Source organism: Plasmodium chabaudi (genome assembly GCF_900002335.3).
Source record: "Plasmodium chabaudi chabaudi strain AS genome assembly, chromosome: 10".
In the NCBI taxonomy this organism is placed as follows: domain Eukaryota; phylum Apicomplexa; class Aconoidasida; order Haemosporida; family Plasmodiidae; genus Plasmodium; species Plasmodium chabaudi.
The window spans coordinates 1-1116585 of record NC_030110.2 but is presented as its reverse complement, the minus strand read 5'-3'; the positions used below and the strand labels follow the sequence as shown (position 1 = coordinate 1116585).

At 23.9% G+C, this 1116585-nt stretch overlaps 289 protein-coding genes and 18 non-coding genes across 307 annotated transcripts; 161 read left to right on the top strand and 146 right to left on the bottom strand.

Moving 5' to 3' along the window:
* Positions 1-609: 609 nt before the first annotated feature.
* PCHAS_1028800 (ubiquitin carboxyl-terminal hydrolase, putative) lies at positions 610-4152 on the bottom strand (the record flags this gene model as incomplete). The annotated part of the gene is made up of 1 exon (XM_740178.2): positions 610-4152. The coding sequence occupies one exon, from the start codon at positions 4150-4152 to the stop codon at positions 610-612; it is 3543 nt and encodes a 1180-aa protein (XP_745271.2).
* Positions 4153-6171: 2019 nt separating this feature from the next.
* Positions 6172-6867, bottom strand: PCHAS_1028700 (small nuclear ribonucleoprotein-associated protein B, putative; the record flags this gene model as incomplete). The annotated part of the gene is made up of 2 exons (XM_734304.2): positions 6172-6579; positions 6697-6867. The coding sequence occupies 2 exons, from the start codon at positions 6865-6867 to the stop codon at positions 6172-6174; spliced, it is 579 nt and encodes a 192-aa protein (XP_739397.2).
* A 1008-nt stretch (positions 6868-7875) lies between these two features.
* PCHAS_1028600 (ATP-dependent protease, putative) lies at positions 7876-11073 on the bottom strand (the record flags this gene model as incomplete). The annotated part of the gene is made up of 1 exon (XM_726498.2): positions 7876-11073. One exon carries the CDS (start codon positions 11071-11073, stop codon positions 7876-7878), a length of 3198 nt encoding a protein of 1065 aa, XP_731591.2.
* A 1015-nt stretch (positions 11074-12088) lies between these two features.
* On the bottom strand, positions 12089-13063 carry PCHAS_1028500 (uracil-DNA glycosylase, putative; the record flags this gene model as incomplete). The annotated part of the gene is made up of 1 exon (XM_737536.1): positions 12089-13063. One exon carries the CDS (start codon positions 13061-13063, stop codon positions 12089-12091), a length of 975 nt encoding a protein of 324 aa, XP_742629.1.
* A 1871-nt stretch (positions 13064-14934) lies between these two features.
* On the top strand, positions 14935-16871 carry PCHAS_1028400 (conserved protein, unknown function; the record flags this gene model as incomplete). The annotated part of the gene is made up of 3 exons (XM_738905.2): positions 14935-16352; positions 16483-16588; positions 16731-16871. The coding sequence occupies 3 exons, from the start codon at positions 14935-14937 to the stop codon at positions 16869-16871; spliced, it is 1665 nt and encodes a 554-aa protein (XP_743998.2).
* Positions 16872-17385: 514 nt separating this feature from the next.
* On the top strand, positions 17386-17992 carry PCHAS_1028300 (DNA-directed RNA polymerases I and III subunit RPAC2, putative; the record flags this gene model as incomplete). The annotated part of the gene is made up of 3 exons (XM_738906.1): positions 17386-17467; positions 17696-17803; positions 17892-17992. The coding sequence occupies 3 exons, from the start codon at positions 17386-17388 to the stop codon at positions 17990-17992; spliced, it is 291 nt and encodes a 96-aa protein (XP_743999.1).
* Positions 17993-19351: 1359 nt separating this feature from the next.
* On the top strand, positions 19352-20377 carry PCHAS_1028200 (RNA-binding protein Nova-1, putative; the record flags this gene model as incomplete). Its single annotated transcript, XM_733144.2, has 1 exon — positions 19352-20377. The coding sequence occupies one exon, from the start codon at positions 19352-19354 to the stop codon at positions 20375-20377; it is 1026 nt and encodes a 341-aa protein (XP_738237.2).
* Positions 20378-22084: 1707 nt separating this feature from the next.
* Positions 22085-25588, top strand: PCHAS_1028100 (conserved Plasmodium protein, unknown function; the record flags this gene model as incomplete). The annotated part of the gene is made up of 1 exon (XM_731699.2): positions 22085-25588. The coding sequence occupies one exon, from the start codon at positions 22085-22087 to the stop codon at positions 25586-25588; it is 3504 nt and encodes a 1167-aa protein (XP_736792.2).
* Positions 25589-26275: 687 nt separating this feature from the next.
* PCHAS_1028000 (conserved Plasmodium protein, unknown function) lies at positions 26276-29881 on the bottom strand (the record flags this gene model as incomplete). The annotated part of the gene is made up of 3 exons (XM_016798409.1): positions 26276-26380; positions 26563-26646; positions 26750-29881. The coding sequence occupies 3 exons, from the start codon at positions 29879-29881 to the stop codon at positions 26276-26278; spliced, it is 3321 nt and encodes a 1106-aa protein (XP_016655620.1).
* A 962-nt stretch (positions 29882-30843) lies between these two features.
* On the bottom strand, positions 30844-33915 carry PCHAS_1027900 (conserved Plasmodium protein, unknown function; the record flags this gene model as incomplete). Its single annotated transcript, XM_736587.2, has 1 exon — positions 30844-33915. One exon carries the CDS (start codon positions 33913-33915, stop codon positions 30844-30846), a length of 3072 nt encoding a protein of 1023 aa, XP_741680.2.
* Positions 33916-35363: 1448 nt separating this feature from the next.
* Positions 35364-37073, bottom strand: PCHAS_1027800 (serine palmitoyltransferase, putative; the record flags this gene model as incomplete). The annotated part of the gene is made up of 1 exon (XM_740835.2): positions 35364-37073. One exon carries the CDS (start codon positions 37071-37073, stop codon positions 35364-35366), a length of 1710 nt encoding a protein of 569 aa, XP_745928.2.
* A 1476-nt stretch (positions 37074-38549) lies between these two features.
* On the top strand, positions 38550-39818 carry PCHAS_1027700 (ribosomal RNA small subunit methyltransferase A1, putative; the record flags this gene model as incomplete). The annotated part of the gene is made up of 1 exon (XM_740836.2): positions 38550-39818. The coding sequence occupies one exon, from the start codon at positions 38550-38552 to the stop codon at positions 39816-39818; it is 1269 nt and encodes a 422-aa protein (XP_745929.2).
* A 501-nt stretch (positions 39819-40319) lies between these two features.
* On the bottom strand, positions 40320-41016 carry PCHAS_1027600 (zinc finger protein, putative; the record flags this gene model as incomplete). The annotated part of the gene is made up of 2 exons (XM_740838.1): positions 40320-40536; positions 40811-41016. 2 exons carry the CDS (start codon positions 41014-41016, stop codon positions 40320-40322), a joined length of 423 nt encoding a protein of 140 aa, XP_745931.1.
* A 650-nt stretch (positions 41017-41666) lies between these two features.
* On the top strand, positions 41667-42678 carry PCHAS_1027500 (conserved Plasmodium protein, unknown function; the record flags this gene model as incomplete). The annotated part of the gene is made up of 4 exons (XM_016798408.1): positions 41667-41910; positions 42017-42170; positions 42311-42503; positions 42607-42678. The coding sequence occupies 4 exons, from the start codon at positions 41667-41669 to the stop codon at positions 42676-42678; spliced, it is 663 nt and encodes a 220-aa protein (XP_016655619.1).
* A 949-nt stretch (positions 42679-43627) lies between these two features.
* PCHAS_1027400 (protein SEY1, putative) lies at positions 43628-46369 on the bottom strand (the record flags this gene model as incomplete). Its single annotated transcript, XM_739365.1, has 1 exon — positions 43628-46369. One exon carries the CDS (start codon positions 46367-46369, stop codon positions 43628-43630), a length of 2742 nt encoding a protein of 913 aa, XP_744458.1.
* A 2191-nt stretch (positions 46370-48560) lies between these two features.
* PCHAS_1027300 (metacaspase-3, putative) lies at positions 48561-53636 on the bottom strand (the record flags this gene model as incomplete). The annotated part of the gene is made up of 1 exon (XM_732279.2): positions 48561-53636. The coding sequence occupies one exon, from the start codon at positions 53634-53636 to the stop codon at positions 48561-48563; it is 5076 nt and encodes a 1691-aa protein (XP_737372.2).
* Positions 53637-55574: 1938 nt separating this feature from the next.
* PCHAS_1027200 (N-acyl-phosphatidylethanolamine-hydrolyzing phospholipase D, putative) lies at positions 55575-56844 on the top strand (the record flags this gene model as incomplete). The annotated part of the gene is made up of 2 exons (XM_729966.2): positions 55575-56567; positions 56662-56844. The coding sequence occupies 2 exons, from the start codon at positions 55575-55577 to the stop codon at positions 56842-56844; spliced, it is 1176 nt and encodes a 391-aa protein (XP_735059.2).
* A 104-nt stretch (positions 56845-56948) lies between these two features.
* On the bottom strand, positions 56949-60523 carry PCHAS_1027100 (conserved protein, unknown function; the record flags this gene model as incomplete). Its single annotated transcript, XM_016798407.1, has 15 exons — positions 56949-57059; positions 57194-57316; positions 57437-57544; positions 57634-57804; positions 57889-58037; positions 58185-58249; positions 58368-58441; positions 58551-58662; positions 58749-58862; positions 58944-59080; positions 59222-59310; positions 59392-59645; positions 59810-60053; positions 60218-60331; positions 60433-60523. The coding sequence occupies 15 exons, from the start codon at positions 60521-60523 to the stop codon at positions 56949-56951; spliced, it is 1956 nt and encodes a 651-aa protein (XP_016655618.1).
* Positions 60524-62053: 1530 nt separating this feature from the next.
* On the top strand, positions 62054-63466 carry PCHAS_1027000 (NADP-specific glutamate dehydrogenase, putative; the record flags this gene model as incomplete). Its single annotated transcript, XM_016798405.1, has 1 exon — positions 62054-63466. One exon carries the CDS (start codon positions 62054-62056, stop codon positions 63464-63466), a length of 1413 nt encoding a protein of 470 aa, XP_016655617.1.
* Positions 63467-64041: 575 nt separating this feature from the next.
* PCHAS_1026900 (conserved Plasmodium protein, unknown function) lies at positions 64042-71955 on the bottom strand (the record flags this gene model as incomplete). The annotated part of the gene is made up of 1 exon (XM_730159.2): positions 64042-71955. One exon carries the CDS (start codon positions 71953-71955, stop codon positions 64042-64044), a length of 7914 nt encoding a protein of 2637 aa, XP_735252.2.
* Positions 71956-74191: 2236 nt separating this feature from the next.
* Positions 74192-75156, bottom strand: PCHAS_1026800 (conserved protein, unknown function; the record flags this gene model as incomplete). Its single annotated transcript, XM_016798404.1, has 5 exons — positions 74192-74240; positions 74356-74444; positions 74579-74651; positions 74756-74904; positions 75085-75156. The coding sequence occupies 5 exons, from the start codon at positions 75154-75156 to the stop codon at positions 74192-74194; spliced, it is 432 nt and encodes a 143-aa protein (XP_016655616.1).
* Positions 75157-75845: 689 nt separating this feature from the next.
* PCHAS_1026700 (lysine--tRNA ligase, putative) lies at positions 75846-77783 on the top strand (the record flags this gene model as incomplete). The annotated part of the gene is made up of 1 exon (XM_734849.2): positions 75846-77783. The coding sequence occupies one exon, from the start codon at positions 75846-75848 to the stop codon at positions 77781-77783; it is 1938 nt and encodes a 645-aa protein (XP_739942.2).
* A 714-nt stretch (positions 77784-78497) lies between these two features.
* Positions 78498-79354, bottom strand: PCHAS_1026600 (prefoldin subunit 2, putative; the record flags this gene model as incomplete). Its single annotated transcript, XM_016798403.1, has 4 exons — positions 78498-78546; positions 78697-78770; positions 78917-79040; positions 79215-79354. 4 exons carry the CDS (start codon positions 79352-79354, stop codon positions 78498-78500), a joined length of 387 nt encoding a protein of 128 aa, XP_016655615.1.
* Positions 79355-81613: 2259 nt separating this feature from the next.
* Positions 81614-82774, top strand: PCHAS_1026500 (inner membrane complex protein 1l, putative; the record flags this gene model as incomplete). The annotated part of the gene is made up of 1 exon (XM_727951.2): positions 81614-82774. The coding sequence occupies one exon, from the start codon at positions 81614-81616 to the stop codon at positions 82772-82774; it is 1161 nt and encodes a 386-aa protein (XP_733044.2).
* A 1183-nt stretch (positions 82775-83957) lies between these two features.
* Positions 83958-84803, top strand: PCHAS_1026400 (conserved Plasmodium protein, unknown function; the record flags this gene model as incomplete). The annotated part of the gene is made up of 1 exon (XM_016798402.1): positions 83958-84803. One exon carries the CDS (start codon positions 83958-83960, stop codon positions 84801-84803), a length of 846 nt encoding a protein of 281 aa, XP_016655614.1.
* A 2251-nt stretch (positions 84804-87054) lies between these two features.
* PCHAS_1026300 (NOT family protein, putative) lies at positions 87055-99509 on the top strand (the record flags this gene model as incomplete). Its single annotated transcript, XM_016798401.1, has 2 exons — positions 87055-99299; positions 99416-99509. 2 exons carry the CDS (start codon positions 87055-87057, stop codon positions 99507-99509), a joined length of 12339 nt encoding a protein of 4112 aa, XP_016655613.1.
* Positions 99510-100992: 1483 nt separating this feature from the next.
* Positions 100993-104163, top strand: PCHAS_1026200 (cysteine protease ATG4, putative; the record flags this gene model as incomplete). The annotated part of the gene is made up of 3 exons (XM_016798400.1): positions 100993-103752; positions 103904-104003; positions 104120-104163. 3 exons carry the CDS (start codon positions 100993-100995, stop codon positions 104161-104163), a joined length of 2904 nt encoding a protein of 967 aa, XP_016655612.1.
* Positions 104164-105563: 1400 nt separating this feature from the next.
* On the top strand, positions 105564-115472 carry PCHAS_1026100 (rap guanine nucleotide exchange factor, putative; the record flags this gene model as incomplete). The annotated part of the gene is made up of 2 exons (XM_016798399.1): positions 105564-106901; positions 107391-115472. 2 exons carry the CDS (start codon positions 105564-105566, stop codon positions 115470-115472), a joined length of 9420 nt encoding a protein of 3139 aa, XP_016655611.1.
* Positions 115473-116586: 1114 nt separating this feature from the next.
* Positions 116587-117918, bottom strand: PCHAS_1026000 (H/ACA ribonucleoprotein complex subunit 4, putative; the record flags this gene model as incomplete). The annotated part of the gene is made up of 1 exon (XM_733094.2): positions 116587-117918. One exon carries the CDS (start codon positions 117916-117918, stop codon positions 116587-116589), a length of 1332 nt encoding a protein of 443 aa, XP_738187.2.
* Positions 117919-119976: 2058 nt separating this feature from the next.
* PCHAS_1025900 (conserved Plasmodium protein, unknown function) lies at positions 119977-132372 on the bottom strand (the record flags this gene model as incomplete). The annotated part of the gene is made up of 1 exon (XM_736322.2): positions 119977-132372. One exon carries the CDS (start codon positions 132370-132372, stop codon positions 119977-119979), a length of 12396 nt encoding a protein of 4131 aa, XP_741415.2.
* Positions 132373-135180: 2808 nt separating this feature from the next.
* On the top strand, positions 135181-136559 carry PCHAS_1025800 (conserved protein, unknown function; the record flags this gene model as incomplete). The annotated part of the gene is made up of 6 exons (XM_016798397.1): positions 135181-135227; positions 135346-135619; positions 135785-135932; positions 136132-136249; positions 136332-136405; positions 136534-136559. The coding sequence occupies 6 exons, from the start codon at positions 135181-135183 to the stop codon at positions 136557-136559; spliced, it is 687 nt and encodes a 228-aa protein (XP_016655610.1).
* A 1468-nt stretch (positions 136560-138027) lies between these two features.
* Positions 138028-141126, top strand: PCHAS_1025700 (DNA replication licensing factor MCM2, putative; the record flags this gene model as incomplete). Its single annotated transcript, XM_016798396.1, has 2 exons — positions 138028-138033; positions 138217-141126. 2 exons carry the CDS (start codon positions 138028-138030, stop codon positions 141124-141126), a joined length of 2916 nt encoding a protein of 971 aa, XP_016655609.1.
* A 538-nt stretch (positions 141127-141664) lies between these two features.
* Positions 141665-142647, bottom strand: PCHAS_1025600 (ATP synthase-associated protein, putative; the record flags this gene model as incomplete). The annotated part of the gene is made up of 4 exons (XM_016798395.1): positions 141665-141844; positions 141944-142028; positions 142189-142242; positions 142532-142647. 4 exons carry the CDS (start codon positions 142645-142647, stop codon positions 141665-141667), a joined length of 435 nt encoding a protein of 144 aa, XP_016655608.1.
* A 692-nt stretch (positions 142648-143339) lies between these two features.
* On the bottom strand, positions 143340-145324 carry PCHAS_1025500 (ubiquitin fusion degradation protein 1, putative; the record flags this gene model as incomplete). Its single annotated transcript, XM_016798394.1, has 10 exons — positions 143340-143423; positions 143521-143646; positions 143820-143860; positions 143953-144025; positions 144145-144238; positions 144358-144488; positions 144596-144664; positions 144782-144867; positions 145090-145219; positions 145322-145324. 10 exons carry the CDS (start codon positions 145322-145324, stop codon positions 143340-143342), a joined length of 837 nt encoding a protein of 278 aa, XP_016655607.1.
* A 1200-nt stretch (positions 145325-146524) lies between these two features.
* PCHAS_1025400 (liver specific protein 1, putative) lies at positions 146525-156268 on the bottom strand (the record flags this gene model as incomplete). Its single annotated transcript, XM_740226.2, has 1 exon — positions 146525-156268. One exon carries the CDS (start codon positions 156266-156268, stop codon positions 146525-146527), a length of 9744 nt encoding a protein of 3247 aa, XP_745319.2.
* Positions 156269-158271: 2003 nt separating this feature from the next.
* PCHAS_1025300 (conserved Plasmodium protein, unknown function) lies at positions 158272-159218 on the top strand (the record flags this gene model as incomplete). Its single annotated transcript, XM_016798393.1, has 3 exons — positions 158272-158626; positions 158730-158824; positions 159174-159218. 3 exons carry the CDS (start codon positions 158272-158274, stop codon positions 159216-159218), a joined length of 495 nt encoding a protein of 164 aa, XP_016655606.1.
* A 393-nt stretch (positions 159219-159611) lies between these two features.
* Positions 159612-160022, top strand: PCHAS_1025200 (calmodulin, putative; the record flags this gene model as incomplete). The annotated part of the gene is made up of 1 exon (XM_728992.2): positions 159612-160022. The coding sequence occupies one exon, from the start codon at positions 159612-159614 to the stop codon at positions 160020-160022; it is 411 nt and encodes a 136-aa protein (XP_734085.2).
* A 1155-nt stretch (positions 160023-161177) lies between these two features.
* On the top strand, positions 161178-161249 carry PCHAS_1025120. Its single transcript has one exon. It is a non-coding gene; the product is annotated as a tRNA-Pro (tRNA).
* Positions 161250-162506: 1257 nt separating this feature from the next.
* PCHAS_1025116 lies at positions 162507-162625 on the top strand. Its single transcript, XR_007844668.1, has one exon. It is a non-coding gene; the product is annotated as a 5S ribosomal RNA (ribosomal RNA).
* A 308-nt stretch (positions 162626-162933) lies between these two features.
* PCHAS_1025114 lies at positions 162934-163052 on the top strand. Its single transcript, XR_007844667.1, has one exon. It is a non-coding gene; the product is annotated as a 5S ribosomal RNA (ribosomal RNA).
* A 371-nt stretch (positions 163053-163423) lies between these two features.
* On the top strand, positions 163424-163542 carry PCHAS_1025112. Its single transcript, XR_007844666.1, has one exon. It is a non-coding gene; the product is annotated as a 5S ribosomal RNA (ribosomal RNA).
* Positions 163543-164607: 1065 nt separating this feature from the next.
* On the bottom strand, positions 164608-164911 carry PCHAS_1025110. Its single transcript, XR_007844665.1, has one exon. It is a non-coding gene; the product is annotated as a signal recognition particle RNA (non-coding RNA).
* Positions 164912-165940: 1029 nt separating this feature from the next.
* On the bottom strand, positions 165941-168787 carry PCHAS_1025100 (ATP-dependent RNA helicase DBP4, putative; the record flags this gene model as incomplete). Its single annotated transcript, XM_016798392.1, has 2 exons — positions 165941-165984; positions 166237-168787. 2 exons carry the CDS (start codon positions 168785-168787, stop codon positions 165941-165943), a joined length of 2595 nt encoding a protein of 864 aa, XP_016655605.1.
* Positions 168788-169740: 953 nt separating this feature from the next.
* Positions 169741-173034, bottom strand: PCHAS_1025000 (conserved Plasmodium protein, unknown function; the record flags this gene model as incomplete). The annotated part of the gene is made up of 1 exon (XM_731235.2): positions 169741-173034. The coding sequence occupies one exon, from the start codon at positions 173032-173034 to the stop codon at positions 169741-169743; it is 3294 nt and encodes a 1097-aa protein (XP_736328.2).
* A 3074-nt stretch (positions 173035-176108) lies between these two features.
* PCHAS_1024900 (ATP-dependent rRNA helicase SPB4, putative) lies at positions 176109-179123 on the top strand (the record flags this gene model as incomplete). The annotated part of the gene is made up of 1 exon (XM_016798390.1): positions 176109-179123. The coding sequence occupies one exon, from the start codon at positions 176109-176111 to the stop codon at positions 179121-179123; it is 3015 nt and encodes a 1004-aa protein (XP_016655604.1).
* Positions 179124-179934: 811 nt separating this feature from the next.
* PCHAS_1024800 (thioredoxin-like protein, putative) lies at positions 179935-182078 on the bottom strand (the record flags this gene model as incomplete). Its single annotated transcript, XM_016798389.1, has 3 exons — positions 179935-181675; positions 181777-181850; positions 182013-182078. 3 exons carry the CDS (start codon positions 182076-182078, stop codon positions 179935-179937), a joined length of 1881 nt encoding a protein of 626 aa, XP_016655603.1.
* A 2105-nt stretch (positions 182079-184183) lies between these two features.
* On the top strand, positions 184184-184959 carry PCHAS_1024700 (glutathione S-transferase, putative; the record flags this gene model as incomplete). The annotated part of the gene is made up of 2 exons (XM_731362.2): positions 184184-184221; positions 184380-184959. 2 exons carry the CDS (start codon positions 184184-184186, stop codon positions 184957-184959), a joined length of 618 nt encoding a protein of 205 aa, XP_736455.2.
* Positions 184960-185674: 715 nt separating this feature from the next.
* Positions 185675-191524, bottom strand: PCHAS_1024600 (conserved Plasmodium protein, unknown function; the record flags this gene model as incomplete). The annotated part of the gene is made up of 4 exons (XM_016798388.1): positions 185675-185729; positions 185841-186083; positions 186229-186293; positions 186425-191524. The coding sequence occupies 4 exons, from the start codon at positions 191522-191524 to the stop codon at positions 185675-185677; spliced, it is 5463 nt and encodes a 1820-aa protein (XP_016655602.1).
* A 1635-nt stretch (positions 191525-193159) lies between these two features.
* On the bottom strand, positions 193160-193804 carry PCHAS_1024500 (conserved Plasmodium protein, unknown function; the record flags this gene model as incomplete). Its single annotated transcript, XM_728145.2, has 1 exon — positions 193160-193804. One exon carries the CDS (start codon positions 193802-193804, stop codon positions 193160-193162), a length of 645 nt encoding a protein of 214 aa, XP_733238.2.
* Positions 193805-194619: 815 nt separating this feature from the next.
* PCHAS_1024400 (conserved Plasmodium protein, unknown function) lies at positions 194620-197650 on the bottom strand (the record flags this gene model as incomplete). The annotated part of the gene is made up of 12 exons (XM_016798387.1): positions 194620-194959; positions 195065-195139; positions 195249-195304; positions 195425-195496; positions 195591-195653; positions 195733-195896; positions 196065-196095; positions 196228-196272; positions 196372-196768; positions 196986-197087; positions 197196-197250; positions 197635-197650. 12 exons carry the CDS (start codon positions 197648-197650, stop codon positions 194620-194622), a joined length of 1416 nt encoding a protein of 471 aa, XP_016655601.1.
* Positions 197651-198789: 1139 nt separating this feature from the next.
* Positions 198790-200202, top strand: PCHAS_1024300 (conserved Plasmodium protein, unknown function; the record flags this gene model as incomplete). Its single annotated transcript, XM_740573.1, has 1 exon — positions 198790-200202. The coding sequence occupies one exon, from the start codon at positions 198790-198792 to the stop codon at positions 200200-200202; it is 1413 nt and encodes a 470-aa protein (XP_745666.1).
* Positions 200203-200873: 671 nt separating this feature from the next.
* On the bottom strand, positions 200874-202670 carry PCHAS_1024200 (glutathione reductase, putative; the record flags this gene model as incomplete). Its single annotated transcript, XM_737135.2, has 3 exons — positions 200874-202220; positions 202408-202486; positions 202603-202670. 3 exons carry the CDS (start codon positions 202668-202670, stop codon positions 200874-200876), a joined length of 1494 nt encoding a protein of 497 aa, XP_742228.2.
* Positions 202671-203642: 972 nt separating this feature from the next.
* Positions 203643-205322, bottom strand: PCHAS_1024100 (cleavage and polyadenylation specificity factor subunit 4, putative; the record flags this gene model as incomplete). The annotated part of the gene is made up of 1 exon (XM_737134.2): positions 203643-205322. The coding sequence occupies one exon, from the start codon at positions 205320-205322 to the stop codon at positions 203643-203645; it is 1680 nt and encodes a 559-aa protein (XP_742227.2).
* A 1379-nt stretch (positions 205323-206701) lies between these two features.
* On the bottom strand, positions 206702-208178 carry PCHAS_1024000 (splicing factor 3B subunit 4, putative; the record flags this gene model as incomplete). The annotated part of the gene is made up of 3 exons (XM_738601.2): positions 206702-207702; positions 207850-207960; positions 208103-208178. The coding sequence occupies 3 exons, from the start codon at positions 208176-208178 to the stop codon at positions 206702-206704; spliced, it is 1188 nt and encodes a 395-aa protein (XP_743694.2).
* Positions 208179-209321: 1143 nt separating this feature from the next.
* On the bottom strand, positions 209322-213134 carry PCHAS_1023900 (conserved Plasmodium protein, unknown function; the record flags this gene model as incomplete). Its single annotated transcript, XM_016798385.1, has 1 exon — positions 209322-213134. One exon carries the CDS (start codon positions 213132-213134, stop codon positions 209322-209324), a length of 3813 nt encoding a protein of 1270 aa, XP_016655600.1.
* A 2589-nt stretch (positions 213135-215723) lies between these two features.
* Positions 215724-219155, bottom strand: PCHAS_1023800 (myosin-specific chaperone UNC, putative; the record flags this gene model as incomplete). Its single annotated transcript, XM_733500.2, has 1 exon — positions 215724-219155. One exon carries the CDS (start codon positions 219153-219155, stop codon positions 215724-215726), a length of 3432 nt encoding a protein of 1143 aa, XP_738593.2.
* A 544-nt stretch (positions 219156-219699) lies between these two features.
* Positions 219700-220419, top strand: PCHAS_1023700 (DNL-type zinc finger protein, putative; the record flags this gene model as incomplete). The annotated part of the gene is made up of 1 exon (XM_735853.2): positions 219700-220419. One exon carries the CDS (start codon positions 219700-219702, stop codon positions 220417-220419), a length of 720 nt encoding a protein of 239 aa, XP_740946.2.
* A 920-nt stretch (positions 220420-221339) lies between these two features.
* Positions 221340-223808, top strand: PCHAS_1023600 (glycine--tRNA ligase, putative; the record flags this gene model as incomplete). Its single annotated transcript, XM_737463.2, has 1 exon — positions 221340-223808. The coding sequence occupies one exon, from the start codon at positions 221340-221342 to the stop codon at positions 223806-223808; it is 2469 nt and encodes an 822-aa protein (XP_742556.2).
* A 340-nt stretch (positions 223809-224148) lies between these two features.
* On the bottom strand, positions 224149-226908 carry PCHAS_1023500 (protein GPR89, putative; the record flags this gene model as incomplete). The annotated part of the gene is made up of 1 exon (XM_729992.2): positions 224149-226908. One exon carries the CDS (start codon positions 226906-226908, stop codon positions 224149-224151), a length of 2760 nt encoding a protein of 919 aa, XP_735085.2.
* Positions 226909-227879: 971 nt separating this feature from the next.
* On the bottom strand, positions 227880-229914 carry PCHAS_1023400 (pantothenate kinase 1, putative; the record flags this gene model as incomplete). The annotated part of the gene is made up of 3 exons (XM_016798384.1): positions 227880-227972; positions 228254-228488; positions 228623-229914. The coding sequence occupies 3 exons, from the start codon at positions 229912-229914 to the stop codon at positions 227880-227882; spliced, it is 1620 nt and encodes a 539-aa protein (XP_016655599.1).
* Positions 229915-232375: 2461 nt separating this feature from the next.
* Positions 232376-234854, top strand: PCHAS_1023300 (surface protein P113, putative; the record flags this gene model as incomplete). The annotated part of the gene is made up of 2 exons (XM_016798383.1): positions 232376-232491; positions 232607-234854. The coding sequence occupies 2 exons, from the start codon at positions 232376-232378 to the stop codon at positions 234852-234854; spliced, it is 2364 nt and encodes a 787-aa protein (XP_016655598.1).
* Positions 234855-235054: 200 nt separating this feature from the next.
* Positions 235055-236218, bottom strand: PCHAS_1023200 (dynein light chain, putative; the record flags this gene model as incomplete). Its single annotated transcript, XM_016798382.1, has 4 exons — positions 235055-235144; positions 235275-235449; positions 235628-235719; positions 235811-236218. 4 exons carry the CDS (start codon positions 236216-236218, stop codon positions 235055-235057), a joined length of 765 nt encoding a protein of 254 aa, XP_016655597.1.
* Positions 236219-236624: 406 nt separating this feature from the next.
* On the bottom strand, positions 236625-238015 carry PCHAS_1023100 (mannose-1-phosphate guanyltransferase, putative; the record flags this gene model as incomplete). The annotated part of the gene is made up of 2 exons (XM_016798381.1): positions 236625-237503; positions 237617-238015. 2 exons carry the CDS (start codon positions 238013-238015, stop codon positions 236625-236627), a joined length of 1278 nt encoding a protein of 425 aa, XP_016655596.1.
* A 726-nt stretch (positions 238016-238741) lies between these two features.
* On the bottom strand, positions 238742-239737 carry PCHAS_1023000 (DIX domain-containing protein, putative; the record flags this gene model as incomplete). The annotated part of the gene is made up of 4 exons (XM_740426.1): positions 238742-238785; positions 238910-239144; positions 239340-239433; positions 239586-239737. The coding sequence occupies 4 exons, from the start codon at positions 239735-239737 to the stop codon at positions 238742-238744; spliced, it is 525 nt and encodes a 174-aa protein (XP_745519.1).
* Positions 239738-241248: 1511 nt separating this feature from the next.
* Positions 241249-243936, top strand: PCHAS_1022900 (conserved Plasmodium protein, unknown function; the record flags this gene model as incomplete). Its single annotated transcript, XM_740424.2, has 1 exon — positions 241249-243936. One exon carries the CDS (start codon positions 241249-241251, stop codon positions 243934-243936), a length of 2688 nt encoding a protein of 895 aa, XP_745517.2.
* An 813-nt stretch (positions 243937-244749) lies between these two features.
* PCHAS_1022800 (40S ribosomal protein S25, putative) lies at positions 244750-245330 on the bottom strand (the record flags this gene model as incomplete). The annotated part of the gene is made up of 3 exons (XM_016798378.1): positions 244750-244992; positions 245130-245203; position 245330. Coding segments are annotated over 3 exons (318 nt in total).
* A 1709-nt stretch (positions 245331-247039) lies between these two features.
* Positions 247040-248586, bottom strand: PCHAS_1022700 (DNA-directed RNA polymerase III subunit RPC6, putative; the record flags this gene model as incomplete). Its single annotated transcript, XM_016798377.1, has 6 exons — positions 247040-247045; positions 247206-247598; positions 247735-247800; positions 247897-247953; positions 248117-248412; positions 248541-248586. 6 exons carry the CDS (start codon positions 248584-248586, stop codon positions 247040-247042), a joined length of 864 nt encoding a protein of 287 aa, XP_016655594.1.
* Positions 248587-249237: 651 nt separating this feature from the next.
* On the top strand, positions 249238-249776 carry PCHAS_1022600 (mitochondrial import inner membrane translocase subunit TIM8, putative; the record flags this gene model as incomplete). Its single annotated transcript, XM_016798376.1, has 3 exons — positions 249238-249303; positions 249417-249486; positions 249610-249776. 3 exons carry the CDS (start codon positions 249238-249240, stop codon positions 249774-249776), a joined length of 303 nt encoding a protein of 100 aa, XP_016655593.1.
* A 121-nt stretch (positions 249777-249897) lies between these two features.
* Positions 249898-252307, top strand: PCHAS_1022500 (conserved Plasmodium protein, unknown function; the record flags this gene model as incomplete). The annotated part of the gene is made up of 4 exons (XM_016798375.1): positions 249898-250704; positions 250827-252003; positions 252112-252172; positions 252274-252307. The coding sequence occupies 4 exons, from the start codon at positions 249898-249900 to the stop codon at positions 252305-252307; spliced, it is 2079 nt and encodes a 692-aa protein (XP_016655592.1).
* A 630-nt stretch (positions 252308-252937) lies between these two features.
* PCHAS_1022400 (conserved Plasmodium protein, unknown function) lies at positions 252938-254161 on the bottom strand (the record flags this gene model as incomplete). Its single annotated transcript, XM_738566.2, has 1 exon — positions 252938-254161. One exon carries the CDS (start codon positions 254159-254161, stop codon positions 252938-252940), a length of 1224 nt encoding a protein of 407 aa, XP_743659.2.
* A 486-nt stretch (positions 254162-254647) lies between these two features.
* PCHAS_1022300 (copper transporter, putative) lies at positions 254648-255142 on the bottom strand (the record flags this gene model as incomplete). The annotated part of the gene is made up of 1 exon (XM_738565.2): positions 254648-255142. The coding sequence occupies one exon, from the start codon at positions 255140-255142 to the stop codon at positions 254648-254650; it is 495 nt and encodes a 164-aa protein (XP_743658.2).
* Positions 255143-255314: 172 nt separating this feature from the next.
* Positions 255315-255981, bottom strand: PCHAS_1022200 (cytochrome c oxidase assembly protein COX14, putative; the record flags this gene model as incomplete). The annotated part of the gene is made up of 3 exons (XM_016798374.1): positions 255315-255395; positions 255530-255597; positions 255849-255981. 3 exons carry the CDS (start codon positions 255979-255981, stop codon positions 255315-255317), a joined length of 282 nt encoding a protein of 93 aa, XP_016655591.1.
* A 596-nt stretch (positions 255982-256577) lies between these two features.
* PCHAS_1022100 (mitochondrial ribosomal protein L21 precursor, putative) lies at positions 256578-257633 on the bottom strand (the record flags this gene model as incomplete). The annotated part of the gene is made up of 1 exon (XM_016798373.1): positions 256578-257633. One exon carries the CDS (start codon positions 257631-257633, stop codon positions 256578-256580), a length of 1056 nt encoding a protein of 351 aa, XP_016655590.1.
* Positions 257634-258791: 1158 nt separating this feature from the next.
* On the bottom strand, positions 258792-259730 carry PCHAS_1022000 (conserved Plasmodium protein, unknown function; the record flags this gene model as incomplete). The annotated part of the gene is made up of 1 exon (XM_738968.2): positions 258792-259730. The coding sequence occupies one exon, from the start codon at positions 259728-259730 to the stop codon at positions 258792-258794; it is 939 nt and encodes a 312-aa protein (XP_744061.2).
* Positions 259731-261236: 1506 nt separating this feature from the next.
* On the bottom strand, positions 261237-262208 carry PCHAS_1021900 (DnaJ protein, putative; the record flags this gene model as incomplete). Its single annotated transcript, XM_737189.1, has 1 exon — positions 261237-262208. The coding sequence occupies one exon, from the start codon at positions 262206-262208 to the stop codon at positions 261237-261239; it is 972 nt and encodes a 323-aa protein (XP_742282.1).
* Positions 262209-263530: 1322 nt separating this feature from the next.
* On the top strand, positions 263531-267700 carry PCHAS_1021800 (conserved Plasmodium protein, unknown function; the record flags this gene model as incomplete). Its single annotated transcript, XM_735983.2, has 1 exon — positions 263531-267700. The coding sequence occupies one exon, from the start codon at positions 263531-263533 to the stop codon at positions 267698-267700; it is 4170 nt and encodes a 1389-aa protein (XP_741076.2).
* Positions 267701-268668: 968 nt separating this feature from the next.
* Positions 268669-270595, top strand: PCHAS_1021700 (ERAD-associated E3 ubiquitin-protein ligase HRD1, putative; the record flags this gene model as incomplete). Its single annotated transcript, XM_016798371.1, has 4 exons — positions 268669-268803; positions 268945-269208; positions 269347-270225; positions 270335-270595. The coding sequence occupies 4 exons, from the start codon at positions 268669-268671 to the stop codon at positions 270593-270595; spliced, it is 1539 nt and encodes a 512-aa protein (XP_016655589.1).
* Positions 270596-271729: 1134 nt separating this feature from the next.
* On the top strand, positions 271730-273145 carry PCHAS_1021600 (conserved Plasmodium protein, unknown function; the record flags this gene model as incomplete). The annotated part of the gene is made up of 1 exon (XM_728777.2): positions 271730-273145. The coding sequence occupies one exon, from the start codon at positions 271730-271732 to the stop codon at positions 273143-273145; it is 1416 nt and encodes a 471-aa protein (XP_733870.2).
* Positions 273146-274572: 1427 nt separating this feature from the next.
* PCHAS_1021500 (conserved Plasmodium protein, unknown function) lies at positions 274573-277494 on the top strand (the record flags this gene model as incomplete). The annotated part of the gene is made up of 1 exon (XM_727762.2): positions 274573-277494. One exon carries the CDS (start codon positions 274573-274575, stop codon positions 277492-277494), a length of 2922 nt encoding a protein of 973 aa, XP_732855.2.
* A 767-nt stretch (positions 277495-278261) lies between these two features.
* Positions 278262-279719, bottom strand: PCHAS_1021400 (actin-related protein, putative; the record flags this gene model as incomplete). Its single annotated transcript, XM_740140.1, has 1 exon — positions 278262-279719. One exon carries the CDS (start codon positions 279717-279719, stop codon positions 278262-278264), a length of 1458 nt encoding a protein of 485 aa, XP_745233.1.
* Positions 279720-281492: 1773 nt separating this feature from the next.
* On the top strand, positions 281493-283130 carry PCHAS_1021300 (14-3-3 protein, putative; the record flags this gene model as incomplete). Its single annotated transcript, XM_731892.2, has 1 exon — positions 281493-283130. One exon carries the CDS (start codon positions 281493-281495, stop codon positions 283128-283130), a length of 1638 nt encoding a protein of 545 aa, XP_736985.2.
* Positions 283131-283661: 531 nt separating this feature from the next.
* PCHAS_1021200 (nucleolar GTP-binding protein 2, putative) lies at positions 283662-285233 on the bottom strand (the record flags this gene model as incomplete). The annotated part of the gene is made up of 1 exon (XM_016798370.1): positions 283662-285233. One exon carries the CDS (start codon positions 285231-285233, stop codon positions 283662-283664), a length of 1572 nt encoding a protein of 523 aa, XP_016655588.1.
* Positions 285234-287841: 2608 nt separating this feature from the next.
* On the top strand, positions 287842-289530 carry PCHAS_1021100 (ankyrin-repeat protein, putative; the record flags this gene model as incomplete). Its single annotated transcript, XM_741187.2, has 1 exon — positions 287842-289530. The coding sequence occupies one exon, from the start codon at positions 287842-287844 to the stop codon at positions 289528-289530; it is 1689 nt and encodes a 562-aa protein (XP_746280.2).
* Positions 289531-290171: 641 nt separating this feature from the next.
* Positions 290172-292724, top strand: PCHAS_1021000 (peptidyl-prolyl cis-trans isomerase, putative; the record flags this gene model as incomplete). Its single annotated transcript, XM_016798368.1, has 8 exons — positions 290172-290391; positions 290572-291620; positions 291712-291777; positions 291880-291937; positions 292099-292172; positions 292292-292321; positions 292462-292521; positions 292698-292724. The coding sequence occupies 8 exons, from the start codon at positions 290172-290174 to the stop codon at positions 292722-292724; spliced, it is 1584 nt and encodes a 527-aa protein (XP_016655587.1).
* A 767-nt stretch (positions 292725-293491) lies between these two features.
* Positions 293492-297968, top strand: PCHAS_1020900 (serine/threonine protein phosphatase 7, putative; the record flags this gene model as incomplete). The annotated part of the gene is made up of 16 exons (XM_016798367.1): positions 293492-293726; positions 293909-294047; positions 294143-294269; positions 294358-294450; positions 294580-294705; positions 294804-294883; positions 295027-295187; positions 295279-295359; positions 295447-295964; positions 296055-296212; positions 296297-296601; positions 296693-297049; positions 297201-297304; positions 297410-297514; positions 297598-297758; positions 297854-297968. 16 exons carry the CDS (start codon positions 293492-293494, stop codon positions 297966-297968), a joined length of 2865 nt encoding a protein of 954 aa, XP_016655586.1.
* Positions 297969-298322: 354 nt separating this feature from the next.
* PCHAS_1020800 (conserved Plasmodium protein, unknown function) lies at positions 298323-302588 on the top strand (the record flags this gene model as incomplete). The annotated part of the gene is made up of 4 exons (XM_016798366.1): positions 298323-298370; positions 298519-298561; positions 298647-298726; positions 298842-302588. 4 exons carry the CDS (start codon positions 298323-298325, stop codon positions 302586-302588), a joined length of 3918 nt encoding a protein of 1305 aa, XP_016655585.1.
* A 149-nt stretch (positions 302589-302737) lies between these two features.
* PCHAS_1020700 (conserved Plasmodium protein, unknown function) lies at positions 302738-306502 on the bottom strand (the record flags this gene model as incomplete). Its single annotated transcript, XM_016798365.1, has 2 exons — positions 302738-302838; positions 302992-306502. 2 exons carry the CDS (start codon positions 306500-306502, stop codon positions 302738-302740), a joined length of 3612 nt encoding a protein of 1203 aa, XP_016655584.1.
* Positions 306503-309106: 2604 nt separating this feature from the next.
* Positions 309107-310994, top strand: PCHAS_1020600 (calcium-dependent protein kinase, putative; the record flags this gene model as incomplete). Its single annotated transcript, XM_016798364.1, has 9 exons — positions 309107-309207; positions 309438-309726; positions 309877-309933; positions 310030-310101; positions 310194-310258; positions 310362-310467; positions 310583-310645; positions 310774-310837; positions 310957-310994. 9 exons carry the CDS (start codon positions 309107-309109, stop codon positions 310992-310994), a joined length of 855 nt encoding a protein of 284 aa, XP_016655583.1.
* An 850-nt stretch (positions 310995-311844) lies between these two features.
* On the bottom strand, positions 311845-315291 carry PCHAS_1020500 (conserved Plasmodium protein, unknown function; the record flags this gene model as incomplete). The annotated part of the gene is made up of 1 exon (XM_735608.2): positions 311845-315291. One exon carries the CDS (start codon positions 315289-315291, stop codon positions 311845-311847), a length of 3447 nt encoding a protein of 1148 aa, XP_740701.2.
* Positions 315292-318181: 2890 nt separating this feature from the next.
* Positions 318182-322594, top strand: PCHAS_1020400 (vacuolar protein sorting-associated protein 3, putative; the record flags this gene model as incomplete). The annotated part of the gene is made up of 3 exons (XM_016798363.1): positions 318182-320910; positions 321090-322277; positions 322480-322594. The coding sequence occupies 3 exons, from the start codon at positions 318182-318184 to the stop codon at positions 322592-322594; spliced, it is 4032 nt and encodes a 1343-aa protein (XP_016655582.1).
* A 578-nt stretch (positions 322595-323172) lies between these two features.
* Positions 323173-323254, bottom strand: PCHAS_1020340. Its single transcript, XR_001678634.2, has one exon. It is a non-coding gene; the product is annotated as a small nucleolar RNA snoR23 (small nucleolar RNA).
* Positions 323255-323435: 181 nt separating this feature from the next.
* On the bottom strand, positions 323436-323512 carry PCHAS_1020330. The gene has a single exon (XR_007844664.1). It is a non-coding gene; the product is annotated as a small nucleolar RNA snoR24 (small nucleolar RNA).
* A 525-nt stretch (positions 323513-324037) lies between these two features.
* Positions 324038-325611, bottom strand: PCHAS_1020300 (60S ribosomal protein L5, putative; the record flags this gene model as incomplete). The annotated part of the gene is made up of 3 exons (XM_016798362.1): positions 324038-324067; positions 324369-325147; positions 325539-325611. 3 exons carry the CDS (start codon positions 325609-325611, stop codon positions 324038-324040), a joined length of 882 nt encoding a protein of 293 aa, XP_016655581.1.
* PCHAS_1020320 lies at positions 324207-324275 on the bottom strand. Its single transcript, XR_001678633.2, has one exon. It is a non-coding gene; the product is annotated as a small nucleolar RNA snoR25 (small nucleolar RNA).
* On the bottom strand, positions 325218-325378 carry PCHAS_1020310. The gene has a single exon (XR_007844663.1). It is a non-coding gene; the product is annotated as a small nucleolar RNA snoR26 (small nucleolar RNA).
* Positions 325612-327221: 1610 nt separating the features above from the next.
* Positions 327222-328479, top strand: PCHAS_1020200 (60S ribosomal protein L7-3, putative; the record flags this gene model as incomplete). The annotated part of the gene is made up of 3 exons (XM_016798361.1): positions 327222-327224; positions 327510-327824; positions 327943-328479. 3 exons carry the CDS (start codon positions 327222-327224, stop codon positions 328477-328479), a joined length of 855 nt encoding a protein of 284 aa, XP_016655580.1.
* Positions 328480-328595: 116 nt separating this feature from the next.
* On the top strand, positions 328596-328742 carry PCHAS_1020190. Its single transcript, XR_007844662.1, has one exon. It is a non-coding gene; the product is annotated as a small nucleolar RNA snoR27 (small nucleolar RNA).
* A 174-nt stretch (positions 328743-328916) lies between these two features.
* On the top strand, positions 328917-328994 carry PCHAS_1020180. Its single transcript, XR_007844661.1, has one exon. It is a non-coding gene; the product is annotated as a small nucleolar RNA snoR28 (small nucleolar RNA).
* A 1323-nt stretch (positions 328995-330317) lies between these two features.
* On the top strand, positions 330318-330400 carry PCHAS_1020140. Its single transcript, XR_007844660.1, has one exon. It is a non-coding gene; the product is annotated as a small nucleolar RNA snoR29 (small nucleolar RNA).
* A 535-nt stretch (positions 330401-330935) lies between these two features.
* On the top strand, positions 330936-331014 carry PCHAS_1020130. The gene has a single exon (XR_007844659.1). It is a non-coding gene; the product is annotated as a small nucleolar RNA snoR30 (small nucleolar RNA).
* Positions 331015-331193: 179 nt separating this feature from the next.
* On the top strand, positions 331194-331457 carry PCHAS_1020120. Its single transcript, XR_007844658.1, has one exon. It is a non-coding gene; the product is annotated as an uncharacterized ncRNA (non-coding RNA).
* A 153-nt stretch (positions 331458-331610) lies between these two features.
* Positions 331611-331756, top strand: PCHAS_1020110. The gene has a single exon (XR_007844657.1). It is a non-coding gene; the product is annotated as a small nucleolar RNA snoR31 (small nucleolar RNA).
* A 143-nt stretch (positions 331757-331899) lies between these two features.
* Positions 331900-333135, bottom strand: PCHAS_1020100 (enoyl-CoA hydratase, putative; the record flags this gene model as incomplete). Its single annotated transcript, XM_739370.2, has 1 exon — positions 331900-333135. The coding sequence occupies one exon, from the start codon at positions 333133-333135 to the stop codon at positions 331900-331902; it is 1236 nt and encodes a 411-aa protein (XP_744463.2).
* A 544-nt stretch (positions 333136-333679) lies between these two features.
* On the bottom strand, positions 333680-335697 carry PCHAS_1020000 (conserved Plasmodium protein, unknown function; the record flags this gene model as incomplete). The annotated part of the gene is made up of 7 exons (XM_016798359.1): positions 333680-333754; positions 333871-333956; positions 334051-334258; positions 334374-334448; positions 334573-334668; positions 334786-335123; positions 335661-335697. 7 exons carry the CDS (start codon positions 335695-335697, stop codon positions 333680-333682), a joined length of 915 nt encoding a protein of 304 aa, XP_016655579.1.
* An 874-nt stretch (positions 335698-336571) lies between these two features.
* On the top strand, positions 336572-339541 carry PCHAS_1019900 (DEAD/DEAH box helicase, putative; the record flags this gene model as incomplete). Its single annotated transcript, XM_016798358.1, has 1 exon — positions 336572-339541. The coding sequence occupies one exon, from the start codon at positions 336572-336574 to the stop codon at positions 339539-339541; it is 2970 nt and encodes a 989-aa protein (XP_016655578.1).
* A 745-nt stretch (positions 339542-340286) lies between these two features.
* PCHAS_1019800 (conserved Plasmodium protein, unknown function) lies at positions 340287-340945 on the top strand (the record flags this gene model as incomplete). The annotated part of the gene is made up of 2 exons (XM_016798357.1): positions 340287-340452; positions 340629-340945. The coding sequence occupies 2 exons, from the start codon at positions 340287-340289 to the stop codon at positions 340943-340945; spliced, it is 483 nt and encodes a 160-aa protein (XP_016655577.1).
* A 907-nt stretch (positions 340946-341852) lies between these two features.
* On the top strand, positions 341853-343121 carry PCHAS_1019700 (conserved Plasmodium protein, unknown function; the record flags this gene model as incomplete). Its single annotated transcript, XM_051320996.1, is given in 5 exon segments — positions 341853-341933; positions 341947-342337; positions 342469-342607; positions 342714-342804; positions 342888-343121. 5 exon segments carry the CDS (start codon positions 341853-341855, stop codon positions 343119-343121), a joined length of 936 nt encoding a protein of 311 aa, XP_051176919.1.
* Positions 343122-343862: 741 nt separating this feature from the next.
* Positions 343863-345851, top strand: PCHAS_1019600 (conserved Plasmodium protein, unknown function; the record flags this gene model as incomplete). Its single annotated transcript, XM_739403.2, has 1 exon — positions 343863-345851. One exon carries the CDS (start codon positions 343863-343865, stop codon positions 345849-345851), a length of 1989 nt encoding a protein of 662 aa, XP_744496.2.
* Positions 345852-346305: 454 nt separating this feature from the next.
* PCHAS_1019500 (conserved Plasmodium protein, unknown function) lies at positions 346306-347791 on the bottom strand (the record flags this gene model as incomplete). The annotated part of the gene is made up of 4 exons (XM_016798356.1): positions 346306-346372; positions 346495-346569; positions 346671-347334; positions 347506-347791. 4 exons carry the CDS (start codon positions 347789-347791, stop codon positions 346306-346308), a joined length of 1092 nt encoding a protein of 363 aa, XP_016655576.1.
* A 1276-nt stretch (positions 347792-349067) lies between these two features.
* On the bottom strand, positions 349068-349553 carry PCHAS_1019400 (60S ribosomal protein L21, putative; the record flags this gene model as incomplete). The annotated part of the gene is made up of 1 exon (XM_016798355.1): positions 349068-349553. The coding sequence occupies one exon, from the start codon at positions 349551-349553 to the stop codon at positions 349068-349070; it is 486 nt and encodes a 161-aa protein (XP_016655575.1).
* Positions 349554-351006: 1453 nt separating this feature from the next.
* Positions 351007-351534, bottom strand: PCHAS_1019300 (transcription factor BTF3, putative; the record flags this gene model as incomplete). The annotated part of the gene is made up of 1 exon (XM_739148.1): positions 351007-351534. One exon carries the CDS (start codon positions 351532-351534, stop codon positions 351007-351009), a length of 528 nt encoding a protein of 175 aa, XP_744241.1.
* A 1863-nt stretch (positions 351535-353397) lies between these two features.
* Positions 353398-354579, bottom strand: PCHAS_1019200 (protein arginine N-methyltransferase 1, putative; the record flags this gene model as incomplete). The annotated part of the gene is made up of 1 exon (XM_740843.2): positions 353398-354579. One exon carries the CDS (start codon positions 354577-354579, stop codon positions 353398-353400), a length of 1182 nt encoding a protein of 393 aa, XP_745936.2.
* Positions 354580-355921: 1342 nt separating this feature from the next.
* Positions 355922-357676, bottom strand: PCHAS_1019100 (dynein intermediate chain, putative; the record flags this gene model as incomplete). The annotated part of the gene is made up of 1 exon (XM_016798354.1): positions 355922-357676. One exon carries the CDS (start codon positions 357674-357676, stop codon positions 355922-355924), a length of 1755 nt encoding a protein of 584 aa, XP_016655574.1.
* A 339-nt stretch (positions 357677-358015) lies between these two features.
* PCHAS_1019000 (MORN repeat protein, putative) lies at positions 358016-358840 on the bottom strand (the record flags this gene model as incomplete). Its single annotated transcript, XM_016798352.1, has 3 exons — positions 358016-358134; positions 358390-358608; positions 358732-358840. 3 exons carry the CDS (start codon positions 358838-358840, stop codon positions 358016-358018), a joined length of 447 nt encoding a protein of 148 aa, XP_016655573.1.
* Positions 358841-359416: 576 nt separating this feature from the next.
* Positions 359417-361378, bottom strand: PCHAS_1018900 (ABC transporter G family member 2, putative; the record flags this gene model as incomplete). The annotated part of the gene is made up of 1 exon (XM_740842.2): positions 359417-361378. The coding sequence occupies one exon, from the start codon at positions 361376-361378 to the stop codon at positions 359417-359419; it is 1962 nt and encodes a 653-aa protein (XP_745935.2).
* An 835-nt stretch (positions 361379-362213) lies between these two features.
* PCHAS_1018800 (conserved Plasmodium protein, unknown function) lies at positions 362214-366350 on the bottom strand (the record flags this gene model as incomplete). Its single annotated transcript, XM_740844.2, has 1 exon — positions 362214-366350. The coding sequence occupies one exon, from the start codon at positions 366348-366350 to the stop codon at positions 362214-362216; it is 4137 nt and encodes a 1378-aa protein (XP_745937.2).
* A 641-nt stretch (positions 366351-366991) lies between these two features.
* Positions 366992-370342, bottom strand: PCHAS_1018700 (phosphoenolpyruvate carboxylase, putative; the record flags this gene model as incomplete). The annotated part of the gene is made up of 1 exon (XM_016798351.1): positions 366992-370342. The coding sequence occupies one exon, from the start codon at positions 370340-370342 to the stop codon at positions 366992-366994; it is 3351 nt and encodes a 1116-aa protein (XP_016655572.1).
* A 3147-nt stretch (positions 370343-373489) lies between these two features.
* PCHAS_1018600 (conserved Plasmodium protein, unknown function) lies at positions 373490-379179 on the top strand (the record flags this gene model as incomplete). Its single annotated transcript, XM_735959.2, has 2 exons — positions 373490-373949; positions 374114-379179. 2 exons carry the CDS (start codon positions 373490-373492, stop codon positions 379177-379179), a joined length of 5526 nt encoding a protein of 1841 aa, XP_741052.2.
* A 591-nt stretch (positions 379180-379770) lies between these two features.
* PCHAS_1018500 (cytochrome b-c1 complex subunit 6, putative) lies at positions 379771-380037 on the bottom strand (the record flags this gene model as incomplete). The annotated part of the gene is made up of 1 exon (XM_738180.1): positions 379771-380037. The coding sequence occupies one exon, from the start codon at positions 380035-380037 to the stop codon at positions 379771-379773; it is 267 nt and encodes an 88-aa protein (XP_743273.1).
* Positions 380038-381057: 1020 nt separating this feature from the next.
* Positions 381058-384357, top strand: PCHAS_1018400 (conserved Plasmodium protein, unknown function; the record flags this gene model as incomplete). Its single annotated transcript, XM_731871.2, has 1 exon — positions 381058-384357. One exon carries the CDS (start codon positions 381058-381060, stop codon positions 384355-384357), a length of 3300 nt encoding a protein of 1099 aa, XP_736964.2.
* Positions 384358-385232: 875 nt separating this feature from the next.
* On the top strand, positions 385233-388349 carry PCHAS_1018300 (lipase, putative; the record flags this gene model as incomplete). Its single annotated transcript, XM_731351.2, has 1 exon — positions 385233-388349. One exon carries the CDS (start codon positions 385233-385235, stop codon positions 388347-388349), a length of 3117 nt encoding a protein of 1038 aa, XP_736444.2.
* A 1057-nt stretch (positions 388350-389406) lies between these two features.
* PCHAS_1018200 (selenoprotein, putative) lies at positions 389407-389896 on the top strand (the record flags this gene model as incomplete). Its single annotated transcript, XM_016798350.1, has 2 exons — positions 389407-389786; positions 389869-389896. 2 exons carry the CDS (start codon positions 389407-389409, stop codon positions 389894-389896), a joined length of 408 nt encoding a protein of 135 aa, XP_016655571.1.
* A 1423-nt stretch (positions 389897-391319) lies between these two features.
* PCHAS_1018100 (conserved Plasmodium protein, unknown function) lies at positions 391320-396370 on the top strand (the record flags this gene model as incomplete). Its single annotated transcript, XM_016798349.1, has 7 exons — positions 391320-395005; positions 395089-395305; positions 395400-395464; positions 395548-395683; positions 395833-395948; positions 396071-396176; positions 396314-396370. 7 exons carry the CDS (start codon positions 391320-391322, stop codon positions 396368-396370), a joined length of 4383 nt encoding a protein of 1460 aa, XP_016655570.1.
* A 5706-nt stretch (positions 396371-402076) lies between these two features.
* PCHAS_1018000 (conserved Plasmodium protein, unknown function) lies at positions 402077-404357 on the bottom strand (the record flags this gene model as incomplete). Its single annotated transcript, XM_016798347.1, has 6 exons — positions 402077-402204; positions 402338-403271; positions 403448-403550; positions 403714-403852; positions 403969-404076; positions 404189-404357. 6 exons carry the CDS (start codon positions 404355-404357, stop codon positions 402077-402079), a joined length of 1581 nt encoding a protein of 526 aa, XP_016655569.1.
* Positions 404358-406186: 1829 nt separating this feature from the next.
* PCHAS_1017900 (DNA mismatch repair protein MSH2, putative) lies at positions 406187-408622 on the top strand (the record flags this gene model as incomplete). The annotated part of the gene is made up of 1 exon (XM_728869.2): positions 406187-408622. One exon carries the CDS (start codon positions 406187-406189, stop codon positions 408620-408622), a length of 2436 nt encoding a protein of 811 aa, XP_733962.2.
* Positions 408623-410023: 1401 nt separating this feature from the next.
* PCHAS_1017800 (CorA-like Mg2+ transporter protein, putative) lies at positions 410024-411463 on the top strand (the record flags this gene model as incomplete). Its single annotated transcript, XM_728178.2, has 1 exon — positions 410024-411463. One exon carries the CDS (start codon positions 410024-410026, stop codon positions 411461-411463), a length of 1440 nt encoding a protein of 479 aa, XP_733271.2.
* A 509-nt stretch (positions 411464-411972) lies between these two features.
* Positions 411973-412164, bottom strand: PCHAS_1017700 (conserved Plasmodium protein, unknown function; the record flags this gene model as incomplete). The annotated part of the gene is made up of 1 exon (XM_016798346.1): positions 411973-412164. One exon carries the CDS (start codon positions 412162-412164, stop codon positions 411973-411975), a length of 192 nt encoding a protein of 63 aa, XP_016655568.1.
* An 888-nt stretch (positions 412165-413052) lies between these two features.
* On the bottom strand, positions 413053-413793 carry PCHAS_1017600 (exosome complex component RRP41, putative; the record flags this gene model as incomplete). Its single annotated transcript, XM_732693.2, has 1 exon — positions 413053-413793. The coding sequence occupies one exon, from the start codon at positions 413791-413793 to the stop codon at positions 413053-413055; it is 741 nt and encodes a 246-aa protein (XP_737786.2).
* Positions 413794-416886: 3093 nt separating this feature from the next.
* On the top strand, positions 416887-417720 carry PCHAS_1017500 (leucine-rich repeat protein; the record flags this gene model as incomplete). The annotated part of the gene is made up of 1 exon (XM_016798345.1): positions 416887-417720. The coding sequence occupies one exon, from the start codon at positions 416887-416889 to the stop codon at positions 417718-417720; it is 834 nt and encodes a 277-aa protein (XP_016655567.1).
* Positions 417721-419120: 1400 nt separating this feature from the next.
* Positions 419121-421005, top strand: PCHAS_1017400 (conserved Plasmodium protein, unknown function; the record flags this gene model as incomplete). Its single annotated transcript, XM_016798344.1, has 7 exons — positions 419121-419630; positions 419794-420138; positions 420227-420354; positions 420458-420507; positions 420612-420686; positions 420782-420846; positions 420940-421005. 7 exons carry the CDS (start codon positions 419121-419123, stop codon positions 421003-421005), a joined length of 1239 nt encoding a protein of 412 aa, XP_016655566.1.
* A 271-nt stretch (positions 421006-421276) lies between these two features.
* PCHAS_1017300 (WW domain-binding protein 11, putative) lies at positions 421277-423022 on the bottom strand (the record flags this gene model as incomplete). Its single annotated transcript, XM_016798343.1, has 1 exon — positions 421277-423022. One exon carries the CDS (start codon positions 423020-423022, stop codon positions 421277-421279), a length of 1746 nt encoding a protein of 581 aa, XP_016655565.1.
* Positions 423023-424574: 1552 nt separating this feature from the next.
* Positions 424575-426545, top strand: PCHAS_1017200 (major facilitator superfamily domain-containing protein, putative; the record flags this gene model as incomplete). Its single annotated transcript, XM_016798342.1, has 1 exon — positions 424575-426545. One exon carries the CDS (start codon positions 424575-424577, stop codon positions 426543-426545), a length of 1971 nt encoding a protein of 656 aa, XP_016655564.1.
* A 310-nt stretch (positions 426546-426855) lies between these two features.
* Positions 426856-428195, bottom strand: PCHAS_1017100 (proliferation-associated protein 2g4, putative; the record flags this gene model as incomplete). Its single annotated transcript, XM_016798341.1, has 2 exons — positions 426856-427877; positions 428084-428195. 2 exons carry the CDS (start codon positions 428193-428195, stop codon positions 426856-426858), a joined length of 1134 nt encoding a protein of 377 aa, XP_016655563.1.
* A 2970-nt stretch (positions 428196-431165) lies between these two features.
* Positions 431166-437531, top strand: PCHAS_1017000 (protein kinase, putative; the record flags this gene model as incomplete). The annotated part of the gene is made up of 5 exons (XM_016798339.1): positions 431166-431247; positions 431379-431502; positions 431673-436926; positions 437011-437145; positions 437241-437531. 5 exons carry the CDS (start codon positions 431166-431168, stop codon positions 437529-437531), a joined length of 5886 nt encoding a protein of 1961 aa, XP_016655562.1.
* A 354-nt stretch (positions 437532-437885) lies between these two features.
* On the top strand, positions 437886-439625 carry PCHAS_1016900 (peptide chain release factor 1, putative; the record flags this gene model as incomplete). The annotated part of the gene is made up of 8 exons (XM_016798338.1): positions 437886-437963; positions 438190-438369; positions 438463-438513; positions 438621-438767; positions 438872-439006; positions 439116-439180; positions 439267-439375; positions 439488-439625. The coding sequence occupies 8 exons, from the start codon at positions 437886-437888 to the stop codon at positions 439623-439625; spliced, it is 903 nt and encodes a 300-aa protein (XP_016655561.1).
* Positions 439626-440057: 432 nt separating this feature from the next.
* Positions 440058-440966, bottom strand: PCHAS_1016800 (heme/steroid binding domain containing protein, putative; the record flags this gene model as incomplete). Its single annotated transcript, XM_728876.2, has 1 exon — positions 440058-440966. One exon carries the CDS (start codon positions 440964-440966, stop codon positions 440058-440060), a length of 909 nt encoding a protein of 302 aa, XP_733969.2.
* A 1058-nt stretch (positions 440967-442024) lies between these two features.
* On the top strand, positions 442025-443177 carry PCHAS_1016700 (transcription initiation TFIID-like, putative; the record flags this gene model as incomplete). Its single annotated transcript, XM_016798337.1, has 3 exons — positions 442025-442705; positions 442803-442892; positions 442983-443177. The coding sequence occupies 3 exons, from the start codon at positions 442025-442027 to the stop codon at positions 443175-443177; spliced, it is 966 nt and encodes a 321-aa protein (XP_016655560.1).
* Positions 443178-443312: 135 nt separating this feature from the next.
* On the bottom strand, positions 443313-446570 carry PCHAS_1016600 (conserved Plasmodium protein, unknown function; the record flags this gene model as incomplete). Its single annotated transcript, XM_734228.2, has 1 exon — positions 443313-446570. The coding sequence occupies one exon, from the start codon at positions 446568-446570 to the stop codon at positions 443313-443315; it is 3258 nt and encodes a 1085-aa protein (XP_739321.2).
* Positions 446571-448098: 1528 nt separating this feature from the next.
* PCHAS_1016500 (protein archease, putative) lies at positions 448099-448716 on the bottom strand (the record flags this gene model as incomplete). The annotated part of the gene is made up of 1 exon (XM_740712.1): positions 448099-448716. One exon carries the CDS (start codon positions 448714-448716, stop codon positions 448099-448101), a length of 618 nt encoding a protein of 205 aa, XP_745805.1.
* A 909-nt stretch (positions 448717-449625) lies between these two features.
* On the top strand, positions 449626-451269 carry PCHAS_1016400 (apicoplast ribosomal protein L15 precursor, putative; the record flags this gene model as incomplete). Its single annotated transcript, XM_740710.2, has 1 exon — positions 449626-451269. One exon carries the CDS (start codon positions 449626-449628, stop codon positions 451267-451269), a length of 1644 nt encoding a protein of 547 aa, XP_745803.2.
* Positions 451270-452057: 788 nt separating this feature from the next.
* PCHAS_1016300 (AP2 domain transcription factor AP2-O3, putative) lies at positions 452058-454238 on the bottom strand (the record flags this gene model as incomplete). The annotated part of the gene is made up of 1 exon (XM_740713.2): positions 452058-454238. One exon carries the CDS (start codon positions 454236-454238, stop codon positions 452058-452060), a length of 2181 nt encoding a protein of 726 aa, XP_745806.2.
* Positions 454239-455658: 1420 nt separating this feature from the next.
* Positions 455659-458404, bottom strand: PCHAS_1016200 (CPW-WPC family protein; the record flags this gene model as incomplete). The annotated part of the gene is made up of 16 exons (XM_016798336.1): positions 455659-455735; positions 455861-455914; positions 455998-456100; positions 456246-456307; positions 456456-456521; positions 456599-456707; positions 456804-456872; positions 457007-457092; positions 457177-457192; positions 457273-457311; positions 457410-457501; positions 457604-457704; positions 457785-457917; positions 458008-458024; positions 458189-458228; positions 458353-458404. 16 exons carry the CDS (start codon positions 458402-458404, stop codon positions 455659-455661), a joined length of 1116 nt encoding a protein of 371 aa, XP_016655559.1.
* A 1248-nt stretch (positions 458405-459652) lies between these two features.
* On the top strand, positions 459653-466543 carry PCHAS_1016100 (rRNA (adenosine-2'-O-)-methyltransferase, putative; the record flags this gene model as incomplete). The annotated part of the gene is made up of 1 exon (XM_741037.2): positions 459653-466543. The coding sequence occupies one exon, from the start codon at positions 459653-459655 to the stop codon at positions 466541-466543; it is 6891 nt and encodes a 2296-aa protein (XP_746130.2).
* Positions 466544-466978: 435 nt separating this feature from the next.
* PCHAS_1016000 (diphthamide biosynthesis protein 2, putative) lies at positions 466979-468976 on the top strand (the record flags this gene model as incomplete). The annotated part of the gene is made up of 1 exon (XM_735582.2): positions 466979-468976. The coding sequence occupies one exon, from the start codon at positions 466979-466981 to the stop codon at positions 468974-468976; it is 1998 nt and encodes a 665-aa protein (XP_740675.2).
* A 1263-nt stretch (positions 468977-470239) lies between these two features.
* On the top strand, positions 470240-470830 carry PCHAS_1015900 (conserved Plasmodium protein, unknown function; the record flags this gene model as incomplete). The annotated part of the gene is made up of 1 exon (XM_737857.2): positions 470240-470830. One exon carries the CDS (start codon positions 470240-470242, stop codon positions 470828-470830), a length of 591 nt encoding a protein of 196 aa, XP_742950.2.
* A 222-nt stretch (positions 470831-471052) lies between these two features.
* On the bottom strand, positions 471053-472108 carry PCHAS_1015800 (mitochondrial ribosomal protein L15 precursor, putative; the record flags this gene model as incomplete). Its single annotated transcript, XM_737856.2, has 1 exon — positions 471053-472108. One exon carries the CDS (start codon positions 472106-472108, stop codon positions 471053-471055), a length of 1056 nt encoding a protein of 351 aa, XP_742949.2.
* Positions 472109-473955: 1847 nt separating this feature from the next.
* On the top strand, positions 473956-477892 carry PCHAS_1015700 (coatomer subunit beta, putative; the record flags this gene model as incomplete). The annotated part of the gene is made up of 3 exons (XM_016798334.1): positions 473956-477260; positions 477390-477705; positions 477824-477892. 3 exons carry the CDS (start codon positions 473956-473958, stop codon positions 477890-477892), a joined length of 3690 nt encoding a protein of 1229 aa, XP_016655558.1.
* Positions 477893-479154: 1262 nt separating this feature from the next.
* On the top strand, positions 479155-482901 carry PCHAS_1015600 (ADP-dependent DNA helicase RecQ, putative; the record flags this gene model as incomplete). The annotated part of the gene is made up of 1 exon (XM_016798333.1): positions 479155-482901. One exon carries the CDS (start codon positions 479155-479157, stop codon positions 482899-482901), a length of 3747 nt encoding a protein of 1248 aa, XP_016655557.1.
* Positions 482902-483183: 282 nt separating this feature from the next.
* On the bottom strand, positions 483184-484385 carry PCHAS_1015500 (conserved protein, unknown function; the record flags this gene model as incomplete). The annotated part of the gene is made up of 3 exons (XM_016798332.1): positions 483184-483240; positions 483333-483563; positions 483762-484385. 3 exons carry the CDS (start codon positions 484383-484385, stop codon positions 483184-483186), a joined length of 912 nt encoding a protein of 303 aa, XP_016655556.1.
* Positions 484386-485840: 1455 nt separating this feature from the next.
* Positions 485841-487250, top strand: PCHAS_1015400 (serine/threonine protein phosphatase 2A activator, putative; the record flags this gene model as incomplete). Its single annotated transcript, XM_738877.1, has 5 exons — positions 485841-486409; positions 486500-486650; positions 486788-486862; positions 486967-487031; positions 487148-487250. 5 exons carry the CDS (start codon positions 485841-485843, stop codon positions 487248-487250), a joined length of 963 nt encoding a protein of 320 aa, XP_743970.1.
* Positions 487251-488360: 1110 nt separating this feature from the next.
* Positions 488361-491077, top strand: PCHAS_1015300 (plasmepsin IX, putative; the record flags this gene model as incomplete). Its single annotated transcript, XM_016798331.1, has 8 exons — positions 488361-488609; positions 488739-489122; positions 489270-489343; positions 489471-489591; positions 489686-490363; positions 490503-490565; positions 490678-490863; positions 490991-491077. 8 exons carry the CDS (start codon positions 488361-488363, stop codon positions 491075-491077), a joined length of 1842 nt encoding a protein of 613 aa, XP_016655555.1.
* A 507-nt stretch (positions 491078-491584) lies between these two features.
* PCHAS_1015200 (acid phosphatase, putative) lies at positions 491585-497791 on the bottom strand (the record flags this gene model as incomplete). Its single annotated transcript, XM_016798330.1, has 1 exon — positions 491585-497791. The coding sequence occupies one exon, from the start codon at positions 497789-497791 to the stop codon at positions 491585-491587; it is 6207 nt and encodes a 2068-aa protein (XP_016655554.1).
* A 1215-nt stretch (positions 497792-499006) lies between these two features.
* PCHAS_1015100 (autophagy protein 5, putative) lies at positions 499007-501079 on the top strand (the record flags this gene model as incomplete). Its single annotated transcript, XM_016798329.1, has 1 exon — positions 499007-501079. The coding sequence occupies one exon, from the start codon at positions 499007-499009 to the stop codon at positions 501077-501079; it is 2073 nt and encodes a 690-aa protein (XP_016655553.1).
* Positions 501080-501557: 478 nt separating this feature from the next.
* PCHAS_1015000 (conserved Plasmodium protein, unknown function) lies at positions 501558-502799 on the top strand (the record flags this gene model as incomplete). Its single annotated transcript, XM_738971.2, has 1 exon — positions 501558-502799. The coding sequence occupies one exon, from the start codon at positions 501558-501560 to the stop codon at positions 502797-502799; it is 1242 nt and encodes a 413-aa protein (XP_744064.2).
* Positions 502800-503307: 508 nt separating this feature from the next.
* PCHAS_1014900 (endonuclease/exonuclease/phosphatase family protein, putative) lies at positions 503308-505683 on the top strand (the record flags this gene model as incomplete). The annotated part of the gene is made up of 1 exon (XM_016798327.1): positions 503308-505683. The coding sequence occupies one exon, from the start codon at positions 503308-503310 to the stop codon at positions 505681-505683; it is 2376 nt and encodes a 791-aa protein (XP_016655552.1).
* A 696-nt stretch (positions 505684-506379) lies between these two features.
* Positions 506380-508377, top strand: PCHAS_1014800 (NADP-specific glutamate dehydrogenase, putative; the record flags this gene model as incomplete). The annotated part of the gene is made up of 3 exons (XM_016798326.1): positions 506380-506473; positions 506785-506832; positions 506987-508377. 3 exons carry the CDS (start codon positions 506380-506382, stop codon positions 508375-508377), a joined length of 1533 nt encoding a protein of 510 aa, XP_016655551.1.
* An 889-nt stretch (positions 508378-509266) lies between these two features.
* On the top strand, positions 509267-509986 carry PCHAS_1014700 (PhIL1 interacting protein PIP3, putative; the record flags this gene model as incomplete). The annotated part of the gene is made up of 1 exon (XM_738588.2): positions 509267-509986. The coding sequence occupies one exon, from the start codon at positions 509267-509269 to the stop codon at positions 509984-509986; it is 720 nt and encodes a 239-aa protein (XP_743681.2).
* A 289-nt stretch (positions 509987-510275) lies between these two features.
* On the bottom strand, positions 510276-510794 carry PCHAS_1014600 (cytochrome c oxidase subunit 2, putative; the record flags this gene model as incomplete). The annotated part of the gene is made up of 1 exon (XM_016798325.1): positions 510276-510794. One exon carries the CDS (start codon positions 510792-510794, stop codon positions 510276-510278), a length of 519 nt encoding a protein of 172 aa, XP_016655550.1.
* A 1229-nt stretch (positions 510795-512023) lies between these two features.
* On the bottom strand, positions 512024-512974 carry PCHAS_1014500 (mitochondrial ribosomal protein L17-2 precursor, putative; the record flags this gene model as incomplete). Its single annotated transcript, XM_740702.1, has 2 exons — positions 512024-512206; positions 512393-512974. The coding sequence occupies 2 exons, from the start codon at positions 512972-512974 to the stop codon at positions 512024-512026; spliced, it is 765 nt and encodes a 254-aa protein (XP_745795.1).
* A 1041-nt stretch (positions 512975-514015) lies between these two features.
* PCHAS_1014400 (PhIL1 interacting protein PIP2, putative) lies at positions 514016-514954 on the top strand (the record flags this gene model as incomplete). The annotated part of the gene is made up of 1 exon (XM_740704.2): positions 514016-514954. One exon carries the CDS (start codon positions 514016-514018, stop codon positions 514952-514954), a length of 939 nt encoding a protein of 312 aa, XP_745797.2.
* A 1051-nt stretch (positions 514955-516005) lies between these two features.
* PCHAS_1014300 (large subunit GTPase 1, putative) lies at positions 516006-518637 on the top strand (the record flags this gene model as incomplete). Its single annotated transcript, XM_016798324.1, has 2 exons — positions 516006-518438; positions 518542-518637. 2 exons carry the CDS (start codon positions 516006-516008, stop codon positions 518635-518637), a joined length of 2529 nt encoding a protein of 842 aa, XP_016655549.1.
* A 57-nt stretch (positions 518638-518694) lies between these two features.
* Positions 518695-521237, bottom strand: PCHAS_1014200 (surface-related antigen SRA, putative; the record flags this gene model as incomplete). The annotated part of the gene is made up of 2 exons (XM_016798323.1): positions 518695-518988; positions 519108-521237. The coding sequence occupies 2 exons, from the start codon at positions 521235-521237 to the stop codon at positions 518695-518697; spliced, it is 2424 nt and encodes an 807-aa protein (XP_016655548.1).
* Positions 521238-522982: 1745 nt separating this feature from the next.
* On the bottom strand, positions 522983-524782 carry PCHAS_1014100 (mitogen-activated protein kinase 1, putative; the record flags this gene model as incomplete). The annotated part of the gene is made up of 1 exon (XM_733806.2): positions 522983-524782. One exon carries the CDS (start codon positions 524780-524782, stop codon positions 522983-522985), a length of 1800 nt encoding a protein of 599 aa, XP_738899.2.
* Positions 524783-526681: 1899 nt separating this feature from the next.
* On the top strand, positions 526682-528058 carry PCHAS_1014000 (succinyl-CoA ligase [ADP-forming] subunit beta, putative; the record flags this gene model as incomplete). The annotated part of the gene is made up of 1 exon (XM_734860.2): positions 526682-528058. One exon carries the CDS (start codon positions 526682-526684, stop codon positions 528056-528058), a length of 1377 nt encoding a protein of 458 aa, XP_739953.2.
* Positions 528059-529388: 1330 nt separating this feature from the next.
* Positions 529389-530157, top strand: PCHAS_1013900 (60S ribosomal protein L14, putative; the record flags this gene model as incomplete). The annotated part of the gene is made up of 3 exons (XM_016798321.1): positions 529389-529511; positions 529658-529722; positions 529878-530157. The coding sequence occupies 3 exons, from the start codon at positions 529389-529391 to the stop codon at positions 530155-530157; spliced, it is 468 nt and encodes a 155-aa protein (XP_016655547.1).
* A 1082-nt stretch (positions 530158-531239) lies between these two features.
* PCHAS_1013800 (inner membrane complex suture component, putative) lies at positions 531240-534460 on the top strand (the record flags this gene model as incomplete). The annotated part of the gene is made up of 10 exons (XM_016798320.1): positions 531240-532559; positions 532671-532762; positions 532883-532956; positions 533036-533101; positions 533210-533365; positions 533454-533515; positions 533609-533701; positions 533851-533919; positions 534061-534135; positions 534257-534460. The coding sequence occupies 10 exons, from the start codon at positions 531240-531242 to the stop codon at positions 534458-534460; spliced, it is 2211 nt and encodes a 736-aa protein (XP_016655546.1).
* A 914-nt stretch (positions 534461-535374) lies between these two features.
* On the bottom strand, positions 535375-536559 carry PCHAS_1013700 (SNARE protein, putative; the record flags this gene model as incomplete). Its single annotated transcript, XM_737480.2, has 1 exon — positions 535375-536559. The coding sequence occupies one exon, from the start codon at positions 536557-536559 to the stop codon at positions 535375-535377; it is 1185 nt and encodes a 394-aa protein (XP_742573.2).
* A 1385-nt stretch (positions 536560-537944) lies between these two features.
* On the top strand, positions 537945-539714 carry PCHAS_1013600 (voltage-dependent anion-selective channel protein, putative; the record flags this gene model as incomplete). The annotated part of the gene is made up of 7 exons (XM_016798319.1): positions 537945-537981; positions 538196-538266; positions 538397-538531; positions 538675-538870; positions 538997-539099; positions 539201-539459; positions 539646-539714. The coding sequence occupies 7 exons, from the start codon at positions 537945-537947 to the stop codon at positions 539712-539714; spliced, it is 870 nt and encodes a 289-aa protein (XP_016655545.1).
* A 768-nt stretch (positions 539715-540482) lies between these two features.
* On the top strand, positions 540483-545025 carry PCHAS_1013500 (conserved Plasmodium protein, unknown function; the record flags this gene model as incomplete). The annotated part of the gene is made up of 2 exons (XM_016798318.1): positions 540483-542774; positions 542905-545025. 2 exons carry the CDS (start codon positions 540483-540485, stop codon positions 545023-545025), a joined length of 4413 nt encoding a protein of 1470 aa, XP_016655544.1.
* A 148-nt stretch (positions 545026-545173) lies between these two features.
* On the bottom strand, positions 545174-550022 carry PCHAS_1013400 (conserved Plasmodium protein, unknown function; the record flags this gene model as incomplete). Its single annotated transcript, XM_016798317.1, has 3 exons — positions 545174-545340; positions 545433-547428; positions 547527-550022. 3 exons carry the CDS (start codon positions 550020-550022, stop codon positions 545174-545176), a joined length of 4659 nt encoding a protein of 1552 aa, XP_016655543.1.
* A 1251-nt stretch (positions 550023-551273) lies between these two features.
* PCHAS_1013300 (leucine-rich repeat protein) lies at positions 551274-557839 on the bottom strand (the record flags this gene model as incomplete). Its single annotated transcript, XM_016798316.1, has 18 exons — positions 551274-551339; positions 551436-551480; positions 551587-551941; positions 552078-552313; positions 552420-552512; positions 552631-553523; positions 553673-555045; positions 555220-555354; positions 555449-555511; positions 555596-555730; positions 555837-555956; positions 556085-556155; positions 556267-556491; positions 556623-556690; positions 556791-556870; positions 556953-557202; positions 557414-557649; positions 557817-557839. 18 exons carry the CDS (start codon positions 557837-557839, stop codon positions 551274-551276), a joined length of 4467 nt encoding a protein of 1488 aa, XP_016655542.1.
* Positions 557840-558905: 1066 nt separating this feature from the next.
* On the top strand, positions 558906-560431 carry PCHAS_1013200 (RNA methyltransferase, putative; the record flags this gene model as incomplete). The annotated part of the gene is made up of 2 exons (XM_739353.2): positions 558906-560056; positions 560197-560431. 2 exons carry the CDS (start codon positions 558906-558908, stop codon positions 560429-560431), a joined length of 1386 nt encoding a protein of 461 aa, XP_744446.2.
* Positions 560432-560499: 68 nt separating this feature from the next.
* On the bottom strand, positions 560500-563868 carry PCHAS_1013100 (conserved Plasmodium protein, unknown function; the record flags this gene model as incomplete). Its single annotated transcript, XM_016798315.1, has 1 exon — positions 560500-563868. The coding sequence occupies one exon, from the start codon at positions 563866-563868 to the stop codon at positions 560500-560502; it is 3369 nt and encodes a 1122-aa protein (XP_016655541.1).
* A 1076-nt stretch (positions 563869-564944) lies between these two features.
* PCHAS_1013000 (protein-L-isoaspartate(D-aspartate) O-methyltransferase, putative) lies at positions 564945-566047 on the bottom strand (the record flags this gene model as incomplete). Its single annotated transcript, XM_739753.2, has 3 exons — positions 564945-565366; positions 565560-565713; positions 565949-566047. 3 exons carry the CDS (start codon positions 566045-566047, stop codon positions 564945-564947), a joined length of 675 nt encoding a protein of 224 aa, XP_744846.2.
* Positions 566048-567670: 1623 nt separating this feature from the next.
* Positions 567671-569578, bottom strand: PCHAS_1012900 (HP12 protein homolog, putative; the record flags this gene model as incomplete). Its single annotated transcript, XM_016798312.1, has 1 exon — positions 567671-569578. The coding sequence occupies one exon, from the start codon at positions 569576-569578 to the stop codon at positions 567671-567673; it is 1908 nt and encodes a 635-aa protein (XP_016655540.1).
* A 949-nt stretch (positions 569579-570527) lies between these two features.
* On the bottom strand, positions 570528-571587 carry PCHAS_1012800 (SF-assemblin, putative; the record flags this gene model as incomplete). Its single annotated transcript, XM_016798311.1, has 2 exons — positions 570528-570593; positions 570859-571587. 2 exons carry the CDS (start codon positions 571585-571587, stop codon positions 570528-570530), a joined length of 795 nt encoding a protein of 264 aa, XP_016655539.1.
* Positions 571588-572706: 1119 nt separating this feature from the next.
* Positions 572707-572972, bottom strand: PCHAS_1012700 (H/ACA ribonucleoprotein complex subunit 3, putative; the record flags this gene model as incomplete). The annotated part of the gene is made up of 2 exons (XM_016798310.1): positions 572707-572817; positions 572916-572972. 2 exons carry the CDS (start codon positions 572970-572972, stop codon positions 572707-572709), a joined length of 168 nt encoding a protein of 55 aa, XP_016655538.1.
* Positions 572973-573586: 614 nt separating this feature from the next.
* PCHAS_1012600 (HID1 domain-containing protein, putative) lies at positions 573587-576919 on the top strand (the record flags this gene model as incomplete). Its single annotated transcript, XM_016798309.1, has 4 exons — positions 573587-573800; positions 573974-576400; positions 576498-576592; positions 576689-576919. The coding sequence occupies 4 exons, from the start codon at positions 573587-573589 to the stop codon at positions 576917-576919; spliced, it is 2967 nt and encodes a 988-aa protein (XP_016655537.1).
* Positions 576920-577293: 374 nt separating this feature from the next.
* Positions 577294-580272, bottom strand: PCHAS_1012500 (conserved Plasmodium protein, unknown function; the record flags this gene model as incomplete). Its single annotated transcript, XM_740470.2, has 1 exon — positions 577294-580272. The coding sequence occupies one exon, from the start codon at positions 580270-580272 to the stop codon at positions 577294-577296; it is 2979 nt and encodes a 992-aa protein (XP_745563.2).
* Positions 580273-581978: 1706 nt separating this feature from the next.
* On the top strand, positions 581979-583696 carry PCHAS_1012400 (chromatin assembly factor 1 P55 subunit, putative; the record flags this gene model as incomplete). Its single annotated transcript, XM_016798308.1, has 4 exons — positions 581979-582178; positions 582306-582387; positions 582504-583481; positions 583592-583696. 4 exons carry the CDS (start codon positions 581979-581981, stop codon positions 583694-583696), a joined length of 1365 nt encoding a protein of 454 aa, XP_016655536.1.
* Positions 583697-584133: 437 nt separating this feature from the next.
* PCHAS_1012300 (zinc finger protein, putative) lies at positions 584134-598164 on the bottom strand (the record flags this gene model as incomplete). The annotated part of the gene is made up of 1 exon (XM_733494.2): positions 584134-598164. The coding sequence occupies one exon, from the start codon at positions 598162-598164 to the stop codon at positions 584134-584136; it is 14031 nt and encodes a 4676-aa protein (XP_738587.2).
* A 2955-nt stretch (positions 598165-601119) lies between these two features.
* PCHAS_1012200 (DNA topoisomerase 2, putative) lies at positions 601120-605868 on the bottom strand (the record flags this gene model as incomplete). Its single annotated transcript, XM_016798307.1, has 4 exons — positions 601120-601158; positions 601249-601317; positions 601413-601531; positions 601713-605868. The coding sequence occupies 4 exons, from the start codon at positions 605866-605868 to the stop codon at positions 601120-601122; spliced, it is 4383 nt and encodes a 1460-aa protein (XP_016655535.1).
* A 3337-nt stretch (positions 605869-609205) lies between these two features.
* Positions 609206-609804, top strand: PCHAS_1012100 (signal peptidase complex subunit SPC1, putative; the record flags this gene model as incomplete). The annotated part of the gene is made up of 3 exons (XM_737649.1): positions 609206-609262; positions 609459-609605; positions 609721-609804. 3 exons carry the CDS (start codon positions 609206-609208, stop codon positions 609802-609804), a joined length of 288 nt encoding a protein of 95 aa, XP_742742.1.
* A 71-nt stretch (positions 609805-609875) lies between these two features.
* On the bottom strand, positions 609876-615228 carry PCHAS_1012000 (conserved Plasmodium protein, unknown function; the record flags this gene model as incomplete). Its single annotated transcript, XM_016798305.1, has 2 exons — positions 609876-610116; positions 610220-615228. 2 exons carry the CDS (start codon positions 615226-615228, stop codon positions 609876-609878), a joined length of 5250 nt encoding a protein of 1749 aa, XP_016655534.1.
* A 1380-nt stretch (positions 615229-616608) lies between these two features.
* Positions 616609-623466, bottom strand: PCHAS_1011900 (conserved Plasmodium protein, unknown function; the record flags this gene model as incomplete). The annotated part of the gene is made up of 1 exon (XM_016798304.1): positions 616609-623466. The coding sequence occupies one exon, from the start codon at positions 623464-623466 to the stop codon at positions 616609-616611; it is 6858 nt and encodes a 2285-aa protein (XP_016655533.1).
* Positions 623467-624774: 1308 nt separating this feature from the next.
* On the top strand, positions 624775-630351 carry PCHAS_1011800 (protein kinase, putative; the record flags this gene model as incomplete). Its single annotated transcript, XM_731021.2, has 1 exon — positions 624775-630351. One exon carries the CDS (start codon positions 624775-624777, stop codon positions 630349-630351), a length of 5577 nt encoding a protein of 1858 aa, XP_736114.2.
* An 810-nt stretch (positions 630352-631161) lies between these two features.
* On the bottom strand, positions 631162-632603 carry PCHAS_1011700 (CCR4-associated factor 16, putative; the record flags this gene model as incomplete). Its single annotated transcript, XM_016798303.1, has 6 exons — positions 631162-631187; positions 631283-631371; positions 631489-631635; positions 631720-631954; positions 632128-632227; positions 632427-632603. The coding sequence occupies 6 exons, from the start codon at positions 632601-632603 to the stop codon at positions 631162-631164; spliced, it is 774 nt and encodes a 257-aa protein (XP_016655532.1).
* Positions 632604-633431: 828 nt separating this feature from the next.
* PCHAS_1011600 (queuine tRNA-ribosyltransferase, putative) lies at positions 633432-634673 on the top strand (the record flags this gene model as incomplete). The annotated part of the gene is made up of 1 exon (XM_016798302.1): positions 633432-634673. One exon carries the CDS (start codon positions 633432-633434, stop codon positions 634671-634673), a length of 1242 nt encoding a protein of 413 aa, XP_016655531.1.
* A 621-nt stretch (positions 634674-635294) lies between these two features.
* On the bottom strand, positions 635295-636048 carry PCHAS_1011500 (calmodulin, putative; the record flags this gene model as incomplete). The annotated part of the gene is made up of 2 exons (XM_732195.2): positions 635295-635665; positions 635970-636048. 2 exons carry the CDS (start codon positions 636046-636048, stop codon positions 635295-635297), a joined length of 450 nt encoding a protein of 149 aa, XP_737288.2.
* Positions 636049-638762: 2714 nt separating this feature from the next.
* Positions 638763-640442, top strand: PCHAS_1011400 (Hsp70/Hsp90 organizing protein, putative; the record flags this gene model as incomplete). The annotated part of the gene is made up of 1 exon (XM_740413.1): positions 638763-640442. One exon carries the CDS (start codon positions 638763-638765, stop codon positions 640440-640442), a length of 1680 nt encoding a protein of 559 aa, XP_745506.1.
* A 761-nt stretch (positions 640443-641203) lies between these two features.
* On the bottom strand, positions 641204-642402 carry PCHAS_1011300 (conserved protein, unknown function; the record flags this gene model as incomplete). The annotated part of the gene is made up of 4 exons (XM_016798301.1): positions 641204-641781; positions 641883-642053; positions 642162-642224; positions 642363-642402. The coding sequence occupies 4 exons, from the start codon at positions 642400-642402 to the stop codon at positions 641204-641206; spliced, it is 852 nt and encodes a 283-aa protein (XP_016655530.1).
* A 1476-nt stretch (positions 642403-643878) lies between these two features.
* Positions 643879-665580, bottom strand: PCHAS_1011200 (dynein-related AAA-type ATPase, putative; the record flags this gene model as incomplete). The annotated part of the gene is made up of 1 exon (XM_740414.2): positions 643879-665580. The coding sequence occupies one exon, from the start codon at positions 665578-665580 to the stop codon at positions 643879-643881; it is 21702 nt and encodes a 7233-aa protein (XP_745507.2).
* A 1515-nt stretch (positions 665581-667095) lies between these two features.
* PCHAS_1011100 (methionine aminopeptidase 2, putative) lies at positions 667096-668787 on the top strand (the record flags this gene model as incomplete). The annotated part of the gene is made up of 1 exon (XM_731366.2): positions 667096-668787. The coding sequence occupies one exon, from the start codon at positions 667096-667098 to the stop codon at positions 668785-668787; it is 1692 nt and encodes a 563-aa protein (XP_736459.2).
* Positions 668788-670081: 1294 nt separating this feature from the next.
* On the bottom strand, positions 670082-670570 carry PCHAS_1011000 (mitochondrial import inner membrane translocase subunit TIM17, putative; the record flags this gene model as incomplete). Its single annotated transcript, XM_736555.1, has 1 exon — positions 670082-670570. One exon carries the CDS (start codon positions 670568-670570, stop codon positions 670082-670084), a length of 489 nt encoding a protein of 162 aa, XP_741648.1.
* A 2105-nt stretch (positions 670571-672675) lies between these two features.
* Positions 672676-673434, top strand: PCHAS_1010900 (mitochondrial acidic protein MAM33, putative; the record flags this gene model as incomplete). The annotated part of the gene is made up of 1 exon (XM_737657.1): positions 672676-673434. The coding sequence occupies one exon, from the start codon at positions 672676-672678 to the stop codon at positions 673432-673434; it is 759 nt and encodes a 252-aa protein (XP_742750.1).
* A 705-nt stretch (positions 673435-674139) lies between these two features.
* On the top strand, positions 674140-675550 carry PCHAS_1010800 (conserved Plasmodium protein, unknown function; the record flags this gene model as incomplete). The annotated part of the gene is made up of 4 exons (XM_016798300.1): positions 674140-674673; positions 674845-674974; positions 675060-675292; positions 675431-675550. The coding sequence occupies 4 exons, from the start codon at positions 674140-674142 to the stop codon at positions 675548-675550; spliced, it is 1017 nt and encodes a 338-aa protein (XP_016655529.1).
* Positions 675551-676369: 819 nt separating this feature from the next.
* On the top strand, positions 676370-677671 carry PCHAS_1010700 (cytochrome c oxidase assembly protein COX15, putative; the record flags this gene model as incomplete). Its single annotated transcript, XM_735507.2, has 1 exon — positions 676370-677671. One exon carries the CDS (start codon positions 676370-676372, stop codon positions 677669-677671), a length of 1302 nt encoding a protein of 433 aa, XP_740600.2.
* Positions 677672-678427: 756 nt separating this feature from the next.
* PCHAS_1010600 (ribonuclease H2 subunit B, putative) lies at positions 678428-679474 on the bottom strand (the record flags this gene model as incomplete). The annotated part of the gene is made up of 1 exon (XM_016798299.1): positions 678428-679474. The coding sequence occupies one exon, from the start codon at positions 679472-679474 to the stop codon at positions 678428-678430; it is 1047 nt and encodes a 348-aa protein (XP_016655528.1).
* A 2606-nt stretch (positions 679475-682080) lies between these two features.
* PCHAS_1010500 (conserved protein, unknown function) lies at positions 682081-683616 on the top strand (the record flags this gene model as incomplete). The annotated part of the gene is made up of 4 exons (XM_016798298.1): positions 682081-682170; positions 682340-682415; positions 682523-682704; positions 682828-683616. The coding sequence occupies 4 exons, from the start codon at positions 682081-682083 to the stop codon at positions 683614-683616; spliced, it is 1137 nt and encodes a 378-aa protein (XP_016655527.1).
* Positions 683617-684564: 948 nt separating this feature from the next.
* PCHAS_1010400 (glutamate synthase [NADH], putative) lies at positions 684565-693375 on the bottom strand (the record flags this gene model as incomplete). Its single annotated transcript, XM_016798297.1, has 1 exon — positions 684565-693375. The coding sequence occupies one exon, from the start codon at positions 693373-693375 to the stop codon at positions 684565-684567; it is 8811 nt and encodes a 2936-aa protein (XP_016655526.1).
* Positions 693376-695608: 2233 nt separating this feature from the next.
* Positions 695609-696181, bottom strand: PCHAS_1010300 (ER membrane protein complex subunit 4, putative; the record flags this gene model as incomplete). Its single annotated transcript, XM_016798296.1, has 1 exon — positions 695609-696181. The coding sequence occupies one exon, from the start codon at positions 696179-696181 to the stop codon at positions 695609-695611; it is 573 nt and encodes a 190-aa protein (XP_016655525.1).
* Positions 696182-697897: 1716 nt separating this feature from the next.
* Positions 697898-698605, top strand: PCHAS_1010200 (clathrin light chain, putative; the record flags this gene model as incomplete). Its single annotated transcript, XM_016798295.1, has 1 exon — positions 697898-698605. The coding sequence occupies one exon, from the start codon at positions 697898-697900 to the stop codon at positions 698603-698605; it is 708 nt and encodes a 235-aa protein (XP_016655524.1).
* A 706-nt stretch (positions 698606-699311) lies between these two features.
* Positions 699312-704141, bottom strand: PCHAS_1010100 (conserved Plasmodium protein, unknown function; the record flags this gene model as incomplete). The annotated part of the gene is made up of 1 exon (XM_016798294.1): positions 699312-704141. One exon carries the CDS (start codon positions 704139-704141, stop codon positions 699312-699314), a length of 4830 nt encoding a protein of 1609 aa, XP_016655523.1.
* A 2766-nt stretch (positions 704142-706907) lies between these two features.
* On the bottom strand, positions 706908-710627 carry PCHAS_1010000 (ataxin-2 like protein, putative; the record flags this gene model as incomplete). Its single annotated transcript, XM_016798293.1, has 9 exons — positions 706908-707636; positions 707754-707867; positions 707962-708059; positions 708194-708355; positions 708482-708514; positions 708630-708739; positions 708874-709049; positions 709311-709429; positions 709724-710627. 9 exons carry the CDS (start codon positions 710625-710627, stop codon positions 706908-706910), a joined length of 2445 nt encoding a protein of 814 aa, XP_016655522.1.
* A 2996-nt stretch (positions 710628-713623) lies between these two features.
* PCHAS_1009900 (GTPase Era, putative) lies at positions 713624-715123 on the top strand (the record flags this gene model as incomplete). The annotated part of the gene is made up of 1 exon (XM_729378.2): positions 713624-715123. One exon carries the CDS (start codon positions 713624-713626, stop codon positions 715121-715123), a length of 1500 nt encoding a protein of 499 aa, XP_734471.2.
* A 281-nt stretch (positions 715124-715404) lies between these two features.
* PCHAS_1009800 (conserved Plasmodium protein, unknown function) lies at positions 715405-716349 on the bottom strand (the record flags this gene model as incomplete). The annotated part of the gene is made up of 1 exon (XM_016798292.1): positions 715405-716349. The coding sequence occupies one exon, from the start codon at positions 716347-716349 to the stop codon at positions 715405-715407; it is 945 nt and encodes a 314-aa protein (XP_016655521.1).
* Positions 716350-718620: 2271 nt separating this feature from the next.
* PCHAS_1009700 (glucose-6-phosphate isomerase, putative) lies at positions 718621-720357 on the top strand (the record flags this gene model as incomplete). The annotated part of the gene is made up of 1 exon (XM_734781.2): positions 718621-720357. The coding sequence occupies one exon, from the start codon at positions 718621-718623 to the stop codon at positions 720355-720357; it is 1737 nt and encodes a 578-aa protein (XP_739874.2).
* Positions 720358-721947: 1590 nt separating this feature from the next.
* On the top strand, positions 721948-727192 carry PCHAS_1009600 (conserved Plasmodium protein, unknown function; the record flags this gene model as incomplete). Its single annotated transcript, XM_016798291.1, has 3 exons — positions 721948-726774; positions 726881-726997; positions 727160-727192. 3 exons carry the CDS (start codon positions 721948-721950, stop codon positions 727190-727192), a joined length of 4977 nt encoding a protein of 1658 aa, XP_016655520.1.
* A 35-nt stretch (positions 727193-727227) lies between these two features.
* On the bottom strand, positions 727228-732303 carry PCHAS_1009500 (conserved Plasmodium protein, unknown function; the record flags this gene model as incomplete). The annotated part of the gene is made up of 1 exon (XM_729655.2): positions 727228-732303. One exon carries the CDS (start codon positions 732301-732303, stop codon positions 727228-727230), a length of 5076 nt encoding a protein of 1691 aa, XP_734748.2.
* A 3905-nt stretch (positions 732304-736208) lies between these two features.
* PCHAS_1009400 (translocon component PTEX150, putative) lies at positions 736209-738695 on the top strand (the record flags this gene model as incomplete). Its single annotated transcript, XM_727181.2, has 1 exon — positions 736209-738695. The coding sequence occupies one exon, from the start codon at positions 736209-736211 to the stop codon at positions 738693-738695; it is 2487 nt and encodes an 828-aa protein (XP_732274.2).
* A 1416-nt stretch (positions 738696-740111) lies between these two features.
* PCHAS_1009300 (conserved Plasmodium protein, unknown function) lies at positions 740112-743367 on the top strand (the record flags this gene model as incomplete). Its single annotated transcript, XM_016798290.1, has 2 exons — positions 740112-743056; positions 743307-743367. The coding sequence occupies 2 exons, from the start codon at positions 740112-740114 to the stop codon at positions 743365-743367; spliced, it is 3006 nt and encodes a 1001-aa protein (XP_016655519.1).
* A 670-nt stretch (positions 743368-744037) lies between these two features.
* On the top strand, positions 744038-745276 carry PCHAS_1009200 (GTP-binding protein, putative; the record flags this gene model as incomplete). The annotated part of the gene is made up of 1 exon (XM_016798289.1): positions 744038-745276. One exon carries the CDS (start codon positions 744038-744040, stop codon positions 745274-745276), a length of 1239 nt encoding a protein of 412 aa, XP_016655518.1.
* A 681-nt stretch (positions 745277-745957) lies between these two features.
* PCHAS_1009100 (cGMP-dependent protein kinase, putative) lies at positions 745958-749285 on the bottom strand (the record flags this gene model as incomplete). Its single annotated transcript, XM_016798288.1, has 5 exons — positions 745958-747811; positions 747910-748340; positions 748596-748770; positions 748889-748958; positions 749251-749285. The coding sequence occupies 5 exons, from the start codon at positions 749283-749285 to the stop codon at positions 745958-745960; spliced, it is 2565 nt and encodes an 854-aa protein (XP_016655517.1).
* Positions 749286-750482: 1197 nt separating this feature from the next.
* On the top strand, positions 750483-752846 carry PCHAS_1009000 (ribosome biogenesis GTPase A, putative; the record flags this gene model as incomplete). The annotated part of the gene is made up of 1 exon (XM_738291.2): positions 750483-752846. One exon carries the CDS (start codon positions 750483-750485, stop codon positions 752844-752846), a length of 2364 nt encoding a protein of 787 aa, XP_743384.2.
* Positions 752847-753259: 413 nt separating this feature from the next.
* PCHAS_1008900 (conserved protein, unknown function) lies at positions 753260-754597 on the bottom strand (the record flags this gene model as incomplete). Its single annotated transcript, XM_016798286.1, has 3 exons — positions 753260-753281; positions 753433-754297; positions 754546-754597. The coding sequence occupies 3 exons, from the start codon at positions 754595-754597 to the stop codon at positions 753260-753262; spliced, it is 939 nt and encodes a 312-aa protein (XP_016655516.1).
* A 2285-nt stretch (positions 754598-756882) lies between these two features.
* On the top strand, positions 756883-757518 carry PCHAS_1008800 (conserved Plasmodium protein, unknown function; the record flags this gene model as incomplete). Its single annotated transcript, XM_016798285.1, has 1 exon — positions 756883-757518. The coding sequence occupies one exon, from the start codon at positions 756883-756885 to the stop codon at positions 757516-757518; it is 636 nt and encodes a 211-aa protein (XP_016655515.1).
* A 759-nt stretch (positions 757519-758277) lies between these two features.
* Positions 758278-759258, bottom strand: PCHAS_1008700 (exosome complex component RRP4, putative; the record flags this gene model as incomplete). The annotated part of the gene is made up of 1 exon (XM_733215.1): positions 758278-759258. The coding sequence occupies one exon, from the start codon at positions 759256-759258 to the stop codon at positions 758278-758280; it is 981 nt and encodes a 326-aa protein (XP_738308.1).
* A 2429-nt stretch (positions 759259-761687) lies between these two features.
* On the top strand, positions 761688-764624 carry PCHAS_1008600 (protein phosphatase PPM1, putative; the record flags this gene model as incomplete). The annotated part of the gene is made up of 2 exons (XM_016798284.1): positions 761688-764458; positions 764585-764624. The coding sequence occupies 2 exons, from the start codon at positions 761688-761690 to the stop codon at positions 764622-764624; spliced, it is 2811 nt and encodes a 936-aa protein (XP_016655514.1).
* A 951-nt stretch (positions 764625-765575) lies between these two features.
* PCHAS_1008540 lies at positions 765576-765648 on the top strand. Its single transcript has one exon. It is a non-coding gene; the product is annotated as a tRNA-Ile (tRNA).
* Positions 765649-766270: 622 nt separating this feature from the next.
* On the bottom strand, positions 766271-766352 carry PCHAS_1008520. The gene has a single exon. It is a non-coding gene; the product is annotated as a tRNA-Ser (tRNA).
* Positions 766353-767622: 1270 nt separating this feature from the next.
* Positions 767623-769795, top strand: PCHAS_1008500 (erythrocyte vesicle protein 1, putative; the record flags this gene model as incomplete). The annotated part of the gene is made up of 2 exons (XM_738208.2): positions 767623-767726; positions 767884-769795. The coding sequence occupies 2 exons, from the start codon at positions 767623-767625 to the stop codon at positions 769793-769795; spliced, it is 2016 nt and encodes a 671-aa protein (XP_743301.2).
* Positions 769796-770685: 890 nt separating this feature from the next.
* PCHAS_1008400 (actin-like protein, putative) lies at positions 770686-772763 on the top strand (the record flags this gene model as incomplete). The annotated part of the gene is made up of 7 exons (XM_016798283.1): positions 770686-770744; positions 770962-771027; positions 771124-771154; positions 771292-771379; positions 771488-771591; positions 771754-771925; positions 772030-772763. The coding sequence occupies 7 exons, from the start codon at positions 770686-770688 to the stop codon at positions 772761-772763; spliced, it is 1254 nt and encodes a 417-aa protein (XP_016655513.1).
* Positions 772764-773028: 265 nt separating this feature from the next.
* PCHAS_1008300 (zinc finger protein, putative) lies at positions 773029-774600 on the bottom strand (the record flags this gene model as incomplete). Its single annotated transcript, XM_738142.2, has 1 exon — positions 773029-774600. One exon carries the CDS (start codon positions 774598-774600, stop codon positions 773029-773031), a length of 1572 nt encoding a protein of 523 aa, XP_743235.2.
* A 1510-nt stretch (positions 774601-776110) lies between these two features.
* PCHAS_1008200 (peptide chain release factor 2, putative) lies at positions 776111-777060 on the bottom strand (the record flags this gene model as incomplete). Its single annotated transcript, XM_016798282.1, has 4 exons — positions 776111-776236; positions 776325-776424; positions 776529-776797; positions 776974-777060. 4 exons carry the CDS (start codon positions 777058-777060, stop codon positions 776111-776113), a joined length of 582 nt encoding a protein of 193 aa, XP_016655512.1.
* Positions 777061-778196: 1136 nt separating this feature from the next.
* PCHAS_1008100 (replication protein A1, large subunit, putative) lies at positions 778197-781685 on the top strand (the record flags this gene model as incomplete). The annotated part of the gene is made up of 1 exon (XM_734232.2): positions 778197-781685. One exon carries the CDS (start codon positions 778197-778199, stop codon positions 781683-781685), a length of 3489 nt encoding a protein of 1162 aa, XP_739325.2.
* Positions 781686-783045: 1360 nt separating this feature from the next.
* On the top strand, positions 783046-784423 carry PCHAS_1008000 (NAD(P)-binding protein, putative; the record flags this gene model as incomplete). The annotated part of the gene is made up of 2 exons (XM_016798280.1): positions 783046-783262; positions 783390-784423. 2 exons carry the CDS (start codon positions 783046-783048, stop codon positions 784421-784423), a joined length of 1251 nt encoding a protein of 416 aa, XP_016655511.1.
* Positions 784424-785209: 786 nt separating this feature from the next.
* PCHAS_1007900 (chaperone protein DnaJ, putative) lies at positions 785210-787057 on the bottom strand (the record flags this gene model as incomplete). The annotated part of the gene is made up of 1 exon (XM_739024.2): positions 785210-787057. One exon carries the CDS (start codon positions 787055-787057, stop codon positions 785210-785212), a length of 1848 nt encoding a protein of 615 aa, XP_744117.2.
* Positions 787058-788455: 1398 nt separating this feature from the next.
* Positions 788456-791397, top strand: PCHAS_1007800 (methyltransferase, putative; the record flags this gene model as incomplete). The annotated part of the gene is made up of 3 exons (XM_016798279.1): positions 788456-790900; positions 791078-791161; positions 791323-791397. 3 exons carry the CDS (start codon positions 788456-788458, stop codon positions 791395-791397), a joined length of 2604 nt encoding a protein of 867 aa, XP_016655510.1.
* Positions 791398-791892: 495 nt separating this feature from the next.
* PCHAS_1007700 (protein SOF1, putative) lies at positions 791893-793308 on the bottom strand (the record flags this gene model as incomplete). Its single annotated transcript, XM_733456.2, has 1 exon — positions 791893-793308. The coding sequence occupies one exon, from the start codon at positions 793306-793308 to the stop codon at positions 791893-791895; it is 1416 nt and encodes a 471-aa protein (XP_738549.2).
* A 959-nt stretch (positions 793309-794267) lies between these two features.
* PCHAS_1007600 (U4/U6 small nuclear ribonucleoprotein PRP31, putative) lies at positions 794268-796026 on the top strand (the record flags this gene model as incomplete). Its single annotated transcript, XM_016798278.1, has 2 exons — positions 794268-794270; positions 794464-796026. The coding sequence occupies 2 exons, from the start codon at positions 794268-794270 to the stop codon at positions 796024-796026; spliced, it is 1566 nt and encodes a 521-aa protein (XP_016655509.1).
* An 827-nt stretch (positions 796027-796853) lies between these two features.
* PCHAS_1007500 (conserved Plasmodium protein, unknown function) lies at positions 796854-803357 on the top strand (the record flags this gene model as incomplete). The annotated part of the gene is made up of 1 exon (XM_016798277.1): positions 796854-803357. The coding sequence occupies one exon, from the start codon at positions 796854-796856 to the stop codon at positions 803355-803357; it is 6504 nt and encodes a 2167-aa protein (XP_016655508.1).
* A 555-nt stretch (positions 803358-803912) lies between these two features.
* Positions 803913-806438, bottom strand: PCHAS_1007400 (tRNA N6-adenosine threonylcarbamoyltransferase, putative; the record flags this gene model as incomplete). The annotated part of the gene is made up of 5 exons (XM_016798276.1): positions 803913-804048; positions 804146-804239; positions 804382-804935; positions 805077-805899; positions 805991-806438. 5 exons carry the CDS (start codon positions 806436-806438, stop codon positions 803913-803915), a joined length of 2055 nt encoding a protein of 684 aa, XP_016655507.1.
* A 1221-nt stretch (positions 806439-807659) lies between these two features.
* On the top strand, positions 807660-808619 carry PCHAS_1007300 (conserved Plasmodium protein, unknown function; the record flags this gene model as incomplete). The annotated part of the gene is made up of 1 exon (XM_740472.1): positions 807660-808619. One exon carries the CDS (start codon positions 807660-807662, stop codon positions 808617-808619), a length of 960 nt encoding a protein of 319 aa, XP_745565.1.
* A 1343-nt stretch (positions 808620-809962) lies between these two features.
* PCHAS_1007200 (perforin-like protein 1) lies at positions 809963-813451 on the top strand (the record flags this gene model as incomplete). Its single annotated transcript, XM_016798275.1, has 8 exons — positions 809963-810272; positions 810452-810556; positions 810714-811153; positions 811291-811499; positions 811605-811795; positions 811951-812378; positions 812567-812963; positions 813081-813451. 8 exons carry the CDS (start codon positions 809963-809965, stop codon positions 813449-813451), a joined length of 2451 nt encoding a protein of 816 aa, XP_016655506.1.
* A 1017-nt stretch (positions 813452-814468) lies between these two features.
* PCHAS_1007100 (sporozoite invasion-associated protein 1, putative) lies at positions 814469-817468 on the bottom strand (the record flags this gene model as incomplete). The annotated part of the gene is made up of 1 exon (XM_738728.2): positions 814469-817468. The coding sequence occupies one exon, from the start codon at positions 817466-817468 to the stop codon at positions 814469-814471; it is 3000 nt and encodes a 999-aa protein (XP_743821.2).
* Positions 817469-820529: 3061 nt separating this feature from the next.
* On the top strand, positions 820530-821969 carry PCHAS_1007000 (flap endonuclease 1, putative; the record flags this gene model as incomplete). The annotated part of the gene is made up of 1 exon (XM_736182.1): positions 820530-821969. The coding sequence occupies one exon, from the start codon at positions 820530-820532 to the stop codon at positions 821967-821969; it is 1440 nt and encodes a 479-aa protein (XP_741275.1).
* A 1255-nt stretch (positions 821970-823224) lies between these two features.
* PCHAS_1006900 (conserved protein, unknown function) lies at positions 823225-825046 on the top strand (the record flags this gene model as incomplete). The annotated part of the gene is made up of 3 exons (XM_016798273.1): positions 823225-824480; positions 824610-824832; positions 824969-825046. 3 exons carry the CDS (start codon positions 823225-823227, stop codon positions 825044-825046), a joined length of 1557 nt encoding a protein of 518 aa, XP_016655505.1.
* A 1016-nt stretch (positions 825047-826062) lies between these two features.
* On the top strand, positions 826063-827679 carry PCHAS_1006800 (zinc finger Ran-binding domain-containing protein 2, putative; the record flags this gene model as incomplete). The annotated part of the gene is made up of 5 exons (XM_016798272.1): positions 826063-826084; positions 826343-826382; positions 826754-826824; positions 826911-827183; positions 827288-827679. 5 exons carry the CDS (start codon positions 826063-826065, stop codon positions 827677-827679), a joined length of 798 nt encoding a protein of 265 aa, XP_016655504.1.
* A 726-nt stretch (positions 827680-828405) lies between these two features.
* Positions 828406-829824, bottom strand: PCHAS_1006700 (conserved Plasmodium protein, unknown function; the record flags this gene model as incomplete). The annotated part of the gene is made up of 1 exon (XM_733394.2): positions 828406-829824. The coding sequence occupies one exon, from the start codon at positions 829822-829824 to the stop codon at positions 828406-828408; it is 1419 nt and encodes a 472-aa protein (XP_738487.2).
* Positions 829825-830954: 1130 nt separating this feature from the next.
* On the bottom strand, positions 830955-834086 carry PCHAS_1006600 (conserved Plasmodium protein, unknown function; the record flags this gene model as incomplete). The annotated part of the gene is made up of 1 exon (XM_732557.2): positions 830955-834086. One exon carries the CDS (start codon positions 834084-834086, stop codon positions 830955-830957), a length of 3132 nt encoding a protein of 1043 aa, XP_737650.2.
* A 2544-nt stretch (positions 834087-836630) lies between these two features.
* Positions 836631-837149, top strand: PCHAS_1006500 (conserved Plasmodium protein, unknown function; the record flags this gene model as incomplete). Its single annotated transcript, XM_730950.2, has 1 exon — positions 836631-837149. One exon carries the CDS (start codon positions 836631-836633, stop codon positions 837147-837149), a length of 519 nt encoding a protein of 172 aa, XP_736043.2.
* A 979-nt stretch (positions 837150-838128) lies between these two features.
* Positions 838129-840006, top strand: PCHAS_1006400 (AAA family ATPase, putative; the record flags this gene model as incomplete). Its single annotated transcript, XM_727909.2, has 1 exon — positions 838129-840006. One exon carries the CDS (start codon positions 838129-838131, stop codon positions 840004-840006), a length of 1878 nt encoding a protein of 625 aa, XP_733002.2.
* A 660-nt stretch (positions 840007-840666) lies between these two features.
* Positions 840667-845118, bottom strand: PCHAS_1006300 (conserved Plasmodium protein, unknown function; the record flags this gene model as incomplete). Its single annotated transcript, XM_738058.2, has 1 exon — positions 840667-845118. One exon carries the CDS (start codon positions 845116-845118, stop codon positions 840667-840669), a length of 4452 nt encoding a protein of 1483 aa, XP_743151.2.
* Positions 845119-847183: 2065 nt separating this feature from the next.
* Positions 847184-852723, top strand: PCHAS_1006200 (conserved Plasmodium protein, unknown function; the record flags this gene model as incomplete). Its single annotated transcript, XM_016798271.1, has 6 exons — positions 847184-847244; positions 847437-851850; positions 851967-852108; positions 852233-852359; positions 852461-852561; positions 852664-852723. 6 exons carry the CDS (start codon positions 847184-847186, stop codon positions 852721-852723), a joined length of 4905 nt encoding a protein of 1634 aa, XP_016655503.1.
* Positions 852724-853584: 861 nt separating this feature from the next.
* On the bottom strand, positions 853585-856458 carry PCHAS_1006100 (conserved Plasmodium protein, unknown function; the record flags this gene model as incomplete). The annotated part of the gene is made up of 1 exon (XM_016798270.1): positions 853585-856458. The coding sequence occupies one exon, from the start codon at positions 856456-856458 to the stop codon at positions 853585-853587; it is 2874 nt and encodes a 957-aa protein (XP_016655502.1).
* A 1677-nt stretch (positions 856459-858135) lies between these two features.
* On the bottom strand, positions 858136-859662 carry PCHAS_1006000 (mitochondrial carrier protein, putative; the record flags this gene model as incomplete). Its single annotated transcript, XM_016798268.1, has 3 exons — positions 858136-859019; positions 859178-859381; positions 859608-859662. 3 exons carry the CDS (start codon positions 859660-859662, stop codon positions 858136-858138), a joined length of 1143 nt encoding a protein of 380 aa, XP_016655501.1.
* Positions 859663-861266: 1604 nt separating this feature from the next.
* Positions 861267-861593, top strand: PCHAS_1005900 (conserved Plasmodium protein, unknown function; the record flags this gene model as incomplete). The annotated part of the gene is made up of 1 exon (XM_016798267.1): positions 861267-861593. The coding sequence occupies one exon, from the start codon at positions 861267-861269 to the stop codon at positions 861591-861593; it is 327 nt and encodes a 108-aa protein (XP_016655500.1).
* Positions 861594-862311: 718 nt separating this feature from the next.
* PCHAS_1005800 (transcription factor, putative) lies at positions 862312-863328 on the bottom strand (the record flags this gene model as incomplete). Its single annotated transcript, XM_729180.2, has 1 exon — positions 862312-863328. The coding sequence occupies one exon, from the start codon at positions 863326-863328 to the stop codon at positions 862312-862314; it is 1017 nt and encodes a 338-aa protein (XP_734273.2).
* Positions 863329-864636: 1308 nt separating this feature from the next.
* On the top strand, positions 864637-865720 carry PCHAS_1005700 (peptidyl-tRNA hydrolase 2, putative; the record flags this gene model as incomplete). Its single annotated transcript, XM_016798266.1, has 5 exons — positions 864637-864850; positions 865059-865237; positions 865319-865393; positions 865531-865582; positions 865671-865720. 5 exons carry the CDS (start codon positions 864637-864639, stop codon positions 865718-865720), a joined length of 570 nt encoding a protein of 189 aa, XP_016655499.1.
* A 326-nt stretch (positions 865721-866046) lies between these two features.
* On the bottom strand, positions 866047-867177 carry PCHAS_1005600 (methyltransferase, putative; the record flags this gene model as incomplete). The annotated part of the gene is made up of 2 exons (XM_016798265.1): positions 866047-866943; positions 867151-867177. The coding sequence occupies 2 exons, from the start codon at positions 867175-867177 to the stop codon at positions 866047-866049; spliced, it is 924 nt and encodes a 307-aa protein (XP_016655498.1).
* Positions 867178-867862: 685 nt separating this feature from the next.
* Positions 867863-868486, top strand: PCHAS_1005500 (conserved Plasmodium protein, unknown function; the record flags this gene model as incomplete). The annotated part of the gene is made up of 1 exon (XM_016798264.1): positions 867863-868486. The coding sequence occupies one exon, from the start codon at positions 867863-867865 to the stop codon at positions 868484-868486; it is 624 nt and encodes a 207-aa protein (XP_016655497.1).
* A 746-nt stretch (positions 868487-869232) lies between these two features.
* Positions 869233-877323, top strand: PCHAS_1005400 (conserved Plasmodium protein, unknown function; the record flags this gene model as incomplete). Its single annotated transcript, XM_016798263.1, has 8 exons — positions 869233-869243; positions 869371-869405; positions 869483-869508; positions 869581-870039; positions 870293-876619; positions 876749-876862; positions 877027-877117; positions 877295-877323. 8 exons carry the CDS (start codon positions 869233-869235, stop codon positions 877321-877323), a joined length of 7092 nt encoding a protein of 2363 aa, XP_016655496.1.
* Positions 877324-878136: 813 nt separating this feature from the next.
* On the top strand, positions 878137-879510 carry PCHAS_1005300 (ribosomal protein L25, putative; the record flags this gene model as incomplete). The annotated part of the gene is made up of 5 exons (XM_016798262.1): positions 878137-878467; positions 878622-878702; positions 878830-879080; positions 879198-879287; positions 879406-879510. 5 exons carry the CDS (start codon positions 878137-878139, stop codon positions 879508-879510), a joined length of 858 nt encoding a protein of 285 aa, XP_016655495.1.
* A 35-nt stretch (positions 879511-879545) lies between these two features.
* Positions 879546-883555, bottom strand: PCHAS_1005200 (conserved Plasmodium protein, unknown function; the record flags this gene model as incomplete). Its single annotated transcript, XM_016798261.1, has 13 exons — positions 879546-879601; positions 879703-879823; positions 879947-879985; positions 880115-880195; positions 880272-880550; positions 880702-881649; positions 881770-881856; positions 882060-882284; positions 882391-882663; positions 882759-882856; positions 882973-883087; positions 883210-883385; positions 883492-883555. 13 exons carry the CDS (start codon positions 883553-883555, stop codon positions 879546-879548), a joined length of 2562 nt encoding a protein of 853 aa, XP_016655494.1.
* Positions 883556-884211: 656 nt separating this feature from the next.
* Positions 884212-884619, bottom strand: PCHAS_1005100 (conserved protein, unknown function; the record flags this gene model as incomplete). Its single annotated transcript, XM_016798260.1, has 1 exon — positions 884212-884619. The coding sequence occupies one exon, from the start codon at positions 884617-884619 to the stop codon at positions 884212-884214; it is 408 nt and encodes a 135-aa protein (XP_016655493.1).
* A 1952-nt stretch (positions 884620-886571) lies between these two features.
* PCHAS_1005000 (NYN domain-containing protein, putative) lies at positions 886572-889020 on the top strand (the record flags this gene model as incomplete). The annotated part of the gene is made up of 2 exons (XM_016798258.1): positions 886572-888642; positions 888830-889020. 2 exons carry the CDS (start codon positions 886572-886574, stop codon positions 889018-889020), a joined length of 2262 nt encoding a protein of 753 aa, XP_016655492.1.
* A 389-nt stretch (positions 889021-889409) lies between these two features.
* On the bottom strand, positions 889410-891152 carry PCHAS_1004900 (cytosolic glyoxalase II, putative; the record flags this gene model as incomplete). Its single annotated transcript, XM_016798257.1, has 7 exons — positions 889410-889629; positions 889758-890022; positions 890161-890274; positions 890391-890466; positions 890598-890643; positions 890743-890807; positions 891147-891152. The coding sequence occupies 7 exons, from the start codon at positions 891150-891152 to the stop codon at positions 889410-889412; spliced, it is 792 nt and encodes a 263-aa protein (XP_016655491.1).
* A 1316-nt stretch (positions 891153-892468) lies between these two features.
* On the bottom strand, positions 892469-893026 carry PCHAS_1004800 (gametocyte-specific protein, putative; the record flags this gene model as incomplete). The annotated part of the gene is made up of 1 exon (XM_738671.2): positions 892469-893026. The coding sequence occupies one exon, from the start codon at positions 893024-893026 to the stop codon at positions 892469-892471; it is 558 nt and encodes a 185-aa protein (XP_743764.2).
* A 2107-nt stretch (positions 893027-895133) lies between these two features.
* Positions 895134-896775, top strand: PCHAS_1004700 (V-type proton ATPase subunit B, putative; the record flags this gene model as incomplete). The annotated part of the gene is made up of 2 exons (XM_739227.1): positions 895134-895242; positions 895400-896775. 2 exons carry the CDS (start codon positions 895134-895136, stop codon positions 896773-896775), a joined length of 1485 nt encoding a protein of 494 aa, XP_744320.1.
* Positions 896776-897991: 1216 nt separating this feature from the next.
* Positions 897992-899485, bottom strand: PCHAS_1004600 (conserved protein, unknown function; the record flags this gene model as incomplete). Its single annotated transcript, XM_016798256.1, has 1 exon — positions 897992-899485. One exon carries the CDS (start codon positions 899483-899485, stop codon positions 897992-897994), a length of 1494 nt encoding a protein of 497 aa, XP_016655490.1.
* Positions 899486-901553: 2068 nt separating this feature from the next.
* On the top strand, positions 901554-904096 carry PCHAS_1004500 (apical sushi protein, putative; the record flags this gene model as incomplete). The annotated part of the gene is made up of 4 exons (XM_016798255.1): positions 901554-901706; positions 901873-901954; positions 902077-902505; positions 902583-904096. 4 exons carry the CDS (start codon positions 901554-901556, stop codon positions 904094-904096), a joined length of 2178 nt encoding a protein of 725 aa, XP_016655489.1.
* Positions 904097-904998: 902 nt separating this feature from the next.
* Positions 904999-905313, bottom strand: PCHAS_1004400 (conserved protein, unknown function; the record flags this gene model as incomplete). The annotated part of the gene is made up of 1 exon (XM_736502.2): positions 904999-905313. The coding sequence occupies one exon, from the start codon at positions 905311-905313 to the stop codon at positions 904999-905001; it is 315 nt and encodes a 104-aa protein (XP_741595.2).
* Positions 905314-908330: 3017 nt separating this feature from the next.
* Positions 908331-914891, top strand: PCHAS_1004300 (lysine decarboxylase, putative; the record flags this gene model as incomplete). The annotated part of the gene is made up of 1 exon (XM_735391.2): positions 908331-914891. One exon carries the CDS (start codon positions 908331-908333, stop codon positions 914889-914891), a length of 6561 nt encoding a protein of 2186 aa, XP_740484.2.
* A 721-nt stretch (positions 914892-915612) lies between these two features.
* On the bottom strand, positions 915613-917655 carry PCHAS_1004200 (TMEM33 domain-containing protein, putative; the record flags this gene model as incomplete). The annotated part of the gene is made up of 9 exons (XM_016798254.1): positions 915613-915657; positions 915797-915861; positions 915946-915995; positions 916102-916229; positions 916324-916366; positions 916464-916605; positions 916851-916968; positions 917166-917482; positions 917619-917655. The coding sequence occupies 9 exons, from the start codon at positions 917653-917655 to the stop codon at positions 915613-915615; spliced, it is 945 nt and encodes a 314-aa protein (XP_016655488.1).
* Positions 917656-918546: 891 nt separating this feature from the next.
* On the top strand, positions 918547-919438 carry PCHAS_1004100 (conserved Plasmodium protein, unknown function; the record flags this gene model as incomplete). Its single annotated transcript, XM_737483.1, has 3 exons — positions 918547-918831; positions 918982-919181; positions 919324-919438. The coding sequence occupies 3 exons, from the start codon at positions 918547-918549 to the stop codon at positions 919436-919438; spliced, it is 600 nt and encodes a 199-aa protein (XP_742576.1).
* Positions 919439-920164: 726 nt separating this feature from the next.
* Positions 920165-929273, bottom strand: PCHAS_1004000 (pre-mRNA-processing-splicing factor 8, putative; the record flags this gene model as incomplete). Its single annotated transcript, XM_016798252.1, has 3 exons — positions 920165-928872; positions 928995-929055; positions 929226-929273. The coding sequence occupies 3 exons, from the start codon at positions 929271-929273 to the stop codon at positions 920165-920167; spliced, it is 8817 nt and encodes a 2938-aa protein (XP_016655487.1).
* Positions 929274-932608: 3335 nt separating this feature from the next.
* PCHAS_1003900 (6-cysteine protein) lies at positions 932609-940387 on the top strand (the record flags this gene model as incomplete). Its single annotated transcript, XM_738651.2, has 1 exon — positions 932609-940387. The coding sequence occupies one exon, from the start codon at positions 932609-932611 to the stop codon at positions 940385-940387; it is 7779 nt and encodes a 2592-aa protein (XP_743744.2).
* A 1034-nt stretch (positions 940388-941421) lies between these two features.
* On the bottom strand, positions 941422-944161 carry PCHAS_1003800 (ag-1 blood stage membrane protein homologue; the record flags this gene model as incomplete). Its single annotated transcript, XM_016798251.1, has 9 exons — positions 941422-941738; positions 941848-941935; positions 942100-942359; positions 942515-942638; positions 942871-943034; positions 943209-943267; positions 943371-943557; positions 943694-943834; positions 944032-944161. The coding sequence occupies 9 exons, from the start codon at positions 944159-944161 to the stop codon at positions 941422-941424; spliced, it is 1470 nt and encodes a 489-aa protein (XP_016655486.1).
* Positions 944162-947513: 3352 nt separating this feature from the next.
* On the top strand, positions 947514-952177 carry PCHAS_1003700 (protein transport protein Sec24B, putative; the record flags this gene model as incomplete). The annotated part of the gene is made up of 5 exons (XM_016798250.1): positions 947514-951005; positions 951118-951498; positions 951634-951700; positions 951814-951895; positions 952054-952177. The coding sequence occupies 5 exons, from the start codon at positions 947514-947516 to the stop codon at positions 952175-952177; spliced, it is 4146 nt and encodes a 1381-aa protein (XP_016655485.1).
* Positions 952178-953367: 1190 nt separating this feature from the next.
* Positions 953368-955581, top strand: PCHAS_1003600 (ATP-dependent RNA helicase DDX51, putative; the record flags this gene model as incomplete). Its single annotated transcript, XM_016798249.1, has 3 exons — positions 953368-954475; positions 954708-955011; positions 955326-955581. The coding sequence occupies 3 exons, from the start codon at positions 953368-953370 to the stop codon at positions 955579-955581; spliced, it is 1668 nt and encodes a 555-aa protein (XP_016655484.1).
* Positions 955582-956827: 1246 nt separating this feature from the next.
* On the top strand, positions 956828-958081 carry PCHAS_1003500 (6-cysteine protein P41, putative; the record flags this gene model as incomplete). Its single annotated transcript, XM_729108.2, has 1 exon — positions 956828-958081. One exon carries the CDS (start codon positions 956828-956830, stop codon positions 958079-958081), a length of 1254 nt encoding a protein of 417 aa, XP_734201.2.
* Positions 958082-959382: 1301 nt separating this feature from the next.
* On the top strand, positions 959383-961371 carry PCHAS_1003400 (conserved Plasmodium protein, unknown function; the record flags this gene model as incomplete). The annotated part of the gene is made up of 2 exons (XM_737790.2): positions 959383-960980; positions 961263-961371. The coding sequence occupies 2 exons, from the start codon at positions 959383-959385 to the stop codon at positions 961369-961371; spliced, it is 1707 nt and encodes a 568-aa protein (XP_742883.2).
* Positions 961372-962224: 853 nt separating this feature from the next.
* Positions 962225-964868, top strand: PCHAS_1003300 (dipeptidyl aminopeptidase 3, putative; the record flags this gene model as incomplete). The annotated part of the gene is made up of 2 exons (XM_737789.2): positions 962225-962459; positions 962656-964868. The coding sequence occupies 2 exons, from the start codon at positions 962225-962227 to the stop codon at positions 964866-964868; spliced, it is 2448 nt and encodes an 815-aa protein (XP_742882.2).
* A 237-nt stretch (positions 964869-965105) lies between these two features.
* PCHAS_1003200 (conserved Plasmodium protein, unknown function) lies at positions 965106-977003 on the bottom strand (the record flags this gene model as incomplete). The annotated part of the gene is made up of 1 exon (XM_736305.2): positions 965106-977003. One exon carries the CDS (start codon positions 977001-977003, stop codon positions 965106-965108), a length of 11898 nt encoding a protein of 3965 aa, XP_741398.2.
* Positions 977004-981698: 4695 nt separating this feature from the next.
* On the top strand, positions 981699-983117 carry PCHAS_1003100 (6-cysteine protein P52, putative; the record flags this gene model as incomplete). The annotated part of the gene is made up of 1 exon (XM_016798248.1): positions 981699-983117. One exon carries the CDS (start codon positions 981699-981701, stop codon positions 983115-983117), a length of 1419 nt encoding a protein of 472 aa, XP_016655483.1.
* A 1665-nt stretch (positions 983118-984782) lies between these two features.
* On the top strand, positions 984783-985844 carry PCHAS_1003000 (6-cysteine protein P36, putative; the record flags this gene model as incomplete). The annotated part of the gene is made up of 1 exon (XM_728859.2): positions 984783-985844. One exon carries the CDS (start codon positions 984783-984785, stop codon positions 985842-985844), a length of 1062 nt encoding a protein of 353 aa, XP_733952.2.
* A 1655-nt stretch (positions 985845-987499) lies between these two features.
* PCHAS_1002900 (conserved Plasmodium protein, unknown function) lies at positions 987500-990427 on the top strand (the record flags this gene model as incomplete). Its single annotated transcript, XM_016798245.1, has 9 exons — positions 987500-987502; positions 987740-987795; positions 987953-987986; positions 988107-988158; positions 988274-989261; positions 989418-989481; positions 989661-989829; positions 989978-990229; positions 990321-990427. The coding sequence occupies 9 exons, from the start codon at positions 987500-987502 to the stop codon at positions 990425-990427; spliced, it is 1725 nt and encodes a 574-aa protein (XP_016655482.1).
* Positions 990428-991488: 1061 nt separating this feature from the next.
* PCHAS_1002800 (conserved Plasmodium protein, unknown function) lies at positions 991489-992048 on the top strand (the record flags this gene model as incomplete). The annotated part of the gene is made up of 2 exons (XM_736812.1): positions 991489-991863; positions 991968-992048. The coding sequence occupies 2 exons, from the start codon at positions 991489-991491 to the stop codon at positions 992046-992048; spliced, it is 456 nt and encodes a 151-aa protein (XP_741905.1).
* Positions 992049-993928: 1880 nt separating this feature from the next.
* On the top strand, positions 993929-1004163 carry PCHAS_1002700 (AP2 domain transcription factor AP2-SP2, putative; the record flags this gene model as incomplete). The annotated part of the gene is made up of 2 exons (XM_740784.2): positions 993929-1003531; positions 1003762-1004163. 2 exons carry the CDS (start codon positions 993929-993931, stop codon positions 1004161-1004163), a joined length of 10005 nt encoding a protein of 3334 aa, XP_745877.2.
* Positions 1004164-1005039: 876 nt separating this feature from the next.
* PCHAS_1002600 (conserved Plasmodium protein, unknown function) lies at positions 1005040-1005450 on the top strand (the record flags this gene model as incomplete). Its single annotated transcript, XM_740785.2, has 2 exons — positions 1005040-1005123; positions 1005256-1005450. The coding sequence occupies 2 exons, from the start codon at positions 1005040-1005042 to the stop codon at positions 1005448-1005450; spliced, it is 279 nt and encodes a 92-aa protein (XP_745878.2).
* Positions 1005451-1006027: 577 nt separating this feature from the next.
* On the bottom strand, positions 1006028-1009584 carry PCHAS_1002500 (SET domain protein, putative; the record flags this gene model as incomplete). The annotated part of the gene is made up of 2 exons (XM_016798244.1): positions 1006028-1009144; positions 1009303-1009584. The coding sequence occupies 2 exons, from the start codon at positions 1009582-1009584 to the stop codon at positions 1006028-1006030; spliced, it is 3399 nt and encodes a 1132-aa protein (XP_016655481.1).
* A 4604-nt stretch (positions 1009585-1014188) lies between these two features.
* PCHAS_1002400 (alpha/beta hydrolase, putative) lies at positions 1014189-1016357 on the top strand (the record flags this gene model as incomplete). The annotated part of the gene is made up of 1 exon (XM_733710.2): positions 1014189-1016357. One exon carries the CDS (start codon positions 1014189-1014191, stop codon positions 1016355-1016357), a length of 2169 nt encoding a protein of 722 aa, XP_738803.2.
* Positions 1016358-1019212: 2855 nt separating this feature from the next.
* PCHAS_1002300 (pre-mRNA-splicing factor CLF1, putative) lies at positions 1019213-1021991 on the top strand (the record flags this gene model as incomplete). Its single annotated transcript, XM_016798243.1, has 6 exons — positions 1019213-1019239; positions 1019457-1020860; positions 1020959-1021066; positions 1021184-1021282; positions 1021464-1021763; positions 1021893-1021991. The coding sequence occupies 6 exons, from the start codon at positions 1019213-1019215 to the stop codon at positions 1021989-1021991; spliced, it is 2037 nt and encodes a 678-aa protein (XP_016655480.1).
* Positions 1021992-1026726: 4735 nt separating this feature from the next.
* Positions 1026727-1029223, top strand: PCHAS_1002200 (conserved Plasmodium protein, unknown function; the record flags this gene model as incomplete). Its single annotated transcript, XM_016798242.1, has 2 exons — positions 1026727-1027174; positions 1027314-1029223. 2 exons carry the CDS (start codon positions 1026727-1026729, stop codon positions 1029221-1029223), a joined length of 2358 nt encoding a protein of 785 aa, XP_016655479.1.
* A 697-nt stretch (positions 1029224-1029920) lies between these two features.
* On the bottom strand, positions 1029921-1032833 carry PCHAS_1002100 (conserved Plasmodium protein, unknown function; the record flags this gene model as incomplete). Its single annotated transcript, XM_730289.2, has 1 exon — positions 1029921-1032833. One exon carries the CDS (start codon positions 1032831-1032833, stop codon positions 1029921-1029923), a length of 2913 nt encoding a protein of 970 aa, XP_735382.2.
* Positions 1032834-1034329: 1496 nt separating this feature from the next.
* On the bottom strand, positions 1034330-1035490 carry PCHAS_1002000 (ubiquitin specific protease, putative; the record flags this gene model as incomplete). Its single annotated transcript, XM_736655.1, has 1 exon — positions 1034330-1035490. The coding sequence occupies one exon, from the start codon at positions 1035488-1035490 to the stop codon at positions 1034330-1034332; it is 1161 nt and encodes a 386-aa protein (XP_741748.1).
* Positions 1035491-1036876: 1386 nt separating this feature from the next.
* PCHAS_1001900 (conserved Plasmodium protein, unknown function) lies at positions 1036877-1047366 on the bottom strand (the record flags this gene model as incomplete). Its single annotated transcript, XM_016798240.1, has 3 exons — positions 1036877-1037308; positions 1037447-1042480; positions 1042681-1047366. 3 exons carry the CDS (start codon positions 1047364-1047366, stop codon positions 1036877-1036879), a joined length of 10152 nt encoding a protein of 3383 aa, XP_016655478.1.
* A 1273-nt stretch (positions 1047367-1048639) lies between these two features.
* On the top strand, positions 1048640-1049654 carry PCHAS_1001800 (conserved Plasmodium protein, unknown function; the record flags this gene model as incomplete). Its single annotated transcript, XM_016798239.1, has 5 exons — positions 1048640-1048805; positions 1049011-1049081; positions 1049203-1049268; positions 1049404-1049478; positions 1049589-1049654. The coding sequence occupies 5 exons, from the start codon at positions 1048640-1048642 to the stop codon at positions 1049652-1049654; spliced, it is 444 nt and encodes a 147-aa protein (XP_016655477.1).
* Positions 1049655-1050104: 450 nt separating this feature from the next.
* On the bottom strand, positions 1050105-1051175 carry PCHAS_1001700 (pre-mRNA splicing factor, putative; the record flags this gene model as incomplete). The annotated part of the gene is made up of 1 exon (XM_732412.2): positions 1050105-1051175. One exon carries the CDS (start codon positions 1051173-1051175, stop codon positions 1050105-1050107), a length of 1071 nt encoding a protein of 356 aa, XP_737505.2.
* A 1033-nt stretch (positions 1051176-1052208) lies between these two features.
* PCHAS_1001600 (regulator of chromosome condensation, putative) lies at positions 1052209-1053900 on the top strand (the record flags this gene model as incomplete). The annotated part of the gene is made up of 1 exon (XM_736493.2): positions 1052209-1053900. One exon carries the CDS (start codon positions 1052209-1052211, stop codon positions 1053898-1053900), a length of 1692 nt encoding a protein of 563 aa, XP_741586.2.
* Positions 1053901-1054623: 723 nt separating this feature from the next.
* PCHAS_1001520 lies at positions 1054624-1054697 on the bottom strand. Its single transcript has one exon. It is a non-coding gene; the product is annotated as a tRNA-Asn (tRNA).
* A 1766-nt stretch (positions 1054698-1056463) lies between these two features.
* On the bottom strand, positions 1056464-1057904 carry PCHAS_1001500 (erythrocyte membrane antigen 1; the record flags this gene model as incomplete). The annotated part of the gene is made up of 2 exons (XM_737968.1): positions 1056464-1057672; positions 1057812-1057904. The coding sequence occupies 2 exons, from the start codon at positions 1057902-1057904 to the stop codon at positions 1056464-1056466; spliced, it is 1302 nt and encodes a 433-aa protein (XP_743061.1).
* Positions 1057905-1060243: 2339 nt separating this feature from the next.
* On the top strand, positions 1060244-1062289 carry PCHAS_1001400 (conserved Plasmodium protein, unknown function; the record flags this gene model as incomplete). The annotated part of the gene is made up of 2 exons (XM_016798238.1): positions 1060244-1062113; positions 1062207-1062289. 2 exons carry the CDS (start codon positions 1060244-1060246, stop codon positions 1062287-1062289), a joined length of 1953 nt encoding a protein of 650 aa, XP_016655476.1.
* Positions 1062290-1062814: 525 nt separating this feature from the next.
* PCHAS_1001351 (CIR protein, fragment) lies at positions 1062815-1063237 on the bottom strand (the record flags this gene model as incomplete). The annotated part of the gene is made up of 1 exon (XM_051320995.1): positions 1062815-1063237. One exon carries the CDS (start codon positions 1063235-1063237, stop codon positions 1062815-1062817), a length of 423 nt encoding a protein of 140 aa, XP_051176918.1.
* A 1515-nt stretch (positions 1063238-1064752) lies between these two features.
* On the top strand, positions 1064753-1066305 carry PCHAS_1001300 (fam-a protein; the record flags this gene model as incomplete). The annotated part of the gene is made up of 6 exons (XM_016798237.1): positions 1064753-1064853; positions 1065035-1065290; positions 1065375-1065444; positions 1065616-1065725; positions 1065828-1066061; positions 1066249-1066305. 6 exons carry the CDS (start codon positions 1064753-1064755, stop codon positions 1066303-1066305), a joined length of 828 nt encoding a protein of 275 aa, XP_016655475.1.
* Positions 1066306-1067968: 1663 nt separating this feature from the next.
* PCHAS_1001200 (lysophospholipase, putative) lies at positions 1067969-1069363 on the top strand (the record flags this gene model as incomplete). The annotated part of the gene is made up of 1 exon (XM_726944.2): positions 1067969-1069363. The coding sequence occupies one exon, from the start codon at positions 1067969-1067971 to the stop codon at positions 1069361-1069363; it is 1395 nt and encodes a 464-aa protein (XP_732037.2).
* Positions 1069364-1072551: 3188 nt separating this feature from the next.
* On the top strand, positions 1072552-1077266 carry PCHAS_1001100 (CIR protein; the record flags this gene model as incomplete). The annotated part of the gene is made up of 3 exons (XM_016798236.1): positions 1072552-1072566; positions 1072709-1076743; positions 1076847-1077266. 3 exons carry the CDS (start codon positions 1072552-1072554, stop codon positions 1077264-1077266), a joined length of 4470 nt encoding a protein of 1489 aa, XP_016655474.1.
* Positions 1077267-1078697: 1431 nt separating this feature from the next.
* Positions 1078698-1079631, top strand: PCHAS_1001000 (fam-b protein; the record flags this gene model as incomplete). Its single annotated transcript, XM_016798235.1, has 2 exons — positions 1078698-1078766; positions 1078921-1079631. The coding sequence occupies 2 exons, from the start codon at positions 1078698-1078700 to the stop codon at positions 1079629-1079631; spliced, it is 780 nt and encodes a 259-aa protein (XP_016655473.1).
* A 1480-nt stretch (positions 1079632-1081111) lies between these two features.
* Positions 1081112-1082566, bottom strand: PCHAS_1000900 (lysophospholipase, putative; the record flags this gene model as incomplete). Its single annotated transcript, XM_016798234.1, has 1 exon — positions 1081112-1082566. The coding sequence occupies one exon, from the start codon at positions 1082564-1082566 to the stop codon at positions 1081112-1081114; it is 1455 nt and encodes a 484-aa protein (XP_016655472.1).
* A 1717-nt stretch (positions 1082567-1084283) lies between these two features.
* Positions 1084284-1085736, bottom strand: PCHAS_1000800 (fam-a protein; the record flags this gene model as incomplete). The annotated part of the gene is made up of 6 exons (XM_016798233.1): positions 1084284-1084307; positions 1084461-1084691; positions 1084784-1084893; positions 1085063-1085132; positions 1085229-1085466; positions 1085606-1085736. 6 exons carry the CDS (start codon positions 1085734-1085736, stop codon positions 1084284-1084286), a joined length of 804 nt encoding a protein of 267 aa, XP_016655471.1.
* Positions 1085737-1090578: 4842 nt separating this feature from the next.
* On the top strand, positions 1090579-1092840 carry PCHAS_1000700 (acyl-CoA synthetase, putative; the record flags this gene model as incomplete). Its single annotated transcript, XM_016798232.1, has 1 exon — positions 1090579-1092840. One exon carries the CDS (start codon positions 1090579-1090581, stop codon positions 1092838-1092840), a length of 2262 nt encoding a protein of 753 aa, XP_016655470.1.
* Positions 1092841-1095441: 2601 nt separating this feature from the next.
* On the top strand, positions 1095442-1098906 carry PCHAS_1000600 (CIR protein; the record flags this gene model as incomplete). The annotated part of the gene is made up of 3 exons (XM_016798231.1): positions 1095442-1095456; positions 1095592-1098459; positions 1098562-1098906. The coding sequence occupies 3 exons, from the start codon at positions 1095442-1095444 to the stop codon at positions 1098904-1098906; spliced, it is 3228 nt and encodes a 1075-aa protein (XP_016655469.1).
* Positions 1098907-1099825: 919 nt separating this feature from the next.
* PCHAS_1000500 (fam-a protein) lies at positions 1099826-1101301 on the bottom strand (the record flags this gene model as incomplete). The annotated part of the gene is made up of 6 exons (XM_016798230.1): positions 1099826-1099852; positions 1100009-1100239; positions 1100334-1100443; positions 1100614-1100683; positions 1100773-1101010; positions 1101171-1101301. 6 exons carry the CDS (start codon positions 1101299-1101301, stop codon positions 1099826-1099828), a joined length of 807 nt encoding a protein of 268 aa, XP_016655468.1.
* Positions 1101302-1104832: 3531 nt separating this feature from the next.
* PCHAS_1000400 (CIR protein) lies at positions 1104833-1105979 on the top strand (the record flags this gene model as incomplete). Its single annotated transcript, XM_051320994.1, has 3 exons — positions 1104833-1104847; positions 1104967-1105743; positions 1105845-1105979. The coding sequence occupies 3 exons, from the start codon at positions 1104833-1104835 to the stop codon at positions 1105977-1105979; spliced, it is 927 nt and encodes a 308-aa protein (XP_051176917.1).
* Positions 1105980-1108499: 2520 nt separating this feature from the next.
* PCHAS_1000300 (CIR protein) lies at positions 1108500-1109623 on the top strand (the record flags this gene model as incomplete). Its single annotated transcript, XM_016798228.2, has 3 exons — positions 1108500-1108514; positions 1108611-1109384; positions 1109489-1109623. The coding sequence occupies 3 exons, from the start codon at positions 1108500-1108502 to the stop codon at positions 1109621-1109623; spliced, it is 924 nt and encodes a 307-aa protein (XP_016655466.2).
* Positions 1109624-1111806: 2183 nt separating this feature from the next.
* Positions 1111807-1112999, top strand: PCHAS_0938341 (CIR protein; the record flags this gene model as incomplete). Its single annotated transcript, XM_016798788.1, has 3 exons — positions 1111807-1111839; positions 1111977-1112801; positions 1112907-1112999. The coding sequence occupies 3 exons, from the start codon at positions 1111807-1111809 to the stop codon at positions 1112997-1112999; spliced, it is 951 nt and encodes a 316-aa protein (XP_016652887.1).
* An 895-nt stretch (positions 1113000-1113894) lies between these two features.
* PCHAS_0938321 (fam-a protein) lies at positions 1113895-1115417 on the bottom strand (the record flags this gene model as incomplete). The annotated part of the gene is made up of 6 exons (XM_016798844.1): positions 1113895-1114002; positions 1114150-1114368; positions 1114472-1114581; positions 1114729-1114798; positions 1114890-1115109; positions 1115281-1115417. 6 exons carry the CDS (start codon positions 1115415-1115417, stop codon positions 1113895-1113897), a joined length of 864 nt encoding a protein of 287 aa, XP_016652888.1.
* Positions 1115418-1116585: the final 1168 nt, after the last annotated feature.

Genomic DNA, 1116585 nt, shown 5'->3' with positions numbered 1-1116585 from the left:
AAAATAAAATGCCATTACACCAGCAATATTAAATGTCTTTTTCTTTTGTAATTCCAAAATTACAATGAAAAAAATTGTATTTTCTTATTTGAAATATAATAATCCAAATTGATAACAAATAAAAAAAAAGTTATTTAAATTGAAATTAAAAAAAATGCAAAATTTGCTTAAAAGAGATAAAGATTTCTATACACACATATGCGTAAAAAACGACTTATTTAGGGTGTGAAAAAAAGGAGCTTATATGCTCAATATAAAGCCTTTAAAATAGTATACAACTTATGTACATACATTATGTGCCCCCATTTAGTGGGCTTCTAATTTAATTATTATTATAAAGCAATAGCATATAACATCATTTGGGAGATTATATGATTATACATATTTATATCTTTGCTTCTACAATTTAATACGCTTCCAAAGTATATATGAATATAAAAATGCAAAATTATGCAATCAATTTGAAGCGTTTTTACCTGTCCTATCTAGCTATAATCAAATTCTGATATTTTTTTTTTTACAATTGCACACAAAAAATAGCTGTTTTGTTAATAAAAAAAAAATATTTTTCAAATGGCTAGTCATTTTATTTCAACTTTTTTTTTTTACTTAACCTCGTATAGCATAACAAAGGGATCTACTTATGAATTTTTTCTTTGGCATTGTTATTCTTTCTCTAAATTCAACCCTTTTTTCAAAAACTGGAAGATTTATATCAAACTTTTTTTTTTCAAGAACATCCACATATGCATTATAAAAATCGATAAACTGTGGATGGCTACATGTATAAACAAAAACATATGCATTTTTTGCACAATTTAAAATATCCTTTTTATTAACATAAGAAATATTATTATCATCACATTGTAAGTAAATATTATTATTCGATTTTGTAAGAGCAATATAATGACCATAATCTGTTCCTGATCCAATATGTTTAATAAGCCCAGTTAATTCATAATAAAAATGATTATTATTTTGATATAATTTATTATTATTTAAATTTGTTTCCCCTTTATTTTCATTTTTCGAATTTCTGTTATTTTCAAAAAAATTGTTTTTCTCATTATTATTTGTATTTGAAAAATCGTTAGAATTGCTGTTATTTTTTTTATTTAAAAAATTTATTTCCTCTTGATTGTTTTCTCTTTCTTTATGTTTACGCTCGTAATAATCCACCCTATATTTAAATACCAATGTTTTTAAGTTTATTTTTTTATTTTTTTCGGCACTATTTTTAATACAATAATATAATGTATTGATATCTTTAGAAATTTTTAATATAGCACCTTTATAAAATTTGAAATATTTTATTTTATTTAATTCCTTTTTAATTTCTTTTCTTTTTTCTATTACTAAATTTTTTAAGCTAGATATTGGTGGATGTCTATTTTGTAACTTGATGTATATTTCATTTTTTAATTGTATAAATATATTTTCTATTTCTCTTAAAACGTTTAAATCTTTATTATCGTATTTTTTATATTCCTGTGAAGTGTTGTCATTATTATTTTCGGTCTTCTCAAAATTTGAAAACTCATTTTTGCTAATCTCATTCTTCACACTGTTGTCGTTTTCTTGTTTTAATTTATCATGATTAATAGAAGGGTTTTGCCCAATGTTCGACTTGCCCTCATTATAAAATTGTTGATCTGTCTGGTGCTGACCACTATTTTTATTGTTTTTATTTCCCTGATTGTTAGACATCATTTTTTCATATAAATGTATAACATCATCATTGATACTATTTTTAAACAAGTAATAATTATTCACATAATATTTCATATCTAAACATAAAGGATATGATATATGTTTTCGATTTTTAACAATATTAAATTTTGAGTTCATAAAAAATCTTTTTATTTGTATAGTTAAGACTCTTGGTAATTTATTTATAACACATTGTTTTGTAGCTTTTTTTTTTTTTCGGCATTTTTCACAATAATAGCCATTATCACCTATTAGCATCTCATTGGATAGAAAATTTTTTAAAGCTTCTTCTAAATTATTAACTGAACTAATATCTAATGATAACTCATAATATTGTTCATATTTTAAAGATACATTATTACAATTCATACATATAGTAACATTTTTAGTTACTCCTGTAAACATCTTTTGTATATAGACTGATGAGAAAAATGATGATTTTTCTAGTGAACATAAAAAATATCTTAAATACTCATGAACATCTTCTTGATACCCTATATTATAACTATTACAAATATATTTTTTTATATAAGGTATTAGACTATTTTTGATTACATTTTTTTTAGATATAATATTATATCCAAAATGTTCAAATATACAATAAAAACAAAATTCTTTTTTTTTTTTTTTTTCACAATTTAAGGAATGTAATCTGTTTAATAAATCTTTACATATATATGGGATTCTTACAATTGTTTGAATTATACTATTAAAAAAACAAATATTTTGACCATAGTTATATAATCCTGCTCCTTTAGATGCAAAACATGAAGCATCTAAATTTAATCGAATTTTTTGACTATCTTGTTTCATTTTTATTTCTTTTAATATTAAATATTCTTTTGTATTTATATCATCACTTTCGTTTTGGCTGTTTATCGAGCTGTCTTCCTTTTCCCATTCTTCAGTTTCATTTTCTACTATATGTTTTTTTTTTTTCTTCTTCTTTTTTTTTTCTTTTTTGAGCATATATTCATCCCTATTCTTATGCGTTTTCTTACTTTTTTTACTTTCACTATCGGTATTATGATTATTTTTTTTTGTTTTAATACTTTTTTTATTTTTCGTATTCATTTGTTTTTCTTCCAATCTTGCAATATATTGGTCTCTAACATTGTCTTCATCATTTTCGTTATAATAATTTTCCTCTCTACTTTCAAAAGTTTTATAATTAAATATGCTATCTAAGGCATCATCTCTTTTTTCAATTCGACTATCATCATTTAATTTGTAGTTCCTTTCGCTATACATATAATTGTTACTATTACTATATCCATCTGTGCGAATGTGAAATGATTCTTTATTTTTTTTAATTACTTCATTACCATCTTCATCCATATGTTTGACATCCCTGCTTTGTGCCTCATCAATTTTACTGCACTTCACAGGGAGAATGGTTTCCCCATTCTTATTCCTCTTAATATTCATTATGTTTTTTTTTTCAACTTTTTTTATAGTTTTTTTTATTTTTTTTTGATCAGTTTTATATTTTCTAAGTTTATCTTCCATATATTCCTCTGAACTGCTGTCAGTTCTCATTTGTTTTTCATCCACATTAGAAATAAAATCATCATACATATTGTTATCTTTATCATTTTTTATGACATCATTTTTGAATTCTTTTTCTGCCCTTCTTTTCTTTATTTTTTGCTTACCCCTACTTGTACTAATAAGTTTATTTCGAGCAACTAGCTTGTCTAAAATTGTTTTTGTAGTGGGGTCTTCTGTTTCGTCAATGGGATGTTCCCTTTTTGTTGTCTTCATTAAATTTATTTTATATAATAAGTTTCGTAATTTTATTTTTTCATTTTTATATTTTTTTCTATCTAAAACCCGTTTGTTATATCTACTGACAAGCTTGTAATAATAAGATAAACTTCTTCGACTAAGTAAAATTTTTGGATATTTTTTAATTAAATATAGAAATAATTGTGTTCCATCTTTATATTTAGCTTTACAAACTTTTTTCCCCTTTCCTTTATCACTACATCCGATGTTGTCACTATTATTTAGTAAAAGCTGTTTAGTTTTTTTTAGTTTTTTTTTGTTTTTTTTTAATTTTATTGATGCCATTTTATTGTAATCACTTGTATTTAAATCCTCTTTGATAAGACAAGCACTATTGTTAGTACTCCAACTAGCACTACTATTTATATCATCATTATTTTCTTTCTCTTCTGAATTTATAATATCATTTTTTTTATAATCTTTTTTAATTTTTTTTTCGTTTAAAAAATGGCTTTTATTTAAGCTTTTATCTTTTTTTTTTTTTTTTTTTTTTTTCATATATTTATCAATTTTATTTTCATAAGTTTTACCATCACCATTTTTTTTTATATTTGATCCATTTCTTTCCATAGAATCTCCATTATTTTCTTCATAAAAATCAACATATTTATTAACAATAGATACATGTATTTGTCCCTTTCGAGCATTTATCATTTTTTCTATCTATCTATATATTTTTTTTTTTTTAATTTATCTCGTACACTATACCTTTCCCCTTGGGTCTTCGTCTTCTTCTTCTTCTATTTGGGATATACTACTTTTCCAACTATGTTTGTATCATTAGTAGTTTTAAAAAAATACTGAAAAATGGTTAAATAAATAATAAGCAAGCTTGCTAATATTTCGTATACGAATTCATTTATATATTGATATGGTCGATTAAAATGAATTGTAAATAATGATGTAGTGAGAAAAAGTAAATAACTGATATTTTATTTTTCCTCTACAGTGACAACAAAACAAAGACCATTTTGTTTCCACTTTTTTCCTTCCTCCTTTGCTTTTTTTGAAGCAAGTACAGGCAAAATGAATAACAAAATAGTAAAGATATTGAGCTTGTGATCTTTTCTTCCGATCTTATGCGACGTATTTATGTACAATTGATGGAAGTAAAACGATTCGCTTTTTAAGTTTCTTCCTTCAATTGGTTAATCTAAATATAGAAATATCAAACTATATACACATACTTGTGTAATAAATATTATAGAGTTTTGTATAAAGGTCATAAATCGATCGTACTTTTTGTGATTTATAATTTATTTGACAAATTAAACCACACTATTTTTTTTTTCTTCTTGTTATATACTAAAAAAAACAAAAATTAAATTAATAACAATAGAAAAAAATTATAAATATATTGAATTATTTGCTTTCTTTCGTTTTTCTTTTCCTTTTTTTTTATTTTTTTATTATTTTTTTTGCTATGGCTTTTGGAATTTTTTAAAAGCGCATGTGCGTTGTATTATAAATTTTTTTTTTTTTTTTCCTTATTTTATTTTTATTTATTTTTAAAACCTTTTAAATTGACATACATAATTTTTTCTCTTCTACATTTCTCTTTACTATTTATTATCATTATTATTGTAATATATAAATATGTTTTTTTGTTATATATTTACAAAAATATATTAATTCCCTTTTATTATTTGTCACCTATATGTGCCTATTTATTATTTATTTTTTCCGCTGTTTGATCATTTTTTATTATTATATGTAAATACATAAACAAATAATATATAACAACTGATCATAAGGCAGAAAATAAAACAACAACTGTCATTATTCTTTTTTTCTATACCCTTTTTAACAAAACATATTAGGTTTTTTTTTACCCTCTCTTGTATTAATTCAACCCCTTAAATGTTTTTTTTTCAAAATTTATATTTTCTTTAGCTATATAAATGGCTACCTGTATTTTTTTTTTTTTTTTTACATTCTTAACTGATTAAATTATAAAATGATGGTTAAAAATCGAAAAACAAATAAGAGAAATTATTATAACCTGGTAGAACGAAAAATAAATGTCTAAAACTTTTAATATAACAACAAAAATAGCAAATGCTATATTTTTTCATCGTTATTTTTTATCATTTTCTTTTTTGTATATTCTGACCCGTTCATAAAAAAGGCAAGTATGCATAATTATTTTTCAATGTTTTAAAGTTTAAAAATATGAAGGCTTATAACATATTTTTAATTATGGCATAAATTAAGATAAATGTATTAAGGAGATACAAAATTTATAAAAATAAAATATATTGTGTGTATGTCAAAAAAAAAAAAAAAATAGTAGTACAATAAAATAGAGGGCAAATTATATAATTCACCCGTTTATATATACATGGGTATGATTGCTTGTATATACTTTTTGAGAATGTCTTGTAGAAACTATTGAAGTAGTAAATAAAACATTTCTTAATTTTGAAAACATATAAACATATTAATAACTATTCTTCATTTTATTATCGTCTATTTTAAAAATTCAAACTTTTCTTTATATATTTATATTTCAAGCAAAAATACCCCAGCATTTAAAAAAAAATTATTACATGGTTACCATTCTCATTCCTTTTTTTCTTTACTTATTTTGCAAAGGTATACATATATATCCTATAGGAACGTTCTATATGTGATACACATTTAGTTATGTATAGCCATCGATTTCAGCATATCCTATTGCTCTGTTGGTGGTTTAGCATTAGGTGGGAATGGTAATTGGGTAGGGATTTGAGGTGGTAATCCTCGTGCACTATTTGGAGGTCCTAAGTTGGGATTCATTTGCATACCCATGGGCATAAGGGGTCTATTATTCATTGGAATATTTGGTGGTCTAAAACCAGGATTTACTGTTGGTGTTAAATTTTTTGATGTACCCATGTTTAGACCTACACCTGTTGGCATATTAGGAGCCATATTATTTTGCATAGGTACATAATTATTTAAGGATATACCTCGACCAGTAGCAATACCTTTATTTGTTATATTACTTGTCGTTTTTTTATTAACTGGTGCACGTTCTGCTGTGAATGAAACTATATTATCCCCTCTTATTAATATAAGACCAACCACTCTTTTTATTTCCTAAAATGTAAATAAAATAATAAAAAAAAATACACACAAATGAATAAGTTTGTCAATTAACTATTGTACAATAAAAATATATAAATACATATTGTGTTTAAATTTTTTTTTTTTTACCTTAGAGTTGTTTTCTTTACATTTTACTCTCCTAAACTCTTCTGCGTCAACTAAAACTATATTCATATGCCTATCATATGAAAGAAAAGTCCCAACATAATATCTTGTATCACTTATTGTTACTCTTACTCTATATTGTAGCCATGATTCTAATCGATAGTTTTTTCCCATTTTTTTTTCCTTGTATGTATATATTATATCTATTTTTGGCTAGCTATTTTTTTTTTATTTTTTTTTTTATTCTGACTTTTTCCTTTAAATTTCTGACCATACATATATTTCAAAGGTAATCTTAAAACAAGTAATGAAGAAAACGAACGGATTAATTTTTACTGTTTTTGTTTTCTCGCATTAATATTGTTTAATCTCTCTTAAATCTTTCTCCTTCATTTATTTTATATGTTTATAAATATATATATTATGTTATTTGTTTTTTTTTCCTTTTCTTATCACTTTTTTAAATTCATTCTACCAAAATTATAAGACTATATTTTATTTTATTTCACTATTTGGAGAATTCAATTACACTTCAAACTGATATATATACTATAAAAAAAATAATGAAAAAAAATTATAAAATATTTTTGATTAATTTTTTTTTTTTTTTTTATTATACAACTATGTTTTGTATGCTATTATATTAGTATGCATATGTAGAAATGAATTGTTAAGGAAATTAAAAAAAAAAAAAATGATTGTAAAGCGGGAAGTTAGGGACACAAATGTTAAATAAAATAGTAGTCGTTTATTTCATAATAAATCAATGCTAAAAATATGCAATTTATTCATTTTGTTATTATATATAATCTTATTTTAGCATATGCTATATTTTAATTACCCCAAAAAAATAGATTGAAAAAAATATGCACAAGCAAGCCATAAATTTTATATTGGCTAGCTTTTCAACAAAATATAGGAATTAATTACTCTCCTTATATATTAATAAAGAACAAAAACTAAATATTTACAAATATAATATTATTTAAAAGTTTTTTGACAAATAATTTTAAAAAATGTTGTATATATATCCCTCTCTAAAGAGGAAATTATATCACAATTTTCATGATTAGTAAAACATAAAAAGAATAAATCAATGAATGAATAAAGAAATTCGTACTACAAATTGGTATGAATATAAATAAGTGTGCATATTTATCATGCATGTTTTTTACATTTTCTTTATGTTGCTTTGTAGCATATCTTCGGTGCGAAAAGGTAATTAAAAATTTGAGAATAATGGTGGGCATATAAAATATGAAGACCGTCTTTTATTTCTTTAGGAATTAATAAATATTCATGATAATTGTCTTTGGGTATAATTAAAGTTTGTATTCCCGAATTTTTTGCTGTAATTATTTTTTCTACTAATCCTCCAATTCTTAATATATGCCCGTTTAATGTTAATTCCCCGGTCATACATAAATTATTATCAACAGGGATTTTTAAATAATAAGACAAAATTGATGTTACAAAATTAATACCAGCACTAGGTCCATCTTTTTTTAAATCACATTCACTTAAATTTATATGTAAATATTCACTTTGAAAATTTGGAAATATACGATTTAGTATATTAATCGAATAAGTATTCGCTATAATTATACTTTCTTGCATTATTTTCCCAACATTTCCAGTAATTACAATATTACAATTATAGCTATCTCTTGTTTGTCTATTCTCAACATTTCTTTTGCTATTATTACCATTATTATGTCGGGCATTATCTTCCGAATTCACCACATCACAATGTTCTACTTGTGGAGGGTGCAATGTATTTGAGAAGTCATTTTTATACTTGGTTTGTAATGTTGATTGACATGGATTCCTTGCTTGTTCATAAATAAAAGGGTCATGCTCATTTATGCTAATCAAATTATCTAAACATACACCATCTTTAGTGTCCCCAGCATGATCACTACTTGCATAATCACATTCGTTTTTTAACAAGGTGTTTAGCGAAACTAAATTATTTGCACTTCTTTGATAGGGCATTTCTTCTTGAGCGTTTAAATTTAGTGATGAATTTAAATTAGGGTCTGAATTTTTTAATGAGGTGCTAGATAAACTAGAAACTTCGATCGTTATGATATATCCACCATTGTTTGTAAAGGCAAGTGATTTTGTCATACCTGGTTTTGAAAAATAGGAGGCATTCCCTTGTTTTATATATCTACCATTATCGATATTTATAAAATCTGTTATTATATAATTTTTTATATTGTGCTTAGCGTGATTTGAAATAGAAAAAGAATCATCTATCATTTCGTTCCTTCTTTCAACCAAATTAACACAAGATGTTTCACCACGTAATAACATGTATGCTCTTCTTTTGTAAATTTCATATATTATCGAATAGAATTGTCTAATCCCATTTTCTTTCGTATAATTATGAATAATATATAATAACATTTGATCGGATATATGAATATAAAGATCTGAAATGTTAGTCTCTAATTGTAATTTTTTTTTTAAATAATTTTTATATATATATATTTTATCCATATTTGTATATGGATATACATTTATTATATTCATTCGATCTAAAAGCATATCAGGAATATTATCAATCGAGTTAGCTGTACATATAAAAAATACATTTGATATATCAATAGGAAAGTTAATATATTGATCTTTAAATATTTTATTTTGATTTTGATCAAATATATTTAGAAATGTATTATAAACATTATTATTATTATAAAATTTTTCAACTTTATCAAATTCGTCTAATATAATTAAGGGATTCATAACTTTTGTATTTATCAATGCATTTATTATTTTACCTTCATAACTATTTACATACGTTTTTCGATGTCCTATCAAATCGTTCATATTATTAATATTATTCATATTTATTATATAGTATGGTATATTTAAACATTTACTAATGGCTTTACATATAGACGTTTTGCCTGTCCCTGGATACCCAACAAGCAATAAAATTTTGGGCTTTATTTTTTTATTTTTATTTATTATATATATACTTAAATATTCATATATATATTTTTTAACACTCTCTAAACCATAATGAGAGTTTTTTAAAATCATTTCACATGTAGTTAAATCATTATTTAAGCTGGCATATTTATTATATGGGATGTCTAAAATTGTTGTTATATATTGATATGCCGATGAATAATCATTACTATTTTCATTATAAAATTTAAATTTTGTAATTTCATTTAAAATGTGTGTAGAAATATTTTGATCTAACTTGTTTTTTATCAAGTTATTATATTTATTAATAAATGTTTCATAATTTTTTTCATGTTCTGTTTTTTCATGTCCTATTTTTTTTTTTAACAAATTAATCTGTTCTGTAATTAGTAATTCTTTTTTTTCCTTTACAAATTTATTTTCTAAATTTATTTTTATTTCTTTTTTCATTTTAAACATATATATATCCTCATTTAATAAGTCTATACAATTTTTTAATCGTTCTTCTATATTATTTTCTTCAAGCATTTTTTGTATATTTCTATTTTTTCCTATTGTTATATTTCCTACAAAATTAATTAAATTATTTACATTCTTAGTATTATAATATTTTAATAATATATTATATTCATAACTATTATTTATTTTTATTATTTCTTTTATTTTTTCAACAATTTCAAGTTGATATGCTTTTATTTTTTTAAATAATTTTCCATTCTCGCCAATTCTCAAAGTATCTTCATCATATCTGTTTACTATGGCAACCTCTCCAACATCCTTTCCGACCCACTTGTTTATTTTTGCTCGTTCCAATACGTCAATAACTATTTGGCACACACGATGCTGTACCTGATCAGAGCGTGGGGAATGTGTGCCATTTTGCACTTCACTATTTTGATTGGACTGACTGAGTGAACTGTGGGAAGACGTACTATTGTCAACGTCAGTACCACCCTTGTCTACACTGTTTAAACTTTCATTGATCAATATTTTTTTAACTAACCCAATCGAGCCATACTCATAAATGTCGCTAAAACTTGTTATATAATCGATATCCTTTCTTATAATTTTATTTTTATCGTTCAAAATTGGCACATTCGCTTTTTCGTCGTTTTTTAAAAAAAAATTTGTGTTTAATTCTTGATCAGTTAGAAAGTCATATGCTATATCATTCTCTGATTTTTTGTTAAAAAAGAGACCTACATATATATTTTTTTTTTTATAATTTTCTAAAATTTGTATAAAACTTTTATCAGCATTAAGGACATATGAAAGACCAGGAAAAAGTGGTTTGTTTAAAAGTGAAAAACATAAAATGTTATCTACTGGTTTTATTTCATTTTTTTCATAAACTGTTTTTGAACTTCGATAAAATAGATGACTACATTTAATAAATAACCGTCGCTCCTTATATCTAATAATTTTCAAACAACCCACCATAGCGGCCAAATGCTAAGCGAAACTCTCAATAGCCATAGTTTGCTTTCTCAGTTCTTATAAGTATTCAAGCAAAGCGAGTACCATATATATATGTAGATATGTAGATATATGCAATGCTATGCCTCGTTCGATATGCTTTCCTTCCTCCTGGGAAGTGACTAAATTTTTAATACACTAATGGAGGGGAGAAATATACAAAAAAATTTATAATAAAATAATCAAACCCTATTTTAACAAACAAGCAAGCAAAACATACTCTGGGAATATTATGAAAAAGTAACATACTCTGGGAATATTATGTAAAAGTAACATACTCAGGGAATATTATGTAAAAGTAACATACTCTGGGAATATTATGAAAAAGTAACATACTCCTACATTTTTTGCCCATCAAAAATGTACATATGCATATTAAAATTTATTAAATATTTTTTTTGTTAATATTTTTTAAATTAATTAATAATTATTTATAGAATATTTTTCAAATTTTATTTATTTTCATACTTTTAAATTGGATTTAAAAATATAAATTATTTTGAGGGCACTAGGCACAATATAGGTGATAAGTACAGTCGTAATAGTAACAACAAAAATGGTGGAAAATTTGTTGCATCGTTTTTTCAATTATAAATTAATTATCAGGCGTGTGTTATGCTTACTAAATCGTGTATAACATTTCATTTTTTTCATATTTTTTCATATTTTTCGTTCGAAAATTGGAAAATGATGTCATTCCTGATAGTATGCGAAATAGGAAAATAATTAAAAAACAAATAAAATAAAGTTTTGTATTATACAAAAATTAAATACTATTTCAAAATTAATAAAATAAATTATATAATAAAAAATTAAAAAAAAAAAAAAAAAAAAAATATTAAATTGTGTGTGTTTTTTCGCTAGTTATAGACGGCAAGTATAACACACAAAATGGGAGGATAATTATTATGGTGTTTAAAAATATGTTATTCCAATTTTAGTATATTCTTGATTTTTTTTTTATTATTTTATTATGAAATTATTGTGGTAATTCCCATTTAATTGGAGACATATTATTTTTAATTAAAAAATTATTACATTTATTAAAATGATCACAATTAACAAAATGTTTTATACTTAATGGTGATGGATGTCCTGATTTTAAAATAAAATGTTTTTTTGTATCGATTTTTGCACATTTCTTTATAGCAAAATTACCCCATAACATAAAAACAATTTGTTTTTTTTTTTCATTAATTATATCAATAACTTTATCTGTAAATGTTTCCCAACCATAATTTTTATGGGAAGCTGGTTTATTTTCTTCAACAGTTAAAGACGTATTTAATAAGAATACTCCTTGTTCTGTCCAACTAGTTAAATCTCCATGATCACTTTTTTGTTTAATTTCTTTTAAAATATTTTTTAAGCTTGGTGGTATTTTAATACCAACAGGGACTGAAAAACATAATCCCATGGCTTGTCCTTTTTGATGATAAGGATCTTGTCCAACTATAACTACTTTTATTTTTGATAATGGGGTTTTCAAAAAAGCTGTAAATACTAAATTCTCAGGGGGGTATATCACTTTTTTTTTTCTTTCATCTTTTATTCTTAAATACATATTTTTAAAATAATTTTTTTTTAATTCACCTTCTAAATGTTCATACCATTCTGTATGCATTAAGCTTTTTATTTCTTCTATATAATTATAGTCAGCTAATTCTTTTTGCATTATTTTTTTGTTAATCATTCCTGGTTCGATTCCTACATTGCTTATATCTATGATTTCCTCATCTTTGCTTAAACGTAATTCTTTTTTTATTATATCATTATCATTGTTAATCTTTCTTTTTTTCAAATTATTTTGTGTTTTTTCGATTTCTTCAATACAACTACTAACCAATGAATCTGAGGATGCGCTTGTCATAACTTCGATATTTGCGCTTACACTTTTTTTAGGTTTGATAGCAAAAAACTGGTCAATCGTTTTTTGGACTTTTAGTTTGTTCATTTTGTGTGACCATATATCAAAGCATTTATAAGATATAAAACAAACAAATTATTTTTTTTATAATTTTTTATTTTGACAAAATAAAGAATTTAAACTTTTTTTAAAATAGTGAAGTAACCCATTAGACAGCATTATTCTTACAAAAAAATTGTCGAACTATTAAAATGGTGTGCAATATATGTATAACAAAAAAAGGGAATGAAAAGGCAAGTGAAAAGGCAAGTGAAATATATTGTATGTGTAACTAAAAAAATAAAGCCAAATTTTAAAATGAGAAAAAAGAATTATTTTATATGCCCATTATATTTTACCTTTACACATTATATTTTTTAATTCATATAATAAAAAAAATTAATAAAAAAATATTCCTTATCACAAATCTCTTATGTTTTAAGCATTCATATTTTGTGGCTTTTTATTTTAAATTATTTATACTTTATTTTGTTAAATTATTCTTTCTTTTTATTTTATTTTTTTATTTAAATGCCATTCTTAACTGTGTGTAAATTAAAAATATGCGAGAGTTACAAAATGTTTATATAAATCGCTTGCGACACAATTTATATATCATAACAAAATGTATTGCGATATGGAAAATGATAATGTATAAATAAGAATATAAACAAATTTTTAAAAATATAATAATTGTTTATTTAATTAAAAGAGAATTTTAAGAAATATATTCTTTTATTATTCAAGTTTTTTACATTTATCAGGAGAGATAAATAAAAAATAATTTTTCTTTTACCTATTGAAAACGAGGTCATATATTATATAATAATACAATACAAAGAAATTAAGATAACATGATAATCAACAAGACAAACATACAGGGATACATATATGATATGTATAAACAAAGTAATGGAAATATTTATATTATTATATTTTGTCTTTAATTTAGTTTCACTGGATTATTTTCTCATAATAAACTTCTTATATTCTTTAATACAAAATGGTTAGTACCAATTTAAAGATATGTACATGCTTTTAGATTATCTTTTCACAATATTTCAATGAAATACTAAAATGTTATATTTTCAAAGGTTAACATTGTTTAACTAAGCTTAATATTTTTAATTAGATATAATTTATGAACTTAAAATGTATGTTATCACATTTTGCCACCAAATGTTTGAATAGTATAGATAGCACCATATTTGAAAGAACTCACTTTCTAATCTTCCCATACTTTTATTAAATATTATTAAATTTGTAAGGAATTATTTTAAAATATATATATTAACATTGTTTTACAACTTTTGCAGTAAATGTAAATTTTGCACACAGTGACAATTTTCTACGATGCGAATATAACTCTTATAATTGAATATTTTTTTTACTCACTATTTTTAAGTACTTTAAAATGTTTAAAAATTGGAAATAATATTTTTAAATTTATAGTTTCCTAAATTATATTAACATATTGTCTTCTAAATTTAATTAACAATTTTTTTTTCTGAACAGTCATAAATAAAATGTAACAACTGTATTTATGGAGGCAAACAAAAACAACGTTCATATTTAATCGTGCACCCAATATATTTTATCAATTTTTCTTGCTATTTTTATTAAAATTATATTAAAAAAATTTAATTATATATGTCTTTTTGGTGGAACAAAATAATAATACGCAAAAAATTGTCTAAATACGTATATTAGCATAATTATTATGTGTGTACGCACGTTTATATGTACATGCATGTTTTGCATTAACTGGTCATAATTTTTGTATCAACTTTTGTTAAAATTTTTTTTAATAATTTATTTGGGTCACTCCAATTATTCCATTTTTTATAATGCGACAAAGCAATCTGGTATGTATGAACTAATAAAGATAGAGGTAAATATAGAACAAAAAAGACAACATAATGGGAAATTCGCCTTCCTCAGTTTACATATCTTCGATTTCGTCGGAGAGAAGCAGTAAAACAAATCAAACTAGCTATAATACAAAATTATCAAGCGATAAAAGTAGTATAGAAAAAAAAAAAAAACTAAAAAGTGAAATAAGTGGGAGTATGGTGTTAAAAAATTATATAAATAAAAGCAACATTGAATTATTAAAAACAAAAAATCGAGTGAAAAGATATATTCCAAGTAAATGTCTATTAAGAAATTGCATTTATTGGGTAAACCACAAAATAAATAACAAAATATATTCATTAATGCTGGAATTAAAAAATGAACCACAATGTAAAATTGTAGTTATTACTGAAAAAGGTAATATTATAAAAGACATACTAATCAAGGATATTGAAGTAATTGAAAGTTCGATTGATACAATAGATATATTTTTAAGAGTAAATGAAGAATATACAAATCAAAAAAAATTTTGTTTATGTAGTTTTACATTTAAAAATAATAATGATAAAGGATTGTTTATTCATAATATAAAAAACATGTACGGTTTAGACGTCTTAGAATATGGTACCATAAAATATAATAAAATAAATACTCAGGAAATAGAAGAAAAGTATATATATGAAAATAATGTTTTGGATATGGAAGATGATAATAATAATTCGCAGGTTATATTTGAAAACATGAATACTGAATTGTTTGAAAAAAATATAGACACAAATAAAGTAAATGAAATTATAAATACGGTATTAGAATTAGGAGAAGCACATAATCCGGTTATTATTTTGGGAGATATGCAAGATGGTGATATTATAAAAGTAAAGGAATTAAACTCTTTAGATATCGATGTTGGTAAAAAAAAAAAAAATTTACATTCAGATGGTTTTACACTTATCGAATGGTTTTTATCAAAACATATAGGATCGAATAATAAATTTAGAAAAGAATCTATTCATAATGGAAATAACTTATTATTAAAATCATATATGATAGGTTATTTTATAAAAGTAAAAGTTTCAAAAAATATTTATGTTAATAATAAAAAAACCTTTGTTACATCAATAAATGTAAAAGGTCCAGTAACAATTAATGATAATATAGCAAAACAAATTTTAAAACATTTAACAAACGTTAATGAATTTATTCAAATTTATTTATCTTCTTCTGATATATATAATATTTTTTTTTCATATATCGATCCTAAAACACACATTTTAGGGTTATTTATTTTTTACCCAGCATATTTATTTATTATGCGAACGGGATTAAGATTTGCAATTACGTTAAACAAAAAAAGTTATTCCGTAGATTTTTTATGGAACTCATTTTATTTGACAAAAAAGGACATACTATTTGACAAATCAGCAAATTTTGTCCCTACCTACATGGATATGTCAGACATCCATTTGTACTTCATAACGAAAAAGTAAAACACAAAAAAACGCATCCTTAATCAGGGAAACTCCTTTATGCATCATAAATAGGTTCCCATAGGTGGAAACCACAATGTACATAATATATATAACATTTTTGTTGTGATTATTTTCCTTTTTTAGGTCAACCGGGGAGCATATCAAATCCATAATAAGAACAAACTCACCAGACGAACGAGATATTATTTATGCAACTATTTTCTTTTGCAAATATCAAAAAGGATTTGTGGTTAGAAATTTTCGAAAAATATAACAACCAATTTTATACTAAAAATAAAAAAAGGTTTCACTACAATATTTTCCTTTTCATTTTTTAAGCTAGTACATTTTTTTTACATATTTTCCATTTTTTTTTTTTTACAATTTAACAGTCTATAGATCAATTAGTACGAGATTCTTTAGTTGGATCTTTTACTCATCTGAAAAAAAAGTTTCAAGACATATTTATAAGTTTAAAGGGAGTTGATATTAAAAAAATAGAGTTATACAATAAATACCGTGAAAAAAATTAAAAAAATTCAGATCTAAGAATATACTATTGAAATGTTATAAATTGTGCATTTTGTTTTAAATAAATAAATAAACATATTTAACGATATTAATTTTATTTTTTTTTAAACACATTTTATATCCATATAAATAAACAAATGAACGAACAAATAAAATAACAACATGGGCCATATATATAAATACTACATTGATCCATGAATTTAGTCTATATTATATATTTTTGCTACTGTTAATATTTATATATTTGATTTATTTATATTTCCTTTTTAATTTTGTTTTAATTTAATTCGAGTTTTATATATTCATGATGAAATATATAATAACAGTTTTTGTGTTTTATTCGTAAATTTATGTACCAAAAAAAGGGAGAGTCATTTTTTTTTTTTTTTTTTTTTAATTAATTCATAAAAATCGAAATACTGTTAAATTAAATTCTGTTAGCAAATTTCTTTATTTTGTAAAGGAATATTATATCACATTTTTATAAACTTTTAAAAAAAAAAAACGAAAAAAAAAATGGAAGATAAGGCATATTTTCAGAATTTGAAAACAATAACTCATGCTACATTTTGCTTTGAAAATGAAGATCATACATTAGGTATGTTGAAAATTAAAAAAATGTTGTAAATACAATAATAGAAATAGTATTGCATATCATGATTCATTATCCATGCGGCTTATTTATTTGTCAATCCCTTTTCTATCTATATCGATAACATATTCATCCTTAGCTGCGTTGCTCTTATGAGTATACAGCATGGTTATGTACCTATATAGAATATTTTGTTGATTAACATTTTTCATAATATTAATTTGTTTTATGTAGGAAATTGCTTACGTTGTATTTTACTTCAAAAGGAGGGCATAGAATTTGCTGGTTACACAGTACCGCATCCAACACAGGCAGAAATAAATCTAAGGATCCAGACAACAGGTTTGTAAATTGTATTTATATCGTAGTTATTTCCTAATACATACTGAATAGTTTTATATTCCAATAATACGCTTTTACAAAACTACAGGCGAGCCTGCTATAAACATTCTGAAAGATTCACTAGACGATTTATCAAACATATGTACCATCATGCTGGACAAGTTTAATGATGCCTTGGAAAATGCCTAGTTTTATTTTTACATAATTTATTTATTATTTTTTCGTTTAACATTTTACAAATATGCTTTAAAAATAATAAATTCAACACAAAATGTTTAAAATATTATAAATATTGTACTTAATACTTTTATTAAATTTATATATGTATAGTATATTTTTTTAAATAAAATAATTTTTTTTGTTTTTATAATTTAAAATTGTTTCCTTTAAACAGATAACTTTTATGATAACACCATTTTATTATAAATATGTATATATAATTACATATCCCCAATTTTAAACACATTAAAATAAATAGCCAAACGAATAGCTATCACTATGTAAACCTTTTCAATCACCAAGCTGTACTAGCAATAAACTATTTTTACATTCTTCTACACGCCTGCAACATGCAAACATAAGTATGGGAACATATTCATATCCTCATTCCGTGATTATATTTATAAAATGGAACTGCTATAATTACATGTTACACTTAAAGTGCCACCTTTTCTCCAACCTTTTAAAACCAAGACAATCCCATATTGAATCAGAGCTCTTAATTATTAAGTTTTAAATGTAAGACTTATTTAATCGACTTTTATTATTACACACGCTACTAAAAATTTCAATATGTTAATTATCATTTAAATTTAAAGTAATAAAAATAAAGCATATAGGTAGTATAATTATTACAATGGCTAGCTTGTTCTAATTTACAATTTTTTTATTTTTTTACAAAGCAATACTCTTTATTAAGTTGCAAAATTTGGTGAAAACTACCCGTTGATAAAAATATCAGGTTTTGTTTTACTTTCTTATTTTTTATTGCATACATTTGATCAATTTTTGAAACTGTAAAATTTTTTATGCAAGTTTACAAATACATAAGCGCATACATATGTGGGAGTTCCTTTTTGCAAGTCTCCCATTTTGTAGTCTCAAAATAAGCATCGTTATTTTGTCAATTATTTATGCTTCTTGCATTTTTTGCGCTTCTTGCATTTTCCATTTATTTATTTATTTATTTTAATTCAAACGCGAAAATAAAGCAACAAAATAGAGGATAAATAAAATCTGCCTTTTGTTCTTTTTCATAGCCCCAATTTATGTTTCCACTATATGTATAAGCATTATTACGCTCGTTTTGTGCATGCCGTTTTCATATTCCTTACATAAAACATCGCTATGACTATGCAAATTTTATATCGCTAAAAAAGTATATGCTTTCTTTATTGTTATGATTTATTTATTTTTGTCGGGCTATTAGCTGAAATGTAAATTATCAGAGGTTGTAGAGTAATAAAAAATAGGGTGACATAAAAAATTGATTCAATCTTATTTATTGCTATCATTTTTGGCATACACACATGCACTTAAAACAACAGAATGGGGGATGGTACAAAGGAAGAACAAACAATAAAATGTGGTACTAGCCAATTGTGTTTTGTAAAGATGTTAATAAATAATTTAGTAGCAGGATCAATTATAGGAAAAAACGGATCCATCATATCAGGTATTGAAAATAAAACTGGTTGTAGTTTAAAACTGTCACCAAATAATTCCTACTTCCCAAACACACAAAAAAGGGTTCTAGTAATATGTGGAAAACAAGAAGAAATAAATAATGTAATTATAATTATTTTAGATAAAATAAGACAAATATCAATACCAAATAATATGCATGTTAATAAAAATGAAAATAAAACACAAACATATACATGTCGAGTTGTAGTTCCTAAATCAGCAGTAAGTGCTATCATTGGAAAGGGAGGACATCAAATTAAACAATTACAAAATAATACAGGAACAAAAATACAAATATCAAATCGTGAAGATGGATTGAATGAAAGAATTATATCCATAGTTGGTTCGTTTGATTCGGTTCGCGATACAACAACAAAAGTTATTGCCTCAATTCAAACAGATCCAAATTTAAAAGATTTATTAAATGTTATTTATAATAAAGAATTAAACATTGAAAATGCTAATAGCAATAATCATGGAAGTGCAATTCGAAATATATCTCATAATTTTATCAATAATGTACCAATGAATAACTATGTAATGTCACAACAGTATGGACTATTTCAACATGAACAATATGTAGACATAAATACGATGAATTATTTAATCAGAAATAATCGTGATTTATTTAATTTGCCATGTGAAATATCTATACAAATTCCCGATGAATTTATCGGATCCGTTATCGGTAAAAATGGTGCTAGACTTACAAATATTATGAACAGTACAGGTGCCCAAATAAAAATAAGTAGAAAAGGAGAACTAATACCTGGAACTACTGATCGAAAAACAAGAATCATAGGAACTGTTGCAGCAGTACATGCTGCCCATGTTTTAGTCTTACAAAGATTGGAATCAGTTTATATGCAAATAAAATTTGATACATGAATTTTTTTTTTACACACAAGAGGTACAAACGTACAACACTACTTCCTTATGTTTTTAGTTTTATTTGACATAAAAATATGTAATGTTTTATATTTTTAAAGTAAAGCATTTATTTTTTTCCTATATAGTAACCCCCATGCTTATATTTCATTTGTTCATATATTTTTGCCACCATTATCTTTTATTTTATATTGCTATTACACTCGTTTTACATTGTTAAATGCTTTTCACATGTATTAAAAAGGTGGTTAACTGATAGGGACATTATTTAAGCTTGTTAAGGTTGCTAGCCTGTTATGGCTGCTTAGGTTGCTAGCTTGCTAAGCATGCTTGTTATTTTTGTTTTCTAATGGGCACACCATACAATTCCATGCCTACAAACATGTGTACACATAAATGCCATGCATAGTTAAACATACTTCAAAAAAATTAATTAAATTTTACAATAGTTGATAATTAAAGATAAAAAAAAATGAAATAACCTTTTCTTACATTTTACATACTGTCAAATAATTGTTCTTTTATGGCTATAATTTTTTATTTTATTTTTTAATAAATATATATCATATAGTATAATATGAAATGTATGCATATGTAATTTCTTTTTGATTGTTCTTATCAATTAAAAAATATAACCTACTTCCTTTTATTTAGTTTGTATTCTTATTGTATTAATATGTGTGAACGCACACTTAGCCATTCCCTATATAATTTTTTTCGCCTATTGCTAATCACCTTATTCACCACTTTTCTTGTAGTTTTTTTTTTTTTTAAATTAAAAAATTATAGGCTTGTAATATATATCATAAGTTTTTTTAATTTTTTTTATTGTATTCCCACATATTATTGTAATTTTAAGATATATATGAATACATTAGTATACTATTTATATATTTACATCCATATATATATTTTTTTTTTCTCTCTCATATTTTTTCTCATTATTTTTAACAGCCTTATTTCCCCTAATATATCGTCTTGTACAATAGAAAAATTAAACTTGAATAATTAACAAAATATTTTTTTTTTTTTTTTTTTTTAATTTGTGATTTTAATTCCCTAACATAGGTACACATATATATATTAGACCTCTTCAACACACTTACATAATAAGTACAGTTGATTATTTATGTAATTATAAATAAATAAGTATATATAATATATTATATACCTTTTTATTTCATATTATACATATGTGTATTTTATAAGTATGATGCTTAATTTTACAATTTACGGTTTTAAAAAAACAAATTAAATAATCGTTACTATCTTCATTAGTATAATATATAAAGGCAAAAAAAAAAAACTTTTTAAATAGTTAATAAAAATAAGCTATTTTGTATTCATAAGTTGGGATATAAAATTTGAAGTAGTTTATTCATAATTCAAATCGGATAAGGGGTAGCAAAAAAACGTAAAAAAACGAAGAAACGAACGAGGGAAAAGGCACACACAATTGTACCTACAATATAAACAAAAAGAATAAAATAAAGGGCATGAACCATTGTTAGTATTATATGAAAAGTTGCATATACTTTGTAATGTGTGTGCATTGAAAAGTGGTGAGTAGTATACATAAAAAATAAAATAATAATGCTGGTGTAAAAAATATATATAAGAATTTGAATATTTCATTCCTTTGAGTTTGAAATATATTTAGCTTATATATATTTTTGCACATACATAAAACTATCATTTGATACAACGATGAGAAAAATATTCTCTATTGCACGCTCTAATTTAAAAATAAAGAAAGGGGATATAAATAATATAAGAAAGGAAAATATTTTAGAAGAAGAACGAAATGTGTTTGATGATTATAAGACAGATATAAGTGATAGTGACATTAAAAATGAAAAAAATAAAATTAATCAATCAAAAAGTACAAATGAAACAGAGTCAGATAAATTTAGTAAAATAGACGACAATGATCATAATTCAATTGACATAAACAGTAACAATGATGCTATAAAAAAAGAATGTGATAACAAAAATGAAATAAATGAAAAATCAAGTAATGACAAAATTAGTAGCATTGATAATGTACAAGTCTCAAAAAATGTAGAAAATCAAAATGCTTCGATAAAAGAAAAAATGATTGAAGACCCATGTTATGTACCTAAAGAGTCACGATATTTTTTGCACGACAATAGATTTGAAATGAGTGATAAAAATATAAAAAACAAAAATATGAATGATAACAAAATTAAGCAAACAAATAATTCCTATTATATAGATGAAAAAAAATGGAAACATGATTTATTTTATGACTACAAATATAATGGTTATTATCTAAAGGATCGAAATAAATATTCAAATTATTATTCTCACACTAATCATTATTATCGCTCAAAATTTTCATACTATTCATCTTATAAAAATAATAAAATAAATAACACCAAAACGAAAGATAAAGAAAATGTTGATAAGCCAGTGGCTACTTCAAAAAGGGAAGATAAAACTAACGAAGATGTCACCTCAAATCATGTCATTGATGATAAAAAAAATGAAAAGGATAGTATCGAAGTGAGTAACAATAAGTCTAAAGAAAATGAAAATACAAAAATAAAAAATAATAAATATACTAGTAACTTAAAAAATGGAAAAGATATATACACTAAAAGTTATTCAAATATAGTATACCCATATAATAGGAAGAGAGACAACTATTATAAAACTAGCACCTATCACTACAAAAATAATAAGAAATATGTATCAAGCACTGATAAGAATAAAAACAGTAAAAGCTCAAAAGGTGTGGCAACCACAATTGAAGATAATAATAAACGAATTGTGAAAAATGACAACATTACAGATAAGTGTAAAGAAGTTGACAGCAATTGTAAAGAAAAGGATCAACAGGTTGAAAATAAAAACAGTTTAAAAAAAGTAGAGGAAAAACTTAAGAGTGTCGAAACGAGTGTGAACGATGTACAGAATAAAAAACATGATGTACAAACCCAAGAAAAAACAACCAAAACAAGCAAATATAGTGATAAAAAAAAAAATAAATTATCTTCATACGCAGACAAAAATACTTATAACAATAAATATACACCTATGAAATATAAAAAATCAATGCCATTTCATTACTCATATGAAGATCAATATTTAGATCGAAGAGCAAGAAGAAGTAGGTACAATAACAACAGCAATGTGAAATATTTGTATGGAAATAAATATTTAACTACTAAATCGGGGCGATCAAACAATTATTATAATCATTATGAATATGATAGGAAAATGTATATCGAAGAAAATAAAGATAATATATATAATACTCATGTAAATAATATAAATAAGAGAGACTCCAAAAAGGGGGGCAAAAACAGGGATACAGATGATAAGAGTGGGAATACTAAGAATGATTCAGACGAATTACGTAAATCATTAAACAATACACCATCTGAAGTAAAAAATAAGAATGCAGACAAATCTTTAAAAAAAAGTAATAACAATTTGAATACTCCTTATACTGATACTAGTCACAATGTAAACGATAAAAAAGAAATTGTAAAAAGTTCAGAAAAAATGGAAGAAAATAATGATCATAATAAGAGCCAAAATAGGGACATAAATAATAAGAATTACAAAAGTAAAGATTATAATAAGTCATTCACAGATTTTCATGATAAAAAATTTGATGATAATGTTAATAAAAAAAGTAGTATGAAGTATGACAAGTATGGTAAGGATAAATATTTTTCTAAATATGAAAATTATTATCCTACTAAAGAAAGTTATTCAAAAAATGGATATAAAAATGATCGTAATAAATATGGAATAAATAATAGGAATAAATATTATACCAAAGATAATAATAAAGATCGTTCCCAAAAATATTCAAATTGGAAAGACAAAGATATAAATGATGGAATTAAGACTGAGAAAAATTTAGAAAAAACGAACGAAAATGAAAAAGAAAAGGACAAGGAAAAAACATCCAACAAACATGATCCTATATATAGAAGAAAAGCAGAGAGTAATACTAATTTAGATATTTGTGAAAAAAAACAGGATAGTAAAACAAATGCAAATTATGACGAAAAAAATTATCGTGGCAAAAGTAACATTTATTCAAATAAAAAATATTCCAAATATGATGATGATAAATGGGGTAAAAATGGAGAGAAAAATGCAGAAAATAAAGATATATATCAAAATATAAATAACAATAATAAGACTATTGATTTTTCACTTATTAGAAAAAAGACACCAGAAAAAAAAAATAATGAAACAAACAATAAACACAATTTTGTAAAAAAAAATGAAAAAAGTGATGACTCACCAAAAAATAACAATTATAACAATAAAAAAAAAAAGTCTGTTAATAATGATATTTCAAATCCAAATGAATTTCAAGAAGATAAAAAAAATGAAGTTAATGATGTAGACAATAATAATAATGAAGAAAATAGTAAGAAATATTATCGTGATAATGTAAAAAATAAACAGTTACATCAAAAGAATATAAAAAATAATTATAATCAAAGTGGTAATACGCAAAATTATGATAACTATGTTAATAATGGAAATTATCAGATATATGGATATGATAATAATAATAATAATAATAATAATTATATAGAGAATAGTAATAGTACAAATTATTATTATAATGAAAATTTATATTCAGCAAATAATAATAGTAATGGAAGTAATAATGAAAATAACTCTAATTTTAATATTGGAAATAGTGATACAACAAATATAGGTAGTAATAATAATTACATAAATGATAATACAACATTTTATAATGATAATGGATATCATCAAACTCACCATATGAATAATCAATTTATGAATAATAATTATATGAACAATAATTATTTAGCTAGCTTAAATTATATGAATGAAGGGAATTATATAAATGATACTAATTATATGAATAATCCAAATTATCCTGAATGTAGATATATTCGAAATAATTATATAGCTGATAACTCTGGATATATTAATGATAATAATGCTTATATGAATAATGATGTACCTAATTATATTAACGATAATAATGCTTATATAAATAATAATCGAGGGTACATAAATGATACAGGATCTTATATTAATGATAATTATGTTCAGGATACCTATATAAATAATAATTATATTAATGGCAATAATAATTATTACTATGATTATATCCAACCAAATTATGTCAATTCAAATGATAAATATTATTATAATAATAGTAAATATATGAAACAAAATTAATTCAAATTTATTGTCTATACACATGCTTATGTTTATTCATGTGTATATACCTTACACAAAGTACAAGTTGGTGTGCAACATTATTCATTTATTTTTTTTTTTAAACATTTTTACATGACCAGTCATGTCATAAAATTACTAATATATATGAACATGGAATATAAAAAATTAATACAAAAAATAGTACACATAAATATGTGTGCGTTCATATTTTTGAATATGTATATGTGTGATATTTCACTGTCTCATCATCAGTATAAATTATACGTTGTGTTATGATCCATTTGGATGGATATATAAAAAGGCATACAAGTATTTATGAAACTGCATTTATTGAGTTTGCAAATTCATCATATTTGTATAACTATATTTTATTTATATCTTTTGTTCATACATAAAAAAAATAAATATGAAAACTTATTCATATATACTCATTTTTACCTGGCTGTTAATAATATTATCATATATTATTTTGATAAAATGTATGCATACAAAACATTTTGTATATTTTTATATGAACAAATTCTACATTTTTTACTAAAATATTTTTTAATTAAAAAAATAATAAAAAAAGCTAGCCAAATTATATTTCTACATTTTTGTGTGGCATAAATTTCGTATGACCATGTCATATTAAAAATGATTTCAATCACTCTTTCTAATACCAATAATTATTTCCTTTTTTTGTTACAACTTCTTTGATCTGCTCACTGGAAATGCTCTCTTATCAGGAGAATCAGGAATACTCAAAAAATCATATTTTTTTAATTCATCTCGTTTTTTGTAAAGCAGCTATATTAAAAAAAATGCATATACACATTTATTTTTATTATTTCATAAGGTACTATAACTTATTGTACATTTAGTATAGACTGAGCAGACATTGCAAAAGATAACATGCATGCAATTATGTATGTATATCGAAACATTCATGTGCACATTTTTAAACGGTGTTCTCTACTTTTCGGCATTACCATTAGTATTATCAACAAAGAAATGTGGGTACAAAGTTTGAGAACAAATTCTGCACTTTTTATGGAAATCCTTGGGTAGTATAACTGAAAAAAATAATAAAAATACAAGAGTGATTACGGGGCACATTGTATAAATGCACACATATTTCCAAAATAAATTTAGGCTTATTGTGGCCCTATTTACTACCTTTAACAATCCAATAAGGAAAAAAAGCAAAAAGAAAAAAAATGATAATGGAATAGATAAATAGTTCCAAGACAAATGAGAATATAAACATATAATAATTTTTTTTTGTATTTCCATTTTTTGATTTATATTGTTGGCATCTCTTTCAGTTTCTGGAGAAATAATTGAAGAGGATGCTCCAGGAATAAAAATAAAAAGGGATAGAAAAAAACGTTTTATACATGTTTGATAAAAATATATTAAATTAATTTGAATATAACTAAATGCTTGTTTGATTAGTTCTGCTCCTATTTTTGCTTGATAATATATATTTCGATTAAAATCATTTGATGGGCACATTAAATAGGTATGGAAAATAAAATATGTTATAGTTAATAAAAATATATAACCATCAATCTTTTCATTCGTCAATATAATATACGAAGTAAATAAAATGTTTAACAATATGCTCGAATTATTAAGTACATTTATATATAGTAATAATAATGTTATCACAAATTTTAGTAAATAATATTTATCTTCATAATTCATATCAATAAGGAATAATGTTATACAAGAAATAACCAGGGATACATAAAATTTTATTAATGTGCTTATAGCAAAAATATAATTAAAAAATAAATTTAATATTATTGGAACTGATTTCATGATATATATAAAATATTCATTCCAATTAATATCATAGTGTCTTGTATTATTTTTATATATTCTACTTTTTTTGTCAAATTCTGATGTTATAGACAATCCACTATATTCTGTTAAACTTATAAATACATTTTCAATTTGTTCAAAATATGTATTATTAAAATAGTGGAAGCATTTATTCAAATGTGTTAGTCCTCCAACTTTTTGCTCGGATAATAAATATAAAAAAAAATAAGTTAATAAAATAAATGAGCAAATATATATAATAGCATATTTCAAAGCTTTATATATATTTATTACTTGACTTTTTATTTGGCTACCCTTTTTAATTATATATCTACTATTTATATATACATATATAAACATAAAGGGAATAAAAAAAATTATGTTCTGAATATTAATATATATTGATATAAAATATATTAATATAGATAGAAATATTTTTTTTAAAATTATAAAATTTATAGCCCAAAATAGTAACCCAATTGATATACTATTTATATAATTTATGTTACTACATAATAAAACTGGATTATATAATATTAATACAGATGAACATACACTTGTCACAAAATTGTTATGCTCAAACTTTTTTCGAAGTAAGTGTAAATTATATATTACACCTAAGGAAAATATACAAAATTCTGAAATTATAATTAACATTAAAAATAGTGTATATTTAAAAGACATACTATTTATATCTATTTTTTCTTCCTTCCCACTATCATCATTTAATTTTTTTATTTTTATATCGTCATTGTCATTCTTTTCAGCTTTCTCCGTTTCAATGGTATCTCCTTGTAAATCATTTGTGACTTCAAATTTTTCGTCTTCGTTTATTTTCTGTCTATCTTGTATATCATAGTGGCTTATTCTTTTAAGAGCATTTATATATATGTAAAACAATGGATAATTATTAAAGTTGCCTTTTCCCCCTTGATCAAAATTTATATATCCAAACTTGGCATCATTCAAATAATTATCAATTTCACTTGTTTGAAATAATATATATATATTCTTAATAAATTGTGGAATTAAAAAAATAAAGAAAATAAAAAATAAATATATATAATATTTATATATTTTTTTTCGCTTTTTTCTTTCTACTTTTACACCACTCGTTTCATAACCTAATGAGTCTACGATGATGTTGTCTTTGTCCAATTTTAATTTTTTATAATTATAAAAAAATTTATAAAAAAAAACATTTTCATTTATACAATCACAATTATTAATTTTGTAAAGCATATTTGAATAATTTTTTTTAGGTTTTTTTTCATGTGTAATTAATTTTTTATTCACCTTTTTTACATAGGAATATACCAAATGTGATGTTTCAATATCAATTACATAATTATGATCAAAAAATCTGGAAAATATTTTATGCTTATTTAAATAGTAATAAAGTATAAATATTTTATATTGATAATAAAAAAATAGTCTATGAGTAAAATCTTGAGATTTTTCAAATAAGTTTAATATAGTTATTTTAGGTATCCAATCTTTTGAATTTATTAATGTACTAAGAATATTTCTTTTATTATATTTATCTCCTGTTAATTTTATTACATTTTTTTTTTTTAAAAAACAGAAAGGTATATTATTTAAATTTACATAGACTTCACTAAATGGGTAATCATTGAAAATGCAAAAATCATATACAATACTTTCTTTTATATTATAATATTTCATAAAAAAGTTATAGAAATTGTTATAAAAATTTTCCATTATATATTCCTCATTATCAAAGATTTTATTGATTAGTTCTTTTTGAATTTGTTGCAAATGTGTAGTTATATCTTTGTATATAATTTCAAAAAATATATTTGCATAAAAATTTAATTTCGCTTTTTCTTCCTGTCCAGCAATATTATATTTATCATAATTCTCTTTTCCATTTGAATCATTGAATCTATCATGTTCTTTTATGAATTCCGATTTAAAAATATCAAAGATTTTTAAAAAATAACAGATTTCATCTAAAAATAACGAATAGGAACTAAAAATATGTACCAAATTTAGGGTCTCATATAATCCATAAAATGGACAAATGCTATTTTTATAAGAATTAAATTTGTATACCTCTTCACCATTAAAATAGTTGTTACTATTTCTATTCAACTCTGTCTCTTTATTTTTATTACATAATTCAATGTTGCTCTTTTTTAATAGCTTTATGTTTTCTACAAAATTTGTTATAAAAAATGTTTTATCAATAAAATACTTTTCGTCAAAAGCTTCTACCAAATGTAAATATTTACTTTTTTGTGCATTTTCATCTTTTTCGTTCTCATCCTGTTCGTTCTCATCCTGTTCGTTTTCATCCTTTTCGGTGATTGTTATATATATGTTATCACTATTTGCGAACTTCGATTCTTTTAAATTTTTAATCTCTTTCTCTATTCTTTTGTTGGAAATATTATTTTTTTCCGTCCTACCATTTTCATCGGACACAAGCAAATTTGCCTTCGTCGTATTTCTCAGCATTGCCAATGAGCATATAATAACTTTTGTGTATTCTTTTTTTTTGAAAATTTTTATGCATATTATGTATATGTAAATATGGATGCGTGACTAAACATGGCATGCAATTTTTTCCTAAAATTTTCGCTAATTTAAGCTTGCTTTTCTTTTGTTCATCCTAATAACTTTCGCCATACAACTTGATGAATGCTACATTTATAAAGTAACTCACCAAATTGTTTTCTTTAATTGTTAAAAAAAAAAAAAATTAAAGTAAGTTTGTGAACTTACCAAAAATGTGCAATTATCTCATATTCCATTACATTGTTATGCTATTTCTATCTTAATTAAGTTTAAGGAGAAAAGCAAAAAAAATAATAAATATATATATTATGAAAAAATCATAAATATATATGCCATATTAGTGCGTGCAATATGCTAGCCTTTTGCTACATACCAACTAAATAGCTAATTTGAAAAAAAAAAAAAAAAAAAAAAAAAAAAATACCAAAGTAACAAGCTAAAAATATAGGGAGTTATAATTTTTTAAAAGTTTAAGTTACATTATTTAAACAAAATAAAAAATACACATATATATGTAAATTGTGTAGAATTACATAAATTAAAAAATGTAAAAAAACGATAAACATATTTTAACAAATATTTAAAATCATTTGTAAATAAATATTATAAAAAAATTAAGGACCTTATATATATATATATATATATGAGGCCTGTAAGTATAGCACACACATAAATATGTTATGTATGCATAGAGTGTATATAGCACATTTACGAAAATGTGAACATTACTAAATTTGAAAATTACGAAATTACGAAAAAATTGGCTACTATTTTTGCATTCAAAGGAATGACACAAATATTATAGAGGGGGTGTATAATTAAAAAATGTAATACAAAATGTGTAAATACAAATAGTGGGTAAAATTAGTTTGTCTTTATTTTATCTTCCTTATTTTGTTTGCTCAAATGTCCCGGTCATAATAATCGATGTTCAAACTTCTATAAGATAGTAATACTGAGGACAAGACAAACAATAAAAATGGCAACGAAACAATAACAGAAATGATTATATATTTTAGTGAAACTTTATTTATTTTATTAAATAAATAAATTGAAAATTGCTTAAAAAACTGAAACATATAATAAATAATATAATATATCATTTTAAAAATATAAATTAAAATTAAAACAAAAAATTCTTGAAAATATAATGAGCTTAATAAGGATTTTTTATTATTATCTTGATTATTTTGACCATAAAAATTTTCATTATAATTATTTATATTTTGACTATTATATCTTTGTGTATAGTCATAATAATAATTTGCTTCAAAGTTTGGATCACCATATTGTTCTCCATAATTTACATCATAATTTGCATCATAACTATCACCATTTAAATCATCAATATGCATAGGTCGTGTAAATAATCTATTTTTTAAATTGTTGAACATGCCATATTGATATGGATCTGGATCATTTATATGCTCTTCAAATATATCATCATTATATATATTTCTATCTTCTTCTATACTATGCCTTTTTTTCAATTTACCACTTCTTTGATTTATTTCTTTTTTATGTAATCCTTTTTCAGGATAAGGCATTTCTTCATGATGCTCATCATCATGATTTAAGAGACTGTCTAATAACATTTCTTTTTTTAACTTTGAAGGTAAATCACAATTTGCACTTTTTTTCATATTTTTTTTTTTTTTATCTTTTGAAAAAATGCTAACACCACAAAACATGTCATTATAATTTTCGGCATAATCTGGATGATAATTATAACCATTTCGAATATCATTTAAAGAATATTTACCTTGCCTGTTCAGTATTTCGTTATGTTTATTTGACAAACTAATATGATTTTCTTCATCTATGCCATTATAATGGTTATTGTTTTCCATTTCGTCATTTTGGGTAAGAATATATTTTCTCGAAATTCGTGAACGACTTCTGCTTTTGGATTTTCTCCTTGTTTTATTTTTTGCAGAAATATGGCTAGCTGACAACAAAGTATTACTTCCCCCCCAATTATTATAATAGTTCGAAGTAGTGCTAAGATTGTTATTGTTTTCATTTATATCATAGTTACCAAAGTTGGTATATTGAGAATTGTGAATCGATTTATGTGGGTCACTACAATTTGTTGTATGTAAATTAGTTGATGACATTTTATTATTTTCTAAAAATAAATTATTTATTTTATCACGATTTAAATATTGACTTCTTTTATGTGCTCCAATACTTTGATCACGATTGTTATTACTGTGTCTATATTTTGAACCATTACCATAATCATATAAAGTAGAAAAATCGTTAGATTCATGTGAAATACGACTAATATGTAACTGTGTACTTTTCATATTATTTGAATTTACACTTTCTGCATCTATATTATTTGAATGCCCTCTATCGATCATATTTTTTTTTCCACCATTTTTTCTTTCCTTAAATTTTCTTTCATCATTTTGATATATATTCTCAAATTTATTATCTATAAAATATGGATTACCAGAATAACTATTTATTAGCATCTTATTTCGATTTTCATCATAATTTTCTAATTGTGATATATTTAAAATTGTATTTTTGTCATTATATAGAGAAGATGTATTTGATTTATATTTTGTAATAGCATCAGAACAATTGAGATTCTTATATAGTTTGTCTTTACTTTGGTCATATCTTCTAATGTTATAACCATTTTCACCATCGTCATCACTGTACTGACTTGAATTTTCAAATCGATCACAATTGTTCATTGCATATGACCTATTAATGTGATCATATTTGTCGTTTATCAAACTTCTTTTGCTCATCGTACTTTTTAATTTATTTTTTATTTTTTTTTTTCTTTCCTTTTCTTTGTCAAAAAAATGTGAATATCCCATATCCTCTGTTTCTAATTCATCTGGAATATGGTTAGACAATCGATAAAATTGTTTTCCATATTTCATTTCTCTGTCCATATCTGATTGGTCTATTTCGCTACTTGAGTATATCTCATGACTTCTTTTTAATTTTGCATACTTCATGTTATTATTCGATTTTAGTAAGCTTCCCTTTTTTAACATCATTTTGTAATTATTCATACATAATGATTCACTAGGGCATTTTTGAAAAAAATCAGGATTATTTTTAAAATTATTTTCATCAAAGTTGCTATATAATGATAAATGGGAATAGGTGTCATGTCTACCGATTTCATCTTTATATTGACTTCTTCCATTTTGATAATATTTAAAATCATCGTTAATGCTTGTATCTCTTTTTGATAAACCATTAATTATATTATCACAATAACTTTTATTGCTACTATCGATTTTATTTTTTTTTTGTTTTAGACTAAAATTATCAGTAGGGTAATAATTTGGAGATGCTGTTCTTTCATTATAATTTTTAGACTCATAAGGCCATTGACTTGTTCTACTTCGATTTCGATAAGAGTGACGAGTATAATTATCTAAAGCTGATATATCCTTGTAAGGATTTATTTTTTTTTTATCATCATTTTGAATTATACTTTTATTTGGATGCTCTAAAAAATTATATCTTGAATTATTATTTGAAATTAGTAACGTATTTCGATCATTTGATATGGACATATTTCTTTCATCACAGTATGCATATCTAGAATTATTCATATTTTTTTTTTGTTTACTATGATTTCTGCTTGGTCCATTTCCTATACTATTCCTATACTTATTTATTACATCCGTAATATTTCTGTTAAATGTTTTTGTTTTCGAATTGTTAGACTCATCACGTGCATACACGAATCGATGATCCTCATCACTTTCATTATTCTCTATAATATTTTTTCTTCGTATTAATATTTCATTTATTTTATCATCATAATATGAATTCATTTTATTGTCTTTTACTTTAACTTTATTTTTATTTGCATAATATTTATTATATAATTCATCATATCTTGCATTACGGGATTTATAATTTTCGTCTACTTCAATTTGAGACTTACCATTTACAATACATTCATTTTTAGTATCATTATATATATCTCCCATTTAGCTTCGCAATTGTGTTACGTATTTTTATTGATATAATTTATATTCCTTCTTAATTATGAGCATATCTTATATCAATCATTATATCATGTTAACGATTTTTAAATAATTATATTAATACCCAAATCCCAAATATTTTTATTTTTTTTTTTTAAATTATTTCAATATTATTTTGATAAAAATGAAAAAATAAATACACACGTTTATCATTCTTTGAATAAAGTATGCTCACGAATTTGTGGATGATATTTCATATTTATCATGCATACACATTAATTTAAAAATTTTTTTTTATGTAAATAATTTATGCATATTGTATCATACACAAAAAATTCAAGCCGTCATATTATCGTATTTATTTTGTTATGTTTATTTATTTGCATTATTTTTTGGGTATATTTGCTGACATATAAATATGACCTTACGATAGCATATGCCGCAAAAAAATAAATCAAACAATGAATAATTAAATAAAAATATGAATATATTAATAGTATAAGTTACATATTCAAATTAATCATATAAATATTTATTTTTATCACACTATAATATTATTAATATATTCATGTATTTTTTTTGGACATACCTACACATTTATTAAACATTTGACACTTAACAATGCACGCATATAAATTTTTTTAAAAATATATAAACATCCCACTATGTCCTTGTCCCATTAAAAGGGGATGAGCAAAAAGGGGGGAAAACGCAAAATTTAGGAAAAATAAAATAAAATATATATATAAACATTATCGAACATAATTTAAACAGTTTTACACGCTTTATTTTTCAACTTTTTCAACTTTTTCAAGTTTTTCAACTTTTTTCCACCTTTTTCAACTTATGTATGCCCTTAAAATGTTATAGGAGCATTTAAAAAATGTCTTAAGCCGCTATTTATTATATCTTTATAAACTTAGAATATGTTTATAAATTATATTTTTCAGTTTAACGCGTTTTCGATTACACACCATTTAATGTGTGTTACCAAAAAATATCATATAAACAAAAAAAAAAAAAAAAAAAAAAAAAAAATATAGCATATTTAATATATGTGGCATACTTAACTACCTGTTACTGAAATGCCCATATGTGTGTGCATATATACTTGGCTCCTTTGAGCCATTGTATATATAAAATATTATCATATGAAAAAAGCAAACATGTTCGGAGAACAACGAAATCATTCAAATTTTTGCATGCACATGGTGTGTGTGTGTGCTTGATAAATAATAAAAAATAATAATAAATGAAAAAAAAGATCATAATAAATTTTAATCAACAAAAAAAATTAAGATTTCATAAAAATTAACAAATAAGATTCTGCTATATTATCATATATATGCTCATGCATTTTTTATAATATTACAAAATATACTCGGCGGTTATAATTTTGTATTATGCATATATTTATTTTCCTCTTCCTACTATGATCTTAAAAAACATCACTACGATTCAATGGGAGATGGTGGTACGCTAACTGTTATATTAACTAAGTCTGTTATAAATTCATTCATACATTCTACTGTGTAAGCACATGTAGCAGTGACTCTAAATCTGGGATATTTTAAAGGGCAAGCTGGATATATCACAGCAGAAACTAGCCATTTTTTAGTACGTAAAAGGGTGCATATTTTTAATAACCTATCAGCATCATTTGGATAGACAACAGGTATAACACTAGTATCATCATCACCTTCGATAATATATTTATTACATTCTGGGTAATTGGGGGGCCATAAATTTAAACCAGTCTTTAATCCGTTTCTTAAATATTTGGAATTAAATTTAAGTTTTTCTATTCTCCATGGTTGTGAATCCATCAGTTCAAGAGCTTTTAATGCAGCTCCAGCACAGTATGCTGGTAAAGGTGCAGAAAAAACATTACCTATACAATGTATATCTAAAAATTCAATTACTTCATCAGAAGCTACAATAAATCCACCTACGGAACTAATTGATTTACTAAATGTACCAACAATCATATCTACTGATCCAGGCATATTATAATATTCCTCTAATCCTCTTCCAGTTTTTCCTAACACTCCTAATCCATGAGCTTCATCAACAAATAATCTCGAATTATATTTAATACATAATTTTTTAAATGATGGTAGATGCGGTATATCACCATCCATTGAATAAACGGATTCTAAACAAACCCAACAGTTTCTATATTTACTTCTATGTTTTAATAATAATAATTCTAAATCATTATAATCATTATGCTTAAATGAAAATGCTTTTGCTCCAGATGTTTGAATACCTATTTTTACACATGTGTGTGTGCGATTGTCGTATAAAACAAGATCTGCTGGTGTAGATACAGCTAATATACCTGACATGCAAGCTAAAAAACCACACACAGATAATATCGAATCATTTCTTCCATAAAATTGACCAAGCTTTTTTTCTAAGTCTCTTAATATTTGACTATTCCCTCCTAACATTCGTGGCCCATGATTTCCAGTAGACCATTCAGAAGCAATTTTGATAGCATAATTTTGTACCTCTGGTTCCCTTACAAAATCAAGATAAGAATAGGAAGACATCGTTCGAACTTTTTTATTTTCACATAAAATATATTCATTTTTAACATCAGATACTCTTAACATATATGCCCATTTATCTCGTTTAATTAATTCTCTCTTTGCATCTATATAACTTTCATATTCCTTTTCATTTTTTTTAATAGGTAAATTATATTTTTGTTTTAACAATAAATAAAATATATGTTTTTTTGATTCCGCTTTATAATTTAGTATAGCATAATTTTTATATAAACTTAATTTTCCTATTGCATATGTTTTCCATTCCTTTAGTAAATCAATTAGTTTCCCTTCAGAAATCGATTTTTTTAATTTTATAATAAGTTGATATATTAAACTTATAAATGTACTTATTTTTCTATCCCTTTTCTTTTTAAATAGTTTATTTTCTATGTATGAATTACCGCCAAATAGTGAATGTGGCATTGGTAAAAATTCTCCCAAGATCCAGGATAATTTAGGTGAACCTGGTGCAGCATCTTCATTAAATATTGCTAGTATGATAGCAAATAATATAATTATTGCTATTAAGTAATTTACAACATTGGATTGATATATGGTGTCAAATTCTATTCCACAGTTAGCGTTCATAAGTTTATTTATTGACATGATTCCTAGTTCTTCTATTGCCTCCTAATATGCTTCAGCTGGTTTAAAAAAAAAATATATATGTATGCCCCTGTTTATGCAAACTTAAATTATGCTTGCCCTTTATAATCAAAATACGTATCAATATCGAGCCAATTTTAGCCGAGTAGTTCGATCTCCCTTAATGACCACCACCAAATTTGTAAAACAGCAGTAGGACAATTTTCAATTTTTACCTAACTATCTTATTTATTCACATATATAAATGTATGTATGCATATAATCAAATAAAAAATATATATATGATCACAGTATGAATTTTTGAAAAAAAAGTCAAATGTGCTACACACCCATTGATGTAATTGTGTTAAAATTGTATACAAAAAAAATAATAGTATTTATATATTTTCTCAATATTTAAGAAAATATTTGAATTCATATACATATTCTGCATATAAGAATTCTTTCATACATATTATAATATTTTTTTTAAATGCAAACAGAAATTATGAATTAGGGATGGTAATTATATTTAAAAAAATATTACATGGATACATATTACAAATATTTGTTGTATTATATTTTTTTTTTTTTTTTTTTTAATCTTTATATATAGTGTTCACACTATTTAATTTGTTTTAATTATGAATGTTATACATGCTTGCTTAATGCTTAAATACGAATTTTGTTGTATATTCAACATGAATGTATCTTAACAAAGCCATGAAAAAACGGAGGAACTTTATACTTATAACCTCTAAAATGTTTATAAACCTTAATAAATATGTGCAAACATAATAGTATACACACATAATACATAAATAAAATGAAAAACACAAAAAAAAAATTCATCAAAATTTATGTAAAATATATTATATAATTACACAGATTGAAAAAAGATATTACGCACATATTTTTTTATATAAATCCCAAACCCTTAAAATGTAAATAAACATCCTTATTTTTATAAACAAAAACATAACAAAAAAAAATTAAATATAAGCGTCATTTAAAATAAAAATAAACACGCTTTAAAAGAAAAACATTTTTAATTGAAAAAAAAAAAAAAAAAAAAAAAAAAAATATTTTCCTACAAAATTTTGTAGTTAATTTTGGTTTGATAGGCCCACCTCAATATACGCATTTTTTCATACATCCATAATTATGCAGTAAATAGGATATTAAAAAATAGGATAAAAAAATAGGTTAAAAAAATCGGTTAAAAAAATCGGTTAAAAACTGTAAATAAATATATATAAGTAAAAATACTCGCAACATTATAAAGTAGAAAAAAAAATATTTAATAATATAAAAAAATTAGATTAGCATACCAAAAAACAATCGAACAAAGCGATATTAAAAATTAAAAAATTCGAATAATAAATAAGTATTAAATATAATACAACAAAATTACGATTGGAAAAAATCGACATTCTTTTTTTCCCCTCTTTAATACAATTTAAAATTGACAGATATACTTTTATCAATTCAAATGATATGCTATATAAATATTCGTTATTCAACAATTTTTCCAAGTTTTTAACAAAAAATAATAAAATAATGGTAAATAAACAAAGTAAGGGATATCATAATAACGCTAATAAGAATGGTAGCTTTTTAAAAAATTTAGTTAACGATGGAATTAATAAAAAAGGGAAGCAAAGAAATATATCTACATCCAAAGTAAACAATGGGAATAGGATGAATATGGTATTATTTAAAAAACATGGACAGCATCTTTTAAAAAATCCAGGTATATTAGATAAAATAATAATAGCAGCAAAAATAAAAAGTTCGGATGTAGTATTAGAAATTGGATGTGGTACTGGTAATTTAACTATCAAATTATTACCACTAGCTAAAAAAGTTATAACAATAGATATCGATGCAAGAATGATTAGTGAAGTAAAAAAAAGATGTTTATATGAAGGATATAGTAATTTAGAAGTTTATGAAGGTGATGCTATTAAAACAATTTTTCCAAGATTTGATGTATGTACTGCTAATATACCATATAAAATATCAAGTCCTCTTATATTTAAATTAATAGCTCATCGACCTTTATTTAAATGTGCCGTTTTAATGTTTCAAAAAGAATTTGCTGAAAGAATGCTAGCAAATGTTGGTGATAGCAATTATAGCAGATTAACTGTTAATGTAAAACTCTTTTGTAGAGTTATAAAAGTTTGTAATGTCGATCGAAGTAGTTTTAATCCACCTCCAAAAGTTGATAGTATTGTTTTAAAACTTATACCAAAAGAAAATAATTCCATGATAAATTTTGATGAATGGGATAACCTACTTAGAATATGTTTCAGTAGGAAAAGAAAAACTCTTCATGCTATTTTTAAACGAAATGCAGTCTTAAATATGTTAGAACACAATTATAAAAATTATTGTACATTTAATAAAATCGTTCCAATAAATTATAGCTTTAAAACCTTTTGTCTCGACACATTAAAAGATTTAGAGATGGAAGAACAAAGAAGTATTAACTTAGATGAAAATGATTTTTTAAAACTGCTACTAGAGTTTAATAAAAAAGGTATTCGCTTTTTTAACATAGCAAATACTAAGGGAGTCGATTCGGCAAATGTATTTTTAGATGATGATGAAGATGAAACACAGGATAATCACCTGAATGGTCAGAAAAAAAAACAAAAAAAAAATAAAAATAAACAAATAAATGAAAATTATAGCGATGATGACCAAACAGATGATGATCAAACAGATGGTGAGGAAAGTGATTATTCCTCCTCTAATTAAAAACTCAAGCACTTTCGAGACTTAATATCACATTGGAAGTGCTATGCATGTGCATATTCATATAATTTTATAAAATTTTCATAAATAATTTGCACACTCTTTGAATTAAAAATATGCGCTTTTATTGCATACGTTAATTTTTTTTATATATATCCTAAAAATTTGTATAGAATTTATTTCTTTGATTTATTGTATTTGTATATTTTAATTTTTTTTTAAACTATTTTTTTGTCAATTCTTAAATAATAAAACAACAAAAATGTTTTTAAATATGATAAACATTTGTAAACATGAGCATATACAATTTAATTTGTAAAAAGTTACATAACTCGAACAAGTAGCATGTAATGAAACTATTATATACTACGTCAATATTCACAAAATTATTAGAAAAATATAAACAAAAAAAATTCGAAAAATTAATAAGAAATATAATAAAAAATGGAACAAATTTTTACAATCTTTTTTCTATGCTAATAAGTTTTTGTCTTTTCGCTAGTCTCACCATATGTCAAACATTTTCGATTTACAACAAGATGACTCGTCATGTATTTTTTTACAATTCAATGAGCAATAATACCGAATATATGAAACTGGTTTATGTTCATAACATTTTAAACATTTATATTTTCCTTCGAACCCACACACGACACAAAATTTTCTTTTTGTCAAGGAGCTCATTCCACCTCCAACTTTTGTCCAACAGTAACTTTTGACTCTTCAAAAAAGAAAAAGGAATAAATATAAAAAAGGGAAACATAAAAAGTAGGTAATAATTGCAAATATGGAATTATCAGCATGGACAATCATGCTAGTATTTCCTCAACAAACAAAAGCTCATGCATTTATATTACAGCTTTGTCATATAATAATTATGCACATTTGATAAGTCTCTATGAAATGGAAACATGCAATATACGCACAGAAAAAATAAACACAATTTATATGTCATACAAAACTAGGTATGTTTCGTTCCTTTTCTTTTATCTTACTTTGAAGCATCGGCTTCATCTTGTGCTAAAATTAGGTTTATATCAACTTTTTCTCTTTGCTTAAATTTATATGATACTGATAAGTTTTTATTTAAATGGACATTCGTGTTTGTTATTTCAATATCTTCATCTTCACTATCAGACCCCTTCTTTCTTTTCCGTTTTTTTATATTTTTTATATTTTTATCAAGGCGTTTTCTTCCCATTAAAAAAATTAAATAAGTTTTTATACGGCATTTAAAGAGTTAGATTGTTACAAAAAATTAAAATACACAAAAAATAAGTCAAGCAATGATATAATAAGAAGGTAAAAAAATTGAAAAAATAATTAAAGGTAATAAATAAATAACACTGGATACAAATTAAAAAAAGGAGGGCATAATAATATATATAAAAATATGCCCATAAATAAAATCCTTCAAAATTTTAACATTATTTTAATATATTTTTTTATAAAAATTTTTAATAAAATTAGAAAAAAATATATAATTATATATAATGGAATAATTATTAAAATTGATACTCTTATATTAATTTATTATATTATTTTTCTTTCGTTTTTTTTTGCCATTTTTTGAGGCAAATACTATTCTTGTGTCTTCTTTTTCATTCCAATATATTCGCCATTATGTATAGTTATATTTTTCACTATACGTCTTTCTTTGTTAATTTTTCATTTATATAATTTATATTGAGAATAACAAAAAATTTATATTTTTTTTCCCTTAATAATATGTAATAAAATATACTCTATATAATAAACTAAAATATGAAATAACGGGATGTATAAAGTTAAGGTGTAGGAAAAAATAAAAAAAAAATTAACAAAATTAAAAAGCTTTATTAAAAGTATAAAATGGATTTTCAGAGACTATCAATATTTTTTTTTATTCTTTCCTACGCAATTTTTTGTCACCTAGTTTGGAATGGGTGTTATAATGTTCATTCCTGTTCTGAAAGTGAAGTATATAATTCGATATACGATGCTAATAAAAAAAGCCAAGCTACAAAATTTGGAATACCAAATAATATTAAATTTGGACGAGGCAAATCAGGGGATTCAAAAGGTGCCCCTTGTCCTATCCTACCAAAACCTATAAGTATGTTTTAAAAATATTTATTATAATTCTACAAAATTATAAAATAATAAAAGGTATAGTAAAAAATTATTATTACTTTTTTTTTTCTTATATATTACAATTACAGAGTCGATATTTCACCTTAATTGGTTCAGAAAGTCCCCTGACTTATTCCCTATAAGTATACAATTATATTCCATGTTTAATGAGAAACCGAACACCTTAGGATTCCTTCTTTTATCTTCAGCCATTTTTACGATAATAGAATGGATATACATAATGTAAGTCAAACTAAACTTAAAACTGGAGCGTGCCAAAGTGTATGCCCCCAAAAGTGTGTACATGTAGCATACTCATATAATAGCCATGCATATAACCCTGCTAGCACACACATCGATGCTTATTTACTTGCTTTGTTTAGTTACCTACTAAGTATGCTGCTATGGGACGGATTCATAAAACCTGTATTTAAAATAATATACTTAATAATCTTTTTATGCGTATTGATGAAATGTTCGGTTATGTTTATGCCATATGCAAAATCTTATATGTCTCACGATAATTATAAATATGTGTCCTCTATGGTATTTAATTTTTATAACATAGCTAGTAAGGTAAGGAGAAAATAAAAGAAAAAATATACTACATCAATGCGCATATGCTTATCCATTCCTGATGTCCTACATTCTTGCATTCCTTATTTCTCATCATTTTTAGCTGTACAACGATGTAAGCATGTTGGTAAATAATGCCTTAAAAGATGACATCGGAAATTGCATATATAAATAGTGACAAAATTGAAAACGATCAAAATGTTACTAATAGCATATTTAAAAAATTAACAAAATTACAGAAATGTGTAATACTTAAATTTTCAACAGTTTTAACTAAACAAATTTGATTAATATTTTTTTAGTTTTTTTTCGTTTTTATTTTTTTGTAACTTTAAGATTTTGTTTGCACACAACAACTTTTTAAACTATAATTTTTAAGCAATTATTTCATTTGCCCTTTCTACAATTTTTTATTTTTTATTTGGTATATGAATATATTTCTTACATTAATAAAAATACATTTTTTCATAAAAAAAGCAAACATAACAACACTTTTGAAATTATAATAAATATTAATTCATAATATAAATCGAATTTCACAAAGGGTAGCCCTATACAATTGTATGGACAAGCTGGGAGGCATATTTTTCGCAAATAGAATAGGCAAAAAATGGCATTAAAAAATGGCATTAAAAAATGGTATTAAAAAATTGCTGCTTGCTTGAGTTACACTTTTAAACTTTTCTCACACATGCCAATGGCATTATTTTGAAAAAAAATCCATTTTTTATTACATAATTGTCTATCCTTCAAAATATATACACATAAAAGAGCTTAAGCAAAATAATATGGATAAGTACAAGTTTAATAAGTCCTTTATTTTTTTATCATTATATATATAACAAAAATTTTTAACAAAAAAAAAGCATAAAATATGTATAAAAAAAAACTATTAAAATTGAACATAGAGAGAAAAAGGGAAGCATAGTAAATTTGTAAAACGACGAACAAACGAAATATATATATACATATAAATTTTAAAAATAAAAAATAAAGGTTTTAAAATTACAAAGTAGGCAATTCATAATTGTATATATAAATATGCAAAATACTGCTGCAAATATACGGGATTATTAATAATAAAAAAAAAAAGGTATATATACTACAGTGTAGCATATTACAGCTTAATCCACTTTCTCTGGTTTGGTTGGTTGATTTCCAACTGTTTGTAGGTGCTTATAAAAATTATATGAATGTTTTATTACAATGAAGGCTATTTTATTTAAATAAGAAAGGACTTGGGCATTTCCAGTATAAAGACATGAACCAACAATAATTATAAAAGCCATAAACATTGGAAGAATAATATTTAATCTAAAAAATAGACGAGTAAACATTAATATTTCATTCCATCCTAAAATTAATAAAATAACCCAAAAAGCAAATGGAACATTTTTTAAACTCATTTGTCCTCCAGTTTCTTGTATATATTGAGCATCTCTACATATTTCTTGTATTCTTTTTTTAGCTTTACTTTTTCCTTTTTCAATTATATCAGTATTTATAAAATTATTTGGTAAATGCTTATCTAGTTTATCAATTTTTATATTTTTTTGAAGAATTTCAACTATTAAAAATGCATAATCTTTTGATACTCGGAAAATATTTTTTAATTCAACTACAGATACATTTCTCCATTGTCTTGGTTGTTCAATTTCATCATAATTAAAAACGGATTCAAATCTGTTAATAATTACATTAGCTATATCATTTGATATTTCATCTAATTTTATTTTTAATGCATCTATAATTATTTCAATATAAAAATTTTTCAATTCTAAAATAAGTTTTTTATTATTCATTTCTTTAGTTAAATCATTATTTATGCTACTAACATATTTTTCTTTTTTATTTTGTTTTGTTATTATTTCAAACTTTTTACTATTAAATAAACTTTCCATATCATTTTTACTTTGATCGATTTCGGTATCAATTTCATCAAAATTATTATTTTCATCATCTGAAAAATCATACATATGGTCATTATGAGAATATACAAACCCATAATCAGAATTTGTATTTAATCTTGCATATATATTATCTCCATTGTTTAAATGTGTTGTATTTATTCCGATTTTTAGATTTACAAAACATTTTGATAAATTTGTATAAATATAGTCCTCTAATTTATTTGTTACTTTTAATATATAATCCCAATAATCTTTTGAGCATTTAACAGTTACTAACATATTATCAACATTTTTTAATTCTTCTTTAATTGTGGCTCTAATTCTTTCAATTAAAATATTACATTGTACACTTCTAATTCTGTTTGTATCTTTATAAATAGATGTAGCTAATATTGTTAATGAATTTTTATAATTAAAGTCGTGATTCTTTTTTTCTTGACTATCTTTACTTTCATTACTAGCCATACTTCCTTCAACAATTTCTATAGTACATTTTTTGTATTGATCATAAAAATTACTTATTGTAGTATATTCTAACATATCTGCATTATATAAAAAGTTCGACCATAAATTGATGCACTTACTTTGGTTTCCCTTTTTAGCGCTTTCTCCTGACTTATCCATATTTGATAAATTATCATCTTGTTCTGTTGCATCTGCATTTTTATCACTACTAAGTAAGAAATAGCCTTTATCAGTTGTACATACACTATACATACTATTTAATTCTTTAGAAAATTTAGAAGATAAAATTCGTTGAGTATAATTTAAATTATTATCAACAATAGTTTGTAATTGTATAAATATAGCTTCTAATAATTCTTCTAACGTTTTTAAGCATATACTTCTTTGATATCTAGATGCATCTATTAAATATTCATTTACACTTTTTTCAATAATGTCTGTTTCTGCCCATGTTTTAAAATTTTCGATATATCTATTTTTAGAATCAATAATCTTTTCTTTAATCATACCACTTATACTATTTAATACATTGTTTTTTATTTCCTGGCATCTAAAAGTTGCAAGCATTTCTTGTTGTGATGGAATATCTAATTGTGATTGTTTTACTATTGTATTCCATATGTTATGACAATATTGAGCAAAACCATCAGCTGGTATGTTTCTCGAATAATTCACTGGTCTTAATTCATATACCCATCTATGCCTTAAACGTTTTATATCTTTTAAAAATTCATCTTTTTTAATAATACCATGAGATAATCCAACAACTTCAATAATAAAATAATCATCAACTTTTGCATTTTTTGAAGATTTAGGTTTTTTTAATTCTTGCCATATTTTATTTACATATTCTTCAATGATCTTTTCTCTAATGACATCTAAAGGAGCAAATTCTTCAAACCAATCTCTTACAGTAAACATTAAAATTGTTTTAGGGCAATTAACATTTTGATGAAATAATTCTAAATGTACTTCCATAACTGTTTTTAGTAATCCATAATTAGATGCAGTAAAATTACCTAAAGAATGATACCATAAATTAACAATCACACAATCTGCTAATGCAAGTGAAAACAAAGCAGATCTATGTTCAAAAGTTAATCTATTTTCTCCTCTTTCCTTAGAATCATTACCTTCTACATCTAAAATTAGGGTTGGATTTACAACAGGCTTATCACCACTTTTATTTTTGGATTCTGCATCTGTACCCTCACTTGATCCACCTGCTAACTCATCTTCAAACTTATCATAACTTAACCATAATCCTTGAGTAGTCTGACTATGTCCCAATTTTGTATTCATTACTTCAAATGATGTTTTAAATAAATTATTTAATAATGTACTTTTACCACTACTCTGACTTCCTAATATTGCTATTACATTATAATTAAACCCCAATTTTGACAACCCATTGTCGCTCATCCATTCTTTTAAATCATCTATGATATGCCCCTCATAGTCAATTATCTGGGTTTTGCTCGCATTCGCCATCTTAATAAAAATAATATAAATCTATCTATTTGTTTTGCTCTCTTTATATATACGAACAAGTATATTTACTTACTTTACTTTAGTTTTTTTTTTCTTAAAATTGCAATATAATAACTTATCAATAAGGTACAACACTACTTTTATGATCGTTCAAAAAAGTATATGTACATATAATGACTATAGATCTTTGAAAATGCGCATGTTAGTAATACTACTCTCTAAATTGCAATAATATAAATAGTGGTTAAATATTTATACTAAACAAAATTCGTATATATTATAAAAAAACAACGGAACATAAATTCTATAAACATGAATAAACGTTAATCCAAGAATTCTTTTACAAAAGATATTCCCAAAAAGTTGAATATATAACAATTAATAAGATATAAATTTAATTAATATAAATATGTATATATATTATAGGCATAGGATACCACATATCGATGTAACAAATACATGTACATATTTACAAACTATCTTACTATGTAAATATAATTTTTACATAATAAGCATATGAAAATTTATAATAATATAAGTTCCTAGATTAATCAATTCTATATGCACGGATAATTTTATATTAGTATTAATATAAATTGTTTTCCTAATTATAAATATTTCTTAAAATATTTCATATAATTTTTTTTCTCACGCCTTTTCTACAAAAAAAATAGAATTCTAACGTTAAATTAAATGAATAAATATGCACTGATATACATATAATAATATATTATTTATAGAATATTATTTTTTCAATTCTTATAATTTTTATTAACATAGTTTGCCTTTTATGCATATAGGATACGTGCATTGGTATATTGTTCGTGTACATATTTATGCATACTTAAAAATAATTAATTAATACAAAATTATATTATGTATGTATATATATATGACCATAGCATATTATATAGAGCATGCATTATGTATATCCTTTACAAACAACAAAAGATAGAGTACTTACTATACTCCGAATATATATGTCAAATAAAGAAATTTGGATTTATTCTATTTTTATATAAATAATGAAATGGTATTAAAATAATTGTTTATATTTTCTTTAATAGTTAATACATAATTAAACCAGGAGGGAAATTAACAATAATACTGCAACGTTAATAATATATTACAAAAAATACATTTTAAATAGCGGTAATTTCAAAATTAAATTAATTTGAAAGAATTGTTTATGTTCTATTTGTTCCTGTATCATGTATGTAATCGGAAAGGAAATATATAATTGTTAAAAAAATTAAAATATATAAAGTTATATTAATATTCGAATTTTTTTTTAATATTGGTACATGAACTTGAAAATGGAAAATTTTTCACAGTTAACAATTGCGCATATACATACATGAATATAGTATACTGGTTATTTAATATGCTAATATAAACATTAGTGGTGAAAAAAATATAATACAATTAAAAATCGAACAATAAAATATGTTTACTCGTGTAGTACTATTATTTTTTTTGATAATCATTTTCCTCATAACCCACATAAATATATCACTTATTCAATACCTTTTTAATAATACATTAAAAAAATTATAAAAAAAAGTCTAACCATATCCATGTAGGTTACACTATTCTCATTCGACAGTACATTGACTTTTGAATTTTAAAATATGTTTAGACAATTCATAAATATTAAATGATACTAAGTAAAAAATAGGTCTTGCTAAACTTTGTGTGCTACTCTCTTTTTATTTATACTATTATGCATTTTGTGCACACACTTATAATTACCTTAACAAATCAGGTATATTGTTGTTATTTTAGAAAAGCACAAAAAAAAAAAATAGCATATAGCTTTCATGATAAGCTTTTTGAATGTCTCACCAATTTTCTTTTATAAAATGTGAACTCAAATAAAATATTTATATCAAAAAGAATGAACAAATTAGTGCGGAAAGTTAATACTACATTAGTAGACCATGTAATAGTGTTGCAAAATTAAAAAAAAATCATATACATACACAAAAAAGGCATACTAAACAAAATAATCATGGATCAAAAATATTTTTCTTTTAATTTATATATTTAAAAACTGCAATATTATAAATGTACCCTATATATCCGTACATATATATTTTTCCCAAAGTTTTAGACGAGTAAGAGACCATAATAAAGGCTGAAAAGGCTAGCCATTTTATATACTGTATTTTGCTTGTCTTTTTTTGTTTGGTTAATATTTTAGAGAGCATGAATTTTTTATTTTATTAGTTTGAGAAAGATATTTTGATGATGTATTAACTAAAGTTGAAGTAGCATATAATAATTTTCTATTTCTTAATGTTCTTTTATTAATTTCTTCCCATGCTTTATTAACATTTAAAAATGGGGACATATCTTCGTTCAAATAAAAATATTTAAAATCTTGAAAATTTATATTTTTTGAATAATTGATAAAATAATTATTAATGCTTGCATTTGCACCTGGGTGTATAGTAAATTCAGGTTTTTGATTTAATCTTTTTAATTTGTTATTTTTTATAATTTGTATTTTTTTTTGAATCTGATTTATTAAATTTTTTAATGTCATTGGGATATATTGCTGTAATTCTTTTTCAAAAATATTATCATTCAATTCGTTTTTTTTAAATTCCATAATTGACTCAATTAAACAATAAGTAAAAACACCATGACAAACAAGCACATAATTATTATTATCATTAAACTTGTTACTGTTATATTCATTATTATCTTTTATTATAGAATTTTTTCCATTATAATTTATACTATCTTCTTCAAAATTGCCAGAGATTTTGTCTGCGAAACAATTTTCTGTTGTCTTTACAATTTCAGCGTCGTTATTTTCATCCTTTTTATTATTAACAGTAAAAAAATTTGTTAACGTATTTATGTTAAAACCTATATTTGATTCATGCATATTTTTCTTTACACTATTGTCTAACATTTGGTGTAGATTATTTTGGGCATCTTCTCTATTTCGATCTATGGTATTATTACCATTTTTATTCCCAGCCGGTTTTATGAGTGTGTTTTTTTTTTTTTTTTGAGCTACCCTTGCAAACTCAAAAATAGGAAATAAACCTTCGATGGAAATTTGTTCCCAAGTGGCTGCACATAAACAATATGCCTTTGTAGGAAGTGGGAAAGAAGAAATGGATTGTAACAAAGGATCTATCATCGCAGATGTAGAATCAACTTCTATTAATTTAGAATACCTAGGCTTACACATATATTTTTTCATAGAATTATTATCAAGTATTGTTATATCATATATAGCTTTGTGAACTTTATTAGTAGGATTAGTAATAGGCCATATGCCTTTTTGTTTACAACCTTTTATATATGATGAGTTTTCTGTTCCCGCTGGATCTAATATTGTTTGTCCACCTGATGTATCTAAAATTATAGTCATTTGAGCAGTTGAATTTATACTTAATAACAAATCTTTTAATTGAATAGCAGTTAATATATTATTTTCTTCATCTCTATTAAAAGGATCGGAACAAAGAAATGCTTCATCATATCCTTCCCCTTCCCATCCACTCATATTATCAACTTGTATGCTTTTCCCTGCATAGTAAAAAACGTAGGAACCATTTGGAACTGAATCTCTAACTAACCAATTTACTGCTTTCAAAATATTTATTCTTGTAGGCCATAAACTGAAATCAATATTTTTAGATGACAAATCCACATTTTTAATATCAACATCTACACATGAATTATTATTTTCAAAATCATTACTCACTTCTTTATTATCATTTATATTTTTTTTATTAAATAAATTAAATAAGTATTTATTTTCAGCTTTTTCCTCATTGCAATTGTAATCATTTTTTTCATTTATATAATTTTCTCGATTCATATCAAAATCATCATAAATATATGCATTAGATGGAAAACTATCAATAAGTAACAAAACATTTTCAGGTAAAAAATTAAAATATTTAACTAATGCTCTACTAAAAACATATGCATCATTTACTGATCCATGAAGTCGATCTTTTGAATCTTTTTCGCCCATATAATTACATCCAATAACTACAGCTTTTTTAACATTATTTGCAGATTCTATTTCACATCTAGAATAAAATGTATGTAAATCAATGGTATTATTCATCATCTTATTTTGTCTTTCATGATTTATGCTGATTATATCATTACCTTTGGGAACTAATTTTATATTTTTCGTAATTGACTTAGCATTTTTTAAACTTTGTTTTCTGTATGAAGTTGTGCGGTGATAATTTTTTAAACTGTTCGTATTTCTCAAATAGTTATATATATCACTATTATTAATTGATTTACAAACTGGTAATTTACTTTTTATTAAAATATTATCATCACATTTGGTTTTATTATATAATGTCTTATTAAATAGTATGTTCTTATTCATTTCATTGTCTTTTATTGTGTTTGCAACATTTTGAGATGGCTTATTGTAGAGCCCACTAAATTTGAATAATTTATTTTTACCATTTATATTGTCATATGATATAGAAGCCGTTTTAGGAATTATATTTTTTTGCATCATTTCATAATGTGTACCATTATTTAATGTTGTATTATTTCTTAATTTTGTAATTGATTGATGAGTATTTAAAATATTATTTTTGTGTAATAATAAATTTGGAAATGGTAAAGTAGTCTTACTTTTATTTGGCGGATTAGAAATACTTTCTTTATTTATTTGGGTCAACCCCGCAATAGTTTTGCTACTATAAAGCGGTTTCACAATTCCTCTGTTATTATTATTATAAGCAGAAGATGGTAGCATATACATATTCTCTTTTTCCGCCTTTTCTACTTTAACTATAGGAACAACATCTGTGTTTTTTTTTGAAGCCTGATTTTTTAGTACTGGAATATGTACTGAATTTAATTTTATTAAATTATTCATTTTATAAGTTTGAAATGTATTATTATTTATTTCGTTTTTTTTCATATAATTATGTTCGTTATTTTCATTGTTTATGTTCTGAAAATATGTATTACTAAAAACTAATTGGTCTTTATTTATATCATTTAAATTTATTTGATCATACAAATTTTGATATATATGATTATTGTCTTCATTACCAACTGTGTATTCTCCTAGCTCAATGTTATTATTATATTGTTTGTATGCATTAGTTCCTAAATATGCATTTTCATTACTTAAATAATTGTTTATATAATTTGTTGAACTATCATTGTTTGATATGCAACATTTTATATTATTACAATTGTTTTTTATTTTTTGATCTTTCATTTTATCCTTAATGTAATCACTAATATTTCCTTCAATATTTTCTTGTTCTTCATTTTGTAAGTTTAAATTATTATTTATTTCATCAATTTGAAAACGTGGATTTGGTGAAATGACATTCTGATTGTTCCCTCCTTCTTTAAATAAACAATTTGAAGACACATTCGAAATATTAAATGATTTTATTTTATTACAATTCTTATTTATATTACCATTTTGACGATAAATTTCGAGACTATCGTTACGTATCCTTTCTTTGTTCCCATCATTACAATTAGCATTAAATATGGAATAACCATTTTTACAATTCTCTTTATTTTTTGAAAATATATCAGTTTTAACATCAGAACTAAACTCTCCAAATTTAGACCCAACTTTATTTTCATTTTGATTAAATTTGCTAACTTTAGATAAAGCATATTCAAAAGGTTTATTTTTTTCACTTTCACATAAATTTCCATCGATTATTTTACTAAGTTCATTTTTTTTTACCACATATACATTATTATTATGACCATTTATATAGCACCTTAAATTTTTAAAACTGTGCTCATTATGTATTTCATTTGTTTTTTTCATAATATAATCATTATAAATTATATCATCTTCTTTCTTTTCGAAAATGTTGGCATTATTTTCTTCATCCCTAATATGATAATTAGTTTCTAATTTGTTTTTTATATTTCCTTCTTCCATTCTATGAAAATTGTTATTTTTTATATGGTCAGTAATATTTTTTTTTGGAAAAAAATACATTTTACTATCATATAAATTTTTATCTTCATATTTATTATTGTAATTGCTATAATTATGTTTATTAAGATTATTAATTTCTATGTCCATATTTTTTAATTTAACTTGTGGGATTATATCAGTGAAAACTCTATTGCCTCTATGTCTATTACTGTCCAAATAGGGACGATAACTATTTTCATTATTATTAATGGATCTATTTTTTTCTACATATATATCACTTTTATTTTTTAAATAAATCATTGGTGAGTTTGATAGATTATCACATGTTTTTACACTTCGCATTTCATAATCTTTTAGGTGATCGGGAAATATTTTTCTTTCATTCTGGAAGCTACAGTATCTATTTTTATTTATGTCACCTCTATTAAATAAATTATCATTATCATTTTTTTTTTCATCTAAATTATGTTTCCAAAAAGGGTTAGGAATATTTTCAGTTTTGTCAATTTGCTTTAAGACATCAAGGGAATTGTTTTTTAATTCATTTCGATTGGCATTACAGTTTTCGTATTTAATATGTTGATAAAATGGATTACTATTTATTTGATTTTTATCATATTCTGGTTTTTCATTTTGAAGAAATTTATTGTCATAAATATTTTTTTTTTTTGTATGTGTTTTACCTATTTCGCTAGCTGTGTTCATAATTTTTTTATACTTTATTTGTTCGGCTTTATTCTTGTTAATATCATATTTACAGTTATCCAAATATATGGATAATAAATTAGCATTTCTTTTACTATTTTCAAAATTTTTCATTAATTTTTCTATATGATTATTACCTTCATTTATTATATTATCATAATTAATTTCTTTTTTACTATCTTCAAGGTAAGACATATTTATTTCGTTTATTTCGTTATTGTATTTGTCTGATAGGTTACTAAACAAATAGATAGGGGTAGTCTTATTTTTATTCAAATTTTTTATACTCTTTGAAAAATTAAGTTTATTATCTTTACAATTTTTTTTCATATATTCATCATTATGATAATCAGTAGAATATCCTTTAGTAGGTGTCTTATAAATGTCATTATAAACTTTTATTTTTGGGCATGCTGATTTAGTAATATCAGGGCAATTCTCATTTTTTCGATTTTTTTTTGAATTGCTTATTACTTGATTATTTTCTTTCATTATATCAATACTACATGTACAATTTTCACTTGACTCATATTTGTCCAATTTTATGTTACTTTTTATTTCATATAAATCAACAAAATTTTTTAATGGATATAATTTTTTCTTTTTGTCTATGCTATTTTTATGATCATAGTAAGCCATTTTTGCCCATATTTTTTTATTCTTATATAATTTACCAATTACTTTTATGTGATTGAGGAATGTTGCTTTTAAACTTAACGATACTTATTTTTAATGCAACAGCAAAAATACACACACATATATGCTTATATATTCACCAACGTGAAAGTATAAAGCAAATATGAACAAGCCAAAAAGAAATATATTAAAAAGTCATAAAAAAAAAACATCAATGAATATATAAAACTATACAAATGGTAGGATACTAAAATGGCTATCCTTCTTTTTTGTACAAACATGTTAATTTAGGCAAACAAATAAGTAAGCGTTACACACATGTATACATAAGTACATTGTGTAATGTACATATATGTTATATGCTTAATAGGAAATATATTTTTCGAACTTTAATTAAAATTTATTATTATTGTTTTTTAAAAGGGATTATATTATGAGCATCCCCCATAAATATATATAACGAAGATGGAACTATAAATTAATAAAAAAACAAATATATAAAGACCTGGAAATTCATTATTGCGATTTTACATATATACACACATATCACAATCATATAATATTACATGTATATGTATAATATAAGAAATCCCATTGAATGATGATAAATACCAATTGTTATTATTTTTATTTTTTTTTCACATTTCCCTTACAATTAATAAACTTAAATGCATTCAAGTGCGCATATAAGAAATTAACAATTAGTATTCTTTCTCCTATTACTTTTTTTTACAATTTTTGAATTAATCTTTATATTTTTTTTCTTTCTTTTTTTGCTTATGCACAAAATGTATGCATTATGTATATATGCAATACGCATTATATATAATGTATAACATATAACAAAATTGTAAGAGGGAATAAAAAATAATAGGGCCTTGCAAGGCTTACTCACAAAAGAGGTATACTATAAGGATATGGAAAAATACAGAACAGTTCATACGAAAGGTCGCTAAGATCGTATATTTTTTTTAAGTTAGCATATATATACTTACATAAGCATGCATACAACTATACACCCATGTGTAAGTGATACATTTGAAGTGTAATTTTTTTGGGATTAACATTTTTATTTAACACCTGCTTATTATAAAGTTAGAACTGCCTCACAGTTTTAGCTATCTGTATAGGGGTACCCCCTTTTCCTATCATTTCTTTAATTCAGATATGGTTATAATAACTTAGCTTTATTCACACTATATATGATATAATAGAAACAATCAAACTAAAACGCCTTAAATCTTAGTATAGCAATAAACAATTCTCACATGCTTGCATCATTATATTTATGCATTATTTTTATCTATATATTTTACAAGAAAAAATGAAACAAACAGTTTGACATTCTTTATTAAATATACAAAAATTTATATTCTCATAATATCTTATTAACACTTTTGAAAGTAACATAAATCGGTAGCTTTTATATTTTGTACCATCATAATAAGCAGTGAAAAAAAAAAAAAAAAAAAAAAAAAAAATTATATACCACACAATGTTGTGAAATTTCAGGATAATTAAAAATAAAAAATAGTATATTCACCCATTTGAAAATATAACAAAAAAGTGAATAGGCATAAGATCATAATATACAAACAAAATAAAATTTTAAAAAATTGTGATAAAATACGTCGGAAATAATAATAGAAAATAGGTATAAAAACACGACTGAATTGTTTCAAATCTTAATACATCAAATGAATGACCAAATAAAGTAGTAGTAACATGGGGAATGGATAAAATAAAAATACACAGATCAAAAGTAGAATTAAAAATAGAATGATAATAAAAGTATCATGATTTATTATAGTTATATTTATTCTGGGAGAAAATAGTATAGAGATCCCTTCAATTCTTTGGAATATAAACTGGGAGACATATACATATAATAATATATAAATAAATATCTTATCGTATGCAAATTTGAACAGAAAGGTCCAAATGAAAAGGTTAATAAATACCTTATTGCCCTACTATGTCCATACAAATATATTAACACCAAATTTGAGTTTCAAAAAGAAAGCTGATTTTTTTTTTTTTTATTTAGATCGATATATTTATTCACCAATATTTCATAAGTTATGTGGAAATAAAACTGAAAATGAAAAAAATCAATTAAAAAAAGAATTTTCAAAAAAGTTGACACAAAAATTTGGTATAAATTTTGGTATATATTCAAAGGATAACTACAATGACAATACTAACAAATGTAATGAAAATAAAAATGAAGTAGAGGTCGCTGCTTTGTGGCCTAATCAAATATATCATGTTAATCCTCTAAATGTAAAAGATGAGATAAAAGACAAAAAATTTAATATTGTTTATATTGGACATATGAGTATATTAATACAAATGCAAAACTTCAACATATTAATAGATCCTGTTTTATCAAACAGAATAGGGTTATATAATATTTTAGGTGTAAAAAGAGTTATAAAACCAGGTTTACATTTAGAAAATATTCCAAGTATTGATTTTATATTATTAAGCAATAATAGATATGATACTATGGATTTAGAAACCTTAAGAAGAATTATATTAAGAGATAATAGTATAATTATTGGCGGTATGAATATAAGACGTTATATGTTAAAAAGTAAATATCCAGTTGTTTATCCATTAAATTGGTTTAATAAATTACAATTCGAAAATCTAGCTTTTTATTATTTGCCTACTATAACAAATAGCCATAGATATTTCTTTGATAAAAATGTATATCTTCCTGGCTCATTTTTTATACATGATAAATTACATAATACCGCCATTTTTTATAGTGGGCATTCTGCTTATTCAAATCATTTTAAACAAATCAAAAATTATATTAAAACTATTATAAAGAATGATAAGATAGATTTATCAATTTTACCAATTGGAATTTATAAGCCTCGTGAATTGTATGCCCACTTTCATATGTCCCCTTCAGAAGCCTTGCAAGTAAGTTATCAAACTATACAATAAATTATTATTGCGCCGGCTTATGCATTTATACACATACTTTTCTTTGCTTAATTTTTTTTACCCCTTGTAGAGCCACCTCGATTTAAACAGCAAAATGTCTTTATGTGTTGGGACGGATGTTTTTTGTTTAGGAGGTGAAAAATATAAAGAAGCAATAAATGAACTAAAAAATTCGGTAAGCTATTATGAAAAGAAGGAAAATAAAAAAGTTAATCTTATTACTTTGGAACCTGGCCAAAATATCATGTTATAATTATAACAAAATTAGATAGAAAAATAAACAAATATATATATCCACATTATGTATAGTTACTGTTTATAAATGTAAAAATATTTTTTAATTATTTTTTTTTGCGTCTATTCATAAGCAGTAGCCAAAGCTTTGAAACATAACTTTTTTCTTTTGCTATATTCTTTCTCTTTCTCAACTATATTTGTGTTCATTTTTTCTAATTTTTCATGGATCCTCTATAAAATGTGCATATATATGTACGTTTCCATGTGACAATTTATTTTGAAGCACATACAATGAATATACCCAATTTTGCATATCTACATATCAAATATATACACATAGCCATAGTGTGTATGCATGCTAATACCTGTATGAGTACTTGGCTTTTGTCCAATACTTCGTTAGGATAAAAAATTGACTTGCCTTCTTCATATAATTTTTTTACATCATTTTTATTTAAACTAATTTTTTTCATGTTTTCAATTAAAACCTGTATTTGTTGGAAATGTATATACATATATTTATTTAAATTATTTGCTACTTTTATATTAAAAATTAACTTAAAAAAGTCTAGACTTATGTACATAATTTTGCTTGTTTAAATCATTACGTTCATTTCTTTAGACAAAACTGATATTTCTTTTTCGGTGTTAAAAATTATATTTTTTTTTTTTTTTTCATATTTTTTTTGCAATTCATCTCGCCTGCACTTTTGTTTCTGTATTAAAAAGGGGGAAGGCAAAAAAATTGTCAAAACTTAAAAGTGTTAAAACGTAAAAATATTAAATCGTTCATTTATTTAACTACCTCTATTAATGACTTTATGTTTGTGTCAATGTCATTAAGGGCATCAGAAAATTTTTTTTTAACGTCCATTTTAAATTTTTCTCGTTTTTCTTTTTTACAAGAAATTATTTTTTCTATCATTATTTCTATGTCACTATCTTGATCTCCATCATTTTGATGTTTTTCATTAACCTGGAAAATATAGAAAAAAATATGAAGCCTATATATGCAAAACTAATACAGCTCTATACATTTTTTACTATCCTGTATTTTTACCTGAGGTGTGTTTAGATCGAATTTATAATCAGTTAACATTCTTTCACGGTCGTGATTTTTTTTTAAAATGTTCTTATTTTCATAGCCTTTAACATTTGATAGTTTTTCATGCTTTGATTTATAATGTCCTTCATTGTTTTTTCCTTTTCCTACTAGATAAAAATATATAAAAAATTCAAACCATTTTAAGCATTTGTAACACCGAAAGTTATATAATGTTGTGATTCTCATTTAAATTATAAGAATGTGCATATAATTAATATAACTAATTGATATAAGAAAAATAGATGGTATACTTTTTTTACAACCTTTATCCTCATAAGTTTCGATTTTTAAAAGGTTGGCATTTTTTAATACATCTCTAAAAAGTTTAGTAAAATAATATAAAATGCTCATAGTGATATAAATTATTAAGTATGACTCTTCATCTTTTTAGGCAATATAATAGTATGCATATTTTGTCTACATCTATTTTGAACCTTATATTATTGTCAGCAAATGATGAGCTGGATGAAACTTCTGATCTATCGAATCGCTTCTTTGCTTCTCTTTCCTTAATCAGAAAACAATTGGGTAAAAAAAATGTTGTATGTTATTACGTATTCTTTAACTTATTTTGGAAAAATCAACATTCAGTTTATGCATTTATTTGTTTGTATTACTTCTGATTCACTTTCATTTTTTTTATATTTTTTTTTATTGTTTTTATGTTTTTTCCATTCCGATGTTTCTTTTTCATTTTTGTTTTCTCCCATTTTTAGTTTTAAAATGATACTATAAAAAATGGAAAATTGTGCATACATATAAACAGATATGTATTTCTTTTATTTTCAACATTTTGATTATTCTATATTTCTTACTTATCTAAGACTGTGGATAATTCTTTTATTCCTTTTGATGTCTTTTTTATTTTCAAAGACAAAGTTAACTTATTAACAGTTTCGTGATCGATGGAATTTTTTGCGTCTTCCGACCTGTCCCATCATAAAAATAGCATTAATTAGTATGTATAATGTATATATGCTTACATTTTTTATAAGAAAATATAGCATTACCAAAGACAAAAAATATTTGTATGATCAGCGATCGCTTTGCAATCTAATGTAAATGACTTTTTGCTTTTTGAGTGTATTGATGTTATATGATAATATGGTATCTCTATTTTGCATTTTTCATTTTCTTCATTATTATCCTGGTTTTAACAAATATTATAAATCATATATAGAACCACATTATTCCATTTTCCAAATTTATAAATATATATTTTATATAAATTGTGTAGCAAAGTGTATTCATTGCATTATAGTTTTTTTTTTTTAATTTTTGATATTACATAGTATAAAAATATGGAACAGTCTCCCAGATAGCATAATAGGAAATCCTTGTTTACAACAGATTTGTTTGCATTTATAACAAATGATCCTTCATTTTGTAAAATTAAAAAAAAAAATAATTATAAATATGTTATATAATCTAAGTTTGTGAATAGTGAAATATACTAACCATTTTCTATGATGTTTTTTTTGTCTATATAATTTTTTTCCTTGAGCCAATTTATGCATTCTTCATCAAATTTTAAAATTTTAAAATTTTTTAGCCTTTCTAATGTTTCAATATTTATACCCAAACTTTTTATGTTGAATGTACTCAAGTCTATTCTTCGAAAAGATCGCCATAACAATTCTGTATATGAAACCTTAAGTTCTAAATCGCATTCACTTTTTATATTTTCAAATATTTTCTTCACTAAATTTGTTCTTTTCATTTGTTTCACAAATACAAATCAAAGGGTAAAGAAGTAAATAAAGTTTTGCCAACATGGATCGTAAAAAATAGCGAAGATGCATGTCGTCGATTTATTGCAGCAACATAAGCACACACATGTATGTAGAGAGAGATAGCAGAGCATATTTTGTCTTACAGCTGATTTGTAAAGGCAGTTTCTATTTTTCTTCGGGAAGCCGTGTTATTAAAATTTAAAAAGGAACTTATTACTGAGCATAAATGCCTCCTTAGGCAGTTGAAGCCAAATAGATAGGCCAGATTGTCATTTTCATAATTTGAAAAATATATTAATTTAGTAAAAACAAATTCACAAAATTTTATGGATGTATCTAATTCCACGTCTATGCTTTTCTTTTCTTCAATCGTATTTTCTAGCATAACTTTCGAAAATCGAAAAAAGGGAATTATGTATATTATTAGATGCACTATGCAGTTGTGTATGCACATAAAATACATGCACTAGTCATACAAATCAATGCCCTTTTATTTAATCATAATTGCAGAAGCAAAAACAATGTGCCATTATAAAACATATATACATTACTAATTTTGTCAACCACTTCCCACACTACCGATGATAAAAAACAGTCATTGTATTTTTCAAAAAAATGGTCTAATATTTCTATTAAGGTATTTAAATGTTGTTTATTTATGTTTCCTATAATATAAAAATATGCAACAAATGTGTATAGCATATGTATATTTGTACATGTGTTTATTCACCTTTTTAAAAATACAAAAACGTGTCATATGCTTTACCTTCATTCTCACATAATGTTTTTAATTTTTTTGTTTTTAACAAAATTGTATCCTTGTTTAATTCGTTTATATTATACAATTTGGAACCCATTATTTATAGGGATTAAAAAAGAACATATAAACTTATTATTTTTTATTTAAAAAAATAAATAATCTTTTTATATACATATTCTATGTATGTATTTCTAAGCATTTAATTGTAAATTTTACAACTGTATAATACTGTATTAATAGAATTGTTTAAGATCGTTTTTTTTTGAAAAAATTAATAACTATACCGAATAAAGATTGAAAGGGTAGAAAAAAAGAAAATTATTAATAAAGTTTAAATATTATAGGACAAAAAAAATTAATATATTACCGAAAGACAAGCGATAAAGCTTACTTTATTTTGTTGTAGTTACACTTATTTCATATTTTCGAGCAAAATAATTAACATTATGGTAAGACATAAAATATGAATGAACATACAACTATCCCTTTGTTGTATTCATATATGAAAAAGTCAACCATTAAATGATAATATGATAATCCTAAATAAATTTTTACACATTATATTTTTTTTGATTTATTTTATAAAAATTTTTTGAAAAAACACCAAAAAAATTTAAACATTATTATAAAAAAGATGGAACACACATATTTTAAATCCGTTTTTTTATTATTAAATGAAATATGTTTATAACTAAATCGATCCCTACAAATTGTAGATTTTGTCGAATTAAAAAAAATTATATAAATTTTGTTTGTCCCTCCCAGCTCGTTAAGAAAATAACAAAAAAAAAGCCATTGTGATTATGCATGTATTTCGATTAAATAATTGATCTTATAAAGATATCATTTAAAATTAGAAAAAATATTTGTTAAAAAATGAAAATAAACAACTTAAAATTATTAATTTGGAATCCTTTTGTCGATTTTAATGCTCTATAATATGGGACTGAAATATGTTATTACATCTTAATGCTAAAAAGCTCGAACATTCATTTTTTTGATAAAAAAAATATTCATAATTATTTTAAACGATTTTTTACGATATTGCATTTAAATAGAAAACAAAGCATGCAAAAAAATGTGTTTTTTATATTTTCCTATATATTATATGTGCTCTTTTCGTTTTCCAAATCTCGCAATTATAGGAAAATATTCTTTATATAATTTTATAAAAAAATTATAATAATTTAGCTTAGCATTCTTTTAATTTACAATATAATTTATACATTTTTAATTCAAACTTTCTGAGACGTAGAAATTATATGTATTTTTTTTTTCACATTTATATTTTATTTAATTTTTTCTCCTATACACAACATATTATGTTATATATAATTTTATTTAAGGAGTATGTATGAAAATATTAGCTCAAAATTTTATATAAGTAAATCCTCTAAAATTATAAATATTTTAAAAGAATAATTTTTCAAATTATTCAAAAAAATAAAATAATTTTTAGAAAATAACAACGAGCGTTTGTAGAATCGACATTTTTAATTTAATAATATTTATACAAACAAATAAATACTTATATAATTTGTTAAATTTATAACATTATCATTATTATAATCATTTTATAATACAATTTTTGATTATTTTGTTATTTTTTTTTTATTTTTCGAACAAAATGACACAATGCCGAGATAGCACTGGACGCTTTTTACTAGTTGATAAAAAGGCGCCAAACTATGCAGATTTGATTGATAAAGAAATGAATGCAATATATGAACGTGTAAAAAAAATAGATCCAAATCAAAATGAATTTTTACAAGCTTTCCATGAAATATTGTATTCTTTAAAACCATTATTTATGGAAGAGCCAAAATATTTACCAGTTATTGAAATGTTATCAGAACCTGAAAGGCTAGTACAATTTCGAGTTTGCTGGATAGATGATAATGGCGTACAAAGAAAAAATAGAGGGTTTAGAGTTCAATTTAATAGTGTTTTAGGAATATATAAAGGTGGGTTACGTTTTCATCCATCTGTTAATTTGTCTATAGTAAAATTTTTAGGGTTTGAGCAAATTTTTAAAAATTCATTAACTGGATTATCAATGGGTGGAGCAAAAGGTGGATCTGATTTTGATCCTAAAGGAAAATCAGATAACGAAATTATGAAATTTTGTCAAAGTTTTATGAATGAATTATACAGACATATAGGACCACGTACTGATGTACCTGCTGGAGATATTGGTGTTGGAGGTAGAGAAATAGGTTATTTGTTTGGACAATATAAAAAAATTGCAAATAGCTTTAATGGCACATTAACTGGTAAAAATGAAAAATGGGGAGGTTCAATTTTAAGAACTGAAGCAACTGGTTATGGCTTAGTATATTTTGTTTTAGAAGTATTAAATTCATTAAATATCCAAATAGATAAACAAACAGCTATTGTTAGTGGTAGTGGAAATGTAGCTTTATATTGTGTTCAGAAATTATTACAATTAAATGTAAAGGTTCTTACAATGAGTGATAGTAATGGTTATATATATGAACCTAATGGATTTACAAATGATGATTTAAATTTTATTATCGAATTAAAAGAAGTACGCAAAGGTAGAATTGAAGAATATTTAAAACATTCTTCTACAGCTAAATATTTCCCAAAAGAAAAACCATGGAGTGTTAAATGTACCTTAGCATTCCCTTGTGCTACTCAAAATGAAATCGATTTAGATGATGCCAAAATGTTACATAAAAATGGATGTATATTAGTTGGTGAAGGTGCTAATATGCCATCAACAATAGAAGCTATTAATTATTTAAAAGAAAATAAAGTTATTTTATGCCCTTCTAAAGCAGCTAATGCTGGTGGTGTTGCTATTAGTGGTCTTGAAATGAGTCAAAATTTTCAATTTGCAAAATGGACGAAACAAACAGTTGATGAAAAACTTAAAGAAATTATGAAAAACATATTTACATCATCCTCAGAATCTGCATTAAAATATACAAATAATAAATACGATTTACAAGCAGGTGCAAACATTTCTGGATTTTTAAAAGTTGCAGATTCATATATACAACAAGGATGCTATTAAGTAATATGAATTCATTATTCATTTTTTAGAAGCCATCGATATTTTCGAGGGTATTTCACAATGATATCTGGCGTATAAGGCACTGTATCATCATACTAGCCATGGTATTGACAAAACTAATCTTTGTGCATATAACAATATGTATATGAATTTTACCATGTTTTTTTATTTTCTTAAATTATCAAATAGCTGATTATATCTTGATATATTTATTATATATGTTTTAAAGAAATTATTGTCTTGATAAAATATGTTTAACTCCGTTTTATTTGATAAATATGAATCAACTTACTGTCATTAACAATTCAATCTGTCTAAATGGTTGTCTATATGGCAAGCATGGCAAGCAGCCGTCGATGTCGGCAAAGTTAGTAATGTTGCTAAAATTTATAAAACTTGAAAAGGTTGTAAAAGTTGATAAAAAATGTAAAAAATTGTAAAAAATGTAAAAAATGTAAAACTTGTAAAAAATGTAAAAAATGTAAAACTTGTAAAAAATGGTAAAAACTGTAAAAAATGTAAAAAATGTAAAAAATGTAAATATTGTGGTACTGAGGGGGCGCACACAGGATGCCCTACAACATCTTGGTAATGTTGGCGTTCATGTTGAGCAAATCCTTTTCCAACATATAGTTAATTTTTTCTCTTATTGGGTTTAAAAACAATTTTTTAAGTCCATAAAAAGTTATAAAATTGTTTATCTTGTCATCTATAATATCATCTCTTGTAAAGACAATATGTTTCCAAACATAATCGCCAAATTGTATACTTAGCTTAAATGGTCCATTGGAATTATTTTTTTTTTGAGAAAGTTCATCTTCATTTGAAAGATCAACACTATTTCGGCTCCCAAAAAATGGTGAAGTTTTTCGATCTTTGCTTAAATTGTTATCATTACTTAGATTGTCAGTAAGTACATCTTTGTTTAAACTTGTTTCTTTTTCACTGTCATTCATATTTATGCAATAATTTTTTATTATAGGTTTATACCCGTCTTGGGGTTCTATTTTTTGTAAGTCTTTAAAACATACTTTATTATTAATCAATTGGCATACCTTATCATCTTTATCATATTCTCTAAGTTCGCATACATCGTTAAATTTTACACAATGCTTTTTATTACCATCTTTTTTTTTGTCTTTATTATAATTTATGATACCTTTTAATATTTTAGGTGGTGATCCATCACCTTTCAATTTGTTTGTATCAAATTGGTCTTTGGTAGCATTATTATTTTCGTTTTTTCTGTTGTAATTAAAAAAGCTAAAACGAGTTGATGATGTATTTGTATTGCCTTCAACATTATTTACAAGACCTTCGCTTTCTTTTCTTTTTTTAAGTTGAAGTAATGAATTTCTTGCTGGAAAAACTTTACATTCATAGTTATCTGTGGTTTTATTCATAAATGAATAATTCTTTTCAGATTTTTCATCTACATTCTCGGAATGTATTTTGACAAAATTTTTATCTTCTGGTGTTTCATAATCGAATAAATTTGCATGGCGATAAATATTTTTCTTTTTATCACCAGTATCAATATTCTTATATGATATATTATTTGAATCTTCATTTTTATTAATATTTTTTCGATTATTTGTGTCAGTATTCATATTTGCTGAATTAGAGACAAATCTAAGAGCATTCTTTTTTAGTCCGTCAAAAATATTGCCATAGCCATATTTTTGTTGTAAATGTCCTGGACTTTTGTTAATTAAATCTCCATTCAATTGTAGATTAGGATAATTTAAAACATTTTTAATATCAGAGTTAAATTCTCTTAATTTATTCTGGTCTAATACAGGTACATTTTTAGTTATATTATTTTGATCATTCACAAAAATATTACCTTTTTTCAACTGTTCTTCAACATTAAAATTTTCATGTACTTGTCTTTTAATACCAGAATTAATTAACTCTTTATTAATTTTGAATGGTATATATGAATTTACCATAGGTCCTTTATCTTTTCTTTTTTCTTGTAATGGAAAATATCCATATTTATTCAAGTCGATTTTATTTTGATTATAGTTTTGCATATATTGTTTTTTATTATCAAACATTTCATTGCACATATTTGGTTTTAAGATTGTTTTTCCGATATAATTATTTTGAATATGTTGATTATTAACTGCTTGATTATATTTCATCAAATACTGATCCAAATATGCTTTTTTAATACTTTCTTCATCTGGTAAATTAGATGGAACTCTACATCGATTATTCGCATTGAGGTTCTGCATATGCATATTGTTATAATTTAAATTGTATGTATTTTCATAATTAGGAATATTTTGTTGATGAGGAAACATAGGTTGCTGCCCATTTTTGCTATAATAATAATTCATGTTGTGCATGTTATTAATGTTGGGCTTGCCAGTTGCATTCATATTGATCATACAATTTTGTGGCCTAGATGTAGTACTGCCGTTCCTCATATCTACATTGTTCCTATAAATACCATTTTGTCTATTTATTAAATTATTATGGTTCATAAATCTAGAATTATTATTTACCTCAGGATTTGTAATAATCTTTTTGTTTACATTAGTACATTTAAATGGTGCTTTATTATTAACCCAATATTTTGGCACAAATTTTGCTCCCATATTATTTTTAATTGGTCTGTTAGCTTGCATTTGTGGATTGATAAACATATTGGGATTCTTCATGTATTTTATTCCTTGTTCATAATTTTTATAGTTATTATTATATTCATTCATATTTAAGTTATTATTAGTTGTCTTCATTGCATTTTTGTCTGCATTTATATACATATATGGTAACCCCTTTTCGGTTTTCATTTGTTTTAAATTTATTAAATCGTTATGATTTACCATATTTTGTGGAATTTTCTCAGGTTGTATATTTATATTTGTTTTGTTATTATTAGACTCATATAATTTTTGAGCATTATTGTATTCAGAATTTTCATTAAGCGTAGATCGTATTTTATTATAATTATTTCTTTTATATAATAAATCATCTGAATTATATATTTTATCTCTTGCTTGTCCAGTTACTTGGCTAGTTTTATCTTTATCTGATTTTTCAGTTGGTGTACTTTGCTTGTTCATAAAAGTCTTGTTGAAAAAATTTATAGCTGAATTTGTTTTACTCAATATATCCATTTTGCCCGTTAAATTTAATCGATCACATACTTTTTTAAAATATGAAGTATATGTGTTATTGTTAGTATTGATATCATCATCTGATTTGCTTTCCTTTATTTCGCTTTTTGCATTATTTTCTGCAACATTTTCTTGATCTATGTTTTTATAATTTATTAAATTTTTATTTATTCTATTAATTGGTGGGGTCATCGTTCCACCATTTGCTCTCAAGTTTTGGATCTGACTTGAAATAAGAGGATTTGTTTGTGCATATTGGGCATATTTATTTAATGGTGTATCTAAAGTTGTTCTTAAATCTGCATTATCAATTTTTTTTATAACATTTTTGTTTTCATTTATAAGAGAATTGATATTATCTTCATACTTGTCTTGTTTTACTTGAGTATTTTTATTTTCAAATTGTTCTCTGTTAATTTGATATTTGGTTGCATCATTATTATACATATTATTATTTAAATAATTTGGGGTTCTATTATTTATTTCATTTTTAGATACAGAATTTACTTCAAAAAAGGGTTCATCAGCAGAAATATGTTCGTTGTTCTCGCTTATTTTATTTTCTTTTTCTCCATCTTCTTCATCATATTCTATATTTGTATTGTATTGGCTATCTCTTTCTTTTTTTTCATAATCCAATGAATTTAATGGTTCTATATTTTCATTTTTATTATCATTTGCGTTTTCGGAATTTTTTGCAACAACCTTATTAGATACAATAAGGCTATCATTAATTGATGGAAAAAATGATGCAATTTTTCTTTCTTGTAATCTATCTAAAAATAATTTATTTTTTATAGGCGAAATATTTATCCAATCTTGTTGTGGATGAGGTGTTTTAGTAAAATCATTTCCTAAAAAATAGTTATTGTTATATATGTTTGTTTTATCCATTTCGTTATCTTCATTTTTATGTGTGTTTTCATTGGTGTTCTTGTTATTTGCGTTTTCATATTGAGTCTTTACAATATCAGCTAATGTAGCGCCTTTGTTTTGTGGTATTATATTTTGTTCGCCCTCAATTCTTATTATTTTTAAAGTACATTCTTTATTGCCCACAATTCTGGTTGTTTCATTGATATAGCATTTATTATTATTAAATCCATTTCCTATACAATCTTCAAGTTTTCTGTAAACTAAATCCATATCGTTATCATCTATGCAGTTACTATCATCATCCTTTACAATTAAGTGTTCATAATTTTGGGGTTCTAGATTTTCTATGCAATTTTTATAAATATTATTTTCAGATATTATATCTTCATTGCTTGATTTTAAATCATTTTCGGTTTGGTTGTCTAATCTAGACATATCAATTCCTTTTTCTAACATATATTGTGATAAGCTATTATCTGCATAATAGTTATTTATATTATTATTTTTTATTTCCTCGGTTTGATTATTTTTTATGGAGGAATTATTAAAAAGCACTTTTTTTAAGACTTCGATTTTTTCTTTTGCATTTTCATTGATACAATTTGTATTTTTTTTTCCTTCTTCTGTTGTTTTGTTTACAACACTTTCTTCATTTCTTTTGTCTAATTTCTCTGCATTATATTCTTTATAAAGCATATCCTCCAAAATAGAAATATGTTTAATGTTTTCATTGCAAGAAGTTCTAGCTATTTTAGTTGGGCATAAATTGTTAGCGATGTCGTCTGTTTTAGCATTATCATTTGCATTATTTGCATAATTTGCATATTTAAAACTTTCTAAATTATTTTGGATTTGTCTTTTGCTAATATTTTTAAAATCAAATAAAAGCTTTTCATATGATGAATTATTTAAATACTCGTCATTATTCATTAGATTGCATTTTTCGCTTTGCATAAATGAACTATCGGTATTATTTTCTTTTTTGTTTTGCTCAATAGTTTCAGTCTGTTTTTCTGATATATTAGAAATATTTATATTTTCTAATTTAATATCATTTTCTTCAAATGTATCTGATTCAACAGAGCTATGAAAAATGTCGTTAGAAAGCATTTCCTTTTCATCATAATTATTTTCTAAAATATAATTTTTTTTTTCATCACAATTTGTTTCTTTCTTTTTGTTACATTTTAATCCGCTTTTTATACTACAATTTGTTCCGCTTTTTGAAAAGTATATTTCTTTTCCTTTTGGAACATATTTTATTTTTGTGGTATTCTTCAAAAGTGGGGTTATTGATTGATCATCTTTTGTAAAGGATAAAGAAGACGGTGTCTTTAATTTAAAATTTTCAATATTAAACTTATTTAGAAAAAAGGAAGCAGTTGCATATAAACTTATAGTAGGTGAGACTATAGAAAATGCATGTATAGTCATATTATAGTAAACATTAGTTTCTGCATTTAGTAAAATCATATTTGATGATTTATAAACTTTTTGCTCTGTTGATTTAATAATACCATCAACAATTTTAGTTGTTGTTAATTTATAATGTATATTTCTCTTCGATATTTTTTGGTATGAGCATTTTAACATTTCTTCGTTATTTGTATCTATATTAATTTTGATATAAATGTTTTTACATTTATATGATATAACAACATCTAAAGGATATATTTCTTTTTTTTTATTTTTAATTATATCGAATTTATTATTTATTATATTGTTATTTAAATATTTTTTTCTTTCAGTCTTATTAGTTCCATATTTACTTTCATTTAATTTTTCAGTGTATGGTATTCTTTTTAATTTAGTAGCAATTCGCTTTTTCATATTTTCATCCTCATTTTTGTTCTTCAATCCGTCTTCCATACTAATACACACATTTTTTTTCAAATGGGAAGTTACGCTATTTTTTATTTCAAGCCCCCCAGTATATAATTTTTTTTTATTTGATTCTACTTTTTGTATCTGTATTGGGTTGTCTCTTTTAATGCCATTATTATCTTTCTTTATGTTTGAAACGTTGGGATAATATGTTGGGCATTCATAAGAACTTGAACTATGACACATTGAATCATTCGATTTGTTAAGTTCTTTTTGGTTATTTAATTTTTCATTTTCTTTTATATCTTCGTTGTTAATATAATTAAATTTGTTTAATTCGTCTGCTATTTGATTAAGTTTATTTGTAACTAAAGTTCCCTTGTTAAATAATGTATTTTTTTTTTCTTCGTTTAGCAATTTTGAATATTGATTTGAATGATCTTGTTCCCTATCAATATAAGTTGGTGTAATATTATGTCTATTTATAGAAGGAAAATAATTAATTTTAACAACCTTATTATTTTGGTTATTAGTAATAGTACTATTTTTAATATTCTTTCGACAAATATTTATTCCATTTTTTGCATTTTTTTCACTACTTATTTTAGTGTTTTTAATAAATTGTCTTTCATTTTTTCCTCGTTTATCTTTTTCTTCTTTCTCTTTATTTTTCATATTATGCATATTACCCATATAGCTATCACTTTCTATAGTATTATTATCTATCATTTTTAGAGCATCTGAAATAATAGCAATATTTTTTTTTTCAGTATTTATATGTGCTCCTCTTAATTTTATATTAATATTTCCACTTTTGTAAAGTCCAAATTTGGGATTATCATTATTACGTACATATTTTCCCAACAATTTTTCTTGATTATTTTTTGTAGACAAAGGTATATTTTTTTTTTTTTCAAAACTTGGGGTAGCTGGAATAACCTTTTTAATTACTCTTAAATTTGTTTCTATCTTATTTGATTTTTCATTTAAACGATTAGCATTGTTCTTTAAATTAGCATAAATCGATTCAGGATTATATTTCGAATCGTTGTTCATATTTTTTTTTACTTCTTCGTCTTTTTCTTTTTCATAAATAATATCATCACAAGTAATACTCTCTTTTTTTATTTCAAAATATTTTATACTTTGAGATGAATATTCTCTTATTGGTTCTGATTTATTTTCAATAGGTTTTCCTTTTAATATATCAATATATCGATTTCTTTGATAATTTTTTTGTGCCATTAAAAAATTGGTAGCATCTTCATCTTTACTAATGCATCTAACCAATGGGATTTGTGTTTTATTTACTCTGTCTTTTAATTCATCTTTCTCATTATCTATATTTTTTCTTATAATGTATAAATCATTATCACATATTTTTAATTCGTCTTCGTTTCTTATTTCATTCAATCTATCATATTGTTCTATTATATTAATGTTGTTCATAATTTTTTTGTCTAACCTATTTATATCATTTTTTATAATAACATTATTATCATCTGAATCATTTTGAGAAGGACTACTTAATATAATTATTTCTTTCAACAAATTTGAGATATTAAAAGTGTTTCCATAAATTGCATTTTTTTTCTTTTTTTTCTTTTTCTTCATATTATTATTGTTATTGTTATTATTGTTATTTTTTTTTTTTTTTAGTTGTTTTGACTTGTTAATATTTATAATTTTTTTTAAAAATTTACCACGTTTAATACCCTTTAATTTGTTGAAACTTCGTCTATAATTTGATATACTAAATTTTGACCCTTTATATATATTTTTTAATTCATTTGAAAAAATTATATTATTTTTTTTGTCACATTTTTCATAAGAGTTTAAATCTGCCATAACTACAGCTTCTTTTAAATTTCTTGATTTTATTTCACACCTTTTGCTACTTATACTACTATATGAATTTAACGTATTATTTAAATGCTTTTGTACTTTTATTTCATTTTTTTTTATCTCTATAAACCTTTTATTGGTATAGCTTTTTTCTTCTTTTTCAGTTTTCCATTCAGTGCTTGGACTATCAGCTTCGTTAGATTTATCCTCATGAATAATCATATCATTTTGTTCAGCTTTATTTAATTGAATCGATTTATTTTTAATATTTAAAAATGTTTCATTCGTAGAATCACAACTATAATTATTTTCATCTATTTTGGAAGATTGATAATATTCTTCAGCAAATGGGATATTACTAAAATGCTTATTTACATTGATTTCTCTAGCATAATAGGAAATTGGTGTAGAACAATTCTTATCATTTTTTGAAACAATAAATTTTTCTTCTATATTTGTATGTCTATCTAGATCGTCGTTTCCTTCATTTGTTTTTAAAATATTGCAATTGTCTACTATATCACAATTTTTTGTCTTAAGTTCTGTTCTATTGATATTACAATTATTTTCTACTACATTTTTATTTACATTACTATATTTAATATTGTAATTATAACTTCCATTATGTGTTTTGTTAAAAAATTCTTTATTATCTATCAGCAAAAGGTTTTTTTCTTGTTTTATTTTTGTCATATCATTATTTATATCATTATATAACAATGTGCACTTTTTACCATTATAAATTGGATCACTGATATTATTAATTATATGTGGATCAGGGTTATCCACTTTTTTCTGATTAAAATCATATACCATGACGGAAATATGTTTTATTGTTATTCTAACTTGATATTTGAATTTATTTGAAAAGTGTAACGATTGACTTTTAGGTGTCTATCGTACATTTACAGTATGCCACTTTTCTTGAAATAAAAAGTTATAATACTATTATTTCGAGAAAATGTTTTTTATGATATGTTATTAAAAATTAATTAAAAAGAATATATGTTTAGAATGATGTATACACACATATACATAAGTATGCATGTACATTATTTATATACAAATTTGTATTCTATATTTTAACAAATGTTATTATATGCAATATTGTCACTTTAATTTATTTAAGAATTATTATAAAAGCCATTTTATAATTTTTTACATAAATAACAAAATGTATTTATGCAGTATTTATAATGTTTATATTTTTTTCACAAGTATTAATAATGTAATAAGTATAGTCAAGCAACATGTATATATTTTTATATTTATGTATAATAATGTTTTTCCACATAAAAATTATATTTTCTATGTGGTAGTTGTCTTTTTTTTGTTTTTAATTTGCATTATTCCAAAATTTTTTATGCATATAATTTATAGGTCATAAAAAATCGGTGTTGTTTTTTTCACTACAAAAATAAAATCGAATTTAACTCGTGTAAAAAATGTAATAAACATAAGGAAATGCGCGTAATTAATTTTATATATTAACACTATGAAATAAGTTTTTTATATATGTATTATTATATGAAAATTTTTCTAATTATGTAATTTTTACTATATACACTTTCCACTGAAAAGGTATAATACATAAGTATGTGAGATATGCTAATTGATTGTTCTACTTATACAAATAATATAGAAAAAAAAATTAGTATGCTACGAAAACTATTAATATAAAAATTTTACACAAGCAAATTATTTAAATCTCATGAATAGAATGAAATAAATGAAAGCAAATGTCTATATTTTCTATTTTTGCTTGTCTAAGCATTCTATTGTTTTGAATTATTACACAATGGTTAAATAGTCACATATATATGTGTGTCTATATGCAAGCTCTTGTATTGAATTATTTATATTGTATAAGGGCTTAATTTTTATTACAATACTAATAAAAAAATAAGCATAAAATCCAAAAATTTATATACTATATTATGAAAATAATAATGAATAGAAAAAAGTATAAGTACATAGTAAAAAAACTAAGGTACCTGTCTTATTGTGTAAACAATGTTGTAAGTATGTGTAACTGTATAAATACAATTTTTTTTAAGCTTAATTAAACATATAATATAAACTTTATTTTTTATTTATAAAGTAATAATATATTAACAGTTATATTAAGTTATACAAAAAATATTATAAATTGGTGTTTTATATAGATATTATATTTTTTTAATGTTGTATGTTTCAATAAATTTATATATTGGAATAAGATTTAATCTTATAATTATTTTGTTACAATAATTATTATATTTTTTTAAAATAAAATAAATATTAAATTAAATATCTTTTTGAATTCTTATTTATAAAAAAAGAAGTTATATAAAATATAGAATTTAAATGTATGGTAGTAGAAAAATATTATATATTGGGACTGATATAGGCTCATCATTTTTCTTTTGTTTTTCATTTAAGCCCGTGCATTTATGTGCATATAAGAAATGAAATCGAACACACACAAAATAATATATGAGCATAACCAAGCAAAAGAAAGTTAAATGAACAAAGCAGAGTACTTTTTATTTTTGTATTATTAACGTATTTTTAAATGCTTTCTAAAATTTAAGATAAATTCTAATCACCCGTGTTGCTTTGATCCGTCATAGAACTAATATAGGCTTCTTCAAAAATTTTAGATAAATAAAATGTTATGCATATATATGTAGAGGAGTGCATATACTTAATTTGGATATGAAACGAATTAGAAAGAAACAATTAAGACAACAAAATGGTTCGTCAAAAAAAATATCTCGAGTAAAATAAGGAAGTTAATACAACAAGCAAATATATAGAAGGTGTGAATTTATGAAGGATACAGTGGAATTTTTTATAGAAACAATACGTTGGCTTATTTTTCAAAATAAGGTACTCAAAAAAAAATTAAAATAAAATATTAATAACCTACAAAACAATAACAATATATAGAAATGCACATAATTTAATATACTTCTTTAAAAAGTAAATAAATAAACATGTTTATATAGGCCACTCAATGGGCTTTGAATGCGCTACGCATATATTCTTTTGTTATTAATAAAAAGACACATTATATTTTATCTTTGTATGTTCTTAAATGTTTTGATTGCTGGAACATTCTGAAAATGGGTAGGAAAACAAACGAACAAATGAATAGAAATTTATCATACGAATACTTAATATATATATGCATGTGTGCATTTTAAAATTGAAACTTTATTTTTAGTGTATTACTTATCTTTCATTTTAATTAGTTGAATTTTATTCCACAAAATATCTTCTAGCCTATTTTGTTCGTCTATTATCCTTCTCTTATTTTCTTCCTTTAAATAGAATAAAAATTGTATATATATTTTTTTCAAATAATAATTTTATATCTGAAATAATGAATAATACTTCCAAAAAAATAGAATAGTTAAATAAGTTTACACACATTTATATGCATATATTTTATTACACTTTCTTTTTGATAGTTTTCCAAATCGTTGTAACTTTCTAATGCCATGAGTAGGTCTTTATGCCCATATGATCTTGTTAAAAAAAATAATTCCATTTTTTATATTAATTTTAAAATGTATAAAAAGGGAATATAAATTAAAAATGGAATGATGCATATTATTTATATTATTATTACGGAACGTCATAATGAATAGTAACGGGAATTGGCTCTGATGCTTGCCAATTTTGTTGAAAATCTAAAGGGTACAATAAAGAATTGCTAGGCAAAAAATCCATAAAATTGGTTTCCTCCTTCTCCAGCCTATTACTTAAAACACCATATAGCTGGTATAATATTCAAAAAAATATATAAATAGGTGAATGTATATTGAATATATAAGGGGGCACATATTATGTAGACATAATAGAATGATTCAATTCTTTGTAAAATTCATGCTACTAAATTAAATTAAAAAGATATATGAACAGACATGGTCTTATGTATTTATGCATAAAATGAAACACCTTTTGCATCCCAACTAAGAGGAAAACTAAAAAACAGTTATATACGATTTTCATTATTTTAACAATGTGCATATATATAATATAGAAAATTTTTATGTATAATTGTAGCACTAAATATATGGAGAAAATTAGCAAAAATATATGATATATTTATGTACCTTTTTGGTCTATACAATAGATATATACCTGTTTTATGTCTGGCGTTACGTCAATGATTTAATATAAGATTCCTTATTTTCCTATTTCTACTATTTTAATGTATATACATTTAAATAAATTTATTTTTCTAATATAACTAGATATATAAATATGTTTAATTTGGCCATATCTATTTTTATATGCATGCAAATGTGTTTATACTATTATATGTATGCAATACTAAACGGATTACGAATGTAGGCGGTTCGATTATTTAAAAATGTAGCATACACTAAGTATGAAGGTAAATAAATTTAATTAAAATAAGCAAAAAAAACAATAAAATAAAACGAAAAAAAATATTACAAAATAAAGATAATTATAGCAAAAATAAGAATGATCAACAAATGAGAAACTGCAAATAACAAAATATGTAAGTTACTTAACCAAAGTAAAAAAATAATTTGTAGCAAAAAATGTTCAATGGAAATAACTTTGTACAGAAAATAATATATAGCTGTTAATCTAAGAAAAGATAAAAAGTTTATAAAATAAGCCAATAATAATAAAAATACAACAATGGCCATAAAAAGAGATAAACGAACATTTGAAAGAAAAAGAAAATGCAAAAAAGAAACAAGTTTCTAGAAATATTGTTACTATCACTCCTTTCAGGTCTGTGTAAATATGTAATATGCTTTAAATATAGAAGTAATGTATTATCGGGAAATCAATATTATACACCACAACGAAAAAATAATATTTGTAAAATCAACAAAAGGAAAAAACCTTTTATTTTATACAATTATGGAAAAGAATATTTTGAAAGAATAAAAAAGCTAAACTTTCTTTCTCAAAATTTGAATATTGATTCATACCCATCAACATTTATTAAAAGAAATATAAAAATTGATAAATTAAAAAAAAAGTATGAACATTTAAAAAATGGGGAGCATTATACTGATAAAGTCTATGTTGTTTATGGGCGAGTAATGGCCAAACGAAACAATGGAATGTTTTTAAATATACAAGATGATGTAGGAACGATACAAATATATTTAGATAATAATATTATGCTAAATCAAACAAATACATTAAGCCAAGATAAGGGCCTTTTAAATAACCGGAAACAGAAACATATTGAAAAATCTGATTGCAAAGAAAATTTACAAAATAATTTAGACCAACCTGACGCCAATAAAACTAATGAAAATGCACATAATGAAGAATTGGATGAATACAAAAATACCCACGAAATTTCTGCTAGAAAAATTATCGAAGTTGGAGATTTTGTAGCAGTAAAAGGATATATAAGAAAATCATTACGAGGTGAATTGACACTACATACAAAAAATATATATATACTAACAAAAGCTTTATTACCTTTACCTGATAAATATAAAGGAATGAAAGATATTGAATATAAGTATCGAAAAAGATATCTTGATTTTTTAACAAACAATGAACAAAAAGAAAAAATTATAACACGATTTAATATAACACAAGAAATAAGACGATTTTTATTAAAAAAAAAATACCTAGAAGTCGACACACCAATGTTGCAATTATTACCAGGTGGAGCATTAGCTAAACCATTTGAAACATATTTGAAATCTTTAGATTTGGTTTTATATTTGCGAATAGCTCCTGAATTATTTTTGAAAAAATTAATTATAAGTGGGATATCAGAAAAGATATTTGAATTAAGTAAATGTTTTCGTAATGAAGGTTTAAGTACTATACACAATCCTGAATTTACCATACTTGAAATTTATAAAGCTTATGCTAATTATAAATATATGATGAAATTTACAAAGACATTAATAAAAAATGTTACCAAAAAGTTTTCCATATCATCACCATATAGTTCTTATATTCTTCAAAATAAATGGGAGAAAAAATCATTTATTAAAATTATAAAGGAATATACTTCAATAAATTTTCTTAAACTCTCTTTTGATGAAGCTTATGAAAAAGCAAAAGAATTAAACATCACATTTGATCAAGAAAAAAGCGCTTTAAATTGGGGATTAGTAGTTGAAGAAGTTTTTAAAAAAAAAGTCGAACCATTTTTACCTAACCATCCTATACATATTTATCATTTACCTTCTGAAACATCACCTTTATCAAAAACCTTAAATAAAAATAAAAAATTATCAGAAAGATTTGAAACTTATATAGGGAAAATGGAAATAGCTAATGGATACTCAGAAGAAGCTAACACTTTAATTCAAGAAAAAAAATTTTTGTTACAATGTTATTTAAAAAATAAAAATTGCAATAAGCAAAACACTAGTTCCATTTCAAATAAGGATAATCATCAAAATGAAATAAATGATGAGCACACCCCTTCTAAAGATATTGATATTAAAAAAAAAAATACATTCAAACATACAAAAAATGAAAACCACGAAATTGATTATGATTACATAACAGCCTTAGCCCATGGTTTACCTCCAACTGGGGGGTTGGGTATAGGTATTGATCGGCTATGTATGTTGCTTACTGACTCTAGTTCCATAAAAAATATTTTGCCATTTCCTATAATAAAGCCGAATTGACAACAGCCAAAAAAATAAGCAAAATATATGTATAATTTTTTAGTATAACTATATCTATATATGCATGGCATGACCATCATGCCAAATCACACAAAACTGATGTGATAATTGCAAAAGTATGATTATCTTACTTTTTTTGTTGGCAAATATATATATTTATGTGTACCACCTTTATGTACAATACACATAAAGGAATAAAATAAAAATCCAAAATATGCTTGGTGATTTTTTTGAATACAATTAGTAGTACTTAATAATATTAATAATAAATAGAATAACCTGCTACATTATTATATATTATATTTTTTTCGTTATATCAATTATTACATTTTAAATGTGTAATATTTATTGTGTGTATAAGCTCATAAGAAACCTTGATGCTTACTCAACAAATTATTTGTTAATTATATATATGTTATTTTCTTTTAGTAACGAAACACTGTTTTTTTATTTTTGATATTTAACTTATGTTATTCTTATAAATATGTAAAATTGTGAAAAAAAATTAATTAAAAATGTAAATTAGTAGAAATTTAATTTATATATAAGACTCGCATTAATAAAAAAATAAACTCCACATTAATGGGGTAGCCAATAAAACAAATAAAAATAAAATTGGACAAAAATAAAACGAGTATAATATAGTAATGATTGCTTCCATCAAAATATCATATTGTCAGGCTCTTTTTTTATCAGTATATACTCCGCTATTATCTATGATTTATTTGTAATTAGACTATTTGAGGGATTAGCTGACTTCGCACTAAAAAATGAATTATATTTTTTTAAAGATATTATTACCATGCTTATATTGTTTTATCATCAAGTGAATATATATAACCATGAAAACAAAATATGTAATAAAATTTTTATCATAAGACTTATGCAAAAAATATATATATGCATAAATTACCTTTTCAAAAATTGTGAAACTTCGATATTTTTTTCGTCTAGTTTCTTTTGGCATTCTGCTATTATTTGTTCGACCTGTTAAGTTTGTTATAGAAAACGATATATATAACACATTCGTTGTATAGAAAATAAAACAATATATGTGCTTTATGTAAATACATTTTTAGCTAAAGATACTAAACACACATGATATTCTTTTATTCATATCAATATTGATGTACCTTATTTTTATGATCTATCAAAGCTGGTTTAATTTCACCAACAGTCCTTTCAACTAAGATATCTCCAACCATCCTATAACATCGCCTATCCGATGGAACATTTTCTAAAGCTTCCAATACTAACCTTTAATATTATTAAAAAAAGAAGATATTACAAATAAATATGGTAACAATGTCGATTGAATATAAAATTAATGATTAAAAGTAAATTGACATTCCATTTTAAATCAAGCTTAAATTTTTAAAATATAATAAAAAACGAAATAAGTATGTGTATCTATATATTTTTTTATCATACTTGTGTTCTACAACATCTTGATATAATTCCTCAATCTTGGAAACTAATTGTACTCTATCTTTTTCAATTTGCTCATATGTCAACTTAGATTCGGCTAGTTCATTTGGTTTGGGAATTGTAGTGCTACTCTTATTTTCCATTTTATTAAACTTTAGTAAAAAGAGTATACTATATATAATAGTATAACTCAATAAGCAATATTAACAAAGCTTCTATAAATATTTATTTATATTTGCATATAAATTTATATATAGAATTATGTAAGTTCAAGAAAAATTAAGTAATCAGGGATATACTATCACCATTACTACTTTTACTATTATTAATATTGTTATAGTAATTATATATAGTTCCTGATATACTACTTAATCAAAACACGAAAAAAAATTATAAATATGTATTCAATTGCTAATTTGGTTCGGAAAAAATAAAGAAATAAATAAACAATTAAATAAATGTAAATTTTAATGCAAACTTAAATGTATGTATACAAAAAAATAGGATCCTTGTGTACGCATTTCCTTGGCTCCCTTTATATCATTTTATAAAAATCTAAATAATTTGTGTTTAAAATTTTATTTTTATTTAAATATGTTTTTTATTTCAATCATTTACCCACAATTATAAAATATCAGCATTCTTAATGGTGTATACAATCATGAAAAATAATATATAAAAAATACATTTTATACACTTTTTTAAAATGCCAGGCTATTCAACTGAGGTATTATTAATGTTAATTTTTATATTTTAATTTATATTTGTATTGATTTTACACATTAGCCGATACGTAATGCTACGGAAAATAAACTTATATATCCTTACTGTTAATTTTATTTTTAAGATGATACTTTGATAAAACTTCATCAAATAATGCTATTATTGCTGGTAGTGAAAAACAACTATTTTTTTTATTACAATCCAACCTTTACTATTACATATAATGAATTTATTGGCCATGATATCGAGTGCTTGATATTGTTCATATTTTTAAACCGTATTTAAAAAAATATAAAAAACTATAAAATTAATTATCAAAACATTATTACGAAAACACCAAGATAATCATTTTAATAAATAGAATGAACCTATACTCATATTTCAAATCACACATAAGACTATAATAGTATGCTTACTATTTGTGCAAGACAGATATGTATTCTTTCATTACATGCATATGGCACATTACAATATGGCTTTTATTATGTATGAATTTCATTTGAGTGACCAATTAAATATGACCTTATATTAACAAAATTAAGACAAATAAAACAATATATATTTTTTATTGTATACATATAACGGAATTAAGCCGTTTTATAATTTTTTATTCTTATAATATTTATTTTAAATAAAAAAAGTATATGAATATTGTTTTTGGTTATATATTTTCCTTTTTTTGTAATAACCATCTGCAACATTCCCGAATAAACAAAACTCTCATTTAAAAATTATGCACAATTATAAAATTTTGATGAAAATATGAAGAGAGAGACATAAACAATTTTATCTTCTCCAAATGTATTTTTCTTTTATAATATAACCCTTATGATTAATACAATCATTAGCTAGCTATAATTTATAGTAGCTATAAAAAAAATGAAATATTATTTAAAAACATTATGTCTAATTAATATTTATAATTTTAAGAACATTTTTGTTCTGACTTGTTAATAATTTTTTTTTTTTCATCACATATTACATTTTATGTTCATAATTTTTACTAAAAAAAATAATATATTATGTTAATAAAATTGTATTTTATTTGGTATAATAGTTATAAAAAAAAAATCGAATATCTCAAAGCTTATATATATTCTATATATAAACGTTGTTAAAAAATATTATTTATAGTTTGTCTCTGCACACATAAAAAAAATATGGCAGCCATAAAATCTCTATATTTTACTGATATTTTAATACCTCCAAATCGTGTAAATTCTCGCTTTTATAAATAACTCAAACTTAAATAAAATTTTTTACATGCTTTCAACTATTTTTAGGATTATAAGGGTATAAATAAGGATATTTCTTATATATATCATATGTAACAGCCTATTTTATTTTTGACATATATACATCATTTTTTTTGTTATATAAAGTTGTAAGTTTTGTTTAAGTACGTTTTATTTCACAATTTTTTAATGCAATAGTTTTATACAAATAAAAATAGCGAGTTTATTAAAAAATTCATTTTAAAGACACCCCAAAGTTGTTAAAAAGATATATTGGAATCTCTATATGCATGCATATGGATTATTCCCCATTTCTTTAAATAAATATTCGTTCCACAAACAAAATTTATGACTTTTTTCCTTTTTATTTTTTAGTTCATGTTATTATATGCATTTTTTCATAAAAATTATTAATTGTCTAGAAATTTATTTTACAAAAAAGCAATGGGGCATATTTATGATAGCGATGGATTAAAACCATACCCGATAAATGATTATTCATTTAATGCATATGATAATCATTTTAAATATCCAATTTACAGAAGGAATGTAGGAGAAATTATTTATTCCAATTCTGCTCTTAGAAATAGGCAGACTAAATTTTCTCATTTTTGTAAAGCTCCAAGATATCAATTAAGAAGGATTGAAAGAAAAAATAAAATTCCCGTTTTTCATAAAGCTCCTAAGATTGTTGAAGTCCCAGAAGTCAGAGAAATAACAAAATTTGTAGACAATGTAAAAGTAGTGGATATTCCAATTGAACAAGTTAGATTTGTTCCTAAAATAAAAATAAGAGATGTTGAAAAAATTAGGCACGTACCAGGCCCAATAGAATATATTGATATTGAACAAGAGCACATTGTTCATAAACCATATATAAAAATAATAGAAAAGATTCGTGAAATTCCAGAAATTGAAGATGTTAATATAGAGGTACCAGTTTATGTGCCTACACCTGTAGGTCCTCCTGAGGATATCTATATTAATGTTCCTTTACCTTATAATGTTCCTCAATTTTGTTATAAGCCTGATCAAGATATTATTAACCCTATTTCCTACCCAGTTGTGCACAATATGAACCAATATCCTGATATATATAACAATGAAGGTGCCATAAATGCTGATTTTCAATACATCAGCCAGAAAAAAACATATTCCCCCTATCCACAAAAATATGATAGCCAAAATAACGAAGCATATGAATACGATAGAAATTATAAAAAAGAATATGATGCTCCTAATAATATATATGGCTTTGACACATATAAAAGCAATATTGATGATAATTGTAATATAAGCGAAGAAGTTCAAAATTATTGTAAATATAAAAATAAGGATTTACCCAAAGAAAAACAAAGTTATGATACATATCTTAGAAACGATGAATACCATAAAAATACACAAAATAATGAGTATAATGCAAATGCAGAAAATCCATTCGAGAAATATTATTATTCTTATTCAAAGCATAATGATCACAAAAACGGAAATTATAAAAACGATAAAAATTATGTATATGACTACGAACAATCATCCCCCAATTATAACTCCAATAATAATCGTGTAGCAGAACTTATTGTCAAAAAAAAGAAAAAATATACTTAATTCAATTTTAGTTCATATATGCATAGACACCCTTTATATTCATCTTTCCCTTTTTTTATTTGTCATATATTTAAATTTTCTGTTTTTTATCAATTCATATATATATTATTAATTTATTTTTATCTATTTGCTCACCTTTTCCATTTTTTTGTTTGTACTATAAACTTCATAAAGCATGCATTATTAATAAATTTATAGTTAAAAGACATCATAACAAACTATAGTCTTATAAATACATAATAACTTTAAAAAAACAAATAAATTTTCATAAAGCATTCCATACAATATCTATATACCTATTGTGGATTATATGTTGCAGACTCAATTTTTATAGATAAAAACATGTTAATGATACAACTTAAAAAGGAAAAATATCCTCTGTTCATAACAAAAGTATAATACCAGAAATCGAAGAAATTGTTATGTATTATATAACAGTTGCATTCTTCCATTATACGTACGTAAGGTCTTTAATTATAATATATATAATACTAGTTAAATCGCACATTATCTTACACATTTGTTATTTTTTTTGAAAAACAGGTAAGAAGGGGATGAGGATTATAAAAAATACCAATAATAATTTTATATATAGTACATATTAAAAATAAAAAAGTCTTTCGAATCATAATGCTTTATAAATGAAATTCATTAGGGGCTATTAATTGAATATATTTAAATGTAATTATTGCACCTAATATTTTTACTTTCGATGACTTATTTATTTATATTATCTATAGAATATTATAGTTTATAAAAAAAACAATTATTACAATTAAGTTATATTCGTTTATTTATTTTGTTGCCACTGTTATTTTATATTTTTTATATGAGGATTTAATATATTATGGATATGTTCTTATTTGATGATATATTGGAATGTTACTATGGTCAATAGTATGTTTTTGATTTTATTTTTTCAGATATTAAAATGGAAATTAATTGAGTTTGATGTTTTATTTGATTTTTTTGTAAGAAAACCCAAGATAGAAATTTGAAAGAAAATCCACATAGATTTATTAAAATATTTTTTCAGTAAATATACTATATTTTACGAATAATGTGTATGCATAATAGCAAGCTTATCGAATAGTGTTGTATCTGATTATATTATTTTATATTGCGGAAGTATCTTTATATTAGCATCATTTTTAATCCATTTATTGTTCGTAAAAGTATAAAAATGAAGAAGGTAAACATAATAAATAATCTTGATGAACAAATAAAATCATTAAATGACAATAACATACCACAAAAATATTGTACCCCATCAAATAATATAAATATTCAAAATTATTTAAAAGAAAATAATGTTAAATATAAACACTCATCTAATGCGTATCTAAGCCTTAATGATTTATTAAGATTTGTTGATAGTTTAAATCCTTCAGAAAATTATTCTTTTAACCACGGAAATGAAACAATTAGTAGCAGGTCCAATAAAAATGAGCATATATATAATGATCAAAACTTATTTCAAAATACCTCGAATAATAATTTTTTAAGAAATAATCCAAGTGAACAAACGTATTATACAAAAACCAATTATGATAGTAATTGTAATACCTACCAAGAATATAATAACCGTAATAATAACAGCAACTATAAAAATGATATCTTTTATGAGGAAAATAATAAATATAATAAACAACAAAACAATTCCTATATTTGTCTGGATAATGATAGGCCTCAAATATTGAATGAAACGCATGGTTCAAGAAACCCTTTATCACATCAAATGGATCAAGAATGTACACTAATTGACTATAAAAAACCTATAGTATATAATAAGAAGAAGAATAATGACAATATTGTATTGGAACGCTTATTTGAATGTAGAGATAAGATGGCTAAATTGGACAATATAGCCGATCCCGAAAAAATAATTACTACAAAAAATTTAAAATTATTATTGTTGTATTCTCCGAAAAGTATTGATGAAATGATAAAAATAAACTTAGTAGGTTTTGGAGAATATAAAATCAATAAATATGGACTTGAATTGCTAAAAATTTTATTATCCCGTTAATATTTGATATTTTTTTCATATTTATTCCTTTTTAATGATTATTTTGTGGGGGCACACAAAATCATTCAAAGAGGTTTTTATAAATTAAGTATATACTAAACAAATCCATATGCATATATATATTTGTCTATTCTTACTATTTCTTTCATTGTTTTTGTATACTTTTAAAATTTTATTTCTTATTTAATCAATTTTTTATACACACTTTAATATAACATTAAAACAAATAATCTATAAACCTTTTTAAAGCATGCTTTATAATTTACATATGAAAACAGTATTTTCCCTTTATTGTTTTCTATAATTTATTATTAATAACCAAACTTGTGATTTGTATGGAGTAGAATATTGCATAATGCTACACTTTCCGGAGTTGTCCTTTTACTCGTCCAAGTCTTAAGTAGCAAAATTCAATTGCGTTATACTTAAAAAATATATAATAGGATTAAACTTACGATTTTATGTACATTTTTTATAAGAAAAAGTTATGTATTAAGTGTTTATACTTCAAGAAAAGACCTTATATTATTTACTATTTTGTAGTTTGGTAAATGTATTTTATAGTTTTTTACGTAAATAATTTTTCTTATGTGAATTTTTTAAACAGGCTTTTTTGAAAACATTTGAAAGTAAGTAGTATAATAAGAAATCCAATTCGAAAAAATTAACTGCCACATTACGATCATATGCTTTATATATATACTTTTTATGTATGTACATTAATCCATACATAAATTTTCAAAAAGAAAAAGAAAAATATGGAAGGATTCAATACAAAATATTCATTTTTTTTTAATTTGTTAATCATGCCTTGAAAAAAATTTATTAGTTACCTTATGGTTTTTAATAATAACATAGACAGTATAACTTTAAAATATAAGCATATAAGAAATGTATTGATATTTTAATGTCAGAATACAACACTGTCCTTACATATTTTATTAAATATAATACTTTTAAAACATTATGTATAAATATGTCTACATAAATAGTATACATATGGTTTTACAATTTATATGCTCTTATTTTTTTTTAACTTAATACATAGGATATTCAAGAGAACGCCTTTTTTATCGTAATTTCCTATATTATATATACTTGTTTATAATATTTTTTTTCTTTTAATTTATATTTTATTCCTTTTTGATTATTTCCATTTTGTTATTTATTTGCTAATATACATATTTTATTTTTATTGCATATTCCCTTATATTTTTTTAAGTTTTGAGATCATACCTTTTTATATAGCAATTTTTTCCTATCTCCTATTTTTTTTATATGCATACATATTTTTTTTAAAAAGCAATTAAATTGAAAAAATTGTAAATTAAGTTTCCTTGTTAAAAGAAAAAAAAACATATGATCTTTTAAGCTTATTATTTTTTTTATTCCAACTTGCCCCCAAATATAGTTATATATATGTACCCAAAACAACCTAGAAAATTTACATAAATTTTCATACCAATTTGATATATTGTATATAAATGGATACAAGAAAAAATGGAAAAAAATATGACTTAAAAAATATAGAAACGCCGAATTCTCAAACTATATTATATGGATATTATGCACATACAATAATTATTATTGTACTATGAATCAATATATATATATAATGAGTGCATATGATAAATATACTTAAAAATAAACATAACCAGAAAACATATTCTCTTACCATTTTAAAGCAATTCACACATTAATTTTGTATATATATTTATATTATATATTATATAATATATTATATATTAATATTGTAAATATTTATTTTGCCATATATTATATTAGCCTTGTATGTAATTACGTACAGTATGCGCAACGAGTATTTGAATAAAATTTTTCTTTTAATCAACCTTATTATATTTTTTCATAGATAATTTTTTTATTATTTAATTCCTTTTCATTGATATATTTTATCATTTCATTTTTATGTATGTATATATATTTATATAATAAATAGTTTAAACAAAAATTGTATTCAATATATATACATACATAATTATTTATTATTTTTTTAACAAGTTTTTAAATAGTTAAATCCGTATTTAGTATATATGTTTTTTTAATATATGTAAGTATATGTATGTGCTATGTATATATATATTTTAAATATGTCACAATATTTTTAAAACACACAATTATAGGATTTATATTAAAATAAAATAGATAACAAACGAGAAGATTATAACTCATTTATGTACATAATATATTTATCGTTGTACAATCGTAAATATGAATTTTTATATATCAAAATATGAGAATGGATTACCATGAAAAAAGAAATTATTTTACGAGCATAAAGCAGCATTTTAATTTCATTAAAAAAAAAAATAATGCTAATGTAAATGCTAGTAGTGAAAACACAAACAAATCATCATTGAGTGATTGTGATAATTCAACAAGAACTGGAAATGAATATTATGAGGATGATATAAACAAAACAGAAAATAGTGATAATATAATAAATATAAATGACAAAACAACCACAGGAGACAACAAGCATTCTAGTGACGATTTAAGGGCATCAACTAATAGTAATAAAAGTGTCAACAGTAATACAGATGATTGGTTAGTTGATAATAACAGCGCATGTAGCCATAGTAATAACAATAACATCCATAATAATGATGATAATAATTCTGTAAATAAAATACATAAAAATGGTGGTGGCCATGTAAAAAATACTGATGATAAAAACCAATATTCTTCTGATAATAGTAATATATTAAATGCAAATACCCATGAAAACAATTATAACAGGAACAATGATGACCATTTAAATAAAAATGTAATGGGTAGCAGTGATTCAACAAATGTTAATAACGATATTAAAAATAATGGGTTAATAAATATGGAACAAAATGACAAAAATCATAATTATGATAATCAATATTTTATAAAAAATGAAGATACCGAATTTCGAAATACTGATAAATTACAAAAACAAAATATGGTTAAAACACATTCATATATAAAAAACAATCAAGGGAAACAACCACCCGCTGATTCAAATAATGAAGACCAAAGAGATAGTAAAAGCAATAGTAATAATAATTTTGATAATTTTTATGACAATAATATTATGGACAATTTTGATCACATAAATGATAATAATAATAATGGGAAAGGGTTGAAGAACCATTTAGAATCAACTAAATCTGATAATCATTCTTATAAAAACAATGCCAAGGTTGTAGATATACCTAACAATAAGCCCATTAGTACCAACAAAAATACCATTGATAATATAAATGATATAAATAATAACAGCAATGTAAAAAGTAATGGTGATGCAAATTTAAATAATGATATGAATGCAAAATCTAAGGCAAATAATTCTATTCATGAGAATAAAGACCCACTTTTTTGTGAAGGAGAAAAACAGCAACTTAATAATTCTAAAGAAGACATATCTCTTAAACAACATGATAATAATAATAAGTCAAATAATATTCCTAACAATTATAATAATAAAGGAAACAACAAAGGAGGAGGTAAACGCTCTAGCACTGGCGGGAACCCAGCTAATAACCAAAATGACAATAACAAAAGTAGCAATAATAATAGTGGAAGTAATGGAGGAGATGGCCACAATAACAATAACAATAATAACAATAATAATAATAAAGATGACAATAAGGACAATAATAATGATGATGATGAAAATAAAGGGGGTGGTAAAAATAATAAAGGAAATGAAAAAGGAAAAAATCGAAACAACAAAAATAATAAAAATAACAAAAATAACAATAAAAATAGTGGGAAGAATGGTCATAAAAATACCCATTTAGATAGAAATTCTGATGAAAAAGGAAAAGAAAATACTATGGTTCGAGGAGATAAAAAAAAGAAAAATACTAGCGGCAACAACAGTGGTAATAATAGTAATAATAATACCAAAGATTTGGTAAATTTGAAAATCGGATCGAATATGCGAAACAATACAAATAATTTAAGCCGAGAAAATATAAACAAAATTGCTAATAATAATAATGCGCTTTATAATAATAATAACAATATGCATATGGAAATGTATGAAAATAATAATGAAGCATGTATAAATAATGGTATTGGAAAAACAAATGTTGGAATGAATTTTAATGGCATGTCTATAAAAAAGATGAACGAATTATGTAATAATATGAATAATAAAATGATTATAAATCCCATGGAAACGTATGATAGCAATGATAATATAATTCATATGGATGAAGAAATGAATCATTTTAATGGAAATAATTTTGATGTAAAAGTTTTTAATAATATGAATGTAATGCATAATATAAATAATATAAATGGGTTAAAAGATTTAAATGATATGAATAATATGATAAACAATATGGATAGTGATATTCATAATAACTTTATGGCATATTATGGAATTTCGTCTGAAGAATTTCCAAATATCAATAATAAAAAACATGATACAGATATCATTATTGATAATAGTAATAAAAATAATAAAAATATGAATGCTAATATGAATTCACATGGTGCTAATACATATAACACTATATACAATGGAAACATTTACAATAATAATGATAATAATAATTTACATGAACCTATGATATACCCAATGAACAATATTAAAAATAATTCAGATATAAATAATATAAAGGAATATTATCAGTATTATAATAACAACAATAATCCTATACAAAATGCAAATGGTTCATACTATCCAGAACATGAAGAAAAAATGTACTTGAATAATAATGGAAATATAAATAAATTTATTGAATATAAGAAAAACAGTATCCCTTATATAAATAGAAATATTGATGATAAATATGAAGAAGAAAATCTATTTCAAAATGGTTATGCAAAAATGGATATGCACGAATTAAATAAGCCCGAAAATAATAACAATTTTAATAATACATTAAAAAATTATTGGCTCTATAATAAAGATAATATAATAAAAAATGATGTAATAAATAATAAAATTAATATGAGTATAATACAGGAAAAAAATGATAATAAAAATCAAATAAATCCAAATTTAGAAGATAGTTTAAATTATAATGAGGCTAATACATTAAATTTGTTAAACATCGCTTTTAATGAAATATTTGCTAATAAAAAACATCTAATAGAAAAAACAATTACTAAAAGGTTTATGAAAAAATTAGCTGCTGTTTTGAAAGATATCAATCCGGATAATATCAAAGGAAAAGGGAAGCAACTGAAAAAATTAATATTGAATAAAAAGAAGGCTAACAAACAGGAAAAAAATGAAAATGAAAAAAATAAAAAGGAAGCAAGCAAAACTTCTAACGCTAAAATAAGTAATGATACTAAAACTGAAGAAACAGTAAAAGAAATTGATGACAAGAATACCGAAGATACTATAGATGATAAGAAAGAAAAAACAGGTGCACCTAATAACTCAGATTCAAAAGAAAATAAAGGAGAAGGTAATAATAATGAAGTAAACAAAAGCAATGAAATTGAACAAAACGGAAAAAAATCAAAAAACAAAAAAAATCAAAAAAATAGCACAAACGCCAATGAATCACCAGCAATTAGTGAAGACAATTCTAAAGAAGCTAATGAAACGGAAAATAAAAATAGCACTGATAATGACCAATCAGTAATGAAAGATTTTGATTCGGAAAAGGATCCTAATTCATCATATACTAAGGATGATGGTGTAAGTGGAAATAATAAAAAGGGAAAAGAAGAAAATATAGAAAATAAGAAAAATGAAACAATTAGCAATAATAATAATGATGATGAAAAGGAAGAAACTCAAAACGGAAGTTCACTTGAAAATATTAAAAGAGAGGATGACTTATTTGAAGAAAATAAAATAGATGCTATATATAATAAGGAAATAGAAAATGGTCAAGAACAAAAAATAGTAGACAATAATATAAATGAAAATATAAATAAATTAAACAATAGTAGTGAACATGTGGAAAATGATAATATAGAAAATAATGAAAGACATGAAAATATTTCATGCCATAGTGGAAGCAGTACATATGAATATTTAAATGAAAATGGCGAAGATAGTGATGATGAAGGAAATGATGAAAATAATAATAGTAAATATATAACAGGAATTAATGATAGATATGAAGAAGTAAAAATTGAAGATGATGTAATGATAAGAAGAGATATATTTTTTTTTAATTTGTTAAAAATTGTTATAAAAAAAAAAACATCTGAAGATATGCTAATATATTTACATCTTTTAAATGCAATAAATATAGATAAAATATTTGATTATATTATACAATTATCTTGTGATATATTTAATACTTTATTAAATTTTATTGAAATAACAAAAGATTCATCAACATATAGATTATTATTAAAAAATTTGGGGGCATGGATAGGAATAATAACCATTGGCCGAAATAAACCATTAATATCAAAATATATGAATATTAAACAATTAATTTTATATTCATATGATAATGGATATTTAATAGTTACATTCCCAGCTGTTTGTAAAATTTTAGAAAGCATAAAAAACTCTAAAATATTTAAACCCCCCAATCCATGGACAGTAGGAATATTAAATTTGTTAGGAGAATTACATGAAGCTCAATCACTAAAAACAATTCTTATTTTTGAAATCGAAATTTTATTCAATTATTTAAAAATTAATGTATTTGATTATTATAACAAATGCAATATTATCAAATGTAGAAATATGCCAATCAATTCAAATGATTTATTTGTGAGAAATAGTTATAATGAAAATGCTGCTAATACTAATGGTAATATGGGATATGTAAATGATAATGGGGGTCGACATTTTGCCAATACTAGTGAAATTCGTCATATGTATAACAAAACCTACAGTGTCGGTACAAACTTTTATCCAAATGATAATTTTATAAATAACAATAATGATAATAGAGCAAATAGACCAATGGGATTAGGAGATGCAGCATCAGCTAACTATATGATTAACAAAGATTTAAGATATAATAATATGATGAACGCCCATAGTGGACCTATTATGGGATCAGAAGCAACATCTACAGCAGCCATTTCAGCAACTAGTAACAGTAATACTAACGATTTGTACAATAGGAAGCATCTTAGCGCGAATCTATTAAATAAAGGTAAAAAAAATGATAACATGAAAAAACAATTTTGTATAAATATTGAAAATAACATGCATATGGTGAATAATTTAGCTCAAACGAGCAACCTCAATCTTTTAAATAATAGTAATAATAATGCATATAATTTTGTTTTTAATTTATTAGGTGATTTTGTGATGATTAACGATGGAACGAATATTACTGATAGTGATGTTAGTGCTAATAATAAAAACACTTATGAGGATTCAAATTTGGTTCAATCATTATCGAAAAATTTCAAAAATATGGATAACAACCTTACTTATAATAAACAAATTTATAAAAGTAGCATGACTAGCGAAATAGTTTTAAAAAATAACACCTCACAAAGAAACTTAACCAGCACTAATATTGGTAAAGTCAATAATATTGGAAAAGATTCTCATGCAATGCCAATGTATAATTATATGAATAATGACCAACAAAACTATAACCCAATGTTTGGAAATAACATGGATATGTATACAAATGAAAATGAACTATATAATAATATGTATAATAAAAATATGGAATATATGCATTCAATGAATGGCGAACATATAGGAAACAAAAATATGAACAACATGAATAATAATGGAAATAATGATGATATTCTTATGAAAGATTTAAAATACAATGCTAAGAAAAAAGAGAAAATAGCTGAATTAGAATTTAAAGATAATTCCTCTCAAAATCCAAATTATGCTCTAAATAAAAATAAACTTATATTAAACAATAATAAACTTGAACATCAACGATTTAAAAGTTCCGATATAAAGGATGGAAATGTTGGAATGAAACCTGAAATATATGATAATAATAGTAAAAGAGATTCTTATTCTTCTCAATTGATAAATAATATGAAAATAAAAAACATGTTACCAAATAATGTAGATAAAATGAAAATGACTGATTATATGAACAATAACATTATGCATGGTTCTAATAGTACTAACAAAAATAATTTGAATGATGGGCTTATTACAGGAAACAATAATCATAACATGATGGATCCTGGATATTCTACTTATCCTGGAGTAGATATGAATATGGAAAGCCAAGCAAATATGTCCTATAAAGATAATACAACTAATAACAATATAAATAATAGCGGCAGTAATAACAATTCCAACAAAGTTAATGAAATGATATTTGAGGAAATATCGAATATTTTAAAAAAAAATATAGTTTTATCACCTTCCATTTCAATATTAAAATTAAATTTTAAATATAAGGCATTAATATATTTAGCATTTGATTCAGCTATTAAAGAAATTGTATCTTCAATTGTTGATAGATTTGTTTTAATAGGATGTATAACAACTAGAGAATTAGTAAAAAAAGATTTTTTAAATGAGCAAAAAGAAACAATTATACAAAAAGCATCACTATTAATGGCAACAAGTATAACTTCTTCTCTTGCTTTAGTTTCATGTAAAAAACCTTTGAAAAATGTATTAGTACAAAATTTGAGAAATGCTTTTGAACAGAATATTCCTGAAAGAAATAACTCACTGGCTGTTGATGATATGATAAAAATTCTGATTAACGATAATATAAATTTAATATATTTAATAATTGAACAAATAGCTATTGAAAAATCATCAATTGAAATAGAAGAAATTATGAAACCTATTTATGCATCTAGAAAATATGCACGTATACATAAATTAAATATAAAAGAGAATACAACAAATAAATATTACAACACTCTACCTGTTTTTTTAAAAGCCCATAATATAACTTTAAAGCATATACAAGTATATAAAAATTTTATGAATTTAAAAAATGTAAAAAGTTTGCAACAAAAATTATTTTCAGTGACTAATAATGCACATGAACAAGAAAGAATTCCAAATGAGGGTAACACAATTAACCGAAATGGAAAAACTACAAAAAATATGATCAATGATGATGCTAACGCAAATAATTTTTATAATAATAAAAAATTTGGAATTATGCAACATACATTAGATGGAAGGAATTCAAAACATGGAGATTACAAATTATCAGAAAATGAATATAATAAGGAAACCTTAAGCAATCACAGCAGACAAGAAGATTCTAAATGCGATAATGAAATGAAAAAAAACAGATACTCAGAGGAATCATATTATAACGAAAAAGGCATAATAGAAGAAGATATTAACAGTAATATTGCAGGAGCTAAGGATGTTGGAAATAATAATATGCATCAACAGAAAGGTGCATCAAATATCGGTTACAAAAACAACGAAGGAGTTAAGTTTATCCCTTGTAAGAATAATAACTCGAAAGAAAATGTAAATTTTCACTTAGGTAATTTGAATAGCAATATAAATAATTTAAATATTATGAATAGTAATACTATGAATAATGTAAATCTTAATAATCTTAACAGTAGCGCTGATGGCGACACTGCTAAAATTCCTACTAGCGACATTACAAACATCGCTATAAATAATAATGCTAATTATATGAACAATCTAAACTTATATTACTCTTCTAATTGTCATTATATATATAAAAATTCAACTAACAAATATAATTGTAATAATTCTGATAATAATTTTAATACGAATAATAGGTATGTGAACATGCAACTTATTAATAATGATGGCAATTCTGGCCTTTATACGTATGGCGACCAATGTCCACCAAACTACTCGGGGAATTACTCACGGAATTATATTGAAAACGGTGCAAATCATTTTTCAGAAAACCCTGAAAATTTATATTCTCAAAACTCCAACCAAAAATACGAAAATAGTTATGCCCATCACTTACCAAAAATGTCTACTAACACAATTTTCCAAACTGCTCAAAATATAGAAGACTTAAAAAATGGAAATATGCACCTGACTAATAATGATAGTGGAAATTCTTTTCCCCACATAGCCAACAGTGGAGTAAATCCTAACTTCGAAAGTAAGTTACCTATTAATATTAACACCAATATAAATAATCATAATAATATAAACTGTATGTTTATACATGAACAATTTAATGAGTATAATATAAATTACAATCATAATAATATTTCTATTAATAATAAAGAAAATAATTTCACAAATCGTATAAATAACAATTTTGTGGAATATATGAAAAATATTAATTATAAAAATAACTCTATTAATACTATATATTATAACCCCAATAATAATGGTAATAATTTTGCTTATTTTAATATAGGTACCTCATCTCCTATTCCTCCTTATATGAATAATATTAAAAGGGATTGGCCCTCACTAAATGGAAATATAAATAACGAGCATAATACTATACCAGTTAAAAGTGCCATTTTAAATAATTACGATGCCACTAGAAATGTAATCATGAATGTAAACAAAGATTTAGAAAAAAACAAAAAGGAAAATAATAACACCGACTTTAGTAACAATTATTATATTGATGGAGAACAAGTTAATAATTCCAAAGTGGTTACACCGATTTCCTCAGATTGTATAGACAAAATAAATATGGGTTTTAAAAAAATTAATAACATAGACTTATTGTGCAAAAAAAAATATTTATTTTTTATTTCAGAAATATTTTTAAAAGAAAATAAAGAAAAAATGAATACAAAAAATATTATATCTCTTTTCGAATTTTGTATTATTAATATTAAGGATTATATTAAATATTTAATTACCTTCCCTCCTATTATGCCTACACCCAATACAATTAGTGGCTATTGTAATATAAAAACACCATTTTTTAAATTTGAAAAAAATATTTACACAGATATAACAGCACTTTTATTTATTACCTCCTTATCAACTAATCACGAAATTTTTCAACTATGCAAAATTATTATTTATATATGTGAGAACTCGGAAAATCAAAGTGATGCATATAAAATTATAGGAACAAAATTGTATAAATACATACAAGAAATGCTAAAAAAGAAATATATAATAAACAATAATATTACAAATGTGAAGGAAGAAAAAAAAGTATTTCATGAACAAGGGCGCGATACATTTTCAAGTAATAATAGTGACACAAAAAACAATCAAAATAACACTAATCATATGAATACAACATATAATGAAACTGATATTCTTATAGAAATTCAATTATGTATACTCGAATTAATGTGCATAAAAAATCGAGAATTAAAACGATTAATTACTTCCTATATATTAAGTTCGCCTTACCAAAACATAAACAGTATTTCTTATTTTATTAGATATAATATTATTAATTTGAAACGTTTAGATAAAAATCTGAAAAATCATTTAAGCAATTTAAACAATACCAATGCTATTAAATTTTGTACTGAATTAATTTATTTTATGGTAATTGAAAAGAAGTATATAAATTATGATGATTTAAAAAAGACGATTAAACAGATTGCCAAAATTTATAATTTATTATCCAATGATAGTGAGAATATTAATAAGGATAAAAAAAATGTATTAATTACTATAAGGAAAAAGGTCAAGCAAATAATTAAAGAAATTAAAAAAATTAGAAAAAACAAAACACAAGAAACTATCAAAGTATTAAGGACTGTTACTGAATATTTGGGCGAATCGAAAGCAAAGGAATCAACTAAAATTAATAGTCAAAAAACAGAGAAAAATTGTATCAAAAAAGATGAAGATGGTGATAAAGAAATTAAAAAGAGAAATGATTTATGTGATGGACTACAAAACGATGTAAATACACAATGTGATCATACTAATATAGATGAATATGTTGTGTTTTTGTTAGAAAAGTTGAATTATGAAAATAATAATAATTTTAGTACTGAAGATATATTGGAAAAAGAAATTATAAAAATAAATGCAGATGAAGAAAAGGGAATAAAAAAACATACACCCAATACTTTCAGCAATGAACAATGTAATAATAATATCAATCATTCTGAATATTATGAAAACGCACAATCTAATATTTATAAAGAAAAAGAAGAAGGATATAATTCGTTGGAAACAGATTCAGATGTAACATATACTTCTCTATATTCAAATAAATCGGAAAAATCACAAAGTTCATCAGAAAATTCATCATCGTCAGATTGTTCCATTGCTTTAGACTCAAAATATAATTCAAAAAAGAATTCATATACAGATGAAACTTATGATAGCGAATCGTCTTATTCATCATACTCCAATTCTTCTAGTGCATCAAATATAAGTACTATATCAGTCGAACATAAATCTACAAGTTTAGAAACAACTAAAGAAATCGATATAAAAATACCAGTCACAGAGAAAAACAACATGCTCAATAATTTTATAAATACAAAAAAATCGAATGTAAATGAAAATTACATAAATAAAAAGGCCTATCATATTACAGATATATTTAATGATAAATCAATTAAATGCAAATATTTACCATCACCTCCAAGTATAAATAAAGAAAAGGGAATGATAATTGCCTGTTTATTTGCTGAGTGGTATTTTATATATAAAAATTATTTAAACATTTCTAAAGTTAGCACACCTAGCAATATTCCCAACACTGTGAAACAGCAGCATAAATCGAAGTGCATCAAATATATACAAAAATTAATAAAATTTGAATTTTTAAACATGGATAAGATGACTGATTGTTTTTTTACACACACTATTAATATATCGGTAAACATAGCTCTATATAACTTGCAAAAAGATGATGTTATCAAAGATGAGTTAACAATGAAAACTGAAATAAGTCAGAAATCCCAAACAGAAAAGGGAATGAAAAAGGGTGAAGAAAGCCAAAATGAAAATTGTGAAACAAATAATGTATCTCAATTAGATAATAACAAAACTGAAACTTTAAAAAATAATAATGAAATGAAAGAATTAAAAAATAGTAGCGAATTATTAAATTATAATTATATTGATGCTTGGTCTAAAATGATTGTAATTATTCTACAGTTAGTTGAAGATGTAAAAGGGATATCACCAATTATTGTTTTACAAAAAGTTTTAAATTCCTTATGTAGAATTATACATAAAAGATGTGAAATTGAAAAAAGAAAATTTAATCAAAGACCTTATTTTAGATTATTACACTGTTTATTAAATGACATAAATGAAGCATTTACACTGTCAAATATTACTACAGCCCAATCAAATGATAAGCTAATATATTTAAATTGTTTTTCGAATTGCTTTTCTATATTATCTCCTATACGAGTTCCATCTTTTTCCTTTTCATGGCTAGAACTAATATCTTCTAAATATTTTATGCCGATTTTATTATCAAATATATGTGGATGGGAAATATACAAAAATCTATTAGTTGCACTTTTTGCATTTTTAAAATATTGTTTAAAGAAATTACAAATATCTAAAGCCATTGAATCATTATATATAGGGACAGTAAGAATACTTTTAGTATTGCTTCACGATTTTCCAGAATTTTTATGTAGTTATTATGTAACATTTTGTAGTTTATTTCCAATTAATTGCATTCAATTAAGAAATATAGTCCTTTCAGCATTTCCAAGAAATATAAAATTACCTGATCCGTTCATGCCAAATATTAAAATGGATTTATTACAAGAAATTAAATTAGTTCCTAAAATCTTAACAAATATTATTTTCCCATTATTTAAAAATAATTTTAAACAATTAATTGACGACTATTTTAATAAAAAAAAATACTCATTACTTTTACAAATTAAAAAAAAATTATATTTGCCAAAAAATAAAATTTATCAACATTTTGTTAAATATGATATGGATCTTATGAATTCACTAACATTATATGTGGGCGCGTTTATTTGCAATGCTAAGACAAATAATCTCTTCAGTTTTAACAGCAATTCGGATCCTATACTTTTAATTAAGACAAAAACTGATATATCTAATAACACAAAGGAAGAAAATAAAAACGTTTCAAGGGATCGAGATATTATCCAAAAGGTTCTATTAAATTCTCAAGGAGAGATTATAAAACGAAAAGAAATAAAAGAAGCAGATGAAAAACAAATAAATCAAGAAAATCAAAGAAACGGAGAACATAATAATAATTTGCCGAATAAATATATAGATCTTATGCAGGAAAATAAATCAGAAAATGAAATTTCATCCTTCTCAAATTGTGATAAAACAAATACTAAAGCGTTAGAACAAAATTGTGTAAATAATATTGACAATGCTGTGAATAATAATAATAGAGAAGATAATGATGGCACAATAGAAATTACTATTATCAAAAAAAATCTTGCTTATACATTATTTTTGTTTTTATTAAAAGAATTAGATATGGAAGGAAGATACTTATTATTATTGAATATAGTTAACCATATTAGATATCCTAATTCGCATACCCATTACTTTTCATGCCTCATATTGTTTTTATTTTCCTATTCAACTGATATCGTTATTAAAGAACAAATAATTCGGGTTTTGCTGGAAAGAATTTTGGCTCATAGGCCACATCCATGGGGATTATTAATTACATTTATTGAATTGATCAAAAATAAAAAGTAAGAAACAATTTATTTTTTACAAAACAAAAAGAGATACACATATATATGCATGAGCATAATGTTTATACTAAAGCATACCTTGTTTACATATTAATATAATTTTTTTTTTATAGATTCAAAATTTGGGACTACCCATTTGTGCATGCTACATCAGAGATTAAAAAAATATTTACGTCAGTTTTTCAGACATGCTTAGGAAATGTTTAGCATATTGCTATTTTTAGAATATTTATAAGTTAATTTTTATTATTTTTGTTATAAATAAAAAGCATATACACTATGTATATTTATACATAAGCGTGTATGCCATATTTGTGGGATTTTGTTTTTTTCCTCATAATTAATTTTTTAAAGAATAAGTTACCCTTTTTCAGTTAAAATTTTATCCACGACCATCATTTTTTTTTTAAATACTCCAAAAGAGAAATCAAAGCAAAATAATATAAATCCATATAATTGTGTTGTTAGTTTGCCGTTTACATTTTCATAAATATGTTTTTGAAATTTCAATAAAATATTGTGTACACATATTATATATATGTATGCATATGAGAATGAAGTATATTTGTATCATATGCTATGTTTTTTTATTTTTTTTAAGTACAATTTTATTTTTTTTTTTCATTTATTGTTCAATAGTTTTGGATTTTTATGAAACTTTTAAACGAAAAGTTATGTATTTTTCTTTTCTTTTTTTTAACATCAATTTTTATTTTATACATATAAGATAAAATTCTTTATTAACATTGTAACATTATTAAGCATATAAAAATATAAAATTAAATTAGTAGTTTATAATTTCCCATAAATGAAAATACTAAAGGTTTCATTTTTTTAGTTATACGATTGGCATATGGGTACTTAGCATAGAATGTAGGAATTTTATTTTCATATGAAAAAACATACGTGAGCACACTTTCTATTCGATTTTTGAAATAAAGTAGTTTATCCCATATTATATTCACAATGCAATTAAATACGTACAATATATATCCAATTTATGTATGCACAAAATCAAGCATTTTGAATCAAATGGTATTGTATTATATATTAGCCCTTGTACTTATACATTATTTCACTTAAATAAGTTTAAGACAATGTAATTAAAATTATTCATACACATACATTTTGCAAAATTATATGCAAGTGTACTTTTGGCAACCTTATATAATTTAACTATATTAAAAAAAAAATTTTATTTTCTTTTAGACTCCTAAATTTATCACATTTTATATTAATATATAATTTTTACTATTTATAATTATTGTTTTTATAATAATGTACCACTATATATAAGAATTGTATATGTGTGTATAATTGAAAGCAAGATAATACCAAATTTTGTGTAACCAAAAATATAAAGTTCACTAAAATTGTATTTATCATTCCCAGTTAGCACATAATGGAAGAATATTATCAAAATTAAAATAAAACATTGAGAAAGTCTTTTCATATTAATAAAGCATATGCATACGTGAATATCTAGATTATACATTTCCATCTTTTTATTTTAATACTTTTACAACCATTATGGCTAGTCATATTTGAGAATTACTATCACACACACTATTTTGTTAAATATTTTGGAATTGTTTTTACACACTAATTTAAATACTATTAATATGTGGTAACTAGGTAGTGATATATTATTTTCATTCTTTTTAAATTGTTATATTACAACTATTTAAGAATGGAAAATAAAACAAGGCGCTTACAACATAAAGATGGCGTAAAGAATGCAAAAGATTCCCAATTTCCAACTAATAAGAATAAACAAAATAACAATGATAGATTGCTACATGAAAATGGACAGGCAAATATGCCTAATATGGATGGTATAAATGATAAAAATGTGTTTAAAAAAATACAATCCAAAAAATATGGAAATAATTTAATTAATACAAAAAATAAAATTAGTGAAGATTTGTATAGCCATAACAATAAATCAAAATATGACTTTATAAATTATTTAAATAATATTAAAAGTAATTTCTCCATTATAAATTATTTTAAAATGCTAGTTAATGTATCTATTTATAATTATATACCTTTTAATTTACGAAATATATCAAATGATGCTTATGTGTGTGGAAATTCTTTTATCCTTAAAGATCCAAATTCTTTAAAATTATTTTTAATCCTGTGTAAGTCAAAAATATTGTTTACATATAGATCAAACTTCCTCATAAAAATTAGTGATAGGAAAACACTAACTAGTAGTAGTAGCAGTAGTAATGATGATAATGCTAATATTTGTGTTAGTACCAGTACGAGGAATAGTAATAATTTTCGAGAAATAAATAAAATAGTAGAAAGCATTAAGAGTAATACATCCTTTGATGATGTTCCTACTATTAGGGATAATAATATTATTCATTCTGTAAGTAGAAATTTTGATAATGAAAAAATTGATATCCTAACCTCCGCCAATAATAATGATAATCATATTAACATGTCTACTGATAATGATATTATTACTAGAAGTGACTTAAGCATACCTTCTATAAATAATACCAAAGAAGAGAATGAAAAGGAATTTAAAAAATACAGAGGAAAAAAAATCAAGGGTAAATACTACAAAAATAAAGTTATAAATTTTACAGATATACCAGAACATTTTATAAATAAAATATATTATGATAAAAAAAAATATTTGTATATAAATTGTGAAAGTGTATCAAGTTTTAGCTCTCTATATATTTTTAATAAAAAAAAACATGTACATATGAATAAAGAAAATTATTCATATAACAAATATGATCCCCATGACAGTCTTATAGAAAACAAAATAAACACAGATATGCATCTTAACAATAAGAATGATAGCCAAGAAACTATTTTATATATAAAGGATAGTTTTGAAAGCAGTTCTAATAGTAATTTTGAAAATGAAAATTTGAAAATTTATAAAGATTCCTCAGAAGAGTTTATAAATAAAGTAAACAATCCAATCAATAATGCAAATGTAATGGATTCTTATAATGGTAGTAATAGTGATGAACAAAAGACAGACGAAGAATTGTTGAAAAATGAACTATATACAATAAAAAAAAAATTGAGTACTAATAATACTATAAATAGTAAAATTAAAAACAAATATAGGCACTATTTTAAATTAAAGAAACGACGAAAAAACAAAAAGAAAACAGATGATACTATATCTATTTATATGAGCGATAAAGGGTGGGGGTGTATGATTAGAGTAGTTCAAATGGTGTTAGTTAATATATTTGTCAAATATACAATATCTGAAGATTTTATGTTTTTTCATAATTTAAATGATTATATATTTTATAAAAATTTCCTTGACAATTTAAACAAGGAAAAATTGTTACATGAAAAAAATTCAAAAAATGGAAAAAGTGAAAACAAAATAACGAAGTATCATACTGAGGAAATTAAATTGAAAAAACTTGAAGATAAAACACATGAAATTTTCAGTTTAAAAAAGGTGCCCAAATCAAATATATCGCATGAAAACGATAATAGCTCAATATTAAATAAAAATGATAACCACACACTGCGAGATAAATCAAAACACACATTAAATAGAAATATAAAAACCATACATCAGCAAGATCAACAGAAGTATAAATATACTGATATATCTTCACTTGAAGTAAAAAATCGAACTTTCAGTGATAGTAACAATACCACAAGCAGTAATAATACAAACATGTCTCTTTCTTTTAAATGTTATACAACTTATAAAGATTTTTTAATGGGCAGTGAAAATAATATTCAGGATATGAATAAGAACAACCATTTGATATTTCCTATATTATCAAAATTTCGAGATACTGAAAGTGCAAAATATTCAATACAAAACATTATATATGAAGCTATGAAATATAAAACAATTCATAAAGAAAGTATAGAAAATTTTGTGTATGGATGGTTTGGGCCTACTAATAGTGCAATTATTATATCTAATATAATTAATAAGAAAAAAGTGTGCTTTCTTAGAAAAAAAAGAAAACATACAGATAAACAAAATTGTGTCGATAAATATAGGAATAACACTAAGTGTGTATTTGTGAAAAAAAAATATCGAAATGCATTTTTTTCCGTAGCTTTTGAAACAGGAGTAATATATAATAACCGTGTTTTAAAATTTTTTCAAATGAAGCAAAAAATATTTGTAATTATATGGGTATGTTTAAAATTAGGAATTGATTCAAAAAGTGTTTTAAAATATAAGCAATCATTATTATCGTGCTTTCGTTTAAAACAATTTCAAGGAATAAGTGGGGGGAATACTTATACTAGTGCTTATTATTTTTATTCAGCAAATGACAATGGTCTTTTTTATATAGACCCTCATATAAAATGTCAGAAAGCCTTTACCGATTTAAACACAAATATAAGTTCAGAATTTTTTATGCATCGAGTAAAGCTATTACCGTGGGAACATTTGAATTCATCAATGTCCTTAGTCTTTGTAGTTAATGTAAGTTTTTCTATATGCCTACATGTCCACATATAAACTATACATGAATTTATCTTTTAAAGTATTGCTATGTATAATACATTACATTATGTTTGATAAATAATATATTAAATATGTATACATATATACCTTCCTTAAATATTATACTCAGTCTAAAGATGATTATTTCGATTTGATTCACAATTTAAAATTGATTGACCCCAATATATTTGAAGTCTATGAAGAAGAACCACAATATACTTTTAAAGGAGGTAACTTAATTTAAAATTTGAAATAATGTACAAACATGCATTTGCTATTTTATAACTCGTTCATTCATACTCCTAATACATACATGCATATAAATTCGCAACTATTATTTTTGCAGAATTAAATGTTGATAGTGATGACTCAGAACTGATTTTGCTGTAAAAATTTTGTGGATATTTTATGGATTGTCTTATTACTATATGAACATATTTTTAATTTGATAAAAAATATGATGTATATCACTTTATAATTTTTTTATCTCATTTGATTTAGTGAGGATAAATTAAATTTAAAGGCAGCTCACAAATCGTAAAATATGTATATATATTTTTTGTGTTTGTTTATTAGTTTATTTTTTTATAATCGTGGCATTTTTTTTTGTCAAACATTTTCCCCTTGTCTTTATACCCCATGAATAAATGCCTTTCCATTTATTTTTGTATCACATTGGATTTTTGTTTTATGATATAAATTAAACCAAATTAATTTGTCCTACATATTTTTGTCTTTAATTTTTTATTTAAATATATTTACTATATAACTTACTAATCATATTTTAATTTTATGTGTTATCTTATATCCCTATTTCTCATCATATTAAACATTGATTAATTAAAAAATGCAAAAAATTACGAAAAAAATAAAAAAATCCTATCCATATATACAATGTTTAAATATCCCTTTTTTCCCACAAAAGTATACTTACTAATCATAATAAAAATAGTTTTTTTTTAATTTCAATGAAATATTTGGACACGTTTTTTGTATGCAATGTTATACGTTTTAAACGTGAATAAGTCTTTACATTATATTTTATTTATTTTTCATACATCTGTTGTATGATCATTTACACATTTCTTAATACTTTTGCATAATTTCTCTGAATTTTTTTCCTGTGTGCATATTCATAATTTAAATTTTATAGGCTCATTTGCTACATAGCTGTAAATTTTAGACTTTATTTTTCAGTCTATACAAATTTATTTGATCTTTAAAAAAAAATTCCCTTTATATACCACAAAATAATTTATACATGTTGCTAAATTTGTATAATAATTTTTCTCTACAAATAATATTTTTTTAAACTTTTAAAATTCAATGAAAATTTTTTATATTTAATTTAGTAATTTTTTTTATAAAAAATTGCGTTATTTATTATATATATTACGGTGTAATTAATTTAATATATTCTCCATCCTGTAAACAAAAAAAAAATTAATTATTATATACGTACAAAATTATTCTACAATATAATTTTTATAACATTGATTAAGTAATTTTTTTTAATTTTGTATAATTTTTTTTATGAAAATGCCTAAAATATAAATAAGTTAAGAAAATTAATAAAATATATTTAGTTGTTCTGAGAATTTGAGTTTGTCCAAAAAAAAAAATTACCTAAATTGACATCTATACAATATATACAAATCTATTATACATATTTATGAAATTGGAAAAGTATATGTGTATATTGAAAAATAATGAAAAAAGGAAATATAGAAAATTGAAAAAATAACGAAGATATAAAAAACGGTGATTTATACAATGTCTATAAAAGTAATATGGATGATTCAGAGGTGAAATCAATTAAAAAAATTCATGACTATATGAAAGAATGTTTAAATAAACCCTTCAATGGCAACAATTCGATAGAACTATGCGAAAATGATATACCATCAATCTATAGTTCGCTAAAGAATTATATATTGAGATTAACAAATATAAACAATTTCATGAAGTGTGAAAATTATGTATTAAAAAAGAAAAATGAAGAACTCATTAAAAATGTCAAAGAACCAAACATATCATATATGGATAAAAAAAACATGCATGAGATATATTTAAATAAGATAACTGCATTAAATAATGAAAATGATTTTATTAAATATAAATTTCAAAAAATCCTAAGGAAAAATCTTTCCTTAGAAAGAAATAATATCGAATTAAACAGAAACTTATTAAATAAAGACAATTACACACAAATTGAGAATAATAGAAAGAGAGTAAAACCTGACACCAAGGGAAAAAATATTACAGAGGTATATAAAAGTTACATCTCCAACCATTTATATAAACATACAAAATGTGATAATTCAATTATTTTCAATAATGAAATTTATTCAAATGATTTAAATCCCTTTTCCCTTGAAAAGGAAATAAAAAAAATCATTGAATGTACAAATATATTACAAGACATGTTAAATTTATTAAATCATAATTTAAAATATGATGATCCAATTACATTCTCAGAGACGTTAAAAAAGATGAACATAGAAAAAGAAGAACTGATGGAACATAATTATTATTTAAAAAATAAAATTCTGCAAATAGAAACATTTATTTTAAATGATCCATTTTTAGTTGAAAAATTTAATAATTTATATAATATGGTAAATATAAATTTTGATAAATCTATAAAAGATAATATCAAATTATATGAAAACCATAATATGAGAATATTATTTAAAAGATTATGCTCATTAGAAAATAAGAATAGTGATATAAAAGATGAATTAATCTATCAAAAAAAACAATTAGACATGTACAAAATGCATATATCTGATATCAAAAATGTAATTAAAAAAAAATTAAGCAACTTTTACACCCTTAATTATCATCAAAACATTGTTTTTAATGCTTTAAACCAATTTAATAATACAAAATTTTCTTTTAATAATTTAAATTATTTTAATTCATGTGAAAATGATGAAAAATTCATTCACAACCCTTCCATAATTAAAGACAAATTTAATTGTACAAATAATTTGTCTACAATTAAAAATTCAGACCCGTTTACTATTTTTCAAATAAATAATAATAAAACGGATCATAATCATAAATTATTAAATGAAGCTTGGGAAAGAATCTCACAATTAGATCAAGATGTCTGCTATTTCAAAGTACGTTTAAAAATATAAAAATAATTATATGCAAATAAAATAAATAATTAAGCAAAGTAAATTAGTGTAATTAAATATTCTAGTCTTTATATTTTAAATTCATAGTATATATTATGTTTTGTAAAAAATTTATAATGAAATGTTAATCTATATGCCTCTCTTAAAATGCTTGTGTTTTACTATTTTATTAATTTTGATAAAAATAAATCTGCATATATAATACTATAGAGCATTGTCACAATATTCGAAATATTAATAAATATATCCATCTAAATTTTTCATGTATATGAAATTTATTATTTGAGCATCCTCTATTTCTATTCAATTGTTTATTACAGATTCGTACTCTTCATATTTTTTCTACATTCCTATAATTTTTGTGTGTGGATATTATAAATTTGTTCGTTTTTAAAAGCGTGCCTGCTAAATAAATCAGCATTAATTATATACATGCATATATATTTATTAATTTACAATTTTTTTTATTAGGAAAATAAAAATGAAAAGAAACAGTATGAAGAAGGAAAAGACATTCATGGAGAAGTGGATAATTGCTTGGTTAATGAACTATACTACATAAAAATCAAGGACTTAATTAAAAAAAGAAAAATAGAGCTAAATAATTTTTTAAATGGCAACTTAAGTGAAATTAAATCCGCACAAAATAAAACTAATAAAATAAATCAATGCAAAGTAGATGGTTACAAATTAAATAACTGCAATTTGAATATAGATTCGAACGAATATCCAAACTATGAAAATAATTATATTAATAGTAAAATTCTTTTAAAATATATAAAATATAAGCAAGCATATAATTTTTATATGCAAAATAAAAATATATACAAAAAAAATGTAAACAAAACAAAATTTAACAACTTTTTAAATAAATATATATTGAATGACGAACGCAAAAAATCTTTAAATTATAATAATGATACCCAAACTGGTGGTGTAAAAAAGACATTTTTTGAATTATATAAAAACAAAAAAATAGGAAAATATCAAAAAAAAATAATAATTCCACCTAAAAAAAAATCCGACGAACAAAGAGAAAGCATATACGTTGAAATCGAAAATACGGAATACGATGAAAATCAGACAAAATTGTCTCAAGAAAGTAATTCGCTAATTTCTAAAAAAAGTGATGATAATAGTAGTATATTGGATACTAGTGAAAATGTGAAAAAAGACATCGAAAGTGAAAAAGAAAAAGATGATTCATGCGAAAAGAATGAAGACAGTTCTATAAGTTTAAATAGTTTAAAAAATAATGATACCAACTCTGAAAATTTCGAGCCCCATTTAGAATGCCCAAAAAGGCATGACGTATCTCTAGAAATTTTAAGAACCAATATTAATAATCTTAATAAAAAAAAAATAAATGCCAATACAAATTATGAGCATATAGAAAATAGTATCTATAAAAGAGATAATTCCAAGGTGGTGGAAAATTATGAAATAAACAAAGAAACTTCATTATCTAGTATAAATAGTAATAAAAACTCTAGCACATCAAAAGAAGAATTATATCAAAATGTGATAGATCATGAAAAATTACAAAATTCAATAGAATTTGAATCAACCAATGAATCTGAAAAATTATCAAATATAAAAGAAGAAAGTGCAAAAAATGGCAATGATTTAAAAAAAGAAATAAGTATTCATGAAAATAGATATGATTCTGAAGATATAAAACTTAATCAAAATTTAAAACACCAAAAAAGCTCAATTTATGTAAAAAAAAAATCAGATTGTGATATAGAAGTTAAGAAAATTATAAGTGAATTAAGTCGTGAATTTGATTCAGATGAATTGAATAAATCAAAAGAATCTGAAGAAAAAGAAAATATATTTTCAATTAAAAATAAATTAGATTCGCTAATTTTAGTTAAAGATGATCAAGAAGATTACTCCAAATTTCCCAAAAAGGTAAGTTTTTCAAGTTCGACAAAAAGTGATGCAACGGATATTCATGAAGAAATTATAGACGATTCAAATAACGTAATAAAAAAAGTGAATACTAATAAAATTGACAAATTTGAAAGCTATGGTAATAAAAAAGGTGAGCCTAGTGTTGAGAAAATTGAAAATATCGAGATAAAGGAAGCAAATTCATATGAAAATCCACCCCAAATTAATAACATCGAAAAAAGGAAGTCTTCTGATATGTATAGCACAGATGATTTTAATTTAGAAAGATCGATAAGCGTATATTCAGATCCAGACTTATTTGACAATAAAAAATATTCAAATATTAAGATTGAATTATTTAGAGATATAATATATAAATATGACAATAATTTGTATGAATTTTTTATGAAGTTAATATTGCATAGTAATACTGATTTAGTAGGAACATATAAAAACAAAATATTTAATGCTCAAATTGCGTCTGGAAATGTACTAGATTATATTGTTAGTAATTACACAAAAAATGAAAATCGGGGTAATAATAGAAATTCAAAAATAGAAGAAACTGAAAAAGTAACAGATCTACTAGGAAAAAATGATTGCAAAATAATTAATGAGTATATATGTAACAACGGTACGAGTACATCTTTACGAACTTTGTACCATAAAGTATATTTTATAACGAAAGAAAATTATAAAGAGTTTAAAGACAGGTTGTTAGAATGTGGTGTAATTAATTTAATAAATTTATTTTTGGATGAAGATATAAATCATTTTGATAAAATATTTTCTGTGTCTTTTGTTAATTTTGGTGATGCACTTGGTATATCAAGGGATGTATGTATATCCCATTTTAATATTATGGATACAAAACATAAAGAAAAGGGATATATTTATTTGAAACATATACTTGATTATTTAAATATAGAAAATGAAATAAAAGACGAATATCACAAATATAATTTTATATCCGTAAAAAACAAAAACTATATATATATAAATATTAATGAAAATTATTCTAATTTGTATGAATTTTTTAATGCAATAACAAAGAAAAATAATTTATATATAACCTTGAATGAGTTTGTTTATTTTTTTTCTCAAGATGAAAATTTGAAGAAATATAATTTTACAAAAAAAGATGTGACTGAGTTGTATTATTCTATCCTTTTTTATGCATACTATAGTAATAAAAATAAAAACATTTTGAATATTTTGCAATCGTCAAATAAATCTAAAAATGATGACATAAATACTGTTACCAATATTAATATGGTTGGAAACGAAACAGACAATAAAAAAGAATTAGATAAAAAGACAGACGAAGATAATGAATATAATTTGCATCTATACAAAGGATATTTCACCCTAAATGATTTCAACTTTGTGATTGAATTAAAAGATCTTTATTCATATTTTGAAGGATCAGAATGCCCATATACAAAAATAAAAAGAAGAATAATAGAAATTTATGGGACTTTAAAAAACGGAGTGTTAATAAATAGCGAAATGTGTAATAACAATGATGATGATGACAATTTGATAAATAGTGATGAAGATTTAAAAGATATAGGCATTGAGTTAAATGAAGATTCATTTAAAATATTTATGAAAGACAAATATAAATATATGCATCACTCTAAATTATCATCATATAGAAAAAAAACAAACCCCAATAAAATAGTACAAAAAATAAATAAAAAAACATTTATGTGTTTAATGTATAATATAGGTATACATATAAATCATTGCTTAATTTTGTGGAATAATTTTATACCATTTTTAGAAGCAGATTTATTAGATTATAAAATATTCGCTGCTTTCTTAAATGGAGAAATTAATTTATCCAATAACGAAACTGAAGAAAACATCAATCGTATAAAAAAAAAAATAATGAATAATAATTTAGAAGTTGAAGAATTTTCTAGAAAGAACAAAAACAGGTTAGATGGTACTATATGTCCACGTTTATTTAAAAATAATCAAAAACAATATTCCACTCACGCATTGACTTTTGATGAAATTGAAGTGCTTTCAAAGGTATTGACAAATATCCATTCATTTAAATATTTAGATAAAAACGAAAAAAAACAGTTTATAAGCAATTTGATGAAACATTGTTACAAAAAAGGGCACACCTTTGAGTCCATAAAAACAGAGGAAAATACTAAAAATAAGGGAAAAAAAAGTAGCGAAAATCATATGGACAAAGAAATTATTATTCTCTTAAACGGTATACTGAAAAACACCAAAGAAAATAATTCTTTCATAAATAGTGTTAATGTAATCGAAAAATGCAACTTAAATTTCTACACCGCCCATACAAATGTTGCTATAGTAGAAATAAACGATAATATGTATACTGAAGAATTTGTTAATTTGGTTAACAAAAAAAAAGAAATATCTAATGAATTTATGAGTATTATTGATAATATACCTATATTTAAAAACTTTACATATGATTTAAAAAGTTATATATCTGTGAATGTTAAAAAATGTGAATATCAAAATAAACAATTTATAATAAGACAACATGATGATCCTTTGGATTTTTATATATTAAAAGATGGAGAGGTTAGTATTTATTATAATAATACAGATAAGGATATAAACACATTGTCAGCATATTCATTTTTTGGAGAAATATCCATTATATTTAATACTTTGAGAACATGTAACGTTGCTGTTAAATCAGATAAAGCTATTTGCTATTCTATTTCTAGTGAATATTTTCAATCCTTGTTAAATAAAGACATAGTCAAAGAATTTATAGAACATTCTCAAATTAATTACAATGAAGAAAGTTTAAACAATGTTATCATAACATATATGAGTAATCAAATGCAGAATAATTCAAATAATATAAAAGACATTAACATGTCAACACCACGCTTAAATGTGGAACCTAATGCATCTGTAAATACAAGTATGGGTAACAAATGCAAAAGCATTAGTCGTGATATTGTAAGTAATGTAACATCCTCTACGACCTTATCATTAGATACCATTATGCTAGATACAGAATATATAGACAATAAAAAATATATCCGCTCTTTTTACAGTGATTTAGACAAAATTCTTCTAAATAATTTTAATACTGAGCAAAAATATTTGGTTGAAGAAATTGAAACAAATTTAATGAGAGTGAAAATTTTTAAAAATATATTAAGTAAAATGGAAGAAAAAGATAAATTTGTAAAAAATTTGAAATATGAAAAATGTCCCAAAGGAAAACATTTAATATTAGAAGGAGATAAATGCGAAAAGTTTTATTTTATTAAACAAGGTGCAGTTTCAATACGCCAATTTAATCAATATAAAAATATGTATGATGAAATAACTACTTTTAAAGATAATCAATATTTTGGTCACCAATTAATTTTAAACAAAGAACCATCGGCTTTTATTGTAGTAACTATATGTAATACCGAATTATATACAATAGATGCAAATTTGTATATTCAACTTTTATCCCCTTTTATTGGCATACTTAGTAAATCAAAAGATATAAACGAATTAGACGTATTAACAGAAAGTATAAATAATAATGCTAAAGTACAAAAAAAAGATGCAGACTTTATATCAAAAGCTATACATTTTTTAAAAAAAGTTAATATTATTAATAAATTAAATGATGATGAATTATATAATAGTGCTAAAAACTTTCAATTTAAATTTTTTAAGAAAGGAAAAGTTATTATAAAATATGAAGACGAGCCTGATTTTTTTTACATAATTAAAAAGGGAATTGTTTCAGTAAAAACAGATAGTGGAAGAAAGACTATATCCAATGAAAATAGCTTAAATTCGAATAGCAATATAGACTCTGATAGAACAAATACTACTGAATCACAAAATGAAGAACCTAATATGACCAAATCTGTATATTTACACAAATATGAATATTTCGGAGAATTATCTATCATAAATAATCAACTAAGAACAGCTACATGTGAAGCATATACAAATTGTTTCTTATTAGCTATAGACAAAATATCGTTCTCAAATTATTTTAGTAGTATATTTAACGAACTATTACAAGAAGCAGAAATCAAGTATACAAAAAATTATTCTTTACCTCCATGGTTAAAAACCATATATGGTAATGACAATAATTATGATAATATACAATCTTTTACAACTATGAACTTGCCTAAATTAGATAGTTCACTAAGTAGTTTATCAGACAGAAGTAGCGAAGAATTTGACTTTGAAAAAGATATAAAAAAGAAAATTAAAAAGGCGCAAAAAAAGGAGAAGGAAGTGAAAAATAATAAAATGAACAAGAAGAATAAAAACGATAAAACGCTAGAAAAAGACAAAGCAAATACTAAAAAACAAAATAATAAAGAAAATTCAACTAGCAAAAAAGTTAACGAATCAGCGAATGATACAGGCAATTCAAAAAGCAGCTCAGGCTTACTCTGTTTAAGTAAAGAAAATGTTGATGAAAAAATAAAAGAGATTGAGAAAGCGAAAGACAAAAAATTAGAAGAAATGAAATTAAAAGAATTAAAAGTATTCGAAAAAATCAAATTAAGGGATGAAAAAAAAGTCGAAAGAATTATGAAAAAAAAAAATAAAATAAAACATAAAAATAATGAGGTGCTTAAATTAGATGATAATATTGAGAACAAAGATGAAAACATAAATAAGAGAGATAATGATAAACTTGCAAAAGAAAAATATGCTGAAGTAGAGAATAACCAAATTAGTGAAAAGGTAAATTTGAATGATGGAAATAATCCAACAACGCCGATAAAAGTTAATGTATTGAAAGAAGCACACAATGAAAATAATAATGATGCTGCGGAGGCACCACATATTTTACAGACTAACCAAGTAGTACAAAAAGAAGAAAAAGATAAATTAGCACCCTTAACTCCTCCAAAAAAATCATCAAGCATTTTGAAAATTAGAACAAACTCATCAAGTTCAACTGATTTAGATGTGAAAGATTTAATACATAAATTAACAAATTATATCGAATCAGAATACAGTTCAATTCATCAATTTTATGAAAGTATAGACAAATTCAATAGAGGGTATATAAAATATGAGGATTTTTTGAATAGCATGAATTCTATAAATATTATAAATAAAATATTTGATAAAGAGGAAAAAATAGAAAACGTTTTTAAACATCTTTGTAATGATATGAATATATTAACACCAAATAATTTTTATATAAGTGTTTATAAGCATAAAAGTGTAGATAAGTATGAACTAAACTTAAGGTTATGTGAAATATATAGTAATAGTATATTAGGTTTTAAAAAAAACATTACATTAAAAACAGTTGAGGATATTGTTATAAACTATGAAGAGTTTGAAAATGTTTGTAAACAAATTGGGTTAATTGATAAAGATAATATACAAAATATTTGGAATGAAATAAATATAATGAATGAAGAAACAATACCATTAGACATTATTCTAAATATAATTAACGGAGAGTTAGGTGTTGAAGAATCATATGAAATATATAATAATAAAAAATCACTTCTAAATCAAGTTGTTAATTTTTTCCAAGGTAATAATGCTGACCTTATAAAAATGAGTACTAATGTTATGGAATGTAATATACTAACTAATTATGAAGACCCTGTAATTATTAATAAAGCACAACATAAATCATATCCAAATGAATGTAATTATATAGTTAAACAACTCGAATTAGATCCAAACTTTAAAATGTTAACATTAGATCAAAGAAAATATTTTGCAACATTAATGGATAGAAAAGTGGCAAGCTCTGGAGAAATAATAACTAAACAAAATTCCGATAGCTCACCAATTATGTTATTATTTGAAGGAACAGCTAACCTAATTACATACACCATATTTGGTATAGAAACAGTTGTTCGAGAAATTAAAAACGATGAAATATATGGCTCATCGGAAGTTATTGCTGATTCTTTATCAGATTATGAAGTAAAAATAAATTCAAATAGTGCAATAATTTGGATATTAAAAAGAGAACATTATAATGAAAAAATTAAACCTATGTTAGAAGAAAGGCAACAAAATTGCATCCATATTTTACAAGTACTTAAAAATGTTCCAATTTTAAGATACTTGCCTTTAGAAATACTTGATAATATTTCTTATTCTATGAAAATAGAAATTCATGAGCCCAATCATACAATTATAAAAGAAGGGGATTATGATGATAAATTTTATATTATATGCAAAGGATTAGCAACTGTTGACATACCATCAAAATATACTTGTAATAAACTTATTATTTCATCATTAAAAAAAGCTGATTATTTTGGAGAACTGTCATTAATTAACAATACTGCAAGAACAGCAAATGTTGTTTTGGATACTAATTCTATTTTGTTTTCTCTGGTATCCTCAGAATTTAATAGATTGTTAAGTCCTTATTTTGATAAATTTACAAATAGGGCTAAAGCAAATTATAAAAAAATTCAAGTAGAAAATTCATTGTCCCATGCAGATATGCAAATATATAATATCAATCAAAATTACACAAATTCAACAATTTATAATAGAAACAGGAAACATAAAGTTACTATACAAGACAGTAATTATTTGAAGAATATTGAAAATCAATTGAAACAAAATATACCCAAGCAAAATGAATCATCTACATCACAAAATGATGACAACAAAAATAATACAGAATTATGAATGAATAGCAAAAGAAAAATACAAACAAATTATTAGTAATACATATCGAGACTGAAAAATATGAAGATCCTGGGGAGAAGAAAATAATATAAAAATAATAGGTACTCATAAAGGGAAATTCCGTAAAGGAAAATACCTTCAAACAATAAAAAGAATATATACAGATCTATGTAACTAGAAAAAAACGGAAATCGTTGGCTTGAGAACATAAGGAGTATATATCCTTGGGTATTATATGCATACAACCACCTTTGGTAATTTGTTTCGCTTCAAACGATATAATATTATCTTTTCATGTAAAACTTTCGAAAATGGGCAACCATCAAGCATTTATTTTATATCTTATTACAAATACTAACAAAGACAAAATTAACTTATATTATTTATTCTGAAATCTATAAAATCATATTTATTGTCATTCCGTTTTTTGTTTTGAATTTTACATATCCGTTATTTTATTTTACTAATTTTTATAATACATATTCAAACATTTTTGAATTTGATTTTTTATAGTTTGCATAATTTCATAATTTTTTTTTAAATTGTTTCAATTGTTTACTTTTTTTAATTATACAGTTATAGAAAGTAATTGTAATTCTTTTGCCGCTTTTAAGTATTAACTAAATATGTGTATTACTTGTGCGAACCAACACAATGAAACATTCCTAACCATACATAGTAGCATGTTGTTTATGTTTAATTTGAAATTATGAGATACATGAGTATCAAATTATAAATTTTATTCATATATTTTTTTAAGTTAAAAAAACAGAAAAATTAATAATAAAAAAGGAAATAAACCAATATATAATCCAAAAGAAAAATAAATAAAATAATAATAAAATACATATGGGTCTAAACCTACAATTTGTTACGATTTATACATATTAAAAAAAATGATAAAAACAAAATGCTTGTGTTTAAAGAATTAGCACATGCTATAACATTTTTATAAAAAATAGTTCAAAATATTTACAAATATTTTATATACATGAAAAAATACAAAAGAAAAAGCAACTCACATTTCGATAATTCCTTCATATATTCAGTAAATTTATTTTATTTTGTCACATATTTACTGCACTAAAAATAATATAAGTTACATTGAGTGCATTTAATTTACTTTCCTCTTTTTTTTGACAACTTCCGAGTCATCATTTTCAGAATTATTATTATCACCATCCATATTAGATTCCAAATTGTTTGAATTATTTTCTGCATTTTTTGTATTATCATCTGTTGTTAATACATAGCTAGTTGCATTGCCAACAATTTTGGGAGCGTATCCCTCACTTTTAATCCAACTAATTGGAGTTTTTTCATTGGGTTTTCCATATTTATCTAAAAGCCCAGCAAGTATTAATTTTTTCTTTTCCATCGATCTATTTCCAAATCCCCATTTAACATCATAAGTATCTCTATCCATTATAACTCGCTTAGTTAATGCAACAATACCATGATCAACCGTTGCAATAACTGTAGATGTCATTTGCGCAATAGCTAGCGCAACAGCTTCACCTTTTGTTGTCATCAAAACAATTTCTGAATATACATCAATATTATTATCAAATCGTAATACTCCTGGTATAGTTAACTTAGCTCCATAGCATATTGCATTAACGGCACTATCTTTTATTACTATACGTGGAAAATTTATTAATAATTTTTCTAAAGGAGTTATAATTTTTCTTAAATATGTTTCATCACCTGTTGTATCATAAATATATTGAGCATCCATAATATCATGTAATGTACACATATTATCATATTCTGTCATATTCCCAGATTTTACTCTTCTTAATTCTTGCATATGTGCACCAACTCCTAATAATAAACCGATATGCTCACATAATGTTCTTATATAAGTTCCTGCTTGGCATCGAACCCAAAATACACATACATTATTTGTATCATCGTAATCTAATAATTTTGATTCGTAAATTGTTCTAACTCTTAATTGTCTTTTAACTGCACATATTAATGGGGGTCTTTGAAATATTGCTCCTTGAAAATTATTTAAAACTAATTTTACTTCTTCTATACTTTTAGGCTTTGAATGAAATTTACATACACAAACATATTCTTTTCCAGATTCTTGTTGTGATTTTACTAATCTAGTTGCTCTATTTAAACAAACTAGTAATACCCCTGTAACTTTAGGATCTAATGTTCCACTATGCCCTGTTTTTTCGCATCTTAAAATTTTTCTTATCCAAGAAACGACTTCGTGGGAAGAGGGATTACTTGGCTTATCTAAGTTTATAATCCCATATTTTAAATATTCTTTCAAATTCCTTGAATAAGGGGAATTACCCATAGGTAGGGGGGTAAAATGAGAGCTACGAATATTTAGCTTATCATAATTTTTTAACAATAATGGCCAATTAGAAGCATCTATAGTCGCCTCCTTTTTCTCTGGTTCGATTTTATATTCTACTTTCGCCATTATACTCTAAATTATTTAATCACAATGCACATATATATAATACCAATAATACTATGCAGTATTTGCTAGCATATATTACATAGCAAGTATTTCACTACGCTACTTTTTATTTGGTTTATCTCGAAAATATGCCAAATGTATAAATATCGGTATACGAATTTGTTTATACTTTTTTTTAACTTATAAATATTCACAATAATATATAGTGGAAGAATTCATTTAAAATTCCACAAATAAAGATACGATTTATATATTGCTTGATATTTTTTTATAACTTAAAATTCATAACTGATAATAATCTTGTTCATATTAGTTAGCTAATCCATTTTTTTCATACAATACAATTCAATAAGTCTTTGGGATAACTTTACATAATTTTGTTAACCGTAATTTATGTAGCTTAATTCTTTTTGTATATTCATTTATTATTTTTTTAAACTTATTTTGTTAACCTTGTTTTCCCCTTGTATTTTTGTTATATATTACTTCCATATATTTTTTCCTATAGAAAAAATTTAATTCCTGTTTATATATATATATTTTTTTTCAATTTATTAATTCATGCATATATTATTTTAAATATTAAAAAAATTAATGATATTCAAATAATTTATTGGGGAAAAAAATATATGTAATACAATATATATATGCCTACATAATAATTATATTATATTTTCCTAGCGTCATGCTATTATAACAACTCGACATTGCCCTATATAAATATATTTGCTATGATGGTTATTTTTTTTAATATTTATTGATATACATATTTTTAAAAATTCATTTATAAGTCAATAAATATATTAAAATAAAAATAAAATTATAATAAGGGTTAATTTTAAAATACCATTATTCTCACTGTTAATATATTAATTATATATATTCATATATAAGAATATTTTACATAGAAGTAATCATTCAATCATCATATAATTTACAGAGAGAAAAATAAATGGCCGTTTTTTTTAGCATAATATATGTTTAGTATATCCTCCAAAAAAGTTAAATTGTTAAAATATATATACTCCATATATTTTTCTTTGCATTTTGTTCATATTTATATGGCTAAGCAACTAGTCTTAATCTTCCACAAAAAATTGTAGGAACATGCATATAATATATCGAATTAGTTGGTTCTTTGTATATAACATAATTATACAACTTTCCGATTTATAAAATTATTATTAATTTTCTTAGGGTTATTGCATATATGAAGTAAATTTTCATATTTATATTACATATATATATATTATATATGTACAGATAACAAGTTTTATTCATAATTTTTTAAAACAATGGTATATCGATTCATCAAAATTCGTTTATTAAAAAAAATAGGTATGTATATATATGGAAACATACACATATATATGCATCAATTCATTTAAATAATAAAAAAAACAGTAACCCACAAATTTGCAAAAATTTTATTACGAGAAATAACATAGACCATTTTTTAAGAAAATGTAAATACAAAAAATGAATGCAACATATAAATTGTGATATAGGTTTTATAGTATATTGCAAATACCAAAAACTGTATAAAAATGTAAACGAAAAATAAAGTTTTTAGAAACAATAATATAATAAAAATCATTTATACACACACAATGCATATTTTATTTTCATGTATTCATTAATTAATAAAAAAAAACGAAAGATCAAAAACCTGCTTTAATTTTGTCCATATTTTTTAAAATAATTTACTTATTTTTTGTTTTCTTTTTTGCTGGATTTCTTTTTCTATGCCCTCTTAAAAGATACTATATAATAGTTCTGAATGCTATATACATATATAGTGTGACAAGATGGGTATTCCTGTCAACAATATAAATGAATTTCTTCAAAATGGGCTTTTTATTATTACGAATTTTTTTTAAGTATAAAATTATAATCTATGTTTAGCACATGTTAAACATTTAATGCTTCGCATATAAGTTATGTATCATCATAGTATTGAGAATTACAAACGTAAGGACATATGTAATATACGCAATTTATATGCGCATACATAAATTGGGTGTTTTATATTGTCTATTAAAAAAGTATTGAATACAATCAACAATTATTATTTTCTTGTGAATTGCTATTATTCTTATTAATATTTATTTTACATTGCATATTTTGAGAATTATATGATGCCATATTAATAGGTAACATGTGAGGGTTAATATTATTATTAGGTATATCTGTTCTTTTCTGAGAAGGGTTTAATACGATGCTATTTTCAATTAATGTTTTATTTCCCATACTTCTAATATCTTTTACATCCATTTTATTTGATGGTGGAGTTGAATGAAAGGAATTTTGAGGGAAAAAATTATCAGGATTTTTAAATTTATTTAAATTATTTGAAAATTTTCGATTTACTGCATATATTGGATTTTCATTTAAATTATTATTTAAATTTTCCTTTGAAATTAATTCATCGTTATTTTTTGCTTGTAGCATATGCATATTTTGAATTTGGGGGTTTATACCCATACTAATTTGGCGATGCATATTTTTTTTATCATTTTGTTCATCATTACTTATAATATTTTGTTGCAAATTATATATTTGATGTAGTTTTTGTTGATTATATGGCATTTTTTTTTGCAACTGTTCCATATGTTTCTTCATTTCATGCTTCTGGAGTTGCATATTATGCATTTTCATTTGTTGCATTTGTTGTGGTGTTAGCTGCTGTTGAGGTAGTTGTGGTGACCGCAATTGTTGTGGATGAATTTGCTGTGGGTGTAATTTTTGTTGTATTTGCTGCTTCTGTAATTGCTGTTGCTGTAATTGGCTTGGATGTAATTGCTTTTTCATTTGTTGCGCTTTTAGAAGAGACTGTATTTGTAAAGCTTGCATTTTTTGTTGCATTGGGTGAATAGGCATCTGTTGTTGTGGATTCATGTTGTGTGCTTGCATTTGATGTGGATGAATTTGTTGTAACGGTTTTTGCAATTGTTCTTGTTTCATTTTTTGCAATAATTTTTGGTGCTGCATTTGCTCTTCAGAAAATTGTATCTGGGGATTTACTGGATTATCTTTATCGTTATGAGGTTTATGAATTAATTCTTGTTGTATTTTATGCTGTTGTTGTTGCTGTAGTATTTTCTGTTGAATCACATCTTTATTCGTGAATACATTATTTGGAGGAATATTTGGCATAATATTTTTAGATATACTGTTTCTCATACCCATATTGAGCATACTTGGTATACTGCTATCATTTATTGGCGATTTTATGTTTTGCAAATTTATATTTGCTGGTGTGTGATAAGCAGATAATCCCATATTACTATTATTATTATTTCCATTTTGCATGACATTATTATTATGTGGTTGACTTAAGTTCGGATTCGCAAAGTTACCCTGTTTCAAATTTAAATTATTAACAACTGCTTGGTCTACACTATATTTCCCCATATTTTGTTGATTTATATTAGATGGTATATTATCTTTTTGATTACCCTTTTTCTTATTTAATACTTGAACAATAAAATTAACTTGGTTAATATATGAATTTAAATTATTTGGTTGATTTATATTCTGTGGATTCACATCATTATATTTAATACCTTGATTATTTATATTAATATTTTGTTGATTTGCAACTGGCATAGCAGATCCCTTAGGGGTAAATTGCATGCGACTTGCTGGATCTCTTTCATGCCCATTGGGTAAATAATTGCTATTTTGGTCGATATTAATTTGTGATTGTTGCATGGAATTTGATGGTATAGGAGATAAGTTATGATGATTATTAGCATCAGCATTAGTATCATTATTTGGAGTTCCCTCGATAATGGCATTACTTGAGCTACTTAGTGAACCACCGTTAATCATATTAACTGGGTAATTTGATTGCCCTAAATTATTTTCTATGATAGGATTATGTATATCATTGTGTTGGATATTATTTTTTATCGATTGTTGTGTATGTTGTAGTTTTTCTCCAATTATTTTTACACCCGTATTCATATTTTCTTTTTCTGACATTGCATCCATTTTTGCTAGATTCATTTGGTTGAGATAGTTTATATTTCTATTAAAAGAGTCATTTGGAAAACCAATATGGTGTTTATCTAAATTTTCTAATGGTACATTATTTATGTTTGCAAAATTAGAAATAGGATGAGTAGGATAATAAGCCATTTTTGTTTTATCATTATTTGAAGATCCTACTTCATTATGATTTTTCATTAGATTCTGAGGTATATAATTATTATTTATTTGATCATAATTTATATTGTGATAACCAGGTTGAATATTTGAACCATTTTGATTATTAATTTGACTTAATTTTTTTACATTATTGCTTGGGTATTTATTCAATGCATAATTATGATACATAACATTTTTGTTTTTTGCCTCAGAAAGATTGGAGGGGTCATTATTCAATTCCTCTTTGTTATTTGCTACACCATTATTAGTACTCATGCCCATATTATTTACTATATCTGTGTTGCTAACTACTTGGGATTGCTGCTGCGCAGGTTGCTGTGTTTGGTGTTGCATCTGTTGTTGCAATTTTTGTGAATCATAATAAGATTTGGGGCTATCATTATCATGCATCATTCCTTTATTATGATTATATGGTGAAGGATAATTACTAGGCGATCTTGATCTCATAAAGATCATATTTTCGTTATTTTCATTTGTCTCTGAATATAATACTGATGTTGATGAGCGTCTTGATATTCCTATGTGATCTCTCATATTGACAGGATATCCATTTTTATCAACATTTAAATTAGCATTATTAATATTATTACTATTGCTTAACGAATGTATGAGACGTGAGTTAAAATAATTCGATGAAATATCTGCAGATCTAGAATTATAATTATTCATTGTATTATTTCCTCCAATTTTATTTGAAGCTATATCTGATGATTCATATATAGGTGCTTTATTATAATATAGTTGATTATTCCCTTGGCTTGGAGAAACATACTTATTATTTTGTAAAGCTCCATAAGAAAATGGAACATATTTATCACCTTCTTCGCTACTTTTATGTGGAAAATTATTTATTATATGATTGTTATTACTTGAGTTCATACCCCCAACAATCACGCCTCCCATGTTGTTATGATGGCTACTAGTATTCAAACCCATGGTGCTATTACTAATTCCGTTGCTGTTACTTGAGTTGCTATTTATTATACTTAAAGGCACATTATTTCCAGGCTGAGACCCATTGCATAATAAATCTGTTCTATTTGCCATATCAGGAATATCTGAGCCTTTTATATGCTCATACATTATTGCTGAAGATGGACTAACATTTATATCAGTGGTAGGTATACGCGTATTCAATTTCATTGGTGTTTGGTTATTATCATTAAAATAATTATCATGAACATTTTTCATTTGATAATATGGTTGATTAGGTGGATATTTGTTTAAACTTTCATTTGTTACATTTTTAATAGAATTATTACATTTATTATCTGATCCTTTTTGTTTTTTTCTTATTAAATTTATTTTTTCGTTATACATATGTTGCTTATTATTTGATTCTTCATGTGAAATTAGTGGTTGTTCAAAAACAGGAGTACCTTCTTTATAAAAATTATTACAGTCATCGTTGTTGTTTGCTAGATTTGCAGGTGCTTCTAATTTATTGGCTGATGGCCATTTTATATTTTGCGCACAATTCAACATAACGTTATTATCAATATTACTAGTATTATTATTTTTTCGTCCCTTATTATTTGAATAATTACACAGATTTGTTGACGTTTTATATTTCGTTATTTTATTAGTTGTTCCAGTGTTCTTTCGTATCGGTTGTGTTTTTGAAGAATTCTTTATTTGCTTCGTATAGTTTCCCAAATCAATTGTTTTATCGTTGTAAGAATTCACTGAAGGCTCAGAATTTAATTTTTTAATTTTTTTTAATCCTTGATTATTTTCATTTGGTATATGATTATTAAGTATATTATCATAATTTATATTGATGTTATTTTTATTATTATCTAATATTCCAAAAGTCATATTACTACTATTTTTTTCATTCATTTCGATATTTTTCTCGTGATTTACACACAAATTACCATTCATTACGTTTTCATGGATATTCTCAATAATCGCATTACTATTATTATTGGCAAATTTATTATTTGGAGTATTATTACCAAGCATGGGTAACATATTGAAATTGTTCTCAGTTTTATCTCCTATTGCTTTGTTATATAAAGGATTTTCCTTCATAAAGGTTTGATCATATGATGATGGGTGCCCAAAGTTTTCGGAAAACTTCTTGTTTATCTCGAATTTTCCTTCTAATTCATTTTCATTATTTTTCATAACATCTGATACATTTTTATTTTTGAAATCAATTAAACTTGTATTAACCGACGATTCATCATTTATTTCTGTCGAGGGATCATCGATATATGACTTTTCTAATTTAGATACATAATTGTTTTCATTAAAATTATCATTAATATATTCTGTATATGCCTTTAAGTGAAATTCTGATATTAACTCGTCAATAGTTTTATTATTATAAGTAGATGTTGAATCATTAATCGGAAATGTTTTTAATTTATCAACAATATAATCAGCTAATAATATTTGTGATACCAAATTTTTACTATTGAATCGTTTGCTCATTTGTTTAATGTTTCCTTTTTTTTTATCATCCACATATGGAACATAATTAAGAATTTTTGTCGATAAATTCTTAACAGTATTATATGAATTACTAGGAGATTGTATAACTAATTCATTAGTGTTACCATTGTTTTGATATGGAATTGTTTTGGTAATTTTTTCGATATACTTATTTTTTTGTTTTTTATCATGCTCTATTATTTTTCTTATAAATTTAACAAATTCTTTATCTATTTTGTTTTTACACAAATCTTTTAAATATTCTTTATTCGAATAGATCTCTTCAGATTTCCCATTTACTAAATCTATCATGTTGTCATAATATCCAATAACTGGTTTAACATTATTTATAAAAATTTGTATTACTTTTAAAAAATATGGATTTTTTACAATATACTCATTTTTTAATAGTGATATAAATTCGTTCACATTCTTTTTATTCTTACATACAGTATTTAAAAGCTTTTTTATTTTGTCATAACAAATTAATTCGCTAACTGAGCCTGCAAAATTGGATGAATATTTCCAACTTTTATAAGAACTATTTTCACTTCTATTATTACTTTCAGAATTATTTGGATGTATACCATTTTCACTGCATTTAATTTTTAGTGTGCATCCATCGTTATCATTTTTATATATTTCAGATTTTACGCTATTAACCATTTTATTACTGTTTGCTTGATAATTGTCACTTTCGTTAGTTTGCATTTCCATATCATCATAATTATCATCTATTTTATTTGATGCAATTTCTGAATCATTCTTTATATTAATCTTTGAATCTTTTGTAACTTCTGAGAAGCAATTTGGTTTATTACCATTTATATTGTTTTCAATTTCACCCTCATTTGTGTTATTATATATTTTTTTCTCATCTCCATCCAAAAATTCACAACTATCATTAATTTTGTTTCTTCCCTCTGTAATATCGTCATGTACTTCTTTTTTTACTTTGAGATTTTTATTTTCAATTTTGAGTTTTTCCATATTCTCTAAATTATCTAGTATATTTGTCATATTTTCCAATTTTATGGGGGATTTATTATTATCTAATTCCCCAGATGAACAATAACCAACATCACTATAGCTAAAAAAGCTATCTTCACCGCATTCTGCATCATCTTCAGATGTTTCATAATTATTCACAGAAACATCTTTGAATAAATTATTTATAAAATCTTCTTTTTTATTTATACTCGTATCTAAACTTATATCATTAAAAAAGGAACCATCCTTTAATGTTTCAGAAATTTCATTTTGTATATTACTCCTCATACTATCATTTTTACTACTACTATTGCTCGAAATGCTAGTTTGTTTATAATTTGATTGTGTCATTTCTTCTGTTAATGTATTATTCGAAAGTTCATTTTGCTCACTTTCATCACAAAAAATACTATTTCCTGAATCGGTAGTCTTTATTATATAGTTTGTTTGATCAGTTGATTTATCTCCATTTAATGTTTCACCTTTACTCCTTAGAACTTCTTGCCCATGTTCCATTTTTTTATCGATACGAGCCATTTTTCTTAGTTTGTATTTTTCAATTTTTTTATTCATATATTTGTTAAAAGCTTCGATCAACGTATTAGTTCGTGTAGTTGAGAATATGGATAAAAATTTTAATTTTCTTGAACCTTTTTTGATATCTATATTACTTTTTGAATTAATATAATTATTTTCGTGTAAGTTATATATATTATAATTTTTATATTTATTATCTTTTGTTAAAGATAAAAACTTATCTCGGCATTCTTCCGCACTTTTTGTTATTTCACAAATATTATTTATTTTATTATATGACGTTAATGCCAATGATATTATTGTCCAATTAATATAATAAACATAATTTACATCTTCAATCGCTTTATCACTCTCATTATTTTTTTTAAAATGAGGAGTTGACATATTTGTATTGCCCAATTTCCCTTCGGTAGATAAAATGGAATCATTCAGATTATTCATTTTAATGTTTTGGGAATTTTCCAAACTTTCTGGTTTGGATTCATTTGGTGTTTCGATACTGATATTGCTTAATTTGTTTGCGTCATTTTCATTAGTTAAGGTTTTATTGTCTTTTTGAACCGTTTCTATTGCAGCCGTTGAGCATGCCACTTCAAGATTGTTCTTTATTGTTATATTATTATTTTCATCATTATCAAATTTATTCTGATTATTATTACTGTTAGTAGTAATATGTGTCCCATTATTATCCATTAACTGTGGTATCGTGTCGAGATTTATATAATTTATATAAGTATTTGCCAAAATTAATAGAAAATTAATTTCATCATTTGTCCATTCTAGTTTTCTTTCTTTCCATAATTTTATTTCCTTTTCAGTGTGATCTTTAGAAAATTGAGATTCTTCTTTTTTTATTTCACCTACATTTTTATTAGTTAATTTATTATTATAAAAGTTTTTATTTTCTTCCCCCTTTATTAGTATTGAGTTATTATTGGTTTGCAATAAATTGATTTCGGATATTCCCTTTGAATCAGCTTCTTCTGTAATACTTGAAACCTTTTCAGATTCTCGAGCTATTTCGATTTCTTTTTCACCGGTTTCTTTTAGCTTACGTCTAGAAGCTCTTTTTTTTGGTGGAGTAATATCTGATAAATCGCGTTTCCGTTTTTTTTTATCTTTTTGGATTTGTTTTTTTAATATATAAGGTGAATTTTTTATATAGAATAAATACAAGAAAAAGGTATATTCATCATATTCAGTTAATTTTGTCAATGGTAAATTAATATCATTATAATAATTATCTATATTATGAAATTCAAAAGGATAAGATTTGCCTCCATATGATTCCATATTGTTCATATATATATTTATATTTCTTTCTTTTATTTCATTAAGCCATTCATACATTTTTCTTTCTGATTCTAAACTATATGTTGTTTCTTTATTCATTATTTTATCATGTGGTAACGAATACGGAATTACTATTAATTCCTTTACGTCGATATTACTTAATGAGGGTATAAATGGTAACATATTGTTACTCTTATTATTATTACTATATTTTCTATTCGATTTATAATCTTCATCATTTGCATTATCATAAATATTATAATTTTTATGATATTCATTTTGACTAATTTTATACTCCTTATATGGCTTATCACTATAATATTCTATGCTGTATTTGCTCTCTTTTTTTATCATTTTTAAAATTTTATTTTCATTTATTTTTTCTACAACTTCACATGACTGATTAATATTTTCATCATTTCCATCATTACCCTCATTACCATTATTCTCATTTTCTTTACATTCAATACTCATTTTATCTTTTCCATCACAATTAATATTTTCGTCATGTTTTTCCATTCCTTCATTACACATGTAATTATTATTTTTATCATTATCATTACTTTGATCGATATCTCCATTTTTGTCATTATCATCCCCTGCTATAGTATGTTGTTCTTCATTTACCAAACTATCTTTCGCATATGTTTTTGAATATTCTGGCTTCGAAATATGGGTATCATTTTCCTCATCTAATATTGTTACTTTATCCTCATTTAAAATATTATCAATGTTATAAAATATATTTTCTTTAATTTCAATTAGAGAAATACTCATAAAAAGTAAGCAATAAATGTATAATCGATCACTTAAATCGAGATAATTACAATCGTTACAATAACTATTATTTCCCAAATGATTATTATAATATCTATAATTATTATATACACCATTATATCTTGCATTATATGTTATATCATTATTATTATCATAGTAATCACTATATTCTTCATTGTAATAAAATGTATTTTTATAACTGATTTCATTTATTTTATTACAATCTTTTGAATTATTATAACAAATTTCACTATTATATTCATATTTATTCAGCATTTGCTGATTTACATTATTCTCTAATTTTGCTAAGCATTCTTCATAAGATTTTAATCCGCTTTCAAATTCATTATTACCATTACTGCCCAAGTTTTGACAATCTTCTTCAATTATATTATTGTCACTCTTTGGGAGAATGTTTAAATCATTTGAATTACTATCATTTTTTGGTGTTGTTTGACTGGGGGTCATATTTTTTTTATTTAATATGCCCAAAGAAAATATTCTGTTGAATATACCAGAATTTGTTTTTTGGGGTGTTGTATCTTCGTTTTCACAACTTTCGTCGCTTTTTCTTTCCCCTTTACTAACCATTCCGAACTGTTTACTGTTCAGTTCGTCCTGATTGGTATTTAAATTGATGCAGTTTGTTATACTTTTAAAATTACATTCTTCAGACTCCATATTTTTTTTAATAATACGAAAAAGGTCCTTTTTTATACCATTTTTATTTTTAACTTTATGATCTAAATCTATTGGAACTAAATCAGGCCTTATTTCATTTAATACAAAAAACCAAAACATTTTTATATCGTTTGATATTTGAGAAGATATAAAATGTTTATCGTTTTTTTGTTTTTCATAAAAATTTGTATTTGTAAGATAACTAAATCTTTTTGATACGTTTTTTTTCCACCTTTTTTCTTCATAAAAATCAATACTCATCCACAACAATTCTTTAAGCATGAAATTGTTATGTGTTTGATGGGTATGACAAGGTTCAAACTGTTTATATACTCTTCCATTTTTTATAATTTTATGGGCATTTTCAGCAATAAGCATATTTAATGAATATTTCTCATTTTTTTCATGATTATAATTTTTTCTATCTATTTTATTTTCCTTTCTTCTTTTCACAGGATCCTTTTTTTCAACGTTTAATAGAGGCGAATCAACATTAATTGAGCATGCTTCATCTGTTTTTTGACCCGCTACATTTGCAGAGTTGTCATTCAGATTTTTTCCTTTACTTCTATTTCTTGTTACGCCCTTTTCTCCCTTTCTTTTTTTACAAGGATTTTCAAGGTTCCCGTTGGTTTCCTTTTTCTCTTTATTTTCTTTATCTTCTTTATTCTCGTCATTTTCTTTGTCCTCTTTGTTTTCTTTATTCTCGTTATTTTCTTTGTCCTCTTTATGCTCATCATTTTCGTTATTTTTATTGTCATTACTATCGTTGGTTTTGTTGGTTCCGTCTTTATCAGTATTACCAGTATTATTTTTCTGTGCCCCCTTTTTCACATCATTTTTTTTTTTTCGCTCTTTATCCTGATCCTTATTGCTTCTATTGTTTTTTTTGTCTTTATCATCATTTTTTTTATCATCATTATTATCACCGTTGCTGTTGCTATTTTTATCTTTACCGCTGTTATTTCCACTATCGCCATCATTCCCACTATGTTCATTATTTCCATTATTTCCCGTTTCACTATCATTACTATCTTTTGCGTTTCTTTTATCTGCTCCAGTCTTTTTCGCGGTAGCGTCATTATTTTCTTTATTATTACACTGTTTAATACATGTTTTCATAAATATGTTACTAAAAAAATGTTCACTATTTTCTATATATTTTCCTTCTTTAAATTCATTACGTATTACATTCATGCTTTTATATTTTGAATATAATTTTTCATTACATTTTAACATCAAAAAAATATATGTATATTTTTTTTTAGTTAAATTACTGTAATATTTAAATTTATAGCATTTTTTTGATATGGAAAAAAAGGTGTTTATGGCCTTCTTTTGTTGAATAAATTTAAGATTTATAATTTTACTAAAAAAACAAATTTCACCATATCTTTTTAATTTTTCAACATTTTTAATATATTTTATTATTATTTTAAAAAATATATTTCTTCGTATATTTGACTTGAAATTAACTCTTATAAAAAAAATATCAATATTATTATATATATAATATAATATAAATATTTTTTTTTTTTTCACATAATTATTTAACTTTTTTATAACATATAATGAGTCTTTTTCTGAAAATAACATATTTATTTTTTTAATAGGTTTATCCTTCAAATTTAACATAATATTGTAAAAAATTATAAAATATACGTATTTTTGTAAATTATGCAGGTGTCTATTTTTTCTTCGTTTTTTTCTTAAAATTGATCTGGAATAATTTATAGAACGATGGAAATTTATGCTATTATTATTGTCACTATTATTCACAATATCATTAATATTATTGCCATTAAAGATATTTATAAAATTAATATTGCAATTTAACAAACCGGAAAAATCAAAATTACTATTTATAAATGTGCAAAAATACTTTGCATAAAGCTTCAAAAGAGTTATTATGGCATAGCACTCTGCACATATTTTCATATAACCTTCATCGCAAAATTTTATAACACATTTTTTACAGATCCCCCCATTTAACATACTTAGTAAAATGTTATTTATTTTTGTATAATAAATATCTCTTTCTTTTGACAAATTAAAATGTATATAATAATATGTAATCATTACATCCCTTTTACTTATAATATCATATATTTTTGACAAAATATATTTTTTTATAAATGCTTGGCAACAGTATATATCATTAATAGAATCTGAAATAAAAAGGTTTATTACTTCAAAATTGTTTAAGCATATAATCAACAAAGGGTTTCTGAAATTATACAATTTTTTAATAAGAAAAAATAGGAAATGAAAATCTTCATAATAAATTCCTTTTGTTAAGTTTTTACAAGAGGAATAATAAAATATTTCACTAACTATATTTTTTTGTCTCGTGCCAAAAAAATAATAAACATAGAGTATATTACATTTTATATTATACATTTTTGAGATTTCCCTTTTTTTATATAAACTATTAGGAATCTTATAAATAACATAACTACTTTGGTTTTCATTTTCCCTAAAATCAAAAACTGAATTTTTGATTTTTGTATCAAGCTTTAAATAGTATTTAATATTACTAGAGTTAACATTTTTATTATTATCATTGATATAAGTTTTCTCGTGCATAATTTTATAATCTGATGGCGTATTATAACATCTTCTTTGTTTTTCTATAAATTCACAAATATTTTTTACACATACATAATTCTTTTTATTAATATTATAAGCTACTATTATGCAATTTCTATTTGTCTTAGATATGCACATAATTATTATTGTACTATTCCTTTTATTATTAATAGTTTGTTCACATTTATTAAAATAGTTTTTATTATTAATTACATAAACATTCTCAATATAGTCGATTTGGCAATAATTCATCATATGGCTCATCAATAATATTAACACTCTTTTGCTATTATTTTTAATATCACCATTTTTATTTAAAACAAAATAAGAATTATTTGTAGGAACCAAAAGTGTTTTTCTATACAGTTTAGGACAAATCAAACGACTGTAATAATGTGTTTTTCCATTCTGTTTGAATTGATTGTTAGTCTCGATTTTATACCAATCATAGTAAGAAGATTTTGTTACATGAATTAATATTACATTGGATACATCTTTATCGATGTCCTTTACCTTCTTTATATTTGATAATTTTCTGATTTTATTTAAAATTATATATTTATACTTTTTAATGAGATATTTTAATATAATACAAAATGCAGATAAATATAATCTACGTAAAGCATATAAATATATATAAATATGAATATATATTTTAACAAAAAATAAACATATGCTGTTACATATCTTTTGAATGCCCAATAAAACTTGAAGTGATATTTCTTTTTTATATTTGTCGAAATTCATTAAATCAATAATCCATTTAACATATTGTAAGTTACTTTCATCATTAAGTAATATTTTACAATAATTATCCTCTTTAATACAATAATTCAAAAATGTTTTTTTAAAATCTCTAAAAAAATAATCATCATATTTTAAAGCATTATTATTATTAGTACTATTATTCTTATAATACTTACACAAATCCACATTGTTTTGGTTAATATCCATTTTGTCTTCGACAGTACTCATTTTTGTATATTTTATTTTTTGTTCTGATTTGTTTTTATATATTCACATCATAATTTACCTTTTAAACTTTGTGTAATCTTATTTTTGTATTATTAAACATCTTCTTTAGTATCTTCGTCTTTAGCATATTTCTTAAACTTTATAATTCCCGATTTAATATATATTTTATTTATCTTATTTTAGTCATCTAATCTTGAGGGTGTGGATGCAATTTATGCATATTTTTAAAGGGAAAGGATTTTTGTTCTTCAAAAGAAATGTTTATATGTAAAAACATTCATATTATATCTATATCAAATATTATGTTATACATATTATGATAAGGCTTTATAAGCTAATGATTAAAAAAACAAAAAAAAAGCACACATTCTCACATATTGTACGTTTTTTTACTTTTAGGTAATATTTTTTTCACGAAATATATCAAAAAAATTATATATAAAGTATATGTTTTCAGAAAAGAGAAAATTAAATAAAAACAAAATAAATAAAATAAACTAAATAAATATATATATATACAATATATATAATAATAAATAATAATAATATAATATATACTATATATTTATATGGAAATACAAATAAAAACAAAAATGAAATAAAAAAATATATATATGCAAATTAGGTGTTTAGTATTTATGTTTTTTTTTTGTATCATAAGATATTTTAGTTTTATTGTAAAAAAGTGAAACAATATATATTTGTTGAATTTAATTTTCTTCTTTTTTAAATATTATATTTATATCTATTAACATATGGCATATACCAAAAATAAACATTTTGTATATCTTACAAATATTTATATATTTATTTTAAAAAGAATAAAAGAATATTTTTTATATACTTTTTTCAATTGGAGATGCTATTATTGTACAATTAAAAATACGCAAATCTTTTATTGACTGAATTAGATAGCTATAATTATTCAATAATTGTTTTATCTTTTGATTATGATTATAAATATTGATATATTAATTACTACTAAAAGTCCAACAATATAAAGAAAGCCAGTACACATTTCCAAATATATAAAAAGTGAAACAAATATGGGTTTAAAAATTTATTTTCGTTTTTTGTCCAGAATGTTCTAATAATTTATTATTTATAAAGAGATAAAACATTACTTAAGATATAATCAAATATTCATAATGGTTTTATTTAATATCCTTTTCACTTAGCTATTTAACCATGATGCTAAAGTGTTAATAAAATATAGCATTGTATTTTTATAGAAGTAAAATAGGGAAAATATATTACCCTAGTGAAATACCATTATATTTACACATAGCATGCATCACTTCTGTCTGTATGTGCATGTATTTATGCATATATATGTAGTCTATTTTTAATTTTAAAAAATAATTATAAACATGAAAATGCCTATACCCTGGAAGGCATAAAGTTGGTCCTGTACATATATTTGCTCCCCTTTGAATATATCGATATATGCTAATTATCTAAAAATAATACATATATAAAATGAGAGCCTATATCGCCTTTTGTAACTAGGTACCATTATATATGCATGTGTGCTTATTTATAGTCCCTCGTTTTGCGAGACGCTTAAAGCATTTTTATATCTTATTAGCTTATGCTCTCAATACTAATATATTTTTTTGAAAATTATGAGTTGAATAATTAAGAATTTACAATAAACATGACATGTATAATACGTGTGTAATCATTTACTTTTTAGAAATAATCAAAATAGCAAATTCAAAGCTATACTAAAAGAACGAAATTAAATATGTAAATAAATCGTAGAAATATAATATATATTAATATTTGATATGTACACATTGTTGGTTCTATGAATTTTATACAATATGTGGTTTCATAAATATCAAAATTGTATTTCTTATAGTTGCTAAAAATATGTTTTCCTAATTATTTTAAATATTACACATTTGATCAAATATTATATAGGGATAAATAATACATGCTTGGAAATATGTTTAAATATTTCCTTTTTTCATTTTTTGTCATATTAATGAATAGCTAAAATGCTAAATATATGTATTTAAGCTTTTATTTTTTCAAATAATCTGTTTGGTTTTAAAAAAGGGTCTTTAAATGTGCATTAATGTGTTGCATATGTTCATATACTTACACATTAAAAAATAATAATGTTACAAAATAATTAAACAAATACAATTTAAGTGTATTTTTGGCTTTACAATTTCTTTTAATTTTAAGCATTATAAGATATATATATTTATAATAAATTAATAAATTATATAGTCGTCCAATATTGATTTTTTAAGCATATTAAAGAACAAAACTTAAGCACGTTTGGAGTTATCATAAAAAAAAAATTAAAAATAAAAAAATTGAAGTAAAAGAATTGTATAAATTTCTGTAAACTATATTTTTTAAAATGGTATATGTAGTAAAAGATATGCTATTAATAGTTTATATAACCAAAAAATGTAACTAAGATATGTAGTTAAAAAAATTGTGCTTTAAATTCACGAAAACAAACAATATACAAATGAGGTTTCCCCCCGTTCCTTTGTCTTTCATATTTTATAAAAATATTTATTTTTTTTGTATATTTACAATACTAAGCTTTTAAAAATTCTTATAATTTATTATATTATTTCATCGTTATTTTATTTTTCATATATTTTATTTTTGCATACTTTTGTATACTTATTGTTTCTAATATTCATTTAAATTTCTTACTACTGACACCTCCAAAAAATACAACAGCTATTTATATGTTATTTGGGAATCAAAGGTATTAAATAGCATTTCAGATTTAAAATATTAAAAATTCTTTTAACTTTTATTTATTGAGATTAAAAAATGGGTATTGAAGATATAACGGCAGATGAATTAGAAAAGGCTATTAAGTAATTTATCAAATTAAAAAATTTTCTTTCGTTTTTTCTTTTATAAATCCTTTAACTTATTGAAATTATTTTATTTATTCAATTACCCTTATGTATATATGCATAATTTTTTGTTTAGATCGTTCGTTACAATCGAAACAGCTAGTCAAATAAGCAGGAGGAATGTGCGAACACAATTGGAACAAATTTTTAACTTGGAAGAAAATGCATTATATGAAAGAAAAAAAGAAATTAATGAGATCCTTAACAAAATATTGAAAGAGCTTCTTGAGGAAGACGAAAAACAAAAAGGTAGTGAGGAAAATACCGATTGTACAAATAAAAATGATTCAAAGACCAATGATCAAGAAAAGGAAGTACAAAATGAAAAACCACAAAAAAGCAGTAGCAAAGTATGTCTGAATCTATGCATATAAATTTTCTTAGTATATGATTACATACACTTAATTCTTCTAATAAATATGCAATTTGGTCACATGTGTATTTAATATGACTATTTCTTTCCCTCTTTCCATTTATATGCCTTAATATATACGTATAAATATACCATTTAACAGGATAAAATAAATAAGATAGTGAAAAAGGAAAAAGAAAATGATAATGATAGTGCATCATCAAGCTCCGAATCGAATACTAAGAATAAAAATTCTTCAAAAAAAAGAAAACAAAATCTACCCGAAAACATACCCGCTAAAAAAAGACAAGGTGATAAACTTGAGCTTTTTTCTATTATTTTTTATGCATTTATGAAACAATCATATGACATTTTCTCAAAAGGAAATAAAATATTGTATTGTACATGCCCATAATTTATGTGCCTAGTTGATAAAATATTGAAGAAAATATTATGTTTCTATAAATACATAATTTTAAAATGATTGATATCATATTTTCTTATTTCTAGCGAATGTGATGACAAAAGATTATTTTATGGAAAATGCAGAAACATTATGCTGCAACTTAACAGAAGATATCCAATTAAAATTAGAACCACGAGTGTTCAATACTGGAAGCTGTGGATGGTATGTTTTTTTTGTTTTACTCTTTCCATTTTTTAATAATTGGAGTTAATTTAAAGATAAAAAAAAACGGTTTTTGTTTTAGGCATATGATGGACAAAATTTATCTTTCAGTTGGTGATCATGATGTTCTTTGCCAGCTTTGCATTAATTGTTCCGGTATATTAATATAACAAACAAATTAGAAAAACAAATAAATACGATATAATAACAAGGCTTATGTGTAGTGTAATACAATAGATATAATGAAATTAAAATTATTTATATATTTTATTTTTTTCTAACAGTTATTGGAAGCAAACAGTGGAATTAATTTCAAGAAACACGAATTTATGAGAAATTGTAAAAAAAATTATAAATATTTTTCTTTATATTTTATGTTAAAATAAAAAAGGGGTAACATGCTAAAACATGTTAAATTTTTACACAATGAAAAACTGTGAGAGTAAGTCTATTTTGGATTTTTCTTTATTTTAAGATCCCTAATTTATTTTATTCCACATTCATCCATATATTTTTTTTTTCATAACTTCTTAAAATTATATTCTATTTTTTGTACTTATTATAATTTAAATTAAATAGCTTTTTACTCAAGACAAATATATCAAATGATATATTTTTTGTTTTATAAACAAGTTTCTTTCATTTGCTCTTTCTTTTTCTTTCATGTAACGTATTTTTTTTTTTTTACTATCATTTTCCTTTTAAATAATCATATAGAAGAAAGAAAAAATAGAATATGAAATAAATAATATATTTTTTCTTATTATTTCACTAAGATAATGACTTCTTATGTTTTGCTTATTTACACATAATGCAAATTTTTTGGTACATGAAAAATCATATAACTTTTATATAATTACTGTCATTTAGGATTTTTAAAAATTTCACAAAGTTTAAAAATATAAAAACAAGCATTTATATTTAAATTATTCGAAAAAATAATCATAGTAAAAATGTGTGTTCAATAGATATACTTTTGAATCCTTTTTTAATATCTTTTAAATATTCACTGCTTAAAAATTTTACACAAAAAAATGAGAATATAAATATTTTTTATTCTCATACATTTTTATAGGATAAAATTTCATAGTTCAAATTATAAAATGTATTTATAAAAAATCATATTAAAATGAATATATAATATCTTTTAGCATTCATATTCATAAGACATTTTCATGAGTGCTATGCCTTTTTGATATTATTACGAAAAAAAATAAACACATTGAAACCGATGCTTAAAAAAAAAAATAAATAAAAGCAATATAATATTAATGGGAATAATAATAGGAAAACATACTAATTTTTTATAATAAAGCAAAAATTAAATAAAACTTCACAAATAAACTGTCTATTCTTATATCTTCATACACATTTATTTTTTATATATAGTTTTTTAAATAAATTTTTCGAATTCAATTTTGAGTTGCTATTACACTTTTCGAGGTCCTAAAAAATTTTTTTGAAAGAAAAAAAAATATATACATACTGGCAAAATAGCTATAAAAAATAGTTACAATAATAATAATGTAAAAATAATAGCAATAATAATAATAAGATTATAAAAACAAAATACTAAAAGAGAAATAATAAGCAATAAGATAATAAATATATTATCCAAGTATAATAATTTTTTGAGAGAATATATTTTTAATGGATTTTATGGCGAAAAAATAAAATATTATATATATAAATTTATAAACATAAATACCTCATTTGAAAATCATCTTTAAAAAAAACCAAAAAGATAAATATACTAATCTTCCCATTATAATTTAGAGATGGATGTAATAATACACACACTATTCCTATATATATGTGTTTATTTGTTTATTTGTTTATTCATTTTATGAGCATGAAGCAAATACACATTTTTAGTTTAATGAAAATTTCATTTCTTATATACACACACAAGCTTACAGGTTTATTCATGAATATATATTTTTTTTCTTTTCTCTTTTCCATTTTAGGATAAAAAAAAGATCGATGATGAGTTAGAGTCCAGCAAGTATGACATTGATGAAGAAGATCTCCTCGATGATGAAGGCAGATTAAATGAAGAAGAGAGGCAAGCAGAATTAGAAGGATCTGATTTATTTGAAGAAGATGATGGGTTTGTTTTTGGAGAAGAAGATGAAAAAAAAGAAATTCAAAAACTTCGAAATCTTGGATTAGATAATGATGAATATGATGAAGATTTTATTGATGATGAAGTAGATTATGAAGATAATTTAAAGGCAAGGAGAGCTGCTGAAAGAAATATACAATTGCAAAGAAAACAAGAAGGAAGATATCAAAAAAATAAATTTTGGAAAGCTTTAGAAAATCATTTAGGAGATGATGAAGAAGAAGATATTTTCGATAAAGTTGCTGAAAAGGTTGCGAAGCGAAGAGAAAATCTTCATTTATCATCAGATGAAACAGATATACCAGACTTATCAAACTTAGAAAGTGCAAAAATATGTTTATCAGTTAATCCAAAAGATGTTATATTTGATGAAAGATATCAGCAAGCTGCAGATACATGCTTTCGTTATTTTTTACATCGATTTTCATTAAAAGATTCAATGGGCTTAAATGCTGGCCAATCACCACATTTAGAAGATAATGAAACTGAAAATATGAATGATTTGAATCAATACTATATTGGAAAAATTGAGAAGATGATATTAAATGATAAGCATACATTAATTGTATCAGCAAAGCATTTAATTCAATTTCATTGTGAAAATTTAGTCCAATGGATCGAATTTAAACCTGAACAAATTTTAGAAGTTTTACATGAATGTTTAATGGTTGAAGCTTATAGAATATCTCCTAAATTATATAAAGGAAGGATATGTAAAGTTGTATTAAAGGATTGGCCTTATTCAACACAATTAAGAAATTTAAGATGTACAGAATTAAATACATTAATTAAAGTAACAGGAGTGTGTATTAAAAGAGGGTATGTGTTACCAAAGTTAAGAGTCATGTATTTAAAATGTAATTCTTGTGATACTACTTTATCAGAAGTACCTATATATTTTTCAGATGGAAAAAAACCTGTATTGCCTCGAAGATGCCCACATTGTCAATCTGCTACATTTTCTGTTGATAGAATTAAAACAGCATATACCGATTATCAAAAAATTACTTTACAAGAATCCCCAAATTCTGTGCCAGCGGGTAGAGCACCTAGGCAAAGAGAAGTTGTCGTTACTGGTGATTTAGTAGATAAAGTTAAACCAGGTGAAGAAGTTGAAGTTTTAGGTATATATAAAACAAAATATGATATTGGATTAAATATCAAATATGGATTTCCAATATTACAAACAGAAATTGAAGCTAATAATATTGAAAGAAAAGAAGATATACAATTAAGCGAGTTAACCGACGATGATATTAAAGATATTATTAAATTATCAAAAGATCCAAACATAAGAGAAAGAATTATTACATCTATTGCACCAGCTATTTGGGGACATAAAGATATTAAAACATCTATTGCATATGCATTATTTGGTGGTGTTCAAAAAGGAGGCGATAAAAATAATGCAAAAAGTAATGAATCTGGTAATTTTGGTATACAAAATAAAGATATATTAAATAATTTTAAAGGAGGGCATACTATAAGAGGTGATATTAATGTATTATTGTTAGGAGATCCTGGTTTAGGAAAATCTCAAGTATTACAATATATACATAAAACAAATTTAAGAACAATTTATACAACAGGTAAAGGTGCTTCTGCTGTTGGTTTAACTGCAGGTGTAAGAAAAGATCATACAACTAATGAATGGACATTAGAAGGAGGGGCATTAGTTTTAGCAGATGAAGGAATATGTATTATTGACGAATTTGATAAAATGACAGATAAAGATAGAGTTAGTATACATGAAGCAATGGAACAACAATCTATTTCTATTTCTAAGGCAGGTATTGTTACAACATTAAGAGCTAGGTGTGCAGTTATTGCAGCTGCAAATCCTATCTATGGTCGATATGATCCTACACTAACTTTTAAAGAAAATGTCGATTTATCTGATCCAATTTTAAGTAGATTTGATTTAATTACTGTTTTAAGAGATATACCTAATGTTGATGAAGATTTTTATTTAGCTGAATATGTTGTTACTAATCATCAACTAAATCATCCAAAAATTGAAAATACTCAAAATTATCAAAAAAGAATCGAAAATTTAAAAAATGTAATTGTTTCTTCTTCTGCATACGAACCAATACCACAAGATTTATTACAAAAATACATTATTTATGCTAGAACTAATTGTAAACCTAGCTTATCAGATGTCCCATATGCAGAAATTAGTGCAAAGTTATCAAATTTTTACAGTAGAGTAAGACAAAAAGCTAGTGCATCTGGTGGTTACCCATTAACATTAAGGCATATTGAAAGTATTATCAGAATTGCTGAGGCAAATGCTAAAATGAGATTATCTCAACAAATTGTTTCAAAAGATGTAGACTATGCTATTGCAACTTTATTAGAATCATATGTTTCATGCCAAAGATTTGCAGTAGCAAAGCAATTGAGCAAAGAATTTGCTAGATATAGAGCATTGTTTAGAGGTGGTCATGAAGTTTTATGTGAACTCGTTAGAAGAGCTATGCAACAAACTATTCAAAGAGAAAATTTGAAAAATGCATCTGCCAGAGATTTCCAAAATGATACAGAATCGGGTACAGAAAATGAAACAGAATTTCTGAACCCTAACAATGTATTTTTACCACTTAATATTTTTATGAAAACAGCTATGCAAAATAAGTTCTCTGAATATCAGATTGTCAATTGGATGAAATCGAAAGTTTTTAACGAGCACTATTCGGTTATAAAAAGAGACAATGTTGAAGGAATAATAAGTAAAAAGTTTAAAGTTTAAGAACTACCAAATCAATCAACCATTATACAAAATGTGTGTATAGGTATATATTTTTTTTTCTTTACATATTTAATGCATATTTTATATACCTTTGATGAAACATTGTTAATTCCTAAGCATTTTTATTTTTTTTTTTTTTTAACACACTTGTGAACTATTTTGCTTATAAATTCAATCCACATATTATTATTTATGTGCATGTTCCCTAATTTTTTTAACATATACTCAAAAGTTATCGATTAAAATATTTTAATTCTACAAAAAGATAGGATATTTCCACATAATTGTTATAAATATCCTTGTATTCCTCCTTTTTCGATCTCCCCTTTATCATGTATAAAATTCTCTAAATTAGGAATTTTCTAAATTGTCATAACAATAATTATGTTGTATATTTTTTATTAAAAGGATAAGTTTTTAGTACACGATTTTAAATGTGTATCATTATTTTTTCAAAAATATTAAAAAATTGTAAAAAAAAAAACGTATTATAACACTGTAAAACAAAAGGTGCAACAACCATTTTATTCCATATGTTTCACCATTTATAAGCTACAAAATTTTCCTTAAAATTCTTCAAGTGTAATGTTTCTTTCATTTTTCCTAAAAATGTTGCAGTATTAGAATTATTCCGTTCGGGGGCTTCAATTGGTCCTATATTTGCACTATTAACATTATATTTGTCCAAGTGTTTTTTCGAAATTAAATATTTATTGTTCTATATTAATGTGTTAAAAGGAGAAAGGTATAAAAAAGGTATGTATTAAAATAAAAGTGTTTCCAATATATATATGTATATACATTTATATTATATTACATCTATTAATATATGTGGTCCATCTGGTCTATTGCATTCTCGAAATAAAATAAATTCCTTAGAGCAAATCGATGAGTCTGGTGATCTATTAAAAAAGAAGATAAAATAGGATTGCGATTTATGCGAAATTTTTATTATTTGCTTTATACGCATATAATTGTAAAACGATGGATATTCCATTAGGCTTTTTAATAACTACATCATCTTTCGCTTTATTTTTCGTTTAATAATTTTAATAGAATTACCTTGAACATTCCATCAAATTGTTAATTTCATCTATGCAATAACTCTTTCCAGTCCTATAAAATAATAATATACATACACAAATGTATAAATATAATATAAGTGTAATGATGTACACACATTTTAATATACAAAGCAATATTCTTATATGTATCAATTTATGTATGCTGCATTTATCACATAAACACACATAGATATATATAATATGTATAGTGTATTCTCTCATAAGCATCGATAATAGAAATACTTTTGTTTTTTTAAATATTTGAAAAGTACATAAATGTATATAATAGCTATTCTTAACATATAAACATGCTAATATCATGTATGTGTTATTATAATTACGTTTTGGAGCATCCCCTTAGCTCGGTTTCTATATCATTACACTGGCTTAGACTTCTCTTACTGGCATTTAAGCATGTATAATATTTTGATTTCACTTCTTCACATTTTTCATTCATCGTATAAAAATAAATTTGCTTCTTTTTTAAATATTATTATTAAGGAAAGGGATAAAGCGAAGGGAAAATGTAAAGATAATGTAACTTTTGTTTTTTTGTATATTATTTTACAAAATAAACTATTTTATAGCTTTTCCCTTTTTTTAAACCCCATAAATAATAATTGTTATATTTTGCTTATTTTTCTATTCATTTAGTCAATCATCTTATTTTATTAACCTCATTTTTTTAATAAAAAAAAATAAAAAATATATATTATTGTAAAAAGAGATTAAATATTAAAGATATGCCTTTTCATTATATATGCATTACACTTTTTATGCTGTGCTTTTTTTAACATTATTAAATGTAAAACTGTTACATACGTGCACGCATGTTTGTTTTCCCTAATATTCTCTATATATAATAAGTTGGAAATTATATTATAATTTCATATTTAAAATATTTTTAAAAAATGCGATTTATCGATGTTTTTTCATTAGTTTATTTTGTTTATTTTTTACATTTTATGCATAAATGTGTTATTATAGCATTTTGACAAAAAAATAATTTGTAGCACATATAAGTATTATTTAAAACAATGAATAAAAATTAAAAAAAATTATGCTAATATTAATTAAGTTTATAAAAAATAATGGAAAGTACACATATACACACGATATATATAAATATATCCATATAAAAATTTTCATTTAAGGCTTCCTTTCTATGAATTTTCCGATTATTCCAGGAATACGTCCTTTTTTTAGTAAATCTTCATATTCAGCACATTTGGTCTAAAAACAATTTAAAAAATATATGCATTTCAATGAGTATACATATTTTCGTTTTATATAATTATTTTTTTCCATTGTTTCTTCTTTTGTTTATTACCCTAACACCCCCAACAAGTTTCTCTTTCCATGGTTCAGGATTTTCAATAACTTTTTGCCGTACTTTTTCTTTTTTAAGGTTTTTACAAGCTTTTCCATCCGTTCTTTGCCCTTTCCCTTTGAATTTCTAAAAATTTCCATAAAACATATATTTATGTTTACCTTCTATATATTACTACGGGGCTTCATGCATACATATCATATTCGTATCCACATATAAACATTCATAAAACGCTTTTTTAAAATCCGACAATAATATATAAAATAAATTCTGCTATTTATTATAATTCTTTTTCTTACGCTTTCCTCAACGGGTATGACTTCTTCTACATATTGCACCTCTGTAATGGATGGTATACAAATATAGGGATATTTTTATAAAACATATATCACCAAAAATAAGCATGTATTGTTTAATCATTATTATGTTTACTCTCAAATGGTTCCTCAAACTCTACTTCAACATCAGTCTCAATAATAGTACAAGCAAAAGCGGGTTTTAAATCCTAATTAAAAAAATAAAATGCATATACATTCTCAATACAAGCATTAGCCAAGAGTTCAGAAAAATTATTATATTACAGGAATATATATGCACATAATGCACCTCATATTTAGATCATACCACAATTTTAATTTCATAAGTCTTTCCCAAATAATGTATCACAATATTATCCCCAATAGTTAGTGTTGCATAATTTCTTAAAGCTGTTTCTAAACTGAAAAAATACAAATGATATAAATAAAATAGCATAAAGATATCATATTTTTTATATTAATATTTACTATTGTTTTATTTTTTGCATTAAATCGTAAATTATTCAATTTAAAAGCATACACAGTTCGATGATTAGATAATTCCATAAAATCCTTTGAGCAGGGTTTCAACTTGACAAAGGTACCTTTAGGTAGACTTATACTTGTAACCCTCACTATATCTCCTTCCTTTAGGCATAATTGTTGCATCATCTAAAAGTTTAGCATCATATATAAGTATATGTATACACGCTCATTATTGTTTTATCAATTTATAAAGGTATTTATTTATTTTCTTATTTGATATTTGTCTCTTTTACCCAATATGGCATATGGCATGTTCCTTCATCGGAAATGAATTCAAGAACACCACTATGAGTTCTCTTTTCCTAAAATAGGTTTGATAAATTATAATTTATTTTTACTATGCCAAGCAAATATAATATATATACTCTTATTACAATTAAAAACAATGAGGAAATAGGATATATAATAATAATAAATACCGTATATGGATTGGACACTTCGAATAACATGGGCCATGATATATGTCTTCTAGCCAATGCGTTCAAGGCAGTTTGTGGCAATATAACTATATTTGAAAATATATAATTTGATGTGGTAAAAGATTACAAAGAAAGAATAAATAGGTATATACATATATTATTAACAACCAAACTATTGCATTCTTTGAATTCTTTTTTTTGCTTATAAAAAAATATAAGAATGTAATAAAGTAGCAAACCAGCATGTGCTACAAATATATATATTGTATATCATATAAAATTTTATAGATTCATTATATAGTTAGTACTTTTGTTTCCGTTTTCCATATCATCTTTTCCAATAAAAGATACGGGATAACATGTATATTCTTCAGTAAAGGGCTCAGATATATTTAAAAAATCATCTCCCAAAAAACTGTTTAAATTATTAAAACTCCACTATAAAAATAAAGACATATTTTACATTTCTTATTGATCATTTTTTCGTTATATAATTTTTATGCAATTTTAATTTATAAAAAACTCTATATTTATTCTTACCATTCTTGTAGAAAGAAATGTATATGAGAAAAATCAAATGATTTTTAATCAATGGATTATTTTATTAACCTTTCTTTTTTTTTTAAACGTAATTGTATAAAATTTTTTAACCAAAAAAAAATACATATATATAGTATGCTTTAATTTTGTACGGAAAACAAAATGTGCAAATATTTTCAAAAATTCATGCATTACATAATTATGCATAACAAATTGTATAAAAATAAGTTATATTCTCGTAAGTGTATCTCAATCTAATCATTGTTTATCGGAGAAATCTTGGAAACATATATACTGTATGTATTTGATGACTAAGAAATGGAGTCATTTGTGGGTTATAAAAAATGCAATATATACATATGTAAATATATATTTTTCGAAATTCTAAAAAACAAATAATTATTTTTTTGCGTACAATGCGAATTATTTTACTTTTTTTTAATTGAAAATAAATAGGAAAAGTGGAATCCATTCATTATGAATTTAGCTATATTTTTTCCTTTTTTAATTCGTGGGTATAATAATTTTTTAAAATATTTAGTTTGGTTTTTCTATATAACAATAATATAAAATTTTTCACATCATTTACTTCTTAAAATATGGATATTAGTAGTTTCGAAAAAATGCTAAGCACGATATTATGCCAGTTAAGGTAAATAATTTATACTCGAACTTTTTAATAAAGTAGTTGTAATTTTTTAATTATTGTAAAGGTGTTTATATAGACGATTTTTTATTCTGTATAAGATCACCATAAGATATTAAAAGTAGACATATCGACTTATTGCATATATATATAATTGTTTATTTCATAATTTCCCCTTATATGCATGGAGACAATGTTTTTTAATATGCGATATATCCATTATATGTATGTAAAATGACGAAATATGAGGGGAATGAAATTGCTCAATAGGAAAAAAACGTGATAAATAAATATATTGGGAAAAAATTATATGTAAATATATGTATCGATTTGTACACAAGCATGGGAATATCCACATACGATTTGGTGTAATATATCGAAGCCACTTGTGTAAAATAATATATCACAATAGGAATAATATTATATACAATAGCTATAAGATTTTAAATGTTCAAATTCACAACTTATGAGCAAACATATGTATATTCAAATGTAAAATGAAATATTCTTTACAAAATTAAGTTATATATTTTTACTATCTAATTGCCTTAGTAAATTTAGAAGATAGAAATAGAAAAATCAATAACAGCCTTCGAAAAGTTACTAATAAAATCATCATATATATATTCTGGGAAATTTTTAATTTCTTCCATTTGGAATACTAATGATGCATTATAATAAGTTTTAAAAAACTTAGATACTGTTAAATCTTGTAAAGCATTTGAACTTATTTTATGTATTCTATTTATAGTTGGATTATAGATAACAATTACCATATCAATATCAAATTCATAAAAATTTGCATTGATACTACTATCAGCTATACTTTTAATATATGATTTAAACAAAGAAACTATATATTCTTTTATAGACATTATAAAAGTGTTTGCTGGTACATTATTAACTATTATCCTTGGAAATGATTCATCATTTAACTTATTAAAACTTTCGGCACTTATTTGTAAAGTTATTGGAACTTGGTAATAATTTTTATTTAGGTCAATTAGTGGGGGGTAACAACTTAAGTTCATATTTTTTGGTATATCTATATTATAAATATGATTTTTTTTTACGATTTTTAGCATAATGTTTTCTTGTGAATATTTTAAAACTAATTTATGTATAAATTCTATATTTTCATCTGGGTGAATATCTCCAAATTTATTGCCATCCAATACATATACAAGTTTATAAAAAGAATATATCTGATCATATTTTAATCCCTGAATACGGCATCGAGCTTTAGATAATTCATTTAACAAACTAGAAACTGACATATGTTTATATGCATTTTTTACTAATAATCTTGTCTTATTATCATTATAAATATAAAATTCTGCAAAATTGCGTTCATATAAATCAGGGAAAGGATAAATATGAGTTATATTAATTGATTTATTATCTTTCGTTTCAAACCCATTATATATATCTAATTCGCCATTGTTATGTATATCAAAATATATGTTAAGTCCGTAAGATAATAAGCATTGAATATGGGGTACTGTATTCTTAAGCTCTTTTTTATAACTAATACACTTTTTATCAATATGAGATAACTCGAATAATTTATATAAATATGGTAATATATTTATATGTTCTAATATATTTTGAATTAATATTTTCTCATTTACTCTGTAATCTATATATGGTAATGTTAATGCATTATTATAATAATCTTTTATGATAATTGAATTTGCTATAAATCCTAATATACCATTTCTCCAAAATATAGAAGATGAATTTAAAGAAGATATAATATCATTACATTCTTCCATATCTTCATCATTTTTTAATTCTTGACACGATATATTTAATTCAAGAGGAGCTAAATCGTTTATTGTGTTCACTTTTTTACCGTCTTTCTTTTTCAATTTTAACACAAATTTCATAGCCTGTTTAGAGCTATCATTCTTTACATTCTCTTCATAAAATGTCTTATTCTTTAGTAACAGATTGCTTTCGTTTGAACACAAACTACTATCATATGAGCATCCGTAAATTGACAAATAATTTTTTCCTAGTATTTTAAAAAGGTTATATTGCAATAATGTTAGCATAAAACTAGGACTTAAATAATCTGGAAAGCCATACATTGTCGTTACACTATTTTCAAACTCACTAATTTCCGTATTTATTGATATATAATTTGTTTGAAAGTTTACCAATACTGGCATATAGATTATTCTAGGAATAATATAATTATTAGTATCATTATTATCAGGTCTATAAATAAATGCTAAATTATTTCCTTCATTTAAATGATCTTTAAAAGTACCGATTACTTGTTCAGGTTTATTACTTCCTTCTTCAGTTATATTTATTTGATATCCATCCCCAATAAATGTGAATAAATCTTTCCATTTGTAACTATTTGTTGTTATAGATTGAAAAATTTTAGCAAACAAATCTTCCATTTGCATATTAATATTAAAATTTTTTATTCGAATTGTTCTAATAATAGTTGGGAAATGAATGCTAATATCAAAATTTATTAATTCTTTGATGTCAGATTTATTATAATTAGTTATATTAGATCCATTAAAATGCGAGTATTTATAAAAATCAAATTCAAAATGACTCATATTACCATAAAAGTTTTCAAAAGATTCTATTGTTGTTATATAATTAATATTTCTTAAGGCTATATGATAAGACAATGAAGCAATAAATGATAGTTGGCTATTATCATAATGTATATATACAGGATCACATTCAGGATATATACAAATAGATGTATTATCTCTCATAAAATTTATAACTTCTGAATTTTTTGTTAAATAATTTATTATGTAAGTAATTAAATTATCTTCTGTAATTGATAATGGAATATTTTTTAATTTTATATTTTCTAAGTTATTATTTTTTTTTACATATAATGGTATTTCCTTTTTAACAAATACATTATTTTTCATGTCTATTTTTGTATTATTTAAAATTAAGTGAATGAGATTAAAAGGCTCTTCATCATTATCATCATTTGTAACAGATACAATAGATGGTGTGTTAATAAAATAATAATTTATAACATACTCTATATTTAATTCTTTGGGTATAGTTAAATATTTGCCATCATATATAATTTTTATTTCTAATTCTAAATCGTCAGCATTTCGTAATTTACAATCTTCCTTTAACACATTTTTAATGTATTTTAAAACATCGTCAACTGTGTAACTTTTAGGTATATTAGAAATTGTTGATGTACCAAATATATTCTTATCATATAATCCTGCATTAAATTCAAAACGTAATACGGACAAGTCTATATCCGTATTATCGTCCTCTTCTGAGTTTATTTTGTTTTTTAATTCATTTAAGACTGTATCTTTATTGTTCTTTTGATTATCATTGGTATTTCTGTTAATAAATGCATCGATTTTATCCCCCATTATGCTATTTATAACATCCTCAACTTTGCTAGAACCAAATTCTATGTGAAAAGTACATGGATCATTTTTTTTGCACAATGTAAAAATTTCGCTAGCTGATCTACCATATGTTATAATACCCGAATGGTCATTTAAAATATGTTTTTCACTACCTTTAATTATATAAAAATCGACAAATTTATATATCCATTTTCTTTGATATCCAACTATATATCGTAAAAGATCGATTATATACATATTATAAGGTATATTTGTAACATTAAAAACTTTTTTTTTATTTTGATTTAGTATAATATTAAATATAATACTTCCTTTTGTTTCACTAATATTCAAAGCAGTTATTTTTTCTGATTTAAAATCATAATTTTTATTCGCCAAATTTTTAAATATACTATCTAAAGAATTAAATTGGGGTTTATGAACTAAATACAAGTTTGCTCTATCTAAGTCAATTAGTCCTGTTAATTCACCGATAAATACAACATTTTGATCTAATATAGTTTTTGTTTTTAACAAGTCAAACGATTCTTTATTTAATAAAAGAAATTCATCTACAACATGTTTTGTATTAATATGGTTTGATTTAATTAGCAAGAAAGCAATTATGTCTTTATTAGTTGCACTTAAGGGGATATTAAAAATAGTAACAGGACTATAATCATTACCATCAAATACATTAATTGATATTGTGTATCCAGTAACAGTTATATTATTATAATCTATATGTCCTTTAGATAAAATTTCTCTTAACACATTATCATATAGTTGCATTGCTTTTAATTCAGCCTCTTGAATTTTTATAGAATTTGTTTCAGGTATTTTGTCTATTTCTACGAATTTCTTTTTATTATTACTATAACTATTTTTTTTATCTAAAGAAACTAATGTACGCAGTTGTGCTTCTTTTCCTGAACTAATATAATCTTTTATGTTTTTTATTTCTTCATTATTTAAAAATAATGAAAATTTGATTTTTTCATCTTTAGGAAAATTTTGCCATTTAGAATACATATCTAAAAGAATAGTTTTTAACAACTTGTCTGGAGTTATATTTTCAGGTGCATTAGTTATATTAATTAATTTATTTTCATTTTTATAATTAACATAAAAGCTTAATAATCCAATTGGATTTGAAAAATCAATAACTTTGGGTAATGAATCGAAACTAAACATAGCATATTCATAATAATATGCACTATTTTTAATATGTGTAAATTTCTCTGGATATGCTTTAACTAAACATAAGTTATTTGTCCCAATTATCTTTAATAACTTTTCAATAGTATACCCTGGTTTTGTAGAAATATAATAATCACGATTAATCATTATATCTTTATCTTTTGGGACTAATACAAATAAATTATATAATTTATCTTGGTCTTCTATTGGTACATTAAAAGATCCTTTTAATAACATATTTACAAATCTCCATACTAATAAGTTTAATGGTACATTTTTTACTTTTAATTTTTTGGAATCATTTCCTAAATATATTTCGATATTTTTTAGCTTTGTAGATGATTTATTTATTTCAACTATAACATTTTCATTTGAACTTTTCCCAGCTATATTAAGTAAATCTTCCAATATTGGTTGCATCATTTTATTCGAATTAAATTTTATTTTATAAAATGTATTCACCATATTAAGTAAAAACAGGTTATACGTTTTATTATTATTTCTGGTACAGCTACTTAAAAAACTAAAGATACTTCTGCTTTCTTCATATTCTTCTTCCTCATAAATATAATCATCTAGATCATTATTAGGATTATTTCGACTATCGATATTAATATCATTAACCGATGAATTTTGAAGATATTTTTCATTATATGTAAAAAAGAATTCATTCAAAAATGAATCTGATAAATATGCATTTGTATGATATAAAAGTAAATATTTTAAATTCAAAAAAGACATATGTATTGGTATATTATAAAGTGTATACGGCTTATAATTATAATCAATATGCATGTCTAACTTTTTAATATAAATATTATTATTTGATAAATCAATAATTAAATTAGACATAGCTTGATAATATCTTTTGGTTAAAAATGTATCATGAATAAATAGTGTATATAAATAATTGTGGTCCATTTTTATTTCGTGAACCAAAACATGATCTTCAATGTATTCCCATTCATTTTCTATTATATTATATATTTGTAAACTTTTTATAGGATCTAAATCATATGCTTCTAATGCTCCATTCAATATATTTTTTACCACAGTACATAATTTGGATGCTGTATAATTTTCTGGTACATTCATAAAACTTATTTTGTTATGAACAAAATTATAGTGTTCATCTATGTGAAATATTGGAAATTCTAAATATATCTCTTTTTCTGCTTTTAAATTAATTGTCAATGGAATTTTTACATATTTCAAATTATCTACACCATCACAATATTCACTATGTTTATTTTTTATCAATAAATATTCATCTTTGGTATTAAGGTTTTTTAATATGTCCAATAATTTTATATTTTTTTCAAAAAGTAAAGCACTTATAATATTCGATTTTATATTATAAGAATAATATTCTAAACAATCAAATATACCAAATGTGGATATTCCTTTTTTATACGATTTTAAGTCTATAAAACTTGAAGGGGTATGTATTATCTTGCTCATAATATCCATTATAAACAATTTTAATGTGTAATTTTTGAATACAATCCCATTTAATACAGTTATTTTCCTATTCGGGTTATCTATATATATTTTAATCCTATTGAAATTATTTGGAGTAGTGTACTGATTATCATTTTCAAAAACTGATGCATCCTCATCTTTGTGGTCTGCATTATTTTCGTCAATTGTTTTCGTCTCTGTACTATTAGAAGAATCGTTTGAATCCTCAGAGGATCCCCTTATTCTTCCCCTTAATTCGATGCCATCTATTCCATTTTTCACAATTTCATCAGATTTTATTTCTTTTTTAGTAGTATCATATATTTCATTTTCTAAAATCGAAACATTGTCCAAGTTTTCTTCATCATCATATTGCGATTTATTTAATTCCAACTCAGTATTTTCAGCTTCGTTTCCTTCTTTAACATCTAATGCAGATTCATTATTTGATTCATATAAATAGTTGAAAACTTGTGGCTCTATACTTATACCAGCACCACCATGTACAGATGCTATTAAAATTTTCATATTCTTCGTTTTACTATAATTATGCAAATCATTTGCAGTTCTTATAAATGGTGGTATATGTTCTAATTTTTTTGGATTATATTTCTCAATGTCATTAGATATAAGGAATAACCTAAAATCATTTATTGATTTCCCATTAATATTAGAAATAGCTAAAATACTGGATTTAAGCATATCTAAATCAGCGTCAATATCAGATGTAATATGAATTGCCTTTTTGGAAATGCTATTATTTTCAATATAATGTATAGGAATATTATGGACGCTAAAATATTTATCCATGTATTTTCTCAATGTCTCATTAATTATTTTATATCCATCCTGATCAATGGTAATAAACTCACTTTGATCATTTGATGCGGTGGCTATATTATCTTTATCATTAGTCTTTCCTTTTCTTGCATTATCTTTACTATTCTTTTTTATTATTATTTCTATAGAATTATCATTTTCTTTATTACCCTTGTGAATATCAACATTTTTATGGTTATTCTTAATCTCCTTTAAATCCTCTTTTGATAATAAATTACCATATTCTGATAAAAATTTTGACAATTCATTTTGTGCTGGTGTTTTTTCACGTTCATTGTTAAACTCTTTTAATATTGCATCCAACAATTCACGCTTTTCTTCTTGATCTTTATTTAATTCATCTAATGAGTTTTTTCCATTATTTCTAGAATGATCATCTTTACTAGGTTCATGTGCATTTTCTTTATCTCCAATATCATTTTCATTATCCTGGACAGATGGCTTATCCGTTTGACTATGCGCAGTATTCAATTTTGATTCTAAATTTCCAAAAATACTATGAGAAGCATTTTCATTTAAAGTTAAATCATTTTCCTTATTGGAAGTTTCATCATTTTTATTTGAATTTCCATCTATATCATTGTGCATATTTTCACTAGCATATTCTTCTGTATATTCATTATTATAATCATTATAATTTCCATTTCCATCAGTTATTTCTTTTATAACGTCTTCTAGCAAAATATATTTTTTATCTGGAGTAATAAAATAGATTGCCATATTTTGGGTGTCAAAGACAGAATATCGAAGCATGTTTATACAACCAGCATATTGAAATTCTATTCTTCCAAAATCTACATCAAATCCTATAATATTTGAATCGGTAATAACTGGAGATAAACTTACTGCGCTGTCTTTTATTTTGTAGCGCATATCTTTAAAAATATTATTAAATAATCTTTTAAATAAAAATAATATATGTTTCTTGTTATCATCGGCAGTTATCTTATTTGTTTTTATATATGCATTTATTACTGTTTTATTTTTTGTAAATATTTTGGTTTTATAAAAAAATCGTAGCCTATAAAAGTTATCGATATTTTCATCATAATAATGATTCTCATCATTCTCACCCCTCTCACCACCATTATTATTGCTTATAATGTCATAATATAATTTTTTAAAATATTCTATATTGTTTGCTTCTTGATCAACTTCACTATCATCATAGTTATCAGAATCATCTGAACCTTTTACAGTATCCCTGTTTTTTTCATTTTCTGAATTATTGCTAACATCTTCATACATCTTTTTTATGTCTTCAAAATTTTTTCTATCATTTTTAATATATCCTTCCTTATTTGCATTCTCATTAATTTCTTCATCATTATATGCATAATCACTATGATTTTTTTTCAAGTTTATAGGATCAAAAACTCTACTACTTAATTTAATTGTATCTCTCGTTTTTATATTATAATTTTCGTAATCATCATAATATTCATCGTTTATACATCCGAAGAGCAGATATTCATCAAGATCGCTTTCATTTTCTTCATCTTCAATTTGGTGTCCATTATTCTGTGTATTGTATGCTTTATCCTTCAGTTTTTTGTGAATCGTTGCATATACTCTTTTATTTCTATGTTTATTCATATTCCTCAGCTTAAAATTTGGCTCCCTCTGCCCAGAATATATGTATGACTCACAATCACAGTTATCAGTGTCCTGTGGATCTATGACTCTATATATGTATTTATATGAAGGGAACATATATTTGAATGTATGGAATCCATTATTATTAGGAGGCAAACGGTTCATGCAACTGCAGCCACCATTACATGGATCTATATTTACGTTTCGGCTATTAAATAAACAATTACTAATAGCATTAGATGGAATGCAAACAATGCATTTATTATCGTAAGTTAGATGCACAAATTTTTCATTGAATAGGCATTTATTATGTAATTTTTTTTCATAATCATCACATGATAAGCAGCGCATACTATTTGATGGATCATTAAAATGTATTAATGGTATTACATAATATAATTCATCATTTTTTTTAGAATATTGTAAACAATTTTTTGCAGAATCATCGCCATATATTATCTCTGTATCTCCAGATATGCTATTTTCGCTTGAACCATTTCCACCAGGTTTTTTTATTATTATAATTTTTTTGCAAGTATCATTATTTGCTAATGAATGTGATTTTATTATAATTTCAAATAATATATTATTATTATTTTTATAATATGTCTCATTCTCATTATTTGAATTGATGAATTGGCTATTATACCCATTTGGTCTAATTTTGTAAATTAACCCATTTTGATAGACATAGTATTTTTCAGGTTTGTTCAAATGAGTACGGTTCATTTTTTTCTTCAATAAATATCTAATTCGAGATCCTGACTCACTATTTTCATTTGATTTATTTATAGGAATTTTTTTAATTTTGCTTGAATATGTATAAACTGGGTTTGTATTGTATGCACCTAAGGAATAATCTTTTGCACTCTTGTCCTTTTCCGTATTATTATTCTCATATGTATAAATTTTATTATCAACATCACTACTTTCACTTATGTCATCATTAGGCTTAGCATTTGGCATTTTACTAATTGGAAGTTTCAACAAAAATTTGTTGAGATTCATATGATCACGTAATAAATAAAAAATTTCATTTTTAGAATCATTATAGTATTTTATCTCATTATTTTTATATTTTTCTAAAGAATCTAAATTGAAATCAAGTAAAGGTGTATATAGATCTACTAATTTGTTAAGGATTCCAGGCTCGGATTCCATAGTAAATGGCAAGTTATCTTTATAATTTCGTTGTCTTAAAATTTTAATAGATATTATATTATTTAATTCTTTTACGCTATCATCGGATAAATTAAGATCACCAGGGGCACCAAATAATAATGATTCACTAGAGGTACTAAATGTCTTTAAATTTTTTCCTAAATTAGTTTTTCTCAATGCAATATCATTACTTTTTTTTTTTAAGTTTTCAAGATCCCTTTTTGTATAATAATTATCTAATTTTAGCATTAAATTGCTCTTATTTAATTTTATTATATCATTTTTATCATTTTCTTCCTTATTTGCAGCATTTCCTAAATATTTTTTTATGGCGTCTTTAATGTACAAAATTGTTTGTTCAATATCTCTTTTTTTGGATACATCATCAGTTTCTTTATTTTTATCATCCAATAATTTTATCGTAGATAATAAAATTTCAATTGGCACTGGTTCGTTATTTTCTATTGCAGATAATAAAGACTCATTAACTTCAGACAAAATATTTCTATATTTCCCTTCTGTTATAATTTGAAGGTGATCAACTATACTACCACTTTTAGGTGCATTCCCTAGTAAGTTGTATTCTCTATTATTCTTGCATAGCACATTGTTGCGTAAAATGTATAAAAAAAATAAAGAATAAGCCAAAATTAGTTTCATATTTTTCATACACATAAAAAATATTAAAGAAACAAATTAAAATAAAATAAAAACAATAATAGTAAGATGGCTTGCACTAATAATTACAACGGTTCTGTGCAAAAATAAACAAACAACAAAATATTATTCTCCTAGATAATTCATTTGCTCAATTTATATCTTTGATCTACATATACATATTAAAAAACAAAACAAAATAAACACATTTAAATAAAATTTATGTGTTTTATTCGTTAAATTTAGTATGCATATATTATATATCTAATGAGAACTATAAGAGTATGGTTGTATTTTTTCTCTAATACGATAGAAGAATACAAAATTGTAAATTTTTTTTGTTCATTCAAAACCTTTACATATTTATTCATATAATATTTCGAGAAGTTGGCATTTTATATAAAATATTTTGACATATATTGGTTTTATATTTACTAAAAAGTGTGTATATAAATATATTTATTTATTCATTGTTTAGAAGATGATATGAGTTGTAAATAATCGACATCTCTATAACCATAATATTCACACAACTAAACAAGTGTGGTTCTATTATTAAAAAAAAATGAAAATTTGTTCTTTATCGTTTTTTTTCCCTTTTAATTTTATAATAAATATTTCCTTTTCCAATTAGTTAAATAATTCGAATTAAAACAATTTATTTCTTTTGAGATTTCAGATGATCGATTTGTTCTATTTAATTTATCAAAAATTGCATGTGCACATACCGTACCAAAAATAGACGCTTATGTGGTTTATATTATTACTATTTTTTAATGCACACTAAGCATGCAAACGTATAAAAAAAATAATAAACTTAGTAAAGAATACACATATTATTCTTCATAATTGGTGAGTATTTCACTCTTAATAGCGTATTAATAATTTAAAAATAACACCATAAAGGTTGTAAACAATTTAAGTGGTTGTGCATAATCTATAACATAAGAAAACGAAAGAATATATTTAATTGCTTACTATATCACACTTTTCTAAGAGGAAATTTATACATTGCTATTGTAATCGAACCAATAGCTGATAGATTTTTATGTTTCATATGAAATATTCATTGATATATATCGATAGATCTAGGTGTATATGGATATGCAATTATAATTTACTTGATTGCATAAGCAAATATAAGCATCCAGTTATATAGAAACTTTATATCCATTTGACATTTTTAACCAGTATTTAAGCTACTTACCCTTTTTTTACACCTTATGAAGAATGCAACAAAATTTTGAAAAGAAACTTATTTGAAAAAAATAATAAAAAGGCAAAGAAATAAAAAATTATTTCATTTTTCTTTTCTATATGTTTATGTATTTAAATGAAAACCTTCCTTTTCTCAAAAATGTTGTGTAAATTTACATTTTCCCTTAAAATTTACTCAAGCCCATCAAGTGGCTTGCTTTTTACGCTAAAGTAAAATTCACACCTTTTCAAGCATCGTTAAATATTTTATTGCACATTAATAAAATATTTAAATATATTCATATTCCTAAATGTATTGATATAAATTAATGTTATAACGATATTATTGCATTTTTGTTGTATTAATACATTACCAACTTAATTATTAATGTGCTGTTTCAATTTAATATGAGAATAATTCTTCGAAAAAAAAATATTGCTCTTAATATTTTCATTGTATTATTTTTTTTTAGAACATATAATTTTTTAATAACTAAAAAAAATATATAATAGCATAAATAAATGAATAATGAATTAAACGAAATGATAGGATCCGCTGCATTAGTGTAAAGCTTATTTGTACAAAATTCTGCCGTTTAGCAAAAATAGCATAAAGTATGACTGATATGAACTAAGTGATATGTAATGAGAACCTTTAAGGCTCATGCTTTATTATTAGTAATAAACATTTAAACTTTTTATAATACTATCATATCGGCATAAAAGGGCAATAGGCCAAATAATAATATAGTTTGGGTTTTAATTTACCTTTTAATAATAATTGTAAAAATTAAAGCGTTAAAGGCTTAACTTTCTAAACGGAAATGAAAGAAAATAAAATAAATGATGAGCCTGAAACAAAAAAATGCGGCACAATACATAGAGGAAGCTTATTAGATGATCAATTCAAAGATACTTTATCAAATAAATTTCTATTGTATAATGATGAAAATCAAGACAAAGAAAAAACTTGTTCGCAAGAAAAAATAAAAAAGGAAAAACCAAAGATTGACAGAAGTTTAATAGGCAATTTTTCAGCAGATAAATATAAAAATTTCTTATCAAAAATTGAAAAATCCAATGAAAATATCAAAAATATGGATAAAGAAAGTGTGAGAATTGACAAAGATATGTTTGATCAATCATATGACAATATTGACGAAAACTGTGTTGTTATGGGTAATTTTATTTCCTTACTATTATTCTTTTCACTGTTTTAATAATAAGACGATTTTTGAAAATTTAAAATTATGAATATGCTATTTTTATTTATATTTTGTAGACGTATCCATGGGTATTTTTGATGTGTGCAACGAAAATTTGAATGACAATGAACTTAGGGAAAAAAACATTACAGTGTCTGAAGTTCCAATTCAAGTAAACAACCAAAAAATAGAAAAGAATATTTATATGATGGCTATTCGAGTATTTCCACAAATATACATATGTATATAATTGTTTGATAATTTATAAAATTAATTGGGTGTAGCTATATAATATGATAACATTTCTTAACATGCCAATTTAAGATAACAATTATATAATAAAAAATAAATAACATTAATAAAAAAAACAAGCCATTTCTTTATTTTAAAAAATATTTTTAATATTTACATGAACAGACAGAATATATACAATAAATATCTGAATTGTTTTAAAAAAACAGCTAAAATTTTTTTTTTTTATGAATAATAATAGCTAGTTTTTTTTTTTGGACATTTTACAGGAACATGATGAGCAATGTAAACAAGAGTTGATTGAAGAATTATGATAAGCAATATAAAAAAAAGTTATATTATGAGACATCAAAATATATAATAGCGTCTGCAAAATAAATGTAATATATGCATAAATGTATTTTTGTAATTTTAAAAATATTTAACACCATAATAAATTATTTTCCGTTTCATCCAATTTTTTATGCTTCGTAAAAAATAAAATTAAATTGCATTTCACAATTATTTTTAGATCAAAATTGTTACTTTTATTGAATTTATTTACAAACATAGAAAGGAATATCTATATTTATATCTTTTTTAATAAGTATTTATAAAAATTTGTTTTGTGTATTACTTGGTTACAATACTATATTGTTACATACATATGTTTATATTTTTTTGTGTGCAGCATTAATATTATTATAAAAATTTTACCTACTTAAAAAATGTCTAGCATTGATACTTTAATTAAGGAATCCTTTTCCGCCGTAGACAAAAATGCCGACGGCTTCATTTCCAGTTTCGAGTTAGTATATGCCCTAAGATGTATTGGGATAGCACCAGAGAGTAAATATCTCTACAGTGAAGAATATAAAGTTTATTCAATAGTCGAATATTCTAAAATCGCAAAGAAACATTTAGGTGATTCTACACCAAAAGAGAAAATCGTAGAAGCACTTAAAGTATTAGATAAATCAAACAGTGGTAAATTGTCAGTAGATATTTTAGTTTTTTTGGTCAGAACAATGAGCGATATTTTAGTAGAAGATGATTATCAAGAATTTAAAAAATACATTGACCCTAAAAATGAAGAGTTTATAAGTATACCAGAACTTGCAGATAAAATATTAGCTTAAGTGAAAATATTGAAACACATTAACTAAAATCATAATGATATATGCCTAAACCGAATTATTCATATATTTACCTTAAATCCTTTATAAATAAATATGGTTATATTGCATTTTTTACTTCTATATAATTTTATGTTGCTTTAAATTGTTTATTTTATATATTTTTTGCCTTATAATAATGTTCCGAGTTTAACAATTTAATTAAAAGTATATTCATTTTTCTCTCTATATATTTGTTATTAAAACTTATATATCATATATGCTTAACGAAAAGCATACAAATTTTGTTTTTTTAATTATAATTTATATTCTTTATCTGAATTGTGTATATGCCTTATATCTTGTGTATATACACATCCATAAATGTAACATTTGAAAAATAACATGTTTTCATATTTGTCTAAAATTATAAGGACATTTTTGTTATTAAAATAATGTATCGTATATTTTATTAAAACAAAATAAAATTATAATTTGAATACCACTATAAATTCCGCATATACCTAGTAATCCGTTATTAGTTTTGCAATTATATATATGCATTTATTTATCTCAAAACATAAGGTGTTCATATTTGTTCGATATTGATTAGACTTATTAAAATATCACCTTAATGGAAATAAAACATACACTAATGAAGATGCAACCAGAATAATATCTTGATTCAGTATAGGTTTAACCCAAAATAAAAATCCTTTTGGTCATCCATACGCTGATAATTGCAAATAATAAACAGAAATGTTGTATTTTATTTACCTTAGGAATGAAATTATACTATGCTGATAATGAACAATAGCCTATTGTAAAAGTGATGCATAAGTTTTATACGCTAAAAATTGTAATAAATATATAATACGATAAAACACCATAAAATTATTTAATATTATAATTAGTAGTTTTAGTGTTATCCTTACACTTTTTTATATTAATTTTTAGCTTTATTTAATAATATACATATTTATAGCGTTAAATTATTAAGCATTTATTTTGTTTATGCATATATAAACCAGAGATTATATTTATAGTTTTTTTTTTTTTTTTACATATATTATATAATGCAATTATATTTTGAATAGTTTTTATTATTTTCGGTTTTGTATTTAAACAGATATATAAATAATTAAATATTTATTTTTAATATAGATAAATATGAAATGAGGCTACTTAGTCTAGTGGTATGATTCTCTCTTAGGGTGGGAGAGGTCCCGGGTTCGATTCCCGGAGTAGCCCATCAAAAAATTCACTTTTTTTCTATCTATAAAAAATTTTATATCATTTTCTTTAACTTTTATTATTATATTAAATTATTAAATAATATACAATTAATATATATATTATTTTTAATATGCTATATTTATTATTATGTAAATATATTACATATTTTTTATACTTGTTTACGAACAAAATAAGGTACTTTTCAATGGGAAAGATGTATTAATAAAGTTAACTAAAATATTTCTAATATGTATTTGCGTGAACAAATACTTTATAATATACGTAAATAATAAATATATTCACGCTATGCTATATAATGCATAAGAAACTACATTTAAATACGTTTCTTATTGTGAGTTAGGGGTGTTCTCTAATTAGTTGTGTTTGTATTTAAGTCTTTTTTCTTTAGATTTTTACATTAAATTATCATGAATAGTGTATATTCATGTATATCCCTTGTAAATAGGCTTATGCAAGAATGCCATATTTATATAAATATTACTTTCCATATACATAATATGCATTTTTATTTAGTAATATTTCATATGAATGTCTTTTTATCCTTAGAATATTTTTATGGAATATTGTAAGAAAATGTTTTGTATTATACCCACGTCGAATTACCAATATACTTATGAAAAATCTAATTTATATATCCGTCTTTAATTTGAATATTGTTAAAGGAACAAATATAAAGCAGTGGTAATTTCTAGGGATATGAAACAAATGACATTATTTTTCATAAGGAACCTTTCCTATTGTGTTTAGACGTTTTGAAAACAAAGGATACAAATGTTAGTAAGGTTTTAATAGCTACAGTATATATATGTATAAGACTTAGCAATTGTTACTTTTATTAAGAACTAAGTATATTTATTGAAAATTTATATGAAATATGGAAATGTATGTATTAATGCTTAAAGAGGTATTACTTGTAATTTTAATTTGTTAGTGTTTAATAAAATAAATAAAATTGTCAAATTAATATTAAGGTATAATAGAAAAGAAAAACCTCATATAATATTTAAAAGTGATATACAAAAAATTTAATATGATATTGTATGAAGTTAAATTATATTTTTTCCCTAATTATTTTAATAATGCTTAAGCCCTTTAAAAATAAATAAATAAAAAAATATATATACATAAAAAAATTATATAAGATAGTATATTATTCAAGCTTTAAGTAATATACCTATTCATGCATATATATATATATTTATATAAATGAATAAAAAAAATTTTTATGGAATATAAAAAATATAATGCTAATGACTCGTTCATACTACAGTGGCCACACCAGATCCCATCAGAACTCTGAAGTTAAGCACTGTAAGGCTTGGCTAGTACTGAGGTGGGAGACCGCTCGGGAACACTAAGTGATGAGTCATTTTTTATACCTAAAAAAATATTTTTTTTAACCCTAAAAATATCCTTAAAAAAACATCCTTTAGTTTCATATAGGCACGAACTTACTATATTCAAATAAAAAATATTAATTGTACTTATTAAATATTATATAAAATTTTAAACAAATGTATTTATATATACTAAGCCTTAACAATTATTTTATTATATAATATATGCACTATGTATCACTTTTTTTTTTTATATAATAATAGGGCAAATATTTTACCTATATATATTTACTTCCCTATTTATTTAATATGCATATCAAATACAAAAAACTTAATGCTTATGACTCGTTCATACTACAGTGGCCACACCAGATCCCATCAGAACTCTGAAGTTAAGCACTGTAAGGCTTGGCTAGTACTGAGGTGGGAGACCGCTCGGGAACACTAAGTGATGAGTCATTTTTTTATATCAAAAAAAAATCATTTTTTTAATACTAACAAATTTTTAAAAAGAAAAAATCCTTTACAGTTTACTTTAGCCTGAAACTCATATATTAGTCATATAACGAATATTAACCTTAATTAATTATTTACTATAATTAAAAAAAAAAAATGTACTTATTTTTTGGGTACCCTTGTATTATAGCCCTACATGCATAGCATGTTTATTTTATTATATATATATATAATATTATATATATAGTTTATTAATATATGCACTATATATATTCAATATATATTTTTTTTAATATAGCAATGACAAATATTTTACTATATATATAATATATATTATATCGATACGAATATAACATACGAAAAACCTAATACTTATGACTCGTTCATACTACAGTGGCCACACCAGATCCCATCAGAACTCTGAAGTTAAGCACTGTAAGGCTTGGCTAGTACTGAGGTGGGAGACCGCTCGGGAACACTAAGTGATGAGTCATTTTTTTTATATCATAAAAAAAAATTTTATATATAAAAATAAAAATGTTATATTTTTTTTACTATTTAATTTTTTATTAAATAAATTTATATAAAAAAATATATATTATTAATTAAATGAAAATATAAATTATATTAATTTTATATATTTATGATATTTATTAAATTTATGATCTTTGTATTGTAATACATTTGTTGTATAATTAGTTTTTTTTTTCAATGGGTTTAGCCATTTTTATTGTATATATAATGTAGTATTCAAATTGTTTTTTATTGTTAGAATAATTAAAGGGAGAAATATCCTTATGCTATATATACAAACATGTTTATACCTTATGCATGAGTGATGGGAATCTTTTGAGAATGTGGGTATGCTTATGTTAATATATGTTAATGGTAGACATTTTCACTTTCATTTTTGTATATATATATAAAAATGGTATTATCAATGTAACTTTCGGTTTGATATTATTTGAAAGCTTAGAATGTTCTTTAATTTAATTGTGGTAAATCACATATGTGAAGTATAAATTTAAAATTAAGCATACTTTCATATGAATATAATATCGTAACTTTTTATAAAACTCATTATGGACAAAATAATAAAAAAACAAACTCATACTCAGTATATAGTAGTCAAACTGTAATAGTAGTATAATATACCCCTTAATAGTAAATTTTGTCTACAACTTTGTTTGTAAATATTTGGGAAAAATATTTATATAGCACACCCCTATACTTGGATAATTATATTAAAAAATTCATGACAATGCATGTAGATATTTAGTTAACAATTTATTTGATATGTAAAAAGTTTAACAATAAATTTTCTATTCGGTTAATAAAAAAATATACAAAAAATCATTTGAATTATATTATATTTATTTTTATTGGCCAAAAAATGAATATATTTTTAATACAAATAGAAATAATAAATTTTAATAAGCCTCATTTATTAAATAGTTTTACTGAATTTGTATAATATACTTATATTATATGTTAATAAAATATTTTTTACCCTATATATTTTATATATATATTTTTTAATATATAAAAAAACAGCCCTTTGGTGTGCTTACCATGCTTGACGAGATTCGAGATATACTAATCGCTCATCGCAAACTTTGCACCGTATACAAGCGATTGCTAACCCTGCTCTGTTTCCAGCCTAAGGCGTTCCGCAATTCATTATTACTCCAGCATGCTATCTTTCCAACATAGCATGCTCAGTAACTTATATCTTGCAACAGACGAGAGCTCTTATATATTGAATTTCCCGCGACATATGTAGCATCCCTTAAAGACTGCGCAAATTACTTTGCTTTCCCCTTACGGTTACAGCTGCATACCCCGAGGAGCATACAGCCGGTTAATATGCATATATAACTCATAGTGTTAGCATATCATAAAATATTTTATTTTTGGTTACTTATATTTTTTTAAAGTATATATAATAAAATTATATATGTATAATAGCTTTTTTTTACCAATTTATAATAAGCTAATTTTGCAAAAAAAAAAAAATATAAGCATTTACCTTTTGACTATATGCATATTTTTTTCATTATAAAAATCGCATTTTACTTAGTTTAATTTATAATATATCCCTTTTAATGAAAAATAATTTTTTTTATTTAAATGATTTCATAATATCATCTATACTAAATAATTCTATATATATTTATATAGTATAAGCAATTTTCTTTGAGTAGAATAAATACTACATTTCTTATTACCAAATAGTTTATTGCATTTTATATTATAAATTTTATAAGGCTAAACTGGCACTTTACAAACTTCAAGTTCAAATATGTTTGAATTATAGTTATGAATTATGTTAGCTACAATTATAAGTCTATAAAAAGGGATATGTAAGATCACCATGTTGTATATATGTAATATGCATAAACATATATATTATAAATATTGGTATACTCATTAAATAGGGAATATACCCTCCTATAACAATATATATATTTAGCTATCCTTGTTTATTAATATATTAAATTGGTAAAAAAATATTGATCTCTATTTTTATTATACTAGTTATGATAATTATCATTAGGATTAAAAAAATGATTCATTGTTTAATAGTAAAAAGCAAAAATAATAAAATATATTTATGTATAAGTCTTTTTTTATACTTAAAAAGTTAAGAATATGCACACATAGTAACCAAAATAAAATTATATGCATATTCTTCTTATAGTTGGTTGTATAAATTATTAAGAAGAAACGTCATGGATATATAATTCCATATAACAAAAAAATAAGAAAAATGACAAAAATTAATTAAATTACTAACTAAACAAATAAAAAAATATATATATTAGCATTTTATGCCTGATGTATTTTATTAAAGATTTCATCATATTCTCAAAAATGTGGGAACCATCCGAATTATAAAAACATCATTACTTTGTCCTCTAAATCTGATATATTTTCTATAAAGAAAAAAAATAAATAAAATAATGAAACAACCAAATGGTAATAATCATATAATTCAATAATATGAATTAATTTCTTTCTATAAAACTATGCATTTATTTATGAAATAATTATAGAGGGAAAAAAGGGGAAAGCATATATTCCCTATTTTGCCCACATTGCAAATATGAAAAAAAATATGCTCATAGATGCATAACATATCGAAAATATAACAAATAATATATACACATAGATATAATAAATCTTACCAGTTAATTTGTCTTCTTTTTGTTTTTTGGTTTGAGATTTCTTATCAATTAATTTATTCATTTTTTTGGTATCATCCACTTGGTCATTCATGATGCTACTATTTTCAGAACTGCTATAGTCGTCCTCTTGATAAGATGATGATTCCTTGTCATAATCAGATTGTTCATCTGAATTATCGGAATTATCTCTATTCATCATATTTTCTTTTTTCTTTAGCTTATCGATTTTTATTTGCTCATTATCTTTTTCAACTTTTTCTTTTAATAATTCAATATATGATTTTTCATCACGCTTGTTCTTTGTATGCTCATCATCTGTTTCAGTATCTTTACCTTCTATATCACTTTGTTCCATTTCTTCATTTTCATTTAATTCATTTACCAATATCTTAAACTTTACATTTTCATCATTTATTTCATTCCCTACATCATCATATAATACACTATTACTTAGCATTTTAGCTACCTTGACTCGCTTTCTCCTTTTTTTAGTTGGTAATAATAAAGGTCCACTGTCTTCAATTTCAACTCTTTGAGGAACAAATAAATCATCCTCTTCTTGCATATTCGTAATATCATCATTGTCTGAAGTTGTGTTTTCTTTTGCTATGTCTCTTGACTTTTGAGTTTTGTTTGGTTTCAATTTATTCTCTGATTCATCACTATCATCAGGATTGTTATATTCTGACTTGTTCATGGTATCCCTTTTATTTTCATTCGCATCCTCCCCATTTCCTTCTTTTCCTCCCTTTTTCGACTTGCGAGCTTTGAGTATTTCTAAAAACTTTTCAAATCTGGATCTCTTCTTTTTCATTTCAATTTTATTTCCATCATTTATATTCAACTCATCCATCATTTCTTGAGAAAATTCGATAAGCCCATATGCATAGGCTAGCTGATTTAAATCAAGATTTTTAATACCTCTAAATTTCATAATAATATATAAATGCCTTAAATAAATGATCAATGCTTTCTTTGCTAAATGTTTAATTTCAACAAACGCTGCGTTTAAAGAATGTATTTTTTTATTAATATCAAAAAGTTTTTGTTTTTTAATAAATTTCTCCACTATTTCAATATTATTTTCCCTTAATACATTTAAAAAATATTTTTTATTATCAGTCTCATTTGTTAAAAAGATAAGACTATTTCCTACATTAGTAAATCTACCAGTTCTACCCGATCTATGAATAAATGTTTCTAAATTGTCTGGGAAATCAAAATGTATAACCCAATCAACTGAAGCAAAATCAAGACCTCTACAAGCTATATCTGTTGTAAATAAACAAACAAAATTATTTTTTTTTGAAAATAAATGATATGTGTTTAATCGTGATGTTTGCTTTAATTTTCCATGTAATTGTAAAAATTTCATAACTCCCACTTTAATTTTTTTAAAAACTTCAAACATAAATCGAACTTGTTTGCATGTTGAAAAAAAAACAATTATTTTTCTATTTTTTTTTGAAAATAAAAAAGTATATAAATAATTAATTTTGTCATATATACTGCATTCAATATATATTTGTTTTATATTATTACTTTCTATATATTTATCATTATTATTTATACTGACGTATTCATAATCTTTAATGTTAAATGTTTTTAATATGATATTTAAAAATTTACATATTGTGGCTGAAAATAAACAAATTTGACAATTGTCTTTAGGTTTATATAATAAAATACTTTTTAAATTATCATAAAAACTTTTATCAATTAATTTATCAATTTCATCAATTATTAAAGTACTTAAATAGTCTAAATTACAATAATAATTATTTTCTAAATGATATAATAATCTGCCTGGTGTACATACTATAATATTGGAATAACTAAAAATTGCTTTTTCTCTTTCTTCATCTTTTCCGCCTATTGCACAACAAATATTTAATTTATGATATTTATTTAACATGTTTAAAACTTCAAATATTTGAAATACTAATTCTCTTGTTGGAGTTATAATTAATCCTCCTAATATTTTATTAGAACTATCAATGTTATCTCTATAAAGTTTTTCAATTAATGGTACACAAAAACATAATGTTTTTCCTGTTCCAGTTTGTGCTTGAGCATATATATGTTTATTTAATAAAACGATAGGTATAGACACCGATTGTATATTTGTCATATGAGTAAAATTATTTTCATTTAATGATCTTAATGTTTTTTTACTTATTGGTAAACTTTTAAATTCTTGTTGTGTTAATACATTTTTGTCAATTATAGTTAAGTTATTTTTATACCTCTTAACTTCGTTATCACTTTCTGCTGCCCCACTATCATTTTTCTTTTTCTTTTTTTTTTCATTTTCTATATCTTTTTTTTGTTCGTTTTCTATATTGAGTCTCAATTCATCATATTGCTTCCTTTTATTTTCTTCCACTATAAAGCTTAACTTTTCGTCAATCTCTTTTTGTAGTTGTGCCCTTTCATCTGCATTGCTATTTTTTCGAAACTGTTTATTTCCTTTGTGCTTTTTTACCTTATTATGATAGTTTTTATTGTGGATTTTATTATTTTTATCGATCTTCCTTTTATAGTCTATCATATTCAGTTATTTTATTTTTTTACTAAAAATGTTATATATACACTTTAAATGGGAAAAAGCTGCATATTTAATTTTTCAAAAAAGTTAAAAATATATTAATAAATGAAATGGAATAATAATAAAAATATGTTGGAAAATCTACGATCTTCTTATTATTTCTTTTTATTATTATTTCAAAATGATGCTGTCATTTTTGAAGAAAATAAATTATTTGAATAATACCATGAGGCCTGTCGATTATTATAATATTTATTTAATCATTTCCTTCATGAATTATGTATATTTATATTTTTTGCTTTGAAATTATTTTGATATAAACGATGGAAGTTTTTTTTATCATTAAAAACTATTTTCATAGGGGAAAAAATATAAGCATATACATATTGCTGCTATGCATATATGCATTAAATTTTTTTTTTATACAAATTATGTTGCATCCATGAATTATAAAAAAATAAGATTTATTCTTACAAATAACAAGAATTTGGAATATATATATATTTTTATAAATATACCAATTGGGAAATATTTAATAAAATAAAAAATACTCAACATTTCCAACATGCTACAAATAATTTAAAAATACAAAACGAATTAATAAATTATGTTTATCCTAAATTTATGCTTAAAAATAGTTTTTTTTCTTTTAAAAAAATATATTGACAGTTGGTTATTAAAAAAAAGAGGTGGACATGTAAAAATATTATTAAAATGGTATATACATAAAAAAATATCAACATGTATAATGAAGATTAAACACTAAAAATATAAATTTAAAAAAAAATGTTTTAGAGGTTTTTTTTAAAAAACATATAACAATTTCGGCATTGAGACATTTAAAATATACAAAATAATAGCAATATAATGATACCCAATATATAAACAATGGGTTCATAATTTATAATGCAGTTAAAAATTAGTTAAAACAATAAGTAAATTTATATCGATGATTATTATTCTTCATATTTTATGAATATCATTTTCTTCAGTTCAAATGATTCTAAAGCATCTATGTCTGAAAAATTGGTGTTGTCAATATAATCTAAATGTAATGCAGACATTTCATTAAACTTGGTTTCATTTAGTTTTTCTGAAAATGCATTTAAATGAATTGAATAATTAACATTATTTAATGTTGAACATTCTGTGGATTTGTCTACCAATTTTAAATCTATTTCTTGTTTAATTTCTGAAAACGTGGCATTTCTTTTTACTTTAATTTCACCTATTACTTTTAAGTATGTCTCTTTTCCTTCATCATTTTTTAGACACAATACACAATCTTTATATGATTTATTTTCACTATTTTTTGAATATAATAGAGAATATACTCCTTTTTCAGTACTGCTTCCAATTTTATTATTTTCGATGCCATTATTTTGGTTATTTCCATTTATGTTAGTATCATTTTGTATTGTATTATTTTCTTTATCATCATTTTCTCCACATAATATCTTGCCTTTTGAAGGAGTTATATTTAATTCTTCTCTAAGGTTTACTATTTCCCCTATTTCCTCATCATCCTGGTTATTATCATTTTTATTGTATCCATTTTCTTTAGCAACAATTTTCGTGTTTTTATCTGCCCCTTCAGATATGTACTTAAATGGGGACAATGATCTACTAAAAATTTGTTTTAAAAAAGATGGTCTTGCATTTTTTGTCTCTCCTTGTAATCCCAAACTAGCTTCTTTATTTGGCGTCACAGAAGAAATTTTATTATTTTCATTAATATTTGCTCCCTTTTCTACAGACAAATTTTTAAATTGATTTTCTGTCGATGCATTATTTTTTATCAAATGTGTATCTTGAGTAAGGTTAGAATCATTTTTATGAATTTGAACAGAATCGGAACTAATTGGAGCATTACTATGCGTATTGCTTATCTGTTTTGTGACTGATTTATTTTCATTATTAACAAGATAATTTTCTATTTTTAATGGAGTCGGATTATTAAAAAGCGAAGAATTTTTTGTAATAGAATTATTTTGATTAATATTATTATTTTCATTAGTTGTACTTTTATTTATTTCTTTACATAATTCAGCACATGCATTTAATAATGTTACAGGAAGTTCTTTAGAATTATTTCTTGTTCTTGATAACCCTTTTATTTTTTCATCTTTTTTTATTGAATCTTTTATACATAATGGAGAAATTCGGCTTTGACATATTTTATTTATTTTTTTAATACTTTCATTAAATTGAGTATTAGGTGAATCTTCCTCTATCATTTTATTAATGGAAGTAGATCCCTTGTTACTATACAAATTGAAATTCGCAACAGAACTTAAATTACCAGGTGTATTATTATTATGCTTTATAGAATTATTTACATTATTAGTGTATCCTAAGGCATCTAAACTCTTTCTAGGAGTAATATTTAAATTTGTAATGTTACATAAATTATTTAATGTATATATAGGTTCATTCCATATATGCTTAGAATTGTTTCCATAATAATTATTATTTGTCATAAAAAGGCTAGTATTTTCAGTAGTATTATTTTTATTTATTATAAGGAATATGAGTATACTTATTTTTGATTCATCTTCTTCTATTATATTATTTAAAGAAAAATTATTAGACACAATTTTACTGCCTTTTCTTTTTTTTGATTTATTTAGAATTGGTGTAATAACATTATCTTTGGTATAATTGTTTCCATTATTTATATTAAAAATATTAGCTAATTTGTTATATTTAATTTTATAAATATATTTACTATTGTTTTTTTTATCAATTTCATTTATACCTAAAAATATGCTGTCTTCATCTTTCACTTGATCGATATCCACAATCATATCATTTAGTATGGTACTGTTATTTGTTGATTTATTTACAATAAATAAATTATATTTATTTATTTGTCGATTTTTATCGGTTGTATGATTAATATTTTTTTGTACACATTTACATATTAATTCACATTGTTCTGTTTCGATATCCCCTTTTAAGACTAAATCACATTTTCTATTTGATGATCCAATTATAAATTTCTGTTTTTTTATATTTATTACTTCATCAACAAAATTTAGTTTTATTTTATTATCTACACTTGTTTTTTCATTATTATAATTTATTCTTTCTAACGAGTATAGATAGTTACCTTTACCAAAACTGTAAATATTACATTTGTTATTAGTTGCAATATTATTATTATTTATACTATTATTTTTTATAAAATCATTTATCGATCTTTTTATTTTATTATCTTTTAATTTTTTCATCATTAGCATCATTTTTTTTTTGCTTCTAAATGATCGTTTACCATAATAAAACATCGTATTGTTACCCATATTGTTTTTGTATACCCCTTTTGTTTTATTTAATTTTTTTTCAAAAAAATAATCTGATTTTAAAAGGAAATCTTCATCCATATTTTGTATGCTTTTCTCATTATTCATTTCGTGATCTGTCCCTAGTATTTCTTCATTTTCTACCACAGTTGTTTTTCCATTTGGTGTTTCATTTATTTTGCTATATTGCATTTTTTTTTTTTTTTTTTTTATTCGAGACATATTCTTTTTATGTGTGTTCATTGTTTCTTTTTTGCTATATAAAATATGAGAATCATTCTCATCTGTTTTGTGCAATTTTTTAACTGTCCTGTTGTTGCTTTCAACGATTTTTTTTTTTTTTTTCCCATTCAAATTTAATTCATTTTCACTTGAATATTTTTTTTTTTTTTTACTTTTTTTCCAATTCTTTTTCTTCATCTTTTCATTTTTCGACCTGTTCAAATCGTTATTTTTTAATATACCAACACATTTGTTACTTTTGTTAATAATGTTGTGGTTTTTATTATTTTTGCTAGCCAAAACAGCACCATTTTTATTAGTATCTTCGGAATTTATATTCTTGGTATTATTACTTACTAACTTACTATTTTTGTTGTTTTTTTGTGGCTTCAATATTTCTTTATTATTCAATAAATTTGTTTTTTCTTTCACATTTACTAATACTGTTTCTTTTTTATTATTATTTATAAGTTTCCCTTGTTTGATATTCACATCGGATCGAATGTTAGAACAAAATTTTGTAAATCGTACTTTTTTGTGGCATTTTGTTTTATTTTTCTTTTTATTTCTACCCTCCAAATATTCAATATGTATTATCTTACTATTTTTTTTTTTCTCTCTTCCATCTTTTCCATTTTGTGTGTATTTATTTCCTATTTTTTTTTTTTTTACTTTAATACATTTTCCATTTTTTTTGTCAATTTTTTTAATATTCCTTAACTTCATACTTGTCTTTCTTTCTCTATATGATGCCACTATTTTATTGCATTATATGCATCTAATTTATCAATCTCTTTCTATTTTTTTTTAGATGCCCCCTTAAGAATTTTAACTTTCACGTCTGAATTATATAGTCACGCTTTTGTTCTTAAAATATGCACTTTAAAAATTGGATATATGTTTCCTTTATATATATTATGTCTGCTTATTTGTATTTAAGCTTAATACCATTTATCGAGTGTACCAAAAAAATAAGGACTTTTTTCGAGAGTCGAAACAGGTGACTATAAATTATAGGATTAATAAATATTTACCATATAAAAAACGTGAAAAAAGAAATGAAAAATATAAAAACAATGTTAAATCGTATTTAATGTATGTATATACATGATGAAAACGTAAACTAATTAAAAAAAAATAAAGGGGAATGGCATGACACTTGGAAAATATTCCAATAAGGAATTTATATATGAACAAGTGTGTAAATGTGTGAATATATTATATATATGTATTTTGGGTTGTATACAACTTTTGATTTAATCTAAGCTTTTTAAATACTTAATAAAAACTTGACAAAAATTAAAAACGAACAGATTTGTTATACAACTTATGCAACCATGTATTAAAAAGTGGATTATAAATTACAAAAAGCTTTTTTGTCTCTTTTCTGTTTTTCACTATTCACAATTTTCCAATTTATTTGTAATTGTACATGTATGCATATTTGCAAAAATTAAAAATTAAAGAATACAAGTTAAAGGAAAATAAAAGTAAAAAAAAAATAAAATAAAAATAGCCCAAGTCATAAATAGAAAATAAAAAATAATAAATACATTAATTAATAAAAGCTAGCAGACGATATTAAAATTGCAACTAATTAAAAATTGGTTATGTATGCATTTTTATATTTATATTTTGAAATTAGTGTGTGTGTATTTTGGGGGTCCACACATAGAAATGTACAATATATAATAATTAATTATTTTTTAGTATTATCTCTATTTTTACAATTTATTACACAATAATTAATTTGTATAATTTTTTTATATATTGATTTGTAAATATAATTATGTAATATTACAAATTGTTTATGTTTTATATTTTCCAGACTGGTTGCAAAATTCATGTCTTTTTCATAAACATAATTTTTATAAACTTAAAATATATTTTATACGGTGAAAAATAACTAAATGTATTTTGTCATAAAATCTGAAAGCTACATTTAATTGGTTTATTATTAACTTATTAAGCGGTTAAATTATTTTATTTTGTCTTATATTTTTATTGCTTTTTTATTTTTCCTTTTTTATATTTTTTTTATTTATGTATAGTTACCTATTTGCACAAACTTGTATTTCCCTATTAATTTTAAAAGCCTTAAAAGCCTGGAAAAATACAAGTAAAAATGAATAATTCCACTATAATAACATTTGAAAGGTTAAAAAAAATATAAGGATATTCATTTTTATATTATATATAAATACTGGAAAGGTGGAAAAGAAAGAATAATAAAATTATAATTTGATAAAATAATGTTTGTAAAAGGGTTGATATTATGTTTTACTTTATTACAATCGAGTACAATTTTTTTTTTATATTTCTAAAATATTCCAAAATAAAATTAAAAAAAAATTATACAACCAAATGAAATATACTATCTATGCTTTTGTTCTTTGTTCTATGCACCATATTAACAGATGAAGAACTATTCTTAATTTTTATATGACCATAATATGTACATATATTTTAGGGCCCACTTATATGTGTGTGTGTATTTGTTTATTTATATAGCATTAGGGCCTCATTATTTGCCCACATTTTTCATGGGTTTATATACTATATATCAAAAAGGTGCAATAAGAAAATTTATTTGGGTATAAAAACAAAAAGATTTAAAAAATATGAAAAAGAAATTGAACTCTTAATTTGTATTAACTTATATATGAAATAGTTATACATTTAGATCTACACAAATTATTAGAATTAATATTCTATTTATGCTGTTTTTTCCATATTAAGCATAGCATATGAACAGATAGGAAAATAATGCATTATGGTTGTATATCAAAATAATACTATAATAAAAATATTCTATTCAGGGGATATAAAAAACAAAGACCAAATAATATAAATACATAAGGATGGATTAAAAAATACAATAATGTGATAAGGCAAAATAGTATGAAATATTTTATTAAAATTTTTTTTGTAGATTGTTTTACATACCGAAGGTATACAATTAATGCTTAATATATATAATACTTTTTCAAAAGACAATCTTGATATTTTTTTTCATTTTCTATATCATTTAATAACTTTATTAAGATTATGTTATCCAAAAAATTTTACTATACAAATATTATTTAAGTATGTTTATGTACGGCAATAAAAATGGCCGCATAACAACCAACAAATAAATAATTGTGTATATAAAATATCAAAAAGTATATTATTTATCAGCTTTTAAAACAATTTTCAACAATAATAAATAGAAGTATATTTTTGTATTTATTAAGAGAAACATATTATAAAAATATAAAAATAAAACAGTTGTTTTCCATTTTGTTAAATGACTTATTATGTTTACCATTACAACAACCTCTTTTACTTTTAACAAATAATATGTTATACTTTATCATTATTTCATAAAATGATAATTTTTTAAATTATTTTACTTTCATTATATGGAAAGTTTAATCTTTATTATTTTTTTTTATTAAAAATTAATATCTATATAAAGGTTGCAATATTAATAAAAAAAATACCCGTCCCAAAAAATGTATGTAGTTTTTTCCCTTGTTCAAATTAAAATAATTTGTATGTTTTAAAATTTTTTTTTTCCTCTATAATTGCAATATTTATGAAAAAAAATTAACCGAATATATTTCAACATATATATCTTAATATTTTTAAATAATAAAAGCTTTTTCATTCATAAATATCCCATTTGAAAACGAAAAAAACATCATATATATAAATATTCTAATATTTTGGTTAGAGATTTATAAAACTATTATATAGAGTAAATTCTTTTTTGTAAAATGATAAAAATATAATACAATTGTAGCAAATATAATGCCATGACAGAAATTGAAGAAGAACCAAAAACAAAGGAAAGGGAAAAAAAACCTTTCACGAACCTCAATCTGGATAATTCAATCGTTTTCTCACTGTTCATTCAAAAGTATTTTTATTGCGCAAAAATACAAGAAATTAGTATACCACATATTTTAAAGAAAAATGAAAATGTTTTATTACAATCTGAAACAGGGACTGGAAAAACATTATGTTTCGTCATACCAATACTTCAAACTTTAGTCGATTATAAAAAACAAATTTTAAAAAATCAAATATCTATAACTAGCGAAAAAAGTTACAAAGAAAAAACAGAATGCAATCCTGATGATACTCATATTGATGACACTACTAAAGCTAGCGATTTTTTTTATGATGAAAATAGTATTAATTCTATTTATGATTATTTTCAAAAATGTGAGATTACTAAATGTAAATCCATCCCATTTAATATAAATGTAGATAAATTTATTTCATATAACATTAATAATAATATAATTCAAAATCAAGACGATACTACTAAAGAAGGATTACTAACAAAAGGGAAAATTAACACCCCCCTTGAAGAGGAAACAAAATTAATAACTAATGCAGATCCAGGAATTGAACAGAATGAAAACGAGGTAAAAAGTAGTGATTCAAAAGACGGAGAAAAATATGAAGATAGTCCAAAATGTAGTCCCCAATTTAATATATCTGAAATTGTAGCTATTAAAGAAGATAGCGAAAATTGTCATAATGTAAATCGAAATAAAGAAAAAGGAATTGACGTAAATACAATTATAATTACTCCAACACGAGAACTTTGTATACAAATTTATAATGTAATAAATAATTTTATATTTTTTATAAGATTATATTTTTCAAATAAATTTAATGTCGATTTAAAAATATTAGATAAAGACAATTTTTTTATAAGTAATTTATTATTTAGAGGAGCTGTAAAAATTGAAGATGATATAAAAGTTTTAGAGAATGAAAAAAAAAAAAATAATACTTTTCAAATAATTACAGCTACTCCTGGAAAATTAGCAAATTTATTTAAAGAATATGATAATCTGTTTAATACATCAAAATTGAAATATTTTATATTAGATGAAGGTGATAAACTATTGGAAGAAAGTTATATAAATTATGTAAAAGATGTTGTAAATAATATCAACTCTAATGATTATATTACATGTATATGTAGTGCAACTTGTTTATATGAAGATAAAATATGTAGTTTATTTCCTTCTGGGTTAAAAAAAAGAAAACCATTCAGAATAATTGTTAATCCTAAGGAAGGAGAAAATGAACAACAATCTGATCTCAATGTCATTTCCCCTTCACGTGTCTACTTAAATGATAACAAACAGGACAACGAGCATGATAATGGGAATATAACTACCACATTTGCAATGTCTAATCAAATTGAGAATTATTATATTGTGTTAAGAAATATAGACAAATTTTTTTTCCTTTTTAAATTTTTAAATACTGTTTTGAGTAATGGGGAAACAGCTATTGTGTTTTTTCCAACCTGTTTTTGTGTTGATTATTATTTTCACATGTTTAAAAGTATTTTTAACATAAAAAATTTATACAGTAATGATGAGGAAAATCTTTTTGAGAAATTGATCAAACTGAACAAGCTATACAATAATATATGCACAGATGATGAAATGCTTGTTTTTTCAAAAATGATTTGCTATATTCAAAATTATATAGGAAAAAATAAAATAAATTTTTTAAAAATTCATAGAAAAATGAAAGATAAAAAACGGATTAGTGCTTACAATAAAATAACAAATAATAAAAAATTTTCTAAAAAAAAAAATGTAATTTTCTGTACAGATGTTATGAGTAGAGGAATAAATATTAACATTCAATGGGTCATAAATTATGATGTTCCAAATAAAAATATGACATACATTCATAGAAGTGGTCGAACTGGTAGATTTGATAAAACAGGTAAAAACATTATTTTTATAAATAAAAAGGAAAAGGAATATTTATACTTTTTAAAAAGTAAAAAAGTCAGCATTTATAATTTTAAAAAAACAGATATGTTTCAAAATATGATAAAATATGAATCTACAATCATAAAAACGGAAGAACACTTAAATAAGGAGGCTCTAAAACTTGCAAATCGAAATAGTGATTGTATAAGTTTTCTTGAAAAAAAAAAATTTTTTACAAATTTGGATACAATAAATAATCAATCGAAAGCTAAAAAAGGGAAAAAAAATAAAAAAGACATTCCTGAGGCTGGGAAAGAGAAAACTGACAATGCGAAAAAAGAAACCCTCAAACGACAAAATATTATACTTCCCAATAATATAATTACGATCTTCTTGAAACTGATAATATTTTATGCTATTGAAAATCGAGAAATGTTCAATCTATCAACAAAAGCATTTTTGTCATACATTGAATTTTATAAAAATCATCAATTAAATTTTCTTTTCCCATTTAACAAATTAAATATATCACATTTATGTCATACGTTTGCATTAGTTAAAATACCAAAGTTTAAGGAAAAGGAAAAAGTGAAAAATTTTAAAAGTTTCGATATAAATGTTTATGATATACCCTATAAAAATAGCGAAAAAGAGAAGAAGAGGTTAGAAAATAAAAAAAAAAAAGACGAAGAAGAAAAAGAAAAAATCTTAAAAAAGGAACAAGCCCTTCCAACTGAAAAAAACAAAAATGATAAAAATAAAAAAAAACGAAAAACTATTGTTCAAAGAAAACATGAAAAAAGAGAATTGGATCAAAATGAAATTGATTCGCTATTTTTTGAAGAAAATTTATTTAAAAAATTAAAAAAAAAAAAAATAACTGATGAAGAATATGATCGATTATTAGGAATTGATGATCTTGATAAATTATTCACTTCAAATCCATCAAAAAAAAATACACAAATCGTTAAAACAACTATTCTACAAAATTCAAACAAAAAAAAAAGTAAAAAAAAACAAAAAGTATACAATTTAAAGGTTAAAAAAGTAAAAAAAAACGCAAAAAGACGAAGATAATAATATACCATAATCCAACATCATTTTGTTTATGTACAATTACAACTACATATTCTCTATTCATTTCTATTGTTTTCATAATTTTTTTTGTTAAATTTTGTCATCCATATGAACTATATTAATCCTTATTTTTCAGTACCATAAAAAAGTGAAAAAAACAAAATTCACAATATTATAAAACTTAATTTTTTCCCCTTAATAATTATTATTATCATTCTTATTCTCATACTTTATCATTAATTTTGATGAAAAAAAAGACATAATTAAAAAGTTACAAAAAATTAAATGTGTCCTTAAATGAGGTTAATTCAAAAAAATAGAAAATAAAATAAATTCACATTATAGCCATGGTGAATGCAACGAAATGTTGACAATAATTAAAAAAAATATTAACAATAAAATAAAGGTGTAAAAAAATGAAATAGTAAAATATTTAAAAAAAAATAATAATGCTAAGTGTAGCAATTAATGCATTACCCCTTGGGAAAATGCGTTTGAAAACATTGTAGAGGGAAAGAAAATTAAAAAATATGCATATAATGAATTAATAAAAAAATTATATGTAATATTATAAGTTGCGAAATTTTCATTATTACAAAACATGAGGCAATATTATAAAAATAAAATCAATGATGCTTGTTTTCTTTTTCCTTTTTTTGATAGCTGTATAAACTTTTCAAATGTGTACTTCCCAGTATTCATATAAATAAGCTATACCTAAACAATCATGTGGGAATTCATAATTCTATATCTTGTGCCATCCGTTTCCACACGCATACGTCATATATACATACATACATAGTGGCAAATGTTATGGAGATGGCTTTGTTAAAACGATGGGTGATGAATATAAATCGTCGCTATAAAAACTGTTGAGAAATTTAAAAAAGTTGTCCTTGTCTATATCAATTTTTCCATCGGCATTTTGTATAATATTAATATTATTAACATTTTCTTTAAATAATTTTTGATTAAACAAATCTAAAATAGCAACTTGTGTCGTATTATTAACTGAACATAGATTTTTCAAAGCTTCATATTTTTTATCATCATTAAGTACGAAATAAAAATTAATTTTTTTTCCTTTTCTATTTTTATTATATATTTCTATTAATTCATTGTATTTATCTATTAAATTAAAATCTAACTTGTCGACAAATAAAATGAAAATAGGAGCAAATACATTTAAATTATTTAAATTACTAATATTATCATATTTATACATATAATTATTTTCATTAACTTTTTCTTTTAAACTTTTATGATTATTCAATATAAAATTTGATATATCATTATTTTTTTTACTGACATTAATATATTTATTTAATATTTTTCCCTTCTTATTAACTAAAACACCTATAGGTTTAAATGTAACATCAAATGTGTCATAAAGCAAAAGTTTGTAAATCGAATTATTTTCTTCCTTTCCTAAATGGTATACTTCATTCATATAACTTTTTTTTTGATTTACATCCGAATTTTCCGCTTTTTTTTGCTCATCCTTATCAGTTTGTTCATTACTTTTTTCATCTTCTTTAATTTCATCCTTGAGTTCATTATTATTTTTTGCATCAATAGGATTGACTTGATTAGGACTTGTCTTTTCTGGGTTTCTTTCGATATCTTTTACAAAAATGATATCTAATTTTATATTATTTTTTGATAACTTATTTTTAATTTTAACTAACGTTTCGATGTCTTCTTTATTTTCTTTATTATTATTAAAATAGAAAATAACGTAATCTGAATTTAATTTTTTAAAATTATGTTGATTATTATTTTTGTCATATATATTATTTATATATGTCAAACTATTTGTATTTTCATATGGAAAATCTTTACTATTATATAATAATAAATAATTTATATTATCATTTATAACATTCATATTTTTATCTAATAATACCATAGTAGGTATATTCATAATATTATAATTTTTTATTAATTTTAAAACTTGTTGTTTATCATTAAATGTTACACTATACCAATTATTCATCAAGCCAAAATGTTTTATATTAAATAATATTTTATTATCTAATGGTACATAAACAATATTCACATTATTATTTTTATTTATCTGTTGATATGTTTCTTTTAATCTGTCTACATATGTTTTAATATTTCGGGATTGTAAAAATTTATCGACATTATATGAGTGGAAAAATAATATCGTATAATCATTTACATTTTCCTTTGTACTAACCTTTTTTGCATTTATATAAAAATTTACATATGCTAATAAATTATAATATATACTAGTTATTATATAAAATATATTAAATGATTTATCGTTATCATATATAATTTTTGGTACGATAGTCTCATCATGTTTATATAAATATCTTCCCAGTATCTTTTCTGAATCACTTAAATTTTTACTATTGTTTACTAACCTATTATATACCACTAGACTTGCAAAAATCAGAGGAACGGAAAGTCCTGTTAAGCCCATAAGCCCTAAAAAACTCACACCATTCGAATTTCCATTGCTACCTAAAAGATTTCCTCTGCTATCTTCTCTTCTGTCTCTCCTCAGGTCTATATAGGAAAATCTATAAAAATTAACAAACAAACGATCAAGAATATAGTTTATGCGCCTATAAATATGCACACCCCTTATACATTTGGCACACAATATTTTTATTTCACTTACTTTCTTTGGTTGTTCGCCTGAAGAGCTAACGGCAAGCCCACATGGCTGATTGTTGAAAAATATTTATGCTTAAGCTGGGAAAATAAAAATTATACCGTAAATATGTAATGATATAATGCTTCAAATAATATTGAGAATAACTACATCGGAACAAATCATATTTACATAAAAACGAGGGAATACATATATAGCATATAAAACAATTCGAGAAATAGTATACAATTTTTCGTTCTTACTGAATTAACATTTATGGCAGAAATTATAAAAACTTGAAAAATAAAATAAAATAATATTTTTATCATTATAAAATAACACCTCGATTTGATCTCTTTATATTTGTGGTTTATCTTGTCCCTTTCTCCTTAAGTTATCTACCTATTTATTTGTTTCCTTATTAAATAATATTTTCATTTATCTTTTTATTTTTCAATATATCTTTAAATTTGTATTTTTTTTTCGATCTTTATATAATTTTTTTCCTTTTTGAACTCCCCGCATTCGTTCGTTTATATCTACTTCGTTTTGCAGCATATGAGAAGTTTCCTTTATATTATCTTTGTTATTATATAATAGTTATTATATTTTTTTTATTTTATATTTTTATGCTTTATTTTTTTTTACATATTTTGTGTATTTTTTAATATTATTATTTTTTTTTAAAATTAGCTTTAAAAGCTTAATTAAATTTTAATATTCCCATAATATATATCATCAAAATTGTCGAAAAAAAAAAACGAGATTATATTTTTCCCGAATAAAATTATATACACTTTAAAATAGTATATTTGATATATTATTATTCTTAAAAATAAGTCAACACAATTATAGGATAATTGGCAATAATATCCTAATAATAAAGAGGAAAAAAAAAAAAAAAAAAAAAAAAAATTTATAAGGTGTATATATTATTATGTGTTAATTTTTTCAGGTTGATATAAATATATTAATTAGATCGTTTTTCCTATGAATACAATTTAATTAATCTTTATTCAAATAAAATGAAGATTAAAAAAAATGTGATGGATATACACACACTTAAATATTGTAAAATAAATATATTTTATAAGAAATTTCAAAATTTTTTTAAAATTTTATGACTTAAACAATAATTAAATATTTTTTCACCACTAAGGGTTTTATTCTTTTGGGTGTGTGTGTGATGGATATTGAAATACTACTAACAAAATAAAGCCCATAAAAACGCGTGCTTATTTTTTAGTAAAAGGAAAACAACGAATATATGTCCTTACGAATAGGGGAATTACAAATGTTGGTTTATTATGTGTATATCCCTATAGCTCAGCAAATAAATTAATGCAATTCAAATTATATAAAGACATATATAAAATTTGCTTATCCATTTTTCATTCCATGTATGCACATAAAAGCTTTTTTAATATGAAAATTTGTTTAACATTTACATGCATTTCTACAAAAGGTATATATATATAGGCTTATAATAATATATGTGCTTTTCCTATTTTTTAATTTGTTTTTCACAAATTAAATAAATTTCATATTTATCAGCTTTATTCATTTAAAAATATTTAGCGCTATGATAAGAATTCAAATATCATATAAAAAAATATACGTATATAAATTTGAGTAATCACATTGCTGCATATTGTATGTTGTTACATAATATATAACAACAGATCATAAGCATTTTTTATAGTTTGTATTTTTTTTTCATTTGAAATATAACATATTATTATGTAATAATTTTTTATATTTCCATCATATTTATCTTAAAATAATATAGTTATTGATAATTTATTTCATTCATATGTTCTTTATTTTTATTCTAAATTTTAAAACTCCCTTTCTATACCCATTACCTGTGTATAATAATTATATTTTTTTCGCTTTTTATTATTTCCCCACAATATTTAAATAGTTTTAATTATTATGTTTACTATATATTAATTTTATTTTCAAATTTATTTCAATCTTTTATATCAATAAAAAATATATATACCTATATATTTTTATTACGCAATAATAAATAATTCAATCTTCCTAATTAATCTGAAAGTACATGTTAGTAACAGCAATATGCATATATTTCATATGGTTTATTTATTTTATTAATTTATTTATTATATAGATTATTTATTCGTTTTTTTTCGAGCTAATTTAAAAATCGAATTTTATTCTAAACATTTTAAATAATCAATATTGTTTTTATTATATTCGATATTTTGAATTCTTTTTTATTACTTATTATCAGATTTTTTCCATTTCAATTTCCTATACATATAGATATATACCTTATTATGTATAACTAAATTTTTTAATTTATCTTTTCCGTATAAATATATAATTTTTGCTTATCATTTCATTTTATTTCCCATTTGCTTTGTTTAATATATATATGTATATATAGCTTCCTACTGCTATACTTAAAATGACGGACAACATCGTACTGTATTATTTTGATGCAAGGTAAAAAAAATTGATAAACAAAATAGTTAACTTGTGATGTGATTGTTAATTTACTTGCCTACTTATAAAGACAGTTTGATAATGCATGGGTATGCATATAATGTTGTACATAATTTGATTTTCACATGAATATATATATTTTTTTTTTCTTTTTAAAGGGGTAAAGCTGAATTGATTAGACTTATTTTTGCATATTTACAAGTTAAGTATACAGATATAAGATTTGGAGTAAATGGTGATGCATTTGCAGAATTTAATAACTTTAAAAAAGAAAAGGAAATTCCTTTTAATCAAGTCCCTATATTAGAAATAGGAGGTTTAATATTAGCTCAAAGTCAAGCTATAGTTCGATATTTATCAAAAAAATATAATATAAGTGGGAATGGTGAATTAAATGAATTTTATGCAGATATGATATTTTGTGGTGTACAAGATATTCATTATAAATTTAATAATACAAATTTATTTAAACAAAATGAAACTACTTTTTTAAATGAAGAATTACCTAAATGGTCAGGCTATTTTGAAAAACTTTTACAAAAAAATAATACGAATTATTTTGTAGGTGATACTATAACATATGCAGACTTAGCGGTTTTTAATTTATATGATGATATAGAATCAAAATATCCAAATTGTTTAAAAAATTTTCCATTGCTAAAAGCTCATACTGAACTTATAAGTAATATCCCCAATATAAAACATTATATTGCTAATAGAAAAGAAAGTGTCTATTAATTTCTAGTTATAATATAAGTACCCATTTTCGATAATCATTTATTTTCCGAAACGTAATTTTATATTTCTTTTTTATTAACAAATTAGTATAACATTATTCTGTTTGTTTTACAATTTTTTATTTTTATAATACTTGCTACGGCTTGTAATTCTATAATTAAATCCATTGCTCATGCAAATTAAGGGACTACTTTCTTTTCGATAGGCATTCTTCAATTTTTTCCTGTTTTTTTACTTCACATTATTTTCACGTTATTTTTCGTTTTTTTGTATTCCACTGTTTTTTATATGTATAATATCATTGCCTATATCGAGCATCGCATATTTATGCTCTTTATATGCTGCAATTGTAAAATTATTAGTATACAAACGCAGTATTATATTAAAAAAACTTATTGCAGAAAATAAGTGACTTATAGTAGACTTTTTTATTATTTATATATTAAAACTAAATTAATTATATATTGTTTAAAAATTTAAAAATACACATAATTACGCTAATATGCTTATACATATTTGCGCACACAAATAATATTAACATATATATATGTAAATGTATATATATTATGTATATTAAAAAATATAAATCAAAGTAAATAGCACCAAAAAAACGAATAAACAAAAAATTGTCTATCCTTGTACATATCGTATATAAATATATGTACATAATATGGGCATAAATATCCCACTTTTTTAAATTGAAAAAATATATCCGTTATTTTTGGATGTGTGTCATTATGATTTTTGCAACTTCATCCGTTTCAAGATTTCTATTGTAAAAAAAAAAAATGAAAATATGTTAACAATGAAAATAGTGGCATATAAGCATGCTATTATACATGTATGTCAATTTAAAAATTTGTTATTTTTTTTGTAATTACTTTATCATTCGGTTAATTTCCTCTTCGTAAAATTTGTTTTGATGGGAATAGCTACACACACTTTTATAAAGAATTTTATAAAAATCAATTTCATTAGACATGGATGCTAATATTTTTGAATGCAACTCTGATTCGGAACCTTTATAATTTTTTTTATCCTTATCCAGGTGGTAAATAAATATGTTACTTAAAATGTAAAATATGCTATGCAAGACTGAGTATAGGAAGCATACCATAAGGTTTCTAAAAAGGGAAAGAAAAAGAAAAAAATTAATAAATATCACATATCCATATATATAGAAAACTTATAATATGATTGTAATCTAAAATTAGGGGATGGCAAACAGTGTGACACATAAATATGAATGTGCATGTATTTTGTTCTTACTCATCAAATTCTTTGGCATAAGGAATTGTTTTGACCAATAATATTGTTATAAGCCCAGCTCCACTCTAAAAAAAGAAAAAATCAAAATAAATTATTTTCGGTGCTCGCAAATTTATATGAAGACAACGTAGTAAGCCTAATAATGGTTCCTAAGCGAACCACACCAAGGGAGTTTATTTATGCAAATTTGTTGTACCTTATAAAATAGCATCTTGGTTATGTACAAATTAATGTAATTGTAAAACAAGAAGAGAGATAAAATATTTTGAATATATGCCACTCCCATATTAGGGGTAAATAAATAGGAGACTGAAACATCAATTAAATATATATAGATAGAAGAATATATGCTACTATTATATAATTTATATCTAATATCCATTTTTTCATTTTTTTCTGTTATATTATTATTTTTTATATGGGATTTATTTTGTTTTTTTTCATTTTTTAAATATTTATCCAACGTATTTACATTGGGATTAATATGTAATATCTGTACTTTTAAAAATTCTTCATATTCAATTTTACTATTAAAACATATATCAGCATGTGCTAATATATAATATAACAATAAGTAATTATTAAATAATGTATATATTAATGTTTTCTTTTTCTTTTTTTTTATAATTTTAAATATTTTTGTATAAATGGATGCTCCTTTATTTTTTAACATACTATTAACAAATAGATAGTAGACACTTTTAATTTTACAAACTTCTGTATTTATTTTATCATTATCAATTTCTTCTTTTTGTATTTCTTTATGTACACAATTAGCTTTTTCTTTATTTTCATCATTTTTTGTATTTCCACTTTTTTTATTTCCTTTCTCTTTGAAAAAAAAGGAAGTTTTTTTTTGTTTCTTCTTTTCATTTATTGTATTAGAAAATATATCATATTCATTATAATTTTCAAAATTATAATATTCATATGTATCACAAAATTTTATAGTTTTTCCGAATAATTTGAAATCACCCATTTTTGCTATATTATTTTCATATCCAAATTTGTAACTAAAAATATTTTTTATATTATTTCCAGTTATTCCTTCATTTAAATTTTTGCTTGTTTTATTTTTATTTAATTTTTGTTTTCCATTTTGAACTATTTTATTATTGCTACTGCTATCTGCTCCATTTTCTTTCGACCCACTTATAACATCAACAACATAATGCGGTAAAAGATCTTTGTCAAATTTTAAATTTTTAATTAAATTTTCAACATCGGGATATATGGAAACATAAAAATATACCTTTTCAACAGTAGTATATAATATATTTGTTAAATATAAATATAATTGTTTATTTAAAATAATATCTATATTATTTATACTTTTATTTAAAAATATATTATTACATTCAACAAAATAATTTACTGTCTCTACATTGTTATCTTTAAATTCGTTTAAATATATTATATTAAATAGTGTATTTTTTTTTCTTTTTACATCTTCATTATATTTAGATATTGTTTCAATATGAGTATATGGACACTTATCAATGTCTTTATATAAATTTTTTATATCTATATATATATCCCATAATACTTCAAGCATTTTTTTTATTAATGTATTTTTTGTAAAATTATCAACAGAAGTTAATGAAATATTTTCTGAATCTTTATTTCCATTTTGCCCACCTTTTATCATATCATTATTACTACTAGAACCAATTGCACAATCATCAGTAATATAGTCTACTGCATTTTTTATTATATTTTTAATTTTTGTTACTATTTCATCATAATTTTCAACTTGTTTATCTTTAATTAATGTTATTAAATTTCTAGGTTCATGTACGGTTGCAAAAACATATCGACCTAATTTTTTTATATTATCATATTTCTTTATATCTTGTTCATCTTCTTTTGGTTTATCATTTAATCCATCTTCTTGATCTGCATCTGATTTATCCATACTCTTAAGACACAATGTGTTATCTAATATGGTTTCTAATTTTGTCTTACCATCCCCACCTTTATCTTCAATGCTTTTTTCATTATGTCCATCCATTTCGTTTTCTTTTCTTTTATTATCAGAAATGATCGAATAATTAAGTAGGTTATACAAATTTTTATCCATGATATTTTTATTATCTATTTCCAATTGGATATCATTATCCATATATTTTTTCTTTTGCATATTTTCAAAAGCTGAAAAGTTATTTTCTAAAAATTGATTGGCAATATCACTTGGGCTAATATTATCATTTTTCAAAAGTTCAGTAAGATTATAATTTTTATTTAAATCGTCAAAAATTTGATAATCAATACTTTCCATTTTATCAATTTGTTTCAATTTATTATTTGCATTGTTATTATTTACATTATTTTCTATTCCTTTATCTTTTTCTTTCCCTTTTTCATCATTTTTAAAATTCCATTTTCCACTATTTTTTTGAATCGATGGATTTATTATCATGTAAGATAATTGTATTCTTAACAACTTGTCTTTATCACTTTTTTGCATTAAATTTTTGTACCTTACTCTATAATTGGTATGTTTAATATTTCCATTTATTTGATTTATAAATCGATAATAATTATACAAGCTTTCACTTAAATCATTTATATTTATATCTTTATAATAATCTCTTAAAAATAATGTAAATTTAAGCATATTTTGTTTCTTTAATTTGTTAATACAACTTTCTATGTTCATAATGTATTTTTCATTATTTTGTTGATTATGATATTCTATACTACCCATTGAATTTTTGTAATGTCTATGTCCTCTGTTATTATTATATCCCATTCCATGATCATAATTGGAATTATTAGGATGATCATTTTTCATGGATATTTCTCTACTTGTTTTTTTTCGAAGCATTCCATTATGATGTTGTTGTGTGTCCATTCGATTTCTTCCAAACTCATCATATTCATAACTATTATAATAATAATCATTTGGATGTTTTTCATAATTTCTAATTAATTTTTTAATAGCATTATTATTGCCGTTCATATAATTTTTGTTATAATAATTCTTATCTATATTCATTTGATTATTATAATTTATCTTTCCAATTAGTTCATTATTTTCTCTTTTATTTTTATTATTTCGATCTATGTCATTATTATTACCCATTTTATTTGACTTATTTTCATACATATATTCTTCACGCATTTGTTCAATATTATATAAATCTTCATTACCAGATTGGCTAATTCGATATATTTCATCGGAATGTAAATTTGATCGAATTCTACTGTCATCATGCATATTATTATTTCTATTATTAGTATGTAAATAATGATGTTTCATATTATCATTATTATTAAGATTAATTCTTTTTAAATCTTCATTATTATAATATGGATCATTACGAATATTGTCATTCATATCAAAAAACGAACTAAGTTTATCATCAAAGCTGTTATTATTAATACTGTTTATATTGTTAATTTCGTTTGGATTATTTCTTAAATAATATTCATTTAAAATATTTAAAACATTTATATTATTTGCTGATCCACTAAATTGTGTATCATTTGGATTACGAATTTGTCTACCAGTTGATGTATTCATTTTTATTTCATTATTATTTTCTTGAAAATATAATAAATCATCTTTAAAATTGTTTATTCTATCATTTATATTTAAATAATAATTTTCATTCTCTATATTACTTTTATTTAAATATTCTTCAACATTTAATATATGCTCATTACTTAATATGTCCTTATTAAATTTTACATGCTCTAAATCGATACCTTTTTTATTATTACTTATCATAAAATTATCATTAATTTTTCTACTACTTAATGGAGGGATATTTTGAAAATTCATTTTATCGCCTTTATTGGATGCTCTTAATAAATGTGTGTGGATATTTATGTTGTCGTCAGGATAACAAGAATCCATCACACTGCTCATGTCATTCATAATATATGATGTATCTCCATGATTCCTTCGATTATTATCAATGTCATCATTTACAATATCATTAATATTGTTAAGACTAGTAAGGGTATTTCTAAATTTATTTAAAAATTTTAAATTTTCATCATTTTCACTATTTTGTAAATCCATTAACTCATTAATATTACTAGCATTAAATTTATTTATATTATTATGAGAAAAATCGCTATGAATATTATTTCTTAAAATATGTGAATCATCAGAAATATTTTCATCAAATGGAATATTTTTTTTTTTTAAAATATTAAAATAATCTAAATTTTTATAATTTTCATCATTATCATAATCATCATATTTATTTTCATCAAATCGATCAATTTTTTCATCATCATCACTTTCGAATTGCTTGTGTGCAAATACTATATTTTGTTCTTTATTTTGTGATATATTTTTTTTGCTGTAATTTTTTTCCATATATTTATTGTCTCCAAAAAGTTTATTACTAAAATTGTTGAAATGGCTAGCTGACTCACCAATATTTTTTTTATTATTAATATCATCTTTTTGCATAAAATTGAAAGGGTCGGCATTATCAAATGAATGTTCATCACTTAATTCCTCATTATCATTGGAATAAAAAATATTTTTATTTATAAATTTTGTTAAATTAGATACATTATGAAATTGAAAAATATCTTCTTTTTCATTATATGGTGAAGCTATATTAAAATTTTTATTCCTTTCAATATCTCTACTATTATCATTATTATAATTTTTGGGAATATTTCTAAACTTATCACCTTTTATAGCATGATTTTCTTTCTCATAAATACTATTTTCATGGGCTTGTCTTAAATATAAGTCCATTTCATTTTCTCTTTTTATAGAATTTAAATTGTTATTATTTATTAAGTCACATTCTTGTTGCATTAAAAATTCTGAACTGTTCATATTTTTATTGCTATCTATATTATTATTTAATTTAAATAATTTTTTTTCATTTTCAATCAAATTATTATTCATAATATAAGAAAAATCACCTTCAGAATTATCATTATATCCAAAGGTAATATTATTTATTTTGTCAACGTCTTCATAAATGCTATTATCTTTAATTTTATCAATTGAACTTAAACTATCATATTTATTATCATTATGCTTAGTGGTATTATTATTGAGGTGCTTACTGTTAATAGTATTATCTTGTTTTTTATATTGGTTTAAATCGTTATTTTTAGTATTATATTTGTTTTCGCTCTTTAAATAGTCATTTCCATATACACTTTTCCGATATTTATTATTATTATTATTAATTTTTTTTTTGTAATTGGGATTATTATTTCCATAATAGTAGTTGTTGTAGTTATAGCTATTATTGTAATTTATGTCCTCATGTTTACTTTTATTTCGTGAACTATACGAATTGTAGTTTTTCATTTTAAAACATCAATACTTTCGATATGCTTTGTCATAAAAAATAAATTTCAAACTCTTTACCCAATTTAATAAGTGTACATACATATATGTATATGCCCTAAATGAATTGGCGATGTGCATCAACCACATTAAAAAGATTGGTGGCTAGGCATTAATGCTTTAAAATAATCTTAACAATTAATAAAGGCAAATAATTTTTTTAAATAAACGTATTTTTCTATTTTCATATACTATTGGGAATATAATTTGTATATTTTTTTTATTCTGTTAATTATTTTTTATATTTAAAACAAAATTCCAATTATATAAAAAAAGTATTCATATGACATATACAATAAATGAATGAACATACAATGTAGATATTATACAATTTATCATTGAACGGGCTTAATAATATGCAATTAATTATAATAATTTTATCACATTCAAAACATACGTATATATATATAACACTTTAAATGTAACAAAAAGAGTACTATTATACAAATGATAAAATATTGGATATAAATTTAATAGTTTTATGGAAAAATAAATACTTAATATTTTTTTGCAATAATATATGCAAAATAATATATACTTGGGAATGTTTTTGTAATTTTTATTTTTTTTTTATACAATACATTTTATATATAATGTGCTACACTATTCATTTAACATTATATAAAAATATATTTCATAAAAGTTTAAAGAACGACATTTAAAAATGTCATATCTCAATAAAGCAAAATAAATAATATGCCAAAAAATAAGAATATTACTTTTAGAATATAAATTTACATTTTTTATTTCTTTTCTCCTTAGCAATGAACTAAAAATATTTTTTTATAATGCATATGCAAAATCGGGATTTTAAAAGCAATTTCTCAATACGTATACATAGTAATAATATATATAATTTAATATAAATAATGAATGGGGTAAGCATAATAAAAATAAAAAAATAAACTGAGTGTAACTAAATTTTTTTTTCAGAAATCAAAATAAAATTGTTTTTTCCCCTAATGACAATAATATATTTTAATATGCCTTATTATGAATAAAAATTAATTAAATTTATAACATTAAAATAGTGATATTTACAATTTTGCAAATTCACAATACTATTATTTAATTAGTATAATAATTATTAAAAAAAAAATTAATTTCCTTCATTCAATTTATTACTTAATATAAGGGGAAATGTAAAATATCGAAGTAATAAATTTATATAATTTCCCTTATAAAAATAATGGTTCTTAAGAAATATATGAAAGCAAAAGAGTTCTTGATTTAAGGCTTATGTTATATACAAATATGGAAAAATTTTAAATATAATCAAGTTAGTTATGCAAACAATTATATATGATATGCATACATAATGTTATATCAAATGTAGCAATATGCAAAATTATGAATGCATGGCGAAACATGGAACACTGTCTGGTTATGTATATTTAACAATGCTAATTTTATATATCCTCTTTTTTTAATTAAATATATTTTTTCTTTTCATGTAAATATAATAAAAATTTATATTTTTAAAAAATGGTATCATATCAAACATGTTTACAAAAAAAAAATTGACACATCAATAAGGATATATATTTGCATGTTAAGGAGTGTAAAAATTAAAAATTTTTTGAATTTCATTGCTTATTATGAATCATTTTCATAAATCGGTTTGTCTGTAATTGTATTTTGTATTTGATGATTAAATTGGTTAAACATATTTATCATTGAATTTTGAAAAAATTGTAAATTTTTTGCGAACACAAATATTTCCATTAATGCGTTATTATTTATTGAGCTCAATAAAATGTCTATCTCTTTTTGTAAATGTAAATACTTATTATAATCAGCTAATGATTTATTTTTGGATTTACTTATCCTTTCAAAAATATGTTTAAATAAATGTTTTCTTTGTATATTAAAAATATTAAGTGTTTCTTTTATTTCATTTGCAACATCATTTATATTGTATTTAAATTTAATTGGTCTGTTTATAAAATTATAATTGTTTTCTATTTCCTGTTTTACTAACTTAATTTCTGTAAAAATATCCTTACCATTTTTTGTATATATTATTTTTTCATTGGATTTTTCTTTTTTTTGTTTTTCTAATAATTTATAGACATTTTCAAAGCTTTCCCTACATTTGTTTGTATTTAACCCCTTTATGGTTAAATCGAATAAATTTATTTCGCTTTTTAATTTAGTTACTTTTTGTAATTCATTGTGTTTATACCTTTCTAGCTCCTCTTCAATTTTGTTTATTTGGTCTTCTATCAAATCAAAATCCATTTTTTTTTTTTTTTTTTTGTTATTTTTGCATAGACCTCTACTTATGCAAACTTGTCAGAAAAACGATAGTGAAAATAATTACGGCAATATATTAGACATGGTTTTATTTTTACAAATTTAAAAAAATTTTTAATTTATCTTTAGCAAAAATATGGTTTATATAAATTTTATATATTTATCAACCTGGTTAAGCCTATGTATACATGCATACACATGTCCCATTATAAATGAAATTATTTCTTAACAAAAAGGAAATATAAAATATAGTTTTAAAAAACAAACACGTTTTTACACTATTATCATACACATATATATTTTTCGTAATTATGGTATTGTATCCTTTAATCAATGCCACATCGTTACATAAAAAATTAAAAAAAAAACTATAAAAAAAAAATAAATAATACATGCATATTGTTATATATATATATGCATATATTTTGTGCGCAACAAAAATTAAGGATAATAACCATTGACATATACACAAAAAAAATACACACACATATATATTTATATTACAATAAATATAACAAAATAAAATAAAATAAATGGCGTTTTAGCTATTTCTTAATATCATTGTTATGGTATTAAAAAATGGATAATTAATTCAAAAAAAAAACAAAAAAATTAAAGTTTCATTTTTATGTAATTTTTTCAAGTCTGATTAGGGGAAAGGAATATGCCCTGATAATTCTCCACTAAAATAATAATAAAGTCATAATATATAAATAAAATAAAACAAAGATAAAAACAAATTGTTACTAGTATTATTATATTAATGAAGATAGACTGATTTCCCCTTTTATAGTCTCATATTATTCTTTTCGATTTTGCACATTTTTCATATAATCTTGCATATAGATATGAGCAAAATCTTCAGTAACTACTGAATCTTTTGGAGTGTCTGAATTTCCCTTTATTAAGTTTGTATCCTTCTTTAAATTATTTGGCAACTCTTGTATATTAGTTCCATTATTATTTTTATAAAAATTTGTTTTTTTTTCATCATCTTTTTGTTCGTGTAATGTTACATTTAATGGTTCATATAAATGGGGAACACTACTATTTGCTATATCAAACTTTTCAATAATTTTCATTTTGTCATTTTGCAACATTTGTAGTTCCTTATTGTAGTAGTACACATCGGCTATGTTCCTGCGATTATTACGTTTAAAAAATATATATTATATATATAATTAGAAATAAGTATACATATTTGATCAAGTGGGTATATAGCATTTCCCTTAATTTAAAACATACTTTTTTTTCTGCTTAGAAATCTCTTCGTTCAATGTGACATTCTCTTTTAGGAGGTTATTTATTAGGTCGTCATATCTGCACATAAAAAGATAAGGAAAACGAACATGTATATATATGAACTTTTTAAATATTATCTATATACACAATTTTGAAAAAATAATAAAATCGAGCATAAAAAAATTACTGATGAATATCGGTGTCTTCCTTTTGTGTTGTATTGATGTATTCCCTCAGTGTAGTCTTATTAAAAATGGCAAAATAAAACAGTAATAGTATTAAGTTATAAAATTGGTAGTATAAATGTTGGACAAACACAATTTGTCAGAACATGAACATAAGTAAAGATAGAAAAGGACTTACGACAGTTTCCAATAATTCATTATTCTCTTTTTTGAGATCATCAATAATGCCACAATATTTAGTTATTTTATTCTAAAAAATTATGATAATTAACCAATTATAATATAATTAATATATTTACAAAAAAATTAAGGATTATCATTTTTTTCTTTACAATATATATTACCTGTAATTGGGCTTGCTCAGTTTGAGAGTCTATACATTTTTGGTATAATTCATTTACTTTTTTCTATAAATTTATAAAATAAAAAAAATATAAATAATAAAAAAATCAAAATGATTGATTACCTTTTTATGTTTATAATTACCTCATAATTATTAATCTGTTCATCGATATTATTATTGTTGTCTTCTTTGTTTCCAAATTCGTTTTTTTCTAAAATTTTTTCTTTTTCATTTTTTATTATCAACTTTTTAATTATCATATCTTTGTATTTTAGCTCTAATTTAAGAGAGCTTTCTTCTTCTAGATCTGCACAAAATATGAAATATAAAAACAAAAATTATCACATTTCCTTCCGTTGAAAAAGATCAAAAGATAGTATATACTACTATCTGATTAAACAATTTCGTCCCATGAATGTGAAAGCATAAATTTATAAAAAAAAGAATGAAGTGGTCGTCTTCGATTTATGCATACCTTTTCCTGCATGCCTCTTTTGCCTTAGTTCCTGAAATTGGTGTAAAAAAAAGTAAAATAAATATGCATAATCTTGTTGTTAATACTTTGTAAATAATTCAAGCCATTGCAATTAGACAAGTGCAAACATATACGTGTGAATATATTAAGGTTTTTCCCCTACCTTATCCATATGTAACATTTTAAGAGCAACAATTTCGTCGTATTCCTGTGAATGCAGAAATATATGCATTGGTCAGGTATAAATACAAAATTACAATAAAAACGTAAACAATATCGCTGTATTAATATATATTTTTTTAGTTACATTCATTTTGGTAGTCTTTTCAAGATTTAGTTCATCTATATTTTTATTTAACTCTTCTTCTAATAATTTGTAATCTCTTGTAAGTGTATCGTATTCTTTTAATAGGTTATCATATTTTTCATGTATTGCATCATTATCATTTTTAAATTCATCATTCTGTTTTTTCATTGTAGCTATATATTCATCAGTTGCCTGCTTTTTATATTTCTTTTTATTTTTAATATGTTTTATTTCTTCATCCTTTAATTTCCCTTCTTTTACTAAAACATCATATTTATTTGAAATTATTAACAACTTTTCACTTAAATTTAAAATCGCTTTATCTTTTTCCTCCATCTCACTTTTCGCATTTTCCATTTCAATCAGCTTCTCCTCCATTTGTCTTAGTGCGTCATCTCTTCAAAAAGAAACAGTCAAACGATGAGTTAGTAAAATAGCCAAGTAATAAGTTGGAAAAGATGTAACTCTATGCAAACTGCATATCATGCAGATCACATTTCTCAAAGGCGACAATTTTAATGAGGCAACACTTGCTTATGATCTATTCTTTTTATTTGCCCCTCTACATAATATTATGGGTGTGTGCATTTTTTTTTTTTTTTTTTTTTTATTACCTCTCCCTTATTTCATCTTCGTGTCGATTTATTTCATATTCTAGTTGCAACTCCAAATCGGTAATTTTTTTTTTCAATTCTTCTACATTGTCGTCATCCAAACTGAAGTTGTAAAAAGAGCACAATGACATTTTTATAATTTTTTCAGTTTTAAACTATGCAAATATTATACACATGCATATGGATGTATTTTTTTTTAAATTGTTATACTTTCCCTTATCCGCATCGTCTTCTCGATTACTATTTATAGGACTGTGATCACAATCTATAAATAAAAACACAATATTTTAAATGATCGTATGTTTAAGAATATAAGACAAAACAATGGTGGCAACAAAAATAATACAAAAAATTATATAAGCAAAACTTTAAGCTGTAGACATTTCATATTCCAAATAACCAATGACAATTTTTTAATATTATATTAAATTATTTTATAAAAATAATAAACAGATTAAGTTATAAAAAAAAATGTTATAGACTATTTAAATACACAATGCTAATTAAGTTTGTGTAATATTTTTGCAGTTTTAGATATATTATAAATAAATATATATGAGAAAAATGGTTCGAATTTTATTATTTAATATTAAAAATAAAAAATGTTAATTATCAATAATATTAAAAAAATATAAATATTTGTTTTTACCATCTGTCTGTTCCATAATTAAGTATTTTGGAAAAAGTTCGAAAAAAAACGAATTTCAATAAAATGATGTTTTTGCATAATTCTTGGAAAATTCAAGGGAAATTTACATAAAAAAAAAGAGAAATATATTAATAAATATATAACATGTGTTTAATAATTTTTATGTTATATTTTATTAATAATCATAAGGGAACAAATTATAATTTTATTACCGTCATTTTTTTTTTATTTTTTTTTATACAACCTTTTCCAATTTTTCAGTATTAATAAAAATAAATTATATGTTGGAAAAAAATAGATGTTTATCAGTAGGGCGAACAAATATATGCACAATACCTAATACTACATATTATTGCTAATAATATGTATGCATATATATAAATATATATATTTATGTATAATATTTATTTTATATGCAAATGGGAATACGCGCCGTGGTGGAAAGGCGCGGCGTGTGCCATAAAGCGCTTACAAAAATATAAAGGCTACTATGCATAATAGTAATAATATACATATTATGCATATTATATGGATAAATTAAAGTATGCATAAATATGGAATTATTTTTCTATTGAATAATGCATATATATATATTGTATTTATACATATATATGTATAGATTTATTTATCACAATTTTTTCTTTTTTCTAAAATTTTACGTACATAATAATGTGATTATATATATTTAAAAAATTAATTTTCCATTTTTTCTTAAAATTTAAAGCATATAAAAAAAAAAAAAAAAAATTTTAATTAACACAATTCGTAAAATTAATTGGGGACTACATAAAAAAAATACATAATTAACAGATCTACATTAATCATATCTATAAAAAAAAATATAAATATATTTCAACAAGTTTGTTATTATTCCATATTATTATAAATTAACTTATAAACCCCAAAAAATATATATATCACATATGCTGATTATATTTATTTTTTGAAAAAAAAAACAAATTAAAAAAAAAGCAGGATATCGAAAAAAAACACATATTCCTTCCCCTTTATAAACAAATAGCAAACCTTATTGAAAATCGATTTCTCACATTTTTATACACCTACCAGGCAATTGTAAATATATATACATTTTGCTTACTCATTTACCTGACTGCTAACGCCCATAAATAAAACTAAACATCGAGCTGCAACAAAATGAAGTATGTCCCACCACATTTAAGAGCATACACGGATGCTAAAGAAAAGCAGGAAACGGAAGTTGAAAAGGCAGAAAAAGAAAAAGAAAAATTAGAAGCGAAACTTGAAGAATTAGAATTAGAAAATGAAAGTGATACCGAAGGAGATGATTTTGAAATCGTTTTGAATAGTGTTGTTATAAGTCAAATTCATAAAAATAAAGATTTACGTGGTGAATTATTAGGTTATTATACTAAAAATAGCGATCCAAAAACTAAAAAAAAAAAAAAAAAAAAAAATAGTAGTGATAATGAAAATGAAAATGAAGATGGTGACGATGATGATGAAGATGAAAATGACGAAGATGATGAGGATGTAGTTGGTAATAAAAAAAATAAAAGATCGAAAGAAAAAAATAAAAAAAAAAATAAAAACGAATCAAAGAAATTAGATGTTGCTGAAATTAACCAATCCTTTTGTGTATGTAATATTGAAGATATATGTATTGATAAAATTACAAAAATTGCAAATAAATATCAACTTTCAAAACAAAGACATAGTGAATTATTAAATAATTTGAACTTATATTTCAGCAAAAATAAATATGAAGAAGAAGGTGAAAAATATATTAGCGAAGTAAATAGCTATTATGATGATTATGTAAATATTATGGCTGAATTAAACTTTGAAACAACTTCCTTTGGTTTTTATATAAACATAAATGATATTAAAAAAAAAGAAGTTCTAGCTACACTTTTATTAAGCTCATTAATTAATAAAAATTCTTTTGTTTTATGTTTTTCCGAAAAATATGGAAAAATGATTTTCTCAGCATATAAAATAGATGTTGATGTTGTTTTTGAAATTAAAAATCAAATTAAAAATTCAACATTTAATCAATTTAGTGATATATTAAATGTCGAATTAAATAAAAAAGGTTTAACAAGTAGAAATATTTTACAAAAAGTACCAATACGTATTAAAAATTTTATAGCTAATTCCATATTTTTAAATATGCTTAAAAATAAAAATAAAAATTTCTTTTCTTCTATGGATTATCTAAATACTTTAGAAGTGGATACATTAGAAGAACATATACATGACACTTGTAGATCTTTAGAATTGTTAAAAACTGAACAAGAAAAAATTATGAAATATAAAAAAGATGTATTTAAACAATTACAAACTCAAAAAATATATCAAGAAAAGAAAAAACTTGAAAATGAAAAAAATAAAATTGAACACGATAATTTAGATACTAATGAAGATGATGTTAATATTCAAAATATATTTAAAAGCATTCCACAACCATCTTTATTATTTCCTTATGTCTTAACTATGAGTAACAGTTTACTCAATGATAACATAAACAATTTGTGTAGTCACGCCATTGCAAAGTCTTATCTATACTATAAAAATTCAAAGCAGTAAAAACCATTGCACATATTTCTCCTAACCAATACCTGATCATAATTATGTCGTAGATTTTACACATGCTGTCATATCCATGCCATGAGGCATCTAATACTTTAAACTTATATTACTTTATTTTTTTCATAAATGCATTTGTATGCATGTACATATTTTTTTACCCATTTTGTATACTAACTTTTTCTATAATATGTAAAAATTTTTAACATTTCAAATTAAGAAAAATAAAAATAATTTTATAAAAAAAATGCAAGTTACGCATATTTTTAAAACTGTAAATTTTTTAAAAAAAAATACAATACAAATTTTTATAAATTAAAAATAATAAATAAGCTATTTCACTTTTATGAAGTGCATATTAAAATGTAACAAAGAAAACATATTTAAAGTAAAGAAGAAACAGAGCACGTACACATGTGCAAACGATGTATATTCGGATTTTCCGGTTTTTGAAAATTTTATTTGTACCAATAGGTTTTATCATATCTCTCATTTTGCCATCTTATTTTAAGAAAGTAGAAATATAGTGTGAGGAATATGGCATACCTATTTAAAAGCAATACAAATGATTGGCTACCTTCGTATGTTTACATGCCCCTAAGCATGAGAATACATAATGGAACGTCACTACAAAGTAGTTAAAGGAGTGGTGTCAAATTTATTTTTCCTATTTACTTCATCCATGGATGTAAAGTTACAAGCTCTTCAGCAGCTGTTGGGTGAATTGGAATGGTTTCATCAAAATCTTTTTTTGTTGCATTCATTTTTAATGCTACTGCAAAACCTTGTATTATTTCATCTGCATTTAATCCTATTATATGTAATCCTTTAATTAGTTCCTCCTTTCCAACACATACTAATTTAATATAAGTTTTTTCTTTTTGGCTTGGATCCATATCATATACAGAAAAAAATAAGTTTGTAAATTTTGATTCATATATTTTAACATTTTCTTTTCCATATGTATTTATTGCTTCTTCTTCCGATAATCCTATTGTCCCTATAGGTGGGTGTGAAAATATAACAGTTGGTATAAGGCTGTAATTTGTTTTTCTTGTTTTATTTAAAAACATTCGATCAGCTAATAATCGACCTGCATTTATAGCAACAGGAGTTAATTGGACATTATAATATGAATCACCTGTATCATTTTTTTTATTATTTAGATATACTTGTTCATTATATAATTTTAATAAATTTAAATCTTCAAGTTCTTTTCCTTTTTTAACCATACAACAATCACCAACGGCAAAAATATTTTTTAAGTTTGTCCTTTGATTATCATCAACAATAATATAATCATTTTTTGTTGTAATATTTAATTTTTCTAAATTTAAATTTTTTGTATTTGGTGATCTACCAACACAATATATTACATAATCAAGGTTTTCAAATTTTCGTCCATCATTTAAATATATTGTTAAATTTTTATCATGTACTTTTTCTATTTCTTCTACATTTGCCATTGTTATAATATTTATATTATTTTTTTTCATATCATTTTCTAATTCATTTACAACAGATTCATCAAATTTTCTTAATAACCTTTTACCTCTTGCAAAAATATATGCTTCTATTCCTAATCTTTTTATTACATTAATTAATTCAACAGCTATATATCCACTTCCGATTATTCCTATCCTTTTTGCTTCCTTAATATCAAAAAATTCATCACTCGAAATTGTATGTTCAACACCTTTAACTGGTGGGAAAACTGGCGCATTACCAACTGCTATTAATATATTTTTTCCTTCTATTATTTCATTATTTTTTTCATCATTTTCTGATGCATTTTTACTTTTTATAAGAACCTTACGTTCACTTAAAAGGCTAGCAGTACCTTCATAAATTTCGACATTATCATTCTTTAAATTATTTCGATATATATCATTCAATCTTCTGATATATTTATCTCGCCTTTCTACCAATTGTGGGAGGTTGAATGTAAATCTGGTATCAAATCCGTAATGTCTTGAGTTTTGTAAAATATCGTGAATGGACGCCGCATTAAACATTATCTATGATATAGAAAGTTGACGAAAAAACAAAAAAAGTAAATGAAAAATTGCATAAATAGTTCTACATATATATGTGGATTATTCTTTTTTGGAAACTCTTTAAATAATACAGTAGTGATTGTAATTTTCCATATTGTTATTATACTTTTTTTCGAATAATTTAAAAAAATTCCTTTTCTTTTTATACCTTTTTTGGAACACATCCTACATTTACACATGTTCCTCCTAAGTAGGATTTTTCAACCAAAGCAACTTTTGCCTTATTCCTGCATTTGCGAAAAACATGAAGAATATATAAATATATTTATAGGAAAGGTAGGGAATGTATTTTACTTTATCTACAAGCATATGAACTAGCGAATACACTTTTTATTTGAATTACCTGGCGGCTCTTCTGGCAGCTGCCATACCACCACTTCCCCCTCCAATAACGATTAAATCGTAAACCATATTTGTAGGCTTTTTTAAGTGTGCTGTACTCGTATGAATATCGTAATTGTTAAGAAGACTGAAACCGTTTGTTAATTTAATTGCCAAATTAAAGAAACAGTAAAAAAAAACATATTTTAATTTATGCATGATTTGTTATTATTATTACTATTTTTTTTTTGTTTTAATTATATATGCAAATTTTTTAATTTAATAAGAAAAAAAATATAAAGTGGAAAAATAGGGAATAAAAGGATACGAAAAAATGCACGCATATAATATGTAAATATATACTAAAAAATATTTTAAAAAAGGTTTAAAATGAGGTTAAAAATGTTGGCAAAAATATAAAATAGTAATTAATACTTATTTAAAATTAGTAATATTTTACAAGCTTGTATAAGCATAAAATTTCCGACACGCAAACAATTTTTATATGAGCTCATAAAATGACTCTACTTTTTTTTATTCATTTCCAGCGAAAATATATTCACAATACTAAAATGGGTATAACTGTTTTACATAACAGTATGTATTTTCTTTACAAATAAATTATATGATTAAAATCTGGTGATTTTTTTGAATTTTTATCATAGCAAGCTTATAATATTAAAAAAATAATATTTTTGTTACTTAGTAATAATAAAGGATTAAAGAGAACACAATTTGGAGGGGAATATCCTACTTAATATACATAAATAGTAAATATAGAAATGTCCCTATATTTTAATATAGTATGTATTTCCTTTTCATTATTTAATTGTGTATTTTCCTATTCTTTTTATAGCTATATTAAAATTAGTAACACATGCAGGCTATATAACACACATTCTATGATCTTTTCTTAAGCCTTCACAACTATCAACATAATGTTCCCAATTATTAAATGTGTTACTATTCTTCTTTGGCTCCATCAATTTTGATCAATTCTTTTTGTAGCTATTTAGTTTTTTTTTTTTTTTTTTTTTTTTTTTGGCTACCTATAGCTAGCTACTAGCTAATATTTTGTTCATTTCCATCAATATATGTAATTTGCTGACAATCTGATTTTTGATTTAAAGTGAAAATAATACTGTCCCACATTGTGTTCGTATTTAACATATTTTTTTTATACAAATTTGTAAAATATACCGAATGATTAATTCTTCTTTTATATTCATAAATAGTACCAGCTAAGAAATCCTCATTGGGTAATGCATGAATTTTATTACAAATAATGGAAGCTATATTTAATGGGAGTTCAGTACCATCTCTACTTTTTTTTAATGGTAAATTATCATTATAAGGATTAGTAATATTTTTAAAAACATCAAAATCTATTTTTGCAATTTTTATCCATTGAACTCGAAAATTGCCACCTAATCTGTTGGTAATTGGGCCCCATAAATTTTCATATAAATTTTTTATTGGCGTTGTTACCATTTTTGCATAACCTTGAAATCCACCACTTTCATTTACAGAAAATAAAAATATAATTGTATAATTTTCTTTAAAAAAATTCATATATTTTCTTGTATTATTTTTACCTGTTGCCCACACACCATATAATATAGATAAATATAAATTAGAAATCTGATTGCATTTAATAACAAAAACTTTTATTTTATCGCTAGTTACTGGAGTGTTATCTAAATTGTAAACTTCAGGTATATTTCCAACACCCTTTATATTATTAGGGTCATTATTTTGTAGCATATTTTCATTATTATTCTGAAGCATATTCAAATTTCCATCTGTAATATTTATATGGTCTCCATTTATGTTATCTACACTTCGATTTAAATTTTTATCATCATGTATATTAGTACCACTATTTATCATTCTCGAACTACCCATGTCTTTGTAATTATTATCACTATTTATAAGCATATCAGATAAAGAATTCTCTCTGTCATTTTTTGTTAGTGATGTATTTTTTTCTTGATATTTTTCTCCGCTAAGAACTATTAAGGCATCTTTTAATTTATTCATATCATTTAAAACTTGTTGATTTTTATATAAATTTGTATATAAATTTTTATTAATTAATATTTGATCTAGATAAAATTTAGGTAATATATTTATTATGTTAAGATATTTTATACTTCTATTTTTATGGATCTTTCTACAATTATATCCTAAATTACAAAATCCTAAGAGATAATTTACACATATATTTTTTTCATGTAAAAATTTTAATGCTTCATCTAAGCTTTCTTCTTTATTTTCGCTATAATAATTTGTATTTGTATTTTCTAATGTATGTCTGAACATACATGATCCTCTAATTTTATCAGAACAATAATTATATTTTATATAATTTTTACAAGGTGGTATTCTATCATAGATTAATTGATGTAAATAATTACAAAATAAATTTTTCATGCACATATTTTTTATATAATGAATACAAATAATTGAATGTTTCCCTTTTTTCTGTTTTATATCAACTCTATCAATACCTTTAATTGATAATAAATTACTTTGCTCTTCAAGTCTAAGTTTTACTTCCTTTTCTAAATCTATTCTATTAGCATCATTTGAACTTTTTTTTATTCCTACACCTTCACCTTTTTCTGTTATTTCTTCCCTATTTCGATATATATCTTCGTACATATTTAAGTACAACTCATATAGGTCTTCCTTTTTTTTTTTTTTTTTTTTTTTATTAATCACTTTCTTCCGGATATCCATTTTGTTCGATGCAATCTTGCGATTTTTCCAAAAGTTTATAAATGTGTTATCACCACTTATGCAATAGCATTGGTGTTCTGATTGCTCAATTCATGCAGCTTTGTTTTATATTTTCAAATTGATATCAAATTTTGTTTATATTTCTATACCCTCGCCAAATTGGAACTTAAATAGTGTATTTCCCTTCTCAGTTACAAAGCATTTACAATTAAGCAAAATTTCATGCCATAAATAAACGAAGTAAATTTAATCCTTTACACTATTCAATGATGTATATATATCTTTTGTTTTTTCTTCTTGTACTTGTATATTTATAAAAATTATTATATATATCTAATATTTTACTAAATAATTGTATCGATTTATAAAATTGGATTATGCATTTGACAATTTTCATAACATTTTATTATTCCTTTAATCATGTACTAATACATAGTCATACTTTCTTTATATAATAGACTAACGATCGCATGTATATATAAATTTTTTGCCTGCTTTTTCAACTATTCATAGTTCGTCAAATTTGAGATTGCTTTCTCATTGATTTTTAAATTTTTAGTAAAAATAAATTTTGTTTTAATATATTATATTTTTTTTATTCTTAAAAAGGAAAATTTTTTTTATTTATAAAATAATTTAAAAATTTTAGAAACACCTAAAAACCGTATACTGTGATATGTAGGTGAACATAATAGGAGTAATACAAAATTAATCGAAATATATAACCTTTTTATTTTCCTTTCTTCGTATCATAACATATTTATACAATATATAAATATATAGTTAGTATTCTTAATTTTTATTTTTATAAATTTAAATATACAAAGTGTAGGATACAAAATAGTAGGAGAAATTTATTACGATTTATATTCGGGTCTTTTTATTTTCCCTCCAAAATTATAATTATTATTTTTCATTGCCATAGTTATTAAATTTTCTTATATATAATTTTCCCTAACTAAGTAATCACATATTATCCAAAAAAAAATATATTTTTTTTATTATATATTCTATAAATTTAATAGTTAACTAAAAATTTGTTATGGAATTCTTTTTATAATAAGGTATAACTAATTATGAAAAAAATGAAGTCAAATATGCACACACACACACATTTATATATAAGTAATGCTTAATAAATATAAAAAAAAACGATCACTATATATATAGACTAACATATGTGTACAATTGAATGCATATCAAATGGGGTTGTTTACTGAAATTTATTCAATTCGATTTTTTTTAAACACAATTAAAAATATTTAAAAAAATAAAAGAAAAAAAAGTTATATAGCTTGGTTTAAATACCATTTTATCATTATATTCATAGTTCTTATGCATGTTAACAAATTTGTGATTATCATATTTGCTTGCCATTTTTAATTATTCTCATTCGATGAATTGTTCAAATTATCGGCTTCCTCAGAATTTGGTGGCATAGCAGGTGGCATATTTGGAGGCATAGCTGGCGGCATACCTGCTGGCATATTGGGGGGCAGAATTGGGGGCATACCTCCTGGCATGTTAGGAGCAAAATTGGGAGGAAATGCTGGAGGAAAAGCTGGGGGAAAAGGTGGTGGAAAATTTTGCATATTGGGAAGCATATTTGGAGGGAAGTTCATTTGAAAATTTGGAGGTAAGTTAGGTGGCAAATTAGGTGGCAAATTAGGAGGTAAATTGGGAGGCAAGTTTGGAGGTAAATTCATAGGCAATGGCATAAAATTTGGAGGTATTGGATTGGTGGGATTATTTGAAGGGAAAAATGGGGGTATAGGTGATGGAGGTATTATTGGATCGGTTGGTAATTTATTTATATTATTTGTGTTATTTAAAAATGACTTTTTCTCTTTATTTATTGGAACAGTATTAGCTGTACTGTTTTCATAAGTTGATGAATTATAATTATTTTTTGTTAAATTATTTGAATTGTCATTTGAATATGAGTTTAGAGATTTATTTGCAGCTATAAATCTTTCAGCTGCTGTTCCATGTCTTTCTCCTTTAAAACCCTTTTTAAATGCATATGATATATGGACTTTTTTATTACATATAAATTGATTATTCATATTTTCTATAGCTAAATCACTAGATTCAAAATTATCATAAGAAATAAAACCATGACCTTTAGATGTGTCATCTTCATTTCTTACTATTTTTACAGATATAACTTGACCAAATGATGAAAATATATCGAATAACATTTTTTCTTCTACTTCTGTATCTAAATTACCTATAAATAAATTTGCCCCTACATCAAATGATTTCTTGTCTTGAGTTGCTTTATTACATCTTAAAGGCTTCCCAAATAACCTCGTCATATTAAGTACTTTCCCTGCATATTCACATTCATATTCATATTCATATTCGACAAATCCATAACCTATTAAAAAAAGGAAAGTCATTAAAATGGGTCATAATATAGAAACAGTACATATCACATGATGCATGAACAAGTCATACAATAACAGGCAACATTATGGACAGACAAACTTTTGAAAATAAAAAAGATAGCAAAATAATGCAATACCTAAGTGGAATCCATTTATTTTGTCCCTAGGAATGTGAACATTTTTTACATTACCACATTGCATAAAAAGTTCACATAAAATTTCTTCATCAACTTGGGCATCTAGATTTGCTATATAATGAAAGGCAAAAAAATATACACATGTATATGAAGTATACATAAAAATTATTATATTCAATACACATTTATTAGAATATAATCTATATAAATATTTCATAATAAAGGGGAAAAGTACTTTCATATTTCTACATACCTATATATAATGTAGCTTCATTATTTCGTTCGTATATTTGACTTATTTCTTGACTTTTGTGGGGAGCAAACATCATATATTCCCTTATGTTCAGCTATTTTCATATACCAATGGTTATACATATATTATATGTATATATAGCAATTAATTATCATAATTTATCATTCAATCATATATTCAAATTTATATTTATTTATATACTGTTTTTTTCATTCCTTTTCAACTCGTAATTTTTGTTCGCTTTTTAAAGAATTTATATATTCAAAACAAAAAAATTTTAATTCATATTATGCCAGAAAAATACAATAAAACACATTAAAACTTTTAGTTTTAACGCTATGAAGCTAACATTTTTTAAATCAAAAAAATATGCATATATATAAATTAAAAAAAGAAGAAAAAAAAAATATTGGCTATATGCATATGAATTTTTTTTTCAATGTTTAGCAGCATTTTTACTAATAGAATAATTTATTAATTTTTTTAAATGACAATGTTATATATACTTGCAATAATACAAAATAATTTTTCATATAAAAGAGGTCCATTATCCTATTATTTAATCATATGCAATTCCCTTAATTTTTTCAGTTTTTTTCCATATTATCCTTCTTACTTTCTTTTTCTTTTTTTCGATACATTCTTCCTTATGAAAAGGTATACCATCACAAGTATCCTTAAAAATTGTTAGAGATAACTATATATAATAACTATTTAGATTAATAAACTATTAATTTAATTTGGAAAACTTACAAATTTTGTAAAATGGAATGCATAAGCTCGATGAAATGTTTAAACCTTAAGCAGGGCCACAACTTTAATTATCCTATTGCTACACGATACCCTTACACATCCCTATCACTAAGTTCGTAAAATACCCATCAAGTTAGAGAACAAAAGCAAAACCAACATTTATTAGTATCGTTTCATTATGTTTATATTTCGCTACCTCTTAAGACAACTCTTAGTATTGCCATAATATATATGCATAAATTATAAAGAGAAATAAAATTAAAAGTTTTATTCAAATCGCGTAATTAAAAAAATATATCACATTGGCCCATTCAGTTCTGTTCACACTTTTGCCACTGAACAAAATGTCCACATGCCATATATGGAAACATAAGTAAAGCCCATGCTAATATCAGAAAATATCATAAAACATATTAAAACGTATTAAAATGTATAAAACAGTTCTAACGAAACAAATTGCGAACAATTATGGAAATACGTCGTGGACACTTTTCACTATTTTGAGCTCAGAGTCAACGACACATGTGTCTTGCAATTCCTTCAGTTGCAATACTTCTATCAATTTAATACAATGAAAAACACTTTCGCATAATTGCTTATTAAATCGGTTCTTTAACTTTTTTTTTAACGTAGATATGTTAAATCCACCTTTATAATACTTCAATAATTTGTTCATATAAAGTTTTAACTCACTTATTGTCATAATATAATTTTCCGTATTTTTATCATCCGTATTAGCAATCCCTAATTTGGCGTTGGTATATTTATGGCATTGATTGATTGGCTTCAAATAATTATTCTCATATGCTATCATTTTTTTATTAGTACTTAAATGAACAATATGGCATAATTCTCCTAAATATAATCCGTCAAAAAAAGGTAGCTTTCTTCGTTGCAACTCTTTTGCCATACCATATCTACCACCTGAAAATGTATATAATGTTGAATCATCGGATTGTGCTATTTCATTTAAATATTTTTCAAAGCTTTTCCATAATTGGGGCTTATATATGTCTTTTAAATTATTGGTAGAAAAAAAATAATCATCCTTTACTTTTTTTTTTAAAAAATATATTACATAATCTTCCCCACCATCTGTATTCTTTTTTATTATATATTTATCTGGAAATAAACTATAAGCTTCTTTTATATTATTTTTTAATATATCTGTAAAATGAAATTCATCTGCTCTCCCCTTTACATTAATTAATAAAGGTAATATCCTATCATCATACAACGATTGCAATAAGCTTTCTAAATTTTCTTCATCTTTTTCAGTTAACATCGATTTTAATTCTTCCACTGTTAACTTATCATTTATTTCTGTACATTTTTTTTTTTTAGAAACTTTTGCAGTATTTAGAAATGGTTTTCCCTTTAATTTTTGGTTTGCAGTACTACCATTTACAACATTTCCAAAATTTTCGGTATGCCCTTTCCTTAGTTCATCAAATTTATTATAAAATGATAATCTTGGAGATGTCCTTGATAAATTTACTGAATTTCTATTTCTATTCCACACTGGATTTGTTTCATTTCCACTATTTGAGCAATTATTTTTTTTTAAAAAAAATGATAACTTTTTTCTTCCTTCTTTATCCAAAAATTTATTGTTTTCCTTTTTCATGCTATTCCATTGTTCATTATCTTCATATTTTTCTCGTCTAATATTCAAATTAATATCTTCCCAATAAGAACCATCATTTTGAAAATAGCCTTCTCCTCTAGTCTCATAACTATATTTATCATAATTCGGTCTATTATTTGTCCCAGCACTTTTGCTTTTTAAGAAAAAACTGTATTCATCATTAAATATGGTTTCTTTTTGTTCATTTGTAGACAAATTGTTTCCTGCATAATAATCAGTTTGAATCTTTTTATATTCCGATTCCCTTTTAACACGCTCAAACGGGTCGACATCATTTATTATGCCCCCATTTTCTACATTATTCGAATTTGAAATAACAGAACTATTTTGAAACACATCGATTCGTGGGCTTTTTTCATAATTATCCAAGTCAAGCATATTATTTTTGTTTAATAAATGCATAGGTTGTTGAAAAATCGACTTATATGTCTCAAGCGATTCATTCATTAGCCCCTTTATGTTTTCACTATTCTGGTCGCCAATCTTTTCATTTTGCATATTAAAAAATGAACTGTCCATCATTGCATTGTTATAATTGTAATTGCTATCCACGTTAGAGTTAATCATGCTATTATTATCCATATAGCTGCTTGTTATATTACTATTCCCCATTTTACTTTCATTCCTTACTGATAATAAATTTGGTTCTATTAAGGATTCATCTCTTTTTATGTTGGCAATACGATTAAGTTCGTCGTAGTTAAATGCCCAACTATTTAGGTCTCTATTGTTGCTATCCATGTTGTGATTATTTCCATGCATTGTTTCATTTATTTCTAATCTGTTATTCAGGAATAACTTAAAATTATCACCATTGACACCATCCGTTCCATTACACAAGTTCAAAGTATTTTCATTATGAGAATTATTAAATTTAATGCCTTCTGAATTATTGCCTACTCCCTCATTATATGGTCCATTTTGCTTATCCGTCATCCTATTCGTATTATATAAATTATCGCTGTTTATATTTACTACAAATGGATATTCTTTTTCATCTTTAACTCTACTAAAGTTGATATTATCATGATTGTAATTTATTATATTGCCATTTTCCTTAAATGATCTTTCATCAGTTTTTTTATTATTGATATTCATTTCTTTATTTATTGCATTAATGCCCTTATTATATTTGTTCTTGTTATACTCATCTATGGCATCTATAATATACTTACTTAATAAATAATCATTATTTTCATTTTCCAATATAAATCGTATCTTACTTTTTAATACATCAATCATTGGAATATTATTATTGCCCCCAGCAAATATTTCATTATCAATCCTGTTTACATTATTTTGAGGATTATAAGAAAGATTAAGTCTAGGACTATAATTTTCATTGGAACTTGCATTATTTTGTCTTTCCATAGATTCCCTATCAAATTCGTTTATTTTTGTAAAATTGTTATTAATATTATGAGCTGCTTCTTTTTCAATTTTGTTGTTAATATATTCTAATAAAATTTGATATTTATGTATATTATTGTTAATTGTTTGTGAATTTGAATTATTTGAAGACAACAATTCATTTAATTCAGATAACAATTTTTTATCCTCATACATGTTTGCTATCATTTGTGATGATTGTAAATTATTATTTGCTACATCATTCTTCTTATCTTTTCCATTAAACAATTGATCCAAATTTTTATTTTCATGTCCTACGTAATTTTCTATTAAATGATTAAGAGTGTTTACAACCATATCTTGTGAATTATAATTTTTGTTATTTAAACTATTCCCATTTGACATATGTTTTTCATAGGAATTTATATCATTCATACTGAAATTGTTTGGATTAAAGTTGCTATAATCATAATTATCATTTTTTTTAGTGAAATTTCTTGCTTCTAAATCATTATTGGGTTCATCATTCTTTTCATTTAAAGAGTGCAAAATTTTTGTTAACAAATTGTCATCTACCTTAGCATAGTTATTGTTTTTTATATGTTGATATAAAGGTTCTTTTAAACTTCCATATTTTGCATTTATTTCATTATTTGGTGTATTATCTTTTTTAAATTTAAAAACGTCAGCATTACCGGGAAAGCATTTGTCTAAATTATCACATTCATTGAATGAGTTAAAATTGTTCAAATTCAATTTACTTGCGAATAAATTATCATTTCCGTCTACACCGTTTGTATATGCTTTTTTTAATTTTAAATTGCTTATATTGTTAATAATATTTTCTTTGTTTTTAAGATTTAATGTTTCTGGATTTGTCTTACTTAGAGAAGATTCTAATTTCATATAATCGTTATCTTCCATTGTTTCAAATTCATATGTATTATCTAGTTCCCATTCAATATTTGAATTATTTTTTGTAAACATTTTTGAAAGTGTTTCACTAAAATCATCACTTCCACTACTACCTTTTGTGGTGTCCTCTTTTGATAATGATGATTGACAATCTTTTTCGAAATTAAAAATTTTTGTTAAATATTTATTGATGTAATTAATATTATTTTGATGTTCTTTTACTTCATCAAAATTTTGCATTTCTGCTTCTCTTTTTCCTCTATTTATAATATTGGAAACCGATGTGTCTTTATCTACATCTTTGTTTTGTGCACTTGAGCATTCCTCAATATAATTTTTCGTAATTGTATTAATTGTTTTTTTCATTATATTTTGCAGGTTTTTATATTATATATAATGTAAAAAAGATCTCATATGTATATCCTCATATATAAAAATATATTCCAAAGTTAACTTCTATATTTGCCTCTAAAAATTGCAAAGCTTCTAATATTATATTATATTTTTTAGATTTATTCTAACACTTTGCTGATTTATTATATAGATAAATATGAATTTGATAGTGCTACTTATTACTACTGCAACGATTTAAATCACAAAACATGAGATTAAATAATATATAAGATATATATTGTACACAATGTTTTATGTAATTATGTAATTTGTGTGTTATGCTTATACAATTTCACAATAATCATTCTTAATATTTATGTAAAATGCCTTATAGGGTAAGACTCTACAGTTGTATACAAATCTATATATATTTACATTGAATGAAACTATATAATATAATTTAATGAAAAATGAAAAATAATAGAATGATTTTAGTTGCCATAAACATATATGTACATATTAACAAATGGTCAGAATACAATGAAAAAGGAAATTAAATTTTAATATTTAAATCAGCATTTCACTTTATGAAAAATTCCAATTATAATTTACTATGATTATATTGGGTAACATATTAACTTTTTAATTTTTATCATATAATAAACATGAAAATTAAATACAAAAGGGTTTACAAAAAAAATGGTTCATGCATATATAGTATGATCCTAAAAAGGCACATTGCAAAACAGGCATATAATTGGTTGCTTTTACACAAACACAGACATTATTTTTAATTATAATTATAATAGAGTCATGCACAAAAAAATGCGAAAAAAATGAATATATCAAAAGATAAGCAAAAAATGTTTATGAAAATTATTTAAAATAAAAAATGATGTTGACAAAAAATCTTAAGAAACTAATACATAGCTATTATACAACATTTTTTAACTGTGTTTATAATGATTATAATGTCCATGTAATTTTTAGTCAAGCAAACTAACATTCGGCATTTATTAATATATCATATATGCTACACATATATCAATGAATATATAAGAGAGTCACGTGTTTCATTTCTTCTACTATCATAGAAATAAAGGGGGTTTATGCAAAACATAAGGTTACACACATAATATATTTATTTACAAAATGAATTACTCCTTTTCCTCATATTCACAACATTTAATATTTATAATTTGACATATAATTATATAGCTTTCATACTACGAAACAAAATTACACATATCATATAACGATTGTATAGGATAAAAAATGCTAAAACAATAAAAAGAGGAATACTAGATTTGTTAATATACTCCCTTTTTCTTTTTTTAATTCAATAATATATTATTTGATATTGTAGAATGTTTTTTTAAAAAAGAATATGAATAAATATGTGTTTTCACAAACTGGTTGTGAATTATAAAAAAATGAAAATAAATAAATACCATAAAATAAATGTGTATGTTTTAAAAAAGCGTGGTTTTCCAACAAATGTAAGCATTAATGTTGTTTTACATTGCGAAAATTAATAACAAAAATTGAAATAATTTGACTAAAGCTTTAAGACAATTTTAAAAATAACAATAATAAAAAAATGTAATATATATATTAAAGATTAAGAAATTAACAATTTTATAAGAATAGTTATAATACATAACCAAAAAAAATATATGTAAATAAAAATAAATATACATAAAAAAAGTAAAAGATATAACTTAAATATAACCAAGAAATGATAATAATGGGATAAGATCTTTTTTATAATAATTGTTTACTATCTAAAAAAAATAAATAGTCATGTCTTTTTAGGAAAAATTACTATAAAATAACGCTAATGTATAATTTTTTTATTAACAATTCAGGTAAATCATATGTTTTTTTTTTATTTTTTTTTTTTATAGCCAAAATTTTGAATAATGTGTAATTTAATTTATTTTTCACTATTAGCTTTTTAGCAATTATTAAATTTTCGAGCTACCAAATTTATAAATATTTTTTTTTTGAAGCATATGAGCTAGCTTATTAAAATAGCTTAAACAATAAATTATAAATAAAAAATATACATGCCCTTAAAGTAGGCTTACCATAACAGCTTATTCCTTAATCGATTTAGTTGGAAATATAACTAATTTTAGTAAAGCTAGTTTGTTTACACAATATGTGTGTGTAGACAACTACCACAATATTTTATATTTCCATATAAAGCGAATTAAATTGTTTTCCCATTCTACCATTATATATGCTTATTCAATGATTTACATACACAAACCATGAGCAATATATTTATGTGCTTATGTGTATTTATTTATGTTTTATATTTGTTTATTTTATGGATATAATTTCTCCATATTTTGATCTACACAATTTTTATAGCTAAAATTTTTAATAAAATTAAAAAATAAAATGAGTCTTACATAATAAAATTTAAATAAAAACCATGAAAAAATGTGTATATATTATTCATATATGTAATGAATATTTAAATAAATTTATTGAGTAAAAAAAAATACAATTTATATAGAAGATAAGTATGGGCAATAGTGGTAAATAGGTTACTAAACAATGCTCATATATTTTGCTTCAGCAAATGAGCAAACTTGGCTTTTTGCATATCACTCAATTAAGAATCAAATTGGCAATTTGAGTATTTTCCTCATTTAATCCATTTTTCTCCTTAACTGTTTTTTTTATTTTGTCAATAACATCAATAGGAATGTTTTCACTTAATATGATGTTATTAAAAAATGTTAAAATTCTCAATAAAATATTCTGATCATTAGTTTTATGGAACGAGTTAAAAACTTGATTAAAGGATTTTGTCTGTATTAAATAAAATGGAAGACGTAAATCTGATGATAACATTCCCAATGCTCCTGTCGATGCAAATACAGCCTTATAATTATCGTATTCCATAGTAAAGGCATATATTATTTGTATTTCTACAAAGTCAATTTCTTTATTATTTTCATTTTGTTTAACAATTTTTTGATATTTATCATAAATATATTGATGGACATGTGCTTGAGAACATAAATTACATATACATTCTAAACTCGCTGATCTTATATATTGATTTTCCGATGATAAAGTATCAAAACATTTACCCCATAAATTTAGGTTCATAGCTTTTATTGCCACATTTTCATCAATAGTTAATATATTAGTAATTGCCATTAATGATTTAAAAATTAATAATTCTTCATCATTATTTAGTTGATCAATTAGTAATGGTAATGAATCATAAGCTTCATAAAAATGAATTAGTTTCGGATTCGTATTTATAAATATTTCACATAATGCTAGAGAACAATTTTTTTTATTAGTAATATGCTTAGAACATGATAATAAAGCTTTTAACCCATTGTTAATAAGTACAATACCAATATTACTATTGTCTTTTACAAATTTAGATATTATTTCACATATTGATTCAGCAATATTTTTTGTAAAAAAATTATTATTAATAAAATTGTAAATCGTATTAATAATAGTTCCATTTTTATATGTATTATTAGCTATAGTTGAAATAGTATTATTTTTATTTATATTCATATTATATTTTTCACTAAATAATAATAAACTAATTATTTTTTTGCTGGTTTCACTATCTCCATAATCATATAATGGATCATTTTTTGCTCCAGCTGTATTAGGCAATTTATTATAAAACTGTTCTAAGGCTTCTATTTGTTCATTATCAAAGTTTGCTAAATTCGTTTTATTAATTTCTCTTCTTCGAAGTTTTTCGTCTTCTCGTGTCAAAATAAGATTATTAATTGTGTTACAATATATGTATTTATATGTGTTGTCTAATTTTTTTTTATTTATATCTTCTCCTGCTTTTATTAAAAAAAATAATATATAATTATTTTTTTCTTCCAATAATTGTTTTTTAAATTCTATATGCAAACTAAGATAAAACAGCATTTCAATAATATCTTTTAGTACATCATCACTATATGTTATATTAGAGCGTTTTTTATTTTTTGCGCAATCTGTATCTAAATTTGAATCTTCTCTTTTTTCATTGTCTGTTTCATTTTTTTTGACTGTAGATATGCTAGAGCATTGATCAGCATTTTGTTCTTGATTATTATAATTTAAAAGAAATTCTTTTAGCATTTCCTTTGAATATGTAAATAAATCAACATGTTCTGCAATCTTCTCCTTAAAATCAGCATTATGCATATATAGTTTAAATGCTCCAATTAATAGTTTTAAAAAATTTTCATCATAATTTAACATTTTAAGAATGCTCACATATACATCAATATAATTAGTTAACATAAAACGTAACTCGGATATATTCATAAGTAGAAGTAATACATCAATATAAAGAGATATATGTTTTTTTGCTTCTCTTCCAATAGAGTTATTAATAAAAGTTAGAATACAAAGCATATATTCTGTTTTCCCAATTAAATAATTTAAAACAATACCTTTATCAACTAAAAATAAACATTTTACAAATACAAACCATTCGATCTTTATTTCATTATTGTGAAAATATAAATCGACACACTCATGTATTAAATCACTTATTTCTATATCTTTTTCAGTAGGCCTGTTTTTATCGCTCAGCAATGTGATAAGCAAAATTATAGAATATTCTACATCATTAGGAAAGCTATCATACATTGTTATAAAATTTTGTATTAATTTTTTTATCTCTGAATTTATGCAAACTGGATTTTTAAAAGAATCTGAAAAATGAAAATCAACAACATAATTATTTGTATCTAAATTATATTTTTCATTTAATGTGTCTAAAAACTTTTTTGTATTTGCTTTCTTTTCCTTATCAATAGAGGATTGTATAAAAAATTTCTTTTTTTTACACATGAAAATAATTACACTTAATGCATTATTTTGTAAAGTTGAATTGTCACTATTTGCATAATAAAGATTTATTATTTTTAATATTTTTTCATTATTTATGACATGTACATATTTTATAATATTTAATATGTACACTAATGTGTCGGTTGTGAGATTATATGGGTGTTCCTTGTTTTCTGTTTCTTTTTCCTTATCAAATTTAAGATTTTCCAACTTGTTTGTCTTATTTTTAATGTAACTACTTATCCACTCTTCATCAAAATGTTCGTTAAATGAAAAGAGGAGCTTTACAAAATCCGCATCGTAGTAATATTTAAATTTTATATCATCTAATGTACTAATACAGTTATTTGAATTTTTAGAATTTTTAACCTTTTCTTTTTCAATACTCATATTTTCACTTTCTAATTTAGATAATATTTTATATATAACATATAAACATGTTTTTTCCACACGTAAACTATAATTATTTTTATCATTTATTATGTCAAATAAAAATTTAAAAATATTTTCTTTAATGAGTAAATAGAACTTTTGATTATAAATAGAATGTAGCATTTTTATTTTATTTTCTTCTGTATTATTTTTATCTAAAACAACATTTTTAATTGTATCTAACGTTGTCGTATTTACATGTTTACTATCTTCTACTTGCTTAATTATTATTTTTAATCTATCATTGATTTTGTCGATTTCTGCTTTATTACTATGTGTTTCACCTTTAGTTCCATCTGTTTTATTTGTTTTTTCTGTAGACAATATGGCTTTACATTTATCAAAGTATGCTATACATTTTTTATAGTCCTTTAATTTTTCATAACACAAACCTAATGTGTGATAACTTTTTGAATGGTTCATATCCATGTCATTAATGTATAGGCAATACTCGATAGACTTTTCGAATTGCTCTAAGAAATAGTAACATAATGATATATTATGGCATATCTTTATAAAAATTGTTTTAACACTTGCCCAGTGTGAAGCTGAAACATTTCCACCATTTTCATGGTCTGTGTTTTTTTTTTTAAAATATTTTACGATATCTTTTATTTCAATTTCCTTTGTTGAGCCATTGGACAAATATGGAACGACCTTAAGATATGTGTTTATCGCTTCCTTATATTTTTTATTTTTAAACATATCATTTCCTTCGTTTTTTATTTCTTCAATTTTGTTTTCATCAACATGATTTACATTGAATTCTTCCATATTGTGTGCAATCAAAAGGCGGAAGGGAATTACTAAAAATATAATATATATAAACAAAAAAATATATAAGCGGATAAATAAATAAAAAATATTAGTATATCAAAACAATCATTAATTCTTTTGTTTTGAATACTTATGCTGGAAATGTTTTAAAAAAATATACATAAACATAAAAATAATTAAAATATAACAAAAAATAAATAATAAATAATAAATATATACTAATCCATGTTCCCTAAATGTGTAACAGTATATTAAAAAAACAAAAATTATTTTTTATGTGCAATGCTTAAGAATTATTTTTTCCCCAACCCATGTTCACTATAATAATTTGTGCATACTATGTAATGCTTATACATTTTTATGCCAAAAAAAGCAAAAAAATAAATGCCACAATTAATTATTTATTTGTTATTTTTTTATTTAATAATAAACCAATTTAAAAAAAAATTATCATAAACAATGAATTAACGATAGTCCTGTATTTTACATAAAAACCAAGAATAATTTAATTATTCTTACAAAAAAAATAAAAGAAAAAAAAATGGCACAATCAATATTGGGTAGCCTTTCAAAATTGTCACTATCACCATGTTTAGGTAATAATTTAATTTCAAAAAATAGAAACAATGATATAAAAAAATTAATATACTTATTTAAAAAACAGAACTACAATAATTATACAATAATATCACAATTCCCTTTTGATCAAAATGTGAAAAGTATAAAGAGATATAATAACATTGCTTTTGCATATCCAACAAATAATTATAATACAAAAAATATATATCAAGAAAATGGATTCCATAGCAGTACAAGCTCCACAACATTTGATAAACATAATCAAACCGAAATAAACCCCAATGATAATAATCAAAATAAAAGCAACACAACAGACATGATCAATATAAGTAATAAAAATTTAGGGGACCATGAAATATGCGAAACTGAAACAAGTAATGAAGAAACTACGGAAGATGGAAAAAACAGAAATAAAGAATATATGGTTTTAATGTTTACATGTAAAATATGTGAAAAAAAGAGTGCAAAGAAATTTTCAAAACAAGCTTACAACAATGGTGTTGTTATTATTCGATGCCCACAATGTAGTAACCTTCATTTGATATCTGATCAATTGGGATGGTTCCAAGATGGAAAAACAAATATAGAGCAAATAATACAAGAGAAGGGAGAAAAGGTTATTAAAAAGTTTTCATATAACAATTTGCTTGAAATTGATGATCTTCTAAATGCATATAAATAAATAAAAAATTTGTATATACGAATTGCTGCATACTTAATATGGCTACTTATTTGTGCCATCTTTTAAACCACAGTTTGTGTAACATTTCTCGACATGTTTAATATAATTTATTTTTTTGTATAATTTTTACAATTTTTCATACGCGTTGACACATTTAAAAAGGGACTACAAAAATGTCATCCTATCCAACATGTATGAACGATATGCATATTTATCGCTTGTTTAGTTTGCATTAATAATATGTGAATACGATTATGCGTCCTTTAATTCGTTTACCATTTGCTTATTTGTTTTGTTTTTGGCACATCCTATTAATATTCTGTTACATAATTCGTTTAATTATTTATTTCCATTGCTTTGATTTTTTTTATTTGAACTTTTTACTAACCCCTAAAGCTTTCAATTAACATAATAACATATATCCATTTTGTGCAATATGACAGAATGTGCTTTTGACAATTTTGTAAAATTGGAAACGCAGTTTTACCCATAAAAAAAAAAAAAAAAAAAAACACATTTTTTACTGCATAAAATAAATCTTTGTAATGTGTAGAATTATATTAAATGCCTTTTCGTCAATTACCTGAATTGGCATGTGCTCAATTTAGCCCTATACATATGTATGCATATCTTGTCATATACTTGTTTGCATGCCTTTTTTTTCACCCACTAAAATTATTTAAATCTTCTTAATTTTTAAATTTCCACGGTTTTACGTAATAAATAAATAAAAAAAAATTCCCAAATTTTGTAAAATTAAAAAAACATTTTTATCGTAAATTAAAACTGTAAATATAGAAAGAGAGAGATGGCAGATTTTTAATTTAAAAAAAATTCCTAGCCATGGTATTCAATTAATTACTGTGTTAGTATCAAATTTGTAAACACCATAATTTTGTTTTTCCATTTTTTATAATTATATGAGAATATTTTTAACAATCGTTCTATATATGTTCTTGCAAAGAATATCATACAATTTAGCTAGCTGTAAAATAACCCCAGTATATAAAATAAAACCAAAGGTATACATAAACCAATTGAAAGGGATTAAAAAAAATTCCTACATACAAAACTTTTATACATTTCGTAAAAATATAATTATAAAACCAAAAAAAAAAATAAACTATGCCTTTTTTTCAACCAAGCCAACGGATATCAAAATGAATATAACTAATAGTGAAAGCATAGAAAAACAAATCGAAAAAATAAGTCAAGAAATATCTTTATTAATTGAACGAAATGAATCAATAAAAATTATAAATGATGATCCTGATTTGAAAACAGAATATGAAACAAATCAAAAATTGCTAGAACAAAAAAAAAAAACTTTAAACGAATTATGTACCATAGTAAGTCAGCCATTAAATCTTATTGAAAATAGACCCCACTTAGAAAGCTTAATAAAAAGAAGGTTATTTTATACAAACTCTTTTGAAATATATGGGGGTGTATCTGGATTGATTGATTATGGTCCTTCAGGTTGTTTATTAAAATATGAATTAGAAAAATTATGGAGACATCATTTTGTTTTCTATGATGAAATGCTAGAAATAAAAGGAACTTGTATAACTCCATATTCTGTTTTAAAAACATCTGGGCATGTCGATAGATTCACCGATTTAATGATCAAAGATGTTGTAACAAAAGATTGTTATAGAGCTGATAAATATCTATCTGAATGGCTAAACAATAAGTTAAACGAAATCAAGGGACAGAAAAATGATGGAAATGAAAAACGAGAGAAAAGTTTTGATAAATGTGAAAGTACAAACACCAATGATGCACAAACAATACAAGAAATCGAATCTATATTAAGAAAATTAGATGGAATGAATGAAAGTGAAATAAAAAACATAATTAATAAATATAACATTAAATCTCCTGAAAAAAATGATTTATCGGATCCTTTTCCTTTTAATTTGATGTTCCAAACAAAAATAGGCCCAAAAGAAAGTAATGAAAATGATATGACTGAAAATGAAAAAAAAAAAGTAAACAACAAAAAAGATTCCAATGATATGACTAAAAGTAATGTAGCTTTTTTACGACCTGAAACTGCTCAAGGTATTTTTGTAAATTTTAAAAAGTTACTTGAATATAATGGTGGAAAAATGCCATTTGCTGGAGCACAAATCGGTTTAGGATTTCGAAACGAAATATCACCAAGAAATGGATTACTTAGAGTACGTGAATTTGAGATGGGAGAAATCGAATATTTTTTTAATCCTGAAAAAAGTAATCATGAAAAATATGATTTATATAAACATTTGTTATTACCATTATATCCAAGAGAAAATCAATTACAAGATGATGGAAAAGTTATAACTAATATGACTTTAGAGGAAGCAGTAAACAAAGGAATTATTTGTAATGAAGCGTTAGCATACTTTCTAGCAAGAACATATTTATTTTTATTAAAGTGTGGTATAAAGAAAGATGGAATAAGATATAGACAGCATTTAGATAAAGAAATGGCACATTATGCTAACGATTGTTGGGATGCAGAAATTTTAACTTCCTATGGATATATTGAATGTGTAGGACATGCTGATAGATCAGCTTATGATTTAAAACATCATATGAATTCTACTGGTGCAAATATGTATGGTTGTCAAAAATATGATAAACCTATCGATGTTGAATTTGTAAAAATTGTCCCTAATAAAGCAAAAATTGGTATGAAATTTAAAAGTGATCAAAATAAAATTTATAAAATATTAAATGAAAAAACAAACGATGAATTATTAAATATTGAACAAGAATTAAATAAAAATCAAACATACATTTTAAAAGATTCTTCAAATGATTCAGATGGAACTAACAACACTTTTGAACTAACAAGAGATATGATTTCTTTTCAAAAATATTCTAAAAAAGTACAAGAAACAAATTTTATTCCTAATGTTATAGAACCCTCATTTGGTATTGGACGAATCATATTTTGTATTTTAGAGCATTCATTTAGGATTCGACAATTTACAGATGATAAAGAAGAAAGACATTATTTATCATTACCTTATGTCATTTCTCCAATTAAATGTTCAGTACTATCTATATCAAATAATAAAGAATTCTATCCATATATTAAACAAATACAAACAATATTAAATGAAAATAATATATCTTGTAAATTAGATAATTCAAGTGTTTCAATCGGAAAAAAATATGCTAGAACTGATGAAATAGGTATACCATTTGCTGTAACTATTGATTTTCAAACATTAAAAGATAAAACAGTTACGCTTAGAGACAGAGACTCTATGCTACAAATTCGAGTCAGCACATCGGAAGTCTCATCTATTATAAGTTCACTACTATCACATAAGTCCTCATGGTCTGACCACGTTCAAAAATATGGCCTATTCGTTCAGCAAAATTTGGAAAACTGAAAAGAAGCGCTTCCATGTGCGACGCCAACGCTGCAAACGACTACTATTTGTCGATCGTCGGCGCTGCAAACCGACTACTATTTCGTCAATAGTCGACGCTGCTTAACCTGTTTAAATTCGTTGACAAAATTAATTATCATGAGTTATGTTTTATCAGTGTAAATGGTCAAAGATGGCACAAACTTTAAAAATACGTGAAAAAACGTGGAAAAAAAGGTCGAAAATAAATGAAAAAATAAATGAAAAAGCAAAAGCGGGGGTAAAACTTCGCTGACTCCGAATCGACACCACCAGGTGTTTCATTTTTTGAAAAGTTGAATTTGAAATTTGATTTTCATATTTACAACTCACTGAAACTGTTGGACCTGTGTTTGTGGTGTACTTTTATCAGGAGTAAAGAAATAAACAATGATACGACATAAACAAAATCAAAGTGATATTTAAGTTTAAATAAATTAAGAATATTATTATTAAAAAAAATATATATCATTTTAATTTTTTCTTTAACGGGAAGATAATCAAATAATTGGATACAGTATGCAGAGAAATATAAACCCATTAGTTCACACATTAATAAAATGGCTAGATTTGAATATAAAGAGGATTTTGTTGAATATCTTAATTTTATAATTTTTTCCATAAATGTTTTTAGATTTGTAAATATAAAACATAATAATAATATTGATGTGATTGATACTACATAGTTATCTAAATTTATATTTATATGTACAATGTTTAGCACACTTTTTAAATCGTTTATAAATGAAAAATCCATATTCTTTGAATAGAATAGCATTAATGCGTGTCCACTACTATAAGTATAAATAAACTTATAATGAAACTCTACCATATATATAATATAACAAGTTTTTATAATTTTGTAAAAGCATAAGATTGACATAATTATTCCTAATAAATATAAAATCATTCCTGAAAATGTTGTACTTTTATTTATTCTTATCTGTTCTTTGACTACTTCATCTAATAAAAAATATAATTTTTTTGACATAAATTCTAATGTTTTTATATCTTGTACTAGCACTTCTTTACTTCGTTTATTTACATTTTCAAAACTTTGTCGATTTTTATTTCTAATTAGATTATGTGTAAAAAAATCTTTTACACTTTTTAAAGTTCTATATGGTTTTTGTAAACTATTAACAAGCAAATTAGAAATATATTTTTTATTGACATATAATTCTTCCTTTTGTTTATTAGTATATGGAAGGACATCTTCATTTTTTATCAGTACATTTTTGAACGAATACATATTATAAAAAAAATTTTTTTTTTTTTTGTTTTTATCATCACTATCTAAATCGATTCCATTATTATGTTCACTATTGTCATCTTTTGGCGACACACCACAATAGCTGTTATATCTTATGATTTCCCTTCCTCCATCCATTTCATCATATCTATAACTTTCATTACTCGGTGAATAATTAAAGTTGGAACTGTAATTTATATTTACATTATCATCCATGTAATTACTCGATTTTACATTCCGTTTGTATAAAAGGTTATTTCCGCTCATGTTTTTATCAAGAAACTTTCCAGAACCTCCATCAAAACTTTTAAAATTTATTTGTTTATCAATAGATACTTCATCATAAAAATTTATAGTTGCATTTTGTTCAATTTCTTCATCTTCGTTATTAATAACTTCAGATTCTTTTGTATTATTATTATATATAAAATTTTGATTGAATATATTATAAAATTCATTTTCCTTTTTCATAAATGTGTCATGCATATCTTTATAAATTGATTTGTGTGTCCCAAGATATAAGTTACACTTTTTAAAAGGCTTTGAACCTATATATTCTATATCACTATCTATTTTTTTATATTCATTTTGATTATTATTATTATTATAATATTTGTTAATATCAATATTGTCGATTCGGTTGTTGTTTTGAAAGTAAGCCATGTCTGTAGATCCATTAAGTAGTTCGTTTCCCTTTTCTTTATAAGGAATTATATTGTCTGCATTTGAAATGTTTGGATATTGATATGTAAGATCACCAAAATTGCTATACGAATTTAAATCGTTGGGGTGTGCTAAGTTAGTACGAATATTATATATATTGTTTGCATTATAATTTGATATTGAATTATTTTTATTTTTATTTTTTATATAATCATTTAATAAGTGTGGGTATTGATATAGTAATAGTAGCTTTTTCTTTGAAGCTAACTCATCCTTTATAAATATAATTTTTTTTTCAATTGCTTTAACTTTTTTTAATGTAACAAAGAAAAAGAAATTACTAATATTTGTATATGGAGAATATAAACTAGTGAAAGCAGATAATGCACTAACTATAGTCATTCCAGTAACAGATATATAGATTAATAAATTTTTCATAATTTTAATAAAGAAAATATTTTTATTTTTATCATTATTGGTATCATATTCATCAGCAAATTCTTTATTTATTATATTTAATTTTTCTTTTAATATGGTGTCTATATTATATATATCATATCTATCATAAACGTCACTATTACTTTTGAAGGTAACCATCGATATTTTATAAAAAGCAAACCAAATCAATGGTAACATAATTATACATCCAATTATAATTTTAAATAATTTTTTTTTATTTCGATTTTTTATTTGATAATTATAATTATTCATTTTGTTTATTATGTCTTCACTAACATATACAAGTCGTCTCATAAAATCATTTTTATCTTCGTCATTGTTATTTATTTTTTTATTGTTTTTCATTTTTTTTAAAGCTGAATAAAAATATTTAAACTTAAATAAGCTGTTTGATATTTTCTCATCTTCATATGTTACATATGTATATATTAAACTTATGGGTATTATCAAATATATAAATAAAACTAAAAATGTTATATCTATATACCAAATAAATAATTTCAATGATGTTGTTATAAATCCTAATATCTCAAACATAATCATAGATAACAAAGATAAACATAAAACAAAAGAAAAACAAAATATAATTTTTACTAAGCTAAAACTGTTATCAAAATCTTTGAATAAGTAGTTCTCAAAAAATACTATCCCTAATATTAGTAATACTAAATGATATATAAATAAAAATATTACTGTTATGTCTATCATTTTCACATTTCTTCCTCTATAAACAAAATACAAGTTCCCTTTTCTCTCCCAATCTAATATACTCTATATTTTATACTTCCTAACTATAGGATACGTTTTTTTTATTCCTCTATGTATGGAAGTGTTTAACAGCCTTGGTACATGTGTGTGTGATTTCTTTCTTTTCAAAATGTGTGCATTTTTCCACATTACTATATCACTATTTTTGTTAGTTTATTTATTATATTATTCCTGTATATATTTTTATTTTTTTATGTTTTTTTTTTCTGAAAAATGATAAAGGATAACCTAATCCCTCTGGCATTTTTCACTACATTTTTCAAAGCCCTTCACCAGCTTATTTATCTCCCTTCATTTTTTATTTTAAAAAAATAAAATAACTCTATAGTAATTATAATAATAATAATAAGTTATCGAAATTAAGGGGAGGACGAAAGTGTCAAAACGGTTAGGAAATAAAAAAATTTTTAAAACAAATAAAAAGCATCATTGCCAGCGAGTGAGCATGTTCAAAATGGGGATAAAAAAATTGGATAAAAAAACGGGATAAAAAAACGCTAAAAAACGCAGCGTATTGGAAGATAAAATAAAGAAATATATTTATGCATTTAACCATTTAACCATTTAACCATTTATGCATTTTACTAACAAGCATATTAAATGATATATAGCAATGCAAAATTGCGCAGTATAACTATATGTGCAAACAAAAAAATAAAAAATATTCTGTAATACACAATGATTATATTCGCTGAATTATCAACATAAATTGTTCTTAAATATAACGACATATATACATGTAGTTTGTAAAATCATTTTTTAAAATAGCCAAATAAATATATATTTATTGATATTAAATTAAAATAGCATAGCGGTAAAATCATATGATATGCTTACAAAATAGTAGCTATAACCATATTTCTATTTTTTCACATACACTCTTCATTTGTTGATTATTTACCTATAAAAAATTATGAAAAAAACCCTCCTATAACTCCTAAAAAGCCATCATGCTTAAGAAAAAGAACTTCGGGCAATGTGTCATTATCATTACTCATTTGGGCCTTAAAACGATTTGAAAAAAAATATAAAATACAATAAAATGAATATATAGGGAAAAACCCAATTTAAGCTCACACTTTAAGACAAAAAATATTATATAAAACATTTTCCACCATGTTAAAGAACAAAATAATGCATATGCATGTGTAATATCATGACTAAATGATATGGATGGTACTACATATATGGGCATTCAAAATTGGTAATCAAATGTTTATAATTTTTCTAATTCAACTTGTTAATGTAAAAAAGGAAGAAGTATTTATTTTTATTCTATCCTTACGTAAGATCCCAAATGAGAATTGTCTTTTATATCTTCATGTTTATAGCCAGACAAATCTACTATATTGCCATAATTATTAAATAAATTTTTCTTGTTAATATTTTTTGATGCATTATTGAAACGTCCACTATTTTCAACTGGTTTACTATAATTATGGAAATGGTAATATACACCTTTTGTTATTGATTCCATGATGTGTTCATTATTGTTTATATATTTTCCCGAAAATAATATTCTGAAAAAAAAAAAAAAAAAAAAAAAAAAACTAATAAATGGTCTGCCATTACATGTGCAAAATTCTACAATCGGTAACACCCTTTTCAATAGGTTATTACATTAATCACAATTTTTAGCTGCATATAAACTCACCTCTTTACGGAATGTATTTTGGCTAGCAGATATACTAAATAGCCAATATTATATGAGACCATCAAAATTAGGCTTCTAGCTATATCTTGATTCATTTTATCTGTCTTCTTATTTTCAAGTATATTATTGGTTAAGCCAAACAATGAAACTACTGTATTATCTTTTACACATTCATTATTTACTGCATCATTTTTCAAGTGCTTAATTTTTAAATCGAGATTTGCATTCCCTTTAGATGATAATTTAATTAAATCATCAAATGAAATTTTACCAAATAGTAATGTAGCTAGTCCCATAACTGTACCACCACCAATTGATGTGCCTGCTATTCGGGTAAAAGTTCCATGAGCATCCGATTTTAAAATTGATATTCCTGATCCAATATTAGCTACAATAAATGGATACATTGGTGATTTGATTTGTATTGGCACTTGTGCTTTTAATATATTATCATATTTTATAATAGATTTTTTTACATTAAATAGTTTGTATATTCCATTTATTACACATTGCATTTCATCGTTTCTATAAACCTCAAGAAGTAGTTCTGTATTATTATTAAAATTGTTTTTCATTTCATCAGTGCTATCATTATTTACTATCTTCGTATGGCTATCCTTCGATTTTTCATAATTTTCTATATACATAACAAGACGCTCATATTTATTAAAATTATTTAAAAATGTATTATCAAATTTTATTTGGCTAGATATGTTTATATTATGATTTCTACATATTTGTAATTGTAAATATAAGGTAGATATATCCTCACAATATTGATATTTTGATATGGTTAAAATATATTCATTATTTTGTATATTAAATTTTTTTAAAATATGTTCATGTATTATTGTTTCAATTATAGTATAGTAATATTTATATGCTCCTCCACCTGTTAATATAATTTTTTTGTCTTTTATCAAATTATTTTTTAATATAAAATTTAATACTTCATTTAATTTATTTATACTAAAAAAATCAACAAATAAATATTTATCCTCTTCAAGTTTTATTCCTAAATTTTCAAGTCTATATATATCTTTATTATTAGTGTTAATATATATATTATTTAAATAAGCCAATTTTATTAATGTTCCCCCTATATCTAAAGAACAACCATTATATGATATTTTTTTATTACACTCTACATTTTGATTATTCTCTACAATATTATTATTGCATATATATTCATATATAATTTTTTTACTTTCATATTTGCTTCCCCCATTTTTATATTCATTATCCTTTTTCAATAAATCGATCGTGTTTTTTTCAACCTTCATGTTCTTCATTTATAATTGGTATACTTTATTGTTTAATGTGTTTTTTTAAAAAAATACAAAAAGCATGACACATTCTATTATTCAAAAATAGTGATAATATATTTAGTGTAAGAATGACAGACCCAGTCTTATATTAACATAAAGCTATTCTATCCTGAATAAATATTTAACAAGTCATTTCTACCAATATTAAAAATTATGGCATATACCCAAAACATTGATTAATTTAAAAAAAAAAAAAAAATGAATTGTCGTAATACAAAACGGTTCCATTTGTTTATCTATTTATTTATTGTAAAATATTTTTCTTTATTCCTACACTCGTGAAACAATAAGTTTATGCTTATGCGCATACGAAAAATATTTATATAAATTTTATGAACAGTTCACCTTAAAAAAAAATACTTATGACACTGTAAAATTATAAATATATGAAATTATTTTTTGACAATATGAATAAAAACCAAATCCAACATGTAAAAAAATGTATATAAATTTTGCTAAAATATCATTTTATTTTTCACCATTTTTGTAAACAAATAATAATGAAATGAATGTAAAAATATTCTGACTGTTCAGGTTAAAATAATACATAAGTCAGGAAACATAAGATATGTTTTGCATTGTATGTAATATTTTGTTTGCCTAATTTGCAGACTTATAGAGATTTATTATACATGTTTATACGTTTGTAACAATACTACTTTTTTATAACCCATTTACACAAACCGTGGTTGTTTACTCTTAATATGTGTGTGCAAAAATAAAAAAAAAGAAGAAGATAAAGAAAAGGCCTATAGCCTTATGTTGCATTTATAAACCTGTTTGGCAGTTTTATTTGATATATGCGCATATTTTTGTAGAAAATATACATAAGACAAAATTACATTTTTTTTAAATAATGAGCATATACAACACTGCAAAATATGCTATTGTCCATATATTGATATTTAAAAAAAACAAATTTGATAGCCTATTAAATAATGTGTTAAAATAAAAATATATCATATTCAAAGATAACATAGAACAAATCAATGTACATTAACCAATACTATTTTTTTGTTCAATTTTGGCAACTATTATAAATATATGACATTTCTTTCTTCATTTATTTTTTTACATGTAATTACTATATGGATAAATGCTGATTATTTGCCATAATTTATATGTGACTAACTATTTTTAGGTAGCTTTTTTATGTGTTTAATTATGGTTGTACATATTTTTTTTTTTAATACCTTTTTTATGAAGAAAATATGTTAATATGAAAACAGGATAAATGGCCTAATTGTGGTAAAAAAATAAAACAGGAACAAAACAAAAGGACAAACTAACGTAATTATATAGGACTTATTTGTTTACACCCTATTTATATATTTTAAATATTTTAATTAAATTTTATTAATATATCTATAAATGCAGTATGCAATATTTAATAGGTTAAAACAAATATAACACATTTTATTCAACTATCTCAAACAATAACTAGATCATAAAGTTTTTGTAATAAATTCAAAATTTGTTATTTCCTTTAATTACAACACTTATTATGTATTAATCTTTTTTAATATTTTTTTGAGGTACTAAAATGTATATAAATATATGCATGCAAATTATGTACTGATCATAAAAACACATATAATATATGTATAAATTTATATATATATTTTTTTAGCTATACATTGCACATGTGCTTGTTAAGCTATTTTATTAATTTTTTGTTTTATGATATTTTTGTCATATTATTTTTTTTTTAAACAACATTTATATGGATTAAATCTCTTTTATAAAAAGGGAATTAAATTTTATATCTTTTTATTTTTATATATAATAAAAATAAAATAATTTATATATTTTTTTTAAAAATTGTGCCAAGTGCCATAGCTTTAATAATTTCATTTTATTTTATAACATCGAAATTATAATTGTGCTTTTATAGCTATATTCATAATATTATATATTCATTTTTGATAGTTTTATATATACAATTTTTGTTTGTACATTTTGTTGCCAATTTTGTGCAATTTATTTGTAAAGGATTTAATAATAGAAATCGTCAAGTCTTGGTGAACGAAAATATTGATGAATATTTTATTTCTTGAGATTTGATGTTTTGGTATTTATATAGAGTACCCCAAATATTTTATATTTATTTATATAGAAAAAAGCTAGCTGCATATATTTCAGCGTTTTTTTAATTTTGTATAAAACACTATTAGGTAGTATTTATTGTTTTTTCATAGTTTTGCATAGTTTTGCGCAATTTTTTTAAATATACACATTGTTGGACTGCCTAATTAGTACAATTTTGTTTTTGTTTTTTCAGTCTCATCATCATAACACTCTGGCATCATATGATTTATTGCCGTTGCCATTGTTATAAGTTTTTTTTATTTTTTTAATTATACATTTTTCACCACATTTTCATCACATTTTGTGTAACATGCATATATAATTTTTTTAGTTTAAAATGAAAGTATTTTTCTTTGCTTTTTTTTTGGTGTGGCTTCAATGCTGCTATGCGAAACCCCCCCGTAACTATGCGCACACTAGTGTATCCAAGTTTGGGAGCGAAAATACGCTAAAGTAAGAAAAAAAATAAAAATCACATTTTGCACGCTCGCAGTACTTCTACAGCTTCTTTGTAAACTTCCTTTCTAACCACTTCGAATACACGCGTGCCAATTTTTTCTCTTTGTAGGTGCCCGAAGGGGGATGTGTACAACTTGCAGTGCCAAATCAAATGCATGAATTCAAATAATGAAATAATTTACAAAGAATGTTTAGATGAGGTCGAAAAAAAATGTAAAGACAAAAAGACATGTTCTTATTATTTTGATTATATTTTTAATAAAAAATTTTATAAACTCCGAAATAGTAGTAGTATATATGTTGATGAGTGTATTGATTCGAATGAAAATGAAATAAAAAATACTTTTACATGTGCTTTAAATCGATCATTAGAATTTGATAATGATAACAATGTAATGTATTACTTCCTATTGAATAATAAAAATACTGATAAAATAGTTTGTAGAAATAGTAATATATATATTAATAATGCAACAATACATTATACTATTGACGATAAAGAAATAAAAGATATCACAACACATGTTAAAAAAAAATGTAACGAAAGACAAAACTGTCTAATTAACCCATATACTATTCAAACTGAAATATTAAATGAAAAAGATGAAAATATTTTATTAAATTCATATGCATCTATAAGTTTTGCTTGTTTAAAAGTCAGCCCAGAATTTTTTTGGGATGGCGAAGATATCGATGAATTCGAACAAATCAAAGATCAAGAAAACGAAGAAAATGATTATTTAGATACAGAAGATTCAGATGAGAATAATGACGAAATAGTATCTATAAAAAATGAAATTAATGAGATATTAAATGATGATAAAATTGATACTGTATTAGGAAAATTAAAAATTGCAAAACTTACAGTATCTAAAAAAATAATTGGAGAAATCAAAAAGAAAGATGATATTTTTAATAATTTAGCAAATGATTTTTCAAAATATATGTATAATGAATATTCTGTATCTGATATAAAAGATATGCTTGAAGATAGATATAACGAATTAAATAAAACGGCTGAAACTGATTTATATTATATCTATTTATTAAATACATTTGATATAGAAAATAAATTTGGTGTATACTTTTCTTCCTATCAAGAGAAATTACAACAGTTGTTACAAACCCATATGGTAAATTTATATAATGCAGAAAAGAATATTGGAAAACTTCGAAGTATGTATATATCATTACATAAAAAGGCACAAAAATATAATATCCTTGATCTATTTGATGAAGACAATGATTTGATGTTAAATTATGATGACTTTGCAAAAGACAGTGAAATAATTACTGCAGATATTTTTATAAAATCCGAACCAGAAATTCCACAAATCATTTTACAAAGTGATAATGAAAATAAATTTATTAAATATAAAGATATTGAAGAATTAGATGAACTTGATAATTTAAATAGAACCAGTAGAATAATTGATATTAGAAACTTTTTAGTCAAACGATTGAAAATGTTATACACTCAAAGAAATAATGTTTTTATTAAACAAGCTATGCTTGTTAAATCCTATTGTTATAAAAATCAAGTTAATGTAACAAATTTCAGTTCTCTATTCAAAAATAATTATATTAAATTAAAACAGGATGCATATAAAAAAGGAAATACACATGTTGATATTGCTAACAAAATTGATACCTATTTTGCTGTGAATTATTTAGATAATTTATATAAACAACATGTTAATAAAAGTTATATTCTTAATCCATGGAGTTCTAAATCGAGTAGAATGAATAAAAAGGTAAAAATCATTTTAACAGTTGGATATAGTCAGATTATACAACTTGAAAAACAAATACACCGACACATGGATAAATATAATGCACTATTAGAAAAAGCGACACTTTACAATTTAGATAACTTATTTACTGAAACATCCAAAACATTAAATGAAATTATAGTATCTATAGATGAAATAGATGCTAATGCTGAGGTAATTGGGGACAGCTCTTCACCCCCTACCATCCACGATACTGTCAAGCCTGACGAAGCCAAAATAGACAAGGTACCTGAACAACCTGAACAACCTAGCGAAGATGAAATAGCTGAAATAACTGAAAATGTTGATGAGGTTGATGAAGCTGATATTGAGGAAGAAGAAACCGATCAGAGTGTTACTGCCACGGATGATACAAATCCAGAAAACGACATTGATAACTCTATTAAAATTGTTAGATATAGCAAGGCAGAAGAAAATGAATATGATGAAAATAGCGAAAGTGATGAAAATGAAAACGAAAAAAATAGTGATGACGGAAATATATCGAGTGCAAGCTCAGCAAGCTTAAGCAATATTATTTTTACATTTATTATAGCTGTTTTATTTATTAGACAACTTGTATAAATTAATTTTTAAATTTTATTATTTTTTTTTTTATTAACCTCATTTAATATGCCCAGCATTTTACAGCCTTTTTAATGATTTGTTATTTAATTTTTTACATTTGTTTTATTCATTATTTATTTATTTTTTATTTTTTTGAGTTTTATTTTTTCTTGTATCATTAACTAATTAAATTAAAATTTTTTTTTTTTATTACTATTTTATAATTGGAGTATCCTAGTAAAGTCATCCTTTTTCCGTTGGTTAGCTTTTTTTAACTTGTCTATCTTATTTTCATACATCAATGTTTCCTAAAAATAAAAAAAAAAAAAAAAAAAAAAAAATAATAATCCTGGCATTGGCAACCTGTTTAAATATAACACCTTTGAATGAGCCACCCATTTTAAGGAACAAAAATTAAGTTTATTTTTTAAGTGGTACTTTCGAAAGTTCTGTTTGGAAATTTGTTTTTTCAGTTTCAATAATTTCTTCTGTTAATAATAGACTATTTTTCAAATCATTAATTTGTTTTTTTTTTGCTTCAATTTGATTGATATAATTGTTTAGGATCTCGTTTTGTTTCGTTTGCTTCTTTAAGTTAAACGCTATTGATGATCTGAAAATGTTTGTAAAATAAGTCGTCCAAATTGAGAAGTGTGACACAGTTCCTAGTTTATTTTCCAAAAATGGGCATGTCAAATCGGTATATTCTTTGGCACTCACAAATAGTATGTAATATGCATATGCATATGCCCATGTGTGTGTAGACAAATTATGATCCGTTTTCCTATTACTTGACGAGCTTGTGATAGTGCGCTAAAAGCACTGCATTATAATTAAACAGCTGCTTTAGCAAAATTCCTCGAGACAAAGAAATGACAGAGACCTAAAAATTTGGCAAAGCAATGTCATGTATGTATGCCTACTTATAAAAAGGGTTTATGGATTCGGTTTAAAATATGAACCTGTCTACAAACTTCCATAAAAATAGATAGCAATTCTTCCAATGACTCATCCTTTATAATCATATATTTAGAATACATATTTGTAGTATGCTCAAAGATTTTTTTCAGACAAAATAATATATCATCTTCATTTGTTAATTTTGATACATATGAAATATATTCTGTTTTTTTTTCAGTAGAATATTTAATTGGAAAAATATCATATATTGGATTATTAAAAATGTATATATTTTTATTACCATTTTTATATAACATATTTGATTTTAAATTTTTTCGAATTTTTTGTATCACCCTAATAATATTTTTTTCTTTTACATTTTTTTCATCTTTCATATTTTTATTATTTATTTCGCTAGCTTCTACAATTATAGGGTTATCGTATTTTAAGTATTTATCATATTTCACCAGATGGTCCTTCATTTTTTCAATTCAAATTTACACAAATATGTTTAGCAAGCATAATAATGTAATTTATTTTTCTTATTTGTTTTACTTTTTAATTTGGTGGAAGTTTGCATGAATGTTTTTGCGAGCCCGAAAAGGCATACAAGCAAGGGCTATGTGCGCGCAAATATAAATCAAAAAAGGTAGAGAAAAATCAAAAAAAGTCGAAAATGCTTTGTGTATTCCCTTTACACACACGCATAGAAATAAAACGAAATAAAACGAGATGAAAAATGGAATAAATGAAATATATGCACATACGAATAGTGAGAAAAATCGTCGATTTATTAGTTTTATTTTAAACAAATTAATTCGAAAAAAGTCTGCATATTTGGATAGGCTTCTGCACGCTTACATAAGATTAGGAGAGTAACCGTCCCGACTACATAATGATTGCCCCTTTCTCATAAATAGAGCTTATCACTTCTTTATATGGAAGAATGAATGCATTATTTATAAAAAGCTCCGGTTTTATATTAACATTTTCACCTACCACACATAAGCCTTCAATTCTTGACCAACTGCCTATACATGACTTTGAGCCAATTATAGAATTGTCAATATAAGTATATGAATTAACAATAGAATTTTTAAGAATACATGAATTTTTAATTCTGCATCCTTCACCTAATATAACATTATCACCTAAGACTACATTCTCTCCCAAAAAACAATTATGTTTTATAACAGTATTTGAAGAAATTAAAACATTTCCTTCGATTTTTATATATAATTTTTTTATATCATTTAAAACTTGATTTGTATTTTCATCAAATTTATTTAATTCATCAATATTTTCAAATGTTATAAATAGCTTTTTTTTATTTTTATTATTACAATTTTGTATATCTTCCTTCGGTTCAGTAAAAGTATAACAAATTAGTAGGCGGTCATGCAGGACAGTTTTTTCTACATCCTTTTCAAAATTATCCAATCCTTCAAAATTTGTCAAACTTTCAAAACTGTCTAAATATAATGCTTGGCCTTTTAAAAAATCAGATGGCTTTCCAATATCTGCCCAAAAATCATTTAGCTTATAAAAATATAACACATTTTCGCTAGCTAGCTTTGGAAATATTTCTTTTTCTAAGGATGTATTTCTTTTCGGAATACAATTTAATATTTTTTTATTTAAAATATATATTCCCGAATTTATTAAGCTTGATTCAGGGATTAATGGTTTTTCTTCAAACTTAAGAATTTTTTTTTCATTGTCTGTTATTACAACTCCAAAAGATCGAGGATCATCGACTTCTTTTACCTGCCCAAAAAAGAAAGAAATCGCCAACATGTTTAGGTTTGCCAAACTTAGTAGTGCACAATATGTACATATTTATTTGCATGTCTGTTTGGACCCTTGTTATGTAGTCTTACCATAATGGTTAGTAGCGATTTATTTTCCTTGTGGAATTTCATCATATCAACCAAAGGGAATGAACAAATAATGTCTGAATTGAAAACAAAAAAATCGTCATATTTAGATAAAAAATTTTCAGCTAGCTTTATTGGTCCTCCTGTGCCTAATGGCTCATCTTCAATTGAAAAAATTATTTTAACATTATATTTTTGTTGTAAATTATTTACAAAGGTTTTTATATTATCTGGTTTATAAGCAATGGCTAGTATTATTTCACTAACTCCCGATTTTGCTAAGTTAAGAATTTGATGTTCTAAAATAGCCTTATTGCAAAAATCAACTAATGGCTTTGGTGTAGTTAAGGTCAAAGGTCTTAGGCGTGTTCCATATCCCCCCACCAAAATCAGAGCGTTCATATTTTTAAAAGTGTGTGCAAACAAAACATATAATAATATGAAAAAAAAGTGAAAAAAAAATTACAAATACGAATTTATGTCTTTAAGCATTTTGTAAAATTAAACCAATTCCATTGTTAAACGAAAAAAATATAATTCAAACAATAAAGGGTTACAAAATAAAATGGCATTATTATATCGTCATATATATGCCATAATATGCTTTAGCATATACAAATATTTTTAACCCCACACTTAAAAACTAACTATATTTTGTAAAAAAACAATGACATAAAAATGTATATACATGTTAAAAAAATTAATCACAATATGTTTTTATATTTCCAAATGGTGATTAAAATAAATACAAATATGTAAGTCATACTAATTTAGAATATAATAAAACTGTAAAAAAAAAATTGTAAAAAAATACATAATAAGAATATAATTTAAATGAAGCAGTTATGTGTTGCCTATTTTGCACAAAATTGTTATTAGGTAAAATTATTTTTTTTTCTCATTAAATATTTTAACGTATTAATTATGATTTGTTTTTTTTTTTAATTTTCAATAAATTTTTTAAGGTAAGAAAAAATATTTTAATTTAAGCATAAAAATATGCATAAAGGTAAATGGTACATTACTTAAAAAAGTCGAAAAAAAACAAATAATTAAAAAAATCAAAGTAAAAAAATTTTTAAAATATAATCATATAGGGACAATAAGAACAATATACAACACACATATCTAATTAAACATTAAATCGAAATAATTTTGGTCCTTAGTATATTCTGTAAAATTATGTGAAAAAAGAAAATATGATATAGTGTGAAATATTTATGTAAATATATACATAGCTTTTACATAATTGCTGATTAAGTTTGTATTTATATTTGTGATGGTATTTGCGTTTACCTTTCTTGTCCTCTAAATTTCCATGACTGGGCTTATTCGGTGTTGTCTCAAATAATAGCATGTCAATGTTTGCTTTGGTTTTACTAATATCACTAACCTCATGCACACTTGTCCTTTTTTCTTCAAAAATGGTTTTATCATTTTCATAAGAAGCTGCCAAACTTCGTTCATTGATACTTTTATTATTTAAAGTCGCTTTATCATTTTTACTGTTTATCCAACTTAATCTCAAAACCTATAGTTAATAACAAAATTAAAGGATGAAATATTCAGTAATAAATAAGAGGGGGTGGTGGAAAATAGCCAAATTAAAAAATGTGGAAAAAAAAAAAAAAAAAAAAAAACTATTCGCTATCTCGCTATCTCGCTATCTTGGCCTTTTACACTGGCTATGTATATATGTAATTTGTTTGTTCCTTTTTAAGCATACTTTCATATATATGCACGAATTAAAACTGGGAACATTCGAAGCCTCATCAGTGATATCAACCCACACAGTATTGTTGTTTTGGGTTATTTTAAATCTATAAATAGTATATATCAAAATTAGGAAAGAAAAGATAAAGTTATTTATGTACAGTGCAGGTAGAAATGTGCTTGCATATAGCTAGCCATTTATAGGTGTAATAAAAAATATGAGCATGTAACTATATAATTAAAATGAAAGTGGACAAACCTGAAATGATAAGTCCCTACCAAAGGAAATTCATTTTTAATGTCACTTAATGCTATTAAATTTGCTGGCTTAGAAATATAAAAAACATTTTGTGAATTTTTATCTTCTTTGTCATTGATAATGTTATAAAATACAATTGTCGTATTTTGCATTTTTCACTTATAAATATATTTATATACCCAATATATTTTTTTATTTAATTTAAACTTTTCTATACATATGTAAACAAAATTTATGTTGAAAATATGCTATTTTTTTTTTTAAAATATATTATATACTAACAATGCACAAACATAATTTACTAATGCAAAAATTTTGGTCACTTTAGGTGTCCAATTATTAAAAAAAAAAAAAAAAAAAGTGGAAATAAAAATAATTATTATAGTCGTCACTATTTTTTTCGAGGCTTTATATTTCCATGCCTACATGTATGTATCTCTACCTTTTTTTCTAAATAATTTTATGACCAGCTTTTGTTAAATTCGAATTTTCCCATTTTAATTTGGATTGTATTCCAAATTTGGAGAAAAAACGAAAAGGCTTATTAAAAAAGGGAGTGGTTAGAATTTTCAACCGCGTATTACTTATGTTGTGCATAAACAGTATTGAATAGTAATCGTCAATAATATAGATAATACAATAAAATATATTATAAACAAGATAAATAAAGAATAAAAATATAACAATTTTCTATTGTTTTTAATTAACTAAATCAATTTATTTGTTCCCTCTCCTTACCATATTTTGGTATTATACATACATTGGGTTATGCCTAGTTTATTCAAAATATCGTCGAAAAAATAAATCGTTTTTTTTTGAGTATGGATATGCATGCTTTCATGTATGCAGCTATTGGGCGCTTACTGCACTTTATCAGGCAGCAAATAAATAAATTGATCTTTTTAATTATATAATAATATATTCATAGGCTTAAACAATTATAAATGATTTGAATAGTAAAACGGCACGTATACTTTTAGATAATAAAACACATAGTTATGCTACATTGGGCATGCCTTAGTATTTTTTATATGGTTTATTAATATATGAATTATTCACCTGATTTTGAAGGCCTTCGTTAATATAAAAAAATCTTACCTACTAATAAATTATAAAACTTATAATATTAAAATAAAAGATTATTTTAACAATTATATAAATTCTCCAGGGGTTTCTTAATTTAGCTACATTTATGCTTATCCTTAATATGTATATATTTGGATTTCCATTTTAATTTGGACCTTTGTAACAGTATAAAAAAATATGAGCTTTTAAAAAAAATTAATTTTCTCTATAAAGAAGCCAAAAAATATAAGTAATAAATAGTTAATTATAAAAAAATGCAATCCATTTTTTCTGCCTAGCTCTAAAAAGAGAAAGGCATTGTTTTAAAACTAATATAGTTGCAAGTTGTCATACGCAAGTATGTTAGCCCTTTGTCATTCTCGAATACATATAAATATATTTTATGGTTGAACAAATTATATACGTATATATACAGACATTTAACTAAGTAGATAACACAATTTAAATTTATATTCCTGGACAAAATATTATACAAATTTTCATCATTAAGTGTGAGGAGATAAATAAATATACCTATACGAAGAGTTTTGTTTTAGTGTAACTATAGCCATATAGTTTTTACAACATATAACCCAAAATGAAGGACATAAACTTATTAATAGAACGGTTGAAAATAAGTAGAGAAAAGGAATTTGAACAGGATCTCAAAATTCTTTTGGAAATAAATTCGCACTACAAAACGAGCGTACAAAATGACGAAAAAAAAGACAAACTTTTAAATGACAAGCAGCTTAGTAGCTATATTGCACATATAGAAAGTGCACATAATGATATAAAAAATAAAATCATTTTTGAAAATACTTATTTTAGTAATATATTAAATTGCTATCATAAAAGTGAAAAATATAATGATGTTATGAATTTCAAAATAAATACTAACGTAACAAATGATAAAAGTAGTATTTGTAATGAAAATTTAATTAATTTTTTTCACATGTATTTAATTCGAAAATATAGCGAAATAGAATATTATAAATGGCTATATAACGATTTTTCAAAAATTTGTTTACTTAACAATACAGGTGAAAATTGTAGAAATAAATATCTTAATTCTTATAAATGCTTTTTATATGTTTATTCTAAAATTGTTGAATATATATTATTAAAAAATGAAACCATAAATGATAATTTAACCCAATTTTGTAAAGACACTCTCCTAAAAACTTCAGAAGAATTAGAAAGCTTATCAAAAATGAGCAAAAAAGATATTCATTCCAATTTAATTCCAAATAATGTTAACTTAATTAAATATGCATATTTTATAATTGAACTATTGTGCAAAGATAATAATGCAAATTGTTTAAGTATATTATATGCCTTATATTCATATATATATCTTTTATCCAATTTTTTTTATACTTGTTCATTAAGAAGTAGCAGTCAAAAATTGCTGGGAATGGCTCAAGGAAGTATAAATGCAGATAGTACTGCTACTAGCACTGCCAACAATTTAAATAAAAATGAAAATGGTGGAAATTCCAAATCGACTTGTCCACACTATAATCATATGCTAAAATATGGAGAATCCAAATTTATGGAACTAAATGAAATGATGTTATATTTTATTTCTAAAAAAGGATTAGAAAAATCAGATTGTAATATTGAAAACATAATAAAAGATTTAAATATTTTTAAATATTCTACTTATTTAAAAAAAAATGCATTTTCCGAAATTTTTCTGAACAGTCAGAATAATTATGAAGAAATGTGTGCAAAATATGAAAATATTATGAACGAAATATTCCAAAAAATTTGCAACTTTTCAGATATTAGTCCGTTATACTTAGAAAAATTACTTAACAATAAAGAAAATGATATAAAATGTGTTAAGGCATTAGGGGAATGTTTAAATAAACCAAACTTTGACACTACTTTGTTTGACAAACCCAAATTTAATGTTGACACAGATTTATTTAAAACTCATTTAAATAAAATTAATATAAAAGATGAAAATGCAATTTGTGAAGAAAAAAATAATTTCTTAAAATATTTTAACAATAATGAAAGTAAAGAATTAAATAATTTTAGTGGCTTTATCAATGAATTTAATTATATTGCTATCGATTTTGATAACACAATTACAAAAAGAGATACCTATTATATGTTTTTCAAACTATTGATTAGTAATTGTTATAAATGCGTTCTCAGTGGAAATTGTGATTTATCACCCGAAGAAATCGACCTTTATCAAAATATAAATATAGACATGCTGAATGATAACAATAATAATGAATTCAGTGTTGAAGAAAAATTGTTATCCATAAAAAAGGTAGAGAAATGGTATAGCATATTTGAATCGAATATTATTAAAGAGCTTAATGAAAAACAAGATATATCAGCACCTTTTTCTGATTCTTATTATTATTTTTTAAAAAAAGTTTGTAAACTACATAAAAATTATTCAATGCTATTATCTTATTATGGAATATTTAAAGATATAAGTGTTGATAAAGCAAATTCAATAATCGATGAAAATTATGAGCTATTTCCCCTAAATGATTATTTCTTAGAAGTATTTTTAAAGTTTATTAATTTTAAAAACAAAAATATAAATGAATTTTATTTTGATGTTGTGACTCTCAATTTTAAGAAACAACTTTGCATGTACACAATACGAAATAATCTTATCAAATATGTAAAGGGTTGTGAAGGAACAAAAGATTCTTCGGAAAATAATTTACAATCAGTTAAACAACATTATTATGCTGAACTTAAAAAATATTTTAATGTATACTATTTAAAGAATCATAATTATGATAAAGATACTAGAAAATATAAAGGAACTTATGAATGCAATAAATTAAAAATAAAACATAGTCATTACAATAACGGAGATACAATCGAAACGGCATGTATATCCTCAATTTTTGATAAAGCATTAATTGTAAATAAAGTTTCATCATTGATAAATAATCCAAATAAAAAATTAACTACATTTATTGGAGATAGTCTTATCGATTTAGATGCTATGCTAACTGTTGATATACCAATTCTATTAGGAAAAAATAAATTTCTTCTTACGTTTTGTGAAAAACATGATATTTTAATAAAACCCTTAGCATTTGCAGCAGAAAAAATCGAGTACTTAAAAAGTCAAAGAAGTGCAAATACCTCTAACAAATCGAACACCCAAGAAGAAACTAAATCCAATACAAATCAAGCACATAATAAACCATTTGATAATAGTAAAAAAATATTATATTCTACCGAAAGCTGGGCAGAAATTGGAATATTCTTTTTTGGGAACATATACAACATGAAATAATAATTCAACCATTGGCATAGTCATATATTTATTACATGTTTAACCATTATTATATTGTTTTAACTTTATTAAAAATAATAGAAATTCCCAAAATTTTAAACACTCTCCATTTTCATACTAATATACCACATAAAGCAAATGCCAAAACAAATGAAATATCAGAGTAACTATGACTAGTATAATATATAGCTCATATTTTTTGCAAATTTAAAAAAATAAATAAAAGAAGAAATCTTTTATATGACTTTTTTAGAATTTGCATCACTGTTTTGTTATCATCATATTATTTCATTTATTTTAACTGCATGCTTATGTTTTCTTTTTTACTTATGCATTTCGAAATAGGGTCGAATAAACCTTTTGGGAATGCTTTGATAGCTTTATTCATATTGTCCTATAATTTTTCCATCCTTTTCATTTTTCAATTTACTATGGCATATTTATTCCCCCTATAACTTTTTTTTCGAAACTTGTTTTTTCTGAAGAGTGTCAATACGATATACTTTCAACATGCATAGGATGCAAATATATTTACATTTCCATTTGCACTTGCATTTATATTTACATTTATATTTTACGAGTAATTGATAAAGTAATTGTACTGTCAATATAAATAAATACAACACATTATATGTAGAAAAATAAGCACCCCATATATATGCCTAAGTATATTATATATACCCACGTTCGTATTGCTAGGGGAAATGAAAAAAAAAATAATTAAAAAAAAAAAATTCTCATGAAATTCATAAATAAATGTGCCTTTTATGCACGTGTATGTATACATATGTACATGTTGTATGGATTAACTTTTCAAGCAACTTTTGTATATAATTTTTGGCAGTGGCTTTGAATGCAAACTTCCTTTATTAAATTTTTCTCAGCTAAATATTTAATAACGGCTCTAGCGACACTTAAGTTGACTTTATATTTATCCGATATAGTTGATGGGGTAATAACTTTCATGTTTTGAACTTCCAAAATTTTGGATTGTAAAGATTTATCAATAAACACAGCATGGTTTAATTTTTCTTTGTTTTTTCCCTTACCCCATTTCTACAAAGGCAACACAAAAGATGTTCATGCATGGTATGTACGTATATGCATGTATATGTATGTATATGTATATATACCAAGCTATGCATAATTATGTAACTATATTTTATGTGCAATTGGCTTGCTTTTTTTTATACCTTTTTTTTGCTTCTTCCTGATGCTGCTGCTGCTGCGGCAATCTGCTCTTTCGTCTTTCTTTCTTTAGGAGGCACTGGGGAAAATAAAATAAAAAGTTAAAATATGTAAAATTGTAATATTACTATAATTTTACAAATAAATAAACTGAATTAAAGGTAAAATATAATGAAGGTTTTTTATTTTTATTTGATGTTCTTACTTTTAAAAGTTAATTATAAAGTATAGATTAAAAAAATTAATAAAATATATGTTTATTTGAAAAAAAGTTAAAACTAATGAATTTTAAAATAACAATTTTTTGTTATATAATTATTATTTTTATTTATAATTTTTTTTTGTTTGTTTATTTATTTACAAAATATAATTATTTTCTTTTTATTTATTTTTTTCCATAAAGGATTAATACATATAGTAGTATACATATTAATAAGTGTCATACCTTTACATATTTTTTCATCGTAATTTTTTTTATACGCAATTAATCACAAGAATATGTTTTCCATATATTATAGTAATAAGCATACATGATATATTATGCTTATGCACAAGTTTCAAACGTTTGTATTTGCTTTATGACCTTGGCTTGTGAACTTTATAATATATATGCATAAATAATATACTGTATATATAACTAATATTATATATAAACATTTTCAGCAAATACGCTTGCAAATGTTAGTGCATATGAAAATTACCTACCTATGTAGCAGTGTTTTTTGCTTAAGCGATTTAAGTGGTTTTTAATAGCCCTTATATATAGATCGTTGACTTTGTTTTTTTTTGAATTTTTTTATTTTTTTATTTTTAATAATTTTTTACAATTTTACAAATTTATAGTACCATTTTTCTGTTAATATAAGGTACATAAGAAATATTTTCAAAAAAAAAAAAAAAAAAAAATTATAATATTTATAATTTATGTCATAATTTAAGGGAATTGTGTTAAAACTTTTATGAATATTAGAAAAGCAGAATAATCCATTCTTAAGTATGTATGCCAAACTGTTATTCAATTTATTTATCACTCTACATATGTTCCTCTTCAATTATTATATAAATACATTTAATTGTTATATAGCTTATTACTTAAAAAAAAAGAAAGTAAATTAAAACTTAGTAGGGGAAAACAAAATTATTGCTCATAATGTTATACCATTTAATAGTAAAAGGCCACCAAAAAAAATAATAAAAATGTCTTTTTGTAAGTTTAAATTTGGCTTATTTGGCAAATAGCATATCAATTTTTCCAGCTTTATCATTCTACATTCATAATTAAATTATATTTATATATTTTTATTTTCATTTTCATTGATTAATGTCTATATTTTTATGTTACATAATAAAAAATAAAAATATAAACGGTATTGAAATAAATGGGTAAAGCCATAACATATGAGTATTCAAAACAAGTATAAATTATTAGTGACAATTTTGAGTTTAATTTAATTTTTTTTAATTATTATACGAAAATAAAAAATGCACATTAATCATGTAGAAATACTTTTTGGAGATTGTCCAAAATGTGTATAATTGTGTTTGCAAAAAAAAAAAAAAAAAACAACATTATATATGCTGGATATATTTTGTATGCAAATAAAACATAAAAAAAAATGTTGTTTAATATTAAAAGTATTAAGAAAGCAATTTATAATAAATGGTAAAACAAAATATTTTTTTAAATACTCTAATTCTTAAAGCATATCTTAATATATTTCATAAAGCAACTCATAAATTTAAAACGAAATAAACAATAAAATAAAAGAGGGGAAAAATTTTTATTAAAAGTTTGAATATTTCCCTATTTAGGTAATAATTTTAAAAGCCAAAGTTGTCATAATATTTTGCTATCATATCATTGTATCGCTAGTTTTTCTGAACTGTTCATATTTTATACAATTAGCTATTACTATTAATTCTGAAGGGGAAAAAGGAAGGCACATAAATGTGTGTGTCATATATACTTTTTTGATAAAACCATGAATGGCAAGACCCATAGATTTGTGTATGTAGCATAAAAAAAATTACTGCATTGTGACAGGTTTAGTATAAAAATAAATAAAAATATTTTTTTATACCTCCAAATTAAGATAAACATTTAAATATAAGCAAGTCTTTGGGTTGATATTGGTTTTTGTATCGAAATTGCATTTATTAAAAATATCACAAGAAAAACACGGAAATTGATTAAGAATTTTTTTTTTTTCATTATTATAATAATAAATTAATTCTTCATTATCATTATTTTTATATATTTTAATTCGTTCTTCAAATAATAATGTTTTTATAACTCTATATATATCATTATCAGAAAAGTAGCCAACACTATTATTAAGTTTCTTAATATAATTAATAACAGACGTAACATTAGAATTATTATTGTTATATAAATAAAAACAAATGTTCTCTCTTATATAATCAACAACCTTTTTGTTAAATTCACCGTCTTTGTAAAATGACCCGCCAATAACCTAATAACATCAAAAAAAAAAAAAATGGTTATTTACATGTACATGTCAGGTGAATACAAAAAATGGAAAAGCACACACATTTTGTTCATACTATTTCATTATAAACATTTTCTTTTTTTGTCAATTAAATTTTTACCTTCTCTGAAGCCTCTATATCATATAGTATATACATTTTACGGTTTTTAACGTGAATATTATTAACCTGAAAAAAAGAAAACAACACAGCATTTATTAGTTATGTGAAGCATACTAAAATATTGGATACATTGGTGGGGGTAGACAAATATGTTTTTTTTACCTGCTTGATTAATTTGCATTCGCACAAAAACTTTAAGCCCTTTTGAACTTGGTGGATCTTAAGATAAGCAAAAAAAAAATATTAATTAATGAAATAAAATTGAATATATACATTACACACATATGCAACTATTTTATGAACACTGTTCAGAAAATTTATGGTATTAAATTGCATGTTCAGGTGAAAATTGCCAGACATATAATAAAAAAAAAAAACTTACAAGTAACTTTGTTTGTTTTCGCAAATCAGCTGTCCAAATTCCATTACTTTGACTATTTTCAACTTTACTAAAAATTAAAAAATCAATGTCACTTAATTCTTTTAATTTCTTTGTAACTTCTTCAGTTCGCATTCGAGTTATAATTTTATTATTTTCATTTTTAATAGAACATGCTCTTGCATTTTCAAGAATGTTTAATGCATAAACAATTTCATTCCTCTTTATTTTTGCTTTTTTTTTTTTTTCATATATTTCTTCCAAACTATCAATATTTATAAAGTCCTTATGCTCGAGGCCTGTAAAATTGAATTCAAAATATTTCATTTTTTTATGTTTTTAAAAAATGTATGACCCACAATCCATTGTTCATAAAAGTATATACATATAAATATGTTTTCTCAATTTTCATATATCTATAACATACCGATTTTATATATATCCTTAATGAGTTGCTTATTGATATTATTCATTTTCCTCTTTATTATCAATTTCTTACAAATCCTTCAATATTGTATAATTAAGAAACATAACTACAAAAACTGTTACATTAAACAACTAAAAGGTGATAACATATCCATGATTTTTCATCTCGCAAACAAAATGGTACAAAAAAAAATAAAATAATAATTATAAATATTAAAACTTAATTAAAAAATTATCCAACATCGAATAGTAAATTAAAAAGAAAGAAAAATATAATATTAGAAAGGTAACATTTTAAAAATTATACATATTTTTTTCCGTTTTTTTTTCCGCTTTTTTTTTCACAATTTTTATGTATACATCATTGATCTATGCTTGTAGTACCAAATAAATTATAGAATTTTTTTTATTTTGATAAATTTTTGGATAATTATTTAAAATTGTTTTTTTTACAATTTCTAATATATTTATAAATATATATTTCCACATTATATTATGCCAATTTTGTATCCTTATTTCATCTATACAGTTTGTTTTTCACCGTTTATTTATTTTTACTTTGTTTTATTTTCCTTTATTTTTGCGGCAACCATTTCTCATTGAATAAATATTTAATTTGATTAGTTTGGAAAAATATAATAACATTTATATGCATATATATATGAAAATTCACGTGACACACTTTATTATATCAAACCATGGATAGCGAAACAAAAGATGGCAATATAGATAATTTTTTATCACAGCTAAATACATTAAACAAGGTATGAATGTATAAATATACGATCCGCATTGTTTACATTACCTATGCATGTAAAAAAGCGAATAAAATAATAAATATATTCTCAAACATATATATATCTCCCTTTTCTGTCAGATTATATCATCCTTTAAAGAAACTTGTAAAATATCATCCTACTGTTTTGATAAGTGTGTTAGTTATCCAGGTATAATAGAAAGAAAATGCAAGTATATCTACACTCCTGTTTTGTGAACTTATGTTTAAAATTTATCTCTTTTTATTTCATATCTTCTATTTCTCATCGCTTTCTTCCCCTCTTTCATTTTAGAAAGAAGCTTGAGCAACTCAAACAAAAAGTGCATATGGAATTGCACACAAAGATATATAGAATGTGATTATTTTATAAAAAATCGATCAAAGGATAGTGGGAAATTATCAAGTATAAATTTAATGGACGAAATAAAGGCATCGAGTTTTGGCAAAATTAAAAATTAGAGAAAATATGTTATGAAGAATTGAAGAGACTATTTTTGTTTTTCAAATATTTCTAGCTTCATAGACACGTTTTTATAATAATTTTTTATTCATACTTGGACTTTTGTTTTGATACTAATACATGATGTATCGAAATAAATATTTTAAGGAACATTTTTTATATGTGGAGGAATTAGAAACGAAAAATGATGAAGACAAATGGCTATATATAGATTATATAAGAAAATGCTTTAGTTATTTGTTGAGCCAAAATGATGATTATATAATTACAACAATTAAAAAAAACGATTCTTTATGTTTTTTTTTTTTTTCACATTTACAAAAAGGGGCTCGAGCTTATGATGATTTATATATTAGTGATGCTTGTAAGGAAAATGAATATTATGTAATAGATAAATATATATTAGAGTTTTATTTAAAAATGCTAGAGATATATATAAATAGTGATAAAAACGAAACAAATATAATAAAATATACATTTATGAAAATTAACATATTTATGGATATATTAATGATGTACCACAATTTAGAAAAAGAGAAAATAAAAGAAATACTGGATAATTTATATAAAATGACAAAATTATATTATTTTAATATAAATAAATATATATCATTACTTTATGAACATATAAAATATATAAAAGAAAAATTAGACAAATTTACAACTAAAAAAAGTAATGTAAATAATTTGATATTTGAAATAAATGAATTTATTACCTGTGTATATTGTTTTACAAAATTTTTTAAAAAGTTTTATCTTTTTGATATGGAAAAAAACAAGTTATCAAAGAATCTCATTCTTTCTACTTTGCTATGTTACGATAATAATGATAATAAAAAGGACCATTTAAATACTTTGTCTATTGATATATTAAAAGAGGGCAAAGAATCATTTCTATATTTGTTTATACAAATATATTTTGAAATGGTAAAAAAAAAAATTTTACAATTTTTCTGAACAAGTCATAATTTTTTACATTTTTTATAGCATGTTCATGTAAATACATTTCATATACATGTTTTCTTCTTACTTTTTTTTGTTCTTTTCAGGTAAAAAAAATATACTGTGGCACTGTGGACTCACGAGTAAAAAAAGACGTGCTTGTTTTAAGATACAAGTTTATAAAAACGTTGAAGAAATTTGTTAAATACAGTTTTATATATGAAGAGGAGAAAAAAAAACATCTTTATTTTTCATTTATAATCGACTTATTAAAAGAAAAAAGTAGTGAGTTAAGTTTCTATTTTTTAAGAAATGATATAAAAATAATTAAATGGAATTTCTTAGAACATTTTGTATTACAAAATAAGCTAGATATTGAATTTTACATGTATGTTAATAATATTTTAAAAATAAAAAACAACAAAGAAGTAAAAGAGCTTATGAAAAAGAAATACGAACAAGAAATTAATCAAATTAAGGAAATAACAAACTTAAATAATTCTAATGCTATTTTAAAAATATTAAAAAAAAATAATTTTATAATAGCTAGCACATTAGACAATATATTTTCCATAATGCCTACACAAAATTTAGATGACATGTCAGATGATACTAATGAAAATGACAAATCCGAAAAATCGTTTGAAATGAATAATTATGAAAATAATATAGATCAAAGTGATATATCTAGTGATGAAAAAATAAACAATACTGTATTTCATAAAAAAAATGATGAATATAATAAATTTAATAATAATATAGCTAGTAATACAAAGCATGAGTATGTTGATTCTGAACATGACAGAATTGGACATGATGGTTATCAAAGTGTAAAAAATAAAAATAAAAATATTTTAGAAATATTAAAAGAACAAGAATTAATGAAAAAGCTTAATAAAAAAAAACGAGAAAAATCGAAATATGTAAATGATATAATAGATGAAGAATCAAAGAACAAAATTCTAAACCAATTAAATATGTCAGATAGTCTAGACAATGATTTATCGAGTAGTTCCTTTGATAACTTTCAAAACAAATTAGTTGCTCCAACATCTTATAGACGAAATTATAGTGCGTCTGAAGAAGAGAGTGATATAGAAAAATCTGATAATGGGCAGGATCAAAATAAAAACAATCAACCAACTCAAATTCCGCAGAACAAAGCAAATGATTATAAAAATAAAAGGTTTATACCATCTAATAATTCTAAATTTAAAGATCCGAAAACCGGAAATCCGCCACAAACAAAGGCACCACCAAACGACCGAACCAATGCAGATGATGGTACGTAGCGAAAATGATAAGAAAAGTGAAAAAAAAAAATATATAATCCATTCCCATTTGCGAAAATAACACATGTTTACATCCATGCATACTATTTTTTTACCTTAGACAAAACGAAGCGATACTATATGAAAAAGAATACGAACAAGGGCCGGTTTCGCAGAAATCAGTAATAAGAAAATTATTATAAAACAATATGATTTATTGTTTCATCATTTTAAAAAGTATACTCTATAATATTCGCTTAATTTATGCAATTTTTTTTCGTAGGTATGACAAAAAAATGGGCAAGGGCATGTTTTAAGGAGAATTTATTTGTATTAAATATTTAATTAATTTTGTAATTTATTTTATAAAAATTATGAAAAAAATAATTTAAAAGAGGCTTTTACTTTAGCATATCAGCACCCTCTTATTTTTGAGAAAAAAAAATATAAATATAAATATAAATACAAATATAATGGTGTTATAAAAATGTATGGTAAAAGACAGAATCCAGAGTAGTAACATATTTATGCCTAAAAATATGTATACTACTTTTGTAGTTACCCCGCATATGCATATTAATATGTAACAATAAATGCCTAAACAAACTTGTATACCCCCGTTTGTATACTTAAAAAAATATTATAAATGATGAATAGTTACGAAGCTATTTAGGAGGATAAAATAAAAACATATATGGATATCCCTGTCTTTTAAGAAGGATATACAACTAGTTAATGAAATAATAAATTTTTTTATATTTCACCTGGAAATTTACAACCCAAAAATGAGAAAAAATAAATGTAAAATATCTTTCCACACATGTTCTCATGTGTATATACATATAGCTATAAAATTTTTTTTTCCATCCAAAAAAAAAATAGGATAAAGCTAGTTTTTTTTTTTAATTACCAAATGGCTAGCTGTTCAGAAAAAAAATTGTACATATTTATGTTGATAAATCATTTTTTTTCTTGTCACGATCTATACATAAGATATCGACAAGTTTTTTTAGCATCATATTATTTTTATTAAGTTGATTAATTTGTGTTATTAAAATATAGTTTGAGTCTTGTATTTCTTTTAAATCTTGGGCATATTTTTTGTTTAGTTTTTTATGATATTCCATATATTGAATTATTATATTTTGTTCACATACTAAAGTTTTTATTCCTTTATAAAACTTCATCGCATTATTATTTTCAAAAAGTTGTTTATATTTTTTTATTATAGATTTTTTAATTTCACAGTTTTCAATATTATCGAGCTTAAATAATCCATCTATTATAATATCATATCTCTCAATAAAAACATTCATATCAAATTCAGTGTCCTTTTTATTTTTAACAGCTTCATTATAATCCTTTAATAGTTCTTTCATTTTTATATAATTTTCATTGTATAAATTGTCATCACATGGTTTATTTTTTTTTTTATTTATATGAGAATTATTACTATTAGTATGGTTAATATCATTAATACTTTTAATATTGGTGTTGCTATTTTCTTTTAGACACTCATTTTTGTTATTACCTGAGTTGTGGCTTTTTATTTTGAGCCCAAGTTTGTTGTCTTTATTTTGTTCTTCGACACAAACATTGTTATCATTACTACTGCTATTATCTTCATTATCGCTAGTTGTTTTTGCTGACAAAATTTGTGGTGCTTTAGCTAAGGCATTTGGTACTACATCATCGTTCTGTTTTATATTTGGCATGCTAGCATATGGGACGAAAGCTGAAGCAATAGACGTTGTAGAATTACAGCTATTTTTGTTGTTTCTTATTCTTGTCACCTTTTCAGCACATATTTCTTTATTATTTTGCTTCATCAAATCTAAGTTGCTCTCTTTTTGTATATTATTATTTTTATCGTCTTTACAATAAAAATTTGTCACACCATTTTTCAGGATTTCAGATTTAAATTTTTCATTTATGATTGACTTATTCAATTCTACTTGTTTACATTCAATACCTATTGGCTTTTTCCGGATTAATATAGTTTTATTTTTACTTGTTATAGGTTGGCATATTTTTGTATTATTATTATTTCCAGTATGATTAGTAGGAAATGTTTTTGTTGCAATTTTGTTTCCTTCAAAAGTCGCATGAATGCTTGTTTGTTTTGATTTGATGCAAAACTTGGAACTTCCTTTTGGTGAGCTGTTTTTCATGTTCTTAATGTATAAAAAAAAAATACAATATTAACCAAATATGAGAGTAACTAAAATAGGAATAAATATATATACATAATATATTTGGACAGATTAATCAAAGCGCTTTAATAATATTTAAAAAAAAAAATAAGAATATACTTATTCTTCTTATATAATTTAACTTTATTAATTTTGTATATGTAAAAATTTAATTAAAAATAAAAAAATACTATGCAATTACAATATTTGGAAATAGGGTTAACATAAAAAATTTTCATAATTTAAAGGAGCTCCTTTACTTTTTTCACCACTGCTACAGTTGTATTGCATTGACAGTCTCATTATGGTTACTTTATTTTTTTATTTTTTACATGTTAATTCTTTTTCACAATGTAGCTTAAAATGTGTTGAGTGCAGTTGTTATGAAAGCAGAACAAGTTGTCGGAAATAAAAAATGAAATAATAAATGAAATAAAAAAAATAGATATTCATATGAACATGCAATTATTTCATAACTTTATGGCCTAGAAATAAATAAGCTATAGATACTCCAAACATGGTACTTAAAAATATATAAACATTAAATGTCATTACAATTAGCATTAATAAATAATCGACTGTATAATTAAGGAAGGTCAAAAGTGTGTAGTTAAATCTCCAATATGCACACATCTTATTAAGATTAAGAAGATTTTCTTTTAATTCTGTTTTTTTTTCTATTTTGGTTACTCCCTTTTTAATTATTTTAATATATATTGATAAAAATCCTAGTAGTACACATAACACATTATAGAATATGAATTCATTCATAGTCTCTGCTTGAAAATAATCAAATAAAAATTTGATATTCATATTATAATTAAAATACATAGGAAGTGGATATCCATCTTTATTTAGTTCTTGGTGGCATGAACAGTTGACTATTCCATTTCCGAGTTTAAAAAAATAAAAAAGCGCAAGCATAAAACTTGCATGCTTTTGTAAACGTGTGCCACTCATTTGGGTTTACTAAATTTGTAAATAAAAAATTGTATATATCTTCAGCTTATTTTATGCTTTTCCGTTTGGGCACGTCTCGATATTTTTAAATTAAAGTAGCCGTGAATTTTTATGCGAATTTTTATGCGAATTTTTTTGAAAATTTTTACGTTTTTCGAAGTTTTTTTCCAGCTTAACGGGATACTTCACTATGGGGGATTAGGCCCATGTCTCGTGCGGTTCGGATTTTTTCATATAATTCTTTTCTTTGTTTCTATAAGAAGTTAGATAAATAAAGTTGGAAAATATTAATAGTAGGTATATACAATTTTGTGGGCAAATAGGAGGCAGTACAATTATTGTGGCCACTGTTATTTTAGCTAGCTATCTTTTTATTTTTTAGTTTACCTCTTTTCTTACGTAGTGCTTATATGAATAATGCACAGCTTCATTCCACATATTAAAAAAGGAATACCCTAAAAGCGTGGAAAAAATAAAACGAAATAAAACGAAGTAAATGAAATGGTGAGTCATTCAAGAAGGCTCACAAATTTAATGTGCTCGGCAAGAACGCATTTTATCAGCCCATGCATATGTATCACTAAAATTGGGAAGCAGCATAAACAGGTTTGAAAACATAAACAGGTTTGAAAACATAAACAGGTTTGAAAACATAAGCACAGTCGCATGGAGAGTGAACGAGCGCAATCTTGGGGAAAGGCATTACCTAAGTAAATGGTCAGGCCAACTAGGGAATATGCAGTTGTGGTGTGAAGAAATGTATATAGCTTTTCTTTTTTAACGTAAAATGAATAATAATTTAATTTAAAAAATCGGAAAAATTCAAATTTTATTCCCATTATTTTGTTTTCTATACATTATTAATTAGTAATAAGCTGCATATACTAAGAAAAATTATTTCGTGTATATTTTGAAGCAGCCTATGTCAATATATATGTGAATAATAAATTTTTATTAACTATTCTTATCATAAAAAACTTTTGTGTATATAAAAAATGTAAATGATCTTATAATTTTTTTCGAAATTTATAATGTAAAATAAAAAAAAAGGAATGACAAAATAATGAAATAGAAAAACAATTTTAAATAAAATATTCCTGGATGTGCATAAACATGCGTACAATATTATGCCCATAATTAAACCCTATTTTTCATATTAATAAATTTTAAAAATTTTTTAAATTTTGAAAATTTTGAAAACGCATAAACAAAACAAGAGTTAAAATAAACAAAAAAATATGGAAAAAGTAAAAAAACTTTGCAGTGTTGAAAATGGTGAGAAGCGAAAATAGCGAAATGAAAAATAGCGAAATGAAGATAGTGAGGAAGCCACACCAACTGCTATCGAGTGGCGGTGCTGGCCATGGGATAGAGCATTGTGAATGCATAAAGCTTGGTAAAGCTTGATAATGTTGTGGATTACTATATGATTAGCTTAATATGAAAGTGGGAGATAAGGATCAGGATGGAACCTATAACATTTCGTTAAGCCTCTTCGATGTAAAGTATTTGGTTGATGCTCTACTAAATCATATATTTGTTCTGCTAAAGGCGTATTATTTTTATCAAATTTAATAAAATTTAATTCCTTTTGATATAACCATCTATTTGCCCATAAGTCAAGTATTTGTAATGGTTTATTTCTTTCATCATGTATTTCACTTTTTAAATCGATTATTATATCATCAATTTTTAATATAGTTATCCAATGTTTGACTCTTAAGAATCTACTTGATCGTCTTACTTTTTTATATCTAAAACTTAAAATTTCTTTACTTAATGTGACTTGTTCGATTGTTGCTTTAACTTTACAATATGGAATAGTAGGCTTACCAATAATTGAGAAGTCTTTAGATCCTACAAATAGAATCGTACCAAAATAAACAACATCACCAGCTTTTTTTCGATGTAACTTTTCTGTCTGTACAATATCACCTATTGTTACTTTATGTTCATTTCTAAAATTGGATTTAAATATACAAAATAATTCGTTTTTTTTTATAAGATATTCTAAATGTTTTGGTGGCTTATCATAATAATTATTAATACAATCTACTTTGGTATTTTCTTCAATTTTGTTTTCCCATCTATTTGGTTGTTTATTTCTTCTTCGTCCACGTACAACTAACTTTGTGTTATCACTTCTTATTTCACTTTCTTTATTATCTTGTACCAACCTTTTCACATTATCAATTTCTACATCCTTTTCAATAATCGAATTAGGAGTATCTTCTTTTTTATTTCGGGTTCTTGGTAAATTTTTATGCAAAATAAAAATACAGGAATCCTTATTTTGAGGTAAAAGACAATGTAAGTTTTTCCACTTTCGAGCTATAGTTACTTTTTTTCTATAATTTTTAGAAGTATTTTTCCATCGAATTTTTAAATCTTTATATGTTATAAAATTATTTAAATTTTTTTTTTTTTCTTCATTTGGATGTATTGGATAAATAGGTGGGTTTATTTTTCTCTTCCTGTGCTTTCCGAGCATCAGTTCCTAAAAATTATCACATAATATGTTGTGTTAAAATAGATTAAAAAAATATTTTATTTCATTTTATTTTGTTTATTTTAAATGGCATTACTATTTTATGGCCCTCTTGTCTTCGGCAAGGGTAATAGGTCAAACCTCGCTTTTCTACAAACCATAATAAAAACATAAATTGAAAAAAATGATAACATAAGTAAAGGTATAGAACCAAATATTCGTTGGAACCACAAGCACACACTGCCATATATCGGAAATAGCCAATAGGCCTTGTTCCTCGCATTTTTTTCCATTTTTACGAACCTGCTCTTATCGCATTCCATTTAGTAGTACATGAAACTGGTGACATGCCATGCTTTGTTCTAAAAAAATTTATTAATTTTATTTTTATATCCATTTTGGGAACTCATTTTAAGAGCGAGTTGCTTCGTTATTTTGAGATTCGACGCTTTTCACTTTTTCAATTTACTTTCTTTTTAAATATGACAAAGTGATGAACTCAAACGAGCCTCACCTTTGGTTATTTATATAAGTTATTTATCAGCAGTACATATAGAATAAGTTTTTTATACTGGAAAAAAATATTTAATTAACTATTCATACATAACTCTTAAAAAAAAACGCATAAATTATTCACCTTAAAATTAACACGTACAAATATGTCAGTAAATATCCATACATACATTCATATATATGTTCATATTTTTTTTAAGTATTTATTTTTAACACAGAAAAAATATTACAAAAAAAAAACGGTAATTATATAATATATTTTTTTTAAAATAATAAAATTATGTTTAATTAATAATTTATCAACATCGTTAAGTAGCTACTAAGGAAAGGAGTATCTCCTTACACAATTCACTTTTTAATAATCGTATTTTTATTTTCAAATAAATTTTATGGAACAACGGGAAAACTAATCCTGTGTATAGATAGATTGATATAAATAATTTTATAAAAATATTGCAAATGCATTTCTACATTCCTACTGTTTAGAAATGTAAATATTTTTATTCTACCTCTTAGCCTTTCAATGTGTGATATATTATTTTTTTAGCTAGCTATTAATTTGGCTGTTTATAGGGAAAAAAAATGTTGTAAATATGGCTATATATTACAAATATGTATAGAACGAAAATTGTCATATTTTATCGACCTTTAAAATAACGTTTTTTGAGAAAAGCGAAATAAACGCTCACACTCATTAGTGTTTTTTTTATCCTTAATTAATTTGGTCATATTTTGGACATAATCTGGATGCTTAATAAAAAAATTATTTTCTAATTGTACTGGATTTAAAAGAAGGGAATTATTTTTTGAATGAAGTTCATTTATTATATGTTCTGACTCAAATATGAAAGGGTTTAATTTTTCCATAATTTCTTGTTCATACGATTTAATACTATTATTATTATCATCAGTGCTAGTGTGTATATTTTTTGGAATAGTTACCCCTATAGAATTTAGTTGCATAATATTTTGGGTTGCTGAAAATTCATATTCATTTGGTTTTTTGATTTGGTTATATTTGTTTTTAAAATTTTTAATTGATAATTTTTTTTTATAATTATAAGAAAGAAAAATATAAAAATTATGGCAAAAAACATCAAATGTTAATTTAATATTATTATCACTTCGATATTTATATATATATGCACATTCGATTTCGTTTATGCATTTTAACATAATATTTAATTTTTCTTTATCTTCGTCTATTTTATTATTTATGAACTGATCATAAGCAGATGGATTATATATATTACTTATTACATTATTTAAATTTTCAATATAATGATAATTGTTTTTATCTAATGAATTTATTCCTTTCCTTTCTACTGGGATTATATGAAATCTTATTCTGACAAAGTCATCATATTTTAATGAATATTTTATATCACTAGTATATACAAAGTCTAAATTATTATTGTTATTTCTTTCTTTATTTATTCTATTAAATATTTCATATAAAATTGCTATTTTCTTTACTATATTTTTATCAATTTTGTTATCGTTTATATCCCCATATATGTTATAGTTGTTGGTCTTTCTGAGGATTTCCTCAAAATATTTCTCTTCTCTGGTGAGCATGTTTTTCATTTTTTCCGTGTTTGGCTATTTATTTTATTTTTTTTTTTTTGCAAAATAGCTAGCTAATAAATTTATTGGGCATATTTCAAGCTAAAATGAAATAAATTCTGAACATGTCATAAAAAATGTATCAATATATGACAAGAAAATATGCACAAATAGCGATATATCACAAATAATGCTGTTCTATTGAAAAAATACCTTACTTATATTATTAACATAGAATAATTTTACAACATTCTATTGCACAAATAGAAAAAATTCATGTCTATATGCACATATATGACATGTACGTACATGCAGTTAATAGTTTTGTATGTGGAAAATACCTGTCTAAACAGCAAAAAATATATATGCATACAATTATTAATAAAATAATATAATAATAAAACAAAAAGGAATATTTACGCAAGTTTAATATTTTATATTGCACAGTTTGCATATAAATAGGGTATATATATAATATATTTTTGTCTGCTCAAATATGCATATATAGTTCTGCATATGTCCACTTTTTATATTTCGATAACTATGGAGACAATCGTATTGAATTATATGCTTCGAAAAAAAGTTAATTATTACATGAACATATATGCATAAATAATGCATAAGTAATACATGCCTGATATTTTATACAGCTAATTTTATTTATTTTGTCTTTACTTGTAAAAGGGAATACACCCTATTGGATGCAATAATTGTGCAGGGTTATAGCACTGTTTGTTTTTTTTTCATTTTGAAGAAAATGGAAAACTATATAAATAATATATGTGTTAAAAGGCAAAACAAATAATACCTTAAACAATTGGATAATAAATATACTATGAAAATATATTATAAATGAAAAAAACAAAGTGGATATATGTATTCCCACAATGCTGTAATTGTAGACTTTCTCATCTTTGTGACCATATAAAGTTCTCCAATAAATATACTACATATTTTACATTATATGTGCATAATAATTGTATATATAAATATGCACATAAAAAATATTTCCCTTTGAAAATATACTTAAGTTGCATACTTATTTTAGAATTGGAACGACCTTATTCGATTTGATTTTGCTATTTTTATATTTTAATATTTTTTCTTAACACATTGTGTGGAGAAAAAAATGTTCATATTAAAAAATTGTAATTAGCACAAAAAAACAAATAAAAATTAATTGGGTATTCACAATTTTAAACAATAAAAATAATATTAATATAAAACAATGAAACGCCAAAAGCGTGGAAATACGATTTTCAAAATAATTTTGAAAAAAAATATATAAGTAATTGTTATAAACAATGAATTATTTTTTTACATTTAACACAAAAAAACTATCACATTATATAGTGCATAAAAAATTATGTATAATTACGGGTTGTGGCATGCTTCAAAAATAAAGTAAATCAGCCTACACAAGGGGAATGTAGGATTTGTTTCCCCCTTTTCAAACATATATATACCAGTTGTGCATGTCAATTATGCATGCCCATTATGCATATACTGATGTCCTATGAATGACCATCAGAACGAGAAAACTTTATCTAGCTCGTCCATCATTTCATCCATCATATTGTCAACATTTTGCTTGGTTTCTTCTTTTTCTTTTTCTTTTTTATCATGTGTTTCTTTATGCTCACTACACGGTATTAGTAATCTCAGTTTTACATTAGTATTTATTTTGTCTATATTTTTTTTGTAATATAAAAAAGCTTTAATTGTTTCTGAACGGTCAGGAAAAATAATGTAACCAACTTTTCTTTCAGCATGCTTTTGTTCTTCATTTAAATTAAGGTTATATTTTCGAAAGTTAAAATTAATAAAAAATGTTAAAAAAAACTTATTTTTAATATATAATTTTAATATGTCAATATTATTATTATAATCATTTAAATATATTTCAATTATATTTTCACCATTATCATTTTTACTTCCACTTTTCGTCGAGGATTTCTTTTTATTATATTTTTTAATAAAACTTTCATTTTGCTTCTTTATATTGCTTAAATCGTTTTCTTTCTGTTCATTTATATCTTTTTCTTCAAAGGGAAACGATGAAGTATTATGTTTAGCTTTCTCCCTTTGTTCCAATTTTTGTTTATAAATTAATTTTTCATTTTGAAAAGCCACAAATTTTTTTTTATCTAAATATCTATTTAGACTGATATTATTAATAGTAGCATTTTTTTTTCGTGCTGCTGTTGTTTTTTGTTTTTGTATATAGGAATTATATTTATTTCGTAATGTTTCATTCATTAAAAATTCATAAGCACATTTCAATGTGCTAAATTCTTCACCACTAGTTCCTTCTTTTTCATCTTCCTTAGATTTTTTATTTTGTTTATTTTTATCTGGATGTAAAAGTAATGCACATTTCAAATACCTTTTTCTTATTATATTTTTTATATCTGGTTTATTTGAACAGTTTATACTTAACCCCAATATTTTATATATGTCTTTTCCTACTAGCTCTTTTGGAATAAATGATGTATCCATCTTTGTCGTTTCAAAATTGTATTAATTAAATTGTAGGACAATAAGTGGTAAAAAAAAATATATATGCATGTTAAGGAGAAATCATTCTCCAACTTTTGCTGACTCATATAGCTACATACATTGATCATGTACTCTCCCTATAAATGAATATATGATATGCATGTACAAATATTGTATGGCGAACAAAATTATGGCTATCCTTTTCTTACGACTTGCAATGATATGTCACTATTTTCGTATGCTATGATACAACCTTTTGATTATTCTAAATTTGGATTACCATATTTAAAAATAATTAAAAAAAATATATCCTCAATTTTATATAAAACATGTCAAAAATTATAAAATTTAACAAGTTGAAAATGTGAAGAAAAAAAATCATGAAAAATAATATGAAATAAACTATCATATATATTATGCATATATATATATTAATATAAAATTATTTATACATATACCAAATGAATAATTAATTTATTTTAAGAGAGCAACGGAAAAAAAATTAACGACATATATTTTTCCCACCCACTTGTAAAAAAATTTAATTCACTATTATTAAAAAATATGCATAATTGTAGATTTGAATTTAATTAATCCAAATTCAAAAAAGAGAAAAATGGAAATATAATGTATAACGAAAAATATTTGAAATACAGATTGTTATGATAGCAATTTAAAGAAGGCAATAAAATGATGCATAAAAAAAATATAAAATTAAAAATTATCATAACAATATCAAGCAACCAAAATAAATGAAACAATTCTTTCAAGGATAATTTTGTAGTGCCAAAATTATTAATCAAGTTTTTATTTCAGCATTTCCATTAATTTGTAATAAATAGTAGTTTACTTTTTTTCTCTACAACCTATGTTCACTAACGACAGCAAATTATAAGAAGCTTCAACGATTTATAACAGATTTATAAATATGTATACATATTAATTCAGTGTATGTTCATGTTTTATTCGAATATTTTGGAAAAAAAATACACAACAACATTTTATTGCACACAAATTTAAGCATATTTGTTCTGACTTGTTCATATATTTTAGCTAATTATACTATTTTACATGAACAGTCAGAAAAATTTATGATAATATAAAAGCAAAAAAGTATGCTTACAAAAGTGAATATACTTACATAGTATATCGCTCTATTTTGTCATATACATTTTATTATTTTTAAGAATACATAGATAAATATAGCAAATCCGGGATGAACCAAATTGGAAAAATCTGATAAATTTTTATAAAATATATTTAGTGTGCTTATTCATTTCTTTGTTATTGTTTGTCTTCCCTTTTAAATAGTAACTTCAAAAATGGAAGGCCGAGTCAAAAGGAAATCAAAACCAAAATTGAAAAAAAAGAATAATGGAAATAAAAAAATAAAAACTAATTCACATGAGGTTTCAAATAGTTATGACAAAAATAAATCAAATTTAATTCAAGTATTAAAAGAATTATGTTATTACAAAAAAAAAATAAAAAATGTAAATTTGTTACAAGAAATTAAAAAAATAACTGTTGATTTTATAAATGGACTTGATGAGGATTTAACAAAATATTTGAATAATGAAAATGGGAAATTTAAAGACATATATTCAAAAAGTATAAAATTAGAAAAAAATTATAAAATTTTAGGAAGTTTTAAAAATAATATGTACTTAAATAATAATATAAATATAGATCTTGGTGTAGAATATAGTCTAAATATTGATTTAGGAAAAAAAGCAAAATATAAAAACTTTCATATATATCACAACATGTATGTTAATTTAATAAAAACGTTATTTTATAAAAAAAAATTTATAAACTATTTAAACAAGCTAAAATTAAAAAATGTTAGTATAAGTGTGTCTACAAGCAGATGGATAAATAAATGCAAATCAGTAATCGTTTTAAGCGTATCAAAAAACAAAAAGCATGTTGGAAATGTCATTATAATTTTATTTCCTACAAAGGAAGTCTCATTAAGTATGTCACATGTATACAAAAAATATTATAAAAATTATAAACCCTTTTCAAATCATAAAATAATAAAAGAAAAAGTCGATGATCAAAATGGGGTTGTATCGAACGAAAACGGTATTAACGAAGAAGAGGAACTAAAAAATAAAAAAACGTCTAAGGACATCAAAATAGGTTTTCTAAAAAAATTTTTAATTTCAGAAATTTATATTATTGAATGTGATAAAATAATAAGAAGTTGTACTAAAAATTATGAAGGATATAAAGAGGCAGTTAAACTATTGAAGTTATGGTGTCAAAATAAAAAGCTATTGTTTACTTATTCTGTACATAGTATTGAAAAAAAAAATTATAACTATGATAAGGAATATAAATTATCAAACTATTCTTACTATACTGATATTAATTCATTCATGCTTGGACTATTATGTGCTCATGTATGTTTTACATTAAATTTAAAAAATTCAAATTATTTACACATATTTAAAGAAACAATTAAATTTTTAAGCAATTTTGATAGTTCACAAAATATGATAATCTACAAAAATGGAGCACACACAACATTGAAAAAGTTTGAAAAAACAGAGGATACAATTTTTTTGGTGAACGGAATATATGATATATTTCAAGATAATTTTTATTCCTTTCTTGAATTAGTATACGAATCTAAAAAAGCTTATTTTTATTTAAATAATAATACTAATATATATGATAATTATTCTCAAATCTTTTTATCTAATTTAAAATGTTTTTCTATGAACTTTGAAGAACAAATATTGTTCCCTCTGTTCGTATCTACCAATTATGAAAATTACAATCAAGAAATTTTGCATTTAAAAAATATTTTAATCAGCTCTCTAAATGATAGAGTTGAAGAAATTTGTGTTCGTCTAATTTCGTTTCCAGTATGGGAGGCTCAAAAAGAAAAGGAAGATGCACAAGAAGGAATAGAACAAGCAGAAGTTGATGATCATTTTGATATACCAAACATATTTCAAGAAATAAACTTAAACATTCATGAAAGAGGTGACAATGACATGGCTGAAAATGTATTTGAAAATTTGAGAACGAAAAAGGTAATACATGGGATATCCTTTTTTGTAAATACAAATAATATTGCAAGAACATATGATATGTCAGACGTTTTATATAATCCTGAAAATGTGTCAAATTTTAAACAGTTTTGGCAAAACAAAGCAAAGATAAAACGGTTTGAAAATAACACCATTTATGAGGTAGTGCAATGGAAAAGGCCAGCAAGAAATTTAAAAGAAATCGGAAAAGACGAGCTAGCCAAATTACACACTAATATAGAAAAAACAAAAAATAAAGTATTCGATGCAATGTTTAGCGAACTATATCCAAAGCAAAAAACAAGCTCTGTTCATATTCAAATAATTAAATATATATTAAAAAAAAATAAATATAAAGAGTTTAATAATATAAAAAATTTGATGACAAACAAGGTTACAAAATATATAAAAAAAAATGATCACCATATATTTTGTAGTAAAAAGTTAAAAAAAGAGTTATCATATTTTATTTATTTTTCAAACCCTTTATTAGTTAAAGATATAAATTATTTATACTATGAAAAAATACATGAACAATATAATGAAATAAAAACAGTTTTATATAAGATAAATGAAAAGTTATTTACTATATCTAATGTAAACAGTTCTAATGAATTTTTGAAAATGTCTGACTTAGGTTATAAAACAAATTCGACTATAATTGTAATTGACATTATTGTTGATGCAAAATTTAACAACCCTATGATATACAAAAATGCAGAAAACTTTTATAAAAACTTTGAAGTAACAAAAGAAATAATAAAAAGATATTTTTTAGAAGATGAAAATAAATTATTTAAAAATATTAAAAAAAGAAATTCCTATATAGACATATATTTTGATTTTACAATTTTCCGATTACATATATTTTTTCAAAAAGTTGTAGAAAAAAATCTATTACAAATAACTAATTTAAATGATACTAAAATTGAATATGTTGAAAATATAGATAAGATTAAAAGCTTTATTTATAAACCTATTATTTCATCATATATTTTTTATTACTCTACTAAATTTTTTTCTTTTCATACTTCGATTAAAATATGTAAATTATGGTTAGCTTCAAAGGGGGTTCCAAATTGTGATGAATTTGTTGAAAACATTTTATTTTACATCTACACAATTGAATATAAAAAGCATAATCAAATTCAAAGCTTTTTTCAAAAATCAAATATTACCATAGGAAATAAAAATCTTAAAGAGTTCGCTTCTCAATATAGTGCCAGTAGAACCCCCAATTCGGAAGATCCTGACGACATAGATGCAGAAGGGGGGAAACCCAAAAAAGCTGCGAAAAAAAAAGATAGCGGAAAAGATGATAGCAAAAAGAGGGACAGTGGCAAAAACGGTTCGCTAGAATTGAACTTAAAAATGGATAGCGATGCAAAGGACGGTGATGATCTGAACGACTCCTATTTAAATAGCTTTTCATTTTCATCACAAACCATTTTAACTAAATTTTTAAAATTTATTACAAATTATGATTGGCTAAATAAGCCTCTAATTATAGATTATAATAATTCTTTAACAGATGAACAAAAAACAAAATTGATAAATATTTTTATTACAAAAAAAAAAAACAATTTATCACATGCTAATAAAAAAACAAAAAAATATTTTTGGATATCGTCAATATATGATCCACACTCTGCTTTAATTACACTGCCTAATAATTTATTTCATTTTATATTATCAGTTGCAAAAAATGATTTATTTCATATTAAACAGTTGTATAACAAATTTGAAAAAGAAAAATGGATATCCTTATTTCTTATGGAACAAAGACCTTGTGATATCATTTTAAAGTTCAATACTCCAGAAACTATTGCAAGCATTTTTGCCAATCAAGTCATGCCTGTTTCACTATCTGAAGTTAATGAAGAAACAAACGAATTGGATAGTATAAACGAAGAAGATGAAACAAGTAATGGTCCTACATTGAGAATACAAGACGATTATGATATAGAAGATCTGAACTCTTTACCCGAGTTTTTGAACAAGCCAATAGATATTTTACCACTACTAAATAAGTATGAATTGGTAAATATTTATGAAATGCATTTTAATAATTTTTTAAAAAAAATCGAAGAAAAATTTTCATCTCAAATTACAGTTTTATATAATCCTTTATGTTTTAATAACCAACTTAATATTTCAAATTTTAGAAAGAAAATAAAAAAAAAGTTAAACGATTCTCATTGTATAAATAATTTAGAATATGTATACAAATCATGGATGCCAATTATGTTTGTTACTTTTAACCCAACAATCATTCAAAATGTATCTCTGCAAAGTTTATCAAACACAAACTTGAGTTCCACTAGTTTGGTCGAAGCAGATACATTACAGAACAATATTCTTTCCCTTAACAATTTTAATGCATTCATATTTTATGTCAAAAATAATGCGAGCGAATTACTTCGTAGTGTGCACTTCCCGCAACTATGACGGTAACTGCAACTCGGCAGTCTTGCCTTGGCCACTCGTTCCATTGCTTGCATTTGCCTGCATTTGCCTACGTTTGCCTACGTTTGCCTACGTTTGCCTGCATTTGCTTACATTTGCTTATTTGTTTGTCACTTTATACGTATCCAACAATTACGAGGTTGGATATGGGGGAGTATGTACCCTTCCCATTCGTTTTGTCATCTAGTTTTTTGTATTTTCAAACAATTTACCCTTTCACAAACTCAATGTTACAAAGTAAATATATTGCCTTTCGTAAAGACGCGAAAATTGTTTTTACAATTTTTTTTTTTTTTTTTTTTTGAAATTATAAGGATAATTCTTTTAAAAAAAGTAAAATTATAAAATTCTTATTTTAGTAAAATATAAATAAAAAATATATATTAATAATACAAGGATATTGGTAATATTTTTATTACCCCGTTAAATAAATATAAAGATTTTTTTAAATACATTTTAATGCGCTTATTTTACAAAAAAATGGATATATATAAGAAATAAAATATTTTACAAGCATATAGTATTATATTATTAAAATATGTAAATACAATATTATGAATAAGAATAATTTATATTTATTATCCTTTTTGCAACATTTGTCATATTAAATATATTTAGGAAAAATTTTTTTATTTCAAAAGTATATACAATATATATACTCCTATAATTTGCCATGATTTTTTTTATATAAATTTTACAGTTTTTTAATTTAGAAATTTGATAATATTTATAATAATACGATATTTATTATTTATTCTTATATAATTACCTACTATTTATGGACACTAATTCACTCTTTGAGCAAGTCACAAAATTTTGTAAGCATATTTAATAAGGTTACAAGTTTTCATAATTTTAGTTATATTGTATGTGTATATATCCATGCCTATGATAAATTTTAAAGAACTTCATTCTTTTTAATATCTCAAATTGGATATACAACAAACACAATGGAGGTAAATATGAGAATGTATATACTGGTAAGCCATTTAGCTATGGCTTGTACCCTCCTTTATGCATTCTTAAAGTATGACGAGTTCTACTCGATGGTTATTTATCTGTCGACCGAGAAGTTTCCAAAAACGGTAAGCCACTGAAAAGGGAAAAAATCACTTACTAATTTTGCCAATTTTCATGCCTCTCATTTTGTCAAATTTCATACCTGCCCATTTTCCACTTTTTCCACTTTTTCCACTTTTTCCACTTTTCCACTTTTCCGCTTTAAGATAATTTACAACTTCTCCCTGATGATCTTCATCCTGTTGTGCAAACTATTTTTGAACTTCTTTATCGGAGAGTTGAGATATTTAGAAGTCGAACAGTTGATGGATAATGCAAGAGTATTTATTATGGATACAATTTTATTTTTGGTGTTATCAAAACCGACGATAAATGGAAAAGAAGTTTCTTCAATTATTTTAATTAAATATTTATCGATTATAGTTATTTTAAAGGTTTACCATTTAATTTTGTACTCTCGAGTGTCGCATGTAAGTTTGTTACACTAATGCTTGCAAGTGGTGATATACCCATTCGCAATGTGCATATTTCGTTATTCCGCCTTTACTTATTTCATTTCATTTCACATAATTTCACATAATTTTTCTGCGTTTGGCTATTCCTTGCAGATCTTTGAGTTAGGAGTCCCAAGGACGCGAGTACTTGTGAAGCTGTTCATTTTCATGGTCCTTTTGTCAGTCGCAAACTTATGCATGTTCAGATATTTTTACAAGAATTCTCTCAAAAATTCGACAATGTATTTATGGCTATTTTTTGAAAGTCTAAGTATATTTGAATCATGTCAAGTATCAATTGTTAAATTTTTTATAAACATAATAGATATAAGATCACCAAATGGATTACCCAATAAATCAACGATATTATTCTTTTTAGATATAATACATGATATAATGAGTTTAATAATCTTCTTAGTATTTATTTTTGTTTTCATCTTAAATAATTTCAGCAATTTGCCATTACATATGACAGCAGATATTATACATGTTATCAAAACACTAATAACAAAATTCAAATCATTTAAAAGATATAGAGAATTAACAAAAAATATTGAAACAAAATTTATTAATGCAACAGAAGAAGAATTAAAAGAAGCTGGAACTTGTATAATATGTAGAGATGAATTAAAAGTAGGATCAAAAAAACTTGAATGCGCTCATATATTTCATGTTGAATGTTTAAAATCCTGGTTTATACAACAACAAACATGCCCAATATGCCGAAGAGAAATAAAACCATATCCAAATAAAAAAGATGACATAAAAAAAGCTGATCAAAATGATCAAAACGAACAAAATGAAAAACAAAAACAACCAACTCCCCTAACCGCACAAGAAATTATTATGAAAGAAAATTTCCTACCTAATCACCATTTTAATTACTTAAATGAAGTTGAAAACCAAAACTCCAATAATACACAGGACAAACTTGCCGATGCCTTTATTCAAAATTCGAACATGAAAAAGCAAATCCAAATTTTGACCGATATGGTAATTTTAATATCCATACCACTGTTTGTATTGTCAGAAAATTTATGCCTTTTTTTATTTTTTCAAATGTTCTTACATTTTTCTTACGTTTTTCTTCCCATTTTTGCAGTGTGACTACTACCGAGAACTCTCTTTGACGTGCCTAAAAGAAATCGACAAAATTAATCATTCCAAAATGCCTGCAAGTGTAATGCTTAGGAATATATATGGGTCTCGTGACTATACGACATCGAATAATACCGAAGATGAAGTTCAAAAATATTTAAAAAAACTTAATTATGTTCCAGAAATAAACGATTTAAAAAATTATTTAGAAAAAGTATTAGTTACAGACATGAAATATACAAAAGATATTTGTTCATCAATATAATCTTTAGAGATCTACATAATATTTTGTTATATTTCTTTTTTTTTGTTTTCGTTTATTTGTTTTATACCATTTTATATCGTCTTTTTTTTGTTCAACTAACGAATTTCTACGAATGTGAATATTCTTGCATTTATTAATTATTTTAATATTTTATATACTTTAAAAAACGTAAAAAACTGAATTAAATTATTATTTTTTTTAATAAAAATTGAAAAGAAAAATGTGGCCTTGCTCATTTTACTAATTGCTACCTATCTTTTTTGTTCGGACTTCCCTTATTTTTTGGGAGTTAAATTAAAATTATGTTTAATATCACACACTAATGATATTATATAGACATATACACACACGTAGAGAGAGAAAGCAAAAATATGTTAACACCATTTTAAAGGAATTACATTTTTGAGATTTATTTTCCTCTTTTTATTGTAAAAAAAGCCATTATCGATACTTTATAAATAAAAATAAATTGTCTTGCCCACATTCTTATGTTATATTATGCTATATTAATACCCCATTGGAGAAATAATTCAGAGTATTTTTCAGCGAAGCAAACATTTTTTATTTTATTCACTCCTTATTTGTTATATCTTTTTCTCCGTTTATTCCCTCTTTCATTTTGGACATGCTACATTTTAGCATTGACAAAATATATGCACTCGAAAAAGGGAAATTATTTTTTACTGTTTTTTACGATTTTTACTTATTTGTATTAAGGAGAAAGGGAAAAACATGGAAAATGCAGAGAGAGATGAAAGTATGTTTTAATTAGGAAACAAGATATTATATGTGTACATTTTTTTTGTGTGTATTTTTTGTTTAAAGCCCTTGCACACGCCTTTATAGCTATATATTATTTTTTTTTTCTGACTTTTGGCTGTAAAAAAAAAAATATATTTGAAAAATAAAGGGAAATTATTAACAGGCAAGAATATTTTGTGTATTTATTTTATTATTTTATTAATTTATTTATTAATTTATGTACCAATTGGTGTGTTAATTTATTTTTAATTTATTTCGTTTGGTTTACTGATTTATTTGATTATTTGTTTGATTTATTTTGTTTCCCACACCCGTCCCTTTACCTCCCTTTTACGCGACGGAAATAACCTCACCTTGTGAAAAAACTAAAATATGAAAAGAGATGAAATTAAAGAAGAAATAAAATTTGGAGAATGTAATAATTGTAAAAAAAATAGTGTTGAAGACGATTTTGCAAAGAAAACGATTAAAAATGAGTTAGGAGAAAAAAATATAAAAACAAAAATGAATTCAAATAATGAATTTGATGAAAACATATTACATGACTTTGCCATAGATTATTATGAATGGAATAGTATACCAAATATAACAGATTTACCATATGGATTAATTAATAAAGACAAGAATGATATTTTAAAAAAGTGCCAAAAAACAGTGAAAATTGTTTTAGATGATAAAAAGAATAATGATATTCAAAAAGAAAGTAACATTATTAAAGGTGAAAATGGTGATTTTTTTTGCGTTCATAATTTTTCAGACATAATTATGAACAGTACATGCGAAAAAGCTAGTACTAATTTGGTTGTTAATAATAATTATAAAGGGGAATGTGAAAATGGGACAATACGAGACATATCCATTGTCATATTTAAAGATATAGTAGTATACCTTTTAAAAATGAAAGAAAAAGTAACAAAACTAAAAAAGATAAATATAGATAAAGATAGCACAGGCAAATTTCAAAATAATTCATCATCAGTTCAAATTAGTCAAAAAATAAGTGGTGACGAAAAAAATGAAAACGGAACGCACTGGACAAAGGACTTTACATGCTTATCAAATATACAAATACTAGGAAAGAATAGTGATATATTTAAAGAATGGTGTAATTTAGAATTTGTTATTCCATATATAATAAATTATTGTTACAGCCCACGATCGTGTGTAAGCAAAAATGGTTTCTTAACAATTAAGCATTTATGTATAAGTGTAAAAAATAATGAAATAATTTTAAGTAAATTTTTTTCATTAATTTTTCCATATATAATAAAAAAATTGGATATAAAAAATCAGTTTTTAAATACATGTGCTACTAATGCTATTTCTGAATTTGTGACAAATAATACAATTATTAATAATTTTGAAATTTTAAGATTAATTTGTACTGAGTCAAATAATATTAATTCATCTATATCTATGAAAATGGCATATTTAGTTTATGAATTTTTAAATAATTTGTCAATTGATAATTTAAAAAAAATAAATTTGTCTGATTTTTCTGAACCGTTCATAAATTTTATGAATGCAAAATTACCACAAACAAAAGAATATATAAAAAAAACCTTTTTATTATTTTTAAATATACAATCAGAAGATCAGATTGTTTCTCAATTTTTAACAGGTATTAAAGGGAAACAAAATTTATTAATTATAGAAAAACAAATCAGAAATTTATTAAAAAATAGTAATTCCCTTGAACGATTGAAAAAAAGATATGCCACCTTTCACGATTTTAAAAATACAAAAAAAGTAGGATCGTTCAATAAGACAACATCAGTTATTTTATAAATTATTTTCATGTGTATATCTCTCTTTTAAAGTTATAAAATTAGGAGTACCCACCATATAAATTATTAATTATTTTATCTACAGAATAGGATATGCACACACATTTTATATTGTCTCCCATTTTGTTCGTTCCCTCTATATACATAATGATATTACTTTTGCCTATGATTTGTAATAGCATGCGGAATATCGTATGCATATATTTGAAGCTGGAATGAATAGGAGAGGCGGTTGTAAACACACACACGCATACGTACGCATACGTACATATATATATTCGCTTTTTTAAAGTATTTGCTTATTTTTCAAGTTGTTTTCAAAAGCATGCTTAACGGTTAATCAGCCTTTTTTGTAACTAAGGTTATACCTTTCTTTATATATTCCGTATTATGTTCATATTTTATTGACACATTTTTTTCAACTTTTTAAGTAAAAACACACTTTAAAAAATGTTTAAAAAAAATTTTATATTTTGTAGAAAAGGTATGAAAAAAAAAATAACAGCATATGTGTATGTATATAACTATTTATATGTTACCTTATTTGATTAAAAATAATTTATTTTATTTTTTTTTATAAAAATAGAGATATATGTAGTTCATAAAATATTATCCACAAAAACAGATAAGTGTTAAATTGGTTGTGAAAACATATTTTAAATTATAACATAAAATAATGTTTAAAAAAAAAAAAAAAAAATTTATATTGTTCATATATTAAGCTCTCGAAAATATACAATGCTCAATATTTATTGAGGAAATATGGATATCTAAAAAAAATAGCATAACATCAAACTGATAAAATTGCTGCATATGTATATATATTTTATCATCAACCATTATGTTATAATTTCTTTTGTAAAATAAAGTGAAATAATATTTTTTGAGATTTTTTATAATTTACAAATCTTGTTACATTTTTTACGACAATTTCGTAGAGATGTTTTTTTATTTGTTATATTTTATGCATTTTTAAAATAATTAAAAAGAATGATGATAAATATATTTGTAAAATAAATAAAAAAAATATAGAAAAAATTTTATTTAAAATATTCGCCTTAAAAATTAAAGTAAAAACATCAAAGTTTTACAAGCATTCACCAGTTTTCTTTAAGCATATTATTGTGTATAAAACATTTTTCAGTACTATAATAATTTGACTAAGCTGGAAAAAAAAAAACAAGAAAAAATTAAAGTCAATGCTTATAGATTAAGTTATACAAGTTATATTTTGCTACGATTTAAGGGAAGGGAATATAGGACCATCCCCTAACTAAATCTCAGTTGTTTTATCAACTCTCATCAGGGATTGATAAATATACTGCTGTATTCGTTTCCTTATATTTGCTGATAAACAAAAAATTAAGAAACTTATGTAATGTATATAATTAACAGGACAAAACGCATACTTATGCAAATATAATTAAAATGGGAGGCAATAAACAAGTGATAAGATCGTTGGCTCGGAGTGTTGGAAAAGTTTCAACTTTCTTTGATGAGCATTCTGTATGGAAATGTTTTATTTCAAATGCTTATAGATATGAAAATGAAAAATGTGATATATATAATAACTTTTTAAAAGAATTTATAAATATGAATGCCCATTTTTGCCCTATAAAATCGAAGAAAAAAAATTTAAGAAATGAACTTATAAAATATATGAGACAAAATTTAAAGAATGAAGAAGATTTTTATAACATTGGATTTACAGCTATGAGGCATTTAGGTCGAATTAAAAATTCAATACTACAATCGAATTATCAAACTAAAAAATGTATAAACAAGATTGACATAAATACAACAAAGAAAAGTAATAATGGTGAAGGATTGGATGAAAATAATAATCTACGTTATACATTATATTCCGATTCAAATTTTGAAAATAATTATAATGAAAATATTAACTCGTTAATGAATAGAAAACAAATATGGAGTTGTGAAGAAGAAAAAAATATGTTTAAAAATAATATACATATCATAGACATAAAAAAGTTAAATGAAAATGGTATTGAAAATTATGATAATAACATCAAAATTTATGGAAAAAAAAAAAAAAAAAAAAAACACATAAAAAATGATGATATATTTTTACGAAAAAGTAAGAGGCTCACTCAGGTTTTAAAAAATAGTCTAAACAAAACGAGCATGACCACTAATCCGGATGTGGACGCCGATAAGAATATAGTTAATAACGAGCATGCTCAGCCTGATGAAAAGGTAGACAGTGAACCATCGCAAGTCAAAATGGATGACCAACCAGAAAGCATGTCAGATTCACCTATCCTTAAAAGTGAGAATGGGCAAAACGAAATAAAAAAAGGAACTATCCTCATTTCTCATCCCCTAACTTCAAACACATTATGGAATAAATCAGTTATTATAATTACACATAAAGATAAAAATAATATTGTATATGGTTTGATACTAAATAAACATCCTTTATATAATAATTATATGTGCTTATCTAAAGAAAAGGAAGTTAAAAAAATATTAAATAATTTATATTCAAAAAAAAAAAAAAAAAAAACGGAAGAATTGCACTTACAAGATAGCCAAAAGGGTATCTCCACTTCCGATCATAAAATTTCGGAAGAAGTTCAAGAGAATGCACAACCATGTATTGAAAAGGGAGAAGCATCACTCGATGAGGTAGTGAATAGTAACAAAGAAGAAGACAAAATTGAGATAAACGAAATAGATAATGATATATCAAAACAATGTGATAACACTACGTCCACAAACAAGCTAAACGTTAGTGAGCGTAACGAATTAGTTTCTACAAATAAAACTTCGAACGATGCAATTGTTCCAAATTTAAGTGAAAATAAAGAAAATTCAAATAATGGGAAATATGATGATTTTCCAACATTAAAAGATTTACAAGAAATGTTTTTACGAATACAATTTAGAAGTACTTCAAAACAGTTTATGAATAAAAAAAATCCAAAAAATAATAATTTTTTTACTATGATGGATGAACATTTATTAGATATAATTACACATTATATTATTAAACTAAATAAAGTCCCATTATACTTACGATTTTTACCATCATATAATATTGGATCTATGACTGATATAAAATGTGAAATTAAAAAACTGGAATTTTTAAATGAATTTTATAAAATATATTTTGAAAAATATAATAAATGGAAAGTTGTCATCATAAATAATCGTATCCATATTTTTGATAAAGAAAAAAAAAATAAAAATAAATTTAAAAATCCTCAAAACAAATTAAGCTTAAGAAGTTCCAACACCATAAGGGCAAAAGCTACTGAAGAGACTGATGATACCAAACTAACAGAAGAAGAAAAAGAAAGAATCCATAAAAAAATTCTCAAATTCAAAGAAACAAACGAACTAATTAATGATGATGAACAGTTAGAGGAAGACAAATTATATGATGCTGAAAAAAAAAATAAAAAACAACTTTTAAGGACCCGCGCAAAACAACAAATGTGCGAAGAAGAAGAAGAGGAGGAGGACGACGAAGAGGAAGACGAAGATGATGAAGACGAAGATGAAGAAGATGATGAAGAAGACGATGAAGAGGATGAAGATGAAGAGGAACTACCGACTGAACAAAATTATTATGACAACGATTCTACAATTGATATTGATAAACAAACTTTTGAAAAATTAAAAAATGAAATAAACACACAAAGAAACGAAAAAAATAAAGTATCATCATCTATAGAAAGAATAAAATCAAAGTCTGTTAGTAAAAATTATTATGCAGGAAATCCTGTGAATTTATTTTGGTTAGGGGGACCATTACCTGGACTAACTATTTTACATAACATAAAAAAATTTTCAAAAAATATCATAGTAAATGATGTATTATATGAAGGATATAATGATAATGTAAATTTTTCATCCTTACATGGTCATAATATATTGGGTAAAACAGATTATGAACTAAGTGCTGATCAAATTCAAGCTGACACAAATGACACCAAATTAACTGAACCATTTAAAACAGATAATGAAGAAAATGGAAATACAGATAGTGGAGCAAATAAAAAATTAATAAAAAGATTTATAGGAAAAGCAACATGGGATTTAAATCAATTAATAGAAGAATTAAATAATGATTATTGGATACCTATAAATTGTGATAATAAAGAATTATTATCTAAAATAATTTTTAATACAACTAGCGAAGGAAATAATAATAATGAACATGAACAAATGGCTAGCTCAGATATGTTTAGTACATGTCAAGGAGAAAATTTATGGGAAAAAATATTATCATCTTTAAATAGTGATTATGAAAATATCTCTAAAATTCCACAGTATGTTATAGATAATGTTTTGAAAGATTTCAAACATGCTGAAAATGAATAACTCACCAAAAATTAAAATATAATTATATCTATGCAATGAATATGTAAAACTTTAATTAATTTTTTTTAAAAATCATTACATTCTTATTTTTTTTATGTCATCAATATGCATACCACAAATGAGGTATGTTTCCATTCAAACAATCTCACTATTATATATTTTTTTTTATTATTTTTTAAAATTTTTATCAACCAAAGTGAACATATATATATGTTATTGTGCTATGAAGGAAAAGGGCACAACTTTGGGCTTCCTCAATGCATATGTGCATTCTCATATACATATTTCTTTGTTGCTTTACTGCTTTACTTTTTTTATAGCCAATGGGCAATTTTTGCATTTGGCCATTATAAGAAAAACACCAGCCTTTTTAACATTAACGTTCATATTTGATTGAATAGTTTTTTTCTCAATTTACCTTAAATTTTATTTTGAATGCAAAAAAAATGAACCGTTCATAATTTAGTTGGACAATTTCGAACATGTTCATAATTTAGCTGGAAAATTTCAAACATGTTCATAATTTTTTTGCGAATATTATAAAAAAATATGAACAAGTTTAAATATACATTAAAAAATAGCTACCTGTTCATTTTTTTCACACACATGGTCATGTGATAAAAAAGTATATTATTACATTAACAACATATGTTAATTTCTACATTTTCATTATAAAGTTATGCGTTTTATAAACAAAAAAAAGTTCAAAAAAAGGATTTCACAAAATGAAAAAATGCTATACACATTTATACAGAGGATATTCCTCGTTAAAAACACCTGTCAAATATAAGTTTATGTCCTGAGTCAAGGTATTCACTTTTGGATACCCACAATTGTTGGAATGTACCCAAGCTAGCTAAAACAGAGCCACCTAGCCATGATGAGTATTTATTTTCCACAATTGATGACATATTTAATATTTTTACTTTAATTGAGTTGGCAAAAGCTTCACTTTCTTTTAAAGAATAAAATAATCGTTCAGCCAAACCTGGAAATAATGATGATCCACCAGTTATTATAATAGATTGTAATAAATCTTTTCTTATATCTACATCAGATGATATAATATAATCAATAACGGATTGTGGTAATCCTTTGAAATTGTTTTCAAATTGTGAATTTTTAAATAAATGTTCAGCTATATCATATTTATAATTATCTATATTAATTTTAAAACCATCTGGTAATTCAAAAAATTCATCTTTTAAAGAATAACTTTCATTATTAATATATTCTGAATGATTATTTAAATTATTATCACTTTCATTGCTATTTGTGCTTTTTTTACATGTCTCATTATTATTACTTTCATTCATACTATTTCCATTGGCTGTATTATGTTCAACCCGAACTTTACAAACACTTTCTTTCATATACCTTATTACATCCAAAATAGCTTCCTCTCTATATGAATCGTGAATATTTTGAAATAAATCTACATTCCAATTATTATTTCCATTTACATAGTTTTTGCAAAAGTATGGTAAAATATTAATATTATTTTTTTGCAATTTATTATATATTAACCTATCAAAATAATCACCTCCAATATTAAAGTCCATGGAATTTTTTTGAAGAACATATCCTTCATATACTCCATTTATATTTAACGAGCTAAACCCAATATCTATAACTAGCGAATTTGATCTTCCTAAACTAAAAGATGTGAGTTTAGCTTTTTTAGCAAAATATAATGCAGCAACATTATATTTTTCAAATAGTATTTCTGTCATCTGTTCTCTTATTTTATTATTATGTATATTAGATTCAGATAAAAGAATTGGATGATCACTAATATTTAAATTTAATCCACCTATTTTAAATGGATCTATTATTTCATCACTACATTCATACACTCTTTTTATTTCTACACCCTCAATCGAATATTCTATTATTTTTTCAAATACATCAGTATTTAATATAACTTCATTACTCATACTATCCTTATAAAATAAAGGTTTTATTCTTACATTTTCGTGTCTATTATATATATTTAGTGGGAACTTTAATTTATTCGTATGTACTCCCCTCCCGTACTCTTCCACATTATTAATATATCCGTTGTCATATATATCCTCTCCGCATATGCTATTTAAAAATATTCTTGGTGTATCTTCCTGGTTGTGCCCTATTTTGGAACTGTAAAAACCTAGATCAACTACAAGTGCTGAAATATCTTCTCCACCACATAAAAGGCTTTCAGTTATTTCATTTTTTGAGGTCATGTTTTTTAGAACGATATCTTCAAGCTTGTTATCATATGATATAACCCCCTATTTATTCATAAAAAATGTATATACTGTTTTTTTATACTTCAATTGTTTGGAGGGCAGTATTGTATACATATTTAATTTTATTTTTGGATATCCTCATAACTTTTTGTTTCCTACTTCCTATAAACGTGTGTTCATATTTCCTTCCACTTTTTAATGTTTTTTATTAATCCATATACATGCATATATTTTGTGCCAATTCTGACGTATACACTTAAATTCTCAATGTTTCAAAGTAGCTAAAAAAAACAAACACCAAATAAGTAATAAAATGTAAATAAGGCGGCTTTTGATTCAGTACTGTTTTATTCAAGGCAAATCTTTAGATCCTATTGTTTTAAGTCGCTTTCATTCTATTTTTTTAAGTAGAAATGCAAAAAATTAAAAAATACAATAATAAAACATGAAGAACATAAAAAAAGTTAAATAATTAAAAAAAATTGTAAATAAATAATAGAATAAAATATTATAAAAAGGTATGCAAATAAGTTATATATATAATAAATTCCTAAAATATGCAGCACTGTATGTTTTCTCCGTAAAGATCCAAAAAACTATTATCGCAAAAAAATGATGTTAATACATATATTAAAAAAAGAAAATGAAAAGAATTTTTTTTACCTTTAATTTATCTTTCTATATCTGTATATATTTTATACAGTTTTTTTTATTTGCATATAATTTATAAGTTTTCTTCCTTTTTCTATACTAACAGTTTTTGTATTATATGTATGTTCATTTGCCATTTTACACAATTACATGTTGTAAAAACAATGTAGGTTGCAATATGCTAACAAAAGTTTAATAATATATATAGCATGATGAAAAAATAAAAAATTTATGCTATTTACTCAGTACCCATAAATATATATCAGTTACACACAACTTAATCATGAATAATAAAAATAAGGAAACAAATTTTGAAATAACACCATACTATGTTTTATTTAAAAATAAATATATATTAGAGCATTCTTCCTTTTTTTTTATTTCATTAACACTTGTAGAAGGATATGTATAGTTTATATAAACCAATCAAACATAGGGGATGTCTGAAACCCCCATAAAAAGTATTTCTTTACGATCTCGTCGTGTATTTTTTATTTCATTTTGTGTAAATAAGTTTAAAGGATTACCCCAACTTTCTTCTTTTTCAATACTTTTTTGTTTTTAAATTAATAGACAAATTTAGGCTTTTTCGTATATGTACTAATTTTTTGCATGAACAGTAATGCAATATTTTTTATGTATACCCATTAAGAGAATTATAGCTTTCAAAATGTGCATATTTACCTGACTTTATAGCTATATTTTTTTTTTCACTTTATTTAAATGGCTATTTTTCTGAACAATGCATAATATTTTTGATCGGGGGAATAAAATTCATTAAAAAATAAAAAAAAATTGGTATATATTTTTTCTATTTCCGTTTTACTTTTAAATGGTTATCTTATAAATATGTAACAAATGTAGAGAAACAGTTGTTTTTAATTTATTCTTGAAATTGTACAATTTAAAAAAAATTATGACATGTTAAAAGGATGGTAAATGTCTTTTTTTCATTTTAGCCAAATAAAGAGCATAATAATGATCTTGTACTTATATGCTTAACAACAATTATTTCGCTAAAATTTTGTCAAATTTTTGCAGAATTTGTATGAATGATGTATAAAGGTATTTGCTTTAAAACGTGAAAGTAAAAATATATTTTTTTGTTTAACAAATATGAAATCTCCAGACAAACGAGGTCATAATGTTACACGGGTTTCTCCTCTTGCAAGCCCCAAAAATATAAATTTAAAAAATGAAAAAAAGAATAACCCAACTGATAAGGGCAACCATTGTGTAGTACATAAAGATGAAGGGAAGAACAAAGTGAAAACTAATATAAAAGAAATTTCAGATAAAAATATAATAAACCGAAAAATGAAAGAAAAACATATGAATATCAAAAATAAGGAAAATGAAATAATGATAACTAGCGAAGGAAATAAAAAAAAAAAAATAATAAATAAAAATTGTTCTAGTACTATTATCAATATGGAAAAAGACGATTTAAATATGAACAAGTTATCACCACATTTTATAGAAAACAATAGAAATAACTTTGATACAAATTTAACAAAAAGAAGAGTAAATATAAATAAAGTAAAAAATTATAAAAAAGCTGAAGAATATCATAGAGCCAAAACAGTTGAAGCCAGAGGAAAGACAAAAAATGATAGTCTCCTATATGAAAACAACAAAAAAGAAAGTTGCAAAACTAAGAAAAGCAAAAGTTTTCATACAATTAATTATCAAAATAAAGAAAATGATTTTATGAATTCTTCATATTCGTCTCTTTGTAATGATGATATTTTAGGGCCTTATTATGAAACAGACATAAATGTTGAAAACCGTTACGAAGAGACTAACGAGATAAATAAGGAAGAAATTGAAAATATAAAAAATAAAATTTTAAATAAATATAATAATCTAACTAGTGAATATAATAATAAGTTACAAATGCTAATTTATAGTAGCATGAATAAAAATTTAAAGATAAAATATGACAGAGAAAGTATATACGCTTTTATGAAACTTGCATATAAATGTTCTGACTATAAATATGCAATTGGATGTGCAATATTATTATTATTAGACAGATTGAATAATCAACAAATTGAATTAAAAGAAATAGAAAAAGAAGAAATAGAAAATACAATAAATTCATATAACTATTATAATATTATGTCTTATAAATATGCATTTAGAGTTTTTTATAAAAATTATACATTATCATTAAAAGGAAAAAAATGCGAAGAAACAAATGAATTTTCAAACAGTTCTACAAATGGTTCCTCAATATATATAAAAAAAAATATATGCAAAAATATTCGATTTAAAATAAAAAAAGAATTTTTACTAAATTGTGAAGTTATTATAAATATAGTTAATTGTATAATTTCTACAATACCAAATGATAATGAAAATAAAATTTTTTATATCCATTTAAATGCAAATCAATATAAAATAGTATCAAATATAACCGATACTGGTGTAAAATATAAATATGAACAGCTAGCTAAACATGCATATAAAAAAGCTTTTGAATTAGCATCCATACATTTACAACCAATAGATATTAACTTTTTAAGTGTAGCTAGCCATTATATATATTTTTTATACTCTAATTTAGAATGTGAACAAAAAGCTTTAAAAATATGTATAGACGTATTTGATAAATCTTCAAATCTTTTGGATCAAATAGAGGATGATAAACAAGCAGATAAGTGTGCACGAATTTTAAGTAAAATGAGATATAACATAAAACGATGGTCTAAAAAGTTAAACAAAAATAGCATCCTTTTTTTAAAATTTTAAAAGGCAGTCCTAAATATACAATCTTATAACTTCCTATTACATCTTATGAATATAACAAATATGCATTATTGTTTTATATACAATTTTCAGACTTTTTTTTATCATTTTTTGCACCGTTTTCCGTTTTTTTATAGCTACCTATTAAATGGGGTCATATATTTACATATTTTCCCTTTTACACAAAACATGTATATTTTAACTTTGGTTTGAATTAAGGAGAGGGTATCATACGCATGAGCTGAAATACCACAAGTTCTCTTTATATTTTAAAACAATTGATTTATGTTAATAAAAATTTTTAATTAAAAAAAAGAAAGAATAGGCTATATATGCATTGACAAATTAAATAGCATTACAGTAAAAAAATTATGTAAAAAAAAATGAAAAGTAAATAAGCACATTCAAAAATGTCACTTTGAAGTGCATACATCATTGATTATTCAAGAAAAAATTGTTTTATATATTTTTGAACATAATAAGGGATTTGGATTTTTTGCAGATTTTTCGTTTGCAAATAATTCGATTTATAAATTAATTTTCATCTTCCTCTATTTCTTCTTCACTTTCTGCACTGCTTTCAACATTATCTTGGGTATCAATGGGTTTTTCTAAATCTACAAGGGTGGGTTCTTCTTCTTTTGTTTGTTCCTCTCCCTTTGCGGGTTCCTCTCCCTTTGCGGATTCCACTCCCTTTGTGGACTCAACATATTCGTCTGGATTAACATAATATGGAATCTTTCCTTTGATCCAATCATTGATCAAAATTTTGGACACAGAGATAATATCTGGTTCACCACCTTTAAGAAGTTTTCCCGTTTTCTTTGCAAGTATTTCTAAAAATTCTTCAGAGTTTGAAAATGTTAAATCATCTGGTAATTTATAAAGATTAAGTATAAGAGATTTATTAACCATTTTAAAGATATCATCAATATAATAATGTGGATTTGTAATTTTTTCTAATCGCATTGTGCATCGTAATATTTTATCTGAATCTTCGATATCATATGGAACAATACCAGGACAATCAATTAAATAAATTTTATTTGTTAATTTTATAAATTGCCAATATTTAGTTTGACCAGGTATACATGCAGATATACAAACAACTTTTTTTTTCAATGAATTAATAATTGCACTTTTTCCAACATTTGGATATCCTATTAAACCTATATGTATATGTTTTTTTTTCATATTTTTAAAAAATTGTGAATATTGTCTTATAATATTAAATAAATCACTTTTTCCAAATGGATTATTTATAGATGCATGATAAGCAATTGTTGGATATTCTTTCGATAAAATCTTAACCCACTTTTCTGCTACTGATGTTGGTATAAGATCTACTTTATTAAGAATTAAAATAATATGCTTATGGGCTCTATCTTTTTTTAAACTTTCTTCTAATTTTTTACATCTAGTACCAATAGGATCTCTTGCATCTAACACTTCTAATATTATATCAGAACTATCTATTACTTTATATAATTCGGTCCATATTCTTTTTGATTGACCAATTCTTAATAAATGATCTTTAATATATTTTTTTTCTACATTTGATTTTTTATGAACTAATGAATTATCTTTATCTGTTTCATAATTTAATATTTTTTGTTGTGCATTATTAGCATATTCTTCTAAACTTTCAAAATTTAATTTGGGTTTTTTTCTTTTTTTGTTTTTACTATATATATCATTATAATTTTCGATTTTTAAAAAATTTTCATTTTTATATTTTTTAGTTACACAATCTTTTTCATCTTTTAATAATTCCATTGGTAATTTTGATCGTTTTATTACAACACTAAATGGATCATTTGTATGTTCTTCTAATTTATTTCGAAATATTTCTAATTTGTTTTGACTTATAGTTCTTGTATTGTTAAACCATTTTATACTTGGTTCTATTCTTCGTACTTCATTTATTTTTGCATTCATTTGTTTTAAATCCGCTTTTGTTCTATACATTTTTAATCTATTTAATTTTTCTTTTGTTTTCCTTTTTTCTTTTTCTTTATTTATTGTCCTATTATCCATTTTTACATTGGATACAGAGCTTTTCGCGAAACGCGCGCTCCCAAGTTTCAAACTCCCCTTTTTTATCATTTTACCTGACTTGTTCAGAAAAAAAAAACAAATAGCCAAATATCCACTATGATATGCTTATTTTTATCTCTTTAATATTTAGAGAAAGAGTAAATAAAGCATATTACTTTAAATATAGTATTCTTAAAAATTAATAATGATAAATGCCTTTTAATATTGCTTAAATATAAGCAAATATATATTTATAATGTTCAGGCATTTATATATAATCTTTTTATGCATATAATTTTTTGTCCCTTTGGTAAATCCAACTTCATGATTTTATTTTACTTTTTTATGTTTTTTTTTTTTTTTTTTCAATTTTTATATTTTCAAAATATCCTGCTTATGAGGCTAAATCTGTTTTCTACCAACATGTTATTCCATTAAATATTTTTTATTTAATATATATACTATTATATTTTTTTTTACTAATCCTTTTATTATACATTATAGTGCATATAATATTGCATAATATTTTTTATTTTTTTTTTCCACCAATGAGTATATTTTTATATATGCAAAAAATATTTCATTTTATCTACATATTTTGTTCCAATTTATTTTTGACTGAATTGGCAATCCCAAAAATAATAATTATTTCTATTTTTCTATTTTTTTATTTCCGCTTTATATTTTTAATAGCATAAAAATTTCCTATCCCAAACCTTTGATCTATATATATACATATTAATGGTTACTCCATTTTAGTAGTAAAAATGGGGTACCCAAATTCAGTCCAAAAAATGAAAAATGCATATATATAGGCGATTAAAATTGGTCTATATAATGTATTTTTATTTAGTATTAATTGAAACACATTACATACAGTTTGTTTATATTCATAAGTATTTGCCATCTTTATGTATTTTTATTTATGAGAGATGGACAAAAGAAAACATAATTTCTCCCTAATAAATAAACCTTTTCATTTTCCTCATCAATGTATTTGTTTTAATACAAAAATAACTATATTATATACATATTCATTCCTATATCACTAATTAAATAAAATGATCGGAGAAATAATTAGTATGACCAAAACATACAATTCTTAGCTAATAGCTATAATTTTTTTTTTTTTTTTTACTAATTATGACTCAGTCATGCAAATACGAAAAAGTACTAAAAATTATAGTTATATCTTTTATGAAAGCAAATTTTAAAAATGATATATTTTTTACATACTATAATAATATAAACCTTTTTAAATATTTGGGAATAACTGTTTTGTAGAATATCATAAGCACCCATGGGGTGTAGAAGGCAGACAAATTTGGTATGACATGGTTCCATTTATTTTCTGTACATATATGTATGCATAAAAGCGTATTATTTAAATGTTATTTTGTAAAAAATATACAACGATGAGATTGTAAAGGAATAGAAATGTATATTAAATAAATACATGTTAATTGAAAAGTCATGTGTTAATTTAAAAAAAAGTAGAAGAATAAAATACTATGCACTTTCAAAGCACGAATTTTACGAAAGAATACAACTTTTTTTAAAATTTCATTTTAATTGGTTTAAACTTTTTTTTAAAATAATGGCTAGTAATGCTATTAATTTGTTATAATTACAAAAATATTATTCACATGAAATAATTTTTTATGATTTTACCCAAATTTACATGAACTGGTCAGAATAAAACATATGTATTTTTTGTGTCAAAATAAAGTGATACATTGACACTACGTATTTCGTTTGCCCCATGTAAAATATTTAAAAATGTAGATGGTTCCATTTATTCGCACTGTGTTTGCCATGTAAGATAGCATGCAACATTAGTTTGTTTTTATTTGTTTTTATTTTGGTCACTTTTGTGCATATAGTATGCTTAATGGTAAAAAGACAAACCAAAATATATTATAAAAATATTGTCTTACTTTCATTCTATATTTTTTCCTATTTTTAAAGAAAAAATAAAATTGGGATTTTTGTTTGCCTATACACTATTTTGGCACTATTATTCTAATAATATCACTTTATTTTATGAACAGTCAGAAAAAAAAACATACCTACAATTACGCTACATTTTCGCACACGCATATTTAGCAAGTAATAAAATATTTTATGGTAAAAAAAAATATAATAAAAATAAGACGAAATTATGAGCATATTCAATATAATTTTAATTCCTATTTTCCATGAAATATAACTACATTTAATGTCAAAATGTTTTGTTTAATATATGATTATTTTGACTACTTATATTTGTTTGTTAATTAATTTTATTTATTTTTTTTACTAATAATATTTATGCATTGTACATGTAATTTTTTGTTTCATGAAATAAAACTTATAAATGTTCTACATTCGTTCAATCTTATTTTTATTTCTGAACTGTTCATTATGGCTAAAAGGAAAACAAATTAATTTATTCTAAATTACAATTTTTCATATTTGTGCTTTTTTACATTGATGCCATATAATGTGATAGGTCTTGTCCTATATACACTTGGCACTTTGTCTTTTCTTTTTTGTCCATATGCCCAATTTTAAATAAATGAGAAAACTCTAAATTGTTTTACACACAGTTGGCAACTCGCTTTGTATTCCCCCAAAATAAAATAAATACAAAATAAAAATCCCATTATTCGTTGAGGTTAAATGGCTATTGTATGGGATGCTCATAAGTAAGAGTGGCATGAAACCAATGGAGGAACAAAATACAATAGAAAATAAGAACAATATAAAAAACAAAAAGCAAATTCCTAGGAAGCGAATGAAATATTTAACATATGCAAATAATAAAAGTATATGCAATTTTTATTCTTCGCCTTGCCATTTTGTATATTTGATGAGCCAAACTAAGTGCACTAAAAGTTATGGAACTAAAAATAAATATAACTTAGTTCGTTTTGCAAGCTTAACTGGGTTGACAAATATGAACCAATCAGCTAGCCAAATGTTATATAATGACAACATGGTAAAGGGGTATCCCTCCAAAGGTACGTCTACAACAGACCCATGTGTGCCTCATATATATGCCGATGAAAAAAAGAAAAAAGGAATTTTGAAAAATGAAAAATGGAATAAAAGAGAAAAAAAAACAGTTCGTATAAATCTATGTTGTGATAATAGTAGTGATAAAATTGGGGAATGTTTTATTTCGATAAACAAAAAGGAAATAAATAAATGCAAGATAAAGAGTGCTGGTAGTTTACCCGAAATAAATTCTAAATCGTATGATAAAAATAGGAGTGTTATAAGCATATGTGAAAATTATGAAAACCGAAGAATAATTAGTAGCAATAGTTATGGTGACGATTTTACTTATAGTGATTTAGATGCATATATGGGTGAATATATGGATAATATAGAAAGTGATTCTTCAATTGCTCCATTTGATTTAGAACCCATACATTTGGCTAGTAATGATGGTAATATAGAAATAATAAAATATTTGTTAGCATCTGGAATAGATATAAACAGTAAAACAAAAATAAGAAAATATACAACATTACATATATGTGCATCTAAAGGAGATATAAACACAGTAAAATTTTTAGTAGAGAATAATGCAGACATAAATGCATTGTCATACAATAATGAAACAGCATTGTGGTGTGCATCTATATCGAATCATTTAGATGTATGTAAATATTTATTACAAAATGGAGGATTATTATATTTAAATAAAAAAAGAGATTCAGTATTACATGCTGCATCAACTATGGGGAATTATGAAATCGTAAAATTGTTAATAGATAATTCAGCTAATATTACACACTTAGATGGAAATATGTTAGAACCTATACATTATGCATCTTTTGAAGGACATAAAGGAATTGTGAAAATATTAATGTATAAACAAATCGAACAAAGTTTAAAAGAAATAATGAATAAAATTATATATAATATGAAAAAATATAATGTGTACACAAAAAATTTAGAAACGTATTATTATTTTAAATATAAATCAATTATTAAAAAAAAAACAATGAGTAAAATATTATGTTGTGCTATCACTTCAGAGAATTATAAGTTAGTAAACTTCATTTTAAAAAGAGGAGCGAATGTAAATTATTTTGATATACGTTTACAATTATTTCCAATACATGCTGCTGCAGTAACTGGGAATATAAAAATATTTAAATCCCTAATCCATAAAGGAGCAAACATATTTGTTAAAACTCCGTGTAATAATTTACCTATAAATTTAGTTGAGCATATAGAATTAAGACAATATATTTTACAACAATCTCGTAAAATAAATCTAAGAAATGCTTGGATAATACGAAATAAAAAATCGGATCATATATTATCACGTTTATCATATGACACCTTTTATCATTTATGTTTATTTTTCTAAAGTTATAAAAAAATTATAAATATAATTTACAATAAATAAATATAATAAATTGTATATTTTATAATAATAACCATCTACATATATTTTTTTTTTCATAATTGTTATCCGTAATAATAATATTTTTACATAATTTTCCTTATTTTTAATTATAAAAAAAATATATTTTTTTTTTTTGAATTGTTTTTTCATACGCTTTAAAAATTGTTAAGTTTAACAAAAAATTTTGTTAATTGTGATAATTATAATTTTGCAATATATTTTCAAAATTTTAATGTCTTAATTTATAATTAACTTTTATTATTTTTTTTTTTTTTCCAAATTTGTAATCTGCCTATTTTCACCATCGTTACTACGATATTGTGTGACGGCCATTCCCACTTTTCTCAAACTCGCTCCATTTCCAGTAGCATAAATAAGCTAACTCAAATTTTGTTTCCACCTTTAAAAAGAAAAAAAAGCGGCTACAAACTCGGGAACATTGCGCAAGCAACTGATGAACTATTAGTTCGTTTTAGAAAATTAAAAAGTAGGAAAATAAAACATTCTTCTAATAAAGTATAGTCCTATTCTATCCACATATCTATCTAGCTATAACCCTTTTTACTGTATAAAAATCAAAGTATAAAAAATAACAAAAAGAAATGTCGGAAGTTTACAGTGTTGAGCCTAAAACATCTGGAAAAGTAATTATATATACCAGCCTTGGCGAATTGGAAATTCATCTTTTTAGTAACGAATGCCCAGTAGCATGTAAAAATTTTATTCAGCTATGCTTAAATAATTACTATAATAAAAATAAGTTTTTTCGAGTTATCCCAAAATTTTTGATTCAAACGGGGGACCACACCAATACTGGATTACGTAATACAACCTTATGCCTGCATGAAAAAAATATGTGTTCATATTTATATCCTAAATAATGAAATAATAATAAACAGAATAAAAATATATCACATGTGCATATTCTTTATTACGCTTTGAATATTACAAGTTTGGTAAACCACATATAAATATTTTTTTTTATACACATCTTATTTGCAGATAATGAATATGCCTTTAAGGAGCCTTTCCCAAATGAATGTAATAGTCGATTAAAGTTTTTATATATGGGATGTGTAGCTTTTGCCAATTTAAATATAGACAATCCTTCGAATGGTAGCCAATTTTTTATTACCCTTGATAAAGCTGAATCCTTAAATAATAAAAGTACTTTATTTGGAAAAGTAGCTAAGCATAGTTTATATAATTTAATGAAATTTAATGATATTAAAACTAATAAAAATGATGAACCTATAGAAGATGTTCCATATATTGAATATATAAAAGTTATTGAAAATCCATTTCACCATTTAATTCCTTCTATTAATTATGAAGAAAATAAAACAAAACAAAAAAAAGACGATAGCTCGGAAACAAAACCCAAAAAAAGTCTAAAAAAAAATTTACTTTCCTTCGCTCATGAGGGAAATGATGAGTATCAGGACGAAGAGGATGAAGAAAGGGAAAGAGAGAAAGAATGGGAGAGGGAACAGGAAGAGGAAGACGAGGAGGGAGAAAAGGATATAATAGAGGATGAAGAGAAAGATATAGAGAAGGAAGAGGAAGAGGAAGAAAAGGAGGAGGAACGGGAACAGAGAGAAAGGGATAAAAAAGAAGAAAAGGAAGAGGACGACGATGAAACCGCAGAAATGATGCCTAAGAAAAGTCGAAAAAAAAATTTACTTTCCACCCCTCTTAAGGGAAGTAATGGTTATCAGGACGACGAAGATGAAGAACGAGAAAGAGAGAAAGAATGGGAGAGGGAACAAGAAGAGGAAGACGAGGAGGGGGAGAAGGATATAATAGAGGATGAAGAGAAAGATATAGAGAAGGAAGAAGAAGAGGAAGAAAAGGAGGAGGAACGAGAAGAGAGAGAAAGGGATAAAGAAGAAGAAAAGGAAGAGGACGGCGAAACGGATGGCGAAAACGAAATGGATAATGGAAAACGACAGGGTAAAATAAATTTGCTGAAAAAAAAAACAGCTGAAATAGAAAAATTAAACCCAAATAAAAATAAAAATGTCTCATCCTTAAAGAAAATCACAGATTTAGTAATATACATATGTGCATATAAAATAATATACTGAATAATTGAACAATCGTACATTAATTCGTTTTGGCTATTTCAATTTTTTTATTCAGGACGAGGAGTACATAAAGAAAATAAAAAAACACAAAAAAATGTCCAAAAAAGAAAGAGAAAATGAGGTTATTATTATTTTGTCATATATATGAATGAAGAAATGTAAATTTTTACCTTTTTCATGATGTTATATTAATATGTATTTTTCATTATTTCTTTGTTTATAGTCAGTTAAAAAGTTAAAAGAATTTGATAGTCGGCTGAAGGACCTTTTTTCCAAGGATGGTTTGAACAAAAAATGACTATAACCATGCATAAATAAAAACGTGTTTAACAAAAGCACGAAACTTGGCTTGCTATTACAAGCTAATGCCATTTCGAACAAAACACAACCATATATATGTGTGCACATTTTACATCGTGACAAACTTATGCTCATTTATTAGATAGCAAACATGGTGGGTCAAAACCCGACTGGATAAACACAACAGGATTGAAATTCCGCATTGATTCCTCCAACGTAATAATTTATTGTAGTTATATAATATGAATGCGAATAAAAAAACGAATTTTTTTCTGAACAGTCATAATTTTTTTACACAAAAATATGATTATAATTTTTTTTTTATTCTTTCACAGGCTTATGACCATGAAGACCTTAAAAAAAATGTATGAACGTTCATAAAAAATTGTCAAATATGTGTGCACACGGATTTTATCCTATTAATATGTTATTGTTCCATTTGATTAATATATCCTCATAATTCTTACTTTTACTAAACCATTTTTTCTGATTTTTTTAATTAAAGGTTGTGGATTCGATGGATAATGAAAGGAAAGAAACTTACAACCCCAATTTTAATATGAAAGTAAGAAATGCATATATTATTTACATAATAATCGAAAAATATATCTCATTTCCTGTGCTATACATATAATGCATGTAACCAGAAATGGTGATAGACGATATGAATAATAGTGTTAAACAAAATACAATTTGTTTGGCATATGATATGTAACTTTTTTTTGTGACTTATTATTACAGAAATATAAGAAGAAAGGCGAAAAATAATGAAAATAATAAAATGGATTTTTATATATCTTAAAGGATATTTATTTTTTCCAACCGTATATATATTATATATAATGATATATTTTGTGTGTAAACGAGTGTTTTGTATTTCTTTATATATTCACCTTTTAACATTTTTTAATTTAAATATTTTCTATTTTTCTGCTTTATTTATGATGATGATTATTATTATTTTTAATACACTGATTTGTAACTTGACAATTGTGTTATAAAAAAAAAAATAATTTGGTGTGTATAATATTTTTAAAAAATTTTTAATGTCCCTAGTACATGCATTATAAACATATATATAATATTTTTTTAATTTCAATGATATAATTGAAATATTTTATCTTTTAATTTTTATTTTATATATAATATAAAAAAATAATACTTATAATAAATAAAAAAGGAAAGAAAACTAAAAAATAATCAAATAATAAATGATGTTTATCTATGTGGAGAGTTAGCATAATGTGTTCGCCATGAGATTTGTTCTATATATTTTTGTTTCATTATTTTATTTTTTTGGATGCAGTAATAAAGTTAAGTTATTTTTTTTTTAAATAACAAAATCCAAGATATGTAATAACACAATTTTATCTTTTCTTATCTTTGGTATTGTACTGAAATACCAACCATATATACACACATATATGCAATATATGCATACACACATTTTATCAAATTTTTTTTGTGTGTGTTTGTAAAACAACTATGCTTATTTTGTATATAAATAATTATAAATAAATTATTTAAAAAAAAATATGGATACTTATAACGTTAAAGACACTGTTATGGTATATGGCCACAAAGCAACAATTCAAGCCATTGAACATTTATCCGATGAAAATAATAAAAATGAAACAAACAAAATATATGCAGTGAAATATTTAAACAAAAATGGCTATACTGATGGTACATATAGGGGAAAGAAAATTTTTACCCCCAAAGACGGATTAATAGTAATATGCTCCCATAAGTCTATCAAGCCATATAATCGTAATTTTACAAAATTTTAATATATTTCATAAATAATTATTATAAATTATGTTTGCCATTTGTTATGTTATCTTGTTTGATATTGTACTATTGATTTATTGGTTTATTTATGGATCGTCCACATATTGCTGTCCATATAGTCAGACAACTAATGTTACTGCTCTTTAATTTTGCATTTACAGCGGAGGAAAGTGCTTGCATATTGATACAAAAAATATATCGAGGATATCATGCCCGAAAAGAATTTCATACAAACGTTTGTTGCAAAGTTTGGAGAAAGTTTGAAGACTTACATGAAAATATAGTCCTAAATAATCATGAGTAAGAAAATGATGAACAGTACCTGAATAAGTGGATACTAAATATGTGTATATATTCCAAAACTTATGCAATGAAATGTTTTGTTTTATTTCCAGAGAAATTTACGTTCCCTTAATGAAAAAAATCAATGAAGATTTGCAAAATGGCATTATTCAATTTAATTCCAAGTATTTCTCAAGTAACTCGCGTCAATTTTCTTCTGGTTCGACTATCTCTTACCAGGTAATTCATCAATAAAAGAAAAGAATTATATATTTTTTCTATTGTTTAGAATTGTTTGAAAAAAATAAATATTTTATATTTTTTTAAGGTGTCTTGGGATTCGAACATTCCAATACTGAAGGATAAAATAAATAGGAAATTTGCCATGGAGCTTTTTAATTTTTTACTAACCACAAAAAATGTAAGATATAACAAATGGGATAATAAAATTGCATTTTTCATGATTCATCACTTTTTAGTTCAACATGGGTATAGACACATTTTGCCATAACATACATATTCAATATGTTTATTTTTATTCACCTTTTAGTATGTACTTCCTATCAGTATGGTATATAAAATTCTAAATGCAACAAAAAAAATGCTCTCTGAAAATATCAAAAGTTCTGTATTAAATTTGGACCTAGACAAGAAATCGAAAGAGACAAAACTGGTTGTAAGTTAATTTCAAGCTGATTAGTATTTATATTTTTCACCCATTTTATATTTTATCAACATATGAATCTTCAAAAATTTTCGGCTTTTTTTTTAAAGGTGCTAGGAGATGTGCATGGCCAACTAAATGACGTCTTGTGGCTCTTCAACCGATTCGGATTACCCTCGTCAACCAACATGTTCGAAAAAAATCTGAAAAAAATCTGAAAAAAAATCTGAAAAAAATCTGAAAAAAATCTGAAAAAAATCTGAAAAAAATCTGAAAAAAATCTGAAAAAAATGATGAAAAAACGCATATATTTATTTTCACCTTTTTGTGCAGCTACATATTTAATGGTGACATTGCGGATAGAGGGCAAAACGCTGCAGAAATATTTTTGCTTTTATTTGCCTTTAAGCTAAGTAATTATGATAGTGTAATAATTAATAGAGGGAATCATGAATGCTCCTATATGAATGAAGTGTATGGGTTTCACAATGAAGGTATGGATTTAAAAGTTCAAAAAAAATATTAATTTATTTAATTTGTATATATATATCATCTTGGACATATGCAATCTTCCTCCTTTTTCAGTCCTCTCTAAATATGATGAATCTGTATTTGACATATTTCAAGAAATATTTGAGCTACTAAGCTTATCAGTGAACATTCAAAGTAATTACAAACATATTTTAACTCGTTTGTATTATTCTATATTTTTCCATTTGTTATAATTTTGGAACTTCTTTACTTTTTTGTTAGATCAAATATTTGTGGTGCACGGAGGGCTGAGTAGGTACCAGGATTTATCAGTGAAGGATATTGACAATCTTGATAGAAAAAAACATGAAATTCTTCATCCTGAAAAATATGAAGATACAATAATTTTTGATTTGTTATGGTCTGATCCTCAGAAAGATAAAGGTATTGGAGGGAATGCAAGAGGAAATAATTGTATAGCTTTTGGACCAGATGTAACAGAATCATTTTTAAAAAAAAATAAATTTGATATTATAATTCGATCACATCAAGTTCCTAAAACATTAAAAGGTATTGAAAGTCATCATGAAGGAAAATGTATTACTTTATTTTCTGCATCTAATTATTGTAACAAAATAAAAAACTTAGGGGCAGCTATTATATTTAACCAAGACTTAACCTTTGAGGTTCATGAGTATATGTCTCCCTCTCTTGATGTGATTAGGGAAACGTTTGAAGAAAACCAGAAGCTGCGGGAAAAGGTTTTAAACTCGTCCAACCTTTTGGAGGTCGAAAAAAATGTAAGTCAAATGGGAAGTATCTCTCGCCAATCATTTTTCATTTACTTCTTTGCACACTTCTTCATTCGCTGTTTATTTCGCCCCGCTTAGGAACAACGAAACGCCAAAAGCATCCCACCCGATGCAGCACTGAATGATATACTGAACTTTTTGAGCACACTAATATGTAATGAAAAAAATAATCTTTGGAATAATCTGTATGAAAAAGACAAGGGAAACACTGGGGAAGTGCACATAAATATATGGAGGTAAGCATTTGAAATAGTTTTCGTGAAAGCATCTGTTTATTTTTTATGGTTAACACATGAAATGGCATGCTTTACTTTTTGAAGGGAAGAGCTGGAAAAACTTACTAAAGCGAAAAATGTGCCATGGATTTATTTATGTAAAAAATTTAAAATGATTGAAAATAATCATGTAAATTATAATAATATTTTAAGTCGATTTAAAATTAATTATGATCCAAGTAAAAAATGTTTAAAATCCGAATGGAAAAACGAATGTTTTGAGCATTTATATGAGGCCTTACTAAAGGCAGATTTGAGTTTAAGAGAAACCTTAATGATATTTGATAAAAACTTAGATGGCAAAGTATCTTTTTCAGAATTTGAACAAGTCTTAAAAGATTTAAACATCAGTAAGAATTCCTTTGTCAACCTTTTCTCATGCATACCCACGTGTCTATCATTGTAAGTGTTGAAATTTATTTATTTTTTTTCTTTTTTCAGACCTTTCAGCGGAACAAGTCAGAATATTAATGCGTATGATAAATAGCAACTCATTATGTAACAAAAATAGGGTTCAAGAAAATGATAAGATAGATGTAGCTGAATTTATTGGTAAAATGAGAGTATGCTATCGTTTGGCTATAAATAAAGAATATATTAACAACGAAAAAGTTCAGAAATTAATTGAAACTATTGGAAAACATATATTAGCTGATAGTTCAGAAATTGCAAACTTTCATTATCGTTTTTATGAAGAACAAGATGAATCAGAAAATGCGGATAGACGAAAAAGATCTAGCGTAATCAAATCTGTTGCATTGTTTCAAAAATTTAAAAATTTTGACAAGTTTGGAGACGGTAAAACTTTTTGCAAACAAATTAAAAAAGCATTCCAAATTTGTCATTTCAAAGTTTGTCATTTCACGAGGACTCTTTTTTTTTTTATTCCTCACCTTTCATATTTTGCAGAATTTTTTCAAATTTATTTTATTTTAATTTTTATATATAGGTTACCTAGATTATGCTGATTTTGTAAAGGCAATAAAAAGCTTTGACATGAAAAAGATAAATAAAGAGGCGGGATTTGAAGTGAACGATGAAATATTGTTGGAGGTAAGTATTAGCATATGAGTGTGCAGGACTAAGCATTTTTTCAAACCAGTATACAACTACTTTTTCATGCATATTTCGTAATATACAATTTTTATTTTCTTACAGCTAGCTAAATCGATAGACATAACAAAATCGTCTAAAATCAATTTCTTGGAATTTTTACAAGCTTTTTACGTTGTCAATAAGAGTAAATATTCTTATGTCGACGAGGTAATTACTTGTCTTTTCTTTTACACTATTTCGTCATATTTTTATGTCATGTTTTTACATTTTTTTCGCTTTTTGTTTGATAGATATGGTGCCATATATGCACAGTCATATATGAGAACAAGGTTGCTCTCAAAAGGTGCATAAAATATTTGGAGGACAATTTTCACGGGAAAATTACGAGCGTCCAAATTAGGCACATACTGCTAGAACTGAATAAGTTGCTGCAGGAGCAGAAGCACTCGAAGTAAGAAAAAGCAGAAACAAATGAAAACAAAAATTGTAAAAAAAAAAAACATCATTCATTAGTATTCACTTTTCTATATTTTGTGCCATTTTCAGGAGCAAGCCACTAACGGAAGAACAAATAGATCTTTTGTCTTACATCGTTGAAACAGATGATTCGATTAATTATGATGAATTTTTTAATTCATTCAAGCCTGTCTATTATATATGATTAAATAGTTGGAGAATGCACACATATTTTTTTTTGAAAATTATACTATAACGTTTTCACTTTGTTTTTGTGTGTACCTACAAAAATGCAGAAAAAAAATATATATCACAAGGGTGTAATATATGATATAACACATCATTTTTTAATTTAAAATTTCTGCATTTTATATTTCATATTCTGTATTTTTATTTATTTTTTTTTTTGTTTGGCTTTAAAAAATGTATAATAACATTTATTTTATCAACCTTTATTAATTTTTTATATTTTTTCGATTTAGCATATATGCATTATATATATGTTTGTACATATTTTATTAAACGCGATAATGAATAAAACTTAAATTATTTTGTAAAAATGCCGAAAGTGATAGAGGAACTTAAATTGTTCTTAACAAATTTATCAGTAAAAAATGAGAAAAATAAAAATTTGTAATATATCACAATGTTAATTCTTTTGCATATTCTGTATTAGACAATGTATGGCTTTAGAACTTCAAAATGAAATCATTTATTATTACTATAATTTTTCTTTTCATGTTTTATTTTTTAAGAAAGGGTCCGATACAGTTGATACTAGTGATTTGCTGAGCTCAGGTTTGCATAAAACAAACAAGATAAAAATACAAGAAATAATGTAATCCATTTCTGATAAACAACTGCTACTTTTTTTGATCTATAGGTGTGGCTGATGAATCAGTTATTTTGAACATTAAAGAGAAACTCGGAGATAGTCCTTGGAATATACAAAAATTAATAGACGTAAAAAAAATAACATATAATATGTATTTATTCAATGTGCATATATTAGTGTATATATTTTATATGAAATTTTCAAAACCCTATAACCTTGTGGTGGTGCTATTCTTATTCATAGCTTGGGATTGGAATAATTGAAGAAAAAGAAGAAAGGTATGGAGAAAATTATGAAACTGATGAAGGGCAAGAAAATGAACTTGAACATGAGCACTATAGTAGTGATGACCTAATATCAGAGGTAGAAAGAATAAGCATATGTGATAGTGATATGGAATATCAAAAAAAGTCGCCAGAAAAAGAGGAAATAAAATATATAAATGAATCATCTCGTGAATATGTCAACCCGATTGATGATAATTTAAAATTTATATCATATGAACATGCAGAAGAAATGTTAAAAATGATGATACAAGATAGTTATATAAATATACATCCAATTGCTAAAGAGTTTATTTTCTTAATAACTTTTGTATTTAATTGTATAAGAAAAGAATGTTGTAAAAGCAGTTCTATAAATTTTGAGCAAAACATGATGTCTAAAAAGAAGAACATCAATATGCATAATAATGATGAACAGAAAAATAATGTAAAAAAAAATATGAACAAAAAAAAAAATTTCATAAAATTTATGAACAAGCTAGGTAAACAAAATAATATTTTTTTTAAAAAAAAAAAAAAATCACCAGAAAAAAAAAAAATTAAAATAAATGCTATCAGTAATAGGAATTATGGTAATGCCCATTTAAAAGAGGATGCTATGTCTAAAAATGGTAATTATAATGACAATGATTCGAGAACAAATTTTATGAAATATATTTACAACAATTCAAGAAATAACAATTATCAAAGTGAACTTAGTAAATTAAACACATTTACTTCATATAACTCTGAAGCACAACCTCAAGAAGCCGATAGTATAAGAAAAGGAATCTTTGATATAAATGTAACGTCACACATGGACAATACCAATAAAGGAAATAATTATGAGCATGCTAGCAGTAATGATAATAATTATGACAATAATAAATGGAAACATGATAAGTGTTTAAAAGATGGCACATTTTTAAGCCTTCTCGAATCAGAGAAGTGTGAATATAATGTAGACGATATAGAACATGCTTTTAGTCAAGAAAATATGAACAAAGTGTGTGAAATTTTATATAAACACCTGAACAAAGTCAGGAAAATGGATAATGATGAGCTAGCTAAAAAAAGTATAAATATTATAATGATACTTTTTTATTTAACGAACAGGTATTTTGGAATTTATTTTTTAAAAACTATTAATATGTATGTCGATCTATATTATATTAATAAACAATTTAAAGAATATAAAAACAAAAATGAAAATATAAAAAATAATCTTAGTAATAAAATAAATAAATATTTAGAGCAATTAAAAATAAGCGAACAACATGTAGAAGAATTTGAAAACTTTAAGTTAAATTATACAGAGTTAAAAAAAGAAAATGAGAAATTAAAAAATGGTAATAATATAATTCAAAAATTAAAAAAAAAAATTAATATTATAGACAATGAAAAATTGATGGTAATAAAAGAAAATGAAAAATTAGAGTTAATCATTAAAAAAAAAAATATATTAATTGAAAATAATAAAGCAATAGAAAAGGAAAGAAAAGATGAAATAAGCAAAGCAAATAATAAAAGAACTAAGCTTGTCCTAAAAAAACATTTCCCTTTATCAGCTAAAAATATATCTAACACATCAATACCTACTATTACCACCAATAATTACAGTAGTGATAATATAAACAAGCATACCGAATTAGTAAACAAAAATATAGAACATGGAAAAATATCTAACAAAATAATAGGAGGGAATATATTAGAAAAGTTTTTTGAAAAAACAAACCCAAAAGGTATAATCAAGCATGAGAAAGGAACACAAACAGTAGGGAGCTCCATTATATATGAAGACAAATTGCTAGCTTATCAAAATTCAAAATCAGAACAGGAACAGTATATGTCCACAAGCCATAAAATAGAAAAAAAGAGTGGCATGTGCATATTATGTGAAAACAAAAAAGATTATAAAATGTTGCAACAAAGTGATGAACAGTTGGAAATTCATAAATTGGAAAAAATAGAGCAATCCAGAACAATTTCAACAATTCTCTATCCAATAAAAAGTGAAAAAGTGTCAAACAAACATGTAGAAACATTAGAAATAGTTAACGAACTTATTAGCGTACCAAACTATAAAAGTATACTAAGTTATCAAACCGGAAATTATTGTTTCCGTTTTTCATTGTTTTGTAAAAAAAATCAAAATAAAATTTTAATTAAAAAAAATTTAAAAAAATATACAATTTGTCTAAATCCACCAAATGTGGACATACAAGATAATAGTTACTATAACATAATTGACATGAACAAAAAATTATTAATAGAAAATATATTTTATTTTGTAACTAATAATATTTCATTTTTTGGCGAATTTTTATTTAATTCAGATTTACTTCATGCTTGCTTGAGGTATTTCTCGAATAATTTTACTGGCATTAATAATAGTGGAAACTTTACTATTAGACATAATTTAGTAAATAACGAAATAAATAATTATGTTCTTCCATTTATTAATTACTTTTTAAATATATATATGTGTGTATATAAAATAAAATATAACATATATTGTTCCTACAAAGAATATCCCCATTGTTCTGATCCAAATCATGTAGTTAATTTATTTAATTCATATTATTTTTCTAATGAATATTTTATCGAACAAGAACGTAATAAATATGCCTTTTTTTTGGAAACAGATTTAAGCGAAATTTCAAATACAAACAAAATTGTAGAAAATGTAAAACGGGAATATTATAACATACTTGGCATAACCATATTCAATGAAAGAAAAGTGAAATACAATGAAGAAAATAGTAATAGCATACCAAATAATCTAAAATGCTGCAATAATAACCTTTTATTTGATATAAATAATTTTACAATCAATCTTACCAGCCATGAGCATTATGAAAATAAGTGCTTGCAAAAAAAAGCATATATATACAACGACATTGACAAAATGTGTAAAATTGGGATGAATAACAACAAAACTAAAAAGACAAAATTGATAAACCAATTTAATTATGAATTAAGCTCTAAAGAAAATGACGTATGTTATCAGGTCCATAGTAAGAATATATTTATGTCCAAATTTGCATTTTTAAAACCAAAAAAATGGAGTATAAAATGCAAAAATATGAGAAAATATATTCAAAACTTAAAGATGAATAAAAAAGACCTGAACAAAATAGCTAAACAAAGTGATAAACTTTTTGAAATAAATTCAAATAAGTCTATTTCAAATTTACAATTTTCAGACTTTTATGTAAATATAAATGGACAGACAACATTTAAAGTTTCAAACTTCAATTGCTTATGTCATTTTTTTAATTTTTTTAACAAAAATAATAATATTTATTTGAAAAAACAAAAAAAAGTTGCACACAAAAATGTTAAAAATATTATGAACGGCAATAATAAAAGTGTTAAAAAAAAAAAAAATTCTGACAAAGGCATAAATACTAATTATTCGAATGATTTATTACTAAGTAATTTTCTTCAATTGTTATATCGATTTGTTTCTTTTGTTTTTATATCTTTTCTTGATACATATATGTTAAATAATTCTATATTTTCCTTTTTTACATATCTTGTATTTTTTTTTGTATTTATTGTAATTTCACTACTAAGAAGTGTAATATATATAGTTAGTATTCCTTTGCATAATAAAATAGACATACAAGATTCTTTGGATTATTTTTCAGTTGCTTTTATACAAATAATAAATTATGTTCATACTTTTTTTTATCAAAATGAAGATCTTATTGAATATATATAATATTGAGTGTGCAAAAATGGAAGAAAATATATTTGTGTCCCTATATATATGAACTCGTATGCATATATATATTTTTTTTTTGTATTAAAATTTTTTATTTTAAATGGGAAACTTATTTTCCTCAAATTTTGTTTAATATATTTTATATACTACATTGTGGTAGTTCCTTTTCTTCTTCTAAATATGTGAATTTTTTTTCTGTGTCTATTCATTTTTAGGGTATGTGTCGTTAAACGTTTTATTTCTCGATCTATAACAAAAAATTATAAAAATTGTAAAAAATGTGAATATAACTCTACATAAGTACCATCACAAAATATGTAATGGGGCATACACAAACGAATATGTAAATGCTGGTGTGTCTATAAATATGAATAGGTTCAAGCCTTTATAGGCTCATTACCATTTTTAAGAAAATAGTTTTGTCCATTGTAAATTACACTATTTCGAGGTTGCAATTTTTCATAAGCTTGTTTAACTTTTGGTAAAAATATATTAGGCACAACACTAATATTTGTATGGTATTGTAATTTTTTTTTTGCATCCTTTTCAAAACTATTAATATGTCTATTTTTAAAGATAATTTTTTGTTCTTTTTTTTTATTAAATAAATAAAAATTTGTATAAAATATATTTTTTAAAAATGTAAGTATATTATTACAATTCTCAGAAATATTTTTTTTTATTTTGTTAATAATATTATGATCACATTTTTTAGCTACCCAAATAGTATTTCCTGACGTTTCATTATATTTTTTTGAATTACTACCATTATAGGATTGAAATTTTTTACACTTTTTTATGAAATTTATTTCTCTATTTTGAATTGAATTATTTGTAGGAACATGGATATAATTATGGTTTCCTTTTTTTAAGTGTGAAAATGGGATGTAACTTTTGTATTTTTGTTTTTTCACTCCAAATCGTATCATATTCTTTGTACACCTTCTCTGGTTCTTTACTAAACTTTTTTTTTCTTCGCATCTCTTTTGTTTGTCTTTATATTCACACCAATTTAAATAAAATACTTTTTGCATCAAATCATTTTTAATTCTATTATTTAACGAATTGATCTTTAATTTTTCAATAGGGTATTTATTTATAACACCATTTATTTTTTCATGACTATCAAGACATTTGTTGATATACGTCTTGTCTAGGTTTGACAAATTTTGAACGTTTGATAAGTTGGTGATGGTATATTTGTTATCTTTACTTTCTTTACATTTTTCAACTAATATAGGAGATGGTTTGTCTTTACTAAATTGTTTATTATTACTATAAGCCTCATTAGTTTCTTCTATTTTCATGTCGTTAAAAATGCAATTTTTTTCTGTTTTTAAATTTTCAAATGATGTATTTATTTTATTGTCTTTATTTTTATCTTGTTCTTTGATAATATTCAAAGTATTGTCTTTATTTTCGATCATTTTTATATCCAAATTTTCAAATGTCCCTTTTTTATTTTCCAATACATTTGTTGAGAAAAGTGCAGTATCAGCTTGTTGTTCATTTGTGTCTTTATCTATTCCTTCAACATTTTCATTGTTACTACAATTTTTATCGATTTTATTTCCTTCTTCATAATTTGAGTTCTCTTCTTTATGCTTACAAATATCTAGGGTATTACCTACAACTTTTAGTATCCCATCATTGTGTTTCTTTTTTTCAATTACCTCATCAAGAGACTGAAATGGTTTGCTATTATTATGGCTATCAGAAATATTGCTTGATTTGGGAGAAGCTTTAAAGATTTCGCTATTTTTAACTTCCCCTATTTCATTGTCTTTTTCACTTTTAATTGGGGATGTAAATAATAGATTCTTTTCTTTTTCCTTTTCTTGTGTAGAACTACTTTCTACACTTTTACGGGGTACATTATATTTGTTCATATTGTTTGTTAATTTCTTTTGTTGTTTTAAATATTTTTTTAGTAATAAACTATTATCTTTATTTCTCAAAAATAATTCATAAATATTTTCCCCATCCAGATTGGTACTACATTCTCCAGTACTTCCTGAGCTTCTCTTTTTCATTTCCTTTACTTTTTTTGATAATAAAAATTTTAATTTTTTCAAAAATATAAAAAAATAAGATTTCGAATGAAAATAAAGAGGTCTCTTTATCTTGTTAATATTAATTGTTTTTTTAATAGACTTTAATATTTTGTTTTTTAATTTTTTTACTACCCTTTTTTGTTTTATTATATTATTTATTTCAAAACTATTTCTATTTTCGTTATAATATGTTTTATATGAATTTTTACTAGAACATAAAGATGTATTATGTTTTTTTTCCAGCATTTTATTACTATAGTTATATTTAGAAATAATATTTTTGATATACTTACACTTCTCAGCTTCTTTTTTATCTGCAATTGTTTGAAAGTCTAGATTTGTTTTGTCAGCCTCTTCAATTAGATCTATTTTTTTCTTTTCTTTTGTACCTCGAATTTTAGAACCCCTTTTAGTATAAGACGAAATTGAAGAAATAAGATCCGATGATGAAGACACATTTAATATCAATGAGTTGTTATTCAAATTGTCATTTACAATAAACATTTTATTTATTTTTAAATCGTTTTCATTAGTAGCAAAAGAATTGTATTTTTTTATTTTATTTAAATAATCATTTTTTGAAGTACTATTTTTTATTATACTTTGGTAAATTCTTTCATTACTTTGCTTGTTAATACATTTTTTTTTTTTTTTTTTGTTCTCCCCATTTTTTGCTTCTTTATTATGACTATCGTTACTATTTTGCTGTAGCTTTTCGTATTTTTCGATGGAACCTCTATTTTTCATTTTTTCCACTTTTTCCACTTTTTCCGCTTTTTCCACTTTTTCCGCTTTTTCCACTTTTTCCACTTTTTCCGCTTTTTCCACTTTTTTAGTTTTTGTTTTCTTTATTGATTTGTCTTCCCTATGGTCACCAAAAGATGGTGTATATTTTTCCTTAGCAATATGATTTTTTTCAAAGTTCAGGCTTTCATTTTTTGTGCTGTTTTTTTCATCGTTATATCTAAAAATTATATTTGTCGTTTTTTTTGGTTGCACAAGATTAGTATTACTGTCCTTGTTAGCTTTACTATTCAATGTTTTATAGATTTGTGATTTTTTCATATTCTTTATGTTTTGTATATTTTTAGTGATTATCTTGTGTTTGTTAATTTGGCTAGTTCTATAGCTATACACATTTTCTCGGCTCTTATTATTCGCTACATTTATTGTCATGTCATTACTACTATTACTACTAATGCTGCTATTTATGAATTTTATTTTGGTGAGTTTTGTTTGTAAAAATTGTTTGCATAATTCTTTTTCAAAGGAAGACACCTTTTTTGATGATATATCTTCATTATCATTATTTTTTATAGAATTAAGTTTTGAATTTATTTTGTTTATTTCTTTTTTATCAACAAATAAATTATTTTTGCTATCCTTTCCAAGTGTAGCCTTATCAAACTTGTTAATATTTATCTTTTTTTGTTTTCTGTTTTTTCTTAAAGTTTTTAATTCGGTATCTATATGTTCTTTCGTTGTATTTTCTAAACGATTATCTTTATAATTTATACAAAATGAATGATAAGGAAATATATTTTTTTTTGTTTTTTTTATATCATCTTTGGATTGTTTTTTTTCATTGCTTTCCATTTGTGAAGTTTGACTTAGGTTTATTAGTTTTGTTTTTCTTAAGTTTTGTAATATATGTAATTTTTCATTTTCTGATATAAACTTATTTTTAACAACCTTTGTCTTTTTTTCATTTCGTCCGATATTACTTGTTGTTTTTCTTATACCCTCCCTGCTATCTATATCTAATAAATTTGCATATTTCAAATGAAATTCATTTTCGTTACTTTTAGTTGTACATGTATTATCTTCCTGGAGGTTTCGAAAAAAGCCACTCTCCATTTATCCTTATTTATAGATATATATATTTTATAAATTCAAGAGAATGAAAAAGCCTAAAAGACCATTGAATTTGCAACCGCTTTAGCTATTTTTCGAAACTAATTATTTACCTGACCAGGAATATTTTTTTTATGCTTTATTTCTTTATGTCGCTAGTTAGCTATTATGTATTTGCATGTTTTTTTTACATGTCTTTTGTACTTTATGTATAAGTACGAAAATAAAGTTAAGAAAAATTATTAGGCTTCAAAAGACAGTTTTTTAATTTCGTGTTTATCTTCTTTTATTGTTTTTCGTTAACATATTTTTATCATACTTTTGGTTATTAAAAATAAAAAAAGTGAAAAAAAAAATATGAACAAGTCAGAATAATTAATCTTAATCTGAGTTAATTAAAATGTATTTTAATTATGTACACAATTTTAATGAGCAAAAGAAAATAGTGTTAGAGCTTTGAAGAAAGAGAAAGGTACCAGTCCTTGTGCTATCAAGTGCAGACATTATTTTATTCCTAAAATTGAATTCGTCTTTTTTAAATAATCCACCCTATTCTTACAATAACAAAATTTTGTCTTATAAAAATATATAGCCATTATTAATATGTTTTACATTGAAAATTGTTTATAAAGAAAATGAAATATTTTATATGTCCTACGACAAGAATTCATTTTTGTAATGTTACACAGGACATGCAACTCTATAGAAATAATTTTTTTAATGCTAAAATTGTATGAATATATAAAACTCAAAAAAAAAAAAAATAACAATATTTATATAAAACGGGCATATTGAGTATTTACTTAATAAAATGTAGACCACATAAAAAATCGTTACAAAAGCAAATCGAATTGTTGGTGAACATGCTTAGACAGTTAACATATTAAAAGTGTTTGTATAAGCCCTTTCAAATGATACCAAAGCACATTTCGAAATTTATTTTATTCACAATTTTTCTCGTAGAAATTTATAGTTAACATTGATGTGAAAAAAAAAATAATAGCGATATGGTGGCAATCCTATCGCTCTCTATATACCCCGTATTTTTCACCCTTAGACATGTTACTAGGATTCTTAAAAATAAAAAAAATATTAGACAGTCCTATATATAAATATGTGTGTTGTAAAATGTGTTTTTTTTCTTTTATTACCATATATTTTATTATACTATCAAAATAGTGATAATTTATTTTGGCTATTTTTCCGTTTAAATATGAAGGTTAAAAAAAAGGGTATACGTTCAAAATGGTTTATATTCCAAACCTTGAATAGATATATTGAAATTGTAAAAAAAAAATAAACTAAATATGATTAGACCTGAATAATATTAACATATATACTTTTTTCTTTTTAAATAAATACATATATATACGTATAAAATGGTTATATAGAGAGAAAAATAAAACTATCCTATTTCAATGCGTCCATTATTTATTATGCAAAGCTACAAAGAGTAAATATAAACAATAATAAACATTCATATATATAAATATGTAGAAAAATAAATATATAATATATATGAATTTGTATAAAACAAATTGTATATATTATATGAAAACTTTTTATTTAAAAAAAATATTTATTTAATTTCAAATTAAGAAAAAAAAATTCAGCGTATAAATATGATATACATGTGAATCTTCTTATTTTACGCTACGAGTGAATAAAAAATTCTTGATTTTATTTTTTTATTTTTCATTTTTTGCAACTAATTTCTTTATTAATGTTTTTTTTCTATAGTTATATTTGCAAACAATTCATATTTTTGTTTTTACAAAATTAAGTAAATATATATATATACAATTTTTTAAACTTAACTTTGTTATGTTTTTTTTTTTTTTTTTTAAATTTTATGTTTTGTTTTATATCCATTTATATATGTATATAAATGTTGTCATTTTTGTGTATAGAAAAAGTTAAACCTTTTACTAATTCTAAATTTGTGTATATAATTTTGGGCTTATATATGTACAAAGCAATAAGCCACATTATACATATATATATATGTTTACAATTTTTACACCTTTTATATTAGTTTGCAAAAATAATTAACAAAGTGTAATTTATTCATATGGGCGGGATGCACATATGTTGTCGAATGAGCTTGTATTTGTTGACATATAATTTTAACTGCAATAAAAGCGAAAAAAAAATACAAATCAACAGATTTTTACTAACGAATGTTTATTTATATTATGCATATGCATATGCACATGTACCTATTTATAATGTCATATTTTTAAGGGTTAATTATTTTTTTCTGTTTTAACCATTATTTGATGTTTTTGTTTTTTTTACAATTTCATTTTACACACTAATTAAATTGTTCTTTTTCGTTTTTTAAACATTCGAAAGAAAAGAAAAAGAGAAAAATGACACAAGAAAGCAAATGTACCTACTATATGCATATAACCATGTATTATTGTCAACAGTAAAACAACATTTTTCTTTAATCACACAAACATAAAATGAGTTGAATAACATAAGAAGTGGCGAAGATATAGAAATAACAAACTACTATTTTATTAGGAAAGAGAAAATTTGTTTTTTTTATTATATATATACTTTTTTTAAATTAACAAAATTTATGAAATGTTATGAACAGCAATGGGAAATATAATTAAAAAATTACTAAAGGGTTATAATTATGTAGGAAATAAAAAAAATGAATATAAATTTGGAAAAATACTAGGCTGTGGATCTTTTGGGTAATATAAAACTTCCTATATGCAAACATGTTTGTGTGTGCACATGTTCATAAATAGTTATTACAGACAAAAATAATGTGATAAAACAAAACGAAACAAAACAAAATAGTGGCCATTCCATATAAGCATACGATGGAAGTTTACCGAAACATGGTGCATCCTATGGATGTCTACTATGGCTTGCTCGACCTAGTTATGCATACTTTTTTTTTTATTCCCTTCCTTTTTAGGGTTGTACGAGAATGCATTCACAAAGAGACAAACGAAGTATATGCTGTTAAAATAATTAAGAAGAAAAAAAAACATAAAAAAAATTCAAATTTTGAAAAGATGGTTAAAAATGAAATAAATTATTTATCTATAATGAGCCACGAAAATATTATAAAACTCAAAGATTTTTTCGAAGATAAAAATAAGTTTTATATAGTTTTAGAAAAATGTGAAGGAGGAGAATTATTTTATAAAATTGTTAAAAATAAATGTTTATTGGAAAGTGAATCAATTCAAATTGTTCGGCAGGTATCATCACTTTTGTCCATCCATCAATTTGGTTACATCAATGTGTCTCCCCCTACTTTGTATTCCCACTTTTTTTATCTTACCTCATTTTTTCAATCCACTAAATATGTTATATTTCATTTTCTACATTTTCCAACTTGCTATGCTCAGGTTTGTTGTACCCTGGAATATTTGCATTCAAACAATATTATTCATAGAGATATTAAGGTAGCAAAAAATGAAATTAAAACATAACTTTGTAACCCTATTTCATTATTCATATGTTTGCTGCATATTATTGAGCACCATTCTTTTATCTTTAAGGCGGAAAATTTTTTATTTAAAAATAAAAATACAGAAAATATAAAATTAATAGACTTTGGAATGGCCAAAACGGTAAATACGTAATATGCATATATATCTTGGGATGCCAATATATACCTATAATTTTATCTCAATATTTTTCATTTCACTTTTTTAATTATCAGGTTAATTGCGAATATTTAACTGAGTTATGTGGGTCACCTCATTACATATCCCCAGAATTGATAAGGTAAATTAAAAAATGAAAAAAATATGCTACATGGAATAATGCCCTTATATATGAAAGCGATACTATTACAAACAAATAATATTTTACTTCCTACTTTTTTTAGAAAAAAATATACATTGTCATCAGATATTTGGGCCCTTGGTGTAATGGTTTTTTTTATGTTAACAGGAAAATATCCATTTGAAGGAAAAGACACACAAAAAGTTGTGGTAAGAATGGTTGAAAAGGGAATAATTTTTTTTTATTTATTAATAAAAATAGAAAGCTATTCATAGTTTATATTATACTTACATAATTATGTTTTTTATTTTTTTCAAATTTAAGGATGAAATACTAAACAAGAATATCAATTGGAAAGACAAAGAATTTTCTTCTTTATCAGTTGAGGTTATTTCCTATATAAACATAGTAAATTTTTTTTTGACAACACCACTTTATTTTTTTTATTAAATAAAGTGAAATAAAAATTGTGCGGAATTTCACATGAACGTTCATATTTTTTTTTTTATTTAAAGGCCGTTGACTTTCTAAAAAAACTTCTTGAACGAAATGAAAGAAAAAGGCTCACCGCATTTGAAGGTAACCGCGATCAAAGAATGTTACCCTTGAGGGGAACCAAACTTATGCATACACATGTTTACATATGCTTACATACATACACACGCATGCGCATTTGGATGCTTTCCCATTTTTTGCAGCGCTCAATCATCCATGGATTAAGTTGGAAATGGAATAATCTTCTTCGCACCACAATTGGAAATTTTTATTTGTAGCTCTAGCATTTGTTCGCACTTCATTTTGTTTATTTTTTATTTTTGTTTTCCTTTCAAGCTTTATAGGAAATATGCAAGTCATGCAATCCCATTCAATTTGTATGATCACATTTTTGCATATCACAATTAAATATTTCTTAGTATACAATGTGTGTGCATATATGCCTCAGCTACTTGTTTATTCGTTTAGCTAGCTATTCATATAACTAGCTATCCGTTTGGCTAGTCGTTTTTTTTTTTGTACTATTTCAACGCTTTCTCACAAATGCACATTTTTATGAGGACATTTGTTTAATCATTTATTTATGCTATACTCATTTGATGTTTTTATGAGGAAATAATATGACATAAAAATGTGCATATCCAATATAACCTAATTGTTTGACACCCCAATACATACTTGTATATGCACAACAAGTGTGTTAATTTTTTTTTATTATGTAAAAACATTTTTTCTTAAATTGCTTTCTTAACATATAATCATACTTTTATTTATACTATTTGGTGAGTATCTTTCGAAGCATTTTAAAATGAAAAATAAAAATGAAAAAATGTGAAAAATGCGAAAAAATGTGAAAAAATGCGAAAAAATGTGAAAAAATGCGAAAAAATATGAAAAAATATGAAAAAATATGAAAAAAAAAGTATAAAAAACAAATAACATTCCTTTAATTATATATTTGGAACATTTTTATTTCACATGTATGCAAAAATTTATGCACGGCTTAAAAAAAAAAAAAAACATGCACAATTTGGTTTGTCACATAATGTGTATAATATGCCAGATAATTATTTTTTCGTGTTCCTCTATATTTATTTTACAAAAATATTTTCGCGCTTTCCTTTGAAAGATCCAGATTTAGGTATAGGAGTTGTCATTGACCCTCGGTAATGCATACCTTTAAATTTGTAATCCTTTCCCTTGTTTATATCTAGATTAGTATTAAAATTGCTATACTTTTTATTATATTTTTTTATATCTGTTTTTTTTTTCTCTCTAAAATGTTCGATATTTAATTTTATTCCGTTACAATATAAGCCTACATCAAGTAAAATTTGTTGGCTTTGTCTACAATCTAGTTCAGCTATAGCATAAGAATATTCTGAAAGTTTATCATAGTTATTTTGATAATTATATGTATTAGGGAACATTTTTTTTGCTGATCTTTGATATATATCTATTTGTACAGCATGCCCATCATTATAGTTTTTCAATCTATCTACAATACAATCATTTATTTTTTTTTTATCCATACTTTTGTGAATATTATGAATTATAATTTTTTTATCAACGACATTTATTTCATCATTTACATCTTCTTCGCTAGCAGATAAGTTTGCATCGCTTTCACTATTATCAGTTACAATATTATTATATTCACCATGTTTATTATTTTCTGTATTTTTCTTTCCTTTGTTTTTTCCAGCTTCATTGTCTTTATTATTTACTGCTTTATCGTTTAGATCATTGTCATTAGATCCTCCGTCTGGTTGATTATTTTTCATAACCCTAAATACCCAACTATTTGGATCAACTTTATTATTTTTTCCTTTTTTCTTTTCGTTTTTTTTCTTTTCTTCTTCCTTTAAAATTTGTTCCATTTTTGGAAGTTCATCAGTACCCTTTTCTATATTCCATACTTTGTGTTCGCTCTTTTGAGATTTTTTATTATTTTCTAATTTATTTCCACTAACTATCGGATTAGCATTGTTAACCTGTTTTGTATTATTTTTAGCATCAGGTTCTTGTCCTATTTCACTACTATAACTTCTTAACTTTCCATTGGCATTATTTTTATCTTTACCATTGATTAGACATTGATTACTTGCATATTTCGTTTCATTAGTTAATAAGATATCATCACCATTTTGTTGTACTGTAACAAGACAAGTATTATTACTATTTTTTTTTCCTCCTTTCTCAACATTTTTATTAATATTATTTTCAGTAAATAATTTTCTTTGGTCATCTGGTATAGATGTTATAGTATCTCCAATCATTTCATTATCTTGTGTTTTTTTTTTTTTTTTTTTTTTTTTTTTTTTCTCACTATTTAACTTATTCATATAGAAATCATTGTTACTACTAGCACTACTGTTATTATTATGTTCTGCATCTTCTTCACAATTATCATAATAATTTCCTGTTCCATATTCTTTACCTTGTTCATTTTGGTCACCTCCTTGAAATAGTAGTGGATCTCTAATTCCTTTGTTATAACTTTGTTTCGTTTGATTATTTAAAGCATCGTCTTTAGATAGATGAATAGGAGTTCCGCTTGCTGTATGTCTTCCTTTTGCTTTATTTCGTTTTTCTTCATTAGTTATATCATCATAAGCTGCTAGTTGAGGATCGGCATTCCATTCAAGAAAATTTTCATCAAACGTGTATGCATAGGTATTATAGTAGTGTATAAAATCTACATCTACATAATACTGATAAGCATTATATTTATGTAAATGAATATTTTGGACAAAAAAATGATAAACCTTTGAAGTTTTACTTTTATTAATTTTACCATAAATATACATATATATTTCATCATGTAAATTAATAACTTCAATAGATTTTATATGAACAATACATTCATTTACATCAATATATTTATAATATTCTGATATCATCTGTCGATTTTTTAATTTAATCATATTTTCATTTTTTTGACTTCCTTCAATATTTATATCATCTAATTTAAAGAATGTATTATTATCCATTTTTCGATTTCCACTATGATTGTGTTTACTATTTCTTGTTTCATCATCATCTTCGTCATCGTCTTCAATATTTTTATTATTATAACTTAACAAGAGTATTGCATTTTCCGAATAAAAATTATGCATCATTTCTTTTTTAGTATGTAAAACATAATAATACTGATATATAAACATGTAAGCAATATTATATGCATTTCCATTTTGATTATTTAAAATTTTACTGCTATTTATATCTTCGAAATTGTATGAGCTATCATTTTTTCTTCTCATATTTTCATCTTCCTTTGTTAAGTCATTTGTTTTATATGCATTGCTGGGATTTACATTTTTCAAGTTATATACACTATTATGACTACTACATGCACTTATACTTCGATCATTATGTATGTTGTTTTGTTCATTATGAATTTGTCTTCCTTTTACTGAACTTAGAGTATCTTCATCAACATTGTTTATGTTATCTAAGTTACATTCAATTTCACTGGGACGATAATTTTCATGTGCATTTGTATTAACCCCATTTTTGCTTCTTCGATTATTTAAATGATTACTTAGGCACCTATTTCCACTTGTTTGATCATTACCTTGTCTAGCATTGTCATTTACAATATGTATCATTCCATTCTTTTTATCACTTGTTTGTAAATTTTTAGGATTATTCTTTGAATTATTATCACCACTATTTGGGCTAACTAATTTGTCATTCATATCTGCATACAAAACTGCAGATCGATTTACCAAACTTCGATTGGGACCATCTATAGAATCATTGATAGTATTATAATAGTTGATTTTCTTTTGTCCTGAAATATTAATACATGCTGAATTATCATTCATATCAAAGAATTTATTTACATTTTTGGATGTATTATAATTTACATAATTTTCATAATTTCTATTTCCTGTGGTATCACCATTATCTGTTCCGTTTTGATTATTTGTTGGATCATGCATATAATTAAAATATTCTTCATAGTGATTATTTTTTAATTCGTTTCTTTGATTTATGTTATTATTATATGGTGCTTTATTATTACTATTTGTAACAACGACTCTACTATGATTATTATTTTGAATTATTTTCGAATTGCTTATATGTTCTATACTCGTTTTATTATCAGTACTGTTGAAATCTAAGCAATACTTTGTCATTTCATTAGTTCGATTCCTTTCCTTCTTTTTATCATACTGATATAATTCATCATTATATGACATAACATTTGTATTCGTCTCAAAATTGTTTGTATTGCTATTTCCAATTTTTTTATTATTATCCGTATTTTTTGTATTATTTATTTGGTTAGGTACTGAATTTTTTTTTTTATAAAAAAAATTATTATTACCTTGATGGAATATATCATTAAAATTGTCGTTTACTCCATTTTCATTTTCAATTGTATTATTTCGATTTTCTGAATGTTCATTTCCATTATGAGGATGATTATGTCCAGTCTTTACATTCGAATATTTATTTTTGTAAAAGAATGCCTGGAACTTATTTTTTATTCTATTACCATAAGGCTTTGTATCGGATGGCTTATTCATTTTTTCCAACTATTTGCAATCTTTTTACTATTTGGTGTTGTTACAATTTAGCATAAATATCCACGATATTTACTATCGGTGTAAATATGTGCAGTCGTGGCTCTGATGTAATTTTTTTTTTTTTTTTTTTTTGATAAATGCCAGTCAAAAGTAAGAAAATAAAAAGCGGTGAAAAGAAAAAATATATAAATTTTTATTCGTAATTTTTTTAAAAATATATAAATATATATGTATACATGTGCATGCTCATATATGTAGGCTTATTCCATATTAACAGAAATACTGATAGACGATATTCCTTCGTTTGTTATATTAATTTACCATCATATTTTTTTTTTTTTTTTTAGCTAGCTAAATAAGTACAATAATTGTAAATCATATCAATAGATATATTATATATATCATAGAGTGTGACAAAATATGAAGATAAAATAAATGTATAAACACGTAAATACATAAATATGTAAATACATATATCTATTATAAATGTGCAAGTGTATTCAATCTTGCATTATATATATATTTTTTTGCCTTAAGCCTTAGCATATAAAGCTTGGATTATGGCATATATATATATGAAGGCAATATTTTTGTTTTTTTTCACTTTTGTTTTATATATATTTTATAGTATATAAACAGTTAAAAATAAATATACATATAAAGGTATTGTTTTATTGGCTCTCATCAATTAATTTATATATTTGTTTCTTCAATTTTAATCTGGTTTATGCTTATCTACGAGTTAGCATATACTTCAAATTAAGTAATAAAAAATGGGTTTGTAAAAAAAAAAAAAAAAATTTAATATATTGTATTGTATAATATATTTTTTGGAGGGGAAGGTGACTGCATATAAAAATATTCACAAGGTTGCTTATGCTTGCTTATATACACATAAATATGCCTATATATATAAAGCATATATTAATTTTGTGTATATATGCACGTATTATTTTATATATAGTTACACTACTAATGTAATAAATATATATATAGCATAATAATATTCAAGTTTAAAATAAAATATTCAAATTATTTATAATAAAAATATAATATATTATCTGGGCTTGACAATAAAAATATTAGTTACGCTGCTTAAGCGATTTTACATAAACATTGCATATACAAAATAAATATCTATATAGCTTAAAATAGAAAATTAACAAAACTTAAAATTTTTTAATTATTATTTATTATATATTGCATTTTTTTTATATTCAAAAAAAATCAAGGAACATGTTTTTTTTTCATAAATATACGATTTTATTATTTTTATTTTTACCCTATATAATAATATGTAAATATAAATAATATGTACATATATATAATAATTTTATAATGCTATTTATTATATAGGCGTTTTATTATTATATCATATTTTATTTTTTATCAATCATTATTAATATTAATTTCGAAATATTTTTCCAATATTTTTCCAATATTTTTATATTTAAAAATTTTAAAATAAATTATATTTAATTTTACTTTAATCTACAAATTGGTATAGCTTTTGAATTTTTATTTTTCCATATACTTTATCATATAGTATGCATATGCATGTATGTAGTATGCATATGTATGTATACAAATTCAGGCAATCCTTTTTTTGCCTAGATAAGTATATATAATTTATATGAAGTAGTAGCATACTCTATGTAGACTATATTCCTTTTTAATTATTTTTTATTTTTTTTTTATCAATAACCTATATATGACTTAGTATAATTCCGGTTTTATATATGTTGTATTTCTAATTCAAATTTGATAAATTAGGTAGAGAAAATATAATAATAACATTCCTATGCATATGTATATATCTTAATGATATAGGTCTACTCCATATTTTTCTTTTTCCAAATTTTGGAACTTGTAACATGTTACTTTTTATTAAATTTTAAATATATTAAAGAATAGGGATTGTCAAAATGGTGAAGGATCAATAAAAATGGCATCATATGCTGTGCCGTTCTATTCTTTAGATATGCATATGTCAATATGTTTATATTTATGATTACTTGTTTTGTCGTAACACTCTTTTGGAGTATACATTTTTAATGAGGTAGTGGTAGAACAAGCAAGTTCATTTTTTCAAATTCCAATTGTGAATACTAAGGTTGGAGATGTACATTCATATAAAATAAGTAAATATACAAACAGTGTGACGTTTCGATCGTTCCTAAAATAGGGGTGATCATAAGTTAAGGTTAGAACTGTGGCCAATCGGCAGTATGCCATTGTTTGCATTTTTCTCTAAATTTTCTGCATAATTAAGCTAGCCATTACAATATGTACAGTACAATTGTGAAATAATAAAATAGTACATAAACTTATTCTAACTATTATTGTAAAAAAAGTTAAATTAAAAATTTTGGGAATATCAGCAGTGCCTGTAAATTTTATTACGGTTTTGATTACGTTTTTTTTTACGGCGTTTTTTGCAATATTTTTTTTTTTTTTTTTTTTTTTTTTTAATTTCCGTGGGTACCCAAATCGCTGGCATTTATTTGGCACACGATTTAATTAATTTTCCGAGCTAAGTATATCTTACATATTTTAACAAATTCAATTGATTTTTTATGTAGTTATGGGTATTTTCCATAATTTTTAGTAAAGCAATTTTTTATCACTCTCTGCATATTTTTCATGCATGTAGAGATATTTCGAGTAGCTCTATTATCAGCTTCCGTTTTACTTTTTATTTTATTATATCTCTAGTACGGAGGAAAATAAATATAAAACCAATGTATTTTTGGAAAAACGGCATAAAATAATTACATAATTCATTGAAGGGGGTAAAGGTATAGTTGTGCCTAAAAGAAATGTGCGCATAAGCATTTTAAGAAGTTTGGCATACAAAACGACGAAAAACGCCGAAAAAAAAAGTGGGACAATGGAACTGTTTAAGGTTGAGAATGTGAAGGCCCAGTTGAGTTATGAAGTAACATCAGCATGCTCGTTCGATGACTACATGTTTGTATGTACTGGTGAGGGGTACATATATCGGTATCAAATAATTCAGGATAAAGAAAGGAATAGTAATAATATTGAATTAAAGTTTCTTGACAGTTGTTTAATTAAAAAAGATAAACAGATAAGTAAAATAGTTATAGTAGAATGTGATAATACATTTATATTATTAATTTTAATTGATGATCATATTTATTTTATAAAAAATACAAGTTTCCATAATTATAAATTGATTTCCAAAAATGTTGATTTATTTACAATAAATGAAAATAGAAGATTTGAATTATTATTATATGGTCAAAAAAAAAAAAAATTATATTTTTATAAATATGTTGATAATAATTATAAATTATATAAAGATATATCATGTATAGACATTTTAACTTGTTTTTTATGGATTAATAATTCTTTATTTTTAGTAATAAATAAAAATTATTATTTACAAGACTTAAATAATAATAATAATAGAGTGCTTTTATATTCTCACGAATTTGAGCAGACATATAAATATATAACTTTAATTAATATACATGAAATATTTATTGTATGTGATTTGAATATCGGTGTATTTTATGATGTTGAAACGTCTATGCCCTCTAGAAAGAATACAATTATACTACCAAGCAATATAATCCAATTAATATCCTTTCGTTTTTTTTTATGTTGTTTAAATTCAAAGGGTGTATTAAATTTTTATAATACAAATAATCAACAACATATACAAACAATTGATATACAAAACGAAGTAAATTTAGTAATCAACTTTGCTAATATTGGAGGAAGAAACATGCTAGGGGAATTACTTAACCTTGAAAATAATGATGAGTATGGTTATGTTCCTAATACTAATTCAGGATTCTCACATTTTGATGATCTAGGACAAGATAAAAAGTCGCCAAAGAAAATGCTTAGCTTTAAAGAAATTTTAAACGAAACTGTAATGACAAATATAAAAGGAAGCACAAAAAAATATGAATATAGTGAATATAATATTGATGAAGATAAAATGGAAATGGTAAAACTTTTATCTATGTCTGATGAAAATAATTATTTAAAAAATTGTTTATACATTATTAATAATAATTTTATTAAAGTAATTAAATGGATAGAATTATATAAACATCTACCAAAATGTATAGAACAAAATAAAATTGAAACTGGATTTTTATTAATCGAAAATAATAATTTTGAAAATGATATAGATAAAATTAATATCTTACATGAATATAATAAAGCATGTGCATATTTTTATTTTAAAAAATTAAATTTTTCACTTGCTTTTATGCTTTTTGAAAAAGTAAATATTAATATATTTTTCCTCTTATCTTTTTGGAAAGATTATTTTAATTATTCACTTAAACAATCGGACAATGAAAAAGATGAATATTCTTATACCCAAGACAAAACAACGGATACAAAAAATTTAGAGGAAAATATTAGTAAACCATTTAAACAATTTCTACCATTAGGTTGTACTATCGACGAATTAATAGAGCGTGAATATTACACCTACTCTCAAAATGAAATGAAAAATTATATCGATCCACTTATGAATGAAGAGGATAATGAATCTTTATCAAAGCAAAAAATACTTAACATTGCTAACCTTTGCTTAATAAAATATATATTGAAAAAGAGAGAGGTCTTTATTGAAAATAAATATGATATAAAAATAGATCGAAGCACTTGGGAAAGCATAACAGGTATGACAAACCATGACCAACAACAAACTGACGAATCTGTAACTCAATCGGAATCATCGGATTATATACACATTGATGAACTGATTGATAATATTCTCATAAAGCTAATGGTAAATAATAATTATAAAAATTTTACCCAATTTATTATGAAAACACCAAATTTAAATTTAAATATGAATGAGTGTGTGCAATATTTAAAGGAAAATCGTAAATTTATTGAAACTATTTTAATACATATACGATTTCATAATTTTGATGTTGCAATTAAAATGTGTATATCATTTTTGCATTCATACAAATTAAAAGAAAACAATGATCAGGACAATATTTTTCAAAATGAAAATGCCGAATGTAAAGATAGCGACCTGGCATATGAACGAAATGAAGAAGATCAAGATATGTGGTGGTGCAAAATGTTAGATGAAAATAATTTTAAAAATAATATCGAACGAAGTAATACTTTTCATTCTATCTTAAAAGAAATATATAATGTTTTAATAATTTTAAATGATAATGTTCATTTAATAAATGTAGAACAGAGTGGAATAAAAAAGCTTTTTGAATATTCATTTCCATTTTTATTAAAATATAATGAAAAATTATTTTATGATTTTATTATAAATAATAATTTGATTTTACGCCCTCATGAAATATTACTTACATTCAAAAAATTACAAGACATAAAATTAAAGAAAAAAATTAATTACTACATACAAAAATATGTAATGAATTATATTAAATATGATAAAAAAAATAAAAATGTTAATGCAATTTTGATTGAATTATATATTAACGATTCAGAAAAACCTGTACAAGTCAGGCAAAAAAAAATATTAAAAATGTTACGCTCCAACTACCCAGTGGACACAAATCACATAATTCAGATGATCGAAAATAAAAATTTTAATTTGGTTACGGCATTGTTGTACGGAAGGATCCATAAGCATTAGTAAGTTTTCGTAAGCTGGTTGGCTTGCTTTTTTCCGCCTTTTTTCCGCCGTTTTTTCGCTGTTTTTTCGCTGTTTTTTTCGCTATTTTTTTTTTTATTTGGCTACCTGCATTACTACTAGCCATGGTGAGCCATTTTTTTCAATTTACACACCGTTATCGACATTTTTTTCTTTGTAGTGAAAGCCTGGAAATTCTTTGCGACGAAGATTTGAGAATATGTGAAAAGTATTGCCACTATTATAGCTTTATGTTGAAAAGTTTTGTAAAAGGATTAAAAAAAGAAAAATATGAAAGCATATTTTCTAGTATTTACAACAATGATAAAACGATATATCAAAAATTGCTTAATGAGAAGGGCAAAAATAATGATATATCAACAAATGATGAATATAAAAAAGATGATAAGACAATGAAGAAGAAGAAAAAAAAAAAAAAAAAAGACACACTTGGTGATGCATTTATTAAGGGTATTATTAAAGAATATCATAAATATAGCTACATAACAATGAATAAAAATTCTTTGGAAAAAGTTAAAAAATTAAATAGTTTAAATAAAAAAAATGATGAAAATATACAGAATAAAGAAGAAAATATAAAAAAAGAATATGATTATATGCTTCATTTAATTGGTAATGAAAAAAATAGTTCTAATGATGATGAGAATTATGATATAACTAACTATTATGATAATAATGAATCGTGTGGTTATTCTTCGCAAAATACTGAAACCAATGCGTCAACAAATTGTCGCCATTTCACAGATATCGAAAGTGAAAATACTACTGATAGCTTAATTATAGATTATAGTGATGAAAATAATAATGTAACTGTACAAGAACATGGGGTTGCAAAAAAAAAAAAAAAAAAGAATGAAAGAGAAATTTCTATGAAGGGAAAAAGATCTCAAATTTCCAAATCAAAAAGAAAAAATGATAAATACAAAAAATTATTAGGAAATATTTCCAAAAATCAAGATATAGATTTATTGGAATATTTTCATGTTTATAATGAAAACAAATGTAGATCATGCGGTTTTTTCTTTTTATTTATTAAAGTATGTATGGATAAATATAAAAATAAAAATACATGTGAAGCAAAAAAAGAAATTTATAAAAATTATATAATCTATATTTTAAATAAATATGCAAATCATAATGATTTAAATAATATATATATATTTAAAATGATACCTGAAAATTGGAAAATATCAAAAATATCAAATTATATTAATTTTTATTTGCGAAAAAAATTAAACACACAAACTAACCTTGAAATATATCACAACCTTATAAAGAGTAGCTACTTAAATGCTACTTATAATCTTATCAAAAAAAAAGAAGAAAAAATTCTTATACAGGATAGTATGTAAGTATAATACACACAAAATATGTACATTTAATTATTGTTGCTGTGTATATTTTTATTCATTCAAACTGTCATTATAAGCCTTGAATGAAATAAATGCTTTTTTCACATTCTTCATATCATTATTATTTTGTTCATTGCGAGTAGTAGAATGCCTATTCATTTATATTTTCTTTTGTTTTTATTTTTTCTCCGTTTTCAGAATGTGCAACGTTTGCAACACTGCTATTGAAGAAAAGGAATTTGTTTATTTCTCGGAAACTGTTGTACTACATATAAAATGTGTGTGCAAATATAATCCTCCCCAATTGACATAATATATATATACATAAAAAAATTAGTGTTACCCTTGATTTGAAAACTATTGGAACTACAAGCTCGTTCTGAGCTTTCCAGAATTCGTTTATTTAATCCGTTCATTTAGTTTTTGTTCTAATTTTTATTTTTTTACTTTTCATTTTTAATGATAACATTGTTGCCGCCTATGTATTTGGCGATTGCCTGATTAAATAATATTTGTAATAAAAAAACGACAATAAAATTGTAAAAGTTAAAATATAGTTTTATGTTCATATAAGCAAAGCCAATATTTGGCTTTGAAAGGGGAGCATAAAGTGTGTGCAAAAAATTGATAACTTATTTTTGTTCTACCGTTTTAAATATACGGTAAATGGTATTTTATACCTGACAAGCAAGGTAAAAAAAAATATATTTTTTTTTTTTTGAATATATCATGTAAAATATGGCTAGTTGTGCTAGCTATTCTACATTAGAAAGGGGTGTACATAATGCCCCATTTCTTTTTTTCTTTCATAAATAATATCATTGAGAATTGTAACAAAAAGAAAGAAATAGAAAGCCCTATATCTTATTCGAAAATTTTATGTTTCGACTTTTGCATCAGACACTATATTTATCTCCATCTTCAACATACAGAAGAACGAAAGTTAAATTATTTTTTTTATTCATCATTTGCAAAAGACGAAAAGATAGCAAAAACATCACAATGTGTGTGTTTTTTTTTTTTTATAAAAATTTTTTAGACTCATACAAAATTATAATATATATAAACTTATATATTGTGTGGTTTTTATTGAAACTTTATATAATTTCGTATGATGCTATTTAATAATATTGTTTTGTTTTATTATTTATTTTTTTTTTCAGATATATATTTTTGTTCATCAAAATTTTCAGACGTAAATTACCCAAAAATTTTTATATCATCATAAAAAAAAAAAAATAATAAGTCTACAATATATTGTAATGTTTAAATAGCTGTATATATAATGAGATATCTTTCTCAATTTTCCAAATTGTTAAAAAGCATATCATATATTTTTGCTTTTTTTTTGTTGGAAAAAAATTAAAATTATTTTATAAAAATATATGCAAAGTTTGCTTGATAATACAATTTATGATTGAATACACACGTATGCAAATAAATATATATATCTACACCCGTATGCATATATATATATTTTTTTGCGTATTAAATAAAAAAAATATAAATATATATGCTTATATATATGTACATCATAGGTATGGGCATTCAGCAAACCCTTTATTCCTTTTTTACACAGTGGTGAATCAAATGCTATATATATGTATGTATAATATGTGAATATATACAATACATATACATATGTAGGTGTGTTTAAAACAAGGAGAGGGAAAAAGAAAAAAAAAAGAAAAAAGGCTACCTGTGCACATACAATGCTCCACGAGGTTTCGCAATCAACAGCCAATGGGTTCTTCGTTTATTGTAATTTTTCGATATACTTCTCCAACTATAAATTATGAATTAAAAAAAAATAATAAATTAGTAAAATAGGGCACGATTGAAAATATGCATGTACATGAACAGATGAAAAAGAGTTGGGGTGTTTCCCCTCCCTCTTGGAAGTTATAATTTATATGTGGAATATATTTGTTCAGGAGCGTTATGCATTCTCAAATTTTATTTTCAAGTCAGGTCTGTATATTTCATCATTAAAAATATATTCCATAATTTCACAAGAGGAGGTTCCCCAAATTGAGCAAAAGAAAGCATAAATATGCAAACTGATATAATGCTTATATATTGTTTACCTTTTCTTTAACTCTTTGTTTTCTTAATTTTGCATTTAATTTGGTTGGTTTTTGGTGTTTGGCTATGAATTTTTTACCAGCCTTTTTGGCTTTCTTCTCTGGATTTTTTCTAATTTTTTCGTGAGCAGTAAGATACATTTTTTCGATATTTTTTTCATCAATTTTATGTTTTAAATAATCATTAAAATGGGCTTTATATTTATCCATATCTTCTTCTTTCATTGCAGCCATATATTCAGCTACATGAATACCTAATATATTTTTTCTTAATTGTTCAGGATTAAATTCATTTTTTGATCCTGGAAATCTGTTATTTCCATGTGGAATGTTTAAGCCACCATCGCATGCTCCTTTTAATGCAGCGAAAACACGATTTCCTGTGGTTGTTCTAGTTATACCTACATCTAAAAATGCTTTGATTGGTTTTCTGTCGCCTTCTCCTTCTTTATCACCATCTTCGGCTACAGATTCAGCAGTAACTTTTTCTACTCCTATAAATTGACTATCCAATTTTAATGATTTTAAAAATCTCCTAGCACATAACAAACCAGTGGCATATGCAGCTGCATAATTTTTTAATCCAACAGGGATACCATATCTGATTAATTCTTTTGATTTTGCTTCAGATAATATTTTATCACCTTCAATATGAGCACTAGCTATTTGGCATATAATTTGGTTGTTTGTTTTACGAACAATGAAACGGAGTTTTTGGGCATTGTACTTATTTTTGTCTTGTAATATTAATGCCTTTCTAGCTCGGTAGTCAGTTTTTCCCTCTACAAAAAGGTAACAAAATAAAAATGTGTAACAACAAATTTTATTGAAAAAAAATATGGCATATTTATAATAGGTAATGTGGGTGTGCCAGTGTCAGGTGGGTCAAAAATTTTCGTAAAACTTTTAACCCGTTTTATCACTGATAAGAAAAATTTATTTAGCCTATATAAATATGCTCTCATAATATTAGCTACATATCATGATTGCATTTAGCATTTATTTAAGGCATATATATATAGTACATCCATAAATAAAAAAAAAATGTATACATTGCTTGGGCATTCATATTACAAAAATATGTACAATACTGTGGGAATAAAATGTAAGAACATAAACTTATATACACGCATAATATGCAAAAAAATGTAAAAAAAAAATAAAGTTATATACCTCTTCTTCTTCTATATTTGACTTGGTATCTTTTAAAATATGCTTTATTTTTTACAACTTTTACATAAGCCATTTTTACAATTTTTTACTTTTATTTAATTTATATAATTTCCCCTATTTTGTAAATAATATAATTCATTTATTTTATTTTTTTAAGATTGCTTAAAAAAATATATACTTTACTAAGTATAGATATATATAAAAATTAATTTATAAAAAAAATTATAATCAAAAATAAATATTCCTTCAATATTTATATAAATAAAATTATGTAGTTTAAATAAAGCTAAAAACAAAAAAACATAATAAAAGAGAAAGTCATATTTTTTTTGTATGCACAAAAAATAAGCACTTTAAGAGCTTGTCAATTATTAATTTTGTTATAAATAATATAAATAAAAATATATATTTAATTATTCTTACTACACTAAGTACAAAAAATGGTAATACAGTTTTTGTAGTTATTTTATATAATAATATAGTGCCCTTTAAAATGTAGGGAAAATTTGGCAAGCTTTTCACAATAAAAAAATGTATGAAATGTTTATATATATTTATGTATTATTTATTAAAATAAATAAATATTCCATTGAACGGATAAAATTATTCACATATTTTGTACATGTAAATTTGTAATATATTATGCATATTATTTTATGATAGGCATATAAAGGGAACACTTTTTTAAAATAAAAAAAAAAACTAACTATATACATACTATTTTGGCTTGCTATATATAGAACTTTTTTTTTTTATAATATGCACTTTAACTACCTTTACATATCCCTAACCCATAATAATATAATATATAGGGCCAATAAAAAATATATACAATTTGTGGTTATACCTTTATAAAAGGCTTGCTACCATTTTAGCAGTGCAAATATGTTATTACATACATATGTATATTAATAAGTTGTGGGCATATTATATAGCCACCTATTAAGCATACTACATTTTAAAGCCAAATAAATAGCTGAAAATTAAGGGAAAAAAAAAATTATAAATATACTACCATTTTTATATGCATACATTTTGTATAGCCCAAAAGTATGCCCTCATATTTATGCGTCCCCAAACCGCTTGTATCACCTATCCCGCCATTTTTTTTATATTAAAAAAAAAATATATACATATATTATATGCATATAACTATTTTTTTTTCCTTGCTTTTGTAAAATAAATATGTACAGTACATATGGTGATATGTAATAAAAATATAAAATATTTATTTGAGTTAGTCAAATAAGTATGTAGTATGCATATATAATAATTAAATAATAGGCAGTATATATATATTATTTTTTTTTACTATTAATTAATTAATGTATGGGAAAATTAAAAAAATATATATATAAAATAAGTAGGAGGATAATATACTACAATAAATAGCAAGAATATATTATATTATATTTGTGCTTGTTTCGTTTAATACCCTACAAACAAAAATGTATACATAACTGATATATTATGTAACAACATGTATTGATTAAATAAATATATTTTTATTATATAAATATTATATAATATTATACATTTTTTATAATTTTTTTTTTTCTTTAATATATGATTTTTTATGTTATAAATAATATATAATATAAAAAAAATATATATATTTATATAGAAATATATATAAGTTAAAACATAATTTTTTTAACATAAGTTTTCCAATTATCTTCAAAAATGGTAATAATAAAATGAAAAATCATATAAATCTATATGTTTTCCATTTTTATATATTTATTTATATATTATCATAAAGTGTTATATATTATATACATTTTTTGTATTTGCTGTTACAGTATTTATTCTTACATTTTAAAAGAATAAAATTTACACTCACGTGTTTATTTAAAAAATAAAATGTATAAATATTTGCTGTATATAAAAAATAGCTATATATGGTCCTTGTATTTTCCACTGTGTTATTGTATCATATATTTAAATTTTTTATTTTATTTTTTTATATAGGCAAAAGATAACAAAAAGCAACCAAAAAAACCCTCTAAAAAAACTCCAGCACCATGCCCATTGAGCAATAACAAAACTGTTAAGAAAGAAATTAAAAAAGAAAAGAAAAATGGAATTCGAATGAATCCTTTAATCTTTGAAAGAAAAAGAAAATCTAATATTATTGGTGTTGGTATACGACCAAAGAAAGATTTATCAAAATATGTTAAATGGCCAAAACATCTTAGATTACAAAGAAAAAAGAAAATCTTATTACAAAGACTAAAAGTTCCTCCTGCAATTAACCAATTTAGCTATACTCTTTCGAAGAGCCAGGTACATTTTAGCTTCTCACTCTAACACATAGTTTGGATGTTTCTCTTCATATGGGATGCTTATTCCCCCTGCATATATATACTTATTATAATCTCTTACTTTTCCACATCCTTCGCAGACTCACGATTTGATGAACTTCTTAAAAGAATATAAACCAGAATCTAAATCAGAGAAAAAAGAAAGATTACTTCAAAAGGCTAAAGACGATTTAAACAAAACTCAATCAAAAGATAAAAAGCCTTTGATGATTAAATATGGAATAAAACATATAACTAAATTAATTGAAAGAAAAAATTGTAGTCTTGTTGTTATAGCAAGTGATGTTACTCCAATTGAATTAGTTTTATTTTTACCAGCTTTATGCAGAATGAAAGATATCCCATACTGTTTTGTTAAAAGTAAATCAGCCTTAGGAAAGCTTGTACATAAAAAAACAGCCACAGCTGTATGTGTACAAAAGGTTAGAAAAGAAGACCAAGATAAATTAGACCACTTTTGCAAAATATCTAGAGAACAATTTAATGATAATACAGATATAAGAAGAAAATGGGGAGGACAAATAATGAGCAAAAAATCAATGATCTTGAAAAAAATGAAAGATAAAGCTAGAAAACTTGAAGAAGCAAAAAGAAAAGAAATATCCACCAAATTATAAAGGTAAAGAAAAAAAATAAATAATCTTGCCATATTTGCCCATGTATATATATATGTACATGAATTAATTAAAAAAAGAAAACAGAAAAATGGGGGGAGTATGAAAAAAAAAATACTTATGCTGATTTAGCCACAGTGGCATTTTTCATTATTTAATACTTTTGGTGCCATCTGCTAGAAATCAGCTACAACAAATTCATAATTTTAGGAACCATTAAAAAAATTATTAATTTTTTCTATTGGGCCATATTTATGAGTACAACACAATTATTTTTTAAAAACCACACAAATGATTTATTAACTATCTATTCTCCTGTTTTCGCATATTAAAAAGCGAAAGAAGTTCCATTTCATACTTCTTTATGTACATATATATACCTGTATATGCACAGGATAATGATGAAGAATAAACCATATTATATATATATATTGTTAATAATTATAATGATGAAACTATTCAGGAAGTGCCGTCTGATTCTTTTTGTTGACGATAATTAAAAATTCTGACCATAATTATTTTCAATGAAATTTCATCATTACTGTTAGATTTATTCGCACCCCCCATTATATATACAACATTATGTGAGCGGATAATATACATATTCAAAATTTTAATATTTTTATAGGAATAAAAAGGATAAGCCGCAATATATAGAAAATACCACCTTTGATGCATTTACTACAAAATAATTCATGTCATATTAGAAAGTGAAAAAAACCAATGAATGCATTATATCATGCATATATATTATTTTACTTTTTTTCTTATTTTTTTAATTTATTTCCAAATGTGTTTTTATTATATTTATATATAAAATATACTTTTTTATTATGCATAATCCAAACATTATAATATGTATAAGCGCACACATGTATTTTGCATGTGCTTAGCAAAATGATAAAAAATGACTTAAACTTTTTACCTTTTATGAATTTTCTATTCTTAAAAAAGTGTATATATATTATATAAAAGGAAAATACGAAAAAATTAAAAATAATACAATAGTAGTGATTATATTCAAAATTGAAGGATTAAAATAGGATACTATTAAGTTACTATTTTCATCGGTTTTTATTTTCGGTTATTTGAAAAGTGGCAATTATGCAATATCTTCTTTTATGTAAAACTTGATTTTCTTATTTTATACTTATATATAGGAAAACAACATCATTATAAAATATTATTTTATTTTGTACTTTTTTAAATTGACACATATTCCTTATTTTATAAAAAGGGATTATGCCCTTTCATTCTCTATATGTATGTAAATGGCAATTTAAGGCCATTGGGGGTATTGCATTTATTTTTTTTTACATGACTAATGGCAGTTAGCTAAATGACAAATATAAAAAAATTTTAAATATAAAAAAAAATACAAATATGAAAAAAAAAAATACAGAATGGGCAGCTATTTTGTATGTATTTTTTTTGATGGGAATACAAAATGGGCATATTTACATGCACAGTTCATGCCAATATAGTATACGTTTCTCTAAAATAGTTAGCAAAAAGCTAAATAGCTATTTATATATAATTAAAGAAAAATATTAATATATGCATTATATTTATTTTGCTTTTATATTAAAAAAATATATATATTTTTTTTATTTATATATTTTATATTTTTTTATAATAATTCATCATAATGTAAATTTAAAAAATTTTATTTTTCCGCATATTTTATTGTTTTACTATGCTTTGACAAAATATAGAACTTTTTTTGTATATATTTATTGTGGCTATAGAAAGAAGAAAAAAAATGAAACAAGTTAATAAGTCCTTTACCAAACCATACGCAAAATTATATATACATAATATTATTGCGATTTATTAAAAAAAAAGAATGATGAAACCATTTATGATTATCAAAGCCTTTCGGGTCTGAGAACAAACTATGATGATTATAAGTAAAACTGATTTTTTTTTTAATTTATATATATATGAAAATTATATATTATTATTGTTATTAAATTATGCTAAATAAAAAGTATGCATATGTTGGCAATATAGAGAATGCTTAAAAAAATTTGATTACATTGTTCATGTATTTATAATTTCCACTACTATTTTTTAAACGATGTGAGAGGAACTTGCCTTCTCATTTTAATTTATATGCATTGCATATCTTTCATCTTTTATTGGTAACAAAAGAGAAGATATAAAATATTCTTTGCAAGATTTTTTGAGTTCTGCAATTTTATTTTATGAAAGATTGTAGAAATAATTTCTTGCTAGAAAGAATTTATATATACATATATGTGATTTTCCAGCTTGAAGGCTAACTTATTAATGTCAGCTTTCTCGTTTTGAATCAGACACACTTGCACACGCATATCTACAACCAAAGTAGGAGATATGTTGCTTAGTGATTGTGAAGATGATATTATAGGAATACCACAAAATAATAAAATAAATTTTCTTAAACCATTTGAATTTATAAATTAATATTTTTTTTTTTTTAATGATGATACAAACACACCTTGGTTCGTGTTACTGAACTAACATTGAGATGAAAAACTGTGTGACACTGAAAAAAAAAAAATACTTTTTATATATTTCGTACGCCAATAAATGTGTGCTTTGTTTTGTTCTGCATTACATTTAGCTAGTATATATACATATTTATAAGTCCATAAGCGTGTGTAGTATATAATCATTTGAAAAACCATAGAAACAAGCAATAATTCGAGTACTGTAGCAAACCAAAAGAAAAAGAATAAAGCTACATTTGTGCTCATCCCATGTATCAGTGGGGGGGGAGAAAAATATGTATGTACATATATTAAAATTTCTTCATCCTGCTTATCTTTTATGATACGAGGGTAAAAAAATATTATATTTATATCTCATGTATATTTTCATTTTATTTATAAGTTTTTTATAAATAAAATAGTAATTATAAATATATATGTTTCATGCGATATAGACAAAAAAAAATTCTATAATCAATCATGCAATATGTATGTGCATGCTGATATGGATATGCTTGTTTTATAAATTTATTTACACACGCTTGGAAAAGAAAATATATATTTGCATACTAAATAATGTAGAAGGATGCATTTTGTAGATTCATATGCAATATTGTACTTCATGAACTATTTATAAAACATGCGTAATTACAATTTGTAATTTCGTTATCATATATGTATAATTCCTAGCGGGCAAGATTTTTTCATAAAATGAAAAATATCATAATCAGTCTAGGTAACAAAAATTTAAAAAAAAAAACATATTGTAATTTTAATGTTATTACAATGGCTTTTTTTTTGTACATTACTAAAATAAACCAAAAAAATACATGATAAAATTATGTGTTACATATTTCATAAATTTAATATAGGCATTTGTGTTGTATTTCCTTTTTGCATAAGAATAATGCATGTAATTTTGTGTGTGTGTATAAGGTGAAATGGCTGGTTAATTTTCCTTCGGTTTGTATTCGCTTACTTTTGTTTTTAAATAATTTAGTATTTCTAATCGTTCAGGTGTATTTATAGATTTTTCGAATACCATTCGGTCGCAATCTAAATATGCATTTGAATCGCTTAGTAGCATTCCTTCATTGATAGAGAGTTTGATATTTTGTAGAATATAAGTAGGGGTAAATAAAAATTGAAAAGCAAAAAAAAGTGTAAAAATAAAGCTATCATCATTTGTTTTTAATTTAAAATTTTCATTTATGAAAATATCATTGAAATATTTTATAATATTTTCTTTTATAATTTCGATTTTATTTTTTTTAGTTAAATTATGATCAAAATGAACATTCGAATTATTTATATAAAATTCTTCATTTTGATTTAGGCATACATCTATTAAATTAAATTTTAATGCATCAAATGCATTAATTGTCTGACTTGTTAATAATAAATATTTTGAATAATTCATAGGAATATGTCTAAATAGTTTTTGTATACTACCACCATATGGATATAAACCAATATAAGTTTTATCATATCCATATTTACTATTTTCATTTGAGATTCTAAAATCGGTTGACAAAATTAAGTCCATACCACTGTTGTAACAAATGCCATTAATATTGCTAACGGTTATTAAAGGTAGTTGTTGAATATTATTGCAGATTATTCTAAACATACTTGAGATATCAGCATTAGTTCCTTCATCACATTTTAAATAGGAATTAAAATCAACTGAATTTAAGAATGTATTATTATTTTTTTTAAAGTTGGTGTCACTCCCATTAATGATTAATACTTTTAATTTATTGTCATAATATGGTATTGCTTTTTTCAAATTTTTAACTAAATAATTATCCTTATTTTTAAATTCGTTGATATAGAATTTATTATTTTCTTCATTAGATATGATATTATTTATATGATCTATAACATTTTTCAATTCTTCTAAAAAATTAGGAAATATATTTTTTTTATCACATATATTTTTAAAAGTAACTATCCCAATATTTCTACTTTCATCTCTAAAAAAGTCAACATATTTATTACACAAATTTATATTATCATTTTTCTCATCAATTAATTGAGAACTATTATTTAGGTTTTCTTCTTTATTCAAATAAGTTGTATACTGTTTAAATGTATTGAGCAGTTTGAAGTTCCTTCTTATGTTTATATTTGAATAAGGTTGTTTCCCACATCGTGTTAAAAAAAACATTTTTTGTATTCCCATTTTATTTCCCTTTCACTATTACACAATATGAGTGTGTGTATGCAAGGTGTATTTTATCACTTAAAATCGTTAATGCATTTTTATTTAAAAAAAGATGGAAGTTTTGGAAATAGTATAAAGCTTTTAAAAAACAAGGATTTTAAATTGTTTCGAAATAAAAATATGTGTGCAGTTAATTATGGGGAAATGAAAGTATATATTTGATAAAAGAGTGACGCAAAAAAAATTAAAAATATTAAAAAAGATAAAATAAGATTATATAAAATATTTTCAAAAAAATGTAAAACAATATATAAGTATATGTGCAGCGCAATGAGCCGATAAGAGGCATATATAACTTGCCTGATTTCATAAAATTATGAAAAAAAATAAATTGGCATAATTATATACACATGTGCATATGACCCTCTTTCATTTCGTTGAAAAATAAATAAAATACATGAAATTGGAATAATAAAAATATGATAAACTAACACAAACAAGTAAAAATGAGCCAATATAGAATAAACAAATAATATTTAAAAAAGTCTAAAATTATGAAGTTTTAGGAACTTGAATCATAACTATCTAATAATTTAGACTCCTCGGCAACCTTTTTCCACCGTTCCATCAGTTTCATCTGAAAAGTAAAAAAATATACAAAGCAAATGCAATAACAAAGGCAATAACAAGTGTGTGCACACTCCTGATTGTTTGCATGCCATTATAGCCAATTTAAAAAAATGAGATATATACCTTTTTTTTATGAAAAAAATTCGATGATTCAATTTCGTTTTCCTTATTCTTTCTATTAGACGATTTTTTCGATGAGCTTTTATGACCTATTTAAAAAAGGAATTAAAAATATGTATCCACATAAATTATATACATTTTAACTACATACTGAAAAGTATAAGTATGCTGCATTTATTATACTTGTAGATTGCGGAATGGTTGTTATATTTCCTGCTTTTATATTAGACTGTTCTTCTTTCGAAACTTCAATAGGGTCATTTAGTTTATCGGAAGATAATCCAATTATTTTACCTTTTAAACATTTATCATCGGAATTGTTTTTTGATATATCTACACAACTTTCTTCAGATATTATATCTTTTTCGTTTTCTTCAGCATTTAGTTGTTTCTAAAAATGGGAAGAAGCAATGTATGCATATGTATCATATATGAGATTAACCCGTACGAATTGACTATATAATACCTAATCCCTTGTTAGCGTATTTGACAATTTTCATCCTTACCACTGTCTCCTGAAATAGCTCATCAACTTTGTTGGAAAAATATTCTTCACGGATTTCCCCTTTTTGATAATCCTCCTACGCAGGAAAAATTTCAAAATTATAGTATATTAAAATGGTTGCAAACTTGGAACTTATTTGTAAAGGGAAATAATAATGCTTTATAAGGTGTGTGTGGTTTTGCTTTTTTGTGAGCACTTACTATTCTTATATCTAGCGATATTTTAGTAGCTAAAATAAATTCTTTGTTCTTTATTTTGGTCAAATTTTCATTTATTTTTAAAACCATTTTTTCTGCCTGCAAACATGGGTAAGTTTGTATGAACAAAAATATGCAGCTTCAATAGTATAAGTAATATATATATAGTTTCCGCATTTTTCGTATCCCTTTTATGGTTTAGTTATAATTTCTTACGTCTTTATTTTCAGGCGCCATGAGGCCTAACTCTAAATAGAGTACATCCTTTAAGATGTCATTCAGTTCTTTGCCATCTTCTTTATTTGTGTTTTCACTTTTCTCTTGATTTTTTTCCTTTTTTTGTTCATATGCATCCATACAATTGTTAATAAAGTTTATCTCTTCAAGGAATAAACTTATTTTAGACTGAATTGGCAAATTAATACTTTTTTTTTTTTTTTCAATTAATTCATTGGCGGTTTTTTTTAACGAGTCCTCTATTTCGGTATCATCTGTATTATTTATGTCTTCATCATTCACGATATGTTCGATTTCTTTAAAAAAGTCTTGAATTTCTACAACATGATATTTTATTTTATGTAGTTAATTTTGGAGGTATAAGGAATGTTCAGGTTGCAAAAAGGAAATAAAAAGAAAGGCATTTATAACAATTTTGTAAACATATTTTTATTAAAAAAAATTGTATACATATTATAAAATAAGCAAGCATGTTTACGTAGCACACAAACATAAACATGAGGTTTTTCTTCCTACACACAGGTATATATCTGAATTAGACCTTAGGCATTTATTAATATTTTTCGTTTTCATTCCATTAATTTATATTTTTATATTATTATTATTTTTTTAATTCAAAGAAATTATATGCATTGTGTACCAAATAAATAATGCATATACTTATTATAAAATGAGGATTTCATTTTATAATTCCTTTTAAATATTTTTGTAAACATTATTACAGTAACAAAATGGAGAGGTGTGTAATTGATAAAAAAAGTGTATCACACACAAAAATAAGCATAACAAAATAATATGCAACAAATCAATAACTTGAGCATTTATTGTCTATATTTTAATTTTTTTTTAATAACCTTTATCATTCACGTTATCATTTTGTTCTTTGGCCATGATTATACAACAGTGGTATTTTTTTTTTCTATTTAAAAAAAAAAAACTAGCTAAAAAAAATTATTTTATAAAAAAAATACATATATTATATGTCTTGTTCATAATAATTTGGCTTTTGATATTATTAAAGTTGTATTTTTTTTTTGTCCCTATTTTAATTAACTAAGAAATTGAATTAAAAGTTTAGTAGTTAAAGACCAGTTAAGTGAGTTATACTCAACACGGTATGTTTACTTGTTTCTACGCATGTTAAGAATTGGATATATTGTATGCATTCATTATATGTATTATGCATATCATGTATACTATATTTTTTAAAATACCTTGCCTAGCTAGCTTAAATCAAGGTAATATCACAAATTGCCAAAAAAAATATTACTACTAATAATAGTAATAATAATTTTATAGCTATTTTAATAACAATATTATATAATTTTTAATAAAATATTATAACATTTTTAATAACAATTTTTATAGCATTTTTAATAATAAAATTATAACATTTTTAATGACAATATTATACTAATGCCGTCCCAAAATGCGCGTGAAAAAATAGAGAAAACTTCCTTTATTTTCCGACACCCTTAATATTATATATATATATATATATATATATTATATATATTGGGGGTGGAAATACAATATGCATTTTTAAAAGTTTACCATTTTACATTTGATAAATACTGATATAAAGTTTATGCATATTATTACACCGGATAATACAAATTCATAAGGCATAAAAATGTGATGATTGTACACGAAAAAGTTTAAACCATGCACATATACATAACAATATGTAAATAATGTAAATTATGCTTGTACACATAATTTGTACATACATTTTTGTGTTTAACTGTTTATGTAATTTCAAGGGATGAATGCAAATTGGATATCACAACTTGAAAATTTACTAGGCGAGAAAAACACAAAGAAAAGCTGTGAAGCAAATGGTATAAAGTTCCCAAAAATCAAAAATGAAGTACAAAATGAGACCCAATACGAGCAGAAGGATTACCATAATTTAACTAGCTACAACATAAATAAAGAGATTATAAATAATTATCAAAAGGAAAATATAAATAGATTATATAGTTGGCAAAAGGAATGCTTGTGTGAACTAAAGAAAGTAAAATGGGAGGAACGTGAAAACTTTTTATTCGTGGCACAGACATCTGGGGGTAAAACATTAGTAGCTGAAATATTTGCTTTTGAGGAAATCAAAAAAACAGAAAAGATATTTTTCTTATTCCCATTAAATTCATTGATTAATGAGAAATTGGAATATTTTAAAAAAATATGTAAAGGTACAGACATTCAAGTAGGTAGTGAATTTGATCAAAATGATATCATCTTATGTACATATGAAAAATTTAATAACTATTTAAATAAAAACAAACTGAAGCATACTACGGATGATATTAGTTCGCAGGGCTATGAGTATGCTTCTCAAAAATATGATAGCCATAGTAATGAAGACAAAAAATATATAGTCATAATTGACGAATTTCATCTTATAAGTGAAAAGGGAAGGGGGATTTATATCGAAAATATAATTTCAAAAAGTTTATATTTGAATAATAAAAAACCTCGAATAAAAATTATATGCATGAGTGCAACATTAAATAATATGCATAGGTTGAAAAAATGGTTAAATGCTAAAATATATATATCATCTTATCGGCCCCAAGTAGTTAGTGAGCATTATGTGTGTAATTATGATATTTATAAAAAGGGATCTGAATTTGATTATTATTATCTTAACAATATGTATAATTTTTGTACATCATATGAAAATGTAAGAGATAATAAGCCCCTACCATGTTGTTATAGAAGCACAATTAATTACAAAGTTGAGAAGGCTGCAATGCATGATATTGATTGTGTAACACCACGACGAAATGATTATGCAACGCCAGTCAAATATGGCTACCAGACACAACTAAATGCACAATCTGAACTTTTCAAGAATAAAATTTATAATTTTTTACAACAAAAGAATCAATCATTAAATAATGATTTAATTCAAACAATATTATGTTTTTCTTATCACAGTTTAGTGAAAAATATAAATACATTAATATTTTGTTCTACAAAAAGAAATTGTGAAATTTACATAAATTTAATAAATCAATTTATTAGTGTATTATCTATTGACAATGTTCCAGAACATATAAAAATAAAACGAGCAAAATTAAATGAGAGAATACTTCAGATTGATAAATATGCATATGAAAAGATGAATAAATTGATAACTAATGGGATATGTTATTATTATAGTGATATTGGAAATTCTATAAAACGTTTATTAGAAAATTTTTATAAAGAGAAAGTATTATTTTTATTAACCTGCACATCAACATTAGCTGTTGGTCTAAATTTATTAGTAGACAGAGTTTTAATAGCATCACCATTTATTGCACAAAACTTTTTAACTGTAACACAATATAAACAAATGATTGGTAGAGCAGCTAGATTAAAAGAAGGAGATTCATTTTTGATTGTTGAAAAAAAACATGAAAAAAAAATATTACAATTATTTAAAGAAAATGTAACTAATATAAAAAGTACGATGAATAGTGGATCCCAAGAAGAAATAGAAAAATATATAATTGAATTTTTATGTTTAGTAGATCAGCCAATGACATTTCATGATATAATCTCTTTATTTTCCTACTCCTTATGTTTTGTGGAGCTTACAATTAGTGATAATGAAATAGATGAAAATTATATAACAACTACAAATGGGAATGAACATATTTTAGATAATATTGCATATATATATCATTTTGGTAGCAGTGGTATGAATACCTTTTATGAAGAACTAGATATGTACTGTAATGATAACTCTTGGATTGGTAAAGAAATAACAAGTGTTAGTTCTATGAAGCACTTCGATCAAAATGAATTAACTCCAATAAAACATGAGTATTCACCATATCATATTAATAGTACAACACCGAGAAAGATTGATCAAAAAAAGGGTGAAAAATGTGCAAGTACAACAAATATATCTTTACATAATTTATTACAGTTAGACCTGTACACGTTCACGCAAAATGAATTATTATTTTATGAAAAGACAAAAAAAGAAATTGACACAGCAATAAATAATTTAATAAAACATAAATGTATCGAAATAATAAACCAGAAAAAAATAAAAGCTACAAGATTGTGTAGGTCTTTATGTATTAGCAATTTTACAGTAACATATGGTATAGACTTATTAAATGAAATAAAAAGTTATGACAAAATACATACTTATAATAATAAATTTCATTTATGTTATATATGTTCATGTCATAATTTAAACATTGCAGGGTTTGTATATTATTTACCTTTTTTAAAAAATCTAATATCAATTATATCATTTGATAATTATACTAAATATATAATTTTTGAAATATTAAAATTTGATAATGATATAATAAATATGCTAAATTTAAAAAATCAAAATATTTCACATGACCAAAAAAAAAAAAAGTTTTTTTCTGATGACCTTGTTCAGAAAAAATATAACAAATTGTATTTGGCTATTTTATTATTTTTATATTTACAAGGAACTAATATATCTACTATATGTACCATTTTTAAAATACCGAAAGATGTATTAAAATCGATTTTACAAAATACATATATTCATATACATATTTTAATTGCCTTCTTTGATGAACTTGATGAATGGATAATATCATGTCTTTTGAAAAAGTTCCTCCAACATTTTAAAAGTACAAAACCGGTTTCAGAAAATAATAGTGATGAATTTTTTCAAGTTGCAGAATTTAATTATTCAAAATATTATTCAAAAAAGAGGAAGAAGGAAAAGAATACGCAATGGGGTAAGTAATTTCCATTACTATTGATATTACTGCCAGTATTTTTCTACACAATTTATTTGATACAATATAAGGTATTCCATGATATATCTCTTTTACTTACATTCTATTATATTTCTATTTATTTCATTTTTAATTTGATTTATTTTAATGTCAAAAATATTTGTTTAATTAAGGAATATTTTCCACAATGGAGATATTTCATCAAATTATTTTTCTCTCATTTGCTTTTTTTGTGTCTATACTTTTTATTAAATAACCGTTTTATCAAAAATACAATTTTGTTATTATTTTATTACTCCGTTTATTTATTAGCCAATTCGCTATTTATTATTTTATTTCTTTTTTTTTTGTATATTTAATTTTTAATTATTTTTTAAAATTTTATGTACTCCTTTTTTGTCTTTCTCAAAATAATAGATTTCTTATTTCGCTTTTAGTAAATAAAATATAAAGGACTTCATTTAAATTTCTATATTTGGAAAGTTATGAGAAAATTAAATTTCTTGTATGACTAAAAGTGGACGTATCATATGTATATAATAAATATATGTGTGTGTGCATAAAAAGAGAAAATATTATTAGGCCACTTACTACATATAATGAAGCATTGCATCAAATTTATATGAACAGCAATAAAAATTGTTCATAAATTGTTTCAAAACTTCTGAACAGTCATAATTTTTTTAAAAATTGCACAAACACTCAAAACATTTTTTTAAATAAAACAATTTTTATCAAAATATAACTTATCAAATGAACATATTTAATGGAGAAGAAGAATTAAGCAATGGAACTGATAGAAGGCTTATGAATTTTCCGACATCACTAAATGGGGACATAACACATTTGCCTTTATCTTTTCAAAATATCGAGCCTGACTATTTTATAACCAATGATTATAATAGATCTTTAGAAAATGGTATGAAATAAAAACCTTTAATAGAAAATACGAGAAATATATTTGAAGAGGTAGCTTTCGAATTAAGGGTTATATCCCAATTGATTTGGAAATGCTATTCATTTCTATAATTGTGTACTTGATATTGACATCATGTGTGTCTATATATGTATGTATATACATTACTATCTATGCAGACAAAACTGGAGAGATAATATTTGAAAAAGACCACGATAGAGAAAGGAAGAAAAGCGAAGAAAAGGAAATATTTCTTTTTGATTTATCCGATGAACAGAAAATACAAGTAGAAAAGTATAAAATAAACAAGATAATACAAAATGAAATGTATTTAAAAAAAAATAAAGTTTTAAAATATGTTATTCAGATATTTTTATCTGATTTATTGAAAGAAAAACCGGATAATGTTTATGAATATGCAGCAAATTATTTCACTAAGCCTAACTTAAAACAAATTATTTTACAAAAGTTGAAAAATATTTTAGATCGTTTGTAGTTGTGTATTTTTTCATATATCTTTTGTTTTGTTAAAAGAATACACATGCGTATGCATAAATATGAATGCATATTGCATACCTTGTAATTGTTGTGAATTTGGAAAAGGACATAGCACTTTAATTTTTTTTGAGTTAGACTAAATTGAAAAAGTCGAACGTATTTGCATTTATATTGCATACAATTTTTTGTATTATTTTTCTTTGCATTTAAGTACTTAAAAATGAAAGGTAAATATGTATAGCATATTGTATAAAATGCAACGAACAAAATATGTTGTTGTGTGTGTTGCTGGGATTAGCGAGCCTTATGCATTTTCCAGCATATAGGTCATATTTATTCTTAATTTTTAAAAGTCTTTATAATGGAAATATGGGATTTATTTGTCTTTCCTTCTGTAAATTTTATAAGCATTTATGTAGTTATACAAAAGTTGTATTTAAAACTTTAAGGGGTGTACTACATATGTATATATTATGTAAATAAATTTTATGAACTGTTCAGAAAAAAAAAGTAAAAAGAATTATTTATATAATAATTTTTTATTGATTTTCTTTTATATATTTTAACTATTTTTAAAAGCATATTTACGTTTTTAACAATTTAAAATTTTTCCGTTTTTTTTAAAGAATCTTTTGTGTGAATTCAAAAAAAGAAAATAAACGAAAAGAACAATAAAAAGAAAAAGAAATATAAAATCCATGCACACGTTTAAATATTTCAAATAATGATGCCATATATATTTTTTAAAATTTTTAAATGAAATATATGGTAGTGAAAATAATTGTGATATATATCAAAAAAGTGAAAAAGAAAATGATGCTATAAAACAAGTAGTTGATCTAAATACCTTAGGTAATTTAGAAGAAAAAAGTAAAAATAAAAAAATCAAAAGTGATAAAAATTTTATGTATAGTAAACTTAAAGGGCATTTGTCTCAAAATATTTCAAAAAGCAGGAATTTATATAATAGCAGTCCGAATATAAATAAAACTGATAACTGTTGTGAATAATAAAGGAAAAGATAACGAAACAATGGATACTTCAACGAAGGAACCAAATGAAGATAATGATGATATATATGTAAAAAGAATAATAAGTATTGAAATAACAACAAAAGTAAAAGATTTTCTTGAAAGCTTTGCAAAAGATAAAGAAAAAATATTAAAATGGTGCAACGAAAATAAGTCATTATATTCCAATAAAATAAATGAAAAGACATTGAAGTTATTTTTTGATGAATCCGAAAATATTAATAATAAAATATTGAAGGAAAATAGTATCAATATAGATATATTAAATTTGTTGTTATATTTTTATAACTTATATTGCACAAATACAAATAAAGAAAAAATAAATGCCCATGATATTATGAGCAATTCATCCATAACATGTAAGTAATTACAAGGGGTGGCAACGGACATGAGCTGATAAGGGGCATCACAGCCCGTCAGCTTCACAAACATTGTTTGCTTACATATTCATTTGCTTATTTTTCTTTTTTTGCTTTTTCTCACTTTTCAGACAGGGGCATATACGAAAACATTAACGAAAATAGTGCATCCTTTAAGAACTTATTAAAGGAAGAAAAGAAATATAAAAAGTTGGTTGGAGAGACAACTCAAATAAATGAATTTTTTTCGAACTACAAAAAGACAATCCCGTAATATATTTTATAAAATTTTATGAAATGCATTTTATTTTGTTTTATTAAAATGGAATTGTTGCATATATTCATTTTGAAAATGGTTTGTTTCAATTCCTTTTAGGTATGGAATAAACATAATCGTTGGAATTTTCCTGACGTTTTTGAGCGGATACTATGGGAGCCTTTTAGTGGGCATCACCAAATTCACAACGGTTAGTAGGCCTGCGCACTGCTCGCATATTTTCACAATGTTATCTCACTTTTCCCAATTTTTTCTTTTTTTCCACCTTTTCAGAGGCTAATATGTGGTATCGTCTTTTCTTATATCACTTTAATTATTGAAGTAATAATTTTTATAGTAATAAATGAAAAAATGAATAAATTGAAAAAAACCCAAAAAAAGATGAGTAACAATTATAGTTTATATCAAAAGTTGCATTCCCCTAAAAAGTATAATGATAATGAAATAGTACAAGAACTAAAACAAGTGGACAAACAGTTGGCAATTAAGCAAAGGAAGAAAAAATGAGTATTATTTTATTATATTTATGCACATGGTAATAATATAATTATAATTAACCTGTCCTGTTCATAAAATATTCGCTACATTTTATTTTTTTCGCTATTTTGGTTATCCCTTTATTTTTTTCATTATTCACTTATTTTTTGTTCTCTTTTTGAGACACCCTTGTTTTGTTAACCGCATTTTTTGCCTTTATTTGTTCCGTGTTGTTTATTTATTTTTTACGATTTTTTTGTTATTGATTATTATAATAATGAGAACATTTTTAATAAAAATATATTCGCTTACTTTTGAAATATGCCATTGTTATAAATGTGTGTGCATGTATAGTAGCATATGTAAAATATTATTTTTTTCCGAATTTTTTTTGGAAATATAGTATATTGTTAAGTATATTTTATTTTTAAATTAAAAAAAATCATTTGGGTATACATTTTTAAAGGTATAAAATGCAAAGCTTATGTTTGTTTGCCCAAAATTGACAAAATAATGCGCGAAAATTTTACTCTTGTGTGTGTAAAAATTTGTATATATAGAGAAAGTTATGCACACATGTTATTTATTTTTTGGGAATATTATAAAGGGGATAAAAAATAATATAGTCTTATACATATTGAAGAAATAGTTTTTTTTTATATAATTTTTAACTGATAAATATTGTCATGCTTGTATAAAATAAATGAATAAATGAATAAATGTATGGACGTAATATTATATATGCCTTTTGTGCCCTAAGTTTATGTTAAAATGAATAATGAGATTAAAGAAGATTTGATAAATAACTTGCCCTTTAATTTTAGCAAAGTAAATTTTGTAAATTTGGAGAATATAGGGGAAGAAATAAAAAAAAATAAGCAAACAAAATATTTTGAAAACATTGATAAGGCTCAAAATAGGTTAACAAATGAATTGAACAGCAAAATAAGTAATCATATATATGAAAATATCGAAAAAAATGAAAATTGTTATTACACTGAGACTTCAAAACTTCTCAATAAAAAGTTAGACATATCCTTATTAAAAGGTGAACTTGAAAATGAACAAAATAATTATAAAAAATGGGGAAGTAACGATATGGCATTATTTAGGGAAGGTTTTGATTATATTAATCGGGGATCCATTAAAGAGGGTAACATAAAATTGGATAGGTTGCTAAGTGGTGAGAGGAATAATAACTTGTTTTGCGAACCTGGTTCAGAACTACTTAACTCATCGAAGCAGCATTTAAACTTCTTTGATAAATGGGATAAAAAATGGAATGTATATCAAAGTAATGAAACAGAGGTATTAAAAAATGTAAGGAGTTTAGAAAATGAAAATAAGCAAGATATGTTAAGTAACAATTGTGATAATAATTTAGATAAAGAAAATGACAAAATGGAAATGAAATTGTTTAACTCATTTAAGGATAACTTATGTAATAGTAACGAAGTAAATGAGAAATTGGATACATATTTTAAAAGTTTAGAGAATAAACAAATTATGAATAATAAATATGAACAGTTAATACAAAAAAGTGAAGAAGAAAAAAACAAAAAAAATAATACTGTAGTAAATGATATAAAATATGATGATTATAAACAAATTCCTGAAGATGATGTTAAAGAAATAATAAAAAATATTAAAAAAAGATTAGGATTCTTTTCAAATAATGAAAATAACAAATATAAAAATATTATTGAAGAACTGTCTAGTTCTACTTATAGCCAAGATACCAGAATTGTGAAAAAAAAAAGTCAGCATAAATTAAAAGGTGATAAAAAAAATAATGTTGCAAAAAAAAAACATAAAAAGAAAAAAAAGAAAACAGCTATTTCAAAAATAGAAGAAAAAATAATTCAAGAAAAAAATAAAGATACTAATAATTCAAAAATAGATAGACAAATATTAATGGATAGTTTGAATTATTCAGAAGATGATCAAATAAGCGAAGAAGAATTTTTATCTTTCTTCAATAATTCAGAAACAAAAAATGAAAACAGTATTAGTAATAAAAGTGATATTGACAAGGATAGCCAAAATGACGAAGTTCCTTTGTCTGATTGTCAAACTAATATAAATAAAAATGAGACCGACCCCCTTTTTCTTGATATATCATCAGCAAAATTTAAGCAAAATTTTCTGCAAGCAATAAGGAAATACGAGTCAGACGATGAGGTAAGTGAAGCAAAAGAATTGGAGAAGTGGGAAGTAGATAAAGAAGATAAGAGGGAAGTTTTAAATACCGAACATGATAGTGATAGTGATAGTGATAATGATAATGATGTAAGTAAAGCAAATTCGAACAATATTATAACGAACGATGTTGATACAAATAATTGTGAAGACATAACAGAGTTAAATAAAAGTTTTAATAGTACTGATATAGTAGAAAAAGAAATTGAAAACATTAAGGAGGATAACATATCGAGAGAAATAGTATCCCCAGAAAAAAATGAAAATAATATATTATGTATTTGTGAAATTTTAGAAAAGTATAAAATGAATTATTTAATAGAAAAAACAAAAGATGATGAAAATAATAATTCAAATGATTATTTAAATTATAATAATTATTTATCTCAACTAAATGAATTTATAAGTGTAAATAATTATGACCATAAAAATAATTCTAATTTGAGTGACGAAAATATAAATGTTGAAAATTTTTCCGAACAGATAGATTGTTACATGCATACAATATTTGATAATCAAATTAAGCATTTAAATGGTCTAGTTACGGATATTTTTTCTTAATTTTTTTTTTTTGTTTTCCACGCACGTGCCTGTATGTACATGCATACGTGCATATGTGTGAATATAGCTACTTATATGTAGCTAGCTTTTTTGCTTTTTTTTTTTTTTAAATAGCTAATTTTCATGATTTTTGAAAATTTGCAATGTACTATACATTTTATTTTGTCTTTATATTCCTAAACATTTTAACATGTCAATGATTCGTTTGAAAATGCTTAATGCATTTGTTCCAACTTTAGTAGACATAACAAAAATTATATTACCATATATATATTATTACATGCACTGTGCATGTATATATGTGTACATTAATTTTTATTCGCAATCAATGCGTTAATATAATATTAATGGAAACTACAATAGTTTTTGAATAGTTAGTGTAAATTAAAATACGTTAAAAAATGAAATAAAAAAAATAGAAAAATAGTGGATCAATCGGATGATGTAACATACCCTATTTTTCATATTCGGTGTCTTCAATGACTTCCTCGAATTTACTTAATAGTCCTTTTATTTCAGAGCTAGCCATTGGAAAAAAAAAAAAAAAAAAAAAAAAAAAATATGCATGTACATATATATGTAACGATTGAAGATGAAACATTGCTATATTATTTTTTTTTCGAAAAAATTATTTATGACTTACATAATATCTGGGGAATTTTCGTTTTCCTTCCAATTATTCAATAAGGCAATTATTCCGTACTTTTTGATTCTTTCCCTAAAAAAAAATTAGAAAGATAAGGATATTTAGAGTAATATATATAAAAATAATTGTATACAAAATGGGGTACGAAATAGGAATTGATAATGTGTAAGTACTTAGTATCATTGTCTTTGCTAAGGTGTAAGAGGATAACAAGAATTCTATTTTTTATAACTGGGCATCGAACTAGTGATGTTGCTTTTTTTACAATGGTTCTGTGTATAGTTTTATTTGGTCTGACTGTATATCCACTTATGCTATTTTTGTCTTCAATAGCAGTATGTGGTGTATATAAATATGATAATAGATAAGGAAACATATTACAATCGGCTTGAAAAATGAATTCATGGATCTCTTTATGTAAAGATAAATTCATTATAAATGGTAAAAATGTTCTACACCTTTCTAAAATTAATATTTGATCACATAATTTATTTAAAAATGCAATATTTTTAAAAAATGGCAAGCTTTCTTTCATTGAGCTTATATTTATTAATATATGAGAAACGTGGGTATATTTATCAGTCATATTTTTATTTAATGATTTTTGTACAGGTTGAAAATAAAAATATAATAGCTTATTTAAATAATAGCTCACTGAAAATGTATTATGGTATACTTGATTTACATCCGTTATATCTAAAATTTTATATACCCCTTCTTTACATCGAGTCAAATTAGAAATAATCATAATATACATATCAATATAATTTTCCTCATACTTTTCTTCATCTTTTATCAGATCAAATAAAATTTCAACTACATTTCGCTCTAGTACCTCTATAAGAAGTAAACAAAAAAAAGCAAAACAAAAAATTATGTGTATATGTAGGGGAATGAAAATATAAAAAGCATGTGCCTATGTCTTTCCTATTTAATTTTATTTTTCATTATTCTTAGCTTTCTCTTTTTCTTTATATATATACTGTTTATTTTTTCGAACGAAATTACCTGTTGGGATTTGGGCAGACAGGTTGAGCAAACATTCAAGAGCCACCATCTTACTTTGTGAATTCAAACTTGAAATAATTATTCTAAAAGATTTTTGGCTATTTTGTAAAATATATGCTATTAAATCAGGTTCATCTAATAACCCTAAAATGATTTTTAAACTTTCTTTTTTTAAAACTTCATTATCGCTAGCTGCAAAGGAAAATAGTTCGTTATAAACACTTACATCAATTGGTTCCTTTGGAGTATTCTTGGAATTTTCTAATTCTTCAGCAATCAACATCATTATATAAATATTTTCTTTTTTTCAAATTTTATGTTTTTATTTTTAATTTATGAAACGAGTATATATAAAAAGGAAATTATTCAAAGGCATGGACATAAACTAAGCTTTCTTAAAAAAAAAAAAAACTACTTAACCAAAGCAAAAAGAGAGAATACTAAATATAGATATATATTATTTCTTTTTTAATAATTTTAATAAGATACTTCAATAATAACAAAGAAAATTTATAAATTTAAAAATGGTGTTCCTCTTTAAAAATTGGATTTATAAAAACATAGAGAAGTCCCTTTTTTTTGATGAAAATGTAGGATGATAAAAAAATGGGATAACTTATATTTTATTATTTAACCATTCATAAATAATAAATTTGAAATAATAAATTTGAAATAAAAAATGGAAATAAATAAAAATATAGATAGCAAAAAAAGTACAATTACATATTATGGCTAAGGAAAATAACAACATAATAAGACCACCGTTATGTTATATAAAATAGGAATGTATGGTGTTGTCCTTTTTTCGAGCACAAAATTAGAAAATAAAAAATAAGTACATCGTTTGCTATCACTTAAAATGGTTAACCCGTACTATATTTTTATTTTTGTAAATTATACCGAACATATATATTTTTATAAAATAATTTTTTAATATAATTTACGTCAGTTGTTTAATTAAAACTATTATTCTTTTATTTATATTTTTCAAATGTTCTATTTTTTAAAATATATATATTTTGGCAATATGCAAAATAAAAAGAAAAAAATAATAATATAAAATAATTAAATGTAGTACAGCATCATATGGCTAAATAAAATATAAAGGATATGATGAATTAGTAAATAAAATATGGAAAAAAAAATATATAGCTAAGTGAAATGTACAATATTGAGAAAAATAAGAAGGTGGTATATGTAGTTATTACATACATTGCTTTTATTTATATTACAGGATTTATCTTCATAGATATGAAAAATAACACACTTGGTTATTTTCCCAACGAAAAACAAAACTATAAATATAAGCTTGCTTAATTTCGATCGTGATATCATAAATAGGAATGAATATTTTTGGGCATGAGAACTGGTTAATCGCGATTTATGGAATTGCTTTCTATTACCATGTATGCATATATGTATGTATGTATGTATTTAATTTTTTCCTTTTTGATTTACTGGTTCACCTGTTTTTTCATTTAAGCTAGTTGTTCATATTTTATTTGGCCGTTTATTTATCTCACCCATATTTTGTATTACATATTTTTTTCCATAGTAACCTATTAATATTCTTCATAAAATGGTAATGGTTCGACAGTAATTAATTTTGATGGAGGTACTTTAATCATGGCAGCTGGTTTAGGTCCTTCTGTTTTTCTTTTAATTGATATATGTTCGTTTTTTAATTTTGCTTCTTTAATTAGTTCTTGATTTTTTTTTTTTCTTAAAATGAAATCTTCATTACATCGAGATTTTCTTACATGTTCAATTCTTACACAAACTTTTTTTTGTATAATTCTATGCCTAACTCTTTTATTAACTAAAACACCAACACCTCTTTTTGTAATATGAAAAACTTTTCCAGTTCTTCCATGATAGAAATTAAATGGCATACCCTTTTGTTGAGAAGAATCACATACTATATCAACATAATCACCATAATTTATTTTTTCTAAATATTTATTAGCAGTACATTCTCCATGTTTACGAAAACCTTGAGAAAACTTATATCTTGTTCCTGATCTTTTACCTTTTGATTTACCTCCCATTTTGTATTAAAAATGTATTTAATTTTAATTTATATTAAATCTGATAAATTGCTATGATATTTTAAAATATCCTTAATTTTGTAAAAAAAAAATTTTATTTAAAATAGGAAAAAATTAAAATTAAAAAATAAAATAAAAAAAAATTAATTAACCTTTTTTTAATGGGCTATAAATTTATATATTAATTATCCCAATTTATTGCAGTAAAAAAATTTAATTATTTTTTTTTCCGAAATATTATAAGTATATAATGGGAATAACAAGATGATATTATTTATAAAGAGGAGGGAAAACTATATATTATATACATATAGTGCCGAAAATGCGTATATAAAACTAAATATATTTTTTATTTATATTGCTTATTAAAACGTTAGGGCATAAGCACGGTTTCTTCTTCTCATTCTTGTGCCAGTTCTCTACATATAATAATAAAGTAGTTAATATGATATTCCTATTTATGGAATATTTTTTATTCACCTATAAACAGCTAACAAAATAATGCGGCATCCCTTTAAGTGTCCTTACTCCTGTTTAGTAAATATACTGGTAGTGCACAGTAAAGGGGAAGCTTCAAAAAGTTGGAGCTCCTTGAAATTTTTATTTTTTTGGGGGGTATGTTTTATATACATATAATGGGCATGGCATATAAAGAGGTTACCCAGGCTATCATATTCCGGGTAATGGAATAAAGCAACGTACATTCATATGCATAATATGTATATATATATATATATTTTTTTTTTTTTTTTAAGGTAAATTTTATATATAAGGAAAATTATAATTTTCAAACGGCACTATAAAATATATTTCGTTTTTTTATTTCATTCAAAGGGGAGGGGGAAAAATACATTATATAGTATGTAGTATATGGGAATTGGCAGTAATTAATTATACCTAGCATTATTTAAATTGCTTTAAAATAAATAAGGGCTAGATTAATATTATTTATACATATGCATATGCAGCATATAAAGTAAACAAAATTGAAAATGTTTTTTATTCCCTTTCCAGCTTATTATTTTCCATAAAATAGGTGGATAATTTTTTTTTTATTTTTTCGTTTATTTTTTCGTTTACTTTTTTTATAATAAACAAAAATTAAGCATAGTAAAAGTTAAAGTTTTATTTGTAAAATTGCGAGCTTTGATTTGCTCCCAATTTTGCATTACTATGGATATTTTTTTGTGCGGACTTGTTATAAAATTTAGTCCGGTAACAATTTTTAAGTTTTTATTTTAAAATTGGTTGGTTAAACCTGTATATATAAATACATTTTACTATTTGGTTCGAAAGTCTATCTATACGATATATATACACAAAACAGAACAGGAATATTTTCATATTCTACACGCATATATATGTATATGAATTTCTTTAATATGTACAAAGGTATGGAAAATTAAATTAAAAATTTATAAATGTATAAAAAGTTGATAAAAATTAAGATGAATTATTCTTCAGCTTTCTCTTCTTTTGAGACTTCTTCAAAATTTTCAACTAAATCTGGTACTTCAGCATTTTGTTCTCCATCTTCTTTTTTTTTATTTTTTTCTCTGTCTTTAGCCATTAGGCTTTTAATAGTTGGATCATTCTTTAATCTTTCTAAAAGTTTCATATCGACATTTTTATTTCCTTGTAAGCCTTCAAAGATTTTATTAATATCAATTACTTGTTCGGTAAACTTTCCAGTAACAATATAAGTATTTGATTGTAAAGATGCTGATAGCTTAGGTCTTTTAAATTCAAGGTATTTATCTGAGTTTTTATATACACATATTTCATCAACATCACCAAAGTAGGAAGCACCAATTTTTTTTAATATTAAATTAATTTTTTTTTCATTTGGCATTGTATTTTTATGAACTTTTTTAATTTTTCTTCTAGCTGTTCCTTTGCCTCCTATTTGTCTTTGGTTATTTCCCATTCGTTCTTTAAGTTTAGCCCTAGCAGCTAAAATTTCGGGGGATATCTTTTCCATTTTTTTTAAAAGTATAAATAAAATAAGAATAAAAAAATATAATATAAAATGGATTAAGGGATAAATTAATCAATCAATCGATTAATTTGAAAATAATTAATTTGAAATTATATTATTATTGGGAAAATATGAGAAAATGGGAGAGAATATTATTCATTTCAATTGTTAATTTGCTAACAGTATAAAAGAATAGAAAAAAATACAAATTATTTTTCTTTTAAAATTTATTATATATATTTATTTGTAATTCTATTAAATTATTTTCAAATAGTGTTAATCCATTTTTTTTTAAAAGTGGCAAACCAAAAGAGAAAATAAAAAAATATAAAATAAATAATAAATGTTATATTATATAGGATTGACGTTCCTTATTATAGTAAAATAAAATAAAGCAATTTTTATCCCATAATAAATAAATGGCTGTACGTTTACCGGCCAGGCTTGGCAGCAATAATATTATATGTGCATATCATATATAAATAAATAGGCTAATATATTATATGTACGTATGTATGGCCATTGCTAAATAATAATAATGCTATACATTTTTTCATTCCATTTTTCATTCCATTTTTCATTCCATTTTTCATACCATTTTTCATACCATTTTTTATAAAATTTTATGAATTTTTTTATATTTTAAATTGGTTTGTCACAGTGCCATATTATCGCTATGGAAATTAAAACAACAGCAAAAATATAATTTTGTAATATTTATATGTGAATAGTGGGATAAAAATATGATAATTTGCTGAGATATCCTATGTTTATATAATTGGCATTTGCAACATTTTTTATATATAACAATGTATTTAAAATGGCACACCCTTATTTTTATTCCCCCTCCTTCAATATAAATACATTTTAAAATATGATAAATTTTCTTAAAAAAGTAGTAGTGGCAAAATGGAATAATTATCCATTCGTTGACGAATAAAATAAAGTGTAACAATAAAAAGTTTAAGCGTGCAAATGTAATATGGTCTTTGGTTGCCACATTAGTAATGTAACTTGTTTGTGAAAAAAATTATTTACTTTTGTCATGGAAAATAAATTAAGAGTGCTCAAGCCGGGAAAAAATTGTGTGCATACATATGTAGAGAGATAAGCACATATGTCATTAGTAGAATAGGCTATACAATTTTTTATATTTTAGTAAAAAATAAAATACAACATTTTAGTCACCTCATAATTGATAATAAACCTATTTATTTGCAACACAACAATGTTGTAGGTATTATTTTTTGTCTATAAAATTTTTAAAAAAAATATGACCTGTGCATGTAAATATAGTATTATAAATAAAATGTGTGCATTTCATGAATGAAATAAAAAGTTTAAGAGCTTAAAATGTGGTATTTAGTTAATATGGGCAAACAATTGTGTAGTTTTATGTTTCCATATTAATCGGGTCTTATATATTATAATAATAGTGATAGTAGTAATAATGAAAATAATTTATAATTAGGTAAAAATGTTTGCTTTGTCACTCTTGTGACTTGGCTGTTAGTAGTAACCAACTCGCTATATTTTTTTTTTTTTTTTTTTGCATAACATAAAATAGCTCACACATTTTATTAATAAAAAAGGAAGAAAAAGTGGGAAGAAAAAAGTGGGAAGAAAAACAAAAAACAATATGAAATAGCATAAAATATTATATGAAAAAATAAGCAATATTTTAATTATTATGAAATATTTATAATATAACAAGGTGGGCATAAAAAAATGAATATTAAGCTACACAAAGCTGTAAATGGTATGAAATAAAAATATAAAATTACGAGTATTACTAACAACATATATGTATATATAAATGAAGGAGGTAAATTAAGAAAAATAGGCAAAATTTACCGCATTTTCAACCTAACTAATATTAAAAAATTGTGTACTTTCAACTCTAGAATGAGCACCAGAGAAAGTATAATATAACTTCATATCTATATATCTATTATTCTGTTCGTTTTTTTTAAGAGCGAACATGCCTTTTAATGTTTCATTTTTTTCTGCAGTAATAATATGGTTAGTGTATAAAACAATTTGTTTCCAGTGTGTATTTGCGCCATATGGTCCTGTAGTAAAACTTACATCAGTGTGACAAGCAGAAAATGAAACATCAAACCATACGACAAGAGCATGTATATAATCCCTTCTTGTCATAGTAATACTAAATGGTGATACAAAAGATAGATCTTCTTTTGTACATGTATTTAAATCTAATTTTAGTATACAACTTGAATCTGTAACTACATAATTTTTATCAACATAATCAATTACTACTTCTTCTTTTAAGATCGGTATAACAGGTGTAAAATTAAATCCATAACAATGTTTCCAATAATCAAATTTTTCTTCTCTATATAAACTATCTTCAATACCTGCTATATACATATAAGTTTTATCAGGGAAAATGAGCCCTCCTTTTTTTAACCATTTATCTCTACAAAATAAAACAGTATCAAGCATATTTTCATAAAGTAAACAATATCCCATCCATTCTGATATAATGATATCAACTTTTTCTACAGGAAGAGTTATATTTTCTGCTAGTCCTTTTATAAATGTGATTTTATCAGTTAGATTATTTACATCTCTTATATTTAAAGCAGTATAAATTATATTACTTTTTTCTATACTATATACATGTTTAGCTCCATGTTTTGCTGCAAAAAATGATAAAATACCTGTCCCACATCCAACATCCAATACTATTTTATCTTTAAGTAAATGTTCGTTCTTTCTGATAGCATCATAATAACTTCGTGTTCTTACTTCATCTTTGATCATATCTTCATGTATATGTATATAAGCATAAGAATTAAAATATTCTTTATTTCCATTTTCCATATCATTTTCTGTTCCGTCTTCATCAAATTTTATAAAGTTTTTTCGTTTTTCATTTTTTATTTCTTCTTTATGTAATTTTTCCCATGAACTGAAAAATTGCTTTAGTGCGTCTTGGCTAAAATTTTGATTTCCATTTTTGTCATTCGAAAATTTTCCTTTTCCTTCGTATTTACTATCAGTGTGAACGTACTTCTTTGACATGATTGTATGTAAGGGGTAAGTTATTTTCGTTTAATTAATTTTAGTAAAATATATAAGAAGTTAACTGATGAATGTTAATGAAAAAATAGTTCGATACTTTTTAAAAAAGTTAAATAATATAGAATAAAAATATAACAAAATGAAAAATTAATAATCAATAAAAGGGTATGTATATGCTTATATATTTTTAAAAATTATATAGTATAAATTTATGTACTATTATAATCATATATATATTTTGATATTCATAAAAAAAGGAATACAACAACATGTAGATAAAGGAATTGGAAAATTATTATATATAGAGAGATATATATATAGCTATCTATTTAGTATACTCTTTATACACGTATTTATATTTATTATTTGTTCCTTCAACAAAGTGCGTGAATTCACATTACCAATATATTACATATGAATGTATGTATGATATATTTGTTTATATTAAGACTTTGTTTTTTGAGTGGGCTAGCGAAAAATGTAAAAAAAATAAAATTAAGTGATGTTGCAAAATAGAAAAATCGAAAATTAGCTAAGGCTCAAAATTTAATAATTTATTTATATGCACATGGGTATACTCATTTGTGGGTCGGGCTGGCAAAAAGCCGATTAAAATTTATTCGCATTTTTTGCGGAACTCTTAAATGTTTAAGGAAAAGGGAAAAGGGCAATAAAAAATAAGCAGCAAACGTTGGGAAAACGTTGGGAAAATGTTGGAAAAATGAATAGCAAAATAATGGAAAAACGTTGGCAAAATAAGTAACGAGGGCAATAATAGGCATAAGGTGGAAACAGAGCGGAATAAATATCCTGTGAAATATAGAACTTGTTTGGCACTTGAAAATGGGGTTTAATTTTTTCCTACAGCTTTGTATTTTTCAAAAAATAAAAAAAACCCTTGGCACATATGATATTTTTATTTACTAGCCATTTTGCATTTCCCGCATTTTGGCTTTAAGTCATCCAAAATTGGATAAACATAATTTATGTATTATAAAAGTGATGGAATAAGTATATTAATTATAGAAAGGTATTAAATAGGTATAAAAATGTAGTAGTACATTTTTAGTATAGTAGTTGGAAATAAAAAAAAAAAAAAAAAAAAAAATTGGATTCATTGGTACTATCTCAAACATTGCTTGGACAAAATCAAAGGTGTTGTACTGAGAGATATATATGAAAATTATAAAAAATTGGAGAAGTATTAAAAAAAGTTCATTAGTACACATTTGTGGTTATGCAATGAGTTTAGCTTTGTATTCCATTTTAAGGGGTGATAAAATAGGAGGTAGCATATTGGGGTATATATAATGAAATAATTACGATGTAGCTATTGCCTTATTCACTGCTGACGAACGGAATCGTAAATTCGCTCCGTTTCTTCGACTTGTTGATCTTGGATTTGTATGTCTGAAAAGGATAAGTATTCTTTTTTTTTTTTAATACAATTAAGTTGCTTTCTAATATATTCGAGGTTCTTTTCTCTTTTTGATTCCCTTTCAAGTAATTCATCTAATGCATTTTTATTTTCACTTGAATTAGTACAGAAGCTTTTACCAAGCTTTAATATATGTATATCACCTTCTTCATTTCCTATCGATAAATATTTATTGTTTGTGTGTGCATCTATTTCTGTTATAGAAGAATTACATATTTTATGTTTAATAATGGGTTCATTAAAATTAGAAAGAATATTCCAAAAATCTAAATATCCATCCTTTCTTGTTAAAATAAAGAATGGGGAATCATGAATCCAATGTCCTTTATTAATTATAGATTCATTATAATAATTTGAGATGATTGGAAATTTAATATCTTCAGACCATATATTAAAACCCCATTTATCAGTGGATAAGAAATATTTTAAATTTATTGAAACTCTTTTTATGCTTGTAATAGCAGATAAATGTTTTTCATTTGGTATTCCATATTTTTGAAGAAGTTCTAAATTTTTTGATTGTCTTTTTGATAAAGATAAAATATATCCTTCATCCGTTCCAACTAATATTTTTGATGGTCCAGCTTCTAAGCACCATTCAATATAGTTTGCACTATAATAATTATCATCACTGGTATCTAATTTAGATGTAGTGGGATCATCGGCCGAAGGGGTTCCACCCAAATTATTTGAAATGATATTCGATTTTTCAAATAAATCAGAAACATCCGCTGGATCTTTATTTAAATAAAAAGATTCAATAGGATTTGAAAGATTTCTAATATCCCAAATTAGACATAAACCATCACTAGATGTAGAAAGACATTGATTATTTGTTTTAGTTTGTAACCATGTAACATCATTAACAGTATTTTTATGACTTGAATTTATAGAGGATGATTCACATAAATTATTTTTTTTTCGTAAGTCCCATAAATTAATAGTCCCATCATATGAACCTGCTAATAATAGATCTGAATTTTTATGATTAAATTTTAAACATTTTATAAATGATTTAGAATATAAGATTTGATAAGGATTATTTATTTCATTTAGATTATATAATAGACAGTTTTTAGGAGTATTATTTAAAACTTTTTGATAGTTATTTACACAATAAGATATAGCTATTTTATGTGTATTATCATTTGCCCATTTAATAGATGTAACAAATCTATTATATTTTCTAAACTTATCTTTAATTACTAATAAAGATTTGATTTTATAATGTTCTTCATGTTTACTATCATCTTTGAAATATTCTTCATATATATTTATACAATTATTTTTATTAATTATTTTTGTTGTTTCATTCATAAGATATTTTAAACTATTTATTAAATTTATATCTTTATCTAATCGTTTTATATATTTTAATTTATTTTGATGTTCACTAATATCAACATCTTTTGTCCATCCTCCTTCACTATGATAAAAAAATTTATTTTCTAATTTTACACTTTCAATATTAATATATTCTTCGCTATATTTTTTAATATTTTCACCATTATAATTTATATTTTCTTTATACATGTATTTTTTTTTTAGTTGATCATTTGGTTCTATTCTTCCAACAATTTGACTCTTCGATTTAATAAATTTACATTCTTTCCCAATTTCGCTTTTATTATTTGTATAGCAATAATAGTAATCGATCATTATTGAAAATGGGTTTAAAAAGAATATAGTTTTGTTTTTTAAATGGGCGAGGAGTTAATTATGCAATATGACTAGCATTAAGGATGTTGGAAATCGGAGTGGGTCCGTTCCCGTTGTTAAGCAATATAGAGAGCAACAAATGTAGCGGTAAAATATGAAGATGCAAAATGTGAATGTAAAAAAATGCAAACACAATTTTGTATTAGAAAAATATAGATAAGACAAAAGGAGTAGCTTGTTCTTATGTAGCGATACGATGAATAGAGACAAATTTTGTGCAGGCAAAATATTATGTCAGACTTGGAAATCACAAGACAGTACTGCTATGTATTTACATTTTCAATATTTAGCACAATGATCCTTTATCCAGTTTTTTTCACGCGTATTTACTTTCCTTTTTTCTTTGTTATCTTCAAAGGTGTACACACAATTTTCATCGATTTTGTAGTACCCATCACCTTAAAAAAACAGGCAAGCATTCAAAGGGGAAATAAACATATATATATTTATTACATGAAAAATAAGCGTAAAAAATGAATTCACTTAAGGAAAGAGGGAGAGATAAAAAACTGATTTATGTAGATACAAAATGCACATATATAAATTATGTATAACTAAAAAATGGTGAAAAAAAAGTACTTAAATTTTTACTTATATATATGTGTGTATTTTTTTACTAGTGCAAAAAAAAAAAAAAAAATAATTTTTTATACCTATATCATAAATATTGTCTAAATATTCATTTCTTTTTTCTTTTTGATAAATAATTTCATTTTTATTTATTTCTTCATTATAAAAATATGGAAAATCTGTTAAATAATCCCATGTATTTTCATATTTTAAACCATCATTAAAATAGTAATTCCCATCAATACTTTTCCCATTTGCCCATGTCCCTTTATATTCTCCTTTCCCCTTAAAAATTAGTGTTCCTATAAATATGCGAAAAAAATGTGTGCGTGGTATAAAACTTGTAGGAAAATAATATTATTTTAGTTTTGCCATTTTAAATATTAGGCAGTGTATATCTCTCTTCTTTTCACAGTATGACTTACCATGTCCATGAAATTTATTATTTTTAAACTCTCCTACATATATGTTTCCATTTGGGTAGACATACCTTCCCTCTGTTTTTTCTTCATTCAAATAAATTATATTCGACATAGGAAAATGGTTTTTATAAATAAGCGAAATAAAATAGAATAGAAAATGGTTAAACTAATAAAGAGGTGAAATAATCAAAATGGATTAACTAGGCTAGTGTTTAATATTGTGTAGGGGGAAATATATTTACGAGGTATTTAAATTTGGGAAATTTTTATGAAAAGTTTTTTTTGGATATACGCACATATTTCCATGTGTCTGCGTAACGAGATATTTTGTTTTATACCTCGGAGAAGCTAAAATGGCGAATTAGTGAAAAAATTTTTTAAATATGCTTAGCACAATTTTAAGATTTTCATAATTGACATATGTTAAGGATTTGTTTATATGAGTTTGTGTGGAATGTTTGCAAAAATAAATAAAAAAAAAATTAATAAATGAAAATATATACAAATACATAAAGAAACTAATGAATAAACATGCAAAATAATAGACTCCATACAATGAAGAGTCACTCGATTTTTATTATGTAAAACATATTTAGATATGAATATGCTACCTTTGTAAGCATATTCCTATCGATATACAAATATTATCAGTTATAATTTATTTTTAGCGCAATGGTTTTACATTGACTTATTTCATTTTCAACGCGTTGGACCATCTAAGAGAGATGTATGTCATTGTCTTGATAGTAAAATAAAAAGCGAGTAAAGCCAATATGGATATAAAAATATGTAAATCTGCAAATCTTTGTTTGATAATCATATTTTCTGGAATTTTATTTATATTTTGGCATTCAATTGACATGTCATTAGGTAGGCATTCTATAAATAAATCGCTAAATTTGATGTGAGCTAAAGCTGAAGCTGTATATGTTTGAAAAGAAAACCATTGTAAATATTTCACAGGATGATCTAATTTTGAAATTTCAACATAAAAGCCATTTGTCAAAGTCATCGTTAAAAGTGAAACAGATACTAAACTAACAGCTCTACTTAAATTATTAAATAATGTCGATATAAAATATCCCAACGAACTGCTTATTATGGAATTTAATGTGATGACAAATACGAAGCCAATATATACACCAAATTTGAATGAGCCATGTAATGCTATATGTGAAAACAAACTCCATACAGCGATTAAACCAAAAAAAAAGATAAATTCAGCTAATGAGTATGACAAAAAATAGCTACTAACTTGATAAGTTTTGACATTTCTTTCTTTTGCAATTATAACTCTTTCGGAAGGGAATGAATATAAAGTTAAATATGCTGAATAATATGTCCAATAAGATATCATAAAAAAAATTGCACCCATTGAATCTAAAACTCGATAAGGATCTGAAAAGGCTTTTGTCCATAGAAATCCAAATACTGTTAGTGTGATAGAGAAGTCTATTATTTTTACAATACTTAATTCATCTACTGCAAATTTTTTTAATCCTCTAATTAATAAATGTCGATATTGTATAAAGTATGAAGCTTTTTTCATATCAAACGAAATGAATAATTCAATAGACTTTATTTTGTTTGAATCTTTATCTCGGATTTTCATTTCATAATCTAAATTTTGTTGGGAAATATTATTTGGCAACAAAGCTTGATTATTCATATTAGAATTATTTTCGGATTTTTCTTTTTGTCTTTCTTCATTGTCACGATCATCATGAATCAATGTATTATCAATCGAATCTAAATCCATGTAATGTCCTTCTTTTTCATCAAATAATATGTATTTATTATAGTTCTCTAAAAGTATAGATTCATATTTTTTGACAGATAATATTTCCATTAAATAGTCCGCTACATTCCAACCATATGGGCATATAAAGCCAATTTTTTTTAAATAAGTGTTTAGATCAGTAGGTTTACCTTGGTATATTATATAACCACCATTAATAGCAATTAATTTATCAAATTTTTCAAAGATTTGACTACTAGGTTGATGTAAAGATGATAAAATAGTGGTATTTGAGAATCTGGACATTTTTTGCATGCACTCAACTAGCGATAAAGCTGCTGCAGAATCTAAACCGCTAGTTGGTTCATCCATCAATAATAAAGGTGGGTTAGATATTAATTCAGTGGCTATAGATAGCCTTTTCCTTTGTCCACCACTTATACCTCTTATAAATGCATTTCCAACTACTGTATCCTTAACATGTGATAAATCCATAATATTTAAAACAGAATTAACTAATTCATTTAATTGTTTTTTATCTTTTATATCTAATTTTATTCTAGCTGCAAATTCTAAAGTTTGATATACTGTTAAATTTGCAAAAAAATAATCATCTTGTAATACATATCCCAAATGATGTTTTAAACTTTTTTTTCGAGGCTGACCATTTATTAAAAATTCCCCTTCAACCCCATCTGTTACTTGCATTGATAAAATATTTAACAATGTTGTTTTTCCACTTCCACTTGGTCCCATTACAATTGTAATTTTTTGTGGGAGGATCATTCCATTAATTCCATGTAATATTTCTAAGTTCCCATTATCAACTGAATATTTTACATTTGAAAATTTATAAGCAATTTGTTTATAGCATGATGCCAATTCTTTTTTATTTTCCTCCTTCATACTCATTTTGGTGTCGCTTGGAAAGTATGAAAAATAAACATGACAATTTAAAAAACGAAAGAAATATTAACAAGATTTTTTATAAAACGGTTGCCAAAAAAGGTTTAAACAAAAGGCAAAATTGTAGAAAGTAACATGTATATATATCCATTTAATAAATATGTAATACAAACATTATCGAATTAAATAAATAAAACTATAAAATAACTGAATTAGAAAAAATAAAACAAACATAAAAATTTCTAAAATAATAATGATAATTATTATTTATATTATATATTCTTTAATTTTTTAATTCTTCATAGAATAATAAAATTGCCAAACTATTAATTTAGATAAATAGCATAATGTATTGTCAAAAAATTGTAATATTAATTATTATATTTTACAATTATTTTATTTTTTATTTTTTTACGATTTTTTACAATTTTTTTTAATATACGGTCTAAATGTATTTACATTATTGCATATTCATATTCTTTCCGCAATTTTGTATTCATTACGTGCAAAGCACTATACATGCATTGTCTATGAAATTATATTTTTTATAAATAATATATATCGATATAAATGCTTATTACTTATGAGTCATCAGTTGTTATAGAGTTTTTATTTTAATATATTTTTCTCCTTGGCATTTAAAAAATAATAATAAATAATAAAAAATAAATAATAAAAAGTAAATAATAAAAAGTAAATAAATAGTAAGTAAATACGTAAGTAAATAAATAAATATAATAGATAACACAAAAAAAACAAAAACAAATCTATAATAACTTTCCAAGGGGAAAGTTTTTATTTTAAATAGTAGCGCGCCCTATATATATTCCTAGCATATTAATTATCGTATGCTCCTAATATATGAGCTTTCTAAAAATGTCTCATAGTATATATCTTGTTTGAAAAATTTAACTACAATTGGGTTACATATTCTACCAATGTTTTCGTTAATCTTATTCTCGTAAGAATATAAAAAAAGGATGTTTTTCTTTGGAAATATAAATATTTTAAGAACATACTTCCCGCTTTTTTTTATTTTAATTTTTTTTTTTAGTTTATATTCATTTTCATTCATTTCATAACATAATATTTTATATATATTAAATATATTTCTATTTCTCTTTGTCTTGTTGTATTTGTTGCTTTTAACAAATGTAGCAATTTCAGCTATTTGTGAAAAAACATACTCTATAAAATACAAAGTTGTTTCAATGAATAAGTTTTTAATTAAATAATTTTTATTTATGTTTAAAAAATATATTTTATCTTTTGATATATTTAACTTTTCATAGTTGTTGCAAAAAATATCAACCGAATATGTCATATGTCCATTTATAAAAAAGGCTAAATAATTTAATTTAATATGATACTTATGTATATTGCTATTATTGGATATTTTATTAAGTGAATATTCTGATGAATAAAAAAATTCTCTTATTATTTTATAATTTATTTTTTCATTTTTGTTTATATATGATTTTTTTTCTTTTAAAATTATTGGTAATATATTATAAACAGCCAAATTTTTATTAACTTGCATTTCTTTAGACAGTAAAAGAGTAATTGTCTGACTAACTTCTTGTAGATCGTCTTTCATTTTTTTTCTTTCTTTATTTTTATCATCATTGGTATTTTTCTCAGTATATATTTCAACTGTTGTTTGACTTGTTCCTTTGTATATCATATTAATAAAGTTAATAACATCTTTCGCTTCACATTGGAAAAGGTGCGCTATTTTTACTAGCTCATGTTTTACTTTGTTTGCGTTTAAAAAAATGCGCTTTTTCTTTTTTTTTGATCTATTAAATTCTTCATTAGTTTTTGTAGTTAAGCAATTCCCATAATTTATGATCAATCTTTTCATATTCTTCAACTTGAAAAAGTTGCAATAACTTTCTTGTTTTAAACAGGTTTTTTCTTCTATGGAATATTCACATTGTAGTACGCTGTTTTGTATTTGGTTGGCATCCTTAACTATTTCTTCCTTTTGGTTATTATTACCATTTTGTATAACTTGCACATTTTTTTTATTTTTTAAAAAGTACTCATTCATATGTACACTTTTTAGTGTAAAAGCTATTTTTTTTTTTTTAGTTTTTTTGCAACAATCAAAATAGCTAGATTTTTCTGACTGTTCATAAAATGTACTGCTTTTTACCTTACATAAACAGCTAATATTTGCATTTTTTCTAAAATGTAAAAATATTTTTTTTTTTTGTTTTTCGCTTTTAATTTCTTTAATTAAATCGATAAAGGTTTTATGCAGTATGTTATATGTATATGAAACTTGTTTGGGGTCGTTTTCTCTTATGGGGAATATGTCTTTTTTCTGTTTAACTGAACAGTAACAACAACAACGTAAACTTTTTTTTGCGCAATAATTTGTGATCATACATAAATAAAAATATAATAATAACTTTTGTATTTTTAATAAGTACCAAAACAAAAAAATATCTTTCTTGTTCAGAAAGGTATTCCATAATACTTTTTTTTTTTTCTTTTTTATTAAATGTAAGATATTTTTATGTGTCCTTTTCAAATATTTTTTACAAAAGCACATACTTCTATAGTGTATATATGTTCTGCGGAGTACCCTTTTTAAATTTTGAGCATTCCTTTTACCACAACATATGGCATAACATATATATGGAAACCGCAATAAAATAAATTGTGCATGTTTTAGTATATATATTGTATCCCAATTTAGTGATTTTTCTAATGATTTAAAAAGGTGAAATAAATGCATGCATATGTTTTTACTTATTTGTAATATTTTATCCTTATATGATGTTATTTTGAATGAACATATTTTATAGAAAGTATTTTCCCTTTTAATAATAGCATTACTTTTATCACAACCCTCATTAATGCAATTCGGAAATATATTAGTTTTTTTTTGCACAAAATGTATATATACATGTTCTTTCGTTCCACTTTTAAATATTTCATGTTCAAATTTATTGGCCCAAGACATCAAATCATGAGTGCAAGCACAAATATGTTCCACCTTTGTTTTTGAAAATTTAAAGAAAGCATATTTATTGAAATTAGTGCATTTTAATAAAACTTTTTTAATCTTTTTGAATAATCTATTATTCCCAATATAATTATCACCTTGTGCTAAAAAAAGATTGTCGATCACTGAGTAAAATGTGTATTCATAGGTTATGTTGTTCTTTTCATTTAATTTGCTACTAGCCTTTCTACAATTGGAACTTTTATTTTTCACACTATTCATTTTACATCGCGCGTAGCCCTTTAATGTCCTTTCCAAAAGGTATGCTTTAAGTTTTCTTATAATTTTTTTTTTTAAATATATCATACGAATAGAAAGAAATAGTTCAACTAAAATGTTTAACAAGAGACGTGGATTTTCTTTTCTTTGATCCTGGGAATTATATTCATTCAAATTAAAAAGTGCCCATTTATCTTTATTAAAATATATTAAAAATGGGGGCATAAAAATAGAAAAGCATTTATTGACATTATTATATGTTATATAAAATTCATTTCCACCTTTAGATCTGCTACTATATACATATATGGGATTGTTTATTATTTCATTTTTGTTTTTTTTCAATAAATGAATAACTCTCTTAAAATTTTTTATTGCACAAATTTGATTGAAATTGTTGTTATTTTTCGTTAAACTAAATATAAAATATGATTTATGCCACCAATTAAATATTTTGTTTTCTTTCATTAAAATGTGGACTCCTGATTTTATGTCATGATCATTTCCTATAATGGTATTCCTTTCATTGGGAATAGAGACATCCCTTTGATATTTGTGTAACTGTGTTTTATCATTTTTTAAATCATCACAAAAAATATTTGTATCGCTCAATTTATTTGTTTTATCACTTTTATGTTTCTCTTTGAAGTTAAAATAAATGTCTATTTTTTCATCATAACTTTTATCATTCCATTTTTTATCAAGCCAATTTAATTTCTCTAAATTATGTTCAAAATTACAATCGATTATACTATATTTATAGAAAGTATTTTCAAATATGTTGATAAAATCAAAATACGATATTTCATTATGATCTTCATGATTAGTTAGTAAAACATACTGATCGACAATTTTTTTTGTTATTGGTTGAGATTGTGTGTGTGTATTTTTTTTTTTATTTTTTTTATCTTCTTTTATAAACAGCCTGTCTGTACATATTTTATTTGGTTGTTCATCAGTAATATTTTTTTTTATGTAATTTTGATTTTTCTGTTTTTCTTCTTCCACATTTGTATTATTTATTGGTGTTCCTCTTTTTTTTTTTATATTTTTTTTAAGTATGTTACTAGAATTTTTTAAAAAATCATTAATTTCTTTTTTATAATGATTGTATGTTTCATAACATTTGGTTACAAGCAATTGATAATTCATAGAAGACACATTTTTGCCATTATTATAAATTTGAATGGGAACAGTATTATCTTCTATTTTATTAAAATTATTAATATCATAAAGAAATATAAAAATAGATGGTATATACTTATTTGTGTTGGTATAAAATAGCTCCTTATTTATATAATGATTAATTTTGAAAAAAATATAAAAATTATTTCCTTCGCTAGTATAAAAGTATGTCGTCTCTGTTTTTATATCATGGTGGAGTATAACTGGGTCATTTGGTTTTTCACTTTCATTCTTTAGATCTATTTCTACTTTTTCATTTTTTTCCTTTTTGATTTGAATAATTTTTTTCACAGAATATGGAGAAAATATGTTGCTATTATTTGCAAATTTTTTTGCGCATTTTTTGTTAAGAAATAATTCACAGAAAATTTTATTTACATATTTCGATTCAATTAGTTTTTGTAGATATTTATTTGTGTTTATTTTTCCTTCTTTGTATTTGTTTGGTTGTTTATTTTTTAGGCGATGTGACAAAACATCGCGAATTGTGTCATAACCCTTAAGATTTTCGAACTCATTCAAGAGCCGCTCGTTGAATTTATTTTTCCCATTATCCATAGGTCACCATTTAGTGTTTTCATTTTAAGAAACCAATCAAAGAGTTACGAAGGGTACAAAACATAAAAATAAAAATGAAATAAAAATAAAATAATAATAACTAGCTTCTTAATATGAACATATTCGAATTTTTCATCAAAAAAAAAATTAACAAGCATGCGTTATAACTGTGTCGACAGAGAGAAATAACCTAAGAGACCCTCATTTTCTTTTTTTCTAAAATCGTTAAATATGTTTTTAGTTAAGTATATTTATTTATTATTTTTATTTTATTTTTTCTTTATTTATTTGTTTACTTTTTTTTAATATTTTGTCATATTGGTGAGAGAAATGATATATTTCTCTATACAGGCGAGCTTGATGACAAGGGATTTGTTCATACATTTCGTATGCCCATTTATCAAATTTTATTAATTTTGTGAAATGGTATAGTTATAAATTTCGTATATATATATGTAGGTATATATTTAGTAAATATAAAACGAAGTGCAACAAAAAATAAAGCAAAAATATGCAGGTGTAGTAGTGTATAAATGTGTATGCACGAATAAGTTGGAATAATATCAGAGTATTCCAACATGAAAAAGGTGTAGGGACATATATAGTATGTAAACATAAGTGTTAAAAGATAAAAATATGGCTTATCCGGTATTTTGCATACCAGCTGCAATTGCCTTTATAGATACAATCAAAGCATCATTAATAGAAATATAATCTATGTAAGTTTTTGACATTTCATCATAAGTAGAATAATCATTTTTTGATATTCGTTTATCATATCTAAATTCTAATCCCATATAATCATCAGAAAGTCCATAATTTTCAAAATCACTATATAAATATGGAGATGGAGAATAATTTAAAAGAGGTTCGAATTTTGGATTTTTTATTAATTTATTTTTTTTTCTACTTAAATGGGAATCAATAAGGATACTACTTGTATAAGAATTATTTTTTGAATGTTCATGTTCATTCTTATCATATGAAGCTGATTTTGTTAAAAAAATATATTCAGTATCATATTTTTTTGTGTCACTATTTGTGATAGTATTCTCTTTATTTATTTCTTCATCATTTATCGAGGTATTATTTAAAAATGATTTTTCTTTAGATACTTTTAATGTCATATTATTATCATCTTGAGAGAAATTAACGTTTTTCGGATCAAGATGTGTGTTAGTCTCTTTATTTCTTAACCGTTTAAGAGCTTGGATCTGAATTAGATTACAAACAGTAACCCATTTAGTTCGAGCTTCAATTGATCTTTTTGTTATCTGATCATTATCACAAAAGTTATGTTCATTTGTGACTAGTAAAGTTAATTTCATTGATTTTTTTAATTTTTCACGTAATTCTACTCCTATATATTTTAAATTATTTGGAACTAATATATCATATTCTTCTGCTATTTGTATACTAGCTTTAGCCATAACCATACTGATTAGATTAAAAAAGCTTGTACAAAACGGCCAATTTTTATACATATCTTGTAAAATTTCTAATTTATTATTATTCATAATGTATTCATATACTTCTTCAATTCCTAACCAAACAGATAGATGCATTCTATTTTGAGTCCATGAGAAAACCCAAGGAATAGCTCTTAATGATTCTACATTTCCTTTTTTTCTTTTTGATGGTCTTGATCCTAGATTTAATTTTCCGATTTCTATTTCAGGAGTTGCATATCGAAAATATTTAACAAAATCAGGATTTTCATAAACAATTTTTCTATACTCTTTAGTAGTTAGTTCACTAATATCATCCATAAGATCTCTCCATTCTTTTTTTATTGAAACTCTATTTTTTAATAAAGAACATTTTAAAAGTGCACTGATATAAGTTTCAATAGATCTTAATGCCATACCTTTCAAACCAAAATCTTGTGTGATAACTTCTCCTTGTATAGTTACTCTTATATAATTTTTAATTGTATTAATTGGTTGAGATAAGATAGCTAAATGTTGGGGTCCACCACCTCTACTAACACTACCACCACGTCCATGAAAAAAGCGAACATCTACTGAATATTTTGCTCCGACTTGTACTAGCTTTTCCTGTGCTTTAAATAATTCCCATGCAGATGTTAATCTTCCACCATCTTTTCCTGAATCCGAATATCCAATCATTATTTCTTGGATATTATCAAAATTATTTTTTAAATGATTTTTATACCATGGATTTTTTATTAAGTTTTCTAAAATAGTAGATGACATTTGTAATGATTGTATAGTTTCTAGTAATGGTACAACTCGTTGTGTTTTTCTATGTAGGCTTTTTTTAAAACTTTCTTGAAATACTTCGACTAATAAAATATCAGATGCATTTTGGCACATTGAAATGACATATGCTCCTAATGCACTTTCTTCTAATCTTGAGCACATATCAAAAGTATTAATAATATTTAAAAAATCAGATGGTACATCTGGTTCTTGTTCTATATTATTTGGTATTATAGGTCTATTTGATTCAAGTATATCTGTTAAGAATGCTATTCTTTCTTCTTCATTTAATAATTCATATTTTTTTATATTTAATTTTTGACATATATAATTCATTGCTTGTGTATGTTTTTCTGATTCTTGTCTAATATCTAGTTTCATAAGATGTAATCCAAATATATTGACATTTCTTATAACATCTTTTAAATAGCCTTCTGCAATTAATGCATTTCCAGATTCGATAAGACTTTTATAACATTCCAATAAGATTTCTTCAAATTCTTCTGTACTTTTAAACATTAGATTTTCAAAATCAGGATCTACTGGTTCTCCAGATATTAATGCTTTATATACATATACGACACTTTTTAATTTAGTTAAGACAATTAGAAGTACCCTTCGATATATTTCTTTTTTGTTATACTTTGAAAAGGGAGAAAACCATTGGAATTTTTTTCCTAAGCAATATTGATCTTTATCAAATATAATATCAGATATATTATGTTCTAGATTTTTAACATAATTTTTAAAATGGACAGTACATTGATGTATTGTTAAATTTCTGATTAGCTTTTCAATCATAGGAATAAATAATTCACACCCTCTTATCTTATTCATGTAGCAAACATATTGTGTTGTTTCTGGTAGAACAAATGGATTACCATCTCTATCACCACCTGCCCATGATGAAAATAAACATATTTTTGATTTTAATTTAACAGGTGGCATATTATATTCTAATAAAACATTATCTATATATCTAATAATATTAGGAATTCTGTAAAAAATACAATTTTCAACAATGTCGAGTAAAGCTATTGCTTCATCGATAGGTGTTGGTTTTATTCTTCTTATTACATCTGTTTTCCATGAAGATAATAAATAAGCTTTTAAATTATTACATAATAATTTTTTTTTATATAATTCTTTATTTGTATTATCAAGTTTTAATAATAATTCCCCTAATTGTATATAATTTTTTAAGAGTGATGTTCTGATTGCTTGTGTTGGATGTGTAGTTAAAACAAACTCGATTGTTTGGTTGCATAATTCTTCATATATATCATTTATATTTATTCCATTGTTTATTAATATATTTAATGTTCCTCTTAATGTTTCATAAACAGCACCATATATTTTATCATTCGGAATAAAAGCTTTTTCAAATGCTTTTCTTCTTCTTCCTCTATGAGCCCATTCAGCAAAATTGGATAATACACACATATGACCAAAGGCATTAACAATTGTTCCTAGGTATTCATCTTTTAAATTATATACACAATTTTTTAATAATTCAAAATTTTCATCCGTTGGATTTTCACTATATTTTTCGGATAAATCATGAATTGTACATAATATTTCATACAAATTTGGAGGTAAATTATTTTTTAACATATCAAATAATAAAAAATCTAATGCTTTTATATCACCTTTTAGAGGTTTAATAAAATCAACTGGATATTGTGTTTCCATAATTTTCCCTTCTATCAAAAACCTCAGCTTTCCGTCATCTTCCCCACTAACTTCTGAAACATTCGGATTATTTTCCATTTTTTATGGCTAGTTTAGTAATGTAAAAATGAATAAAACAAAATTTGTATAAATCTCTTGAAACACAAGATATCAGAATAGGGGGTAACGAAAGGCTGAAATTATTTATCCCCGAGTTTATGATAAAGAAAATATGTAGAGGGACATATAATGAAACAGTAGGGCATAGGATGGAATATTATTTAATTATAAAAAAGTTTTTAATGTTATAGTATTACAACAAAACAATGTATAGTTCTGTTTAAACACATATCGGTCTATAATATTTCATATATATATATATATAAGTGTGCATCTTATTGTATTTATTGGATAATGAAAAAAATATATATATAAATTATTATGAACTTTGATAAAAGATTGTAAAAAATTGTAAAAATTTTCATTTATGTGATAAAAATGTTTTATATTGGCTTGTGGATTTTATAAAAATTTAATAATCAAAATGGTAATCCATATTTTACAATTATTTTTATTTATTGGCTTACGATTTTGTTACTATTTGAATTATTATTATTATTTGATTTTTATTATTATCACGAGTTATACTATTTTTCTATTTGTTTTATTATTATTTTAACTTATTATTTATTACGTTTTTTTATTTTTTTATAAAATTTTTTTTTGTTTACATTCTTAAGGCACAGGGATAACATTTCCCTATACATTATGTGCATATATTATATACATAAACAAAGAAACGATAGGACAATATTTGAATAAAAAAAATAAAATGAAAACATTATTGAAACAAAAACGAATATTTATTTTATAAAATTGTTAAATAAAATTATAATTTTTAATGTTTTTATTTTTTTTGATAATTTGCAACGTGTTTTGTTTATAATAGATTTATGTATCAATGTGTTTGTAGTATATAATTTGCCTAGCAGTTTTAAAAATTAATACAACAAAATAAGTTCGTTTATTCATTTAATTTATGATCAAAAATGGGAAACAAAGAAATAGTATAAGGCCATTGATTATTTGCTTATAATTTTATATTCAAGGGAAACACAAAATGGATGATGAATATGCATAGCATATATATGACAAATATTTACACATTTTAAACTATTTCATAATTGAATAAGACTTATTTTTTTTTTAATTGGAAAATTATAAAATAATGAAATAGAGCCTGTGTGAGAATATGGAACTGTTTATTTGCAAACAAAAATAAATAACAGTAAGCATAAGCATTCCATCACCAAGAAATAAGCCTACACATTCCCCAAAAGAAATGAATAATAAATTTATTTTATTGTAAAACCTAGTTGTTATTGAGAATAAATATTTTAAAATTAATTTAACTATTTTTTTGTTTGCAACTTATATAAAATAAACTCGTTCAGCATGTAGTACCACATAAATGTCAAACATTTTTATGTGTTGAAAATACAAGCATGTACATGTAGAGAAAAAAAAAAGTCAGGACAAAATATATTGAATTAATATATGTATGTATATTCATAAATATTTTATGGCAAAGGTTGAGAACAAATTATTTTATAAAAATTTAATTCGAGTTCTGTTAATTATAAATATAAAAAAATATATGATATATTTATTTTACTAACTTTTTTGTCTGAAATATTATAATTAATATATTTAAAAAAATTTTTTACACAAAATAATCAGCTTTATGAAATGTGATATATGTAAGTGTCTTATTTTGTTTACTCTCCTGATAATGCCAATACACCATATTTTTAAGGTCTATTTTTAAGGCGTATTTTTAAGGCTTATTTTTAAGGCTTATTTTTAAACCGTTTTAAAATTTGAAAAATTTAGATTAACCATTGTACATATGGAAGGTTGGATTCCTTTTTTATCGTAGCATATCAAAAAATGAGTTTGGATAAATCATTAATAAATTTTTTTTTAGAAAATTACACCGGTGTGTTGGAAAATGATAATTATATAAAAGCTATTTTTATGCAAAACATGTTAGAGAATAAAAAATATATATGCCCTAAATGCAGCTGCTACATTCTTATAGATCTATATATCGAACATTTATATACATGCTCATATAATTCATAAACATAGTATACTATTCTACCCAGTATTATACAAATTATTTAAGGACAAGACTTAATTTGATATATTCACTTATTTCCGGAGATATATATAATATAGAAATTGTAATGACATATTTTAACATAACTAAATGTATGAAGAAACTATTGAAAATTATTTTTTTAAATTACAATATGCATATAATTATGATGTAATATATATACATTCAATTGTGTATATATTATTATCTATATAGTAGGTGTATGTATATGCTATTTTATTATACTATATCAAATTATATCAGCAATTTTTTCCATTATTTTTCACAACATTTTATTGATTTGTTTTTAACAATTTTTTAATTATTTTTTCAAATATAAACCATGATTTATTAAAATGTATTTAAGATATTTTCAAATAAAAAAAATGTATGTATACGTATGTGGTTTCACCTTGGTTAAGCTTATCATCTTCTATACAAGTTTTTATAAAAAATAAATATAGTCTAATAAATAGTTGAATAAAAAAAAATTATATTAAATTTTTTATTTTATATATATAGTATAATATTAGTAAAAAAATAAAATATAATTAATTGTATATGTTATATCCTTTGGTCAATACAAATCATGTTTTCAATAGGTAATAACATGTATATACTATATTTTTTTACCCGTTTAAATTTAAATAAAAATGATGATAAGAATACTACGCACTTATTTGTAAAATATGAATATATAAATAAATAAAATTATAAAAAAAATTCTATAATATAAATGTATATGTACCTATAGCTATTATCTATTTAGGTTTATTTTTTAACTAATTTATTTTCAGCCGATTTATGTTTATAGTTAAATATTTTTATTGTATTGTTATATTTTATGAAAAATGAAAACAGCCATAAATACGCTTTTCAAAACGAGTATATTAAAATGAATTAACGATTAAATAATAATAGTAAATATAATTTGTTCAATTTTTGAATGGGTTTTATAATTATAGGGGAGCATATGTGCAAGCATATTACAAAGAAGCACCTGCACAGGCATAATATAAAGAAATCCCTGCACAAGCATAACAAAAAATAACAGATAGAAAAAAGGTGAAGGTAATACAAAAATAATGAATTACTTAAAAAGGAATGAACTTGAAGCCCTCTATACAGATGATTATACGGATTTTACGAGACTCAGTGACTTTGAAATATTTACAAAAGATCTGTTAGTAAGTTTAAGGAAGTTAAATATATTAGAAACAAAAAAGAAATATGAAGAAAAATATGTGTTTATAAATATTGAAGAAAGAAAAAAGCCATTGACTCCTCTTGTTTTAATTATGAATGTAGATGATACATGTAATTTTATAAAAAAATATAGTAAAAAAGAATATACAATAAAATTAAGTTATATATATTATCCCAAAAATAAATGTCAAAATATTATACCCTTTACTGATAACTCATATAATTATAATAAAAACGTGTCGATTGTAAATTCCTTTTATTGCTTACATGGTAATGTAAGTTGTTCTGATGTAACCATTTTCCCTTCTCGAGCTTTTCCCATCGAGCGATTTTTTTTTCGTAAGTTTTTACATTCCTTTTGTTCAACCTTATGTAAATATATGTGCGTGCACTTCATGCAATGCTTGTACAATGCTATTAATGTGTTACGACAATTTTATGTATGCACAACCCTTTATTGCTACCTACTTCATCGATATTTTATTATTTTTTCTCCTTGACAGTGAATGAATATGTAAAGATTGAAATAATAGAAAAGAATAATGTAGATGATGAACAATATATGAGTATAGAGAATTTCTCAATTAGCAATTTGATATTAAACAGTTTAGAACAAGCTCTTAGTGAAGTAAATCTATATCTTCCCACTTTTGTTGTGGTAGATAAAAATAATTATATATATCAAGGTCATTTTTTTATTAGTGATTATACATATTATAAATGTATGGATCCATATATTCCTATTCATAAAAAAGGAAATGATGACATAATTATATATTGCAACTCGTCTAGCAATAACAAATTTAATGATGAAATGCTTAAAAGATTATGTAAGAATGAAAGTGATAAAAATTATATTTCGATATATAAAGGGACAGGATGTGAAGTAAACTATCATTCATTTAAGTTTTATAATTATTTTAAAGGGTTTAGTTTGGATCATTTAGTATCATTATTTTGTTTATTTATTTATTTATCAAATATAAGAGGAAAAAATATACATAATATTAATGTTTATTTAAAATATATATACTACATTAGTCAGCCATATTATACATATATATCAAGATCTATAAATTTAAAAAATGTAAAATATAAATTATTAAAAGATAGTATTAAAAAAAAACAAATAAAAAATCCAAAAAAAAATAAAATATATTTATTAAGAAATCAATATAGAATAAATAAATATGACAAAAACAGTTATCCATATGTGTATTTAAATAATATATATCATTATATTAAAAATGATTATTACGGTAAAAAAATATCGATGTGTTATTTTAAAAGAAAAGCGAAACCACAAAATAAGCACTTAAATAATAATAACCCTTATGAATATAAAAAAGATAGTACACAAAATTATTTATATAATATTAAAAACAATATTTTATATAAACCTAATTATTGTGAAGAGAGTTTTAAAAAATTTAAAATAACAAATATATTATCAGGCGATACAGAAATTAATGATATAGGGTGGATTAGCAATATTGATCATTTCTGTTCTTTAGATAATGAAGATGAACATGTGAATTCTTTCTTTGATACATCCTTGGCATTTTATTCATCGTCTTTAGAACCTAACTATGATTTAATGAATAATCCAAACGATAAAAAAAAAGTTAATGAAAAAAAAAACCCCAAATCACATACCTTTGATGATATTAATAAGTTGTGTAATCTGTTAACAATCCATAAAAATTTTCCAAGATATGAAAATAATCCATATATAAGTATTTCCATTTTAAATTTTATTAGTAACATGGAAAATAAAATTATGAACATTTATGAGGATGATAGAAATGAAAGAACAGAAATTGGAAAAAATAAAACAAATAATAAAATAAATAGCGTTTGGAAAATAAGATTTCTTACTAGCGATAAATTTAAAGGTAAAAATAGTTATTTATTAAAAAATATTTTAAGATTATATTATAATGAATTATTAGGATTAAAAAGACAAAAATCTGAACAAAATAATAATAGTAGTAAGAACAATAATAATAATAACAGTGAGCATAATAATAACGAAAATAATGATAATGAAAAAATGAAAAATACTGATTTTTCATCTATTCATAATTATGTAGTTAAATTTATGTTATTAAAAAATATGGAATGGTTAAAAGACAGTGAGATACCTTTTTTTAGTTGCTTTAATATTGATGATGAGCCAACAAGATATTACCTCGATAAAATTATTAACAATATGTTTAGCAATAATAAAAAGCAAATATACCAATGGAATAACACTTCATGTAAGTACAGTAAAAATAATTACTACAACGATAGTAGTAGTGAATATTATAATGATAGTGGAAATTGTAGTCAAAACAATAGTAGCAATAATGAAGATGAAAAAAAGAATAATGTAAAATCTGTGAAACGATATAGACTTTTATATACAAGTATGAATGATATAAATAATTCATTTCTTGGAAAAAAAATACAAAATGGAATTGCTCTTACAAAGGATGTTATATCAAATGGAACTGGTGGGGGAAATATTACGAATGTAGGATCAGTTGATGTAGCTAGTAATAAAAATAATAAAGAAAAAAATAATAATTGTGAACCTAATGGTGAAATGGAAACAGATAAAATGGGTAATGAAAAGAAAAATGAATCTAATGGTTGTCCTAATAAATCTGGAGAAATATATTATGTGTTAGGAAAAAATGATATATTTGTAAAACGACAAAATTCTTGGTATAATAAAAAAATAAGAAATCAGATAAGATATATAAATTTTAAAAAGATGAATGAAAAAATAAAGAAGAAAAGAATTGAAAATGCAAAAATTCAAAAACTTATTAAAGATTTTATATTAATTAAAGATAAATATTTTTTATGTCATCATGAAGAAAAAATATCAATATTATTTTTTTATTTAATTAGTCATTCAAGTAATATAAAAACATTTTATTATATTTGGAATCAATTTTTTGATAATATAAGAAATAAATATGAAAATAATGAATATATATATAATGATTATTTATATTTATCATATGGGCCTTTAAATATTTATTCTTATTCTTGTTCAATATTATCACAATGTATAAAAGCTTTAAATATATCAATACAACAGTGTAAAATTAATGAGATGAGAAAAAGAATTATCAAAAAAAAAGAATTAAATGTTTGCCCTATTACTAATCATATTGATATACAAAAAGAAAATCCAGATCAAATTCAAAATGAAAAAAAAAACGAAGCAGATTCAGATGCGTGCTCAAGCTATTATATAAATGAAGTTAGTAATATAACATCTCATTTTACTAAAATGGGTAATTCAGAAGAAAATATATTTTATTCCTGTGAAATGAAAATTTCAACTGAAAATGTGAATTTACCAGAAAATGCGGCATCTACAGAATCGCTAGCTATTGGACCTGATGCATCTAACACTTGTTCTCAAACTCAAATTTCTACTACATGTGGAAATAAAAATGTCAATCCTGTATCATCATCTAATGATGATATAAATTATAATAATGAAAGTTTCTTGAGTATAAAAGAAAGTACCGAGTCATTTACAAAAAGTGTTGATGGTATTGATATAGGGGATGAAAAAAAAAAACAAGATATAGGAAATGATATAAATAAACAATTTGAAAAAAATGATAATTTTAGAGGTGGATGGGGTAGAAGTAAAGCAACTATTTTTGATGTTAAAAATAAAAATATAAGAAATATAAAACATGTAAATGAAATACGTAAGCCATTAATGTTAGAAAGTTTTAATAAAAATAATCGAATATGTTTTATGGAAAATACCATAATATCAAATTTTTTTCCTTATCCTTTAAATAATATAGAATTATTTATAACTAAAAATAACGCTATAACAAAAAAAGTAAATAGTCAAGATGATATGATAACATTGATGTATGATATATTAAAACATTGTGATGAAAATATTGATCTTGTAACTTTTGAAGATTTCATAAAATGGTATAAATTAAATATAGGAAAAACTATATATTCATCACAGAATGTGTTAAAGCATTGTTATAAGTCTATTAAAAATAGTTACTTTATTAATATTGATACAAATTATATAAAAAATATATATAAAGAAATTAAAATGAAATATTATAAAGAGAATGATTATTTAAAGGTAATGTTTGATTATGTAAAAGAAAATTATAATTATATAAAAGATATTAAATGCCCTTTTAATACATTCTTTGTTGGAGAATTAAATTTAGATAACTTATTAAATTTGAGTATATTAGACTTATTAGAATGTACATACAAAGCTTTTTTTATTTCTTATATTAATACTATTATGAATTCCAAATTTATTTATATTAAAAAAATTCAGGATGTACTTACAAAAATGTTTAATATTATAAAAAGGATGCATAAAAAGAAAAATACACATAAATTTTTAAAACGGCTTATAGATGAAAGTAACAAATCATTTATGTTAAACAAAAAATTGAATTACTACAGTTTTGATCACTCTTCTTTTGTGAAAAGCTATAAAAATGGTTCTTCAAATTACCCGAATAAAATTATCCAGTTCAACAGTAATGCTAACAATAATAGTAACACGTTGGTTTGTCCTATGAGGCATGGTCTCGAAGGATCAGAAATGTCTGAAAGTACATACAAGCTTGGTGTAAATGATTTGGATGAAAGTAATAGCCCTGATAAGTATGAGAACATGAACGAGTCAGAAAGAAGTAACAGTGTATATATGGATGCAGTTTACAATGAACAAAACGAAAATAGTAAAAATAATCTTAATATTAATAAAGAAGAAAATTACTTTAAAAATTATTATACTGAACCTGAGAAAAAGAAAAAAAAAATGCCATATAGTGATACAAACTTTTCATCAGATATTAAAAGGATTTATAAAAAAAGATATAAAATCATGTTTAACAAAAAATTAGTTACATTATTTGAAAAATGTGAACTATTATTTAATAAAGCAGTTTGGTTGTTGAAACGGTTTAGTAGTAAATTAAATGAAAGAACTGTTTTTAAATTAATAGATATAATATTTGAATCAGAAGAAAAAGAAGTAGTCATTAAACCAAAATATGAAAAATATTTTTATGATTTTTTAAAAAAAGTATATATAAATGAAGGTGATAAAAATAATATTTTAGAAAAAAATAATAATATAAATTCTAGAATTCATAGGATAAATAGATCCATTGCATCAAGACGTATTCATAGGCGCTTAAAAGGAAGAGTTTCAAAAAAAAATATGAACACTAATGTTAATACTAGTGGTGAAGGTAATAATAATAACAACAATGGAGATATAAATAATAATAATTTAAATCAAAATGGTGATGCATCTTCAAAAAATAAAAAAAATGAATCATTATCATCTCAAATAGATGATAAAAATAACATGATTAACAGTGATAAGTTATCTCTTTTGTTATCTGCAAATAATAAAGAACAAAATATTGAATGCGTTATTGATTATGTCAATTATAATTTTGACGATCAAAATTACGACAAACCAGCCCGTATGTATTCTGCTATAAGCGAACTGAGTTCAACAGTTTCGTTTATAAAAATGTCACCTATTTTATGAATTTTCTTGTGATTATTCATTTGGCAATTCAGGAATGTAGAAGAGTGTAAATATGAACTACCTTACTTTTTCATTCATTTTTTCAACCAATTCCGATATACCCTTTATACTCATTTAACGAGTCCTCCGAATTTTATTGATGAAAATAATTTATCATTATTATGTGCATAGTATGCTATATATTTGTATGTTTTCACTTATTATATTTTTTTTATTATTTCTTTCGAATTTATTGTAACAAGTATATATTTTTTTTTCGATATACACACTTATCTGCTACTCGTAAATATGCATATGTGTCTATGCATATATCCATGTTAGATTGCATGGATTTGTATGTGACATTTTTCGTGTATATATTACCACAAGTAGTGGATACATAATTTTTTAACTATTGCAACTATTTTCATTTGTTTAAAAAAAATATATAGAAATCGATATAAAAATATAAAATCATAAAGCTTTTGTAAAAAAAAAGTTAAATATAAAATGGAACTATAAGCATTTTATTATACGATTTTTTAGGAATGGAACAATTAGGCATATGCGCACATACATACACGTATATAGTATGTATGTGCTAAGCCAATCCTATGCTAGGTAATTAAACAAGTCCTTCGCCACGCAATGGTCAATACAAATATATAATTCTTCATACTGGCCTAGGCAATTTCCTTTATTGTCAGTTCTAGCCTTCACTCTGGTTACGCAATTTTTATATTCATTCACTGGGCGTACACATTTTACTTCACATTTTTTTTCTAACTCTATTCTAGGGTCGGTAGTTCTATCTTTTTCATCTCTCTCTTTAAATTTTGGGTAACGAACAAAAAATTCTGTATTATATGGATACGACATATTTACATGTCTTAAGTTTTTATATATTAAATGTATTCCTTTGATTAGGGGTGTGCATAATATGTTTTGTGTGTTTTATTCTTTTAAAAGAAGAATATATATTTTATTATCTGTGACTTTATGTAATAATAAACAAGGTAAAAAATTGTTCCAAAAACTTAATATATTTTGAATAAAAAAAAAAAAAATTATTTTTATCTTGTAACTTTTTGAAATACACTGATGAATGGCTTTTCCCCTGAAAATATATTTTGTTTTCTTTTTGTTAATTATGTATTTGTTTGTAATTTTAAAAGTTTATAATGTTTTGTTTATTTCTACTAAGGGTAAATAATATATAATATTTTTTATATTAAAAAAATAGTTATTGTATTGTAAATAATAATTATTATTGTTAAATTTTATGTAAAAATTATAATATGCAGTAAATGGTATATAATATATATCATATTATATATGCATATAAAATTTTTTATATTGCACGCATACTATAGAAAAATACAGTTTCACGAATGGGAAAAAATATATAAAATAATAATACTAGCAAATACTATGGTGATGTTTGTAATAAAAAGGAATTATTTAAGATGAAATTGATATTATATTTTAAAAATAAAAATATAGTTAAAATGAAATAGTGAAGCATTCAGCATTATCACCATTTCAAGCACATTTTAAAAATGTTTATGCATTTTATGCATATATTTTATCATTTTTTATAATTTTTATCTTTATTATTATATTAGTATAATTATATATTTTATATTTGTAGCAAAATGTTGTCTTTGAAACAGTTACATAAAAAACGTACACAGAAAGGTTGGCATTCTACATGGAAACAAATACATGCATTTAGCTAAACTTTATACATTCCCATTTGTGTTAAAAATATATATCACAACCAAAATAAATGGTTATGGAACTTATACGTTTTTTTGATTAAATAAAGTATAAAACAAATGCTATACATTTAGCATATATATATATATATATGTAGATAAATGTGATAGCTGTTTGAATATGGTTATAAGGGATAAACTAGCCAATTTCTTTTTTTTTTTTTTTTTATGTTTTTTTTTTTTTCATCCAATTTTGGGGGTACAGTACAATACTATTCATAAGAAAAATGCACACACAAAAAATGAGCTAGCTTTTTTTAATTATAAAGAATATAAAAAAAAACATAAGCAAATTAATGATCGTAAGTATGATATACTTTATTTTCCTTTAAAATTGGACAACTTTCATAAAAAAAGGGAAATTGGTACCATTAATTATCATAGAAACAATAGTAATAATTACAACCAATATATATATGACATAAAGTCAAAAAAAAAAAATGTGCATAGGGCTTTTCTCACTGGCTTGGTAAAAAAAAATATATTTTTTATAAACATAGCAAGCAACAATGGAATACGAAATAAGTTCTATAAATGGAGAAATGAAAAAAAACATAGTTTTACAATAAATAGTAATTCTAGCTTAAGTGAAAATGGAAAAAAAGAAGGAGGTAAAAGTGAGAATATGGATGAAAAGATGGACGAAAAATGCAACGGGGAAAAAATAAACGAAGTGGACAAGGAAAAAAAAAACCGATTGATTGATAATATGAATAAAAATTACTTAAGTATAAAATATGTGGATGAAAAAAATGAAAGTAGTGATATTTCATTAATAATAGGAATAAAAAGTAAACTTCGGGAATATTATTATGATAAATGTGTAAAAGAATATAAAGATATGAAATTGAAAGAAAATAAATATGAGTATTCCTATTTAAATGATGTTCCGATTAATAATTTAATTAATTATATAGATAAAAATGAATATTTTAAAATATTTTTAAAACATATTAATGAAGATATTATAAAAGTTTATAAAAAAATGAATAACCTATATTTAATTGGTGCACCTAGATTATTGAATAAAATTGATCATGTAAATATAAGTAAGTTTGATGATATAGTTTTAAACTTTTCTATTGATATATTTCCAACAATAAAATTTAACAGACCATATATTAATTTGGATATAATTGTAAAAGTACCACCATATGAAAAAGGTAATACTTTTAAAGAATTTTTAAAGTATGTTAATAATGAACTAGAAATTAAAATAGACACTGATGAAAATCACAAAGTGGATTGGAATAATGATGTGCATGTAAATGTTTCAAAGGGATGGGTTTACAGTTTTAATGATACTTATTATGATGAATTTTGTAGTTTAAATAATTGTTCTAGTGAAAAGAAAGAAGAAGAAGAAGAAGAAAATTACGAAAATATTAGTATTGACGAAATAAACAAATTTGGAAACAACAAAATAAGCGAGTTGATAGATATGGATAAGGACGAAGAAAAGTTCATAAACAATTCAGATTATTATAATAAGGAAATGAAGGAAGAAAATGATACAACTTCATCATCTCGCGAAGAAGATGAAATATATTTTAACAATACAAATGATGATGTAAATCATTATGGTAAATTTGGAAATAAAAATTATAAAAATTATTACAACGAACTTTTAAAAAATTCAGAATATATAAATTATTTTAAAGAAGGATATCAATTACCTAGTGAAGCTATATCTATGGAAAATACGATTGTATCGATAAAAGAAAATTATAACCCTATAGGTTTTAATGAATCTTTAATAGGGATGGGTAAAAATGATAAAAAGAATGTTACAGTATATTTACCTGTAAATTTATTCCAAGATTATTTTAAAAATCAACAAAAAAAAAATGATGGAAATGGTAGTATTATTGCGCTTGATAAGGATACAAAAAAAGACCTTGAAAATTTGAACGAAATTAGCAAAGATAGTATAAATAAATTTCGAGAAATTATTTATATGGAAATTAAAAAATTAAAAAATAACAAAGTTTTTGATAAACTTGAATCAATTTTAAAAAGTAATGAAAATAAATTTTTTGACAATAATGATTTGGAGAAATATCTAAAAAGGGATGAGACAAACAAAGATGAAAATAATGCTAAGGAAGAAGAAGTGGTAAAAAAAACGGATGAAAAAAAGGAGCAAACAGGGGAAATATATTACCTTCCAAATAAGGACGAAGATATTGAATATATCCTTGGCAACGATAATGAGAATGATGAAGAAATGGAAAGCAATGAATTGGAAAACAAAGAAGCAAATGTAAATGCTGCTGACGACGAGCTAAACTTTAAGAAAAATTTTGATAAATATTTAGAAGAAATATTAAAAGAGAATATGAATTCACTTGATAAAAAAATACCATCATATAATAATGAAACCAGTAAAACAAAAGAAATTTTTGAAAATCTTTGTGATCCTAATGATTATGATAAAGTTGATAATATTGATGAAACATTAAATGATTATATATTAGGAAAGAGTGATTTAATTAAATGTGTATTAGAAGTAAATGTAACTGATATAAAGCTGAGAAAAAGTGGAACCGAAAACATAGATGATTATATTTTTAAAAAATATAATAAAACAAAAGATGAATTATATACAGAAATTGAAAACAGGGCAATGATAGATATTCAAAATAAATGTGTTGAACAAAGAAGAATGGGAGCATATAAAAAATTAATGGAAATAACTTCATTAAATGTGCCTATAACTTTGTTTCGTGCACAAGGAAAAAAATTATATGAAAATTATTTAAAGAAAAAGCAAATGCAAGGTAAAAATGTCGAGGGAAATAACAGTGGATCAGATAAAGTATTAACATTTGAAGAGTTTATTAATAAATCACAACGAGAAATATATGATCAAATTAAATTTTCTTTTATAGTAAAATCTATATTCCATAATTCTAAATTAAAATTAAATTATGATGAGCTAATAAAAGATGTTATTAAAACGTTAATTAAAACCCCTACATATAATATAAAAACAATAATTAAGCAAATATATACTATTCATCAAGCTCAATGTGTATTAGATTTTGTTTCATTAAATTCGAATATTTTGCATGAAACAGATAATAGTTCATCTGTTAATTTTTCAGTTAGTATGAAAAAAGGATCTTCATATTCAAAAGACGATTTTATAAATTATGATGACCAGCCAGTTCCTAATAATGGTTTGACTGATAAGGGAGAAAAGAAAAATACTGAGGACTCAATGTTACGTGGTGATAAAATAGAAAAGGGAGATGGTGTAAATAGTGAAAAGAAGGAAGAAAAAATTTTTAATTTTAACGATGAAGCGAATTTTATAGTTGAGAAAAAAAAAGAAAACGATGAAAATATTGAACTGGAATATTTTACATTTAAAAAGGGTGCTAATTATACGAAATATTTTGAGGAAAAGGGAAAATAAAATATAATTAAATTGGAGCATATATAAAATTAAAAAGGGTATCCATACACATACACACTTATTCATATTCGAGGTCACACACTGTTTACAACAACCCAGCTTAGGACTATATTTCAAAAGCAAACAATATGGAAATATAATTTACTTATATTGTATGTGAATATATATACATTAATCATGTATATATGTGTAATTGTTCTTTAATATATATACATTATATAGATTTCCTTGTGTATTTGGATACACATTCAATGAATATAAAAATTATATATTATGGATATATATAATATAAATATTCAAATGCATGACAATGATTGTAATTATGTTTTAAAATATATAATTTTATAATTGTATACTTATATTTTTTTAGTTACAAATATTTTCTTTGTATATATGAGCTCCCCTATATATGAATTTTAAAATTTTGTGGTTTATGGGTATTTGCTACATACTTAAAAGGGGAAATAAAAAAAAAGTGTTTTTTTTCATCATTATTACATTATATTAAACCTATTTTTTCATATTTTTTTTGTTATATTGGCTTAAAAGCAAAAATTGCATGTGGGCAAATATATATGTATTTGTAGAGAACAATTTTTTTTTGCATGTGGTTTATTTAAAAAAAGTTTTTTTTTCAATGCAAAATGGAATTGTGTGTAAATTTTTTTGTGTATAAAAAATGTATATGTTGTTAAATAGATAACTATATTTCTTTCTCTATATATGTCTATCCATAATTAGCAAATATAGAAGTAATTTGAAATCAAAAAATAATATATTTTTTTTTAATATGTTAAAATATATATAACGAAAATCTGTCCAATTGTTTGAAGTTCGCTATTTTTGGCTTCGAAATAACGTTTTAAAAATAAAAAATGAAACTATCTTTAAACTTATATTATTGCTTCCATTATTTTGCGTTAATGCATGTATTTAGCAATAGCTTTTTGACATATAATTCATTTATTAATATAAATTTTTTTTTATTTGATACAAATTTAAAATACATAAACATTATAAAGACTGGCATCCCAGTTTTTGTAAAACAGGACCTGTTATTAAATAGGCAATTATTTTCAAATTATGACAATGGGCATATTAATGACAATACTGATAATTCACCAAAAGAAATACAAACATATCGTATAAATACTCAAGAAGAAACAGAAAATTATAATCTTAATTGTAAAAATCTAAATGACGAAAAGTGTGCAATACACACAAATGAAACCCAATGTATAAAAAAAAATAATAATTGTATTACCGCATTGAATAAATTAAAAAATGATGAAAATGGTGAAACTCAGAGTGAACAAACAAAAATATCAGATGAGAAAATCGTTGATAATACACAGGTCAAAGAATGCACCGAGTCAGACAAAAATATCATAAAAGAAAAAGATGAAGGGAAAATTATGAAAAAAAACGACGAAAATGTAGAAATGTGCAAAATAAATATGAATGAAAATTCAGGACTAGAACAAGATATGAGTAAGAACATATTTGATGTAGGATTAAATGAAAATGTGTCGATTGAGAAATACACACAAATTGATAATGAAATATTAAAAGGGATGGATAAAAAGAGCATTTTAGTCATAATAAACGAAGAAGATGAAAATAAAAGCTTTTATGATGAGGAAGGGGATGAAGAAGATACTGATGAATTAATAAATAAACATTTAAATGAAATAGAAAAAATGATATGTGATGTAAGTTCCAGAAACAATGAACAGAATAAATCTATAAATAATAGTGAATCTGATATAGCAGATAATATATCTAATAATTTGGATGACGTGAATGAAGATGAATATGAATTTGTAGAAGGTGTATGCGAACTAGACAATATAAACAACATGTATGCAAGATATAAAACTGATTTAGAAAATTATCGTAGTAAATTAAAAGAAAACAAATTAGATGAATATTATAATGATATAATTAAAAGCCGTAATTTAATAAATATAAATTATGAAAATGAATATATGTTAAAAATGAAATATCATAAGGATTATAATTTTCCCTTACATAATTTACATATAGTAAATGAGAACTATATAAAAAATCAATTATACGATAATATTGTTTTACTTAATGGTGAAAATGATAACATAAATTTTCACGAAATAAATTATTATGCAGACTTAAGTAAAATAGACATCCGTCCAACCATGTTTAAAGAATTTTATTTAAAGTTTAGTTTATGTAATGGTAAATATTTACCATTGGGTAGTAGTTTTGTTGAAAGAGTATGTTTTTTATCATACCATTTAAAAAAAAATCCACATTTGAATAAGATAAGGATTACAAAAAATAAATTTATTTTATATCATTTATTTTTAAATGTAATAAAAGCCTTTAAATTATTATCAATAAACAAATGTGTTAAACACATAAAGGAATCCAACTTATTATATATTATATTTATTTTAAATGAAGAAATAATAAAAGAATCTGAAAACGAAGTTAATATAGGCAAGTGCCTAAATAATATAATACAAAGAAATAAAGAGTGGTATGAAATATTAAATTTTATATTTACGATTATGTTTGGATGCTCTAGTTATTTAAAAGAGCATTATTCTTTAACGGAAGAAGAAAAAAATAATATATTTTTTAAAGACAATATATTAGATTTACCAATATTCGAATACTTTAATAAAAATATAATAGATATATTTGTTCCTCGAAATATAGACCCGAAAATAAACATTGACTTATTTAAAGATGTTTCAAATTCTTCTGATAAAAATTTAAAATTATATCAAACATGGTATTTTTGTTATCTATTTATACATAAAGTATATTTATTAAATAAAATGTGGAATATAATAAAAAAATGGGAAGCTTCCAATTTTGTACCCAATCCTTGGTATATAGATCATATAGGAAGTGTGTTAGTTCCACATATAATTAGTTTACGTCATATTCAACAAAATGATCAAATTTTTTTTAGATATATTGATGAATTACAAATGTTTGTGTCTTTTAAAAGAAGTAAAAAATATTCTATTCCTAATTATGATAAAAATGAATTTCATTTAGTAGAACATGTAGTTGCTTTTCAAGGGACATCAAGCCCATTTATTTGGTTATTTAATTTAATATATGAATTAACTCCTTACCCGTTTTTAACTAAAGGGAAAGTACATAAAGCTTACTTATACATTTTTAAAAAAGCTGTTAAACCATATTTACATATTTTAAAAAATAAAATTTTAAATGAAATAAAAAATACAAAATCAAAATATTCAAAGGAAAACCCTTATGTTATTATTTTTACTGGCCATTCTTTTGGTGCCGCAATGGCTAATATGAGTTCTCTTTATTTGGAAAATATATTGCGCGACCAAGGTGTAAAGACAAAAGGGAATAATGATAATGACCATAGTGCATATATAAAAATATATTCTATAACTTTTGGGATGCCAATATTTTATGATGATAAATATTTTGAAGACTTTGAAAAAAGTGCAGTTATAAGTAATAACATAAATGTAAATTATGATCCGATACCTGTAACTATGGCCATTCCATCATTAAATGGTTTCCGTGACCCTGAAGAAAATAAAAAATTCAATATAATTTTCAAGGTAGAAGATTTAAAAAATTTAAATTATGATTTTGGTAACATTATTTTTGATGGTGATGAACTTTTTAATAATGAAAAAAATAAACCCCGTTCTATTACATTTTTATTTATGAAATATTTTTTCAAAGACAATATATTTTTCGAATTATGTGAACAACATATATACCAAACACATTATTTTTTTTATTTTGTATTTTTAACTCTCTTATCGAGATGGGCAAATGAAGCTAAATGGGGAACCTATTTTTTAATACCGTTTTTCATATTTGACATTTTAAGTCTTTCTCACAAAAATGTCATGTTTATGTTAAAAGAGAATTATAAAAAATATAAGAAGTTGGTATTAAAAAAAGCGCAAGCTAATGAAAAACAAGAAAAAAAGCAAGTCGCTAATTAATACATTTTTTGTTTTATGTTACTTTTTCAACATTATTTTTACCATTTGTAAAATTTTTTTTTTAAATTATATTTGGAAACTTTTTATATACTCAATTTTTACAAGTTGCATAAATTAATAACTCTCTTACGATTCGCATCCTTGATTTAAATATACAACACTAGAATGGTGTATAGATAAAAAATAAGAAAAAACAATGACACACATATATTTTAAGGAGGATAAAAATTCGCTGCCTACATTTTACACAACACAATTAGGTATGTAATAAGCATTTTAGATTTTTCCTCGTGTAAGGGATACCAAATTATATTTATTTGTGTATTAAAATAGACAAAAAAAAGTAAAATCATGATATTGGCATTATGTTGTAGCAAAGAAAGAATTGCATTTTATATTTTCATTACTGAAAAATTGTGATTGATAAAAAAAAAATTAAATAGGTTTGACATTATGGAAATATGTAAATATCTTTTTATGGTACACCGTGTTATAGTGTTACATAATTTGAAAAAACATTGATTTTATAAAAATTAAAGCAAAATGAATAAATATTATGTATACAATAAATTTTCGTATTTGTTTATGTCAATTATTTAATTACTCATTGTTATGGATAGGACGAGACAATTATAAATTGTTTCTTTTTAAACCCGAGGAAAATAAAGAAATAAAAATTTTCCTATTATATAAGTTAGCATAACCATATAAATATATAGAATTAACAAAAATCGAAAACAATTTCATAAATGAAAGTGTTTGAAATAAATATGATTAATTTTTACACATTTAAAAAATCGAACTATATATTTTAGTACGAAATATTTGTTTTCATTTTTTTTTTGTAAATATGAATAGTAAATTTTATTATTTTAATACAATTAATAATAAAATGTTTTATTAATACAAATTTAAATATTAAAAAATATTTTTTTGTTATATTGGTTAAGAAGAAAAGATGGAGAATTTACCATTTTATTCATTATTAACACAATAATAATTATTGTTGTGAAAACAGTTATACTAGTTCATTTTTTTTTTTTGGATTTTATTAAAAATGGACAAATCAAAGTATAACGTCTCCAGAATGGGGACAACTTTTCTTACAATAAAAAATATGTTGTTCATACTTGGTATTGTATTATTTGTTATAGTTGTTTATAAATATGTGAAATATAAGAATAAAATTTCCGAAGCTAAACGAAATAATGAAATACATGAAAAAATGAAAATATCACGAGAAAGGCAATTACAAAAATTGGAAGAAGAAATGATAATTAATAAAAAGAAAATGAATGAAAATCTTAAAAACACAGATAAGGAAAAGACCAATAAAATATTAGATTCATCTACACCAAAATCAGATTCTAAAGATAAATCAACATTCAGTCATTTTAAAGATTATTCGAATTATTATAAGCCGTCTATAAGAGATAGGTTATATAATCATTTAATAATAAATAAAAATAACACTATTTATTCTTTCATCACACATGTATTATGTGTTTTTTTTTTTTAGATACAAGGGTAGAGGATCCTGACGATAATTTGGATGAATTAAAGAGCCCACAAAATTTATTAAAAATATAGAAGAGGAAATAATTTGATACTTTTTTAAGATAGTCCATATTTACTCTTCATCAAGCCAATGATTTGTGTGCTCTATAATTCATCCTTTAACGGAAAATAAAAATAATAAAAAGAAGCCATATATCCATATTTTAGTAGAATAATAAAAACTAATGATTTATTCAAAGATAAAATTCGTAACTGAATTCTTGAATAATGAAACGTTTTTATTTAGCTACATCAAAATTATGATTAGTTGTATCATAAACATACATAAATTGTTAAATGCGCCTAGTACATGTTTATAATATTATTTATGTGTATGTATTAAAGCATACATATATTTTACTTTTTTTTCAATTTTTACACAATTTATAAACGAAAACAATTGTCTCAATTTTGTGATTCGTTTACATATACCGTTTTTTTCATATTTTTTTAATTTCAATATGTTGTATAGCATTTGTTCATTGAAAAAAACATAACAAATAAAATAAATAAATAATAAATAAAGATATATTTCCAAGGACATAATTGTTTTTTTCCATAAAGCATTTAATTTTCTTGTTTTATTTCTTAATATTCAATATTTAAATGGATGTATAAATAATATTATGCATTTTTTTCAAAACTATGAAAAATGCTAATACGGATTTTAAAGGGCATATGCACACACATTTTTAAAAAAGATATACATAATATTTAATTAAGCTAGCACATGGGGAAAATATATATAATAAGCAGTATTAAAAAAATTGTAAAATAATAAATAATATATTTTTTAATAAAAATACATTGGTATTTTTAAAGTTCGTTTACATCTAAAAATATGTACACATGCTTTAACTTATTGCATACTATATCGCATACATATATTCATACATTACGGCATACATAATATACATACAATTATCGTTTTTTTTTAAAACATTTTTTATAAAATAAATTAAAAATAATTTTATATATGTGATAAATTATAAAAAAAAGGAATTTTAATTTTGACCTTGTAATTATATTCTCTGTGTTATTTTTTTTTATGTATTCTTTCTTTGTTTTTTTTCTTTTGCTTAACGATCTTTTAATTAAGTTGATACGATATCATATTGTTTAAATGATACATTCAATTTATTTAATAAAAACAAAGCATAAGAAATACGATTAAAATTTTTTCATTAAATCTTAGACACATTGTAAAGGACTAATATTTTGTTCGATGCAAATGCATCTTTTTATTATTTAATAATATTATTATGCTAGTCGTTTATTTTATTTAAAGAGCAATTGATATGTTTTGTAAATAATTATGTATGTGCATATGTTTATTTAAGGAAGTTCTCATACATATAAAATAATATATAGGGGAATACATGTATATATTACACATAAATGTACAAATAAAAGATGCTTAAAAGGGATAGTTTAGCAAATCTCCATAACAAAGAAACAAGAAGATATTCGCAAAGTAAGAAAGCTTTCAATTATGAGTATCCGGAATATTTGACGTTGTGCCTCGAGGAGTATAAAAATAATATATACGATTTAGATTTAATAAATGACAATGAAGAATGTATGCGCGAATTAGTAAACTATTATAATTACATATATCGAAATTGTTATGAAAATGTGGTGAATTTTTTTGAGAACAATAATAATGAAAAGACATATGGAAATGAAAATTATGTATTAAAATTTGATTTATTAAATAAGCGACATATCGAATGTTTATACAATATAAGTATTTTTAGTATTTCAGATAAACTTAAATATTATATGTTAAGGGGAGAAATAAAAAAAAAAAATGATTCATCAAACGGGGATAATATAATAGATGGTGAAAGAAATAATGAAAATCGAGGCATTAAGAAAATGCTATTTGCAAATGATGGGATTAAACATAATAATACTAACTTAATAGAGGACTTTACAAATAAGACAAAATATTTAGATAATAATTCCAAAGTATATACAAATGATAATGTGCCACCAAATGAAGTAAAAAAAGACATTTTTGATATAATAAAATATATTTTTTATGTTATAAGATTAGTTGAATATTCTTTAAGTACACAAAATAGGAATTTATCATCATTTTATAATAATATAAAAGTATATTTTTTTCGAGATAATACGAATGAAAATTATTATAACAATATTTATTTATTAACTTTATGTTTACACTGTTTGGAAAATATAAGTAGCAATATAGCTACGTTTAATATAAGAGATATGGAAAATGAAGAATTGTTTGGAAGTGACCAAAGTAATAGTGCATATATTAGTAGCGAAAATGTTAATGATTTACAAAATGATATAAAAAGAAAATTTACCAATTCAAATTTTAGAAATCGATCAGCCACAAGTGAAATTAACTCCAATTTTCATCAAAGTAATGCAATTAATAACAATAATGGTAACACAAATGATATGAATGGAATTAGCAATAAAACTTATTTAAGACAAAATAAAGATAGTAACAGTTTCAGGATATACAATAATAATATTTATTTTTATAAAATATTTTTTTATTTATTAAATTTGTTAAACTTTTACTTAGAGGATATGATAAAAGATAAGTCTTTGTTATATAATGATATGATTAAATTACATGCAGATTATAATATGCGCAGAAATAGAAAAGATAGTATGTTTGGTTCGTCTAATGCATTAAACGGAACAACAAATAATAATATGTCATCATTTGTAGATGGGAAGGATGAATTATTTTTTCTGGGAAAAAATAAAATATCGTATTGTAATATATTATTGAAATGTTTGAATATTATTAACAATTTAATGAATTTAGATTTTATTAGAGAAAATATTATGAATTCAAGCAATGATCTAAATGAATTAAAGATATTTTTATCGAAATATTATAAATATTTAAATGAATATGAAGATGTTGAAATTTATAAACAATTTTATATGAGCTTATATAAGACATATATATTATTTTTTCCAGAAGAGTTGGAAAAAGAAAATTATTTTTCACCAATGCTATTTTTTGAAAACATCGTAAATAATGGGAATATAATGAGAATGAGAACTATTGTAGACACACTTATATATTGTTTTAATGATAAAAAGTTTGTTTATTTTTTTGAAGAAAATATAAATATAACTAAAGTACTTTTCATTTTTGTTACATATTCTTCCAGATTATTATCAAATAAGCATTATGAATTAATAACGAATATATCATTTCTTTTTTACATAATTTTGATAAAATTTCCAAATGTTTCGATAACAATATTTCACATTTTGAACGAAAATAATGATTATATTATGAAATACAATGAAGATAAAAAATTTAACTCGATTTTTAACAACATCAATGAAAATATAAACATGCTATTCTTATCGACTATTCATAAAAATAAAAATCTAGCAACTATCAATTCTCTTATTTTTTCAAAGTTCATACATTTATATTCCCAATTTTGTGTAAAAAAAAATAATTTAGATAGCATTCAAACTAATACAAATAATCACTTTACTTATGGAACTTATTTAAGTACAAATAATTTTAGTTCGAGAAATTCAAATATGTTATATATGAATGAAAATAGACAAAATGGGTCCAATGCAAACAATATGAATTATTCTTATGCATCAAATAATGAAAACGATCCAAATAAATTACAGAAGGAAATATTTATTTCTGCGTTTAATAATATAAAATTAAATGAAAGAAATACTGTTATAAAAGTTATATTAGCTACCTTGCATATAATTCCAGGTTCTTATTCATCGAGTCCTATACTTCCCATAGAAGAAAATATTGAAAAGACGAGGTACATAATTGTTATTATTAATTTCTTATTCACATTAATGAAAACCAAATTTTACGAAAATATACATGAAAATACTTTCGAATATATAGATTATTTTATTGAGCAGTTAAAAAAAAGTGTTAGCATGAAAAATATAAAACTTGTGTGTGGATATATATCACTTTTGTTAAATTATTCTTTGAATAAAAAAACAAATAATTTAAACGAAACAGCAGATTTAAAGTCAAGTGTATTTATAAAAAATATTCATTACAACAACCAACCTAATATTATTAAAATACACAAAGCTTTATATGAATCAGGGGCATTAACATTTTTGATATCTTCATTATACGAATCAAAAGACTCTTTAATAATTTATAACTGCATTTATTCAATATCTTTTCTATTGTATAAAAAATCCATTTTAGATCTTGATAAAAATATTGAACTTGCAAATATGAAAATTGCCATTTTAAATATCGTTAGACATTACTATAATTTAGATAACTATTTAGATAATTACACAGAAAATTTTATTGATTATAAAGGGTTTTTAAAAGGAAATTCAAAAAAAAATTTAACATCACAAGACGATGATAGTTACAATAGTTTTTTAAACAAATTAAACAAAAGAAGTTCATATGACCGTGATGGCATAAATAGAAAATACTTATATGAAGATGAAAATAAATTTCTATTAAATGAAAAGAATGATAAATATTTTCCAAGGCACATGACTGCAAATTTTTCTAAAAATATGGGAAACAATGATATAGGAAATAAAAGTATTTTCCCATTTTCAAAATATAAATACGAAAATGCAAATTATGAAAATTCTTTTTTTCGTAATTTTGATAAAATTTTTTTTGAGACAGTAAAAAATAAAAAAAGTTCTTTTAATTTTTATTTTGACACTATTTATAACACGCAATACTTATTTAATTTTCTATTACATAACTTTCTGTTCTATTCAAAAGACGCAGACGAATATTCAAAAAAATATTTGTTAAATATTTTATTGCATAATAATATAACTAGATCATCTGACATTACCTTTTATTCGAACAAAATAAAAAACATGAATTCCCAATTTAATGAGCTTCAATCGAGATTAGAACTTTATAAACAAGATTTAGAGAGATATAAAGATGTCATAAATGTATTAAATAAAGAAATCGAAGAAAAAGATAGTGTCCACAACACCTTAATCCAAAAACTTAAAAAAGAAAATGAAATAGAGTTAAATAGGAAACTTCAAGAAACAAACAATCTGGAAAATATAATTTCTCAAAAAAATGATATTATAGACGAGTATGCATGAAAAAAATAAATAATATCATGAAAATATCATATAAAATGAGTAAAAATATTATATTATATTTTTTTTAATGTAGGCTTCAAAGAAAGTATGAAGAAATGTATTTGCAAAAAAAGGAAACAGAAGAAGAAAATGTGAATATAAAAAATAGGACAGTTTCAATGGAATCCCTATTAAAATCCCTTCAAACAAAATATACACAAATACAGAGCCAAAATAAAACATTAAATAATAAATTAAATGACCAAACTAATAGAATTAATGAAGGAATAAATGTCATAAATTCGCTCAATGTAATAAGACCAAACCGATACATTAAGCAAAATAATAATATTAAATCCATAATATATATATCCATAATTATTTACTTTCTTATTATTTTTATAGAGTGAAAATGAAAAGCTAAAAACTATAGAAGAAAACCAAAATAATGAATTGGAAGGAACTTTCAAGTAATTATACTTTATCATTTTGTCATATATTTTTTTAAATATATGCTTAGGATTAAAAATTTATTTTCTCGTTTTTTTTATAGGAAATTGATTGTTGTTGTTAAAGAGTTGAGCAATAAAAAAAAAGAGTTAGATGAAAAAGACAAAAACATTAAAAAATTTAGTAATGATATACAAGAGCTAAAAACTATAATAAGCAAAAGTGATAATGAATTAAAGGTAATATTTTAAACACATAAAACATTTAATACATTATTCATATATATAATAGATAGAAAATATATAACGAGTATACGAATCTGCATTATATACTCAACCAACGACTGTTTTTTACGAAAATTATAACTCAATTTTTTCTTTTTATCTAGGAACAAACTTTAATAATTGAAAATTTCACGGGATTAAATAAAAACTTAAGCGAAGAATTAAATAATGCCAATAAAAATCTGGAAATATCAAAGAGATACATTATGAACTATGAAAAGTAATATATAAATAATAAATATGTGCATAAGAGTTATAAAAATGCATTTCTTTTATAATGTTCCCTGTTAAAAAATACAGCAATCATAAAATATTATACATGTGCTTGTAATATTTTTTTAGAAATGAAGAAGAAATGAAAAATAGAATAATGAAGCTAGAAAAAGAGCTTTATGAAAAAGCTGAAGAATGCGAAATAAAAACCCAAAAACTTATGCTCAAGGAAAAGGTTATAACATTTACATGTATTTTTAATTCATTATATTGAATTTATTTTACCTTAGTAATTAAGACACGCATATACATGTAATTTATAGCACTACTTTTATTAACTTCCTTTAATTATATATATTTTTTCTATTACAGGAATTAGCTGACAAGGAGATTCAACTTAAAAAAATAGCATCAGTCATTATTAATTAATATGTTTTTTATATAATAAAAAATCTACACATTTGTATATATAATAAAATATCACCTTTTTTTTTTGTGTAATATTTTTTTTTCATTATATGCATTGATGCATTTGTTTGTCAAAATTATTTACAATATGTTTTAATGAAACCATTGTTCAACTTTTACAAATTTAGGCAATATTATACTTAATATTTTTATAATATTAACAAAAAACGAAACATTCTCTTAAAGAAAAATAATATATATCTTATAAAAATATACAACCTCAAATTTTTTTTAATGCTATTTGTTATATAAGTAGCTAAGTATTCGTTTCGAATATATGGGTTCATCGTAATGATGAAAGTATCTATTATTTATCTTCCTGCTTTGTCATGTAACATTAATAATTTATAAATACATATTTAAAAAATATGCATTAAACGTGTTATGAATGGTGCGTAATAAATCATTATCAACATGATAAATAATTATTAATATGAAATTTACATTTATTTGGTTACAACGCAGTTTTTCTAATTATAAAATTATAGAGGCAACGCTACTTAAGGGCATTTTATTTTTGTGATATTATGTAAATATGATTGCTACATAATAAGTTTATTTGTATACCAAAGTCATATTTTATAAACCCTATACATTGCCGTTTTTAATATATGGATAATGTGAAACAATAATTCTCAATTTCAATAAAATTAAAAAAAAATTCTGGTAACAATAAATTATTATTTGTGGGGTTATGTCTACTTTTAAAAACAATATAAATATTCAATAAACTATATTCTCTAAAGGCATACACAATTTGAGGGTGCCTATTTTATTAGCACTCACTTGATTGGTATTTTAGAAGGAATACAATTTATAAAATATACTTTTCTAATTTCAATGCAAATTTTATTATTCTATAAAGAGTCTATTTTATAAATAGCACAAATTAAAAAAATATGTGTCTAACATTTTACAACATGAGTGAGGAACTATTACTAATAAGCATTCTGTAAAAACCGAAAAATAATTCAATGTTTAAAAGGGGTAAAAAGTTGATTTATTATGCTAATTCATTAGTAATGCTTAAAAATAATAACCTTTTGTAAAAATTTACATAACAGAAATATAATTCATAAGTACAAAAATTCTTTAACTCCATATACTTCATCACTTTTATGAAACATAATAGTACGATTTACGATGTATTTTATTAATCCTTTGAATTAATTACTGTCTTAAAATTATATAATTAAGGATTTGTGCATTATCTACATTAAAATGGATTACTTATAATTCTACTGAAATGTCAATGTTTTAATCAAATAATAATGCTTATTAAATAGTTCAATATAATAGAGTATTTACATACATAACTGAAATGCTATAGGTACCAAAAAATAAATATCATTAAAGCGGTTCATTTGTTAACAAAAAATATACATTTATGGTTCTTTAATATAATATTATATCATTTTATAATCCATTAAAACCAAAAATGGGTTATTTGTGTTTTTTTACTTTAATATAAATAAGCTCTCAAAATTATTATATATAGCATTGAATATAATTTTATATATCATGAACTTGCGTCATCGTGTAAACAATCCCACGATTATTATTATGTTTAGATTAAATATTTAAGTATTGGAAAAGGTAACAAAATTATATACTGTTATTTACTATATTTAAATAGACTATAAGAAATAGATAGAATATAATTGTTTAACATGTGTAAAACAATAGTTTATTTTGAATGATACAGTCTAATATATAATTTCACAAACAAATGTTATTAGTCCAGTTTAGCAAAATCAGTTTAAAATATTTATGTAAAACGATCTCGTACATTGAGAAACATAAAAATGTTAATTGGATATTATTACATTTTCATATATTTAATGGCATATCATACGAATAATGTATGAATAGTAATTATAAATTCATAAGTGAATACTTAGGCACAACGGGTTACAATCCATATATTTCATTTCTATAATCTTAGATCAATGTTTTTATATAAATCTTTAAAATCCATATACACATAAAAAAATACATCATAATATCCATTTCATTAATTTAAGAATATGCGTTATATAATTATATTCGAGTATCATAGATATATATTCAAAGAAAATTTAATGCTTTCTATACTTATAATTTGTCTGTCTATGCCTTCAATATTTGTAAAGATTCACAATAATTTTATAAGATTAAAACCATTTACTAAAATTAGTTAAGTATTTACATATAATTATAGTTAAAATAGTAGATAATAAAGTGATCAATATATTATATTTAGTGTTAACAGTAATTAATTTTTAGCAAATGTCTAATTTATTATTACACATTAAAATAATTATAAATTTTATATTGCATTATGATAATAGTTTTATTCTTTAATAAAAAAGCATTTTGATTAATTTGACTTTAAAATCATGAAATAATATTCATATATTATTAAATAATTATAACATTAAAAAATTAATTATTATTTAATATATTATAAATATAAATATAATATATTTATGATATTAATTAAATTAATATAATATAAAATAATTAATTATTAAATTAAATATATATGATTTAATTTTACAATAAATATATTTAAATATATATGAATTATTATAATTTAATTAAAAATATTAAATAATATTATATTAATTAATTTATTATTTTATATATAATTTGTTTTTACGAATAATTATTATATTATATAAATAAATTAATTTAATTATTATAATATACTAAATTTATTATTAATTTTAAATATAAATATATTAAAATATTTATTATTTTATTTTATTTACACATTTATATTAAGAATATTATAAATTATATATATTAATTAAATTATTAAGTAATAATATTACTAAATTATATATTTATTAATAAATTTAATTAATTATTAAAATTAATTTAATTAATTATAGGCTTATTATTTTAATAAAATAAATTATTTATAATAATTTTATTAATATTATTTATTAATTATATTATTTGTAATTAAATAATAAATAATATATTAAATTATTTAATATTATCCTTTTAATTTATTATATATATTTAATTAAAATATATTTATTTAATAAAATAAGTATTTATTTTTAAATTATTATATTTTTATTATTTAATATATTTTATTTATTTAAATAATTATTATTTTAATTAATATTATTATATATTTTATTTAATAATTATATTAATATTTATTATATATTATAATTAATTAATTAATAATATATTGTTTTATTTAATATTTATAATTAATAATTAATTTTAATCATTTATTTATTCGTTTATATATATTATATAATTAATATTTATTTTATTATATTATTTATTATTATTTAATTAAATATTTATTTAATATTAATAATTTATAATATTATTTACTTATTTTATTATATATTATTTAATTTATTTATTTTAATTAATATATTTAATTTTTATTTATTATATTTTATTGAATTATTTATTTTAATTAATATTATTTAATTATATTTATTTTAATATTAATATTAATTAATATTTTATTATATATGATTTACTTATTATTATATTATTATATTATTATTTATTTTATTCATATATTTTAATTTATTTATAATCTTTATGTGTATTAATTAAAATATAATAATTATATTTTTATGAGTGTGATTTATAATTAATACAAAATTAATATGTCTACAATATTATATAATTTTTTTATACATTTTTTATTTAACATATTCTTTATTTTAATAATTTTGTGGAATAATTAGGTTTACATAAATATTATTCCAATGTGTAATATTTTCACCTTTTGCATCTATATCATTTTTTTGTTAAAATTATATAATCCCAAACATATAGAAAACTACAATATGATAATAATTTGGGAAAAGTATAAATAAAATTTAGTGATTACCGATATGAAAATAACCAATAACACTATTTCTTTTAAACATGGAAAAGAAACTTGTTGATAACCATATTGGGGCACATATAATAATAACATGTCAGCAAATTATGTCTTGTCTAATATAAAAAATTATAACCTTTCATGCAAAACATTAAACTTTTTACGTACACTATTACAATATATAAATTCCGGTATGACATAAAGAAATACATCTTCCATCAAAATTAACATACTGTATTTTTTTCACGTAATAACTTCCTTCTTAAATAATCATATGCTATGATCTATTCATTATCTTTTAATATTAATAAAATATTAGGTTAGGCTTATTTATTTTACCATAATTATACAAGTTTGTACATATGAAAAAAAAATTTCAATTTAGTACATCCTTGGTAATTTCAAAATATCTAGTATATTTTATCGCCTTTATGAAAGGTATATGTTTGCCGTAATACCCAATTTTTACTTTTTTTGTCTATTTAATCAAACATATGCCTATTATGATCCTTTTATTAAAACATGTTTGTTTAAATTACAAATAAATTATCATTGTAATACACATGAAATTATAGTTTTGTGAATTCATTTATGTAATATATTAACTTACAATTTAACATTTAAAAAAATTAAGTATATTGATTCGAGTGCTTGTAAAAGATTCGTTTATTGGTAGTTAAATGCAAGCCTTTTAATAAATGTATATTTTATAAAATGTTAAGATTTTAAATGAATCCACACCATTTGAGTTATATTTTCAATACCTTTTATTTCCTTGTACTAACAAAATGACATTTTTAGACATAAAATAAACTTTCATTTTCTATTGCTGAAAAATAAAATCAACATTAATTGAAAATAATAATTTTGATGATCAACATTTTCATGAATTCATATTATATATTATATAATTTGCTTGTCTCTAATGTAAGCACATAATTTGTATGTGTATTAACTTATTTAGGTTACAATATATATAATTTTAAGACATATTCCATGTGATACTGATAACGTTGTCATTTGTTATACGACATAACTTGTTTCATATCAATGAATTTGAAAGACATATTAATATATACATTTTATCATATTTTTTAACTTAAAGTTGATTTATGAAAAATGAAGAAATGCATTACTTAAAATGTTAAATTTTATAGAATTCTTTGATTCCTTATAATGTTGTAGTTTTTAAAAATTTCACATTTTATATGAAATTATTTATGCTATATATGTTTTACTTTTTTCACTTTAAATACATTTTCAAAATAATAATACACATCAATGGTGTTACTATTTCAACGATAAGAAGAGGGAAGGACTTTAAAGATTTGTAATGTGTTAAATGATTAATAAACGTATATACTATGTTTTAATAAAATTTAGGATAAAATTTTTTGATTTTGAGAAATTATAATTTTGCTGTATGGAGATTAAACCTAAAAAATATATACACATTTAAGTATATTTTATTATTACTTTTCATTTATAAAAATAAGTGAGATTATATTTCACATAAAAATAGTTTTTATATAAACATATTTAAAAAGTCTTTCGTTAATATTATTTGTTTATACAATTTTTTAAATAATATAAACATGTAAAAAATGTGAAAGAAGGTTATGTAAACAAAACACGTAAATATTAAACAAATATATTTGTTTTTTTAGACAAATAAACTAAAAAAATTATAAAAACAGAGCATTTATGGATTTATTCACATATCTATTGCATGATGGGATATACTGGTTTAAAAAAAAATTAAAAAGATTTAAATATCCACAAAGGAGTAAAATTGCAAATATTAGGCTTTATAAATGAACTTAGTAATTTAATGATTTATTTCTGAAGAGATACGATAAGCCTTTATATAAATTGTAGGAATATTGATATTTATTATCCAAGATATCTTCTTTATAAAATTTAAATATATCTACAATGGAATTCATTTCTGCAAAGTGTACGAAAAGCGAGAAAAATAAATATGGTTATATATGGATGCATATTTATATGTATACATAGCTACGTAATTTCTATATGTAAAAAGGTATTCGTTCATTTTGAAATATAAAATTTAGGTTTACCATATAATAGGTGGTGCAACGGATCATATAACTCGTTTATTTTGATAAAGTTTAAAAAATCAAATAAAACATATGATAAGGAAACTATAATTGATGATAACTTCCTAATAACTGAAACTATAACATTTTTACAGATGATTATTATTGCAATTGACCACAATGAAACTCCTTTTAAATATATACAAGTTAACACAATAGTATCCTTTAATTTATTTATTCTATGTTTGTCCATAATATTTTTTAACTCTAACTTTTCTTCGATAGAATAAACAGTTTGGTTATGATTTAAAATATTTATATATCTTTTCAATTGACAAATTAGATCTTCAATGCATAATATGCATGAGTCAATATAACTATTCCAAAACTTATTGTCTTCAAATAAAATAGTATTTATTGGGTTACATATATGGCTTAATATATTTATCTCATCTTTATACTTCAAACTTGCATTGATCAATATTAATTTTTTAAACAATAACAATTTTAATTTCGTTTTTTTATCCATATTCGTTATTTCAATGTTGTGCCCTTTTATTCTATAACTTACATCTTTCAAGTAATTATATATACAAGTAACGACAAAAAATTCGTCATGATAAGAGCATTGATTGTGTACTGGAAATTTATTTAATGATGTAAGTACCGTATAATCATATTTGTTAAATAAGAAATTGAAAATTATAAAATGGTATTCTAATATAGCTGATATCCATATTGCTGAAAGTATAGATAAACAATATGAAAAACTACTAAGAACATAAATGTTTGATAAATTGTATATGCTTGGTAAATTTAGTATGACATCAAACGGATGGGTTAGTATACTTAAAATTATATTAAGACTAATGCTATTTATTATTGTTAATAAAATGTCGATAATAAAGCTCAATACATATGAGAAGGTAAGTGGTATTATATTTAGAATTATCCCCTGAAAAAAATCATTACATACACAACAATATATTAAATGCATTTGATATATTATTAATTTGTGTGCCAAATAAACTTTGAATTTTAGTATATTTAAAAAACTAAGATATGAAAATGTGTAAATAGTAATAATAAATAATTAATGCAAATATAGTAGTAACAATATTTATATCAAACCTTTTGAATTAGATCAAATATATTTTTTGTCTCTGAGTTTATACAATGTTGGAAATCATGTATACCCATTTTTTTTGTGTTAAACCTCTTCTGCAATATATACCTTAAAATATAAAAACAACAAATATATACATGTATTGGTTGCGCTTATTTTATTTTTATAATACACATGACTTTTCATAAATTTGTACACTATTATAATTTATATTCTTAGTATATATTTGATATATTCATTTGAGCGCGAAAAAATGTATGTTATTTCTTACGATATCGATGCTACATATAAGACGTCATATATGTTGTTCCCATAGTCCTTTGAAAAAACCGTCTTCGTATAAAATATACTATAGAAGGTTAATATTACGCATATTATATTTAGGAAGTTCCATTCTTTGTACATGTAATCTAAAGAAGAAAAAAAATATAACATATTTATATGATTATAGATATGAGAAATTCACACATAAAACTATATAAGGCCACAAATTTAAATAAAATAAATGTTTTATAAGTTAATATACTATTTAAGCTGTGCTCCTTGAAAAATATCAACAATGATAGTGTTATGCATGATGGCACAGAGCTAACAAATGTTCCCCTTAGTAAATGTGCTACAATATTTAGCTGGTCTTGAAAAATGAAAAAAAAGGTTAAAATGTGTTAACTTTAAGTCACAAAAACTAAGTAATAAAATGGATGCACACACATATATATTTATTTTATTTTTTCTGGTGTCCATACTATTACTGTCTCTATCTATAGCGTAATTATGACATAGTGATATAATTAGATTTAAAATACTTATTAATATTAAATGCTTAGTTAATACTTTTATTATTGATTTTACAATAAATTTTAGTTTTAAATTTATTCTAGCATTGTAGTCACTATTTAATCCCATGAAAATCATTATGTAGAAAAAAAAACGTCAAAATTTGTGATATTTAAAACAATGGGTAATTATAAACGAGGAAAAGGAAGACTATAAAATACTTTAATTATTATTTGTTTGCATATTTCATCTATTATTCGGTATTTTTTTCCTGAAAATATATTTTGTTTAGTATATCACAAATTAATTTTCCGTTTTGTGTTTTTTTAGTTTTCCTCTTTCTGTTCTTAATAATTATTATATAAAAATGCTTCCCATAATTTAATTTAATATATAATAAAATAATATATTTTCATGAACGTGTATATAATGTTATATTAATATTTTGTAAATGATGTTTATAATTGTGAAATAAATCTTCTTAATAAATGCTATAAATATGCAATACTTAAATAATAAAACTGAACGGATATAAAAATCCCAAAGCTAAAAAATCAACAAAAATTTGCATATTTTTTGAAATATGTGATAATATATACCTTTAATATGGGTCAGTGAAGTATGTTTTTCATAAAATTTGTATATAAATTATAATATATATATAATAAATATATTTTTTAAAATTATACTGGAAATAATTTTATATTTTACAATTAGCCTATTATATTTTTTTCATACGCAAAAATCCCATATACGGTCTAATAATTATTACGTATAATTTTTTTTTGTCAAGTTCATATTCCCAATTTGATTTTCATATATATTACATTTGTTCTTGAGACAATTGTTTTTTTTGGAAGAATTGTAAAAAAAAAACATTATAATATTACAAAGATATTGTATATAATAAATGTTTTGTTTTAACTATGTTGTTTGAATATGTATTTCGGTATGAATATTGATTTTTATTCTTTGGAGAGCCAATAAAATATATACCATGGGGGTACGCATAAAAATTGATCAATTTAGTGTATGTTTAAAAGTTTAAAAAATAAAGATAAAAAAATACAATTTTGTATATTTCATTTAATAAAAATTTCCAAGCTATTATATATCCATTTTTTACGATTTTTTTCTGTAACACATTTTGAATATTTATTGAATAAATCAAAGAGAAAAAAATATACTATGTTTATTATATGCACATGATAAATGTATAGTGTATGCAACTTATTACATAAAAAATTTTAAACAAGACTGAAAAAAAGTTGAAATTTTTAATTTAAATAAACTTTTCCTATTATAAGAATATTACAATATATTTTTTTAAATATCCAAAAATACCATTTTGTATCTCAATAGCTTATGTAATAATAACACATTTGTTTTCAAATTTTTAACAATCGATTTCAAAAAACGAAAAATGGCTAATTTCACGCTTATGATATATCTTTATTAAATTACACATTAAACACTTTCATTTAAAGAAGCATAATATTAAGAATAAAAGAGTATTTTTTTAAATGAATAAATTGATAATCTGAAAAATCAATAGAATTCCAAAATAAGTTAATACATACAATATATTTTTTAACATATATTTATAATATACCACTTGTTTATTTTATTTTACACCATTTGGGATAATTCAATTTTAATATAAAAAGGAAAGTTAAGAAAAATCGAAACTTCAAAAGCTTTGAATTTTATCATTTTGCCATATAATAATTCCATGTTAAACTATCAAATTTTGTTGTGCCTATAAATAGAATATTAAGAATCGTTTCACACTTTGTGCCATAAATTTAAGAAATAAAACCAAAGGTTTGTTCTATACCAGTAGCTTAATAAGTTCATAAAATACACACATACGTGCAATATATATAAATTATAGCGACAAAAATAAGCACACCTTTATTTGTTTAAAATTTTTTTGTGAATATTGTGTATTACGAAAAAAAAAGACAATGGAAAATAACGAAACAGTCGAGGTAAACAATGATGAAATATTATGTTTATTCATAGATACGAAGAAGTATCAGAAAACGATAGGTGTTTGTTTTTATAATTATTTAAAATGTGAATTTTTAATGACTGAATTTATTGACAATGGATATTTTACTGCCTTAGAATCATTGTTTATACAGAAAAGACCATGCAAGTGTTTTTTTAATAGTACCACAGATTTAGTTGATGATGAGAAAGTTTTGAATCTATTTAAGATGTGTAATATAGAACCCATTTTAACGGATAAAAAAAAATATGATATAACAAATTTAAAAGAAGAATTAAAATCAATAATACCACAAAACGATGATATTCGAAATTATGATAAGCATTTAGAGTTAGAGAATGCAAGTAAATGTTTAATGGTGTTAATAAATTATTTAAAATTTAAAGAAGATGAAGATATAAATTATCAATGCAGTATTAATATATATAATATGAATTTATATATGAGATTAGATAAGGCTGCTATTACTGCATTAAATATACTTCCAAATAAAAAAAATACTCATAGTTATAATAATAATACAAGCTTATTAAAATTTTTAGATAAATGTAACACTTCTATTGGGTCTAAAAAATTAGTTTCTTGGTTAACACAGCCATTAACAAATGCTTTAGAAATTAATCAAAGACTAAATATTGTTGAAACATTTATAAATGAAGATGATATACGTAATAGCGTTTTTTGTAACTATTTAAAAAGGATACCTGAATTAGATAAATTAAACCATTACCTAAAAGAAATAAATAAAAATAATGATATTAGAGTAAATTCGAAATATAATGAAGAAATGATATTAAAAGACATTGTAAAATTATATTATGCAATTTTAGATTTTAAACAAATATATTTTTTATTAGTATCTATTAATGGAAAACATAAAGAAACATTAAATGAAATTCTTATTAAACCTTTACATGATATATTAAATAAATTTTCAAGATTCTTAGATATGATTGAAATGACTATTGATTTAAAAGAAATTGAAGAAAATAAAGTTTATTTAATTTCAAAACATTTCGATTCGGAACTAGAAGAAATATATAATGAAAAAAGTGCATTAATGAAAAAAATTAAAAATCACAAAGAAGATGTCGAAAAAGATTTATTTTCTGATAAACATGATAGACGTAATAAAAAAGCAATGAGAGAAGATATTAGATTAATAGAATGTAATACTAATGGATTTTTATTTAGAGTGTGTAAAAAAGATTGTCCCTTAGTTCAACAACAAAAAAAAAAATATTTACCAATACGTATGAATAAAAACGAATTTTTATTTACGACAAATACTTTAAAAAATTTATGTAGAGAATATGAACATTGTTTAAGTATTTATAATACACTGCAATCAGAAATTGTAAAAAAAACAATATGTGCTGTATCTACATATACCCCAGTAATTGAAAAATTTATAGATGTAGTATCTACATTAGATGTGTTAGTATCATTTTCTGTTGTTTGTTATAATTCACCTTTTACATATGTTAGACCAGCATTAGTTAAAAATGGAGAAAATGTTATTATGAAAAAATCAAGACATCCATTATTAGAATTACAACATAATATAAGTAATTTTATACCCAATGATATACATATGAATAAAAACAAAAGTAGATTAATAATAGTTACAGGACCAAATATGGGAGGAAAAAGTACATATATTAGACAAATAGCTATAATCTGTATATTAGCACAAATAGGAATGTTTGTTCCATGTGATTTTTGTGAAATACCTATTTTTACTCAGATTATGTGTCGAGTAGGTGCATCTGATTTTCAATTAAAAGGAATTTCAACTTTCTTATCAGAAATGATAGAAGCATCAGCAATTATAAAAAATGCTGATAATAATTCATTAATTATTGTTGACGAATTAGGTAGAGGAACATCTACATATGAAGGGTTAGGAATAAGTTGGTCTATTGGAAAATATATTTTAGATAATATAAAATGTTTTTGTTTATTTGCTACTCATTTTCATGAAATGTCAAACATAGCTTATCAATGTGAAGGTGTTATTAACAGACATATCGAAACAATAATTGATCAAAAAAACAAAAAAATATGCTTTCTATACGAAATTAAAGATGGTGCATCCAATAAAAGTTATGGTGTAAATGTAGCTGAAATAGCTAAACTTCCTAAAGATGTTATACAAAAGGCATATGAAAAAGTAGAAGAACTAGAATCTGCTGAAAATAAATATTATTTAAAAGAAAAATTAAATATTGATACTTCCTCTAGCACTAATGAAACATATAAAAATAATATTTCCAATTACGTAAAAATTAAAGATGAAATTAATTATATTTTCTCTTCAACAGATGAAAGTGAGTTCATCAAACGATTTATGTCCAAAAAGGCGTATCTCAAGGAGCTCACCATTTAATATGTACAACAAGTACTTATCGGATTCATATAGTATATAAAGTTTGCATATGATGTTTTATATATATAGTAACATTTTCTATGATAATATTTTTCAAATATATTTTTAATGTTTATACATGTTTTTTAAGTTTTTTTTTTATAACATTATAAATAGTGCCCATAAAATGTATACAAACCTACAAATATGTTTGCGTGTGTATATTTTTACAATTTCATGATTTCAGTTCGTTCGTACACTTTTCACATCAACATTTTTTTCATAAAGACAAATTTTTAAAAAAGAAAATATACAAATACATAAAATAAAAATAAATATCGTTTAAATGAATAAACTGGAATAGAATCTTTAATTAAAATATTAAGATTATTTGAAGGAAAAAATAAACAACTCAATAATATCGAAAAATGCTTGATAAAACCAGGGAACTGAGATATTTCAAGCACCCACTTTCTTTGGATATATGAAAAAATTATATATATGTATAAACAAAAAGAGAAAGCGAGATAATGGAACGAAAAAAATATATCATGGCTTGCCACCAAGTTGTAATTTTATTTTGTTAGCGATAGAATATTTTTTTTTATTAGCTAGCTATATATGTAAATATGTTTTATTGTAAATTTCCTGAAGCAGGGGCACCTTTACGAAAGATAACTGTGTTCTGATTAATTTTTATGTCTTAATTTGTTTTGTTTTTATACCCATATATATTCCCCATGCTTTTTATTTTGTATATATATTTTTATTTTATATCAGAATACCAAAAGAACAATATTATTTATTTATTTTTACATAGAATATATATAGCTATAATTTATGGCTTTTATACACGGAATTGCTAATTTAGAGAAATTAATACTTCAAAATACATTGTTAAAAAATTTTACAATTGTTCTCTACATTTTTTTATTATTTTTATTAAAAATTAAAAAGGCTAAAAAAATTTTTTATTTTTGTTTGGGGTGAAAACATTTAAAGGGATACGAATGCAAATTAAGACACTGTATTTTGAAACTACATTTGAAAAATTGGTGTTGTATTTATTTTAAAGGCTATTTCTGGTTTTCTATAAATGTATGTAAAAATATTCTGTAAATCATTAATAAAACGCATTAAAAAATAAATAACAAACTTGCAGTTGTAATTTAATTAAACCTTAAAAATTTCCCTTGTTCAAACACAAAAGGCAAAGCATATAGCACAAATAAGTAACATATAGACATATATAAATATTCGAGAAGAGTTGCATAAACTATTTACATAAATAGTGTGCATAATTATTTTGTATCTAGCTATTTTTTCCATAATATTTTTATTTTTTTTTAGCTAGTACAAGTATACTTTAAATTCAACCAACGTAATCGCATATCATATATATTGATCTATTATATAAAAATAATGCCAAAAGGGAAAAAATGGAATAAACCACTGCTGAATGAAAGTGATATTGATGAGGAAACTGGAAATCATGATGAAGAAATAGAAGGAGAGCATAATATAAAGATGAAAAATTTATCACAACCATCTACAATTTATGAATTAAATAAATCCCCAACAAATAGTGAGAAGAAAATGAAAATAGAAAATAAATATATGAATTATATAAAATCTCGACTTAAAAAAAAAGAAAACTGTGAAATTCCCATATATAATAGTATTTTAGATGATGAGAATCCAAAAGAGGATAAAGAATATTTTTTAAGTGATAACTCATTGTTTTGCAGAAAAAACTGTAACATCCAAATTTGTAATGAAAAAGAATCCAATACAAAGAGTACACATTTTAAGGGTAGAATAAAATGTTTTAATAAATATTTAAAACATCATGTTCATAAAATAAGTAACGGAGAGAATACACATTATCTTTTACAATCCCATGAATTACTAAAAATTGTGCATCATATAAAAGAAGAAGATATTCCTATAAATTCAAGTGGGTTAGCACAATATAGAGACATAAGACAATTGCTATCAAGTAATGATAGCACACGGTTCGAAATATCACCTAAAAGGAATTGTGTATTAATAAATTTACCATATAGAAAATGCATTATATTTAAAAACTTGTTATTATATATACCCACATTTACAAATAATCCTATACCTGAAATCGTAAAAAAGGAAGAAAAATCATGTAAATGCTTTATTGAAAATAGTAAGCTTATATCTACAATTAAAGATTCATTACCTTTTGAAATATTAATTTTAGAATCTATATTTGTTGATATATATGAAGAATTAAAAAATGAAATTGAACCTGTAATATGTGAAACAGAAAAACTATTCGATATAATAAGTAATAATCCAAGCGTATTTAAATGTATAAACAAATTAACAGATATGAGAAGAAAGTTAAAAATAATTGATGAAAAGGTACAAAGTGTTTATAAAGCTATTCATGATGTTTTAAGTAATGATGACGATATAAGAAGATTAGAAGTTTCTTATTTTGGAGACAAACCAGAAATGTGGGAAAAATGTGAATTAACACCATATAATGAAGATACAGAAATGTTACTCGAATATTATTGTCATGAAATTGAAGAATTTTTAAAAATAATTCATCGAACAAATGAATCTTTAGATGATGTATTACAAATGGTTGAACTAAATTTAGATGATGCAAGAAATGATGTTTTAAAATTAGAACTGGGATTAAAAATTTATGGAATTATTATAGCTGTCGTTGGTACAATAGCAGGAATTTTTGGAATGAATTTAAAAAATGGGTTTGAGAGTGAACAATACATTTTTTGGACACTAGCATTATTTTTAATGTTTATTACATCATGTTGTTTATTTTATGTTATTACATCTTTTAAAAAAGTTAACATTTAATTTTTAATTTCCCATTTTAAGGGGAAAATAATATGCATGTGCATATATTTTTATGCAATACTCATTCATATAATATGTATGAATATACTGCTCCAGTAATTCTCATTATTAACACCAAAACAAAAAAATGGAAAATATAACATTAAAAAAATATTTCATATTCAAGGTACATAGAAAAGTTACATTCAGATAATATTTTTAATTTTCATATGTATATTATTTTGTAAGACACAAAAATATATTATGTACATAGTTACATATCTTTCTTCATTGTCATCTTCCAACTATTCTCAAATAGAGGCATATATAATGGGTCTCGTTCTCACTTAGATCTGTTCCTTAATTATATTTAACTCTATTCATATGTATTTATCTACGGACATATTGAAATATCCTGTTTTCTCCCTTTTAACTACGAAATGTTTTAACTTATTTAAGGTTGAAACGGTTTTAATAGTAGGTTAAAAAAATAATAAAATTCTGAATTTTATATGGATCAAACTTCGCTTCTAATAACTTTTGGTGCACACATTTCCCATTTCACAAGTTTTTAGCCAATACAAAAAATAGAATGACCCCAAAATACTTACAATAAAACCGAAAAATAAAACACAATCTACAGCATTTTCCTTTAATGCATTAATAGCAATATCTATATCCCACAAATATGTAATTGGCTTTGATGCGTATTCCCTATTCATTGCACTGCTTCCAATATTTAATAGCGATAAAATTTTAAAAATATATTGTTGTATATATGGTTAAATTTGTGTATTGGTGTAGTGGAAATTGTGAGTAACACCTATTTTCTACGTAGTAATAGGCAGTATATTAAATGTTCCTGGAATTACTGAAAAAAGGGGTTGAAAAATTATTTAAGTTTAACATAAATTTAATGAGATAGGGGAAAATTCAAATAAATATCTCATTTTTATTGGTTTAAATGGAAACTAGTAAATAACTAAACAAATACACACATACATAAGCAATGGCACATTTAGTTATACCATTATATTTTATTTATTGAACGAATATGAATAATTAATTTCTTTTATCCATGTAATACAAATTATTATTTATTAAAAATTTATTATACATTTATGATTTTATTATATTTGGGTGTAAAATAAAAAAATATATAAAGTACTTACTCCCATACACGTATTACACATTTGCCTTAATTATCATAAGGTTATGTGAAACTTATTGAATATTACATATTTTTTAATAAATATTTTTTAAATAATATTATTATTTATGCGTTTTTTTTGTAAAAATATACGTACGAAAACATTAAAATTTATTTTATTATTTTTAAATAGCTAATCATGATTGGGCATATACATTTATTGACCTTGAATGAAGACAATTAAGATGAAAAAAATTATATGAAAATATAATATGAAAAAATAATATGAAAAAATAATATAATAATAAAAGGTTAAAAATGTGTATATTAAAAAAATGTAAGCAATAAATATTATATGAACAATACTATGCTACATGCATAACAAATGATTCATAAGCAGTATGCTCGTTGTTCATATATAAATGGTCCATATATATAATATGAATAATTTGGCTACATATTAATTAGCTAATAAATTATTTAAACATAATAATCCTATGGCATTTTCCTTAACAGTTAGCTTCATAACCCCACCTATATTAACACAACTATCAATACATGTTTGAACCATTGATTCGAAGATATCAATTGGGACTTCAGCATCAAATTCTAATAAAATAATTTTGTGTGTATTTAATTCAATAACCATTGTTAATTCAGGAGATCCTGAGTTAATTTCCAATTGGTTACCGTCTACTATTATTTGATTTTGTAAATATAAAACAGAACATGCTGATATAAAATATTTAATTGCAATACCAGCATCAATTAATGCTAATATACATGTATTAATTGCAGCATGTTTTATACCTCCATCTCTTTCTATTATGTATAAAAAAATATTTATTTCAGAATTTTTATATAAATCTAATAATATAATATTTTCACAAATATTTCTTATATATGCGCTTATTTCATTTGTTATATTATCTTTTGTTTTTTTTTTTCTCTTATCATATACATTAAATGGTGATAAAAAAACATCACATTTTATTGAGCATTTATCATCTGATTTTTTTAGTTCCGTTGGACCTTGAATATATGACAATATCTTTGTATTCCCAATTTCATAAAATGCAAAACCGTCTGCATCAGTAAATATATTCTGATTCCCCATATTTATTTTTATTAATCTATATTCATCACATTTCCTTCCATCAAGCCGATACCCCTCTTCATTTATGTATTCTAGAGGCGGCATCGTTGCTAGGTGATAAGTGAAATAGTATTATAAATCCAAATAACTAAATATTTTCATATTAAACAGTATTATTTTCACCAATATGCAAATTTTATCAACCCAAAGAATGCGAATAATACTTAGGTTGCTAATCAAATTAATAAATACACAAACGTATTTATTAACTTTTTTAATAAAAACAATTTTTATATTATAATATATTTAAACAAAAAAATTATGTAAAAACAGAAACCTCAAATTGTAAAAATATTTTTTTTATAATATATTTCAAAATTGTTATAATGCTCTATATATTCCTTCATTTTTTTTTTCACGCCTTGCATTGCATTACTTATAAATGGCTAGCCAATTAGCTATATGCTCTTAATTTCGGAAATTTTAAAAATTAAAAATAAATTGAAAAGATAAAAAAACAATAAAAAAATAACCAACCGTCAAAATGTGGAAAAATGGATAATTTGAATTTGCTCGGTGAAGGAAACTAAAAAATATATATAATAAATTTATTTGTTTGTATTTATTATGTTTTTCATAAAATTCGGTATTTAAATATGAGAAAAATCCAAAATTTTAGACTTATAACATGTTCATAAACACACCGTTGAATAGGCATATTTATATTCTATAATAGTATATAGGTTTATAATCGAAAAAAATTATAGGAATCTTTAAAATTGTGATATTCATTTGGTTATATTTATAATACTATATCTTAGTATGATTTTATACAAAGATGATAAAAATTGAGAAAATGAAAATTTATATAGTTCAATATATTTGCGAAATATATGAATTGGCAAGAATTAATAATCAATTTTAATAACCTAAAACATTGTTTTTTCTCTCTCTATACTTGACGTGCCCTTAGCATACTAATAAATATGATAAAAGTAAAATTTTAAGAAAATATATAATGCATAGTGTGCTCAATAGTTCGTGACAAACTTACAAATAAGAGAGACACACGGACATTGCGTGATGTTAAGATGTTAATCAAAAATTCTGTGTGCTGGAAAAGTTATATGTCGCTATAGAATTTTCGAAATATCGGATAAGTCATATTTTATAGGGGAAAAGTATTATAAGTTAGATTGTAAAAAAAAAAATGTAAGGGATAGATTATTAAAGAGAATTAGAAGAACCTAAAATATATTTACACATTATATATTTTTATATCCTAAAATGTGTACATAATTTTTTATTCTCCTCCTTTTATATTATTAAATTTGAAGTGTCATTATAATGCATAACTATTTTTCTTAAAAATAATTTCACACTTATGCAAATTATATAAATAAAAAAATGATATTTTATATATCAAAAACATAATGCACACTCCATCATTATAATTATGTATTATAGTTAGACTTAGAAAAGTATTAAAAAAAGTAAAATTTTGAATTGAAAAAAAAAAAAATAAATACACACATTTTCCTCCCCTTACACAGTATCTTATTTAAAAAATAAATTTTGTAGAAAAAAATTGTAATATTATATAAACATAATTTTTCTTTTCATTTATCTATATTATAACATTATCTTTCCATAATCATAATTTTTTTTATAAAATATTTAATAAATTTAATAGTACATTGTATTGTTATGTAAATTTAATTACTTTCAAAGAAGCTTAAAAAATACACACACATATTTTTCTTCATATTTCAAGGAAGGTAATATATTTGGATAAATATTTTATCTGTACATAAGTTTATGCATAAGCCCATAAGTAACAAACTTTTATACATCCATTCTTGCTTACACACATTATAATTTTTATGATATATAAGATATATTTGTAGTTAAAACGAAAGAAAAAAATAACTTGGCGTGAAAACTGTCAGTACCTTATACGTACAAAATTTAATGATTAATTAATTTTAATAAACTTAAGGTAAGAGAAAAACCAGAAAAAGAAACCAATACAACATATACATAATACGAAAAAGTATAATATTCATATATACATAAATATATATTTACATACAATTTGTGCTTATGCGTGTCAATGAAAAATTGTATATTGCCATTTCAAGTGTGAAAAAAGAATACACATTCGTTATGATCTTATTTATAAGTTAAAAAAAACTCACACTGATGCATTATAATTCATACATACATATTTCACATGCTTTGTACAAAAGTATAAATTTTTAAGAATAAAAAGGTACTTACTTTTTTTTTCTTTTAAAACGTAATATTTCCATGCCTTTTTGTATGGATAAAAATTTTACGAGTATGTGACAAACCAAGCTTATAATTGCATTTAATATATTTTTAATATCATGTTAAAAATTAAAAAAATAACGAAGAAAATATACTATATAAAAATATATATGCACATATATATGGAGCATTTAAATATATACAAATCCGCATAATATATTATACATTTTAAATATTCATATGCATTTAAATAAAGCAGTATACTAATTTTATCGCTAACCCAAAATATTTAATATACATATCCTTATTTTTTAAGAATATTTTTATGAAAATATATCTTAATAAACATTTTTAAATAACATTTTTGTTATTATTCTTACGATAAACTTTGCGAATATTTTTTCGATTATTTATATGATTATATTTACGATTAAAATGTTATTATGACTTTTAATATTCCATGAGCTTATTTAAAAAAAAAAAATATATATTCTTAATGTTTTAATATTACTTAAGTATATTTATTGGCATTTTCATTATCAACATTTTAACATATTTATTATTAAATATATTTTCTTAATTTATTATATACAGTTACACAATTGAGTTAAAAACATATTTCAGTACATACTTTATTGCTTGATTTATGAGCATATAAGTTTATGCTTACGTGTGAATATTTATGTGTATAGAACCTTCCCTATTTTAAGGCGTTTTTAATTTTTACATATCGAATAAATAGTATATACATATTTTCATTCGTGTGTATGCATACTTATTCAACGTGAACTGGGAGTGATATGCCATATAATGTAAATGTATATATATACATTTAAATCGAAATATATACACACATATATATAAATACAAAGTATATTTATAAAAGTTTAATATATTTTTTTTTAAGTCTCTAAAATATTGTTAAAAATGGAAAAGGCAATTAACGAAAGAATCGAAAAATGGAAAAAAGAAAATGCTACAGATGACAAAGAAGTAACAAATGAACACGCATATGAAAGTATAACAGAGTTAATTTTAGATGGAAAGAAATTTAATACTATAAAACCCGAAGATATCGAATTATTAAAAAACTTTAAAAACTTAGAAAGATTATGTTTAAATCAAACAGGTATACAAAACTTAGGAAGTATCCCACATATGGAATCCCTAATTGCTTTAGAATTAACAGACAATCATTTAAGTACTGTTGAGATATTAAAGCATATTACAGAATCATTTCCAAATCTTAAAACATTAGAAATAGGAGGAAATCATTTTAAAAATATAAAAGATTTTGAAACATTAAAAGATTTAAAACATTTAACTCGTTTAGGAGTACAATTTAATCCATTTTCTGATGATCCAAATTATAGAAAGGAATTATTTGAAGTCTTACCAGAAGTTAAAATAATAGATTGTTATAATAAAGACGGTGTTGAAGTTTTAAGTTCAGATGAAGAAGAAGAAGAAGAATACGAAGAAGATAATACATTAAAAAATTTCTATGAAGCTGACTTTAAAGAAGAAGATGATGAAGACGAAGAGTTCGTTCCAAATGATAACGAAGATGAAGATGATGATGAATTAGATGATGATTTAGAAGAAGAAGAACTTGATGACTTAAATAAGGAGGAAGATTTTGATGGTGAGACTAAAGATAGTGAAAATGCACCAAAAGAAGAAAAAAATAATAAAAGAAAACAAGATGCTTTAGAAAATAATGACAATGACACTGATGCTAAAAAAACAAAAGTTGAATAAATTTATTAACACATTAATATACATATGTGTACGTACATATACAATGCATGCGTGACAAAAATATAATATTATTTCAAAAAAAAAAAAAAATATATACGGAGAGTATTTTATCCATTTTCAAAAGGTTAAATATTCGAATACTATTTAATATATTAAATGATATATGTCCTTTTTATGTCTTTTTTTTTTTTCAGCATAACCGTATTTATACAATATTTTATTTCAAATTTTTAGCAAAAAAGAATTGTACGTTGAAATGATTATTTTAATGTCGATATTATTATGTTTCGCTGCATTTTATTTTAATTCGTTTTTCTACGCATTGTTACCTGATCATTATTTCAATTAATTATTTATCTTTATTATCATTGCGCAATTTTTAAAATTAACTAGCTTTTAAAATGTTGCAAAATGAATATGTACGTGTGGATGTGTATATTTATATGTGTGTATGTAGTTACTATTACATAAAATAAAAACAAAACAAAAAAAAATAACTATGAATAATGTCATTTTTCAAAAAAAATGTGAAAACAATCACGTCTGTATACTCAAATAAATATAGCCATATACTCTTTCTACATGTGTATATAGTCTCATTTCGAATTCTCATTAAAAAATATACCACCACTGTTCGGCTTATATAGCGACATATATATAAGTCTTATGCACATATTTAAAGTTATTAACTGTGCATGTATTAGTTTGGTTCCTCATTTAAGTTGTAACAAATAAAGATGGCATTTCGTTTTGAAAAGTATAAGAATGATAATAGCCCCTTTTTTTTAGTAAACCATTTAGGGCATAAAGAAATGGATTGAACTTATAGTGTCCTTGGTAATATATAATAATATGTAGTATGCATATAGCTAAATATTTTTTTATTTTATACCATGATAAAAATTTTAAGAATAAAATGATATTACATAAAGCCCATTGCACATTATAGAAATAGTAATGTGTATTTGCTTGTAAATGTGAAAAAGGCTATTGAACTGTTTTTATCAATTATTTATTTATTCACTTATTTATTGTTAAAAAGGAAATAAAAATATATGTTATAATAAAATAACTATCACTAATTAATATGCATATTTTCGTTATATATATAATCATCAAAAAAAAAAAAAAAAAATTTTTACTACATGGAACAATCGCTTCCATAATTAAAATCGATTGTGATGAAGTTTATTCGTTATTTGTAATTGCACATATTGCTATAAAATTACTTGAATAAAAGAGTATTTCTCTTTTCATTAATATAATTTTATTTTATTTTAAAAAAAATTTATATAAGCAAATTTCACATAATGTATTATAATCGGAAAAAGAGTTACAAATAATTAATATACATTTATATATATATACCAATTTTGATATATAAGAAATAAGGAGGGAAAATGGAAAATTTAAACTACTCTCATAATGTTAGTATAGATTTATTGGAACCAATAATAACAATTAGTGTAGTATTTGTTTGTTTATATATGATAATAAGTACAGGAAATCCAATATATTATTATATAAAAACTTTTCTTCAACAAACTAAAATATTTTTATATGAAATAAAAGATATATTTACACACATAAATTATTATGCCTTATTATTTTCATCCTTTTTTATTATTACATATTATGTTTTACACATATTAAATTATAATAATATTAAATATCTATTCTTTGTTAATTATCGTTATTATGAAAACCTATTAGATTGTAGCATAAAAGATATTGATTTGATGTACATATTCAAAAATGGCATTAGTGATAATTTTTTAGTTAATTTGTTATATCTCTGGAAATTCTTTTTTCATATTTTTTTTATAAACGATCCACACATTTCAAAAACATTGTTTACTTTTTTTTTTACTTACATCATTTTATGTCTATATGCGAAACGCGTTAGTCCGGTAAGCCTAAAACGTGGAAATAACATGAAAAATTGTGAAAAATTGTGAAAAATTGTGAAAAATCGTGAAAAAATAATAAGTTGTATATATACACACACAATTTCATTCCCCCTTAAAATGCAACCCATCTTTATTTACACCATTTTATGTTCCCACTTTTTAGACAACATTCATTATTACTGTATTATTAAAAGGAATAGTATCAGGATTTGCATTAGTATATTTTTTCGAAAAGGTTTTAAAAATTGAATATAATCATAGTGGTGAAGGCTTATTCTCTTTGTTATTTTTACCTTTTTTCTACATAACCAATCCATATTTAAGTGCCTATCAATACAACGATATAAGTTTACACCCATACCATGGAACGGAGTTAAAATTTTATATTCATATTTTATACTTTTTAAAATACATAATATATAATGAAAATTATTATGAAATCAAAGCACTAATTACAATAGTAATATATTTAATTATATATACCAAACAAATAATAGACAATTTCAAGGTAAGGCTTTCAAACAAAATGACTACACATATATTTTGTTTCTTCACAATGTAAATAACAACATGTCGTTTATCATTTTTTTTTTTAGCCCCAAATTTTTATGAAAGCAATATGGCTAATAGCATATTATTTCACCACCCATTATGCTCCATTTTCTTTTTCATACAATTTTAAAATAACACAAATATTTGACAAAAATATCATCGATTTGTTACGGTAATACAGATATGAATTCATTTTTATTTCGAACTAGCTATTAAAGAAATGCTTACATTTTTAAATTAACACATGGTTACCTTATAAAATTTTTTAAATATAGATATGAGTTTAGGAAAAATCCGTCCCTACATGAGTTTAATACACTTTCAGGTACTATTATATAATTATAAAAAAGGTGTCAAAAATAAAAAAATACAACAATGCTCACCACTTTAAGCATTTATCTCACGTCTTTTTTATTATTATTTTTAAAGGAATCCCATTTAATTACTTAATAAGTAAAATTTCATTTTTTTGGATACCCTATATGCTATTAAATAGGAATATTGGTATAGCCTTCATTAACTTTTTTATTTTTTCAACATAATAAAATTTGGTCATCACTTATCCATTTTTTTTTTCATTTTGTGTGCATTATTTATAGGGGGATTGAAATATATCATAATGCTACTAATAGTTATCAACTTTATATCCGCTTGTACTTATATGGTAACAATTTATTTTGGCTACCTATACTTACTCATAGAATATAGCTATTCTATTTATATAAATAATTATATATGTACATATTCTTTTTTTTAGTCAACCAATTTTTTACCAGGATTCCCACTTAATATGCTACTTTTATATTTTTTAAATAAATTATAAAAATAATCAAAGATAGTTTAAAACAATCGAAACATTATCAGTTATATAATTGATGGGTATATATTTTTTTTTGTTTTATTTTATAAGAGGAAATATTCAAGAATAGGATAGTGCGACATAAGCACATAAAGATATACATAAAAACAAACAAAGCCTAAGCATAATTATATATATGCAAAAAATAAAGTATACCAAAACAAACATATATAGAAATGTGCAAACAAAATCAATAGTAAAAATCGTGCAGAAAATTATATAAATAAATATTTTTTTAGTTCATGTCCACCTCCTTAATAAATTTATTATATTCCATGTCTATATTAACATTCTTATCATTATTTTTGTTGTCAATTGCATTAATTTTTGTTTCACATAAATCATTTAATTTATTTTTTACTCTTAAATTGATAGGAACAAAATATTGTGTATTATCCTCTTTTTCTTTATTCGTTTCATTAAAATTATGTACATTCTTATTTTCATTTGCTTCATTACTATTTGAAAAGTTTTTATAAAAACTATTATCATTCCCTGTTTTATTTTTTTTTGGTGATGAATAGCTACCATTTTTTGTATCACCATAATTATGTCTTTTCCCTTTATTTGAAAAATTTTTAGAGTTCATATTATTTTTAAAACCTGAATTTATATTATAATTATTATTCATCGAGCTATTTTGAATATTATTATATCCAGGCGGAGCCGGAATGCTACCATTCATACCGTTCATACCGCCCATATTGTAAGAATAGTTGTAGTAATAATTATTTGGATAATTTTGCATAGGGTTTATATTACTATTTTTGCTGTTTTTATTATATGCATTATTCATATACATATTAAAATTTTGATAATAATTCATATAATAGTTTGCATAATTAGCATAGTTCGCATTATTTGCGCTAGGAACTACTTCAGATGAGTTTCCATTATTATTTTCATCACTATTTTTCTGACTGGTATTATTAGTTACTTCTCCTTCTTCACCACTATAATTATCACATTCCTTACTATTGTTTGGTTCGATGTTTTCTGGATTTTTCTCAGAATCATTTCCAGTGACAACTGATTGGGTATCATTATTATGGTCTACTTCCAAAGTGACACCCTCCTCTTTATCATTTCCTCCACTTAAATCGTTTACTAAATTATTTGTAGGGTTTGTTTTTTCTTCATTATTACAAGCATCAGCAGTGTCACTATTTTTTGTAGAATTGGCAACAGCTCCTTTTGCATATTGGGTATTCATATAATTATTGTTATAAATAAAGTTATTATAATAATGTGCATATGAATTATAATAATAATTCACTAAGTATGCTTGATGCGCATTTGGATTACTGTTATTACGAGGTAGTTGGTTAGGCATATAACCCTTAGGAATATTGCTATTATTATTGGGTGTTCTAAATTGAGAATAATAATTATTCATATTATAAATAGCGCCCGGATTAAAGTAGCCATTTTCACATAATCGTGTATGTTCTTCCATACATTCATCTGGTAATCCACTAGGTAAAGATGGTAGTTCATCCAAAAAATTATTTTCACTTTCATCACTTTCATTTTTTATTGTTTCATCATATGAATAATAGGATGAGTCAGATGAATTATCATCATTTTCACTACTAACACTTGAATCAATATCGGATATAGTTTTAGATTGTTTGTCTTCATAATTATTTTCATTATCATTTATATTATATACTACTCCATTATTATTATATACATAACTTTTACTTTTTACTTTTTCTTTTATTAAATTCCATAATTTTTCATATTGTTTTAATTTATTTTTTTCAGATGGTAATAATTTTCCTTGAATTTCTTTTTTTTTGAGAATATCTAGCTTTTCTTTAACTACATATGGATTTTTTTTACTTATAACTTTTTCTAATTGCTCAGCTCGTTCTTTTTTTTTTTTTTTTCTTTCCTTCTTCTTTTGTTGTTTTCGATATGTATCCGTTGGAATTTTATTTTTTTTCCAAGCCTCCTTCGATGCTTGACTGAACTTCATTATGCCTTCTTCACTTTCTACACCTTTCTAATGCTCTTAATATGTTACATACCTATGCATATGTATACATACATATATACATGCTTTATTTTAGAGTACTAACCCCATTTGAGTACCAAAAAAACAATAAATATAACGGCTATAGCTGTGTCCGAAAATGTGACGAAATGGAAATACCTGACTTATGCATATATTTTTGGAGGCGGAATAAAAGTAACAAAATATATAGAACTGTACTTGTCTATTTATATACTGTACTCATTTGAAAGGAGGTAATAAATTAAAAAATAAAAAATAAACGTTAAAAAATGGGACAAAAAACAAAGAAATAGTCTTATAAAATAAGCAAATTTAACTTCTTTCAAATTTTAAGTTATATTTTTATATCTTTTTAATATTGATTATTTATTTTATTTTTTTTTTAGTAGTACATGCATATTACACCTTTTAATTTTTTTCCCTTAATTTTTTAAATTTATATACCTTCCAATTTTTTTAAATTCAAAAAAATTTAAATATAGCCCATTCGCTTTTAATTATATACTTTATAAATTACATAAAAATATTTATATTTAAGAATATATGAAATTTTATTTTATTATTTTATCAGTTCAAAACTGTTAATAATTTATATAATATAAAAAAAAATATACCATATGCTGATTTTATTTTTTGAATTATGCGCATATGACGAATGGGTAGTAAATAGAAAGAAATGATAAGAATACATATGCTATATAATATAAATAATTTTAATAACTTTTGTTTTTATTAATTAACAATTTATTGTAAAAAAAAACGTTTTAAGAAAGTATTTCATTTTTAACGTTAAATTTGATTCTATTATATTGCTGTACATTTAATTATTAATTGTTATTATATTCATTTTTAATAATAAATAATAATATAAAAAACAGTCGTATCTTTTGTTTTTCACAAATTTGTGATAGTATGTTATTAATATATATCCGCATTCATTTTTAAGAGTTATAAGTAGCCAATTATAATATTCTATTGTCTCGTTATATATATATATAATAATAGTCTACTCTTATATATGAATGGTTATATAAAGTTGTATACCCAAATCATCGAATATCAGTTTTGAATAGGTATACCATATTTGTCGTGTTAAATTAGTACAGAAGAATTAAAACGTTTTTTAGTTTGCTAGCTATACATATTTTGTTGTAAATAGGTGTTTCCATACCACCTATTTGTTAAAACCATTTTTAAAAAATAAAATTTTGTTATGTATTGATTTATTTGATAGTATGGAATGACACAATCATATGTATGTAGTATGAAGCTAATGATAAATTTTGATCGAATTCATAAAAACATAATATAATATAACAGATTTGGGAATATCATAGTATTTTATGTATTGATATAGTTGAAGAACAAAATAAAGCGATTTAAAAAATGTGTAAATATATATAAGACAAGCATACAACATATATATATCCATATTATACTTATAATTTGAAAACAAAAAGGGTATATGTCATTCCACACAAAGAAGAACCATAACAGAATGAAAACGTAATACATGTATAATAAAAAATGTGTTAACAAAATGGAAAAAACAAAATACAATGGCAATAAAATTTTTTCGATGGTAAATAATTTATTCCCTAAAACGAATTTGCAGTATACATATATCAATACATTTATATTATGCCTATTCTTTACATTTATACATAAGTACCTAGATCAAACATTACCATCATTATATAAATCAATTGAAAAGGATTTTAATACGGATGTTAAAACATTATATTATATGAATACTATTTATAGATTAGCATATTCAGCGTCCAATTTTTTTTTTGCAATTTTTTTCGATTTTTCTTTTAAAAAAATCTTATCTTCTAAATATGATGAAAATAGTGCCAGCTTAACCAAAAGCAAAAACCAAAACAAAAATTATTATAATGATCCAATTCAGTATGAAGTAAATTTTAATAACGAAAATGAATTTAAAGATGTTGAAAAATTAAGCAGTGACAAAAAAAGGGACATCGAAACAAAATATGGAAACGAAAAAACATTTAATAGTAATAAATCTTATGGAAATCCATCTTCTTTACAAGATGAAATAACTATAAGTGAATATGAGTACACATTAAATGTTCTTTTCATTTCACTAATAATTTATATAATAGTTATATTTGGAATTACAATTTCTAATAATTATATGTATGTATTTTTTTTATTATTTATTATGGGCATGAATAATTCATGTATATATATATTAATACAAAAAATATATACTAATAACGTATTTAGCGAACATAGAAGTACAATATATGGCTTCCTACATTTTTTCACATCAATATCACATATGCTATCAGTATTTATAAATACAAATTTAAGTAATAAATTATATTTTGGATTTAAAGGCTGGCGTCTTTGTTATTTTATTATTTTACTTTTTCCATTCCTTGTTTCAATATTTTTATTTAAATTAATTAAAAATAATAATATAAAAAAGAAGGCAGTTCAAAATCGAGAGACCTCCATTATGACACCCCTTAAAAATTTTACAAATATGGATATCCAAAATGATAAGCAAAACATTAAAAGGAAAAACAAAATTTTAAACGGAAAAGAAAATGGATCTAAGGAAGAAAAACTTCTTTTACTTACCGAAATAGCAAACCCATGTAGTGACAATAATAATAATAATAAAAATATAACTAGCGATAATATAGATGACAACGATTCTATTTCAATTTTTCAAAAAAACGAATACGCTAATTTAGTACCAAAAGAAAAAAAAAAAAAAAATGAATTTATTTACGAATTTGCATATTTATATGAAATAAAATATGTTTTAAAAAATTATAGTTTTTGGATAATTATATTTATGGGAATGCTAAATGGAATACCAAAACATGTTTTAAGTTTAATGATATATTTTTTTCAATATTGCAACATTTCAGATTTCAGAAGCGGGTTTATTATATCAATAAGTTGGTTGTGTGCAAGTATAGTATCCCCCTTTATTGGTATCATAAGTGATTATATTTATAGATTAAATAAAGATATAAATAGACAATTAATAGGTATGTGTACACACTTTATAAGAATTATATTAATGTTTATTATGTTTTTTTTTATTCCCAAAGAGCCAGAATCTTTTATTTATTTTGTAATTATTTCGTTATTTATGGGAATGTTAAGTGGATGGGTAAATATTGGGGCTCATAAGCCAATACTAATTGATATTGTTAAACAAAAACATACAGCTTTTGTAATGTCATTAATGAGTGCATTTGAAAATATAGGATCCTCAATTTTAGGTACAATCCTTTTAGATTTCTTTTTAAGTAAATATAATTATATTGATAAAAGGAAAATAAGTAATATAACACCAGATATAAACGAGCATAATGTCAATATTTTATCTCATGTATTGCTAATTATGACTTGTTTCCCATGGATTATTTCTTTTTGCCTTTTACATATTCTTAAATATACATATAAAAAAGATAAAGTATACAACAATATAATTTAATTTTATACCACTCTCCTACTTTTTTTTAATACCACAATTTTGGGTATTTAAAAATGTATGAACAAGAAATAATTTTTTTTTTAACTCACCAAATTGTGTACATATTTTTTTTTTTTATTTATTTTATAGCTTGCTGTATTTAGCATATACAATTTTGTTGTTATTTTTTTAGTTAATAAATTTTAATATTATAAAACTTATAAAATTTGTGTGATTAAAAAAGTGTAATTCAAAAAAAAAAAAAAAATGAAGCATGTTATGTTAATTATTATGTATGTGTATATATAATTTTTGGTTATTTAAAAATTAGTTAATTTGCATTTTCTGCACCCTCTTCACCATTTTTTGTCTTATCCTTCTTTTTTTTTCCACCTGAAGAATTTAGTATACTTTTTAATCCTTCATCTTGAATTGTATTAGCTGTTTTACATTTATTAATTTGTGGACATTTGATGCCAGTAAATTGTTTTACTCCATCTTCCTTAACCATAACAGTATATTTAAATTGAGAGACATATTCTTTTTTTTTTTCTGTATATACAGTATATGGTTTAATTAAATCATGTCTCATTGCTTCGGGTATACCAATTAATGTTGCTCTTTGATCTTCTAAAAATTTTAAATGAAATGGAAAGATAGGATGGTTTTTGTTAACTTCATTTATAAATGATCTTCCTAAATTAGTTTTTAATTGATAATTTCTTTGTACTTCTCTTTTATAAATAGTTGTTTTATGATCACTTTCTTTAATCTTTCCATCTCCTGTTGTAACCATAACATCAATTATATATATATCATCTGCTTGGATTTGAAAATCATCAACTTTATTTTCTGGATTTTCTTTTAATAATATAAATTTACTTCCCTCTAAAATATATTTTTTAATTTGATATGTAACACAATTAGATATTACATTACATTTTAAATCGTTACAAGCTTTTTGAATATTTTTTGTTATATCACTTGCATTTATACCTACTTTTAAACTTTTTAAAAATAGTTGAGCTAAAATATGAGAATTTTTTAATATCTCAGCTTTAGGGCCTTCTATAGATTCATTTTCACTACCTACATATATTGTATGTCCAACCATACTTATATGTCCGTCTATATGACAACCTAAAGATATCTTTACAATATCACCAGTTTTTATTGTTTCATCACAATCAGCACTTGGTGAATAATTATTACATACTTCATTTACATTAATTGTTACTGGAAAACTAATTCCCTTCTCAATTTTATTTCCTTTTTCTTTTTTTGTAAATACTTTTTCTAATTCGGCTTTCATAAATTTATCACCGAATTCGCATAAGTCATATATTTTGGCACCTAAAAGGGAAAAGAAAAAAAAAACAGCAATTATAGTATGTAGGATAACAAATATGTTTAACTTGATCTTATTTCATTTTTCAAATATATATATGTCTTTTACAAAATAAGTAAAATCAATGTGTGTAGAATAATGTTATTCTTTTAACTCAGGTCATAAAATATTTCATATTCACACAATAATTTATTATAATTTTTTTTCTTACCGTCTACACATTTTTCTATAACTTTCTTTAAAGTTAAATTGGCTATTGAACCTGAAAAGGCGTACTTTTCTAAATCGATTTCTTCGGTTTTATTTTGAGTTGGTAGTTCCATGTTTATGTCGTATAACTTTTTTTTTTTTAAAAAATAACAAAATTAAAAATAAACTTGTTTACCCAATATAAGAATGTGCTTTAAAATAAGTAGCAAAAAATGGAATTAATAAAATATAATAAATAATCTTATATCAAATTTTTAAAACATTAACTGTTTATTAATTTTTTTTTACGCCTTTATGCTATAAAGGGAACAAATAGCCAACTGCTATATAATTTATACTGCAAAATAGGAAGAAGAAACAGTTATAAATATGTTATATAAGTAGGAGTACATACAGGTGAAATACTTTACATAATAGTAGAAATGTGATATTGGAACAATGGAAAAAATATATAAGCTTTCACATTTGTACATTACATAAGGTTATATACATATATTGATATTTACTTAATATAATAATAAAATTATCAATTTAATTTTACTTTTATTTTATAGGGTATTTTTAATAGTTTTGGTGAATGTTTTATTTATTAGTTTTTTTTGAAAATAATTAAACAAAAGAAGGGTAATCAAATATTTTATTTGAAATTTGTTGTATTTTTTGTTTTTTTTCTTTTAACATTTTTACAATTTTACTGTATTTATTTTTATTATTTATTCGTATTTATTCATTTATTATATATATACATACATATATATATTTTTTCTGCAATGTAGCAGACGTTATATAATACGCTACAAGCTATACTAATACGCATTTCTATAGTGTATATATATTTTAGTTAGCTTTCTCTTCTTCATTATATATATATCCTTTGTTTGGGATATATACATATTTATATAATTACCGTTTATGCATAATAAATTAATTAACCGCTACCCCTATTTTTATGAAATATTTATATACATTATAATATAGTATACAATACCTAACTATTAAAAAAAAATATATATATTAAAAAAATCTCTATAAAATGGTTAAATAATATTCGTATGTATTGAAATAAAAAATGGTTAAAGTAAAATTGGTTTACAAAATTTATGTGTAATAATACTATATATTTTATATATTCAAATTGTTAAAAAAATATATCATATTTTTTAATATTATTTACATTTACGCATAGTTATAAAACCATGTATGTTGCTAATGCAAGGATCTATACACACACTCCTGATATTTAGATTAGCAATTTGTTTATATTCATGAAAAAATTATTTAAAAAATTTAAACTTAAATTATGATTGTAAAATTGGAAGGAGAAAGGATAACAACAAATTTTTAACTATTACAAATAGCATACGGTAAAAAATGGAAAATTTTAATGTATTTTCCAAATTTTTAATACATGTAAAAATTAGGCTTTCGAAAAAAAAATAAATTATTCTAACGCAAAAAGGATTTTCCATGTTATCATAAATTACATTGGCTAAATATAATGCATGTAAAATATGTGTTATTGTTATAAGGTTATTTGAAATGTGTGAAAAATTAAAAATAAATATTTTCCATTTTTATAATAGTGTTATTTTATTATATATAAATTGGCTTAAGCATATTTATTAATATATTAGGATATGAAAAAAAGAAGGAAATATAAAAAATGTTTCTTTAAAAATAGGAATAATTATTATACTTATGAATATGATTGTAATATTAGATATTTTTAATTGTCCGTTGTTAGGAAGTACCATATTGGTACTTATTACTATGTATGAAACAGTTTTAGAATGAAATCTTTGTCTGTATATTTTTTTTAAAAGTTCTAAACTTGATGAAATGTATGTAAATATTTAATTTACACCATTATCCATATGCATATATACATATATATATGTGTATAGAGCCAATTGTTGAATATAACACACTTTCTGTGCATGAGCCATTTATCACTGTAAAAACATTGCATCCCTTAAATATGGAAAATAATAAAACTTTCGATGTCTTGGAGAAAAGATATATATATTCATTGGCATATCAGTGATTGATATTATATTTTTATATTGCATACACATAATGTATTATGCAAAAATATATTTTTTTAAAACATCATTTTAAACCATATATAAAGCACCAATTTAAAGATATAATGTAATAAAAATGAAAAAATAAAAAAAATGACTTAAGTTCCATATATATATATTTATACATTTTTGTATATATCTGTAAAAAAATATATTGAGCATAATATATTTTTTCTCCATCTTTTTAACAATAATTTATTATTTTATTTCAATTGAATTTTTGTTTTACATAGATTATTATTTTTCAAACAAAAAATGTGAATTAACACCTCTCACAATTAAATATCAAGCTACACAAATAAAAACACATTTCTATATGTACATTATACATATATGTAAAAGCAAATGAAAGCTTATCAATAAAAAATAAGTATATATAATTATATTTTATTTATAAATATTTTTTTATGTAAATTTTAATTCGTATGAAAAATAATTTTAATGTAATAAAAATTTATAAATAAAACAAATGAATTACATGTCATACAAAATAAAATATGATATACTATTCTTATTGTACACACAAATGTAGTTCACAAGTTTTTTTTTTTTTTGTTTTCAAAATTTTTAAGTATACATATTATATAGAATATTAAAATTTTTAAATAATGTTTAAAAAAAAGGAAGAAGACAATATAAAAAAAATAAAATTAAATATCGTCTTCAACCATTTCATCAATATATGAATGTAGAGTGTTTCTTTATTATATATGTATTACATACATATGCATAATATATGTTTGTTATTCAACCTATACACATATAATATGTATTGTTATTAATATATGTTTATATTTTTATGTGATAAAATGTTTACACTTATGTAAAAATTTTGATTTATGAAAAATAATAAAAGAAGATATATGAATAACACTAAGACAACACCCTATTGTGAAAATTTGTTTAATTCATGGAATTTAATTAATTCAATAATAGTATACCCTTACTATATATTTAAATTTTTAAAAGAACATTCTAAAGTTCATTCCGATTTATACTATGGAAGATTTGAATGTTTTAGAAAAAGAAAATAATAAGAAGAAGAAAAAAAAGAAATCACGGAGTTCTCATAAACACAATGGTTCTACAAAATATCGAATAATTCATCTTTTTAAGTCCATGCATATAATATGCTACCAATGTATATGCACACACACTTGTAATGCTCTCATATATATATGTATAAATTAATTTTTTTTTACCTATTTGTAGAGAAAAAAAACAAAGATAAAAATAAAATTTGTGAAAAAGAATTTGAGCAATCATACAAGGAACAAATAGAAGAAATCGTGGCACTTAATCATATTTATTTTCCAATATATGTGGAAAATCCAGGGTAAGTACAATTAAAAAGGTGTAGCTATTTTTTTTATTTATTTCTTGGCTTTATTATAGCTAGCCATTTTTTTTTTATTTTCTGACTTTATTATAGCTAGCTATTTTTTATTTTATTTTCGACTTTATTATATCTAGCTATTTTATATTTTTTTTAATAATATTTAATAGGCATATAAAAAAACATGACATACCAACAGACTTAATGAGTGATGACATTTTTTTAAAAAATAGTAAAGAGTTGCAATCAGTTGTTGTTATTGATATGAATGATGAAATAGACACAGCTCGATGTTTTAAGTTTTGTATATTTTTTAATTTTGATAATGATTTTCCAAATTATAAAGTAACATTTTGTTATGATAATAAATATCCGTATTCATTTCCCAACATAAATATATGTATAGATAGAATATTAGGAGAACAGGAAATAAATTTCATAATTTTAAGCATAAAAAAAATATGCGCAAAAAATTATGGTAGAATTATGTTATTTGATGTTTGTATATTTTTAAATGAACATATAAATAAAGTATATAATGATGGGTTTAAAAATTTATGGGAAGAAATGAGACATAGGGAATTTGATATTGACAAAGAAGGAAAGAAGAAAGGAAATTATAATAGCGAACAAAAAGAAAAAAACAGTGACAATAGTATTGATAATAACAGTGATGGTAACAATGAAAATAATAATAACAGCAAAAATGGTAGCAATAATTATGATGAGGAAGAAATATTTGAAGCTAGCGATGAATGGGATAGGACAGGTATTGTAGAAGAAAATATGAACATGTCAGGTAATGAAAATGAAATAACGAAATCAATAAAAAATAATAATACTAATAAAAGACATTCCATAAATAAAGATAATAATAATGATATAAAAGATTATTTAGAACAAGATGAAAATAGAAATAATGCATTATATGGAGGATATGAATATTTTATAAATATGTCTGAAGCGAATAAATTTTCTGGATTTTCGTTTATTAATAGTTGCACATTAAATAAAAATATAAAAGTTAGTAAAAAAAAAAAAAATAAAGAAAAGGTAAATAATACTGTAACAGTAGAAGATGAATTAATTCAAAATTATGATCTTGAAATTTTCGAAAAAAAAAGAATGATAAAATGTGAATATAATAATATAAAAAATTTTAATATTATTAAAAAAATACCTATAAGTTATTATAAAAATATGCTTATAGCTAAACATATTATAGACACAAACATATATATAATACACACATATACAATTTTAAATGAAATTCAATTTTTAGCATTCTATCTAAATCACATATTATTCTGTAATAGAGGTTTTAATTTGTTTTGCAATATCTTAAATAGCGAAACTGAAAATCAGAAAAAAAAGCAACAACGAAAAAAATGTAAAAAAAATGAAAAAATGTTTAGAGGATTTCTATACGATCTTGGTGTCATAAAAAATGTGTCTCGTAATGAAGAGGAAGAAAATTCTAATAGCGAAAGTATTGACAATGGTTATAATGTTGATATGGATGATTTTTTGAATCAAAGCTTACGAAATATTAAAATTCAAAATAGTGAGTTCAATAATAATGAAAAGAAGAATGAGCCCAAAGGGACTCCTGAAGGTTCTTACACCGAAATGCGTGCCAAAGGATATGCCACCATATACAACTATGATAAAAATAAAAAAAAAAATAATAAAATAATTGATTACAGCTGTGTGAATTACTTCTGTAGTGAATATCAATTTTATGCAAATAAAATGTGTGTTGTTAATAAACAAAACGAAAAGACACTATATGACATTTTAAAAGAACTAGATATTTCTCGCTTAAAAGAAATTATTAATCACTATAAAATGGTTCAAAAAATGAATTTAAAAAAAATAATTACTGAGCTAGCTAAATTGTCAAAAATACAACATAAATATTTATTTCGGTACCACATTTCATGGTTAGAAAAAGAGTATGTTCAAGAAAATGACAAAACAACACAACAAAGTAATGTTCCAAAAATAATCGATTTTATGACAGATTTTGTTTTAGCAGCAGTTGGTGAATTTTCTGATGTATACAAAAAAGAAAGTGCATTCGCAAGTCATAAGAAATGTGTGCCACCTAAAAATGCGAGAAAAGGCGGGGAAAAAAACGAAAAAGATGTGACCACTAGTGTAGAAAGCGTAGTGGATGACAAACAGTCATGTGGTAATTCGTCGTCTACAAGTGTAGAAAGTCAAAGTAAAAAATCGAAACGAAACAAAAAAAATAAAAACATGCCAATTTTAAGAGAAATTGCAGAAACTGAGACAACTAGCGCTAACAATGGGGATACGAAAAAGCGAAGAAGTAGTGAAGACATAAATCCAGAGATAAATAACTTGAAAAAAATAAAATATATAGAAAATTTGATAAGTAAAAAGGAGAAGAATATATATAAAGTTTTATATGTCCAATGTGAATATTGTAAAGGACAATTATTAGAAAAAGAAATTGAAAATAATTTATTTCAAAATAATAAATATCTTATATGGAATATTTTTCGACAAATTTTAGAAGCCATAAATTATTTACACAAAGAAAAAATATATATTAAAAATTTAAACACAAAAAATATGTACATAGATAATGATGAATATGGATCTCATATAAAAATTATAAATTATAGTGTAACAAATATTATCGATTATATTTATTTTTATTATTATTCTTATCTTGAAAATCCTGACTATTTTAATACCATTTTTTGTGACTTTAAAAAGTATAGTTATGATAAATTCAATTTTGAATCGCTTTTTAATTATATGAAAAAAATAAAAAATGAAAACACACAAACAAATAATGACACTACCAATGCTAGTAAAAAAGGTGTAGATGGTGAAAGATATGAAAAAAACGATTTTTACATCCACTCATATAATCAATATTTTTACAACTTATTAAATAAAAAAAATCCAAATTTTGAAGAGTTAGATATATTTTCATTAGGTTTAATATTATATGAATTATGGCATCCACCTTTTAAAACGAAAGAAGAAAAATTTGATAACATAAAACATATGATCGAAAAAAGAAAATTTTCAGATCAGTTTATTAAAAATATAAATAATGATGCACTAAAAGTTTTAAAATTTATTTTAATTAATACAATAAATTATGAAAATAATGAAACTGCTAAGAGTTTAGAATATCCACAAATTTTGTCTCTAAATATGAATGGTTACAAAAAGGATAGACAAGGAAAAGGAGGTTCAAAAACAAAAAATTTAAAAAAAAATAATGAAAATTTATTACAACAAACAAATTATATTGACAATAAGAATGATAACAAAAAGGAAGACAAGTTAAAAAACGATTTTAATGAAACACAGAAAAAGGATGATCTAAATGTAGTCACCAATTTCCATCCTGGTCAAAATTGTGATATTGCTGTTGATAATAAAAATAGTGTTAACGTACCAAATGAAAAGGCTCATAACTTATCAGATAAAGTAGAAAGAAAACAAAGTGCAGCACCAAATTGTATTTTAAATTTTATCAATGGAAATAATTATTTTAAAACTACACAAGGTGATGATAAACAGGGTAGAGAAATCGAAAAAAATGAAAATATAGAAAAAATAACAGCAGAAAGACTTTTACACTCTCCCTTAATACCTATGGTAATTCAAAGAGATTTATTTAAATACTTTCTGGAAAAACTCAAAAATAATTCACCTATCGAATGTAATAATGTTATAAATAGTTTATTATATAACACCAACAGTTGTAATAATAAAAATAGTAACATGATTAATCATATAGTTAATAAAAAACATTCATTTGAAACAAATAAGAATGCAAAAATGTATACAAATACAAGGACATATGAATATGATATTATTAATAGTTATATTTTTGAATATTTCAATGATTGCTTGTATAAAAAGTTTTGCACATATAATCAACCATTAGTTTTTCAGCGTACTATGAAAAGAGATAATACCGATTTTGATAATATTATAAAAAAAATAGAATTACAAAATGTAAAAAAATCCTATATATATACAAAAAAACAAGAAAAAAATGGAAATAAAATATTTTGTAATAATGGTGAAAAAAACAAAATTAAGAAAAAAATACACAATGATAGTCTCGATTCAGTATCAAAAGGAATATCCAAAAAAAAAAAAAAAAAAAAAAAAAATGAAAATATGAATAATTCATTTGATGAACATAGATTGAGAAATAATGTTGTCTTAAAAACAAAAGATATTAAACGTGTGTCCAAAAATGGAAAGAAAAATTTAGTTGACATAGATCAGGAATACAAAGAGGATGATCATTGTAATTCCTTTACAACTGAAAAAAAGAAAAATGAAAATTATTCTGATCGAATCATGTACGAAATTTCAAACAGATTTAATAAAAAAATCGAACTAATTGATAAAAATAATAAACTATTATATATGCCAATATATTTATCAGAAGGATATATAAATACTTTATACAACTTTCCTAATAATAAAAATATGGTTAGTTCTTTTATTTTTTTTCAAAACTATTTTATTCAAAATAATGATCAAAAAATAGTTAAAAGAGAAAATAGCATATTATATACCAACATGATAGTAGATAATGGGCATAATATTGGAGCTAGCCAAAATGTCAAAGCTCAAGTTTTTTTTAAGACCCCTAAAATGAAAAGTGTGAATACGAATAGTGTACACGAAAATAATAACATAAGTAGTGGTGACATATGCTCAGATGTTAACCTATTTTTTTGTGTATATCAATTAATTATATTATATAACGTACTTGATATTCTTCACCATTTTGAACGTTATATAAATAAAATAATTGTACGATGGTCCTTCTCCAATTTTCTTTTTATTATTATTAAAGATATGCTATCAATAGAGTGTAATGATAAGGTTTATTATATTTATACAAAAATGGAAGAAGGAAATATGTCCTATAAGGGTTTAAAAAAGCTACTTCATTTTCTAGATATAAATTATAATGAACAGATACTAAAAATTATGTACTCGTTAGTACACGTTAGAGATAATAGAAATATTTACAACACATCTAAAGATAGTTTAATAATTAAAATGCAAAAGATAAACAAAATGTATGAGTTAAAAGACCATAAAAACAAATCATATATTAATTATCTTATAACTAATATAATTTTTTTAAATAATCTTTTTTATCATTTTAATCAAAATTCAAATTATATTTTCGTTTGGGATTTCTTTATGAATAAATATAAGGAGATGTTCAATTTTTCTTTTATATTTAATATATTATCTTATCATGAAAACGATCAAAAGCTATTATCATTTGGTGGTGTAATAACAAATGCGTTTGATAATGCAACTCCAACTGATACCAAACATACTTATAATATATTTTTTGAGATTTTCGTCGACAACATATCTAAAGCAATATTCAAGGTAGGTTCAACAATTTCAAACGATTTCACAATGGTTTCCTATTCCATATCCTTTTTACACATTCCTACTTCTTTTTCCTTTTAGAACATTCCCAAGGCTATCAACGAGAGTGGATCCATCGACTTTCACTCCCCATGTGTTGTCATTACCACCAAGGCATACAAACTGCTAGTGCACGCCTTTTCCCTGTATAACAATTTGATACATAACAACATCAAGGTAAGTATGTTCTACTCCTTCGCTGCATTTTCGCTGCATTTTCTCTGCATTTTTCCTCACATTTTTCTCAACCTTTTCTACATGCCCTTTGCCAGTGCGAGTGTAAGATATCACCGATCGTTGAGACCTCGAAGTTTGAACAGGAGTTACTAAAATATAGTCACATAAATATGCATGTACAAATAAATCATAAGATAAATACAAGTCCTATTGTAAACCCAGATCATTGTGAAAATGCATCAGAAAATATAATTCAAAATATACCTGGGCAAAATAACATAAGTATTATATATAGTACTCATATTTTAAGATTAAATATTAAAAAGAATTTTGAAAATGAATTATCAGTAATAAATTACACAAAACAGTTATATTCAAAACGATAATTATTTATTTTTTTGTAAATTTTTTTTTTTTTTTTTTTGAAAAGGTTTTGGCTATTTTGTTAATATAAACCGCTTTGCACAATCTGATAATCTTTCTTCATCTTTCTTCATCTTTCTTCATCTTTCTTAATTTTTTGTACCTTTTGTTTATACATTTTTGTGTATCCTTTGTTTTAATATACCGACTTTATTTTTATTAAAAAAAATTAAGATATAATTAAAAAAAATAAAAACATAATTAAATTGGAACAATGACAAAAATGGTGTGACATTTTATATTAAGTAGAAAAAATGTTAATTAAAAAAATAATATGTAGAGTTTAAAATCGTTGGGAAAATAAATAATGATAAAGTATGAGTATAATATATTTATTATGTTCCATTTTATTTTTTGATTTTCCATTTTTGGTGTCTAGCTTTTATGTAAATCGAGTAAGTTTGGCTAGCCAAATATATTAAAAAAATCGCAAGAAAAAATCAGAAAAAAAATATATAAACTTGTGTATGCATATTGATAACACATGCATGTTCATTCTTCATGAAATTGGCTTACCTTCACATAAATGCTTATTAACGTTCTTCTGCATAACAGTTTCTGAAATAGTTTATCAGCCTTTCCTACCATACTTTATTTGCTTTATTTATTTTTTTGTTGTAGGTAGGAAATTTGGGTATCATAAAACCAAAAAGAAATACAAATTTAGAAAGAACTCTGTTTAATTTACATATAAATAAAGAAAATGTTTTTTTAAATAAAAATAAAAATCATATACGTATTGAATTCCGTCCTGGAATTGGAGGTGATGAAGCAGAATTATGGTCTAACGAGCTGAAAAAGGTAAATACAAATTTGTTATTTTTCCACTCCATTTAATATTATAATATATAATTTTGTCGACATATGTCTACTTATTTACATTTTCTTTTACAGACTTATCAAAATTACGCGGAGAAAAAAAAATGCTCCGTCAAAAGTGTTAAGGTAGAAACAGTCTCAATTTTCATAATTTTACAATTTTCATAATTTTACAATTTTCATAATTTTACAATTTTCACAATTTTCGTAATTGCTTGCATTTCTTACGAAAGGACATCACCAATTCGATAATTATAAAATCGCCAACTGATGTACAAATAAATAAAGATGGGGAAGAGATCCAAATAAGTTTATACGACCTGTTTAAGAATGAGTCTGGGACCCACCAAGTCAAAAGAATTCCAAAAAACGAGTCAAAAGTAGGGGCTAAGCAAAACGACAAAACAATATGAAAAAAAATATGATAAAAAAAGCATATGTAACATTGCAATGCCGATATATGCACATTTCGAATTTGTTTTAGGACAAGATCCACTCGTCTACTGCTACTATAGCAATTTTTATTCAAGACGATGCAGATAAATATGAAATAAATTCAAAGGATTTAAAAATAATGACATTTAGATCGAGCAAACCTGGTGGGCAAAATGTTAACAAGGTATGTGCAGGAGAAGTCGATAAAATTGCTAAGGCATAAGCAAGGCATCTTCATTGTTTTCATATTTTATTTTCCGCATTTTCATTATTTTATACATTTCTGCTTTCAGATCGAGTCTGGCGTCAGGATAGTGCACATTCCAACTGGAATCCAAACAGAATCTCAGGAGGAAAGGTTATAAGCAACTGTGTAAACATGCGGCATAACACTTAGATTAGTAAATGTATATATGATAACTTTTTTTTCTTAAACTTGCACAGAACTCAAGAGTTAAACAAAAGAATAGCTATGAAAAAGTTGACACAAAAAATACATGATTTACGAAGTCGCGAAAAAGAAGAGGAACTCCAAAATGAGCGAAGCAAATTAGTAATTTAATTTTTTTTTTTTTTTTTTTTTTTTTTCAAAACATTTCACCGTTGCCCGGAAAGAGGCATTGTGTACATGCTTTACTTTGCTTGTTTTCTTATCCCCTTCGCAGGTGAAAGAATGCCACCGGAGCAGCCGAATAAGGACCTACAACTTTTTCACGGGGTACATCACAGATCATGTGAAGCATCGGAAATATGACTTGATGTACTTTGAAAAGGGGAAGCTAGAGCATTTATTTAATATATAATATGTAATAGGTAATATTTAATATTTAATTTGCTTGTTTAAAATGGTTCGATTTTTAAGGGGCGGATGAATAAATACATCATCGAAGGGTTTTAAAAATGCACAAAAAAAATGAAAAAGAAGATACGGTATAAATGCTACTACATTGATATGGATACTCTCAAATGTGCTACCGTATACATAACACCAAATGAATTTATTTAATTACAAAAAAATTTCAAATAAAACAAATAAACATTTCAGCCATTCATTATGAATATATACATAACTATGCATATAACTTTGAGATGCCATCAAAAATCAAAAAAAAAAATGGAAATTCATTAAAAATGCTAAGAAAAAGGATATTATGCCTTACTATTTTATTCGCTATTATATCATTCATTATTATATATATTAGCTTTGTTAAACAATAGAATAAACAAAAGAAGGCTTACATAAAAATACAATTACTTGCATTTTTTTCTTCTACAAATTCCTTTGAGCATGATGTAACACGTCCAATTTTCAAAGGTTCCCAAAAATATGTTTGTGCATATTTTGAATGAAATGAAAAATCATTACTTACATCACTACTTGCTTTATTTAATATACAATTTATACCTCCTGGATGACCTTCAATAAAATTTGTTACATCATATACATTTCCATTTGCTACAACCCAACAATCGTCTACATTACAATGTCTTTTTATCTCACAATACGTGAAGTTTTTTTTATATCTTATATAACTATAATATAATAATTTTTTTTTTTTTTTTTCATTATTATTTTCATTTTTTGAGTTTTCACAATTTTTACTATCACTCGATTGGCTGTCTTCCTTTTCTTTGTCCTTACATTTTAACTCACTATCAAGAGTATGGACACTTTCACTTGACTTACTTAAATCGCGAACTTCTTTTATTTTGCTATACTCATTGGTTAACACATTTTTATGTGTCCTTGCATTCAAAATAATAGAACGGTTTAATTTATTTTGATATATTTTTAAATTATATCTTTTATATTTATTATATAACTCTTTTCGTTTTAGTTCGCAACTTTTACAAAATTCTAATAAGCATACATCTTCGCAAAACTCGCATGCATTACAATTTTCGCCACCCCGCTCGTCATTCCGTTCGTCATTCCGTTCGTCATCTTGCTCGTCATCTTGCTCGTCATATTTTCCTTCACCCTGATAGTGCTCGAATTTATTGGTAGTGGACGTATCGGATTGGGACAACTGAAGTTGGTTTATTGATTTGCCATAATCATTTATGCCATTTTCATTTATTTTCGATTTTTCTAAAATGCTAATATCTTTTTCGTCATCCTCATTAGTTTCTTCGATTTCCATTTTTATGCAGGATTTGATTGGACAAATATAACTTGCCCCTTGTTTTTTTTTAAATGCATTAGTTAGTGGGAAGCTATAATATTTATGCTTGTTTAAATTTCTAAATTAAAGCAGAATTAAAAAACGTCAAGAAGTCAGCACTACTTACCATCGTTATTGTTGCTGTAATTTTATTATTTATTATTTATTATAAAATAGGAAGATTAAATATGCTGATCCTAAACTTGCATCCCTCTTTATACATTCCACACATTATAACAATCAATCTATTCATATATATATTTTCGCATTTATTATTTTAAAAAAATTTAAATAAATAACAGTAATCAATTTGCTTCCTTGATATAGTCCACCATTTGATATTCAAATATATAAATAAAAAAATATATTTCAAAAAATATTTAAAATAATAAAATATAGAATATACAAAATAACGACAATAGGATGTAGCAGCAAAGCAGATAAATTTAACAAATTTTTTTTTAAGGTATGCAGAAAAAATTAAAGTCAAAAATTTTGAATATTCATATTGAATTTTTATATATATATATATAATACCTTTTTATGAATTAGCGGATACTATTTTATACGTATATAAATAAAATACATGCGCGTACAATTTAGAAATTCCCCTTACTTATTTATTATGCTTTCTCTATATTTATAGCTACATTATTTTTTTTTTAAAGTAAAATAATATTATATTTATTTGGGAATTATTTGAAATTTTTTTTAAACTTTTTTTGAACTTTTTTGTTTAGTAAAAAAACATAAGATAAACATTTTTTCCTTCATACGGAATTGTCATTTCGTTAAGCTTTTGCAAATTGAGTCTCAAAAAAAAAAAAAATTCAATTTGCATACATCACAATGTAATGAAAACTTTTACATTTTAGTTACAATCTGTTTACAATTAACTAAATAAATAAGTAAGCATTTTTTGGCTAGCTTATTCTATTTTTTTGTCAAAATTTCACAAATTGAGTAAACGTCTCGAAAGGGTAGGCAGTTGCTCTTTACATATTCATCTTTGCTGATATTCGATCGGTATAATTACAATGGAACATGCTTTAAAAAAAATAAAATTAAATAACAATGAAAGTAAAAATATATACATTAACAATGCGAATAATATGAGTGTTCATAATATATCGATGAATGCTATATTGTGTTCATCTTTAAACCTAGACAGCATTTATAAATATTTTTCAAATTGTGTATATAACCCAAGGGAATTTAAATGCATGCGTATAGACGTTCCTGTTAGTTTAAGTACCGTGAATAAATATATTAATCATATTAAAAATAAAGAAAAACTAAAAGCGGAAAAAAATCAAAATGAAGTTTGTATGGATGTAGAAAATGATTCAAATAAACCTCTACCTACCCAAACAAACACAACCAATTTTAATATAAACATTGAACCCAATAATTATTACCCTCCTGAAATAAAATATATCGATGGTATTCCTATGTTCGAAGATAAAAATGATGAAGATGATTATACTAGTGAAAAACTAGTTATTAATGTTTCAATTTTTTCAAATGGTAAAATTATATGCACAGGAAATAATTCCATTGAAGCATGCAAAATAGCAATGAAAAAAGTTGAAAAAAAATTAAAACAATTAAATTTTAAAAATATTAAACTAAAAAAAATAGCCATTACAAATATATTAGCTGTATATAATGTGGGATTCTCAATTGTTCTTCCATTATTTGCTCAGTATTATAAAAGTGTAAGTCTGTTCATATGCCTTATATCGTTACTCTATAAGACAAAAACTGTTTTTCAATTTTGTACATTTTCGCCATTTACAACGTTTGAAACTTTAGGTTGACTACGACCCTAACGTCTTTCCTGCCTGCAAAGTGAAAATCGCCTTGACCAACGATGATAACAACAACTCGTCCGAATTGAATGAAGTAAGCTTTTCTCAACTTGTTCTGTTCGCTTTCGTTTTTTTCATGTTTTTCACGTTTTTCACGTTTTTCATTTTTTCCACCCTTTTTAAGCAAAATGATAGCTCATATGCCTGGTGCACCAGTAGGCCCACAATTGAGACCAGCAAAAGTAAAGCGGATGTTGTATCTGCCAGTATTTTTTCCACAGGGAATATAACTTTAACTGGAGGAAAGAGCTACGATAATCTGAAGAAGTGTATCGACATATTGTTACCTTATTTAATTAAAAGCAGGTCCCAGCATTAGTCCGATCGGCTTTTTCCATTTCTGTCTTCTACCTAATTTTGATCAATTTTTTTTCTAATTTTGCCCAATTTTTTTCCAGTTTTTTTTCTAATTTTTTTCTAATTTTTTTCTAATTTTTTTTGTACCCCCAGTTCACTACGAGTTCGAGACGGTGTACTGGCTCGACGTGTTGAGCTGTCTGGAATCGGAAAAAGAAAAGTCCGCCGATGAATGATCTGAAGGAATTGTAAATATATTATAATCAAAATTATTAATATAATTCAAATCCTTTAATCGGATTGCCTTTTCTTTATCATTTTTATATGAATTAATATTATCATCATAGATGTTTATATATAAATCAAAACAATCTGAAAAACATTTATGATTCAACAAACTTTCAATTGGCTCTCTATTTTCAACATTTTCTTCCAAACAACACATTAAAAAGTCTTTAATTTCTTCATCAAAATTTAAATAATCAAATTTATCTCCTGTAAATGTATCAATAAGTGTTTCTTCAAATATTTTACCAACCATATAGGAATATGCCTTTTGTAATTTCACCTGATCTTGAAAGTAAAAAGCATTACAATAGTTTGCATCTATATTGGGTTGTAAATTATTTGAAATGTTTTCACCTATCGGTTCGTTGCTTGTATGGGTAGTAGACCCCGAATTAAACTGTTTGAGATTTGCTTTAACTTCAGGAGGAATATAATAAAATATATTTTTACTATACGTTTTAATAGCAATGGTTTCATCAATGTTATAAAGAACAAAATTAAGAGCATCCTTTGAAAGTAAACCTAATGGTCCTCCAATATTTAAAATCAAACTATCTTCCCTAAGAAATATCCTCGAACATTTTAATGTAATTAAAATATTTAAGTTTAACAATTTTAATATCATTTTTATAATCTTTATCATTATACATTTTAATTTAAAAACTCGTAATTTTAAATCTATTCCTGATAAAAATTCATTATATATAAATTCATTTAAAGGTGTCCCATTTATATATTTTGTTTTTTCTACTAGTTCATTATCTATTTCAATTGAAATTGGAAAAAATATATTTTCTATTTTATTTTTTTCAACATAATTTTTTAAAACTTCAAGAGTTGTATTCATTTCTTTTTCGATCCGTTTTAGATCATAACCATTTTGGAAACCCTTTTTATGGTTTTGTATTTCACTTAAATTGGTAGCGACAAGTCTTGTTTCCTTTTTTGTAGGCCCACAAAAAAATTCTTTTAGTTCCTCCAATTGGCTACCACCACCAGTACTTATAGAATGAATTCGCTTAAATTTCAATACACAAAATATTTCTAATTGTGTGCAATATATTTGCCAAATAAAAGAATGAGAATAGACTCCTAAAAAGTTCATATATTGTATATTTTTTTTATATGCTGGAATATTTTTTTTACAATGCTCAATTATTTGTACCTTATCATAATGTTTTTGTTCACATGTTATTTCTTTTAATTTATTTTTAATATTTTTTTTTGTAAATTTATAATATAAATCTTTTGTAAAATATACCAACTTATCTAAGCTGCTCAAATGATTATAATTATCAATTTCATTCCAATGTGTTTCACTAAAAAAGTTATTTTGCTGATAATTTATGAAATCCATTTTTGTGTTTAATATATATTGTAGTGTCCCGTTCTTTCGGTTTAAGCCATTTGCGTCGTCTTCCTCCTCTTCCTCTTTCTCTTTCTCGCTTCCTCTCTCGCTTCCTTTTTCGCTTCCTTTTTCAGTCCCATTTTCGGTCCCATTTTCAGTCCCATTTTCAGTCCCATTTTCGGTCCCATTTTCAGCCTCTTTTTCAGCCTCTTTTTCGACCCCTTTTTCAGTTTCATTTCCAGTCCCCTTTCCGACCTCTTTATTTGGTACCTGGCTTTTCTCGGAGCTTCCATTTTCCCGATCCTGAACGGCCGACCCTCGAGCTAAGAAAACGTCCTTGACGTTTTGTATATCACCCATACCTAAAACAAACTTTGCCTTTGCAAAAATCGAATTTCTATGCATTCTATTCAAAAAGAAGTTATACTTATTTATCATCAATTTCATTCCGTTAAATAATTCTAATGACATATAGTATTGCTCATGTGACACTTCAAGAGTGTGAAAAAAATAATAATAATAATCATAGAGAGATATTTCTTCAAATGCACTTTCAATAATATTATTAATTGATATATTTTCAAATTGCTCTAATATATCTGCAAATGAAAATTTATAATAAGTTAAAATTAAATAAAGTAACATATCCATATTTCTTGGTTTCATAATAATATAATATAACATTTGTATATTTGTGTCTATTGATCTTTCACATAAATAATGCATCATAATACTAAAATAATCATTATTTTTATTTAATAATAATTTATTATCTTTAACTGCAAAATATAAATAAGATTCTTTTTGATCGTTTATTTTGTTTACTAATTCTATGATATTTTCTTTTGGTTCTTTTGTTTGTTCATTGTTACATAATGGTCCATCATTTGTTGTATTTTTGTTTGGCTCATCTTGTGTTTTTCCTTGCGAATTTGTATTTTCATTTTTATCGTATATAATTTGAATTCGTCTTTTTTCATTTTTATTTTTGCCACCACTATTATTATTCATATTAAAAATAAATAATTTTTTTTTTTCTTTTCCATTTTCATCTACTACATTAATTGGTTTTTGTTGAATGGTAAGAGTATTTATTTTGAACTCATCAAATGTGGATTTTAATTGATCTAACATTTTATCTTTTTTTTTCATATTGACTATACATTTTTTATTAAAAATACTATTTTCATTCCATTGATTATTGTTATTACTACAAGTAGAATTATTATCACCATAATGCCCATCCTTTTCTTTTCCATTTTTCTCGTCTGAAATATATTTATCTGAAATATCATTTCGTCTTTTTACTGTTGGTCTTTCGTTTCCTTGACCTTCTGCTTCATTTCCTTCGTCTGAGTAATCTTCATCCCCGTCTTCTTCTTCATCATGCTGTATCAAATCATTTATGTCATCTTGATTTGGAAGATTTTGAATTTTATCAATAAATGTATAACCAAATGTTGATGTCTCACAAAAATTTTTAGCTATTACGTCTTCTTTCTTTGTTTCACTAGTATAATGTTCTTTTCTGTTTTCAAGTATACTATTAAATTTGTCAATTTTCTCTTTAATTTTTGGATCATTAAAGGAAAATAAATGCACAAAATTGTCCTTCTTCTGTTCGTATATCAATTTTTGTAAACATGAAAAATCTGGAAGTCTTTCATTTTTTTTTTTTTTCCTTTTAATTTTAGTATTTGAGGTTTCTGTTATAATTGTATTTTTTCTCAAATCAACAATTACACTTTTGTTATTGTTTGTTCGTTTTTTAAGTGCCATTTTTAGGCGTTTTTACCCATGTATATACAAATACAAGCATATATTTTTATTTTCTTCTACTTTCACCTTATATTTTATTTCTGTATTATTTTGTTTTAGTTAATTATATTTATTTCTTTATATCCTTTGATTTATTTTTTCCCCCAATAACAATGATACTTTTACATTATTACAATTTGTTACATATTCTGGGATTTTGGCTTGTCACCAACTTTGTTAATATTTTTTTTTTTTATTTCGCTACTATTTTTTTTTTTTCAAATGGTTAAGGAAAATCATAAATAATCTGAACAAGAGAGTGTGTAAACACATACGCATGCATAATTATATAACACATATAAATATTATATGTATTTTTTATATTTGTAAATGTGTATGCATATATATCGTTTTCCCATCTTTTATCATACTACATATAATTTAAGTGCAAACACCAAAATATTAAGCTTTTTAATTACTAACAATATTTTTAGGATTTCCTTTTATATACTACACACACCATATTTCATTTTGCTTATCATCATATTTTATTACATAATTATATTTTCTTTTTTTCTGAACAAGTAAGGTTTTTATGAAATTGTGAAAAAAAATATTGCATGTTCAGAAAAAAAATACAAAATTGTTTGTAATTAGCGAATTTACAAAGCCTTTATAGAGATCAAAGTTATCTTCCAAATTTAGCAAAAGGAAAAGAACAGAATGGACAAGTTATAAAATATTTATATATTTATAAATGATATTATGCCGCATTTATTTTTTTAAATAAAGTATTAAAATTAAAAATGATGAAATCCATTTTTTGAAGGATTATATATTACACCAAATTAGCTAGTTGGGAATGGACATATATTCCCAAGTTAATGCTTTGCGCAAAAGTCAATGTAATTCTGATTTTTTTTCAATAAGCACGAAATTCTCTTATTTAAGTGAAAATTTATTATTTAAATAGTAATTTTTTGCTCCCCATTTATATCACCCATTTTGTTTTTTTCTTCTTTTTTATAATTAAACAATGAGACAAGCATTATGAAAACACAACCGAAGAGAAACACTTCGTATTAGTGTTTGGTGTTGTGGGGGTAAGAGGAAACGGCACATGTTTAGATTCAATACAAACGATTAATCGTGTAATTAAGAATAAGTTTGTATATGCTCAAATAAATACGAAAATAAAACAAATGAATAAGCATGTATATGCATGTAAAAAGGGACACCCAATTTTGCAAAATTGTGAACAAATAATACGTTAAAAAAAGTAAAAGTAAAAAAAGCAAAATTAAAAAGTAAGGATACAATAATGAATTATTTTTCTTTCAAACTGATGTATATAATATCACCGTTAAAGTGAATATGTACTATGCGTGTTTTGTGTTGAAAAATGGGAATACTAATTATACCCAACTATTTCATAAATTGCTTCATATACAGTATTTAGCTTTTGATTATATGCGAAGGGTAGCATTATAATTATGCTGAGATATAATTGTCTGATTCTTCGTCGTCTTATAATGCCCTCTTAATTTTGTTATATATCGACCAATACATAAACTTCACAAGAGTTATCATTCGACACAATTTTTATTTCATGTTTCGTTATGGCTTTTATTTCTGTTCCACATTCATGCTTATATGTAGAAAATAATTCGCCATATCCATAAGCTTCAATATAAAATTGTTCCGTGTCAAAAATAGTTATATCAACAGTTTTACAAATAAAATATTCGTTACCATATAAAAAATGGAATTCAACTAAAAACTTAAAAAGTAAATCGTCTAAATCATCTCCTTTTATGGATACCTTTCTTTTCATTTTCAATTCAACATTTTTTAAATCACACATGTAATTAAATAATGAAACACATACAGATTCAAATGCTTCCTTAAGATTATTTCCATAACTATGTAAAATTATATCAGCAGTATGATCAAGGTATTCATATTTATAATTTTTATTTAAATTTATGTCGTATATTTCGCTATCATTCATAATATCTTGATCAATTGCTTCATCATTAGATATTTCATTTTCTTCGATCTCATTTTTATATTCTGATTCGCTTTCTTCGTGAACATAACTTCTATTTATCCTTCTTCGGTTTCTCTGGGGTAGGGATATTATTTTGTTATTTGGGAGATCGCCCATTGGTTTTTTTCTTTTTATTTATACAGTCACATATGGGGTAGTTTCATAAAACATAAAAAAATAATAATAATAAAATTTAATTAAAAAAATATATATATGTATAAAAAATTTTATAATTCCGACGTCACATTTTTAGCCATTTAGGAAACAGTTGAACTGAGAAAGTGGCAAAAATTGGAAGCGACAAAATTGGCAGAAAATTTTGCAAAAATAAAAAGTAAAATCTAATTATAGGCATATAAAAATTCGTGTTATTTTAATATTTTTATTTAAAAAAAGTAAAAAAAAATGTGAATAAAAATTTTGAAATAAGCATGAAACATATTGTAAAAAAGTTTAAAAAATCATTTATTTTCCTTTACCCTTTATGAATATTTCCAATTCTTCATGTATTTGAAGTGTGCTGAGAGTTTGTTTTTTTCAAAAGAATTCCATACATATAAATTTTTACATGTACATGTTCAGGTATATTTGAATATAACCTGTCATGTTAATAAAATTTAGGGTCAATTCATTTTGATGATACTTGTTTTGTTCTTAACACACCTAAAAGTATATTTTTTTGCCTGAACCGAAAATTTTTAATTATACTTCAGGATGAAAAGAAAAAAAAACAATAAATAAGAAGAAAACAGTAGCCAATAAAGTGAATATTTCATAATTTGTATTAAAAAAAAGTAAATAATATACATGAGCATGGAAAGAATGAACGGACAAGCTAATCAGGAAAAATAAATTACACATTCATATATATTATATACTTCCCTGTCCACACAAACAAATGAAGGATTGAAAATGTAAAGAGAAAGTGAATGAAATTAAAATGAACAAGCAATAATTATTGTTTACTAGTATATATATAGCCCTTTGTTATCATTTGGATTCTTAAGGATAAGTATATAAAATGGTATGAATAAAATGGGGTTGATATTCTTTCTCTTTATATTATTTTGGGAATGTATATTCATAAATGGATATATTATAAACTTAAAAAAAGGGAATTGTGTTCATTTAATAAATAAATATGAAATAAGAAATAAGCTAGCCAAAAAAAATATTACAAAAAAAAAAGAGCCTTTAAATATATTTAAAGAAGAAGAAGTTGAAGAAAAATATAATACAATAAATACAATTAATAGTTTGTTAGGAAAAGTGAAAAGACAATTTAATATTACACATGCTATAGACGATAGATTAAAAAATAATGCTTCAAAGGAAAGTGATACTTTAAAATCAAATGATTCCACTGATATAAATGAAAAAGATGAAATAAAGGCTATTTTTGGTTCTATGCTAGATGGGAGTTTAAAAATAGGAAGAGCAAATACAATGTTTAAAGAATTGAAGGAAGAAAAAAAATTAATCGATTTAAAATATAAAATGTTGTTAAGTAGAAAAATGAAATTACGGCGAGATCAATTTAAACAACTTGAAGAAAGTATAAATAATGGAACTTTTAAATCGCCATATAATGATGAACAAAGAGAATTTTTACAAAAGGTTTTAAAAGAACAAGAAGAAGCCATTGAACCTATATTAAAAGAAATTGAAAAGATTGACAAAAATCGATATTTAATTTTTGATGAAAAAAATGAATTATTTGTTAAATTAAGACAAGATATCGAAAAAAAAAAAAATGAAATAAATATAAAATATCAAGAAGAAGCTATAAAATTGGGTATTAAACAAATTATGGATAATCTATATGAACAAACAAAAACACCATTAGTATGGGACCTAACACAAAAAAGTTGGCCACAAGCTATATATCCACTAATAAATGGTATGAAATTAAAAGCAGATGTATATTGGGAATCGACAGTCGTTGGTGGAAATAGAGAAGAAAATGAATTTTTTTTTACTCCATCCAATTTACCATCTTTAGGTGAAAAAAAAAAAAAAAGGAAAGGAAGAGGGGTTGGAAGTAAAAGAGGAGGTTCATGTGGACGAGGTATGAAAGGACAAAAAAGTCGAAGTGGTGGTTCAATACCTATAGGCTTTGAAGGTGGACAAACACCATTATATAGAAAGCTACCAAAATTTGTTTCGGCTCCTCTCGGGCCTGGCCAGAGATTTAATAGATATGATTATGAATTAATTTCATTAAATTTAATTAATTTAGCATATACAAGAAGTGGGGAAAAACCATTTTTAGAAATCGATTGGAATGTTATTGATAAATTAGGTCTTAGAATAGGAAAATATAAAAGAAGACATCCGATAAAAGTTGTTGGGTGCAATTTAAAAAAATTTAAAATGAAAAATGGATATGATTTCAAATTTTATGCAAAAAATGTTATCCTTAAAGCACATTCATATACAGTAAAAGCCGCAAGAGAAATTATAAAAAATGGTGGAAGATGTTTATTGTTAAAAAAAAATACTCACGATATTGTATATTCAGAGTATAATCCGGATGATAAAGATTTAAACCGAATTCCAAGAAGAATTGTTTTTTCAGGAAAACCATCAAAATATGAAAGAAAAATGTATTGGCTGAAGAAGGTAAAGATGGAGAACGAAAATTCCAAGGAACCAGTGGACAAATCATAAAATTAAAAAAAAAAAAGAAAAAAAACTTCTTAAATTATAGCTAGCTTTTGTACATGTTTTTTAAGTAAATATTCTGAACGATTAATAAAAAAAAAGGTCAATATAAGGAAATATAGCTAGTTAAATCATATAAAAAAACAAATATTGGAAAAAAAATGTTCATAATTAATAGCCAAATTAATAGGAAAACGAGCACACACATGCGTACTTTCTACTAATTTCATAGGCCATATTTATGAAAAAAAGAAAAGCATTTTAATTATAAATATTTTACACATTCCCATGTGATTATACATATGCACAAGTATAAATTTGCAAATTACAACCATAAATATTTAAATGAAAAAATAATGAATTAATAAGGATAATATATATCCGTTTAAAAACAAAAGGTTATACATATGTAGTTAATTTTGTTATTATTTATTTACTATTTTTTTGTGAACGCTTATATTTTTGAATATATGCGTCGGTATCATTAAATTTATATCTTCGTTTTGTCTGCATATTCGACAAGTTTGCTTGTTATTGTTTATTCATTTATTTATTATTTTTATTTTTTTAAGTGGTGAGTCTTCATGCTACTACAGTATGACAGCTCACCAAGCCGTGCATATTCCGCACGAGCAAATATATACTCAAGTATATATGCACATAATTTTGTTAAAGTTGTATTTACAATATATAACTTTGAAACTTATATTTTAAATTAAAAATTTTTTATTTAAGATTCGATTTGATCGCAAAGACACAAGTCAAAAGCTGAGTGTCAACCAGTATTGGTACCGCTAATATTTTTTGGGTCGTTGAAAATTAAACAACAAAATGTGAAATGCTATCAAAGCATTGCAAAATATTTTTTGAATTTTAGGATCCATTTGGCTAGGCAAAATATTATTGGATACACAAGTATCAAATAAATGAACATAAGTTATTAAAAATGTTTCATTAAAGGTTGAATTTACATAATTTGTATGATTATCTATTATTTCAATTATATTCAAAATTTTTTTATCAAAATTAGGTATACATTTATATTTTAAATCGTTTAATAATAAATTTATTGCATTTTTGAAAATGTGTAAAGTATCTGAATGTATAGAATCTTTTAAATTTAGTTCACCATTATAATTATTTTTTTTATCACACAAATTATTAGATCCTTTATTTTTTTTACGTAATTTGGATGTTTTATCAAAATTTGTAGGATCATCATTTTTCTTGTTACCTTCATTTCCACTATCAGTAAATCCATATATGTTTCCATTGAAACAACCATTTATATTTGGCTGATTTTTATCAGATATGGCTAGTTCACTAGTAGGTGAATCATCAATCATTTTATTATATTTTCGTTTAAATATGTTTGTGCATTTACCTCTACAGTTATACTTTCTAACTATATCTTCATCTTTACAAAGATCTCCATGTTTGTTTGTCTCATGGGGAGAAATTCCAGTTACAGATTTTTTTTCGTTTTTTATATTTATTAATGTTAACTCAGAAATTTTATTTTTTTTATTTTCAGCCAAGTCATATTGTGTTTGTAAATTTGAAAAGTCTTCGTTTTTTTTTATATATATAGAATTATTACAAACATATGGTACATCATTTCTTAAACAATTTATTTCGTCGGAATATTCGAATGGTGGAACTTTATTATTTTGAGAGTCGATTATTGGGTTAGTAAAATTTTTGTCTATAGTAGAAATATTAGGATTAAGACAATCCTCAACATTTTCTATAATTGCCGATTTTGTGATATTTATTTTGTTATTATCATTATTAAAATTTTTCTCATTTTGTGTTTCAAATATATTTTTTTTTTTTTTTTTTGAAAACATATCATCTTTTATGGTGCCCCTATTTTTACTATTACACTTTTCTTTACTTACATTTCCAAGTAGCATTTTTTTGTTACTTTTGTAACTTACAATATTTTTTTCTTGGCTTACTGAAATAGATCTACCACTACACTCAAAATGCTCACCATTTTCATCATAAGGAATAGTATCACCTGTTACGTTAACTATGCCACTAAAATTGTTTGCACTTTCAGAATATTTTCCATTTTTATATAACATGTCTGAAGAAATAAGAGTAGTTCCATTCTTGTTATTAATGCTAGTATTAGTATTACCTAATGGTGGCATAATATGTTGTCTTTTACTTTCTTTTTTTCCGAGTATTTTATTTTGCGGAATAAATAAAGCCGTGTCTTTTGAGCTCAACGAAGCAGACTCATTTAGTGTAACATTCGTATCATCTTTATCAATGCATAAATCATTTTTATAATTAAGTATATCCATTTTATTGTTACATTGGCTATTTATATGGTCGATATTTTTAATAGTGCACTTGGTTGTATCGATTTGTGCATCTTCATTTTCATAATAGTTTTCATCTTGTATAGAACAAATAAAAGTTGAATTATTTTTTTTTGTATTTTTTAATCGTTTTCCAATATTTGTATTACTATAATTTCCAATACCAATTAAATCTTTCTTAATTTTGATTTCTTTAATTTTACAATTTGTAGTTCTATATTTTTTTTTTAAATTTATAGTTGGGTCATGATTAATTTCTAAAAAATCATTATTTAGATTCCATTTTAATGGCTTGTTAAAATCCTCATTAATACTATTATATATGTAATTTATTTCTTTTGTTTTTATTGTCTTAATAGCTAGTTTTCTTGCTTCATGAAATCCAAATTTTTGAACCGAATAATATTTTCGTGCTGATTTTGCTCCCTCCGACCATCTTGCTTCCCAACTATTTTTATGTAAGTCATACCAAACCCCTGAAACTCTAGGTAAGCATTTAGCTAAATTTCGTAAGTCTTGCGAACATATATTCTCTTCATCTCTTTTTATGCCGTTTTTAAAACACTTTTTTACAAAACTCACGTAATTCTTTAAATCTAAATCTTTTAATAGTTCATCGAAGTTTTCAAACTGTGTATTCATTTCTTTGAAGCGGTGTATGCATGAGAATAAGTATTAAATTTTTTTTTTTTTTTTTTTTTTTTTTTTTTTTCAAATATTTTGGAAAATTGTAAAATATGGGTAATGCTAAATTGGGCATAGATCAAGGGGAAAATAAATGGGTGTACACAAAATTGTAGATCTTATAAAAATCGAAATTAAAAAACAAAAAATATTATACACTATTTTCAAAGCATAATTACATATTAGTGTAATAAGTACACCTTTTCAATGTCTGTTATGAATGCATGAAAACTTAAGATGGCTTACTTTTATTTTTTTTATTTCAAACTTATGCATAACCATGCGCATGCATGTATATGTACTTGTTTCTGTTTTTTTTCACTTTTAGTAATTATATGCTCTCAATTTTTCCATTATCATTTTCCATGTTCTATATATTTCTCTCTCCCTTTTTAAACAGTACATAAAAATTAAATAAATAAAAAAATATATTTTTTACACACTATCATGAAAGGTATAGAGAATTTCAGGATTTTTAAAACATTATTTTGTTTTTAAGAATTAATTTTCCTTTCTATTATTAAAAAAATTGTATGTGAAAAACGGAAAAATATGAACTCAAATTTATGGAAAAAAAAATTTAAATAAAAAAATACATGTATACACAAAGTAACGCTCCAAAAGCCATAGCGAATAATAAATAACTAAGACACTAAATGGAAATTATATAATATTTACATATTTTTTTTTTATAGAAATAAATCGATGCACATTTATTAATATTGTATAAACAAATATTTCAGCTCTACAATATTAATTCTGTTTGTTTGTGTGTCCATCTTTTATTTATTCGTAGTGCATTGCTTCCTATTTTATCAATCGAAATTTCCTACACTCGCTATTTTCCAATTTTATTTTATTTACATACGAAAAAGGCACACAGTTCACCATAGCCCCAATTCTGTGCGCATAAAAAATGAAGGTAATACCAAAAACGGAAAAATAAAAAAATAAATAATATTTTCCAATTTTTGGAAAAATCAAACCCCTTCATATAGGGCACTAAACAGTGCAATGCTTGAACTAAGCCAATGCAAATGCTTAGATTAATTAATATAAATGTTTAAATTAATTAATGCAAATTTCTCCTTTAGGTCAAAGTCATTTTTTCTTTCACCATTTTGATGAATATTATTTTACACATTTTCAATAAAAAAATTTAAACAAAAATATAAAATGTAACCTCAAAAAAAAAAAAAAAAAAGCTACATATAATTATTTGTATATATTATTATGCTAAAAAATGTACATACTTATTAACAATATTTTAATATATATATAAATTTATTATAAACAAACAGTCTTATTTTCAAAAGTGAGCGAACAAAAACAACATACAATATTTTCCTATCCATTTAGCCGTTTAGTTTTTTTTATTTTATATAACAGGGCTTGAAACAATCTGCCCAGTTATTGGCTCGACTGCACCAAAATTATATTTTCTCTTTCTCAAAGCTATCATAAAATATTGTTTAAGTTGAAAAAAATTGTGCGCATATAAACAATTATACGCATGTATGTATGCATGTGTATATTTTTTTTAAATAATCCTTATTCTTCTACAGTCTTTATTTGCTTACTCTGTATTTTCGGAAATGTGTTTGGCACAAGTTTGCTAGAGGACGGCCACTCGCCTGAAAATGTGAAAGTAAAATAAATTAACTAACTATGCGACTTATGCTATTTGTCTACTGCTTTAAGAAAAACAAAATCTAACTGTCACATTCTTCTGCATATGCCTTTTTAATATCGGAGGTAAATCCTTCAAATATTTTTTTTTTGGAACAAGGCCCGAAATAATCCAAGGGTGCAATGCAGTGCTAAACAAAAGTAAACAAGCAAATGAAATAATTAATAAAAACTTACAAGCCTTACAAAATATATTTTATGAAAACAATATTTTAGTGTGTGTAAAAATAAATCTTTCTTCAATTTAAGTAAGCTTGTTTGATATTTTTGTTTTACCGGCCCATTTTTTGTCCAATTTTCTGGACAAAATTCTTCATAATTAATAAAGGTTGAATGTTCTACAATTGGAAATGAAATAAATCATAAAATTGAATCATAAGGTAGGACATATATCATTGTATCGCACAAAAATAAATATAAAAAAATATATAGCTAGCCATATGACTAGCTAGCTTTTTTTTTTTTTTTTTTTTTTTTTTTATTTACCATCAACACATGACCATTTTATTCCGCACTCATATTCCATGCTCTCTTTTAAATTCGCATCGATGCCTTCAAAGAATATTATTTTATTTTGAGCATATGCAAATATAAATAAATATTTATAACTTATTTTAATTTAGATATACCAATAAATTTTGTTTGCTCCCCACAATGCCCACTGTAATTGTCGGGGGGAAGACAACTCTCAGGATTTCCTAAATAGTTTGATTTTAATATCCAATTTTTGGGACATGGCTATAGTAATTCGAAAAAAAAAATAAATAAAAAAATAGAATTAGCGCGTATTCCTTTCCAATTATAATGCACATTTTCAACATTTTTTATAGTTACATCGGTCTGATCCATTTTGCAGTTTCGTAAACATGGGTAGTTCACTATGCAAAGCTTTTCGAAGGCGACCTAAGGGGGGCAATTTATAAAATTCGCAATGTTTATAGAATAAACGAGTTTATGCAAAACATGATTAGTTTGGCAATGGGCAATACTATATATGTGGAATGTATAACAAATTTAAACTTTTTCAATAATTTAACTTTCATATCTTCATCAAAATTTATTAAGGATGCCCTTGATAGACAAGGTCCGACATAATTCTTTTGAGCATAGCAAGTTCCATCAGCTTTTTTGTTTTAAATTAAAAAATTTAAAAATAGCATATGAATATTTATTTTTAAAATTGGTTTGGTTTATGGATTGCACTTACTGTCTTTAACCCATCCCTATAAAATTAAAAAAAATGAAAATAAAATAATAAAAGAAAAAGCCTAGATATAATAATTTTGAAATTTTTATATATTACTTGTGGGCATTGTTTTGAATAATCCTTTACACACGTTTTCTTAAAAAAAAATGGTGGAAAATTATTTATTTTAAAAAGTTTTTAAATAAAACTATGTTTATTTTATATTAATATATACATTATTTAAAATATATAACCTTGCATGGCCAAGTGGTTGCACATTTGTTACTCCACATTTCTTTTTGATCATTAGTAAAGTTTGAGAAGTCTTGAATAAGTAAGCATGTTCCTATAATTTGTTTAATAGAATAGGTTAACATATAATTATTATTCTGTATAAATATTCTTATTTTTTTATTTTATAATTTTTTTATTTTCTTATTTGTTGAACCTTCATAAGTTCCCAATGGGTGGCAATTTTTTTCATCTTCAAGCCCCCATTTCTCGGGGCATTGTAACGAATAGTCTTTTTCACATTCATTCATACAAGGCCTTAAGAAAATAAAAATAAGAATCGAAAAATGTTCTACACGCTTAAATAAAACCAGTTAATGCATGTACAAAATATATACCAGTGAATGCTACAATGACTTTCTAATAATTTTTTTTTTTTTATGTCTTTTTCAAATTTAAGGAAGCGGGGACAAGGTCCTTTGTAAGACAATGGCGATACGCATTCTTCGGTGCTACTTAATTTTCCCCATCCTCGAAAAATGAAAAACGAAAAATATATACATATAATAATAGCCCTATAATGTATATACCTGTGTATGCATTTTTTATATTTTAAAATACCTTCGGCACAATTTTGCCTTTCCAGGAAGAAAAAAAAGTGGAAAATGTGAAAAATGTGAAAAATATAGAAGATATGAAAAATAATCGGGGCACCATTTATTTTTAACACGTTTTCTAGACAAGCATAACGAATGTATGTATGCATGTAATTCACAACTTTTAAAATGAAAAATATTTATACGAGTAATCCCTTTGGCATGTTGCATTATTTTGCGAACAAACTGCGATTAAAAAAATTTATGTGAATTTTTTTTTATATTTCACTATATGACTAGCCATGTTATTATTATAAAGCTATAAAAAATGGGAACATGTATTTGTTTATTTTTATTATTTTTTATCAACCATTCTTTAATGCCAGAATAGAGAGAAACCAAAAAAACAACTTTCGAACCATGTTCGGTATAAAGCAACAAATTATTAATTCCAAAGATGTGATGAAAACAAAAAAAAAATAGAGAAGATATGGATGGATGAACAGACAGGTAGAACAAGAGGTTGCACTAATCTGTCTGTTTCTTAACTATTTTAACAATTATGTTCTTAAAAAATTTTAATTTTAAACATATAAGACATCTTACATTATAATAATATGTTTTGAAATTATTTTTATTGTATATATATAGGGGAAAAGGAAAAAGAAAATGCTCGTATGTATTGAGTTGTATATGTACATACACTTGCCTACTTTAACAAACACACATAAATGCTTAGAACTATTTTAATTAATTTAATAATTTTCTAAATTTACTTTCAATTAAAACGGTGAAAAATGCCAAAAAAAAACAATTTTTCATGTATCGAGGAATGCTCATCTTTAAAAAAGTATTTTAAAACATGTGGCTATTTACTAAAAATGAATCACAGCTTATGTTGAAGCAAAGCATAGCAGTATTCCCTAACAATACAAACAGATCATCTTAAAAAACGGACTTGCTTATGAGCATAAGCATGTCTCTTAACCATACCGCATATCTTTACTATTGCCATGCTATTATATATATCAACTATCTAACTTTCAAAAATATACCTTTTCACATTTTTACTGCATATATAATAGAAAGTGGAAAAGTACACCCATATAATGCAACATAAGGCCTTGTAGCTCATTTTTCAAATTATTATATACCGATTTTGCGATACCAAAATTTAGCTACAAAATGGCTAGCTCAAAAAAAAAAAAAAAAAAAAATATAAAATAAAAAATCAACAAATAAAAAAGTTAAAAAATAAATAAAAGATTGTGCCATTTCTTGATGCTACTACCTTTTCTGTGAATTTTTAAAAAGTTATCATGGCTCATGAATATGCATGCGGTTCGTTTCTGCAATTTGGATTCACGACTCTGTAGAGGGTCGCGAATGTTTTGCCGAGCCATGGATAGAAACTATTTTATATGAAAATAGAGAGTAGGAAAAAAAACAAGAAAGAAGTGAAAAAAAACATGGATGGAATATACACCCATGGATACACATGCATATCATTTAATTGTTGGAGAAATATAATTTTTTTAAATAACTTATTAAATAGTTATAATAAATAAAATATGCGAGTATTCTTCATGATTCAGTGTAAAAAGTTGAAAAAAAAAATTTTTTGAATCTCATTTTTATAGCGAATAGTTTTATTTTTTATTTGTAAAAGGATGGAACAAAAGGGAGAGGAAAATATTATAAGCTTGTTAATCAACTTTGCAGATAAACATGTAAAGAAAAAAGATATAATAAATGAAAATTGTAGAACCATTAAGGATATGTTTTCTTCAATCATATTAGTATTAATAAGTAGTATAGATAAATATCGTTTAGCTAGTTATATTAACAATTATATACAAACTGAGTTAGAGAATATTAGATTTGAAGATATATCAAATTTATCAAAAAAAAAAAATAAAAATAATAATGATATAAATAATGAAATATATAAAAGAATAAACATATTTATTGTTTTTTTAGAATGTATATTTATTAAATTTGATGATGTAAGTTTTGTAAATCTAGACATATCTTGGATATATAAACTTATTACATATAAAGAACATTTTAATTATTCATCTCTTCTAAACATTTTAAAAAGCTTATTACTATTCATTGAAAGGGAAGAAAATAAATCGAATGCAACGCTAGTTCAAAATTCTAGCACCTCACAATCTGAAGAAAAAAACAAATTTTGTGTTGTATATATTTTGTTAAATCGTATAAAAACAGAAATTGAAAATCATGTTAAAGAAATAAAGGATAATTATCTTTTTTATAAAAATAAGATAAGTCAACTATCAGGAATATCCAACCGTTCTACTGATTTATATGATCCATTATCTCAACATAATGAAAAAGAAAAAGTAGTAGCATGCCCAAAACATATAAGCATACTAAATAACATATCACTAAGCTTTAAAGATACGTGTGAATTATTTATTAATATAGTAGAACACAAAACGGAGACAACACAATGTAATAATGAATATGGAAATGAAATAAAAGAAACAGGAAAAGAATTAATGCTCTTAACTCCATTTGTCAATGATAAAGATGTAAGAGATTATTTGATTAATACATTTTTCTTTACAATTAAAAAATATATATTTAACAAAACAGAATATGAAGAATTATGTCTAATTGTTACTAAGGTTATGTATTTGTTTATAAAAAATGATTCTACATCAGAAATTAGTTCAAAATATTATTCGACGGAAAAAAAAGAAATTTTTATAAACAATTCCGATAGTATAGAAAATAAAAATTATAAAGAAGAATATCTTTTAAACATATATAAAGAAATAAATTCAAATTTCTATCCATCTAATAATAGTGATGTTGTATCAAGTGCCTTAGTTAAGAACCCAAAAAAAGAGGAATCAATAAATAAAAATTATCTAAACAGTATATATAATTTTCTTGTTATAAATATAGATGATTTATATAATATAGAATTTGTAAAATATGCATTCATTGATGATCCACGATATTATTTTTTATTATATAATGAAGCATATAAAGATGAATGGGTCTTAAAAAAAGTTATGTACATATTTAATAAAATTATAAATATATATGAAGATGCAAATATGGAAAGTTTTAGAGATTGCTCAACATTTTTAGAAGCATGGGAAACCTATGAATGCATATTAAAATGTCTTGAAAATTTTTCTATACATTTACTAAAAACAAATTGGCAAAAAGTTATCGATTTAATAAATATGGGAGATAAAATAAGACAAAAATATCAACTACTTTGTGATTCATCGATAAATGAAAAAAAAAATATTAAAAAAGGGAAGCATCCTCAGAATGTAAAAATGTCTGATAAACATGTGGATACAGATCCTTCGATGTGCAATTTGGAAAATATTCAAAAAAATAATTTTTTATTTTATGATAAGCACGATTATAATGTCTTTAACTGTTGTGTAAAAAAACAAAGAGAAAATAAACAAAGCATATTTACAGCCTTTGGAAATTATTCAGATTATATAATATTAGTATTGATTGAATATTTGATTTGGAAGTTATTGATACATGATAATAATACAGTAACCCGTTTTTCTTTGTGTGCATTAATTGAACAAAAGGAAAATTACACAGAAAAGGGAAACACACAAAATAAGAGTGACTGTGATGAGAGCATTGACGAAAAAAGCGAAGAAATTAGTGGAATCGAAATAAATACACTAATCAATAGTATAAATGACATATTTTTTTTTAATATATTTTTTCCAGAGTGTGTAAAGCCAACACTATTTATAAAAGGTGATATTCCCTTTTACGAATTTCGAATTAAAAATTTAATAATTTCTAAAATTTTAAATAAAAAAAATTCTATTGAATATATCCAAAATTTTATTATTTCGTTGAATAAAATTAATTTATTTTATGGCAATACCAGGATAATACTTGAAGCGATTATGCAAGCCATCAAAATAATTGAAAATTCGGGAGATGAAGTAAATAACTTTTTGAAAAATTCTGATAAAAAAATAAACAACACCAATGAATGTATAGACATGGAAAATGAAAATACAGACCCAAATAATTTTATAAGTAAAATTATTTTAAATATTATTCATAAAATAAAAAATGTGTCTATAAGTCGACGAAAAGATATGCAAATACTTGTTTTAAAAATTGTTATAAAAATAAACGATAGTTTAAACCTATTTAGTACTATAAAAAGTTATTCTTCATTTTTACAAATTTTTGAAGAAGATTTTTTTTTCGACTCTTTGGAATATTTCGAAATGTTGACAAATAAAAAAATTAATTTTGTTAATAATTTAGACAGTAATTTTACTAATTCACCTGAACAAGTCAGGTCATATGTTTGGCTAGAAAATAATGCAAATATTTTTTTGAATAATTTTATTGAAAAATTTAATAAAGTAATTGATTTAAATCAATACATGTATTTTTATGGATATTTGAGATTATTTTATTTATTGCTACACATAACAACAAAAAAAAATCAAAAAAGGGATGACAATTATAAAAATATTGTTTTACGCATTCAAAAAGACGACAACTTTTATTTGGTTTATCATCTAGTTTTATACTTTTTTAAAAACCATTTAAGCCATATATTTTTAAAAAATGATATTAAACAAATTTTAGTTAAAAATATTGGAAATTTAAGAAATTTTATTCAAGGCAATGTATATGAGAAAAAAGAAGAGTCTTTATCTCCTTGTCAAAATGAAAAATTAAATGAACATATCTTCAATAATTCTGAACGTTCAGAAATAATTGCAACATCACCTGAACAATATTTTGACTATAACATGTTGAGAAAATTGTTTATATTTACAGATATTGTAGAATACTGTGGAGATATAACTACATATTTTTTGAACAATAAAATAAATTATTATAACACGTCTTATTCATATAAAGAGAAAAATATGGATACGTCCAGTCTCGAAAAGTCGCTTATTATACGTGATAGTGCACCTGACGATTCGGATACTGATGTGTGTCGAGATAGTAAAAATTTGTATATAGAGTGTGTTAATTTTTTGAAAAATTATACTCAAAAAAATATTAAAAATAAAGAAGATGAAAATTATAATAATTTAAGGGTAATATTGGCACTTGCCTATATTTCTAATACCTGTACAGTCTTTGGAAAAATAGAGGATGAAGAAAATTTAAATAAAAAAATATTGTTAATGCAAATGAAAAATATATATAATGATAGTCCAAATATGCCAAAAGACGCACACATACCAGTGGGTAATAATGATATAATTAATAGTCTTTGTGGTGTTGGAAACTATTTTTGTAAAAATATTAATTTTTATAGATATAAATATTTATATAAATATTTTTCTGCACATAACACATTTAAAGAATATAGCTTTGATAGTAGAATAACATTTTCAGATACCATAGTAAATGATATTGAAGTAAGTAAAGAGGAATTAGTGTATGTTTATTTTATTATAAAATTGTATGTAATACCTTATATTTTTGATGATTGTAAAATAGAAGATAAACAAAATGATATAGATAATTATATAATACAATGTAGATTAAACATTTTAAACGATTTAATAAAGCAAAGTAAAATGTTGATTGATAGATCCTCTGGATATACATTTCCAGTGCATCTACTTGAGTTGGCCTTTCTAACATTATTTCATCCCTTAATAGTAAAATTTGAAATAGAATTTTATAGTAATGAAAATTATAAAGCATTTGAGAATATGGAAGAAGATGGATATACATCTTTTAAATTATTAGATTTTGTAAAAAACATTTTGACAATCGGTCAAACAAAATTGTCTATATGTCGAAGTGTTGTCATCCCATTTTTAACCTCCTATTTTTTTAGTATAATGGAGAATGGAAATATTATAATAAATATAAGCAATGATTATTTAGATAAATTTGTAGAAATTATTGTTGATGTTCTTATGCATAATGAATATGTATTATATGATTGTCAAAAAAGTTTTACTAATAATTTATTTAAAATAAAAAAAGGAAATTTAAATTTTAATAATTTTATCAATGAAACTATTTGTTCATATTTTTTAAACAAAATAGAGAACAGCCACCAAATTATATTCCCTTCAAAATTGTATGAAATATATCATACATCTATTTTTTTAAGAATTTTAACATTAATATTTTTAATAAATCTATTTAAAATATTGGAAGATAAATATATCCGTGTAATGAAGATAGGGATACATAATAAAAACGAACATGCTCCAAATAATGAGATGTTGGATATTCCACGGGAAAAAAAACGAAAGGAAGACAAAGAAGAATTTTATAAAAAAAGAAATGTAATATTATGTATGTATGAAAAGCTTATTATTCATATTTTAAAAAGAATTGATAACAAAAATGTGCTTCGAGAAAATTTAAAAAATAAATATAATGATAATGAAAGTAAACCAAATATTAAAAATAAAAAGAAAGAGGATTACAATTTGACTCCATTACCTTTTTCATATGGTCATAATATTCAAATTAGAGGATTACAAGCATTATGTATTCTTTCGAAATATTTTAAATATATAAAAAAAGGAAGAAGAATAAATATTATTCTTTATGTTAATACACTTTTACAATATGATAATCTTAGTACAACTCGCCAATATTTAGAATTATTTTGTTCATCAATTTGTAATTCCTCTTTTATTTTATTATATCCACATTTAATTAAAAATATATTACGAAATAATGCTGAAAATACACAGCTAACTATTAGCTCTTTAATTATATCTGCACATATCTTTTTAAAATCAAAATTTAGTTACTATTCTTTTGTAAAACTGAATTATAATTCCTTTTCTGGCTTAACAGTGGATCAGAAAAAATATTCCACAAACGTATTTGTAAAAAAAGAAAAACAAAAAAATGCTAAGGGAGCACAAAAAGCAAAAGGGAAAAAAATCAAAAATATCATCAGACAAATTTTAGAAAAAAGTAAAGGTGAAACAGCAGAAATTGCCAAAGATGCGGATAAGACAATTGCAAGTATAGAGAAAAAAAAAATGCAATATGGCAAACAATGGAAACGAAATGAAAAAGGCAATGACAAAAGAAAAGGAAAAAAGGGACATAACTATCAAAAGGGACAAAATAAATCACATGGATACGAAAATACAGATGGATCAAATCTTCAAAAAAAGAAAAATAGTATTTCTATGAAGGGCAACAATATTGATGAAGAAAAAAAAGATGGGGCTTATGAAATGGAAAATAATATATGGGATACAGAAAATATAGCTAGTAAAGACAATCCAGAAAATGGATATTTTTATTCACCATATATTTCCAAAATATTAACAAAACTATTATTAAAAATTGTACTTTTATGTTCTTCTCATTCAGCTTTTATTCGAAGTATTTCACAATATATATTATATAACTTTTTAAAAAAAAGAAAAGAAATGTTATTAACCCCATTTTTGTCAAAAATATATTTATTTATTAAAAATAATAAAGATTGTAAAAGAATAAGAGAGAAATTAAAAAAAGAATTTAAAAACTGGGATCCTTCAATTATAGAAAAGGATAGCAATATATGTATGCTATTACCTACTTATAATCATTCATTTAATTTTTTTGATGAAGATATAAATTGTGAAAATACAAACACATTTACACACATTTTATATAATAACGAATTGGTGAGCTCCTACACATTTGTAGATAGCATTAAAAAAATTGTACAGCAAGAAATGAGTTCTATAATGTATAATATACAATTGGAAAAAGAAAAAAAAGACGGAATTTCTATTTATAAATATAATAATGAACAAAAATTGTTAACTCTAAATCAGTTTTATCATGGACAGGATACAAATGAAATACCTTCTACAATCGACGATAACAAAGATATAAAAAATTCAGCTAGCGAAAATGAACAAGAAAAAAAAAAAAACACAACTAGCCAAATAATTAAAGGAGAAACATGTTCTACCAAAGATGGTGAAAATATTGACTATGATAAAAACTTTGAAGATTTTTTAAAACAAACTAAAAAAAATTATCAAAAAAAATTCGATCCAATTAATAATATAATAGAAATTAATAACGAATTTAGAAAAAAATATCAATTAAGAAAAAAAAATAATTTAATTGTTATTGCTTCCTTAATTGACAAAGTTCCAAATTTAGCTGGCTTGTGCAGGACATGTGAAATTTTTAATGTTAAAAAATTATTGCTTAGCAATATAAATATTGTTAAAGATTTTCAATTTCAAAAAATATCTTCCACTGCTAATAAATGGATGAATATACAAGAATTAAAAAAAAAAGATATTATAAAATATTTAATTAAAAAAAAAAAGAAATATTCTATTATTGGATTAGAACAAACAAATGATAGTAAACGATTAAACGATTTTATTTTTCCAGAAAAATGTATACTAATATTAGGAGATGAAAAAGAGGGGCTACCATCTTCCATTCTTTTACTTTTACACCATTGTGTGGAAATACCTGGACATGGAATTATTAGATCTTTGAATGTTCATGTTTCTGCAGCAATTACTATTTATGAATATTTCAAACAACATCTTTAGTTTAATTGTTTTTTTTTTTTCAAGTTATGTGAGAAATTTTATTTTTATCATCTTTTTTTGGTATATCACGAAAAAAAAAAAAAATATGGTCATGTTCTACATATAGAAATATAGCTATATAGAATTTTTTTTTTTGTATATTCCTTTTTAATTTCTTGTTCATAATTTTTTTATTGTTTTGCTGTGCCCATTGTGACAATATTTTTATTGCATTAATTTTATTTATTTTATTTTGTTATTCTTTTTAACCTCTTTTATGGCTATTTTTTGAATTTGGCGTATTTATATAATATCCATTTTTGAAACAAATTAACTTTATTTTCATTCACAATTTCCGAACAGTATATTTCCATTTTAAAATTATTTTAATTTTTTTATATTAAAAAATTTGCAGCAATTTATAATATTTGCCTGATTTAATAGCATAAACTAAATATGAAATTGAACGCTGAGAACATTTCAAAAAAATATGAATTAGAATTAGTATCGCATATAATTTTAAATTATGGTTTTAAAAATGTAGCAATTCAGCTAGCTGATTATATGCTAAACGATTCCCTCTTCATTTCAAATACAATAAAAAACATTATTTTAAATTCACAGAATGATGTAGGGGCTAAAGATAGCAACCTAGAGGAGGGAGACAAAAATGAAAAAGTTGGAAAGGATGAAAAAGGGGAATTGATTGGAGCCAGTTATGAGCAAAACTCTGAAAAAAACTGTTGCTCTGGCAATTGCAACCAAAATAAAACAGTATGTGATATATCAATGAATAAGGACAATATGAACAACAGCGATAAAGTTAATCTATACATATTAGGTGATACTACACTAAATGAATGTTGTGAAGATTATGTATGCTCAGACCATGTTCATGCAGATTTTTTAGTTCATTATGGAGTATCTTGCCAATCATTTATTACACCATATGTTCCTTCGATTTATATATTTAACAAAATAAATCTCGAAGACAATTTTATTAAAAATGTTCGTGAGTTTGTTAATAAAAAAAACATTTTAGAGGAAAATAAAATATCTATTATATTAACTGATGTTTCATTTATAAATTATATGGAGCAATTAGTTACATGTTTTTGTGATAAAAATAAAATAAATTTTTTATGTGATGAAAAAAAGCGGAAAATATTTTATGAAATTGATGATAAAATAATTTCAGGTAAAAATATTTATGACCAAAATATATTGGCTAATGAAAAAAAGGAAGGAAACAATTCGATAAATAACACACATACAAATAGTGAGAACATAATAAATGATAATCCATTTACTAGTCCGGATTTACAATTTACTAATGTAATAATTGGCATGCATAGAATTGCTAATAATATGAACGGACATGTATATTATGGATATTGGGATAGTTTTGTAGAATTTAAAATTGATGATAATATTTTTGATAAATATAAATTTATGTGTGGTAGACTTTTATTTAAAGTTTTTTATAATACCAAGGGAAATACGTTTGTTTATAAAATTGTGAAAAAAAACGATTTTGAATGTAGACTGGAGAATGAACAATGCCCAAATGGGGAAGACAGTAAAAAGGAATGCCCACAAATTTATCTTTTTTCAGGAAAAGAAGAAAATTTTACAAATCGAGTTATTCTAGAATATGGCAATTATTTTGATATATATAACTACAATGATGTAACTATATTTTCCAAAGAAAATAATAAAATAAACAAGCTAGTATTAAAACGATATAATTTAATAGAAATTTGTAAAGAGGTTAATACATTTGGAATAATTATAGGTAATGTAAATTTATGTAAGAATAAAGAATTAAGATTATTAATAAATTATATATTACGAAAAAATGGAAAAAAATGTTTTACTATTGTAACTAATAAATTAAATAGTCCTAAACTTGAAAATTTTTATGATATTGAAATGTATATATTATTAACATGTTCAGAAAATAATTTATTAGAATTAAAAGATTTTTCAAAAAAAATTATTAACCCATATGAATTTTTTGTTGCTTATAATTATCTTGAGTGGGATTGTAATTATTTGTTTGACTTTTACGATTTATTAAATGCAAAAGAAATACAAAAAGAATATATCTCAAGTTTGAAAAAGGATAAATATTTTACATGGAATATAAATTCTGAACAGTTGTGCATAAAAAATGAAAAAAATTCTGAACAGCAAGAATTATTGTTAAAAAAATATGACCATCTTATAGATCATAATTCAACAATTTCTGTGCAAGACCAACAAAAATTCATAATGAAATTTCAGGAAAATTCATCTATGTGCCAATATTTTATGGAAACAATAAAAGAAAATGAAAAAAGAGAATTTAAAGGAGTAGACATTAATTATAATACTGAAGAAATACCAATGGCTGTTCAGGGGCTAGATGGTATAGCACAAAGATATGACTCCGATCTCAAATTTTCGAAATGAAATTAGCTAATACAACAATAGGCTTGCAATTTTCGAAAATTTGCAACACTAAGAAATGAGTACATATAATGTTTACGCTATAGGACTAGCTTATCAGCAAAAGTACCATGTTTCACTTTCTACTTATTTATGTTTTTCATTTTTCATTTTTCATTTTTCATTTCATTTCAATTTTGTTTTGTTTTAATTGTGGACACTCAAATAATAAACGTGTGTTGCCTAATTTTTTTTATACTTTTAAATTATTCATTCCTTTCATTCGAAAATTATACATATTTAATTTTTTTTATTTTTTTCATTTGTTATTTAAAAAGTTTAAACTCATTTTAATAATATTAAAACTTTTGATAATTATAAGGTTATAATATTTTTTTACGATGTCGTGCTTGGCTTTTTTTCAAAAAAAATTTAATATTGACATTTTTTAAATTGTACAATTAAAGCGAATATTTTGTATTTTTTACGATTTGTATTTTTTCGTTAACAATTTTTAGCGATTTCGATGTGAAGCTCATGAAATATTATGAAGCCTTGCTACGAGTTCGTATGTTGCATTTAATAGTGTAAAAAAAAAAAAAAAAAAAAAAAAAAAAAAGGGATGAATATACGCATTTTTTTTTAAGTATTATTTATTTCCCCACTTATTTATATGCATATATTTTTTATATTTTTTTTTCGTTGCATTTTACAAATTCCATTTTAACGAAGAAATTTGTCGAATTAAAATTTGGGAATATGCTAAAATGGGATATAGAAATAAAAAAATAAAACAACAAAATTAATTAATGAATAAACAAGTGAAGAAATAAATGATGTGATAATATATTAAAAAAAATATATATATAATAACTATAAGCATACTTAGCAAATATTAAAAAAAGGAATACAGAAATACGTTGTATACCAATAAAATATATGTATAAAGAAAATCCTTTTCTTCCTATACTATTATAATTAAATACTTGTTTTTTTTCATATAGTTTTATATATTTTATTATATTATGAAACAATGCAATTTTTATTGATATAGATATTTATATAGGCACAATTTAATGTGTATATAAAAAAATTTGTGGATTTGTAAATATATGTTTATTTTGTTTATGTAAACAAGTTCATATATAAAACACATATATGGTGTTGAAATAGAAGACTCACACTGTTTCAAAATATAACGATATTCTGAGAGGGGAAAAATATATAGGCATATATTATTATAGGGCCAGAGCAGATAGTAATAATTATATTCATTTGTTAACGAAGATGAAGGAAATAGTTTTTTTGATTTTGCCAGTAGGTATAATTTTATCTATTTGTTTACTAAGCGGTGTAGTGATGTTTCAACAATTTGCCATATACATTCAAAAAAAAAGTATTAATTTTGAAATATATTCTTACAAAATAAGTATTTCAATTTCATCATTAATATCGTTATATTCTTTAGCTCGTTTTTTATTTACCCTTTTTGAATTAAAAAATTTTAATGATGAAAATATAGATTATTTGAATGCACCAAACTTTCGAAATTCATACTTAAAAAAAATAAGACTACAAAGGAACTTTTGGATTTTATTATTATGTACAATAACCTGGATATTTTTTGTTCGTTTTACATATCTGCTTGGATATTATCGAGGGTGTGTAAAAAAAATTAATGACGAATTTGAAAAAATTTTAGAAGCAAAAAGAGATTCCCAAGGTATACAAAAAAAACTATCACAAATATTCCGAACTACTGAGCCGAAAAATGAAAAAATTGACGAAGCAAACAATTTAAATAAAACGAAAAATGAAAAAATAGTGGATGACCTTAGTAAGGATAAAAAAGGGAACACCATAAGACAACGGCATTGAGCCATACGACTTTTTTTTATTTAGCCTATTCTTTGTATTTTTTTTCAACTTTTTTCAACTTTTTTAATTTGTTTTTTTTGTTTTTTTTAAATAATTTGACTTTATTTTTATGTACAAAAACGTATATTATATTTATATCAAATAATGACACATTATAAAAAAAAAAAAAAGTTCACTCCCATTTTGTGGGAAAAATGCAACTTGGATAGTTGAAAATATTTCTTAATTATCTTCCGCCATCTTTGTATTTTGGAGTCTGTATTTTTGAAGTAGTCTTTCTCTTCTTTCTTGTTCATCTTCTTTTTCCGAATCCTTATTTTCAAAAGCATATTCATTATTGGATAATTTGGAGCATTCTTCAATTTCTGTTAACTCATTTATAATTCGTTTTTCTTCCTCTATTAACCATAAAGGTTTAATGTACTTAACTATACATCCTCTGCTTCTCATTTTTTCTAAAAAATGTATAGTATCTAAATTTGGTCTCGCTGTTTTTGGTAATATTTCAAATTTGTATGGTTTTATATGGGCTCTTAAATTAACACGTTCCATATAAATTATAGTAATCGATCCACCAACTTTTTTAATTGTATCAATTGAAGATTGGTCAGCATTAGCTACTTCAATATTTATTTTATAAGGGAATGGATAATCATTAATATTAAATAGTTTAACTCCATTTTTGACTCTTACACATTTTGAATCATATAAATGTCTTTGTGTTATTGGAAACCTAGTATCTAATCTTCCTTTTTCTATAAAATATCTTAATTTTGATAAATTTAAAAATTCATATTGTTTTTTTTGTCTACTTAACCATGCTTCAGGCCATTTTGGTAATCGTCTATATAATGGAGTTCTTCCACTTTCAAAAGTTCGACTATTTGGTCTCCCAGATTTTCGATGTTTATGTTTATCTCGTATACCTTTTCCTGGGCATTTGTCTCCTCGTCCTCTTTTTTTTTTTCTTTGCCTATTTAATCCTAATGTTCTTAAATTTCGGGGCTCTATAGGAAATAAACTTTTTTTACTGTAAGCAAATCTTCGATTGAATGGGTGGCTTTCAAAATTTCTTTCTTCACCATCATGAAACATCTCTCTAAAATGTTTTCCTATTTTTAAACCATTTAAATTTATATTTGATTTGTTAGTTTGATCATTTATTTCGATTTTTTTGTTATCATTTTTTTCAATACTAATATACCTACATGTAGGTATCAATTTCACACTAAATATCTGTCTTATAACACAGCTAGCTAATTTACCATTTTTTAACATATTTAACAAAAAAAAAATTTTTTTTATGTTTTACTTTCCCTCTTAATTACTAAACATACTGTATGCATATGTATTATGCTTAACAGGTTGCATTATTTATTAAATATATATACATACATGTATCCCTTTTAAGAACTGATCACTAATATGTTGTTTTCAGTTCCTAAGGGTGTTGCATACACGTGTGTGCAAAGGGACTTAGCTTAATTTAAGCTCACCAAATTTTTCAATAATTATTAACAGTTCAGGTTTTTTTTTACAAAAATATGAATAGCAAGGAGAAAATGGCCGTTCAAACGTGAGTAGTATATAATGGCAATCCCATTTATACACAAAATGGGTTTGCATATTTTAATTAAAATAGAATGTATTATTCCATTTTTTCCTTATATATATAATAAGAACAATTATCACAAAAAATAAATAATGTTAATTTTTCAGGCCCTTCAAAAAGTATAAATAAATTGGCCTACAAAATGTATAGGTGTATATTGTGTTTTTTTTTTCATAAAATGTATTTGAATTATAAACTTTACAAAAAAATAAATTAAAAAAAATGCTTAATAATAGGTTATGGAAATTATTTGTATTTTTTGAGTTTGTGAAATTTTTTGTATTTTTTTTGTTTCCTATTATAAGGCAAAAAAAGTAATTTTTTCTAAAAGTGCATTTTCCCTAAGTACATAAAAAAATATATATACACTATTTATACTGAATTGAGAGAAAAAAAATATTTTAACACCTAATAATACCCAATGTTGTTACATATGCATAATATATATTATTGCATAATATATATAATTTCATATTTCTATTTTTTATAATAATTATTTTCTTTCATTTTATTTCTTTATTTTTAATTATTTTCGTTGTATATATTTTTTACTTTTTATAGCGTTTAGCATTTATGGAAGCTTGGCCAAGTTCGTAATAAATAAAATTGTAAATTTTTATACATATAAGAAATCTTATATGATTTATTCATTTACTATATTATTTATACAATAAATAAGTATATATGCTTGTGACAAATTTACTATGAAACTCTATTATATGAAACGTTTTATGAGGCGTTTTGTAAGGCGTTTTATGCGACGTTTTATAAGGCGTTTTAATAAGATTTTTTATTAAAAAAAATTATGAACAATTTTGTATGTATACTAGCACAAATTTCATTTATGTGAATTTTTATTTATATTTATTTTTATAATTATAAAATAAGCAAATAAAGGTTCCCTAAAGCAGACATATTGTACATACCTTTATAAATACGCCGCACATATGCACATATATATAAGCTTAATGCATTTATTTACACGTCAAATGCTTAAAAGTAGTATGCATTTTGTTTATATATTGTAAACCTATTTTATTACCCTAATTTTTTACATGTACCTTATTTTGGAAATGTTTAAGCCTTTGTGCGAGCCCTACATTATTTAACTTTTTCTATTTATTGTGCTATTTGGTTATTTCATTTTATATTACTACATGTTATTGAATAGAAATAAGTAGGTATTGCTTCGATAGGATATATTAAAAAAGCGAAGAAAGATAAAGATACAAACAAAAAACAAATTTTTAGAATAATTGCAATTCCACACATATATAGTGTTGATGAGCCTGCTATAATTTTCCGATATTAATTATCTTTTCTATATTTTTCATTTTATTTTTTTTCGTGGAGTATCTCAGCTTTTAGGAAAGCAATACATATGCTTCCAAAGTATTTGCCAAATTTCATTTTGCACATTTCGAGAGATAACTACGAAGAGTCTCATTACCCAAGTTTACGCGTTGCAACAAAGTAGCAAAACGAAGTAGAAACTATATCAGTTTGCTGAAAAATGGGAAGCCTAGACCTTGAAAATAACTGTACTCTGTACATATGCACCGACAACTGTGAAATTCCGTCGGTAAGTGAAATTCAAAAAAAATTAGAAAGCCAAAATGTCGACAACAAAATTGAAGGAATGGAAAATCTTATATTTAATATAATACAAGGAGAACCATATGGAAACCTATTAATGTGTGCTATCCGATTTATAGTACCACATAAAGATCATCGACTAAAAAAGATGTGTCATATATTTTTTGAAGTTGTAGATAAATGTAATAATGATGGAAGTTTAAAAGAAGAAATGATATTAGTATGTAATGCATTGAGAAACGATTTAATATCTCCTAATGAATATGTTCGAGGGTCAACATTACGATTGTTAACTAAAATAAAATATTTAAAAATTTTAGATCCATTAATTGAAGCAATTACAAAAAATTTAAGTCATTCACATAGTTATGTAAGAAAAAATGCAATTACTTGTATTCACACAATTATTAAAAATCATGGAATAGATGTTATACCGAATGCAGTTAAAGAGGTTGAAAAGATTTTATTTTTAGAGACAGATATATCTACAAAACGTAGTGCACTATCTATGTTAATTGATATCGATCCATTAACGACACTAAAATATATTCTTTCATTAAATGATCAACTATATGATACAGCAGATGTTATGTTATTAGAAATTATTCAACTTTTTAAAAAATTATTTATTCCCCATATTTTTGATGATTCATGCTTAGTAATAAATGGAAATAAAAATATCGATGATGATGGGTGCAGTAACTATGGAGAAAAAGATGATAGCTATTATGGGGATAGTGGAAATGAAGATGATGATAATGATTTAGCTGGCTATTTACAAAATAATAATAATACAATAAATTTTAGAAGTGAAGAAATTCGATTTAAAAATAAAAAATTACGTCAAAGTGATTATATGCCATATAAAAACAATGTAGTCAAAATATTATTAAATATGTTAAGTAAGAATGTTAGTAATAGTGTATTATATGAAGGATCTTGTTGTTTATTATACATTAGCAATTCAGCATTAAGTATTAAAACAGCTAGCGAATGTTTCATCAAATTATTAATAAATCAACATGATAATAATATAAAACTAATAGTTATTGATAAATTATATTATATTATGTGTAAATGGAAACATATCCTTGCAAATTATATTATGGATTTATTGAGAAGCTTAAATTTTCCATCGAAAGATGTAAAGCTTAAGATTTTAAATTTAGTTTTGCATATATTAACAAAAAGAAATGTACATCTAGTATTAAATGTTATTAAAAAGGAATTATTAAAATTGAATGACCAACCTATTTATAGTTCTAAAGGCCCAATATCACGAGTAAACGCTCAAATTGGTGATCCAAATAGAATTATGTCTATTACAAGAGATGGAGAAACCATTGGAGCATCAGCAAAAATTGGAAATTTAAATAATGTATCTTCAAACAGTATTGATGCTGCAAATTATAAAAAAATTTTAATTAAATCGTTACAACATATATGTAATATGTATACTACCGATTGTTTAAGTATAGCAGATTTACTTTTCCTTTATGCAAATAGTCAAGAGAAAAATATAAGTTATGAATCAGCTATATGTATAAAAAAGTTGGCTAACAATAATGTATTACAAAATAGTATACTTGAAAAGATTATTGAAAATATGTTTGAAATAAAAGAATCAGCAATTTTACGAATGTTTTTATGGATCCTTGGACAATATATGAATAAACATGAAATGATTTTTAATTTTATAAATATATTATATGATCAAATGTCTTACTTTTTAAATAATACTATGGAAGATCCTGAAATGCTTAATAAACTGTTTAATGAAAAAATGAAAAAGAATAAATTTTCAAATTTTAATGAGAATTCAAATAATATGGGAGATAATAATACAACATATTTTCCAACTATACAAACGAAAACGGTTATTTTAGAGGATGGTACTTATGCTACTGAAGCTTTTTCAAATGTTCCGAATAGAAATCCTATCGATTTATCATCCTCGTCAAATAAGAACGGTGCAAATCTTTCTACAAATAATAATTCAAGCTTAAATCAATTTTTATATAATTTATTTTGTGATAATGATGATTTATTATTGGCTGTTTTATGTGTCTGTATAACAAAATTATATCTTAGATTATTATCTGGTGTTAGTGAAGTTTTTAATTTTTTACGTGTGGATAATAGTGAGCTAGCTAATAATGATGATAAAAATAAAGAGGACCCTGATATGTTGTTAAAAAATCTGAACATGTTCAGAAATAAATCGATTCATATTTTATCAAGTATAATAAAATATACAACACAGAAAAATATAAAATCAGTAACTAGTGTATATGAAAATGATAGTAATGTTATAAGAATAACACAATGTCTTAAAATATTTTTAAAAATAAAAGTAGGAATAGAAAATATCGATGAAGAAACAAAAAAATTTATAGAAATATTTATGAACGGCAATATGTATTATCAAGATTTTATAAAAAAGGAAGAAGATAAATATTGTAGTTTATATGGAACAACTTCAAAAGATTCTCGAAAAGTTGAAACAATCCAAATTAATGATATGAACAATGAAGAAGATGATAATATATCATTAACAAATGATGAAGAAATGGAAAATGTAGATAGTATAATTAATTTCCGAATATTAAAAGAAAAAAAGAATGTATTAAGTATGCTTGATGAAGAGCTTGTAACAACAAATGAAAATTTCGAACAAATGAAATTAAAATATTCATTAAATAATGATATATTATATGATTATAATGAATTTAAATATCCAGCCATAAATCAAGATAACTATTCATCAACATTTTTATCGAAATTACATAAATCTCAAGCAATAACTAGTATAGATGATGATATATTTATTGAAATATTCCCAATAATTTCAAGCATAAATTTGATACTTGAATTTTATATTTACAATCAATCTGGTATCTATTTGCAAAATATATTTATCAATTTATCGACACATAATAATTTAAAACCGATTGATAAGATTCCACAATTTAATTTAGCGCCACATGAAAAGAAAAAATTTAAAACAACTATAAAAGTTCATACGACAGAAACTGGGACTATTTTTGGATATCTTTTTTATGAAAAAAAAAACGATCCTAAAAAATATTACATCGTTTTAAATGAAATTAACATTAATATGACGGAATATATTACAGCCTCTTTTATCTCCTCTCATTTATTTCGTATCATGTGGTCCGAGTTTGAATGGGAAAACAAAATTAATGTCAACACGTCCATCAGGTACGTATCGGGAGGTGTCGAACTTGGTTTTGCCACTTCATAGTGTTTGCTTTCGCACATTTCTCTTTCCTTTCGCGCATTTCTCTTTCGTTTCATGCATTTCTTTCCTTTCGTTTTCTCCCCTTGCAGTGACGCCTTCGAATTGCTGAAGCTGATCATAAAGCACACAAACATGACCATAGTGGAAAAGTTCATGCCGTTGGAGTATTACGAGCATGAAGCAAAAAACATGACAGACAATGAAAATATAACACCTATCGATATATACATATCCTATATTTCAACTTTAGAAGATTTTAAATTATTAATAAATAATTCAGCTTTCTTTTCGGTGAATTTATTTTCGCGAAGTATATTTGGGGAAGACTCTTTAGCTAATTTTTCCGTTCAGAAAAATTCCGATGGCAAGTTAGCAGGAAGTATAAGAGTTCGAAGCAGGACACAGGTAATGTACACTAGAGAGTATAGTTGATATTTGTAGGCAAGTTGAAGTGTGCCCACTTATTTTTCATTATTTCAGTTCGCTTTACTTCATTTCTTTTCGTTTTCTTCACCTTTTGCAGGGCATAGCACTTAGCTTAGGAGACAAAATTACACTGATACAATCCGGAATAACCACGGAACTACAATAATCGTTTATTTGTTTTTTTAATTTTGTACGACCCCTTTTTATATTATATAAATATAGCAGTATATCCTGCTCTACTATATGTGATGAACCTTTTTTTGGGGGACACGGAAATAAAAGGAATGAAAAAAAGTTCAAGCTATACAAATACCGAACAAAAATACATGCAAGTGCATACATTTCTTCTTACATTTTTTATGTTTAAAAATTTTATTACATTGCTTATGCGATATGTCATATATTTTCGCTACTTATTTATTCACCATGTCCTTATATATAAGCCCATTTATTTGCTGTAACAATACAGCATCGTTTTTAAACCGTGCTTATGAATATTTTCCATAACAAAACAGTAAAAAAATAAAATAATACTGAAAAAATAAAATGATACTAAAAAATAAAAACAATAAAGCATAGAAACTAAGCTTATAGAAGGAATGCTATTCTTTTCGAAACAAAAAAGGTATTCACATTTTATTTAAAGAAAGGCATATTATTTTTGTTGAATTAAATGACGCTAGGGAAACTTAACAGGAGAGGCGTCTGCGTATGCCTATAGCGCATTTAATTAGTGTGTATATATAAGCTTTATTTTTTTTAAGTTACAAACTTAAGAAAATAAAAAAAAGCAAAGTAAACATAGGATGAAAATGTATGCGAAACGGTAAAATAATTTATTCGTATTATCATATCACTATCATATTATCATCGTATTATTATCGAATTATTTTTTTTTTTTTTTTTTTTTTTTTTTTTGAAAATATTCTCATCTTTTCCATAATATTATATGTGTACATGAATAATGTAATTCCCAAAACATTCTTATCAACATTTTTATTTTTCTAATTTTATATTATTAAATTTTCATTTCCTTTGCTTATGCATAAATGTTTGTTATTAATTTTTTAAATAATAATTGTTTGAAAGTTTGACCTAAAATATCCCCTCCAGGTATGTTAATAATTTTTTTTTTGTTTTACTCACTAAGCTACGAGTTAAAAAAAAAAAACAGATTTATTTCATTTTAAATTATAAAGTTTATCATATCTATTGACTATATTTCATATTCCTAACAATATAAGGATTAATGAATAAATTGAAATAAACGAAAATTTTATAAATCCATAAATTATCAATATGATAAGGGCAAAGATACACACACACAACTTTTGTTTTCCCTTCAAAGATATATAGATTTTTGGCTAGCTGTGTTCATATTTTTTTTTTTTTTTTTTGGAGATATAAATTGAATAATTTTAGGACAGGATGCTGAAATATATGAGCATCCGGAAAAATGGAAGTGGGTCAGAAGAGAATACGCCAAATAGAATGGCAACAGTAAATTATTCAATTGAAGAAATGAGAATAAAAATGGAAGAAGCTCAAAAAAAATATTTTGGTTATAAGAATTTAAAGCATTTTCAAATTGAAGCTGTACATGCTGTATTTCATAAAAAAGATAGTTTTTTAGTTATGGCAACAGGAATGGGAAAATCATTATGTTATCAAATTCCATCTATAATGGATGAATATAAAAATAAACTAACGATAGTTATATCGCCATTAATATCATTAATGAAAGATCAGGTAGACAATTTAAATAGAAAAAAAATAGCTGCTGTATTTTTAGGGAGCGGGCAAAAGAAAAATAATCAAAGAATATTATCTGAAATAAAACAAGGGTTATATAGTATAGTTTATTGTAGTCCTGAATATGCATTAAATAATAAAAGTTTATTTCTAGTATTGAAAAGTAGGATCTTATTAGTAGCAATTGATGAAGTACATTGTATGTCTGAATGGGGACATGATTTTAGACCGTCCTATAGAAAACTAAATGAATTACGAACAATTTTAAGAGAAATTCCATTTATGTGTTTAACTGCTACATGTACTAAGGCTGTTCAAAGTGATATTCTAAAAAATTTAAATTTTAATTTAAATAAATGTTTAATAAAAAGAAGTAGTGTAAATAAAAAAAATATATTTTATAAAGTTCTTGAAAAGACAGATATATATGATGATTTAAAAAACATTTTAGATATACCTCTATGTAAATCTAATGAACGTACTAGAAAATTTATAGATAACTCAAAAATATGCCCATATAATTCAACACTAATATATGTTAATTCAAAAAAGGATTGTGAAAATATTTATAATTTTTTACATGAACGTGGATTATTAGTAAAAATGTATCATGCAGATTTATCAAATGAAGAAAAGAGAGAAGCTCATGAAATGTTTTTAAAAGATGAAATACAAATAGTTATTGCTACAGTAGCTTTTGGGATGGGTATTGATAAACCAGATATACGAAGAATTATACATTATGGTTTTTCAAGATCCTTGGAAGCTTATGTACAACAAGTTGGACGAGCAGGTAGAGATGGAGGAGATGCTGAAGCCATCTTATTTTTTCATATAAATGAAGAATCAAAATCTAAAAATTTAATTTTAAGAGAAAATATAGCAAATCATATGATGGAAAAGAATTTTAAAAGAGTTCAACATATTATTACTATGTTTACACAATCATCTGATTATGCTTATTCAATAATATGTCGAAGAAAAAAAATATATGATTATTTTGATGAACAACCAATTAAGTCTTTAGACATAGATATATTTGATAATACAAATAATGAAGGTGTATGTTTTTATATTCAAAAGTACGACATCTTTTTATGCTCTAAATGTGATAATTGTGTTCATTATATGAATATTATCAAAAAAAATAAAAAAAAAATTTTAGAAAAAAAAACAGATTATAAAAGCGAAAACAATATAGTGACCATTACCGACAAGACAGAAAATTCATTTTTTAGTTTGACAAACGAAATAGATGAAACAAATAGAATGTTTACATCTAAAAATGTTATATGTATAGATGATGATATACATAAGGATGAAGGTAGAATGAACCCACTTTTGTCAATACCTAATATTTTAGACAACACTTCTGATTTAACAAAAGAATTAAAAATATTATTAAATTGTGTAGTATCTTTAAAAGGTAAAACAGGAATATCAACGATATGTAAAATATTAATTAAAAGTGCTGAATCAAATATTATTAAAAAGGGATATCATACTATAAAGGAGTATGGGGAAGGAAAACATAAGCCAGCTGCTTGGTGGTCTGCCTTTATGAAAGTTTGTAGAAATGATAAGTATATAGAGGAACTATTAAATTATTCTAATGATATGGGTTATATAAGTATTGGAATTACAAAAAAGGGAGAAGATTTTATAAATAGTGATCGTAAATATATAATTCCATTACCTTTCTTTTTATCAGATAATGCAATATATGATAAAAAAAAAAAAAAAAGTTCAAAAAAAGCCGGAAAAATTAGTGGGAAGAAAGGGGAATCTAATTATCCTGACTCTGAACCCAAAAATTCATTATTCAATAATTCAGAAAATGATAAGAATGATCATACCACATTTAATGTTGATACCTATTCTATAAAAAATAAAGCGAAACATATTAAAGAATTTCTAAATACTGAATTATCAAATAATGAAAGAAATAATTCTAGGATAATAGATATAGATGCATTTAAATATAGAGAAGAAGAAACAAATCCAGTTGTTTTAAAAAATGTAAAGGATGTAAAAATTGTAAAAAAGAAAGCAACAAATTTATCAGAAAATAAATACGAATATTTTAATATCAATAAGGACCAATTCGTTAGAGAAAGTGAATATAAAGAAATAAAATTAACAAATGATCAAATTAAAGAATCATTGATGAATATCTTATTAAGAACCAGAATGTTAGAAGCAAGGAATCAAAATATTCCACCTTTTCAATTAATTTCTGATCAACCATTAAAAGATATATGCAACAAAAGAATAACACAAGTGCATCTAATTCGAAAACATGTTTATAATATTTCACCTTTATGTTCAAATATCTTTTTAGAAAAGTTGGCATCTGGAATTAGAGGATTTTGTTTGTTACATGATTTAGAAACAAACATAAATTTGGTAAATGATCATGGCAGTGCATCTGAATTCGGATCGACAAGGATGTCGAACTTGACATCTGTCACTAATTTTATAGAATCCTTTACTTATGATAATAGCAAAAAAAATGAGCATCCAGAGGCTTCAAATTTTGAGCACTCTGAATGTATTCCAAACAATCAAGCGAGTTATATTAGAAAGAACGAGTCATATGATCACAGAGGTTCCGAATTTAACAAGTTTAGCACTTCTACCATTCGAACAACTGCATCTATAAATGAACCCACGAATAATTTTAGAACCCATGAAAATAATCGAACTCGTATGAATACCCTCAACTATAATGCTTTAGACCAATTCAAGTATCGAGAAGAAGAACCAAAACCGGTATCCATGTATAGAGCCAATGATAACCACAATTTTAATGACAAGGATTGTGATAAAACGTTAGAAAATGTTGGCAAATCCGATATCTACACTAACGTTTCAAACAATACGTTTGAAGGAAATAAACAAACATACCATAGGGACATAAACAATAGAACAAATAATTTAGAGCATAAACAAAATGACACATTTAAGCAAAAATTAAACGAATTTGTATCCAGCGATATTACATTTATAAATCAGGTTCATCAATTTGATAATAATGATAAGCATACAAAAATAAATAACATAAATAAAGATAAATTTAATTTTTCTCATTTTACATATAATGAAAACGCATCCAATAATAACCAAACTAATTTCGATTTACGAAATAAAAATACATATTGTGAAAGTAGCACCGATAATAGACAAAATAATAATTTTAATAATCTCGACCCAAAAAAACAGAATAATATTTCTTTTATAAAAAATACAGAAATCAATAAATTTGATGATAAGTTAGTTGGATACGAAAAAAAAAAAAAATTTAATTTAATAGAATCATTTGCATATGATGATAAACAAAATTATGAACAAGATGCACTTTTGCATCCAACAAATATGAACGATGGAGTATCGTTTAGGGAATTAAAAAAAAGGAAGCTTTAAAAGGTTACTTAAAAAATATAAATAAGGTATAAAATTATGTTTGTGCATGTGAAAAATTGCCCACGCATATATATATATGCATACATTTTGATTTTTTAAATTTGTTTCAGTTTGTTAACAACCCACTTTTGTTTTTCTATATATTATCATTTTATTTGTTGTCTTTTTTTTTAAATAATAACAACTCAGTTCCATGAAATATGACTTCATGATACTTTTTAATTTATTATTCGATATCTGCTACTCGTAATTTAATGCGGCACTTTACTTTTTCTATACCATTTATGCATCATCATTGGGCAAGTTTAGTAACGAAAAATCGATTTTTTCAACGGGCTCCTAAAAATGTAAGGCAATAGAAAAAATGAAAAATAAAGACATGCATATTGGCAATATAACATGCATATGCATACATATAAAACGAGTTATACCTCAGTCCTTTTGCAATGCATAAAGAGAGTTATAGTTCGAAAGAATTGAAGTGAAAACCGTAAAATTGTTAAACTTTGAGAAATAATTTCTTCAATTTCATTTTTTTTTGTTTTAGCAGTATTGTCTGCATAAAATACTTTTAAATCTCCACTACTTATCAGTAAAAGGAAACACATAATTGTTATTATTACATCAAACAAACCATCGAAATGGTAAAAATAGCGACTTCCCTGTGTTACGAAAAAAAAAATATGCACATGTAAGGCATTTTTTATCAATTTTTCTTGCATGGTCAGGAAAAATTAATTTATATTCAAATTTTGGTAAATTCATAAATAAGCACACACATAGACATATATTTGAATAGGGCATAGTATGGTATTTTATAAATATTAGGAATATTTTTCTAGTTAGGAAAAAAATAGTACCTGTGTTGTTAGTCGCAATAAGACTTCTATTAATAACATGATTATCACAAAAATTTCTGAAATAACAACAAATTTACTCATCATTTGAGTAAAAATAGTAGTTATAAGGATATAAATATTTAAGATAATAACAAAAAAATATAAATATTTTGTAACTTTTGAATAATATAAACGAGTTGCTAATATATTCAAATATTCAGATGGAAAATTATCTGGGTAACCAAAAAAATCATTTTCTTTTTTTTTTTCATTAGTAAAAAGATTTTTCATTTTATTAATTCCTTGTTCATAATAATTTGTTAATTTTGAGTGTAAAAACATTAATTTGAAATAATTTATGAACGATTTTTTATCATAACGTTCTTTCTTAATATGATTTGAAGTTTTATCATGGGAAAGTAAACACTCATCGTCTCTTTCACCATCATTGTAGTCACCTAAATCATCGACAGGATTATGTGCTGTCAATTGTGGTCTGTAATAATACACACTTGAAGAATTCAAATACGTATTTTTGTTACCCCTGTCCTTCCTCCATTTTGCTTTTATTAAATCGTTAATTTCAAGTAAAACAGGCTCATTTTCATCAGTTGAATTTATTTCATCATTTATAAAATCATCCATTCATAATAATTTTTATCATATAAATTATAGTAAAGGGGAATATATAGAGATATTAGTTTTATTTCTTGGAAATATATTTCTCTTTGTTTAATTGTCTAGCTATTTTGGAAAACAATAAGTCAATTTTGTGCTGAACTGTTCATAAAATTTAAGCTTTTTTTTTTTTTCTTTCCCTTATATTACATAAATATTATGTACACGGAATGTAAAAAAAAGAATAATGGTATATCTAAGGAGATTGATTTAAAAGAGCCATGATGTATTTATTTGAAAATACAAATTTTAATATTCATATTTTTTTACACATATGAACTAATTCTGGGATTGAGAAAAAGATATAATTTTATGACTTTGTAATAACAAAAAAATATATGCATATATTTAAAAAAAATATATATGAAGCTTATATGAATTACTACTTAGTATATTTACGCAATAGCTTATCAATTTTTTATTTGGCATTATGTGATAATTTCCCTTATTGTATATGGAGTAATGTGATTTCGCTATTTGTATGGATATCGCATATGCTTTCATAAAAAGAATGTAATTAAACAAAAAAATGAAAAAATTTTAATAGCTAAAGGAATGAAATACATAAAATTGTGTTTTAAATAAATTGTAATAAGAAAGTGGATAACCCATATGTAATATCGAAGTAGAAAAAATATAATAATTTCTTGCTTTCATGATTTATTTTCCTTTTAAATAGTATTAAAAAAAAAGATGATAAAAAATGTCTTTTTATTTTTCTGAATATATTTATTTTCCTATTTTTTTATACTCTCCTGAAAAGGCAGTATATATTAGTTAAGCAAAAAAAAAAATATCAGTCGATTTATACAATAATGCACAAACTACATTTGCTACTATTATATGTACATGATTTCATGTATGAATATTCATTTAAGTAAAAAAATGAAACTAAATGATCGTAAATAATTTGTATATAAGTTTAAATACATTGAAAAAAAACTTCAGCTTATATATGATGGTATACATCCTTTTTTTTAAATATATTTTTTTTTTCATTTTAATAAAATTGTAGTTCCATACATACTAGCCTATATCCATTTTGGCATCCCCCAATAACCATCCTTTTCTTTATTCTCCAAAATATAAAGTAACATTTTTTTTTGTATATTTTTCGATCATAATTTGTTTATGGTAATATTTATCTACACTATATAAGCTAGTGCAATATAAAAGAGAAAAATAAGTACATCCTAAAATAATTCAAAATAATTAAACCTAAATGTGTATACAATTTTAGTTTTCTATAAAGGTAGAAAAATACGAAAACGTGATAAAAAAATAGTTAGTTAAAGGACTGTGGATATATAAATATGCAACAAAAGACGGTCATACTTAACTATTATATCTCAAATTTTTTGTGATTGATAGTTAAATTTATGTTACGTATACACATTTATCGATTTAAATAAAATAAAGAAAATGGAGGATCCTAATTTGAGTTTCAAAATAACAAATGATGAAGGGGTACAAAAATTTATGAACAGCCAAACATATCAAGACATAGTTAATTTCATATCTGATTTAAACAAATCGGTTATTGGTGTTGAGATGAAACCTTTAGATAAATTTATTTTAAAAACAGAAAATAATTCAAACAATACGAATACAGATAATATATTATTTTTATCAAAAAATGTATATAATATATTACAACTAATTAAAAGTATGAATGGATGCATAGATAAATGTCCACCCATAAAACATCCTACTCGATTTGGAAATAAAGCTTTCCCAATTTTTTGTGACGAATATTATAAAGAAGTTGACCATCAATTACCAAACATTTTAAATGAGTCAGGAATTTCAAATATTTCTGAACATACATATCAATTATCATTTTATTTAAAAAATTCGATTGGAAATAAAAAAAGGATTGATTATGGAACTGGACATGAATTAAATTTTTTACTTTTTCTTTTTTGTTTAAACAAATTGACTTTTTTTTCTACCCCCGATCATAAACACTTAGTCCTTGTCTTATATCGACAGTAATTTGAAAAGAGAAAAATGTCGTAGTGCATTACAATATATATATATCGGTGCATATATTGCATACCTTTTTAATACCTACTTTTTAGGTACTTAGAATGTGTACGAAGAATTCAAGTAATATATACAGTTGAACCAGCTGGAAGTAGAGGGGCATGGGGGTTAGATGATTTTCAATTCCTTGTTTTTTTATTTGGTGCTGCTCAACTTTCATATAATAAAGAAATACAAACAAATGACGTAAGCTTTCTAAAGAATTTATTTTTCATGACTAATTCAGTATACATATGCATGCGTGCATTTTAGAGCATAATGATGTAAGAAAATTTCCTTTAATACAACATGGTTTTACATTTTTGTTTTAAAATTGGTGATAGGTCGAGAAAAAAGAACTGGTTGAACTATGGGCACCAAAATATTTGTACTTTGACGCGCTAAAATATATACTAATGGTACTTAAATAAGTTGCAATATCAAAAAATTTTATTAAAAAGGAATTTATATGTACATATCTTAAATACTCCATGCTGTGCATGTTTCTCTTTTTGCTTTTCAGTTGAAGCATGCCCCTTTCCATGAATCATCTCAAATGTTGTATGACATATCAGGAGTAAAGACATGGTAAGCATTTAGAATATTTGAATCAGTCATAATGCAATGGGAAATAGATATGTCACTATTTTTCTCCCTCCCATTTTTTAATCTACATTTTATAATCTGTCCTCTTTTTAACTTAGGGAAAAAATATGCTCGGGTTTACTTAAAATGTATCAAGCTGAAATAATTCAGAAGCGACAAATATTGCAACATATTTTATTTGGAAAATTAATTGACTTTTAATTAGATATAAATTAGTGTATATTTATAAACTTATATATGTACAGGAATTAAATATCGGTTTGTATATATGCATATTCGATAGTTTGCATGTGTTTAAAGTTTATACTTTCTATTATGGAGGTATAACATAAGGGTAACAACTTATCTCCGTTGCCTTAAATTTTTTTTTTTTTATGTACGATCGCTAAATCTGATTTTCTTTATTTTTATATCTCTATTATTGTTGTCATATGGTTACTACCGTTGCTACTGTCATATATTTTTTTTAAACTTTTCATATAATTAACAATTTGTTGATCGAAATTCAACTAATATAATTTATCAATTTAGATGTTTATACATTTTTAAATTTCACAATTTTTTTGTTTTATTGTGATTAGCGAGTTGTTACTTAAGGGGGGCAGAGCGTGCATCGGCATGCACATGTCATAGAATTCTATTTTTGTCATAAAAAAATTATTATATAAAAAAAGGAATGCATATGTTAATTGGTATAAATAGTATAGGAAATATTTGTTTATACATATTTATTCAAAAGGTGAGGCACAACTTTGCAAATTAAAACTCTTTGTCGTTCATTGTTTTTTCTGTTTTATGAAAAAGGGGTATATACTACACGGACCCAATTTTGGACAAAAACAAAAAAATAAAAAAATTAATGACAACAAAACTATACTATATATAAATATAATAAATAGTTGTTGGAAAAAAAAAATGTATGCATAAAAATAAAAAAATATTAATTCATATATTTATATTTACATATATTTACATTCTCTTTATCAGGTACCAACATAAAAAAATAGATGAAAAATGAAAAAATATAATTCGTTTTATTTTCACATATGATTGTAGTTTGAATGTTTTGTATTGGGTGGTTTTACTAAAGTCAGCAAATTTTTTATTCATTTGTTTTGTCAACTTTTGTAGTGTTTATGTGAAAATGCCATTTTACGAATATCCATGTAGCGATATTTTTTTATGAGAGGAATGGTATGAATTTGTTCGTCTACATGTTAGGTACCGTTGGGATTGTTTATTTATTTTGTTAATTTCTTCTATTTTGATAGTCTATTTTTTTTAATGATTTTTCACATATATTAAATAAAAATGTTTTTTTTAAATTTTAAAAAATTAAGAAAAAATTATTTCTTGGCACTTTTAACACACCCAACAATAACAGTATTATTTTTTATTTATATTTTTAATTTTGTTACAAGTGATTATGCACATTTGAATAAAAAATCAAATAATTTACCTTCTTTAAAAAACGATCAAGAATATAATAAACAAAATATACAGCCATGTAACTCTTGTGTAAATTGTTCTGTCTGCATTCATGAAAATGCGGAACCACAGGTAAGTAAATATGCCAACCAAAAATATTTTACTATCTTCACTAAGCTAGAAATTTTATGACGACCCAAACAGTATCTATCTATATATATGTACTTATGTTATGCTTATCGATGCACTTTTTTTTTATAGGACATTCTCCCCTTAGTAGCGGTACCAAGTAGAAGGAAATATTTTTATGAACAAGACAGGTCAAAAGACGACGATTTAAACGATTTTCCAGTAGAAGATAAAATAAATGAAAATGACGAACGCACAGAGTATGATAACGATTATTCTCAAAACGAATTAAGTAAAAAAAAAAAAAAAATGTATAATTTTATTGAAAATCATAATGAAATGCCAGATATGGATAATGATGTTACGGATGAAGAATATGAAGAAAATATGGAGGAAGAAAATATGGAGGAAGAAAATACTACCAATTTAGAATCAAATTATGAAAATACATTTAATTCGGAAAAGGAAGACTCAACAGATAGCAAAGTCATTTTACCTCTACAACAGTTGAAAGATGTAAGTTCTTTTTTCATTCAGCTTATAAATTGAATATATATTCCCACAAATATGCACATTTATGCTCCGATTTATTTCAATTTATAACATTGTAATGCACTCATAAAATATGTTTATTATTTTTATTTTTGTTTTTATTTTTTTAAGAGCCAATATGTTGGTTTTATACAAATAGGAAACCCTCCCCAAACAATCAGACCAATTTTCGATACTGGGAGCACGTAAGTTAAAAAGATTGTTCAACCTATTCAAATGCAAAAGTGTATAGGTGCATTATTATATATTGGCACCGTTTAGTTTAAAATTTTAATTGGGTATGCTTACTGTTTCACTTTTTGTTTATCGCAGGAATATATGGATTGTTAGCACTAAATGCAAAGACAAAACATGCCTAAAAGTACATCGTTATAACCACAAATTATCCGATACCTTTAAATATTACACCCCACGAACCAATTTAGATATTATGGTAATATACATACATATATATATATGTGTGCACATTCAAATTTGTAGCTATTTATCTTGCATACATAACTATATTCATTTTTATGTGAATGCAGTTTGGAACCGGAATAATTCAGGGAACAATTGGGATCGAGACATTCAAAATTGGTCCATTTAAAATTGAAAATCAATCCTTTGGATTAGTAAAACGTGAAAAAGGAACTGATGATAAATCAAATGTTTTCGAACGAATTAATTTTGAAGGTATTGTAGGATTAGCATTTCCTGCAATGCTTTCTACTGGTGGAAATCCAATATATGAAAATTTAATGTCTAGTTATAATTTTCCACATAATGAATTTTCAATATATATTGGAATGGATAATAAATATTCAGCTTTAATTTTTGGAGGAGTTGAAAAAAAATTTTTTGAAGGAGATATATATATGTTTCCAGTTGTAAGAGAATATTATTGGGAAATAAAATTTGATGGATTATATATAGATCATCAAAAATTTTGTTGTGATAGTGGTTCAATTGTTTATGATTTAAAAATGAAAGATGAAAATAAACACAAAAAAAAATATTCCATGCGAAAATATTTTCACAAACATCATTTTAATCATAAAAAAATATGGCTACGAAAGAATCATCATACTAAACGTTGGAAAAGAGAAAAACATTTCAAGCCCTTGAATTCCGATGAAAATTATTTAATATTCGACTCTGGAACTTCATTTAATAGTGTCCCTAAGTCGGAAATCAAATACTTTTTTAAAGTTGTCCCTCCCAAGGTACGAAAAAAAAATTGGAAAATAGCTAGCTGACTAGCCAAAATAAATGAGATTGTAAGAATATGGCTAAACAGCTAGCTATATTTTTACGAAAATAACTTGCGTAAATTTCCATTTTTTTAAATAATTTTTTTGTCAGGAATGTAACGATGATAATATTGACGAAGTTATAGATAGTTACCCCAACTTAACCTATGTTATCGTAATTAAATAAGAAAGAATAATTGCTTATGTGAATGATCCGTGTTTGTTTTATTAACCTTTAATAAATATGTGCATATATACATGTGTGTGTACCTATTTATTACTCGCAGAATAACATGCCCTTTACATTGACACCATCCCAATATTTGATTCGAAAACGCAATATGTGTAAACCCGCATTTATGGAAATTGAAGTTTCTCCAGAATATGGACATGCATACATTTTAGGAAATGCAGCATTCATGAAACATTATTATACTGTCTACAGACGAGGAAAGGGCAATAATGATTCATATGTAAGAAAAAAAAATTCTGAACAAGTCATGTAATTCCGTTTTTTATATACACTATATATTCGTTCATGCATCAATGTTCATAGTGTAATCGATTATTGACATTTTTATTCCCCTCCTTAATGAATAGGTTGGAATAGCTAAAGCTGTGCATACAAAGGAAAACGCAGAATATTTAAATTCGCTACACAAGGAAAGGATGGAAGACGAAGAATAGAAAATGAATTATTCTGTAACAGCACATATACTTATAATTATTGTATACATATTCAATGTTTTTAACATAAATTAGTTAAATTTTATGTCTATTGTTTTTTTTTTGTGTATATTAAAAGAAAAAAATATATACAAAGGTATGCATAAATATGTGGGCATATCTATATAACCCATTTTTGAGTAAAAAATTGATAAAAAATTCGGAAAAAAAAAATATTATCATTTTAATTCGAATAATTTGTCAAATATGAATATGATATATATTATGTATTTTTATTTTAATTACATGTAACCATATAATCAGTAATGGTTTTATTTTTTTTGAAAAGTGTTTTTAAATTTATATTTCCATTTCGGAGCAATATTATTATTTAACTATTTGTAATACAAACATAAAACTTGATTTAATTTGTAAATTTTTATTTTTTTTATTAACAAAATAAAAAATGGTAATATAAAAAGTAGAAGACATATGCTAACTTGGTTTTTTTCTTCTCTTCATTTTAGTTTACTTTTTTTCTGTTTTTTCATTTTTTTGGGATTTTAATTTGTCTTTACTTTTGCTTGTCTTAGAGTATTTATTTACAATCTGTGTTAATATATTTTCAAATGTAGATAGTTGGCAATTCTTTGTTAAAACAATTAAGGGAGCTAATTCACAATATGGAGGAACATCAAATGTTTCAGACTTTTTATCATTTTCTATAATTTTTTCATAATCTGGCATATAAGTTTTATAAAAGAATTTTAAATTACAAGTTGAATTTTTTTTATTTTCATTAAAATGTTGAAATACATGAGAAAAAACATTTTTTTTTTTTTCTTCTTCATCTTTATTATTATCTAAATTGTTTTCAAAATTTACATTATTTTTATTTTCATTAGGTGTTATACTGTTTATATTATTTATATTTGTTTTTATTTTACTATTAATATTAGTGTCTATATCTTTTAAATCTGGATGTAAAGATGCATTACTTCGATAGGAAAAACTTCGATAAGTTTTTCGAACCTTTTCATGGGATCGTATTTGTACACATTCATTTTCATATGTTAACAAATTATCTTTTGTGACATCTTCTTTTTCTTTTTTATCAAAATTTAATTTTAATATATCTTTATTGTTATACATATTTTTTCTTAAATCGGAACTAATAGATCTAACCATATATTTTCTTGTTCTATTATTATATTTATTAATTTTGTCTCTAAAACATTCAAATGAATATGAAAATTCTTTTCTATAAAACTCATTATTTATTTTTAAATTATTTTCAAATCTAAATTCTTTCAACGAACTTATTATGGTTTCTTTATTTTTCCAAATATTTGAAAAAGAATGTATATTTTTTCCTAACGCTTCTTTTGTATTACTAGTACATGCATCTTTAGATGTTACAGATTCACTCGTTTTTTTTGTTGTAGATGTGAGAACATTTGGATTCTTTGAATCAAGGTTCTTGTTAAGATTTCCTAAAACTTTACTTTCCATTGGGTTTGGAATAGTTGTATTTACACTGCTCTGACTTTCTTGTTTTTCTTTATAATTCGTTGATGGCATATTTAATGGATGACTCAATATATTTGGAATCGAATCAAATGTATATTTTTTGTTTCCTTCTTTTTCAACCATATTAGATGTAAATTGTTCACCTTTTCCATCTTTCTTTAATTCTGTAACATTATTTAAACCTTCTGATAGTTTTTTATTATTTTCTTCTTCAATAATAGAAGAATTATTAACATTTTGATTTTCTTCATTTCTAGATCCAGATAAATCATTTTGTTTATTTTCATTTTTCTCTAATTCTTTTTTACTTTCATCTAGATATCTGTTAATGTGTCTTTCATATTTTTGTTGTTGTGCTTTTGCATCTTTTTCTATAAGTTCATAATTTTGTCCGAACCCATCTTTGGCACCTGAACTGAACAAAATCTCGATACGGAATCGATTGCTGTCGTTTCTTTTTAGATGCTTTCTTTCCCAAACTCTAAAAACTAGATGTGATAAATAATGCAAATCTGTAACATCTCCTATACTTTTTATAGAATCATTATCAATAATATTTTGGCTTATTGAACTATCTGCATTTTTTGAATGTATTAATATATTTAGTAAAGACATCATATGAGATGCAGATGTAACATAATATCGGGATCTAACCATTCTCCAAGGGGATCTAATACCTAATCTTCTTGCATCTGTTTCTTTTAATCTTATTATATCTTCTCCATCATCATGTACTTCACCTTCATCATGTTCATCTTGTTCTCCATCCTCTAACTGGTCATTCTTTTCGATTTCATTTTCTTGATCTTTTGTTACATTATTTTGTTCATCATTTTCTTCTACTTTCACATCTATTTTTTTATATACTTCTTTACAATCTCCATTTTTGGTTTCGTCTTTTTCAGATTTATTAACACTTGTCTCATCTACTATATTTTTATTTTCTTTTACAAGAGTATTATTTTGTGAAGTTTGGTCACTCGAATTTTTTGTCTCTTGTTTTGATATGCATCTATCTTGATTTTCATTTTCGTTTTTATTGGCACTTGCACATACCCCCTTCCCAACTTCACTATCGGACACCTTAGTATTCGATTCTTTTGTCTGTATATTTTTATTACTATTATTTGTTTCACTATTAGTAACGTTTTCCTTACTACTTTCAACTGCTGCATTGTTTGCTTCCGTTTTACCAACATCAGATCCATGCTTATCTAAAATTACGTCGGAATTTGAATCACCATTTGCATTTCCAGTAACATTGTCCCCACGTTTTTCAATGGGTTCTACTTCTTTGTGATTTTTAATTTTTTTAATTTTTTGTTTTTCACTATTTTCTTTTCTGTACTTATTTTGATGAGCCCATAAATCAGAAGAATTTATAACAACTGCTTCTTTTTTATTTAAAAATTTATTAGGAAGATCATCTTTCGTATAATTATTATATGAATAGTTATTTATATAACTACTTGCATCTGTATCTTCACCACTAATATAATTAGAACCAAATTTGTATAGAGAACTATTAATTCCATAATTATTACTATTAGATGCACTAATATTATAATTTTTTCGGGGTGATGTATTCACAATGTTACTATTACTATTCATTGAATTTTTATTCGAATATATACTTGTATAACTTTTATCCTGATTTTCAAAGTTATCCTTTTTATCTGTATTTACATTTGATTCGGTGGTTCTATTTTTATCACCATTTTGGGATTTATCTTCTCCAATTTTTATTACGTAATTATTTGCCAAATGATTATCCATATTATTACCATTTTCAATAGGATCTGATTTTATATTTCTATTTAATTTTTCTTTATTATTGTTATTTATTTTGTATTCGCTGCATAGATTGCTACTAATGGATATGCAATGTCTCGCTTTTCTTTCTTCATTTTTTAGAGGTGAAATTAAATGATTATGCAAAAAGGTATTTTTGGTTGTTCTTTTTGCATCTAAAATAGATGCATTAGAAAATGTTGAACTTTTAACACTTAATGCATCAGAAGCATCGGAATTGTTATTAATAGGGGATGTGGCTTTATCTGTTCGAATACCATTGTATAATTCTGCATCCCCACTTGACTTTTTATCTTTTCCAATTTTTTTATCACCATTCCCTAATTTAGTAAATGGAAAACTTTCTAATAAATTTCTTTTTGCATCATCTTTACAAACACTAAAGGGTTTTTGTGAATCTCGGTCAGTTGTTTCTGAACCATGTTCTGTTAATTTGGAAGCTGAATGTGAATAATATTGTTTAGGATCTTCACTACGAGCAACGGAACGAGAATGCATATAAGATATGTGATACGCATTTTTGATAGCAGTACTACCTTTTGCATTTTTTTTACTTCGTTCTTCTTCATCTCTATAATAAGTTACATCATGAATAAGTTTTCGAAGTAATTTCCCAACGATGTTAACCCCAATTTTAACTTTTTCTTCAGGTGTTATGCCATATTCTGCTTGAGATATAAAATTTGCTAAGGGTTCAATTAAATTATATATTTCAAAAGCTTTATCAAGTCCACTTCCTAAATAAGAATGATGATGTATCAAATCAAATCGAACATTATCTACAATATCTGGAATTTTTGAAGTATCATATTTATTTATATTCTTCTTAAACCACATTTTAGTTAATGATTTCCATCGAACTTGAATTTCATGTAAAATATCGATAACATATAATGCATAATGATCATGTGGAAAAAGGTTCAACCATTTTTGTACTTCATGATTTAAATTTTTTAAAAATTCATAAATAGTCTTTCTAATTTTTTCCATTAATTTATAAAAGTTTGATATTTTTTTTAATGATTCTCTAAACCGTCTAGAATACTTTCCACATGTTAATTTTTTTAGTAACTCATCCTCGATATTTTTGTCTTCATTTAAAACATTATCAATATAAGTTTTACAGTTCGTTCTTTCTATACTTGGACTATTATCATCTAATAGACTATGAGCCTTTGAATTTCTTATAACCATAGCTACTAATATAGGTGTTAATTCTCCATCTAAATCTAGGAACCCTTTTGTAAAAGCAGCAGATGTAATTTGACATCTACCTTCATCAGATGTAAATATTTTAAAATCATGTCTAAAAGTTGAATGTAATCTTAATAAACCATCTGAATCACCTGGATATAAAGTTGCTCTAAATCTTTTTCCTAAATTTTCAGATTGTCTTCTTCCCATTCTTGTTAATTCACCTCCCCATTTTGCTACTAATAATATTTTTGTTACTATTATTTTATCATTTATAACTTCAAAATCAACTGGTTTTAATTGAATTTTTCTATTTATTCCAGTGAACCCATCACCTCTTTCTAAAATTTTATACAATGTTTTATGATTCTCAATCATAACTTCATATTCACTACGTTTTGCTTCTAATTCAGCTAAATCATTATCATCTTTCATTTGATCCAAATTTTTTGGATCCTTTTCAGGTTGTTCATTATAATTATTATGAATATGAAGTATTTCCTCTTTTAGATGTTTATATTCTTTTTCGATCTCATTTAATATTATATTATTTCGTAGGAAAAGATCTTGTAATTCTTCAGGCGATTTAAATTTTATTTGTTTTTTCGTATACATTTTTTGCAGATTACGTTTTCTTTCTTCATCATCTTGCGAATTATTTTTTTTAGGTGTTGAATTATGTTCGTTAGAATTGGATGAATTCGTATTCTGTTTTTTTGTGGATTCATCTTGTTTTTCTACATCATTACATGGGTTTTTTTTTTCTAAAGAAATATTATTTAAGCCTGCACCGTTTGAACCGTTTTTATTTAACATATCATAATTGTAAACAGCGGAAGAAGTATTTAGATGCATTGTGGTACCTACACTATTTGATGCAACACCACTACCAGTTGTACTAAGTCCTGTAGAACCATCATGTGTAATTTTATTATCAATTAGATTATATAAACTATCGTCATTATTAAAATATTCTAAAAATAATGTTTTATCTGTTATGAATTTCATTTTTTGTTTTGGTTTCCTATCTCCATGTCTCATAACAATAATTACAGAACATAATTCTTCATGATGTGACCAATGTAAATCATCAGGTTGTCTAAAAGTTTGTCTTAAAACTTCTTCTTCATTTTCAATACTATACCAGTTATCAGCTAAATCTCTTGGTATTATATTATATTTTTCTTCTAGCTTTGCCAAAAACATAGCCCTTAATATATGTGCACAATCATTATAATATTTTATATTCCCTTTGACAAAAGACCAACCATTTACATCACAAACAAATGGGCCATTCGCTGTTCTTAAAATATCAAATCCACAAACTGTTTGTTGAAATGCTTCAACGATTCTATATGCAATTATTTTTTCTGCTTCAGATAATATAACAGCATATCGAACTTCTTTCCCCTCTGATGTTCTACATACTTTTCCATCTAATGCAGGTGATTTCCTTGCTTCCGCATGTGCAAACATTTGTCCAACCGTATAAACTTTTATATCTGTTCCAAAGGTTGATAAAAATTCTTCATATATATATGTTCCATTAGTTCGAACTTGATGTATATCAGGACAATATTCACTACTTCGATCTTTTATTTTTCTAAATAGCTTTTTACATCCTCCTCCTGTATTTTTAGGATAATAAATCCAATTATTATGATTATCTGCATTTATCGGTTTTTCTATAAATGGTTTATTTAATCTTATATTATCGTAAACAATGTAATCATAATATTCTTCAAATACATGTTCTCCTCTCTTTACTGTATCATGATCGACAACTACATAATTTGCATGTGGAACTTTCCATTTTTTTAATTCTTCATATACTTGTAATCTTGATCTTAATATTAATTGCTTCTCTAAATTATTTAATGTTATAGGGTTATATTTTTTTACATATTCAATTGCCTTTTTTAGTGGAAACCCGTATGAATAAAATGCTATCAAACAATCCACAATTGGCCAACAATCGATATCTTGATTTAATATAACATCTTCTTTAAATTTTATTATATTAAAATCTCCACTTTTAGCTAGCCGTTTTAATATACATTCCATCGGTGCACTTTCTACTTTACTTTCCATAGCACATACACCCAAAGTAAATTTTTTTATAATTTCACAATCATCCTTTGATACATTTTCAAAAAGTTTATCTTCATCCAATGATCCACCATGTTTTCGTGGCGACATTATGTATGATAACTAATTTGAAAAATGAATAAAATATCAAAAAGGGGTTGAGACTGTTCCCTATATTTCGTCCCTTTCTATCAATCTAGTTACTTATAAATAGAGAACGCGCTCATACTCCTTTCCAAGGTGAAGAAGTTAGTGCTTGCATTCCCACGGAAAAAAAGCAATCTTCTACATACAATGCTTCTTTATCTATCTGTTGATTTTCCAAATCTTTGGAGGACCATATCAAAATGGTATAATAAAAAAAGGGAAACAAATATGGAATACAAAATAGTTACACGTAACATATATTTATATTTACATTTACATGCGGATATCCAAGCAATTTTAAATAAAATGATGGATGTTTTTTTTTTCTTACATTGAAAAAGTTACATAAAAAAATGAAATAAAATGAAATTAGTAAAATTAACAACGATAATAAAAATAAATGCAAAAAAATTTTATAAATAAAAAAATCTATATAGTATATAGTCTTGTGCATGTATAATTTTTTATATGTAGAGCGTTGATGGAAAAATTATGAATTAAAGATATAAACAACTATACATCAAAAATTATATTTTTTTTTAATAAATTTTAATTCGGTATACACATATTATGCGAAATATATTCATGTTTTATCATCAATTGTACATATATATATATATCTACTGATTTTCAACATATACAGGCGTATGATTCAATATGATAATAGATCATGCTTACCTCTGTTTGGTAATCCAACTAGTATATTTTATTCCTATTTAAAAAGCAGTGAATCTTTTCATTTTTCAAGGGGAAAACATATATATCTACAAATTTTACAATAATTCTTTTAAACTTTTTTTTATATATTTCATTTTTTTGTGTATAATTTTATCTCCCCTTGTTTTTCATATTATACTCTACAAATATATGGTGTGGTGTTTTCGTTTTTCCTTTTTCTAATCCATATTTTTTTATCCCTTCAATATAGCTATATATATGTAGATAGTTTATTCTCTATTTTTATTTGCCAATAGCTATTCCATTTTTTTTAGTAATCAGCTTACTACATTTATCTTTCCATGCATCAGTTTTACATGTATGGGCATGTGAATAATGCTCATAGACATTTTATCATCATCATGTGTTTTTTTATTAATTATAATTTTTTAAGTTAATATAAATTTTCCCGAGAAAATGAACATTTTTCGGGTTGGCAAAATAAACTAAATACGCTTGTTCATGCACACACAAACATATAGTAATAAATGGAAAAATATGAAGGAATATAATAAAATATTATCTTTAGAAAAACCAGATATTGATCAAATAAATAATAATATAGAGAATAGTAAGTTAGTCTTATGTATATGTATCAGCGAAAATGAATCAGTATCCTTAATACCACCATCTTATTATTATATACATGTTCATAGATATATGTATTTATCTAATATAATCCCAAAATGCTTAGAATATTTTAAATCATTTATTTTGCCTTTTTATGGTAATCAATTTGGAGTATATTTTGAATGCATAGGGAAAAATGGAAAAAAAGAAAACAAAAAACAAATAAATAGTAACGATAATGGATATAATACCGATTCGAATATAAACAAAAATGATGATGTAAACAATCTTGATGATTATATAAGTGAAGAGAAAATAATACTTGATTGGCGATTACCTATAGGGGTATTGTTTGATATATATTGTGATATCGACGATGAAGATGATTATTTTATGAACAGTCAGGTAAAAACTAATAAAAATTGGAAATTTTGCTCAAATAATGAATTATTTTATGAACATGTAAATATTTTAAAAGTACAAGAAGACAAATCAAATGACGTAAATTCCATAGAAAGCTCTTTAAATAAAGATTTAGGAGAATTTTCTACAAACTTTAAATCAAAAGAGGACGAAAATGATGACAATATCACAACAAATATTTCTAATAATAATAATAATAACAATCAAAAGGATAGTGACAAAGGTAGCCATAATACATTAATAAAAAAAAAAAATATAATAAATAAAGCAGAACAAGATATTATAGATTGCAAATCGGATGAAAAATTAAATGAAGTTAACGAAAAGAATTCTGAAGATGAAAATTTAAAAGGATGTTCTCACGAATTATTCAACCCTTTATTAGAATTTGACAGAAGATCCAATAGTAATACAAATGAATATGTAACCCACAAAAATGATAATTATAAATATTATAGTTTAATTGGAAGAAAAGAAATAAACAATGATTGGTATGAAAAAAAATTTAAGCAAATATCATATAAAAATATTCCATGGAAATTAATATTAAATTTTAAAGGAAAAGAAGAATATTATGCACACATGAAAAATCAAGAAAATTTAAATAATACAAGCACTACTAAATATAACAGTTGCATACCTTTATATAGAGGAGTTAAAGATTTTGAAGATTATATAATAAACGAATTAAAAAAATCAAATTATATTTTAAATAAAAATAATAGATTATTGCACACACTGCCAAGAAAAACAGAAGAACAACTTTTACAAAATTTAACTAATTTTAACGTAAAAAAAATATGTCCTTTATATAGAGAATGTATCGATTATAATATGATAATTTTTTTAGAAAATTTTTATTCTGAATATATTAAACCATGGGAAATTGGTAAGTTAGAAAAAAGTAAGCTTGCTGATAAGTTGGATAACGAAGAACAAGAAAAAGAGATGAATAAAATTCGCAATACTGAAAAAATAATTAAAGAAGCTCCAATTATTATACATATTTATGGCCCACCATACAATAAAATACAAACAAAATTTCCTCTATTTAAAGTTACATATTCTAAATATAATGAAAATCGTATTGAAGAAATTGTAGCGTATACTTTAGGCGACTTCCTGCATGTGAATTTTCCCACCTTTGTTAGGAAAATAAAAAAAAACGAGAAAGCTAGCCAAAAAAATGGTGAAAAAGGTAGCCAAAAAAATGGCGAAAAAGGCAGCGAAAAAGCTAGCGATAAAACTTCTTCCCTTAACCAATCAAATGATGACGATACGAATGATGCAAATTTAAAAAGAGAATTTCCTGAAAATAAGGAAACAAATTCAGATGATAAAGAGGATATAGACAGGATACCTTTAAAAGGTCAAAATATTTTTTACCATATCGAGGATGAATATATAATTTTTTGTCCTTACATGTTCATAATAATTAATGGAATACAAATTCCATTAAAATCTCCTTTATATTGGCTTTTTTCAAACTTTTCACATTTTGATAATTTTCTTCATATTATCTTACGCATCCCTCCATATTAATTATGGACAAAATGAAAAAAAAAGGATGTGTAAAAAAAAAAAATATTAATTTGTCATGCATAAAATAGTATATATGAATGATAAAACATATTTTATGTGTTTCAAAGTTTTTTTATAAAAAATTTTCATACAAACGGAATAAAATTAATTATAAATTTTTTTAGACATATGCACATAAGATATTTTGATTAATAATTTTATTTCTACATTTGTTCAAATAAAAAAAGTTTAACTACAAAAAATAATGTTGCATATTTATTTTATAATTTTTTTATAAACATTTTTTAACTTAAAATTATAAGTAGCTTGTTAATATATATTAAGCTAATTAAAATAGCGAAGGGATGTATGTCTAAATAGAGGGCATATCTAACCCTTGTACAAAAAAAGGAAATATCATTGAAAAGAAAAATAATAAGATAAAAGGGGACTAACCCTTAAATAATATAATTTTTAACGGCTTGGTGAAAGAAGGAAAATGTGTGAGGTGTTGTATAAAAAAATAAAAGAAACAGAATGTGAATCTAATTTACATGTATCAAATAATAAGGTGCTATTTGATTGGATATATAAAGTAATAAAAGATGGGATACCAGTACCTAGTTCCTATTATTCAAATGAAAAGATTGTAGATAAAGAAACAAATAGATATGTATTAACAGAATATATATATGATGCTGATAATATAATATATAAGGTTGAAGCTCATACAAAAATAAAATTAGAAAAAATTATAAATATGAGAGTAAAATGTGTAGAAGAAGAATATTTAATTAATAGCGAAGTAGAAAAACTTTATTTAGAAGATAAATATAATGAATTAGATTCCATACAAATATATATATCATATAATAATTTTTCAAATGTATGGAATGAACATACTATGGAATATTTTATTAAATGCTATAGTGATAATAATTTTAAAACACATATACATATTTTAGAAAAAGAAGAATTTGGTTATGATCTTCAAATTGAATTATATGAAATACCAAAGGATCCAATTAAGTCTTTTTTAATTTCTAATCATTTATCAAGAATTCGAGAAGCTTTATTGTCTGGTCCCTTTATGCATTTTTTCTTAACAAAAATAAATTTATCTGAAAATCTTTTTCAAAAATTTATTATTAGAAAAAATGAAGTTATATATATAGCTAAAATTGATGATTGTGTATTTATTATTATTTCAATACATTATCAAGATATATATGACAAATATATTGTTTTAGGTTTGTGCAAAAATATCCATTTTGTTACTAAAACAATGGATTTATCTGGAAATTTAGATTGCACATTTTATTCAAATTTCCCGTCCCATTTAATAAGTTCCGACTTGTTTGTTTATAATGAAACTGAGGACAGAAGCAACTATGGCAGCCACAAAAGTAGCGAAGTAAATGTTGAAAACGCTGAAAATGGTGAAGATGTTGAAAATGGTGAAGATGCTGAAAATGGTGAAGGTACTGAAGAAAATGCTTCGCCCTATAAACAGTCGCACACACCTAGTGCTACATGCGAGGATGAAGAAAATGATACCCCCAAAATCCCGAATGTTGGATTTATATCAATAAAAGTGGATGTCAAACTATTTAGTAATTGTAAAGAATTTTCAGAATTAATTAAAATAGCTAGTAGAATATCTCATATTATTGTTTCGTTCAGAGAATTTCTAAACAACTCTTTGGTCCTATACCGAATTAAACAAAGGCGAAGTAGTTAACCTTGTCAAAGTATAGGCAAATATATGTGCATATTTTATTTAATAGTTTATGATTTATAATTAATTGTTGCTTTATTCTTACCTATTATGCATAATTTAAAAATTATTAGTTTAAAGAAATATTATTGCTTGTTCAGGTAGTGTATTAGCCATTGACAGGCGACCTATTTGCATATACTTCATCATATTTGTGTGTTTTTTTTTCTAAAATTACACTCTTTTTCTCATTAATTTTTTTAACATAAAAGTGTAATTCATTTTGCTACATTTATTTATTATTCCCAATTTTAAAGTAACAAATATGCATTCATATATAAACACATGCAACTAAATTTATTAAAAAAATAGCCAGCTAGCTATTTATTTTCAAACTTTTTTTTTTACCTAAGCTAGCTTAATTCTTAATTTTTTTTTTCCACACTTTTTTTCCGTATATAGCTAAATATGGGGAAAGGGAATAAAAAACATAAAATAAATTTGGTGAAAATATTTTAATCATTCCCTATTTATGGTTCTATTTTGGAATATGGAAAAACTACATATTGTGAGTTGGAATGTAAATGGTTGGAAGAAAAGCTGTGAAATAATAAAAAAGAATGGGATTAGTGTTGAAGATTTTTTAGAAAAGTTAGATATAGATATATTATGTTTACAAGAAACAAAAACGAATGATGGGGTTATTGAATATGAATCAAATGTGTTGAATGCACATTCGGATAAATATGAAACATATTGGAATTGTTGTACCAAAAAAGAAAACAGTAATAAATCAAATAAAGGATATTCAGGGCTAGCTATTTTTGTAAATAAAAAAATAAAAACAATATGCTCATCACGAAATCCTTTTAAAAATTTTTTTTTTTCTATAAAAGATATATCAAAATATTCATTTTTTACGGGAAGAAAATTTCAGATAGACAAATCAGCTATTTCATTTTACTTACCCAATGATACAAACTGTCTTAATAATTTAAATGAAATTGAAAATGATGTAAATAACTTTTTTGGAGAAGGAAGATTGTTAATAACTATTCATAAACAATTTATTGTTGTTAATACTTATATACCATATTCTGGTTATAGATATGAAAGGTTAGATTACAAAATGATGTTTTTGCATATACTAAGAGCAAAGTTAATACAACTTAGGATTAGTACAGGCTTACCTATAATACTCCTTGGCGATTTAAATATATCATTACGTAATTTGGATGTGCATTTTCTTAGCAATTATATAAATATACATGATTTGTTAATAAAAATTGATCGTTTGAATTTAAAAGAAAGTATAAAAAATAAAATTCGTGATGCATTACCTACTATTATAAAAACTTTGGAAAATACAGAAAATTTTATTATAAAAAAACAAAAGAATACACAAAATGTTGAATCATATCATTTATTTTTAAATTATAATGGTAATATTAAAAAGGTTGGTTCAAATTTTACATCACCCGAAGAAATTTATTTCCTTTTTTCTTTAGATCCATTTTATGTTGATGACAAATATAGCCATCTTCCCAAAGAATATTATTTTTATTTAGACAATGATGTTAGTGAGTTGGATGCTCAAACAGATAGTAAAGAACCAAACACATCAAATATCACAAGCAATATTGATGAATACAATTGTGGCATGAATTTGAAGACTCAGATTGAAGAAAACACCATTGAATGGAATAAAAGGGTTAAAGAAAATTACAATGTCTTTTTGTCAAATGCTCAAAAGGTGCGTGAACAGGTTGAAAAGGGCGAAGCTTGCAAAATGCCTGAGCATGTACATGTAAATAGTAATGGCAGCAATCCACGAGATAAAATTTTAAGTAGCAAAAAAATATTGTGTAAATACGAGTTTAAGCATTGTACCAGTGATGGTAAATATATGGTTAAAAAAAAGGATGGAATTTATTTAAAATATTTAAATGAAATATTTATATCTTTAAATATTATCCTTTCTAAGGAAGAGTTAATAAATATTGCAAATGAGATTGGGTATACATCTCCACAATGTTGTAATGATTTTATACAAACATTAGTTTATGAAGATAATATGATTGATATATTTTCTTATTTATATCCAGATATGAATGGGAAATTTACATGCTGGGATATGTATAAGCAAAATAGAATAACAAATGAAGGATCTAGAATTGATTATATATTTGTTGATAGTATTTTATTTGAAATGTTTATAAAAAAATATAACCATTTATATGATTCTCCAATAATTTTAACTAAAGACTTAGAAGAATTATTAAAACAAATTAAAACAGAAAAGAATGTTACTTTAAATTTGTATAGTGATGAGGTTGGAAAAAAAACAATTCAAAATATAAAGTATATCGACGCGTTAAACCAGTTGAGTAATAGAGATGTACTTAACTCTACCACTTTCAACGAATTATATGCTAACTATTTTAACAACATTAAAAGAAAAACAAAACAAATAAAATTAGGAAAAAATATGAATACCGATTTAATATATGATGAAGACAATGATGATGTTGAAAATTTTGAGTTTCAATTTAAACTTATAAGTTATATTGGATTTATTTATACATCCCCTAAATTAAGTGATCATATTGCAGTTAATTGTACTTTCTCTTTTGAAACTAAAAATGATCAAGGAAATAAAAACACTCTACAAATATGTTGCTCACACTATGGTATATCCCTTAATAAAATATGTACAACCATTTATCAATATACTACATATTTATCATTATTTTTAATATCACCTCAGCTTTTTTCTTTATCTTCTTCCGCGTTGTTAAATTGTGTTCATACGCATAATAAAAATTGCTCCAATATTATTGAAACACAACCGCATAAAAAAACAAAAAAAATTACACAATATTTTCAAGTTCAAAAAAAGAAAGGATAAACCCCATTTTTACAATAAACATGTGTATGCCGATCTATTTGGTGGTACATATATCTCTCTCTATTTTTTTTTTTTTTTTAGTTAAGTTGGCATATGGTTGGCTCGATATTTTGTTTGCACACTCATGGTCTCTTTCATATATTTATACAGTTGCATACAAATGAATTGAATATATGTTGTGCACATTATTTGTATTTATTTGTTTATGTGGATTGACATATATACACAGGAGGCAACTAAAAAAATACAAATTAAAAATTGTAGGATATTCTAAACTTATGCTTTTTTGAAATATTAATGCGTTCTAAAATTTTTAAAAAATATTAAATAAAAAAAAAATATATAACATCATTATGGACTTAGCAACTCATAAAATTGATACCTTTCTCCGTTTTTTTATTTTCTTATACTTTCGTTTTTGAACAATTCTCATGTTTCAACAAATATATGTTTTTATATATAGCTTATACTTTTTAATTTAAATTTTTTATATTGTGCACTATTTATTTCCAAGTGTAAAATTATTAAATTGGGAAAAAAACGAAGAACAAGGTATGAAAGAAAAGGGAAATATAATTAGCGGCTTCATTTGTAAGTAAATAAGAAAAGAGAGTGTTGGGGTAAAATTACATATTTTGATAATTAAAATAATTCAAAAAAAATAAAAATAAAAAAAATATTAAATAAAAAAATATTATGATTTTATTTTTGGTCATATTTTTTTGTATTATTTTAATTTCCAACACAAATGGATTGGCTAAAAAAAATCACATGAAACGTGTAACACCAGGTAATTAGAAAAAAAAACGAATGTCAATACAAACATATATATAAGTCTTACATGAAGAAAAACCTTTTTTTTTACAATCTCCAATAAAACAATATATATTAATTTCCTCTCTATAATGATTGCCCCTTTTGTGTGCAAGCATACTTAATATGTTATTATTTTATGGCTTATGAAAATGTTTTATCACAGCTTAATGATGCGAAAAAATTATGTACTGTTCATGCAAAAGGGCTATTCCTATTTATGCGTGTAGCCATATTTATCTATAGATATGCACAATATTTGCGATATATTTTTGCTTTGCTTTACAGGATTCCTTAGCAATGAATTCGTTACAGGGTCTTATTCGCTAAATCGAGGTATAAAAATATAATATCATTTAGTATAACCACCATTTGTGTGTTCATTCAGTACATGCATAGTCAGATTATTATATGAAGAGAAAGCTTTGCTTATGTTATTTTTTTTTCGCAATATGTGGACATTTATTGTGTTTCTTCATTTATTGAGCAGGTAAAGGGAAATTGCAAAGTAGCCAAAATTATGGATACAATTTTAATAAGCCACTAGAACATAAAATAGAAGAGATGAGAGAAAATGTTATATCAAAAAATAAAGATCAACATGAATTTTTACAAGCCTTTGAAGAAGTATTAATATCTTTAAAACCTGTTTTTAAAAAAGATATTATTTATTTAGGAGTTTTAGAAAATATATCTGAACCAGAAAGGGTTATACAATTCCGTGTCCCTTGGGTAAATGATCAGGGAGAACATAAAATAAACAGAGGGTTTAGAGTCCAATATAGTTCTGTGTTAGGACCATATAAAGGTGGTTTAAGATTTCATCCTACTGTTAATTTAAGTGTTATAAAATTTTTAGGGTTTGAGCAAATATTTAAAAATAGTTTAACTACATTACCTATGGGTGGAGGAAAAGGAGGATCTGATTTTGATCCAAAAGGAAAGTCAGAAAATGAAATTTTAAGATTTTGTCAATCTTTTATGGATAATTTATTTAGACATATCGGACCTAATACGGATATACCAGCAGGAGATATAGGAGTAGGTTCAAGAGAAATTGGATATCTATTTGGTAAATATAAAAAATTAAAAAATAAATTTGAAGGTGTATTAACTGGAAAAAATATCAAATGGGGCGGAAGTAATATTAGATCTGAAGCTACTGGATATGGTGTTGCTTATTTTGCAGAAAATGCATTAAACAGTATGAATGATAACTTAAAAAATAAAACTTGTGTAGTTAGTGGAAGTGGTAACGTTGCCCAATATTTAGTAGAAAAGTTAATTGAGAAAGGGGCAAAAGTATTAACTATGAGCGATAGTAGTGGTTATATATTAGAGCCAGATGGTTTTACAAAAGAACAATTAAATTATATTATGGAATTAAAAAATGTTAAACGAGAAAGAATAAAAGAATATTTAAAATATTCTAAAACAGCAAAATATTTTGATAATGAAAAACCATGGAATGTACCTTGTGATATTGTATTCCCGTGTGCAACTCAAAATGAAATTACTGAAAATGATGCTGACTTGTTAATAAAAAATAATTGTAAGTTATTAGTGGAAGGTGCAAATATGCCTACACATATAAAAGCTATGCATAAATTAAAAGAAAATAAAATAGTAATATGTCCATCAAAAGCTGCTAATGCAGGAGGGGTAGCAGTAAGTGGATTAGAAATGAGTCAAAATTCCATGAGGTTGCAATGGACTTCTGAAGAAACAGATCAAAAACTCCAAAAAATTATGAAAAATATTTATGAACAATGTTGTGATGCATCTCAAAAATATATGGGTGAAACCGATTTAGTTGCAGGAGCAAATATTGCAGGATTTTTAAAAGTTGCTGATTCGTTCATCGAACAAGGGGGCTTATAGTTCCATTGGATATAAACAATTGTTTTGGCACATATTCATATGTTTATTATATTTTTATGCACTGTGCATGTTAATTTAAATTTTTTTCAACGTTTTTTTTATAATTTATACACATATACCATTTTTAAGTAATTAAAAGTTATAATTTTATTCGGCACCGGTGTGTTTGCAATACGTTGCTCTATTTTCACACCATTTGTCACTACTTTCTAGCTATTTTCAAACTTTTTTTTCATCTATATTTACCTTAACGGTACATGTTTTTTAAGCCATTTTTCCCTTAAAGGGCTAGTCAAAAAAATATATGCATGAACATGTACATGCATATTTGTGTGCACACACCCTATAACATTAATAATTTACTATTAATTACGTCTTATTGGAAATAATAAATTGAGAAAAACCAACCATACAATTAAAAATTACTAATTATCATTTCTTTCTTTTTTCACAAATCATATTTTTTGGCATTATGAGTGTCACACTATTGAAGGATTTCGCAAAAATGGCCACCCCATTATTATCGCGACATATCTGCATATATATAAGGCAAGGAGAAACGAATATGTATATTCTTTCCCATTTTAAGCACAAAACAAAACAAAACAAAAATGATTGAAAAAATGTTTGAATTAACTATTTTGATAAATGCGGATATAGTATTATTTTTTCATTCCACATTGTCTTAAATTGCTTTTCAGGGACTCCCATAATATGCAATAAAATTTTAGACACATATTATGCACGTACAAAATAAAATATTCTAAACATATTCCTCAATTTGATATTAATTGTGTTGTGAAAATAAAATATAATTATATATTTGCCTAAAGTAGGTCACATACTAGCTAAATATATTTCAAAAAAAAAAAAAACATAAAAACAAAATATGGAAGAAAACGAAACGGAGAAAAAAGATGATAATAAAGGTGTATGTGATGAAAATATAAGTGGAGGAGTGAATATGAAAAATGATATCAGTGAGTCAGAAAAATTATATCGATCCAAAATAGTAAATAAAAATGTAAAAGAAAATGTAATGTCTGGTAATGTAAATACGATAACAATTGAAAAAATTACAAATATTCCAAATGTAATATTTAAAGAAATAATCAAAGAGAATAATAAAAGGGAAGAAAAAAAAACACCTACAGAATATATTATAAAAAATAATACAAATGATGAAGAAAAGCAAAATGATAAAATAATAAATCCATATAGTGATATATTGGTTGATAAAATAAGACAAGAAATATATCATAAAGAAATAACAAAATATATTCCTAAAGGTACTGAATTAACTGTTAAACAAACTTTAAAAATTCCTAAAATAAAACCAAAATATGTAGAAGTCCCTGTACCTATATATGCACCTTGTTATATTGAAGTACCAATACCTATACAATACATTCCAGTACCTAAAGAGGAATTTAAAGAGCATTTCACATGTGGGGTATCAAATATTGATAATATAGCCAAATATCCAAATGTATATAATCCAGATAATAATAAAGAAAGAAAAAATAATAAAGATAATGATAAATCGTTTTTTTTTAATTTAAAACGTGCATTAAGTGTTATTTTTCCATGTACACAAATATGTAAATAATTTAATCTAATCTCGTTTTCTACATTTGATATATGTTCCCATTTAAAGGTGGGCATAATATTTTTCCGTACTATTCTTTTTTTAATTTGTTTTTTTATTTTTCAAGTTTGATATGGTATTTCACAATGAGTATGCACGGACTTGTGCAGCAAAGGGGGGGTATAAATACACGGATATCATATGATAAAATAGAGTTAAAAAAAATAGGATTATTATACAAGTATATCTTACAAATGAACACAAAAAATATATACAAAAATGTATTGCTTGTACATAAATATAATAATATTTATTCTCTATAATACTTTTTTGCATGTGCAGCATATGCTTCAGGAGAAACAGCTTCAATAACAATAGGCATGAATCCATGTAAAGTTCCACACATTTCTGAGCATTGGCCATAATATACACCTTCTCTTAATATGAAAGTTGTTACTTTATGTAATCGACCAGGTATAGCATCAGCTTTGATACCTAAACTTGGTATAGACCAAGAATGTATAACATCTGTCGCCGTAATTAAAAAAGATATATGAGTTCTTGTAGGTAAAGTTAATCTTTTATCGACTTCCAACTGCCTTAACATCCCAGGTTGAAGATCTTCATCGGTGACCATATTTGATTGAAATGCATAATATTTAGGAATTTGATCTGGATTTTCTATATATTTTTGTGGTGTTGGATAATCTTCTGCTTTTACATTTTTTGCTTTTAAGTTTTGTAAATCTTTTACATTTTTTAACACTGGTTTATTTTCGCTAAATGTTATTTTGTTATTAAATCCGAATATACTTCTAATTACCTCCATTTTCGTTTACCTATTTTTCAATCCACTCAATTCATATTTTTTCGATATACATATAAATAAATATATATATATAGCTTTTCAATTTTAGTTTCCAAACAATGTAACTACTTATGGCTAACTACTATATGCTTAGCACTTTTTAAAATATTTCTTTATCAAAAATGTTTATAAATATGTAGTCATCCACTAAAAAAGAAAATAATTTGGGATGTTTTGCCAATACGGCATGGAAAATGTCAAGTCATATTACCATGAGACGCATTTATGTAGCTACTTATTTAGCTAGTCAGTTTTTAGCTATTTTTATTTGTCCCTTTGAGTATTATAAATATTAGTTAATTCCCTTTGTTTCCTTCAATTAATTTATTTTGTGTTATTATATTATTTTGCAATTTGCATACATTTCACAATATTGTGTTATTACATTTAATTTTATATTTAAAAAAAATAAATAGTTTAGTTACGTTTGTTTAAAAAAATTCAAAAAAAAAAAAAAAAAATATATAGCTGTGTAATATGCATATATTCTTTCACTGTATATAAAATTTATTTTTTTTTTTAATTTCAAAAAATGTTAATTAATTACGTATTTTATACTTTGAGGATATTTATATTTTATTAAATATTTGCATTTTTTATTTTATTTTTTTGTTTATTTTTTTGTTTATTTTTTTATTTATTTTGTTTATTTATACATTTACTAACTTAAAAAAATGGGACTATTTTTTGTACATACTATTTGTACATATTTGTAAGCACTATGTACACACATATAAAATAGGTATGGCGTGGGCAGGTGAAAATGTTATTTTCGGAAAAAATGTAAAGTAATATATTTCGTTTTCCTTTTCATTTTCTACACGCTTTCAGACAGTGTGTACAATTTAAAAAATTTGAAAATACAAAAGATGATACAACATTGTGTTTGTGTAAACTTGTGAGTTTATTTAAAAGTGTGAAAAATGTATGAACAAAAATTTACAAATTTACTAAACATAGGAAAATATTACACATGTACAAGGAATAATATGAATGCAATTAATGTATATGGCTATGCATATATGCGCATGCTTTGTCGTTCTATATGATATGGAAGGTCATAGTAAATTTGGGCGAATGTGAATGAAATAGAATGGGAACCACACTCATGCATGTGCATATGCTTGCTATTTACTGAGTAACGTAAATAACGAATCCAATTGGGGATAAGAAATAGTATGCATATAAATTTACGGCTTGAATTTTTTCCTATAATTTAAAAACCGTTTTTCTACTAAGCTCGGTAAAGGCAAGTCAACATAGAATGGCTCTCTTCCTTTCAAAGGACCTGGTAACATTTTATCACCATACTGTTTATAATTGTTAAGTACGTTTTCATCGATTATTATATCTTCTTCATCGTCGCTCGGCCACTGCAAAGTAGGAAATAGTAAACAAAATAAATAACATAAAAAAAGTAAGATATCATATAAAATGCAAGGGAATGGCATTAATCCATATCACCAAAATGGTTGTAATTTTCATTTTCACCATTTTCAACATTTTCAACATTTTCAACATTTTCAACATTTTCAACTTTTGTTTGTTCATTGTTTTACCTCTTCTTGTTTAGAAATAGTAGCCTGAGAAAAGTCCGACACAACTTGGTCATTTGAATCTACTAAATTAAACATTTTGGCAATATGATAATATTTTTTAAAATTTCTTCGATTTTTTTGTATTTCATTATAAATATATTTAATTCGGTCATATCCCACGGGTTTAGCTGGTCGAATTTCTCCCGGTCTGTCGATAAATTCAATAAATGCCATTGGGGCAGCATCTCTTAATCTTAATCTCCATTGATTAACAACTCTAGTAAAAAAAAAGGGTCTATCTCTATATAGTGGAACATAATATTCATATAACTTTCTACGTCCTTGTGCTGTTCGTAATATACTTTCAACTAATAAACTATTTTCTGAATTATTTTTTTTTTTTGCTAAATATATTAATTCCTCTGCATATCCTTGTAATTCTTTTGCTTTAGTTAAAGTTGTTTCAATTCTGCCATATTTTAATAATTCATTTAATTGATTTTTTATGCTATCCCATTTATGATGTGCTTGTTTATGTGCCTTCCTAAATAATCGTCTTTTAACCCCTAAGTTCACAAATTTTAATGTTGATGTATATCCCATTCTGCTTGTTTTAACCTACCGATAATATATTCGAACTTCACACACATGCCCACATAGATAAAGGCATAAATATAAATACAATTCCTTTGTTTTAATTCACATTTGTCAATTTGTTTAACTTCTTAGTATCAACAAAAATATAATCATCGCCTTTTATTTTGCTATCTGCAAAATTTCAGTTTGCGCTTTCAAAAAAATTAAAATAATAAAATAATAAAATAAAATAAAAAAAAAAAAAAAATAGTAGATGGCACAACGAAGTGTGGGAATAAAACAATTTTTTTTTACCCTTAACGGATCTTTAGATTTTACAAAATTTTAAGCAAATCCATTATCAGTAAAAATTGTAGCAATATGGTGTATTCATAAATGGCAGATAAAAAAATTATAGAATTTTATGAAAATATTATAAATTATTAAAATATAAATTAGAAAAAAAGAAATATTTATTTTGCTTCTATATTCTATATCTATTTCATTTTTTCCCTTTAAAAATGAAGTGCCTTAAATAGTATGGTGATACTTTACATATGCTCCAAGCATTTATATTAATTTTCATATGCTTTGTTTTTTTTCAAATAAAAAATATAAAGCCTTTTTCCATCTCTATACTTACACAGTTTGGTTCCCGTCATTTTGAACCAGTTGGAAAAAATTAAAAAAACTTTGTAAAGATGAAAATGCTTGTGCACACAATGGCGAGAGTGAAAGTCGAGAAAAAGACGAACCCCCAAATCAAGTGCATTCATTTATACACTTAGTATAACGTATTGAAAAACGAAGAAGATATGACATCATTTTTTGGAAATGCATTTATTGGAAGCTGGAAAATATTAAAGGGAAGCATGGATATGTCCCGAATTTTTAATATTTATCTATAACATTAATATGCACAAAATTGACAAAAACTAGAAACAGTTCGCGTGTAAAAATAATTTGGCATTCTCTAATATTGTTCTTCAATTTTTAGTTCAATTTTTATTTACATTTTTAAGTAGAGCATAGCACATTTCACTTGTCATATAGAAACACACGAGCAGGATGCATCAAGACTACGAGATAAGCCGTGGTGAAAAAAGCTGTAGAGAAATGAAAATTACGAAAAATGATGAATCGACCAATAGTTTAAATGATATAACTAGTAAGGTAAAAGAAAGTGAATGCTTAATATATGAAAATAATGATTCACAAAAAATGGCTAAGTCGTATTTAGATAAATATCTTGTAGATATAAATAATTATCAAAATAATCCAAACTGTAAAATATATCCAAAATTACATCTAGATAATACAAAAGAAATAAAAAATTTTATTATTAAGGAAAAAATATGTGTTAATACATATTATCAATATATAGATGTATATAAAAATTTGGGTTCTGAATCTGAAGAGATAAAATACGATAAATCAGTTACAACAAATGAACAAGAATTGAATCGTATGGCAAGTAGTAAAAATATAAGCATCCCACTTTCTACTAAGCAAGATGATAATCCAAACTACAACATAATTAATATGAAATATATAATGCCAAAGATTGTAAATAGTCAAATCCCTGTTGTAGTAAAAAAAAAAGTATATCCACAAATAGAAACAACTAATGAAGAAATAGAAATAGAAGTAGAAAAATATGTACCTCATATAATTCCTGTTAACGTTTATGTCCCTCGATATTATTCAATATCTGCTTTAGAAGGCGAAGAAGTTCAAGTTGAATTCAAAGATGTTGAATTGACAAAGGAACAAGAAGAAAATATTATTAAAGAATTAAATCCACATCTAGAAGATATAAAAATGTTTAATGAAGAACAAACTAAAAAAATAAAACACACTTTAAATATATCAAAATTAAAAGCAGACAAATTAAAAATAAAACAGCCTGAACATGAACTTATTGTTTATTATGATAATGGCACTAGCCAATCCTTTGATTTTGAAATGTTTGAAAAGTTTCAAGAAATGTCTCTCGAAGGGTTGTAATGCAAATAAGTTTTATATCATATTCACCATTTCAGTGTTTGACATAATTTTCAATTATATTTTTGTTTTGAAAAATATTTTTTTTTACGTCTATCATATATGGTTCCCATATTTTATGTATCATCCTTAATTTATTTAGCTTAAAAAAGGTTGTAATATAATTTTATTTTTATTTTTTTTATGTGTGTTGGTTTATTAATTTAAATTATTTTTAAAAAACATTTTTTTTGTCATTATAAATTTTATTAATTATGTTTGGCTGATTGGGACTTTATTCTAGTCCATGGTTGTATAGAAGATGGTATTTATTTTTCTATACAAAAAAAAAAAAAAAAAAAAAAAAAAAATTGGAAATAAAAGGTATCACATTTTATACATGAAAATGTTTTGAAAAAAATTGTTTATCTCCAAAACAATCTTTAACTTTTTTTGTCATAAATGTAGAATAATAAAATAAAAACATTAATTCTTAAAAATAAAAAATCAAAACAATTTTTTCAATTTATAATCACGTGGTTATTCCAAGTATAGAATAAAAAAAAATGCCCAATAGGTATGTAAAAAAAAAAAATAATTTTCGACTTTTTCAACTTTTTTAACTTTTTCATCCTTTTCAACCTTTTCAACTTTTTTTATTATGGTCACTGTTATTTAATTATGAAAAACAGGCCGAGTTTAAGTAACAAATGAATAGCTTTTTTATGAAAAAGTTGGAAAAAACAAGTGATAAAATATGTATGTTGCAATATAATAGTTAATATATATTTTTTAATTGTAAAAATAGTTATACAAATATTTTATAACTATTTTTGTATAACATGTTTTGATTTGATTGTTTATTAAAATCGTTTCCCTAAATTTGGAAACAAAAAGGAGGTAGCTTTGTTTTTTTATTTTCCCCTCCTGTTGTATTCCCACTTTAATAAAGAAAATACATAAGTACGTAATTTTATGTACAGCCATAAGTACGCAATTTTATGTACAGCCATAAGTACGTAATTTTATGTGCAACGAATCGAAACAGTGCTGACGTTTTGGATAGTTAAAGAAAATGGCGGGTAATACAAAAAAAAGTAAACCTAAGAAGCAAAATAATTATATGGGAAGGAGTTTAATGTATAATAAATTAAAACAAAAAGAAAAATCAGATCGTATATTATATTCTAAAATTGGTTATGAAGATGAAGGAAATAAAAATGTAAGTAAACAAATATCCGTTTTAAATAAAAGTTCGATTGATGATTATTTAGATAACCAACTAGCCATTAGTAATGTGCAAGTTAGTAAAATATTTATACAAAAAAATGAAATTAAAGAAAAAAAAAATCCAAAACCTCAAAATGATATATATCGAAGTGATATTCAAAATATTGTTCTGCCTATACCTGGTAGACCAATCTTTGTAAATCAAGAAGACAAACTAAATATAAATTTGAAAAAAGCAGTTGAGATAAAAAAACGAAAAACAAAAAGAGATATTAAACATATTTCATTTTTAATGAAGGGAAAACATTTAATGCCAATAAATGGAAAGACATCTCTTTTGGAACATAAACCCAAACCACGTGTGAATCCAGAGACACCCAGCGATTCCAACCAACCCCAGCCTGATCAGCAACCTGCGGAAGAACCAGGTAATGCCGGTGAGGAGGAAGAGGTGGAAGAACCAGGTAATGCCGATGAAGAGGAAGAGGTGGACGAGGCAGGTAATGATGTTGATAAGGAAGAGGTGAACGAGATAGATAATGCCGATGAGAATGGAGAGATGGACGAGACGGAGAAAGATGAGAAGTACGAACTGAAGTATATGAGGGCGTACGAAAATCTGCGTAAAAAATATGAAAAGAGAGTATCAAAAAGTGAACTTAATAAAAATAAATTAGAAAGATATGAATTAGAGCATTTTGTAGATTGGAGAAAATTACTAAGTCGAGTAGAAGAAAAGGAAGGATATATTGTAACACCATATGAAAAAAATATAGAATATTGGAAACAATTATGGAGGGTTATAGAAAGAAGTCATATTTTATTTTATATTATAGATGCAAGAAATCCTTTATTTTTTTATTCTAAAGGATTAGAGATATATACAAAAAGCGTTGATAAAAGGAAAGAATTTATTGTAATTTTAAATAAATCCGATTTTTTAACTTATGAAGAAAGAAAAGTATGGGCTGAATACTTTGAAGAAAGAAAAATTAAATTTATTTTTTTTTCTGCTTTAAGAGAGTTATATCATCAAAATCAAATAGTTATTGAAGATATGCTACTTTTAAATTGGGATACAAATAGTCCAATTAATAATCAAGTTAATTCAAATGAAAATGAAAATGAAAAAATAAAAAATGAAAATGAAAAAATAGAAAATGAAAATAAAAAAATAGAAAATGAAATAGTTTATAACGAATATCCAAAGCGCTCGAATGTAAATTGGGCCGCTCTAAGGCGAAGCCCTGAATCAAGCAATAAATCGAGTGGTGAATCAAGTAACGAATCGAGTGGTGAATCGAGTAACGAAACGGATAGCGAAACGAGTGGCGAATCAAGTGATGAAGCATATAGTGACATAAGTAGTGAACGAAATAGCGAAGTAGGTAGCGAAATAAAACGCGAGGATAACGAAGTGGAAGTAAAATATGATGAAAATGGAGTCGAAATAAAGCGCGATGAAAATGTCAAGATAGTAAATACAGGTTATGGAAATTTAAGTTATGAAGAAAAAAAAAACGCGAATACAGATATATTAAGTGTAAATGATTTAATAAATTTAATTAAAGACATAAAAAAAAAAATAAAAAATGTATATCATGAAATAGAAACAGAAACATATGATACGCCAAAATTGGTGGTTGGTTTTATTGGATTTCCTAATGTAGGAAAAAGTTCAGTAATTAATTCAATAGTTGGCGAAAAAAAAGTAGGTGTTAGTAGGCAACCAGGAAAAACTAAGCATTTTCAAACCATATCATTAAATCATTATAATTTTACATTATGTGATTGTCCTGGTATCATATTTCCTTCAATTGTTTTTAATAAACATGATTTAATAATTAATGGTGTTTTTTCTATCGATCATTACAAAGGAGAATATATTGATGTTGTTCAGGTCCTTTGTAATATAATTCCTGAACAGCTATGTCAAAGATATAAAATAAAAAATACACTTATTCGTTCTATTCAATTAAGTCAAAATTGTAATGATAATCCTTCTCAAAATCAAACTTCAACATATAAATATATGAATGCTCGTAACTTTTTACGTGAGCTTTGTATCCATAGAAAATATATATCGGGTGGTAAAGGTGGATTATTAAATTTTAATTTTGCTACCCGATTAATCGTACGAGATTTTGTAACTGGAAAACTTCTTTACAATTTTATGCCAAATTATTTAGAAAAATATTCTTATATTTATAGCAAAGAAATGCAATATCATGACGACACTCCGGAGCCTACACCAGATGTTGACAACGGACTCTCCAAGGTATGCCCAGAACCCTGTTCCCATTCTGTTCTGCTTTGTTTTTCATTCTGTTCTGCCTTTTTTCATTGTGATGTCATTTTTCTTTCCTTTTCCCCCTATTTAGGCACCGAACCAGTCTGAGGAAATCCTGATCACTAAGCGGCAATTTCGGTACATGAAGAAGCGTGTGATGAAAGGGAAAAACATGATAAAAATATGACAAGCGTACCTTCTTTGAATTATTTCTGTGCGAACCCTGATCCGATCCAATTTATTATCAAATTGCCAAGAAGCTAAGCAGAAATATGAAAAGGAATATAAGATAACTAAAATAGTTACATATTCCTCCACTATAAGTATTATAATGGGACATGCTAGTATTTCCTGGATAATAATTATTATGCTGATATGCTGGCAAGGATGAAAGTACAGATGCACCAGCTATATATGGTAACTGTGAAGCATTTGGTGATTTCCCAGCTGTAGAAGCTGAATCATTTGCTTTGTTTTGAGTTTGGTTCATTTCATTGTCCTTTCCATGTTCGTATTCATTTTTTTTTGTGCAATAAACCTATGAAAATGTGAAATTGTAAAAGTGCAATATTATGATTATATGAATAGGTGCATGCACCTTTTGTTTAAACTTTGTATGTATTTTTTTTTTTTTTTTTTTCGAAACTTATAACTTACCTGTACACATGAATTAAATATTATATCATTACAATTATGACAAGTTAAAATAGTTTCAAATCCAGATCTAAAAAAACTAAGAGGCTCATCTTCAATGTATTTCATTTTAACAGGAACTTTCAAGGTAAGTTCAACAAGTGCTTTTTTTTTAAACATTTTCCCTTCCCATTTTATTGAATTTTTACAAGACTTAACTATAATACTATTAAAAAATGCTTCTATATGTAATTTTTGTTTTTCAGGTAGAATTTTATTTTTTATTTTGCTAAAAAATGCTTTTATTTTTGATTTTTTTTTATCATCTTTTGCAATTACATCGTTATTACTTTTTTTATTTTCTTTTGATTCACTATCATCATTTTCTTCATTTTCGTCATCATATTTTTTATTCGAATATTTATCATCATCTTCTTCTTCATCATCGTTTTTATTTTTTCTTGAGTGTTGTTTATTTTTATTTTTTTTTTTCCATGAAAATAAACGAAAACGTTTTCTTTTTTTGCCACCATATTCACTATCATCATCTGATGAAGAGTCACTATCATAATCATCATATTCATCATCTGATTTTTTTCTATAAACTTTAGAAAATAAAGATTTAAAGAATCCATTTTTAGATTTATAATAATTTCCCATTGAATCTCCATCTGAATCGTCTCTTAATCTTTCTTGATAAAAATTATATTTTGTTATATTTTGAATGATTGTCTTATCTGTTGTGTTTATTTTGTTCTTCTCTTTTTCATTAAGGTGGTACGAACTTGTAGATAATTTTTTTTGCATGTCTTTATAAGGAAAACTTTGTCCATCATATTTAAGTGGTTGGTTAGTGGTTGCATTATTATTATTTCCTAAATTTAGAATTTCTAAATAGGAATAATTATTTGATTTTTTTTTGTTACTCCCATAAAAGTCATCATCATCACTGTCACTGTCATTTTCAGATTCATTTTCATCATCCGTTGAGTCATCATCATTTTTTTGTTTTTCATTTTTAGTATGATGAGATTTATTTTCTGTTTTGGAACTTAAAATACTTTGCTTACTTATATCAACATATATATCTTTTTTGTCCTTAACAATTTGTAACAACAATTTAATATATATAGTTATCATCCCATCATTTGAAACATCACATTTATTTAATTTACTTTTTAAATATTCTTCATATTTATTTATATTTATTTTTAATCTTTTATATACAATTTTTTCTGATTTTTTATTTTCTTCAAACAAAAAAGAATAATCATTAGTAGAGTAGGGTGTAAATCCATAGTTTTTTACAAAAGGGCTTAGTACATTCAATTGCCCATGCTTGTTATTACTATGTTTATGTTTTGCCTTCTCACCAAGCTTGATCCCATTTTGATTCACACTATTTTTTGCATATTCATTTATTTTATTTAAACTTTGATAAGAGTTTGTATTTTCTTTTCTTTCAAAAAATGCAATATCATCATCATCATCATTACTATTTTTTTTCTTCGTTTCCTTTTCATCTTCATCTGATTCATCATCATCGTCATCATCATTTTTTTTTTTTTTTTTTTTTTTTCCACTATCTTTATTATCGTCGTCTTTTCCCTCATCGTCTTCATCCTGTTTCTCCGAATTTTCATCACCCCCTTGTTTTGTTTCACCATTTTCATTATCATCGTCCTTTTTGGTCGATTTATTTAAAGGGATTTTAAAATCATCGTAGGGTGTCACTGTATATTCTTCAAGTAATGCATCATATAAATTTTGATACCCTTCAAGATTGGAATAAAAACATATATTAGAATTTTTCGCATGTGTTTTTTTGCATTTTTTACAAATAAATCCGTCTAAGCAATCATCATGAATGCTATTTTTGGTGTCATTATTTTTTATAATATTTTTATAGGAAGAGCATCCTGCTGCTTCACAAGTATGTTTATTATCTTTTTTATGAATACGTCCATTTAAAATAGGGTTAGTTATATTTACATTGGTTAGGGGTGAAACTATTTTACTATATAATTGTTTTTGTATATTTTGAGATAAGGTATGTGGTGACAATGTGTTTTGAATGTGCTTATTTGAATTGACAAAACTCATGTATAAATATGTAAGTAATATCAGCGGTCTTATTTTAAAGTGCAAAATCATCGTTATTACAAATGAAGCAACAAAAGTTGAAAATGACAATATAAACCGTTAAGCAATAGTTTTATATAAAAACGGGTTCTACCTATTAAAGAAATAGTTACAATATTTTTTCATTTCATATTGAATTCCATCGTATTGTATATATAACAATATTTTACACACACAAAAAAGTTAAAATATTTTTTTTTGCAACTAAATAGTATAGAGGTAAAGAATAAACGGGTTTATGCACATGTCTGGTTGTGAATTAATTTAAAATCATAATTAAAAGTGTTTTCTTTCTTCTCTAAATATTTTAAATCTATATTGTAATTCTAATTTAGTTATACACATTTTTGCATTATGCTATAATAAATATTAAAAATAAAAACATATGAAAAATAAATCAACATATAATAATATGCAAGCATATATATGACAAAGTCTAAAGCGAAAACAAAATAAACGAGAGAATACAATAAATTCGTTCCTCAAAATATGTTAACAAACTCAAACGGTGGATAAAAAAATAACCATATTCAATCTGCATATAATATACATATATAATGTATTAATCAAATATAATATGTGCAAAAAAATGAAAAAAAATATTTAAACTATATTATTATTTAGTATGGTATACCAAAAGCTATAATAATTGTAAGTGCAAAATTGGTGCACACAAATATAAGTATAAAAATAAGACGTTGTTCCTTTTTTTGTTTATCCTTTTATTTTATATTCATACAATTTTCATATTATGCTATCATTTAATTATATCTTTAAGAGAACAAATGGATCCTCAAGCAGTTTCATTAGTTTGTTAACGTTGGGATAAACGGAATATTTGTATGTTGTGCAAAGTAAAACCATTCCAACCGCATTCTATTTTATTATATTTTATCACTGTTTCATGCGCAGGAAGTATAAATGTATGCCTTTCCCAAATAGGGACCCGTTTAAAACAGACAGAACAAAAAATTGGAAAATATAAGGATGTGTACATGCCCATATTATTTGGTTTATGCATAGAGATTATCAAATTTTATAATACTATGAAGAAAATAATTAATTTAGTTATTCATACACGTCTAGAAAAGATAAACATATATACACACGTAATTATATGTACGTTGCACCAAAAAAAATTATAAGCATATTAAAAATATACAACAACACACATATATCACATCCATAGAATGAAAAAAACAAAAACAACGGAATAAAATCATATAACCAAAACATTATATGAAATAATTTGATTAATTAAAACATAAAATTGTATTATTTTATTGTAAATGTGATATGTATATTGGGAAATGAAACTTTTACGAACGAAAAAGCGTAAAAATTTAATTATAATAAAAAAATGCATATTTGATATTTATTTCATAATTAATTTATTTGTAAAAGGTTTTGAATATCCTCATGAATTATTTTGTTTTTTATTCCCCTTATAAATCATTTCATTCGGTAAAATAAAAAAACTGAAAAAAAATAATACCAATAATAATATTAATAATAGTATAGGGCAAACGGAATGAGATTCATCATTTTCTCTTTGGAAATTGACAAAAAAAAATGTATTAACTTAAATTATATTTTTAATATCACTCTACACACATTTATATTTTCTAACAAAATGTGTGAGGTCATATCTTCTGTTATTGCCACTTTATAAATATGGCTTTATTTTTTACATTCATCTATTTTTATATGTTATTCTAAAAATCGGTTTATGATATATGCCTACTTTCAAGGGATTATCAATACTTTTTCTTTTGTTTATAAAAATAATGTTTACTAAAATCTTGTCCAGTGTTATAATTATGTATGGGCATTGTATTTCGACACTGGCCTTCAATATTCGGATTGACTACAGTTTTATAGTAGTTATTTTGGTCGGCCATTTCATTTATATTATCATTATTTTCACCTGTATGTTCATAGTAGTGCTTTTCATTCTTGCCTTGTACATAACTTTTGTTGTGCAAAGCTTCTGATCTATCACAGTATAGTGGATCTTTTTTTCCAGCATTTTTTGTGCTCACCACTTTTGGCTTCGATTTTATTTTATTTTTCAACTTTTTTTTGGTATTGCTTCCCTTTTCTTTATTCCCTTGAGGTCCATCCACATCTGCTTTCTTTTCCACAGGATAGTGTAAATTGTTTTCTCTACAATTTGGCTCACCCTTTTGATGTGTCTCTATGTTTGTATTTGGTGAATTAGATATAAAATGCCGTTTTTTTTTTCCTCTACCTTTTTTTGAATCCATTTTATGTATATCATAGTTGTCTCCCTTCTGAATTATATATTCAGCTTGTTCGGCATCTATTTGTACATCTGTTTTTACATCATTACTTATTTGTGATTCTAACATATTTTCTTTTATTGATTCATTTTTTGAATTACTAATTTGAGCATTTGTATAATGCTCTCTATGAATAGACATTTTTTTTCTTTTTAAAATATTATAATATACAATATTTCGATAAAAGTCAACTCTATATTTTGTACTATCATCAACAGGTATAGTAATAATATGTTTGCAAACTGGTTCCTCTATTAAATGGTGAAAATTTTCTACATATTTATGTTTTAAAGCTTTTTCTGCTGTTATTCTTTTTGTTGGATTAAATTGTAGCAGTTGCTCAAGTAGATCGATTGAGTCTTGGGATGCTTTATGAAAAATTTCTGAAAATTTTTTTTTTTTTCCAGTATCAGCAAAAGAAGATATAATAGTTTCAGCATATGGTGATTTTATATCTTCAATATCTTTTTTATTTGGTTTTCCAACTATTTCAATAATTTTTTCTAATTGGTTCATAGTTGAATTACCTCTAAATAATGGTTTTCCTAATAATAATTCAGCCATAATGCACCCAAGCGACCACATGTCGACACCTTCTGTATAATTTGTACTTCCTAATAAAATATCAGGTGCTCTATACCATCGTGTTGCTACATAGTCTGTTAAAACTGGTATTTTGTTTTCATTAACTTCTGTTGATATACTTCGAGCTAATCCAAAATCACATATTTTTAAATGGCATTCCGAATTTAATAATATATTTGATGGTTTAATATCTCTATGTAATAATAAACCTGAATGCATATATTTTAATGCTCTTAATAATTGATATATTATATATTTTTTATGAATTTCTTCTAATATATCTGCTCTTATAACTTCATGTAAATCTGTTTCCATATATTCAAAAACTAAATAAATGTCTTGATCATTTTTTGCTCTCATTACATCCAATAATTTAATTATATTATCATGTCCATTTAGTTGATGTAAAAACATTATTTCTCTAAATGTTCTTTGAGCATCTGTAGAATTTTGAAATGCCCCAAAAATTTTTTTTACTGCTACTATTTTTTTAGATTTTCTACACCGTGCTTTGAATACTATACCATATGCTCCCTTTCCAATTTTTTTTATTATATCATATTTTTTTAAAACATGATCATCAATATTATCTGTTTCATTTTTATTTGATTTGGTATGTAACAGTTTAGACACATTTTTTTGAGCTTTCTTCTGTTTCTCTTTCTCCATTCTTTTCCGTCCAAAAAATTAAGAAAAAAATAATAACATAAAAATTAAAAACAAAAAATGGTAATCCTCTTCTATCTCTTAACACACAATTTGGTAGAAAAAAAGGAAATCATATTTCAAAAATCGAATAAAAAAAATCTCATAAAAATAAAACCAAACATGGTATGATCATTTAAATTCACACACATATATATAACCCCCCTTTTCTATGGTCAATTCAAAAAAATATTAAAATAAATATGATAAGTACAAAAAATATATATGTACACACCTTTGTACATAAATAGTTGTGCACTTTGTGTAAATAATATGTCTCAGGAAATGTGAAAAAAAAAAAATGTTTTTTTGAATATTTATTTTTCGGTAGAAATAAAGTAAGAAATATAGAATATCTTAGTTGGAAAAAATTTTATCATTTCTTTTGACAAAATTTGTAGAAAATTTAATTCGGATGGAGAAGAAATAATATAGGTTGGAATAAACGAATGCATGTGAAATAAAATAAATTTTAACAGTTGTCGAATTTCAATTCTTAATATGTCCCTTTAAAATAAAATGGCAACTTTTTTCATTATTTTATTTTTTTAATGGTATTTTTTATTTTTTTTGTATGGCATATTATATAATGGGGTATACATAATAAAACTTTATTTGAATTCTTCAAAGTTAAATCCATTTTTTGTAATATGTCTACCTATTTCTGATCTTTTGCTATATTGTTTTGTTTTCAAAAAGAAATAACCAATGATGGACAAATGGAAAATAACTAAATAATCATGTGATTAAAATATGTACAAAAAATGAGAGTTGTAGCTTCAAATCGGGAGTTTATATTCTTCCTAAAATTTTTTAACAACTTTGCCATACATATATATATAACGATTTTTTAAAATTCAGCATTCCCCAAATTGTTTTATATTCCTTACGTTAACATTTTGAGGAACGCACATTAAAATTACATTCTCTTTGATAATATATACTTACTAAAAAAGTAATAGCCTCATGCGTATGTTTAAGCTTTTATATATATCCATAAAATAGTTACTATGCTATTGTATAATTTTGAGAGCCTAAGCCCTGTACTTATTCATGTGTATTATTCCTTTTTTACGTGTAATGTATGCACATGTTACTATTTTATTTTCCGTTCACCAAAAAATATTATATGTATTGCAATTTTTTTTGTCAAAATACAACATTTTAACATTAACAGCAATAAAAAATTAAAAAAATATATTAACATAGTTAGCGATATTGAATATATAGCTATATTTTTTTTTTTTTTACTAGCTTTGTGCAAAAAAAAAAAAAATGTTAATAAAAAAAGCATCGAATGCATATGCCATTTAGAACGAAAAGATAAAGCAATACATAAACAAAAATACGTAAATAAATAAATATTGTTCGTATACGTACATACATAAACACACACACGACAATAGAGCAATCAGCCTTATGGAAAACCTATTCGTTGAGTTTTAATTTTTTCCTTTCTTCACTTATATATTTTATGAATGGTCATAAAAAAGCGTTCAGAAATCTTTATGAGAATATTATTGTATTTTTTTATTTTTACTTTTTGTCATCATTATTTATTTCTACTACACAATTTTATATACTACAGGATGATTAATTTTTTGGCGGTAAAATGGTAGAAAATTGAACTAGCCAATGGGTACATAAATATGTGCATTCTTTTGAGAATATTCATTTTTGTAAATAAGAAAGAAGAATAAAATAAATTGGGTCATTGTATGCCGAGCATATATATAAACATATCGTGGTGATTGAGCATCCATTTTAAGGAGTGAAAATACACACGCACAACTATATATGCTAGCGAAAAATATATACGCAATAAAATTAATAAAATTTCATATAAAAACACGGTTATAAAAAATGAACGCATTAAAGAAGGAATTAAAGTGTATGATGATGGGACACAGGAAATTTGGACATAATATATTAAAAAGGGGTACCAATTTAAGTTATAAAAATATTAGGAGTTGCCAATTTTATGTAGAAAAAAAGTATTTAAGTATACATGAATATTTATCAATAGATTTATTACGTAATAATAATATCCCATGCCCACAAGGGTATCATGCACAAACCCCAGAAGAAGCAGAAGAAAAAGCATTAGAACTACAAAATGCATGTGGTGATATAGATTTAGTAATAAAAGCACAAATATTAAGTGGAGGTAGAGGGTTAGGATATTTTAAAGAAAATAAATTTGAAGGTGGAGTACATATATGTAGGAATAGTATGGAAATAAAAGATGTTGCCTCAAAAATGTTAAATAATACATTAGTTACAAAACAAACAGGACCAGAAGGAAAAAAATGTAATACTGTATTTATATGTGAAAGATTTTATATAAGAAAAGAAAGATATGTAGCATTTTTATTGGATAGAAATTCGGACAATATATGTTTATTGGGCTCAAGTGTTGGAGGTTCATCTATTGAAGATATAAGTAAAAAAACACCAGAAGCAATATATAAAATTAATATAAATATAAAAGATGGTTTAACAAATGGTCAATCAAGAGAATTCTGTGAGCAAATTGGATTCAAAGGTAATGAATTAGATATAGCTACAGATATGCTTGTAAACTTATATAAGATTTTCAAAAAATATGATTGTACATTATTAGAAATAAATCCATTATCTGAGACTAATGACGGAAGAGTATTATGTTGTGATGCCAAATTAAATTTTGATGATAATGCAGAATATAGGCAAAAAGAAATATTTGATAAAAGAGATTTAACACAAGAAAATCCAGAAGAATTAGAAGCAAAAAAATATAATTTAAATTACGTTTCACTAGATGGAAATATAGCTTGTATGGTAAATGGTGCTGGTCTAGCTATGGCAACATTAGATTTAATTGTTTTACATAAAGGATCACCATCTAACTTTTTAGATGTAGGAGGAAGTGCAACAGAAGAAGAAATTGCAGAAGCATTAAAAATAATTGATAACAATGATAAAGCAAAAGTATGTTTTATAAATATATTAGGAGGTATTATGAGATGTGATATTATTGCACGGGGAATAATAAATGCAGCTAAACAAATACAATTTAAAAAGCCATTAATAGTTAGACTTGAAGGAACAAATGAAAAAGAAGCAATTAAAATACTTGAAGAATCAAATATCAAATGTATTATATGCCAAGATATGAATTTAGCTGCTGAAAAAGCTGTTGCTTTAGCTAACATAATTGAGATTGCAAAGCAGTCCAACATTAATATAACCGTTTCGTAGTTTGCCAAACCTACGTGTGCTATCTTTAGCCTTTAAGAGGTGTACATTTTTACAAAATTTTTTCTTTTTATGCATCCCAAATTTTTAGCTAGTTTTTTTCTAAATAGCTAGCCAAAAGAATGGACTAAATGTACCAATAAAATTATATGCATATGCATATGCATTTGTACTGTATGCGTTTTTAATTTTTTTCTAACTTGTGCATGTATAAGATTAAAACTTTCATGCTATACTAAGAATCGTTAATTGCGTTTTTTTGTAACCTATAGTATTTACACAAATATATCGATGGAAGCATAAAATGGGGAAAGCAAACTTGTATCCTCATGGCTACATAAATTTATGTCCCTACATCATTGTAGTATATATTGTGTTTGATATATATTTCTAACTTTACAACATTATTTGATATGTATATATATATATATAAGTAGGGATTACATATCCTATGCAAGTGGGCCGTTGCATATTTTTTTTCATCCTATTGGTGATTTACATGTTTCAACTGAAAAATGTAACAAAAAATGTAACAAAAAATGTGACATAAAAAATGTAACAAAAAATGTAAGATAAAAAAATAATTTAGCAAAATTAAATTAAAAAAATGTTTATAAAATTGTGGAATAAATTAATATATTTTTTTAAGAAAAATATGAAAAAATAATGAAAAAAATTATGAAAAAATTATGAAAAAATTATGAAAAAATTGTGACAAAATTGTGAAAAATACCCTTGGGCCACCATAGGCCTTTTATTATATACGTATAAAATAGCAAGGGACTTATAAAATTTATTTTATATATAGGCACGGCAATGTAGTAACAAATTGCCTTTTGCTTGCCCATATATACATTATATTATATATGCATACAATTTTATACATATTAGGAATTATTGGGGCCCTTAAATTTGAGTTCACTTTGAAATTTTATTTTTTGTATTCCCGACAGTAACAGAGCTCACGGCTTCCCACGCGTGGCTTAGAATGTATGCAAAAATAAAGTAAATATATATATATATTATATAATTATTTATTTACATTTTACATATTATATAATATTATTATAAATAGTTAAGCGTATGGATGGTACTGCTTGCCATTTTCCAAATAAATAAATATCATGTTTTTTTTTTTTATTTCATAACATCCGATTTAAATAAAAATAAATATTTTACGGAAAAATTTATGTAGTATTTTATTTTTGGAAATAATTTAAATTGTTAATTTTTTTGGAATTTTATAATTTTCACAATTTTACAATTTTTGCAATTTTTTAATAATTTACAAAACTTTTAAAACTTATTATTATTTTATATTAAACTTGACAAAATGCCAAAAGCAGCTTTAACAGAAGAAGAAAAATTAAATTTATCAAAAAAAAAATTATTATTCAACAGATATGTTGAGCCAGGAAGATTATGCCTTATAGAATATGGCCCCTATGCTGGAAAGGTAATTCAAAACAGTTACTAATAAAATATGAATATGACAAATAATAATAATAATACTCTTTCGGCTAGCTTGCTTAAATTTTTTCATACCTATTACATACCTTTATAACACCTGTATAATGATTTTATTTTTTTTCCCCCTCGCAGCTTTGCTTTATTGTAGATATCATAACAATTACAAGAGTAATCGTTGATGGAGCTGGTATAACAGGGTATGCTAATATTTTTAAAAACTATATTTTGTCACTCCACATTTTTATACGTGAAAAGGGTAGTTGCCCCTCCAAATATAAACCCAACCATGCATACCTACATATTTATGTGTATACCTATTTACATACATACCCTCTTACTACTGCCTTTACAGCGTCCCTAAAACCATAATGCCAATCAAAAGGCTTAAGTTGCTAAAGCAAAGAGTTAAAATAAATGCCAACGCAAAAACCGGAATGTTAAAAAAAGAAGTTGAAAAATCGAAAGTCTTAGAAGAATTCAATAAATCTAATTTAGGAAAAAAAATTATGATAAAAAAAAAAAGAGATAAAGCTACTGATTATGAAAGATTTCAAATCTACTATGCTAGTAAAGAATTAAAAAAAAAAATGAATTTTTTAAAATCTCAAAAAAAAGGACAATCAAAAGCATAAACAATCTAAATAAAATAAACATATATAATTAAACTTTTTACAAACAAAAAATATAAAAAACAATACTATACATAAACCATTAGAAAAATTAGGAAGAACAAATAGAGTTACATATTTTCGTATTATTACATTGATTGTATTTTTATATATACTTTTTTTTAACTATGTATAAAATGGTTACCTCAGGTTTTAATTTCATATTTTTTTTTTATAAAAAATAACACAAACTTTTATCAAAAATAAAATAAGTAATATTAAAACAATCTTATGTATTCACTAGAAAATAAAGAAAAATATTATTCTTTATTTGCTTTATGATTTTCGTAAAACTTATATAGAAAACATGTAGAAAATATTGTATTATACTAACATACAATGTTGTATACAAATATTAAGTCCATTCTTAACTAAATAGGTGAGCAGCTTTTTGTGAAATGTAATGAAAAATAATGTAAGTCAGTTCCACGAAGTGCCCATTGCTCGACTTGATGATTTGCCAATCCAACTGTCTCATATATGGAAACTTTCTACAAATTAAACTGGGCATCATAGGCTTGAAATATTTTTATTTATTTGACTTTAAGAAAATATTAAAAGTTAGAAAATAAAATTGGAAGAATAGCAAATAACGTTATGCACACACACACGTATGTGCATAATCGCATATTTTTATTCCCATATATTTAAAAAAAAAAAAAAAAAAAAAAAAAAATATAATAAGCAATTATATGCATTTTCCTACCCATCCACGTGCATAAGCCATAATATATATCACACATTGAAAAATCAGATTTTAACATATTTTCATGATCGTTTTTAGAATTTATTTTGTATGCATGTCTACTTATTGTGTGTGCTTACTAACTTTGCATAATATTTATAAATTGTTTATGTTTTAAATAGGAAATAAAAAATATAGCCATAGTTAATCAGTCTTCTTAAAGGGCAATCCGTTTGTTTGCATATCGTTAAGGGGAATTATTTTCAAAAAAATTTCAAATATTGTAGATATTAAACAAGCATAATAAATAACGATTTTTTTGTGTCTTTGCCTTTTCTTTACTCCTATCACTGACATAAACATGGATGATGGTAGTGAAAATCGAAACAGTGGATATGAAATGCTGATTGAAGTACCTAATACTAATGAGAATGATGAAAAAAATTATTATGAAATATATGGGAATAATAAAACAAATGATGCCACAAATAATAATCATATATTTGATCAGAATAACGAAAGAAGTTATCAAAATTTCGAACTTGGGAGTCCATTAAATTATACTATTGGAAGCCCAGAAGAACCATTTGAAAAATATTGTTACAACATAAATGAAAAGAAAAAAGTAGAAACAGATATTAAATATTATGGGCATTTTCTTGTTAGTTTAATTTGCTTAGGATTTTTTATTTTATATTATATTTATTATGGTGATTATTCACGTATATTATATGGAACGAATTATAATGGAAAAGTATGTGGAAAAGACTTGAACTCATTTAAATATTTATATTATCCACTATCTCCAAAAACATCGAAATTTGAAATATTAAAAAATTATCCTAAATGTTTAGAATCATGTCCTACTGTTGAAAATGCAAATGACAATAAAACTGATGAAGAAAATTTGGATGTAGAAAAAAAAAAAAAAAATTTTTTTGAAGACAACTTTTTTTTCCCCTTTAAAAAGAACAGTGATAAAAATAAAGGGAAGATAATAGATAAAAGTGGAAATATAGAAACAAATGTAGTATATGCTGATTATACAAAAGGTCCAAATAATAATTTATATGTTGAATATTCATTAAATTCAAAATATTATGATACAGTTAATATAATGAATATATGTTATCCTAGAGATAAAACATTAAGAGACAAAGTTATAAATATTGTCTTTACAAATAGATATAAAATATTTGTTAATCTATTTTCTTTACATAATTCATTTTTTTTTGTTTTTTTATTTATAATTGTATCTATAGTATTATCTATTCTTTATATAATTTCTTTATATTATTTTCCTGCATCTACTTTTTATAGTTTTTTAATTTTTTATCTCATCTCTCTATTCTTTATACCAATATATCTTGTTCATAATCATTTATATTTAGTATTTGATCCCATAAAGGGTTCTTTTTTTTCATACCACTATATAATATCTATTTTAATATCATTCATAACAATTGTCCATGCTGTTATTTCTTTATTTATATTTTATATCTATAAAAATACCTATAGATATGCATCTAAATTAATTGGAATTACATTAAAATTTATGCGTGACATTCCTAATATTATATATGCACCAATAATTGTTTCGCTTGCATCTGTTTTGTGGTCTTGTGTTTGGATATATTTTTATGTGCATATAATCACGTCTGGCAATTCTTACGACCAGAAGGTAGGGCCCCATTCACGCTTGTCTTTGTCTCCATTCTTGCACCTATGCTTTGTGCCTACTTTTCATTTGATTGATCTGCTCATTTGTTTTGATTCCTTTTTATTTCCATAGCTGGATCTCGATCTTGATACAAATGGAAACAGCGAAATTGTGTCCCTTCAGAAAGTGTTTTACTATTTCAAGAGCTCCTATATATTCTCTATGTAAGATTAGGAATGCTAAAAAAGACGGATACATATTTTCTCAAATCAGTTCACACTTAATCAGAGTGACCAAGCCTTTTTATTCATAAGTATGTACATATGTTTTTTTCATCGTTTCAGGATATGGATATCTGTATACTTCTTCGTTTGCGAAATGCTACAATCGCTCAACCAGTTCACCATGTGCCACATAGGTAGTTTGAAAAACGTGGCTATATTTTACAAATAAAATTCAAGGGCATATATTAATATGTTACTTTTTTTTTTTCAAAGGAACGATGTGGTATTTTAGCGATAAAAAAAAGTTCGAAGGCAACCGAAATATAGTAGAAGAAATGAGTAATGAAATATTAAAAAATAAAAAAAAATGATATATATCGAATCTAATATTTAGAGTCCCTATTATGTGTTTAATTTTTTATATAAATATATTTTTATTTATTTTAGAAACAATTTTGAAATACCATTTTGGGAGCATTGTGCTATCAAGTTTTGTAAATATAAGCACTAAGCACTTACGAGTTTTATTTTTTTGGATAAACAAAACATTATCCTTGCCCTTTTTTTTCAATGAGTTGATCTACAACATAAAGGAGAGATTTCGTAAACAAAATTCCATATATCCCTGCCTATTTATCAGCTTATTTCCCCACGTATTTTCCAGCATATTTTCTAACCCTTTTTTACACAGATTTTATACTACACCCTATGTCGAAGATTGTGGATATGTACACAACATCTGCCTATTGCGAAGTAAAGTTTTAAATTAAAAATAAAAATAGTTATATCAAATAATATATTATAGACAGTGATAAAGATGCTATTGTTTGTTTTAACTTTTCTCAGATGTCTATGACATCACACCCGTACATGATTTCTTGCCACCTGTCCTCAAAAAAATTAACCAACTCAACATCACCAGCAGCAGCTTTACATGGGGTAACACAAACTGATAAAAACATATTAGTAGAACATGAATGAGAAATAGAAAAAAAACAAAATCAATGATCTACTTCAAAATAGTATGCACTTATACAAACATATATATATGCCATATATTATATAACTTTTTGACTTCTTATTTATAGATAAGCTATATAACGAATATAATATTCCCTGGATTCTCAACAATGATAATAACTTTTTTTGCATTCAATGTATGTGAAAAAAAATATACATGTATTTTATTTTGTCTTTATATATAAAATTGTAGATATATGTGTGAATTTATTTTAAGATATCTCTACTAATTATGCCCACTTAATCTAACTATTATTTTTATTTTTTTTCCTTTGCAGATCTTCAACAATTTTAAAATGTATAACACCATTTTTTCACCTAGTTATATTCCTAACCCATTTTTCTCAGCATTGGTAATTAAAAAAATAAAAGTAAAATTGAATTTTGTATTTAGGATATTCTTATTTTATTTTACACACATCTATACTTATAAAAACATACGATAATATTTTCATTTATTTTATTTAACTATAGATAATTGGACTAATCTGTGGAATAATCACATCATATTTCATAACAATTATATCCACTTTAGCCGACACATTTTTATATTGCTTCATATGTGAATGCTATCAAAAACAAATGATTGATGAAAATCCGTTAAGAAAAACATTTACTCCAGATCTTTTAAGAGAATTTATTTTAGAAATATATGAAGATTATAATTCAAAATTATGATAAATATAGTATATATCCATTTGTCTATCTTATATATATATTGAACAATCAAGAACAATTAATTAAAATGGCATATCACAGTTTTTTTTTGTTGTTTCACAATGCATATTGATAATATACACGCACACACACATATATGTGTATACTTTTTTTATGTTATGAGCTTTAATTATTTATTTTTTTCTGTCAATTTTTTTTTTACCTCTCCCCGCATTTGCGCCCGTTTGATAAGACCTATTAACATTCGATTTGAAATAAATCGTCACTTTGATTATTTTGACTCACCATATCATTTTATCAAATTTAACAAAAAAAAAAAAAAAAAAATAGCTAGCTGTATATAGCTACAAATATATCACAATTTTTTGTATGCATAAATATGTAGACGGAGGACTAAGTAGTTACATATAATTAATGTGGGTATGCACCTACTTTTTATTGTTTCTAAAATTTGTTAATTGCATTCATAGTTTACAAATTAGTAATAATTAATAGGCTTAGTTATGGGGAAGCTAGTAAAGGGTAGTGATAGCATTCAAATAAATTTTAATTTTTTTACCTGTACAACTATTATAGCTATTTTTTAGCTAGGTCAATAATACATTATTTTAAACAAGTTTAACAAAAAAAAAAAGTTAAATAAAATAGATTAAAAATAAAATAATGAAGAATATGGAATAATACATTCCCAATCATAAGGAAAAAACGCTATCATATTACACATGAGTTTCCAAAATGCTATTGCGTGGAAACATTAAATTTCGAAAAATGAAACAAATAAAAATAATATATGCACACATGCAATGTATATTAAAAATATGAACATTATTTTTTTTTTTTATTTTATTATGACACACAAAATGAGATTTTGAATCTCCGAGTTTGTGTATTATTTTGACAAGCACACATATTTATTAAAAATGTGAGTAGTTGAAAAAAACGGGGAACAAAATAATAAAAGCTATAATAAGTAAGAAAAGACTAAAATATAGAATTTTTTGTTTAATCATTTGATTATATCTTTTTGCTTCAACAATATTATGAAGTGCATCCTCTGTATATTCTTTTACTTGAAAAACATTACTTTCAATATTATTAATAAGATTTTTTCTTTTTTTGATTACATATGCTAATTCAATGTATAGCTCATTTAATCCAGCTATATTTTTTTCTAAATTTTTTAATTCATTATATTTTTCTTTAATCTTATCTATTTCCAATTGATCTATATTTGTGAAACACATGACATTATTTTTATAAGAACTTTTATTAACATTTAAAAATTCTTCCATATTATGATTATTTTGTTTTAATAATTTATGTATACTATGATCACTTAAATTAGGGTGTATTAATTTGTAATGTTTGATTATATTTTTATTAACATGTTCATAATATTGGTTACATATATTTTTATATTTATTTATACAATTTTTATATTTATTTACAATATCAATAAATATATTTACACGTAATTTTATTTCACTTATCATATTACTATTTTCTTCAAAAGCACTATTTTCTGCATTTAATTTATTTATTTTTTCTTTAATACTTGTAATTATATCTTCCGAATTTTTAATTATCACATTAATTTTGGCATACAATTTTTCATTATCATATATATTTAACTCTATTTTTTTTTTTATAACATTTATTTTATCAATATTTGTATATATATTAGAAATGTTTGTATTAATTTCGTTAACTGTAAGTAAATAGGTATTTAATGTATTTCCATTATTAAAAAACAATGGAGTATTTTCATCGATATTTTTTTCGACATCTTTAAAGTCATGTTCTGAAGTTCGTGATTTATTATTTTTAATTATTTTACTAAAAATGTTAACCTTTTCAATGTTTATATCATCATCAACTGTACAAACTGTAGAAGCATCACATATATTTATTGTATCATCATCCTTTACAGATGACCCTCTTCGTTTCTTTTTATAATAATCGTCATTCCCTTTTTTACTTTTTGATTCATCCGAAACGGATTTCCCATCATACTCAGTTCCTTTTCTGTCATTTCTTCTGTTCATTTCATCTTTTTTTTTCTCACTTAGTGAAATAATTTCGCCTAAAATGTCTTCCATTTTTTTGGCATTAAAATTAATGAAAAAAAAAAAAATTTCAAAAAGTCGAAAAAAATATGACCATTAATAACTTTTTACACTTTTCTGACTTGTTCATAAATTTTTGTTCACACAAATTTACAATTGGGGAAAATAATTTGGAATGACACAAAAAAGTTTAAAAAAAATAGCAATATACTATTTAAAAAAATACTATTTATTTTATGACAAGGTAATAATTTTATTATTAAAGGAAAAATGTAATACCTTGATAAAATAGTAATAGTTATTCAATGTGTTTTTTCCTTATATTTATGTAACGCATTAAACATGAAAAAACAAGTTGAATATCTCATGGCGCTCATTTAATTTGTCTATGAACTATGAGTTTGATGAGAAGTAATACAATAAATATTACATGGATATATATATATAATATATTAACAAGTCATGCTAAACTTTAACAATCCTTTTTTGCCTGTTGATTTTTCACTTTTTTCTAGGCTCTTAAAAAGGGGTAAAAAATATTTTCATTAAAGATATGAAAAATATTTAAGATATAAGAAGAAACATAAATATAAGTTTTTATATTGCCATCTCATTTTGTATTATTAAAAAAAAATATGTAATAATATGTGTTCATAATATATACAATTTCGTATGGTTTTATGAATTTTTAGCTTGATAGTAAATATTCTTATACATATTTTATACAATATCTTGACAAATAAAAATTTATAATATTATTATACATATAATATATTATAAAATAAATAAAATACAATATATAAAATATATTAGTTACACGCTCTTCTTTTTTCATATATCTTGGCTATTTTTAATTTAATAAATGTTTAATATTTTTTTGAAAAATATAAAAGTTACTAATATTGCATTGCTTGCTTGGCAAAGGTTTTTATTATTTTATAAAAAATTATAATAAAAATTAATGTATATATAGGCATATTTAAATATAATATATATGTTCCTCTAAATATTATATATGTCATGTATTGTATTTATTATGGGAAGCGCAGGAGAGCTTTAATATATTATAAAAAAATATGTGCATTAAATATATAAGGATTGAATAAAAAAAATAATATTCCGTTTTTCTTTATAAAAATAAAAAATGCATGTTATTTCAAAAATGCAATACTTGTAACAAGCATAAGAATACTATATTTTTATTTATTCATTCATTCGTTTATTATTTATTGATTTGTTTATTTTCTTACATTTTTTTTAATTTCATAAAAAATAAGCAAACTGTAAAAACGATAAAAGCTTCAAGCATATAAATATACATGAACAATTTGTAAATACATATAACACATACATATGCTTAGTATATAAATAAAAATATCCTCTTTAACACATATAATAATTTATGATTTAAAAAAAATATGGATTTTCCAAAGCTATTAAATAAGCAATCATTAGGTAATACAAAGAATATATTTTTTTGAAATAAAAAAATAAAGAATAATTAGGAAAATATGTACATATCCATGTATCTATTATCCATACACAACAGTAACATGTTTTGTATAGAGAACAAGTAGAGCCGATATATTGTAGCTTTTTGCACACACCTCAAAATAATGCTAAGTCTCAAAATTGTTTATATTTCTTTCTTCTTTTTTTCTCACGTTAGATTTAATAAAAAATGATTTTCCGCATTCGAATAAATTTGAGTTGGAACATATAAGTGTTTCCAAGCAGCCAGTAATACAAATAACAAAACATAGCAGAATAAATAATAACCGTTGCAATAGCTAGCTGTTCTACGGGTATTTATGTATATACCTACCTTGCACACAAATACACATGCAAACAATTTTTTAACTTTTTTTAGTTTCTTAAAAGTGGTTTTACTTTTTCAAATAACACATATAACATATATACAAATTTTAAAAACAATGTTTACAATACAAAAAATGAATTAAAATTTGACAACTCTGGAATAAGCTTGTTGGATATAAAATATGAAGTAATTATAAAAAATATCACTAAAACGAAGAAAGAAAAAAAAATATTTATTATGGATATAATAAAACAGTGAAATTAAAATAGTGTTCCATTATTTTCCCTTTATTTCTCTCTATATTTGTATTTGTATATTATTTTTCTTAGCCTAATTTTATTAAAAATTTAAATATATGTGGTAAATACACCAAAAGCAGTGAAAAAAAAGAAGACTCATTTGAGGTGTATGGGGAATATACTTCAGAAAATATGAGCGTATTCTCATCAATAAATGTGAGAAACTTTTTTTTTAAATATATTCATGTTGGGTCGTATCCAAAATGTCCCAATTTCAAATTTGGAGGTAAATATAGAAACAAAAAATGCATGCACATGTGCATAATACATTGTTTATGTAATAATATCTTGCTTACTTCATAGTTGGAATATTTTCTATAACATTTTTATATATGCACATTTTTTTATACAGGAATGGTTCAAGGTGATTTGGACTACAAAAATTTACAATATTCCTTAGGAGGAGCTTATACAAAAAATTATTTTGATAAGCAATATATTTTTTCCATTCGATCGTAATGCAAAAAAAAAATATGAACATGTTCATGTATTATTTATAAATTTGCACACACATTTTTCAAAAAAAAAAAAAAATTTTATTTTCTTCCCTTTGCAGATTACCAACTAATAAATGTCTATATGGAACAGTAGCTTTAAATTTGTATTACCAAAATAGAAATATAAATGATAATGCTGTAAGTATAGAATTGTTACAAAATATTCCTGAAAAAAAAGCAACTATAAATGTTGCATCGATATGGTATCTTAATGATAAAAATACAGCAGTTAAAACAAAAATTAGTAATGATACTAAAGTGGCACTATCGCTTACACACAAATATAATGATTTTGTGACTATATCTGTTGGATCTCAGGTAATTAAAAAAAATGGCTAACTATATAAATAATGTAGAAAGTGAAAAATAGAAGAATAAAAATAGCATGACAATAAATATGTTAAGCATTTATCATAATATAAAAATTTTTTTCTCCTTCATTTTATTTATGGATTATATTTTCTTGCTCTCATAAATTTATATTGCATGTTCATATATTTTTAGGTTGACATAACAAAAATGTCCTTGCCGGACAGCTCAAAATTTGGAGTAAAATTATACTTAAAATCGTAAAAATAAAATTAGCAAACAATATATTAGATTACAAAAAAAGAGAAAAATATACTACAAAATAGTAATAATACAAGTTTTTTTTTTTGCTTCCAATTTCCACTTTTTTTTTAAAACAATATTAAGAACATACTTTTTTTACAAATAAAATATTACAAAAAAAAAAGCCTCTTCACAGTTTTTATGTGTCTTATAATTATAGCATATTGCGTATTTTTAAATGTTTTGTGAATAAGCATACGCATATATATATGCATGTATTTATTTATGTATATATGTTTGGGCATATTTATTATATATACACCACTACCCAATGTGTTTATTCGTTTTCACCTATTTCTTTTATTTATTTTTTTTTCTTGAAATTTTAGTTTTTTCTTTTTATGCATAGTTGCACAATTCTATGATTAAGTGTAAAATTTTATACACCTTTTTTTAATTAAAAAGAAAACAAAATTTTTTAGCCACTTAATTTTTTATTATTTTATTTATAAACAGTTAGAATAAAATATACAAACATTAAAAATAAAAAAATATATTTTGTATAATGCATTTCTTTCCCCAATACATATAAATAATTCTATTTTACCTATACCCCCTACATATCTCTCTATATATAAATAAATATACCCACGTGTATATTTCTTGGGAGTTGGGTTTAGCTACCATTTCGTGTCCTATCTGTTTATCATAATATATTTTATTTTTTCTATTTGATAAGTGTTGTATACCTGCATGTGGCAATATAAATAGGATTAGAGAACTAACGAAATGAAGAATAAAAAAAAAAGTTTAAAAAATAATTTTAAGCTAAATTATGACTCTCCCTATAATTGCTGCTCAGCAGATGGCTACTCAGAAAGTTCTACTTGTTCATACTCTCAATTTTATGAAATGCATAAAAAAAATATGAGAAAAAAAACGGAAAAAGAAAAAAAAGAAAACGAACTTTTCCAACTGTCTCAAAGTTGTAGCAGTGGGGGTAGCAACTGCATCAGTCCGATTGATTCAACTTTCAAGACGAAGAAAAAAAAAGAATGTTTCCCTCTATCCAACAATAGTATAAATAATTTTATAAAATCGAGCTATGAAAAGTACAAAATAAATACAAAAACAAAAGAAGATAACTTTAAAAAAATAACATCCCGAATAAAAAGGTACATCAAAAAAATGGATGATCAGGGTTATAAAAAATATGAGGATGGTAAAAATATGGGGATTGGAAATGGAAATAATACAAATAAATTCAAGCCACCAACAAATATTCAATATAAACAGATGCAAAATTATATGGTTGAAGATTCAAAAATATATACACAACCAGGTAATACTATAAATAGGTATGAAAATAGAAAAGAAATAATATTACCAACTCAGCTAAATAAAATAAAAAATTTATTAAACTCCCTTAGTGATGCATCAGCAGATAATGAAGATGAAAAAAAATGTATGTTCAATAGGTCTATACTAAAACAATCTCAAAACAAATTAGATGTAGAATCATCAAATGTTGTAGAAAGTTGTATATTTTGCTCAAAATTTGAAATTGTAGAAAAAATAAAAAAAATTGCATTTAATAAAATCAAACCTATATGTGCATCATGTTTTATTATATTTTTAAATTTAATAAAAATTAATTCAATTATTTGTATTTGGTGTTTTAAAATATATTTCCCTTATAAAGATACAATAAGATGTGCTATATGTAAAAGACAAGATTCAAAAGTTGCAAAAAAATATGATGACAATTTTAAGAATAAACATAATATTACATCTATTATAAACGAATTAAACATCTTTATATCATTATATAATTATCAATTTAGTAATAATATAAATACAGATATGTTTTTAAATTTTTTTATAAATATTAATTATTGTTTTCAAGATTTATATTCGTATCTTTCTTCTCATCAAGTGCTTATTACTTCTAAAAATTGTGTCTATGCAAATTATTCAAAACCATTCTGGGATTTACTAACAGATTTAAATACGATAAAAAATAAAAAAGAAGTAGAATCGGATGAAAACGATTATACTACCAATTTGAAACAAACATATAATACTGAAAAAAAAAATTGTATACAATATTTACATCATGCATTATACAAAATTAAGAAATGGCGTGACTATGAAATCTCTGATTCTTCTTGTTTAAAAAAAAAAAAAAAATCTAAATTAAATAAGCTCGAAAAAGTTATAAAGAATTATATCACCATGTTAGATAAGCCGGTGCGAAAAAGTATGACTAAATTGGTGCCGAAAAAGAATGAAGAAAATATTATGTACAGGCAATACAGTAAGCCTATCGAAACAAACCGCTTACCTATTCAAGATGAATATAAGAAAAAAAAAGAATCGAATAAAATCGAGCAAAAATATTTTACCTATTTAAAACTTGCAGAAATGAAACATCAGGAAACAATACAGCAAATAAAAAGTATACTTAATGAAGATGTTATCAAAAATAGGTCCATAGAAAAGCAGAGTAATACCTTAGACACTTTTGAAAATGGAAACAAAAAAAATGATGAACTTCAAAATGCAGATAATGAAAACATAAATCGTGATCAGGAAGTAAAAAATGCAGATAATGAGATATGCCCACCAATTTCAGACACACTTAACGAAGAAATAAAAGAAAAAGAAATAAAACAACAAAATATATCACAACCTAATAATTATATAGAAAACATTTCTATGAAGGAAGAAAATAAAGGTAATGAAATTAAGTTGGAGTCTGCTGAAATGAAGAATGAACATGTGGAAAAAAAAGAAATAAATAAAATATGCACAAAAGAAAATATACAAAATTTTAGTGAAGAAAGTAAAAATTCATTTGAAAATTTTAGTAAAATAATAATAACTAGTTTACTTAAATTAAAACATGAAAAAATACAATCCTCATATTATCATCTTAAAAATGTGTCTACTAAAATAAATCAAATAAATTTTAATAAAACGGTTCGAAAATATTATTCTAAAGGTGTTTTTTTATTATACTATATCAAATATGTGCAGAAGCAGGAGAGTGAGATCCAGCGGGTATTCCGGACTGTCCAGGTACGAACCCATGCATTCGCAAGTGGAAAAATTAAAAAAAAACGTGAGAAAAATGAACAAGCACCTGTCTACTGTCTACTGTTTACTGCCTACTGTTTACTGCCTACATATGCATGATTCCCCTTTTTAGGCGGCCGAAGCTGACGTCGAAAACTTCAAAAGGAAGTTCAGGATCCACTATGGAAAGGATGCCAATCTTAGTGAGATCAACAAAAGCATATACGAAAAATGTAAATTATTAAATCGAGGAAGAATACAGTTAGAAAATAAAATAAAGAATTTTGAAGACAGTTCAACTATAAAACAAATATACCAAATAATCGACGAATTTAGTGATATTTTAGAAACATCTCTAAATAAGAACAAAAATGAAATCGAGCAGATTGAAAAGAGGAATCTAAAGACAGTAAATAAATATTTGAAAAAGATGGCAAAAGAAAAAAAAAGAAAATATAATGAACTAAATAAAGTTGTAAAAAAATATGAATATTTTCATGATGAATTATTTTCAATTCTACAAATTTTAAACCTTTTATATGGCATTAGTGAAAATGGTAATAATTGTAAAAATATAGATTTCGCAAATTTTAATTCAGCTAGTATATTAAGAAAAATAAAAATGTTTTTATATACGAAAAAAATAAAAAAAATTAATGATAGTTTAAAAAAAGGTTCAACAAAAAGAGTAAACAGAAACTATTCTATTTCAAATATATCCTATTCAATGTGTCCATATAAAAAGACAAATTTTAAACATATTTATGAACAAGATAAAAATTGTGAAAAATATAGACCGAAAATTATATGTGTATTAGATATTCAAAAAAAGAATTTCGATAAATTCTTAACAGATAATAATCCCATTAAAATAGTGGATAAAAATAACTTAATATTTATAAAAGAATTATATTCATTTGATTCTATATATATAAATAAAATATATATACATGATTTCATGTCTAATATTGTAAATAATTATATTACTCTTTTTGTTAACCAAAATAATGTCACCATATTTAATTTTTCTCTACATTATTCAAGAAATAAAAAAAATGTATTTTTAAATTCGTTTAAAGATTATTTTCATTGTAGTAAAAATAGGGAAAGCCCAAAAAAGCGCCACAACCGATTTTCGATTTTACAAAATGGCCATAAAGAAGGGGGTCTCAAAAATAGTGCAGCTAAAAATTGTCAAGACAATAGTGGCGTTGACAATAGGGCCTACTTGAATGGGACAGCCGATGTAAAATGCAAAACTATGAACTTGAAGAAAAATACAACTGTTATAAAAATTATCAACGAATTAAAAAAAAAAATAAACGAAAAATATTCGTATGAAAATTATAACCTAAAATTGAATGTGTATGCTCAGAAAAATAAAGCACTCTATAATATTAACAAGTGTGTTTTTTTTAAAAAAAATATAGTCGTTTCTTCAGAAGAGGGGAAAAGGAGTAATATAAAAAAATATAGAATTAAAATAGATTTAAAAAATATAAAAAAAATGAAAAAAAAAAATAATATTTATGTTTGTGAAAAAAAAAGACGAAAAAGTAATGAGGAGGTTAAAAACAAATCAAAAGATGAAACACACAAAAAAGAAAACTACAAAATAGAATATTTAAATTGTGTAAATTTAAAGAAAATTAAGAATATTAATAAACATATAAATTATAAAAATATAAATAAGTTTAAAAAATATTCTATAATTTTTGTAATAAAATTAGAATTATTAGTGTCTTGTGAAAATAATATTTGTATCAAAAAAAATAAAAAAAAAAAAATAAAAAAAAAAAAGAAAATATTCCATTTTACGCTTGTTGATATAGCTATACCTATTTTTGATATTATGAAAAAAAAAAATCAAACAGCTATTAATTATTTTCTTGAATTTAAAAATAAACAAAATTTCGAAAGTATATTTATCAACTATATCCAGTCTCAACTTTTTAATACACAAAATACGATCTATCATTCTTATAAAACTATTCAATTTTTATTACAAACAAATCCACAAATCTGTTTTCTTTTGTATATAAGGGACGATTTTTTCCTTTCCAATCATCATAATTTATATTCTCTACCGAATGAAGAAAATGTGCCAAATGATCAAAATGAAAATAAGACTAACCATGAAATAGTTGAACCAAAAAAAACACAAACAAATCAAAATACTATTATAAAACTTTTGTATATTTATTATTGGTGTATTATGTGTGAAGGAAAAGATTCTGGTGTCTCTTCTTCCTGATTTTTCTTCAGCTAGCTATTTTGTTACTATTTGGCTTTTTTTTTTTTTTTTTTTTGCACACATATATTTTGGCTGATTTGTACAGGCAATTTTCATTTTTCAAGAGTTGGCATAATATTAAATAGCGGTCTTTGTGGTAAACCATTTTTTAAAAACGAATGCCATATTTTTTGTACATGTTAATTAATGCGACATTCATTCCGTCTATGTTTTCTTTTAAATAGTTTAATATAATTTGGTTTCTGTTTTTTTTTTCGGGGTCATCAGAATTTAGTATATATAGCAATATGGCGTCCATAATTTTGTCACAGAGGTCTGCAAGAGGGGTAAAAAGTTCAAAAATGTGTAAAATGCATAATAGGCATTGTTTATGTCAGTAAAAATAAATGAAAAATTGACGTGGATACCTGCAAATTCGTCGTATTTCAAAATGCTACGCATTGTAGTGTTATAATTATATGAATTATATATTTTATTTCCAATTAAATTTGAAGTTACTGTACTTAAATGCAAAATGTGTTTTTTTTCGATATATATATCTTTATTTGTATTTAGTATATTATTTATTAATTTTGTTAATTCGATTATTATAACAATACTATCATTTCTATCCGAAATAAATAAATGATTTAACTTATTTTTTCCATAAACAAACTGCTCAAATTTGTCTACAGATAATATATTTGAGAAATTTGGATAAACAAAAATTTCTGAAAAATTTCTAAAGATATAATTTTGATTTAACATATATATAAATATTAAGGATGACATAGTAATATTTTTATTATGTATATATTTGGAATGTTCATAAAAAGCTGAAATAAAAGTTGAAATATTTATTCCAAAGTAAGAAATAAAAGATATTAAAATATAATTTAAAAAGTTGGGCTCATATAAAGACATAATTGCTACTAAAGGAAGTATACTATTGTTATTTATATAATTATAATTATCTTCTTTAATTGTATAAAAATTATATTCTTGAAAAGTATTTGTTATGTCATATTCATTTAAATAGTTTAGGTTTAATAATTTTTTTATATCATGTTGATAAATTGTAAAATTGGATAAAAAATTATGATCATGGTCATAATTTATTACATGTTCATGTATATTTGTTCTTTGTTTTTCTTTACAATCTTGTAAAAATTCATTTATTTGCTCATTATGTGATTTATTTTGATTAATAAAAAATTCATTATTATTTTCAATAGTAATTGATGAAGTTGTATTCACAAAATTTGGACTACTTTCTTGATCGGGATAATATATTAAATTTTTTGGTGTAGAGTGTTTGCTTTTATTTCCACCTTGGTCATTAAAAAGCTTGTTAAAATATTTTATTATAATTTTCAAAAAATATATAACTATAAAATTAATAATATGAATAAAAATCGATGGTATTTCCGTTTTTATATAATTTCTATATAAGCTCACACAAATGTGTAAAATATAAATTCCTTTTTCTATTCTTTCTTCATCATAAAATTTATTTGATCTGACTGTTAATATATTTTGTAAAATATTTAAAAAGCTATTTTTCAGCAACTCATTTGTTATAATATTTTTTGAAAATGCTTGATAGGTTAAATAATAATCATATTGTTCATTATTTATAAAAAAACATAAATACTCTATTATTATATCAAAGCATGTATTATTTAAATCAAAAAATGGTGTGTCTATATTTTTTAAATTTTCCAAATAAATTTCGACATATTTTGTGGTACATATATATAAAGAAGAAATAGTTTTTATAACATTTTCATTTTTTTTATTAAAAAATTTTGATGTTAATTTTAAAATACATAACCAAAGTGAATATAAATAATCACTTATATTTTTGTCTATGTTTAAATTTATTTCAATTATATTTAAAATATTATAATTTATTTGTTCTTCCTTCATATAAACAACATTATTCATATTTTGCCTATACTTATATGTTATATCTTCCCAACGATTAAAATTATCATCATTTTCATATCTCTTATTATATTCACCAACTTTTGCTGAAATTGTATAAAATATTATATCAAAACTAAAGTAAAATAAAATACTTTCATCAGATATTCGTTCCTTATTATTTATAATTTTATCAATTTTGTTATTTTCATTATAAATATTTTTTATTTGCCCACTTGTGTGATAATATAAGTTAATACCATCTCCTACATTTTCCATTCTTTCCATATTTTCCATTTGTTCGTCATAATTTTTATTTAAAATTTTAATTAAAATGTCTAGTATGTACTCCCTAATTAGTGTGTTACTATTTATGTACAGGTTCAGCAAGAAATTGTAGTTCTCCTTGAAAATTGTTATGTCCTTTTCTTTGTTGCTTATAAAAATGATATGACTCAGTATTTTCAAAATGCGCTGAACGTTTTTCGGGTACATCACCTAAGGGGAGAAGCAAAGCAGGAAGAAATTAATACAACGGATGGCAAGAAATTTATGCACTTCATTAACCATGCTTGCAGAACAAGGGAGGGACTTACCTTTGGAAGCGTGGCCACTAGAGAGCCAACAAGAAATTCACTTATCTGATCATAATTTTTGTAGACATATTCATACTTGAAAATGTACTTAAATAGAGAAATGAACTTAAAAAATAAAAGCGGAATAAAATTCGATGATTTAAAACCGTAATGATTAGGAAGCAACATATTTTCTTCATTTTGTGAAATGTCTTGAAGCCATAAAAGGGAGTTATGATTTTGAGATAATTGGGAATATAATAATCGCATATTTTCATATATTAATATTATAATATCTTCGACAAAAGGAAAAGCAGCTTTATAATTTTTTATCCAAACTTTTATAATTAAACATATTCTATAACTAATTAAGGGATGTGTATGTTGTATTTTTATAAAATCAATAAAAAATTGAATCATACATAATATATGTTCATTTTTTATTTTTTTATGAAATGATGGATATAAAATATAATAAACATTTAAATAGCCATCTAATTGTATGACTTGTTCAGAATAAATTGGGTTTTGTACATTTTTTAAATTTCTTGGTGTTGTTCTTAAAAAATGTGCATAATTATGAAAAGAATTAATTAAAGGTTCAAAAAAATGATTAAAAATAACCAAAAAAAAAGGCTCATGTGTTAATTGAATAATACAACTTTTTCCATTTGAATAAAAAATATTTTCTTCAATTTCATAATCATCCTTAACATTTAATGTTATATCTATAATGTGTTCAGACGAAAGATTAATACAATATATTCTTACAAAATCAAATATTTCAATAGCTTTTTCATTATTTAATAAAATAAAATCATCATTTTTTAATGTCTCTTTTACTTCTCCTCTAATATATTCTAATATATTTTTTAAAGTAAAATCTGTGTTACTACAAAATATATTTGATGTATCATTATTTTCAACGGGTCTATTTATATTTATCATTATGTTATTTATTATTTTATTTTCCAATGAATTTTCATAATAGCTTTCTAATTTAACTCCATTTTTATTATTCATAATATTTTTTACATTTACATAATTTTCTCGAACTGTTTTTTGTTTTATTAAATTATATTGATTTAAACAGAAATGATAAAATAACGATTTTATAATAGTTATACATAAGTTGATAATATCTATAAATTTGGTATCATATTCATTATTATAAGTTTTTATATTTATATTCTTTTTTAAAAATAGGCATATAAATTTTTCAATTATTTCTTTTTTTAAGTATATGTGAAATTCGCTATGAAACTCGACCATTAAAAAAAATGAGTTCAACAAAAATTTTAGATACCGCATATAATATACTGGACTGTTTTTATTTACATACTTTAGAAAGTATACTATTTTGTTAATCAGGGTTTCAAAAAAAGCTTGTTCAAAATTTCCAATCACCCTATTGCTACGTTCAGCAGTGGCAACACTGCTGTTCTGATTGTCGCCATCATTTGTGCCTTTTTCATTTTGTTCGTTTTGGTCGTTATTATTTTCGCGAATATTTTCTCTAACATTTTCGCTAGCATGCTCGCTAGTATTCGGTGGATATATTCCACTTTTTATGATATCCTTTCTGTTTATAATTAAGTTGATTAGAATGCTATCAAGAAATTTAAGAATTTCAATTTTTTTATTCGTGTCTTGGTCATATTTTAGTGTGTTAGCTTTTATTTGTGCCGTTCCAATACTACACACTTTCAAATTGACGGACTCATTTGTTTCTGAACCTTCTGTACATGAATAGGTTAAAAAACTGTTGTTATTAGTATCTTCTTCCTTTATATAATTTTCATCATAATTAAATGATAGAGACTCTTCATATTGTTGCATCAAACAAAAAATGCCGTAGCATTTTTCACAATTATATTCATCATTATATGCACATGGATCTTCTATTGAATTTTTGTAATAAGTATTAATATTATTATTCCAAAATGGCTCTAAAACATTTATAACTGTTTGTGAAATATCAAAAGTTTGTTTTTTGTCTTTAAATAATTTTTTACTATATTGTTCTCTTAATATTTTATAAAGTAGAAATAAATATATATACAAATTATTTAAATTATTTTTATGTACGTTAATATTATTTAATAAACATTCTAATAGTTCAGGAAAATTATGAACAAGTTCATATCTAGCTATTTTTTTTAATAATATGCAATATTCTTTATATAATATATTTATATTATTACTATCATTAAGTAATACAATTATTTTGTCCTTTACTATTTTTTTAATATCATTTTTAATTTGAAATTCATTTTTACAATTCCAATACAATGAAATTAAATTTTTAGAATACATAATAGCCAACTTTCTTACATTTATATGCACATTGTTATATGTACATATATCCAATAAATAACTTAAAATATTTTCATCTTTTTCCAATTCTTTTAAAAAGTCTTCTGATTCCCTTCTTCGCTTTTCATCATTTGACCATGTGTCATATAAAGCGTCTATTATTTTCCTGTGTTCTTCTCTAATTTCCATTTTATTATTCATAACGGGTTTTGTAGATAATTACATATATGTATGTATTATTTATATATATGCATACACGAAATTTATGTCCTTTTCTCAAACATAATTACGATAAGTTTTTTGTTAAAGCTCACCTAGGTAACAATTCTTTTCATTTTTTTTTTGTGAAAATATATAAATACGTGTATAAATGCATGCGTATTAATATTACTCTTCCATTTTTGTTTTATCCATTTTAATTGTCAAATTGTTTATAATGTATACATAAATCTCATTTCATATATTTGTTTTGTTAAGTTTACCTTCATTTAATTTTATTTCATTTTATTAGCTTTATTTAACTTTGTTGATGTTTTTTTTTTATTGCAGCGAAATAATTTTATATAGCTATATGCACATTTTTTTTTTTTTTTTTTTTTTTTTTTTTTTTTATCCTTCAAAATGTCAAATTGGCTATTAAATTCAGGTATTTTAGAAGGCATAAATTTAAGTTTTAATTTGTAAATCGTTTTGCTAATAATGTATAAATGTTAATACTATCCTAATATAACATATTATGTATATCGCATTTCTTGGTACCTCATTGTATGTATATAGGCAAACAGGCGTACACAAATAAGTAAAATTATATGCATATATTTAATTGTTTATAAATTTTGTTTATGATTATCAAATAAATACAATTGCCCATACTACCAAATAATATTGGCTTATGGTTTAATTATGTCTTAACATTTTGAATTATTTTCCATATTTTTTTTAATGATATTGAAACAGATTATTAAATTTAATTTCGTTCAATCAGCTAAAACGGGCATGTATTTTTACTAATGTCCTGTGGAGTGACTTATTTCGCCTAACTGAATAAATTAATATAACATACTAACCCATATTATATATATTTTTTTTATTTATACATTTTCATGCACACACCGGTATATCCCCATATTCAACAGTGGAATATGCTAACATGTAGAGAAGGGGAAACAGCATTACATTCCTTTGTTTTATTTCTCTCATTTTAAGGACATTGCTTATATTTATTGGTAGAATATTTAAATATTTTTCACATTTTAACCTTAACAATAGTAATATGCCATTTTTTATTTTAATTGTTTTATATAAATTTGTTTAAAAAAGAGAATGGTTAAGATAAATGCATGTGCTTGTATGAAGGACATATGTATTTGCATAAATAAAATAAAGCTAATTTAAAACGAAATGAGGTAAAAAAAAAAAAATAATACAAAATTGGCTATTCTATAAGAATGGCTAGTAATTTCCTTTGCTTGTAATCTTTTTTCCTATTACAACAAAGTCGTCTTTTTTGTCAGCCTTCTAAAATAAAAATTAAAAAAATATTACACAATAAACAAATGAATATCTCATAATGTAGGAAATATTAAAATAAATAAAAATTTTTCCATAACATACCGTATCGAAATTGTTTTTATTTTTTACAACTCCTTTTAATTGTGTCTAAAAAGAATATTATACAATTTTCATAATAAGAGGAATAACAAATAATTTGTAGATCATTTTCAACAAGAGAATATAATAAAATATATGTAAATAAATTTTTTACATTTTTTATAGGAACTTTTTTTAAAAGTTTTGTGGTTTTATTTTTTGCAGTCGTTGTTAAGGTGGTTTTTTTGTTAATTTCATTTTTTGGTGTTACATTTCTTTCTACTTTTTCTTCTATTTCATGTTTAATATTTTCTTGTTCTTTCATAATCCGTGTATCAAAATATTTCACTTGATTTAATATATCTTTAATAGTGATAAAATGTTCTTTTATTTTTCTATTTCCACTTAAATATAATTCTTTTAATTTATTTAAATTTTTCAAATGTTTAAATTCTTCGATATTGTCTATTCTATTCACACGAAGGTCTAAAGTTTCGAGATTTTCCATTTCACAAAATTCGCTCAAATTTCTACAAACAAATGGACAACGAAAAAGTTCAATGAGGGTTATGTAAATGTTTATCTTTCATGATATGACAAATTTAAGGAAGAGGTGTCACAAACATATTTTTGCCTGACCATGCATTATTCATTTATTTTTTTCACCTTATGAGATTATTAGATATGTTCAAATTTTTTAAGGTCGGGGGAAATGAGTTTGAGCATACTTTGGATATTTTATTATTTGCCAAATTCAAAATCTCAAGATTTTTCAAACAATTTAAATATTTTAATAAATTTATATTATTTCCCTCTAAATTCAAGTTCTTTAAATTTTGTAAATTTTCACAATTTTTGAAAAAACATGTCTTAGATATTATACAAAACCCTATATCAAGTTCCTGTCAAAAATGGAAATATACAATATTTGTGTGTGTGCAAAGAATGTTCATATTTTATTTTTGAAGAAAATACATGCACGGGTCAGGTAAATAATTTTTTTTATACTTGTAAAGATTTAAAAGAATTTAAAACATTCTTCTTATTTTCACAAATAAAGGAATCTTCATTTATATGCTTGTTGTTGTTTAAAATTAGGACCTTTACAAAAATTGTAAAAAAAAAATAACATAATATTTGTAAGAATATCAGGTGTGATAATATTACAACAAAATGGATATATGGATATATGAAATATCGAATGGTTTTTATTCCTCACCTTGAGATTGTCCAGGGGGCCCAAATTTTTAATTGTGTTTATGTAATTGTTGGAAATGTCTAAGATCTCAAGATTTTTAAAATTATCATTGTTTATGTTAAATAATATATTTTTAATTTTAAGATTTTTAATTTCTAAAACTTTTAATGATGTATAAGGGGGATAAATATTATATATTTCAAAAAATATATCAAGAGTATATACGCTTTTAAAAAATTTTTTTGTGTCTATTTTTCGTTCTACATAATTATTATTTAATATTAACAGGTTAGGAAATATATGGGTTAAATACAAATCAAGGTTTGAAAAATTAATTTTATTATTATAAATATTTAATAAAACAAGCTGTTTTTTATTTTTTATTAAAATTAAATTGGTGATATCTTTTATCAAATTATTGTGTATATTTATTTCTATTAATTTTAAATTATTTAATATTGGGATGTTGCTTATTTTATTATATGAGCACCTTAATATTTTTAAATTTTTTAAAACATTTATTTTATCAATATTTTTTATTTCATTATTATCTAATATTATTTTTTCTATACAACATAACTCTCCATTTATAAAATTGTCAATACACACAATTTTATTATTTTTTAAATTTAACACTTTTAATTTTTCGGGCAATTTTAAGTTACTTAAGTCTTCAATTCCATTATTTGATAAGTTTAAAACTTCCAATTTTGGAAAAGTTGAAAAGTTTAATAAATTGGTTAGCTCAAATTTTATATACAAACTTGATAAGTCTATTTTCTTCACATAAAATTTATAGTTATTCAAATTTATTCCTTTATACAACCTTTGACAATCTGGCATTGTTGCTATCTCTTCATCTGTAGGTGCCTCACTTAAAAGCCTGGATTGTATAGCTTTTTTATTGCCACAATCTGAAGAAAAAAAAATAGCTACATGTTAAAAAAAAAAAAAAAAAAAAAAAAAAAAAAAAGTAGCTATATAATAAAAAAAAAAACATCGAATATAGACAGACACACACGCAGTTAACTAAATGTATCCTCATTTGGAATTATGTAATAACCTGCATAATGGATGTTATTCTCATAGTTCACTTCAAAAAAGCAATATTGTCTTATGTTTAGATCTGATTTGTTTACTAATTCTATATCATTAAATTTTTTTATAGATGGAAAAAGAATATGAACATGGTCATAATCATTTTGGCTAAAATATATAGAATTACACTTAATTGATAAATATTGTATTTTTTGATGATTTACACTAAAATTCATTATTTGTTTATAATCATAAAGATAATTATATGACATATCAAAATGAATTAAATTTTTAAATTTGTTATATATAGGTGTAATATCAAAAATACAATTAAATGATAAATCTAATTTTTCTAAATTTTCCATATCATACTCTTCTATATATTGAAAAAAATGTTTTAAATTGTGTATATTATTATTTTTTAAATATAATTCTTTTAAATTTATGAATTTGTTACACAACAGTTTTAGGCTTATTTTGCTTAAGTTCAAATTGTTTAAAAATAAAATATCCATCTTTTTTTTATTTGTCTCATTATTGACATCATTACCCTGACCGATTGGTGATAAAGGAAAATCGCTAGCTAGCGATTCCTCTTTTTTTTTTTTTACAATCTCAAGGTCGTCTAAGGATATAAGTTCAACTTTTTCCTTCATATGGATATTATTTTCACTATTATCAACAATATTGTCAATATTATTAATCGATTTTATACCTTCTTTAGAGAAGAGTAAAAAAAGACTTTTTCGTATTTCACATATAACTTTGCTTAACTTAATAAAATATTTTGTAATATTAAAAAAGTTTACTGAATCAAAATCTAGAGCATACTGTAAAAACTGTTCCTTAATTTTATCGTTAAAATAGATGCAATTTATAGAAGGGTTATCACTTATTTCTTTATTATTTTCAATTGAGTTGATATTCGTTTTTCTCATCTTTACATATTCCAAGAAATTTTTTTTCTTACTTTTTTCCTTTTCTATTTTAGTAACATAATTTGATTTATTTATATCTGGTTTGTCGTTAATTTTTTCTTTATTTTTATTTACCAAACTAACATTTACTATATATTTTAAATTTGTATGAACTGGTAAGGTGTAATAAATTTTAAATTTCGACTCTCCAACATTTTGATCTTCATTTTCTTTGTCTCGTTTTTTTTCATTTGCTTTATGTTCTTGGGAACTGTAAGCAGATATTTCTTTATATTTATTTGGGAATAAATAGGTTTCAATAATATATATAGGAAATTCTAAAAAGTCTAATTTTTTATATGCCATAATTTTTTTTTTTATGTTTATATCATTTTTCAAATCTACAAAATAATCATCTTTTTTTTTCTTATAATAAATTAAATGAACCAAATCATTTATGCGATCCTCTTCCAAATAGAGTCTAAATAATCAAAACGAAAGAAAAGACAAATGTGTAAAGAAACGAATATAAAAATGTAAGCACCATCTCTAGAAAAAATATATACAAATAAATAGCATGCACAATATAGAAAGGTTAGCTATTGTATATATATAACGAATTTGTCATATAATTTTTATCATTCCAAGGGCTTACTTAATAAGTGTTTTTAAAATGTGATTTATATTGTAGCATGAACAGATATAATTTTTTTCAAAAAACTTTTTTTTTTCCGTGTCTTCACTTGCTTTTTCCTCTTCATCAAACTCAAAAAAGTTGTTTATCTTGCAACTAAAAAGGTAAATAATCATTTTTTATTATTTTTCACTACATTTTATGTGCATATATGCTTATAAGAAATTGTCTTAACATTATTAATTATTACTAATTGTATGGATGTAAAAAAAGAAGTTTTTTTTCGTAAATTAAACTATTTAGATGGTTCTCTCTGGTATAAAAAAAAAAAAAAAAAAATTAGGAAACGGACTTTTATAATAATATTGACACTTAAAGGATATTAGAAAATGGTTACATCATTTCATCCAATTGGCCATGGTTTAGTTTTTTTACTTTTATTATATTTTCAATTTTTATATCGTCTACAAAATAATTTTTCAGTGTTTCAGATTTGAACATTAATTTGATAAAGTCTTCGATTTTTTTATATCTGTAAAAGAGCAAAGCATAGGAAGTTATGCAAATACATTAACATGCATATAAATATGTGTAAGGAAAACCAATCACGTAATTATTTTTCTTTTTTGTTATTTTACTCGTCTTGGCCTGTGGTTATATTTTTGAAAAAAATATTGAAGTAAGAGTTCATTGACGTCGTGATATATTTTATTTGCAAATTTTTCTCCTCTTTTAATCGACGCATTATGTAATTAAATCTGTAATAAAATAGAATAAATTAAAAAATATATATAATGGTAACAATAATATCCAAAATAGATTGAAGCAATTTTTAAAAATGGCAAATAAATATATATAGACAAGGATAAAAGAGAAAAATAGCTACCTGGAAGTATATGCGCTTAATAAAAAATTTATTTCCTCTTTGATTTTTAGTATGGATTTTTCTTTATCATCCTTAGTTAAATTTAAAAAATTGTAAGATATAAAAAAAATGAATAAAAACAATTTTTGCATGTACAATTCAGAATATTTAAGAAAAAGTTATGTATGTTCATAATATTTTACATTTATTTGGAGAAATTCTTCTATATTGGAATAGGAATGAAATGGCTTTAATGCATTATTTAGGTAACATATATTTTTGTTATTTATAAATAATATATGATATTTTTCTTTGCAATATTTTTCTTGAATTAAATTTATTTTAAAATCAATAATGCTTTTTAAAACTTCCATATCACGCATCGTTATTTTTCTATTTTTGTCCAAAATGATTTCATGATCTAATATCTTGTATAATAAAATTGTTATTATTATATTTTTTAATATATAAGAGATATACTAAAATGGATATGTATAATTTTTCAAATATGATATAATTCAAAAGCTCTATAAATTTTTTAATATTTTTTTTGTGTTACTTGTAAATTTGGAAAATTATTAAAAAAGTAGTGTTTATACAGTATGCTGTTCACTAGGATATTATTCCCTTGAAAGAAAAAAATTAAAGACATTTTAAATAGAATGTAGTGGAAAGTTACATGATGTATGGTTCTGCACACATATATGTGTAACTTCTTTTTTATTACTGTAGTATATTGAACTTAAGTATAATTCTTTCAAATGGGTTAAATGCCAAAGGACTTGTACGTCTTCGAATTTTTGAAGTCTATAAAGGTAATAATATATTAATAATAATTATAACTATGCAAAAATAGAATTGTATAAAAAGGTAACAAAATTTTATTAACCTGTTCCCACTAACATTTAAATATTCTATATTTACGTTATTTTTCAACGGGTCTAAATTTTTTATTTTATTGTTAGCTAAATTTACATGCACCAAGTTGTTTGTATTAGATAAAAAATTTATATTTTCTATTTCATTATCACTTAAATCTATATATGTCAAATATTCATTTTCTTCAATATTTATAAATTTTTCAGTTAGCTTATTATTGAACAAGTTTAACTTTTCGAGTTTCACCAAGCTCTTTATTCCTAATTTGTATTTTCCAATTTGGAATTAAAAAAATATGAAAAAATTAAATGTCTAGCTCAATATTATGCAATTTTGTTTTCCACTCATAAGTAGTTAGACAATTATGGTGGCAAATATTTATTTTTTATGTATAATACTAATATAAAAATAGTTAAAAAATAAAAAAAAACAGTTTACTAACATTATCAACTTGTTTATTATTCTTTTTACCTAGTATACTTTCAATTTGATTAATTTGTAAAAACAAAATTTCCAAGTTTACACATTTGAAGAGGGGACTTATATCAGTAATATTATTTTTTATTAAATATAATTCTCTTATATTTTTAAACTGATCAAATATATTAAGGTTAATTGATTTTTCCATACATATTTCTAGCGTTTCAATTTCTTCGTTTTTTTTTGACTCAACATTGTTAGAGCATTTAATTAATTTTAACAGACTACTAAAATTAGTAAAAGGGTAAGAATGGGCACATAATATATTTTAGTATATATACTTGATCTATGTCTACAAATGTAGTCCCAATATGGCTAGCTACGTCTGTAGCTACTTTATATGCATCCATTTTATGTAAGCATTTATGATTGATTACTTATTTTTTTGTCTTACTTATCATCATTTCCCTGTTCCATTGTACAATTTGAAAACTAAAAAAATTGTATATAAATTTATATTGGGAAAAAAAGAGAACTATATTGATATGCCCATCAATAATAGCTAGTTTGTTACGGGACTACTAGCTATATTATTATTTTTTATTCTCATATTTATTTTCCCTTAATTTTTTATGCTATTAAAAATAAAGACTATATAGTGCGGATGGCATAACACTAGGTCTTATTTTTTCTTTCCACATTATTATTATATAATACTTATTTTGTTCATAAATTATGGTAATATAAGTACTTATTCTACATATTCAATATGTCATTTTTTTTAATATTGAAAAAAAAAAATTATATACGCATTTTCCCCTATTTCCATTGGGCTATATCCAATGTATTTGCACTGTGTGCAATAAAAAGGTATGTGGAAAAAGGGAAGTATAAAAAATAATAGTAATAAATAAAATAATAAAATGAATGATACAATAAAAGGTATAAAAGTTTAAGAAATATGTTATATGAAAAAAGAAAATAGGAATGGTAAAAAGTAATGATGGGCAGGTTATGGTATATTAAGAAGGAGAAAAATAAATATTGTTAAAAAATTATTATATAAATTATTGTGCCCATTTATAGAATTTTGATAAAATTCGGAAAAATATAATAGTCTATATTAATTATAAAAGTTTAAGACACATTTCTTTTGTTATCAAAAAAATTAATCTAACAACATTGACATGTATTGCTATATTTTTTGCACTTACATATATATGCAGCCTTCAAATTTGTAAATATATAAAAAATATGCAAAAAAATATGAAAAAAAAATATGAAAAAAAAAATATGCAATATAAAAATATGTAGTAAAATAATAATAACATTTTTAAGTATATTGGTTTTGGTAGAAATGCAAAATTCGGAAAATAAATTATCTTGTTTGGTTGAATGGTATGTATATAATAAAAGAAAAATAACAATATCACAAATTAATTTATCCCTATTCCTTGTCGAAGAAATGCCTACAAAAAATATATCAGTCGTTTAACAAAAAAGTAAAAAACAAAAAAAAGAACTCATAGGGTTACTATTAATAATGAGTGACAGCAAAAATGATGTAAATGAGCTCATTCATATGGAGCAAAAAAAAAAAAGGAAGATAGAAAAGGAACAAATTGAAAGCGAACGAGATGACCAGTCAGAAAATAATGAGTATGATAAGAATATTTGTGATAATTTACCTGGCCAGTCAGAAAAAAATGAGTATGATAAGAATATTTGTGGTGATCTGCCTGACCAGTCAGAAAAAAAAAGTGCAGATGGTCAGGAAAAAGAGGGAGACCTAGAAAATGAGGATGAAAATGGGGAAAATAGCGAAACTGATAGTAGTAGTGAAGATGGAAAAAAAAATAAAAACATAAATGAAGAAATTAAGGGATTCATATCAAAAAGGATACCAAATATTAGTAGAGATTTAAGTGTAGATGTTTCAGTAGCAATACCAGCAACAATTATAAATAATAAAAATGATGTCATAAAATCTTATTTATCAAGTTATTTAGCTAGAATATTTACAATTTTTTCAATTTCTACAATATATATATATGATGATGGATTTGAATTAAATCGTAATGAGCGAAATGAAAATAGAAATAACATTCCTCCAAAAACAAACAATGAACGTCCTACCATTTCAAGTACCGAAAAAAATGAAAACAATAAAAAATATGAATATTCTTATTTATGTAAATATTTACATTTTAATTTACAATATTTGGAAACACCACAATATTTACGAAAGCATATATTTCCTATTACAAATTTTTTGAAACATTCTGGACTTATGAGTCCAGTAGATGCACCTCATCATTTACGAAGTGATGAATGGCTTCCATTTAGGGAAGGAGTTGTTATAAAAAAAAATTTAAATAATATAATTGTTGATGTTGGATTATTTTCAAATGTTTTGGTAGAAAATATTAATAATATAAATGTAGGAACTAGGGTTACTATTTTATTTGATTCAGAGGGTTTCAACCGTTTTAAAAATAAAAACACAAAAAATTTATTTATAGGAAAAATTATACATCCATCAATGCCAAAATTATATAATATATATTGGGGTTATAACATACAAATTTTAAAAAATCTTACTGATGTGTTTGATGTAAAAGTAGATTGCATTATTGGCACATCAGAGAGAGGTGATCCTATTCAGGATCTTAAAACGCAAATTAAAAGCGCCAGGTAAAAACAAAAAACGGAAAAGGGTGCATCCATCCAGCATATTTTGCATAGCTTTTTCGTAGCTAGCACTTTCATTGTTATTCATTAAGTTTGGATACTTATTTTTTCCTCTTTTGCTTCTTCATTTTCTCTCTTTGCAGGTCCATCTTGATAGTATTTGGAAACCGAGATGGGGTGGAGGACTTGTTTATCAGGGAACGGGAAATAAAAAAAAACAAAACATATACTGGAAAAAAACGAGCCAAAGTTTTGAATAAGATATTAAAAAAATTTGACTATTTCATAAACACATGCCCAAACCAAACATCAAGAACAATAAGAACAGAAGAAGCGATAAGTATAACATTATCTTTGTTCCAAAGTATTCTTAGTTAACCAATGATTGTATTACTTATATGAATAACCAGTTGAATAGTTTATTTCTTTCCCATTCTTCGCATAGTTTAATTTTCAAAATATATATCTACATCGGGATTGAACTGTGGCATTTTGTATATTTTTTTTGCTCGTGTTCGTTGTTGATTAACTTGTAAATTGTCTTGTTCATATAATATACTTTTGAAAAGTACTTTCCACATATTTTTTATTTGTTTAGATTTTTGATCAATTATAAATTCATCTTGTTTTTGTTTTTGTGTTAAATATAAACTTTTAAATACTTTCAAGTCTTTTTTTTTTATAACCATTTTATCAGCTAATACTTTTGGATTTGGTTTATTAACATTTTTTAAATATTTTTTATAAAAATATGGATTATTATTATATATTATTTTGCAAGGAATATTATTTTTAACATTTTTAAATACATATTTAAGTTGAATATTATAGACACATATATCATCACTATTTAGTTCGATAATATTATTAGGTTTTAAATGTGCAAGTAATTTATTTTTCAGTTTTTGAACCTTTTCTTGTTTACTATAAATGTAATCAAACTGGTGTGATACTTCCATATTATTTACGTTTACATTTTCATCTAAATTTTGAACAGCATCAGGGGTAGTAGACACATGTTTGGTTCTTGTTTTTTGTTGAAACTCAGCATAAAGAGGAACCTTCGATTTTGAATATGAGTCATACTCATATCCTAAAGGTTTTTCACTATCACTTATATAATAAATTTTATTTTCTAAGAATTCTCTTTTTGTTAAATTATATAGATGTTCTTTTAGATAAACATTTTCACCACCAAATAATCCTACAGGAGCATTTGGATATATAACTTGATTTTTTTTTAACATAGATTTTAAAATATAATAATTTGATTTTAAGAAATGTGTTTTTTCTTTGGGTATCATATTTTTTACATATAAATTATATAAATATTTATCATCATTAATATCTAAAACTTTTTCAAATTCATTATAATTTTTTCTTTTATTCATTTTGTATGAAACATTTCGAAAAGTATTTCTTATCAAAGAACATAATCGATCCCCTTTGACTATACTTTTACTTAAATAATTTTTTCTTTTTAAATTTTCAGAAAAGTTTGTAGATTTATTTCCCAAACTTGGTGACCCACTATTTGGTAGTCTTAATTTATGTCTTACTGTAATGTCTTTTAATATGCCATATTTATTTATAGATATATATAAATTATAGTTATCTAAGGTATGAAAATATTTATACATATTACTATTTATTAATATTTTTATATATTTATTATCAAAATTTTCTTTACACACAAACTTTTCATATTTATTATAAATAATCTCATCATAACTAATTATAGGTTCATTCTTTAAAGTGTTTACAAAATTAGAAACATTTTTTATTTTTTTATTTTCATGTTTCAACTCATTAATATTGTTTACCAAATGATTTATAGATTTTTTTTTTATACAATCTGGGGAACCTATATTTGATAATGAATTTATGATCTCTTTGTTTTCTTCATCCTTTTCAAAATTAAATAATTCAATGTTTTTTTTTTGAAATATATTTTTTTTTTTTTTTTTTCCAACAAATGTATTATCATTTTCCATATGTATTACCATCACTATATTTTGTGGTTTTATACTATTATAACTATTTTTGTTCACATTTCGGATTATAAAAATTTTATTTTTACGTTCGATATACATTTTTCCTTTATAATTATGACATAAAACTTTAAATCCACCATAAGTTTTACAATTTTGATCATTTAACTTGTTTATATTCATTGCAATTTCTTCAAATTGATATCTATGATCATTCATTTTGTTGGTATTGTCTCTAATACTATTTTTTTTGTAAAGCCTTTGATTCGTTTTTAACTCATCATCTGGTACATCATTAATTATGATAACTTCATTTTTTGTTTGTTCTACGTTTGAAATGTTTTTATTTTCCACTTGGGAGAGATCAATAATTTCGGGTTCTTCATCTTCGTCATTACTGCTACTGCTACTTTTGTCAGAGTCTTGTTTAGTTGAATTTTTGTGACGATTGATAAATAACGATTTAGAAAATTCTGAAATGGATGTCAATTTTTTTGCTTGTTTAAAAGTTTTAATTTCCTCAGGGTTTTGAGGTAAGGGTAATAAAATATGAAATAGTTTTGTTTCGTTTTGATTAAAATTACAATTCTTTGAAAAGTTATAAAAATTAAAATAATATATGTTGTAACAAAAAAAGAATGAAATCCATTTATTAAAACTTGTTGAATAACATTCTGAAAATATTTGAAATTGTATATTATTTAAATTAGATGTATTCTTTATATTTCTTTTAAAATTTTTCCCTTTACTTTTATCATGTGTGTGTAAATTTTCTCGAACAAAAACAACATCCTGTTCAGGGACTTCAAAATTGTCACTACTTTCATCATTTACTTTTGTCATTAAATAATTATTAAAAAATATATTTTTTGTAATATCATTATAATAATTATTTGTGCATATTTTTATAATTTCATTTTCACGTTTTGTGTCTATATATTCATTATTGAGATTAGGCAATGTTATACAAATACGACTAGGAATGTTTAAATATCTACATAAAGATATAAATAACAAATTTAATAAAATATTATTGCCTCTTTTTCTATTTATAGCTCTAATTAGTCGAAATATATATGACCCTCGGATATTTTTTTTTATTATATTATCGCTAGATACCCAATAGGTACTATCTAAAATTAATCGAAAATTATTTTTTATAAATAAAAATAAATATACTGGATCTTTATACAATACATTATTGTTTCCACTTTTGTAATTAACATAAACTGAATAAATCATTGCTTGTATCAATTTATTATTGCATAGGTCATTTAAAAAGTATATATGTCCCAACCAGCATAATAAAAATACTGTTAGCTTATTTTCTTCGATTTTTTTTTCTATATTTTTTTTTTTCATCTCTTTATAGCTAGTTAGGTCTTCCTCACTTTGCTTGTTTTCGCTATGCTGGTCCTTTTTCATATCCTTTTTCATACCCTTTCTTTTTTGGTTTTTTTCTGCGCTTTTTCTGGCACCTTTTTTGGCGCTAGGTTTTTCCTCCGCCTGACGAGCGTCACTTTCAACGACTTGGACATCAGAACTGGAACTTTGGTTGCTGTTTATTTCGGTTTCATTGTTGGAGTTACTTTCATTTTCTTCTAAATAAAGAAAATCCTTTTCATTAAATTCGAGTATATTATCATATTGTAAATCCTCTGATTTATTTTCACTATCATAATTATCACTTAAATCTTGTTTATTTTGTAAAATTTGTAATTCCTCCTTTCCAAATAATTCCTCATCGATATCATTTAATTCTTCATCATTCTCTTCCTCCTCTTCTTCGTCGATTTGTCTTTTCTTTGTTGTTTTTTTACCCATACTGTTTTAAAAAACGGTTCCTATTCTTTTTCTATATATTTATTACACTTATCAGTATTCCACATTTATTATTCTTTTTCAGTTTGTAGAAAAATCGAAATTTTTTTTTTTTTTTTCAACTCAATCATAGTAATATATCCGCTAATCTTCCAACTCAGCTATGATGTTTATTTTTTTTTTTTTTTTCACTATTCATTCGGTTAAATATTTAAGCAAGCCTCTCATGCCATCTCTATTTTACTTCTCACAATTTTTTCTGCGAACCTTAAAGCTGTAAAGGATAATATTTTATGAGTAGCCAAGCATTATACAAAGCAGTAAATGCATTTTTCGCTTTGCATTTTTTCGCTAAAATTACTTCTACTTTTCAAATTAAAAAAAGTGCAAAAAAATATGATTGCTTATGCTTGAGGCCTCGTTTTAAAAGCAAAAAATATTTATTTTTTTCTCAAAAGAATTACAAATATTTTAAGATAAAAAATTAAAAATATGCATGAATAAGTGTGAATATGCATATGGATTAAAAATATATATGTGTTATGTGCATAAGGAAAATTTCCATTTTTAGCTAATCTTTAATTATATTAAAATTTATAATTTTTATTTTTTTTTTCTGAATTTGTACATTAGTTATATATAGAATGCCGGTTATGTGTATGCACTTTTATTAGTGCATGTGGCTGTTTAAGATTATACAAAAAACGAAAAAAGAAAAAATAGTCAGACATATATATATGTATGTGGGTATAAATAAGGAAAGAATCAGGTATATGTAGTTTACAACATCAAAAAAACGGTGGAAAATGAAAAGCTTGGCATAAACAGATCGGAGATATTCCGAAATAGCCTCGCATTGTAAAAAATGATTTTAAATAAATGCATAACAAAAGGAGTTTTGTTCGACAGCCTTTGCAAGTTCTAAGATGCGTAGGCTAGTTCATCACATTTATTTTTTATCAATTTTTGGATTATTTTGGTAGTTTATGTTTTTCCATTTTATTGGATAGTCCTTTATTTTTCGTACGAATTGACGAACCCCTCTGTTCTTATTATGCGAACGGAGGTATAGGACTTTGTTAATTTTTCTTTAAAGTAACAAAACAAACTTCAAATAATCTATCTTTAATTATTTTTCCGTTTTTTTTTGTAACTTCATATAAAACTTGTGTATGTCCGTCTTCTAAAGGTATAATTAGTTTTCCATTTTCTGCTAGTAAATTTATTAACACATCAGGAAGTTCACTAGCTGATGCCCCTACATGAATAGCATCGAATAACCCCAATTCTTTCTGTTCTTCTTCACTAACTTGATATATATTTTTATGAATAATTTTAAAATTTTCTATATTTAATAATTCGGGTTTATCTCTTTTTATATTCTCAATTGAAAAGTCAACTAAATCTTTCACCCTTTCTATTCCAATAACAAACGAATTTTTATTTTCCAAAACGTTCACTCGTATTGCCATGCATACCGTGAGGTATCCTGATCCTGAACCTGTTTAAAATGGGAAACAAATTCGAAAAATAAGTAAGCATAAGCATAAGTAAGCATAAGCATAAGTAAGCATTTGCTATGCATACGTATAAAGCGTGAGAAGCCAAGCAGAATGACATATGCCATGTGAGCATAAACATCCTTTGCTTTGTACAGCACGCCTAGGTATTTTCCATTTTTTACAAGCACTTACCGACATCAATCGCCCTCGACCCAGGTTTCAGCACATTCATGAGTCGCTTTAAGGATAGGGCATGCATGTGCGGGGACGAAATAGTCACACCATGGCTAATGTAAATTGGAGTGTCTATATAAGGGTTTTCTTTTATATATCTCCCTCGATCCACCTGAGAAAAGGCGTGTCAACATATGATTATGGGTGTGGAAAAGATTTTAATATAATTCTTTAGCCTACAACAAGTTTATACTTATATTTAGTAATGCAAGCATGTGCAGCCTCTATATATTTTACTAAAAGCAATAAGTACTATGCTTTATTTTGTCGTTATAAATACAGTTTTTGTATTAAAAAAGAAAACAAGCATAGGCATAATTATATTTATTTTTTTTTATTTAACAAACCTGTAGCATAGTATCATATACATCATCATCGTCGATTATTCCTCTTCTTTTTAGGTTATTAATTAAATCTCTATGATTGTTTTCTACTATCGCATACATAATATTTGAAGGGCGAATGCCTTTTGTAACTTTTTTTTGTATATTGTATTTCACAGGGTTTATAAAAATATACTGATTAGCTTTATTAGTGTGTTTGCAAAATATTAAATTGGATATTCTTGTTTCATATGGTAATTTTTGTAAAATCCAAAAATTTATATTTAATATATATTTGTATATTAGAAGTTTTAAAACTGAATAAAGCATTTTGTATTTTTTATAACATTTGTTCCCCTACTTTTTTTTTGCTTTATCTATTTTTTTTTTTATAAAAATTGTGAATTGTTTTTTTTATATACATTCTTATTAAGCATATGATAAAAGACCATGAAACATTTTCTACAAAATATAGAAAACGTGATATGTGTACATAAAAATATATATAATAATTTTCTATAAGATAGTAAAAAAAAATACGGTTAAATATAAAATATTTCTAGTAATAATAATAATAATACATAATTTTGTTAACAATCCAATATTGAGCACCCCATACTTTGTCTTTAAAATATTATAAAATTATTTAAATTTATTTATAAGTAGTACCTCAAAATTTTTTTTTATGTTGGTTTTATTATTTTTCAAATTTTCATATATAAAAATTGTGAAAATAAAAACGTTGAACTTTTCTTATTACACATTTTCGTATTCACAATAAATAATAAATATCACAATTAAGGCCTTTATATGTAGTAAAAAGGAAAGCAATTTATTTTATACATACTATAGTATACATGTTTTATATAGAAAACGAAACAAAAAGAATATTTCAATGTTCATACAAAATTTATTTAAAAAAATAAAAAGTTATAGTTATCGATTTGGTGTCGGCGTTCGATCCATTATATTTTTTACAAAATATTGCCATCCTTAAAAGCAAAAGATAAAAAACTAAAATAATAATGCTGATAAAACCTTTTCATAATTTGAAGAGTTTGTATGTTTAAAAAAAAAAAATAAATAAATAATCATATGTAGTTATAAAAATAATAAACGGAGCTGTAAACAAAAGTGTAGTCAAATGTAAAAATAAACATATATTCACACAGTACATAAAAAAAAATAACGAAACAAGTAAAATCCAAAATAGTAAGAACACCAATTTGATTTTATCACTGCTTTATATGCTAAGCATAATATTGATAAAGTTAAAATGTATTTAGCAAAAATCTAGGATATATATATCATATTTTTGAAACTCATTTTATAAATAATAAATCAAAATATGTATATATCTACATTTATAATACAGCTAAAAAATACAAATATCATTGCGTGTGCATTTTTTGTTACGCTTATAAAATACACACAAAATAATGTCTATATATAAACATACAGTTGCTGTAGTTATTTAACATTTATTAAGATATATGTGGAGATAATACCTTGGCATTTTTATGATTAACTTTTCTACTTATGATTAGGTTCTCATTTTGCACAAACGGATGCATATTTTGCAAACTGAACGTGTTTATATGCTATACTAGGGCAATCGAATAGTCTCATTTTTATTTTAAAAATTTAAATTCACATGACTTGTTCATGCATTTTGCATATTTTTTTTTTTATGTAGCTATTTTGCACACCTTTTTTAATATCCCTATTTTGGCGAGTCACACACGTTTAAATCGTGTTTTGCTTTTTTTTGTTTGGCTTATTAATATTATTTTTCCTATCATTATTTTCATGGTTCTCATTCTCATCTATTTGAAATGAATTTTTTTTATGCTTTTCTTTTATATCATGATTATGTATTATATTTTCATTTTCATTCACATAGCTGTTATCGTGTACAATATCAAATTGGCTAGCTGAGTTTTCTTCATTTATAATTGGCCTTATTTCAGTAGCTTGTTCAAATTCTGTATTAATATTATGATTTGTTACTAAATTAGGTTTATTGTGTTGACTTTCAGTTATATTTATATCATCAACTCTGTTAATGTATCCAGTTGTTTCCATTGGTTCTTTATTTGGAATATATTGTACATGCTCGTTTTCAGGGTGAATAGCATGTATGTAATTTTGGGCTTGATCAGTTTCTGCAAAATTTCCAACATTTTGTGTATGGTGCGGATTAAATGATTGTATTTCTTCGGGAATTGCTGAATTGTTTGGTTTATAATTATTTGAATGTTTTAATTCGTGAATAGTATTAACATCATATTGGTGTTGCACTAAGGGAATTTGATCATCAACATTTTTTTGTGGATTTGCTGGATCATTTTCATAAATCATGTTTGAGTTTATCGAATTATTACCATAAAAAGAATGTGATGTTAAACTATTTAATTTATCATTTGCCCTTTTATTGTGTGAAATTTGAATAGTTGGTTTCATTTTACTAAAATTGTCAAATATACTATATGAACTGTTAATGTGAAAATGTTTATTTATTTGTATATTATGAGCATATAAGACTTCTTTCATTTCATAAACTTCTTGTCGTAAATCTTCAATTGCTCTTATATATGATTTTAATTGAGCTATTTCCAAATCTTTATTATTTTTGGGGTTTAATCTATTTTCAGAGTTCTTTAAAACCGTTTTTTGAGATGTCTCTAAGATGTATGAAAAGAGACAAGTCGATAAAGTAACAAAAACAGAAATAATAACAAGTAAGACAATAATTTTAAATGTTTTTTTCGTTTTAAGTTGTTTTTTAAGTTCCATAATTTTTTGCTCAGTCAATTTAGTTCGTATTTTACTATTATTTTTTGCATTTATTTTATCATCTTTATTTGGCATGTCTTGATAGTATGGTAATATAATATTATATTTATATGATGATAGATAATTTACAATTCTATTTATATAAGATGAAATTTTATTATTTTTTAAAAAAAATTTATTAAATTTTGTTCTATCGATATTTTCATTTTCATGAGTTTCTTTCAATTTATTATCTGTACTATCATCAAATAGGTAGTAGTTTTTTATATTATTATATTTATTATAATTTTTTTTTCTTTGATAATTTTCAAACATTAGATTTTTTGTAGCTTGATTATATTCTATATTATTAAACCCGTTTTCTCCTTCATTTTGGGGACTACTTAAATTCGTTTCTCTTGAAAAAAAATTTCCATTTCCTAGACCCTCTTGAAAGATATGCATATCATTTTTTTTTCCAATATTTTCGATGTTTAACATTTCATTGTTAAGATCTTCCATGATCATATCCATTCCTTCACCATCCATAGTACTACCATCAATTTTTTTTTTTTTAAAAAAATAGTTATTTGCTTTTGTATTTCCATTTAGTTTATCTTTTTCAATTTCATCGTCTAAAATTATTACAGACAAATTGGGGTTACTACTATTAGGGGTACCACCATTTTCGTGCGTATTCATTTTTTGCAAATCATCATTGTTTGTAAGTCTTATAAAGTAATGTATATTTTTATGTTCATTGTAATTTTTTTCAAAACATTCTTGGGAACAATAAAATGCTTCTTTATTATGTTTTAAACAAACAGGACAACAAATATTAGCACCTGTAGTTATTCCACATCCTGAGCAGATCGTCATTTAGTTTTTTGAAAATTGGGAGGGAAAAATTTGAAAAAAAATATTATAACTTCATACAAAGGTGTAAGGAAACTCAAGCTAGTATATATCATACAATGGGGGTATAACTCCTCATATGTATTTTTAGCTATTTTTATTTACGTAAAAAAGTGAAAAAATTACGAGAAAAATATGAGAAAAGGCAAACAAAATAAATTAAGCTTCTTCGTAAATTGTACTTAATTGTACTTATATATATTTATGAATAAAACATTCAAATAAATATGTAAAAATGGATGCTTTCGTTTGTTTACTAACCAAATTACAAATATATTTTTTTCCTTTAACAAAACAAAATATGAAAAAATATGAAAAAAATATGAAAAAATTACGAATTGTAAATTAAAAAAAAATATATACAAATTTACATAAATCTGGATAACCAAAAAAAATACATAATTATAGACGTAAATTTATTTAACGATATTCTAAGTGAGGATATTATATTATTTTGAGAATTTTTCTTTTTTTTCACATTTATTTATGATTTGTTTTTTATATTATTTGTGATCGCGATTATTTACAATGGTAAGTGAAAATATAGCGAAAAATATAAATACAAGCTTTTAATTAAAGTTAAAAAATATATATTGCAAATGGAAATTATTAAGTGCATATATAATGAAAAGGAAAAATAATAAAGGGTACAAAGCGGGACGAGGCATAAGAGCTACTCACCAAACAAGTATACCTCATTTGTTTTTAATAATTGTAAAAAATGAACAAATAAAAAATAAGCAAATAAAAAACAAAAGTAAAAAACAAAAGTAAAAAACAACTTAATACTACGCATGCATAAATGATGATGAAAAAGGAAAAATTTTTCTATATTTTAATAAAAGTAAAATGTTGTAATAAATAAGTTTGTAGTAGGCCATCCTAATATTACATATTTTTTATTTTTTCTAAACTAGCTATTTTTTGCAATGACCGATTGTAATGCCTTTTGCAATACGCTTGTGTATTTATTCATTGCCTTGAAGAGGTGGAAAATAGCGAAATAATGTGAAAATGTTAATTAAGAATAGCAAAATAATGTAAGTGCACACAAATAAAGTATGAGTATGTACCCCCTTTAGAGCATTAAGCATGTAGGGGTAGCGGCATTGCAAGTATTTTGTTATTTACAAACTTGGTTATGCCAACATAGGAGTGTACATTTTTAAAAAAGAAGTAAAGCAATTTGTAAAGGAATAAAAAAAGTTAAAAAATTGCAAAATTAAAAGATTGCAAAATGTTACCTGTATAATGTCGTCGTCCGATTTCTCTCTCTCTTTGATTGTTAAATTAAGAGCATCTTTGATTTCTTCAATTTCATCAATAAATAAATTTTTAAAATTAATATCCTCATCTAAATCATAGTTTAATAATTTTTCACTTTCATTTTTAAGTATTAATAAATCTTCATGCTTAAAGGAAATTTCACTTTGAATTTTACTATTTATATATGCATCAATATTTTCGATTTTTCCAAATAATATATTATCTCGTTTTTTTTTATTATGTACATATTTATTTATAACAATATGAAAATCGGATATATCTCTTTTTAAACTAATTAGTTCTGTTTGTATTTTAGTAGGTAAGTCAACTTTTATTTGTCCTACAACCTTTTCTAATTCATCACATTTTTTAATAATTTTATCTAAATCTAATGAAATATTTTCTATTTTTGTTGTTATTTTATTTAATACATTATTTATCATATCATTAGCACTACGCTCAATTAATTGTTGTATATTTTTATTTTCTTCAATTCTTTTTTTGACTTCCATATTTATATTTCGTTCAATTCGTAATATATCATATTTTATATCTTGATAAAAATTACTTTCTTCCATTGTATTATTTTTTCTTTCATCGGAAAATCTGGAATCAAATAAATTTACATTGCATATTTTATTTTGTTTATTTGTAAAGTAACAATTTAAGTTATCCTCTGACGAAGTGGAAATATCACTGTCTTTCATTTGGGAAAATTTATCTAAAGCTGTATAGCATATATATATACGTGTGTGTATGCAAAGTTTGGATTATATTTATTTTGTGTTTGTAAAAATAGACGGGGGATATAACCAAATTGGTAGACATATATTTTGAGGAATTACAAATAAAATAATAATAATAAATAAAAAAATTAAGGTAAAAATAATTGTTATATATTTTTACAAATTTAAGAGAAAAAAAAAGACGGAGTAGTTAAGTCGTTGCATCCCCATTGCACAAATGTATGCCAATTTATTTTGACTTGAAATATGTCAATTATTTCAAAAAAAAAAAAATACATATTATATACCTTTTGTTAAGTTAAAGAAATTTCAAAAAATTGCTACATATTAGTAATTATATTTTTTTTACAACACAAATTTTAAGAAGAAAAAAATATGTACTATCATACGAGATAGCATGCACTATTATTCGTTTCTTTATTTATATTTTTTTTTAACGATGGTATTTCGATTTATTTCACCTTTTCTAGTTCCTTTATTTTCACAAAATCATTGAATAAAACATGGGAAGGAAGAAAAATAATATAAGAAAATAATTTTTTTTTTTTTAAAGCAATATACACTTTTGTAATGTATATATTTGTCTATGGGGAACATAATTTGTTAAATTCGTATAATTTAAAAAAATAAAAAATTGTAGTATTTACAATTATTTTATGTTTACTTAAATTTTTAAAGATATATACATATAGAATATCAGAAAATGTTTATAGCATATATTTCATGTATGTAGAAAAAGGCTAAGTGTCCTTTAAAAAAAAAATACACACGCTTTTAATTTATATATGTTTAAATTATTTTTTAAATATGTACATATATATTATTGTTTTTTTTTTATTGTCTAAAATTAACAAAAACAAGCAAATAAATTAATTAAAATATTATATTTAACATTTTCAAAGGTATAATACTATTTCTTCATGTATTTATCAAAAAAAAAATAAAGTTTACTTAAGAAATTTGAATTATTTTCATATATTTAATTATATATAATGATGAAATAGGACAAAAATAAATAATTTATGTTTCTTCTGTAAAATATTACCAACTAAATATGCATTATAAGCAAGTGGAAAAGTATTACAACAAATTAAATCGCTTTTTAATGGCTATTCTTTGAGATGAGAATTTATCGTCTGGTGAGAATCGACAAGGGTGGGCTGAAAATGTTACGTTCCCATTAACATTATGCTATAAAGGGGGTTCAAAAATTATTATAATATAATATGTCAAATGAAAGAAATGCAACTATATTTATGTACGTGGTTGTTTTTATATTTTTTCTTTACCTTGAGAGTATAGACCCTTTTTCCATTTTCGTCCAAGTAATATCTTAGCGTATACATTTTGTTAAGCTTAAAAATTTTTTAACTTGTTTTGGTACTTCAAATGGCGAAAATTGTGAATTATTTGATGAGGCAAAAAAGGGGAATACATAAAAGTAGTTTTATCCTTTTCTACGTAGCCAATTAATGTTTTTTTTATTAAAATTATTGTAAATTATATTGTTAAAAATTTTGGGTATTTTTTGTATATTTTTTTTAAAACTGATAAAATATTTGTTATACCTTTAAAGCTTGGTTAATAAAAAAAATATGAAAAATATTTTATGCATAAATTTGTATTACGCATACTAGTTTGGAATTATGAATTTTTTTATTTTTGTTACTTTTTAAAAATATTATATATATTTTTATTTGCATAAAATTGACGAGTGTTTTTTTTTCGTATGTACTTAATTTTATATGGGGGCAGTATAGGGACGGTTTAGCATGCGTATATTTTTTTTGGTACCCTATTCCAAAAAAATATATATAGATTGATATAATAAAATAAAGAGTAAAATTATAATTTTATTTATATTATGATTTGATAAATATTTTTATTTAATATTTTATTATTTTTATATTTATTGCATTTTTTTTTTCATTACACCGTTAGTAAGAAATAAACATGAGTTATGGGGCAAAGTAATGCAAAACACATTCACACTATCTTTGATAAATCGAATCCAGCGAAGTTTGATGAAACTGATTTATATTCAGAACTGCTACATTCCGATGGCAATCTCAAACAGTGTGATTTTTATTTTGTTAAACATATTGTAGATAATGTAGAAAATGTGACACTGTTTTTTAAATTTTTAATAACAACCCTAGAAAAGGTTTTAACAGGTAATAAGACTAAGTAGTGTTTTGTTTTCATAAAAAAAGTTTATAAGCATAAAACATGTTTTCAAACTTGGGTGGGGTTGCAAAATAAATGCATTTTTTGTATGTTTTATGGTAACCTAATTTTTATGCCAACTTTTTTTTATATATAAAATTTTTTATTTTTCGATTATTAGGTCAGCATGATAAATATGTTAACGATTGTAATGTGTGTGTAAAAATATGCTTGCTGGTTTTTCCAGTACTTCAATATAATTATAAAAAAAAAGAAATATTTGATTTAATGTGGAGAGAAAATAATATAGAAAATTTAGTATGTACAAATTATGGTTGCAACAATATTTTGATATTACATATTTTTAATTTTTTATTAATAATCCTTTTTACTGAAAATATAAGTATTAATAGTCGAAATAAAAATGGTCATAATAATTATGAACATCCAGGTAATATTGTGCTAGCTAAAAATACTATTGATATTTATAAACTTTGGCTAGTCAAATTAGTAACCTATGAAGACAATATTGAAACTTCAAATATTATTACAACTAATAATAGGAATACTACTTTTACAAATTCGATAAATGAAGATAATATAAATAATAAATTAGACGATGAAAATAAAAATAAGGAAATTTTTGAAAATGAACAAGATCAAAATGGCGAGCATAATAAAGAAATGGATGAAGAAATAAATAAAATTGATGATTGCTCAAATAAAAATAAATCATTAGTTAATGATAGTAATGAAAATAATAATTACATATTTACAAACGATATAAATTATGTTGAATATTGTGAAGTTAATGATTTAAGCAATGATAAAAAGGGAGATGAAAAAGATATGATAAAATATAATAACACGATTGATTTAAATTTAATTAACAATAGAATAAATATATTAAAATGTTTGTTAATACTTTTAAGTTCCTATATGTATAATGATAATAATAATTATTTAGAAGAAAAAAATATGTATTTATACCTTTTTACTAGTGGAGATATATATTTTAGTTCGAACTTTTTTATATCATTATTAAATGTGATTTATGATAACGAGTTTAATTATTTCAGTTTTTATTTTTATAATGACACATATCTAGAATTTTATAATTTGTGTGTTCATGTTTTAAATATATTAATCGATTTTAATCCATTTATTCTACAAAATGATAAAAAAGTTCATTATATAAATAGTGCTCTAGACTATTTTTTTTCTATCAAAAAAGTTGCTTGTGAGGGGAAAAGACAACCAAGTAATGAAGAAGACAGTGGAAAAAATGACGAACACAACAACAAAAATTCTGAACAAGCTGACCCAAACCAGTTAAGAAATTTCTCTAACTTTGATTCAACTATATACAGTTACTCCTCTGAAGAGTCATGTGATTCTTCTGATAGTATTAAGGAATCTGAAAATGAAGAAAATAGCAGTAAAAAATCGAAAGCTAGAGAAGCAATTTTTAATTTAAAACGAGCTTTGAAAATTAAACGAAACTATTTATCAATAAGCAGAGAGAATAGTAGTGAAAATAATGAGGATAATGATTATTATGAGTATATAAAAAATAGTATAAAAATAAAAAATTTACAAACAAGAAATATATTTTTAGTTATGCTAAGAAATTTAGAGCTAAATTCAATAAAATATATATATAAAGGTGTTTTAAATATGCTAATAAGTTATAAATTATACTTTGAAAATTATGAAGAAGATATATTTTATATAAACAATTATTTATGTCTGTTTTGGAATCTTATGAATAACAATAAGCTACTTGTAAACTATGTGAAAAATCATAATAGTAGTATGTTTTTATTTTATATATTATATATATTAATATGTTTTAATAATAAACGAAAGAAAGAAATGCAATTATTTTCTGACATAAAAAAAAGCGAACCATTAAATGGAGGAAGTAAAAATCTTAATAATAATGGAAATATAGATCAAGAGGGAGGTGAAGAAAAACATATGAGCACTATAAAAACGGAAGATTTAAATAATGAAAAAGATTTTTATAATAACGAAAAATTTAATGAATCAAAAAAATGTGATGAATTTAATATTCGCAAAATTGATGGATTAATATACATATGCTTATTTATAATATTAAAATTATCATCAAATTCAGGTGTATGTAAAAATTTAAATCAAAAATATGATCAAAAAATAAAAATAAACTCTCTTATAAAAAATGCCCACCAATTTGAAACATATGTTGACTTTTTAATATATGCCTTATGCTTACTAATTAATGACAATATATATTTTTTAAAATTTGAACGAATTATAGATATGGCTATTATTATACTTACAAATATTAGTGTCTATATAAAATCAATGAGCATATATTCTTGCGAATGCATAATTAATATTTTGAAAAAAATATTAAAAAAAGAATGGATATTATCTTCACAATATCATCATTATGCATTATTTCTTTTACTGGATTTTATCAATAATATTTTATCTCACAATTTAAATGATAACTATAATCTTGTATATACCATCATAAAGAACAGAGATGTTTTTGTTTCCATTAATAATTTGGATGTTACTCTAAAAGACTGTTTTATTTTCACTCCAAATTTAGACAAAGGTGAGTTTCGCCCTAAACTATGCATATCACAATCGGTAGACACACTATTGTTACTATTCATTATTTTACCGTTTATTTTGTTTTGCTTATTTATTAGATTATTGGGTGCCCACCGAAAGCTGGTTATCCAACTGGAAAAATAAACTTCCCCTCCAGTTCGTTAATTCCATAATTTACGATTTGGCTAGTATGGTAAGAATTTTTTTTATTTTCCCCTAGTTTTACCTTAACTGTTCATATTTTTTTTTTATTATTATTAATTTTGTGTGCAATTTTTTTTTTTTTCAGATTGAAGAAGAATGCGATAAAAAGGAAATATTGGACTATAATGAAGTCGTAAATTTAATAAAATCAGAATGCTCAATAATAAAAAATGAGAAAATACCGTTTATCATAAGAAAATATGAGAAAAATATTTTCTTGTCTAAATGGTTTACAAATTATATATATTTTTTATTATTTTTCCATTTTTATAAACAAAATATTTTTATAAATAATGGAATTAAGTTTATATTTTAATTAGGAACTGGTCAGGTAGATTATCACAAAAATGCATATCTGCATTATTGATATGTTTAAAAATAAAACATCTTGCATACTTTTTTTTTTATGTATTTACGAAAATCGTAACATTTTTTTATGTAAATAATTTGGAACAAATATACTAAAATTTATATAGACATAATTTGGAAAGGAATATATTTCCTTACAAATACGAAAAGTGTAAGGTAGTTTTGACCACATTAGTGAAAATATACAAAATAATAATATATAGTTTGCGGTTAATACATTTTTAACATATGCTTATTTTTGGAAATAAAGTATAACAATTTTTTAGAACAAAAGAAGGGGGATACTATTGAAATGGGTTTCTTTCTGTTCTGATACCTTTTTTATTCTCCCTTTTTCTGGCTATTCAAAAAATAGACTTCGTTTTCTCCTGGGTGTGCAAATTTTTCATTAATAATTTCATTCATTCTTTTATTTACATAATAGACAAAATATAATAACAAATAAATATGGTCTGTATTAAATTTGTTGAGAAATTTCTTCTTATATAATTTTAAGTTACACAAAAGAAGGATCGGATTTGCACATTTTTTTCTTTTTTTAATGTTCGTTTGTATAAAGCTATTTATATATAGCATATTATTTGGTTCCCTTAAAATGTCTACCAATGGAGTTTGTGTATCATTATTTTTGGGGGTTGTAGGAATATTTATTGAACTTTCATTATGATTACATTTTTCCTGATCGTCTTCTTGGATGCTTGCTTGTTTTATATAATCCACATTTGTGCTATTATCATCGTTTTCTTCGGTTGGCTGGTTAAATATACTTACAAAGACGTGGTCCATATCTTTGTTTACTGCATTAATAATGGTGTCGTAATAATTTTTTGTTTTCGGTCTGATATACTTTACAATGGAATGTATTAAATTTGTGATTTTTTCATTATAGCGTTTTTTTTTATATTTTTTTTGTATTTCATATAAATAGTGAGAATATTTTTCATTTTTTTTATTTTCTACTTCTTTTAAACTGTCTATATTTATTTTATTTTTATTTTCAATTTGTTCTTTAATTATTTTACATATTTTATCTCTTTTCTTCCATTTTTTATGTTCCGAATGTAGTGATAAGCTTCTTTTTTGTTTTCCCACTTTAGAAGATAAATTATTTTTTTTTATTTTTTTGCATATGATGTTGTGGTCACTTTGGTATGTGTAGTCATTTGATGTAATGTGTTTATTTCGTTTTTTTTTCATTTTTTTATTTTTAATTTTTGTTTGAAATTCTGATTCTTTTATTTCACATTTTGATGGGTCTTTATTTATAGGGCAATTTGACTGATCGTTTAAACTGTCAGTTGAACATTCAGAGGACTGCTCGTTTAGTTCCCCATCCATGTCCGTTGATATCTCATCTGATATGATTAGCTCATCAGGTGAAATGTCTAATTTAATGGTAATACCCCATAAAAGCAATAATAAATGGGCTAGGATATTTTTTTTTCTATCACCATCAGTGTCGTTATCTTTGGCTATTTTGGAATTTTGTTCGTTCACTGGACTGGTATCATTGCAATTTATAGGAGATTCTTTTTGTTCGTCAATTGGAGTTTCCTTTTGAGGTTGATCTAAATTATCTTCTAATACTTTTTGTGTTGCTGACATATCAGTTTGTGATGGGGTGGAAGAGTTACTAGATGAAGAATAAAACCGAGATAACGAATTTATGTATAGATAGAAATTTTCAGGGTATGTTAATTTAAGATGATTTGTTTGGAGAGTATTATCAAAATTTGTAGAACAAAATTCAATTCTTACAATTTTAGAAATAAATAAAAATATGTCTATCAAAAGGTGTATTAAAAAATTTTTTATGAAGGATATAAAAAAATGGAAATTTTTTATAATTTTTTTTTTTTTTTCAAATTTTTTAAATCCTATTATAATATCATTTTTATATAAATAATTATTTAATGGTAAATTAGAAATTAAAAAATCCCATAGTTCATTAAATGTTATACTATTAGTGTCTGAACAGTAAAAAGAGGAATATAAATGAAAAATATAATAAAAGCTGTTATAATTATATTGATTAACCAATGAATAATTTAGATATAAATTTTTATCTATAAAAAATATTAAAGGAATAATATCTTTATCTGTTATTGTATGATTTATTTTTTTAAATTCATTAAAAAGTGGTTCTATTTTACATTTTTGATTTATTATAAATCTTCGTCCATCTTCCTCTTGAATCCATTTATTAAGTAATACATATATTTTTTTTTCAAAATCACAATTTTCTTTTTTTTCAATTTTTTTTATTATTTCATCAAAGCTGTCTAGATTTATTTCATCTTCCAAAACGGATGCATTTTTTGGGTCTACTTGTGTGTTTTCCTCCGTTTGTCTTTTTTTCAATTCTGTTGTCTTTTTTTCAAAATGCTGACCAAGACCTTGCTTGTTTTTCATATCTAGTGCTATACTGAAAGAATTACGATGCGTATCAATTTCCAACGTGTTTTCATCATTAAAATTAGCGATCATGGAGGAGGATAATAAGTTTTGAGATTTATTTCGTCGTAGTTTTATATGCTGTTCATAATATGCATTATATAAAGCTATATCTTCTTGAGATAGTAAGTTTTTTTTATGATAAATACTTTTTAAAATTTCTTTTTTTTGTTCATGCTCTTTTAATTTATTTTCCTGTTCTAGCATATCATATTTACTGTAAAAATTTTGTATTTCTTTTTCGAAATGACCTTCTTCTATTTTCGAATTTTTGTTTTCAAAAAAAAGTGCATTATTATAATTTCCATTAATATTATGATAATTTATAGCACTAGTCACATTATTAAATGGTATGGGGGTTTGATTTTCTTTTAATAAATCATTGTCTATGCTTTCTGATTCTGAACCGATATCATTACTTAATCGTATAATGTATTGGGAAAATAGTAATATTGGATTCAGATTTTTTATTATAGTTTTGTAACTTTCATCATGTTTATGTTCTACTAATTTAGATATATATAAAACAAAAGAATCAAATGTTTTTTTTAAAACAGGAAATATATTACAATACATATATGTATCTATATCATCTTTTTCAGAATATTCGAAAGAATTATTTAATATTATATCATATAAATTTGAAAATTTTTCTAATTCTTTTTGTTCTAATATATTCATATAACTCCTATAAAAGTATATAACCTTTTTTGATTTATCTATATATTTTTTTTTTAACTTATTTTTTATTTCATCACTTTTATTATTTATTTCAAACTCTGGGGGACCCAGTAATGTGTTTAACATATTCCGAATGATGTCTAACTTTTTATTTTCATTCATCATTTTCGAATATTACACAATCCATGAGCTTAAAATTTGCCACATCGCAATTGTCCTATATAATGGATATACATATATTTATTTATTTTATTTTTTAAATAAGTTGAATCATGTTTTATTATTATTTTTTTTTATTTCCATAGACAATCGTACATGCGAAGTATCACTACTCATGATTTACTCTCCGTTTTTTTAAAAGGCAGAAAAAATAAATATATGGAAATTCTTAATTTTTCATTTCAAGAAGTTTGTGCTAATATACTTATGCGAGGACTTAAAATATGTGTACATGCCATATTTTCCATTATTAAATTTTTTAATTTAATTTTTGCAGTGTGCAAAATAGGAGAGAAGAATAGCTAGTGATAGACATATATTCATATTTTATATAAATATAAGTATATTATTATTTTTTTTCTACTTAAGCATTCTACATGAATTATTATATGTGTGATATAACATGTGTGTGTTTATTTTTTTTTTTTTTTAAGAAAACATTCTATGCATTTTTTAAGTTTCCTACGATATTTTTAACGACATTAGGATATGCCAACAAAGCCATAAATTTTATATCCACAATGTGAAACAAACTGGAAAAAAAAAATAGAGTAGTTATATATATGCACAGTTTGATCTTATCAAATGGTGTTATAATTAAAATTGAAAAGGTTTACACAAAAAAGAAAATATTAACAAATTTGGAAACCATGGTGAAATAGAACTATTATCAATTAGCGATATTTCAGTAATATTTTGAGAAAAAAATTAAATAATTTTATTATTTTTTTATAAGAAATGTATTTTAAAAGCCTTTCTTCCTTCATTTCCAAAAAATAAAAAAAAAATATAAATCGGAAAATAATTATTAACTAAGAAAATGTGTTTTTTTTCTTTATTTCTTATTAAAAATGTATGTAAATATTTGCTTAATAAATGATTAAAATAACTGGTGGTTGTGGCTATTTTTACTTTTTTCAACTTAGATATATTTAAAAAATTTTTTTGAAAAAATATAATAGCGTTCCATTCGTTTGGTAATGGTATCGTGCTCGTATGTACGTATTTTTGTGTGTATATATTTTTATAACTTGGGATTTATTAAAGTATGTAGTTATTTATGTAGTATTTATGCATTATTTTTACATACTATTTTACAAATATCTTTTAACTAATGATTATATATTTTTAAAATATTTCTTAAAGCTTTTTAATAAATTTTTCTAAATGGAATTTTCAAGGTTTTTATTTTTATTGGGGTATGGGAATATTTAAAAAAACCCAAAAAACAATTTGTATTCTTAATATTATTTTAAATACACTATTTCAAGTGTTACAATTTTTAAATTATTAACCATATTGTTAAATATGATAAAATATTATTTCAAGAGTATTAATAAATTGTTAATACACATTTATACTTAACTAATGGTTTATTCATATTGTGACTAATATTATCGTTACAAATAAATAATATATACATTCTTCGACACCAAAATGATTTTTATAAAATTCATTTTTGCTACCTTCATATAATTATAATGCGAAAAAATAGTCTTAAAGATATATAACCAAATATACATAACATAAATATATGCACGTCTTCATGAACGAGATCGAAGGTCGATGGTCTTCCATGTAGCATAAAATATCGTTACTGGGTGCATAAAAGAAAATATTATATACATGTTTATGTACAATATTAAGTTAAAATGAAAAAACAGGGTAATAACCTGAATAATTTTAATGATATAAATAATAAAAATGAAGAACCACAATCCAATTACATAAATGCCAATGTAGAAAATTCAAAGTATTGGCAATATAACACAATCTTGCTTTATAATGTAATTATGATATATAACTGTGAATGGCCGTCCCTCTTTGTTGAATGGATGCCCAACGTGTACAAGTACGAAATGCAGAGTATCACTAATGCATAGTTATGCAAACATGCTTATGCTGTATGAATGTTTATGTGTGTGCGCATGTAATCGATTTCTTGCTTTATTTTCAACACCTGCTTTTTTTTCATGTAGACGAAGCCAGGATTATTACTCTCAAGACTTAATACTAGGGACGTATAGCACTGAGAAAAATAACTACATCCTCGTTTTAGAAGTAATAAACAATCCAAATTGAGCTACATTACAAATATGCATTCATGTAATATATTTTTTTTTAATTTATAATGGCTAGCTAAATAGCTATTTTTTTTTTTTTTTTCACTTTGTCAGGTGAGTTTACCAAGCGAAGAGCTATCTCAATCCAATTTTTATTACGACAAGATTGGAGATTTTAGACATAATTCATCTAATGATACAACGAATAAATTTAAGATAAAAAAAAAAATATATCATGAATGTGAAATAAATAAAATAAGTTGTAATCCCGAAAAAAACAACATTATAGCTTGTTTTTCATCCAATGGAAATATACATATTTTAAATTTAAATGATTATGAATATGATGAAACAGAATTAAAGAATAGTATTGTATATAATTTTGATTATACTTTAAAAGGTCATTCAGGTGAAGGATGGGGATTACAATGGGATAAAGAAACGAATTTGATAGCATCGTGTGCAGATGATTCCTATTTATGTGTATGGGATATAAATTCCAGTAGTATATCCAATGATAATGTTAGTGTAAAATGTGATACAACTACAGACCCATCGCTAGCTAATACCAATGATAATTCTTCTAAAGGTATGATACAACCTGTTATTAAATTTTTTAATAATAACATTCCATTGGAAGATTGTTGTTGGCGTGATCAAAACATATTAACAGTGTCAGATGATGGGCAATTACATATATATGATATACGTAGTAAGAATGCAGTAAATTCAATAAAGGTCACAAGTCATACATTAAATGCAATTGATGTTAATCCACATAATAAGAATATATTTGCAACAGGTGGAACAAATAAAGAAATTGATTTATGGGATATTCGTTATACTAATAAATCATTACATCGAATAATTTCCCAAAAAGAAAATATAATAAAATTACAATGGGATAAGTATCAGCCAGGAATTTTATCATCATCATCTAGCGATAAATATATTTATTTTTTTGATACTAATAAGATTGGAATAGAGCAAACTTATGAGGATTCTCAAGATGGTCCACCTGAACTTATATTTATTCATGGTGGTCATTCTTCAAATGTATTAGATTTTTCTCTTAATTCATCTTATTCAATGGTATAAAATATAGTGCATAAAATGTGATTCACCATTTGTTCGTATATATTATGCTTATAACTACATAGTTTCATATATACATATATGTATGTTTCTTTTTTACGACGTAGATGATCTCTTCTATTAGTGAGGATAACTCTCTTCAGATTTGGCAGCCATCACGACAAGCCTATGAAGACGAGTCAGATAGCCATGATGATACAGATGTTGAATAAAATTTGTGAAATAAAAATTGTAGAATTATTTTAGAATTTTTTTATTATCTTAATGAATATTGACATATTGGAAGTACCTTTCTACATGCACACATGGTGTGTAGTTATTTTTTGAATACCTTTTCATTGTTTTGTTTATTGCCTCATTGTTTTTAACAAAAGTAATAAATAGCTATTTAATATTTTTTTTTAATTTATGTTAATGTTTTTTTTTATTTTTTTTTTTTTTTATTTTGTATAGCAATTGTTAGACATTAAAATGCCTTACCATTTTTTTAGTAAAAATTTTCACAAAAAAAAAAAAAAAAAATTAATGCACATATGTACGCACTAATATTATCAAAAAAATAAAATGAATATAAATCAATTTTAATTATAATAAGTTTAAGTAAAAAATATGTTTGCAACTTTTTTAAATAGGATTAAAAATATATAGGTTATTCCGAATTGCTGTCCTCTTTAAAATAATCTTCACTTAAACAATCTTCATCATTATTAATGTCTTTATTTTTCTCATCCGTTTCTTCACTATAATCACTATCATTGATATCACTTTCATTATCATCAAATAAATTGCTTTCATCACTTTTAAGTTGATCAGTAATAATATCTAGATCATTCATAATATTTTTTTTAATAAAATAATTTTTGTCATATTCCTTTTTAGAGCTTTCCGAATTAAATTGATCATTAGCAGAATTAAGAATATTTTCATCTTTAGAATTTCGATTTGTATAATTATTTTCCCAACTCATTCCATGTTTATAATTAAAATTATTATCATTTTCACAATAGTTAGGATCATCATTGATTGTTAAAAGTTTTGTATTTTTATTTTCAGCATTTTTACTGTCAGCATGTTGTATTGTTTGGCTACCTTCAAAATATTTTCTAATCCAATTATATTTTATTTCTTCTTTCTTTTTCATTTGATTTACAACAATATTAGCAAGCTCAAGAAAGGATCGTAATTTTGAAAAAAGTTGGATTGATGGTTTTGCTTTTCTTCGATTTTTTGAATGATCTTCACAAAATATAATTGAATTAGGTATTTTGGTTATATCTAAATTTGTAATATTAGGATGTGCTTTTAAAAAATTATAATCATATTCGAAAAAAAAATTATGTATTTTAGCGCAAGATATATGAAAATAATTATTACATGATGTTTCTATACATTTGTGTGTATATCCATAAGTCATATTACATACACAACATGTATTTTTATTTAAGTATTTTTTTAATTGATCCTTTATTATTATTTTATAATTTTTCTTTTTTTTATTTAAATTATAATAATAATTATTTATTCCATCAAATAGCATAGATACATTTTTAGTATTGTCATCTAAATTGTTTATTTTAAAATTGGTGCTACTACTTTTAACTAATTCATTATTATATTTTTCTATTTCACCAGTTGGTTCATTATTCACAGAATGTATTTTATAATCAGTTTCTCCCTTCAATTGTTCTATTGATTGTACTTCCTTTTTATTGTTATGTATGGATTGCGATTTTCGCATTCTTCCTCGTCTTCTTTCAGTTGGTTGTACAGGATCTTTTTGTTCGATATTATTATCTTTTATTAAAACTGTTTGATCAAAATTAGCAATTTTAAGATCATTCATCTTTTTTCGCCTTTTGATTTTTTCATCATATTCATTTTCTTCATCTTCGTCCTCCTTATTTTTATTTTCTACATCTATGGTGGGATCAAATAGGTCTGATTTGTTTAAACCTATTTTATTAAATCGATTTTCGTAATTATCATTGTTAGATGTAAATTTAACATGTTCCGATATGGGTTCTATAGATGTATTATGTAATGGTGGTCTTCCTCTAGGGGCACCTGTAGAATTACCTTTTTTTATATTTAGAAAATTTTTTTTAGCTGATTTTTTAAGATTTGTATATGTATATTGTTTATAAAAAAATTCATTTAACAATTTTTGTTTTTCATCATAATAATTTTCTTTATTTAATTGTAAGATTTCTGAATCTGAATATACATTACTTTTTTGTTTATCGACAGATTGTTCTTTATTTGCTATATTGTCATAATTATATAATTGATAATATTCTTCAGCTATATCATGTATAACAATTTGTGGTGAATATAAAGCACATTGCATATGAATAAAAACAGAATTTTTTTCATGTTTTAAAAAGCTATTTTTTTTATTTTTATTTTTATCTGTTTTTATATAATCATTTATTCTAACCATTTTGATAGCTCCACCTTTTCTACTACATAATATACAATTAGCATTTTCATAATTATAATTATTTGCACAAATATCACAAATAAATAATTTCTGTTCTTCTATATCTTCTGTATCTGTTAATAATTTTTCTTCTTCTCTTCTTAAATGACTAAAAGAGTTGGATTTTTTATTAAATTTTTTTATCATTTTCACACATTCAATATCATTAAAATGGCTAGCTGTTTGTAAGCAACTGTTTATTTCATTTTGTATTAACTCTTTAAAGGTGTTTGAATTTTTTATATTTGTTTCGTCTTCCAATTTTTGGGATATCTCTTGTTCCTTTGGTTCTTCATTTTGAAGAGTAGGAACTGCATTATCATTTGGTTGCATAGCTTTGTTTTGTAACATGGCGATAATATTTTTTTTTTTTTCCTTAACCTTGAATGATAAGTGTTTAACTTTCTGTTCTTTGCTATGTACAAGGGATGTATGAATTTTTTTTTTTTTTTTTTTTTTATAATAGAAATATTCAAGTGATGAAGTATCCACTAAGTAGCATGTTTTATGTACACATACGTTGCAGTATTTACAATATAATAATTCCTTTTTTTTATTTTGTGTAAAGCAAACAGCACACATATCATTTTTTATAGAATACAAGTTTGGTAAAAGAAAAAAGCTATATTGATAAGGATATAGATAATTAAAATTATATGCCAAAACTTCAAACATATCATTTTTATTATTATTAGTTGTAGCTAAATTATTATTACGAATTTTTAATTTTAATGAATTTTTTTGTTTCCTTTCTTTTTTAATATTTTCATATATATTTGGATATAAATCTCTATTTAAATATTTTCGCCTTCTTTTAATTAATTCTTCATAAACATTTACAACCCCACATTTTTTAACAGAATGGTTGATACATCTAATAAAAAAGAATATTCTAGGGAAGCAATAATCGATTTTGTTTTGGAAATTTAAAAATTTTTTATTTGAATTTTTGCATTTAATATGTAATCCACACATAAATGCACATAATGGATGCATATATTTTTCACAATCCATATTAAAGCACTTCATTAAAATTCCTTGTGTCTTTAAACAAACATCACATCTAGCTTTTTCTTGTTTATATCCATTTAAAATATATGGTCCCTTTATTATTTTTTGTATTCTCTTTTTCTCTTCCATCTCGTCTACTTCTTCATCTTCATTATCATTTCGTTTCAAAGAATGTTTAGAAAAAAATGACATTTCTGATAAAGACGATGAAAGATAATCTGATGAAGACATGTGTGATTCATTTTCCAAATATGAATTTAAATTGTCTTCTTCATTTTTTATATTTTTAACTTCATTACCATTTTTTGAATCTTTTAAGTTGGTTTCATCATCGGAATTCATTTTATTGTCTTTCTTTATTTCTTCATCATTATCACTTTCAGATGTTTTTTTTTTTTTTTTTTTCAAATTTTCATCATCATCTTCATCTTCATTTGATTTTGTATCTTTATCTCTTTTTATAAAAGAAAAGAATTCATATATTTTTCTCGTTCTTTTATTTGAATTATTAATGTCTTGTTTTTTTTTTCTTTCCTTTTTGTTTGCATTTGTATTATTATTTTGTGAATTATTTTCTTTTTCATCATCAATTTTAGTACAGTCAGCCATGTCCGTTTTGGTTAATACCTTTGTTTCGTTTTCGTTAGTTTCTAAATTGGTTTGTTCATTTAGAGAAGTGTGGGTAGCATTGGCTGAGGATTCGATCATGGGTTCTTTTGTTTTATCTGAATTGGCTATTTTTTTATTTTTAATTTTTTTACCTTTTTGTTTTTTGTGAACTATTGAATGTATTTCCTGAGTTAGATGCAAACTATTTAAATTAATATATTCATAAAAGTTTTGCAAGTTAATATTAGTATTTACTAATAAATCTGGAATACAAAATATAGCACAAAAGATATGAATAAAAATATGATCTTGAAGTTGACAAAATGCACCTCCTCTTTCTAAACATATATAACATTTAATATTACTATCGAATAGGTATAGATAATTCGTTCCTAATGTTTTTTTTTCAAATTCACATCTTTGACATAGCCATTCATTTGGATTTGAAATATTATTATTTTGTAAAATAGCTATACTATTGTTATCTTCATTCTTTTTAATTGATATATAACAATATTTATGAGCATGCATATAACATCTATAACATTTTAACATGATATTTTTACAACTTTTTATATTATTTTCAATTTCTATAATATTCTCTTTACAATTTGTTCCAGCAATATCAACATTTTTTGTTTTATTCTCATCTAATGTTGGTTTATCTTTCGTTTTAGTATCATTATTTGTGTTTGTCGAATTTTTTATATTATCTTTTTCTTCTTTCTTTTCAACTTCGTTGTTTTCCTTTACATTAGTATCTTTGTTATCAAGCCCAGGAATAGCCATAACATTTTGAGTTGAATCATTTTGTCCACCATTTTGTGGATTATCTTCTTCATCACCAAATTGCATACTGTTATAATCGTCGTTAAAGCAAACACAGCAATGATAAAAAATCGGAGTAATATTTAAATCTGTTGTATTTGAGAATCCACAAAATTTATCTTTATCATTAACAAATAAATGAATTTCATCTTGATGTGTTTTAACATTTTTGTTTGCATCTTCTTTTTCAGGATTCACACTTTTAACATCATCACTGTTATCACTTTCATAAGTTATGGATCGAACGTTTTTGAAATCTTTGTATTTAAAAAAGATACTATATTCAAATGGAGGGTATTTATGTTTTTTATACTTAGTAGCAAATTTATGTAAATCAAAAATAGAATTAACTGAATATTTTTTATAAGTATTTATCGAATTTAAATTCGAACTACTCCTTATATTAGCATTTTCAATTGTAACACCAATATTATTATTTATTAAAAATAAATTATAAAAAAGTGAATATCTAAGTTGATTCCATCTTTCAAACATAATATATTTATAAGTTATCTGTTCGCATTTCTTAGTATTTTCAGATATTTTAGGAGGCATTTTATTTTCTTTTATTATTTTTTTTAACAATTCATTACATATAAAACTTAATTTCTTCTGTACATTATTCATATTTATTAATAGGCATATTAAATTTTTATCTACAAATCGAGAGTTTTTAATATAACTCTCTATTAATTCATCATCTTCACATAATAGATCGATAATAATATCTTTATCTATAGGTACTAAATCGGAGCTTAATATATCATTTTCATTTTGTGTTTCTAATTCGTTTATCTGTTCTTTTGTTAGATGTGATAATGAATGATTCTTATAATTATCATAGGATGTGAAGTTTCCACTATAATTTGCTTGTTTGTTATTACCAATAGTCGATTGATTTTCGCCATTAATAAATAATTTACTTTTATTTTTAACTCCTTTCTTTCTACCTCGTTTTTTTCCTTTCTTTCTTCCACGTCTTTTTTTTTCTGGTACTTCTAAATTATTTTCATTTATTTTGTTAAACTGTTCTTCCTTTTTGATTTCGATATTTGCCAAACTATTTTTTCTAACACTATCTTGTTTGTTACTTTTCATAAGTTCACTCCTTCTTCCTTTTGGGCTCCTTGTTGCAGCATTATTAAATTCGTCCGCGTTTTTTTCTTTATTATCAAATTCGTTAGTTACATTTTTTCCATGAGAAATTTCTAAGTCTTTAGATGTGGAATCAATTTCAGCAATAGTATCTGTTTTTTCTTTTTCTTCATCAATAATACTAGAACTTTTAATAGTTGCTTGATCAGGATTTTCATTTTTATTATTTTCACTATCCGAAGTTTCATCAGCATCTTTATCATCACTTTCTTTATTTTGTTCTGTTGCATTTTCTTGATTATCTAATTTGCTTTTTTCATCTTGAATTAATATGCTAGAACCTGCATCTGTCACTTGCTTATTTTGTTCGCTACTACTGCTATCTTTACGATTTAGATTATCAGCATTGGTACTTAGTTCATTATTTACAGAATTCGGATTAGAACCCGTTTGATCTGGATCTACCACTTTTTCTGAGCAATTAGATGTATCCATTTTTTCTTTTAAATCGGCTACTAACCCTTTTGATCTTCTTCGTTTTCTTACACCAACAGTATTTGCATTAGCATAGTCAATACCAACTCCGATGTTTTGATTATTACGAGACAACAAACTGGATATGGTTTCAGCTTTATTATGTTTACCTTTAGATAATTTTTTTAAATTTTTAAGATTGTCAGATGTAGAACTGGAATGTAAATCTAAATTTGATTCTGAATATAAGTCCATTTTAATATTATTTTTTAAACATTTTTTATATTGTAATATATATTTTTGCATTTTAACTAATAAATAATACTTTTCAAAAATTGTAAAGAGAATTGGATTATTAGACCATATGCAATTATCAATAAGAACTGAATTATTATAAATAACATTTTCATTATTTATAAAATGCTTGAATCTATTTTCATAATGATCATAAGTATCATCTTTTTCATTTGATTTACCAATAGCTACTTTACATAAATCAGCACTTTCCATTTTTACATTTTTATTTAAATATTTTGTAATAAAATTTAAGTTTAATTCTCCGAAGATGTTTTCAATATTCGATTTATTTTCAACATTTTCAGAACCATTCTTATCTATATTTAAATTCAAATTAATATGTGAGTTAAGTTTTTTCTTGTCCATAATTGGAAATAAATCTATATACTCTTGTAATTTTTTTTTCTTCATACTGTTCTTATTAAACATTTTAGAAGTATTTTCATTTTCGTTATTTTTTTGTTGATCATTATTATTTTCTAGATTGTTTAGATTCGATTCAGTGATATTATGAATTGAGGTGATGTTTTCATTATTTGGGAAGTCAATGAGATGACCCTCGTTTTTTACAGAATTCTTTTTCTTTTTGTATTGAACCTTCACAAAGTTTAATCGATTTTTTAGAAACATATAATCATAATAAGATATAAGTTTGTATGATCTTATTTTTACGTTTTTATATTTTTCCATTTCATTAACAATAAAATCGTTTAGTTCATTTTCTGAATGTTTTGTATTTTGTATATTTGATAAAGAGATAGATTCAAATAAATTATTTTTTATACTTTTTAAGGAACTTAAATTATTAAATTCGAAGGATATCCATACTATTTTATTTCCTAAATCAATTATTGCATTTGATTTGTATTTCATATTCATATTTTTTTTATATTTTCTTATTCGTTTTATATTTCTTTTATTATACATTTTGTCTATATATGCATGAATAGATAAATTTCTACCATGTGTTATTTTTTTCTTTTTTGTATTTTTTTTATTTATATAATTATCTTGTTTCTTTTTTATTTCTTTTTGAATATATATACTAACATTTTCTTCCAATTTTGATTTCGATTTAGATTTGATTTTATTATTTCTTCGATTTTTTTTTGTTTCATTTTTCTCTTTTTTTACTAAAAAATTAGAGCCAATTTTGGATTTGGTCATTTCCTCTTTTCCATCTACCAATAAAGTTTCATCATTTATGACCTTATCTGCATCTAATTTAGATGCATCAGTAGGATCATTAACATTGCTAGAATCATTTACACTTTTTTTTGGTATGTTAAAAGGAAAAATAGAAGTACCACTTCCTACACCAACTTTACTAGGGTCGATTTCATTGTTATTTATTTTTATTCCTTGGATGTTTGGCATTTTATAAATATCATCAAATAGATTCGAATCATGTTTTCCAGAAAATATTTCTCTATGAATATATTTCTTAAGCTGTTTGATAATTTTTTTTTTCTTTTTCTTGATTAATCGACTATTTTTTAGTTTTCTAATTTTTTTGATGTATTTACTTTTTACATTAGATCTAAGCCATCGATATAGTTTAATATAGTTTATTTTTTTTTTTAAATTTTTTTTAATATTATAACATAAATTTTGTTTATAAATTTTAATTAATTCACGTAAGTTATCATTTAATTTCACATTAATAAATTCATTGATAGAATAAGTTCGATATTTTTTTGATAAAATATTTTCTATAAATAAATTTTGATATGTTATATTTTTTTCTTCGTTAATTTGTTTTTTGGCATCTATAATAGATTTATTATTTTCATTCAATCGAAAACTATTAGTTCGAGAATAGCTTGTCGCAGTTTTACTTATCACATTTTTATCACCTAAACTATCTACTAAGATGTTCGAAATTCCAATATTACACTCATTCACATTTTCATCAGGTTTCGATTGAATACTTCGTTGATTAATAAGGCTCAATTCGGTTATACTGCTTTCTCCTTTCGTTAATTCAATTGTGCTACCTTTTCTTAGCAAACTGCCCTCCACCTTTTCAGCCTTTTCAACCTGTTCAATTTGCTTCCTATCTTTAATTTTTTCTAGCAGGCTCTTTAAAACAGTACGATTATTGGCACTCGAAGAAATGCTTTCAAAGAAGTTTGATTTTTTTTTATTAACATAATTTTCATCATCACTATTGTTATCTGCTTCGGTCGAATTAACTGTCTTCTGCTCATTAGCCTCTTTAGCCTCTTTAGTAGTGCTTGCAAGTTCGGTTCCGTTTTCAGCTTGCTCGCCATTCTCAGCATTTTCAACATTTTCAGACGGACCTGGGTCGGAACTTTTTTGGGGTTCTTCGGATTTGATTTTGTCTAAATATTTCATACAATTTTTGTAAAAATTGGTATGAACAAAATTATTTTTATATTGTAAATCCGATATACTTAAATAATTTTCAATAGTTGAAAAAATATTTTCATATATTTCATTATAAGTTTGATTTTTAAAATTTGCTTTATCATTTAGTTTTATTAAGTTTAATTTTTTTAATATATCATCATATTCTTTTAAAAATTTATGGAAATTAATATTTAATTGGTTATCTATATTTAGACCTATAGAATCAATAATATTATTATTAATATTATCGATTTTAGAGTCTTCTTTTTCTACATCTGTTAAGTTATTTATTTTGTTTTCTTCAGTATTTATAATGTGTTCATAATTATTTTTTAAATGAATTTTTCTAAATATATTATCATATTTATTCCAATTCATTTTTACAGTTCTTAAATTTTGATTATTAGTCATATCTTCGTCTTTTTTTTTTTTAATATCATTTTTTTTTTTTTTTTTTAAGTTTGTATTATTTGCAATATTCATATGTTTATTTTTGTGAAAATTATGATCAGTATATGTTTCTCCATTAGGTAAATAATTATTATTTATAAGATTTCCTTTGTTTATTTGTTCGGGATCATACATATTAGGATGTCTGTTATTATGTTCTACAAAAGCAACTCGTCCCCTCATAGCTGCCATACGCATATTATTAAAGTATGGATGAATATGCATATTATTATGATATCCATAAAATATATTACCAGGAATATTATTAATTATAGTTCGATTGGGTATTTCAGTAGATTGATTTTCTTCGTTTTTTATTCCCATCTTATCATATATTATCATTTTTTCCATGTGTTCATTTTTGATATTTCTATTATTCATATAAATCATTGGTCCCATTAAATTTGGATTTGTATTAGGTGGTTTTTCATTTACCACTCCATTATTGACACTGCTACAACTACTGCTTCTACTTCCGTTTTTTCGTATCTGATTTGTGTTATTAACATTGTTTGGTATATTTATTGAAGGTTTATCAATTCCTGCTTTCATTCCGTTTACTTCACCAGATTCGTTGGTAGTACCACTTGCATCATTGTTATTATTTACTGTGTTTAAACCTAATAAATTATTTCGTCTTACTTCGGAATTTATAGCAATGCTAGGCACAGCGTTGTTATTTCCGATCTTATTATTCTCTGTAGATTGATCACGTAATATGGCATTATTCATATGCACATTGTTATTATTGTTTATAATTACATTTTCATTCATTTTATTTTTGTTAACTCCAATAGATGTATTAGGTCCTACAGGGATACCTTTATTATATGGGTTCTGGTTCATATAGTTATTCATCATATTGGCGGCATTATTATGATTATTCATAAAATTTATTTGTTTTTGATTTATCATTGGGTTTTCTATATGTCCACCTGTTTGCTCATTCATATGTTTGTTCATGTGATTTATTAGCTGAGGATTTAATTGGGTAGAGTCTGTTTTATTTGGCATAATATTTCCTAATTGGCTAGCCATTTGGTTATTTATTTGAGATGGTAATAGAGAAGGATTATTATTAGGTCCTAAAGGGATGTTTAAACTATTTTTTTTATTAAAATTATCTACATATATGTTTACATTATTTATTTTCGGATTATTAATATTAGGAAATTGACCAGTATTATTTATGTTAGGATATATGTTGTTATAATTTACTGAACTGTTCATACGATAATTAACTTTATTAATTGGATTTCCAACTATATTATTAGGTATTGCACCTTTTTGAAGAGCCATATAAACATTATAATTTGCCATATTGTTATTAGGATTCATTTGTGGATTCATTGGATTTGGAATATTTCTATTCATTTGATTAAAATTATTTTTAATTATATTATTCCTAAAATGATTATTCATATTTGGTGGAATTTGTTTTACACCAATAATATTATTCATATTTAAAGTATTTTGATTAATATAATTTGGTGGGCATTGTATATTAATTCGATTATTTTGATACATGTTAAAATTATTATTTATTTGATTAGGTAATTGAGTAGCTATATCCTTTCCCATTTTGTTAGAATAATTAACTGTTTTTATATTTGCTTCATCCATATTATTGTTTTGTATAAAATTTGGATTATTTATATCATTTATATAATTAGTATTATAATAATTTTTAAATGCCATATTATTTTCATCTCTATTATTTGTTAAATCCATTTTTTTTCTTCCTTTTCTTCCTAATCCAACTTTATTTATAATTCGACTTTTATCATTTAATTTCTTTTTTCTTCCTCTCTTAGCTTTATCAGTTTTATTATCTACCATACCATTTTCACAAATTTCACTGTTTAAATCGTCTTGTTTTTTTTTATCATCACCATCTTCTTCGTCTCCCTGCCCATCTTCTCCAGTTCCATTGATTCCGCTTCCTGTTTCACTATTGCCTGTTTCATTCGGTCCGGTTTCATTCTGTTGATTCTGTTCAGATTCATTATGTTCAGCCTCATTAGGTTCATTTCCATTTTGCTCCGCCTCATTGGTATCCCCACAAGAACGAACAGTTAGGTTTGCACTGGTAAAACTACAACCATTCTTATTATTATAGTTTGCATTAGCACTTACTAAGTTTACAATTTTATGGGGTGATAATTGCAATTTGTTAAGTATAGACATGTTTGTATCTTGTTGAAGCAGGTGAATAGCGCTGTGATTGATTATGATAGAATTATTCGCTTTTGCAATGTCAGTAGTATTTTTCAGATTTTTCGGTTTGAGCGGTGAAATGAAATCAGGGGTTGTAGACAAAGAGGGCATTGCTACAATGAGGCAATGCAAATATTCCAAAAATAATTGAATAATAAAATGAATTTGATATTCTTGAATGGATATATAATTTTTAATATTATATTTCTGTCCACCATTAAAATAATATTCTGACTTGTTCATACAATTGTTAATAATAGGTTTAATAATAAATTTTCTGGATTTATTAAATGTATAAATAACTGGATCGACAAAAAAATTATAAATTAAAAGGATATAATTTTTGTTTTTTTTGTCATTCTTCTTTGTTATATCTTCATCTTGGAAAATATAGACATACATATATAAATATATGTAAGGGGAAAGATTATACTTATTTAGGTTTATTTGGGTTGAAATTAAAATTAAAGTATACAAAACAAGGGATGATAAAAATAAATATATTATTACACAAAAAAAATAAATTAATTTAATATATATAAAATAACGTTCTGATATTATGACGCATCCTAAATAAGTTTGTTTTTTCATTTTATTCTCATTTTTTATATAAATTATATTAACAAATTGATGATAGAAATAAAATAATATATTCATTAATTCATTTCTAAAAATGTTGTTAATATAATTAGTGTGTTGATTAAAAAGCGAGTAATTAAAATGGAAATAACTTAACATTGTATTGCTTATTATTGTTGTGTTTTGTTCTTGATTTGATTTGTTTAATAATAAAAAAAATAGAATTATTATTAAATTATTTACAAAAGGAAAAAATAATGACATATTATCTTTATTTATAATATTATCACAAATATCAATTTGCTCAGTGTTATATCGGATGTGTTCATATATTTTATTACTACAAGTATTAATATTAAATTTTCGATTGTTTGGCTTTATTTTGTGTATTGAAATATATTTGAAGCTATGAATAATAATACCTTCACACACAAATAAGAACAAAAACAAAAACGAAACAAATAATCTTGAGTAATTTATAAAATAATTACAAAAATGTATCATCATATTTGCTTTAACATAATTAGCAATACTTAATATTGTTATTAACAAAAATTTTAATTTTTTGAAAATTGCTCTGATCGGTACTATGAATATTGAATTCATTTTTATTCGCATGCTACAGTTATTATAACTATAACAACATTTTATTGTATCAATGAAAATCTCAATATTTTTGAAATGTTTGATAATAGTTAATCTGAAATTGTTATATATATTAAACATATTTAAGATTAAACATAAATATTTCCTTATTTCGCTAGCTATATAAGCACACAAAAAAAATCGATAAATACTGATATCAAATATGGCATCACAATTGCTGTTATTGATCCAATTGTAGCATGCTAAATTTTTTAAGATGTTTGTCTTTAGTATATTAATCATTTTATTTAATATACTGTAATAATAGAAAAATAAAAAAGGAAGGTGAGTATAACCATTTTTTCCAATCACAATATTATAACACTTACTGGAAAAATAAATAATCATATTTTTTCTCTTATTCCAATTATTGTATCTCCCAATTTTGGTGATCTCATTTTTGCTTGTCTTTTCTGTGTATTGCCCAAAATTAGAGCAATCTAATAAGTTAAAATAAAAATTATAATGATCATTTTGTTTTATCAATATGTTTAAATTATTAGTAATATGGGCTGAAGCATTAAAAAAATAGCTATCAAAATATAGCACTGTTTTGTTAGAAGCTTGCAAAGCATCATTATAAAAATCATTGAACGTTTTGCAATTAGTTTTGAAGTAATCTTTATTATGGATATAGCTAGGTAAAGATAAAAAAATATTCTTATCCCTCTTCTTCATATTATAGCATGAATAGGTAATACATAATTTTTTTTGCTTATAATTTAAAATAGCAAAATAATACATAAGTGTAGCTGCTTTTATTATTATAACTTTTAATAAATTTGTTACTGTTTTAAGAATATTCGACACAATATTAGAAACAGAAAGTAAAATTATTTCTAATAGTTTTATTATATCGGCTTGGTAATCTTCCAAAATATTCGTATATAACATATTATATGATTTATCTTTACATAAATATAATGCTGTGATATTTTGGGATTTACTATACTTATCTAAAAGTTTGTATAATCCTTGTAAATAATCAGAGTCACAATTTTTATCATTGTTGTTACTAAAATTAGAAGAAATGTATAGATCGCAAAATTTAGATTTATTTACAAATAAAAATAGAATGTTCTTTTTATTATTTATTTCTATCTTCCTTGGAGATCCAAAATAAGGTTTATGAAAAAAAGTATAATCACTATGATTTATAATATTATTATCCCAGTCTTTATTAAGAATATTATTCGAATTAAAATTATTTCTATCGTTATTCTTGTGTATGCCAATATTAATACACGATTTAACATTGCTTATGTATATTATATGATTATATATATTGTAACAATTAATGTAAAAATTTAGCATCTCTTTATCATTTTTATACATTTTTGAATAATTCAAAATCACAAAAGAATATTCTGATAATATTTTTTTTAAATTTTTATCTCTTGATATATTAGTTAATTTGCTGATATTTAATATGTTCCTCAAAAATTGTAATAGAATATGTTTCTTAATATATATATTTCTTAAGTATATTTCACGAAAGGCATAATGATTTTTACTCTTGATATAAGCACTTAATCCATCATCTTGTATACAACTATTTATCCCGCCATATTTTATATATGTAGTATGATCGTCTTTCGGTAATGGGTAATATACTTCCTTCATTTTTGCTTACGCAAGTATACTTTACATTAATATATTTCTTATCAATTACTATGCATGGATATGTGAATGTCTTTTTCTTTGAATAATTATACAGTATGTAAATACAGATATGTATATGTACCTGTGTGTGTGCTTAAATATATGAAATCGCACAATTTTCGTATCTTCCCGATTTTAAAAATGTTTTATAATTTTTATTTGCATATTATTATTCTTTTAAAAATATGCACACAATATATTTTAATTATTATTTCACAAATAACCTTCTATATAATAATTGCTAGCTTCAAAATGTGTGTCGCTTATTGTGCTTTGAACGAAATTACAAGGATAATATTGTTTATTTAATTTGATGTTTAATTTTTTTATACAATTTTAGAGTTGTGACAATTATCAGGATAATTGTGGATATAGCTCTAACAATTTGGTTAGGAGTAATATTAATAAATGTAGAAATATTAGTAATAGCTGCTATTAAAATAAATAGCTGTGATCATATTTTTTTTTTTTTTTATATTTTTAGTTAGTAAATAATGAAGAAACAAAATTATCATTCTCCTTTAATTTTCCATTTTTAGTATTTGCACAATTATAAATGTCCACATTCTGTTTTCTATCATTATTATTATATTTGGTTTTGTTTTTTAATTTTAAAATTAACTTGATAAATTAAAAAGAATATATAATATAGTTTATTCTCATAAAGCATTTTGCTTATATATGCTCAAATCATGAACATACAATTTGATTAAATATGAGTAATACATATTATACACTGTTGTCAATATTAATATTGTTCTTATTAACACTTCAAATAATTATTATTCTTTCGAATGTTGCTAATGTGTATTTTTTTGTGTATATATTACTATATAAATAATTATCCAATAAATTATTTTTTTTTTTTTTCACGTTTTCACTTAATAACATTTAAAAAAAATTATGTTCATTTATAGAACTTAACAGTTTTTTAAATAGTAAATACTTTAGGAACAAAAATGAAAATTATAAAATTACGTAAAAAAAAAATAAAAAAAATAATATAATAAATATACTGGAAGTGTTTACATATAAACTTTTGATAGAAAAGTTAAAATAATGTATAAATATGAGTTATGCATATAATATGCATGTAAATACAAGTTATAATAATATATATAGTATGCGTAATTTATAGTATATATATATATATTTATTTATTAGCGTACAATTGCTTGAAAATCGTAAGAAAAAAAAATAATACGATAAACACAATTTATTATATACTATGCTTGGGAAATAACGGGCAAACAAAATATACAAATAAAATAAATATACAAAATATTAAAATATATGCATATATATATTATATGGCAATAAAGATATACGTAGTATAAATAGTATATTAATTTTATTCAGCAGGAATTTAAAATAGAAAAATGAGAAGCGTTGCACAAAAAAAAATAAAACATAACAAAAAGGAAATATGCTTTAATATTTATACATACATAATATTGTTCAAAAAAATTGCAATTTTATTTTTATGTATATAAATTTAATTTAATCCTATTTAAAAATACTATATTTATTATATACAATCATTTTCTTAAATGGTCACATATCTGCAAGTATATATACATATTTTTTTGCATTCTTTGTTATTTTTTTTTAATATATATTTATTGTGAGATTTTAAAAAATTTTAACTATACACTATTCTTATGTATATAATAATATACATGTGTGAAAGAGGAAATAAAAGTAAAATCTAATTTTATATTTACATATAAAATATGTGTATGTATGCACAATACTAATAATAAATTAATAAATACACAAATCTGATATTTTACCAATAATAATGCCTTATTGTTAATTCTTTAAAAAATTGTGTAACATATCATATATTATTAAAAGGGAAAAAAATACACACAAAGAAAAATTGAGAGAACAAATAATTTAATAATATTTTAATCAATACATTGCTTAAATATTACATAATTTTTGCACACAAAATAATATACATTTAATATTTACAACCATTTCTCCTTCTTCTTCTTCTTCTTATTTTTTAAATGGATCGATTAGGAATACTTAAATAAGTATAACATTTTGAATATTCTTTGTAGTAAATTTCAGTTGAGTAGCTGAACATTTGCATATATGTGTAAATATATAAAGAATAAAGGTAAAAAAATAAATAACGAAATTGTGAAAATATGTTAAGAAACATTAGAAAATATAAACAGCTAAAAATAATATCATTTTGAAATCATAATTTGTATTATATCAAAAGTTCGCTGCTATTATGGATATGCATAGATAATGATCCATGTTGTTATATGTCTTAGCTGTTCGCAGATCTTATCTGTTCTATTCTAACCATGTGTAGACTATATAATTGTATATTGTTTGCTTTCTATATTGTCGCTAAATAAAATATGCAATATTCGACTTTACAACATTAATAATTTTCTACGTTTCAATAAAAAACAAATGGGGTTCCTCTATCATATTAAGCATTAAGCGAACACTTGGGGTTGTGAATATTTTTCAAATTTTGTACCATATAAATATGTAAATAAAAAAAGGAATTTCATAATTAGCCTTAAAAATAGAAACCAATTTATCATTAATAGTATATATAAATAATTTTATAACATATTATTTGAAGTTTATATTAGTATGTATAATTTTTTCAATAATCCGAACTATATGATAAAATTAAAACACACTGAAAAAAGGATCAAAATTCACGAAAGGTAAATAAAATAATAAATTCATAATGTTAACATAAATAATAAAAACGATTCATTACACGCATATATCAACAAAAAAAACGAAATATAAGAAAAAAATAAAAGCGGCTTTTTTATATAAAAATGTCTACTTTCAAATTTTAAATAATATTTTTATATCCAAACATTTCGTCATAATCCATTTCCTTATGTGTTTGTTAATTTGTTTTTACGATTTTTAAATGTTGTAGGAACTGTCGCTAGCATTTGATGAATCCTATAAAAAAAAAAAATATAATAATAATAAGGCATAAGCGGAAAAATGCATGCATACTTATAATATTTTCTGACTAATTTAAAAACTTACATTTTTACTAGAGTCCTCATCTCCATAATCGAAATCGTCCTTTGATTTCGAAGTGTCTAATAGTGTGTTCTGTGATTGAAAGGAAAAAGTAATTGGAATTATTAATATGCTCAAAAAAAAAAAAAAAAAAAAAAAAATAATAAATATAATTTTTAAAAACTTACCCTCTTCCTTTTGGGTGTGTTTCTGCTTCGAGGAGTTTCCTTAGCAGTGTCATCTCCCTTCTCCATATTTTTCATTTTAATTGTTTCGGCTAATGTCAATCTAGGTTTTTTTTTCTTCTCTGAAAATGGAAAAACAAAAAAAAATATGAATGTGAATATTGTAAGTGTAAGAAGCGTAGAATGTGGCACACATGTACATGTAGGACTCTCTCTATCAATGCACTCGTAACAACTCTAATGATTGCATAACGGTAGTATTGTAAAACTCTAATAAATATGCATAAAATAAATGTAAAGTACCAAGCTCTAATAGCTTATTTTTGATGCCTGAAAACTCATTTATATTAACAGTACTGTTAGGAGATACATTAATATTAATGGAATCAATTCCATTGTTACTACTACCGTGATTGCCTATTGGAGTATTATCATCAGTAAGATTTGATGTATTTACTATTTTATTAATTAAAGGTGTATTATCAGAAGTATATGTATTATCTCCAACTTTTGAATACGATAAATTACTATCATCTATTTCGTTAGAATTAATTAATATAGGAGTTTGCGTATTATTATCATCAACACTAATGCCTGAATCTAGTTTTCTCATTTTTTTTCTAACACTAGTATTAGTTTTTTTACTTGGTGTTTTTTTACTATTTTTTTTAACATTTAATGAATTAATCATAAACTCACTACTATCAGATGTATCACCTTCAGATTCATCATCAGATGTTAATTTTTTCTTCTTCTTCTTCTTTTTAAATCCAGCTCCTAATTTTTTCTTTGCAACTTTAAATTTGTTACTTTCTTCTCTATTAGCTAGTTCAACATTTCTTTGGAATTCTATGGCTTCTTCAACTTTTTCAATATCCTTTAACCACATAGTTTCAACAGTAATACTTTTTAAAATTTCAAGTTCTTGTTCCTTTTCTTTTAATTGAGCTAATAATTCTTCAACCTTTTCTAATGTTAAACTAAAGATAGGCATATTTAATAAATAGTTATAATCTTTTACAGTTACACCAGCAATAATTTCTTCATTATCTTCAGGATTTTCAGCTGCTTCTAATAATTCTTGCTCGAATATTTCTTCCTTTTTAACTTTATGAATATCTTTATATGGATCATATCCTTTTCTATATAATTCTTCAACAAGTATTTTTTTTTTCTTTTTATTAACAACTAATTCTCCATTGATTATAGCTAATATAAATTTGGTTTTATTTGATATAATTCTTTTTTCTTTTTCTAATTTACTTATTAAATAGCTTTTTCTTTCATTATATGCATTTAATCTATGGAAACAGAAATCTTTTAGTATATCTAATTCAGATGCATATCTTTGTAATTTTAAATTAGAATCAAATAATGTCATATTTGTAGTAGTTAATGTACTTTTTAATTTAAAAACTTTTTCTAATCCTTCTTCTTCTGCTTTTTTTAATTTTACTGGATCCATTTTAATAGTAAAACAAACATCTTCATGTGAACTATTATCTATATAATCTAAAATTAATTGATTTTTTTCATCTGTTAATAATTCTTCTAAAAATTCTTTATAATCTTGTGTCCATCTTTTTATTGGCAATTCTGTAATTTCTAATGTTTCATCATCTATTTTATTAATAATACCTATCGTTTCATATCCTGATTTACCATTTGATTCGATTCTTCCTTTAAAATCTTTATACCATGGTACCATAGGTACTAATGGCTCTTTATCTATATATTTTTTTATATTATTAATTATATCTTTATAATTATAGTTTGGAATAAATGATGAATACCCAGTTCCTATTCCTTCACATCCATTTACTAGAATTGTAGGAATAACTGGTATATAATATTGTGGTTCTATTTTTTGTCCTTCTTCATTTAAATATTTTAAAATTGGATCGTCAAATTCATTAAATATACTTCTAGTAGATGATGCAAGTTTTGTAAATATATACCTAGCTGCTGATGCATCCTTACCACCTTCTTTTCTACTACCAAATTGTCCACAGGGTTCTAGAAAATTTATATTGTTTGAACCGACAAATGTTTGCGCCATATTTATAATAGTTTGTTGTAATGATGATTCACCATGATGATATGCACTATGTTCTGCAATATAACCAACAAGCTGCGCGACTTTACATTCATTTCTTAAATTTCTTTTAAAGCAACCATATAAAACTTTTCTTTGTCCTGGTTTCCATCCATCCATAATATTTGGTATACTTCTTTCTGTATCATATCTAGAATAATATATTAATTCTTTATTTACAAAATCATAATATGATAAATCTTTTTCTTTATGATCAACATATGAACCAAGTATAAAATTTTGTAGCCATAATTTACGATCTTCAATTCTTTTTTTACTAAAAGCCATATCAATTGAATCACCATCTCTATCTCCTGTCCATAGAAAAACAATTTTATGACTTTGAATATCTGAAAAGTATTGTTTAAATTCTTTATCAGTTGAAGTACCCAAACCTTTGTAGTATTTTATTTTCCATCCTAATAAATTAGTGTTTTCTTTCCATTGTTCATATTCTGCGATTGTAAAAAACGATAATTCTTGATTTCCTTTTTGAACCTTAACTATAGGAGTAACAAATTCACAAAGAAACCCTTTATGTTTTAAAAGGCTAGGCCAAAATTTATGAATCATATTAATTAATAATCCCTTAATATGGGACCCGTCATAATCCTGATCTGTCATAATCATTAAAGATCCATATCGAAGTCCTTTAATATCTTGTTTATTTTTATCAGTAATATCTAATCCCATAATTTTAAATATATTTTGAATTTCTTTATTATCCATTAATTGTTTAAATGATGCGTCTCTTACATTAAGAAGCTTACCCTTTAGTGGAAATACACCATACCTATCTCTACCTACAATTGATAATCCAGCTAAACAAGATGTCTTAGCACTATCTCCTTCTGTTAATATTAAAGTACATTCTTGACTATATTTACTTCCTGCATCATTAGCATCTTCTAATTTTGGTATACCTATAATTCTTTCTCTTGCTTTTGAAGAACCTGCTTTCATTTTTTTTCGAAGTTCAACTTGTGCTTTGGCTTGTGCCCATAATAATATATTACTAAGTATCGAACTTTTTAAAACATTATTTATTGTTTTATCTGTTAAAATACATTTACTTCCAAATTTAGCTTGCTTAGTAGTTAATGTTTCTTTAGTTTGTGAATCAAATGTTGGGTTAACAATAAGGCAATTAACAAATACCCATAAATGGTTTCTTATATGACCAGACTTTATTTCCATACCTCCTTTATTTTTTGCATTAGCCTTTTTACTAAGAGAATTTAATAATTGATCAACAATATAACTTACATGTGTACCACCTTTAGTAGTACAAATACTATTAACAAAAGAAACTTGTTGAAATTGTGATCCATCTGTTTTAGAAATAACTATTTCCCATCTATGTTGTTTTTCATGGATTTTTACAATTTCTTCTTCATATTTATTATTGTTAAAATTTGAATTTCCATTTTCTTCTGTCGTTTTCGTTGGAGTAACATCACCTGTAGTTGCTGCATTGTCTTGAGAAACACTAACATCTAAATTATCAATAGTTTTATTAGCACTTGCATCTGTATTGCCATTTAATGCATTTTTAGAAACACTTGGATTGTTGTTGGGATGACTATTATCTCTTAAATATAAATCAACATAACTTTTAAAATCTTTGACAGGTAACCTTGAACCATTTAAATAAACTCTAACATTACATGTACCTGCTAAATCATAAACTCTTTTATGTAATAAACATTCTATATCATCATCAAGTTCAGTCATACCAAATTTGTCTAAATCTGGTTTGAAAGTTACTTTTACATAATCTTTTCCGTTATAATTTTTTATATGTGGTTCAGAAAACTTTGACATATTTTGAGACCATGTCATTTTAAATTCTCTTTTTCTTGAATTATCTCCACATTGAACAGTAAATTCTTTACTAAAAATATTTGTTAGTTTAGCTCCGAAACCATTTCTACCACCTGTTATTCTGTCTTCAGCATCATCATAATTATCAGATGTTAATAATTCACCAAAAATCATATGAGGTACATATATATTCATTTCTTTATGTATATCTACTGGTATACCTTCTCCATCATTATATACACTTATTTTTTTTTGTTCTCTATTTATTTCTATTTTTATACAAGTCATAGGGTTTTCACTTTTTTCTTTTTCTCGAGCTTTTACATCAGCTGCGTTAACAATAATTTCATCAAATATTTTATATAACCCTGGTACATAAGTTATGTTTTTTTGAACCATACGATTTTTTTCCTTATTCCATACCCATAATAATTGGGTATGCATTTCAACACTACCTATATAGGTATCAGGTCTCAACAAGATATGCTCGATTTGAGACTTCTTCTGATACCTCTCTTCAATTGTTTTATTTTTCGACATGATTTAAAGATAAAAATAAATCGTTAAATTAAATGGTGGCTGCTCAAACGATATTTATTTGGGCATACGAAATCATCAAACATGTAATACTTTTAGTCATATAACACTTGTATGCATTTTTAAATTTCTTATAAATATGTTTTTAAAGATTATCTATATTAGTATGTCTTAAAAGAATGTAATATATTTGTACATACTATATAACGAAATAGTTAGAAAAACAATTTATATATGAAAATTATAAAAGCATCACAAAAAACGTATTAAATTTTAATGTAGCCATATAAATAAAATATATTATTAAAGATTGCTATACTGTTGAATTTACATAATAATGAATAACGCAAGTATAGTCATGTAAATTTTAAAACGCTTTAAAGAGTTATATTAAAAAGGATTGAGTAAAACGAACAGATGAAATAATGTATGCATGTATGTAATGCGAGGCATAGAACAACCAATAATTATTTGACTGTAAAAAAAATTCATATAAATAAGTCAAACAATAGTCAATTATCTTTTGGTTTAATTAAAAGTATCAATGTCACAAAGTATATATATTATAAATGTAGACACTGTGGGAAGTGATTAACTATTCATAGTGCAAAAGAGAAGTGCTGCACGTATATAACGCATAAACATGTATACCCGCTTTGTACATATATAAGCAATCAGCGCAGTATGTTTTCTAAAAATGGATGCATACAATAAATGGTGAATAAATTGTGATGGCAATTTTTATATTCGAAAGTGGAGCCAAACAATTAATTGCATTACTAAACAAAATGAATAAGATACATGTATTTGTAATAATATAACATAAATTAGTACGGTATAAAATAATATGAAATAAACAGAATCACTCTATAATATATGGAATCGACTGTTTTCTTTTCATTTTTGGTTAGAGATAATTTTGTTTCGTTTTTCTTATAAATAATATATCTATGTATTATCATATATATAATAAAAATGAAATCTTCTATTATATATGAATGTTTTAAAGGTGAAGATACACATTCATACTATTATATGTGCATATACAACGAATACATACTGAGTATATTTGTACATATATAGTTTCGATTTAATATAACGATTTTATATATTCAACTTTGTGCATATTTATAAAAAACAATAAAAAATATAAAATACAAATCATAAAATAAAGAAAAATAAATTATTATGAACTATTTTTCTTTAATATATATATATTACTATAAAATACTATTAATAATAAATAAAAAAAAAACGATAAATAAAAAATATATAAAAAATACGATAGCATTAATTAAAGGCGCAATTTATAAATTTTAAAGTAATATGCTGTATTGCGCATTTAAAAAAAATATTCAAAAATTAATTTTTTATGATAATACTATATATGAAAAAAAAAAAAAAAATACGTACTTTTTTATTATAATGCGCTAATAAACTTAAAAATAATGCATTTATAAATAATAAAAATAAATAAATTCATGAAGAAATGCAAAAAAATATTTTAAAAAAATAATCCTATAAATCTTTAGTCAAAATAGAAAGTAATATCATATAATATAGAACGAAAACTGCAAAAAAGAGAAAAAATAAACGCTTTCAAAAAAAAAAAAAAAAAATCGAAAAAAACATCAATAAAATATGTATTATAAATTTATATAAATAAAGTATATAAAATCTAAAATTATTATATAAAAAGATAACATAAAATTTTTTATTTAATGATTTCTAAGAGATATTATATTTATAATATATGATAGATTTTCATATTAAAAGCAATTCAAAAATAAAGCATATGAAATTAAAATGCTTTTTTTTTATTTTAATTATATATATTTTTTTTTAAAATGTAAAAAATGGGAATAATTGCAGTAAAGTTTTAGTTAAAAAAAAATACTAAAGACATATTTTTATTATTATATGTTAATATATTAAATGAATTATATGTCTATTTTTTTTTTCTTCTTTTCGTTATCATTATAGAGGATACACATATAAATGAGAAAAGGCTTTCAGTATATGCAAATTCATATTTTTTTTTATGCTGTTAATTTATATTACTAACATTTTTGATTATAAGATGGTAATATGATAAAATAATAGTATAATATAATTCTTTGTTTAAATAAATCATTTTTAATTTGTTAACGATTAGAAAGTATGTCAAATTATTATAAATATCTCATTCTCTGTCTGTTTTATTTTAATAAAATTAACCTATAAGTTATGTTTCAATTATTTTTTACAAAGCTTAATCCATTCCTACTATTTTCTAATTCTTTTATTTTTATATATATCATGAAATAATCATAATATTCTTCTATGCTATCAATTTAATGATGCTTTAAAAAAATATTTTATACATATAAGAAAAAAAAAACATTAAAATAAAGACAATCCCTTATACTATCAAAGCTATTTCATATATTGTAGAAACTGGTTAGGTTGGTTAATGATATGTTTAAATTAATAAAAAAGTAAAACAACCAAATAATCAAATAAACGATTAAGCATTATCAAAATGGGTGACAAAATAATTATATACTCATCTGAAAGCTCTAAAATATTTGTCATTGTACATTTTATAAGTACTGTATAAATTTGTTTAAACAAAAAAATATATTTAAAAAAGTTATTTTGAAGTTATGTATTTTATAAAATGCTAATTTCTATAACTATAGGCCATATATACTGTGTGTGTTTTGCCTCATAAAACGGTATTAAACATAAATGCTTGTTACAGCAAAATATGTTATTTCATATTAAGAAGGGCATAGCTTATTCTATATAAATATGGCATGGAAAAATTAAAAAAATTAAAGATATAAAATTTTTTAAAATTTAAATTAAAAAATATTTTATAAATCCTTTGAAATTTCCATATTTAAAAATAATAGGAAATAAATTTTTTTGGGATATAGTAGGCATTAATTGTGACGCTCTGTTTTGCGTTATTTATTTTTTGCTCTTCTTAAAATATTTAAGTTGTATAAAAGGGAATTAAAAAATTATTAAAAAAAATATTATTTTAAAAGTATAGCACAAAAGGAATAATCTGAAAAATTAAGAAAAAAATTATAATACCCTATTTAAGAGCTTTGTTAATAATATATTTATATATTATATATAATTAATAAATTATTATAAAATGCTAACAAAACTAGATATCATAATCAGTAACTATCGTGAACGATTTTATTAAATTTTTTTAATGAAATGCATATTTTTTGATATTTTTGTATATGCCTAAAATCGTTAGGGAATAAAATCGATACAAGAAATAAGAACGATTGTATTATTTTTGTTATTTTATAAATTTTATTATTTATATATATCTACAATGGGATTTATTGCATGTATCGTAAATACTTTCGTGTGTCTAGCGAGAAATCAAATGGTAAGATAAAAAATTAAGAATGTTTACAAAGTTTTTAAATATAAAAAATACAATAAAAAAAAAATGATGATCAAAAATAGCTATATGATTGCAAATCCAAAATAAGTTGAAAACAATAACATATTAAAAAAACAAAAAAGAAAAAAATATATATTTACAATAAATATGTATCGTATTTCTTTGCGAACATTCGCAGGATTTCCAAGGTCAACAGCTAGCATTTTTAATTAAGAATATAATATTTACAATTGCTACAATCGCTTCAATTGGTATAGGCTATCATAAACAAGACTTAGCCTTAGGTACTTACATTATTTTAGCTGGATCTGCCTTATCAACCATAGTAAGAATTAAAAAAATTGCTGCAAACCTGTTGCAAGTGCTCCATATTTGCAAACAGTAATATGAGCATTCTCCACATTCAATTCTAAAATGTTTTTTTTTTTTCATTTTCTTAGCTGGTAGTCCCAACATGGCCGATATACAATAGGCATCCAATTAAATGGGAAGAATCGCCAACATCAAAACAGAAAAAGAAATAATTCATACCATATGTAAATGTGTGATTATCATATATTTTTTTTTTTTGAAAACTTATAGAGTATGTTAATAATTATTTATATTTATGTTTTTTATATTTTTGAAACTCATTAATAAAGTCTAAAATAATATTATTTATTCTTTTATTAAAATTATTGGACAATAAATTATATAATATTAAATTAAGTTCATTTAAATGGGCTTCCACATGTTTGTTAATTTCGTCATATCTTTGGCTCTTCAATTTAGTTAACCCATCATAAATATCGTTAATGTTATATAAATTAAATTGAATATCGATCCGTATATTGTACCTATAAAAAAAATAATAGATATATGTAAGCGTCCCAATGGGCTTACTAGATAGTATTATTTTTGTAAGCATGTATAATTGCATGAAATTGTTTCAGCTTTTACCTTGACTGGACTATTGTTAAAAGCTCCTTATATGTGTAAATGTCTGAGACTGTTTGTTTTAAAAAGTTGTCTTTAATTTCGAGTGAGCTCAAATAATTATCCAAATAATCAGTTTCCTTTTTAGAAAAACAGATGTAAAAAATAATAATTATCAACTCAGGTTTAAGATCCAACGGATATGCATTATTAATATACTGTGTTATTATATAATACCACATAGTATTTTTAATATATGGATTTATATAATTTTTTAATATATTTATTAAATTATTTTGTTTAAGAAAATAAAATATATTATAAAATTGGTCTATAACATTTTGATTATTATATGTATTTCCTAAAATACGATTTAATTTGTTTAATTCATTCATATATACATTTTTATTTCCGGTGTTTTTTTTTTTATTAAGAGTATTTAAATTTTTCATAAATTTTATTCGTAATATATATTTTTTTTTTTTACACACATTAGATAGTGAGATATCTTTTTGTGAAACACCATCATTATAAAGGATATTATTTTCATCAACAGTAGAGTATTGTATCGTGTGGTTTACTTCATCATTTGGTTGGTCGTTTTGACCGTCTTCTTCCTTTTCTATAGTATTTTTTTTTTTATGAAAATATTGGATATATAATTTAAGCTTGATTTTTTTCATTTTCTCAAAATAAAAAAGTAAATTATTCTTCATTTGATAGAGTTGTTCATCATATGAGTTAAGAAGTAGATTATCAATATCGATAGATGGTGTAGATTTTTTATGCTCGCTATATGTATATATTCTGTTTACTTTGACATTATTTAATATTTTTTTCTTTTGTCTTATTGTTAAACATTCCTTAAGCTGAGTCTTTGTCTTTATTTCGGGCATACTAAATTGGAATATGTTTTCATTTATAAATATTTCATATGTTTCTACATTTCTTTTTTCAAATAAATAATTATAGTAATTAATATTTTTAGAAATATTTTTTATACTATCATATTCTTTTTTATCGTTTATGACGTAGTTAAAAAATGAAGGATTGCAAATTATAATTTCACTTTTATCATTAAAGCAGATAAAGGTATCTTTATTATGACGCAAATAATCAATATTATAATTACTAGAAATAATGGAATTGTTTTCCTTCGTTTTTACAAAATCATGATGATCTATTATTATGCACTTTTCATTGTTAATCGTTATAAATACTTTATTTTTAAAATGTGCTGATTTCATATTATTTATTTGCTTTTCTAAGTGCTTATACTTTTCTTCATATAAATTTTTTATTTTTTTTTCGATTTTTTTTTTTAATTTTCGATAATTAAGATATGTGTTATAATACATAGTAAGATAATCATTGTCAAAATATTTATTTATTTTTTCAAGATATGTACTATATATATTTAATTTATTGTCTTTATCATATTTTATATATTTTTTTTCATACTTTTCTCTTTGTATTAAATAAAAGTTAAAAAAGCGGTTCTTAAGTGAGTCTGAAATTAAATCTAGCTGTTCGCCTTTCATAAAAAATAAATATAAAACATCAAAATAATTTAAATTATAGGACACATTATTATAAATATCCATATAACTATTTATTAATATTGTCTCATTCAATTTTTTATGTTTGTAAATTTTGTGAATATCATACGAATTTTTTATTAAGTTGTGAAAAATTGTGTGATCATATTGTGGAAGTGCTTCGTCCCCAATGTTATTATCAAAAGAGTTGAAAAATCGTTTTTCTCTTTTTTTTTCATTTGAATTTAATATATTCCCATTTTCTCGTTTATTTATGTTATCTACAGAAGTTTCAACCATTTTATCCTCTACTATGTCCTTAATTTTGTTTAATCTGATCGATATCGCCTTACATATATTATGATAGTATAAATTAAAATAAAAATCATTAATTATAACTTTATTAAATTTGGATAAATTTAAATAGCTATTATTATTTATATTTAAAATGATTGGTATGTCTTCATATTTTTTAGGAATTAAAAAGTAGTTTGTTGAATTTTTAGAAAAATTTTGTAAGTCATTATTTGATAATGTATATTTAGGAAATATTTTTCTAAAATTTAAAAACATAAAATATTTTATAAAATGCAATCTATACATATCATCAGATATAATAGTATAGTTGCTACTTATATTACTTTTATTTTCAATCATATTTTTTTCTCTTTCACAATTTGGAGGGAAGACAAAAACTTGTTCATGCAGTTGATTTATTTTGTTAATTAAATTATTGTATTGATCTAACCTATTTTTATTATATATTTGAAAATCTTCTACAAATATGCTACTTACTGATATATTATATGATGATATATCAACACATGATAAGACAATTTTAACAATATTATTTTTTATTAATTCGGTAAGAATATTTTTTTCTACATCATTTAAATGTGTGTCTATAAGGAAAATACCTTTATATAAATATTTTATAAACATTAATTGGTTCTCATTTTTTGTGTCTATCATTGCTTGGTTATACTTTTTCAATATATCTTTTAATTTATTACACATTTCTTTATTCATTAATTTGAAAGTAGTATACAGATTTTTGGAAAATGACCCTAATTCAACCTTATTAAAAATATAATATATACAAGGATATATTTCTACTATGTTATTTTTTACATTGCCTTCATCGCTTTTACTATTATTATACTTTTCTAAGTTCTCTTTAAAGTTTGTGGAAAAAATAGGCGCACTATTTTGTGTCAAACATTGGGTATCCTCACCATGTTGATCATATTGAATGTTTGTATTGCGTGTTTGTCCATCATTCTTAATACTTTTTTCAAGCGAGGCATGTATGCTTTGTTTAACAGTATGAGGATTGCATTGATAATAAAATTTTTCATTTATATAGTCATGTTTATTATTGGAAGTTTTTGATTTTTCAAACATTTCCAAATTGTTCTGAACGATGTTAATATTTTTGCACAATATTTTTGCCTTGTCATTTGGTTGAAGATTTTCATTTTTTTCAATATAGAATGGGTTGATAATGTTTTTTTTTAAAAATATAGATCCTTTTTTTTTATTATTAATAACAAAGTCTAAATAATCTGAAATATTAAAATTGTATGGGTGTCCCTCTTTTTTTTTTTTTTTTTTAATAAATTTTTTAGCTATATTTATATTTCTTTTTATATCACTACTTTTTTTTTTTAATTTATTCAAATTATATAAATTATGCTCTTTCAAATATTTTATTATCATATATTTTCTGTAATTATTAAATATAGACAAAATGTTTTCTTCATTTTTTTGCATAACATTGTTTTTCTTTCGATTTGTTATACAACTTAAAATAAGAGACTCAAAATTTGTTTCATAATTTGGTAAGTCATGACGATGTCTTAGGGTATTCGGGATGTGCTCATCGTCATAATTTTTATCGCCAAGTTTTAAAACATATTTTTTGTGTAATAAAAATGTATTTTTTTCTTTAGCAAAATTTATGATCATACAATTATTATGCACATTTGTTATCCAAAATTGAAATAACTTCAAATTAAAATTATCATTGCATAAAAAATTAAAGCTTATTTTATTTTGTTTATCATTCAAGTTTAGTAACGAAAATATATTTTCATATATATTTTTTTCCATTACATTATTTTCATAATTATATTTCAAGCTAAAATTATCAAAAAAAAATTTACATTTATAATATCCCCTTTTAAGGGCATTCTCTTGGGGTATGTCATTTAGCTCGTTTACTTTTATACCAATAAGACTTGAAAAGAGATGCCGTAAATTTACAAAATTGTTGTTACCCTCAGAATTATTGTAAGGAATGACCTTATTTTGGCTAATTAAAAAGGATAGTTTTAAAAATTCATTATAGGACAATAAAACAATGGAAAATTTATTATCATTGTGTATGTACCTTTTATAATTAAAAAAACTAACTACGTCTTCTCCATATATATTTTTCAAATGTTCATAAAACTCTTCTATATTAGCATCCTCTTTATCATATAAATATACAAACACATTATTTGTATGATTATTTATTTCTTGATTATTTTCGTTTAATTCGTAAAATAATTTTCCTTTTTGATATATATGTTTTATATAAACTGAATAAAAATATTGAAGATGAAAAAATAATTTTTTTTCAATCTCATTTTCGTATTTAAAAAATATATTATTATTTAAAAAATTTTCTTTATTATATTTATTATTAGACAAGCAATTTAGTATATTGTCTATGTATGCTTTAGTGGAAACAATATTTATAGGGTTACCCCATATATTTAATGTCACATTATTTTTATTTTCATAATTATATTTATTTAATTTATAAAATAAACAAGTTATGTTTGTTACTATTTTGATTAATCCATCTTTTTTAGGATAATTATATATGATGTTATTTTTTAAAGCATTATCTAGTACACATTTAATATTGCTATTGCATACTGATGCTTCCAAATTGTTTCTTTCACTCTCTTTTTCATTACCATTTAATAAAGCATGATCATAGACACAGTTTAATACACGCCATTTTTGTTTTTTCTCTTCGATCCTACTTATTTTATTAAATAAGTTAGATATATAATTGTTATGGGGGCCCCATTTATATTTATTTTTTTTATGAAAATAATCTGCATAATAATTAAAAGGATTGGCTTTGGTTAAAGTGTATACATACTTTTTTTTTTTTAAAAATATATCATTAGTAATAAAAAAAGGGGTTATACTTTTGCTTCTGCTTGTTCTTTTTTCAAATGTGCAAGGGAAAGAATTATTTTTAAGTTTCTGTATTTTTTTAAATCCTTTCCATTTCTTAACTGCCCTTTCTACATTGGTTGTAAAATATCCTTTCCGCCATTTTGAAGCATAATGATTGACCTTAACATATTTAGTCCCTCCTTTTTGTGCTCGAAAAAATATAGTATTATTCTCTTTTTTATGATTAAAAGAATTGCAATTAATATTTTGAAACAAAATCAATAAGAGGATTAATATTAATAAATAACATTCCATTTAATTTGCACAAAAAACTGTATTCTCATGATATGTATGCATATACTAGCAAATGAAATAAAACAATAGAATGCTTGAGAAGTCCCACTATCTATGACCATCTAACAGCATGGACCTTGATATATCTGTGTGTGAGTTTTCTTACATTGTGTATAATCGATTTGGAAGTATCAAATTTTTATATGTATAAACATTGTATAGAGATACTTATATATCATTATATTTGTCTTAGGAAGTAGCCAAATATCATAGATAAAGGGTTATATTTACGTAAAAAAACAAAACAAAATATGCATTTTCTGTAGTATTAGCTAAATAAATATTCAGAATAATATTAATATTATATTCATGGTATATTTCTTAATTTTTTTATTATTTATGATTTATTTTATACTTTAAAATTGTATTACTCATGTTTTGGGTAATGTCATTTTTTCTTTATTTACCATCTTATTTTTATACAATATATTATTCAAATGGATTATATAAATAACATCACCATGATGTATTTTCAACGGATTGTAGAAATTTAAAAAAAAAAAAATACTTATTTTATTATAAAAAAAGAAAAATAATATAACAATAATAAAAATAATTAGTATTACAAAATTTTCTTATACAAATGCTTTCCTCCCTTTCTTCCTGATTTTTTAAATACCACGCATGTATTATATACCTGTAGAAATAAGTATGCAGTGAGGAGAATAATTTGAAATATGTAAAAAATTGTATTTATCTCATTCGAAAACAAAAATAGTAGCCTTAATTCTCTGTATATTTTAATATTAATAAATAAAATATTGAAATATATTTCTAGCCAAAAAAAATCAAAAAAATCAAGTCTTAAATTTTGTGTATATTTAATAAAATTAGACCATATTATGGGGTTATATATAATATAGTAAATATTTTTTATATACATTATTGTTGTTTTTATTGAATATAAGTGTGTTCAAATTTACAATGAAAAATTTGAAAAAATGTAAGTTGTTTGAAATAAAAAAAAATGTCATACACGTTTAAAATGTATATTTGTTAAAATATTAACACAAAAAAAACAGTAATAACAATATCATATATGTATACACATATGATTTTAGTATGCCTTAAAGTTTAAGGACGGTGTAAAAAATACCTTCATAAAATACACATATAAAGGTTAAGAACAATTTTGATTTTTATCGTTTGGTTGTATTTATCTTTATTTTAGATAAAACATATGATTTGTTGAATTTTTTGAAATTATTACACGAATTTTCCTCATTCTGTGTGCATGCATATTTTTTTTCGCTATTTTTTGTATTAATTACATAATTTCATATATCATATAGAATAAAGAAGATATTTTCAAACATAAAAAAAATTTGTAGCATTACTTTGTCATACGATATTAATAATGTTCTCGTTAGTACACTTAATAAATATCCCTTTGTAATAAGTGTAAAATTTATAATAAATTTTAAAGAGCTCATAATTAAAAAACGGAAATTTATAATTTTGTATGTTGGCTTGTTTTGATAGGAATAGAGACGATTTGTAAAAAAATTTATAGGAACACATCAGGAAAAAATATGTGTCTTTTATTCTTTTTTTTTGTTGAACTCCATTAGCAATTCCTATAGTATCTCCATCAGTTTGCCAATAATTTAAAGATTGTTTAAAATAAAAACAAATTAAAAGTAAAAAAAATTGTTTTTTATTTATTTCATCGAAGAAATCATAAGTAATGTTTCCTTCTGTATGTTGAGCTGACTTAAATACTTTTTTTTGTGAATTAACTTGGCTAGCTAATTCGTTATTAATTTTTCTTTTTTTAAGATATTTATTATATGAGTTACTTTTGTTAATATTTTTATCAGATCCATCAGAGTTTGTATAGGATGAAATATCTGGAGATTTTTCATGTTTTAAATTTGAAAAATAATCTGTTATTTTTATTTGATTTTTTATTAACGGAATAGATTTTTTTGCATATTTTTTTTTTGTGAAATTGGAATTTTTTTTTTTTTCAATACTCATTATGTCGTCGTCGGATTCTAACTTGCAGCTTTCTAAATTATCTTCAAAATTGTTGTTATGTGAAGAAATGCCATTTGTTTTTTTGTGTGTGTCTTTATGTATTAACACAGAGGGATTATTATTACTATTACTTCTTCCCGTGCTTATCATTAAAGAGCTGTTTGAAAATTTTTTATCTTTATCAGGGATTTTTAGCGAGTTCATGTTTACAAAAGTATCAGAGAATACAGAATTCATTTTGGTGTTACTATTTTCTTTATGCCCTTTATTTTTTGTAAGGGAATTATTTTTTTTTAAATTAGTATAATAGTTGTATTTGTCTATTAAATTATTTTTAATATGATGATCATTTATTATTTCTTCGTCATGATTTAAATGCAGTAATAATATGTGGCCGCTCAAATAAAAAATAGTTCCTATTAAATTTTTATAATATTTAATTTTTTCAAAATTATTGAGAATTTCGACAAGAATATTAGAAGCAATAAATATGTTGTTCATTCTGAATTCGAAAAGACATAATCTGATTAATGAGTTAATATATATAATAGTAAGATTTTTTGAAAAGCTTATATTTGCACATGTGATTATTAAATTTTTAATAAAATAAAAGGTTTTATTATAAGCATTTACTTTAAATTCCATATATAGATCTATTATATTTAATAAATCTAAACATATATGAACATAATTATTTTTTTCTAATATAAAATTATTTCTAATAATATTTTTATTTTGTGCAAAGATAAAACAATTTGATTCTGAAATTTCTTCAGGTAAATAATAATATTTTTCAAATTTTTGAGCTCGATAATAATATGGATTTGTATTTCCATAATAATTTATTCTATTCCTATATTGTTGTATATTTATTAATATTTCATTTTTATTATTTATATATCTATCTATATATATCTCTTTATTTATTTTAAAATAATTTAATATCCTACAATAATCATTTTCCACATTATTATGGTCAGTTAAGCATTTCTCATTTTTTGAGGAGCATAAGAAATTGCTATTATCATTTGTATTTACTTTTTTGTTCATACTTTTATTATCTTTATATTTAATAGAAAATATATTGCACTTTTCATCTTTTTTCCAAATTTTTATATCACCATTATTAATTTTTTTATTTGACTTTTTATTATTTATGTAAGTTATGACCTTTTCGAAAAATCCATTTCCATTACTATTTTTATTTTTTTTATTTTGGTTGAAAGATATGAAATCATTTTTCTCTAACCCTTTTTCGCTTAAAAAATTGTCAAAACTGTATGAGATATAATCGGATTTATTATTTCTACATTGTTCGCTATTCATTTTGTTATTTATATTGGGGCTGTGTTTTTTTTTTTTGTTTTCACATTTGTTTGAAATACTTGTGTGTGTACCTTCGTTTATATTGCTATCTGCATTAGTGCCAACATTTTCACTTCTTAAATGGGAGTCTTCAATATTTATTGTATCAAAAAAAGTTGTCTTATTATAGCTGCTAACATTTGAAGTGTTAGTAAGTTCGTTATATTGCTGAGATGGTGGTGTATGTACCCCCTTTGTTTTTTCCCCTCCTATTTTGGTGTCTAAATTGGTAGTACATTGATTTTTAGAATATGTAAAGGTATTATTATATGAGGTTATTTTATTTAATTCGGATTTATTTATTATAGAGTTAGACTTATTGCGAGATGAATGCATTTTATTTATAATAAAATTGAAAAGGTTATTGATAAAACTCTTTTTATTATTGCCATTTTTGGTGTTATCACTTTGGTTGTTTTGCTTGCCCCAATTTACATACTGATAAATTAGTTGCTTATTTTTGGATAAATTAAATATGTAGAAAAATTCTTTATATGTTTTAGAAGCATCCAGATTTAACGTGTCTAGAATATTATCAGTAATTGTGTAGTAAGAAAATAAGGTATCATTTGATATGTTTAAAAATATGTATTGATATATTTCTAAATCGTTATAATCTAAATAATTATAAAATTTATATAATATGATTTTTAAGATTTGAATAAAAAATTCTCTTAAATCCATTAGATTAATTTCATATAAAAACATATAGATTAAAGAGAGTAAAATTTTAACTTTGATTTGATGATTGCTAGGCCAAACATCATTAAAATTAAAATTTTTTAAAAATAAATTATAATTTTTTGAAACATTATCTGAAAAATAGTTTGAACAAATATATGCTAAAAATAAAAATTCCAAACAAAAAAAATAGGAATCTTCATAAAAAGATTTGATTGATCTCATCATTTTAGAATCATATAAAAGATTTCGAAATTTTTCTTTATCTAAATGTTTTATATGATTTTGTAAATTTTTTCTTTTTAAATTTGTACTAAGAAATAATTCTATTTTATTTATTATTTTTTTTATAAAATTATTTAAATTACACATATTTTCAGTATAATTGTTATCATTTGTTATGCCCTCTTTATTAAATGGATTATGATCATATATGCTCAAATTTTTATTATTATAATTTAAAAGATAATTATCATTATTATTTAATGTGATTTCTAGCAGATTAAGAATAAAATTAAACCCTTTTGTAATTTTATTTACATATAACTGTTCGTGGATATTTAAAAAATCATAACTGTCTATATCTTCATTGATTAAAAAGGGAAAATTATTATTGTCGTTTATATTGTCTGGTATTTTATTATGTATGGAGGTTTGTCTTGTACCTAAAGCATTCCCGTCATTCCCATGATGTGTAATATGATTCTTTTGAGAAAAGATAGTAGCGCTCATACTATTGTAAGCATAACTATTTATTGCATTTTTAAATTCGTTGTTATATGTATAATAATTGTTATTATCAAAGTATGTTTTTTCATTTTGTTTTAATATTTCTGTAGAAAATAAAAAAGAATTATTTGCCTCGACCATTTTGCTTTTATTCTTTATTTTATTATCATAATCCTCAATTTTGATCCCATACTTTAAATCGTTTATATTATTAAATGAGTTCATGCAATAGTCATTATTTTGATATACATTAATAATATCTTTTGCAATATTTTTATTTGCTTTCCCAATAGTATTATCATGATTAATATTTGTGGGTTTAGTAAAATTGAGAGGATCAAAGGGAAAATTATTTTTTTTTTTGAATTCCATATTGATATTATTTCTTCGATCATTTGGTTTCCCTTTATTAAGTTTGCTATTGTGCATATCATCATAATTGTTTTCAACATTTATACAAGCCGAAGTAGTATCATTTGTTTTTCTATTAGATATATTATTAGTAGAAGAAAAAAAAAGACATGAAGAAAAATAATTTTTCAATTCATGATTATTTGAATATCCACTGACTTTAACATTATCATTCATTATAATATATTTTGTAATAAACTCAATTTTGCTACTTGGAAAAAAAGATAAATGCTTTAATAAAAAAGGATAATTATAAAGCATATGACAAAGGTGGATACTTACAAGAGATAGCAATTTGAAAGATGTAGGATTACATAAATATTTCTTTAACAAAATAAAGCATTTATAAAATGTCATACTTAAAATTTCAAACGATCTTAATATGTTATTTTTTTTTAATTCTATTAAATACATTTTGTATAAAAAGATAATTTCTGATGTTAATGAAAAAGAAAAATCAAAATCGATTATAACTAATTTATATGCTTTATTTAATAAGTTGCATTCTATATATATATTAAATAAATTATGTTGTAAATTAAAATCTTTTGTTGAAAATTTATATATTGCTACGTTTTTATATATATCTGTCTTTTTATTATATATTAGATTTTGTATGGCACTTTTATTATATCTTTGTGATTTATATTTTTTATATAATATAATTTTTTTATTTTTTAAATTTTCACCTTTTGTTTTTATATACAAATTTTGAGTTAATGTTAAATAATCACTTTTTAAATTATTATAAAGATAATTCAATCCTTGTATATCATTTAAGAATTTTAAAGTTGGATCATTTTCGTTTGGTCTTAAGTTTGTTCTTTTTCGTCTATTCTTTTTTAAATTATATAAATTTTTTAAGCTTTCAATAAAATTAAATATTTCTATAAATGTATATCTTCTTAATATGTAAAATATATAAGGCTCTAAAATATTGTTGATGCAATTTTTTAAATTTGAACAAGGTAATGCATCAAACATGAAAGAAAATATATTACTCTGCTTTGTTAATTGGGTTGTTTTAATATATTTATTTAAAAATGTGTATAATCTTTTAAAATATATCCTATGATTTGTTAATAATTTTTTTTCAGTTGGACTTTTCGTCTTGGGTAATAACTCATTTGCTGTAACTCTAGTAGACCCAATTTCGAAACAGTTTGATGATATATTATTTGTTTTATTATAATTATAAAAGCTTAAATTGAAATTTTTATAATATTTTTTGTTAATATTATAATTTTTTCCTACTACCACAAATTTATAAGTGTCTTCCTTTTCATGATGATCAATGGAAACATCCGCATTTTCGACCTTGTCTATTTTTTGGTCGATTTTTCTGCACTCTTTTATATTATCATTTTTACAGCTCGTTTTGTGGGCAGGCTTAAATATGCTTGTTCTCTTTTTAAAATGCTTATCATTTAAATTGTCGTCTTTGGGACGAAGAACTGTATTTTTTTTTATTCCCTTTTGTATGGAGGTACATAGATTACTAGTGTTGCTACTTGTAGCTTTTCCCTTGTGTAATTTGACAAACTTGTGATATAGTTTAACATAATAATAATGAAAAAAATTAATTTGAATTAAATAAATAAAATTAATCATTTGAACGTTTAAAAAAAAGTTATCATAAAATTTCATATTTCTTGTTGAACATATTATATAAAAATAATCAAACAAGTTTTGTAATAATATATAATTATTATCTAATATGATATTTGTAATATTTCCACATTTATTTATTTTTATAAATTCAGCTAAAAATGTATTTTTCTGTTTATCTATTTTACATAAAATGTTTTTACTAGGAAATTCTTGATTTGCTATATCATCTTCTGAATTAAAATATGAAGATATTAATAAATTTTTTATACACACAAAAAAAAATATTTTAATCATAAGTTGTTTATTTATAGTAACATTAAATAAGACATTTAAAAATTTAAACCAAAAAAAATATAAATTTTTATCATTTTCTTTGCATATATAGCTAAATAGTCTTTCTATAGTAATTGAATGAATAAAACTATCATCAAATGTTTTTATATTTATAATACATTTATTTATCATGTCATATTTTTTGTCTCCATAAACTTTTTTAGTGCACATATGAATAAACTTTTTGTATTTTAGATTCTTCCCCTTGTTTACCAAAATATCACAAAGACTACAATTCCGATTGATATATCGATGCAAGTAATTGTAATGATGACTGTTTGTTTTTGTTTGCTTTTTTTTTAGATTAGCTTGGTTTGTTGACGTATTTAATTTACGAACATTTTGATGATTGCGTGCTGGAATTGGCTTAAAAAATTTATATATTGGTATCGTTCGGGTTTTATCAGCTTCCTTCAAACTAGTATTATTACTGCAGCTATCATTATTGGATCCTTTAGTGTGATAATAAGGGCTTGAAGGAAAAAATTTATTTTGCAATTTTATTTCTTCTCCCTTGTTTTTTTCTTGTATATGTGTGTAAAAAGAATACAAATCATGGAAAATATTAAAATCTTTAGTTTTTAAACAAAAATTGGATTTTACAAAATGTAATAATTTTTTATTCAATTCTATAATATTTATTTTATTTTTCACTTGAAATTCTTCATTTAATTTACAATCAAATTCATTTGATATATTTTCTGAATAGCTATTTTCATCATGGTTGAGATCCTTTTCACATGTCTCTGTTGTTTTGTTATTACTTTTGTTTGTATAACCTTTTTTATTTTTTTTATTAATAAGATTATTATTAATATCATTAGTAGAAGATATTAAACTATTTTCTGTATCTTTATTAAGATAATTCCATTTTCGAATTTCATTTTTTTTGATGTGTGTCAAATTATTATTCTTACTAATTTTTCCTTTATTGTTGCTACTATTATTATGGCTGTTTTTTTTTTTTTTAGTATCATCAGTATATATTTTATTCCATGTATAAAGGAAGCATCCAAATATGAAAGCCTCCAATTCGATGTCTACAAAACTTACTTTGCATTTTCTTTTTGTTTTGTTGTAATAACTCATAGGCTCGTTTTTCTCGTATTTTTCATATGTTATATAGTTTTATAACCCTTTGTTTTTTTGTGGGGTTTATACAAAATATTAATTATAATATTTTATACTTTTTATATATTTTCTTCATATAATAAGTTACTCCCGACACGCAGTACATATATTATTATCATTTTATTAAATTCATTATATCATTATATGCCCATACAAGCATATGCAAATATATATGAAGCATGTGTGTGTGTGTGTTTTATATTAATTATGGTATTTATAGCTTAAAAATTTTATGTTTTGTCATTTTTCGCTTTAATATAGTAAACACCAAATATAGCAATATTTTCTTCCACAATTTGTTAAGTGTAAATGATGAAGCAAAAAAGGTAAGAGAAAAGCCGAAAAAAATATATATAAATAAACGAGAGAAACTAATTAAAAATATGATATAATAATGTATATATTCTTAATAATATAAAAATTTCATATAAGTACAAACACAAGCAAGCTTGTAAAAAAGGGCGATTATATAATAATTACAATGTATATTAAAATAGGGAAATACCATTTTTCAAAAAAAATATAAAATAAAAAAAAAAACAGCTTAACTACTATTCGCAACAATTTTACACTTTATATAATGCACTGAAAATATATATATACTCTTAATATTTTCAGAATAGTTTAAATATACTAACAGGTGAAATAAAAATGCGATCAATGAAAAGTACACAAAAAAAAATAGAAAAACATAATTAATTTAATATGTAGTTTATTTATGAAAGACAAATATATATAAAAGAAAATACATAATAAGCCCTAAATTAAGCAAATGCGACTTAAAAGGATATTTAAAAAATCATAGGGGACAAAAAAAAATTATTTCCATCAAATTTATTGCCAAAGCAAAATATATAATTCTTTATGCCAATAAATTTGTATAGAAACAATCAAACTAATGCTTTATGCTTTGTTTTTATTTTTTAATCCGCTTATTATTTTTAACTGCTTAATGATTATTTAAAGCGCTTTGAATTTTATTTGTTTTATAATTAAAACTGTTATTTTACATTTCCATAAATGAATTCATTGGGTATGATCAAATTGTGGGAAGCAATACACATACATATATATCTATGGCAATAAGAATAAAGATATATTGTCTAAACAGAAGAAAACAAAAAGCATTATGTATATATACACCTTGTTAATCATTTTCAAAATATGAAAGTAAAACATTGTAATGGGCAATGTAGTGGGGATTGGAGTGGCAACAACGACCAATCTGATTTTTAAAAAAAATAAAAAACAAAAAAATATGCAGAAATGTATTTTACGAAGAAATTAAGAAATAAGGAAGCCCATAATATACACACACTTTTGAATATGTATTTAAAAAATAATATAATAAAAAAAAAACATCACTACTTTAAGGATATTAATAAGCATGTATATATAGCTAAAACAATTTTTAAGTTTATTAATAATAATGATGATAACTTTTATAATGTTATAAAGGTTATTTTAAATAAGAATATTGTTAAATATATTTATAAACTTTTAAATTATGTGTGTAAAGTTTTGTGCCTAAGTAGGTGTAAAAAAAAATGCTGTTTTCATTTAAAGTCACAATCTGAGGAATATTATATCGAAAAAGATAATCTTGCAAAATGTTCATTAATTAAAACATATTTAATAAATATATACTATAATATTTTTAAAAATTTATGTATTATTCTTGCGAAACATAAAAATGGTTTAAGACAGAATGGTTCCCTACTTTTCAATGGGAACAACAATAATGAATATAACGATAATAATTGTAAAACTAAAAAGTTTAATGATAAGAATGGGTATGTCATACGGATTCAAAAAGATGGTGAGCATATACGAGGAAACTTTTTAAAAAGTTTAAAAAAAAAAATAAACTCCTATGGGAATATAACTAGTACCAAAAATTATAGCACCAATGGTTGGCTTCTAATAAGTGAACAAAATGAACTGATTAATTATAAGCATCTCTTTCGAATTATTTTGATTTTATTTAAATATAATCCTTCCCATTGTTTAAATAAAATAATATCAGAAAAAAGGAAAAAAAGCATTTTAAAAAAAAATAAACATTTTACTAATTTAACAAATGATATGATTACAGTCTCTGGGTTGTCTCATAAAAGTTGTCATTTTCAAAAAATAAATAAGAGCCATCTTATTTGTAATAATAATATTTTAAAAGAAAAATTGCCAAAGGATAATATATTTCATCGAGATAAATGTGTTTGTTTTTGTAAAAAAGGGAAAGAGAGAGAAAATGCTAGCTATATAACTATAGAAAAAAATAGCCATAGTAAAAAGAACATTCAAGATATAAATTTATACTTTTTTAAAGATCATGATTGTTTTGAGAATGTAAAAAGATATTTTGATAATAAAAAAATTCATAAGACGACGAAGAATATAAATATTGTCCAATGCAAAGACAAAATGATATTATCCTTATACAAATATTTGAACAGCTTCCTAAGAACAATACCTTATATTTTTTCATTTAAAAAACGGAATAAGACTATTTTCTCTTACTATAATAAAATTGTAAAAAAAGAATTTATCAATTTTATTTTCAAAAAAAAAACACAAAATATCCATTTCATATTCAGCATTAATAAGTCTCTTTTTAACTTATTGAAACAAAATAATTTTGCTTTTAAAAATGGTATTCGTTATGAAAGCCAATCTATAAAAGTTTGTACTATTAAGTTAAAAATAAAAAATGATATTCCATTTTTTTATGTATTTCGAAAAAAACAATATAACAATTTAAGAGCTTTGTTAAGATTTGAAAAAAAATCATTTCACTTACAAAATGTGTGTTGCCTATTTTTTTTTTTATTCCAATTTGTTAAGAGAAAAAAAAAAATAATTTTTAAAATATGTTCAAAAATTAAAAATATTATTTCAAATATTAAGAATGAAAATTATATCACCATTTTAAAAAGTTTATTAATATTAAAAAATTTTCTATATAATCATAAAAGTCTATTTGAGCATGTTTTAAGGATCTTGGAAAATTATCATGACCAGAATTTTATTTATAACTCGCTTTGTTACGAAACCAATTTGAATGAGGCAAATACAACAGATCATCAAATAGGCAAGAAAAATGAAAAAAGCAATAAGGAAATAAACCACGAACGTATACAAATTATTGCTTCAGACACATTACAATGCAAGCAGTGTGCATGTTTTAATAAAGAAAAGCCATCAATGCATTCCTATGAAAAGGGTAACGATTCTCCTATTAAGATCGGCTTATTATTCGCGCACCTATTTATCTATGTTTTTTCTTTATACTTAAATTTGTTGTTGAAAAGTTTGCTAAAATATAGATCAAATACAAAAAAAAAATACATACTTATGAAAATAATAATTATAAACAAATACGGAATTCTGCAGACAAGGCATGGTATTAACGGGGTTGTAACCAATGTGAAAAAATTCATCAAAGAAAAAAAAAAAAGTAACGATAATTTTTTTTACCGATCAAACATTTTGTCTTTAATTTATTATATTGTAAACACATGGAAAGTTTTAACTAATCTATCAAATATGTACAATTACAACATAGAGTATGAGAATAATATGAAAATAATTCTAACAAATTTTGTATTAACATTATTAAGAGATATGAATAGTGTGTTTATAAAAAATAATAAAAAATGCTCATCAAAAAAATGGAAATATTACAAAATGCGGGGAGAAAATATGCACTATATATTTGGAAATCACCTAATATATATGTTTTTGAAAAAAAATCTTCTTAATTTTTTTGAATCATTTATTTTTGGCACTTCAAAAGATTGTGATAATGTGTATGATAAAACCAAATTCGAGAACGTATCAAATGAAGTTATACATAAAATTGTTTGTCAAAATAAGGAAAAAGGTATGGCATTAATTTACATATATTTTGAGCTTGATAAAACATTTTTAAAGTTTTATTCAAATTTTATAAGCCATACAATAAAAAGGAAAAGAATAAAAGAAAGAAATTGTGTAAGAAGCAAAATCGAGCTTCTTTCTTTCGATCATACAATATATACCTTATTTTACAGAATGGCACATTTTAGAAAATTTATAATAAATTCAAAAAATAAAATATACATAAAAATGATAAATAAATATTATTTACTTTTAATTATATTAATATGCTACAAAAGGGAAAAAGAAAAAAATATTTCAAAAGTTATGACAACATTTTTAAAAATACTTGTCTTATTGTCGGAGCAAAAAAATATTGTTTTGCAACTCTACTTTTATAAAATTAAAATTTTAGAGTTTTTACTGCACTATATTAATGATGGCAATTTTGAAATAAAAAAAAAAGAAAAAAGGGCATCCAAAAGTAATAAATCAAGTCCTCTTATTAGTGATAATAAAAAAATACAGTCTACAAATGAGGGTGCCTGTGATAGGGTTTATCACAAATATGCCGATAAAGATTGCAGTAAAAAAAGTGCTTCATCTAATTCGAGTTATAATACAAATTCTCAATTTAATGATCATACTAAGAAAATAAAGTTTGGAAAAAATATTATACCCCCTTTATGTTTAGACAAAATTAAAAAATCGTTTAATTCTTTTGATAAATGTGTATCCGATGAATATGATGAAAAAATAAGTATTCTTTCAGATGAAATATCATCAAAAATAATGAATCCTGAATTGGGAAAATATATAGATAAGGTTGATTGGTCGGAAAATATTTCTACAAATAAGTTACTATTAATGAGTGAGGAATATTGTAGGGATAAAAATTTGAATGACAATTTTCATAAAATGGAAAGAGAATACTTAAAATGTGAGAGTTACAATTTAACTGATCAAGTTAAATATAAAAATAGATATAAAGACAAACTAAATGATGAAATAGTTTCTGTTAAGACATGGGTTTTGCTGTTAATTTTTTCCTTAATAACGTCCTACAATAAAAAATGTCTTAACGATTTATATTTTAATGAAAATTATTATGATGAATATCAAAATATAAATAAACAGATTGAAAAAAAAGTTTTTAAAAAATGTAATGAAATAAAAAAAATTCTAAAAATATGGTTAAAAGTATTTAATAAATATTTCCCTTTTTCTGAGGTCATTAATTCAGAGCATTTACCGATCATACAAATTATTCAGTCTTTCATAAATAATAATATTAAAAAAAATAATGTTATTGGAAATATAAAAAACGAAGGAAAGAAATACTTTATCAATGATCAAACAAAATCAATACTCTACAATTTGTCTGTTGTAAAAAATTTAAAAAATATAACATTTTTAAAAAAAATAAATGAATATGGTAATGGGAAAATATTTTTATGTTCTCATAATATATTTAATAACAATTTTTTTATAATAAAATTAATAGATATAGCTAATAATATAAATGAAAATTATATTTTTAAAAATATTTTTAATGAAATTAAATGTCTTCTTACTTTTCAAAACTCAAAAAAAGGGATATGCCAAATGTATACTTATGGAATTATTCCAAATTGTAACCATAATGGTTTTACTTATTATTTACTTATGAAATATTATGAAGGCAATTTAAAAGATCTAATAAATTATGCACACGTATATTATTTAAAAGAGATAAAAAAAATACGAGGAAACATAAAGCAGTTTTTTTTACCTATTGTGCGTAAGGAAAAAGTAGAGAAAATAATTTTAAATTTTAAAATAGCCAAAATTATTAAACAAATTACAAAAAGGTGTAAAGGGAATTTTATATTTTGCTACAAGTACTTATGTAGATATACAAATGTGTATTCTTGTTACACTATGATATTAAAAAGTCGGATTTTTATAAAAATAATTCAGTTGAAATTTATTTTATTTATTTTAAATATTTTTATTCAAATAATAGAACAAATTATGTATGTACATAAAAAAAAGATCATTCATTTTGATATTAATACATGCAATATTTTAATCGATTTTAAAAAAACATGCCCACTATTAATGTGTAAAAAGTATAAAACAAAAAAAAATAACAACATTAATCATGTCAATACTAAGCAGGATCTTAAAAATACTCGATCTCAAATTGTTATGAGAAATTGTTTTGTAGAAAATGAAAGGAAGACAAATTTAGATTTCATTCGTCCTTCATATCAAATTAACAACTCAAGCTATAAAAAACAAAATAAGTTTTATAATAATATTGATATATCGATGGCTAGTTTTAATTATAGACAATATTTTAAGAGAATAATGAAAAAAAAAGATTGTCAATACATAGTTGTTCCATCAATAGTTATCAGTGATTTTGGAGAAAGTAAGTTTTTTTTAAGGGATACAGACTTTATTTTTTTCAGAAAAAATAGAGGAAATGAAATGTTAGCAGCTCCAGAACTTTTGACTAACAAAAATAAATATACACATTCAAAGAGTAAGCACAAAAATGTGGCAAAAAGTTTAAGAAAACATTCATTTGTATCATTAGAATTTTATAAATGCTTAAAAAAGGTTAAAATGATGATAAAAAAAAAATTAGAAAATCAGAAAAAATTTCAAAAAAAAAAAATAAACATGTCTAAAAGTGACATATGGTTATTAGGATCTTTATTATATGAAATGATTACTAATGATAGTTTGTTCAATTATTATAATTTTATTTATATAAAGATTTACGAAAAAAAGGAATTATTAAATGAACTAATTAATAAGAAAATTAAAATGAGGTTTAAGGAATTGAAATATTTTTTTAAGTTTTTTTTTCAATTTGATTTAAAAAAGAGAAAAGATCTTTATGAAATATATCAAGAAAGTATTAAGATCTACAATTTTTACTTCAACCAATTAAAAAGTAAAGAAGAAATATTAAAAAAAACAAACTTAAAGTAGGAACCATATTGAGAACATCAAATTGGGGAAGCAGGATTCATACCCCTTTGTATGTAGAGAACAAATAATTATCTAGCCACTACCATAAAGTAGTGCATTTCCTAGCACTTCACAGGGAGTATAATGTTGAACCGTAAAACAATAAAGCAAAAAAAGGAAAAATATATTATACTGATGAGCATTCATAGTATAATTAGGATATGTATTTTTTAGTTTAATCATAAATTAAGTATAGCTTAACTTATTTAAAGTCGTTATTCAACGATTTTTTCTATGTATGTTTTTGAACATTCAAAACACATATAAAAAGTTTAATCTAAAAAAAAATATAATATATGTTTGTCCTAAAAAATGAAAAGGGGAAGACATCGGATATAATCTTTATATCCAAATATATATTTACACTAAAATTTTCAAAAAAATTGTTTTCACATGAAAGCAAACAATTAAGTAAATAAATTATATACACTTAATTAAAAAAATTTGTTTCATATGCCTTAATTATGTCAATATTTTTTTTGTTTTTAATTTGAAACTTTTCACAATGTGATGATATATTTTGTGGAATAATAAAACGCGTATATAATTTTAAATACAAATTTCTTTTAAATAAGTATATTATTTTATAAAAAATTTTAATTTATATTTTTCTTCTCATATGCTAAGATTCATGCATTCAATGCATTATTTTGTATATGTGTTTCGAACGGTTATTCTAACTTTGTTATCCTTATTTATATTAGTTAATACAATAATAGTGTGTTGAGTTTGTTTTTTTCCAGCCGTTATTTTGGTCCTTATAATGCTTGTCTAATCAGAATCTAGATTCATAATTTCTATAAAAAAAAAAAAATTAGTTACATTAATATGGTGCCTTGAAGATGCTCAAAAAATAACAAAAATACGTAAGATTGTGTTTATATTGAGATACCATCAATATTGTAAGATTTATCATTTTTGTTTGTCTCTTCCATCATATTGTCAAAAACAAAGTCGGCCATTGAAACGTATTTCTTATCACTGCATGTAGAGAAGTAAAATAGTAAACATTATGAAAATGTAAGGATGTGATAAGCATGTATAAAGGAGTTTCTTTTTTATTAATCGTGTTTTATTTTCATCATGGTTATAACTCACCTTACAATACTGTTTATATCTGAAAAAAAGGATACTGAGCCTTTTGCCAAATATAAAACATGGGTAGACCATTTGTCCATACAATCAAATATGTGGGTTGAATAAATTATAATACACTTATATTTAATCGATTCATTTTTCAAAAAACTGAAATAAAAAAAGTTGTGTAAATATAGAATGAGATATATATAAGTATATGAATTGTGTTACATTTTAGAAATTGTTTCTTACTCAAGTAAAACTTTTCTAGATATTAAATCTAAGGATTCTGCTGCTTCATCAAAAATATAAATATCTTTTCTTTTCATTATAGTAGATACAATTTGAACTTTTTTTTTCTGTCCCTTAGAAATTCCAGATATAACTTTACTATCATCTATGTCAAACAATTTCATTAACTTTTTATATCTCTTCGAATCAGCATATTGAGCAAACATGTTTTTTATTGTGATATTCATGGCGTATTCTAAAAAAAGTTTATAAACAGATTAAGATATTGTAATCATATTATATGAACAGAGTAAAGATAATTTATGAAAAGCAGATAAACCTTATGAGTTACAAAATAATATACGTATTCACCATTCTTTTGTTTTACATTTCAAACAAATAAATGCATAATTAATTTTTATTATATACCATCATTCCACCATTCTCCAACATATCCTATTCTATCGTTTAAAGAAAGGTCGTGAAAAACTGGTTTGTTAAAAGCGGAAACAGATTCTTCTTTTACAAGCTAAAAAAAAACACATTTTCATATTTCGTTCAAATGAAAATAATATTATAAAGAGAAAAGTTATATATTCTAAATGTATGCATTACAAATTATTAGTTTGTCTGTATAATATCAAATACTGTATTATGTTTATTATCGTTGTTGTTTCTTTACACATCCATGTATTTATATTTTATGACTTGTTAAGAATAATATATACCTTTTTTCCAGCTAGAATGCTTAGTAAGGTACTCTTTCCGGCTCCATTTTTTCCACAAATAAGAACTCGCATACCCCTTTCAAATACAAGGTTTATATCGTTTAGGGCCTGAATTCGAGTTTTTCGTAGTGGGTGATAGTAATTATAAATTAAGTTGTTAATTACGATGCTATCCATTTTTTATAAATATGTTATACAAAATTTGTAAAATTTGCACTATTATTATGGATATTATATATAGAAGGTATTTATTTGCTGATATATGTTTATAAAAATCTGATTAAGGCTATTATAAAATTAAAAAATTTTTTTTGCTTGTTTGTTTTGGAATTCTTTCGAATGGTATACTTGAAAAAGTAAATAAGTCCAAAAATATTTTGGGAAAAATAAAAAAAAGAATCGAATATAAAATATATAATAAATAAAAAAAAACATATGTATATTGATAATGGGTGGAAAAAAATTATAAAATAATTTTATAGCCAAATTTAAGAAATGAGTATATCTTTTGAAGGTATGGAAAATTTTTATGAACCTCTACACGGTGTCGTTTTTTTCTTATGTCTATGTATTATATACTTTTAAATATTTGATTCTTAAAATATTTGATTTATTTAATTAAAAAAAATGATATTTTAATTCGATAAATGGAAATAGCGAATTTTCCTTTCCATCTTATATAGAATGTTTTAAGAATAAATGGCTTAACTATTTTTATTAATCACTGAGCATATTCAACATTGTTTTTTTTTAAATTATTAATTGTGTATTGTTTATAATTTTATTATTTTTTTTGCCAAGATTTCCATAAATTATTTATTATATTTCTTTTTAAGGTTCAAAATTAGTAAATTGCGTAATAAGAAATTGTAGGCATATTCTCACGAATATATATTGCTATTATAAATAATAGCTACAAAGGTAGTGCCGTTGTATATACAATATAAGGGAATTATATAAGCCTGCAATATATATTAACTATAGGAAATATAAAAAAAAAACGAAATGAGCGAAAGTAATAAATACCGAGTAAATAGAATATTCGATCTGGAAACCCCAACCACTACTATACTAACAAATGATATACTACCAGAATTCATAAATCTAGAATTGTTGAGAAAAATTGAATCACCTTTTATTTTAAATTGTCCACTATCTGAAGTATATAATAATATAGATGTTTATGAAAAAGCAAAAGAACATTATTTAAAAAATAATATAAAAGGACAAGATAGTTACTTACATAATTTTTGCGATTTTAAGTGTAGTTATAGATATATGAATATACGAAATGTTTTAGCAAATAATTTTAATTTAAATATTAACAAATTTATAACATTAAAAGATAGTAATAGTATAGCAACTTTTACATTTGATGATTTTATAAAATGTGTTGAAATTTTTGAACCAAATATTTTATGTATCCCAACTGAAGAAATAAAAATCAATGAACAAGTAGGGAAGAAAAAAAAAATAAGAATCATAACTCTAATGAATGAGTTTTTAGAAAAAATTAAAATAATAAAGGAAAAAAATAATGACAATAATAGCTTATTATGTATTTTATCAGTCCCATCTACTATTAATATAAATAGTGTAATAAAAGAAACACTAGATAAATACGACTCCATTATTGATGGCTATTTATTGAGTGGTATAGGTTATGATGAATCAAACCATGTGCGAACTAGCTATATTAAAGATATATTAGAAATACTTCCAGAAAATAAATTAAAATTTATACAATTATCAAATGGAAACCCAATTGAAATTTTACACAGTATATATTATGGAATAGATATTATCGAAACAAATTTTCCTTATTACTTAGCAAGGAATGGAAAAGCTATAAATATGGATATAAATTTAAAAGATATAAATCTAAAAGATATAAATCTAAAAGATATAAATCTAAAAGATATAAATTATGAACAGTCTACATCATTTGATATTAATCTTATTAATTTTGAAGACCAAAAAATAAATGATATTTTTATTATAGATTTAAATGATTCAAAATATGCATTAGATTATTCTATTATATCAAGTAATTCACCAAGAAAAGAAACTAAATCATATATACACCATTTATTAAAATGCAAAGAATTAACAGCTAATGTAATATTATCATATCATAACCTTTATATTTATAAATTGTTTTATCAAGAAATTAAATCGCAAATAAAAAATAATACCTTTTTGTCTTACATTAATAAATTCATACAACACCATAAACTGTGTATATAAAGGTGATAGGAAGAATAATGGATGATAATATTTTCTTGGAAATACAAAGCCATAATAATGTACAAAGATAATATCTTCTTTACTTTTTAAGTATATAATTTGTCAATACTCCATTAAAAATGCTTTTTTTAATTATTCATTATTATATTCTTTCCTATTTACACATAGTTATGTCACTGTTTTTAATGTATTAACATTATTTATAAATTTGTTTTTTACTCTTAAAAAATGGATAACTGCTTACATTATTTCATTTGTTTTTTATATGACCATATAAATTAATCCTATATTTTTTTTGTATTTTTCATTAACTTCAATTTGTTAATTTTTTTAAATCAACTTTTATTCTTAATAAAACAGTACATTAATTTTATCGAATTATATGGACATGTGTGTGCCCCTTAAGCAAGACAAATAATCAAACCTAATTCATGGGTTATGCTAATTTTTTATTATTCACAGATTTTATATTAGAGTTATAAAAATTTAGAATTTTATCAAGTAAAACATTATTAGTTAATGATATTAAAATGTATAAGGGAGAGTTAATATAAAAATTAAAAAAAAAGTTATGCATATATTACGTATACAACGATGTATATATATGCATAGATTAATAACTTATTTAGCTATCATCATTTTAACAAACTCCTCATAATTAATTTGTCCATCTCCATCAATATCTGCTTCTCTTATCATTTCATCAACTTCTTCATTTGTAAGTTTTTCTCCTAAGTTTGTCATGACATGCCTTAATTCATCAGCACTAATATATCCATCACCATCTCTATCAAAAACTCTAAAGGCTTCAATTAATTCTTCTTCAGTATCTGTATCTTTCATTTTTCTTGCCATTAAGGTTAAAAATTCTGGAAAATCTATTGATCCATTTCCGTCTGTGTCAATTTCATTTATCATATCTTGTAGTTCCGCTTCCGTTGGGTTTTGGCCCAATGATCGCATGACAGTGCCTAGTTCCTTTGTTGTTATAGCTGTAAAGGTAAATAAATAAAAGATATATAAATAATTGATAAATGTGTGTATCCATACGCAAGCACATATATATATGTAATGTAATTCGATTATTATTATAAATGCAAGGGCTAAACACTATGAAAGTGGGAATATATCCCAACAAGACTTATTATGAAATACTTAAAATACCCATAATGATGCAATTTTTTTTAATAATGTTTTTTTTAATTCTATTAATTTATATATGCATTATTTTTATATGTATTTTATTTTATTAATATATATATAATTTTCTCTCTATCTACTCTCTTTGTTGCTTACTTCCATCTCCATCTTTATCAAATAAGCTAAAGGCTTCTTTGAATTCTGAAATTTGTTCTTCTGTTAACTTGTCTGCCATTATACTGTTTAATTACAAGATCGTGAGCTTTATATATTTCGTTTTTTTAGTTCTTTTATTGCAAATAAATAAATTTATAGCTATAAAATTATTTTTTATTTACATAAAAGTGTATGCATTTTCATAAATATATGAATATTTTTTATTTAAAATGCATTACCTTTATATATATTTTTAGCAAAAAAAAAAAAATGGAAAAATACCCATAAATCGAAAAAAGGGAATGAAAGGTTATTATATGTTTAAGTATTTGCTTATGTGTGCATTATATATAAATATATTATATATATAATTATAATATATTAGCAATAAATTACAATATTATCTTTAATTATATAAATAATATACCATTTTAATTCTTATATATTTTAATTTCGTGCACAAAAAAACATATTATGTAAGCATTTTACCAACTATCTATGTATAATGAAATAATAATATGCTATTTCCTATAAGGAATTCCTTTTTAAATTTTAAAACTATGAAAACGATTTTTCAAGTTATTCATAATTATTAAAAAAAATATATTTTATGCTCATATAGTATTTACATAATATATGCGGAATATTTCAAATACAGTACGCATAAGTACTTTAGCATATATATTTTTATATTAATTTAAAATAAGTATTGTTATTACTTATTTCTAATAATGCTATACATACATTAGCAATTTTCACAAATTTTCATAATTTTTTTTGAATTCGATTTGATGTTCTTTCCCCTCTTACATATGTTGGCATATCCAAATAAATTATTATTAGCTTTGTTCTCATTTCTCTCAATATTTGTGCCACATAAATGGCAATATGTTAAGAAATGTGTGTTATTCTCAAAACTCTTTCATTTAATTTTCTATAATACATTTTTAATGGCTTTTCCCTGACCTTTTGAACAATCACACAAAAGTTTTCATAAACAGGATGAAATAATATTAGCAGTCTATTTCATTTTTTTAAACATGATTAATTTTTCTTTTGTATTTATCCAGCATTTAAATGGAAAAAGAAAATAACGATTTTTCAATTTCCACAGTTATACACTATATCATTTCGAGCATTTTACATATTAGTTTAATTGTGTAAGTTGAAAAACTTAAGAATTAGGTTGAAATGGATGCACATAATAAGAGGGAAACTGCTTACACTATATAATTTATAAATCTTTATATAGATAGATTGAATAGTAAATAAAAATTAACTTCTTTTTTTATATTTTTCTATAAAACATGTGTAAGAATTTCGCAATTTTATGTGTTAAAATAATTGCCATATCACCTTTTGTAGACTAATTTAATAATATACGATATATAGCAACAAAAAGGTGTCTTAAAAGTGTATTCATAATTATTTGAAAATAAAATAATAAGCTTATTGTATGTACCAAAGCAGTTTTCCCCACCTATAGGGTTTGAATAATGTGCAAAACTACTACTATGCATATTGTGCATATTAAAATATTGTTTAATCGCTTCTTTGTATTATTAATGAATTGGACAGAATATGTATATGGAATAGTAAATCTTTAAAAAAGATTAAGCCCATACAAATATAAATCGTGTTCAAACAAAAGTACCTATTGATAGAAATATATTGTAGTACTATATAATGCAAACATATATTTAACACGAAAAAAACAATTTATTTTGATGAACAAACTATTTATATACTTATATTTTTGTAGAATATGTATGTTGTGAGGGGAGGGGAAAATATATCAGTGTAGTAAATAGAGAGTGAAACAATTGAAAAAAAAAAAATAACAATCCTACATGATAAAAAATGTATTTTTTTATTTCCAGTTAATTATCTTTTATTAATTAAAATGGGGATTATACCATTTTTATGTTGGAAAAAATGAATTTATAACTTTATATAAATAATAAAGTACGATGTGTTTATATAAATGTGAAACTTTTTATGCTTAAATTTGTTCTTATTACTGATAAATAAATGCAACAGTACAATTATATCTTTGAAAAAATTATATAATCATACAAATACTGTTAAATAAAGATATAAAATAATAAAAGTATTTGAAAAAACACAAAATGGATGCAAAACTTTTATTTTGTCGTTATAAATGTAACCTATAAAATTTCATTTTTATATGCAAGTTGAATACACAAAATACATCAATGCACAGTCCTCATGTAATTTATATACATATTATATATAAAAGGGAAAGGGCAAAAAAATATAACTGAATGTGATACTTGGTTAGCCAAACGAGAAATAAAAAAATTATACACGGTATTTTCAAAATATAAAAATTGCATTATGTTTCTCTTGGAAACTACAATAAAAAAAGAACATGAAAAATAAAAGAAAAATCTTATGTAGATTTCAGCAAGCACTTTATTATTTTTTATATAATATTGTATTATTAAAAAAACAAAAAAATTATAATACATTCACCTAATTAAAATTATGTATAAAAATATTTTATTTTTTTAAAAAAAAGGGAAATAATAAAAAAGAAAAATATCCAACATCAAATTAAATTAAAAGTAGGATTAATATAAATATTCTGTACTTTGGAAAGTAAAAATAAATTATATACATGTTTGGAACAAATCAAATTGGGTACATATAATAGCTTGTTATAGAAATATACAAGAAGTATAGCAAAAACCAATATAAGTTGATAAAACGTGTATATTTTTATATAGCCATTTATTTAATAAAAAAAAATAAATATATAACCTTCTAAGTATGGTAAACAAAGAAGAAGCTCAAAGACTTAAGGAATTAGGAAACAAATGTTTCCAAGAAGGAAAATTTGATGATTCAGTAAAATATTTTTCTGATGCTATTAAGAATGATCCTTCTGATCATGTTCTTTATTCAAATCTATCTGGTGCCTATTCCAGTTTAGGAAGGTTTTATGAAGCATTAGAAACTGCTAATAAATGTATTAGCATAAAAAATGATTGGCCTAAAGGATATATTAGGAAAGCATGTGCTGAGCATGGTTTAAGACAACTAGATAATTCTGAAAAAACTTATTTGGAAGGATTGAAATTAGATCCAAATAATAAATCATTGAAAGATGGATTAGAAAAAGTAAGAAAAGAAAAGGAAATGGAAAATATGGAATATATTAATCATATAAATAATATTATAAATAATGATCCCAAATTAAGATCATATAAAGAAGAAAATTCAAATTATTCTACCGAATTATTAAATACAATTAAAGCTATAAATGCAAATCCAATGAATATTCGTTTTATTCTTTCTTCTTGTAATCCTAAAATAAGTGAAGGTGTTGAAAAATTCTTTGGAATCAAATTTAATGATGATGCATCTTATGAAGCAGAAAGAGAAAGACAAAGGAAGAAAGAGGAGGAAGAAAAAAAAGAAAAAGAAAGAAAAATGAAAGAAGAAGAAAAGAAAAAAAATAGAACACCAGAAGAATTACTTGGTGATGAACATAAATTAAAAGGTAATGAACTTTATAAACAAAAAAAATTTGAAGAAGCATTAAAAGAATATGATGAAGCTATAAAAGTTAATCCAAATGATATTATGTATTATTATAATAAAGCTGCTGTTTATTTAGAAATGAAATCCTATGAAAAAAGTATTGAAACTTGTATTTATGCTATAGAAAATAGATATAATTTTAAAGCAGATTTTTCTCAAGTAGCTAAAGTATATAATAGATTAGCTATTGGTTATATTAATATAAAAGATTATGACAAAGCATTAGAAGCTTATCGTAAATCATTAGTAGAAGATAATAATAGAGCAACTAGAAATGCTTTAAAAGAACTTGAAAGAAAAAAAGAAAAAGAAGAAAGAGAAGCATATATAGATCCAGTCAAAGCAGAAGAACATAAAAATAAAGGAAATGAATACTTTAAAAATAATGATTTTCCTAATGCAAAAAAAGAATATGATGAAGCTATTCGAAGAAATCCAAATGATGCAAAATTATATTCAAATAGAGCTGCAGCTTTAACCAAATTAATTGAATATCCATCAGCTTTAGAGGATGTTATGAAGGCAATCGAATTAGATCCTAAATTTGTCAAAGCATATACTAGAAAAGGAAACCTACACTTTTTTATGAAAGACTATTATAAAGCAATACAAGCATATAATAAAGGTTTAGAATTAGACCCTAATAATAAAGAATGTACAGAAGGATATCAAAGATGTGTATACAAAATCGATGAAATGTCAAAATCAGAAAAAGTCGATGAAGAGCAAATTAAAAAATCAATGGCCGACCCAGAAATCCAACAAATTATCTCAGACCCACAATTTCAAATAATTTTACAAAAAATAAATGAAAACCCTAATTCTATTTCAGAATATATTAAAGATCCAAAAATTTTTAATGGATTACAAAAATTGATAGCTGCAGGTATTTTAACAGTGAGATAAAGTTAGATAAAGCGTATATCACACTTGCTTTTTTCTCATGAATTAAAATTTTATTTGGGCCTACCATATATGCATATATGGGTATATTTGCACATATTTGTGCTATATATCCATTCATGCTTATTTATGTACCTTTCTTTATCTTTTAATTATTTGAATAGCGAGTTGTTCCCAATCCCATTCGATGGGTATACGTGTATATATTTTATTTTATTTATATTCTACATTTTACCTCGCTTAATATACCTTTCTAACAACCCTTTTGAATGCAATGTCTTCATTACACGAATTAATTTTTTAATTTTAACAAATAACCAAAAAAATATAAAAATTTTAAACAATAATTTTTTTTTCAATAAAATTGTAGCGAACTTCGCTGTTTATATAGAGAAAGCTATATCACAAATAGCGAAAATTATATAAACATATTTTAAAGTTGTCATATATTATTTATTTTACAAAATTATAAAATAAGATTGGGCAATGCATTCTTCATTTTATGCATTTTTAATGGTATAGAATTGCTAAAAACTTCATTATGCCTTTATATTTTTTTTGAAAAATTATATATTCCAAGTTTGGCTTAAATTATATTGAATATTTATCAAAAAAAATATTAGTTGTTTATGATTTGAGTTTTATGTATACATAAAAAATGACGGAGTTATAAAAAAAACATAAAAATAATATTAGACAAATATAATAATATTTTATTTATTACCTACAAATTTATTATATTTTATACTATACAAATTTAAAATTTATGAAGAAATAATTATAATTATAAGAATTAAAATATAAGATAAATAAGAATAATGGGCAGAATTTTTGGGATTGCAATATAAGTCACTGTTTTGTATGGACATATCAACTTGGTTACTACATAAAACATAACTCCTTTTTTTTTCTTTATATTCAATTAATTGAAGAGGATCACATGTACAAGCCCATGGGTAATCTATATTACTAGCACCAAAAATCATATAAAATGACCCTAAGTTTCCTACTTGATAATTTTCATTAGACTTTCCTTTGTCTGAAGAAAATAATCCCTTCTTTAAAGGTTCATGTGTAGGCAATTCCATGTATGAATTGGGTTTCTCATTTTTAGCTATTTCATGATTTTCAATAAGTTCAGTTTTATCACTTGGTTGCTCATCAGATGCATTGTTCTCTTCCTTTGTGTTATGATGCATTCGATGAATTTTCTCCGAATAAATATTATTAATTTTATTATAGTTAAATATTCCTGCAAAGGAAGTTATTTTATCGATAAAGCCACTTCCCTTTGTTTCGTGTTCGTTTTTACTTGCGGATTTCCCCCCGCTAGTTTGACCATCTGAATGAAAGTTTGATAAAAGAAAAGAAATGAAAAAAGTAAAACAAAACAATGAAATATGAACTTAACAAACTGGGTATTAACATTATATATTTTATTACCTTTCCCCTCCTTTTTATCAAAAGAAATATAATCACTTGATATGCAATGGTATTTTTTATATATATTTGAATGTTCGGTGTCCTTTTTTACAAAATCTTTTAAAAGATCCAATTCCAGTTTTTTCATTTCCGTTAATTTTGATAATGCTTCTTTCGAAACACCAATGTTATCTGAAAAAGTATAAAAAGGGTATGCGAATGAGTTATATTTGTAAGGGGTAAAATGGGAATATATTGGGCCTATTCAATAGCTAAATAAATATAATTAATAGATATTACTTTTATTATTTGAATCACTTGAATCATTTGAATCATTTATTCCTTGAACATTTTTTAAATTGCCTGTTGTAAAAATATAAATACCATGTAGATATGTGTAATAAAGTGTAGACATGTATTTTTCAAATATGTACATTTTAAAACTGCGAGAAATATAGACATTTTTTGTGTAGCATGATATATATATTTTATTTTGTTTACCTAAAATTAAGCAATTGATAATAAAAAGAAATGCTCTCATTTTGGAAAACCTTTAACGAAGCATTTCATTGGTCAATTTTTACTGTAGCTATATATTTATATATATTTTTTTTTTGCTCTTTCATATTTAAGAAGGTTTCAACAAATTAAGTTTTTGTAGACAAATTATTCTTAACGATTTTCTTCACGATTGTTTCCGATTTATTTTTGTGTCATTTCTGTTTGCATACATATATGTTATGTGTATACAAAAAAAATAACAATATCTATTTGTAAATATGCACCACAATTGTATGTTATATTATTTTAATAAATGAAAGGAGTAATATTTAAAAAATTATAAAAGAAAATATGTTTTTTGAATTATTGTTTTGAGCTATAATTTACAAAATATTTCAAACACACACTTATTTGCATGTTGCATTTTTTTTTGTACGTTATATAATGCATTAATACATATTTTTCGTATATGATTATTGCCTATGGTATAAAAAGTTCGCCTTTTCACTATATTTTACATATATTAAAAAATAAAGACAAATATGTAATATATTTTAAAATGGGAAAATTAAAAGAAAAAAATGTGTATATATATATTTATATATTATTAAATCGATATCGATTAAAAATTAAAAACAATAAATATGCAACAGAACAAATCTTTGCAGTATTAAAAACTTATTACAAATATTGCGATAAAAAAAATGTGGAAATATATATTTTTTACTTTATATTTTTTTATTATATATTTTTTATTTTTTTAAATTATTTACACTGAAAAAATATGCTAAATTTTGGTTCTTTATAATGATATTCAAATACTGCCATAACATGCATTATATATTTTTTTGTCTAATTTTTCAAGAGCGAATTACTATATATATCGCTATCACAATTTTAAATGAGTTAGGAAATTGGATGTTTTAACCTGCCCATGAATATAAGAAATGTTGATTTAAAATTGCATAAATAATTCTCTTTTTTTTCTCAATAAAAAAGGGAAAAAAATTAGAATGATTTATTAAAGGGTGTAAAAATATATGGGTATGCAGAGTAACCGTGGGATATATTTTATTTTTATTTTATAATACTGTAAAAAAATTGTAAAATTTTTTTTATAAATAAGTTATAAAAGAATTTCAAGTTCAAATTGGATTAAATGTTTTTATAGGCAAATAAATAAATAATTAAGAAAATTGACAAAAATTAACAAAGAATGGATGAAAAATACCATTTCAATGAAAAAAAAAATAAGAAAAACAAATTTATAGAAATTCAAACATGCACATATGTTCATAATAATTTGACACTTTTATAAATATTGACAAATATGATTTTTGAAACTCTTTGGTAGGATAATTTGATTTAATTTAACTTTTTTTAGAAAGGTTTAAAATTTCAAAGTATTTTATCTTCCCAAAGAGTAACATGTTATGATGCACATCAATTCAATTATCCATATAAATAAGTATATTTTTATATCTGTAAATATTTATGCTGCTTCATGAATAAATAATTATTTATTGTTAAGTACTTCAAACCATTGTCTTATGATATCACAAGTCATAGATGGTATATCATTTATATCATTGACAACGACAAAATATGGAAATGGGAAATCATGTAAATATGGAACGATTTCTAATTTATTATTTTTATAAAAAGTTTGTTTTAAGTTAAATATGGATTGAGCTTTGTTATCAGATAATTGGGTGTCTATAATCATTAGAATTGGTATAAAGTTATTTTTAATTGAATTAAATATTTCACCTCTGACTACTGATTTGTTAAATCTTCCATCACTTATAATAAGCATTAAATGATTAAGTGTATTTTTTGAATTATTTTGGCTATAACTATTTTTGAATACGTAGTTACAAATTTTTAATGCATTTAACATAGCACAATCAAATGAATTTTGTGTATCATGATTAAAATTGAAGTGGTTTAAAATTTTTAAAAAGTTTTGTTTATTTAAACTATTAACCATTGGGCATACAATATTATTTGAAGTAATTTGTTCACTTTCTCCAAATGAACATATTCCTATTTTCCCGACATTTAATTTTTCAAATGCTTTAGCAACTAAAAATATAGCATTTAATGTCATTTTTTGAATATTATTTATTTTCATACTTTTAGTATTATCTATTGCAATTAATATATTATAATCTCTTTTATTTAATTTTGTTTTTCTTTTCCATATTTTATTATTTCTAAAATTACTTGCAAAATAATTTACTAATTTTTTTATGTTTAATTTTTTTCCAGATTTATAATCACCTTCATATTTATTTCTAACAGTTGGCTCTAAAATGATTTTTAATTGTTCACATAATTGGCTAGAAATCATTTCAGTTTCGTTGTTAAGTTGTTCATATATTTTTTCATACTTTTCATCATTTATAGTATTGTTCATATTATTATTCTGCATTAATATATCCCCGTATTTTATTTTATCCTCAAAATTTGGATTTTCATTTTTTAATCTATATTCGCTTTCAAGCCCCTTTTCATTTTCATACATTTTGTATTTGTCTTTATTCTTATCATTAAATTCGATGTCTTCTTCATTTGGTTTTAATTCATCATCATAGTTATAGTCTTCACTAAATGAATTTTGTTCGAAATCGAGTTCATCTTTTCTTTCATAATTTTGTCGGTCATTATCTTTTTCCATTTTTTCGGATTCAATACTACTGACATTATCATCTTCATCATAATTACTTCCAGTTTCGATATTCTTATCATTTATTTTTTTTTGTTGATGCTTTTCTGCTTTCATTTCATCTTTTATTTTATTTTGCTTATTTTTATTTGCATATACTTCTTTGATTTCCCCATTTGATTCATTAATTTCACCATTACTGTCTCTATCAAGCTCATCCTTTTGTTCATCACTAAGAACACTCGTTGCATCGTTTTCATTAATTTGATCCCCAGTTTCATTTTCATTTTTATTGCCAGAGTTTGGTTTAACGTTTTCAGAATTAACTATATTTTCTTGAGAAGTGTCAAAATTATTCATTCCCTTCTTTTGATAAGATTCTACATTTTCTCTTTCATCGTCTTTTTTATTAAAATCGGCATCATTCAAGTTATGTAACTTTTCATTTATTTTTTCGATAAAATTAGATATATCCATAAAATTTTCAGTATATATATTATATTTATTAATAGAAAAAGAAAATGCATTTGAATTAGATTTATCATCTTTTTCTGTATTATTTTCATTTCCTTTAAATCCACTTTCATTATTTTTTTCAAATGAATTTTCCTGTTCACCCGATCCATCACTTTCATTCATTTCATCTCTTAATCCATTGATTCCACTTTCTTTACCTTTATTATCATTTGTGTCATCAATTTTATTTTCGTCCAAACTATTTGCTTGCTTATTTGACAATATATTTTCATCTGGATTTCTTATTTTATCATTTTCTACTGTTTGTTCATTATAATTAATATAATTTGTTGTATCTATATCTTTTCGTTTTTCAATGTCTTCATCATTTTGTTTGGAACGTTCTTCTATTTTAACTTCATTTGGGGCTTCTGATTTTATATCTTTGTTATCAAGTCTGTCATGCTCATCCTTTCCAATTTGATCTTCTTCTTCAGCCAGTTCATTATCTCCCTCTTCAATTTCACCAGCTTTTCCTTCAACTAGTTCGTCTCCTTTTTGTTCTTCTTCCTTGAAACTTTGTTCGCTATCATTATAATTATTTTCATCATACTTATCATTTTGATTGTCATATTGTTCATCTTCATTTATAGCATCTTCACCATTTTCGTTCAGCTCACTACCTCGTTCTTCTTCCCCTTCTTTTTCTTGATCTCGCGTGAATTCGTTTTTCATATTTTGATTATTTTCATTTTCCTCTAAATCACCATTTTCACTTTGTCCAGAAATGTTAAAGTCACTTTCATCATACTCTTCATCCATTTTACTTATATCAGGCTGTTCGAATAAATCATTTTTAGTAAGCTTATCAACATCTTCCCTTTCTTTCATTTTATTTAAATCTTTGTCATCTCTTTGCGTAGTATCATTATTTTTCTGTTCGTTATCAATATTATCATATTCATCTAAATTTTGATCGTCATCAGATATGAACGATTTTACACTTATGCTTTTTGAAAAATCACTTGACTCAATTTCAAAATCAAAGTTATCACTTTCAAAGTTTTTGTCATCAAATCCATTTTTATCATCGAAATTTTCATGCCTATCTTCATTAGCATCACTATGAATTTCACTATAGTCATCATTTAGATTATCATTTTTTTCTTCTGAAAAGTTCATGTTAAAATTGTTATTTCCTTTCGATGTTTGCATTAATTCGTTGTTATCATTTTCAGAAATTTCACCAAAATCGCTTCCGTCAAATTCTATGTCGTTATTTTGATCATCGATTTTTTCATCTAGTTTATCTTTCGATTTATCTTCTGTTTTATCACCAGATTGTTCTTTTTGTGGTTCCGCCTTTTCGTTTTCATTTTGGTCGTCTACATTGAGAGCATCGAAATCGGTGTCCTGTTTTCCCTGTTCAATTGGATCACCAGAATTTTTGTTTTGTTCCATATTTTCATTGGGTTTAGTTTGGCTAATATTAGTTCCATCATTTTTTTCAAAAACATCATCAATATTTTGTTCTCGATCATTTTGATTAGGCTGATCAGGATTATTTTCGTCATCATTTTGATTTTTATTTTCACCCTGTTTGGTATCCTTGATATTATCAATATTATTTGATTCGTCTTTTTCCATATCTTTATCCATATTAATATTATCCTGCTCATTTTGCAGTTGCTTCTTATCCCCTTTAGTATCAGTAGATTTATCCTGATCTTCTGATATTTCTTTTTCACAAAATTTTTTAAAATTATAAGTTGATTCAATAGCTTCTTCATTAAAATCTTGTTCATCTTGACTAAAATTATTTTCATCCTCATTGTAGATATTATCAAGATCTTCATTATCAACATCGTTTGAAATATTTTTAACACCTTTTCCTTCTCCTAATCCAACTCCTTGAATAAAATCGATTTTATGAAAAACGTCATCATTTTTAGACTCCTCGCCATTTTCAGTTTCTTCATTATTATCTTTAACTTGTTTACATAATCCTTTAATATATAAAATTTTTAATACTTTTAGAAAATATAATGTTATGTTTGAAAAGCCAATATATATATCTAAAAAGTATAAAAATAGAGATTTTATAAAATAAAATAGATTTTTACTCATATAATAAAATGTGTTTATTTTTTTTTCATAATCCTTTTCATTTTTTAATAAACTTAAATTTGATATGTTTAAATAAAATTCGATAATATCTGAGAAGGAGTATATTGTATTAACATTTTTTGATTCGTGAAAATTGGGGTATTCTTCATTTTTATACAAAATTGATTTATTATTAATTATATTATTTATAAAGACAACAATTTGGTTATTTATATTGTCAAAATATGAAGAATCTAAGAGTGGTTTATTTTTTTCGAGCTCATTATTTTGTGTAAATGGATTTTCTACTTGTTTAAAAAAAGAGATAAAAGAATAAATACATTGATATGTTTTATTTTTAAAATATATTCCTATATCTAAATAAAATATTTTAGTAAGATCATCTTCCAAATTTTTAATAATTTTTTCTACATATTTCCACAAGTTTTCATTTACTTTAATTTTAAAATTGGAAACCGAATTTTTCTTAAACTGTTCTAAGCAAGCAATGGTATCTATATTTTTAATAAATTTAAATATTGCAAACTCATTCGAATTATATATAATATATATAATTTTATAGATTGAAAAGATAATATTTTTGAATAATTCATTATTTTTTAACTGTTCTGAAAAGATACTTAAAATTTGTAATAAGCTACTTTTAATTTCGTTACATTTTAAAATAAATTCTTCAAAAGTTTTTATGTCTATTCCAAAATAATTTATCTCGTATTTTTTTTCAAACAACAGATCATTAATAATTAAATAATAAAAAACAAAATGATGATAAAATATATTTATTTCTCGTCTTAAATTATAATATTCATAATTTATAGAATTTAAAAGATATGTTGTTAATACTTCATCATTTCGTATGTCTTCATGTATATTAATTGATTTTATATATATGATTAGATACAATATTTTAGAATTTCTTTCTTCATTACTTTTTAAAATATTCTTTATTTTATCTAAAAAGCATAAACTATTAACCTTTTTTCTTTTTATGTAATTATCTATTTCATCTGATATATTTTTTACTAACTCGTCTAGTTTATTTTGTTCAGGTTCATTATCATTTTCTAATATGCACATTAGGCAATTCTTAAACTCTCTTAAAATTTCATCAGAAGATGAATATTCAAATAAAAAGGAAATATTTGTTTCTTCTCCATTTTTAATATCATCAAAATAAATTTGTTCTTTAAATATATCTGAAAAAAAATTAAAATTATTTAAATCGTATAAAATAGGTATGTTTAATTTATTTTTTATAAAATGTTTAAGTATATATATCCATCTTTTTTTTTGATTCATATTTGCATTTGGGCTTTGTATATTTAATACGTTTTTTATTTCATCAACAAAATTTTTTGATAATTCTTCAAAACTATAATAATTATCTACATAGTTTAAAAATTTGTTCATATTTAATTTATTTTTTATTTTCTTTGCCAAATTTAAAAATGATTTTTTCATTCCACTTAATTCGTTTGATATGTACAACCCTTCTATATGTTGATCTGTAGGTGGGGAAGTTTCCTCTTCATTATTTTCTACAATTACTGGATTTTGATTTTCCAAATCTGAAGCTATTTCAAGATCAGATTCATTTGAAGTATTTTCATTTTCATCGTTATCATTATTTTCTTCAATAATTGGATCATCCTTTTCGTTATTATCTATTGAAACAAAAATAGAGTTTCTATTTTCTTGAATAAACTTATCCATAGTTATGTTAATTTGTTGGAAATATAGTTTAGTGTAATACACTATAACTTTTTTTAATTTAAGAATTGAAGATTTATATGCATCTACACTAATTAAATCCAAGTTAACTTTTTGCAAAGACTTTCTTAAATTTAAATCAAAATAATTTTTGCACATCTTTATTTTCTTTTGTATTAAAGGGGAATATATGTACATATAATTATATACATTTAAAAATACAGAACTCATAATTTTTTCCTTTATATTTTCAGAGGTTCCAAATAAATGTGCAACTAGACATATTAAATTTAAACGTGTTGTAAATTCTCCAATTGTTGATTCTCTCAAAAATATGACTAACGTTTCAAATGTTTTTATTATTTTTAATTTCATATTGTCTTGAATATTTCCATGACCCTGAATATCTGATTCACCTGTTCGATTCTCGTCTTTAGAAAATTGTGAATTATCATCATAGCATAGATAAAATAAAAATGAAAAAAGGTTTAACGTTTTTTTCTTTACAATCTTTTTATTTAGATTTTTTCTAATATTTTTAATTTCATTTATTTTGTATAATCTGAAATATATCGTATACATTAATAATTGCTCTATGAATTTTTGTTGTTTTATCAGATTTAATCGTTGAATATTTATTTCATCAAAATTTATAAAATTGTCACTTTTTAATAAGCCAAATGTGTTTATAATAGACTCTAATTTTACAATTATTTTTTCTAATTCTTTTTTTATATTATTTATAGGAATAGATAATATACTATCTATTGAATTTATGATATTTAAAATATTTAAATGATTATTATCGTTATATATTAATATGAATTTTTTTCGAATATTTATTAAAAATAAGCATAGATCATTTAAAGCTGTATATACATATTCTACTATATTTTCGTCTAATAAATTAATATATCTATTTACATATATGTGATTTCCCTTTTTTTCATTTAAAAAGATATCTATGATTTTATTTTTAAACTCTGTAAACTTATCTTCTTTATATTGTGTCATTTTATTCAATTTGTTCATCATATTCAAAGTGAAAATTAGCATTTCTTTCTCTTCCGATTTTTTGTCTAATAAAAACATACAGTTGTTTTGGTTATTAAAATCATTGGGTGTGTTCAATTTAATCAGCAGATCTAAAATGTTACTTATATTTTTTTGGGTCATACTTATTTCATCGTTCTTTTTCTTTTTATTATCATGGTTTAAATTTGTTTTTTTTTTCTTAAATAATTTTACAATTTTATAAATAATAGAATTAAACATATTTTCATCGATTACTTCTTTTTTTTCTTCATCTAAGTTTGGAGAAATCAAATTATCTTGGCTATTTTTTGAGTTGCCATAAAGTTTTTCTTCCTTACTATTCCGTATGGAATCATTTGAATTGGCTTCACTTGAGCTATCGTCATTTTTGTCAAAATTATATCCGTTTGATTCATTTTCGATTATATCTTTTTTCTTTCCATCCATCTGATAATTTGTTAAGATGATATTGTTATCATTTTGTTCAGCGGAAAAATAATCAGGAGAATAAAAAAAATTATCAAGCTCCATTTCAATTTTTTTATCAATATAATCTTCTTGTAAAATATATTCAGCTTTTTCTTTTGTAGCAAAATTTTTAAATTGATCAATTTTAAATAAGTCGTTAATATTATTAACATTATTTTCATCTATTTGTGAATATATAATTTTTCTACATAATTTTTTTAAGCAATCTACTAATATTTTAAAATCAAAATCTTTGTATATATTTTTAGATTTTTGTAACATTTTTACTACAAATTCAAAGTATTCTAGTTCACTTATTTTTCCATATTTCTCTCTTTTTAAGTTTATAATTTTATTGAAGTTTATTGGAAATTTTGTATAATCATATAGATTATCTTTCAGCTGTTTTGTTTCTGTTAACTCTTCATTATATTGTGTATCCAGGCTAAAAATAAGTTTTGGATTCTTCTCACTAAATTTATCATTTTCATAAAAAGTAAGGGGGGATGAGATGGTTGCATGATTGCCATATATATCTTCACCAGTTGTCTTAATATTATTTTGTCTATACTTTTCTCTCTTTTGCAATATAAGTAAGTTTATATTATGCACTGAATGTATGAATGCGCAAAGTGCGTATGTTGTTGAGTGTGTAAATTTCAATATCAAATTATATTTTTTTTTTATATGATATAAAAAGTTCATTGAAGAATTGATTATAGAATAACTGATGATGTTGTTAGTATTATTCACATTATTTAACAACGATTGAATATTATCGTATGATAATATATTTTTCAAAAAGTTATTAAAATCATTTTTTAATTTTATATATAAATTTTGAACATGTTCTGAATTATTTTTATATATATATTGTGCTATAAGGTAATTACATTTTTTATTCACACTAGTATTTATCATGGTATAAATTTTTTTTTTTTTATTCTTATTTATATTGTTAAGTAGCTTTGGTAATAATGGTATATTCTTACTAATATTATTTATCTCTTTTTTTAAAAATACATTTTTTTTGATATTAAAAAAATCATTATAGGTTAATTCATCAAATGGGTTAATTTTTTCATTATAAATATTTTGTTGAGTATTCATATATATTTGTTCCTTTGTTGATAAAGTTAATTTTTTAATATAATTTTTTAATCCAATCTTTTTAAAGATTTCTTTAATCTCCTTTCTTATTTGAGAACAAATTATATTTAAAAAGTAATGAGAGATATATAATGATCCTAATGCATATAAAAATTCTTCATCTTCATATTTGTTTATCAAATTTATTAAATCTTCATGATTAGAAAATAATAAATTTACAACATCATTTAATTTTTTTGTATTTATTTTATTATTATTTTTGCTAACATATTTATATACACAATTATATATATAGTCAATATCTAAATCCTGATGATTATTGTTTTTATTTTTGTATAAAAATTCAAAATCTTCATATTCGTCTGTGTCTATTTTACTTTTGTTCATTTCAGAATGCTCGGATGAGTTATAACTTGATATATTTTTGTCTATCTCTTTTTCATTTGCTACCATTATGTGGTTATGCATAATTTTAAATATTTTATTATTGGGCATAAACTCATATCCACAAACAAATTGACACTCATTTTTGTCACTTGGTTTTAATCTATCTGTTTTTATATCATTGGTTACATAAGCTTTATTTAAATATTTCTCCATATTTATTATTACAATCTTAAATAAAATGATTAGAAAGATTGTTAAATATTTTTCAACTTTATTAACATATTCAACTTTATTTTTTAAATCAAAAATGTATTTATACAATTCTAATAATTGGACTATCATATGTGGGAATGCCATATGTTCTCTCTTAAAAATAATAAGTTGGTATATCTGGAAAAATAATAAATAATATATCTTCATAGGATTGGTGCCATTTTTTGCTTGACTCTCTATATGATTATTTTCAAATATATTGTTAAATATGCTGAATGAGTGTAAAATGAAATAATATCTCAATGTGCTTTGGCTTTCTAAATTTAAGTTTGTCAATTTCGCAATCATGTGATTAATATTGTTATTTTTTCGTGAAGCATCAAAAAATGAATTTCCATAAAATGGGGTATCCTTTTTTAATATATAATGATAATAATTTTGTTTTAAATTGTTAAAAATAAAATTGCTCATATTTAAATGGAGTAATGTTATATTTTTATTATTTTTTATTTCTTTATACATATTTATAATTGAATCAAAAATAACTGATCTGTTAAAAATAGACGTACTTAAATATGAATACATGTTGTTACCTTTTGAAGCTTCTTCAAAATTGTAATCAAAATATATATTTTTAAATATTGTATATTCTTCATATGTGATAATTTGTTCATTCATTTGGCTAATAAATGAAGAAAAATTTTGGCTACCAAAGATTGAGACATAAGTATTATTATCTTTATTGTCATTATTTTCATTTTCTAAATCTGACAAAAATATTTTTTCTCTTTTTGAAAACCGGATATAATTGCCTTTATTTTTGTTCCCCTTAACAGCTTCAAAATTATTATTAAACCCAGATAAACTATGATCATTTTGTTTTTCAAAACTATTTTCCATAGTCACAAATTTTTTAACATAATTATAATTTATATCCCTTACCATATATATATTCATTAAATAATTGTAAATTAAAAATACAATTTCTTCAATTATACTATATATCATATTTATTTCTGTTTCTTCATCATTAGATTGGCAAACCAAGTAATTTGTTCCCTGTTTCTTTTCAATTTTTTTTGCCCGTTTTCGCTTTTTTTCAGCATATACCAGTATATTATACTTTTCTTTGAGAAAACTTAACATTTCGATTTTTTCTTCATATATATACATAGTATTATCTATGTTTTCTAAATATGTATATACCTCTTTTATAGCTTCCTTAATGCATTTATTTATTTTGTTTACATCCATTTTGCATATATTAAAAAAACAGGTATTGTTTGTATGTTTGTTTTCATTCGTAGCGCCTTCTTCGTTTTTTATGATTCTACAAGTTTCATTCTTTTGCAGTTGAAGTTCTTTTTGATAATTACAGTGACTATAAAACTTCATAGTCATGTAAAAATTCATCAAATATATAAAAGAGTTGTATAAGTATTTCATATTTATATTGAACATAATAAATTGAAAGTAGAACAACAAATGGCTATTACTATTCCAATTAATGTTGAATCCTTTTTGGTTTGTATGTAATTTATTGGATAAGTTATCGTATGTTGTGGTTATTTTATTTAAAGGATTTGTGAAAGAGCTTGAGTTCAAATTATAGGTGTTAAGCATGCTAAATAAATTTTCATCAATTTTAGAACTACCTTGAATAAAATTTTTGATTATCAAATTCTCGATGTTTTTAATTTTTGAATTATTATTTTCATTGTTTAGAATTTTTAAAGCATTTGAAAAAGACTTTGTTTGTATAAGAAAATTTTCAATATCATTGGCAAGATAATTTATATTATTATTTATTGTTTTTTTTGGATGAAAAGGGAACAGTTTATTTACACTTTTTTCATTATCATATATTTCTATATTTTCTAATTGAATGTTTTGAAAAAAAGACAAATAATTTATTTTATTTCTTACATATATATAATAACTTACATATATATTATTTACAATTTCAAAAACATTGTTTATCCATTTGTTTGAAAAATAAGTATTCTTTATGTGGTTCTGTTTTAAATAGTTATTCTTATCACCATCTAGTATTAGGAAATCGTTTTTTATCATATTATTTATGTTTATCTCAGTTTTAGTAATATTATAATTATTGTATGTCATTTCATTATTTTGGAATATAAATGAAGAGTTCATATTATCATTATCTATCAAATGTGCTTGAAATAATAATTTTGCTTTTTTTAAAATTTCTAATAATTTTATATTAACTTTGTAAAACTTTTTCTTTGTAGAAAATATAATCTTTACAACACTTGTAATAATTATTATCGTATTATAAATATTGTCTTTTTCTTCTAAATTTTTCACAGATTCAAATATATAAATATACATAAATAAGTAATAACTAAACATTTTTTCTGTATAAGCATTGTGTTTTGTACGACCTAATTTTCCTTTTATATTTGAGTTACCCATTCCTTTTATTATTTTAAAAATAACTTTTTCTAAGATAATTATAATTTTATTAAAGTAATAAAACAAAGAAGGTATTTCTTCACTATTTTCTTGTATCATTCTATTTTGTATAAAATAATTGTAACTAAAATTGTATTTTAAAAATTCATCACAAAAATATACAACTTTTGAAAGTTTTTGATTTTTTCTGTTTATTAAATATCTTTTAGCTAAAATTAGTGGCTTGGAAAATTGGCTTATGTCTGTGCTAATATCATTAGTAATAAATATGTTGCCAAAAATATTTTCTTTTTTGCTTTTATGAATAGTTTGACTTGAAATACCTTGTTCTGCATCATTGTCATTAATTGATTTTCTTACGTCCCTACAATTTTGTGCATTTCTCCCGCTATTTATAAGGGAATATATAGAATTTGCCATTATATGAAAATAAGTAAATTTTTTATGTATAACATTTTTCGTAACAAATTCAAGATAGTTGATCATTTCGGTGTCATAGACCAATTTATCATTTAGCCTTTTTTTAACAATGATTTGATTTTTTATATTTAATAAATGTTCATATCTGTAAAATAAATCGCATAATGAAAAATTATAAATAAAACAATATACTAGATGGCAAAATATTTTATTCAATTTTAGGGCAAAAAGGGAATCAATTAATATTGCTTCTTTTAAAACATTATTTTTGTATATATATTCTGAGGTGTTTTTAAAAAACAAATTTGATGTCTTATTCCCTTTGTTATAATTAGAAATATAGTTGATAAATATGTGGATGTAAAAATATATTAAGTAACTTTCTTCAGATCTATAAGCATATTTCGAATTGTTTATTTTAGAAATAACATAATCATTTAGTGTATTATTACTAGTAGTTGCAGAAGTACCTAATCTTGAATATATGATGGTCTTGAATTTGTAAACTGCTTTAATAACACTATGGTTAATAAGAGAAAAAAATGGATAAAAATATAACTGTAACTTTTCGGTGAGTTTTGAAAAAATTTGGCAATAAAAATTAGAAAATGAATCTATAAAAATATATTTCCATTCATTTAATTTTCCTATGTTATTATTATTTGTTCCTTTTATCAAAATTTGACTACAAATGTAATCAATGTATTTATCAATAAAATAAATATTATTGTCAAACTTATAATTTAATAAAATATTTAAATTATTTTTGTAATTTTTATAAAATTTATAGTTTTCATTTCCATTTTCATCTTTTGAAAAGGTAAGAAAATATTCTTTCTTTATTTCCTCACTACATATATATTCTATAACATACGTACTTAGTGATATTATTAAACAGAAATAAATTATATCTTTGTTATATTTGACCCCATGTGTATTAAAAAAGGCATTATAACAATAATTTACATAATCTATAATTATTTTACAATTTACTTTTATTTGGCTATCTTTAAAAAAAAAGGATATTAAATCTTTTATTATTTTATTTTTTTTGTCTTCATCATTTTCTGTTTTTATATTATATTTATTTTCACTTTCCATTTTCAAATATTTAAAAAAATGTTTTATTATATAAATAAATATATTTGTTTCTTTAATTATATTTAGATAGCTATCTTTAACCACTTTTTTATTCATTTCGTTTGCATCTTTGTTTGAGGCCAGCTCGTTACTATTACAACTTGTATTACTCATGGTATTATAACAATTGCTGACAACACTAACCAAATAATTATTAAACGAGCTACTATTCAAATCAGTATCCATATTTGCTAAAATTGAATCACCATTATTTTTGTTGAAGTTTCGAACTTTAGTTTTTTCAATTTCTTCGCTCATAGTGCTATATAATTTCGGATCTGAAATATTTAAAGGATTAATTTGATACTCATTATTATTACCAAAATATATTTCTAAGCATCTATTTCTTAAGGCTTTACTAATTTTATAATGTTCTTCTGAACTAAGTGTTAAAAATATTTGGAAATTTTTATGTGGTCTAATTTTTTTCTTTTTTCCAAATTCATGTAATAATATATAACCATTTTCTTCAAACAAACTATTTAATCTATCTAACAATGAAGGGGTAGAATGATGTAAATGTTTTAACAAAACCCAATGCCCCTTTTTAATTGCTTTAATAAAATTTCCTTCATTATATACATAAACATTTTCATTAATCTCGTTTGTATTTATTACATTTGTAGAATATAAAATATTTTGAAGAATACGGTTTATTTTTTTTTCTGTGTATGCAGAATCATAGGTAACACAAGTTGTAAAACATTTTATAAAATTAATATATCGTGTCTGAACTTTTCCCAAACCCGAACTATGATTTTTCAATGCTTTAACATAATTAACAGATAAAGTATTTAAAGTTTTCATAATGTAAATTTTAACTCTTCTAGATTTTATTTTTCGAGAATAATTTCCACATTTATCATTTTTATTGCCACTAAAATAGTTCATATAAAATTTTCTTAAATTATTCCTTTTAAAAATGTGTCTCAAAATAATTCTATTCAATTTATATATTTTTTTTTCTAAACTGATTATAGCATTTTCTCGACTATTATGCTCGTAGCATCCAAACAAATCAAAAGTATCAATATCATTTGTTAAAGCAAACTCAAATAATTTTTTTTGAAACATATATGCCAATTTATGAACAAATGATGACTTCCCAGAATTATTTTTTCCATTTAATAAAATAGGCACATTTAATTGTGTTGCTAATAAACATGAATAATATATTTGTTCATCTTTTAATAAAATAAGAGATTGTCGAATAACCAAATCACTAGCATTTATATTTGCACTAAGGTTAATATTTTTATTTCTTGTGTTATAATTAAAACAATTTTCATAAATATAATATAGATTATTTGCTTCCTTGTTATTTACCAAACTAATTAGGGCATCTTTATTCTCCACCTCTTTTATACTAGCTAAAAATTCAACAGAATTATAATAGACATTTATTATGATACTTCTTACAATGAGCTTATCTTCTATGCAATTCAATCTGCTAGATATTAAGATGTCAGATATTTCTATGAAACTATTAAAGGTATTATTATATTTATTTTTTATATTTTCATTTTTTAAAAATTTACAAATTCGTAGTATATCTCTTAAGTTCCATATCCATCCTTCACTTTCATGTAGTAAAATATTTATTTTTTTTATTATTAAAACAATTTGTATAATTTTTTTTATCATGTCTACTGAAATATAATTTTTGTATAAATTTTCAACAATGCATACATAGTCTTCTTCATTTAGTTCTTCAAAATATATTTTTGAAAATCTGTTTAAAAATGATTTTGGTAAACCTTTTCTTCCAGCTCCTTCTTTATATGGATTTTGACAACAAAAAAGTCGAAAATTTTTATGTCCTTTAACCATTTGATTAGTTTCTGGAATATATATTTCATTACGATGATCTAAAATAGAATTCAATCCTTCCAATGTTTGTTGATTTGCTAAATTGATTTCATCAATTAATATCCAATATCCTTTTTTCATGCATTCTATTAATTTACCATCTTTCCAATAATATTGAAAACTTTTTTTTTTTTCGCTTTCTTCATAAATTTTACAAGGTTGGTTTTTAGATCTTCTTGCCTTTACACTAGTTAAATAGTTGTCTATTTCATCATCTTTTGACTCATTTTTCTTTTCCTTGATCGGAAAATATGATCCAATAAAATCATAAATATCAGTGCATTCAGATAAATTTATTCTAATTAATTTGTTTTTTGTTAGTTTAGCTAAAATATTAATTATGCATGTTTTACCAACACCTGGAGATCCTTCGAGAAGTATCGAACTATTTAATTGCATTGCTCTTACAATTTTAAACAAATTAATTTTAATATTTGGGGTGTCGAAAACAAAATTATTGTCGTTAGAAATGTTTTCTAAGTTATTTAGTAATCTTTTTTTAAATTTAATTTCAAAATTGTTAATTTTTAAGTAGCTTGGTGTGAAAATAAAATTATCTGTTTTATCAAATTGGTTTATTAGTGCTACCATTTTTTTATTTGTTTTACTTTTGATTGATAAGCTAAATTTTTCCAAATGTTGTATTAACAAATGTTTTATTTCATTTTTACATTTCATGTCTTCATTTCCATCAATTAATATTAAGCACCCACTGTGATAAAAGGATTCGACGCAAAGTTGTTTTAACTTATTTAGAGATAACATATTATTTTTTTTTTCCTGTTTTTTCCTTCTACTAATATATATATTCATAAATGCGATCCATTTAATTGCGTCTCTTATAGATAGAGTAACGTGAGACGAAAGCGAACGATTTTGAGATATTTCTTGAAATAAATTACATAAGCACTTTGCAAAATTGTGTTTAATATATTTTTTTTTTGTAAATCTAATCTGCTTGAGTATCAAATAATAGAAATCATCTGAATCATATGTATATGTCTGAACATAAATTTCAGTAAATCGATTTTTTAAAGTTTGAGAAAGTTCTTTTTTCCCAAAATCTCCACATGGATTCATAGTACCAATGAAAAAAAAAGTGTCATGTGCTTTTAGAGTTTTTACATTCGATCCTCCTTTTTCAGTTAATATTAATGTTCTTTCATATTCAAAAACCGAATTTAATCTTTCAAGAACAGATGATTCAATTAATGAAATTTCATCCATTAAAAATATGTCTCCTCTTTTTAAAGAAGATACTAGTATACCATCATGCCAAGTAAAAACGGATTTAAAATTATTTATAAATTTTTCCATTTTATTTAATTTATTTTTAATTTGTTCATTTAAGTTATATTTTTTATGTAAATAAAGATTAAATATTAGGAAATCTTCTTTTTTTATATCTGTTATTTGTTCATGTATAATTCCACTTAAATAATTCGAAGCAAAACTGTCTTGATAATTTGTATATATTTCATTATATAATTCTATACATATTTTTTTCAGTTTTTCAAAATCATCTTTTTTATTCTCTACTAATTTTAAACTACCAATAATATCATAAACATCTGTGCTTTCATTACAATTTAATATATTTAACTTTAATTTGTCTACAAAACTAAGCAATTCACAACTTGTTGTTTTTCCACATCCAGTCTCTCCAATTAAAAGTGCTGATTCTTTGTATTTAAAACATTTACATAATAGAGCCAATAATCGGCTTGTTGTTTTTCCAAAGTGCATATTTTTTAGATATTGATATCGTTTCAAATCGTCTGAAAGTCTATCTAATTTTTGGTCTTCTAAATTGTCATCGATTTTACTTTCTTCATCATTTTGAATTTGTTTCTTTTGTAAATTTCGAACTTGAGAAATTTTTTTAGTAAATGCATTTTTGAAAGCTATTACATCTGAATCTTGTTCATAATCCAAAACAAATGATTCATTTTTTTTCATAAAGTTTGTACATAATATATTTTTAACAGTTTCTTTGTCTTTATCATTTCGCAACTTTTCAGCAATAATATAATATCCATGCAAGCATGCATCTGCATTATTATTTGGATTTCTGTTACCCCATTTAACTAAATCTCTTAATGTCATTAAACTTCCATTAAAATAATTATAATTTGATTTAACATCCTTTAATTCTGTGAAAACTTGAATCATTTTTTTAGAAATGCTTGGAGATATAGCACATTTTCTATGCAAAATGATTTCAAGTTCTTCTGTTTCAAAATCATTAATACAAAATTCAATAAATCGACTTCTAAAAGCTTTTGATAATTCTTTTCTTCCAAAATAATTTTGATTATTAGCTGGGTTTTGAGTAGCAAATAACATAAAGTCTTTATGTGCTTTAACATAGCATTTTAATTCAGGTATATATAATTCTTTATTATCATCTAATATTCTATTTAATGATTCTAAAACTTCTGAAGGAGCCAAATTTAATTCATCTAAAACAACCCAATACCCATTTCTTACAGCTTTTACAAAAGCACCTTCTTCAAAAATTAAACTATCACTATTTTTATCATTTACAAATTGCCCATAATATTCATTTATATCTGTGTTCATATGATTATTGATTCTAATAAATTTATGACCTGTTATATCTGCAAAAAATTTAACTAAAGATGTTTTACCAACAGATGTATTACCTTCTAATAATATTGGTGTTTTTATACTGCTTAAACATAAGGCTAATTTTTTAATATTTTCTCTAACATTTTTTGTTATTATAAAATTAGATAAAATATTTTTTAAATTTATATCTTCGTTTCCACAAAGTACCCAGCTATCTTCAACACACACATATTTTTCTATCTCATTATTTTCATTCATATTATTACTTATTTCATCTACTCCCTTTTTATCAGCCTTATTATTGTAATTCATTTCAATACCGCTATTTATTACTTCTTTGAGATTAGGCAAATGACCACTATTATCGATCTCCTCTTTGCTATTTTTGGTGTTAAAAAAGGTATATTGATAATAATTTTCTAAAATTGAATAATCAATAATTCCATCTTTTTCAATATGCATAGTACCACTACTACTACTCGAAATTTTATCATCAACACTTTTTGAATGCTTATTTTGTGGAAGTTTTAAATATTTATTAAAGATTTTTTCCAAAATTTTATGATTATTATAATTTACTGAACTTAAAAAGTTACAAATAAATCCATTTCTAACAGCCAAATGAAGAGGGACGGGCTTAAATTTTCTTTTATGAACATGTATGGCAAATTTTATAGCTCTAACTAAATTTCGTGTAGAAAATGATATTGGCTTATTTTCATTATTATTCATATTTTTTAAACTTTCTTTTTTAATCTCTAAATAACAATTTGTAATATTTTTTATCAATGTATTATCACACGTTACGTCTTTTAAAATATGTTTTACAATCATTTCAACATCGTCATATTCTATAATTTCATCTACGAATATTTCAGTAAATTTATTTCTAATAATAGGAGGTAAATCTTTTTTACCAGATGATGTGTTTCTATTATATATATCAATACCAATTCCATCTTTTGAATCTAATGCTTCAACTAGTTCATCATATTCATTTGTTATTTTATCATCATTTGCAGTATTATTTTCGTTAGAGTTTTCTACATCTGAAGAGTTCATTTTTTTTATTTTATTTTTTTTTTTCATTCCTTTTTTCAAATTAGGAATAATTGGAGGATTCATGCATGCAAATAAACGAAAATCTTTGTGAACTTTTATTCTTTCATTTCCTTTTTCTATAACATCAAAATATTTATTTGATGAATCTAATAAGCCTTGCAATCGTTGTAAAATTTCAGTTTGTGCAAGATTTATTTCATCAAGTAAAATCCAATAACCATTCTGAATACAATCAATTAATACACCATCATGAAATTTGAAAATTAATTCGTTTCCTCCTTTAGTTGGTTCTTCTTCTATTTCTTCTTGATTGACTGTGGGCACCCGCTTGTGTTCATTTTCTTTGGAATCTTGGTCAGTGTTACTAATTCCATTACACCCATTTTCTAGGGGAGCAATTTTCGTTTCCTTTTTGAAAAAATTATAAAAATTATAATTCAAGAAATAGTTTTTTTTTTTCTGATTCATATCATTGTTATCATTCCAAAAATCATTAATATTCTTGCAGTTATTTTGAAACTCTTTACAATCTTTAACAATTTTCATATCAAAAATCTGAGTATCATTTTGAAATACATCTATAACTGTAGATATAAAATTGTAGCACGTATTTAGAAAGGTAATATATTTTTTTTCGGTTAACAAAATTCTTAATTTTAAAAAAAATAAATTTACTTCCTTTTCAGTTAAATATGAATTGATTTTTGATATTAATTTTTTTAGGTCACTAAATATTTCATTTGTTTTTACATTAATATTGAAAGGATAATAGTTACCGATTAAATCTGATGATTCTGATTGTTCACTAAAAACAAAGACATGAAGTTTTTTATCAAAAATATTGGATATATAATCTATGAGGGCAGTTTTTCCCACTCCTGTATCTCCTAATAATAATATACTTTCTTTATTATGTACACCTTCAATTATTTCATAAATTATAGATTTATGTACTGATGTTAATAAAAATGAATGATTGTAAATTTTATCAAAATCTAATGATATTTTTTTGTATTTACTTTTTAATGTTATATTAAATTCATTTATACAATTTTCTAATGAAAAGTTTTTTAAATGGGTTAAAACATTATCTTCAGACAAGCCAAATAATTTTATTAATTTTAGTAAAAAAATATATCTTATATTTGCATTTGGTATATGTGAAATTAATATAGATTTACAAATTTGAAATAAAAGCATTTTTGTTTTTTCATTTTCATACAAAAATACTTTTTTTTTATTTACTCTTTTTATTATTTTAATTAAATCGTGTAAGTTTATTTTTCTTAAAATACGATATTTATTAAGTAGCTTCATAAAAATATTGTAGCAATTGTAAAGTATATATTTATAATTTTTATGAATACTATTTTGTAATTTTTTATATAAAATTTCTTTTATTTCATCTTTTTTATAACATCCAATAAAAACACTATGCCATTTGTTAAATAAATTATTTAAATTGTTTGGTCTATGATTTATAAGTATACGTTCTCGAATTTTTTCATCATCTATAAGTTGTTTTTTTTTCTCATTCATTTTTTTGACCATATTAAAATTAATGGTTGTATCATCTTTTTCACTTTCAAACTGATTATATTCATAGTTATTTACAGTAATAGTTGAGAATAACCTAAAATTTTTGTGAGGGTATATATATTCACCCTTATCTGATAAATATATATATCCTTTACTGGTCAATTCTTGTAACTTTTCTACTATACTATTAGAAATATTATTAATATTTTCAAAAACAACCCAATCTCCATTTTTCATAGCTTTTGACAATATACCATATTTAAATTCAAAACAATTTTCGTTACTTTCCCATAACCCTAAAATTGTTTTTGAATCAGATATATCATCTAAATAGATGCTTATCACATTTTGTATTTCACAATTTTCTTTGTTTACACAATCTTTTTCATATTTATTTTTAAATATTTGATCATATATATACTTTATTAATGATGTTTTTCCTGATCCTTCACTTCCTATTAAAATTGTTGGCTTTTTATTATAAATATTTATAACTAATTCTTCTATCACATTTATTAATCTTTTTGTTATAACAAAATTATTTCCATTTTTCTTTATCATATTTGTTGGGGCTCTTATTTTTAAGCAAAAAGATGGATATATGACTGATTCAATATTCTCATAAAATTTCACTAGTGAATTTTCCGACATATTGTTTCGAAATTTTTCAATGTATATATATTCAAAATCTGCTAATATGCCATTATGTTTTGCCAGTATATCATATAAGATATGCCCATATTTTTGATTTTTACATTCCAACAAAGTTTTATCACAAAATATATTATTTTCACTGTTATTATCTTCTTCTGATTGATTAAAAAATTGATTATATGTTAGGGTGTTGTTAAAATTGGGCCCAAACATATCCATGGGTAGACAATTTTTTTCAAGTCTATAATAATTTAAATAAATTAAATAAATTAAAGCCTCAAAAAAATCGTCATTTTTATTACATTTCATAACTTGGGGTAGCAAATTAATATACATTTTATCAAGTATATTATTAATGCTTAAATAATAATAAATTAATAATATTTTATATAAACATGTGTAGTATATATTTTCTTTATATTTACATGCTTTTATATTATTCTCATACTTTAATAAGATATTTTTGAAATAATTATAAGCATGCTCAGATTTTACTAATACATAATTAAAAAAATAATCAATTGTATTTTTATAAAATAAGTCCTTACAAAATAATATGCTATTCATACAAATCATACAAAAGTATATTTCTATATCTATATTATATTTTTTAATAAAGTTATATATGTGTAAAGAAGGGCGTGATTGCTTGGAATTATCTTTCGATTTTGTTTCCTTTTCTTCTTCGATTTCAGTCTTTATCTCCGTATTATAATAATCATGGGATGACAAAATTAAAGCTTCTTCAAATATCTGGTTTACAATTGAAACTGTTAAAAGATTAAAATATTTTAAAGACACTTTTAATAAAAATGGTTCGAACAACGTCAGTATAATTGTTTTTACAATTAATAAATCTATCTTGTATTTATTTTTTAAATTATGAGATGACTTTTTAATAATACTCTTCAAAATATTAATCTGGTTATTATCGGGTAGTATCATATTGGGTAGTTGGGGGCAGTCGCTTTCCCCTTCTATTTTTATTTTCTTACATTTTGATGATTGTCCAAAAATAGAAATATTTACATTTTTAAAACATATATTTTTACTTAATTTTTCGAATTTTCTTTTTTTGATATTAATATGGTGAAAATAATTCAGAATCGTACAACAGTTGTTATAAATATAATTTACATAATTAAGATCTTCGCTTTGTGAATTATTTCCATTATTTTCTTCTATTTTTAATTCTTGTATTTCATTTTGTTCATTCAACTTATTTATTTGACTTGAATTTTTTATTTTCCTATTATTCTCTCTTTTTTTTATTTCTCTTATTAATACCGTTGACCATAATAATGTCGTTTTATCTTCAAAATTTGCCATTTTTCTTAAATTATATATTTCAAACTAGGATTACATATATTTATATTATATTATTTTAATTGAGATACAATTAAAAAATGTTATAACCTTCGAATGATAACTATGGAACTGAAAACATTGGAAAAAATCCTTTGTTTTATTGTCTTCTTTCATTCGTCAGCTTAATTGCCTATATTAATAGTATAACTAATTTATTTATAACATTTTGCTATTTTGTTATGAAACTGTATATATATCACCATTGAATTTGTAAATATTATTTTATGAGTGTCTAATATATCATTGGCTCACTCAAATAAATATAATACAAAAAAATTCTTAAAGACACATATATATATGAAGATAATTGATAAGATTACTGTTTGATATATTAATTATGGAATAAATCTGTGCATATATGTATGTGAAATTATCTCAACATAAAACAAATAGAAACGAAATTTGTATAATAAATGAATGTAAAACGAATTTTCACAAACACTAGTATGTATATAAGTTGGTTATATATATTCTAGATATACAACTCGCATGTCTGTATATAAATTAACAAATGTAATGGTGTAAATAAAGTAGCGAATATAAACATATATATATAACTAACTTAATTTATTTTTATAAAATATATTCTTCGTCTAAAAAAATGCATATCTTGTTATTTGGTAGCATATTTTTTTAATAGAAAATACTACTACCAAAAAATAAAACAAGGAAAATTATATAACCAAAAGATTTTTCTTCATAAAATAGAAGAACAGAAAAATTTGACATGTAGTTACATAATCATATATATGTATATTTATATTATGACAATATAAAGAAACATACAAATATGTAAAATATATATATGCAACTTTCAAAATACTCTTTTATTTAATAAAACATAATCAAAATCTGCATTTGAAACTGTATGCAATTTTTTTCAACGTAATTAATTAAAAAAAAATTATAATATAATGCAAAATGTAGAAATTTCATATAATATTAAGTTAAAATATTTTAATTAAACATATATATATTTTTTAATTCCATTAATTTGTTCTTAGTGAATAAAATTATGTATAGTATATATGTAATAAAAGAAACAAGTATTGTTAATATTTTTGTAGGTGTATATTATGCGCTGTTTTTTAAATAAAATTAATACAAGGTGGGTAGGGAAAAAAAAATCTGCATATATAATTATCAGTATACCACAAATCCACATTTCATATACATATATTTATATATTATTTTTTTTATTATTTATTGTTATTCATATAAAATATAATTAAACAACAAATGAAAGAAGAAATTAATAAAAAGATATTTTTTTCTTTATTATATGTATATTTATGGCGTGTATGAGTATTTTATTTTTATTTTAAAAAGCAGCGTCATTTAAAAAAAACAAAACAAAATAAACTACCACGAAAAAAGGATATATCTATATAAAAAACATACGCGCATCGATCTATGTATCAATATAAACATATTTATATGTATTTATAGCTATATACAGAAATAACACGATTTGAAATGAATAAACGAGACGGGAAAAATAAAAGTGGGAACCAGAAAGAAAAAGGTGGCAAATCTGAAGGATCAAAGATTTCCAATAAAACCCCACAAAATGAGAAAACTGTAAAAGAAAATGAAAAAAAAGAAGATAATCTTATAGAAGAAATGAAGATAGGAAATGAGGTGAATGCCAGTGAAAAAAATGATTGTACAAAAAATGAAAACAAAGAAAATAAAACTCAAGATAACAAAAATAATAATGATACCAAAAAGAAAAACAACAAAAAAGGAAACAACAATAATGGGGGTAATAAAAGCGGAAATGCAAATAATCAAGGCAATGAAAAGGGAGGAAAAAAAAGTAAGGGGAAAAAAAAAGGGGATAAATTGGATTCAATACTTGACGAATTTAAGAAAGAAATTGGAGAAATCAAAATAAAAAAATGTGAAGAAAAAAAAGAGGAAAAGGTTGAAGAAATTAAATACAAAATTGATTTTGATCTAGATGAAATAAAAAAAATAAAAAAGAGTATAGTAATAAAAGAACATTTAGTAGAAGAACAAGATAATAAACATATACGATTATTAAAAAATTGGCCCCAAGTTGAGAACAGTATACAAACAAGTCCAGCAACTATCCCTATTGAAATGGTTTACAAAAATAATAATTATCCAGTTGGCGAAATATTAAATTATAATAATTATGTATTAAGTGGGCAATCATTACAAGAAAAAAAAGAATTAGAAAAATTGAGTATTGATTATTATCAAGATTTAAGAAAAGCTGCTGAATGTCATAGGCAAGTTAGAAAATATATTCAAACATATATTAAACCTGGAAGAAAAATGATAGATATAGTACAAAAAACAGAACAAAAAACAAAAGAATTAATTTTATCACATAAATTAAAATGTGGATGGGGATTTCCAACAGGTTGCTCATTAAATAATTGTGCAGCACATTATACCCCCAATTATGGTGATGAAACAGTGCTAAAAGAGGATGATGTATGTAAGTTAGATTTTGGAGTTCATGTGAATGGATATATAATTGATTGTGCATTTACAATAGCATTTAATGATAAATATGATAATCTTATTAAAGCTACTCAAGATGGTACAAATACTGGTATTAAAGAAGCAGGTATAGATGCAAGAATGTGCGATATTGGTGAAGCTATACAAGAAGCTATAGAATCATATGAAATTGAATTAAATCAAAAAGTATATCCAATAAAACCTATATCAAATTTAAGAGGACATTCAATATGTAAATATGTTATACATGGTGGTAAATGTGTGCCTATTGTTAAACAGCAAGAAAAACATGAAATTATGGAAGAAGGTGATTTATTTGCTATTGAAACATTTGCATCGACAGGAAAAGGTTATGTAGTACATGAAAATGATTGTTCACATTATATGAGAAATCGGGATGTGCAATATGCACCTATAAGATTAAATTCAGCAAAAACATTATTAAAAGTTATAAATGACAAATTTGATACTTTACCATTTTGCAATAGATGGTTAGATGATTTAGGCCAAACAAGGCATTTTATGTCATTAAAAACATTGATAGATTTAAATATTGTAGAGCCATATCCCCCTCTTTGTGATATTAAAAATTCTTTCACCTCACAAATGGAGCATACTATTTTGTTGCGACCCACATGTAAGGAGGTTTTATCTCGTGGCCCAGATTTCTAACTTTTCGTTGTAAGAGAAGAAAAGCATCTCTATATGTTTTTCATTTGGTAATAGTATTTATTTGGAAGTATAATATTTGTAGGAGTCTTTTCAATTTATGATAAATATTTTAGATCTACCATCATTTTTCAAAAATATGCAACAATGCCGTGCTAAATATATTTCACCAATTATATTTATAAAACAAATTCAGAAAAAATAATTTCAAAAAGTTATATAAGTTTAATGAATATATTTTTTCCCAATTTGAAAATAAATAGGTAGCATACATAAAAATATTAGCTTAGTTTTTGTGATAACCTCGAAAGGAAACTGTGTGAGCATATTCCCAATATAATTTCAAATATTTTGAGTTAATCGTTTTAACTACATTTCGAACTGTTATTAATCCGTTAATGGATATATGTATTCGCAACTTTGACAAGGGAATTCATTATTTAAGCCTTTGTATTTTAGACGAATATAACCCATTTTAACATATACATGTAACCTTCATAATAATATATACCGTATATATTCCATATCTTTGTTTGTAATATTTAAAAACTTTCGTTTTTTTGGTTATTTCTTTTTTTATTTATTTTTTAAACCAAATTGACAAACTGGTGTAGAATTATAATAAATTTTATTTTTATTATTACTTTAATTAAATATGTAAATACCGTACCAATGTGTCTCATTCTGCTTATCGTTTAAAAAAAGTATCGAATTTGCAAAATGGAAGATAAAAAATATTTCTATATTTATTCCATTTATTTGGAAATTAGGTTATTTAAAAATTCGTATGTTGAATTATATAACAAAAAAAGAGGGAAATAAAGTTTACGCATATATAGGTATATATACACATATAACGTATAAAAATATGCATCAATAATATATTACAAATAATTATAAATTTCAATTCAAAATAAAACAAAAATAATAAATATATATGCATATGGTACATGCACGTTTTTTTAATGGTAAAAAATGAATGAATTAAAAGTGTAATACACGCATATATGTAATACATTTATAATTTTTGTATAGAAAAGAAAGAGCAATGCATAAATTATTTTAACATTATACATTGCTGCTGGACAATAAATGCACACATGTGAAAAAAATGGTCCATGATTGAAACGTATGCGCATATACTCATATGTATATTATGAGCAGTATTAATTAAAATTTATAGGATGGGATAAAAAAAATGTATATTAAAAAAAATTAATTTGAAAAAAAATAAGGTATAAATAAAATAGGATAAAACAAACTTCTTTATGAACTTATATTTAAAAATGGTATATTATTATTTAGTTTTTTGAGCTGCCATTTTTTTTTCCATTTCCATTTGTTGTTGAAATTGTTGTCTAGGCGTTGGTGTTGTTTTACGTGTTAACACCATTGAAACAAATTCTATAATGGCTAATAAAACGCCTCCTACTATTGCATTTCTCGAAGAAGATCGCCATCCTCCTCTCATAGCTAAAACTCCACCAGTAAAAAATCCACTTCCAATAGCATTCCAATGATCTTCTTTCTTTCTTATATATTGAAATGTACAATCAAAACAGCTAAATGTTCCACCCCATACAGCAAAATTACCACCTAATATCGGTGCCCTCATACGGCTACTATATAAAGCCCCACTTAACATATCTCCTTTAGGGCTATTTCTTGCGCCCTTTAAAAAATGCCATATATATCCTCCTATGCATCCCATACCAAATGCCCCACCCATGTCTTCTATTATTCTATCTGGGCAAGGCTCCCTTGCTAAATCTCTTTCTTGAACCATTTTTTATAACATGTCAATACAAAAACAATACTAATAATTTTGGTATATTTTATATTAGTAAAAAAATAAAATAATAATATGTGTAATGAAGTATATATTTAAAGCCCGGAAAATAAATAATAAAGGAATAAAACAATAAAATCGAATTCTGGAATCCTTTATAACTCTATAAGGCTATGAGTGTATATCTTGTTTGTTTATCAATCCCGTATTACAACCTTTCTTTAAATCTGAAAATATAATCACCCCTATATGCATTAACCCCTTTTCTCTTGTATTAATTTCTTCTTCCAAATAATAACTATATTTAGGTAAGAATAAATTGCTATACTAACAAAATTATATTCTTACATAGGTGTGGAGAAAAAAGGGAAACCAAAAAAACAATGATGTTTACACAATGTATACCACATGTAATATATTGGAATACAAATATCGAATCACTTGATTTTCTGTTTGTTCACCTAATTAATTTATCACTTGTTCGAGCATGTACACATATGCATATATATACACACAAATATATATGTATATATGCATCCAATGTAAATACCACAATTCATAAGTTGATTTTTGGATATGCAAAAATACATACTTTTAGTTTATACACTTGTGCAATGTGATGACATTACATATATGTATATGTGTATTATGTATATATACTCTTTCTTTGTTTTTCATTTTATCAAAATTAAACATCTTTTAAGCTTGAATTATGTATATGTTTAATTTGCATACATGTAAATAAATGCGTATGCATAAATATGTATGCAAGTATATATATTTATGTATAGGCTATGCGACATTTATTAAAATGTACTTTACACAGTTTTATGTTTTTATATTTACTTTTTATAAATCATAAATGTACAAAAAATTTAATTATAAGTTCTTCATATAACATGAAATCACATATATATTTGTTCATTTAGAGAACATTATAATAAATAAATATATATATATATATATATAACATCTCGATGAGTTACATTATTTATGCTATTATCCTTATCGCGTTGTTTAAATATGTAAATGCAAACATGTGGATAATATTATATATAGATTATTTATTTATATATTTTTTAAATCATAATTTAACAATTTTAACTCATAAAAAAAACGCAAAAAATTAAAAGCATATTTTTTGTTTGCTAAAAAAACTTAAAAAGGGGATATATAAAATTAATAACAATTTTTTACTTAATTGTTTTGCTTTTAAAGAATATTTTTTCTTGTTCTTATTATGTATAAAAATTAAGGGAATATAAATGTATTTCTAAATTAAATATATATATACACCTTTGGTGTCAATATTATTTGTATATATAATGAATCCGTTTAATATATATAATAAGGGCTACTATTGAGAGCCTATATAAAATATGTTACGCAAAAAAATGCATTTCTTTTTGTACAATATTATGCATATATGTATGCATGTTATGGAAAAAAATATAAGATATAAACATACCGTGATTTAAAGGATCCTATATATAATATCTTCTGCAGGCCTATATATAATAATATATATGTAGAAAGCGTGGCTTCAAATAATTGCCGTTTTTCTTCAAAGCCCCATAGAATATTATTTTTATATATATAATTTTTATTACATATTTCCAATATTTATATATATACATATATATGTATATACAAAATGTGCTGATAATACGAGAATATACACGTGTTATAATATATATAAATTAATACAATGGTAAAAAACGAGATGCAAAAATATACATATAATAATGTACTGTAAATAAAAATTAACATTCCATGTAAAATGGTATTTATTTATAAATAATATATTATTTGAATTAATGACAAAAATACAATATAATTAAATAATTAGTTAAATAATGTTTTCCTTAATTTAAAGAAAAATATAGCTCCCAAAAAATAACATCCATTTGGAGAACTATTGTTACACTTTTTTTCTTATATAAAAATTAATATATATAAAGCATATATTTCTATATACCCTGCATAAAATTTGAAAGAAATTTAAATATTTTAACACCCATCATTTAATTATAAAAAGCATTTGTTTTAATACATACTAAACTGTAAATATATTTAACGCAAATTTATATTAAATTTTTAAAATGAATTTTCTACGTAGAAACACTGTGAGCTTATGTAAAAGCCACGCTTTAAATAAAAGCCTGAACAATTCAGGAAATATATTTTCAAAACTAAGTAAACGGAAATTTACCGATATTAACAGTATTACAAAGTGTAACCAAAGGGCTCAAACCAAATTTAACTTTGGCGATGGAAGAAAATACGCTTCAAGTGAAGCTCAGAAATTGTCAGAAGTTGTAAAATCAGAAGTTCAACATGAAAAATCAAATTATGAAGCCCCCGAAAATATTAAGAAGTTTTTACAAAATTCAGGATGGAAATTTGAAGAACAAGAAGGAGATGTAAATATGGTATTGACAAAAAATGTAGACGATATGAAAGTTATTATTGATTTTCAACTGGTATCTCCATTTCAAGCGGAAGGAGAAAATGAAGCTCAAGCTGAAATGACTGATTTTTCAGTAACTGTTGAAAAACCAAATAAGCAAGGAGGCATAACTTTTTATTGTACTACTTTGCAAAATGACGAAAAATTTAGATATATGATAGGAAATGTCAAATATTATAAAAATGAAGAGGGAAAAAACTCTGTATCATCTTACAATGGCCCCGAATTTGAAGATTTGGACGACTCTTTACAAACATCACTTGATGAATGGTTAGCAAATTTAGGAGTCGACTCAGAATTGTGTGACTTTATTGATTCATGTAGCATTGATAAAGAACAAAGAGAATATATGGCTTGGTTACAAAACATTTCAAGTTTTATTGAATCCTAATTTACATTTTTTTCATCTTCACTTTATTATTTTGAAGATTAAATTAAAGCATATGAATATGTATTTTTATAATAATTAATATATTTTTATGTAAATATTTTATTATATGTTAAATGCAAGTGTATATATAATTGTGAATTAAAAAAATATAAAAGCTTATTATATAATAAAATACAGCTGAAATACATATTAGTAGTTGTGAAAACTTGTTTTTATAAAATTATTAACTTGTATTAATTACGATTATTTTGATTAATATAGTATTTGCATATATACACCCCATATGAAATGGGTATATTTTTGTACATATAAGACTTGAAATATATAGCTGTTTTAAAATAATAAATAAAAAATATTTTTTTTTATGACAATGAAAGGTAAATAGTATATAAACTAGCGAAATTGTAGAACGATACATTTTTTTTTTTTTGTAAAAAAAAATATTTAAAAAAAAAATATATGTAGCTATTGTATTTGGCTAGTTATATGTGGCTCCCGCAATTATTTGCTTACGGTTTTCATTTTCCGTTGTATACATATACACACACATATATATATGCAATTAATATTTCTATATACTGGGGTATATTAAACTGCATTTTTATTTTTATTTTAATAATGATATTGAAAATTTTAAGCTTTATAAGAAAAATATAATTTTATGAACATTTGTTTTACTAAATATATTATTAACATTTTTTAAAAATGGAAAATATTAACAAAAAAGACATTTTCGTAAACTTTTTTAAAATGTGTGATAAAAATAACATTGCTAATGTTATACAAAAATATTGTGATGACGATCATGGTGTAGTTCTGAATAGTCATCCCGCAAAAAATGAAGAAAAATTTGGATCAATATATGATTATGCAATTTCTTCTCAGTCAAAAAAATCTGACACATTAAATGCTTCAAGCATTTCAAGTGTATCAAATGTTTCTATTGCTGCAACACCTTCAAAAAAGGTGACACACCAAAATAGTTCCCAAAGCATTGATGGTAGTATACGATCTGTATGCTTTTATAAAAATACAAAGTCACACGAAAGTATGCAAACAGTTAAAGATGAAATTGATATTAAAGTGTGTAAGTCTCAAGATAAAAATAAAAAGCCAATTAAAGAAGATGATGAAATTTCAAAAATAATTGATAGTATGTGTGAAATTATGGCCCCAGAAGGAAAAGGGAAATTTTTAAAATTTATAGGAGGCAATTATGTCTATGTCTTACTGGAAAATGTTAAGAATCTATATATAATTATTTATATTATATTTGCTACGAATATATAATAATATTGCATTTTATAATGAGATGACGAATGACTTATGGAAATAAATGTGCACATTTAATTTTATCACATGTTTAATACATATTTGTAGAAATATATGTAAATTTTATATCATTTTTAGGGTACATATAATTGCTATCCAATTGAAATGCTTAAGTTAAATCGTGGATATTTAAAGACAAATGCAATGTACAACACCCGTTTTAACTGCAAGGATGTTGCTTTAAACCATACACGAAATATTTTAAAACGTAAGTCATATTTTGTTTGCATTAATAAACTATATTTTTTGCTAATTAAATTGTATAATGCTTATTTTATTTATTTTATTTTTAGAAAAAAGTGACCCCGTGAATAAACAAGAGGATGATTTAAGTAGAAGAATAACTAACGATGAATTTATTGATTTTTCGAACAAAATGAACTACGTAAAAGATTGCATAGTAAAAAATGATACAAATAACGAGAGCATACCAATAAATAATTATTTGATTAAACAAGTTGTAGATAACTCAGATCAAAAATACGAAGAAAACAATAATTCACATCTTATGGGGTATCATAATCTGGTATAACAACAAATGAATATGTGGGCATATCATCTGTATAGTTCATAAATATATGGATAATTAAATAGGTTTTATAAAGAAATATTGAAATATCAATAGACAAAATTATTATCATAATTTCTATTTATTTATTATCAGGTTAAAGAGGATGTTAAAGTCAAATCATTGAACAATCAATACAAAATCGAAGGGTTCAATTCGTATGTTCCGGTTGATTATAAAATTGAAAGTTCTGAAAAATGCAGTCTATATTGTTGAACAAAATGAAATATATAAGTTATATATTCAAATTTAATTTCCTTATTTTTATTAATTATTTTTTAATAAACTTTAATAAATTATTGACAAACTTTGTATTTATAATGTAGTTTAATTTGTTTTGTAGTATCTACTGATTGTTTTGTTTATAATTTTGTTAATTTTGTATTCTTAAATTTGTTTTATGAAATATATTTTATCATTTTTTGTAGAACCCTAATTTTGCACAATTTAATTTTATAGTATTTTTAGAAAAAATATTCACATTTAAATAAATTGAAAAAAACAAAAGAAAAAAATAAGTGTATAAAGATTGAATTAGCAAAACGAATAGGAGATCATTATTTTTTGTTCGCTTTCCCTTTTTTTCCACAATTTAACTCATAAACTACACATATCATGATTTCATGGAAAAAGAAAAAGGTAAAAATAGAAAAATATTGATCTTGATGAAAAAATCATAATAAAGCTTAATTAAAAGAATACCTCAATGAATAATTATAAAAGTATGAATCTTCGTATATTTTTTTAAATCACCGTCGTTTTTTGTATGATAAGCAAACATTTTGGCGCATCCTCTGCTATTTGCTTTACCAAATTGTGTTTCACTCTGTTATGCAGCTCTATATATTTATCTGTATTGGTTTGATCGAAAAAAATATTCTATGTATGGTATCATACTCCAAATTCGAACAGCTAATTTTGTATATATGTTTGTAGGGATGCATTTATGCTTGTGGGCATCTCTCTCTTTAATACAGGTATATACCCTTCTTTAACACAATTATTTATAGGGAAAATTGAATAAAATAAGGAAGCATGTATTTAAATAAAATTTTTGGAAAATATAGTTACCTTGGAAAAGTTACCAAACACGGATTTAATGGCAAATCGCAATTACAGAATAAAAGGGTTTTCAACACGCTTAATAAATTATCTAATAAAGATGAAGCATGTATTTTACAGAAAGCAGAAAAATATGGAAGCTATGTAAAAGAGGGCTACGAATTCAAAGTAGGGATTTGGTTAAATACCTGCAGTTTGTTAGTATTGGGAATGATAACTTTAGGAGGATATACACGATTAACTGAAAGCGGTTTATCGATAACTGATTGGAAAGTTAATGGGATAAAATATCCACAAAATGATGAAGAATGGATAAATGAATTTGAAAAATATAAGCTAACGCCAGAATATAAAGAAGTACATTATAATATGTCTTTAGAAGAATATAAAAAAATATTTTTTAATGAATGGCTACACAGAACCGTTGGCCGTGGAATAGGCCTATATTTCATTAGTGGAGTTACATATTTTTTATGTAGAAATAGTTTAAAAAAAAATATGCTTAAAAAATTGTCTTTTATATTTGGATTGGGGGCATTTCAAGGGTTTGTAGGATGGTGGATGGTTAAAAGTGGCTTTAAAAAACCAGAAACAGAAAATAAAACCCCAAGAGTTTCACCGTATAGATTAGTTTTTCATCTGTTTTGTGCCACAGCAACATATAGTTATCTTTTTCTTAATTCTTTAAAATTAATTGAAATAGGAAAATTAAGGAAAATGTTTTTAAATAGTTCATCGAAAAATTGGAACGAATTTTTACTAAATGAATTGAAAAAAGAATTTCATGAAAAGAAACAGATTACTAAAGGTATGAAATTTGGACTATTTTCATTAGCATTTTTAATTCTATCAAATATTATGTATGGTGGTTTTGTAGCTGGTAATGATGCTGGTTATGCTTATAACACATGGCCCAAAATGATAGATAAATATATACCCGACGAAGTAAAAAAATTTTATACAGATAATATAACTCAATATAAACAATTATTTGAAAACACTGCTATTGTACAATTTAATCATAGAATGTTAAGTTATACAATTGTTTTAAATAGTTTTCTATTATATTTTTATTCAAAAACAATGGCATTGACAAAAAAAACAAAAAAGCACTTTGTGATTTTACCGTTTATTACGACAACACAGATGGTCACAGGTATATCTGTTTTAGTACACCACGTACCTATACCATTGGCATTAGTGCACCAATTTGGAGGATTTGCTGTTTTGACAACGATTTTGCATTTATTAAAGAAGTCCTGTTTCAAGCTTTGAACATTTGGCACTCCTTTCTTTTGAGGATATATGTCCAAGCATTAACATTGAAGTGTTAAAAATATATACATTTGCCAATTTGTACAAATATAGTTTTTTTATGCAAAATAATGCATATATGGTTACAATAAGTTAAATATATTTTGTGATTTTCATTCAGTTACTCATACGAAATATTCTATACATTGCACATATTAATATATACGTATATGTGCTGAGAGAATTGTGCTTATTATTGTTTAATTATGTATAGTAGTCCGTATTGTTACGGTTTTATTTTTATCTCATTAGCTTTTGTTTTGTTTTTTATTCACTATTTATTCATTATGTATTTTAATTTTTTTTAATTGTATATATAAACTTAGTTATGTTAAAAAATTTGAATATTCAAGATTGTAAACAACATGAGAATCAAAAAGTCATGAATTCAAATATGCATTGTTCATAATTTAATGATTTTTTTTTTAAAATATAACTAAAAAAGTTGAGTTTATAGATTTCTCTATACATATATGCATACATAGCTACAGAAAAATTACGCTTTATTTATGTATGCGTTTCCTTTCACTAATATTAATAATTGGTATATAAAAAAACATAAAAACATCGAAAGAACATATAAGTATCTTGTTCAATGTATGATATTTCTTTTTTTTTAAAAGAATATTAAATTTTCTATCTTAACACATACACATTAGATATGTGTGTGAAGACAAATGCCAGATTATTGTTAGTCCTTTATCCTTGTAACAAATTTTATTTAACTTTTTTTTTTTTAAAAAATGAATCAATCATTAATTGATTTCTTGGAGTTTGTAATGTATGTTTTTTACCTTTTGTGAATGTTTCATTTTGTTGAATTTTGATTTTTTTCGTTTCCTCTTTAATTTTATTTAAGTTATCAGATATATCTTGTGGTATAAGTTTTTCACTTAATGATGAATACATAAATCCTTTCATAATTAACCAAATAAAAGTTTTTAAATTTTGACCATTAAATTTATAATATGCATTATTATGTTCTACAAAATAGCTATCTATATGTTTTGTATATTCTTTATATTTGTCTATTTCATTGATATTTCCTTCATTAGTTATTTTTAATATTTGCTCATTTTTAAGAGATGTATGATATTTTTCTAACAATTCTTTATCCATTTTTTGAGCATAATCAGGGAAAACAATTTTATTTTCTACTATATAATTATATAACATAATACATTTAAAATTATAAAAATTTTTAATTTTTTGGATATTTGGTTTAAAAAATAATTTTCCATTTTCATATAATTCATCACATATTATTTTTAGTCTATCTTTTATCTCATTTACATTTTTATTAAAAATATATAATGTGTTTTTAATAACTTGATTTGTTTTTTGAGGATCATCAATGTCGCAACCCATTACATTATCTAGTAAGTCTTCTAATGTTATATAGGTATTGTTTGAATAGTTCTTATATATTATAGATATAAAAATAAAAATAGCATCAATAGGATAACAGAAAAAACTGTATTCATTTTCTATAGCATAATTATTAATAAATATAGATATATGACTTTTATTTATTTTTTCATGTTCATGCTTAATTGCTTCAATTTGGGGATTATAATAATTCCTTTCCAGTAAATATAATTCATTACTTTGCTCGTTATAGTGGTATAATACGGGCTTAGAGGGTTCTGATATGCTTGGTAATTTTATAAAAGAGTAATTTCTTATTATATTTTTGTGTGTATCCCCATTTTTATGTGTATATGGCGCAAATATGTGAAACAAAAATGCATTTTCATTATCCATCTTCTAAAAAAAATCTTAAATGATATCAGCCAAAATATAAATATATTCTCTCCTTGTTATATTACCTATTACCTTATTTTACTACCCTATTTTTATATTATATATTTTTTGTGTGTATTATTAAATAAACTGAAACCAATTCAGTTTTATCTTTCAAAGTGAGAATATTATCAATTTTTTATTCCCACATTTCGCATGTGTATTATACCACATGAGTTCACATGTATATTATTTATTTTATTACTTTATTTTACTGTTATTTTATTTTTTTATAAGTTCATTTGTCAGCAGAATGCCAGTAGTCATGTGTATAAAAATCTATATATTCCCACGTATTGGCTCATAATAAATAATGCATATTATGGCGATTTCTTAAATTGCTCAAATTAAACGATTTAAAATGAGGCTTGGAAAATATTTTACTTTTTGCGCATTAAATATATCATATTTAACGAAGTTCGTAAATTAAATAAAATTTATTCCTTATAAAATGAATGATAAAATAATATTTAAAATTAACGGAAGATATGCCGTGAAGTAAATATTTAAAAGACATATATTATAATGCATCCAATATAATACTTAAAATTTTCTCCATCCTTGTATAATTACGTATATTATTATATATGAAAAATGTGCATACAGGATTAATTAAATAAATACATTATACGAATACCCTTTCATTTTAATTAAAAAAAATTCATAAATTAGCTATTATATATTTGTACAATAAATGTATTATATGTGTGTAAGTGTATTACATTTATTAGTGTCATTTTAATCCAAATCTCTTAAAGTACAATGCTTAAATTTGTGGGTATATCATAATAGGTAAAATGCTATAATAGTCTTATAAATAATGATATACCCAAAATATATGGCATTATAGAAATTAATAAAAACATAGAACTAATTTGTTTATTACTTAAAAAATTGTAATATAGCACATTGTTCTTACACAATAAATGGTTATACATATATATATTTTGTATTATGTGCAGATATCGTAAATTAGAACAAAATGAGTTACATATAGCTTTTTTTTTGATGCTATATCATTGATCTAGTTTTTTTTTCCGTGTTTATTCAAACAATGGTTTGTCCCTTTAAATAATTTCTAAGCCATTTGTTTCCGGTTCATACCTTTTTCATTTTTGTACATTTATCATATTAAACAGATGAGAATCAAACGTCATATATTGGTTATGAAGTTGAATAAACAAAAAATGCAGTTTTCCACAGCATAGCTTAAAAGCATAAATTATTTAATGTTAAAATTCAATACAATACAACTATATATATGCATATTTAGTGAAACCTGCGTGTTTATTTTGCTTTGAAAGAAATCAGCATATTAATGTGGGCAAAGTTAAAGTCGCTTTTTTCCTTCTTTGTTTTTGGCATTTACAAGCATGTATGTATATATATACGAAAAAAGGCTTTAGAACATAATTAACTTAATTTTGATTTAAAATACATACAGAGAAATAGTTTTGCATTAATTTGCACACCATTTTGTAAACTAGGCTATAAGTATTTATGTTTTTATGTCTTAAAATGGTTTCATAATTCATCGAAATATGCACATTTATTTCAAAGGAATAAAAAATTGCAATTATATGAATATTGCACACATATATATAATTAAACAAATATATAATCTTACATGCGTAAGTTAAAATAGTAATAAGATCATGCAAAGATTCTATAGAAATCTTAATTTGTTTTTATTTAATTGTACTATTCAATTAAATTTACGGTATAAATATATACCTGATTTTAATTCAAAAAAGGTCTATAATTTTCTATTCACCTATATATTTCAATATTATCATAATCCCATTTTGTGGTGTTATAATTTAACAGTATATATATTTCTATAGACAATCATGAATGTTATCTAAAAAATATATTTTTTATATATAAGAAAAGCGGATAAAATAAAAAAAACAACAATATTATAGGTATAATAAAAGATCATCGTCTGGCATTTTTATTTTAAAGGTTTAAATTGAGTTGTAACAAAATAAAATTAAATATAATAAAAATATATACATATATGTATATGATAAAAAGTTTCATGTTTTATTCCATAAAAACATAAGTTTAAGAGAAAAGGAATAAAGTAAAAAATATATAAATAATAAAGTACACACATTTTTAATATTTAATTAAAGACAATATAAACAACGGAACCACAGGTTTATTAAAAAGCTTTAATGTGCATAATACCAATTAACTTTTTTTTTTTAAATATTAATATAAGATTGTAAATCATATAGTACTTTTAAATACATATAAAGATATAAAAAATTATAGATAGAAAGAAAATGAACTTAGAAAACAATATATTCTATATATTTTCATATATTTAAACATTTTCAAATTATACTTTTCTTATAAAAGAAATAATTTTAGTTAAATATTGTTTGTCTAGCTATTATATACATATTTGTTTAAACTTGTATGAATTTTAATTAAAACACTGTGTAGTGTTTCATAAATTTTTAAGTGTGTTTCATGTTCAGTCTATAGTATACATCACATAATATTTATAAAAACGAAAAATAATTAAAATTAAAAAAATAAAATATTTTATTTTAAATATGGGAAATGTAGCAAGTGATCAGAAAAAAAAGCCACGAAGCTTATATGAATTAAGCCCACAAATTGGAGAATACAAAACTATAAATGAGGTATATAGTAAAATAATTAATAGAGCTAGCTTCCTTATAATCGCACAAAAGATGGAAGTATTCGTTTGCATATATTTTATTTTATTCGTATTAATACAAATATGTATAATGTGTGCATATGTAAATGTATTAGTAAAACAACGAATATACGTGAATGTATAATTTATAGGGCGACCCTGAAATGGTAGAAGATCCTGAATTCCCCAATCAGATGATGAAAGATGCGCTAAACAATAACACAACTGGTAAAAAAATAAAGAATAATAAATTTCCTTTCTAAATATATTTCACATTCATAGTTAATCAGTTTTTATGGAAAATTGTCTAATTCATGATTTCTTTATTATGTTAGTTGAGGGAAATAATGTCCAAGGAACTTTTGTTTATTACCCAAATAAAGACAAACCAAAAATGTGGATTGGAAATTACAAGATATTAAACCCTGAAGATATTTTATGCACAAATGTGGCGGAAAAAATAGGAATTACTGAAGAACAGTGGAAAGATTACATAAGACTAAAAAATCTTGCTCAGGTTAATTTTAATATATGCATGTGCATTTTTTATATAGATATTATAATGTGTATATGTTCATACGAATTTCATGTATATAATAATCAAATTGAAAAAAAATAATACATACCTTTTTTATATTAGAACGAAGAAAATAGCATAAAGAATAATGCAAACCAAACTAATCAACCATCAGAAGAATTAATTTCATTAAAGGAAAATTTAACAACAGGAAATAAAAATATAGAGAAAAATGATTTCAGTAATGATGAACTTGAAAATAATTCTACGGATTTGAATAAAATAAATAATATAATAAATAATAACACTGCATCATATATAATTTCACCAAATGAAAAGAAGGATATTCATGACTATGGGGAGAATAATTACTACAGTGCAAGTAATACAATAGAAGAGAGAGAAGAAAAAATCGAGAACAGCAAAAATATAAAAGAAAAAAATATAGAACAAGAGAGAAATGCTTTATTTACAAAAACATATATTGATAAATTAAATGAAGAGATTAAAAATATAAATAGAGAACATGAGAATGTGATTAAAGAAAAGCAAAAAGAAGTATATGAATATTCTATGTCTAACACAAGCGAATTAGTTGATCCTCAAAAAAAAAAGAAAAAGAAAGAATTATCTGTAACTAGCAAAATCAACCCGGTAAAAAAAATAAATAATAAAAATAATAATTCCTCCAGTACCATTACCATTGATAGCAAAAAGTCTATAATAGAGCAACTAATAGAAGAAAATAAAAATAAGTTTAACTCGAAAAGGATTGCAATAAATGATGCATATAAAAAAAAATATTTAAATTATTCATCCATGAGTACAAAAGACAGTTTAAAGGAAACACATTCCAGTTTGCATGAAGTATTATCAACCAAACTAAACACTAAAAGAAAAATTGTAAAATAAGTCATCCTAATATATTGGAAAAATTATTACAACGATACACAAGAGAAAACAACTCCAATGTAAATGCCTCTTTCATATGCTATTAAATAAAATCTATATTATATAGCCTTTATACTATTTGAATACTTTATCAAAAAAATGTATATATATGCATATTTTTAGAAAATGTTTGAAAAACTGTTTTACTTTTGTTTTTATTTAATATGTTTCTGCAAATGTATATATTAATATAGATTCACATTTCGCAGAAAATTTTGTCATTTTTTTGTTTCTTTGTTCGATTTTGTTTTTTTATCATTTTTGAGGTTTATATATTAATACAGTTTCAATAATACGTATGTAGACATATATGTACGATTATTAATTCAGATTTTTTTACATGAAATTTGTTCTACGATTTAATTATAACTATATGGATTTTCAAAGATGTATATATTTTTAAATAATAGAATAACTTGTAGAAAAACTGACGATATACGCGTATAGTTCTTGTGTAAGTCTATATATTGTTTAATTTTCATAAAGTTTATATAAATTTATTTTATTCAATAAAATACTATTTAGTTATTTTTATTTATGAGAAAAATATAGCAAGTATTGAAATACTAATAAACATAGTATCATATATGCTATGCCTTTTTTGTGCTTATACCTTTAAAGGTGTATACATATTTTAAATTATTTCTTTACATTATCAATAGTATATTTTTACATTTTAAAAGTTTATTCTCATTTTTTATTATTACTTTCTTTTTGTATATAACACGAATTCAAATTTATAAAAACAATGAAATAAGCATAATGCTATTTTGTATATAAATAAGGCAAACTGTTACAAACCAAATAATAAATTTTTAATTAAGATAGATAATTATCGAATAAATAAAACATAAACATATGTAATACTAAAGAAATAATGCACATATATACATAAACGAATATAATGAATTATCCCCAGTGTATAGAACTAAAGGGGGTGTATTTATAATTTTTAGGATAATAATAATATGTGTTACAAGGTGGTAAAATTGAAGTTGAATTTGTCAAGAATTCATCTATTTTAGAAGCAACATCTCTTCCTTCTGCAATAGCTTGTACGACGGTACTTGGTCCGATTCTGCAATCTCCACATGCAAATATTTTTTTATGTGCTGTTTGATAAATATTATTAAATGTTTTTATACAATTATAATTATCTAATTCTATATTAATAGTATCATTTTCCCATATTGAATCATCGGTTTTTAAAAACCCAAGAGCTAAAATTATGATATCTGCTTTATAAACTCTTTCTGTAAATGGAATATCAACATATTCTTTATCTGGCTTTACAAATTGATAATTTTTCATTACCTCATTAGTCATACTAGTTACTTTGTGATTAGAATTGCTACTATTTGAAATAGGAGATTCATCTAAAATTTTTTTAGCTGTAATTTTATTGGACTTTAATTTATTGCTTTTGCTAGTACATTGTTTTTTGACACTGCTTTTTTGCGAATTAGTATCCATAGAGGGAGTATTAGCTAATAAAGTGGACAAACTAGCGTTTGTATTTGTAGATTCATTTCCTGTTGTTGTGATGCCACTAATACTGGTATTTATATGAGTAGTTAAATTATTATATTGAGGGGAGGGTGTACGCTTACTTAAGTCTCTTTTAAGGGAATTATTAGCCCCAATGCGTGTGGTATTACCTCTTTTGGGCTTAACTTTAATAGCCTTTATACCAGATACTCTTTTAGGATCTTTATTTGAAGGAATAAATTCTAAACTTCTTATACAAAACTCTCTTGGATCTTTTCCTTGTATAACTATAGCTTCATCATGTGAATATTCGACTTTGAATATATTTTTTAAACCAGGCCAAGAATTTTTATTTTTATTAGGAGATGGGGCTTCTTTTCTTGTAAACTGTAAAACGCTAGCTGCACCCATACGTATGGCTAAGCTTATACAATCTGCTGCTGTTTTACCACCACCTAATATAATAACATGTTTTTCAGATACATCTACATATTGATCATCCATTAAATCAGATTTAATTAGAGATTTTTGAAAGGATGATAAAAATTCCATTGCATAAAATATATTATTTAAATTAGATCCAGGTATATTTAATTTTCTAGGTACTTCATAACCAGTAGCTAATAAAATGGCATCATAATTTTTCATTAATTCAGTTAATTTTATATCAACACCAACATTTACATTATTTTTCATAGTTATTCCTTCTTTTTTCATTAAACTTATTCGTCTTTCTAAAATTTTTTTATCTAACCTTACACTAGGTATACCGTTCATTAATAATCCTCCAAAATATTCTCCTTTTTCATATATGACAACACTATGTCCAGCTTTATTTAATTGTTGTGCTGCTGTTAAACCACCTGGTCCTGATCCGATTATAGCAACTTTTTTTCCAGTTCTTGTATGGGGTATGATTGGCTGTATCCATTTTTTTATAAAACCACATTCAATAATAGATAATTCAATAAACTTTATAGAAACTGGTTTTTCATTTATGCTTAATATACATGCATCTTCACATGGAGCTGGGCATACTCTTCCTGTAATTTCTGGAAAATTATTTGTATCTAATAATCGTTCCAATGCTTTTTTCCATTCATTTTCATAAATCAGGTTATTCCAATCATATATCCTATTGCCTAATGGACATCCTCCACCTCTAGAATTTGGGTAATGGCAAGTTGGTGTTCCACAATCTACACATCTAGAAGATTGTGTTTTTAGAAGTTGATTATGTAGCTTACTTTTTACATTTATTGGAACTATAATTTCAGAATAATCTAATACTCTACTACTTATGTCTTTTAATGGATGTGATAATCTTTCATATTCCATAAACCCTGTAACTTTATTTGGGTTCGCAACTAAAAATGGTTTAATTGAATTAGCATTATTTGTTTGATTTACATTATCGATGAGTGCTCGTGGATTTTTTTCTCCTGTTTCATTTGGAGTACTATTTATTATATTAATTTTTTTAGGTATATTTTCTTGTATAACAATTTGTGCATTTGATGTAGTATTTTCGCTAGTTCCTTTATCTGTTTTATTAACATTTTCGTTTTTGATGTCATCAATATTCGACTTGTTAGCATCAGGATTTCTCATTATGGATTGCTCACTTTTAGTTTCGTCCTTTATACACAATACATCATTATAGACATCTGGATAAAATACATTTTTAAGAGAATAAATATTTGGATTCATTTGTGTTTGGTTAATATAAGCATCTCTTTCATCTTCTCTATTTAGCAACCCTTCAATAAATTGATTCGAATTAAGCGATTTAAGATGTATATCTAATAAATATTGTTCATTTACCATGTACTTTTTAATAATTTCTTTGGACTTATCATCAAGTCTACTTGGAAAAACATTTTTAAAATCCGAGAATGCATTACATTTATATGGTATTTGGGCGCATCTTCTCCATTTTCTATTATTAGCTCTACACAATTCTAGATTATGTGTAAACTTTTCAAAATTGAATATTTTGTTTTGGTTGGCTTCAAAGCCGATATTTTCTTCTGTATTAAAATAAGGATCATTAGCCAAATTTTTCATTCTTAATAATTTCCTATGATTACTTCCTTGTAATATATCATATATAATTAATCCATCGACATTTCTTAATGCTAACGTTTTTGATAAACCTGATATGTCATCAGAAATTGTAGTAAAAAATTGCATAGCTTTTTTGTACATAGTTTCAGGATGGTCTACACTTTTTAATAAAGATGCCCAATCATCAAGTATAGATGCAGCTTCTTCATTTCCTGTTTTCACAAATTCTATGCATGCTTCAGTTAATACTCTTTTTATATCTCTTGGAATAATTTTTGTGAATCTTTCTAGATTTTTATCAAAATCATTTAATAGCATTTTAGCTGTATATGAGTTTGTTCGATCATAATGCTCATGTAACAATTTTTCTAAAGTCATTTTTTCATCCATAGTTTTACATATTTTTAAATCAACCATTTGATGGTTTACATTCTTTTTATTTATATCTAATACATATGCAATACCTCCGCTCATTCCTGCCGCAAAGTTACAGCCAATTTCTCCTAATATAACAACTATACCTTTTGTCATATATTCACAACCATGGCATCCAACACCTTCAACGACAGCAATAGCCCCTGAATTTCTAACGGCGAATCTTTCACCTGCTCTACCTGCAAAAAAAGCTCGTCCTTTTGTTGCGCCATATAACACTGAATTTCCTACTATCATATTTTTTTGGCATTCATTAATAAATAATGAAGTTTTAGGAAAATGGACTGAAATAATTCCACCTGATAAACCTTTTCCAACAAAATCATTTGCATCTCCTTCTAATTCAAAATTACATCCACTAGTTAAAAATACACCAAATGATAATCCTCCTGTTCCTCTAAATTTTACATTTATAGTATCCATTGGTAAACCTTGTTCACCATATTTCTGAATAATGTGATAACTTAGCATTGCCCCAACTGCTCTATCTGTGTTTTTTATTGGCATATTAATGTTTACAGGAGTGCAATTTAAAAGTGCGATTTTAGATCGTCTTATTAATTCTCTATCTATAATATCACACAGTTTATGATTTTGTGTTTCACAACAAAATATTGGAATAGGTTTAATTTTTTTCTTTTTCAAATGACATTTTTTTTCAGATGCACCTTTTGACTTTTTTCGTAACCCTTTATGTTGAGAATTTAATTTATCTACATTTTTTAACATATCTTCTTTGTATGTTAGACTTAAATTTCTTTCTATTACATTATCTTCATCTGTTTCATCATATTCCTCTTCTTCCTCTTCCTCCTCTTCTTCTTCCTCCTCTTCATCTTCTTCAGCCTCTTCACTTGTGCTTTTCTCTTTGTCTTCTTCTTCCTCATCATCTCCATCTTCAACTTCTTCAATTTTTTCATATGATAATTTCGCTACATTTTGGTCTTCCTTTGATTTGTCATGCATAATATCAGTGTTCAAATTCTCATTTATAAGAACCTGTTTTCTTATATTTTTCTCAGAAGGGGTTAAACTGCCACTTTGTTGGTCTTTATATTTGTTAATTAAATTACTATGCATTGAATATGCATTTAATGTTTTTTTTTTCTTTTCTTTTTCAATTTCCTTCTTTTTTTTTTTTCGTTTTTCACTATTGATATAGCCCTTATCACCATCTTCCTTATTTTGCTCTTCGGTATAATATTTCCAACCAGGGAATAATAATTTTGAAAAATCTAAAAGCTTTCTTTTTTCATCATATTTTAAATGACTTTTTTTTTTTAACAAATCAGATCTACCAATAATGTGTGAAAATTTTCGAAATCCCATACTAGCTAAATATTCTCTAACTTCGTTTGCCACCATGAAAAAAAAATTAATAACATATTCAGGCTTTCCTGCAAATTTTTTTCTTAATTCTGGATCTTGTGTACATATACCTACAGGACATATATTTAAATGGCATTTCCTCATCATAATACAGCCTAAAGAAATTAGTGGCTGGGTAGAAAAACTAAACGATTCCGCTCCTAACAACGCCCCTAATATGACATCTCGACCTGTTTTTAACTGTCCATCTATTTGTAAAATAACTCTTTTTCTTAATTTAGATTTGCATAATGTTTGATGTGCTTCTGCTAAGCCAATTTCCCAAGGTAAACCGGCATGTTTTATTGATGTCCATTTAGATGCACCTGTACCTCCAGACATACCACTAATTAGAATCTGCTCACAATTGCCTTTTACTACACCAGATGTTATAACACCAATACCTAATTTTGAAACTAATTTAACAGATATTTTTGCTTCTTTATTTATATTTTTTAAATCATAAACTAACTGCCCAACATCTTCAATAGAATACATATCATGATGTGGTGGAGGTGAAATCAAACCGATTCCTGGTGTGCTCCTACGAACTGAAGCGATTTTCGCATTTACTTTATAACCTGGTAATTCTCCTCCTTCCCCTGGTTTTGATCCTTGTGCAACTTTTATTTGTAATTCTTGGGCATTTACTAAGCTATAAGCTGTAACTCCAAATCTGGCTGATGCTATTTGTTTAACAGCGGAAGATGTATTGGGTTCATTATTATTATTATTTGGTTGTATTATTCGATCGTCGGCCTCTCCACCTTCTCCAGTATTTGATTTTAATCCAATGCTATTCATAGCAATGGCAACAGTTGTATGTGCTTCTTCAGATAATGAACCAAAAGACATAGCACCTGTACAAAATCGTAGTAATATTTTATTAATAGGCTCTACTAAATTAATATTTATAGGTTCATTTTTTTTTTTTTTTTTATTATAAGATGGGCATTTTTTATAATTAATTTCTAATTGGCCTCTTATTTCACAATGATTGATTAACTCATTTTGCAATTCTGAATATTTTTTATAAGTATCAAAATTTCCAGTTTTTGTTGCTCTTTGTAATAAATTTATTGTTTCAGGATGATTCATATGGATTTGTGCATTCCCTATATTTCTAAAATGATATTCACCAAAATCATCTAACTCATCATTAGCATTTTTAACATTTAATGCTAATATTCTTTTAGGGTATGCATTATTAAATATTCTTAAAATTTCTTTTTCTACAAACTCGAAAGTTACTCCCCCTATTATTGAGTCACAAGAATTAATAAAACACTTTTTTAAAATTTCATCAGATATCCCCAATGGCTGCATTAAACCACAACCTTTATAACTAGGTAATGTAGATATTCCATTTTTCGACATTATTTTTAATATACCATAATTAGTTGCATGTCTATAATTGCTAATCAGCTGATTATTACTTAATCTAGCTTCGTTGCTTCCATATTTTATAAATTGTAAACTTTCATAAAGTATAAATGGATAAATACAATCAGCTCCAAAAGATAGTAAAACGGCCAAATGATGTATTTCAAAACAATCACCAGCTTTAACAATAATAGAGCATTTTGTTCTTAAATTTTTACTTAACAGATATTTATGTAGTGCACCAACAATTAATATCGAAAATATTGGAACTCTTGATTCGCTGATATTTCCATGTGACAATATAATAAGTTGGATGCCTTTTCTAATTGCACTTTCAACCTTTGTATTAATTCTGTCAATATATTTTATCAAATATTTGGAATATATGCGTGGCTTCTTATTTCCACCAGTATTATTAGCATTAGGATCATCCTTACCGTGTTTTTTTACATAATCATCGATTTTTTGTGTATAATCTTGGATATATGATTTATTTGGAGATGAGCAGCTTTTTACTACATCAAACTTGATGAAACTATCGTCATCATTTTCACCATTAGCTGTGGTTGAATTTGAATTTTCTTTTGACATTAAATGCTCCAAAAGATTTAAATCTATTGTCATATCAATTATCATATGTGGAAAATCGGGCAATTGAAGTAGCATATTATATAATGGTTCGTTTAATATTGGCCCGTTGATAAATATGCGTTGGCAATTTGTATATGTACAATGTAATATATCTCCTTCTTTTCCTAAAATACTCATAAGAGACATTATATTTTCTTCTCTAATTGGGTCGATAGCTGGATTAGTAACTTGAGCAAATGTTTGCTGAAAATAGTATACTAAATTTCTACGTAAATAACTAAGAAATGGGAAAGCTGTATCATTACCCATTGATCCTAACCCATCAGCTGCATGCTTGACCATAGGTGATACAATTATGTTAAATGCATCATAAGTATAACCAAAAGCTTTTAATTTTTTAATTAAAGAATCGTCATGACGATCTGAATTATTTATTTGTCCTAATTTACTAGTACTATTATTATTTGCATGATTATTATGGTGATAATAATTATCTTTGTTCATAATAGCTCCATATTTATATGCAGTCATACGTATATTTTCCATATTAGTTGCAGGTTTTATAATATTATCTATATGTATAGAATAATGATCTAACCATTTTTTATAATTATTTGATTTTAAAAACTTACTTAAAACCTCTTCATGTCTAAGAAATGTTTTTTCTTTAAAATCTACTAACACCACTTTCCCTGGATATACACATCCTTTATGTGTAATTTTATCATAGGGTAAGTCAACGACACCGGTTTCACTAGATAATACAAATAGCCCATAATTTGTTATACTATATCGAGCTGGTCTTAAACCATTTCTATCTAATGAAGCACCTACTTTATTTCCGTCTGTAAATATAACTAAAGCTGGTCCATCCCATGGCTCCATTAAGCATGTATGATATTCATAAAATGCTTTTTCTAAGGGAGTTATATTGGGGTCTTTTTGATATGCTCTTGGCATTAGCATCATAATTGCATGCTCGATTTCTCTTCCTGTCATAGTCAGAAAATCTATTGCATTGTCAAATAAAGAAGAATCAGACGGAAAACTTAATTCTCCTTTGGTTTTTTTACTTTCACCGTATATTATTTGTGTCTTCATGGATTTTCCAAAATCATTTGGATTATTTATACTATTACTGCCTGCATTATTTTTCTTAGCATTTTTCATGTAGTTATTTTTTCCACTTATATCTAATAAGTCATCTGATGAACTCTTAGATTGTTCATTCACAGTATTTAAAAATTCAGAATTACTATTAATATCTGAATTCATGTATTCTCTTTTTATTTGATAATTTAATGCGGAGCTATTATATGTATAATCTCTTTTTAATTTTAGTAATAAATTTTGTCTCGATTTTTTTTTTAATCGATTTTTTGTTAACATAATATCTTCAAATGTATCTCTTTTATGTATTATTTCATCGTCATTATCATATATAATGTATTTTTCTTCATTAATTGGTTTTAAATCTTTTATAGAAACAGATTTGAAAAAATTAGGTGCTTTAGCTAGTTGCATCCTTTCTTTAAATAATAATGAATTAACACTAATTGTATTTATTTCGCCATTATGGCAAATTCGTCTAAATGGATGGGCAGCATACCATGTAGGGGATGTATTTGTTGAAAACCTTACATGAACCATAGCTAAATAAGTGGTAAATTGCTCACTCAGCAAATCTTCAAAATATAAGTATATTTGTGATGGCGTTAATAAACCTTTATACACTATTGTTCTTGAAGAAAAGCTACAAAAGTACATATCATTGTGCCTTACTAATTTTTTTCTTATAAAAAATGAAAGTAATTCTATATCATCAGGTAATTCGTTTAATTTTAAATCTGTATCATCTGTAAAATTTATATCTGAAAAGGGATATATATTAAAATCGTCATAATTTTTAAATACTGATCTTTTACATACAAACATTTGAGCAATAAAAGGTTCACTTTTTTTTACTGTAGCACTTATGACGTCACTTCTAACAGGTATAGGTGATCGCCATCCTAAAACAACCAGACCATGGTTATATACTTCCCTTTCTATTTCATGATATAAAAATAATCTTCTTTCTTCATTATGTGGTAAAAAAATTTGAGCAACTGCATAATCCCCTTTTTCTGGCAACAAAAAAGGTAATTGGCATGTATCACTTAGCATTTGAAAATATTCATGTGGTATTCCAACTAATATTCCTGCACCATCTCCATTATTTGATTGTACACCTCCTCTGTGGCTTAGTCGCAATAATATTTGCATAGCCTTTTGAATTACCATCCTTGAGCATTTTCCATTTATATCTGCTACAACTCCAACACCGCACGCGTCTTTTTCATAACGGCTATCGTATAAGCCATGTTTGGCCGATTTCTTCTTTTTCATTTTTTTTTTGTCTATAATTAAGAATAAACCCTTGTTTTGATATTCACATGTAGATAATAGTAAATCGTTTAAAAAGAAACAAATAATACTATTTATGTCTACAGGATTTTATTCAATGTTTATATTTTTAATTAAAAAGTGCAAACATCGGGGCAAAAGTGCAAGGCAAATGGACAAATATGTAGACACAAATGTGCATGAGCATATATATAATAGATGTTTTTATTTACTATCCAATCACATAATTTATATGTCATATGTTACATATTCATATATATATGTGGGTGTGTGTGAAAAAAGTAGAAATTTTTTTATAATATTCAGATTAACATGAAGCCTATGAAAAAAAATATATAATGAAGTGCACAAATAACAAATTATAAAGAGAGCATAATTTTGAGCATTATACTCATGATATACATACATATATGAATAGCACATAAACATATAGATTAATATAAAAACATATAGATAAATGGAATTACTATACTTGTATTCTTTAGTAATGTAAAAAAGGAAAAAAACCAAAAAACTAATATAATGAAATATAAAAAAAAGTAAAAGCTATATTTTTTAGTTAAAAAAATATTGTATTGTTCAATTTTTTAATTACTTCAAAAAAATATAAAACATATACAGAATGAAAAACAACGATAAAATAAAAAAATATGATCATTTAATTACACCCTATTTTACGTGTATAATTTGCTATAAACATGTTGGGTGTGATTATTTTGTAGCATTTTATAATCACAAACAACATTATACCAATATTTATTTAATATTAACTCTAATATATTTTTGTTGTTAATTAAGTATACAAGAAACAAAAAATATATATTATTTTGTATGGTTACTTTGGGAATTAATTTTTCTTTTACAATATAATTTTTTAATGTATTTTATATTGAAATTATATTTTTATATATAATTTATATTTTATATTTTAATGTGTGTGTTGCAAATATATATTACATAGAATAAAATAAATATACATAAATAAATCTATATACACATATTTACGTAATAACGAGTGTTGAGTTTATAGGAAATCAACAAACGGCAATGTGGGAAAATTACTTTAGATTTAAACTATATAAAAATATTTTAATAAAATTTGTAATAAAAAAATAGAATGTATTTGTTAATAAATTTATTATATATATATTATTAAATATTCCTTTTATTTTTCTTGTTTGTGTATTTTTGTTGTACTTTTGCCAAGCAATTATTTTATTATGCGCTTTAAATTTTTATGACGCTTTATCGAATGCATACTACAACTTAAAAATCATAGTATGCAATGTACACATATGTGCAATATATGTATTTTGTTTATGAAAATTAACAGCTCTACATTTAATAAAAATTATGAAAATAGTTGTATTCCTTCAAACAGTGGCATATTCATGGTATTGCTTGCTATAAACCCTAATCTGAAAATAATATGTATGCTACATTTTTTAAGCATATGTATAATGCTTGTATGCATATATGCTCATGTATATATATTAATATATGTTTGCATGTATGTACAGAATGCTATTTATATTTCAAGATTTATTTTTTGCATCAATAATATTCTTTGTGTTGTTGCCTAGGATACGTATATTTTTTTTAATATCTCTACAATTCCATTAAGTGAAATTTTTTTTTGTATTTAAAAAAATTAAAATATTTACCTTTATGGGTATTTAAATACCCAAATGGACATGTATAAATGAAATAATTTTAACGCGAATAATGTATTACTATTTTATTTTAAGGCTAATTTTATAAACTGATATTATTTTAATTTCCGATAAAATACAATTAATACATGGATATATAATGCTATTACAGTAATTTTAAAAAAGCTTATTAGTGTTTAATGGATTAATACTATGTTCTTTTTAAGATACGAATGATAGTGTTCACAGTAATTATAAGAACATTTTCCATTTTTCTTATTACATACATGTGTGTGTATGAAGTAAATAACTTAAATTATGTATGCTTTTTCAAGCTTAAATAAATTGATTTTATTTGTAATTAAAAATTGCAAATTATATATTTTTTTTCAATGTTTTTTCACAAAAAAAATAATTAAATAATTAGACGATATGATAAATTAATACAAAATATATAGAATAGTAATAATAATATAAAAAATATTAAAATAATAATCATAAAAAAAAGTATCGCAAAAAAGGGTGTTTTGCTTATGGCAATTTTTAACTACTAATTATGATTCCTAAAATACACTCATCATGCTTTTTTGTTTAATTCGTTGATGTGGTATAAAATAAAAATAATCTGCAGATCTTATGGGTAATAAACCGCTGTTTGAACAAATATTCATAATATAAAGTAAAGCAACAAAATTGATAAGGGCAAAACAAATTTTCTGCATCACAAATTTATTATTTGTATCTTCTCCTACACCTTTAAATGCATCGTTAATATTAAATAACGATTTTAAAATATTATATATTGAATACATGATAAAAATAATACCAAAAATTCCTGATGCGCCACCAGACATAAACATAACAAAAATATTCATCATTAACCCTTTAAATGCATTAAGACAAACGTTCCATGCATTTTTATCAATAATTTTATCTTCCATAGAATAATCTGTTGATTTTTCATTTCCGGTTTTATTTAATTTTCTTAAATTATTTATATTTTTTTCAGGTTTCATATAACTATCTCCATTTCCATATACTTCTTTGGCATGCATTTCAAATTTATATCCAAAAGGTTCTGTAATCTTATCATATCCCTCATCAGATTTTTTTAATCTGAAATTCCATCTATTCATTTTTATTCTGACGCATTTATTTTATAATTAAATAGCTAGCTACTTTGGTTCCTTCTCTAAATATGTTTAGCTATATGGCTACACTTTCTTATAAAACTTCTCAAAAGGATAAAGATATAAGTTGAATAAATTATATTTTGCATACACCGTTGTATTGTATATGAGTCATATTAATTCAAAAGAAATATTACATACTCCGATAGAAAAAAATATTTAATTGCATGTGCAAATATACAACAAATTTAATTAAAAATGTGAATTGTTAAAAAAAATTGTTAATGATATAATATTATATATCTGTACATTAGTGTGAATTTGTATATATGCGTATATCTTCTGTGAAAGAATAATATGTACATGTTATATGCTATTGGTTTATTTATGTGTATATATAAATTAATATTTAGTCATATGATTGGAAAAATGTATATAAGTATAGGATTGGGAATTTTTTGAATTTAAATTATTAAAAGGTTGTATGGAATTATATGCTATGTATATAATGAATACGGGCTTAATTGGGTATGCATTAATATTGATAATGTCACACGAAACAATTTCTAGCCATATTATATGGACAATATAATTAAAATATATGAATAGTTAAACATGAAATACAATAATAATAACATAGAAGATTTAATTTGATAATATAGATATGTACTTTTAAGGTATTGCTTTCCATCGAAATATTTCGCACAATAATTCTTCATGATTAAATCATAACATACAAAAAATAATAATAATCATTAATAAATGAAAAAAATGATAAAATATCAATTGTGATATTTATTATAAAATATATGTGTCCATTGTTCAGGTATTTATATTTATAAGGTTGGTATATTTTTTATACTAAAAAGGGAAAAAAATTATTATACCCATATATTTTATTTTTTTATTTTTACGGTTCATTTTCAAGTACAAAAACATTTACGTAACTATAAATATAATGAAAATATTATATGCGAATTTATTTAATTATACAAATATTTACTATGTTAAACATATGAATTTATATGAAAATAAAATTACATTTTTATAATATTTTTTTTTGTTAAAAACTATGGAAATAGCGAATTATATACTTATTGTACTGAGAAATGAATAAAACTATTTTTATTGAAATATATGTTCCACTATTTTAATACTATAAATCTTAGCAAATATAATTATACATATTTAAATACAAAATTTTACTAATATTTATAAAGAACAGAAAAAGTTGGAATAGAACAAATTCAAGAATATATAAGAACAAGAAAATATAATATAAAGATTATCAAATAATAACCTAAAGCTTATATATAAAAAGGAACCTAATAAAAATTCTTGCGTTAAAAACATATATGTACACAGCGTACACCTATTTATATATACTGGGAGTAGCATGACTAGTCACAATAATGCAAAGATAAATATGTATTAAAATTATTACGGCTTATAAAAACCCAAAATATAATTTTTATGAATCCACCAAATTAATTGATATAAATGATGTATTTATAAAAATTTCCGTCTTTTTTTATGACCTTGTGTTCAATAGTCTGATCATCACATAATATGTATGAACACAAAAAAAAACAAAATAATAAATATATATTGTATAAATATTTATATGTGGATATTTTGTATATCAAAATTTGAAAATATAAGCATATATGCACCAAAGACGCATTAAACTAACACTTATGTATATATAATAGTCAAGTAAAAATGAATGAACTTAATGAATATGATGGATTAAACTTTAACGAATATGAAAATATGGATAATAATGAGTTTGATAAAAAGAACATGACTGGAAGTAAAAGTTTTGAATTCAATGAAGATCTCTATATACCAACTAGTTTAAATGATAACGTTATGGAAAATAATATTAACTATGATAACATTAATATTGATTATAGCAGTAATTATAACGATCTAGAGATTGATAAAAGAGAGAACCAAGATATGATGAATAATAATATATATAGCATTAACAAAAATAATGAAAGTGTAAATAAATATTCAGCATTAGGAAAAGAAAGTAAAATGTCTATTGAAAACTCCTATGAACAATTTTTTGAAAATGAATCAGAAATATCCGACACGGAAGCATCTGTTACTTGGGAAACAGAAAGATTAAAAAGAATTGAAGAAAGAAAAGAATATGAAGAAAAGAAAAAAAAAGAAATAAAAAAAAAAGCTGCTGAAGATTTAAAAAAATGGTATGAGGAAATGGCAGTTGTTATAAAAGAAAACAAACAAAATTCAAAAAAAATATCAGAAGAAAAAAAAAAAGAAAAAAATCTTGATAATAAAATATGGCTAAAAGTTTCTCAATATTTAGATTTAGAAAAAGGTGAATATTTTAAAGAAAATAGCAGAATGAAACAAGTTTTGTTAAAATTGATAAAGGAAGAAGAAGCAGCGTCATAAGACAACTATTTTTATGTTATTTTTTATAGAAACTTTCTAATAATTTTGATCATATATATACTCGTATGCATGTATATATATTTTTTTTAAACCGCGATGATATAATAATATATTTCGCGAATATTAACTTTTTTGTATGCACATATATTTTATATACGTGTGTTATTTTTTAAAAAAATTGCAAATGAAATTTGATAAATCCATGTTAAAGAGCAAAAATGTGAAAAATTATAAAAACTATAAAAAATTATAAAAATATATAACAAAATAAATAATACGACACTTAGTCCTATATGCATCCACACACATATATACAATGTATATGTGAAAATTTAAAAAAGTTACGTTTTAGTATTTAATAATATATACTATTTAATAAATTTGTTCATGTTTTTCTGTGAGTTACACATCATTGTAACATGTAAATGGGAAGATCATGAAATATTATATAGACATTTTTTTTGCTATTTCTATTAGAAATATTATTCTCATTTTTTGAGCAAAATATCGTACGCTCCATATTTAATAAACAGGTTATCCCTAAAATATGAATGAGCTTGTTTGGTATAATTCTTATTTCCACTACTAGTATTGAAAACTTACTTAGATTGACTACCATAATCGCATATATTTTATTCCTTTTCATAATAGCACGTTTTTTTCAGAATATTTTGTTGATGAACCCCATTTGATGATTTCTCGATTTTTATAATGTTTTTATTTCACAATTTTTAATAACATTTTGTTCTATAAAAGATATAACTTCATTAAAGTTATTTTTATCAAATTTATTAATATTTTTTGAATTGTTTAGTTTCATTTTTTCGATTTTATCTATATTATTATTTGTTACTTCATAATCATCATTTATGGTATGATCTTTTCCTTTTTTTTTCACATCTGATTCTGTAAAAATATTTGTTGGAAGGCTATCTGGTGTGTTCATATGGCTTGAATAATTTAAATGTTCATACATATTTACTATATCAAAATTATTTAATTCAGTTATTTCTTTGTTCATATTATCATATGAATCATCATTTTCACAATATAAATTTAATTTATCTTTTTTGTGGTTTTTACCATCACATATTTCATCTTCATCATGTTTATTTAAATCATTTTCTTCTGAACATATTTTATAATATTCCTCTCGTCTTCCATTTGTATTTACTCTTAACTTATAAGAATGTTCTTTATTTATGGTGTTATCATTTGAATATATGTCTTCATAGTTACATTGAGGATTTCCCCCTTGTTCATAATATTCCTGAGATTGTCTTTCCTTTATATGATTCTTTACGTTTTCTCCATTTTCATGACCTTTAGAATAGTCAATTATTTTCACATCATTAAGTTGATTTTGTTTAATTTGGTCTAATAATTTGTCATTATTTTTCGAAACAGCATGATAAAATTTCTTACTTTTTTCATGTTGTGATGAGAGCTTGCTTTTTTCTTTATCTGGATTATTAGTATTATCCGCATTATTGATAGTAAATTTGCTATAGTTTTTAGTTTTTTGTAGTAGTGTGCTATATATATCTATTTTTTTTTTTACATCTATATTTTTTTTTTTTGCATTTTGAGAAAATGTAGAAACACTTCTAATATTGCTACTATCAATAATATTTTTTTTTCTAAGCAATTCGGGTTTATCACTATTTTTTTTGCACTCAAAATTTGAGGTGTTCTCACATATTTTTTCATTTTTATCATCGCCATTGTAATAGCTTTTTAAAGCATATTCGTTTTTATGGCAATTTACATCATTATTATTATGAGAGCATTTTTTAGAGCTATTTCGATGGGTACTTCCGCATCGATTTGTTTTATTATGTCTAAGAGAGACACTCCTACCATTACAACCTCTAACAACGGTTCCAGCTATATTATCGGTGTGAGATTTTTTTCCATGTTCATTAGCTCCAACAAAGTTGTGAATAGTAGTCTTTGAATTCATTTTAAAATGGTTTAAAGATTTTCGAATCAATTTTATGTTATCCTTAACAGCATGAATATTTTCATATTGTATTTTTCCTATCGATTTATTTGATATATTATTTCTAGATTTAATTCCAATTTCATTTAATACATGTGGATACTGAGATAATATATGCTCTAATAATTGTTCAACTGCTTTTAAGCTTTCATCAAAGGCAGTCATTTTATTACATTGATTTTTACACATATTTTTGTAAAAAGTAATTTGTTCTACTGCTATATTTTTTTCTGTTAATAATTTATCTATAATATGTTTATGTTCTTTTTCTAAACTTCTAATTGATTTATTGTAACTATTTGTATATTCCTTTTCTTTTTGTATCATTTCTTTTAAAATGATTTGTACTTCATCAAATGATTTTTCAAATTCTTTTTTTAATGAATCAAAATTAATTTGTGTGTTTTCATATTTTTCTTCAATATTTTTCAATTCCTTTAATTTTTCTTTAATTTTATGATTTTCATTTTCTTTTTTTTCTACCATTTTAGTAAATGTGTCTATTTCATCCTTAACATCATTTATAATATTTTTTTTTTCTTCTTTTTCTTTTTGTAACTTTTCTTCTAATTCTTTTATTTTTTTAGTATACATTTTTTCTTCCCCTTGTAATATTCCAGTCATATTAAAGTATTTAGCTTTTGTATCTCCTAACTCTTTTATTAGTGCTTCTTTTTCGATTTTATTATGCTCATTTTCCCTTTTAATATTTTTATGCTCTATTTTAAGTTTTTCATGTTCGCTTTTTATTTGATTAAAATCATTTTGTAGTTGTTGATATTTATTATTTATATTTTCTACTTCATTTTTATATGAATGGTTGTTGCTTATAATCGATTCGTTTTCTTCTTGCAATTTTTTTAACTCATCTGATAGCATCATGTTTATATTTATGTTATTTTCTTGTTCATATTTTTTTTCCTCGATTATATTTAATAAATTATTTTTTTCGGATTGTAAATGCCTCATCATGTTTTCATATTTTTTATCATAATTAGACCTGTCTTTAGTAGTATAATATTTTAACAAGAATATTTTTTTACATAATTTTACTATCACATTTTTATACTTTGAGTTTAAATTATCATAATCTTTTTTCAATAATTTGTTTTCAAATTTTATCTTTTCATTTTTTTTTATTAAATATAAATTCCTTATATTTAGGTAGCATCCTTTGTAAGTATTTATTTTTTTCAGCTTTATATTTTTCTTTACATTTTTTATCAAAAATTTTAGCATTCGATTATATTTTTCATCTTTAGAATAACCTCCTTGAAGCCCATTACCAATTTCGGTGGCATTTGTCTTACCTACACTATTTCCGTTCGCTGTATCTTTTGTATTATTTATAATTCCTAATTCACTTTTTTCATATGATATAGTACTCATTTTATCATCGATTTTTTCCATCCATTGTTTTATTTCGTTAATTGCCAATATAAGATTTTCTTCACTTTTTAAATTAGATAAACATACAGAGTTGCTTGGGTTAAAATTCTTTAAATTAGCTAATTCAATGTGATTCACAGTTTTATTATCGTCATTTTTGCTATAAACAGAGCTTTCACAATAATTTTCCATATTTTCTATTTTTACATTATTTGAATCTTTATAGATCGAATCATTTTTTTTGTTCATATTTTGTTTTTTTAGTAAGTCTTTAACACCAGAATATATTTTATTGACAGTTCGGAAATTGTTCGTTAAGGTACTTTCTCCATCTATATCTCCATGCGCATTAGAATCATAATTATTGTAATTACTTTGGTTTATTCCTTCCTTTTCTGAATAGATAGATCTTTGCTGACGAACATGAATCATTGAAGCGCTATCATCAGGTAGTATATCATCTTTTATGTCAAAATTTATTTTACTTTTATCATCATTTTGTGATAATAAATCATGATACGATTTATTTTTTGTATAATTTAAAATATTATCATTAGTCATTTTGTTTCCATTTATTTTATTTTCATATTTTGTACGTATCGAATCAAAGGTGTTTTCTTTTTCCTCTTTTTTAATAGATTCTGTTTTGTCTTTCGAGGTTATTTTACCATCGAAATTTAATGTGCTCTTACCACTACCTTCATGTATACCTTCCTTATTTAATCTTCGCAATAACTCTGATTTAACATTCCCAACCAAAGATTGGTTTCCCTTAGTGCCTTGTTTAGGCTCCTCAGTTTTGGACTTATTATTTTTCTTAATTCCATCTAAAGAATCCTTTAAATTTTCATTGTTATTAATAGCAAACTTTTCCCATTTATTTTTTAACCTCTCTAAAGAGACAAGTTTTTTTTTTTCGGAATTATCAGGTTTTAATGGAGTAACATGGCTTTTTGATGAATTAATTTGATACCTATCCATTAAATTATTATTTGTATTATCATTTGGTTTATATTTTGCAGTATATGTTGATAAATTTGAACGTGGGACGCCATAAAATTTTGTTTGTTTTAAAAAAGAATATGGATCATTTCCTGTATAATTATTATTTTTTAATATAAAATGTAGACTGAATTTGTTAATGTTTTGTCCAGTTATTTTAGAACTGTTATTAAATAAAGTTATAGCTTCATTAATATTTATATTAGATAATGTGATATTTGTATTTAATGCTAATCTATATTTTACCGAATCGTTTTTTAAATCTATTTTACATATAGGCAGATAAAAAACACTAAGGGGTTTAGGTATTTCTTCTTTTTCTTGACTTTCTTCATTTTTTTTTATAATATTACTACAACTATGGCATGCATCAAGAGAATCATAAAATAGAATTGTCAATATTTTATTTTCAAAATTTTTATCATTCTCATCAATAATATATTTTTCAATTTCTAAAGGGGATTCATTATATATTAAAAAATTACTTAATTTATCGTAAGCTAAAACAAATGGGGTAGAATTAAAATTGTTTCCTTTCCAACAAGCAGGTGCATGAATTAATATTTTATAATGTTTCTTATGACTTATTTTTTCATCGTTTTTATTAGCATTAGTATAACTGTTGTTGATATTGTCTATTCCTTTTGTTTTATTGTTTAATTCTTCTTTTGATATGGATTCGTTTTTTTTTATAATTTCATCGTTATTTTTGGTAGATTTGTCGTTAGTATTCAATATTTTTTTATCTAAGATTTCTGATTTATTATCAGAAAGTTTGTTTACCTTTTCATCATTATTTTCATTTTTTACATTTTCCAAACTTAATGTTTTGGATGTATGAATGGCTGTGTTGCTAAATGCTTTATAAAACTCTACAGTTTTTTGGGTGTTCAATTTCTTTGCGTTTTCTTTATCATTTTTTTCTTCGTCTAAATTGTTTACTTCCTTTAAGTTATTTATTATATCCTCTGTGCTTATTTTTTCTTTTTCTCTACTTAATTCATTTTGTTTTTTGCAATTTATAGTTTCTTTATCATTGTTACAGAAATCAGATTTGTCATTATTCACTACGTTACTTGACGAAATGGATTTTTGCTCATCTATGTTTCCAATTATTTCATATGTATCTATAATTTTTTGCATTTTACTACTTCCTTTATATATATTATTGTTGTGTTTTATGGATTTGATGCAACTTTGGTTGTCGTAATTATATATATACTTATTTGCTTGTGTATTCTTGTGTTTTTTCGTGGGTATTTTTTATAATTTTTTAAGATCATGAAATAATAGAAAAAAATGGATGTTTATTTCAATAAGAAAAAGTTTATATACAGAATACGAAGACAAAGTGTGCTATATGAATAATGAAAATAACTAAACATAAGAAGTTAATAATTTGCCATATGCAAAGAAAGTATAAAAATAAAACCATATAGCAATAGTGGGCTGAGGAACACCTTTTTTCTGAAGTTTTATATGTGTGTACACATATCTAATATGTATGTGTATTTCGAATCCAAATATACAAAACACCTCAGCTGTTTATATTACACACAGGTTTTTTATTAATATATTTTAAAAAAAATTAACAAATAATACAAAAAAATTAATAATACATTATAAATACAATTAGTGGAAACTAAACAAAAGCGAACAAATTAAATAAAAACTATAACAACAAAATACAAAACAAATACAGTAATAAAAAATATATAAAAATTTATAAATCCATTTTTTTAATGCTATTTTTATAAAAATAACTTTGGTCAATTTGATGTAGAATTAATTTTATGAAAAATTAAAAACAAAATAAAATTATTAAAAACTATAAAAAACATCGATAGCTACAAAAACCTTATTACAGCATTTTATCTTTATTAATGCTATAATTTTGAATCAATATATTTGTGAAAAAATATATATACCAAGACAAAAGTAACAAAAATAAATAACATAAAGAAGAGCTAAAGTAAAAAAATGAAAAAACAAATATTTTAAATATTTATAGAGAATATACCATAATTTTCTTTAATGTTTATATGTATATTATTATGTAGTTATTTATATATATATTTTTATTATTTTGATATGGTAAATTTTGTATATATAGAACAAAAAAAAATTATATGAAAAAATGTAGAATGTTATGAAATAATAGAAAAAAATAATTATGCATAAAAGTGTTCATTGAAAAAAATTGTCTTTTCAATTAATACAACATATAATTATATGTATATATGTAATATTTATTTATCGGTTGATGGTGTTACATAATATTATTGCACTATTTTTACTACAATTAAAAATTCAATTGTACAATTGTTTTTATTTTATATTTTTTCATTGTTCATTTTCCATAAGTAATATTTTTTCCGTTACACCAATGTAAAAATATACATATACCAAATTAATTTTATATCATTTTTTTTAAATGTTATTTAAAAATACTAGTATTTATTATGTCTATATTTGTTTTTAGAAAAGATGAAGCAACAGAAATATATAGAATTTTGTAGAACAAAATGGGGGGCAGACATTATACAAAATAATAGACAAAATTGTGATATTTAAAATACTTTTTTTTGTTTTTATATACTAATTTTATATTTACCATCATTCAATATACGCATAGAAAATAAAAAAAATTATTACACATATCTTTTTATTATTTGTGTGTGAGAAAAAAAAAATAAAATATGTATTATTAACTATATAATATAAATATATCTAAATATGGTAGCGTTTTTTTCAGCGATTTTAATTTGTTCTACATTTTCTATAGTATATTTTTATTTGTGTAATTTATGAACATTCGAATTTTTTTTAGATTTAGTGGGTATAAAACAAGAAAAAATATATTAGTTTATTATATAGCCAAATTTAAATATTTTTATTTTTAAAAATTTGTAATTTTCCAAAAAAATATAATTTAAAAAAGTTAAGTAAAAAATGGAATAAAAAAAATATATATAATGGTACACCAATAACAATAAAATATGATAAATAAAAGTATGTAAAACAAAAATGTTAATAATATAGTTAAATGAAATTAAAGTAAAACCACCTATCATATTTTCCTTTTTATCATTAGTACGGTTTTATTTTACAAAGCATAATTAGGTGCCTATTGGGTCTATTCCTAAAGAATATATAATTAATGTTAATTAGGTATGCAGGTTACACACAAATAGGGTATACCTCTGCGTAATTAAAAATATATAAATATGTGAATAATTAATTCATACGATTATACTAATAAATTGCATAACTAGAGTAATTTGAAAAAAAATGCTTCTTTATATATAATTATAAAAGTTTTTTCTATAAATTTTATGAGATACGTAAAAAATGTTTTCAAATTTATAACAAAGGTTTGATTCTATGCATTATATGTACGATATAAAATACCAACTATATTACAATTTTTAATTTTACTTGTATACATATATTATTTTTTTTTCTCTATCACTAATCGTGATAAATCTTATATATGGATAGTTTCCACATATATGCAACACTTTAAGTAATACTGTTACAAAATCGAGTATTAATATGAAACACAAATTATAATAAGTTATTTAAATCTATGGATATAAAATTAATTATTTGTAGAATAAATAAATTGCTTATATATCATAAATGAATTGTCCAATAAAAAAATATATCTAATAGTTTAATTTATTATAGTTAATTAATCTAATTTAATTGAATTTGTTGTAATTTTACCTTGTCTTAATTATTTTTAATTTCTTGATATTTTAAATATATTCGCACTATCACTAGATTGAACTTTATTTTATAATAATTACCATAAAAACATAGGTGTCAATATATTGACTTTTTAAATTAAAAAAAATATATAATACAGATTCATAATAGCATCGCTGCAAAAGCGTTATAGCCTACCTAGGCATTATTCATTCGGTGAACAGGAGGGACATAATAAATTTGGCATTGATACTTCGGAAAAAACGGGGAAGATGGAGAATGAGGATTTGAATATTTTTGTGGATCCATAACAACAAAATCTGGGGGATACGGTGGCATATTCATATTATGCATTGGGGCATTTGAATTATTCATCATATTTAAATTATTATTGGTATTAGTAATGTTATTATTTACCCCGTAATTCATATTATACGGCATATAAGATACTCCAGGGTAATGCATACGATTATTCGATAAATGTGGGTTTCTTAGTGGGTACATATTCATATTTTTATTTCCTGAATAATTTGTATCTATATTTGTTATAGGCATATTAAAAAATTGACCATTATTTGAATTTATGGGAACACAATTATTTGGATAATATCCCCGAACATATGGATTAAAATAAGATCCACCTTCCATAAATGGAGTATTCATTGCTCTAGGAACTACAGGTATAAATGGAAGATTAACTACAATATTTGAAATATTTTGTTGTATAGGCATATTATTTGAAAAACTCTTAATATCTTGATAATTATTTGAAGATGAGCCTGATGGTATTTCCCCTAATATCGTTTTATAGCTCAAATTTTTTGTGCTTTTAAATTCCAGCGGTGTATTTTGGCAATCTTCTTCTTTCGAATATTTTAGTGCGTTATCCATTACAGTATCAAAGCTTTTATTCGTCTCAACCGATTTCTGCATTGAAGATAAATACATATAATTATAATAATTTTATATATTAGTGTAAAAAATGAAATAAAAGTATATATTGTTACACAGATAGATTTGAGTGCATAATCTTAAAAAACTTACGACTGGAAATGAGCACAATTTTGTGGAAGATTTTAAATCAGCATCATCTTTAATAGGGGGATTATATATTGAATTTTGAAATTTGTTCAGCATCATATTTATGTTTATGTTTTGCTGCAAAAAATATGTAAATAAATGAATATATATACATGTATGAATGCATATAAACTATTGAGACCCCATTTATTTGCATATCCATATATCTTACGTAAGCATAAGGGATTCCATCATTTCTGTTCATGTTAAGATCATCAAATTGAAACATTTTATTATTCTGAGGATCTGGCATTACATTTTGATAATAACCTACGTAACAAAAAGGTGTGATATAATTGAGTGTGGAAATAGTGTAATAGATACATATTTTCAGCATTTAATAAAAGTATATATAATGGGAAAATATGTATATATATTTGTGGAATGATTCCTTTTTTTCTAACCCATATTGGGATCCGGAATGTTATTTTTCATGTTGTTATAATTCATAATATAGGGGTTATATGGGGGCATGTTCGAGCCATTTGGTATATAATTTGCATTTAAATTGGGGTTAAAATTCATGTGATTCATCATGTTTCCATTTCCTTGAATTTTACTCATATCTTCAATTTTTGACGAAAAAGAAAAAAAATATATAGCTATGCAATTTTGTACACATAATTAAATGCTTATTTCTTAATGTATTTTCTATAATTATCTGTTAAGTAATAAAGTATATTATCACTCACCTATATCTTGCGCGTTTTTATATTTTCCTTTATCTGTTGTAAGATTAGATTAAAAAGAATAATAAATATGTTGCATTTTAATAAGAAAAAGCAACGATATTAGTGATAAAATGCAATGTATCAATTTTCATATCTTTATTGGAATTACCTGAAGCGTTGGATAAATTTTTCTGATTTTCATTAGATAACCTATTCGGTGATCCCATAAAATTTTTATTTGTCTTTGTATTTGATTCTTTTGCATTTAAATTAATTTTGCTATAATAAATAAAAAAATATGTATAATTAACTCAGGATGGAAATTTAATTAATCAGATTCTATGAGCTAGATAAATCACGACAACATTTTCTGTAGATATGTACACATCGATATATGTGAATATGGTCATTACTTGGCTAGTTTTTCATTAAATTCTTTAGCAGCGGTAATAAATTCCATTTTTTCTGTGGATTTATCTTTCTTGTTTGATGTTCTATTTTTGGTTTTGTTTTTGAGCATAATCCATTCTGGTCTCGTTTTTTCATCCAGTTTTGGTAGTGCAGGTTCCAAATTTAAGGCATTAATACCCTGTGAAATTTGAAAGTCCATATATGTATCATTATATTTTTGCATAAAAATGAAAGTAAATAAATAGTAAAAATTTTGAAAAGAGCAAATTATGAAAACAAAAAATGAAAATGATAATAAATGATAGGATAAAGTGGCACTATATTGGGCTAATACAAGTACATGTAAAAAACAATAGACAATAAAAAACATGTATTTTTCAAATATACATTTTTTATTTATCTATTGTTTTTTTTATTTTGGTTTGTTTTCATATCTTACAATAAACTCGGCGTTTTGGGTTGCCGGATTTTTCGAAGACCCTTTATTTTTTTTATTGCTAGAATTATTTTCATCATTCGAAGACGATATTGTAAAATTTATTTTTTTTTGCTTATTTACTTTAAAAGGTAAGAAAGAGAAAAGAAAGAACAAAAAAAATGTGTATATATATATATATGTATTGACAATTCCCATATAAATGGGTATGCATATGCATTTGTGTATCAAATGGAATATGCAAAAACCAAAAAAAAATATATATAAAGAATAATATCATATATATGCAAGAATATGCCAGAGTATAAATTTGTGTACACACACATGCGCACATATAGCTAGAAATAGAAATTCAAGAATGAATAAATTGACAGAATTATGAAAGAATATATGCAGGAGCTGTTAAATATTTTTACTTGGATATTTTTTTTCATTTTCCTTTTTGACAAGTTGAAGTTTTTCCTTTAAATCTTTAATAGTGAACTGGTGGAACCTAGATTTGTTTTTGCTGCTATTACTGCCATTATTGTTGTTATTACTATTATTATCATCTTTTTTAAACTTATGAGATTTTGCAAACTTATCCTTATTTCGTCTAACGGCCCCAAATAAATCTTCTTCATCAATGTCCTTATTATTTTTATCAGCATCTTCTGGATCCAAATGGACCCCTCTATTTTCTAATTCTTTTGCAATTTTTTCAGCTTGAAGTTTGACATGATGTGGTACTTTATTTATGTCTAAATTAGTAGTATATATTTCTTCTTTATATGTAGTTGTAACACCATATAATTTTCTGTTTTGCTCAAATTGATCCCATGGTTCATTTAATTTATCATCTAGTTTTAATTTGGCATAATTAGGATCGTCAAGATTATTATCATCACATACCCATCTTTTTAATTCTCTATTAGCTGAATGTGATTTCTTTTTTTTTAGAGATATATCAGCATCAATTTTAAAATTATCTTTAACATTTTTTACTTCATCTGGATCTTTTAATTCAAGGTTTATATTTTTGGCTATAATAGTAGTATATGCATTTTCTGGAATGATCATAGCTTTATTTATTGGACCACTAAGTTTATCATTTTTTGCTAAAACTTGAGCATAATTTAAGGATATATCACCTTCTCTATTATTACTATTAGAATTATCTGAATTACAATTATACCCATGAAACAGTCCTTTTATTTCATTTCCATCTTTCATATGCACATTTACTTCATTTCCAAATAAGCATGTCATAACATATGTTAATCTATCTTCATTTATTTTTTTGTGTCTGTTTTGCAAATGGTTGTTCTCTGTTTTATTCATTTTAAGTTCTACTTGCCTAATTATTTATTTACCTATTGTTTTTATTTATTTCAATTCATTATTATCTTATAACTTCTGCGTTATTTTTATGGAAAATTATTGGTCTTTTATATATTTTATGCCTAACTGTTTTTTTGATGTTAATAAGTATTTGATAAGTTATGAGGTGTGCACTAATGTCACGATGTATTATGGAAAGTTGTTATATGATATGCTTTAATAGAATATAACAACTGCTTAGCGCATTTAGTGGTTCTTTTATTAGTTTCTTTCCACCCCTTTCTATATCCACATGCACTGTTCCAAAAATAATATATTCGAAATACAAATATAACTGAAATAATTCAATAATAGGAACATAAAAAAAGTGATGTAAAACAAATATATAAGATAACAAATATTATAAATATATACGAAAAATAAAATGCATCCACGAACAAATATATAATGTGTATATTAATATTGCTTATAATTAAAATTTATATTTTTTCATTATTTTTGTTTTCTTTTTATTCCTTTTTTAACTAATATGCTATGCCATAATAACCTCGTGTTATTATTTCTTGGCATTTATTTATGGCGTTTCATATATTTTACATAAATACTATAAACATGCACCTGATAAATACAAATATAATATATACTATATATAATATCTGAAAATATAAGAAATATCAAAAAACCTCCATAAAACAAATATTCATAAGCGTTTTATATATAACACGGAAATTTTATTTAACAAAAAAAGAGCGATCAATAACGAAGTAAAGAACGAAGGAAAGTAAGAAAGGCTATAGGGGAATGCATTATATATATATGCAATGAATATAGTGAAATAAAATATTATAACTTTTATTATGAGTTTAAAAGAAAGGGTATTACTACATGTATATGATATAAAACGTAATATGCATATAAATCGTATTCAAATTAAATTATTATATAATATGCACGCATATAATAATTGTACTATGGTATAAATTTTCAGCCTATGTAAATATAGGTGAATTTTGTGCGACGCAAAATTGTACGCCTTTATGCATAGGTATCATATGTGCAATATTTATTTATAATAAAATTTATTGTATATACATAGTTTTTACCCCTACTTATTATCTTGCCCATTTTGTTTGAACTGTATATATTATATGAAAAATATATTAGCCTTTAAATGTAATGCTTTAATTAATTATTATATTAATGATGATATATAAAAAAACAAACTTATGTATCATTTGTGCTTTCAAATTTACTATATTTTGTGTTCCCTTCAAAAAAATATATTTTATATTACAATGCATACTCATATTTTTTAACAGCAAAAATTATTAATATGATTTTAGCCGGTATGATTACTATACTATTATGCTTTATTTGTATTTTTTACTTACATTCGTTTTTTTCCATAATAACAATATTCAATTTACACTAAAGGGCTTAGAAATGTAAATATTTTAATTTAAATGCAAAAAATAAATTGCAAAATTTTTGTGTAAAGAAAGAAGATAAAACAAAAAAAGAATATATGGATGTGTGTGCCATTCATTTGAAACTGATTTTTATGCATAAAAATGTCTTTCTAATGTTAGCAAAAATTGATAATGGCACCATAATTAAATGCTTGTACATATTAAAAAAGAAAATAATATAAGTTTTAATACGAGATGGAAATAAGGAAATAACCTAATACATGTATGGCAATTTCAGAGCACGACCTTATTACATATTTTGTTGTTTTGTTTTAATTATCCAATGAGTGGTAATTATTATATATATTAAAAGCATGCTTGCTTTATAAAATGAAATTAAATAAATATATCGGTTAGCTTGTTATTATATAATAAAAAAAAATATAAGACGTCTTTTCTACAATAGTTTCGACTTAGTTGCTATAATTAATACCGTCATTATTTTTATGTAAATCTTTACATATTTACATTCTTTAACAACTCAATAAAAATATGTATTACCTTATTTTTATATTTATATGAAGCAATATTTCAAATCTTGGATAATTTTATAGGAATATACACATGCCTACCACAACATATACATGTATATATATATAATTTTAGGTTACAATTTTTATAAAACAAAAAAAAATCAATAGCATTATTTCTTTTTTCAATATTGTTTATTTTATACTCTTTTATTTCAATAATATTATTATTGCTTATTATCCTTTCTATGCTTAAGAGCTACATTTTACTTCCAAAACATAATCAGAAATGGTTAAAATTATATTGTAGATTAAAAATGTATAAAATAAATAAAACCTTTTATTATATATACATTTTTTAAAATGATTAATGGTATACATAAATATGAAGTGCTTTTGTAATGACAAAAATTATAATTGATTGGTTTTTTTTGGAAAAATATTTTTCTTAAGTTTGTTGGCACTGACGTTTTTTGGGATAATGTAGCTCTCATTATAAAATTATTTATTTGTACAGTATGGAAAACATAAAAAATAATTTTTAAAAATTAATATACTGGTTTATAACTGTATTTTAAATGCTATAATATATATATTAATGTATGGATATGTTTCTTTAAAAAATGTAGTTTCTTTAATATGGGTTATACATTTTTTATCTTCATTTTATTCCATTTTTATGAAATTATATAATTAGATTTACAAGTTAGTATGCATAATTATATTATATAACAATTTTTCCATATATAAGTAGAAGATAAAAAAAATTAATAAAGCAACTCTTTTAAAGGGATAACTATTTTTATTATAATTATGAAAGCCTTTATTTTCTACCCATGTAGGTTGCATTTAGGGGCATATATATGTAAGTGAAATTTGTTAATATATATAAAATGGTACTACAAAAATGATGAAATAACGCTGTATTTTGTATGAGCATATTAATATGGTAGCATAATTACTAATATTAATTAGTGTCATGCATATATAGGTGTGTATTTTCTACACTTATTATGCATATGTCTTATTGATTTGTCTCATATACTTATAAACTCAGATGTTCAGAAAAAATATTACTTTATTTAAACTGCTAAGTATAAGGGACAAATGGGTATTTTTTTCGAATGTCCGTAACTTTTCTATATTAGAAAGATATATAAGAGCAAGACCCCATGCTAATGAATTGAAAATAAATGACATAAATATAGATGATAGTAAAAAAGATGAAGATACAAAAAACAAAAGTAAATATTATTCCCCTAATATAACAAGAGGGGTAATACCAAAAAGTGCTTATATGAATACATGGAAAATTCCAGAGCAGCCAGAAAATCCTAAATTTTTAAAAGTTGCAATAATTGGAGCTCCAAATTCTGGAAAAAGTTCCTTATTAAATACAATTTTGGATAAAACCATTTCATCAGTTTCACCTAAAATTAATACAACAAAACAAGATATAAAAGGGATATATACTAAAGACAATGTTCAATTAATATTTATTGATTCGCCAGGAATTATACCTTCTCATAAAAAAAAAAAATTTTGTAAAGAGTTGGTTAATTATGCTTGGAAAGGATATGAAGAGGCTGATTTAGTTTTATTTGTTGTAGATACGGTTAAAAGACCTACACACGATATTATTAGTATTATTAGAATGTTAGCTCCCAAACAAATTGAAGCATATAATAGTGATAGTGAAGATGATAATGAAAAGGAGAATAATATTTATAATCTGACTGATCACAAAAATGATGATATAAGTAATGGTAATGAAAATGATGCTAAAATGGGAGTACAAATATTAGAAGACGATAAAAATGAACATAATATGAATCAAGAAGTTGCGACCATCCCAAATAATGAGAAAGTATCAGATACTAAATCTAATGACAAATTAGACTCTGAACAAATTATAGATTATTTTTCATATGCCATGGATAAAAATCCATTATATAATGATAAAAGTGTTAAAGAAAATTTATTTGAAAACCGAAAAAAAATAATTGAATCTTATAATCAATCACATAATAATAAACCAAAAATAATACCACCCGTCATTTTAGTATTAAATAAAGTTGATTTGTGTACAGAAAGTAAATGGTCAAATGCAAGAGCCAAGGAATTTATGAATAACGGGAAGTTTGATAATATATTTTTTATATCTGCTAAATATAATAAAGGTGTAGAAGAGCTAATAGATTATATATCAAAATTTAAAGCAAAAGAACAACTATGGGCATATCCAAAAGAAGAAAGTACAACTTTAACCAAAGTACAAATTGTAGAACAATTAATTAATACATATTTATATTGTTGGTTTAACAAAGATGTTCCATATAAAATTAAACATCATATGATATCATGGCATGTAAATATAAACAATTCAATAATAATTGAATATCAAATTGTAGTGAAAAGTGATAAAGTAGCTAAAATGATTTGTGGAGTTCATAATAAACTTATACTTAATATGAGAAAAAATGTGTCTTATAAATTAACGAAATTATGGGGTCAAGACGTATATGTGCACATTCATGTCAAATCTATTAACACGTGAATATTTGCATATATCCATATACAATTATCATATATAATTAAAAAAATTAAATACATGTATAACTCATACTATTTTATTATATATGAAAAAGTGTTCATATATTTTTTATTATATTTCATTGTCATTTTTTTGCAACATGCAATTATATATGTTTAAAATTTGTTTTAATTTTTTTTGTATTAAAGTGTTAGGTATATATTGTTTTTTAACTTAAAAAAATGTAAAATAAAATATTGAAAAAAACAAATAACAATAATAAAGCTAGCTATTTTACAAAAAAATTAATTGAGGTCAGGCCAAGTAAATTTGGCTTGTATAAAATTTTCCTCAGGTAAGTTATAAATAAAATTATACATTCTAATACAATAAATGGTTAAATTCATTAATTCCTTTGACATTTTCTCCTTTTCATTGTCATCATAAATATGATTAAAAAGGAGATTGTATATTTTCCCCGCGTAATATTCTTTACCTATACAGTCGTCTAATCCTATACAAAAACCTAAGGAGTATTCTTGCATATTTATTAAATATGTATTAAAATTGAATTCTGATATTTTATATTTTATAAGTAATGCTCTATAATAGTCCCATATTTTTTCCCATAATAAAATTTTTAAACTATTATTATTTATAAGGTTTAGCTTAGCACAATATATCCATACGTGAATACATAAAAAATACATAATTTCACGAACGTTATTTTTGTTTATGTTGAACTTAGAAAATAAGCTTTCGTTGTTTATTCTTTCATAAATTGGTGAAATAAATACGTGAATATTTGCAGTATATTTCAAAAATATATTATTATAGATATTATTGTAAATTTTATTTATTATGGGAGTTGCCTTGATTTTTTGTATAGCATTATTTAAAAACTTCACATAGTAATAACCAATTAAGCTATTATCACTTTTCAAAGTATCTATATCACAACTATAGTCCTTATAATATTTAGAGACCTTATCATTTTCTTTGTATTGTTTTATATATTCATATATCATATATCTATCAATGTATATATCCTTATTGGATGCTATAATTGAATGCGTTTTCTTTAACTTCTGTTCTTCTTCTGGAGTTAAGATATATTCACAATATGATTCATTAGTGGTTTTCCATTTGAGGTTTTTATCGTTTAATGCATTATTAATTAAGCATTTAAATCTTTTAGGCTGTTCAAAGCATTTATTCTTTCTGCATGTGAGAATAAATAGTTTATTCATTTTTTGTCATCATTCAGTATAGTAGTATAGCCCTTAATGGAAATATATGTATATTATGCAGTTGTACTAATATTCCCATCCTACATGTATTAATTGCATATTTTACAAGCAATAATTTTTATTTCCATTGAGACTAATACAAGTAGGATATATACTCTAGCATTATGTGAAAATCATCTATATTTGTTTACTTTATTTATTCATACTTCTTTACACTATTTATAAGCATTTGATATATTAATTATTGAAAAAAATACAATTAATAACAGATAAATTTTTAAATATTCATATACAAATATATTTCAAAAGATTTTTATATGTGCATATGGCTTCTACATATTTTATCTTTCCAACGAATATAATCTTGCATATTTTCATTAATATGTACTATATATTTCTCGTTTTGTTATTTTTTTAACTTATTTAAAAAAAAATATAAGCATGTATAACATTTTTTTTACTGAACTTTTAAATAATTATATTTATTTTGTATATAAAGCAAGTGTTTTTATTTTCTAATTTCCCTATATATTTTTATCATGCAAATACAATAATCGTAGTTTGTCTTCGATTTTTTGTTCATCTATTAACACATCAAAAAACTCCAATGAATTATGACGATGTTCCTTTGATATTTAACAATTGTGTACATAATGAGTACTTATAAACTATTATTATATTTATAGTAATTTAAAATAAAGCAATAAAATACACGTAAGTTATAGGAATATACAACAAATGCTTACAATTTTTTGAACAAAACCCTATTACGTATTATAATATGAATATACATTAGCATAGTGATAATTTTAAATGAATGAAAAGAACATTTTTTTGGAATGACTATAATTTATTTTTTCAACAATCCTGTTTACAATATTTAATTCCATACAATTTAAAAAATGAAATAACCACATTCATCCAAATATTACATTTATAGGAAGTAATGAAGGCCACCTTTTTATTTAAAAAATAATATATATTTCCTAATTTTTTATAATACGAATATAATTTTTATTTATAAAATAAGTAATAAATTTCTATGTCTTTGGAAATATATTTTTTATGTAGAGAAGCTTAAATGCTGGTGTTTAAATATAAAGTGTAAACAGGCCATAACCGAATAGGCTTTATGCAAAAAATATAAGCAGCGGTTAACTTTTAATTACTTTAATTAATTTTTTTTAATTTTTATTCCCCTTTAAAAATTATAATTTGGTTTAGTTTAATTGAAACCCCATTACATAACTAAGCTATATTATGCATTTTCATATATATAATATTATGGGGAATTTATTATATAATATACGCCTTAAAATTTTCCTACATACGCATATATATATATTTTTAAATGCATATTTAATGTGCATTAAGCATGCCATTTCATTAAAAAATACGGAGTATTTATATATATATTACTATAGGAATATTTCCATTTTATTACAATGGAGAAAATAAATATCCAGCTAGTATATATAACTTTTATACAATAAGCCTTGAAAAAGCATAAAAAAAAAAGGTTACAAATTTTATAAGCTGTAGATGATGGTATGCATGTATTAATTATAAATGAAAATATATTAATAAAATATGGAAATATAAAAAAACAATAAAAAAAATAAAAACAATAAAAAGAATCTTAATTTGAAATGTATAAGAATAATAAATGTTTTAATTTTTTCGATTATTTGTTGCAATAATACTATAAATAAATAATAAAATAATATACATATATATATAATATATTATATAATTTTAAAGATTTATATTTAACTAAAAAAATGATTATATTATTTTAAGAGAGTGATTTTTTTTTCTCTAAATATGTAAAGAATACGCAAAAATATATTATTTTTGTTTGTATCAATAATATGTGAATAGTGATAAATTGTGTGTAAATTTGTAAAGTTTCCATTAAATTTCTATTCAATACATATGACTTCCCCCCTGATTTTTTATTGACCTTTTATAATTTTATAAACAGGTATTGAGATTAAAAAATACCATTACATATTACATTATATATAATATTTTAGCTTATTTGTACTTATATTTATTGGCACATATCAAATATTTTTTAATTTTTAATATTAAGACAATAAATAGCACCTTATTAATTAATTTATTTTAATTGTGTATTTTTTTCTCGTTTTTCGAATTATATATATGAGATTTATTTATTTATTTTCCTTTATTTGAATTTTGTATTGTTATTATTTAATATTGTGCATTTTTTAACGTGGAAATTTTGTGTTTCGTACAAATTAAAAAATGGATATAACGAGCTTGAAAAGTTACAAAGATTTGATAGAGCTAAGCAATGAAGAGAAAAAGAAGGACTTAAAGGATTATTTAGAGGATAAGAAAAGGTCTGAGCTTTTAATAAAAAAGTTTAAAAGTTTATATGTTGACTTATCACGCCAGAGATACAATGAAAATACTCTTAATAAATTAATCGAATATGCCGAAGAGATAAAATTAGGAGAAAAAATTGCAAGGACATTTAAAGGTGAAAAAGTAAATATTACCGAGAATAGAAGTGTATTACATACAGCATTACGAATACCAATAGAAAAAATAAATAGTCATAAAATAATAATTGATGATAAAAATGTATTAGAAGATGTACATAATGTTTTAAAAAAAATAGAAAACTATTCTGAAAATATAAGAAATGGAAATATAAAGACATGCACAAATAAAAAGTTTAAAAATGTGATTTGCATAGGTATTGGTGGATCTTATTTAGGAACACAATTTGTGTATGAAGCCATGAAATATTATTACACAAATGAAGTTATTTGCAAAAATAAGATTGATAATAATACATTAGGGACCGAAACTTTTAGCATAGCTTATGATGAAGAAAAAAATTTTAATTTAATTTTCTTAGCTAATGTTGATCCAAATGATATTAATAGGACTGTACAAAATATTGACCAGACCGAAACATTAGTTATAATTATATCTAAAACATTTACTACTGCTGAAACTATGTTAAATGCTAGAACCATAAAAAATTGGTTAAAACTAAAAATAAAGGATGAAAATGATTTAAGCAAGCACATGGTAGCTATAAGTACAAATTTAAAATTAACAGATGAGTTTGGAATAGATAGAGAAAATGTTTTTGAATTTTGGGATTGGGTTGGAGGTCGATTTTCTGTTACTAGTGCAGTTGGAATATTACCATTATCTATAGCATTTGGCTTTAAAAATATGAAACAATTTTTAAATGGCTGTCATGATGTTGATGAGCATTTTTTAAATACGGAATATAGTAAGAATATTCCTGTTTTATTAGCATTAACTAGTTTTTATAATAGCCAATTTTTTGATAATAAAAATGTCGCTATATTGCCATATTTTCAAAATTTATTAAAATTTTCTAAGCATGTTCAACAATTAGCTATGGAAAGTAATGGAAAATCTGTAGATAGAAATAACAATTTTATTAATTATAACACATGTCAAGTTTATTTTGGTGAACCTGGTACTAATGGACAACATAGTTTTTATCAATTAATTCATCAAGGTCAAATAATTCCAGTAGAGCTGATAGGCTTTAAAAAATCTCACTTCCCAATACATATAAAGAATGAAAAAGTAAGTAATCATGATGAATTGATGACAAACTTTTTTGCACAAGCTGATGCATTGGCAATTGGAAAACATATAGAACAGTTGAAGGAAGAAAATCATAATAATGTATCTATTGATATATTAAATCATAAAGTATTTAAAGGAAACAGACCATCAACTTTATTACTATTTGATGAACTCAATTTTTATACATGTGGATTACTTTTAGCAATATATGAACATAGAATTGTTGCTGAAGGGTTTTTATTAAATATAAATAGTTTCGACCAATGGGGAGTTGAGCTAGGAAAAGTTCTAGCCAAAGAAATAAGAAACTATTTTCACGACACAAGAAATAAAAAAAATACAACTACATACCATTTCAATGAATCTACTAAAATATTGTTAGATTATTATTTAAATTAATTGTTATAACCTTTAATTCTGTACATAGCATATTGATACAGAACTATTAACCCCAAGTGTAATATTATAATATTTTTTATATGCACATACACATATATGTTTATTACTGCAAAAATGCAGGCGATACACGTTTAAACATGTTGCTCTTTTTATCACTATATTATGTATAGAAAATACAAATACAGATATTTTCATTTATTAAAATATTATTATTTTTTTTATTTAACCATATTATAAAAAAAAATATTTGGCTTCTAGCTATATACATAAATTTATGTATCCCTTTTTTTTTACACATTAAATGCGACTATCTCCATATAAAAATACACAATTAAAAAAAAATGATAATACATTATTAATAATCTATTACAACTTTTTTAATTTTTAATATAATTTATTATTATGATTAAAAAATCAATGATATTTTTTGATGGATTAAATAAAAAAAATGTAAACATTTTTTTGTCCATAAGCTAAATACACATTTTGTGTGCATAATGATTTATATACAATTATACATTTGTATTTTTATATTTTTTTTTTAATGTGTAAAATTTGTATGGTATATAAATGAAAAATATTATACAATTCATCTCTTGTTCTTTGGTTTCATGCGTAAATATTTATATAATTTAATATTTTCACAATGAAATAAAAGCTATATTATTATATATTATATATAACAAAATAATAAATTTAAACTAAACCTAAAAATAATTACAATAAATATTCATAATTTTATTTATTGAAAATAATTGGCTTAAGTGATATTGCATGTTGGCTGAGTATCCATAATTATTATAATATGGATTATGCAAATATTGCATGCAATAATTAAATAAATATATTAAGTTTTTTTTTGTATAAATATCAAACAAATTTTAATAATGGTCAGTCTTGAGTCTCGCCTGAATTAAAGAAAATAAATGAAAATAAAGTTAAAAAAGTAAACGGGATGATGTAAAAGCAAAAAATGCTTGATTCCCCGTTTCAGCGATCAGAAGCTACTATACCTTTTTCCAGCAATGAAGAATAACATTGAATTATAGAATACACCGCAACACCATAAAATATTGTAATAAATTTCGAAAAGTATACAGAATATATATGTATGCGCAGCGTATCAATTTAATTATAGGATATACAAATACAATTGTATTGCCAAATAAATCGTATTATGTGATAGGTCGGTATTTTGATAAAATAATGGAAATGATATAAATAAATAATAATAAACATAATTTATTATAATATTATTGCTTATGTTACGTCATCTTTTAAATTGTATTTACTGTTTGATGTATTACCATTTCATTTACCTATTTGTCTTTAACTTTGACTATTTAATTTGAGGAAAGATGCTACTTGTTTTCTTAATTTATTAATAGATATAAACTATTTGTTTGTTTAAGTTTATATTGTTATTCAAACTGTATAGCATACCCACAGAGATATAAATAAATTGGCATCCTTTGTCGTATATCTCACATTAAGCATGCGTACCCATATGTGTCTAGATTTCCCTAGATATTTGTTAATCAGCATAACTCCATACACATTTTACTTTTTTTCCATTTTTCTGATGTCCAAATGATGCCAAAGGCTCGGTTGATATTTGAACGAGTTATATTTATACTGATATACATAGGAACAATATATACTTTTTGGAATTATATGAGTATATACAATGCCTCGATAAGATATTACAGTTTTTTTGCTCTTATAGCTATATATACTATATCTTATTTATTGGCAATATTACCCGAAATAATTAATTCGATTAAGGATGCATTATTTTATAAAACTCGAAAAAATAAAATTTATTCACATTCATTAAGAAAAGATGAAGCTTCAAAAAGACGAAAAAAAAAGGATAATAATAAAGGATTAGAATTCGTAAATTCCACTGATACTAATTTATTATACATTAATCAGGGTACTGCTAAATATGAGCATATAAATAGAGATAATTTGAGAATATACAACACATGGAATGATATAGAAGAAGATAATTACAGTAGTGAATATGATAGCGATAAAGAGGGATGTGAAAAAGAAAAAAATACATACGATGAAGAAATAAATGAAAACAAAACATATGGCGAAGAAACCCGAACGATGGATACTGAAGAATTGGACCATTATGTGAAGAAAGGAGATCAAATAAAATATACTACTATAAATGGCGAAAATAATATAAACGCCGAAATAAATGATTATATTTTAAAAAAAAAAGAAAAAAATAAAAAATATATAATAGATATCATTGATGATATTGAGGATATATTTAACGATGAGCAAACGAAAACGGTAAAAATGAAAGACCAAATGATTCAGTTTATAGAGTTGAATTGTATGAATAGCGAATTAGAAGAAACGAATGAAGATCCAGATGAAAATGAGAACAATCGTAAAACCTCAAAAGGAAAATTATATACAATAGGAAACATAAAAAAGGGAAGTAATATGATTATTTCAAATAATATGATTAATAACGAAGATCAAATGATATTTAATAAAAATTATAATTTGGATGATTTAAATTCATATATTCATATGTCACTTAAAGACAATAGACGATCAAATGAGTCTTTTTTATACGACGTAAAATATTTAAATGCAAAAACTCTTGATTTTTTAACAGATAATAGAGAATTAAGTTTAATGTGGAAAGCAGATAATTTAAGAGCGAAACGAAAACAAAAAAAACGAAAGTATATATATTTCATGTTTAAAGGTAGACAGGATAGTATTTTTGGATTGAGCAGTAGTTATTTTTCTTGGTTCAAACCTAATGGAGATAAATATGTACTCGATAGTTTTTATGAAAGAAATAAAAAAGTGCAAAAAGTTAAATCTTTTTCACGTTGGCATAATTTATTGCTAAAAATTATAATAAATATAAAAGTAACTTATTTGAGTTTTTGCAAAAATTCATCTTTTCTTATATCTGATTTAATAGTTACAATAGCATTATTGATAACATGGATTGGTGCATATAATTATTTTCGTCGATATGATCCTTTAACAGACAATGGTATGTTTAATTGGAATACAGATTATTTGCCTAATTTGTATATAACTATTGAAGGGTATTTACAAAGTATAATATTATATGATATATGTATAAAACTTATATTATTTTTTATATCACATCATAAGTTTAGTTTTTGGTTTGCATTGAACATGTTAAACACCCCTTTTTTATATACATTAATATCGAAGTTTACAACAGTAAAGTATAAAAGATATGGGTGGTTATATTTATCAGGACCTTTTAGATTTATAAACATTTTAAGAATAGAAAAATTATTTGTAGAAAACACAACACGTTATAATAAGTTAAATTTGCCTCTAATTACATTATCAGTACATATAATTATCCTTATTTATACTTATGCTTGTATACACTTATTAATTGAACAACCATGTAAAGGAGAATATCAATTATATGATTATGTATTTTCAGTTATGCAAACATTAACTACAGCTGCATTAGGAAGAGGTACATGCTTCCCTTTTTCACTGGAATCCAAAATTGTACATACATTTTATATTTGTATGGTATTTACTTATTTACATTATAAGATTCGATATTTAAAAAATCACTTAGTAGAAGATAGGCAAATATATGGAAATATTCCTAATATTGGATCGAGATATTTTGTAATAATTGGGCATATTAAGCCTATTGCTTTATATGTTATAATAAATGAATTACAATCAACTTATAATAACATTGATGATATAATAATATTAACAAGTTTACCTGTTAGATTTTATTTAAATATTATTGAATTATTAAATAGAAAAGGGTTAATACAAATCAGTTTGTGTAGATATGATTTAAACAAGCCATTTCCATTAACTATTAAAAAAATAATATCCTATAGTACCGGAATATTTATATGTAATAATATTGTGAATACATATCATAATATTAATAATGATATGGAGACATTAAAAAGGTATAACGAAATAACATCACTCGGTCCATTTAATAAATACACATCAGTTCTTTTAAATAATATGTGTAATTATAATATTTTACTTAAAAAAAATTATAGAAATATTATATGTCTAAATGATTTAAAAATGAAACTTTTTGCAAAAACAATGGATGATTGTCCAGGCATGTTCTTGTTAATTCTTCTTCTCTTCATTAATATTCCTCATATACATCAAGCAAAAACTACTGGCTTGTTGAAGAATTATTTTGATAAAATTAATTTAGGCAGTGATTCAGAAAACGAAAAGAAATACAGAAAAAAAAAATTGTATCGTTGGAAAAATGAGGCAAATGAGAAAAGTAAAAATGGCAAATTGAAACGGTTTCATACTTCGTTAGGTAATAGTTACAATCAAGAAAAAGGAGTGAACTTTTTTGAAAATAAGAAAAATAATAACTATAATATTGAAATAATTGAAGATGGAAAAAATAATTATAAAAAAATCAAAGATGTAGATTTAAATGTAATAGATGAAAATACACAGAGGAAGGCTAATAAAATATCAGAAAATATAAAAAGAGAAAAATATATATTCAACATATTTTCTAAATTTAATAAAAATAAAAAAAGAATGTCTTTATTTCCATATATGAGGAAAAATATAAAAAAAAAGTTTTTGGATAATTCAACCGATGAATATAGTTATCATTACAGTTCATATAATAACTATTTAGATTATATAAAGGGGATTAAATATAATATATATAAAATAAAACTACCAGCTTTGTTTTTTGATCATTATTTTACAACTATTGCCCATTATATGTATATGAATTATAATGCTTTTGTAATTGGAATCATTAATGAATATTCTGAAATTAAATTAAATCCTATTGATTTTATTTACAAAAATGAAGACGTTCAATTTATTTTGTTAACTGATCAATATAATATATTGCAAAAAATCAAAAATATTAAAAATATACAATTCGATTGGAATAATAATATAGAATCAATAAAAATAAAAGTTAACAAGCAAAAAGATGCCAAGAAAAATATGGAAAATAATACAACGAATAAATCTATTGATAAAAGTTGCAATAACTATTATAATAACAAACTAAAATATGATAGCAGCGGAATGTACTTTGATCCAGTTTTAAATATATTCAGAGTAGATAATTATATACAGGCTTTAGAAATATTTAAGTTAAGAGATGAACAAAACAATCATATGAGAGCATCTAGTAAGGACTCATGCTATTCTGAAGTTGATAATACAATGAAGAAAAATAAAAATGGAATAAAAAACGTGTCTAATAAACCTGAAAGTTATGAAAATGATGGAAAAAATGGGTCTCTTAGTAGTATGAAGGATTTAGAAACAGACAGAAGTAAAAGTAAAAATGATAAGCCTAAAAGGAAAACTTATAAAAAGTACATCCCCAATTTTATGATTTTAATAAATTGGGCTCAATCATTAAATACATTTTTAAAAATATTGTACAAACGAAAAAAACATAATATTATTATACTAAGTGATCATGTTCCTGCATATATATATAATAACAACTTATCAAAATATAATATATGTTATATACAAAAATCACCATTAATTATGTTTAACTTAATAATTGCAGGAATATTAGTATGCAAAAAGTGTATAATATTTAAAAATTATTTAAAATTAAACTCATATGAAAATATAATATCTCATAATGAAAAAACCGGATTAAATTATTTTGAATATATGTGTGAAACTAATGACAATGATACTATTATAATTTTTAATAATATACAAAATATATTAAGAAGAAGAGATAAAAAGGATGCATATATCGATTTTTTTATTAATGAAAATAATAACTTTGATGCATATAATGATTATTTAAAAAAAAAATTGTCTATGAAAAATGAAGGAAATGCTTATGAAGATGAAGAAAGAAATAAATTATTAAACAAAATAAAAAAAAATAATAGCAAAAACAAACGAAAAAAAAATATATATATTTTAATAGAATTAAATAATACATTATGTATACAATATTTAAATAATGATGTATATACTACTGTTAATGTCATGAAAGACAAATTGCACAACCTCAATGTGAATATAGCACATAATTTATTATTCATCGAAAATTATAAAAGACAAATACAATTTTTTAAATATGGGAATTTATTAGTAGAAAATGTTTATAAAAAAATCGAGCACATATTTATAGATAATTATTTTTTTTATCTATACTTTTTACAATTTACTTCAGCAAGTGTATTTGTCGATGAGCTTATTTATCATTTAATTGGGTATACATTTCCTATCAATAATAATTCCATAGACATTTCAATAATCGAATCCTTTATACATGGAACCTATTCCGACGAAAATAAAAAGTTTAAGACAGATTTATTGTTGAAAAAAATCAAGTTAAAATATCACGGAGTTGAGTTTTTCCGCATATTTCAGGTAGAGTAGTGAATGCTACCCAGTGTTGGATAGCTATTATCTATAATTACATTTTAAGTGCAATTTTTAGCACCACAGTTAACATATATTTATTTTTATTTCGTAGAAATATCTTAAGAAAGGGGCGATGATAATCGGAGTTTATCGACTTAACGAAGATAATAACATGAGCATAGTTATTCCATGCCCGGAAAGGAATTTCATTATGCACAAAAATGATAGGGTAATTGAGAATGAAAATGAAAAATGAAAAATAAAAACTAAAAAGAATAAAAAATATGAACAATATAATAATAAAATAGTATGAAAGAAAAAATTAAAATAAGCCTAATTTATGGAAACTATGATCTCATTTTGACATTCTTTTTTCCTATTACATATGCAGGTGTATGTTATACAAAACAAGTATAACCCCTAGGAATTATTCCAACTGCTTTTTCTTCCCTTTTTTGTTTAAAAATCTTTATATATACATATATTTTCTGTATTTTGCATATAACTTACTCGAGATTTATAATTATTTGGTAAGGAATCTAAGAAAGATATATGAAAGCTTTCAATGTTTTTGTTTTTAAGTGGAAGACAATTAAAATAGTTATTATTACATAAAGCGTTAAATAAACTTAAGCTTTGCGAATTAAATAATTCCAAATATTTATTAGTTTGTTGAATAATTTTATTCATTTTGTTAATTTTTCTTTTCTTATGAAAAACAATTTTTTTTACTTTTAAATTATATTTATTCATATTTATTATGGTATTCCTTGTGTATGTATTTTTTACATTCATTTTGTTTTGGATTTTATTATTTTCACCATTTTTATGATATTTTATTTTTTTTGTATCATTTACTATATTATTAAAAAAACTACAAGAATAAAATATTCTTTTAAATAAACTAATTTTGGGAATACTTTTATTTATTTTAGTTGTATTAGTAGACATGGGTAAATCATTTTTTATTTTTATTTGTTCTGCCAATTTGCTATCAGATGTTAATGCTTTATTTATATAATTTTTTACGTCTTTCCTATTTAAATAATTTTTCTTGACCACAATTTTCATATTTTTATTTAATTGCTCATTTCGACACATTTCCGTATTGTAGGGTTTATTTCCATGCGAATATATTAATTTTGATGGATTCTTTTTGATTATATTATTTTTTTGGTGGTTATAAGTTCCTTCATTGCTTTGGGCATGTTGATTCATCGTTTTATTATTGTGCATAAGCATATTTTTCTTGCATTCCATATTTTGTAAATCTATACGATTCATATCATCCGTGTTTAATATCTTTATGTTAGCGTTACAAGAATCGTGAATATATAAAGGTGTACTTAAAATATTTATGTTGTCTATATATGTGTAATCATATATATTATGATTTTGTGAGATGTTACATATTTTTATATGGCTATTCATGTTATCTTTAACGTCAAATAAATTACCATTTGTTGCGTAATTCGTATTTATTGCATACTGATTCTGTTTGGTTAATATTTTGTTAGCATCTATTAAATTGATACTAATGTTTTTATTCGTGGTTTCGTTTTTTATGATATTATTGTAACTGACAAAATTCATAATCGAATTATTGTTTGTTTCGTTATAATCACTTACATTGTTTTTTAAACTTTGTTTTATATTATTTTGATTTGAATTAGTATTTGGTAATAGATTAATGTTTTCATCTTCTTTAGGGGGAATTGGCTCGTGATATGTATTGGATGTATTATCAACGTGTGGGGTTTGATCAGGAACACTATTTGATATATCTATTTTTGGGGCAATATCATTCTGTGGGTATATTTGTTTATTTATCTTTGCTTCTTGACAAATTTGTAAATTTTCATTTTCAATTTGTTTAACCTCCATTTTGTAATCATCAATTAAGCCTATACTAGTTTTTTTTTTTTTATTCAATTTCGTTTCTTTTTTTTTTATAGTAACTATTACTTTTAAATAAAAGACCCATATTAATTTTTTGTCCATGATATATAGATTATTTATAAAATGCTGGTTATCATATATTGGGGTAATATATTGATGCAATTTTCCAAAAATCAAAATATATGCAATATAGTATTCTATCAACTTGGCTAATATATTGTTATGATGTTCATTTTGTTGTTTTTTTACATTCATATATATGATGAAGGGTATTATATATTTATCAAAGACACTATTTTTGTATACTTCCAAGCCTTTGTTCTTTTTTTTGTTTTTCTTTTTTTTTTTAAGTTTTTTTACTATAATATTTTCTTCGATTGTATGATTTTTTTCTAACTTTTCTATTTCACATACTTCATCATGATTATAAAATTGAATAATTTTATTTTTTTCTGTATTATCTTCCTCAATTTGGCAATTTTTTTCTAATGTGTTTATTTTGTTTTCTTGTCCTAGTTCTTTATGAATTTCATCAATATTCCAAGCATCACTATATTGGCGTATTGTTTCCTCAGAGTTATTACGCGACATATTATTTTCATTCATTTGCGTAATCATATGATGGTAATTATGTGTTTTGTCATCTTCTTTCTCATCATTATTAGCATCAATTTCGTTATTACATATACCAGGATCAATATTTTCTTCTTCAGCTAGTGTTATAGGCAAATTTTCAACTATATCTTCGTCGTCCTTCTTGCATTCCTCCATATTAATATCGAACATTACACCATTTTCCTTTTTTTTTGGCGTTTGTTCATCCAAATTTTGGTCATTATGTGTAGAACTTAGTAATATTTCCTCTATTTCCATATCTTCATTTTTTTGAGAATCCTCTGATTGGCTTATTTCATTAGAATATAACTTTTCGTTATTAATGCTAATAGGATTTTCCTCCACTTTTTTAGTATCTTCATTTTCATTTTTATGACTTTCTTCTATGTCTTCACAATTTAAAGTATAATCATTTTTTTTATTATTTTTCCATGCTTTTACATTTAAAAGGAATTTACCTTTCATATGAAATTTGCGTTTATTGTCTTTTTGTATTTTTTTCAAACATACTTTGTCTTTATTTTTTGTTTTGTTTATAATATGTTGGTCATCCTTTTCGATGAATTTTATGCATATTTGAGATTCAGTATTCATTTCATTTTGAACATTATGACCTATAGGGGGATTTTCTATAATTGGGGTTATTTCTATACTTTCACAATTTTTGTGCATTATTTGGTTATTCTGATCATTTTCTTTTATTACTATATTTTCAGATTGAATTGTAGTTTTTTGAGATGGTTCTTCATAAAAATCATCTAAAAAAAATTGGCCAGGAAATGCTTTAAATAATTCTTCTATAGTTCTTTTTATTTCCTTCTCTAAATTATTTTCTATATCCTCTTCTGAATTCACAACTTTACGATGTTTTATATTTTTATAATTATATAATGACTGATAACTTTCGCTATTTATTTTTTGAACTAAATTACCGTCTTTTTTTAATACATGTTCAAATGATTTTACAAATTTTTCATTATTTTTATGCACTTCTGAGTATATCACTAAATTACTATTTTTGTTTGTTTCTAAATTATTTTTATTGTAATGTTCATAGCTGCTATTTGCATATCCATCAATGCTGTATTTGTTATCACTATATTTTTCGTTTGTTATTCCAATAATATTATTATCTTGGTTGTTATTCTTAACTTTATAATTATCGTTTTTAGAATCAAACATATTGTTACTCATGAAAATATCCATATCTTCATCACTTGTTGGATATCCATCATGTGAAATATTACATTTATTTATATTATCCATATCAAGGCTAATATTCGAGTTGATCTTCTCATAGCTATATATGTTTTTTATAGAATCCGTAGCATTTTCATCATTACTAGGTGGAATTATATTTTGTTGTGAAAAATATGAACCTTTTGAATTATTATCAATAGTTTTTTCTTCCTGATCATAATTAATAGAACATTTCAAATCATTAGAATTGTTCGACAACTCATGATTATATTGTTCTTTATTATCCAAAATAGGGGATTCAATAATTTGTTTATTGTTACTATTTTGATTTTGCTTGTTTTTTTTATTTTTTTTTTTCCTATTTTTTCTTTTCTTTTTATTTTTCACCTCTTGTTTACTTGTATCATTTATATTCTCATTATCGCTAATTTTTTGGGGCGCTTCAAAATATATGTTTACTTTTCCTGAAGCAACATTGCAATTTTTCTTTGCCTTTTTTTTCTTTTTTTTTTTCTTAGATTTTTTATTTCCGTCTTTGTTATTATTTTCCAGCACTTTTTTTGGAGAATTCTTATCTTCACATTCTTCATTTATTATTTTGGCGATCGTGTTCTCCAAAATTGGGGGTGATTTTTCTGGTGTCTTTATCTCGTTTGGTATAGAAGGATGGCTTGTGCATAAAACATCAGCATTATTATTATATGTGTCAATTTCATTATGTTGCTCATTTTTTGGATTTATTACACTTTTAGGTTCATTCAAAATAGTTTTGTTTACCCCTTTACAAGTAATTATTTTTTTTTTGTAATATTTTTTGAGCATAGAAAAGTGTAAATATGTAAAAAAATGCTGCCTATTTATCTTATATTTTTTTAGCACATTATAAATCTTTTTTTTTGAAAAATCACAAAATAAGTTATACTTTTTAGGAGTACTATTCTTGTTTATTGTTTTTCCTTTAAAAAATGTTTCGTTTTTATTGTGTGGTTTGTTCGTAAATATAATTTTTTTATTTACTACTATATATGCATATTTTTTGTTTAAAATTGAAATAATTCCAAGATATTGGAACTTTGATATTTTGTTCTTTATTTTGTGTCTACATATTAAATTATATTTTTTTTTTAGTAGTTTTTTCTGTAACCATTTATGTTTTTTCTTTTCTTCAACATTATTGTTTGTTATTTTGGGAGGTTCGGCCATTTCTTTCGTTATAGATTCTTCGTTTGTTTTATCGTCGTTGATATTATCATCGGATGCATTATCGTCACTTTTTCCATCACTATAGATATTATCTGTATCGTATATATGCATGTAATCATTATTATCCTTATATTCTGGTAATATTTCTTTATTAGGAAGTGATGAATATGATTCATTTTTCATTAATATGGTATCATTTTCTTGTTCGTTGTCTTCAATTTTACAATCGCTATCTTCATTATCATCTGTATATTCATATATAGAATAAAATGACATTTTTGATGATACTATATTTTCACTATAACTTCCAAAATTTAATAAACTTCCCTTTATAAATTCTCTTGAACTTTTTATTTCATAAAAAATAGATTCGTTTGTGCCTTTGCAATCACTTTCATTGGAATTGTTTAAATTGTTGTTGATATCATTATCTGTTTTGTCTATTTCTTTATTAGGATTCACATTATTGTTTAAAAATCCAAAATATTTTTCTAAAATTGATTTTTTTTCTTTTTTATTAGAATCTATATATGATTTATTCTCCTTGGGAGGGTTCATAGAGACATTAATTTCTCTGCCCTCATTATATATGGACTGATTATTTTTCCAATTCGTCATATTTATTTGATGTATATATAATAATATGCATTGTAACTAATAGAAATATATTGTTGTTAAAAAATGTGTATGGATATATGTGTGCATCTGTGGTATATTTTTTAAATATATATAAATTTTCAATAAAAAAACACTACAATTCAATGTCTAATTATATGAAAATTATGATTTATTAACGTGCGCATTTGTTTATTTTTTTTTTAGTTATATAGAGGTAGTAAAAAATATGTGCACTATTTTTTTCAGTATCAAAATTTTACAAGTTATAAATCGACAGGCGAATATATGCTTAAAGGGGTAAAAAATATAATAATTAATAAATAAATAATAATAGTAATCATGTATACTATTTTCAATTAAATTATAATATAATTATGATTTTTAAAAAATATCTACATATCAATTTACTGCATATATACATATGCATACATACATTAATAGAGTTGTTTTGAAACCATATTATTTATTTATCATGATGTTATTATGGTGCTATGTGTCTATTTATTTTATTATTTTTTTTTCGACGTTATAAATTATATTATTATACGTATTTATTATTTTTATTTTAATATATTTTAAAATATAATTGTTTCTATATTTTATATAACATGACATCTTCACATCTTTTATTCATTATATTATTTTTTAGACAAAATATTTTCCGAACTAAAAATTTAGAATTCCCATTCCGAGTTTAAAACATATATTTTATTAATCACTTTTTTAATATATTTTTGATGGTACACTCTATTATAACCGGTGTTATTATTATTGTACTATTGTTTCCAGTTTTTTTTGTTTTAACATATTAAGGATATTTTATTTTTGGATTTTTACAACAGTACTACTATTTCATTCAGTTAATAAATATGTAAATGATACATTTAAATGGAATTTTCTCTTTACTTTATTTTCTATTCTTTTATCGATGATGCACAAGGTGCAGACATGCAGAAAAAGAAATAGAGGTGTGAAAATTTTTCATGTTTTCTCCATACTCCATGAAAAAAGGAAAAACATATAAATGCATATGAACTTAGATATATTTTAAAAGAAAGAAAATTAGTTGTAAAATCATTAAGTGTTATAACAATACATATGGGTAAATATATTTATAAACAAAAATAGCCATAGTAATTGTAATGAGCAATATTCAAATTTTAAAAATATGGTCGTTACAATATGGGTAACCATATTTTTATATGTACATTCATTTAAAATTGCTTCCTTAATCTTTAGTTATAAGTCGAAACAATTATATCTCTCATTTTAATTTCGCATATCATTTATGGCATGGCCCAAGGAAATCAAAAATAGTGTGTATAAACCTTTTTTACTTCATAACTTATGTAAAACCCTTATATTTATATATTTGTGTTACCACTGCGACTAATGCCATTTTAATAAGATTTAAATAATACGGCTTATATACCAAATGTGTTAGTGATCAAATAATTGAATCATATTACAATAAACAAATAAATAAATAAGCGCAATGAAAATGGTATATATTTAATCTGCCATATAGTTTTATAAGATTTTAACTAGTTTACATTTTATGATAGTTTCAAAAAAAAAAAATTTCTAAATTATTTCACCCTTTTAAATAATATACTTATCAATAATATTAATGCAATGAAATTTTGCATTGAAATAATTCTTTTGAATAACCTGTCCTAATTTTATTACAACCATGCATTAATAACTTTTTCATTTTTTCATTTTTTGAGAACTAATTTGTTTATACATCAATTTAAAGTGTATTATTATCAGTATAGTTATATATATTTAGGCTTTAATTATTTTATTTATTATTTTTTAGCAACCATTACTAAATAATGAGGTTGAAAAAATACCTATACTTTGCATTGTTCACAAGATATTTAATGCATGTGTTTCGAATTAAAATTATTGCATTTTTTATCATATATTTTTATAGCTAACTTAGATATATCATAAATATAGTAGAAAATTTTAAGATGGATAAGCTAATAAAAATAATAATGCTTTACTATATGTTTAACACATACTATGAGATATTATAATTTAAAGATTATATATTGTACTAATATATAAGTAAACAAATTAATTTTTATTGTAATATATTATAAATAATATTTTTTGGTTGAATTTGAATTAGCCCTTGAGGGTAAAAAACTTAAAAAAAGGGCATATTTCAATAGTTGTTTAAGCGCACGACTTAAACAGGTTATTTTATTATCTAGTTATAAAAATATATAATCGACAAAATTTCGGTATATTACGCAAACACATAAAAGTTATTTTTGTCAATCTAGAAAAAAAAAATATTTATATATAAATTTTTGGTGTTAAAAATAACTTTAAGCTCAGTTGATATATATAAAATTTTAGTTTGTGCTTTTTTTCCGTGCTTTATATCTGTTCTTTATTTTTTTTTTTATTAAAAATTTTTTTTTAGATCATTTCAATGAGCCATTGGTTAATGCAGCTTTTTATAAATTAATTTTTTTACATACTTTTAGGTAAATAAGGCATTAATAATGGATATAATATATACCTATTCTTAACATTTTTTAAATGCTAAAAATTAATTATTATTATATAAAATAAACTAGAGATTTTATTATATATAAAATAATACCATATACAATTAATATAATTGTACTATTTATAATTATATTAATTTACTTTATGCCTAATATTTATGTTTATGTTTTTTGTATGACGAGCTTAAAAAAAATAAAGCTAATTATTAATTACATAAAATAAGTTCCTATTATATCTATTTCATTAATTAACCATTTTTATTGCATAAAGCTACTTGTATCCGATTTTTCTTTTTATTTTATATAGAATTATTTAAAATTCAAAAAATATTTAAAATAAACACAATTATAATATAAATGTTGTGTATTATAATAAATAAATAGCGATATATGACTTAGTATTGTTTTTTTTTTTAATTGATATATATCTATTTATAGTCAATTTATATTCCAATTATTTTTTTTTAATAGCTAAAAAAAATTAATATTGAAATATGCGTTTTTGTGTTTTTTTATTTTATCTATAAATTTATAGATTGTCATTATTTAAAGAAAATTTATTATTTTTATATATTTTATAAGTAGCCAATTATATATTATAATTATTTTGATATATTTAATCCTTATTTAAATATATAATTATTTATAATATATATACTATGTTGTTATTCATTTAAATTATGATTTTTATGAATTAGTAAATCATTATCTTATATTTAGTATTTTATAGTTATAAGTTTATTATATTCAATTACATAGATATATACATATTTACATAGAATGTTTTTTTATATGTTATATAAATGAATTCTTTCCTTCATATATTTATTTAATATTTTAAAAATATATTTTTAATTTTTATATTTAAAATTTTATACTGATTTTTAGATTTTATTATACTATATACACTGTTGATGCTATGGATTGACCAGTATCAATTTTTTTAGCATCTTCAATTAATTTTTATTTTTTAAGATTTTGATTTTATTTTCGCGTGTAAGTTTATATATTTATATACTAAGCAGTACGACATACTTTTTAAATAAACATAAATATAAAAAAACGAGAGAAGATCGATCAAATAAGAAAGCTTATTTTAATATATTTACATAAAAAATACACATTATTTGTGTTTAATACTAGAGTCCTTTACCGTTTTGTATCTTAGCCAAACAAACGAGTAAAAGCGGCGTATATAATAGTGCGTTTTGTGTATAAGATGAACACATTGTGTATGTCATTTTTTTTATAATACTCAATTTTGTTTATGTGACACGTATATATTTATACCAAGTTCGCGTATACAATATTGAATAATATCCAAAAAAAAAAAAAAAAAAAAAAAAAATATAAATAAATTAGAATAATAAAGACAAAATGAAAATATTAACCGTCAAAATTTTAGCTATTATTGCTTTACTTAATTATGTTAGTGTGAGCGCTTCAAATAAAAATTGCTCATTAGATATAAAAGCAACTATTAATAAAGGAAAAGATGATAAGGATAATAATGATGAATCAATAACCCCAAATGGAAATGAAGAAGACGATAAAGCGGGTGATAATGATGAGACAAATAACAATGTTAGCCAAGATGGTGATGCATTAAACAACGAAAATGCTGATTCTAATGATCCTGTGCAAATGGAAAATGCTTCTGAACAACCTTCTATAGAATTATCTTTTGACAAATTAGCGAATGGCGATAAAATAAAATCTATGCTTGATTCTCTTGTTGAAAATGATAAAAATGGCAATGGTAATAATGGAAAAGATATGTATAAGGTTATGATGAGCAATATTTTCAATGGAATAAATAATGGTAATGATTCAACTAATTCCCAAAATGATGAAGTAAATAATGTCACTTTGAATATATCACAAGAAAATCGTGAACAATTAGAAAATTTAAAAAAAAATATAGAAAAGGCATTAAAAGAACGCGGAATAAATATTGATGATTTATCAAAAAAATATATGAACGGAAATATAGAAGGTAAAGATGCATTTATCCAACTTTTAAAAAATATGTCTCAAGATGACGATATAGCTATGAATATTCCCGACTTTGCCAAAAATGGTAATTTCCCTGGCTTAGATTTACCAAATATATTTAATTTATCAGATGATGAAGAAAATAACATCGATAATGATATCATAGCAGAAAATAATGAAAGTGCATTAAATGCTAAGAATGAGAATGCACAAGATAATGAAGATATTGGTGAAGGTACTAGCAAAGATAATAAATACACATTGTTTGATGAATCTAATTCAAATGAAAATGTTAATGAAAATGCCCAAACATCAAATGATGGAACCCCTATAACTAATGCTGACAATGCAACTGATAGTGATAGTAGTTATGCAAGTGAAAGTGATAGTGATATTAACTATCTAACTGGTAGTGATTTTAGTGAAACCGATTCTAGTTTAACTAATAGTGAAAGTGAAAGTGAAAGTGATGCTGAAAAAGATGCTGCATCTAATGAGAAACCTACTCAAGAAGTAGAATCTACTGAAACTGACGATAGCGAAGAAGAATTAATAGTCGCATCTTCCACAAATAATAAACAAAAAAATAATGCCCCAAGTTTAAATAAAAATGAACTTTTAAACCTCGATAATGCCAAATCTAGCGCTTCAAAAACAGATGCAAATGAAACTCATAAAAAAGCCACAAAAAAAACTAAAAAACATAAAAAAAAATCAGGCCCCTCAAAAACAAATTTAAGAAGATATCCATTTGAACAATCAAAAATAAATGAAATATTGGAAAAATTTGAAAATAGCGACTTTTATAAATCTGTTTTAAAAAATATATTAGATAAATATGTTACTACGGATGGTAATGATAATAAAGATGGAAAAAACAATAATGAAAAAAATAAAAATAATAATAATAATAATGAGGAAAATGATGAACTAAATATCAAAGAATTCAGTGTAAAAGATCTTAAAAAATTACTTGAAGACGATGTTCTTGATTATAGTGATTTAACAGAAGAAGAATTAACAAAATTAGCTGGACCAGATAAAGCATTCTATGACTTATCACCATATGCTAATGAAGATAAAGAGTTCTCAGTAAATGAAGGATCTACTGTTGAAAATGAACAATTAACTAATTTCTTAAATAAATATGGTCAATATCATATGAGTTATGACAGCAAAACTCTTGACTACTTAAAACAGAAAAAATCCGAGAAAAAAGAAGAAGACCAAGACGAAGACAATTTTTACGATGCTTACAAACAAATTCAAAGCTCATATTCGGGTATACCCTCAAACTATTATCATCAAGCACCACAATTGATTGGTGATAAATATGTCTTTACATCTGTATATGATCAAAAAAAAGATTTAATTAAATTTTTAAAAAAAACAAATGGTAAAAGTATTTACGTCCACCCCGAAAATATGGAAAATGGAAATGGAAGTGGTAACTCTTCAGAAATGAAACAATTCCAAAAATTGAGCTATTATAAAAGAAAAAATGCATATAACATTCTTGTAGAACAAAGACGTATAGAAAAAGAAGAAAAAGAAAAAAAAGAAAAAAAAGCACAAGAAAGCAAAAAAGCGATCAATGACGATTACATAAAACATTTGAGTAACGGTGGTTTAAACAAAAGTACTGTTTTATTTTCAAAAGATGATCTTGATAAAATGGTAAATGGTTTATATTCCGAATCTGGAAACTCAAATGGTAGCTCAGCCAATATAAATTTAGATAACATGGCAACTAATATTAAAAATTCGAATAATGGACAAAATGATAATAAATTTAATGATTCCGTCAACGATGATGACATCAATGATAATGAATTGCCCGAAGATAATGCTGATGAGGACGAAGAATAATAAAACGAAACTTGTTGTATAGTATAAGAATTTTTCCAGTAGGAAAAGCTTATGCGTAAAAAGAGAAGAAATATTGCTTCCTAATATATAATTATAAAATTGAACTAACCGAAGATGAAAGTAGCATAGGTGCGAGCACATATGATTTCATTTTCACATGCCTATGTCATATTAAAAAATTTCTTGGAATCAATATTGTTTTTTTAGAAAAAAAAATAATTTGTTTTTTTTCTTGTTTTAATATAAAAAAAAAATAATCATATACATATATATTTACATTCATAAATTTATATGCGTATGCTTTATAGGCATATTTTTAAAAAATTATGAATCTTTATAATTTTTTTTTGGCTGTTTGTAAAACATTTTTTTTTATGTTTAAAAAAAAAATTTTTGGAAATATATTATCAATATTTTTATACATTGTTTATATTTGTTACTTTCAACTTTTTTGTATATTCATAATTCATTATTTAACATGTTGCATAATATACATATACATAATATTAAATTTTGTTTTTTTATAAACAAATTTATATTAATGTTTTTCATAAAAAAAATGTTTATCATAATATATAAATATATATGTATACCAATACAATGAATGTAGCATTATAGCAGCATAATTAGCTATATATGCTATGTTTGTTCTATTATTTTTATTTTAATGTTTTTATAAAAACTAAACATTTTAATTTAATTTTTTTACTTTAATTTGGGAAATGCTAAGAGCATTATTATGTATGTAATGGCTTACAACATATAGTCTCATATATGATATATTATTATTCGAGTACCTACTATTAAATTTTATTAAAATGGTTGCTTGGTTTATCATAAAACGTTTTGTCCTTAGTTATTTTCATATGGAAGCATGGTAACGGAATTTTTGTTCTTGTTCTTATCATTTAATAAATTAATTTAAAAAAATGAGAAGTTAAAAATCAAATGGAATTTAAATGAAATATATAAAGGTCGAAATAATCGGTTAATATGGTACACAATGCTTGCAAATATTTTTTTCTGTTTTATATATCTCCCAATATTAAATCTGATAATTAAATATAGCATGATGTGATTTATATTTCCTCTTTTTGTGAACAATTTCTTTAATAATAGAATATAAAATAAAGCAAAATAAAAGGTGAAAAATAATGACGTTGTAGATTAATATGTGTATATGCACGTAACATATCTCTTTCTATATCACAATGAATGTCGATATTTAAGAGAAAAATAATATATACATATATATAAAATATACGGTATAAATATAATTATATATTTAATATGATAGGAAAGTATAACTTTTTAATTAACCCTTAAATGAATTGCTATGGAATGAGAGAAAAAAATAAATGTTGAGATAGTCAGTACCCATAGCATGATGCTGTTGAAGATTGTATATAGAGAAATATGAATTTGCATAAATTATCATATATAGTTTTAGAAAGAGAAATAAATAATAAGGTAAACGCCATATTAAATATTATAGTGCATGGAAATAAAAAATATATTAATTCTGGATATGGGGATAGTTACTTAAAATCCATTGCTACTAATTATAGTAGTGGCAATGCCAATTTTACCGAAAGGTTAACAAGGCACTCATATTTTAATATTTTTGATGAGCATAACCAGTCTCCATATAATGACAATATAGTATTAACATGCAAGCAATATAGTAAAGCTTCACTTAATTTGTTGAAACAGTGTGCTAGATCATTTCACAGAAATAAGAACCAATATAATATTCAAAATTTTAAAAATGGGGGGAATAAAACAAATATAATAGCGTGTGGTAACTATCTAAATGATAAACAAAATGAAAGCAAGTCAAACAATCTTATAAACAGTGAATTGAACTATACACATATTGTTACCAATTTAGACGATATAAAATATTTATGGCTGAAACATATAATAATAATTTTTAGAATAATAATAGAGTCAAATTTAATGATTGATATTAAAAGAAAATTAGAGTTAACAACATTTATTGTTAATTTACTTAAAAATAAAAATATCAGCATAAACATAATAAATACAGATTTATTCCTTTCTTATGCATATCTGCTATCAACTATAAACTGTGTTGATAGAGAATTTGTAATTCTATTATGTGAGCGTGTGCTTAATAATTACAAATCATTAAACGTATTAAATAAATTTTATTTATTTAGCTCTATATATAATTTTAATTTTATTTCCAAAAAATTTCAGCATATGGTTAATTATATGCATAAGTATTTTTATAATTTGATCAAGGAAGAATACTTAGAAACTCGCAAAGGGGATAACATTCCTCTTTATTTTGAAGATCATACTAAAGGGCGCAGTTCTAATTCGATTACTCCCCCTTATGGTACTCAAAACTATGATGAGATCGTTGAAAGTAAAAAAAAATTTCTTCTTCAGGGTCGGTCACAGAACAAGGAATACTTGGTTGTAGTCAATAATTATTTATTTAATATTTACGATATTTTATTTAAAAATAAAAAACATATATCTCATGAAGATAGATCTTTATTTAAGCATGTAATGAATGAAGAGTTATTAAAATATAATAAAATAAATTATAATTTTTTTAGGATGGTTATAAAAATGTGTGATCACAATTTAGTTCATTTTATGTTTACATTAATAGTAAATAATTTGGAGGCATATAACCATAGTGAAATTAATAATATTCTTACCTATTGCTCTAAAAATAACAATGATTATTTCTGTCTTTTTTTGGGCATTTTAAAAGAAAATGGTTTTGAAAATATTAACATAAGACACGTTATATATTTGTACATTTATATTAATCGAATGTTAAAGAGAAAAATGAAAAAGCAAGATGTGCTTAATGATGAGGTTGGCTCTAATGAATACAATGGTGGTGGTAAAATACCGTTATATCATGGAAGACGTCCTAATAAATATGTAAAAGAGCTTTTAAATAACCCTTTGCAATATAAATTTGAACAGAAAGAAAGTAATAATATGTCTAAATCTCTTGAATTGAGTAGTGTAAAAAATATAGAAGAGGAAAAAAATAGTACGAAAAACGATCGAATTATTCAATTTAATAAATTAATGAATGAATGGGAATGCTACTATGATAATTTACTAGAAATAAAAAAAACAGAAAAAGTAAAAAAAAATGATATAACTATAATAGAACAAGATATGGATATTTTAAAAAACGTAAATGGTCTACTAGTACAAGTTTTAAAAAAAAAAATTTATTATTTAAATGTTAACAATATTATAACATTATTATATAACACATGCCCAATATATGATGAAAGCCAAGCCAATTTAGTTCATTCTTTTTTTATACAACTGTTTGAAGATAACCAATTAGTAGTTAATTTCACACACATATATAATGAATTGTATAAAAATTTTTTATTTTACAATGATAAGGATAAAATTTGTAATATAGATGTTGGCGATGGTACAAGGGAATTTCCTCTTTACAATAGTGATAATATAAAAATATATGAGAAACGATTAAGTAATATTTTTAGTTATATAAAAAAAAGGTACTACATAAATAATAGAGTCATATATAACACAAGCAACTATACTATAATGCTAAATGTGTATAATAAATTTGTAGTAGACATACTTATGTTTTATTTATATAAAAGTAATATATATGATGATTATATGCTTAGAGAACGAAAAAGAATAAAAGACTTTCTTATTCACATATATACACATATACTATTTATATTTTTTAACAAAAAGGAAAAAGATATTCAAATAAAAGAATTGGAACTTATTTTTAATTATAGTCGTAGTATTATTAAAAAATTATATTTATATGCTTATTCTCTTAAATATAGTTCAACTATCTTAGACCGATTACAAAATAAGCTAACAAGCATGGATTTTTGTGAAGATCCATTTTGTGATTTGCATGGTCAGAAAATAATTGTGCCATTGAAAGGAAATGTAAATGGCGAAGATAATTGCCGTGCTAAAATAGATGAAGATCATACCTCTCCCTTTTTGAATGAAAATGAAATTTTAGAAATTATTGAGTATGTAAATTATGTTTGTACATATATATATTACAAATTCAATAATTGTGCGCCCAGCCAGATTAACGAAAACATAATATACATTTATCTATGTTCGTTAAAATATTCTAACAACAACAGTACCCTTATTAATAACAATATTTTCAAATTTTTAAAAAATATTCAATCTCATGAATTAAGCAGCAATATAATTTTCGCAATTGCATTGGACTATATTCGTAATAGTTGTAATGTGAAACCAATTGTTCTTAAATTATTTAGAGTTTTAAAGAACCGACCAAATATAAAAGAAACCGATTGTGCAATTTCTTCTATCGACAATAGGTAATAAGGAAGTAGTAATAGAATCTGCTCGAGTTGTTTTTCTCTTTACATATACGTATATGCCCATCCTTATTAATATTAAAACATAACACCTTTTCAATCTTTCTTAATATCGAATGTTGAGACAATATTTTATTTCTCTCTTTTTATATAATGTTTATTTTTACTAACTTGCTTGATGACATATTGTAGTGTGCCTAATCAGGAAATTATGCTCTTCATAAACTCTTTTTTCATTTTTATTTTGTAGGTTTAGGATTACAAACAGGTACTACTATTATGCTGACCCGAAGTCGTATAATCGGAAATAAATAACTATATAAGTAGTCATACGTATGTATAAATAATAAATGTACTTTTCCCCTAATTTGTTGCATATATCCAAAATTAGTTTAATAATATATGGATATACAATTCGAATGTCAATATATTATATTTCACTATTTGTAATTATGTTTGATAAAAAAATATAATTTTTCTTAATTTTTACCTAAACAAATGATTACACTTGTTTTTTCTTTTTTTTCGTGGAGTTTTAAAAATTTACGGCTCCAATTTTTTTAATAAATTTGCATATGCCGAGTAACGTCGTGCAATTCGTTTTATAAAATTAAAATTAAATCGCTTTAAAAATAAGCAAAGAATCACCATATATTTATGATGTAAATATATAAAAAACTGTAGGAATAAAAAATGTAGTGGTGTTATTTTTTTCCCTTCATTTTCGTTTTCCTGATTTATCAAATAAAATTTAAAAAAATATATAAGGTAGCTTCGTATTGAAATAATTCATGTGGCACTGTAGGATTAAAAAACAAACAACATAAATATGCATATATAGAAGCGCATAATGGTATATATTACTTTGAAATATTGTAGTAGAAAAAAGGGCCTATAAATGAGTATATGATCACTTAATTACACATATAAGCATATATGCATATATAAGTACATGCATTAGGTGTTCATTGATCTAGTAACATGAGCAAAGGCGATGACAAGGGGGCCTCCGCTATAAGTGTGTGGAAGAGGGAATTGGGGCCAAACCTAAGTGATATATTTTTACGAAAGGATATAGATAAGCTTAGGAATAATAATGGATGCCCAAATAGTGAAGGTGTTGATAAGGGACAAAGTAGATGCACACAAAGAAATATAATTGTAGAAGGACGGAAGAAAAATATATACCCTGATTTTGTTTGCAGAAATGAATTCACATTTGATGAAAATATTACATGCTTTCCTAATTATATGCATAAATCATCTATAAAAATAAAAAATAAACTTGATATATGTGATGTAATAATTGAGGTAAGGGATGCAAGAGTTCCATTTACAAGTACCAACTATTTTATTACAGATAATTTAAAAAAATATAAAAACACAAAAAAAAATATTATACTATTAAATAAAGTCGATTTAATATCAAAGGAACTCGCATTAAAGGCTCAAAGATTAATAGAAGAGAAAACAAATTCGATTTGTTTACTAACATCATCAAAATATAATAAAAACATATCAAAAATAAGAGATATATGTAAAGAGATTAAACCAAAATTTAAAGCCTTTGGTTTATTTTGTATGCTTATTGGCTTACCAAACGTAGGAAAGTCAAGTATTATAAATTCATTTAAAGAAATTACATACAATTTAGGAAAATATGGATATAAAAATAATAAGATAGCATATGAAGTTAATAGGAAAAAAGTTAAAACAAATATATTGGCAGGTACTACTAAATTAATAGAACAATATAAAGTATCAAATAACCCATTATTATATTTTATAGATACACCAGGTATATATTTACCTAAAATGGCAGATAAAGAAATTTCATTAAAACTAAGTGCAATTGGGAATGTATTAGATTATAAATATAATGATATGTATGTCGGGGATTATATATTATTTATTTTAAACAAAAATAAAAATTACAATTATGTTAAAATGATTGGTTTAGATAAGCCTACAAATGACATAAGATTTGTTAGTAATGTTATTTCAACAAAATTAAATTTGTGTAGAAATTATAAATATTTAGATATTAATGGTGGGTGTAAATTTTTTATAGACATGTTTAGATTAGGATTATTAGGACAAACATGCTTAGATGAGATTCCTAATCAGTCCGATTTTGTTACTTATTTTGATTTTAATTCTTCTGAACCAATTGCAGTTGATTCGAATTTAGCCCCTGTTCCATTCCGGGGTCTAACTTGAATCGATTCTTCTTTTTTGTGATTTACTGATTTGTGCATTTTCCACTGCCTACTATCAACTTATATTCCATATGATACTTCGTTTGTTTTATTTACCCATTTTTCTATTATCGAATATTTTCTTATATTTTTTTTTGTTTTTTTATTTTTTCAACAAAAGTAAAAACGATATTTGTAAGTAAAGAATAGTGCCATTATTTTTATTTCAAGGGAACTAATGTGTTTTCTATGGACAATATGCATGTTATATATATACATATGCGTATTTATATATTTGCGCCTTACAATTTTTTTCAAGGCGCCTCTATAAATTATGCGGTAACCAAAATGGTTTCAAAAAAAATCATAGAAATGGTACACACAAAATGAACTTTGAAAAAATTATTATAAATGTAGATTTTTTTTTTCATAACATATAACAATTGTTCAAAAAAAAGACAAAAAATACGAGAAAACATGTGAGAATAGGGAAACATGTTATGAATATTTTTTAAATATATAAAACAAGAATGAAAGAACATGATAAATTGTAACGATAAAAGGTTTTTGAATAAAAATATATATTTATAAAGGTAAAAAATATCGGATTATGTATTTGTGATATGATCCATGATATAATTGTAACATGCAATTATATGGATCCAGTATTTTTTTGCCTCTTTTTTTTATTACTTTTTCTCAATTAAAAATCAATATCCCAATTTTCATCATCAATTTCGGCATTGGCATTATCTTCCTCTTCTTGTTCGATTTGCTTAACATCGATATCCTCTGCATAAGTTTCGCTTTTCGAAATGAGAGGAGGTTCAAGCAAACGTCCAGCTAATCTATCCCAATCAAAATCGGAAAAAAATGGATTTTCTTTAATATCTTTGAATCCATTTATGGAGCATCCAATTCTTCCTTGGGGTAATCTACATAATAATCTTTTAATTAAATTAATGCTATCAGTATCAGTAACATAGTCTGGGAAAGTTAATTGCCCTGTTAATATGTCTCTAAATATTTCTAATTGATCTTCTTGATCATTACCGAAGGGTAATGGACCACATATAAATTCATATAAGCAAACACCTAATGCCCATATATCAACCGTGCATCCATATCCTTTTCCTAATATAACTTCAGGTGCCATATAATGTGGTGTTCCTACTAATGTATATGATCTTCCATGTATTTTTTTTGCACAACCAAAATCGATTAATTTGACATATCCTTGCTTATCTAATAAGATGTTTTCAGGTTTTAGATCTCGATACACTATATTTCTTTCATGTAAATATTCGATTGCTAATATTATAGAGCCTAAATAAAACTGTGCTTGTGATCTTGATAATAAACCTAACTTTCTAATAGCATCATAAAGTTCTCCTCCAGTAACTAACTCCGTTAAAAAATAAAAATATTTAGAATCTTTGAATGTTCTTACTAACCTAATAATAAATGGATGGTCATTTTCAGCAGTAATTTCTCTTTCTAGTTTGATATTATTTTGTTGGTTTAATTCTATAATACTTTTTTTACTAACACATTTTAATGCATATCTAATTTTTGTGGGTTCATGTAAAACTAGCTTAACAATACCAAATGTACCTCTACCTATAATTCTTTCTGTTAATAACTCTGACATTTCTACTTTAGTATCTTGCATTTTAATTCTTTCTTCCAAATGTGCTAACATAGGTCCTTCAATAATTTGTAAAAAAACTGATTTATCAACATACCAACATTCTAAATTGTTTACAGTACTTATAACTGATGCCGTTCTTGGTTCATCATAAATTAAGGCTCTTTCGCCAAAATAATCATTTTTCCCTAATGTTCTTAGTCTTTTATTATTTTTTACTATTTCTACTTCTCCAGTTTTTATTATATAAAATCTTGACCCTACTTCACCTTCTTGTATAACGTAATCTCCTTCTTCATATCGAGTTGTTTTAAATGCTTCGATAAGTAAATTACATTGTTTATCAGTTAAATATCGAAAAATATACATTTTTTTTATGATACTTTTTTTATTATTATGATCTATAGATGCATCTATATTATTATTTCCTAAACAATCGGCTAAACAAGATTCTGTAATTAATGCTATTTTACATACCTCTAACGATTTTAATGTATGCTTAAATTTTTGTTTTTGATTAAGTACGTATTGATCTCCAAATGATTTACCTCTTGTCAATATTCCAATCGATTCGTCATCAAGAAATAATTCTACTTTTCCTTCTAATACTATTATATATTTTACACTTTTTATCTTATCTTTATGTAATATATTATAGTTTGCTGGATAATCTCTAACTATAGCTGTATCAGCTAAATCATTTAATTGATCTGGACTTATTTGCTTAAATATTTCACTCTGTTGAAGAGCCTCTGTCATAATGTTACGAAACAATACTACTTGTAAATTTCCAAGAACTACATTTAACAATTTTCGACAAATAGATGCACAAGATGTCACTTCCTTAGCGATAATTGTAGCACTTCGCGGTTCATCGTACAGAAGAGCTCTCTCTCCGAAGTATGATCCCTGAAAAGAAACAATCGAGATTATATTATTAGGAAATGCTAATTGCATGCTAGGAATAAAAAAAATAGTTTCTCTTTTTTAGTTCAATTGTAAATTACCTTTTCTAGAACTCTGATTTCTTCATCATTAATATATACAGTTGCTTTTCCGTCTTTCAAAATGTATAGAACATCTCCATAATCTCCTTGCTTAACTATTGTTTCTCCGGGTTTAAAATTTTGTATAACACATGCATTGGTTATCATATTTTTTTGTGCTTCTGTTAGCATATCAAAAACAGATACGGAATCAATGAAACTTCTATTTTCATTAAAATTTCTATTGGATAATTGTTTTAAAGTTGCTCTGAATGTACTTCTTTGCACCCCCCATAATGTCCCATTCGTTCCTGCTTTTATAGTAGCACTTCTTTGAGTATTGTGTATTAAAGCGGCTTCCCCAAATGAGCTACCCTTGGTCAAAGTTTTCACTTTTTTGTCATTTACATATACATCGAATTTTCCGCTATTTATAATGAAAAAGTAGGAACCTTCGCGCGAGGAAATCATTGAGATTCAAAAAAAATAAAAAACGAAAAAAATGTAAAATATGCATAAATACGCATAGAAATAAAAGAATGTTTACAATTTAATATTGTTTGCAACGATTTATGCCTTTTCGCACCCAGAAAGATTAACACAGGCAAATATGTTTATATAAGAATGTTTTACTTTATTTTTATTCAAATGAGCAATTAGACGAAAATAATGAAAAGAGGTGTGTATATTATCCTTTATTATATTACCTTTTTCTCCTTGCTTTATGACCATATCTCCACTTTTGAAAACAAAAAATTGCATATAATTAGACAGTGCTAATATTTCATTATCATTTAGTGTACTACATACAAGATTATTTTTTAGGGAAGTTTTTATAGTGACGATATCTTCTGCCAATTTATCCCTCAATTCTAGGTGATCCTATAAAAATAAAATGCCCACCAAAAAATATATTTCATTGATTAGGGTAACAAAAGTTAATTTTTATTATATAGATTAATATCGACTAATGCTAGTAATAAATAAAATTTTGAAATACCTCCATTAAATTATCCTCCCCTGAGAATTCTTCATTAGAGAAAATTGCCTTTTTCTTATTTCTTTCATTACTAAGATGGTTTAAAAAAAAAATAAAAACATTATATGTAGTAATAGTAACACGTATGCATGTAGTTTCTTCTATGGGTCAAATAAATCTAGGATATTCTAATTAACAAAGTATACATGCATAATCGGCATTATGCGTAATTTGTATTTTTTTTGGAAAAACAACATGGATGTATGCATTCACATAATTTAACATAAAGTATGCTTTTGAGTGGTATGAATCGTGGTATATATGCATATGTAACAAATACAGAAATTCTTTTTTGTTGTGTTTCTCATATTTTTTTCAGTTACTTTTTCTTTGGAATTATTTCATCATCATCATCCATTTTTTTTATCTTCCAATCTCGTTAACTTTATGTATAATCTACTGTTTTAAAAATGTGTAAAAAGTATATTTACTCAAAACTAATAATCTTTTAAAAAAATTACAAATTGGAAAATTAAAACGGAATATAGTAAAAAGATGTTTATCAATTATGGCTAATAATATATATTTAAAAAACAAAAAATATATAATAATAAAAAACAATGGTAATGTTTATGTATGAAATAAAATTCACAAAATGCTGCGAGAAAAATAAAATATTTTAATAGGAAAAATAAAATGATTGACCCACCTACCCCCAAAAATATGCACAATTAAAACCTTTAATAAAGTTTTTCAAAATAAAAATAAAATTTGGTAATTTAAAAAATAAATAAAATAAGTAGGATATATTTTATAAATTATAATAATTTCTATAATCCTTATTTAAAATAGAAGCATTTTTTTACCATAAAAAATAAATCTATCATTATGTTGTAATTTTATTTCTCTTGTCCCTATTCATAGCTTTCCATTTATGAATGTTAAATGAAAAATAGGGGATAGGGGAAAACAAAAACTTACAGGAATACAAAAAGTGTATACAAAACTAAGAACATAAATATATATGATAAAATACCTTAGATAGTTTTTTTTAATATACCAAATTCAAGGAACGAACCATTTTACTATTACAATTACTGTAGATATATGCATCCACATGCGTATATTCATCCAGACATATACATGCACATAAAATTAAAAACATTATTTGGTGCAACTAATCGAGCTAATACAAAAATTGATATCTCGAATAGGCTACTTTGTTGTGATGTAGTTATTAATTCTTGAAATATATATGATAAAGAGATGGAGTAATTAAGATATTAGTTTTATTTTATTATTTAATTTTTTCAATTGAATATTAATTGCAGTATAAAAAAATTAATCTCAGCTAAAATGGCGTCAATTGGGGTTAAGTCCCTTTGTTAGCACACACAATAGGATATAATATATAGGGATATATACGGTCTCAGTATATGCGTATATTTATTTATCTATGCAACTTTTATGTCTCTTTGTGTGTATTTAAATGTGATTCCTATTTGTTTCTTTTCTTGGGCTTACCCTTTGGATGGTTTTGCAAAAAAAGGTATAATAGTATAAATATATGTTCTTGAATATGCAGAAAAGGTGACACAAAAATATAGCAACAAAAATGTTTTTCCCATACTTGATGGTTATATGCTTGATACATAAAATTATATGCATACAGTTAAAAATAGTAAATGAAAATATAAATTTAGATGGTATTAACGCAATCAGACAGAAACAAATAAGAAAGTTCAGAATCTGTGATACATATTCAAAAAAAAATAAATCGGAAAAAAAATTATATTTTTTAAAAAATTTTAATAAGATATATAAAAATGATTTCAAGAGGAAAAATCTAAGGAGAAAAGAAAGAAAAGAAGATAAAACCGATACCGAGAATAACAATTGGTCAAATGTGGGAAAATATGGAAAGGAAGTTGAGAATACTGAATTTTTTCCGACATTTGATGAATATTTTAACAATCGATCGAAGGACGATTATGAAAAATTAGAAGCAGAAAAATTGAAAGTTCTAACCGAAAATGCTAGTACATATAAAGATGAAATAAGAAAAATAATGGAAAAAAGCTATAAGAGTGAATATGAAAAATTAAAAAAAGAAGACGAGGAAGATAGTCAAATAAGCCAAGATGTTCATGAAAATCTCAAAGTTACATTTGTTATGAAGAAAAATATAGACAACTTTTTGTTCACCCAATATAGTTATATGATAAACAAATTGAAGGAAAAGTCTGAAATTTTGAAAAGCTTGAAAAATGTTTTTAACAATGATAATAATAAGGGAAGTAACACAAGTGGTAATGTAGGGGAAAGCAACAATGACCAAGTCTGTCTTGATGAAAAGACGGAAAAAGATAGTAGTGATGAAAAGAATGCAAAATTGAAAGCAATTGACAAATCAGAAGATGTTGAAAATGGATTAGCATTTTATAAAAAAGGAAGTAATAAGGAAAATAATTTAATAGAAGAGGTAAATTTTTTTAAGCCTCAAAAAGGTTATGCAGAAGAAAAGCGAGTATCAACATTTAGTGATCAAATGTTTGCAAATGTGAAGATAGAAAGTAAGAACCTGTTAATAAAAGGTGAAGAATATGGTACTAATGATGGTGGATTGAAATTAGAAAAAGGAGAAGAAGTAGTTTCAAATTATAATAACGAAGAAGAAGGAACAGAATTGTTTTTAAAAAATAATGTATCGGTACTAGAATTATTTAAAGAAAATGTAAAAACATCTTTAAAATATAAAAACGAAAATATAATAAAAAATAATTTGAATGAAAATTTATTATGTGGAAGAGTTAAAGTACATTGGTTTCCAAAATTTATGAAAAGAATAATTATGAAAATACCAGATTATATAAAAATAAGTGATATCATTATTGAAGTCAGAAATGGAATAATTCCATTTGTGTTTGATGATTTATATGCATTAAATATGTTTGATATATTTACAAATAAACCGAAAATTATTGTTTATACTAATTGTGATAGGGCTTCTGTAAAGGGAACAGAAGAGTGGGGAAACTACTATAGAAGAAAGCTTTATTGGAGTGACAAAAAGTTTAATCGAAATATAAAAAGCGACTTGAATGGTTCTATAAATAGTGCTAATAATAACCCTATGAAAAAGAGTGCAGTAATATTTGTAGATGCGAAAAATGGGAAAAAAGAAATTATTGTTCTCAAAAAATTAATAAATAGACTTTGTGAGCGTGTTATCGAAAGTAAGAGGAAAAAAGGGATACACAATTATAAAGTGAAATGCATATTTTTAGGGTTACCAAATGTTGGTAAATCGGCACTAATAAATAAAATATTGGAAATTAAAAAAACCAAATCATATGATTTACCAGGTCTAACAAAAAATATACAAATGTATTCAACAAAAAAATATGAACTAATAGATACCCCAGGTATTATAGCTCATAATTTATATAAACTCAGGGAAAGAGCATATGATAAAAATAACAGAATATTAGATGAGATATATAATAAAAATAATAAGGATTATTCAATTGATAATGTTGTTAATATTAAAAATTATAATAGTTATATGCATGTAGAAAATAATATATATCTATTAGCTTTATGCAATCATATATCACCAAAAATGTATGACATATATAATATTGCTGAAGTGCTAATACAAAATATTTATAATACTTATTTATATGACAATGAGTATGTAGATTTAAAAAAAATTATAGATAGATATCAAATTAATTTTGTTGACTGCATAAATTCACAAGGACAATTTTCTGCTTATCATTTTATTCAAAAATTAGCAAGAGATAGATTCAATAACGATTTAAATCAAGCTTCCATGAGAATTGTCTCTGATTTTAGGAAAAACTATCTGGGAAAAATGACTTTAAATTATCCTATCTATTTTAACAAAAAGGCTATCACCCTTAAACGTGACAATCAGTTTGTTAATTCTGCAAGTGATCGATATGTGGGTTGGTAAGGGAAATGTGAAAATAAGAAAACAAATTGAAAGAAATATACGAAAAGAGACGAAATGAAAAAAACGAAGATAATATCACAAAGTAAAAATGAAACACGTTATTACAAAAAAAATATTATAAAGGTCTCAAATTTTTATTAAGATACGAAGTATTTTTCTTATCCCTCAAACCACACAATCTATCCAACTATTTCATGTTCTTTTTTTGTTTTATTGTTTTTATGAGAATATTTTGATTTTTTGGTAAATTTATTCAACATTATTTGATAATTTTATTTTGTATATGTGGAATAATTACCACATCAATGTTTCTTTAAATTTTTGTAAGGAATTTTGTTTCATTACTAAAGTATGCAAAGTTACTTTTATATGTATAAACTATTTTTAAAATTTTGCTTTATATTTTTTTCTTGTCATTGCTTAACACCTGGCCATCTGTATCAAAGAAGGAAAGGTAATAATAAAAAAGGATGAACAAACAAATCAATCAAGCAGCCAATATAGCATAACACAAGCTAATAATTATAAGCATATATGTAATGTAATTCATAATATTGGTGAATGCATATTGAATATTGATCCTTACTTCGTCAATTTTAGGCAATCCTTAAAAAGATCAATTTCCTGTGATACATCATATGAGGCGTTATCTTGAATGACAGTCAAATAATTTAATCTTCCTTCGATTAATTCTTTTAGCTGTTTGAGATAGCCACCCTTTGCTAATTTATGTCTATGATTTTGCATTAATGCTAAAAATAGCTCAGCTGTAGTTTCACCATATTGTATACCGGTTTCATCGATATTTTTATTATTAGTTAATGCTATAAGTCCATTCATAACTTTATTTTTTTCAAAAATTTCAAATGTGATTTTATTTTGATGAATTAAATGTTTTAAAAGTAATGCTGATTTTTCTTGATATTTATATATATTTGTTTGCATACCATAAACAAGAAATGCTATACCACCATAGTCAATAAATTTATTTTCTCCTTCATCATGATGCCTAATCAATGCTGATATGGCAGTTATTAATTTTTTATCAACACTGGTTTGCTTGGATTCTTGTAATTTTAATAATAATATTTTTAAACCATTTTTTTTAAAAACACAATCTTGTAAAACAGGGTTGTTAGATAATGCTAGAGAAAATATTTGTAAAACTGATTCTAATATGTGATTATTATTGCTTTCTAACAATTTTAATAAAGGATCTAATGCATTTATTTTATCTAAATTTTTAGCTACTTCCGGGTATTCATCTACTAGTCTTTCAATTATTTTTGCAGAAGCTAATATAATACCTTCATCTTTGTTTTCAAAATTTCGAACTGCTTCACCTATAGCTTCATATGGATCTTCTACTTGACTTAAGGCTTCTTTTATTGCGCCCTGTAAAAACTCGATGTCTTCTTTACTGAGCCTCTTATTTGTATCGATAGTTCCATCTGCAGTGCAATAAACAGGAGTGACAATATGTGTATAAGAGAATAATTATTGAACAAACTGTGTAGCAATATTATATTTTTGATTAAAAAAAAGGTGTATATAAAATAGTTTTACAATAAGTATTGCTTTCTCTTGAATATAATGTGGAAAGACACATAAATAAAATATACATATTAAGATGTTTATTATGAGTAGAGCCTTTTGCATTATGCATTTTTTATTTATGTTTTATTTGTGAATTAATTACCTGAATATTTAGTAGACCATTTTAGTAACCCAGGCCAATTTATGTTTACCATGTTATATTATAGTTTTTTGGAATTCTTTACTACTTTCTTTTAATAAAAAGGGTGATAAAACACTCTAATTATAAATCAATCATAAATTTATTAAAGACTTGTCACATTTATGTACTAATGCACACAGGAATGTGGTGTTTGTAGCTAAAGACATATATCCCTATTTATATGAATGCATTTATATATGTATATATAGAGCAAGGAATAGTTATAAAAATATATAAATAATTATATGTAAATTAAACAATGTAATTTATAAACATATAATACAATATATATTTTCTCTTTTTTTCCAATTAAATATCTATATAAGTAAAATGATTTCACGATTTAATTTATACTCATAAAGCGGAGGGGTACTTCAAAAAATAATTTCGCTGTTCCTTTATATATTAATTCATAACAAAAAATGCTGAATTTATAAAATGCAAATATGTAAAAATAAAAAGGCATAAATTAAATAACTATAAAAAATAAAATTAAAATAACGCTAAAATATTAATTTTTTTAATAAATTTATAACGATTATCGTGGCATTTTATTTTATTTTTTTAATGTAGAGAAAAAATAAGGAGTGATAAAAAGCGACAACGTTTTTATTAAAAAAATAATACCCACTTGTATGTTGTTCCATTTAAAATATTATATATATTAATATATTTAATATAAACATAATTTATATTTTTTTTTAAAATGTCATAAAAATACATAAATTTTCCATATTTTTAATCCGAGCTTAAGAAATCATACATTTAAAATAATATATACATGTATGTGCATATTTAAACATATATAAAATAATGTAAGTAGTTGTAACACCTCCAAAAAATCTACAAACATAATAAGTTCTCTATTTTCTTTTATGATTTTATATTAAAAACACATTATTCAATTTTCTTATATTCCTACTATATATATTTAAAAAGAGGATGTATATTATCATTCATAAGTTCGCCGTTTAATTGGTTATTTAATTGTGACATGGTCAATTACAGAATATATGCATTTTATACTTAGAAATATCTAAAATGTTCTAGAATGGATGCATAATCATATTTGATTATTTTTCTATATGTGTATACTTTTATGTCCATAAATCAGTTTTTTTGGGATATGGTGTGTGCTGATATCATATTGTCCATATATATATTTAAAAAGAATTACCATGTGATAAATTAGTAATACTCACATTTAACTAAATGATAAATTATCCAAAATTAAACAAAAAATACAATTTTATGGTATATATATTATACTAAAGAGGGGAATTGACTAAGTAAAACAGCTTATGGAAAGAATGTTAAAAAGTGAACAAAATAAGGACAGGAAATTTTTTCATAATTATAAAATATGTACAATAAATTGTAATTAAAAGCTTCATGAATTTAGGGAATTATATTTCATTTTATCATAAAATACGTTATTCCTTGTTATATGTTTTTTTAAAGGATATTTATTAAAAAAACGGAAAAAAACATAATTGGGAAATTTTATTATTCCTACATTGCGCAATTTATTATTGCACTATTGGGTGTTCTCAAAAAAAAAAAAATAACCTAAAAATGTAAGAACATTTCCAAAACAAAATATATATAATTTTGTTGTAGTAATTAAAATATATAAGATAAAAAAGGAGGATTTTACTATACTTTTAAAATATTAGACAATTACCTATTAGTCATTATTTCAATTTTAAGTCCCATATATTTTTTACAATTATGCAATTTGTTCTTTCCGTATATGCATTGAATGTATATATATTTATTTATTCATTTATGTATCCTTTGTATTTGTAAAACTGTATGTTGTTTGATAAATCATTGTTTGTCTAATAATTCCGAGGTATTTTTCAAAAAAAATGTCTCTATATATTCTATAAGCGTAATAGCTATAATTTGTAAATTAAAGATGAAACATAAGCATATTTTAAAAATCACTATTTGCATTATATTTTAGTAATATAATTTAGATAACCGACTATTTTTATTTTGTATATATATAATTAGTTAATTTATTGCTTTTTGTTTTTTTTAAAGCTACATTCAAGTAATTATTGCTACTTGTACAAATCCCCAATCATTAAATTATTGTGTGTTTACAACGTCAATTATATGTGTGTAAAGGGTGTGAGTATATACGATATATTAAATAAGGAACATATTAACAGAAATATAAGTAAAAATATTTAGAAAGGAAACCGATACCTTCCTTGTCTTTAATAATATTATATAATAAAAAGTTTTAAAATAGATTGTGTAGGTCCTTTCTTTAGAAGCGAAATCAAAATGAAAATCAAAGTCTCAGAAAACGAAATAATGAACAAAATTGAATCCATTAATTTAAAGGAAGTAAAAGATGCATCATCATATATGAATAATTACACAAATTTTTTGTCACTAAAATTAAGAAAGAATAGAGGTGGTATAATATATACAGTCGATAGGATAAAAAATTTAGAGGCAATCACAAAAAAGCTGAATAAAGAATTATCAGAAAATAATAAAGAATTAAAAAAATTAGAAAAAAGTATAACTAATTTTAGCAGAATAAATGAAGGCTTAGAAAATAATATAATCACTGAAATTAATAGAAACAAGGCCTATAAAAGTCGATTATTTCAATTAAAAAAAAATAAAATAAAACTAATAAAAGCACAAGAAAATATTGATAAAGACATTATTTATATGGAATCAAGGATAAATATGATGAGAGAGAATGTAGAAAAAAATAATAACAAATATAATAAGTTATTAAATAACAAGAACAAAATGCATGAAGAAATGGAAAAGTTTAAGAAAGGGAGAACAAACTTACAATTACAATTAAAGCATACAAGGAAAAACCATGAAATTCTGAAGAATAAAATGCAAACTTTTGTTTCAAGTATAAAGTCATCTCGTACAAGAGAAAACAACATATAGGTTAAGTTGTAGGTTTTGCAATATGATAAATGTTTTTGTTTCTTTCCCCTTCCTTTCGCATACCTTTCTTATCATTGATGTGTAATTCTCAATTTTAATGCATATGCATATTTAACGTAACTGAAAAAAGAAAATAATAAATGCCTCCAAATATATTTTTTGTGGCTTAATGATGCTTGGTGCATCTTGACTCAATTGGCACATTTTCACCAAAACAAAAAAATATGCTCTAATTGTTTCCCTATAATTTTAAGAGAGCATTAATATATAGCATATCTGATTATATATTCGCATGACCCATATACATTACATATGAATAATATTTTCGAACACACTATATATATTTACATAATGTATGTATAAACGTATGTTTTTTTAAAAGCGTTTATTGTGTTTTTGTATAAATAGTAACATTATACACGTAAATATAAACCAAACAAATAAAAAATTGATATATGATAAAAAAAGTATGAAAAAAGTATCAAATTATGCCAAAAAATATATATAACAATATAATAGAAAACTGATGAAGTAAACGTTATATATATCTTTAATTAGCCCATTTAATTTGAAGGGAGAAAAAATTACTAAAAATTAGTCGGTGGAAACATATTCTTAGATTACTCGATATATAATCATATATATATATCCAAATAAATAAGTAAACATTGTTAAAGGGTCCCAAAATACCCAAATGAACAAGTATATACACAATTGTGCATAATAAATGAGAAAGAATGAAAAAAAATGTAATGATTCTTACTTAGTAAAATTCTCTAAATAACTAAATAGATAAGAATCAGATACATATGGCTTTAAAATATAACTGGGTGTATTGCTTTTATTCGAAGTATATTGCATATATATTTTAGTAATAATATCATAATTAATATTAATATGATATTTGGCTAATAATTTAATAATATTACTAATGATACTAATATTTTTTCGAGTAGTATCATCTACCTCTTCAAATTTATTCCCTTCAATATTTTCATCGATACTGTTTGGGTTTGTGTCTTTCGATTTTTTAATTGGAGAAGAAATCCAAATGAATCCATTCATTCCTAAAATTATTTGTACATTACATGGGAATACAAATATGTGCTTCTTCTGATTTTGTACTAATGTTTGTGGAACTGTAATTAAAATTCCATTCGATAATTTACCATATATAGATGATCTAGTATGTAAAACAATACAGCCATCTGTTAATATTCTTTGAACTTCACATGCAATGACATCATTGGGTTTATATATATTAATCATATTTATAACATCATTATATAATCGTATTCTTTGACTAAACAAACTTATATTAGTTTGTGTTATTGATAATAGGGCCCTACAATATGATCCTATTTCTACAACCCATTTATCATTATTTATATCTTTTATTTTTCCAACTAATAAATCACCTACTGAACCTGTATATTTCCCTCGCAATGGTTCTACATATACTAATTTATTTATATAATTTACACTTCCCAATATACATGCACAAAAATTTTCTTCTTCTTCATACAACCCACTTCCCTTTAAGAATCTGGCTTTATCTTTTTTTTCTAATACTGATTCACCTGGTAACACTAACTTTTTTATATTAGGGCATGAATTATCTGCATTTTTATTTACATTTGACTTATTATGTTTTATCATTTCAAGAGCCAATATTTTATTATTTAACTCTTCGATATCATCCAGTTCTTCATCATAGGGCGTAATGACAATTAAATCCATTTTGGTAACTATCTATGCATTTCCTTTTTTGTTTTTCTCTATCTCTATATTAACCTTGTCCCTTTTTCGTTTGCAATTTGGACTATACTTGATTACAGTTTGTTCGAAATATTACTACTTACAAGGGGTGGCGCAAATTGGCATATTATTTTATACTACGTAATATTATGTTTTTACTTATTTTTACTTTTTTGAATCTTCAAAAATATGCAGTAAAATATATTAATAAATATGAATCAAAATGAAAACTTGCCCTTAACATATAATAGTATTACCAATATATTTTTTTTAATAGTATGGAATATAACAAGTTTATGATTTATTTGGTAAATATGCTAATGGTTTTATTTTATTTATTTACTATTTTTTTTAATATATCTCACCATAATTTTGTATTTGCAAATATGTAAACGAGAGAAAAAAAAAATTTAATAAATATTTTTCCAATACTCTATGCGAATATATAAATTGAAATAAATAAATACTAGCGCATAATATTGCCTTAAAAAGGTAAAGAAAATGTTCTGAACGTGTAAAATGTTACAGGATAGAGATGTAAAAAGAAAGGAAAGTAAAGAGACAAAAAAAAAAAAATGAAAAAATAATGCCATCAAGTTCATTACCCAAAGTTAATAAAATATAGTTCCTTTATTTCCATGGGAAAACTTTGTTATTTTATCTCATTGTAAACAATATTATTAATGAGGTTATCGTAAAAAAGGAAAAAAATAAATATATAAAAATCAGATAGCCAAAAGGAATAGTGCAACTTATAGAGTAGAAATTAGAACAAAAACCTGTACATACCAAATGTGTTTTATTTTTTTCTTTTTAGAAAAATTGAAGTACTAAAAATAATTGCATAATTAACTTATTCTATAAAATACAATTCTTTGGATTAACACTTATCACCTTCCTCTTTAATATTGTGTAAAAAATACTTTGAATTTATTCATCTATACATTTTTATAATAGGATAGAACAGGTGGGTATATATCAAGTTATGTTTTGTAACTTAAAAGCATGACAAAATTCGTAAAAATGTAATAGTGTTATTTATATAAAAAATATTCCGATTTTTCGATTTGTATTTTTTATCGGTATAACATCATATTATAGTAAAACGAACACATCATCAATGAGTGTACGCATTTTCCAAATAAAAAATAAGTTCACTTAATACATTGGGATTAGACATATATGCATGTTTTTTCTTAAACATTTTGTAATTATATACATTTATTCTTGAAAAATTATATTTCCCATTTTCAAATAAAAGGACTTTATTTGAAATGCATGCGTAAATTGGGAACATTTTTTAAATACCTTGATTATTTATTTTTTTAAAAGATATAACGAAAAGGAAAACATGTTGAAAAACAAACAATAACATGTTGTTTTTGCACATAATAAGCAACTTTGTCTTATGTATAGAATGATAAATATAAAAAGAATGGTTTATAAACATGTAGTCGTTTTTCTTTTTTTTGTTTTGCGTAATTATATTCTTAAGCTCTTTATATAAATCTTATTTATTGCATATTTCTCTTTCATAAAATGTTATAAAAAAAGAATAAAATGCCAATAATGTTTTAAGAATAAAAGTATAGCTTTTATATTCTTATTTTTAAAAAAAAATATAATTTTTAGTGAGCGTATTTTTTTTGTAACGAGCCCATGTATTCATATTTAATTAATTTTTAATTTTTTTTTTTAATATATTTTAAAACCATTTTTTATTTATTTTTTGATTATTTGCTTATTTTTTATATTTTTTCTATGAAAATTATATAATAAAAAAATGTTTTTATTTTTTTACAAAATATAATGAAAAAAACGAAAGCACAATCTTGTAGTGTAAAATGGTGATGTATAAAATGCATCATTATATAATACAAGTATGGCAAAAAATAAAATAAATAAAAGTATTATTATGGTATATTAATACATTCGAATGCAATATCATAATATGTATATAATATGACATATAAATATATTTTTTAATTTATCGCATTGTATATTGATAATTGGCATGATAGAATTATAAAAGATTATAACAAAAAAACGAAAAAGGGAATCCCTAGTAATTTGAGATTAATGCTTGCATATAGCATTTTTTTGAAATGATAAATTTGTTTTAAATTGTGTAAAAAATTATGTTTAAGCCTTTAAAAAGAACATGAAAATATTCATATGTTATGGATATATATATGGCTAGAATAGGCTTAAACCAAATTAGGAAGTTGTAATTGCTTTGTGTAAGTATTTGTACATGCATATATTCATATGTATGTTTATTTAACCAAACCAATGGTTGTTCATGTTTTAGTTTATTCAATTTGATTTATTATTGAATCGCTTTAAATATTTATGCTTCCTCTACCCTCCTTTTTTTTTACTCCGTATTCAAAATTTCGATAAAGTTGCATATGAATAAGGTATACGGCAATAATTTCGAAAGGGATTACTCGATTTATGTATACGGCAAGATATTTGATTTGATAGAGGACCTAAATAGCTACAATTTAAAATGTTACATTAACAATGAGAAAAATATAAATTTGTGGAAAGAATTTAAATATAAGAAGAAAAACAAATGGCGCTTTATATCTACTATAGATTATTATGGGAATTTTAAAAATAAAAAATGTGAATTTGATGTAATACCAATAATATTCAACGAAGACTATGAGATATTATACGTAGGTGTCTCGGTGTTTTTTAAAGACAATTTTTGGGAGGAATATAAAAATGGCAATTATAATTATATAGAGCTATTCATCTCACATATTAATGTAGGATACTTACATAATTTCTCGAATAGTCAATATGAAAATGGATGTAATGTTATACCTCAGGATAGTAGTAAACACAGCATATTGAAAAGCCTTATAAATTTAGATCAATTAAGAAAATTATATAAAGAGGAAAAATTAAAGAATTACACCGATCGAATTACTAATACCACAAATGATAATAATCACAAAGATGCTATAAATCCATATAATTATTATATAGAAAATATAAATACGGAAAAATATAATAACAATACCAACGATAATATATATAAGTCATGTTGTGGTAATAATTACGATATTTTATATAATAAAAATAATAATGGTATTATATATAACAATACAAATAAAAAGCCATGTGCACATAATGAAGATGTAATAACAAATACATACACTGATTCGACGAATCCTATTCATAGTCATGAAAACGATATATCTATATGTAAAAATGATACAAGCTATGAAAGCTCTGATAGCTTTATTATTAAAACAAATACTGAATGCAATCATACTGGTGATACTCGATATAGAAGAACTTGTTCAGGTGAATGTAATTACATCGGAAACTGTGCCAATACTGATGAGCTCAATACTACCCATATTGACAATACTCAAGAGAAACACAATAGCTCCAAAAATGAGCATACTAATCAATATAAGTGCCCATGTAATCATATACATTCCCAAAGATGCTATGATAATTCTTCAATTAATTGCCAAAATAGTAGTATCAATTTAGGGATCCCTCGCGATTCTGCTTCTGCTTTTCAGGACAATGACAGCAAAATAAAAAATGCAGGAGATTCATTATCAGTATTTATAAGTAAAAGTGAAAAAATTACTTATAATAACGTCAAAATGCATACAGTTAAAGAAAATTCAGGTTATCGATATGATAAAGAATCAATTAATTATGAATATTCATATATAAATAATGAAAGGAACAAAATAATTCCTATCAACAAAACAGGAAGCGATCCTGATGCTTCAATAATTACAGAAGGTGCAAAGCCGTATACTAGTTTGCCTAATAATAATAGTGGTAATAATAATAAGGTTCATGTGAGTTCCCTCGAAAAAAATGAAGTTCTACTAAAATCTCATCAATATATAATTAAAACCTCTGAAAAAAGTAGCAAAGTAATATCTGATAATGTAGCTAATTGCTCAGCGTATGAAACAGTGCATTATAATAAAAATGATCACGTCAAATGTGGTATGACCACCACTTTGACTGATACAAATGTACGTATAAGTCAAAAATCAGAATTTAAAAGAAATGTTTATATATGTAATGAAAATATAAGCGAAAAATCCAATAATATACCTTGCGATAATTATATAAACGAAAATAAACAAAACAAAGAAAACGAAAAATGGAAGAATTTCAAATCAGGGTTTTATAGTTCCAAAGGTAATAGAACATATAATGAAGATAGGGTAGTAACAATTCCAAGCATATGCGATTTTATACACAATGAGTGTAAGAATTTGTTCGATAATTGTAAGCATCATGATGCTGATACTAATGCTACTGAAGACCTATGGTCTGATGATTATCTTAATAGAGAATATTTTGATCATCTATTTAAATCGAACAATACCGAAAGCAACAATATGCATAATAGTCCATATATGTATTGTGCAATATATGATGGACATAATGGTGAAAATGCTGTAAATATAATTCAAAAATTATTACATATACATGTTTATTCGTATTATATAAATGGTAACAGTATATGTAATGCACTTAAATATGGTTTTCAAAGAATGGATGAGCATTTGTGTAAAAAGTCTGCAAACAGCAGAGAAAATAATCATTCGGGTTTTTCGAGTGGTAGCACTGCTTGTGTTAGTGTTATATTAAACAATATGGTTTATATAGCAAATATAGGGGATAGTCGCTGCGTCTTAAGTAAAAATGGTCGTGCTGTTGTAATAACAGTAGATCATAAAGCAAGTATAAATAAAAAAGAAGAGCAGCGAATTATAAATTCAGGTGGAATATTAGATGAAGAAGGATATTTAGGTGGGTGCTTAGGAGTATGTCGAGGTTTTGGATCTTTTGATAAAAAAACTAACGAAAAGTTAAAAGGGTTAATTTGTGAGCCAGATATATTCCAAATCAAATTAACGGATGATGACGAATTTTTAATAATTTGCTGTGATGGGATATTCGATGTAATGACTTCCCAAGAAGCTGTTAATACTGTTAGGACGTCATTAGTAGAAAATAATGATCCTAATGTTGCAGCTGAAGCATTATGCCAATTGGCATATAAAAGAAAATCTCTCGATAACTTATCAGTTGTCATTATAATATTCCAAAACCCTGAGCATAAAAAGAAAGAGAATATCAGTGCAAATGCATACACTGGCCAAACAGGACGCTTTAGAAGAAGGTAAAAATAATTTTATAGAAATAAGAGATAAATACCAAGCAGTTTAATGCGCATATATTTCACACAATGGTATTTTGTACTATATTGTTTATAAAAACATATTTCATTTTTATATTTTTTTTTCAGGATAAGATTTTCTGCTTTGGAAAATTTAATTAGCCCTTAATGCGTCTTTTACAAGACAATCAGTGATATTATTTATACTAATAAATTTTTTGTTCAAAATATACCATGTTGTTTTTTCGTAAAAACAAACACTAACAAGCTTTTTCATTAGCATAAATTGTCTCATCATATAGTTAATATATATATTAAAGCATTGTTTATTAATGTTTCATAAATATATGATTTGGGCGCACACACCTTTCCAAATGATTTAAGTATAAATTTACGTATGATTTTAAAACGATGTTTTATTATTTTTTTATGTATTATCTATAATTTTACACTAATTTTTCGGTAATTGGCATTTTCCCAAATTTTTCTATTAATTATTTTTCGTTTTTTTATTTTGTTTTATTATAAGGCGCATTTTTTATTATAACTATATAAATATCAAATAATTTGTAAAAAAAAAAAAAAAAAACGGCAATAAGTGTATAACTATGTTGCAATGTATAATGCATATTTTATTTTTCGCTTTTAATTTCATATATGATCAAAGTATAATTTTAGTTAATTTCACATATATACTTCTTTTTATTAAATGTTTTAATATTGCATTTCCGTTTTATATAATCCGTTGTTTTGGGGAATAATTATTATTCCCATTTCAAACCCCTAATTCTTTATTTTTCACTATAATAAAAACCCATAAATCTATTATACTTACATTAATACAACATATAAATTATATATTTATATTTAATTCCATTTGGGATGGAGTACATACAGAATGGAAAACAAGAATAAAGTAAAAATATAAAAAATACAATACCATTTACTTTATTAAAAAATGTAAAGGGATAAAACAAAATACGGAAATGAATTCCTTTTACTTTTTAATAGCATTTTTTTATTTTTATTTTGGATAATATATTACATAAATTATAATCAATATTATGCAAAATGAAAATTAAAAATTGTTATTCATTAGTTACTTAAATTTCATGTGTAAGATCCATTAGCTCAGTGGTTAGAGCGTCGGTCTTATGTACCGAAGGTCGTGGGTTCGAAACCCACATGGATCATTAAAATATTATTAGGAAAAAATATATTATATTATTTTCTATGTGTTATATAAGTAGGTTTTGCTTAGTTAAATATAAATGCAAATAATATTATATTTATTATATAATTTTTTTATGTCTTGCTTTTTTTTCTACATTTTAATAAGAAATTTAATTTTAACTAATAAATGTATATACTAAAAATTAAAAAAATAAATTACGCTTTATTTATAAAAAAATCTTATGGGTATGATAATGTATTTGTAATTAATTAATTATAATAGATATATTATACAAGTAAAAATTTTTCATTAAATTAATATATAACCATTATAATATAAATATTGAGCAATCTTAAATATGTTATTGATTTATTATTATAGTAAAAAAGTATATTGCTGCATACTATAATAATCATCCCCTGCAAACGACTATACCAATTTATTTTATTTATTATGAATAAAATATTCCCTATTATATAATTAATAATCAAATAGTATTATATAAAAGCGATATTCCTTTGCAAGATTTATAGTTATAAATTTTATATATTTTATCACAAACCTTTTATTTTATTAATATTCTCATATCACAACTATTTTTATATAAACTTTTTTACTTATTAAATAAAAATTAAAAGAGCCGACAGCGGCAGGATTCGAACCTGCGCAGGCAAAGCCTATCAGATTTCTAGTCTGACTCCTTAACCACTCGGACACACTGTCTCAAAGTTTATAATATTTTATATATAGTATTGGTGTTATTAAAAAATAGAATTTTACCAATATATAATTTTTTATGTCATTAGAACTATTTTTTAATATATGCAACAATTATTATTATATATATATTATATTAATTTTAATCTAATAGTGCTTTAATAAACAGTATTTAATTATTCTAAAAAATATATATTATAGCCTATATCTATATCAATAAATAAGTATGCCATTGTAAATATTTTATTTACGTCGTTATTTATAGATTATGGAAACAAATAAATTTTTTGTTTTGTTTATAAGCCCATCTAAAATAATTAAAAAGAATTTTATAGTAAGTTAAGTATCTTAATATGCATAAAGATGTTGTAAGATTATTATTTTATCTCTTAATCGTATTATTTTAAAATTTGTTAAAATTATAAAATTATTACAATAATGTGTTGTAATGTTTTATAGAAAAAATATAATAATTATTTAGATATTGAGTTATATAAAATTATGTATAATTGGATAATATATGTTGTCGATTTATTTACAAAAATAAAATGATGAATAAATAGTATCATTGAGTACAATTTAATTTGTTTACTATTTCCAATGTTATAGAATATAAACAAGTACAATACATTGTCCAGCTGGTTTATATTTTACTAATTTTAATTAATGATATAATAAAACTGTATATAATTATATAATACAAGTATAATTATGTATTTTCGTGCTATATAAATAAATACATTTTATATTAATTGCTATATTAATGCATTAAGAGTATATTTATTTTTCATTACGCGTCCCATATTAATGCTATATAAATATATATATTTTTTATCATAATAACTGTATATATTACCATAGAATTTCGAATATTTAGCTTTCATCATTTTTTATGTCTATGCATATATGTTTCAAATTAATATATAAAAATACGATGTAATATATTATAATTAATTTATATTACTATTTATATATTTTCTAATTAATTCGATTTATTTTGTTTATATTATTTGTTTCTTATATTTTTTGTTATTAATGGCTACATACTGCTTGTTTGTATTGTGCTATAAAAAGCATTTGCTGATATAAAAGCTTAGGATTATAAATATTTATGAGAACATTATGCATATACCTAGATTATATATGATAGGAGATTCATTGTAGATAAAGAACATCCTTTTGCAATTTTCCCAAAAATAATTAATAAAACAAATTATTAAATATAAAATATGTACCCAATTATATAGGCCTTAAACATATTTGTGTGTATGTGAAAATGAGCCGTCCTTTTGTAATATTAATTAATTTCATTTTTGTATTTGCTTTAAAATTTGATACTTACGTTTTATGTGTATGGACAAATGAAGATAAACAACACAGGTAATACTAAATGAAACTATAAACACTTTGATATGATTTACATATAGTTAGCCAAAATGGCACACAAATTGGTTTGTTGAAACTATTGCACGAGTTTATTATATTAGTTTATGTCATTTATTCACTTAAATTTATTTATTTTGTTATTTTTTGAAAGGTCATTTCACATTAGCAAATTAAATAGAGTTAATAGAATACTGAGCAGTACTAATTCGGATACATCAGACAACACAATAAAAGGAACTAAATCTTCAAACGATTCTCAGAAAAAAGGTTTGGGGAAAAAGAGCCATAAAAAAAAGGGAAGTAGTAATGGCAGTATTGAACAGGAGGATAGTGAATTAAAAACTTCTACAGAAGGTGAAAATACATATACAGGCTACTTATCAAGTAACACAATTGGATCAACTGGATCAACTGGATCAACTGGGCCTGATGAGTTTGTATATAACATCAATGAGGGTGCAATAAAAAAACATCGTCGTCATTCATCTATTTTTAATTGTTTTACTAATTCGAACAATGATGATGATGGAGATAGTTACAAACAAAAGGATGCAAATGAAAGTAATTTAAAAATAAAATCTGATGATGACCCCGGTGAGGGGCAATCACAAGCTTGGGGAAATAACAAAGGAAACAAATATGAAGGAAATACAAATCCTCACAAATTAGATGATAATTATTTAACTAGAAGAAACAGTTCTACATCGAATTATGAAATTAACCTTGCGTTGGTTACCAAAGTTATAGATTCCAATAAAAACATTCTAAAACGTGAAAATGATAGAATAATTAAAGATAATATGAATAAAAATAGTAGTACTGTAAGATCAAGAGACATGCTATTTAATACGTCAGCTAGAAATATAGATACATTTTTTTATGATAAAATTATAACTCATTTATTAGGATATGCATATATATTTTATGAGCATAAAATAAATATTAATAAATTGGAAAAAACGTTAATAAAAGATTATTATTATAATTATAAAGTACTTAAAGGTTCAATAAATACGATTCCAGAAGAATTTAAATATAACCAAAACATTAATAAAACAGATTTAGTTTACAGCAGATTGAATCATTTAGGAATAGAAAAATACTATTATGGGTTTAATAGAAATTTACATACATTTTTATTTTTAGCGCGTGAATGTTTACAAAAAGAGCATGCGTTGGAAAAAGTATATGAATCATTACCATTAGATTTTGAGTTTGATAGAAAAGAATTAAAAGAAAAAATTCAGGCATCTACTTCTGATGAGATGGATATATATGGCTTTTCTTATAACATGTTTGATCAAATATGTAAATTTTTACATACATATAATTGTTTTAATTTGAATTATATATCAAACAAATTAATAAATAATTTAAATTCAAAAAACTCAAATTCAATCATAACAAAAGAATTGAATAACTTAACCGAATATACCCAAGCTACATATTCGGAGATTATAGAATATTTAAAAGACCTGACATACTATATTTCTAATTTATTTGAATATGGGCACAAAGAAAATTTATTTAATGAATTAGTTATATTTTGTTATTCATTATTTTTTGATTATTACATAGATACTCTAGATAAGTTATTAGATATAATGCAAATACATTTGGATCATCCATTTAATGAGCGAATAAAAAACGAATTATCAACTATAAATATTCGAGTTAAAGCCCATCGAGATTTTGTGGAAAATGAAGTGGTTAGTTTTTATCGAAAGTACAACATATCTGAGAATTTATCAGAATGCGTTACTAACATTTTTTCAAATAATGAATATAGAGTTATAATTTTAGAACAATATTTGGATTCAAGATATTCAAATTATTTATCACTTATATTGCTCATTTTTAGATATTTAAAAGTTTTTGTATTTTCAATGTCTACTTATTCAAACTTACAAATTACGTATTCTCTTTTATCAGATCTTAAAAAAAAAAAAGTTAAGTACGACGAGGCTTTGAATATACTTTCTCATCATGCCTCCTTTAACATATTTGATAGAGAGTTTTTTAATAAAAAAAACAGAAATTCAAAAAGTGCAAAAAACAAATAACAATTATATGTACTGTTAGTTGAAGAATTGATAATTAACCTATGTTTCTTATATTTCGAGCGATAATACCTATATATGTTTTAACTATTTTCAAATTGTTCTCTACTTGTATTATTTTGAGTCTAATGGTCCCTATGACAAAATCCTAGAATATTATCCTCATTTCCCACTTTCCTATTACATACTTATATATGCATAGATAAGTGATTATGCGGGTATCCATATATATATTAATATGGATTTATAGCATATCCATATTTTTTAATTGTGTTTTTGATTTTGATATACGATTTATTATTACGGATTTTCACTAATTAGTGCATTATTTATTATACTATTTTTTTACAAATTAAATGAGGTTAAAGCAGTACATACAAATTTATATATATGTTATTCTTATCAAATTTATCTCATACCATTTTTTAAGTGATTTTTTTAGAAATGCTAAACTTAAAAATTTTTTTATATGTTCCGTTTGTTTTTTATAAATTATGTGGACAATATTTTTTAACTTTCCATTATTTCTCAATAAATATATTAGTCATAATAGTAAAAAATACGATAAAAATAAAAATGAAATAAAAATTAATATAAGAGGGGTAATAATTAATGATAAGAATAAGCCCATATTTTGCCTATTCTCTCATTCTATATCCTATGAGTAGCTTATATATATAAATATTGAGCGTAAAATAATATATGTATAAAAAAAGACAAATGGATACTAGAAAGGAAAGGCTAATTACATATGATCAGATTAACACAAAATTTAATCAAATTATTTAGAATGATATAATTTGCATAATACATAATTCCTTTATTTTATTTATTTTGCCACATGCTAATTAAATAGTTATCCATTTTTTGGCAAAAAATTTTTTTAAAATAAAATGGAAATTCAAGAGGACAGGAAACATGTCCCCGTAATTATTATGGACCCCGGAACATGGTATAAAAAGGATATTAAATAAAATTAAATAAACAACAAATGGATAGACAATTTTTTTTTCGTACACAAAAGTATGATTTTTCAAAATGTACTGCAATTTTATTTATCATCAAAAAATTCACCCCTATAACAGGGATTACAGCAATAGATGGATATGACCTATGCATATTATATCTATATAATTGGTGTTATTAATTTTCGTTGTTAATACGAATAGGAAAATAAAGATTGGCTTCGCTACGGATGATTTGCCCACTTTTGAGATGCCTTGCATATACATAGAGTATGCCGCATTTTATTATAATTACATTATGAAGACTCGTATCGATATTCATTACAAATTTTCACGATTATTTATTTTTTAATTACTGTTTTTTAGAAAAGAAATGACGAATTCAAAAATAGTAAAAGTAACAAAAAAAAATTCATATAAATACTTACATTTGATATTCAAAAAATGATACATGCTTATAGTAGCACTGTATCCATTTTTATTATTATGCATGTGCAAAAAATTTATACATATATATATACCCCTAAAACATAGTTTGGCTATGATGCCATAGAGGAGTATACATTAATAAAGTATGGACATAACAAATACAATAAAGCCAAAAATGACGAATCCACTAAAGGTTATGCAAATTATTATAGTATAAATAGAATAGGAAAAATAAAAAAATTGGTATATCTCACGCTTATTGTCTTTATATAATAAATATAACATTTAAATCATTCTTCAGATGAGCAATTGGTGAATGTCAATACTGTATTTGCAGATCCTCGGCACCCCTTAAGCAATAATCAATACCCTCATTTACTAGAAGTGTATAACCACCTTATAAAGGTATTATTTCATAAATAAAAAAATATATATGTATATGTCATAGTTTCTCACACAGGCGCATTTAAATAACTCGATATTTACTATATGCCTTAATAACGCTTTGGATTTTTGTTTGATTTATTTGAATTTTTTTCACTTTTTGGTTCCATTCCTTTAAAATAGAAATTAAATATTAACACTTGTGATTACCATTTGTTGGTGATAATTCCCGAGATGGTCGAAAAATTATATGCGACAAACTTGCTAAATTGGGCTTTTAAAATTCATGATTTTTGTTCGATATCTTTTATCTATAATTCACTCGCGGCATCTTACTATTATGGATTAAGAACAGGTTAGGATACAACTGTCAAAAAAAATGAATTCCTTCAAATGTGCAAAACTTATTTATTTGTTGCAACTTATGTTTATGGGCGATTTATTTTTTTTCATATTAAGCTCTCGTCGTTGATTTGGGTGAAAGTGCTAGCAGAATCATTCCTGTGGCTGAAAATAATGGAACATTCTTGGAGTTTGCAAAAATAAGCGAAATAAATGGATATTTAATAAGCAACTATATTTCAAATTTTGTGAAAATTAATGACAACTATATCGATTATATATTAATACAGGATTATAAAGAATCAAATAGTTATGTAAGTCTAGATATAGATAATAATATAAAAATTTTGACTGAATGTAATGGTATAATAAAGCCATATAAAATACCATACAATAATAATATATATATAGATCCAAAAGGAGAAATATTAAGTCATGAAATATATTTTAAGCCTGAATTTTTAGCTCATTTGCCAGGAAATTTTTATAAACAAAATATAATTTCTTTGAGTCAATTAATATTCGAAGCTATTTCTTCATGTCCAATTGATTTAAGAAAAGTGCTACTCAATAATATCATATTAGTTGGTGGCGTTTCTAATTGCATAAATATGCCTGATAGATTGCATATAGAGTTAAATAAAATATTACGGGTTAAAAATTTTAGTGAAAATACTAGAATATCAATAAAGCATATTCGCATGGCAGATATTGCTTCCTATTTAGGAGGCAAGAAATATGCAAAAATAATTTATTCTAATCAAAAAAAATGGATAACCAAAAACGAATACTTTGCCAAACCAACAAACGAGATATTACAGAAACTTTTTATGTGGGCAAATATTCTATAAGGGGCATGGAATATGCAAATAACGTGCATAGGAATATATAAATAAAAAGTAGGGCAAAACGAGGCAAAGACTATTTGTGATTTTTTTATTCATAAAAATTTATAATATTTGGAAAAAACAAAAACATATTTTTATGCATATATTCCATGCAAAAAAAATTATTCCATTTCAAAGAATGGAAATATCTTAAAACTGCACAGGTATACTGCTCCTGATGTTGATAAGGAGGGATGGAAATGCAAAAAAAGCATGTACAGCAAGATTATTACAGAAAAAAAATAGACTCACTTTTATAATATTTATTTAAATTATTTGTTTTCACATTTAAATCTAAATTATATTTTTTCATTACATCTATATAATATTTGTATTTACGATATTGCTGATTATTCTCTTTCTTTTTTTTTAATACATCTATTTTATCACATTTTCCTGATTCTCTATTTTCCAGTGGGAGTTTTTGTTTAAATATGTATGCAAGTTTTCTATTAATAGCTTCTGACCCATCTGGTAATATTAAATTATTGTATTCATTTAACTCTGGTTTTATGTATCCAAATTGTTCTAACACTTCATAAATCATGTTATGATCTATGCTTTTACTTAATTCTTCTTCTTTAACTTTATAATCATCAGAATTATCACTGTTATAATTATCAGATATGTCGTTATATTTTGTTATAGATTCATCAGAACTATTTCTACTAGCTTTATTTTTAATATTAGTCTCTTTATGATCGGATGATGAATAATCTGCATTATAATTTTCATGGGATATATTACTTTGGTTGTCATTTAATTTTTTTTCACAATTTTCATTTTCACCTTCTTTTATAGTTAATTTCGTTTCTTTCTTTTCAGAATTAATAGTTTTTTTTAAATTGTTTTTGTTCTTATGCAACATGCATAGAACTAATTCTTTATCTTCCTTATTTGCAATATATTTATTTAACAAATCAACATATGTTTTTGAAAAATCGTAATATTTTTCAATAAAAGTAAAAAAATTTGAATGAAGTTTAGTATGACTTTTACATATCATATGTGATTGTAATGCTTTAACAGATTTAAAATATTTAAGACAGTAAATACATATATTTTCTTCATATATTTTTTTCCCTATTGTTAAAAGAATTTTGTTCAAATTTGTTACAAATTTTATATCAGGAATATAAAAAGTATAATTTTCATTCATATGTTTAATATTTTCTTCAATAGTATTAAAAATTCGATTATCAAAAAAGCAAACTAATGGATTATCATAAGTTACATTAGCTTTTAATAAATAATCTTCAGTTGTTGCATATATCACTTTTTTCGCCCCATTTGTGTTATTATTTGCATTGTTAGTAAATCTATCTTTTTTTTGCTTATTACCGTTGGTATTGTTTTTGTTTTTATTACTTTCTTTTTTTTTATGATCATTGCTAGAGCCGTTTTTATCTTTTTTGTTTTTTTCCTTCTCATTTCCATCTTCTATTTTTTTTAAATTACTAACCTTTTCATTAAATGTTAGCTCATTAATTGCATTCAAATTTAATAACTTTCTTTTTAAATTATATTTATGCCATTCCGATTTAAAATGATATCGAAAAAAAGAATAATTATATATTTGTATATTACATGTATAGCAATTATATGTTTTTTTATTTAAGTCACTATTTTCAATATATATATTTACTTGTTCATTGTTATCAAAATTTATTCTCGAATTGGTATTTATGTTCATATCATCTTGAACAATAACGTCTTCTTTTTTTACGTTGTATATGTTTTTTATTCCATATGGTTTATTAATATTTTCATATTCTTCGAATTGATCGTCTTGCTCCATCATGTGTTTTCGTTTTTTTATTTATCTTGCAAATACTAGTCTTTAACTCACTATAAAATCTTTTGTATTTTAATATATTTCTACGCTTATACCAGTTTGACTCGTAAAAATTAATTATATACGCACATTCATATAAGTGCATTCGTATTTATTTTCAATACGTGTGTTCGTATTTATCAATCACGATTATGTTGGTGACCATGCATATATACACTGATTTGTTGTATATATATTTATATATCCCCTCTTTATAGATAGCTATTTGTTAGCGTAATTACGTATATATGTAATATATTTATATAATTGAATATTTAACTTGAAATAGTAAAGATACGTGCGCTTGTATGCATAAAATGATTCGATTCTTTTTTGATTTATAGTTTTATATCTTCAAAATGCATCTAATTACTATGCTTTTCAGTGCATCGTAGTTTATATATTTTTTTTATCGTTCGTATACTAAGTATGCTTAAAAAAATGATTATGAAAGCATCATAGCGTTTCATTAAAAAAATATATAAAAAATAATAAATAAAAATTAAAAATTGGATGAATGAAAGAATACATGAATGTTTAATTGGATAAATAAACACGTTAATATATATTATAAACAAAACTTGTTATTTATATAATGGAAAATCCACGTATAAAAAAAAATATGTTTAAAAATTAAAATTAAAGGCCTATCGTGTTTAAGTTTACTTATAATTTTATAGCAGCAAAAAAAAATATATTATATGAAAACGCAGGAATGAATGAAATTAAAAATACAATTTTAAGCGTATAGAAAATAAAAATTAATAAGCAAAATATATATATATTATTAAACAAAAAAAAAACGTTTGCTGTCGTTTCTCTGTTTGTTTTTCCGCAATAAAATATTATACGTATATGCCATATATATTAAAATATATTAGGTATATATATGACATTTTTTTTATATACGAGCATTATAGCATTTGCCATATGAAATTAATTTAGTAATTTTTTATGGTTATTTTGCTTTAAAATTGGTTCATTATTTATTTAATAAACGTTTTTAAAATAAAATATCAAAGTATTGGTATACATGAAAGGGTTAAAAAATAATAACAGTATTTAATTAGCATAATATATAGGAGGTATAATTGCCTATATTAAAAATAGGATTATGTCCACAACATTAAAACAAATAATAATTTAAAAAATTAAAATTACATTAAACATAATTTTCCTTTAGGCTTTGTTTTAATATATTTTATATCCGTTTTACAATTTTTTTGTGAAAAAAAATGTTTTAAGTAATATTTCTTGCGTAAAAAGAGAAAAAATACGATTTATTTTAACTATATAATTAAGAATCTTATTTTGGGGCTTTTACCCTTTTTAATTGCAATATAATAACACCTTTGTAATACATATTACATATGTAGATATAGCGTGTACAATATATTTTGGCCTTTTTAAAGATATACCTTGTTTGCATTCCTTAATTAGGATTTTATATAATGTAATATGAGTTGAATGCATTTCATTAAATGTCACTATCGTAAATTATATGTTTTTGTCTGTCACTTTTTATCTCTGATCTTTTTTTTTTGTAATTGATCGATCTATTTTTTTCCGCCTCAGTCAATTTCAAAATTTGCCTTTTTTCCTTCTATAAAAATGTGTGCAATTCACATGGATGAGTATGTATCATATGTACATGCACATGCGCATATATTAATTTTCCATTTATTTTTTACCTCTATTTGATTTATAATATCTTCCTTGGCTTTATTATTGATTGAGGTTATTTTTTCATATAATAATTCGCGAGCATATACTCGATTTTGCTGTAAACACCTGAATAAAGCGAAGGAATTTTTAAATGGAATAAATAATGAGAAGGAAAAAATATAAACACTAGCAAATAATAAAAAATGTCTGTTCCCTGTAAAATTGCGTACCTATATTTGTGGCACTTAATAACTATTTTATCGTCGTTAGTGCGGTCATATTTTATCATGACACAATTGTTTGTTTTGTTTACTTTTTGTCCACCTTTTCCTGTACCTTTAATAAATGTCTCTTCGATATTTTTAGGGCAAATTCCTATATCTTGTAATTTTTTATTTATTATATCTAACTTATCATTTAGCGAATTTTTTAAGTATGTTCGCTGTATTGGTCTTTTTATCGTTCTTAGGTTAAGCGATATATTTGTGAATTGGTTGTTCTAAATGTGGGTAAAAAATAGTGTGTGTGTAAAGAAGGAATAATACTAAACGACTGTACAGATATATACGTGTGTAGGGACGATTATGCTTATATGATATTTCTTTTATTCATGTATTATGAGAGAAGACAATTATATTATACATAAATTGTTAACTTTTTTTATAAATAATTTACCTTAGAAAAACTGATGAAACATTTGGCAATATTTGCATGCATATATATATTTACGTAGATAACAAATAAAGTAAAATTAAAAAACATTATATGGTCTTCAGAAAAATAAGTATTATAAATAAATATGTGTATGTGAGAATGTGAACAAATAAAAAAAATATACATGCATGTTTTCCCGCGTTTTACTCATAGCTTTATAAGTATTCGTTATTCATTTATACATTTTTATAGGCTTATTAAAATTTTATGTGCAGTTGGTGAAAACATACACTTGTAGTTAACTTTTTAAATCGATAAATTGGGCTTTTAAAAATATGAAACTCTATGTGCTTATTTATTGTTTTAGGGATATCATATAAAATTTAAAAACCGAAAAAAGGAATACATTGTTATGGCTATTTAAGACTATTTTAATTGGATGCGCTAAATATATGGTATATTGGTAAACGCCTTTATCTTCTTATTTTTTTCTTACTATTTCTTCTATATAATCAAAAAATATAATTGCTTGAGGGTATTCACATTACATTATCCCTAAGATATAGAAACAAACACGAAACTAAAAGATATTATAAGTTATATAATAAATGTAAAATAATATTGTAAAAAAAAAATTTTGTTCTTTTTATTATTTTTTACTTTGGAGCATACGCTTAAAAATGCATTGACCATGTGTACATGTACTCACTTATGTTTTGCGTATGTATTGCCAAAAGTGATGTAAAAAGAAATAAAAGAAAAAATAAATAATAATACGAAGGTTAATTTACATTGTTTTATACATTTAAGGAATTTTTCATATAAATATATAATGTGTTTGATTGAAAAAATATACCAATTAAAAAAAAAATAAATATATGCATGAAACATTTAAAGGCATAATTTTTATCCTATTATTTTAATTTTTTTCTTTTGTGTTTTTTCTTCAACACATTAATCTATTTTATTTCGATTTTTTCTAGCTAATAATTAATTTAAAAAACAAAAAAATTGTAAACATATTTATTATTTGAAAAAAGAGGCAGGTTAACAATGTAAATTTGTATTTATTGTATAGGATACAAGGAAAATAATTAAAGTTTTGGTAAAAGTAATTAGGAGGGAGGTGTTTGATGAAGATCCTGCCATACAGATATTGATCGTATTGCATTTGTGTATGAATTTTTTAAATATATTTTTTTCTATGTTCTCGTACTTTTAATGCTTTGTAAATAGAGAACAAAATGAATAAGAACGAAGATATTTTATCGAAGGCCACACCAAATTTTATATATAAGTTTTTCACAGAACCTAATTCACCTGAAGCATTAAGATGGATAAACTCTGAGGTGAATTTAATATGTTTTAGCCAAATGAATGCAGGGGGAAGTCAGGTATTTTTAAAAGTAATTGATGGAAGTATCCCTCCACAATATTATGCTATTGTTCACTTAGGTGCCGAAGATAATGGAAATATGGACCCTCCATTATCTTATGTAAAAAAAGTAATTAAAATACAGAAATTTTCTATAACAAACTATTATGGAAAGCTTTTTATTTTAGCAAAAAAAGTTACAATTTATTTAAATATTGAAAATTTTGATATAGAAGATTTATTTAAAAAACACCACTTACAAAGTATATCTTATTTGCTTTTAAATTCACAAAATGATTATGGCGGTTCTAATGACCAGCGATATCCAACTAGCAATAGGACTAGGGAGGACAATAGCTATGCATGCGAAGGATATAATAACAATAATAATGACAATAATGGTAACTATCCTAAATACAGCAATAACCCCCCTAGTAATTATAACCAAAGAAACAATCCCAATGGGAATAATCCAAGAGGAAACACCTCACCCTATAAGTACGATGATATGTATAGAGGAAATAATAACAAAGAATGTAATAATAATTGGCAAAGTTCGAATAATTATAATAAACCAGGTGGTGAAAACTATGAAATGAATTATCGCAATCCTAATATGAGTATAACAAAAGATACACCTACTAAAAATACCATGCCAGGTGGCTATAATGAATCTTATAATAACAAAGAAAATATGAACTTTAGAGAAGATCCTTCACGACGTGATCCTAATGGCCGAAATGGTTACAATAATCCCCATAATAATAATGAAAATAACAATTATTATAATAGAGGTGATGATAATGAAAACAATATGGGGCTAAATAATAGATCGAGAGCACCATATAATGAATACCCAAATTATAACAATAATATAACTAGTAAAAATGATGGAAGATTACCAATGCACGAAAAAAATATAAATGCATGTAAAATGAATTCAGAATATAGCAATAACAGAAATTATACTACGAATTATGACCATAATCGCACTTTTGAAAATGATCAATACAACAATAATAATAAGAGCAAAACTCATAACATCAATATAAATCCAAATACACATCACCCTGGAAAATATGATACGCATGCTTACAAAATGGGGGATTCTGGATATTATAGTGGCGATAATAATAGAAATAGTAATAACAATAGTTATCAGAAAAATATAGACCAAGGCTATTTAAAATCCAAATCCTCAGGCTCCTTGCCACTTGAGTCTGAACTGAACGAAAGAAGTAGATCCCATGAATATAAATATGAATCAAACAACGGAAGATATAGTGATAGACGAGAAGGAAATGCAATGGACAATTACGGGCGAAATAAACCTGGAATGATGCCTGAGGAAACTAGGCAACGTGATTTTCAGGGAAATGACAATTATTATAACGAAAGAGATAATAATGATGGTTTTATAAAAAATGGCAATAATAGATTAAACGGAAGTACAAAGGAAAATGCAATGTATAGAGAAAGAAGTGTCGATAATTATAATTCTCATAACGATAATAATATGAATATGGGGAGTAGTATATATGGAACCGAAAAAGAAAATATTCACATTCCTAAGAGGGGAAATTGTGACAGTGATGAGATGATAGAGCAAAGAAAAAGAACTACAGTGGCAAGAGAAATAAATAATAATGGAAATATTCGTAATCCTGATTTAGAAATTGATAGAACTCGATGTAACCCTTATGAAAAAACAGACAATTCTAACTTTAATCAACGGGGTGACAAAAAAGGTAGTTATATGAAAAATGTCGAAGATTGCGCAAATAGCATAAATGGCAGTATGATTTACATGAACGAAACAAATGAAACGCTAAGCAACTTTGATGATGTAAATGAGAAAAAAAAAGTAAATGAAACCAAATTATTAAAAGAAAACAATTTGAATAGAAATAACAGAAAATGTAATCCTTATCCAAATAGTGCAGTTATAAAAATAAATGATGGTATATTAATGCCAATAAATAAGTTGTCACAATATTCTACAAAATGGATAATCAAAGCTAGAGTTCAATCAAAAGATAATATAAGAAAATTTTATACTGGGAATAAAGAAGGCAAAGTATTTAACATCGAATTATGTGATGAATCTGGGGAAATAAAGGTAAATTTTTTTGGAAAAGCTGTAGACAAGTGGTATGATTATTTAGAAGTTGGAAAAATATATAAAATAAGTAAAGGAAATATAAAAAGCGCTAATAAAAAATTTAATACATTAAAACATGATTGTGAAATAACTTTAGATGAAAATTCAATTTTAGAATTATTAGAAGAAAATGATATGAATATACCAAAATATATTTATAATTTTTATCCAATTAGTGAAATAAAAGCTAATATTAATACAGGAACTTTAGTAGATGTAATAGGGATAGTATTAAGTTTTCAAGAGCTAAATCAAATCCTTATTAAAAAAACTGGACAATACAAAGAAAAAAAGGATTTGATGCTAATTGACGAAACAAATGAAACTATTAATGTAACACTTTGGGGTGAAAGCGCTGTAAAAATGGAAGAAATGAATATAACCGAAAATTGTATTATATGTTTTAAATGCTTAAAAGTAGGTGAATGGCAAGGGAAAAAATTAGAATCTCATCCCAAAACAAAAGTAGAAATAGATCCAGAATTAGATAAAGCATATACTTTAAAAAATTGGTGGGCAAATAATAAAAAAAATGTTTATAATACAATAAATTTGGCTACTTCTACTTCGAATAATAATATGCTAAATTTAGAATCACAAAAAACTATACAGGAAATTAAAAAAAATGTTAATTTAGCAAATGAAGAAGTGCTATCCGGAAAGGGAATAATTTTTACAACTTTTGGGTTTATAGATCACATATACAATTCAATACCTGTATATTCAGCTTGCCCTAATTGTAACAAAAAAATGGTAGCAACGGTTATAGAAGATGGTGAGCAAGATATGGATGAAAATGTTTCAGAGTCTATGTATTGTTCTAAATGTAATAAAAATAATATACCAGTATATAATTATTCTATTAATTTAAAAATTACTGATAATACAGATTCTTTAAGAGTATCTGCCTTTGCAAATGCTGCTAAAACTATTATGAATGGACTATCAGCTGAAGAATTTATGAAGCTAAGACAAGAACATATTTCTCAAGAAAATATTGAAAACTTTGATCTTATAGAAAAGGCAAAGCTCAACGAGTTCTTTTTCAGAATCAAAGCATATATGACTTCTCACATGGATGAGATAAAAAAAAATTACACTATTCTTGAGACTATACCCCTAAGCAAACTCTTGGTTGATAACTGTCGCTACTTGATCAAGGAAATCAAACTAGCCACAGAAGCTATCCAAGAATAAGATGAGAAGAAAACTATACGTCTACATCAACCAATGTTTAGTTTCTTTTTCTTTAAAGTCTTTCACTCATAACAACTCATATAACTGTTTCATTAGTTATTCATCACTAATTCATTTTTTTAGTGTATTACATGCATGAATTCATTTACATATTTTATATGTACCATTTTTTTTTCGTAAAATTCATGCATATTGTACAATATTTCGAAAAAAAAAAAAATCAACAATATATTTTGATAACCAAATTTAACTATCTTTTAGTTCTTTTTCAAAAATTATTCATCGAATAATTCAATGACTGATTTATCAGTTATAGTCTTGAAAAAATAATGTGTACAATGTATATGAATCTAGATTTAGAAAATAAAAATAATGATATGGTACTTTTTTACGTATTCCAAATTATCCTAATATACAGTCATAATATATATATATACGGTATAATTTTGCTAAGGGTCTTTTGTTTTTATACCCCAATTGTGACTTTTATAATGGAATATGATAAGTAATATTGGTGTAACAATAAATTGAATAAATGATTAAAAAGGGGAGGGAAAAAATAAAATTCACTACTCAAAGCAAATATAGTCTATCTAATAAATCGTAATATAATTTTTGAACGTATTAGGATAACATTTGTAGGTAAAAATTGTGTAATGATGGCCGATCATATTAATTATATATAAATCGAGCTCACATTATGTGTAAAAAAAGCTTTAGTATGGATATATATGTTTGCACATCACCATATAAGTTTAAAAAATTTATATTTTATGGTTATGTAAAATAAAAAGGATTGTAAATAAGTTTCAAAAATGTATATATTTTTATGTAATTATAAGGCATTATATATATAACTTATTTTTTTGTAATTTTTGAAAGGGCATACTTTATATTACACCTTTACATATACAGTAAAAATCAGTAAAATACCAAGAATATTGCACACAACATATGGGTATGCTTAAAAAATATATTTAATAAATAAAATAAAGGTAAAGAAAAATAGAAAAAGGAGTAGTAAATTCAATAGTAACAATTTAATATATCATTCAATGAAATAATTAAAGCATCCAGTCTGGATACAAGCCATAATAAAAAATTAAAGATATAAAATTTACGATAATATTAATACAAGCACAATAAGGAGGAATATTCGATCTATGCATACACTTTTCCTATTTTGCATTTACATAATCTTTGGACGAATAACAATTATGTTTTAATGTGAGAGGAAGAATAATATCACAAAGCTGTAAAAGTATATTACACAGTATTGTAACGTTTTTTGTTTCTTCTTTGATAAATTGTATTCCTAAATATATTCGTTGTTAACCCTTTGAAAAAACAGCAATAAAAAATGATTTATATTATTAAGAAATATATATATTTTGAATTGTTAATATTGTTACGAGTTGTAAATCATTGGATGCCATTAGACAAAAATATCAATATTGCTATAGTTGCATATTTAACAATTTTAGGGTTTATTTATATATTATTTAAATACATATTTGAAAACCATAAGAGTGTTTTGTTAAACTGCAATTTTAGGAACAAGCATGTTTGTATTATAGGTTCGTTACAAAATAATAAAAAATTTGATTAATATAAGAATGACTTATGAAGTATATTTTTTTACACTTATATTATTATCATATATAGAATGACATATGCTTTCATAATAATTGTAACTTTTTTTAGGTGGTTCCGAAGGACTTGGACTTTCGTTAGCCAAAAAAATACTACATGAAAAACCTCATACAGTATCTATTTTGGCAAGAAATGTAAATAAACTTGAGAAAGCAAAAAACATATTAATAAATGAAATGACAAAAAAAGATATGAATGTTAAAATAAATATAATTCAATGTAATTTAGCATCAAAAGAATCAATTAATGAAGCATTTGAAAATGTATTAATGAATAAAAGCTTAGATACAAATGAAGATGAGTCTAATAATATATATGAAAAGAATATTAATTTCGTAAATAAAAAAACACAAAATGAAGAACTGAATCCAAACGATATAAACAATATAGACGTGCTTATATGCAATGCTGCTTATGTATCTACTAATGAAAATGAAAAGTTGCAATTGAGCGATTTGCTTAACACAATCAATACAAATATTTATGGAAACATCGATTTTATATCTAAGGCTGTTTTACATATGAAAAATAAAAAAGTAGCAATAAAAAGTAAGCAGATTCAATCTAATGAAAATAATAAAAATAATAAAATTTCGAAACAAAATGAACGCCCAGGAGGAGGAATGATTGTGTTTATAAACTCAGAGGGAGCATTATATCCTGTATATGGTTATTCTTACTATTTGATGAGCAAATCGTGTATGTGGATATATAATAATATACTTGATCAAGAATTAAAGCATTTTAATATTCATATTGTAAATGCCTTTTTACCATCAATTGAAACACCAGGGTATGCTCAAGAAAATTTGACAAAACCACTTATTACAAAAAAAATAGAAGCCATTACATCTACTCTTAATTCAGATTATACAGCAAAGAAAGTTATTGAAAAAATTAAACAAGGAAAAAAATTTATAACATTAGATATAAATGGGTTTTTCTTATCTATCTTACATAGTGGGTATAGAAACCCTGATTGCTATTTTGATTATCTTATGAGTGTATCATTTTTTGGCCTTTTGGTTTTTATATCATCTCTATATAAGGTCTATATTGAATATATTATTTATACAAACAAATGAATGCGCATGCTGATCTTTATACTGAAATTTATATATCAGTTGTGTCTTTTTATTGATGAAACGAGTCATAATAAAAAGTACAATAGTATGTTTTATATTACATATTTTTTTTTCGATTCAAATGCCTTTGTAAAATATGCAATGGCTATTATTTTCCATGATTTTATCGATGATACTTTATCATTTTCTTTTTTTACGATTTTTGTCATTTATTATATTTCTTTCACCTGTTTTTTGAGTTACATTTCTTAACTTCACTCCATTTATATTGCATAAATGTATTATAAATGTGTGTAATTAGTAAATTTTACATGTTTTATGTTTTTTTTGTTTTCTATTTTTCCGTCATAAAATAATTTCACCACGAAATACAAGCTAATAATTTGTTTATCTATTCATTTTGTTTTTTATAATTTGTATGTATGTGTTTTCATATATTTATTCATAAACTTGTTAATATTATTGCTAATTTTTTGCTTCAATTGAAATAAATCCACCTCCCCTTAGAGGCCAAAACAGTATTCAAGTGCTGTTTTATAGGTGTCTAAATAATTTTGGTATTATGTTTCTAATAATTTAATATATTTTAAGTTTATATAAGTTTTAAATATAATTTTTTAAAAAAGTAGAAAATTAATTTTCTATCGAGTAAATATACATATGCATGTATACATATAAAATTTAAAAAGGATAAAAACAAAGGAAAAAAATTAAAAAAAACATATGTATATTTAATACAATTTAATTTGTGTTAATTAAGCGATTAAAATTAGGACTTAAGTTGATTTAGTTCGTCGGTTTCAACTTATCAATAAACCATTTTTTTGCAGATGACAATGTAGATTCTGATAAATTTTCAGGATCGCTGTTTTTATTTGAGCTTCGGCCAGTTTCGTTATTATTTTCTTCATTATTATTAAAGGTATAATGTTTGCTTTTCTTTACATCATCTGCATTATATGTATTTTCGTGATGAATAGTAGAATTGTTCATAGATGATCCAACGGTACTATTGAAAGTATTAGATGCATAATTGCTACTTTGGCTAGCATCACCGAATTTCGTATGTGTGTTTTTGACAGTGTTATTATTTTCTGAAATATCAGATGCTCCTGATTTGGGTGGTAATGGTGGTATAGGTATATTAGAATCATTTTTATTTTCGAAATTTGAGATTTTTTTATTGTACATTGCAGATTTGGGTGGTTTAGGAATATTTTCATCAATACCTTTTGAATAATTATTTGAATATTTATTTTCATTACTTCCGTTACCATTTCTAGTAGTATTAGTACTATTATTTTTGTTATAGTTGTTTATATTAATTTTTTGGTCGTTATTGTTGGAATTATTAGCGGTCTGTGGGTTGGGAAGATTAAGCTCTATTCTGTTAAATTCTTCGATGAGCTCGATCTGTCTTTGTGTTAATTTTTCTGGAATGCTTAGACTAAATTTAACGATTAGATCTCCATTAGTATGCGAATCGACTTTAGATGGACCCTTACCCTTTAAAACTTTTTCAGAATTAGGATAAGTTTTAGGTCTAATAAGAAGATCCATATTTCCATTAAGTGTTGGTATATTTACTATACCCCCTAATAAGCATTGCTTAATTGTTAGAGGTACATCTACATATATATTATCATCAATCCATTTAAAAACTTTATGTGGTTCAATATTAATAGTAACAAATAAATGACCATTTTTTCCACCCCTATAACCAGAATGACCTTGATTTGGTATCCTCATTTGCATACCTTTTTTAATTCCAGGCGGTATATCTAATGTTATATTTTTTGTTTGAAATTTTACCCCACTACCTGAACAATGTTTACATGGGTTATTAATAATTTGCCCATTACCTGAGCAGGTTCGGCATGGGACCCCTATGATTATTGGGCCCCTTTCCATTCGTTGAACCCCTGAGCCATTACATACTTTACATATTGTTAAATTAGTACCCGGTTTTTTTCCTGACCCATTACAATTATTGCATGATACCTTTACATTTAATCTTATATTTTTTTCACATCCTTTTATTGCTTCCATAAACTTTAATGTTATTTCTGTTTGTATGTCTTCCCCTCTTGTTGAACTATTTTTATTTCCTGCCATGTTTGTGAACATTTCAGCAAAATCTGTAAACATGAAAGAGGCATCTCCAAATCCAGAAAATGCGCTCTCAAAATTTGATGAAGAATGATTACTGTAATTTGAATCATCTGCCATTCCTGTTTTATCATAAAATTCTTTTTTTTTAGGATCAGATAATAATTCATATGCTGCTGTAATATCAGCCATTTTCTGTTTGGCGTCTGGAGAAGGATTAATATCAGGGTGATACTTTTTCGCTAGTAAGCGAAACTGTTTTTTTATTTCATTTGTAGTAGCATTTCTTGACAATCCTAGTACTGTATAAGGGTCTTGATTAGATGCCCTTCTTGAAAGGTGTATATTTCGTCGTACACGAAAATAAAAAGGTATGCTGTCAGAGCAGGTATTGTTACCGATTTCACATGGGAACAATGCTACTTTATAATTATTTTTGTTGCCTCTTAATATTTGTGTAAATATATTTCGTTTAAAAATTAAATTATTGTTGCGCGCTTTTCTCAAAATTCTCAATGGCAACATTTTGCTTTCATTTCACAAGAAATAAAATATGGGATAAAAAAAACATACAAAAAAATTATACCATAAAAATAAAATGGTCAAATCAAAAAATAACAAAATTTTACAAAAAAAAAACACACAAATTTATTTCAACGTTTAAATTGTATTAAAGTATAAATTTTTTTTTTAAATATTTTCACGTTGGAAATATCATCTTCTATATTAAAACAGCGTTATTTATATGCAGATGCTTTCCTTTTTTGCCTTTTTATTATCTTTTCATTTTTTAATACTTTCTTAATATTGTTATTAGTGAAAAGAATGAATATTAAATTATGCAATGACCAAAAATTTTGAAAAAAAAAATGAGAATTTATACATACAAATTATGTAATAAATTTTCAGGGACTGCGAATGTGAGCAATAGTTTTTTTATATTAAAGCAATTGCATTATGGGAATGTGGAAAAAAAATACATATACATGCATACATACATATATATACAAGGCATATAAATTTTTAATTTTTATAATAGTTGAAAAGTTTATAACTTGGGATTTTAAGATAAAATTATAAACATAATTTTTTCGTTACATACATAAATTATATGTATAATGTAATCAAAATTAAAACAGTTAGATTATGCTACTCTATCCTATTTGTAAAATGTACCCATTTAAATGCATACATAACACTTAGGTTATTTAGTATGCCAAATATTATATATTTATAGGTTTAATGAAAATACATTATTTGTAATATTTTGTAGTTTAGTTTTAGTAAAACAAATAAATAAAAATATATATATAACACCCGGTTTTACATTAAAAAAATATGGATAAATATTTTCAACATCAGTATTATAAAAATCTGATGCTATACTATAATTTGATTATGAGTATTTAATACATAATTGTAATAACTTTTCTGTCAAATAATTTTAATAACTTATTCGTTCATTTTTTTATTTGGTTTATTTTTGTAATATTTTTAAGAATTTATCAAATCCTTTTCCCATCTAAAATTTGCATTACAAAATAGTATTCTTCCACAAATCGTAAGATTGTAATTAAATATTTAATTGACTTTATCGAATAAATATCTGATAAATGATTCTAATAAGAAGATCAACATATATATATAGTACAAAATAACACATAGCGAAATAGCTAAGTAGCAAACACTGATTAGCTAGTGAACGAAACCAATTAATCACACATATTATCCCATTAGTGGCAAAGGAGAGAAATAAAAATCAAATTAAATTCGAGTTATCTTTTCGTTTGTCTTGACTTGGTTTGGCCAAAAATAGAAGGATATTATATACGTGGAAATACTTTGTAGTATGTGATAAGATTTAAGGAGTATATATATGCAACCATAGATTTGTAAAGGCCGAAAGACATAATACCCCCATAAATGGAAGTATTACCTGCAGGTTTTTCTGATTTTCGAAGCAGAGAATACTGGAATCATTTTTTCCAGGCGTTTGATAAAAAAAATTTTGAATGGTATGGATCATATAAAGATATAAAAAATATTATATATGAGTGTATAAAAAAGAGACTAAGTTATTGTGATGGTGAAAATGGGGCTACTGGTGTTATAAGTCCACGAGAACATGAAGAAGGCAAACACACTTTGAAAAACGAACGAGTTAATAAAAATTGCTTATTAGTAAACATTGGTTGTGGTAATTCAAATTTGAGTTATGAATTTTTTGAAGATGGATTCGATAGCATTATAAATATAGATTATTCAGATGTAGTTATTAATAAAATGAAAAGTAAATTTGGTAAAATGATGGAATTTATAAACATTGATATAAATAATAAAGAATGTTTTGAAAATTTTTTGGAAAATTTAGATATTGAAAAACAAAAAAAAAAAAAAAATTTCAAAATATTTTTTGATAAAGCTTTTTTAGACGCATATATATCTGGTGATGAAAGTGAAGAAGAGGTTTGTAAAAATAATGCAAAGAACTATTTTGAATCTATATTTAAGTATATGAATGAAGGTGATATATTTATAATCATAACATTAGCTCAATATTATATAATTAAAGAAGTTGTTAGAAATATATATAATGCAGATATAAAACTTGATGTGAATCCATTTCTTATAAAAAAAAATACAAACGAATTTAGATATCACCCATTTGTTTTTTCCTTTTATAAAACTAATATAAAATTAAAAGATTATACTATGAAGTTATGTAATTTTGAAAATAAGGATTCTAAAATTATATCTTTATGGAAATTACCTCATGAAATACGTGAGATTAGAGACAATTTAAATCTTCATTCATTTAAAAAAGGAAAAAGAATAATTCTGGATATATTTAATCAAAATATAAACAAATGTGAATATAATATTATTGTTTATGATTCTAATGTTCTTAAACCTGTATATAATACAGTCGTTATAGTTGTCCCTTTTGGTTACGAGTTTCATTCATTATATTCAACTTCTGAAGGAAATGAAGAATTAGCTACAAAAATTAAAGGAAAAAGGCTATTACTTGTGATGCGGTCTAATTTTATAATAAATGAATCTAAGACTGCTCATAAAGATAATAAAAACATAGCAAATTGTGAATCTATTAAAGGTGGTGAATTAAACAATACAATTGAATCTAATGAGAAAAGGGAAGACAATTCAAATCCTTCGGAATTCTCTGCGGATGCTCCTAATGGTTCAAATTTATATGACGGTATCCTCGAAAATCAAGACTCAGTTTCTATCCTCTTAAAATCAGTTAAAAACGAACTAAATAAAATAATAAATGAACTTGCTCTTCCTAATTCTAAAAATTTTCCCATAATGGCTTTAAATGAAGACATTAAAAATTACAAAATTATATGTCATGAAAAATCAAATTACTGCTCTAATATTATAATAAGAGATGTACTAGTCACAGACGAATTTATTTCTGATAATTTTGGAGCATTGGAAGATAATAAAACAAAGAAAAATGGAAAAAATAAGAAAAAATCAACGCCAAAAAATAGTACCCAAAATGCAAGTAATAGTGAAAAGGGAAATGATAATGTAGGGGATGAGGAAACAAATAATAAAATAACCTATGATGATGCTAAAAAACTTGCAATTGAACTAATAAAAAAAAATACAGAAGAAAAAAAGAAATATTTCGAAAATAAAGAAATTTATAAAAGACAAATGATATTCTCTTATGATCCATTAACTGTTCAATCTGAAATAATATATACAAAAGAGAAAAAGAAAGCAAATAAATTAAATGAGCATGAGAAAATCGTTTTTGAATATATTGAATCATCAAGTCAATATCATGTAAATTTTTGTTGTACCTTTTTTCTCTTTATATTAAATAATTGTCATGCTAAAGATAACAATTTAATAAATATATGTATATTAGGAGGAGGAACAAATGTGCTTTCGAATATTATTAAATCTATTTTTTGTGATTTTAATTTAAATTTTAATATAGTAGAAATTGATGAAACAGTTCAAAAATTATATAAATTTTTTTATGATAAAGAAGAAATTAGTAATGATAAACATGTGGCAAATTATATCATAAATGATTCTTATGAATATATAAAAAATTTTAATCAACAAAAATATTATGACATCATATTTGTAGATATGAATAATTCTGAAAATTCATACTTAAATATAAATGGACAAAAGTTGTACATAACATGTCCCCATATAAGCCTTTTAAATAAAGATGTCATTACGGATATTAAAAATATTATAAATGAAAAAGGAGTTTTAGTGATTAATTTACTAACTAGAGATAACAATGCTAGAAAATATGTGTATCAATTTTTGAAGGAACTCTTTTCATCTGTAATTAGTATATCTTCTGCAAATAAAGTAAGTTCAAAGAATAAGACAATTGATAAATCATGAAATACAAAATAAATATAAAATACAATAATCTACAAAATAATTATATACCACTTTACATGGTATAGTTATATAAAACTATTTATATATTCTCTATATATTTTATTCCATATATATTCATGTGTTCTTTTTCTGCTTCCTTAGGAAATTAATGAAGTATTGGTTTGCAGTCCGAATGATATAAAAGAAGAAAATATTTTAGACTTTAAAATGAATATAATGAAATGGGTACGTATTTTATTTACATTGCATTAGTGAAAATTCATTTGTATGTAATAACATGTACTTAATTATGTTTCTTACTGGTTGATTTCTTTTATATTATATATATACATTGTATGTAGTATTATGGATACATAATGGATTTTTATTTTTTTTCTTAATTGTAGATACGATGCAACCACAATAGATGGTTTTTAAATTTCGACCTGGCGAGCTTCTTAAATAATATCACGATTTTATGAAACATTTAAGAAAGGATTGAAAAAAAAAATTATAAACTCCGTATATGTATATTTTATTGAATTTTATGTGATAAAACGTTTTTAAAATCCAACATATATATGTATCCATATTTAGCATATATAAAAATGGATTTAAGCTTTACATTTTTTTAATGGGTAATAAAAATTACAGATTTTTTTATCTACATCAAATATTTTCATGTTTGCTTTGAATTTTTTTTGTGAACTATGAAATAACTATTTAAAATTTGAAATAAAATTTAAAAAATTTAATTAGTTTGAATTTGTTAAGCAAATAATAGTTTAATTGAAATATTTACACCAAAAAAAATAAAATATATAAGATAAATTCAAAATGGATAGAATAAAAATGTAATAAAAGGGGAAAGACAAACAATAGTTTTAATAAATTTAATTTTACAGCTAAAAAAATATAATTGATATAATAGTGATATGGGTCCGATTTGATGTATGACCCAAAAAGAGATGCATGAATTACTGCTCCGTGACAAATATTTTTTTTTTTTCGGGGATAGGTAATTGATCTTTGTTTTTTGAGTGTTGTATTCTGTTTTTTTCTTTTCTTTTTTTGGCATCCAACATGATTTTTTTTTTATCGGACATACTTTTAATTAGAGCAGGGACATGATGATGTTGTCTGATTCTTTTAATTTCTTTTAATGATGAATATTTTTCTTTTAATTTATTTCTATAATTTATGGCTTGTTTTTCTTTATTGGAAAGTACCCCAGAAGGTTCATGAGAACAAGATTTCCATATTCGTATACACATATCAGAACTTCCTGATAATATATATTTCGAATCTAATGTATATTTACAGCATAGAACATGTTGCATTCTTTTAGTATGATATACATCATAGCTTTGAGGTTCATCACTGTTAAATAATCTTATAGTTTTATCATAAGAGCATGCAACAAATTTATTTCCAATTGGTGAGTAATCTACATCTAAAACTGCATTTACAAAACCTTTATGAACAAGGTAAGCAGTTTTTAAATATCTAATATCAAATGTATAGAGATTTGAATCTTCATTTGCAACAATAAATTGTTTTGGGTTCATATTATTCCAACTTAATGAATTACTTCGATATTTTAAAAATAATTTTTGAATAGGGGTTTTGCTTTTTATATCTACTAAGCCTATAGAATTATCTGATAATGTTAAACCAACTAAATTTCTTTGAGAATAATTAAATTTGACATAATATATATATTCACTATTGTAATCAAAGCTAGCTATAGCATTGTTTCGATAATAATCCCATACATCTAATGTTTGGCTACCTGAAATTATTAGTGGTTCAGAAAAATGTTTATCAATACTATTAGGTACACTTTTGCATACATAAATTTTTTTAGGAACAATTTCATTTTCTAAATAATCGAAATTATGTAAATTTTGTTGTGTTGTATCATCTTCATTTAATTCATTTATATTTTTATTTTTGTCAATAACCCATTGTTTTATATATTTATCATCACCACAGCTAAATAAATATTTTTCATCATAGCTAATGCATAAGCCTCTAACGAATCCCTCATGTGCTTTTAATTTTCGCATTAATTTTTCATCAAATATATTCCATATATTTATAAATCCATTACAACTACCACTATACAAATCTGTTAAATTTTTATTTGAAACACAAATACTTCTAATAGAATCATCGTGCCCATCTAAGCATTTAACCAAAGGCTTAGCAAAAATTTTATCCATCTTTGTTGCATTTAAAGCTCTTTTATATTCAATTTCTCTTTGGAAAAGATGGATATTTTTATCAAAATTTCTCACATGCATAAAATTTGACCTCATCGTGTTATTTTTATAATCCTCAGGATTTCTATGCATAACTTTTACTTCTGGTTTTTGTGATTGGCCCTTCATTGTGTACTGTGATTTAAGGAATGAATATAAAATTTTTGGTGGTACTTTTATAGCCTTTCATATAATTCCTCACCTCAATAAGAGGATATATATATGCTTTTTAATTATATATCACTTCGATAGTACGAAGATACTATACGTCTGTATGCTATGTATATGTATTAAATTATATAGATATACATGGTTTAAATATATTTATCCTCTTCTATGCATCCTCGTCTTCACATATATATATTTATTAACTGATTTATATATCATAAAGTAGCATGTTTTTTATTTTGTCATCAAAAGGAAGTATTATTGTTACATAAAAATTTATGAAGTATCCATAATTATTTGAATTGAAGAAAACATGCTTTTAGAAGTTGTAAAAATTGCTTCTATCTTCAGAAAATTTTTATAATTTTTTCGAAGCAGCTTGAGTAATATTTTGATGAATATTTTAATTATTTTATTTAACAAACTGTTTAAATATTTTTTTATTAAATTTACTAATATTTTGATTTATTATGGCATGGAAAAATATTTTTTTTTATTGATTTTTTTTTTTTTTTTTAAACATATGCAATGGCATTTACATATATATGCATTTTATTATTATTATTTTTTAAAAGTATATGTAAACAAATTAGCAATTTTAAAAACAAAAAACAAATAATTCACATCAATATTTCTTTAAAAAAATAAATATCAACAAAATAATATGCAAAAGTGAATACTAATCAAAGAAAAACATAACTTTTTTCATATAAAATGTAGAAAAAAAAAATTGTGTTACCTATAAAATAAGTAATGGAATAGGATTTATATATTTCTCCTTATATATATAATATTAAATTATATATACATGTTGCATATATGCGTATGTAGTGGAGATAAATAATCATATATTTAATGGAGTTATAATTGGCATATATTATTCCTACTTTTCAACCGCATATATTTAAAAACAAATAAAAATGGTAATTTTATGCATAAACTTATTTTTAGACGTACTTGGCATATACTATGTATCCACATATTATATATATATGTAGCTATTATTGAAACTATTTCTAACCCCTCTTTGTTTTGCATACTTGTTATGTAGATATGCTACTATTAATCATAAGCCTTAAATTAATTATATATTTGCAATTTTTTTCAACTTTTTAGGCAACACTGGCAGATACTCTCTTGAAAGATCTTGAGGATTTAGAAGAAGAAGAAGAAGACGATTTTAACAATAATAATGATGGAATAAAAAAAATAAATTTTGAAGAACAATATGCGGAAGACGATGATTACGAAGAAATTGTTGATGCCATTGAAGAATTTTTAAACGATAAAAAAAAAAAATGTGAACGTAAAATCTCAGAATTGCTTTATGATGACGATTTTCTAAAAACAATGGATCATATTAAAAATTATATTATTGAAGAAGAAGCTGAAAAGTTAAAAAACGAAGAGGGAACAAAGGAGACCGAAGAAGATGAAGACGAAAATGAAAATAATATAAAACGGAAAAAAGCAAAACACAGTCATGAGGATGAAAATTCATTGAATGATAATAGCCAAAATGATGAAGAAGTATTGATAGAGAAATGCATTGAGTTAATTATAAAAATAGATACAGAAATATTAAATATACATAAATATTTGAAAGACATATATTCAACCAAATTTCCAGAATTAGATTCAATTGTATATACACCATTAGAATATATAAGTGTGGTAAGTAGGATAAAAAATGAAAGTGATATAAAAAATATTGATTTTTCGGATATCCTTCCCAATACTACTGTTATGGCAATTGTCGTTGCATCAAGTATGACAACGGGAATCAAATTACCGGATCATTTATTGAAAAGTTGTATGTCTTTTTGTGATGAAGCATTAGAGTTAAATGAAAATAGGCAAAAGATATTGATTTATTTAGAAAATAAAATGTTTTTATTAGCCCCTAATTTAACTATGTTATTAGGTAGTGCATTAACAGCTAGATTAATTAGCTGTGTTGGGTCATTAAAAAATTTATCTGTTACATCATCTCAAAATCTTATAGTTGTTGGTAATTCGAAAAAATCAACACTTGGACTTAGTAATGTTAACAAAACTTTTGGTGTAGGAATTTTAAGTACATCTGAAATTGTCCAAAGTGTTCCAGATGCATATAAAAAAAAAGCAATAAGTTTATTGGCAGGCAAGTGTAGTTTAGCCTCAAGAATCGATTATTTTAAAAAGTATAAAGAAGGGCAATATGGATTATTATTACGTGAGTATGTTATAAACCATTTGATAAAATTACAAGAACCCCCTCCTATGAAGCAAAAAAAAATTTTACCTATTCCTGATGAAAAAAAAGGAAGAAAACGAGGAGGAAAAAGATATAGAAAATTAAAAGAAAAAACAGAAATAACAGAATTAAGAAAGCAAATTAATAGATTACCATTTGGCCCCGATACTAACGAAGACTTTTACACATTTACAGATCAAAATACTGCTTTATTAAATTCAAATATTACAAAATTAAAATATCAAACAAAACAAAAAACAAATATTCCAAAGAAAAAACTGGCATCTGCACAATCTAGTGGTGCAACTGGAGGATTGTCTTCGTCTTTAATTTTTACACCATTACATGGAATAGAGTTATTTAATCCATCGATTAATAAAACAACAAGTGATGTTAGAGAAAATAAATATTTTTCAAGCCTTTCTCAGTTTCGTAAGGTTTGAAATTGATGCATTTGGCATATTTCTGATTTATAATATATTTTTTTTCTTATTTTTTTTGTCTATTTAAAAACATAAAAAACTTTTTTAATATAATTTGAAAAAAAAATTTTTAACTATAATTTTGGGGATCCTACCTCCGTAAAAAAAATGGTTTAAAATATTCATTAAAAGGTTACTACACCGCATTTCTAACTTATTTCTGATATTATTTTTTTCGAAAAAAGGCATGATACATATTTAGGTTAATTTACAATTGAAATAAAACTAAAAATAAAATAAAAAAAAGGAAAGAAGAGGTACCTAGAATGATAGAGGGTGTATAAAAATTGTGAACTTATATTTAATCAGTGAAAATATAATAGCATTATAATATTCCATAATTTTGATTATCATTTTTTTTATTTATTTAATATTAATTTATTTTTTTAATTTTAATGTATTGTTTGATGAATTGATTATTTTATTTATATTTAAAGTTATTAATTTTGTTCATCATGTTACCGTTTTTTTTTTACTGTGGAATTTTCCCGCTTTAAAATTTGGAAATGTTATTTTTGAATTTCCTTTTATATATTTATAGTTTTTTGTTATATTTTCAATTCTACTCTCAATCCTGTTAAAAACAATGTGACATATAATTCTGTATAATTGCTTTTCAGCAGTTTATTATTTTTTTTATTTGATTATTTTTTTTGGAGGGGTGTGACCTTGCTTGTCCTGTGTTATGTTAGGGGGACACTTTATTTTTGATAAGTATTCTATGAATACTTCAGATAAAAATAATGAATAGTCTAATAAATGGATCATAAAACGGGAAATACGAAAAAATGCTAATTTTCATTTTACCTTTTTTGATTGTATATTTTATAGAAATTAGCAGAAAGCATAATGCAATAAATGGCAATGTAATTTGGTTTGACAATTTAAACAAAGAAAAGAATTTAAGATATTATAGCTCTGGTATTTTAGATAAATGTTGTATGTGGTATTATTTAAATGACGACTTTTTTGATATACATTATTTAAAAAATGATGACAGCATACAAAAAAAAAAAAAAGGCGAAAAAAAAAAAATCGAACCGGCTGATTCGGACAAGTTTATCCATTCTAAAGATAATATGAACAAGCATATTGTAACAGATAATATTTGTTCTAGTGATATACTTATTTTATTAAATAAAAAAAAGGTTGGATGCAAATCACTGTCATCTTACATAGTAATGGAAAGTAAAGAAGAAAATGCTAAAAAAAAACATATTTCTATAGAATACCTTGTAAGTAGTTATATTTTTATTCCTCAAAATCATATGACTGTATATATTAACACCATTGAAAGAAAAAATGTTTATATAATATCTGATAAAAATAAGAAAATCCAGATTTGTGAAAATAATCATTTTACAGTTTATTATGATAATAAATATATAAAAAATGCCTTTATCAAATGTGTTAAGGGTGAACTAGAAATATCTGTTACTGCAAAAAGTAAGCCGGCTATCACAAAAATATTTATACAAGTACATAATACATGCAAGTTTATATTTTTCCCCATTATTGTACGAATTTATGAATTACACACGCTGCTTCCGAATGGTGTACATTTCGCTGAAGGTGCACTCGTCAATTTGGTTCTAAAAAGAGGGGACAATGACAATGAAATTGACAATAGTAGTTACAAGTGTGAACGTTACAAAATGAAGAATATACTTAAGCGATCATTCACTGCTCAAATGATAGAGGAAATGGGGGAAGTATATTTAAAAAAGGGAAACCATAGAACAAACAAAATAATAAAAAATATAGATCACGTAAATTTATTAAAATGTTTAGAAAAAAATTATATAATAAATTTTAATAATGATTATAAAATATTACCAAATGAAAATTATGATATTATATCCGAAGAAAAGATAAAACTTAAAAAATTATCAAAGAATGAAAATAGGACAGTTATTACTGTTATAAATATATGGAGTAAACAAAAATTTTCAGCGATTATATACATATATTCAATAAAAGAAAAAAAAGTAAATTGCTTATATCCAACATTTTTTGATAATTTCCAAGTTTTTTCTGAATTCAATTCAAAGACATATAAAAAAGATACGGAAATAGTAAAGGAAATTTTAATGAGCAAAGAAATAAAGCGCCTAAAAAATCATTTTTTCTATAAAAATAAATATTATTTTGATGATTTATATATAGAGAGATATTTCAAAATAAACAATCAAGTAAATAGCCAAGAAATTTTTATTTCAGGAAAGGTTTATCTTTGTACTTTAACATTATATTCTGAACATGGAATAAAATTAACATATCTAAATAGAGGTAATCACAATTTCAATTGGGATATACACCCAAAGAAGGGTAATTATAATGTTTATTCAATTTATAACTTTGACGAAAATATAGCAAATTTGTTCTTAGCAACATATGCTATTAATGACAAAAGGGTAATGCGAAAAATTGAGGTAACTCATGATATTAATATTAGCGAAAAAAGTGGTGATCAAAATAAAATTTTTATAAATGTCCATGTGGAGAAGCCGATACATTGCTTCATAAAAAATGATATAAGTATGAGCTCTGTTTTTATGCTATTGCCGAATGAAAAACTGTATTACAATTGCAAAGGACTGAATAATAGAGCCAATCCTAAGATAATAATATTTAACAAATATAACTTTTTGCGTATTATGGCTAATGATAAAGTTATAGAAATTCTTCAAAAAGATTCGACAGACACATATAATAGTTATAATAATAAAAAGGGTAAACAAATTAGTAATGAAGATAAATCGATTAAATTTGAAAATCCAAAAAGTGTGAATAAAAAAGAAAAATTGGGACGATTAAAGAATAATCCTATTGTTGTTTCTTTAGCATTTTGCTCTGAACATAATTTGATTAATTGTTTTGTCTCCAGAATTTATCTAGTAGATCAAATCAATGAGTTTAAAATTATTGTAGAAAAGACAAATATAGAAGTAGGGGAAGTAACAAATGTTTACCTTTTTATGGAGTCTAAATTAGAGAACCCGATATATGCAAAACAGTGGAAATACCTGAAACGTAGAAGAAGCAGTAATATTCGAAAAGAGGCAGATCATATAAGAAATGACGCATCGTGCAGTGGGCCAAATTGCAACAGAGGCTTGAGCAATTTGTATGGTAATGCTTCTAATCAGAATAAAAGTGAATATATAAAGATTAGTAGTTGCTTCAGAACACTGCATAAGGATATCTTAATTGTATATGAGGATAAATTTGTTCAAGTAATAAATAAATATTGGAAGTTTTCAAAGATAAAAGAAGAGTTTAAGGATGCTTGTGCATTTATTCAAATCAAAGGAAAAATTGGAAAAAATTCAAATCGTATTAATATGATATATAAAAAAGACGGTAAAATAAAAAAAAATGCTTACAGAGAATTTGATATATATGATAAAATAAAAGGAATTTTATGCCAAGATTTTGTTTGTAGCAAATTTATAAAATTTAATGAGACTAGTAATTTGATAATATATGACGGATTTTATAGTATTCCCAATAAAATATCAGTTCTTTCTGAAAATGCTAATAAAAATATAATTATAAAAGAGAATAGAACATTTAATAATTATAAGTCCGCTTGGTTTATATTTAAAAACATTTTTTTAGTAAAGACATTTAGGAATGTATTTTTTTTTCTTTACGAAAATAGAGAACAATCTATTTACAAAAATATGTTCACTGGTATGGTTACTATCGAGAATACTAGATTTAATGATGCAAGACACTTATATAATAGGAAATTGTTTCAATATGACATCGAATTTTCTCCTTTACCCTCAGTTAATAAATTTAATGATGGGAAACTCACAAGAAACACTTATAGTGACAATAATAATATGAAGAAACGAAGTAAAGATAATCGATTAGAAAAGGGTCGCAACATATTCGCCTTTAACAATCATCACTTTTTTTATAATTCCTTTTTCCGTGTTCAAAAACAATTTTTTATTTATTGCTATTCAAACAAAAATAAAAAACAAATATCATCTAACATAATGATAGAAATGATGGGTAATGAAAACGAATCAAATATTTCAACAAATAACTTTTTACCAGTCCATTTTAAATATCCACATTCAATTAAAGTAGCTATTTTTGATAGGCACATAACCGATTTATATGTAATAAATGGATCAACTTTATTTTTATTTAAAAATGATACCTATTATATAAAAACATTTTTGGTAGATGAAAATGAAAATGTAATTTTAACAAATGAACCTTTCACTTATAAGTTAGAGCCTTATCGCAAAAACTTTTATGAAATATGTTTCGAAAATAAGTCGCATTATTTAGATGCTCATAATAACATAGAAGGACCAAATGAGCATGTAATCAAAACAAACAATAAAATATCTTTTAATTATAAAAATGATTTGCAAAATGTTAATTGTGATGTAAAAAGTGATAGAAGCGGAATCAAAAGCTTATTCAAATGTAAAGGAAGCCGATTTTTTTTAAGTATTACATATTCATACGAAAATGAGCACATCTATAATTACTTTGAGAAATCCTTTACTCTTTATTTTTACGATAATATATATGCCTGCTATAATACTTTGGTTCTTTTATATTCTCCCTTTATTTATTATAAATTTGATGTATTCCTTCCCAAAAATGATCACATTCGTCCTGAAAATTTGATAGAATCATTTAAAGGAAATAAACAAATAGAAGTTTTACGTTTCATACGAGGTTGTTTCATAAACTATTCAGATGTAAACAACAGGGGTCAAGCTTTTTCAGCTAATTCTGATTCATCCTGTGAATATAGAGCCGGTGAAAAAAAGCAGATCGTCGTAAATCTGGACAACTATATGAGTAGTAGACAAAATAGATGCAAAAGTATGTATGCAAATAAAATTCCTTTATATATTCATTCAAATCATGAAACAAAAGGTATTTTAACAATAGGACATGAATTAATATACACAACAGACCCATTAAAAATGAAAATATATATAGACAAAATATGGAAAGTAAAAATATCAACAATAAAGAAACATTATCAAGTTGCAGATAATATAATTTTACGATTAGAATTTTTAAACAAATATAATAAAAAATTTGATTTTGTTGCTCATAAAAATATAAACATAAAGTTATTCCATAATTATAATAACAGCATTACGATGAAACCTATTGATATATATTCTCTTCACAATAATAACTTATTAAAAGAAATAAAAAAAAACTTTTCAATAAATGATGAAATAAAGTCAGACACATTCTACAATATGAATATAAAGGAAACAGGAAAATATTTTATACAAATTGAAATAAAATACAAATTGTATAAAAACACGTATCTTCGTGTAGTTTCAAACATGATAGAAATTGTTATTTACAAAAAAGGGATACTACTTAATCCAGCAACAAATCAAATTGTTTTACACCCATTCGACCAAACAATGGAGATTGTTTTTCAATTTGATCATCCATATATATCAACTGCTTTGTGTGTTGTTAGAGATGAGCACAATATGGTGTATGATCAAGATAAACGAAAAAATAAAATAATTTTTGTTGATCGAGCTGAGAAACTGAATCAAGGAAAAAATATTTATATGTGCTCCATAAAAACAGGTGATCAAATTGGAAAAGCAAAATTGCACATATATCCAATATTCCATAGTTATTATGAAATATTTAGTTGGTCTATGGAAAAAGAAAAATTAATTAATCGATTGGATCTTACTTTTGAAGAAATAGAGCAATACTACGAAAATCATAAAAAATACTGTAACTATAACAATAGCAATCAATACAAGATGTATGGAAATAAATGGGGTAAACATAAAATAGAATGTATAGACAAAGAAGAGGAAAGCATACGCTATTTTTATTCTTTAAAAATAGATGTAATTGTGGATTATATAGATTCTATCGATTTATTTACTAACCTTATCACCAAAAATTTGAATTCAGATATGAAAAATGAGAATCTTGAAAGTGATACCATTTACTTGCCCAGTAATAATAGCATAAACACTTTTGTTAGTTTTTATTCTAAGGCAGAAAAAATGCCTTTCACATTTATCGATTTTAATAGTATATATAAAAATAATTTAAATACGTATAAATTAGAATATTTTGTTAATTATAAAAATATATATTTAAACAACAATATAGAGAATATCAGATATTTAGAAAAAATGAATTACAGGGAAAGCATGGACTCCTCAATATCTATGAGCACAAATTTAGACAATGAACGAAATAAAAAAATATTAACTAATTTAGTGAAAGAATATAATCCTTTTATATCTATTAAATCATTCAAAACAGGGGATTATTTATTTTACGTAAACTTAATTAGCGATGCTAATAATAGTGTCGTTTCTCAAGTATATAACATAATTTTTTTAAAAAAAAAAAATAGTTATATAGGGGATGATAGCAATGCCACATTTCTTCATTTTGGGGCAAATAGTATTTACAAATTTAATCGAAAATATTTTAATCTCAAAACATTGAGAAAGTATTTATATTTGTCTTTTTCATCTGGAATCACTGTAAATACGGGCGCCGAAACAAACAAATTTCTTCCTTTATATTATAGCAATAAACAATCGAATATCAAAAATAATACAGCCAATATAAGTAAGAACTTATTTGAAAAAAAATTAAAAGTTAAGATAAGTACCATTTTTGGAGCTAAAGTAAATAACTATTATTCTAAATATATTCCACTAAATACTATACAACAGTTTTTAATCGATTTATATAATAAAGATTTTGAATCTATTTTATTTCCACTGAACGCTAAGCTGTTTATAAATATATCACATAGTAGTATATTATCAGCACAAATTGTTAAAGGGAAATATATTTTTATAATACCGCATAAAATAGGATGCGCTTTTATTAATATATATTTAAAGTTATATAAAAATTGTACTAATCCATATAACAAATTTTGTGAAGAAAGTTATGATTATATACATTTAGAAAGTATGAATTTATGTGTAACAAAACCAATAAAAATAAAATATTTTTATAAAAAAAATAATCTCTATTATATTAACAGAATATACAAATTATGGGGGTCTTATAATGAAGATTTTTTTTTACAGCCATTTGTATCCCTCAATTCAGTTATTAAACAGAATAATAAGCAAAAGGGTAAATATATGCCATTAAATTGCTCAAATTTTTACTATAACTATATTTATTCAAAGGATAGCAGTTATATTCAAAGTTTGGGCGACCTTTATGAATCCCCTTTGAAATTATATTCAATTATTAATGACAACTGTACAGCTATAAAGATGTAAATTTTGTATAAAGGGCATATTTAATGTTCTTTGAAAAGTTTCTATCTGTTTGAATTTTATTAATGGAATGATATCATGTGAGAAAATCGAGAGCGCCATAAAAGCTACATGTGAATTATCCAGAGATGGAAATGGGACACTCACAATTTTATCTATCCTTCACATGCATATGCATGAGTTATCATTTTTGTTGTATATTTATTATTATTTTTTATGTTGATTATTTCATTATTTTTTTTACAAGCTAAATATTTGTTTAAACTTTATAATACTATTCATTTCCTATCCTTCTTTTTTTAATTAACTTTTTAATTGTATACTATAAATAAAATGGAACGATTCATTATATATTGTTCTATAGTGAACATATGATTTTTCACAAATATCAAATTTAATGTGTAGAAAAAAGTTTATTTTGAAACAAATTTAATAATTTTTGTTCTCATTAATATTATGAAACACGCAAAAAAAATAATAAAAAAGGTAAATAAACAAATACAAGTATCTTTAAAATTAAAAAATCAATTAACAAAAAAACTAAAATGTGTATGGAGATTATGCCAAGTTATGATCAAAATAATCTAAAAATACATCAAAAACAATTATATCGGATAAAAGAAGGAAATTGTTTTGAAGCTGCGTTTTTATAGTCGACTTAATTTTAATCTCAGAAATATCTTCGTGGATGTTTCTATAAAAATGAAGAAGTGAATATACATTCGTATGTAGTAAATATAGACAAGTGGAATATATATGTATGTGCATATACCCTTTTTTTATGTTATTACGTTTTGTTGTGCATATTTAAGAGTGTGTTAAAGCAAATCATTGCCGCATTATCCCGACTAAGATTTATGGGGGTTCTATAGACATTCCATGGTTCTGTAAATTTGAAAAGAAAGAGAACACAATAAAGATTAATACAATTAATATTATGAAGGATCAGCAATAAAAAATTTCCAACTGTAGAATAGATTGGAAGATAGGCTATTGAGAAAATAAAAGAAAAGAACAAAAAGCATACTTGTTACTGAAGACGTGAGAAACTGATCCTGTAATAAAAAGGAACCCTTCTCTTTGAGTTTTGTAAAGGAATCAAAATCAAAGGCTTTTAGGGCTAATAAAATATCATTTGCTGTTTTTTTTTTTAAAAGATTTTTTAAATAAAAATTCCAAGCAAAAGACGAACGTAATTCAATTTCATCATTTATATCATTTGGTGTTGGATTTTTTTTTGTTAAAAAATTACTATTTTCAATTTTTTTTATTTTTTTTTTTAATCGTTTTTTTAATTTAGTATATTCTTTTAATTGATTTTCTATGTTATTTCTATTTAATGCCAAATTTTTTAAACTCTCAAACAAAAATTTATTACATCCAACACCTCCTACTATGAATATGTTTTTTATATTAAAATGCAGTTCTGAAAAATACATAATTTTATTAAGCTGATCTAGCAAATGCTTGAATATATATTTTTGGCAATAATATGCATATTTACTTTTTTCGTTTTCGAAATTCTTGTCTTTTTTTAGCTCTTTTATTATTTTACTAAGGTGGTTTAAAATTCCTGAAAATCTAAAAAAAAAATAGAAAAATGGCATATGCTACAAACTCAAGATAAGCGACATTTTGAGGAGCATACTAATATATATACAAAAATAAAAACATGGAAAATAATTAATCATGTGGGGTCAAATAAAAAAGAAAATGTCTTACGAAAAATTAATTTTATTATTGGGAGCAAATGGGACGGGAAATGGCTCAAAAAGATCGAATGATACATCTTCATTAATTTTTTGACCATTCAATGTTTTAATATATTTTTCGGATTCTTGTTCAAGAAATGGTCCTCCTCCTAAACCAACAGGGAGATTAAGAAGCCTGGCAACTTTATCAATTATATCACCAATAGATATATCAACTGTTTGCGATATTTTACACACATTAATGTCATTTTGTTTATCCTTTTGGACTCTATAAACTTGTGTACTTCCACCAGAAACTAAAACACAAATATATCCATTTTTTATATAACTGAATGGTATTTTTCCCATATTATTATTTCCTTCTACTTGATTTACATCATTTTTTGTTTCATCTAATTTAGTATTATTATCATCAATTTTTTTTTTTTTTAAAATATATGAACCATAATTTAAAAAATCTTCTGTAGTTATCGTTTTTAATTTTGTTTTTGTTACATCGTTATTATTTAAAACTTTTAAAACCGAATTTATTTTATCCATTTGGATTTTATCCTTTTTTATAGTATCAAATAGATTCATATTAATATGATCTGTAGGGTCATCATTCTTTGTGCTTTCATTTTTATACTCATAGTTATTTGTAAATGTATTTTCGTCATTATAAAAGCTGAAAAATAATGGCGATAAAACATGGGCATATACATGATTTACTGAGCTAGCTGTTATATGCTTATGTCTTTTTTTGAAATTTCCTATATAATTTCTAGCTGTATCCATGTTCTGAGATATACCAGGACAGACACTGAATCCGAAGCATTTAATTTTTGATGCATCTGTAAGGAAAAACATAGAAGAACATGAATATATGTGCACATTTATGGGAACCATATATATATTTGTTTCTTTTTATAATCATAGTGTTACCGATTCCTTCGAGTATTTTGTTCACATAATGGTTTAAAAATACACTATTAATGGAGCTAATAAAAAAGGGGTATACACCCCCATATTTGTGAACTACTTTATAATGGGATATAATAAAGTGTTTGATTATTCGAAGTTTGGAATCGATTATACAGACACATGTATCATCACAAGTATTTTCTATCCCAACAATATATCCTGAATCTTTATCATTATTTTTAATTTTATCTCTATCTATTAATATTTTGGGAATTTTGTTGTATTTACAAACATCATAATCATCATTGTTATTTTTAAATTGTTTATTAATTTTATTTACTGTTCCTTTTAAAGTGTCACTAAAATATAAATTCTTAACTTTTATACTATCTATTTTGTATGAATTGAATAAACATGGAATAAAAAACAACAAAAAAAAAACAATACATGTTGATACTCTTAATTTCATGTTTCATACTGTAAGTTCTAAAGTTACATTTTCCTTCTAAAATTAATCTACTAATTTGTATATACTAACCATATATATATAATAATTCATATTCTCCTTTTTTTCATTTTTTTAGAGAATTTTATCTTTGCATTTATTAATCATTTTTGATATTATGCCATTGCTCTTTAATATTAATTTTGCCACTAAATTATTATAATTATTTTTTTTTAATTAATTCATTTTTTTTTCGTTTTCTGTTTATTTGGCTGTTTTTGTTTATTAAATATTTTTCTCTACACTTTTTTTGAAATGATGGCATTGCTTTGCATATTTTTCCGGTGTAAAGATCCTATTTATATAATTTAGGTATACAGGCATAAAGCTTAAATATGTAATAATTGTCAAAATCTTTAAAATTATATAATTCGTGTGCACATACAAATAGTTCAATATTTATTTCCACGGTAATTCAATATATGTGAAAGGAAAATAAAAATAAATGCGCAGGGTGTCTATAATGCTATGCGATATGTATCATCCATACTTGTATGTATAGGGAGAAGTAATATAAGGCTCTATATATACACTTATTTATATAATAAGTTTAATAGTTGAGCCTATATTTCTACTTTTATTATTTTTTGATTTTTATTCTTATTATTATAAAAATAATATAATTTTTTAACCATAAAAATGTAAATTATCATAATTTAAGACTTAATAGATGGATTATCTACATATGCACGTATCCTTTCCATTGCATAAGAATATTCCCTTCTTACAACATGTTGTTTTATTCGTCGATCGGTTCACATATTTTTTGAGAAAAATAAATTAAAAAATAGCTATATAATTTTTTTTGACTAGCCAAATGAAAAAAAAAAAAATGTGCCAGCTATTGTTTAGCTAAAGTTTTCCAATTGTATATAACATGATACATAGGTTATATTAAAAAAAAAATTAATACAAATATATGGTTATTTATTATTATTTCCTTCTTTGAATATTAATAACTTATTAAAAAATTATGAACTCTTTTTCTTTTTATCGTTTGTCCCTATTTATTTTAAAATAAATAAATATATATTATATAAGTGGAAAACACTACCAAAAAATCATAATAAAACTTTAAATATTCACTTTTTGCGATATCACCGTGGTTGCTTTTTCATTTCTTATTTATCATTTTTATTGGTTTCATAAAACGTAAAAAAAAGTTTAAAGACAAAAAAAAAAAAAATGAACATAATAAATTATATATATATTTTGTCTATTTTGGTTTTACAAATAACCAGAACATATGGTATTTCAACGAATGAAGTACTTCGAGACAAAAAATTGGAATTTATAGATTATGCCAAATTTATAATTGATGAATCAAATTTAGTTGATAAAAATGAAAAATTATTGGGTAGTTCTTTAAGGACCTACAAATATTATTTGGTAAAAAGCGCAACTGAAATTCGAGCTATTTTTATTTATGATGATTTTAATGTAGATAAGGCTGATATGCAGGATGCACATATCGAAAATCATAGATTAAATATTATAGATTTAAAAAATATTATGAGTTATTTATATCCATTAGATGAGACAAGTATATTTAGTGAAGATTTATATAAAGAAAGAAAAATGTATTCACTAGAAACCGATTATTCAGCTACAACATATGTGTTTATAAAATTTGTATTTAATGTAAATATTGAAAATGAAGACGATGAGTATGTATTATCTCTTTTGATAGGCAATGAATTAAATATGAAACATAAAAATTTGGAAATAATAAAAAATCAGAATGATAAATTACCACAAATCAAAGATCAAAAAACGGATTTACAAAATAATGATACCAACTTTAATATATTAAATCGAAATAAATTACGCCCACAAGTTTTTACCCAATTTATTGGAGCAATAATAGGTATAGTAAGTATGATAACATCCATTTCAGGTGCTATCTCTGCAGTATCACCTATGTTTTCAGGCTCTGATACTCCATCACCTCCATCATTTTTAGGAGATGAAAATTCATCCCTACCTACATATTCGGAAAGAATTCATAATTCAATTCCTTCAAAAAATACTAATAATAATACAAGTGATGAATATTATGACGAATATGAAGATGAGTATGACGATGATTACTACGATGACAGTGGTTATGATGACGAAGACGATTATTATTACTATGACGAATAAAAATATTGAATGATTAATATAGAGACGAAAAAAAATATATTAATTAATAAAATATAATTTATTTAAAAAATATATAAAATGGAAGAGAAACATTTTAAGCGAGATCTATAATTAGTTTATGTATTAACATTTTGCACTTACACAGATTAAATTTCAATCGAATATATTTCATCTTAATATAATTGTTATGTTATCCACTATTTTTAGCTATATAAACTTTTTTACGTTAATTTTTTTTAACATATTTATTAATTTTTATATAAGAAGTTAAATTCTTTAAAATATAACTTTATAGGACTAAAAAAAATATAATAAAAGAGACAATTGTCATTTCGTTTCTCATACTAATATAAAACACAAATAAAACAATTTATTTGCCATTTCATATTTATAAACAAATTCTTTGGAATTTTAATGGTGAAATTGAAAAATCGGCTTGGCTAGTTACACATTTTTTTTATAAAATTACATAAATATATAATCAATTTATTATATAATATTAAGTGTGTAGAGACTGTATCGATAACAATAAAAATAAATAAAGACAATGCGAAAGGGAGAGAATTAATTATTTTATAAAATAAATTAAATGCTTATTGTAATGTATATGCAAAATTATTTTAACACCAGCTCATTCACAATTTCACAGCATGTCATAGCTTTATATTTTAAATAAACACATGCATGCATTTTTTTCTCTTGGTACTTGCTTGTTTTTATTAAGCACACTTTTTTTGGGTTGTACAGTTATTAATTATATATTTTTAATTTTTACTTCCTATATATTTTGAAATATATTGTTGTCTTTAGTATGTTTTTTTATGTGTATGTTATTTGTCATTTTTATATCATTATTACGTTATAAAATAATACAACCGAAAAATATAATTTTATGATGAGCTTACCAAATTTTGTCATTTAAAAAATTATATTTTATTTAATTAAATATACATATGTTTTTTATTTGGAATATGAATATATATAATAGCTTGCTAACACATAGAGAAACATGTTGTCTATTTTAGCTACTTGAAATTTGTTATATTTTTAATATTTACATTGATTTTTATAAATGTTTTTTTGTTCATAATTTATTTCATTATTTTCCGCGAATATTTTTCGAATCTTTAACATTATTAACAATATTTTACAAATAAAAAAAACAATAAACAAGGATACCTTTGAACTATGGCATATTGTACATATTGAATTGTGGAATGTGAATAAAGATTTTTTGATACATAAATTAGACACAACAAAAAAGTAAAACACTAGTACAAATAGAAATAGCAATTAAAGGAAGAGAAAAATGTATATATTTACAAATATATGTAATTGAAAAAATGAAAAAACGAAATATAAAAAAGTCATTGCCTGTTTTATTTATTTTATTATGTATATATCAACAATACTTTATAAATTCCATACGGATCTCGGTTCGCCATAACAAGAACCATAGAGATAAAAATAATGAAGATAAATTTAATAAAAATATGGAATTAGGGTCCATGGGAAGTCCTATTAATATTTTATGCAGTGGCATATTATGCAATACTGGAAATAATATTTCATTTGTTAACCAAAAAAAAAACGAAAAAGATAGTGACAGCGATTTATATGATATGCTTGACGATGATGCATCTACTTCTGCAGGTAAATTATGATATCATACCATATATATGCACATGGATATTTGTAAAAGTATTATGCATATAGGAAAATAATGTCTTATAACGACTAAATGCTAAAGTACACATTTTTGGCCATTTGCATTTTACATTATTTGAATGAATTTTTTATGTATATTAATTCGTGTAAATATTATTTTTTAGGTGATGATGAGGATGATGAAGATGATTATGACGATTATACAGATGATAAAAATGCTGAAATAAAAGATGAAAAACAAAATGAGCAGATAGATAAAACCGATGAAAGTAATCATTAAAAAGATAATAAAAATTAAATAATGATAAGATCATTATGTAGATAATAAATGATAAAACAATTTACTACACAATTCAACTGGGTGGTTATACATATGAACATATCATCCATATATATACACATTTTTATTATTTTAATATATTATAGAGAAAGATAAGAAAGGAACATTTAGCATTAAAAAAAAGGAAGACGAAATAAATGAAAATAAAAATAAAACAGAGCAATTTTTTAAAAAGTATAAATTTAATGATGCAGATAGCGAAGAAGATGATGATGAATCAGATACAACTGATGAAACTCTTGACAGCTCTACACCAAATAGCCCTGAAGAAGATACAACTACAGGAAATGTAATTGACAAGCATATGGCTGTATTCCCTGGATTATATTTTGTAGGTATAGGATATGATATTCTCTTTGGAAATCCATTAGGAGAAACAGATTCATTATCTGACCCCGGATACAGAGCTCAAATTTATTTGTTAAATTGGGAATTTAGTAATCATGGAATTGCAAATGATTTGCATACATTACAACCAATAAATGCATGGATAAGGAAAGAAAATGCATGCAGTAGAGTTGAATCGGTAAAATAAACGAAATGAGGGAAAAAATTATGACACATAAAATATTTTTTTAAAGTTATTATGACCATTTATGCAAACATCCGAAATATAAATTAATAAAACATATAAAAAATTGAAACTCTCCTTTCTTCTTACAGATAAACGAATGTTCTAGTGTCTCAGAATATACAAAAAATTTGTCGGTAGATGTGAGCGTATCTGGAAGTTATATGGGATTTGGATCTTTTTCAGCATCAACTGGATACAAAAAATTTATTAATGAGGTTTCTAAAAGAACATCAAAAACATATTTTATAAAGTCAAACTGTATAAAATACACAATTGGTTTACCACCTTATGTTCCTTGGTAAAAAAAAATAACTTATATGTATATGATTTATTCATCTATGTAAAATGAATATTTATATATTGCGCATGTACATATATTGCTTTCGATTCCATAACACTGTAGGGAACAGACAACGGCCTATATGAATGCAGTAGGTATTCTTCCAAAGGAATTCACCGGATTGAATGAAGATAGTGAGTGTGCACCAGATGTATATGAACAAAAAAAGATGACTAAGCAATGCAAAAATGTGCACCAATGGATTCAATTTTTTAAAACATATGGTACACATATAATCGTTGAGGCACAATTAGGTAATTTAAAAAAGGGGAAAAATAGCATTGCATTTTTACTTCTATATACAATATATTTATATATTCATGCTTCTAATCAAATGATGGATTTGATGACCATTTATTATTTGAATTTTAATACAAACCGTTTTACTTTATTTACTTTTTTAATTCAGGTGGTAAAATAACGAAAATTATAAATGTATCTAATACAGCAGTGAACCAAATGAAAAAAGATGGAGTAAGTGTAAAAGCACAAATACAAGCCCAATTTGGTTTTGCAAGCGTAGGAGGATCTACATCTGTAAGTTCAGATAATTCATCAAAAAATGATAACAGTTCATATGACATGAGTGAAAAATTAGTTGTTATTGGAGGGAATCCAATTAAAGATGTAACAAAGGAAGAAAATTTATATGAATGGTCAAAAACTGTTTCGTCAAACCCCATGCCAATACATATAAAATTATTGCCAATTTATAAAAGTTTTGATTCTGAAGAATTAAAAGAATCATATGAACAGGCAGTTTTGTATTATACTAGATTATATGGAACATCTCCACATGGAACTATACAAAAAGATGAGAATGACATAATTAAAATAGTAATATATAAAAATATCGAATAAATATGTTGCATATATACGTGTGTAGGAAGTATTTTTTTAACATGTTTGGTCATACTACCTTTTTAAGTTGCACCTATTTGATAGATACACTATGATGCGTATTTTATCTGTAAATATATCTATCCATCAACATATATTTTTTCGTATTTTTTTAATTCTTTTAGCTAACCGCGTCAACTACAATTACTAAAATTGGTGCCCCCCCTATAACCGCAGAATGCCCACACAACCAAGTTGTTTTATTCGGATATGTATTAAAACAAAATTTTTGGGATAATACATCAAAACTAAAAGGCTATGACATAGAAATTTGTGAATCTGGTTTAAATAGTTGTACATCGAAACAAGGAAGCACAAATAAATATGATGTATCTTATCTTTATATTGAATGTGGAACACAAGTTATGGCGTTTTCAGATCAAGTAATAACTACCAGCAATACAACGTATAATACGATAAAATGCCCCAATGATTATACGATTATTTTCGGATTTGGATTTTCATCTTCATCGGGAAAAGGAGTTTCAGCTATGCACACCCACATTACATCATGTAGACCAGGTTAGTATTTATTAATTATTGTCATATATATAACATATAATAGGAATATATATAAATATATATGTATGTACAATTTCTCATTATTTTCCCTTTGTATTAATAAATTTCACCTTTTAGGTATGAAAAGTTGTTCGCTAAATATGGGAAACTCAAATGACAAAAATTACATGTACCTTGTTTGTGTCGATGCAACAATATGGTCAGGTATAAATGAACTATCCATTGTAGCAAAAGATGATTTCCATGGCGCAGTTGATAGATCAAAACAATTTAATGACGGACAATTAGTTCTAAACTGCCAAGAAAATGGTACGATATTAACTGGATTTGCAGGAGAAACACATACATCTAGCCCATACGTAAAATCACCATTTTCAAAATGTTTAAAGAATTTAAAATCATGTTCAGTACATGGTTCAGGTCAATCAATAGGATACACCAATTATAAATCATTATTTTCTATTATTCTTTGTAAAAATGGTGAATAATGTTTTATGATTTTATATGAAACACAAATCAATTCACAACTTTTCATGATATGCATACATAATTATTACATGGCTATTTAAATATTAAAATATTATTTAATAGCCAAATAAGTGATAGAACCATTTTTTTTTAAATTAATCTAATATGAATACCCACGTAGACGTATCACTTTATTATTTTATTTTTTTGTATTTATATTTTTTTGACTTTTACAACTTATTATTTATTTTCCGATTAACACTGTGAATGTGTATATATGTGCATATTCTCAATGAACATCCTCTTAATATGTTTAAAATATTAACAAATATATAATAGATTGATATACCATGCGGATTCCATGTTAAATATCTATTATACAGTTGGGGGTGATTATATTTTTATTTATTATTTTTTCCGTCTTATTTAATGGATAACGATAGTTTTACTTTAGAGGTGAATGTTTTATTTATTTTGTTTTAAATTATATAAAATATAAAACTTAAGCATGTATATATATATTTGTACTGAAAACAGCTAGATACAACAAAAATAATATTGAAAAAACAAAGTATTTTCATATATATATTCTTAAAGAAGCTAAACAACTACCTCGAGAATTATTAAAAAATATACACATATATGCATGTAAATTATGTACTTGAGAAATTATTAAAATAAGACGAGGGTTATATATGTGTTCTCTCATGTATAGATAATACGTTTTTACAAAACGGTATAAACAATTATAAGGCTAAGAAAATTTTATATTTTATGCAATATAATGCATGCAAAATATGTAGATTAATTCGTATTATATATTCACATTATACATACAAAAATGTATAGTATAATATATTATGGTGAAATATAGTGAGAAAAAGACGGATAAGTAAATATGTACATAATATATTCATAAATATTGTATTATGTGCATACTTTTATACCCATTTTCGGTATGATACATACAAATTTTCTATAAATTATAGTATATTCTCGTTTTATTATGATTATCTTAATTATTTTTATTACGACAATTATGAATTGTCCACGAAAACACTGTAACTATAGGTGTTCGTTGTCTCATTTTTACATATATCGGATGTTTTAATCTTGTCAAGTATCCAAGTTCCTGCCATGGATCCTTTGGGTAATATAATCACATGTCTGACATCTCTAGCTTCACCACCTCTAGGTAATAAAGTTCTTGGTACTTCAAAATAATGGACACCTCCATGTGGATCTCTTAAAAATACATGTGCATTATACACACCTGCTAATTCATCATATATGTGGAAGTCTAGTGTTACTTCTGTTTCACCGTCATGATGTGGATTAGCTTGTCTGCTTTGTATATTAACATTATTTACTACCGGTCCCTTACTGTCCCTAATTCCTGATTGTTTCAAATCACCGAAGAAATCATTTGTGGAAACGTTTAAAATTTTTTTATTTCGTCCTTCATCTTCTACTGAAAACTGTCTAAAGTAATATCTGCTACCTATACAATATTGTGGTATAGGGACTGGGTTAATAACCTGATAGCATTTTAAATTAGTTAAATCCATTGTTGTATATGCACTACATGCATTGATATCTACTTGCCTAAACCCACTAGTATATATATTGTTCACAAAATAGTCATTATTTAATTTACTAACATCATATTCTGGATCATACGCCATAACAGTATATTTACCAAACGAATAACTTTCATTATCATAAGAAGCAAAACTTGCATATGTTCCACCGTGTATAGATAGCATAGAATTATCTAAAACTAATATATTTAATCGTAATAAAGAATCTTCACCATTTTGGCCATCATATGGATATATACGTGCTGAATTTAATAATGGAATTGGTGACTCTACATCTTCATTTTCATTATTTATATATGCATAACACAGAAAGGAGCCTAATCCTGCATAACGTTCTATATTATTTTCTCCTGTGAATGATATAGATTCTGCGACCCATTTTCCTTTGCTTTCAGTTGCATTTACAGAAAATTCTGTATATAAGTGATGGGTACAATCACGTGCAACATTATCATCACCTGGTTTTGCAAAAAAGTGCACATCTCTGTATGTTCCTTGCTCAGAAAAAAATCTAGCATAGGCATATTTAGCACATCCTACGTTTTGTCCTCTTATAGACATTAAATTAATATCAATCTTTACAAGTTTAGTTTCAGCTGAATTTCCTAATACTTCTACATGTAATTTTTTAACTTTTCCTGGATAATAAAATACATCATTACCTAAATTAATTACTTCAAACTTATGGGTTCCAGTGGTTAAATAAAAACCGCCATTAAATAGATTTTTTTTAATCCATTCATATTTACTATTGCTTCGCGAATTTAATAATTTTGAGTTTAATACAAACGAGGCTATCGATTCTGAAAAATCTTCGCTTGGAGTTTTATCATGTGCATATGCAGAAACAAAACTTGTTTCATCTCTAGTTGCCCATAGACTAGGTGATAACGGTTCACTATACCATTGACCTAAATTTATCCAACTTTCTTTCAATTCGTCAGATAACGTATTTGTATAAATAAAATGACCAATTTCATGTATTACTAAATGAGAAATATCTCTATAATTCACAAACGCCAATTCCATAAATTCAAGAAGTCCATTTGCATTGGGACCTGCTGGAAAGGCTACTGCGGGTGCTGTGGGATATACTGGATGGGTTGTTCCATTTTTTCTTCGTGATAAATATTTCAAACCAGGAACTTTTTGAAAACCTTGTGGTAATTCGTCCCATGATGTAGCTAATTCTACAATTTCTTCAACATTTTGATACCATGCTTGATAGTTGTCATATGAATATCCAGTTACACTTTCTATTATATGCATATCTGCAATAGGATCTAATAACATAACTCCGTGCTTTTCTTCAAAATACCTAGTGAATAAATTATAATTATCAGCCAAAATAGCTCTTATAATTACTTTTTCTAATCTTCTCGAAAAAAACCTACCATTTTTCTCAGATGTTTGAACTACTTTTTTTGAATATCCAAAAGCATTACTTGCTACTCGTACCATTTTACTATAAGCATTATTGTCTCCATTGTCATAAACTTCTACATTCATATCAAAAGCTCCTAAGTCACCAGGGGATAAAATCCATTTTTGAGGTTTTCTTTGGACATTTTGGGGATTGGACTCATACGGATCAATTTTAATACAGTCAGGAAAACGAGATAATATTTGTAGCAATCTATCTGAAAATTCAGAACCCCAAAAACCAAATAATTCTATTCCATAAAATGTTTTTAATAGTGCTGAACTACCTGATCCATCTAATTTTATTTCATTTGACAAATCATGATCATGAGACCAATCAGCATCATCGTTGTGGATTGTATTTATATGCTCCATAGGAATAGGTGAAGATGATTGTAACTCCCATTCATATATAAAAGTACTTGGATCACTTTCATAAGGCGTTATTGTTATTTCATCAGAATATGAGGAATTCATATATTTACATTTATTACAAGGTACACTAATTTTTATAGAACTAGGGGTCATATAGGATGCACCATATATACGTATGTAATATTGTCCCCTTTTCGCATTAAATGTAAAATGGGGGTTGTTGATAGTTAATTTTTCTATTTGCAAATAATCAAAATTATTAGAATATTGTGCTCCTAATGCTACTGCAACAGGATATCCATCTATTATCCCTTTAACAGTTCCTGTTATTTTGTAAGATCGGCTATTTGAATAAGTTGCATCTTCTTTATCATGCATCATATTGTCTAAAAATGCAGAGGATTCCATAAAATTCATTGGATGATATTGGCCGTAAAAGCCATTGTCTATAAAATCAAATGAAAATTTTTCTTCATTTGTAGATGAATTATTAGAATTAATGGAATTTGATCCCTTCCTATAATTCTTATATTTTTGTTTAAGCATATCCCCAGATTCATTATGACGTATGTTATATGATTGTGTAATGCCAAGTAATCCTATCAGGAATAGCAATATAAGCATGGGTGTCCCTTTCATTTTACAAAAAAATTCGAAGAAAATTTTAAATAAAAGAAAAATATATTTAAATTATATTCCTTAATGAGAGTATGAATATATATCCTTTATGGGTAAAAAAATTATATTATATATACGGTGTTTGTATATAGTATAGAATATAAACTTACAATATTTATGCTTTATTATGAAAAAAATTAACTACACACGAAAATTAAAAACAAAACATAACGTATAAAACAAAAACAAATTAGATTTAATTTTTTATGTAGAACGATTTACGTTTATGAGTGTTGTATAAAAATGGTAGTACATGTAGACACAAATTAAAAATAATATAATAAAATAAATAATATAAATATCTAAGTTTATGAAATTTATAATATTTTAAATGGGGAATATGCATATAGTATGAAAACAAAAAGCATTTTTAATATACAAATATATTTTATGTTATACACATATCTTAAAATACAATTTTTAATTAAACGACGACGTTAATGCATTTATAATTTTATCTTTTGATGTTAAATTATTTTTATTATTTTTTTTTGGGTTTTTTATTGGATACATTTTATCCTATATCCGCTCTCATTTTTTTTCGAGTTAACTATTATGATTCATATAATTATGAAAACAAATGAAATACATATCACCATAAATAAGTTGTTTATGCGTATTATAAGTTGCACCAAAAAAGGATCAAAATTATAAAATAAAATATTCCTAAAATAAATAAATATATATATACTTTTATTAAAAAATATATTATAATTAAATTTTTTTTTTGTTGCATTTGGCTTTTTTTAGTTGATTTTTTTTTTCATAAATAGCTAAATTATTTGGCTAGTGTTTATGTGTAGATCCCGTGGAAAAAAAATAGCTACCTGGCTTATTTTCAAATAAAAAAAATTATTTTAAATATAAATGAAAAATGAAAAATAAATGTTTTATTAAATCTTATTATGCTAATAGACATATTGTTATATAAATAATTTTGTTGATTTAGCTAAAATACAAATTATATTTTTTTCGAGGTTTTAACCTTTATTATATAAAAATTTATTAAGCCTCAGAGATAAAGGGGGTAAAATATTATAAAAAAGTGAGCTGGTGTGTTTATTTAATTGGCATTTAATGCATGAGAAAATTAAAATGTTCATTAAAATTATCGAAATTATCTTATAAATTCCAAATAGGTACTTTAAAAAAACACAACATATATGCATTTTTGTCTGTACATATTATATATTTTATTACATTTATTATTCCAAGCATTTCTCAATTATGGTTATTATTAAATGGTACGGTTATTCTTTTATGGTGTCAAAAATAAAAAAATCATTTATATATGTATGAGATCGGTTTACACAAGATTGGTGAATATCTTGAACACTAGATCATATATTTATTTTAATAAACTGATTGTAATATATGTTTTATACGAATATTTTAATGGTATGCAAAGATATTTATAAATAAATGTATCTTTGTAAAATCTTAGTAAAAACACAATAAAAATTATAAATATTTTGCATAGAAAATAAAATGGGCATCCATCTGTTTGTTCATAAGCCTGGCGATGCAATACAAATTTGCTTAAGATTTAAGACAATTTATATTTGTGTATAGCTTATTAAATAGGAAAAAGCATGAGAAATACCTGAAAATTATTATTATTTTAATAAATGCTTTTAAGAAAGTTATATAAAAAAAGAGGGACTTAGAAAATATTCGTAGTGTGAATATTTATCGAATTATTCAACACACATCCTCCTTATGTGAATGTTAAAAATGGTGATGATATATGAATTTATATTTTTTTCTTTTGGTCTTTTGATAATGCATTTTCATTCTTAACAATATTTAAGTAAATAATTTTGGTATAGGTTTGGTTGCCGTTATAATGGTACTTACCATTTCGTTTTTCACATTAAAAAAGATGAGCAAAAAAATCATTATTTTGAAACTTATAAAACATAAATAAGAGATAAAGGGGAATTATATATTTTTTTATGTGTATTTTAATTAGATGGAAAACATTCATATTTGTTTTTTTTTTCTATATATGCATATACAAAGAGAGAAGAAAATAAAAGATATTACGACATGATGTGTAATATTATAATACTGTCTAAAAATGGGAATGGAACTATTTATACCGCGTTTTTTTTAATTAGAGAAAATGAGGCAATAAATGTGTTAATAAAAATTCAAACAATAAAATAGTGGAATAATAAGATAATGGCACAATGAAGTAGTGAAATAGTAAAATACTGATGTGTAATTATATTCATTCGTATAGACAAAATATAAAATTTATAATTTGAACTTAAAAACGAATGCTAAGTTCAAAGGCTTGAAAATTACGGATGAATTTATTTTTATTATGTGTGACATAAGCCATTGGGAGTGCACATTTTGATATATATACTTAAAATTATATATGCTTTAGATACATATCCATTTGTTTATTTATTTACAATTCAGTTGGTTCGAGGAAAATAAATAATCACTAAAATAATTTCATTAATTATATACTTTATCATTTCATATGTACATTTTTTTTAATATATATTTTTAATAAAAAATTACATTATATATATGGATTGATAAATATATAAATTTTATTGGATGAAAGTTTAAGAATATTATTTTTTTCAATTTTTAATTTAAAAAGAGAAAAAATATATATCATCAATCAAGATGCATGGACAAGTTAAAATAAAATACGGAAATTATTCGGAGTAATTATTTTTTTTTTATTTATAACAAGAGAATAATAAAGCCACGCAATAGTGATTTCAATTATGCGTTTTTCTGTTTTTTTTTGAGAGATAAAATTAGTATGTATTAATGAAAGGGTTAATGAGAATTGGAAATATTTTTGAATATCAGTAAAAATATGTGCATTATTGTTTATTTTTCTTTTCTTTTTTATTGATTTTATTATTTTCACACATTTTTTACTGTAATAAATTTTTTTTTAAAATATCACAAATATTAAAAATATCACCACCTTTTGGCTAATTCTGAATACATTTGACAAGTTACACTCTGACTTTTTATTAATTCAGTTAAAATGGGAATTAAAGGTTTAACCAAGTTCATCGCGGACACTGCTCCAAATGCGATTAAAGAGATAAAAATCGAAAATTTAATGGGAAGAGTAGTAGCAATTGACGCATCCATGTCTTTGTATCAATTTATAATAGCAATTAGAGATGGAGATCAATATGGCAATTTAATGAACGAGGCAGGTGAAACAACTTCACACATATCTGGTTTAATGTCAAGAACTATAAAATTAATGGAAAATGGATTAAAACCAATTTATGTTTTTGATGGAGCTCCACCTGAATTAAAGGGTTCGGAATTAGAAAAGAGAGGAGAGAAAAGGCAAAAAGCAGAAGAATTATTATTGAAAGCAAAAGAGGAAGGAAATTTAGAAGAAATAAAAAAACAAAGTGGAAGAACAGTAAGAGTAACAAAAAAACAAAATGAAGAAGCAAAAAAATTATTAACATTAATGGGGATACCTGTTATTGAAAGCCCATGTGAAGCTGAAGCACAATGTGCATTTTTAACAAAATATGATATGGCTCATGCAACTGCTACTGAAGATGCAGATGCATTAGTTTTTGGAACTAAAATATTAATAAGAAACTTAAATGCTAATGCGTCGTCAAATAAAAATAAAAATAAAAATTCTAGCAAAAGAGGATATATATTAACAGAAATAAATTTAGAACAAGTATTAAAAGGATTAAAATTAACAATGGATGAATTTATAGATTTTTGTATTCTTTGTGGATGTGATTATTGTGATACTATAAAAGGTATAGGGTCTAAAACTGCTTATAATTTAATAAAAGAATATAATTGTATTGAGAATATTATTAAAAATATCGACCAAAATAAATACCAAGTACCCGATAATTTTAAATATGTAGAAGCTAGGCAATCATTTATTAATCCAAAAGTTTTAGAAAAAAGTGAAGTAAAAATTGATTGGTGTGAACCCAAAATCGAAGAATTAAAAACCTTTTTAATTAAAGAACATAATTTTAATGAAGTTAGAGTAACAAACTATATTACCAGATTATTAAAAGCTCGAAAGGTAACAACACAGAGACGTCTTGATACCTTTTTCACTACTTGCACAAAAAAAAGCACAAAATTAATTATAGAAGAAAGTCAAAAAGAACTATTAAAAGCTAAAGGTAAAGGAAAAAAGAGAGAATTGAATGATAACTCTACTAAACTTAATGCAAAAAAAAAGAAAACCAACATAAAGGACGAGAAGAAAAATACCGACAAAATGGATGAACTGAAAAACAAATCCGATGAAAACTTCGTAAAAGATGAAGAAAATGATCAGGATGATTATGATCAAAATCTTTTTGACGAAAAAACGAACTCAGACTCAGGTAATATAAAAAATGAAAACATAAAAGAAGATATTTCTTCTAATGATATAACAATGGATATTCCAAAATGCACTAATGATATAGTATGTTAAATAATAACGTAAATTTTAATAGTAATAAATAGTTGTACACTACTAATAATGCAAAACACTGTTGTAAATACTATCAGTATTGGAATATATAAATATACCAGTACAAATAGCAATACTGTAATAGCTAACAATAATTTTTCTAATATAAAAATTAGTTCATTAAAAAATACTGATACCAACATACCTGAAAATATTATAAACAATAATTATTTTTATTATCTTTATTCCCAAAGACTGCTAATAGCATTAAAAGACGAATTTTCAAAAGCTTTAACTTGATTTTTATGAAAAAGGTGGATATGCTTACACAAAGAGCTTTCGAGAATATGTGTGTAGAAGTATATTATGCATATGCCCCAATTTTTTAGTTTGCTTTTCATTTTTTTTTCTAAACTTCATATTTCCACATGACTTGCATGTATACTTTTGGGAAATGTCATTAATTGCCATTTTTTAAGTACATGAATATATGTTTTTTAAAATATTTATCATGTTTTTCTTAAAATAGGAGGTGGTGTTTCCTTATGGCTTTCTATATTTTTTAATTACATTTTTTTTTCGTTAATATAATTTTTATTTTTTTTGGAATACACATTTATTATATTTTAATTACGTAATATCGTAATAATAACGAACAAATGTAAATATATGAAATGGGTATTAATTTTTTCAAAAATATTTATGATTTTGAAAATATTCAGCACATTATTATGTTGATATAGGGTTAATTTATTTTTTATTCGTTCTTTCTTTGTATGTTGAAAAAAATAAAGATAGAGACTATACGGGGCTCTAATGAATTATAAAAAAAATGAACATAAGAATACTACCTACATTTACACGTTTTATAAATATTCTATAGCGTATATGTTTGTAAACATAAATTAAAATACTTCAGTTCTTTTATGTATTAATTATATTTTTCGTTTATTGTGTTATGACGTCTTCAAAGCTGTGTTTTTATAAATAAAAAAAAATATAGTTGTGCTGTTGTTTCTTATTTTTTGTATATAGGATTTGAACGTATAAGCAAAATATTATATTTCCTATAAATTATTCTATTTTAAGAAAAATAATTTTCTGTAAAATTTCAAATTTTGATTTTTATGCCTATTATATGTATGAACATATATGGAGAAAATGGATCCATGCATATAAATATTATGTATACATATATATTAATGTATTAGTCCTTAGTTTTTTTGACTCCTTTTAATTTTTCAATTGCATAATTTGTATACTCATGCACTTTTAAATGAATAATTTAACGAGGAAGGACTATCATTATCTTAATTTTTTTAAAAACAGAAAATCTGCTTTCTTTTGTAATGAAAGATGTATATCACTTTTTCAAAATAAACGTAGCCAAGTGGACAATAAGCAAAGCAATTTTATATACACATCAGAAAAATATATTAAAAGAAATGAAATAATTAGGTTAAAAAAAAAAGAAGTACCAGGATATATTCTATCAAGGTTGGTACATTCTGATACCACACAAAGTAGCACTTCTGCAACGGCAAAAGAGCAGGGCAGTGAAGAAGAAGAAAATAGTATAGTGGAAAATTCAGATGAAAATAATTACAATCACGAAGATGTATTGAAAAATCAATTAAAAGAGGAAGATGAAAAAAATGGTGATATTTTTTCTGAGAATAAAATAGAGGGTGATGCAGATGAAAATGAGGAATATGAAGACGAAGATGATAAATATTGTAAATCATTTTACGAAATATATGACGATAATAAAGATACATATGATTGCCCTGATGAACTTTTAAAGTTCATAAAAAAAGAAAATATGGATATAAAACTAAAAATAAAATGCTCAAGTCCAAGAAATATTACAAAATCTCAGGTAAAAAATGTAATAAATAATATGTTTGTAGAATCGGAAAATGGCGATTCACTTGATGATTCAAATGATGAAAAGAAGAAAGAAGAAACCGAAAGTGATAATGTCAACCAAAACAATAACCAAAATGATTCGGGTTATGATTTTTACTATCTAAACTCAAACTATAAAAACTTTAATTACCCAGATAGAAATGTTTTGTGGCCCAATCCTTTGGTATATAATCATCGATTACAACCGTTTGTATTAAAAAAGAAAAAAAATGAACGGGATGATAATTTTGAATATGATAAAAAAAATATCGAAATAAATAAAAGGAGACTAGAAAATTTGTGGAGTTATAGTTCAAGTTATGGTATAGACTGGAATACCTTAGATGAATTATATTTAAATTTTAAAAATCATAAAATTAATCATTTAAATGAATGGGAAAATAATAAAAATAAAATAATGCTATATGCTTCAAAGGTAGCCAAAAGAAAACTAATAAAAAGTAGAAAAGAATTATTGGATAAACTAAATATTGATTACTCTAACAATATATATAAAAACTACGATGACACAAATAATGATATGCAAGACATAAATTTGGATGACGACCAAACCGAATACAATCTCCTATTCCCCAGATCCATTTTTCGAAAATGGACTCGAACGTAATATATCTATATATTTGTATAAATTCATTTTTATTAAAATTTATGTACTTTTTATGGATAAACTGAAAGGATATCTTAACACACAAAGAATGACAATTTTGTGCATGTTTTTTTCTTTTCTTGTAGGCTTTACTTTTATTGGAAAGATAGATATATGCATTATTATAACAATACCCTTTGTGATTATTTAAAAGGGGAGATAGTTGATTTGCAACTTCTTCGAGAACATAATGAGAGAAACTTAAATTTGTCAAACAAAAAAATGCTGAATAAGCATTCCTTCAGTTTAAAGCAAGTTAAAGGGTCAAATTTATACATTCAAAGATATATAAAGAAGAAAAAAATTAAGGTAATAAAAAACAAAGAAAGCAAACTACGCCCATAATTATACGAGACGTATAATATTTGCACAAAACATCCCCCTGTCTATATATTATATTTATTCATGTATTTTAAAATTTATTTGTAACTTTTTATTTTTTTAGATCGAAGATAATAATGATAATTTCGATTTAACTGGTGTGGGTGAAAATATATATAATACGGCTGAGAAGAAAAACTAATTCTTATAAAATTGAGGGCATACATATATTACACATTATAGTGTAGTGCCATTTTTTATGGAAAAATGGATTCTCAGGGTTTATATGAAGTATAACCTTTATGCATTGGCCTTTTTATTGTGATGAGATAAAGAATATTATTAATTTTTAATTTCCTCATTATAATGTATTATATGGATGGGGGTTAGGGTTCTTTTCCGTTTTTACAATTTCAGCCATTTAGTTTATTATAATTAATACAATTGTTTTATTTTACTTTGTTTTTCTACTTTACATGTTTCATTTTATTATTTTTATACATTTTTTATTTTATTATTATTTTTTTGTTTTATATATGCATAGATAACCTTTTCACATTTTTCCTATTTTGTTTACATAAATCTGGCACCCAAAAGCCATTTTGAAATTTTTTATTTTTTACTTCCAAAATGGAAACAAAGAAAAACGAAAATAATATAATATGAAATTGCTGATTTTAATAAGTCATTAATATAAACATCCCCCAAACAATAATTTTTAGTATAATGTTATATTCAACTTTTAACTGTGATATATGCATATGTATAATACGATTATCCAAAATTAGATTATACATATAGCAAAATATAATTTCTCTGATTGAAAATTCGAACAAAATATTATATAAATTAAATATTTGTAATAATAAAATATATTGAATAACAATTTTTATGGTAAAAAATATGGTAGTAAAAATATGTTTTTATATATAGCTATTTTTCACAATGTAATTTGTTAAAGGTTATGTTCTTTTTTGCATATATAGGTATATGTTACGTATTAATAAAAATATAAGAAATTTAAATAGATTAACATATATATAAGTACATAAAATAAATATGTTTGCATGAAGATTATCGTGGCTATATTTTATAATGATTATAAAATAATAGCTAAAAATTGAAAAACAATTTTTAAAATAGTTAAGGATACAAACGAATATAATATTTATAGAAAAGTTTAAAAGAACAAATCAAGGAGAGTATATAACTTACAATATGGAAGACCATAAATATTCAGGTTAACTAAACATACTAAAAAAATTTGACATAATAATATATGTTCATGGTTTTGTTTAGATTTATAACATCGTTAATGAATTTTTTTAAAAAGACATGTATATGAATTGGAAGGTTGATTGTTACACATTATTATTATATATTTGATTTCATATGCAAATATATATAGCATGTGCTCCCTTACAAAGGATGCCAATTTAATAAGAATGTATAAAAAGCATGCTTATTTTGAATACTTTATTGTTTTACCTTCTTACAGACAAAAGGGATTCAGAGGATTGGATATGCACAGATGAAAAGTAAAATGGCTTCTATCAATTTTGTTCGTGTTTCTCACTTATTTCTCTGTTTTGTTTCTTTCCATTCTTGTGTTCCGTTTTTTATTATCTTTTAAAAAATGAACACGATTTTTTAAAGGAAATGCTGTATTTTCTTTATAAATAAACGAGGGGAAAGGAATGAAGAATAGGGAAATAAAGAGAACAAAAGAATGAAATAAAAATATCCGATAAGAAATATATGCATGCTTGGTTTTTGTATATACATATATAGTAATTATTACACGAATATTATATATATGAGCATATAAAATATGGTCGTTTTACTTTTTTTTGTATAATAATATCACGGGTAAATATGTTAAAAAATTTAATCAACTTTATTTTTAAAGATGTCGAAATGCCAACTCTTACAAGAGAATGTATTGCAGCCAATGCAATCGAGTCAGACCAAAGAAAACGAGTAATATACACATAGTATTTTATTTTACTTTATTTCATTTTTTGCAATATATTAACATTTTGTGTGATTGTTGGAAAATTTTTTAGTAAAAAAAAACCCTAAACAAATATTGTTTAAGACGAATGATTGGAAATGTGATGATTGTGGTAACATAAACTGGGCTAAACGAGAAAAATGTAACATATGTGGTAAAAGTAAATACACAAAAAAATTAAATGATTTTAAACCAAATAAAGAAATAAGAACAGGAAAGGGAGGAGGACATTATGATATCCAAGGTAATAATGAAAGAAGAGCCCACGATTCAGAAGATGAGGAATTTGATGAATTTGGACGTCGAAAGAAAAGAAAACTACCAAGTAAGATAAATTTTGTGTTTTATGTGAATATTTTGTTTATTTAAAGTAAAAAATAGGCACATACTTATGGAATATACATATATATACCCATGATAAAAATGCAGACAATGAGGAAAAAAGCTCCAATGCACAAACTGAAAATTCTTCGACGAGAAATTATAATAATTATAGTAATAACAAAGATATGGAAAAAAAAAATCACACACATAAAAAGCGTCGTACATCTTCACATTCAAGAAGTGATTCCACTAGCTCTTATAAAAATCGTAGGGAAAGTAGTTATAGTAGCGATGATGGTAAAAAAACAAAAAATTATAAATATGGAAGTAAAAAATATGATAGCAGTAAAGACAATTATAAGTATAATGATAGGAAATATGATAATAAGAAAAAGCATAGCCATAGTAGTAAATATAATGACTATAAATATGATGACGATAGATCTGATGATAGCCGGAAAAATAACTATTACCGAAAAGGGCATAGGAGAGATTAGTATATGAGCCCTCTTGTTAAAATATAAATAAAGCAGTGAATTAATCATATGATGATATGACAGAAATAGGAAAGTATTTGAATAAACAAAATACAACAATCGTAAAATCTTTAAAACACATTATTTTGTTTTTCGGTTTCATTTATGAGAATATTATAAATATATACATATTTGTATGCTTATTAATTAATAAAAATTTAATGATTTTATTTATTTAAACATTTATAGTTTAATGCTATAAATGAGTTTATATTCATGTAAATTCCCCTTTAACTTGTTTGTGTCTTGCGCATGAGATTTTTGTGTTTACGCTTGGGTGTAGATATGCACACATTATGATACATGTGCAAATGTTTATATTTTTTTTAAAGTCATAATAACATTTGTTTACCTTTTTTAATAATAATTATTATTGTTCATTTAATATTATAAATAATAATGGATAACTAATAGATATGCACACACAGGTATATATGTATGCATGTATAAAGCCCATATAGAACATTGGATACTATTTATATCTTTGGGGGCACCACATTTATAACGATTTATTTGATTAATAAGAGAAAATAAATATGCATGCATTCATGTCAACTGCACAAAGAAAGAAATATTAATAAAAATGTAAGTTATTCGAATAATTTCCATTTATTTGGTTGCTATTATTTTAAAAAAATTTAATAAAAGGTGAGGGTAATATAAACAAGATAAAGCACACACGTGTAATTATTCCTGTATAATTTTTTTAAATTCATTTGATGTTATGTTTAATATTTTGTTATTTTCCAATAGGTTTATTTGTTTTTTTAGTATAACTATTAAATCTAATTGCTTTTTAAAAGCATATATTAATTCTTTTTTTTCCTTATTTAATTTATTTATATATTCAGTATTATTTTTATGTTTTTCTGATGCGTTTTTATCAATATTATTTGTATTGTTAGACATTATAGTCATTTCTCCTTTGTTCCTTAGTATACATTTATAATTTTCAATTTCTTTGATATATTTAATTATAGTATCATCTTTTTTTTTTATAAGAAGATCTTTTTCTTCTAGTTGTTTTTCCAATATTAATTTATTATCTTCTAAGTTTTCAATTTTAATACAATTTTGTTCATTTTGTTCTAAGATTAATTCATTTTCTTTTTCCAGTGTTTTATATTTATCTTCTAAAAGATTATATAATTCTTTTTGTTCAATTATTTCGGTTTCTAATATGTTTATTTTTTGTTCTATTTCAAATAATGAGCTTTTTAAATCATTATTTATTTCTTTTAATTTATCTTTTTCATCTGTTTCAGTATTTATTTTATTGTTTAAATTATGTATGTGTGAATTTAATTTGTCTTCTTCTATTTTTCTTCGTTCTTTCATGGTTTTTATTTCATATTGATGTTTTTCTTTTAAAATTTCTAATTTTTTTTTCTGATTTTCTATTTCATTTTCCATTTTTATTAAATTTGTATTGTCTATAGGTTTGGTTTCATTTTGTTGTTGCTTTTTTTTTGATAATTCATTGCTATATTTAGGGCTAATTGGTGATAGTATGATTGTATTATCTTCATTTTGAGACTTATCAGGAATTACTTTTTTTTTAATGATAATAATTTTTTTTTTTTTTTTGGGAATTGCTTTTACCTCATTTGAATTAGTAAGTTCCTTTCCCCCTATTATTGAATTAAGTAGTTCGTTTTCTTCGTACATTTGGTTTACAGATGAATTGTCATCACGTTCATCATAATTATTACTACTGTCATTGCTTCCATTATTTAATGTATTTGTTTTGTTTGATTGTTCATTTTTTTTTTTTTGAAGAGTCAATACTTTTTTTATAATAGTTGTTTTATTATTCTCATAGTTGCTATCATTGTTTTGTGTTTTCTTCAATGCTAGTGAGGATGTTGTATCGCTAGCTTGCTGCTTAACTTTTTTAACTATTTTTTTTTTTATAATTTTTTCATTATCTTTTTCTACAATATTATCAGACGCGATTTTTTCAGTTTGAATATTCGTTTTCTTTTTAAGGGCATTAATAGTATTTTGTTTTTTCACGCTACTGTTATTATTTTCTTCCTTCGTATTTTCTACATTCATGCTTTGTAATTTAAGTAATATGCTACTTTTTAATTTATTTGTCGACATTATATATGAACATATTTGAAAAAGGAGAAAAAGGCTATATGTAGGTACTTAATAAATTGGTGCCAAATAAAAAGTATATATTAATTTTAATGATATTTTATGTGTTTTATTTATTTAATTTGGTATTATATTTTTGAATATATACAAAACAGAAAGGGATAATAAATGTCTAATTAGGCTTAAGAATGACAATCCAATAAAATTCGCTATCTTATTTTAAAATGATTACTAAACGTTTTCCAAATAAAATTGGAATAGGATTTTAGACATGAGTATATATATACTTTACCCTCTCATTGGTATTTGATACTTTTATTCATTTTATTATTATTCTATTTATTTTAATTATTAATATATATTTTTTTATTTTTTATATTTTGACCTTGTTCATAAACTATCATTCATAAAGCTTGAAAAAAATATATATATGAGCATTATGTGTGCACAAAAAAATAAAAATAATAGAATAACGAGTTATAAATAGGCAAAATTTTATACAAATAAATAATAATAATTATAAGCATATATTAATGAAAGATAAATACATACTAACAAATAATAGATAAATTGATAATTGCGTAAATAATAATTAATACTAATAAATAACGTACATAATTAGGATCCGAAAAGATATGCACATTTTTTTTCGATTTCTACTACACAAAAAATATACATTCATTTATTAAATGGTATAAATAAAAAAAAAAAAAAACTGAAAAATTACATACTGAAAAATTACAAACTGAAAAATTACAAATTGAAAAATATGAAATAACACAAAAAAAAATTATCAATGTATATATACATATTATGTAGATATTTATTGATATTTCATTTTTTATTTGGTTTTTGTCTATTTATTTCTTATTGATTGGAAAATTGGCATATTTCTATTCTCAAATATTCAAAATTTTCTACACCTTATTGTCTGGCTGGCTTGGGATTTCAAATATAAATAAATACATATATGCTACCGAAAAATTATATTCATATAGTTTGGGGCAATTGAAATAGTAGTTTAAATAATAGTATGCAATCTGAAAATATAGACACATACCTTCGTATATATACAATAGAAACCATTCAAAGGGTACTGTATGCATATATATGTGAATTTTCAGAGAGCACAGTTAAATGTTTATTTCATCTTCGCTATTATCCGAATTATATTCATAATATTTTTTTAATACATTTTTTTTTTTGCTTAAAATAACTAATTTTTTTCTTTTTAAATTATTTTCTTCTTTTATTATGGAATTTCCAAAACTATCTATTTCCTTTTCTAATAAATTATAATCTATGTTTTCATTAGCACAATAAATATTTGTATACTTTTTAAATATTTCTTGAAAACTTGTTCTTTCTTCAGTATTAACATTTTTTATTACATTTATCATTTTGTTATTATCACTGTTTATGCAAGGATCATTATCATTTGGAATTTTATCATAATTTTTTTCCAATAAATTAATATCCATTTCTTTTAATAGCACATCGGTTGTTTCATCAATTAATTCGTGCTCCTTCAATTCATCGTCTTTGTCGCTGCTTATTTCTTCATCATTTTCTAGGTCATCACTTGTCAGGCCGTCACTTGCCAGGTCGTTATTTTCCACATCATCATTTTCCAGGTCGTCATTTGTTAGGCTAATGCTATTCAATTCGTTCACTGTAGTTCCCATATATGCCTCTTCCATTTGACCCATAATTTGCATGAGCACATTTTTGGCCTCATGATCCTCCTCTTCTGTTTCTGAATCATCGGAAAATATAAAGGCAACATCGTCCGTTTTGTTTTCTGTTTCTTCTACTGCTTGATGTATTTCGCTTGGTGAAATTTGCTCAGTTTCATCTACTACTCCTTCATTTGAAAGGTCCTCTGAATTCGTTTTTTGAAAAACTTTATTATTTAATATATGTTTGAAGTATAAAGTTTCTAGTTTTATTAATTTTTTTTCTAACATAAATAATTTTTTTTTCAATTTTTCCTTTTCCTCGTTACTTAAAAGATGTTCTTTTTTTAAAACAGCCAACTCATTTTTTGAATTTTCTACCTGTTTTAAAATTATTTCTTCTGTCTGTAATAATTCATCATAGTCTTTTATAATATTTTTAATTTCATTAAGCATTTTGTTTTTAAGTAGTATTTTTTTTTTATTTTTAAAATTTTCTTTTTTAATATTTATATTTTCTATCTCACATTTATATTGACTAATATCAATCATAAGTTTTTTTTTTTGTTCATTAATATTTTTACTATTTTTTTCTAATTCAAATATATTCTTTTTTAATACATATATATTTTTTAATATATATGGGAGGCTTGATTTTACATTTTCTTTTTTCATTTTTCCATCTTTTTCATTCGTTTCTACTTCGTCACTTGTGTTATCATCTCTACAAATTTCCTTTTCATTTGTATTGATGCCACCATTATTTTCCAAGGTGGTATTGTCACATGATATATGCTGTTCATCAGACTCAGATATATTAGTAGATACTTCTTTTTCATATTGTTCACAGTTAGATTGAGTAAAAAACAAATCGGTTTTGTCTTCATCAAGTATTTGAATTATTTTATTGATGCTTGAAATTAATGAAGTAGTAGAATGTCCTTTTTGATAACATGATTTATATTGATCTAATAAATTTTGAGAATTTATTTGTATTTGATTTTTTTCATTTATAATATTACTTTTTTTTTCATTTAAAAGGTCTTGTGTATTTTTAATAAAATTTATTGAAGTATTTATTTCTGATTGTTTTTTTGATATATTTTTTAGTTCTTCGTCTTTTTCTTTTTCGAGCTGTATTTTAATTTGCATAACCTTTTCCTTTTCATTTTTTTTTAATTCAATTTGTTTTTCTAATTCTTTAATATCATTATTGATATCATTTATTTGATCATCTATGGTGTTTAATTGTTTATCGTATTTTTCAGATATTTGTTTAACATCTTCATTTATAGAAATTTGATCTTTTTCTATTTGCTCATTGTGTTCATATATTTTTTGTTCTTCTTTTTTTATTTCGTTTTCTTTTTCTATAAGCTTAGATTCTTGATTTTGAATTTCAGTTTTTTTTTCTTGAAGTATTTTTTTTCGTTTTTTTTTTTCTTCTTTTTTATTTATGCATATATTACGAACAATAATTTTAAACAGATTATGAACATAGTATTTCAAAAGATAGCTGTTATTATAAATATTTTTTTTTATTTCAAATAATTCTATAATTTTATTTTCAATCTTAGCAATAATCAAATTATAATTAATTATTTTTTTTTGCATAATATGTGCAGTGTCTAGTTTTTCATTTATTATAAGTATCCTTTCTTGTTCTTTACATTTTTTCCGTTTTTTTTTTATTTTATTAATATTTAGTAATAATTTATAAATAAGTAAGTCATAATTATACACACGTTTGAAGTCCAAAAACTTTCTGTTCATATAAGAATGATAAATAAAATAATATACAACAACAAGCATATTTTCATTCTTATCATTAAACATTCCTAAAAAGTCTAATAAGCGCTTTAAATTATTAGCCTCCCAATGGTTGGTACTTTTAAATATATTTTGAACACAATCTAAAATTAAGCTTATATTCTTTTTTTTATTTTCAATATTAATAGTATTGTCACTAGGATAATTATTATTTAATTCGTGTAAATAAATTTCATTGTTTATATTTTCAGAAAATTTTCTTTTTTTTTCTTCTTCCGTGTTGTTTCCATTTGATGAATAGTATGCAGAGTATAATTCGTTTTCTATGTTCTCAATTTTGTTATTACCTTTGTCATTATGGTTGATCTTATGCAAATCTGTGATATTTTCATATAAATTTCCGGCATCATCATTTTTCAAATTACATGTGGTAATAAAGCCGTCTATTTTATTTAATTCATCATAGACGTCTTCATTTAATGTGATTAAGCTTTTATCGTAAGTATAAGTATTATCATTTATTATTCGTTTTTGATTATTATCATTGTTATTATTACGGTTAATAAGGTTTATTATATTGTCATTTTCATTTTTCGTATCGGTAGAATAGTTAAGTGATAAATCATTTAAATCGTCGTATATTTCTTTTTTATAATTATTTGTGTTTTGCTTTTCTAAATTCGTAATACTTTTATCTGTATAACTTTCATTCCTTTTGATTTTTGATGGTTTGGAAATATTTTCTTTACTATTACTTGAGTTAATATCAAGCCCCTTTTTTTCAGCGGACCTGATGAGCATTCCTTTAAACATCGACATTATTTACCCACCACTTTGCATTAAAAAATGACATAAAACATGGAACAATAAGTTAAAAAAATTATAATAAAAATATATAAATTAATTAAATAACGGAAGAGATATCACTATTATGGAGGCAAAGCATTTGGGTTAAAAAAAAATGATACATTATATATTTACCCAAACCTTTGGAAAATTATATTTTTTATGCCTTTAAAAACTACTATACAAGTAGTAACATACTTTTAAACGTGTTTACATTCCATAATTTTAAACATAAAAAAAGTCTTATTTTTTTAAACGCTATATATGATCATATTTCGTTAATTTTAATTATTCTCAATTTATTTATCATTCTTTTTATTAATAATCATTTAAAACAAACTCTGAAAAAATAACTTATGCATATGCTTTACAAGCAAAATATATATATGTACGTAATTATATTTTTTTTTTATTTTCCTTAATGCAAAAAATATTGTTTTCATAGCTTGCACAAAACAACGAAATTATTGGAGCGCGTTTAATGCTTTTTTTTGCCCCATCCTAATATTAAAAAAAATAATAATAGCAATATTCTGAGATTGAAATAAAAGGTATATAATATATATATTATATATTTTTTTTCTCTTTTTTCGTATTAACTAAGATTTTGCCACTTCCTTGCATAATAAAAAATGTAGAATTATAAAAATACTAAATTTAAAGATATCAAGAAGAAAACAAATTTAAAAATGGTATATATTTATATATTGTTTCCCTTCGTACTAATATAAGAACAATATTCCACCGTATAAGTACAACTAAATTTTATACCAGTGAACAAAAATAATATAACCTATTGGATGGGATATATTTTTACCGTTGTTTGGGGTTTAAATAGGTTAATATGGACAACCAATAATAATTTTATATTTTTTAATTAACGTAAAGAAAATGAATAGACCACTTATTATTTATATATATTTTTATTTATTTTATTTAATGGACAAACCTTATATTTTTTTTTATCATGTTGTAACTATTATTTCACTCATGAATATTTTCGTAATAAATTGTCTCAAAAGTTAGGACTTAAAAATGGGTATAAACATAAGCTTACTTTAATAATTCTTTTAAGTATTATAAAAAATTAATAGAAAAATGTATGGAATTATATATATATAGGGGCTTTGAATTACTGTGCTTAAATGCAAAGGGTGGGGTAATTTTTTTTTTTTAAATACTAGCAAAAAAATCGAAAAAATTTGCCCTTATTCCATTTAAATATTTGAATCCGCATTATAATTATAACAATTTTACCAATTTAGAAAATTCTATATTTTCTTTATAAATTCATTTGTTTTTAAAAAATAATATATAGAAAATTAACGAATATTATCTTAAATTTGGTAGTATAAAATTAAACTTTTTTTATTAGCCTTTTTTTTCTAGAACGAATTATTTATATTTAATATTAGTAGGATGGTAAAACACATTCGCTATATATAAATAAAAAAAGTGCTTATATAAAATAACATCGATTTTAAAAAAAAATAAAAGAATTACCTATATATATAATATTAATTTTGTTCTAATATTTATTCTTTGTAGTATTTATTATTTTTATTTTTAATAAACATTAACTAAGAATTTAATTATGTAAAAATTATACGTAATATATTGTATGATTTATCTATAAGAAAAAATAAAAAAAAATTGTTATTAGAATAGTAATATATAAAATAATTTGTGTTATATATATTTCTATAATAGAATTAAAATTTTTTAATTAAATTAATCTTTTCCTTTTTAAAAAAAAATGGGAAGATATGTAGATTTATAGATTTTTTGTTATTGTTTTTTTAATTTAAATTTATATACATGTAAACCTTATATAGATATCATAATTGTACATATTTGATATGTACAATATACTAAAGAAAAGAATAATATTAAAAAAACTTAAAAAAAAATGTAGAAAAATAATCTTATATATATAGCAGCATTATGCGTATATATTTTTTATTTATTTACTAATCTTTTTTACGTCTATAAGTTTTAAGTTTTAAGTTATTCTAATAATTTTTAGAAGAATTGTATTTAAATAAATGCATTATATGCTATCCTTTTTTCGTCAAATTTTGTGTATAGAATTTAACGCTTTCATAAATTGATGAATTATTTGTCATACCTTGTATAGAGGGAGTGATATGTATTTAACTACGCATGACAGTATAATCACTTGTTCTTTTATGGTTAGTCTACTCCCTTCAATTTTCAGAAACATCGAGCATCTGGTAATATAGTGGAATCCAATATAAAGACCAAGCTATCACTTCCACCTGCACACACAAATAAAACTGGAAAAAGGATATAAAAACAGAATTCCTTACAACAAGTAATAGAAATAGTTGTGTAGCAGCAATAGGAGCAGTAGAAGTAATAGAATCTATAGCTCTATTTGTAGCTATAGTAATAATAGCGCTAGCAGTATTAGAAGCCATAATAGAAATAGCGGCGCAAATAACAGCTATAGTGTTTGTCGGAATCGAGTACATTAAAAGAGAAACTTCCGACAAAATGAAAGAGTTTGAAAATTTTGAAATTATAAAAAAAAAGTTTGCCCCATTACTTTATATATTTAAAAGGGAAGAGGAAAATGAGTTAAAGAGGAATTTAAAAAGAAAACCATTACTTCAATTAATAAACAGTTATAGAAATAATACCCAAAATGGCCAATTAGCGAATCCAAATAATACCTCATTCATTTTTATGAAGAATAGATCACTTGATAGTTTACAAAAGCCATTTTTTATGTTTAATAAATATTATCATAATAATTTATTTCAGCGACGAAAATTTTTTAGTACTTTCGAAACTGGTCAAAATGTGGAATATTTATATAATGGTAATAATGATGCTTTAAATACATCGATTTTAACATCAAGATACCGTAACACTTACATAAATAATAATGTTATTAGACCGTTAAATGATGATGAAGTTGGTATTGAAGAATATGCAGACGAATATGTAATAGTAAACAAAGTATATACTTTTATTAATGAGGACTCTGACGTATATATGTATATTTATTAGTTTTATAAGCACTTGCTTACAGCACCTATATAATTTGTATTATTTTATGATTCCGTTGTCTTTTGGTATCATTTTTTTTGTTGTTTTTGTTTTTTTTTGTGCAGTTAAGGACAATAATTAAATAATATATATCTTTTCTATATTTCGACATCGTTTTTTTTACTCTGTGTTTTTGCAATTTTTATAAAATATATATTTATATTCGTCCTTAATTTTGCTGAAAGCTATACATATAAAGAAATATGTATACATTTTATTAGAATTAAATTTTATATTCTTTTAAATTATTAGATATCATGATGTTTTATTAATTTATGCTATTTATGCTTTAATTTGTATATTTTTAATTCTCCAGATATTTTATTTCTTGCATTTTTTTTAATCACTCCTAACTTAAAATATTACGTTTTTTTAAAACAATTATCTATTTATTATCACATTATTATTGATAACTTTGCATATATATCAATAATGGATATATATTTTTTATATACTATTGGAAGGGGTATTTTACACATGAAAATATTCCGCAAGCACGCAAATGATATACAACTGTATTTGCCTGCAATTTGACGTAAAAAAATATTCCTCGCAATATATATATGAACTATCTTAATAAGGTTTTCCAATTTTGTTTTAAACATTTTATTTTTTTGGGTCATATTTATCGAATTAATTATATATATTTTCAAAAAGTTTGCTTTTTTTAATAGTGTATAAAAAAATATGTAAAAAAAATACGTAAAAAAAATATATAGCTAGCTATATTTTTTCCCAATGCCAAAAAAACATAGGAAGAAAACACAAAAATATAAAATAAGTAAATAAATAAATCAATAAATAAAAACGCGAATATGCACACATGGCATTCACGTACTTTCTAAGTTATCCAAACTGAAATTGTGTAGTTGTTGGAATATGATCTTATTCGATATAAGAAATATAACTCTCACGTTTGGTAAAATCGTCGAAAAAGAATATGAACGAAACAGGGAAAGCTAGTGGAGTAAATAACATCGGGATGGAATTAATATATAATAAAATACATAACAAAGAAAAGGAATGCTTTCAAAATATTTTAATAAACGAAATATGGGACGAATATGAAAGTAATGATAATAAAAATGAAGTTAATCCAAGTAGATTCCCATTAATAAATACACACATTAACATTTTTGATAATGATGAAGAAAATGATGTTTATAATGAAATTGTACGAAATTTAGCAAAGAATGAAACAGATTATATTGATGAAAAAAAGATCAAAGAAAATTATAATTTTATTAGTGGAACTTGTTGTGTAAATATAAAAGATTTTATGAACTTCGACCCATTATTTGTTAAACTTTATAATTATCAAAATTTAGAGGAAAATACTGTAAAAACGGATTACAACATAAATTTAAATAGTAATTGCACTTGCCAATATGCCAAAACTGGTAGTATAGATAGAGAAAATGGAGGAACCCAAATTAACAAATGTGATAGCATGGCTAGTCAATACAAACATGCTGAAAAAGCATTATCTGAAGAAAGTGATGATGAAATATATACTCCGAAAAGGTTAAAGTTACGAAAGAAGAAACATAATATACAATCTAATCCTATTGAAAAAGTTAATAGCAATTCTATAAAGAAAGATAGATCAAAACAATATAGTTCTGATGAATCATCAGATAGTATTCCAAATAATTCTGTAAAGAAAAAAAAATCAGGATTTTCGAATGCTTTTGATGTATTAATAAAAAGAAAAGATGAAGATAATGAAGAAGCAATTGAAGCTTTTAATTATATCAATTCGAAAAAAAGAAATAGACATTTGTCGAGAAGTGATAGTAACCATATGAGGGATAAAAAGGAGGATATAAAGAAAAAAAGCTATAAAAAAAATTCAGAAAATTTGAAAGACGAATTTGATGATATACCTGAACAATATATGCATCTAAACGATCAAGGATTAGATGCAAATATAATAAGATATGCATTAAGTATGAAAATGGATGCTAATGAAAAAATAATGGAATCAGATATTATTGGTTTATATGATATAAAAAAAATAATAAAAGATAAAATTGTTAATGTTATATTAAGACCAGATTTATTTACTGGTTTAAATAGAGCAGCAAAAGGAATATTATTATTTGGTCCACCAGGAACGGGTAAAACAATGATAGCTAAATGGGTAGCATCTTATTGCCAATGTTCATTTTATAATGTAAACGCATCGTCACTATTCAGTAAATATATTGGTGAAACTGAGAAGATAGTTACAAGCTTATTTAAATGTGCCGAAGTTGATAATCCTTCTATTTTATTTTTTGATGAAATAGATTCTATACTAGGTATGAGAAAAAAAGATGAAGATGACACAACTATAAGAATTAAAAACCAATTATTACAAATGATTGATGGGATAAATACCAAAAAAGATGCTATTATTGTTATTATCGGAGCTACAAATAGACCTGATATGATAGATGATGCAGCTTTAAGAAGATTTAATAAAAGAGTTTATATACCATTACCCGATTTACAAGCAAGAAAAGATCAAATACGATATATTATATCTAAGCATACACACTCAGGGTTTCAAATGACTGAAGAAGAATTAGATAATATATCACAAAAATTAGATAATTGGAATGGTAGTGATATATATCATTTGTGTTCTAAATGCTATGAGTATGTATATGATGATGCAGTAGAGCAATATAATGGAATACAAAATATTCCTAATACTTCCATATTTAGAGCAATTAAATATGACGATTTTATAAAAGCCATGTCACAAGTTAATACATCTTATAAAAATGTCTTTGACTATGATGAATGGAGTAAAATGCATGGTTCTTTGTAGAAACTGATAAAAAACGAAAACAAAAAATATTACCTCTTTTTTCTATTACCATGTGAAAAATGGCAAAAATACATTATTAATTATTTTTTTGAAACATTTTATTATACTATTTTTTTCACTTATTTAACATTTGTTATATTTTTTTAAATAAATTTTTTGGCTAAATATATTGCCATCACATAATAGGGAAATACCTAATACAGAAATATTTGCACATATATGGATCTGTATTAGTAAAGCGAAACAATGCCAATATAAATTTGCTTATAAAAAAAAGAAAGAACTAGCGATTTTTTATTCGACGAATTTTTACTATCTTTATGGTTCGTATATGCGTCATATTTCCGTGGGAATAATAAAATACGACGAAAAATAAAATAGAAACAAAAAAAAATTGCAAAACCAATTATATCATACAAAAATAAGCATAATAATATATTTATTATAATAATGAAACTTTTTCATATTGGTAAAAACTAAAAAAGACCGAAAAAATAATAAAAAAAAAGCATACACATATATGTGGTCACAGTTCAGACTATACATTTTTCATAATTATAAAGCTAAGCACAATATTTTTTGATTTATATGAATAAAATGTTAAAATAGTATAAAGATAATATGAAGGAAATTATAAAAAGCATAGAAAGCAACATTTTATTATTTTTTCTTGCTCATAGGAAAGCAACCTACCATTTTCTTCTTCTTTGCATCAGCATTACTATCATTCTTATTTTCAATTTTGATTCCAAATTTATTATCGCCTATATTATTGTTATCACTGCTGCTATTACTATGAAAATTATCTTCATTTGTTTTCTCAAAAGGATAAGATTGATCCCCAAAATATTCATCTTTAAAAATATTTTTTTTGTCTTCTCCAAAAGTTTTAGAGTTTTTTAATATATTATTTTCATTAAAGCTGATTTTTTTTTTTGCATAATTTTCTGTGTTTCTTCTTTTTGGTAATTTATTTTTTGATTTATTCAAATCTGTTGTATTCATTTTTTTATTAACATAAAGATCGATATTTTTTAAATAATCATTAGTGGTCATATATTTTTTGATATTATTCGTATGAATATTAATATTTCCATCAGTTTTATATTTTCTATAATTATTTTTTTTCTGGTTATTATCTAGTTCAATATCTGATTTATTTTTTTTTTGTAATACCCCCTTTGAGCTATTTTGTGAATGTCGTCGGTTGTATTTTTTCACTAATATATCTAAATTAATAGACATATTTTTACTTATTGAAAAATTATTTGAGCTCGATCTGTTACCTTTACGCAAGGTATTGGTATCTTTATTTTGGTCGTTTAAAGTTTTAGGTTTATTATTTGTTTTATTTGAAATGCTTCTGCTAATACTAGAGCGTCTTTTTTCTAGTCCCGCATGATTATATGAATTACTTTTTTTTTTGATAATTTTTTTATTATATTCTACTGAATCGATCGTATTATCAGATTGATAATTTATATATGGGAGATTTTTTTTTAAATTGTCCTTTTGTAAATTTGGAAAAGATGAATCATAATCTGATTTATCATCCGTTTCTTCTCTTGAAGGTGAAATGTTACCATCATAGTATGTATTAATAAAATGTGTAAACATTTCTTCTTTTTTTATACTAAGAATTTCATTATATATAAGATTGTCTATACCTTGTTTGTTTAGCTTGTTAATATCTTTACGTAGGTGATAAAAATTTTTATAATATTTTTTATTTATATTTTCATAAATATTTAATTCATTAATTTTATTGTCTATTAAATTATAAAAGGTAAAACAGCTATATGCTATATTTTCTTTATAAGCTTTTAATATGATAAGATCGATATTATTGCACAATTGAGTTTTATACCTATTTTTGATTTCTGTATTTCCTATAGAAAATTTATCAAAAGTTGCAAGAAATTCTATTTTTATTTGATTAATTAATGTTAAAAATAAATTTGGTTTCATAGGTAATTTGTTTTCTATTTTATTTCGAATATGAAGTAAAAAATTATCTGTTAAAATATTGTATAATATTTTATTTTCAAAGCGTTCGATTTTTTTTTTTATATGATTAGGGCTATAAAAAATGTTATTGTTTGTTGTATATATTAGCATATTTAAATATTTATACATATATTTTCCATCATGCTTATGCATATTGTCTATACTTCTTCCTTGTATATATAATTCTTTTTTTAAATTTTTTAATTCGGAAATATATTGTGCAGTTATCTCCGTTTCATCATTATTGTTATTCTTACAAATAGAAGGGAAAAGAAAGAGGCTTTTTTTTCCTAAAAATTTTAACAAATATTTCACTTTTTTTTTAGTATTATTATTTTTTATTTTGTTTATTAAAAAGTTAAAATAATTTTGAGCATAATTATCATTGGTTGATTCATTTTTCTCAGTAAAATTGCATGGGTTTTCACTATGAGAACGATTTATTTTATCTTTATTTTCGTCTTTAAAATTTGAAAGTTCATTTTCATTTACATCTCTTAAAATGAAAAAGAAATGTGGAACCTGGAAGTTTTCATTTTGTTTATTTTCTTCATCGTTATCAAGTATGATACTGTCTTCTTTACTATCGCTGTTGTTTTCGTCAATTTTTTCCTTCAATCCTGCCTCTATAAGAGATATTGATGGAACATCTAATGAAGATTTAGTAGCATAAGAATCTAATTTCGAATATTTTGGTCCCTTTGTTTGATCATGATTATTTGGTAGTTTAATATTTTTATCTTCATCATTGCTATTTCGATTATTATTTAGTTTATTATTTTTTTTTTTTTCCTCTCTATATTTTATATCATTTTGAATATTTTTAACAATGTCATAATAATCTGATAATAGATAAAAAACTTCTAAGCAATTTTGACTATCGATATGAATCATTATTATGTTTGAAAAATAGAATGAAAATGTTAGTAACTTGTTTATATTGTGACCGTTGTCTTTTTTTGCTATATCCGTTTTATTATTAATTAACATTTCTTTGTCTAGCGTCTCATTGCTGCTAATATTGCTAGTGCTATCATTTATGGTTGGTGTATCTGCATTTTTTGATAATTTATCATAATCTAAATAAACATAATTGATTTGATTTTCGCTAGATACGATATAAGAATATATGCAATTTTTTTCTTCATTATGATTTACAGAAAAATATCCTTCACCATTGGGTGTATTGGAAATATCAGAAATGATTTGATTAGACAAAGTGGTCGATCCTATTTTTCTGCCTATATTACTAATAACAACAGTATTATCATATTTCATTTTTTTTAATTTTTTTTTAATTCCCTTATTCATTTTTAGAATATCTTCATCATTATTTTTCTTTTTTTCTATTTTATTTTTAAAATCACGAGAATAGACAGCATCCTCTTTAACGTAATTCAAGAGTAGCATTGGTTTTTCTGTATATATTTCTTTTGTATTTTTAAATATATCCATAGAACTATCATTGGATAAATCAAAACTATTGCCACTTCGAAAATAAGTATCACGATTTTCTTCGCAAAGCGGAGTAATATCAGAGATATTACGATCATTGGAATCGCTATTAATATTGGGATTTGAAGGATTTGTATATGGATTATTTTTTTCATCTTTGATTATATTTTTATAATCATTGTAATTTATACTTTCATTCGTATTTTGATCATTATATTGTGAAAGTGTATCCATTTTTTTATTGTCAGTACTAGTAATACCTAAATTTTTAAAGATCGTTGAAAATTTTTTTTTTAAATTTGCTCCGTTTAAAATGAATTCATTTTGTTCATTTGTAGAACTTTTATTAGAAGTAGAAAATTTTCGTTCCATTATATTTTTATAATTTGTTTCATATTGTTGTAATAAATAATCATATATATCATTTTCATATATTTTATTATCATATATATTTTGGTTGCTTGTTTCTTTTTTCTTTATTTCATTATATGGATTATAGTGATTTTTTACATTATAATAAATTATTTTTTTATTTTTTTTATAATCATAAACTTCAAACAAATTATTTTGTATATTACTTTCATCATCCTCAGTATAAACATTTGTAGGTTTTGAATTTTTAGTGTTATTAAAATTATTAATATTTTGATTTTCGCCGTAAAAATTATTATAATTATAATCCCCATTATATGGGATGCCATTCATATTAGTTCTATTTTGTGCATAATGTTCTTCATCATTTATTATTTTGTTGTTTGTATTTTGGGAATTTTCAATAAGTTTCGAAAAATTATCAATGTTATTATTGTTTATCATATAAGACTCTTTAGCATTGACCTGTTTGTGGTTCGCTAAAATATTTTCCTTCGATAAATGTGATACACCTATTTTATTTGATAGTGTGTTATGACCTATTTGAGTAATATTTTTGCTTTCATTATAAGCATTTAAAAAAATTACATTATTAGAGTCTGTTTGATAATTTTTATCAATATATATATTATGATGGCTATATAAATCTTTGAATTGATTTGTAGACATTAAATTGGTTATATCACATTCTTCTACCATTTTATCAAAGGGCAAAATATTTGTCAAATTTTTCTTCGCTCCATTATCTTTAGCATTGTTACTGTTATTGTGATTATTAGCTACATTAGCTTCGCTCACTTTTTGAATTCTAAATTTATTTGCATCAAATAAATTTCTTGCTATATCTGAATTGTTAGAAGTTTCTTTTTTTTTTATAGTAGGTTCTATGTTAGATATTTTTATTCGTGCCCCATAATCATTTATGTGGGTATTATTAGCATTACCTGAAATATTCATATCATTGTTATTAAGATATATATTTGAAGGATAGTTTTCATTTTGGTCATTATTTGTTTCTAAATTTGGATAAACATATTTTTCCTTTAATAAAGACATTTTTTTGTTTTCACTTGGATTAATATTAATTTTTTTTTGATGTAAATCATCATTCATATTCACTGTTTGAAATAAATTCGTATTTTTAATGTCACTATGATTATATTCTCTTTTAAATGCGTCTGTATTTACCCCTATCGGGTAACTATTTGTATCATAATTATTTGAGTAATTAGGCTTATTCATATTTTCTCCATCTTTTAAAACATTAATGGTATCCATTTGGTTGGTATGTAATTAGTATTAATATACAATTGAAGTATTCAAAAGAAAAGAAAATAAGTTTATTTTATGAAAAGATAAATAATGTATAACGATTGGGAAAGCTATGTTTTCACCTATTTCGTATTTCTCTTCTTTGTAATGTATTAAATCAGTTTTGTGCAAACGCAGTCAAAAGCACAAATGTGTGTATATGAGTGTGCATGTAATAAATGTCTACATATACGAGGGCAAGCTCACGTCATTTATTTTGCACAATTGTCTATATACACGTGTGTGGGTGTCCACAAATATCCCAACAAGGTACTGTGCTTTGGTTATGTTTATATAGTATTATTATTTGATTTATTTGTGAACTATTTGTCACATGTATACAATCTTGTATGCATTTGTTCATGGGTGTACTAAACACATTCAATGTATTTAAAAAAATAATAATAAAACAAAGAGCAAACGGATAACAATACAACGCTCTTTATCATATAAAAATGAAGCAAACAAAGAAAAAGTAGAAATCATAAAGTAATAAAATATTAATCAAATTAACAAAATAAAACTGTTACTAAAAAAACGAAACAATCTTGGAATGGGCAAAAAAATGATTACATTTAAAAATCAGTGTGGAAACGGTTATATTTATATATTAGGAAATATTTAGAAATTTTCTAATCGATTAATAACATATCCTTTAAAATGTGTAGCATTGTTAAAATGCACTCACTACATATGCACATAAATATTTTCCTTTATATTTTTAAAAAAATTATATTCCCTTTTTTATATAAAAATTTCAAACATTTTAAAAATATTAAAAAAATATAATAAAAAATGTATAATATAATAAGTATATTACATTAAATATACAAATGTATACACAAAAAAAATAAATAAAAATATATGCATATGCGCATACACATAATATTAAAAGTGTAAAATGAATTTGTTTATAGTATGTTAAAATGTGTAAATAAACACTGTTCTGAAAAAAATATGCACTCTCGAAAACAAATATTAGAATTACAATTTTTTTAAGGATATATAAATTTATGTGTATTTCGCATTTTTATAAATATAATTATACTAAAAAAAAAATGTTAAAAATGTGTTAAATGGAAATGGGGTAATTTTTTTCAGATTAAATTAATTGCTGTAATTATTTGATAAATTTGTTTTTAAAGAAAACAATATAATATATTTTTGTATGTGCACTTATGTGTTGCATATATACACATATACGTATAAAAAAATGCTATATGTATATGCCTTCATTTGAAATACATTATATATATATATAAATTATAATACTCTAAAAGGTTTGATCATATAAATTCTTATATAGCATATTCCAAATGTTAAGAAAAAAAATTTCTTAGGTGCTGATGCGGGTTTTTGTATAATAATATAAAAGTGGCATCTATATATTATTTAATGTATAGATAATAATTTTTTTTAACTAATTTATAAATTTATTACTTTGCATATATACCTGTTAACTCACATAAAATATTTTTAGGGTTAAATATTTTAAGAAATCCTCTATAAAAAATAAAGTAATGCTGGTTATATCTGTGTACTAATTTTGCTATATATATGCGTTATATATGCATATATATTATATTCCCATAATCCAGACTTTATTTATTTAACAGTACAAGCTGCTAATTATTATGTTTAAAAATTAGATATAGAAAATATAGGATGACAAAAATAAGTAATAATTTGGAATTATTTCATGCTTTAGTCTAGTACTTCGTATTTAATATATAAATGAAAAAAGGAAAATTTTTTTTTTTTTATTTCCATTTTTTCGATTTTTTTTTATTATATATTTTTTTAAGTTTACAAAATCAAAGGTAGCTATATTTACATTGTTATCTCCGAATTTAATTTTATTCATTTATTTATTTATTACTTTTTAATTAATGTATTTAATAGCCCTTTGTAGTAGTATAACTTACATATACATACGGGGATAATTTGTATAGTATGTAATTTGATCGCATTCGCGCATTTTTGTTTTGTTTACTCCTGATATATTGTTTATCAAACTTAAAGAAATGTCATTATGAAAAGGAGGCAAAAAAATTGTATAGGATTAAGTAATTGCTCGTTTGACCAATTTAAAAGTAATTGAAAAAATAAGCTCATGATTTATTCATTTTAATTGATTAATATTAAGAGGGAATTTGTAGCTATGCAGGAAAACAAATAAATTTATGCATATTGTTCCTTCTTATTTATGTCCGTATACATATACATACATATTTCTACACATTCATTTATTTTCTTATTTCTTTTTTTTTCGATGTCTTTTTTAGAGGGTGTTGAATTTCTGAGAGAAACCGATGCAATATTAGACGATGACATATTTATAATATTAAAAAGAGTATGTTCTTTTTTTTTTTTTTGTTTTAAGAATGATGATTTTGAATATTTATTAAAATGCTTTGATAGAGGGAACAAAGAAAGAAATAAGTCGATTACCAATAGTAGCAAAAGTTGGAGTGACAATAATAATACCTACAGTAAAAATAATGATTTGGATTTAAAAAATGACGAAATATATTGGGATTATAAATTTAGCAAAGGTGATTTTATAATAATTAAAAATATTAATAGATTGTTATTGAATAAATTAGTTGATAACTATGTTGGATATTCATGGTTATGTTTAATAGTATCAGAATATATGAACAATTTAGATACGTTTACTAATAATTTCGATGATGATGATGAAAAAAAAGAAAACTACGATGAAGAAAATAAAATGTGGTTTAAATATCAAACTTATAAAAACTTCAAACAAATTGAAGAATTAAATAAAATTAATAAAATAGAATATAACAATATAAAAAAGAATCCAGAAAAATACAGTGAAGAAGAAATAAATAATAGATTGACAAATTATGTAAACTATCTGCACTGTTATTATGGAAATCTTTTTTCATCCTCTTATTATGATAAAAAAAATAGAGACTATTTTTCCATTTCTTATACTAATCCCAATATTAGTAATTCCTATAATGATTCTGTTAATAATAATACAGATAATTTTTATTTAGAAGATCCAGAAGATCGGTTTGATTGGATTATGAGTAGCGACAGTGATAATGATTATGAATTAGTTAAAAGTAATTCGAAATCCGAAAAAAGACAGTTATACAATAATTATTATAAAACCTCTTTTGATTATGAAGACAATAAACTTGAGAATGAAAACTTGAATAATGTAATGCATGGCAATAAAATGTATAATAATGAAGAACACAACAAAAAAAGAAAATTATTTGGAAATCAGATTAATCAAAATGAACGAAATGAAGGGGTTGGTAATTTCGAAATGTATCAAAATAAAAACTATAGTAATGAAAAGGGAGTGGAAGCCAGCTCTTATATCTGCTCAAATGAAAATATTATTACTAAAAGAGGAATGCATAATGAAAATGATGAAATAAATGAATTTTCTGATGGAAATCCGGGATTAGAACAAAGCATAAATTATTCTGAAAATTTTATGCAACCACATCAAGAATATTCAGAAAAAAAATATATTAGAAGATATGAAAGTAAAGATCGAAGTGAAAAAGAGGATGATGTATCCGATGAAGACGGGGAATATGGTGAAGGTGGCGAATCTTATGATGATGCAGGATCAGATGAAGATGATGGATCCGAAATATATAATAGTAGAGACAGTGATGATAGTGGAAATGATCATGATGATGAGAGTTTGCATTATTTGTATAAAGCTCTATGTGATTATTTATCCACAAAATATGAAACTAATAAATTACAAAAATATATGGACGAATATAGAGATACACATTCTTGGAAACCTCCACCATTTTATTGGAAAATTTTAAAAAATAAATATGTAGCAAAAGAAGTATTAAAATTATATGAAGATCGGCATTTAGATCCCTTTTTATCCTGTTTATATGAAGATTTTGTAAATAGATATTATTTTGAGCTTAAGGGAAGTAATAATAATAATAGCAGTAATAGCAATGGATATGGTAATAATAGTAACAATTCGAGTGGTAATAATGATAGTAATAGTATAACTACCTATACAAGTAATTTCAACGTATTTACATTACGTATTAGTGAAGAAATATGTAAATTTTTATCATTAAAAGAACCAGAAGAAGAAGAAGAGGTTTTAAATATATGTAAAAATATATGTATTAGTGAAAATTCATATATATATACACAACTAATATTAGAATATATATATAGAAATAATAATGATAATAGTATGAGAAGATTATCACAATATCTATGTCTTTATATTATTTATAATGATATAAATATACATAATATATGTAATAATTATTTTCATAATGTTATAGAAAATGAAGTTAGTATCTCTTATCTAATATTTAAAATTAATAATTTACACAATTATACATCATTATATAATACTTTTAAAAATATATATATGACAAGAAATAAGGGTTTTATGAATATTAATAATACTGAAATTATTAACTTACATAATAACATACTACAAGTATTACGAATATTTAATGGTAATAAGTTATTATTATTTGATTCAACATATTTAATAGATAATAATAATTCTGGATATAGATCACCACGAAAAAAACCTGCGATAAATCAATCACCCAATCGCAATAAAGACGATGATGTTTCGAGTGAAGTCGATTCTCATAGTGTAAGTGTCTTTGATTATAATTCGAATTTTTCGAACAAAAATAGAAGCAATCTGGAAAATGAAAATAACAGAAATCGTTTTGGTAGTGAATCCGAGATAAGTAGTGAAGAAATGGGAAGTTCTGAGATGAGTAGTAGTGCAAGAATGAGTGGAGAAGTTAGCGATTCAGAAGTGGATAAAGAAGAAATAAATTGTGACGGAAGAGCTAGTAGCGTAAATATGAGCGGTTTCACAAGCCAATATGGGGATGATAATACCGAATTTAATGGTAGTAGTGTTTCAAAGGGAAAAGAGAGTAAAATGGAATCTGATTTTAGTAGTTGGAAAAATGGAAATACAACAATTTCGAGCTTAGTTGATTCAGAAGATTTGCGAATGGGAAGAGTTGATGATATCAATAGTAATATGATGGATGATAAAATAAATCAAGAAATTCCAAGATTAAACAAATTAAAAAGTGATGTTAGTGAATTTTTATTGCCATCAGCATCTCAATTTGGAAATAGGGATTATAGACATAATAAAGAATTTTTAAGAATTAATATATATGCAGAAAAAATTCCTTTAATACATTTGAGAGATATATTTTTTCTGAACAATATTATAAACATATATGCTACTAATAATCAATTATTTAATAACAACATGTATAAAATATATGGAAGAGTTCTTATATTTTTAACTACTTATTCTCCATACGAATATGTATATAATCATTATTATTCTACCTTTTTTAAAGGGAAAAAAAATTCATTCAAAAAATATTCGACTTCTTATTTTAATATTTATGACGACACAATATCAATTATTGATGATGATGAAACCAGTGAAACAGATGAAGAAGGTAGTACATCCTATAATACCGAAAGTGAAAGTACGAAAATTCCAAGCAATTATGGTAAAAGAATAAAAATAAAAGAAAAGGAAGACCCAGATGATGAAAAAGAAAAAAAAAGCAAACGAAAATTTAAAGATTTCTCAGAAATAAAAAATGACCACGAGCCTAAAAAGCATAAATTAGAAAACAGTGTTGCGAAAGAAGTAAGCCAAACGGATAATGAGAAAGTAGTAAGCCAAACGGATAATGAGAAAGTAGTAAGCCAAACGGATAAAGAGAAAATAGTAAGCCAAATTGATAAAGAGAAAGACGTAAGCCAAACGGATAAAGAGAAAGAAGTACGTCAAAGTGATAAAGAGAAATCAGTAAACCAAATTGATAAAGAGAAAGCAGTAAGCCAAACGGATAAAGAGAAAGGCGTAACCCAAACTGATAAAGAGAAAGACGTAAGTCAAACTGATAAAGAGAAATCAGTAAACCAAATTGATAAAGAGAAAGCAGTAAGCCAAACGGATAAAGAGAAAGAAGTCAACCAAATTGATAAAAATAAAGAACCGGTATTAAAGGCATCGAATGATAATAATACCCAAATTGTCGATGGCAATAATATAAGCAAACAGAATACTACCGACAGTATTTATAACAAAAATAATGATAACACAAAACCAAAACTAAATAATGAAGAAAATGAGAATGAGAAAAAAACATCTAGCGAAAATAGTGTAGTAAAAACGGGTCTAACAGAAAATATGCTAAAAGATAAAAACAGTTGCATAATTTCAAACGATTTGTTTGAATTAAGAACAGAAGTAATGTCTTGTGATGAAGTAAAAAGTCACATATTTAAAAATGTTAAAAGTAAAAAGAAATTAAAAGTTAATAAAATGAATAAAAAAAAAAAACATTATTTTTATAAATTATTTTATAAGTTTAGATTAACTTATAACAGTTTTATAAAATTTGTACAAACAGAAATATTTCATATATATAATATTATGCATAGTAGTACTTACTCGGATTCAACAAAAGATAAATTATTACTTGGTAAAATAAACAGTAATTTATCAGCATCAATAATATATAAATATGTTTATAATAATATATATATGCATATTAATTCAAATCAAGTCAATTTGATATATACAAAGTTTATTATTCTCAAACATATTGTTGATAAGTACCCACAAAAGAGATTCGTAACTTTGTATTTTTTCAAGTAAGATACAAACATAGGGAAAATAGTAAAACGGTCATATTTATATCTTGGGCATACATATATATGTGATTATATCCATTTTAACACGTCTTATTATTTTCTTTTTTCATTGACAGGGAGCTGTACATATTCATAATTGAAAAAGAGAAAACGTTACAAGAGTTTTCAGAATTACGTGAAAACATAATTTTGTTTTTTGTGTATATGATCAGATTTGAGAATATGTTTTTCTACGTTATTAATGTAATTAAGAAAATGGTAAGTTTATGCCCCAAATTATTCATACATAAAAATGTAAATAAAATATGAGATGTTCAATCTGATAAAAACAAATATATATTTTTCTGAAAAAAAAAAAATACCTTCTTTTTCTTTTGTATAGATATATTTGCTAGATAAATCCTTGATACGACTATTTATAGTAAAAACACTAACATATTGTGCCCCTCCGTATAATTTTAAATTTTGCAAGTATATCCTAAACTTTATTTATTTGGTGCTCAAAAAAGGTATGCATAGTTGTCGATTTTACCACGAAAAATTTGAAGTATTGAAAAATGGCTTAATATGAAAACTGTTACATATATATAATTTTAATTATTTTTTTCAGAGGGAATATACTATAAAAACGAATTTAAAAAGGTGATAAACAAATTTTTGGACGATGTTGAACAGTTACATGCAATGTATCAAAGTTCGAAGACTAAGGAAGTAAAACTAAAAAGAAATCTTATTAATATGCGCTTTAAATGTTTTCATAATATGTAGAAGCATACATAAATTCATATATTCACTTTTTCTTCCTATTTGCAGCTCATCAATTTAAGTAATTATATTAAGGAGCAAATGGCGAAATCAGAAAGGGAAATATAGAATTGTGAATTTTATTTTTTACTATCTTTTGACTTAAAAGTTATTTTCTTTCCTCTTCCTTTTATTTTCCCATTATAGGGATATTCCCTAAGCCATTTTATCCTTTATAATTTAATTAATTAGTATAAGTATTTATATTTTTTTTAATATACGTGTATAAATTCAAATTTATACGCGATGTAATTAAGGATTATCACACTGTGAAAACTGTTATAAAGGCGATTATAAATACTATTGCCTAATCCGTTATCGTTATTAATTTTTGGCGATCCACGGCTTTTCGTACTTTGCATTACTTGCATAAATATGCATACATATGCATACATATGCATACATATATTTTTTTCGACACCCTTGATCTGCAACCGCGACATAGTTATTATTTTAATAACGTATCCAGCATCTTATATTTTTAATACACCTTTTTTTTGTAATAATTTGATGCAATTATATTTATACTATGTCTATAAAATTGGTATTTATAAGTCTTTAATATAAATTTGTTTTATCTCGATTTTATTATATTTTTTGCCTCTTAATTGTGCATTTTTTTAATGCTAGCATTATGCTAATTTTTTAATAAGACATAATTTTATGAATTAATTTTAATTAATTTAAAAACATACACAATGTGTTTTAAAAATTATGATATATTTTTTTACAAATTTTAACTGCCCCCTGATAAGGCATTGTATATTGTTGCATTTCATTGAGTATGCACAAAGCCATTTGTATCTGGTTGAGGGGGTCGTACTATATCTTCAAATTGAGTTAAAAACAGAATGTATATTTAAATTATCTTGATTTTTGTAAATGCTAAAGAGTTGTATTTTTTTATTTCATCTATTTCTATTATAAGTATTAATCGTTTTTATTTTCCATTCCGAATCTATCCTTCTCGTTAGCATTAATCCAGTGCCCATAATCAATATGATGATTTATTTTTTTATCACTACTATCCCATGAAATTTCTTCATCATCCTTAGGATTGAAAATATGTGTGCATTTCTTTCCATCCTTTGCATAAATATTATTATAATTTGTTTGCTGTTTCCATTGGTGTTGCTCGTCAAATGTTCCATCACTATTATTACTATTTACTTCTTTGGCTATCCAATCAGGTATTGTATCATCATTATACGAAACTTCGTTGCTGTCTTTCCTATTATTTGTAAATGTATCCCAACTATCATCTTCAGTTTGTTTAAAAAAATTTATGTCCCTTTTATTATCTTGCCCATCGTGAATATTATTATTACTGTAGTAGTTTATAAACTCCCAAAATGTGTTACTATTTATTTTATTTTGATCATCTTTATTTGTGCATTCTAAGAAAGAAAAATCATTTATATTGGATTCTCTAGAGCGTTTTGTTTTATTTTTTAATTTATATTCTGTATCATTTATTTTGTTTGCATTTAAACTGTGATAAATATTTAATAATTCGTCGCTTTTTACTCCCGCATTAGTTATAGAAGTGGGATTATTGTCGTTATCCCTGTAGAATACACTATTATTTTTGCCTCTATCAATGTCATTCTTCATTTGCTGTTTATTTCGCATATTTATGTGTTTATATTCTTCCATTTCTGTGGCTTGGTTGAATTGAGGTGAGAAGTTCAAACTCTCATCCCCATAGTGCATATTCATTGGTAATTCATTTTGAAACGTCTCATAACATGACAAATTATCATATATTTTATTAATTTTTTTGCAAATAAAATCGTTTCCAGATTTGTTGCTTTCGATATCGTCATAGTTTGGTATTTTACTATGTGTATTATCATTATCATTCAATACCATGTCACAGTATTGAATCTTTGAAAAATGTTCAGGGTTTATATTTGGAAATATTGTATGATTATCTTCATGTTTGTTATAATTTTCTGATAAATGCTCTCTAATCTTGTTGGTCTGACTTGTAATATTTTCTTTCACCTTCTCATTTTGGTTATTGTAAATATCATCATTCCTGCCTTTAATTTTGTATTCATTATTTTGTGTGTGTAAATCTGAATTATTAATATTAGCTAGTTTGTTAAAAGAATCTTTTTTATTTTGGGGGTTTTTCGTATTTAATACATCATAATATGTTACATTTTTTGAAATATTTGAAAAATATGAATTTGTTTCATTTTGTTTTTCTTCATCATTTTTTCCAAGTATATTGCTTACTAAATCAGGAATAAATATTGATAGAAGTTTTTTTTCATTTGGTGATTTTACAGAATTTAAATTTTTATGTATTTTATTTTCTTTTTCACTCGTTTTGAAAGTAGGAGGAATATATTTCCGCTCATTATCTGTTTTTTCAATTTTTTGATGAGGCTCATAAAGATTTGTCTTCTCTATGTTTCGATATAATTCCCAATTAAACATACCCCATTGATATTTATCAATATTATTTTTATGTCTAAAAACGCCAATTTTGTCCTTAGTAATTTTGGCATTATCATCAGAAATTATGTTTGCATCTCCTCTCAATGGAATAGTATTATTTTCAAATGTGTCATCTATTTCATGTTCTTTTTTTTCATTACAACTATTTAAAGAAAAATGGGGAAATGTTTTTGCTTTTCTAAAATCAGAGTTATTTGAATATATGTCTAATAGTATGTTAGGACTAATATCATCACTTTTTCTATGTATTTTTTTTTTATTTCGTTGATCATCCGATTTTTGTAAATCTGGCCAATTATTATTAAAATCATTTATTTTTTCTGTATCTATTAATATAGAACCAAAATTATTTTCATCATCAGCTGTATATTCACTACTGCTACTACTTATACCCCTTGCAATAATATTACCTTTTGTGATTATATTTTGAGACTCTATTTTTTCATTACAAATATTGTAATTTCTATTATTAATAGAATATGGATCACTACCTATTCTTCTTACTTCATCATGTATTATACTATCCATTGTATTATTTTTAGAGTTTCGACTATTAACAGTATTATTTTTTTGTGATAGATTTTTACAAAATGGGGGAAATGAATACATAGGTATGTCTTTGCTTAGAAATTTCGTAGATATATCATCTCTTATTTTGGATTTATTGACGGTATTATTTTTATGAAAAAAAGAACTTAAATCATCATAAATTTGAATATTATTTGTGCTATCTTTGTGGTATTCCTTTTGGTCTATATATCTAATAGATGGTGTGTTACTTTCGAATTTATTATATATATAGGAAGCATTCCTATCCCTTTCTATTTCGTCATTTGTTTTATTCCCCCTTTTTATGTTTACTTCATTTATACCCAATTTAAGATCACTTTCTTTTTTATTTCTAATGGCTTCTTTATTTTCTGCATTAACCTGATTTTGTGAATATAAGGAGTAGCATTTTATTTTGCATTCACAAATAGCTTTTCCAGTATATAGAATTTTTTTTTTAATTTTTTTTAAAATGTTTTGCCCATGATTATATAATTCTAAATGTTTTATTATTTTAACAATACTAAGGCATATATATTTGCATCTTAAACAATTAAAATATTTATCTTTTTTTAATACGTCTAATTGTTTAACTCGATGATTCTCCTTTATAATATGGTGCTCAAAAATATGAACACATGTAAATACTAGCAGACATATATTGCATTTATAGACAAATATTTTTTCTTTTACTAATTCAATGCAATTATCATTTTTTTTATTTTCTATATCATCACTACTGGCATTATTTTGATAATATCCTGAATCTGTAAGATCAATATTCATTTTTTATTATCGTGGTATAGCTAGCTATGCTATTTGTACCGCTATAACATCTGTGTTTATAAATTTATTTGTTAAGTATATTGTATGAATAAGGCAGATGTGTAATGGTTCGAAATATATTCGTCTTTAAAAATATGTCTATTATGGAATGAAAAAAGAAAAATGAAGAAAAATAGGAAGTAAAAGTAAGCAACAAAACAAATAAACAAATGAATAAACAAGCAAAGAACATAATGAATCAACAAATGAAAGAAACCCCAAAAAATGTAAAAGGAAAGAAAAAATGATATATATATGTATGTAAAATGATGTATCTGTTATATTGAGAAATAAAATCGTTTTTATGAACATGCAAATATATAACAATATAAATGTTGGAAATTGAATTTTTTTAAATGAAAAATTTGCTCAAATATATTTAATTTGATAAATGGAAGAAAATATATATAATAATATAAGAGGAAAAATGAACTATTTTGAGGATGGCTTAAATTTAATATATATGTATATATAATGAAAATATTGGATATGTGTGTTTCGTTTACTTTTTGTTTATTCTTAGATGTATATGGAAAGACGTCCTTACACATATGCACACGTACTTTTTAAAAGCCATATATCAATATAATAAATTAAATAAGGCTTTTATAATATTGTGGCTATATAAAAATGGTTATTCATATTTGTATATATTCATAATGTTTATTTACCAACATAATATGATGTCTTATATGTTTGATATTTTTCCTATATATAATTTAGACACATTTATAAATTTCTTCAATTGTAAAATTAACGATTTGTGAATTTTTATTTATATTGAAATAGTTTATGAGATGTGGAAGAAAAAGTAAAAAAATACAACGAATCTGTTTGAGAATAGAAATTGGTGTTATTTTAAAATGTGCATGCATATGTATATATAATTGAAAACAAGTATAAACAAATAATTGAAACTTATTACAACAATGTAAAATATTTCTACGGTTATTAGCTTTATATTTCGTAATAAAGCTTAAAATAAAAAAACAAATCAAATAAAACTCAGTAAAATTTGAATATAAAAAAAGACTTACAGGGAATAGTCAATATATACCATTATATACGAGTTTATGTATTTCTGCAAGCATTTCAACAAAGCCCCTAAATGTGCAGCGTTTATTTTATTTGAAAAAACAAAACAGTTGATAAGTTACTAGTTTTTTAACAAGCATATCATAATTTATAGTGCCTGAATTTTATCGCATTTAGTATTTTTTTTCATTTTATTTTATAAAAATAATTTAAAAAAAAATAATTTTTATTTAGTTGATATATATGGTATGCTTAATAAATATCATTTATTAATTATTTAAAATATTAAAAATTATCAAAAAAAATAAAGATAAAAGATAACATATGGATGCACTACATACATATGTAGATATATATATGTCAAATAAACTATAGTTATGGTATATTAACATATATGTATATATTTAATTTGAAATAAATGTATCGAAAAATGAATAAATTTAGGTAAAATAGAAACTAAGGTGATATAAAACAATGTAATTTATATAAAAGGAAACTTGAAGGGTTTGTAAAATTTTGAAAAAAATAAAGACAAAAATTTTAGTAGGCGCATAAGCAAATTTTTGTATACAAATATGTGGGTGGAAAGAATTCTCAAACACATCAACGATTAAAATAGTGGTAAGTTGAAAATAGGATTGCACATGTTGGTACTATTTTAACCAATCTTGGACAAATGCCAATATAAAATCCTTTAATTCCATTTTTTTTTAAAATTAATTTCGCAACAGAAAAAACATTATAATTATAATTATTGGTTAACTTAAAATAGTTATAATATTTATAACTATAAGTATTGGATCCATATTTACCTGCCCCATATTTATAATATATAGATCTATGATTATTATGAGCGTAATTACTTACTTTAACATCCCATAAATATCTATTGTTATATATATTACTTTGAAAAATACTATAAAAGCTATTCATTTTATGTCTTTGATTAAGATCATAATTTTTAATTTTTCTATGATCAAAATCATTTTTATGTATAATATCAATACATCTTGCTTGCATATTTGTTTTTATTATATCTAATGGGTGTGTTATAAATGTGGTTATAGTGCTACTTAAGCATGCACATATAAATGGGTATACAAATTTTTTAATATAATTTTTTCGATTTTCATATTCTTTATCTTTTCTTTTTATATAATTAACTAAGTATTCATTCATCGACCAATATATAGCTGAAAAAGGAATATCTCTAATAAGTGTTGACGTTATTCCTTTATATAAATTTATTTTTATTCTTCTATTTTTTTTATCTCCAAACATATCAAATATACTTACTTTAAAATTGTTACAGACATTTGCTTGAACATTTGTTCTATATATTTCTAATGGCGATGTGACAATTATAGAGATAAATCTTGAGATAGTTGCACATAAATAATATGGAACACCTCGTTCTTTTAATTCTTCGTATACATAAAAAAATAATGTATTATTTACTATGTATAAATTTGTGGTACTAACAAGTCCTATTTTAAGAGGCAAAAAATATGGAAAAATATTAGTATTATGATTGAATAAAGGGTAAGATAAAATGGGTATATTCACATAATAAGGAACAATATATATTCAGCATTGATATGGAACATTATTTGGCAATAAAAAATATATATGCTTTTTTAATTACCTCTATAAACAGCTTGTATTCCATATTTATTATAAATATTTTTGAAAGTTTGATAATAAAAGGAGTTGAATTGTACAAGCTTTTCTTTATTTTTTTTTGTGATTTTTTTTACAATATACTTTTTATCAATATTAGTATTACTATTATATTGTATGTAATTTTTTACCACATCGAGGGGTGTACATATGAGGCTCACAAAAATACCTGAATTAAAAAAAAACAATAATAAAACAATTAGTATTGGCATATAAGCAATTAAACATGCTCACATATGTATAAATCAAAAATAAGTAATAGCTTTCTGAAATTAAGACAAGTAAATATGTTGTTTTATGAAGGTAACAAAATAATGAGTTTTATGGTTTGTCTTTTTGATTATAAAAATGTATGTTTAACAAATTTTTTGTATGCATATATTATTTGTTCTTACTTGACACTGTACTACTGTATACTATGTTTTGAAATTTAACAGTCTTTTTTTCCATTTTCGCATGAGTGTTCAGAATATATTCTTTCCTAACTATATATATTTCTTTTATTTTACATTGTATGAATGTAAAAATATTCTAATTTATTTTTTGATTTTGGCATTTTCTTTTTACTATTAATCCATATTCCCCAGATTGATTTGTTCATGTATATTATATAAAATATACAAACGATAAAAAAATTCAAAGCAGATAAGTCTAGCAACTATTTTGTTACATCCAATTGTGTGTTCCTTCCCTTCTATTTCGTTTATAAATGAATAATAAACTTATCTAAATGGATAATGTGATTTGGCGAATAATTTTAACAATCGCCATTTAAATGATATATATATCTACATGTGGATAGAAAATTTTGAATATATAATAATGCATATAATATAGATTTCCCAAAAAAATCAATATAAAAATATATTTAAAATATTATGGTATATGTTACAGCTATATAAGTATGGTATAAAAAGTATGAATATGAGCAGAAACCCATCCATACATAAAATACACTATATAGGCTTAAATCGATATTAGTATCAATAAAAATAAGTTAAATTATAATTTAAAATTACAAATTAAAAACTTTTACATGAAAAAACATTTATTATATATTTATTTATATTACATAAAATAAACAATAAATATAGTTTCAATTTTATGATCAAAATATTGTATAATTATAAGTACGTTATTAAAGCTGTAGAAAAACCTTTATTATAATATGTATGAAAAAAATATTGTTAATACTTTTCATTGTTTATTTGATTTAAATATGCAATATTTTTTGTACTGTATATATTATTTACGCTAGTATATAACGCCCCATTGTTAGGCCTGTGAATTTTAAAAGGACATATATATATATACAAAATTTATATAATAAGTTGATTTATATAAATACAAAAATATAAATGTAACATATATATAGTATGTATTATTTTTATATAGAATACATTTTTTTTTTTGGAATTGCAAAGACTATTTTTTTAGATTAAAAATAATCATTGCTTTTCGTTTTTTTAATTTTAATTTGATCGAGTATAAACATGGTTCCTTGATTTATTAAAAAATTAAACTATAGCAATTTTTTAATTTAAAAAAGCAAGTATAAATAGAATGTATATATTTTAAAATTTTGAACTTTGTTCTGGTATTAGCAACATACATAATAAAAGGATTACAATTTTACATACTTTCAAAAAGATAAAAAAAATGAAATAAAGTATGCACAATATATTTATGTATGATGTAACATTTATTCGGTTTGATTAAACGAATGGTGTTATATAAATTGAAGAGATCAAAATAAAGAAACATGAAATTTGTATTTCAAAGGATCATGCAAAAAAATGTTTATTACTTAAATATTTTTTTATATTCTACTTTTTATATATCTTTATGAAGGATATATAAAAAATTGATCATATTAAATCCACACTGTGATAGTTAAGACTTGTTTGCCTTTATAGTGTTTCCATTTTTTGATATAAATTTATTACGGCATTAAAATATTGCAAAACAAATAACAGGCAATTGACCAAGCATATATACAACTGTGAGAAAATATAAACGAGGCAATAATCTATAAAAAGAAATTAAATATAAAAATGCATATTATGCTAAAGAGACATATTAAAGGGATATACAACATAAAGAATGTGTTTTTAAAAAACAATAACTTCATAAATTCCACAAAAAACTGCAATAATATTTACTTTAATGAGCCCCCTTTAAATATTGGCACATATTCGAAAAGCCATGGTTTTTTTTTTTTTAATGAAAGTTTTATAAATGTATTTAACAAAAAGAAGGACAAAGTTATATGTGAAATGAGAAGGGACAGAGGTGGAACTGTCAGAAAGAAATTGAGTAGAGAAAAAAAGAAAACCCAAAAAAAACAAAAAAAAGAAAATACTAGAGATATACATAAATAAAAAGGGGGAAATTATTTAAAAAATTCAAAAATAAATAATATGACAATAAAATAATACAATACAACATATGTTGTCTAATAATACCTCGGCATTTTTCATCCATTTATCATTATTATTTTTTTTTTGTCATTTTTTTAGTGTATATTTTTGACTTTATTTTATTTTTTTTTGTATATCCAAACTTGTTCTCTATTTTCATTTTCAACAAATTATGTATTAGCAAACTGTTATATGTGTTTAAGAGATATACGCATGTTACAAATATTACTTGGGATGAGACACTAATATTCCCATCAATTTTATTTTTTAATGATATATACATAAACATTTTTATTAGCATTAATATGCAGCTTATTGGTAAAACAAATATTATAATATAAGGATGGAAAAATAATGAAATATATAAATAAAGCTTACGATTGTCGTGAGAAAAAAAATGATATATATTGTATTTTCATTTTTTTTTGAAATGTTTTAAATTGTTCATATGTTATTTTACAAAATTGGTGAATATTATTTTTTTAAATATTCTAAAGTATATTCATTGTATAACGTCTATGACATAAAATAAAATAGTTATGTGTGTGCAAATGAGATATAAGCTAAGAATACAAAAAAATTAATTAAATTGAATTAAACTAAGTTAAAAAAATGAATATAGAATAAATAAAAACGAATACAAAAAATATGCGCATGCATATAATTGTGAAGAGAGAGTTTAATTATTGACAGTTGTTTGCTTTTTGCAATTAGGGCAAAAGTAAATGATAGTGGATCCTTCATCAGCACTTCGAGTTTGTATATTAACAAAATAAAGAAAATCATGACCACAGTCTGTACATTTTTCATAGGTTATATTATAAGCTGCATTTTCCCCTTCCTTAAATAATTCAACATTTTTATCAAAAGTAGCAATTTTATTTTGCCAATACATTTTTTTATTATTATCAAATAAATATTTTTCTCTATATGAATGTAGCTCGATATAATTATTTGGATTATAATTTATATTGTCATTTATATCTAAATCGTCTATTATGTAACCACAATAAATACATTTAATAGTATTTTCACATAAAGCTGGATTATTATCATCATATTTTAATTTTGACATATTAAAGCGTTTTATAAATAAATAATTATAATCATCATAATTAAATATATAACCACAATGTTTGCAAAATTGTTCTTTTTCTTTTTGTATACTTTTAATCATTAATGATTGATGAGTAATATCTGTTAAATTTTTTGTTAATCTTTCTATATCAAAATATTTTTTACCTGTTAATATTTGGCATAGCTCATCATGTTCTATACTTATTTCATTATTATAATGATCTATAAAATAATTTAGCATATCTTCTGTTGTTACATTATCAATACTAAGATTGGAATTTTTATTTTCTTTTAATTTTTTTTCTTTTTTTTTGGGGTCACTCATTTTATTGTTACTATTGTTTGTTTCATATGATGACGAATTTTCGCTATCAAGATAATCATTTGTTTCTCTCTTTACAATATTGGATTTATTTTTTTTCATCCTTTCCTTTTTATTGTTTTGTTTCAATTCAGATTCAAAACTATCATGAGCATGTATAAGGGGGGATAAACTGTTATTCATTTTGTTTTCAGAATTTTCGCTTTCGTCTTCATATTTCTCATTGTAATGATTTGTGTTTTCTTTTGTTTCTTTATTTTGATTTAAATAATCATTATTTTTATGTTTTTTTTTCATTTTGCTCCTTTTTTCCGTTTCCGAAATTATTATGCATATATGCCAATAAAAAAAATATATATAATGATATATCTTAATTCATAATTATGATATATTTTGATCTTCCTTTAATGCTATATATAAACTATTTTTCCATTTTTCCTAGACGTTTTTATTTTTTTGAATTCACATGATAACAAGTTTTATATATTCTTTCAAACTATAAAAGAAAATGTTAATGGCATAGTCATTATATAATATATATATAATTAGCTAACCACATTTTTTATATAAAACATAAAACAATATTACATTATTATGCTTTGTTCTTAAATAAAAAAACATAAAACAACATCACGCTAATTATAATGGAACCTTGAATTTTTATTCTATTTTATTTATTATTTTTATTTCTTTCTTCTCATTTAATAGGAAGAAAAAAATGTTGTTTTATTTTACAGAAATAAAATTTTTTTTTTTTTTTTTTTTGAAAAGAAAAGGCATATGATTTAGTGTATGAATATATTGTGTATCATATAGTAATATATATTTATGACAAAACTGTAAAATTTAGATCGTTTAACAGTAGATGATGAAAAATAAAAAAGTAATGTTTTAAGATACACATATGGATTTTTTTATAAATATATTGTTTACTAATGATTACTGTTGTAAATTTAAGTTACAATAAAAAAATTTTGAGAAATATTGTCACTAATTATATGTACATATATTTTAGTGTGCTGTGATTATAATTTTATTTTATAAATAACTATTTGATATACAAAATAAATGTAACGAGTTCAAAAAAATAAATACAATACCTATTTTTTTAGTCTCATTTTATTTGTTCAAATTTTATGTATTTTTATTTTTAGTATTATTTTTATTTTTTTTTCATTAAATGATTAATATATCAAAATAGTAGCTAAATTTTAATTTGTGAATCAAGGGAAAGTAAAAGAATTAACTGGAACAAAAGTGTTGAAAAAAAGTAATCAAAGCTTAAACATAATCAAATTAACATGCTTATATATAATACTTCATTTATTTTTATTTTTGAAGAATACAATAAGCTGAGTAAAATTCATGTATATCAAGGAAGAAACCCTTTAACTGCTTAAAATTCGTAAATATATTTCAACTTCCATATATTTTACATATTTATGGATATGCATTATACATTCCGAATATAATGGATATTGTTTCCTAAGACTCTTATGTGTATACTTATAGTCCAGCGACGGAAATAATGTGATAAGATCTATATAAATTAGGTGTTACTTTGATATTTTATTATTATATATATTCTTTATATTTTTAAAGCCCATGAATCCAGATATAAATGGCAAATTAACTAACATAGAAAATGATAGACATGGAATTATCGTTTTAGTTCTAGCGTTTTTGTGTGGATTTATACTTGGGTTATGTTTTAAGTACATATGCCAAATAAAAAAAAATGCATCAAAAATAAGAGACATTTATGAAACCGTCAATGCATACGGCAGTGACTGTAAAATGGTTTTTTGTGTTAGAACAGGTAAAATATTTTTGTTCATTATCATTTTGAGCATATAAAAAAGACCCACAATTTTTGTGCCAATCCTTTTTAAATGCTCCTATATATTTTTTTCTCTTCTTTAATACACTACGTTTACTCTGTTTTATTTCTAAATTTTGATTTACCCCAATTTACGTTTCCATTTATTCATAATAATTTTTTTAACCAACTTTTTCTCTTACGTTAGACATAAAAATGAATAAAGGAAAAATAGCTTCTCAGTGTTGTCATGCTTGCTTGGGTGTTTATGAGAAAATTCTAAAAAGAAATAACAAACTGAAAGCTAATGAAAATTCAAAAAATGTTTTAACCTATTATGATATATGGAAAAAAACTGGCCAAAAAAAAATTGTTCTTAAAATATCAGTAATAATACAATTTTTAAATATTTCATTCTATTTTTTATTTTAATGCATAAAAAAAATGTAAATATGTTTAATTTTATAGAGTTTAGAAGAAATGTATGAAATTGAAAAAAAAGCACAAATGGATGGACTAATTACTTCGATTATTGTCGACGCGGTAAAACGAATGCACACATTTTATCTCATATTAAAGGGGCTTCATGCCATTAGCATATATACATGAATATTTTGTAAATAATAAATATAGACAGGCATATAATGTGCACACTCTTTTGTATTCTTTTTCCTTTATAGGGAAGGACACAAATCGAGCCAAACACCGAAACTGTGATTGCTATTGAGCCAGGTATTTACACAAAAATAAGCAAAGCGAATTTATTATCTATGTGAATAAATATACTATATGCATATATATTTTTTTTACGGTTTTGCAGTTCCCGATGAAATAGTCAATAAAATAACAGGACAACTAAAGCTACTGTAGATAATATGATATAATTCATTACGATACTTACACTTGAATTGCATTTAGTCTTTTAGCTTAAATGCGCACATAGTTATGTTTTTTATTTGCGTTTTGTCATTTTGACACGTGCATATATATATTCATATATGCTTATTTTTTTTGGCGACACCCAATTTTAAAACATAAAAAATTTAACTTATTTTTTTTAAATTATATAAATTGATTATTTAGTTATTAAAAAGTAATGATAACTCATAAATGTAATTTTTTAAATGAGTTCATTACACATATATATGTCTATGGGCATGGACAAAGACAATCTCATTCCCCCTATTGGTTACATACTAATTTTTTTTAAGATCATTTGTATGAATATAATAAATAGGAACTTTATCCTTCTCTAGCAATATTTCGTTAATATGAATTTCTTTTTTTTTCGGTGTATCTTTGTCAGCGCTTTGATTTGTATATATTTGGTTATTTTCGTTTAGCGTTTTATTTGGTAATCGTTTTATTTTCTTAGCTATTAAGATATATATACTTCCCGCATTTTTTATCATTTTAAAAGTAATGTTAAATCCATTGTTTTTTAAAATATCCAAAGGAGATCGATTTTCGTAGTATCCATATTCCCATGGAATTTTTCTATTTGGATATAAATCAAATTTTTCTAAAATATATCTAATAAATTTATTATAAATAATACCTCTTTCAACTAAAAAAAATTTTCCATCCTGTTTCATGACTTCGTAAACTTGTTGTAAACATTCATCAACATGCTCTAATGAGCATAAGGAGAAAGATGAAACTACAGAATCAAAAGTGTCAGGTTTAAAATAACTATTTTTTATATCATTGTTTATAACATATACAGGATATGGAGGGTTTATTTTTTCTATTTTTTTTTTCAGCTGTTCACACATTTTTTCACTTTTTTCTACACATACTAATGCATCTATATTTTTAAAAAAATTAAAATTTCGGCCTGTCCCTGCTCCTATTTCTAATACAACCCCTCTAACTTTTCGAAAGTTTTTTTTTTTATATTTGCTAATAGATGTAATTTTTTCAACAAAATCATTTTTTTCATCATAATTTTTTGCTAAATCATCAAATACTTTTATTCGAAATTTCTCACTTGGCACATCTACATTATAATCATTTAAGGGCCTATTTTTTTTATAAACATAAAAACAGCTGAATACTATTCCCCCGCTTGAAACTGTCACACCAAACAATAGCTAAAAAAGGTAATAAATAGAATAAAGGATATTCGTAGGGGGTGTTTAACATGAAATAACATAGGATATAAACAAATGAGTTATGTATTAACACAATAATGCATACTTACGCATATATATATGTACTTATTTGTGTAAGTGTTATATATGCATGTGTTTAAAGGAATAATCAATGTATACACAATTTTATATACTCGTTTTATTTACCTTTCTAAAGGAGGAAAACGTAAACATAATTTTTTCGTCGTCCACTACTATTTCTGAAGAACTTAAAATCCAAAAAATAAATTATTTGAAAAAATAAACTTAGTAGTGTATCCCCCCAAAAATAGATGAACTTTTTCCTTTGTAAATAAAAAGGTTTATTCTCGCCATTGGAAATATGAATTAAATACATATATGTTGTATAATTTTTACATATTCGCATGTACAAAAAATAAAGCACTATAAATGCAAGTATTGTATATATGGTTAAATTAAACTTATAATTTGATTAATCAATTTTCACTGCATATTTGTTTAAATATTATATTAATTTTCCATATATATATTTACTTTTTTTCCTATTAAACTCATGTATATTTCCATGAAGTTTGAAAAAAATCGACAAGAAAACGAAGATTACTAAATATACTTTAGATTATTATTCCGCAATAAATGAAAAAATACAAAAATACATACTACTAACCAGATGTATTTTAAAGAAAGAAAAAATATATTAAATATAAATATTTGAAAGTGTGAAAAAAGTGAAAGGAAAACCCAGTGAAAACAATATTTTATGAAGATATTATATTAAACAATATATTGAGAAAGGAAAGAATAATATTTAGTATAAAAATAAGTAAAATCAAAAATAATGATATAAAAAAGCAATTGGCAGCAAAGTGGGCGTATATAAAAAAGGTGATGAGGGAAAATGTTTAAAAACAACGATGGAAAATGCAAAAAGAATTTGCAAAATGATATAAAAGTAAAGAAGGATTTGATGAAAAATATAAATAAAAACAACAACCATATAAAAGGGAAACATAATAAAAAAAATAAAACAATACAAAATAATATTACCAATAAGGACACGCTTAAATTTGTCTTAAATAAATGTATTGAATTAAAAAGTTATATAATAACGTACAAAATGAACTTTAAAAGTATTCTAAATGGTTTATTTAATGAATATATATTTTTAAAAAGATATATGATTTGTAATTATAATGTTTATCATAAGATAAATTTTTATCATTGTTGTAACCATTCTTTAAAAAAGCTCAATAATGTATTGCTTATATTGCATACTATTATAGAAAAAGATGACGAATATTTATTATTTGAGTTATATGATGAAATAAAGAATAATTTAAGGTTACTATATTACGTTGGAAGAATATTATCAAATAATTTAACATGTATCGCTTATAGAAAAGCCGTATACGTAATTATAATATGCATTGCAAGAATTCACACTCTATTGAATTGTCTTCTTGTATCTCATCCTTTTAAACATATTATACCACAAATATCAAATTTGATTCGAAACATTTAAAATTATAGACATTGAGTAGCCAAATTAAGGCTCAATTGTTCAAGCATTATAAGTTTGTTTTGTTTTTTAAACAAATTCGACGTTATGGCATATGAAGTTATGAATGTATGCATATAACGCAGTTTATTGAAACATTGTATATATATTTTTTATTTTTTCCTTTTTTTTTGTGGTGTTTGTATCACATTGTTACCTTTCTTATGCACAATGTGTGATAACAAATTTGTAGATTTTTTCTTAAAAAAACAAACAAAACATTTATATTCATTTGTTTAAACTTAAAAAGATAATATAAAAGCTTTAGGAAATAAAAATAAGTTTTTATTTATCGGTATTTATAAAAAATACAAAATATAAATCAATAATTAAATAAATATACCATATAATATGTCTATATCTTCCCTAATTATTCATTAGCTCTATATAGCTATTTTCTTAAAATTATAGCGAATTTATTAATATTGAAATATAATTTGAAAGATTATTATAAAAAAATTCTGAACGTTCAGAAAATATTACTATTTTTTTATATGTATTATGTTGCATATAGCTGTTTATATGTGTGTGTGTATTTTTTTATTGGCTATATATTTAAAAGTGTAACATGACAAATGATGATTTATTATATACCTACATACACACATATATGTATATTGATAATTTCGTCTTAAATGATGTTATTATTTGTGTGGACAGATTTAGTTAGATTAAATGTCTTTTAAGTTGTGTAATTTAGGTCATAAATCATGAATTACGAGTAAAACATAATATAAAATGAAAAAGGAGAAAATATTAAATAAACTTGAAATCAAACATGTTAAAATATATAGACTAAGTTAATTATTATTCATATAATTTATTATTTTTTTATTATTTCTACCTAGCGACGATTCTCCATTTTTATTCGAAAACTTAAAAAGTATAATTGCATATATTTTAATAAATTTATTTTAAAACATATATTCACATATTTTTACTTTTTATAAATATGCGCAGGTATTGTTCAATCTAAGGATAAAAAGGTTTGTATTACATGAACTTCAATTGATAAATTTAAGTATATTAGAACATTCTCTCTATAAACTATTTTATAGGGAAAAAGCAAATGGGAGAGGGGTGTTGATAACACTCTTGACAGAGCATTTTATAATTTAGAATCCTCAAGTGCCAAAAAAAGACGGAGTGAAAAAGAAAATTCAAATGAAAATGTTTATAGAGCTATACAAGGTAATATAAGTAGCACAAAATGGAGTTCTGATAACATATCATCAACAACATCAAATGAGTTGTCTTCACATATATCTGATAGTTCATACAAGTTTAAAACATTTGATAAAAAAAAAGACAACATTATATATGGCAGCTATTATAAAAAGGAACTATCCCATGGAAGTAGTTTAGAGCATAATTCAGAAGAAAATCGTGAAGAGAGCTTAAATAATGTAGATGAACAGATAAATTTTGTTAATAAATTAATTGAGTATTTCAAAAAATTAAAAGTTGACGATTCGGAGGAGAATCAACATTTTCCAATTTGTTCGGGAAGCGACCAAGTAATTAAAAAATAAATAGATAATAAAATAATAAATACACAAAAATAATAGGAAACAATTATACTATGAGTGTGTTTTTTGTAAAATTCGCATATTATATATATATTGCTAAATGAAATTACATTTTTTAAAAAATATAAAAGTTTATGGTATTACACATCGATTAGTCAGTCTTTCACGTATCACAAGGTGATATTTACATGAATACACAAATGAAAAGTGAAACAATTTCAATCTGTTTTTACTTTTACAGAATTTTAAGTTAAAAAAAAGTACCAATAAATCGAAATTTATTAAAAGAAATGAAAAATCAAGTTACAATATAACAAAAAATCCAAAAGGAAATGTCCCTGAAAATGTAAATAAAGTGGCTCCAGACGCAGAAATAAAGAATTTAAAAAAAGAAAATAGAATAAATAAATACCAAAATATAGAATCAGTGTTAGATGCATTAAATTATGAAAGCATTGAAAGAAAATCCCCAAGCAGTTATGATGATAATAATAAATGTAGACCAGACAGTTTTAATAAAGATAGTATTTATATGGAGGAAAAGGAAATACAAAGTGCTGATAATGATTTAATTTATAATACAAGGAAAGAAACAATTTGTATCCCGTATAATAAACAGAATAGTTCTATATGCAATAATAAGAACATTTTAAAAAAATATGCTTCAAAATCTTGTAATAAAGAGCAATTTAGCAATTTTACACAGAATACTACACCTGAGAAGCATTCTTCAAATGCTAGTATATATTCAAAAAAAGTAGGCATTATAAAAGAGCTTGTTAAAACCGGAAAATTGGATAGAATGAATACAGCAGCTAAAAAGTTAAATTCACAGAAAAGCCACGAAATATTTTTAGAACAGAATGATGAAACATATATTAAAAAAATGCTAAGCAATAAAGAAAATGATAATATAGACCATAATGGGCCAGTATTGGATGTATTAGAAAATAAAGATAATAAAATTCAATATGATGAAATAAAAACAGGTGACTCTAATTTATATATATCTTCAATAGACACAGAAAAAGAATATATTAAAAAGGTCAGCAAATGGAAACTTAATATTTTTAATTCTTTAGAAAATGCGCCAAATATAAAAATCTATGTAAAAAAACCTTTTTTGAAAAGCTACAAAATATTGTTTAGAGAAAGTAAATGCCGAAAAAAATATAATCATATATTAAGGAATATGAAAAAAGGAAAATATCATAATAATAAACTAGGGGAATATGTAAAATGTTGGAATAAATTAGAAAAAAAAATGTTAAAAATAACAAGAATGGATAAACACAGAATACAATTAAATGATAAAATAAAAGAAAAAAAATTCAAGAGTACGAGTCAAATTTATGGATATGAAAGAGCAAAAACAAGGCTCGATGGTAGCAGATCAAAAAAAGAAATGCTAAAAAAGGGAAAATCGGAAGGAATTAAGAATAATAACCATATAAATAATGTGAAATATAAACGAAATAGTGAACCGACACCAGAAAATATTAGTTCTGAATCAAATAAGAATTCCACTATTATAATTATGCAAGAATCGAAAAGCTTGAAACTGGAAAAAATAGATAGATCTTCAAGTAATCTCAAAGATGAAAATAGCAATTTTAATCGAATAAAAACCATGGAAAGTGAAGAATTTCACATAAATAGAAGCAAACATTATATTATACATCATAAGAAAGATAAAAAGAAGAAGGAAAGCAGAAAAATTAAAAGAGCAATTTCAACATTTTTTAAATATTCATCAGAATATATAAATTCTCGAAAAAGAAGGCTTTCGCTACAAAGTTTAGATGATTATAATGAATTGGACAAAAGTAGTTCGAGATATAGCGAAGCAGAAAATAAAGAAACATATGAAACAAATGTAGACAAACCCGGAATGAGATTATTCAAAACAGCACATACCCTAAAAAGTGTTGAGAATGATAACAATTTAAACGATGATTGGGAACAAAAACCATATTCAGAAGGAAATGGCGAGGAATTTTATTATAAAAATACAAAAAAAAATTATTCTACAGATTTTCAGTTTGAAAATGTAAGAAAGAAAAGTATGAAAAATAATTCTGTGAATAAAGGGGAGTCTTCCAATATGCGTTATTATAATGACCAATCCGAAAGGCATAATAAATTGATTCCAGATGAAATGTATAATTATTATTACTATAATGATATAGGAGGAAATGAAAAGATGAGCAAAGCTTCATACAACACACATAGCGAGAGGAACAATTATGAAAACAAATATGCATATATGAATCGAGGTGGGCAGAAAAATTATCATATAAGTGAAGACTATAATAATTTTAACGATGATGACGCATTATATTCGGGATATTACAAATATTATGAAAATTTAGATGAAAATGATTTAAACGATTATAGCGAATGGGATGATTATAATTATACTAATCCAAGTAAAGACTATTCTGCAGACAGGAAAAAATTAAATAAATTATATTATATATATAATAATGAATCTTATTCAAAAGAAAAAAATTCGCAAATAGCTAATATTCCAAAGGAGAATAATAGAAATTATTATAAAGATTCTGCTTACTTAGATTACATGAACAATATAGAAAATTTAAAAAATGATGACAATAATGCATTGTTGTCTGAGTTGTTAATGCAAAGCAATGCAACATTTAGTGAAAAAATGGCAATGATATTAAATTTGAGCAAGGACAAGCGCCTATATAGAAGGATTAAAAAATTATTAGAAAATAAAAATTATGATAATAACATAAAAAATATATTAATTTATTTTTTAAAATGTATAAAGAGCGGTATCGATTTACCAAAATATGATGATAAAGAAAGCTTAACGAATGTTAAAAAGAACAAATTTGGAAAGTCAAAAAGTAGGAAAAGACAATATAATGAATTAAAGGAAGAAGAAATGGGAATAAAAGATGTGAACTTAAGCAATAATAGAAAAGATAGCAAAAATGTATGCTTAAAAAAAATGTACATAGAAAATGCTCCTAATAGTTTACCATTAACTATGCTAATTATACAAAATTTTGAAAAAAGAAAAAAAAATGATAAAGATACAAAAGTAAAGTATAAAGTTGAATTAACGGGAATGAAAAACACAAAGAAATTTGGAAAACTTGTTGAGGATGAAAAGTGTCTATTTTCAAGGATTGATAAAATATATAGTTTTTGTAGCATCGATGAAAAATATAAATCTGATGAAGTATACAATACGAATATTGTGAATAGATTCATTCCATTTCCAAATATAAAAAACGATTTGATACAAAAATTTAATATTCCCAAATTGATAAAGTTTAAAGAAAATGCAATAGAAAAAGAAAAAATAAAAGATACTAAGCATGGTTTTTTACGTATTAATAAGGCATCTAATAATAACAAAAATGCTAAAAATATTATATATAAGCCAAAATTATTTGCAAAAGCTGACAATAAATTTAATGAAATAAACAAATTAGAATATGCAAGCAGCCATACACTCGGAAGCGCTTTGTCTGATGTACCTAAAAATAGCACAACTAGCATACCATTTGATGAAAAGAAAAGTAATAACCAATTTGTAAAAGACAGAATCTTGGCTTTGCAAAAGAAAGAACAAAGTTTTTTTCTGAATAAAAATAAAACTCATCCATTAAAATTTTATAAAAGTAAAGGTTTAACTTTATCTAATAAAAAAGTAGAAGCAAGTATAAAAAGTATTTTTGTGTCTAATTCCTTTCTTTCGAAAGAAAAAGAGGTATCCGACATAGAAAATAAAAGTACCCAATTGAATAATTCTTTAGAAAAACAAATAAGTTCATATGCTTCCAAAAATAGTGTGTCAACAAATAGTAATGTTAAAAATGAGGAAATAAACAATGAAAACCTTGAGACAGAAAAGAAAAATGTAATTACTAAGCTCAACAGTATAAAAAGTGATATCATTAGGAAAAAAGCAAATAAAAAAAATAATCATAATATTATCAAAGAAAAATTGTCTACAAAAAGTTCTATAAATTTATGGAAAAATGAAGGAGGGAAAATAATGCATAAGGAGAGTAGAATTGATCAGAAAAGTAAATTATTTAGTGGGAGTGAACCAAGAATAAGAAATAAAAACCATGAAGAGATAATCATAAAAAGTAAAAGTGGAAGTATAAAACCGTTTTATAAGGAAAAATATAAGAATAGCAATATATCTGGTATACAAATGGTAGGAATGAAAAAGGGAAAATCATATATAAAAATTAAGTCTTTCATAAATAAAAATAATATGGTAAATTATTACAATGAGCACGATAAAAATGAGGAGAAAGAGGGCGAGAAAAATATGAACGATTTTCCAAAGGTCCTTGATGGAGATAATTATGATAAGAAGGAATTGTTTAATAAAAAAAGTCATAAAATTCGGACTTTTGACAACGGAAATGATAAAATATTGTTTGTAGCAGAAGAAACTAATTCAGAAAATGGGGATAGATTCTACAACAAATTGGAATATTCAAACACCAATAAAAATATTAACAAAATTATGGAAAAGAAAAATGAATTTTTACATCATGATGAAAATAACAACCTCTTAAAGGACAGAATAGATACTATTCGTAATGAAAAAATAGAAAGGCCAAAAAATGTATTGATAAATCACATGAAAAGTGAATTTATGCTAAATAACAAAAATCAAAATTATAAGAATCGAAACAATAGTAGCACCAATGTAGACAATTACAAAATGAAAAAAAACCAAAGCATTTACACTAATAAAGAAATGCTTCCAATGTTTTCATCGAGCGCGATGAAACGAATTTACGAGAATTCAACAGATAACATAAAAGAAAATAAAATATTTAAAAATATTTCTAGTAATTTTTTCCAATTAAATAAATTGCCTTATAAAGTAAACAAAAGTTTCAAAGAAATTCCAAAATGGGAAAATAAAATGGTGTATAGATATAAGACAAATAAAGGAAACAGCTACTATTTTTTAAATAAAGATCGAAAAAGTAAATATAAGACATATATAAATTCTGATGTATCCCTTCCATTAAATAATTTTAACGAAAGAGAAAGTGAAAAAATTAAAGATGTAAATATGTTTTACAAAAAAGGTGAAAATTTATTAGAGCAAAGAAGAAAGTATCAAGGGAAAGGAAAAAATAATACTGTTGCATTTGAAAAAAATAAGAAATGGGAAAGTGATGCCTCTATTATTTTACCAACAAATAATTTGTTAAAGATTCATAAGAACAATAGTGAGATTATCGATGCTAGCGACTATGAACAGGTTGAAAAAAAAGTAAGAGGCATGATTTATACTCCCTCCAAAAGATATACACATAGAGAATTTTTATCAGGCTCCATTGAAATAAATCCAATTCGCAAAAAAAATAAAAATACAGGAATAAGTCAATTTATTAAGTCTAAAAGGGATAGAACCCTTCGTATTAGAAATAACAGTGATATTGCTGGCAGAAATTATGATGATAAATATATCGAAAAGAATAATATAAACAGATATTCTGAAAATTCAGAATTTAAAAATGTGAAATTAATAAAAAACCAATCAAATTATGTTGATATAAAATCGATAGAATCCTCTAAGAGCACAGTTGAATATGTCGTCGAAAAAAATTACCTTAAAAAAACTACCAGTGTATTATCGGATAGTTATGAAATAAAGGACAAAATGAAAAATGGTATAAAAAATAAAATAATTTCGAAAAAAAAAAATGAAAAAAAGGATACCTTAATTTATCCACAAATATATAAATCATATATAAAAGAAAAAATCAAAAAAAATGAAGAAACAAAAAAAAAGAAAATTAAGGATAAAATTAACAACCGTGATAAAAATGTTTTCAAAAATATACACACAGAAATGAGTGAAAATTTATCAATTTCAAGCATAAGTGAGGATAGAAAAAAAAAAGTTAAACATAATAAGAACAAAGGAAATAAAAAACAAAAAAGACGTCAAAATTATAAAACCGATACCACATCAAGTTCAGACAATTATAATTTAAATGAAACAAAATTTAGAACTCGTGCAAAAGGGGTATATGGTAAAAGACGGAAAGAATTTCAAAGCTCAATTAATTTAGGAAGTAATAGTTTTATGGAAAAATTAAAAAGACATATTAATGTAAAACGTAAGCTCGATTTAAGTAGCAATAATATAATACAATATTTTTCAAGTGATTTACAAAATCTACGAGATATAGAAGAAAGTGTTACAGAAAAAAATTCACAAAGTACAACCACAGACGAAAGTGATATTGAAAAAGAAACAATAATTTCTGATGAAAAAATGGATGAAAGTGAAGAGATAAAATCGTTTAACGAAATGTCAGACAATTTTTTAACTATTAAATTAAATATTATAACAATATTCTTAGAAGGATTTCATATAAGAAAAAACAGTCTAAATAAAAAATATAATATAAAAGTAACTATTTATTCTTCTAATAGTATTAAGACCCTTGATAATGATGATATAACAAAGGAGGTATTTCCATGTTATTTGACTTCGCACCCAAATGGCATTGGTTTAAGTTCTGATGCGTTCAAAAAAATTGATGTAAGATTTTTTTTTTATTTTTTTGTATATGAAGGATTGAAATGAAAAAATATGTCCTTAATATGTAAGAAATATTTAATTGATTTGTATTTCATTCAGTAGATTGATTATTTTACTTTTTTTTTCTAGGTATCATGTAGAGAAGGCTCATGTGAATTTTTTAAAGTGGTAGTATCCTGCTACCGAGACAAGAGTTTCTTAAAAAGGAAATTATTTAAAATATATACCCAAACCTTTAGATCGGTATTATTATGCATATTTAAAGAAATGCTATATATGATTTATTTTACAGATTTTAATATATGGCGTGATTCTATTGGTTTTAGTTCAACATACATAATGCTTATAAAATATTTGTTTATAATTTATAAAATGTTATATTTCTCTTTTTTACACGCCCTTTATAGCCCGTTGAATTAAAGAGCTACATCCTAAGCAAAAACAAAAAATATGCATTGGAAACATCCAGTTATAATGACGATTCTTATGAAATAAATGGTATTACACACGCATATATATATAGTGTGTATTTATAAAATAGCAACACATTAAGCAAAAGTAGAAAAGGAAAGAATAATTTGCTTAAAATTAGTTGTAAATTGCATTATCCTTACAAATGTATAATATTTATTTAAATAAATATTTTTCTGAATAAATTATATAACATCTTTTTAGGGACCATAATAATTGGAACATTATTATAGAGAGTTAATCAAATTCATAATACAATATATGCATCATAATTCAGGATTTTTTTCATTTTATACCAGGTATAGTAGACTATATATGTTAAGTTATGGTATGCCATAAAAAACAATCGTTTTTTGCTTACTATTTTTGTTTATGTTTTTAATAACTTTCAAGAAAATAGAATGCCTTTAAAATTTGTTATGAGTACATTATGAGAATATAATACCATTTTTTCAAAATATTCATACGCAATTCAGTTTCGATTTATTTTCGTCTTACACTATCCCACTATATGCATTAGTGTTAAAACATTTATTACCATGTAGTTTGCTGCTATTATTGCTAGTATTATTCTACTATTGTTATAGCTATAATTCATAACATTTTTTAAATAAATATATAATGTGTACATAATAATACTGCTACTTTTACTATGGGCGAAAGTAGAGGATAATATAAAGTGGTATGGAACATATTAATTATATAAATATTTATGCTTATTTATCTATGACATTCGTTATTTATTTCTAGCTTATTATGTAGTGCATTCTTTTATGTATTAACAATTTTCTCCTATATAAATTTTTTTTTCGATTTTTTTTTCCAATTTTTTCAACATCAGCATAAGAATTGTAATGAATTTTTTTTTGTTTATTTATTTTAAGTATTCCGCTTGTTTAGTCGCGTAGTGGGAATGTTTATTATGTGTATGAATAAAAATTTGGATACTTAGTATAATTCTCCTCTCATCAGAACATAGCAAAGTATTATTATATTATATATATGTAACACAATTAATGAAAAATGTAATTTGGTAAGAAAAAAAGATGAATTTTTTGAGACGGCTTAATGGAAAAAAATATTTCATGTACACTTCAAAAAGAAATAACCTAAACTATAAATTACATCTTAAGTTTAAGCAATGGAATTATTTAAAAAGTGAAATTATAAATTATTTTAATTCCAACAATAATGTGAATACGACAGTCAATTTAGAAGCTAGGTGCTGGGAAAGGTTTAAGAAAAAGGAATTATTACAAGCCCATGGGTATATCCCTGCTATCATATGGAAGTATGGTGAAGAAAAAAGAATTTGCATAAACCATAAAGAAATTGATGAATATGCATTTGAGGAAGAAGATGGACACTTATCATTGTGTAATTAAAGAATAAACCGCTACATACGTCTCTATGCATATACATATAGAGGGAGAACAACAAAAAATGAATATTGACATGTGGATGTTTTCCCTCTCTATTTAGCACGTATATTCTTATGGAAATGAAATGCATTCCTTATTTTTTTTTGCAGTATTTTCGGCGAGATTATTTAAAATCCATATCGGCGACGAAGTAGTCGAATGTGTTGTGTCGCATGTAGAGGCAGATCCAGGTTAATATAAACAATAATTTATAATTTATTATGACTTATAAATTTAAAGAGACTAGTTTATATTTGTTTTATCGAAGTATAGTATCTCTATGTTGACATAGCCACATATTTATTTTCTTTATTACAGTTGAGAAGCACATATATTTCTTGAAATTCGCAAGGGTTGTAGAGAATGAGATAACACAAGTAAATATTCCATGTAGTATAGTAGGGCTAATTGGATCTCCAGCATATATAAATGGATATCATGTTCAATTAGCCTTAAATTATATAAAGTGTAATGTTTTAGGGAATAATATCCCTCCTCCTTTTCAAATAGATGTTTCAAAGTTATCATATAAAGAGCCATATAATTCCATCAAATTAAGAGAATTGATGGTAAGAAAAAAATGAATGTATACATTATTATGTGCGCAATATTAATCGTATATACACACTACAAAAACTAAACAAATTAACAAACAAAATAAAAATATGAATAAATATTATTTGCAGCATTTGCTTCCAGAAAATGGTAATGTAATATTCTCTGAGGAATATGACTTAGATCAAACTGAGGTTGTTTGGACATACGAGCCTGGAAAGGTAACATCCCCTAAAAAACAGAAAATGATATACACCTAATTTATGTATACATGCAATTTATTTCAATTTTATTTGATAATACTTCATGGTATTTCTTTAATATATTATTTACGTACAGATTCCTGAAACTCCATTACCCGATGATTATATTGATCCCAATTTTTTGAACAAAAGAGGAAAGCGAATCCAACTAACATACAAAGATTATTGGCCAAAGCAATAAAACTTTATATTTTTTTTTGTCAAATTATTTTTACTTTAAAAAATTATTACGGAATGGCATGAAATGCATTTTCTATTTTTTAAAATGGTTCCTGAAATGATATGCATATGCATGGATATGTGTGGATATATGCGTGTGCAATTAAATTAATCTGGTGTTATTAAACTTGTTTAAAGGGTTTAATTATGTTACCTATCATATTTTTAGTTTCACAGACTGAGCATGATATATAAAAATTATTTACATTTTTTTCTGAGTTCAATTTTGATACTTGCTTTTCCAGGGCCACAATTAAGTCATGTAGGCTATTCATCTTTTTTAATGGAATAATAAATATGCAATGAAAAAATATAGTATTTATTTCCATATATAAATGTAGAAAATGTTGAAAAATATTGAAACAGATTGAAAATGTTGTCTTCGTTTATTTTATTACCTGCTCCTCGTACTTCTTATGAATGTTAGCTTCTTCTTCCTGTACTCATATGAAAATGCATACATAGGTTATGTGGTATATATTGATATAAACAGTAAGAATTTAGACATGAAAATAAATGGATATGCTTTGGGTATATTATGAAATATGTTGAAAAGAAAAACTTACCTTATAGGCTTCTATTTGTTGGTTTAATTTTTGTATTTCATCTTCTCTTGTGATGAAATTATTTTGCAGATTTTCCAAGTCCTGTAAATATGGATATGTATAAGATAGTTGTATTTTTTTACATAAGTTGAAAAAAATAGTATTTGTGGAAACATACCTTAATATTTTGTTTGATCTCCAAATTTAAATTATTTATTTTTACACAAGAACAAACATAAGCTTCGATAAGTTGCTTTTCCTTAATAGTTATTCCTTTATTTTCAGAATCATTAAAAGTTATATAATCTAAAATTTTATCTACATTATTTTCAATAGAAAGGTTATATCCTTCTTCATGTTGTGACTCTCGTTTAGATGATAAAGATTCTGATAAAACTTCATTATTTAGTTTCAACTCTTTATTTTCCATTAATGTATTTTTAAACTCATTTAAGGCCTGAAAAGGGGTAGAAATTGAACCATCGCAAAAGTAAATGTGCCAAGAAAATTGAGATAACAATATTACATTTTTTCATATACATAAATATGTATGTGTATGGCATGTCTATGAACATGTTTTGGTTGTTATGTGCCCTTTTTTAGCTAACCTGCTGATTGTTTTTTTTCAATTTTCTAATGATTTTTTCCTTTTTTGAAAGAACTGAATTTAGTTCCCTATTATTTTGTTTGAATAATTTTTCATTTTTATAAGATTTTTCCAATAAGTTATATGGAATACCCTCCATTTTATTGAATTGGCTGTTAATGTTTTCTAAATATGAACTTTGGTTTTTAGCTGAGATAAAATTATTAAATCGAGTATATGATAATAGAGAAGTAACATATACTTTAATTTCATTAATATTAAAATTCTCAATATAATTAATAAGTAAATTCGTTAGGTCTAATATAACAGTAATAGATTTTGGATTGTCTATAGGAAAAACATTTGATCCTTTAACCTCACAAATACGAAATGAAATATATGTTTTTATATATTTAAAAGAATAACATAAATTTTCTAATATTAATTTAAAATTTTTTAATAAAAATAAATTAAGTTTGAGATTTTTTTCAACATTATTTTTTAATTTATCACATTTTGACAACACCTTTTTTTCTCTATTCTGTAATATCAAATTAAAATTGGAATCTTCAAATTTGGACATGCCATAATCATAATTTTTGTTTTTATTACATCCATCTGAATTGCTATCATTACTCAAATTATTTGAATCAACATCATCATATGTTGCTTTAATATTGTATATCGCTTGATCAAGGTTTTTTTTTTTTTTTGAAAAAATAGACCGATTTTCAAAATATTCTACAATTATATTGTCATTATTATATGGGTAAAAAAAAGCAATAAAATAAAATAGATTTATTATTTTTATAATTAAATTTTTTATATTTCTCAATTCCCGAGTAACATTTCTTAGAAAAAATTTTTTATTAAACATGGATGTTGGAAATAGATATTCTTCAATGCATAAATAGATATTTGTATTTAAAATTAATTTTTTTATTTTTTCTGTGATTTTATTAAGAAGATCCTGAAAAAGAAATATAATAAGTTGTAAAAGTTTTTTGTATTTTCTACATATGCTCATTATAATATGCATCACCTTTTGAATAAACAAAAATGCATAAACATTGTATAATTAAAGTATCACCTTGATATATTCTCTATCTTCAGTTTGCTCCCAGTTTATTTTCAAACTTTTTAACAATGATGATATTTCCTCGAGGTATATAATTTCCTTAGAAAGGTAAGTGCAAAATATATGCAAATATATTATATGATTGAAGTAGCTATTTATGAAAGCAGATATTAGTAATTGGTACGATCTCAAAAAAACACAAGACTAGTATTTTTATTGAAAAATGAAAAATTAATGTCATCATGCACATTATAATTATTCATTTATTTGTCTATCAATTTGGCATCCGTTTTATTTTTTACCTTGCTCGAAATATTCTTAAGACTTTCAATTTTAGAATAATCACCTTTAAATTTGTTTTGCGACTCTTCCATATGCTCACCATTTTCGAACTTGCTATATATCGAGCTAAGTTGTGTTTCTTGAAATATAAACAGGTCTTTGCAAATGTTTAAGTATTCAATAAATCTTTGTATTATATTTGAAATAAAATATTGAAAATGCTTTATATGCTCCGTAATTTTGTTCTACATAAATGAAAAAAGAAAAGCGAACAGATGGGAGATAGACATTTTGAAAATGATAAGAATATTTAATTAAATGTATAATTGTGAAATAATATATTTTCATTACTTGTATATAATAGTCACAATGATTATACTTATGAAAAAAGGGAATTGAGTTATGGTTAATCTTATATTTTGGATAACATTTATTTTTTAAAAGTTTACAAACTTTTTCTATTTTAATTATTTGATTATTTTTTATATCAATCGTTTCATCAAATTGAATTTTATTTTCTTTTGTCTGCTTTATTATTTCTTCGTTTTCCTTTTCAATTTTAGCTATATTTTTAGCATAATATTTAATTGTTTCATTTAAGTTTTCGATTATTTTATCCTTTTCCTAAAGGGTATGAATAAAATAGAAGGCATATTCAAAATGGTGTGCACAAACAAATATGCATATTTGCATATATAAATTTATATTTTTTTTCTAACTGTTATTTTTTCCTGGTGGGTGTTTCTAAATGTGGTTAGGTCTCTTTCTATTTTTTCATTATATGATTGAAGGTCTTCGATTTTTTTGTATAAATTTTCTAATAAAAAACGAAAAAGAATAAGCTTTATATGCATACTTGATGTCTACAATTGCTAAGGGGGCATTAATTATATGAAGACATAATGAAATGATATTATGTGGATATATGCAAACCGTTTTCCTTGATCTTAATTTCGAGTTCTTCGAAAGCTGCAGATTCATGGACGCTTTCCTTTGAGCCCGTTGATAGTAATTTTAAATTTCTCCATGTTGAATTATTATTCTTTTTCTATAGGTCAACAATACAAAATAATAATGATAAATTTTTTTTTTTTCTGAATATTTTTTAGTATTATTATAGAAAATAATAAAAATATTATTAAAAAAGTAGGATATGTATTTTCTCTTTACCTGTTCCTCTAGCAAATTAGACAGAGTTGTTACTTTATTGGATAGGTCATTATTGCTGTTTAATAAATTATTATTTTTATTGCCTATCAAATTTAACTTATTATATTGTTCTTGGTTTTTTTTTTCTAATTGCTCAATGTCTTTTTTGTATTCCACTATAGCCTTTTTTAGTATGTCTAAGGAATGTATTAAATAATAAAATTTATGTAAAATGGTAATTTAAAGAGTAGCGAAAAAAAGATTAATAAATCTGAAATAATAATAGCATAGTTTCTGTATTACCATTTTGGTCCTTTAACTCTTTATATTTTTCTTTAATCAATTTGTATTTATCCTCTATATTCATTTTAAAAAATAGTAGTTTAAAAAGAGGGGATTGGAAAGTTTTTAATTATAAACACGCAAGGTGATAAGAGTGTGCAACAAAGTTGTATATACCATATTTATTTAAATATATAAAATTATAGCAATGCTTATGAAAGGAAAATACGAAAAAAGAAAAATCGAACTTGTTAAAATTGTAGCAAATACAAAAATATATTAATACGCATGTATGCATATATCCATTTGACTATTAATTTTAACACAAATATATTTAAAAAAATATAAATATAATAATGATAAAAATATAAAAAATTAGTAAAGCAAAAATAGCATTGGATATATGAGTAAGGATACTACATATATAAAAATATATTTTACTTGTGTGTAAATTTCACTGTTTATTTTTTTTATTTTACAAAAAATAAAATGTTATAACTATTTTATATTAAAATTATATAAACATTATATACTTGTTAAACTCGCCATATATAATAATATTAAAAAAGGTGTACTTGCACATTATATTATAATTTGTGGAAAGAAAATATATTGAAGTTAATAATATATTTTCCGTTTAACAAATAAGCGAGTACATTACATTTTTATTACACCATTTTATATGTTACTTAATTTTTCGCTAGGTTATTATATTTTTAATTATTTCCCATTTTACAAACATTATTTTTGTACCCTCATATAATAAGTTTCCCAATTTGTTTTTTTCGACGCATTTTTATAAGCAAGTCTCTTAATAGGAATATATTCCACATTTTTGTACCTCATGACATAATTTCTATTTTCATAATAAAAATTTTTTGCTGAATCTGGATATGGTTTTAAGGTATAGTTGATATTAGGAGGATATGGGGATGAGTAAGTAAATGTATTGTTTGATGTCCTAATTAATTCATATTCATTTGATTTTGTTTTTTTATTTGGTAACTTTTTAAAGCTATTCCCATAATAATTCAACTTATATAAATCACTATATGGATCGTTTATTTTGCCGTTTATATTATTTATATTCTTTTTTCTTGAATAGTGGCGATAAGTTCTTTTAATGTTAAGAATAAAGTAGTTTTTCATGGTTTACACTAATTTTTAGTCCTAGCATGTATTGTATATATATACAGGCTAACAAGTTTTGGGGTTACTGCTTCCTTTCGTATGTTCTTTATCGTGTGTAAAATATTGTAGCTTTTATTGGAATTTAAAAAAGGATGTATAGCTTATTTTGGGTAGGAAAATATATATATGGGTTATCAAACTTTTAAATGATATATTATTCCTTTCCTATTAAATTTGTTCAATAACACCTAGGAATTTGATGTTTTACATGGTAAAAGAAGCTAATAATATTGAAATAAAATGTATATATAATAATTATATAATATACTTTTAATTTATTAATTATAAGTATACCATGTTCTTAGTATATTGAGAATATAATATTACATCATGAGCAACAACAAAAAAATAATATATATAACGGAATTAATTTTATTTTATTAACAGATTTCTTATTTTTAACAATAAATTTTGAACTTCCCAAAAGACTAAGGATTTAAAGATTTAAATTATACATATATGTGCATAAATTCGAAATGAAATGGAAACAAAAAAATTATTGAAGTATAATTTGGGCTTGTATTAAAAAAAATATTTCTATTTAAGATTTTCAAATATAAATATTAAAATAATAAATGTTTTTTTATTTTTATTTTTTTATTCAATGTTTTATTTTAATTTTTCTGGGTCCTTCTCGCATTTATATAACATATATCAATAACCGTGTAAAAAATTTCAATGTATTTCTGTTCAGCCTTTTTGAAAATATCACCAACTAAAAAATAGTATTATGAAATATATATATTGTTAATATGTATATTTGTTCTTTTTTAATGTGTATATGGGAATAAGCTTATAGGTGTGTATAATTAATATCCTTTTCGTAATATTAGTCTTTTAAAATAACGTCATAAAATAAAATATTTATATTTTCTATTTTCACTTTATTTCATATGGCACACACATATAGACATATTTATATCCCGCTTCATCATAATCGTTACAAATTTTATAAGAAAAAATAACAACTGTAGATTATTACTTTGGGGTAACAACTTTTTACATGTTGTACATTCAGAAGAAAAAAAAGTTTCATTATAAGAGGATAGTGAAATGTTTTCCAAAAATTATGTACAGACATGTAGAACATATATATGGTTTATTTAAATAAAAGAAATAATAATGGTAAAAAATTTTACATAACTAGTGTCCATAATTTGTATTTTTTAAATAATAAATTTATGATATAATTAAAATAAAAAGAGGAAACTACATCAACTTTTAGCATTTTTAATAAATACCATACTACCATAATTTTAAAGTATTTTTACTTTTCCATTTTTGTAATTAATATCTCTTAATAAGTCTTTTTTTTTTATTTTTTGGAGGTGAATATTTTTTATTTTATTATTATAACAATAGATAGAAACATTAAGCACATATTATTATCGAAAGATGAGAAAATATGTTATGAGGACACAAATAAAATAAAAAATAACCATAACTTATATTTTCAAAAAGTTGATATACATGAAATTGGTGATAAGAAAAAAAAAGTACACATATGTTGGGGTTACAAATGGGGCATTCTCGCTATAAGCAAATATTATTAATAATAATGTATTTGCATATATATATATATATATATTTTATGCAAAACCGTAGCGAAAAAAAACGATAAAAATATTTTCCTTAATGAAAGGATAATTTCCGATATATGTTCACCAAAATTATGGTGCTAGCTAAAAAAATAAAAATAAGCAAATAATAATAAAAAGAATTCCTAAAATAATATTTAAAAAAATAATGTTATAAAATAAATAGTGATAAAATTTATTACAAAGTTATTATTAAGAGATTAAATTGGAAAGAAAAGTAGAAGTACAAAAAAAAATCAAATAATATTGTTAAAGGGCATATATTATTTGAAAATAGCACAATGAACTTAAATATAATGAAAAAATTGTGAAATGAAAGAAAAATTTTCAAGAAACGAAAATGTAGAAGGGGATAATGAAGACCTTGGGAAAATAAATTATTTAGAACGCGACAATATATTGAAAAAATGTAGAAAAAAAAAAAAAAAAAAAAATAATAACAATAACAATGATGATAATAAAACGAGTAATAACAATAGCCACATTAATGATAGTGGAAATGACGAAATAAAGAAATGTGTCTTAAATGTGGGGGATGATAAAAGTGAACAAAAAGAAAATATATCAATGGATGAAGAAGACATAAAAAATTTAATATTTCCATTAGACATAAAGTTAATATATGGGCGTTTATCAAAAATAAAATCTAAAAAAATTGATAAAACGAAAGATGATTTTACAAGTGTACTTAGCCAAGCTTTACATAATGTAATAATATTATATTATGAATTATATTTTTATAATCATATAGACAATTTTAAAGTTGATGTTAATTTTTATGAAATATATAATGACATAGTATGCTTAGTAGATGATTTATTGGGGTTACATAGGGCTCATTTAGAAAAAAATGATTTAAGTGAAACTAGTGAAAAAAAGGATTGTAATTCAGGCAACCATCCAAATAATAAAAATAAAAATAAAGATATTGAAAAGGTAAAAGATGATGATTTATTAGACTATAAACTTGATGGCGATGAAAATGTTGTACATTTAAATTTTAAAAAAATGAAAATGAAATATTTATCTGTAGAAATAGATATAATATTTTTTTGTGAGTGGCATCATGATAATATATTAACATCTAAAGAGAACCCATCAAAATATTATAATAGCTACAATAAAATAATAATGAATAATATGAATAATTTAGAACTAAATGATTCAATTTATAATAACAACTTTGGTATTGACATTAGTGATGATATGAATAATGGGATAGGTAATTGTCTTCCTCAGGTGTGTGAAAAGGAAAATAATTTTACCTCACCAAATAAGTTTCTAAAAAAAAAAAAAAAAAGTAATAATCGTAAAACTATTGATAATAATGATGATAACAATGAAAAAAAAAGCCATACTCCTGATAACGTTGAAAGTAATAAGCCTAATATAAATAATTCGAAGAAGGAAATTAATTTAAAATCTAATGATAGTAAAAAAATAAATAAAATAGAAGATAAACAAGTGGAACCTATAAAAAATGATAAGTATTTAAAGGAAGATAGAAGGTTATGCTATAATTTGTTATGTAAAGAACAGCCATATAAGGCTTTCTTGTTAAAAGATACATTTGATTTTAGCAAATCAGATGAAGAAGATAATACAAAAGAAATAGCCAATGATTCATTAAAAAGGGAATGCACAAATATATTGGGGGTAGAAGAAAGAGTACATATAAATATGTTTACACCAGGAAAGGAAAATTCAGAAAAAAAAGGCTTACCTGCAAATAATGGCGGTATAATCAACGGAAGTGGTAATTACAATGGGAATTTCATCGAAGGTTATCCAGCTGGAAATAAGAAATTAACACATGTCCCTAAAGAAATATTAAACATAACCTCGTTGCTAAGTAATCCTATATTGTCATTACGTAATATAAAAAATTTTAATGATGTAAATTTTCCATATGGATATAAAAATAGCGAAAAGAAAAGCATATATGATTATTGTTATTCTTATTTAAACAAAATACATGATGGATATGATATAATTCCTATAGAAGGATATAAATTTCGATCGATAATAATTGATGGCGCAAATGTTTGTGCTAAAGTAATAAATAATAAAAATTCTCAATATTATTTTGACAATGGGGAAATAGAAATTATTTATGATTGCCACATATTATATGAAGCATATTTATTTTTTAAAAAAATTCATGTTGAAGATATTATAATTGTTTTAAATCCTGTTATGAAACAGGGTAATGAATATTATTTACGAACAAAAAAAGTTTTTAATTATACATATCTTGAAAAATTAATAAAACTAAATGTTATATTAATAAGCAATGAAAAATATTATCATAGTAATAAGGGGGAGGTAGTTAAAAGAAGAACTTATGATGATGTATTGATACTGGAATTAGCTTTACATAAAAGTACGTATAAAAAATTTCAAAAATATAGACAGGAAAAAATGTGGCATAGTTTTATTAATTGTACATAAATATAGATTCATATCATGCCTAATCCTTAAACAAAATTTGTTTTTGTGATGCTTATTGTCTTTTACATATCTATACATATTATATGTTCTTTTTCATGTATATATGAATTTTTTTTCAGAGGGATGTGTTATCTCTAATGATAACTATGCAGATATATGGATGAGGACATCAAACCGTAAAGAAATACAAGACATAATATCTTATTATGTTATTAAACATAGTTATGATAAAAATAGAGGGTTTTCATTAGATTTAACAAAAAAGCCGCTGAAATACATATTAAATTCATTATTTCAAAAAGTTGTTTAAGTTGATAGTGTACACATTTAAAATAGATGTGTTACTTTTTTTTATAAATATAATTAGATTAACCTAAATTTAATCGTACGTATGTAATCATATATACATGCACAGCATAGAATAAAAAACAAATTAATTTGTTACAACAAAATAAAATATATATTTTTTTGTATTTGCATAAACACAAATATAAATAAGATCAGTAATTTTGCTCATCTCTAATAGAAGATTATTAATTTCGTTCAGTCAAGATTGATGTACAATCTGAATATCTACAAATGTTTCGATATGTTTAAATTATTACAAAAAAAATGAAATATCACTATAATATGGAAGGCAGACAAATTTATTAGTATAGTTTAATTTAATGTATTATTTATGTTTTTTAATTTTTTTAATTAAAAATAATTTTTTAATTCTCTCAATTTATCCAATATTTTCACTTCATCTTGTGTATTATATTTTTCAATATAATGATTTGTTCGAAAAAACGGATTTATTAAATTTTCATCTTTAATTGTAGATGGAACTGAATGTTTCTTTTTTCTGAGTAATTCTTCTACTTCTTTCATTTTATTTATCATGTTTTCATTTTCTTTTTCAATACTAAGGGCAAATCTGCAAAAATTGTAAAAAGAATATGTATATACATTTTATAAAGCAAAAATGCATGTCATAAAAAAGTTATATTTATATATGATCATGCTACTTATTAGTTTCATTTTTTATGGGCATTTATGTGTTACTTCAAATTATTAAGAGTGTATTCGTGTCCGCAATATATTAAAGTTTCTGGTCTCAAGGATTTTGCTTTTTCTATATTTTTAAACATTTCTTTTGCTCCTCCTTCAAAAAATCGGCCACAACCAGCAATGAATAAGGTATCTCCAGTGAATAAAATCGGGGCACAAGTTAAATCTTCGTTTTTATTTTCATCTACTTTATAAGCATAATACATCATGTGCCCTTTTGTATGGCATGGCGCATGAATAGCTTTTATCCAAGTCTCTCCTAAAATGAATAAAATAAATAAGAATGCAAAGTTTTTATTATACTGTTCGTTAATCAAATAAAAGTATAGTATGTTTATCTATGAATATGTCAGTGCTACTATATCATATATTCACATTTTTATCTTTTGAGATATACCTAATCTAACAATTTGGCTGTCATATGCTTTTTCAGTTGCTCCTGGAGTTGTTTCGTATGCTGACCCAATAACTTTTATCTTTTTATGTAGTTCCCTTATTCGTATGTTTCCACCTTTAATGAGAAAAAAATAAAACAGATTATATATGATTATATGTTGGAACAAAAAAAATTCGAAAAATACAATATTTGTTTGCACATGATTTTGAAAATAATTTTCTTTAGCTAACCTGAGTGGTCATAGTGATGGTGAGTACAAAAAGCATACTCTAGGTCTACGTTTAATTTTTCTATTTTTTTTAAAATCTGAATTTTCCATAAGAAATGAGTATGTGTATTTTGCATGCATCGAAAGAACAAAGAGTATATATAGTAAAATATGAAAAGATGGATAGAAGCCAAAAATAATTCATACATAAATATCAAATAGCCATTACCTTGTCTGGTTCAACTGGGTCGACGCATGCAGCCTTTTTTGTTTTTCTATTATAATTTAAATAAATAAGTAAACAAATAAAATAAATCAAGGCAATACAATGTATGCATTTTCTTATCATGCCATTTATAAAAATATATTCTTACTCATCGATGATAACATAAGCAAAATTGTCTTCTAGTGATGGTACAACTAAAACTTGTGCACATGGCTAAATCCAAATAAAAAAAGTTAAAAAAGTTTTAAAGAAATATGTATAAATAATATAGTTTTGTATATTTATGTAATGTATTCTTTGAAAAAGGCTATAAAATACATGTCCCTCTTTTATCCCCCCATTATTATTATGCTATAAATGTGGACTTTATGAACATTCCGGATGTAGACTCATATATATACAGATACATATGGCGTTATCCTTTCATTGCTTGATTTGGTGATATGCTCATTTTTTATGTAGTACTACTTAAATGCAGTACTATTTGATGGGGCAATTAATGAATAGTAGATGGGGGCATTCATATATACATATATGCACGTATGGCTATACCTTCATTTTGTTGGGGGTATGTAGAATATGTGGGGAAGCAAAAATAGTGTTAATTTTATCAAGTTATATATTTATATGGAAATTATATATATAATATTCCTTAATCAATAATTCTGGGTATATATTAAAAGTAAAAATAATTATTGTTCGGTATATTTTATTTGGGTAAAATGAATATCATATATATACTTCGGTGAAAGAAAAATCAAGAATCTGATATGCTTACTTTTATTTATATTAAAGCTAATATATAATAATAATACAAAATTACATATGCTCATGAAAATGCATACAATAAATTTATAGAATTAATTGATGATAAGAAAATATATATTTTTAATATTTAAAAGATATATGAATAGAAATAATAAAAATCCAAAATATTATTAAATTTTTTTAATTATTCGTAAATAAACCTATGATATTAATGTACACCGGGATTTTCAAAAAAATTGGGAATACGAAACAAGAACATTTCTCTGTAAATTTAAACCAATTATTTGTTCTTTAATTTTGGAAAATACATTTCTATTTTTTTTCAAAAGTTATTACAAAAGGTGTATATTTTTTATTTATATATTTTTATTTTATAAAATTTATTTCACTTATAAAACTTTCTTTTTATATACATACATTATCATTATGGAGTCTCAAAAAATATGTAAATAAGAATATAAAATTATGGACATATGGGCAATTTATTCTAATATTAATATGTTTTTATTCATGATCATAAAAATATGTGAAAATTCAAAGTTTAATATAAGGTAGTTTTTATTTATTTTTTTAAAGAAAAAAAAGAGGAATACAATCACTATTGCTACAATCATTTTGTTTACAAAGGGATTAAAAAGAAATACTTATTTAATATTTTGCTTTATATAGTTTTATTTATTCTTTTGAATCGTGTAATACATTAAAATTTATGGTGTTAATTTTTGTCTTTGTTGCTACCCCGTTATTGAGCATGCCAATATTGAGTACACATATTTTCCTATTTTATCTTTTTTATTCTACTTTATCAAGTTATATTATAATGCCCATTTTATTTTATAATATTTTAAAAATCAAAAAGTATGCGTGGTTTTGTACATATAGGCATAAACATATTGGGCGTAATTGATCTCTATATATGTAACTGTTAGGAAAAAACACAGATTGTTCATTTATGGTATATAAATCATAATTTGTAATGTGGTATTACTATATATATATATCCAACAAAAAAATTGCCATTCCTTTCTTCAATATATTCATTGCTCTGTTATTTGAATCGTTTTAGGGTAGCATTAATGAAAATGGGTATAATGAAATTTCCTGGTTCATTCAGTTTTATTTGCCTCATTTAGGTTGTTTATTTTATTTGCCTCATTTAGGTTGTTTATTTTATTTTCCTTAGCTTTATTTATTTGATTTTCTTTAGTCTTATTAGTTTCCCTTTCTATAAATTCGTTTATGATATTTTGCTTAATAGCATCGCCTATATGATCGTTATAAGGAGAACAACAAATTTTCTTTTTAAACATATTTAATGCTGCTATACGTGTTATAAATCCTATTACTGCCGATAGGGTGAACACAATTATAACACTTAGTGTGGGATTTTTTGCAATAAATCTTTTAACTACACCTATTATATTTGTACTCTCAGGTAAACTTTTAGTTTTGTCTACTGCAGAAATAAAATTTGAAGTCTTTAGTTGTTTTCTCTTCGTTTTTTCATTTGAAAATTGATTATTTTCTGAGTTTATAGAATATCTTTTTTCTCCATGTTCATGATTTCTATCTAAATTTGATAATACCAATACATTATTATTTATTAAAAAAAAAACGAAAAAAAAACATACTAACCATGATGATACCAATACATTTGCCACCATTTTTCTTAAAAAGTAATTTTGTATAAAACTGTTTCACGAAATGAGTTAAATAAAAGCTATATCTATGTAATTAATATATGAGATGATATTGCATTAGGAAGGAGAACAAAAATTATATATTTTTTTAAAAAAGTATTCTTAAAAAATAAAAATGAGAATATGTGTAAATTTTTAGATCTTAAAATTGTAGTATATAATAAGAATAATTGACAACTAATAAAATGTAAAAACATAAAAAATTGAACAATTTAAGAAAAACGATGAAAAATTATACTAGCCATTTTGGTTGCATAAGACATATATTTTTAAATATTTTTAACAACAGTTTACAAAAATTGTGTATTATATATTTGCTTGTTTATTTTTTGAGGAAAGGAATTGTGTCGAGAATGCCTAATATAGCTCATATATTCATTGTGTGTTCCTAAATATTTTGAAGCATTCATAGAACAAAATAAATAAATAAGTGGGCATTTTATTTTACTATTATATAGAGATATATTTTTTGTAATATTTATTTCGTTACAATTTTACAACTTAATGAAATATATTATGTATAAATATCACAGAACCGACATATTTGATAGTGGACTAATTGAAGTTATGCACCTTTTTCTCAAAAACCACCATGATTTCGACAAGATCGATCTTATACATAAATATGCTCTACATTTATTTTGTACCGAATTTTGTTATTATATTTAAGGAAAGGAAAATAATGTGATAAAAAAATGTAAAAATAAAGACTATAAAAATAGGTAGAGAAAAATTGTAGGTATAATAATAGCCTATAAGAGGGAGCCCAATAAGTATGTAAAAAATAGCGTAATATATCGTTACATATTCTGACATATGTGTATATTGAAAAAATTAATATGATAAATATATATAGTGAACAAATTAATGTTGAAAATTTTTTATATTAAACAGATTGGAAACGTAGAACCGTAAATGTGGTATTATGTCATTACATAAATGCTTGATGGCTTGATAAAACTTTTGAAAAAAACAGATTAAAAATGTACATATGAAATTATAGGAAAAAAAATGGGGAAGTGAAATATATAATATTATCGTAAAATGGTATATGCTTTATCCATTGAAGGGATTTAAAATATTATTCTACAAATTAAAATTCATTTCCATCTTTCAATAAACATTTTAACAACATACAAAATTAGCGAATAAAGTTAAATAAAAATGTATAGCGTCAAATGAAAAATAGCAACTAAAAAAATAGGTAAATCTATATAGTATATATTGGTCATACTTTTTTAGTATTAAATAAAATGACACAAAATTGGTAGAGCACCTATTAAAAAAATTTCCAAATATTACTATTTAATTACAATTTTCTATATATATATATATATATTTATTTTTCTTATATATATAGTATTATTTTTTCTCAATTTATCACGTTACTTATTATGGGTAAATTTAATATTTCAGGTATGTGAAGAAAATATAATTTTATTTTCATATATTTCGCTTTTTTCCTTTAATACACAAATACGAAATGGGTACATAAATTTATTATATATATTTATTTACAATAATTCATAGTTTTTATATACATGCATAAAGCAAATTATTGTGGTGATTAATATTTGTTCGTAATTTATTTATAGCACAGTTGATTGTTTAATTTAATGATATATTAAGCATTAAGGCTACATTTGAATATACCATTATTTATACTTCCTATTTTTTATATTTTATATTGTGTTCATTTATTTTTCTATATTTTGTTGGATTTTCTGATAATTATATATACATATGATAATGCAAAAAGTGCTAGCATAAATAGGCTTCCATTTATTAGCATACATCATGTGCATATTATAATTTTATAAATAGATAGATTGTAATGGCATGATAAAATAATTTATAATATTCTACATATATTATAAGTGGGAATATTAGCATATACATTTTGTATAAATTGTTTTATTATTTAAGTAATTCATTTAATATGCCCACATTAAAAGTTCAGTATTATTAAATATATATGTGTACATATTCGTGTATACCAATTTGTATGCGCATAAAATCGCAAATAAAATATAAAAATAAATATATGTCAAATAAAGTTATACTTTAAAAAATGAGTAAAGAAGTTATACATACTAAGGTTGAGGCGTCACGTGTAAATGCGTTGGCAGCTGTAAGGAACTACAAAGTTTGCCCAAGGCTTGAATACAAAACAATATCAGGTATGTTATGCTCATTCTAGTGTTCCTTTTTCAATACATATGAATAAAATAAAACGTTTTCCACCTATGATATTATGTAGTCATGTAAATTCTACAGCTTCTCGTAATTTTCCATTTATTTTAATAATTTATTTTTTGCTCCCTTTTCGATACGTAGGTGTACAAGGTCCTCTAGTTATCATAGAAGATGTTAAATTTCCAAAATATTCCGAAATTGTTACTATACATTTAGGTGACAATACATCACGACAAGGACAAATATTAGAAGTATGTGGTAAAAAAGCAGTAATACAAGTTTTTGAAGGTACAAGCGGAATAGATAATAAAAATAGTTATGTCGAAGTAAGTGGTGATATATTAAAAATGCCAATGAGTGATGAAATGCTTGGAAGAGTATTTAATGGTAGTGGTAAACCAATTGATAAAGGGCCAAATATATTGGCAGATGATTATTTAGATATTAATGGAAATCCAATTAACCCACAATGCCGTGTATATCCAAAAGAAATGATACAGACTGGTATATCAACTATTGATGTTATGAATAGTATAGTAAGAGGACAAAAAATTCCTTTATTTAGTGCAGCTGGTTTGCCACATAATGAAATAGGTGCTCAAATATGTAGGCAAGCATCATTAGTTCAAGGAAAAGATGTATTAGATCATTCTGATGAAAATTTTGCAGTTGTTTTTGGTGCTATGGGTGTTAATATGGAAACTGCTCGATATTTTCGACAAGATTTTGAAGAGAATGGAAAAATGGAAAGAGTTTGTTTATTTTTAAATTTAGCTAATGATCCAACTATTGAAAGAATATTAACACCAAGAATAGCTTTAACAACTGCTGAATATTTAGCATTTGAAAAAGAAATGCATGTATTTGTAATATTAACAGATATGTCATCTTATGCTGATGCTTTAAGAGAAGTTTCTTCAGCACGAGAAGAAGTGCCAGGTCGAAGAGGTTATCCTGGTTATATGTATAGTGATTTATCGACAATATATGAAAGAGCTGGAAGAGTAGAAGGTAGAAATGGTAGTATAACACAATTTCCTATATTAACTATGCCAAATGATGATATAACACACCCTATACCCGATTTAACAGGGTATATTACAGAAGGGCAAATATTTGTCGATAGAAATTTATATAATAGACAAATATATCCACCAATTAATGTATTACCATCTTTGTCTCGACTTATGAAAAGTGGAATAGGAAAAAATATGACAAGAATAGATCATCCATATGTATCAGATCAATTATATAGTAATTATGCTATAGCTCAAGACGTAAAGGCTATGAAAGCTGTTATTGGTGAAGAGGCGTTATCAAACGATGATATATTATATTTAGAATTTTTAGATAAATTTGAAAAGAGATTTATTACTCAAAATACGTATGAATCTCGAGACATTTATCAATCTTTGGAAATTGCATGGGATTTATTAAGAATTTTCCCAGAAGATATGCTAAAGAAAATAAAGAGCGACATATTATCCAAATATTATCCTCGCCACCATGCAAGTTAATTATAACACAATTAAGAATTACTTTGTGGGAAATGCGTGAAAAAGAGAAATGAAGGAATAATAAAACAGTCATAGGGTATCTCTATATATATATTGCTACCCATTTGTGCTGTAATATAATGTTTTTTCACAGTAGCGGATAATTGATATGCTTTCCAAACACTGTAGAATTAGGGGGCCTCATGGGTATGGGTATTTATCGGGTATCTCGAAAAAGCGTGCGAATGGGGGTAAATAAAATACGTGCGTATATGCATGCATGTGAATATGTCTATGCACATGCATATACAAAAAACGCAAGGATAAATGTTTATTGCGTAAACCTCAATGTTTTTTAGTTTCCTGATAATAATGCATTTGTATAGCTATTACATAAATTATATCTTTGGCGTATGAACTTCAATAGCTGTGTAAAATATATATCCAATTTTCTTCGCATTTGATTGATACCCACAGAACGGAATATATATCAATGCATATGAGCATTTGCATATCTATCTGATTGCGTCTCTTTATTGGCCATTATATATAAAAATGCAAAAGTAATAAAATTTTATGTGTTAGAAAATTTGTTTTATAACATTGTAAGCATGTATTCATATATATAAGTTTCGTTTAAACGCATATCCGCAAGTGTATATACACATATATACATACATATGCACTTTGTGTGTATTTTCGACACGTTTTATAATATTCTTTTCATGTGTTATTTTTTATTTTTTTCATTTTTTTAAATTTGGTTGCTTACTATAAAATTTTTTTAATTTTAACAAACATAAGGAAAAACATTATATGTATATTCGTAATTCACAAATTAATAATTTGCAAATATTTTTTCACTTTTCTTAATATGACTTGGTTAGATTATGTAGAATATTATTGTTATTTTACATAAATATCATAATTAAAAATGTAGTTAAAAATTGTGAATTTTTAAATAATAAGGATAGTTATATTAAGTACAAAATTGGATTGGATATAATTAATTGTTTTTAATTGAGCATCTACGAATGATATAAAGCATTATTTAAAAAATGTAACAATAAAAGGGAACTAAAAAAAGAAAGGTATATAAATATGTGCATCAAAGTAATTGAAATATAGTGGATAAAAACCGAAAACAAAAAGATTAATAAAAAATTGAAAATTGAATAGAAAATATCTATTTGTACTGAAAAATATGGGCGTATATATGTGTAGATAGATACATATATTAGCGCTCCATTTGCTTATTTGACCAGACATGAGACCCATGTAATGAAACAATTTTTTCTTCTCTTGCATCCTTAATAGGGTTTAGAGACTCTCCTATTGATAAAACATGATATGAATCGTTTTTATTTTTTCTTTTGTTAATATTCGATTTTACGGTTGATTGTAAATTTTCAATAATGATTTCATCACATGTATCAAAAATATACTTTTTTAAATACACATCTTGTAGTAAACTTTCTACAAGTGTCTTGGCCCAATTAAGATTTATAAAGTTAATTAAATATGATAAGCATTTAACAAATGCATTTCTTTTTATTTTATATATTTCATATTCATTTGGTATTTCCCATTGATCTTTAATAAGAATAAACTGTTGTTCATCAAATGCATTCATATGATCAATATGTTTTGGATCAGATTCGTTAGTTTTGGTATCCATTTCTTTACCTGTTTGATCTTTTAGAATATTTTCCTTTTCTTTATCCTGTGTAATTTGCTCTTCAAATGTGTTATACTCATTTTGTATTTCCTCAAAAATTTGTCTATAAATACTCATTAATTTATTAAAAACAAAATTATCATTTAATTTAAATAATATAATTAAATAATATAATTTAATTTTAAGTGCTTTTAAAAATTTTTTTTCTTCTTTTGTTATATTTATTGTATTTTTTTTTTTTTTATCGAAATTATTTTCTTCATTATTTAAATTTGTTTGATTAGAGATTTCATCATTTTTTGTGTCCTTTTCATTATCAGTAAGTTCTGGAGAATGCTGAGACGTTTCATTTTTATGTAAACTTACTTCATCATTATTATCAATAGATTTATCCGAATTGTTATTCTTGGTTTCTTCGGTATTGGTTATCACAAATGCGTTGTCTATTATTTTGTTTAAAACATTATTACATAAAGAGAGCATTGATTTTAAATGTAATTTATTATCATTATGGAAAGTGTATACATTATATGTTGTTTTAATATCATAATCATATAAATACTTTTCGTGAAAAACTGTTATTAATTTATCAATAGAATAAAAGAAAATATTTTTATTATCATTATTCATATAATTAATGCATATATTTACAAAAACATCAACACTTTTTGCAAATTTATTTTTTGAATATATATGCTTATATATTATCATATAAATTCCTTTATATATTGTTATACTACCATTTCCATTTGTGTTATGATTTTCATTTTTTAAAGTCTCCGGATTATTTTTGTCTTCTTTATCCTTGGCCACGTCATGTTTTTTTTTGTCATCACTTATGCTTGTTTCATTATTTATTTTTTTCTTTTTGTTTTCATATATTTCTGGGAATGGTATAGACTCATTTACTTTCCTTTTGCTTAAATTTGAATATATATCATTGTTATATTTATTCAGATTATTTTTATGTTGATTAATTAAGACATCCCTCTGTTTGTTATAGATACCGTCCAGCTTCCTTTCATTTCGTGACCTCCCTATTAATTCTTTCATACCTTACAAAAATTAAAAATAAAACAAGGTTACAAAAATTTATAATTTTTCCGCTTTATTCAAGGCGTTAAGTGGATGCAAAAGACCAAATATCTTCGCGCGCAAAAGATATTAGGAATTATATAGCAACATATATATGTATGTATTTATGTATCTATTATACGCTTATACGTTCATACGTTTATATGTTCATTTATGTATTTATTCATTATTTCCCCCTCCAAAATAAGTGATAAATTTCGTAAAAATCATCTATTAAAATGGAGAAAATAATATTATTTTAAATAAAACTCTGCTTCTCACTTTTATTCATGTACATATTATGAAGCATAAAAAATGAATATATATTTATATATTAAAATCGTATATTATACCAGTATTTATGAATATGCATTTTTTACATATCCAAAAATTGTACTTCAAAATTAATTAAAAATAACATAATAATTTTATTAATTATTTATAATAATATATATATTTTTTTTATTTTATATTTTTTTTATTACGTACCAAAATAGAAAGCGAAAAAAAAATTTTTACTCACTACGCATTTACGTAAATATAATATATTTGCCTTGCTTATTTTATGATTTTTTTTAATTTAATATTTTTTTCAAATTTTAATAAAGATTATATATTTCCTAAATTAACCTCAAAACATTATAACCTTTTTATAACATATATGTTATGGATTGGCCCTTCATTTATTTCTGTTCTTTTTTTATTTCATCAACATAACATATAATATGCATCAGTTATAGTAGCTTTACATGGTTGCGGTCTATTAGTAAATTGGCATATTATATCTAAAAGTGAAAATAAGGATTATATATTGGAGTTTTGTTATATAGAAAATAGTTAAATTTTGTTCTCTCTGTTTATATTTTTTATATATTTTGCGCAATTTCTTTAATGCATTACATATTAAGGATGTGAACGTTACAAATGCTATGAGGTATTATAAGATATTTTAAACATTATTGTATAGGCATTTATTTAGATTGATGTTATTAAATGGATATTATTCATATGTCTACTTAACAAATGTAAATATAAATAAAATATTTAGATCGTTTGTCCTTTTTAAAGGAGTTTAAATATATTGTGGTTTTTAAATGATGGATTATAATTTTGTCTTTCAAATGAAATTGAAACTAAATAGTAGGCTATTATATAGCCATTGTTAGGTCTACGGAAAGGAGAGGATAAACAAAAACAATATGGAAATCAATAAGATGAAATGATAAGAAATTGTAGGAGATAAACTACAATTCCTACGATGATGTGCATTATTAGACCATGATACGATAAGAAATATATATATTCATGCAAATGTATATTAAGTATAAATTCTTAACTTAGTAAGATACCCCTCCAAATACAAAAAAATTTTATTTTCTGATGCACACACATGCTACTACTATTAAAGATTATAAATATGTTGTCAAAACCTTCCTCTTCTTAATTTATAATATATACTGAGTATGCACTTGTTGTGCATTAAAAATTTTAGCTTGATTGATAGCAGATATGTAGTATGTATTATGCATTCATGTCTGTATGTTTTATTATTATTTAATTTTTTTATAAATAAACAGTTGTATTATTTGTTTTTTGTAAAAAAATAAAATAATAATGGAAACATAACCCAATATATATCTTAGAACAATTTAAAGGGGACCAAATATAATTTAACTAATATATATATGATTCAAATTGAATTTGTATGCGTATATATATTTTTTCTTTTAATTTTTATTTATATATTGCTGGATATAGATTAACACGTATATGCACATATAGTATTATTATATGTTTGTATAAATTAACTCATTAGCGTATTTACAAGGTTGCAATAAATATATAAATTACGTATATACATATAGCGCATGCATAGTGTACCCCCTCCTGAATTTTACATAATTAATAAATTTGAAAAACATATGTGCAATATTTTCTACTATATTTATATATATTTTTATTAACATAATTCTTTTAAAAAGGGATAAAAAGAAAACGAAAATTAAGAGACAATCTAATTAAATGTGTCAAATGAAAAATAAATAAAATGAACATAATATACAATATAATAGCATACATTCTATGCTATAAAATATTAGTAGAAGGAAAAGAAGCAAATGGTGTTAGTTTTTTAAATATAATTAATAAATCGGATTCTATTATAAACGATCAAAGGTTCGAACCTTTAGATTTAACCAAGGTATAATATTCATTCGCGTTATCATTTATGTCTATATATATGTGCAACCATTTAAAGTATTATCACTGTTCTCTCGGTTTATAAATTGCATTTTCCAGTTATGTTTTCATATGGATATTTACGAGGAGACATATACATATATTTTTTTAATTTTATTTTCTTATAGAATCGTGCCGGAACAGGTGTTATTGAATTTAGTAACGCCAACAAAACAGATGAAGATGATGATCACTCCTTTCGTAGATCTAGTAAAAAAATAAAAGAAAAAATTAATAATAGTCATCTATATATGGGAAAAATACGGAAGTGTCAATGTCAAAATAATTTTTAATATATACTATTCATATTATGCTATATATTTTTTTTATAGACCTTTCATTTATCCAAAATGAAATAAACAAAAATTTGGAACCATCTAATAAAGATAAAAGTGAAAAAGACAAATCTGGTGATAGTAAAAAAAATGCTGAAACATTTCATAGTGAAAAATCTAAAATAACTAATGAAGAAATAATAAAAAATGGAGAGGATTTTTATATAAATGAAGGCGTAACAGAATATGGGTATAATAATGACGAGGAATTTTATAATTCTTTCCACGTTAACACTAATAATAAGCCAGTTAATATTAACAGTTTATGTTTCGGCTTAACCGATTCAGATAGTTGCCAACAAAATTCTAATTGTTTTTATGATGACATATACAAAACATGCTTTCAAAAATGTAGTTTATTGAATGAACGCGATTGTTTGAAATATAGTGAATGCAAGTATGAAAACGGAACATGTGAAAATCATGGTAAGAAAAATGTATATATATTCGTCTAATGCCTGTCTAATGTTCGTACTACATATATTTTCCTTCTTAATTTTCAGGATTTTTATCAATTAAGGTTTTTGATAATGATTTCGGAGCAGACATGCGATCGTGTGAATTATTTGAATCAGAAGAATCATGTTATTTAATGGAAACGCGCTACAAAAAAAGCGATAATAATAATAGAACAAATTTTAATTGTGTTTGGTTAACATATAAGCAGGAAATAAAGAAAAATAAAAAAAATGAAAATGGTAATATGGAGAAAATAGATACGAATGGCACAATAAGTCAAAATGTAGAGATGGAAAAACAAAATGATAAAAATATGAACTATATTTTAAGAACAAATAATCCAGTAAGTATTGCTAAAGATGAAAAATTCATTTCACTTTTAGAGACAAAATTAAATAATAAAAAGAAGAAAGGCAATAATGTAAATAAGGGAAATAAAAATGTTGGGAAAAAAAATGTTGGAAAAAAAAATGATGACGATGATGATAATGATGATATTGACGACATGGATGATGAATCTGACATTGACTTAGATGAACTAGATGATGATGATTTCAAGGACGATGACGACGATGATGATGATATCGAAAATAATAAAACGAACGAACCTTATGGGGATAAAAATGGTATAAGTAAGAATATGAAAAAATCAACTTCAAGCGTTACAATAACAGGTTCTCAAAATAATATACAAATGGATAAAAAAAATACAGAAGGAAATATAAATGAAGTTAATAAGAATATTGGTAACACAAATAAATTTGAAAAAAATCTCGAAAAAAATGAATCATTAAATTATAGCAATAATAATAATAGTAATAATGAAAGTAAATTGAAAGAAAATGTAAATATTCAAAATACTATTGAAAAAAAGAATGGTATAAATGGTTCATTTTCGGAATTGGCAGAAAATAGTGTGGAAATAAGTGCTGAGCCAATTGACAATGAAGGTAAAATAAATAATATAAATATAAATGAAGATAACAAATATGATTTGAATAGTGATACACATATTTCAATTGAAAAAGAGGTAATACAACATGACTTTCATGATTCATTAAATAAAAAAAATACGAGTAATCCTCAAAACAATAATGAATATGATGATGTTGTTACAATAGAAACGAACATTTGCATAAATTTGAACACCAAACCTAGTCCATCTATTTTATTAGAAGGTGCATTGTTAGCTGAAAGTGAGGCAGAACTAAGAAAAATTGAAAAAAAATATAATTTATCCGAAGAAGAAATATGTGTTAAACCACCAAAAGAAACTCATATTATTTATAATCCAAGCAAGGAATATTATATAGTGGGAGAAAAAATTGAAGTTACATGCCAAAAGGGATATAAGATATCTAGTAAAACAAATAATACTTTATGTATTGGTGGAAACAAAATTATGCCTAATATATTTTGTGAATCAGAAAATAATAATGAATATCACGGCGAAAATAAATATAAACTTAAAAATGACCCTAATTCGGGTATAAATTATTCGTTTTCTATATTGGTTGGTATTATAATTTTAGTTTTCACTGGTTTGTATTCGATATAGAAATCGGATCGAAAAGGGAATATATATTTTTTCTGTGTATATTTATAGTATGAATGAAACTGTAATTTTATCTCAAAGGATAATTCCATATACATTTTTCACACCCACCATTGTATTTTTTATGGGTAATTTCTATTTACATTAGATTTTTTTTTCTCATTTTGTTTATTCTTATTTGTTTTTAGTTTTCAGTTTTCATGTGTTTGATTAGTTTTAATATTTACAATTTCGTTGTCTTATCATGATATTTGCATGCTTAATATATTTGTTTATAATTAATTTAAATGCGAATTACGATTTGCATATTATTTATTTTTATACTTTTTTAATACCTACATATTGTGTTAAGACTTTCCAAAATGTGTATACATGAACAATTATATTTATGGATATGTTTTTATTGTGTGTGTATACAAATAACTATTTTAAATACGTTTATAACGTATTTCTTAAAAAATATATTATTTTAAACTGTTCGTTTAGCATAGCATGCTGATTTAAAAGTCATGTAGAATATGCAGATGTACGAGTAATGATACTATTGCATTGATAAGCATGTTATAAAAGCAGGAAACAAAACATTTCGAAACAATATAAATTTGAAAACTAAAAATTGTAGGAAGTATATAGGATAAAACAATATTTGCAAATAGTATATCAATTAAAGCGTATTTGCTTTGGTTGTTCATATATGTTATTTATTTTTTATTCATTTTTACTGAAAAATATGAATTTTTTATGTTTATCTGTATTAGTCAACCACCAATGTGCATTTAAATGGGGTGTTAAAATGGGGTGTTAAAATGGGTTGTTAAAATGGGGTGTTAAAATGGGTTGTTAAAATGGGTTGTTAAAATGGGTTGTTAAAATGGGGTGTTAAAATGGGTTGTTAAAATGGGGTGTTAAAATGGGAATTTGTTTTCTATTTTAGTCCCTAAAGTTATAGATCCCCTTTGGACTTGCTCCTTTTTTAATTCGACTTTATAATTTCCAGTATTGTTATTATAAACCGCTTGAATTATATGATTTTTAATAAAATCATTTGCTTCAATTAATTGTTGTTTGATATCTTTTTCTTCTTTTATTTTTATTTGTTCCCTGATCATATTTTTCACATCGTTTAATACATTCAGTTTTGCCTCTACATCCGAATTAAATGTTGTATTACATGATTTGATAACTTGCTTGAATAGGGATTTGCACGATTGAGTTGTCATTTGTGTATAATAAAGTATTCTACTTGCTTATATATGTAAAAATAACATAACTGAGCATACAATCACGTATGTGTATGTGTGTGCTATTTCAATATTTTAATTTGTATAATTCTTAAGCAATGCTAGTACAATTATATGATAAAATAAATGAATAACATTGCCTTTTTCACATTATTATATTTCTTATAGTATATAATATTTTGGGGGAACACAATATATAAGCATTTTTTTTTTAATGATTATATTGATATATATTTTGTAAATTCAAAAGCTTATACTCGTTAATTTGATAGCATATTTCAAGCATGTTGTCTACTTAAAGTTCGATTTTTTATTAAATAGATTCATTATTTAATTAATAATTATTTTAAAAGTTTTCTTAAGTTATTCAGAACGGAAAATAAATATGTATGGTGATATATTCAGGTAAAATACGTATAATTATTTGTCAAGGAAAAACGCTACATATATATACTCATGTATATATATATATATATATTATTTGAATGCTTTCTTTTTCTTTTTTTAAATATGAAATAGTATTTATATTAATAATTTTTTATTTAAAATATAAAAATATATTACTAATGATTAATAACTTATGTAGTAAACAAATTGAAAACCTTATTTTTTTTTTTGCATATATTTTAAATGATATATTTTACATAAATATATCCGTGGTCAATTATAAATTATGTAGGTAAAAAATACGATATATTAAATAAAGCAAGTATTGTAATATGGTATGAATATTATATGCATTTAATTAATTTTTATTTATATTTGAAATTGAGGTATGTAGGAAATTTGGTTAATAAGTAACTGAAGTATGCTCAATATAAGGTGTACATTTAAGTTGGATATAATATAAATATATATGCTTTCTCCCTTTTAAGGCATTCTATGTTATTAATGAATATAACCGTTTCATCCTGAATGAACGAAACACACAGTAGTCACTATAAATTGTGCAAATTAAAGAGAAAGCCATAATATTTTACTAAATTCCTCATACCATAAGTTATACATACATATATTAAAAAGGTTATCACTAAAACAGTATGTCAAAGGGAAATATATTAAAAAATTGGCTTGCTTTTAGGTTTGGTTAAAATGGGATTTTCATATATATCCTACATTCATAAAAAACAGTATGTTGCTAAAAGCTATGTGGAAATTATTTCATAATTTGGATATTATAAAAAATATATTACACATAGTTTATCTTAGAAAATACGTGCGTATTTTTTTAATAGAGAATATGAGTTAATACGTATATAATACTTGCTCAAAAATTAATTAATTAAAATTTATATTCACAAATTATAATATTAAAAAAAATATTCCCCTGAATATGGAAAATTTCACTATTCATTAAAAAAATAAATTGAAAAAAATAAATGCTTATAGAAACACATGAGTTAATATATGTAGAATATTGGCAGCTTGGTAATGTGTATTAGTTCAGTGTGATTTACGAATTTTGTCGTTTTTCATATAAAGCAATTGCTACTAATTTTTTTTTAATGGGTTTACACATGCATAGATTTTGGGGATATATGTGTACGTTTATTAACAGCTATATTGTATCGCATTGTTTTTATTTTTATTCTTAATATTTATATTCCATAATACTCATTGTTATTCTGAAGGAAGGAAATATTAATTTACACATATCGCTGCATATTTATTTTAGGGCATTTTTTATGTCTCATGTCGTGGTTTGAGAAATATATAAATAATTAAGCATAAAAAAATAATAATAAAAATAAATTAATTAAACATAGAAATGTGGATATTTTATTAACTATGAATACACATGCATTATCATATAGACCTTTTATGTAAATTTAATAAGAAAGAGGAAAAAACAAGTTTTATGCTTAAAAATTTAATGTGTATATATGCATAATACATTTTCAATATTTCATGCTTTTTTGTATGTATAACTGTAAAATAAACTTCATATTACATTAATTATAAGTGTATAATTAATTTTAATAAATTCTACATATATTTTTTAAAATTAAAAGCACAAATAAATTACGATATTTTTATAAAAATTATAAAAATTTTCCACACTTATTAATTACTTTCGCTGAAATGAAAAAAACAACAAAAACATTAAATGAGCTTAAAAAAAATAAAGATATATTTTCAATCGAGTAATAATTGCATTTCTTTGGTTGTGATATTTAAAATAAATTAAATACACAATTATTTATTATATTGATGCTTTTTATTTTTTTTAACGTATTAGTATTTTACTTTATGTTGTTTAAATACTTTGTCTTTAAGGCGATTTTACTTTGAATTTGTATATATTCTTATATATATGCATATTCCCATATTCATATAATTGTGTATATGCATTTTTATTTATACACACTATTCGCAATTCCCTTTAGTAGCACAATTCCCAATTAATAAAGGATAAAATAATTTTTTTGATAATTCTTTATTTAAAAAAAAAGTATAGACATTACAAAGTGGGAGAAGAAAAATGCCTGTGGAAATACAAAAAATATTATATATGCGTGTGTGATTTTTTTTTGAATATAGAAGAATAAGACGGGGATACTTATTTCGAAAAAGACGGATATATATTTTATAAATTTGATTTCGATTTTTACTAATATTTTTATATTCGCCATAGTCGTCATATTTTTTATGTATTACATTATTTGAATATTTTGCGTCGTCAATGCAAATAAAGTAGTGGTTTTGATAATGCATATGCGCTTTTGTTGCCGTTAGAAAAGCGCATAATTTTCACATATCATACGAATATATACATATATGTACAGGTGCGCATGCAATTATCAAAACAAAAAGTTTTTTTTTCACCGCCACACCTTTTAAACAAATAGTTATATATCATATTTTCATTATAGAAATAACAAACGACTTAATTGCCCATTTCTTCGTTGATATTGAATAAAGAAGTGTATGCATATTTATACACATATATGTGCGTACTACGATTACTTTATTGTAAGTTAAAAAAAAAGAATTAAATGGACTTCCCAAATAATGCCAAGCTTGGTGGCGAAGACAATACAATGTATGGAAACAATATGTTTGAAAATAGGAATATAGAGAATGATCATATGAATACAAATAACAGCACAATGAATGTAGACACCGAATCTGGAGTGTGCCTTGATAAAGAAGGAAAGAATCCATTTTATACATTTCCATGTAATTTGAAACAAAATAAGTCAGTAATTTTAAAAAGGATGAGAAGAAAGAATAAATATGAAAATATTGATTTGCTAGAAAAATATATTAATATTAACAATGCTACAAATGTATGCTCATTACGAATAAAATTATGGGAAGCTCTTATGCTTTATGTTAATAAAATAAATGTTGAATTAATTTATTTTATAATAAATTGTTTAGAAGAAATAGAAGTTTATTGGGGTGAAGAAGCGAAAAATGCTTTACAAGAGATAATAAGCTTAATAAATGACAAAAAATATAAAGAAGTTTCAAATAAAATTGGAGATATATTATCAAGCTTATCGGTAACAAGTGGGAAAGTAAATGACGATAGTCCATTTTTTTACACATTGATAGTGTCAGGTAAAAGAGAAGAATATCATAATAATAACTTGAACATTAATAATAATAATATAAATATGAATACTAATAACAATTATAATAGTAATAATAATAATGGTAATTATTTCAATTCTGACTTATCATGTGAATTAAATAAATTTTTACAGTATGAGCAAAACCGATTTTCAAATCAAAATAATAATAAAAAATTAGAATATAAAATAGTTGAAGTAAATAATGCAAAAGAAGCATTAATAGCTTGCCTAATAAATCCCCAAATTTTATCTGTAGTATTAGTAGACAATTTAATAATAGATGATGAAACAAAAAATGATAGTAATAATAACAATATATTTTTTAATTTTAATGAAAACAATTCATTAAATAAAAATTATATAATGAATTATAATATGCCAAATAATTTTAAAGCAAAACAAAATATGTGTTATAACAATGTTACGAATAACGGGGCTCTATCGTGTGGTGCAAGTAACAATGATCACACAAAGACAAGTGAAAAAAAATCAAGAAATAGCCGAGATGGTATAAATAGCAACGATGATGAAACTACTAGCAACAATTGTAATAATAGGGATGAAAATAGAAGTTATGATAGAAGCAGCAATAGCAGTAGATGGAATAGTGCTCGAAACAACACAACTAATGCTGGAGACAAAAATTTGACGAGAAATCGTATTTTTTTAAAAAATGATTACAAATTCGATATCGGAGATTTTGTGTTAGGTTATGATCAATTGGTATCTGCTCCTTTAGAAAAAATGAAAAAGGGGTATAATAGTTTAGTAATATTAATTAAAAGTATAGCTTATATTAGAAGTTCTGTAGATATATTTTGTGTTTGTACATCTATAACATTAGATAAATTAAGATCTGTAAATAATAAAATAATAAGGATTTTTACAACACATGATGATCATAGTGATTTACATGAGTCTATATTAGATGGAGTAAAAAAAAAAATAAAAACTCCATTTTTTAATGCGCTAAAATTATATGCAGAAAGACCTATAGGTGTATTTCACGCATTAGCTATAAGTAAAGGAAATAGTGTAAGGAGGAGTAGATGGATACAATCTTTACTCGATTTTTATGGGGTTAATTTATTTAAAGCTGAATCTAGTGCAACTTGTGGTGGTTTAGATTCTCTTTTAGATCCACATGGATCATTAAAGGAAGCCCAGATAATGGCTGCAAGGGCATATGGTAGTAAATATTGTTTTTTTGTTACTAATGGTACATCTAGCTCTAATAAAATTGTTATGCAAGCATTAGTTAAACCAGGAGATATAATATTAGTTGATAGAGCATGCCATAAATCACATCATTATGGATTTGTTTTATGTCAAGCATTACCTTGTTATTTAGATCCATATCCAGTATCTCGATACGGAATATATGGTGCAATACCGATATATGTAATTAAAAAGACCTTACTAGAATATAGAAATAGTAACAAATTGCATCTTGTAAAATTGATAATATTGACAAATTGCACATTTGATGGAATCGTTTACAATGTAAAAAGAGTTATAGAAGAGTGTTTAGCGATTAAACCAGATTTGATATTTTTATTTGATGAAGCATGGTTTGCTTATGCTTGTTTCCACCCAATTCTAAAATTTAGAACAGCTATGACTGTAGCTGAAAAAATGAGAAGTAAAGAACAGAAAAAATTATATTATAAAATACATAACAGATTGTTAAAAAAATTTGGTAATGTAAAAAGTTTAAATGATGTACCCAGTGATACATTACTTAAAACGAGATTATATCCAAATCCTGCAGAATATAAGGTCAGAGTATATGCAACTCAATCGATACACAAATCGTTGACATCCTTAAGACAGGGTAGTGTCATATTAATAAGTGATGATAATTTTGAATCTGATGCATATACACCTTTTAAAGAAGCATATTATACGCATATGTCAACATCCCCTAATTATCAGATATTAGCAACTTTAGATGCAGGACGGGCTCAGATGGAATTAGAAGGATATGGGTTAGTAGAAAAACAAGTAGAAGCCGCCTTTTTAATAAGGCGTGAATTAAGTGAGGATCCTATGATATCTAGGTATTTTAGAATTCTGAATGAGGATGATTTAATACCTGATAGTTTGAGGCAATGTTGCATTGCTTATATGAATGCTGGAAATACAAATAGGAGAAATGGAAAAAAAAAACACTATCACAGAAAAAAAACAAAAAAAGACGAGAAAAATATAGATCAAGAAAAAGAAAGTGATAATGATAGAAAGCAACATGATGAAATAAATACCCAGAAGCAATTTTTCATGGATCATGATTCTTACAGTTCCAGATATAACAGTCCAACTGCTAGTTATTCTTGTATTTCTAGTAAGCACGCTAAAGGAGGTATGTCAGAGCCGTTTGGAAATATGAAATGCAATGCACATAGCAATAATTCGAATAACATTCCATCATCTGAATGCATTAATCAAGGACATATGGGAAATACTTATATGAAAAACAAACTTGGAAATAATGCATACCCCTCTAATGATTTGCCTAGTAATGGCATAATAGCTAATAGAAATAACGGCGAAAATGAAACGAATAATCTCAAAAAATTTAATGATAAAAATGACAAAAGGAACATAAATGGGGAAGACACAATAAATTGTACATCAAATTTCGAAGATGAGCAATACAGCGATAGAAAAATGAGAAATGAAGCTGAGAAAAAATGTTACGAAGACAAAACAACGAATAAGAAGAGTATAAATAAAAAAAATGAAAATTATAAAGATATAAATTCAATAACAAATGATAGTAGTAGCAATTTTGATGAAAATGACGTAAAATGTGTGTGCGAAGATTGTATAAAGAATGAAAATATTGATAAGGTTAATGAAGAAACTCGTAGTAGATCCTGTGACAGTGAAAGTAGTGATGATTGCGATGAAAGTGATATATATGATAAAGATAAATTATGTAGCAAATCGAATAGTATTAATAATTTTCTAGAATATTTTGAATGCTCTTGGTTAAGTGAAGATGAATTTGTTTTAGACCCAACAAGAATAACACTATTTACTGGATATTCAGGGATTGATGGTGATACATTTAAAGTAAAATGGCTAATGGATAAATATGGAATACAAATAAATAAGACGTCTATTAATAGTGTATTATTTCAGACAAATATTGGTACTACAGGTTCTTCATGTTTATTTTTGAAAAGTTGTTTATCTTTAATTTCTCAAGAATTAGATCAAAAAAAAGCATTATTTAATGAAAGAGATTTGAATCAGTTTAATGAAAGTGTATATAAATTAGTTTATAATTACATTGAATTATCTCAGTTTAGTGATTTTCATCCCTTGTTCAAAAAAAAGTATAGGAATGGGAATGATAAAGATAATAACATTTTTAATAGAGAAGGAGATTTGAGAAAAGCTTTTTATCTAGCTTATGAAGAAGATTATGTAGAATATATATTAATGGCAGATTTAAAGGAGCGAGTAAAGCATAATGGAATGGTAGTGTCAGCTAGCTTTATTATTCCTTACCCTCCTGGTTTTCCTGTATTAGTACCAGGGCAAATAATTAGTAATGAAATATTAAATTATTTATCGGGGCTTAGTGTTAAAGAAATACATGGATATGATGAAAATATTGGTTTTAGATGTTTTTACAATTTTATTTTAAATTATTTTGACAATGTTATTATTTCCGATCCATATGGTTATTATCAAAAAATAGATAAAAAGCTTTATGATAAATTAAAGCATGAAAGTTTAAGACAAGAAAAACAAAAAAATATAGAAAATTCATATTATATATATGTATATGATAATAAACAAAATAGAATGAAAAAGTTATATTTATATAATGGAAATACTAATTCATCTGAAAAATCAATTATTGCTGATAATTTTATGGATGATGAGGGTACAAGTTATAGTATAGTTTGTTCTGATGCGAATAATGGAACTCCTTTTATAAATAATAATACTTTTTCTCTTATTAATAGTAATAATATGAGAAAAGATACTAAAGCTGATTCAAAAAACATAAATAATAGCTCGGCTAGCGAAATACATTATCGTGATAATGATGAAGATGTACACAGAGATAATAAGAATCTAAATATCATTCCTCCAAATTATATTTCTATGAAAAATAAAATGAATAATGAAGAAAGCTTTTGCAAAACCGGCTTTAATCTAAATGTGGAAAAAAATTATGATGAGAAAAATATTGATAGTATAAATTTTACAAAAACTCTGGGTAATGATGAAAGTTCTACAAAAAATAATGTGCACAAAATACATTCAGCTAGCGAAAAGAAAAAAGCATATGGACATGTTTTGAAAAAAAATTCCAATAAAAAATATGTCCTAAAAGGAAAAGAAATGAAAAGACATTGCGTATCAAATGAAAAGAAAAATAATAAATATAATACACTTTTAACGAAAATGAAAAATAATGGTTCTGAAATTCCGAAAAATGAAATGTGTCTAAACAATAATTCTTTTACGAATATGCAAAATCAGGATTTTGATCATAAAACAAATCGTTTAATTCGAGAAAATTATTTCCATGACAATACTTATAAAAAATCAGAACAAGATAATAACAATTTCGATTCGTTGGTAAATATGAAAAGAGAAGATCATTATAGTATTAATGCTGATAACAATAATGGAAACGATTACCATAATAATATAATGTCAGGGAATATTATGAACAATATCGAAACGGCTAGCACACATTATAACAAAACAAACATTAGTAATAATGAAGAGGGTAACCACATAAAAAGCGGATTTGTAAATGCTCAGAAATTTTCTAAAAACATAAAATGCTGCATAAATAATAGGCATTCTAGCTGCGTGACAAATGAAAGCAAAGAATATTTTAATAAAATGAATGAATATATGCAAGGTAATCATCAAAATACAAACTCCTTATTAGACATGCATTATATGAAAACCTTTTCTAAATTTAATAAAAGCGACGATGGAAAATACCAAAAAAAAAGTAATTCCTATTGCTTAAATAAAAAAATGAATACATCTAATATAATAATGGATAGGAAAATAACAAAAAATGATTTGCTAACAGAATATAGAAATGGTTTAAATGGAAAAGATGAAAAACTGAATAATGACATGGCATTGAATAATTTTGTAAGGCGGAATGAAAGGGAAAAAATAAATTATTCGGATTGTTCAAATTCAAGCAAAAGATTAAATAAAACTACATATACAAAAAGTGATGGCGGAAATATTCAAAGAGAGATGAATAATGCTACTAATGGAAATTCATATGGATCAAACAACAAATTATTAAATATAAATAACAATTGTTTTAATAGGAATGAGGAAAATTATAACAATGATAATGAAAAGGAAAATTACGATGTTGTTTCTACTAATTGTGTGACGAAAGGTATGCAAGAAATGAACGAAGGAAATATAAATGGAAGCAATTATTCAAATTGTGATTGCACAAATAATGAAGAAACTGAAAATAATCGAAATTGTAACAATATAAAATGTGGACAAAATAATAACCGAAATCAAAGCAACACATTATGTTGTAAGCAAGAAGATGGTGAATGTAAAAATGTGGATGGTGATAGTAATATAGGACATATAAATATTAGCAATGTGCAGGTAAAAAACGAAATAAAATTCTGTGTTAATAATTTTCATCTTAACGAAAATGATGTGCAAGTAAACTCAATAATTGTAGAAAAGGATAATGATAAAAATTCCAATAGAAAATTAAATACTTTAAATAACAATAGTTATATCAATAATCTTATAACAAATGTTGACGATGATACATTTATTCATAAGGAAGGAAATTTTTTTTTAGAATGCGCATTAACAAATTCAGAAATTAATTGTAGTTCTTTTGATATGGATGTATCATTAAATAATGCTTATGCTAACGAAGGTAGTAATGACATAAAGGAATGCAGAAATTATGAAGGGGATAAAAAAAATAATTTTTGAGATTTTTATTTGTTAATTTAACTATATATATGCGAATATAAATCAATATTAAGTATGATAGCCAAATATATGTAAGAAATAGTTAAGGAGAAAAATTACGAAGCTCTATAATGCGATAAAACTATTACACATAATAGACAAGTTATAATGAGTGCCGTAATTCATATTATGAATATGAATGTGGGGTATAGACTGAAATAATGAATATCTAAAGGTATACTACAAATACCAAACTTATTTATATACTAGCCCATAGACAATTAAGCTTATTGTAATGCATATATTTTTATTTATATCATTTTTATATTATAAACTAAATACCCCCAAATAAATAATATAGTGCGAAACACAATAATTTTTTGCTTATAAATATATATATTTTTTTCCTTTTTTTTTTTAAAATATAAATTTATATTAATAAACAGTTATATTATATATCAAAAATATTAAATTCATAAAACTATTAAAAAAAAAATATAAATTTTTATAGATATGAAAAAAAACACTATTTAGACTGTCTTTCTTTTTTCATATTTCATTACTTTATGTATATAGACAATCTGGTTATTCAATTAAGCAATGCTTCGTATATTTCAAATAATTAATTTTTTTTTAAATTATATATAAGTACTGTATATTCATAAAAAAAAATGAAATATATAACCTCCAAAGGTAACATATTCAAATAGTTATATGGATGAAACAAATATTCCCCATGTCTTCACCTTCTTCTGTATGTTAAGTATGTGGTGAAATAATGGGATATCTGCGAAATTAAAAAATACAGCATCATATATATATAAGAGAAAATGAGTTATATATATAATATATGTTGGTATGGGCATTACGAACTTTATATTATGTTCTAATTAGATAAACTCGTTTGTCATGTTTTTTATATTTACCTTGTCGAATATATTTAAGAATGATCGTGGGACCATAGGATGAGATAAGAATTGTCTAATTATTTCTATAAAAAAAGCAAATATAAATAAATGTATACATATATGGTATAACAAAAATGCATATACGAAAAAGAGAAAAAGTATTATACCTCCATTTTTTGTGTAACAAGCATGAAAATACGAATCTGAGGAATTATATCTGTAAAAAAAAAATAATTAGGTTTTATTTCATTTTGTGTATTATAAAAAATTTATCTAACTTTTTAAAGAATTTATGTCATTTTTTACGTTTTTATAAAACATACTTTAGTTTGAAGAAGTGCAGATACATAAATAAATTTAGTATGCTTGTTCTATTTAAAAATAGACATATAAATATAAATACTAAATTATATATCTCGATGCTAGCTCTCATAGTATAAATGTTTAAAATCTGAAAAAGGGGAGGGAAATAATAATAATGTTAAAAAGGAAAAAATAAGTCAAAGTCTCCAAAAAAAAAATAATCATATGAAAATGTATTTTACTGATTGATCTAAATAGCCCACGAGTTTGTTGATATAATAATTCCTAAAAAAAAATAACAATTTTAAAATAATAAAAATGTGAATTTCTTGTTAAGCAAGGTATGTATTTTTATTTAAAAAACAGCTAACAAGAAGTATACCTTTGTATTTCGGGAGGAAGAGAAGATTTAACTTGTTTATAAATTAAGTATGTATTTATTAAAATGGTTAAAAAAACTGGTAAAAATATTAAAACAGCATCTTTAACAAAAAAAAGGATAAAAGAGTAAGACAAGTATTGGCCTGAATAAAATGGAAAAAGAATTATGAAAATGAATAATTTGATATTCATGAGAAGACGGTATCGCGATAGAAATGCATAAAGACATAGACAATCATCTGAAGAATCGATGCATATATGTCCCTATAATTTGTCAGAAGCTTTCTATATAATAAATACATAATTAATATTATAAAGGGTGCTCTTGTCGACTTTTGCAATAAAGCAATGCTTTTATTTTGAAGAATGCATATTATTAGCGCCATACCTTTTTCACTTGAAAAAAATTGAACCATGGAAAAGTTTTGTTTCTGAGTTTTATAATCCAAATATAGTAAAGCGATAAATGCAAACAAATATGAGAGAGATATATATGTTCCAATTTTCTGAAAAAAAAAAAATTTTTATTTCTTCCTTTATTATACGTCTTTAGGCTATATTTTTATGTAATCGGCATCTATGGTATGAAAATGCAATTTTTAAGGTTCTATGATATTAATGAACCTCTTTTCATGCATGTATAATATAGGTTGACTTTGGAATAGTGGTGTGTATATGCATATTTTTTTTTTCAGAATCTCACCTTATATAAACCTATATTCAGAGCGAGTAACATAAAATAAAATAAGCTTGTACATAAAAGATATGAAAAGTATAAAAGAGTCATTAATGATGATTTTTCATCATAATAATTATAATTGTTTGTGTTAGGATAATAATTAGTTGATTGTTGTGTATTTTCTTTAGTATTATCTTGAAATTTTGTATTTATATCAAAATTTCTATCAATATTTTTCTGAAAATATTTCTTTTTATATTTTTCAATGTTATGTATTGATGGTGAAGGATACAAATTGCTCAGGTACAACTTCCAATTTTTGTCATTAACCCAATCATGGTCTAAAAAAGGATAAAAACAAAAATAAAGTACAATTGAAGTGATAAAAAAAAGGAATGTGAAAAAAACTGGTATGAAACAGAACAAACTTAGCATATGGGCACTATATATTATCTTAATGCTTTTGGACAGAATTACTTAAATATTTTTGCTCGGCGTCTGTTAAATTTTTCATTTTTGATAAATATCTTAGAGTAATATCATATGATTTAAACTTCTGTTTTAAAACAAATTTTAGTTTTAATTATCGTACATATATTTTTATTTAGCATATCTTATGGAAATAATAAATTAGTATACATATGTTATATATATATTTATTTATCCAAATACAATATGGTAAGCCTGAAATATTTATTATAGTTGTTAAGTCCTTAAAACATTCTCCTATGCATATATCTAATTATATGGGAAGAAACTTAAATTCTTGTATTTTTTTAACTTGTTTAAGACCATAAATTTAAAAAGGGAGCAATAATACATACAAATTCTGTATATTAAATCTATTACAAAATTATAGTATTGCCCTTTTTTAAAAATAACTAAAAAATGGAAAATTAATACAATACAATGTATTTGTTTTAAATGATAACACAAATAATATTGTTAATGTATATGCACAATATTTTCTTCTATAGGACTAATTCATATTTTGCCCTTTTAACCAAACATTACGTATAAAAATATACAAATGTATATCAAAAATTGTAAAAAATATGCTAACAATATAAATAAATATATATATTTTTTTTCACAATAATTTATATAACGATGTGGGTATAAATCATGTATATATATTCATATTATATCATATTTCACAGTTAATTATTATTTGGTATAATATAATAATATTTATTTACAACTTTTTTTTTATTACAAACTGATTTGATACATCCTCGTAAATTTTTTGCTTGATTTCTTTGAATAAATAAAACTGCTAAGCCATAATGATTGTTGCTTTAGAATAAAAAATATTATATTTTATAATGAAATTTTTTTTTTAAGTATTTAATTTTTTTTGAAATATTTTTGGTATATAGAAAACAAATAAATTTTATTATCACAAATGAACGAAAAAATTATTAAGGACAAATTACGGGTTTCTATAAACCATCTAAATAATCGAAAGCTAACATTCAACTTGAAAACATTTCCTATAAATAAAACAATATGTGAAATATTTAACATTTATACAAAGGTATTGAAGGAAAAGTTAAAAACTGCAATAAATGAATTAAAAATCCGGAAAACAAATTGTGATATCTGCTCAGAGACCATTGATCAAGCTAGCCTTTCACTTTTATATAATGTAGACATAGCCACAACTACATTTTTATTCGAAAAAATAGAGGTATGCAAATGAAGGAACAATAAATAAATATATACATCATGTATACAAAGTTGTATGATGGTTTCATTGGAAAATATGGAGGATTGTGTATATGATAATTTGCATATTTGTTTATTCGATTATTTAATTATTTTTGATTTTTCCCTTTAGGTTTGCTGCTCAAAATGCTATATGATAAGAAATTTTTCCCTTTTTTCAAACGAGTTGTATGAAAATGCAGACCCAAGCGCATTCTTAAATTTTTCCACAATCTATGAGCATTATTACAATGTAAATAACTTAAATAGGGAGCATAAAAATATTTTAATAAATGACATTAACATATTCTTTTCCCTTTCAGTTTTAGCAAAGTAAGATATATATCAGTGCATATAATTATTGCTATTGCATTATTTGTTTTTATATTATTATGCATTTTAATGAATATGCATATATTGAAATAATTAAAAGGTATATTTGCTATACACATTTTTAATTATAAATTTTTTTTAGAAACATACGATGGAAATATAGTACTTCCCATGACACATTAGATGAATTTTTAGATTCATCTATGGAAGGTAGCAATAAATTGGAAAAGATAGAAGTTGATAGTAAAGACATATAGAAGAATCAAATTTTCAACACAAAAAAATCGTTTCATTGTTTTTGAAAACTATAGAATAAAGTAACAATTAATATGGCAACTTGAATTTTTATTCACTCCCATGTCAACATTTTGACAGTTATAAATTTAAATTAATAAACACCTTAAATGTGACATGTGAGCTTCAATTTTTTAGTGATATTTGAATATGCTAAAAAGGGTAAAATATTTTTTTAATTAATATTGGCGTGCTTATATTATATAGAATAAGCACATTTGCTTTAACAGAATGTTCATTATGTTTTTCTATATTTTCATTATTTTTTTGTTTCGTATTTATGAGAAGAGTGTCTGATCCGTGCAAGGAAGTACACTATCGTTTTTTCTCCATTTATTCTAGATATTATTTGTGTATTATTTTGGAATAAAATTTTTTCAATTATTAATAAAAAATAAATAACTGTTGTTAATTAAAATTATTAATTGCAATTTGCAAAGAAAAAAATATATACTTATAGTTAAAATAAAGAATGAATAAAAAAAATTAACTAAAGTTAAAACGTACATTATTGTGTGCACAAAAAAGGATTTAAAATTAAGGGATCTTTAGTAAAAAGTATTTAAAGTTTGAAGCATTATTATAGTAACACATACATGCCTCTATGTGTGTATTATTTTTTCTACATATGTATATGTTAATTTCTTTACTTGAATATGCATTTCTTATTTTGGATTATATTAATAAAATCAAATAAAGGATGTCTCAACATCAGCTGCATCCCCTTCTTGTTGCTCAAGCAAAGAGAATTGCAAGAAATGGTTTGGTCTATGTATATCTGCATAAAAGGGTTGTGGCATATCAAGCTGAGCTGCGTATTTGTGATTATTGTTAAATTTAATTCCCATAAGGTTATAATTCCATATATTATCATCAGGTACTAAAAAGAATCCAACAAATACATTTGACAATAAAATTTGAACTTGTTCATATAGGTTAGCAATATTTGGATATGAGTATAATTCTGCTGAATTTTTTTTGCTTTTTGCATATGAATATCCTTCTTCAGTTAATTTGTAGGCATTGATAGTACAACTACCAGGAGTAAATGAACACGTAAGTATAATTGTTTTATTTTTATCCCATACTTTTGATGGATCAACAGAATTGTCATCATTATTTGCATTTCCGTCCATATCGTCATCTGAATAATTTTCTTTTGATTGATCCGATTGTTTTTTTTTCATTTTAAATTCTTGAAAAAATGATAAATGTGAGACCATATCATATGTAGTCAAATGATTACTAGTGTTTGAGCAATTAGTAGTTTCTGTATGAATCCAGCCAAGTAATTCTAGATTTTCTATATATTTATTAGTAGGTATATAATTGGATAATGTCACAGATTGATAATTTCCTATTTGGGGTGGGATAAGTATACATTTAATTTCTTTAACATATGAATTATCTGGTGGAGATGAACCATATAAGAATCCACCAATTTGAATCTTTAAATCGGATATACAAATAAATTTTTCTAATAAATTTTTTGCTATAACATATGTATAATCGTTTATTGAGCTGATAGTAGTGTTTTTCATTGATCCAGAACTTAGAGGATCTTGTTTTGAACTAATTGCAGTAGAAGCATTATTTACGTATATATTTTTTGTTCTAAATAATAAGGAATTATTAGATAAGTACCTAATTTTCCAATCAGTTTTTGTTGTAAAGGTTTGTTGTTCATGGGGTGATAATGTTGACACAATAATTTCTGTTCCATGTTTAGTAGTAGTTTTCGATGTAGTGACTTTCATTTGTTGTTCTATATTATCTAGATTAGTTTTTTCTAATTCGGCTATTTGTTGTCTTTGTATAGATGGTGGAGTAATTTCCATACCTAGTAAAATATCTCTGATTTCATTTTGTGTTAACGAAGCAATGTGAACATTATTTCTTTTTGCATAATCATTTAGGATTAAATCTTTTAATTGTACTTCTAAATTAATCCATTGGTTGTTGTTAAATGATGGCCAAATATGATGTGGTTGTGTTATTATATTTTTGTTGGGTTGTAATAATATTTTAGTTTCTTGTGGATTTATATGTAAACTTCTCAAAATTAATATTAATCTACTAAAAGCTGTAAAGGATGATATATTATTTAACCAATCATCATATAAATTAAATAACAGCATTTGTGGTTGTGTAGCTTTTAATATTAGGTCTCCAATTTTATTCAATTTTAATAATGCTTGAAATGGTAAGTTAAGTTCTGTTCCTTTTATTATGATATTTGGAAAATCTAGTAAATGAACTTCTAATGGATCTAACATACCTTTTCTTGTGACGATAATTTGTTTTGGTTGTTCTTCAATGGGTAGTGATCTAATTAAAGAAGCTACTTCTTCTGCAGTTTTCCATTTTGCTAATTGTGATAAACGTTTTTGTCCTATCCACACAGATGTATGAATAATTTTTAAAAATAATTGACCAGTTTTTGGATTTAATATAAATATAGCACCATTAATTGGTTTAGTAGTTAAATTTCCTTCAAATGTTTTATGAATTGTAACTCTATATACATTTGTATCATCGACAAACCAAATAGTTTGTGAAGAAAATAGTTCATTATAATTTTGTGTATTTAAATATGGTTCAGTAGGTTCAGAAGAATATAATTGTAGTCCTTTTCGTATTCTTTCTCTTAATACGTATAAAGATGGATTAGATTGTATAACTTTTTGTAAGGTTTTTTGCATTAGTGGCTTTAAATTATTAAACCAATTTCCATATGCTGAATATAAATTATATGCTAAGTCGACACCAATTAATACTCCAGTTAGGCATGGATATATAGACAAATTATCTGTAGTATAATCTAAAAATTTAGCTCTACTATATCTTTCAATATCATGCGAATCAAAATCTCCCCATCTAAGTTGTATATCTATCCAATACTGATTAGAAGTGTATGGATAATTAGCAAAAGAATTAAAGTTAGTACCTTTAATCTCAGGATTATTGGCAAAAATGTTATCTTCATCAGATAATAGAGATGGTTTTGATATACCCCATTTATAATTAGCAAAAAGTAATATATCTGCACATGAACTATTCATTTTATATGATTTTCTTGGATGGATAGTTTCTTTTTGAACAGTTTCAATATCTAATAAATCACAATTTAAATCGAATACTTGGCATAAATCCATAACTAGCGATTCATGTATTTTTTGCCATAAATGTGCTCTAAATATTTGTATCAAAGAAATTTTAAGAGTTGGTATTTTTCCATGCATAAATATACCAGTTAAATCTAATTGGACTTGAAAACCAACATATACATTTGCTCTATTTATTGTTGGAGACCACCAAAGTGTAAATCGTCTGTTTGGTATTTGATTTAAACCACTTCTTTGAGCATTTGTTAATTTTTTATATTTCATAGATTCTTCAAAACCACTAGCTTTTTCCCAAAATAATCCTTCCCAAGTTGGAAAAAATGTTCCTTTAAATAATGTATGTTCTAATATTCCTTCAACTCCTCCTAATGCTTGTATCATGTCTGTTCTATAATTACTTAAGTTCCATAATTTTCCATCATGCCTTTGATTAGTCCACCAAAAGGGATTACTTTTGATAATTTGATATTGTTTAAATAATTGCCTTATTCTCCAGCCTTTATCATATGCTAAGGTATGCCTATCTTTTTGGAAAAGTGTATTAATTCTTGGAATACCTTTATCCCATGAATCTTCTAAATCTTCTAAAGTTATTTTTTTATTTTGATTATGACATTCACTTCTTTTTAATGCGTATTCACACCATACTCTTTGACTTTCTAAAAATTCACTTTCCCAAGTTGATATATATCTATATAAGTTAGGTATTAATTGATCTTCTTCATGTGATAAACCTGCTCTGAAATGTGTAATTCTTCCATTATCTGTTTGTTTCATATATCTTAAATCTGATTCAGGTATTAAAATATGACCCATAGATAACATTCCTAATCCTCCTAATTCTTTAGGTGTATAAAAAACAACAGGAGGAAATCTAGAAGGCATTTTAGAATTTAAACCAATTTTGATACGTGTTTGTATCTTATTTTCACATTTTACTAATAAATCTAATAATTCTTCTGTATCTAAAACAGCTTCTCTAAAATATGTCATTAAACCTATTAGTGATGTATTCCATTTGTTAGCAATTTTAGTAAATGTTGTACTTCCTGATGACATTAAAATTTGTCTTATCTTATTTTCAAATCGTTTCATACTTTTTTCTGACACTTTTAAATATGCTTCTGCTGTGATTTCTTTTGTGACTTCATTTTGCAATTTCCAGGTTCCTTCTTTGGTTCCAGAAGAAATTACAACATTCTTTTCATATGCATTTGATGCTTCAGTGTTTGATGCATTTGCTCCTGAATTTCCTTTTCCGGAATAGTCATTTATGTATGATGTATACATGTTTATTCCATAACTTAGTTGCCTAATTTTTGGAAGTATACGTACCTCAAACCCAGCAATTGAAAAAAGCAAATTAGGATTATCTTTAGAGTATACACTAACAAATGTGTTATAGTGATCCCAATCCAATGAAGTTAACGATCGTGGTATTCTATTTTGTATTTCCCAAAAGGTGGCTCTACCTAAATTAACATCATGTTTCATTTTTCGCATTCTACAATCTCTTGGCCAACATGCTTTATTATTATAGCCCACAACATTTTCATTATTTGGGTCAGGGTTTTCTGTTAAGAATTTTTGAATTAAATCTTTTGATTCATCATTATTAAACTTAAAAAGTATCCATATTTTATCGACATATCTGCAGTATAATCTAATTGGATGCCTAGTTTCGATATTCACATTTTGAAAGCTTAAGAATTGATTAACGTCATTATATGGGCCTGCTATATCATATGCTCTAGTAAGACCTAAAATTAATAGATCAATTATTATAGCATAATATTGAAAAACAAATGAAGAAAATTGTAAACCCCTTATTATACCAAATGAATTAATATGATTCATATCTTTAAATGTAATATTAGTGTTATTTTTTGCTGTAATATAATCTGCTATATTATGGTCAACAATTAGTCGAAGTAGCCTATTTAATAATGTTAAATCGATTTTTTCATAAATTTTACTAAATTGCGTTTGTAACATAACAACGCATTCATTATTTTTGGTTTCCCAAATATTATGAAGATTATTTATTCCTTGACACATTTTATAAACCAATAATGGTTGTGGTTCACTATCAGAAGGCTTAACCCAATTTGGAAATAAATTTCGCAAATCTCCTTCATACCATAAATATTGATCTAAATATGCATCTGTTATTTTTTCTAAAGGATCTACTTCATATACTGGCACTAGATGGGTATAAAGATCTAAAAATGTTATTGATATTTCTTTAAAAGCCCGTTGGGTTAATAAATGTCTTTTTATACGTGATAATGTTTCATAGGGATTATCATATGCCTGCTCGATAAAACCCAACTCTTCTCTTTGTGATTGATTTAATCTATTTTTTACTGTAAAAGTTTCTTTTAATTTTTCTAATGCCAGAATTAGCAATTTTGTATCATGTTTATAATTCAATGGGGGGAAAGGAATATGCGTAAATTTCCTCGATTCAAACCAATGTATTGCAGTAGTATATAAAGCTACAGCTTCTTCTCCAGAAACATATGGCCCATCTTTTAAATATTCATGTTGTCTTTCTTGTTCAGCTTTTAACCACAATCTGGTCAATCTTCCTAAATTTTTTTTACATACTGTTTTATCGACAGTTGCACCTCTTTTTATTCTTTCTCTATTATAATATGTAGCGTTAATCCACCAATCCGATTTTAATTTGATATATCTGATAATAATATTTTCAACAGGTAATGGAAGTCCTACTACTCTCCATGGTATATTAGCTTTCCAACACCTCCATGCTTCACTTAAATGTTGTAGAATTAATCTAGCTTTACCTTTATTATTTTTTAAACCCGCAGGTATCATATCAATGATATCATGCATAACTGCTGCTCTTAGTTCTAAATCGAAATGACTTTCAACTCTTTGTTTTGTAACAGTTTTTGCAATACCTTTAGAAACTCTTCCTTCAAATTGTCTAGCTAATAAATTGGATAACCATCTTTCTAATAATGGAATAACACCTCTTAAAAAAAATATCCATACTCTCCATAAAGGTGCCCATAAACCACAACCTGGACCTTTTCCAACTGATCCGGTATTAAATCTATAATAAATTAAATGCTTTAAATCTTTGCACATTCTTACTTGTCTCATTAATCGATATTTATATCTATACATACCAGTTAATTGACCAACATGTGCAAATATATATTGTAGCCCATCTGCTAATTGATATGCGTCTATATTACCTAATCGATATTGCACATGTGAATCAACAATCGATTTAGTTAATCTTAATATTTCTCTACATAAATGAAAGGCATTTCCAAAACGTGATTTTTTCCTTTCTTTTGTAGTCAATGTTTTAACAGGCTTTAAATTGAAATTATAATCTAAATGTAAATAATTTAAATTTTTTCTATGTATTAATAAGTTTAACATATTATATCCTTGCCTACAAACTTGTAAACCAATTTCTACCCAATCCATTTCAGTACATTGGAAAAATTTTGTACTTTTAAATATTTTGAATAAATACTTCTTTTTCATACTTTTAGGTTTTTTAGAATGAAGATGGTTTAATACCCAGCATTTCAAAAGTTTTTGATAAGATACTCGAACTTTTACAGGATAATTTGTAGATATATGTTCTTTGAACCATTGTTGAACTAGTGGAATATCAATACCTCTTCTAGTATAACCACATTTTTTATTAAAAGGATAAGGTGCGTGATACAATTGAATACCATTGATTGTTCTTTCAGTGTATAATGGGTAGTTATGCAAAAGTGGTAGCATTCCACATTCTACGTTTTTAACTACCAACTTCATTTTCTTATTCGTCACAATTGTAGTATTTCCTTCGCTGTTACTTCGACTACTTTCTTCTCTTTCATCCTCATCATTATCATAATCTTTGTATGGGTTTTTTCTTTTTTTACTATTCTTATCATCATTTCGTTTTCTGTTTCTTTTTCGGCTTTTTCTCTCGCTATCACTTTTCTCTGAATTGCTATCAGAAGAATAGCTGTCCTCATATTTATCCTTCTTTCCTTTGGATTTTCCAGTTTTATCATTTTTAGAATGGCGTTTGTTTCTTCTACTTTGACTACTACTATTACTACTGGTTTCCATTCTGTCAGAATATGAATCATCACTGTGATTTCCTCGATCCTTTCTGTGCCCCTTTTTCGTGTATTTATCATTATCACTAGTATGTTTTTTTTTTTTTTTTCTAGCCATTTTCTCGTTATCCGTACTAGAACCTGTACTTTTTTTATTATTATCGTCAGTAGTGTTAGCCGCATCAATAGCTTCATTATTTTCGTAAGATTCCTCGTAAAAGAATTTTCTTCTTGTATATTTCAAAGAAAACTTTTCAAAGTGTGGATTATCCTTTGCCATTTTACTTACCTTTCTAATTTTATAAGAAGGGATGGGATTAATTATAAGGTCAAAGTAAAAAGGAGGCAAATCGATATCCTCTAATTTGATATATACGCACATAGGTGAATGATATTTACTTACAGCAATTTTTCTTGGTCTATTGTTATATAAATATGGAAATGCAATTTTATATTCTGTTCTAATTTGTTGCCTAATAATAATTTTATTTATATCATTAAATTCATTCCAATCTTCATCATCTTCATATATATCTCTGTATAAGGGTTCGAATTTCGGACCCCCTGGGATTGCCATATTTAAAGCTTTAGCAGTATAAAATGATTTTAAGTTAAATAAATAAAAATAATTATCATCTTGAAAATCACTAAATAATTGATTTCCTAATCTGTATAATACCCCCATTTGCTCTAATGATAATTTATATTTTTTATAACTAGTACCATTAATATGAGTTTTATCATATAATAATGGTTTTGAATCATAAAACCAATCTATAACACTTTTATCTTCATCTTTATCTAATTTCATTTGTATACATTCTAATGGTTCTATATCTAAAATATTATCTGCATAGTCTAATGGTGGTTCTTCATCATCAAATGGTGGGAACCGCATTCTTTTAAAATGTTTTCTATCTCTTTTTTCTCTTCTCATCATAATCCACATAGTACCCCATTGGGCAATATATAACGGGTCTATAACAACAAAAGTTTCATTTACAAATGTTATAGCTCCTGTTATATGATAAATAACTTTTGTATTTTTAATTTGTTCCCATGGCATTGGTATATTTTCTAATAACTTAAAAACTGCATGGGGTATATATTTAAGGGCACCTAAATATACTCTTTTATCATATCTATATTTTTTATTACTCATATCACCATGTTCTTTTATTATTTTTCTTAAATGCTCACAAGGCATTTCTTCTTTTTCTTCAACAACACCATACTTTTTTTTTTTAGAATATTTTTTACTGTTTAGCATTCTCCATCTTCTTGCCTTTTCTTTAATTATGGAAAATTCTTGGGTTCCATATAAAGATTCGTCTGCTATATGATGTCCTTTCCCTCCTCCTACAATATTACTCTTAAATGAGTAGTGATCATCGTAATTTTCACCATCAATATTCTGATAATTCAGTTTTCCCTTTCCCCTTTTTTTGCCCGTTTGATTATCATCTTCCCCCTCTTCGCCATCATTATTGTCTTGATTCGCATCGTCACCGTCCGCATTATTACTAAATGGATAAAATCCTTGTTCTTGTTGATTAGCATCCATATTAGGATTTTGTATATTGTTGGGCCCCATACCGCTTTCATTTTCGTTATTGCCCATTTTCATATAGCCAGGCATATATGGAACATTTGGAGGTATAAAAAATGGAGGATTATTTAATCCTGGTGCTCCAAAATTATTAATATTTCCCGGGCCCCCTTGTATGTATGGAGGTCTATTATTAATTGGGGCTCCACCTTCCATGCCTTGACCATACATATTTTGATTGTTCATATAATTCGCATTTTTCATTTGATTATTTTTCATCATAAATGGAGGTGGTGGAAAATTCATCATATTGGGCGGAAGAAAGTGGTTCATATTTGGAGGCATCATATAATTCATTGGGGGCATCATAAGTGGCATGTTATGCATATTAGGGGGCATGCCTGGGATATTTGGAGGCAGCATTCCGGGAATGTTCGGAGGTACCATACCAGGGGCGTTCGGTGGTGGTAACCCAGGCATAGGAGGTGGTATGTTAGGAAATGCATGGGGTAAGTTTGGCTCATTTATTGGAACATTACGATGGACTGAATTAATATTATTAATATTTGTATCACCAGAATCTGCATTTTGGGAGATATTTTGTAAGTTTTGTTCCGAACCTGAAGAAATTGTAAAAATTATTCATTATTTATTATGCACATTAGTATTTACTATTTTATGTAACAATCATTGAGGTAACTTTCACAATTAAAAGTATAGCTTTTTGTTTTCTCATTTGTACCATTTTCGGCGTCTTCTTGTTCTTCATATTGTTGGTTTACATTTTCAGGATTATCATTTGTCTGAGAACGAAGAAAAATAATTTATTTATTAAGGATATGCAGAATTTTAGAGTAATATATTTGACAAAACATATATATATTCCTATTTTTTATAAAAATAGAAGTATGAAATGAGTATTGTAATATGTATGTGCACATATGTATTCGTGTGGCATTCTTTATAAACTTACATCACTCTTGTTATCTTCTGAGATTTGATCGAATTCATTGTCGCTCATTTTAAATCGGAAAAATCGCAGTAGCAGATATCTTTACATACGAATATATATACATATATATGTATATATTCGTACGAATATAAACTTACGTTTCTAAGTATTTCATATAGCTATTCACAAATATATGTGATATGCATATTGACAACAATGATTTATTTTGTTTTATTATGTTGTGTATCCTCGTATACAGTATACTTTAAAAAAGCGCTTTTAAAACTATTCGTCATTTAATATATCCAAACATTTGGAAGGAAATATAAATATGTATCTTCGTTTTATATCTTTTTTTTCTGTTCCTCAGTGTAATGATAATTTCATGACGATTATATGGTATGAAGTATAAATATTGTATACATATTATATAAGCGTATATTTGTACTTATAAACATATGTATAGCATGTTTGATGAAAGAAACAAATTATATATAAGTAATTGCTTTCACGAAATTAATTTAATATAAAAACTAATTAAAAAAAATAATAATAAAATAAATGTACATATATATTATTATATATATAATTACATTAATAATTATTCTTAGCAACATACAAAATAATAATATATAATTTTTTATGTGTCATATTATATAATGTTATTGCCAAAATGTAAGAGAAAAGTCATATATAATATTTGGCTGATTTTTATGTGCATATGCATATATATAATTTAATATATGCAATTTTTTTACTTGATATTAAAATGAATGTATATAAGAAACACCATTGATCGTAATTTTTAAAAAAAGTTGTTTTCCTTTTTTATGCATTGATTAAATTTTATGATTTAAAAAAGCATACTTTTAGTTTAAAATACATAAAATTAAAAAAAATATTATTGAAAAGGCTAATACTCTCGTAGAACTAAGATATGCTATATGCATAGTATTGTTGGATATTTTTCTTTTTATTATATTTATTTGTTTTTATTCAAAATACTTTAGCATAAAATATCATAGAATAACGCTTTAATTTTTCTTATGATAAAAAATGCATATATTTAAGAAAAAAAGGAAATTGTGTTTATTCACAATTTTTCTTTTCCATTAACCCATACCAACAAGTCCATTTTTTTTAGTTCCATCAATTCCTGTAATAGATTTCACTAAAAATGGAATACTGCTGTAATGTTAACAATAATAAAAGGTATATTGTTATAATAATATATGGAAAAACTGCGATGAAAAATAATTAAGCTAATTAAATCGTGTAACATGTATCAATATGTCCGCAACCGGTTAAACAAAAAAGTATAATATCTATCATTCATGGAATTGCTAATAGAATAATATTATCCTAATAACTTAGAAATACTACTAATTATATTTTTTAAGTAATACGACTGTATTGAAACTTGGTTCTTATGCTTATATTAATTGCATACAATTCTTATGTAAACTGCGATTCATTCTTAGCAACAAACAAACATAAATACACATAGTATAACAAAAAAGAGTTACATAAAATAAATAAAATATGTATATCATATATTTTTTATAAAATTCATATGAAATCGTTATAAAATTTTAATAACCATCAGTATTTCTTTGAATTATTTTGAATAAAAATGATTGTCTTTGTCCTTGTGTGCATATAGCATCGTTTGATTTTATATATAAATTTAACATAAATTAAGCAAGCACATATATACATATAGGTACACGTCTTATAGTTATTCTATAAATTGTAATTACATAATTATAATTGCTTATTCTTGAAATGCTGGTATTTTTTACGTTAAAAAAATATTATGAAAAAAAGTATGTGTATATATATTGTGTAATTTTATTCTATTTTGGGGGCATGTAAAAATTCATGGCATTATATTTTATATAATTTATACTATTGTACATTATTTTATTTATTTTTTAAGGATTTTCAAATTTTGTATTTTATTTTATTATGATATGCATATATAAATGGTTAAATAGTTTTCACAAAAATGATGTTATCAATTTATTAAGCCATGCAACAATATAAAAAATGTTCAAAATAAAACGATCTTATAATTATTCTTAAACATCAGAAAATGGAATATACACATTAAAAATGTGCATATCCTTTAAGTGCTCATTAGCATATATCATTTTTTGTATGATCTTTAAACCTTGAACTACAAATTTGAGTGTATGCATATATAAATTTTTAAAGATGCAACAGTGTTGTATATATTATTCGAAGATAATATGATTTATGTAAAAAAATAATGTAAACAAAACTATAGGAATAAACTAATTTTGAATCATTTATTTGCTTAAAAATTAACCACATTATACTTAATAAATATAAAATAAAAATATAGCCACATCCATTCTATACTATTTATTGCTGCATCGACATTCGCCACAAAATATTTCATAGAGTTGTATTACGTCAAAAGTGTATAAAAGTATAAAATAGAATAACATAAAATGGATAATAGTGGTGAAACTAAAAATAACAAAATTAAAGGTGGCTAAATAAAATAAAAACACAATATAAAGGATCATGGCATTTTTTTTTAAATATTCTTTATGAAAAACGATTAGAACATTTAAAAATGATGCACATTATTCTTTAATTATACAATATAGTTAAAATGAAACGAATAAAAACACGATTATTCAATATGTAGATTAATAATATATATGCATGTAAGTGTGTATATACTTCATTGCCAAATTGCTTAGGCATATGTAGCATATATGTTTTTTAATGGTTCTTTAAAATCATACAACTGTAGTCCCTAATAAATTAATGCAGTTGCAATCGAAAAAGGGCATATGATATCGTATCGATTTAGCCATTTAGGTATTGATCTATTATCGATCTATGATCGATCTACATGTGAAGAATGTTGGTACAATTTAAAAACAGTTTTATAATGGTTTATGAATTATTTAGATCATATATCGCTTAAACACAAAATAAAACAAATCATTTATTTTTTGATATTCGATAAAATGTGCAAAAATATTTGCATGTATGTATTCTATTATCGTTGGTTTTTTTTGCACCACCTTTTTTTTTAATTTATAATGTTTTTCACCACAAAGAAACTATGTATAAAAAACACACTAAAAATATATAATTAAATTAAAAAATAATAATAAAGAAAATAAAAAATAAAAAATAAAAAGCATATGTATTATATATGTATGTTTTCAGTTCAGATTAAGAACAAAAAAATACAGATAGTTAAGCATTTAGTTGTTACGTTAATTCATGCCAATACCAAAAATATATATGTGCCTACACATGATACATATAAGTAGATACATATAAATATATCGAAATAGTATTTTACTTCTTGAATTTTTTATTTCTATTATAGTCATTTATTTATTTACACATAAAAAATGAAAGATCATATAAAAAATCTATGTTTTCGGAAAACTCTACTCATTACTCTACTGTTGGTTGTATTAAAATACACAAAATATGATTATTTAGAAAAAGAGAATGGTGAAAAACCAAAATACAACAGCGATATATCGCCACCAAGTTTAATAAGAACATATTTTGATGTATATGTCAATAGGAAAAATAAGGGCGTAAAGGAATTGAAGAAATTATTGAAAAATGTTATGATTTCTAATGATTATCTTTGCACAGTGAAAAAGGTGGACATAAATGTTTACAATAAAATTTGTGGTAATAAGGTGAGTAAAATTATATTGAACAACGAAAAGAAATATGGGGAAATCGATTTAAAAAAAAAGTGCATTAGCACTAGGTCTTCATCGTGCACATTTGGTGAAGAAAAAAAAAGGGAAAAATTATTCACAGATTATGAAAAAAGAAATTTATATAAAAATAACAGTCTCCTTGAGGATATTGACGCAAATGGAAACACAAATAAAAACTTTCTTTTTGAACTATTTGATATAATTGCAAAAATTAAGAAAATTATAATAGATGCATCTAACAAAATTATTTCCATGTGTCTATTTAATACAGGTAATCACGAAAAAAACTTATTCTGCATAAAAAATAATAAGGATTATGATGAATTGCATAATTCTAATTTTTATAATTATTATGAAAATCCAAATGTAAATGCATACAATATTAATAAAGAATTGTATGAATATAGTGAGGAATATGCTAATAAATATTTATATTCTTTTATAGACATATCATCTGATGATTTAAATATTCATTTTTATCAAAAAGCCATTCAAGGAGAAGATGAGAATATAGCGCCCGGAATTTTTAAGAATAAAAATGTGCATAATTCATCTAAGGATAAAAAATATGATAGCCATAGTAAGATGGACGATGGTAATAAATCGAATTGGGGGGTTTCAAATGACAACACCGAAAAATATATATTTGAAACCGAAACAAATAGAAACATAAATTTTAAAACGGGGCAATTTTTAAAAGTATTAAGTGACTATTTTGGGGAAAAAAGTGAAAAATGGAATGAAAGCAAAATAAACCATTCAAACAAACTGCATAAAAAAAATGACGAAATGATACATAGGTTGATAGGAAGAGTTTTGGCAGAACATGAATATGAAAATTTAAGTTTAGCTCCAGATGGAGAAAGAGAAAGAGAAAGAGGACGAGAAAGAGAGCGGGAAAGAGAGCGGGAAAATGAAAGGAGAACAGAAGTACACTGGGAAAAAAAAAGCGATAAAAATAAAGATAAATATCGTGACGGGGAAGAAAAATTTGTGCTTATTATTAGAGAGCAAAATGGAAATCCTAGAAGTGATAGTTCCGATAGGGGTAATGGACTTACTGTATTAGAGTTTAGTCACCTGCCGCCAAAAAAAAGGAGAAGAACATGCACAATTTTAGCGGAAAATGAATCAGAAAATTTGAGCAAAGCTAATAATAATAATAATAATGATAGTAAACCTAGTGATAATAAAAATAATTCTTCTGACGAAAGCAGTGATAAATCAAAAGACTATAGTCCTGCTTCCCCTACGCCGGATGATATAACAAGAGGTAAAACGAATAGACTTCCTACAATAATAGAAGGAAAAGAACTTGAAAATGAGAGGATTGGTAATAAAAATAATTCTTCTGACGAAATCAGTGATAAATCAAAATATTATAGTCCTGCTTCCCCTACTCCGGGTGATACAGCAGAAAACAAAACTAATAGACCTTCTATAATAATAGAAGGAAAAGAACACGAACATACGAGTAGTGATAATAAAAATAATTCTTCTGATGAAAGCAGTGATAAATCAAAAGACTATAGTCCTGCTTCCCCTACTCCAGGTGATACACCAGAAGGTAAAATTGAAAGGCCTTGTAGGTTAATTGCAGAAAAAGAATCTGAAGATAAAAGTAGTGATAGTAAAACAAATTCTTCTGATAATAATAATAATGATGAATCAAAATATGACAATCCCGCTTCTCCACCCCCAAGTGATGCATCAAAAGATAAAATTGAAAGGCCTTCTAGATTAATCGCAGAAAAAGAATCTGAAGATAAAAGTGAAGATAAAAGCGAAAATAAGAGTGAAAACGAAAGCAAAAATAAGAGCGATGATGGTTCAAAAGAATATGATCCTGCTTCTCCCCCCGCAGAAGATATACCAGAAGGTAAAATTGAAAGGCCTTCTAGGTTAATCGCAGAAAAAGAATCTGAAGATAAAAGCAGTGATAGTAAAACTAATTCTTCTGATAATAAGAACAACGATGGTTCAAAATATGAAAATCCAGCTTCTCCTCCCCCAAGTGATATACCAGAAGGTAAAATTGAAAGACCTTCGAGATTAATAGCAGAAAAAGAATCTGAAGATAAAAGCAGTGATAGTAAAACTAATTCTTCTGATAATAAGAACAACGATGGTTCAAAATATGAAAATCCAGCTTCTCCTCCCCCAAGTGATATACCAGAAGGTAAAATTGAAAGGCCTTCTAGGTTAATCGCAGAAAAGGAGTCTGAAGATAAGAGTGAAAATAAGAGTGAAGACAAAAGTGAAAATAAGAACGAAGATGGTTCAAAAGAATATGATCCTGCTTCTCCCCCCGCAGAAGATATACCAGAAGGTAAAATTGAAAGACCTTCGAGATTAATTGCAGAAAAAGAATCTGAAGATAAAACTAGTGATAGTAAAACAAATTCTTCTGATAATAATAATAATGATGAATCAAAATATGACAATCCCGCTTCTCCACCCCCAAGTGATATACCAGAAGGTAAAATTGAAAGACCTTCTAGGTTAATTGCAGAAAAGGAGTCTCAAGATAAAAATGAAGATAAGAGCGAAAATAAGAATGACGATGGATCAAAATATGACAACCCCGCTTCTCCACCCCCAAGTGATATACCAGAAGGTAAAATTGAAAGGCCTTCGAGATTAATAGCAGAAAAAGAATCTGAAGATAAAAATAGTGATAGTAAAACAAATTCTTCTGATAATAATGATGATTCAAAATATGACAACCCTGCTTCTCCACCCCCAAGTGATATACCAGAAGGTAAAATTGAAAGATCTTCTAGGTTAATTGCAGAAAAAGAATCTGAAGATAAAAGTGAAAATAAGAGTGAAGATAAAAGCGAAAATAAGAACAATGATGAATCAAAAGGTGAAAATCCATCTTCTCCGCCCGCAGAAGATATACCAGAAGGTAAAATTGAAAGACCTTCAAGATTAATTGCAGAAAAAGAATCTGAAGATAAGAGTGAAAATAAGAGCGAAGATAAGAGTGAAGATAAAAATGAAAATAAGAGTGAAGAAAAAAGCGAAAATAAGAACGATGATGGTTCAAAAGAATATGATCCTGCTTCCCCTACTCCGTGTGATATACCAGAAGGTAAAATTGAAAGACCTTCTAGGTTAATCGCAGAAAAAGAATCTGAAGATAAGAGTGAAGAAAAGAGCGAAAATAAGAATGACGATGGATCAAAATATGACAACCCCGCTTCTCCACCCCCAAGTGATACATCAAAAGGTAAAATTGAAAGATCTTCTAGGTTAATTGCAGAAAAGGAGTCTGAAGATAAGAGTGAAGATAAGAGCGAAAATAAGAGTGAAAATAAGAATAATGATGGTTCAAAAGAATATGATCCTGCTTCTCCCCCCGCAGAAGATATACCAGAAGGTAAAATTGAAAGACCTTCTAGGTTAATTGCAGAAAAGGAGTCTGAAGATAAAAATGAAGATAAGAGCGAAAATAAGAGTGAAAATAAGAATAATGATGGTTCAAAAGAATATGATCCTGCTTCTCCTCCCGCAGAAGATATACCAGAAGGTAAAATTGAAAGACCTTCTAGGTTAATTGCAGAAAAGGAGTCTGAAGATAAGAGTGAAGATAAGAGCGAAAATAAGAACGACGATGATTCAAAATATGATAATCCTGCTTCTCCACCCCCAAGTGATATACCAGAAGGTAAAATTGAAAGACCTTCTAGGTTAATTGCAGAAAAAGAGTCTGAATATAAGAGTGAAGATAAAAGTAGTGATAGTAAAAATAATTCTTCTGATGATAATAATAATACTGATGATTCAAAATATGACAATCCCGCTTCTCCACCCCCAAGTGATATACCAGAAGGTAAAATTGAAAGGCCTTCGAGATTAATTGCAGAAAAAGAATCTGAAGATAAAAATAGTGATAGTAAAACTAATTCTTCTGATGATAATAATAATACTGATGATTCGAAATATGACAATCCAGCTTCTCCACCCCCAAGTGATATACCAGAAGGTAAAATTGAAAGACCTTCTAGGTTAATTGCAGAAAAAGAATCTGAAGATAAAAATAGTGATAGTAAAACTAATTCTTCTGATAATAATGATGATTCAAAATATGACAACCCTGCTTCTCTACCCCCAAGTGATATACCAGAAGGTAAAATTGAAAGACCTTCTAGGTTAATCGCAGAAAAGGAGTCTGAATATAAGAGTGAAGATAAAAGTAGTGATAGTAAAACAAATTCTTCTGATAATAATAATAATAATGATGATTCAAAATATGACAATCCCGCTTCTCCACCCCCAAATGATGTATCAAAAGATAAAATTAATAGAAAATCTAGATTAATTGCAGAACAAGAATTGGAAGATAAAGAAAATGTAAAATATATAAAAAAATATAAGCCATATAATCCTCCTAGTAAGGACATTGATATATCAAAATATTATACTCCTAATTCTCCATCCCCAAGTGATACACCAGAAGATAAAATTAAAAGGCCTTCGAGATTAATTGCAGAAAAGGAATCTGAAGATAAGAGCGAAAATAAAGGGGAAAATAATAGTGAAGACAAAAGCGAAAATAAGAATGATGATAAGAGCGAAAATAAGAATGATGATAAAAATGAAAATAAGAACGATGATGGCTCAAAAGAATATGATCCTGCTTCTCCTCCCGCAGAAGATATACCAGAAGGTAAAATTGAAAGACCTTCTAGGTTAATTGCAGAAAAAGAATCTGAAGATAAGAGTGAGGAAAAGAGCGAAAATAAGAGTGAAGAAAAAAGCGAAAATAAGAACAATGATGAATCAAAAGGTGAAAATCCATCTTCTCCACCCGCAGAAGATATACCAGAAGGTAAAATTGAAAGACCTTCGAGATTAATAGCAGAAAAGGAATTTGAATATAAAGATAATGAACAAGGTAAAGAACAAACTCCACAAAAAAATGAAATAAATACAAGCCAAAACGAATCACATAATAACATGATTGTAGAAAATGGGCAAAAAGGGAACGGGAATGAAGAAAAGAAAAGCATGTTCGACAAAATAAAAAAGAAAAAAGAAAAATACAGAAAAAAATATTATGCTTATGACATAATTGAAGCAATGGAAGCTTTGAGTTCGTTATCAGATGAAGAAAGTGATATGAATGATAGTGCAGCTAATCGTGCAAAAACTAGTAGCATTCTAGGAAAATATTTGAGACAACCCAATATTTCTAATAAATATTTAGATATTAATTTATTTTTCGATGAAAAACAATATCGATATAGGAAAGGCAATTATTATTTTATAAATCCATTTCCATATAGTATTATAAAAATGAAAAAAAATGAAGAATTAGATTATTCAGAAAAAATACAATATGATGCTGTCTATTGTTATTCTCTCTCTTTTAATAATAATTCTTCATTAGCATATACAATTGAAAATTCGTTTAGAAATGTAAAACCAATAGAAGAAATAGTACCAGGTACATTAACAGGCTTTAAAAGTGATGACGGATATCAAAAATTGCTTACTCCAATGTTTGTTGAGGATGATATGTTCTTACATTGCGCATTTAATAATGAACCTAATGAGATGGAAAATAGAATAGCATCATTTCCTGTTAAAATATTTTTAAAAAAAAATCTGAACAAAACAAAAGGGTGTTCTTTTCAAATAAATAAGCATGATTCCATATATAAAGAATATGCGGAAAGGGAATCATTTTTGAGTAAAAAAATTATATTGAATGATGAAAATAGCAGTAATGAATGTGATATAACAGCTACAAATGAAATTATTGGGTTTCAATGCGGGCCTCCATACAAACATTATACCAATAGCAGTAATACGAGTTACATGGATAAAATTTTTTTTAATCATGTTAATAATGAAGATATCAAAGCTGGCGAATATTTTAAAGTTGAACCTGCACATTGTTTTGAAGAAGTTAATGAAAATAAGCATATTGAAAATGTTGCCCCAGGTAGTTTCCCTTTCCCAAATTTCGAAATGATAAATGGAGGTTTAAAATCACACCATACAAGATATATAAAGTTAAACATAAGAGATCCAAACACAGTTATATCATGTTATTGTAACTATTATAATAATGGGAAAATAATTTATTCAGGTATAATGACTATAAATGGTAAAAAAAAATTTAATGACCAATCAGATTCGACTTATTCAGCTCAAGACATTAATAAAACAAACGATAATGCAAAACGAACTGGTTATAAAAAAAATAATTCAAATGAAAAAAATAAAATTGATAATATGGAAAATTATAATGATTATAAATATTTTTTAAATTTATTGCCATATTATAATCCATATTTCAAGCTATATAGAAAACGCCCTGAAGATGTTACGAAAAATGATTCCATATATGATAGTAAACATAGCAACAAAAATAATGAAGAATTTTTAAAAAAAATAAAAAATGATTTAGCCAATTTAAAATTCTCGGATAATAATAAATATATTCATGGTACGGATGATAATTTAAGATATAAATACGATAATAGACATCCTAGTTCATACCCAATCAGTGAATATGGTTCAGAAAGTCATTTTGATAGCGAAAGGTTATCTGATTCTTATGGAGATACTTTTATTGATGATTATATAAGTCCACATAGTAGCTCATACTATGGGGAAAATACATATAACTCAGATGACATTTTCTCGAATTATGATGATTTTAATATTGAAAGCGAATATGAAGAACTTGAACCATTGCACGATAATGTAACTTTTCAAGATAATAAATCCTACGAAGATAATACTCAATCTGTTATAGTAATCAATAAATCAAAAAATGTTAATGTTTATATTCCCAAAAATAAAATAAAAAATAAATCGAAATATATAAAAGATAATGAAGATATAGAAGATAAGAAAACGAAAGATGCGCTCCTTAAATATTTATTATTAACATATGAAGAAACCCCAGATAAAAATGAAAAATTGAATACAAAATTAAAATTATTTAAAGAATATTTCCCGTCTTCACCAAAGAATAATACATTTATAGAAGAAAAAGAAAATGATCATACATCAAATAAAATAAAAAGCACAAGTGATATTAAAGAAAAGTCAATAGAACCATTAAATAAGAAGAAAATTAATGGTAAAATAGAAGTATCTGAAAACGACTCTACTTTAGATCATAACAAATCTTATAATCATGATAATGCAAATAGCAACAATCATGAAAGGGGTATTACTGATGGTAAGATTAATGAAAATACACTAATTGTTATTATGAATAAAATTTTACATGAATTGTTTGGATATAATAAATACAATGGCAATAAAGACGATAATCCAAAAAAAGACAAGAAAATACATCAAACTAAACTTAATACAATAGAAAATGAAGAAGAAGAAAATGAAGACGACGAAGAAGAAGACTTAATTGAAAAAACGGACGAATTAACGGAGGATGAAAATATTTCTCACAGAATAAAATAACAAAGAATTACCAAAATTTAAAGAAAAGCATAAAAGAGGTAATACAAAAAAGATAGATATAAGAAAAAGGCCAAACTACATTGGAAATGCATGAGAAAAGGAACAAAATTCAAAGTGAAAAAGAAAAATGAACTATTAATTTGGAAGTATTGAACGTGATAAAAAAAGCAAAGGAGTGGAATCAAAAGAAAATAAGACGGAAAGTCAGAAGAAAGTAATAATTCAAATAAGTATAATAATATAAAATAGCCAAAGATTAGCTATGTAAATAAATATATTATAATAATTATATATTTTTCTATAGTATTATAAATAAAAATGCATGCATATATGTGTATTTGTGTAATTTTATATTCATATTCGAACCATTTACCATGTATGTCTATTTTACTAAAGCTTTCATCATTTAAATTGTAATTGGAAAAGACTGGTATATATTTGAATGAAATTTTAATTACATATTATAAAAAAAACATAATTTTTTATTATAAAAAATTGCATTTATTTTATTAACCTACAAGACACTATTTAACATTAACTTACTCAAAAAATGTAAAAAATAAATTAAAAAAACTTTCTTATTTCATTTTTTTTATTTTTATGATATTTTTACAAGAATATATTTTATTTAAATTTTTAAAAAAATAAATACATAAAATTCAAAAAGTTCATAAATGTTTTTAAAAGAGGATAAAAATAAGAAACACAAAGCATATAATATTTATTTTGTTTGGGGAATGATCTAGATTATTTAGTATCTATGTATAATTTAATGATATAAATATTGTAAAAAGCAATAATTTAATTTCTCACAGTTTAATTATGACTAATTCATATGCCTTATGCTTGGTTGCTTAGACTATTATGATGTCGAGTCTTTCCATTTTCACTAACTAATGATTTGATATTTTTATTTCATTTAACGATTCTTTGCTGTTTTACTTTGGTGTTATTTCCTTTTTATAATATATTTTGATTATTAAATCTGTTTATTTTCCATCATTTAATTTCTTAACTTGATTTCCTTCGAGTAATTAATCATTCAGAATTTCTTGTTTTATTCCTGATTCTTTGTTCCACTTTGCTTCTATTAGTGCATCTGTGGGTGGATCACCCAGTGTATCTATTTCTTTGTCTAATTGGGGTTCGACCATTGCATCTTTCAAAGATTCATTCGTTGTATCTAGCATAGTATTAGACCCATTTTCTAGTAATATATCATTTAGGAAATTGTTTTTTCTCTGTTGAATATCTTCGTAACTATTTTTTTCGGCATACATTTCTTTAATCATTTTGTGTGTGCTTTTCGGTAAGCTACGTCTATATCGAGGGGATGATACTCTTCTTTTTCCTACAATAAATTTATGAATAAAGTAAATACATATCATGCACAAATGTATTAATTTATATATATGTATATGAACATGTCCCTTTATTTTATATTTTCCATATCAATTTACCCATTAGCTTTTTCATAGTTGCTTCTTGCATTATTATATTTTTTCTTGCATTAAATTTGTCTCCATAGGATTCCTTTAGAACTTTTAGCTGAAATAAAAACAACAGACGGGGTAGAAAGGAGTTTAATAGAAATTTGAAATTATAGAAATATATGAAAGTGTATTATTTCTAGAATATATGTTACATGTGTATTTAGTAGAATATATTTATTGAAATATATATTAATGCTCATATTCTTTAATATAGCTTACCTCATTTGTAAAAATTGTTATCGCATCAATAATATAAGAAAGATTACTCTCTGAATGAATGCTTAAATTATATTTTTCATTTTCATATGTATAAATAATACTAGCATTAGTATTATTATTTTTATCAATAACAATTCTCTGTATGTTCAATATAGGTATGTTTATATCTCTATGGATATTTCTTTCTATTATTGTTTCTATATTTATAGAATCATAATCTATGTTGTCTTTAAAGCATAAGAAGCATAAGAACCACTCTCCTAAGGATTAAAAATTGGTGAAAAAATAAGATAAATGATATAATATGTTTTGAAACTAAACAAATTGAAAATGACATGATAAAAAATAAAATAAACAATAATTATTTTATAAAAATTTTTACATAATATTTTATAATAGCAAAAAAATTGCATACCCATAATTTCCTTTGCTGACATATATTTAGAAACATATGCGTAAAAGTCAAACACAAAGATTTCTTGTTCTAATACAAAGCTTATTAATCTAAGCTTTTGCATCAAACTTATTTCGTTGATATCCTTTATGAGAGAAAAAAATAAATTAAAATGATTATTAAATGTGTATAAATAAATACCAAAGATGAAAAATAAATTAATAGCAATTAATATTACAGCTATAAAGTAATATAATGGATAATAATATGCAATCGTAAGCAGTTGTATTTGTACATAAATATGGATATTATATATATAGACATAAGTTTGATAGGTGGATTTTATATTAATTCTTTTAAATTATAATATTCATTACCGTATTATTATCTAGAAGTAATAAATTTTCATCATCATCATCAAATTTTTTATCAATATCGTATAAATTTATAGTCTTCTTATTGACACCTTTTGGTTTATTCTTCCATATTTCTAATCCATCTTGTATAAAAAGGCACTCATTGGGGCGTGCATGTTTTGAAACTATAAATAAAAGGAAATTAAAGAAATAGAAATAATAAGATGAAAAATTAATAAATAAGCAATATGGGCATTTATACAAATTTGAATTTTTTCCTGCATCATGTCTTATATATGTGTTTGATTACAAAATAAAGTAAAATATATATTCACATTGTAGCCAAATTTATATATTACTTCTATAAAAGGACATTTGTACTTTACAAACTTCTTGCCCATCCTTGAAACAGACAAACCTAATTATAATTAATAAAATTTATAAATGAATACTCCAAATCAACATATATAATTATATACTTGTTTTATGCATTTATTTAATCAGGATTTCTTTGTTTTAACCATTCATTTTTAGGAAATGATTTCGCAACAATGCTTGAATTAATATCTATTTTTATTTGACCAATATGAATTTTTTTTGTTAATTTTTTTGTAAATAAGTCGATTTTTAATGTTTCGTCACATTGCCTTATTTTTATGTCCGCTCTTTGATCAACATGGATTCTATTTTTTTTATTTGTAGGAATATCTATTAAAAAAATAATATATAAATAATTAAATTGTGCTTATTTCATCGAAATGAAAATAAAAAGAAGATCAAATCTGTTTGCACATCTAATGTATATTGGTTTGTTTAGTTTGTGATAAAGCAAATTTATTGTTACCATCTGTTTGAAAGTCATATTTATCTGTACTAAATATAATGTATATATGCTTATATTTGTTTATATTAAATATCTCGTTGATTTTTACTAACAGATAAAAGCCTCTATAATTATGTAGACCGCTGAAGTAGTACATAGAAGCTGATATAAAAAAATAATAAAAATAAGACATAAATATATATGCATATATGGGTGCACAAACATATTCAAATAGTTCAGCACTACAAATTCGAAATGAATGAATGTATGTGGTTATACTAAGTCTAATTTTTTATATCATGAACACTTGGCATGATGGACAAAAAAATGTCATTTCTTTTTTTAGAATTATTGAATACCAAATGGTTCGAAATCACTTATATGAGGGCATGTTCTTTTATAACTTTTTATAACATATTTTACACATTTTGTCGATAAACTGTTAAATCTATTTTTGATAATATTAAAAATGAATTTAGTCCCAAACATTTCTTTTTTTTGGAAAATAAAAGAATTCTTATTTTATCATTATTTATGGAAAGCTAAATTATAAATGATGTTACATAATGAAACATTATAAAAAAATGTGTAATCAATAACAATAATTAGTATAGTATCAGAAAGAAAAAATAATTTTTTTTTATAAAAAGCATGTTGGGAAAAAACTATTATAATGGAAATGCGAAAAAAGTGTTGTAAAAAATTATATAATTATATTAATATAATTCATCTTTTTTTTTAATGTTTTTTAAATATTTTTGGTTATTAATTTTTTTTTAATTAAATAGAGTAATTCTGATTTTTTACCTTTTTTTATTTCCTTGTAGACAGTACGCACCATTTTAATAAAACATCATATATTGTTTATACTTCCATAATGTATGATTATTTTTTCTCCTTCCCCATTTTAATATATTACAATATTTACACATAAATATATATATTTATATAACTTTTATGTTTTATGTATATTTAATATTTTATGTTTTCATATCATAACCATATATTTTATATATAAATATATTTGTGCGTGGTATATGTGTAACAACTATGTGACAGGAAATATTTGCATAATGAACATACTTTTTAAATTTTCTGTTTCCAATTTTTTTTATTAAGCATTAGAAATATAATTTAACAATATAGAAATTGCATATAAGTGATTTTCTGATTTAGATGGTATATTAAGCGGCTATTAATTCTTTGCATGTGCATATGCATATTATACATATATTGAGTACACGCCATTGTATGACTGTGACTAATATAGATGTTTAAAAAAAATGAATAGTTAAAAGGTGCATTTAAAAGACTATGAAATTATAGTAATTTTCCATATGGCACATGTTAGTAATGAAAAAATAAAATATCATTAATTTTCCTTAAAATAATTTTTGTTCCATTGTTTTATTTTTTAGCAAATAGTATTTAAACCGTTTGTTAAGTTATGGTATCAGGTAATTCTACCCCTATATTATTATGTTATCATAGGGTTAAGACAATAATAATGGTGATAAATAATTTGATTGAGTGATTCACTAAAATGCCCATTAAGGCGAACAAATAAAAAAGCTAATTAAAGACATGAAAATTTTTAAGTTTTTACGATTCTATATGCATGATGCATTTTTTCAAAGCATTTATTATAGTGACTTTATTCATTTGTTGAAGTGTCAAGAATATATAATTTGTGATATTTCGAATTCACAGTATTTTAATTAGATAGCATTTAGCTATTTAAAGTTATTAATTTATACATGCGCAACTAAAAATCCGTTCACAAGCTTTATTTTATACTAAACTGTCTAAATGCGAAAGAGAAAAAATTATAAACGATTTTTACAAAAATATATGTGATGGAAAATATATAAAGTTCCCTTGTATTTTGTATAATTATATATAATAGGGAAATATAAATGGTATGTTCCTTTTGCTTAATATTATTTATTTTTTATATGATAATTATAGATATAATCCCTTTTAAATTTAATTAGGGCTTCATTTCAAAGGATGTTTTATAAATATACACACACATAAATTTTTATTTATTTTACTTTTAACTAATTGTTAAGCTACAATTTTATTGTTATATGGAAAAAATATAAAAAATATATTAATAATAGCAATAATAATAAAATTGTCTTCATGAATTCAAAGTTCAGGGATGATTTGAAATTTTGTTAGCTGTGATTTTATAATAATTTACTACACATTAATTTCACTACATTCCTCGTTATATTTATTATGCATAATAATAACATTTATATAAATGAAAGACTAAATATCAATAACAATAAAATATAAGTATTGAAATACATTCAAATTAAACTTGGTACATATACATTTATTAATATTATACTTATTTTTCCCTAATTAATATATTTCACAATTTTTTCATTTTATTTTTATACTTATTAAGGAATTAATTATATGTTTTTTTTTCTCCCCTTTTTAATATAAAATTTATGGGCAATTGGAACGGCATTATTTTATATATACAAAAATATATACGAAAAGCGCAAATATATAATTATATAAATATCATTATATATTAAAAAAATTGTACGATTTTTTAGATTTTTTTTTTAAATAACCCTTTATTCCTTATATCAGAACATAGCAAAAGCAAACTTTGCCTTTTTTTTAAATATGAGATATTTTCCATTTTGATTAATCCAAATTTATAGCCTCGTGTAAAAGAAAGTAACTACTACTAGCGCCATAGTTGCGTATATTACTATAGTGTGTATGTTACTTTTATTTTTTTTAAATGAAGATAATCTCACATATAAATGATAACACAAATAGTATTTTCATGATTTGTATACACATACATGTTTAGTAATAAATATAATAACATTATATTGTATATTTAATATGTACATACATATGAATATATGGATACTATTTTTATATATAAAAAGATATCCCATTGATGATAAATTTTCCATAGAATAAAAAAATATATATAAATAAAATATTTGAAATATATTTTGGAGAAACAATATTGAAGAAGAGCTAATTAAATATTATGGAAAAATAGGAACAATATATATTATATATGCATTATAAAAAAATAACGAGAACGGAACATGCAAATAGTATTATAATATATAATTTTAATTTGTTATCACATATATGAATAATATATCATATATTTATGTATATATAAGAAATTAAAATAGCATCAATATATTTATTAATGATGAAAGTAACAAAAATATAGTATTAGTAATCGTTTGACAGGTTAAGAAATATTTAAAAAAAAAAAGATAAAATCAAAAAAAGAAAAAACAATAATAAAAGTAGAGGGAATATATAGTAATAGAACTCGTTAGGAGTAGTAATAGTGATGAGGAAATCTGAAAAATATTAATTTTAGGATAATAAAGAAAATTTTCCGTATGTTAGTATAAAGATGAAAAGTGAAAACAACAGTATTAATTTATGTTAAATATAAATTAAGCATTAATTCATAAAAAATTACTTAATATTATTGCTGAAATAAGTATATACAGTTTTATGTCTATCAATTTCGAAGTTTTATTTGAATGTAAACTCGTTTATAAAAATATTAGTATTAAGAAAATACCTGGATCGAGTAAAACTATTTTAATAAAACGAAGATAAGCATATAGAAAGAATTATTTGTTTGTGAAAACAGGTAAACACGTGAAGAGACATTTATACACAAGAAAAAACGAGTAAATATAGCAAAATAGCAATCAAATTTCACATTAAATTTTTTGTTAAGTATATTGTGGATAGCTAAGGGGTACTAAAATAAAAACACGTTAACGCTCAGAGCACAAACGATGAAATTATACAGAGTGAAAAAGAAATGACGCCAAATAAAAGTCAAAACCTATATCAAAGTAATTCAAACAATTTGAATAATAACCCTAGAGACAATGCACATAATAGTTATAATAACAATGATAATCAGATGGACAAATCAGAAACTCATTTAATGTCAATAAATCCAAATGAAGTTAAAAATGATATAAATCCCTTTTTTGACAATTCAAACAAAGGGAATTATAATGATGGTATAAAATTAGTACCAGATAATAGAAACGCAAATATAATAAATCGAGATAACAATAAAAATATGTTATTTCGAGAAAATACAACGAGTGATAAAAATAATGAAAGCTATGGAAGCGCATTTAACAATACAGAAAATATAAATAATAATATAAAAAATTTCGAAAATAGTACAGGTAACACACGCTTAAATGAACAAATGTATGGTGAAAGAAATGTTTCAAATGCCGGAAATGATTATATTAATAGAAATAACTACAATGATTTATCAGTAAAAATGAATAGGAACAGCACTAGTATAAGTAGTAATAATAATATCGAGAGTAATAATCCTCCAAAAGGAAGTAATGATATTTATGCAGAAACAGCCTATATACCAAATAATTGGAATAATTTTAACACCCCAAATGGTCTTAATTATTCAAACATGGGACCAAATAACAATGAAATCAATTCCATGAATAGCTATAATTATAAAGTAAATGAAAATATTCAACAAAAACAAGATTATACACAAACATATAATTATCCACCAAGTAATTATAATAATAATATGAACCAATTTGTCAGTAATAATGCTCCCAGAAATAGTAATATTCCTCCGGTATCTCAGATGCCATTAGGTTTGAACACGGGCAACGTGATAAACGGGATCAATTCGGCTCCTGTATATAATTATCCGAATAATAACAGGGAATTACCTTTTAACACTTCGCAAAATACGCCTAATAATCCCCAAAACTATCAAGCCAATAATATGGCCAATCAATACAATAATCAAGTACAGCAATACTCTAACCAGAACGGTGCATTTAATTATCAAGAATCTAATGTTATGGGGCAACAAAGCCCATTTAGTAATACACCATTTATGGGGAGTTCGAATGGCATAAGAACAAATGAAACGACTCCTAAAGCTATGAATAAAAGAGATTCTAATGGTGCAAATACTGATAAATGTGATAATGAATCTGAAGAAAGTTCAAGTGATGAATCGAATAGTGATCATGATAAAGGAGTAACTGATAAAGGAGAAGAGATATTTACATTAATTAAAAAGACTTATAATCGTATAGATATGAATAAAATTCCAAGACCAATAATAAATTTTCAAGATAAAAAGAATAAACCATGTTTAAAAATATTTGAAACATGTAAATATATATCTCCGCCATCTTTTTATCAGCCTTTCATTTCAGTGGATACCGGAAAAGCAGATCCCCGTTTTATAAAAAGCACACTATATCAAATCCCTTTATTTTCTGAAACCTTAAACTTATCTAAAATACCATTTGGTATTATTGTCAATCCATTTGCTCGCTTAAATGATGGAGAAAATGTCTGTAAAGTTCATATGAAGGATATAATTAATGATAAAGAAGAAAATGTTGAAATTTTGAGGTGCCCAAAATGCTTTAGTTATATACATGGTACAATGTTAGGAGATTTAGCAAAAAAATTTATCTGTGTTTTTTGTGATGCAGAAATTTTAATTGATGAAAATGTATTGTTTGATATATATCAATATAATGAAAAAATGGCACATATGCAAAATAGTAAGCACAATCCCATGTCTCCATTATTAAAAGGATCTGTAGATATTATGATACCGTCTAAGTATTATACGAATTCAAATAATTTAAAATTAAGTTATACTTCATTAAATAAAAATGTAAACCAAACAGCATCTATTATTACTAATAAGATTATGTCTATAACTAAACAAATATCAAATACTTTAGTTTCGAATGACTCAAAAAATTTGAATAATCAATCAAGGAGTTTATTATTTAGTGAAAATGAAATAAATTATAACAACGCAGGTGCGGGTGTTTTAACAGAAGGAGGAGAAAGAGACTCTAGTGGCTTTATAGGCATGTCACGTAATTATATTAATGAAAAAAATATAAATAATAATGAAACAATAATAAATGAAAATACCAATTTTAGGTTAGATGATATTAAAAATTTATTAAATGAAAAAAAAGGAGAAACTTATGAAACTATAAATAAAAGAAATTCTATATTATCAAAATATAAGCAGATAAAAAATATGTTACCACCATATTTTGTTTTTGTTATTGATTGTTCCTATAATGCTATATATAATAACATTACTTATACTGTATTAGAGGGAATTAAATACGCTGTAAAAAATGTCACATGTCCAAAAACAAAGATAGCTATAATTACATATAGCAATTCATTGTTTTTCTTCAACTGCAAATATTTAGATGGTGGAAATGGAGCAACCACGGAGTGTGCAACAAATGCAGATCCAAATAATACTGCGCATCATAATGAAAATACGAAAAATGAAAAATATTTCAAAAATCAATTAATTGTGATGAGTGATATAGATGACCCATTTGTTCCACTTTCCCATGATGACATATTTTTAAGTTGTGTTGATGAACTTGATAAAATTAATAACTTAATAGATACAATTAAAACACTATGCCCTAAAATGCAAGCATATGGGTCATGTGGAAATAGTGCTTTAAAGGCTGCTATCGAAATACTAAAGGAACGAAATGGTGTTGGAAGTATATCTATGTTTTATACTAGTACACCTAATTGCGGTATAGGGGCTATCAATGAGATAAAAAGAACACCAAAAGAGAATTTGTTCGAAGTTCACCAAAAAAGTTTTTATGATTCTATGCTATTAGATTTATATAATTATAATATAAGTACAGATGTATTTATTATTTCAGCAAATAATACAAGGATTTGTGTGCCAACATTGCAATATGTTGCTCAAAATACTGGAGGAAAAATATTATTTTTAGAAAATTTTATATGGCAAAAAGATTATAAAGAAATTTATATGAATATAAAAGATATATTAACATCGGAAGATATTGCATATTGCTGTGAATTAAAATTAAGATATTCCCAAAATATTTCTGTAAAAAAACTATTTTGTTGTAATAACAATTTTAATTCAATAATTCGTTCTGACACTATTAAAATACCAAAAATACGGCATGATCAAACATTTGGCTTTTTATTAAATTATTCAGATATATCAGATTCGAAAAAACAAGTATATATACAATGTGCGTGCATATATACTAATTTAAACGGTGATAGATATGTACGTTTACATACTACGCATATGAACGTAACATCATCACTCAGTACTGCTTTTAGATATACTGATGCCGAAGCTTTGATGAATATACTAATTAAACAATTGTGTATGGACATTTTGCATAATGAAAATTACTCAAAAAATATTATTGATAGTTTGACGGATATTCTGTTTTCCTACAGAATAAATGTAAGTGCCTACAATTGAATAATTGCTGATTTGATTAGGATATTTTCCATATCATCATTTTGAAATTGATTATTTTGTTATATTTGTTTTCTATTTTTTTATTTTTTTTTAGTGCGCCTCCTCTGCCCATTCGGGACAGCTAATATTGCCGGATACACTAAAATTATTGCCATTATTCACTTCCTGTATTTTAAAGCATAATATTGTAAAGAAAGAAATATTACCTGATCTAAAAATATACAATATAATAAAGCTTTTATCAATGCCTATAATATCATCGCTTTTGTTTGTTTATCCTATAACTTATATAATTCATATAAAAGGAAAAACAAATGAAATTGATTCAATGAGCATTGATGACGAATTATTTATACCTCGAGCTATACCTTCTAGTGGTGAAAAAATTTATTCAAATGGAATATATTTGATTGACGTTTGTTCCCATTTTTACCTTTTCTTTGGTTATCATTCGGATATGGAATTTGCTTCGGATGTAAGTTGCATCTATTCGTACTTAACAAATTTGCAAAAATAAAAAAAAGAAAAAAGTTATATTGGATAATTATAACAGTATCCCACATGTATATATGTGACCTTCATATTTTTTTCATTTTTTTTCCGATTTCAGATTTATGGGGATATCCCAACAAATGAAAATTGTATTAATTTAACCCTAACAAACAGTCCTAATGCGAGTAAAAACGAATCACTGAAAAATAAGCAATTGTGCATTTAAATAATATGCATATACTGGTTAAATGAATATTATGGGCATTATATAATTTCTTGCATAAATTTTTATTTTTAGAAAAATTTGAGCGTATTATTATGAACTTGAGTAAATTTCATCACTCCAACCAATTTGTCCCCATAGTAATAGTTCCACCGAAGTAAGTTCATTTAACACAAAAAAATAAATAATAGATAAATAAAAACCCAAAAATAAATGTATATCAAAATGATATACTAGTTGGAGATGCGGCTATTATGCCACATCATTTTTAACGTAAGGCGACTATATGTTTTTTTTTTTCGATTTTGTTCGCAGCGAAACTGCTGATCCGCAGATTTTGTCTTTATGTGTCGAAGATAAGGTTGAGAAGGAATACAGCTATGTAAATTTTTTGTGTTTTATTCATAAATTAGTTCATAAAAAAATAGACGAATTGTAGGACTATATGCAATATTTGCTTTATATATATAATTGTATATACATACACACTTAGATATAATACTAAGGAGACCCTGATTATAATCATTTTAAAATTGTTGCATATTTATTGTTCTGCCTCCCCTTTTCCTTTTTTTATGAAAAAATTATAAAATAAAAATTTTAATATGCATATTTGAATTATAAAGATTAATCTATTTTCATGAATACGCATAAATATATGCTTATTTTATATACTGCATTCATTTTATTTTGTCCATTAACCTTTTACCTATGCATATATATATGCATATATTTGTATATATGTGCTTTTTCTTAAAAATATTTGTTTAATAGTTTTCAATTTTTTTTTAATTATTTAACAATTTTTGGATAATAACTGTTAAAAAAATTAAATTATTAAATTTCCTAATATAAAACCTTCATGTATATGTTTGAAATTTTGAGCAAACTTTAAAACATGAAAAATGCTATAAAAAGAAAAGATAATAAATGTAGTTACAAATCTTTACCATTTTGAATTACCGAGTTTTTACATGTAACTTGATAAGAAGAAATGATTCATAAATTTATAGAGCAGGCTCATTAGCCCCCATAACTAACAATATATGCATACAACGGAAATACAAAAAGGCGAATATGCATATATATAAATGTGTTGACATAAAAATAATAGAAGTTTTATTTCATTTGTTTAATTGGTTAAAAAATGCCAAATAAATTAATAAAATGAATAATAATATAGATTACTCATTTAAAATGTTGTCATATGTATATATGATAAATACAAATATATGCCAATGAAATGGCAACAATAGCTGCTACTATTTTTTTGGAAATGTACATAATATTCTTCATTTCGTCGTAAAACTTGCTTTAAAAAAATATTACGATATAATTTTGCAAAAAAATAAATTAAGAAAACAAAAAAAATAATAAAACACCAATAAATATAATAGATTAAAAAATAACAACGAAAAATAATAAATAAATGGGCATAATCGTGGCAATATCGAAATTGTTTATCGCCATATAAAATATTTTTTTTATTTTATTATTCATTATTCATTATTAAATATTTATGTTTTTTCTCCTTTTTTATGTGAACATTTATTGAAAAAATTTATAATTATTTGGATATTTGGCTGAATTATATTTTGATTCTTTTAAAAATACCATTCCTATAAAATAATGACAAGTAGCATATATATAGATAATGTAAAAAGGTTAATTGAAAACAGTTATGAGAAACTTGTGAATTCCGATCTTTTAAATGAAGGAAAAAATGCGATAGAAAATGACATAAATACAAAAATTAATCAAAATAGTAATAACGAGAAAAATAGTAAAGATGTGGAAAAAAGTGGCGAGGACGATGATAAAAGTGATGAATTAGAGGACAAAACAAAAGTCGAAGATATAAGGAGTACGTTAAATTCGAACTGTAGAATAATAAAAATAAATGACGATGAAATAGAGATATCAAAATGGAACTCTTTGAAAAGAAATCCAATAAATGAATATATAATAGACGCACTGATTAATATGTTTAATTTTAAAAAATTTTTACCTTGCCAAAGTTGTATATTAGAATATTCATTATTATATAAAAATGGATCAAACTCATTTTTAACTGGTGATATATATATTGAAGTCCCCACAGGATTAGGGAAAACATTATGTTATACTATAACAATATTAGATTATTTTTTATCTAAAAAGGATAATTCATTTTTTTGTTTAATATTAACAGCAACCGACGAATTGGTACAACAAATTTTAAACGTGATAACTAAATTTAATATAAAAAACTTAAAATTCCAAGATATAAATATAAATAAATTTAATTCTAGCATATATTTTGATGAGCTTGTTCATAACACTTTTGACAATTGTAATATTATGGTTACAACTGCAAATAAATTTGAATCATTATTTTATAGCAATGAGCATTTATTTAAAGATTTAAAATTTTTAATTATTGATGAAGTAGATAAAATTGTGTCTATAGATAAAACCAATATATGTAGTTTAGTTAATTCATTAACAAAAATTGTAGAAAAAAATCAAAATGCATCAAGTAATTTATATAGACCGAAATATTTTCTCCAGAAATATTTAGTATCTGCTACTTTATGTAAGGTTTCAGATAATTTAATGCCTTTAAATTTGTATAGGCCTATTTTTTTTTATTATACAATAAATAAAGCTAGAAACAACGAATTTTACTGTTATACCAAAAACACAAATAAAAAGATATATAACACAATTGCAATCATTCAAGAGATACCATATGATGGTAAAGCGCACATTTAATGAAAAAAATAATATAAATAATAAAAAATAATTTGTGATACAAACAATATATATTTACGATGCTAAATTAGTCATTTTGGCGATGCATAGTTGTGTTAATATTAACACTAGTTGTAATATTAGTATTTTCTTTATTACTATACCTGTTTTTCGCTTATTATTTCATATAATGTTACATATATATTTACGCTTTTTCGCTTTCTTTTCCTTTGCAGATTTCCTAAGTATGATGATATTTTGTAGCGACGAAAAAAGATCACACCTTCTTTTTCGATATTTAACTATATATTTCAGCTATACAAATACTGTAAAATATAAAATTATTGAATATAATCATGATTTATCATCTAAAAGAAGGAAAACGATATTAAAGGATTTTTTAAGTAATAAAATAAATATACTAATATGTAGTAATTCTATTGCACGAGGTTTAGATACGGTGAATTTAAAGTATGTTATAAATTTTGACATTCCAATGCATTATAATATATTGACGCATAGAATTGGAAGACTTTCTAGGTATAGCTGTTTATACATTTATTTCATTCACTATTATACTATATATATATTTTTTAGTGTGATTTCATATTATCACATGTATACATGTATATATGCATACCAACGGGTGTACGACTGTGGTGAAATTAAATGAAAGAACACACTACTTATATGAGACAATTTCCTAAATGCATATCAATTTTGCCAATTTTTTAGTGGGCACACATATATGCATATATATATTAACGTCTGATAATTAAAAATTTTCATATATTATATGTTTTCATGTAAGAATTAATTATACTATATATTTTTTATATTAATTGATTTTGCAGATACAATGGTCGAAAAGGAACTGTATACTATTTTATTAAACAATCTGAAAGAGGCATCATGATGAGATCAGGAAAGGAAAGAAATGTAGAAAGCATAAATAAATCATGTTTCGACAAAAAGAAGTTAAAGGCAATTAAAAGAAATATAGCTAAAATCAAGAAGTTAGTAAAGAATGTAATAAATAAAGAACAATCAAATATAATAAACCGATCCAAAGTTTATCATTACGATGATTTAATAAAGTTGAATTTGTAAATTAAAAATTTTAAGTTTAAACATGTGTATACATTTTAAAAAATTCAATTATTTATTATTTTGTTATCATTTAACTAAGGATTCATATTCTACCAAAATTTGCGAAAAAAATATATTTGTTTTATAAAATGCAAGGTTGTATATACCATTAACTGTAGCAGGTAGTTAATATATAAACAATTTCAATTTATTAGCATAAAGACATAATTTATAAAATTATTTTTATATAAAGCGTATATATATTTTTGGAAATTATTCTTTAAATTTACATAATTTTAAATATTATTCCTAAATAATTACATAATTTTTTTTTGTTTCTTAAATTTTTTTTGTAATATAAGCGACACTTCACCATCACGCTATATTTGTGAGTAGTGTGCAGGGTTTATTATGTTACATGTATTTGATTTATTATTTGTGTGCCAAAAAAAAACTATAATATAAAATTAAGCATAAAAAAGTGGAAATTTATTAATTTTTAGATATATAACAAAAAATTTACTCACAAAACGGTGCTAATATTTATTCGTTTTAATGTATGTAGATCTATTGTGTTTCCGTAAAGTTTCATTAATTGAAAATTTGGAAAAAAATTGTGTAACATATATACTATATTAAGTGTAAATTTGTACACACATATATACAAATATTATTATAAATATAGATGCATGTGCATTGAGAGGGGAAAATAGAAAAATAGTGTGCACAATAAAAAAAATTAGGAGAAAATAAATAAAAAATTGTAAAATTAATTTTTTTCGATGATCTTAGTAAATTATTTTTTGTGGTTATTGTTTTAAAAAACAAAATAAAAATTAAAAATTTTAAATGAAAACACTTATAATTATACGAAGAATAAATTTATTTAATGTTTATATTAGTTTCCAAATTAATAAAACTATTACTATTGTTACATTTTTTGTTATATATACAATTCATAAATAAACTAAAAACGTAATTGTTACTATATAGACAACATCGTTTCCACCCTATTTGTTAATATTTATTGTAATTTTTTTTATAATTAATTTATTTGAATTATTTACATTTATATATGACTTTCCACAAAATGTTTTAACACACTAATTATTACCATAATAAAAAAAATTAATTATTTACTTAATTAAATAATAATATAAAAAAACATTTATTAAAATCGAAATTAAAAAAGACAATTTATTGATTATTTTGAATTTGGTGAATTTTTGTTTTATTCGAAAATTTTGTTATTAATTTTTTTTTCAAAATGAAAGGTTTACTAATATACACATTCATTTTTCTTTTAAAACAATTGATTGTCCGTTCAGAAGAATATGTTTGCGATTTTAGGGCCAAAAATTATTTACATGACAATAAGGATATGTCATATTGTACAATTAATGCAAAACCATTTGATAAAATTACATATATATGCCCAAATAAAATAGGAGCACAATGTTTTCATAATGTAAACACATCAAATAACATCGAAACCCATTTGGAATCTTCCCAAATTCACATAAATTACTTATTATATGGATCGACAATATATAAAGATACTCTTATTGTACCTCCAACAGTTCCAAAAAGTGTTACATTCTATTGCTTTTGTCAGTTAGAAACTGATGTTCCAGAAAAAAGTTTGAAACCACCAAAATTTGAAGGAGTTGGTAATCATAATGGAAATATAACATTAGGAGAAAGTGTAAATCTCGATAATCCTATGTCAAAAGCTTTATATAAACAAAATAAATATAAAAATTTAATGGAAGAAGGAGACAGAGAGAATGGCGATGAAACTATAATTGAAATGGAACCTGAAACTGAACCTGAACCTGAACCCAAGGCTGAGGAGGAGGAGGAGACTGAGGAGAAGGCCAAAGCTAAGGAAAATAAACCCAAACCTAAGATTATTAAAGTCATATATAAGACTATTAAAGGCAATACTGTGACTAAAAAAACCAAAACTGAAGCTGTTGAACAAAAAACTGAGGAACCTAAAGAAGAAGCTGAGGCTACTAAAGAAGAACCTGCGCCTGCTAAAGTTGAGCCTGTCAAAAAAATAAAATATGGTGTAATGAAAGTTACAGTTCAAAAAGCTTCTAATGTAATAAAAGGATGTGATTTTGGTAGTAAATCTACTCAATATTTTACTAACCCATTGGCAAATAGCAAAGATGCAAATACTAAATTGTGTCAAATAAATGCAAAACCTGGAGAAATCGTTGGCTTTAAGTGTATACAAGAGACACATGGATATGTAGAACCAACTGGATGCTTCGATAATGTGTATGTTAATAATTATAATACAAGTTTAAATACTATTATTCCAGGATATACATCATATGCAAGTAAAACCGGTTCTACAACCGCTTTTTACTTAAAATTGCCTCACTTAATAAACAAAGCATATACATTTGAATGTAAATGTAGATCAAGTGATTACAGTACCGATTCTTACATTTTTCAAGTAAATGTAGAATCAGGCGAAAGTGATTTAATTAAAAAATCTTTTAATTGATATTGATGAATTTTTTTTTTTTTGTGAATAATTTTTGTAGCCTTTTATCGTTATGCACCTTATACACTTGCATATAGTAATACAAGCAATTTTTTTTCTAAATTTTTATATGAACACCAAATAAACTAACTGTAGTAGTAATATTTTTTTTGTTTATCGCTCATATTTTTAATTTTCCTAAAATGAGCACCAATAAGGAGATGGCTTATGAATTTTTCTAAGGAAAGTTTATATGCTCCATGATTATGATTACTTACGGAGCGTTTCAAGGCCTTTTATTTAAATTATAATATATATATGTTTTACTTTTTATATTAATTTATATATAATAACTCTGCATCCTTGAAGATATGAGAGCTTCATTATATTTTGGTGCATGTATGAAATAATTTATTTTCTTCTTTTTTTTAATTTGTTTATTTACAAGATTTAGTTTTTTATTTTACGGGTTATTAACCTAGTAATTATTTGTTATTGTTTTTTTGTTATGTCCTGCATTTACAATATGCATTTGCAATGGGCTCAGTTGGGTTCAAAATGTTTCGAAAATTATATTTTATTTGCCAACACATAAATTTGTATGAATATATATATGTCTTTTTTTTTATAATATTCTTATTTATTACCAAGTTTGTTGTTTTTCTGTAATTAATAGTGTGTCTTTATTTTTATTACATTTTTTGGTGCATGCATTTAAGTATATTGACAATAATTTTATGTATATGTATAGAAGACCAAAATGAATGAGGTTAGTGCATGGTGTCTTTAATTTATATTTTTCATACATGTTTGTTAATGTGCATTTTATTATATTATTGCACAAAAGTTGTTTCATGTTGTAAATGTCTTTAAATTTGACTTATTCGTGCCAGAATAAATCATATAGATCATATTTTTCTTGAGTATTTTTTTATGATTTTATATTTTCGGTGGTCTTTTTGTTTTATTTAATTAATTTTTTTTTATTTACAACATATATGGAAAAGCCTAAAAATAAATATATAAATTTGGTCCTAATATTTCCTTTATTATAATTAAATAATTTTTAGCTATTTTACACACCATTTTTTAAAAATATCAGTTTCCAAGCCTAATATTTTTGAATATTTTACTTTTTATATATTTTCTCTACAAAAATTATATATATATTAAAAAATAATAATTTGAAAGAGAAAAAAATACATCTTAAGGTGTTTATATTCCTAATTCATGAAAACTGAATGAAATAATCCAATAAAGGGGAAATAAAACAACTACTTTTAAATATAAATTAAGTATATAATTGCATATCAAAGTACAATATGAATAAATTATATGCTTGTATTTTGTTTTTAGTATGGAAAAATTTCAGTATAAGTGGAGAATTAACCAATGTGGAAAACTATGTACAGGATAAAAGTATAATTTTGCATGGATCCCAAGAAAATGGTAATAAATCGGATGAAAATTTAAAAATTGAGCAAGTGGAAAAGGATGGAAAAATCGATATTGCAAATCAATATAAAATTGACGTGCCTTTTGCAGTAAATCCAGAAGTAGAGGAGAAATTAGTTTCTAAGGATCTAGTAAATAATGAGAATCCAAATTCTACAATCGATAAGAATAATGAAAAGGTGGAAATAGATAGACCAGATGAAGAAGCGAAAAATATCGCACAAAAAGACGACGCAAAAATTGAAAAAATAGAAACCGATGACGATAATATAAGTAATGGATTTAAAGACAAAATACATGAAACCAATAGAAGAGAATTAAATATTATTAATACGATAAAAGTATCTAATAAATATGAAGATAAATTTGATAAGGTAGTAAATTTTTATTTTGATGATTCATTAGAAAAAGAGAAAATCGAAAATGAAAAAGAAGCAAATAATAGTATTATACTAAAAGAGGTTAACAAAGAAACATTATTAAATTTTAATGGTATGAAAGATGAAATTACGAAAAAAATAAATGAGCCAAATGGTGACATAATTACAAAATATGCTAATACGTTATTAAAAGATGGAGGAATGGCACTTAAATTGAATGTTAGCAAATTTTTTAATAGAATGTTTAAATTAATTGTACGCGAAAAACTTATGTATACATTGTGTTATAATGAGAAAACATCAAAAAATGGAGACACAACGAAAAATGAGGAAGAAATTTCTGAGAATGGTTCAGCAAATGGTTCTACTAGTCGGAAAATGTTGGATAAAAACTGTGGAGAAAAGTGCTTTTTATCTAGATTCAAAGATGAAATAACTTACAAAGAAGAAGATATATACAATTATTATGTTTCTTTAGAGAAATTATTAAAAAAAAGCGAAATATATATGAAGACTGATATGGTATCAAAATATTTTAAATTTTATCCCGTTGAAAAAATAAATTATAATTTTGAAAATGTAATAAATAATAATATTTTTATAGAATCAGTTAGATCTATATTGTTTGATTCGTATAAAAACGATGAAAAAAGCATTTACGCAAATTTTGCTGTTGTGATAGACTCATTATTTTCACTAATTAGAGAAGAAGCCATAATAGAAGACATACGTGTATATATAGAACGATTTTTTAAAGATATTGATTTATTAAATCAAAAGGCTTTAAGTTTTTTTAAAGATGAATTATTTAGCGAAGCTAAACAATATCAAATTCCTAATTTGACTCAAAAAAATTTTGAACATATTTTAGCAAAAATCTATTCTCGATCCGTTTTAGAAAGCATTCTAAATAAAAAAACATCACATCGTATAGGAAATAAACAGAACCGTTTTAAATCTAGTTTTCTTGATAACGGCGAAACTATACATCCTGTTGCTTCAGACAAAATAGTAATGGAAGAAAATTTACCTTCAAACGAATCTGAAAAAGATGTTTTGTGTAAATTTATTCCAATAAGAAAGAGGTAATTTCCTAGAAAACCTAGGATAAAAAAAACATTTGAATACATATATTTATTATCTTTACGAATTATGCCTAAATTGTGATGCATGCCAAAATGCCAAACCAATACTACACTGTGAACACGATCAAATTATTAGTTATAAGTGCTTAAATTTTCATTGTTGTACTATTTATTTAAACAAATTGATTTAACACGGCTTTTACTTATGAATTTTTATCAAAATGGTTACTATATTCCCCTATATATTTTGTTATATATATAATTATTTATTTGTTATTCCAGGCTAATATACGACAAACTAAACAACACAATGAAAGTAGCAGAGAATGCTATTCTAGATTATCTATTTAAGATGTTAATCCAAAAAATACACCACTATGCTATGGAATAAATTATACGATGATCCATTTTAGATGGAGTGTATAAATTTGAATACAAATAATTTCGTATATTTTACACATTTATTCATCACAAATATTCCCATGCTTTTGTGTATATTTATATTTTTTTGTTTATATTCTTTTTTCTATTTAAATGGTGTTCTAAATATCTATGCATAGATATGCATAATTTTCTTTAAAAGTTTAATTTTATATTATCTATTATGAAAAGACGGCGTGATGCCTTAAATATGTTTACTCACATATATTTATTGTTTAGTTATTTTTCGATTTATTCCCTTTTGTAGTTACAATTTTCTTACTCCCCTTTTTATACCCTATGTATAATAAATGTGAATGTATATGTGTGTTGTTGTAAAACAATTATATAACTTTATTTTCTTTGGGAAAATTGTTGTTTTGTTTGTTTTTATACTAGGTAATGTGGTAGAAATATTATGCATTTGAGTGCATATTAAAATATTAAATAAAAATGAAATTAATATGGACAATAGTATAATATTGTATATTAATAGAGAACAAAATCGCCAAAAAATTAAGGATTTTTAAATACACAAATTCTTTTCTTTGAAACCATGTTGCAACATTAATATTTAATTCCTATAAAAATTAATTAATGAAAAATGAAATATAAAAATAATTTTGCATTTACATGTATAGCCTGTCTACTAATGATGACTAATTTGTTTTGAATTAATTTTTTTTAAGTATTGAAGGGTCGTCATTTTTCGATCTATGACTGCCTTTCTTCCCGTGCCCCATATGCTTATTCGTTTTCATTATTTATTCCTGTATAAATAAATACACATCTATTTTTTTACAATACCACAAAATTATCTTGACATGATTTTAATACCTTTATTTTTTTGTATTTTTTTAAATTACATAAAATGTGACATCCCTGTTCATTGCTTGAGTAGACATGTGGAAGGTTTGTGGGAAATTAAATTGGGATTACTAAAAAATAAGCAGCTTGAAAAGAAAGACAATGAATATTCAAAAATAGGCAATGCATTAGACAAAAATTATTATGATTATGAGTGTGGATATAGGAGACCGGACGATTCGGAATATCATGGTATAGTATATGTTTTGTTGGCTTTATTTCTTCTAATTATATATTTACGTGTTTATTCACAATATTATGTTTCAATTTTATTCGAATTGGGTATCTTCCTGTATGTATAAGTTTGCATATATGTTTATTTGCCCATTTATTTATGCGGAATCCTTTATATATGGTCATATGTGCTCAATCTATTATTTCTTTTTAGATGCACTTGACCCAGAAAATGTAAAACAACGATTTGAAATTAAAGATAAAAAAATTATTGCATTTAATAAAGACAGAACTATTAACATTATTGAAAATGGTGATATTTCTCCGGAGTATAGTGGATACTGGAGAATTGTATATGACGAAGGCTTATATATTGAGATATACAATTCTAAAAATAAAAATAAAGAAATATATTTTTCCTTTTTTAAATTTGTAAAAAATGGTGAATTTTCTTACAGTTATTGCAACAACCTGATTATGGGGGTGGTTAATATGTATCAATTGAATGACAATACCGATATTGTTAAAAGTAACATGAATGTAGTAGATAATAGTGGACCAAACAATTGTAACGATAAGAGAACAAGTAATAGCATGGCTAATGATATAAATGACGATTCATCAAAATGCATGAATAAATTCGAGGAAAAGGGAACAGAAAACAATTCATCAATAAATAATAATATACCAGAAAAAGAATCAGAGGGGGGAAATGGCATCCTTAGATATGCATATGCGTTATATGGTGGATTAAAAAATGCATATTTAAATATATTAAATAAAACGATTGAAATGAAGGAGAATAAAAGCGTAGCTTTAAATAATGTTGAAGAATTATATGGAAATAATAACGATGTTAAAAATTTAATTGATTATTATAATGATAATTTTATAGACTTTAAAACAATGCCAATGAAAAGATATTGTTGGAGCGGGAAAAAATTAGACAAAAATACAGACAAAGCAACAAACAAATTTCCAAATAGGTTATCACCTCTAGATGCTAATGCAGATATAAAGAAGCATGATTATTATATTAATTTAATTGGGGATATAAAAAACAAAACACCCCTAAAAAATAATAAAGGAAAAAAGAGACAACCTAATAAGCTAAAAGGGGTAATGGATAATACACCTATTAAAAAAATAAAAGAAAATAGTTTATTTAATATGTATAGTAATCGAGATATAATATTAAAAAATTTTGATTGGTCAGATGAAAATGATGTAAAAAAACGATTCAATGGAATTAGCGTAAGAATTTTTGATGATGCTATTGATCAAAAAGATTGTGGTTCATGTTATGCTAATTCCGCTTCACGCGTAATTAATAGTAGAATAAGAATAAAATATAATTATATAAAAAAAATTGATTCATTGTCCTTTAGTAATGAGCAACTTCTTATATGCGACTTTTTTAATCAAGGTTGTAATGGTGGGTATATATATCTTTCTTTAAAATATGCTTATGAAAATTATTTATATACAAATAAATGTTTTAAAAAATATGAGGATTTATATATAAATAAAGATGATAAAAATAACTCTTTGTGTGATCGTTTTGATACCTTTAAAATATTTTTAAAAAAACAGGAAAGCGATAAAATATATATTAATAATTATCCTGAAGAAATGGAGCAAAAAAATGAAAAGACTAGAATGAATAATAATTTTGGAAATGCTCATTATAATTCAGATAATAGAAACGATAGTAATACCCATAAAAGTTTGATAAAAGATGAGAATATTAATTATGTATATAAATCAGATGATGCTGGCAAACAAGAAACAAGTGATATATCAGATGATTATCTAAATGATGATTATATATTGGTAGATAAAAATATGTACGAAAGAGAAAAATTCAAATTAGATGAACTAGACAGTTGTGATACAAAAGTTAAGGTGACAAAATATGAATACCTTGATATAGAAAATGAAGAAGATTTAAAAAAATATATTTATTATAATGGCCCTGTAGCTGCAGCGATTGAGCCATCAAAAAGCTTTATTAAATATAAAAAAGGTATACTAACAGGAAATTTTATAAAAATGAAAGACGGTGATAAATCAAATGCATATATATGGAATAAAGTTGATCATGCTGTTGTTATAGTTGGGTGGGGTGAAGACACTATAGAAAATTTAATAAAAAAAAAAACTCATTCTTATGATGAATATAAATCAAAAAATGACGATGATTTAGATGAAGACATATATGATGAGCATATTAATAGTTATATAAAAAATACTAAAGAAAAAAATAAAGTTGTAAAATATTGGAAAATTTTAAATAGTTGGGGAACAAATTGGGGATATAATGGCTACTTTTACATACTAAGAGATGAAAACTATTTTAATATACGATCGTATCTTTTGATATGTGATGTTAATTTATTTGTTAAGAATAAAAATGCTAAATTATAATTGTATTATTTTTTTTAAGGTGTGATAAAAATATTCCACTTGCACGTATAGCTATATGGTTTATTTAATTTATTTTCATATTTTCCACTAATTAATTGTTATGTTTTTTGTAAGCACAATTTATGATATTTCAACCGGCTTTTAAAATTATGATCGCTTTTTAACATCTTTTTATGGATATCAATTTTGTAAACTTTAATATTCAAAAAATTTGTCATTATGTTATTTTAATAATACCTACCCTTTATTATATATCCTTTTTTTCTGAATTTTTTTTAGTGAATTTTTAATCTCGTAATGGAGCTTTAAAAAAAGTGCCAGAAAAATAGTGTTTTTATTTGATTCCAATAAATTTCTATAGACACAATTATATTTATCGAAATGTCGATTTAAAAATAATTGAAATTCAATGGTTTCATCGTTGTATATATTTTTATTTTTTTGTTTTGGTTCATGAAATGTGTCTTCATTGGATGCTGATTGTTCTGGTTGTAAGGTTTGTTTTTCATTGCATCCATCGTCTTGTTGTGTTTTTCTCGGTTGATGATTTGGGGCATCACAATTGGAGATAATGTTGGGAATGTTCGAACTGTCATCACTTTCTTTACTTATGTTGTTATAAAATGAATAATATAATACATGGTTATTAAATATATGTGTTAAGTTGTATATGTGCAAATCGTTATTTATGTTAAATATGTGTGTATATTTTTTGAAAATTTCGTAACAATTAATTTGTTCATTATTAATTTCTATGCTTGTATTTATATTTGAATGTATATATGATCTATATATACATATGTATAATAATTCACAAATGTTTATTCTTAATGTACATTTATATTTATATTCATTTTTTTTGCTTATAGTAAAATAATTTGCTCCCTTATTATAATAATAACAAGCTGGATTAACATTAGATTTGTCATCATTTGAAAAAGTAACATCAAAAAAAATAATATTTGATATTAAAGTATCCCATAATTCTTTTAACTTATTTTTATTAATATCATAATATAAGGGTATGTGCATTAATGCTAAAGAAGACAAAATTTTAATTTTATATACATTCGTAAATCTCAATATATTAATTAAACTATCTAATATTTTATTATGTAATTCTGTGAAGTTGTGTGCAAAAAAAAATGAAAAATTATTATAGATTAATTTAAATGCATAAAGAACATTCCATGTTATTTTATTTTTTATATGATCCTTTACAACGGATAATAAATATAATATTATTTTTGAATCAATATTATTAGGGTTATTTAGAATACCATTTTTATTTATATTAGAATTGAATATGTCTTTTATCTCTATTATAATTGGATTGGATGCTATATTTTTTATTTTTTTATAAGAATAGCATTCAGCCCATTCTTTACTTGGAATATCTAATTGAGGATTTATTCTTATGATATCTTCAACCTTTCGAGTATTACTTTCGCTGTTTTGTTTTGATTGCTCGTTATTATTCAATAAATCATTTGAATTTTGAATGTAATTACTCTTTTTACTATTTATTTCAATTTTTCTTTCTTTTTTCACATTTGTATTCGAAGAAATGAACCAAGGATCAAAGTCATATTCATATTTTACATATATGTTTAAGAATAAGTGATACAATTTATCCTTTGAATTTATTACTGATTCTTTTTTATCCATATTGTCTATTTTTTCGCCATATTGGTTATTACTTTCATCCCTATCATGTGCAATTTTTTTAATATCTTCGTTTTTTATTCCATGATTAAGTTCCTTTTGTGCGTCTATACATTTCTTCATACAATTTTTGAATGATTGGCTATCCAATTTTTCATTGTGAATATTTTCTGGTATGCTAATTTCTCTATTATTTTTCTCGACATTTTTATTGATTTTTTTTTTCTTTTTTCCCTCAATTTGGCTTATCTCTTCTTCTTGAATATCAAAAAAGTTATTTTTTTCGATTAAATTATTTAGGTATACAAAATATTTATTAAGAAAAGATGAAGACACTAGATTGATTGAGTTAAATAAAAAGAAATTCATATTTTTACATATAAATCCTAAATACCTAATAATACAACAAATGGCTCGATCTTTTTCTACCTTTCTATTTCCTCTTATAATTAACAATAATATGTAAATATATTCAATATAAGAAATTAAATAAATGTTTGTTGAAAAATCATCATGCATGGTATCTCGAGTATTTTGAAGATTTTTTAATTGGGTATCTATACATATGCTCTTGGGATTTGTTTGTTGTTCTATGCAACTATTGTTCTCAATTTTCTCATTTTTTGAATTAGACAAATTATATAATCTTTCATTACCACTTTCATTGCTAGAAAATTTTTCGGTTCCTATAAATGTGGAAATCGATGATCCAGGAATCTCCGAATATTCATTTTCTTCATATGCTTTTGTAGCAGAATTTGGGGACTGAATAAACTCAAGTTTGGAAGTTTGGGTATGATGATCATTTTCATTATCTGAGTTATATGTTTTTTTGAGTATTTTTTTACTATTTAATTTTTTTTCCTTTTTTTTGTTATTAAAATTATATAATTTTAAATCATTTACATTTGTAGATGTGTTAATATTGTTTATAAAACTTATAAATTCGTTAATATCTTTATTTTCTTCACTATTGTGATTACTATAATAAGAGAAGCTTTTTATATTATTTTGGGTGAAATAAAAAGGAATGTACGAACTTGCGATCTCACATATACAGTTATATATATAGTACTTTAAATCTACAAAAGACTCATTGTAAAATTTGATTATGTGAATAATAATATAAATATATATATAATATAATTCAAATAATTTTTTTTCGTTTTTCTGTTTTCCTAATATGTAAATACTATCATTAAATGCGTTATTGTCTTCTTTGACATTAATTTGAGAATTTGCTAATTTACTATTGTTATAATAGTTTTCGTTTTCTATATCATCATCATTTTTTATATCATCAGAATATTGATGTGATATATTATCTAAATTCTTTGCATGCTCTTTTTTAGACATTAAAATATCATTACTATTTTTTATATTAATTTTACTGATGTAATTTTTTGTATTAGTTTCCATTTTTTTTAATTTATCATTTTTGAAATAATAATTATTATTATCACGTTCTTTTTGTGATGCAGTTTGATAATTATCAAATTTAATAAATTTATTTGTGTTCATATTTTTAAATGAATCTTTATCATTTGTTTCTTTTTTTCTCTCATTATCTGCATTTAAATCGGTAAAATATTGTTCTTTGTTTTTCATATTTCTTATTTCTTGTTTTCTATTATGAATGATACGATTACAGATATTGGTATCATTATTGCCATTTCTACAACTATCTACCTCGATCTGCCTATTTTTAAAAAAAGGTTTGTCAGAAGAATAGTGTTGACTACCCTTATTCATATTTTGTAAACATTCTTCAGATTTATCAGAAAGAGTATTATTAAGTGTAAGCATATGATTAGACGAATTATTTTTTTGAAAAAACTCATTAGAATCTGGTGAAACAAAAAATGGAGCAGCCAAACCATTTTCATGAATATCTTGTTCCATTTTGTAGTATTTTTCTTGTTTATTTTGCGAATAATTTAAGAAAGATAAATTTTTTAAGTCGCTTATTTGATCTGTTTTTAACATGCTCAAATAATTATTATTTCTACTTGTTTCATTTTGATGTGATTCATTAGTTTGTATATTAGAACCAGAAGGAGACGAAATGGAATTTTCATCAAGTAGAATGTCAATGTTGAAGTTATTTTTTGTTATATGAAAATTATTTTGTGTGGAAAGAATATTATTATAATATACATTTGCCGAATTTATATGTAAGAGATTAATTTTTTTTTCATACATTTGTATAAATTTTTTATTAAAGGTAAATATATACTTAATAATATATTTGCTAAGTGTAGTAATTATATTACATTTGATACTATTCGCACAAGACGAAATTAAACTAGTTAATTTTTGTATATCTTCAATTTTTAAAACCTTAAAACCTTCATAACTTAGTTGAGATATACATATAATTGTATTGAAGAATACATGCTTTATTTTATTTCTTTTATTAATTGCATCATTGTCTATTTTATTTATGCTGTGTATATGCATTAATATATATTTTCTAAATAAGTATATCATATCTCTTTCTACTAGTTGCATAAATTTTTTTTTTTGATAATTTTTGTAATTTTCTTGACACTTCGAATTGCTATTATTTTCTCTTTGTTTATTCATTTTTTCATCCGGCTTACGTTTGCCACAATGAATGCCATTTTTTTTATTATTACTATTTTTATTTATTTGTTTACTTTCCCTTTTCACATTTGTAAAATTGTATAAATCACTTTTTGTACTTTTAAGCACATTTATTGTATCGGAATAATTTTTTCTTTCCTCTTCTGGTTGTGCGGTATCGTTCAAACTATCATTTTTTATATTCTTTTTTTTCACCTTTTTTCTTTCTTCTGGACTTCCATCGATATTAGTTTGTTCTGAAGCATCCTCATTGGTATCTATAGGACTATTTTTAGCATTGTCTTTTTCTTTTAAAACTGAAAATTCGGGCTCATCACTATTATTATTATTATCAATAGTCTTATCTTCGTAGTAGGCATTTATAAATGTAAAAATATCAATCACGATTTTAATGGAAATTATTTTTATATTTATGTTTTCTGATTGCAAAAAATATTCCAACAAGGTTTTAACATCGTTCCAACAATGCATGTAACAAAATAGATAATATTTCAACGTCTTTTGAAAAACTGCAAACATATTTTTAAATATTTGCATATCATAAGGTATCAAATTATATTTATCAAATATATTTACGTTTTTATTCTTATTAAATTCTCTTTGCGTATATGATGTGATGTATTTGTTAAAAAGTTCAGTATATGAATTGTTGGTAGATGTTTTTTTGTCCTTAAGGTAATTATTTTTGTTACTACAAATTTCTATATTATTGCAACTCTCAGTATTATTATAGATTGTTTTGTTATCACAATTAGTATTGTAGTCTTTATTTATTACTCCGTTTTTCTGACCCGTTTCATATTTGCTATCTGTGCTAAACTGGTTATTATTTGTCATGCCACCATTTTTATTATTATAATTATTCTCATTTTGGAGATGCTCTTTTATAACATTATTAAAAGTGTCATTAATGTTGTAAGTTGAAGGATTACCTATATTGGTTATTAAATTATTCTTTGCTTCATCACATGTCTGATAAAATATTTTGTATAAAAAGATAAGCATGAAATATATCAATTGCACAAAGGAGATGTTGTACAAATAATTTTGAGTAGAATTTTCACAAAATATATTTCGATTGTTTAAGATTTTATTTATATTTTTTCTGTAAATATTGGTGCATAAAAAATTATATATATCATCATTATATTCACATAATAAAACTGAAAAGATGTTTATAATAACAGTTATTGTACATATATATTTTGAATTCTTTGAATATTCATTACAATATAATACTCGTATTAATAGTTCATAATTTTTTTTGCATAAAAGTTTTCTATTTATTTTGTTAATATTTTTATACAAATATGATATATCGTTTTCATTTTTGTTCATTTGTGTATTGGGTTCCATTTCTTCATTTTGGAAAATTTGAAAAAAATCCTTATTTTTATTTTTTCTCCTTTTGTCTGTTTTTTTATCAGAATATATCGAAATTATGTCTTCTTCTATATGCTCTCTTTTTATTCCACATATACTTTCATCGCTTTTCTGGTCTTTAAGATTGCAAATCATTTTGTCATCATTAAATTCCTTAGCATGTTGCACACTATCATAGAAACTTCTGAAACATTGCGTATTCCCATTATGTGTTTCGATATTTTTTTCATTTTCAATACCATCCAAATTATTGCCTTTATAAACATTTTCATCGATTTTGTGCTTATCTATATCGAGATGTTTTTTCTTTATTTTTTCATCAATTGGATTTATCATTGATTCGTTATCTTTGAATTTGTTATTAGCTTTTTCCTTTTTATAATTAATGTATGTTTCGTTTTCAGCATCCTCTTGTAGAAATTGTTTTGTATCTATTTCGATATCTTTATTTTTTATCTTATTTATTGTTTTTTTTCCATATGCATTATCATTATGCTCACTATTATACGAGAGATATTTAAAATTGTTTTTCAATTCTTTTTCATGATAAGGATATGATTCCTCAGGATCTCTGATTATATAAATGCTATCTTCTTCATATTTTCCCATTTGTTTGAAACATTCTGAACTATTGTTTAGCGATTTAAACATGTGTTCTTCATCTATATGATCATTTTCTACAACTTGAGTTGAGGTACCAGAAGTATTTTGAATGAAAGATTGTGTTTTGCGAATATTTTGAGAATTGTGCTCATCTATGATATAAAGAAAATTGTTTGAAAGAGTATGAGATTTTTTTTTATTTTTTTTTATATCTCCCTTATTTATAGATTGACCATTATTTAAAAATGTCAGCTCATTATCGCTGTTATTATGTAATATATGTTGTTTTTTATTTTTTAAATTACTTTTATTTTGAACTAGTTTTTTCCCACAAAATGGTAACATATCTCCATTATTAAAATATATAAGATATTTTAATAAATAGAAAAAAGATGTTTTTAAAATTTTCATTAATAAGTTTTTATATTTTTTTAATAACATAGATTGTGAAACTCGCAAAAAAAATCGATAAATATTTAATCTGTCTATTGGTGTATAGAAATTATTTTCATTATTTAATAAGTACGTTTTATTTATTAATTTAATTAGGTGAGATAACATTTTTATAATATTATCTTCTATCATTAATTTTTTATAATTTATATTTCCATTTTTATAATCTGCTTCTCCATGTGTTTGTGTAGAATAATCCAAATTTTTGTTCCCTTTGTTCATATTTGTATATGTCGATCCTTTTTTATGAATTTTATTTTTTTCGTTTTGTTTTTCTAAGGATTCTCGATTATTTGAGTTAGTTTCTTCAATTGTTTTGTCACAAATATAAATGTCTTTTTCAGTTTCTTTGTCTAGTTTTTTATCTATGATACATCCACTGCCTTCACTATTGTTATCATTTACAATATTTTTCAGATCTGATAAATTTTCTGGGCATATAATATTCTGGATTTGAGTATCAATATAATTATATTTAACTTGCGTTTCGATTTTTGGAGTTGCATATTTTCTTAAAGGGATATCATCATTCACCATAGCCATTAATGTATATCCTTGTTCATGGGCATATGTGTCATTTAATGAGTGCTGATAATATTCCCCCCTATTAGTGGGGTCTATATTTTTTTTAATTTTGTTATTATCGTTACTATTATTAAAACTACTATGACTATTATTATCTTTGGATTGATCAACAATCATATTCGAAACAGTGATTGCACTTTCTTCATCCTTTAAAGCCGATTGGCCATTATTAAAATCATTAGTGTCTGAGTTATAAATATTTGTTTTCAATAAAAACCAATATTTGAGCTGCTTACAATCGAATAAATATTTTAAACATAAAATCGAATTAGTTCTCAATTTTTGATTATGATCATTTATAATTATAGTTAAAAATATTGGAATACGCTCATTCGTATTTTCGTTGTAATAATAAAGAATTTTATCCCAGTTGTTTATATAAATATGAGAAAACATCTTTATAAGCGTTTGCATAGAGCATAGTAAATTGTTTCGCATATAAATTGACAGTTCATCGTCATTATTTTTTTTTATATAGTTTTTTGTATCCATAATAGAATTCTTTGAGTGAATAACATGGTCTTTATTTTGTTTGTCTAATATTTCATTACTAGCATTATTGGTATATTCAAATATATTTTCCCTTCTATTCTTTTCAGAACACTGTGATTTACAATCGAGAAAATCAGAATTTTCATTATAAAATTTATTTTTGTTTTCTTTTTTGTTTTCATTTTTTTGTTTCCTTTTAACTATTTGATCATACGTATTGTCAATATTCATATAATGCTCTATTTTCTCTTGACTTTTCTCCATCGAATTTCCTCGTGAATGTTTATTTGAATGATAGCTTTCATAGTTGTTAGAATTACTGGAATCGCTTCTATTATTGCAATCACTACTGTCACTTGAGCTGATTAAGATTTTTGTCGAGAATTTTACCTCATTTTTTTCGTTCATTTTTGGAGAATTATCATAGTATGCTGTGTTCAGAAAGAAAAATGGTTTGAGTGCTTCATACAAAGGAAACGCAATTAATTCTTCTTTTTTTTTATTTCTTGCTATTATCCTTATTTTCCCATATTCTATAATAATTTCATTGAAGGTATTTATAAAAGATACCAAAATTTCAAGTGATTCTTTATCCATTGGATGGTTTTCATTATTATTAAAATATATTTTAAAATGTTCGTATAACTTTTGAAATATATATCTGTATAAATTTAATAAAAAAAACCATGTCTTATCAATGATAGAAATTGGGTTCATTAAGATCAGCTTAACAATGCAATGCGCACATACTTTAATTATATGAAAAATATATACCCCGAAATTTAGTAAAAAAAACAAGTTTTTTACAACAATGCAAATATTATATAATATAGATGAGTTACATTTATATATATAATTAGAATTCAGAAATGCTAATAATGCTTCAAAATATTTATTTAAGTTAAAAAAAAATTGTTCATAATTATTTTCTCTTAGTTTTATTAAATATAAATTAAGTTCATTTCGTTTCTTTTTTTTTAGCAAATCATTATTCACGTATAAATCGTTGAAAATTTTGTTACAGTATTGAAGAATGTTCTGTATTATATAGCATATTGTGGTGTTGGTACTTTCTTTTATAATATTTCTGATGTTGTATTTTCCTTCAGTATTGTAGTTATTCACAATATCATTTTGTTCCGTGTCTACATTTGTTCGAATTGTTTGATCATGGCTACTAATAAATATTTCATTCCTAATTTTGTTATTTGCGTTAAAATGGTATTCGATTGTTTCATTATAATTTTGAGCCCAAAATTCGTTATTATATATTTTGTTGGGAATATTACTATTTTCATATTTTGATTTTGTTATCTCCTGATCTATATGGTTTACTTCATTAAAATACAAATTAGTATGTCTAAAATTATAATCGTTATTTTGTATCTCTGCTGTATTATTTTTTATTTGTAAAAAGCTTTGAGGATTTACTAATTTATTTTTAAATGTTTTTAAATTATAATCTTTTTGATATGATTGATATTTTCCAATTTCCGTTATATTTTTAGTATTTGCTCTATCGCTTATATTGATTGATGAAAAAAAATTGTTCTTGTTATATTTTCCATTAGCATTGTACTTCTCGTTATTGATGTTCGTGTTAATCAGGTCTTTATATTTTCTAAAGCAATCTGTGTTTTCGTTGTTGTACAGTTTGTTTTCTCCCCTTGTACCGTTAATATAACCATATTCACCAGTTAAATATTCCGTATTTTTCTCATCTTCCAATTTTGTAATACCGTCAAAAGAACTCATTTTAGTAGATCCTAATATATTTTCGTCTTCATTTATAATGTGTGTTGCCATAAAATTTTTGCTAATATATTGATTTGGCAGGTTAAGATTTTTGGTATCATTTATATCTAATAGCTGATTTTGTTTAAAGTCATTATAATTTATATTATGATATTTTCTTTTATAATCTTTTACATTTTCATGATTTATTGAATTTGTTTGTTGAAATGATTTCAAATTTGCGCTAGTAGCGTTAATACTATTATTCGAGATTAAATTTTTTCCATGATTGTTAACTTCTTTTAAGTTATTTGAATATTTATTGAAGCTTTGTTCCCACTTTTTTCTACTATTTTGATCATGGAAAACGGGATAATCGTTAGAATGAATTTCATCAAATTTTAATTTCATATTTCTGTTGCAATTTGCATATGAATCATTTTTTTCATGGTCCATATTTTCCAGTTCATCAAAATATGAAAGGTTCTTATTATAAAGTTCATTTACTTGTCTATTATTATGGTATATTATATCGCTCCCCAGTTTATTAGTGTCACTATTTATTATTTGGTTTTCTGAATTCATAAAAACATTTTTGGCTAGTTTTATATCATTTTTCATAATTTGTCTATTGTTATTTTCTGTGCTATTTTCTGGATATCTTCCTGAAATCATTATTGTATCTTTATTGTTAATATTTAAATCATTTTTTTTCTTTGGTTTTTCATTTTTTAAATCGTATAATTTGTTCATATTATTTGGCACACTCAATGTATCAGAATTGTGTATATCGGTGTTATCTATATATGTTTTCTTTATCCAGTATTTTTCTTTATTTGTATCATTCACATTAGTCATGCTATTGATCAGGTTGCTATTATTATTCCACTTCATATTGGAAGCTATTGGATTGCTAAAATTCCCTCCATCGAATAGATTTATTCCGCTAATATGTATCTCCTTTTTTACATTTTTTTCATTTTCCTTTGCTTCTTCTTTATTTCTATAATTTATTATTAGTTTGTTTATATTATTTATGTGTTCGTTCCCCCTATTCATATTATTTGTACAATTTTTTACATGTAAATTGCTTATACCTGTTTTGGAATGAAATTTTAGGTCAGCATTACTATTTAGTGCGTTATTTATATTATTTGTATTATTATTTGCCAATTTTTCGTCATATAAACTTGTAGAAGTGTTACCATTGATTATTCTGCTAACAAAATTGGGTGTTTCATTTATGATTGGCCCATCCTGCGATTTGGGGGGTATGCTTTCTCGAATAATTTTATGAATATTGGTTGTGTTAATGTTATTTACATCGTTTTGTATATATTCTAAATTTTGATTTATATAATTGTAGCTATTGTATAATTTATTATTTTTGTATATATTTGGCTTGGTATAAATTGTATGATTGCTTTTTGTAAAATTATTGTTTTTCAATTTTTGAAGGCTAATTAAATTTGCGTTATTTCTATTTCCATCAGCCGTTATTACTTCAATCTCATTATTAGTTTGATTTATGTAATTGCTTATTACGTATTGATCATTGTAGTTTTCTTTTCCTTGAGTGATTTTTTGGTTTAAACTAATATCACCTGAATAACCTTGATATGGAAAATCTTTTATATTTTGTTCAAAAATACAATTATTTTCATTAAATTTATTTGGAAATAAATTTTTATTATTATCTGTGGTATAATAATTGTCTACTTCCTGGTTAAAGTAATTTCCATTATTTCTAAATTTCTGAACATATTCCTCTTCAATTTTATTAAATAAATTTTGTGATTTATAATTTATTTCGTGTAGTTTGTCTTTTATATTTTGTATTTTTTTTTCAGTTTGAACATTGTCTTTTATACCCTTAGGGAAGTTTGGGATGAGTAATTTATTGTAACTGTCATCGTCTATTTCATCATTTTCACTGCTGATATTATCCTTATTAGAAGTATAGTTATCTTCTTCATTTTTCATGTAATAAATGGCACTTTTTTGTTTATTATTTACAAATGAATTATATCTGGTATTGAAAATTTCTAATTTCATATCAGGGTTCCTATTCAAAATGTTTTGTATATCTTTAGTGGAACTTTTGAACGAATTATAATCTTCATCATTTCGATTTTCAAATGTATAGTTTTTTTGATTGCTATTATTATTATTACTGTTTTTTTCATAAGAATTATAAGAGAAGTAAAAAGAACCAGGGTTTTCTTTCTTTTCACTTTTATTCTCGCATGTATCTAAAAATGTCGATTTATTGTTAGGATCTAGGTTATTTAAAATTGAATTTCCTAATTTATAAAATTGTTTTTTTTTCTTCTTTCTTTTGTCTTTTTCATTTTGTAAGTAGAAATATTTTTGTTCGAGATTTTCTATATTCTTTAAATTTCCATCCAATTCATTATTTATTTTTAATGTACGATATAAATCATTTTCATGCTCTGATTGCTTTTCTTGGAATTTATTTTTATTATCATTTAGTATAGTACCATTTTTATCGTTTTTATTTTTTGCCTTTAAATTGTTCAGCGCAATATTTAATTCGCCTTGTGAATTATTTTGCTTTAATTCGCAAATCTTACTGTGAATATTTTTGTTCATTTTTTTAAATCAGTTTTACAGCCACAAAGACAATATTTCATAAAGCTACCAATTCTATTCGTAAGAAGAACAACTGGTGTGTAATCTATTGCTTTTAGAAAATGTATGTATATTTCGTATTTATATATAGTATTATTTTGTGGGGAAGGAATAGGAGATTATGCATAAAGAGATTTGTGAATGATGCAATGACACAAAAATAGACTAATTAATGTATTTGTGTTCCCCAATTTTAAGAAAATACCAATCCAAAATTATACTAAAAATGTGTAACAATGTTTTTAAATTAAAAATTATGTACTAAAGAAACCATATAGTATATACATCCACTCGGGTATCGATTTTTTGGTGTTTGCTTTATAAGAAATATATATATTTATCACTTCTTTAAATACTAATAAAATAAACAACGTCAATGTGAAATGATAAATAGGACAAATAAAAAAGGAAATAATAAAGATTTAATATGGCTTGAAATACTTATATGTTAAAAAGAAAAAAAGACAACACGCATTTAGGTTCTAATATGCAATGGAATACATATTGTGTAACCATTGAACTTGCTGAGCAAATAATATATCAAACGTTACTAAATATTTTAAAAACAAATAAATTGAATTTTTTTTAAAAACGTGTATGTTCATATTTGTAAAAGGTGTTTTCTAACAGTCTGATAATGTAAACATGCAAAATTATAACAAATTTATAAGCGTTAATATCCCCTTGATATTATTTTTCGAGTATTTATTCCACAAATTTGATAAAGAAAGTGTGATTATTAATAATGAAGCTATATTATTTAAAATTTTATGTTCATAAGAATAAAATTTTTTAAATAATGAATGAAAGCAATATGCATAAGTCTACATAGATATGGGCATATGCATAAACTTGTAATATATCATATGTGTATAAAGGTGTATATATATTATTATATAAAAAGAAAATTATACATTTGAATGTTTTATAAACATATGAAAGTGTTAATAATATGAAAAATGCTGATAAATAGAACAAATTTTACAACTTGTACATATATATATTATTGACGAAATATTAAGTAAACTTGTTTGAGAAAGTTGATGGTATAAATTGATGAAAAACAGGTCTTCTTATAATAAAGCTTAGAAAAGAATGGATAATATAATCCCTTTAAATAATACAAGTATGTATATATATCTAAACATTATCAGAAATTATATACATATATACAAAAGAGTGAAAATGGCTATGAATATATTTTCTACATATAGTATAGATGATAAAAAAAATATAGGTTTTACATATATATTCATTAAGACAACTATAGTAATAAATAAATAACTATGTATATAAATGTGAATAATTTATAAGGCATAAAAATATATAAAAATTAATATTAAGTTTATGTAGTCAATATTTATTTAAATATAATCGAATTATGTCATGGCTTTAATTTGTTTTATATTTTTCGTGCTATGATTTGTATATGGTGTTATATGCAACTGGATATATAATTGGAGTATTCATATATATATGTGTAACAATGTACGTGGGAATTTATAAACCCGTAAAATATCCATACACATATGCTTGGAGAAGTCTTCGTTGTGAATAACCTATTTGGTTCATAAAAAAACGAAAAAAAATATTCTACGTCTAATTATGATGACATCATATTAATACCAAATTAAGGAAAGCAACGCACTATAAATAAAATGTTATATGTAAATATAAAAAAGGGAAAGAAGTGAAAATAGGATTATAAATAATGAAAAATATAGAAATGTATTGCAATTTTACAAAAAAGCGAAATAAAGGAATATAAAACGTACTATTATGTATATTCGAAGATTAATGAATCATAAGCAACTTGATAAAATATTTATTCATTTATTATTATACACAATTAGGTTATATATTTCATTATCGTTTTTTCTAGTTTTTTTGTGTTTGGTTGTTTTATAATTAATGCAAAAAATATATATTTTTAAAATTGTATTTGGTATTCTTTATTTGGATATTCATTTATTTTTATTTAATTTTTTACTTGGTGTGTTTTTTTATTTTTATTTATTATTATTTAATTTTTATTTGAATTAAAATATTTTAATTTGAAAGAAGACATAGGAATACACAAGCATGCACACATGTAACTAATTATAATACACACACCTAGTTTATCCACATTATATGCTTGCAGGATATACAATCATGCAACTGATACTACTATCTCAATACATTAAGCCCACATCATAAACTTATGCAAATGATAACAAAATATAATAAGCCCACATAATTCATCCACATATATGATATATATTTACAAAAAATTGAATAAAATAAATAAAAATGCATAATTTCACATTAAAAAGTTAGAATAGAAAAAATATTTATATTTTGTTTTTATTTTATGATTATTCTTCATGCCCTTATGACATGTATGCTTGGATTAAAATGATGTCGTGGTGTTTATTTTAGGCTTTCTACAATGTGGTTCTTATAATTATATTTATTCGTTATATGTATAAATATACAATCAAGCATGTTTTTAATAAGAATCAAACGATTTTCATAGAGAATATGCACGAATATCAGCATACACATCAGAGGAAATACAAAAAAGCATGTTTGGTTGCACACACATTAAAGCAAGTTATTGAGAAAACAGTTTTTATAGCATTTAAAAGTGTGATATGATATTAAAATAGCAAATATGTGTCACATATATGTATACAAATGATAATAAAATAGAAAATTGTATGCATATTTTTATGCATAGAAATATTTCGAATGATAGTATAAAAATAACATTAATTAAAAAGTTATTCAAAATATATATGCACATGCATGAACTCGAAGTGTGCATATAAACAAATGTGCAAATATAATCGTTAAGAATAATAATTATCATAAGATAATTTTGAAGGTCAAATTATAACGTGGGAATATTCGTATCATTCAACAATAAATATTTGATCACAATAGAAAATGTGTATTTTTATTTATTTTAACATTTTTCCGTGTAATCAAAAATAGAGACCAATTATTTTGGAATACTCTTGATTTTACTTTTATATCACAATTATTTTATAGTAACAAAACACCAACAATCATAATTTTCTTCTTATTATTTAAAAATAAAAATATGCTTTGTTGCTACTTATTTAAGGGTTGTTTCCGTTTTATAATATTTTTGTGTGTGTAATTTAAATAAATATAAAAGTTCTTAAACATAATAAGGGTAAATATACGATAATATTATAAGTATTTTTATCAAATCATAATGAACTCCATTATCTATATACTTATTAGTAGTTCGACAAAATACTTCTCTAGCGCCCTCTATGCATTTCTTGTGTATGAGTCAGCTTATTAATTTATATGCAAGTAAATAAAAAACAATGTATCCAAATTATATATTTTTATCCAATGGCGTAAAATCTTAGATTGTAGATTTTCCGAGTTTATATTTATTCATGGCTTTATTTTATTATTATATTTTAGAGTCTTAATTTTTCTCTTATCAACGTGTAACAACTTGCATTCACAAGGTTATGATTGCTTATCTTTTTAATTTTTATTCTCTTTATATAAATATTAAACATTAAAAAATGTTTGTATGTTTGGAATACCAGGATATGGCATGCTTGTATGTGTACAAAATCCCCATGATATGGATAGCGGAGCACATTTGTTTCAAATAGACATTTTCATCTTTAAACATATAAAAATAATTTTGTTATTATTAAAAGATTTTTACTCATTTTTCCATTTTTATTAATTTTTTTCATGGTATAAAGTTGTTTATTTTTTCATTTTTTTAATGGGGAATGATCCCAGGAAGGTACATTCGTGTCTTCACAAAGTGACACACATTTTTAAAAACTCAATAGATTTATCAAATTTGTGCATGTATACAGACATATAATAATGCGTAATAAGACTTTTTGTTGTGATTTTGTTCTTTGGAAAATTCGATAGTTTATGAATTGTTCATAAAAACAATAATTATGCATTGCAAAAATCAATTTACAAGAAATGTTTTTTTTTTCTTTGGATTCACATGCTTACGTATATATATTTATAATTTTTATTTATTACTTGTATCAAGTTTTACATGCTTAAAATAAAGAATACATTAGATCTTCTTTGGGGTGAATTTGTTTAATCTGCATGTGTTGTAAAACTTAATAGACGCAAAAAATTAAGGGGCTCTCTTATTTTTTTTATGAATACACAACTGTTTTAAGGATTGCAAAATTGTTCCATTTTATTAAGTAATTTATTTTTTGTTTATCACGTTTCAAATCCATAAATATTTTTTCTACATTAAAACAAAATATTGCATTTGTGGTAAGGCAAAACATCATCAAAGACACAACATATATATTGAATTGTATATTTACGATTTATTTTAATAACATTATAAACGCATTCATATATTATGATGCCCACTATTACTTTTTGATTTTTTTTTATTTAAAAATAAATTATGTTATTAAGCGAAATTTATTGTTAAAATATTATAAATATATTACATTTTTTACATTATTTTTTTTTTTTTGAAAATTATAACACCACAGTAAAGAAAAAAATAAAAATTGAAGCGCTTTGTAACAATTTTATTCTCGGTGTTAACAAAAGGTGTTTGTGTCCTTTTTTCGTCGATTTGTTCCCTCCTTCAATGTGATACATATCTTGAGAATATAGTAAATGATGAAGCGTCGAAGCATTTTCGTGTATTACTGTTTCTGCTTCTTATTGAAATATGTAGCCTTTAGCAATGTAACAAAACCTAATACGAGAATAGGGCACTTTGAAATTTGTGAGATAAATACATCTTCAGGTGATGTCGAAGAATGTGTTTTAGAAAATGAATTTGGGAAAATATTTTTATTTATTTGTAATATTGATTATAATGAGATGACAAAAAATATAGTGCTTCCATCCGAATGTGCTAAAAAAACATATATAGACCATGTAAATCCAAATGGAACATCACCAGAAGTTAATACTTATGACATATTTCCAGATTTGATCGGAGCAAATGAATCCCAATTTCGTGATAAGTTTTATTTTTATGGGACCCCATATTCATCTAAAGACATTGATTTTATATGTTTATGTTTTGCTGAAACAAAGCCAGATATAAAACATATAATGAAAATGAGTTTTAAAAAAATGACAAAAAAAATAAAAGGATGTGATTTTGGAGATAATACACCAATGAAAAAGGATTTAACAAACGGGAAAGCATTATATGAAAATTCTAATTGTCATATATATGCATATCCAGGAGATGTAATTGGAATAAATTGTTATAAAAAAGACATTAATAGTATTTATAATAATAATTTAGAATTGCAACCAAATAATTGTTTTCATAATGTTTATTATGAAAATGATATATTATTATCATCAAAAAATTTAATACCTAATTCTAGAGTTATACCAGATCCGAGTGATGATGTTAAACTGCCTAAAATGCATTCATATATGTCTTATATTATACTCCCCGATGAAATAAATGAAAATGTTAAAATTAGTTGTTCATGCAAAAGAGATGAATATGTTGGAACTATGTTTTTATATGTAAATACATCGAAAGATATTTTAACAACCACTGGAAACAGCACAGAAGAAACTGCTCCTTTGAATGATCACTACATATCAATTGGAGACATGTGGGATATGGGATTGCATGAAAATCCTGAGCAAATACAAAGCATTATTAACCATCACGCAAATAAAAAATATTATGAGCATATGAAAATTTACAAAAGCAATAAAATGGATTCTAGTGATGAGGATGAATCAAATGAGCAAACACACAATGAAAATAGAGCAAATAAAAATTCTAATGATAGTGAGAAAATGGTTGGTAATAGAAGGCAAAAAAATAATTCTCTCAATCATAATAGTTACCCTAGTAATCATGACGAGGATGACGATGAAGTTAATATATCTACCCATGATAAATATGATGATGATTATCAATCGGGAAGTAATAGACCTTTGAGAAAGAAAAGAACATTTTGGCAAAATATGTTTGGTGCCTCTTCTTCTTATTATGAGACCTTTAACTATTTTTCAATCGCGTTTATTCTAATTATCCATATGCTCCTCTTATGATGAAGCATGATATGCGCATAGTGTCAATATACCCTTTGTGCGGATTTTGGGGTGATATAACATACGAAATAAAATTATTTTATTTTTTCCATTACAAATTCACAGACTATATATATGTACGCATTTGCATAAACTATTTCCTTTATTTTGTTTATTCGTATATATATATTTGTTTTTCCCTAGATATATTCCTCATACTATTACGTTTATGCATTGCCACACTTTTTTTCAATGCAAGTATTCCTAATATATTTTTAATTCATTACATATATACCGCATTTTTACATATAATTTTTGATACATATTTGAATAGGCATTTAGTGTCGAATATGATGTTTTTTATAGCTGCATTAAATTATGTAGCAACATTTATTCAAGCATCTCCATACAGTCATGTGGGTGTAAATAATGTACTCAAATATGTATATAACCAACTAGCAATGATAACTTTTTTTTGCATGAATGTCATTATTGAAAACCTTAACATTAAAAAATATATATATATAACCGTTTAATTCAAATAATAATGGTATAAGGCGACTGTATGAAAATGGAACATCATACACAAAAGAAAACAATTCTGCATAAAAGACAGAAAAAAATAATAAATAAAAATAATAGAATAAGAGAAACAAGGTTAACATATATATATATATAAATGCAAACAACTCTTAATTAATGAAACAAATAAATGGTTATGCATGTACATACACACATTTTTTTAAATTATAGCAAAAAATCATATGCAATAAATAAAATACAATTAAAAATAAAAATATGATAGCATGTGTAACAATTATATTAAAATTTTAAAAAATGTCTTATTATTTTAATAATATAAACAAATCGTTTTTTTGAGAGTTAATTTTTAAAAAAGTACAAAAATATATAGCCTTAAAAGCAGGGCATCCTTTGAGATTTATCCTATGTAAAAAGTTGCATGCATATTAACAAAACAAAGAAAAGACCATTTATTAATTTAATCCTTAAATAATAAAATATATTTTCATGGGAAATGTTTAATTTATGATTCTTTTTCAAAATATTATTTTAATGTTTTATTCCCTTAAAAAGAATTAAAAAAAAACGAATTTAAATTTGTTTATGGAATGCATTTTTTTTGAAAATATAAGATATGCATAAGATCTCAAAAACATGAAGATAAAGAATTTAAAATATATCTTTTGAAATGAACACATTGTTTTCTTTAATCCATATTTTGCTATAAATTTTAAAAAACTTTTAAAATTTTTAATATTTTGAAAGAGTTAATAAACATTGTGTACTTAAAGAGGAGAGACAAGGCAAATATACAATATATGCCTACGTCGTCGCATAACTAAGCACATTTCAATCTGTCTCATATATAGTGATGCTTATGTGTGAACATTTCCAACATTTTATATTGCAGAACATCATTTAGTTGCAGCAATGAATCCCATAATTGTAACAAATAAGTAGTGTATACTTCAGTTTGAATGTAAAAATTCTTTGTTACGATAACTTTTGTTTGTTTCTTTGAATCAACAGTTATCATACTGGAGTATTTTTGTTGATGCTACCGTTTGAAGACTTAAAAAAATATATTATATACATATATGTGTAAAGTTTATTAATGATTGCACATATATTTATTTTTATTATTTTTTTGTATTATGAAGCAATATGAATTCACAACGCCATATTATATGTCATATTAACACATATTTCTCCGTAGCTCGAAATATGTTTTTTTCCATTTTTCTATATTATGCATTTTCACTTTTAATATTTTTATCGATTTATGTTTTTAAGATGAGAAAGGCGTTATATTCTTTGTTGTTTTATATGTGTGTATGTTTATATATATACACCCCTGTTCTTATGGCTAGTTTGAAAGATATCGAAGTTGGCAATTATTTCATATGTAACTTAAAAGATTATCCCCCAGGAAATTGCAGTGTTGATCATGATTATAACAAAGCAATAAAATTGCTTTGTCCTATTGTTCATAATAAGAATAATAGTGATAAGGGATATGATCCTTCATATTGTTTTAAATATGATGGGATAAAAGATGAGTTTATTATAAATAATAAACAAAATCATATACACAACAGTTTACCTGGAGTTATATTAACAAATCATATAGAAAATGATACTTATAATGTGAGTATATATCCACCGTTTGTTGTAAAAGAAGATATAACTATTGTTTGTATATGTGACAGTGAAAAAGGAAATGAAGGAATAACACCGTATCTTAAAATAAACATAAAAAAAGCACATGGCTTGAATAATAATTTAGAAGGTGATTATATAAAAGGGTGTGATTATGGAAACAATAGAGGGAAATTTCAATTTTTAACAAAACCTGTAAAATATATTAACAATCCTGTTTGTGAAATAGAGGCATATCCTGGGGATGTTGTTGGAATAAATTGTAATAGTTATATTACTAAAATGCAAGGGGCCCGTTTAGAACCAGAAAGTTGTTTTAGCATGGTATATTTTTCGAATTTAACAATGCAATTTACAAAAACTAGTGTAAATAATATAATGCCTAATGCAAAATATTATCCCGATTTATCACCGCATCCTGGAAATCAAAATTCGAAAATGTTCTTAACGTCATACTTATTGATACCTAATGACCTACAAAGGGACATTTTAATATATTGTCATTGCTCATATAACGGGAACAAAGGATTAGCAATGTTTCACATTTTTGCTACAAAAGCGAGTTAATATGTGATGTATGCACAAGAGTGAGAGAGTTGAAATATAGAAGACAGCATTTCTCACACAAGTCATACAATTTTGTTTATGTTTTAATGGCATATAATAGTGCAATTTGTTTAACTTTTTTAAATATGTTATATTCCCACTTTTTATATTTTTTATAAGTTCAATTAATATGTGCTTTTATTTGTTTTCAATTAAAGTGCTTAATTTGTATTTTTCCTTTTTTTTAACATTTTTTTAAATTAAAAGCAAAAACCATAATACAAAATTATAAATCGCCTGATTATTAAAAATAAGTATGCATATGCATAATTTAGAAACAATAGCATCCTAATCTATGCCACAAATTATAGTCTGCTACTGTTTCCATTTGAAGTGTTTGTTTCATTATTCCATATGATAGAGCCTTAATTGTATTATACAAAATGCGCATATGAACAAATAAACTTGTATTCATTTATAGAATAATAGTAATGTAGACATTATATTTTTTTATTAATATGAATCAAAACAAGTAGCAAAATTTACATTATATTATTAAATGAGTTGAATGTAATAAAATTAAAAGCATAAATTAATTATGTAGCTTGTTTGGGGTCAAATTGGGTTTTAATACTTTAAGAAATTGCAATGTAATGATTATTATGCTGATCTTATATTTATTTTTTTTACGATTCTTTCAATAGAATTTTCAAGTTGTGGTATTCGCAGTAGCAGTTTTTTGTTTTTATTTTATAATACTTTATTAATTTACTAATTTACTGTGGCGCCTCTTTTGCAATAATAATAAGTGTCCAGCACAATAAGTGATTGTGCCAGCATTATAGCTAATTCATAATATACATATAATGTTATGAAAGAAATAATCATTTTTCATTATGCTTATCTTTCCTTACGACATACCCAAATATAATGATGGCAAAAAATATACTATCAAAAACTTTTGAATTAAAAAAATTGGTTACCAATTTTAAGTAGTAAATTGAAGAATATTTGAATTTATTGTATTATATATATATATTTATTTATTTATTTATATTTTTATTTCCATTTGTATTGTAATTTTTCCGGTGTGCCTCAATACTTAATGAGTAAAAAAAGAGATAACTTAAAATATAGCAAAAGGGATATAACATACGAAAATAAAATAAATTAATATAATAATTATTTTGTATATAATTTATATAAAATAAATTGGATTTAACTACAATTGCGAACTTATTTGGATTATGATTACCGCTTTATGAAAAAGAATAAAAATTATATTATACATAATTGAAATAATATATAAGTGGGATAATTAAAAGATTAAACGCGAATGCCAGAAAAATCAATAAAAACGTATAAGTAGTAAATTAGGTAAGATAAATAATAATATAATGAAAAATAAAAAGTTTAAACAAGTAAAATAAAATTTTCATACCATCATAAGTTTGTTTATAAATCATAAATTTGATAAGCATGAGAATACAATAGCTAACTTAAATTATCAATATATAAACAGGCCAATGTATAATAGATAAATAATTTATATGCTTGTATTGCATATATTTTCACACATCACTATATTTTTGTTTGCGCAAGGCTACAATCTTGAAACTTTTATGGACATTTCTTCAAAGAGGGATAATTGTTTCTATTAATAGCTGAATAGCACTATGGTATGACAAACCTCAAAAGAGGAGCAAAAGTTGTGGGAACCCCACAAAAACAAATAAAATAATATAAAGGAATAATGAGAAAAATATAGAATATATGCAATTATTACATATTATATGTATGGGGATAAATAACAGAAGTTTAAAACATTATATAAACTTTATTATCTCTCTCTACAATGCTGAAGTATGATTATACAACCCACATATATTTTTAATTCGATTTTATTTTTCATTTAGAGTTTAGATTTAAATGAGGCCGAGGATGGAAATTCTAAAATCAAGAATTCCAAGAAGTGAGTGAAAATATAATGTAGATATATCCAGTAAATAAGCAGTCTATATTTTTTTTGAAAATATGTGGACGTATTTGCAATGCGTAGCATGTAAATCTATATAACGCTGTTCTAATGTATCACCTATATGATAAACTAATTTTTTGTTTGCATTTAGGCATAAACTAGAAAAAAATGACACCCCTAACAAAGTAAATACAAAGAGACAAAATATGAAAATGAAATATAAAACTGATACTAAATAGAGAAAATAAAACTATGTCCATATGTATAAACAAATTATTTATTATATTTTTTTGAACCTCTTACAGATTGCAAAGATAGGCTCCAGTTCTCCAGAAATCCATAACGAGGATGTTCAAGGTAAATGTTAATTAAACAAGGAATTTGATAACAACTAATGAATTTGTATTATATACATTCGCCATATATGTTTGCATTATTTGTACTAACCACATTTATTTCTTTAAAAATTTAGGCGAGAGCCAACCATTATGTGAATCTTATCCTTCTAACAATGAAGGAGAAACTATGAATTGCGAAAAAGATATTTTAGATTACTCAACTAATAATCATTATGACAACAATAATAATAATGAAATCGAGGGATATAATAATATCGTAATTGCAAATGCCCATGATTATAAATATAGAGGCAAAAAAAAGAAAAAAAAAAAATTTAAAGAACATAAGGATGTAACTAATAATGAAAATGAAAAATCCAAAAAAATTAAAGAGAAGCATATCGATAAGGAGAAAAAAAATAAGACAGTTAAAAAACTTCAACAAAATAATACAAAAAATGCAGTGATAAATTCGACTGAGATAAAGAATCCTGATGAATCTAACATTGATGAAAAAGCCGATAAAGAGGAGGAAGACAATGATGATAAAGATTCCATTGAGAAAAGTGACGAGGAAGGAGAAGAAGAAGATGATGACGAAGATGAGGAAGAAGATGATGATGACGAATATGACGAAGAAGATGAAGAAGAAGACGATGAGGAGGAAGATGATGATGAAGAAGAAGATGATGAGGAGGAAAATGGTGGTGAGGAAGAAGATGATGATGGCGAAAACGAAGAGAAGGAGGATGTAAAGGGAGGGGAAACAAAACCTGAGGAAGGAAATGATGAAGAAAAAGTGAAGGAAGCAGAGAAAGAGAAAGAAGACGATGATGTAAAAGATGAGGAAGAAGAAGAAGATGATGTAAAAGATGAGGAAGAAGAAGAAGATGAAGAAAAAGATGAGGAAGAAGAAGACGATGAAGAAAAAGATAAAGAACATAGTGATACGAAAGATGAGGAAGACACTAAAGAAAAAATAAAATTAAATAATAAGGATAATTCATCTGAAAACGATGATGATGAAAAAACCAGCAATAATGAAAAAAGTGGGGCGGATGACGAAGATGATAATGAAGAAAACGAAGATGAGCAAACCAGTGTAGCTAAAACACAAAAGAGGTACAAAAAATTATATATATGTGTATACTGAAATTAAAACATTATAGTTGCTAAGATGAGGGATAATTCCCTGCGTTCTATATCATAATAATTGTTTTCATACAATATGATTTTTCCTTTTTAATATAACTATTTTTTAACTTTTTTTTATAATAGCAACGAAAGCGGGGGTAGCGAATATGGGGATCTCAAAAAAACTGACCGATTTTTTGCATCATTGGTAATTAAATAGAATTTGTTTGTGCTTTTTGTTACATTATTGTCTTTTTCTCTAATCAATCTATATGCATACATCGATACTGCCAAATATGTAATTGTAAAGTAATATGAGAGTGTTAAATATTTTCTTTGTCAAATATATTTTCATTATATACCCATATACTTTATTTTTACCTTCAGAATGATCCCAATTCACCCAATAAACTATTCAGTGAATATGTAGGAACCTTAAATATATTTGGTGGAAAAGGTTTAGATTTGGCAAAATTGCAGAAAAATATAAATAAAAAAAAAAAAGTAATAGATGAAAAAAAGGATATTAAAATGATCGAAGAAGAAGACCCATTTGGTAATATTACAAAACAAGCATTTGTACAATTTTTGCATATGATATTAATAGACATGAAAATGTGCATTTATATATGTATCCACTTTGTTATGCACCTTTTTTTGCTCAATTTTCATTCTCATTCTTCACATTTATTACGATTTTTTAGAAAATGAAGAGATAATATACTCAGAAAATACTATAAAGATAAATAAGTTTGTTAGGAAAGACGGGAAACAAGAATGGTCAGGTTATTTACCAGTAAAAATTCAAATAATGAAAAATAAAGAAAATGATAAACATCGAATTTTATGTTTTCAAAAAGGAAGTGGAAGATTATTTTTAAATACAGACATTTTCGAAGGATTTAGAATAATTCCCTCTAAAAATTTGTCCGCATTATTTAATGGCCGTGATATAGGTATGTGATAGAGATTGCGTTACTGCATATTTACATATGTATGGGTGAAGCAAAACCACATTTATTCTTTTTCTTTTTTTTGCTATTACAGGTGATGAAAAAATAATAACCCAGTATATAGTAACGTTTATTAGTACTTCTTCAAGAGATGATTTTATCAGTAAAATTAATGATATTGCCAAAAAAAATAATAATTAATTAAAAAGATGAAACCTTATACAAAGTGTAAAACTTAAAATGTTTCTCAAACACTTTTAAAATAGTTTTTTTAATTTTTGTTGTAAAGCTTCTCCATTTTATATATTTTTATCCCTCTTTCACATTTTTGATTTAATTTTTCTAGTCATATAAAAAATTAAGGAAAATTTATGAAAATATTTAGCTTTCTTTTATTGTAATATGCATAATGTATTGGCGTTGTTTATACGTTTTTTTATTTCAATTTTTGGGTTTCCTAGTATCTATGTGTACTACTTGTATGTATTATATAGCCACACATGTATTGTATAAATAAAGAAATATGCATTATACATGTACATAGGATCGAAAATATAATGCTATACACATGCATTATTTATTCGTTCTTATAGATACATATTTCGAGCAAATGCATTTTTTATAAATATACATTTCGATTCTATTTTTTTTATTCATGCATTTTATATTTTTCCTTTTTTTTGATATATTTAAAAACCTTTTGAAATTTTTAATAAGAAAATAATCATATGTATATTTTTTAATATCTCCAAAAATTGCCTATAGCGATTGATGTATACATGTATCGAAATAAATGTATATGCGCTAGAGATGTGATAAACGATCACATAAAGCAACATACAATAATAAAATTGAATAACAGTAGCAATATAATATATAAGGTATTAAATTTATTGCATATAGGTCGATTTATCTCGTTTAAAATATTAATAACTTAATAAAAGGGAAATAATAATATATATATACAAGCCGTATTTATATAGGTGTTTATACATTTTTTTAATCCGCAAGAATTCAATGAAAAAGGAGTGGACGAGGGTCATGGTATATATAATTGATAAATTGTATTTTCCATACTGATATATTTTTTTAAATGTGCTAATTATATACTATTCTGTGGGCTAAAAGTAAGAATTGCTTCATTATTTGGGGAGCACAAAAATGTCGTAAGTACGGCTATTTAAGGTTTTCCGATTGCTTATTGTAATAATAATAATTGTTATTGCCGTTGTTATTATTTTATTACTTTTTTTAACGGGCCTATGAATAGAGTTGTGAGAAACTTTACCAATAATAGAGGGATAAACAACCCAAGCAAAATAAAAACATTTAACAATTCGTGCGATGAAAATTTGAAAAAGTCGTTTGAAAAAATAGCTATAGGCAACCCTCCAAGAGCCAAAATAAATAGTATCCTAAATTTTTTAATAAAATCAAAAATATTAAATACAGAATGGTCCAAATCACAAATTATTGATGAGATATATAAAAGGAGAGTAGATAAACAGCTTTCTTTTCATTTAAATGTATTATATGGCTTAGGATCGAAAGGAATCCATTTAAATAAAAAAGGAATAGTGTCGCCAGTATTATTTTACCCCTTAATGGATTACGACCAGTTTAAGACTATTGTACAGGTATGTTTAGCTCATATAAAAGTATGTGTATCAACACAAATTAAATGATATTAATATGAACATATATGTAGACTTACATTCATATTTCCACTTTTTTACAATAGGTAATGCAAGTTGCGGATAAAGAGAGAAAACTTGGGATATGTGAAGAAAAACAATTTTTTGAAAATTTATTTAAGAAATAAACTGTGCATAAAAAATTTACTTAAAGAAAACTCCAAATTAAGCTATAAAATTTAAAGATCCCACAGAAATCAATTGAATATATCCCTATTCATATACATATCTTATGATGTGTGTGTTTTTTTGTATTTTATATAAGACCTTAAATTAATGCGCCCCGCTTTATGGGCATTCGTATGTAACAATTTCAATCTTATGATATTTATTGTTTTACTGAGTAAATAATATAACATTTATTTTATGAGGAAAACGAGGAGATATATATTTGCGCAAATATATACGGATGTTTATGGTTGCAAATGATCGATTATGTGTAGGAATATAGGAGTATTCCTGTGTTAATACTTGGAAAGGGATAACATATGCAGATATATGTAAGTTTTAACATATATTAAATATGAAAGAGAAAAAAGACTACATAGTGTAGTATAATAAAGAAAAGCTATATATTATAAATGGAGAATAATACCTACCTGTGGTAGTTTTTTTTTTGCATGCACTCATTTGTTTATTGTGTATGACTATTGTAATAATTTTTATACGACCTATTTTTTTGTTTCATTCTTTACGTTTTTTTTAAATGAAAATTTGTGAGTTTACAATTTTTTTAAGTATTAAATTATTTTCATCATAAATAAAGCCCGTTTTATCATAAATATATCATTCTTACTGAAGCGAGCTATAAAAAAGAACAAAAAAATAGTTGTAATTACTTCAATATAAATAATAGGAATTTCTGCAGTTTATATTTTGAGGTAATTGCTTGTATTTATTTAATAATAGCACTTGGCTTTTTAATGCAACTTTGTGAAAACAATATGTTTTATCCATATTGTTCTATGATTTCCCTTTTTTTTCCTATTTTTTGTGTTATGAAAAAATCTAAATCTTAAAAATGCACCTGTTGCATATTGTATGTGTGTATATATTTATATAATGTTCAATGATTTTATAATTAATACATAAAACAAGATACTTAAAACAAGCCCGAATTGATATATGCACATTTATGTAATAAACATATTAGTTAACACATTGTTTTGTAGCAACTAAAATGTAAATGTTCAAAATAAATATGTACATATTTTTTTTATATGATAGTTTAGATATTTCTATAAGTTTATAACCACAAATTAAACAATAGCTCATGACAAATTACGATGCATATATATGCATACATGAGTATTCATTTGTTTTGTTTATTTATTTTGTCACTTCGATGTGCTCCTATTATTGCATAGCAATACACTGGTTGTTCTATTTATGAAGCTATACATAGTATTATATATATTAAAGCAGATAAGTATATATAAACGAATTTTTATTATGTATAAAAATATTGATGGGCATGCTAAGCAGTGTCTTACATAAAAATTAGAAGAATAAGTAGAATCCTCGAATTTAATAATATTATATAAACAACGTATTATGATAGTGAAAAGCATATATACTATACAAGGGGCAGGCAATATATACTTTAAAGAAAAGTGGTTAAGACACGACACTAATGATATGTTGCATCTGTATATGTTAGTATCAATATTTTTTTATTTATTTTGAAAATTTTCAGAATATTATATATAGACCTTATACTATGCATATTTTTCCGTTTATTTTAAACTACTACTTTCCGTACTTTCTCTAAAATATGTATATATCATAAGATATTTTTTTCTTAGAACTCTTTTTTTCATATAATATATTTTTTTGTCCAAATAATATCTGTACATATTTTGAAGCGATGATGAGCATATCAAAAGATATGTAAAGGAACTGGGGCTACATGCATATATAAATTTGTGAATGTGCAATTGCGTCAAAAAAAGTAAGTTATATATATTTATTATTTTTATAAAAAGTTAAAAAATAAAATATAGACTACATGAATGAAGGTGAAATTAATGATAAACCATTGGAAGAGGGTGATTTGGGTCTTTTTGCTGAGAATACTTCAAATATATCAAAATTGAGGAGCAAAAATTTAAATAGTATTAAGGATGATCTAAAAAAAGGGGAAAAACATAAAGACAAAAAATATAATGGCCATAGTAAGAAAAATGCACAAGAAGATAGTTTTGATATGATTTGTTCTAACAGTGACCAAGGGGAAAACAGATATGAGCAATATAATTTATTACCATATTTTGAAAAAGAAAAGCATAATTATTCGAATGTAGAAATAAGCCCATATCAATACAGCAAAGACAATTACAAATGCACCCCACTGGATTATAAAGACAATAAAGCAATAATGGGAACAGAAGAAAATAAAAAATTGAATAATATACGAAAAAAGAAACTATTAAAAAACCAAAAGTGTATAATTAAATTATATAATAGAGAAACAAAAACCGGAGGAATGACGTGTTACAAAAATACCCCAAATGACGATATATCTCGAAATTTTGAAGAAGAAAAAAACGAAGTAAAATGTAGAGAAACTAATAGCAATGATAATAAAAATAGATTGGGCATAGATTTAGTAGAAAACTTGCACAATTACAATGATTTTTCGCGTTTTCCCCCAAATGAAATTCATAAACATAATATTAATGGTACGAATGAGAACAAAATTGATACAGTTTTAACAGAAGTTGGTAATAATATAAAAAAAATAGAGAAAAATACTAAGATAATAAGTGAAAAAGAAAGAAATGAGAAATTGCGTAAAAAAGAGGATTATGGGGGTATAAGAAATAGTGATATGACTAATATAGAGAAAGGAATAGAAAAAATGAGAGCGAACTATAGTGACGATATTACTACTAATATTGCGGATAAAAAGAATGATAGAAACAAATATCTTCCAAATGTTAATACAAAAGTTAGTTGTATAGAAAATATAATAGTCAATGAAAATGATGAAAAATTGGATGCGAAAAGAATACTCTATAATAATATACCGCAAAAATTGGAGCATAATAATGGTGGTGATGTATGTGGCATAGACAAATCACATATTAATAATCTCAATATGCCAAAGGTAATATTGCCAATAAAAAGTCAGGGAAGTAAAAAGGAAGCAAATAATATATGCGCAAAGATACATAAAATATATAGAGATAGGCATGATGCATGTTTAAATAGTAAACCAAATTGTAAAATAAATTTGATTAAAATTTTGGAAAAAAAAACGTATAAAGACAACAGAATTGTAAGTCCAATTGATAAAGTTAATTCTTCTAATGGGAAAAATGTGATTCATATCAGATATAAAAACATTCCTATATCAAAATGTTGTGATAAAATTAATAAACTAAATCATGAGAATAATGAAAATGGAAAAAAACATAATAATATATTAAAAACTGATCTGAGTATTAGCAGATTAAAAGCCGGAAATAGTACGGCAGTCTCTTTAAATGAAGATAAAGGAAAAATTAATGAAGATTCCAAAAGAATAATTATGGGGTGCAATATTATGAAAAAAAATTCAAAAGAAGACGAAAGCAGCATATATATAACAACGGATAATAGGGGGGAAAAAATTATCGATCAAAGTTTTGGCGAAGTATACGCTACAAATGGTAATAAATGTGATGAAAGTATGAAAGAGACTGAAAATAGTGATGTCATAAATAGCGAAGACAATAATATCAGGGAAGAACATGAACTAAAAATTAAAAAAGCATACTGCTTAAATAAATCGACTACTACAGTGGTTTGTGAAAAAAATAATGACCGTGTTAATGGAAAAGAGAATAACTTAGGAGACGAAGAAAAAGGATATTTTAGGATCAAGGCCCCTTTTATAAATGACATAAAAAGTGAAGAAGCAAATTGTCCCTCAAAATGTGTCTCAACAGATGATGTAAATAATGTTTTATTAAATTTTGGCAAAAAGAGTATTAATAATTATGAAAACCTGAACAATTATAATGATAATTATAATAATAATTATAAGAAGAAAAAAAAAAGAACGGGTATACCATTGAACGAAAGAAAATATTATAGAGTGCTTGCTAAGCAAATGGTGAAAATACAAGGATTGACATTTGATCATAATCAAATTAGATGGATAGCATATTGGAAAAATGAAAACAACAAACAGATTCAGAAACATTTCCCTGTGTGTAAGTATGGGTTTTATAAAGCTAGACAGCTAGCTCTAGAGTTTCGGAACTCTAAAATCAATGAAAAGGGGGGAAATGGAAAATGTGAAAAGAATAAAATTGTTAACAAGAATGAAACAATATATGCAAAAATGAACAAGAAAGAACTCTCCAAAAAAGGATCAGAGAAAATAGAATCGATTCTGAATAACGGCAAAAATGTTACGGTTGCGCATCTAAGTTATCATTCCAAGAGCGTTTCGTCTATACATGGAAATGTGAAAAGCAAGAGTAAAATTTCAGGAAATAAAGAAAGTGCAACTTTTGACAAAGGGAATAATACCACCAATGTATGCAATATAAGCAGTGAGAAAGTTATACCTTCGAAAGAAAAAGAGTCTGATTTCAATTTTAGAGAAAACGAAAGCATGTGGGTAAATGATGCTTCAAATTTTTTAAGAAACAATGACCATCTTAATGTTATGTATACAAATAATGGGAAAACAAATGATATAAATAATTATGATTTAAATTTTTCAAAAAGATTAAACAGTGAAATGAACACAAAACATTATGATAACAATGGGTTAATAGGCAATACTTCGTCATTTCACAAACAAAAACAGTTTTCAAATTGTGTGCCTATTTCTTCAGACATAAATAATTCGGTAAATTTTCTTTGTCAATCAAAAAATGAAAATATTAGAGATGATGAAATTAATATCCAACATAATTCAATGAGCAATGAAAGAATTTACCCTAATGATGTTCCCAACAATTGTACAAATAGCTACTGTGAAAATAATAATGGGAATTGTGCACATAATTATAAAAATTGCAATGCAAATGTGAATATTTGTATGAATATTTTTGAAAATACATATTATAACAAATTAAATAATCCTAATTTTTCTTGTGACCAAAACAAAACTTCATTGGGGGCATATCCTCAAAATGATGTTGGATATGCTAATTACTTCAATAAATTTGAAGGAAGCAATAGTATTACTAATAGAGGCATGAATGGTATATATACTGAAAATAGACAAAATGAGGATAAAAAATTTACAGAATGGAATTCCCAACCACAATATTTAATTTGCAATAGCAAAGAGAGAAATGATTACTATTATAAAAATGATAGTTGTAGAAATTTTAGTGAAAACGTATTTATGCACACTAATATAGGAACAGAGAAGGAAGGAGTGAATTATACTTCTGAAGGGGAACGATTAGATTGGAAGTCTCGTTATAATTTTAGCAATGTTAATAATATTATAAAAAATGATAACAATCTTGATGAGGTTAGCATTGAAAGGGAAAACGAAGAGTATAATAGTGATACAAAAGGTATACGTAATTCTGATTTGGCTAACAATGAGAATAATATTTTATCGAATAGAAATTGTGTTCAATACCGAAATGGCGACAATTATTTTTACGATGTAAGCAATAATCTCGAAATTCTGCCAAATGGTGATGTGACAAATAGAGAAAAGTATGAAGACAATAATGAATTTGGCAATACTTCAAGCATGAAGAAAAATACCATTTTACATAAAGATGTAGAAAATGGTGTGGTTCTGAATAAGAAAATAGAAATTGTGGATGGCAATAATGCTATCAGGAAAAACCAAAAGGCAGATTCGAAAACCATTTTAAATTTATTACATGGAAATAGAAACAATAATTTTTATTATAATAAAAGTATGTTACACCCACACATAAGTAATAGAAACGAAAACAATGAGCAAGATTTTACTACAAAATTTGGAGATAATAATAACTATTTTGGAAATATAAGCAATATTGTAAATGCAAAGAAAAAAAATATTTTAAAAAATCATAGAATAAACAAAATTTCAAACTCTGAAAAAATATTGGAAAAGGGAAAAAATGAAGTAGGTTGCAACAATAGTAGCAAAACTGGGACACCGAATAGCACAGTTGGGAGGTCGAGAAAAAAGAAAAAAAAGGGAGAAGACAATATCGGAGCGGAGAAAGAAACAAACAAAAATGATTTTAATATGACGGAGAAGATTAATGATTTATTGGAAGAGAATATAGATAATAAAAACCCTGAAAAGGAAGCAATTTTAGATGAAATGGTTTTAAAAAATAAGAACAAAGTAAAACCCTCAATAGAAAAAACAAATACAATTCATGAATTTTACAAAAATGGTGAAAGAAAAGATGATGGAGAAATCATAGGGGTGAAGGGGAAAGAGAAAAAACCAAAAGCAAAAAATCGAAAAAAAGGAAGCACAGAAAAAATTATTATTAGTGTAGATGAAAATATTCCAAATCATTCTACCTCCATGCTGCAATTAATTGATATAAACAACCGATCTGTAAGTAAAAATTATTCAGATAATGGATGTTTAAATTTTTTTAAAAATGAAACGAACAATTTAATTTATCATACTAGAATTGGTGAAGTGAATGGCACTAGTTATATTGAAAATAAAATTCCAAATTCAATTATAGACAATAAAAAAAGCGATAAAAAATACAGATCTTCAAAAAATGAGATAAAAAATCGAAGCAATGAATTATATATAGATGAAAATAATATAAAATATGTTTACAATGACGATATAGCAGGGGAACCAAAAATCGGAGATGGCATAGACGAGTCATATATAATAAGAAAAAGTGAAGAAAATAATTTCGCTATCGAAATTGACAATATATGTTATTCTGGAATAAACTCAAATAAGAAGAGAAAAAAAAAAAAAAAAAAAGAAAATGAATCAAGTGAGGTAAAAAATGATGGTTACATTGACAAGGTAAGTGATAGTAACTGTAAAAATTGTATTGAAAACGTACGAGAGGATGAACTAGATAAATTGGAAATATGCAATTATAAACTGAAAGATGATAATAAGAAAAATTCCAAAGAAGATAATAACATAAATTATTTCCATAAAATTATGAAGATACCCAAAATGAAAGGAGTGCATTTTGATATTAGACAAAAACGATGGTGCGCATATGGATATAAAAAAAAAGAGTGTTTTTCTGTTTATAGATATGGGTTTTTAGCAGCAAGAGAATTAGCTGTTAGGAGCAGATTAAATGTTCAAAAAAGGAGAAACAATTTAAGATTAAAAAAGAAAAACAAAAATGATATTAGCGTATCAAAACGAAAAAACATTTCATTGGGAAATGTTTCATCTAAGAAGAAAAGGAAAAAAGAGTGTGGAGGTATTAGTAGTGGCGGCATCGATAATACTAATATAAATGGAAATATACTTTTAAAAGGCGAGGGAAGAGTTAGTGAAAATAATAATCTCATGTATGAATTACCCAATTTAAATAAGAACAACGAACTAATTAGGAATGCATATTGCGTATCTGACTCATATCCATACGATATTCAAAATGGTAATTTTATTTCTCAAAATGATTATTACAAAGGTTTGGGAACTGATATATATGGTGGAAATGCTTGCAGCAATTATCAGGCAGGGCATATTTCGATATCAAGTTATCCAAAAAATGATATGCTGGGGGATAAAAGCTTCAAAGATGCTACAAGTGATCCAAATGATATGGGTAATGCATATTTTCTATGTGGTTATAATAATAATGTTGTGATTGATAGCAATAAACAAAACTATAATCGACTCAATAATGCACCCTATTTAGTTGGCATAAAAATGGCATACGATGGAAAAATAATGGAGAATCAAAATAGTCTCGTCAATGAATATAATTTAAGCGCAATAGGCACGGGGACTCAAATTAATAATAGAACCGAAGTAAATAAAATAAATGATGAAAATGATTTTGGAAATTATAATATTAATAGTGTAAATATAAAGCAAGATACAGACACAAATAATTATATAAATAGCTATACTAATAATGAAATGTATCTAATGGATGGAGATAGAAATAACAATTATGTTTTTATGAAAAATATTGAAAAAAATTTTCATATAAATAGTTATGAAAATGAGTATCCCTATTTTAATCACACCAATTTAAATATTCCTAATGAAGAAATATTAAGCAAATGTTTTATAACCCCAAATATACGAACACCATTAACAGACAAATGTATAAGTCGTGGAGAAAGGATGGAAAAATATTTTTATAAAAAAATTAACCCATGTGAAATGGAAAATAATGAGGAGGCATATTATCATGATACATTTAATAATGCAGATGCGATAAAAAAACTAAACAGGACAGGAAATTACACCAATAAATTTTTTGAAACAATTTTAAGTAATGTCGGAAATAATAATACGGTTATTATGAGTGAAAATACATTTAGAAATGACGTTATTAATAGAATCAGTAATGATAAGAACATTGATAATTTGAACAACTTTTATCATGAAAACGTAGTGAAAGAAAAAAATTTGAATGTTGAAAAAGAAAACGCAATGTTTTTGAATTGGAATTGTAATACATATTCAAAATATGATGAAGGGGTGTGGAATAATGGAATAGGAAAGGGTGATAATATGAGTAGAAACAAAATTGAATATAGCAATAACTATAATACTTACAATGGAAATATATCTATGCCTCTTTTAGAATGTTATAATAACAATTTTAATGACGTAGAATGTGCTAAATCGTACAATATTGTGGGTAATGAATATTTCAACAATGGAGAGCATAGTATGGATAACAAATCAGAGATTAGCAATATAAATTATTGTATAGAAAATAAAAATTTAAATATGCCAAAAATACATTTATTGCAAAATCAGTATGAAAGAACGAACTTTAATAAAAATGTGTGGATAAATGAGAATCCAAAAGAAGACGAAAATAATCAATTCACTATAAATGAGACAAATATTGATCAAAATTATTTAAATTCTAATAAGATTAATAAAAAAGAAAACAATAATAATTATTATCTTTTCCCTGATTGTAACATTTATAATGGTGTAAGCATTGAATGTCAAAATACAGGTCTATCTAATGATATGCTGGCAATAAATCAAACTGATGTTTCTGAATTTGTAGAACAACCAAGCACTCAACATGGGCGAAATTTTTACCAAAATAATTTTAACAATATAGGAAATATTAGTAATGCCTATTGTACTGGCACCAATAATAGACGTAATTTTTGTGAGCAAAATAAGAATGGAATTTCTGCTGAAATGATACAAATGAATTCACCATTTCTTCAGACAACTTATGGGGAAACTGAATCAAAATTAATACATTTTAGTGATAATGCAAACACTCCAAAAATAAATAATGAAAAATTATCGTATGGCATATATGATAATCAAATAAATAAATATCTCATTAACGATATAGAAGCAAATAATAACAATTCCGAATGTAAACAAGCTAACATGTATCCTGATATGTGGAGAAATTCATTTGACTTACATTATGCAGATAGAAAAAATATACCAATTAAAATCTCATTTTTATCACCAAGCACCAATAAAGTCGACAAAGTTGTTACTATTGCTGAAAATCTAGAAAATTTTAATAACGAACAGAATCATTTATTTAATCCTAAAAATGATACTAATCAGTATTGTATTGGAAATAGAAATGACGAAAAAGAAACAACAAATTTTAGAATAACACCCAATAAATATGGTGATATAAATAACAACCAAAATAATAATATATGTATGAGCAGAAATGACATATATACGGATTATCATAATTCCAATAATTTTAATGAGGAAAACACAAATTTAATGATCGAAAATGAAGATGTACACAACAATGGAAGTAAAATTAATGAATTCACAAATATATTTACCCATGAAAACAAAAAAATTTATCATGAGCAAAATAAAATCGACGATTTGTGGTGGGAAAATAACAATGAAAGAGTTTTTACAGATCCAACAATTTATCCTAATAATAGTATCCCATATACATGTGAAGCAATTAATTCATCGAATTCATATGCTAATAATATAAGTGATAAGCATAATTTTTTATTTAATTACAACAACTATGAAGATATAAACTTAAAAAAAAACGAACTGAATATTGGCACTGAATTTTCCCGTAGCATTTCTGCAAATGAAGTCGAAATAAATATGCAAGCATATGAAGAAAGGGAAAATGAAAAAAAAAGAAATATGTGTCATTATATTAACAACGATATGGAATATATAAATCAAGGTAATGGTTTAATAAATGAAAAGGAAGTCTGTCCTGACCAAAGCTTTATGAGTATGTGTAACTTGTCTAAACGATTACAAAATGATAAGCATGAAAAAGAAAATAACAAACTAAATAAATATAATGACAATAAGAATAGAGATAAAAATGATGAAACGAATCAAGACATAAATGGCGACCTAGTTGGAGACTTAAATAATCTTAGTAATGTAAAAATAAATAATGATTTAAATCCAAGGTGTAATCCATACATTTTTTTCAACAATCAGACAATTAGAAATTATAATGATGATAATAATTTTTATAATGAACAAAACTGCATTATGAAAAGCACAAACGAAAATAAGGAACACTATGACATGGAAAGATACAAAGGTGTATTTAATTCCGTAGAAGGGAATTTTGTCGATATAGAAAAAATGCCCATAAGAGGGAAAGAATTTAACAGAAATGAAAATATATTCAAAAGAAGTATAGATACTGCAAGTGATGGAAATGCACACTTCAATATAGGAGGGAGACGGAACTTCATACAGAGCAGCGTTGTAAATCGTTTTGTGAATAATTCAATTAAAAGTCAAAATATGAATCCATTTGTTGAAAATTTAAGGAATATAAAAAATGTTAATAAAAGAAATGAAATATGCATGGGGTTAGAGCATGATTTAAATTGTTATGCTATAAAAATGGATAATACGGAAAGCAATTCAGAGGATATAGTCAATATTAATGACAAAAGGATAGATGATGAAGAAGAAATGCATATAGATGTAGCGGATAATTATAACATTCTTGATGGTGATATAGAAAAAGGGCGTAAAAACAAAAAAATAATCAAACCTATAAATGATTTCACATATACAGATAATAATAAATATATTTCAAAAATTTTTGAAAAAGAGAAACATAACAAGAAAAATTTTCACCAGGAAAAGAAATATAAATGGATAGCAGATGATAGGGATATAAGTATATTTTTTGAAAAAAGGAATAATAATGATAATGGTATTAATTCTATTGGTAGCTCTATTCATAGAGTTAATAAAAAAGGAACAATATTAAAAAATGTGCATATAACGAACAAATTCAATAATAAATTTATGAAAAAATGTCTACAAATAGATATAAGTTTTGATAAGAATTTAAAAAAGAAATATACTCAAAATGAGAAATTAATTAATAACTATCACATATCCATATTCAAAAATATTAGCATTAATAAGCTTTTATCGTTTCGGTGGAATATTAAAAGAAAAGATACATTGATGGAATCATATTGCGAATATATTTGCCTAACACTACACGTAATTTTTTTAAATGAGAAAAGTGTGTATGCTTATGAATTGTTTTTTTCGAAATGTTCATCAAGTCTCTGAATTATTCATTTTTTTATATGCATATATGTGCATCATTAATATAAACCAGAAAATATAGAAAATGTGGCTGGTCTAATGTATGTGTCTGTATTTTTATTTTATTACACGCATATCTTTTATTTCGATTACTTTTTCTTTCGTTTTTATAACTTTTACAGGATATAAACATGAATAGATCTAAAGACGCAAGCAAGACAATTTACTTTAAAAAGGTGATATACAAATTTTTAATCATTGATTTATTTAAAAATTTAAATCCCATAGATTTTTCAAATAATGGGAATACAGTGGAAAATAATGATAGGCTAAGTAAACATGTATTGTTTGAAAATTTATTACGTGAAAAAAAAATACAAAAGTATATTAATATATTAAAAAAAGTTGAAAAATATCACATCGATATTATAAACAACATCTATGATCTCAAATCCATACAATTGTATATAGATATTTTTGTTACATGCTTACTAAAAAATATCCCATCAAGCAAATTATCATATGATGAACACAATATGCTCATACGATCGCTTTTGTTATTTTACTTTGATAGTAATAAATAGATAGCTATAAAGGAAGGGAATTCAAGTGAGCACTTCGAGTTCCCCCCTTCAAGTTAGCTAGCTACTGTGATCAAGTGGTAAATGAAGTAACAGAAAAATTATTAATTCTTGGCATGCTAAATGGGGGATATATGTTTGGTATATTGGCATGATAATACATTGGTGATGTATTTATCACTACATAGTTTTTATTTCTTGTTTCATGGCAAACTATATTTTGTATAGTATATAAATATTTGTGAGTTTTATTGCTAGTTATTTTGATTTGTAATAATTAGAATTTTAACACTGTTGTTTATGTATTAATTACTTGTTTTATTGTATTTTTTATGTATCATTTATTTTTTTTTATTTTTTTTTTTCTCTCAAAAAAATTGCACTTAAATTCTTATTTCGTTATTGCATTACAACACTGTGTGCACATGAGTGTAAAATGTATACAACAATTTTCAACACTATTTAAAAGTAAACTTGTATTTTTATACTAATATCTTTTTGCGCATTCTTTTACAAGTCACAATTGTTATAGTTATTTTTTTAAATTAATAGAAAAAATTAAACCAATATGCATTTTTCAAATTACAAAATTATAAAAATAATTTTTTTTATATTAATAATATTTTTTAATATTTCGTGGTGACGGTGTCTGGTGTTTCTCATGATTTATTGCGGAATATCATTTTTTTTAAATACCAAGAAATTAAATGTAGTGTGATTTATTTATGCATTTATTTCCATTGTTATATGTGTGCTATTTTATATTTTATTTCTTTACAGTATTAACTCTGCGATATTGAAACATTTTTGCGTAACCACAGATAAAGCATTCATTGGCGATATTTTCTTGTCTTTTTCGGTTTATATTAACTTCATAAAATGGAACAAAAAGGAGACAGAAAAAAGAAAAAAAAAAAAAAGGAAAAAGAAAAGGAACCCAGCTACTTCTCCGATACCATAACAGTAAATATCGAAAAAATTATATTACATATATATATGCTTATATGTTTTGCTTTTATCACCGCATTTATTCGATTCTCATTTATATTCATTTTTATACATGTCTATATGTATATTCCCATTTTCTATATATAGTTTTGTGGAACGTTTATGCGTGACTCTATGATAAGCGCAGCCGAAGTTATTCAAAATAATTATTATCCCATTAAAGAATCGTTAATAAATATATACGACCAGTATTTTAGTGAGAACAACCATCACCGTAATACTCGAGTTACTGGGAATGTCCCAATTTTTATGGTGAAGGCAAGTGATACAATGCCAAAATAAGAGCCCAGTCATTTGTTTAGTTTTATTTCTTTTTTTAATAATAGTATGTCGATAAATATTGATTAATTATGGATAATACATATAAACGAAATTAAAATACTCACAAAATAAACATACTTACATATACATATGTATATGCAAAGATATGCGGAAACTTTTGAAAATAGTAATTTTGTCAAAACAAAAAAAATACAATTTTAAAAATATGAATTTTGTGTGTTCGAAATGATAAAGAAAAGAAGAGACAAAAAAATATATATGTAATGATAATAAGATGAAATCGGGTAAGGGGTTACTCTTTCATTTGTCGAAGAAAAAGCATATATATATAAATAAAAATTACACATATATGTCGCATATGTGCACACATACGAAGATTTATATTTTTGACAACATATTTTACAAAGAAATTAGCCCAATTCGGTATGAGCAAAGCGGGTATTAATGTATGCATCAATTTAATTAATGCCATATGACGAAGTAAAGAAAGAAATGTGGGTATGCAAAGTGGTTTCCAAGTAGCATACCACAATCAATCTAGTGGTCAAATATTGTGTTCCTTCAAACTAATTGAGGGTCATAGCTTGAGCCATTCATTATCTTTAATTATTTCGCGATCTCTCTCACCATAATCGATTAGCAATTCCTCTCCTTTTTGTATGTCTCTAGAGGCGATGAAAAAAAGTCTGGGGATTAAATCAACGGTTAATACTTTAGGAATTAAATTTGAATTTTTTTTTGAGTGATTTACTAATCTAGCAAAAGATCTCAAGAAATATTTTTTATTAGCATAATTAATAGCCGCGTCTATACTTTCTTCAGTTCCATCTATACAATATCTTTTATTTTCATGTTTAAAATAGAACATGTAGCAACCTTTTTTTTTATTTTTAATATATGTTTGCTCTCGTTCCATAGCTTCATTATGTGTTAACAATTCACCAACATATTCAAAAACAAAATCAAATTTATTAATTTGCGCATCTGCATATATGCATCTACCTTTTGTAGAGTCAAAAATAACTTTTATACATGCAAACATATTCATTTTAAGATTTTCTTCATATATAATATTTCTACTTTTTTCTTTTAAGTAAGATAATGGAATAATATTAATTTCAGCTTCTTTATCAATGAATAGATCAATAAGCTGTTGTTTATTTAATTTGTTTATAGTTCTATCATATTCATATTTTTCATAATATTCTATCCTTGCCTTTTTTAATTTTTCGATTTTCCTGCTATTTACATTTTGAAGAAATTTATCAATAAAATTTACACTATCTTTTAATTTCATAATTTCTATATCTTGTTTTTTATTTTGTGACTTTTCGTAATAAGGAGCACAGGAATCAGAAAAGTCTACAAGTCTTTGTTTTACTTCTTGCTTGCCATCATTTTCATTTTCTTGTTCTCTTTTTTCAGAAAAAAATTTATATAATTTTTCAAAACACATATCTAGATCGATGATATATTTTCTAAAATGCAAAGATATGTTCCACAAGAGATCAGGAGAATAGGTAGAAATTGTTGTTAATTTTATATTTTCAGTATTTTTTATTAAATAAATTAAAATTTGTATAATAATTTTTTTCGGTAATATCTTTACCTTATCATAACTATGACATGCATCATTAAATTTAACATATATATAATCTCCTTGCTTTAATTTTTTTTCTAAGCATTTATCTTTTTTGCTAATAAAAGTAAATATAATATCTGCATCGGTATCTATTTCTGTGCTTTCAGATATGTCTTCTAGTTTCAGATTCTGATCGTTGCAATCTTTTTTGAATTCAGTAGAGAGGTTATTTGGAGGTAGGTGATTTGTGTCTGTTGTTCCTTCTTTTGATAAGGCATTTCCTTCCGTCTCACATTTCTCTTTAGTAGCAATTCCCTCTTTGGAATTCGAATAGGATTGGCCTTTTATATCACCATTTTCTGTGGCAATGCATTCATCCTGAAATGTATGACAGTTGTCTTGAGGTTTCGAAGTTAATTTTTGGGCATCGCGTTCTGTTGGTATATATTTTTTAAAGTAATTAAAAATGTCATTATCTTCAAAATTTTGAACATCATTTTTAATTTTTTGTTCTGATAATTCGTATAAATAATTTTGGTTTTTAAAATGCTCTTTTTTATCACATGTGTAAAAATCTTCATCATCGATTATAAATATTTTATAATTTTTTTTATAAAAAGTTTCAATTCGCTCGAAACTTTTAGATAAAGAATTTAAATGTGGCTTTTTCTTGTCCAAAATATTTTTTAGTATTTTATTTATATATAAATCTATACAATCTTTACCGAATTTATTTTTTTTAAATATGTGATGATTAATTTTATTTTGTTGATCTTCCAAATTATTATAAAACATATTTTTAAAACAATTTACATATTCATAATTTTCTAATTTATATAATTTGGATGATTCTAAAATAAGTTTTGTATTGTCGTTTAAATTAATCGGTTTATTAGTGCTATTTTCCTCAATAGATATATTTTTTGTTTTTAAATATTGTTCATTTTCTTTCTTTATTTCGGTATCATTTTCGATGCTAGTATCTTCTATATTGATACAATGATTTTCCATTCCTTCTAATTTTGTTGAGCTATTATTATTAGCATTTTTATTATCTATTTCTTTTCCGAAGTCCTTATATTTTAATTTGTCTATTGTGTTCTTTTCATCATGTATATTGTTTTGTGATTGACCAACATGAGAACGATTGAAATTATTTTCTCGGCAATGCTTATCAGTTTCAAAATATTCATTATGTTCTCCATCTTTTACACCTGTATTTCCTTCAGTGGAATTTTCGTGGCTAGTAACTATAGAATCGTCTTTTCCATCATCATCGTCAGTCATATCGTTACTACTACTATGGCAATAATACCATGTTTTCCTTTTCTTCCTTTTTGCACTATTATTAGTAGGAATATTATTATCTGTGTCACTAATGACAATTGGTTTTTCTTCATTCCCATTTTTTTCATTTTTTTGAGTATTACAACTACTATTATTAATGATTTGACTTTTATTTTCTGTATCTTCCGTTTTTACTTTATTTTGATTAAGAACTGTTTTTTTTTTCTGCATTTTGATTAACTTGTTTAAATTGGCATTTTCCTTTTCATTAGTAAGACAAGAAAAGTTATTAATGTTGCTGGACTTTTTTTGGTTACATTTATCAGCATTTTTATTTTTAACATTATTAGTGCTATAAGAAAAAGATTGATTTTTATTTTTTTTTCCAGCCTCTTCTATTTTTATTTTTAAGCGATACCATTTTGCTTCATTAATAGAATTTGAATTATTTTCTAAAATATTGTTATTATTTTTTAATCCATTTAAATGTGAATATTTTATTTGATCATTATTAAGAATATTACCATTTTTACTATCATGTTTATTAGTATTTTCATTTCTTCTTTTATTTAATTCATAGCCGTTCAACTGGTTGCCTTTTGTATTTTCATATTTTTTATATGCGCTATTGTAAATGGATGTGTACATATCCAATTCGTCATATATATTGTATTTATTAATACAATCTTGGATTCCCAATTTTGTATTTATATTTAGCCTCTGTCTTTTTACCTTAGACTTTTCGAATAAAAAATGAAGACTCCAGAAGTAATAACGATCATAAATTAGAAGAGGAATATGATTGTTCCGGTATCCACATATAGGCTACATTCATTGATAAAGAGAAATTAATGAATATGTAGATGAGTAAATATATATATGGCAACGGATAAAACATAGGAGTAAAAACACTTATTTGTTTGGAGAAAAGAATCAACATATATAAATATTTTTTCTATTATTTTACTTTTTTTGGTACATACCGATATATCAAGTGCTATGTTACAACTGTCATCGTCAAACAATAGATACACCTTGGATATTATAGAGGTATCATTCCCCTGATTTATAGGATTTTTATTTAAATCATCAAAATATTTTGATAGATCTGCATATAATGGTATATGCACGATCGAATCTAACTTTTCTTTTTCAATCCATATTATGGATACTAAATCTTTGAAAGAAGAGTTATTATTTTCAAATGTATCATTATCGGTGTGCTTACTGCTTTCAAAGGTTGTATTTGTTTTGGTTTTTTTCATTTTTCGAATTATCTAGCATGATACATGTATATATATCCATATGTACTTACAATATTCATATATAGATATATATATATGTGTTTATTTATATGTGGAAATGTGCATGGGTGTCCCCTTTCTTTCAAACGGAATTCAGATGAAAGAAATATATATGCATATTGAAAATACAACCGTATTGTACATTTTTCTCAAAATTATGAATAAAAAAAATACAAAAATTCACTAGCACGGGAATTTTGTTCGATATACGCGTGGTTCGATATTTTGAAATATGTATAATGAAAATAAAAAATAAAATACAATGAGTAAAAAGAATGTAACTTAAAAATTTTTTTTAATATTAAAAATAATAAAAACGAAATAAGAATATCTTCAAAGAGGACAGGAAATAACAAAGTTCAATGAAAATAATAAGGTTGTGTATAACAATATAAGAATAATTAATAAAAGGTTTTAATAAATTAAAAAAATACATAGTAAATAAAGATCTCGAAAATACACAAGTAAATAATCATTGTGTTTATATGCACGCATATAATATATCCATAATTCGTATAGCCAAGATATTATAAGGCATATAAAATTGTGTATACATACAAATTTTTACTAAAATAAAATGGTGATAAAGCAATAAAATGTGTAAATTCAATGGATTTTAGTATATCAATATTACATTTATATGGATATTAGATTTTTTTCATGCAAGATAACTATCTTTTATATTTTAAAAATTATAATTTCAGTTATTTTGCAAAAAAGGGTGTGTGTAATCATTAATTTTTTAATGTTTTGCAACAATTATTTATATATTATTTATGTGAAAAAGACGATATATGGGGAAATAAAATAAAATTCTATATATTTATATTCTTTATTGTAAACAGTAAACTCTTTTTTTTAAAGAAAAAATGAATAAAAAATATCAGAATAATACATATATATATTATATATGTATGTAAGAGGTTTACTTATTTTGTTGAATGGTGATCGGCTTTGTATAATTAATAGCAACTTTATAATATAAACCATGTATGCCTTTTTTAGATAGTATTTTTCGTTTTAATAATACATAAAAATTAGCTATTTAAATAATATACGATCACTTAGTAACAGAAACAAAGCCATGAATCTACTGAAGGGTTAAAAACTGCTAATACATATATACTTACTACCATAATATGATAATATGGATAATAATAACACCCAATTTGTACGGTTGTACATATATATTTACTTAACAACCCTATATGGCCATATTTTTAAGATTTATATTCAAGCTTTTATTTTCTTATGAAAACCCTTTTCTTTTATTATATCATAAGATTATATATATGCGTCTTATATACTTTACATATTTATGCGAAGTAAATGATATTGTGCTCATATAAGCCGTAGTATCAATTATGTAGCTTTAAAATGCTGCAAATATTGTAATTCCATAAACCCTCATGGATGCTTTGATTATGCACAATTCTGTTGTTATATATATTATACACATATGTAGCACATACACATAATTATAATGAAATTTAATTAATTCTACAAATAAACGAACATAAGATAAACGAGCTTTTTTTAAATGCAATAAAAAAACAAAAGAAATAATTTTGTTTTCTTTATAAAACAATAAAAAATGAAAATATATGAAAAAAAGAAGCTAACTGATTTAGCGATATTCAATGTTACATGTTTGTGTATAATAAGAATTAATATTAAAAATGGTGGTAAAAAATTTTTTCAGTGCAGTAAGAAACTTATTTTTGAAAAATAAAAATAATGAAATTTGGCTTGAAAAAAAAAACTTTAAACAATAAAAATAAATATGTGGTTGTATATATATATTTTTTTGCATATATTAAAATTAAGCAGTGGACAATATTTGTTATATATATTTAATTATATTTGGTAATGTGAATATATGCCTAAATAAACAAAGAAAAAACATATACAAACAATAGTTGCATAACTATAAAGTGCTATATGCAATGTTGTTAAATTTTGAGTATCCTTGCTTATATTATTTGTGTATAATACTATACATATTACAAAAAAATGTATATTAAAATTATTATGCATATTTTTTTATATTTGAAAAAAACTTAAACATTAAAATTTTTTTATATATATAGTTTGATTTTTGTTCCTTTTAAAGATTTTAAAAATAATAAAACGAAGAAAAGATTTATGCTAATTTTTTAAAGTGGGAGCTTGTAGTGTATATTTAAAAAAATATATATTTATTTGTTGCATATATTCCCTTATATATTTGCTTGCTATTTTTATGATATTTTATATTTTTTCGAGCCTATAAGTTTTTTTATGTATAACTAATTCATTGATATGTAGACTTGTTTGCGTACATTTGTATATATAGTATTTGATAAATATATGCATGGTTGTAAAATATATTTTGTGAAAATAAGTATGCATATTCCTTTAATACCGTTTTTCAGGTATATTTGTGTTAGTAATTATTATTATGTTTGCTTATAATTATTAATGGTTATTTTTTAAGTAAATATTCCTTAATTTAAGATCAAATTATTTAAAAAATATATTATGTAAGTATATATATTTATGTAGTTATTTTATAATTAAAATGAAAGAAAAGCAAACAAATATTTCTATAAAATTTTTGAATTATATTTATCATTTTATATACACGCTTTTATGACTCGATATTTTTGTTTGTTTTTTGTACGTCCGCATGTATAATAAATGTGCAGATACGTATTTACTTATGTATAATTTATACATCATTTTCTTCTTTTACAATAAAACAAATATTTATAACAGTCTATAATAGACTTAATTTTTTACTGTTGTAGTTTTCTTTTCACGGATTAAAAAATATGCAAAAAAGAGCTATCAAAATTGTTAGTATTACATAGACATACATAAGTAATGGAATAATATATTTAAATTAATTTTTGTGACAACTCCATGTTTTAATAATATACAGGTGTGTGTATGCGCATATGATATTGTATGGCATTTTTTAAGCTTTATATAGTATTTAATTTGTTTCCTTTTAACTTGTGTATGAATTAATAATTGTTTATTTCATATATTAATGAAAGTAGAATACATTTCCAAAATATATATATGACTGTTTTGTGATCATATTTTCCAAGCCTACATTTGAGAATAAAACAACTCTCAAAGTAGAGCAATATATTTATATATATATGTATGTGTGAATAGTTACATTTTTTAATACTGTCATAGTAACAAAATATAATCAATAATTTATTGTGTTGTTATTAGTTTTTTAATGTAAATTTATTATAATTGTTTAGATTTTATGCTTTGTATTTTTATATATTTTGGTATTTGTTTATACATATTTAGTATATTCTTATTGTTACTTTTTTATGTTGTGTGCACAGTGTTTTGAAGTAAATATATATTTTTCTTTGTATTATATAAATAGGCATTTAAAAAAATTAATTTAATTACGTGTGCGTCTAAACACATGTACATATATTGTATCCAAATATAATATATATTTTTTATAAATTAGTTCTAAAAATAGAAGCGATTCATATTGTTTTGTGTGCATTTTCAAGTAGTGTATATTATTTATAGGTTTATAAATAATCGAAGGATTTGTATATAATAGAATATGAAAACAAAATTTGTAGACACCAAAAGAAAAATATAGGATAAAATAAGGGTAAGAAAATGTTATTTTAGATGCATTTCATTGACAGTGGTTCGTGTTTTTTATAACGTTATATATATATAATTAGTTACTATTGGCATTACTACATGTATATAATAACAATTTTCATTGTTGAAAAAACATAATTGCGTTGTAAAATAATAATACATATATTTTTATTTTGTGTTGTTATGTCAATGTAAACAAATTCTTTAAATATATACATATTTTGTGTTTTGTTATTGTGCATTTTAAAATTATATAAAAATTGCTCTTTTAATGTTTAAAATTTTAATTAAAAAAAATATAAATGTAATTGCATTTAATGTTATAACAAAGTTTGTAAATTATTAATTTGGGGGGAAAATATTGAAACGTTATATTTTTTATTTACTTTAATATTATTAATTTTTTTCATTTCTTTTTTTGTATATCGGAATTTAATTAAAAAATATATGTATATTGCATTTATATATTTGTACACAATTTATATTATAATTTTTTACGTGCATGCATATATTTATATGCAATGTCCATTTTTTAGTATCATATATTATATGGAAACTATATTTTTAAATTTTTAGTTTTACATATAATTTTTTTACATTGTCTATGGTAAAACTGATAGTATATTTATTATGCGTGTATATTAGAATTATTGTGCATATATATACAGATTATATATGCAGTTTAAAATAAACGCGCATGGTAACTACATAGTGTATTTTATAAATTTTCATTATTTTTTACTATTTTATATTTGATTATTATATGTATATATTTGCATCCTTTTTTATTTGAAAAAAGAAAAGAAAAATAATTCACCAATTTATTATACTAGAAGTTTATTAAAATAGACAGTGATTAATGAGTTGGAAAGTTTTTCAATTGCTTTTATACAAATTATACGAAAGATAATAAATAATTAAGAGAAGGTGCAATGGGTAATACGGTACTAAATTATTTTGTCTTTCGCCCACATCCACCGAGTTATTCAATCAACAATGCAAATTTACATTTTATGAAAACAAAACATGGAAGTTCTATATGCGGTTTTTATTTAAACAATAATGAAGATACAACAATATTGTTTAGTCATGGAAATGCAGAAGATATAGGTGATGTTGTAGAGTATTATAATAACTATTGTAAGTGTATAGGTGTAAATATGTTTTTGTATGACTATAGCGGGTATGGTCATAGCACAGGGTATCCTAGTGAAGAGCATGTATATAATGATGTAGAAGCGGTATATAGTTATATGACTAAAACATTATGTATCCCAGGAGGAAGCATAGTAGCATATGGTAGAAGTTTAGGCTCTACTGCCTCTGTACATATTGCTACAAAAAAAAAAATAAAGGGTTTAATACTTCAATGTCCAATAGCGTCAATACACCGAGTGAAACTTCGATTAAAGAGCACATTACCCTTTGATTTTTTTTGTAATATAGATAAAATATCTAATGTTAAATGTCCTGTTTTATTTATACATGGTACGAATGATACATTGATACCATATCAAGGAACAGTGGACATGATTATGAGAACAAAAGTAAATACATATTATGCCCTTATTGAAGGAGGCGGCCATAATAATTTAGAAAGGTGTTATTATAAGCAATTACATACATCTATTTTTGCATTCCTTCATATTTTGAAAACTAATGTACACGAGGGTATGAAAATTTCACATGACATCGCATCATTAAGTCTTTTCGAATTCATAAAAAAATATACATTAAATGAAGATCCTGCTCAAATGAAATTAAAAAATGTTATGAATAAAATTAAAAAATCCAATTATGAAACAAAACCTGAAAAAAAACGTAATTCACCATTATATCGAATAGATCTAAACCCTCCTCAACTGTCAGATAGCGAAAATAATGATAATATATTTAAAAAATCCCGAGAAAGTAGCAATGCGAGCAGATCTTATCCATCTTTGACAAGTATCAGTACTATATTCGACACAGACGAATCGACAGCTGACGGAATTCCGAATAAAGCATTTAGTGAAAATAGCAATAATATGAGTCTTGAAGATATTTCAGCATTTTTGTGTAATAATATACCCATTCGACATTTGTATAAAATTAGAAGATGGGAAAAAAGTATTATTGAGAATTATAATAAAAATAAGAAACTAGAAATTGATAAAAATGAAATCAAGGAACTATATCGTGATTACTTGTATGGACCACCTGATATTGATGTATACAATTTCAATAATAACAATTCGTATACATGTACTAAATTGGAGAATATAAAACAAAATACAAAAGACAGCAATTTTATAGGTGGAAGTAACACTAGTAAAATTGGAAGTAGCGCTAGTAAAATTGGAAGTAACGCTAGTAAAAGTGGAAGTAACACTAGCAAAACTGGAAGTAACGCTAGTAAAAGTGGAAGTAACACTAGTAAAATTGGAAGTAACACTAGCAAAACTGGAAGTAACGCTAGCAAAACTGGAAGTAGCGCTAGTAAAAGTGGAAGTAAAATCAAAAGTGATAATGGTAAGAATAAAATAATTTATGATGCTTCTGGAAAATTAGACGGAAATAACAATAGTATTGCATCGAAAAAAGGGGAAAAAAATGGAAGTGCCAACTACATATATAACCAAAAGAAAAGCATGAATACAAAGAGTAATTTAAAAAGTGATAATAAACAAGGTTTAGAAAAAATGCCCTCAAATGGAGCAAGTGGTAGTATGAGTTCTACAAAAAGAGAAGAATTATCAAGCAGAGAAGGGATAGCAAATTTTTGTAATATAAAAAGTGAATCAAATATAAGTAGTAATATGTCTGCAACTAGCGATAAGAAAATCATCGCTAAGAAGGGAAATAAAAGTAGAACTAATAGCCATGAAAAGGGTGGTAGTAATTCCAGTGGTAATATTAGTGTAAATGACCCACCGAAGAGTGATGCTTCTAAATGTTATTGGAGTGATAAGGTGGGTAATAATAAAATTGAAATAAATAAGTTGAAGGGAAAAATTCAAGTAAATAATAATAACATTAGTAAGTATTATGAAACTTCACCTAATGAAACAAACTTTTTTGATATTCCTCAAGAAAATAATGCTTTGGAATCCTCAAATTAAAAAATAGTAATCAAATCGTAATCAAAGAGTATATTGAGAATGGAAATAGGTTAATTACATTGGGAATTAAAATAAAAAATAAAAATTTATAAAAAAATATTAACAATAAAATAGATTCGTTTAATGATTTGATTTATGCAGGGCACAGTAATGATATAAGAAACTTTGATAAAAATAATAAAATTTCAAAAACACTAATAAAGATTCTATTACTAATAACAATATTATGATAAACAGTATTAACAAACTTTTTTCCAATTATCCTAATTCAAATAAAAAATTGATATAATATTAAGCATGCATGAGAAATGTTTATATTATAAATATACAAACATGAAAATAATTTATTTTTTTAACTGAATGCTAAGACATGGCTATAGTGTGCAGAATTACCCTGTATGCATACTTTTGAGAATTGAAAAAAATGATCTTTTATTTGGGTTACGTTTTTTCTCGTTGTTTTTGTAAAAATGGAAACGAAAATGATGCAAGTGGTAATGGTAGCACACACAAGCCCGTAGTTATTTTTTATGGGTTATTCTACGATTGGTTAAGAGAGGCTGAAAATTATTGAAACATGCAATATTATTAATATACACGAGATAGTGTGAGAACGAGTGATACTACTAGAAATATATGCTTATGGAGAAAGTTAAATAAGCTAAATTTTATGAGAAGAGGATGCGCTATAATATAAATCCAAGCTTTGTGAAGTTAATTTTTTTATGCATATGTTTTTTTTCATTTTTTGTATTATTTTAATACATAATTTTTATTTAATTTTAGAGATAAATATTTACAAGAGTGTAAATATTTTAATGGGTAGAAGCGTTAGAGAAATAAATAATTAATTTTGTCTAAATTTGAGCATGTGGCGATGAATCAAGGGAACGGATAAATCATCAAAATATATGCGAAATTGAATTACATAATTTGAAAGGAAAACAATGAATTACAAGCACAATCATCTAAGTGCGGATATACAGTATGAATATATATAAGTATGTATGGGGGTGTAGTATTTCGTATAATGGAAGATAGATTTACTTACACCGAATGTTCACATTATTTATCACTGATTATCCCTTTTGAAAACTAAAAATAAAACAAACCAATTTTTAACACCACCCATATGTGTATATAAGTGGTGATACAGTAATCTCCATGATAAGTATTGCTTATTATTATCAAAATTTGTATTTTATTTGATTTTTTCTTTATTTGTTTTTTTTCGAAACAAATACCAATTTTTATTAATATTTTTTGCCAATATATGCTATATTAAAAAATATAATGTATAAAATTTTGTTAATGTACATATATAAAACGACGGATAGTATTATATATGCCTCGTCAATTTATACCCTTATATTTTTTCACACATGCATACATATGTATATGCATGAATAGTTTATGGAAATAATAATGGTTATGTATTTTGGTGCAGGCATGTTTTTTTACGAAACGTCATTATTTCATTGTTTAGTTTCATATTGTTTTGTTTTATCTGTTTTATTTTAATACTTTCCTTTTAATTTTTTTCTTTTTTAATAAATTATTTGAACTAACTTTTATTAAAAGCATTTTCACTTTTACTTGTTAAAGGCAAGCAAGTAGTTGGCAGCGTAAAATTTTCAAAGACGTCAACTAAAGGCAAAGTAAGCATGCGCATATATTTAGGATCAAAAGGTATGATATTGAATTCTTTTATTTTTAAATATAGTAAAAATGCTTATTTGTAAGAAGGGGGGAGATATGTCTATGCTTTATGGAAATAAATATTCTATAATGAATAGAAAGATGAAAAAATAAGAGAAATAAAACAATAATTGTAATTATATTTGGGGTAATAATAGCAATATTGCTTATTCTAAATGAAATACATAATGTCCACATTTAAGAATCAAAATATATATAAAATGATAAGAAATTGTAATAATAATATATATAGTATGTTTCCAAATATGGACATACGCACACTTTTATCGTGATATATTTTATCACGAAGCTTTCTTAAAAATTGTTGTATTCCATAAATGAATTGCCTCTTGAAGCGCTGTTATGAATATTGCGGAATAGAGGATAAGATGTTTATTTTCCATTTTTTTATTTTTATTTTTTTTTTTCACATAGCTAAAATTTTCGATTTTATTCAAATCAGAACGTCTTTGCTATTTTATTATAAATAGTTTTTTACATCAATATGTGAAAAAAAAAATTAATGGATAATAACCGAAAATTCCCAAATTCAGTTTATAGCAAAAATTGCTGATAGCTGTTTAACTAAATTCAAATTTTTGTAACGTTTTTTTTGCCAATAATAGGTAAATATTTTTTTGAATACCTTTTTTATTTGATGAAAATATTATGGAGGTTATCGTTCCAGAGGAAAATATATTATGTATGTATATATTTTTTTTTCAGTGAATAATTATTTTGATAAATTTACAAAATGAAAACTAGTAGAATGAAAGGACGAAAAAAAGGAATAATGAAATAGAAAAATATTTTGAGCACAGCTAAATATTATATATAATTTTTTGTTTGTTTGCTAACAAAAAAAATTGCCTTTAAAATGATGCGTTAATAATTTGTTTATTGTTTTTATTCGTGATTTTGTTTACTGCTTTTTTGGCGTTTCCCATATTATGTAATTTTTTCGTAAAAAGGTTCAGTATGAACTTGCGAAACTTGACGAGGGAAAAAATAAAAATGCAGTTATTGCAGAATACGAAAACTTATTTTTTATATATTTTATAGTAGATTATATTTTTCTCCTTTTCTATTCTTTTAACTAAAAAATCGAAACAAAATATGCGGTAAGGAAATACACTACTTCGAACCCTAAGAGCAATATGTATACAAACAGTAAAAACGTTCAGGTAAGAGGCTAAGCGAAAAATCTTACGAATGATGAAAAGGACATATCCCCTATAAATTTTCATGCATATCATGTGAAGATATCACCTACTAATATTTGCGTTATATACTGCGTTTTGAGGGGAGGAAAAAAGTCTTATTTATCATGTTTCGACTATGTATTTCATTTTATCGTAAAAATTGTGTATCCATATTACAACTTTTATTTTTTTGTATCAGGTCAAGAATAAAAACGCCGCAGATGTGCAAATTACGGCAGAGCAACTCATTAAAGAAGCATTAGACTTTGAAGAGGTTGAGAAAAAAGTAAATTACAATTTAATAGATGAAGATGAGCTAAATGAATATAAAATTTCTAAGCGAAAAGAATTTGAAGACTCGATAAGAAAAAGACGATATTTAATAAATACATATATAAAATATGCATTATGGGAAATTAAACAAAAAGATATAAAAAGATGTAGATCTATTTTTGAAAGAGCATTGAATATTGATTACACAAATAAAAATTTATGGTTGAAATATATAGAAGTCGAATTAACAAATAAGAATATTAATAGTGCTAGGAATTTATTAGAAAGAGTGGTTTTATTATTACCTTTAGAAAATATATTTTGGAAAAAATATGCACATTTAGAAGAGATATTAAATAATTTTGTTAATGCTAGAAATATATATGAACGATGGGTTAAGTGGAAAATTGATGAAACTGCTTTTTTATGTTATATAAATTTTGAAGAACGGTGTAAAGAAATAAATAAATGTCGAGAAATTTTTGAACGCCTTATTGTTAGTATACCTAAATTAGAATGCTTTTATAGATTTATAAAATTTGAAAAGAAATATAAAAATATTAGTAGAGCTAGAGCATGCTATGAAAAATGTATAGAGTTATTGCCATCACAATTTTTAGATCAGCACTTTTATATACATTTTTCTAAATTTGAGGAAGAAAATAATGAATATGAAAGATGCCGAAAAATATATATAGAAGCACTAAAAAGATTACCACGTGAAAATAGTGATATTTTATATAAAAATTTTTTACAGTTTCAAAAAAAATATTCTGAAAAAGAGGAATTAGATCAAACATTGTTATATAATGAAAGGATAAATTTTGAAGAAGCACTAAAAAAAACTCCTAATGATTATGATATTTGGTTTAATTATATAAAATTAGAAGAACAGAATATTAACTTAATAAATAAAGAAAAATCGATAATACGCATAAGAGAGTTATACGAAAGAGCTATAAGTATAATACCACAAATATGCACTAAAAAATATTGGAAACGTTATATATATTTATGGATTAATTATTCTGTTTTTGAAGAATTATATGCAGATAATATAGATCGAGCTCGAAAGGTTTATAGCAATATATTTAAAATACTTAGCAAGCAAAATTTTACATTTAAAAAAATTTATATCCTTTATGCAAATTTTGAAATCAGACAAATGGACATTGATAAAGTACGAGCTATATTTAATCATGCTATTGAAAATGTAAAAAATGAAAAAATATTCCAAGAGTACTGTGATATGGAATTACGCCTTGGTAACGTCAAAGAGTGTAGAACTATATACTCCAAGTATGTGGAAGCCTTTCCGTTTAACTCGAAGGTAAGAGTCATTTTATGGATCAGCCTGCAATACATTAATGCTACCGATTCGCATATACTTGTATTTTTATATATTTTTTCTTGCATTTTTCATTACAGGCATGGATCGCCATGATCAATTTCGAACTATCCTTAGATGAAATTGAACGAGCTAGGCAAATCGCTGAAATAGCCATACATATAGATGACATGAAACTTCCGGAATTGGTAATTTTGTGTGAATAATAAAAATATAATTTGCCTACATCGATATATAAGTTCAAGTATGTTCATATTTTTTGAATATGCTATAAATTCTGCTTAAATTTTACATCCTATTCACAGATATGGAAAACCTACATCGACCTTGAAATCAACTTGCAAGAATACGAAAATGCAAGCAAACTTTACGAAAGATTGCTCAATATTACTCAGCATTACAAGGTAAGGATTAATCCTCATTGATGAAAAAGGAAAATGGAAATAAAAGGAGAAATGAAAAAAGACATTTCTTTTTACTATTATATCACGATTTTTAGCTTATTATGTTGCTTCGTACTTTTTATTCTCCAACTTATTTTATTTTGCTATTTTATATTTTTTGTTTGCTTTTCTCTGTTCTTAGGTGTACAAAAGCTATGCAGAGTTTCAGTATGTATACTTGGACAATATAAGCAAATGCAGAGAAATACTGGAAAATGGGATTGAATTTTGCAAAAAAAATGAGCTAACAAATGAAAGATCAATACTGTTAAATTTTTTGTATGAAATTGAAAAGGATCATGGGGATAATGAAATTATAGAGAAAACCTTAAAAAGGTTACCAAAAAAAGTAAAGAAGAAAAAAATAATTAAAAGCAATGACGACGAAGTGGTAGAGGAATTTATCACTTACGTTTTCCCCGACGACAAAGCACAGTCACAGGTAAAGAAAAAATATCATAAAAATATAAGAAAAATACGAAAACATGAAAATGAGCCGTTTGGTTCATCACTGCATTATGCGCCCATATGCATGTACATTCTATATACACTTTTTGTTTTCCTTCAACAGAACATGAAGATATTACAAAAGGCCATGGAGTGGAAGAAGAAGATGGAAAAACACGAAAAGGAGCAAAAAAATGAGAAAGAATCTCCCCAAGAAATATAATCCATCAAAAGTAAATAATAAAAGCAAAGAAAAAAGTAATATTCATCCACTATGAACTTTTTTGTATATTTGGAAATACTAATGAAAGTAATAGGGCGAAAATGCATATATTTTTTTTGCTTTTTCACAAAGGATTACTTTTTATTGCGTGAATACATGCTCTTATTTTTCCTTTTTAATCAATGTACAAATATGTATATGTCCATATATGTATAAAGGTGTGTATGCACGATATCCATTTTTTATGTTTTCATTTGTTTCTTTATTATTACCATATCTTTAAGTCTAAAGAGTGTTATGTTTAGTATGCATTTCATTCTTCCAAACCATTAATATGTAACATTATAAAAAAATATTAATTAAAAAAATAACCATTATAAAAATTTTAATACGAAATTAGCACATATATATGCTATGCATTTTCTCCATATAAAAAATTGGTAGAATAAAGAAAATATATAATGCCAAAAATCCGCAACGTATTAAGTAATTTTATTTAATTCGCTCACAGTGAAATAACGATATGCATATTAAATGGGATGAGAAAAAAAGATATATAGATGAGTTTCACCCATTTGGAAATTGTAGGCAAATTGGGGAATAAAAAAGAAACCCAGAAAATTGATTTATTCATTTGTTTATTTATTTTTTTATTTTGTTTCCTTCAATGATATAATAACCCATCAGAAAGAGACAGAGGAAACAAAATAATAAATAACTACATAAATGAAAATATAAATCTGAAAAATAATGTTTAGCACGTTTGCATATATTGTTGCATTTTTTATTATAAAAAAGTGGGAATATTATTTCGAGGGTGGATAAATTAGCAAGGGCACACACACTATGCATCTACTATAGTGGGAATTATATTATCATTATAATATGTATTTATATAGCATTGTATATGCATATTATATTATAAATTCGAATATGCATTGTAAAAAAGTTCATAGGTTGAAAGTTTCTTCTGTGATTTATAAAAAAAATATGATTAGAAATGCTCTTGTGCTATTAGATACGTATTGGAACATAGCAAATGCATGCGTTAATAATAAAAACGATTAAGTATTAATGTGTATGAACATGACAATACTACACATATTGATATTTATGTATGTACTCAGCATTTTGCGTTTGTTTAACTGTATATAGCTTACTATTACATTTATTAAAAAAAATCGAGGTATCTAAAATGAAAAGAATTTTGAGCATCGAGAAAAAATAAGCATACGGATATTTCTTTAAGAAATATTATGCAAATAAGTAAATGATGCTATAACTGAATGCATTATATCAATAATGTAAATATAAAATTTTTAAGAATGCTTAATAGGAAAGAACTAATAAAAGATGTTTTTTTAAATCGTCATACCAATTTTATAACCATTATTTTGGTAGTTGGAGCCAAAGAAATATAATTTATTTCACATATATCCATATTATAATGTGTATGTATAATTATTTTTTTTTTATAAATGTGTTAACATAAAAACAGGCATGAGTGTAATATGCGTATAATATACTTGGGTAAAAAAATTGAAAGCATATAACACTGAAAAGCAAAAGAGGATATAATTTTATGAATTTTAGCATATATATAAACTGAGCATTATGCATTATATAGGGACAGAATAATTTGGTTCATAAAAAAAATGAGCATGTGCATAAATTTATATTGGCGGATGTTAAAAATTGTGCATCGGCAAAGAATACATATATGCAATTCTAGATCGATCAAATGAGTAAAAAATAAATAAATAATTGAATAGGTAAAAATGACTGGATATTTTTATATTATAAATTACATATAAGACTATACAAGCACGAATTGAGAAATACACTACTTATGAGAATATTTATGTATTGGTTGCTTATATATGTCATGTTTTTTTATTATGCATACATTTGATATTTTATATAAGAAAATGTAGCATTGAGAAAATACGCAAGCATTTCATAATTTATATTTTTATTTCTTCAATTATTTTTACATTTATTCGGACTTTTAATTAACCGTATTATATTTTTTTGTATCATATACTATATTTTATAATTATGTGATTGAAGCTATATTAGATGCATACACAAAAAGGACACTACATATTATGCTTAATTTATTTAGTTTATATAATTTAGTTAATATATTTATTTTCCGGACAATTTTTTGTCGAGTGTTAATGCATACTTATGTATAACCATTTTAGCGTATGATAGCATTGCTAAAACTTTTTATAAATTATATTTTTTCTTAATTTAATAAGAGTTATGATATATACTATACATCAAAATATACAAATATATATGGCATATGTTACCAATTTTCTGGTAGTTTAATATGCTGCAAAAAATTTGCCCCTATTTATAATTTACAACCAAGAAATTTTACGCACGTATATGCGAAAGATTGTATGAACTCTCTATTTTAACATTTTCATTTATGTTTTTATAATACATAAGAATACACTTATACTATTTTAAAAAAGCATAAAGCGTAATAAAAAAGTGTAACTGTCAAGGTTCTTATTATGTATTTTTATGGTGTGTATGTTTTTTTAATAAAATTAACATATTGTTTTGTCTACCTATTTTTGTAAGTTAATGCAGTGTATTATATTTTTTTCCGTGATAGAATTTCAGAATGATTATTTATTTCACAAGCATTTATATAAATACTTGAATAGATATATGAATTGTACCATGTAAATGTGTTTATAAATATGATTTACAAATAATTATACATATATATTTTTTTTTTTTATTTTTTTGATATGATTGTTTCGTATTAAAAAACGAAACCTTTTAATTTTTTATAAATTTACGAGCATTTTCTATGGTTTAATGATTTTACCTTTGATTATACATTGCTGAGTTTTTTTTCAACTGTTGTTTTTTTTTCTTATTTTTATTACAAAGCATGTGCATTAATATATGCGCTTGTGCATATCTGTATTAAGTATGCATATAGTTATACTATAAAATATATAATATATATATTCTATAGAAGTGTAAAAAATTTTAATGGTTAAGTATACATAATTTATACACATTTTACAGACTTATATGTAAGAAAAGGGAAAAGTAATTCCTACTATTTTATTTAATTTTCTCACATTATTATATTCATATACACATTTTTTATCCAGTACAATTATTTAATTACGATTTTTTGTGTTACCGTTTATAAATTTTATGAATCAAATTATTTTGGTTATGCCAAATTTTTATTCATTTTTTCTCCATTTATGCATGATGCTTCTTACTTAAATAGTCTATACTTTTCGCAACAATGCATAAAAATATTAATTTTACAAGAAGTTTAATATATAGAAATATATGATATTAGTGCCTATATAAATGTGTATGAAATATTTATTATGATGCTTATAAAGTAGGATAAATAGTAGCGCATCATAATATAGATTTGGTATCTAGCCAAATGTGATTATTCCGTGTATATATGTGTATTATTTTTTTTTATTTCATTATTTTAATTATTACACTTCACCTTTCCGGTTTTTGATTTATCCTCTTTTTCTTTTATATTAGTTAACTGATACTGCATACTATGTGAAAATAGTTAAAAATTTTGTAATGGAGAAGAAACATTCTGTATATTTTTTTTTGTTTATTACATAAAATATATATGTAAAAAAAAGAAAAAAAAGCAACGTCCTGGCACAAGCAGGCTGATAAGTTTACCAAATTTGCTTACCGATTTGTCTTTATTTTTATTAACATTGAAACTTTTATTTTGTTTCATTCTTTTTGAAATAAAAAACTATTTTTCAATTGTGTCCATCATCCGTCAAAAATAATGTTTTAGCATGACCCATGGCTTAATTTATTGCCCTTTTATTTTCCACCTTATTTTATTAGCTTTTTTTATGTATAAATGTTATATGTTTATAAATGATTATATATATTTTGATTGTATCCATATAATATGTATATGAATACTTGATGCGATTTTCGCATTTTTTTAATGAATATTAGTAAAAATGTATATATGCGCATATTATTAAAGCATGTATTCATACATAGATGTGTAAGGTAGAAATATATGTATATACATATTGTTAATATATTCAATTGTCTACATAATATATGTATATAGTATATGAATATTTGAACATTTGCTTTTTGAGGGGCATTTATTTTTTATCCTCTATGTAATTTTTTAATAAAAATAGGAAAATATAAATATAACCAAAATTTTATTACCTTTACATATCTTCATCATAGATGTAGTAATATTTATGCGTATCTGTTATTTCTATCAATTAATCAAACGTTAATGCTTTATGAAAATGACTGATCTGTCTACCCATATATGTGTCCGTTAATATATACAGTGATATATGCAACTATTATATAGTTATGCATAATAATGTTAAAAAATATATATATTTTTTGTATTTTTTTTAATTGCACAAAAGGTCAATTTTTGGCTCTTATGGATTCCGGTTGTATTCCACTATTTTTATTTTCTTAACTGTATCCGTTTTCCTTTTTTGATGTTTCTTTTTATTTATTAAAAATAGTTTTATACTTATTGTTATTCTTATTGGAATATATGTATTATAAATTTTTTTGTATTTGATACACGCATTTATCGATGCAAATATTGTATGTTTCGTTTATTTGCCTTTTTATTTAGTATTTTATATAACTATTTTATCTGGTTATTATCCCTATTTTATTATTTTCCTATACACAAACGTTTGAATAAAGTATGATGCATGCACATCCAGAAAAAGTGATAAACTACTACAATTTGAACAAAGCAAAGGATTCTATTTTATATGAATACACATATGGAAATGGAGCAAAGAGTATTGATTATATATTAAAGAAGAGGGATAGTTTATTAAGGAATGGTAATAATGTAGGTGCAAATGGAGTTAGTAATAAAAATAATAGTAACACAAGTACCGATACTAATAACACAACGGTTAGTAATTCCAACATAAATAATTTTAATACAACAATAGATAATAAAAAGGATATTGGAGCTCATAATAAGAAAAAAGATAACCAAAATAATACAAAAAATCGTAAGAAAGCAAATAAAAATAATAAGAGAAAATATTATGATAATTTAGATAATACAATATATGATAATCCAAGTATTAATAATAAAAATAATGTCACGAATAATAATAACAAGCTGGATAATAAAGGTAATTCCATATGTTTGAAGCATATATGATTTGAGCTTGTTATTATAATGTGTAATACGTCTTTTATCTGTTAGTGTTTGTTTTATGATTAATTTAATTATATAATAAATTTATTTATTTAATGTTTTTCAATGTTTAGACACCCTAAAGAAAGATCACACAAAATACATAAACACGAAGAAAAGTAAGTTGATTAACAACCTTAACTTTTTCATGCGCATTTGTTGCAGTAAAAGTTCGTATATAAAGATTATCAATCATTATTTTAATATAATATATTGTAATGATTTAAATATATTATTTAAATACGAATGCATATTATATAAATTTGTTGAAGAAAATGAGAGCAATTTAACAATCGATGATTATTATAAAGGTTATATAAATTTAAATCAAATTCCAATATTGAAAAATGAGAGCATCTTATCAAAAGATATGCAATTATATATAGAAAATAATCATGAATGTTTAAAAAATAATAAAAATTTAGAAAGCAATGTTTTAAATTTTATATGCATTTACGAAAGTTTAACTATAAAATTTTTTAACCATTTATTTACTAAAATAAACAATAATGAAATGGATATATATAATTCTGACATTGATACTATTATTAATAATTTTTTAAATAAAAAAAATATGTTAAAAGAAAATGTATTCAATTTGTTACTAAATATAAGTAAGTCTTATGAAATCAAAAATGATATTGTTATAGATAATATAAAAAATGACGAACAAGTTAAAGAACAAAATGAAAAAATTATTTTCCAAATGCTAAAAAATAGTATAGAGAAAAGATACAACACTGAATTAGGAGAATTTGACGATGATAAAGAATGTGAGTGTTATGATAATAATGTCATTAATGGTATTGGCCTCTTAAATGGTCTTTATTGCGATGGATATAGTTATTACACAAACAACAATGATAATAATACGAATATGAATCTAAACAATTTTTACGATTTAAAAAATGTTAAAGAAATGAGCAATAAAAATATAGATAATATTGAAAACTTAAATAAATGTAACGAAAGTGATAAATCTCCAATTTTCGAGGTAAAAGAAATTAATCTTAGTAATAGTAATATGACTAAAATGAATAGCAACAAATCAGATGCAACAACTAGCGCTACAACTATAGAACCTGTTTCTTTAGTTGATCCTGGGGATAGTAATTTTCCGAGTAATATGATTTCTAGTTCATTTACAACTGCTACAAATTACTCAAATTTGTATAATGATAAAAATAAGTTTGTAGATCTTTCGTCAAACTTAGTCGCTCTCAATACTATAATTGAAGAGGATGAACTTTATTTGTCCCCTAGTAATTCAAATGATTTGGCAATAAAAAAATACGAAAATACAATAAATAGAGACAATTGCAACGAGGAGTTATATAAAGGAGGTTTTAATGGTATGAATGGAGATATTGGTATACAAATTAAACAAGAAGGCAACATAAATTCTGAAACACTTCATAATAGTGATGATATATGCCAAAACTATGATGATAATTCAAAAAATAAAGAATCTTTGTATTTACAGAATATACAAGAAGTATTATACAAGGAAATTAATGTTTATAAAGATTTTTATGAAAATAATATTAAAGATGATTATTCAAAAGAAAATGAAAATAAAAATAGTATAGAAAATATATATCAATTTTTAAGAAATAATATGTTTATACCTAATGATAACATATATACAAATTTGATGGAAAATGGAAATGATGTATTTTTAAATAAACTTAAAAAAAGTGACAAGCCTACATATAATAAATTAATGGGGAAATTGGATACTATGTATAATATAATAAATGAATTTAAAAATAATGTAAAAAGAAGAAAAATAGAAAATGACAATAATACAAATAAATATTACAATGGTTCGACTGTTAAACAGAGAAAAAGAAGATACAGTCACGAAGAATATGACATAGAAAATGGAAATAACGGAAAAAAATCTTCGAAAAATTGCAATTATAAAAAAAATCAATTACCAAAGAGGAACACACGAGGTTCAAAAGGAAAAAAAATGGCATAACTATGTTAATGATGAAATGGAAAGGAAAACAAATAAGATGCAAATTGTTGGAGATTAGTATAAATGGCAACTTAATATTTTTTTTATATATGTGCTATATTGGTCCGATATGTTTTGTATATTTTTTTTAAACAGATTTCTACAATATTATGTAGTTTCCCCTGTCTTATTATGCCTTTTTTTAGTAATTTTAAGTCTAGCATACGGTATCAATGGGGTTATAGAATAATTTTGAATATTCAAATTATATATATTTAAAAATACATTAGTGGATATATTATACAATAATGAGTGAGTATCGTTGGAAATTTTAAAATATTCACATTCTCATATTGATACTGTAATTTGTAATATTATTTTTTCTCGTTATTTTCAATTTATTTTATTTAATTTCATTTTTTTAGCTATTCATATTTTTATGTACACATTTAATATGAATATAAACAAATATATTTAATTCAAAAAATATAAGCTATTAAATGAGTTATTTTATTTAATTGGAATAAAGTGGGCGAGGATTCGCTAATCTTCTTATCATTAATGATAGAAGAAACATCAACGTAAGATTTATCAATTATACAAAATGCATCAAAAACGCTAATTGTTTTTTAAAAAAAAATATGTTTATTATATGTACATAAAGGTGGGAAAATATATGTGAATATTCATATGGATATTGAGTATGAGACTATACCGCTTAAGTATATGCCCTTGTAGTTGTATTCATTTTGTTCGCATATTCAATTCGCTGTTTAATTTCTTTGTATATATAAACTTTATCAATTTTTTCTATCCGATGATCCTTTTCATTCGCTAATAGTTCATAGAATGCTTGGTTTAATTTTGTTTGATATGCTAATGCAAACGATGTAAGTGTGCGTAAATGACCTCTATAACGCATATGGTTTATTTTAGTTATAGTATTGTATAATATATTTTTTAAAATATTATTTTCAAAATGAAAAAAGGAATTTATTATCAGATTTTTTATAGGGTTTTGTATATTTTTATATTTTTCAAAACTTAATGAATTAATAACATTATTAAATAATGGCATGAGTTCATTCTCAATTTTAGAATTTTTCTCGATTAATTCGAGGTTGGATTTTTCTAAAAATATAAATTTTAAGCAGTTGTATAATGAGTAAACAAATCCATGGAATCTTATATCAAATTTTAGTTTATATACGAGTCCTTTATATGAAAAAGGAATAATTATAAAGTATTTAGGAAGTCGATTATTCTGTAAATGAGCATGAGTATGTGTATCAGAGATTCTTGTTTTTGCTGTAGAATTTTCTACATAGTATACATACTTATAAATGGTGTATATCGTATTGTTATTGAGAATATCGCTCCAATAAAAATACTGGATAAATGTATTATAGACAATGTTGATTTTAAGTGTTAAAATATATCTAAACATATTTTGTATTTGATAATATATGATTTTTTTTTCATGTAATTCTTTAAAGAAGTATAAGCTTTTTTCAATATAAAAATAGTTTTGTTTTAAAAGTAAAACCCATTTATCTTTCTTTTTCATATTTTTAAAAGATTTGAAGGTTAATAATGTAGAAATTGGAAGAATATTAATTTTACAAATTTTTATTTCTTCGGTATATTTTGAATTTTCTAATTTTGACATTATACTAATTAATTTTAAAACTATTGAATATATTATATATTTAATGAACATATTATTTTTCATGTTCAAAATAGTTTGCTCAATACATTTATTTATGTGCATGTTATTATCATTTGTGTTTATTTCACAGCTATTACTATTACGTCTGGTCTTGGTATTTTTTATTTCTTGTTTGTTTCCAAAATCAACAATCCAGTAGCTGTCCAAACTATTCATGATCATCAAAATAAATTTGTCATAATAATTTTTGAATATTTTTCGTTTTTTTTTGTTTATCTTTTTTATTTCGCTAAAAATACCAATAAAATTGTTATCAATATTTGAGTTTCCGCTATTTTGCTTGTTTTGATGCGAGAGTGGAGTTGTTTTTAGACTTATGTTTTTAGTGGTAATCATTTCTATTTTGTTACTAACAACGGATTCTGCATGATTTATATTCAAAATCATATCAACCTTTCGTTTAATTCGTTTAACGACTTTGTACAATAGTATAAAAAGAGGATATAGTGCATCTAGGTAATCTAATATTAAAATAATTGACTTTTTATAGGCAATTATAATTTGTGCCTTTTCTTGTTCAGTAAAAGGCATATTGGTATATTGTTCATAAAACTTATCAATAAAATAATGATACCTGTTGAGAACAAAAATATGAAAATATATTTCATTGGAATGGTAGAGAAAAAATGAATTCATAAAGCCTGCTAAATATAAAGTATATCTAAAGTATGTTAAAAAGAAAATGGAAAAGAATTCAAATTCATAGTAGTCCAATTCTATTTTTGTGAAATTTGTATTACCCAATAGTTTTTCACAAAAATAGTTACTGATTAATAATGATTCACTAATTTTTTTATTTTTACACTGAGTGGTGTTTCTGAAACACTTATGTTTTTTGATTCGCTTGATGATATTGTAGCATTGTGTTTTTAAGTCTTCGTCTTTTTTACAGTTTTCTTCCTCATTATTTTCACTTTCTTCACCTTCGTTTCCCTTATTTTTTTGATTTCCTTTTTTTCCGATTTCAAAATGTTCCAAAATAGCTTCTACAAATATGCGTTTTCTATAAAAAGGAAAGTATATTAGAACCTTTCGAGACCAGTTTTTTTTTATTCGGCTTTTTATCTTTTTTTTTAAATGTGAGTTTACATCACAATATGTAAATGAGTTTTTTTTTCCATTTTTATTTTTTTCAAATATTATATTATTTTTCTCAAAGCTAAGATAAGAACAATTCGTTATATCATTAATATTACGCATATCGTTAAAAATTTTGTTACTATACTTTTTAAAAATTTCGTATGATACTAAATTTTTATATATATCTAAACTTTTAATAATTTCGTAATTTTCGAATAAAAATTGTTTCTTTGTACAATTAAGGTGTTCAAAAATGTTTAAAAATTGTCTATCCATATTATACCCAAAATCTGTGGTCATGCTTACATCAGTTATTGTGATATCATCTTCAATGCTACTATCCTCATATGAATTACTATGGGTACTATTTATATGAGTCATTATATCAATTGACTTTTTTCGATCTTTGTAACGTTTTATTGTGCATAATTCATTATTATGTTCACTGAAATTGATCAAATCTATGTTTTCACTATTATCGTTTGCATTCTCTTTGATTTCATTATTATTTGGGGGTACTGAATTTTGAGAATTTTTAAGTAATATATTTTTTTTATTTCTTTTTTTACTTCTAGTTTTAGGTTTGGTTATCGAGTTCATACGCTTATGGTTACTTTTTTCTGTTAGTTTGCTATTGAAAGTAGATGATTGGTTTTTTACATTTCCGAGGTTGATATATAGAGACCCTTGGTTTTCTTGTTTTTCAGCAATATATACTTCTTCCTCTTTATGTTTCCTTTTTTTAATTTCATTTTTGTGATAAATTGCAGGTGCTCTTTTTTTTTCGACATGCCGTTTATTGTTACTGATGATAAAGTGCATCGAGATGGATTCTATGCAATGTCCAATTTTATTAATCTTTTTTCTAGTAATTAATATGTACTTGCAAAAAATATTAATTTAAATGGTTATGAACAAAAAGAGGAAATACAACGAGAGATTGTTAATAAATAAATATACATAATCAGGTTAAGTAAAAAAAAAATATTTTTAAGTTCTTTTTAAATTTTAATGCATATAGAATGAAATATAATGAATAAGCGAACTAATAAAGTTTATGAAATGCAGACGAAAATACATATTATATATTTATAGAGCTTGTAATATTCAGAATTATATACTATATCAAAACATTTAGAATATGTTATATTTTGACGATGTCTATTGATATAAATTTATAATTACATAAATTTATATTCAGTATCTGCTTATAAAAAATTGTGAATAATATAATTAATAAAAATAGAGTAAAATTATTATTTTCGGATGTGTAATAATTATAATGAATAAATACCGCAAAAAATATATAAACATTTTTTCAGTGTTTATAATACGCCTTAACAAGGAATATGTATCTCTACTCGGTACACCTTATGCCTGGGTTTATCTATACATACTCGCATATCTATTAAATATGTGTGTATAGAAATACATGCACCCTTTTTTAATACACAAAAGAAAATTAAATATTACTAAAAACATATCCAACTTTTAACTCTTTATTATTCCTGCTTGTTTTGCATGATAGGAAAGAGAGTATGTATATTTTTCGAAAATAGTATAAATTAATTAGTTAATTAAAAAAGGAAAAACGAAAAAAGAATAAAATACATAGGTTATGATATGTATATATAATTAGATTAACAATGTGTAATTTTTTAGAGTAAAAATCCATACATATATATATATATATAAGTGTGCAGTAACTAAGTATTTGTGTATTAATAAGATGAAAGCTAAAATATATTAATATAAGTCCAAAGGGCTGGAAATATATAATTAATGCTGATTCAAATGCGAGATATTGATTTTTTATGTGGCTATTTTCTTTAAAGTTTCATACAAATTTTGCATTTAAGCGAAAAAAAGGCAAAAGCATCGCTTCCTTCTATATGAATATATACAAAATTGTGAACCTGAACCATTTTTTCCAACTTTTTTAAATTATTCTATGAAATTATGATGATTTATTTATTAAGATTCAGAGGAATGGGTATTTCTTTATTGTGTTTGATGTTCCTACTTTGGCAATTGGATATATATGGATGCATAATATGAATGAAATAACCTTAAATGCGGAGATATAATTGAAAAATTAATCCACTAATACAAATTGCATAAGTATTTGTCTTATATATAGAGATATTATATTGAAATGATAATCCTTATTATGGGTTGTAATTAAATATTCCTTTGTGTGATTCTTGTATTTGTACAATTTATGTAAAATTTGTGTAATGGGGTATGTCAATATAGTTCCATTTCCATGATAATATTTTATCACATTTACTAAATCATATATAAATGTTTCCAAATGTCTAGGATAATCTCCTTAGCAAAAGCAAATATATATCACTGATATTGTTATGATCGTATGGTGTATCTAACTTATATATTTTATCGTCGTTGCATTTGTAAAATCCATCGTAATGCTTAACTATAGATGTGTAATGGCCATTATAACTATTTCCACTATGACATATAATACTTTCAATAATATATTTAGCATTATATAAAGAGTTATGGTTAGAAAGTTGTATAAAATTTGTAAAATCGACGATACCATCTTGTGGTAGTAATACAATTGTATCTATTTTTTTAACTTTATTATTATAACCGTTATTACTTTGGTAATATACCCATTTAAATCTTTTTATATATATTATCATATATAAATTAGGCATTCTATATATCCCTTTTTTGATTCGGCTAGTTTTTTTTAGTTTACAATTATTACAATCTAAGGAGCAAATATCATCACTTTTATTTATGTTATTTTTAAGCAATTCTATAAGTGTAGTACTTTTTATATTTTCATCAGGAAATTCTAATCCCAAATCCAAGCAAAATTCAAAACTATATCGTGTATGATCACAATTAAAACATGTAATAGTAGAAATATTTTGAAATCCTAGCAAATCCGTTATTATACTATTTTCTTTATATAGATATTTTACCCAGTATTTATCACCTGCCAGTTCTTTGCCATCGTTTTCGTCCAATATTATTTCCACATTTTTTTCATTATCTGTATATCTATTACATTCTATGTTAATATAATTTAGTAATAGTAGCATAAATTCATGGGCATCATTTTGTGAAAAAATATCCAAGTGTAAATTATATTTGTTAATTTTTTTAAGTAAATTTATATGCTTATTTGTACATAATATATTATTATGCTTTGTTTCTCCAATATTATAAGTCTCGTGAATCAGTTCATACACTGTTTTAATTATATCTCCTTTATATTTAGATTGAGTCTTTAGGTAAAATTTGTCGAAATTTTTTATTATATATATGCAAAGAGGTTTAATTGACAAAATTAGTTGTAGCGAAGCATTGCAATAACATATATTTCCATTATTGACAAATGCTGTGTGGTTTCTTTTGGCCTCTTCATAGTTGTAGTACTTTTCATAATACTCGTAGTTTTTTATGTTAAATAGATCAATAATGTTGTGATATGATATATTCATTTTGTTTTACATTTTGTGAAAAGGGATACATATATCGTGCTCAAAAATTCTTGTTTAAAATTTAGTGATGTTGGGCCTTTATAAAATATAAAGAAAGGGTATTTAAAGAGGCGTATACCACTGTTGTTGCCAATATTGGTTATTTATTTTGTTTCTTCCTTTAAGCATGCCTCAATACGCTTTTATATTTGTTAGCTTGGTGGAATGTATTTACATGTATATACTGCATATATAGTACAAATTTGTGCTAAGTATATTTTAAGTGCATTTTAGGCAGTTTACCTTGCGTAATTTATTATTGTTATTATTGAGGAGATATGTTTTTCTGGTTTATTTTTTCATTTAATTTTATATCGCTGACCTTTATTTTGTTATTGTTTTTATTTCATTATGTGGCTTAATTTATTTTCCAAAGCATAACTTATGTATAACTTTAGCTAGTCAATTTTTTATTCTCCTTTAAAATAGTATATTCCAGCTTTCCTTTTATTATGAGTTTATTTATATACTATAGAAGGGTTTTATTGATAATCTGCTTTTCTTTTCCCCTTTTGTGTGTATAGTTTTTTTCACTTCTTTTTTTGTAAATATATATGTATATATATATTCGTTTCACGTAAAACAATAATACATATGTATATATGCATACAAATAGCCGCACAGTATTTTTTGTTACATAGCATATATGGCATAGCGGCTCTTCACAATTCGACTGACGCAATTAATTATAATTTTTATATTTATCTCTTATGAAGGCAAAAATTTATATTTTCTTAAAATGTTAAAAATTAAAAATATTTACAAAAAATTTGTTTATTAAAAATAGGTAAAAAGGAAAAATAATAAATTAATGAGATGAAAAAAAATAATTAGTTACAAAAAGTAAAACGAAAAAATCATGCAGTGAAGAAGGAAATCGCATTATATATATTAACGTAGTTATATAGGCATAAAAAATTTTAATATATAAAATCAATATTTTCCTTTTCCTCTTTGGTGGTTTAAAAATGTTTATAGGTATGGACTTATAAGTCCACAAATGTTATTACAAAAAGTTTAAGTCTTTAAACATTAACAGTATATAAGACATTTGTTGAAATATTGGAGTTACAATTTTAAAAAAACTAAATATACAACACCAAAAAAAAGTAAAATATATGAAGCAAATATAAATCGTTGTATGGTCTTTTGGTTTTTTTTAAAACAAACAATAAATGATAAAAAAATTAAAAAAAATGTAAATATTTATAAAGATATATATAATGAATGCTTGGATGGATGCATATATGTTTAAATGTTTGGTAAGATAAACATTTTGAAAAGGGTAAAACAAAAAAAACAATGTATATACATGCGTTAAAATAAATAAATATATATACACACGTATCAGTTCCATAATGTTCCTTCATATTTTTTAAAAATTATATTTTCATCCTGAATGTAATAAAGTTTAACTTTTTTATACAGTATTCTATCAATAAATAAATTATAATTTTTTAAATTGTCTTTTTTGGATTTATTTATTGTTTTAAAAGTATCAATATCAGTAGAAAGCTCGTCCTCTGATGTTGTATCAAAAAAATAACAGGCTGTAGCTTTTCTTTTCTTTTTTATTTGGGATTTTTTTTTTTTTTTTATACTTGCATTTCTCATTATATCGTTAAAGTCGTTTATTATTTGATAATTTTTTTTCAACTTATAAATTTCACTTCTTTTATTTACGAACATCAATTTGAATGAAATGAATCCGTCATCACACATTGCTCTTAGGAGTGTGTTCAAATCGCAAAGGTTTAGTATTTCAATCGTCTTGCATATCTATAAAAAAAAAGTATATATGTATATATGAGCGTGTATATATGTACGATATTCTCTACATACTAATGCATGTACATGTCATTGAATTAAGAAATGATAAATGAGTTATAAAATATGTTTCGAAAATATTATTATTACGTCGAATATAGAGGAATACGGGTTGTTTTTGATATAAAAAAATATCTTCAGGATGTAGAAAAACATAAATTTTATGTTTACACTACCATTTAAATATATGAAGCTATTTGCAATTACGTATTTGTCCTTGAAATAGTAAATAATATTGGATTTGTTGTTATTATTTTGTTTTTGTAAAGCATTGCCCTTATTATTGTTTATATGCAACAATAGGTTGTATTCAAAATATTTGCAAGCGTTATTTATAATGCGTTTTATATATTTAATGACAGTTGGATACTTTTTATTTCCCATACAATGTAATATTTTATTTCCTATTCTTGTATTGTACAAAATATTTGTGTTATCATTACAATTGTCATTTATAGATTTTTCGATTTTTTGAATTTGTTCATAATTTTCACATAAGTACATAAAAAAGTAATCATGAATTATAATATGGCATTGAAGGTTGAATAATAGTATTAATCTTGGAATAAAATTGGGTTTTTTTAAAGTATTGTTATTTATGAAGTTAATGTATACATAATCGCTATAATTTATATATTTCTTTTTATATATTATTTTTTCTTGGGTAACATTTTTGTAAGCATATCGATTAGCCACTGCGTTTTCATCAGTTATGTTGTTTTTGCTACTATTTTCGTAGTTCATATTAGTTGCATTGATGGAATTACTTATATTCTTCGCAGTACCAATTTCATGTGGGGTGTTATTATTGTCATGCTGTATATCCATTTGACTGAGTATTCTATTTTTTTTGATAAACTTTTTAAATGTTTTTTTTTCGTCATCTGAATATCTTTGTGTTTTAACTTTAAAATTTTTTAAATAATAATTTATCATGTTTAAAAACGGGTGTTTAAAATTGTGTTCATAAAATAGGGTCTTTCTTTTACACATATTAATTCCATTGTAATACTGTGCTAAGAATACCTTATGTGTATTAATAAATGGAAATATTTTTATAAGATTTAATTTATTTAAAAGAAAAAGGATAAAGTTATATTCCTTTTTCACATTAAAATATTCATTGTAGCACGCCTTATTAATAAACTTTTTTATATATTTTTTTTTTAAACTATCAATAAAACATCCTTTTTTTTTTTTTTGTTTAACTATGAAAAACACATATAGCATTTTGCTCATTATTTGATTAAATAAGTTATCCTCTTTTTCTTTTGTATCATTGTTAGGGGCATTGGCATTATCACTAATATGGGAAATATCATGATTGTTTACGATGTTGCTTTCGTAAAGATTATCATTTGTTTGGTATACATTTTTTCTGATGCAGTTATTTTTATTTATATTTTCTATTGTAGCATTGTTTGTAGTTTTATATTTGTACATATTGTTTATTTTATACCCCAGATTTTTTATTTCTTTATTTTTTTCATATATTTGTGCCTTGTAATTTCCATGTTCATCATAGTTATTTTGTATATTGTCCATGCAAAAAACATGATACATTAACTGGACAACAAATATGAAAGATTCTTTATGTGCATTATCATTACTAATACCACTTTTGTTGTTCCCAGTATTATCACTATTATTTTTATTTCGAATGGTAACTTTTTTTACGAATTTTTTAATTTGTGTTTCTCTTACAAAACTTTTATATTTTGCTATGTGTTTTCTTCTATTGGATTTCAAAACTTGTGAATCCTTTATTTCCTTTTCTGATTTATTCGAAACACTACAGTTATGTTTTTCTAAAACCTTTTTTTTGTTAATGCCCAATTTATTTGCATTTGTACTATTATTATTTATGGCTTGGCTATATAAGTTTGTGAGTTTTTTTTTTGATGTATTCTTTTCGCTTTGTAGCCAAAAAATTCCATTTTTCAAATTTAATACTTGTATATCTAGAAGTGATTCAATATTTTTTTGTATATTTGAAATATATGCAATATTATATAAATGAATATTTTGAGGATATATATCAAAATCTATAAATGTTTTTTTGCTGATATTATAAATAAGTAGTTTATTTTTGTTATAAACTATTGAATTGGGGAAATCATTTTTTTCTATAAATTTGTTAAAAAGATCGCTAAAATTAAAATTATTTGTGCTACTAGTTAATAATGTGTAATTTTTGAAGTCTTTCCACTTTTTGGATCGAATAGGATTGTTATAGTTTTGATAAATATATATGCAATATTTTTTAAAATAATTAAAAAAATTGTTATTTATATAATTTGGGTCATAATAAAAATTGTGGCAAATTTTATTTTGAAAATTGTAAGATATAAAATCGTTGTTGTTATCAGAAAAAATATTCGATAGTCTTTTTAATATTTTTTTTTTTAAATCGTTGAGAATGTAATAATTTGGAAAATATTCACTAACATGTTTAGTTAAATGTTTTATATGTTTATTTATACCCCCTAATAGTTTTTCATTATTATAATTATCATTTTCCAACAATTTTATAATTTCATAATCATCTGATAGTTGATCAAATGTATCTAAGTTGTCATCATTTGAAGAATTAAAGCTTAGAGAATTTTCATCGATCTCAAATTTGTTTTTATCTTTATTATTATTATTTTTTAAAAATTCTCTGCTATATTTTGTATTATTCACATCTTCATTTTGTTTAGCATCTATATCAGGAGTATAATATTTATTTTGGTTATTAAATTTGGTGGAGGAATTTTTTTTTTCATCGCTATGTATATCGTCTGATATTGTATACTTATTACATGCATATAAAGTGATGTCACCTTTTAAAAATTTGTGTACATAAAAATTTAAATCAAAAATAGTTAATTTTTTACTGAAATAGTATTTTTTAGACTCATTGCATGTACTTTCATTTGCATCGAAATTTTCATCGCTGAAAATGTTAAATGCATTAGTTTGGTCATTAGAAAAATTATCGTCATTATATTTATAAGTAAAATTTTTTGGGTTAGTATTATTGATATGATTAACTTCTTCTTCATAGGAATTATTCAATTGATTATAATTTGAGGTTTTATTTAAATTTGTTGATGCTATATAATCGTCAAGATGAAAATTTTGGGATATATAATTTTCATGGTTATTAGGAATATAATTTATATTTTGCTCTTGGCTGTATACATTATCTATGTGCAGTAGTAATTGATCAATTTGACAATTTAACGTAAGGGATTGATTTTGATAATTTTCTGAATGTGCATATTCTAATATTTTTGAAAAGTAGCAACTACCAAATGAGTAAATAATATCTATAACATTGTCAAATGATTTTTTTTTTGTAAAAAGTGAAAGTTTTTTTTTATAAAAAATGGATTTGTAAATAAGGTTTGAATATATATTATCACAAACTATATCATTAGCTATATAATTAGACAAAACATAGCTAGTATCGACAACGTACATATTTTTTTTTAAATATTTGATTCCGTTTTGTATATTTCGTAATTTTTGATAAAATAGCGGTTTGATTATCTCTTTGTACAATATAAAATTGCTACCATAATTGATAATAAATAATTTCATTAAATTTATAAGAGATATAAAATTAAAATCATAAATATTTTTTATACACTTATCAAAGTAATAATTTATATTTGTATATGTGCAGTTGTATATATATGTTGGGAAATAGTTTAATATACATCTGGTTAAATTTTCATTTAATAATATAAAAAAATAATTAACAATATTTTTTTTAAAATAATAAAATAGTTTATTCTGAATATATTTGCATACAGCGTATTTAAATTTCCCTATCATAACTTTGTTGGCCTTGTTCCATACATTTTTCTTGTATGGTATGCTATTAGTTTTGTTTTTTAAGTAGTAAATTAATCGAAATGTATTTAATTTGTTGGATATTAATTTAATTTTATTTGGTAAGGAATTTAAATTGTTTCGCTTCCGTTTTGGTAACAAATTCTTGCTATTTTTACATAATTTTTGATGGGATAAAGCCTTTTGTTCATTTTCCCCTTTGTTATCGCCTATACTTTTTTTGTGGTTGGTACATTTTTCCAAATTAATTCTAGATATGTAAAGCTGAATAAATATCGTGACAAAATAAAGATATACTGTTCGTAATGAATATTTGATTTTTACACTGGAATGTGTGTTTCTGGAAAATAGTTTATTTGTATTAAGTTGATCTATGATATTTATTTGCTTTTTTGTTTGTTTTTTTAACTCTATATTTTGTACTTGTAATACATCAGGATCATTATTGTGTTCATATTGAAACGGTTGCTCATGTTTTTTAGTTTCTTTTGTGTTTTGACTGAATTTATCTGATGATGTATTATTATGAAATAGTAATTCGTTTCTTTTAGTTATACAATTACTAGAGAAAGATAATGATGCTTGATCTACTTTTTCATCCACTGGATTCGTGTTATTATCTCTATATATTCGCATAGTTTGCCCATATGCTGGTGAAGAATTGCTTATTATATTTTTTATTTTTAAAATATCACTCAGGGTTTTATGCATAGTATGCTTAGTATTGGACATTAACGAAATGATATCAGAACATTTTTTATTTGTATTATGAACATTTGAAATATGAGTTAATAAATCACTTTTAAAAAAATATACATCTTTACAAAAGGGACAAGAATAAGATAGGGCGGTATTATTATTGTTGTCATCTTTTTCGAGGATATTTGGAAAATTATAATTATTTTTAGTTGAAATGTTATTATATAAATCATAAAAAATAAAAAAATATTTTTCAATATTTGTTTTTGATATATTATATATATTATATAAAAGGTTGTATTCTTTGTATATAATTAATTCTTCCATTAGCTTATGTTTTTGAACGTTTGTTTTTTTTCTTGTTTCTTTTCTTTTCACTTTTTTAATTAAATTTATAAAAAGCTTCCTTACTTTTCTTGTTAATAATAACTGATTTGTGTATGAGTTGTGAGAAAGTAGGAATTTCAAGTTCTTGTTCTTAATTTTTAGGAACTTTGGTATATCTGATAGTTTAACTTTTTTCCGTGAAGACTCGTCAGGAATGTTTTCAAGAAAGTGCTTCTTGAACTGTTCGATTAACAACTGAGGAATAAAAATAAAAAATAAAATGAAAAATAGATAAAAATAAACAATGCAAATCATGAAGCATGAAATGTATGCAATGTTATGTAAATGTGATGTAGTATAAATTATTAGTAATGTGGTTATATAAGCAGTGTAACGATAATACATCATGATTTTTCGTTTTTTTAATGTGTAAATAAAATAATTTGATGACTTACGTATATGCTGTAGTAGTATTCCTCGAAGTGGTTATATCGCATCATGTTGTAAATTTTTTTTTGGTTGGTTTTCTTTGGTTTTATAGAAGAGAATAAATTTATTGTGACATATTTTTTAATATAAATATTAAATTTTTTCTTTTTCAGATCAACAATTGATATATTTAAATCAGTGTTCCTACTATTATTAAAAAGGGACTTTTTTGTGTTCCAAGTAAGAGTGTGAGTTGTATTATCATCATCAATATTGACAATTGTCGAATTAATACTTTCTTGGTCATTTCCAAATCTAAGATCAATTGATTTCATGTTATATAAAAATTTTAATTTTCTATATAAGAAGATAAATATAGAAATTTTATCATTGTTTTTTATTACGTCAATATCATGTTGACATAGTTGATCGGTTTGTGTCAAGGGTGAAAAGGTAGTATCTTTTTTTTTTTTTAATTCATTTTCTTCACGTTGGTTTGAATAGGAAGAAAGTCGATTTGTTTTTGTATCTTCTATTTGTATGGAGTCATGATCATAATAACTCTGTAATGGTTTATTTTCATGTATATACATATTTTGACTTTTATTAAGTATAAAATTTCTGATAAGATTATTTTTATCAGAATGTAGTTGAGAATATGATGTTAAATATTCAAATAACATTGGAGGCAGTTCTTTTAATTTAATTTTTTTTTTTTTTTTCTTTAGTAAATAATTTTCGATATAGTTTAATTTACACCTAACACTAATTATTTTTAAGTATTCGTCTAGGTACATATTTTTTAGTATATCTTTTATTTTTAAAGAGTTAGCATTGCTTTGTTTGTTGTGTTTTTTTTTATTTTTCCCTTTTATATTTGCAAATGTGAAAGATATTTTTCGTTTTTTCATTTTATTTTGGCACGTGGCAACTCCATCATGCTCGTGTTGAGTTTTCGAAAAGATGGGATTGGAATTATATTGCTTCAAAATTCTATTATTCCTTTTTCGTTTCATCTTTCTTTTCATTATCCTTATCAAGCACTTGTGGAAATATTTATATCTTTCCATTTTTGAGAAGATGTATCCATAGAAATAGCTTATATTGCTTGATTGTTGTAGCATTTTTAAATTTTTGAAAGTATGTTTTTTTTTATTTTCGGGTGTGATAAATTTATTTTCATTACAAGCGAAAGCGGATTCGTTAAATACATCGATATATAGTACATTATTTTTATTGTTTGAACTATCAGGAATGTTTTCTGTAATATTATTTTTATAGTATATGTTTTTTATATTTATTTGTTGATCTTGTTCTGTTTTTCGTTTTTTTGTGTAAAAATTGGTGGTATCAACACTTGCATTATCGTTGGTGAGCAAGCTATCTATATGTAAGTGTTTTTTATTATGATCAAAAATAATAGAGGGATGATTTTCTGTGTTATTAATCGATCTTTTATTGTTATTATTCTTATCATTCAATGATATATTTGTAATGGAGTAACTGTTTAACAGGATATTTGTATCGTATATTCTGGGGCTCATGTTATAAGCATTTGAAGCATCAATGTTTTGGAAACAATCATTTTCTCCTAATTTGAGAAAGGTATTATAATTATTTGGGTATGATGATGGAGATATTTGTGAAATTGATGCATTATCAGCAATAATTTCACAATTAGGATTAAAATTATTTGAAATATCTTTATTTTTAGAATCTAAGTTAGTATAATTTGTTCGATTTTGTAAGTTGATGGAACAATTTGTCTGTAGTTTATCATTATGTTTGATAGATGGTGACTGCTTGTAAAAATAATGTGCATACTCTTGTTGAATCTTAGAATGAAGTTCAATAGATTGTTTTTCAGTCAATATGTTAGAATCATAAAAATAATATTTAACATTTTTACTATTTTGAAGCATACATTTTTTAAAAAATGCGTTTATTTTTGTTGAATAATTAAATAGCCTTTCAACTGATTTCCGATCTATTAATTTCCCATTATTTTCCAAAATAGTAAATAAATCTTGCACACATCGAAATGTAGTAACTTTAGAGCATAACAAAAAATGTGTAAAAATAAACAAACGTTTAATAAATAAATTACTTTTTAGTTTAGTAGTATCTTCCATAAAATGTTTTATAAAATCAATACTTGTTTTAGAAACATCTAAATTGTTTATATTAATATTAAATTCTTCAAAATGTTCACTAATATTACTCTCATTAAATTGATGAACATTTTCGTCTATCCCAATATTGTTATCGGTATGTGTATATAAATTGGTATTGTCATTATTTTTCTTGCTTGTTTGTTTTTTTTGTAAAATATTTTTGACATAATAAAAAAGGTGAAAACTACATGTAAATAAATCGTATTTGCACTCAAATTGCTTGATTTTATTTACATAATTATTAAAAAAATCTTTATAATTTGAGAAATTATTAATTGAATCATCATATTTGGGTATTACATATTCCAAAATGTTTTTATCTATCTTGTTTATTGTATTAGTATAATTTAGTATATTTAACGATTCGTTTAAATTGTTAATTTTGATATAATGAAAAATATTTTGATTTGTTATAGAATTGTTTTGTTGCTCTGTTTTTATTTTGGCCGGATATTCTGCCATTATTTCGTTTGAATACTGTTGGTTACTATTAGCTTTAAAGGATATTAAAGATTCCTCATTATTTTGAAGATTTTTTTTTTTTTTCATATTAACAGTGCACTCATTAATATTCTTATTTTTGTTATCATAACTTACGATTGCTTCAGTTTCCTTCTCAACATTTGTATAATATTTTTTTTTGTTCTGTATATATTGATATATATTATTATCCACAAATCGGTACATAAAACTTTTATCTTTTCGTTCAGGTATTTTAACAACCTCTTTATTTTTTACTAGCTTATTTAAAAATGTATTGGTTTTTTTAATGGAGAGGAGTATGGTTTGAGAGATTTCTTTTGCCGTTATTCCACTAATACCTTTGCTTATTATTATATATTTCATTTCATCATAAAGTGATAAATTACTAGAACGTATGCTTCGGCTATTTCCGCGTTGACTAATGTTGTCGCTTCCATTGTCACTATCAATGCTAGAATGTGTGGGGGATTCGGAATATGAAACTTGTGAATTTCTTTCATGAGTATATTTAATATTGAAATTTGTTTTTTTTTCTAAAGTTGTTTCAATTTGATTATTTTCCAAAACGGGGGAAAAATCTGATAAGCTATAAGCAGAATTATCATTTTGTGAACTAGAATATAAATCTGAATCAATAAATTTGTCATCCATATTTAAGTGTACATGATTTTTAAACTCATTGATAGAAATATTAACTTGTTTATTTAATTCTGATTTATTTGAATTGATTGGCCCATTTTCCCTGTGTTGATTATACTCTATTTCATTTTGTAGAATTTCAGTGTTGATGTGTCCTTGTCCACTTGGTTCCATATACATTGAAAGTTGTTGGGTTAAATTTTGCTTATATTTTTTATGAATAAAGTAATTGTTCATAAACGAAGATTTTATAGGAATTTCATTATTAACATAATCTTCACACATTAAATAGCACGACTTATCAATAAAATTGATGACATAGTCATAATTGTAATAAAAAGATAACAAAAAGTTAATTATGCGATCGTAGCTTATTTTTTCTTTATTTTTATAATTCAGATAACAAATTTCATAGTTTGATTGTATTTTAATTTTACACATTATAATTTGATTACTATTAATTAAATTGGATAAAATGGAATTAAAAATCTTTAAGGCTTTTCTTATTCGCATGAAATAATACGGATTATATACAATTAGTAGTTTAAAAAAAATCAAGGATAATATTTTTTGTGGTATTATTATAAATTTATTTATAAGGTACATAATTATTTTGTTAATTGACAAAACATTTTGTGAAAATAAAATATTTTTGACAAATATTGGTAGCATATTGTATATAAAGTATATGTTATAATACAAAATATAAGAGGGACTTAGTTTAATCATTGTACCGTTTGCGGAATTACTCATAGAACAGTTATCATTGTTTGTATTTGTTTCTGTTCCATTTATATTAATGTTTATTTTTTTTATTAACGAATATTGGATTAGAACCTTTAAATGGTAGTGTATCATTTTAACATCGATATTGAGATGTTTGGATAAAGAACTTTGAATACTTCCATTATATTTAGTTGAAATAACATATAACAGGATAAATATTTTTTCTTTACATTCTTTTATTCTTTCGTAATAAAATAAGTTATGTTTATTATATATGTATATATTATTTATGTATAAATTATATTTGTTAGCGGTATTTATTATTGTATCTTGGCCATTTTTATGAATATTCACATTAAATCCGTTGTTATATTTGTCATAAGGGAAGCTATTATAGTCTTCATTACCATCATTGCCATTTTTTCCCCCAGTTTTTTTTTTTTCATCTTCGACCATAATAGATATATCTTTACAATAATATATAGTTTGTAGAACTTCCCTTTTCATATACACATCCATGCATACATTTTTATTTTTTTCCAAATTATCGAATAATTCTTGCAATGTTATGCAATAATTAATTTCATTTTTATTTTGATCGGCATTTTTTCTTATGCTTCCGTTTATTTCCTTTTTACTGAAACTCGTACATAGTTCGTCAAAAATGTATTTTAACAAAACTCTGTCCATTTCTAGGTTATCTCACGTAAACAAAAAGTAAAAAAAAAGAGACAAAAACTTGGTTTCCTTCAAAATGGAAAACCAAAATTTTAATAGTTAAGAATATTGAAAAAATAATTGCTATGTCATTTTTATAAAGTATATTATAAAAGGAAAACTGATACTATAATGAAACTACAACAAATGGGGGATACCAAAAAACAAAAAAAAAAATGCTAATATGGCAGCATTCATGTTTAAAAATTCATACACAATATAAATTTGTATTAATTAATTTTTTAAATGGAAGACGTTGCTTTGAGTAATACAACTGTGGGCAAATCACAAAAAATACGAATTAATTGAAAAGAGAATAATAATACAATGAAGTAATACGAAACATATATAATGCGTATAAAATAAAACAAAAACAAAAATTTAAGTGATTATATTGATATATTTACCAAAGAACATTTAATATATCTATTTAATTTATTTTATAAAAATAAAATTTTATTTTAGTCTGTAATTTGTTTTTTTCTTTATTTTGATAATTTATTATATTAGTGCAAATATATTTTTTATTATTTGATTTTCTCTATCCATAAATATGTATATATGCCTATACGCAAAAGCAATATACAGCGAATTTTGATTTTTTGAAGAGGTACACTATTTTTTTATATGATGTTTTATCATGATTATTAAATTAATTTTTTTTAATATATATAACTATCCATACACAATAGTAAATTAATTCCTTTATTTTGCTATTATTTATGTTAATATTACATATTTATAATGCTTCCTTAAAATCATTTTTGAATCTTTTATTTGTATATGCACAATTTTTTTGAAGAATACTTGTGGTTTTGTTATATACAAAATATAATTGGTTGATATCATTTCTATCTTTCTTTTATTCTTTAACATATACATATAATAATATATTATATTCTTTTGTTTTGTATGATATTGTCCCTTTTGACTGTTTAAAAAATAATTGATTTATTTCCAATAGAACAAATAAATAGTAGACCAAATTAGCAATTTTAATTTTTGAAAGTTAAAAAAGGGAGTTACAAAATTTGAAAAACCAATTCCATCATTCTATGAAGTCATTCAATATATTGTATATATTTTTGTATCATGGAATTATTATGGATTAGAAAAAGCATAATAAATATATGTATGCTTAAATGCCATTTTAATAATAAAATATGATAAAAAAAATTATGTGGAAACACAAAAAGAAGCATTGGAATATATTTATGTGTGGTTATGTCCCTTCGTTATAGAAATAATGAGATTAAAATTGATAAAAATAGTATTTTGTTTATTTTTTATATGCAATATACAAGCTTATGTTTTAAAAAAATCTCTCAAAATATTTCCAAAAAGTAGATGGACAAAAAATAGAAATGTGAATAGCTTATTTCTCAAAATAAACAATGCCATTAATTTTAAAAGTAAAAATATATGAATGAAGTGAAATTGAAATATATAAATTTTCTATATGAAGCTGTGTTTCTATGTCTATTGTATGGATATATGATAAAATATGTGCATGTATTTATCCTAATAATATATAATGTAATTCTGTTGTATTTATTTTTAAATGCATATATATATATATATATATATATATCGTATTTTGGGTTTTTGATAAAATAGACAAAGAAGAATTAAAAAAGGAAATAATAGTTCATTCAAAAAAATTGTCTTTAGATTTAAGTGATGAACAGGTAAAAAACAAAAAACATAAGAAAATAAAATAGTATGCATCATAAATGATAAAATCAAACATATCCCTAAAAAAGGAATAATAATTTCTTATTATGTAATATGTGTATTTCGCTTTGTTAGATAAAGAGTATTGAAAATAAATTAAATGAGTTTTTTTCATATATGAACTGGACAAATATAGAAATAGTAAAAAAAAAAAACAATTAATGAAAGAAAGAAAAAACATAAGATATATAAACATGCATTTGTGGATACATGTGTTATACAAAATAAATAATATGAAACATCATTTTCATGACGTTTTATTTTAAAAATCAAAAGAATTTAGGCAAAAAAAAATTCAAACACAAATTAAAACGGCTGTCACTTCGTGAGAAAGAAGGAAGAAATGAGGAGGTAAATGTGGAATACTTAATATATTTAAATAAACAAAATTTAAAAATGCATATATATATTTTCATATTTTCATAATTGTGGTATTATTTTTATTCTTTATCTTTATTCAGTTTTTCACCGAAAATATGAGCAAGGAAGGAAACTATTTTGTTGTTTCTTCAAAAAACTATTCTTAATGAATAGAGTTTCTATTTTTTAGTAAATATTTTATACAATAAAAATAACTTATATTTTTTAAGAATAAAATACCATTTGGAACATAAACCATGCTTCAATTTATCATGATTTATATCCTGTCCATTGAATGGTCATATACATTAGGCGCTTTATTCATTAAATAAATTTGTGCGTATTGATTCATTAGTGTTATATCATTTTATTTTTTTATTTTAAATTTCATTTGTGATATATACTTAATTATTTTTTGTTTTTATCATATGCTAATAATGTTTAAACGACTAAACAAATGTATATGCATTTCTATAAATATTTATGCTGCTTGTTTATATATGTTTATAACGTTAAATTGAATTCAATTTTAATAAATATTATGGGATAAAATATTAATACATAATATAAGAAAATTGGTTAGATATAATATCTTATTTACGAAAATATATATATGGTTATTGCCCATATTTTGGAGATTTTTCATGTCTTTTCTTTCGTGCATATTTTTCTTCCCTGCTATCACTACTACTACTAGTTTGGTACACAGAACTTCTACTCCTGCTCTTACTACTACTTCTACTTTGACTATTACTACCATCACTATCTAAATTTTCTTTTACTTTTTTTATTTTTTCCCTTTCATATTCTCTTTTTTTATGCGAATATCGGTCTATACTGGTATTTTTTGTCCGATATTTATGTTTTGTTTCATCTCTAATATCCCTATGTTTTTCTCGGTATTTCTTCTTATATCGTTCCCTTTCCTTGCTTTTACTATGTCTTTCTTTTTTGTGCCTATAATGCTCCTTATGATTTTCGTTAACTTTATTATTGTGTTTATATTCAGATTTATAGAAGTCTCTATCTGTATGGTCTCTTCTATCCCTTTTGTATCTTTCTTTTCTTTGTTCATGTTCCATCCTTTTCCTATGTTTTTTTATTTTTACATATTCTTCATCTGTTTCATTATCTGTATCTGTGCTTGAGTTATTATTATATTTTTTTTTTTCAGTGCCTGTTCTTGCTTCATCTCTCTTGTGCTTTTCTCTTTTTTTTTTCATTTTTCTGTATTCCCTTTCTCTTTCACTTGTTGAAGATGTGGAACTTCTCTTTTTATGGATTTTATTTGAATATTTCATTTTATCATTTTCCTTATACTTTTGTAAATCTAATAGTCTTTTTCGTTCATCTATAACTTTTTTTTTTTGCATTTCCATTTTTTTAATAATAGTTAATGGATCCTCTCTTAGTTTACTTAAATGGTCTATGTTATTCTTATTATTACTAGTTTGTTTTTTTTTCTCTTCTTCTTCTTCCATTAATTTCTTCATATCTATTTTTTTGCCTAATAAAAACTCCTCTTGCTCTTTTATTTCTTGTTCTTCTTTTGTTTCATACATCCATAATATATCTTCGTCTATCCCATCATCGAGTTTGCCTTTCTTTTTTTCCTTTCGTTGTTTTTTTTCCGCATACAGTTGGGCAATTTTCCCATATTCTTCCATGTCATTGTAAAGGTTCTCCATTGTTTTGGAAGCATAACTATATATAAAATATTTGTGTGTATAAATTAAGATTTGAAATAAAAAAACGAAAGATATATATCACTTTCTGTAACTTCTCAAAATTTGTGTTCAACTATTTTAGAACAATAATATTATTAAAATATATTATGAAATATGATATTACATCCGTTTATTATTCATTTTTTTAATCCATTATGAATAAACCCTTGTGAATTAAATGTGGCTAATCTTTTAATATTCATTTTTTTTTATAACAAGCATATATACTATATTATTAAGTTAAAGAATGTATAAATATTATACATACTAAATAATATTGACATTATATCTAATAGAGAAACAATTTGTTGCCTATGCTCGTGTGTATCTTTATTGCTTTTTTATGATAATAATTTTCTTTTCTACTCTCTCCATGGATTAAATTTGGAATAAAAATATGTGTTTATATTATGAAAATCGTGTAAAGCATGATAATGTGTTTTTTTTATCAATTCACATTATTATATATGCATATATATATGCATACTATTATGGTATCTTTTTTATAGATTAACATACTTTTTTCTTCATTAATGCATATAAGAAGAAAAAAAATAAAAAAAAATCAACTTAAATAAATTTGTGTGAAATAATATTATTTTTCAAATAAAATGGGAATAGAAGGACCCATAAGCTTTAAGAAAAAAATATAAAATAGACCTTTTTACATTTATATTAATAATTTAATGTGCTAGAGAATAATGTAATAAGAAAATAAATGTGGCTATTTCATATTATGTTGTTTTTTTAAGTATATGTTTCGCTTTAAAAAAAATCTCCAATAATTTCAAAATATACAGCAAAAATATATACTTTAAATAAATAAAATCTGGGGTAAAAAATTACATAATGAAACGGAAATAATAAATGAAAAAAGGAAAAAACAAAATCGCTCAGGCGTATAGTGACAAAAATTTTAGTGAAGATGATTAATCGATGTTCATATATATATACAGTTACAAGTAATAGTATAAATTATTAGTAAAGAAAAATAATGATTTCTAAACTTCCGAAAATTTCAAGGATTGTTGTTGTTGGATTGAATAGCTACTTATTGTTTAAAAAAAAAGAGAGAATATTTTTTTGTGAGAATAATAAGTTTGAGGAAAAAGTGTTTTTATTTGGAGATAAACGATGTTTAATGCAAGATCTAAAAGAAAATGGTGAAGCTGGATTTTTTGAAAAAAATGGAATAAAAGTAAAAAAAATAACATTTGGGAACAGTATCGGTAGTTGTGTAACAGAAAATGATGAAATATATATATGGGGTTCATATAAAGACGAGAATAAAAATGAGATAATTTATGTCAATCCGATAAAATTGAAAAGCAATGACAAATTTACAGATATAGAATTTTCAAACAATGACATATATATTGTTAACAAAAATGGAGAGTTAAAAATTATTCGAAATTATAGTGATTGTTTAAAAAAAAACGAATTTATAATTGAACAATTTTACAAGTGTAATAAAAATTTATTTTTCGAAAATGAAAAAATAATAAAGTTAAGTGTAAATAAATATCATCTAGCTTTTGTTACAAATAAAGGGAATTTGTATTGTTCCGGAAATAATTTTTATGGGCAATGCGGATTGGATCCATCATTAAAAAATAACTTTAATTTAAATTATAATTTTGAGTTTTTGAAAAAATTTAATGCGTCATTTAATATGAGAAATGACAGTCATAGTGAAAGAGAAGTATCAGCACAGAAAATAGTACATAATAACAGTGATATTAGAGATACGAGCAATATTAATAGCTCTGATAATGTGCAAGATATAGGCGATAAAACGGGGAATATTTCTTTATCTAGCGAAAATAATGAGTTTCATAGCAAAAATATTGCTAATAATTATGCATTTATTGACAAAGAAGAGAATTTAATTGAAAAAGACATAAAAGAAAAAGTTCCAGGAATGGATAACATAACTGAGGAAGATGAGGCAATAGAAATGAGTGCCGATCAAAGCAATTATATCAAATTAAATAAGATATCATTCGGGGAAAAGACACAAATTATAGACGTGTCATGCGGACTAAACCATACAATATGCTTAGATAACAATGACAATGTGTATAGTTTTGGAGATGATAGTAAAATACAATTAGGGTTAGGGGAAAGCCGAACTAATAAAAATTCTTTATCCGGAACACAATGGAAAGAACAATTAAAACGAGGTTATTCAACAATTACAAAAAATTTAGTGAACTATTCATTTTATGATAGGCATATACAAAGTAGCCCACAAAAAATATTAAAAAAAATGAATGATTGTGAAATATGTGATAAAATATATAAAATTAATGCAGGTTCTAAATTTTCAATGATATATTCTAATGATAAATTTGGGAAACAGTTATTTTGTTTTGGTGATAATATGTATTTTCAATGTGGTAGGCATTTAGGAAAACACCAACAAACCTTATCGACTGTAAAATTGCCAAATAATAAAATAAAAGACTTTTCATGTGGTGATAGGCATTGTTTATTAAACTTGAATGGGAAACTTTATGGTTGGGGATATAATAATATGCATCAAATAACACCATTTAAAAATAAAGGAATAGTGAACAACCCGATTCATATACTTTCGCAAAATAAATACCCAATAGACTATACTCATATAAAGTATATAAATGCCAAGTATAATAACTCCGCAGTTGTTATTACAACGAAATAAGAGAAGAAAAATTGAGATGGGGAATATATCGATTGAGGTGTATCTACAATTCTTACGTTACTATATCATTTCTTTTAATTATGCATGTCACTATTTTAATTATATATTTTTATTTGATAATATCTCCATATATTAGCATAATTTAGTTATATTGAAAGTATAACCTTTTTTGTGTTATTATTCTGTATAATTAATTTTTTTATTTGATTAAAAATTAACGATGTGATTCGTTTTCCATTTCTCAAACTTGCGCACAAATTTATGCATTATATATAACAATTTATTCATGTCGCAATTCCATTTTTATGTATAATTTTGTACATACTTTAAAAAAAATATATATCGATTTGGAGTTCGACAGCATTTATAAATAATTTTATATTTCAATTAAATCAAAGTTGTTTTAAATGACCAAAAATTATACTGAGCAAGGAAAAATGTGATATTCGGATGGGAATAGTTTACCTGAATTACATAAATCCCATAAAATATACAAAAAATAATAAACTAATGACAATATAAAAAAAATAAAAACGAAATATATTAATAGTATTATTATATGTTAAAAATAAATATTTTCTATGGATATGCCATAATATAATTGATACAAATTAATAATACACGTATAAATATGTAATGAAAAAATTTAATATAATATGCATATATACTTTTTATAAAATTTAATGGATGAACAAAAAAAAAAAAATATAATGAAAATTAATTCGGTACCGGCTGGGATCGAACCAGCGACCTTGCGGTTAACAGCCGCACGCTCTAACCAACTGAGCTACGGAACCTTGATATAACAGTATGAACAAATAATTTTATTCTTAATTTTTTAGGCATAAATATAAAATAGTACGTATATACCAATGATGCCGTATATTGTTGATATGTGGGTTTGTATTTGCAATATAATTTAACGTATACTTACATATATATATATATATATATAACATGAATTGCTCCTCTGAAAAAAATAATAGCAAATAAATCTTTAAAAATAAAAATTTATTATAAATAAACGTTTTTAGATGTTTGACATAATAAAAGGGAAAAATTAGCTTTTATTCATATAAAATAATATTGTTTTAATAATCATTTGACATACAATATATAGTTTAAAACCAGTAAAGATTTAACCAAATTATAAAACGAAATTATTTCTTTTCGTTTCGAAATATATTTTACAAAATTGTTTTTAAAAAATGATATTTTATTGAAAACATATATAGAATCAATAAATCCCCAATTCAAAAACATTTAGATAGCTTATATATATATATATATTAAACAAGTTACACCAAATATTATTAAACATTACTCTTACATTCCACCGATTTCCTTTATATTTTTTTTGTATTTGATTACCTAGTCTATTTTATGATTTTATTTAACCTCCATAAGGATTATTAAAAATAAATTAAGGCATAATAGAAAAATATAAAAGCTTTTCGAATAAAATATGCATTATCTAGAACTCGGTAAAGCGGGGCATTGATATGCAACACCCAGCTTTCATAAGTATTTATCTTTGTTATTTTTTAGTTCATTTATTGTTTAGCATATTATTAACATTTTTTTTAGTGATTTAGTAAGCGTATTGATATATATATTCACATTTTTTTGTGAAATGATGAAAATTTATAAGCACATTTGTTTTATTGCCAATTAGCTAAATTATAAAATGTGTCCATTGGCATTTTCTGTATGAAAATTAAAAATATAGAAGTCAAAAAAATTATAAGGTTGAGAAAAATAGCATAGAATTGATATTGTAAATATATAAAATGAGAACGAAATTACAAATTATAGCAATTAAAGTATTTTTTATTATTAAATAAATGAATGGTATGATATCATATAGAAAGTATAACGCACTTATAGTAGCGAATTACTTAAAAAGAAATATCATATATTTGTTTAAAATTTAGACTATATTATTAATCGATAACTATGAAAGAATTGCAACAATTTTATTATTATATAACAGAATATCAAGGAATATATATAACATTCCTATATTAATAATTGCATTCTTCATAGTTGAGTAGGAATAGTAATTCTATCAAATTATATGATAAGACATAACCACTAAATTAAATTGCTACTAGTATATGTTTTAACCTCATTAATTTAAAAAAATAACAAACTCGTAATATATTTAATTGTACTATTTTGCATGAAACTCACACTAAATATTTATAACATTCAAATATCATTAAAAATGATAACAAAATTTAAACATATTAAAAAAATGCCATGACAAAACATATACTAAACAAATATATATGGATATATTTAGCATGAATATAAAAAAAACGCACTTTTAAAAATTAAAAAAGGCAAAAAAAAATATATAATTTTAATTAATTAAAAAAGTATATAAATTGAGCCATTTTCAAGCATTTAATAGTTTTCTTATTGCGATTATTATTCGATAAACAAATATATTGTACATAATAGCTTCGCTTTTTGCTCATTGTGATTTTTCAATAATTATTTTTAGGGCTATATTACTTCATATATCTTTTATCATTATTTATTCCAGTGTTTTATTTTATTATTCATCATCTTCTCCATCTCCGAGAAATGATCCATTATCACTTCCACTTTCACTTTCTTCTCCTTCTTCTTCTCCTTCTCCTTCTTCTTCTTCTTCTTCTCCTTCTTCTTCTTCTTCTTCGTCGTCATCGTCGGTTTGTTCTTCACCTTCTTTTTTGACTTTTCTTTTGCCTTTTTTTTTTTTTCCTTTTTGCTCGCCTTCATTTTCATTTCCTTTTTGCTCGCCTTCATTTTCATTTCCTTTTTTTACATTTTCTTGATTTTCGTTGGAATTTTCATCATAATCGAGGAGTGATAAATCATCGGCATGTTCGTCATCGTCGAAAATTGATGCAACTTCTTCATCTAATTCTTCATCGTCATTTGCTGTACCTTCGCCAGCTTCATTGGATGTACCTTCACCAGCTTCATTTGTTGTGCTTCCCTCTTCTTCATTTAGTGTACCTGCGTCATATTCATTTAGTGTGCCTGCGTCATATTCATTTAGTGTATCTGCGTCATATTCATTTAGTGTCTCTGCGTCATATTCATTGGCTGCACCTTCGCCTTCTTCATTTGTTGTACCTTCGCCAGCTTCATTTGTTGTACCTGCGTCTTCTTCATTTAGTGTGCCTGCGTCATATTCATTTAGTGTTTCTGCGTCTCCTTCATTTAGTGTTTCTGCGTCTCCTTCATTTAGTGTTTCTGCGTCGTATTCCATTAATGAGAGTGCGTCTTCTTCCTGTAATAAGTATGGGTCTTCTTCAGATAATTGAATTACATATTGTTCTACTGGAATTTCTTCCTTTTTAGGGGGTACGTATCCTTGAGGCATATCAGGTACTGGAGGAGGACCGTCATATTGTTTAGGTGGTCTATTTTCCATTCGTTTATAATATTCCCTAAGAGGTATAAAATTAACCTTAATCATATTTTCATAACCTTCTTCATATGGTCTAATATACCATCCTGATAAAACGGAATCATTTTCTCTTCTTGAAAATCCTGTTACTTTATCAATAATCATACCATCGGTTTCTGAGACAAAAGGTTCATCTAATTCATGCAAGCGGCTTTTGCAACCTTCTATTGTTATTGGTTCGAATTCTTCTATAAATTTGAGATTCGGAAGCTTGGGGTCAAAATCCGCAGTTTCGGGAGCTTTAACTGGTTTAGCTACTTCCGTTGCAAGGATTTTCTTCTTTGGTTTTTTTCTAAAGCATCCAAACTAAAAAAATAACAAAATTAAAAATATATCAAATATTGTTATGGTAATTTATTATTATATTTATATACAAAATTAATTAAAACAATTAATATAGACATATACAATATGGTGTATTTTTTTTCGTTTTTTCGTATATTACGCAACCCGTGCTGGATCCTGATCCCGAACTGTTTTTTGCTAAAACTATACTAAATATTATTGAGGAAATGAGGCCTAATGATATTGCCTTCATCTTCAACAACGTTATTTTGCAATTATATATAGGTAAAGCTTATTTTGTATTATTGCCCACTTAAATATAATATTACAAAATTCTATTAAATACTAGTAACAAAATACAAAACAATATATATATATTTTAATAACTTGAAGCTAATAATATTACAATATAGCATATATAGATTTAAGCCAAATTTTTGATGGAATTAAAAAACGGTAAAAGTTTAAAAATTTATATTACAAAACACTAAACAAAGTAAAAAACAAATATAATTATTACATAAAAAAAATATTTAATTATTATGTTTTAACATTTGAATAAGATTAAATCTACTAAATCCTAATTATAGTTTCATAAATTTTTTTTTATAATTAAAAAAAATATTATATTTTTATTACTTTATATAAATTAATTAATTACTTAAAAATTAAATAAAAATATAAAAAAAAAAAATTTTATTATTATATTTATAGAAAAAAATACAGCTATATAAAATTTTTATGCCTTTTTCTACATGCAACTGTGATAAATGAAACAGCTATTTAAATAAATTGTTTCGCATCTTGCATTGAAATAATAAAAAAATATGTTTATTACGGATTTTTAATATATATTTTATATTGATTAATTAAGCTGATAGGTTCATGATTATATTGAATTATATATATTATAATATGCTCATTTTATGAATATTTTTATTTAATACAAATTCTTATTTGTTCGCCTCATTTTTTTAATTCAAATTATAGTGTCGCCGATAAAACAGTAATAAACATTTTATATATAAAATTATAAAATTATAACCAGATTCATTTTGAGTAATTTGTATATCTTAACATGGGCAAATTAATAAGCATATTTATAATATTAATGAAATAAATCTTTATTTATTTTAATATACAATTATAAATTGCAGACACAAAACTATAAGTCATGATTCGAGAAAACGATATTATTTATAACGCAATAAAGATTTATAAAAGCATTTTTTATAATTTCTAAAAAAATATATATTAATAAAAAAGTATGTTATATGAAATTATTTAATTTCTATAAAAGATTCACTTTTTTTTTATTACTTCATTATTTTATATTGTTAAAATTTTTAATTTATATTAATAGAAATAGTTTTGCATACTTTTATTTATTTGCCATAAAAATACAATATTAAATTATCATTCATCAATTAATAAGACTTATGGTTGATATATATTATATTTTAAAACGGTTAAAATGGACATATGCAGGTATATTCAATAATATTTCAAATATATTTTCTTCTTAATAAATTTTCTATTAATTAAAAGAATGGGCATTTAAATTATCATAATTTTATACTATTAATGAATATAAACTTAAAGGATATTTTATAAAAGACTAAAAGAAATATTGGTTGGTATGAATAATAACATCATATAATTACATATAGATTATGGTTTTATAAAAAAACACATATTAATTAACTTGTTTGAACTCTATACATTTTGTTATTACACATATAGGGGCATAAATAATATTACTAAATTGTTTTTTTAATGTAAATTAGGTTAAAAATAGAATTGTATCCAAGTTTGTAAAAATGGTTTTTAGTCAAAATTATTAAGTATATATATTTTTTATAGTTGAATATTGCAAATATTACATGTATTTGCGAAATACAATTTTTTATTTTATTTGATCATTATATATATAATATATATCATATTTCTCTCCGAATACTTAGTTATTATTTATAATATATGGATAATACACTTGTGTGATAATAGTGTATATTATTATTATTTGCGAACCGTTGCTTTTTCCATTGATACAACAAAACATTTTCCTGCAGCATATAATTTTTTATATGAAAATAAATACATATAGAAAAAAATATAATATATTATTGTTTTTTTAATTTATTTTTAGAACGATCAGCACACATGCTTTATTTCTTGTATTAATTTTTTTATATAATTATAAATTTAATTATTGTACTAATTTATGTGCTCATTATTTTATAATATATTTTTTTGCTGTGATTTATAGTACAATAAAAGAACTACTAATATATAATAATTAAAAAAATAATAACACATTCATTAATTTATTAATATCTAATTGATTTAATAATATCATTTTTATGTTATAAAAATATAAAATGGTATAACACATCGTTCCTTGTGCTTCCGCTTTTTTATAAAATTATATTTATAAATTTGCTAATAGTTATGCATTTTTCGTATCCTTAATAAGGTGTATTATTTTTATGTTTTTGTTTATATTTGATATAAAAATTAAAATTTGGTTTCCCCAAGATTATGTACATATATATACCAAATGATAGCCCATTTTAATATCATTATTTAGTTATGGCGGCGATAAAGGGAACAAAACAATATCATGATTTTATAACAGAAATAGAAAAATTACCTGCATATACTAACTGCCATCAGGATTGCGAATTAACATTAGATGATAATGATGAAGCTTTAGGATTACATCAAATTTTCGAAATTAATATAAAAGGCGATGGTAATGAAAATATTACAGTTGGAATGGATGAAGAAGATGACCAAAGTGAGGCAAGCCTAACCGACGACGAAAGTGTTTCAGATGACATTCCTAATGAAAATATCAATCAAGAAATAATAAATTATGTTTATGATAATTTGCTAGCAAAAGAAGTAAACAATGAGAGTTCATCGAATAATTTAGACCCAAATGACAAAGTTGTAAAAAATTTAAGGGCAACTTCAAAAAACAAACAATTAGATGATAATGATAAAAACAAGCCTTCATCTAGCACAACAGTGGAAAAAACTCATGAAGAAAAACGCACTATAATAAAAAAAGATGAACACAAACTTTCATTACAAGCCCCCGTTTTAGTTGAAGGGAAATGCTTCATATCAAATGATAGCATTTATTTTATTTCAGCGTTTAATCAAATACTAAAAAATTCATCGATTGTTAGAATAAAATATGAATCACTCCTATCAATTAAAAAAGCACAAGAATTAAATATAATTCCTGAATGGTTTAAAATAAAACCAGATGAAGACCAATCATTTTCGTTTACAGCATTATTAGATAAAGATGATGCATATGGTTCTATATCGAGCATGATAGAATATGCAATAGATTCAAAAAAAAAACTGGAAACAAATACTGTAACACACGATGAAACAAAAGCGGCAAATCAAAAGAACAATTTAGATTCAAATAGGATAGAGTCTTCTTTGGAATTTACGGAAAAGGTTTTAATTACAAAGGATGTTGATGAAATGATATCTATGAAGTTAGATTCCAAAGAAATTGAATTATTAGAAGAAAATGATTTTTTTCATGATATACATCATGCAATTGGTTTATATGTAAATAAAGATTTTAAAGAAGTTTATTATAGCATATTTTCGAAAATTCATCCAAGAAATCCATTTTATGATTTTTATCAACGAGTAGATCAACAAGGTGCTGACTATAGCAAGTTTGATGATTTACCTGATCCTATACAAGTTCCATCTGGATATTCAATTAATTTAAAATATAATGTATCATTGGAAAAAGCTAAAAAAAGTCTATATGGATCTTTTGTAATACCTTCAAGAGCAGATATTAATGAAACTGTTAAATTGTTTTTTTTTCGTCATTGTATAATTTTACAAACACAAGTTAACTTTATAACTAAGTTCCCAATTCTTGGAGCTTTTCGCGCCGTCATAACAGCTATTATACACGATGTTCCTAGTGAAGACGGTAGCGGAAAAAATGCTACACAGATAGACATGCTGTATGGTGCATATTTTTTTAAATCCGCATTCTTTAAAGACATGATAAAGAGAGCCGTTTTACCATTACTAAGATTGATTTGTTTAAGGTTTAAGATATGCATCGCTGAGTGTTTAAGGGACATCCATAAGGACAAGGCCTTTCGTGAAAGAGGCATCGAAATTACCGATATAAACGCTATTTTTAGAAAGTACTATAATATTAACGACCCCAGTAGTAGTGCCCCCAGTAGCAGCAGTTTCCGTAGAAACGATTATAGCAGTTGCATTACAAATAATAACAAATCCAAAGATTCGAATGGTAAGAAGACACTAACTGGATTCAAAAATCAGATAATAAATCCCCAAAATAATAAAACAATCATAAAAGCGAAGCACTTTGAAAATATCCTAAACAATTACTTAAGCAAAGCAATGAAAATGAATCCCAAGGTGACGCCTTCCGAAAAAAGTAAGTGAAATATTCCCCTTATTAATAGTATATCAAACTACATTATATTTCCCCCTTATATAAACATCATTTGTTTATTTCTCCCTTTTACAGTCCCAAACTTTACATCCAAGTCTATAGCAATATTAATGTATATTTATGTGGGTTATATTCAAAGTCTAAGAAGTTTATCATAAATAACGAAGAGAAAGTGTAGAACTTTCAGCATTTATTCACTTGCTCGATTATTAGATGATAGTATAGCATATTTACTTCCCCATTTCATTTTAATAATCGGAATTTGTTGATTTTACATCCCCAAAATTAATTAATTAATTAATATGATTATTCAAATACGATAGCACTATATTGGGAAGAATGTATTTTAATTTCAATATGTTTCATGGTTTAATTCTCATGATTTTGTTTCAATTTTATTTTAGTTTATGTGATTTTATAATATTTATTAATCTATATATATTTATTTAATGAAAAATATTATAATAAAAATAAAACATCAATAACCATTACATAGATTTTTAAATATTATTATGCACACTTAGCAGTATTTTAAATAAAAAATGGAGAAGTATATATATATTATGAAAAAAATATACAATATTTTATAGTGAAGAAATATTTTAAAAATTGTATACTTCATAATTATCTTTTATTTGCCTTGTACATAATAGCTAAAGTAATGGGTATTAAAAGAACTATAATTAAAATTCCAACTTGTTTGTATTCTTTGACATGATCGTTTTTGTTTCTGATGTTTCATTTTTATCATTTGGGGCATTTACTTTATTTTTTGGTTTACACTTTAGATTATTAATCTCCAATGTTTCAAAGCTTTTCGCAAAATACGAATCGCTCTTATTTGCCTTTGCAAGTTTTTGAAGTTGATATAAATTATTATCAGTTTCCTTCTTAATAACAGAATCTCTGCAATCGGCATATATATTTTTTAATTTGCCTAATAAATCCAGATATGGATTGCATTTATAAATATTTTCATAAAGGGGTCTATGTTTATTAAGACAATTGACAGATTTTTGAAAAAGACTATTACTTTTGGCACCATTTGTTTTATAATCTGCAATTGTATTACATATATGATTAAATAACGCATAAAATTCACACATGTTCCTAAGATTAGCATCTTTTAAACCATTATTTATATTTTTCTAATAATTAAAATATCCTATAGATTTATATAAATGTTTTTCATAGGATTCCTTTAGAGTAAATTTATCGTTATTTTATATTATTTATCACTTAGACACATTGTAAAATAGCCATAATATTGATTATGGCTATTTTTTTAAATTCCATAAATAAATAGCGACTCAAATCGCAAATTTGCTCATTATTATTACTATATTTTCGATTGCGGCAATATTGCTGGTATAAATTAATGATAGAATTAAATTTGTTAACTCTTATAATTTTACCCATAAAAAATTTATCAACTTCAATAAATAACTCCCACTAAGAAAAAATATATAAAAATTAATAAAAATATAACCCTAATCCAAAACATAAATGCTATAGAATTGACCCCAGACAAAAAATATAAAACCCCATAAAACTTGGACACCTCACATTAAAAATATTAATGTTAAAAAATAAACATATTTTCGATATTTGTATATATATAGTTTTATTTTTCTATATAAAAATATATTTTATAATTCACATCAATTTACAAAAAGACATAAACGTCAATACTTTAACGATACATAATTATGGCATTTTAGTATAATATTATAAAATTATTATTAGGATATTTTTATTAAAATTAATAATAAATATCACAAGGATTGGGATTTCTCATAATATAAAATTTATTATGGTATTTTATTGTTGGTTATAGTTATTGTTATTGTAGTAATAAATAAATAGTTGTAGCGAGACATATGCATAATGTAATATCCATCTTATATATTTTTTTTGTAATGTTTAAAAATAAAAAGACACTTTTTTAACTCAAATAATGTACTATTTAAAAAAATATGAAAAATAAATGGAAGGAATAACTATTATTTTTATATAATTATTAATATAGTGTATACCTCTACCACAATAACTTATCAATTTATATATATATATAATTTGGTTTACGCTGATGCTTTATATTATAAATTTTATATTAGGTAACATGATATATGTTTTTTTCGATGCATGTATAAATATAAGATATTTTATAATATATGGCTATATATAAATGGAATATTTTATGAAATTAGCATAATGAACTATAAAAATTAAAAAAGCATATGCCCATAATATAATAAATTAAAATTATATTTTTTGATGTTATAGTATTAGGGTAATTAAAAATCAGCACTTTGGAACTAATATTATTTATGAAAGCGTTGGCTATTATGCTTCCTTGTAATGGGATCTTTAAAACAAAAAATATATAATATTTATAAATCCGATAAGCATATATATATCGATTAAATATTTAAGTGCTTCATAAATTAGCGTTTAATCAGTTATTTTTATTTTTTTAAACAAACATTCGTTTTTTATAGTTTTCTTAGAAAATTATTTTGCTCTAATTTTGATTATACTTCATATTTTATATTTTTTGCTTTTAATTTTTAAAGAGATACAATCATATATTTTTTATGTTTTGTTTATCAAATTCGAAAATGAGTAAATGGTATATTAAAATTTTTTTTTGTGTTTTAATCCTATTTGTATATGTAACCAATAAAGTTCTTGCAAGTAGCCCTGCTCCACATACCCCAACGTAAGAAATATTAAACTATATATAATTATATTCACGTCAATATAAGTGTAGATATGTGGACATTTATGATAATATTATATACATATTCATGCAAATGTGCGCATAAATAATATTGGCCGTCAAACAATATCTATAAATATATTTATTTTGTTTTTACAAATTAAAAATCTATATAAAATAGCTCCATTTCGGTCGATAATAGTCTGGAGCAAAGGGATGTATCAGAAAACTCCGTACTTTGCACCGATCCTGAAGAAATTAGGAATGTAACAGAACTTATGAACGAAGCTGTAATGCATTTACAGTATCATGCTACAAGTACAGAAGAGTACGAATTAGTTTCTAATGCTGATAATGGTACAAGTGTATATTTTAAGAAACATGGAGGTCATACAGACATTGAAAAATTATATAACAAAGTTCCTGATCCCAATAAGGTATGGATTCATAAGAAGATATTTTCAAGCCATAAAATTAAAATAAAATAATAAAATTAATTATATATATATTTTTTTCATTAGTATAATAGCATAATAAAGTATCTATGTGATTTAAATCGTATCAAAATTGTCGATGGATACGTTATTACAGGTATATAAAAATGTAATCAATTAATTAGTTAATCAATTAATATACGATTATGGCTGCGCGTTATTTATTGTTTTATTGTCAATATTACATGCTATCATTTTTTTATCTGCAACTTTGTTAAATCGCGGGATATTTTAATTTGCATGTATACAAAATTATAATTTTTTTTAGTAAAAATTGCTCGTATATACACTCCAAATTTAGTAATGGTACAACAACGTTATAGAAATCTTTATGAATCATCTCAAAAATATTTTTATGCTTTCGCCACAAAAGTTGAAGTAAGAAAACCTTTTTTCTTTTCATCCCTATACAAATAATATTTTTCGTATTAATTATTAGACATTATTTATACAAATACGCATATTTTTTTAACTTTATAGATAGCAGAAAACACAACAGCAATTGTCTATACATCAGGAAATATAAATGACCACAACCGTGCTGATAAAAAATCCTATAGAAACACTATCGTAGAAAGTGCGAATTCATTTAAAACTGAAGTAAATTCTGACGCCGATATTAGAAATGGTGAATTAAAAAAATTGTTTGTTAACTTACTCGGATTTCTCATTAAAAAAGAAGATGACCATGTTGATTTTACATGTGTCAGCTCTGTAAGCAATATAAATATTTTAATAATATAATAATTGCATTCATCATTTATGTTATTTTGTATTATACAAATTCTAACATTTATCAAAACATACAGTCATTGTATAAACACATTTATAGTATATGATATTCATATACCCCAATTTTCGAAGATTTTATTTTACATATTTATCCATGTTTTTTTCGTAGATTTATGACAGTATTTCAGACGCCCAAAATCCATTTGCTAAATTGTGCAGACCATAAAATTTTCCATTTTATCCGTTTAATATAAATCATTACGATTAAATTAACTATATCCCGCATATTTGTTTTTTAACAATTTAATGTTGAATACACATATTAATATCAATATTATTTTTATATGTTATGTCTATTTGAATTTGCCCATAATAAAAACCTTTCCTTTTTTTAAGAATATTTGGTTTGTACATAATTTGTTCGTGCTTTTTTAATATGATAATATATTACATTTATTTATATTTACGAGCAAAACTATATGTATTGTTTATATTAATTTGTATAATTAAATGAAAAATCAACTCATAACCCTTATTAGTATAAATTTTCAAATTATCATATTAAGAACATTGTTTTAAAAAAAATTATATATATAATATTTATTCAAATAAAGGATAAAATGGAATTGCTAGGTGAATATAACCCAGCCCACATATATATAGTTTTTTCACATCTTGCTAATTTAAAATATTACGAAAGGTTACCTTTAAACACTCTGTCTTATATACATTTTGAGAATATTTAAAAATATAGATTCAGTTTTTTTTTCTCTGTTATTTGGATCGTTTTTATTTTGTTAGTATATGCTAAATATAATAGTATATATTGCCTCAATTGTGATAATAATCTAAATTATGAGCACAAAATGAAAAAAATGTTTTTTTAAATATGTTTGTAAAGCTTATGATTAAAATTATATAATAATTTTTATCAATATGTTATTAATTGTAGACAAAAATTTTGAGGTAAATAAAATGTTTATTACTTTAAATAAAAAAAAATGTAAATATTTTTATGTATTTTCTTATAATGCATAATTAATGTCACAAATCATTAACAGTTGTAAAGTGTTATATCTATTTGTAATATTTCTTTCGAGGGGATGATTATATTTTATACTTGTTATAATTAAAAAATTATATTAATAATAATATATATATATTTTTATTTATACAAACTTAAATATACTTGTTATATCGAAGTAAAAATAAAAAACATTTTTTTGTTGTTTTTTTTCATTACTTTTATAAATAAATATGCTATGAATATTGTATTTGGTTATTATTATTTTCGAAGCAAGCATTATTAAATCATTATTTATTAATAAAAATATAATATATAACATTATATATTTTAAATATATATTTTTTCTTAGGCCATATTTTAACTACCGAAATTAAGAAACATAAATAACAAAATAAAATATCGAAAAACAAACAATATATAATAATTCGTATTAATTTTATTATATAAATTGTAATTTCATCTGATTGCATGAAATCTCGAAAAATTTTCGAAAATCAGATAAAGAACTATAATTTACATTTTTTTCGATTTCTTGTGATCTGTTTACGATTTGCTATATTATTATAATTGCATGTAATCCTATCAATATTATTTATACTAATGTAATATAGATGCATAGTTTGCATATATAAACTTGTACACAGCTATAACACGATTCAGTGCGGTATATTTGTTTGTGTTAATAATCTATATACATATATTTGAAAAGTAAGACGTTAACTATATATATAGTAGATATATACATTTTATGCAAAAAACCAAGACATTTACTATTAAAAATGCCTTATTAAAAGGAAAAGTAATATATAAATATATATTTTTTTAGTTGTATTATGGGTGATTATATTCCATAATATTGGTGATGGAAGAAATTGAATTGAATAATGATGAGTTAAGAAGTGCTACAGTAAGTAAATTAGATGGCGATCCTAAGATAGGTTGGCTATGTAATAAAAATGGTCTACTTTTAAAAACATATGGGTGGGTAGTTCAAAATGCTATAGGAATTATATTGTTAATACATGGATTAAAATCTCATACTCGATTAACTTTTATGAGAATAAATTTAAAAATGCCAAATAACAATGAAGGCATAATAGTAGATACTGATAATTACTATATTTATAAAGATAGTTGGATTGAAAAATTTAATCAAAATGGTTATTCAGTATATGCACTAGATTTCCAAGGACATGGCGAATCACAATCATTAGGAAATGTAAGAGGTGATTTTAACTATTATGATGATCTAGTTGATGATGTAATACAATATATGAATCAAATTCAAGATGAAATCGAAAATGATAACCAAACGAATGGTGACATCTCAAATGATAGTCAAATGAATGATGAATCTTATATAGTACCAACTAAAAAAAAAAGACTTCCTATGTATATTATTGGGCATTCGATGGGAGGAAGTATTGCTATACGAATATTACAATTATTACAGAAAGAAAAAAAAAATAGCATTCAATCTGGAGATGCAAATAACTATAAAACATGTAAAGCCATATTAGACAATTCTACTAATATTAATGAAATGGACAATGATATGTATTATATGAATAATTCTAATGGGTATGGTTCTGATAATTCCTGTGCTAGTACATCTGCTACAATAAATGATATTGCTAGTGGTAAAGATAAAGGATGTTATAATTATTTAGATAACTTAAATATTAAGGGGTGCGTAACTTTATCTTGTATGCTGAGATTAAAAACACCATTTGATTCTGGAAACAAATCATTTAAGTATTTTTATTTGCCTATAACGAATTTCCTGTCTCGTGTCGCGCCTCATACACTAATTTCGTCGGAATCACATTATAAAAGGTCCGAATATGTTGCTAATATATGTAAATATGATAAATTTCGAAATAATAATGGAATAAAATTTAAATGCATGTCTGAACTTATGAAAGCAACGATCACATTGAATGGTGATATTAATTATATGCCAAAAAATATTCCTATATTGTTTGTGCATTCAAGAGATGATAATATTTGTTGTTATAAAGGGACAGTTTTGTTTCATAGTAAAGCAAAAGTTAAAAAAAATAATATACATATTGTTGATGATATGGGTCATGCTATAACGTCAGAGTCAGGAAATGAAGAACTCTTAAAAACAATTATTGATTGGATTTCTGATGTAAGAAGCCATGGTGAATATGAAGATGAAGAAGAAGAGGAAGATGAAGATGGAATATGTTTTAATAATGCTTATATTAATTCTTGTTTTGTATTTTTATAAGCATAAATGTAACTTTTTCAATGAATTTTTTTAATTAAAAACACGAAAAGATAATAATAGATATATTATATCTTTTTACATTATATATATGTTCTTTTTTGTTTCAAGTTGTTTTTTTTAAATTAAATTTCTATGTAATAATTTTAGTTGCAATTTGAAGGTATATATATAATGTTAATTTGTGAATTCATACGAATTAAAATTAATTATGTAACAACTTTACTTTTAATTAGTTTTTATGTTCTTTTAATTGCTAAAAGGGCAATTAAAATAATAACCATTTACTATTTGCTGTTTCTTTATATGTAAGCCAATTTTAAGAACAAAAAAACGAAGAATCAAATTCAGTATTAAATATAATTTTTTAAGTAAAATGTTGTTGAACAAATTTAAATTGGATAAGTATTATTACGTAAATTTGGGGAAAGCCATTATTTATATGTGTATATATGTTTTTAATATAATAGAATTATTTAGTGAATATGTGTATTCCATAAGATAAATAGGCAACCGACTTCTTAAACTAATAAGATTACTTCTTTGCATATGTAATATAGATTCATTTATAATGTATTTAGATTAATTTCGTCGTGTATATGTTATTCCATTTACTGTGTTTGATACAAATATATTCTGTAAATTTATAAATAATAAACATAAAATAAACTATAAAATAAAATATACATTAAATGCACAGTTATACATTTTATAAGTATGCATATGAAATATAAACAATCAGTGCTATTTATAATAAATAAATTCATGGAAATACATGCTAATATTCTCGTGGTTCAAGGGTTATGTTAAATTATATTTATCATAATATGCTCATTTTATAAATATGTTTATATAACAAAACCTCTTATTTGTATGCCCCATCTCTTTAACCTAAATTATTGTTTCCTCGATAAAACAGTAATAAGCATTTTATATATAATGCTAAAAAATTATAATCAGATTCATTTTGAGTAATTTGTCTAAGCTATATACATAATAGTTAATATTTATATTTTTAATATTAATCAAATAAATCATATATTATTATAATATATAATAGTAACAATAATCATAAAATATAGATACATAAAACATTGATAAAAATCAACAAAATAACAGTATCTATAAAAAAGTATATGAATTAAATGTTTTTAATAATATACAACAAACTACATTATAGATTTATGCATAATATTTTTTTAATTTTAATTATATATAATATTTAATTTTTCATTCCATAGTGTTATATTTTTATTAAAATTAATCAGTATTAATAGAAATCGTTTTATGCCTTTAATTTATTTGGCATAAGGTATAATGGTAGAATGGTCACTATTAATTTGTAAGTTTCGTAATTTTGTAGCATATATAAACTATAAAATATAATGTATTTTAAATAGTTAAAATTAATATATATAATTATATCAATAAACTTTACATCATATTTTTTCTAATAAATTTTGAATAATTATAAACAAATTAGGTAATAAGATTAGTGTTATTATCATTATAATATTTATGCATATAAACTATTGTATTAATGGATAAGCATTAACACATTTTAAATTATGGAAACATTTATAATTACATATTAATATATATTATATAGAAATTATATGTAATAATTATTTTTTTTTGAGCTAATAATTTTTTTTTATTATGTTATTATATATATACAAACTTATAAATATATATTTAAATATAGTGCTTTTACAATATGATATACATATTATAAAATGTTATACTTTAAAACAATGAAATATGAAAATATTATTCATTGGCTCAAAATATTTATATTGAGTGCATTAATTATAATGATGTAGTATACATTGATACAGCGGCAACTACCCTGATGCCAATAGATAAGATAGCGTTTTGAATTCGATCAAATATATTATGTCTATGTAATTAATTTACATGAAAATATTTTCTCAATATGCGACAAAACTGAAAAGATCCACAAAATGAAAAGCTATTTATTATAATTTTTAGTTAAATACGCCTTTAATATGGTGGTATTAGCAATAATATTGTCAATAAATATACATGAATTTTATTAATAATTCTATAGTTGTTACATTATATAACTAATAAAAAATGTTATAAATTATTCAATATATATGTTTATGTTATAAGTATCCATATGCATATAGAGTAATAAGCTCACACTATATTTATTCCACGAATTAATTTACTATTACCGCCAAATAAATAGAAATTGTTAATGTTATAACTTAACAAATTTAAAGAAAATTAAATGAGAATAATTTTATTGGGCTTGTTTTTATAGCTTAAAATTTGATTTCACATTTATTTATATATTAAATAGTTAATAAGAATGACAATATATATTTATATATACTAATTTTAGAACCCATTTAATTTACATATTATTTTTATTTGTAATTAGTTATATTAACTTTAATTGCACATTTTGGGTTTTAATTTTAGAAAGATACATAGAATATGCAATGTAATATTATTTATTAAAAATTATTTGTATATTAGAAATATTTGCATACAAAGTTATTGCACATTTTAAATGAGATATTCATTTATATTATTAATTAAAATATAAATACAAAATATATATCATCTATTTAGAAAAAGCAATAATGCTGATTTATTTTTAAATGTTATAATTTTAATAAATAATTTGTTTTATATTTAATAGAAATAACATTGAAATATGCAGAATGTGATGAAGAATAATAACGCATATCAATATATGATATCAATAATGAGATACAAATATATTTTTAACAATTACAGTGATAACATATTTCTAATTCTTTATATATTTATAGTAATATATTTTCCGAAATCGCTTTATTAAAAAAAGAGAGAGAACATATCGTTTTTCTCTATGTTTAAATTTATAATTATAAGGAAATGTGATTATTTAAACCCATTACAAGGTTACAAAAAAATATATAATTGGATATTCTAAATTTTATAAAAATAATGGTATTAGATGTATATATTATCAAGCATGCTTAAATAAGTTACCATAAAAAGTAAACGTAATGTTCCTTTAGTAATTATATTATATTATTATTACATATTAATTTAAATATTTAAAATAATCAGAATGTGCTTAAATGAAGCCTTTGCTTGGTTCAGTATATATTTTTTATATAAAAATAATATGATGCCAAATATCGAAAAATTAAAGATAAAATATCATTACAATGGCTATTAGAGCAGTAAGTACATATTTTTTAAATAAAACACCTGTCTTTGCATTGCTTGAATATTGAACTACCTATAAATTACTATTAAATTGTATTTAAATGCCATTTTTATTAGTATTTATTTTTATTTAAACTTTTAAAAATATTTTCATAGTGTAAATTCCTTCTCGAGGCTGATGAATATTTTAACAATGGAGTTGTCGATGAGACCAAATTTAATAAAAACAGTTCATTGGAAAATAGATGCCCTTATGAAAATAAAAGGGCTCGCCCTTGTAAAAATAATTATGAAAGAATTAACGCTTTAGCAGTATATTTATACCAGAATTTGACTAAAACCACTAAGAATTTAAACGGAACAGGTCATCATGAAAACCGGCATATTGAATTTTTTATGATATGGCTAGGCGATAAATTATTTAAGTTAGAAAAAAACTATAAAGCAACTATGGAAGAATCTTACAAAAAACATTTAGATAAGCATACAGGAAATTATATATATTGGAACGTTATAAATAGTAAAAAACTTTATAAGGATGCTACTATTAGGAAAATGAACGAATTATACAACTTACTTAGTTATATATGTAAACTAATTACTGAATACAATAAAAATATCAAAAATCCTAATAGAGATCTTCTTGGGAATTATTCCGCCCAATGTCAAAACTATTATAAAACCACTCATAACGCCGTTAAAGATTGTAAACCATATTTACATTTATTGGATAGTTTAAAAAAAGTATATGAAGATTTTCTATGGGATAAAATCATTAACAATAGTGATAGTAGTATAAACAAATTATTATCTAATCGTATTAAATCTCTTAAAACGTTTGGAAATAAAGATGAATATTTTGTATCTGATAGTGAAGTACTTAGCTTTGATAATGAAGGATGCGGAAAAGTTAAATCTCAGGATGAGGAAATTGGAAAAAAAATTACATTAACAAATTCACAGAATAAAGCACAAGACCCTGGGAACTCTAAAAAATCCATCACAGGACCTCAAGCGCAACCTTCCGGGAGTGCACCACATGGAAAACCAGCAGCTGCAAAGCCAGGAACTTCAAATCCACCAGCTAAAAAACCAGCAGCTTCAAAGCCAGCAGCTACAAAACCAGTAACAACAAAGCCAGTAACAACAAAGCCAGTAACTACAAAACCAGTAACTACAAAGCCATCGCCACCACCTGCAAGGCCAGCACCAGCAAAGCCAGCACCAGCAAAGCCAGCACCTACATCACCAGGAATGCCGCCAAAACAAACACAGCAAGGCCATCAATTAAAACAAGGGAAACAAGGACAACAAGGGCAACACCCACCTGCGCAACCACCACCTGTACAACCACCAAAAAGTTTACCACCTGCATCATCTGGAATAAGTACAGCATCAGGAGGTACACCAGGATCTTCAAAACCAGCATCACCACAGTCACAACAACCAGTACTTATACCACCAGCACCACCACAACAAATACATCAAGGACAAAAAGGACAGCAATCACCTGCACAATCAGCATCGGGGCAACCAGTATCTTCACAATCAGCACCTACACTACAAGCATCTACAACACAGAAAACGGACCAAGCACAAAAAGGGCAACAACTACCTGCACAACCAATAAGCACAACAACATCGGGTACGCCATCATCAGACACAACATTGAGCGCGTCATTGCCAGGTGCATCAATACCAGCGATCACGACAGCTACAACATCAACAGGCACAACACCATCAACAGGCACAACACCATCAACAGGCACAACACCATCACCAGGTACACCCAAATCGTCAGGCACAACATCATCACCAGGTAAAACACCATCAGCAGGTACATCATCACCGGGTACGTCACCATCAGGTACACCCAAATCACCAGGCGCAACATCACCAGCAGGTACATCATCATTACCAGGCACACCATCATTGCCAGGCACACCATCATTACCAGGTACACCACCATCTGGCACAACATCATCGGGTACAGCATTGGGCACAACATCGAGCACGTCATCATCAGGTGCAACACCGCCATCAGGTACAAAAAAATCAGGAACACAAGTCTCATCGGGTACACAAATATCACCAGTTGCACCAACACCAGCGATCACAACAGCTACAACATCTGGAACAAGTACAACATCATCAACTTGCACAACAGCACCAGCAGGTACAGTCACATCAACATGCACAACAAAATTAGGTACACTACCATCGGGTGCGTCACCATCAGATACAACACTACTACCAGGTACACCCAAATCATCAGATACAACACTATCATCAGGTGCAACATCACCAGCAAGTACATCATCAACGGGTAAAACAGGTTCAACGCCTACACAATCAGCAGTACCAACACTATCACAGCTACAAAAACCAGCACCATCACAACCTGTATCTTCACAATCAGCACCTACAACACCATCAGGTACACCACTATCAGCAGGTGCACAAGTATCACCGGGAACATCATCACAACCAGGTATAACACCATCATTAGGTACACAAGTATCAACGACTGTATCAACACCAACGATCACAACAAATACAACCACTATAACAACATCAGCTTGTACGGTAACATCAACAGATACAGTAACATCGACATGCACAACACCGTCAACAGGTATACAGAATGGAATAGGAAGCCCTCAAGGTAATACAAAAACTGGAGTAAATAATTTAAAGGATCCAAAAGTTGACACAAGTAGTCAACAGACAAATCCAGGCGCTAAACAAGGAAATCAAAATGGTGTTTCAGTAGATCCACATTCTAAGCCGGGAGGTGCTGGTGGGGGAGCAGGTAGTGGAACAAGTAGAGCAAGTGGTGCAGTAGGAGGTGGTGGCATTGGAACAAGTGGAGCAAATGGTGCAGTAGGAGGTGGTGGCAGTGGAACAAGTGGAGCAAGTGGTGCAGTAGGAGGTATAGGAGGTGGAAAAGGAGGTATAAATAGTGGGTCAGGTAATCAAGGCGGTTCAAGTAATCAAGGCGGTTCAAGTAATCAAGGAGATACAGGTGGTCAAGGAGGTTCAAGTAATCAAGGAGGTTCAAGTGGTCAAGGAGATACAGGTGGTCAAGGAGGTTCAAGTGGTCAAGGAGGTTCAAGTGGTCAAGGAGGTTCAAGTAATCAAGGAGATACAGGTGGTCAAGGAGGTTCAAGTAATCAAGGAGATACAGGTGGTCAAGGAGGTTCAAGTAATCAAGGAGATACAGGTGGTCAAGGAGGTTCAAGTGGTCAAGGAGGTTCAAGTAATCAAGGAGGTTCAAGTGGTCAAGGAAATACAGGTAGTGGGACAAGTGGTGGAACAGGAGGTACAGGTGGTGGGTCAAAGGTATCAGGAAAATCCAGTGGAGGTTGGCTAGGAAATTGGGGAATGAGTTTAAATCCCATAAGTTATTTACCTAATGTTTCCGATATATATCAAGCTCCAAAGAATATGTTAATAAGTGCCACTAATCAAATCAACGATGCATATAGTACCACTGTGGACAATATAAAACATGCTTATGATAACACCGTGAACAATATAAAAGGTGCTTATGATAGCACTATGAACATTGCAAAAAATACTTATAATAGCGCTATAACCAATATTACAGATGCTTACAATACATCTACTGATTATATTGGAAATGCTGTTGGTAGTGTAACTAGCAAATTGAACCCATTTAGTAGTTCTTCTCAACCAAGTGGTGACCAATCTGGATCTAATAGTTCAGGGGACGGGACAGATACATCTAAGCAATCACAACCAAACCCATCACCACCTCCACTATCTCCATTACCATCAGCACCACCATCAACTCCACAATCAACGATACCATCGCCACCAGTAACTTTACCATCACCCGGAACACAAACGCCACCTTCCCAACAGCAACCTAGCTCTACATCAGTTTCCCAAGATACAACTCAGAACGGTGCATCTAACATATTGCAGAAACTTGATCCAAACGCCGGAAAAGGGGGAATCCAAACACTAGCAACTAATAAGGTTACATTACCAAGCTCTGGTATAAGTCCTTCAAATGCAGGGAATGGAAATAACATTCCAGGGACAGATGTTAAAATTAACGAAAAGCCATCAATATGGTGTATAAGAACAAATAAAAAATGTGACATACTAGGTATTGGTATTATAGGAGCTGCAATATTCATTTTTTTAGCATTTATGTATAAGGTAAATAATGTGCAACTATTAAATATATCATTTTTTAAATTTTTGTCACTTAATAATTACAAATATAAAAAATATGTTATATTTTTTACCGTTTTTATTTTAGTATTTATCATTTGGATCGGCAAAAAATTCGAAGAAAGAAAAAAGCATGAAAAGTGTTATAAATTTGGTTAGTGGAAAGAAAAGGGAAAAGAGATTTATAAATTCAGGTGATGGGAAAAAGACAGAAATAATTATAAATTCAGATGATAATAAAAAATCAATAAAAACGGTGATAAACTCACGTAATGGGAAACGAAAAACATATATAACTATAAACTCAGAATATAAAAAAAAATATACAAAATCAGTTATAAATTCAGGTGATGGAAAAAAGACAGAAATAATTATAAATTCAGTTAATGTGAAAATACCATTATTGAATATATACAAACTTATGCAGGCCGATCCTATGCCATTTATTAATTTATTTTTTTTGTTGATTTTTTTTATCTATAAAAGAAAACGAGACACTATAGAATGATAAATTTAATTAACTTTTATTTGAAGTTGAATTTTAAAAATGTATAAATTTAAAGAATACTAAATAGTAAATTTGTTTATTTTATAAAGAAGTATTGTATATATATGACGCATGCCAAGAATTTGGTTCTTATTTTAGAATAAAACATAAAATAAATTTCCTATATGGTGGAATTCCCTGTATTAACTAATGCGTTATATTTATGTTTTATTTAAATAGCATTTATAAAAATACAGGCAATATAATGTTTAACTATTAAAGGTACTATAATATGTGTTTAATGAATACAAGTTAAGCGTTTGGTTATTAAGTGTATTTCATTTTCTGGTTTCATATAATAATAAATTGATAATTTGTTACGAATTTTTGGTTTTATATGTATTATTCGTTGTGATATATACGAGTCATACTTGAAAATGTGAATGTTTTATATGATTTTAATAGAAAGAATATATTTCATATTATATATTCAAAAGTATATTATATAAATAAAAATATTACGGGCTTATCAATGGAGATCATATATTTAAAAAAAACGAAGAAAAATAAAATATGGAATTTATTAAATAATATTAAGCCCTTAAAAAGTATAACAAATAAGAATGCGCTTAGATGCAAACAACTTGTTTAATTGTTTTTCATATGCTTGCATATATTGATTTACAATATATATGTACCTATATTTTATTACCATATTTAATATATATTAATTTGCTTATAGCCAAAAAATCGAAAAATATAAGTTTATAAAGTATCAAAAATTTTATTAAATAAGCCATTAAAATATACTAAAGACTTATTTATAAAAATATGCAAAAAATATAATTTAGGCTAGATCTGTTGCATAACTCATTTGTTTATATTAAAATAATGCATTATTTACGAAAATGGGGTGCTATTTGAAAAAAACTTAAATAAAAATGCTCTCAATTGTATGCTTATATCTCTAATGAAGCTTATTATAATATATATGAGGATAATACATATAAATTAGTGCATTTGTTTATTTATATTTTAAATATTAAAAATAATTTTATTATATTAAATATATGGTTCAATAACCAAAAAATATTCATGAACGAGCATACACATTTTTATGTATTTAGATTAAATCGTTGTATATTTTTTTTAATTAAAATAAAAAATGGTGTACTTTTTAAAAAATAATTAAATTTATTTTAAAAAAGAAATAATATAATATATACACCACGAATACTTTTAATGAATATAATGAGCTTATTACATTGTTACACATTAATAAGTTCGATTGAAAATGGAATAAATATCATAGCTTGTTTAGATATATTCACTTTCTCATATGTTTTAGAACAAAAAAATAATAAATATTACTATTTTTGGAATAAATATTAAGTTATCATCATTATTTCAAACTACATATTTATTTCATGTATTTAATAAATAAAGCTAAAAATGAGCATCAGAGTTTTAAAATTTGTTTTGTTTTCAATTATTATTTGTTCTTTTAGATGTAACAAAAATGTAAGCTTCACATTGTTTTCTTTTATTATAGTTTTCGTATTTATTTTTTTTATATTAACCTTATATTATTGTTTCATGTATTGGTAAAACCCTTAAGTTAAAGAAACGATTAAAATTAATTATATATATTAATAAATACTTTACTTCTTTGCAGGAATTATATTTTATAAGCGAGAGAAACATATGCCTTGAAAGGAATGTGATAAATTTTAAAAATAATAGAATATTAGCAGATGCAGACAAGCAATTCAATTTAAATGATTTTTATCAATCAACTTTGAGTCTTTCAAATCAATTTAATGACGGCGATGATAATGACGAAGAAATAATAAAGCTTCGAAATGTGATAGATTCACATTTAAAGAAACCTAACGAAAGTAATACATTACCCAATTTAAATAGCGTAGATGAGGAAACGAAAAAATCAATTCATGAGCTTCAAAAAGAATTAGAAGAAGTAAAAAAAGAGCTTGATAGTGTACGGAATGGCGGATTAGAAATACAACCGACAAAAAATAAAAGAATAACAATAAAATGTGAAAATAATTCTGTATCAGAACACGAAAAGTTTAACGAATTGGAACATTATGGAACTATTTGGAAGGATAAATATGATCATTTTGAAGATAAATATAATGAAATTACATCAAGCAATAGTTATAAGAAATTAAAAGTTAACGACAAGTTAAAAAGAGCGGTAAGAAAATACCTTATGGAGAGTTTGGCATATATAATATCTTGGTTTACGTTTCCAGGCACAGAATTGGGGTGCTTAACATTATTACATATACCGTATATAATTTCCATATTTATGAAATTGTGTAAAGTCATTAGATTGGAAATAAAAAAAAAAAAATATTTATAATATTAATATAACTACTCTTTATTATTATGTTTTAGTATACTTATTTATGTAATTAAAAATAATATATTTAATATTTTATTGCATAAAGTTACACTTTTGCATTATACAGAATAATGATATTTGATTTAATTATTTAGTTTATTATATATATTTTAATTTAATATATAATGAATTTATCTTTGTTTAATATTTGTAAAAAGCTCCATATATCCTTATTTATATGCATATATATTAATGGACTTTGGATATACTCATTTTTAGTTAATATTTATAATTATTTTAAATAAACCGTATTTAAGCACACCTATTAATAAAATTATAAACTATATTGAGGGATTATGCTCAGGTATAGAGTTGTGTTTTGGGGAATCAATATTTTGGGTCGGGGTTTTGCTCTATGAAATCTATGTTATGTGTTATGGTTATATTTTTATTATAGTTTGATAATATTTATTTGTCTATAAATGTTGATTAAATATATCTATCACCACATATGTTCAATCACAAGATCAAATTCAAAAGTTCAAATATTCAGCTAAAAAGGTAATGTAATAATTAATATGAAACGAACATCATAAATGAAAAATATTCATAAAATGAGCATATTATGATATACATAATTCAATACAACCCTGAAACCTGAGAATATTAATATATAATTTCATGAATTTATTTATCATAAGTAGTACTGATTGTTTATATTTTATATGCATATTTATAAAACATATAATTGTGCATTTTTATGTATATTTTATCTTATAACTTATTTTTATGTTTGTTCTATTATTGCTAATTTTACAAAATATAATGTATTAAACACAATAAATGGAATGACTTCTATATGACGAAATGAATCTAAATACATTATAAATGGATCTATATTACATATGCAAAGTAGTAATGTTATTAATTTTAAAAATGTTCTATTGTTAATTTAAGAAATATGCTGTCTATTTTTCTTATGAAATGTATATATATTCATTAAGCAATATTATTACATAAAAAAACATATATACAGATCTAAATATTGTTTTTCCACAAATTTACGTAAAATACTTATCCAATTTAAATTGGTTTGACAATATGTTATTTTAAAAATAATGTTATAATACTAAATGGTATTCTTCATTTTTTGTTCTTAAAATTGCCTTACATATAAAGAAACATAAAAATAAATGATTATTACTTTAATTACCCTTTTATTAATTATAAGGACATAAAGTTTAATTAAAAGTTATTACATAATTAATTTTAATTCGCATATTAATTCACAAATAATATTATGCCTTAAACAGCAACTAAAATAATTATATACAAATTTAATTTAAAAAACAATTTGAAATAACAAAGAACAAATATATAATATAAAAAGATATAATATATTTATTATTATCTTTTCGTGTTTTGATTTAAAAAAAAACATTAAAAAAGTTACATTTATGTTTATAAAAATACAAAACGATAATTAATATAAGCATTGTTAAAACACATTTTGTATTTCACTTTCATTTTCATCTTTTATTATGTCTTCTGTTTCATCTTTTATTATGCCTTCTGTTTCATCTTTTATTATGTCTTCCGCTTCATCTTTTATTACGTCTTTTATTTCATATTCTTGCTCTTCATTCTTCCTTCTTAAATTAGAAATCCAATTAAGAATTTCGTTTAAAATTTCTTCGTTTCCTGGCGCTGCCGTTATAGCATGATTCATACCATCAACAGTATGGAATTTTTTTCCAGGAACATTTGCTTTATTATAAAATGAATATGCCGCTTCAAAACAACAAACATTATCATCTTTTGAATGCACAAATAATAAAGGGATATCTGTTGGCATATGATTAATATTACAATTCAATGTGACCGTTGCTTTTATAAGTTCAGAAATACATTTAAATTTAATTTTATCAGAATTTCGAAATTTGTCATATTTATATATATCAGCAACATATTCGGAATGTTTAAGACCCGATTTTGGCGAAAATACTGCATTAGGCGCCACACGAGACAGAAACTTTGCTAAAGGTAAATACAAATACCTAATTGATCTATCTCCAGCCTTCCGTATTGCATTTAATTTCATCATACCAGACAACGATACGCAACCTTTAATATTTAATTTATATAAATTATTATAGAATCTTTCATCTTTATCACTAGTATTAGCAATATAAATATAAGGGTCATCATTATTAGAATTCGAAATGCAACGCTTATACCAAATATCTTTTACAGGACTATCATTAAAATTATTCATATCATCAATCATATCTTCTACCGTATCATTGTTAATTTCATTAGCATTAGTAAGGTCGTCTAGCATGATGTTACATTTTTTATAGTAATTTTCATCTCCAGCATTAATGTTACCTTCTTTTTTTTCCCTTAATAATTGTAATATTCTTATAGCAATATTTCCGCCCACCGAATGGCCAATAATATACATAGGAAGTTTTTTTTTTTTAGTTGTTACTATATCATTCGTTTGATTATCATTTGAGATTTCATTTTGAATTTGATACATATATTGTATTACATCATCAACTAAATCATCAAAAGAACTAAAATCCCCTCTTGTATTTTTCCATGCTTGTGATTCGCCATGTCCTTGTAAATCTAGTGCATATACTGAATAACCATTTTGATTAAATTTTTCAATCCAACTATCTTTGTAAATATAATAATTATCACTGTCTACTATTATGCCTTCATTGTTATTTGACATTTTTATATTTATTCTCATAAAAGTTAATCGAGTATGCGCTTTTAATCCATGTATTAACAATATAATTCCTATGGCATTATGAGCTAGCCATTCATATGTTTTTAAAAGTAGACCATTTTTATTACATAGCCAACCTATCTTAGGATCGCCATCTAATTTACTTACTGTAGCACTTCTTAACTCATCATTATTCAATTCAATTTCTTCCATCACCAATATTATGGAATATAATCATTTATAATACAATTAAAAAAATATGTATTTTTTATAGCCAAAATATATCCATATATATAATTAAAATTTTACTTTTCAAATATATGCATATAGATTATTAACACAAACAAACATGCCATACTAAATCGTATTACGGCTTTACACAAATTTATACATGCATATTACATTAGTATCAAATAATATTAATAGCATTGCATATACATTATAATAAAATAACAAATCGTAAACAAATTATAAGAAGCGGGAAAAATGTATAATTATACTTCATTATCTTATTTTCGAGGCTTTTTCGAGTATTTCATCCAATCAAATGTAATTAAAATGAATAAATAAAATGAATACAAATTATTATACACTATCTGTTTTCCGGTAATATATTTTTGGTTTTATTTAATTTTCTTAATTTCGGTAATTAAAATATGGTATAAGAAAAAATATATATTTAAAATATATAATTGTTATGTATTATTTTTTTATTAATAAATAATGATTTTACTTAAAAAATATTATTATCAAATCCAATATGCATAGTATATTTATTTATAAAAGCAACGAAAAAAAACGACAACCAAAAAATGTTTTTTATTTTTACTTTGATATAATAACAAGTAAATTTAAGTTGGCGTAAATAAAAATATATATATATTATTGTTAATATAATTTTTTAGTGATATCGAGTATAAAATATAATAATTCCCTAGAAAGAAATATTATTAATAGATATAATACTTTATAACTGCTAAGGATTTATGACATTAATTATACATTATAGAAAATACATAAAAATATTTACACTTTTTTTTTTTATTTCAAGTAATAAACATTTTATTTACCTTATAATTATTGTATACAATTAATAGCGCGTTGTTAAAATTTATGATATAATATTAACCGTAAACTTTACAAGCATATTTAAAAAATTATATTTTTAATTTTATGTGTTTATAATTAGATTATTATTACAATTGAATCAATATATGCTACTATATTTAGCATACATTAATAAAATAAAAACTATCCAAAATAGCAGAAAAAAAAAATCGAATCGCTATTTTTAAATATGATCAAAATGTATATAATATAGTGTTTTTAAGTGCTATTGTTCGTAATATTTTAAATTATAAAGACGTGAAAAAACAAATGTGTTTAATACATTTTATTATTTAATATTTGCTGATATATTATAATCCCTAAAAAACAGGGTTCCAATTTAAAGTTGCATTTTGGGAAACCCGTATTTTGGGTCGGGGTTTTGTTCTATGGAATCTAGGTTTGGGGTTCAGGGTTATATTTTTATTAACTTGGTGATAATTTGACCACATTTATTTGTATGTAAATGTTGATTAAATGTGCCATCGCATATGCTTAATCACGAGATGAAGTTCAAAAGTCTATATATGCATCTAAAAAAGGATATAATCATTATTATGAAAGGAATATCATAAATAATAATATTTATACTTGTAGTATTCACAAAATTAATACATATAGATCCATCTTAATATTAAAAGACATAAACAAATTACATACAAAGAAAACATTCTTAAAGCAAAAAAGCAAACATTATACATGAAACTAAATCATTTTATTAACATAAATCTTCTAATATTACGGTGCTGAAAATATATATGAAATGTATGTTTATTTATGAGGAGGAAAATAATCTCATGATTTTTCCAATAATGCATTCTTGTTAAGTGTAACGACGCCCATCAATCTAAGGAAAAAAGATAAATGAATTAATATATAAATGTTCACATTTTTTGCAAATTATAGCATATATTATAAGTATGTACATTTATTTAAAACAATATTTTTTAACATTTGTTGAAATAAATTATTATATTATTAAAGTGTGTATATCACTTACAGATGCAATAAAGGTAACATCAACATGGTCGTTGTGTTTGTGAATGTAGTATCCAGCTAAGTGAACAAAAGCTTTTTCCAATTTTCCATTTCTAATATCATCTTCAGAATCAATATCAGTTTTGAATAAATTTGCGCTTTTTACGATTTTGTTTTTATATTTTTTTTCGGAAGGGTGGTGATCATTTATATTTGCTGAAGTCATGGCAATTATAGATGTGTCTTTTGATATCTACAAAATTAATAAAAATATATTGCATAAATTATCGTGAATAATATGAAAGAAATGATTTTATATAGAACGAAAAAAAAATTTTTCCTTACTTCAACTTTTGTAGCTAAAGCATAAAAATATTTATCATGTTTCCCAAACCAATTTGTGTAACGTTGCTGTAGTATTACTAAATTGTCATCGTATACGCGGACAAATTTTGCTAAAAAAAATATTATAAAATTGCATATATGAAATCAAAATGTCATGAGTTTGAAGATATGGGAAATAATAAATAGTATAATATAACAATGGCAATAATAAATCACAAAATATAGAATAAATAGTAACAATAACGTGCTAATTTGCCTAATTATTTTTGTTTTGTATACTTTTAACAGAGCTCTGCTCGACAAAACTGATAATATCAGGATCCCATAACTTGTGTATTGTGGGTTCATACTAATCGAAACAAAGAGAAATATGTGTATATAAGTTATACAGATTTTTTAATTTTAATTTGGTTTATAACTTTTAATATTGTTCATTAATTGATACCTTATCCTGACCATCAATTTTACCTATAATTTTGTCAACAATTATATTGTCTTTATCATATTTTTTATAAAAAAACATATCATAGTCAATACCACTCCCTACTGCTTCATAACCTTTTACAATTGTAGCATAATCTTTTAAATGTGCTACAGCTTCGCTCATAACATTTCTTGCTTCTTTAGTTTCTTTGGGATTGTCATATAATAGGTGCTCATTGTTTGCAAATAATTGCTCTGGACTATCATTATCAAAATTGACATATTTTTTATGCGTACAAAAATAAAGGTATTGTATTTATATTGTAAAATTGTTGTAAAAGCGGATATTTATATTTTCATAATGAAATATGTAATATATATATTGTTGTATTTTCTTACGTAAGATAATATTTTGGGCGCTTGGTTTTTTTAACTTCTCTTGGAGCTGACTCAGTTGCAAGGGTTTTATTATTCAGATATACTGAGACACTTAAAAGAAAAAAAACGATTTGAATATAAAATTTATTCATTTTTGAAATTTACAAACAAAAATATTAAAATCTATATTAGTATTTTTTTTAATTAAAAATTAACAACGCGAAAGCCTGGAAAACATAATTAAAATTGAAGCAAATAATTTTATCCAATAAAATATAAAAAAGTGATATTTATTTTAAAAAATACAAATTATTATTTAAACGAAAAAATGTATCCTTTGATCATATTTATAAGTTTAATATATATTATATTGAATGATTCAATCAGAAAACGACGTCAATAACAGAATCTTTCATAAATAAAGAATATCAAAAATATTGTGATTCACAATTTGATTAATATTATAATATATAAAAATAAATAATTTTAATTATATTATACAAATGTTATTTTTAATATATGGAATTATTAATACGCAAGTTTTATATTCTTATAATTAATTAAGTTCAATTTAAAATATAAAATAGATCCCATTACGTATGGAACCACATATATACTTACATTAATAATTATATTAAAATAATTGGTTTGCTATTTTTTCCCATTTGTTTTACAAAATTTCTTTGATAATGCTACTTTTTAATATAAAACACGTTTATTATATTTTTAAATATGAAAATAAATAATTTAATCTGAGAAATGAGCTAACCTTATATACCACAAATACTACTATAATAACAGTATTTTTATCCCATCATAATAATGGTATGATAATTTTATATTATGATAATCAAGCATTCGACGATTTTTTCATCATTTTTAACACGCATTTTACCAAATAACATTTTTCTACCAAAGTTGTTAATTTTATAAAAATTATTTATTGGTAGTAATATTGACGCCCATATTTTTTTATAAACGACCACAAATTATAAATTCCCTTTTAATAGTATATCAGAGTATGTATAAAATTAAAAAAAAATCCAAATAAATAAAATATAAAAATAAAATAATAAAACATAAAGTTTTTAAACCAAGAAATATATATGCATACACAAAATAATTTATGTTTTTATTTTAATATTCTTGATGCCGAGGTGTTCATGTATTATGGGTCAAGGCTATGTATTATGGGTTATTGTTTCGTTCACTAAACCTGCGTTTTGAGATAGGGTTTGGTGGATATTTTAATTTTTATAATATAATATTTTTGTCTGTATATTTTGATTAAATATATGTACCATCTCTGTTGTTTAATCTCGAAATAATGTCTAAATATGCACTCCCCAAAGGAGCATATCATTAATATGAAAAGGATCGCATAACAAATTTTATATAAGTTATAATACTTCCATCTAATTCATTCATATGTATTAAATGTGACAATATTATAATTTCACATTTTATATTTGATTGCTAATTTTTGGCTAACTATATATAAAAACCCTTATTACCTATTATATAAGACTTGCTAATCAAGGACTATATTGAATAATGAATAATACAACATGCTTCTTTATCTGATGAAATATTTTATTTAGTAAGACATATTATTTGTATCATATTTATTTTAATTGAAATATATTACGCCAAGCGAATTGTAATAATAGCATTATATATGAGGTTGGGTATGAATTATAAAATTATTAATTTGAAACTATTGTCTACATTATAATATACCTTCAGATTAATGGGTATATTTTTTATATTAATTAAACATATTACCAAATATATAACATATAGTCATAAAATATAGATGCATGGAATACCGATCGAGAATCGACAATATAACATTGTCTATAAAATATTATTGTGCATCTAACATTTTTAATAATACAATAAAAATCGAACTATATATACAACGTTTTCAAGTTTTAATTGTAGTTATTATTCCTTTTTGTATTTCCTTTACATTTGTATTAAAATTAATTAGCATTAATAGATATAGTTTTATAGGCTTTTATTTATTTTCCATAAAAGTATAATACTCGATTACTCACCACTAATTTTTAAACTTCATAATTTTAAGGTATAAATAATTTATATTTTAAATAGTTAAAAGATAAAATATAAGTATATAAATAAAATTTCATATAATATTTTGTTCTAATAATTATAAATAATATGATAAATAGAATATCATTATATATCTATGCATATAAACTGGTAAAATATTATACAATAACTAATATTGAAATATTGTTTTATTGTGAAAACTTCATATAATTAAATATTAATTTATCGAAAAGGCAAATAATAATTAATTATATTTGAACTAATACATTTTTACTAGGTTATTATATATATGCAAGTTTATAAATTTATATTTTAAATATATTGCTTTTACAATATGATATATGCTATAAAATGTTATACTTTAAAACAGTGAAACAAAGAAAAATTACTAATTGGTTTAAAGTATTCCTCTTTATTGCATTAATTATCTCATTGTAGTATACAGTGATATATCAGTAACAATAAAATACGAAAAATATATTATATTTATTTGATACATTACATGGGTATAATTTCATTATACATATTCTTAAACATGTGATGATATTATAATTGTACGTATAAAAGATCAGGGTTTAGGGATATTTTAAAATAAATAGCTATTTTTAACGTAAAATAACTATACTAGGCACATGTTAAATATTAATTATATGGAAATATTAAGTTTCAGTAAATATAATACAATAAGAATAAAAATTGTCTTGATTTTATGACCACAACTATATAATCAATATGTATGCTCATAAAATATTGCCACATTTGAACTGTACGAGTACATATTTTTTTTTTCATAAACTATATTTTGCTCATCTTTTCATTTTTCGATAAGCAATAACGATTAACTTTAATCCCGCTATAATTATTGTAAGCATATTGTAGTGTTAAAGTATGCATATGCAATATATTTCACTTTTCTTTAATTTTATTACATACATTTTACATTAATTCAGCACATTTCATTAAAATCATTTTTATATACACAATAACTTCAATATGTAGAGAATAAGCAGTAACCAATTATATGACCTACCGCCCAAAGGACCGAATATAAATGTCCAAAGAACATCTATAGTTCGCAATTATGTAAATTTACGCAGAAAGGCATTTCACATTATTAATGATAGAAATAATGTTTATTTAATAAATTTTTTTTGATATTCTTTAGGACGTTAAATGTCAATACATTTTTGTTGCAAAGAAGTATTTACAGAAAGAAGATAATTATTGTAAGGATTAAACTGAAAAATGCATGCAATACATGTACCAATATATTATGAAATTAAGTTTCCCTTTTTAATTAGTGAAACTGAGTTATACAACAGCTAATAGGCATGTAGAAAATTATCTTAGGAACACGCATATGCACATATATATTCCATTTTATTTTACTTATTATCACCACTTTGTTACAATATGCAGTTATTCCTCGGGGGAATATAAAACTATTACAAAAGTATTTTCGAAAGGAATAAATCAAATGTATATAACCAACCCGAGAAATGAATTAACTTAATTATATTTGATATAAATGACATAAAATCACAACCAAATTCAATTGGCACGTCTCTCTCGGGGAAGTATATTGAATTCGTCGAAACGGGTTTATGATAATACACATGTATGCATTGGATATATCACTCCGATTTATTTTTTCTTAGAGAATGTGTAATTTGCCTTGCAGAAGAACGAAACACCGATATGCTACCATGTAGGAATATATGTCTTTGCAATACAGTAATTTAAATATGTTGTTATATTTACGCGAAAAGGGTTTATGCGTCTTTTTAATGCATACCTCATATTTTATATCAAAATAATTAAGATTTGTGCATCTCCAATACGTAATATACGCAAATATTATTGATAATTTTGACATTTTTTTACTATCGTTTTCTTTAAAGCGCGCCAATACTGACATAATGCAAAACACGAAATTTCCTAGTTGTAGGCAATGTAAAGTTAAATATGTTTATGTATATTTTAATTATTTTGAAAAAATATATAGCTGTAAAAATTATATACGTATGCATATATTACCCCCATTTAATACGTAGTGTTTGATAAGTTAAATAAAACAAAATAAATGGCATAAACATACAAAGATCATACCTATTTTTTTTTAATTATATATTTTCAATTAATGTTTATGCATTATAGGCGTTAAAGGGTTGTTGCAGATTGCAGTTGAGAACAAAATTGGATTACCTTATTGAATAAAGAGAGAGATGGAATTGACATTCCCTTTTTATCATATATAAATTTGAAAAAATTAAAATGGGTGTTTGCATAATATAAACGTATGTAGGCACATTTTTTCTCTCTAATTTGTTATTTATTTCTATATATTATTGTTATTTTTATTATTATTATATTATTACAATGATTATGGTTATGCTTATTATTATGCATGCATGTTTATATGGTCAAACACTATTATATTTTATCTGTAAAAATATATAGGTTTATATAAATAAAAAATATATTATTATTTATATTAATATATTTTAAATTACAAATTTTAATTAATTGGAATATTTAAAAAAAAATATAATTTTCTTTGTTTTGTTAGGTTATATATATATTTATATGTTTATATATATTATAAGTATATATAAATCCATACATGAAAAAATCGAATATTTCAATTTAATCTGGAGTTGTTAGACTAATATTCAGAACAAATGTTGTAATTAATATTTTTGATGAAATTACATTAATTGTTTTAAATTATCTTGAAAACAACACGTGCACTAAAGTATCCCAAATATTCACGTTTTTTTGTATTTTTTGCCAATTTTTCGTTTATTTAATCATTGCGTTTTTTATATATCATGATAAAAAAATATAATTGTTTATCTATGGCAACTATTTGCAGTCAATATAACTATTTATAATTGAATTTATTAATAGTAAAAAAAATGAAGCTTTATAGCTTGTTGGGGGTAATAATTTATGCATTGGTGCCATCGAAGTATAAATGTCAAAATAAAAAGGAGGGCGCTATTTTGTATGCTAAAGTGCATACATCATCGCCCAATGAAAAAGAATCAGACGTCTATAAAGCATTAGATAAACCAGATCCAGGATATAAGCATATTCTTGATTTAGTAATGGAAACAGGACAAAAAAACCCCAATATGACTGCAATAATTGAAAATGCATATGGAAAACGCGCTGAAACATATACATTCAAAACGTTGATAGACAAAGTTAATGCATTTTCATCTGTTTTAGATTCATATGATGGAGGTGTTCCTGAAAAATCATATGATGAAAAAGAAAATGATGGTAAATTTAAAATATTAGGTATATATGGAAATAACTCTATGAATTGGCTAGTAGCAGATATGGCTGCTATGAATAGTAGTATTACTAGCTTAGTTATGCATTCGAGATTTAGTATTGATGAAGTTATTGAGATTTTAAATGAATCTAAATTAGAATGGCTATGTTTAGACTTAAAACACGCACAAGCAATATTAGAAAGAACAAAGGATTTACCACATTTAAAAAAACTTATAATACTTGATCATATCCCAAAGGATGATCCTAAGAAGCAAAAAGAATTAAATAAAAACAATAATACTGAAAAAAAATCCTTAAAAGGTTCCCGTAAAATGAAGAAATTGCCATCTACTGCTGAAGAAATAGAATATAAAGAACTACTTGAAAAAGATAAACAAAATTTATATGATACATATATGAAAGTCGAAGAAACTGCAAAAAAACACAAAATAGAAATTCTTACGATGGAATATGCTATGGAAAAATTGGCTCAGCGTGGTACAGCTAAAAAGAAGCAAAATAAATCTCCAAATTTTATTAGTACGATTATTTATACTTCCGGAACGTCAGGAAAACCAAAAGGTGTTATGCTAAGTAACCAAAATTTATATAATGCAATTGTAGCATCTAAAAATTCCCAATTACTTGAATATTTTTCAGTAAAATATCATTTATCTTATTTACCTTTGTCGCACGTATTTGAAAGAGTAGTTATGTACTATTGCCTATCTGGAGGGGCTTCAATAAATATATTTAGTAACAATATAAAATATTTTAAAGACGATTTGATAGGATCTGGATCAAGTATAATAATTGGTGTTCCTAAAATTTTTAATAAACTTTACGGTGATATACAAACAGAAATAGCTAATCTTCCGCCAGTAAAAAAATTTATTGTAAACAAAGCGCTAGACATACGTAGATCGCATAGACATGGTAAACTTGATCGTCTTGTTGAATCTATCACAGGTGTTTCTAAAAAAATAAGAAATAAAATAAACCCATCGTTGAAATCGTTTTTTAATGGTGGTGGAAAATTATCATCCGACGTTGAAAGTGAGTTATCACTTTTATTAGATATTGATATATATCAAGGATTTGGTATGACCGAAACAACTGGGCCAATATTTATGCAAGACACTAAAGATAAAAGTATTGATACTGTTGGTGGACCATATATAAAAACTGTTGAATATAAAGTATCAACATGGGAAACATATGATGCTAAATCAAAACCACCAAAAGGAGAATTATTAATTAAAAGTGATCAATTATTTAGAGGATATTTCTTAAAAGATGATTTAACAAAAAGCTTATTCACAAAAGATAAATATTTTAAAACAGGTGATGTTGTACAAATTAATAACAATGGATCGATCACATTTTTAGATAGATCTAAAGGTTTACTTAAATTATCTCAAGGTGAATATATAGAAACAGAAACTTTAAATAATCTATACTCAATGATTCCATATATTAATTATTGTGTAGCACATGCCGACGATACAATGGATGGACCTATGGCAATTTTATCTGTTGATAAAAATTTGTTTTCACAACATTTAGAAAATGATGGTATACTTAAGAAATTAAATATAACTAGAAAAGAGTTTATGGATAAAGTATTAGATGAAGAAGTTAATACAAAAAAAGAGTATGTTGATTATATTAAAAAAGATATGTTAGAAGCCTATAATAAAACAAATTTAAGTAGATATAACTTAATTAATGATATATATATCACAATGGGATTATGGGACACCTCGAATTATTTAACACCAACTTTTAAAGTAAAGCGATTTAAATTAATAAAAGATTACGATTTTTACTTCCAACAAGTGAAATCCAAATATAAAGACAAACTAAAAGGTCAAAAAGCTCCTGCAAAAAATTAGTCAACTATCACCATATTATGGATTTCATTTTATATCTTTTGTTCACCCTTATATTTTGTATCTTACATGAAAACTTGTTTTTTGTTTATCTACAAAATAAAATCGAATTTTTTGTAATTCCAATTATATAAATAATTTTAAATAATTAAAATTTTGTTGTTTATTGTTTTTATTACACACAAAAAAAACTTTTGTCATTCTTTGTCTTATAAATTTATTTGTCAATTCCCGTAAAATAAGGGAATGTATTAAATAAATATGTACATAAAATATAAGCAATTTGTTTATTAACACTTGGTAATATTTAAAGTTTATGTTCTTATATTTTCAAATTATATAATGGAGGGGGAATGGTTTAGGGTTCATGGCGATATTGAATCATGAATAGCACATTATGTTTCTTTATTTGATGAAACATATTAGCAAAATTTATTATTTGTATCATATTTATTTTAATTTCAATTATAAAGTTCCCAAGAAAAACTGTAACAACAAAACTGAACAGGCATCTATAAATTATAATAAAAAACATTTTGAATATTACTCTATATTACAATATATATTCAGATTAATATATGTGTTTGTAACATTAATTAAACAAACTACTAATATATAATAATAAAATGTAGATTCATAAACAATCGATCGAGGTTCGACAATACAGCGTTATCTATAAAAGGCATATTATGCATCTAACATTTTTAATAACACAATAAAAATTGAACTATATATACAATATTTTAAGTTTATAATTTTGAGGTATAAATAAATTATATTTTAAAATAGTTAAAAATAAAATATAAGTATATTAATAAAATTTCATATCATATTTTGCTTTAATAATTATAAATAATATAATAGATAGAACTATAATTATTATATGCCTATACATATAATCTAATAAAATATTTTACTAATAACTAATATTAAAATATTGATTTATTTTGGAAAATTCATATAATTAAATATTAATTTATCGAAAAGGGAAATAATAATTAATTCACATGGAACTAATAATATTTTTATTAGGTCATTATATATATACAAGCTTTAAAATAATTTAAATATATTGTTATTATAAAATAATATTAATGTTATAAAATACTTGATTTAAAAAATATGAAACACGGAAATATTATCCATTGATTTAAAGTATTTTTATTAAGCGCATTAAATACTCCGTTGTACCATACAGCGATATAACAGGAAGTAACAATGATAACAATAAAGCATTAAATATGAAAAAATCATTAAATTAATTTGATTCGAATCCGTTGATGTATATTAATTATATATATTATTAAAACTGTGATAAAACTGAAAAGATGCAGAAAATAAAAAATAATTATTATAATTTATACTTGAGTATAATTCTAATATAGTAATATTAATACTAAAAAGTCATGCATGATCAATTCTATTAATAATTTGAATAAAAATATAGTTTTCTATATTGAGCTAAATATTTCATTATAAAATATGTAGTATATAATATGCTTAGGTTCTAAGTAGCAATATGCACTAAAATGGTAAACCAGCATATATTGTTTCTAAAAGTTCATTATTACATCTAATCAAGAGTAATTGTTAAAATAATAAAAGCAAAAAATTTAAAGAAAGTTAAATGAGAGTAATTTGTTGAATTCGCTTTTATAGCTTATAATTGGAGTTCGTATTTATATATTACCAAATAGTTAATAAGAATGATAATATATATTTATATATACTAATTTTAAATCCCGTTCAGGTGCCATGTTATTTTAATTTGTAATTATTACGTTAATTTTAATTGCACATTTTGAGTTTGAATTTTAGAAAGATACATAAATATGAAGCATAATATTATTTATTAAAATGTATTTATGTATTAGGAATGTTTTCATATAAACAAAGTTATTGCACATTCTAAATGAAATACTCATTTATGCTATTAATTAAAATATAAATACAAACTAAATATCATATATTTAGGAAAATTAATAATAAGTTATTTTTTGTATATCATAATTTAAATAAATAATTTGATTTATATTTATTAGAATTAACGCTAAAAAATGGAATACTTGTATGGAACAATAACTTATTTCAACATATGGCATCAATAATGAGATACAAATATATTTTTAACAATTATAGTGATAATATATTTCTAATTCTTTATATATTTATAGTAATATATTCTTCGATATCGCTTTATTAAAGGAATATAGAGAGCTATAATTATAAGGAGATATATTTGATTTAAATTATTACAAGGCTGTCAAATTATACAATTGTTTTATGCCCGCTGCTATTAAAAATAGCGATTTTGTGTGGAAATTGTATTTTGCATCTAAGACAAAAAATCTTTTAAACAATTCAAAAATTAAGATAATTAAGATACTTGTGATAAAATTAAATATAATGTTTTTTTAGTAATAATATTGAATTATTATTCTATATTTATTTAAATAACCAGCATAATAAGAATATGGTTAATTTACGATATTAATTATGCATATAAATTAAGTAATTGTATAACTTATTTGGCACTATATATACTTTACATAAAATATAATATGACGCTAATTAATTTACAAACTAAAACCCAACCCCATTATAATGGAGATAGAATCGGTAAATACACTTTTTTAAATAAAAATAATTTATTGTATTTCAGGTTTTACATGAGCTGTTAATTATCATTAGCTTCATTTTAATAACTTTTTTAGTAATAGATATTTTATTAATTTTCTAAAAATGCTTTCTTAGTCTAACCTATTTCTTGGAGTTGAGGAACTTTTTGATGGTAAATCTGTTGACGTGGGCAAATTTAACGCTAACTATCAAGTACCCACTTATTGCCCTGAAAAAAAGGGATATAGAAGCTGTAATAATGATTATCAAAGGATCAACGCTATTGGCTCACATTTGCATATGGAATTAGATACTAAAGATACCAATATATATGGAGGAGGCAATAATAAAAGATTTATGGAATATTTAATTATGTGGTTAAGTCATATATTATATAAGAAATTAGAAAATAACACCATCACTTTAAAATCTGCTCATGAAAAACATTTAAAGGAGAATTTTGGAAATTATAACTATTGGAACCTCTTAGGCAAAAAATTTTATCTGACGGATTCTAATATTGCAGTTATGAATGTGCTTTATTTTTTATTTCAGCAAATTTGTGATACAATTAAGGAATATAACAAAGAAAATGTATTAGGACACGAATACGCAAACAAGGCCGTTCAAAGTTATATTATGTATAGTCAAATTTATAAATATATTAATAAGTGTGATCCGTATCTTGAATTATTGGATCATTTAAAAACACCATATGACAACTTCATAAAAACTGCAAAAAGTAAAAATCTCCACGGCGATGATATACTTAATCAGCTTCATGAACTTCCACCGATAAATAAAAAAAAGTTTGAATCTAGCTTCGAAAGTCCAGGATGCAAAAAAGTGCATAAAAGGTTAGAAAATAACAAGTCCAAGATTATAAAAATGGGAATTAAAATGTTAAAGGATGATGCAAAAAAAAAACCACAGAGCACACCTAATTCAGCAGGATCTCAAGATACAGAAGATAATAGCGACGATGATGGGGACAGCGATGGGGACAGCGATGGGGACGACGATGATGACGACGATGATGACGACGATGATGACGACGATGATGATGATGATTCCGCAGGAAATTCATTGGATCAAATACAACATGGCCAGCAAGGAACATCACCAACACCACCACCGGGACCACAACAACAAGCTGCAAACCTAGGACCTGTACGATCACAACAAGGGCAACAAGGGCAACCACCAGCACCGCCAGCAGCACCGCCAGCAGCACCACCAGCAGCATCCCCAGCACCACCACAGCCAACAAATGGACAAATAGCATCTCCAATACTTACAACATCACCACCCGGTGCATCATCATCAACAGATACAACATCGTCGACGAGCGTATCAACATCAGCGAACACGGCAAATCCAAACACTATAACAACACCAATGACTACAAGACCTGGAACAAACCTAACACCATTACCAGGTACACAGAGTGGATCAATAAATACTCAAGATAATATGCAAACTGGACCAAATAATCTAAAAAGTTCAAAAGATAATTCACCAACGAAAACAAACCAAGTGGGTGGCTCCTCACCAACTTCCCAAGTACCAGGGCCGGGAACTCAAGGGACTAAACCAGGCGCATCATCTGATGGAACTGGTACACAAAAAAATCCAATTAGTAAACCAGGAGATACTGGAAGTAAAAGGGATCCAGCAAGCAATGCAATAAATCACCATCAAAATCCAGGTACTAGCCAAGGAGGCTCTGGTGGTGGTGGATCAGGTAGTGGAACAGGTGGTGGGCCTGGAAGTTTAGGAGGAGGATCAGGCAGTGGTGGAAGTGGTAAGTCTGGAACTCCAGGAGGTGGATCAGGTAGTGGTGCAGGTAGTGGTGCAGGTAGTGGAGCAGGTAGTGGAGCAGGAGGTGGATCAAGTGGTGGACCAGGAGGTGGACCAGGAGGTGCCGGATCAGGTAGTGGAGCAGGTGGCGGATCAAGTGGTGGGTCTGGAATCCCAGGAGGTGGGAAAGGCAGTGGAGCTAGGGGTGGAGCAGGAAATCCCGGAGGTGGAAAAGGTAGTGGAGCAAGTGGTGGGGGTGGAACTCCAGGAGGTGGATCAGGCAGTGGCGCAAGTGGTGGTGGAGCAGGAGGTGGAAAAGATAGTGGGGCAAATGGTGGATCAAGTGGCGGACCAAAGGCACCAGGGGATCAGGCTATAACGCACCCATCAGGAAAATCCAATAGAGGTTGGCTAGGAAATTGGGGAATTAGTTTTAATCCCATAAGTTATTTACCTAGTGCTTCCAGTATATATCAAGCTCCAAAGAATATTTTATTAAGTGCTACTAATCAAGTCAGCAGTGTATATAACAAAACTAAGAGCGTTGCGAAAGATGCTTATGATAGCGCTGTGGGCAAAGTAAGAACTGCTTATGATAACACTATGACCATTGTAAACGATACTTATAATAACACAGTGACTAGTATAACAAATACTTATAATAGCGCTACTAGTTATATTGGCAATGCTGTTAATAGTGTAACTAACCAATTGAATTCATTCGGTACTTCTCAATTAGGCAATAAACAATCTGGATCCAATAGTTTAGGGGGTGGGGCAGATCCATCTAATAACTCACAACAAATTCCGCAGCAACCAGTAACTCCACCAGTAACTCCACCGTCAAACCCGCCATCACCACCAGTAACATCACCATCAACCCCACAATCATCACAAACCACACCACTGTCGCAACCACAGTCTAACCAAGGGCAAGACCCACCACAAATCACAGCTCAAAATGGTGGAACTAGCACAGTGCAGCAACCTGTTCCAAACACTGGAGCAGGAATATCCCAAACGTCAACAAATTCTAGTACAGACCCACCAAGCACAGGAAATGGAAATAAAACACCTGGAATTGACATTAAAATGAATGAAAAACCATCAATATGGTGCATAGCACAAAATAAAAAATGTGACATACTAGGTATTGGTATTATATTTATTTCAATATCCATTGTTTTAGCAATTATGTATAAGGTAAATAATGTGCAACTATTAAATATATCATTTTAAAAATTTTCGTCACTAAATAATTACAAATATAAGAAATATATTATATTTCCCCCGTTTTTATTTTAGTATTTATCATTTGGATCGGCAAAAAATTCGAAGAAAGAAAAAAACATGAAAAGAGTTATAAATTTGGTTGATAAGAAAAAATCAATAGAAAAGGGGATCAACTCACGTGATGGAAAACAGAAAACACATATAATTATAAATTCAAAACATAAAAAAAAAAATACAAAAATGATTATAAATTTAGGCGATGGAAAAAAGACAAAAATAATTGTAAATTCAGTTAATGAAAAAATGCCATCATTAAATATATACAAACTTATGCAGGCCGACCCTATGCCATTTATTAATTTATTTTTGTTGTGGATTTTTTTTATTTATAAAAGAAAACGAGACACAATAGAATGATAATTTAATTAATGTCTTATGTTTTTTGTAAAGTTCAGATGCTTATGGCTCTATATTTAAAAGTACATATAAATAAATAACAATAATAAATAAGTAAATTCAGCTATTTCTATAAATGATTATGCTCAATGAGATAAATAAATTATGTATTTTTATGTAATAGTTGAATATAACATTATTATTTGTTATTTTCGTATTCTATAAACAGTTAGTAAAAATTATATAAAGATATAATGATATTTTCTAACAGAGATATATAAATATTTGTTTTATTGAATGAATAATAAATCAATGGAATAAAATAATGTATCACAAAGGTATCAATGTTACATATCTGTTAGTGATCCAATTTGGAATATGTGGTTTTATATTCTAAAAACTGAATCAATGGAAAAAGGGTTAATGCCTCAATTTACGAGTCAAAAAACGAAAGAGGAAAATAAATCATTAATAGCGTATTCAGATGGCAGAATTGATATAATTAATGCATGCCTTATTTGGAAGTAGTTAATTTTTGATGAAAGTTATTTGGTTTATAAGGACAATTAAGATCACAGAAATAATAAAAGAAAAACAAAACATATCAATTTTGAGTACAAAAAGTGAATTATCATAATAATATAAAAATATTGCCATAAATAAATATTTTTCATAAATTATAATACTTACGTTTGTGGTTTCCATGAATTAATATATATAGATGCATCCTAATATTAAACGCCATAAACAATTAATATACAAAAAAAATTCTTAAAACAAAAAAATATTATGATCGTAATTTAAATCAATCACTATGCATGGAAATAAATCGTTTTATTAACATAAATCTTCTAATATTATGGTGCTAAAATATGTATATGAAATACATGTTTATATATGAAGGAAAATGCTCCCAATCTTTTCCAATAATGCATTTGTGTTAAAAATAGTAAGAACGCCCATCAATCTAAGAAAAGAAACATAAATGGATGAATATATAAAACACAAAATTTTTTTGCAAATTATAGTATACATTATAAATATGCATATTTATTTAAAACGGTATTTTTTTAACAATTGTTGAAATATATTATTATATTATTAAAATTTGGATATCACTTACAGATGCGATATAGGTGACATCAACATGTGTGCTGCATTTTTTAATGTAGTATCCAGCTATGTTAACAAACGTTTTTTTTAGTTTTCCTCTTCTAATATAATCTTCAGAATCAATATCAATTTTGAATGAATTTGCATTTTCTATTATTGGGTTTTTATATTTTATATTGGAAGGGTGGTGATCATTTACATTTGGTGAAACCATGGCAATTATAGTTGTGTCATGCGATATCTACAAAATTAATAAAAGTGTATTTGAATAAATTGCATGTTATAATATGAGAAATACTATTTATAATGAAACAGAAGAGGAAAGGTTTCCTTACTTGAACTTTTTTGACTAAAGCATAAAAATATTTCTCACGGCGCAGCGGTCCATTTTTGTAACGTTGTTGTATCAATACTAAATTTGGATTGTACACACGTTCAATTTTTACTAAAAAACAATATTATAAAATTGCATAGATGAAATTAAAATAGTATGAATTTAAAGATATAGGAAACAACAAACCGTATCATATAACAATGGCAATAATAAATCGGGAATTTCCGAATAAATAGTAACAATAATATGTTAATTTGAATAATTATTTATGTTATGTATACCTTTAACAGAGCCATGCTCGAGGAAATTTTTACTATCGGGATCCCATATCTCGCTTATTACTTTATTATACTAATGGAAGCACGGATATATATATAAGTTATAATAATTTTTTAATTTAATTTGGTTTATAAAAATTAATATTGCTCGTTAATCGTTACCTTATTGTTGCAATAAACTTTATATTCCATTTTTTCAATATTTGTATAGTTATCATGTTTTTTTATATAATAATCTATACCACGATAAGGACTGTATGGATGTGATCTATAACCGTCTTTATTTGTTGCATGGTATTCTAACTGTTTTACAACTTCGTTCATAAGTTTTTCCGCTTCTATTGTTTCTTCGGGATTTGCACATAATAAGTGCTTGTTGTTTTCATATATTTCTCTTGAACTATCATTGATAAAAATGAACATATTTTTAATGTGTACAGAAATAAATGTATTGTATTTATATATGGCATTGTTGTATATGTATGTATTTAATATTATCATAATGAAATATGTAATATATATATATATAGAGAGAGATATATATTGTTGTATTTTCTTACGTAGGATAACGTTTTTTGAATTTGGGTTGCGTAGATTTTATTTGAGCGGCATCAGCTGCAAGGGCTTTATTATTCCCATATAGGAATATGCCTAAAAGAAACAAAACGATTTGAATATAAAATTTATTCATTTTCGAACAACACAACCAAATATTAAAATATATATTAGTATGTTTTTTAATCACAAATTAACAACTCGAAAATCTGAACAAGTATAATTAAAATTGAAGCAAATAATATTCTCCAATAAATATAAAAAACGAATATTTATTTTAAAAAATGCATATTATTACTTAAAAAACAATTTGTATGCTTTTATCATATTTATAAGTTTAATATATTTTTTATTTAAATAATTCAATCACAAGACAATGTAATACAGAATTTTTCATAAATAATGAATATCAAAAATATTATGATTCATAATTTCATTAATATATAATATTTAAAAATAAATCATTTTAATTAGATTATATAAATTACATTTTTAATATATACCATTGTGAATACACAGATTTGATGTTTTTACAATTGATCAAACTCATCTTAAAATTTGTAAAGCAACTCATTGGGCATGGAAATATATGCTTACATTAATAATTATATTAAAATCATTTTTTTGCTATTTGCTTCCATTTGTTTTACAAAATTTCTTTGATAATGCTCGTTTTAATATAAAGCGCGTCTATTTATTTTTAAATATTAAAATAAATAATTTAATCTGAGGAATGCAGTCAATTAATATATTAATAATATTACTATAATAATAATATTTTTTATCTCATAATAATAATATGGTCAAATATATATTATGAGAATCACACATTCGTGATTTTTTCATCACTTTTAATACACATTTTATTAAATAAAATTTTTATAGCAAAATTGTTAATTTTATAAAAATTATTTATTGGCAATAATATTGATGCCCATTTTTTTAATAAATAAATAAATAAGTACAAATTATAAATTTCCTTTTGATAGTAAAAATAGTATATATAAAATTAAAAAAATACAAATAAATATAATATAAAAATAAAATAATGAGATATAAAGTTGAAAAATCAAGAAACATATATATGTGCATACATAAAATTAATTTGTTTTTTATTTTAATATTCTTGATGCCGAGGCGTTCATGCATTATGGGTCAAGATTATGTATCATAGACTAAGGTTGTGCATTATGGGTCAAGATTATGTATCATGGGCTAAGGTTGTATATTATGGGTTATTGTTTTGTTCATTGAATCAGTGTTTTGAGATAGGGTTATGGGTATACTGTAATTTAATTTTTTGTAATTTGATAATATTATTGTCTGTATGTGTTGATTAAATATATGTATCACCACCGTATATTTTATCTCGAGATTATGTCTAAATATTTACTCAAAAAGGGGTATACTCATTAATATGAAAGGGGTCGCATACCATATTTTCCATAAAGTATAATACTTCTATTTGATATTCTCATATATATTAAATGTGACAATATTATAACTTCACATTTTATAATTTATTGCTAATTTGGGGCTAACTATGCATAAGAACCTTTATTATCTATTATATAAGATTTATTAGTCCATATATATATTGAATCATGAATAGCATAGCATGTTTCTTTATTTGATGAAGCATATTACTTAGAAAAACTTATTATTTGTACCATATTTATTTTAATTTCAATTATAACGTTCCCTAGCCAAGCTATAATAATAAAACTATATATGCATCTATATATTATAATAAAAATCATTTTGAATATTCCTCTATATTACAATATATATTCAGATTAATATATGTGTTTGTAGCATTAATTAAACAAACTACTAATATATAATAATAAAATATAGATTCATAAACTATCGATCGATGTTCGATAATACAACGTTACCTATAAAAGGCATATTATGCATCTAACATTTTTAATAATACATAAAAAATTCACTATATATATGGATACTGTCCTTTTAACTTTCAGTTATATATATCATTTTATGTTAAAGTTTCAAATTCAAATAATAGGAATAATTCTATATACATTAATTTATTTAATATAAAGGATAATATTATATTAATCATTATTAATTTTTAAACTATATAGCTTTGATGTATAAATAAATTATATTTTAAAATAGTTAAAAGATAAAATATAAGTATATTAAAAAAATTTATATCACATTTTGCTCTAGTAATTATAAATAATATTATAGATGGAATGGCATTATTATTATAGGATTATAGATATAATATAATAAAATACTTTACTAATAAATAATATTGAAATATTTTATTGTGTAAATTTCATATAATTAAATATGAATATTAATTTTGTCGAAAAGGAATATAATAATTAAATTTCTTTGAGCTAATAATATTTATATTAGGTTATTATATATGCACAACCTTTAAAATAATTTAAATATATTGTTATTACGAAATAATATATATTCTAAAATGTCCACATTAAAGCAATAAAATACGGAAATATTATACATTGATTTAAAGTGCTCCTATTAAGTGCATTAAATGTATCACTGTAGTATACAATGCTATAGCCCAAACAACAATAACAATATTAGATTAATATATTATGTTTATTTGATACACAATATAGATATAAATTTATTATATATATTCTTAAAGGTATAACGAAATTAAAATTGTATGCATAAAACATCAAATGAAATATTACAATTTTGATTTAGTATTTTTTTAATGTGTTAATATTAGAATTAACGATACCAATAAAAATAACAATAATTCTCCTAAAAAGTATAGTTTTTATATCTAAAACTAAATACTTTTTATTATAAAATATACAATCATAATATATGTTTAGGTTCTAATAAAATTGGGGTTATAAAATGTAAATTATGTTGCACTGCTCCAAAATTAATTGATCATTCCAACCAAAGAGTACAATTATAAATTAAACAAACAATCGGTTTAAAATAACTTATATGAAAACATTTTTATCAAACTCATTTTGATAACATAAAACCGCGTTTATTATATATTCACATATCACATAGTTAATAAGAAAGAAAAATGTGATATATACTAATTATTATTCTAAAAATATATTATATGCAATGACATATTTAAGTTTATAATTAGCTCAATAAATATGGCTCATTGTTAATTGTTGTGTTAAATCATAGAAAGATGGTCAAAATATATTATAAAAGAACCCATAGAGTATATTCCTAAATTGGCCCACATAGGAATAAAAGCCAAGTTATTGGATTTATTAAAATGGATCATGAATTTATATGTATTTATGTATATGCAATTAGAAATGGAAAAATGCAACTTAATTTGAAAATACTATAATTTTAGAAAAAACTGCATTATATATTATAAGAAGAAAGTACATAAAAATGAAATTTATCATATTAAATAACGATTTATATACTTTTAAGGATTGTAGTAATAACAGCATTTTTTGTACAAAATGCATCATATATACATATGGCAAAAGTATATTAAGCAACTATCTATTTAATGTAATTTAGTTAATTATCATAAAATGAGTATAATATGTTTAACGAAATATAATTGCTATGTAAAGAGATTAGTAGATACAACAAATATTTTATGCAATATATATAAATAATATCGTTCAGCATAATCTCCAAATTATAACAAAACTTCATTATAATGGCTTATGGAGTGGTATATATACTTTTTCTTATATTATTTGGATGTTGCATTGCATATAAATTATATTAATTTTCATTTCAGTAACATTTATACTAATACATATTTTATTAATTTTTATAATATTTTCATAGTGTGGTGCAATTAATGTGATCGAGAAACTTATTGTTGTGAACGAGAAGGATTTAGGAGTATATTTTTCCCCTAACCAACTATTGAAGGCTTATTGTACTGGCAGGGTGAATGATCAAACAGGAATATGTTTTAGTTATGCCGAAATAGTTAGCTCTGCTGTTTTATTTTTACTAAAATTGTTAGAGATTGATTATCATTACGAGGATGATTTAAAAAATGCTAAACTTGCAGAATACGCTATTTTATGGTTAAGTTATGAACTAAATAAATACTCACAAAAAGGAATAACCAAATTAAATGATTTTTATACTCAACATATAGAAAAAAATGAGTATTATAATGTGAAAATAACTAAATCTAGTAAGACTTATAAGGATATTATAGATAGAAAACATGATTTGATGAATATTGGTATTAAAGAAATATCTCAATTTTATGATGCATTTAAATCATTATGTGACATGTATAATGAACTTGATAAAGAAAATCAAGACTGTGAAAATTATTTCAGAAAAGCTAACGAATTTGTTAAAAATTTTGAAAAACTTAATGGAAATTCTGATATTAATGAAAACAGTTCGTATAGAAAAATATTGTACACTTTATCAACTGATTATGATGATTTTAAAAATTATTTTGTTGAAAAATGTAGTGATTATACCTATCTTCCAACTCTTTCAAAGATAAAAACTCTACAATTTTCGTCGATAACAAGTAAATTAATTCCAGTTTTATTGGCATTTGCAATACCAATTTTCTTGGGAATTGCTTATAAGGTAAATAATAAGGAATTTATAAATATAATATTAAAAATGATTTTCATTAAATATATGCAAACTTTAACAAACATCATATGCTTCTTAACATTTTATATTAGTATTCATTATTAGGATTCGATAAACGACTTCATATACAATATTTAAGAGAAAAACGAAAAAAAATAAAGAGGAAAGAGTATAATTATATATTATTCGAAGAGAGTGATTATTCCAGGAATAGTAATAATTATTGATATATGTTAAGGCTGACTATTTGGAAATAAATAATTTTTGACCATAATTTTGGAACATAATTTTGGGGTTTATAAGAATTTTTAAATAATATAATCAATAAAATATTTATGTATATTTATTGTATGTTTGCATATTTTTATGTTGTGGATGAGGGTTGAGGTTGTGTTTATGGAACCCATATATGGATTAGGATTATATACCGCATTGCATTAAATTTTGCGTAATTTGATAATATATTAGTTTAAGTAATTGTTTTAAATATATATAGGAAATAAAGTATTAAAATATGTATAGAACAAATCACAAGAATTGGATTTCGTGTTAATATAACTTAATGATAATGGCTTATGGGACAATCGATCAAATATTGGAATCGATATAGAAATATGAATCCAAAGTATCGATATAGTTATAGAAGAGACGTTGATTTAAATAATTATAACATTTAATATGAGAAACTGAGGGAGAAAAATTGGAATAAAAAACAATAATTTATTATAATTTCAATCAAAAGACATTTAGAGCGATTTCCTTCCTCAGTACCTCTTGAGCCCGATGATAAATGAAGAAAGTAATGGAGATAAGAAAGAAGTTGTTGAGTTTATGAGAAAATGGAATTATTAAGCATGTAGAAAATTATATGGCAATTATTATTTTATTTTTTGTTAATTTTTTTTGTTTATAAAAGAAAAAACGATTATTTATATGATAAAATTATTAATAACTTTTATTTTGAGGTTCAGAATTTATGAGCCTATTTTAAAACTCAATATAAGTATTAAAATGATAAATATGTAAATTCATTTATTATTATAGGTAACTAAAGTCATAAGAATAATTAAAAAATATATTTATGTAACTATAATACGAAATTAGATATTATTATAATATTATAAGTATGATGCTGCTGGAATGGTTCACTTAATTTTCAATTTTAAATATATTTATATAATTTTAAAAATAAAAATATCACTAACATAATGAATGACCAAAAAATATATATTTTTTTTTAAATCAATAAATATTTAAATATTTCATAATAAAGTTTTTAAAAAAATATAAAAAGTGTCCCTTTAAATCTCTTCATGCATTTCGATATAGAATGTTTTTTTATGAATATTCAGTAAAAAATTATATAAAAATATAATGTATTTTCTAACAGAGATATATAAATATATATTTTATTGAATGAATAATAAATCAATGGGATATAACAGCGCATTGTAAAGGCACCAGCGTTACATATTTTGTTAAATATACAATTGGGGATATATGGTTTTATATTATAAAAAACTTGATTGATGGGAAACAGTTAAAGATTCAATTTTATCAATTCCTTTTTATTATTGCACATTAGAGTGCATTATATTATTAGTGTTTGTAATTCATCATTTTTTAATCTAAAATAGCAATATTTTATCATATAATTAATAAAATATAAATTTTTTTAATAAATTATATGAATTTATATACATTGACAATTAGAAAATTATAATACATAAGATAAAAATGAAAATTCAAAGCATTTAGCTAATATTTATATATTAAAAGAGCAAATATATCTTTTATCTCTCCCCTAACAAAGGGTGATATAACAGCCTAATTACACTTAGTTTTCAATTATACTTTAAACTTGCATCAATAGTTATTTATGTGTTATAAACTAATATTTGCTAAGTATTATTTTAAAAATAATATGACTTTAAAGAATTATTTAAGCTTATAAATAGCTCAACAAATACGGGTTTAGTGCTAATTTTCGTTTTAAATAGTATAAAAGATGCGTAAAATATATTATAAAATTACCAAATAAGATATATTTTTAAATTGAGTATATAGGAATAAAAATAAAGTTATTGGATTTATTAAAATTGGTTATGAGTTTATCTATATTAAATAAAATCAATATTAAAATTATGCATATTCAATTTATTTTGTAAATTCTATAACTTTAGAAAAAAACTATATTATATATTATAAGAAACAAGTATATAATATTTAATCTATCTTATTAAATATCTATTTATATACTTTTAATGATTATAATAATAGCCTAATTCATAACTTTTTAAATTTATTCAGCACTTATGCTTTAGAAAATCCTCTACTAAAAAAGGATATGCTATAGTTTTTTTATGTTAAAACATAAGTATAAGGAAATATGGTTTAAATTCATTATAAAAGTATATGCATTTTTATAATAAAGCCATACCACATTTTAGTAAAAATAATATCTTTTGTATAAAATGCATCATATATGCATACAGGAAAAGTGTATATCCAACCTTATATTTAATATAATATAGCCAATTATCATAAAAAGGAATAGAACGCTTCTTTAGTAATAATATTATTTTGTTATTCATACTAATTTAATTATTGAGAAAATTATAATACATTTAACTACAGACAGTTGCCATATATAAGGATAAAGTATTTGTGTCACATATTTGGTGCAGTGTATATAAATACAGCATGATCCCACTCAATTTACAAATCAAAAATAAAATTTCATTATAATGGCTGAGCTTATGGTATATGCATTTTTTGATATTGTATTATATATAAATGTCATTAACTTTGTTTTAATAATACACATGTCTAATAATTATTTTTAATTGTTTTCTTAGTGTCGAAAGTTCAATAATGTATGGACTGATTTTCCCGAGAGCGTGGGTGAAGATGGAAACTGTCAATCAATCACTAGTGATTATTGGGAAACATTATTCAATAATAAAAAATGTGGTAATTATATCGATCAAGTTAATGCTGTATCATTTTGGTTACTTGTACAAAATTTTGGGGATGGTTCGAAGTTTACGAAAAATGTAATTAGTGATACCAATATTTTTCATTACATTATGATATGGCTAATTTATACGTTAAAACTAAAGAGTGATGACAAAATCGACAAAGTAATGGAATTTTATAATACTTGTATAAATCCTACTTCGGAATATATTAATTATATAAAAGATACTAATGCTTATAATACCTATAAGGATCTTATAAATAGTAAACTATATTTTATGAATACGGACATTAAAGATATATCTAACTTTTATGATGCATTTAAATCGTTATGTAACATGTATAATGAATTTGCTGAAGACGATTCACGTTGCACACAAAATTTGGAAGATGCCAAAAAGTTTGTTGAAAAATATGAAATACTTCTTAATAATAATGATACTGGTATTGAAGACAGTCTATATAGTCAAATATTATCTATACTATCAACTGATTATTATAATTTTATAAATCAATGCTATAAAAAAAAAGTAGGATGTGGTTATTTTCCATCCCTCCCAGTTTATCCACGAAGTTTTTCAATAAAAATGACGTTAATTCCAATTACATTTATATTTGTTGCAATACCTATTTTCTTGGAATTTGCTTATAAGGTAAATAAAAAGGAATTTAAAAATATAATCTTTAAAATTTATTTTTGTAATTCTTTATATGGGATTATCAAAAAATGTATATATATCTACCATTTTTATATTAGTATTCATTATTTGGATTTGGTAAACGGTCTCAAAAACAACATTTAAGAGAAAAACGAAAAAAAATAAAGAAGAAAGAGTATAATTATATATTACTCGAAGAGAATGATTATTCCAGGAATAGTAATAATTATTGATATATGTTAAGGCTGACTATTTGGAAATAATCAATTTTTGACCATAATTTTGGAACATAATTTTTGGGTTTATAAGAATTTTTAAATAATGTAATCAATAAAACATAAAGTTATATATGTATATTTATTATATATTTTTTGGATGTTTTTATGTTGTGAATCAGGGTTGATGTTGTGTTTGTGGAACCCACATTCGGGTTATAGTTAAGTGTTAAATTGTGTTTAATTCTGTATAATTTGATAATATATTAGTTTAAGTAATTGTTTTAAATATATATAGGAAATAAATTATTAAAAAAAGTATAGGAAAACTTATAATAATTGAATTTCGTGTTAATATAACTTAATGATAATGGCTTATGGGACAATCGATCAAATATTGGAATTGACATCGAAAGATGAATCCAAAGTGCCGATTTGGTTCTATAAGACAACATCGATTTGAATAATTGCAACGTTTAATATGGTAATTTGGGTGAAAGTAAGGGGGCATGTAAGAAATTATTTATTATGATTTCATATTCCAGTACCACATGGACTGTACGATAAATGAAAAAAGAAGTTGTTGAGTTGATGAGAAAATGTGATTATTAAATATATACAAACTTATGTAAGTCGACCATATGTCATTTATTAATTTATTTTTTTATTTATAAAAGGAAAAACATTATTTATATGATAAGTTTAATTGATGGTTTTTATTTTGGAGTTCAGATTCTATGAACCTGATTTTAAAACTCTATATAAGTATTAAAATGATAAATAAGTAAATTCATTTATTATTATATGTAACTAAACTCAAAAGTACAATTAAAAAATATATTTATATTATTATGATCTGCATAAATATGATGTTGTTGGAATGGTTCACTTATATTTCAATCATATATTTATTTATATAATTATAGAATAAAAACATGATTATCATAATGAATGAATAAAAAATATATTTTTTATAAAATCATATATTATTGTAAAAAATCATAATAAAAATTATAAAAATGCCCCTATAAACCCCTGTTATATGTTGCATACAATTGTTTTCTATAAATATTCAGTAGAAAATTATATAAAAATATAATAGTATTTTCTAACAAAGGCACATAAATATATGTTTTATTGAATGAATAATAAGTCAATGATATACAATAGTGCATTATAAATGTATCAACGTTACATATTTTGTTAAAGATACAGTTGGGGATATGTATTTTTATATTATAAAAACCTGGATAAATGAAGAACGGGTTAAAGTCTCAATTAATGTTAAATGTCTTTTTTTTATTCCATATTATCAGTGTTTGTAAATAATCATTTTTTTAATTTAAAATACCATTATTTATCATATAATTTTAATAAATTATTTGAATGCATATACATTGATAACTATAACAATAGAATGTATAAGATAAAATGAACAATTCAGAATATTTAGCGAGTATTTATCTAAATTTATGTGTTAAAGGGCAAATATATTTTATTTATCTCCTCTTAAAGTGCAATATAACAACCTAATTGCACATAGTTTTCTATTATATTTTAAAATTTGCATCAACACTTATTTGTGTTATATGTTTAATATTTACTAAGTATTATTTTAAAAATAATCTGATTTAAAAACTTATTTAAGCTTATAAATAGATCAATAAGCACAGGTACAATGCTAATTATTGTTTTAAACCGTATAAAAGATGCTCAAAATAAATTATAAAATAACCCAATAAGGTATATTTCTAAATTGATGTACGTAGGAATAATAATAAAGTTATTGAACACATTAAAATGGATTATAAATTTATCTATATTAAATAAAAATAACATAATTTTACGTAATTTTCAAATATATGTAAGTAACACAAGTTAATTTAAAAATACTATAACTTTAGAAAAACCTATATTATAAGAAACAACTATATAAAACTGTAATATATCGTATTAAATAACTACTTTTATATTATTAAGGATTATAATAATAATAATAACATTTTTTGTATAAATGTATCATATATACATATTGCAAAAGTATATTAAGCAACTCTCCATTTAAGGTAATTTAGATAATTGTCATAAAATAAATATACCATCTTTAACGAAATATAATTGGTATGCAATGAGCTTAAATAGATACAACAAATATTTACATAATATATATAAATATTATTATCCCTCATAATCCCCAAATTATGGCAGAGTCAAGTTATGATATTGAGAAAGTGGTATACAATTTTTTAAATAAAATATTCTCTTCGCATGTGTTTTATATGTTGTATCCCCCATAAATTATATTAATTTTCATTTGATTAGAATTTATATTAATACGTTTTTTTGTTTAATTCATAAAATATATTCATAGTGTGAAGCAATTAATAAAATCGATTCACATCTTTCTGTGAATCCGGATGATTCCACATTAAATAGTGAAGATTTCCCGCCATTGATCAATTATTGTCCTCTCGTGAATAATGATAGTGAGCATAATTGTAAAAATTATGAAGAATTAGTTAGCTCTGCTTTTATAACAATGCTAGTAAGTTTTATCAGTAGTAATCATGGCGAATATTTAGATAGGGACAAATTTGCAGAATATGCTATTTTATGGTTATGTTACCAACTAAATAAAAAAACAGTAAATACCATCGATAATCTAAATGATTATTATAATACATATATAAAGGGTATTGAGAAGTATAGTGATAAATTAGAGGATGCTGAAAATTATAATAGTTGTAAGGATATTATAAATAAAAAACAATATTTGATGAATATGGATATCAACAAAATGTCTAAACTTTATGAAGCATTAAAAATATTATGTGATATGTATACTGAATGTAATGGAAAAGAAGAAAGTTATACAGATTGTTCGAAAGATGCTCAAGATTTTGTTCAGAAATTTGAAAATCTTAATAATGATCCTAGTATTACTGGAAATGATTCATATAGAGAAATATTGTTTAGTTTATCAACTAATTATAATAATTTTAAAAATGATTGTGCTAAAAAATGCAGTAAATGCAGCGAAATTCCAACCCTTACAGATATAAAAGTACCGAAAAGTTATGTACAAGATCAAGTAGAAAGTTCTGGAGTTACATCACCAAGTTCGTCGATAGCAAGCACATTAATTCCAGGTTTATCGACATTTGCAATACCAGCTTTCTTGGGAATTGCTTATAAGGTAAATAATAAGGAATTAAAAACTATAATATTTAAATTATATTTTTGTGATCCCTTATATGCGTTTATCAAAAAATATATAATAATTTTCCCATTTTTATATTAGTATTCATTATTTGGAATTGATAAACTATTCCAAAGACAATATATAAGAAAAAAATTAAAAAAAATAAAGAAAAAAATGGAACTTAATATATGATTCGAAGATTAACGATTATTCCAGGAACAGTAATAATGATTGATATATGTTAAGAATATGTATATTTGGAAACAAGTCATTTTTGACGATATTTTTGGAGCATATTTGTTGTGTTTATAAAAGCATTTAAATAATATAATCAATAAAATATAAATCTATATGTATAAATTATTGCACTCCTGCATAATTTTGCATGTTTTTTGTATAATTTTTATATGATTTTATGTAATGGATCAGGGTTAAGGTTGTGTTTGTGAAATGCACATATGGGTTAGGATTAAGTACCCCACATATTTAATTTTGTATAAATTTGAATAATTTGACAATATTTATTAGTTTAACGAATTGGTTTTAATGTTTATAAGAAATAAATTATTAAAAGTTATAGGATTTGTATTTTTTAATATGTACATTAGTATTGATTAATTGTATTCTGCAAACAGTTTCAAAGACAAACTTTAAGGAGCAAAATACAAATAATAAAGATAAAAGGAAATGATATATATATTAATTTGAGGATGATAATCGATATATTTTATGATATTTCTATATTGACAGACAATTAATTATTTACAATTTTTAAGTTTTATGATAATAACAAAAGTACGAAAGACAAATTTTTAACGGTAAAAAAGAGTAATCAAGCTAATATAAAGGGTAATCATACAGAAAAAATAATTAAATTATAGCATTGATTATTTGATTTATCACAAATTAAATACATACCATATATTTAATATAAAAGTATGCAAATTACATAACAAATAATAATTTTAAAACGAAAAAAATGTTGTGATGGTAATTTAAAAAGGTACTACATATAAAGATAAATTAGTTACATTAATATATGTTCCCAATATTCAAATGTTGAAACATCTTTACTTGGATGATATTGTTATTCATTAGATAAAATATGTTGTGCTAAGTTTAGGATATTTGTATATGCAAGATCTCTCTCTCTTTTATTGTGGACAAACTCGGTAGAATTGCCAGTATCATAGATCTACGAAAAAAAATGAATAAATATATAAAATATCTCAATATTCCGTATGTAAATATCATGTAATATATGACTTATAGAGAAACAAAATTTTGATAAATGCTAAAATGAGAAAAAATGATTATGTTATTATTTTTTGAGATTGCTTACAGCGTTGATATAAGTAACATGAACTTGATCATCATCGCCGTGTTTAATTACAAATCCGGATAGATTATCAGCCAATTTGTTTAATGCTTCCTCAGGATCAATATCAGTTTCGATTGATTTTTGATTTCCGTAAACTTCTTTCAATTCAATTTCTTTATTGACCTCACCGTCATAATTTAGAGTTCTTGAAGGACATACGATTACAGTCATTTCTCGTAGCTAAAAAATTAATGAATAAAAAATATATGTATTGTGTAAATTAATGTATAATAATATGAATAATAGAATTTTTAGAAAAATAATGGAAGAAAAATGTGCTTACATAAATTCTTGAGCCTAAAGTATATATTTTTTTGAGTGGTGTATTATTAGGATCTGGGTTATGCTTTTCAAATAAGGCCGTATTTTTGCAGTATAAACGAACAACTTTTCCTAAAAAATGATCATTTTGCAGATATAAATGAAATATTATGAATATAACAAAGTATTAATGAAAATAATGGACAAAGAATAGTAAAATTGAAAGATGTGTAAATAGTGATAAGGACATATAAAATTTATTGATTATTTTTTATGTACCCTTAATAATTTTTTCATCTGTATTTTTGTCATATTTGAAATCCCAGTATTGCCTTAATACAGTAGAGTACTAATGAAAAAAAAATATATGGATAAATATAATAATGATTATTTAATTTTAAGTTATTTTTATATGTTAAAAATTGGTTGTTATTTTATACCTTAGAGGCAGATGGGATGATAAAATCAAGTCTTCCAATATCCATATTTCCAATTTTCTTATTATATATTTTGTGTCCATTTTCTGTATAATTGATCGAGTAATCGTGTACACCAGCCTCAGAAAGTTTTAGTAAAAGATTTTTAGCATCGTGTGCATAATATACTGCTGCTAAACCTTCATCAACGTCGTCATATACCTCATCTTTGTATTGCTCATATCTTTCATTGGAAATATTATTGGTGAAAGTGAGATAATTTTTAATGGGGGAAAAAAGAAAGAAAGAAATGAATTTATAAAATGGTAATATGAATATTAATAATTATAAAGTCATGGCTTTCACGAGGATGCATATTTATATTATATGTATATATGTTTTCATTTTTTCATACAATGATAATGGCATATGGCAGATTGGGGAGTTGTTCGTACAATCATTTGCAACAGGTTCGATTGCAAATATTACATTTTGCATATATCCTGCTAGACTTAAAAGTGCCAAAGCAACCTTAACACATGTTTTATTCATTTTTGTATTTGATAAGCAAACTATTAATTTAAAAAGTGTAAAAATACGTTATATAAGTATATTTAAATAGAAGAAAAAGAATATCCAAGGAGTATATAAAAAATTAATAATTACTCAAAAAAAAAAAAAAATTTTATATAATTAGGCAAACACAAATTTTTTATTTAAATGAGTTTATTGCATGGGATGAAAACACACCACACACAAATTACAGAGCATTCATAATATTATGATTTGAATTTGTTTAGTATTATAATATCTTATATATTACACACAATGGGCATACACATTTGTTATGCTTATATTTTATCAGGCTTATAAATTTGATTATTTTTTTTATATGCGCAGATTGCAGGTTCATGGTTCATGGATCATGCTCAGGGCTTATAACTCATTGTTCTGGATTTTGTGTTAAGGTTTTAGGGTTTTGTGTTAAGGTTTTAGGGTTTTGTGTTAAGGTTTTAGGGTTTTGTGTTAAGGTTTTAGGGTTTTGGGGTTTAGGGTTCAGGGTTTAGGGTTCAGGGTTTAGGGTTTAGGGTTCAGGGTTTAGGGTTCAGGGTTTAGGGTTTAGGGTTTAGGGTTTAGGGTTTAGGGTTTAGGGTTTAGGGTTTAGGGTTTAGGGTTCAGGGTTTCAGGGTTTAGGGTTTAGGGTTTAGGGTTTAGGGTTCAGGGTTTAGGGTTCAGGGTTTAGGGTTCAGGGTTTAGGGTTTAGGGTTTAGGGTTCAGGGTTTAGGGTTTAGGGTTTAGGGTTCAGGGTTTAGGGTTCAGGGTTTAGGTTTAGGGTTTAGGGTTTAGGTTTAGGGTTTAGGGTTTAGGGGTTAGGTTTAGGGTTCAGGGTTTAGGGTTCAGGGTTTAGGGTTCAGGGTTTAGGGTTTAGGGTTCAGGGTTCAGGGTTCAGGGTTTAGGGTTTAGGGTTTAGGGTTCAGGGTTTAGGGTTCAGGGTTTAGGGTTCAGGGTTTAGGGTTTAGGGTTCAGGGTTTAGGGTTTAGGGTTCAGGGTTTAGGGTTTAGGGTTTAGGGTTTAGGGTTTAGGGTTTAGGGTTCAGGGTTTAGGGTTCAGGGTTTAGGGTTCAGGGTTTAGGGTTTAGGGTTTAGGGTTTAGGGTTTAGGGTTCAGGGTTCAGGGTTTAGGGTTTAGGGTTCAGGGTTCAGGGTTTAGGGTTTAGGGTT